Below are 1153433 nucleotides of genomic sequence, written 5' to 3' on the forward strand. Positions count from 1 at the left end.
TATAATATGCTGACGTCCATGCCAATAATAGATTAATACAATTTATCTCTATCACAAGCAAGGCCCTGCCCAAGGTAACAAGGGATGGGGGGACCCCTTCGTATGGTGGACTGTTGTGGGAAGCCCCGCCTGGCACTCTAGTGCCAATCCTACCTGAAGCTGCTGCCCGCTACCATACGGTGCCGCTATGGCAACACCACAGTAACACAGAGCCTCCACCACCACCCCTGTACAAGTGTGGAACAGTCCATGTGTCCCTTGAGAGAACTAGGGGGACAGGATTAGAGGGTTAGCACAGGCCAGCACATCAGGAAAAGTCAGCCTAATGGCTGTTTCTTGTGGCAGCATTCCTCTAGCAAACCAGAATCAGGGAGCAGGCTGACAGCAGGGCAACAAGCAGGAAAGAAATGTAAATGAGTCATTTGTGCCACCCAGCAGACACCAGGAAACAGGGCAACAACAGATGAGTCATTTGTGCATTCCAGCAATCCTTTTGACAGAGGTTAATGTCCAGTTCAAAAAGTGCTCTAAAAATCATGGGGTCAGAACCCTTGTAATTATACTCCAGAAATGCTTTTGTTTCAGGGGGTAATTTAAAAAAATGTCCTTTCAAGTGAAGCACAACACCCTTTCAACTCAGCCCTGTTTCCATATGTCAGTAGGGGGCAATCAGTCCATTGTGCCAAGAGCAGGACACAGCCTATTCACATATAAGGTGTGAATGACCCTCCCTCCCCCGTTCCGATGATGATTTTCAGTATGCAAGTGCCTCTTCTGTCACACCCAGGCCCCTCCTGTGTGACGGCTGTCTGGAAAGTATGCTCCAAGTGGAGCTGTCACTCTGCCCCAGACGTGGCTTGAAATGAAGCTGGAAAACACTAGAGTTATAAGCAGAGAGAAATGCCCACTTTCGGGGGGAGGGGCGTGGCCAAGCCGTCGAACATGGCGGACGCGAGCTGATAGAGCTCTGCGCCGCGCCCGGCTTATCTGTCGCCACTTGAGGGGACAGAGGAGCTGTGTCGACCTGCGGGCGGTCGTATCGGGGCCCATTGGGACCGGGAGCCGACCTTCTGCGTCGGCCCGCAGCAGAGCTGGGCCACGACTGTGTGGGTCGCACGTGGCGGAGACCGGTTCCCCGACCCGGGGCACCCTTGCAGCGTGGCTTTCCTGCAGCCACTGCTCCCCGGGGAGGCGCAGAAGCACCCCGGGGGGACGAGGAGTGGCGAGCGGCCCACGCGGGCCTCCTGGGGGCCTGTGGTGGATTCGGGCTGGACCTGCGGGGCCCTCCTGAAACCTAGTGGGGCCCGGCGGCATCTGGACGGAGCCCGTTTGCGGAGACAACAGGAGGAAGGTGCCCCCATGAGGAATAGTGCCCCGTTTTGGGGCACACCGAGAGTGTTGCTGGCGAGGGGTGGTCGGGTCGTGTCGGGCCCGGAAGGAGCCGCCGACTTGCGTTTGTGACCGCTCTGGGCTTGGCTGGCCTGCTGGGACCCCGTGGGCTGATGGTGGGACCTGCGAGGCTGGGGGGAGTGGTGAGCGCCTGGAGGTGAGGAGACTGTGGGCCGGGCTGCTCGTGCTGCCGTGTGGTGGCGAGCTGGTGGCCCCGGCAAGCGGGCCCGGGCTGTCCCATTATTCTGGGCGACTGCGAGAAAGGAAGGCCTGTGGGGATCTTCGTGGCCAGCTGTTTGCCAACAATGAGGAAGGCGCCACGTGGAGGACCACGTTCGGTGCTGATTCCTGCAGAGCCAGTTGCAGCTATGTGTTAGTGGTGCGGAGTTGGGAGCAGTCGCTGGCTGTCCTGCTTGGCGTCAGATTGTGATACCTTTGGTAGCAAGTTAATCGCTTGGTCCTTCTGCCCCAACTGAGGCCGATTAAAGGTATGGAACGGATACAGCAGGCGATGAGGCGGTGAGTGGCGGCTTGGGAACAGGTGGAAACTTCTTGAGACCTGGAGCATGGCGGGGACGGGGCGTTTGAGCTCTGGTGCCGGAGCTGGGAGGTCGCAGGACTTGGTGGTACAGGACAGCCAGAAACTAGATGCAGTTCTTGCTGTGGTGGAGCGCATTGGAGACACGTTGGAGCGCGCCCGCACATCGCTGGAAGCCAAAATAGACAAGGTGGCTATCGAACTTGTCCTGCTGCATGCTGACCATCGCAAGTTGGTGGACAAAACTGGTGAGATCGAGGCGAAGGTGGACGAACTGACGCTGACAGCCTCCCGTCTGAAGTCGGAGATGGAGGGTGTGCAGGCCGTGTAGTGGAGTTGGAGCGTCGGGTGGAAGACGTGGAGGGACGCTCCAGGAGGAACAATATTCGAGTGGTTGGCTTGCCGGAGGGCACCGAGGGCCAGGACCCAGTGGCCTACTCGGAGAGATGGCTGCGGGAGCTGGTGCTGGCGGGCGGGCTTACTCCTTTCTTCTCTGTGGAGCGCGCACATCGGATTCCCACGCGGCCGAGACCGCCGGGGAGTGCTCCTCATCCATTCATCATCCGCCTCCTCCACTACGCAGACAGAGACGTTATACTGCGGACTGTGAGGGCCGCTTTGCCTCCTCAGGTGGACGGTGCGCAGAACTTACTGTTCCCGGACTATACCCTAGCGGTACAGAGGGACCGGGCCTCCTAACTGCCTTTGAAACGTAAGCTCAGATCTCTCGGCTTAAATTACTCTTTGCTATTCCCCACCAAGCTGCGCGTCATGGCAGAGAACAAGTCTCATTTCTTTGCCACACCTGAGGTGGCGTGGGAATGGCTTGAGTCAACAGGCCTGGCCTCGGGTGGCGCTACAGAGCGCGGCAGTGCCGGTGTCCCGAGGCAAGCGTAGCTGGGCCAGACGCGTCCGGAGGAGAGGTGAAATCCGTGCTGGTCCTATGACGTGCGCACCAGACTTGGAGCGGCTAATGCAAGAGAGGAGGGAAGCGATTCACTCTGCTGCGGCTATCAGCGCGTCCCCGCTGGCATCAGAGTCGGACACTGAATTTTCGCAGCCGCGCAGTGACCGACCTGTCACGCCGGATTGCCTCTGGGAGTTGGGCCTCGTCGGGGGCCCGCCTGTGACGCTGGCCAATGCGGACGAACTCTTTTAAGGGATGCTCGAGTTGTGTTGAAAAATTGTACATTGCTGGAACTGTCCATCTGGCTTGTAGTGTGTGCTTGACTTTAATTAGTATGATTCATGAAGTGAGCTGATGGCGGATCTGGTTGTTGAATGTGGGCATCTAACCTTGGGTGGCTGCACGTGTGGCCGCTGGCGCCGTGTCTGTCCTCGCCTGCTGCGCGCCCTTGCTGTTGGCAGGTGTGATCTTCCTCTTGTGTCCCCCCTTTTCTGTTATCTGCTGTAGCCGGACAGTATGGCTGCGTTTGGATTGCTTTTCTGTGGGATTGGCCTACCCCATACTCCTACTAGTGGAGACACATAATGTGTGGTTGTGTGGTTGCACGCTACTGTTTTAGTTGCTGGGTTTGGGCGGTGACCTGTTGTCTATCTGCTCTGATGGTAGTTTTGTTTTGGCTCTGCTGGAGGGCATCTACTGAGTACCAGATCGATGGTTGGGAGAATGTTAATGTTGATGTGGCGCTGTGCGGAGGGGCAGGGTGGTGGTGGATGAGGGGTAGTTTGCTACCTATGACATGTCTTCATACACTGCGATTACTTGGAACGTGAGAGGCATGCACACTCCCAAGCGCCGATATGCTATCTATTCCTATCTTAGAAGGCACTCAGTCCATTTGGCGTTTCTGCAGGAGATGCACCTGGTGGGTCTGGAGATCCCCCGATTGCGTTGACGCTGGAGAGGGCAATTGTATGCGGCAGGTCACTCAGCGTATGCTAGGGGTGCACTGATTTGGATTAGAGCGGGCACTCCCTTTGCGGCTGAAGAGCAGATCGCGGACCCACAGGGCAGATTTGTTCTGGTTCGGGGGAGGCTGGCAGGTCATGCTGTAGTGCTGGGTTCTATTTATGCTCCGAACGTGGACCAGACCTCTTTTCTGCACAGACTGTCCCAACATTTGGCGGGCTGGAGTGATTTTCCATGGCTGCTGGGCGGAGACTTCAACGGTGTGCTTGATGTTGATCTGGACCGCTCCTTTCCTCCATTGCCCACGTCCCCGGTCGTGGCTGCCGCACGTGGTTTGGTGACCTGGACTTAGCAATGGCAATTGGTAGATATATGGCGGCAGCGGCACGCTGGTGACAGGGTCTATTCCTTCTTCTCTGCCCCGCACTCCCTACATGTGCGTTTAGATAGAATGCTCTGCACTCCGAACTTGGCCTCAGTAATTGTGAATACGGACTACGTGGGGCACACGCACTCTGATCACAACCCGCTGCTTGTGGGCCTGAGTTGGGAGTCCTCCCGCCCGGGTGTTCCCACTTGGAGGCTGAGGCCGGAACTATTGGAAGATGCTGCTTTCAGAGCGTCACTGTGCGCTGCAATCCCGGAATATTTCGAGCACAATGATGGCACTGCATCGTCGGGTGTGGTAAAGTGGGATGCACTCAAACTTTTTATCCGTGGGCACTGCTTGGGAACTCAATGTAACTTGCGCCGTTCCATTGAACGTGACCTGGCTCGGGTGGAGCGCATAATGCTGCGACCGGAAAGGGAGGTGGCTGGTAGTCAGACCAAAAATTCGATGTTATCGGCGGATAGCGCTGAACACCTGTCGCTGCTCGAGCGCCTGCGCTGTTTGAACTACGCCGCGCACTCTGCAAGAACTCATGCTTCGGCCGATAAAGCAGGTAAGCTGCTGGCTTGGTTGATCCGCCGTGATTGTGAGTAGGGACCGATAGTGGAGATCCGCTCGCGGGCGGGGGGACTGGTACACGTGCCCAGGAAGATACAGGCTGAGTTTACGAGGCATTACAGGGCGCTCTATGCCTCGGGGTGCCTCCCATGGGGAATCCCTGCAGCGAATTTCTCCCTGGGGTGGAGCTTCCGTGTTTAAAGGTGGAACAGATGGAGGCACTTGAATCGCCTCTTGATCTTGAGGAGATAAAGACCAGTATTCGTGAGCTCGCATCCGGTAAAACGCCGGGCCCGGATGGTTTGCCTGTTGACTTCTACAAGGCCTTCGCGTTACAATTGGCGCCCAGGTTGCTTCGTATGTACGAGGAAGCTGAGCGGAGGGGTTGTCTGTCAGCCTCTCAGAGGGAGGCGTTGTTGGTGTCCCTTCCCAAGCCTGGGAGGGACCCAACGGAAATGGGATGTTGAACACCAACTATAAAATATTAGCCAAGGCGCTGGTGGTGCGTCTTGCGCCGAGTGTGCCAGACCTGGTTCACCCCGATCAGAATGGGTTTGTGCCAGCTAGAGACACCTCACATAATATTAGAAGGTTGTTCTGTGTCATGCATTACGCGAGGCGGGATTGGCCGAGGGTGGGTTGCCTTGTCCTAGATTTGAAGAAGGCTTTTGACTCTCTAGAATGGTCCTACCTGTTTAGGGTATTGCAGTGGTTTGGTATGGGGTCTTCCTTCATTCGGCTGGTGAACCAGGCCGCAGGTCCGGGTGAAGCTGGGGTCCGTGATATCGGAGCCGATCCGTGTGTGCAGGGGCACGAGACAGGGCTGTCCTCTTTCGCCGTTGTTGTTTTCACTCGCCATGGAGCCTCTAGCGGCATCCCTGAGTAGAGAAGGGAATGACTGGGGCTTCATCCCAGGGGACAGCCTGCACATAGTGTTGTTGTATGCTGACGACATCCTCCTGTACTTTAGAGATGTCACGCAGATCCCGTCAGAGGTTGGGTTGCTGCTACAGCTCTTTGCGATGATATCCTGCCTCAAGACCAACTGGTCTAAGTCGTGCCTTTTCCCATTTGACCCTGGGCTCTCGGATTCGGGGCTCAGTCTGGCTGGGAGTCCTGTTCCGTGGCAGCCATGCACGATCCGATATCTGGGCATCCGAATCTACCTACACGAGGAGGATCTGGTTGATGGGAACCTCAAAAGAGCGGTGTCTTCGATCAAATCTCAAATGTCCTTTTGGAGGACGCTACCATTGTCGGTGGCGGGTAGAATAGCACTCTTGAAGATGATAGTCCTGCCGCGCCTCTTGTACTTTTTTTTCCCAACCTCCTGCACTATGTTACCCCTGGTTTCTTTAGAGCCCTGGAGTTGGGCTGAGGGACTTTATCTGGAATGGCGGCTGATGCAGGGTTGCTCTAAAGAAGTTGTACTTACCGCCCGACAGGGGCGGACTAGCAGTCATTAATCTGGAGCACTACTACCTGGCAGCTCAGCTTCAGTGGGTGTCCAGGTGGCTGGCGGGTGTCCAGCTCACTGACACGGCATCTGAGCGGGGTCCCTGGTCACTGCTGCAGATTCTGCATTCATTCCATCCACTCATGTGTGCACCGAATCTGCGACAGCTGTTCCTCAAGGTAGCCTATAGATGTTTTCGTAGATCCCTCCGGCTCACAGGGCAGGTAGTCCCATTTGCACCGGCCCTGGCGCTGTCAGGCACGCTGCGGGGTCCCAGGGTCACATCAGACTCTGAACTACACGCGTGGCATGAGGCGGAGCTGTGTACACTGGGCGATCTTTACGAGGATGGCCAGTTGCTCTTGTTCACTAGGCTTCAGGAACTGGGGCTGCCGTCCGGACAGTTCCTACTGTACAGTTCCTTAGTGCGAGCCCAGAGGTCCGGATGGGGGGATATATCGGTGGCTCCCCCCACACATCTGCTGATTCAGTACTTACAGGTGATGGGTCGGGGTCAACACTTGATTTGCTGGCTTGCAGATGCGTTGCAAACTCATACTGTCCTGGAGAGTGACGCGCTGTGTGTGGCCTGGGAGGAATATGTGACTAGTCCAATCGCAGAGGCGCAGTGGAAGTTAGCTCTTTCAGGCCACCTTAACATATCCCGTAATTCCAGATTTCGGTTAATTCAGTTCTACATTGTTCACAGAGCCTACCTTACTCCGGCCCGCATGAATAAATATTTTGCCCCCGGGACGTGGCTTGTCCCCGTTGCCACAGTGTGGGCGTAGATCTGCTGCACATGGTGTGGTCCTGCCCTAGTTTGTGCTCCTACTGGAGGGTGGTAATCGACAATCTGTCGGACTGCACAGCTCAGCGGGTTCCCTTCGCCTGGGAAGCATGCATACTGGGATTATTCCTTAGAAGCAAGCGGCATAGAGCGGAGGTGCGTTTCACAGACCTGGGACTTATCATGGCAAAGCGACTGATCACTCGTAGGTGGAAATCACCGGACCCCTGCCAGTGCAGGCTTGGAGACGCTCTCTTGAGGTATGGTCAGGGGCCAAGGGAGCAGCACTGAAGAGGGAGGAGGTGTTGGGGCTGCGCCAATTTCCGCTGTCGGCTGGCTGGGAGGAGCTGATGTTGCGATGGCGGAGCATGAGCAGGGACCCAGAGGAGGGGGGTTCTGTCTAGTATGAATGAGAGCACGTTAAGGGTATGGTGCGCCGTTTTGGGGGAGTATGTGTGTGAATTGGCGTTATTTGATGAAGTGCTGGAAGTCGGAAAGGCACAGTTTGCTGGATTTGGCGCCAGGCTCAGCCCCTATACCGGCATGCCGGATTGATGCAGATTAGTCCTCAGCCCGATCGGGAGGTGATTGTATGGGAAATAATCGTATGGATGTCAAGTAACCAGCAGTTGTTATTGTTTGTATGGTTTGTTTATAAAATGTTTATAGTATCTGCCTTTTCTACAATGATACTTGTGCTGCAAAGTACGTGATGGGAGAAATGGTGCAATGTTTGGTGTTGTCTTGCAATGCACTCATTCAACGGTTCTTGGCAGCTTCTTATCCTCTAAGGCCGCAGCTGTAAGCCATGTTAGTATCAGTGGGGTATTCCTGATAAGAGTGTGCTGTGGGACCCAACTTGTAGATGATTTAGAGGACGAGCCAAAAACCTGGACTATAATTAGCCACGTTGCCTGATCTGTTGCACTGTCATGCTATTATCCAGCCGAGTGGTTATCTAAATGCAGTGAGGCTACACAATGCATTATGTCTAAATGTCAATGGTTTATAATTATGATGCAATGTTGTGCTAAAATGCCAATAAACAGATTCATGAAAAAAAAAAAAGAGAAATACCCACTTTCTAAAATGGACATTTCTAAAATAGCTATGTAAAATCCACCCACACCAATAAGCAGAATTTCTCACTACCATTCCAAGTATACCAAACATGCCCACTCTACTCCTTACAGATCAGAAAGTACCACTTAGACATATATAAGGGAGTACGCAAGCCTAAGAGAGGAGCAGCACTCACTGCAGTGAAAAACGCAATAGACTGTCACTACTAGGACATGTAACACATAGCAATATATGTCCTACCTTTTACATATACAGCACCCTATTGGTTATCTAGGCCCTACTTTAGGGGTGACTTAGGTGTAGTATAAAGGGAGTTTAGGCCTTGGCGAGTAGTCTGACTTGCCAGGTCAGTGTGGCAGTAAATTGGACAGGCAGGAACTGCAGTGACAGACCTGAGACAAGTTTGAAATGCTGCGTCTTTGGGTGGCACAATCTGTGCTGCAGACCGACTAGTAGTATTTAATTTACATATCCTGTGTATACGGTATACCACTTTACAAGGGACTTATAGTTAAACTGAATAAGCCAAACAGGTGTAAACCAATTATATCTGGTTTTAGGGGAGGGAAACAGCCCATCACTATAGCACTAATTAGTAGTGGTAAAGTGGCCACCAAAAAGAGGGTCAGAAAAATAGGAGAAAGGCAAAAAGGGTTGGGGATAGCCCTGCAGAAAGGGCCATTTCTAACAGTAAGCCTATGAGAAATAGGGATATATTGTCCTAAAAAGACAATGCTACCTTCTAGACTGATAAGAGCAGAGAATTCACATTGATAGGATGTGTAGTTAATTCATATCTCAATCGCTATGGAACCAGAAATCTAATACAGTCCTAGGTTTTTCAGATGGTAGGAATCTTATGTAGTCCCCTGAAACAACCCTAAGCAAGTATAATTGCGACTTGAATCCACAACATGGTTGTTTGTAATAGTAAATAGGTTGATTAGTTAACTAACACAGACACCAGATTTATTATTTTCATGGCATGCATCATCAAGTAATCAATATGTGCACTAGGTTGAAATATACTTGAAATAAATGTTTAGGAAGTTAAACTTAGAAATGGTAATATGGGGCCCGTGCCAAGCCGATGATCAAGATGGCTGCACAGCACTGAAGCTCTGGAGTCGGGCACCCATTCCTGCCATGGATCGGTAGTCATCTGCCTCAGCCCAAGCATGGATGGAAAGGGAGCCATCATGGCTGAGCTCTGCACTAGATTTAAGTCAATAGATGCTCGCTTTCACACTCTCCTTAGTCGACTGGATCACATGGGTTAAAGCTTTGAACGTCACAGAACACGTCTGGATGGTATTTAAAGCAGGACCTCAGAAATGGAGGACAATGCCAATGGTGTTTGGCAGCACCTAGACAGGCACGGTTCGTCGGGTAGGTTCAACGCGGGACTGACTGAAGTTTCAATAATTCTTCTTTGATTTGAGACTGACATGTGCCTATGATGCCTTTTCTCTACCATGGGAGGGGCGACCACTCGACTAATTGACGGTGACAAGTAGTCCTCGATCAGTAAGTGACTTGTTAGCACTTATTTTTCTTTACACTAGGAGTAGTAGTTGTCTAGGTCCTGATGAAGCACCAAGGGATCAATTTTTTGACCATGGAGGCGTGAAACATGTTGACCACTTTTTGTTAGGATTGGGTACTCTACCTTTTCTCCTTTCATGGAGTAAAATGGGACATTGTTCACTGTGTTTACTCCTCTCTCTTGTTCTTAATCTTGGCCCGTCCCTTCTTTCTGAGTTATTAAAATATGATGTCTGAGGTGTAGAGCCAATTTTAATTCACCCGTCTCTCCTACACTTTTGTCTTTTTGCCAGTCTTTTCCGCAGACTCACTGATATCTGCTGGAAGATCTTCGGTTGAGTACCAGCACCTTTATTGGGGTGGTCCTCCAGACATTGCAATGCCGGTCTGATGAGGAGATTGCACAATGATGATACTCAGCATCCTAGTAGGTGCTTGAGGGCTCTCCTGACAACACTGGTACGCCCCTATCTCTTTTCCTTTTATTGTGGAACAGTGTACCTATTTCTCTACAGCACCTAGACAAGACAGAGTGCTTGCTTAAGTCTATGATGACAAAAACGAGAAAGTGGAGGCACACCTGTGCCACAACAATCTGTGGATTATAGGTATTACTGAATCTACTATAATTGAATGTCCAGATGTATTTGTTGAGAACTACTCACTGAGCTCTTCAGCATGCAAAACTTTACAGATACATTGGTAATAGAAAGAGCTCACAAGTCACTAGGTCCACATCCCTATCCTGGTGCGCCACTGCACCTGACTATAGCTCGCCTCTTGAATGTGAGTTATAGGGACACGGGGCTGTGCCTTGCTCGTGAACACGTTCTTCTCAGATACCAGGGCTCCACAATAACCTTATTCCCGGACTTTACTTTTATGGTCCAGGACACAAGGCGCAAATTATCCGAAGTCAAAAATACCCTCAAGAAACAAGGCCTTGAACAAATCATGCTGTACGTGGAGCGTCTCTACAAGGAGGTAAATGGACAGAAGCTCATCTTCAACACCCCTGCAGATGTGGCCCAATTCTGCAAGCAGCGGCTCCTGTGCCGCCTGAACGCTCACCCGCTCACCCTCCTCAAAAGACCAGCAAGACCCACCTCCATGATTGCCTATTTTTTTGTCCACCTGGCCCTTTTTTTGCACTGACATTATGGCCTGCCTTCAACCCTGACCCACCTACGATTCCACTATACCTACAATGTATGCTGGCTTTGATGCTCAACCTGATACAGAACTTTCTGGACACATGCCCAGCGTAAACCAGGGTGGCTGTCTCTAGAGCACTGCCACATGTCCAAGGTGTACACCATAAAGTTCGACTCTGTTCTATTTGTGTTTGCTTTGCATCCCCCAGTTGTTGCCTTGCCTGGTGTGGATGGGGTTTTTACTGTGCTATTGAGTTCTTCTGTGTTTGCGGCACTGCTGTCATGTTACAGTACATCGCTGCCCTCTTTTTCGCAACACCATACCAACTTACAATACACAGGTGCACAATCTGGAGGGGATCGGGACTTGATCTTCCATGCATAACATGGAATATTTGAGGCCTCAACAACCCCAGAAAAGGGAAGCAGGTGCTCTTTTACTTGAATAGACAAATGATTTACCCTATGCAGCTGCGCAAGGCTCAACTTTTGTCTATGCCCACTATAGCTTCTACAACTGGGTGGTCTCTATTTTAATTCAGAACAGCAGCCCCTTTGTATGTCAGGAGTGCATTGCTGATGCAGATGGACGGTATGTGCTTGTATCTGGCACTATAGCTGATAGAACAGTATTGCTAGCCAATGTTTAAGCACCCAACACTGATTCTCCAGGACATGTCCAGAGTAGAGAGGGAGCTAAGGGTTGTTGACCTAGCTACAATAGATCGTACACATGCCGCCAATCTACACAATCACTCCAAGTTATTGCAGGAGCTCCTTGACAAGACAGAATGTAAGGGTGTCTACTTGTGTAAATTTGCCAGAGCACGCCAGTAAGGGGAAGGGGAGAGACCAGGCTGCATGTTGTCACAACTCTTGCGTCCTAGCTGCTGACAGTACGACTGAAGCTGCCAATGCTAGCACCCAGATCTTCATGCCCTATTATCAAAAACTAGACACAACTCATGTGTCTGGAGACTCTTCACAAATGCCAAATATTTGGCAGAAAAAGCCATCGTATGGCTCCCGGACGAGCAGCAGCCGCACTTAGCAGCCCCCATCACTTGCAAAGAGATGGCCCAAGCAATCAATGCCCCGAGTGGTTCCAAGGCCCCTGGTCTGGATGGTCATTTTTACAAAGTGTACAAACACGCTGTCTCCCCACCTCCTAGAGGTGTATGCAGAATCCTCAAAGTGGGCGCTCTATCGCCTCTTATTGAGAGGCCTTAATCACCTACTTAATGAAATGGGGTAAGCCAGTGCATCTCTGCACCTCCTATAGACTACTGACCCTCTTACACTACAAAATAAAATATTGGTTAAAGTTATTGCACCCATCTTTCCCTGCTAATGGAGCAGGCAATCTCTCCAATGCAGATTGCCTTCATCCTGCACCGCTCCACTGCTATCAACCTCTGCACTCTTTGCTGTATTGAAATTTTTATAAATGTCTTTATTGGCATTTCAATATACAATCAATTAGATCCACCTTATTCAACATCAAAGAGTGGTATATTTCGGTTCCATTATACATCTTCAATATTATGGTGTATTTTCAATTGTTGATTTATCGATAACTCAACCTTCCTTTGCTCTCCATGTCCCGTATTTAATGCACTGTATCAATTTTTCAGCATAATACAATTAGTAGTATTGCCCCAATTATTTAGCTTTCAACATGAAGGGTAAGTACAAAATATACAACTTTACAGTTCTATTTTGAAAAATGCTGCATAAAACAATGAATTAACCACAAACAGTCCTCAACATACCCAACTACCCTCCCTCTAATCCAGTCCAACCCCCATGCTTCCAACTGCCTGCGTGACCTTCATAAATGAGATATGATCCTTCCATTTTCCTAGTCTCCAACTAAGTTTCTTCTTTGTCGCTTACGTCATATAGCGGAGCCACTCTACCCTCCCCTTTCTTCTATTTCCACACCCACTTGGTCTAACTCCTCTTCCTCAACGCTGGGAGGGCTTGGGTGTGGGGAGGGGGTTTGCAGCAGTGTTAGTAGCATTATCCCCCAAGCAAGCAAATCATCTGGAACTCTTTTGTTTTGTCTCGTCAGGTTTTACTGCATATATGCCTCTTCTGCTCCTGCCCACTTTAACAAGTCTCTGTGACAATCCGTCCGTCTAGGTGGTCTAGGGCTGGCCAGCCAATCGCTACACAAATTTTAGCCACTACTAACCCTAGCATTGTGAAGCAGCGGTTCAGTTTTTTTTTTTTTGGTTTGTCAGGGAGTAGGCCTAGGATACATTGCTTAATTGTATATAACACTTCCCATCTGTGACAGTCCGGTGGCCTGGAAGGGTAAACAGCATGTAGCCTCTTTGGAGAGAGATATGTCATATGTACCATATCATATTGGACCAATTTAAATTGTGTGTTAATGTAAACTTTGCTTATTGCTGCATGTATTTTGGTCTATTCTTCAGATGTAAATGTTTCTCCACTGACAAACTGTCATGTTTCCTCTATGCGAAGTGGAGCTAATTGTCTATCCGTGCACAGTAAACATGTGGGATAAACTTGCATCCCTATACCATGGATAGGAGTGTCACTAGTTTTTGTGAGGGCTCTGCGGCGTCAGGGAATGACGGGCAGAGCTGACGTGCTGTAGCCTCTATTTTTGCACATTGGAGGAACTGCTCCTCCCCAGTGCAAATGTCTCCATCACATCAGTCAGGGTTAGAAATTGACCCTCCAGATACATGCCCTTCCTTCTTGCCATCGATCCACTGCCATTATTCGGGACATATGCTCAAAAGGGCGCATTATTCACAAGTCTAGGGCATATGGTACCCTACCCAGCACCAATCTCACTGCCTCTCCCACAATCAGCTCATCAGCCGAATTAGATGTGGATATATGTTGGGCATCACTTCTCTGTGCATCAACAACACACCACGTTAATGGCCATCATGGGTGCCTTCCTACAAGGCTTTCTCACAATTGTGTTCTAGTCAGTGAATTGAATGTTTCAGGTGTGCTGCAGGATAATAAAGTTCCAAGTCAGGGACTTCCACTCCACCCTTGTCCCATTCTGTCTGGAGAACTTTAAGGCCCACCAGCCTGCATCTGTCAGCCCACAGCAGCTCTATCAACAGTCTATCTAGCTCCCGGAACACTTTTCTTGGTATCTCATACATGGTCCCCTGTAGCGCATATAAGCAATGGGGTAGCACTCCCATTTTTATAAGGGATATTTTTCCCATCAGGGTTAATTTTTATGTGTTCCAAAATGTTATGGAAGTGTGCAGACCCCAGATTACCCATCACAGGTTTAAGTCATGTGTCTGCTGTTTTCTGTGTGTAATGTACATACCCAGGTATTTAACCTTATCTATAGTCCATGGAATCCCCACTCCGATAACTAAGATTGTGTTAATCCCTGTAGCTGTCCTAAAGGAAAAAGAGCCACCTTTGCCCTATTAACTCGTAAACCAGAGGAGTTGCAGAATTCAGGCATTACATTCAGTAATATGGGGCAGGATATGTCCGTTTGGAGGTTGGAGTCATCTGCATATGACGCTACATGGGTCGAGCACCCTACTTCTGTATCTCAAAGTTGCAGTTTGCCGGAGACGGCATAACAGTGGTTCCATGGTGAGGGCAAATATTAATGGGGACAGGGGGCATCCTTGCCTAGAGCCTCTTTGTAACAGGATTTCTGCAGAAACATACCTGTATGTTCACACTCTTACTCGTGTGCCACTATGAAGGAGCTTTATCCAGTGTTTATATTTCTGCCTCTTCCCCACCCTCTATAGGACCTGCCATAGGTAGTCCCATCTCACTGAATCAAATGCTTGTTCTATGTCCAGAAAGGCCAGAGCATATTAATCCTCTGCCAACACCAGGGCATGCCAACCGACAAAGGTTTTGCAAGGTGTTACATTGTGGTATAAATCCTGTTTGGTCTGTATAAATTAATTTGGGGAGATGCAGCAGCAATCTAGATGCCAAAACATGACTAAGGATTTTCAGGTCTACATGTAAAGAGGCTGATATGAGCTTGCCTCCAAGGGTTCTTTCCCTAGCTTTGGTATTAGGATAGTGAGTGCTTCTTACATAGAGTCTGGGAGTACCCCCCTTTTGAACGCCTCATTATATGGCAATCGACCAGTGTTCCAGCATATATTTTAGATAGGTCAGCCGGGAACCCATCGCCACGCGATTTATTGTTTTTCAGCACCTCTATTGCCAGTAACAATTCCTGTCTCGTCAATGAGATCCCAAGCACGTCCCGGTCGCTGTGTGCGAGCCGTGGCAGTAACTCTAAATATTCTGAAAGCTGCCAATGGCCCTCCAAGCATGGTGTTTCGGTATATACTCACTCAGATATGCTGTGATGGTGTCATTCATCGCCTTCTGGCATAAACCTCACAACCATTCTGATCTCTAAGTTCCAATATAGGTGGATTTCAATTTCTGATCTGATCAGGCACACCAGTAGGCAACCTGCTTTATCCCCTGTATGATAAGTATGTTTCTCTAACTGATCCCATAACTCACATACTTTAAGGTGCTGTCTATCCCACTCACCTAACAGTGTCTGATCAACTGTAATAATCCTTTACAATCTCTTCAATTCTGCCTCTTGGCGTGTTATCTCCCTCGCAGTGTGCGGCATATCGCGATCGTGGTTGCCATGCACAGCCCTCATAGTACCAGTATAGTGCATCCCACTCTGTCGTCCTGTGGTTCGTGCTGTTCTAGTTATTCTCAAAGAATTGTCTATGGCTTCTGACACATGCCTTGAAAAGCCAGATGTGCCAGGGCCTTCGCATTAAGCCGCAACAAAGATATTTTTGGTGATGGCCTCTCCAATGCATATATAATCAGTAGGGGGGAGTGATTGGATATATATATCAAGCTAAATAATGTCTCTCGAGTATCCTATGTGCTGCCTCCGACTGAATGAAAGTAATCCAACCTACGATATGTCTTTGCCGCTGGAGCATTGCATGAATACTCTGGAGTATAGGGATGACGTGTGCGACAGACATCAATAAGACCCAAATTTACCAGTACCTCTGGCAATGCCGCTGTCATTCTCGGTTTGGTGCCCTGTTGGGGGGAATTCTGTGTCATGTGGTATCCAAGACACAACTGAAGACCCCTGCTATGACTAACTCAGCTACTAACGATCCCAGTAGCACCCCAAAAAATTTGCCATCATCTATGTTGGGCACATATACATTTATAAGGTATAGGTCGTGCGCGTCACATGTGCCCTTAAATATAATGTATCGTAATTTTCTGCCAATCTGTGTGCACGTGTGGTGGAATGGTACTCCTAGGGCAATCCAGATCATACCCCGAGTATGATGTGACATATACCTGCCTTCTCCACCATCTCTTCAAATATTTAACACAGTCAGCCCAGAGGTGGGTTTCCTGTAAGAATGCCACATCTATACCATATCTTCGGAAGTAGGTGTACAACCTATTTTGTTTTACCGGCTTATGCAGACCTCTGCCATTCCAAGTTAACATTTTATATTTAGTTTCCATCTGTATTTTGAGTCTTTCACAATAGTGATACATAACTGTTCTCTTTTCACATGCGGTCTGTATATTGCATACCTAATAATTGGCAGTTGATGGAAGTAATACCCTTAGGAAATATAAACTGTACTGTTTCATTGTGTAGTCCACCCTGATCCCTCCACAGGCAATATTGGTGGTCCTCTGCTGACTCCACAAATTTCCGTCGGAGACCCCAAACCCCACCCCAAGTGCCCTCCCATCCTCATCCCTTTCAACTTATGTGCCTAGTTGCACTTGGTGTGAAAGCTTTCCACGCAGCCAAGACCTCCACTCGTCGCAAACTCCAATTGGTGCTCAGCAAGCCAAGTCTGTCTTGCCCCAGGGATCACCCCACTAAGAGGTTATCCTAGCCCAACTGAATATAAAATAAAATACAATACTCTGTCAGTCTAATACCTATTACTTTATATCATCTCCAGTGCCCACCAACATTATTCTGTCAGTTTTTTACTGCTCACCCCTCTTCTGTTCCATCATTTTGTGTCTCTGATATGTGGTTCAGCTGCGAGTAGGGGGTTCTGTGTTTCCAGCGACTCCAGTGTAGCTTGCAATGTTCCATCTGGATCGATCAGGATTAGTTCTCTCACCTTTTTCTCAGGAAATCTGTTTTGTTGTGTAGGCTGTGGTTTGGTGCATTGTGGTCTTCGCGTTCTGCGATTCAACATGCACCTCGGTTGGTCACTTGTCCAGGCCAAGGCCCAGGGATTCCACCCATTGTGTCACCACCACTGGTGTGTCATAGATATGCACCTTCCCTTCACACTGGTCACACAATCGGGCCGGGTACATCAGGCTATGTTTTCTATTATGCTTGTGTAACTGATGTTTAACAGACAGAAAAAGGTGTGTTGCAAATCTTGTACCTGCTGTGTGTAATCAGGGAATATCTGTATTTCCTGGTCTTCATATCTTGGTGGGCTATGAGCACGAACATGTTGCAAAATTACGTCTCTGTAATTAAACATGCAGGCTATAAGCGCTCAAGGTGGCGCTCCTGGGTGTGGCATCCCCCTCAGCGCTCTATTAAAAAGAATTCAGAGAGGCCCTTGGGTTTGAGCATTGTGGTAATCCAGTTTTGAAGAAAAAGCGTAGCAGAGGGTCCTTCAGCCCTTTTCAGGAAACCAATAAAACGCAGAGTGTTGCGCCTTGAGCGCCCTTCAGCGTCCTCTACAAGATCTTCCACTTGCATCGCACTACATTTGTGGCCAGATACCATTGCTTTGACGTCTTTGATTTCTGACTTGAGGGCCACTACATCTTTCTCGGTGGTGGTCACTCTTTCAACCACTTTACATAGGACAAGGTGGAGATGATTTATGATTTAGATCGATAGACATTGCATTCATTTTGTGTTTTAGTGATTGTCTGGAACCATGAATTGCTGCCAGAATTTCAGCTGTGTTCTGAGGATGATTAGTGGGTTCCTATGCCATACTTATCTCTGTTCCCCTCTCTTGAGGGTGTGGTCTTGGGACCGTATATTGAACAATAGTGCATTTTTTCTGTTACCATGTCGGAGGCCCCAGAGGGGGGCTATATATTGAAGTCAGCTAAATAGTCTTCAGTGTGTTTCCAAGAGGTCAGGAGACTTGAAAAAATAAAATCTCCTCTGTGAGTATTACCAATTGCCCTGTGCCTTCCTCTAGGGTTTAAGTTTTGCTAATAATTGTACCCACTTTAGGCCATGTTGGGGGTGTTGTGATGTACCCTTGATCTTCTGTTTGATGTAACTCTCCTCAGGTTCTCATTTGCACCACACCAACCAGCTGAATCTATGGTCTCGCAGATATTCTTCTCCCTTATGTGCCATTTGTTTGCCTCAGTAGTGTCTCGTTGTGCCCCTTTGATGCTTCTGCACCTTCATGGTGCCTCAGTCCTATCTTCTTCAAGTTTGATTACTAGGGCACTTTACAGAGCTCTCCCTCCATGTTTCCAAGTATATTTACTGTCCAGTATTGCCCTGATTTGTATAGTTCTTTGTTGTATTTCACCCTCCCCTTTTTTCTGTACTTTGTTATTAAATTGAGCACATCTAAAATAGCGTAGTCAGTGCTCTCTGGGGCCCGTCCCCCATTCCAGCCGTTGTGGCTCTTAGGGAAATGCACCGGTGTCATGCTGTAGGCTTGGTTCCTCCCCGGGGGGACCCCTTACATTGCAGGCAATTTTACTTTAGCCAAAACTCACCCAGTCAATCAGGGCTTGTGGCCATCTTCCACGACAATTTCACTGCCGATACTGATTCCACCAGGCAGGCACTATGCTGCTTCCCTCGCTTTCCGTGCTCTCACCAGATCTGCGCTGTGTTGTTCTTGGACTCTGTCTGCCTCTGCTCTGGGTCTCCAGGCGGTGCCCGCTTAGGGCTCTGCCATCTTGAGCACCTCCGTACTCCAAGGCTTTTAGTTCACAGTGGCCAAATGCTACATTTTCCTGCCTTCCACTCAGCCGCCGCTTTCCAGCTCTGCTCTATTAAGGGGTCAGTACAGCGGGCAACTCTTTGGGGCGCATTCCCAGCCCTCTGGGCCAGCAGCTGCATGAAAATTCAGAGCCTGATCCATCTCATATTGTGATGGTGCGCTCCTCGGACATGTCCTCGTCCCCGCTCAGCCATCTCGGTCAGCCAAGCCCCTGTTTCGTGAGCTCTTTATGTTCTTGTACATTGCCCTTGTGGCATAGCTGAGGGTGAATGGCCCACTCAAGGAAGGACTCCTGGTGACTAGAGGAACATGCAAGGGCTGTTCTCTCTCACCCTTGCTGTTAGTTACTGCCTAGGACCCACTGATCAGGCATCTACAGGAACAACATATGCACCGAGGACTCCGGTCTCAAAATGGTCCACTCCTAGCATCATGTATGTAGATGAAATTCTGCTGTTTGTCAAAACCCGGCCACATACCTCCCTCCCCTTATGTGAGAAATGATACACTATGGTTATCTCTCTGCCCTATCCATAAACTGGGTTATAGCTGAACTATTTCTGCTTACTGATGTTACTGTTCCCTGGAGTATCCTCTGTGTTGGTGCATGGACTTCCACAAATATTTAGGTATCACTTCTTCACACACAGAAAGCTGAAATCATACGCCACAGATCTCTATGTGAATGGAACTGCAATAGTCCATCCCATGGTTTCCCTGCAGGGTGACCCTGCACCTATGGATAACTTTGTCTTTCACTGCTTGCACAGCACCCTCCGCGACACCCAGCCACATACCAGGAAGAACCTACTGAGTTCCCTTCCTTGACTCTAATGCTATCCACCACAAACAGTGTAGACTGGTTTCTCGACTTTGCCACACCTGCCCTGCACTAAGGACGGCAGGTACAGAGAAGTCCAGGGCCGTCTGAGAGCATGATCTGGGGCCTTCCATTCCTGATAACACCTGGTGCTATTGTTGCATGCAGACTACATTGATCTCTAACAATCATAGGCACAAATTGCTCCATTATAAATATCTACACCGCTGCATAAACCACACCAAAAGCGCTAGTTTGGTTGGAACTCATGAAATCGCATCAATGTCCCAAGTATGCTGCTAATTTTGTACACCTGACATGGAACTGTAATGTTATCCATGCGTTCTGGGGAGCTATCTTTGCTTTGATTTCAACCATGATTGATCATACAGTTGACCCTGACCCATTGATGGCACTGCTGGGATATGTTAAACTCTTGAGTCCGGGACTGCGACAATTCATAGCCATAGTGCTGCTGTTGACCAAGTGACTGACAGACCCCTTTACTGGGGCAGCAAGAGGTTCCCCACTACTAATGCCTGGCTCAAAGATAAGACATTTTGCGATACTAATGGTGAAATGTAAGCCTCCCTACAACCTCTGACTTCCAGACCTAGAGTTCGCTGGCAAACCCTCCGGGACTACCTATTGATGCTAGAACCTGAAGACACCACTGATTGAACTTGCTGACCTGTTTCATTTTCAGTGGTGTAAACCACTGTCTCTTTAAATGCATACAAGAATATGTTGCCCTTCCATTCTCCACAAATGCTTTCCCCTTCCAACGTTCACTCGATTTCTGTATTTGTCTCCACATTTCAGTCTTATCTGTATGATGCTGTAAGTGTACAGGTCCATTCCTGATTTGTGCAGCATTGTTTGTTCTTACGTTGGTAAATTAATTTTTTAAGAAATGGTAATATGTAAAAAAAAAAAATTAAAAAAAAAGACAAGATTTTAAATACTTTGTGTTTTTCCAAGAAGTTATCCAATACAGCAATGATAAAGTCTAAAGGAGACAGCTTTACAACAGAATTTCATCAGGAATCAAGGGTGACTAGCAGCTAGTTTAAATTTGGTAAAGACAAACCCTTTAATCTGGAATGGGTTTGTTTACCCTAGATGTAAATAAAGGGCCTTCTTAATTCTCTGAATAAATGAATAAAGTCTATTAATTTTGACACCACAATTTAACAATGTATTTAAAGAGGAGAGAAGCCTCCTTTCTGTAAAGTAGTGTAGTAAAGTAGAAACTTAGTAAAAACATAAAAAACAGTCAACCCCCGGCAAGCAGACCAGTTTTAAACCTCACCTACACTATTACATGGAGCAGAACTTCCACATTGCAGCTATTTGTAGCAGATCGTTCTTCCTTGCTCTTCTGTTTTAAGCCTCACCAATTTATCCATTACAAATATCTATACACTCTATTACTAATGATAACAATAGACTTTGCACCCGCTAGTTAAAACTGAGGAACAAAAAAACATTTGCAAAAGTTGTTTAGGATCTACTTTTGTGGTGAAACATCAAAAAATCAAACGATACAGCACTAGGGTAAAGCAGTAATGTAACAACCACAATAATCTACAGCACTTCTTTACTGCTTTAAGGTAACAAGATCCACCTCAGGAAATGGCACTCTGTGTAGGCGACATTAGTGCAGAGGGTCCCAAAAGCTTTAGAACTGCATAATGTCAATGATTACATTCATTCTTATTTCAAAACTAAAACATATTTCATGACATCTATCACAAAGGATGCCTCAGTCTATGTGGCCACAAGAACAGCGTATTTCTCCTGTCCTTCTGTGGATTTACCCCAAGTCCCATGCTTCCATCCCCATGATCTGTTTTTGATCACCTCAGATTTCGGGCCAGGGTGCTGAAGATTGCTTTAGACATTATGAACAATGGAGAAGTTCCAGTAATGCAGCACTATTCATTTCCTGCTCATAAATGAATTATAGCTCATGACAGGCATGTATGTTTTTCTGAAGAATAAGTGTTATGTTCGATTTTAACTTGTTAGTATGGCTCGGGGGCAGGTGTGGTCACTACCATTGTATGTATTTAGTGATGAGTACTAAAAAGGGAGCGGATGAGTGATATCAAATATATTAAAATCGGTAGGACAACTATTTTATATGTACTTTGACGTCACAGTAAATTTTCTGCAACATACTTCATCTTGAATGATTATATTCCTAATTATCCAGATATATCTAGTGTCAGGTTTTGGTCAAGGCATAAAATATTTCATAGATGATTTAACTTATGCATAAAAGAAAATCTCTTAGAAAATTGGACCAGGACAGATCCACAAAATGTTTGCAGTTGCTCAACATGAAGGATACGTGGGGGTTGAGTTAGGGGCTTTACAATTTTGTGGGTTTTGTGCCGATCTATTCCAAAGTTAACATAGCTTCACTCAGGCCCTGTATACCAGGGTGGTGGAGTGGAATTCCTGTGAGGAACGCTGTCAGGATGTTACCAATAGGTAATGGTAATTGCTTGTGCAGAGTTTGCACACCATCAGCTCTGTGCCTTAGAAAGTAACTACCAAATTTCCGTTTCTTCACAACTTTCATCCTGATATGGCCTGGCTGATAATTTGCATCACGAGAAAACCAATTCTTGTAACAATCAAACTGGAGAACCAATGGCTGTATCCTACCAACGCTTGCTCACACTTACAAATTGTAGGCTGGGGTTCTGATACCTTCAAAGATCTTTCAAGAACATATTTTGTAACAAGTTTAAATAAGCACAAACGCTCAAGAGATAACAAAGGGGATTTAATATGAATTGAATGTATTTTCTTATCAAATTCGCCGATTTAGTGCAAACACTGAGATTACTTCAGGTAAGTCTGCTACATGATTCACTTTTCACCCTTTGAATATAAAAAGAATGACAGGTAAAGAGAATTATAAAAAGTTATTTTTTAGTAATTAAAAGCGAATCTTCCAAGTAAGTTTTGCAACAGGTATGCAAAGAGTAATTGTAAAGCCAGGGAAAAGTCCCTTCGCGTAGGATGACTGAGAAGCCATAACTATACTATGCCAATATAATCAATCTTTTCTTTTCTGTGTGCTGTTTCATGAACTTTGTCCAATAAGTTCATTAATAGCATGATTTGCCAAGCTTTATTTTTGAATTTAAAGGTAGAGCCGCAGAACGAGGTAAAATCATCTAAATGTCACTCAAGAGGAGGAAAGAATTTAACAGCAGACAACAGGAAGACAAGTCAGTACACATGCGTTCCTCTTTGGAGTCTTTTCTTGTTCATCTGATTTACTACTGTCTTCTCCGAACAGATCACAGAAGTCGAATGCTATGATCCTGGCCTCTACCTTAAGCACCGGGGCTCCTGATAGAAAGTGAAACATGCTACATAAAGGAGTAGCTTACAAGGCCACAAGGCTGGTTCACAACAAGTGGGCTGCTTATTGCACATCGGTAGATCTGTCTCTCTGGAGCACTAGCTGGAGAGTTCTTCATCGGACACTTGGTCACTGAGTATCACCTGGAGGTTACTTGCACGGATACTGAGCAAGCTCGGACAGCATGAAAAGAGACTGGCAACTCCAGCAGTTGTCACTCCTGTGCCATCCAAGTTCACCTGGCAGATCTTCATATTCCTTAAGTATTTTAGGCCTGTTCAAAAAAGGAAGAGGAGTCATAAAAGTACTGACACAGACAGCAATAGGTAAATCGACTCAATCTACTGTATAGCCATGCACAACTGCTTAACATGGTCTTTAACCAATCATAAACATCAATAAGTCAGAGGATCTTCTACTAGGTTTCACCAATGGAAATGAGGGACAGAAGGATAGTTTAGTTTTGTTAAGTTTAGTATATAAAATGTGCAGCAAATGCTATTAATGACAGCTTAAAGGCAATATATAATATGTGATAAACATGAGCTTAAAATAAGCATAAAATAAACACACAATTGTAAAACAAAATATTAATTGTAAAACTTAAATATTAACCTCAATCCATACCATACCTGGTGATCATCAAAGCAAATCTCACTAGGTAACATTACAAGTTCTGGGCTTTACCTGTGTACAACTGAAACTGTAGTCCACGGTTGGAGATCACCAGGTTCTAGAGACACGTATATACATTGTATATATTTACTGATTCTGAGAATTTGCCATCATTTTTAAAATATGGTATCTACCCAATCAGAGAACCGACAATGATTATGACTATCAAAGAACGTCTGCTGCACTGGAAAGATAAAAGCATGGTAGTATACTGGTGTTTTGGGCCACTTCAAAGTATATGACATTTATCTTCTTTTGAAAAGCTTGGTCTGCATAATTAGGCTGTGGTGATTAGATTCTCTTTTGCCGGAGTAACTCAGCATGTTAAACTAGGCCATATTATGCCTAAAGCAATGCCTTTTACCTCTGAGATGTCGTAGACTCCCGTTATAGTGACAAGATTGCTGGACTTTGGGCAGCAGCACCACCAAGTATGGGGGAATGAGTCTGATCCTTTACTGTGTGACAGCTGTCAGCCTAACCCTTCCAGCTAGCTAGTAGCACCTCACCAATAGCAAAGGTAAGAGTGATTTGTGGCAGCCTTTTGCATGACACTCAAACTCTTCAGGGAAATTGTGATGAAACAAATGGTACCACTTTCTCCTAGTTATAATTGTGATGGAACAGATGGTACCACTTTCTCTCAGTTATACAAGTGCCATACATGCAATGTCAAACAGAAGCAGGATCTTCGTTCAATTTATATTTTATTGAAGCAACTGCATTCTACGTAAAAAGGTGTGAATTGCGTTTATGAGGATAATGAAACACAGTGTTATCACGTCAGTGACCAGGAAAGTGAAACACAAGAAGAGTCCCACTATTTTTTCACAATAGTGTCCTTAATATCCCTACCTACACTACTAAGTTTCTACATGAGAGCAAATAGCAGTGGTAGCCCTAATCCGCTCTTCTGGTCCCAGAAAAGAAACCCAACCCCCATACCTGCGTTCAGAGGTGAAGAAAAGATCTGATAGTCTGCTGGGGTCCTCCCACATATACGAAGAGGAGCCAAAGCATTCTGCAGACACTGTGACGACGTGCAGCATGAGATGGCAAGCTGTCTGGAATGTCCCTCTACCCTGGTGTGGCAGTGTGATGTTTTATTTTAACATATCTGTTATTCTAAGAAGTGTGCTGACGTGACAACACTTTTTTCCATGTAGCGTAGACAATGTACTCTTTATACTGGCAATACCCAATCAATATCGTGTAGAGCTTTGGGTTGAGTACAGGATGAAAATGTTCTGCAAAGAAATGAATAACACATTCTGTGTGGAAAGGCAACTAATAAAAGAATGAAAAACATCTTCAGTCAAATGAAGCTTTGTTAAAATAAAAGGAATAAAAGCAAAATGTAATGAGGTGAGAAGGTACAGACCTCAGGCCCAAGGCTAAATAATGTGCCCATGTAAGTGCTAAATTAACCTCACAACACTCTCTCCCTATTGTCGGTTCAAAGGCGCAGATTTTTTTTTATTAAAAGCTAATACTAAAATCACCTTTCCTACATTGATCACTAAAAACAAGCTAAAATATATTGAATGAGATAAAACGTCTATGTCTACAAGCAAAACAGACCAAATCTGAGCCAAATTAAAGCAGTCAATTTAGAATTACAAAAACTCGAACATCAGTTAAGCTAAAATGTCAGCAAATCAACAATAATCATGATCTTTTAAAAACATCGCTAATATCATCAATTGTTATGGACTACAGGAAGACCCCACTTTGCCAGATGGTAAAGTAACCAGTTCCTTGACAAGGAAAATGAGGGAGCACTCATGTTCGGGTGCCTCAGCCATAGTTCCGGCCGAGGTGGCAGTTTCCCGTGCAGTGTCCGATGTTGTAGCACCAAGAGCCACTTAATCCACAAAGGGTAGCTCATAGGAAGCCTTCTGTAACAATTGCATGTCTGGTAATGAACTCTCATTGAGAACACCAACAGACCAGTGTCCAAAGAAGGTATGCGCTGCATGGAAAGACACTCCGCCTGCATGTTCGAAAGGGCACCACAAACATCGAGATAGGCTGCATGCAATTCAGAACCGGTCTGAATGACAAAGAACAGTTGGACTCCTGTTCTTCCTGGAGTGGTGCTCCAAAATACTGCATCATGCGGTCAGGACACAGTTGGGCTGGTGAAAGCGCCGTCATTCCTCCTTGTCAAGATGGGACAGCCAATGCAAATGTAAAGTAGCAACATCAAAATGTAGCTAATTAACGCCAAAGTAACAAGAAATCCCTCAAAGACACTTGAAAAAACAGAGTGTTTGTCTGAAGGTATTATGCCAAATACAGAGATATTATGCCAAATATAGAGGAGAAGGTGCTGACAAAATCAGAATCAATAACCTTAAAGAAGTGTACAATCCCACTGGTGTTAAAGTTAAACGTGTTTAATGAGACCTATGAGTACACCGAAATGTCTTGAAAAATGTGTGTTTAAAAGCGACTGTATCTCTGCGGATGACCTCGCCACTTGGAAGGTATAGGTCTCGCGGGCAGATGTAAGTGCCATGTGTTTCTGAAACAGAAGAGCCTTTAGTCTGCTCGGCTTGTCAAAATTTACATTTGAAGTAGCAATATGAGGCCAAATTTCTGCTACTTTTATCTCTTGCGTGGGTGGAAAAAAGCACATTTCCGCATCATGCTACAATTTGGAAGACCGAAACTACATAGGCAATTCCGTCTTGGATACCACAATAGCTGATTTTGTTCAGCATCACATAACTCAAATTCGAGAGCACCTGGAATGCTGGATGAATCAAAGGGACTTGGAGCCTATTCAGATAACAGGCTAAATCCGCAGCTGGAGCAATACATGTTCATTGCAAGGACAGCTGTTTACATCTCATTGAATGACTTACAGAAGTCTCACATTCACTTCGACTAGGAAAGACCTCCTTCATGACATTAAAACATTTGCACATAAAGGGTGGCTCCCACATTTCATGGATGTAATTATCTCCTAGCTTTTCAAACCTGCCAAGAGGAAGGTGCTTCAAACACAACATGAACTGAAGTGTTTGAATGGGCAGACTAATAAGTGTGTTTTAACCAAACTGCAGATTGTATTTCTGCCACAGTGAAAGGCAACATTTTTTTAACTTTTCGATGTTTAACAAATTACATGTTGCTTCTTTCTTAGCCATTTGTCAAAGTTAGCTGGTGATGAGATACTGGGTGCATTCCATTCCTTAAGTTTCGCTAAGCCTAAACAACTTGTTTGTTATACAGTTTAATTTAAGAATATAATCTGCAACAGAATAAGGCATGCTCTAAACAAAGCTTCTCACCCCTGTATTTGCCAATTTCTAGTTCCCCACACACTTTTTAAGTCAATGGACTTCAACCAATACTCATAGCCTTCAATAGCCAACTGGGAAACAAAGGAATCCGAATAGATTGATTTGGTATTTGTTAACAGAACATTCTGAAATTTCATAGGAGGCAATTTAAAATAATAAGACTCTGCATTTGTGACATCATGCCCAGGAAAGTATGCAAACGTTTCTACATACGTGTTTTAGAACTCCCCACTGGTGGAGTTGAACAATGTCTCAACTGTGTGTTATTGTAGACTTTTCTGGGGGGTGCTGACTTTATGTATAAAATTATGTCCAGAATGCTGGTAACAAAATATTTACCTAAAATGTGCTGCTGTTTGGTAAACATCTTCACTTTCAAATACTGTATAATATTCAAGCTCAGAAAGCATAGAATCAACTCGTTTCACATCCCAATCATCAGAAGCCACCACAAGAGTTATTATATCATTCATAGAAACTTTAAAATACATATGGAATTTGAATCATTTCCATTGTTACAAATAAATCAAATGACACTTTATTCAAAACAATCCAATCATGAATCGTTAAAGCTGAAATTTTCACTAGGGACAAGTCTCTGTGGAACTTACGTGAGGACAGTTGAGGCTTCAAAACTTCATCCACCAGTTCAACACCAGAGTGTTCAGGAAGATAATGACAATGTATCAGCAAAAAGAAAAAGATGACAAAACCACTACAAAGAAGGAAGGCAGGCACAGCTAACAGTACCCGAAGATAATTCTATGGTTGATTCAGATAGTTTTAAGCAAATGAATAGCTTATGTGCTCTTGATACAGGTGCAGCTGAAGATGCTGAAGAGACTGAAAAAGAACTGTTGATGTTGGTAAAATATCCAGAAGAAGTTAGTGCAAACACTGGAGCCGGTGTTAGAGGAGGAGAACTAGCAGATGTATCCCTTGGTGGTTCGTAGTAAAATATTTCATCTGTTTGTGTTGAATTTGAGTATCATTGCTCAGAACTTTGGACATTTCTTGTTGTAGATGTGGAGACAGGTACTAGTGAAAGTTCATTTTCCACCCTCCCCAAGCTCGGGAAAGTCTTGTCACTGTAGGTTAAATGTTAGAGAGGCACATCCTTATTAGCAAGTAAAAGGGGTCGGGAACTGTTCAGGGGTCGTTGTGGTCTTCTGTGTAGGACCGGCCACATGGTGTAACTTGACATTGTCAATTGAAACAAAGCGGTTTTCTTTGGAACCAGGCAGCGGTAATAGAATGAAAGTTCAGTTCTGGTACCATTTATTCCCAGGACTGGAACTGGTGTTCGATATGATGGGCCAAATTCCTTCTTCACAGCAATCTAAGCAAACTAGATCCCCAACTTTTGGAATCCAGCCGGTAGACGTTGTTGGTGAGGGCCCCATTCCCAAGGTGGCTGCACATGCAGATGAGTTTTCATCACAGAGCTGTTGTAACTGCTGCAAGACTGTGTCAAATTCATTTACATCAAAAGGTATGTCGGCTGCCACTGGGCCAGGGCCATGAAGATATGGGACAGACACATGTATGAAAAACAGAACGTCACATAGGGTGCACCCTCCTAAGGAACTTCTGGGCAGATAAAAGTGCTCTTTGGACTCCATACAGGTGGTTAAGGCAACTACGACCTGAACCTAGTACTTTGGATGTGAAGGATTGCTTTAAGTCTTGGTTCTACCGCTCCACAACAGCATTTCCTTCTGGATGATATGAAGACGAGAAATACAACTTGATCCCAATTGTTGCCATGGTGTCCCTGAATGTCTTGGAGGCAAAGGTAGGGCCCTGGTTTGAATGGAAAGCCGCAATTGCATATGTCCCAATAAAGACGTGCAAATCTTTAACAACAGTTAGAGCATCTGCTGATCGTTGTGGCCATACCCATAGAAATCTGGAGCAAGAATCAAGAGCAACTAAGATGTATTTGTAGGCACCATCAGGTGTTAGGGGACAGCAGTGGTCCAGGTACACACACTGTAGTGGTTTGCTGGAAATTAGGAGGGGTGTTTGCGGTGGGCGTTTAACTGTGGACTCCTATTTGTTGACAGATGTCACAACAAAGGACATACTGTTTTGTCTGTTTGTATAGGCCCGGCTACCAACAGAATTTCCGCACTATTGTAATTGTAATGGCCAAACCTGCATGGGCAGAAGCAACCCCTTCATGACTGCTTTTATTAGATCTAATCATTGGTCTGGGTTGGGGTTAACCAACCCCTGGTATTGTTGCGATTGCAACATTTTGGGCACTTAAATGGCAAGAGTATTTGGCGGGATATGCCTTTGGAAGGGCTTGCTGTCAGTCGAAGCTTTCACAGCAGCCAGGGCTCCGTCATCCAACTTCGTCTTGGAAAGAGTAATTGCTGCAACAGAAGCTGTGACTACTGCTGACTTGGCTGCTTCATCAGCCAAAGTATTTCCTGCAATATGTATTCCTACATGTTTATCGGCCATTGTATGTACTACATGGGTATTTGGTTGCGCCTCTGTTAGATCTTCTACCTTCCCCCACAGGAGTCTGTGTTTGAATCTCTGAACCCATTCTGGCACCAGTAATGCAGATATTCATTAAGGGACTGGACACAATAATATGAATCTCACTCAAATCAGTGTTAGGGGATCAGGATATGTGTGTTCCAGTGCCAATAACTGGGCCTTAAGCTCTGGCAATTGTGCAGTGCAGTCCCCTAAGGTCTGCATGTATGTGTTTTGAGGAGGGAACTTGCCATCCCTCATGAATCCACTCATAGCTGCGCAAGTGGTGGAATATTGTTGTTTTGTGCCTAAGGCTGGTTGTGCTAAACCATCAGTGTATATAATCATTTAATATTGACCAAGAGGCAACATTTTTGTAGGTGTTGAGTATTCAAGTTCATATTAAAGGAACTCTTGTGTCTGAAGTTTCGGATAAAAAAATATAATCAACACAGTGGCAGTCACAGAGGTGGCCCATTGTATCCAACGTGGATGTTATGCTTTTGCGTTTGGCACACTGCCTTTCTTCACAGCCTCTCTTTTATGACAGCCATCTGAACAGCAGTCAGAATTTCTTCAGTGGGAGCAAAGCATTGGTTAGCTGTTGACTACAAATGTGACTTGTATGCTACAGGGACAGTATCACCTTCATTGAATGTTACATAGATGAAACCAGTTGCACCAATAATTACTCTGATGACCAAGTTTGTTTTGTTATCAAGTGCATGCAAGCCTTTTACTTCAAGCATTTCCTGTTGTAATTGAAAAACTCCAAAAACGATTGCAGCTTTTTGGTGTTTGGTGTTTGTAATTGCGCACACGTTTCTACAAAGTGGGACACCAGGCTCTCTCCTTCATCTGATAAATTGTATCCCAAAAGCAAGACACTAAGAAAGGCAATTTTTGTTTTTTTAAATTAGTTTTTTAGCCCATTTCAGTGAAATCCACCACAATGTGGTCAACCTGTCTTTGGTGTGTGACCGTGTCATTATCTTTTAGATACATATCATCTACATAGGACAACGCCTCAGAGTCAATTCAGTGTAGTATGGATGTTACACGTAATGAGAACAATCCAGGACTGTTCTTATACCCTTGTGGGAGTCAACAGAATTTCCTTTGCAAGCATTATGCGCTGACGTCAGTCAAATCCCTGCTTTCAGGTGCTATATTTTGGCAGAAAAACCTGTTGGAAATATCCAAGGTTGTTTTGTATTTTTTGCACACTAAATTGTTGATGAGTGCTGTGCCTTGTGTATTTTGTATAGCAAATGTGTGTGTGTGTGTGTGTGACTGTTTAAAATATCTGTAGTATTCCATATGAATCGTCTGGCTTAGCTACAGGGAACAAAGGGTTGTTCATTGGTGATATGCAGGGTGCTATCACACCCTGGTACTCAAGTTGTGCAAGTATTTCCCTCACTGGTGCTTTAGCCTCATGTTTAATGGGGTCCTGTTTTAGTGGTAACAGTGACAATCTTACTGGTATGGTGTGGTAGGGTGAAGTCTTTGTCCGATCCTACATGGTTGCGATACAGCACCAGGGCTTGTGCCAATGCCCAATCTACTGTGTAAACGTGCCTTAATTCTTCAGGAACAAGGACTTAGAAAGATGGCATACCGACATCTTCCCCTAGTGGGAGTTTACAGACAAATTCTGCTGGCCAATCTTTTTCTTCCAATTGGATGTCATAACAATCTTAGTTTTTCCCAGAATATAAATTCAATTGTGCACTCTATGTCTCCCACAATTTGTATTTTCATTTTGTAAACCCTATCTGGAGGGGAGACTTGCGTGTCCGTGGTTTCGACTTCTGAAAAAGGCATTTGTTGTTGTCACCTCCAGAAGCTCTTCAAAATTCCGGCAATCAATCGTGACCTCTGCCGCACAGTCAAGCAGAGTCACTGCCCATGTTCTGTTCTTCAGGTAGGTTCTCATTATGTGTGGCATTTGTAGCCGAAATTGCTGCCACTTTTTTTTTTTTGAAATTGTGTTTTCTGTTGTGAAGGTTTTGCTCCCTTTTTTATGGAAGGTACAATTGAGCGTTGTGAATCTTTTCTTGGCTTCACGTACTCGTTTCGATGTTCCAAACGCCCGCCACTTTCACTACGTTTATCAGGTAGGTCCTGAAAGGAACAAGATTGGAATGTATCAATATTTTGGTATCTATCGGGAATTTTCAAACTATCTATAATTCTCAAATTGTATTGTTTCTCTGAGGTCTCCGAATGCTGAGATTCTCCTCTTTGTTTTGTATTATCTTTATTTTGTTTTTGTTTACTCCAGCATTTTTTTTTTTAGAACTCTCAGCTGATTGCTTGGTAGAATCCTTATTGGATTTACCTTGTAGTTGTGGTTTACTTGGTCCGGCTCCAAGACTATCCCGACCTATTCTTCAATAGGTTTCAGCGATAATCTTTGGCAGCTTGCGCTCCTGATCCTGTACAGGACAATTTTTTAGCTTCTGGTGTATTGCAAATGCTAATGCTTCTCCTTTAAGATTATATAATATGATCGAGGATACTGAGGCAAAATTGACCATTAATAGCATCCCCAGATCTACGGCCAGGGCAGCCCCATATTCATCCTGAATTTGTTTGAACACTTCCAGAAGAGTCACAAGTGTTGGTGTACCGTGTACGTAGTGTAGAGTGCAGCAAATACTGCACCTCAAGTGGCTCAGTTGTCTGCTGAGGGAACCATTCCAAATGTCAAGCACATTGTGAGAATTCTATATTTATCATGGGGGCCAATATGGGGAAATACTGGTCACAATGAGCTATTTTTTTGTGCTAACCAAAAAGGAATCTCTTCACGTTTTGTGGGTGCTTAACCCATAACCGAAAGCACTGTAGAAGGATTGATGCCCGCTGTGGCCTCATGTAGTTGCGCTGAAGCAGCCCTTGCTGGAGCGGTATTCAAAATCTGCATTACAATTTAAAATCATCTATATATTTCTACTAAATTAGTGTATAGGCGGCGTACATCTGCTACCGCCACTGTACCTATGTTAGGATGTGGTGAATAGATGTAGGTCTGTCATTACTTAAAGGACCTAATGTAACATTTTGTGTAACGTGGGGTAGGGCGCAATCAAGCCAATTCTGGTGTTCTTGACAAGATAGTGATATTTCTAAGTATGCATATGGTCTGTATTGTGAGGGTGCATTTGCAGGAGTGTTGTGATGAAATGTCTGTGTATATTCCCATCTGCTGCAGGAAAAGTGACCCGAGAATAAAGAAATTCTGTTTGCGTTGTGAGCCTCAACAACAAATGTAACCACTCTCCTCCTTCATTTGTGAGGCCATTATTTAATAGATGTGTTGTGAAGGGAGTCTCATGTTTACTGCAATTCTGACCTGTTATGGACTTCCATTTTTTAAAGTGGAATTTAATTGTTCAGAAATAGAAACACCAACTAGGAAATCCTTTTAAGAGTTCAAGCTTGAACATACAGCGTCAAACAGTTATTACCTAGCCAGGTGAGGAGGGTATACCCTAATACCACTGACGTCTCCGTATAAGGTAGTTAGGGTGACTGCATGATTTGAGACAGAAATACTTGGGAGATCCGTAGGATCAGTGACTAACCAACTTTGGCGGCGCCATGTCAGACTCCCGTTATAGTAACGAGACTGCTGGATTTTGGGCATCAGCACCACAGATTATGAGAGACTGAGTCTGATCCCACACCATGCAACAGCTGTCGGCCTAACTCTTCCGGCTAGCTGGCAGCACCTCACCAATAGCAAAGGTAAGAGTAATTTGTGGCAGCCTATCGAATGACACTAAGACTCCTCAGGGAAGTCATGGTGGACCAAATCGTACCCCTTTCTCTCAGTTATACAAGTTTCATACTTTCAAGGACAAACAGAAGCAGGATATTGGTTGAATATATATTTTATTGAAGCAACTGTGTTCTACGTAAAAAGGCATGAATTGCGATTATAAGGATAATGAAACATTGAGCTATCCTTACCTACATGACAGCAAATAGTTGTAGTAGCCCTAATCCGCCCTTCTGGCCCTGTGAAGGAAGCTCAACCCCCATACATGCGCTCAGAGGTGAAAAAGAGGTATTTTAGTCTCCTGGGAGTCCTCCTATGTATACAAAGAGGAACCAAAAGGTTTCTGCAGAAACTATGAGGATATGCAGCATGAGATGACAAGCTACCTGGAATCTCCCTTCTACCCTGGTGTGGGCAGTGTGATGTTTTATAATAACATCTGTTATTTTAAGAAATGCCCTGACTTGACAACACATTTTTCCGTGTAGGATAGACAAAGTAGTCATTGGACCGGCAATACCCAGTAAATATCGTGTACAGCCTTGGGTTGAGTACAGGATGAAAATGTTGTGCAAAGAAATGAATAACAAATTTTGTGTGGAAGAGCAACTGATAAAAGAATGAATAACAGCTTCACTAAAATGAAACTTTGCTAAAATAAAAGAAAGGCCTCAGGCCAAGGGCGAAATAATGTGCCTGTGTAAATGCTAAAATAGCCTCACAACAGGGGTTCCAGAAGAATCAGCTTTTTCTTCTTTGCTTCTTAATTATAAAGTAACCTCTACCTCAATATTTCAAGGATCAAGGCAAGACTTTTTCAAAAGTTGCAAACTATCTGAAGGTATGCCTTAATCTCAAATTGTATGTCTGCTGCCAGAAAAACAATACTGTTTAAAAACACTGCTGGTAGAGGGTTATAGTAATAGACAGGGGCTTTGATTAACTGTACTCTGTGTACGGTATGTGCCCAGAGGTGGCAAGTGACAATTAGAAGTGGTAGGGCATAGTCTTTGGCTTGAATTCCAGTGGGCAAGCCTGACTCACTCACTCTGAGAATTTGCGCACTCTTGCTTTAACTAAATCTTACTCTCACTCATTCTTACTTGGTCTTATTCAATTATTCTCAATTATACTTGCACTCACTTTTAGTTACTATGACACACTCAATCTTGCCGACTCATGCAGTCTCACTCATTCTCAGTTACTCTTCCTCAGTCCCACTCATTCACTCAATCTTACCCTGACTCACTCAGTTTGACTGACCCACTAATTCCCACTCAGTTCCACTCATTCGCATTGAGTTACACTGAGTCTCCCTCTGACACACTTGTTCTCCCTGATTCACTCAGTCTCACTGACTCACTAGCACTCAACTCATTTTAACTCGGCCCCACTCAGTCTCTCTCATTCTGACTCACTCAATCTCACTTAGCCTCACCGATTCATAGTCAGACTTAGTCCTTCTCACTGATTCACTAAAAATCACTCTCACTCATACTCACCCAGTCACTTATCCACACTCATTCTGACTCAGTCTCACTGACTCAATAATCCTCACTGAGTCTCGTAGTCTGACTCAGTCTCATTCTCTGACTCACTAAGATTTGACTCAGTCTTCCACACAGTAACACTCGTCTTCCCCCTCAGTCTCATTCCTTCTCACCCGAACTAACTCTTTCTATCACCATTCACTCCGACTAAGTCCTTCAGTGGCACTCACTTTCACTCACACATACACATAAACAGATATGCTCACAAATACTCACGCACTCTCACGGACACCCACATCCATGCATACATACTCAGCCTTTAAAAGCATTTTTATTTATCTTGTTGCCTGCGCAGGTCCCATTTGGAATCCTGCTGCTTCTTTCTGCTTCTAGCGCTTGAAACGGAATTCTCAAACTTGTGCACTTGCTGATTTGAGGTTTTAGTCCCTGCTCTTTCATCCTACCCTTTCCCAATCCAGTGACAAGTTAGGAAAGGGTGGGGTGGCTTGCTGTTTGGACGTGTAGCCAAGGGCACTGCATGGCCTAAACCTGCATCGCTGGTGGCTGTGAGAAAGGTCTGCTTTTGACACGTTGGCCTCCCCACTTTTTGTCTGAGAAATGATGTGGTTTCAAACTGTAAGTGCCCTGGCCCCCTGCTAAACAGGTTCCCAGGCCAGATCTCTTCCCCAAAACTGTACTATGTATTTGCATGTCAGCCACCCTTGTAAGTCCCTAGTAAATGGTACCCTTGGTACCTAGGGTATGGGTACTGAAGAGGGCCACCCAGAGCTGCAGCACCAATTGTGCCACTCTGAGAGGCCCCAAACCAGCCTTATGCAGACTGCCATTGCAAGTGCATGACAAGGTATATTTCAAAGTTGCAAACTTGACATGGCACTCACCAAGAGTGCCCTAACCACTAACACTGCATGCACTATGGGTAAGTCACCCCTCTGGCATGCCTTACAGCCCTAAGACAGGGTGCACTATAATGCATGCAAAAGGCATATGCGTGCATTAGCAAATATCCCCTTCTGTGTCTTTACAAAACCTTAAGACATAGTAAGTGTACAGGGAAGCCATAGCCAATATGTGTACTGGACACTGGTCATTAAGAGTTCCCCAGCTACATGCTGGCCTCTCTGAAGACTGGGTTCTTTGGTATAAAACAAGTCAGTATAATAAACCCACACTAATGCCAGTGTTTGATTAATTATAACATGTACCCAGAAGGCACCTTAGAGATCCCCCTGCAAAACCTGACAGCCCTGGCATTATTGTTGACTGGTTTTTACCAGCCTACCACCACCAGACACAAATCTGGACTCCTGGGGTAAGAGCCTCTGCTCTCAGGAGCCAGAACACAAAGCCTTTCCTGGGTTGAGCGTTACACCTCCTCCCCCAGGCAGGCACCCAGGCCCAGAGGTGAGCTTCAAAGGATTTACCGCCTTTGCAATCTGACCTCTGATTCTGCTTCTAGCCGCAGATGGCCACCCAATAGTTTTACCCCCACTTTCAGCAGGAAAACCAGCAGAAAAACTTTAGAGTAGGAGGAGTATCCAGCCTCAGCCTGTACGACCCCCCTCCCCCCAGGTGTGGCAGGCCAGGTGACCACTCCATTTCATTTTCCTCCATCTTGGATGTATCAGAAAAATAGCCAATCAGGGTTAGGGATGTGACCTCTTCCCACAGGAAATGGTTACATACTGGATGTAACAACCTTAAGGAAGGTGGCCCATTGGCCACTACCAGGTACTCCCCTTAAAACCCCCTAAATGCAGTATTTAGGGGACATCCCTAGGTCAGATTCGACAGGCAAAAGAAGACCAGCAACAAAGAAGACCCAAGGCTCAAGAACAGATGTCCTGCTGCAAGAAGAAAAAGATACCAAACTCTGCCTGCTGCAACCAGGACTCGAAAATCGCAGCTGAGGTGTTGACTGGACATTGGGCAGACTCTACGAAACCCCAGAGGAGTTCCAGCCTTCTGAAAATCAGCAAGAACCTCCCTCTGAGTGAAGTCATCAATCCCTGCACCCTGCAGGCAAGAAACCAGTGAAGTCCAGTTCACTGACCGGCCGCTGACCAATGAACCGGACATAGCAGCCACACCAAATTCCACCTGATGGACCTGTAGGGCAACCCTGTCTTTGTGCTACGTTTGGTGGCACTGCAACCTCCAGTGGCTGAGACATGGCATAGCCCGGGGTACTGGATCCCCCATGTTGGACACCCATAAGAAAAGTCCACTCCGGACTCTCCAAGGACCAGAGGCAAGCACCAGTTGAGGGACTTCAGGACGCCAATGAGCCATCCCCAGAGTGGCCCTGCTGATATGCAATCCACTCTCAAAGTGACCTGCACCTGGCTCCAAAGACTCCTTGACTCAGGACCCTTGGCTGACCTATCTGCACTGCACCCTGGCCCTTCCATCAGACAACCAGTTGTGCTTTAGAGGTCCCTAACCCCTTTCAACCTCTACACTCTAAGGGTACCCATTGGACTTACCTTTAAGTCCACCTGTGCAGTGTTTTTCCAAGTGGGCCCCTTCTCCATTCTGCACTAGCTCCAAGGCTTTCAGCCACTGCTCCCCCTCGAACCGGGAACAAACTTCTCCGACTGCCTTGCAGGACATCTCGACGACCTCGACCTAAAAACATAAGGTGACACTTGTAAGAGCATTGCCTCCTTTTTTATGCATTTTTAAAGATTTCGCCCATTGATTCCTATAGTGCGTAATTATGCACAAATGTGTTTTTTACTAAACTTTTGTAAAATCATATCTTAAAAAGTACTTACCAAATTTTGATGATCTTGGTCTTAAAAATGTTATGAAAATCTGAAGTATTTTTGTAAATTGGTCTTGAGTTACTCTTTTGAGTGCATATCCACATTTATTGATACTGTGAGTACAAAAACTGCTTAGCCCGTCTCCAAGTTAAGCCTAACTGCTCGCCCACACTACCACAAAAACAGAGCATTAGGTGGTCTGCTTTTTATCTCTGGATACCAAGGTGGGGTTGCTTGGACCCTTTGCACAGTGTACAGCTTTTTCATACAGTATATAAAGAGCCAGTCTCCTACAGTGGCTACCTTCAGCAGTGACACTTTACACGTCACAAACTGGGAGGCACTGAGGCCTGCCAAGGACAACAGCTGGGGGCTTTCAACAGCCCTAGATAATCTCTGATGACTGGTGCCAGGTGCCTATGTGCTCCTGCTCCAGACATAAAAAAATCTCACTAGCTGCCTCAGGCTGCTGCTGGACAGCATGTTATTTATTATACCAAGAGTAAATAAGATATGATTATTCACTCTTGGTAGCTGCCTGGTACTGCTGAGCCCTGTAACTGAGGGCCGTTGGGAAGACAACAGAGGTTCTAGCATGCTGAGGGATGTGTGGAGTGGTTCCGAAGCAGACAGTGTGCTCTACCTAGATATAATGCAACTGCAAGGCATCTCATGAGGCAGCATTTTACATTTTTCACTACGCCTGCATTCAAGGGTACAGCATTGATTGTCTGACTTGACCAAGCTACATGTATAAGCACAAGAATTGCACCATACAAGCAATTCTGTGAAAATGTCTTTCACCATATAAGTGCCAACACCATGCACACTGGTAAATGTTCTCTCTTTGTTCTCAAATCACCCTGCTTGTCCAGAACTGCTCTTCGCATAAACCATCTTCCGAATTGTCTGGCCTGCTGCTTATCAGATATATGTATAGAATTTCATGTACAGCATAGTATTTCTCAAGAAACCCTCATTTGTTTTTAAGCTGGACTATGGAAAAGTTTGTATTTGGGTTCCAATACAAAGTCAGTGAACAGGCTTCAGATTGTGAGAAGTATGGCAGCCCGCCTTCTCTGCCATATTCCTAGATCTGTTTCTGTCTCCACTTATTTACGCATTTACGCATTCTCCACTGGCTCCTCATTAATTAGCACATTCAGTTCAAAGCTCTGTGTTGTATTTCTAAGGCTCTGTGTGGTTGTGGTGCTTCGTATTTAAGCTCAATGATTCATCCTTACGTTCCTAAGCACCCTCTTTGTTTGGCTAGTTTGTATTCTGCAGTGATACCACGTCAGATTCTCTAGGCAAGGTCTTTTGCCTTTACCTTATGGAGCACCAGTCCACTGAAGATACGTCTGTATGCCTCTTTGGCAGAGTTCCAAAACCTTTTAAAAACCTGGCTATTCTAACTATGCTGGCTGCCATCTGCTCCTTACTTAGCGCTGGGAAACCCCATTGGGGTAGCCATGCGCTTACAAATAAATGATAGATAGATCAATTTAACTATGTTTCTTAAGCAGGTCTGAGTTACAGAGATTGTTCTTCCCAAATAAGACTAGGAAGTGGTCACAGGAAATAGAATTACGTAGCTGCAAAACGTACAAGAATTCCACATTTCTATTCCTAAAGCCGACGGATGTCATAGAAGCAAACACATCAAATTTGGAATCACTTCTTTGGCAGCATTTGACATGGAAACCTCCAGTTGCGCTGCCTTTAGGGTTGCGCATCAGTACCTAACTCTAGAGTATTAATACTGACCTGCACTCCCCACCTGAAATTAAGGCACACATTTTGCAGCTAATTAGTTTCTGGCCAATGAATGTTTAAAATTTGATAGTGCTCAGTGAGACCCAAAACAGCAATTTTACATGGTGGTGCAGAGTGCACAAGAGTTCCTATATATCAAATCTGTATCCTCCTTCATTTGAAAGGGATGATTTTTTTTAGTTGACCCTTGATTCCACTCCAAACATAGGAAAAGAGAAACAACCACAAGATACTGTAACTGCTACATTCAATCTATCAACCAGAGATTTATAGAACAAGGCTAATTACCCATAGGGTCTGAAGGCGCTGTTTGTGGGCGTGCTGCTCAGTCGAAGAGCCACGTATTGAGGTCCTTCCTGAACTGCTTCAGTTATGCGGTTTGCCTGAGCTTGAGAGGTAGCAGGTTCCATATCCGGGCTGCTAGGTAGGAGAACAATCTTCCTCCTGCAGTGCCTTTCCGGATCTTGGGGGATGGCTGCAAGGGCGAGCTGGGAAGATCGGAGATTTCTGTTGGGTACGTAGAAGGCAAGGCAGTGGTTGAGGTATGCCGGTCCTATGTGATGCAGTGCTAAATTAAGCTTCTATATACATTTTGATTGCAATTGTTGTGTCGAAACTCAAGTATTAGCGCATAATATGCTTAGGTCTCACACAAACACCTTTTTTTAAAACAAAAACCTTTGATAATCATCAGTGCCCCCCACGCTACCTACAGGTTGGCAGCCACCTGCTTCCATCATATCATCCCACTAGCAGTGGGTTAAATTATGTGTCCGGTAGCAGATCGCCCTAGTTTATCCTGTTTCTTGTTTCCTCTTTTCAACAGCATTTTATAGCTAGCAAAACAATAAAGAGCCCATCATTTTTTCCGCAGTTCCTGATATGTGTACTGCTGATCTCACTGTAACAATTTGCAACACAAGTTACAACCAAACAAACATCCCCCCCTCCATGCACACTGTAGGACCTCCCACTCCCAAGGTAATGTGAACCAATACTGGGTGATACAAAGCATCCCAGTCCCCGCTCCTTTTATCAGTAAGGGGCGCCTGATATGTAGTCTGACATCCCCTATCGGAGACACCATTCTCTGCTGTCTATCTCCAAGGACTGTTCATTCTTTGATAAGTCCACATCACCAGCTAGGCGGTGAAGTATGTCACTCAGTCTCAGAGGTCTTCCTTGACCTTCTCATCTGTCCATATTGGTCTGAAGTGGATGTTCTCCACCAGTGCCCACTCCAATATGTCCCAATGCAATCTGTCTGCTGTTGGCCCAGTACTGGCAATCCAACATAGTGCAACATTCCATTTTGCCAGCAGAAAGCCCAGCTTTGCAAACCAGTACTACACAAATACCTTTAAGGGAGACTGCAAGTGTCTCAAAAGTGGTGAAAGTATTACGTTTTTATCATCTAGAACAGCTATTCATTTACTACAGTGGCAGTTTGTAACTTATAAAAGAAACTAAAGGCGCTCTTCTTAATACAGTCACATAATCAAGTATTTGTCCCTCACAGGCTACTAAGAACCGTCTAAAAAAGAAATCTGGTTTCTTAATAAAGGAAGTGGTCAGCTGAAGGTATAAAATTTTAGGATAACGGCCAAACATGTACAATCATCTTCTTGGTGAGCTCTAAGCTGAGAAACTCCACAAGCACCTTCAATCTAGTGTCAAAATCCATCTAGAAGACTTAGAAAGGAAATGAAAGTTGTTTCCTAATCTGTCTCAAATTCCTGATAAATATATGCAGGATAAAATTTTACAAATTAGAATTGGGATTGCCCAGAATAAGAGGTCTCAGTGAAACAATGTTTTGAATAATGAGTGTTGTATTTGTGATTTGAGAGATAAATACAGGACAATTCATCTCTTTGTAGACACTGTTCAACTTGAAAGAGGAAAAAAATATTTCGATCTATCTTTAGGAAATATTGAGCTACAAATTGACCAGGAGCACTGGTCATTTTATTCAAAATGAAATATGTAGATATTTGTATTGTGCTGGCCAGATATATCCAGATAGTTCGGAAAAGATATTGTATTTCACAATGTCTGAGTTTCTAAAGAAGTGATTGAATTTTTCTTGCTTTCGATTTTTTTTACAGATTAAAGTATAAAAAGTTATTATGGGAATTTGAAGTTAGGAATAAGCTATTTAGATTATTGCATACAAACGTTAATAGCTGTGGAAAGAAGTTCACTACACATCCACACAAGAGTGAGGGTATAATAGAATTCAAAATATGAAATTAAAAGAAAAGCAGTGCTGCAGTGAAAACTGAGTCCCCGCCACCTATTGGTGTCCCTTAATCTTTTGACTCAATGGCCTTGTCTTTAATATAAGCAAAACAATTTGGTATTGGAGTACTCAATATTAATGAAGATAATACAAACTGAATGAAGCAGCAAGAGCTCCAAGTTTAGTGGAACGTGATCTGTATTATCTGGGATCTAATGAAAATGACAAATCCTCGTTACAGGCAACATGAGTTTCTAAACTGTCACAAAAGATTGCAAGTAAAGATAGTTTAGTAAGAAATGCTTCCAAATATAAGTGATTGAGGTGTAAACCTCCGAAGTCTATGAAGCAAAGGCGAAGATATGGTGTCAGTACTAAGCACAATAGTGCTGTAATTAAATAGTTGTGTTGCTCCCTGTGACAAAACTGTACTTTTACACTATTACACAGGGACTTTGATCCCAACTCAAGCCTATCATAGTCACTCTTTATGCCCTTTAACCAACATACAGTTTGGATCAGTGAATAAATTTCCTTTGACACCAATCCTAACTACTTTATGTGCCTTTTTGTCCCATGCAGTAATCAAACAATGTTTACGGTCAAATTTTTACAGTCACTTATTGATCATGATCACAAGCTGATATCTCATGATTAGGTGGATCTTCATAATTATTTGGAAACAGTGAGGATCGTGAGCCTCACATAAAAAATTACACATCCTAATATACTGTTTGTGATCACTTCCTCATAATGATTGCTACAAATATTACACCAATCACTTTTGCTAAATACAGTTTGCTTGGCAAGATTACAAGATTTTAATCTAGTAAAGTCAAGCGTGTTGGTGTTCACTGTAAAAAGTTATATGCCTAGGAAACCTGATTTGACCCTTTTTAACTTGTAAAAGGGTATTAGCAACACCGGGACAGTTGCTCTCCTTCCAAGAAGTAACAATCTTCGTACTGAAGGGGATAAACAGATGTTTGACTGACTGGAATTAAGAGTGTGGGACCACAGACACAAAGGACATATGCTAATAAGTCAGTCAGTCAAAAACATATGTTATTTTGACCATGATCTGTTAACAGAAACAAATCTCCACAACCCATGTTACACTAAAATCAAAATCTAAAATTGAACAACACTCACAGTAAACTTAGTTAAAATCGCAATTCATCCAACCAATTATGGTTCTACTACTCCAAAGACTACATACGGTAAAATGTTGCTCCTCAAAATACATTAAAATATGGGATTACCTCTAAAGTATACCAAACAAAATCTACTCTCCGCCAAAAGGATTACTCCTTATAATACATTTAAAAAAATTTGAACTGAGTACAAAAAAGTATCTACAGACAATTAAAAATCACCCCATTTTGCATGTTACATCTAGGAAATTCATCTCACAACTTAATTTAACCACCTCCTCCTGATTTTTAATATCACAATTTTTTAAGACAGGTTTTAAGACCAATTTTCGCTAGTCTAAAAAGCACAAGCAGTCAACCAAAGTATGTATTAACCCTCCCTTCATATTAAGGCTACATTTACAAATTGTATCTTCTCTTATCAATGATCCCTGGGCCTCTGAGATCAAAAATTGGTTTATCCCACATATAAATCTCAGGAGGCTGCGTCGCATCTGTACATAAGGGAGCTTCTACAGATAGGGGAAAGTCTCATCACCTACTCATGAGTTCATCAGGTGGGAGACAGATTTCTTATTCTCTAGGTGTACCAAAGCATCCCTTCTAGAAGCTTGTTTCCTTACTCTTTTGAGCTCAGCCTTACTGATCCCTATCCAATCAATCCCATCTTCTGTGTTTATTTTTAACTTCCTGCAGCACTTATAGATCCTTGCTCTGACTGCTTTTGCCCATTTTAACTCAATTTGCAGTATCTCGCTTTCACATAATAGTGAGATTTTTTAGGTCTCCTCGCAATCTATACATTTTAAAAATGTTAATATCCCTGCACATACCGAATGAGAGCATCCTGTCAAACAACATATACTAGAAGCCTGCAGGATCTTTTAGAACCTCGAAATCTTGCTAGTCTGCAAGAAATCTACACACAAGGAGTGGCCAGTGGACTCCCAAGTTGGGGTTGGGGACACCTTTTCCAGACCCTAAAGTACTGATGGTGGTGATCGGTCGGTATACATACCATGCTTGATGGACATTACTATGTGACGTAAAAGGTGGAGGTTGCACAGAAATGGACAAGCACAATCCGGGCACAAGTAGAGAGCTGCTTGCCAGGCAGAGTGACCTAATTGCTCACATGCCCTTGTAGCTGAAGCTTTGGCAGCCCTTAGTGAGATGTCGGCAGAGATTCTGAGTGCTGTGTCCACATCTCTGGACTACCTATGCTGGTGAGAAGCTTCTAAGGAGGCAGGGTCATCAGCAGCAGGAGAGAACACATGAGCCTCAGACAGCACACTGCTCAACATTGAAGAAACACCACAGCAGGGTGCATTCAAGTTTGAGATGATGGAGATCTTCCCTATGGTTGGGGTGGGTGTGGGGCTTCTACTTATATACACAGTATTTGTGAGGTGGGCAGCTATACTCAGTTATTCAAAGTGCATTATTAGAATTAAAAAAATCCAAGTCAACTTGGAGCACCTTTTTCTTCTTTATAAAGCATGCTGGGTTAAGCAGACTTGCTCTGCTTTCACATATGCATTGCAAAGCAAGATGTCTACTTGACACCAGGCAGGTAGATTCTCTGGGGTCCACTCTGCCAGGAAACTTAGTGTAGTCAATACAGACAGGCACCTGAGGTTAGAAGGAGAAAAGTAAATGGGATAATTAGTTTCACCGTGGACAGCCATCTAATTTACATTCAGCTTTTATGCAAACACATATCTACTGCTATCTTAAGGTATACCTAATGACAGATAATTGCTCTAAGGTGATTAGTCACTGTCATCCATACACTTTCTCATGTTTCAGATCATTTTTGCAAATGCAATCCAGCTAATTTTGAAAACATGCCTATTCATTAAAAAATAAAAATGTTATTCCATTAACAAGGGGCACCAGCCTTAAACATCAATTCAGCAGATATAATCCCAGTGTACAGTGGTGGTGCTCCCAAACTATACCAATCTGCCAGCAGGGAGAACTCTGGTAAAGGGACCAAGCAGATTTACCACCTCTGTAGGCAGGGAGACAATTTTGAAGTCTCCTATCTTAGAGTAGATCAAGGGTATGGTGGGGAGCTCCTGATTTGCATTTTAGAAGAAGCCTTAGAATTATGGATGCCGTTCAATTGAGCCAAACATGAAAAACATTGCAGGGTTCACTTCCGGGAAAAGGCCAGGTATGGGCCAGCTGTCAGAAGCAATGGAGATCTTAATTCCTCACAGTTATGACAAACGTCCCTTGAAAGAGTAAGATGTGCCATGCATGAGTAAAAAGAAGAGGTCCAATCTAGGCAAGATGTGGCATGAGTAGACTCCAGGACTCTTATTGAGTCATTAGTGTCTTAAACATATGGGGACTGCAGAAGAAATCCAAGTGCCTAGGGAATATGTTAAATTGAAAAAAGTACAAAAAATACAAATTTTTAAGATACACTTTGTGAGGTCTCCCTGGCTGTTCATGAGATTACTAGCTTGACGTTTATAATTTCAACACAGCCTATAAAAACCATGGCAAGCACACTGAGGGCATGTTACCAATTTTATAATCTAGTCTTCCAAAAATATATAGTCATATCGGCTACCATTATATATATATATATATATATATATATATATATATATATATATATACATACACACACACTAAAAAAAAAAAAAGGTTAAAGTAACATTATAGTTAGGTGAATATGTCAGTGTAAACATTAAAGATTTGAACAAAAAAAAAATCCCACAGAAGAAATTCACACAGGAAGCCAAGACCATGCTACGAAAGGCTTTTGGTCGTGTGTGCCGTGGGGTTAGCCGTAGGGCCTGTTTTGCAGCCTTGCCCTGTTTCTAACTCCCCAATGGCAGAAAACTACAGACTGAGCACAGCCTTTGGCCATGAGCAGCGGGGGCTGGTCACAGGGGTTTGCCTCCACCAGGCCCTGTGGCCAAACCTCCACCAGGCTACTAACCGCACACTGTGCACAGCCTTTGAAATGCACAGCGTAGGGTTGATCTTTAGGACCCAGGGCCTCATTCTCTGGGGCCAAATACAATTAAACAGCAGAGGAGAACATGCAGCCACGCTCACCCAGCCTTAATAGGTCCCGGGAAGCACATCACCCAAGGCCAAATACAATTTAAAACAAATGGGGAGAGGGGCCATGTGGCCCCTCTCCCCAAGGACCCCATCTCTTAGGGCCATGTTTCTTAATTAAAGGGGAGAAGGAGCTGCGTGGCCCCTCTCCCCGAGCCTCATCAGGCCCTAGAGACACCACCCCCAGGGCCGTACTTTACACACACACAAACATATACACAACTCCACACCGGCTCCTCGTAGCCCATGACACCATGAACTCCTTCAAGAACGATCATGAAACAACAGAGTGGATAATGGCTTTTTTATTATTTTTAAGGTCCTGCGGGTTAAAAACACGCAAAAGCCAACGCATTTCAGCAATGTGCCTTCAACTGGGCCTCACAAACATAGATGGCATATTTCTCTTTATTGCATAGTCCCTCTTCAGTTTCTAATGGCCCAACCACTATACTACTTCATTCAAGTCATTCTATTTTAGATGGCCCATTTTCTCCTTATTCAGTTTACCATATGCGTTAATCTTGATACTTATAAACGTCTCAAAATCAACTTCTGCATGTTTTATATAACTCCCAACTCGTTCTAAAGCACAGCACTCCACCCCATAAGGTCTAATACATATATGTCTTTCCTAACCCACAGGGGAGACTATAACAAGACTGTGAATGAAAGCTATTCAGAACACATGCTAGATCAAAAGCACACATTCCACATCGTCAGTTATTAAACACATCAGCAAGTTTAATGATCATTTCTCAAAATTATCAGTTTTACAACCTCTATTTCAAATGATATATAAACTGCCACACACTTAATGTCCACAATCTATATAATTATCATTTCCTTGAAATTACATTTTATATTAGTACAACTTTCAACCATGATTCAAATAATTCTAATCGCTTCCTCCTAATAAAGGGCCTGATTACAACTTTGGAGGAGGTGTTAATCCGTCCCAAAAGTGACGGTAAAGTGACGGATATACCACCAGCCGTATTACGAGTCCATTATATCCTATGGAATTCGTAATACGGCTGGTGGTATATCCGCCACTTTACCGTCACTTTTGGGATGGATTAACACCTCCTCCAAAGTTGTAATCAGGCCCAAAGTGCCATATCTCAATCAATGAAATGATCAATAAAGTACTGTATCATGTGCAAAGTAGTCTTCGTTACTATTGCTCAGATGGTGCATTAAGTAATAATTTGGTCATTCACCTAAGGCACTATGGTCAATGATTTATCTAAGACCATTCTATGTGCCTCCCTGTGTAAAGTGCTTAGCGCAATGTAAACAAGATCATCTTTATCCATTGATGGATACAGATGTCCTCCTCATCCTCTGAGATGACAATCCAATATTGAATCAGGGGTTTTTCGTAAACCAGGATCATCAATGGAGGATCACCTCTAGGGGCCAAAGTCCATCCCAAGTATCCTGTGGTAGCAGTCAACATAAACACCCACAACCGGCGCTCTTCATAGTCACTACAAATCCTTATGATTATATAGCAAACCCAACCAAGGTCATTCATCTTCCACAATAGGAGAAAGTATAAAGACCTCAAATTCATCAATTGTTCGTAAAATCATGGAAGACCATATAATTATTATAAACAGGGTGAAAAAATATTTCTTTACATATGTGCAAAAGATCTGCAGAAAGTGCAAAAGTACAAATGACCTCAAATCGTTTTTAGGTCAAAATCTCAGCTAGATATGTCACCATAGCAAGCACAAAAACATCACATTTGTGCACGAAGATGTGCAAAAATTGCATAGATGTTAAAAGTGCATTTCAAGGTGGTCATGATCACAAGTAAATGTGCAAAATTGCCAACAGCCTAGAAAGATGGTCCAAATCTAAGCTTAACATATCATTGCAAGCACAGAGACATCACATATATACAAGACCATGTGCAAAACCTGCATGGATGTTGAGAGTGCATATCTGGATAACCCAAATCACAAATGAACATGTAGTAATGCTCTAACGTCCTCCTGCTTCCACACACTCCGCACTCTAAAAAAAAATCCTTCAAATGGATTCCCCCAGAGACCAGGAAGACAGTCACCCATGCACTGATCAGCAGCAGACTAGACTACGGTAACGCCCTCTACGCCGGCACCACACTCAAACTCACAAGCAAAAATACAGAACACAGCTGCACGCCTCGTCCTTGGCCTCCCCCGCCACAAACAAATCTCACCACACCTCAAAACCCTTCACTGGCTCCCCATAAACAAGAGAATCACATTCAAGATCCTCATCCACGCACACAAATCCCTCCATAACACTGGCCCGACATGATTCAACGAAAGAGTAAACTTCCACACTTCCACCCGCAACCTCCGATCAGCCAACCTCGCCCTAGCCACAGTCCCCTGCATGCAACGCACCACCACAGGAGGCAGGTCCTTCTCCTACCTCGCCCCCAAAACCTGGAACTCCCTCCCCACCAACCTCCGCAAAACAAAAGACCTCCTGCTCTTCAGAAAGAACCTCAAAACATGGTTGTTCGAACAATGACCCTCCTGCCCCCCCCTCCCTCCAAGCGCCTTGAGACCCTTACGGGTGAGTAGCGCACTTTATAAATTTTTTGATTGATTGATTGATGTAGTTCAGCATCAATATTGTGACCCCATTGAGCCTGAGTACCAAGTGTCAAGATCATATATGACTCCTCCCTCCTCAATTCCTTTTCTTTATCCCAGTTGATGAGCTCTGACATGTTTTATGCCATAACACCAAAAACTCACTAACGAACGTCCATAATGCTGCTCAAAATGGGAAGCCATGGGACAACGCATTGCTATGTTTAATGGCATGCATATGCTGTAAAATATGTACCCTCAATTTGTTAATTGTGCTCCCTACATACTGTTTCTCACAACCAGGGCACAGAACACATACAACATACTCAGTGTTACAAGTGATCCTTTCCTGAGTCAAGACCTTACAGCCTTCAAAGATACGGAACATTTTCCGATTAACACCATATCCACATGCCTTGCAAGAATTACATTTAGTAAAGCCTTTAGTATTCTGTTGTAACCAACCTCTGCTCATCACTGGGGCCAGCAAGCTACTTGTCAATATATCTCCAAACGACCTAGTCTTCTTAGAGGTGATACGTGGGCCCATTTGAGTGATACCTTTAAGATGCTCATCCTTGCTGAGTACATGCCAATCCTTTAGTATTATAGTTCTTACATCAACATCTGCCTCAATGTATTGTAAAAATAACTGCGTTATGTTGTCCCGTTCATTTTCCAACTTCTCCCTCTGTTGGTAGAGCACCTGATCCTTCTGTTTCTCCAGAAAGCTGCATCTTGTATCAGTCAAAACACTTAGGCGGTCATTCTGACCGCATGCGGTCACCGCCATTTGGCCGCTCTGCGGTCAAAAGACCGCGGAGGCCATTCTGGCTTTCCCGCTGGGCTGGCGGGCGCCCGCCAAAGGAGCGCCTGCCGGCCCAGCGGGAAAGGCCCTGCAACATAGAAGCCGGCTCCGAATGGAGCCGGCAGTGTTGCAGGGGTGCGACGGGTGCAGTTGCACCCGTCGCGATTTTCACTGTCTGCTATGCAGACAGTGAAAATCATGCTGGGGCCCTGTTAGGGGGCCCATGCCAGTGGCATGGGCAGTGCAGGGGCCCCCAGGGGCCCCACGACACCCGTTCCCGCCATCCTGTTCCTGGCGGTAAAAACCACCAGAACCAGGGTGGCGTTAAGGGGGTCGGAATCTCCAGTCTTGCAGCGCCGCCATGGAGATTCAGCCCAGACATGGGAAATCTGGCGGGAAACCGCCGGATCCCCTTTTCTGACCGCGGCGGTAGAATGGGCAGGGAAGCACCGCCAGCCTGTTGGCGGTGCTTCCATGGTCATCCACCCTGGCGGTCGATGACCGCCAGGGTTGGAATGACCCCCTTAGTGGGTAACCCCTCACCACAAATCTAATCAACTTGTCAATCTCTTCCCCAAACTCCTCATCTGTTGAGCCAATTCTCCTTGCCCTCAACATCTGGCTATATAGAATGCTTCACTTCAACACCTTCGGTGACCACTTTTAGCATGCAATATAAAATTAGTCTTAGTGGGTTTCCTATTGATTCTGGTGCTCTTTTTGCCATCCAAAACCTTAAGCTCAACACCCAAAAAAGTGCAGTAAGGTCTATTCCATGCACTGGTACATCGAATATTAAAGCTGTTGCTATTCAATCTCTTAATAAAATCAGTGATCTCTGTTTCACTCCCTTCCCATAACACAATCAGGTCATCTATAAACTGTGTCCATAGTGCCACATTTTCCATGTACTGATCATTGTCCTCACCCCAGGCCACCTCCTTTTCCCACCACCCCATACATAAATTGGCATAGGTGGGGGCAAAGGAGGTGCCCATAGCTGTAACCTGCTGTTGCAAATAGTACTTGTTGTCATAGTAAAACACATTATGTGTGAAGCAATAGTTAAGCATATCAATAATCATTTGTGTGTGCTTCAACTGTATGGGTCTATCTCTGAGAAATTACTCGTATACCCGAACTTCATGCTCATGGTGTGTCAATGTATACAAATACTCAACATCTAGTGTCACTATGGTGTAATCATCCTTCCACAGGATCTTATCCAATTTCCGTAAAAAAATTATTTGAATCAGTCTTTGAAATAAGGTGACAAACCAGTTACATAGTGATGGAAATACAAGTCTAAATACCGTGAGGTATTCTCCAGCAAGGATCCAATTGAATCCACAGTTGCATCTACCAGGTGGCACCTTCACATTCTTGTGGATCCTAGGAAGAAAGTAGATAGTCACCATCCTTGCATAGTCAACCCTTAAATAAATATATATATATATATATTTACATATATATATTTATTATTTAAAGGGATGGCCACATGACCCCGCTTCCCTGAGCCTCACCAGGCCCAAGGGACCACATCCCTCAGGGCTGTGCCCAGTTTTACAGGAGAAGGGGGCAAAGCAACCCACCCCCTCCCTAATCATCATTAGTCCCTGGGGACCCCAAGGGCCTTATGCATTTGAAAGGCCTCAGGAACACAATACTCCCCTGTCCAATCAACTTAATAAAGTCAAATACTTTATTTGGTTTATAAAAACCATACAAGTACATGTAATAACACAAACAGAAAAGATCAAATAAAGTGAGGTATACAGTCAAATTATAAAAAGCAGGAATTCCTACATTTCCATATCACAATTGGGTAAAATCAAATGAACATAAAATCCCATAAAATCACCCAGAACAGTAAAATATTATATATATATTAGACAATGTAAGCTTTTAAGAAGAAACCATGGGAGTATTCATAATGATTACAAAGACAAAGTGCAGTGCATAGATGAATTCTCCAAATTTTGGGAGAGGTTCTTTTTTTCCAAAAATTGAGTTCCTATACTAGGAGGACATTGTACAAAACCTACCCGTGAATAACAGACCAATCATGTGTTTCTAATACTGGAACTTGTGCATCAAAGCATAGACAGCAGAAGACCTGGGTAAAAGAACTGGCATGGTACAATTTTTGTGCACAATAGTGTTTTGCTTTAAACTCTCACCACTGATATAGATTGTTGTTAAGTAAGGTCTGCTAAGATATAAAACGTCTAAAAAGAATTTAAGAAGGCAGCCCCACATAACCTGAGGAATTAACCTAGTGCTTAGACTAAAATGCTCCAGCTCCAGTGTAGATATTTGGCATCCGCACATACAATTGGATCTTAATGGTTCTGCTCGTAGCAGCCTGAGCGCTACAGAACACTGCCTACATCCAAGCTGTCTGCAGAGTGGGAAGAGCCAACTCTCCATCGGACAGTCATGTCCAGTGAAGAAGAAAATAAAGTGTGGTAAAGTTTCTTCCGCTTGCAAACATACTAGACAGATAATGCTCAGATCTGCTTTGAATTTACATTCAGATCAGAAAGACTGAAGTGGTAACGTGCTGTACCAAACAGCTGGAGTGAGTATATAACCAAGAAAGTGTTTGAATGAAATATGTGGTTTGATGTTAAGAAATTTGCTAATAAGGAAACTTTGTTTCACGTTACTCACGTCCTAACCACACCTATGGGCCCAGAAAGTATCCATCGCTTCATAGCTAGATAGGTGTGGCCTGCAAGTATTATCAAGCCAGTGTTCCCCGAAGCCAAGATGAAACAGAATGTCCCTAACATAGCATATCCATTTGATTTTACTGGACTTATCTAACTCCACTATTTCGTCAAAAGTATTATTATAATCTTCTAGAGCCGGAGTGTGCTCTAGCCTTTGCCAATATAGTAATGTCTTAGCTGGGCCTTGAGGGTTATAGGTTTAACTCCTTTATTGCAATGAAGGGGCAGTAAAGTTGTGCTTTTGGGGAGGCTTACCAAACATCTTAAAATGTTTTTTTCTGATACACCTAACTGGATGAATCCCGAGCAACCTCACAGCTCAGCCCTTTGCCTTTGAGTTGTACACTTTTAAGGCTGGTGAAATGCGCCTAACTTTTGTGGACCTGTACAGTCTTCAAATTGCCGACACTTTGTGGGTTAAATTCAGACTGCCTTCTTTAACTTGAGGTGACCATACCATGTTCGTAGTCATTTGTATTCCAAGGTAATCAACCTTGGTGACCCTCTCTAGGGTAATCCCTTCAAGCATGATAGAACCTCTATATGATCTGTGGGGTTTGATAGTCACACATTTTGTTTTTGAATAACTGATCACCAGCACTCAATTGGCACAAAAAGCAGCAAATCTATCCACCAGGGTCTGTAGGCTACCAGGGCTTTGGAGACCAACAAAGTATCATCTGCAAAAAGAAGCAGGGGGATCCTCTGGCCCACAACCTTTGGGCGTCACCCTCACAATCCTCGAGGTGGGCAACCACATTGTTAAGATAAAGGGAAAATACTTTAGGGAATACCTTTGAATATCCCTAAGCAAATTGTAAACTTGCCCAAAGAGCCCCAATGTACTTGAGCATGTGTGTTGTGATGAAACCGCACGAGGATGTCCAATAAGTCATTGGGGACCTTATACTGCTTCAGAGCCTCCCACAGTTTTTGGCAGGGAACCAGGTCAAATGCATATTTGAGGTCTACAAATATTAAGTAGAGGTGTGACTTCTGGAGGACCACAGTCTTCCAATAAAAAGTGAGAAACATAGAGACCTGATCGATTGTACTTGTGTGCTTCCTAAACCCTGCTTTCAGATTCCATAATATTTGATGCTCTTCTATCCAGAAGACCAGTTTGCTCAATATCTGCCTGCAGAAGACCTTCTAGGGAGACACCAATAAGGCTTATTGGTCTATAGTTTAAGGGAGAGACCCTTCGGCCCTTTTTATAAACTGGGACCATATCTGCTGCTTTCCAGCTGTACAAGATGTCAAGCACCTCACCCCCAACCACAACCACCAAAATAACAAGGTACCTTTACAGTTTGCTTCCTTATAAAGATCTGAAAATGCCAATCATTGTGGGCTTTTGACTGGACTAGTTTATATTGCTTCCTTTTTACTCTAATGAGCTATCTGAATTAAAGTCTTGGTGTAACTCATTCTTAGCTTGACTGCAATCCTTATTAAACCACGTAAGTTCAAATTTTACAGCCGTTTGGTCGTCAAAATGGTTTTGTATAGAACATTCACCCAGAGTGTTAAACAGCTTCTCGTGTATGAAAATGATTGTAGAGATTGTCTTGTGAAAGCATGGAACCACCTAGGTTTTATCGGCATCTCACAACGCACTGTTCATTTTAGCCCTAAGGTCTGGCTGGGCTGTTAACATGATCCATTTTATCCTTTGTCTATTGTTAGATCGATTTAGGTCTGGGGAAAGTGAAAGTGGAACATCCAGTGAGTGGTTGATTATACCCTTCAGTGAACAGTCAATAGCATTCACTATCACTCCTAAAGATGAACTTCATGTCGACTACAGATCACCAGAGTGAAAGAGCGGTCAGTATATAGTCGATCCTACTGGATTGTCCAGGGTCATTAGAAGTGCAGGATGCTTGTAAATCAGATGGTATATGACCATTACGCATCCTCAGAACATAAGATAAAATAAATGACAATAACTGATACGCTGCATCTGTCCAACGCTTCAAAGGTGCAATATCTAATGGGGGATACCCCATCCTTGCCTACAACCTCTGTGAGGGAGTAGCCATTATCCAAAGGTTCGAAGGTGGTTTTGAAACCACCTGCAATAGTAAGGAAATCATGCATAACACATTGTTCCCTATGTGCACTGAACTGTTTTAAGCGTGGGTGTATCAGCTCTCCCCCTATACACTGTACGAATAGAGTGTATGAGAATCCTCCCCTGTGATAGTTATGCCTAGTATATCATGGGAAGCAATGACAGGAGGACACAGTTTGACATTGAGTGAAGTTCACACCCAAACTAAGAGGCCATCGATGGGTCGTCCCTTCCTGTTGTGACAAGCGGGGACAAAGAAATGTACATAATCAGACCTGTAAACAGGTCTCTTGGAGTAGGCATATATCAAATTGATCTATAAACGTGCCCCATGTGGGGTTAACAAGCTTGAATCTTATCCCTGCCACATTTGAAGACAAGATGTCAATGGTGTTATGTCCTGGGTTAGCTCTTTCTGATTTGAAGTCAGGGTCACTACTGGGTGGTGTGCATCAATCAATTTAATAAGGCGAAGGAATGCCTACAGCCCCTCTACCTGTGCTATTTTTGGCCCTGGGGACTCCATCCCAAGGGCCCATGTGTTAAGGGGGTCCACCCCTCCTCCCCCAGCATTATAAAGACCATGGGGAGTACATTCCCCAGGGCATACTTTTGTTTAAAGAGGAGGGGGGGGCAAGTGCTCCTCTCCTGAGTCTATTTTGGCCCTGGGGTCTCTCTTTAATTTAGTGTGTGCCTTGGTGCCCGCCAGGGCACCCACAACACACACTGTAGTCTGTGGGGGGAGCCCCACAGCCCCTGCGGCCCTAGCTGGTCACCTGAATGCTGCAGGTACCGGCATTGCTTCCATCTCAGGGAGCAGCTATACTGGGTGGGAGCAATCTGAGGATCTGTTTTTCCGCCTGCAGCAGTGCAGGCAGGGAAATAGATCTCAAGTCTGCTCCCAGCTGGTGGGAACACTTTTAAAGCTCCCACTTGCTCGGGGCAGACTACGTTTGCTCCCATTTTGTGGGAGTTTTAAAAAGGCTCCCAACCAGGCGAGCAGGGAAATCCCTGAGGATGGGCTCTCCAGGACACAGTATGTAAGGTCTTCAGGGCCACTGAAGGCTCAGGGAGAGGGGGGATGCACATTTTGGCCCATGGGTGGGCTCCTGAGGACCTAAAATGGCTGGGAGAGTGAGGCCGTGCACCTCCTTCCTCTTATACAATGTAGCCTCAGTGGTGGGCTCCCCGCGGCCTATAATACGAATGTGGACCCAGACGCCATTTTCTTTTTTGCCACAATTCCGCGGGAGTCCCACAGGTTGGCAGGTCACAAAACACGTTTTCAACCAATGCATTTTCCAAATACTTTTTAAACCGACGTAGCGGCAAAAAGCACAAACTGATTTACATTAAATATGTCAGGAATACAGATTAAGGTGTAGAAACGGTGCTTATTTAAAATTTGATCTGAATTTGTTCAGCTGTTTTTGAGCAATATGGGACAAAATCTTAGTGATCTATTGGGCTGGGAATATACTGTAGTACCTTTGCAGCATACTGCGGCACATAGCGATGACAAAACACAACATTATTGGTTAATGAAAGCCCTTGCACAATAAAAAGGCAGCCATATTGTTTAGACCACATTTTGTCTCTGTTCTATGTTTTAGGGTGAAATGTAGCTTGTTACTCTTTTTGTACTTTATAGGAAGAAATGAGCCAGTTTAGCGAAGTCTGCAGAGTTAGGCTTAAGTATTTTTTATTTATTTATATATATTTAAAAATGTTTACAATGTACTGCTGCATTTCCTCAAAATTATCTAGAACGTACCACGGTACCTATCGGAAAAACAAAATGTATATATGACAAAAAGTAGTTTTACTGACATTTCTAGTGTGTTTTGGAGGGGCTCCTTGTCCCAGCATCACCTGCCCAGGGGAGGAGGGTCCACTGCCACTGGCGCTGCCACAACGTGCTATATAGTGCTAGTCACACTCCAGCCGGGCGGAACAATAAGTTGTTTTACTGACATTCTTCGCATGTCTTGGAGGGACTCATAGTTCCATCATCACCTGCCCTGAGGAGGAGAAGCTATTGGCATCAGCGGTGCTGCGATGCGCTATATAGTTCTAGTCATACTCCTGCAGCGCATGGACCGTGCCCGGGCCAAGGGCGGGCCCGTCCTGCTCCCATCAATGCCAGGGAGAAGCAGGGCAGAGTCACCTCCCTCAGCCCTTCAACCTTTCATTATGGACCTTGTTGAATCCTTATTCCTATGTCGCAAGAGGTTGTTTTTCCCTGCCCCAGGTTTGGCTCATCAGGCACTATGAGATTTTATGCAGAGTTACAGAGCAGAATTTCTGTTGCTCATATAGACCTGCATGTTGTAGTGTACATGGACCTTCTACATTAAGGAAGCCACAAAGGGACAAAGCTAGAAAAGCAATTAGGCCCTATTCTGGAAAATCTTGGTGATCTCAGCAAAAATGGGGAAACATAAAATAACCGCTTAACCCATCCAATTGGCTCAAATCAAACCTGGCCCTTTGTCAGCAACCATAGATGGGTTTATCAACCGTGAAATTGGGTCTCTGAATAAAGAGACTGAGCAAGTGGGACATCACATCGTGGGCCCTTCGGTGGCAGGTACTGGACAAAACTCTTCTCCTACTGGGGACTCAGGAAGCAAGGGGGTGTCATGTGCGACCCAGGACACTGAAAACAATCTGAGTCCAGTCACCATCACGGACATTATTGGTATCATCTTGCTCAAGCCGGATTTGTCCTTAGGCTAGGACACTAGCCCCAGAATCATAAAGGGCCCCCTGAGAAACATAAAAGGAACCTGGTGCCACAAAGGTGACCCTTATCGGATAATTTGCAATCTGGCAGCCTAAGAGACCTGATTATTGAGAAAGGGGAACTATTTCAGAGCTTTTTATTTTAGAAAATTTGCTATGTTCTACATAATTTGCTTGCCCCTTTAAATTCTAGGTTGGCCTAATTGAAGAGCACTTAAAACATCTTAATGAAGAGGGATCCCTCCCTACTTTTCACAATTTAATAGGCATCAGCAATGGGCAGAGGGACCTATAACCCAAGACTCACTTCCTCCCCCTGACCGTAGCCAACAGCCAATAGGGCCCCAAATCTTGTGTAGTTCTATCCCAGTTAGGAGTACAGAGGATATCCAGCAGCCAACTATCCAGCCTACCGAGCCCAATATAGCCCATCCCGGTACACACAAGGGAAACTATGAAGTGAGGACGGAAGGACCAATTTTTTTGAAGGGGGCTCAAGGAATGAGCATTACCTGTGACAACAGGTCACCATTGCAACACACTATCCCTAGAGTCGCCACTAACATAGCAAGTTGAACTAACAGGCGTACCCAAGTAGTAGCCATGGGGGACCCCGTCCAGACTGTGGAAACCGGGGGTAAAAACAGAGGATATGGGCATTCCAGCTTAGAAAGGAATGATTTACCCCCTGCATGTTGCCCTTATGTGGTAATTTTAGCAAATGTACCACCACTTTCAGAAAGTGCAACGGAATCACCTAACCAACTAAGAAATAAAACGTTTTACACAGGCTTCAATTCAGGTCACCATCCCCCATTTCAGCCGCAGAACATACTTTTCTGACAAGGAAGGTGGCCCGGATGGGCCACTTAAAAAAACATTTGGGAGAAACTGCGTTATTATAAATTTCAGACATCCAATGTTCGCAAGTAACATCTTCTCTGACTGCTCCCCATCACGGACAAAGGGCAACATAACTCTCCTCCCCCTTGGTTTCTTAAGGAGGCATCTGTTCCTTCACTGCGTAGGCATAGCCTTCCACTCTCCAGTTCCTTTGCTACTAGGAAATCACGCCTTTTACCCTGTACTACCTAACAGGTTTGAGCCCTTGAGTGACCTGCATGACAGAGTGACTCACTAAGCCCATAGAGGTTGTAGTGGATGCTCCTACATTTATTCATCCTCTGGCCAGGGGTAGGGTATCCACTGAGCCCTCTGTGACTGTTGGGCCCCACCCCAACTTTGCCCACTTAAGCTTCTGGCAGTAGTGGGGCCTCGAGCGGGAGTCCTGTCCAGTCTGACTTAACTAACCCCTGGCTTCAAAACAGTGTTAACAGGACGTGTTTCATGGTCTCATGGAATATACCAAGGATGATGAAAAAACTAAATCCTTAGGAGTGGTTGAATATCACCTGCTCTACACATATAATCGGTATCCAAGAAGCATGGCAAGTGCCCCCTTTCGCATTGAAGGCTCTTCTTCCCTGTTTACACCAGTTACTCCGTCTCCAGCTGGCAGAGACAAGGGTGGGCCACAGCTGCCAATTTCTAACTTACTCCTTATTAAAGTGGAAAGATCTGTCACATCCTCTCCGTATCATCATTTTGTGAGGTTTAATTTTAAGGGGCGGGGAGGGTTAGATCTGATTGTCATTGACTATTATAATAATGTATTTGATTCCACATCAAGAGAGGTTGTTAAAGCCTTGGAAACCGACTTGGATGCATTTAGGGGGCACTTTAAATCTTTATTCCCAATTATATGGGCAGGGGATTTTAATGTTCAAAGATTTTGTTACTCAGCAAAATAGATAAGTGACTTCACGAATGGGGCAGGTGAGGGTACCCTGCACTTCCAATCTTCTGAGCGTGACAAAGGTGTGAACACGTGCTGCACAAGTATGACTTATTATTGCTGGAAGAATGTAAGACTTCTGGCATTACACAGATACAGACATTTGTGGGAGGGGGCCATAATCCCACAATTGTTCATCGCATAATTAGCTTGAGCCTTAATCAGTTGGTAACCAGGTTTGGAGTAAAGGAAACATCAGTTAGTGATCACAACCTGCTGGTTTTCTCTGTTCTTTTACAAACCAAGCATTGTGAAAAATATACCAAAACCCAATCTATCGCCCCCGGGAGAACAAACAGTACCGGCATTCAATGAACGGGAATCAACCCAGAGTGCATCCTACAAAAATTAATGTCCCAAAGGTCCAGCGAGTTTGGATAATCATGATCTGGTCCCAGCCTTTGGGCTGATCACTGAGGCCCATCAATTTATTACTGATCCATCCTGCAAAAATAAGGACCATTGTGTAGACTGGGATGGTATAACAGAGAATGTATTCAGGCCTCCAAATTGTTGAGAACAGCTCTGCATCAGATCCCAAGAGATCGATCTATGATCAAACATTTAAGTAAACAGTATAAAGCATCTATACTAGCCAGAAAGGAAGAGATGAGGGGAAAAAACATGGTTAAACTTGGTTCAGGCTGCTGAAACTAATGATACATCGCTATTCTGGAGCACCGTAAATAACCCTTTTTTGAAGGGTGATTCAAGTCCTGTGCTAACATCTTTGGTATCCTCACTGGCTCTGGTCGGTCATTTTGAGAGAATCTTTGATCCATCTCTGACTGATGAACCAAGGACCCTAGTACAAGCCCTAAACAAATTGACTAAGATCTGTTTTTTTAATATTCCACTTTTGGTATTCACATGAAATGAAATATTGGATGCTTATAACAAATGCGCAAAGGGACAAGCCCATGGGCCTAACAGGGTTCCCGACAATGCTTTCTTAGGAATGAGCGAATTGTCGGCACCGATAATCACCCATATTTTTAATGCTTCAGCAGAGGGTATGGTCCCTTCTTATGGGTTGTCCCATCATAGTGCCTATATACAAGAAAAGTGACAAAGCAGACCCAAAAATCTATCGTTCCATTTCCCTTCTTGATTCCTCATCCAAACGCCCAGGAAAAGTTGCTCTAAAGAGATTGGAGGACTGGACTTCGGACAACTGCATCTTTTCTGAGGCCCCGTATAGATTCCGAATTGATCTAGGGACAGTTGAGCAGAGATTAAACTTCAAACTTCTGATTGGGATATGTAGTACAGCGAAGACAGGATAGCTCCACATGTGCTTTGCTGATCTTACTAGTGCATTTGGCCTAGTAGCTCATGCGATATTGTGGCGCACTCTGATCTCTTATGGGGCTCTTATGGAGATCATTAGGCTTCTTGCACAGCTATATAAGAGTCTCTCAGACAAGGTAAGGTTTGGCTCTAATGGTGAATGAACACCGTGTTTTAGAATAAGGCGCTGAGTATGCCAGACGTGTGTTTTGGCACCATTCTTATTTTCCCTGTTTATAAATGGGGTTGATAACATGCTGTGGGCCTGCAGCTGACAAGCCAACAGTTGCCAATCATCTGGTATCTGTCCTTCTTTATGTTGGCGATGCAGTCCTCTTATCACGGACCACAGTTGGGCTGCAGACATAACTGGACTCTTTTGCAGCTTTTAAGGACTCCAGAAAATTAAAACTTAATAAGGCAAAGACGTTTAAAGTGACAAGTAGGAAAACTCTCAAGAATGCAAGGCCATTCTACCTAGAGGGTGTTCAGACAGCAGACGTCAAGTCATTTTGCTATTTAGGCATGATGTTCTCTGCAAATGGTACTTGGGTAGTACATATTTATAACACAAGGCTCAAGATGTGTGTGTGAGGGGGGGTTTACAGATACTCTAGCAACAAGGAAAGCAGTCCCAATAAAGAGATTGGTACCATATTTAAAGCCAAGGTTGTAACTGTCACAAGTTACCATGAAGGAATATGGAGTTATTCACTAAGTAAATCCTCACAGGTCAAGGAAAATAATTTCAGAAGGATCTTGTTGTGCATCCCCTCCTTGGTATCGTCCACCATTTTGCATGGTGAAGTAGGTCTGTGCCTCATGGCGGACATCTTACCATCTAATCCAATCTCCTTGTGGCCTCTATATTGGCCAAACCTGAAACTGAACTCACAAAGGCTATCATACAGGACTGCCTATCCCTGGATCATGCCTTTAACATACTGTGGGTTTCCTTTATTAATAACACCTTCAATATGATATTTGATTTCCCTCAGCTTGACTACAATTGTGATGTTAGAAAAGTCAGTAGTGAGGCTGTCCTGGTAGACGCCAGGGCAAGAAACAGGGTCTCTGTGGACAGGGGGAAACAAACAGTTTTAACATGGATGTCTTAAACTTTACCCCTTGGCTTTCAACCCTATTTAGTCTGGGTGACAAATTCTCAACATCGTTATGTCCTTACCAGATTATGGTTAAGTACGGTGCACTAACTTGTTTTCTTCCCTAAAATTAATCAATGGGATTTAACAGACACTATGTATCTGTGTGATGGAAATTCTAAGCAAAGGACTCTACACTCTATTCTTTTTTGCCGGTTCTATGTCAAATTAAGGAACCATTTTTTAAAAACCTTTACTTACTGCACATAATTCTGGAGTGGTACTGTGACCTATAAAGATTTAGGCAGCACACCAGCAACCCTGTATACATTTTCTCTGTTCTCTGCTACTTCTACTCTCTACTGATGAAGGGCTAAACTCAGAAACATGTCTAGAGATAACAGCACTACTTACACCAACTTTGGTGAATAACTACAGCAGTGTTTAAATAAGCGTACTGCATTTACCAGGATGCAATGGAGTGAGCTGTGCTGGGATGAGATGTAGTGTGATCCCTCCCCATTGTGTTTAAAAGACTCCTAATATAGTGCAAACAATATGAATAACAGTTCTTATAAAATATGCTAGTGGCACCAATACTTGTCAATGGGGAGAACAACAGAAAATATTGTAAAATTATGACAGTATGTTAGGATTTTTCTGCATTTATATTCCAAAGCCTTCCTTCCCTTGGCTAACTAAGCTGACCTTAGCACCAAAAAGGGCCTTCTTGAGGTTCATAGATGGTCTACACCTGCAGACCTTTTCTGAACAATGGGAGCAATGTTCAATAAATAGACAGCAGATGCTGTTCTTGTTCATGTTGTCCTCAAGCAGGCATACAGGACTTTCAGAGGGCTCAAAGTGCCTTTGATGTAGCAAAAAAAGTTAGACACAGTATCTGTACTACCATCAGCCTGAAGCCTCTGCATCGAAGCTCCTCTCTATCCAATTAGACTATGATGCAGTTTACATAATCCATCGGAACACTGTTGAATATTTCAAAATAAACAATATTAACGCTCCTCTAGCCTTTCACATATCTATATTCTGTGAAGTATTGTTTAAAAACAGTAACTGAAAAACAAGATATCAAATTCTTTATCTTCTTGATTACTTAGACGCAATGACTAGATAATCAAAATGTCAAACCATGCCAATGTAAGCACTAACACATTCAAGCAAGCTGAATTATCACTGTGCAATCAAACAAATATTTTAACAAGATTGGTAATTATGTATGTGCATTTAAAATATTCACCTAAATAAATGAACATATCTATTCCAAAAGAGGATACCTAAAATAGAAAATATATGAAGAATATATGAAGTTCTCGCTCTGACATTACCAGATCACTTCTCAGAACTGATATCACATACGCAAAGCTTTTCCTCAAATACTCCTCTTCTAAAAAAAAAAATCTACGATTCCTTTTACAGTACTACACAGTAAGTCTTGAGGTCCGCCTAAGACACAGGGGTGTCATTTCTTTAGGACACCATTGTAGGACAACAGGTACTTTGATGAGATTCTTCATCCTTTCTCCAAGCCAAAGTGCTTCACCCCAAGCTTTCTGAATCTTGCAGCAGGTCAATAACACTACCTCACAGAAGAGAGGCTTTCCCAGTTTGTCTTCCTCTGGGTTTTCATCTCTGCTCTTTTCATCTATGTCCACACCACTGTTATTATGTGGAGCCAGTCATAGAACTTCACAATCTCATAAACCAGTGAGCAGAAGTACAAACCCCATAAAGGGTTTGGCAACACTTATATTTGCAGGAGCATAGTCTTACCACTTGCATAACCCTTTAACGGTGTAAGCAAAACGTATCAGCAGAGATTGTGCTTACTTAGAGTCACTTCCCATCACATCACACACAAAACGTTTGTAGATGTATTTCAACAACTCAGTGTTCACCTAATTAATGTTGCTGCCTGCACCCTAGGGATCAAAGGGGATGCATGGCAGCTCACACCAGCTAATTCCAGACAACAGCCTATTTCAATGCAATAGCGCAAGTCCCCTTTACCTGTCCTGTTATAATACTTATGGCCTGTCATTCAATGCATTCTTGGCAGCTCAGCCAAGAGGTTATGGAATATGCAGAGTAGAATGCTGGAAAAAAGACACACATCATACCATTCTCTCCTTGGGCAACTCAACTTCCCAAATCAGCATCTGCATTCTATGTATTTGATCTTCTTAATGCGGTAGGGCTCCTGAGTACCCGAGCAGCTCCATAGTTATCCTTCTCATCAAATGTCATCATGGACCTTAATATGACCCAGCCTTCCTTGTTCCTAAAAGTGACTGTGAACCAGATAGGTTTGGATTCACTAAGCACTCCTGAATAAGAAGGTCTATCCACTTGTTGGTAGAAGCAAAGGAAATAACCTGTGTATTACTGGGGAATTGCAACCTGGTATGCCAATATAATCTTTGGGTATTTAACCATATGAACAAAGGCTGTGGGTCCATATGGGTTTCTTTTAGCACACAATCTTATTTGTCAGGCAGAAGACAATTACCTCAAAAACAGTTAATGCAATGGTGAAGGAGAAGCCCAATAGCCCTTATTGCGTCACATAAGGAAGTTTATTCACAAGAACATCTTCATGGACATTTCTCATCATCAGTTGATATATGCTCACAGGTGATCACACAGTGAAAGATGAGAAACAGTGAAAGCATGTTTATACAAGGTTTTACAAACAATCAAGGACAGGGCAATATTGTCAGTCCTATTTCTCCAAGGTAACCATAGCCTTCAACAGACATTTGTTTAGTCAAGCATACACTAATCGGACGGCTAAACAAGTCTACTTATATTGACAAATTTTCTCATTCAGTGTTTCTAAGTGCTCTTTTGCATTGCTTCCGAAGCAGTTATTGCATCTTTCAATATTCAAGGAAAGCAGCATTTCAGAGATTGTTTAGTTATTTTTTTCTTCAGGAAGGTGTACACTAGGAGAAAGATTTTGTGAATGATAATCTCATCCTCTTGATGGTATTCTATCGGACTTGACTTGCTATAGCACTTACTTACCCCGTACTAACCCCTATTAGATGACAATTCCAAACATACAAAAAGTAAATGCTCTGGGTTACATAATCTTTACTCTGCAAAAAGCTTTAAAAACTTGGTTGACTGGTCTTTCTAGTATTTGCATATTTTAGGTAAAGCAGCGTTTAAAAAGCAATCTTAGACTTGGTCATCCCGCTTAGAGTTTCCAGGTTTATTTTTTAGCTTTCCATCTAAAGTTAGTCACAACTGCATCACCACGCAAATACAGTACAATACGGAAACTCATAGTATTCTGGACCCATTACAGCTTTAATTTGTGCGGCAATAAGTACAGTAAGAGTGACTAGTGATCTCATGATGGATGCAGAGTGTGCCTCTGATCCTAATGAATCTACCAGCACTATTAGGACTACCCAGTCCTTCTCTAACACATGGCTTCTTTAGGTATTCAAAGTCTGTCCTTTAACCAGTTAGCCTATTTTAATAATACCATTATGAGTGTATACAACTCTACTAGCCATTTTACCACTCTTTTACACTTTGAGCAATTTTGCGGTTGTTAAAATAGTTGGCTAGTTACCATGTAGAGACTGAAGGAGCTTGGAAGTCAATTAATCAAAATGCCAGGGGTAGCAGAAGCTCCATCAATCACTATTATACTTTTACTTTCACTCTCACACCCATGCTTACAAAAACACATTTACATATACACAAGCACTGTTTCTCAAATTAACAGACTTTCACCCACAAGCACACACTTAACAGATTTAAAGCACTTTTTAATTACCTCAGCCTCCAGGGAGGGTCATACTCCGACTAATTGTTCTCAATTTTTTATTAAACTAATGAATTACATAATATCATTCACTATTAGTTTTTTTTTTTAAATCTCTTTATTGAATTTTACAGTTAACAGCTCTTACATTGATTTAATAAACAGTGTAATTATTATGCAATTGTGAGTTTCTTTTTTTTTTTTTCATTATTTTGCTTCTGATCAATTTATACATTTTGTTCTACATGTTTTGCAGTTAGAATCGTTATTGCATTTGGTTAAAGGAGCATTGTAAAAGTAACTGGAAAGAGGAAAACAAAAGAGAAAGAAGCCGGAGTGGGGCTGTGGAAACAAAGTTATATATATAATGGTTTGGGGGAGTTGAGAAAGATGCTAGTGGTGGAGATGCGTTGGTGGGGGAGTTGACGGTTTATTTGTGGGTGTTTGTTAGGGCGGCGAGGTCCGTGTGGGATTTGGGGGGGTTCTATATTTCAGTCTTGTGTGTTTGTTTTAGAGGAGTATTGTGAGTACTTGTATATGGTTTACGATTGTAGTGTTTTGTTGCTGTAGTCATTTGCCGTTATCTTGCATCATTGTTCTAAGGTGGGCGGGTATCATCCTTTTCGAGTAACTGCTCTTGGAAGGTGTCCCATGTCTCCACATTTTTGACTACAATCCCTATATCTTTTAATGAGTCCAATACATGTTTTTCTGCGTTGGCCCAGTGTATTAGGTCTTTATGCCATCTGTTTATATCCGGGGTGCCAGGAGACTTCCATTGTGTTGCGATGAGACGTTTAAAGATAATAAACGCTTGATCTGCGCATCTATGTTTTTGCCTGTCTTTATTGCGTCTGTGTCGTATGCCCAGTATGCAGGATTCGGGATTCGGGTGCAGGATTCAGCTTTAGACCCGTCCATTTATTTGTCTGTTGTGTGACGGTGAGCCATGTACGAAGTAGTGGTGGGCAGCTCCAGGTCATGTGACAAAAATCTGCTTCCATGGTTCCGCAACGTGGACATTCAGATGTTGCTCGTGGGAACATGCGTTTTAATCGAAGTGGGGTTAAATATGTCTGGTGTAAATAATTTAGTTGGGTGTATCTGAAGCGGGCGTAGCGGGAAATTTCTCGCATGGTTGTTAGGGCCATGGTCCATTGTTGCTCTGTGAGAGGTGTTTGCAGGGCCTTATCCCAGTGCGGTTTTGCTTGTGCTTTTGCAGGGTAGGCTTGTAGTATTTGATATATTTGAGATATACTTGGTGGCGTGTTAATATCTGCTAGTAGTTCGTGTAGGGCGGGGGCTGTTTGTGGTTCTGAGTTGCCTTGGCCCCATACTTTGCGTATCAGTCCTTTGAGTGCCCCGTATGTTATGAATTCCCCTGGTCCTAAGTTGTATGCCTGTGCCAATTTTGTATATGTTATGTATTGCTCGTCTACATATAGGTCGCCGATCTGCTGTAGATCTTTTGCTATCCACGTCCCCAGATACAGTGTTTCGTGCAGTTTATTTATCCCTGGTATGGCTAGTAGGGGAATCTTTGGTGAGTATTGTGGTGCGCGGGTTCCCTGAGATACGTATCGGTTCCAGGTGCGTTTGGCAACTGTCATTAGTGCGTTTTTGTGATGTGAGGTGTGTGTCCCTCCTATGAGCCAATCTAGTATCTTTGTTCTCCCTAATTGTGTTCTCACTTTGTGTCCCTCCAGACTTGGGGGGTCTTGTAGCCAGGTCATGATCCAATGCAACTGTGCTGCTGCATAGTAATGCTCGAGGTGTGGTACCCCCATTCCTCCCTTTTCCATTGGGAGGTAGAGTATCAATAGCTACCCTTCTGCGACCATTCGCCCATATCAGTTCAATCAATAATTTGGTTAATTGTGTAAAGAGTGTTTTTGGTAGTATTAGTGGTAGTGCTGTGAAGTAATAGAGTAGTCGAGGTAGTACTATCATTTTGGCCAGAGCCACTCTTCCCATAGGTGAGAGGGGTAGTGAGCACCAGAAGGGTATTGAGCTTTTAATTGATCTAATGGCTCTGTCCAGGTTGCCTTCCTTTAGATCTATAGCGCAATTATAGATGTGGACTCCTAAGTATTTAAAAGTGGTATGTTCCCATTGCAATGCATCATCAGTTGACGTTTCGGCGTGTGGTGTTGGGGACGGGCACATGGGGAATATGCATGATTTGGACCAGTTGACACGAAGACTAGATAGGTCTCCGAATGTGTTAAGTAGTTGTAATATATATGGTAGAGATTCTGTGTGGTTGCGTAGATATATTAGTGCATTGTCTGCATATAGTGATATTATGCGGAATTCTTTGCCATCTGGGATACCCCATTGTACTGTTTCATTGCGTAGTCTTGCTGCGAGTGGTTCTATTGCGAGTGCAAATAGTAGTGGTGATAGCGGGCAACCTTGTCGCGTTCCTCTTCCTATGTCAAATTTCTCTGAGATGATTGCACCGGTTTTGATCCGTGCTTTGGGGTTAGTGTATATTATGGATATCCAGCATGTAAAGCCAGCACCAAATCTCATTTTTTTGTAACGTTGTCATCAGAAATGGCCAGCCCAGAGTGTCAAAGGCTTTTTCAACATCTAGTGACACCGCCACGCTGGAGTGATCCTGTTCCTGAGTCATGGACATAATGCGTATTAAGTTTCTTATATAAATAGCGGTATTACGCCCTGGTATAAAGCCAGATTGATCTGGGTGTACTAGGGTAGTCATTAGCGGCAGGAGGCGATTTTCCCCAGTATTTTATAATCTGAATTTAACAGAGATAAGGGTCTGTATGAGCGGACGTTTAAAGGGTCACAACCTTTTTTATGTAGGACTACAATTGTCGCTTCCCTTTGCGTTTCTGTGAGTTGTCCTCTTTCATATGCTTCTTGTAGCATAGTTTGGAGTGATGTAATTATCTGTGGTGTGAAAGTTTGGTAGTATTCGATGGGGAGTCCATCCGTTCCTGGGGTCTTATTGTGTGCCAACTATTTTAATGCCTGTAGTATCTCTTCCTTTTCGATTGTTCTATCAAGGTTAATTATTTGTTCTGCATTTAGTCTTTTCATTGGGGCTTGTTGAAAGAACTTTGCCAGTTGTGTCGGATGTGGAGAGGTTCAGCTGTGTACAGTGTGCTATAGTATTGTTTGAATGTGTTGTTGATCTTTTGTTGTGTGTTTATCATTGTGCCTGTATCTTGGCGTATAGCGTTTATGGGAGTGACTTTCTGTGTCCCTTTTGCTAGCCACGCTAGCAGTCTGCTAGAGCGGTCACCTTCAGCGTGTAGACGTGCTATGTAGTGTTTATGATCGAATTTGCGCAATTGTGTCTCGGTTGCATTCCATTGATTTTTTGGGTTAGCTAGTTCGTTACTATTGCCTATCCCCAGAGCCAATTCACATTCTGTGTTGTGAATTTTACTTTCTGTTTCGTGTAGTTCTGCACTTAATGCTCAGCGGACCCCTCCTGCCGATGCTATACACATGCCCCTTATAACTACCTTGTGACCGTCCCATTCTACAGCACGTGATGTTGTTGTCTTTGTATTAATTGCGAAGTATGTTTCTATTTCTTCTGCTATTTTAGCGCGGAAAGGGGGATCTCATAGTAGGGTGGGTTGTAGGTGCCATGTTGGTATGCATGTTGATTGTCTGCCCCATTTTAATGTTACTAGTAGCGGGCAGTGGTCTGATAGAGTTCTGGCCAGGTATGTTGCGTTATGTATCCTATGTGCTAGCCCGTTAGTGCATAATAATAAATCTATTCTCGTATGGAGATGGTGTACTGGTGAGTAGAAAGAGTATTCTCGATCTGTGGGGTGTAAGCGTCGCCATATATCTTGTAGTTCTCTTTCTTGTATCCATTTATTGAATGCACAGGACAGTGTCTTGCACTGGGTGTCTCTCGTTGGGGTGTGTGATCTATCTAATGACATCTCAATTACGCTATTAAAATCACCTCCCCATATGGTGGGTATGGTCGGGTCATATGGGATTTGCGTGGTGATGGTTCGGAAGAATTCTCCGCGTATAGTCCAATTATCGTTAGTTGCTTTCCGTCTAACTCTTCATCTAGACTAGTGTATCTCCCATTGTTGTCTGTATGTACGTTTTTGATTGTGTACGGTACACCCGGAGCTATCCATATTAATACTCCCTTCGCATATGTCGAGGTTTTGGTTCCGTGTGTTATTCCCGACCACTTTTTGTCTATTTCACGCAGTTCGTGTGCTGTGGCATACGTCTCTTGTAGGATAGCTATGTGTATTTTGTGTTGTTTAAGGTATGAGTGTATCTTATGTCTTTTAGTCATATTTGCTAGTCCCCTAACGTTCCAGGTTACTATATTATATACCGTCATTTTGTGTGGATTGCTTAGTATAGTGTGTTTCACGTGTCCCGGGTCCCAGGCTGTTACGCACGTCACGCCCCAAGTCTCCTTTGTGTGGGATATTAAGCATCTTGTGGGAGAGAATAAAAGTAAAAGAGAAAGTAGAACTTACATTGGTTAATCTTACTGGGGGCTGCAAGGCACAACTGGTGCAACTTTTTACATTTGCTACTGCAAGGTCCATTCGGTTACCCATTGGGTTGGCGGGGGGGGTTGTTCTGTTTTCCGGAGTGTCTCCGATTTCCAGCCCGGTTGTTTGTACTTGCATCCCTTCACATGTTCTATTTTGTGTCAAGTCTGGTTGTTGCTCCAGGCTTACTTGATTTTTGGGCGAAGAATTTCTCTGATATTTTCATTGTTCTGCTTTTATACCTTGAGTTCTTTAGTGCGCACTAAGGAAGTCCTACTATTACAGAGTTAAAGGTCATCCGCTGAGCGTGGGGTAAACGTTGGCCCCGCGGTGAGTGCTGACGCGGTTAGGCCTTGTTGACTGTTCGTTGGGTCGGAATCTGAATTGTTTTTGTCTTGGCTGGATCGAGGCTGTATGGATGAAAACCTGTTCGCCAGTTTTAAGACTTGGAGTTGTTCCGCCTCCACTTGCGATTTCGTTAGACCCGATTCTGTCTTACGTGTTGATTTTCTTTTGCGTCGCGGTTGTGGAGTCAGCCACTCTTTTTGTTTTCGGTTCCCAGCTGTAGGGTCTATCAGGCCTTTCACATGTATCCAAGTCCATGCATCTTCTGATGTTGGGAATATATGCGACCTTTCACCGTCCACTACCCGCAGTTTAGCTGGGTACATCAATGAGTATGAATAGTTTTTATCTCTCAATATTTGTTTTGCTGTGTTGAAGGTAGCGCGTTTGCGTTGGACTTCAGCTGTGTAGTCTGGGTAGGCCGTGATTTTTGTATTCTCTATGTCAATTGGGGCTGTTGTGCGGAAGTTTCTTAGTATCTGGTCCCTGTCTCTGTAGTTAAGAAGTCTCGCGATTAGTGGTCTTGGTGGGGCTCCCGGATGGGGAGGACCCCCTGGAATTCGGTGTGCTTGTGCCACTATTAATAGTGGTGGGGGGTCATTTGGAAATATGTTTTCACTAAGCCAGCGCTCCAGGAATAGTTCTGCGTTTGGGAGTTCGATCTTCTCCGGGAAACCGAGGAATCTCACATTATTGCGGCAAGAGCGTCCTTCCGCCTCGTCGGCCCGTTTGTTTAGGCGTAGTATTTCAGTTTCCTGTTGTTGAAGCCGTTGTTTTAGGTCCGTTATGTCTGGGTGCGCCGATTTAAGGGTTATTTCAGTTGTTGCGACCCTTTCTGTGAGTTTTCGTTGTTCCATTCGAAGCGTGTTGACTTCGGCCACTACAGTGTCTATTTTTCCTTCTAACGATGTTTTGGTGTCAAGTATTGCTTGGAGTACCTTTTCCATTTGCACGGAGTGGGCGGCGAAGGTCTCCGTTACTCTGTGTAGGACATTTGGGTGAGGTTCTGTGTCCATTTCTGAGGCTGATGAGGGTCCAGTTTCAGTTTGTGTTTTTTGTGCTTTCGGTTTCACCATTTTTATATTAACCTTGAGTTCAAATGTATCAGATTCTAAGTTTATGCAGATTGTCCTGCACGGCAGCAACCCGTCTCAGGACCGTTGAGCAACAACGTCGTTCTATCAGGTGGCCCTGATTTTATAGTTGTATCTGCTCGTGTGTTTGGTGATATGTCCCGATTTTGGGGCTAGATGAGGTCGAGATCCTTGTTATTTTGCGTGTGTATGCAGTGGTCACTTTGTGGGTCGCTTAGCTCCTTATTCAGCCGTGTCTATCCTGCGACATCCGGTTTGCGCCCTTTGACGACTTTCACACTAGTGAGTTTCTCTGTGTTAGTTGTAGAAGAATTGTAGAAATGTGTAACTATAGTGGAGCGGCGCCGCGCCGCTTGCCCCGTCCGATTTGTCGGGTTGATTTAGGCGTCGGTGCATATTGCGCACGTCCACCGATGTCGGTGTCGTCTACTGGTCTCAGCGCGGCCAGCGGCCGGGGCTTGACCTCACCTCCATCGTTTCTTTAGGCCCTTTGCTCCGTACCACCCTGCCGATCACGTCCAGGTTTAAGCGATTTTGAGCCCTCGTCGCTAGGTGGTTCCGCTCGCCCTGGGCCTAGTTCCGCAAGTGGTTTCGGCGTGGGTAGTGGCGTTAGCAGCGGCGCGAGTCAGAGCCCCGATATATGTCTCGGGCCGTGCGCTCCTCACCTCCAGCTCCACCGGTCGAATTTCTCCCGATTCAGGTAGGCCCGCGTGGGGGCGCCGCCTCGGCTCCTTTGCAGGTCATCCGGTCTGCGCACACTGCGTCGTGGGTTTCCGTTGTACGGTTTTCCTTATTGTGTTTTCCACATTGCACTAATTTACGGTAGTTTTCATGTGCATTTCAATGCTTTATCAGGATCTTTTGCCGGCTGTGGACGGAGCTCACTTTAGAGCGTCCTTTCACGTCGCCATCTTGACCACGCCCCTTCATTCACTATTAGTTTAATGACAAAATTGACAGAAAACAAGAAAAGTGGAGCACCAACCGATGCCCATATGGAGGAGCTGCCCGTGTGTTCCTGGCACTGAATTTGCCACCTCTGCGGTCAGGAGGCAAAAATGCAGTACCAAGAGTCGCGAGGGGAAAGTCAGGTATCGTAGCTATGACCCCTAAATGATGTCCATATGAAGAAACAATCAAAACCTAAAGGACCCTGGTTATAGGTTCGGATGCTGGCAGGTTTTCTTTGAAAACGTCTTATGAGTCACAGTTTATAGTGACTCCCCCATTTCGCTGGAAAGGGCATTACCTCCATGTGGGACTGTTTTCAGCACAGTGGGTGAGAGGAGTATGGTGTTGCAAGTGAATAGTAAATGATGACTGTGTATTACATAAAAAAGATAATGACTTAAGGAAAAGAGATCTCTGATCAGAGCCAAACGTGTCCAGGGAGGATAGTGGACATGTGAATCTACAGCGCTACAAACTAACAACAGATGCTTACATGGTAACATTTTCTGCTTGTAGCGTGTGCTGCTGCAGATAAACACTGCATAGACTGTAAACCAGTATCCCTCAGAAGCAGATGGTAGCGTGTGGATTATACAGATGTCTGGGATCATGTTCTTAGAACCATCTGGCCAGTCAATTCCTGTTGTCTGGCAACATCATCAACGCAGTGGTGCTTAATAAATGTGAGTCAAGTTGACCATGGAGCTGCCTTGAATATGTTGGCTAGTGGAATGTTCCCTAAAAAAAAAAATCTGTGGTAGCAGCCGTCTTTCAAGTAGAGTGAGCCCTAGGAGAAACAACAAGGGTTCTCTAGGCTTTGAGCTTGCAAGTCTGAATACACTTAACTATGCATTGAGCAATTCCTGTTTCTTAAAATAGGCTGTGCCTTGTAAGGCTTTGCAAAGGCCACAAAGGTCAGATTTTCTAAAAGGCTTAGTTCTGTCAATGTAATACATGAGAGCACGCTTAACGTCCAGGTTATGGAGCTCTCTTTCCGCTACAGAGCCTGGCTAGGGGAAGAAGATTGGGAGTTCTCAGTTTTGATTGTGGTGAAATGGGGAAACCACCTTTAGGAAAAATTTAAAGAATTAGTCCCTGTCCTTGTAAACTTGTATGAAAGGTTCTTGCAGGGTGAGAGCCTGCAGCTCAATAATGCGGGATAAAAAAAGTTATTGCCACCAGGAAGGCTGCCTTCCAGGAGAGATACTGGCATGAGCAAGAATGTAAGGGGTCAAATGGGGGACCCATGAGTCTAGTGAGTAGGATATTGAGGTTCCAGATTGGCACAGGTGGAACCCTAGGGGGGAATGACTCTTGTGCAGGATGAATGCACCTTGTTTTGCATCTACACAGCTATAGCTACTAAATGAAGTTGTACTGAAGTGTAGGCTAGGTCTGTCTTCTATGTCTTAGGATTACAAGTGTAGGAGCATCTCATTTCTTGGCAATGCAGTAGGGTATCAACTTTTTCTACTTTGCATCAAAATGTGCATGTGGTAGGCCTACGGGATTCACACAGGATGTACATGAACTCCTGGAGAAGACCCACATACCAAAATTCTAGGACCTCAGGTGCCAGATAGCTAGATTTAGTTGCTTGGGATCCCAGTGCCTATTCTGTCCTTGTTTCCTGGTGAGAGGGTCCAGCCCGTTGGGGAGAATCTTGTGGGGACTAACATATCTAGCAGGGCTGATAACCAATGCCACCTGGCCCAGATGGAATATACTAGAAGGAGGATTAGCAATGTTTGCTTGATCATCTGCACTACCAGTGGAAGGAGTGGGAGAGGCAGAAAGGCCTGGGAAAATATACCTGACCAGCAGGTCAAAGGTGTACTGCCTAAAGATCAAGGTGGTGGGGACATGGAGGCATATTTTCAGCATTTTGCAATCTCAGGGATGGCAAACAGATCTAGGTCTGGAGTGCACTAGTGCTTGAAGTACTGGCGGACGACACGTGGGAAGAGTTCCCAAATGTGTGCTTGCTGGTGCGCACTACCTAAAAGGGCCACTAGGTTGTTTTCCACTGGCAGGAAGATAAGGCAGTGGTGAATGGCTTGATTACAGATTTTCAGAGCCAGCAGTAAGAGGGTTAGAGAGCAAGTGTCCCTGTGATTTTGAAGGTAGTGTATGGTGATAATACAGTCTTGTCCTGATCAGGCGTACTTTGCTGAGGATAAGCTGTAGGAAGGCTTTGAGGGAGAGGCGGACCGAAATAAGCTCAAGATAGTTAACGCAGTAGCTCTGCTGCTGTGGAGTCCACAAATCCTGCACCAGTGAAGCGGTCAAGGTGAGCTTTCCACCCAGCTTGGAATGTGTCCGTGCAAATGAGGCCTTGCAAAATAGGATCTAGAAAACACCTGCCCTGTAACAAACTGCTGTGCCACCACTGCAGACAGTTCTGGGCGTTGACCATTATGAACACTAGATCTTCCATCTGACCCTCCGCTTGTGACCATTGTACTGAGAGTCACGGTTGCAACAGGCTCGTGTGTGTCCAGGCTTGGGGTACAACAGTGATGCAGGAGGCACATTAAAGTTCTTACTGTGAGCAGATGTTGTGGCTGAAACAGAGTTATCAGCTGGTTAAAGCATGTGACCCCTTCAGGACTTGGGTAGGCCATAAGGTGAATTAATTTAAAACCACTCAAAGAAAGGATAGAATTTGGCGGGTTGGAGTTGAGGCTTGGCCACGTTGATGGTGAACTTGCTGTGAAAGTGAGATGGTTGCTTGTGTGTGCTGTAGGCACTGCTGGCTGCTTTCGTGCTTGACCAGCCAACCGTCTAGATAGGGGAAGGCAAGGATGTCCCATATCCGTAAATGGGCAGCCACCGCTGCCAGGCACTTGGTGAAGAACACTGAGGCAGTGGTGAGGCCGAAGGGGAGTACCATGAACTGATAATTATAACCACTTGCTATGAAATGCAGGTAAGGTCGTGGGCTGGATGAATGGGGATATGAAGCAAGCATCCTTGAGGTCTAATGTCGCCATGTAGTCTTCTTTGGTGAAGTAGAGGTATGACATCCTGCAGAGTCGCCATGTGGAAATGTTCATAAAGAACATATCTAGTGAGAGGCCTACAGTCCAGAATGGATCGGAGATCCATCCTTTTTGGAGGTAGGGAAATATAGTGAATCCTTCCCTGTGCCCTTTCGGTGGGGGGCACTGTGCCCTTTTGAGGGAATCTTGGACCTCTTCTTTTAAGAGGTAGAGGTGTTCACTGCTGACAAGGTGTTTGAGGAGAGAAAATGTTGGCTGGTGTTGTGAGAAGTTCCAAGGAATAGTGTTTATGAATTATGCTTAGCACCCACTTGTGTGATGTGACTTCCTGCCAGCTGGCGAGGAAATCTTGCAGCCTTCCCCTGTCTGGTGTTATGCGGTTGGAGTGGGGTCACTGTTTCGTAGCTGAGGCCCCTCTACTTAAGCCTCTGGTGCTCATACCTCTTTTGTAGTTCTTATTTGGCCCTCTGGAGTAACCTCTTGGAGACTGCTTGTAGTAAGCCTGCAGCTGCCTCAGATAGGAAGAAGCGGTGTCTGGGGAGGTGGGTTTACTGCCCGCCCTGTGCTGCTGCCTCTGAAATGAGCCACTCAGAGTAGACCTCTGAATGGCACCCATGGCCTTGGCTGCATCAGTATCTTTTTTCAGTTTCTCTATCTGTTGAACTTCTGGCTTAATGCCAGAAGAAGGAAACCAGTCGTGTCGTCTTATAAGGACACCAGTATTGATGCCATGGGCCGCAGTATAAGAGGAATATAGGGCACAGCAGATGGTGGTGCTTGAAATTATTTTCCAGTCTGGCACCATCTCTTCCCCCGATGTCTGAATTTCTCTGCGAGATGCTTTAAAAGGTTATAAAACGCCTTCCAGTGTGCTCTATTGAGCAGCATAGCAACCCAGCGCAGTTGGGGATTCTTCAGTGAGAAGCTGCCTGCACTGCTACGCTCTTTCCTGCCACGTCTTTTTGTTCCTCCTATCTGGAGGGGAAGCGTCCTCTGTGGGCTGGGCAATGGCACGTATTTGGGTAGTATACACAAGTAGGGAATCAGGAGGAAGCTTCCCAAGAATGTAGTGGGGATTGTTAGGAGAGGGACTGTACTTTTTGTCAACATATAGTGTGACTACCCTAGCTTTAACAGGCTCGGAAAAGGTGTTTGCAGATGTGTGGAGCATCCCTTTAAGCTTGGGGAAGTACTACGTTGTACACTGTCTTTTGGATAGCACCTCTACCAGGTATTCATCATCTTCCTACATACATATCCATTTTATGATAGGTGACTGCCCTCTGGAGGACCTTGAGGTACGAGGCAGTGCCATCTAGATGGGGGAAGGCCTAGCAGAATACAGTTTATGATCTGTGACCCCTGTCGGCTCAACATTATAATCATCCCACAGGCCATCCACAGGTACTTGGTCAAATGGCATATTGTATAGGTCAGGTGGGTGGATTGGGCTATCTTCTCCACTAAAGAATGAGGTGACCCCTCTAGAGAGTGGGGAAGAGGGGGGGATCCTGCCACCGAATCCACCCCCCTCGGTCTAAGGGGAGCCTCCCCGTGCCCTGGCCACATTCCTCTTTGCCACTCCCACTGCCAAACTCAGCCATATAAGTTTGGGGGGTTTCGATGCATTTCCCCCGGGAATCAATAGGATCAGCCATATGGGGTCCATGGGGACTGGGCCTCCTATCACCCGTGACATCTCGTCCACCACTTCCCTCCAAAACACCTATCTGTGGGCAGGACCATAGTATGTGGTAGAATGTCCCCGGCAACTCACACCCTCTCACACACAAAGCCAACTGGATGCACCCCATCTGCTGCAATCGCACCTGGGAAAGATAAGACCTGTGCAGTATCCAAAGCTTCACCAATTGAAAGCGGGTCCAAATTGCTATTTCTCTAGCACTTTTCAAGATGTAGGCCCATTCGTCCTCACCCATGGGACCTACGTCCTCCTCCCATGCTACCCTCAGCCGCTCATTTGGAGTAGGGGTATTGTTGGACAGTTTCCTATAAATTGTTGGGACTGCCTGCTCTGGCGCCGGCTCTATGAGGACCCTGCCCTCCAGCAGCGCCATGTCTTTGATTTGCTCCCCCATGTGTATGTAGCAACAAAGCGCGTGACACAGTCGCAAGTATCTATAGCTTTTTGCGTCATGTAAGGCAAATTTAGTCTGTAGGTCCTCAAGGCTATCATAGCATTATTCCTCCACACATCTCCCAGGTGCTCTATCCCAATCAAGACCTATCTAGAGAACCCCTTCATCACACTCACTTCCTTCAGGTAGTCACCGGTCCAGAGTGGGGCATGTGCAGGCAACACCTCCCCCAGATAATGATTTGCGTTTCTCCATGCTCGCACTAGTCACGGTGTGAGTGGGTAAGTCCAGGGCCCCCAGCTGTCTGTACAGGACTTTCTCATAGCCCGAGGTGCCCATTGCTGCCCTATCAACCATATAGGCTGGCTCCACAGGTCCTGCAAAGGCCCACTCATTGATCACCACCAGATGGGTCGCCCAGTAGTACATGCGTGCGTCTGGAATGGCCAGCCCTCCCTCATAAATCCCCCTCTAAAGCTTCCTCACCGCTATTTGGGGGGCAGGGGAATCACCCCGATCCTTAACAGGGATTTAAGGGTCTGGTTGATTTTCTGAAGGACCCCTTTAGGAATCGCCACCAGGGTGTTCAGAAACACGTGGAGTGGCCAGGGTAGTGTCATCATCTTGTACAGAGCTGCCCTGCCCATTAATGTCAATGGTAGTTGTTGCCAGTGTTCTACATCTCTTTCTAGTCTTTCCACCTGTGGGGTTAAGTTTTCCTGGAGGAATTCTTGCAGGTCTCTGGTAATGTATACCCCCAGGTATTTAAAACCCTTGGTGCCACAGGAATTTTGGTGCAGGGAAGCAAAGTAGGGGTTCCCCCAGCTAAGGGGTATAGCAGTGATTTATCCTAATTCATTTTGTACCTGGAGTATTCTCCGAAGATGCAGAAGATTTGTAGTAGCCTGTCTATGGAGAGAACTGGATCTGTGACACATAGTAGTACATTATCCGCGTATAGCGAAATACGCTCTTCCCAGCCTCCCCCACCCGGGATTCCTAAGACCAGTGGGTCCTGTCAGATCCAGGCTGCAAGCGGTTCTAGGGCCAATGCAAATAGCATAGGGGAAAACATCCCTGTCTTGTTCCCCTCTGCAGTTTGAAGGTGCAGGAAGTTAACCCATTTACTCTCACCCTCTCCAGTGGTTTCTGATAGAGCAGCTTAACCCATGCATAAAACCGAGGGCCAAATCCCAGTCTGTGAAGTGTGGCTAACATATATCCCCACTCCAGACTGTCAAAAGCCTCCTTGGCATCTAGGGCCAACAAGGCTGCCTGTGTGTCCCCCTGCGACATGTGGAGCACTCCGTACAGGTGACGGATGTTAAGCTGGGTGCTTCTACAGGGCATAAAACCTGATTGATCAGGTTAACTATGGAGGTGATCACCTTTTGCAGCCGGTGGCCATCACCTTGGCTTGTACCTTTGCCTCCACGTTCAATAGGGATATGGGCCTATATGATGCGCATTGTGTTGCCGGCTTCCCTTTCTTAGGGATGATCACTATAGTTGCTGTCCTCTGATCTTCCCGTAGTTGCTGGATATTCAGTGCCTCATGATTCATTTTGGTAAGATGTGGGGCCACCTTACTTTTCAGCCCCTTGTAGAGCTCCACAGGGAGCCTGTTTGGGCCCGGTGCCTTTCCAGATTGTAAGGCTCTGATTGCCTGTCCTATCTCCTCTACCATCAGCTCCCATTCCAGTGACTCCCTTTCTACTTCTATGAGGAACACCAGGGCCACGTCTCTGAGCAAATCGTCACAGTCGTTGTCTGTCATAAGGGTCTTAGTAGTGTATAGCCTCTCATAGTAGGAGGCAAAGGCCTCTGCTATTTCTGGGCTCCACCATCTGCACCCTCCTCGCTTGTCATCTATCTCACATACCCCCTTTTGTTTTTGGTCTCTTTTGTCTAACCACGCTATCAGTTTGCTTGCCTTATCACCGATATCGTATATCCTTCTCTGTGTCGCCTGGGCGTATTTCCTGGCCTCATCCTCAGCCAGATCGTGTAGCTCTGTTTGCTTCGCTAGTAATCACTGGCGGACCTCTTCAGACCTATTCCCAGGCAGCTGAGCCTCTAGCGCGCCTAGTTCCCTCCAGCGTTTCTATTTGTAGCTTTTTCTCCTTTTTCTTACACCCTAACAGCATCTGAGCTTGTCTATGGAGGACTGCCTTGAAGGCCTCCCATAATACACAACTGGAGGACACTTACCCCAAGTTTTCTTTGAAGTAGAGGTCTGTCCCTTCTTGTAGCTGTTCTCCAATGACCGGGTCTTTCAAGTACCATGTGTCTATTCTGGGTATGCGGCATAGCCTCGTTCCAGGCCCTTTAGTGTTGTCATCACTGGCGAGTGATCGGAGAATCCTCGTGCCCCATGTTGGGCCTCCCCAAAATGATCTATGTGTAAACTGTGAGCGTAAATGTGGATCTATCCTGGAAAAACTGCCATGTGGGGCGGAGTAATATATATATGCCCTCTAATGTGGGTGTAGTGCCCTTCAAATGTCCACCAGTCCCACCGCTTCTACCAACTATCTCAGTGGTCCTCCATCGCCAGGGGTGGGGGATCTGGTCTGTCTGTCGGCCTCTGTGTCTGACACCGCATTGATATCCCCCCACCATGCCGGGAACTCCAGCGCCAGGGTCCCAACTTCTGTCAGCGTCGCCCTGTGCAGGTGCGGTCGGATGTATACTGAACATATATTTAGCGTGAGCCCTTCCCACTGTCCCGTAATTGCAGCGAATAGGCCCCTGGGATCCACACAGGAGCATGCTAGTGTGAATGGTTGTGTCCTCCTAAACAGAATGCCCTCCCCCCTGGCATCCGAGGAGTATTCCCACGTGTGCCACCAAAGTGTATCAGAATCTGTGTAGGGCTTTGTAGTTGTTCCCTCTAAGGTGGATTTCCTGCAGTAGGACTATGTCTGGTGGCATTCGCCTGAGGTGATGTAGAACTATTGTCCTCTTAATTTTACTCCCCAGCCCATTTACGCTCCAGGAGAAGATACTCAGTCCCTTATGTGAACTACTAGCCATTGTATGTGATTGGGTTGATCTCTATATCACGTTCTCCCCAGCCGTCGGACCCCGGCGTGTGTGGCTGGGCTCCCTCTAGAAGCTCCATCTCACCGATCCCAGCTTTTGTATGCTTGCTTTGAACAATTAAACTCATCAACTGCCCCAGTTAAACTTTACTCCCCCCAAATAACCCCCCCTCCATCCCCCCTGCTACCCTGCCTAGCAGGACCCCAGCAACCCGCTTCACAACCTGGCAGAGTGCCTGTCACCCCAAAACATTCAAACCAATTTGTGGGTGTGGTAGGCAAACCATAGCAGATGATCTGCGATTCGTCCCTGGCTCTCTTCTGACCCTGTTAGTTTGTTACTGTATAACCAGTCTGGCGGCAGGGTTCGTCTTTAACTTTGCCCTGAGCTCCCGGGCCGTTGCCCAGACTCCTGCCTCAGGCTCAACTAAACTCTCCTCTTGTTGCTTGGCTCGAGTCTAGTCCCTCACGGTCTGATTCTCCCTCCAGGCCGGGTGTGGATCAGTCCCCTCTGTCCTTCACTTGCATTCGGGCTGCCTTGTTGGTCTCTATTTGTCAAGGGGGGACTCGGCGGGGTCAGTCTTGGAGCCGCCTTCACTCTCGATCTCACTTGCCGCTCTCGGGCCCCAGACCCTGGCCGTTTCGTCTTGCGCCAGCCCTCAAACCAGTCCCATGTTTCTTCCAGAAACTGGAAGAGCCAGGATCTGCCATCTTGAACTATCTCTAGTTTGGCCTGTAATATCATAATATTTTTTATGTCCTTGGCCCGAAGGGCCCGTTTGACCTCCTCAAAATGGCGTCTCTGACTCTGGACCCAAAGGGTGATGTCCGGAAAGAAATGGATCAATGCGTTTTCCCATTTCAGATCTTCCTTTGCTCTGGCTGTCTGGAGGATTTCGTCAAGTTGAATACTCTAGCGATTATTGTTCGAGGGGGGGCACCAGTTGGGGGCGGTCTTGTCGGCTCTCTGCGCTCTTTCAATGGTAAATTAGTTAGACAAACGTTTGAGACTCAATTTGTTCAGGATGAGGTCTACGAACAGTTCTGTACAGTGCCCTTCTGCCCCTTCCGGAACTCCTGGGATCCTGATGTTGCGACGGGCCCTACCTTCCTGATCCTCCACCTTCGCCTCCATCTCAGTCTGCTTCTTTATCTAGTCTTCTATGGGCTTTTCTAGTTGTTTGTTGATGGCCTGGAGTCCGTTTATCTGACCTTCTGCCGTGGTGACCATGTCCGTAACCTTGTGAAGGTCTGCGTGCAATAAGTTGACATCTAATGTCACTCCATCGATTTTCGGCTCAATATTGTTCCGTGGTGCTTGTATGGCATCCATGATTTCATGCAGCAAAGGGTCTCCACTCCCTGGGCCTCCTCCCATAGAATCTGGTGCGTCCCTCAGCTGAACTGTGTACTTGTCCAAGTTATTAGTCTGCGTTGCTTGTGAGCCTCTGTTGCGCCCCATCTTGTCAGGCCCCCAGCTGGGGTGCTCTCTTGGTCCCACTGCGGTGGGTCGCTTCACTGGTCAATGTCTTTTGGATCTGACTTGGGGTGTCTCCTCTCAGGCATTTAAACTAGTTCGTTCCTCTCAAGCCATCTCTCGGCCCAGCCCCGGCTTCTCCGGATGCCTCTGGCCTAGTACGGTTGCGCGCCCTGGTCTAGTTTCTGCCACCTTGCCCCGGGTTGTCTCTAATGGGGCACTTTCTGTTGGGATCGCCGTCCCCGCTTCACTGCAGACCCCTCTGTTCATAGGGGCGCCCTCCTGTCCTTACCGTTGATGGTTCTACAGGCTTGATCCCCGTGGGCCTCTCCTATCTTCATGGAGGGATGTTGTGCCTCTGTAGCGTTTTGGGCTTTTACTCACCCTCCCAGATGGTCTCCGGTTGGGCGACTTTTCTCTCAGTTCTCTCTCTTGCCAGGTATAATTTTGCCTTTAAGGTGCAGTTGCAGAGTCGCTCGACTATGCGGCCATTTTGCTCTGCGCCTAGCCATGCCCTGTGACTGACTCTTAAGCAATGTCAGCCCCCAATTCAGGGACTCTCGGGTGCTTGGTAAAACTACATTCTAAAGCTGGCAAACACAATGCTGAAAACCTAAACAAGAATTGTGAATGTTGGAAAAAGTGATTTTTTAATCTCCTCTTTGAGCCACAATCTCCTGCTGCGTAGGATTACTGGATCTGGCTGGAATGGGGCAACATAGATTGACAGAGGACTTCAAGTCTCAGAGGTATGAGTGCGCTTAACCCCACTCGCGCCCACCACAATGATGGCAGTATAACAGGAGACTGGCTCCCACTGTGCGCTTTCTCCAGGATGTCAAGAAGAGCCTGTCAGAGCCAGGCCGGGCCACTTCTCCTACTTAAGCATCCAGTGGGAGCAAATAACATTGAAACAGAAGGCTCCTGGTGCATCTAAATCTGCACTTGACAAGAAAAACAAATGAATCCTACACTAAAGTCCCCCTTCTGAAAGCTGTAGGGCTCTCAAAATTGAAACTACCAATGCCGAAGAGCTGTTCAGGTGTTCTACTTCAGCTTGTGATCCTAGTAAAACATCTGATACTGTTTCTGTGACTAAGTCCCTTTTGGCTCCGGTTGCTGTTGATGTTCTAGATGGAGGTCACTACAAATTGTCTGTTGGCTGACTATTAGTCTGAGTTCGATCTGACAAAAAGGGCATTCTACACACGAGTCGAAGCAATTACAAATGTTTGACACCTCTCGAACTACGTAGGTAACGAAGATGTCGGAAGTCATGATGCACATGCAGATGTATCACGTAATGAGGAAGGCGTAAATGGAACGTGTAAGTAGCAACACACCTCTTTCCACAACATGCAGGGGCTGAGGACCACAAATAAGTGGAAAAGAGTGAGGTTGAAGAAAGTGGATAGGACCCTTATTTTACCTAACAATATTACGGAGCCTACTGCTACACGTTTTGACTGGCTTGACCTTTTTGGGTTTTTATTGTTTAGCTATAAGGTCTGTCCATCTCTAGCACCGTTTGGGACTTATGAAGTTGGCAAACCAAGTAGGTCAAGAAAATACAATAACTAAATATGCATGAGTGTGAGAATAAAAATTGGTTCGTGAAACAACAAGGGCCAATGTGGCATTTCAAAGTGTTTTAACAGTAACAGAACATAGAAATTAGATTTTAGTGTTTGGCAAAGAACTTTGCCCTTGTTACACTATAATCTAGAAGTGTGTCGTCGCGGCTCGTGGGGATTCCATGGGGTCGGGGTGGCGCACGGGGGAGCCGGGTAATTGATAACATTTAAGAAAATATATATATTTTTTAAAACTTCCCTACGCTCCCACGCCGCTCCTCTGATACATGCAGGCACAGGCTCCCAGCCTGCCCTGTGGCCAATCCTGAAGCTGCTGAAAGCCTCGTCAGGATTGGCTGGGAGCGACCAGCCAGGGTGCTCCCAGGCAGACTGGGAGCCTGTGCAGGCTCTTTCCAGCCCAGCAACACGAGAGCCCCTTGCGCATGTGTGTTTGGCCGGCCCGGGACAGTCGGCCAAACACACACGTGCTCTGAGGGGAGTGCACAGTGCACTCCCCTCTGCTTGTCATTCCCAATGCCCGGCCCCTTTCAAAAGGAAAGGATAATAAACTGTGCTTATTATCCTTTCCCTGTCAAAGGATTTGCAGCAGTTGCTGCTGGCAGGGGGCTGGGGGGGCGACGCTACTCCGTCCCTATGGAGGAGCCAACCCTGGAAGTGTGTAGTGAATCACAGTGTGGTCCGTGGAAGATTATGCAATATGCTGCAAATAATAGTAATAGTACACATTATCTCTTCTGTACCCACAGGTTAATGAATTGAACATTCCAAACTAGTTTGTATAAATAATGTGTACATGTGTAAATTTCACAGTCAGAACCTTACACAGATGGTTCACATAAAATCATTAATAAGACTAAAACGGAGTATTGAATAGAAATCTTACTTTGGTCCTGATGAAAGCCAAATGACCCAAGAGGGACTAATCTGTGGTTGAAAACATGTAGATGTGGAAGCAACTAATGGACTTCAACAGCTTGAATTTCTTTTTACAGAGCCAGGAGCAGGCGCAGATCCTCAGCTAGGGCGGAGGAGCATCACCCCCCAATCCTCCCTGCCAGCAGCAGCAGCTGCAAACCTTTTACTACAAAACAATAATAAACCGTGTTTATTATAATTTTTTTGTAAAAGGGGTGGGCCACAGGCTGTGACGAGCACTTAGTGGAGTGCACTGTGCACTCCCCTCAATGCGCATGTATGTTTGGCCGCACGTCTCGGGCCAGGCAAACACACATGCACACAGGGCTCTCTCCAGCCCGGAACTGTGTTGCCAGGCTGTGGAAAGCATGCAGAGGCTCCCAGTCTGCCTTGGAGCAACTTGGCTGGGTGCTCTCAGCCAATCCTAACACTGCTTTGAGCAGCACCAGGATTCGCCGCCGGGCAGGCTGGGAGCCTGTACCTGAAGCAGAGGAACAGTGCGGTGGTAGCAGCAACGGCAATGATCCAGGTAAGCGTTTAAAAAAAAAAATAATAATAATTTCCCTCTCCAATTCCCTTCCCCCCACACTCTGCGCACCGCCCTGCCCCTAGAAACCACTGCGAGCCACTACTGGCTAGGAGACCCCTCAACAGATCAGACTTGGGTATTCCTCTAGGAAATTTTATTTTTAGATCCCCCCTTGTCTAGAGTCACACTAAAAAGTCCCCCTTGAAAAACAAAGTGGTGGCCACCCAGATGAACACACAATTTGGGTGAGGACTCAACGATGAAGCATGATGCTAAAATGTTAATTGGTGAGAGACCTTTTAAAATAAGAGTAAATGCCTCTTTAGACTGGCCACAAAGACGCTGATATCAATGAGAGCAGATTTCCTCTCAATCTGATGATCTCACAGACAAAGAATCTTCATGGCCCTGCTGCTGTCACTCGAGAGCATGTCTTTTTCCCATTTCCTGTACTTAAGCGTTTTTAAAAAGACCAGAGCCACTCTATTGGATACAAAGGAATGTGTGACAGTTCTCAGACAGAGTAATTATTTGACTTCAAAACGTTTTTACTTGCACCCTATTGGTCCATGTAGACAGATTTGTTTACTATGTATAATTGGGTTATTATTTGAGGTAGGTGATTACCCATTGCAAAGAATAAGCACAGCTCTTATCAGGATGAACCCTCAAAAACACTAAATTATCCTGAGCTCAACCATTAGGTAGCTATGGCACAGAGCAGGCAGGTGTAACTTAGGGCAATGTATAAATTATGTATACAGTACCAAACCGTAATAAAGTCAAAATGCAAAACAACAGAAATCCCAATCCAAATTACACAAATAAGAGTAAACAAAATGACACCAGAATGACAAACATCCAATAAGGGGAACCGGAGATTTGATTTTTTTAAGTTTGAAATAGAAACAGCGCCAAGATGCGAAAAACACTAATAATAGCCGAAGGTTGCAGCAGCCCAGAGCCTAGGCAGACTTTGAGGCTGAGCTCAATAGAGGGCTTGTCATATACACCAAACAGGTTTGTCCTGATCAATGATTTTACCTTCTGATTTGTATATTGGCACATGGAGTAATTATTATTGCATAGTGAAGTACTTTATTTCCCGCCATGGTAAAGGTTTTTCGCCTGTTGTATTTAGAGATGTCTGCTGCCCCTGCGGGCATCTCTTGCATTTTCAGAAACAGCCATCACAGAGGTTCCTAGAAATGTTCTGTGAGTCTGATGAACCGCTTTATCAACATGACAGAACTGCACAACGTTTGTTTTATTAAAAAACAAAAAGAAAACCGAAGAGGGATTTTCTTTTTGAAAATAAACAAAACAATATTCCCCTTGCTATGGAAGTTTACTCCCATAGCGAGGGGGGCATTGAGCACTTTTCAATACCCCCTACCGCCAGGTTTTCTGATGGTGAAAGGCATTAAAAATATTAGCTGTATGTCCACACACCTAAATTAGGTGGGCAGACATGTAGCCAAACCTCGCACATCCCTGACTCCTTTGGGCCATCAGAAGGGTTTGAACACAGCTGAGACTGAGTAGACTCCAATGATGTCAAAGCTGTGGTCCTTCCGACTCTAAATCAGGCGGGCAGACCATAATATTTGAGGGGAAGGAACTCTACTGCTAAGGAGCTCCCTCTCAGACAATATATAAATCAGTCTGAGTCATAAGTGCCCACCCACCACATGAGTACACTTCTAAAGCCTATGAGGACCTAAGGGGAAGTAGTGTCAGGTAGAGGCCAACAGCAAGGTCCAGTCCATATGCGGTCTACGTGCAGTTGAAAATGGTCAGCTGGGTACTTCCAGAAAAAGGTCTTTTGCAGCTTGTTGTCTCGCTGTTGCCACACAGAGTGCTCAACTGACCCTTGGAGCCCACTTTCTTGTCCTGGGGACAAGAAAGAGCAGGTCCAGTCCTTTAGTGCTCCTCTCAGGACACAGGCAGCAGCTCCAGTTCTCTTCTGATTTTTCCTGGGTCCAGAATGTGTTCAGAAGTGGGTGTCTGGAGGTGCCACATTTATTCCTGGAATCAGCTAGGGGGTGTGGTGACTCCTTGCAAATCCTTAACCAATGGGGTAAAAGTTGCCAGGGCTAACCCTATCCACTTTCTAAGTAGTTCTGGTTTGCCCAATGCCATATACCAGGACATTTTAAAGATGGTGAAAGTCACACTAAACATGGGGCCTGAGGGTTCTGGAGATGTGTGTAGGAGTAGAATATGGTAATCCTAGTGTCCTCCTACATCTAATACGGAAATCCAGTTTGAGGGGGACATTGTACCCACAACAATCCCAGAGAAAGACGCCTGTTAGGGCAAAAGTGGGTCCTCCAGTAACCAGACAGTAGATACAAAAGAACTGGCTTGGCATATTGTATTGATCTCCCTTTCATGTGTACTCCTAGTGTTACATGTGACTCAACAGTCCTGTAGTATCAAAAGAGATGCTCACACCCTAACCCTGAATATTCTGTGGAGTTCGGAGGAGTCATCTCTGCCCATCAGGTCAGCCTATTGTTTGCTCCTTCAGAGACTGCTCACACCCATTCAAGGCTGAACACAGGGAAAAATATTTGTCAATTGGCTTTCTGACAGTTCAGGTAGGTAAAGGGCAACTTTCTTAACGTTATATTTAAATATTTATTAGAAATCTGGTTTTCTAAATGAGACAGATTTTAGGGCCTTGTTCCTGCAGGGTCAAGTTAACATTACATTTCCACATGTCCCACTTTTAAATACCTTGTGCCCTGTCTTGTGGGCTACAAGATGTACATAGATGTGACTTAACCATACTTAAAAGGGAGCTTTTTACCTGTCAAAAAGTTGTTTTTTTGACAGGCTGCTTTCAATGTTTACACTGGGGTCGGAATTTTGGATGGTGAGAATGAGTGATCTGTACCATCTAAAAAAGCCATGTCTATTGCTACACCTTCTCAAAGCATGCAGCATACAGATTATCCCCAATTGCTTTGTACGCCTGTTTTTACACTCCATCTTTGTTGTCATGCTACTGCTTTGGTGATGGATGAATGCTTGAATCAACTTGAGAGAGGGGGGTGTTTGACAATGCTTCCACTGCTGTTAACAATGAGTATACTGCTAGAGGAAACATAAAAGGACAGACTGTTATTCTGTTTTAAAGTTAGAACCTTTGGATTGACTGGGGTGGCCCCTCTAGGAAAAGCATACCAGAGATTATCATTCTAATGTTATACTCTTTACTTGTCATGGAGCTGGTTTTACAGGCCACCTGTTTTTTCTAATTGTGCAAGCAGTTTCGGTGTTTTACCCTTGGGGTTCTTTTATAGGCTAACTTCCCAAAAGCATGGTTAAGTTGTCAGGGGAGGTGGATATGCTGGTGAGCTCACACATTAGCCAGGGGTTTATGTCTAAACTTGCCTATAACAATGTAACCACATTTACTCATTGTTACATCTATGGGTGTCCTTTTAACTTCAGTCAAAACTCAGGCTTGTCAGAATGACAATGGGTCATGCTGAATACCCATATAAAACAGATAGGAGGCTCTTTCACCTATGGATGAAAATGACTTAATCACCCCCCAAAAATACAAGACTCTCCTCCTACACGCAGGTTGACTAAGAGTCAGGAGGTATAATTTTGTTTTAAATTATCTTCATACATGAAGAGCACTGTTACTTATAAAGGTGTCCCGGCGCTATCGATCTCCCCTTCCTGTACCTAAGTCAGCTATGGAAGGCAAAGAAAAATGAGAGGCAGATTAAGAACTGTAGAGCCAACTTTTAAGTGCTTTACTAAACAGAAGTAGATTATCAATACACCACAGCTCAATGGGGAGAGAATATGATAATAAGGCTGTTGAAACTGAGAAAGGGCAGACGCTTGCCTGTGCCATTCTGAATTTGGGTTCCATGAGAAGGTATGCAATAGCAGAGTGCTTGTTTGGAGAAATTGCAGACCTACCTGAAGTATGACTTTAAGAACTATACACAAAGACTTGAATTTCACCCTTTTTTGCACCAGGAGCCAATGTAAGGCATGAAGGGCGTCAGACCATGAAGGCTGCTGAGGGTGAGAGACTGAACTTAGCAAGAGCTGTTTGAATACAGTAAAGCCGCTTGATCAGCTAATCAGGTGCTGCCAGAACCAAGGAATAGTAGAGGCCCAATCAACCTAATATGGGAGCCTGGACTATCAGGAGATAGGAGTGAGGTGAAAGAAGTGGTAAGATTTTGCAAAGGAGCCGCAATATAGCAAAGCAAGTAGAGGACAGCTTTTTCATATATGTAGTCAGTGAAAGATTGGCATCTAGATGTACACCAAGATTCTGAATGATTGGAGAAGTCACAGAAATCATATTACTAGGTAGTGGCCAAAAGTCAGCTGATAATGAAGTCGTTGAAATGCCAATGAAACAGCAGAGAATCTCTGTATTCTCATGGTTGAATTTGAGTTATGAATAAGGCCATGATGAGATGTCCTGCAAGCAACTGTGAAAAACTTTGAGGCAAGAAGTGGGACAATCAACTAACAGGATGATTTGTGTCATCAGCATAGTTCGTGAAATTAATTCTATACCTACGTATTACAGATCTTAATGGCATGAGATAGATATTAAATACTGTTGGGCTCAACACTGAGCTCTGTGGAACCTTTTAGGAAATCTATTGAAAGTGTTGTTAAGTTCTTCCCTCAGCAAAAACGATTCCCCTTTTCCTTGTACCCACGTTGGTTGATGCACCGTCTTCACTCCCAGTGGCTCTTGCGGAGGCTGTTCTTAGAACTAGCTTCTTGAGGTTTAGCTGCCACTCAAGATGGTGGCCGCAAATCTTTGTGAGGTCAGCGCTCTAGTGTATCTACCTTAGCCTTGTGCTGTAGCTTCCATCCAGCTGTTTCTTTTTGAGAGCTGCGCACTTCAACTGTCATCCTGAGGAGAATGAGCAGTGTTCCTGAGGTGCTTTGTTTCATAGAGAATTCTTCCACTTTTGAGTAATTAATTATTTTTCTTGTTACGGTGTGCACACCAGCTACTTTTTCCCCTCTGGAGAAGCTGAATTTCTTCCTTCTTCCAACAACTGGCTATCGGCTTCCTGAGGAAAATTCATTTTGGCTTAGCAGAACTTCAAACAACTGCAGTAAGGAATCCTTTTGTATGATTTCCAGACTTGGCAATAAATATATGTACATATATATTCAAAAACTCTTTGTCTTGCAGACTTGCCAGTCTTGGAGACAAACCACAGTGCTCAGACTAATTCCTAGAAACAGTGATTGAGAAAACTGGACCTTGAGAAGGAGTTTTCGTTTAATTAGTAGATTGTATATTTGTGAACCTTTGAACTGTTCTCCGGAGAACCTTGGATACCTCTGACTCCTTGAGAAAAGAAGATATTAAGTTAAAAATGTTCTCTTAGAGAGAGGCTAGTCTCTCAAAAGATCCAGGTTAGGAGAAGAATAGAATTGGGTGAATGTGAATGGCTGAACAGTTGAATGTGCAGTAGGAATGTACTTATCTATGCTCTTATCACCCGACTGCAGGTCCTTCCTTTAAAGAACTGCCAATAAGAAGAAAGGTGTAGGTTACAGAAGCACACATTGAATATCCTATCTTCAAGTGGGAAACACAAGCTGGAACTGGATCTGGAGGCGGTCTCTCTTTTTTTATTCCCATTCCCCTTTATCCCTAGCAAATGCAGGGTTCAGATAATCAGTAAAGTCTGAGCATGCATCTGTTGGAGGGAGTTGGGTAAAAGGCATCTGCACCTGTGGAAGTTTGATTTAATGGGTAATCTCCTGACAGAACCCCTTGCCTTACCAATCTAACCTTAATGGTGGAAGATGGATTGTTTGTGTACGATCTTCCAGTTAAATTCTACACCTGTCAAGTGCCATGCCCTGGATACCCATCTCCCACAGCCTGGAAATCAGGATGTTATGGTTTACAGTAACAAATGCAACAGATAGTTCCAACAGGATCAATGCCATAAATTACCCTTTATCAGCTTCCATTCTAAAGTCAATGAATACTGCAACCATTGTGGGCTCAATACAAAGTAGGTCGTGAGGGTCTGCATCCGATTCATCCCACCCTGATATGACCTTGTGCCCCAATATATGCATCACCACCTCAATACAATGAGCCCTAGCCGAGAAGAATCTAATAAGTTGAAGTCTTCGAGAAAAACAGAGATAAGAGTGTTAGCATGTTTCTCAGCTACTTTCAAAGGGAAACAGGTAAAAACTGGCTCATAATTGTACGTCTGTGGACTTTAAATTTTTTTTTTCATTTTAAGAGACTCTTCCACTCAATAGAGAGTGATTGCATAAAGTTTACAGTGAAACCGATAAGGATTCGGAAACAACCTAAAACCTTAAGAGGCAGCGGATCACAAGAAAATCCCAAGGAAATAGAGACGGTAGTAGCACAAAATTAATCTGAGAATTATCGAGAACAGGCAATAGGCTGTTAACACCTTAATGTCCTGGGAAAACCTAAAGGTGATGGCCCAAAATTGTTCCTCAATTGGTCCAAATGGGTACCCAAAGGTGTCATGCTGGCAAGGATGCTATCAACATTTTGCTCAAAGCACAGCGAAAGGGGTATGACAATGTTTCTGAGTACACATTGAGTGTGAGATGCAAGCAGGGTATTGCAAAAGCATGATATAATTTTTTCTTGTTGCATTAGGAGATTCAATAATTATCTTAACAATTTTCTGATTTTGCTAACACATTAAGGGGGTTATTCTAACTTTGGAGGAGTGTTAATCCGTCCCAAAAGTGACGGTAAAGTGACGGATATACCACCAGCCGTATTACGAGTTCCATAGGATATAATGGACTCGTAATACGTCTGGTGGTAAATCCGTCACTTTTCCGTCACTTTTGGGACGGATTAACACCTCCTCCAAAGTTAGAATAACCCCCTAAGTTTCTTCTAAGCTTTTAGAGTAGTTCTCAATTGCATTTTTAGTTTCTACAAAATATAGATGTTCCTCTGATTTTTTTCAATTTTTTTGAACACTCAATTTTAATGTCCTCAGAGAATCGTTGCACCAAAGTACAGAGAGCTGTGCTGGTGGGCACATTTTTCCAGTTGAAGATACCTTACCCAAAGCATTCACAATCCAACTTTGAAAGGCAGATGATTCCTCATCCACAGAATGGTGAGGAAACAAGGGTGTCAGCCAAGGTAGTGTTCAAAAGTTTGGCCCAAGGGTGACATAACAGTAACTTACGGGGTGTGGCCAAGATGGCGGAATGCTAGGACGTGCCTGTCCGAGCTCCGCCGCTCTGGCCCCAAAAATTGCTGACTGGCCAGCTGGGGGGTCGCCCTGAGGCTCCCCCGAAGAGACAGTCGCCTTTGAGGGCCGCAGACCGCCCGTCGGGGACTCTGGGGCGCGCTGCGCTGCTTCCATTTTGTGGGAGCCGGCGGGCCCTGAAACGCGGTCTAGGCCGCGGAGCTGAGCGGACGGCAGACTGGGCCGTGAGACGGATCTTCCCCCGGCATCTTGCTGGACTCAGCGCGGGGGGGCTGAGGGCCGAAGGGGCCCGTTTTTGGCTCTGTTGGTAGCAGGGCCGCGCTGGGGGCCTGGGCCCCGGGATCCACGAACGCTTTGGGTGCGGGGGGCACCCTTCCACGCGGGAACCGGCTGGGGGCTGGTGCCCCCAGCCTGGAGTGCCTCTGAGAGACAGAAGGGAGGCCTGAGATCCCGGTCGCGGACGGGGGAGGCCTTCGCACTGCCACAGGGTTGCCCTGCACCTACCAAGAATGCAAGTAGGTGCGGGCCCAGGCATAAGGGGGCAGAAACCATAAAAGTGAAGCGTCGCAGGAGGTGATTACTGGGTGCAGGGCCCAGGCACAGACTTCGACACAGCGACACCGCCAAGATTGCAAGTAGACGCGGGCCCGGGCATAAGGAGGCAGAAGCCATAAATGTGAAGCGCCGCCAGAGGTGATTAACGGGTACAGGGCCCAGGCACAGACCTCAACACGGCGACCTGTCCCAGGCGGAGTTGTTGGAGATACTTGAAGGGCTGATCCGGCGAATTGCGATTTGGCCTGTGAACCATGGCGATGTCTAAGTCCAAGCGAGAGCGGTCAGTGAAGGAAATGCTGGCAGGGGCCCGCCTGACATCGGGTGGCATGGCTGAGGACTCACCGGCGACAAGACTCCCGGAGGGTCGGGTGGACGCGGATTCAGATGGAGGTTCACCGGTCACAAAGGGCTTTTTGACCTCTCTGTGTGATTCACTTCGGAGCGACATACAGGAGTTGCGAAGGGACATATCCCAGGAGGTGAAGGAACTGCGAGGTGAGGTGACCTCCTTGGAAGAGCGTGTTTCGCAGCTGGAGGATGGTGAGAGTCCTTGAGGTGAAGAGTTGGCGGGCCTGCAACAGGAGGTTGTCCGCCTCCGAGAGCAGCAGGACCTTCTCCAGATAGCAGTCGAGGACTTGGAAAATCGCTCGAGGAGACAAAATATCCACATCAGGGGGGCCCTGGTGGGTGCTATGTGAGGGGCCTGTTTCGCTCTCTACTTGGCCCGGATGAGACGCAAGAGAGAGTCCTGGATAGAGTTCATCGAGTCAGCCGCGCTGGTGGCCCCGGAGACCGCCCGCCGGACATTCTAGCTTGTCTCCACAACTTTGTCCTTAATGAACAGATTCTACAACGAGCCCGCAACCTCCAGAAGGTACTTTTTAGAGGACATGAAATTCAACTATTTCATGACCTTTCTGTGCGTACGTTGCAAAGGCGAAGAGAATTTAGACCGATCACGGAACACTTGCGGGCGCACAATGTGTCTTACTCTTGGGGCCACCCGTTCCGCCTGGTCTTTCGCTGGGAGGAGCAGCTCCGGCAGGTGACATCCGTTTTGGAGGCAGGTCGGATCCTGGGTCTGGATGATTTATGCCAGGAGTCAAGTGAGAGGGCGGCCTTGTCGCGGGAGGGGGTCCCCCGAGCTGGTGGCGAAAGGAGAAAAGACGGAAGCTGCAGCGCCCAACGGCTTCAGAGTTGAGGTCGGAGAGGGAATCTGTTTTGAGCAGTGTGGCGGCTGGAACTTCAGCTTAGATAAGAGTGTTCGGGGGTATCCCGGACGGCGGTTGGCCTTGCTGTGAACGGCATATCGGCCGCTGAAGAGGGTCGGGGCGGCGGGGGCAATGGACATGGATTACCAAACATGGATGGATCTACTGCCCTCTGGAGACTTTTCCTCGTGAAGACGGATGCTCGAGGACTTTTATGTTTTATGCACCTGTTGTGCGTATTGGTTGAGTGCTGTTGGGTTTCCCTGAGAGGTTGGCATTTAAGTGGAGATATTCCCAGGAATTGTTGCTATAGGTGGTATAGATTTTGGCGAGAGGGTGTTCTTCTTGTGTGTTCTCTTCCTTTCTGTCTGCTGCCCTCATTTTAGCATATGATTATTAAATGTATGAGCTTGAATGTCCGTGGGCTCAATAACCCTACCAAGAGGTTAGCCATCCTGTCCACCTTAGAGAGATCGGGGAGTCACATATGCCTGCTACAGGAGACACACCTTGTCCCAAAAGATATTCATCGTATGCGCTCTAGGTGGTTCCCCAGGCAGTTTTGGTCGTCGGCAACATCAAAGCATGCAGGGGTGGCGATACTACTAGCACGCTCATTCCCTGGGGAGGTGGTGTCAAAACTGCATGAGGTGCAAGGGAAGCTTCTGGCTATGAGATTGAGACTGGGGGGTTTCTCCTTCACTAGCGCTTCTCTGTACGCGCCTAACTCCCAGCAGGAAACCTTCCTAAAAACAAGCTTTATCCCCACTGCTGCAATCCCCTGATGGTGCTATTCTGGTGGGGGGCGATTTTAATTTGGTGATGGATGGTGATATGGATCGTTCAGGTCACCGGTATGGGCAGACAGGGTCAATAACGGAGGCTGGTCGTCACTGGCTGAGCGAGTGTGGCTTGGAGGATGTGTGGCGTAGGGCACACCCCACGTTAAGAGATTATTCCTTTTACTCTGCAGCGACTAAGACATTTGCTAGGCTGGACCTTTTCTTGGCCTCGCAGGAGTTTCTTTCCCGGACCAGAGAATCACTGATTGAGCCTCGAACCCTGTCGGACCATGCCCCGGTTACAGTGGAGGTCCGCATGAATATGGAACAAGTGAGTTCATCGGGGTGGCAATTTAGGGACTCAATGCTTCAGAGCGATGTAACAGTGCAGGCGATTCGCAAGGCAATAATAGACTACCTCAGCCGTAATGACGACGGGACCATTGGCACGTCGACGTTGTGGGAGGCACTGAAGGCTGTAGTGAGGGGTGAGGTGATGTCGCTGTCCGCTAGGGACAACAAAGCAAGGAGACTACTTAGAGCGGATCTGGAAGAGCGAGTGAGAGTGCTGGAGCGTTCACACAAACACACCGGAGCACCAAGAGTATGGCGAGAGCTTGAGAAAGTAAGGAAACAGTTGAGAGGGCTGGACTGGGATAGGGCAGAGTATGCGGTGGTGCACCTCAAGCTGGAAGTAATAAATGTGGGAAGCTGCTAGTGCATCGGTTGCGAGCGCAGCAGCGCGTGGCGTCAATAATAAAAATGGTTCGCTCTCCCTCGGGAACGGAAGCACGCACAAGCGACCAAATAGCGGAGGCCTTTGCAGAGTTTTATCAGGCATTATATGTGGCCGAGGGGCCTGGTAATTCAGCACCGGAGGCCTTTCTAGAGGGTATAGCAATTACGCCCTTGACCGAGAGGGATGCGGCTTCTTTAGATCAACCCATAAGGGCGGAAGAGGTTATATCAGCAATCGCGCGCTTGCAGGCCGGGAAGTCACCTGGGCCCGATGGCTTCTCCGCACTTTTTTATAAGACTTTCTGTATTGAACTTGTACCGTTTTAGTGCGACTTTTCAATTCCTTTCGACATACGGGGGCTCTTACGTCTATCATGCTTGATGCCACTATCGTGGTTATTCCGAAGCCGGGGAAGGACCCCGAGGACTGCGCCTCATACAGACCAATCTCACTCCTGAATATCGATGCCAAATTGTTCACTGGCATACTGGAACACCGTCTAAATTACTATATGCCGGGCCTTGTCGACCCTGACCAAGAGGAATTTATACCGCATAGGCAGTGTAGTGATAACACCAAGTGACTGCTCCATCTATTGGATAAAACTGATCGCTCTCGAAGGGAGGCGCTTTTTCTCTCTATCGATGCTGAAAAGGTGTTTGATAGGGTTCATTGGCCATACCTGTTTAAGGTTCTAGAGCGCTTTGGGCTGGGCTCCGGCTTCATGGCATGGATCAGATGTATCTACCGAGCGCCTCGGGCGGCGATACAGGTTAATGTGACGCTCTCGTTGCCATTCTCGGTTAAAAGAGGAACCCGGCAGGGGTGCCCCCTCTCGCCCCTCTTGTTTGCCCTGTATATGGAACCCATGGCGCAGCGGTTTCGTGATGACCCTAGGATTACGGGCGTGAAGTTTGGGGAAGATAACCACGTCATCTCATTATACGCGGATGACGTGATTCTTACTCTGGCGGAACCTGCGACCTCTCTGCCTGCACTAATGAATGTACTTGAGGAATTTGGAAGGGTCTCAGGTTTCCGAATCAATATGCTAAAGTCACAGGCCATGAGTAGGTTCATTAGCACTGAGCATGAAAGAGATTTGAGGGCCCGATTCCACTTCATATGGTCTTCCTCAAAGCTCCCATACTTGCGGGTTGAGTTAAGCTCCACCGTCGCCCGTACGGCGACGTTGAATTACACGAAATTGGTATGGGAGGTGCAGCGAGACTTGGAGTCCTGGGGAGACTTAAACTGTCTCGTTTGGGTAGGGCGGCAGCAGTCAAGATGACCATCTTGCCACGCGTACTGTACGTGTTTCAGGCACCCCCGCCACGAACGATAACAACCCTTCAAACAGCGGTCCTAAGATTTATATGGGAGGGGAAAGTGACGCAGCTACCACGAAGTGTGATGTATCGCCTTAAGCAGGAGGGGAGAATGGCGGTCCCCTGCCTCCTACAATACTTTCAGGCGGCACAATTGCATTTCCTATTGGAATGGAGCCGCCCGTCCTCTGAGAAACATTGATGTTTCATGGACCAGGCAGTGGTTGGCTCACATATATGGAAAGAGCCTTGGCTTAAGCGCATTCATAGAGCGCGTGGGTTGTACGTATCCCCGGTCATGGAAGTGTCGATGAGGGTGTGGGACTGTGTGGCCAGCAGAATGGGCCTGACGACCTTTCCGTCCCCAATGACCCCCCTGGGCGCGAATCCTGATTTTGGTCCGGGCATTCAAATGGAGGCACTCCGTCGGTGGCATGAAGGGGGTTGTAAAAGGGTTGGATGTTTCTTCGATGAACATGGAGTGATCCCCTTTGACCAGATGAGGAAAACATATGGCCTAACTGAGGCCGACAGGATGATGTATTATCAAATACGGCATTGGGCCCTGTTACCAGCCAATAGAACATTAATAGATAGGCCCTTAACACCGTTTGAAAAATGGATTATAATGAAAAAGGATAAGCGAGTGATCTCCGAGCTTTATGCTCTCCTGCAGGGGGTGGGGGTGGGGGCCTGACCGCTTAAGACTAAGGGTCAGCTTAGATGGGAGAGGAAGCTGGAGAGAGAGCTCTCTGATGAGGAGTGGGAGAGCATCTTTTACAGGGCACACCACACAGCTTACAATGCAGCAGGAACAGAGACAGCCTATAAAGTGGCCTCTTACTGGTACTACACCCCAGCAAGGATCTATGCTTGGGATCCCGTTAAGTCAGACCTTTGCTGGAGAGGGTGGGGGGGGATCGCTTGTCCATCTACTATGGCACTGCCCTAAGCTCCATCTGTACTGGGAGAATATAATAGACATTATTGACTCGGCGTTTGATACTCATATCCCCAGATTTCCTGCGTACATTTTGCTCGGCCTGCCCAACCTGCTCACTTTCACTCTGAAATCATTGAAAGGACGACAGATGGCCTTAACTTTAAATGCAGCCATACAGCTGCTGTTAAGCGTATGGGGGACTGACCAGATTCCGACGCTAATATTATGGCTCCATAGGCTTTGGTTTATTCTCGCTATGGAAAAGCTCACTCTGTCTTCACTGCAGCGTTGTGGGGATTTTAAGGAGCTTTGACAACCATTCTTACAAATACTGTTGATGGAGTTCACGGAACTGACATGTCCGACCTATTTGAGGGTTTTGAAGTTGAATTGAGGGAGGGGAAGCGAGTGTGCAGTAGTTACGTATACCCGGGGCCACGACTTCGCTTGTACAAGTCCTGGGTTTGCATGATGGTGATATGGTATGCCAACAGTGTGGAAACAATGTTTGATGTTGTACTTAGTTTTTTCTATCGCTATGCATGGAGCATGCTGTATATTAATGCATTTGTCCTATTTTGAAGCGTTGCATATGTGATGTTTTATATTTGAAAATACCAATAAACAGATTTGATCCATAACAGCAACTTATTACAAGGCAAGTCCTTAAGACAAGGTTTATCTGCTAATATTATGAGAATATGGATCGAATGATGATCTGTCCATACCTGAGGAAGGATTTTTGCCATTACCAGACCCTCCGAAATGAAGAATAAGTCTAGCGTGTGGCCATCTTTGAGAGTGGGCCCTCCACTAACTGAGTCCAACTGACTGCATAGAGTTGTATGGATCCCCAGTAGGTGAGCTGGACAAACAGGCCACCCAAATGTTGAAATCCCCTGAGAAAAGAAACTTGGAGTGAGAAAATATAAGTGGTAAGATAAAGACCATCAATGGTTCAACTCAAGTAGTGCAAGGTACTAGGGAGAAATAGCATATCACAACTGAGAGAGAGTGGAATGTGTAGTGAAGACCATCAGTTCAGCTTGACTAAAATCAGCTATTTATGTGACCTGACATTCAAGCTCGCTCCATGAATAATTGCTAAAAAACCTACTCCACACAAGAGATAGCGGAGGTGCACAGCTTTGAATCCATCTGGAAAGGCGGTAGTCTAATTAGGATTAGACTCGTTATTTGTCCATGAATCTGTGATATAAAATATATCAAGGCATTCTGTCTCTTTAGACCTGTGCATTAATTTGGGCACAGTGAATGCTTAAAATGGAGACATGGTTATCTGGTGAGGCTTGGCGTGCCTTTGTAACCATAATGGTGTACGATACACTGATTAATCAATGGGCTTCTTCTCCACTAATTCTGTGCCTTACCCTAATGGTACTTTATCAACTAACTATTACATTGATGTGGAGGGTGGCCAGTTTACTCCCAGAATTAGTAGTCACTGTCTCGGGTATGGTTTGTGAGTTGGGGGTTGAGTTACCTGCTTTGCATTCAGTAATGTTCCTTAAACAGCTGCACGGCTAGCGCTGCCCACGTTCGGTGCCTGTACAGGCGCAGATGGGCTTGCCTTTGGTACGGACACGCAGCAGGCCGCCATAAGTAAGCAGACTGCTACAAACATATAGGCAGCTGGGGTGCTGACCAAAATGGCAGTTGTGAAGTGTATTCCGCTAACAGATAAAAATAATTCCATCCTATGGCCACCCGCTACTTATGAATCCACGCTGGAGCAGTTCAAATATTACAAAAAATCTATATGTTTCACTTAAGTGGCAGTGTGACATCTGTTACTATTTTTTTTTTTAAAGATTTTTTTAAATACTAGGGTAATTGGACAATTCAAACTAAATCATCTGGCAGACTCACAATCGATTAATTAAATGCTAAAACCATTATTAAAATTTGAAATCAAGAAAAAACTAAAAACACAGCAAAAACCACTTCAACCGTGCCTTAGTTCGGGAGGTATGTAGAGAGAATAAAAACATTCATCAATATTGAGAATACTTTCAATGAACAGCTTTGCTTAGCTTTGCAGATTCAGGAATCACACTGTGCCTCTTAACAAATTTCACATTAAGCTATTCGAAGAGGACTGGGAGTCAAGATTGCAGCAAGAGAGGATACAAACTCTCAGCCTTCCACTCTTTTACTGCATAAAAGCAATGAAGTCACCACAAATGTTTTAGGAAGGCCAAAACAACAAGTCCCTAGATATGTGCACAGACCGAAGAAGTGGCAGGGCCCACTGACGTTGCCCCAAAGGCGAGATTGCTGTGGATTTGCCATGAGGCCTGGAGACATAAGATCACAGCAAAGATGGTGGCTGTGGACAAACTGAAGTGGAGAGACAGCAACTGAGTGATTAACACCAGTTGAGAAGCACACGATGAGCAGCTTAAGGAGAACAGTTTTGCTCTGGAAATGTGACGGCCAGGCAAGTCGCTACAGGATACCCTGGTGGAGGATCTGGAATGAGATCAGGTGGGAGTCTGTCCTTGCAGAAAGAAACAGGAGGGGACAGACAAGTGTTGAAGAGGAGACTGAGCTAGTGACTGTCAAGCATCAGACACTGCCCTGTAATACTGAGAGAGCCGCAGTAGAAGTACAGAAGCAAACAAGGAGGAGGGGAGACGGCCTGGGAGCAGTGAATACGCTGGTGAAACGTGGAAACAGCCCTATAAAGCACAAGGCAACTGCAGCTCTGTGAAGTGTGTGCAAACAGACCCAACCCTGCAGCAGGACAGAAGGCTAGAACGGGCCTGAAGAGAGATGTCAGCCCCCTCTGTGGAGGGCACAAAATCAAGAGTGCAGGCATAAGCAAGCTGAGGACAACTGAAAAAGCACAGGTGGGTGCAAACTGCCTACTACACTGCAGGGGAGGGGCAGAACATAGGACCACTTCCAATCCTGTTCAGAGCAATTAGGGGCCCAAACATGAGACAAACGTTTACTCACTACTCTTGGGCAGTGGTGGAAATAGGCAGACCCAAAAGTGGAATAACAGAACAATGCACACCAAAGAAATGCTTCCCCAAAGACACTAACCCCAGCAAGTATAACAGAATGTCCCTGCTCCGGACACCAGTGAATGTCTGAAATGCAAACCAATAAGCCCAATGCAAATCTGTGCGTCGGTCCCACTACTAAGTAGTGATGGGGCAACAGTCTCCAAACCAGCTGAGGAGACAGACACTCTAACACCGCAACAGAAGTGAAAAACCAAATAAATGGATGAGTAACCCAGTTGAGGGAAGCCTCCATAGTCTTATCTGTACATCCAGAAATGATGCAACATAAAGGCCAACACAAGAGAGTGGTGTGCCTTGCCCTCATGAAAACAAGAGCACCAACAAACCCTCGTGGGGTATAGCCACCTAAAATCAAAGTTAAGACCACAAAATCAAAGCCTTATTTACAAAAAATCATCATGCTGAACCTGGAACTAGGGGAGTGCCAGAGGGGATAACCTCTGGAATTAGAAATAGAAAAGGCACCCATTACTCACTGATACCTCTAGTCACTGTTCGCCAGTATCGCAGAAGAAATTTCAGAATTGAAAGCTGATCTAAAGAAGATTCACAACATACAAAGCAACATTATTAAGATGGATGAGCCTTCTCGCCCTGAAAAAAAACAGAGATAACAGACAGGAAGAGCACATATGCATAAAGAACAAGTTACACAACTTGGTAATTTCTTTTCTGGTAAAGACTATTTAACTGCAGACTTTTTACCTTTTGAATTTCCCCAGAAGCCAGACGCAATCTGGAAACTTTTGTAGTAAATTTTGTAGCAATTCCCTCGTGTTGTTAGGTAGGTCATGCGGGTCCACATCAGATTCATCCCACTCTAGATTTGACCTTGTGCCCCAATATATGCATCACCACCACACGCTGACGTCAGTTTCTTTCTGATCTCTGTCTGCAGTGTTGGACAAGGAGCCATCAAAATCATATAGTGCAGCATGCAGATCTTTCATATAATGCGGCGTGCAGATCTTTATACTGGCACCTTACAAATGGACCAAATGAGTCCACTGCACAAAATAACGAAGGGTGGGTCGTGAGGAATATGTGGCTAGATAGAGTCTCTACCAGAAAAGGCGTTACCGAACGTAAGTAACTTTTTCTTCTGATAGAAACTCTTAACTGCAGACTACTCACCTTGTGGACAGATATCAATGTAATACGCCTCCTTAGGTGGACAGCCTGTGAAATGACAGACTAAGAATTCCTGCAGGACAGACTGGGCAAAGTGCCCATCCAGCAAGAGCTAGTTATAAAGGCGGTAATGCTTTGCGAACATGCGGAGGGACGCTCACATAGCTGCTTGGCAAATGTCCATGACCGGCAGACTGCACACCAGCACAGTGGTAGCAGCCTTTGCTCTGGTGGAGTGAGTGTGAACACTTTCTGGGGGCAGTTCGTTGGCTAACTCAAGCAGATCTTAATGAACAAGCTACTTACCGTCTGTAGCGATGTATCTGGTAGAGACAGGATCTAGCTGTAGATTCCATAACCTAGAATCTTCCCTAGATGCCAGCCTGAATCTGGAAACTTTTTTCCCTTAGTAAGTCAGGGCGTTAGCAGAGGGCGTTGCGTGACTCCGTAATGACGTCGTCCAATGGATGTGATGTCAGCGGAGTCTATATAACTCCCCCACTAATGCCAGTTTCTTTCCTGACTGTTTTCCGTGCTCGTAACATGTAGCCACAATAGAAACTGGCAATAGAAACATTGTGCTTGAAAATAAGACACCTTGATGTAAATTATCACCTAAGCCTTAAGCCCAGGTATAGTTACCAAAATGAAATCTATTGAGACCACAGAAGATCTTAGGTCGCAGAGCGGGGAGGAAGGGAGGGTCATTAAGGACTCTGTGGCTAGATCCTGGCACTACCAGATAAACTGTTATCGAAGGTAATTAACTTGTTCATCTGATAGGGACATCTAGCCGCAGATTCCTTAACTTAGAATCAGATGCCAAAGCAAAAACCCAGGAGGAAGGGCTCCGAACTGAGACCCTCGAAAATTTCAAAGTGTCATAAAATCGGTCGAGAACCAGAGTAAAAGACTGGAAAAGAAGAAAATGGGGAGGAATTAAAAACATATTCCACAACATCTCAACCTGTGGAAGTAAGCATGGATGAATAACACCATAAAACAGGAGAGCACAGAAAGAAGCTCATCCATGACTGAGCATAGAATAAGCTCATCCACTTTAGCATGACAATCATGTGTCATAGGCGACAACCACAGTGGAAGCCTTTTATTCAGAAGGAAAGCTGATTTAGTACTGGAGAAAAAGACAAAGTGCGCAACAATATTCCCTATGAGGAAGAACATTCTCACAAGGAAAAAAAATTGGTGAAAAGTCAACTGTAAGAAAAGGGATACAAAAATGAGTAGCACATTGGAAAAACTCACCCACAACTGCACAATTAAAATTATGATGGATACTCTGAAGATCATGTTCAGAAAAGAGGAGTGGTCTAGAATACTGAGAAAACACTGACCTACAGAAGAAGGTATGTGAGCATTAATGTATTGCACTACCAAGGACTCCACAGAGGAACCAATTAGTAGGAGTTAGGAACCATAAAGAAAACATGGAATGAAGAAGCCATGTAAACATAGCAATCAGTGGTGAAGGCGAACAGAAGTACTGAAGATAAAGCTACACATGCCTTAAAAGGAATGAACCCCTCATGTGTGAACAGTTCAGCAAAACTACAGAATGACCACAGCATTGAGAATATAAAGAAAACAAAACGTGGATAAGAAAGACTACCTGTAATCGCAAGATAGTAACAGAAAAATAGTAGTGGTTATACATATATCCATTCCTAGACGTAGACCGTAAGCAAAGGTCCACGCTGTTGGAACACGAAGCAGCATAACCGGCCAAGGAGCAGAACCTCACACCAAGGAAAAATATGTCCCGGTCAGATCTACAACAAAAGGCAAAGATAATAGAGTAGCTCTTGCAGAGAAGATAGACAACTGCCCCCAATGAAGAGAACAAGACTAACACTTGGCAATGAAATGCTTAACTCACAGGAAAGTGGCAAATATAAGGAAAGTATAATCAAAGTGCATAAAATACACAGCAACTGACATAGGCAGGAAGAACCACCGCCTATGTAGTGCCAAGTATACATGCATATATGTAAACATGTACACACACACACACACACACACACACACACACACACACACACACACACACACACACACACACACACACACACACACACACACACACACACACACCTGGATAGACAATGCCTCATCACTCAAGGTGATTACAAATTTCTTTTTGTTTGTTAAAAAACAAAAGGGGGTGGTAAGAAGGCATTCGTATGGAAGGCAAAGCAGAGGTCAATATAGGATCAAAGGATGTGTTAGAAAGAACTAATAGATGAAAATTATAAACTGACTAGATTAGTAGGAAAATAATCAATTCAAAGTTAAAGAACACATCCAATAAGAACCACCTCCAAGTGGGAAAACAATTACAACAACAGCGGTACATAAAATAATGAAGTAATTGTACCCATATGATTACCATATAATAAACCTTATCAAATCTGACAGATATAACGTCTCATAGATAAAAAAAAAAGTACCCCTGAAAAGAGGGCAAAATGTTTCCAAAAGGAAGGAAGTATAGCATGCCAGTGCAACAGATATAAAAGAACTCTAAAAAAAAAAAAAAAAAAAAAAGTCTATACAATAGACCAAGCAGAATTGACCAGATACATGTCTATGAACACATATGATGGACTGACCGAAGCGAGGGAAAAAATAGAAATGTGCAAAGAAGAGCTCAACACTATAGAAAAGTTTATACCAGAGCATATAACACCAAACCGAGGAAGGTCTGAAAATGCTGAAGAAGAGAGTGATGTGATATATGTAAAAGAGAAATGCACCCATCAAAAGGTACCACCGCAGCTAACCCCTTTTGACAGTACAAGGAGACATAGTGACCAATATTCCTAGTGTTAAAGAAAACCAAAAGCTGGTATTATCTCCAGTTCCCTTTAAGGGATACTAGTAAAATGTTATAAATGCAAAGGTTAGAAAAACTAACTTTATGCCCTGGGAGAAATGGAAGAAAAACCCATTAAAGGAAAAAGCAGGTAAAACTGCTCTTAAGCATACCAGCATAGGACGTAACTACTTCACTTAGAGTATGATCTATACCAGACAGGTATGGTTCTTAAGCATAAGCTTGTCTTCAGAGTGAAGCAACCATCATCACCTTACATCAGGTGTGTCATAAATGATAACCTCTAATTGAGCAACTTTGAACATGAAGCAGAAATCATTACTTTACATCAAGTAATAAAGATAAGAAAAAAAGCCTTAACATCAGGCACGAAAGTGACAAGCCAGGGAGCTCAGCAACTGGCAAGGAGGAACACTGGCATCCCACTGAAGCATAAAAGTATGCCTGAAAACCTTGCAGTAATGAAGAAAAGGCCAAAGTGTGGACAGAGAAGGAATGGTTTTTTACCTGTAACTCCAGTTCTCTCGTAGGGGTATTTCCATGATAGTCATAAGCACTGAATAGTTCCGCGCGCCTGCGGGGACCCCGGAGCACTGTTGTGTAATATATTCTTAAGTGCAATCATCAGCTCCTTGACAAAAAAGGTCTGTGAAAAACACTTAAGAATAACAATGTGCAGCCTATGTGAACAGCTACACAGGCCAAATTGTTAGAAGAAAAAACAGTTGTAGTGTAAATTCACGTTTAAACCTCAATTTATTCTATAAATACATAAATAAATACATTCTCATATTTTATTTACACCTCTCATGAGAATAAAACAATGTAGGGCAGTGTAGCCCATAGGCTGCCATTATACAGAATGAAAATAGAGCTGTGCCTTTAAGAAAGTAAAGTCTTCCTGTTTCCCATCATGCACAGCAAAAGGCAGTTGCCTCAGTTCTTTTTTGGAGGCTAGTAACCTGACATGAAGAAACAAAACATTTGTTGGAGTACCAACCTCAATAATATTCATGTTCTATGTCAACTCCACCGGGGAGGAGGGAGGGTTGCTTATGACTATCATGGAAATACCCCTACGAGAGAACTGGAGTTACAGGTAAGAAACCATTCCTTCTCTCGTAGGGGATTTCCATGTATAGTCATAAGCACTGAATAGAGTAGCAAGCCCATCCCCATAACCGCGGTGGAGTAGACATAAGAATACTGAGAAAACATGAATCATGCAAACAAATTCTTGAGCAAGGCCTGTCCAACCTGCGCATCTGCCCTAGCGTCTGTATCAAGGCAGTAATGCTTAGTAAAGGTATGGACCGACCTCCAAGTGGCAGCCTTGCATATTTCTGCCAAAGGGACATTTATCATCAAGGCTACAGTAGCTGCTTTCCCTCTGGTAGAGTGGGCTTTTGGCCTACCACCAAGGGATTTGTTTGCTAACTGATAACATAACATTATACATGAAACAATCCACCTGGATAAAGATTGTTTAGATGTGCCCAAACCTGTTCTGATTGGGCCATAGTTAATAAAAAGCTGTTGTGATTTTCGTAAGCTTTTTGTCCTGTCCAAGTAAAATTTCAAGACTCTCTTTACATCCAGAGAGTGCAGAGTTCTCTCAGCAGGAGTAGCTGGATTCTGAAAGAAAGTCGGTAATGAAATTGTTTGGTTCACATGGAAGTCGGAGACTACCTTAGGTAAAAATTTTGGATGAGTTCTCATTACCACTTTCGCAGAATGAAAAACCGTGTAGGGTTCCTGAGCACAAAGGGCCTGGATTTCGCTGACCCTACGCGCTGAAGTGATTGCCACCAGAAAAGCAGCTTTCCATGTGAGATGCTGCAGCGATGCCTTATGTATCGGCTCGAATGGCGGCAGCATCAGACGTGATAAGACAACGTTCAGTTCCCATGGAGGAGAAGGCTTTCTAATGGGAGGAAAAACCTTCTTTAAACCTTCTAGGAAATCCTTAATAATCGGAATCCGAAAAAAGGAAGTTTGTGAAGAACTCTTTCTGTATGCCGTTACCGCCGCCAAGTGAACTTTTATTGACGACAGTTGTAAGCCCGATTTTGCCAAACTTAACAAGTATGGCAGGATAGATTGTTCTCCACAGGAAACCGGGTCAATGTTGTTGTGTAAACACCAAATGCAGAATCTCTTCCACTTGCTTGCATAGGCTGATCGTGTGGAAGGGCGCTTTGCTTCCTTCAGAATTTCCATACAGTCCTGAGGTAGGTTCAAGTGTCCATATTGCACTATCTCAGGAGCCATGCTGCCAAACTCAACGATGAGGGGTTGGGATGAGATATCTGCCCTCTGAACTTCGTGAGAAGGTCCGGACGATATGGTAGCCTGATGTGTGGTTTGAGTGACCGGTGAAGAAGGTCTGGGAACCACCACTGGCGTGGCCACTCCGGAGCAATTAGGATCATTTTGGTCTGAGCATTGGACAGCTTCTGGAGGACCGCCGGAATCAGGGGAAGCGGTGGAAAAGCGTAAAGAAATGCTCCTGACCAGCTTATCCATAGGGCATTCCCCAATGTCCCTGGATGGTAATATCTGGAGGCGAAGTTTTGGCATTTTTTGTTTTCTGGGGTTGCGAATAGGTCTGTAGAGGGGGTACCCCAGAGTGCGAAAATGGAACGAACAACGTCGTCCTGTAGCACCCATTCGTGGTTCTCGTCCATTACCCGACTGAGGGCATCCGCTTGAACATTCTGGATGCCGGGCAGGTGAGTTGCCACTAGCGACAGGTTCCTGGCTAGAAGCCAATGCCAGATTGTCTGAGCCTCTCTGGATAAAATTCTGGACCTGGTGCCTCCTTGTTTGTTCACGTAGTACATAGTGGCCACGTTGTCTGTCTGGAGAAGGAGAGTTTCCGTTCTCAGAGAGGGAAGGAAGGCTTTGAGCGCAAGGTGGACTGCGCGAAGTTCCAGCAGGTTGATGTGATAGAGACTCTCTCTCTGTGACCACTCGCCTTGGACTCGAAGATGTTCCATGTGCGCCCCCCATCCGAGCAGTGACGCATCTGTTACGATGGTTTGAGATGGAGGCCGTTGTTGGAACGGAATCCCCACCAAGAGATTGCTGGGTAAACACCACCACTTGAGGGATTGTAGGGTGTGAGGAGAAACAAGGACTTTGTTCTCCCAATCGTCCCTCAGTTGACACCACTGATCCTCCAGATTTTCCTGCAATGGTCTCATATGGAGGCGAGCATTGGGAACCAGATGGATACAAGACGCCATCGAGCCCAGTAGAGAAGCTATTATTCTTGCAGTGGCTTGAGGTCTTTCCTGCAGTTGTTTGCACTTTTGGAGAATCGATAATCGTCGTTCCTCCGAAGGAAACACCTTTCCTAGCCTGGTATCTACAATGGCCCCTAAGTAATGCAACCTCTGAACAGGTGTTGCTGTAGATTTCAGGAGATTGACTTGAAGACCAAGTTTTTGCAGCAGTTGTAGAGTCCATTCGAAATGTTGTTGTGCCTCGAGACAACTGGAGGCCTTTATGAGCCAATCGTCTAGATAGGGGTAGACGAATATTCGCTGTTTCCTCAAGTGAGCGGCTACTACCGCCATGCATTTGGAAAAAGTTCTCGCGCTGATTTTAGGCCGAAAGGTAGAACTGCAAATTGGTAATGGCGTTTTCCGACGGTGAACCTTAGGAATTTTCGATGTTTCTTGGTTACTGGGATATGAAAGTAAGCGTCGCAAAGATCTATCGCACAGAGCCAGTCGCCCTGACGTAGATGTGGGTAAATTTGGTGTAAGGCTAACATCCTGAATTTTTCATTGCGAATCCATTTGTTTGCTGTCCTCAGATCTAAGATGGGACGAAACTCTTGTTTGTCTTTTTTCGGTACAAGGAAATATCTCGAATAAATCCCCTTCCCTTGTTGGCTGATGGGAACGGGTTCTATGGCTCTTTTTTGCAATAGGATATTGACCTCTAACTGTAGAGCTTCGAGATGGTGGTTGGCTGTTTTGGGTGGAACAGATGGTGGAGAACTGGTGAATCTGAGAGCGTAACCATGTCTCACAATATTCAATACCCAGGCGTCTGTTGTGATGCGTAGCCACTCGTCCAGATGATTTGAGATACTTCCCCCTACCGGAGTGGATAACGGAGGAGGGGGAAGCAAAGATTCAGGGCTTAGACGTGGGAGCCTGTCGAGTTGCCTGAGTTTGAGGTGTTGAACGACCCCTTGTCGACCTTCGCTGAGTGGAGAAACCCCTTTGATGCTGCTGTTGTTGCTGCTGCTGGGGGCGCGAAGACATCCAGTGTGGCGACTGATATCGGTGGGTGAAAAGTCGTCGTTGATATGGCCGGAAAACCTTTCTTTGTTCTTTCGGTCTTTCCATGCCTACCGCTTTCAGGGTATCTAGTTCAGCCTTCATTCTAGCCATCTCGTCATGAGAACCGAACAAGGTGGAGCCCGAGAAAGGCAAGTTTTGTATTCTCTGCTGCGCTTCAGGTTTGAGTGATGTAAGTCTCAACCATGCATGCCTTCTGAGCGCTATCCCGTGTGCATAATTGTGTGCGGATAGCACCGAAGAGTCAGCTGCAGCACTTATAATTTGGTTAGAAACCATGGCTCCCTCACCCACAACCTCCAGGAAATTTCCCTTTTATCCTTAGGAAGATGTTCCGCAAACTGCATTAAAGAGTCCCAGAGGGCACGGTCGTATCGCCCTAATAACGCAGTAGCGCTGGCTGCCTTCATCGTGACGGCTGCAGTAGAACATACTTTTCGTCCTGCAGCATCTATCTTTCTGCTCTCTTTATCTGGAGGCGAAGAAGAAGACGGTGAGGTTGAATGCAGTTTCTTTGCCGCTACTATGACCACTGAATCAGGTACTGGGTCCGACCTCAAGAAAAGAGGATCTTGTTCTGGTGGACGATATTTTTTAATAAGTCTGGAAGGAGCAGACTTTGTTGCGGCCGGTGCAAGGAAAATATCCATTGCTGGTTCAAGGAGACCTGGAACCAGTGGAAGCAAAGGTCTGGAAGATGTCCTGTGATGCAAGGTCTCGAAGATCACTGACGTCGATGGGGCAGGTACCGCCAGCGGAATGTTCAGCTTGGTCGCCCCTCGTACTAAGACCTCCTGGAACGTATTCACATCATCTATGGGGGACACTCTCGGGGACGGTGAGTCCGATAGGGTTGGAGAGTAGTCCCGTGTAGACGAAGAAGAACGCCTGTGATGTGAATGCTGAGATCTCTGTGATTCATGACGGTGCCGAGAGGAAGAAGAGCGTCTAGAGGAATGTCCCGAACGTCTTACAGACCGCGTTGGAGTCCTCAAAACAGACTCAGAAGGAGGAGCCGGAAGAGGCGCCGTAGGTGTTACCGGCGTCTGTGGCAATGGTGATTGTCGAGGAGAGAGTTGTGGAGACGCTGGAAGGAGGATGAGTGAAGCCGAGGATTCTGAGGTTGTATAAACCCTTCTAGGTCTTTTTGATTGTCTCGACGTCGACACACTCCTCGACGTCGAAGTACGGTGACGGCGAGTGCCCTTCGCCGTCGATTCTTCTCGCCGTTGAGAATCTCTCGACGACGACCTTCGACGTCGCCGTGATGACGGTGAACGCCTACGACGTCGAGCACCCCTCGACGTTGATCGCTCTCGCCGTGTCGACGGCGAGCCGGATTCAGATCTCCTCGACGTGGAACGTCCTCGCCGTGTCGACGGCGACCCAGATCTCGACGGCGAAAGTCCACGCCGTCTCGACGGCGAAATCGTCGTCGACGGCGAGCGATGTCTCTTTCTCGCCGGCGAACCACTCCTCGACGGCGAGCATGTTGGCGCCGTTCCTTGCCTCGACGTCGACCCCCTCGACGTCGTCGGAGACCTGTGCCGTTTTTGAGCCGGTCTGGTCGGAGTTATAGAGGAAAAAGTGTGAGCCCTGGTAGAAGACTGACCTTCTCCTCGCTCTGTGGTAGAATGACCACTTTTCCTCCTGTCCTCTTTCGCCTGGAGTCGGATCTTCTCCCTGTCACGAAGGGTCCTTCTGGAGAAGGTTTTGCAGATGTCACACGACTCCGGTTTGTGGCTGGATGGAAGGCAAATTATGCAGACCCGATGTGGATCTGTTTTGGCCTTTTTTCTGCCACAAGAAGGGCATTTGTCAAACAGTGAAGGCATTTCTGAAGTAGAAAAACCTCAAAATTCTGTCAGAATCTAACAGAAAAAAATAGAAAATGATCACTCAATGTTAAAAACGTCGAGTGAAATTGAAATTCAAAAGATTTTAAATGAATTTCTGTCACAAAAGGATTTTGTGAGGTAGAGCTCAATGCTTCAGGGTCCTGTCAGAAAGGAGCCGGAAAAAAGAACTGAGGCAACTGCCTTTTGCTGTGCATGATGGGAAACAGGAAGACTTTACTTTCTTAAAGGCACAGCTCTATTTTCATTCTGTATAATGGCAGCCTATGGGCTACACTGCCCTACATTGTTTTATTCTCATGAGAGGTGTAAATAAAATATGAGAATGTATTTATTTATGTATTTATAGAATAAATTGAGGTTTAAACGTGAATTTACACTACAGCTGTTTTTTCTTCTAACAATTTGGCCTGTGTAGCTGTTCACATAGGCTGCACATTGTTATTCTTAAGTGTTTTTCACAGACCTTTTTTGTCAAGGAGCTGATGATTGCACTTAAGAATATATTACACAACAGTGCTCCGGGGTCCCCGCAGGCGCGTTGAACTATTCAGTGCTTATGACTATACATGGAAATCCCCTACGAGAGAAACAAGGTTAACTCATAGTTCCACCCCTACTATCTCAAAAGCATCTCAAGGCCAAGTCAGCCTGTGCACCAAACAAATGGGCACCATCAAATGGCATGTCCAGTAATGTAGATTGTATTGGCATGGAAAACCTGAGGTACGTAACCAGACACAGTGACGGAGAGCAACTGAGGAAGCCATAGCTCAACCCACTGTCGATGGAATCCATGCCACAGCATATGATCAATTTAGCTGCATTCTGCCCATCCTGAATTATAGAAGTAAGAATACTCTTGACCTCCTCTGGAAACTAGGACAAGTTGTTCGCTAAAGAGTCCCATAAGGAATGAGAGAAAAGTCTAAAAACACTGTAGGAAAGTAGCCTCTTTCTAGCTTGGCTACCCCCACTTTTGGCCTGTTTGTCAGTGTGTTTGACTGTGTCTACTGGGATCCTGCTAATCAGGAGCCCAGTAGTTATGCTCCCTCCCTTAAATTATGGTTGTTGCATACTGGTAACCCAGTATTGAATCCTAAATTGACATACTGGTGCCCCCTTATAAGTCCCTAGTATATGGTACCTAGGTACCTAGGGCATTGGGGTTCCAGGGGACCCCTATGGGCTGCAGCTTTTATTTTGCCACCCCTAGGAAGCCTATGTAAAGACTTCTGCAGGACTGATATTGCAGCCTGCGTTGAAAGGTGCATGCACTCTTCTACTGCCATTTAAACTGCACCAGGTCACTTGTAAATCGCCCCTATAGCAGGCCCTCCAGTCCTGAGGGCAGGGTGCAAAGTACCTGTGTGAGAGGGCACTCCTATGCTAGCAGAGGTGCCTCCAGGACCATTTTCCCTGACTTCGTGAGTGCGGAGACGCATTTTACGAGTGTACTGGACACAGGTCACCACCTATGTTCAGCTACATAATAGTAACTCCGAACATAGGCATGTTTGGTATCAAACATGTTGGAATCATACCCTAAGGCTTTTGCAAGCATTGGTTGTATAATTCCATGCACTCTGAGGGCTCCTTAGAGGACCCCCAGTATTGCCATTCCAGCCTTCTGAGGTTTTCCAGGCAGTCCCAGCTGCTGCCACCTCTCAGACAGGTTTCTGTCCTGTTGCTTCAGGAGCTCAAGCCCAGGAAAACAGAACAAAGGAGTTCCTTTGGGAGAGGGGTGTTACACCCTTTCTCTTTGGAAATAGGTGTTACAGGCTTGGGAGGTATAGCCTCCCCAAGCCACTGGAAATGCTTTGAAGGGCACATTTGGTTCCCTCCTTGCATGATGCAGTCTACACCGGTTCAGGGACCCCTACTCCCTGCTCTGGTGCGAAACTGGACAAAGAAAAGGGGAGTGACCACTCCCCTGTCCATCACCACCCCGGGGTGGTGCTCAGAGCTTCTCCAGAGGGTCCCTGGGTTTTGCCATCTTGGATTTCAAGCTCTCAGGGAACTCTGTGAGCATCTGAGTGGCCAATGCCACCAGGTGACATCAGAGCCCTCCCCTGCAGGTGCTTACCTGTTAAGCTGACCAATCCCCATCTCAGGGCTATTCAGGGGTCTCTCTCTTGGGTGGTTCTTCAGATTTGGATTGTAAGACTCCAGCAGGAATCCTCTGCATCCTTTAATTCACCTTCCCACTGAAGAAACTGCATCTGGACCCTTCAGGAACTCTACAAACTGCAAACAAAGAGACCAAAACGACTTCTGCAACATTGTGTCTTTAGCTTCTGCCAGCAACTGCAACTGTTTCCCGGGTGTGCATCCTCATTGGACAGCCTACACCAGAAGAACAAAGGAATCTCCCTTGGAGTGAAGGAGTCACTCCCCTGCTTCAGCAGGCACCTCTCTGCAACGACGACTGGCTGCGTGGGTCCACTCTCCTGACAAGTTGCATGGATCCTGCATCATGGATGGTGGACTGAAGTGGTTCCGATGGTCCTGACGTCCTACTGCCCAACATTGGTGGAGGTAAGAGCTTCCCTCCCCACGCAAGACAGTACCCCGTTTTGCAGTTGCCAAGGCTTGATGGCATCCTTTCACGAAGTTCTTCGTGCACTGTGCAGCTCCGGCTCCCAGCACTCTATCATGTGAGCACATCTTCTTGAGTGGTTCTCCGGCGGCGTGGGATCCTTTGTTGTCGTGCTGTGTGGGCCTCCTTTTGCACCTCCTTTGTCCCCATGCTGTGGGACTCCTGTGCACGCTGGCTGGACTTCTGTAGGCTCTCTGAGTTGCTGAGAGCCCCCTCTGACTCCCCTCCTTCGTAGAGTGTGAGAAAGTAGCCTCTTTCTAGCATAGTTACCCCCACTTTAAGCCTGTTTGTGAATGTGTGTCAGTGTGTTTTTACTGTGTCACTGGGATCCTGCTAGCCAGCACCCCAGTGCTCATAGATAAAACCCTATATGTCAGTGTGTTTTGCCTGTCTCACTGGGATCCTGCTAGCCAGGACCCCAGTGCTCATAGTTTGTGGCCTAATGTGTGTGTTGTCAGTAGTGCTTGACTGTCACTGAGGCTCTGCTAATCAGAACCTCAGTGCTTATACTCTCTCTGCTTTTAAATTTGTCAGTATATGCTAGTGACTTCATTTACCAATTTCAATTGGCACACTAGGCCCCCCTTATAGGTCCCTAGTATATGGTACCTAGGTACCCAGGGCACTGAGATTCCAAGAGATCCTAATGGGCTGCAGCATTTCTTTAGCCACCCATAAGGAACTCAGACAAACTCTTTCACAGGACTGCAGCCAGCGTGAAATAACACACACGTTATTTCACAGCCATTTCCACTGCACTTAAGTAACTTATGAGTCACCTATATGTCTAACCTTCACTTGCTGAATGTTAGGTGCAAAGTTACTAAGTGTGAGGGCACCCTTGCACTAGCAAAGTTGCCCCCACATAGTTCAGAGCCATTTCCCGGGACTCTGAGTGCGGGGACGCCATTACACGCATGCACTACATATAGGTTAATACCTATAAGTAGCTTCACAATGGTAACTCCGAATATGGCCATGTAAGGTGTCTAAGATCTTAAAATTGTCCCCCCTACTCCAAATCTGGTATAGGGGAGCCAAATCCATGCATCCTTGGGGCTCCACCATGGACCCCCAGTACTGCCAAACCAGCTCTCTGAGGCTTGCACTGCAACTACAGCTACTGCCATCTCACAGACAGGGTTCTGTCCTCCTGGGGTCTGAGCAGCTCAGTCCCAGGAAGGCAGAACAAAGCATTCCTTTGGGAGCAGGGAGTTACACCCTCTCCCTTTGGAAATAGGTGTTACAGGCTGGGGAGGAGTAGCCTCCCCCAGCCTCTGGAAATGCTTTGAAGGGCAAAGATGGTGCCCTCCTTGCATAAGCCAGTCTACACCGGTTCAGGGACCCCCTGTTCCCTGCTCTGACGCGAAACTGGACAAAGGAAAGGGGAGTGACTCCCCTGTCCATCACCACCCTAGGCGTGGTGCCCAGAGCTCCTCCAGTGTGTTCCAGACTTCAGCCATCTTGTTTTGCAAGGTGTGGGGGCACTCTGGAGGGCTCTGAGTGGCCAGTGCCAGCAGGTGACATGAGAGACCCCTCCTGATAGGTCCTTACCTGGTAAGGTAGCCAATCCCCCTCTCAGGGCTATGTAGGGTCTCTCCTATGGGTTCTCTTCAGATTCTACTTGCAAGTTTTCAGCAGGAATCCTCTGCAACTACTTCATCCTCTGACCTCGGATCAACCGCAGCCTGGTCCAGGAACCGCTGTAACTGCAACAAAGTATCCACAAAGGATACTTTTCTTCTGCAACTTCAGCTCCAGGCAGCAACTGCAACAGTTTCCACGGTGTGCACCCTCTGAAGACTCCCTGTCTTTAACCTGCACCAGAAGGACCGAAGAAATCTCCCATGGGGTGATGGAGTCACTCCCCTGCTCACGCAGGCACCTTCTAAGTCGATGACCGGTTCTCTTGGACTCCTCTCACAGCAACAAGAGTGCTCCTTGGAACACAGAGGGTGGACCCCATTGACACAGACTGTCCTGAGGCCCTGCTGTCGCAATTTGGAGGAGGTAAGACCTTGCCTTCCCCCAGAACGACAGAACCACTGTGCAAGCGTCTTCTTAACCTCCTGAGGCCTCTGTGCACTATTTGTGAAATTCCTTTGTGCACAGCCTGGCCCAGGTCCCCAGCACTCTATCCTGCGATGCTCAACTCGCTGAGTTGATCTCCGGCGGCGTGGGACCTTCTTTTGTAGTGCTGGACCAACCGCATTTTTCAACTCCATTGTCCCCGTGTCCTTGGACACCCGTGGGTGCTATCTGGTGCTCTGAGGGCTCTCTGAAGTGCTGAGAGCACCCTCTGCCTCCTCACAGAGAGTTGAGGCCCCCAGGTCCCTCCTGGGTCCAGATAGCGCCTAGTTGACGTAAAGCGTGACTTTGCCGGAACCAAGGCTTGTTGGAGGAATCCAGCGCCAAAACTCACCAGCATCCATCTTCACGACGTGGGACATCCTTTGCATCACGCAGGAACACGCTGGCATCTTCCTAGGGTGCATTTCTGCAGTCTTCATCTTCTAAGTTGGCAGGGGCTCCTGTCCTTCCTGGAACTTCTTTCGACTTCTGGACTTGGTCCCCTTCTTTTGCAGGTCTTAAGGTCCAGGAATCCCCTGTTTGTTGTTTGCAGACTTGGTTGGTTCTTCCAGTAATCCCAATCATGAGGTGTAGTGTGCCCTAAGGAAGCTTGCAGTACTTTACTCCTGCTTTCTGGGCTCCGGGGTGGGGTAATTTAATTACCTTTAATGTATTCTTACTCTTCCAGCGATTCTGCACACACACTTGTCTAGGGGGGAATTCGTGATTCACATTCCACTTTCTTAGCATATGGTTTGTGATGCCCCTAGACCTATTTTCTCCCATTGCATTATATAGCATTTCCTATTGTTTGCACTGTCCTATGACTAATTACTTGCTTTATTTTGCTGTCTATTGTATATATTGTGTATACTACTTACCTCCAGGAGTATTACGTCTAAGATATTTTTGGTACTGTGTCACCCAAATAAACAACCTTTATTTTTGGTAACACTGAGTATTGTCTTTACTTGTGTATAAGTACTGTGTAACTATAAGTGGTATTGCATGAGCTTTGCATGTCTCCTAGTTCAACCTACGCTGCTCTGCTATAGCTACCTCTATAAACCTAAGCTGCTAGAACACTACTACATTTCACTAATAAGGGATAACTGGACCTGGTATAAGGTGTAAGTACCCAAGATACCCACTACAAACCAGGCCAGTCACCTACATAGAGTCCACCAGGTCCCTCTCTATCCCGGGCAGTTCCATTTTTGGCTAACCACGAGCTTTGTATGTGCCAAGGATTGTTGGCGGACTCCAGCGACGCAAACCAGACTGCAATCATCCATTCAGCGTGGGGCATTATCTGCACCAACCAGGAACCCTAATCTGTCTTCTTGGATGCAGTACTACTGTTCTTCTTCACCAGTGGTTCTTCTTATGCACCTTCATCTGGGTTAGCAGGGACTCCTGTTCTCCCTGGACTCTTTTGTGCTTCTTGGACTTGGTCCCCTTCTTCCACAGGTCTTCAGGTCCAGGAATCCACTGTTGGTGTCTTGCAGTCTCTTCTGGTGCTTGCATAATCTTCTTTCTCGTGTTCTTGTGTGGTCTAGGAAAGTTACTGTGATTTACTCCTTCTTTCCTGGGCTCTGGGGTAGGTTCTATTACTTACCTTTGGTGTTTACTAATACCCCAAGCACCTCTCTACACACTACACTTGCCTAGGTGGGAAAACAATATTTGCATTCCCATTTCTTAGTATTTGGGTTGTGTTCCCCCTAGGCTCATTTCTAACTGTTGTGATTTTACTAACTACACTGTTTTCTAACAGTTTTTATGCCTATTTTTGCATACTACTGTATATGATTTGTGTATTACTTACCTCCTAAGGGAGTATATTCTCTATGAATTTTTTGGCATTTGTGTCACCAAAATAAAGTACCTTTATTTTTGTAACACTGAGTATTTTCTTTCATGTGTGTGAGTACTGTGTGACTACAGTTGTATTGAAAGAGCTCTGCATGTCTCCTAGTTAAGCCCTGGGCTGCTCAGTTACAGCTACCCCTAGAGAGCCTGGCATCTAGACACTGCCTACATATCACTAACAAGGGATAACTGAACCTGGTATAAGGTGTAAGTACCATAGGTACCCACTACAAACCAGGCCAGCCTCCTACAAACACAAGACGTGTTCACAGAACGTAGAGCAGAACTTGTGGAGGAAAAAATATGCCTGCCACGGTGATCTAGGGCAGTAGTTCCCAACCTGTGGTCCGGGGACCCCTGGGGGTCCGCGAAGCCTCGTCAGGGGGTCCGCGACAGCTTAGAAAATTAAATAATATCAACAGATTAGGTCTCCAGCTTTCAGTAATGTCCCAGTGGGGGGTCCCCGGATTACAATAATGATTCATTGGTGGTCCCTGGGTTCCAGTAATGATAAAGTGGGGGGTCCACATTAGTCAAAAGGTTGGAAACCACTGATCTAGGGTTCTAGACTCTATATCAGAAGGAGCATGGGGAAGGGACTCCAGATCAGGGAAATGCTGAGAGGCCGGTGCCACAAAACTGTAAGGAGTAGGATTTCTGATCAAAGAAGGTGGGCCACTCGGGATAGGACGATGCCTGTTGGATGCACCCCGGTCAACCCAGAAGCAGGCTTAGCCCAATCACCCAACAAGACATCATGTAATGCCTCACTATAAGGAAGCACCGGCTCAACCTCGGTCTGGCTATGGTGTAGTGTATCAATTTAAGGATCTGAAGCCAACTTTATTAAGGAAAGGATAAAACCCAACTCTTCTGTAATTCTCTCTAGCATATCCGCAAAGGAGGAACTCGTTTCCGTAGCAAGGCCAGGAGGAAGGAGGCCAGAGAAGAATCCAAGCCACTAGCAGTAGCCAGGTCAGGTAACCAGTTGTCTTCTCCAGGAGGCCCCAACTCCAATAACGCCTCATCACCATCATGCAGCAGAAACAACTGGAATGGAGTCTTGTGGAGGAAGGTCCGGTGCCGCTCATAACACCGACTGGAGTTGAAAAGGCGAAGCCTTGATGTTGTCATCGACATCAGACAGAGGGGGAATAGAGTTCATTTGGCGCCACCGGCAAAGTCGCCAGAGTTGGCTGATTGGATGACGGCACTGAAGGTGGGAACCCCGAAGGGCTGTGCACTGGCATCGCAATAGGCACGTCAGAGGACGTTGCAAGCCTAACTGAAGTCAATGGCGAACATGCAGGCATGGCCACATTCAAGGAACTGCGCACCTCCCTGGGGCGAACAGGGGCACACCAGGAATGCAGCTGATAAAAGATGGCGTGCAGGCAAGAATAATATGCACGCATTTGGACTAGAGGCGTTAGATCCAGACGGAGGGAGATGCGGAGGAAAACCTGACTTTGTCTTCTCAGCTGAGGAATGACGGGAGGTTGAGTGCGGTGAGGCTGGTGAATGACGAGGCCTCGAATGTCTATTGAACTTATCTGTGGATGTCGGAGGAGATCAGCGCCTACGAGAGTGACTTCTCGAATGGCTCCGGGATCAGACTGAGAGGGAGATTTCCTGTGACGGGAAGACCTAGACTCTGCCATCCGCACCCCCACAAGCTTCATACTACGCTCGCGACGAGCCTTTAGCCGAAGTTGCTGACACGAGCGAAGTCATCACCGTCATGGTGCGCACCCAGGCACCCCATGCACACTGAATGGGAATCCATAGCCGACATCTGTCATCCACAGGACTCACAGGGTTTAAATCCCAACGACAGAACACACTGTTTCTGAAGACGCTGAAAACATTGAAGGAGGCTGAAAACAGCCAGAATAATCATCTTGTGATCCACGTTGCAAGCAGAGAAAAGAAGGAAACGGCGCCAGCGAGGGAGTTGTACAGACTCCGTTGACATCACATCCGGCGGACGTCATCACGGTGTCACGCGACGATCTCTGCAGATGGCCAGACGTAATAAAGGAAAAAGTTTCTGGATCCAGGAAGATTTTAAGTAAGGAATCTGTGGCTAGATGTCTTGATCAGATACATACAATCCATCTGGAAGTGGTCCACTTTTGCACCATTTTTCTTGTCTTAGCCCAGCGAAACCGATGAAAAGTTGGTTATTCATTCAGTACTCTCAGGGCTGATCGACACAGAAGCGAAACCCTTTTTTTAGATTGAGGTGACGAAGTGGCTTTTCCTTTTTGGAAGGTGGTGGGTAGAAAGCCAAGAAGGTGATGGATAGCCATATGTAGAAGGGTGTGACTTCCTTGAGCAGGATTGACGTTTTGTGCCAGAGCCTAATTTGTCAGGGAAGAAAGAGGTATATGGCAGTGCCTGTAGCTCACTTGCCTGACTGATGTTATGGTGATGAGAAACACTGCCTTGATGGCAAGCAGACAAAGAACAATTGAACATGTGTTCAAAGAGAGTGTACATTAAGTGAGAAGAAGGTTAAGGTCTCTTTGCAGCATTACAAAGGGTGTTGGCAGAAACACGTGGACCAGCAAATAAAATAACTAAATAAATAAATAAAAGACATCACAAGCTGCAACAGAGTCCTCTCGAAGGGGCAGCCGGATTAGAGGACATGTGCTCATGCCCAGAAGTTCCAAGTAACACACTCTCCTCGTACAATCCGGAAACAGTGGGATGACTTAGGCCTGGACCCCAGCCTCTTGATCTTTTTGATTACTTTGGGCAGGACAGGGATGGGCAGAAAGGGGTACAGGCGCCCTGGCTCCCTATCTAGGCAGAAGGTGCTCAAGGGTAAATACTTCTTTGGGAACTCCAATGCACACAAGTTTTGACACTGCATGTTCTCTGCGGTGGTGAATACATCAACCGAAGGGTATCCTAATTGCTGAAAGATGTCCTGTGCCACATCCGAGTATAACTGTAATTTGCGATCTACTTAGCAAAGTCTGCTACATTTGTCTGTCCTGGCATTGAAATATCCTGCCAGGTGTTGGGCAATCAGGGAGTTCAGCCACTTCGAGAGGCACAGCGTGTCCTGGCACAGGACATATGACGACACTCCACCCTGTTTCCTGCGATATCACAAGCCAGTCGTATTGTTCATGAGAAGCTGCCCATGTTCCCACTTGATGGTTGGGTGGAATAGCTTCAGTACCAAACAAATCATTTGTAACTCAAGCAAGTTGGTGTGGAGGCAAGCTTCTGCCGGAGACCAGAACCCTCTGATCTCCAACTCTTCCAAATGACCTCCCCAACTCAGCAATAATCCATCCATCACTACCATTAGTTCTGTGCGGACTATGCAGAGGATTATCCTGTATGGACTTCTGATGGTGTGGACCCCAGTGAGACTTCAGATCTCTCTTCAGATCCCCCATGTGCCACGTTGTGTGGTCCACTAATAGGATGCAGAAGGGCAAAATACTTAGGCCCTCATTACAACATTGGCGGTAAAAGCCGCTTACCGCCGTGCAGAAGACCGCCAACACACCACCACGTCCGCGGAAATCCGCCACAGCTATTATGACCCACACAACGGCATCCGCCAAAATTCAGACACCCACACAAGTCCGCCACACCACAGGTCAGTGATAAACTGGCGAAAACAAAACCTCCACGTCACACCAACAGAAATACGTCCACACTATCACGATACACAAATCCACGTGGCGGTCTTTCAACTGCAGTATTCCATTGGCGGTACACACCGCCGCGCTCAAAATACACACACACATACAAAACACAGCCACATTGGACAATTCAAAATACACACACCTGATACACATACACACACCACTCCCAAAAACCCAATACAATATAAAACACACACCCACAAACCCCTACGACAACAATTGGGAGAGAAGCACAGAGAGACACCACCATCAACAATACTAGCATCAACAGGCACACAACACCATCACCCACATAACTTCCACGCACCTCACACAACACACCACTACATATCAGCATACTTATCACCACACACACCACCCCACACATCACCCACACCACCCCATGGCACGGCAAAGACACCCCAGGTTCTCTGAGGAGGAGCTCAGGGTCATTGTGGAGGAAATCGTCCGGGTAGATCCACAGCTACTCGGATCACAGGTGCAGCACACACCTCCATTGCAAGGAAGATGGAGCTATGGTAAAGAATAGTGGACAGGGTCAACACAGCACCCAAGAAATTGGGATGACATCAGGAAGAGGTGAAACGACCTAAGGGGGAAGGTGCGTTCCGTGGTCTCAAGACACCACCTTGCGGTTCAGCGGACTGGCGGCGGACCCCCACCTCCTCCCCCACAACTAACAACATGGGAGGAACAGGTCTTGGCGATTCTGCATCCTGAGGGCCTCGCAGGAGTAGATGGCAGAATGGACTCTGGTAAGTCAAATCTTAACTATTACATCCCCCACCCTACCTGCATGCCATCACATACCCCTACCCTCACCCCCATCACTCCAACTCCTCACAAATGTCCCAACAGCACAAACCACACATCCCAACACCAAAGCATGGACACCCATCACCAAAGCATGCCCACTGCACAAACCCATACACCCCCCTAAACCATCATCACACAAGGTCCCACACAGGAATGCAAGCACTGGGGTACACGGTCACCCCCCCATTGCACACCATGGCACACACAGATGTAATAAACATCCTTTTATACCCCTGCAGGACCCTTACCCAACGTCACCAGACAGGAGGGTCCACACATGTCCACACCACCAACAGAAGAGGCCCACAGTGATGACAGCAGCTCTGTCCAACTGGATCTAGATGACCAGCCCGGCCCATCGGGGACCTTGGGACAGTCGGTTCCTGTAGGAAGTTGGCTCTGTATGCACTATTTCAAAGTAAGGAATAGTATGCACAGAGTCCAAGTTTTCCCCTTAGAGGTAAGATAGTGGCAAAAAGAGATAATTCTAATGCTCTATTTTGTGGTAGTGTGGTCGAGCAGTAGGCTTATCAGAGGGTGGTGTTAAGCATTTGTTGTACACACACAGGCAATAAATGAGGAACACACACTCAGAGACAATTCCAGGCCAATAGGTTTTTGTATAGAAAAATATATTTTCTTAGTTTATTTTAAGAACCACAGGTTCAAGATTTACAAGTAATACTTTAAATGAAAGGTATTTCACTTAGCAACTTTAGGAACTTTGAATTAGCAAAATAGCATATACAGTTTTCACACAAATGACATATAGCTATTTTAAAACTAGACACAGTGCAATTTTCAACAGTACCTGGGGGAGGTAAGTGTTTGTTAGTTTTTGCAGGCAAGTAAACCACCTACAAGGTTCAAGTGTGGGTCCAAGGTAGCCCACCATTGGGGGTTCAGGGCAACCCCAAAGTTACCACACCAGCAACTCAGGGCCGGTCAGGTGCAGTGGTCAAAGTGGTGCCCAAAACACATATGCTTCAATGGAGAAGGGGGTGCCCCGGTTCCGGTCTGCCAGCAGGTAAGTACCCACGTCTTCGGAGGGCAGACCAGGGGGGTTTTGTAGGGCACCGGGGGGGACACAAGTCCACACAAAAAGTATACCCTCAGCGGCACGGGGGCAGCCGGGTGCAGTGTGCAAACAGGCGTCGGGTTCGCAATAGGAATCAATGGGAGACTAAGGGGTCTCTTCAGCAATGCAGGCAGGCTACCCCCTTGCCTCGGGGTAGCCACCACCTGGGCAAGGGAGAGGGCCACCTGGGGGTCGCTCCTGCACTGGAAGTCGGATCCTTCAGGTCCTGGGGGCTGCGGGTGCAGTGTCTTTACCAGGCGTCGGGTCTTTGAAGCAGGCAGTCGCGGTCAGGGGGAGCCTCAGGATTCCCTCTGCAGGCGTCGCTGTGGGGACTCAGGGGCGTCAACTCTGGCTACTCACGGTCTCGTAGTCGCCGGGGAGTCCTCCCTATGGTGTTTGTTCTCCACAAGTCGAGCCGGGGGCGTTGGGTGCAGAGTGCAAAGTCTCACGCTTCCGGCGGGAAACGTGTGTTGTTTCAAAATTGCTTCTTTGTTGCAAAGTTGCAGTCTTTGGGGAACAGAGCCGCTGACCTCGGGAGTTCTTGGTCCTTCTAGACGCACGAGGGAGCTGCATCCCACATGGCCCTGGAGGGCGACACTATGGACTCGGAGTTCACCCGTGGGACGGAGGGCGAGAGGAGCTCCACAGCGGGGACAGGAGCTGACACCAGCGACACGGACTCATCCTCTGATGGGAGCTCCCTTGTGGTGGCGGCAACATCTGTGCCCCCTGCATCTACAGGTACACCCCCCTACCAGCACCGCCCTCCCAGCAGCCCCTCAGCCTTTGCCCCGTGCCCGCACACCCGGGAGGGTGGGCATCACCTTCGCCCCAGGGACCTCAGCCCCTGCCCCACTCACCCCTGCTGCCCTCAGTGAGGAGGCCATTGACCTCCTCAGGTCCCTCACTGTTGGGCAATCTACCATTTTGAATGCCATCCAGGGTGTAGAAAGGCAGTTGCAACAAACCAATGCATTCCTGGAGGGCAGTCATTCTGGTCAGGTGGCCCTTCAGCGAGCTTTTCAGACTCTGGCCTCAGCACTGATGGCAGCCATTGTCCCTGTCTCTAGCCTCCCCCCTCCAACTTCCTCCACCCAGACACAATCCCCTGTACCCCAGCCTATCCCAAGCACACCTTCAGACCAGCATGCACACACGTCAACACACAAGGGAAGCTCAGGCAAACATAAGCACCACACATCCCACAGGCACTCAAGCAAGCATCACACACATGCAGACACACCAACATCCACTGCCTCCACTGTGTCCCCCTCGTCGTCGTCTCCCTCCTCCCTCCCAGTCTCGTCTACACTCACACCTGCATGCACTACATCTACAGCCACTACTGCCATCACCAGCACACCCATCACCACACCCCGCTCACGTGCAGTCACCACCCCCACTACCATTCACACGTCCCCTGTGTCCTCTCCCAGTGTGTCTGTGAGGCCACCTCCCAAGATACACAAACGCAGGCACACACCCACCCAACAGCCATCCACCTCACGACAGCCTCCAGCGCATGCACCTTCACCCAAAGTCACCAAACGAACACCTCCTACAACCACAACCTCTTCCTCCACTCCCAAACCTCCTCAAGCTACCCGTCCCAGTGTCTCCAAAAAACATTTCCTGTCCAACCTTGACCTCTTAACCCGTCCGCCCCCCACCCCGTCCGTCACCTAGGGCCCGACTCTCCAGGTCCCAACCTAGCACCTCAGCCACAACATCTCCAGGACCAGTGGTGCCTGTAGTCACCGGAATCTGGAGTGCACCGGCCACCAGGGCAGCCAGTGTGGCACAGAGCCACATCACGGACAGTCCACCACCTGTCAAGCATCAAAAGTTGTCCAGTGCCCGGCAGGAGAGGGGGAAGACTCCAGCCACCAAAGCCGCTCCCAGGGGTCCCGGTGGGAGTGTGGAGTCAGCTGCGACACCTTCCAAGGTGGGGAAGGGCCACAAGAAACCCGGAAAGTCTGGGAAGAGCAGCACGGCGGAGGAGACCGCCATCATCCGGCTGCCCAGGAGGCTGCCGCCAATCATCCCCGCTGCCCAGGAGGCCAACGCCATCATCCCCGCTGCCCAGGAGGCCAACGCCAGCACCTGCCCTGCTGCCCAGGAGGCCACCACCAGCACAAGCCCCGCTGGGAGAGAGGACCGCCAGCACAAGCCACGCTGGGCTAGAGAGGACCGCCAGCACAAGCCCCGCTGGGCTAGAGAGGACCGCCAGCACAAGCCCCGCTGGGCTAGAGAGGACCGCCAGCACAAGCCCCGCTGGGACAGAGAGAACCGCCAGCACAAGCCCCGCTGGGACAGAGAGAACCGCCAGCACAAGCCCCGCTGGGACAGAGAGGACCGCCAGCACAAGCCCCGCTGGGACAGAGAGGGCCGCCAGCACAAGCCCCGCTGGGACAGAGAGGGCCGCCAGCAGCTGAGTCACTGCAAAGGAGCCCGCCGCCTCAAGCACCGCTGAACAGGGCACCGCCACCTCAAGCACCGCTGAACAGGGCACCAGCGCCTCATGCAGCGCTGAACAGGGCACCAGCGCTACAAGCACCGCTGAACAGGACACCGCCACCTCAAGCACCGCTGAACAGGGCACTGCCGCCTCAAGCACCGCTGAACAGGGCACCGCCGCCTCAAGCACCGCTGAACAGGGCACCGCTGCCTCAAGCACCGCTGAACAGGGCACCGCCGCTACAAGCACCGCTGAACAGGGCACCGCCGCCACAAGCACCGCTGAACAGGGCACCGCCGCCTCAGGCACCGCTGAACAGGGCACCGCCGCCTCAGGCACCGCTGAACAGGATGAAGCACTCTAGGCACCATGCCCCCCCCAGAACCAGTGGAGATTGTCATCCAGTTGAGAGACTGTGGCTTTGCACTCCCCAGGATGGAACAGTGGGCAACCCACCCACTGTAGAGACTTGAGAGACTGTGGCTTTGCACTCACCAGGATTGCACAGTGGGCAAACCACCCACTGTAGAGACTTGAGAGATTGTGGCTTTGCACTCCCCAGGATTGAACAGTGGGCATAAGGCCCCCTCGTGGATTTGGCCTCGTGCACTCAACCGGCTGAGGTGCCCCTCCTTTCCCTTCCCCTGAGGTGCCTGTTTTCTTGCTCTCTGATGCCCCTGCAGTGTTCTCTCTGTCATGGTCAGGGATCTTGTGTGGGCCTCGCCCATACCGTGTAGCGAGGGTTCCACGGACTTCAATGGAGCACTACCTGGACTACTAAGCTTGGTGTATATTTTGTTTATGGTGTATATATATATTTTTGCGTACTTGATTTTAATATATTACAATGGTTACACTCATTTCCTTTTGTCTTTGCATTCTTCAGGGGGGGTTGGGGGGTGTAACTATAATGTATAAATATGTATTAGTGTGTGTGTTGTAGTGGGTGGGTGTGTTGCGTGTGTGTGTCCCTGTTTTTTCCCCTCCCCTGTGTCGTAGGTGCAGTTCTCACCGTTGTCTTCGCCACCGGCGTTCGTGCTCCTGGTAGAGGAGCAAGAAGAGGAGGGCTGGCAGGATGTGCAGCTCGGGTTCTATGGCGTCTGGATTCCTCGTGGGGTGTGCAGAGGTGAGCGTTTTCCCTTCTAAGTCCGGTTTCTGACGTGTTTTTGTCCACGGTGAATCCACCCCGGAAAAGGTGGTGGATTGGTAGGTTGTGATACTGTGGGCGGTACTTTGTCTTCCGCCTGTCTGTTGGCGTGACCGCCAAGCTGTTTGTCTGTACCGCCGTGGCGGTCGGAGTGTTAAAGTGGCTGTCTTTGTTGGCGGTTTCCGCCATGGTTGTAATTCCAAATTTTTTACCGCCGGCCTGTTGGCGGTCTTACCGCCGCTTTAACACCGTCTGCCAGGGTTGTAATGACCCCCTTAGAAGCCTCAGATCCCCTCTCACTGTGATCCAAGTCAAGGGTTGAAATTTTGAGATAATAGACTGAATGTCCTGAACTTGTTAAGGCAGAGAGTAGGCTAGGAAGGCCACCAATGAAAGGGAGCCTTTGCGAAAGACTCAGGTGTGACTTCAGCACACTGATGGAAAAGCTCAGTGGTGTCAACAGTGCGCCCATCGTCTGGAAGTGGTTTATGACTAAGCAGAGTCTGCCTTCAGTAGACAGTTGTTGAGCCAACGTGGGTCTGGGTGGCAGCCACCTTGAATCTTAGGAGCCTGAAGGCACTGCACTGGGATCCAGTGGGGTACCAAAGATTTAGGTCAGAGCTTCTTGCATCAGATGCATCTTAACTGCTGCTGCTGTCCTCTGGCAAAGGAGGTTGAGTGACAATATTTCAGGAGTTTGTTATGTGAAACAGCTCTGAAGCCACCTAGGCTATTGTGCGACTGAGTTGTAAGAGTTGAGGGATGTCAGGGTACCATGTTTGGATGTTTTGTGTTTCTAATGTGATCTTCTGGTCCTGAACTCCGTGACTTAACTTGGGAACAATAGCGTGTGCAGCCTCCAGAATGAAGAGTGGATCAGCGCTCTCAACTTCGACCAGGACTGCTTCTTCTTACGTAGCTTGCAGATAGCCCATTTGGCCACACAGTTACAGATGCCATTATGGTTCATCCTCGAATAGCAAGAACAAAACTCAGAGTTATGTAAGGTGCTGTGGCAACAGAGATGGATCTCATGGGCATCCATTATTGATATCTGTCGCTGACCGCCACAATACTGTTTCTATCCTGCCACTTTTGGGCCCATATCTGTGAATTGTCAGAAGAAAAACCTCTAAAATTGAGGAAGAAAAGTCTGTAAAGTAGACAGAGTTGTAGGGTTGGATCTGCATTGGAAGGTGCAGAAAGAAACAAACTGACATCAGTGTGTGGAGGTTTCGCATATATGGGGGCCCACGATTTCACATCTGGGGAGGGATGGATCGGACATGGAGCTGCACAACGCCATCTAACAACGTGTGAGGAAACTGGCACTAAATTTTCCAGATCCATTTTGGCGCCTGGGAAAATTGACAAGGTCAGGAATCTGCAGTTAAAGTTTTCATCAGAAAAAATGAGCTGCTGACCCTGCAAGAGCAAAACAGAACTTTACATGGTAACTGGAAGACTTAGAAAACTGATCAATCGGCAGAGTTGCATAAGGCAATGATGAGAATAACTTACAGTGTTTTGTACACAGGATCTTCAGCAGTATTTTAGGCCCAGAAAAAATGACAACATTGAATAAGACACAACCCACTTTACAGCAATTCAGCCATGGATGTTATTCACAACATCATGACAAGGGTGCACAAATTCAAGATTAAGGAAAATAATTATGTAAGCTTGAATAAAGATCTTATAAGTAAATGTATTAAGGTTCAGATATATCAAGCCCTTTCTAGAGTAACTCTCCAGAAAAGATAAGTCTTCAGACCCACTATTTTCTTAAAAGCACAAAACATATTGTACACATAGGCCACTCCTTCACACACATTAACCACGGAAGGGCAAAATAAGTCAAACGTGCTTGTTCTTGGAAGCTAGGAACATTCTAGATCTAGAAGGAGCAGCTGAAGACATACTCACGCCACAAGTAGAAAGCAATAGGACCCCCTCCAGACGCAGACAGAGCATTGGAGGACAGCTAAAAATAACAAAAGAGGACAATCGTAACCAGATACCATAGCCAGAAAAATGAGGGAACTTATCACCAAGCTGAAGGGAAACAGAATAATTTGGCCTAGAACAGCAGAAAGAAAAGGATAAGTTAAAGGCTGAAGACAATGACAAAGACTAATCGAGAAGAGTTGCATCAGCATCTACACCTAGGGCAGGGTTCTGTAAAGTCGGTCCTGGAGAGCCAGGTCCATGCCTGATTTTTAGCATATCCACATTTAGAAAAAAGTTGTTTCAGAAATCTACAGATTTCTAAATGTGGATATGCTAAAAATCTGGCACAGACCCAGCTCTCCAGGACCGATTTTGTAGAACCCTGACCTAGGGAAACCAAGCCATTTATCAGTGGGTAACGGGAACTGAGGGATAGAGGAAGCAGAAGAAGGGGACAATAGAGGGAAGAGATACTAACTCAAACAAAGGATATAGTATACACTCACAAGTTTGGGTCATGAACTATAGTGGAAATAGTTCTAGGTTTTTCAAAGTGAAGTTGCCAGGGAAGGGGGATTCCAGCTCCAGGGAACACAAAGCAGAGGCAGATGGAATTGGGGATGGAAAAGTCAAAGGCACCCTATTTAAAAGAATAACACAAATCAAAGCACTTGATTTCATACTTGAAAGTCCTTCAAAAAAGCAGCTGCATGACTGGCACAGATTTAGGTCCTAATGGCTTCCACTTCATATACAAAAAATAGGAGTGGACATACTTATATTACAATATTGCAGAATCTAGGTAGCACAAGTTGAACCTGACACTCAGGGCAGGCGGATGATGCTAGAACTCAGGGAAGGACAATGTAACTTATTACTTGTGAACCTCTACACACCAAACACAGGCAAAAATGCCTTCCTTAAGGAAAGGCTAACAAAAGGCTTCAGAGAGGGGCGTGGGGACACAATTACAGGGGTAAACCTATATGCAGTAATGAATAAAACATTACATAGATCCTTGTGAATATCCAATCTCTCAGGGAGCTTTACAACTGAAAAACTGGAATGACTTAAGATTGGCCTTATTATGCGTGGCAAGCACAACACCTAGATAAAGAGGGGGCGCTAGAGAGCTCATGGCAAGATGGTGTGAGTGTGAATTTTCTAACATGTTAATTAATGCTTTTGGTATACTAATTACATAATGAATTAACATGTAAAAACGGGTGACTTTTTGAAATGGTCTCCACAGTTCATTTCTGTTCCTAACCGAGCAAAATTCTAACTAAATGTTGTGGTTATTTTCCACAGTTCAATGTTTATATAAAATGTACTAGAAGGTTTAATAGACGTGTCCACAGCTACTTCTAGTGGGTTGTTGCATTATGTCTTACAAGGCCATGTTTAATTGAATTCTCGAATAAGTTGAATGTTCTATTGTTTGAGAATATTACTAATACGTTGTTTTATCCTTGAGGATGGAAGTCAATGTATCAAGCGAGAAAGTTTCTTCCTGAGAAGAGAAGTTTAGATGAGATGGAACAATGGAGTTACAGACGAGACAGAAGAGGAAAAGTTACTGTTGAGAATATGTCCTGGTTAATGTGACGTTGTATTTTAGGTTATCAATTAGAATTATTATTGGCTGAAACGTAACCACCCCACGTACTGACCAATCATAAGCTTTTTGAAGATTAGTATAACAACCCGAGCAGGATTTCCTTGTGTCAGATTTAGAATTGGAGAACTGGAGACTTGGAGATTTGAGTCATATAAGTGTTGTGGGTTTAGGCCTGATTCTGAAGACTTACCTGATGGTGTCCAGTGGCTGAAGTAGTCTACATGTTGTCATCGTTGGGGTAAAGTATACGATTGTATATGTGTCTCTTTTGCTTTGCAGGTACCACCTGCAACTTATATTTTGATTGCTACATATTAATGATGGTTTTTATAAATAACCCGAGTTAGAGTGTTTTTTTTCTAAATTCTTTTTACATGAAGCCCAACATGTTGATGCTAATTTGTAGTTAGTGAGGGTATTAACACTGAATGCTCAAGATTTTATTGACACTCTTTGAATCTTTTTACTAGTGCATACATTGCCGTTATTACTGATTTTGGTGCTGCTGATCAGTGTTATTACTTTGGAGATTATTTGCTTGATTGTTTTAATTAAACTCCGATATATTAGACATTCTAATGAACCACTATTAATTCTATATGCTTATCACTTGTGTTTGAGAGTTATTTTTGTGACATTAGCGTTGTTAGTCTAGGGAAATACATTTCATAACTCTTCTTAATAAACTGGTGTGGTTATTGTTTAAGGTTCAAGATTTTGGATTATATTGATTACATTCCTCATTGATGACATCCTCTCAATCCTATGTCGCTTCGATCCATTGACCTCTTGACCAGAATCCGCTATTCAGTTTAAGTAATAGCTAGGCTTTCGTGGCGCCGAAGCAGATTATGGTTACGTCATTGTTTGATGATGTCATAATAAGGTTAATGTAAAATGCTCTTCCTTTTCTGTTTTCTGAAATTAAAATGTGTTGGTTTTCTTTTTTTAAAATGTTATACGGATTTAACAAGATGACTGGCTAGTTGCCTTAAGTGACTTTCCCCGGTTCTTGGAGACCCTCTAGGTTGAAGGGTATGTTTCTACAGGTGTTTGGCTGAATTGAGTGAAGTGATTGGCGCTTTCACAGCTTGAGCTAATTTGCAGATGATTGAGGTGAGTATGAGTTTAGAGGAGTGGAAATACTCAAGTAGAATTTTGAAGGAGTGGGAGTACTCCAACAGGTATGAGAATAGGGAAGCGGCGTTCTTCATTTAAGTGTGGCGAGTTAATGCAGGTAAAATTATCCACTTGGTTGTTGAAGACAGACCTAAGGAGAGAGGTCTGGGACTCCGGAGTATATTGACAAGTGTAGGGAGACACTTGGTATATGTTGTAATTTGTCCATTTAATAGACCGATCCGGTGTGATTGGTAAGTCGAGGTTGCGAGATAATTGGTGCGACTGAAACTATACTGAGACTTGGTGAGTACTAAGTGCACTAGGACGACAGTCCAAGGATCAGTTGAAAAGTTAAATTTGCAGGTCGAATTTTAGCCTCGATTGAGGGAACTGTCAAAAAGAGTAGGCGAAAGCTGAAGGTTACTTTGGAAGGTTCTGAAGCGATTGCATTACCCTACCTGTAGTAAATGGGAAAATGTGTTTTCTTATTTTTGGTTTGAGTTTTGTTTGCAAACTAATATTGCATTGAATTTATGTGTGGGTTGTGAAAGGAATCGGTACGATGGACTTTGTTAGTGTCTCAACAAGCACGCTGAGGAGGTGTGTATGAGTTAGCGCGACGTAAGTGGTGCAACGCTGGGATTGGTTGATTAGTGGGAAGTGTTGTGCACTGATTCGTCGAACAGTCCGTTGACAGAGTAATGCGATTAGAAGGTGAGGGGTTCAAAGAGAATTGTGGGATCGTAGTCACTTTTCTTGATTGGTTGTTCTTCTTTACATTTGTTTTATTATTCGCGTTGCTTAGTTTAATTTAGTTCATAAAAAACATTTGTGGTGGACATCAGGTTTAAATAAAATTCAGTTGAAAATGAAGTTTTTCAAGGCTTTAAGAAGTGCACTGAGAGGTGATGAGTATATTCCGGCACTCTAAGGAGAAATTTATCTACCAGAAAATACCCTGGCATATATTGTGTTTGAGGAGAAGGGTGTAGGAGCGTGTCTTTGGTTGAACCATTGAGTTAAGATTACAAGAAAAGAAGGTCGTTTTGGCTTTTCCTGAGAATGGGACATTTAATTTGAGAATTTTGGAAACTTTGAGGTTGAAGATGTACAATTTAAAACCTCCACCGAGGCTGGCGCAATATAAAGCTTTAGCGATTTGGGAACTGGTAGCTAAACAGCAACAGGCATTGAAATTTGAAAAGAAAATGAGGAGAGTGGAAAAGATGCTAGCGGAGGCTAGATGGGATGAAGAGCAGAAAAGATGGAGAGTAGAAACACTACAGGGAATGAGATTATTTCTTGCAAGAACAAAGGAGGATGAGAATGAAACAAAAGATGGAAAGAAAAAGAAAAAGGGTTCAAGAGAGACTAAAGAACAAAAAATGAAAGACTTGCAACAAGTCTTGTTTAATGATGACAATAAGAAGGATGAAGATGAGATAGCTTGAGATTTTAGAGACTTATCCTCCACCAAATATGAACCAAGAAGCGATAGTGGATCAAATGGGAGTGGAATTAGTAATATAATTCCTACTGCACCATCCACATCAGAAATATCAAAAGGTATCCTGAACATCAATGATTCATTGAACAACAGACAACAGTACAGCCAGAGGCTCAGTTTGTAAGGACAACTACTAATTTGGTGTTGTCTCCTGGTCAGCAGAGCATGGGTGCAGGACAGATGCAGAGGGTTGGATCTTTAGCTAATCCGGATGCAATTACTGGACCTATTACGATGTGTCCGGTAACTCCAGTATATGTACGAGTAAACAATAGTGGAGTGAATTCCATGATTAACGTTCAGAATGGGGTTTTGGAAAAATCAATTCCCAGACAAGGACAAGCTTTGAATGATACTAATTCTTTAATAGATTTGAGAATTCTGGGACTATATTTTACAATAGTCAGGGATAGAGATTAATGGTTCCACAACATTGTGCAAATTCAGGACAAGAGCAGGATTTAGGTGCACAATCTAATGGAGTTTCTTTGAAAGGTCTGCACAAGAAATAACAAAGTGGTTGGAAGATCTAAGTAGTTAAAAACCATTAGAAAGAAAAGACAAGGAGGAAGACACAATAAACAGAGTGAGATTGACAATGGAACAAAGTGAACTCTTGGAAGCAACCATGGGGATAAATAGACTTGAGTCCTATACCGAAGCTCAACTGAGATATTTGTGTAAAATAATTACCAGGAGCAGAGAAAGTTCACAAGCAGCCACAAGAAATAGCAGATGATTATGATATTGATTTGTCAAAAATAAAAACTTTGAAAAGAAGTTACAGATTAAACATGGAGGAAGAAGATTTTATGCACATGAGATCTGCAGGGATGAAAGCACATTTTAGAGAATTACTTGAGAGAATACAAATTTGGAGAGCGTTAGATAAATAGGAAGGCAGATGGGTCAAGAAAAGAGAAAGACCAAAGAAAGATGATGTGACACAGGCAAAGAGATTCAGTGAAAATGCTACCAATGAGGGAAACACCTGGAGGGAATTGTGTACATGTACCTTGGAATAGGAGTGATATTTAAGTTTTACAAATGATTATCTGAGGTTGAGAGAGAAACCAATGGAGTAGTACCAGCAGACACCTAGGTTTGTGAAACTTGTGAAGTGTCTGTGGGAAGACCTGAATACACTTTTTTGATATTGTTGTCCCAGCAGATTTGTGGATTGAATGCAAAAGGAGTGTTGATTGGCCAACGAGTGAACCGCAAATCTCAAAACAGGTGCACCATCTCCCGACGTAATTAAATATTACTATAAGGTTATTGAGTTTTTGAAAACAAGAGTTTTGGCGAAAAATATTGATTGGCAGCGAATAGATAGAACTTCACAGGAAGGAAAGGAATCAGTTCATGCATATTATGAAAGGTTGTTGAAAGTGTTTAAAAAATTCTGTGGTGTGGAAACAATTGAGAAAGAGAGCATGAATCATTTGGAGTTCAAGTTTGTTGAAGGGTTCAAACCAGAACTAAATCAGATGATTAAAAATCATTTAATTTGCTGGCAAGCAAAACCGATTGACGAGGTGTTGCAGTATGCTAAATACTGTGGTGCTGAAAATAGAGTTGAAGCAGAAAATGTTGAAAGAAAAAGGGATGGTGATGCAGATTAAGGGTGCACAGACAGGATTACAGGGAATTTTTCAGCAGATGCCACAGGGAAATGGTTTGTATCCGAGTCAAGGTCGAGGCAGAGGTCTAGGTGGAGTGATGCTCCCAGTAGTCAATAGAAATGTGGAATTGTGTTCAGTGGTGATGCAGGATGAACAAAGAAGGCGTAAGGTGTTACCTTGTCATAATTGCGGAGTAATTGGGCATGGGAAGAGACAGTGTCCGATGTTGGGTGGAGTTGTGCAACAGACAAATGGTGTCAATCCATATCAGAGCATGAGAGGACCTAGGATGGGGTGGTGGTGGGGGTGGGGGTGAGGGGGGTAAAATCAAAATTTCCAGAACAATGTGAATAATATACAAGGTTTTCAGCCTTTACAACCCACACAACAAGTACAGAATGCACAACCACAGGAACAAATGCCACAAGTGCAACAAATGCAGCCACATGTGCAGATGGTGCCTGTACAGCAAATGCACATGCCTAGACAGGTTCAAATGATACAAAGCCCTATGGATCAACAACAGGTAAAGCTTTTGCGAGTGGTCACAAATCAGAGAAAGAATAAAAGTGAAAAAATAGCTGAACAGTTTCCTTTACACAGTGAGGATGGAATAAAAGATGAATGGCCATTGGATAGTTCAGATGAGGAGGAGTATGTGATGGCTGCATCGTTAGAAGTGGATCAAAGGGGTCCTTATGTGAAGGGTGAAGTACATGGTCATGAAGTTAATTTTCTGGTCGATACAGGAGCAACAGGCTCAACAGTGAGAACTGTAGAAGTTCCAGACATACCAATTTCAGAGAAGACAGTGTAGATAGTAGTAATTGAAAATTAACATTTGATTAATATTCTTACAGAACCAGTTCTTGTGAAGATTGGAAATTTTTGAGATTTTCACAGTTTTCTTGTTTGTGATTCTAGTCCAGTGTCATTATTGGGAAGAGACTTGCTGTGCAAAATAAATTGTTCAATTTTGTGTTCAATGAAGGGGATTGAGATTGAGACAAACAGTGACGGAGAAGATTAGTCAATTGTTGTAGAAAGAGGGATGGTTTCTCGAGAATTTTCTTTGAAAGATCTTGATGACCAAACAGATCAAAATCAGCAGATAAATGAGGATAACAATTCAGTAGATTTAATTAATTTCTTTCCAGTCTTTGAAATAAAAGATCTGTCAATCGATTTATAAGAAAGAGTTGTGAAAGGTTTGGGACTTATCAGGAAAGGACAACATTGGTTTGATTAAAGGAGTTGAAGGAGTCAAAGTAGCAGTGAAAGAGAAGGTAGTGTTTCCACAAACTGCACAATATCCAATGACAAATGAGGCGACTGAAGGGATAAGACCTTTGATAGAACAATTGTTGGAACAGGGAGTCTTGAAAGAAGTGATGAGTAGCCTGTGTAATTCACCAATAATGGATTTGAAAAAGACGAATGGGAAAATTCGTCTTGTTCTGGATTTGAGGAAAATAAATGACATTGCAGTGAAATGTTGTCCAGTTGTGCCAAATCCAGCAGTGGAACGTTTCAGATTCCATGTGATGCAGAATGGTTCACAGTAACTAATTTGTGCCAAGCTTTCTTTTCCATGCCTCTACATGAGGACAGTAGATATCTCTTTTGTTTCAAGTTCCTGACCAGAGTCTATTGCTGGTGTAGAATTCCTCAGGGGTTTTCGGAATCACCATAAATTTTCAAGCAGATTTTGAAAAAGAACTTGGAGTCATTAGTAATGCCTTACTAATCGACATTGGTGCAGTACATTGATGATTTGTTGATTGCATCGAACACAAAGGAAGGTTGTAGAGAGGATACAGTTTCATTGTTGAACTTTCTGGGGGACAATGAGCTTAAGGTTTCTCCTACTAAGTTGAAGTATTGTCAGCAAGAGGTGAAATATTTGGGTAATTTGATTGAAAAAGGATCAAGAAGAATTTCGAGAGAAAGAATAGCGGCAATAATGAAAATGAAAATACCTAGTTCGCAGAAAGAGTGGAGGATGTTTCTGGGAATGGTAGGATATTGTCGCCAGTGGATTCCACATTTTCCAGCTATTTCTGAGCCACTGCAAAGACTGACACATAAGAATACTTCAGATCCCATAATGATGAACAAAGAATGCTTGAGAGCATTTACTGATCTGAGAGAAAGTTTGTGTCAAGCTTCAGCTATGCCTGATTACACAAAACCTTTCTTCCTGATTTGTCATGATGGATGTTCTTTGTCTGTCTTGACACAAACACATGGTGGTGTCAATCGTCCAGTATCATATTTTTCAGCTACTTTGGATAATGTTGCAGCAGCCTTACCTGGATGCTTGCGAGCAGTTGCAGCAGAGCATAACTCAAAGTGAAAATATTTTAATGGGTTATCCTCTGACAGTGATGGTATCTCATTCAACAAATATTCTACTGACCAGATCAAAAACACAATACCTGACAAATGCAAGGTTGACATGATATGAGACAGTGTTTCTTGGAGCACAAAATGTAATGATTGAAAGGTGCACAGTGCTTAACTGGCAACATTATTACCAAATGAGGGAGAAGATCCAGACAAAATAGATGCCATTGAACATAATTATTTGGAAGTGACAGAATTATGCACAAAATCAAGAGATGACATTAAAGACACTTGTTTGGAAGACAATGATCAAATTCTCTTTGTTCATGGTTCCTGTCTAAGAGACAACAGAAGTGCATTGAGAGCAGGTTACTGTGCACAGTTACTGGCAAACTAGAAGCCTCATGGCTTAAAGGAGTAATTTCTGCTCAAGTTGCAGAATTGGTGGCTCTTACTAGAGCGTTCCTATTATCAGACTAGATGAAAGTAACGATCTACACTGATAGTCAGTATGGATTTGGTATTGTACACGATTTTGGGCAAATTTGGTCACAGAGGGGGTTTCTAACATCATCAGGTTCACCTGTGAGAAATGGTGAAAGAATACATGCTTTGCTACAAGCTGTACAGAAACCTGAGAAAACTGCTGTGGTTAAATGCAGCGCACACCACAGAGGACAAGATTATTCAACATTGGGAAATGCTTATGCAGACCAGGTTGCAAAACTTTGTGCTCTGAATGGAATTTCATTCAAAGGAATTTGGGAATTAATGTCTGAAAATAATGAAGTATACAAATTTTACCATGCAAATTGTTGAGACACTAGAAGAGTTAAAGGCCATACAGAACAATGTTTCAGAAGAAGAGCGTAAGGATTGGTTAAAACATCACTGCATTCAAAGAGAAGATAAGATCTGGGTGACAACAGAGGGGAAAGTGGTTTTACCAAACAGTTTGTTGATACAGATGGCTAGATACTATCATGGTCAGGCACACATAGGGAGAGATGCAATGATTAGATGTTTTAAACAGTTTTGGTATAATCCAAATTTAGACAAGTTGCTGAAATGGTTTGCCATAGGTGTGTGGTCTGCCAGCAAATGAATGTCGGCAAAGGAACAATTGTCAACATGGGACATTTAGGTATGGCATGAGGTCCATTCATCAGAATGCAAATGATTTTATTGAGATGCCTGCATGTGCTGGTTTGAAATATGTGTTGGCGATTGTATGTATTTTTAGTCACTGGATTGAGGCATATCCAACAAGGAGAAATGATATCTGTACAGTACCTAAGTTACTTTTGAGAGAACTAATTCCACATTTTGTTTTCCCGGTCTCTACAGAATAAGATAGGGGAAGCCACTTCAATAACGAAGTGATAAAATTGATTTTCTCAGCATTAAACCTTCAGCAGAAACTACACTGTAGTTATCACCCAGAAGCTTCAGGACTTGTAGAGCAGATGAATGGAACTTTAAAGTCACGATTGGCAAAAGTGTGTGCATCAACAAATTTAAAATGACCAGATGCATTACCACTAGTGCTAATGTCAATGAGAAGCACTCCTGATAAGACTGGGTTGTCTCCTCATGAGATCCTGATGGGGAGAGAAATGAGATTGCCAGCAATACCTGCAAATGCACTTGTGAATATTACAGATGACATGGTGCTAGATTATTGCAAAAGCCTAGCTGATGTGGTTCGGTCTTTTTCTCATCAGGTGGAAGCAACAGCAGTACAACAAATGCAAGGTCAAGGCCACAGCTTGAGAGCTGGTGACTAGGCGCTCATGCGGAAGCATGTGAGAAAGTCTTGCCTGGAACCACTGTTGACAGGTCCTTACCAAATCGTACTTACAACAACGACAGCTGTGAAGTGTGCAAGTCTGCCTAACTGGGTGCATGCTAGCCACACGAGAAAAGTGAATGACCCAACAGAAAGAGAAGAAAAACTGTTGAGATTAACAACAGTTGACAACATCGAGAGCAAAGAAAATGAAAGTTAACAGAACATTGAGAATGAGAGAGATGTGTCTACTCCTATAACAGACAAAAAGGAACAAAATGCAGAAGAAGCTGAACAATCTGCAGAAGGAGTAGAAGAAGAGTCGGTTCATGAAGAAAGAGAAATTCTGACTGATTCTGATCAGAGGAGGGTGTCCTCGAATGAGATTGGTAGAAAGAGTTGGTTGAGAAAAGATCTGCTCAGAGGAGGGCGTCCTCAGTAGTAGGCGGTTTGACATACCAAAATGAACAAAGGACTGACCCCATTGGCAAAGGAATTGAGGGTAGTCCCGCCCAAGTGGATTATACTCTTCCTGAACCAGTTCCGGGAACGTCAGATGTAAAAGGTTCTAGGGCAAGTGAAGACTCAATCTTGAGAAAATTATTGATGAAAAAGACATTGAAGGGAGAAATTCAGCCAGAGAAAAGATCAAAGAGTGGAAGAATTAATGTAGTACCACCAATTCAGGAGGAAAAAGAGTAGAATGAAGGAGAAAATACTAGTGGAGAAAAAGATGAAAGCAGCAAAAGACCGAAAAGAAAGAGTTGCAAGCAAACAATATGCTGGACCAGAATGGGCGTATTTAACTACAAACGATTGGCAAGAAGAAATTGTGAGCAATTGTTTTGATAGAGATACCGAAAAATTTTATTCTGGCACGTGAAGATTAAGAGAAAAGACTTTGGGAAAAGATATTGAAAATTATTTGAAAGTTGTGCTTAAGAGAGACATTAATGACTAGAATTGACAAATTAATAACGGGATGTGAAATGCTGCTATACCGCAAATTGAAAAAGAAAGACTGTCCTGAGTGAATGAATTTTTGAGGAAAAAAAAATAAAAAATGTAGGAGGGAATTTATTGATTGTTTACTTAATTTTTAACGTTTTGTTTTGGAAAAATTGTTTTTTTAGACTATGGAGACTATGAGAAACTTTCATAACCAAAATAGTACAATTAGTTGTTATAAAGTTCTAAGTATTGGATTGGCGGTAGCAAGTGTATTAATGTGTTTATTGTTGTTTATATGGGTGACTGTTTACGAGACGAATGGAGCCAACCATACTGCAAAGATTGATAATTCTTTAGATATAAATGATACATCACTAACTAAAGATAAGTTTAGAATAGATGTTAAACACCTGCATTTAGAGAAAGATCTCTCTTCTAATGTTTTCTATCGCTTATTGCATGAGTATGTTGAAGTGATGGATGCAAAAGATTGTTATTTAGATACACAGATTCCAACTTCAATGGAAGGAGGAACTACTTATCATAGCTTGCCTGTAAGTTATGCTATAAGTTGCAGTCTTTTACTAACCCGCTTCTATAATCAAGAATATATTCAGTATTTCTATTCAAATTATGATACGGTATTTTCATTTGTACCTGTCATTGGTTATCTGAACAGAATAGCCAAAGATAATAACATAGTTATTATGAGAGATTTCTTTGAGCCTACTTTAACTTTTGGCACAGCATTTGCGCACAGGAACAACTTAACATATTTACTCACTCCTGTAGAGAAGACATTTTTAAATAATACAGAAGACAGAAGAAGAGAAATAAAGGCAAAGATAGATAAGGGAAAAATTCGTAGAAGACCTGGGGCTGATTATGCTTACATTGATATTACTAAACAAGAAAAACTAACATTGGATGCTGAACACGTGGGAAGACTGTATATATAGACCTTGGAATAAAAATTATAGAGTGTTTGTGGGAAAGAGTGAGTGTAGACATTTTTTTTTATGTTTAGGAGTAAGTGGGATTTTATGATGAATGGACAGGATCCACCAGTACCTGGTATTTACTATATTTGTGGAAGAAATGCATATTACCGTCTTCCTAGAGGATGGTATGGAACATGGCATTTGGGAATAGTCTTTCTGAAAATCTATCAGCTGGAAGGTTTCTAGCATTGTGGGAGACATTTTTGGGGCCTTAATTCCTTCAGTGAGAGTAGTCTTGAATTCTGTCAAAATACAGAAGTTGTCTACAATAGTGGATAACATGTTGAGATGTTATTCTGGAGCTATCATTCTTCTAGATTCTGAGTTGGCTGCTACAAGAGCTATGGCACTTCAGAACCGCCTTGCGTTAGACATTCTTTTAGCAAAAGAGGGCGGAGTTTGCAAATTACTTGTGTAGTGAATCCTAGTTTGTTTTAATTGGATAACTGGAGTATGCTTAGCCTTTGGCTTGCAGACTCGTGCCCCAGTCACCTAGTGACTTTTAACCTACTTAGCTTTCTCTGTCTTAGCTCATTTATTTAATTAATCCTTTAAGATGGCTGCCTTATTTATAGTTTGCCCATTTGTTTAAGGTTATGTTATCAGTGCCACCGCGCTAAGGCGTCAAATCAAGCGACAAAGACAAATAAACGGTAGGTGTTCACATTAGGTACCTCCCCTCTTCACGCTTTTGAGGGAATTGTTTATATTAATTACCATCCCAAGCATGCTGTGTTATCTATTGTTTGGGAACAATCTACGTCAGGGGTCCAAGTAGATCTGTATAAATACACCTCACTTTAAATAGATAATCAGAGGGATTTTGACCAGATACCATTGCTGCTATCGATGCTGCACGTCGCCTTGACGCTGACCGGACTTCGTGTTCCTACAGAGTCTGAGCTAAAGACCTCATTCCAAGGTAACAAGGGTTGGGGGGCTCTTCTCAGGGACATGGCATTGGCAGATTAGGTTTAACATGCCTAGCTCCCCTAATAGGACATATTATATACTCTATGTCTTTCTATGTTACTGCATGATGGTGGGGGTCTTTATAATTATGACTCTTGCATTTACAATTCTGTCTCTTGCACTGTTCATTATCCTAATCATTGCAGCCCATGCAATTTACCGCAGATTGTGTTGAATAAAAACTATTGAAACCTTACTGCATCTTGGTTATTGCCTGTGATTGTATCTGTGAGAAAGGGGTAATCTCCGTTTAACCACGACACTCCCTGAGATGTCATACTCTTGAGTCCATGCGAAAAAGCTGCCACAAAACAGCTTTAACCGTTTGGGTTTTTGGTGAGGTACTGCTAGTGAGCCGAAAGGGTTGGTACTACAGTTGTGACTTGTTGTAGGATAGGCATAGTCACCTACAAACATAAGTACTGTGATCCTTAAACCAGCAGTCTTGCCTAGAGCAAGAGTCCAATTATGACACTTAGTTTGAATCATTGTTGCTCATAAATTCCTGATAATTTGGGAAAAGTTAAAGAATTGATTAAAAATTTAACAATTAACAAAGAAGATTTAAAAGAACTAACAGAAACTACAGTTTGGTAAAAAGCTGGCAAGGGAATTGCAGCTGTGGGAAATTGGTTTAGTAATGTGGGAAGAGGTGTTATTTTCGCAATAGCAAAATGGGTGTCAATTATTGTATTTTGTCTAATTGGAATCTGGGGAACATATACAATGATAAAATGTTTGAAAAAGAGAAAGTTGGAAAAGAATAAAAAAAGATTTGATATACAAATAACTAAATTCTACGGGGATAATAAAAGGAGAAAGAGAAATAATGCAAAAATAAATGAGACCAAATTTTGAAGTATTGATGATAATAAATAAATGTATTATGGCATGATGTGATGGCATAAATAGTCATCAGAGGAGGGATTGTGAGAGTGTGAATTTTCTAACATGCTAATTCATGATTTTGGTATACTAATTACATAGTGAATTAACATGTAAAAATTGGTGACTTTTTAAAATGGTTGTCACAGTTCATTTCTGTTCCTAACTGAGCAAAATTCTAACTAAATGTTGTGGTTATTTTCCATAGTTCAATGTTTATATAAAAGTGTACTAGAATGTTTAATAGATGTGTCCACAGCTACCTCCAGTGGATTACTGCGTTATGTCTTACAAGGCCATGTTTAATTGAATTCTTGAATAAGTTGAATGTTCTACTGTTTGAGAATGTTACTAATACGTGGTTGCTTCCTCGAGGATGGAAGTGAATGTAGCAAGTAAGAAAGTTTCTTCCTGAGAAGATAAGTTTAGATGAGATGGAACAATGGAGCCACAGACGAGACAGAGGAGGAAAAGTTACTGTTGAGAATATGTCCTGGTTAATGTGACATCGTTGTATTTTAGGTTATCAATTTGAACTATTATTAGCTGAAACGTAACCACTCCATGAACTGACCAATCATATGCTTTTTGAAGATTAGTATAACAACTCAAGTAGAATTTTCTTGTTTCAGGTTTAGAATTGGAGAACTGGAGACTTGGAGATTTGAGTCATACTAGTGGTGTGGGTTTAGCTGTTGTTAGGCCTGATTCTGAAGACTTACCTGATGGTGTCTCCTTGCTGAAGTAGTCTACATGTTGTTATCGTTGGGGTAAAGTATACGATTGTATGTTATGTGTGTCTCTTTTGCTTTGCAGGTACCACCTGCAACTTATAGTTTGATTGCTACGTATTAATGATGTGTTTTTTTTAAATAACCTGAGTTAAAGTGTTTTTTTTTCCTAAATTCATTTTACATGAAGCCCAACATGTTGATGCTAATTTGTGGTTAGTGAGGGTATTAACACTGAATGCTCAAGATTTTATTGACACTCTGACTGTTTGCACTAATGCATACATTGCCGTTATTACTGATTTTGGTGTTGCTGATCAGTGTTATTACTTTGGAGATTATTTGCCTGATTATACATTCTAATCAACTACTATTAATTCTATATGCTTATCACTTGTGTTTCAGAGTTATTTTCATGACAATAGCGTTGTCAATCTAGGGAAATACATTTTATAATTCTTCTTAATAAACTGGTGTGGTTATTGTTTAAGGATCAAGATTTTTGGTTATATTGATTATTATTGATGATTACATTCCTCATTGATGACATCCTCTCAATCCTATGTCGCTTCGAACCATTGACGTTTTGTGCAGAATCCACTATTCAGTTTAAATAATAGCTAGGATTTTGTGGCGCTGCAGCAACGGGCACACTATAGGGCAGCTCTGCCAGCCGTGAGCAATTAATTGATCAGAATCCTAACCCAGGCACACAGCATGCAGGACAACACAGGGCCGATGAGGGGGAGATTGCACTGAACCTGCGACTCAAGAATTGGTAGCGCAGAGTCCACCAGAGCCTTTGAGAGGCCCGTAAGCTCATTGCAAAATGGCGGCCGGATCGCTCGAGGCAGGGATCAGGCTTACATTCTGCTCACCTTGGTCCTCTAGAGATGTAACACGAAATTAGCCCTTGCAGGCAAGACTCCCTGCGAGTTGCCCCCGCTGCAAGAAAGTAAATAGGGCGTGCGGGGAGCGCCTGGGGAATAATGCTGGTACGGCCCTCAGGACGAGGGCCCTGTAGATTTTACCTTGGTGGCTGGGGTGCGCAAAGCACCCTTCTGGTGGACTGCGGGCCTCCGGTGGGCCGAGTCGCCCATGGCGCGGCTGTGCCAGAGGGACGCGGGGAGCTGGAGGTGGCAGAGGAGCAACGCTGCAGATGAATAAGGTGAGCGGGGTGCAGAAGTGGGAGGTAGCCTCTAATGCTGAGGATCCTCTGCCGGATGAAAGATTGGGGCCTGGCCGGACTGAGAAAGAATCGCGGCTGCCTCTCCGATACACCCTGTTCCCTGGCACTGAGCGGATTGCCCGAGCAGCTAATAATTCGCTCAACTGACGAATGATCTAGAGAGGATTTGTGAGGCGGATTGTGTGGCCCAAACTCCCTGTTGTGGCCTGCGGGTGGAGTGGGGTCCGTGGATCATGCTGAGGGCCACCTGGGCGGGAAGACGACCACCACTCTGCTATGAGTGCCTAAGTGCAGAATGATTGCTGCCTGCACTTAGTGAGGGGCTGACTGGCTTCTGGGGCCTCACCCTTAACTAAAGCCCTCTAAGACACCAATTGGCGCGTTGCAGTGCTCTTATGTGACCCTGGTGCTGAGTTTTAAGAGGTCCGTCGCCATCGATCATCACCCTTTTTGCACCCAGACCTGTGGCAACTACTGGAATAACCCGACGCCGGCCACCAAACAACTGGACCTTGGCAATTATGGGCAAGTCAGAGAAATCACAAACCCAACTCACCTTTGAATCTAAAAAGAGTGCTTGCGTCCCCCCAGAGGTGGAGATGAGGTGGCACCAAGTCGAAATACTAGCTCTCTGGAGAAAACTCTACTTGCCATACAACAAAGCCTGCAAATCATCAGTAGCAAGATTGATAAATTTAATCTCCGCATGGACCACATCTACTCTAAACTGGAGCAGCACGTGGAACGTCTAACTGAGACAGAGCAGACAATCTCCAGCGCAGAGGAAAATGCCCAAACGATGTCGGGTAAAATACTAAACATGGAGAAGGTGCTGGCGGTCATCAAAGCAAAGAATGAAGATTTAGATGCGCAATCATGATGCAATAACCTGAGAATTATGGGGGTCCCGCAATCTTGGAGACATATGTGGAACGTCTCCTCACAGAAATTTGTGGGCCCGAAGCCCTGTCTCAGATGTTTGTGGTGGAGCGTGCTCACAGGTCCCTGGCTCTGCAGCCCCTTCCTGGGGTTCGCCACACCCCATCTGGCTATGCTCCTAAACTACAGAGACCATGACACGACTGAGGTTAGCTCGAAAGAAGAGAAAAATCACTCATCAGGGCAACAACTTATTATTTTTTCCTAACTTCACGTCTGCTGTGCAGGCTGCTCAAAAATAATATCTCCTGGTGAAACAGAAGCTCCAGCAAGCGGGAATCACATATGCTATGCTCTATCAAGCGAGACCACGGGTTGAACATCAAGGCAAAATGAAAATCTTTAACTCGCCGCAAACTGCAATGGACACCACCAGTGAGCTGCTCCGGAAGCATAAAGTTCTCTGATCGGTGGAAACTGAAAATACCACAGACTCCGCTTGAGACAAACAGATGAAAAATTCAATTATCACGAGGAGGTAAAGCGGTCAAGTGGCTACCTAGCATAGACTATCGGGGAAGTGGCACTGAAGCATGGTGGTCTGCTGACCTAACTCAGTAAGAACGCATAGGGGGTCGTGGATTTGGTGTTGGGAGCAGCTGAGAGTAAGGTAGGTAATCGGACTGACGTGGAATATGATGCAGGTCATTGTGACCCCCTTATAGCAGATCGTTACTATTTAGTGACAGTCGGTCAACTTGCACCAGCACTAAGAACTATCACTGCCACCCCACTCCCCAGGGGATATCGGGACTCTGAGCGCCATCCGAGGGTGCACTGCGAGCCGAACTGCAGTTCCCCTTTTGTAAGAGACGTAACCCTAAACTGAGTTCAAAACGTGGGATTACGTGTTCTATCAGTTGATGGGAATTTCTTTAGCATAAATGGGATGCTGAAGTGGGTGAGGGGAAACGTTTTGGTCGTATTATGTTGTTGCAGCAGATGTACCATGCACCAAACTAACACACTATATTTTTGCACATATGCACACAACGGTCATTAAACATAGCCACGAGACACCAAGACGACAATCCCACAGACCCTGTGACATTCCAGTCCTAACTTGGAATGTGCGGGCCCTTAACAATCCCAGCACAACTCAGCAAGTTCTTGCATACCTTGATAGGTATGATATACAAATCGTTTCCTGCAGGAAACTCACTTGACATGCAACTCGGGAAGAATGATTGGCAAACTGTGGGCTGGAATCGTCATACTCTTCATACTCCGGGAGGTGATGATATTGGTAAAAAAAGGCACAGTCTTCACTGTAGTCTCTACACTATAGTAGATGACCAGGGTTGATATATCAACCTGCAGGGAACACTGGTAGGAATTTTGGTTACGCTGGTGAATGTCTACAGTCTTAATGTAGATGACCCTGCATTCTACACTAAATTGTGGAATGCTTTGTTCCACTTGCCATCGGCTGAGATTCTATTTGGGGAGGGGGGATGACTTAAACACAACCCTTGATGTACAGCTAGATAGGTCAACAGGGATGTCTAGTCACGCCTGGCACTCTGCTAGGGTGCTACGGGATGGTACAGAGGAATTCAATATGGTAGATGTCTGGATATTGCGAAACATGGAGGTGCGGGAAAGCACATCTGCATCCATTGCGCATGCTACTTGGGCCCGTCTGGATTATTGGCTGGTATCGGGAGCAGTGAACACATGGGTCATGAACGTTCAGCATATGGCATGGACACTGTCGGATCACAAGCCAGTCAGACTGGACGTCACTATTCCCACTTACTGTCAGGTCTTTTACATGGCGCTTACAGAGCAAATCCCTGCTAGATCAGGCTTACAGGGACACTATAGGTCAAGCCCTATGTGATTACTTTGACCTAAACAAGGATTTAGTGAATGAGGCTGGCACCCTCTGGGAGGCCTTCAAGGCTACAATACAAGGCGTCTGCATTAGCACGAAAGTGGGGATTCTTAGAGATATCCGTACTCAACTGAGTAGGGTGGAACAAGCCATCCAGCAATTAGAGCAGGAATACCAGAGTACAGAAAACCCCAGAGTGCTGGTGCGCATAAGAACACATATCAGTGAATATCAGGAAATTGCCTATAGAGAATTGCATTACATTTCTCGCCGCTTTGTGGCTCGGTCGTATGGGGAAGGCAGTCACTAGGGAAGATCCCTGGCTTCCAAGGAACACCCAGCAAGTGACTAAAATAAAAGACGAGGCCGGCAGGGACTGATGGGATGCGGATGGGATTCTGTGGGCCTTCTCAGATTACTATGGCTCAATATAACCTCCTCAGAAACAGCAAACCCGAATGATACTGGGGATTACCTGGAGGATGTAGCCCTGGCATGGCTGTCTACTACACAGCGGGAGTGTCTCGAGACCCCTGGACTTAGATGAGGTGCGAAATGCGATAAAGGCGCTCCCAAATGGAAAAGCACCCGGCCCAGACTGGCGAATTTTACAAGGCATGTGCTTCGCAGGTGCCCCCGACCACCACAGTCTGTACACTGAAGCCTACGCAAAAGGGGAATTCCCAGCAAAATACAGGAGGGCTCTTATTGTAGTTCTATTTAAAAAAGACAAAGAGCCGGATCGATGTTGGTTATATCGCCCCTTGTCATTAAAAAATACATCTTTAAAATATTAGTCAAGATCCTGGCAAACTGCTTGCAGCCCCTCATGCCAAGTATTGTGCTCCCTGAGCAATCTGGCATAATTCAAAATTGCTCCACCACATTTAGCTTACGCATGCTCTTTGCTCTGCTGCACTGCCTGAACCCATAGCTGGAGGCGGTGGCAGTACTCCTGGATGCCACCAAGGCCTTTGACTCCGTAGAATGGCCCTACATGTTCAGCATATTGGAACATATTTGCCTCCCTGGTATATACTTGAAATGGATCAAGCTATTATATAGTGAACCAACAGAATGGATCCAGGTAAATGGATACCTGTCGGAGACGGTTAGTATACCTCGGGGGACGAGGTAGGGATGCCCCTTTCCGGACTCCTGTTCATTTTGGCAGTGGAGCCACTGGCCTGCATTATCCGACAGACACTCAGACGCGGTGCTTCGATTTCGTCAGTGCCCGATCGGGGTATGGCTATACGCCGATGGCATGCTAATGTACGCCAAAAATCCCTCCGCACAGCTGGCATCTATATTAAGGGAATACCAACAGTTTAAGTGTAACTCTGGCTTCAGTATCTACTGGGGGAAGTCATTGATACTGCCGCTGATGTCGGGAACAGTACCATTTCCTTTGGAGTACCCACTAGAATGGTGCTCTGACGCGATGGAATATTCGGGAATATGGATACATAAGACCCAGAAGTGGTAATACAAGCCAACTATGACACAGTGCTGTCAAAATCAGAGGATCTAGTTGAACGATGGATCAAAATGCCATTGTCGTTCGCAGATAGAGTGACGGTGCTAAACATGATTGTGCTACCCAGCTTTCTTTCTTTATTTAACAACAATCCCATTACGCTACCTAGAGCGTTTTTCAAGCTTCTCAACACCGCCTCGTCAGCGTCTGTTACCCTTCCCAGCTCCTCCTGCTGCTGCCTCTGTGCCTCTCTCTGTACTCCTGCATTTTTACTTCTGCCCCTACTTCTGTTTTTACAATGTTTTATTGTTCTGTCTTTCTTTGCTACTCTCTTGCCTCTTCTCCCTCTCCCATTCCCCCTGTGCCGCTGCTGTCCCTACCCCTCCGTAAAGAGCTTTTCCCGCCCTCCAGCCTCCCAAGTGACCGGACCCCTCGCCTTCTTTCCCCTTCTTAACACTTAATGGCAGCCGTCACTGGACAGCTCACAGCACCACGGACCCTGGTTCTTGTCTGGAACGACTCCTGGTGGCCCACCGCTCTGGGTAACGCTCCCGCTGACCATGCGCACAACCTGGGCATCATCCTGGACCCCACTCTATAGATGACCCGCCAAGTTAATGCCGTCTTCTCATCAAGCTTCCACACCCTCCGTCTCCTGCGGATGATTTTCAAATGGATTCCGCCCCGACACAAGGAAGACAGTCACCAATGCACCTATCACCAGCAAACTAAACTACGGCAACCCCAAGAAACTTCAATCAAGACTACGAGTCCTGAATGCAGCAGCCAGACTCATCCTGGACATCTCCTGACACAGCCGAATCTCCTCCCACCTCTGAGACCTACAATGGCTCCCTTGTCAACAAGCACATCACATACAAACTCCTGATACACACATTCAAGGCACTGCACAACATAGGACCAGCATATCTCAACCACTGCCTCATCTTCTACATATCCAACAAACATCTCTGTTCCTCCCAGCTCGCTCTCGCAGCCGTCCCCAAGACCCTTAAAAATACAGCAAGAGGAAGATCCTTCTACCTAGCAGACTGGACATGGAACACACTTCCTCTCAAGCTCAGGCAGAAAGTATCACTGAAGCAGTTCAGGATGGACCTCAAGACATGGCTATGGGTGATTAGCCGCGCTTTACAAGTCCTGATTGATTGATGATTGAATTAATCATGTTAGTTTGGGTGGGTGGACAGCCTCAAATAGGGAGACAACTCCTGACTCTACAGTAGGAAAAGGGCGGTTTTGCAGCACCTGATCTACAGATTTACTATCTGTGTGCACAAATGCAGCACGCTTATTACTGGTACCGACCGCATGAATATATACCGCATTTAGCTGTTGAGACAGAGGATGCGTACCCCATATCGCCATGCCATATATTACCATACACATGCAAAGATACGCGAAAACAAGAAATAAGCACAGGAGGCTGTACTGTTGAGGCCTGGCATGCGCTGGGAGCTAGAGTAGGAAGGCTGCCCCTGTATGCCCCAGCACTACCACTAGAACATAATCTGGTGCTATCAGTTATGCAAGAGACCAAGGCATTGAAATTAGCAGGAATTGTCAAAATGGGGGACCTCTGCTCAGGAGGAACCTTCTTGGCCTTGACTGACCTGCAACACATACAGAATGTCACACCACTCTTTCTATTATCACCGCCTTACACATGCCATAAAAAATCTATATCCAACATTCCCAGATCAGCCCCCAGTACTGGGTGCACTCTAGGCTCTGCTCACTAGCCCTAATCGTATGTATTAGGCAGAAAATGACAAGGACAACATGAGCATAAAGCTGAAGGAATTTGGGAAGGGACACCTCATAGCCACTTTGGCAGGAGACACCTTGTGGCCACTTCGGCAGGGGACACCTCGTGGCCATTTTGGCAGCACACCACAAAGACAGGAAATATAAAGGAACAACTAGAATCACAACTGTGAGTATTAGAAGGGATATACAAAAGCTCAGAGTCCCACAAGATTTGAAGACTCCTAGTAGTAAGAGGACGACTTTAAATTCTGGACAATGAAAGCAGAAAATGCACTACTACAGACAAAACAAAAGTCACAATGTGGAGGTAACAATGCCAGCGAGACACATTCATTTGCATTACCTGTGAGAAATACACAACTAAGAATAGAAAAATGAAAGACGAGCGAGGGATCCAGAGTTAACCACTCACAAAAGAAAAACAAATAGAGAAACAAGAGGATCTCATTGGACCCGAAGAGAATGTTACATGCATCTCCAGATTACAAAACAGGGAATCCCTAGAACCTGACTGGCTCCCAACTGTCTTATAAAATATATAGCTCCTTCTTATCTCAACCCTAACAAAGCTATTCAATTGCTTCAGTAAATAGGGCCAGGTAACATAAAGCAAGAGTGAAAGATATATAAAAATTGTTAAAGTGACCCCTGCTGCCCCAGTTCACTGTTCAATTCAGAGGTAAAGATATTCACAGGGATACAGGCCGCTAGACTCTGTTAGTTGCTCTGTGGTCTGATTGACCAGCACCAATCCGGATTCATCCCAGGGTGAACCTGTAGGAACAATACTAAAAAGACCATGCAAACTATATACAATGTTCAAAAGACAAGAGAGAAGAGCACTGTTGTGCCAGTCTCTGAAGCTAATCAGTCTGCACATTCAAACAAGAAAACAAATCATTAAAGCTAACACCACCAGCTTGAACATACACTTTGATAAATCACAGTGACAAGTAGAGAAGAAACGTGATGGCTTCACCTAAAGGCTCCTTCGGACCAAGGTCCACGCACTAGAATATTAAATATTGAAGGTTACAATGCTTTTCCTTTAAGTACACTCTGTATACTCATATATTTTTAACTCACTAGTTATAAAACCTGCAAAATGTTCTTAACATCTGTATATTTGTGCATGTAATGGTTTTATAAAATATGCATTAAATAAGGTTCCTTGATCACCAGTTAGATTCAGGGCAAGATTTAGACCCTGACTGTTGGGCGGGTTAAAGAGCCCATAAGCAAAAGTGAGGGTTAACTGGATCAGATCAAAGTAATTTGATATCAGGCAAGAGACTAAGCAGGGGTAAAATAGGAAAGGATATCTATATACTTACTACATATACAGGTAACATTCTCATGGCGTGCTTAGACTCTGCACAATCAATTCCTGGTTTCAGAGTGAACATGGTAAAATCTTAGATATTAAACTTGTAGCTCTGTAGAGAAATTATAGCCTATTCAAAGTCTCAAGTCACACTCAAAAGGGCCACACATTTTGTTGAGTACCTGGTTATCAAGGTTACTGTGTCCCTAAGTAAAACTGTAGAGACCCATTACTCCTGACTATTCCACAATAGTCAAAGAGATTGACAAATCTGGCAAAGAAAAAGTTGAACATTATTAGGTTGTTGTTGCAAACATGATTATGTTGTTGTCCTATGGCTGTGATTTGAATGAGTATTTTGCCAAGGACTCTGAGTTCTATGTACACAATTCCACTTCTGGTGCTCACTGATACCCTCTCAAAACTACAAAGGGCAAACAGGGAATTCATATGGACAAGGAAACACTCAAGAATTGCCAGACACAAAAGTACAGGTATACATGGTAAATGGCCCATACCAAAACAATATCAGGCCTTGAAGATACGCTTCTTGGTGGAATGAGGAGGCAGAGGATCTAAAAAACAATGGTGCTTTGTAAGCAGGTGACCTTGGACAACCACATGTGGAAAGTCTGCTGGCTTGACAAGAAACAGAGCTCAGGGATTATATTCTTTCCGGGCCACAAGATCAGCACTGGCAGTATAGACTAAGGTTTTAATTGGGAAAAGTTTAACCACATTTCCCTCATTTTTTACACCAATAGTTGGCAACTCAATGTTGTCCCTAGTAGTATACACATTAGCCTTCCAAGTCTGGAAGCAAGCGAGATGCACCATGATAGGCACCTTTATGATGAATCGGGTAGTAAAGACTTTGAAACGCTAGCAAGGAAATCTAAGTTTCCTGAGGTACAGAGATACTACCAGTATTAGACACTGGGTAATGCAGGCAGAGATAAGACAGGCAGCAAGTTGTTACGTGAATCATTTAGAAAAATGGATACTCTTGAAATAAGATGACAAACGACTGGTATGTGAAATGTACAAACACTTGAGACTGTTGGCCACAAACAAACCCGGAACAACAGAGGTGTAAAAAGCAGCTAGGCCGCCTGCTCTTGGATGATGACTGTGCACAAATATATACAAGGGCACACAATATGTCCCAGGTCAAGGCATTAAAAGAAACGGCTGTCAAGCTGGTAAGCTATTAGTACCAGTCACCAGTCACACTACATGAACAGCACCAGAGAAACTCAGTCAAATTATGGAGAGGATGTGATATTAATGAGATGCTGATCCACCTGCTCTGCGATTGTTAAAAAAAACAAAACAAATGGGAGCCTCTGGAAAGACATTATGGATGCAATAAATAGCATATTTCATTCAAAAAAATTCTAAATATTCAGCATACATAATATTGAAGCTACCAAACAATTAAACATTTCCACAAATCTTAAAGAGAAAAACAAATGCCATTAGTTTTATTAGTCACAAGACAAACTCTCCTCATCCTATGGTTATACAAAATATGGCAACTTGCTGGGCATGGAGAAGATGGGGCTTACATTATCTCAAAACACTCCGGACACTACAGAATCCAATTTTGAAATATCTAGCAAGGCAATTTAGAGAACCCATGTGTTCCAGATAAGTAAGAGTGCTAAAGATAATTATAACACATGGCTCCGAAATGATCCAGAGGGCCACAAGAGAAAGTACAATATCGTCTCATATTCATTGGATACTAGTACCAGTGCAATTGGCTGGTAGAAGGGTCATTACCCAGAAAAAGAACAGGAGGGAGGTAAGGGGAGCGTTTTGGAAAAAGATGTGAAAAAGTCATAGATGACACTCTAACCCTAGTCGCTCGTTTACATTTAATGTTGAATACTGTGACTGCTATAAGATATGCACTACACGCCAACCCCCAGATTTTAGGCTTTGATAGATGAAATGCAGATCATCAATAAAAAGATTTGCTTTATGAACAAATCCAAGCAACTTGGGCCAACGATGTTCACCATCTGGATGATTACTGGATGGCCTTAAATGGAATAGCCATCAGGATCTCTATACTTATACACTGTACAGAATCTCTTTTACCCAATCACTTCACATTTTTTTTTAGCTTTCTTGGGAACCATTTTGAATCGTGCTTCTTTTAAAAAATGATCACATTAATCACTTTGGTAGGACTCTTTCTCCATACTTGGCTGGCCTCTCTGATTACTTGGACTGCAAAGAAGTCAATTTATAAGTTGCAAAAAAGAGTCCTCCGATCATAGTTACCCTGGGTGAATGACTTCAGTATCAAGATTTGTACTGGGCTAGAACCAGTACTGGCGGTGAGAATCCAAGATTTACGTGAGGTTTCTGGAGGCTAAAGTAAGGAATGACAAGACTGATTCTAAGGGAAAGATTTTGACCAGTTCTATTAGTTCTTATGCCCTCATTCATTGTCTGTCTGATACACTGGTCAGCTCTTTGCAGGGTAATGCAGACTATCAATTATTGATCATACTTGAATGTCTAACAATTTGTGCAACTGCGTTGACTCTTTTGAAAACAACACTAGATCCCAAAGCAGCCATTAAGAACAAGTCACTTATCTTTTGTAACACATTATCAGGTAGACACATTCTAGTTGCAGATTCCTTACCTTAGAATTTCACTGAGGCATCTGTCTGGATCCAGAGATTTTTCTCGAGCAGTATTCCTGGGTGCCGTTAGGTGGCAGTCGGTTCTCCGTCCGTCATTGTGTGTGACGGATATGACATAACAGGACCTATATAGCCACCAGCCTGGCGTGCTGACAGTTTCTTTACACGACTTTCCATGCCAGAAACGTGGAACCATGAAGAAAAATGACCATTGCTGGTTTAGAACTAGGGCCCTTAAAGGGAAGTCTCTGTCCCTAGAAATCAGTTCGCAGAATGGGGAGGATGGGTGGGTCGGTAAGGAATCTGCAGCTAGAATATGTCTCTACCATATAATGCATTCGCAAAGGTAAGTAACTTGTTCATCTGATAGAGCCTTCTAGTTGCAGATTCCTTACCTTAGAATAGATACCCAAGCAATACTATTCCGGGAGGTGAGTCTGCGAACCAAGATCATACTAGAAAGTCCTGTAGGACTAAACAGGCAAAATACCGTCCCTTCGGACCCGCCAGTCCAGGCAGTAGTGCTTGGTGAACTAGTGCATAGATGCCCACGTTGCTGCCTGACAGATGTCCAAGACTGTAACTCAGCATGCTAACTCTGTGGTTGCAGCTATTGCTCTGGTAGAGTGAGCATGCAAACCCTCCAAGGGCTGTTTCCTAGCCAATGCGTACCACATTTTAATGCGAGGAATGACATATCTGGTGATGGTCCTCTTCTGCACTGCCCGACCTTTCTTCACACCCACATACCCATCGAAGAGTTGATCATCCACCCGATACTCGTTGGTACGATCAAGGTAGAACACCAACACTCTTATTGGGTCCAGGCAGTGGAGTGTCACCTCTTCCTCAGAAAGATGTGGGGGTGTGTAAAAAGCAGGCAATGTAATGCTCTGGCCTACATAAAAGGGAGGGACCACTTTTTGTAAAACAGAACCCTGGTACGAAGCACCTCCTTGTCAGGATAGATGGAGAGGAAGGGTGGCTTCAAAGAAAGGGCCTGCAGCTCACCCACCCTACTGGCAGAAGTGATGGCCACAAGGAAGGTTGCTTTTAAAGTTAAAAGCTGGAGCAGACAGTTATGAAGTGACTCAAAAGGAGCACACATTAGAAAAGTAAGAGCCAGGTTCAAATCCCACTGGGGCATTATGAATCGTGGTGAAGGAGGAAACATATGGTTAAGAATCTTGAGGAATCCACTAACAATAGGAGATCTCAACAAAGAAGTTAGGTCAGGTAATATCAAAGCAGAGATAAAAGACAAATAACTTTTGAGGGTTCCCAAAGCAGAGCCCTTCTGGGCTAAAGAAAGTATAAACAAAAGGACCTTAGATAGAAAGTAGAGAGGGGGTCAAAAGGCTTATCTGAGCACACTGCCACAAATTTATTCCATTGAGAGGTGTATACCATTTTGATGGAGGAACGCTTGGCTGCCAAAATAACTTTGCAGAGTTTGGGCGGAAGGTCAAAACCTGTAAACTGATGCTGCTTAATCGCCATGCAAGAAGGTGGAGACTGGACAGGTTCAGGTGGAGAACCGTCCCCTGCCGCTGTGACAGAAGATCTTCCCTAAGGGGCAGTCTTATTCGAGGATCGATGGCCATGCTCATTAGCTCAGAATACAAAACTCTTCAAGCTCAGTCCGGAGCCACAAAGATTACTTGGGCATGGTCGTTCTTGATCTTCTTGAGAACTCTTCACAGAAGTGGTATGGGCAGAAAGGCATGCAGGAGGTTTGAGTTCCAAAGATGAAAAGCACCACTGAGCGAGTGCCGCCTTGGAAACTCCAACATGCAAAACAGCTGACATTGCTCATTCTCTATGGAGGCGAACAGATCTAACCAAGGCTCTCCATACTGCTGAAAGAGACCTTGCGCCACCTCCAGGAAAAGACGCAATTTGTGAACGACCAAGCATTGATGGCTGAGTTTGTCCGATCTGGCATTGAGAGAGACCGCCAGGTGTTCAACCACCATGGAAATGCCCTGATGTTCCAGCCATGTCCAGAGGCGCAGAGCCTCCTGACAAAGGGTCCATGACAGCACCCCGTCCTGCTTGTTGCAGTACCATATGGCAGTGGTGTTGTCTGTGAACACCTGCACTACTTTCCCTTTGAGAGAGGCAAGGAATGCTAGCCTGATCGCCCTGAGCTCCAAAAGATTGATGAGGAGCCCGGACACTGCCAGTGACAGAGACCCCTCTGTCACTACTGTGAGATCTGGTTGGGAGAGGGAGAGGAATCTGCATATGACCCCATTGCGGTTCAAGAGCCACCACTGCAGACCTTGCGCAGTTCCCTTCCGAGATGTGCCCCATGTCAGAGAGATTACCCTGATGCTGCACCCAATGGAACTTCAGGTCCCACTGCAGAGCCCGCATATGCCATCTGACATGTCACTAGCAGGAGGCCATGAGGCCCAGCAGCCTCAGTCATTCTCACCGAAATCCAGGATACAGGTTGAAACATCAGTATCATAGCCTGAATATCCTGGACTCACCACTTGGGAGGAGAGGCCCGAGACTGCACTGTGTCCAGAACAGGTCAGATGAAGGGGAGCATCTGAGTGGGAGTCAGGTGTGACTTCAGTATGTTTATGGTATACCCCAGTGATTGCAGGAGGCCCACCGTAGACTGGAGGAAGGAGATGATAGCCTGGGGAGAGCCCGTTTTTAACAGCCAGTCGTCGAGGTAGGGGAAGACAAACGCCTGACCTGCGCAGATGAGCTGCGACCACCCCCATCACTTACTTTGGTCAACACTCGAGTGGGGCTGGTGAGGCCCAAGGGATCATGGTAAACTGAAAATGCTCATGACCTACTGTGAACCGCAAGTAACGTTTGTGGGCAGGCAAGACAGGAATATGGGAATATGGGTCCTGTAAGTCCAATGCTACCATGTAGTCTCCTGAGGTCAGGGCAGATAGGACCTGAGCCAGAGTAAGCAATTTTAACTTCTCCTTCTTGAGGAAGAAATTGACAGACTGGAGGTCTAGGATAGGGTGGAGGCCCTTGTCCTTTTTGGGCACCAGAAAGTAGTGGGAATTACAACCACAACCTACTTCTTTAACAGGGGCCCTCTCTATAGCTCCCTTGGCCAAAAGAGCCAGAACCTCCTCCTGGATAAGTGCAAAGTGATCCTACATCATCTGATTGTAGGGAGTAGCCCCTTCAGACTATCTGCAAAACCCACCTGTCTAATATGATGGATTGCCAGCGGGGCAGGTGATGGCGAATCCTGCCTCCAACTGGTCGTGATGGGGAAGCGTCAGATTAGGAAGGTTTAGAGGCAGCAGTGGGAGGGGCAGTGGAATGGGCAGACTGCTGCCCCCCTGATCCACGAGGACGTTGGATCCCACATCCCCAGCCATGTAGAGGCTGGGCAGCATGTGCAGCACTCTGCCTGGGGGGAAAGGGGTGTGGTTGGGCGCCCATTCCGTAGCTACAAAAGGGGGGAGGGGGGCAGCTGCGAGGCCTAAGGATCTGGCTGTGGCCCAAGACTCCTTAAAGCGCTTGATTGCCTAGTCTGCTTTGTCCCTGAAGAGATGGATGCCATTAAACGACATGTCCATAAGCGTGGATTGAACATCCCCTGAAAAGCCAGGTGTCCTCAATGAAGAGCGGCTCCTTAGAGCCACCATCGATGCAACCAATCTACGTGGTGAGTCGGTTGTATCCAGTCAACATTGTATTGTGAATTTTGCTGCGTATCTCCCATCAGCAACAGCTTGGGAGAGAATGGCGGGTGATTGTCCTATTAACAGAAGCCCCTGTGCTGGGTTTGGACCAAGTCCCCAGTAGGACAGCAGTGAGGGCTTCATTAAAGGGCAAAAGGGATTCAGAAGAGGAAGCCCTGGGTTGAAGCACTTCAGTCAGGATGTTAGTCCTGAAGGCCACCAAAGACAGCTCGAGGCCTAGGACCTCAGCCGCGCTACTCACCACCATGAGTAGGATACTCCCTCCTCTGTAGCGACTGTAGGGGGGAGAAAGCTTGCCAGCATCAGGGGAAGTGTCCAGGCCACTGGCTTCACCCAGGTCCACATGACAGTCAATAGGGTCTTCAATCTGGTATTCTAAAGGGTCCAGTGATCCCTCCCAATCATCACTGCACCCAACCGATGAGAATAAGGGTCAGGATCCGAAAGAGAGCATGGTCCCTCGCCAAAGTCAGAAACTGCGTCACGCAACGCCAGTCCGGCTCTCTGTCGAAGTCGGAAATGAGGATGGGGTCGACACCAACCGTAGAAACGAGTGCTGTCAGAAGATTAGAAACCAAAACCATTGTTGCGAAGGTCGAGATGGCACAACCAAGACTGGTTCGAATCTGGGAACAGATCCGTAAGTGCCCTCCAGAGCCGGGGCTGAAGGCCCCGGTGCGGAAACTGTGGAGGCTCTTGCAGGATTGGACTGCCCAAATATAGGCCTTATAGAACTCATGTAATTGGGCAGGGGTGGCTTTAGCTCCCGGAAATTGGGGGAGGCGTGGAGCCAACCCAGAAGCAGGCTCTGAGGAGCGACAAAACTCCTTTTCCTGCATTCTGTCAGCCAACCAACCCAGAGAAGACGAAGAACGCTTACCCGATCATGCTGAGGATTTCAAGAGAGACGAGGAAGAATGGGTGCTCCGCGGCTAATGTCGGGACCTTCCTACCGACCAATACCGGGAGCTACACGGAGCTGAGTGCCAGGCCACAAGCAGCTTTTGGGATCATTCCCTCAAAGCTTTCGGATTCATGGCCTGGCACTCGGTCATGACTTCGGGTTGTGGTCACGCTCCAAAAACCAGAGTCACACAAGATGCAGATCCGTCACGGACATCATCTGGTGACAGGAGTCACAAGGTTTGCATTTGGTCTTCTGTGGCAACATCTTCAGCCACTAGAAGCGTCATAAAAAGCTTTGACAAAAGTCTAAAAGTCCAGTAAAAAAAATGCATGTAGGAGTAGCTCTTCGGATCTGCTCGTAAGCTGGCGTGGAAAGAAAAGAACTAATGTCAGCGTACCAGGGCAGCGCCTATATAGGTCCTGTGATGTCATATCTAGCGTACATGATGCTGATGATGGAGGCAGAGTCGACCAACACCAACTAGCGGCACCCAGGGGGAATGCTTGGGAAAAATCTCCAGACCCAGACTGACGCCTATGGGAAATTCTAAGGTAAGGAATCTGCAACTAGAGGTCTCTATCAGACACTATTATTTTGACCCTGAAAGGTCTTACTATTTCCTACTGCAACAGACCTAATCTGAGGGAAGTGACAATCTCAAACGATGATCCTGCTGCAGAGGGGTTAATGTACTATGCAAGGATTTACAGCTTGTTTAGATCTGCAAGTGAGAAATAAGAAGGTGTTAATTTCCTCTGAAGCCATGAATTCTCACATTTTAGATTCTCTGCAGTCCCGTTCTCTGACAAGGCCTGTGCCAGCTGAACCAAAATTGTGTAAAGGTATAACACCTACAGCAAAGCTAAAAGTATTACCCAGTGATAAATCTTCGATCATCTGAAAACAAAAACCTGTTATAAATAAGCCAGAGAATGGCCAAAAGAGACCAAGAAAGATCTGCCTGACATGAACTGAGGGAACGCTGCAATAATCACAATGGAAGGGTGTTCTGGAGATTAATCGCAGGTCACTAACAGCAATTACAGTAACAACTTTGGAGACAGATACTCCTCCTAGTCGGTGGCTAGAATATTTTAGCACCTTATATGGGAATGGTGACTTGGATGTTAATTGTTTCACCACAGGTCCATTATAAATTTTATTTCACCCTGGAGCATGCTGCTGTGGCTAATAATGCCAACTCCAGGAAAAGAAGCCCCAGACTAGATGGATTGCTTTGGGCATCTATAAAATTATTGAAGACCTTTGGGTTTCCTTGCTAACTACGGTTTTAAACGCGATATGCGAGTAGTTTGAGTTTCGGAAGATGTAGAACTCTTCCATCATCATGCCGATTTTATTAAGAAGGGAGGTAGATGGCAGCTCTCATATTACCATCACTCTTCCCAGAAGACCTTTATGGTAAAGCTCTTGGATAAAATCCTTTTGAACAGGTGTGGGACTATGATTCAGGTATGTTGCGAGATTTTCAATTCAGCTTTTGTAAGGGCATTTGTGCAACTGAGATGTCTTTCAATCTCTTTTATGCCTTCTAAATATGTTTTTGTAATAAGGCCCCACTTTCTTTCATTTTTATGGACCAGTCTTCTGTTTTGGAACTGGCAGCTCATTCTAAATTATGAACAAACGTGGCCTCAGATACTCCAGTTCTTTTAGCCTCCTTAAGCAGGAACCTTACTGTTTCAGCGAAATTTGGTCCGGGAGGGGAACACACTTCCTCTATCAGCTCGGAAAGAGGTGTTCAACAGGATGCACTTTAACTCCCTACCTGCTCACTCTCTGTGCCAATTAGTTGGCACCCAAGTTATCATAGTGTCTAGACCTGCACAAGTACTGAGAGGAGATGGCAGCCACATCTTTTTTATGCTGACATTGCTTTTATCACAGACTCCAGTGGTCTAAAAACGTAGCTATTAGATAGGATGAACAACCCCACCATGCCCATCTGTATGTTTCTATGATACGATCTGGCCACTAACTTAGCTATTAGATAGGATGAACAACCCCACAATGACCATCTGTAGTTTTTTTTTATATGACCTGGCCACTCCACCAGCATTGAGGTACTATCACATAACCAATGCTTGGTCATGCTTTCTTTTAATTATAGATGTATTGATTTCCCTTCGTTAATGTGGTTTGGATCTACTGTTGCACACTTCTCCTAGCATCTATGACTTTCTTACATTATAATGGCTTGGTCACTTGATTGCTTTATATAGGGACTTGATTCATAACAACAATGGTAACCAGACTGGTATCCTTATGTGGATGCGAAGTACCATAAAATGTTGTGTCTAAGTAACTGCAATAAGAACTTAAATTCCAAGATCTGTTAAACTAAAACTGATTTTTAAAAATAAGACAAATTTTCTTTCTGGTGGATATTCTACGTAACTGCAGATCGCTCACCTTCAGAATACCCCCCCAGGAATCAGACTGGATCTGGATGTTTCTTTTCAGTCCTACCATGCACCACTATGTAGCGTTGTGCAGCTCTGCATTGGTCTCAAGACGTCATGGAGCAGAGCAACATATAAGAGCCACCCCTTTGTGCCAAAATCAGTTTCTTGACTGCTTCTGTACCCTTGGGTGTAGAACACCAAACAATTGGAGATATCAGTGTGCAGAACTGTAATTTAGGACATTTTTAGATGGTAAAGAGGGTAAACTCCACAGAACTTGGAGGCAAGAGGACAGTGATAAATTTGCAGTTAGAGTATTCACGTAAACGATTGTTACCAAAGGTATGTAATTGTTCTTCTGATGGATAATTCTAACCGCACATTCCTTATCTTTAGAATACATACCAAAGTAGTATGTTACAGCAGTGAGTGTATCAAGATCAGATTTATTGTTTCAGTTCTTTTAAACCATAACAATTTAAACAACCAAAATCATTACTCAAATAATATTTATTAAGAACAATATAAAATAGCCTTCCTGTCGTTATATAAGCAAAACAAACAACAGCAATATTCTCCAAGGCACAATTGTAAAAGTCCTCTGGTCCTAACCTCTTGACGACATACATTGAACAGAAAGTGAATTTTCTAATAGGTTTTGAATTATAAGTGAATCAGTTAAACATAGATCAGAAATCTAATGATAGAATCAGCTAGAAAACGTATAGTCAAGTGACAAAATCCATCCTTGGTTCTTTGACACAGCTGAGAAGTGCATTGTACAGTGCAGGTACCTCAAATCTAATAATATCTAACATACAATAACAAGAAGAGAAAGGCCTAAAATTGTACCATAAAATACGAACAAACAATTTGATTTAAATATTAAACATTCCATTTCCCAAGTGAGTTCAATACCCTGAATACACACACTGCCTACTGTGTTTTGGACCTGTACTTGAGGATATGATTAACATATATTCCTTCTTTTTTTAAGCTACCTTCAGCTGTGTTACGATAAACCTAAGGTCATGAATCTCACTAACTTGCAGTTTAGCTGTGGGTCCTGTGGACTTAGACATGCTATAATGGCCACCCTGTAGGTCCGAATGGCTCGATCATTTAACTAGTTTTCAAAAAATAATGATGAAGTTACTGCAGACTAGGGCAGATACAGACAACCTGCATGAGATCTTCCTTGTGCCAGCCACAGTGTCTGCAAGACGTTGAGATGGGACTTCTCCACAATGAGGTGTTAGCCCTTGTTGGAATACTACCTAAATGCATCTTCATTTAAGAGTGTTTAATTCATGCAGGAAACAGATTAATATATTGGTTTATTAGCATCTATGCGTGTGAATGAGCACTAAATTTGACTTTATCTTCAAGGAACGATAAACATTTTACTGCCTTGTGCACACCCTTTTTGATGGAACAGTACTCGGGCCACATCCCACAATTTTTCTAGACCCAGTTGATTAATGGCCAACTACAAGTACTTGCTAAAGGCAAACTTTCGGTCATTCTGAAGCGCTTTCAAAAGGGCCATATTTAGTTGATCCCCAGTTTGACTGATTTTACACCATGTTTTACCTGCAGCAGCTTTTATTGCCAAGTGTTGCTATATTAGCCCAAATTCTAGTCAAAGCTGTGCTAGCAAGGTTGAACATGGCAGATTTAAAACACGCCTATAAACCCTCAGTTGGATACTGTCTATTAGAGCAGCATGCAAACCATTTGTCGCAATAACGGCAAAAGTGAGTGTTGGCAGTAATTTCAAAGAAATTGCTGTTAATAGCAGGTGAAAAGATGGACCATCTAGCTGCCTAACGAGGGTTGAAAAAGCACAAGCCAGTGATGCTGCCTAATTCTTGATGTAATGTTTCTGCTGTGAAAAGGAGCACCGGGCATCCAGGTATATACCAAGGTATTTATAGTGTGACACTTTGTCTAATGATAAATTGGTTTTGGGCCTAAAGGTGAACAACCGGTAAGGGCCAAGTAACTTAACTTTAGATATAGCCACATTTATCTCCTGATGGTTTGAGGCTATGTAGGCGGATAATGAATTAAGAGGCCATTGCAAGCCTACCTTCATGTGGCTAAGCAGCACTAGATCATCAGTATAAAATAAGTAAGAGGGAGAGATCCCAAGCGCAGTGGGTGTGAGTTCACATTATTCCAAATTGGAGAAAGATCAGCCAGAATATGTTTGCATTGTTCTTGAGAGTTTTGTAGCGTCACCACTTTTTACCTGGGCCCACGTATCTGAATATAATAGTTTTATCACCTTTAGCAAAGGATCTGGGAAGCACTACAGATTTAACTTACTCCAAAGCAACTGCCTATTAACCCAGTCAAATGAGACTTTGAAGTCAATAAATGCTAAATAAAGATTTTTCTTCAGCCTTCGACATTGCTCTCCTAGAAAAGAAGTCACAAGTACATTAGTTGTCATCCCCACTCCTTTCCTAAATCTTGACTGGTTGAGCGGGACAATGTTATTACTTTTGGAGCAATCTACCAGATCTACAAGGCCCAGTGAGGCAAAATACTTTGCCTCCACATCGTGAAGGGCTATGAGCCTGTATTTAGCTGGATTGGTTCTGTCCCTTCCCTTATAGATCAGATTCATTATATATCCACACCAGGACTCTGGAATAACACCAATTAAGATAATTTATTGGTATAAGGATCTTAAAACTCCTGACCAAAATACAGGATTGTCTTTAAAAATCACTTGCGGTAAGCCATTTAGGCTTGGGGCCCTGTCTTGACGAGCCTTCATCAGGACACAACCAACTGCAGTTTCTGTGAAATTCTCTTCGAACGCAAATGTACCTTGAGAACATTGTGTTTGAGATATTACCGGTCTCCTTGTCGCTTCAGGAAGGTTACTAATTTGGAGGTTTGTGGAGAACATGTCTGCAAGATGTTTCACCCAGACAGTCTCTGTTACATTCGAGTTGTTGACTGGATTTCCCCTGGCGTTCAAGCAATTAATGATCTCCCAGAAGTGTCTTGCGTTCGCCTGTTTTGTGGCACATATTAGTTTTGACCAAGAGATCTTTATGTTTGTTTTTCTCCTTTCAAACTCAAGTTTACTAATCCTTCTTGGCCCCCTTTTGTTTCCCCCAAGTTCCAAAAGTGAGTCATTGCCTAGGGAAGCTTTCAGACACCTTACCAACCCTCCTTTGCTCTTTCTTCAGAAGTCTGCATTGTTTCGAAAGGTGTAATGGGCCAGTGGGATCAAGATTAATGGTGGGGATGGGTGATTTTCTTGGGGTAGCATGCTAATAGATTCTTCCCAGAACACTCCCATGCCTTAATTACATCCGTGTGGGTTTTTAGACTTTCTGTCAGTGTTGATTTGGCGGTTGCAACTACTTTCCCCGTTGTTTCTGAAGCCCATTGCAGTCCCTTTAAATTAATTGATCCAATAGTTCCTAGTTGAGGTGGAGCTTGAATATGAGATAGAGGAGACGATCCCAGTTGTAACATTTGATCACTGGATGAACTGTATTTTATTGCAAATTGCCGTGCCAAGGGAATTAATGGTAGGGTTACTACTGTGAAATCAATTACTAATAATGACTTAGGACCATAATATGTGTAGTTTGGGGGGAATCACCTAGTAGCTTCCATTTAATACACATATTTTACAGTATTCTAATTACATTATTAAATGCACACCTTTTCGATCACGACGTGTGCCATTTAGTGTTGTCTGAATCGGGACATTCCAACACAGATTATCAACTGCAAGTGATTCATCATCCTCTACAACCTGGAGAAGGTTTATATAAAAGTCACCAGTCAGTATTATGTCCCAATATGGGGAGAGCTGGCGGTACTCCAGAACAGAGGAGATCTGTCTTGGAAGGCCCAATTAGTAAGTTTTATTATCTGGATATCTGGGTCTACTTGTGGAAGCTCTTCAATGTCAATTCTTAAATTTAAGGATAAATATACGGAGAAGTCCACACTAGGCCTACCTAGTTGCTTATGCCTAACTGCCTTAGAATAGTAGGACACAAACCCAGTTAGTGGCAGGTTGTGTTGAGACCAGGTTTCTTGGAGAGCAAGGACATCCATGTGATTCCAGCTTTCCGGAGAAATACCACTTTGCAACAATGATCTTGCACCAGCTGTGTTCCATGATAGCAAAAGTAGGGTATTTTGCTTTTGGCTAGAGTCCCTTAAGATCTCTACTCAAGCATTTTGAAAAGCATTTAAGGCCTGTGCAAGCCAGTCCCACTGGGAAGCTGTAGGTATTGGAATAATTGGTGTTATGTTATAAAGATCCGATTGTTAGGGAGATAGACTTCTAAACTGATTTAGATGGCGCAGACAGCATATTTGTTTGGATTGAAAGCGGGAGGGGATATTTTAATGGCTTGGGTCTAATTAATACTATCCCCCAGCTTTCAAGAGTTGAAGAAAAGGACAAAATCAAATCCACTATTCCAACGGATTTCCATGTGGTGAGTGTGCAATAATTCAACCTCTATTAGATTTGCTGATGTTAACCTTTTAATGGTCAGAATCTCTTGTAGTAGGTATGTTATCTCTATTAAGCACATCATGGCAACCTTGCATAGAATATTCAGGCTGAAACAAAAGTTTGGCCTCACATTCATTGCCACTCGTGTGGCTTATCTGCTGGTGGTTATCCTTCATGACGCTCATTTTGTGCCAGGTGATGATGGGTGAGTCAGGAATGATTAAAAGTTAACATCGCTCGCACCTACCAATGGTTTCACAGCTGTTGATCCCACCTGAGTGGAAGGCTCATTACATGACATTAAATCCAGTCCTGGGGCTCTAGAAGCGACGGCAGTAACTAATTATCCTGATGCACTTGTATTAACCGTCGCCAATGTATTGTAAGCGTTATCAGGACCAGGTTTGCTAGCTTTGAAATGTAGTATAATGTTGGTGGAACTGAAGAGAGTTGTAATTCCACTAAGGGGAGCTTATAAGGTCTTTGTTCACTTCCCTACTATTTAGCAGTGTCCACTTTACATTGCCTTACAATATTTCCACCAGAGTTAAATAGGGAAAAAATTCAGTGGCATCTGGATTGCCACCGGGTACTTGCACATCAGCTATAGTTTTTACTATTACCTTGTCAGAAGGTTGAAATGATGCAGCAGGGATAGATGCTGCAGTTAAAGGTGAGGAAGGATCCAGAGTGTTGCTGGGCACTTGCGCGTCTACTCTGCTCCTTGAAGCTGACTTAGTAAATATTGTGTAAATGTTTTTCCCTGATTTCCCGATAAGTTGTATCTGCTTTTTTCTCCCTTTTCTGGTGCATTTACGTTGCCTCTTGGTTAAGTTTGATAAAGGCGTGATTTTAGCTTCATCATCAATGGAGTCAGGCTTATGTTCGACAGGCTGATGACCGGCCTGCTCCCCTGCCTGAGGGAACGTGGTAAATCACCTTGTATATCTATTAGTGAGTTGTCACTTCGCTCAATACAATAGGACATATCAATTTGATATTCCATGTTATTGTGAGTTTTACTTTCTAACTGTGTGTATTTCGGTATCCTTGTCAGAAGATCAGGAAGAGAGGATAACGTGTCTATGATTAGGCCACATGTACACTGCACAGGAATTGGAGCATAAACTGCTTGCACTTATGCGATTAATGGTGTTAATTAGTCAACTTTTTGTCCTGTACCCATAATGTGTGTGGCCATTAAATTCATAATCTGCAACTGTGTTTCCATCTTATCTGACTGAAAGTCCAAAATCTCGATGGGTGATTACAAAGTTCTTATTAGACTATCCCACCAGTGCGGGGTGCGATGCTTATAAGCAGGCATATGTTTAGACTTGATTTTACTATTTGAAAGCATGTGCTTGGCGTGCACTGCTATTTGCGTGCAGCTCATACGAGACTACTCCTCAAAAGACAAACTTTCCGATTGTTGTAATGGTGAGGACACTGCTACAGCTTCTTGCGAGGATGGTATTTCTTCAGCGCCTGACATTATATCTTCCAACTCCAAAATAGAAGCCTCCATTAGGCCCAGTTTGCAGGGGGTGCCATAGGGGGTTGCGTTAGTTCAATAGCCTCCAGGCATCCCAGGTCTGTTCACGGGTTAAACACATGTGTACCCTCCACATTTATTGTCTGGGTCTCCAAAGCATGCATGATGTCTGTATTGACAGCGGGCAAGACCAGGAACCGTCTGCTTGGGAATCATGTGTTACAGTGTGCAAAGCATGAGTTGTGTGGAGGATGCTAGTACTTGAAGAGGCTTAAAAAAAGGTCCAATCCTGGAGGCGGCCTAAAGGTGCCTTCACTCAGCAATGAAGGTGGCCTGTGCACTTCGGCCACTACTTCCAGCACCGGTTTGATCGGATTGATCAGATTACTACTATTGTTGCTGTTGGGCAACAGACCCTGTAGCAACTGTACTGCCTGCTTTACGGGCGAATTAGGGCAGGGGAGGCCTTATACATTGACCGGTGTTGCATGTATTACTGCCACAAGGTCTTTCAAATAGGACAAGATCGATTCTCCAGGAGTGGAGCGTTGATTGGCTGGAGACTAAATTTCCACCAAGCTGCTATCAGAGGCCTTTACTCACTTGTTAAACTAACTTGTGTCCTTGGGTGGTGGCCTCTTATGCACCTTAGAGACTAGTAGTTGCAAGGTTTTCCCGACTTCATTTTACGAAATTCTCCAGTCACCGTGACACTGAAGCTGACTGGGCAGCAAGAACTTCAATCAGTATTCGATCAGTATTGGGTTATCAACTACGAATCTCTGGTTCTAGCTTTGACATAAGATGATACAGAAATCAAGCTAGGTTTTGCATAAGTCCGAGCAAGAACAAAGAAACAAGGAGAACAATACTGACACTTGACCGTACCCACAATCCAAATTCAAACCGGTTGGCCCGGGCAAGGCTGTCACTACCAGTACTGGCAACTGTGGGAGCTTGTACAGAAAATATCATAGGTGTTGTGTGTTTTGTCACATACGTAGCACAATTGTCCTTGCCGGGTTAGTGTTTTGTGTGATGCTACAAAGCAACACTGCTACTGTGCTTCTCTGCTGCACAAAAAAAGGGTTTTACCTTGCGTGGCCATGTATGGACTGTGTAGCTGCGACTGTGATGTAGCCAGACTGTGGCGTTGCCAACCTCCAGCACTATGCATAAGTCCGCTCCAGAAGTCCTCAGCAGCGAAAGCTGGCAGAGAAGAGTAGAGGCAGGGCAATGAGCAGATGGCGGATGCAGGGGCCAGAGAGAGGCACTGCCTAGGAAACTGATGTCTTAAGCTCCAACTGACTGCGAGCGGCTCTCACTGGATAGCCCACAAGCCACACCCAGTCAAAGCTGGGCCGCTTCCGTGAACTCCCTGGCCGCACTCTCACCAGCTGCTGAATATGGACACTGCGCTTGCAGCCGTTTTAATGATTGAAGCCTTAGGGACCTTTGCGTCCGCTTTTCCAGCGACAACGAGATGGGGCCGGCCTTAAGGTCTCACACTGATACCACACTAGCTACACTATCCACACCATCCACATCGATGACCTCAATCTCCAACCAGTCGCTCCCTCTGTGCTGGTCTGCCCAAGACGCCCGGAGGGCTCAGAAGGGTCAAACGGTTTCAACAGATTGCAGTTAGCAATTACGAGTTAGCTGTTAGGCGGCAAAGCAGCACAATTTCAGACAGTTTAGGCGGTAAGGACCTAATAATTGTACAGATAGTTTATGCAGAACAATGCAACACAGCGTCACACAGCACAGTCAAAATTAATTAATTAAATATATTGGGTGGATTAGATGAGCTTGCCGACCCAGTGCATGGCGACTTATGGCAGCGACCAGCAACTAACAAGATGGCAGGGAGGTAGGAGACTGGAGAGCAGGGGGCCATGATACTCAAACCTCCCGCTCCGGGACCAGCTCCGCTCATGATCCCGTAAGTACCTTCTATGGTGAAGAAGCACCGTTCTGCAGCCCACTACTCTGCCCTCCACTGCACTGCCTGCTGACGCCCACTGAAAACCTTACAACAGTGGTCCATTAGTGGAGTGGGTTCAGATGAAAAAGTCCTTCAAGACCAAACAGGCGCAACTCCATTCCAGTAAATACTGGATGTAGTGCTGTTTGAATAAGTGCCTGATGTCTATGTCATGGCATGACAGATGTCAAGGGCAGACACTCCCCATTCCAATGCAATGATGGTAACCTTGGCACTAGCGGAAAGGGTATGCAGTCCCTCCATAGGCTGCTTTTTGGACCCATCTTAATGCAGAGGACTATCCATTTCAACAAAGTCCTTTTCTGTACTACCTTTAATTTCTCACCCCCAAAGGGCCCTTAAAAAGCTGATCATCCACCTGCAGATCTTTGGTGAGATCAATGCAGATGTGCATTAGCTCAAAGAGGGTACACATGAGGAACGTCAGGATCAAATTAAGATCCAACTGTGGCATCACAAACAATGTGGGAGGAAATGTGTCGAACCTTTAATAAACAGCATCACAGCAGGTATTTAAACAAGGCCATCTGGTGTGGGAAACAAAAAAAAAACAAACAGAAAGGGCGACAAATAACATTTAAAAGTGTCCACTGCAAGACCCTACTGGTCCTAAGGCAAAACAAACAAAACATCCCACAATTGGCTTGTAAGGTGCCTGTGTTGCAGGCTCCACACCAGGAACAAATCTGTCCCAGCATCCAGAATAAACATTTTTTGTAGAGGGTTGCCTAGCCATGAGAATGACATCTACACAACAGGAGGTAAGCTGAACGGAGTCAACTGCTGCTGCTCCATTTTCATGCTTGAATGTGTAGATTGCACAGGTTTGGGTGCAGAACCCTACCCTTCTGCTGGGACAGAAGATCCTCTCAAAGCGATAGCCTGATTGTAGGGATAGATGACCCTGGCCAAACGTTCCAGGTAACATACTCACCTGGCCCAATGCAGAGCCTCTTAAATGACTTGGGCCCAGTCGTTCCTGACCTTCTTCAGAACGCACACATGAGAGGCAGTGGTGGAAAGGTGTACAGAAGTGTCTCATAGTAATAGCTTTCTGGGGAACTTCAAAGCACAGAAGTATTGACAGTGCGTTCTGGAGGATGACAAAGATCAAGCCAGGGCTCACTCCACTGTTGGATGATGCCCTGTCTACTTCAGAATGTAACTGCCATTCGTGATTTGCCACAAGTCACCGGAAGAACTTGGTCGCCCCAGGGTTTAAAGACCCCACCATGTGGTTCACAGTCCAGGAGATGCCTTGAGGCACCAGCAAAATCTAGAGGTGCAGTACCTCTTGGCACAAGACCCAGGACCCCAGTCTGTCCTGCTTGCTGCAGTAGCACATGGTCTGCGATGTCTACGAAAACCTGAACCAGCCTTTCCTTGGTGAACAGCAGGAAGGCGTTCAGCGACAGGCAGATAGCCTGCAGATCCAACAGATTTACGTGCAGCCACTCTTCTGCAACAGACCAGACCTGAGTCACCTGATCTCCACCTCTCCGGATTGACCTTCCCAGCCCAACATACACATATCTGTCACCACCACCCGCTCTGAGTGGGGAAGAGAAAGGGGTCTGTACAGGCGAGCAGCTACCACTGCAGGTATTGTGCAGTCTCCCCTGAAACCTGGATTGGGTTTCCTTGATGCTGGGACCACTGAGACTTCAGATCGCTCTGAAAAGATGCTCTCATCGAGATTCAGGACTGAGGTTGAAAAATCAGGATCACAGCCGTATATCCTAGACTCTTTGCGACAGAAGAAAGGCTCTGAACAGCACCATGTCCAGAACATCTCATATAAAACAAAGCCTCTGCAAAGTAGTCAAGGGTGACTTTGAATCATTGATCAATGACCTCAGCGAAGTGAGAAGGTTCGCTATCATCTGGAGGTAGTCTATGGCTAATTGTAGCAAGATGCCTTCAACAGCCAGTCATCCAGGTACAGGAAAACTGGTATTCCAGACCTCCGAAGTTAGGTGTTGACAACTATCATCACTGTTCTGAACACCTAAGGACGCTGGTAAGGCCGAAGGTGAGCACGACAAGCAGAAAACGCTCCTGACAGACCTTGAACCACAGTTAACCTCTGTGGTACTTTGGGACAAGAACGTGAAAGTACCTGTCCTGCAGTTCCAATGTAAACAGGGCAGACAGAGGGTGGGCCGGGTGAGCATTCTGAATTTGTCCTTCAATATGAAGGCACTGAAAGGTCGAATTTCTGCAAAAGGATGACTGCCTCCATCTTGAATACATGGAAATGGTGGAAGTAACAACCTGTCCTTATTTCCTAAGTGGGCACGCTCTTGATGGTGCCTTTAGCCAGGAGAGTCTGCATCTCTTGCACAAAGATACACCCCTGAAAAATGTTCTGAGGTGGGAGAAACCTGTAGTGAATCATAAAGAAAAGGGAAGCTATAACTCTGCTGGATGATCTGGAAGGCCCACCTGTTGGATGTGTTGGACTGCCACCCTGGGGGAAAATATCTGATACTGCCTCCCACAGGGTAGTTGTATGTCGCAAAGGGCAAACTAAAGTGGCTTTGTGGCAGGAGCAGGGGACTGAGATGAAAGGTGCCTAAGATGACCTGCAATAGGTCTGCTTGATCCCCTGCCAAGATAAGACAGCAACTGCAGGGCTTGCCGCTATCTATAAACCAGCTGTCTTAAGTAGCCTTGGAAGGACAAAACTAATGAGGAAACTGTTGAGCTGGGTTGGAAACGCCCAAGGAATGCACTATGGTTCTAATTTCCTTAAATATTTTGAGGGCAGAATCCGCCTTTTCGCCAAATAGGCAGGGCCTATCAAAAGGCATATACATAATGGAGGCCAGCATGTCCCCAGAAAAGCCAGTGGATCACATCCACATATGGATTACCAAACTCTCAGGAGTAGGGTACTACCTAAGAAAATCCAGATTCCCAGGTACCGGTCTGTTGCTTCAGGCCACCTGCCAGGTCAGCAGTGCAGAAGAGCAAGACTTAGACCACAAGAGTCTCAGAACGGGCATCATTAAATGGAAGTGTGGCTCAGGTGAGGCTTGATACATCACACAAAATGCAACAACTTAATGTGAATGACTATGTTGGACAACTGAAGACACATAGGTTTCAAAGAATGTGGATAAGGAAACCTCCCTCACACTTTTGTGGCATGTTTCATCACGGGTGGCTCTATCCCATCCTGCCAATTAGATAATTCCAGAGCAGGCTCAACCTTGATGTGGAGGGAGTTCTGAAGTAATATTTATTGGATTAGTGCAGGGATCCACACAAAATTATCTTTACGTTAAACCGAAGAAATATTTCTTTATTAAACAGGTACCCTGGGTAAGACTAGTAGAAGAAGGGAAGGATGTCCTTTAGTTCAATGGCTCAATAAGCCATTATCTACTGCCAAAATGTTTCAGCCGCACTGAATGCTCATGTGGATCAAAATCTTTCATCAGGATTTATCTAGACTCTTACCTAGTCACCATTTGTATTCATCTGTACAGGGCCCTATTTGGTAAGCATTTGTATACCCCTATCAGGTTGAAATAAGCTATGACGTTACTGACTGATTAAAGATATTTCGTTTTTAGATTAAATCTACACCACTGGCATGAACAAAACCAAGTAAGTACACCAAATGAGTGTCCAAGGTGACAGGTTGTGAAATCACTGCAAAGAGACACAGCACATGAGTGGAATGAGTGGACACACTCTCTCCAGCACTCAATTTATCTTTAGGGTAACATCATTTTCATGGTTGGGAAGAGCTAGTTATTTATGTTCGATAACAATCTTTCTGGTGGATATTCTATGTAACCACAGATTTCTCGCCTTTAGAATATTCCCCACATATCAGACTAGATCTGGAAACTTTAAATCACTCCCCCTCAAGTCGCATCAAGTGCAAGTTGACATCAGCTGCTTTCTTAGGCTGTCCGCAACTGTTGGCGCAGAGCCTATGTGCAGACTAGCATGACCAGTGTGCACATCTCTAAACTGTGACTTTAGTAGATGAAAAAGTACAGTTCACTGAATGGGGAAGCAGAAGAATCAGTAGAGCATATACCAGAGAGATGGTTACCGAAAGTAGGTAACTTGTTTTTCCGATGGATACTTCTAACACTAGATTCCTCACCTTTAGAATAGATACCAAAGCAGTACCTCTCCCGTTGGTGGGTCTGAGAACTGGCTCATATCAAAATGTTCCGCAGGACCGAGCAGGCAATATACTGCTCTAAATACAACCGGATTGTTGAGGCAGTAATGCTCCGTCAACATATGATGAACTGACTCCCACATAGCAGCCTGACAAATGTCCAGGGCAGCTACTATTCATGCTAGTGCAGTGGTAGCAGCTTTAGTTCTGGTGGAATAAATCCATAAGCTTACTGATGGCTGCTTCTTCGCCAATGTCTAGCAGATTCTAAAGCAAAGAACAATCCACTTGAAGATAGTCCGTTTTGCACTGCCTATTCCTTCTTTGCTCCCAAAGAATCCCATGAAAAGATGATCAGTCACCCAGTGTTCTTGGTGTGATCAATATAACAGGAATGAAGTCTCTCTTCCTTCTTAGGGGTGAGATGGGGCAAAAAGAGTCACGTAAGGGTCATAGCTTGCCTGACATGAAATGAAATAACCACCTTTACACAACATATGTTGATGAAGCACTACTGCCTCAACAACCTCAGGAGGAAGCTCAATGAAGGTCAACTGTTACCAGCCAATCACCAAGCATGGAGATGCAAATTTTGAAAGTTAGGGTGCAGTACACTACCCTGCTGTGACAGAAGATACTCCGGAGGCAACAGCTTGATGAAAGGACAGATGCTCATGCCCATGAGTTGAGAGTACCATTCTCTCATGGCCCATTCCTCTGTCACTAGGATGACTTGGGCCGGTCGTTCCTGATCTTCTTTAGAAACAGGTGCAGAAGAGGCAGCAGTGGGAAGGCATACAAGAGTCCAGAGTGCCATTCTACATGGAACGTGTCTCTGAGAGAAAGCCTCTTTGGTAACTATTCCAAAGTGCAATAGCGCTGACATTCTGCGTTCTCAACAATGGCAAAAATATAAAGCCAGGGTTCTCTTCACTGATGGAAGACAACCTGTGCCACCTCTGTGCACAGCTGCCATTCGAGATCTGCTAAGCATCGTTGCTAAGTTTGGCTGTCCTAGCTTTTAAAATCTCCGCCAGGTGGTTCAGTACCCCAGAGATACCCCGGTGGTCAAGCCACTTCCATAGGCATTGAGCCTCCTGTTACAGGACCCAAGACCCACCTTGCCCTTCTTCTTGGAGTACCACATTTTGGTGGTGTTGTCCATGAGCACCTGCACCAGTCTTCATCTGATGGTGAACTGGCAGGTCTTTAGTGCCAAGCAAATTGCAGATAACTTTAATAAATGTATGTGGAGTTGAACTTCTGGCAGAGACCTCTGATTTCCACTTCTCCCAGATAGCCTCCCCAAACTAGAAGAGATGCAGCAGTCACCACAGTCAAATCTGGGTGAGATAGGGACAGGGGTCTGCCACTGACCCAACTGCCTTTGCAGTGAACTCTAAATTCTGGATACAATCTAACAAATCTCCTGGTGGTGTTCCCACTGGAGCTTAAAATCCCACTGCACAGCCCACATGTGGCACCTGGAATATCTGACCACCAGGATGCAGGCAGCCAAACAATTCCGCAGCCTCACAGTCACTTGCACTGAGATCAAGGACAGAAGCTGAAACATTGGGATCATAGCCTGAATGTTTAGGGCTCCCCAGTCCGGAGTAAAGGCACAAAACGGTACCATATACTGAATGGCTCAGATAAACAGGAGCATCTGCAAGAGTCAGGTGTGATTTAGGCACATTGACAGTGAAACCTGATCGAGAAACCCAACAAACCTGCCTGGGGCAAACCCACCTTTAATAGCCTGTTGTTGAGGTGAGGTCAGAAAGACTGGTACCATCTTGACCATCACTTTTGTAAACATCTGAGGGACATTTGTGGGGTCAAAAGGGAGCACTGTGAACTGCAAATGCTCCTGGCCAACTGCAAACCACAGAAGAGTCTGTGGGCCCTAGGACTAGGATGAGGAAATAAGATTCTTGCAGATTCAACCAGTCGCTGGTGTCTAGGGCAGACAGACCAGGCTAGCTTGAGGACCTTGAACTTGTTTTTCATCACGAAGGTGTTGAGAAAGTGGAGATGTAAAATAACCTCCATTCTTCATTGGCACCAGGAAATAGTGAGAATTGCATCCCGCTTTCTTTGTCGGATGGCGGAACACTCTCTATAGTCCCTTTGTCCAAAAGGGCCTGCACTTCCAGCTGCAAGACGAACAGGTGGTTCTCCGTTAGCTGCTCTGATGGTGGTGGAAGGTGCAGCAGGGTTGAAAGAAATGGGAGGGTGTAGCCAGATGTACAATTTGGAGGACCTACTTGTCTGAAGTAAAGGCCTGCACCCTTGGAGGAAATATTGGATCCAGCCTCCGATAAGGAGGCTGTCTGCCAACCACGAACACAACTAGATCGGTTTTGCGACTGGGGATGCTGAAGTGGTGGTGGACTGAGCAGCACGTTGCCCCTAATTCCCTGGATGCTGTCTTTGTGAGACAGAACCTAGGCAAAGAAAAGCACTGCTGGGGTGCCTGGTGGGCCTGGCATTCTTGAAACTGAAAACCTCTACCATAGCCATAGATGGTGCAAATTGCTGGGGGAATTGTATGATTGGGGCAGACAGACCCAAAGAATGTGCTGTGGCACTGCTCCCTTTGAAACTTTCTTAGGCCAAATTCACCTTTTCTCCAAAACGGAGATCCATCAAATGAAATGTCCATTACAGATGCTTGGGGATCCCTGGAAAAGCCCATGTCCTCACCCAGCTGTGGCACCGAAGCACTACATGGGCAGCCGCTGCATGAATTAAGCTGTCAATCATGTTGAGGCCAGAACAAATTAGGAATTTCACTGCATTGTGGCCAACCTTGATAGCTTGAGTAAGGGATGCCCAAAGGTCTTCAGAAACTGCTTGTAAAATGTATGCCGCGTCTCAAAAAGGCACATAGGCCCTCATTACAACCCTGGCGGTTGGCGGAGAAGTGGCGGTCTTACGTCCAACAGGCTGGCGGTAAATAAATTGAAATTATGACCATGGCGGTAACCGCCGTGGTCATCCGCCACTTCTCCGAACCGACCGCCATGGTGGAGACGACCGCTGGGCTGGAGACTTGGGTCTCCAGCCCGGCGGCCATCACAAGACCACCGGCGGTATCATGACCCGGCTGACCGCCATGGATTTCATGGGGTTGGGCACCGCCATGAAATCCATGGCGGTAAGCATTATCAGTGCCAGGGAATCCCTTCTCTGGCACTGATAGGGGTCTCCCCCAGCCCCCACCCCGAGTCCACCCCCATGCACGCACACAACACACAACCCGTTCATCCTCTGGGAGGGGACGGGATCCATGGGGGCTGCTCCGCCACCAGCACCCCGTCAACAGAACACCTCCATGCCAAATCACGGAATGTGATTCGGTGGGCGGTGTTCTGTTGACAGGGCGGTGGAGGTGGAGCAACCTCCACTTCCCCACCGACCGCCAGTATGGCTGCTGGCGGCTCTCCGTCCGGAAAAGGACAGAGGGCTGCCAGCAGTCATAATTTGCCGAGCGGAAAACTGCCAGCACTGGCGGTCTTGTAAAAAGACCGCTGAGGTTGAAATTACCCCCATAGTGTTCTAAAACACAAGTGGTGTTCAGTAACGTCAGAGTAAGGCTCATGGAAGCGATAATCTGCTTGCCAAATGTCTCCATTCTTTTTTAATCACATTCAGGTAGGGTAGCAGGGAAGGCATCAGGGTTTACCTTACTGGTGGGTGCCTGCTCCACTGAGCTCTCTGGCGTACTGTGCTGCAGAAAAAAGCTGACGTTCCTTGTGCTGGCCAATGATGGTGGACAACCTACCTATTAACTGGTCGTCCTGAACATGATTTTTCTCAAGTGCCCAAGAGAGTATACGCAAGGACCTAATTAAACAGTTAGAAAGGTTCTGTAGTTGCCTAGCCAGGCTGGAGTATCTCTGTCAATATAGTTGTGAGCTGTAGGTCTAATACGTCTGCCACCCTACGCATAACATAACCGAAAAAGGTGCTTTCCTCAATGGCATGGCCTGGATGAGAAACAAGGCCAGCGTCTGGAGAAGTATCCAAGACAATGGCATCTTGCAATTCTTCACACCAGTTGTGCTCATCATATTGAGGAATAAATAATCTCCTTTCTCAATCTTGCAATTCTTCATACCAGTTGTCCTCATCATATAGGAGAATAAATCGTCTCCATTGTCAAAGTTACATTATCTGAGTCGGTGCAGAAAAGATTATGCAAAGTCTGAGCCCAACTGCGTTGCAAGGGCAATGTATTAGAATTGGAGAATTACCGGTTGGCTGCGCCCCAGTGAAAGTCAGGCATGCCCTCGGTCAAGGTCATGGTGCATTTTGCTCAGAATCAGACAGAAAACATGCTGCAAGTAGTCCTCTGGCCTCAACACTGGTGTCAATCAGAGGGGAACTAGCCTATATGATACGGCTGGAAATTAAACAGGCACCGAGCAGATGCTGAACCCAATGCTGGTTCAAGGGGCACTGTCAGTGCAGTGGGTGAACCTGACGGTGAAAGTCTGACTGGAGACACCTGAGCAGCATGGCCTTATCGAAGGTCTCTACTTGCTACATCATCTCAAACGGACCTAGAAGCTTGGGCTGTAGTAGTACTACATTTTGGAACTGACTACTATGGGAGTGAGGTTAGGAGGTACTCGAATAGCCTTGCACTCTTTCTGGATTCCGAGAGTGGCAGGAAGGAGGCCAATTCTCGCTTTGACTTCTTATTCTTTCTCTTGCACTTACCTGAAGTCTTCCACTGCATTGATAATCTGCAGCAGGAACAACTTTGGGAATGGGACGTTCCTTTTGACTTTAACCAGTCCCTGGGTAGAGACTAAGGAAAAGTTTCAGATCTGTGTACTCAGGCACAGAAAGAAACTGATGTTAGCATGCATGGGTGGCGCTTATATGTGGCTTCCCTCATCACTTAAGGAGCTACACAGTACCACCTAATGGCATGCAGGAGTACTGCTTCAAAGTTTCCAGGTCCAGTCTGACTTCTGGGGATTAGTCTAAAGGTGAAAACTCTGCGGTTACAATATTGATCAGAAAAGGGGAGGTATTTTCTGCAGTAACACTCTTGTGTCTGAAAGATCATAATTAGACTTACATATGACAAAACACAGAATCTTTTATTTACCCACCTTTAATCATACTTTGTTAAAGGTTGGACATACAAATCTATTCTGTTAAGCATACCATAAATTATACCTTGCAAGTGGTTGTCTTGCCAATGTATTAATTGAGATCTCTCAGACAAACATTATAGCGGTGATGATAGTAAATTCATGGTGGCATAAGCATACAGTCATAATCTCATGATGCGTGCCAATGGCAAGGGTCTGATTTAGATTTCGGCGAACAGGTTACTCTGTCACAACGGTGACCAATATCCCATCCGCTGAAATATAAATCCCATAGGAAATAATGAGATTCATATTTTGGCAGATGGGATATCTGCCACCAATGTGACGAGTGACCCATCCACCGAAATCTAAATCAGCACCTAAGTCTTGCAGTTTTTCTCCCTCAAAAGATTACTCAGGTCTAAAAAGTAGAGAAACACAGTTATACTCATTACAATAGAACCAGGATGAATCTTATGCATACAAATCACTTGCAATCCCAAAAAATGTATTATGGCTTTGAAGTTCCTACAGCGTGACACTGCCAAAGCATGTCTAATGCATGCCATTCCTCACTTACTTCCTCAAGAGAAGATGCCTGCAAATTTGCCTACCGACCCCTTGGTCCACCAGAATAATATTTTTACCAGTGGACGGAGAGTCTACTTATGAAGCTCTTCTCAGACTCACTCATCTGATATTGGTTAACTAGTTAAAATTTTAATGTGGAAATTATGAAATAAAATAATCACATACCTGTTCCGGAGCAGCCAGCCTTGGCTCTGATCTAGAGTATTCCCTCTTCAACATCATGCTTCGGCTCCTACTAAAACTACAGGGGTCGTCATCCTCATTAGGGATTTCATGAAATTTCACGATGAACAGGTCTTGACAGATGAACAAGTGAGGTGGCTCTTGGTGACAGGAATGTGGCAGGGCACGCCCATCGCGATTACCACAGTTTACTGCCATAACACTGGGCAGGAGGGCTTCTTAATCTTGGTGACTCAAACACTCGTCAGCATCAATGATAATCTGTGTGATGTACGCTACGTTAGATAAATCTCAACAGCGGGTGGGGAGGCACTTCAGCCCTGTCAGAGCAGGTCAATGTCTCCTAACCAACCTAGGCCTCACAGATGCATGGCACCATTCGCTACTAATAGACTACTCCCACTTTTTGGCAGCCCATAATACGTATGTAAGGAGCGACTATCTCCTTGTCAATAAGTGGCTGCACTCTCTGGTGGAGGATGTCTGCTAGGGGCACATGAATATCTCAGGTCATGGCCCGGTGCAGCTTGCATTCCCCTGGTTGGCCCCCAACCAGGAGCGCAGGAGAGGGTCTTGGAGCCTGAACAATTCCCTCTTGCGAGACCCAGTGGTGCACCACGAATGCCGTTAGGGAATATCTACAACTCAACCATACTGGAAAGGGACAATCCTTGGTGATGTGAGAGTCGCCCTAAAGACAGTCATCTGAGGAGTCTTCATCAAAGAGGCTACGCACCTCAGGCGAACAAGGGAATCCCACCAGGAAACTTTGGAGGCATTTTACAGCCATCAACGGCCAAATCTGTACCCTGGAATATGATAGATTCGACTATATACTGGCTCACAGGGGCTACATTCTACTGTTGGTGGTGGTGGGGGGGGGGCTACAAAACTGGCTTTCTTCTTGGCAAGAGTTTCTAGGCTCAACGCACCAGGGGATACATTTGGGAGGTAAAGAATTCAGCTGGGGAACTATGCACCTCAGAGGACTGCAAGACAGAGGAGTTCCACAGCGTCTTGTACAAGGTGGAAACTCTGTAGGCAGAGGCTCAGCGTGCATATCTACAGACACTCCCCCTCCTGCAGATTACCACAGGGGAGGAGTTTTGAGACACTGTAGATGAACCCATTATGAAGTCAGTAGTGCCACATGCAAGAAAACTCAAACAGGGAAAGGCACCAGGGCCAGATGGCTTTACAGCAACATTTTACAAACATGCCACACCTCTAACAGCCCTCTTTGTTGGCTGAGGTCTATAATACACAGTCTTGTGCACTGTCCTCGATGATGGGTGAAGACACTATTTCTCGGATATCAAAGCTGATCAAAAACCTGATGCTTTGCCAGCCTTACCACCCCATCTCACTGCTGAATCTGGATACTAAACTTATGGCTAAAATCCTGGCGACCCGCAAGGAGTGTCACCTACTGCACCTAATCCATGTACACCAGACGGACTTCATCCTGAGCACTTTAAGGGCTTTGCACGTCAACGATCTGGCAAGGAAATGGCACAAGGAGCAGCAGTGGCAGGGTTTGGGTCATGCTTCCTGTGATGGTTCATAGCACTCTATGCCTCCCCCTGGACCAAAGTCTAGATTAACGGCTTTTATTTGAAGGGGATTCTAGTCCAAGGGGGCACTTGGTAGAGCCATGTGGACACAATCCAGAATGAAATCCCTTGGTGTAATGGTATCTCACTGCACAATAGTTAGTAAAGAATCAATAACCATTAGTGATTCTTCTTGCGGGATACTGCTATGCAATGCTTTGACATCCATACTACTGAGCAACTCTTTTGCATTGTGAAATCTAATCCTCTCCAATATGTCAAGCATGTCTTTTGTATTGATTAAGTAAGATGGTATTATTGCGACCAAAGACTGCAGAAATCAGTCACAGGATTTGGAAAATGATTCCAACATCAAACCTATACTGGAGACAATAGGTGGTCCAGGTGGTGGATATTTGAGTTTATGCACCTTCGTAGGATATAAATGTACAGTATTCTGAATTGAGTGGTGATTGAAAATTCAGCTTCAGTTTGATGATCCAGCTTCTATCCTTTACGTGCTTCAACATGAAAGAGATTTCCTCCAGAATTTCTGGTGTGGGGCCTATAAAAAACGTTTAACTCTTCATCTGATCATTAAACAGCAGATGTAAGATCCACTAAAATCAATGATATTTCTTCTTTCTTTCAATCTTACCCAGGTACCCACAGACCACAAGTGAGAAAGCATGCCACAGAAATGGGTGAGATCTCCTTACTTCCTTACCCAGGATCTCTGAAAGCTATGTGTGCTCAATTGTTCAACAAAGTAATTCAGATGACTTTGTATGATATGTTCTACTGATAGAGAGGTCATACACAACGTTTTTCTTCTCACTCTCCGAGTAGTAATAAAACATCATATAAGGCTGACCCAGGGTGTAAAATGTCAGTAAGAAAATGTGTTGTTACTTCAACAGAAGGCAACTGTAGGCTCAGGACCTCAGCTACATGTTTTAATCACTATGGCAACTGAAAACACTCTTCTCTGTTGGAGTGTACAGTATGAAATAATCCTGTATCAGGAGAAGTATCAAGCCTACTAGCCTCCTCAAAAGCCATATAAATACTGCCATCATCATAATATGGTGATGAATCGTCATCATAATCAGGTGGTGGGAAACTCTGGTCAGAATCTGAGCCAAAAAGACAATTTAGCCTCTGATGAAGGTTCCATGGTAGAAGTGTTTTATCTGAATTTGACCGCATGGGAACTGGGTGTGTGTGGTGGAGACAAGTTGTGGTTTGGTCAAGATTATGATGGATTTGGTTCATGGTCTGTCACTAGAGTCGGTGGGAGTTTGATCAATTGCCAGTGACCTTGGGAACAGACATCGATGAAGACGGGATCAGTGCAGATTTTGGAGCTGTAATCGTTGTCTGCACGAGTTAGTGTGGTGCCTGAAGCAGAGTTCCTGTGGCTCAGACGACACAGAGGGTGGATTCACCAGCAATAAACCCGACTGGATGCCAGTGCAGATCTTTGGGGCTTGAAAGCGCACTAGAGGGATCAGGAAAAATGCTAATAATATTCAGAATGGCCTCCTTGAGGGCTTCAGTCAGCTGCAGCAATGCCACTGTGTTGGGAATTTTGGAGAGCAATAGGACCAGTTATAGGATTGGTTCGATAGGGGTTCAAAACCAAATTGGTTGGCACCTTAATGCCTTCTTGACATACGTTTGGACAGAGAATGGCGGGATGAGGTCAAGTCCTGCTTAGACATCTTGTGATTCTTCACCTTGGACTTCAACTTACTCGGCAACTTCAACTGTGAAGAAGACCTGTCACAAGATTGGCTTCGAGAGCGGGAAAAGGACAGTGTCTGTGACATGGAGTTGGAGTTATGCCAGGTCCATTATTTTTTTTCGGTGTCTGACGTCAAAGCTTTTCTTTATGGTCCTGAATCGCCTTCAGATACTTGAGCGCACATTCTTAACTCTGCTTGAAGCTGTGACCAGATCCCAAACACCGCTGGCCCAACTTTTGTGAATTAGTCACTGACACCTTTCAAACAGTCATGGCACAGTATGAACCCTGTAATCTTCAGTGGAGACATCGTACACTGTAAAAAGAGCAGGAAGTTTGTCAACAGACGAAAAAGGCAGCAGAGCTCCAGATCTGTTTTCAAAGATGCAGAAAAAAGCATCTGACAGATGAGCGTCGGGGTGGTGCTTCTCTGTGGTTCCGCTCAGTCACTTCTGGGGCGGAACAAGGCCTACGTGGAGCTGCACGATGTCAGCTAGAAGTGCACAGGAGCAGTGCTGTGCAGACTTTCAGATCCAGGCTGGCGCATGGGGGATATTCTAAAGGAGTGAAAACTGTGGTTTGACATATCCATCAGAAATGCAACTTACAAGGCAGCATTAGGTTTGATCACTTTTCCACATAAATCTAAGGTTATGTTAAATGGCTATCCTACACCTTAGTTTAAAATCAATCTATGTTAACCGTCAATCCTTCCCATAACTATGTGTTACCTCTGACACCAAGATAAACTGGTCTCCCCTTATGTCTGCCATGACAAGTAAAATTAATTGAGTTAATGGATGTTGGGACAGGAATTTTCCCTGCATGATATACAGGTGAGTTTTCCTGATTGCCCGGCTATATGTGACATTAGTATCCAGTCTTAGTTTGGCCCTGGTGTCTCGCTAATCTAACGTGTAGAAGCCTAGGCTCCTTTTCTGATAATGTGAGGTCAAGGATCAGTCCTGTGACCTGTAAGGGGACATCAAGCATGCTCTCACAGTGAACAGTGGTATAATGTCCCTGTTATGGGTTCATCCCATAAAGGGGTGGCAGTAGGGAGCAGTGTCTGACAATGAATTAACTGTGGGCTACTAAATCCCCAATGTAATGTTCCGCAGTTATATGATAGCAAGAGAGAAAAAGAGTGAGGAAGGGCTTTTTTGATGCCAGTGGGCTCGATTTTGGATGCTTCTTGTTTATCACATTGGCTGATGGAGGGTGGTGATAGCTTTCACAGGCAGTAGAATAGTATTGCCTGCATTCCTGTGGCTTTGGGGCGGAGAACTAGTAAATTTAAGAGGATGCAAAGCCATCTTAAGAAATTCCAGGAACATTTTGTAAGCAAGGGACTGCTGATTAATTCTGCCGGAGCACTGCATTATGTAGGGGTGAAGGGTGAGACTGTGGTTTTTGTTGTTGTTTGCCCCGAATTACTACTTCGAGAAGACGGATGACAGCGGGGTGCAGAAAATTCACTTCATTGTGGCATGTTGTGGGTGTTCCTGACCGGAAATACCCCCAGTGCTATATGTTATGAGAATAATCACTTTACAAAAAGGCACAAACACTTGAAAGAAAACACCCCAAAACAGTTCTGAAGTTTCAGACCATGGCTTCACATTCCTGTTTTAGAAAAGAAAATGTGTATAAAAGGAGGATCCAAACTATCCCAGTTTGTTCTTGATCAAGTAAGTGAGCGCTCTGCTAAGTTTCAAAGATCTGCTGTGTAACCTAACCAGGGCCAGTGTCAGTCTGACCACCAGTCTCTCAGAGATTGGCTCTCTTTTTTTCCTTGACTGTTCAACTGTGGCTGTCATTATCCAGTCAAGCTCATTAAAAGGAGAAGTAAACTAGGTTGGGTCCAGGTACAGCATTACCAAAGAACATCGTAAACTTCAATGTTAAGCGAGAAGTATTTCTTTACATTGTATCCTTATTTGTTTACATGGTTATTTCAATGGTGTAGCTAAAATTAGGAACAATTAAACAAATCTAAAGTACCTACCACTTATAGCAGCCTATATGTGACCCAGAGAGAATTACAACTCTTTAAAAAGTTGAAAAGAAAATCCTATTGCTCAAATTGGAAACCTTGATCAATACTTGTTTCGTCCAAGACACAGACTTCAGTCCCTGGAAGAACACCATAGCTTATTTTTGAGACATATCCACTGAATGGAAACCCACAGCGCCGGGGACCACCACCTCCTCAGGGCAATCAAAATATATGGGCGGTCCCACGACCCGGGACCACCACCTCCCTGGGGGTCAAGTAACTTAAAGGCCATGGATTGCCCTGGGGGTCCTGCTACTTCCAGAGGTGCCAAACTTTGGGAGGTAGCTGTTTGCTTTTCCTTGGTGGAAGCTGTCAGCTCTGACCAAGCAAAAGAAAACATAACTTCTCTTTTTGCAAGCAGGAGCTGTCATACTGCTCCCGCTTGCAGAATGCAGAGTTTTTATCTGCTTCCCTGCATGCAAATGTGTGTGCAGGGAACCAGATGAAACTATTTCTCCCGCTATTTAAAGCAGTTCCCTGCTTGCAGGAGCACTGCTGGCTCCTGTGGGAGTCAGGAGCAGAGTAGGACTGCAGGGGCCTTCAGGCTCCCCCCATGGTCTTCTCCTGGCAGCAAGCATCTTGCCTGCCTGCCGCTTTGAAGTCATTCTATGGAGAGACTATTGAAATAACAATAGCCTCGCCACAGAATGACTTCAACGCAGCACACAATCAAGATGTTTGATTTGAATATTATAGCTACACTTGGATGCACAGTAAAGGGAGTCAACTAGTGGCCTACCGATAAAGCTCTTGGACTGTCACTATATAGGCTGAAGTTTCAAATCCTGTTGTCTCATAGCTGTGTGTCTGTTTATTTACTAGTGTTTGACTGTTAAACATTTCTAGTGATGGAACATTTAAGACTTTTTGCCATCAAAATCTTTGGGTTGAATGTCATATCTATGTTTGGGAACTGCATAGCAAAGAGTCACCTGTGGTGTAGAGGTTAAAGGGTCAGGCCCTCACCCGAAGGTTGAGGGTACCAGTCTAGGCGTGTCAACAGTCACGTTCCTGTTTTAATTACTTTTCAAAATCAAATATTTAAGGAATATACCGAAATGTGATGACACTCTTTTTACTTGACAAATTTTTCTTTTCAATTTGTCCTAAAATATCTCATTCTAAGAACATCATTAATCAAAGTCTGGAAAAAGTCTCTCTCTTTCTCCCTCTTAATTTCTCAATGTCAAAGTCCACCTCTAAATGTCTCTCTCCTCAATGTCTCACTTTCTCTCGAAGACAGAGTAAGAAAGATTGGTATTGCAATGGTCTCTATGTACAATGACTTCAAAGTGTCACACTAGCAAGATGTTTGGTTTGAATGTTATAGCTATGTTTTGATGCACTGTACAGCAGTCCCTTGTTGCCTATCGGTAAAGCTCTTGGACTGACACTCAGTAGGTTGAGGGTTCAAATTCTCCTACCTCATGGTGGTGTGTCTGTGTTTTTTTTTACTAGTGTTTTGAATGTTAAACATTTCTCGTGACAGAACACTGAAGTCTTTTTACCAACAAAATCTTTGGGTTGCAGCCAACCTCCTATAACCACCCAACCTCAAGGCAGGCCCTGCGTTTTTTTTCTTCGTTTTTTTTAGGAGGTTGGCTGCGGGCGCTGTCCACTAGCCAGGCTCTGAGGCCAACCCCTGCCGTGCATTGCCAAAGGCTGTGCATGCTGCAGGGTTGGGTGGTTATAGGGGGGTGGCCACGGGCAAGGCACTGCAGCCTACTCCTGCTGTGCGCGGCTGTGGTTGAATTAACGTATAGTAATTAAAATTACTTTACGTTTAAAAAGCATAGAAATTCATTGAAAAAAACAAAGGTTACAGGGACGCGATAGTTAGGAAATAGAATATTTTTTAAAACAAAGATTCACTCGAACAACCAAAGGTTACAGGGACGTTATACTGAGGCTCACATTTTACACCTACAAATCCATAGAAATGTACCTGTTGGAGAATCTCAAGTAACTACAACTCGTGCCCTAAGGTAACTCTACCTCCTGCCATCGCTATACACTGCTAATTACCCCACAAATTACAGCACTCAGGACATCTTTGAAACATCATTGATAATATCAATGTAATATTTGCAGTTTTATTTTTGACTAAAATAATGTGCATGGCGAGGGTGCAAGTTATTGTTACCTTATGGTACGGGTTATAGTTACTTTAGATTGCTCTAACTGGAACAGGTGAATTTCTTCTGTTTTGTACATTTAAAATGTGAGCCTAACTATAATGTCCCCATAACCTTTGGTTCTTTAAGTGAATTTCTATGTTTTTTTTTTTAATTATTCTATTCCTTAACTACAACGCCTCTGTAACCTCTGTTTTTTTCAGTGGAAATTAAAATTAAAAAACAAAAGGGCAGGAAGGAGGGGCTCATATTTTTGCAGGAGTTTTTCCTGCAGCTGTTGTTGGTTGCAGAATTCCTCTTCCTTTTGTTGACTTCCTTGCTTAGAAATACTACTCCTGACGCTACTGGTACAGCTGGAACCAGTGATGAGCTTGAACCCTCTTTTAGGGAAAATGCCTCTCAAAGAGACTGCAGTTGTGTGATGTGGAGGAGGAGTGACATGCTGAAGAATGGTAGACACCTCAGCTGGATCAAGAGTTAGATAGATGAGAGCTGAAAATAAATTTTGTCTATGAAGTTGTGGTCTATCTAAGGATCATGAAAAAAACATAACTACTGTACAGGTGGAAGAAGAAGCTTCTGAGTCCAAACTCGCAGATAGACCCTTTTTCGCTTCAATTTGGTCACAAAATCTGCTGACAAGCAAAGGGTTTGCTCCCCACTGTCTCTTTTGACTCTGAATGGTGCTTCAACATCAATTCATGTTTTGGTGTCAAGGGGCTCTTAACGGCGAACAAGTGAGTACTGTACTGTTCCTTTAAGTCATAGATTTCAACACCCACTAGGAGTGCAAACATTAATAAAAATGTGTCACTAAAACAATGTGAAATAACGTGTATTAAAAGGTCTAACTGAAAGAACATGAGTTCGAAAATAAAACTGCAGCTGATATGGCGAACACCATAAACAATTAAGTCTTATGTGAGGAATAATGTCTAAAGAAAACATTAATAATTATCTTTTTTAACACATGTAGTAATGATTAAACAAAATACGTTTTCATTAGACATTATTTCTCAAACGATTAATGGTCTAAATATAAAATGAAATGCTTTATTCTTCATGCTTAGCACTAGTTTAAAGGCCTCCCGTTTTAGTAATTTTCCAGACACACAATGTTTACATGATCTGCTGACTTTGCAAAATAATGTTTCTTCAAACATCCTGTGTGACCTGCACAGTGGAAATTTCTACCCTGCTTTCACTGCTCGTATTGCATATTTTCCTTGAGCTAAAACCTGTTGAACAATGAGCTTCAGTGCTAAATGTCGTATTTTCATGTTGTACATTTTGTTCTTGCTTGAAATTAGTCTTTGGCAGGAGGCACATTATATTTTCACGTTGCTTAAATGTAATTTAATCATGGAAGGTGATGTCCAGAGATGAGAGAGGAGGGACAATGTAAACCAATACAAAATGCTGAAGGGAGAACAGATGCATCTGAAGCACAGACGATGTGCTAGTGGCTGCAAACTAAACAACCCCATAGTCTTGTCCAATAGAGGCTTAGCTAGTAACTTTTGAGACTTTAATATAGCAATGTTTTAAGTGATGTAGGTCACATTCGATTTAGCTTCAGTTCTGTTCAGATGCTGCTTGGTTCTTGTCTATGATTTTAACAGTTCAGATATCTTCGACCCAACTTTACTGTTTTTCTTTCATGTCCTGATGCTGACTAATGAACATCTGATGTTCCTGCATTCTAGTGATGAAGATGCTACTGATTGCTGATCCATTTTGGAGAGGTATAACCAATATGCATTTGTCTTTTTCTTTGCAGGTTTTTCTCCCTTAGAAAATCCAACTGCTATTTTGGTTAGCACCGTAGCTGGATGTTTTCTAAATTACATTTTTGTCTTATTTTTCTTTTTGTATGAAATCTACACATGCTTTCTCAATTAGAGTAATATTTAGGGATGCCTGACCTAATATCTGATTATTCAGTATATTAAATTATTTGGATTTATTCAACTGCATAAACTAATGTATACTGTTTCTATTATACACTTAAGTATACACTTAATTCTGTGGTTATTCTGCATGGTTCCTTTGGAGTGTTTGATGATAAATGCTTTGATTAGACTGACTTTCTTTAGGCGATTTGGAGAGCCTGTGTTTCTGTATTTCTATCATTTGGTCTTGCGCATGATTTAAGTGATCTTAGCATTGTTGATCTAAAGGGAAATAAATGTTTAAACTTTACTAAACTGGTGTGGTGATTCATGGCCACATGGGTCATGGTATGTATATGGTCAGATTGGATGATTTCACACTCATGTCTGAGTCAAAAGGTCTAAGTCGACCTCTGAGGGTACTAGATGACTTACCCTACACGTTTCACATTATCATAACAAAATAAAACAAACATCCTAGTTTTGATGGTTTTATATGAATAGGAGAGCATTGAGAGATTTGGTTTGCCAATGCTTGTTGAAATATAGATTTTTCGCTCTAAATTTGGTTTTGCCAATGCTTGGTTAGATGAAAATTGGTTTTGCCAATGCTTGTTTGGATGATATATGAAATGCTGTCAGTGACTGAGTTCTGAGTAGGGTTTGAGCTTGCAATGCTTTGACAAATCGCTGGTGTATTATGATATGTGAGAGAAAGAGAGTTTGCGTACTCCAATGTAGTTGACTAGGGAATGTGTGTACTTCAACGGGTGAAGGCAGGGAAGCTGTCGTACTTCAAGTGAATGTGGTGCTTTGTGCTAAAAAATTACCCATGTGGTTGTTGATGTACAGACCCTGCGTTGGTCTAAGACTCCGAAGTATTGTACAAGTATAGAAGACACTTGGTTATTGTAAATTGTTTGCTATGTGTTGTGAACTGGGCGTGGTTGACTAATAGTATTTCTAGTGTGCATGTGAAGGGAGTGCCATTCTGACAGGTATTGGTGATTCCTGAAAGCTCAAGGAGGTTCTGGTATTAGTCAAGGGTAAAATTTGCTGGTCAAATTTTACTTGCGCATGAGAGAAAGCTGAAGTCGAACAAGTAGGTGTCAGAGCTAAAAGCCGCGAAAATTCCATAAAGCTGTCGAAGTGATTGTGCCCCTACCTGTAGTAAGCAGACAAGTTGTTTTTTAGATTTTTTAGTGTTCGCAATATTTTGCATTTAGTTTTCATGTGATTCGAGTTTGGAGGATGAGCCGTGAGACTTTGTCAGCTGCTGTGTGTGAGTGTGATGTCATTAGGTCCGCGCTGGGATTGGTCGGTTGGTGAAAAAGAGCTGCAAAGGGATTGGTGAACAAAAGCCCTTCACTATTGGTCAAGAGTAGCAAGCAAAAATGATTTTGGGAGTAACTTACTTCCTGTTCTGAAAATAATTCATAGTTTTAAGTAAATTAAAGGTGAAAATGACATTTTTAAAAGCATTAAAAAATGCGATAAGAGGAGATGCTTTCAATCCAATCAAATAAGGAGAATTTGCCCCACCAGAAGGTACATCCACATACATTGCAATTGAGGAGAAAGGTCCTTCAGCATGTACTTGGTTAAAACAATGGTGCAAAGTTACAGAGAGGGAAGGGAACCTAGCGTTTCCTGCTCATGTAAGTTTTAATATGAGAATTTGAGAAGAGTACTTTATGAATTAAAGCCCCCTCCGAGACCAGCACAATTTGAAGACTTAGCTAATCGCGAGTTAGTGGCCAGACAACAGAGAAATTTAAATTTGAGAGACGAATGAGAAAACATTGCTAGAAGCAAGCTGGGACAATGAGCAGAAAATCTAATGGACAGAAACATTACAGGGTTTTGGAATGTATCCTGCAATTATACAAGAAAAAGATGACAGTGACAAAGTCGAAGAAAAAGAATAAGGATCTTGAAGACACTGAGTCGAAGTCAGATGAAGCTAAGAGATCGCTGACTTATGATAGTGACTCAGATGGTGATGAATTTATAACACAATTATTGAGAAATCGTCCCCCATCATATGCAGCACAAGAAACAAGTCCAGGTACTAGTATTAGTCCAAGTGCACCACCTCCAGCTGTGGTAACACAAAGACTGGTACAATTCGCAACAAATGTTCCTGCTTTTACAGTAACTCAAACTCCTGTGATTCAGACTGTAGCACAGCCTGTAGTTTATTCTACTGTTTGTAACGTGAGTTTCACACCGAGTATCACAGTACCAATGGCACCACAGATTTACCAAAAAACAATGATGGTTCAAGTGGAGTCTACACCTAGTTCAATGACTCCTACTGCAGGAGTTATGACTCCAATGAATCAGACTTTTGACAAAACAGGTCCACTTATAGGCTTAACTTATTCCAGGGTTTCACAAAATTTTGAGTCTCCAAATTCAAATCCAACAATAAACCCAAATGCAAATTCAATTCTGATGACACCTGAGAGAATAATGGGACCACCATGTAATACTCCACAATGCGTGCCCAATGTTAATTATAATGTTTCTTTACAACGCTTATCAACACAGCAGTTAAACTAGTTGGAGAAAGTGAGTGAAGCATCAGCAATGAAAACAGTTGCTGAGGTTGAAAGAACACTGAGCCTGGTAAGATTAAAATAAGAGTTAAAAGAAATGATTGAGGCAACACTTGAACTAAATAGAATTGAGTTGTATAAAGAAGGTGAATTACACTTTATGTGAAACTATGTCACAAACATAACAGGATAGGCACATCAGAAATTATCAGAACTTGCAGAAAAATATGAAGTGGATATGGAGAAATCTAAACCATTAAGGAGGAGTTACAGATTAGAATGAATTAAATTCAAACGACATTGAGAACATGAGATCACCTGGAATGAAAATTCACATTAGGGAATGTTTATTTGCTCATATTGTCTGATTGGATAATTTCACACTCCTGTCCGAGTCAAAAGATCCCAGTCGACCTCTGAGGGTAATAGATGATTTACCATATATGTGGCACTTTATCATAACAAAATAAGGTCTGACACACCCACAGATGCATCATTGTTTTTGCCATGAGCCTTTTTTAATACTTTCCCCTGTGAGAGCATCTAGAGGCATGGCAAGAGGAAGCTCCCTCTCTATACTCCATAGATTTTTCAAAGGTCACATCCAGACGCCTCTATTAATCTTCCTACAGACCATGAAGATGGATATTCTCTGTCTTTTAATGTCCTACTGTAAGTTTTATTTTGCAGTGTGAGCAGTCTTCTGGATCGTCACTTTCTAGTAGATAAACAAAACAGTCCTTGTGAGTCTGTCTGGACTTTCTTTCCCCCCACAGAAGGGACACTTCACATTAATAGCTGTCAGCTTGCGAAGAAAAATGAAACTTTAATGGAAGGAAACAATAAAGAAACACTTCTCAACTCAAAAAACAGAGTCAGTCAAAAATGTAAAGGCTTCTGAGCTCAGTGTTCAAGGATACTGTGGCCAAAAGCGAGAAAAAAGAAATGCAGTAACTGCCCCAGATGAAGAGATACTGGTGGACAGTGCTTCCCAAAAGCAGCAGTATCTGTTTTCTAGCTTCTGTATGCTGCAGCCTATTTAGCTACACTGTCCTGATTTTCTATAACTTTTTCTTTAAAAACGGTCTCTGAAACGTGTTTCCTCTACTTTTTCTTAATCTAGACTCATTCTTAAATTAAAATTGACTTTAAAAAAAAAACAAAAAACTTTTTTTCAGACAATGAATGAAAAATGCTCACTAAAATAGGCTGTCAAAAAAATAATTAGATTTTTATAAAAAGGTATTCCTAAGAAAAGTTTGCTACATTAGTATGTTGAAAATATGGAGATCCTCTAAAGGAGAACTATATACAGTGTATTTAGGTATACAGCAAATATCCATGAATGCAGATGGGAACCTCTGGGTGTAAGAATGCCGGTGTCCACCACCCCGAGTACACAGTTGTACAAGTCCACTTTATTATACATTCTTTTTAAATGATGCATACCTTAATTGTGCTTAACCATCCCTTTGCGTTCCTGCCGTGAACTGCTACAAAAAAGGATAGTGCATTCCCTAACATCCTTTAGGCATGCTTCCTTGTCTCTAGAAATGTATCCTTTTTAATTGAACCTTCTTCGTGGCAGCTTGTTAAAGGGGTCTTGTTAAACCTTACAATGATGGGGATAAATGGATGGTAATTTCATCAATGAAAGGGTTTCAAAAATGGTATGTTAAAAAATGAAGTGAAGCGAGAGGGTGTTAAGGTGAGGAGAAGTGAGGGTAAGTGAATAAGTAGAGAGATATTTTACAACACATCTTACTCTACACAAGGAGGTAGAAGTCAAACCTGTTGTGGATTTCTCTCCGCTTTTTGGGCCTATTGTGTGAAATCTTCCAGTTTTCATCTCCATCAGGGATGAGTTCAGAAGAAAGGTATTTTAAGTGAATCATTTAAGAAAACCATTTTTAAAATTTGTTTTTTTTCCTTTTCACCACGCTCCTTTAAATGGAGGATGCCTTTTGTACCAATATTTCTCCTCAACACTTCCTAACTTGCTTCAAACCTTTGTCTCCATACCTCTTCTTTCTGTTTTAATAGAAATGTGCACTAAACATGATTTGTATTCGTTAAGGGTTTTTTTCTTTTAAAAGCATTGTAATGGACAGCATATGATTTTATGATTTTTACTGTGATTCTTAACAAAACAGCATTTATAATAATTGTTTTCCACTATGGGGGCTTTCCATTATTATAGTTCTCAGAACTGGGTTTTTGTTATTTAACATAAAATAGACTTTGAATGTCCCATGACACTGGAAGAAGAGGTACTGGATGTACCAATTTAAGCTGAGCTATTGTGTGATGAGGATGATAAAGTCTTTATTGGGAGAATATAAAATGTCAAGTGCTGGGCCTGAATGAGCTAAGAAATAAATTACTCACCTCGGTCAGTGATACGCGTTCTTCGCAGGTTCACCTTCAAAAGGTGTTTGCAATGCTGTACTCCCAACCGGAGTACATTATCTCCAACAGGTGTGCAGGCCAGTCCCAGCACCTGGGCAGCAAGAAATGAGAAAACAAGGATTAAATAGAGAAGTGGAAGAAAGAGACAGACAGAATAGAATTAAGAGACAGACAGAATAGAATTAGGAAACAGACAGCGGGAAAAAAATGTCAACAATGGAAATGGTCAGAGAAAGAAAGGATGAACGGACAGAAGCAATGGCCAGGGAATAAAATGACAATGGGAAGGACATGGGGCAAGCAAAAGGACAAAAAAGCAATGTTTAAAGAAAGTTTAAAAAAAAAAAAAAAAAAAAAAAAAAACAGAATCAAGAACTTATGAAATAAGTCACAAACAAGAGTCTAAGGAAGCACTGTTTGATACAATGTGTGAAGAAAAAGAACAACATGCACTGAAGGGAAACAAAAAATAGGATAGGTGACAGTAATTGTTGAAGGGAACACAAGATAAAACAAATGAGGATAGGAAGGGGCGCAAGAAAGAAGATAAAGTTGCCAATAAAAGATTGCCAACAAATGTGACATGAAAAGTTCTCTTCACCTGCAAGTGTAATACTCTACCATAGGAATCGTTACTATTCATGACAGATAAACTAATTCCTGTGGGTCCAGAATATCTGAACCAGGTGATGACTCCTTTAAGTCAGTCCTCTATGGCGTCAAAATGTCGATATTCGCAAAAACCCAGATTGTCATTTTGAGGCTAGCCCATGCAGAAGAAAAAATATACCTCCTCAATTTGAAATACAGCTCTATATTTTCTCAGAAGTGCCTTTTTGTTTTACCAGTGAACTTTCACAAAACTGTTTGACACTGTTCCTTCACTACAACACTGCTTTGTAGCACCATCAGGGCTCAAAATATCTACTCCACCACTTGCTATGGTGAGTCATATTTTATGAGGTCAAGCTATTTTTTAGAACCTACTCACCCCTTCGAGGGAGTGGCTAAAGTACAGGTGTTCTGTTCAGTCAGAAACGGAATTAGCAATTAAGATGCCTTTAAATCTTATTCTTGTCACATTTGCTCAGTGTTCAGAGACAGATGTCAAAGGTCAGTTTGTCTTCCTGCAATGCAAATACTTTTCCTTGTGACTGCAGAGTTCCAGGATTTTGTAAGGTGAACTGCCTGGCCTGTCTGAAATGAAAGGCTGTTGGTATCAGTTATATAAATGTTGCATGTTAGGAAAATATTAAGTCGACCATTTTTTTTGTACTTCTGTGTGATGAAAAAAATGTTTTAACAAAATGAAAAAAAAAAAAAAAAGTCAGAACACTTGGTGATGTGCAAATGATAAATATGTTTTCTGAAACCCAATTTTCACAGATTATTGTTAATACACTAAATAGTTTTATCAGCAAAGCTGCAAGTTAGTGAGAATGTTTTTGGACATTTGGGCATTTCTTAGAAATGTACTGCTTTAGTAATATACTTATTAAAAGTGAGTCTTTAAACAAACTGAGAAACAGTCCTGCCTTGATTGCAAAGCTATTAGTAAACTAAGATGCAAATCATGGGTGCATGCATGCATGCATGCATGCATCATGTGAACCCTATATGTGGGTTGATTCATTATACATGGAGCAAATGTTTAGTGTATTTAATCAAACAAAAGAGGTTTTTTTTTTATAGCAGAAATGCTGAACTTACATATTTGAAGGTGCACTCATACGTGAGAATGAAGAAAAAGGCAACTGTAAAATACATTTGCCTAGGATCATACAAGTTAAAATCTGTTTCCGGGTCAAGCATATTACAGTTAGGTCGAGTAGGTTATTCAAGCTAGTCGACCTGCAGGTCTAGAAACATTTTTATGGTTTTTCAAGGCCTGACCATGCAACATTTATAAGCACCTTATTTGAAATTAAGTTATGCTTTAATATGGAATACGTGCATTTATTTAATACTTATGTGCCACGGTTATTTTGTCTAATTTCTTATGCAACTGATCTACCAAAAAACGTTTGATTCTCCAAAGCCGTTAAAAGCTTACAGAGCCCCTACAGATCTAAGTTGGGTAATTGTTCTCTCCACTACGTATTTATCAATCTTTATTAAATAACACCAAAGGAATCCCTCTTCCTACAATAACATCTAAAGTGTACAAAATATGTTCTGAGACAATGACAGATGGTAAGGATGAAATATAATTTTAGGTTTTTGGGTCAAAAAAAAGTTTGGATTCACTTCTACTCCTAGCACACTAATGTGGTTAAAACCACCTTCAGTTTATCAATTAGGAACCTTCTTCATATCATAAATGCTGGAAACACCTCATGAAAACCATTTAAGACAGTGCTTCCCTAACTTTTTATAACCACAATCCCCTTTTTCGTATGACAAACGTTCAGGACCTACCTAGCTTTAATGGAAATGAAGCAGGCGTTTTTTTTAATGTGACTAAAGCATCATGTAGTAACACACTGTCATTTACAGATAGCACATTTTTCATCGAAATTGGCACTAAATATGCACAGACAGTTTTACTGATAAAATTATATTGCACTCAATTGATAATGTGTGGAAACTGGGTTTCCATTAATATTATTATTTGTGCATCACCAAGTAAAGTGTTGTGATTTGTTCTGAGCAATGGCATAGTTCCCCCCACCACACACACTTTAGCAGCTTAATTGGGGTAGTCATCAAACCAGATGGCGTGGTAATCTGAATCACATTAAATATTGATTACTTAAATTTTGCCTCTTCTGTCTGCAGTCCTGTAGGAAAAGGCTCATAAAGCGGTCTAGCTGTAAGACCAAGACAGGGCTAAGAGGTGGAAGCCAAGAGCTACTGCGTGAGCCAAGTTCGGGAAAGGCGACATAATAAAATATGAAAATCGGAATCTAAAAAAGAACACAATGACCAGCAAACAGAGTGTGACTGTGAGAGGTGGGGATTAAGGGGGAAGAGAATATTGAAAACATCGTTTGACTAAAGAAAACACTTATGGTAGCCACAAACTACAGAGGAGGAAGGTGTTGTCTGGTTATTTTAGCCATAATTTTGATGGGTTATTTCAACATACTAGGCCTGTCTTTGTGCACTTTAACCCAATACATTTTATTCAGCATCGCTTTATTTGTGTAGCATTAGCCACATTTGCGGTGTTGTTTTATTTTCTCTATTTATTCCTTTGCTTAGGAACGCATCATGTTCTTAGCATTGTACTTTGTGCTTTTCTCAAGGCTGCAGTCAGACAGGGTTGCCGGCAAAAGTGCCAACATTCACAGAAACATACACATCCTTACGTGGGGACATTTTTCCTAGAACACTCATTGTTTTATTATAAAAGCACTTCTCTGTTCCATGCACGTTAGAAGGAGATTCTAACCAAATGACAACGACTGCATGCTGATTGCCCTGGCTACAGCTGCTTCCTCAGACTACCAAATCTCTGGCCTGTATGGGGACAGTGTATTTCTAGACTCCAGGTTTCCTTGCTCAGGTATGGGGGATGATGTCTTCCCAGGGGGGAAACCTGAAGGGCAGATAAGGGCTTATTATGCTGTGCTCTAACAAAGCTAAGGTAGGAAAGCTATAAATTACTCCTGGTGAAAGTATGGTGGGACTGCTTTTGTGTTTCACACTCCTTGTCACCCTTTTGCTTTTAGAGTGTTTTATCATCCTAGTTATTGCAATGCATGCCATTTTATCTAAGATGCAGTTACTTCAATAAATCCTTATTGAACTATATTCTGGCTCTGTTTGTCTTTGCCTGCGTGAGACTAATGTGACTAAGAGAAAAGGATGGGATCTGATCAACCACGATTCCCCTGAGGAGTCTTTCTTGTTATGCACCCGGTTGCCACAATCATCCCTGCTCCTGGGCAGAGATGAGGTGCTTCTAGTTAGCAGAAAAACCCAGATTACGCCAACAGGTTTCACATGGTGTGCAATTGTACTTAGTGCCCCACAACTGAGGTGATTCTGCCGCCCAAATCCAGTAGCCTCATTAGGGTAATGAGAACTTGTGTGACATGGCGCTACCAACGTTTGGTCAGGCACTAGTTTTTGGATCCTCCAAAGTATCTCTGTCTCACTAAAGGCTAAAGACAACTCAATACTATATACAGAGACATCTGTATTATTGGGGATTTCCTCCTCAGCTAAGTAGGAAGTACCTATTCAACGCTGTAGCCTGTTCAAGCTTGAACCTTAAAAGGATTAATTCCCATCTGGTGTCCTTATCTCTGAACAAACATCTTTACCATAACCATGGCAAACCCACAACGTGTAGTAATTGCAGCTTAACATGCACCACCTCTTACTGCACACTTTTGGCAAATGGCCTAACAGCCTGGAGAGGGGGGGGGCGAATGTCAAGTTACATTTGTTGTTGAGCCTTATCCAGCCTACAGAACAGAAACATTTTATTCTTGGGTCATTTTTCTAGCGGTTGGTGGGAACAAACTCATTTCATCACTGCACACCTGCAAACATACCTGCACAATACAGAACCTATGCTTATTTAGAAATACCAATATCTTATCAAGACCATAATATAATAATTGGCTTGTTGGCGCTCTATCTCGTACAATACTACACATCCGGTTAGGTCCTGTGAGCAATGATGGTCCAACCTGGCCTTTATTGGCCACACATACACCACACCCTGATGCAGCAACCTTGGCGGTAGCTGAGATTTCCCACCTATATACAGAGCTCACTAGAATATACACACTGTTAGTACAGTTTGTAATGTAAACATTAGATACTAACCCAGCATGTGCTGCCCCAGCGCAACCACATGCAGTTACGCCAGGCATTAAACTGCGACTGTCCATTCAAACATGAGTAAAGTACCCCTCAAGGGGGAGGACATTTCTTTTTGGTTAGCTCAAAAATGAAATGTGCTGGAAGCAGTCTTTCCCCTATACTGGTCCTCAGGACAAACATAGAATCCTCACCATGTGCTTGCCATTTAGGGTGGTTCCTTCTGTAGATAACTGCAACACATGGGGCACGGTATTTGCCACACTCTATACTACTGCACGCAGTACACTAACACTTGCCAATCTTCCAGAGGTGTTAAAACAAATTCAAGATGAATATGGGGCTGCACCGGTCCTGGACTTGGGGATGCAATTAATGGACAATTTTGCCACTGTGTCTTCAATAACAATAAGTAACATTAAAGGGGAAGCAGTTGCACTAGCGGTGCGTATGCAGCTGCTGGATGTTCCTGCGCAGGATCAAGAACGTGAGCTGCCAAAGATTATCGCTGAGACCTACTCTAGTATTGGTCAAGGTAGTCTGGGGGCAAGACCAAATAAACCACAATTACAGGGTAGAGAGAAACAACACTCGGCTAGTGCTCAAACTGTTATTAAAGATCTACAAGTCTTTATCGGCACATATGCTGTTGCCGCTTTCCACTCGGACCAGGGCCCTGCTTTTGCCTCAAGGGCTTTAAGGGACGCCATGGCTTCGTTAGGAGTCCAACTGCATTACTTGTCTCCATTTCATCCCTAGGGAAATAGTGTTGTGGATCGACGAAACCGAGCTTTAAAGAAAGCCTTGACAGCCAGAGTATTAGGCATGGGTCGTAGATGACTTACACACCTGTTTGGAGTCCAGAAAGCCCTTAACAATCTCCCCAGAAAGTCCCTGAGGGTGCGTACTTTATATGAATGCCTGTTCAGAACACAAACATATGTTCCAGATATTCATGGTCCTGGTGGAATGTATACTTTTTGACATAAATGAATGTGTCACTTTCTTACAGGACTTACAACAGTTCTGTAACATAACGCATCTCCAGTGCCGCTTCCTTGAGAATAAGGGATGTACCAATAACATCTACTGGCTGGATTCCAAAAGTTGGGGATCTAGTGTGTGAAAAGATTACTGTGAAAAAGGTGTTCGGTACTTCCTATCGTGCACCAGTTCTAGTCCTGGGAAAACACAGTACCAGAACTGTCATCCGACCACTACTGCCTGGTTCCAAAAAAAAAATTGCTTCATCTCCATCGACAATGTCAGGCTACACCATATGGTCGATCCTGCACAGCAGACTTTGGGGAATCCTGGGTAGTACCTGAATCCCTCTCACTACAGACCAAGATGTTCCTCTACAGGTTTTAAGCAGCAACTCTGACACCTCTCCGAGCTTGGGGAGGGTGGAAAATGAGCTTTCATTGGTTCCACTAACTTCTACTACTACAAATAACACCAATAACATTGATGGATTCTATTCAAATTCTACACAAACAGATGGCATAGTCTACTATGAACCACTGAGGGAGACTTCTGCAAGTTCTCCTGTTTCAAACACGGCTGCAGTTTTTGCCCAAACAGCTACTGGATATTTTGTCAACATCAATGACACATTCACTGACTCATCTGACTCTACTGCAACAGAACTGTCAAGAGCACGTAAGCTGATAATTTGGCTCAAAATTAACTATTTAAGTCTTCCAAGAATTATCTATGGCTCTTATTAACCGTACTTGCTTTGGTTCTTTGGATTGGGCTTGTCATCGTTTTCATATTACTGATACATGGTCATTACCTTCCTGAACGCTCTACAGTTAAACTGGTGGATGAGGTCTTAAAACCACATTTTTCTTTGCACAAAGTCCGCAGAGACTTGTTCCTAGTGAGCATTTCTGCTATACCAATTTCTGAAGGGATTGTTTGGTATAAAGTATTATTTGACATATACGGCCCGATGGAGGTCATTCAAATTCTGTATGTATTCAATCTTTCCATGAATTATGTAATAACACCCAGAGTACTTTCTGATGATTGGGATGTGAAAACAGTTGATTCTTTGATGTCCGATTTGCAACATTATATCATATTTGAAAATGAGGATGTTCATCAATCCAAAGAAAATTATGGAGATATGTTCTGTTATAATTAATATGGACATCATTTTATTCACAGAGAAAGTACCCGAAAGGCTATTTTTAATTATACACAGTGGGAAAACTGTCCAACTCCACCAGTGGGGAGTTCCAAAACGTATAATGAACAATTTGCATATTTTTCTGGGCACAATGTTAAAAATGCTAAGTCATATTATTTTAAATTGCCAGTAACGGAAAGTCAACGTGTTTTATTGATTGATACAAAATTAATTTATTCTGATTCCTTTGTTTCCCAGTTAGCTACAGGAGGCTATGATTATTGGTTGAAGTCGCTAGACTTGAAAAGTGTGGGGTGAACAAAAAATTGGCAAATAAGGAGAACGGACGCTTTATTTAGAGTATGCCTAATACCTGTTCAAATTATATCTTTAAATGAAACAGCAGAACAAACAATGTGTTTAAGCTTAGCAAAGATTAAGGAATTGAATGCACCCAGTATTCCTACCCCTGCAAAATTGTATAAATGGCAAAAGTATATAAATGCATCTGAAGTTCAGCTCGATGAATAGGTCCAGAATGGAACACTTAACACATCACTTTCACTTTCCTGGTGGGTGGTTATTGTTTCCAGTAAACACAAATGGCTGCCATACATGTTTTGGAAATTCCACAGGGAGTTTTAGAACAAATAGGCCAGACCCTCACCATGTGTCCTCAGAACACTCTGGTATAGTGACAACATATAGTGTAGGGAAATTATGCCAGCAATGGTTGAAACGTTCCTCATTAGATGCTGTTAAAGACCCCTCAGTCTCCTGTCTAACAATACAGATTTGCAGGATTTCCTGTTAGGCCCCGGAAGACAATGCAGAAAATGCTTCTTCTATGCAGTATATAATGAAATTTGGAAGCTTTCTCAACAAGAAGCGGCTGCCTGGTTAAGGCAAATAGTTCAGAAAAACATACAGAAAGCATTAGCCATTGTAGATAAAGGCATTAACACCTTGTCCGACCGGATATTCACTTTAAACAACATTGTATCTTCTGCAATAGACATAGTACAGAGTGACATGTCATCTTTACACCACTGACAGAGTCAAGTCAACTAAGGTCCATTGTGCAGTTAGTTTGGACACTACAAACACTGAAAGCTGGTCGCGTTCCCTGGCAACACGTCAGCGCAAGGGATATATTCTCAACATTTAATTTAATGCGACAACAACAAATAATGGCTAAGAAGGAAGCGACTTATGTCATGCTTAACATCGAGAAATTAAGAAATTAGAAAAGTTGCCTTTTACTGTGGCTGAAGTAACATCTGCTGAATGGCTAATACACAGGGTTATAAATCTGCCTATTTCAACCATTCAATTCACATTCTGCTTGAAACACATACCAGCAGGCAGATATGAAAGGCTGGGAGATAGTTGCATACAGGAGGTGTGGGAGCTTTCCTTTTCGTACAAATGTTTCAATGACAGGAAAGGAGTCTTTCTTAGTGGTAGGGAATGCAAGACTTCTGTGATCCATTTGATGGTTTGTTAACAGCTGTCCTTGCACATGGAATGTAATGCCTCGGCAGCGAACTTGGGCTTGTTATCTGAAGGGAGTTCCAGTCCCCTTGATTAGACCTGCGTTCCAGGTGCTCTAAAATGGTAGCTATGTGCTCCTTAACAGTGAGAGCTGTTGTGAAATGCAAGCCGGCATAGCTTGTGTTGTTTCGGTCTCCCAAACTGTCACATGTTGTGGGAATATTCTGCCCCCTGACCTTCCCCCCCCAACAACAAGAAGTAGCAGAGATCCGGCCTCATATTGCTACTTCAGATGTGAAATTTGACAAGTTGAGCAGACTCAAGGCTTTATTGTTTCAAAAACATGTGGCACTTACATCTGCGCACACTTCTCTATCCAATGCACGTTATGGGGAGATTCCAGCCAGATGACCACAAGGGCAAGCTGATTGCTGATTGCCTTCGCTACAGCTGCTTGCTTAGACTACTGAATCCCTGGCCTATATGGGGACAGTGTCTTTCTAGTCTCCAGGCTTCCTTGCTCAGGTATGGGGGATGATGGCTTCCCAGGAGGAAAACCTGAAGGGTGAATTAGGGCTTATTATGCTGTGCTCTAACACAGCTTAGGTAGGAAAGATATATATTACTCCTGGTGACAGTAAGGTGGGACTGTTTTTGTGTTTCACACTCCTTGTCACCCTTTTGCTTTTAATGTGTTTTATCATTCTAGTTATTGCAATACATGCCGTTTTATCTAAGAAACAGTTACTTCAATAAATCCTTGTTGACCTGTATTCTGCCTCTGTCTTTGCCTATGTGAGACTAATGTGACTGAGAGAAAAGGATGGGATCTGATCGACCACAATTCCCCTGAGGAGTTTTTCTTGTCATGTGCCCGGCTGCCGCAAACATCCCTGCTCTTGGGCAGAGATGAGGCGCTGCTAGTTAGCTGGAAAACCCAGATTAGGCCAACAGGTGTCACATGGTGTGGAACTATATTTAGTACCCCACAATTCAGGTGATTCTGTCGCCCAAATCCAGTAGCCTCATTAGGATAATGAGACCGTGTGAAGGGTAAAACTAAAAGTGAATGAAATGGGGAAGTGGAAGAAAGGGAGAAAAACATCAAAGGAAGCATGCAAGGATGAATGGTTGAAAGGATGAAATGTTGGATGAAGTGGTAGAAGGATCACTAATAAAAGGTTTGAAGGAAGGCTGAAAGGATGTGTTACAAAAGCAATTAAAAGTATCTTTATTTATTGCTTGGACTTTTTTTTTTTAACCCAACAGCAAACAAACAAAGTACTTGAAGATTTGCAAAAAGATGATCACAACCGCCCTTGAGCTAGGAATTATGCAACTACAATACCTGTGTATTCTGTAGCTGTCAACTACAGCAGGTCCTAACAACCAAGGTCCTAATACAAAGAGCCTAACAGTCAATGATGTGGTGTAAAGCAGGCATTTGTTCATTCATCTGCATCTTTATACCACAGTCTACTAATATTGCGACATATCTCTTTCTTTCAAAGCAGGTATTTGCTAATTCATCTGCATCTCTGTACCACATTCTACTAACAGTACTTCCACATAGCACTTTCTTCATTTAGGAGCCTTTATTATATGTTTCATGTTTTTCCTTTGACTAACTATGGTTTGTTGTTGTGTTGTATTTAGTTAGAAGATATTTGTCTGTTGAAATCCTAGATCACTAATAGATTGTGTTGTTTAATGCGAAAGTACAAACTGAATCCAGACAAGGATCTTTGTAAAGTGTCATGCGCACAAATGCATTTACTGAAAGGCTTTGCCGAGTTTTGTTGAGTGGGGTGAGTAGCTGTCCATTGCCCCTTGTGCAGTTTTTTTTGCACCCTGAAACGGCAAACCAGGTTAAATGTAATGGTGCAATGTTGTGGGGGTGGTATATGTAAACTAATTTTAACTGAAGGCTTAAAATGTTTTTTTGGTGTAGTGAGCGAAACATGCTTTTCTCATTGGCAGTGTTTTGCCAACAATATGGCTTTTATGAGGTGATTTGTGTACGAGTGTGTCAGGCAGGTTTAGTGCGAGTTGATTTTCTTCTACTGTATTTGTACATAGTTTGATATGGGTTATTCATCTGTGAGTGGTTGAACAGTCTCTCTGGGAGAATGATGCTTTTGCTTAATATCTAGGAATGCGGTTAGTGTGATTTTTAGGTCTGGCTTGACAGTGCATACGTCTTCAAAACATATTTTTACTAACTCTTCAAAATATAAATAGAGTGGACTTTGACTATGCTCAGAAAAGTATTTTCCTTGACCTCATGCTGTTGGTTGTATCTTTCCACCTTCCACCTTCCAGAAAGGGCTTGCATTAGAATTCCTGATGGGTGGGACTATTTTACTTATGAATAGGACACAATTCACAGAGCTGCAGGGGGAAAGACTCCCGAACACATAAAATACTTGGCAGCAGGAGGTAGAGTCGCAGCACAGTGCAGGTGTATATATTCTGGCACATTAGGCCAGGGCAGGGAGCACCCGGGTACATACACGGAGGAAGACCAGGCCAAGAGCCTGTTTGCGCCCATCTGTGGGTGGCTGAGACCAGACAGAGCCCTTCCTGTCTGCTGTATATTTCACTCCTCTCTGCTAAGGGTAAGCGCAAATTCTGAACCTGGAAAAGTCAAGCTCCCTCGCATTGGTCCTAACACTACAACACTTTTAACATCTGCCATGGGAGCTATCACAGTGGAAATCAGTGCAGTGGAAACAGACCTTGACAGTGCTTCCACTCCTGTGACAGGAGGTCTCCCATTTTTGCTGGTTTGCAGGATACTCCAGCTTCTATGTTTTTTTTTTAATTCAGCTAATGTGCATGTAGCTGTAGACGGTTCCTCTGCTGTTCCTTAGCATTTTGCGAAAAGAAAGCGACTTGTCAGAAGTCCATCGACTAAGTTGTTTAAATAGCTTTCCCAAAGCAGTGCCTCTGTACTTCTGTTTACTGATGATTACTTTAACTTATTTACGGATACACTGAAAATGAAACTGAAGGATATAGTGGCCTGCTCTTTTTCACTCTGTGAACATAGACTTTCAAGGATTAAAGATGTTACCTTAAAATTCTCAGACTAATTTAAGACCCTCCTCACTAATGGAGGAGCAGGGGCTGGGTTATTTGTTATTTAATTGCCTATCCATGCTATTTCTGTTACATCTGCTTCATTTGCTGGCACAAGAGGATTTTGGGGGAAGGGATAGCACAGTACAGAGGACTTAGCTACATCCGTTAAAGGATATAGCCGAGCCATTTTGGAGCTGCAAGTCACCATTTGGTGGTGAGTGCACACGTTAGCAGCCACCTCCATAGTGGTAGTCCGTTTTTGCAGTTTTTCCATGTAGCGGTATTGTGCATTACCTGGAGTATTTCTGGTATCTTGTGTATACATAGCATTCAACTCATCTGTAGTGTACTGAGATGGCATCGGAGCAGGAGTTGGTCCAACAAGCCATGCGGCTTCTTCAGAAGGCAAGGCGCATAGAACTCGTGGTCGGCGGGGACGCGCTCGCCCAGCCCAGTAAGGCGCGTATTCAGCAGGGTGGCAGAAGAATTGTTAGCTTGCTCACCACCGCTCAGTAGGAGAGGAAATCCAACGACATCCAAAGTAGGCCTTCGCAGCCGACCGCGAGCACACAGGGCAGCCCGAGATATAATCTGAGGTAGGGGATGGGCTAGGGAGGGGCCACCGGTTATGAGCAGCAAAGACATTTAGGACGGGGCGGGTTTTCTCAAAGTGATGGCAGCTGTAGGGAAAGAGGCTGCCAAAGGGATACATGATACCGGCAGCTCAGGAGGTGGTGGAGGTTTTGGGGACATTGGTAATGTCACTGGGGCACTCAGAGATGTGTGGCCTGGGGGATGGGAGGACCCACCATAGCTACTCAATTGTGAAGCCAATTCTTTGGGCACTCACGGTCACAAAGGGGCCAGTGAGGCTATTATGCTCACCAATTCGAAGCAAGGGGGGTCCCGTGGCACTTTACAGGGGACACTCTTTGGGAACATAGAGTTAGAGGGCGGGAGAGAAAACGTGGGATGGGATCAGAGGTGCCATGAGCACTTGAAGGTTAGTACATGGGGAGATCCATCCTGCAGCAAATGGGGGTGGATGGAGTTCACTCCGCAAGCTGTGCAGTATCACTGACAGGGCATTGTTTGGGATTTCAGGGCATGCTGTGGGATACTGCAGCTCCGCCCAATGCGGAAGGGAAAAGTGGGGGTAGGAGGCCTGGAGTCTTGAGACTGCCATACATGAACTGGAGTGAAGTGAAGAAGAGGGTGAGGTGAGCCTCATAGGAGGAGTTGACGGTAAAGCCAAAGCAAGTTTACTCTCGCAAGAAAGCCATGGCAAATTCAGGGGATTCTGAGAAGTCTGTTAATAGGGGGGATGGGGAACAGGTTGCACTTGAGTCATTAGGCTGGGGGTGCTGCACACCGGACTTACCTTTATTTTTGCAGGTACCCAGCTCATCTGACATCGGGCACTCAGAAAAGCACTGGATGGCTTAAAACCCCGAGGTGAAGAGATGGCACAACGCAGAGCAGCCGGCCCTACAGCAGTGTGGAATCCAGCAGGGAGCACCTATTGAAGGCTTGGAGTGGCCTCACAGGGGGACTAGCGGAGCATCCCGGAGCCTTGTTCTCAGGCAGCATGGTAGGACAGAAGTGCACGGTGCGTGGCGAAGTCTTGAGTAGGTATGGTATGTCCTCTCAAGTTAGGTAAGTGGTGCGCCCTCTGGGGGGATATGTGGTGCCATAAGGTGTGGCGAATGCAGCCTCACAGACAGGCCTTGTGCTAGACTCCATGGTGGTTCAGGCTGCACAACACAGCCTTACAAGTATCCAAGGGCTGGACCACACGGTGTTGGTGGAGGATGTTGAACTGGGCTATTATGAGTATAGTCTGGAAGGAGACATTGTTGAAGTAGCGGGACTAAGTGGCGAGAAACTGGAGGAGAAAATGGGGCATCTCGCGGGAGGGGGGCAATGTCATAGTTTTCCCAGTGCTGTTTTTCAGGGACAGCAGGCAACAGTGTTGAAGATGACCTCCACGGCACCATCGAAGACGGTCACATTGGCCATGCAGCAAGCTTCGGAGTGGACACTGACCTTGAAGCCAGGTAGGATCACATACACAGGCCGAAAGGGAGCACATTCACAGGTGGTAGACACGTGTAGGAAGGCTGGATGATCTGCGATTTATGCAAGGTGTGTACATAAGAGATACCAGGGTGGGGATGGACGACAAGGCCAAGGGAGACACCTCCATACAAAAACACGAAGTTTAGGTGAGTACGACAGATAAACAAGCAGGGTAAGGAGAAGGACATGTCAAGGAACAAGGGGTCTGTGTAGTGGGGAAAGAGAAAGAAGCAGGGGGCACAGTGGGGTCCACTGGGAAAGAGTAAGGAGATCAAAGTTAAAAAAAACTCCCTTATATGAGGGTGACAAAACCTCTGGGGGCTCATCTGATGCTCTCTACGAAAGAGAAAATCTGGAAGGGGGAATATGTAGAGATATTGAAGGTCTTACAAAGGGGATTGTGGGCGAAGGAGGGATCAAAAGAGGAAGATTAGGAGTTGGCAAAATGCCCACAGGTGGCAGTTACAATTGAAAATTGGACCTCTACCTGCTTAGATATATACAAGAATTTAGAGTGGGAAATTCCCGGAGGGAAGTGTGGCTTTGTTTAAATATATGGATGTTATTCCAAGCACACCTTTCCTTCATTTGACACAGTATGTTGAGGAATTGAGGGATAAGATGTTGGGGGATCCGGAGGCCAAAAAGGGGGAATTTAACACAGATCTGTGGCAACGAACGATGGGACCCATGAAGTTTGGCTAAACAGTTTATATCGCAAATGGTTTGCCAATCGTGTATCAGCTCTTTCAGGCACGTCCCACCCAGGAAGGGGTGGGGTACATAGGAAGAGCTTTGGGGTCATGCTGGGATTTCAACAAGGACCTATGCACGAGGGACTACTGCAAGTTTAAACAAGAGTGGTCAAGTGTACAGAGAAGCACCCCTTGGTGCAGTGTTTCGGTAACACAGGGGGGTCTCAGAGCAGTTAGTAGATCGGCAAAAAAATGTAAAGGGGACAGAGGTTGGGGCATAGCGCACAAGGAAACTTCAGAGGTGGTCAGGAGGATCTAGGGTTCAGGGAAAGAGCTCATACTCTGGTTAAACCAGAGCGACTGTCACACTGGTTGCAGTTGTACCCCAAGGAGGATGATGCACTAGGTTATGTGGGACCTACAGACAGGAGATGGGCGGAGAATTTGAAATGATCCAAAACATATCCACAGACTGCGCAGGAGACATTTCACAAAGGAGTTAGGGAGAATAGGATGGCAGCGCCCTTTAATGATTGGCCAATTGAGAACTTGGTCAAATCCACGATTGGTGTGGTTCCCAAGAAGAACCCAGGACAATTCAGACTCATACAGCACTTGTCTTGGCTGGCGGGCCTTTCTGTCAATGATTTTATTGACGAAGAGCTGTCATCAGTGTCCTAGTCATCTGTTGATGCAGAAAAGGAGTTAGGGTACAGGTGGGGCAAGGTGTACACATGGCAAAGTGTGACATGAAGTCAGCATTTCGGCTACTGACGGTACATCCGGATGACTTTCAACTACTTGGCATAAAATTCAGGGAACAATGGTATGTGGATAAGGCACTGCCCATGGGTTGCTTGATATCATGTGCACTTTTGGAGCGCTTCAGCTATATTCTGCAATGGCTCTTCATTTGGTGTGTGGGAGACTCATTATTTGGACATTTTTTTCATTGTCCTGAACTCCGGTTCGCTGACTGCCTTAAGTTGCTGGTAAGTTTTCAGGAGCTCATGTATTATGTGGGGGGTAGGTAACCCACTGCATATTGAGCCTCTTAACACTTTAATGTTTACGAGCTGGAATATTGCTGGGCTTGCCAATAAATTGGGCAACGTGGAATTCTATTCTTTTTTTTACAGACATCTAAAATTGTCTGTATTCAAGAAATTTGGGAAGTGGGTACAAATTTCTTTTTTGATAGTCCCTCCTCCTTTTCAATCCTTGCTATACCATCAACACATGGGAGGGCCAGAGGGGGTCTTCTTGTCTTGACTGCTTTGAACTTAGGCTGTAAAGCCAAGGTGGTCAACACCAACTCACCCAATCTGGCTGTTGTTTTGTTGACATTTTCTAATTCTTCTGGTTTACTTATTGTACAATTTTATAATTCTTTTTTTCAGTCTGGCTCCCCAGGTCAAGCTCAGGTCCTCAGAGATGATTTTGATAGGTTGTCAATTTTTGCTTATTGGACATTTTAAATTCCTTTTTTAAGTGGTCATAGGATACTAACACGTTGGCATCCCACACCTCAGCTAGCGTGGATATCTATATTGCGTTACACCCTCGGAAACCTTGTAGGGCATAGGCTTTCAATTTTTAATCACCCTAATAGTTTTATCATGGGAGCTGGAGATTTTAATTTACACCTCTGTTCTCGGGCTGTTTTTCTATGCATGGTCACAGTGACTTTGTTGTATCTGAGGCTTTGCATTTTATTCATACTCCACGGGGGGCTTATGAATTTGATTACATGGGATTTTAACTTATTTTCAACAAATTTTTCTCAATCCGAGGCTGTCTGTTTAAAAATATACCCACTTGCGTGGATAGAGGTTGTTATAGAGGGATTGATTATCTGTTTATCTTCTCACCTACGGCTCACTTTCTTTTAAAGTTTGCGGTTGTCTGAGTTTCTCTGTGTGCTCATAATCCTTTAACAGCATCTTTCATACAGGATTTTAAAAAAAGCTAATCCTGCTCGTCTCACTTTGGACAATGTTAGTTTTTTTAAAATATATTTTAATTTTAAACCATACAGCAAATGATGTATAGGAATTAACCGGCATAACAGAGCAAGTGATTACGACTAGTGCGATCAAGGCATATATCAGCAAGATGGATATTAACATATTTCGTTGCATCGTCTGTATTGGCATTACCCCTAAATAGGTGAGTGGGGACACCTTTCTCATCACAGCAGAGTACAACTGCAGACAAAGTATTTCCTCTTGAGCATTACATAAGTTTGCACAGGTCTTAAAGCAACTCACATGTTGGGTAGTTTGGTTATTCTTCAAATTCCTGCTGCCAATCCACTCACAGCGTCAGCAGCTTTACCTTCCGGTCTGACTACTTGTCTCACCAGACCTGGCTGGAAAAGCCTGATAGGGCCCCCAAATAACCTTCAGACAACTGCGGACTGGAAGCAGTTAGCTATACTAATCTGACAGCATGTTACAGTATTTCATGTCCCATGCCATTCTTTTAGTGTCAGAAGCAGTCCATGGGCCCATCATAGCACTATTCTTCACCTTGCAAGCATCAAGCTGGAAGGCCCCAGAATGTCTCTACCCAGCAGTGCCAATAAGGAGGTCAGCTCCATAGGTTCTCCAGTAATCTCCCCAAGCCCCTCCATCACAGCCTGCCAGAATGTTAGCACCCATGGACAAAACCAAGCAATGTGTGCAAATCCCACCTCTTCCTCCTCACACCAAAGACAGGGAGAATTATCAAGTAAACCACATTGGAACAGGCGAGCCGGCTTGTAATACACTTTATCTAAATATTTGAAATGCGGCATCCTGTGTCTACTCTTCAAGGAAATGGACCTCACCACCAAGCAACACTAATTCCATTGCTTGGTGCGGATATTGATACCGAGATCTCTCTGCCAGTCAAGCCGAACTTTTGTAGGTCCCAACCACTGTGCCTCCTGTGCAAACACAGCGTTTTGCAACAATGTGGGGAGGGGTAGTGGTTTGTATCCAGTGCGACAATGCTGGCATCTCAGAGGGTTCAAGCAGATCCTCACCCAAGAGGCCACGCATCGTGTGGCGCACCCTGTAAAAATGAAATTGAGCTAAGACAGTAGACTTGTCGCTCAGTTCTCTAACCTGGTTCCAGCTGTGCATTGCCCAATCCTGGAAAAAGTCTCCCATTGCCCGCAAGTACAACCCCCATAGTACTTCCACTGCCCCTACTCCTGCCCGAGGGGGAACCACATACACCATCCCAATGGCATATGTGGCACATAAAGCAGTGATCCAGCCTGTTCTAAAAGAAGCTGGCACACATGAACAATCATGTTCAAGGAGTCGAGAACATTATAGTATTGCATTGATTTCACAAACAGCATCTGAGGAGGTGAGAGTGGGAAAGCAGCATCATGCTCCAGTCACAGATGTGGTAGGTCCCACCACCCATGCAGTCAGTAGTGGGCAAACATGCACTGTGAAGTCCTGTAATAAGTTTCCAGATCCAGTGTGTTCAATCCGCCCATATCATAAAGTAAAGTCATCATATTCCAGCGCAGGTGCAGCTGCTTCCCTGCCCAGGCCAGAGGAACCATGAGTTTGCAAGTTATCAAACACCACACAGAGTAGTAAAATTGGAATATTCAAAAATAAGAACAGAAAACAGGACAACACCACCATTTTCATTATGGCTATACATCTAGTGAGCGACAAGGGTAACTTGATCCAACGGTTGACTGGATCCACCAGTTTTTGCACCACCGTGCCATAGTTATCCAGCACCTATGGACCTGTATTCCCAAATATTGCACCTAGTCCCTTGTCCACTGTAGAGAGTATTCTAGATGTACTGGAGTCATAGCAGTAGTGAGCTGAAATATCATGCAATTTTCACAGTCGATACGCAAGCCAGGTTGCCCCTAGAACAACACAAACTCACTTACAACTGGTACTCGGTTATGCTCAGGATTGCCTGAGAACTATCTGCATAGGCAGAGGTGATCAAACTCTAGTGCGGAAACCACAGAACCCGGTGCATGTGATATTCCCATAGCGCAGAAGCCAGCAGGCCTGCCACAGAGGGCATCCCTGTCTAGTGCCCCTTGTGATGTCTATGGCATCTGTGGTGATGCCATTAACTTGGATGCAAGCCGTCAAACGCTTGTACCCTGGCAAGTTGGAGAAAGGCATCACCACTTTGGACAATGTTAGGTGTCATGGTCAAGGGTGACACTTCAGATGGAATAATGTCCCCCCTGATGTTTTTTATTATGATCTTTTCAGTGAGTGTCAGCTTAGTTTTGATACTTGCTTGAACATTAATGCTTGCAATGCCTCCATTATTAGTTCCTTTGTTTTTATTTGTGAACAATTAAACCCTTGCTGACTTGTATTACCACATCACTGTGTTTCAAACTCTATAAATGGTTTGATAATGAGTGTCCTAGGGCACACTGCACTCTGTTGGAGGCAGTGAAGGCCACTCCAGGGAATGCATTTGGGTTGTTATCTGCCACGTATCCTATGAGAGTCTACTAAAGGATCATAAAAAAGTTTTAAATGAGGGTGCTTTGGATCAGTGTCTGTGTGCTAGCAGACTTAGAGATAGCTCCAGATTTTGGGAATTCATCAACCGACTATTGTGCCTGACCTCTGGATCAGCCATTTTAAAGTCATATATAAGGCACCCTCCCGGTTTCTGGTTCATATGAGCTCCCTGCATTTGACATTTCATTATACATCCATTTTTCTTGAGAGCAGGTTCACAATGATATTCAAGAGTTGCCTCCGAATAAAGCCGCCAGTCCTGATGGGGCGCCCTTGGATGTTTTTAAATCTAACTTAGCACTTTGGTCCCTCCTTGATTACTCGACACATAAATGCAGTTGTTAAGCAGTCCATATCTAAGACATTGTCCACCTCTGTGATAGTGCCCATTTTTAAAAAGGGGAATCAAGCCAATCCCTGATGCTGCCAGCGTATTTCTTTGATTAACTCTGTGGTCTGGCCTTGGAAAGGTAGATCCATGTCTTAACTTGCATCTTATTATTAACAAATAAACGGTTGCCAAGCAAGGTGCCATAAATTTGGCTTTTAAGGATTTAAGTTCCACTATTGACAAAGTAAATAGGGAGAAACTTTGGGATAATATGCTGCATCTTGGTGATCAGGTTACTGTAGTTATTTTGTTGTGTGATCTTCATTCTAACTTGTCTCCTTCAATTTGTTGTGGGCTTATAGGGTAATGCACTGAGCATTTTACATTGAACCGGTGGGGTGCCACAGCTGGCACCATTTCAATTCACCCTATAAATAAACATTTTGAGACGGTACTCCTTGAGGGTGGTAGGGACATGCTCTAATTGTTCAATGCTGGATTCAAGGGTTGCTTTACTCTGACAATGCCGTCCTAATTTCTAGGACAGTACTGAGGTTGTAGTGCTTGCTAAACTCCTTTCTGTACTTTATGGAAGCCTTGACATAAGCATCAATTTTATCAAATCTCATGTTATGTGATTAGCCCTCAGTTAATAAACCAATCAATAAATCAGTAGATTTGTAGAGCGCTACTGGACCCTGCCAGTACTTAGAAACCTGTGAGGGTTTCCAAATACTGGCAGGGTCCAGTGGATTAGCTGAATAGCCAGGTCTACAGTGACGTTTGGAACTATGGAAGAGATGGGGAGGTCCGTAGATGAATAGGTAGCTTGTTCCATGTCTTCACAGCTAGGTAGGAGACGGAGCGACCTCTGCATCTGCTAAGTCAGCTGCAGTGGGTGAGGGGTAGAGAAAGGGACGTGGAGTGAAGGAGTCTGGTGGGTTGATGGAAGTTCAGGTGGTGGTTGAAGTAGGTAGGTCTTCAGTTGTGCAGGGCCTTGTATGCACAGATCAGGAGCTTGAACTGGCATATTTTCTATACGGGAGCCAGTGGAGTTCCTTGAGGTAGGGGGTAATGTGACTTCGACAAGTCTGGCTGAAGCATTCTATATGGTCTCTCGTTGTCTTAGGAGGTGAGCTGCAATCCCTGTGTAGAGAGCTTTACCATAGTCCAGTCGGCTGGAGATGAGAGCCTAGGTGATAGTGCATCTAGAGCTTTGGGGTAGCCATTTGCAGAAGGAGGAGACGGTGTTGACCTGAGTTGTTACCTTTAGCTTGTTGTCCAAAATTATGCGTGGGTTCATAGCGTAGTGAGTGAGGGGTAGGAGTAGGTCCGAATTCTGAGAGCCACCAGGATGCGTCCAATGGGGAGTTTTGGTTTCCGAAAATCAGTACCTCTGTCTTGTCCATGTTAAGCTTGAGACAGTTGTCCTTCATCCAGTTGGTGACATCTGCGATGCAGTTGTGCAAGTTGGTCTTGGTGTTGGAGGTGTCTTCCGAGAAGGAGAGGATGAGTTGTGTGTCATCAGCATGGGATATGATGTTCAGTCAGGGCTCGAAAATCTCGACCCTTTATTTTATGAGGTTGAGCTACTGGCCCCTTCTGGCAGTGGACAAAGAACAGGTGTTCTGTTCAGTCAAAAACTGAATTAGCAATTAAGATGTGTTTAAATCTTATTCTTGTCACATTTGCTCTGTGTTTAGAGACAGAGGTCAAAAGTCAACTTTTCTTCTTGCAATGCAAATACTTTCTCTTGTGACTGCAGAACTCCAGGACTTTGTAAGGTGAACTGTCTGACCTATGCAAAATGAAAGGCTTTTAGTATCAGGTTTTACCTAACACACATTTATATAACTAAATCAACTTTACAAATATTTCAAAATATATTTCAGTAGGTGTAAAAGACCATTTTTTGTACTTCTGTGTGGTGAAAAAAATAATTTAATGGGATGAAAAAAAGTCAGAATACTTTATTTGGTGATGTGCAAATGATAAATGTTTTCTGAAAACCAACTTTCACTGATTAATGTAAATACACTATAAAGTATTATCAGTAAAGCTGCAAGTTTGTGGGAAGGCTTTGGACATTTCTTAGAAATTTACTGTATGTAAATGACAGTGCGCTACCACATCATGCTTTCGTAATATTAAGTGTGTTTAAACATAAACTGAGAAACACTCCTGCCCTGATGGCAAAGCTATTAGTAAACGACGAGGCAAGTCATGTATGGATCACGTGTACCCTATATGTGGGCTAGATTTATTATACATGGAGCAAACATGTAGTGATTTAATCAAACAAAATAGTTTTTTTTTTTTTTTTTTTTTTACAGCAGAAATGCTTAACTCACATATTTGAGGGTGCACTCATATGTGAGAATGAAGAAAAAGGTGACTGTAAAATACAATATTTGCCAAGGATCACACAATTTGAGACCTGTTTCCAGGTCGAGTACATTATAGTTAGGTGGAGCAGATTATTCAAGCAACTCTAGTAACATTTTAATGTTTTTTTGAGGCCTGTGAGTCCGTGGGGTTTGGCAAGGCTGGATAGAGGTATCATATAAGGGTTGAAGAGGGTGGGGCTGAGCAAAGATCTTTGGAGTACTCCACATATGATTTCCATGGGTTCGGAGGTGAAGGGGGGGGGGAGGTGGACTTTTTGTGTTCTTCTGGTGAGGAAAGGGGCAATCCATTGGAGGATGGATCCTCGGATGTCTTTGTCATGCAGCCTTGTGAGGAGTGTGTGGGGGGAGACCATTTGGAAGGCTGCGTAGAGGTCTAGGAGGATCAAAGCCCCAGACTCACCTCAGCAGAGTAGGGCTCGGATGTCGTCGGGAGCTGCAATGAGGGATGTCTCAGTGCTGTGGTTGCTGAGGAATCAAGACTGGGAGGATTCGAGTAGGAGGCTCCATTACAGATGTGAAAAGAGTTGTTGGTTGACAGTTTTCTTTAATACTCTGGCTAGGAACGGGAGCAGGGAAATCAGTTGGCAGTTGTTAAGTTTGCTGGGGTTTGCTGATGGCTTCTTTAATAGGGAGTTAACTTCTGCATGCTTCCAGTCCTCGGGAAAGACTGCTGTGGCAAATGAGGTGTTAGAGAAGGTGGTATGTGGCTGATTCTGGCTTCGCCTAGGTTGAAGATGTGGTGAGGGCATGAGTCGGTCGTGGACCCTGAGTGGTCCAAGTTCACGATGGAGGCGGTGTCTTGTGAGGAGAGCTGGCTCCATTCATTTAGTCGGATGTCTGTGGTGGTAGAGAGGTTGTTGTGTTGCTTGAAGAAGTTGGTAGCCTTGGGTTCTTTGAGAACCTTTCCGGTCCAGGGCAATGTTATCAGCCATTTTGCCACTTTTCCCTGTTTGAAAGTATTGTTTGACGCATCTATTACCGAGACCCCCTTGGTTGTGGCCAGATGTAATTTGCTTGCTAGGTGCATAGACTTTGTTTTGGAATGTTGTACTAAGCTTGGGCATAAATCTATTAAAGTGTATTTACAAAGCCAATTGTGTTCCTATCACTGCTTTTGGCAGCGATATCAGGTGTTTTGCCAACGTCTCTGAGTTATCAGTTGTTTAGAACAAGTTCCTAAGAAGACTCTAATGCCTGACCCAAAGTTCCTTCTCATCTATTGTTACTGTAGTTATCTGTATGGTTGAGACCTGAAAAGAGCCTAAATCCACTCATACTGTTGGATTGTCTGCCTCTTGACAGAGTGTCTAGTGTAGATTGGCTAAACTATGTTAAAGTGTGCTTTAGCAAATTGGGACAATCTGAACATTTTTTAAGTATCCTGACGTTATTGATATTGGTGATGTTGCACGGACCAAGGTGGCAATTATGGCCTGGAAAACAAAAGGGAGCTCCCTAATTTAAACGGATAAGTTCTCTGTTAGAGCCTATGTTTCATAACCAACTGCTCTGGCACTGGAGAATTATTTAACTTCTTTTATGCCAAATCACTATTGATTTCTTTTGATGCAATTTAGACCAAGGTGGTGATTTTGATCTTGGCAGAGTGGAATACTCTGAATATTCCATTACACACGTGACGGATATCCCATCCGCTGTATTACAAACCATTACATCTTATGGAGATCGTAATCTGGTGGACGGGATATCCATTGTGTTTGTGATGGAGTATTCCGTCTACCAAGATCCTAATCAGACTCTCATTTATTTTATCACCAGCTGGCTACCCCTAAAGGGAGTTCGCTTGATTCTAATTTTTAACAAAAAAACCTTTGCAAGTCTTTTATTTTTACTTTGCTGGATGGCAAATATTTTGAACAAGTACAACCTGCTTTGTTTTTTTTACAGTTACTATTTGATGTGAAAATCTGTTCTTATCTGGCTTGTCGTTTTTATTAATAGTCCAATTAAGGAATTGATGTCTTTAATGGTTTTGCTAAAACTGAAAAACGACTTTGGCCCTCATTATGTAATTGGCGGTAAATGCTGTTTACCGCCGCAGTGATGGCCGAAAGTTACTGCTGCGGTGGCAAATTTCCGTTCGACATATTATAACACACACACATACACACCAAACTGACAAAATACTGGCACAAACACAAATCTGCCAGCCCAAAGGTCAGTGCTAAAGTGGCAATACGAACACCCATACTTTTACTCCAACAAAACAACGCCCACCACATTATAACCCACAAATCACCACAGCGGACATTCAATGGCGGTAAACCACCGGTGGTACACACCAGCGCGCTCAGAATGGACACCCTAATACAAAACAAAACAACATTGGCCAAAACTAAACACTCACACCTGACACTCATACACACACCACACCCATAGCACTATAAAACACACACCCAACATCACACACCACCCTTTACGAATACCAATAAGCACCACAAGACTAACACGAAGACCACTGAGACAACTACACACACACACACCACAAACACCCATACATCCGTCATGCACCCCACATCCCACACCCCACTCAACACCCTCTGCAAAACACACACCACACAACACCCATGTCCCACAAAGGCGCCCCCGTTTCACAGATGAGGAGTTACAGGTCATGGTTGAGGAAATAGGGTAGAGCCACAGCTGTTTGGAGCACAGGTACAGCAAATATCCATTCTCAGGAAGATGGAGCTATGGTGGAGAATCGTGGACAGGGTGAACGCCGTGGGACAGCATCCAAGAACAAGGGATGATATCAGGAAGAGGTGAAACAACCTACGGGGGAAGGTATGTTCCAAGGCAGCAAGGCACCAGCTTATCATCCAGAGGACTGGCGGTGGACCCCCACCTCCGCCCCCACAGCTCTCTGCATGGGAGCAGCAAATCTTGGCAATACTGCATCCTGAGGGACTCAATGGAGTAGCCGGAGGACTGGACACTGATGAGTCAATATTTACTAATCACCCCCCATACCTGCATGCCATCTCACCCCCTCACCCTTACTCCCGTCACTCCCCTCCATCCCACACACTGCACCTATACATATGACTAACCCCAATGCCAAGCCCTGCATGCCATACCAATGCATGGACAGCCCTCCCAGCCCTGCATGGACACCCATCACCAAAGCATTCACAGCATGGAGAACTAACAAGCACACAATCCATCACCATACACAAACCAAGGTGGCAGGGCAACAGCAACAATAGAGGGGAAGCAAGGGTTGTACAATATGTCACAGACATGAAGTATAATACATCACTTACGTCCCCACAGGTGCCCCAGCCAATCTCAGTAGCGAGGAGGTGCCACGTCTAACCAGTACCCCAACAGAAGACGCCCCAAGTGATGACAGTAACTCTGGACTTCAGGATCTGGATGAATTACCTGGCCCATCAGGGACCACTGGTCAGTCGGCCACCCCAGCCTACTTACAGTCCACCACAGAGCGGATCACTGGGAGGATCGCTGTGCACCAGGGGGAGGACAGGCCCAGGGAACCGACTCTCCAGGAGGCACTCACCAATGTCCTGGGAGCTTACCAACAATCCCAGATGGGCCAGATCCTAACCAACATGTAGGAGAACAAGCGGCTGCAGGAGGTACACCATCAGGAGATCAGGGAGGATTTGCAGGCCCTCAACACCAGCATGGTTTACATAGCAGGGGTGCTGGCAGATATCGCCAACATCATGAGGGAATGGACAGCACACCAGCGGGCCCTTACCACTAGCCAGTCTACTGACCAGCCCACTACTTCCACTGCAGCACCCCTCCTCCTGCAGAAGGTGAACCACCCGCAAACATTTCCTGTGACCCAGACAGAAGCCAGAGACTCTTGCCAAGACCAAGACCACCGCCAGGAAATGAGACCCTCCTGAATGTCCCCCTTGTCTCCCACCATGTCACCTTGTCCACTTTGAACCGCCTTGCTCCCCTTCCTATGGCCCCTTGGACACTGGACCTGTGCTACAAACAGACTGGAACAATACCATGGACTAACCTCTACCATCACCCCATTCCATTGCATTTTTCTGTCAATTATTTGCACTACAATAAACACCCTTGAGCACAACCTAAGTGAAAGTGTTTAATGTGATTAAACTGTGCATATGTGGAAACAGTTACGTCTTGTACAAATGATCTGAACACTGTGATGGCATACATTTTAGGACCTGTAGCTGTCTGTAGACATCACATCAATACACTGTTGTCATATCACCAACATCTGCAAAACGAGAAGCAATAGGTGACAGTAAGTAGAGATGCAAAGGAAGCGAAAGCCATCGTGCTACAGCCACACAGAACACATCAATAATCAGAGGAATGGTCAGTTCTACTGTCTCACCTGTATGTCACTGGAAGTATTGATGTATAACTGATGTTGTGTTGTCCACATCCTCAGCCTCCTCATCATCACTCTCCTCAGGGTCCACTGCTGCCACAGGAGCATTTTTCCAGTTTCCTCCTCCTGCAGATAAGACACATGTTGTCTGAGGGCCAGGTTATGCAACATGCAGCATGCCACTACTACCTGGCAGACCTTCTTGGGTGAGTAGCACAGGGATCCACCGGTTCGATGGAGGCATCTGAACCTGCCCTTCAGGAGGCCGAAGGTCCTCTCAATAATTCTCCTGGTTTACCCATGTGCATCATTATAAGGATTCTCAGCCCCTGTCCTGGCATTCCTCACAGGGGTCAGGAGCCATGATAGGTTTGGGTAGCCAGAGTCACCCTCAAGTACTGAGGGACAAACATTAGCCTTACACAATGGCATGGGGTCAACACCAGAAGGCATACACTGACATACATTGGGTGGGGACTCAGCCTCACCAATTAGCCACACCCTGTGCCTCTGTAGTGTGCCATCACATGTGGAATGGCTGCTATCCCTCAGGACAAAGGCGCCATGCACCGACCCAGGATGCTCGGCAGTGACGTAGGAGATGTACTGGGCAGTCAGGCACACTATTTGCATATTGAGTGAGTGGAAACTCTTCCAATTCCTGAACACCTGTTCATTCTGGCGGGGTGGGTGGGTGGGGGGGGGGGGGGGGCTACAAACAACATGTGTACCATCAATCGCCCCAATAATGTTGGGTGTATGTCCCATTGCACAGAATCCTGCCTTCACAGTGGCCAAATCTTACACCAGGGGGAAAGCAATGTAGCTGCACATGTGTGTCACCAGGGCAGACAAAACTCTTGCCAGCACAATTGAGAACATTGGCTGTGACATTCCTGCTGCCAAGCCCACTGTCACTTGGAATTAACCAGTTGCCAGGAAGTGGAGCACTGATAGAACCTGCACTAGAGGGGGGATCCCAGTGGGATGACGGATAGCTCATATCAAATCAGGCTCCAATTGAGCACATAGCTCTGTGATTGTGACCCTGTCCAGTCTACAGGTGAGTATTATATGCCTCTCCTCCAGTGTTTCCATCCGTGGTGGTGGTGCTGGGATTGACCTGGTGCTCCCATTCTCTCTACTACCCCCATCCCTTTTTCTTCTGTCATCCTGTACATGTGTGCTTCAGAATCATCCGGCAGGGAAGCAGGGGGCACCGGCGATAGAGGGAGCTGCATCCCATAGGACCCAGGAGACAAGGTCCACCGACGCCGAGGGGACCAGTGGGACGGAGGGCGAACGGAGCACCACAGCGGAGACAGGAGAGGACAACACTGACTCTGATACCTCCTCCGATGGAAGCTCCCTGGTGGTGGTAGACACCTCAGGGACCACCCCAGGTACAGCCGCCACCCCCCATACCAGCACAGCCCTCCCAATTACCCTCATTGAGTTGTCCGTGCCCGCTCACCCAGGAGGGTGTGCATCTCCTTCGCTCCAGGCACTTCAGGCTCTGCCCCAGTGAGCCATGCTGCCCTCAGTGAGGAGGCTATTGACCTCCTGAGAACCATCTCTGTAGGGCAGTTAACCATTGTGAATGCCATCCAGGGGCTGGTATCCCAGATGCAGCAATGCTATGCATTCCTGGAGGGCATTCACGGTGTATTGGCGGCCCAACAGAGATCGATTCAGGCTCTGACCTCCTCTCTGAAGGCAGCCATTGTCCCTATTCCTACTGTTCCCCCCTCCAACTACCACTTCCCAGTCCCTATCTCCTCAACCCCAACCCGTGCAACCCACCCCATGCACACATACAGACAAGCATGCACACAAACTATCACACAAGAGTGGCACAGACAAACACAGGCAGCACACTTCAGGCCACAAGCACTCATACAAACAACAGACAGTTGCACACATGACAAAATCCACTGTCTCCACTGTCTCCCCCTCCTCCTCCTCCCTCACAGTCACATCTGCACTCACACCTGCATGCACTGCATTAACAACCACCATCACCACATCAAGCAGCACACACACCTCACTTGCAGACACCTCCTCAACATCCATCCATGTCCTCTCCCACCCTGCCTGCCCACCCACCTCATAAGAGACACAAACACATGCACACAGACACCTAACATCCATTCCCCTCACATCACACTGGGCATGCACCGAAGTCCATCAGACGTACACCTCCGACAACCAATCCCTCAGCCACCACTCCCATCCCTCCTCCGTCATCCCACCCCAACATCCCTAAGAAGCTTTTCCTTGCCCAACTTGAACTCTTCCCTCCCCCTTCACCCCCACCCATCATGCCCGTAAGAGCGGGGTCCCAACGACCAAGCCCAGCACCTCAGACAATCATTCCACAGAGACAGTGGAGGCACCTCCTAGTCATGGAGGCAAGAGAAGGAAGGATCCCACTTCACCACCTAAGAGAGGGAAGGATCCCACTCCACCAGCCAGGACCGGAAGGATCCCACTCCACCAACTAAGAGGGGCAAGATCCCCCCCCCCCCCTCAACAGCAGTGGTGGTCAAGGTGCCCTCACCTCAAGCTGGGACACTGCAACCCTCACCTCAAGCTAGCACACAGCAGCCCTCACCTCAGGCTGGGACACAGCTGCCCTCACCTCAGGCTGGGACACAGCAGCCCTCACCTCAGGCTGGGACACAGAAGCCCTCACCTCGGGCAGGGACACAGCAGCCCTCACCTCAGGCAGGGACACAGCAGCCCTCACCTCAAGCTGGGACACAGCAGCCCTCACCTCCCACAGAGGGCATGTAGGCTGCCTCCAGGGACTGTTGCACAAGAAGCACCCTCCAGAACCAATGTGCACGTTCCCCACTTCAGAGACTGTGACCTTGCACTCCCCAGCATAGGAAAATGGGCATTGCGCCCCCTCAAGAACCAGTGGGCAAGTTCCCCACCTCAGAGACTGTGACCTTGCACTCCCCAGCAAAGGAAAATGGGCAAGGAGCCTCATTCAGAACCAGTGGCCAAGTTCTCCACCTCAGAGAATGTGACCTTGCAGTCCCCAGCGTACAAAAATGGGCATGGAGCCCCCTCCAGAACCAGTGGGCAATTTCCCTCTTAAGCTGCGGTGCCCCCACCCCTCTTCCCCCTGAGGTGCCTAGCCATTCCCACGATGATGCCCCTGCACAGTGTAGTGCAGATTAAGTCAAGGAAAGAGTTGGGGCTTGGACTATACCATGTGGCCATGTGAGCCTTGTGTACTTTGGACTGGCCATTGGCCCCTTCTGCACAATGACTCGTGTATTTTGTCACATGAACAATATGGTGGCTGTTTTCATCCAATTACACTTTTAGTACTGGAATGCTGTAGTCTTTGCATCATCATGACATGGGTCTGTGACATTGTTTTTCTTCTGCAGTTGGTTGTGTGTATGGTGTGTGTGTGAATGGTGTGTGTTGTATGTGTGTGTGTGAGTCACTCTTCTTTCCTCCCTCCCTCGCTTGTCTGTTAGGTGACTGTAATCACCGTCGTCTTCGTCGGCATTCCAGGTGGAGCATGGCTTAGAAGTGCATAGGGAAGACTTGAAGTGCCAGTTCCATTGCGCCCTTGTTCTTCTCTGTGTCTCCGAAGATGAGTCTTTCGTCTTCTGTGTTCTGTTTCTACCAGGCTTTCGATGGCGTTGGTACCGCCGCGGAAATCCTGGCGGTGTGCTGTCATGATATGGTGGGCGGTACCTTGCCTTCCACCTGGCTGTTGATGGCTACTTTTATCACTCACCCCAATGTCATAATGACCACCTATATGATGATGACATCTGAAAAGTGCAATCATTTATAGTACTAATTATCACATTTCTTTCTTTCACTCTATGATTTCCATAAAGAAAACAAATATTACTTGCAAAACCAACAAGTTTTCTTTAATGTGCTAAACAGTATTTTTGCATGCAATGCATGCAAGTAACATTGGTGAATGTATGAGATTACACGTGTTAGCATGCAGAACCCAGACCTATTGGCTTTGCCAATGCTGGTTTTATTATATATGCATGTTATGTTCAGATGTTTGACTGTGTAGACATGGGTCATAGTTAATTCGGGAATTCTATTTATCAGTATATATAAACTTCTACGCAGCACTAGACGCTGAGTGTATGCATGTGAGATACTATAACTTAATCTGTGTTTTGATATGCCAGTTTCCAGGGCCAGCTCTCCCCATGCTGCTGCATCGCTCTTGCTCCTGTCTTCTTGCTTTTACCCTCATTTTTTGTGAGCCTTCTACTTGCTTTTTCCTCAATCTCACTGCTCTCTCCTTGCCTTTTCCCAATTGTTGAGAGCCTGCTCCTTGCTTTTCCCTCGTTCTCACTGCTTTCTCCTTGCTTCCCCTCCCCCATTCTGCCGTTTTTTTTGTGTGTGTCCTCTCCATGCTTTCCTGCCATTTTCCACTGCTTTCTCCTTGCTTTTTCCCTCATTGCAGCTCCCATCTGACACTTGTTGTTTCCCACCACCTCCTAGCCCTGGCAGCCTCCTAGCATGCCTCTCTCCTCCTAGGACCTACCTAATGGAGGCTACAGTGCGACCCCATTGAGCAGGGCCCCCGCCCAGCTCTCCCTGTGATGCTGCACAGCTCTTGCTCCTCTCTTCTCCCTGCTTTTACCCAGTTTTTTTAGTGCCTTCTCCTATCGTTTCTCTAGTTCTCACTTCTTTCTCCTAGCTTTTTCCACATTTTTGTGTGCCCTCCCCATGTTTTTAGCCTCAATATCACTGCTTTTTTTCCCCATTTTTTAGAGTGAGTTTTCCTTGCTTTTCCCTCGTTCTCACTTCTTTCTCCTTGCTTCCCCCCCCCTGTTTTTGTGTGCCTTCTCCTAGCTTTTCCCTAGTTTTCACTGCTTTCTCCTTGCTTTTTCACCCATTTTTTGTTTGCTGTCTCCTTGCTTTATTCTTGTTTTCACTGCTTTCTCCAGGACCTGTAAGCACCGGGATACCCTGTCTGATTTTCGGAGACGGCATAAGCTTTCTATATACATTTGCATACTAAAGGAGTGGACATGAGAGTCCTCAACTGTGTAATTGTATAGTGTGTGGTTGTGCAGAAGTCTAAATAACTAAGAAATCTCTGCTTCCACACATAAAAAATAATGAAACATTGGAAGGCTTATTAAAATAAAAAGTAACATCTGACTAATGAACACCATAAAAAATCTTGAAGCATTGGCAACCTCAGCAAGCAGTATCTAAATTAGGATTAAATCTCTTTATTAACATTTTGACATATACAACTATTCCACCTACAACCACTGGAATTGGATATGAAAAAAAAGCAAGGAAGAAACAAGAAACTAAATATAATGCCCTCCTGTACCTATATCTTAACATTGCTATAGAGCTTGCTCACCCCCCCACTCGCATGGGCCACCTTTCCACATTATGTCATCTCAGTCATGCCTTTGTCTGAACTAGTCAAGCGCAGGACGAGCAGCTAGCACAAGCATGTAAGCTCCCTGAACTCGTCCGAGAGGCAAGAAATACAGGGGCCCCAATTCTTATCAAAATTGGTTAGGGATCCCGTGGCCGCTGCTGTCAGCTTTTCCATCCCCAATATCTTCTATAACTTGTGTAGCCAGTCAGTATGTGAGGGAATCGCCTCAGTACCCCATCTAGTTAAAAGCAGCTGCTTAACTGCTTCGATCACCAATGTAATGGCTCTACCTTTCGGGGCTTTGAGAAGGTATGTCTGCGGTTTGGGAATCCTAGTAAGATGTAGCTGGGGAAACCTGGTATGGTTGTACCATATATTCCATCTATAGACATGCATTGGCATTGCCATAGGATGGGTGTGAGTGTACCCATTTGTCCACTTCCCCGCCAGAAATGGTCTGTGGTGCCCTTCCGCCATCCAGCCAGCCGCACCGGTTTAAAATACCAGTAGTGCGCTATTTTCAAGAATAATTCTTTGGTGTTTATGTTGCGGGCTGTTACGCGTGCTTGGTGTAACATGTCTCACCATTCCCTGTCTGTAAAGGCACGGCCACATTCGGCTTCCCACCTACGCCTCTCATAAGGGTGTGGGGTGAGTTTGGCGGCACAGTCAGGAAGCCATAAAGATCCGAGATAAGTCTCTTATCAGTCAAATGTGTCAGCAGCCAGCGTTCAAAGAGGAGGAGGTGTCTACTTGAATGGGGTTGATTTGTCGGCGATAATACCCAGTGTCGGATGGCCAAGTACTGCCAATAAGCTTCCTGCAGAAGGCCATATGCCTCTTGGAGTTGAGGTAAATCCATAATCCCCTGAGCATCGAACAAGTCCCCACCTCTTTTACAACTGGGTCCTGCCAAGACTGGTACGAGGACCCCTTGAGTGCTGAGGGAAGGTCTGGATTGCCGTTAATCAGCGTTTGTGGGGATATGGGCAAGGACAGTGCCCTACGTGTCTGCACTTTGTCCCATACGCCCATCGTGGCTCGCAGAACCGCAGATATGTAGAAGCCAGATGGGCGATATGCTCGCAGGAGCCAGGGGACCTTCCAGATATGTAGTCCTGCAAAGGCCTGGTCAATAAAGCACCAGTGCGCTTCTCAGTGCTCACGTGCAACCATTCCACCAGATATCGCAACTGAGCAGCTTGACAGTACCCAACCAGGTAAGGGATTCCTAATCCCCCCTCCAACTGTGGCAAGTAGGCCTGTTCTTGCGAAATTCTCATCACCTTCCCTGCCCAGATGAAATCCCATATCGGCCTCTGTATAGTATTGTAGGATCATGGTTGCCCCATTTTCTGACTGATGTTGGTGTGCTTGACTGTGTCTACTGGGTTCCTGCTAACTCCTTCTGAAATTGGTCACTGGATACTGTTAACACAGTATTCCACTCACAATTGGCATACTGGTGTCCCCTTATAAGTCCCTAATATATGGTACCTAGGTACCCAGGGCATTGGGGTTCCAGGGGATCCCTATGGGCTGCATCATATATTTTGACACCCTTAGGGAGCCAATGCATAGGCTTCTGCAGGACTGCCTTTGCATGCACCCTTTCACTGCCATTTACATTGCACCAGATCACTTATAAGTCAGCCCTATAACAGGCCCTCCAGCCCTGAGGACAGGGTGTAAAGTTCATGTACTGCGAGGGCAACCCTGCACTAACAGAGGTGCCCCCACGACCTCCAGGACCATATTCCCAGACTTTGTGAGCAAGGGGATGCCATTTTACACGTGTACTAGACATCGGTAACTACCTATGTCCACCTACATAATGGTAAATCCAAACATAGGCATGTTTGGTATCAAACATGTGGGAATCATACCCCAAGGCTTTTGCAAGCATTGGTTGTATGATTCCATGCACTCAGGGGGCTCCGTAAAGCACCCCCAGAGCTGCCATCACAGCCTTCTGAGGTTCTCCAGGCAGCTCCAGCTGCTGCCACCTCACATACAGGTTGCTGCCCTCCTGTTGCTTGAAAAGCTTAACCTTAGGAAGGCAGAACAAAGAAGTTCCTTTGGGAGAGGGGTGTTACACCCTCTCCCTTTGGAAATAGGCGTTACAGGCTTGGGAGGGGTAGCCTCCCCAAGCCACTGGAAATGCTTTGGAGGGCACATTTGGTGCCTTCCTTGCATAACCCAGTCCACACCAGTTCAGGGACCTCCAATCCCTGCTCTGGTGCAAAACTGGACAATCGCCACTCCCCTGACCATCACCACCCAGGGGTGGTGCTCAGAGCTCCTTCAGAGGGTCCCTAGGTTTTGCCATCTTGGATTACAAGTTGGCAGGGTCTTCTGGGAACAATTGAGTGGCCAGTGCCAGCAGGTGACATCACAGCCCTCCCCTCATAGGTGCTTACCTGGTTAGCTGACCAATCCCCCTTTCAGGGTTATTTAGGGTCTCTCCTTTGGGTGGTTTTTCATGTTCAGATTGCAAGACTCCAGCAGGAATCCTCTGCATCCTCCACTTCAACTTCCCACCAAAAAACTGCATCGGGACCCTGTAGGAACTCTACAAACTGCAAAAAATAAGCAAGACGCCTTCTGCAGCATTGTATCTTCAGCTCCTGCCAGCAACTGTAACTGTTTACTGGTTGTGCATCCTCTGAGGACAGCCCGTCTTCCGGCTGCACCAAGAGCGAAAGAATCTCACCTGGTGCAACAACGAGAGCCTGCGTGGATCCCCTCTCTTGCTGAGCTGCGTGGATCTTGCATCACGGGTGGTAGACTGAAGTGGTCCCGACAATCCTGACATCCTACAGTCCAACTTTGGAGTAGGTAAGAGCTTGCCTCCCCATGCAAGATAGTATCCCAGTGCACCGCGTGTTTTACAGTTGGCAAGGCTTGTTGGCATTCTCCCACAAAGCTGTTCTTGCATCTTGCAGCTCCAGCCCCCAGCACTCTATCCTGCGACACAGTGCTTCCTGAGTAGTTCTCCGGCTTTGTGGGAGCCTCTGCAGTAGTGCTGCGTGGGCCTCTTTTGCCCCTCCTTTGTCCCCGTGCTGTGGGACTCCTGTGCGTGCTGCATGGTCTTCTGTGGGCTCTCTTGAGTTTGTGAGAGCCCCCTTCGACTCCACCTCCTGGGTAGAGTCCACCTGGTCCTTCCTGGTCCCGGGCAGGGCCACTTTCTGCTAACCATGATCTTTTTGTGTTTCAAGGCTTGTTGGCAGACTCCAGTGACGCAAACCAGACGGCAATCCTCCATTCGGCGTGGGACATCACTTGCACCAACCAGGAACTCAACTCTGTCTTCTGGGGTGCAATACTGACTGTTCTTCACCGGTGGTTCTCCTTTTGCACCTTCATCTGAATTAGCTGGGGCTCCTGTTCTTCCTGGACTCTTCTGGGCTTCTTGGACTTGGTCCCCTTCTTCCACAGGTCTTCAGGTCCAGGAATCCACTGTTGGCGTCTTGCAGTTTCTTCTGGTTCTTGCATAATCTTCTTTCTCGTTTCTGTTTGTGTTTTGGGAAAGTTACTGTATTTTACTCCTGCTTTCCTGGGCACTGGGGTGGGTTCTAGTACTTACCTTTGGGGTTTTCTATTACTCCCAGCTCCCCTATACACACTACACTTGCCTAGGTGGGAAACAGACATTCACATTTCACTTTCGTAGTATGGTTTGTGTTCCCCCAGGCCCATTTCTAAATATTGTGATTTTCACTAATTGCACTGTTTTCTGTTTTTACACCTGTTTTTGCATACTAGTGGATATAATTTGTGCATTACTTACCTCCTAATAGAGTATAGAGAGGTTAGGTAGGTTAGATAACCCTACACCACACTAACGCACGCACCATGTCTACAAGCCGGACCTAGCTCTGAGGTCATGGGCACTCTTTATGAGGGCATGACCTTCAAGGAATTGAAGGAGCTTTGTTCAGACAGGAAATTAGCTGTGGGGACAAATCCAAATAAGAATTTCCTTTTGAGCATCCTTCTTCAAAATGACCAGGAGCATTCTGGTGGCCAGGAGAAGGGGGAAGATTCTACACCCACTGAATTAGGGAATAATCTTCCAGGTTCAGGGGAGGGTTCTTCCAAGGATTTTGTACCTGGCAGACCCACCTGGTGTAGTTGGTAGATGGAGGGAAATTCACCCAGGTAGGGCTCCCTTTACACCCAGAGGACAGGTAGCTAGGGTCATAAAGACAAGGGAAAGATCCACCTGTGCCCATTCCCACATCACCTCAGTTTCCGAGGGATCACACTGCACAGCTCCAGGAGATGACTCCATAGATGGGGAGCTCAGAAAGCTGAGACTGGAGGGGGCAGGCTGAGGCTGCAGCAGCTACAGCTATCCCTAGATAGGGAGGCCTTGGCAGTAAAGAAGGAAAGGCAGGGGTTGGGGTTAACAACCTATGGTGGCAGCAGCAGGAATACTTTCAGAGAATAGAGAGTCAGGCAGGACTACATTGACTCCGGAAACGTGCATAAAATTGTCCCCTCATATAAGGTGGGTGATGACGTATACAAATGGTTTGCTGCGCTTGAGAGGGCCTGTAAAGTTCAGAAGGTCCCTCAAAGGCAGTGGACTGCTATTCTTTGGTTGTCCTTCTCATTGTCAGAGAAGAAGATGCAGACAACTACAGCATTTTAAAAACAGCTTTGTTGGAAGGTTTTGGTCTCACCACTGAGCAATATAGCACTAAGTTCAGGGAGACCAGAAAAGAGGCCTCACAGGACTGAGTTGACTTTGTGGACTGTTCTGCTCAAGCTTTCGAAGCCTGGTTACATGGCAGACAAGTATCAGACTATGAGGGCTTGTACAACCTGATGTTGAGAGAGCATATTTTGAATAACTGTGTGTCTGACCTGTTGCACCAATACTTGGTAGACTCTGATCTGACCTCTCCCCAAGAATTGGGAAAGGAGGCAGACAAATGGGTCAGAACAATAGTGAGCAGAAAAGCTCATGCAGGGGGTGACAAGGACAAGAAGAATGGTAAGTCACATGACAAAGGTGGGGACAAAGATAAAAATAAAGAGTCTTCATCAGGCTCACTAACCTCTTCTAGGGGTGGGTCTAAATCATCTTCTCACAACCATCAGAATAAAAAGCCTTGGCGCTACATCTGTAGGAATAAAGGCCATAGGACAGGAGACAGCTCTTACCCTAAAAGAAAGCACCAAGCCTCCCACCACCACCACTACCCCAAATGCTACAACTAGTGCCAAGTGTATAAGTACAAGCAACAAACCCTAACAAATGGTGTTCAGGTTGAGGCCTGCAGGGACACAGGTGCCAGTGTCACAATGGTGACTGAAAAACTGGTGGCCCCTGACAACACCTATTTGGTCATCAGTACCAAGTGACTGACGCCAATAACAACATTGTAAGCCACCCCATGGCAGTTGTTGATCTCAGCTGGGAGGGATTACTGGTCGTACAAAAAGTTGTGGTATCCACAGACCTACCTGTAGAATGTCTACTAGGGAATGACTTGGAGACTTCAGCTTGGGGTGAAGTGGAGTTGGAGGCCCATGCAGCCATGCTGGGCATTCCTAGGCATATCTTTGCTTTGACCAGGGCTCAGGCCAAGGAGCAAAGAGGACAGGGAAACTTGGATCCTGGAAGTATGGACCAAGAGCTTCCCAAATGCAGGAGAAGAAAGGGTAAAAAGTTATACAATATCCCTCCCTCCACTAATGATTCCCCTTTTGAGGAGCACTCAACTCCCTGGACAGAACCTACACCTGAAGAACTTCAAGCTGATACAGCTGAGCTCTTGGGTGCAGGGGGTCTGCCAGGGAGGAGTTAAGTGTGGCACAGCAAACCTGCCTCACACTTGAGGGTTTGAGACAGCAAGCTGTCAAAGAAGAGGCAGGGGATATCAGTGGCACCCACAGGGTGTACTGGGAGAACAATCCCTTGTATTCTGAGGCAGGGGACCCAAAACCTGGTGCCAAGAGGAGACTGGTCATTCCCTTGCAATACAGAGAATTTTTGTTAACCTTGGCACATGATATTCCCCTTGCTGGACATCTGAGGCAAATTAAGACCTGGGACAGACTGGTCCCTCACTTTCACTGGCCTCACTTCTAAAGATACCAAGGAGTTCTGTCGCTCCTGTGTCACTTGTCAAGCCAGTGGCAAGACAGATGGCATTCCAAAGGCCCCCTTCATCCCACTGCCAGTGGATGGGGTACCATTTGAAAGGGTAGGGGTTGATATTATTGCCCCCCTCAACCCTCCCACAGCTTCTGGAAACACATTTATTCTGGTGGTGGTGGACCATGTCACCATGTATCCAGAAGCCATACATCGTAAGACCACTACCGCACTTGCAGTGGCCAAAGCCCTACTGGGAATATTTTCCAGGGTGGGTTTTCCCAAAAGAGGTTGTATCAGACGGGGTAGCAACCTCATGTCTGCAAACTTAAAAGCAATGTGGAAAGAGTGTGGTGTAACCTATAAATTCACCACACCTTACCATCCCCAGACAAATGGGTTGGTTGAGCGTTTTAATAAAACACTCAAAGGCATGATAATGGGGCTCTCTGAAAAACTCAGGAGGAGATGGGATGCCCTGTTGCCATGCCTCCTCTTTGCCTAGGGAGGTACCCCCAAAAGGAGTGGGTTACAGCCCCTTTGAACTCCTCTTTGGTCACCCTGTTAGGGTTCCATTAGCTTTTGTCAAGGACGGTTAGGAGCAACCCCTGAAGCCCCCTAAACAAGATATAGTGGATTATGTGCTTGGCCTAAGATCAAGAATGGCTGAGTACATGAAGAAGGCCATTAAAAACCTTCAGGTAAGCCAAGAACTGCAGAGGAAATGGCATGACCAGAAGGCTGTCCTGACAGTGTACCAACCAGGAGAGAAAGGGTGGATCTTGGAGCCTGTGGCACCAAGGGCACTCCAAGACAAATGGGGTGGACCACACATCATAGTGGAAAAGAAGGATTAGGTCACCTATTTAGCTCACCTTGGCACTCCAAGAAGACCTCTCAGAGTATTGCATGTAAACTGCCTAAAGCCCTACTATGATAGGGCTGACGTATCCCTGCTCAAGGCCACTGATGAGGGACAAGAGGAAGAGAGTAACCCTCTCCCAGGTCTCTTCTCTAGTACTGCAGCTGGTGGCTCAGTAGATGGAGTAGTCCTAGCAGGCTGCCTTACTGAATCTCAGAAGGAGGACTGCAGGAACCTTCTAGGACAGTTCCCTGAACTGTTTTCTCTAACACCTAGTCAGACTACATGGTGCAAACACACCATTGACACAGGAGATAGTTTGCTAGTTAAAAGTAAAAGGTATAGACAACCTGATCATGTTAGAGACTGCATCAAAGCTGAAGTGCAGAAGATGCTTGACTTAGGAGTGATTGAGCACTGACAGCCCCTGGGCTAGCCCAGTGGTGCTGGTACTAAAACCTCACTCTCAAAATGGGAAAAGAGAGATGAGGTTCTGTAGATTATAGAGGGCTCAACACAGTCACTAAGACTGATGCCCACCCTCTGGCATCTGCCAAGTATCTAAGCACTTTTGACTTGACTGCAGGGTATGGGCAGATCAAATTGTCACAAGATGCAAAACCTAAAACTGCTTTCTCAACCATTGGAGGGGATTATCAGTTTACGGTTATGCCCTTTGGTTTGAAGAATGCACCTGCCACTTTTCAGAGGTTGGTGAACACAGTCCTCCAGGGTCTGGGAGCCTTTAGTGCAGTATATCTAGATGCTATAGCTGTCTCTAGCTCTACCTGGGAGGATCACCTGGTCCACCTATGGAGAGTTTTGGAGGCGCTGCAGAAAGCAGGCCTTACCACCAAGGCTTCAAAGTGGCAGATAGGGGAGGGGAGGGTGGTTTATCTAGGACACCTAGTAGGTGGAGAACAGATTCATCCACTGCAGGGGAAGAGCCAGACTATATTTTAGATTAGACTCCCCTCTACAACACAGACCCAGGTCAGAGCCTTTCTAGGCCTCAGTGGGCATTACAGGAGATTCATTAAGATCTATGGCTCCATTGTTTCCCCTCTTAATGGCCTCCCCTCAAAGAAGATGTCTAAAAAGGTATTCAGGAAAGCCAGCTGTCAAATAACTTTTCAGGAGCTAAAACAGGGCATGTGCTCTGCAGCTGTCTTAAAAAGCCCAAACTACTCTAAGAAGTCATAGTTCAGACTGATGCTTCAGAGGTAGGGGTTGGGGCAGTTATTTTACAACTCAATACAGAGGGCCAGGACCAACCAGTTGGTTTTATCAGCATAAGGTTGTCCCCCAGAGAAAAGCTTGGTGAGCCATAGAGAGGGAGGGTTCTGCTGTGGTCTGGGTCTTGAAGAAGTTGAGACCATACCTCTTTGGTACTCACTTCAGTGTTCCGGCAGACCACAAATCTCTCTTATGGCTTAAGCAGATGAAAGGAGAAAATCCCAAATTGTTGAGGTGGTCTATTTCCCTACAGGGTATGGACTTTACAGTGGAACATAGACCTGGGAGTAACCACTCCAATGCAGATGGACTCTCCAGATATTTCAAATGAGATAATGAAGACTCGTCTGGGCAAGGTTAGCCTTACTGTCCCTTGTTTTTTTTTTTAGGGTGGGTGGGGGAGAGGGAGTTTTGTAGGAAGCTACCCTCTTTCTTTGCATGGTTACCCCCATTGTCTGCCTGATGTCAGTGTGCTTGACTGTGTCTAATGGGATCCTACTAATCAGGACCCCATTAGTTATGCCCTCTCTCTCTGAAATTGGTCACTGGATACTGTTAACACAGTATTCCACTCAAAATTGGCATACTGGTGCCCCCTTATAAGTCCTTGGTATATGGTATATATGGTGCAGGGCATTGGGGCTCAGGGGATCCCTATCGGCTGCAGCATATATTTTGGCACATAAAGGGAGCCCATGCAAAGGCTTAAATGGTCCATGCACCCTTTCACTGCCATTTACACTGCACCAGGTCACTTATAAGTCACCCCTCTAGCAGGCCCTCCAGCCCTAAAGGCAGGGTGTAAAGTACCTGTGTGTGAGGGCACCCTTGCACTAGTTTGAGGGCACCCCTGCACTAGCAGAGGTGCCCCCATGACCTCCAGGACCATTTCCCCAGACTTCGTGAGTGCAGGGACGCCATTTTATGAGTGTACTGTACATAGGTCACTACAGTGGTATTGCATGAGCTTTGCATGTTTCCTAGATAAACCTTGGCTGCTCATCCACAGCTACCTCCAGACAGAATGGCTTCTAGACACTGCCTACACTACACTAATAAGGGATAACTGGACCTGGTGTAAGGTGCAAGCACCATAGGTACCCACTACAAACCAGGCCAACCTCCTACAAGTATCTAATACCTTAGGCGGGGGTTGTAGTGGGAGGGTCTGCATGATGAACAGCACTTTGGGTAGGAGTGTCATCTTAACTGCTGCGATGCGGCCCAGCCACAAGAGGCCATATCCCCTCCACCTAGCCAGGGCCCCATGAGCCTCGCTTAGCTGGGAGGAATAATTACTTTCCGCTATAGCGGCTGGTGTGATACGGATTTGTAAGCCTAGGTATTGCACTTCTTGTTGGGTCCAAATAAGTGGTAAGAGGGGTTACAGCACTTCTGTTTCCGTCTCTGGTGCTGTCATGTTTAGAATAGAGGATTTAGACAGATTAGTTTTGAAACCTGCCACCCCGCCAAAGCCCCGCAGTTCATCTAACGCTGCTACAAGTGATATCTTTGGCTGTGTCAGGTAGAGCAGAACATCATCAGCATACATTATGCTATTTTATGAGATCTGTCCCCCATCGGGATACCACTGACGTCCTGGTTTTGCCGTATGCGCTTCACGAAGGGTTCCATATATAAGGCATATAGCAGCGGTGACAGTGGGCAGCCCCGTCTAGTCCCCCTGGCAACAGAAGAAGTCTTGGATAAACCGCCATTCACGCTCACCCTAGCCTGGGGAAGATTATAATTACTCCGCACCCATTCACAGAATCGCACCCCCAAACTACAACAGGGAAGGAGTGAAAACAGAAAGTTCCTGTGAACACGGTCGAAGGCCTTCTCCACGTTGACAGAAAGTAGTATTGACGGGCTATTGGCCCGCTTCGCCTTATCTAAAAGGTGACAAAGCCTCCTGGTGTTGTTAGCACATGTTCTCTCCGGAATAAACCCAGTCTGATCTGGGTCCATCAGTCCCTGAATATGAGGGCTTAGTCTATTCGCCATAATGTCAGTAAAATGTTTAGCATCTACATTCAACGTAATCGGGCAATATGACACACATAGGGTAGGTCCTTGCCAGGCTTTGGGATAACGGTAATGGTGCCCGTCTGCATCGACTGGGTTAGCAGTCCTGTAGAGGCAAAGCCATGGAACAGCCTTGCCAACACCAGAGTCAGGGCCAGGATATCAAGTCTAGGTATCTTTTTATTGCCCCACCATTTAGTCATTACACTGTGTAGAAGGAGGCATAAAAGTCCTCAAACTCTTTCAGGATCAACTTCTCGTCTGTAGTGGGATCGCCCTTCTGTGTCTAGATTGAATTTACCCGGCATCGCACCACCAGTGCACGCAGCTGGTGTGCCAAAAAACTGTCCCCCCCTCCCCCCACGTAGTACATTTGTTTGGTGCGCAGGAGGGCCTATTTCGCACCATCCATGTCCAGGGCTTTCAATAGTTTACGATTTGCAACAAGTTGTCGTTTCACTTTCTGCGCACCTGTGACCCCGAGTTGCCCCTCCAGCTCTTTTATGCTGACCTCTTACTTCCGTCGCTTCTCCTTCCTAAGTGTGTTAGTGTGTGCTGCAATAGCTATAAACTGGCCCCTGACCACTGCCTTCAAAGCCTCCCAGACCGTTTCCACTGAGGTCTCTGACGGATCGTTAATGCTCAAATATGATTTAATTGTATCCACTATTTCTGTGCGCACCTCGTCTGCAAGAAGTTTAATATTTAGCCGCCATAGCCGTATTCTTCTGCTCGAGTTCGGTAGTGTGAGTCGTAGTGAGATCAGAGCATGGTCAGACAGAGCCGCCACTCCGGGCCTTCTACACGTAATTTATGATTGAGTGATTTTGTGTAGAAGGCCCGGAGTGGCCTGGAAGAGGTCAAGTCTTGTATAAGTCTGATGCGCATCTGAGAAAAATTGTGCTGCCTCTAATTGTCGGGTTGTGTGCTTGCCAAACATCCGTTAGTTCACCCTCGTCCAGCCATTTCTGAAAGCCCATTGAGTAGGCCCCTGTCTGTCTGTATCGCTGCACTGATCTGCCCATGCGAGTGTCAGGGACTATATTGAAGTCTCTCCCATTGAGGAATGCCCGCGACAGCCGTAACCAGCACCTGCCCAATGGCCTCTCTTGAAAACTCCTCTTGATGCTTGTTAGGGCCATAAATACACGCTACTGTGATGCTATGCTCATGTATGTCTAGGCGCAAGTAAATAAACCTGCCGTTTATCTCAGCCTGGATGCCCGTTAGTTTCCCTGGGAAATGCGTAGCTAGCAATATTGCCACCTCCGCCCGTTTCCCAGGTCCGACGAGTGATACTGTCTGTCAAACCATCGTGATCTCAGCTTCTTCCAGTCTGCTCTCATCAGGTGCGACTCCTGTATCATACATAGATCCCCTTTGGAGTCCCCGAGCATCGATATCAAAGCTCGCCTCTTCACTGGATTGTAAAGGCCCCTGACATTAAGGCTAATTACATTGATCGACATGCATGTTATGGAAGTTGAAGTGGGTGGGCCCGGCGGGTGGGGTGGGGGGGGGGGGTGCAGTTTACAGCTAATTATTCCGGCTACTAACGGTGTTGAATGGGGAACTAGGAAATAAGGCAGTGGAGTGCATTCAACCTAACAACAAGCAAACCTAATACAAAAGTGTAAACACAACTTGTTCCCTGCCCTGGAAACACGTAGAGGCCCTCAAAGGGGGGGGGGGGGACTACATCTGAATGCACCAAGTCTTTTCCTTTTCAGCCATCGTTCTCCATATTAGGAGGTTCGCCATCTCTCTTGTACATGTTTTAATTACAACTGTCACATGCCTTACAGTGATTAGCACACAGAAAGCTCAACTATAGGGTGTGCGGGCCATGCTCTCCATCGTTGATTCCTCCCCTCCCACCGACGCCTAGAGGGCTTTAGGGATCTGGTCCTGCCTCAGGTAGGTCCTTGTGGTGCCGCAAACTGCAGATCAAGTCCTCCCTTTCCCTTCTACTTTCTTTCTCAGATGATTTTTTGGGGTATCTTCTTCCGTTGTAGAGCTACTCGACCACGATTCCCAATTGCCGCCCGTGAGGTCTCATACGAGCCCCTAGTCGGGTGAGGGGGGGGGGAGAGAGGGAGGGGGGGAGGGGGATTTACTCTGCCCCAAGTCTATTTCTGGGAAGGATTCTGCCTCTTCCAGCGTGCATATAGTGTGTGTCTCATTCTGCCAAACAAACTGTAGGCAGAAAGGGTATCCCCACTTATAGTAAATTCCTCTTTCCTGAATTATAGCCGTAACAGGTCGCAGAACGCGCCTTCACTGCAATATCAGTGAGGAAAGATCCTGGAACAAGGATATTTTGTGGCCCTCAAAGTCGACAGCATTCATGTCACCGACCGATGTTAAAATGTACTCCTTCTGTTTGTAATAATGAAGGCATTTGAGTATATCCTGCAGCTGCCCTGGGGAGTGGGAAGGGCGCCCAGTCCTGTGCGTGCGGTCAAGTATTATGTCTTGATCTTTAAGCACCGGTGCAACCTGCCAGAACAGACTGTTCCTTGCGTTCCACTAGGTCCACCCGTTGACCCAACTCTGCAACCTCTCCTTTTAGCTGTTTGACGGTGGTGTTAAGCTCTTGTCGGAGGGTGGCAAGATCTTCACAAAGCACCCCAAATAGTTGCTCCATAAAGGCTTTCTTTACTGAGTTGGTATCTTTTTCCCCCATTTCACCACTTTTGGTCCCACCGCCGCCCCCCAAGGTTTCGTCCCTACACCACAGGTGGGTTCCTGTTTTTTGGCTGGGTTTTTAGCAAAGAGGTCTTTCAGGCTGCTTTCTTTCTTGGCATGTCTTTGTGTCGCCATCACCTTCCAGGGAGGGGTGCCACTCCTGCGATTGAGTCTGTGCACTCTCTTGTGAACCACCCCAAGCAGCTCGCTGGCACAAAAGGCTGCCCCCACGCCCAACTTCTGGACCCTGTCTCCAGGTCACCAGCTCTCTGCTTCCAGTGAGGGTCACCTGTTATCCCTGCCTCCACATATAAGGTGTCTTCCTTCTCTTTAAGTTCAGCTGTCACTTCCTAATGGACACCCGTCTGTTTGTGCCCCCAGGCCTCCTACAACGCGGCAGCCAGTCGCCTTTCTAGCCACATGCCAGTCATAGCCGTGGTCTCCACGCACGCCTAAGGCGCTCCTTGCTCTCTGCATACCACTCTCAACATGTTGGCTACATGCTATCTTACCTCCCCTACTAGCCAGTTTGTCACATTCTTCGAGGGCCTCACCGTATCCTAGGGGGACCCAGGAAGGACACATGGGTCACCCACTTGTCTCCACTTCGAGAGGCGAGTCTCACCACGCTGTCATTGCACCCTTCCACTCCACTGCTCAACCCCGTTCCACGGTGCATTCAGGTACTCCCCCTGGGGTCTCCCTCTCTGCACTACTTCCACTATGGGCTTAGAAAAAGCACTCATAGCGGACATTGTTCTCAGTTTTTCCTTTTTGATCAGACTGCTGACATACATCACATCTATTCTAGGTTTCACTGCTTGGATGCTACATTTTTCTCTCTATTAGATAATGTCTTCACTATATTTCATCTTTCAGAAGACAAACTCGAGCCTTAGTAGGTACCTGGGCACCTAGTCTGCCATTTGCCTGCTGCCTCTAGCTCCTGTTGGTTCCCACATGATCTTTCTGCTAACAGAAGCCCAGCCCACCCCATGACCCACTTAATGCAGGCTGCAGTGCAACCATGCAGCAGAAGCACCAAAGGCAAGCCCATCTGCACCTGGACCGGGCCCAGCACCAGGAACCCTGGCCCCACGATCATCCAAAACAATACCATACCTCCAGCTGCCACTGGAGCCAACAAACCCCGCCACTACTCCTTTGCGACCTCAACACACACTGGCAAACACACTGCTGATGCGTATCCCCCAGCACCATGGTAGGGTCTTTCTCCTGCACCCATTGCGATTTCACCTGCAACACCTGAGGTGCTGACACCACTACCTCCAAACAACCGACTCACGCCACCACCCCACACCAACTGTCCACCATGCTCTTCAACATTCGATCCCTGGGGAAACAAGACACCAACATCTGGGACCTCTTCAATAATAAGACACTCGACCTTCTCTTCCTGACTCAAACATGGCTCAACCAGCCGCCAACGCGGACATCATCACAGCCAACCCCCACCTGCCAACAAAATCATACACCAGGACCGACCACACAAACCAGGTGGAGGAGTCACGATTATCTACAAAAACACAACTGACTGCATCACCTCCTCTGACTTGGACACCAACCTCATGGAATACCTCCACTTCAAAATATGAACAGAGAACAACTCAACACTGAAGAAACCCCCTTGTTTACCATTCCCGGGCCCTTAAGCGTTATTCTGCAACCACGAGGCAGACTTCATCGTTCCTCTCTCCACTTGATCAACCAACTACATTCTATTTAGGGACCCCAATTTCCACCTGGAAGACAACATGGCTCTGCTTGACAGCCTTAGGCGCACCCAGCTCATCCAAGGACCAACCCACACAGCAGGCCCCACCTTTGAACTTATTTTCTACTCAAATAACAGTATCACCACCACCCACATGACGTCAATCATATGATTCGACAACTGCATCATACATTTCAAAATACCTACCCACCAAGCCACCCCACCAGAAAAACCCAATCAAGCATCAAGACATTGGGGCAAAATATTTGAAGAAAACTGTACCTAGACCCTAAGGGCACACCCACCCAACCAAAAAAAGGAACCTCGATGTCCACACCATGCTCTTCAATAAATGGCTCACCAACTGCCCCGCCACTCCCACTACAAACAAGGCCTCCAAAAACAAATGACTCAGCTGGTACACGATTGACTTCAGGGAGTCTAGGTCCCACTACAAACAACTTGAGAGAAAATGAAGACTCAATAAAAACACCACTGCAAGATCCACATTCAAAGCCGCCTTCAACGTCTACCACCAACTATGAGATGCAAAGAAAATGGGCCAAACTCTCAGACTCTAAACCAGCCCCAGCAACACCAAATAACTCTTTAAGAGTTCTCAAACACCGCAGCTACCAACATCATACCATCCCAAGCACTCTTTAACAACCACTCAAACAGAATATTACCAAGATTTATAACACATTCGACCCACAGCATACTGATATGAATGCCCAGCAGGAAACCTCCCTCATCGCCATACACCAGTTAAGCAATTGGAAGCCCTTCTCAAATTAAGATACTACCGCTCTGATGAATACCATCCACCCAGGAGCTCCCTCAGATATTTTCCCCCACTTCATATACAACCTTGGAAGAACCATCATCTCCCCCTCATTCACTGCTATCACCAACACATCCATAACCATCTTGGTGAAAAAAAGCAGAAGTCAACACCATATTGAAGAACCCAACAGTGGACCCCTCAGTAGCTACAGACCCATCTTACTCCTGCCTTTTAGAGTTAAAGTCTTAAAAACTCAGCTCACAGACAACTTAGAGCCCCATCAATTTCTAGACAGCTCGCAATCTGGCTTTTGCACCAATCACAGCAGAGAAACTGCTCTCACTGTGGCCACAGATGTCATAGGCATTATCAGAGCCCACAGCATCAACAATATCCTATGCCGACAACACAGCTTATCCACTTCCTTACCCACTCAACCAGCACGGCCAAAGCAAAGCTTGCCAACTGCATGGGCAACATTGCTGCCTGGACGAAAAACTGCCGCCTCCAATTCAATACAGACAAAACTGGGGTCTTTATCTTCAGCAAGAACCACTTCCACCGGACGCCTCTTGGAGGCCCTCCGAACCTAGTCCCCCACCCACCCCTGTGGACCATGCCAATAACCCCAACCTCTCTATGTGTAGGCAGATCAACGACATTGCCTCATCATGCTTCCACATAATGCAAATAATACACAAGATTTTCAAGTGGATGTCACTTAACGCCAGATGAGCTGTCACTCCGGCTCTTATTTCAAGTAGACCCGACTATGGAAATGCCTTCTACTATGAAATACCAGCCCATGTTCTACACAGACTCCAAACTACTCAGAACGCTTCTGCCAGACTCATCCTGAGCATCCCATTAAATCACCAGATCTCTCTACCCATCAAGAGTCTCCATTGCCTCCCAGTCCAGGCAAGATGTAAGTTCAATCTACTCACCCACACCTTCAAAGCTCTCCACAACATCGGTCCAGCCTACATCAACCACCACCTCAACTTCTACCAACCCACTAGAGACCTACTATTTGCGCCCCAAGCATGAGCACACCTCCCTTGCATCAAAACCAGCAGCAGGGGTTGCTCCTTTTCATACTTCACAGGCCAGACCTTGAATGACCTCCTGCAACACCTCAGAACCTCCGCCTCCCTCATGGACTTCAGAGGAAGCAGGCATGATCACCACCTCCCTCCTCAGGCCTGTCCTACTCAGTGCCTAGATATCTTCAAGGGTGATTAGCCATGCTCTAAAAATCCACACAACTTAACCTTATTGCCTCATGACACAAGGTAGTAAGCTCCTAGTGTACCTGAAGTACGTCTGTTTCTTGTAAATCTGCTGCATCAGACGCATCTGCTGTGTCATGTGCTAGAAGTGCAGAGCATGTCCATTCTGAATGATATCAAGACAAAGAATTAGAAATTCTACTCCACTTCCCTCCCCTGCTGAACGGCGCGATGGCAACAAGGCAGTCATTTACTTTGCAAAGACAAGGAATGGGTCTTCTGCAATCACTTGAATTTGGTGGAACAGACTCTTTCTCTCTTGAACATTGATAGCTATGATGCTGCTAAGAGGGCTTCTGAACCATATAAAATGTTCAATAAGTGCATGCCTACATGACTGTTTAAACTCAATTAATTTTTTTCTAGACACACTGATTCAAACATTTTGGATACATTCTCACAACCTGCTGTGCTCCAAATAACAGGTTGTCTAAACAAGATAAATCTATAGTTTGTTGCAAATTAAGTTTCAAAAGAATGACAGCACACAGAAGTACCACATCTTTTGCTGCCATATCTGCAAGACTGTAATATCCATACTATGGGGGTCATTCTGACCCCGGCGGGCCGGCGGTGCCCCGCAGGGCATTCTGACCGCGGCGGTTCGGCCGCGGTCAGAAGAGGCAAACCGGCGGTCTCCCGCCGGTTTACCGCTGCCCTTAGAATCCCCCATGGCGGCGCAGATTGCTGCGCCGCCATGGGGGATTCTGACACCCCCTACCGCCATCCTGTTCCTGGCGGTTCGCCCGCCAGGAACAGGATGGCGGTAGGGGGTGACGCGGGGCCCCTGGGGGCCCCTGCCGTGCCCATGCCAATGGCATGGGCACGGCAGGGGCCCCCGTAAGAGGGCCCCGCAAAGTATTTCAGTGTCTGCTGTGCAGACACTGAAATACGCGACGGGTGCCACTGCACCCGTCGCACCTTCCCACTACGCCGGCTCCATTCGGAGCCGGCGTCCTCGTGGGAAGGTTGGTTTGCCCTGGGCTGGCGGGCGGCCTTTTGGCGGCCGCCCGCCAGCCCAGGGCAAACCTCAAAATACCGTCAGCGGTCTTTGGACCGCGGAGCGGTATTTTGACGGGGGAACTTCGGCGGGCGGCCTCCGCCGCCCGCCGAAGTCAGAATCACCCCCTATGTGTTTTGACTTTGACCCCACCTCCACATCTAACAAAAATTCCATCACTATTTGTTTTAGTTCTCAGGGAAGATAGTGCAAACAAACGTTTAACAGACAAACCCATCATATTAGCACAGGGGCTCAGATTTAGGAAAAACCATCAAGGCCCAGTGGCACAGATTTTCATGCCCAGATGATTAATCCTCCTACTGTTGCTCTGGAGATCCAAATATTGCGGGTGTAAATTTATCTTGTTTTCAGTCACTGGCACAACTATAAATCCTGCTGTCATATGATTCTTTGAGAATAACATACCTACACGAAGAACCTTATATCTCCCTTTCATTCTCTGTAGACATGATCCTGTGAACGCTGGTTTAAAGTGCCTCTGCAGAAATGGCTGAGCCAGGTTCTATGGCAAAATTATTCTTCTGAACATATGTAAAGTGCAATGTCTCAGAAATGGCAGCTATGTTAAATTGTGAGTGGTGAACACTGGAAAAATTTGCAGTACTGCAACCTTCATAAAAAATATTAACAAAATAACTCCATCTCTTGGCTTCATTGGGTGTTTAGGTAACATCAGGAAGTGTCAGTCCATTTTGAGGATGGCTAAATTCCAACACTGATAGAATGTTCAATCCAATTGAACTAGGGAGAGACCACTGTGCACTGAGATGGTAGATGGAAACAGAAGCTGCTCTTTCCTTGACCGAGGGGCTTTTCTAAAGATTAAGGCCTGCTAACTGTATGGGAGTGAGGTTCTCGGGCATTATCAAAATCTTCCCAGGTAACTGTGACATTGTAGGAGTTACTGTAGGCTACAGGACCAAGGCCCTTGGCCCTAAATGTCTCCAATGGTGCAGCTCGAAGAAAGCCTAGAGATCAAACAGGTTGGCACTTACAGACTAGACCCAAGTGAGAATCCTTTGGGATTGTAGGCGCACTCAGCAAAGATACTCCTCGTGAAGTTGATTTCAAGGTCACTCAAGCAACCAGAACTGAATTCCAGATTAGTTTGGACGAAAGGCAAGTAACTAAAATGTAAAAGAGCCTGCAGAGGGTACCTGAAGTGGACCTAGCCATTAACAATTTGAGGAATGAGTTTCCCTTAGCTCGCATTGAAGGAGGCTTGTCTTCCGGCTGATTTGTTTTCCTCTTCTCTACAGGTCTTGAAGGGGTAGCACATGAGGGTAGTCCTTGGGAGAAGAAAACGGATCCAGCCTAAAGTCGTCTTCTTTTACTTTCTCCATGAGTTCAAAAGGTCATTGACAGTGTTTGCAAATATCAGCATCAGGATAAACAAAAAAGGCATGAGAATGGCTATTTTTGCTTGTCTTCCTCTGACATTTTCAGCAATTTTCAAACAAGGCAGTCATAATGAAACTGAAAATAAAAATTGAGTTCTTGGATTTCTTTGGATGAATGGAAAAATAACACTCATGCTTTGTGGTTCGAGCAAGGAATTGAGACTCTTGCAGGGACATAAATCACAGCACTTAAGTAACTGTGCTGTGTATATTACTGCTCAATAAAACAAAATGTAAATGCTTGGTATGTTTCATTTTAATATAATTTTGTAAATATTTAAATAGTGAACTACACGCAGCCTAGTACTGCACAGAAACTGTTTGTAGTATTCTAGGATGATGATCTGGGATTGTTGCGGAAGGGTCACCGCCTGAAGAAGGGAGTATGAAATAGGATTCAAGATGTTTATTGGATATTGGGGAAAAAAAGGCACACACAATTATACAAGACAGTGATTAGAAGTGGAGAAAAGCAGAAAAGGGCCACTGATGTGAGAAGGGAATAAGAAAACAGGCACATGTGACTGATTTCAGAAAGGGACCAGAAAGAAGATAAGTGACACTGATTAGAGAAGTGGGGAAAAGGGGAGAACAAGAAGACAATGATTAGAGATGTGAAGCTACAATGATTTACCGAAAGACTCAGGGCCTGATTTAGAGTTTGGAGAAGGAGGTTACTCCGTCGCAAACATGACAGATATCTCACCCCCGTATTATGATCTACACAGGCTATAATTTTTATCATAATACGGTGGATGGGTTATCCGTTGTGTGTGAAGGAGTAACCCACTCAGACATGGAGGGACAGTGCACAGCACTCCCTCGAGTGCGCATTTATATCTGGCAGCCTATCTCGGGCTGGCCAAACACACATGCGTACTAGGCTCTCTCCAACTGTGCACTGCATTGCCGGGCTGGAGACAGCAGGCAGACACTCTCATTCTGCCTCGGAGGGCCCTTGCCAGCAGCATGAAAGCAGCGTTGGGACTGGACGCAGGGAATGCTGGGAGCCTGTGCCTGCAGTGGAGGACCAAGGAGCGGATAGGCGAGGCGCAGCAAGAAAGGTACGTTTTAAATTATTATGTATATGTTTTTGTCTCCCCTCCCCGTGCCGCCCTGCTCCTTTTCCCTCCCAAGAGCAGCCACTGCCCCAGGGAATTTTAATTACATCACAAGTAGCTCTATTAATTGGTGAATTAATGAAGAAAGTAAGCATAATTCTAGGCTCATACTGGATTCCAGGTCCTCACTCAACTCTTTTCCTATAGATGATGAGGATCTGAACACCATGAAATGCAATGATGAGAGACACACAGCTAAAATAAACACAACAGACACACAGATTGGCAGGGGATTATCTCCGTGCAGATCTTGAAATTACCAGAGAGAAGGGCAACCCAAGGAATACCACCTGCCCAACCAATTTTAAGCCTCATGGAAGCTATGTGCAGAACATTAGATTCAATTGCCACTGCAATGACATCACAGTCATCGAAAATTGATGAGGTAACATGTACTAAGAGAAACATTAGATGCTGTGAATGCAGTCACCAAGTCTGACCGAAGAACAGCTGCCATCAAAGAAGTTGTGAAAAGAAAGCTCACTCAGGACATCAAAGCCAGGGAAGACATGTCCTTGTTCCCTTATTCTCAATGAACTACTTGAGGTACCCCACACCTTAAACACAATTATTGATTACCTTTTAAGGATGATCAGTAAGGTACCCATAAGTTCGCAAAAGACCAGTTTCCACCAGAGAATGATCCATTAAAAAAAAAAAAAAAACTATAAAGAGGATCTACAGGGATCATTTCAAGAATCTTCCCATAGGGTACACAAATTAAATAAAATGGGTGAATCAGAAAATCTTCGCTCCCAGCAAGGTGAAGCCTAAAATGCATTAAATGGAAATAAACCATGGAAAAGGATAGAAAATGAGGCATGTGGGGAGGTCAATAAAGCATCTGGATCCTCAATCAACTTTAAAAGTATGGCATACTATATTGGTCTCATTATCCGCTGCATTGAAGGGTAAAGCAGTAGCCACTATTTGAACCTTATTAAACAACCTGCAGTCCTCTCAGTTAACCAACCCATCACCCCGGCATCCGAACTCTACCTACTCCAGCCTCTTATGTGATAGACAATGCAAGACACACACACACACATTCACAGATTCCCCCGGCCCTCAGCGGAATTCAGGCAACTAGCCCAAAGATCACCATAGGAGAGATAGCTTCCCAAATGTGTTGCACCAATGATACAGCTACATGCACCAAGGGTCCTTAAGTTTTCCCCTCACCGAAAGCTATCCTGGATTCTGCACTTTAAGTGCGTTACTGTCAGCTTAAGAAAGCATTCCCACATGGGGTATCCAGAGAGCCTTGGGAGATATACTGTTGCTGCAAACTCCAGGGGAGGAGCTAGATCAGCCACAATTAATGATGGCCCAAAACGCAAGTAGTAGGCTTGTGGGAAGAGATCCTGAAAGGGTGACTTGCAATGAATTAACCATCCTAGGATGAAAGATAGCTCGGAAGCTGTGTTTGTGTAAGAAAGTTATATCCTCCCTGTAGTTCTACCTAATATTATCTTAATGAACTCCAACGCGGCTCGTCCACAATTTCGAAATCAGTTCAAGTCGAGAACGGTGGCAGAGGATGACGACTATGACTCCCTCTACTTTGTTCTATTAGCTCCATGAACCAAGATCACTCTTCCAGACCAGTCGTAAAAGCCACTAACATATTAAGTTGTGCTAAAGATGCTATGGTCACAAACACTACAGTTCATGCAGCAATACAGGGACAAGCCCGACAAACACCCAGGCTCCCACCAATGCACTACCACAGATAGATCAGACATTCCATCCAAGCTAATGAAGTGTCCCGCAGCAGGGTGGCTCTAGTTTTCACTTCACTATATATGTCAATGAGGAGCCACGATACTCTAAATAGGTGCAACATCCTTGTCTCAAACTGGCTAACTCACTACCAGGATAATTCCAAATAACTTCTAATGCCCTGATTAGTGTAGGTTTTCTGCTAGGGAGTCTGTGGGAAAAGGAGCAGACTCCTCACTCTGGAGCAATCATGCTGCAGCAGACCATATGATTAAGCATGCCAAACATCTGGAAACCTAGGGATAATAGTTGATAAACCACCTGTCAAAACATACCCTCCTATGCTGGAGGTAGGGGAAACGGAGCCAGGCAAGATGGCAGTTTAGATGCACATCTTGAAAGTTCTGGTAGGCCGCTGGAAAATCCATCAACAATCTAACAATATAACTTCTCTAACTCCTGGTTTCTGGCTCGGTGCCGGGCTCTGCACACTTGGGGTCTGCCTTGCCCGGTTGGGCGCAACAGATTGCAATGGGACTGCATGTGCAGCTATGGCTCCGGATGAGTGCAATGCTGATTGTGTTGAGCTAGTTGGCAGTGAGTGGTGGCTGCTTTGACCAGAGTGGGCCCTTCCATCCAGGTGCAGCCTACCTTGGCCAGAGGCGGTGTAGACAGATGAGGCATGGTACGGAGAGGCCTGCGGGGCACATGCTCACGTTTTCAACACAGATGCTAGCTGGACTAGGTCGAACTGAAACTGCCCGGGGCATGTATGTGCTATATCCTCAGCTGGGGTTCTGCCACCTGGATTAGGCCTGCAGTGGGGTTCGATGTTCATGCTTGCGACAGGGCCTGTGGCAGTGAAATCAGCTGTAGCATAGCACCACATTGCCACAGCTGAGTTGGCAAGGCATATGGTGAGTGATTTTTTCGGGGAGGAGCTTCTGCTTGTGAGCGCTGCTGGCTTGGGGGCCTCCTATCCTTCCTTGCCATGCATGTTTCTATAGGCCCTCATCTGGACCATATATCAGCTGATTAGGTTAGACACTGTTGGAGCACCCATATCCTGGTCTCACTGTTGGAGAGTACCTGGGGCTGCGTGGAGACACTGTGGATTGGTGGCTTCCTGTCCCCTGATGGATTGTACGCTCGCTGTACTTATCACTGGTGAGTAGCCCCTGGGGAGTTGCAAGCAAAAACACTGCTGTGTTGGAGGAGGTGACCTGAGGCACAGTTGGTCTGCACTGAGGTCCATGGGTGAGGTTGCTCCTGACAAATAGAGAAGTTTGTTTGCAGATCCTTCCCTCTGGCTTCATCTGTGTACTGTCGCCTGCACGTGTCTCATAGTGTGCACCGCGCCTAGGCACAGAGACATTGAGCTGCTGCAGAGTTACGTGATGGCTAAAGACAACCAGGTTAAGCAGGTGCAGTCCAATAAGATGGGCAACTATACTCTCCGGGTCACCCTGGGGGTGCCAGCAAGGCCCGCTGCTGCATCAGAGCAGGGACCTGACAAAGTTCCCACCCCGATGAATAATGTGGCAGCCATCACCAGCTCCAGGGAGGCAATGGTTGTCAAGATAGACATGGTGGCAGTAGATAAGGGTCACCTCTGCGTTGATTTTCGGAATATGTCTGACTGAGGGGCAGGTGGCTGAGCTCCAACAGGAGCCTATGGCATTAAAGAAAGCAGTCACTGATTTGCGTGCAACCACTTCACACCTAGAGGACCAAGTGGAAGACGCAGAGAAAAGGTCACAAATAAACAGACTATGCTTCATTAGAATTCCAGAAGGGTCTGAGGAGCAGTCTACAGAATTGGTTTTGAAAGAATGGTTTACCACTGTTTTGAAACCTCAAAATGTTCCTATTTTTTTTTCACAATTGAAAGAGCCCATTGTGCACTAAGTCCAGAACTCCAACCGAGGGCACCATCACCTGCAATTATTGCCCATCTATTTAACTATAAAAATCGGGACTCTATATTGCAGCATATCCGAGTACATGACACACCAAAATTCTAGGGGTGGATCATTATGATTTTTCTGGATCAGACGCGGAAAGTGCAGGACCTCTAAAAGACTTTTCTATATGTTAAAAAGCAACTCTGAGACCTCAATCTGAAGTACGGACCGCTGTTCCTGGAATGACTCAGAGTAGGCCTACCTCTTTGAGTCCCCGGAGGTAGCTAGTGAGTGGCTGGACACACTGGGTGGGGGGTATGCGCGGGAAGACCCTCCAGAAATACAGGAGCGGCCCCCTGGCTATGCCTTATATAAAGTGATAGGGCACAGAGGAAAACTGAAAAGTAAGGGTGCCCCAATGGAGATGAATGAACGAGTCAGATCGTGTTTTTTCTTGATAGTTTTCTTGCGGAATCTGGATGTATACTGGATACAGAAGACTCCCTTCTTCACCACAGAGATGCAGGGGGTCAAAGCACAGATGTAGGGTCGTAGAGCTTTCACAACATGTGGCAGTGGTGTGCCTGGACTACGGAACACTGCCTAGTGATGCCCTGATTTCATGATGACTGGACAGCCATTAAGGGAGCCATATATGCAGTGAGAATGTCAACCTTTGTCTTTTTGAGCTGCTGAGCCAGTAGTGGGGTGGCAGCATTACAGTACCCAACAAATGCTTCATTAGTTTTGAACTGTCTGATGTAACAAGCCTAATAGTGGCTTAGACTCTGGGACTGGGAGGGTCTGGGAGATATGTGGGAATTTGCCTATTATCTTGACGGGCAGGGTGTTGTATGTCTTCTGATAATGCACGTTACTGGGGGCTTTTTTTCCATAGTTTCAAGTTTCTTGCTTGACGGCAGGGGTAGCCTCTCTAAGGTTGAGGGAGAGTTTGGAGGGCAGAGGTCATGCAGGGGCAGCTCAAGGGATTTGACGCTCGCTGAACATGTGCAAAGTTGAGCCCTCAGCAGAAGGCACCATGGTTGTCGAGGCTGTTGCCTCATTAGGGTGGGTGGGGTGATGGGTTCTGAGTTTAAGCCTAGCCTTGCTAGGCTTTGATTGTTTGAACCCACTGCCCCGATGTGGGAGGAAGCATTTCTGGTTTTATGAGGGACATGGTTTTGGGGAGGGGATCAGTGGCTCTACCGTGTATAACGGTGATGTTGAATGGAAATGTGGAAATATCAGGGAGTGTCATGAGATGTTCAGGGGGCGCCCAGCTGCATTTATATTTACCAGGTGTGACTAGATCAATCATGACTGGAAGTGTGACCTGTAATGTTACGAGCCTGGGACAGCTGACCAAAAGATGGAGGGTCCAATTGTATCTTAAGTGGTATAAGGTTGCCATAGCGCTCCTACAGGAGACTCATACATGAGGGGATTGTTTTGGACATCTGCGCAAGTGCTAGAGGGGGCAGCTGTTCATGACATCCAACTACAGATATGCTAGAGAGGTGTTAAGTTGGGTGGCCCCAGGTGTGCCCTTTATGGCCTCAAAGGTAGTACTAGATCCTGATGGTCGATACGTGGTGGTATCGGGCCTCCTGGATTCAAGGGCCTCAAAAATCATTAATGTTTATGCCGCTAACTTAGTTGAGCCAACTTTCTTTTGGGCACTTATGAGTATAACCACCGGATACTTAGATACAGAGGTTATGATGGCTGGGGAGCTAAACTGTGTGTTTAATGATGACCTAGCCGTGATCCACCTAAGGGGGACACTAACCCGGGGATGATGGGAGCTCTCAAGGCAGTAATGCAGGGATTGGGACACCAAGATTTTTGGTGGGAAATTAACCCAATAAAACAATGTTTTTCCTGTTACACCCCAGGTTCCAAGACGTACAGTATACTGATTATTGTTTAGTCACTAATACGTTAGCACTAGACATTGTAAATTTTGCCTATCAGGCACGGTATCTATCAGACCATTCGCCCTTGTTCTCTTGTAGGACCAGCAGGAGAACCCCATGGAAAACTGGAAGAGTGCTACTAATTGTGCAACTGAATGGGATCCTATGAAGGTGGTCCTGAGAGGGGAATATATGAAGGTGACTTGAGGCATGAAGATGCAACTGATGCGAATGTTGGACTTACAAGAGGGAAACCTGAAGACACTAAAGGAGGAGATGGTGAGTTCTCCCCACAAAATGGATGAATCGAAGGGCACAAAGAGGGAGCTGTTAGACATGTAGGATAGGCTTAACAAATTTGTGGGCAATACACATCAGCACCGCCTTTATGTTGAGGGTGACAGAGGTAGTAGGATGCTGGCTTGATGGATCGGCAATGAAACCAGAAGACAACAAATAGTGGGAGTTAAAGAGGCGCTAGGTAAGCTGGTGACTTCACAGCAAGGAATTGCGGAGGTGTTTTCCATCCACTTATGTAAGATTTACACACAATCGCGTCCCTTTTGCTCGACTACGATAGGGGCCTAATGGGCAGACTTACAGATGGCTTGTTTACTAGCAGAACACAGGAAGGCTTTGGATGTGCCACTCACCAAGGAGGAGATTGTGGCTGTGATCCACACCTTTCATATGTCTAAAGCTCGTGGGGGAGACGGCAAACTGGCCGAGTTTTTATCAGGAAAAGACCAACTACCTAGCTGAACACCTTGTATCAGGAGGCTCTGCAAAGAGAAAGATTGCTAGACTCAATGAGAGGCAATCATAGTGTCTCGTAGTCATTATCCTAATGAGAATACTGGATTTGGGCGGGAGAATCACTTGTACTGTGGGGAACTGAGTCTGAACCCACTACAGGTGACATCTGTCTGCCTAATCCGGGTTTTGTTCTGGCTAACTAGCAGTGCCTCATCTCCACCTTAGAGCAGGGATAATTGGGCAAATGAGCGCATGACACAATTGACTCCTCAGGGAAATCGTGGTCACTCAGATCTCATCCGTTTCCCTCAGTTACATTAGTCTTAAATATGCAAGGACAATCAGAGGCAGAATATAGTTCAATAAGGTTTACTGAAGTAACTGCATCTTAGATAACAAAGAGTGTATTGTAATAACTAGGACGATGAAGCATGACAGGATTAAAACTGTGACAAGGAGAGTAAAACATAAAAATAACGCTAGCATACTGTCACTACGATCGTTAAGAATAATCCTACCTAGGTTATGTTAGAGCACAGCATGTTAAGCTCTAATTCTGCCCTTCAGGTTCTCCTAGGAAGACATCATCCCTCATACCTGAGAAAGGGGCCTGTAGTCTACATAAGAAGCTGCAGCGAAGCAATCAGCATACAATTGTGGTCATCTGGCTAGAATCTCCCTCTAACGTACATGGGTCAAAGTCATGTTTTTATAATAAAACAGCTGATGTTCCAAGAAAGGATCACCACATAAGAGTGTGTATGTTTCTGTGAACATCAGAGACAAAGAGTACCACTTTTGCTGGCCACCTATCTTACTGTAGCCGTGAGAAAAGCACAGAGGGAAAGAAATGTCTTGTTTAAGAATTCAGTGCTGGCCTAGGCAAAGAACAACTAGATAGAGAAAATAAACAAGACCGCAAATGCAGCTATTGTTAAAATAATAAAAACTAAGCTGAATAAAATATATCTAGGTTAAATTGCACAGCGGCAGGCCTAGTTTGCTAAAATAATGTGTGTAAAACTATAGCTAAAATGGCTACACAATAATTTTAGAACCCAGGCCAGGTAAAGACCCTAACGAGGTCTCCTTCTATTGCCCATTATCTATGATCAACGTGGATGCAAAGATACTCAGTAGGCTCTTAGCAACTAGGCTAATAGCCTATGTACGAAAATTAGTCGAAGAGGATCAATGCAGCTTTATTCCTCGTAGGAACACACTGTGCAATCTTCACAGGTTGTCCCTAGTGCTGCAGGCACAGGAAATGTGGGGGGACCCATGTGCACTTGCACTGCTTGACATAGAGCAAGCGTTTGATTCCCTAGGGTGGGAATTCCTAAGGCACGCCTTATGCAAACTGAGCTTAGGAGAATGGTTTATTAACTGGGTTCAGCTACTTTATCATGACCCAGTGGCGGGGCTTGGTAGATTAGTGTCAGCCCAATTTAGCTTCTCATGTGTGACCAGACAGGGGTGCCCTTTAACCCCACTACTGTTCGCATTGGCGATGGAACCCTTGGTTTGCCGACTGCGTTTGGTGATGCTGGGATGGAGTGTGACTGTTGGTGGAACCTCTCATGAGGCCTCATATGCGGACGACACAGTGATCTACTTGCGTCAGCTGAAGTACTCTGTTCCCATACTGCTGGCGCTACTAGAGGATTTTGGGGAGATATCAGGCTACATGTTAAGAAGTCAAAATCTAAGCTATTCCCATTGGGAATCCTGGGTGAGACTCGATCAGGTTTGCTCCCTGTATTGCCCATCCAGTGGAAGACCATGGGCACGTGCTGCCTTGGTATTCGTTTAGACAGGAATGTGGACAGCTTTCTATCCCTGAATATGGGACAGGTTTTGGAAGGTCTACGCTGCTCCGTCAAGCTTTAGAATACTCTACCTCTATTCTTAATGGGGAAAGTGGCGTTCATCAAAATGATGATCCTACCATGATTCCTTTACATATTACAGGGTACGCTCTTTGATATACCTAAAAGTGATTTTTGGGAGCTTGATAAACTTATTGTTGAACTGCTTTGGGCCTCTGGCAGGAAACATGTTAGCCTTCCTACACTAGGAAGGCGCTGGCACCATGGTGGGCTAAAATTGCCAGATTTAGAACTCTATTATTTAGCAGCCAAGTTGCAACATCTGGTGCACTTGTTCGATGATAAAGACAACTGGGAGAAGCGTCTCCATAGTGGTTTGCATGGTACAACTCTCCTTTTGGAGCTTCTGATGTTGGGTGACAGGGTACAGACTGCTATGCCGTATGTGATTGGTCAGGTATGCAGGGCATGGGAATGGGTGGTCAGAAGAGTCATAAGGCGAGAACCCTACGCCTCAGACTTACTTATATGGTACCTAAAACCATTCCTCCAAATATCATGATGATGGAAATGGATAAATGGCAACCGGGTGGCTGCCACACACTCTGGGATCTATACCCCCACAATTAATTTATCACACTAAAAGAAGCAGTGGAGGCATTTGTGCTGGGTGGGGAGCAGTTCTTGAAATTCGCGAAACTGGCTGCCAAGTCTTGAGGTATAGAGCCCACTTTCCCTGAGGCCTCCTTAGAGTCTAGCACTTTGGTCACAATGTTATTTATGGCTCGCATAGACGCTTGGTTTATTTCCTCTAGTAGGCTCTCCGAGAGGATATATCAAATCGCCCCTTACGCATGCAAGATATGACAAGCAGCGTTGGGTGAACAATTTACTGATAAAGAGTAGGAGGGGGTGCATTCAGCTTACAAAAAGCCAGGTAAATGTCAGATTCGAATTGATGTTAATGTTGTACACAAGTATATCTGACCCCAGCTACCCTGCGTGTAATCTATCCAGGGCATACTTCAGCTTGTCCAAGATGTTTGGTGGAAGTGGCGGACTTCCGGGAGTTGTGCGACCTTAGATTTCTACTGGCAGGCGGTACCCAGGGATCCTAAACAATATTTAGTGGGCCTATTTCTAGTGAGAAAAAAGAAGGGACTGAGTAGGAAGTTCCTAGTGTTGGGGCTGGATGAATTGCAATGCTCTGGCTATTGCCAGCACCCCAGGCATACATATTTGGGTGAAGATATGGCTGAGTGGGTGGTGGCAGAGGACTGCTGTATGCGTCAATGTAGGAAAGATGTCAAATTGAAAGATGATTTACCATGCGTGGGCCTCTATGCTTGCTGAATTACTGAACGCCCCGGGGTACTATGCATCCATAGAAGATGCGTTAGCGAGAGGACCTGGATGGTTGTTATACATGTTGCTTTGAACAGGTTGGACCTGGGGGGCTCGGGCATTATGATAGGCACCGATGGTTATACCCAACTACATTTAAAAGATGTTGTGGAACAGAAGTGAAACAGGACGTACAACCCTGTTGTTCTGTTCCTTTTTCCATTACTTGGCGCTCTGACCAACCGATGTCACACTATAGTAAAGTGGGGCGGAGGAGTGTCGCCTCACTGTATTCTGGGGAAAGGAAAAATAAAATGCTAATAACGAGATATTATTATGATTTTATTTTTCATGGAAGTAAGGGACGGGGCTGGGCTGGAGGGAGAGGGCCGGAGGAGAGCTGTACAAGGGGTTTTGCAGCACAAAGTGCGCATGTCTGTTTGGCCAGCCGTGTTGGCCCACCAAACAGATGCGCACTTTGCATGGTCTCTACCCGGCTGTATTACACAGCTGATTGGAGAACATGCACAGGCTCCCACTCGTAGTCTGAGCGGCGAAGCAGGCCACTCAGACCAATCACGATGCTGCAGTCATGCTGTTGACAGCAGCGCCGTGATTGGCTGGTAGCCTATGTACAGCTGGGAAGAGGTCGAGGACGGAGGGGAGACGAATGCATCTTTTAAAAAAAAAATAATATTTTTTGATGTACCCATGCTGGGGAATGAGCATTTTCCGACCCTATAGTTTACAGATGATAGTCATCCTAACACACACAGAATTAACAGTGAAATTGCTGCTGCAATATTTTGAACTCTTGTAAAATAAAAAAATTAACAAACAATATACAGGAAACTGAATTTTTGATAATGAAATACAAAGCTAAGCTAAAATCAACCTTCAAGATCTATGGAAAACCAATAGAGCAGGTCAAAATCTATGACTACTTGGGCATTTGGATTGATGATCAGCTAAACCGAGGGGCCAAGCAACCAAGTCCAAAGTGATTGTGTTTTAACAAGCTGGAGCGGTATGGAGATTCGCAATTAACTGCAGAAATCGCTTAATAAAGTCTACACTAACCGCATACAAATCTAACGTAGTGGCAGCAAGCTCTTACGGTGCAGAAATTTGGGGACAAATAAGTGTGAAGTTTTTACAAAAATGGGAAAACTCCCTTTTGAGGCAATTACTACACTTAGATCCAAGAACCCAATGGCACTACTCCGAGCCGAGCTTGGAATTAGGTCTGTAGCAGATTTTATTGCCTTCTGTCCAGTAGGTTATTGGATATGAGTCTGGACTAATCTTGCCTTAGCAGAGTTCCAGAAGACCTTGAAGGACATTCTGAAAAGCCAGAATTGTAGTGGTTTGCTCTGGTTTAGACATACAGAGCACGTTCGTACGGCAATAGCTTGTTTAGATCTGTGGCACAACCCAGGCAATATTAATAAAACCAAGCTTCCAATGGCAAAAAATAAATATTGGGCACTCGTGGCAAAGACACGAGACCACGAAAGGTGCTTTTTCAACAAAACATCTTATTGTGAAGGACAACTTACTTACCTTCGGTAACGCCTTATCTGGTACAGACAATATCTAATTGCAGATTCCTTACCTTAGAATTTCCCCAGGCATCAGGCTGGATCCAGAGACTTTTCTGGAGCAGTACCCTGCCGTTCAGTTAGGTGGTGTCGATCAGCTCTGCGTCCGTCGCCGGCTATGACGTTGCAGGTCCCGGCACGCTATCAGTTTCTTTTCACGACTTTCCACGCCAGAACCGCAGCGCCATGAAGAACACTGATCACTGGTGCATCAAAACTAGGGACCTGAAAGGGGAGTCCCTGTCCGCAGAAATCAGTTCACTGAGCAGAGAGGATGTTTGGGTGGGTCGGTAAGGAATATGCAACTAGATATTGTCTCTACCGGGATAAGGCGTTACCAAAGATAAGTAACTTGTTCATCTGATGTAGACATCTAGTTACTGATTCATTACCTTAGAGTAGACACCGAAGCAATAACATCCCCGGCGGTGGGTCTGCAAACTAAGATCACACCAGAAAGCCCTGCACGACCAAACAGACAAAGTGCCCATCCCTACGTATTTGACTGTCCAGACAGTAGTGTTTGATGAATGTGTGCACACATACCCACATTGCCTCCTGACACATGTCAAGTACTGGAACTCCGGGTGCTAATGCAGTGGTTGCAGCTTTAGCTCTGGTAGAATGAGCACACAAGCCCTAAGTGGGTTGCTGGTTAGCCAATGCGTCTCACATTTTAATGCAGAATATGACCCATCTGGAGATGGATCTCTTCTGCACTTCCTGACCTTTCTTCACACCCAAATAACCAACAAAGAGCTGATCATCTACACAGATCTCTTTGATATGATCAAGATTGAATGGGCGGCTCTTTTTTTGGTCCAGGAGGTGGACTCTCCTCATCCTCAAAAGGATGTGGTGGGGTGTAAAATGTAGGCAAGGTGATGGTTTGGCCTTCATGGAAAGACATGACCACTTTTGGTAAAAAAGAGATCCGAGTGTGAAACAACACTTTGTCAGGATAGATGGAAAGATAGGGCGGCTTACATGGCAATGCATGCAACTCGCTCACCCTGTGGGCAGATGTAATGGCCACCAGAAAGGCTGTTTTCAAAGTGAGATGCCTGAAAATACAATTGAGGAGAGGCTCAAAAGGAGCACACTTCAGAAAAGTCAAAACCAAATTCAAGTCCCATTGGGGCATAATGAATTGGGACGGAGGAAAAATGAGTAAGGCCTTTAAGGAACCTATTTACAATAAGAGATTTAAACAAAGAAGGTTAATCAGGAAACTCTAATAAAGCAGAGATTGTAGACAAATAACATTTAAGAGTGCCCACTACAGAGCCATGATGCCCCAACAAAAGTATAAACAATAGAACCTTAGATAGAAGGGCAAAAAGGGACCCAGGTACATATGTCAGTCCAAAGGATCTTTGAGCTGGTATTCTAAAGGGTCCAGCAACCCCTCCCATTCATCACCATACCCCATACCCCAAACCATAAGAATAAGGATTAGAATCTTATATATGGGGCAAGGTCTCTATCAGAATTGGGGTCACATGACGCTCATCCGGCTCCGTGACGGAGATGGCAATAAGGATAGGGTCAAAGCCGCCTGGAGCTTCAGCATCGGAACTGGCATCGGGGAAGGTCAAAGTGGTACAACCAACGCCAGGAGTGTAGGCACTCAAAAGGTTTTGACAAAGTGTTGAAGAAGACCAACCAAAAAGGAACTGAGGGGTAGTTTTTTCTTCATATCAGCCTTGTCTGGCACGCAAAGAAAAGAACTGTCGTCAGGGCGCCAGTTTGGCGCTTATACAGGTCCTGTGGCATAATATCCGGTGTTGACGATGGACCCCATGGATGCCACTCAACTGCACGGAGGGGTACTGCTCAAGAAAAATCCCTGGGTCCAGACTGATACTTGGGGAAATTCTTAGCTAAGGAATCTGCAACTAGATGTCTCTATTAGCCATGCGAACCTCAGTGGGAGCCATTTTTTGATCGGATATAGCCACCTGACATTAGGGCTCTATACCTCAGGTTTAGATGAGGAAAATTACAGGTTAAGTCCTACACCAAATCCTGGTTCAGGATTTAGGGGTCAGAAGTTGCTATGTGCTGTTGCCCTTTGGGTGGACAAGAAACATTGATGCACTTTATGTTAACCCCAAAGGTTTTATTTTCATCACCTGTTTTTAAAATATTGTATGAGGAATTCTAAGGATGATCTTACACTTCATTATAGAATAGACCAGTTGGAAATTTATCATGCTGCAACATCTTATATATAGGCTGCATGAAAGGTCAGACGACAAGTCAAAAGGCAGGGTTTCAACAGCAACAACTATAGCAAGACAGGAATATAAAGTAGCCTAAATGTAATCTTTGCCCAGAACATGTAGTTAGTGTAGCTATTAACAGCCTACCTAGGTTTTATTCTCTAAGTGTGGCATTGATTGGCATTTATAGCAGCCCAGCAAGGCTGCCAATGGTAGCACAGGTCCATCTCTGGTATTGATATTCTAGGTTTGCCTTATATGTATGCACTTTAGCAGTTTTTGTAAAGATAAAGCCATTGAGATGGGCTAATACTTTGAAATCATAATTTTAAGAGTTGATGTGTATAATTAGCGCAAATAGCACTATACTTGCTTTTTTGCACAGTTAACAATACTACCGTTTACCAGTTTCCGTCCTATAGAACTTTCATACAATAAGGTAACTGCCTCCTTCATTTTAGTAGATATGCTATTCTCATGTTGGTGCCTTTTTGTTGCCCAGATGAACTATTGACTCATATTCATTTTCACTGCTAGTTGTTTCTGCATGCCTCCAGTCTACAAATACTGCACTGTAATAGCACTGACGTGGAGGACGACAGTCATAATACATTCTTGGATTTTTTCTGTAGGTCATGTGGATTAAGTATAAGCTTACAGAGAATTATTTATAACTCAGTTAGCCTGTAATTTATAGCTAAGGATGTGCAGGAGGGAGGCGTGTTTTTACTAAGGGAACATGTATAATGATGTGAATGGCTTTTTAAACGTTGTATAATATGGGGTTAGTATTGCTTTAATGTATTGCATGTATCTAGCTAATTTGCAATTCGTAAATGTTTATGTTCAATTATTGTATGGCTTTAGTGGGATGCTGAAATAAATAAATAAAATGACTAAATTAATCAAGAAAGATGAATTGCAAGTTAATTAGTTACAAAAATGGGAAGAAGAGTGCTAGCATGGCACTGATTATGAACGAGGAAAGTGCAACGATTGCAGACGGTAAGAACAAACTAAGACCGGGTGCACTAATTAGAGAAAAGGGGCACATAGCAGTAAACAAAAGAGAACATCAATCAGAAAAGTTCACCAGAATACAGAACAGACCATTGTGAAGAAAAGGGGGCAAGAAAACCAATAAGAAAAGGGCCTTACAGAAGGAAGGTGGACAGTAAGAACAGTCAGTAAAATGAAAAGACACAGCATAGCACAGGAACAAAGGTTACAAAATATGAAACAAGACTAAAGACACTACTAAAAAATGGAACACATGGCATTATGAACGATGTGAATAAAAACCCCAGGTGGAACCACTGATTAACGAAAGAGTCTCAAGTATTCAAAGAGCTAACGGCCTCTCTCCACAAGAAGCCTAGGTCTGCTCAGGAGGTTGTCCGTTGTAGGAAGACCTACAAAAGGGTGATTGCCGAAAGTAAAAACACCCTCAGCTTAAAAGCTTGGGAAGATCTCCAGGAAGCATGTTTCAAGAATAATCAGAGGCTTTCTGGACTATCATAAATCAACCATTCCTTAAAAATCACAAAGAACCTATGACTGGATGCCTTATCTGGCCATGAGCGGGCTACTTTTTTTTTGGCGGGGTTTTTATTCCATTAGGAATTAAGTAAGTATTAACTGCCCTGCCTTGATTAAGAGGGAGTTGCTACACCAGGTCCTTATCAAGTAAAAGAGCACCCACTGATCAGGAGCATCTCCCGTTTCATAAGGTTCGTTCAGAGGGTGGAGGGGAGTCAATGAAGAGGACTAACCCAGGCTACCAGGAGCAAAAAGGGACGGCCCTCTGGGACTTTACATGTGGGTGTCCTGTAAATTGAAATGTAGAATAGAAAAACTAGGGGTAGCAATACTGGCATCTAATGTACAGCATGTGAGAATTTGGCGGTCGGATTCTGCTGATTTTCTGAATGTTTACATTCTCCCGGAATGGTCCCCAACTGTTCAAAATATATAGGAACATTTTGTGTCCTATATCGAGAGCATCAAGGAGGAGGTGGCTAACTGGAAGCTACTAGAGGAGGGGAAAACAAGGAAGTATATGCTCCTGGTTTGAGGCACTTTTAATACACAGCCATCTGTGGATATCATTAGTAATGAGGTTTTAATGGAAGATCATTGGGAAGTTATCCCCAAAACAGCCCTGGTTAATTTCAAATTTAACAAGAAGGGGGACACGTTCTATGATCTTTTGATAAGTTACCATCTGCGTTTTACTGATGGCTGTCCCCCACCCAGACTGCAATGCCAATGGCGACTTTTACTAATGAGAGAAGTACGACCCTCTTTGATTATATCCTAATCTGTGTAGAGGGGTGGAATTTGTATATGATTTGACTGTTGTACGAATGGTGGAGTGCGACCCTCTGGTACTCTGTTTAAAACTTTGTTCATGGTGGCCAGGCAATATGGATAAAGTCCTGAGGGGTTACTTTTGGTCCACTGATTACTCAATCGAATAGCAGACGGAGAATATGATGGACCGCTGAGAAATACCAGCATGATCTCCCTCTCCTGGATGATATTTTGGGCAGATTTTTTCCTATAATTTTGGACCCCTGTTGTACCACCAATGCGAAAGTAATGGTAACTTAGAAGGTGATGGTGATGGAGTTGACAGCCCTGGGGTTCAAGCCCTCCAGTTTTAATATCATGGATTATATGGGAGGGAGCCGAAGTGCGGGGTCTGTTGGTTTGAAGATGAATGCTATAAATGAATAAAGATGATTATGCCGCCATGGTTCGGCGCCACTTCGGTAACCAGTGTTAATTGTTGTTTCGAGAGTTTCAGGGAAAGTACAACCTCCTCCGTAAACTAAGAAATCGTTGAACTAGCTGGCACTTTGAGAGGAATTGAGGGGGTCCTCTCATGGGCAAGATACTAGAAGTTTCTGGTTGCTGATTGCCCGGGTTAAGAAGGGAGAGGTAAACAGCATAAAGACCCACATTAGCCTAGTGGTTTGGACCAGGCATGTTAGCTCTCTAACTCTGGAGCCCTGCCAGACCTGTACATACCCCAAGAGAGGGCTCACGCTGACCCTCTTACAACAATAGTCATACTGGTACCTGAGGTTGAAAGAGCATTGAAAGAAATAAAGAGACACAAGGCGCAAGGCCCTGATTTAGTGCTTATTGATATATATTGTGAGGAACCCCACTGGTGGGCAGGTTTCCTCACTTAGGTGTTCAATGCTCCATTAACTGGCAATGCCCTGCCCCCCTCCTGTAGCTCTGCCATTATTCTGCCTATCTTCAAGTAGGGAGATCGGAATAGTCCACCCAATTACCGCTTGTCTCCCTTCTTGATGGGGCGAGTAAAGCGCTTGGGAACATTTTGTTAAATTGGCTACAGGGAATATCCTGACAGAAGTACAAGCTGGTTTTCGATCGCGAATATGGACTACTGATCAGGCTCTTAGGCTTTATATGATTGCCTATACATTTACAATAGACAGATAGTCATTTGATTTAGAGGGTACAGAGAAGTTATAGAGGTCCTTGCAGGACTAAGGGGTAGACCCATCATTAGTATCGGTTTCAAGGGCCCTCCACACTAATAATACGGCCATAGTTAGGTAAGGCCTTGGGGGGGGGGTAATGTATGACCCTTGCCCAGTTGATAAGGGCATACGGCAAGAGTGTGTGCTGGCACCTCTGCTCTTCAGTATATTCCTGAATGACGCAGCAGAATACTTGATGAAGGACCCTCTAGATATCCCCATTATAGCTGGAAAAAGGGTGCCATTGCTGCTATATGAGGATGACACAGTATTAATGGTGCAAACTGACAATGCCACCCATAGGCTTTTGTAACTGTTTGGAGAATACTGTACCAGGAAATCCTTGACTATCAAAGGTTGCAAAACAAAGAGCATGGTACTCATGCAGTCCGCCAGCTTTACGTGGGCCCCTGCGACTGGGAGAGTCAGTCTACAAATTGTTTAAGCAGTTTGATTACCTATGTATCTGTTTCTCAGGGAACTTGCAATGGAGTTACCAGGTGCAAAAGGTGGCTTAATTTAGGTGTAAAGCCAGTGCCAGAAACATCAGCATCATTCTGCAAATATATAAGCAGAGGGCACTGGCGGCTGGTCTCTTTGGGGCAGAACTCTGGGGTTTTGTGAACATGCGATCACTCAGTGTGGCTGGGAACAACTTTCTTAGAGCCCTGCTGAGGTTGAGACCGGGTACCCTGCTGGTGGAACTTTACAGGGAGCTAAACTTCACTCCAGTCTCTGAAGCCACGGTGTTAAGACCAATACTTTATTGGATCAGGCTGATAAGAAACCCAAAGATTCCATCATGGTCCAGCTACCTAAACCTCCTGATCTCCTGGACTCTACTGTAAAGGTTCTGGGTCGTGTTCTACTTTTCTGCCTGGAGGTCTGGGTGGAGGAGAGTGGTACCTTCTCAGACATCCAGCATGGGTTTAGGAAAGGAATGGGGATGTAATATCAATGCATCAACCTCTGTATTTCCTGGGGAAATATACCATCACAAAGAGTGGTGCACTGTATTTGGGTTTTATGGATCTGTCCAGAGCCTTTAATCGTGTTTGCCATTCTAAATAGTGGAGCATACTGGAAGACATTGGCATTGGCAGACTCATTATTAAGGGCATCAGAAAAAGTTACTGTGACGTAAAGTGCTGCTGTAAGGTTCGGACTGAAGGGAGAGTGCTCCAAGACGTCCAATATGCACAGTGGTGTTCAGAAAGGGTGTGTCCTTGCAACTTTTCTATTCTCCCTCTATATCAATCCCCTGGAGAGGGAGTTAGTAATAAGGTGTGGGGACATGCCCCTAATTGGAAAGCGCCCAATACCAGCTTTATCATATGCTGATGACGCCATCATCATGGGTTGCACACTTGTTGCACTGAAGTGTCTCTTGGATGCCTTTGCATCCTTTACGAATGGGCTTTACATGAGGATTAACACCAATAAGCCTTTTGTAATGTTCTGAGAATACAGGAAGGACCCGAAACCAACCTCCAAGCTCCATGCTACCCCCGTTAAACACATGCTTAATTCTAATTACCATGGGGTAACATTTATTTGCAGGTGATGCTGGCAGCCACAGTTAGATAATAGGAACAATCAACTAGCAAGGAGTGTTAATGAGGTCTTCTCCTTTGCTACCAAATTAGGCAAGAGATCGTTTACACACATGAAGGCCATTTACTGTGCAAAATGTGTTGGTTTGGAAACTTACATGGTGGGGGTTTGCGGTATACTGGTGGCATCACCCATACAGGTCACAGAAAATAAATGTACATGTTGTCTAATGGCTCCCCTACCATCTCCTTCATCAGTCATAGCGGGCTAGGGCTCTTACATCTTGAAGATATTTTAAGGACACAACCAATGCTGTTATGGAGAAGGGTCTGGACCAATGAGGGCCTCTCCCTAAATAGAATGCTAATTAAAGACTGTCTGTCCCTGTCTCAAAGCTTAGAAATTACTTGGCTGAGGGCCATTAGGGACATGGCAATGACTCTGGGCATCAAAGACTTGTTTGAAGACCCCTCATGATCGTTGCCTATGAAAGATAAATAAATGCTCAGGGACACATGTTATACCCATTGGGAGGATAAGAGTTGGGCATGGGTGTCTGAACTCTCCTCTGTTACCTCATATATGAAGCTCAAGCCACCTAGGAGCATTCAATCACTCTTGTTGTATGATGCACAGCACTACCAAAACTTAGGTTTTGATTTATTGATTCATTATCTTCCCCCAGTGCAATGATTGGACGCAAGATCTTCTGCCCTGACCATGTGATAAGAAGTCAGCAGAGAGCACTTCATATGCAATTTGTTTTGCACTTTTTATTCTTATTATAGGTCTTGCGTTTTATGGTTCAAACCTTTTTTTTTTATTGTTGCAGGGCCATAAAAGAATATCAAGCCAATAACAACAAGCATTACAGTGCTTATGAACGTAGTCATTAAAACAGTGCAACAAAATTCTAACAATCCCCTAACTCCTCAACCCCCCGAGTACTTGCTATCTCAAGGGTTTTAAGAGGATGCTTAGTATGTGCATTTTCCATCATGTCAACTCTCAGTCAGAGCAGAAGGGGCCGTATCAGTTAAGGGGAGCAAATGCAAGTATTTGGGACATATCAGTTCCTGGAATTCCTTGGACAGTAGAGAGATAAAAGATCACCGAGTTCTTGAAGGGCATTCCTATGTGACATCAGTATGAGGTTAAGCTTTTCCATCCCTAGTATGTGCCATAGGCAGTGGAGCCAGCCTAGGTGTGTCAGGTGTGTGGAAGAACCCCAGTGTGCAAGCATGGTCTGGTGAGCTGCTCCTAGGGCCAGGCTGAAACTCTTAATAAGTATTTCTTGCATCATTGCACAGAAGCATTGCACTTTTCACAGTCTCTGGGCTCAGAGGAGATTGTATCGGCAATATATATACCCTATACCCTTTTGAAGCAGGTGCCTAAGGCAAAGCAATTGCTTGGGTAGTTCTCTATACTGTTATGTGCCTTTCTGCATGCTTTGGTTTTAGATACATTCTAGTCTTACTACTCTGGCAGCCTAAACACTGTTTGCATTATTACTGTGAAGCACTCTAAACTGCACTTTTAGTGTTAACATGGAACGTGTCTTATGTTCTGATCACCATCCCACTGTGAAGTGTAACATGCTACATATGACCACTTCTTTTGTGGCTCATTCTTCCATTACAGAAGTCGTAGTTAGGCTTTTAAAAGTGATGTTATCTTACGCTTTGTACTTGGTGATTGTGTTTTATTTGTATTTGTTTTTTTTATCCTTTTTTAGGACTGTATATGAATCTGTCCTTTTTTTATTCTGTTTTGGGGTATATGACTATCTTACTTTTGTGGTCTATAATAATATGACCGAAGAAAGTTAATTTGACTTGAAGAGAACAAGAGGGCAATGATCAGAGATTGGAAAGAACAGAAAGGAGTAATGGGTGCTGACTTAACGGCCAAGAAAAACAAAGGACTAAGAAACTCTGAATAGAGAAACAAGGCAAAGTAAACACGAGGGGGTATTGACTAGAAAAGTAGAGTATCAATTACATTAAGACGCTGAGGCTATAGAGATGAAGAATCATCAAAAACTGTCCCACATTTTGGCAGTAACTTGAGTCTTGGCAGCAAACAGCTAAGGTTTAATTATGATGGATAGCAAACTAAGCCATTAGTTTCCTTGGTGGTTATGCTTCTGCAGCTTATATTTTGCACCAGAAATCATAGCGATCAATTGAACTTGTCAAACGTGTTCTAGACAACAGATCAACTCGGACACAATTTATTATGGATTATTGAGGAAGTAGTCAGAAGGAACTGGGCCTTGGAGACATCTATGGTTTTACCATTCTAACATTTAATGTTTCTACCTACTTTCTTGATTTTCAACCTTACTTTTTATTTTGTGGCTTTTTCAGTGCAAAAAGGCTGGGAGGTCAAAAGTGTGAATGAATAGATTGAAACAGAACTAAGTGAAATGTTACAAGAGGGTTGTTTAAGCATGGAAAGATATGCAGAAAAGGCCATGAATTAGACAAGGGAAGCTCGATATGGAACTGCAGAATTGATTCAAGAAAAAAAAGAACACAGTATGTATTAATGGGCCACTAGTACGAGATGTGCGAGTAACAGAAGCGAATGCATTGATGTGAGAAGAGTTATTACGAAGTAGTTACGGAATAGTAACAAGAAAGATGATGGGCAGTTTTAAGAGGAGTGAAGCATAAATAGGACAGGACAGTAACTGAATACACCAACATGGAGCACTTGTGGACTTATTAAATACGGGGCTCAAAAAATAAGGCAGTGTTAGATGTATGAAAGATGGCGGTAGGCAAGGGTATTGACTGGAGAAGGAAACAAGATCTGAAAGAAACTAAGATTCAGAAGGAGGACAAGTGAAGGGACATGAGCACTAGTTAGAAAAATAAGCTAACAATGCAATGCTGTGATGGAGAATGAGTAGTGAGCAAAGGTCCATTGATTATAAAAGTGGGGAACAAGAAGGCCAACATGGTCACTAACCAGAAAAGGTGTTCCAGACAGATGCTGGGAGAAATGGAGCATTGAAGGAAGAAGTGATTTAAGAATCATGTTGTTAATGAGAAAATTTTGAAATTGAGGAGTGAAAGAGAAAACGAAGTGCTAAAATGATAGGGAGAGGAGAGCATGTGACAGAAGCAGAGACGAATGAGGTTTAAATGAGTAGGATAGAGAGAAGGAGAAGCCATAGATGATAGGCAGGAGAAAGAAAAATGTATTGCCAATATTAAAACATTGTGAAATCCCCAAAATTCATGAGATGTTGAAAACACGTCCTTGACATCAGCATTCGATTACCTGCAGGTGAATTAGGCTTCGGATACATCTGGAAACCCCTATGCTGGTTATATTTGTACGATCCAAGCAGAGATCTTCCAGGTCTGTTAAATTCTGGAGATGGGGTAGACCCGCATCAGTCAGTAGGGTGTTGCACAGAGACAGCTTCTTCAATCTATAAAGTATAAACCATCAGACATTTGGGGTTACTAAAAAAACACAAGGTTACCAGGATATTCCACCAACTATCTCCCCAGAAATACCTTTGTCCTGATAGTTCCAAAAAGACTTCCATCATGTGAATCTGTGAATAATCCCTCTCAGATTCCAGTAACTGAACACCCCTGTTAAACACCCAATGGGAAAGTAGTTTCTGCCATAGCAGCAGGCAACACCTATATTAGTGATAACTTGGTTGCAAACTCTCAAATTACACAGTGGTAACCAATACAGACCCAGTGTTTAAATTGTTAATTTTTACCAACAATTGAGGCATTCCATGACCTTTTTTCGGCAAAAAAACACATACGCTTGGCACAGGTTAAGCGTCCCTTGAGCAATTTTGCAGTCCCAAAACCCACAATGGATGTAAAATCACGCTTTCACAAGGGAAATTCAAATGAATTTAATAGGGAACAAACTACACTGCGTCTAAAGAAGCTTTGTACAGTTCTATAAATCCTTGGTTTGTTTCAAACTTCCTAACAACAAATATTGAAGAAAAGGGCCGTGCCTTTTCTTTAAATATTAAAAGAAAATGGTTGTTTTACCAGCTGCAGGTATTTATCAAAGAAACACAGCTGTAACTTCAAGGAAAATGTTATGTTTAAATCAATTATCAATCAACCAGTAATTTATTCTGAATTAATTAAAATTATACGATATTTTTCTCATCTTTCTTCTATTGGGTAAAGTAGTAGATATGGTGCCTTGATGGTATCAGTGCATTTGACACCAACAATCACATCACTGACAAAACATGAAAAACCAGAGTGAAAGGGAAAAAAGCTTCAGAATTGTGCTATTCTTTTTAAATACAAGACTTCGGTCTTAGTGCCACTGTGTAAATCTAAATACTGAAAACTGTTGGCTACACAAATATTCCTGATGATAACCAGATACTGTTAAATGTACCCACACACTCAGACCAAAAAAGAGTAATGCCCCACATGCATCAGAGAAATTCAGACAAATTAAAACGGAATGTCACAAAGTCTCAAATCATTTTGTTAGGGTTCAATCCACAAAGCCAGAACCCTTGATTCTAGCCTAAAGATGTTGGTCCCATTCTGGATCCAGTGTCTGTTAGGAAGATGGGGTGTCTGGTGGGTTTAACATTCTTTCTAGTGCTCCATGTAGTGCCATCACTGAATTGCACTGTTTCAGGAGCATGTGACTCTGTTCGAGGTTTCTTTAATGTGTCACAGTTGTAACTACTTTGAACTTATTGCATCCTGACTACACAACCAGCACTTAACTGAATATGCACCCGGGTGATGTACAGCGGACATACTTTTGCTGAGTTCACACCAGTTGGATGAGATGATATCAACTCTTTCTTGGTTGCCTGGCTGCCTCTCCACCGGAGTGGAATTTAGGATTGTGTGTGAAACTCAAATACACATTCAATAGAATTCTGACCGCCTTCTGCAGAAACAACCCATGCATAATGCCTGACCACAACCAGAGGTCCTCTCAGTTCTTTCTCTTATCAACAATTCCAACTTGCCCCATCCGTTTTAGATACTGAAATGTCTGAAAAGGGCAATTGAATTCCATTCCAGTTTATTTTTAGTTGAAAAAAAGTAAAAAAAAAAAAAAAGAGAAAATCTCTTCCAAGGTATTTCCAGTTTTGCTAATGAAACAGCTCCAATCAGTGACTTATTGGTTACAAATGGCAATAAATTATTTTGTAAGTTTCAATAACATTCCAGTACAGTTCAAGTTTCAGGGACAATTTACCAAAATATTCCAGAGACTTTTTACATAAATATTGTATGGATTTCTTCAAACATTACGGGGACGGTCTTCCCAGAGAAAATAAAGAATGTCTCCCCTAACATTCCATGTACAGTGTGGCCAGATATTCCAAGTGCAGTCCAGATACAGTAGCCTCAGAGATGCTAAATACCAATTCTCCAGAGATTCTAGAGACTGAGATTCCAGGGTCTCAGTACAAGAGGTAGCGCTGTGAAAAAGTATAAAAACCTAGGGAGGATTAACATTTTAGCAATGGCTACACGACCCATGGTAGATAAAGGCATGGAGGTCACCACCTTCCTCCAGGTTACCATCAAAATATCCTTTTCAGTATGGTAAATATGTATTCCTAGGTACTTGAACGAGTTGGTCGCCACGTTCAAGGCAGTGCTCGGCCGGAACTAATCAGGGTCCTCGCAGTAAGCAGGAATAAGCAGGATTTATACCCATTCACTCTAAGACCCGAGGCCCTGCCGAGGTCCTCCAGGGCCACCATCACCAGGGCAAACTTGCCAACAGTAGTCATACTCTCTCGTAGATATAACAACGCATCATCAGGGTACAGTGACACCACAGGCCACCCATCGATATCTCCCATTCGAATGGCACAAACCACTGGCTCCATGACCAAGGCAAAGATCAGAGGAGAAAGTGGGCATTGAAGCTATCCCGCATCGCAGGCTACTTCATAGGTTTATAAAAGTGGTGCCACTAGACCTAGTCTATACGCAGCGCAAAATTCTAAGGGAAGCCCATCTGGACACGGTGTTTTGCCCTTGGCTATCTGCGCTAGCGCCTCCTGTAGCTGCTATAGCTGGAGAAGCCTTTTGTGTTGGATTGAGGTGAGGAGGGGAATGGTGCTCAGAAAAACATCTGCAGCCTGATCGGTCATCTCGGCCACGGAGTATAGAGGGGCACGTAATAACTGTAAAACACACCATTATTCTGATTGCCCACTAACCACCTTTCCCTCTACGTTCCGGACTGCGACCACTGGTGTCCTGGTGGACTCCTTATGCAGGAGCCATGCTAATGCGCGACCCTCTTTGTCACCCTCCCTATGTCGCATGGCTGTGTGTTCCCCGTGTTCGAGGTGTCCCCATTTGTGTAGTTTCTTATTATAAGCTGCCCGTGCGGTAGACAGATCCCAGAGTCCCTCCGCTTCTAATGACTTTCATTGAAGGGAGCATATGTGGTCCTCTCGAGCTACAAGGTCCCTTTTGAGTACTTGCTTCGTACAGTAGAAAGTTTTGATACACAAGCCCCATAAAACCACTTTAAAGGCATCCCACTTAATTAAGTTGTCTGATGCTGTCCCCTCATTGTGAGGAATCCACAGGTAGCTATTGTATCCACCAGAAAAAGCATTACCGAAGGTAAGTAACTTGTTCTTCTGATGGATACAACTACCTGTGGATTCCTCACCTTATGAATAGAGTCCCAAAGCAGTACCTCACTCGGAGGTGGGTGCCTGTCTGATTACACCAAGAAATCCTGCAATACATATTGTGCAAAATGGCTGTCTCTCCTAACCTCAGAGTCCAAGCAATAATGCTTTGCGAAGGTGTGGAGGGATGCCCAAGTTGCTGCCTTGCAAACATCCACCACCGGAACCCCCCTAGCCAGGTCCAAAGTAGCGGACTTAGCCCTGGTGGAGTGGGCTCTGATACTCTCAGGGGGAACTTTCTTTGCCAACGAGTAGCAAATCTTGATACAAAGAATGACCCACCTGGAGATTGCTCTTTTATGGACTGTTCTGCCCTTCGTCTGTCCAATATACACCACAAACAGCTGGTCCTCCAGGCGAAAGTCTTTCGTCCTCTCAATATAAAAGCTAAGAGCCCTTTTAGGGTCCAAATGGTGAAGCCTCTCTTCCTCCTTCGAGGGGTGAGGAGGAGGGTAGAAAGTTGGAAGGGTAATGGTTTGCCCTATATGAAAAGGAGTGACACCTTTTGGTAGGAAAGCCGCCCTGTTTTTCAGCACCACTTTATCTGGAAAGAACAAGGTAAAGGGGGGTTTAAAAGAAAGAGCTTGAAGCTCACCAACCCACCTAGCCGAGGTTATAACTACCAAGAAAACCGTTTTAAGAACTAGAAACCTTAGCGGGCAAGAATGCATGGGTTTGAACGGTGACCACATTAAAAAAGTTAAAACGAGATTCAGATCCCACTGAGGCATATGAAAAGGAATGGGAGGAAACCTATTACTTAAACCTTTTAAGAACCTAATAACAATAGGCAATTTAAACAAGGAGGGTTGATCCGGGAGGCAAAGAAAGGCTGGCAGTGCCTCCAATTAGCCCTTAACAGTAGCAATTGCACAACCCTTCTGTGCTAAATCTAAAGCAAATAACAGAATATCGGAGAGGTGGGCCAATTTGCTTCTCTCCACACCAAGCCACAAATTTTGCCCACCTACCGGCATAAACGGTCTTAGTGGAGTGTCGCCTGGCCGATAGAATAACATCCACTACATCCGGTGGGAGAGAAATAGAACTCAGGTTGCCCCGTTCAATCTCCAGGTATGAAGGTGCAGGCTGTGGGGGTGTAGAACCTGCCCCTGCGACTGCGAGAGGAGGTCTCCCCTGACAGGGAGACGGAGCAGAGGGCATAGCGAGAGTTGGAGAAGGTCCGTGTACCACATGGTTCTTTGCCAATCCGTGGCTATTAAAATGACCTGAGCCCGATCTTGGCGAACCGAGGAATCAAGAGTATGGGGGGAAATGCGTAAAGCAACTGGTCGCACCAAGAGATCTGAAACGCATCCCCTAAAGCTCCTTGCACCGGATACTGGAGGCTGCAGAATGATGGGCAGTGCGTGTTCTCCCGAGTGGCAAACAGATCTATCCCTGGAAAAAACCCCATCTGAAAGACGTACAGGACCAGATCCTGAAGGACACGCCACTCGTGATCAGCCGAAAAATGTCGACTAAGAGTGTCCGCACATACGTTGAGCACTCCGGCCAGATGATTTGCTACCAAGCAAATCTGATGGTCCCGAAGCCAGGACCAGAGTTGCAGAGATTCTCTGCAGAGAAAATACGACCCTACTCCTCCCTGCTTGTTTATATACCACATCACCGTAGTGTTGTCCGTCAGGACCTGAACTGACTGCCCGCGAAGGTATGGGAGGAAGGCCTTGAGAGCCAGACGAATCGCCTGCAATTCTAACAGACTGATATGAAAAGTCTGTTCCACTGGAGACTAACGACCCTTGATCTCCAGGGTCCCCCAGATGAGCTCCCCACCCTAGAGTGGAAGCATGCGTCATGACCATTGCCACCGGAGGCAGCAGTGAAAATGGCCTTCCTTGAGAAAGGTTGCCGTCCACAGCCCACCATCATGGATCTGCTGCAGCGTCTCTGGAGATCATTATCGACTCCTTGAGATCCACTTAGTGTTGAAACCACTGCTTGCAGAGGCACCACTGGAGAGCCCTCTTGTGGCAATGTGCATGAGCGACCAACAGAATGCAAGAAGTGAACAGACCGAGCAGGCGCACGGCCTTGAGAACTGGAACAACTGCTTCATTTTGAAACATTGGAATCAACACATGGATGTCCTGAATCCGCTGACGCGGAGGATAGGCCCGATTCAATGTAGTATCTAGTACTGCCCCTATGAACAGGAGGCGTTGAGAGGGCTCCAGGTGAGACTTGGGTACATTCATTGTAAAACCCAGACTGAACAACAACTGAGTTGTCATCTGCAAGTGACGCAACACAAGCTCTGGAGACTTGGCTTTGATCAACCAATCGTCCAGGTAAGGGAATACCGAAACCTCTTTCCTTCTGAGACTTGCTGCCACCACTGCCATCACCTCCCTGAAGACTTGAGGTGCTGAAGTAAGACCAAACGGAAGGACTGCAAACTGGTAGTGTTGCGACCCCACCACAAACCGGAGATACTTCCTGTGCAACTTGAGTATAGGGATATGAAAGTAAGCATCCTGCAAGTCGACAGACACCATCCAATCTTCTTTGTTCAACGCCAGAAGTACCTGTGCCAGAGTCAGCATCTTGAATTGTTCCTGGTTGAGGAACCAATTCAAAATCCTCAGGTCTAGGATAGGTCTCAAAGGACCGTCCTTCTTGGTGATCAGGATTGTACCTTGAATAACAACCCTGACCCTTTTCCTGCTGCGGAACCAACTCCACAGCGCCTTTTGACAACAGGATCTGAACCTCCTGCTGCAACAACAGAAGATGGTCTTCCGAACAAAACAAGGGACGGGGAGGCCTGGGAGCAGGAAACTCCTAAAAAGGGAGAACATATCCTTTCCTCACAATATTCAGAACCCAGGAGTCTGATGTAATTAGCTCCCACTCGTGGAGAAAAAGACGTAATCTTCCCCCTACAGGAGAAGCGTGGTTGAAAATGGGGAGAAAACTAGGGCTGCTTCCCTTGTTGTTGCTCTCCAGAGGAAGAGGATGATGCAGGGTGCTGCTGGGTGGCTCCTCTTGTCCGAACCCTCCCACGCCATATAAATGATCGATATGGGAGGCTGGGAGGCTGTTGAACCGTGGACTGGGTTCTCCCACAGTGAACGGCTCCGGGCCCAAACCCCCTGAACCTCTAAAAGGGGTAGCAGAGGAGGCTTACAAATCCAGAGACTTTGCCGTGGCTCGACTGTCTTTAAAGTGCTCTAGGGCAGAGTCAGCTTTATCACCAAAAAGTTTTTCCCCATCAAAGGGTAAGTCCAATAGAGCAGTCTGCACATCAGAGGAAAAACCAGAGGACCTCAACCGTGCGTGCCTCCTGGCAGCAATAGAGGTACCCATTGCCCTGGCCACTGAGTCTGTGGAATCCAGGCCTGACTGGATTATCTGTTTTACTGCAGCCTGAGCATCCGACAGGAGTTCACCAAATTTTCCCTGCACCTCCTGCGGCAGGTCAGGAACCATAGCCCTAGCCAAATTCATAAGGGCATGGACGTATCTACCAAGAACACAGGTAGCATTTGCCGCCTTGAGAGCCATACTGCAAGAGGAGAAAGTTTTCTTTGCCGACTGCTCCATCCTTTTGGATTCCCTGTCCGACGGAATCACAGGGAAGGAGCCTGGTGCAGACCGTGTGGAACATGAGGCCTGAACAACCAGACTCTCCGGGGTAGGATGTTTTGACAAGAACCCCAGATCTCCAGGCGCAACCCTGTACCTCCTTCCCACAGACCTATTGACAGCAGGTGACGACACAGGCTTCTCCATAGCTTTAAGGTGGGCTCCGTAAGAGCATCATTAAATGGAGGCAATGGAGTCGCCAAAGTTGAAGAAGGGTGTAGGACCTCCATCAGAATGTTTGTCTTGATCTCTGCAGCAGGCATTGGAAGATCCCCAAAATTTGCCACCTTCCTAATCACAGTATGGAAGGAGGCTGCCTCCTCCGTGAACTCCCCTGGCAAAGAAAGGTCCCATTCCGGGGAAGTGTCAAGCCCACTGGCTGAATCCAGCCCTTGATATTCTTCCAAGGGCTCCACAATCTCTCCTTCTTCCAGCAACTGCCGCTGGTACTCTTCCTCTTCCAAAAGTCTCAAGGCCTTTCTACGTGACCTCAGCCTGGCTTCTAACTTCGGTGTTGACATAGAATTGGCTGACGTCGATGACACTGGCTTCAAAACTGCAAGGCGCGGAACAGGAGAGGAAGGTTGGCTTCGGTCTAATCCAATATCCAGATCCAGCGCCGGAGTGGATCCCAACGGCGCCGTGGACACTTGAGGCCCCATCATCGGCGTCGACTGACGGGCAATGAGATTGGCGCCATAGGTCTGGAAGGCAACATCATCAGAACCGCAGGACCTCGAGGCGATGTCATCGGCGCCGAACCAGCACCCTCAGCTGAATAGAAGGGCATAAATGGTGCCGCCTTGTAAGGAGCCGGGGAACCCAATGAAAATGCTAACAGACCTGTGAGACCAGCAGGGGCCATAGCATGAACCATCGAAAACATTGCATTTAAAAATGCCGCCGGAACCGCTCCTGGAGCAGGGAAGGCAGGATACCGCTGGTCTCCATGTTGCACCTGCGCTTGCTGAACAGCCGATTCATGTGCAGCAGGTGAAAATCGAGGACTCTCCGGAGGTGCAACTACCTCGAAGACCGACGGTGGCGGAGAAACCTGAGGGCTCTGAGGTTATGGAGTCAGTCGGACTTCACCTCCCACGTCGTACGGCGCCACCGAGATGGAGACGTTGATCTTGAACGGCTCCGAGCCCAACTATGTCGAGAGTCATGACGATGTTGCTTCTTGTGTCTCTTCAATGAAGTATGGGAAGAGGACCTGTGATGACTTATGCCCCTTCTTCGCCTTGGCCAAAAAGAGTTTGGCCTCCCTCTCTTTCAGAGCCTTAGGATCCATGCTCTGGCAGGATTCACACTCCTCGACGTCATGCTCGGAGCTCAGACACCTAAGGCAATCATCATGAGGGTCAGTAACCGACATGCGACCCCACACTCTCAACAAGGCTTAAATCCCGACTTCCTAGGAGGAGAAATTGTAACTAGAAACCGGATTGTAACTAGTAACAAGATGTAACACCTTCAACAGTAGCGAGAGCTAGGAGAAAACCGTTAGCATCAAAGGCATGGAAACAAGGGAACTGACGTCAATACGCCGGCGAGGACCTCTTATTGGCACGGTGACGTCAGACGGAGTCTAGTGGAGCTGTGCAACTGTGACGTCCTCGTCGACATGGAGAGCTGGGAAGAAGATTTTCCGTCGGATGCTGACACATGTGAGAATCCATAAGGTGAGGAATCCACAGGTAGTTGTATCCATCAGAATGTACAGCGTGTACCCATGAATAACAGGAGTACTCCCTGTCATTAGGGTATATGTTCATTTATCACCCACTGGGATAAAGACTTTGATGCTGCCACTGCATAAGCCCCAGATTTGCGTGGGGGAAGTGGTCGAGCAGTTAATATCTGTGACCAGCACTGCATTCAAAGCCCCTTCCCCTCACACTCATGACAGGGTGGGCTCTGTGAGCAGGAAAGGAGTGAGTGTGGTGGGAAAGAGGTCGTCCGTGTAATAGGAGCATATACCACAATCAGTGCTATGAGTTCCCTTGTGAGCAGCCATCCAAAGTGACGTACCTCTACGCTTAACACAGGTGGGTTTTATGTATCATTTGCTGTGGGTGCCCATTGTAGGAAAGTACCATCTTGCCTGGCATGTTACCCCCATATTTCACTGTATATATGTTGTTTTAGTTGTATGTGTCACTGGGACCCTGCCAGCCAGGGCCCCAGTGCTCATAAGTGTGCCCTGTATGTGTTACCTGTGTTATGACTAACTGTCTCACTGAGGCTCCGCTATCCAGAACCTCAGTGGTTATGCTCTCTCATTTCTTTCCAAATTGTCACTAACAGGCTAGTGACCAATTTCACCAATTTACATTGGCATACTGGAACACCCTTATAATTCTCTAGTATATGGTACTGAGGTACCCAGGGTATTGGGGTTCCAGGAGATCCCTATGGGCTGCAGCATTTCTTGTGCCACCCATAGGGAGATCTGACAATTCTTACACAGGCCTGCCAGTGCAGCCTGAGTGAAATAACGTCCACGTTATTTCACAGCCATTTACCACTGCACTTAAATAACTTATAAGTCACCTATATGTCTAACCTTTACCTGGTAAAGGTTGGGTGCTAAGTTACTTAGTGTGTGGGCACCCTGGCACTAGCCAAGGTGCTCCCACATTGTTCAGGGCAAATTCCCCGGACTTTGTGAGTGCGGGGACACCATTACACGCGTGCACTATACATATGTCACGACATATGTATAGCGTCACAATAGTAACTCTGAACATGGCCATGTAACATGTCTAAGATCATGGAATTGTCACCCCAATGCCATTCTGGCATTGGGGAGACAATTCCATGATCCCCCGAGTCTCTAGCTCAGACCCGGGTACTGCCAAACTACCTTTCCCGGGGTTTCACTGCAGCTGCCAACCCCTCAGACAGGTTTCTGCCCTCCTGGGGTCCAGCCAGGCGTGGCCCAGGAAGGCAGAACAAAGGACTTCCTCAGAGAGAGGGTGTTACACCCTCTCCCTTTGGAAAAAGGTGTCAGGGCTGGGGAGGAGTAGCCTTCCCCAGCCTCTGAAAATGCTTTGATGGGCACAGATGGTGCCCATCTCTGTATAAGCCAGTCTGCACCGGTTCAGGGATCCCTCAGCCCTGCTCTGGCACGAAACTGGACAAAGGAAAGGGGAGTGACCACTCCCCTGACCCGCACCTCCCCTGGGAGGTGCTCAGAGCTCCTCCAGTGTGCTCCAGACCTCTGCCATCTTGGAAACAGAGGTGCTGCTGGCACACTGGACTGCTCTGAGTGGCCAGTGCCAGCAGGTGATGTCAGAGACTCCTTCTGATAGGCTCCTTCAGGTGTTGCTAGCCTATCCTCTCTCCTAAGTAGCCAAACCTCCTTTTTCTGGCTATTTAGGGTCTCTGCTTTGGGGAATTGATAGATAACGAATGCAAGAGCTCATCAGAGTTCCTCTGCATCTCTCTCTTCACCTTCTGCCGAGGAATCGACTGCTGAACGCTCTGGAAGCCTGCAAAACTGCAACAAAGTAGCAAAGGCAACTACTGTGACCTTGTAACGCTGATCCTGCCGCCTTCTCGACTGTTTTCCTGGTGGTGGTGCTGTGGGGGTAGTCTGCCTCCTCTCTGCACTAGAAGCTCCGAAGAAATCTTCCGTGGGTTGACGGAATCTTCCCCCTGCAACCGCAGGCACCATAGAACTGCTTCACCGGTCCTCTGGGTCTCCTCTCAGCACGACGAGCGAGGTCCCTTGAACTCAGCAACTCTGTCCAAGTGACTCCCACAGTCCAGTGACTCTTCAGTCCAAGTTTGGTGGAGGTAAGTCCTTGCCTCCCCACGCTAGACTGCATTGCTGGGAACCGCGTGTTTTGCAGCTACTCCGGCTCCTGTGCACTCTTCCAGGATTTCCTTTGTGCACAGCCAAGCCTGGGTCCCCAGCACTCCTTCCTGCAGTGCACGACCTCCTGAGTTGTCCTCCGGCGTCGTGGGACCCTCTTGTGCAACTTCGGGTGAGCTCCGGTTCACTCCACTTCGTAGTGCCTGTTCCGGCACTTCTGCGGGTGCTGCTTGCTTCTGAGTGGGCTCTTTGTCTTGCTGGACGCCCCCTCTGTCTCCTCACGCAATTGGCGACATCCTGGTCCCTCCTGGGCCACAGCAGCATCCAAAAACCCTAACCGCGACCTTTGCAGCTAGCAAGGCTTGTTGGCGGTCTTTCTGCACGAAAACTCCTCTGCACGACTCTTCACAACGTGGGACATCCATCCTCCAAAGGGGAAGTTTCTAGCCCTTGTCGTTCTTGCAGAATCCACAGCTTCTAACATCCGGTGGCAGCTTCTTTGCACCCACAGCTGGCATTTCCTGGGCATCTGCCCACTCCCGACTTGATCGTGACTTTTGGACTTGGTCCCCTTGTTCCACAGGTACTCTCGTCTGGAAATCCATTGTTGTTGCATTGCTGGTGTTGGTCTTTCCTGCAGAATTCCCCTATCACGACTTCTGTGCTCTTTGGGGAACTTTAGTGCACTTTGCACCCACTTTTCAGGGTCTTGGGGTGGGCTATTTTTCTAACCCTCACTGTTTCTTTACAGTCCCAGCGACCCTCTACGAGGTCACATAGGTTTGGGGTCCATTCGTGGTTCGCATTCCACTTCTAGAGTATATGGTTTGTGTTGCCCCTATCCCTATGTGCCCCCATTGCATTCTATTGTGACTATACATTGTTTGCACTGTTTTCTATTGCTATTACTGCATATTTTGGTATTGTGTACATATATCTTGTGTATATTTGCTATCCTCATACTGAGGTACTCACTGAGATACTTTGGCATATTGTCATAAAAATAAAGTACCTTTATTTTTAGTATATATGTGTATTGTGTTTTCTTATGATATTGAGCAAGTGACACTAGTGGTACTGCAGGAGCTTCACTCGTCTCCTAGTTCAGCCTAAGCTGCTCTGCTAAGCTACCTTTTCTATCAGCCTAAGCTGCTAGACACCCCTCTACACTAATAAGGGATACCTGGGCCTGGTGCAAAGTGTAAGTACCCCTTGGTACCCACTACAAGCCAGTCCAGCCTCCTACACCCATACCCTGGACATTCCAGGTAAGTATATTGTAACAAGATGAGGAGTTTGGGATTACATTTGTCATCCCTAAGAAGAAGGGGTTGACAGCATGGCTCTTCCCTGGCTGCACACCCAGGCACATCTCATATAGTGGTGTGTCACGCTGTGTTTCAGAACTTGCACTTGAAGTACATACAATGGAAATCACAAGTCCCCTTCCCTGGTCGAAGACCTGGAACTTGTCTCTCCAAAACTTTGACATCTGGGATCAGTGCCCATTTGTCATCTTCATGAAGTAGTCCAGAGAACACTACACAGTGCCGCTCAGGGTTCCCTGTGCTCCACCTTGTGGCAACTCCCATAATCATCTGCTAACACTGCTTTTGCCACCCTAGAACAGTAGTGCTTGCAAGTGTGTAACTTCCCCTGCCATGTACCATGAGCATAACCAAAAAAGGACATATGGGCATCCAGGGGTTACACAACAAAGTCTGCCATCACATGTGTGACCTGAGGTCTATGCCGTAGGGACAAAAGGGCCTTCTCCAACTCATTGTTCTCTGTCTCAGTGTAATGTTCCTGGTTGTCTCCTGAAGTTGATAGTGTGGACCTGGTGCATCATTTGATGTCCTCCACAACTGCGAGTCATTTGGCAGCTACCTGTTCTCAAGATGGTCTCTCTCAGGGTCCTCATTGAGATCTTCTCTGTCCAGTCCAGAACTGCCTGGGGTGGTAGGAGCATCACAATCTTCTGTGTCAGGTGCCCCTTTAGTATCCAGCCAGGAATGTGTCTCCACACAGGTTTCAAAGAAATGCACTTTACTGTTGTCCATAATCCAGAGTTTTGCCGGAAACATTAATGCGTACCATATCTGGAGCTCTCACAAGCACTGTCTGAACCCATGGAACAATTCTCTACAGTGTTGCATCTCGGTGGTATAATCAGAGAAATATTAACTTGACTGTTCTAGAGCGTTCACGCCCCTCAGGATCTGGAGGCTTGAAATTTGTGGCCCTTGTCTCAATAAGTGAAAAATCCCACAACCACCAAGAAATGCAATGGTCTCCTGGCCAGCACCGTGTTCACAAACCACTTCTCAAGATACATTTTCCTGATGGGAGCCTGAGTCTGCTCAGTAACGTCCACTAATCCTAGAGGATCGCCCCTCTGCATCCACTGCTTTCAGTTTCAGGAAGTGCACTTTGTAATGGAGAGTTTGGATGTCGGATTGCATCTCACTCACTGAGGAACATAATGTAGCCAATGCAGATTATTTTGTCGCCACTCATTCCATTAGCTTCTCGTGGTCCATCCTTAATAGTCCACCTCAAGCACCATTGCCTTAAGTTTGGGTTCCAGGGAAGACTTCAAGTCTTGGACAGCCGTCAACTGTTGTCTAGTTAGGTGTTGGGTTCTTGCGGTGTGGCTTATCTTCAGGGGCACCATACGTCTATGTCCTGGGATCCTGCATCAGCCTTGTGCCACCCGGAGGACTGCCTTGTCCTTTGGGTTTTGTACTCTTTTGTTTCACAATAATGCTGATGGGATTTGCGCCTGCTCCAGGTCCTGGGATGACCAGTGGTGTGTACTTGACTGTAAACACGGAGCAGGGGAACTCCTTGGACGTACTCCGGTGTGCCAGGTGGAAGGGGCCTTTGTCTGTTAGAGCCATGATTCCAGACTGTCTTTTGTGTGCCAGGCCATGCTAGCTCTGTCGCAACACGCTGCGCCTTCTTTGGCCTATCAAATGATCTGTCAGGTAGTGGAACACCACCAGACCCCCAGAGGGCCCACCGATGCCATTCACCAGTACACGGTGGGAGGGTTCAGAAAAATGTCCAGGGTACAGGCTCAGATTCTCCTTTCAGCCCTCTTTCAAGAATTTCCTGGGCCGCTAGGGGATCTACTCGACCAGGGCAGTTCATTTAGGTATGCGTTTGGGGGTGTGGTGTAGGGCAGCAGCCCTCACGTCCCCGGCACCACCGCACCTCACAGCAGAGGCCCAACTGGGTTGCATCAGGTGCAGCAGCATTGCAGTTCTTCCCCGGGGGCCGGCAGGGCGGGCAAGACATCATCCAGTCTCCCCAGCAGCCCCAAGGTGGTCAAAGTTTTGGGCCTGGAAGCCAGCCAGGCAGCAAAGTCCAGGGCTCAAAGCCCAGTGCACAAGTCTAACGTCTTCCGGAAGTATTGTCCACGGGCTGTTCAGCCTCCGCCGTGTGGCGCAGCCCGGCTGCAAAGGCTTCTAATACCTGGCCCCAGACCATTTGCAATCCGTCCAGGCCCCGTCTGATGGCACTGGTGCTTGGAATCACAAGCCAGGGGCATCAAGATTTAGTGCAGGGGTAAAGGCCACTGAAGCGTAATGTCAAATTACTTACTCAGTCACCATCCTGCCACGCCCCCCCACACCTACCCCCATCTATAAAGCAGATCATATCTCTCCAAAAACTACCAATAATTTTAATCAAATTTTAATTTTAATAATTACTTTAAAATATTTAATACTGAACTACATCTGTCACTCTTTTTACATATTTTGTATTATTACATGCTGGAGGTGAAAAATGTGAAAATAAATAGTGAGATATGTTATTATTTCTTTAAGAAAACAAAATAATACAAATATGCCTGTGTTCTATCTTTTCACATTTTACATGTATTTTATGTGATAAATCTTCAACACATAAAATACACTGGCCCCTAGGTAGCACTGCAATCCCAGATGTAGAGAAGGAGCAGTGAATAATAAATGAGTTGCTGTGGCCACTCTATTATTCACTTTTAGCGTAAATATTTTTTTTCTGGGTGTCCTGTTCCCACACTGCACAACTGCACAACCACTGTTTTTTTAATAAGAGGGCCACAGGGGAAGACCCAGGGCCCCCACGACAACGCAGCTCCGAGCAAGCGGCCTTATTTCATGAGGTCTCACAGAAGCCTGCATTATTTTTTTCTTACGGGTGCCCCCGTGCACAACCGCAGCATGCCACACCCTTATTACTACCTATTACTCAGGATGAGATCTGCTGTCTCTGGGGATCCTCTGCAGCCCGATATATACAATTTTTTTAACCTTCATTTTTCCATAATTACTGAATGTATTTACACCAAAACACAAAAAACACTCTTTCTGGACCAATATCTAGCTTTCTGTTAATTTTGGTGTAAACCCATTCTGAGATTTGGACTCTAGTGGGGTCTAAAGTTCCTATGGAAAAAGAAATGGGGAAAACATGTTTTAGGTCCCCCCTTTTTCTCAGTCCTTGCTTGACGGATCACCCTGAAACTTACCATTCGCAAACTGGTGAAAAAGTAGCACTTTTATGGAAATTTTCTTGTGGATTTGTCAAACAGTGCCAGAGTTATTAGCAACACAATAATTGCATTTTCTATGAAAACCGATCCTAACTATAATTACACAGTGGGGTGTGTGTGTGTATGTGTATGTATATATATATATATATATATATATATATATATATAGTGGGGGAGTGTGTATATGGAAAATGTCACTTACCCAGTGCACATCTGTTCGTGACATGTAGTGCTTCAGATTCACATGCTGTGCATATCTTGCCATCTAGTGTTCGGCTCAGAGTGTTACAAGTTGTTTTTCTTTGGAGAAGTATTTTTTGAGTCACAGGATCAAGTGACACCTCCTATTGGTGATAGTGCGCATGGGCATTGAGTCCTTTGTTAGATTGTTTTCCCGCAGGAGGGTGAAATAAGGAGTAAAAGATTGTGTATGTACCACTATAGATGTATAAAAGTAAAGAAGATGTCTATGCAAATATATAGACATATGTACAACTAAGTATCTCAACGACTACAGGCTCCCAGGGAGGAGGGAGGGCGCATGTGAATCTGCAGCACTACATGCCACAAACAGATGTACACTGGGTAAGTGACATTTTCCATTGGATGGCAAGTGTAGCTGCAGATACACATGGTGTGCATAGACTATAAAGCAGTTCTCCTCCTAAATAAGCAGTGGTTAGGTGACATTTTCCGTTCAATGGCATGTGTAGCTGCAGATACACATGGTGTGCATAGACTAAAAAGCAGTTCTCCTCCTAACTAAGCAGTGGTTAGCCCATAGGAGTTGAAGTAGTTTGAAATAGTGTTTTTAACACTGCTTTTCCAACACTGGCTTGTTGTCTAGATAACACATCCACACAGTAATGCTTTGTGAATGTATGTGGTGTGTATCATATGGCTGCTTTGCATATATCTACCATTGGTATATTTCCTACGAATGCCAAGGAGGCACCCTTTTTCCTAGTGGAATGTGCTTTTTGAGTTATTAATAGCTGCCTTATTGCTTTAAGGTAGCATGTTTGAATACATCTTCCAATCCATCTAGCTATTCGTAGTTTTGAAATGGGATTACCTTTGAGGTTGTTGGAAAGCAACAAAAAGATTTCCTAAAGTCCTGTGTTCTGTCTACATCATACATTACAGCTCTTTTAAGATCAAGAGTGTGTAGAGCTCTTTCAGTCGTAGAGTCTGGCTGTGGAAAGAAGCCTGGTAATTCCACTGACTGAATAATGTGAAAAGGTGAAACCACTTTAGGCAAAAATTGTGGATTTATCCTAAGTACTAGTTTCTGTTTGCGTACTTGGAAGAAGGGCTCTTCTAGAGTAAATGCCTGAATTTCACTTACCCTTCTCAAGGAAGTAATTGCTACTAAGAAAGCAACCTTCTATATTAGAAAGTGAATAGCACAAGAGTGCATAGGTTCGAATGGGGGACCCATAAGTCTTGTGAGTACAATGTTAAGATTCCATGCTGGAACTGGTGGAATAACACGTTTAAGTCCTTCCATAAATGCTTTTATGACAGGAACTCTAAACAGACAGGTATGTTGTATGTTTTGTAAGTGGGCTGATATGGCTGTTAGGTGAATCTTAATAGAGCAAAAGGCAAGATTTTCTTTTTGTAAATAAAGCAAATAACACACAATATATTGTACTGATGCTTTAAGTGGATCTATATTTTTATGTTGACAGTAGTATACAAACCGTTTCCATTTATTTGCATAGCATTGTCTGGTTGTTGGTTTACGTACTTGTTTCAGAACGGTCATATAGTCTAATGGAAGCTGTAGATATCCAAATTCTATGACTTTCATGAGCCAAATCGCTAAGTTGAGCACACTGGGATTGGGATGCCTGATTTGACCTCTGTTGTGGTCTGTTTGGAAGCTTGTGATGTGGTACTACTGACAGATCTAGGAGTGTTGTGTACCAGTGTTGGCGTGCCCACGTGGGAGCTATGAGTATCATGGTGAGAGAAGTGTGACGCATTTTGTTGACCAGAAAATTAATTAACGGGAGAAGGGGAAAAGCATAAGCAAATATCCCTGACCATATGATCCATAGAGCATTGCCCTTGGACCGAGGGTGTGGGTGTTTGGATGTGAAGATTTGGCATTTTGCGTTTTCACTTGTTGCAAAAAGGTCTATGTTTGGTGTTCCTTATATCTGAAAGTAATATTAAATTACCTGTAGGTGAATCTCCCATTTGTGTATTTGTTCCTGTGTCTGCTAGCTGGTTGTGTATTCCTGGGATGTATTCCGCTAGCAGGTGAATGTGATTGTGAATTGCCCATTTCCATATTGTTTGAGCTAGAAGGGACAATTGGGATGGATGAGTCCCTCCCTGTTTTTTCAGATAATACATTGTTGTCATGTTGTCTGTTCTTATTAAGACCGTTTTTTGTATGATCTGTTGTTGAAATGCTTTGATGGCTAAGAACACCGCTAATAATTCCAAGTGGTTTATGTGGTAAGCTTTTTTGTACTGAGTCCCATTCCCCTTGTATCCTTAGATTGTTGAGATGGGCTTCCCAACCTGTCATTGACGCATCTGTGGTGATTATGGTCTGTGGTACTGGGTCTTGAAATGGGCGCCCCTTGTTGTGATTCTACCATTGCAGAGATTTGTAAGTTTGACAGTCTAACAACACTAGATCCTGCAACCGACCCTGTGCCTGAGACCATTGTCGCGAGAGAGACTGTTGCAGAGGTCTCATGTTTAGCCTCGTGTTTGGTACTATTGCTATGCATGATGCCATCATTCCTAATAGTTTCATGACAAATCTTACTGTGTAAGTTTGATTGACCTGCATTTGTGATATGAGGTATTGAAAAGCCTGTATCCTTTGTGGATTTGGGTAGGCTAATGCTGAATGAGTATTGAGAAATGCATCTAGATAAGGTTGAATTTGTGCTGGCTGAAGATGAGATTTCTGGTAATTGATTGTGAACCCTAATGTGTGTAGGGTATCTATTGTGTACTGTGTGCGTTGTTGGCATTTTAGAATGGTGCTAGATTTTATTAACCAATCGTCTAGATAAGGTAAGAAATGTATGTGGTGTCTTCTGTGGTATGCCGCTACTACAGCTAGACGTTCTGTGAACACTCTTGGTGCTGTTGTTACTCCAAATGGTATTACTTTTAATTGGTAGTGGTTGCCTGATATTACGAAACCTTAAATACTTGCGGTGAGCTGGATGTACGGGAGTGTGAAAGTAAGCGTCCTTTAGATCTAACGCAGTCATGTAATCTTGTTTTTGTAGTAGGGGAATGACATCCTGTATAGTGACCCTGTGAAAATGTTCATTACAGGATATATGATTTAGAGGTCTGAGATCGAGAATGAGTCTGAGAGTACCTTCCTTCTTTGGTATAAGGATGTATAGCAGGTATATTCCTGTCCCTTGCTGTAAGATGGGACCCATTTCTATTGCCCCCTTGAGTAATAGTGATTGTACCTCTTGTTTTAGTAGAATAGTGTGTTCAGAAGAGAGTCTGTGAGAATGAGGGGGGATATTTGGTGGAGCGGAGATGAGCTTTAGGCAATAACTTTTGCGGATAATTGAGATTACCCACTGATCTGTGGTGATGTTTTGCCAGTGAGAATGGAATTGTTGCAGTCTTCCTCCCACAGGAGACAGATGGGAATGTGGGATGTTTGGGAAGTCATTGTTTAGTGGGTGTGAAAGCAGCCTTTGAGACTGCAAATTTTCCTCTGGCCCTGAAATTCTGTCCCCTGTAAAAGCCTCTAAATTACCTTCTTAGTAGTACTGCTGTCTTTGCTTTGGATGGGAGGTGGAAGCCTCTGCAGTCTGGGTTTTAAAACCTCCTCTAAATTGCGGTTTCCGAAAGGAACCACGAAATTGTGTGGTATAAAGGGCTCCCATGGTTTTTGCTGTGTCCGTGTCTTTCCTGAGTTTTTCAATGGTTGTGTCCACCTCTGGTCCGAAGAGTTGCTGTTTGTTAATCAGCATATTAAGGACCGCCTATGGTATTTCAGGTTTAAAATCTGAGAACCTCAACCATGCATGTATAGTTGTGATGCTGATATTACTTCCTCTAGCTGCAGTGTCAGCTGCATCTAGAGTAGACCTAATCTGATTATTTGTTATGGCCTGACCCTCTTCCACAATTTGCTGCACCCGCTTTTGGAGTTCTTTGGGTAGGTTCTGCAAGAATTCTTGCATCTCATCCCAATGTGCCCGGTCGTATGTTGCCAACAGGGCCTCGGAATTGGAAATACGCCATTGGTTGGCTGCTTGTGTTGCCACCCTTTTTGCCTGTAGCATCAAATTTTCTGCTTTCTTTGTCAGGGGGTAGAGTATCCCCCAAAGACTGACTATTGTCATGCTTCCTGGCCGCACTGACCACAATAGAATCTGGTGGTAATTGTTGTGTGATGTAAATTGGATCTGTTGGTGCAGGATTATATTTTTTGTCAATCCTCGGTGTTAGAACCATAGCTTTAACTGGTTCTTTAAATATTTCCTCTGCGCACCTAAGCATACCAGGAAGCATTGGTAAACACTGGTATTACTTATGAGTTGAGGATAGTGTATTAAAAAGAAAATCCTCTACTAAAGGTTCCGCATGCATTTGTACCCCCTGGTATGCAGGTGCCCTAGATATGATTTGGTTACAAACCGTACTATCCTCTGGTGGGGATGGTTTAGTAGGGTAGAGATGGGGATCATTAGATGGTATAGGATCTGAGTTGTACATGTCCCATGGGTCTACAGTGCCTCTTTGTGAATAAGTATGTGTGTGTGATGATGACAGTGGTGGTGGTGGAGTGATAGGTTCTGGTGAAAAAGAAAGCTGCGGTAAATGTGGTGGAGAAAGCTGAAGAGGTTTCAGCTTTTCCTTCCACTTGAAATTTTTTGCCGGTGGTGGGGCAGTCTCAAGAGCCTCTTGAAATGCTAGCTTTTTTAAATCTGTGGAGGCGGAGAAGTAACCATTTTTCCAGTCTCTTTCTGAATTTGTACTCTTCTCTGCTTGCTGTCCATAACCTCTAAAATAGGTTGAATGTCTGATTCCTCTATTTGATGTTCAGAGGTATGTTTTGTGCCCTTGGAGGAATGTTCAGTGACTGTTTTGGGCACCTGCTTCATTCGAGCCGAAAGTCCTGTTTCCTCTGTGTAGGATGATGTTTTCAGCTCCGAAGCGGAGCGTACTCTTTTCGAATCTGATGATTGTGGGCGTCGGCATGGTTCGGAGGTTGAGGTTTTACTTTTTCGGCTTGACCCTGACACTGAAACAGGCGTGGTAACCTGTTGATGGAGTGTTTTGGCCTTTTTCGGCGCCGAACCCAAGGGTCGGTCGATGATTAGTCTTTTCCGGGTGGACCCATGGCTTGACAGCAGTGATGCACCCAAGGCCTTGCCTGATTTTTTTTTAAAGTGGGTGTTGGGGCAGGTGTACTCACATACTGTACCACTGCTATTGGCTGGCTTTTTGTCATCTGAACCTTGTTGGAAGTCGGAATCTGGGATCGAAACTACTGTCTATGCCTGCTCCTCTTCAAGTGTGTCGGTGGTGGACTCTGTGTGTTTGGACGCCATCTCCAGTCTTCCTGCCCTTCGATTGCGTAGTGTTTTCTTCGATCAAAAAGACTGACACTCCTCACAGCTTTCCTCACGATGTTCCGGAGAAAAGCAGATATTACAGACCCAAGGGGTGTTTCCTTGATACAGTCAGTACTATCGGATCTAGTGCAGAAGAAACCACGTTCAAAACAATACAGATGGTATGAGAAAAGTTTGAGATAATATAGAGTTTCCAAATCGAAAGTCCCGGAGCGAGAGGGAACACATCCGAGCCCAACTGCGGAAAGAAAACAATCTAACAAAGGAGTCGATGCCCATGCGCACTATCATTGAGAGGAGGAGTCACGCGATCCTGTGACTCGAAAAGAGACTTCTTCAAAGAAAAACAACTTGTAACACTCCGAGCCCAACACTAGATAGCGAGATATGCACAGCATGTGTAGCTGCAGCTACACATGCCATAGAATATATATATATATATATATATATATATATATATATATATATCCTAGTGGCGGTCGCCACTAGGTAGTTATAGTGAGGATCTAGTTGCTGTAGAGAAAGTGTTTTTTGGTTTCCAAATAACTTTGGCACCGTTTAATGAATCTTCACAAAATTTTCCCCAAAAAACTTTCACACTCACATCAGCTGCTGTGTAAAAGTTTCAGGATGATCCGTCAAGCGGGGGCGAGAAAAAATAATTTAGAACAGTAATAGCGATGAAACCACTACACAAATCACACCAAATTTGTCAGAAAGGTAGCTCTTGGTCTAGGAAGAGTTCTTTTTGTTATTTGGTGTAAATCCATTCAGTAGTTTTCTAGTTATTAAATGAAAACCAAATTTATAAATATAGGAATGCATATCCTCTGCAGATTTGAAGGAAAAGCAAGGCCCTGATTGGCTGGCCGCAACCTGACAGAAAAGTTGTGCCTGCCATTTTGTTTCTCGCATTGCCTGGGGGTAGGGAGAAACAGTATAAAAACATATACTGGGGTTAGGATACACATATCCTGGCCCCATGGGACACATTGAGAGGTCTCTTAGGAACCCCTAATGGGCAAAAAATTGAATCCTGGGGAAAAAGCAAAGCCTGATAGGCTTGCCGCAACCTGACACAAATATTAACATGTGTATTAAAAAAAAAAGCATAGAAATTCACTGAAAAAAAACCCCAATGGTTACAGGGACGTTATAGTTAGGTTTACGTTTTACCCATACAAAACCATAGAAATTCAGCAGTTGTAACTATACTTATCTGAAGAAACTATAAATCATGCGGGAAAGTAACTTTAGGCCACAGGTTGTAGTTTCTTAACGTACGTATAACTATAAGTATAACTCATTGCTGATTTTCTGTGGTTTTGTATGGGTAAAACATCTATATATATATATATATATATATATATATATATATATATATATATATATATATATATATATGCAAAAATCAAAGGAGAACTCTGGGAAGTTCCCAAATTTAGGTGGAGAGCAGCTCTAATAAGTAGCACCCTGCAACACCAGCGACATTCTAGATTTGCTCACCTCAAAAGTCTGCTTATCTAGCAAAGTTTTTAAGCATAGGATCAGCACAGTGCTATCCACGCCGAGCTAGATAATGACAAAGTCTTTTGCCATTTGTACAGCAAAATCTTAGGATTGACAGAGTGTCATCCTCGCCGAGCTGTAAAATGACAAAAGCCATTTACCACTACAGGCACAGTATTACAGCTTTGGACTGGTCAAATACCATCCAAGCCAACCTGGAATGAGTAAAGCAACCCAAGACACGTGTTTCGCTCTCATTAGAGCTCTTCAGAGGCGTTTAGCTTTGTCCAGACACAAGGGAGCACCCAGTATGAGTCAAAAAAAGGCCCTTTCAGGGTTAAAGTGATGCATAAATTATGCAAAAAAACAAAGGAGAACTCTGGGAAGTTCCCAAATTTAGGTGGAGAGCAGCTCTAGTAAGGAGCCCCCTGCAACACCAGCGACACTCTAGATTTGCTCACCTCAAATGTCTGCTTATCTAGCAACGTTTTTAAGCATAGGATCAGCACAGTGCTATCCACGCCGAGCTAGATAATGACAAAGTCTTTAGCCATTTGTACAGCAAAATCTCTAAGCATAGGATATATATATATATATATATATATATATATATAGATATAGATATATATATATATATATATATTACAAAACGCTGCATCGCTCAATCCACGAGCAGCAAGAACACTCGCACTCCAGGATTCCAAATGCCAGTGTTGTTTTAATGAAAAGGCGGACGCATTTCGACCAACAAGGTCTTTGTTAAAGCCAACACTGTGAACACAAAGATCCCTCCCTTTAAAAGTGTGACATCATCAACATAGTAAAAAGACATAACATAGCAGATCACATCTCAATGTTTTCGTACAATGAGGAACGAAGTCAGATTAAATATTTTTTTCACAATTCCAAACAATAAAAACATACAAAGAAAATACATAAAGTAAAATTGTTTGTATATCGAGAGACTTGTAATAAACAATATCCACTGTGCAAGTCTAAACTTTTGAAGTAGACGTTCACCTTTAGCGTTACCCTTCCACTTGCATCCCCCAATGTCAAATCGCTCAAGCTGCCGGGGCGTTATCCTTGTTCCTACTAAAAAGAGACAGTGGCCACATGGGGTAAATCCACCATTGTATGGGTAAATTTTTGAATCCTATTGAATCCTATTTTTTAATCTTCCTGCATACTGCAGCGATATTATGGATTTCATCAATAAGATCCAAAATATTCCTTGGCAATCCATCTATATCTTAGTTACAATTTATGTGGTGTCCTTATATACTTGCATTGACCATGTCCTGGGGGATAAAAGCCTGCAGACATGTTTTCAGGGACAAACCTTTACAACTGTAGGACCATTCTATGATGCTCTTGAATATGCTTCAGTTTGTTTAGAGAACTTCTTTATTTTTGATGATCAATGGTTCAAGCAGCTGACCGGGACAGCAACGAGAAGCTGCTTAGCTCCAAGCTATCATGGCATATTCATGGGTTGGTGGGAGGATCAATGTATTTGGGCAGAGGAGAATGAAAGATGGACCAAGCATCTGGCTTTTTTGACCAAATAAATTGATGATTTGTTATATGGGTTGGTCCTCAAGATGTATTGGACTCCTTTCTCCTGTGGATAAATGACAATATTATGAATATTGGGGTCACCCACAAAACAAGGAAGACCACCATGGAATTCTTAGATGTACAGGCTACAGTGGAGGGGTCAGCAATACGCACTAGTTTGTTTAGGAAAAGTACAGCAAGCAACAGTATCCTACATGCCCCAAGTCATCATCCACCCAGTCTTAAGTGAAGAATCCCCTATGGGGAAATGTTAAGAGCGGAGCGGGAAAGCATTACCCCACGCACTTTCGAGAAAGAAAAGCCTAGGATGGTGGCTAAATTTACATCCCATGGCTACCCCAATAAGGTAACTGAGAAGTCTGGTCAGAAAGTATCACAAGTTGATAGGAATAGCCTTTTGATACCAAAGAAAATGAATAAGAAGAGTAATGAGACAAGGTTCATCACCACATTCAGTATTGAGTCCCACTTGGTGAAGAAAGCTTTCAGAAATTGGCATTTGATCAGATCTGACCCGGTGATTGGCAATTTGGTTAGTCCCTCTCCCTAAATCACTTATAGGAAACATAGATCCCTGCAGGACATTCTAGTTCATAGCAACCCCTTTGCGAAGCATGATGGTTCGCAGCATTGGCTCAGGGAGCAGCAGGGGCTCTATAAGTGTGGGCGATGTAAGGCATAAGCATATAGCACCAAAACATACCTCTTGCCAACAGACAGGACAAGGAAAATCAAGAAGTTTATTAACTGTTAAAGCAACTTGGTTGTTTACATCCTGGTGTGCCCTTATGGACTTCAATATGTGGGGAGTACGATATTCCCAGTTAAGAAAAGAATCCTTGGGTATATGAGGGCCATAGACTATTATGACCCAAGTTACCCCATTGCACTTCATTAGCAGCCAGTACACAATCAAAAAGTTGACCACATTTCGTTTTTTGGTATTGACAGTACCACACAGTACGCAAGAGGGGTTGACCGAGAGAAAAGCTTGAGAAAGATGGATTCTGAATACATGTTGTTGCTTAACATCAAGCATCCCAGGGGGCTTAACCAGGATGAGGAATTGCAAGTGCACATTGGCTGAGTAGAGGGACACTGCTAATTATTAAGATTGGTCCTTTGGTTGACTTCCAAGTGGAGTACAATGTATATACTATGTTTCTTCACTTTTGCTTTTTCTAGTTCTCTTGTTTTTCTCTCTGTTTGAAATTGGGGATGCTATGCTTACATCTGTAATATAGGTTTATTTTTTGTCCTTTAGGTTAGGCCACTTGGCAAAGAAAGATTATTTATTTTTCTTTTTTTTTTAATTGCTTGTATCAATCCTTGTTTTAGAATTGTGCGAGTATAATAGGAAGGTATGGAGGCTTTGGATGCATTATGGACTGTGTGTAAGGGTAGCAATGAATTTCTAAAACTGCTACTTTGGGCCACTTGGCAATATTGTAAATTTAGCCATACAATGGTGGGCTTACTCTGTCCGGCCACTGACTTTTTTTTCTTTTAGTGGGAACAAGGATAACGCCCTGCAGCCTGAAGAATTTGACAGGGGGATGCAAGCGGAAGGGTAGCACTTAAGGTGAAAGCCTCCTTTAAAAGTTGAGGCTTGCACAGCAAATACTGTGTATTACAAGTCTCTCGATATATAAACAATTTTTCTTTATGTATTTTCTTTGTATGTTTTAATTGTTTGGAATTGTGAATAAATATTTTATCTGAAGTTGCTCCTTGCTGTACAAAAACATTATGGGATGTGATCTACTATGTTATGCTTTTTTATTGTACTGTTAATGTATCAGGCTTTTAAAGGGAGGGGTCTTTGTGCTCACAATGTTGGCTTTGACAAAGAACTTGTTGCTCGAAAAACATCAGCCTTTTCAGTAAAACAACACTGGCATTTGACATCCTGGAATGCGAGCGTTCTTGCAGCGCGCAGATTAAGTGAAGCAGCGTTTTGTGGTATGTCTAAGTGGGGCCTGCGCTCACTGTCTTGAACCAGCCCCATTTGGTGTAGGGTCCATAGGATCTTAGCTGGTATATTTATATATATATCCATAACATACATTTAGCTCAATTGAATATAGATGTAGGGGGAAAGATGTCCTCGTAAGTTTAAACCTAAATCAACATTCTCCCCTTCTGTGAACTGTGATGCAATTAATGTCTTCGAAAAGGGCATAATAAAAGAAATGAAGAGATCAAGATCTGGGGGAAAAAAATGAATAAGACAATTTGGAGTGGAGACATAGACAAGCAATAGAATCATTACGAAAGGATAAAAATATTGTAATAAAAAAATCTGACAAAGGTGGTAATGTGGTAATACTCTGAAGAAAAATATATTAAGGAAGGTTTAAGACAGTTGCAAGATAAGAACCATTACTGTATTGCAAGTAGAGATGAAATGAAGGTCGCAAAAAGAAAGTTATTTGAGAAATTGGAGGAATGGAAAGATCAGGGACTTATAGAATGGGATGAATATCAGTTCCTTAAAGTGGAATTTCCCAAGTTAGCTGCTATTTATTTTTTACCGACAGTGCATAAAAATGCAGTGGATCCTCCTGGTAGACCTATAGTGTCTTCAAGGGGGAGTCTTTTTGAAAACATCTCCAAATATGTGGATTTCTTTTTGCGTCCCTTTGTGGAAACGCTACCCTCTTATATTAAGGATACCACTGATTTTCTAAGGATAATTGAAGGAATAACGTGGGAAGATGATTATTTATTAATGAGCCTGGATGTTACAAGCCTGTACACATGTATACCCCACAGTTAATTGGCCTATTTAATTAAGAAAAATGTAGTAAAAACCATATTTAAAAATTGTATTTAAAGAATTTTACTTAAAAAATTGTACCATAAGAATATAGTAATTAGTGATTAGTGATTATGGTTTGTGAAAATTTGAGATAAGGAAAAAAGGTTTTGGTAGAGAGTTGGAAATATAACCTGAACAATATAATGCATTTGTTGGAATATTCACAAGAAACAAGTTTAAAGATGGCTGCTGTATTATGAGGAACAATGATAGTCCGTTTTTTATGTTGTTAGCACTTTTTGGAGTAATATATAGAAAGAGAAGTATGGACTATGATTACTCGTGAACAAGGGAGCTGGGACTCCCGAAACACATTGGGTGATTTTGTTTGTGTGCCGAAATAAAGAAATCTCGTAAGAAGACACCGTGTGGCAGAGGCGTCTTTCTGGAAGCAGGAAGGTGTTCATTTTACATATATATCAATATATATATATATATATACACACACACACACACACACATATATAAATATATACACACATATATATATATATATATATACACATACATATACATATATATATTTTCAACAAATTGGTTTTTGAACACGGTTAACAACTGCCTGTCGTAAGATATCATTTCAGGACGCTTTTCTTTAATACCATCATTTTGCCGCACCTTTTAGAAAATTGGGCAGTGTAGTGTGCTCAACTCAAATCAAGAGACCTTATTGTGTGGGAGCAATTTGGACAGTACAGGTTACATGATGAATGAGGCAATACGTTTGAGGATGGAGGCAGCGCAGAACTTATTTGATGAAAATGTTAGCAGTCAAACATGCTTGACTAATGCTGGAGGAGATGTAGAATCGCAGGGTGCTTTGCCTTTAAAACAACAACTATGGCAATTGGAAAAGCTATGTAAAAAAGAAATTGTTGGGAGGTAATCTCCTCGGACAACAACATTGAGGTAGGCAGAGTACCACGTGGTCTTCGGATATTAATAACTCCGACACATGAATCCGCATCCTAAATTGTTGGAAGAATGGTCTACGTTGATGGCAGCCACATGTAAAAGTATGTTGGGGCTCTTATTGAAGTATGCAGCAATAGAACTGACACAGACCAGTGAGGAGATTGGACATCTTAGGGCAATTCTAGAGAACCATGTGGCACAAGATGAGATTAGAAACTTCTACAAGGAGATGGAGGGACGACTTAAGAAATATGTCTCATGCCACGAACAGATGTACACTGGGTAAGTGACATTTTCCATTCGATGGCATGTGTAGCTGCAGATACACATGCTGTGCATAGACTAATAAGCAGTAATCTCCCCAAAAAAGCGGTGGCTTAGCCTGTAGGAGTTGAAGTTGTTTGAAATAATGTCTGTAATACAGCCTGTCCCACTGTGGCTTGTTGTGTTGCTAACACATCTACACAGTAATGTTTTGTGAATGTATGAGGCGTAGACCATGTGGCTGCCTTACAAATTTCTGTCATAGGTATATTTCCTAGAAAAGCCATTGTGGCGCCTTTTTTCCTAGTGGAATGCGATCTTGGTGTAATAGGTAGATCTCTTTTTGCTTTAATATAGCAAGTTTGAATACATTTTACTATCCATCTGGCATTGCCTTGCTTGGATATAGGATTTCCTGCGTGAGGTTTTTGGAAGGCTACAAACAATTGTTTCGTTTTGCGAAACTGTTTTGTTCTGTCAATGTAATACATTAGTGCTCTTTTAATGTCTAATGTATGTAAGGCTCTTTCGGCTACTGAGTCTGGTTGTGGAAAGAAAACTGGGAGTTCCACTGTTTGGTTTAGGTGGAATGGTGATATAACCTTTGGTAAGAATTTGGGATTTGTACGGAGAACCACTTTATGTTTATGTATTTGTATAAAGGGTTCCTGTATAGTAAATACTTGTATCTCACTTACTCTTCTAAGAGATGTGATAGCTATTAGGAAGGCTACCTTCCAAGTTAAGTATTGCATTTCACAAGAGTGCATGGGTTCAAATGGTGGTCCCATGACTCGTGTTAATACAATATTAAGGTTCCACAAAGGTACTGGTGGTGTTCTCGGGGGTATGATTCTCTTTAATCCCTCCATAAATGCTTTCATAACTGGGATTCTAAAAAGCGATGTTGAATGTGTAATCTGCAGATAGGCAGATATTGCTGTGAGATGTATTTTAATAGAAGAGAATGCTAGTTTAGACTTTTTTAAGTGTAATAAGTAACTTACAATGTTCTTTGCGGAAGCATGTAGTGGTTGAATTTGATTATTGTGGCAGTAGTAAACAAATCTTTTCCATTTGTTTGCATAACAATGTCTTGTAGTAGGTTTCCTAGCTTGTTTAATGACCTCCATACATTCTTGTGTAAGGTCTAAGGGTCCAAATTTTAAGACTTCAGGAGCCAGATTGCTAGATTGAGCGATGTTGGATTCGGGTGTCTGATCTGTTGTTTGTGTTGAGTTAACAGATTTGGCCTGTTTGGTAATTTGACGTGAGGTACTACTGATAGGTCCAGCAGAGTTGTGTACCACGATTGGCGAGCCCAGGTTGGTGCTATGAGTATTAGTTTGAGTCTGTTTTGACTCAGTTTGTTTACCAGATAAGGAATGAGTGGGAGAGGGGGAAAAGCGTAAGCAAATATCCCTGACCAACAGATCCATAACGCATTGCCCTTGGACTGAGGGTGTGGGTACCTGGACGCGAAGTTTTGGCATTTTGCGTTTTCTTTTGTTGCGAATAGGTCTATTTTTGGTGTTCCCCAGCGTAGGACGTAATATTGTAGGATCTGGGGATGAATTTCCCATTCGTGTGTTTGTTGGTGATCTCGACTGAGATTGTCCGCTAACTGGTTTTGAATGCCTGGGATGTATTGTGCTATTAGGCGAATGTTATTGTGAATTGCCCAATGCCAAATTTTCTGTGCTAAGAGACACAGTTGTGACAAGTGTGTCCTTCCTTGTTTGTTGAGGTAATACATTGTCGTCATGTTGTCGGTTATGACAAGAATGTGTTTGTGGGCTATCACTGGTTGAAATGCTTTCAATGCTAGAAACACTGCCAACAGTTCTAAATGATTTATGTGCAGTTGTTTTTGTTGATTGTCCCATTGTCCCCTTTATACTGTGCTGGTTGAGGTGTGCTCCCCACCCCATCATGGAAGAATCTGTTGTGATCACGTATTGAGGCACTGGGTCTTGGAATGGCCGCCCTTGATTTAGATTTATATGGTTCCACAATTGAAGCGAGAAGTGTGTCTGGCGGTCTACCAACACTAGATCTTGGAGTTGACCCTGTGCTTGTGTCCATTGTTTTGCTAGGCATTGTTGTAAGGGCCGCATGTGTAATTTTGCGTTTGGGACAATGGCTATGCATGAAGACATCATGCCTAGAAGTTTCATTACAAACCTCACTTGGTAGTGTTGGTTTGGCTGCATGTTTAATGCTATATTTTGGAACGCTTGTACCCTTTGCGGACTTGGAGTGGCAATCGCTTTTTGTGTGTTGAGTGTTGCTCCCAAGTATTGTTGTATCTGGGATGGTTGTAGATGTGATTTTTGGTAATTTATAGAAAACCCTAGTTTGTGTAGAGTTTCTATAACGTATTGCGTGTGAAGAAGACACTGTTGCTGAGTGTTGGTTTTTATTAACCAACCACGTGCATGTGCTGTCTCCTTATATGAGCGGCTACTACTGCAAGGCATTTTGTGAATACCCTTGGGACTGTTGTTATCCCGAACGGTAACACCTTGAATTGATAATGCACACCGTGGATTACAAACCTTAAGTATTTCCTGTGCGAAGGATGTATGGGCATGTGGAAACATGCATCCTTGAGATCTAACGTTGACATGTAGTCCTGTTTTTTGAGTAAGGGAATCACGTCTTGAAGTGTTACCATATGGAAGTGATCTGATTTGATGCAGAGATTCAGCGTTCTGAGGTCTAATATGTGTCTCAACGTTTTGTCTTTCTTTGGAATTAGGAAATATAGTGAGTAGACACCTGTTCCTTTTTGATGGTTGGGTACTAATTCTATTGCTTGTTTTTGTAACAATGCTTGGACTTCTAGTTGTAATAGGTCTAAGTGTTATTTGGACATATTGTGTGCTCTTGGGGGCACATCTGGTGGGAAATTTATGAATTCTATGCAATAACCATGTTGGATAATGGCTAGGACCCATGCGTCCGTAGTTATGTTTGTCCAGTTTTTGTAGTATGCAGTAAGTCGCCCCCCCCACTGGTGTTAAGTGTTGGGGTTTGTGACATTGAAGTCACTGTATGGTTTTGCTTGTTTTAGGACTTTGGAACTTTCCCCTTGCTCTTGGGAATTGTCCACCTCTGTATGAGCCTCGAAACCCTCCTCTCTGGTATTGCCCCTGATAGGTGGGTCTGGTTTGCGAGGTGGAAGGCTCTGGTGTTTGTGTACGAAACCCCCCTCTAAATTGTGGCTTTCTAAATGTGCCTCTGCTTTGTGGGGAGTAGAGCGCGCCCATGGCTTTGGCCGTGTCCGTGTCCTTCTTCAATTTCTCAATTGCTGTGTCCACCTCCGGCCCAAACAATTGTTCCTGGTTAAAAGGCATGTTTAACACAGCTTGTTGGATTTCTGTTTTAAATCCTGAGCTCCGTAACCATGTATGCCTGCAAATGGTTACCGCAGTGTTGACTGTCCGTGCTGCTGTGTCTGCCGAGTCCAATGCGGACCTTATCTGGTTGTTGGATATTGCTTGTCCTTCTTCAACAACCTGTTGGGAACGTTTCTGGTGTTCTTTGGGCAAGTGCTGTATATTGTGTTGCATCTTGTCCCAGTGTGCCCTGTCGTAGCGAGCGAGTAGAGCTTGCAAGTTGGCGATCTGCCATTGATTGGCTGCCTCTGCTGCCACTCGTTTGCCAGCAGCATCGAACTTCTTACTCTCTTTGTCAGGCGGTGGTGCGTCTCCTGATGATTGAGAGTTTGCCCTCTTCCTTGCTGCTCCCACAACCACCGAATCTGGTGTCAGTTGCTGTGTTATAAACACAGGGTCCGTAGGGGGAGGTTTGTATTTTTTCTCCACTATAGGCGTGATAGCCCTTTCTTTCACTGGCTCTTGGAAGACCTGCTTTGCGTGCCTGGGCATGCCTGGGAGCATTGGCAGACTTTGGTAGGAACTGTGGGTGGATGCCAAGGTGTTAAATAGGAAATCGTCCTCTATTGGCTCCAAATGCATTGCTACATTGTGGAATGTAGCTGCCCTTGATAGTACTTGCCCTTGATAGTACTTGTGTGTATTCAGTACTGTCCTCTGGAGGGGACGGCCTTGTTGGGTAATAATCTGGACTGTTGTCGGATACCGGTGGGTGCATCATATAAGTCCCATGCATCCGGGTCATCCCGTGTCATCCCTGTATGTGTAGGTGACTGCACTGGGGGTGTTGTTACAGGGGACAGCTGTGGTAAATGTAGTGGAGAAGGCTGTGGCGAAAACTTTGGTGTTTTGTCTCTTGCCACTTTAGCCTTTGGCTGCACTTCTGACTCCTGAAATGCCAGCTTTCTTTTGATTTTAAGTGGAGGAAGAGTAAGTATTTTTCCAGTCTCTGGATATGCAGCCTCCTTTGGGTAGGGTCTGGTTCCCCCATACTTATTTCCTGCTCAAATCTATGTTCATGCATTTGGCTGGAAAGTCCTTGATCTTCTGTGTAAGAGCCTAATTTCGGCTCCGAGGCTGCTTTTTTCGGTACCGAAGGTTTCGAAAGAGTCTTTTTCGGTTCCGAAGTAACTGTTTTCACCTTGGGTGTGTCGAACTCTCGGTGCCGAGATCGTTCTGAGCCTGAATCTCGACCGGAGTCGGATGTCTTCGGCAGTTATGTGGCTTTTTTCGGTGCCGATGGTTGGTCACCGTGTTTTCGATGGGTTAAGCCATGGCCTACTGGCGGTGGCATCCCCTTGGCCTTTACGATCTTGGAGTGAGTCTTGGACTGGGCATTTTTACTCACAGTTTTCTGCGTTGTCGTCGGTAGCTCACTTTCGGAGTCTTCTGAGTCTGTTCCTTGTATGGAGATTCTTTCCTCCTCTTCGACGATCTGTTCTCTTGGTGTCAATGCCATTTGTAGTCTTCTGGCTCTTCGATCGCGTAGGGTCTTTTTCGATTGAAATGCCCGACAGGCCTCGCAAGTATCCTCCCTGTGTTCCGGTGATAGACACAGATTACAGACCAAGTGTTGGTCTGTATAAGGATACTTCGCGTGGCACTTCGGACAGAAGCGGAAGGGGGGCCAGTCCATTAGTTTCGACGATGGATGCGGTCGGGCCGACTAGGCCCCGCTAAAGAGTGGAAGCCCCGAAGGGCCGCCGGAGCGCTTCTACTATCGGTGTCGATATACTAACACTAAACCGGTACCGAGCACGAACAATAACGTCGAATTTTCGATAATTAGCTAACTTTCCCGATTCGAAATACGGAGCGAAGAGGAACACGTCCGAACCCGATGGCGAAAAGAAAACAATCTAAGATGGAGTCGACGCCCATGCGCAATGGAGCCAAAAGGGAGGAGTCCCTCGGTCTTGTGACTCGAAAAGACTTCTTCGAAGAAAAACAACTTGTAACACTCCGAACCCAACACTAGATGGCAGGATAATGCACAGCATGTGTATCTGCAGCTACACATGCCATCGAACATATATATATATATATATGTGTGTGTGTGTGTGTATATATATATATATATATTAATAAATATAATGTATATTTTTTTCATCCAAAGTCCACCAAAAGCCAATGCCGATTTCCAGGCTTCGAAAATTAGAGCACTTTTATTAACTCAGACCAAAGCACCTTTCTAGAGTTATCTCAAGTAACTAAGTCGTGCCCTAAGGTAACCATAACTTGCGCCCCTGCCATGCACAGATTTTTTCGGCAAAAATCTTACTGTAAATATTACATTGATATTATCAATGATGTTATCAAAGATGTCATGAGTTCCATAGCTTGTGGGGTAATTAGCAGAGCATGGCTAGGGTGTGAGTTATAGTCCCCTTAGGGAACAAGTTCTAGTTACTCCGGCATTTCATTAGGCAATCTGGCACAGGGAGGTGGCAGTCCCAGGGATTGTGTGTGTGGGGGGTGGGATGGGTTCCCCTCCCCGCATTTCTTTAAACATTCTGCCCTGGGAATGGTAGCAGTCCCCAGGGCTGAGGGAGGGGGTCCAGCCAGCCCCTGCATTTCTTTAAACATGTTCTACCCTGGGGAGGTGGCGGTCCCAGTGCAATCAAAATGTTAATGTCCCTGGGACCTGGCCCAACTGAGGACTACATTTAAACAAACACAGAAGCCTGCACTTTAAAAAAAAAAAAAAAAAAAAAAAAAAAAATTGTTTGGTGGATCCGTGGATCCTCTGCGTCTCCCGCCAAAAAAAAAAAAAAAAAAGAAGCTTTTTTGCTCTTGGGGCCCCCACCAGCATTTCATTGGAGAATCTGCCATGGGGAGGTGGTGGTCCCTGGGGCTGCAGAAGGGGCTGGGCGACCCTCTGCATTTTATTGGACAATCTGGCCCGGGAAAATGACGGTCCCTGGATCTGCGGGGTGAAGGGGAGGGGGGGGGGTCCAGGTAGCCCCCCTCAAACTTCTTTAAACATATTCTGCCCCGGAGAGGTGGGGGTCACTGGAACTGTGGGGGAGCAGGGTCTGGACAGCCCCCTTGCATTTCATTTGATAATCTGCCCTGGGGAGGTGGCAGTGCCTACGGCTGTGAGGTGGGGGGCCAGGTGCCCCTTCCACTGCATTTCTTTAAAAATATTCTGCCCCACAGGAGGTGGCGGTCCTCAGGGTTGAGGGGGGATGGGTGGCCCCGCATTTCTTTACACATATTCTTCTCCGGGGAGGTGGCAGTCCCTGGGGGATCAAGTGGGCCGGGCGGGGCGCCCCTGCATTTCCTAAAACATTAGCCCCTGGGAGGTAGTCAAAATTTCTATGCCCCTGGGACCTGGCCTACCGGGGGCTAATTTTTAAACAAAAAAGTGCGGGCTCCAGCCTTTTTTTTTCTTTTTTCTGTGGATCCATGGATTCACCGCAACTCCCATTGAATTTTTTATTTTTATTTTTAAATCTTTTTTGCTCTGGAGGGGGTCCAGAGATAAGGGGTCAGGGTTGTCCCTTCTCTGGCCCCTTTTCTTATTTTTTTTTTTTTTTTTTCAGGAAGGTTCCAGAGTCCCTATATATACAAATGTGTTTTTTCTTTAATATCTAAAAAAATACTGAACATATTTACACCAAGGACCAAGAGCTACCTTTCTGCCATTTTTTGTGTAATTCCTTCCAGTAGTTTGGGTGGTATTTCTGTTCCAAATCCGTTTGGGAATTAACATGGGGAACACAACTCTTGACTCCCCCCCCTTTTTTTTCCTCGACCCCCTCTTGACAGATCACCTTGAAATGTTCCAGATAGCAGCTGAAATGAGCATCAAATGTTTTTGGAAAATTTTGTGAAGCTTCATCAACGGGCCCCAAAAGGTATAGGAAATCAAAAAACTTTTTCTATAGAAACTAGGACCTCACTATAATTACCTACTGGTGACTGCCAGTATAATAATATATATAAACACACACATACACATATAACCTAGTGGTTGCCACTAGGTAGTTATAGTTAGGACCATGTTTCCATAGAAAAAACGTTTTTTGGCTTGCCTATATCTTTGGCGCTGTTTGACAAAAGTAAAGTGCCCAGAAAATTTCGTGGTGATCCGTCATGCAGGAGCCGAGAAAAAAGGGGTGTGAAAAAAGTTGTGTTTCCCATGTTAATTCCCATAGGACCCTTAGACACGATTATAGTCCAAACCACTTTGACAGAATTACACCACATTTGGCAGAAAGCTAGGTTTCGGTACGCAGATGATGCTTTCGCTTATTTGGTGTAATCCGTTCAGTAGTTTACGAGAAATTAAAGAAAATCCAAATTTTTATATCTGGGATCGTGAATAGTTTGTAAAAATATGTGAATTTTCACGAATACGCGTGCGAAAAGAAGCGTTGCAATTGGCTGATGGCAACCTGACTAGAAATCGGCGGCCGCCATTTTATTTCACAGGACACAGTCCCCGGGGGTGATAATCCAAATTGAAAGTGGCATAAGAGGTCAGGGTGAAGGTACCCTAACCCTAGAGGTGTGATATTGGTGTGCTATAGGAGCAAATTATAGGGTTAAAATAATTTTTCATCACCATTCAAATTATTCATAAATATGAAAATATTTGAAAGAAAAACCACAGAAAAACCACAGACTCATTCATACACTAATTCATTCACTCACACATGGTCTCACAGACTCAAGTGCCCACTCACACACCCATTCAGACACTCATGCACCCATTCCCACCCATTCACAGACTCACACACCCACTTTCATACCCACTCAGACACTCACAGATGCACTCACAGTTCCACTAACAGAAACAAGCCCTGTGGTCAACATTGCGTTGCGCACTGCCAAAGGCCGTACGTGGTGCGGGGCTGGGTGGTTATAAGTGCTTGACTGCAAGGACTGGCAGCCGGCCAGGTGGGGTTGGAATAACGAATAGTAATTAAAACAAAGGTCACAGGGACGTTATAGTTAGGTTCTGAATCTACTCTCACAAAACCATAGAAATTCAGCAGTTATAGTTCGAGTTCTTTCAAGTAACTATAACTCGCTCCCTAAGGTAACTATAACTTGCGCCTTCGCAATGCACAGCTAATTACTCCACATACTGTATCACTGATGAGATCTTGTATGGCATCTTTGATATCATTGCAACATTTGCAAAAAAAATATTGATAAGAAAGCTGTGCATGTCACACTTGCTATCCTGGAAGAACCCAATACCCAATACCCATTGTCACTGGATACATAGACTGCCGTTTCCCATAAAGCCAGTGACATCCACACCACCCAATAGCCCACAAAAAGGTATCACAGAATAGCTCTGTATGGTGCAACTGCTAAATTGCCCACCATTGCCTGGCACTCCCCAGTATAAGCTTTCCTCTAAGACCATATGTTCCACTTCTACAGAAAATTTTACTTTACATAGTAAAATAATGTTCGAAAAACTAATGAATTACATTATTGAATCTTTGCTAAACTTAATAAAATAAGTCAAACTATTTCAAAGCACTCACTTTCCTATTTCAGAGAACAACATGATGAAAAATGAAAGTCCGATCTGCTGTTTCGTGACATCTGGGAAAAACAAATTATCTGACAAAGTACATATCCCGCCTGGGCAAAGGAGGTTCTCCAAACACAAGTTCTAACGTGGCACCCCACTGTCTCTGCAAAGGAAATTCCCTGGAATGGGGAGGAGGATGAATGGTAAAGGTATGCAATTACCGAGAGTATTCATCAGATAGCGTAACCGAAGCTAAGCAACTTAATCTTCTGATGGGCAGTTCTAACTGCAGAATCATCAACCTGTGAATAAATAACTTAGCAATTTTCCTCAAGAGGTGGGTCTGAGCGATAGACTTTATAGAAGGAAAACTTGCAGAACCGAATGGGAAAATGACTCTCCCTGTGGATTTTAGAGTTAATGCACAAGTGCCTTCTGAATGTGTGGGCAGAAATCTATGTGGCAGCTTAGCAGAAGTCCATAATATGGACACCTAGAGCCAAGGCCATCATAGCAGCCTTTGCCTTGGTAGAATGGGCCTGAAGGACGTACAGCTGCTTTATGCAAAGGGAACCCACAGGGATAAGGTCAGTTTCTGTGCCACCTCACTTTTCTTTGCATCAACAAATTAATCAAAGAACTGATCGCCACCGAGTAAACGTTATGGGACTGTTTAGGATCCAAACAGTGGTGCTTCTCTTCCTCCTTAAAAGGCGGTGGCGTAGGGCAAAATGCAGTGTGTGTGATGTACTGATCCCCATGAAAGGATGGCATCACTTATGGAAGCAAGCATGTACAGGGCGTGCAGAATTATTAGGCAAGTTGTATTTTTGAGGATCAATTTTATTATTGAACAACAACCATGTTCTCAATGAACCCAAAAAACTCATTAATATCAAAGCTGAATATTTTTGGAAGTAGTTTTTAGTTTGTTTTTAGTTTTAGCTATGTTAGGGGGATATCTGTGTGTGCAGGTGACTATTACTGTGCATAATTATTAGGCAACTCAACAAAAAAAAATATATACCCATTTCAATTATTTATTATTACCAGTGAAACCAATATAACATCTCAACATTCACAAATATACATTTCTGACATTCAAAAACAAAACAACAAAAAATCAGTGACCAATATAGCCACCTTTCTTTGCAAGGACACTCAAAAGCCTGCCATCCATGGATTCTGTCAGTGTTTTGATCTGTTCACCATCAACATTGCGTGCAGCAGCAACCACAGCCTCCCAGACACTGTTCAGAGAGGTGTACTGTTTTCCCTCCTTGTAAATCTCACATTTGATGATGGACCACAGGTTCTCAATGGGGTTCAGATCAGGTGAACAAGGAGGCCATGTCATTAGATTTCCTTCTTTTATACCCTTTCTTGCCAGCCACGCTGTGGAGTACTTGGACGCGTGTGATGGAGCATTGTCCTGCATGAAAATCATGTTTTTCTTGAAGGATGCAGACTTCTTCCTGTACCACTGCTTGAAGGTGTCTTCCAGGAACTGGCAGTAGGACTGGGAGTTGAGCTTGACTCCATCCTCAACCCGAAAAGGCCCCACAAGCTCATCTTTGATGATACCAGCCCAAACCAGTACTCCACCTCCACCTTGCTGGCGTCTGAGTCGGACTGGAGCTCTCTGCCCTTTACCAATCCAGCCACGGGCCCATCCATCTGGCCCATCAAGACTCACTCTCATTTTATCAGTCCATAAAACCTTAGAAAAATCAGTCTTGAGATATTTCTTGGCCCAGTCTTGACGTTTCAGCTTGTGTGTCTTGTTCAGTGGTGGTCGTCTTTCAGCCTTTCTTACCTTGGCCATGTCTCTGAGTATTGCACACCTTGTGCTTTTGGGCACTCCAGTGATGTTGCAGCTCTGAAATATGGCCAAACTGGTGGCAAGTGGCATCGTGGCAGCTGCACGCTTGACTTTTCTCAGTTCATGGGCAGTTATTTTGCGCCTTGGTTTTTCCACACGCTTCTTGCGACCCTGTTGACTATTTTGAATGAAACGCTTGATTGTTCGATGATCACGCTTCAGAAGCTTTGCAATTTTAAGAGTGCTGCATCCCTCTGCAAGATATCTCACTATTTTTGACTTTTCTGAGCCTGTCAAGTCCTTCTTTTGACCCATTTTGCCAAAGGAAAGGAAGTTGCCTAATAATTATGCACACCTGATATAGGGTGTTGATGTCATTAGACCACACCCCTTCTCATTACAGAGATGCACATCACCTAATATGCTTAATTGGTAGTAGGCTTTCGAGCCTATACAGCTTGGAGTAAGACAACATGCATAAAGAGGATGATGTGGTCAAAATACTCATTTGCCTAATAATTCTGCACTCCCTGTATGAGTTTTAAGCATAAGCTTGAAAGGGAAGGTAGTGTACAAAGACTGAACTGACAATGCCTACAGTACACTGACATTATGAGTAGAAGAAACAGCAATGCGAAACTGTTTAAAATAAGAAGCACCGAAGAAGCTTGAATGGAGCACACATCGACAAGTGAACTAAGATGCCACTACGACATAAAGATGGGTGCAGGGGCAACATGGGCAAAATCATTTTCAAGAAATATATACTGCAACATGTAATTTGGACAAAGAGGGCTAATCAGGCAGATAAAAGGCCGAAAAGGGTTTGATAAGTAGACTTTAACAGTGCACACAGCAAAATCCTAATGAGAAAAAAACAAAACCAACACAAGGGCATTAGGAAGCTAATTCTGTAAAGGGTCATCTGCCCCTCGTCTTGCATCAGTTGACAAACTTACACCAACGGACGAAATAAAAGGATGGACAACGAGGTGCCGAAATCAATTCAACCACCTCAGATGGAGAAACAAAACCTCTCAGTTGATGCTACTCCCTCCAGGTCCATACATGGGGATGGAAATTGTGGAGGTGTGGACATAGGATTCTGACCAGCTACTGAGACTGCAGGCCCTCGCACAGAGGTAGTCGAAGCACAGGGCATATTCTGAGACTCGGGATCTCCCCAAAGGGGTTGGGATATTAGAATGAGCTGAGCTCGGAGCTGCCTTGACCTTTTTCAGGACCTGACGGATCAGCCACCAAGAGGAAAAAGCGTAATGAGGCCCCCCATAAAGACAAAACATGTTTCCTAGGAGTCCTCTAAGCGGAAACTCCAGAGCGCCAAAGGTTAGCATTCAACATTGGAGATAGAGAACCAATCTACTGAGGGTGAACCCACTGTGCAAAAAAAGCCTTATACGAGTTTTGGATGCCGACTCCGCTTGTGATAGGCAAGTTGACACCTACTAAGGTAATCCTGCCCTGATACTGAGAAAACCTCTCAGAATACTGACTGTCATGGAAAGCTATGAAGTTTCAGGCACTACCAAAGCCTCAAAATCTAGACAAATGGCTTGGGTCCCCACTACGCCCTGCCTATTTGCAGTAGCACTTGGCAGTAGTGTTGTTTGTCAAGACTTGGATAGACCTGCCCTTGATGGATGGCAAAAAACCTTGGTGTCTGCCAGACAATACACACTCCAAGTAGTACAGCTCCATTGGGGACCACACAGTCAGAACATTTTATTCGGATCTTTGATAGCAATCCATAAAAGAGCATATGTACAAAGTTAATTAATAGGTTAAAAAGATAAGAGAAAAATATAAAAAAATAGCGGTAGAGTATGTGTACATGAAATGATCAGTACAATAACTGGAACCTCTGAAAATTTGCATATCTGATCAAATAGTCATTCGGTCAAATAAAATATTATTTGCAGAACTACAAATAATTAAATAGCAAATGGGATATATGTACATAAGAAGATCAGTACAATAACTGGAGCCTCTTAAAATTTGCATGCCTGATCAGATAGTCATTTGGTAATCTAAAATACTGTTTGCCGAGCTGTGCAAATTTGTAGCAAGGTGCCTAGCAGTTAGAATCAAGATATTTCCTTTCTTTTATCGTTGCAGCAATAAAGCGATAAATAATTATACAGATCATATCAGACTGGAGTAACAGTATATGAAAAATAGCTTCCTTACACCTCCTGATATTTAGTGATTTAAGAAGTGGCATCACAATAAACTTCCTCTGCTCTTTGTACAGCTTACAAAATAAAAACATATGCATTTGCGATTGTTCTGAATGCATATCACATGGACAGAGTATTAAGTCCCTATTGCGGTGCACTTTAGGGGGATAAGCCACTTAATATTGGGCCAGGCCCACACAAAACCTTGTCAAGAAAAATGTATGGTGCTGTGGGACAGGGAAAAGATAAAGTTCGATTTTAGATGTAGTACATAAAGGTAGATAAGGTGTCACCATGTCTTTCCTCAGATCGTGCCTCTCTCTATCAGTAGCCAATTTCTCTTGGAATTCATTCTTTATTCCTGGGATGTCCTGCTTGCCTATGGCCCCAGGGTTAAAGAATAAGTCTGCTCTGTTAAGGCTGGTCAGGGACTCTTTAATGTACATAACCCAGGCACATCTCTGTACTCCATCCAGACTCATGCAGTCCATAAGCAGTGTCTGAGTGAGAGCTGCTTCTGGCCTAGTCCAAACAGACATCCAGAGGGCTAAAGGGGCTAACTTAATCAGGTCCTCCAGAGAAGGGAGACCTAATTCTGCATGTGTAATTATAGCGGGAACGCTCTGTGAAAGTGAGAGTAGACTTCTCAGAAATTTATTTTCTCTTATTTGCAGAGATGATGCGCCAGTATAGCCCCATACTCCAGCTCCATATCTGATAATGGAAGTAGGCCTTGCCTTATACATTCTGGTAATGAGCTTTATTGGTGCTCAGCCTAGTTTGATGATGAATTTGCGTAGAGCTGCCACTGCTTGGTTGTAGTGTGTGACCCTGATTTCTCTGAGGTGCTTCCAGTTAAACGCATTGTCAATGGGAATCCCCAAATACGTGAAGGTATTCACACTGCTCATTTGGATACCTTCAATATAAACTGAGGGGTTCTAGTTCTTGGGCGGCCACAAATCAAAGTGTATAATTTTGTTTTATTGGTGGACAATCCCAAGGCCGTCATGAAATCCACAAATCTGGAGTTTTTGGAGGCTCCTCCCAGTCCATGCCATCAAAACACGATCATCGGGGTAGATTAATACCGGTTGTGGTCTGTTGGCGATCTTAGGGGGATCTGCCTTTTCGTCAATCAGAGCTCCCGCTAGACCATTTATATAAAACGTAAAAAGGAAGGGTGCAAGAACACAACTCTGTCTTACCCCTTTCCTAATCTTAAAGAGGCTGGTACTTTGCCCCTCTTGCCCAAATCTGACCTTATCTTCCACATCATTGTGGAGTTGGGCTAACAGGGCCACTATCTTTGGATTGCTACCCTTATCGGTTAGCATTGCCTATATTTTGCTTCTATCCACATTGTCAAAAGCTGCCGTTAAATCCATAAATGCCAAATAAAGACACCCTTGCTTCGCCCCCACATACTTTTCCCTAATAAGGTGAAGGTTCAAACATTGGTCGACTGTCCCCACTGCCTTCCTGAAGCCAAACTGAGACTTGGAGATTATGGTATTATCTAGAGCCCAGGCTTCCAAATGGTCCAGGAAGATTCTCCCAAAAATCTTTGAGGTGGTGTCAATCAGAGAAATTGGACAAGAACAAGCAGGGTCACTCCGGTCTCCCTTCCTAAAGATAGATATAATAATGGCACTAGACCATGATGGAGGGAGGACAGAGGTTGATGCAGCCCTGAAAACATTTACCAAAACTGGTGCCCAAAGATCAATGTTGTACCTTAAGAGATCAGCTGGGACCCCATCTGGTCCTGGGGCCCTATCTGGCAATGAGCCCTTAATAGCTAGTATGACACAGTCCAGGTGAAAGTCCAGTTCCTCAGTGCTACGCACAGCAGGGGCATTTATGAAGGTCGTTTCACAGTCATCAGAATAACCTTCATAGAGCTTTGCAAAATTACTGACCCATCTCAGCTCTGGGATGTGTACCTCAAAATCTTTGTTTGTGTCAGAGCTAAAAAAAAATAAAAAGAAAAAAAAGAGGTATTGACGACTTTCCAAAATTGTGTCCCGTCATTAATAGCTGAGGCAATGGTCAATTTCTCCCATGCTTCTTCTCTTATCACTTTCTTCCTAGCTGAAACTGCCTTCTTGTACTGAGCCCTGCATTTCGTGACCTCTGATTTCTTTCTCGGAGTGGATTTTAAAACCCGCATGAGTTTGGAATGGGCATAAGTGGTTGATTTATCGAACAATTGTAGGAGGCTGGCCTGGCTTCTAGTGGGTACCAAGGGGTACTTACACTCTGTACCAGGTCCAGTTATCCCTTATTAGTGTAGAAGAGGTGTTTATAGCATCCTAGGCAGCTAGAAGGTAGCTATAGCAGAGCAGCTTAGGCTGAACTAGGAGACATGCAAAGCTTGTAACCACTGGGAGGTGCAGGTCAGGGGAGTGGTCACTCCCCTTTTCTTTGTCCAGTTTCGCGCCAGAGCAGGGCTGGGGGATCCCTAAACCGGTGTAGACTGGCTTATGCAGAGATGGGTACCATCTGTGCCCATCAAAGCATTTCCAGAGGCTAGGGGAGGCTACTCCTCCCCAGCCATCACACCTATTTCCAAAGGGAGAGGGTGTCACACCCTCTCTCAGGGGAAATCCTTTGTTCTGCCTTCGTGGCCCAGGGTTGCCTGGACCCCAGGAGGGCAGAAACCTGTCTGAGCGGTTGGCAGCAGCTGCAGTGGAGACCCCGGAAAGGCAGTTTGGCAGTACCCGGGTCCTGTGCTAGAGACCCAGGGGATCATGGAATTGACAATTCCATGATCTTAGACATGTTACATGGCCATGTTCGGAGTTATCATTGTGACGCTATACATAGGTAGTGACCTATGTATAGTGCACGTGTGAAATGGTGTCCCCGCACTCACAAAGTCTGGGGAATTTGCCCTGAACAATGTGGGGGCACCTTGGCTAATGCCAGGGTGCCCACACACTAAGTAACTTTGCACCCAACCTTCACCAGGTGAAGGTTAGACATATAGGTGACGTATAAGTTACTTAAGTGCAGTGGTATATGGCTGTGAAATAACGTGGACGTTATTTCACTCAGGCTGCACTGGCAGGCCTGTGTAATAATTGTCAGATCTCCCTATGGGTGGCAAAAGAAATGCTGCAGCCCATAGGGATCTCCTGGAACCACAATACCCTGAGTACCTCAGTACCATATACTAGGGAATTATAAGGGAGTTCCAGTATGCCAATGTGAATTGGTTAAATTGGTCACTAGCCTGTTAGTGACAATTTGGAAAGCAGAGAGCGCATAACCACTGAGGTTCTGGTTAGCAGAGCCTCCGTGAGACAGTTAGTCATCACACAGGGAACACATACAGGGCACACACTTATGAGCATTGGGGCCCTGCCTGGCAGGGTCCCAGTGACACATAGACTAAAACAACATATATACAGTGAAATATGGGGGTAACATGCCAGGCAAGATGATACTTTCCTACAACCATTTTACAAGTTTGATTTTGGGAGACTGGGTAGGTAGGGTTAAATGTGTCCTAACTTCCATGCAGATGTCTGCGAAAGCTCCTAGGATCTGAGACGGGGTAGCTCAGTGTTTAGGCAGGTTTAAAATGTGTCTAAGTTTTTGCCCACAACCTTACTTAGGAGAGTTTCTTTGTCCACTTTTTGGCATTTACATAGCACACCTTTATTCCTAAGGTATTCCGCAGGGCCTCCCATTTTCTGAAGACTTCTGTTTTTAAAACCATATTGGAACGATAGAACCAGTGGATAATGATCGCTGAGGCCACTTGGCACAACCTTAAAAGAACCCAGTCTGTCCCGCCAGGACCTTGACTTCATTACATTATCAATTACAGACCCCCCTCCCCTCCCAATAAAAGTAATATCAGGGGGTGTAAAGGTCAGTGAGGTTCCACTTGCAAACACTAAATCATAATTCCTCATAAGATTATCTAACTTGTCCCCAAAGAGGATGTGGGTAAAGTGGAAATAGTTGCTATCATTTTCATCATTTCATCCACAGATCCTCTCGTCCCCTGTGGAACAAAGGGAGACATTGAAATCCCCACCCCATATAATTGTAAAATCCTTATCAAAGCAGCAAACCATTTCCTCAATGGCCTGCTCTAGGACGTGTAAAAATTCAATGTTAGATCTCACAAAATGATTATGGTAAAAATTAACCGAAAGCATTAACAGGCTGCCCTTCATAGACATTAACACTAGCTGGTAGTAAGGGGAGTCAGTCCTACATTTCGTTACCTTAGCTCCTGGGGTGATGTTGATCAGCGTCATCAACCCCCCACTGCTGCGCCCGACATGTTTTCGCATAGCCAAGGTTGTGACTGACTGAAACCCATTGATATGAATCATTCTATTGGCCCATGTTTCTTGGAGGCAAACCACCTGATTGTTTTCTAACAAGGCAAGCCAATCTCTATTGTGGTATTTCTCACCAATGCCCGCTACATTCCAAGAGAGTGTCTGCCGACGGTGTGTGGAAAATCTTTCAGCCCCCACATGCTTCAAAACAGAATTGTATGCCCCTGTACATCAGAACTCTCATCTTCCAAATTCTGGTCAAGAGCGTTTTCCTTTCTGCGTTTGAGTTCACCCACGTCCTCACTAGAAGGACTATTGAGAGGGTGACTGCAGTCATTATTGTCTGTGTCTGCATTCGTCATTTGTGTCAGAGTGAGCGAGTGGGTCAAAGTCGAAGGCCTGTTACTCTCTCTCAGTCAATTAACTTCATCTAGATAATGGCCCAGAGAACTATATCTGTTCTGAGTGGGGACAGAAATTTTTTGGACATTACCAGGGTTGCCGCTGACACCCTTGGGTGGCTGACAGCAATAGCCCAGCGGTTCAGCCTGGATGTTAACATTACTCTCCTGCACGGTTTCACACTGCTTCAGTATCCAGTCTACCTGCTGTGGATTTTTAAAATGTACTACCACACAATCACCTGCGAGGCTTTTCTTACTGTTACCCAGCCAAAGTACCCTCCTTACTCCAATAATACCACTCCAAAGGCACTCACTGTTCCCCCTCATTGTTTTATTTAGCCAATAGTCTACTTTATATTTAAGTTGGTCATCCTGCTCGTTAGCATTGAGTGGCAGGGGTGCGACATTTTTTAGCATGATTACGTAGGGGGTACACTGAGGTGGAAGTTGCAGAGTTTGTAGGTTCTTTCCCAGGGACCTGTCCTCTCCCATTTTTCCCTAGATGTGCAGATAAGGATTTAGCTGGAATTCTACTGCTATTGGCGGGCCGGTCCATAGGAGTATTTATCAGCTTATTCGGTCCTCCTGATCTAGGATAATGGCCCCTATGATGTACCGCAGAACAATGTTCTGCTGCTGTGCCTGGGGGACAGATCACTGTGTCTGACTCCATGGTCGGGGTAAGGGTTGGGCTATACTTTGTAGATTCTGGTAAGTGTTTTAGTGAGGAGTCTACACTCTGCAACAAGTTTACTAGAGGTTTAAGGGCTCTCTCTACATGGATTCAATGTACGCTTTGTCCCCACATTCGGCCTCAGGATCTTGGGGACCCACAGGTTCCACCCTCTGTTTTTTCCCAGCTATAGATGGCTTAAAGACCAGGGAATTGCCCCACTTAGACCCATTTGATTTGGAGGCTTTTGACTTGGACATGCCGGAATTTCCAGGGGTGAACTTCTTCTGTTTTATAGGGGGAGAAGCAGTATCTTCCACACAAACAATGGCGTCTTCTCTACCAGATGAGATGTTAAGATCGTCCTGCAAGACGCACCCCTTTCGTATGCTTGTTATCTTGCGCCCCTTCTTTGGCTTACTAGCCTCCATGCGGGTCCCGCCATCACCCCTCCCATAGTTACAATGTTACTTGACTTGGACATGGGAGGGGGCGAGTAAACAGGTGTTTTCCTTGATACCCCCAGTCTTACTTTGATCGATTCAATTTCGGTGTTTAATGCGGACATGGCTGTGGTAAGGTATGATACTATGAAGCTTTAGGGTTAGTATCTTTCGAGAAAGTCCCAGTGCTCACCTTTCTTTTGCCCATTTTAACTTGAGTGCACTAGAACCTGAGGAAAACCCGAGAAAACAGCAATACGATCTAAAGTAATGTAGAACACCAACGGGGCCTGCTTGATGATAGATGTTAAGGGGGTGGCCCAGTCCAGCCTCCTTCTTCTGGCTCTGATGGGCGTGGACGGGCCCGTGCTGCGGTGTCCCCCTGGCGCTTTATAGTGCTTGCTGGCAGGTGAGTGGGGGCAGCCGGAGCTGGAAATGGCTGCCACCTGGGGCCCAAAGCAGTCTGGGACTCGTGGTCCCCCTTTCAATGTTCAGCGTGTCCCGTGCTGCGGTGTCCCCTTGGCGCTTTATAGCACTTGATGGCAGGTGAGTGGGGGCAGCTGGAGCTGGAAATTAATGCCTCCTGGGGCCCAAAGCAGTCTGGGACTCGTAGTCCCCCTTTCAATGTTCAGCGCAAGCACACATCTGAGCTTCACATCATCTAGATAGCCCCCTAGGGCCAAAATGACATGTCAGTCACCACTGTAAGCTCTGGTTGGGGTAAGGAGCCTGGTCTACCACAAATCAATGAGGCATCCTCCATCCACCACATTACAAAAGGTACTCTCCCACCCCCAATGTTGGGCCCAGTGAAGCTAAAGGGTCCACTGAAGAGGCCGCATGTGCCAACTGGCTTGCAGTAGCTATAGAAAGTATGAGGCCAGTCTTACATTTGATCAATTATGCCAAGACTATAAGGTCCCTCTTGGCCAGTTCCTGACACAGGGACAATTACTAGAGGCACTCCTTTCACTTTGGAGAGTAACAGACACAGAACCACCACTACACGTTGTGATACACACTATATATACACCATGGGGGAAGGCTGACACCTCGTCAGATGGTTTTATGAAGCACTGAGGGAACACACAGGAACTCCACTGAGACATCTCCAACAACTATGGGAGGAAGACCTGGAAAGATCTTCTTCATGACACCAAATGATCTAAAGACCTGGGGTTCCCCCAGACAGTATTCAGAAATGCCCACTTTAAAAATATCCAATTCATGGTCCTTCACAGGGCCTACCTTACACTGTCCCACCTGAACCACATGTTCCCCACAGCTAACCTAGCCTGTCCCAGGTGTCAAGCCCCAACGGCTAACCTTCGGCATACACTCTGGTGCTGCCCACACATAGCCAGCCTCTGCTGTGCCGTCTACTACATAACAGTTACTGTCATTGAACTTGCGATAATGAACAACAGTGACCACAGCACTCACAAACACTGTACAAGTTAACGAAAGTACAGGTAAAAGCTTATATGTAGCAGCTACGTAGATAAAATGTTCGGTATCCTTCTTGGTGTTCCAGAAAGTTGTTTGTTAGAATTGATTTTCGTAAGTGCAGAAGTACAGTCAAACAAGCACAGCCAACACGTGTTTCCTCACATCCGTGACTTTATCAAGGCTATATTGCTAGTATAAGAAAGGGGTATCCAAAAAAGGCAGGTATCGGTGGTACCTGTGTTGATAGAATGGAGATTGAGGAGCCGATCCAATGTGTCGATCTGCAAAATGTAATATGAAGTTTAAGGGAAATGGTATCGTTCAAGAGTAACAGGTGAGTAAATCCTCAGCACGTAGAAAGTTAAGGACCTTGGTAAGTCCGACAGCAACGTGTGGGAGCTCCTAGGAGTATTCAAAATTTAACTTGCTATACTAAACTCCTGGCAGAATACATTGTTGAACATCTTCTCCAGAAGGAAGAACCTTAAAGTGAGAGCCTACTTCACAAACCTTGCCCTTCTGTTGGCTAAGCGGGTCCTTACCATGCATTGGAGAGCCCCACACCCACCAGGTCTTCCCCAGTGGCATGCAGCATTACTCCCCAGAGGTAAATCTGAAAGTTCTGCACTACATTGGGAAGAGGCCAGACTAATATATAAGTGTTCCACAGCACCAGCCTGGGATACCATGCTTTAAGAATTTAAGGACCTGATAGCTGAAGACCACCCCTCCCCACCACTCTGATCTCTAAAACTTACATCATCCCTGCACCACTTAATTGCACAGTGCCCACGATCCCCGGCTACAGTAGGTTAGTCAATCCCCCCCTCAAGCCTTATGAGAGCCTCTTGGCTCCCATCCAGTTTCATGCACCCACAGCCCCCCTCCGTCCTGTGCAACTTAATGTATTTATCAGGTGCAAATAGTACTCTTATCTCTATTGCTCTAACTGTTACGTTTTACTTATGTAAAGAACCAATACAAATTATTCACAAAAAAAAGAATGAATGAGGCCAGCAGCCCAAGAACTATAAGGGCTGAAGCAAGAACTTACTCCCAAAACATAGGGTTCATAGCCTCAATGTCTGGGACTAGTTTCAGGGGTGAAAAAGCATAGGCCACTGTGTCCACAGTGGCCCCTATGAAGACAATCCTTTGCACCAGCTGAAGATGGGATTCCAGTTTGCTGATCGAGAGATCCACGGTGGACAGCAACAAATTGTTTCCTACATATTGCCTGAGGCTTTCTGAGGTGAGCCTGCCTTCAAGAGTCAGTCATTGAGATACATGTATATCTGAACTTAGATGATGGATTGTGACTACTGACATGAGCTTTGTTAACACGGAAGGAACAGAGAGCAGGACAGTACAATAGAAAACTTCAGATTTCATAATAAGGCAGAAGTACTGCCTGTTGGACTGCAGGACAGACACATGAAAGTAGGTGCACTGCAAGTCCAAGGAAACTATCCAGTTATTTGGGGTCCTAGGCCAACAGAACTCAAGCAAATGTCAACATTTTTTACTTCTACTTCCTGAGAGAAGTGTTCAAGAGCCTGACGTCTAGGATCAACACCTCATCTTTTTTGGGGACCAACTCAGAAAGGTACCACCTCTTAACTCACTCTGCTATAGGCACCACTTCAATTGTGCCTTGGAAATCAACTTTTGCATTTCTCGAAAAAAATATAGGCAACAACTTGGGGAAAGAGGGCAATAGTATCCCAGAAAAGAAGTGCATAACCAAACGGAACAATCCTAAGGATCCATTAGCCTGAAGAAAGAATACAGCAGCTGGAAAGACGATATTGAATCCTGTCCCCTACGAAATTCAAACAGCAGTTTGAGGGAAAATTAAAGCAGCTTGGTGGTACCCACAGCATGCGAAAAGGAAAAATACTGATGCACCTGATGGCGGTGTCATCCCTTACGGGTCGGCCCTGCACTTAGAGCCATGAAAGGACTCAAGTGATTGTTGGACAGGCAATGACAGGTGCCTCTGGTGGTAAGCAAGACCCTTGTACTCACCAGGAACATCTGATTTAGCTTATGGAACTAGGAGCAGGGGAAACAGGAAAGAAGCACCACAGAACAAGCTGTAACATACCTTTTCTAGAAGCTCTAAAGTGCTTAATCCCCCTTTGCACGAAATAGCCCGATCCCACAAAAAGGTATGCACTTAAGAGAAGCTTGGACAGCACCATGAAACCTAGTGGTGTACATCCAAGAGTGGTCCTGGATTCTGACAATGGAGCCCACAGCCCTGTGGGGCAACGTTGTTTGTAGTGTTCAGGCCAGACCTCAAAATATGCCCAGCTGAATCCTGGCAGACCTGTACACTTTGAACTAAGGAATTCTGGAAAGCCTCTGGCAGTGGGGGTTAATGTCACTTGCCATGTCCCAGAGACCATGGGTATGGAGACCCGAGACACAGCTTTTAACAATCGTTGTGCAAGATCAGCAAAAGAGAAGCATCTCTTGCCAATGGAGTTGTTTGGACATTTTGTCCTTCTGCTAACTGGAAAACGTGTTTGGAATAACATTACTTGCAGAGCCTTGAACTAGAAGGTTCTCTGGAGTCGGATGCTGCATCATAAAGATTGGAATACCTGGCATGGCTGTGGGTTGTCCTGCAGGGTGCTGGCTCACTAGAGATGGGGAGCAAGGTCTGGACCAGGGCCCCATGAGGGGTCTTAGTCAAGGTTTTGTTAAATGGAAGTAAGGGCTCCATGGCCAAAGTGGCAATCTGCAAGACCCCATCAAAATATCAGACTTAGTTTCTCCAGTGGGCAATTGTAGATCCAACACCTCTGCAACTCTGTGTACTAGTTCGAAGAAGTCTTTTCGAGTCAAGGGATCGAGTGACTCCTCCTCTTCGGCTCCATTGCGCATGGGCATCGACTCCATCTTAGATTATTTTCCCCCAGAGGGTAAGGTAGGAGTGATAGAGTATAAAGAAAAGAGATGTCCATGCAAATGGAATAGAGATATAAATACATATGTACAAATGAATATTTTAACTTAAACGCCTACAGGTTCCAGGGGAGGCGGGAGGGCGCATGTGAATCTGTTGCAGAACAAGCCACGAACAGATGTACACTGGGTAAGTGACATTTTCCGTTCGATGGCATGTGTAGCATGATTCCTCCCCCAAGCGGTGGTCAGCCTGTAGGAGTTGAAGTTGTTTGAAATATTGTTCTTAGTACAGCCTGTCCTACTGTGGATTGTTGTGTTGCTAACACATCTACACAGTAATGCTTGGTAAATGTATGGGGTGTTGACCAAGTGGCTGCTTTACAGGTTTCTGTCATTGGTATATTTCCTAAAAAAGCCACAAATAACTGTTTGGTTTTCCTAAATGATTTAGTTCTATCAATGTAATACATTATAGCTCTTTTAATGTCTAATGTATGCAGCACTCATTCTGCTACCGAGTCTGGCGGTGGGAAGAAGACTGGGAGTTCCACTGTTTGATATGAAACAGTGAAATCACCTTAGGTAGAAATTTTGGGTTTGTCCGAAGAACTACCTACTGTTTGTGTACTTGTATGAAGGGTTGCTCAATAGTGAAAGCTTGTATTTCACTAACTCTCATTGAAGTAATTGCAACCAGGAAGGCTACTTTCCATGTTAGGTATTGAATCTGACATGAATGCATAGGTTCAAATGGTGGACGCATTGGTCGTGTTAGTACAATATTTAGATTCCATGAAGGCACTGGGGGTGTTCTTGGTGGTAAGATACGTTTTAGTCCTTCCATGAAGGCTTTGATAACAGGGACTCTAAATACAGAAGTGTGTTGTATATTTTGCAAATACGCTGAAATAGCAGTGAGATGTATTTTGATGGTGAAAAGGCTAAATGTGCCTTTTGCAGATGAAGCAAGTAACCTACAATGTCTTGTAGTGGTGCTGAAAGAAGGGCAATCTGTTTGGATTGACAGTAAAACACAAACATTTCCATTTGTTTGCATAACACTGCCTGGTAGTGAGTTGTCTAGCTTGTTTAATTACTTCCATACATTCTGTTGGAAGATGTAGAGATTCAAACTCTAAGACTTCAGGAGACAAATCGCTAGATTGAGTATTGCTGGATCTGGATGCCTGATCAGTTGTTTGTTTTGTGTTAACAGATCTGGTCTGTTGGGCAGTTTGATGTGTGGTACTACTGACAGATCTAACAGTGTCATGTACCATGGTTGACGTGCCCATGATGGTGCTACAAGTATGAGTTTGAGTCTGTTTTGACACAGTTTGTTGACTAGAAATGGAATGAGCGGGAGAGGGGGAAAAGCGTAAACAAATATCCCTGACCAGTTGATCCATAGAGCATTGCCCTTGGATAGAGGGTGTGGAAACCTGGATGCGAAGTTTTGTCATTTTGCGTTTTCGCTGGTGGCGAATAGGTCTAGGTCTGGTGTTCCCCAGTGATGAAAGTATGTTTGAAGCACTTGGGGATGAATTTCCCACTTGTGTGCTTGTTGATTATCTTGGCTGAGAACATTTGCTAATTGGTTGTGTATCCCTGGAATGTATTGTGCTACAAGGTAAACATTGTCGTGTATTCCCCAATGCCAAATCTTTTATGCTAGAAGGGACAGTTGCGATGAGTGGGTCCCTCCTTGTTTGTTTAGGTAATACATTGTAGTCATGTTGTCTGCTTTGATGAGAATTGTTTGTGAACGAGAAGAGGTTGAGAGGCTTTGAGTGCTAAGAATACGGCTAGCAATTCTAGGTGATTTATGTGAAGTTGTTTGTGTTTGTTGTCCCATTGTCCTTGAATGTTGTGATTGTTGAGGTGTGCTCCCCATCCAATCATTGATGCATCTGTTGTAAGTGTGGTTTGAGGCACAGGGTCTTAAAATGGTCGGCCTTTGTTTAAATTTGTGGAATTCCACCACTGAAGCGATGTGTGTTTGGCGGTCTATCAACACTAGATCTTGAAGTTGACCGTGTGCTTGTGACCATTGTTTTGCAAGGCATTGTTGTAAGGGCCGCATGTTCGCTTGCATTTGGGACAATAGCGATGCATGATGCCATAATGCCCAACAGTTTCATGACAAATTTGACTGTGTACTGTTGGTTTGACTGAATTTGTGCCAATACATTGTGGAATGTTTGTATCCTTTGTGGACTTGGGCTTGCAAGTGCTGTTTGCGTATTTAGTGTGGCTCCTAAATACTGTTGAATTTGCTCCGGTTGCAAGTGGGATTTCTGGTAGTTTATAGAGAACCCTAGTGTGTGTAGGGTTTGTATTACATAATGTGTATGGTTTTGACACTGTGTATGACTGCTGGATTTTATTAGCCAGTCGTCGAGAAATGGAAAAAAATGGATGTGTTGCCTTCTTAGGTAGGCTGCAACTACAGCAAGGCATTTTGTAAATACTCTGGGAGCTGTTGTTATCCCGAGGGGTAACACTTTGAACTGGTAATGTTTTCCTTGTATTACAAACCCGAGACATTTCCTGTGCGCTGGATGGATGGGTATGTGAAAGTACGCATCCTTGAGGTCTAATGTTGCCATTAAATCTTGTTGTTGTAGCAGTGGGACTACATCCTGTAGTGTTACCATGTGAAAGTGTTCTGATAGGATGTAAAGATTGAGAGTTCTGAGATCTAGTATTGGTCTTAAGGTTCCATCTTTTTGGGGAATAAGGAAGTACAGGGAGTAAACCCCTGTTCCTATTTGATGTTGAGGTACAAGCTCTATGGCTTGTTTGAGTAATAGTGACTGTACTTCTTGCAACATAGAGATGTGTTGGGAGGAGAGTTTGTGTGGTTTTGGAGGTATATCTGGAGGAATTTGTGCCAATTGTACGCAGTAACCATTGCGGATAATGGATAATACCCAACTGTCTGTTGTAATGGGTAACCAGTTTTTGTGGAACGTTTGCAGTCTTCCTCCCACAGGTGAAGTGTGATGAGGGAAGATGTGGATCGAGTCACTGTTTTGTGTGTGAGGTTTGTTTTGTTGGCTGATATTTTCCCCTACCTCTGGGGAATTGGCCTTTATAAGTTCCTCTAAACCCATCTCGTTGGTACTGAGGCTGGCAAGATGGTTTGGATTGTGAGGTGGATGCCTCAGATGTTTGTGCTCTAAAACCACCCCTGTATTGAGGCTTTCGAAATGAACCTCTGTATTGTGTAGTATACAGAGGACCCATGGCTTTAGCGGTGTCTGAATCTTTTTTTCATTTTTTCAATGGCCTTATCAACTTCAGGGCCAAAAAGCTGTTTCTCATTAAATGGCATGTTAAGGACAGCCTGCTGGATTTCTGGTTTAAACCGTGACGACCAAAGCCATGTGTGTCTCCGAATGGCAGTATTGATTGTCCTAGCTGCTCAGTCTAGAGCTGACCTAATCTGGTTGTTAGTAATAGCCTGCCCTTCTTCGACTATCTGCTGTGCCCTCTTTTATTGATCTTTGGGGAGATGCTGGATGATATCTTTCATCTCGTCCCAGTGGGCCCTATCATACCTAGCCAGTAGTGCCTGGGAGTTGGCTATTCTCCATTGATTAGCTGCTTGGGATGCTACTCTTTTGCCAGCAGCATCACATTTTCTGCTCTCCTTGTCTGGTGGTGGTGCATCACCAGATGACTGGGAGTTGGCCCTTTTCCTTGCCACACTGACAACTACAGAATCAGAGGTAGTTGTTGGGTAATGAATGCTGGGTCAGAGGGAGGTGGTTTATATTTTTTCTCCACTCGGAGTGATGACCCCGGCTTTGACAGCCTCTTGAAAAATTTTATGTGCGTATTTCAACATGCCTGGAAGCATGGGAAGGGACTGATAAGTAGTGTGAGTGGAGGATAATGTATTAAAGAGAAAATCATCCTAAAAAGGCTCGGTGTGAATGGCTACGTTGTGGTATGATGCTGCCCTAGCCAGAACCTGAGTGTATGCAGTGCTATCCTCTGGTGGTGATGGTTTGGAAGGATAGCAGTCTGGGCTATTATCGGAAATGGGATCTGAATCATAGAGATCCCATGGGTCCACATTGTCGTGTTGTGAACCTGCAGAGTGTACTGGAGACTATGCAGGTGTAGGAGTAGTAGGTGGAGAGACAGTCAGGGGAGGAGACTGATGAGGTGAAAATTGTGGAGGTGGAGTTTTTTGCTTAGGCCTTGCACTTTAGCGGGTGGCTGATCAGTGTCCAATTGCCCTTGAGAGGCTAGCTTCCTCTTAGTCTTCAGAGGAGGTACAGTTAGAATCTTACCAGTGTCTTTATGAATATGAATTCTGGACTGCCTTTCATCAATTTCCTCCATTTGTGTGAGTTCCTCCGAAAATCTATGGCTTTCTTTAAGTTGTTTTGAAAGTCCATGCTCTTCTGTGTAGATGGGTCTTTTCGGCTCCGAAGCCGGTTTTCTCAGGATCGAAAGGCCGGGAGTGGATGTTGGCCTCGGCTCCGAAAGGGATTTTCGAGGCTTCGACTCAATGGGTCAGTGTTTGCCTGATTGGAGCCTGTGCTAGCTGGAGTCCGAAGGCTTCGGTGGTGTGGCTTTTCTCGGTGCCGAAGTTGTTGCTTGGTCACCAGAAGTCTTTTTGCGGGTGGAGCCATGGCCTTCTGGCAGTGGCGTTCCAGAGGCCTTGTGTTTGTGCTTGGATTGGAGTGGGAGGCGTACTCACGTGCTGTCCTGCCATGACTGGTCTGTCCTCCTCGGACTCCTGCTCGGAATCGGACCCTTGGACGGAGATTGCAGTGTGCATAATCTCCTCTTCCGCCACGTCGAGAAGTTCATTGCTTCTCGATGCCTTTTCCAACCTTCGCACTCTTCTGTCTCGTAGAGTCTTCTTCAAGTGGAAGGATCTGCAGGCCTTGCAAGTATCTTCTTGATGGTCTGGAGATAGACAAAGGTTACAGAAGAGATGTTGGTCTGTATATGGGAACTTGGCGTGGCACCGAGGACAGAAACGAAATGGGGTCCGGTCCATGAGGCTTCCACGCGGTCGGTCTGACCAGGCCCGAGTTGGGTGTGGGAGCCCCAAAGGGCGAGTAAAGAAGTTCGATCCGCCGGTACCCAAGTGTCGATGAGAGATGATATGCGATCAAAACAATACCGACGAATTAGAGAGTTTTTTGGACTCTTCCGACTCGAACTACCAGAGCGTAAAGAAACACGTCCAAACCCGATGGCGGAAAGAAAACAATCTACGATGGAGTCGATGCCCATGTGCAATGGAGGAGTCACTCGATCCCGTGACTCGAAAAGACTTCTTCGAAGAAATCAACTTGTAATACTCCAAGCCCAACACTAGATGGCAGGACCTATGCATAGCATGTGTATCTGCATAGCATGTTTATCGGTTGGGACAGGGTGTACCCTAGCCACCATCTTCTCTGGATCTGCCATCAGAGCAAAGTACAGAATCAGTGCCTCCATTGCCCGGATCAGTGCAAGGCTGGGAACAGCCACTGAGGCCTGCAGCAAGGAACTGAGGCCTGGCCCAGGTACCAAAACCAGAGATGTTTTTTCTAACCAATGTCAGTTGGTACTGGGAAAGGACCGCTGGTGAAGTCAAATCAGTGGTCAGATAGATCCTTGGGGCCAAGGGAGTCCCAGAGGGATCTCAAAACACCTTAAATAGTTGCAGTATGGCCTCCTTGAAGGGTGCAATCTACTTCAGAGTTGACACTGGCTCTGAAAATTTGGGACACATCGGCTCTACAACAAAAACCGGGCCAGTCAGATATAGAAGTCAGATTCAGCCCCTTCGACTAGAGGCTGAGATTTCCCACAGGAGGAGGAGCACAGAGCACATGAAGTGCCTTCCTTGAACTTCTTATGTTTTCTTTTCAGAAAAGGCACTGGGAATATCATCATGAATTGGAGTTTGGCTTCCGGCTCTCTGATGAGCTTCGGATGCATCACAGAACATTTGCTGCATTACCTAGAGTTGTGTTCAGTTCCAGACACTAAAGGCAGATGTCATGCAGATCCACAATGGACATCTACTTATGACACAGGAGGCATGGCTTAAACCCTTTTGTTTCAGGGTGAGACATTTCTGCGCAGTCTACAGACGTTTTGAAAAACGTAATTAAATAAATTAAATGAAAGAAGGTGAGTGCCAGTTTCCATGTCCATGTTGTGGAAGAAAGGGAAGTGACGTCAGCATGTAGGATTGGTATCTTTATGCAGCTCTGTATCTTTATGTGCAATGTGGGGCTAAGTTGTGACAGAGACCATGCAACCACTTGCAGGTGTACAGGAGCTGTCACAGAGTGTTTCTTGGATCCAGTCTTGAGTCTGAGAAGATTCACAAGGTGAAACATCTGCAATTAGCACTATCCATCAGAAAAATATTCTGTGTTCACCCTCCACAATTTAATCCCTGATGGCCCTCATCATACCCCCTGGAAATGTACTAACCTTTTGAGGTGGGTCAGGTGCTTCACTCCCTCATCACTAATCCGGCTGTAATCTGTCAGGTCCAGCTCCAGCAGCCCCTGCAGATTGCAGAGAAAAGACAGCCCAGTGTCTGTGACGGTGTGTCTGCTCGGGAGCACCAGATGCACTAAATTCAGCCCTGAAATGAAGACAGCAGACATCACATTCATGAGAACTTGTTCGCAAACTATGCAGCTAAGAAGTATTGGGTGGAAATAGAAGGTCCAAGGTCAGTCAACAGCAAATTGGATGAGAAATAAAAAATATGCTGCTGGCCTCTGGAGAGATTACAGCTAAACCAAAAGAGTAGTAACCCTCTTCCCATGATCATGCTCTACCCACAACAAACAGACTTGTGGCATGCTATGTCATGATCATGACATCCTGCATACTCTGCTCCTGATCACATCTATCAGCATATCCTGCCTATGATCAAGGCTACTAGTATACTTTACCTTTGGCTATGTACCACAGGATGCTTTGTGAATGATCAAGATTATCATCCTGTGCCTACACCAGGGGTCTGCCCAGGAATATAACTGCCAGTACATTCAACCCATTACCAGAGCTCCCACCTTGCACTGCCCATAAATAAAACTCATGACCACAACTTAGTGTAACACTGCCCAGGGCCCTGCCCAAGTTGATCTCTCTGTGACTGCAACCAGTGACGTACTATAATAGTTTATAAAATAAACAAACTCCACTGTAGGAGGCAAGGTCAGAAGCCGAAGAAAGCAGAAGTCTAGCTCCTGGCCTGGGCCCAGAATCACCAGCCATCCCACCAGCAGTGGCACTGTCAGGGGCCAGAAGGACCCCAGCAACTGCTGACAATCTCCGAGACTTGTTGGAGGTGAAGCACATCTCCATTGTTGGATAGGCCCAACCCCATGAACTGAAATTATTCCCTCTGGAAAAAATACACAAAGCAAATTCCTCTAAGAATCTATTGAGACAGCTGGCTTTCATAAGGGGTCAGCTGTTTGCCCTAGAAGGTGATAAGGCTAAGTGTATTCTTGCTAGGGTGGGAGCCCACTTTCATGATGAAGGTAATACAGGCGGTAATTTGGTAGCCAATAAACTGCGAGTGACACAACCCGAGATATTTATTACGGAGATCAGGGTTAAGGCAGTAAAGACCCACACAACAGAAGGCAAAATATACAAGCATTTCATTTGTACCATGAGAAGTTCTATGCGGCCTCCCAATCAGATTTGGCTGCCATATCCTCATGTGTGCCATCAGCCTTTCCCCCCACTCTTTCTGTCCCATATGCTGCACAACTGGAAAAACCTATATCAGTTACAGAAATGGTTACAATGATTAAACATATGTTTAACAGACATGGTGCCTACAACAGATGGCTATACTGCAGATTTCGAGTGTTTAGACTTTTGATTGTTCCACTCCTTGTTGAGGTGTTTAACTGCCAGAACCAGTATGAAGTAACAATTATTTTCACTGTGAAACCGAATACCCCACCCATGCCGATACTGGCAGGGTGTCGAAAATTTGCCATGAGCTTACAGACTGTGATGCCCTTTTTAGGGACATTAAAAGGACTTATGTATCCCCAGGACCTACATGAAAGTGCCAGAGGCAATTTCAAGATTCTCTTTAGGATGAATGGCTAAATCTTCAGTCTTCCAGACCTTCCCTCTTCCCTTAATGAAGAGAGAGATCTCACAGCTACAGGATATCTGTGACAATGTCATATGAGATGGGAAAAGATGAGACTGAATTATCATTGTAGGCTTGCATTCCACTTTAAAAATGGTCATGCATTCCACAGGAAGACTGAGGTACCTAAATTCTAATGCTCCATAAGCCAAATAGCAAGATTGAGCATTGGGTGAGTTGTTTGGTGGGGGGAGCGGGAGGACAGGGGGGGGGTTTAATGGGGTTGTTTGGGGGATGAGTCAGAAGTCTAAGTACTGCTTGATTTTGGAAGAGAAGGTTCGGCAGGTTGGGCTGCCTCTTGTGAGACACTAGAGAAAGGCAGAGAAGGGTGGTTAACCAGGGCTGTATGGCCCAGGCCTGGGATACTACAATTAGAGTTTGAGGTGTTTGCTGAAACTTCCGAACCACGAATGGAAGAAGTGTGAGAGGCAGAAAAGCGTAGGCAAATATCCCTGACCAGTTCATCCATAGCACACTGTCTATTGACTGTGGGTTTGGTAGCCTGAAGGCAAAGCTTGGGCATTTTTTGTCGGTGGTGAACAAGTCTTGGTGGGGGAACCCCCAACAGTGAAAGTACAGAAGTAGGACTTGTGAAGTGAGTTCCCACTCGTAGACTTGTTAATGCATCCTGCTGAGCAGGTCTGCAAAGTTGTTGTCCACCCCAGGTATCGACTGTATGAGGAGATGGACTCTGATGTATCGCCTACTGCCAAATACTTAGAGCTAGCCCAGTCAGCTCCTACAAGTGTGCGGCCAAACCACTGAATGAGGCATCCGTGGTGATGGTCAGCTGCAGCATGGGGTCCAGGAAAGGGACGTCCCTGCAACAGGCTGCCAGGCACACCTGCAATAAATGCATAAGTAAACTGTCATGTGGGACTATGGCAATACAAAAGGCCATCATATCAAGGAGGCGCATGACCTTTCTGACCATCACCTGGCGATGTGGCTTCAAAAAAGGTAGTAGCGTTTGGAATGCTTGTACTTTTGCTGGGATGGGGTATGCTGTTCCTATTTGATAGTTGAGTGTGGCCCCGAAAAAAGGGCTGTACTTGTACGGGTTAGAGATGGGATTTTTTGCACTGACGGTAAAGCCTAGGCTGTGCAAGAGGGGTATGGCATTTTGGGTGTGCACTAGCCATTGCTGGTGCGCGGAACTTATGACTAGCCAATCATCCAGGTTCAGCTCCTTCTGAGGTAAGCGGCTAAAACTGCAAGACACTTTGTAAACCTCATGGAAGCTGTGGTTACTCCAAAGGGCAGCTCTTTGAACTTATTATCCTGACCACTTACCACAATTCTGAGGAACCTTTGATGCTCAGGGTGGATGAGTATGTGAAAGCAGGCATACTTCAGGTAGGGGGCGATCATGAAGTTACCTTGCTGTAGTAGAGGAATAACATCGTGGAGTGTCACCATGTGGAAGTGCTCTGACAGAATGTACTTGTTGAGGGGCCTGAAGGCTCGGGTGGGCCTTCAGGACCCCACCTTTTTGGGAATCAGGAAGTATAAGGAGTACAACTCCTCACTGCAATGTTGGGGTGCTACTGGTTCTATAGCCCCTTTTTGGGGAGGTATGGATCCTATAGCCCCTTTGGTGAGTAGTGCATGTATCTCTTCTTGGAGCAGATGCTGACGCTCTAGAGAGAGCCTGTGTCTGGGATGCAGGATGTTTGGTGGTGTGGCCAGGTGACTTCTACCTAGTATCCCTCAGTTAAGATGCCTAGAATCCACTGGTCCGAGGTGAATTCTGCCCAGCGGGGCAGAAACCCTTGCAATCTTCCCCTGACAGGTGTTAGATGATTGGGGGAAGGGTAAGAGAGTCACTGCTTGGCAGGTGCAGCCACTCTGAGGGCTGCACTGTTTCCCCTATCACAGCTGTTGCTGCCCTTGTGTCCTCCTCTGTAGTAAACTGAGAGGGTGTTTGTTGCTGCTGCTGTCTGGGGAAAGAAGCAGATGTTTCCGGGGTGATGGTTTTGGCCCCCTCACGATACTGGGTGCGGCGAAAGGAGCTGCGGGCAGATGGAGTCTCTAAAGCATTTGTGGCCTTGTCTTTCTCTGCTTCCTTCTTAATTTCTCCAACATCTTATGAACTTGCATTCTGAAGAGGTGCTCTGCCTCAAAAGACATGATGATGTGATGTTGCTGCTCCTCTGGTTGAAACCAGACACATGACTGTGAAGGACACTGGTGTTAACGCTTCGAGAAGTGGTGTCTGCTGTGTCCAAAGCGCATCTGATGTTGGTGCTGGAAATAATTTTCCCCTCTGTCATCAATTCCTGCCCCCAACTTCTTATATTGGTCCAGGAGGTGCTAGACAAGATCTTCCATCTTATTCTAGTGTGTGCGGTCGTACCTAGAGAGCAAGCCTATAGAATTGGCAATGCACCAATGCGTGGTGGACTCAGCAGCAACATATTTGGATGTCTCATCAATCTTTTTGCTCTCCGTCAGGAGGAGCAGCATCTTCTGAGCCCTGGGAATTGCCATGCTTTTGTGCTGTATGGGCCATCAGTGAGTCATGTGGTAGTTAGCCCCTGATGTAAACTGGGACAGAGGGTGATGCCTCACATTTCTTATCCACCCTTGGCGTAATAACTTGCACCTTCACCGGTTCTCTGAATATATCATGTGCGGGGCTCAACATGTTCTTAAACAGGCAGATATTGCATTGAACTGTGTCTAGAGGAGAGGGTCTCCATAGGAAAGTCCTTCTCAGGCTGCTTGTGCACTTCCACCTTATGGAAGGTGGCTGCATAGTGGAGAACATTATGGTATGAGGTGGAGCTGTCCGGGGGGTTTTGCACCCTTATGAAGTGCAGGCCTGCGGCTTTTTCAAGGCATACTATTGGTAATCCGGTTGTATGACACAAAATTTACATCACAATAAAATTGGGTCAAACTATATCATCACTTGGGACCAAAAGGGGAAGTGCTGATGTATATATGATAGATTGCAGAGACATTGAAGGGAACTACTCAAGCAGCATTACCGATATTAAGCATTTCAGGACCGCCTCTTTGCTCCTAAGGGACGATGTATTTTGACCCAATTTTATTGCGATGTGGCTTGATTGCCATACGACTGGATTACCAATATTACCGCCTTGAAAAAGCCCCAGGCCTGCGCGTCATAAAGAGGCGAAACACATGTTGGCTGCACTTTTGCTTTTCATCTTGATCATCAGAGCTTCTTTAATAATAAGAAAATTAAGTGAAAAGACTCACAACTTTCAGCATTAGCTATCTATTGAGAGAGAAGATTTATTACTACATATTGTCACCAGCACTGTCTTTTACCCCAGTTTATGGGGGCTCTACATCACAGTCATCTAAAGGGTCATCATGGAACTGTGGGTTATATGGCGGTCCATAAGGATCATAGGGAGATCCTGGTCTCCACAATACTACCCCCAAGAAAGAAGAGAACCCTGAGGTGTCAAGCTCCTCATGGAGGTGCTGGAGGATTGGCTGGATGAAATTCTTATAGGTGGAAGCAGATATGGATGCCGATCTTTTCGGAGTCAAAGGTATTCAACACCCTTGCGGCACCAGGCTAGGTTTCATATTCGAGGCCTTTGGAACCGATGCAGCAGCGGAGGTGGATGGGCAAGACTAGGAGGGCTTCAGCACCTACGTTTGGATGGATGTTGAGTTCAAACCCTCTGATCGGTGCCGACCATGGCCTTATAGCAGTGTTGTAATGGGGGCATCATGAGCGGCCTGGGAGCTGGAAGCTCTAACCTCCCTGCAGTATGAGTGGTGTCAAGGAGCAGTCTGTGGAAGTGTAGTACTCACTGCAACTGTTTTCATAGGACATTATGCTGGCAAGGACTTGTCCTCCTCAGCCTTGGAACCAGGACTCTCAGCTGACAACTGTTCCTTTATGTTGCCACCAGAGGCTTCCAGCTGCTGGTCGCCCCATCGCCCTCAGTGTCTTGTTCTCCAAACAGGTCGGGTGTCATCTTACTGACAGTGCACCATCGAAGCCAAGGTGATATGACAGGCTCAGCAGTTTCAAAGGGTTTTTTTTGGTGCCAAAGGCAAGACACCATGCCCAGGAGTCCTCTTAGCTTTAGCTTGGGTTAAGGATTTCCTAGCTGATTGTCACCATATATTCTCTCTAAACCCACACTCTTCTCATGTAAGGAAATTACACTATGGTGCACCACAAGGATACATTTTATTGCCATTTCTATTTAACATTTACATGCTCCTTAGCTCATATAGTGCATCCCACTGATACCAGATTCCTCATGTAACCTGACAATACACAACTGACCTTCAAGCATATCCTCCTTTACTGATTCAGTCAATTATCCCAATTTCTCATTGGTGGATTGCCTGTCTGTTACTGGATTGTGGATGTCACAGAATTACTTAAAGTTAATACAAGTAAAACAGAATTACTTCCAACAGCCCTAAATCTTAATTTTCTGCTCTTGTATGGTCATCATCTATCAGCCTGCTCCTGCAACAAGCATTCACAATTTAGATATTTTCACCAACTCCAGTTTAGGGCTGGAGTTCCATGTCAACAGGATCACTAGATCCTGCTTCTTTCACCTGAAAACACTCCGTTCCCATTTATAAATTCATAAGCAAGATTTATTAATTCAGATAGTCAGTTCTCTAGTACAGTCTAAAACCTTTTATGGTAATATTGTGTGTCTCCCTGGCTGCACCTAAATATCTATGCTAGGCTCCAAATAATTCAGACCACAGACAGTTGAGTACTATGCTGTTTGAAGAGGCCAGGTTTAATTTCTCTATCAGACAATTCTACTGGTTAACAGTAAAGAAGGGAGGTGCTTGCAAATCTCAGGTGGGCAATGAGTCAGTATCCTGTTTTTACCTTCTCAAAATGCCAAAGAAAATTCTGCATTTTGTACCACATCATCTGCACTATTCTATCTTGCAAGCAGTAGTGGACTACCTCACTGGTTATGCCAATGTCCTCTATCTTGGCCTTCTGGTTTGCTTCACCCACCAATTGCAAATTGTACAAAATGCGGGTAGACACCTAGTACTGAAACTGCCTTTGTGGACTATCAACCTTGAGAGGATCCTCTTCTGCATACCCTTTGCTTTCTTCACTCCAGAGAACTCCACAAAGTTAATCATGCACTTGATGATCCTAAAAATGATCTATGTAAAAGCTTAAAGCTCTTTTGGGATCCAACCAGTGTAGCCTCTCATCCTCTTTTTAAGGGTGAGTAAAGAATACTGGCAGAGTGTCAGACTGCAAAGCGTGGGAAGGAGTCATGAGTTTTGGAAGAAAGGCCGCCCAAGTAGTCAACACCAATTGGTCTGGAACAAATGTGTCGTAGAGCAGCTGTACCAACAGTGCCTGCAGCTTACTCATGCCACAAGCTATTATCAAAATGAAGAAAATAGTCAACGTTCAGGGAGTCCAGTGAGCAGCTGTACAGAGGCTTGAACGACGTACACATGAGGAATGCTAAGACCAAGTTAAGGTTCCACTATGGCATTGCAAACAGCTTGGAAGGGAACATGTGCCAAACCATACATCTCATCACAACTGGGTATTTAAACAAGGACAGTTGGTCCAGTAAATGTAAAAAGGCTGAACAGGACAACAATATTTTACCGTGCCCACAGCACAGTCTCTTTGGGTTAAACACAAAAAAAAATAGGATGTCAGGCAGCTTTACCTGTAATTGATCTGTGTAGCAAGCACTGCAATAGGCCACAAATTTGTTCCTGTGCCCGGCATAAAGTGATTTTATGGAGGGATGCCTGGCCGTGAGGATGACATACACCACATGAGGCTGCAAATCAAACAAAGTGAACTGTCATATGTCTGTCATCACTGTTGGCTCTGGGTGAGGAATGGAGAGTGGCCTGCCAACAAACAAACTGTGGTTGGCCAACCACCGCTATAGATCTTAAACTGCCTTGTCCAAAAGCTGAATGATGTCAGAAAGGCAGCCTTGATGCTAGCCCACTGACACTTCAGGTCTCACTGCTGACCTCCCATTCCTCACTTGGTGTGGTTTACAAGAATACATGAGACTAAGAGGGCAAAGAGCCGCAGAGCCACAGTCAGCTGAATCAAACCTGAAACACTGGATCACAACCCAAATGCGGTGGACTTCTGCCATGGTGGGAAAGTTCAAATCTCTACCATGACCAGGATTAAAAAGGAAGCAAAAGTAACATCCCTCACCTTTCTTTTAGATCAGTACCCTAACTACGGCACCTTTGGAGAGCAAAAGGAGTACCTCTCCTACAGCAGGATAGACAGATTTTCCTAAATTCTTTCTGATGTGGGAGGAAAATTGGGCGGGGAGGAGAGACAAATTGGGCACAGCATTTTTTAACAATTTGCAAAATCCATCTGTCGGATATGATGGATCACTTACCAGGTGGAAGTGCTGGATCCTGCCGCCCACTGATTGGGTGTGAACCGTTGTGGGCAAACTAAAACAGTTTGCTGGCCATTTGGCCAGAGATTAGAGATGGAACAATTTTGTGCCAATATTAACCCACATAGTATCTGGTTGACCCGTCTATGGCCTGAAAAGACTAGGATGTCTGCTGCATCACTGGCTGGGAAGGCTGTCTAGGGCTATGTCCCAGCCCTCTAGAATAGCTGTCAAAACTTTGGAACTACAATAAAAATTGTTTGGCAGGGTCAACTGGCCAAGGTATGTGCTGAAACTCTCCAAAGTGGAGTCCACCTTTTCTCCGAAGAGGTGAGACCCATCAAAGTGCCTGTCCAATAGCAAAGTCTTCACTAAAGTATACAAAAAGGAATTATTTAATTAATTTCAGCTACTGGTAATTATTCAGGGCAGCATCCCAGTCCATTGTTATTTTGCCCACCATAACATCTCACTGTGGACCCAGCTATATGCATATCAGCCTTGATCCTGCTTTAGTGGGAACAGTCCAATCTGAACTGTTAGGCAAGGCTCTCCCTGTACCTTAACACACCAATCTAGGACTTGGTTCACCCATGTTAGGGCTTATTAGCCAGATAAAGCTTGGTTCAAGTGACACAGCGTGCATGGTATCCACATCTAGGACTACCTGTCCCACATTAGCGAAGCCTGATCGTCGCCAGGGAACTAAGTGAACCTCTTCGAGGTATGTCTGTGAAGGTATCAACTGCCCAATCTAAGGCAATCCATGGAATCCATACCTGAGTGGATAACATACTTGGCTGTGTCATGCCAATCATGGATCGACTGAGCCTAAGAGCCTAGGATCCCATATGTCTGCCAGGACTGTGGCTGGCATTTCGCAAAGGGCTTTTGAGTATCATTCAAACAGACTGATTGAGTTTACAGATCTCAGTGCCAGACTGACAGAAGAAAATATAGATTTGTAGAAGGCATCAGTCCTTTTGGATTCTCTATACAGAGGAATGGTTGGAAATGAGTTAGAATTCACCTTTCTAGTCTAGCCTTTCAGAAGAATGTTCTCTGGAATTGAGTACCAGGTGAAAAAAAATTGATCACCTGCCTGTTCATAGCAGCCAAGAATATGGTTTCGACCAGCTAGCCACAATATCTGTGAGATCATCATTTAAGAGGAAGTAAGGACTCAGAAGGTGCTGGATAAGGCTGCAGAATTGTTGTCAAAACATTAGAAGAGGCGTCAAGATGGCGGTCGCACTCTGAGAGTGCTCTGGACCCCTCCGTCATCCGCCCGTAGTTAGAGTGGCCTGACCGAGCCGGAGACGTCGTTTTGACAGTCCTTGTGACCCCTGGGCCCCTGAGAGGCTCCGGCGAGGAACTCCTGGCGAAAGCAGCCCCCGTTGTCGAGCCGCGACCGTCCCGTCCCCGAAAACAAAATGGCGGCCGGGACTGACTTCCGCGGCTGAGCTGGGGCCGGACCGTCGATCCCCCCGGACGCGGCCGCGCTGGAACAGAGGTGCGACGGGGTAAGAAGGGGACCCTGGATAGGGTTGAGGCTACGACCCTAGCGCGGCTCCCGCGGCGTGTGGGGGCGGCGCCACTGCGTCTGGAGGAAGAGAGCGCTGTGTGGATGAGGCTGCGGCCGTGCGCAAACTTGGGGACAGCGGCGGAGGGAGCTAAGCGGCTGCGCTGTACCCGGGACCCAGCTGGCCGGAGCTGGAGCGGCGGAGGGGCGGTTGCAGAGAGGGACTCCCTGGTGCCCTGAGTGACGGCGGAGGCATGCGGGGGGTCCACGGAGCGCGACGGAGACATCGAGGCAGGATGAGGCTGTGCTAAAGTTACCGATACGGCCGAAAAATCAGCACTGCGATCCGAACTAACGGAAGGGCAATGGCCCTGAGTGACCTCATGGCGTCACTGGAGCAGCGTAATTAACACCGGGGCCGGTCGAGGCTTTACTGAAGGTACCGACTCGAAGTGAAAATGGGGTGCGGGAGGGGAAAGGAGTCAGGGAAGAAAGATGCCCTACCCCCCCCCTTGCACTTAATACCTAATGGCAATTGGCAACTGGGCCAAGATGAAACTGGACTCATCAGATCTCAAAGGTGAAGAAGATCACAGCTTGGGCCTGAATGCCTCTCCCCACGCACTCATAATCGCAGTAACAGCAAACCTGCAAGGGATCTAGACTTGATTGGAAAACTACCCGACTCCTGTCTCTGATGCCATGATGGGGAGAGACAAGGCGAACAAGCAACCTCCATCTTCCCAGCAAAAGATTGACCAGTTCACGACACCGGCTGGCCAGCGAGGAGAGGGAGATACAGCTAGCGGAGGCCCCGCACCGGACGGAGTGAGTGCCATCCTTCAAGCCATTCAAGCATCACAGTCTGCTGTGGAGACTAAGATCGGGGAAGTACGAGAAGACGTGGGTCTGGTTCGGCAAGACCTCAGAAACGCAGTGAGCCGGATCACCGAGGTTGAAACTAGAGTCTCCCAGACTGAAAACGACCTAGCTGACCTTAGAAGTAAAGTGGCCCAGCTGCAGACTCGAACTGGCGAGCTGCACCGTCGTGCGGAAGATGCAGAGAACCGATCAAGACGCAACAACCTGCGTTTCATCGGATTTCCGGAGGGCGTGGAGGATGGTGGGGCATCTGAGTTCCTAGAAAGGTGGATTAAAGCATGGATGCCGGACCAGTCCCTTTCGCCCTGGTTTGCGATTGAAAGAGCCCACAGGGCATTGGCCCCGCGCCCCCCACCGGGCGGCCCAAGACGACCAATGATTGCGCGCTTCTTTAACTTTAAGGATAGAGACAATATCCTTAAAGAGGCTAGGAGGTCGGAAGATCTTCAATGGGAGAACCATAAAATCTTAATTTTCCCAGACTATACCCGTGAGGTTCAGATCCGCCGCCGGTCGTATGAACACGTTAAGCAGAAACTTAGAGCGATGCAACTTTCATACATGCTCCTCTTCCCCGCGCGGCTCAAGGTCCTCTTGGCCGGGCGAGCACATTTTTTTGAAACACCTGAAGAGGCTTGGGACTGGCTGACGGAGGAGGGCATCGGTGCCCGGAGGGGGCCCCTGGAGCACACGGAGGGGGCTCCTCGGGTCGGACCCCTCACCCCGGGAGGCCCCCGGAGGAGCCGGAGGCGCACCAGATCCCGGAGAGGGAGACCGAAAGACACAACCAATTTGGACAACAATGAGGAAATCCGAGATTCTGGCTCACAAACAGAGAAGAAACCCACGGACCCTTCTGGGCCTCAGATCCCAGGCCAAACGGCAGATGATAACGGCCTGAGTCAGTCCCCGGTCCTTGGTTAATATGACACACTTGACACCTGCTGATGGGAGTCCAAAATGACTTGAGATGTCCGTTTCACCTATGCAGACCTTACAAGGGTCACTACAGAAGGCGTCATGCCTTTCTACTATAAGATACCTGAGACTTGGCAGGTCACCACTAATTGTAATTGATCCGACTATATGGAGGGGTCCACCACTCCACCCCAAGGACAGTCCTGCTGGCTGTCTGGTTTTGGTTGGGTATTTGGGCGACAGATGCTTCCGGGGTGGGAGTATGGGGAGGAGGGTGGTTGGGGGGAGGGTTTTTTGAAGTTAGCCTAGATAGGAAGAAGTTGCTTAGCTTCCTTATTATTTTACTGTTTTGTTTGAAATGGTCGTCCCTGGGTCCACAGCCTGACACTCAGCCCTATGCACCACCTATACAATTCACGCCTGGCACTCATTAACTCAGGTTCTTTCTTGGAACGTAAATGGTCTGTTGGATAAGATTAAGAGGTCAGCAGTATTTAACACTCTCCGCAGATACTCCCCCTTAGTGGTCCTTCTGCAGGAAACCCACCTCCTTGGGACTAGGTGCCCCATGCTCATACGGGGAGGGTATGACAGAGTATACCACGCAGGCTTCTCCAGGGGCTCTAGAGGGGTAGCCATTTTACTTCACCGCTCTCTGCCTGTGGTGATCACAGCAACACAGGCCGACCCACAGGGCAGATTTGTAGTGGCTACGGGGACTCTTCATGGAACTCCGATAAATTTTATATCTGCGTATGCCCCCCCGACGAGACTTGATGCCTTCTTGCACTCGCTTCGCCGAGTGGTTGTGGGATTGCCCCAGGGGACCACCCTGCTGGGGGGGGACTTCAACGCGGTTCTCGATCCGGATTTGGATGTATCCGGCGAGATTACGGCCAGTAGATTAGCCAGGGCTTCGGCTCTTACTGGTTGGACCGAGAGCCTTGGCCTCTGCGAGGTATGGAGAACTTGGCACCCTAGGGATCGCCGGTACACCCACACGTCGGCCGCCCACCGGACGCAATCCAGAATTGATCTGGTATTCATGTCTGCTCTGGACCTCTCGAGTGTCACAGGGGCAGAGATACTCCCCCGGGGAGTCTCGGACCACGCACCAGTGCGGGTCCGACTGGGTGGAGCGGATCCCTCCAAACGCCCAGTATGGCGCCTAAACGCATGGTATTTACAAGACAAAGACTACACCCAAGAGATCAGAAATCAACTAACTCAATACTTCGATCTGAATCTGGGGTCGGTCCGCTCCCCAGGATCATTATGGGCCGCCTGTAAGGCTACCCTCAGAGGGCATGCCAAGTACCTTCTCCGTACCCGCGAGCGGGACAGGAACTCCCAGATCTCTGACCTGGAGGCCAGGCTCTGAGACTGGAACGCCAACAAATGACTTCTTCGTCTGCCGCTGCCCTGAGACAGCTGACTATGGTTAGAGAAGAAATTAAACACATAATGCTAGATTCAGCCAGGTGCATTTGGAGAGCTTCGGTGGCCTGTATATATGGCTGGGGGGACAAAAATGGGAAGCTCCTACATTGGCTGGCCGCGCGTCCTCTGGCCAGCAGGGTTATACCTGAGATTTTGGAGCCCTCGGGCGCCCTCTCTAGGACACCAGCTGAAATCGCACAAAGTTTCGCGTCCTACTATGCCCACCTCTATGCAATGCACCCCCGCCCCGCTATTGAGAAAGAGACTCCCCTCCTGAATGAGATCACTCTCCCCAGGATCTCCCTGGAGGCAAGAGACAGCCTAGATGAAACTATTAGCCTTGCAGAGATCACCAGTGCAATCTCCAGCCTGGCATCGGGCAAGACCCCCGGCCCTGACGGATTCCCGGCAGAGCTATATAGCAAATGCAGTGATATACTGGGTCCCCACCTACTCAACATGTATGGGGAAGCCGAGAAACTAGGCCGATTTCCCACCGAGATTGACCAGGCGACAATAGTAGTGATTCCCAAAACTCAGCCCCCATCGAGACATTGTTCGGCATACCGACCCATCTCACTTCTAAACATTGAGATCAAAGTGCTTTCCTCGACCCTGGCCTCTAGACTGAAAGAGATAATGCCTATACTAGTGCACCCTGACCAGTGTGGCTTTATGCCCACTCGTAGCACCAGGCACTGCATTAGGCGGTTGCATCTGGCTCTGGCACATCGCAATACTCTGTCGCACGCACACTTGGCATTACTCTTGCTGGACTTTGAAAAAGCCTTTGACACAGTGGATTGGTCTTACCTTGAACTGGTCTTGCAGAAAAATGGACTCGGTCCCAGATTCCGAGGCCTGGTGAGACTCCTGTACTCCAAACCGACAGGTCGAGTCCGGGTGAATGGAGTGGTCTCTGACCCATTCCCTATTGGCCGCGGAACCCGGCAGGGTTGCCCGCTATCCCCGTTGCTCTTCGCATTAATGATAGAGCCTCTTGCGATACTGCTGCGAGGAGACCCCCTGATCGAGGGCTGGTCCTGGCCTGCCTGTGCAGAAGACCGTGTGGCGCTATACGCAGACGATGTCCTCCTATACCTATCCAACCCGGCTAAAAGTGGCCCCCGGGTGCTAGAGATCCTGGGCCTCTTCGCGGAAGCCTCGGGGCTGATCCTGAACCCCGCCAAGTCCCTACTGGTCCCCCTACACCGCTCCGGGGATTGTGTGGACTGGCAGCGAAACATTCCAGTACGAAGAAATAGCTTCAAATATCTGGGAATGTATATTTCACTTCTCCCTGAGTTGACATGGGAACTTAACTTTACACCGTTAACCAGAAAAATCAGAAGTGATCTCCTACACTGGAGGACACTCCCCCTTAACCTGCTCGGTAGAATCGCGCTCTATAAGATGATGATCCTTCCTAGGCTCCTCTACCTCCTGCAAAATTTTCCCCATCCCATCCCTAGGAAATGGTTTGGGGAAATGGACTCATTGGTGCGTCAATTTATATGGAGCGGAGCCCGCCCACGATTAGCGCTCAAAACCTGCCAGAGGGATGTATATGATGGAGGTTTGGGCATGTCCAATATCCACTCCTACCACCTCGCGACACAAGTACTTGTGATTAATGACTGGATGGGGGGTGGGTGGACAGACCCGGCGTACCGACTGGAGCTCCAAACGATGGGTTACCCACGGATTTTGGACACCCTCTATGGAGGTCCGATCTCTCGAGACGTCCCAGATGTGACCAGGGTGGTTCTACAGGGATGGCGGACGGCTCAAAAGTCAACGGGGTGGTGGGGACGACTTACCCAGCAGACCCCACTGTGGCATGGGAGGCAATTGGTGGAGGTGGCGGGCTTGGAGGGGTTTCGGAACTGGGACAACATAGGCATCTCCACACTAGGCGATGTCTGGAACGGGTCACACATACGGTCCTTTGAAGATCTCCAGAAAAACTTTTCATTAAACAAGACACAGTTCCACAGATACCTCCAGCTCCGACATGCCTTATCAGTACACATCCGAGAGGGGGAAAACATACCTGAATGCAGCCTCATGGAGGCCAAGGCATTGATGGGGAGCCTAGGTAGGGGAGGTGTTTCCCAGATATACCGCACCCTGGTCTCCGGCACCTCGGGCTCCCTGGGGGTACTTCGCCAGAGATGGGAGGGGTGGGTGGGCCCCATGGAAGAGATGGAATGGGGTGAGGCGCTAATGGCCCCGCGGGCCCTGGCGATCGCCACCCGTTTCAGATTGATACAAACTTACTTTTTGCACACAGCATACCTCACACCCGACAAACTACACAGAGCGGGCCTCCGCCCCAACGCGGAGTGCCCTCGCTGCAGAAACCTTACAGCTGACTTCTTCCACATGGTGTGGACCTGCCCGGCCATGGTAGCCTATTGGGGAGCGGTCCTGGGGGAGATTTCTGAGGTGTTGCAGGAGAATATAGAGAGAGAGCCTCTACCCCTCCTCCTCGGGATCATGGGTGACATCGAGCTAAGGAGACCAGATCGAATTTTCCTTGGGGTGGCGTGCTTAGTGGCTAAGAGGGACATAGTGGCAAACTGGAAGGCCAAGAATGCCCCATCGTTGGCTAAATGGAGACAGGGAGTGGATTGGTGTGCGCAGAGTGAAAAACTTGTATATGAGGCTAGAGGATGTCCGAATAAATATAATAGGATATGGGGGAAATGGGAAGCCGCACTAGGCTCCTGAATACTATGTTAGTTATTTGTTATCTTTAATATTAGTGCTATCTGGGATCACAGGTTCGACCAATGTTGGATGCCCGTTGGCATCGTGTTATGACCTTTGTATCATGGTTATTTTTTCTTTTGCAAAAATCAATAAAAATTCTTTATAAAAAAAAAAAAAACATTAGAAGAGGTGCCAAACCCACTAGTATTTTGTAAATCAAGGAATAAGGTATCATCAGTATAATGAGGGAGAGCAAGCCAGCCCCTTCACCATCATTTACATCAATATACTAGGTGCACCCTGGTCTGGCACAGGATCAGAGTAAAATGACAATGGAGCCATTGCTGATAGCTGCAAAGCAGAAGAGGCTAATGGTTAGAGTCAAACTGTCTCACAACCTGTCATGCTTTTGTATTTTCATGATATGACGTCAATCAAGCCTGAGCCAATGCCGTTTTGGGATCTGACATGGGCATCTATAACAGATCATCCACTATTACCAGTGGAAGTCTGTATCAGCGTTATTATGTGTCCAGCAAAGGGTCCTAAGGGGACAGAGTGAGCTAGGTGGGGATGCGTCCGCCGACTGGAAGCCCCTACAGTTCAGTGGGGCGCAAAGACATGCCAGATTGAGCTTGAAGTACATTGAAGATATGCAGCATGGCTTCTTTGAAGGCCTTGATCTTCTGTGTGATAGATGATGGCCTGGGAAATTCAAGGTACTAGGGGCCAGATGAGGAATCAGGTTGATGACGGTGACCTCAAAGTGCAACTGACATCTTAATGTACAGGTGCCTTATAATTGGAGTTGGAGTGGTGGGATAGGATAGAGTTCCAGTTCTCATTTTTATGCTTGCGTTTGAACTTGGAATTTAACTTATCGGAGGACTTCAAGCAGGAAGTAGAATAGTCACAACAATAGCTCCAAGACCGAGACAAAGTCTGTGCCTGCGAATTTGAGTGGGATCTACTTGAAGGTCGCAACTTCTTGTGTTCTGTGACATTCAACTTTCAGTCTCAAATTGCCTTTGGGTGCATGACAGCAAAAGACTTGGAACTGTGGCCCAAGCACAGATAGCAAAGACACATCCATCTGCTTCCTGCAGCCATGGTATGGCTTGAATGGCAGTTGGTTTTTGTGGGCACATCGTTCCCTAGCATACTGTGAAAAAGTTTGGAACTCATCAGAAAACCAACAGATTCGAGAGCGAGACTCCAGGTCCATGTCCGAAGACGCAGAAAGAAAGGAAGTGACATGAGTGTACAGGGGTGAGCTTACATGCAGCTCTGCTCCATCACTCCTGGTGTGTTGTGGAGCTGCACAATGCCACCTAGTGGTACGTGAAAGCAGTGCTTCAAAAATGTCCAGATGCAGTCTGACACCTGGAGGAGATTCTAAGGTGAGAAATCTGTGGGTAAAAGTAGCCATCAGAAATGCAGATTTCAGAAAATAAATCTTAAAACCTAGTACTTTGAGCTTTAAACTAATATTGGGTCATGCTTACGATATTAGTGTCTGCTCCTAATCAAGCATCAAGACCCTTTAGTTACCATAAAGTGCTACAATAGCCTTAAATAAACACATTAAGAAACCATGTTTTTTAATTCAGTTCCCCTTCTAAAAACATAAAATAGGCCAATGAGGCACTTGTAACTTCTTTGAAGAAGGCCTAATTCATGGCATTTTTTGTATCAACAAGCTCCTAAGTCAATAAGAACCTATATATTTCATGTCTAAGACAGCCAAAAAAAGATGAAAATTCACCTATCTGGTACTGTGCTGACTTCACTTCCTCACACACAGGTCAGATCAAGCTACCTTCCACTCACAAACTCTCCTCACACAGGATTCCTACCCGAGATCAGCTGAAGCATTCTGTTTCCATCAACAGACTGTACTCCGCTCAGGGTGAGTGTGGAGATTGCTGGATGAGATATGAAAGCCTGTAAGGAATCCTCCGAAATGCAGGTGTTGTCAATGTGAAGAGTATGTAGAGATTTAAGCCTCCGTAAAGCAGACACATCAATGACCTACAAGATAGAGATTAGAACTGTAACAATACAAATAAAATGAAATGGGAGCATGGTCATTTCAGAAAACTCAACAAACAGCTTAAGCAAGCAACTAACTGTGGCACAAGAGGTAAAAGGAGAGAGAAATACAGAATAAACAGAGAGTGAATAGTGAACAGAAAGATAGGCATGTGCCAAACACTGAGCAATAACAGCTAATAAGACAAAGTGTGAGGAACAACCACTGTAGTCACAAAGCCACCAAACAGCTGGGCAGTAAAAAACGTCTGGCAAACAACATACCCCTCAACTCCCCTACTGCCTACTGTAGAAACACAAGACATTATTTGAATGGTGCAGGAGTTTGGCTCTTAACAAGTATTAAAATAAGAGTTGAAGTCCGTAAATTACTCAAATTAAAACAGAACATTTAGAACACAAACAATAGTTACTTAACCCCGGTTTCAGCGTTGTCAAAGCACACACCTTGGTAGGTCCAACCCGCAAGTCACCTAACAAATGTAAGTCATGAATCGGATATGTGGATTTGTATCTTCCAAAAAGGGTAATTCACATTACTGGAAACACTGGTGAACAATAGTGAAAGCAGACAACTGATACACAATGTACAAAACTAAATCGAATTGGATAAATGCCGCACCTTGGTGGATTATGAACAGACACAACAGAGTGTATCATGCACAGTTTAAAAGTTAAACTAGGTACTTGGCAACATTTGTGTTGTTTGACAACCCTGCATAAAGAGACACACTAAATAGATGCAACCTACAGCTCACCGCGTCTGCCAAATGTCCTCACGTGCATAATACCACACAGGAACATAAAGAATTTAATCAGCACAAAGATTGTGCACCATTGTACATGCGAGCACTGAATGGAAAAAATACACGCATTTGACACAACAGACTCCACCAACAATACAAATCCTCCCCTCCCTGCATACACACCAATATAATTTTGCACCACTGAAACAACTGATGAAGAACAGCTGGTGGAAAATGAATAAACAAAGTGATACTATGCAGATTATATTTGCAACAAAGTACTTGGCACCACATTCACCATTAGAAAACAGTTCATTATACAGAAAAACACACAAAATCAGAAACACACGAGTAAAAAACACCCGACCATCAATGCAAATCCCCTCACATGCACTACACTACAGTAATCCTATGGAAGTGTGTGCCTGCTGTCTCTCAACAGAACTGAGATATACGTACACACACACACACACACACACAAAATAGACAAAACACAGCCTCACTTGTCAATACGTATCTCTCACACACAACACCACTGTCAAACATATGAAATTTAAATTTGCCAAAAACTGCCTCATTATTTGCAATTGTGGCATGACTCATTCGACAAAGCACATATAAAAGAGGCAAACATAAAAAGTTTGCATGTTTAAATGCCATGCCATGGGAGAACATTAACAGACACAGCTAAGTGTATTAAATGCTGCTTACATATTCGTTGTAAGCAAATATTTCACTGAATGGAAATATGCACATAAAACAGAGTGGAAGATATGCAGATTTAATTTCAAAGAACAAGGCACCATTGTCACTGTTCACAAACAATTCACAAAATAGAAAGAAACAGGCACATATACACAGACACACAGCACGCAAAAGACACAAACCTTAATACAACCGCCTTCCCCACACACACACCACATCTTTTCACATGTCTGTGAAAAATGGACAACAAGTAAACAAAAGACATGAACAAAAGCTGAAGTTAATTACCTCTAGATAAACAACATTTTTATGGATCAAATCTATTTATTGTTTTGAACATATAAACATACAAAATACAAAGTACAGCACATCGCAGTACAGTAGATGATATGTATCCCCGCAGCAAAAGCTCCAGATCTACAGACAGGAGTCCCTCTAGTCAATCGCTAAACCTTGCTCAAAGGAACCTCGTCACTAGCCTCCTCTTTGCGATCCAGTGAGTAGGCGGGGAACGCCCCATAGTCTTTCAAACTGCGAGTCCCGTATATGAGAAACTAAGCAAACATATAAGTAAAAACACACCAACAATGCTCCCCCTCCAGAGTCCATGTCGTCGTCCTGTCTCTCCACTCCTCTACCCCTCCCCCCCACCCAATCGCTGCCCCCCCCCCCACCCCCCAAATATCTCTCCACACAGCACTCTGATCAAAGTTCAGGTCAGCCTCAAAACTCTCAAATAAGCCGGACATGTGAACTCTGTAAATTCTGCAGATAGAATCTGGAGGAATGGCTTCCATAATACACCCAAGTCTCCCACCCGCTGCTGAGAGGCCAGGGTGAGTTTCTCCATGGCAAGAATAAACCAGAGCTTCTGAAGCCACGCGATACGCATCGGAACCCTATCTGTACCCCACTCAGTTAGAATCTGCTGCAACGCTGCGTTAAGTGCCAGGGCCATCTGTCTCCCTTTTAACGATCTCAAGGGAAAAGTAAGGGGATTGGGCAGCCCCAGCCAGATGTAAGATGGGAATCTGGTAATCTTAGTATGGAACGCTATGTCAGTATAATCTAGAATGCTCTCCCAATAACGATGGAGCTTGGGACAATTCCAAAGTAAATGCACAAGTGTGCCCGTGCCTCCACACCCCCTCCAGCAGAGGCCAGATTTAACAGGGTCCCATGCGTGTATTTGTGCCGGAGTGTAATACCAGTAGGAGGCCACTTTATATGATGTCTCCGTCCCTGCTGCATTATAGCCTGTGTGATGTATTCTGTAGAATATACTGTCCCACTCCTCATCCGAGAATTCCCTCTCCAGCTCCCTCTCCCATCTCAACTGGCCCCTAGACTTAGGCGGGCGCTTCTCCCCCTGCAGTCGCGATAAAGTTCTGAAATGACTCTTTTATCATCCTTCTTTAGCAACAGCCATTTCTCGAATGGCGTAAGAGGCCTATCTATTATTGCTCTGTTAGCCGGCAGCAGAGCCCAGTGCCGTATCTGATAATACATCAGCCTATCCGCCTCAGTCAAGCCGTATGCCTCCCTCATCTGATCAAAAGACAACACCCCTTGATCATCAAAGAGGCTTCCCACCATCTTGCAACCCCCCTCGTACCAGCGTCTCAGGCCTTCCAGACAGAGCCCAGGCTCGAAGTCAGGGTTCGCGCCTATGGGGGTCATCGGAGATGAAAAAGACGCCAGCCCCGATCAGCAGGCCACCGTGTCCCATATGCGTAACGTTGCTCCCGTGATTGGGGAAGAATAAAGTCCACCTGCCCTGTGCCAACGTCGAAGCCAAGGCTCCTTCCATATATGAGAGCCTGCCACCGCCTGATCCATAAAGCACCAATGTTTCTCAGTGAGTGGGCGATTCCACTCCAAAAGAAAGCGCAGCTGCGTCGCCTGAAAATATTGCAGAAGACAAGGGATCGCCAGCCCTCCCCCACTCTGAGGGCGATATAAAACCCGTTGCGGGAGACGCGCCGGCGACCCGCCTATAAAAATCTCAGAATCGCTGATTGAATAGTGGCTATCGTCCGCGGAGGTGGGGTCAGCGGAAGCGCCTGAAACACATAGAGTATACGCGGCAAGATTGTCATCTTCACTGCCGCCACCCTGCCCAGCCAAGACAGTTTATGTCTCCCCCACGACTCCAAGTCCCGCTGTACTTCACGAACTAACTTCGTATAACTCAAGCTCGCCGTCTTTGCAGCAGAGGTCGCTAACTCAACCCCTAGATTGGAAAGGCGCGAGGACGACCAAAGAAAGGGGTATCTAGCTCTCAAGTCTGCCTCATGATCCGAGCTTACAGCCAAACTAAGAACCTGAGACTTCTGCATATTAACCCGAAATCCTGAGACCTGTTCGAACTCGGCTATTATCTCCATAAGCGCCGGCAGCGAAGTCGCGGGCTCCGCAAGGGTAAGGATCACATCATCTCCATCCAGGGTAATGAGATGGTGGTCTCCGCCAAATTTCACACCGGAAACCAAGGGGCTGTCCCGCAACCGCTGCGCGAGGGGTTCCATATATAGCGCAAACAAGAGGGGAGAAAGCGGGCATCCCTGTCTAGTCCCACGCCTAACCGGGAACGGCAGGGAAAGCACACCATTAACTCGAACTGCCGCCCTGGGTGACTGATAGACGCATCGGATCCAAGACCTAAAACCGGGGCCCAGTCCGAATCGCTCCAGTACCCTAAAGAGATATGGCCAATGAACCCTATTGAATGCTTTTTCGGCATCAATAGAGAGGAAGAGCGCTTCCCTACAGGATCGGTCAATTTTATCTAACAAGTGCAGGAGCCGCTTCGTGTTATCGCTACATTGTCGGTTTGGTATAAAACCTGACTGATCCGGATCAATAACACCCGGCATATAAAGATTAAGGCGGTAAGCAAGAATGCCAGTGAATAGCTTGGCATCTAAATTCAAGAGCGAGATCGGCCTATATGAAGCACACTCCTCCGGGCCCTTGCCCGGCTTATGTATAACTGTAATCGTAGCGTCCAACATACTAGGCGCCAGGGCTCCCGACGTCCGAAAAAGTTGAAAAGCCGCACCAAAAGCGGGGCGAGTTCCACACAGAAAGTCTTATAGAATAGAGCCGTAAACCCATAAGGGCCAGGGGACTTCCCAACCTTTAGTCGAGAAATTGCCGATATAACCTCTTCCGTCCTCATCGGTTGGTCCAGCAGCGACGCCTCCTTCTCACCAAGAGGCGTGATTGCTATGCCCTCTAAAAATGAATCCAGGGCCGCGTCGTCCCGCTCATTGGCCGCGTATAACCCCCGGTAGAACTCCGCAAATGCCTCTGCAATCTGATCACTTGCACGCGCCTCTGTTCCAGAAGGGGAATGGATCAGTTTTATCGCTGACGCTGCGCTTGCAACCGGTGCGTCAAGATCTTTCCGCACTTATTGCTCCCAATGTAGAATTTATGCTTAAGTCGCACTACCGCATACTCCGCTCTATGCCAATCTAGCCGCTTCAGCTGTTGCCTCACCTTCTCTAATTCCCGCCAGTAGATTTTTGGGAACGCTCCAGTACAGCCACCCTCTGCTCCAACTCCTCCCTTATCTCCCTCCTTGCCTTATTATCACTCGCGGACAGTGCCATCACCTCGCCCCGCACTACTGCCTTCAGAGCCTCCCACACCGTCTCCAAAGAAGTACTGCCATCGCCATTAAAGCTAAGGTAGTCCGTGATCGCGCACCGGAGCGACACCACCACTGTCTCACTCTGGAGCAAAGAATCCCTAAAGCGCCAGCTCGGAGTACCCACCCGGCCCACCCCCACGGTAACCTCTACAGTAATTGAAGCTTTGATCAGTCAAGGCTCTGGGTTCAATCGTGGCCTCCCTGACCCGGGACATGAATTCCTGCGAGGCCAGAAAAAGATCGAGCTTGGTTGCTGCCGAGTAGAAGGAGTAATCCCGGACCTTGGGATGCAACTTTCTCCACACATCCTCCAACTCACATTCAACCAGCCCCGCCTCCGATAATGCCCCCGCCTGCCCAAAGCGTTGACCTGAGCAGTCGAGCTCATTATGCATCACCAAATTAAAATCTCCTCCTACCAAAATGGCACTATCTGGCGAGCTAAGTATTGGGGAAACCGCCAGTCTTAGGAAAGCCTCCTGCTGGGCATTCGGAGCATAAAGGGAAGCAATAGTGAAGGAGAAGGCCCCAAGTCTTATTCTAATAGCCAGAAACCTGCCTTGTACTTCGTGTATCTTCCCCACTATCTCCCCAGCAAAGGTCCTCGAAAGCAGTATCGCCACCCCCACATGCTTCGTAGTTGCTGAAGACCAAAATTGTCTAGGAAACCACCTTGAACGCATGCAAAATGTGTCTTTATGCAATAAGAGTGTCTCTTGTAATAAACAGATATGACTCCCAGATTTCTCTAGACCCAACATAATCGCTAACCGCTTGGTAGGATTATTAAGCCCACGGACATTCAAACTTAGACACTTAACTGTCATACATCACAGAGAGAAAATTGCTTAAGGGGGGGGGGGAGGGAGTTCCACAAAGGGACCAAGATCCAGAGCAGCATCTCAGACGCTCCAACTCATATGGCCAAACCGCCATGATCACTAGTGACCAGACTCGCAGGGAAGCATTCCAACATATAACCATAACGCACAACAGGTGCTCATAACAGAAGAGTCCTCTCACACATCCCTAAGAGGAAAAAGTCTCAACAGGGCCGTAGAACCACACAAATTCGTCCACCAAGTCCATCGACTCCGCCGCCCAGGCCCCTCTCAGAAGGCTGTAGGCCTGCAATAGGCGACCCCTAGCTGTCCAGCGGCCCTACGCAGCTCCTCATTTAGGCACTTGTCCCAGCTGCCACGCTGCTCACTGCCAATTGGCGTTCCGAGATCTGCTCCAACGTAGTAGGGCGCTGCTGTTTCCTTCTTCTCTCCTTCCTCCGGCAGCACGGATGATCCCCGCCGACCGGGCCCAGCTTCGAACCCGGATCCTGGATATCCTCCTCCAAGCCCAATATCTGGTTTGCCTCCGATATTGACTTCACCTGGCGAAGCTGATCCTCCCAGCGGAAAACAAGGCGGAACAGGTGACCCCACGAGTAGGACTAAGCATGCGCACGCAAATTCTCTGTGATAGGTTTAAGCTCACGCTGCCTTTGCAAAGTCCGAACCGAAAGGTCCTGGTATAGTTGGAGCTGATGTCCTCTAAAATGGACCTGCGGAGGATTGCGTGCCCTTTGCAATATGCTTTCTTTCAGCCCAAAATTGTGGATACATGCCAGAATATCGGGCGGGAGGTCCCCGACTCCACCAGAGCGGCCCACACGATGGACTCTATCCAAAGTGATCTCCCGGGACTCCTCTAGGTCAAGGACCGAGCGGAACAGCGCCACCACAAAGTCTCCAATGTCCTCCTTCTCAGCCCCGATCGGCACTCCTCTAATGCGGATATTATGTCTGCGTGACCGATTCTCCAGGTCCTCAACCGTCATCTGAAGGAGATCCTGCTGCTCCCGCACGCGTATAACCTCCTGTTGCAGATCCGCCACCTGCTCGCCGCGGGCAGTTTCACCATCCTCAACCTGTTCTATCAGCTCACCCAGGGATTTAAGCTCAACCAGCAACTTCTTCACCTCTTGAGATAGGTCTTTGCAGAGTTCCTGTAGGTCGCTCCGGAGCAATTCGAACAAGGAGGTAAGAAAGCCCTTGGTGACTGGGGCTCCCTCGTCCTCTGCCAACTCCCTCTTTGCCTCAGGAGACCTCGCAGTCGGCGGCTCCTCAGGGGCCCCTCCCGGCACTTGGTGCCCCCCGGTCAGCATATCTCTTACCGTCCGGTCCCGCTTGGGCTTGGAGGCCGCCATCACCTCTGCCCTCTTACTGCGAGTGTTCAAGTAGCTCCATCGGGCCTCTTCGCGTCGTCACCGTAGGCCGCGTCTTCCTGGCCTCACACCCCCACCAGCAGCTGGCAGCCTTCCACTGCAGGGCAGTCCGTGGGCCTCCTCCACAACACCGATCGCCTCCGCTTTAAGTAAGGCCACCGCGGGCCGCTCGCACCGCCGATCAGAGGCCCAGACCCACTGCGTCACCACAGGCTCCTCCGCACCAGCGTCAGGCGGCTCCAGAGCGCTCCAGTCCACTCGCCGTCCTCTCTGGGGCTCCTCTCTAAAGGGCCAAGCACAGCGGGCACAGTCGTCTCCAAGGCCCCGGCATCCGGCTCATCACCGTGAAGGCGCAGCCCCATCCAAGGGCGCCGCCGTGCCCAGCCAGCAGGCCGCCGGGCCCAAGGCCCACCACGCGGCACAAACCGCGACCCTCCGCGCCCACCGGCAACAGGCGCTGATCAGGGGCACGCGGCTCCGCACACACTGCAGTCCCGGCCTCAAGCGCCTCTGGCTCTCTCGGAGCCCTCGATGCCCCACCGCACCAGGCGTCACGGCGGGGCACCACGGGCCGGCAAGCTCTGTGGTCGCAAGGCGATTTCAGGGCCCAGGCGGCAGAGCTCGGACCAACGCGTCCGCTCACGCCGCCATCTTGGCCAAACAACATTTTTTAAATCAGTTTTGTGGTAAAAAAAACCACTGAGTGCAAGCGGATCAGAATAAAAGCAGTACTGCAAAGAGAGATTAAAAAACATATCTCCTTCACAGTGTTACCACTCATTGGACATAAGAAACCATGGTTGAAAATAATATTTCCCCCCTAATCTTCATCTTCAGCACCCGAGCAGAGCCTAGCTCGACAGACACTTGCGTCATCTGCACAGTTGGTGTTGGTCAAAGAATATGACTCTCCTCCCTGTGCTCTTGCAACAAAAGAACAATTTACTTACCTTAGATAAAGCTCTATTAATCCATTACTTCCACATCCTCAGATAGGGAGCAACTGACAAATTGGGAAGTAGACAATGTGCAATTTGTAGTTTCAAACCTTAGGATGTACTAGAAGCCCACTCCACAGAATGGGGTGGCAGATGGGTGGTGAGAAATCAGCAATGAGACAGTTTCCACCAGAAAGAGGATCACTGAAGGTATGTAACTGGACCCTGCTAACCACAGACTCCTCAGCTTTTGAAGCAACACCAAAGAAATACTCTTATAAAGGTGGTCGACCTAAGGAGTGGACTTTACACACGAGTCATGCAGGACCGGGTGGATGAATATCATCCTCTCTGTGGACCTGAGACTCAATCAAAATAGTGTCTGGTGATGGCAAGGAATGATGCCTATGTAGATGCTTAGCTAATGTCCAACACCGGGACACCTCCAGTCAGAGCTTTAAGCACAGCCCTAGCCCTGGTGGAATGATTGAAGGCCTTAAGAAGGATCCTTGTTCCCCAACCGTACAGTTGCATTAACTAATCTATTGCACACGTATTTATGAACTGTTTGTAGACAATTGTCTCTGATGTGACTAAATGGAGGTGTGAACCATATAAATGCCTCATGCTACACAGCACTACCCAGTGCCACCGACTCCTGCTCAAGTGGATGTTTGTGACATCTCTGAATTTTACCTAATGCAGAATGTGGCACCTGGGACCAGGAAATAACAGGAGTTGCATCCTGTGCTCCTACAGGGGCATCTATTCGATCACATGCTTAGTAAGCAATATCAGAACTTCTCTAGCTAGGATGGCAGCATGCACCATCAACTTCTGATCTCAAACTGGGACAACATGTTAGTAGGCAGAATAAACAGGAAGGGTATAACTAAATTGAACAATTGAAGGACACACTGTTCTGAAGTTACTGGACACCAGAGAAGCAGGTAAAATCGGCTTCTCACTCATACTAGTGTCATATGGCCAGTGTAGGGCAATCTAATGCAGCTTGGCTGCGGCCGCCACAAGTGAAGAGGTAGATGTGGAGTGCTGTATCTGTGGATGGCCTGAATTCTGCCACCATCTATCTTTATGGAGACCTTGAAAAGACAGACAGGCCGCTGGGTAGGCTGGTAGGACTGCCTTGTCATTTGGCAAGGTCACTGGAGTGCTCCTGGAAACTCCATTACTGTTGGTGGGACTGGCGAGCTGGCGAAAATCATCCCAGGGAGCATGTCAAACCCTGGCTAGACAAAGTGCTCCAGCGCCAAATCACCATTTTCTCCTAAGAGCCTGGCTCTGTCAAAATGATGCTATTGCCCAACGCACAACTGACACAGACCATAGTGCTCTGTTCTGTTTTAAGGATATATCTGGACACATCCTGGCCATATCCAACAGCCCGAGTAAAATGAAGCCTGAGAATTATCTGGAAAGAGGAGGTAAGATCTTGTTCGCCGGTCCCAAAGTGTGTGGGCATAACAGCCCAAGAGGCAACAAAGTTCAAAGAACGTACAGCCAAACTGGAAGAAAGAACTCTTTTGCATAGAGTGTCTATCTTCTTGGATTCTCTATCAGCAGAAACAGTAGGGATAGCATTAGGGTTCATCTTGCACATCAAAACCTGAATGACCAGATTCTCTTAAGTGGGATGCTGTTCTAGGAAGGATGGTTTTCAAGGAGCAGGCCTGTGGCGTCAAGCAATTCTGGGGCTCACCAGTGGTGCTGCACACGATTTGAACCAGGTAGTCCTAACAGCGTCAGTCAGTGCCTAAGTTGTAAAGTTTCAGCAAGTACTTTTGCCTTGGTTTCCATCATGGACAAACAAATATAAATCCAGAACTTCTGCAGCCCTGCAAACAACCACCACAGAAAGACACTCCCTCCTCAGTAGGGTTGACCAATGGAGAATCCCGAATTTCTATTCTTCTGGAGGATGGGACAGAGGCCAACGTCAGCCTAATAAGGGGGGAGTAAATTGTTCACTTCCTCACGATCATCTTCACTGTGGGAAACCTGTTTGAGTATCTGAACTGCATCGGAGAAATAACTTAAAAATAAAGCCAACAATACCTGCACTAAGGCAAGGTAACAGTGGAGGAATCCTATGTTCCTAGAGGCGCATTAGTTAACTCACAGTGCGACATAGGTCAAGATCTGACTAAGATGGCTTTTGGTTCAACATCAGAACTGGGCGGACTGCGGAACTGCAGAACCGATGCTGAGCTAGGCACTACCAGGGGGGTCCTGTGGCAAAAGTGTGAAGGCGCTGCCTGGCACTGGGAGAGAGCAAGTTTAGACTAAAGAGTAACAGTCACACTGGAGGCCCAGATGGGTTCCAGGGGCCCTAAGGTGCACCAAAAGGTCTTAGAGCCGTTCAAACCAACAGGAATATCATCTACTTAAAGTTCTCAATCTGCTGCGGAGTCGAAATTCAATGTGCTATGGCTCCAATGCTGGAATCAGGTCCCAATCAGAGGCTGTCCCCAGAGTATGAGCTTTCGAGAGCTGACTGTTCTATTTCTCCCTAGACTGGGAAAGGTGGGGGGGAGTCAAGCCCGCTTAGCCTTCTTAATGGTTCCATCAAGACTTGTCCTTCAACTTTAACATTGACTTACCCAAGGAAAGCGACTGGGACTTGGAACTAGCTCGAGACCTCAAATGGGACTTTATCTGCTTTCTATGTCTGGCATTGTAGAACTTGGTCTCAAGCTTCCTGGTGTCCTTCGGGTGCATCTGGGAGGATTAGCCAAGGTATTCAAGTCTTATACCCTGTAGTTTTAGGGGAAGACATCTCTGCACACTATCAAAAGAAATTTTAAGTGAAATCAGCAAAAACTCTGAAAGGGTTGGGAGCAGAGCTTATACCCTGGGCAAAAGGGTGCACAAATAGGGGTGCTGAAGTAAGCATCCAGGAGTGGCAATATATGCTGTTCCGTGTCATCACTTCCAGAGGTGGAAAGGAGCCACTATAGAGTTCCAAGCCACCACTTGTCACCATGTGTGAACTATTGCAAAAAAATAAAATAATAATAAATGATCCAGTCTGGCACCTGGCGGGATTCAAACATTAAAGAATCTGTATTAAGAAACTCTCAGAAGTGGAATGTTTAGCACAGCCCTCTTCCTCCAAAGAATCTGTATTAAGAAACTCTCAGAAGTGGAATGTTTAGCACAGCCCTCTTCCTCCACATTACGTATGGCTGATGGTAATCAATCTGACCACCTTTATTAGTATGTAAATGTCTGACACTTGTGCAGAAATGTTATCCTACAGTACGTACGTAGCATACACGGCCATGTGTTGTAGTATAGTTGCTGTGCCTATATAGTATTGAGGCATGTTACTACACTTAATCATATCACCACATACATTGCAAGCAATGTATTTTGCAAGATGACTTTCCAAAAATTTGCGCACAGAGTGATTTACAACCATACCTAGCAATTGCACTGGGTTCTTCACTCATTACCAACAAAAACACCAAGAACAGCTACTGGTGATCCACCAGCTCTGTACACAGCTGGAGAAGTGATGGCACGATATTTACCGCCACTCCATCACAATGCAAGACAAACAAACTAATATAAAGGCTGCGCTATTTATTCAGTACTTTGGCAAACCAGTTATAATTTCTATAAGAAAAGTTTAGAATTTCCATTACACCAGGTGATATCGAAACACATTAAAATACCAATTACCTACCACTATAAATGATTCCAAAACATAAAGAGTTAAAAACAGCTTCTGTAACTCCACTACAAATACAACACTGAAGGAAACAATGTAGGTTTTATTCGAGAGGCAGCAAATGATGAGATGTTGAACGTTCGCACTCATTTTAGTAAAGGTAATGTAGGAAAAAAAAAAAAAAATCTATTATTCAATAAAACATGCTTATAAATCATTTTGACATAAATGTCAAATGTAAATAAAGATGAAGCAGTAAGGGTGGTGTTGTGAGAGACCAGGGAAGCTGTGGAGGTGGCATTTCTCTCTGAGATTAGTGATGTGGCTGTCTTCATCCCTGATGAACGGGAGACACGGAAAGGTTTGCGAGAAATATTGAGTTTATGAAACGAAGACCCTGCTGAGACAGCTTGATTTTTAGTGATTTGTGCTGCTTCGAGGTACTGGCTGGTGAAACAGCCTCAACCCAGCTATTTACCCCCAAGATGGCTTTGCATCTGTCTTGGTGTAAATAGAGGAGCGCTGGTGGAGTTGAGGGATCATCCTGGTGCCACTTTGTCTAGCAGGGTGAAGTCTGAAAGGAAGGTGCTCCAGTGCCTGATCCTACACGGCAGCTACTGAAGATGGGCCTTTACAGGAGTTCTCCTGTTCTAGCTGGGTGTTGATTGGTCATTCGTCTACCAGCAGAAGGGGAACAAGGAGACAATGGATTCATGGCTGACGTGGCCCCAGGGGAAATCGATAGAGGGCACTGTGATACTACAGAACATAACTACCGGGTAGAGATGGTACCACAAATCTTTCCTTTCTGGAGATGTATAGAGGTCTGTTAAGAAAAAGGAAGGCTTCAGTGCAGTGAGAGGATTTTTCCTGCTTTAAGCATGATCAGAATGAGGTGATTTGGAACTGGAAAAGAACGGGGAGGGATGCAACGGTTCTCTCTAAAGGGAAGAGATAATGGCCTTCACAAAAAGAGTGAATATAAGAAAAACTACGGTAACACTGATGGAGAGTAGATTGATGACTATGTCAAATAAGGTTTGCAAAAGTTGAGTGGGTACTGTAGTCACTGACTGTGAGAAGCTGTAAAGTGGAGGCTTTTGCTGACACACAAGAAATGTCTATTAAGTCCCAAGCTCATTCTAAGCAGTTTGCTGTTACCTCCAAAGTGAATTTCAAGGCTAGACTTTAACGTTTAGAAAACTTTAACATACACCCACTGTTTGCTTCTTAAAAAGATGAGTCAGATAAAAAGGGTGCAATTAGGCATTTTGAGTTCATCGTTGGAGACCTCTCCAGATTCAGAGAATACCGTGGTGAACCTTTACATCTGTTGCCCAAAAGAAACAAGAGCAAGATAGTGATTGAGGGATTACAGTGTTCATTACTGTGTTTGAAAAGTGTCAGCAAGACAGATTCTTAAAGTGTGGTATCAAGAAGAATTGTGTAATGCGTTATGACCAACTGATGTCCTTCCATGACGTAAGCCCTGCCACCACACTGATGCAACATGCAAAAACATAGGAAGAACTGTCATCATGGGACTCGAGGCGGGTATGTTGTTTCTAGTGAAAACTGCGGTGGTTGAGAAAGTGTTTTGTACAGACGGAAGCAGCTGCGCCATACTTAAGCTCTCCAAAGACGTAAAGCAGTGTAATCTTCTGACTGGTAACTATGCTTCTTGTTGAACCTCATTGGTGTGCACTGTTGTATGTGGGATGTGTGTGAAGTTTTCATTAGATCCTTTTTGCAATTTCAGGTATAACACTCGACTTCCTGGAGGAATAATCTAACGATATTCTTCTAACTTTTAAGGTCGTTTCCTCAGTTTTCTCTGTGGGATTCTAATGATATGGGTATATCACAACTTGTGATGTGTCTTAGCGTAAAGATGTTATTATAATTAGTGGTGACTGATATAATGATAAAATGAATAAAGATTGTTATAAAAATACACTGGGGAAATGTAACAATTAGGTTAAAAAAGGTTTAAGAAATCCTTTTTTCAATATGCACTCTAGCAAAACATTTTGTCAATTTACTTTCTGAGCAATGTTAAAGTTCTTAGAACACACAGCACCAAGGCAATAGAGCAGATCATGTACTAATCCCCTAACACTTTCAGTTCTTCCCTCATAGCAGGACATCAATCCATCACAACTTCTTCAGTAAGATGAAAAGCTAACTTTCATTTAGATTTCACGTTGCACGAAGGACTGCAAAATCCATCTTGTTTCCGGTTCCATTTTGTAACACTATAGGAAGCTTGCAGAACGCAAAAAGGCCTGCTGGCTGGTAGTTGATCTTGCTCCACTCTCAATATAACCGCGATGGCTTGAGAAATGACAGTCAAAAATGTACATGACAAACTATTGCTAAGCTTCGCCTTCTGATTGCATAGGTCAATGCCCATGTATAGCCAAATGTTTGATTCCAATTAATGATTAGATAAATGTTTTTAAATTTCTATCCTTTCACCGAACAAATGACTCTCAGTGGCTGTGTATCGTTGTGCAACTTTTACAATCCTCATGCAAACTTCTCCATTTAAGCAAGTCCGTAATGGCCTATCTCTGCGCTCAGCTGTGACTATAAAGTTACACTTTGACTCTTATTGCCTGTGCGTATATTCTTTTTTAGGCTTTCTGGGGCGTGGTGCAGAATGTGGGCATCAATCATGCTAACTCTATTAGTCATATGCATAGGTTTTCAAATGTAACGAAAATAATGAAAATGTCACTTACCCAGTGTACATCTGTTCGTGGCATCAGTCGCTGAAGATTCACATGTTTTGCATAGCTCGCCATCTGGTGTTGGGTCGGAGTGTTACAAGTTGTTTTTCTTCGAAGAAGTCTTTCGAGTCACGGGACCGAGTGACTCCTCCTTTTGTCTCCATTGCGCATGGGCGTCGACTCCATCTTCGATTGTTTTCCCCGCAGAGGGTGAGGTAGGAGTTGTGTTGTAGTAATAGTGCCCATGCAATGGAGTGACTAAGTATGTACCTATTTAAGGTTTAAATAATATATTTACAAATGTACAAAGCTTAAGCTAACTTCCGAACTGCTACAGGCTCCCGGGGAGGCGGGTGGGCACATGTGAATCTTCAGCGACTGATGCCACGAACAGATGTACACTGGGTAAGTGACATTTTCAGTTCGATGGCATCTGTCGCTGGAGATACACATGTTTTGCATAGACTAGTAAGCAGTTAACTCCCCAAAAGCGGTGGTTTAGCCTGTAGGAGTGGAAGTGGTTTGAAATAAGGTTCTTAGCACGGCTTGACCTACTGTGGCTTGTTGTGCAGATAACACGTCTACACAGTAGTGCTTGGTGAATGTGTGAGGCGTAGACCATGTGGCTGCCTTACATATTTCGTGCATTGGAATATTTCCTAGGAAGGCCATGGTGGCACCTTTCTTTCTGGTTGAGTGTGCCCTTGGTGTAATGGGCAGCTGTCGTTTTGCTTTAAGGTAGCAGATTTGGATGCACTTAACTATCCATCTGGCTATACCTTGTTTTGATATTGGGTTTCCTGCATGAGGTTTTTGGAATGCAATAAATAGCTGTTTAGTTTTCCTGATGTTCTTTCTTCTGTCAATGTAGTACATTAATGCTCTTTTGACATCTAATGTATGCAGTGCCCTCTCAGCTACGGAATCTGTCTGTGGGAACAATACTGGTAGTTCCACCGTTTGATTTAGGTGGAATGGTGAAATAACCTTCGGTAAAAATTTAGGATTAGTCCTTAGGACTACCTTATTTTTGTGTAGTTGGATAAAAGGTTCTTGTATTGTAAACGCCTGAATCTCACTTACTCTTCTTAGAGATGTGATGGCGATGAGAAATGCAACTTTCCAGGTTAGGAATTGTATTTCGCAAGAATGCATAGGTTCAAAGGGTGGACCCATGAGCCTTGTTAAGACGATGTTAAGGTTCCATGAAGGAACGGGTGGTGTCCGTGGTGGTATAATTATTTTGAGGCCTTCCATAAACGCTTTAATGACAGGTATCCTAAATAGTGAAGTTGAATGGGTAATCTGCAGGTATGCAGATATTGCTGAGAGGTGTATCTTAATGGAAGAGAAGGCCAGGTTCGATTTTTGTAAGTGTAGTAAGTAGCCCACTACATCCTTTGGAGATGCGTGTAATGGTTGGATTTGATTCTGATGGCAGTAGCAAACAAACCTTTTCCATTTGCTTGCATAACAGTGTCTAGTGGATGGTCTTCTAGCTTGCTTTATGACTTCCATACATTCTTGTGTGAGGTTTAAGTGTCCGAATTCTAGGATTTCAGGAGCCAGATTGCTAGATTCAGCAATGCTGGGTTTGGATGCCTGATCTGTTGTTTGTGTTGTGTTAACCTATCTGGCCTGTTGGGCAACTTGACGTGGGGTACTACTGATAGGTCTAGCAGTGTTGTGTACCAAGGTTGCCTTGCCCATGTTGGTGCTATCAGTATGAGTTTGAGTTTGCTTTGACTCAATTTGTTTACTAGATATGGAATGAGAGGGAGAGGGGGAAAAGCGTACGCAAATATCCCTGACCAGTTCATCCATAGGGCATTGCCTTGAGACTGCCTGTGTGGGTATCTGGATGCGAAGTTTTGGCATTTTGCGTTCTCCTTCGTTGCAAATAAGTCTATTTGAGGTGTTCCCCAAAGTTTGAAGTAAGTGTTTAGAATTTGGGAGTGAATTTCCCATTCGTGGACTTGTTGGTGATCTCGAGAGAGATCGTCTGCAAGTTGATTTTGGATCCCTGGAATAAACTGTGCTATTAGGCGAACGTGGTTGTGAATTGCCCAGCGCCATATCTTTTGTGCTAGGAGGCTCAGCTGCGGTGAGTGTGTCCCCCCCTGTTTGTTTAGATAATACATTGTTGTCATGTTGTCTGTTTTGACAAGAATGTACTTGTGAGTTATGATTGGTTGGAATACTTTTAGTGCTTGAAAAACTGCTAGCAGTTCCAGGTGATTTATGTGCAGTTTTGTTTGATGTACGTCCCATTGTCCTTGTATGCTGTGTTGATCGAGGTGTGCTCCCCACCCCGTCATGGAAGCATCTGTCGTTATTACGTATTGTGGCACTGGGTCTTGGAAAGGCCGCCCTTTGTTTAAATTTATACTGTTCCACCATAGAAGCGAGAGGTATGTTTGGCGGTCTATCAACACCAGATCTAGAAGGTGACCCTGTGCTTGTGACCATTGCAATGCTAGGCACTGTTGTAAGGGCCTCATGTGCAGTCTTGCGTTCGGGACAATGGCTATGCATGAGGACATCATGCCTAGGAGTTGTAATATCATTTTTGCTTGTATTCTCTGTGTTGGGTACATGCGTTGTATGATTTTGTTGAAATTTTGAATTCTCTGTGGACTTGGAGTGGCTAATCCTTTTGTTGTGTCTATTATGGCTCCTAGATATTGTTGTACTTTGCACGGCAGAATGTGTGAGTTTGCATAGTTGATGGTGAAACCGAGTTTGTGGAGATTTTGTATGACCTGATTTGTGTGGTGTGAGCACCTTGTCAGTGAGTTGGTCTTGATTAGCCAGTCGTCTAGATACGGGAATACGTGTATTTGCTGCCTTCTGATGTGTGCAGCCACTACTGCTAGACATTTTGTAAAGACTCTTGGCGTGGTTGTTAAACCAAACGGCAATACTTTGAATTGGTAATGTAGTCCTTTGAATACAAACCTGAGGTATTTCCTGTGCGACTGATGTATTGGTATGTGGAAATACACGTCTTTGAGATCTAAGGTTGTCATGTACTCTTGTTGCTTTAACAATGGTAACACCTCTTGTAGCGTGACCATGTGAAAGTGTTCTGATTTGATGTAGGTGTTTAGTGTTCTGAGGTCTAGGATTGGTCTCAGTGTTTTGTCCTTTTTTGGTATTAAGAAGTACAGTGAATAAGCTCCTGTGTTTATTTGTGTTTCTGGTACTAGTTCTATTGCGTTCTTTTGCAATAATGCTTGAACTTCTGTTTCCAGAAGGTCTGAATGTTGTTTTGATAAATTCGGTGTTTTTGGTGGTATGTTTGGAGGGATTTGTAGAAATTCTATGCAATAACCATGTTGGATAATTGCTAAGACCCAAGTGTCTGTAGTTATTTCCTCCCATGCTTGGTAATACTGGCCTATTCTTCCCCCCACTGGTGGTGTGTGGAGGGGATGAGTGACATGTGAGTCACTGCTTGGTTGTAGGGGTTTTGGGGCTTTGAAATCTTCCCCTATTCCTAGGGAATTGTCCTCTGTATTGGCCCCGAAAGCCTCCCCTCTGATACTGTCCCTGGTAGCTGGACGGTGTTGTCTGTGAGGTGCTGGCTTGTGTGGCCTGACCCCGAAACCCCCCTCTAAAGGTTGTCTTGCGGAAGGTGCTGTAAGTGCCTCTGCTCTGCGGGGAGTAGAGTGCGCCCATGGCTTTAGCAGTGTCAGTGTCCTTTTTCAGTTTCTCAATTGCCGTGTCCACCTCTGGTCCGAACAGTTCTTTTTCATTGAATGGCATATTAAGCACTGCCTGCTGTATCTCTGGTTTAAAACCAGACGTTCGTAGCCATGCGTGCCTTCTTATAGTCACAGATGTGTTAATTGTTCTCGCAGCTGTGTCCGCTGCGTCCATAGAGGAGCGTATCTGATTATTCGATATGTTCTGTCCTTCCTCAACCACCTGCTTCGCCCTCTTTTGCATTTCCTTGGGTAGATGCTCAATGAGGTGTTGCATCTCGTCCCAATGGGCTCTGTCATAGCGCGCAAGTAGTGCTTGGGAGTTAGCGATGCGCCACTGGTTTGCAGCCTGTACTGCGACTCTCTTTCCAGCTGCATCGAACTTGCGGCTCTCTTTATCTGGGGGTGGTGCATCCCCAGATGTGTGGGAGTTGGCTCTCTTGCGAGCTGCTCCTACTATGACGGAATCTGGTGGCAGCTGTGAGGTGATGAAAACAGGGTCTGTGGGAGGCGCTTTATATTTCTTTTCCACCCTTTGTGTTATTGCCCTACTCTTGACCGGCTCCTTGAAGATGTCCTTTGCGTGCCGTAGCATTCCTGGGAGCATAGGCAAGCTTTGGTAGGAGCTGTGGGTGGAGGAGAGGGTGTTGAATAAGAAGTCATCCTCGACTGGTTCTGAGTGGAGGTTTACGTTGTGGAACTCTGCCGCTCTAGCCACCACTTGTGAATAAGCCGTGCTGTCTTCTGGTGGTGACGGCTTTGTGGGATACGCCTCTGGACTGTTGTCCGACACTGGGGCGTCGTATAAGTCCCAAGCGTCCTGGTCTTGGTCACCTTGGCTCGCGCGGTGGTGTGAGCCGGGGAATGAGATGGAGTTTGTGCTGGTGAAACGTTAGTTACAGGTGGAGGAGAGGGTGGCGGAGTTACATTTTTCACCATTTTTGTTTGTGGTGCTTGGTCTGTTTGAAACTCCAGTCTCCTTTTCCTTCTAATTGGGGGAAGGGTGCTTATTTTCCCTGTTCCTTCCTGTATGAAAATACGTTTCTGCGTATGGTCCACTTTGGTGGATTGCAACTCTTCCTCAAATCTATGCTTTCGCATCTGAGAGGACAGTGATTGCTCCTCTGAATAGGAACCGGTAACTGGGTCGGTTGAGCCTCGTTTTGGCACCGAAACCCTGTCTGTACTCTTTTTCGGCTCCGAGGTGACTTTTTTCTTTTTTGTAGTCGAAACCTCTCGGCGTCAATCTTCCTCGGTGCCACTGTCTCGGCGTCGAGCCGTTTCGGCACCGCTATCTCGGCATCGATCCCTTTCAGCAGCACTGTCTCGGTCCCGAGCAGGCTGCGTGCCGGTGTCTCGACCGGAGTCGGACGATCTCTGCACTGTTTCGGCCTTTTTCGGTGCCGACGGTCAGTCACCGAATTTATGGGTCGAGCCATGGCCTGGTGGCAGTGGCGTCCCCTGGGCCTTGTCACTTTTCTTGTGTGTTGCCTTCGACGTCTTACTCACAGTTCTTTGATCGTCGAATTCTTCGGAGTCCGATTCGTGGATCGAGAAGGCTTCTTCCTCCTCTTGTTCCTCGAACTCTCGGTGTGCTGTCGGCGTGGACGCCATCTGAAGTCTTCTGGCTCGACGGTCACGGAGTGTTTTTCGGGACCGGAACGCACGACAGGCCTCGCAAGTCTCTTCACTGTGCTCAGGCGACAGGCACAGGTTACAGACCAAATGTTGGTCTGAATACGGGTATTTGTTGTTGCATTTGGGACAGAAACGAAACGGAGTCCGTTCCATCTGCGTTGTCTGACACGCGGTCGGGCCGACCAGGCCCCGACGGGGGATCGAAAGCTACCCCGAAGGGCACCGGAGCTCTCCAAACTTCGATGCGGTGTCGATTCTATCTAAGCCGATCCTGAACGCAACAATACCGACGTAATCTTCCGATAGATAGCTAACTTTCCGTTCCGAAACTCGGAGCGACAGGAACACGTCCGAACCCGATGGCGGAAAAAAAACAATCGAAGATGGAGTAGACGCCCATGCGCAATGGAGACAAAAGGAGGAGTCACTCGGTCCCGAAGAAAAACAACTTGTAACACTCCGGCCCAACACCAGATGGCGAGCTATGCAAAACATGTGTATCTCCAGCGACAGATGCCATCGAACCTAAGTTTATTGATCAATAGTTATGCATGAATCCCTAATAAGTCGTGTCCTAGTCATTGAATGTGTTCCACTTAGTGACACCTGTATGCATTTTAACAACTATTTTATTTTAGTCGTAACAATTGAAACTTGCCTAATAGGAGGAGCTGTAATTTGTCAGTTATCTCACCTAAGCACATATCTAACGTCCACAGCCATAACATTACACATTATACACATCACATAAGCCAGCAACCCATGGAGTCACAGATCTGCTCTTGTTTATGTGATAACTCTTTACCATATTTAAAATAAGAGCTCATTTCAATCGGTCTGGACCCGAGTATCCCTACACTAGGTGCATCCAGACCTTTCTGTGGAGAGAGCTACTCCTGATCTATGAAAATCATTGTGAGATACTAAAGGATAAATAACTTGTGCACTGTTAATAGACAACCCCATTCCCAGCTTCACTGACAATAAGCCTGAAGTCCACAGAGCCAGATACTATTGTTTGAACAAAATACTTTGACTAGGGGCACTATGATAGGGCTGCCATGTGTGTCAGTGAGAGAGTGGTCTTGTGGGGATGTATGAACATGTGTGCATATGAATGGGAAGTATGTGCCTGGCTGACAAAGCCTGTGTATCTAATTGTGGCATAGACATAAACATAAAAACATTTTTTAAACGGGATACCTTTAAAGTGCAGAAAAATGTTCTGCAAAAATGTTCAAAATATGGAACACTTTCTTGCACTGTAAATTTCCCCACATAAAATATGATTATTTTTCAGATACACACTGTCTAATGGCCACTGGGAGCAAAAGGCCTACTGTTTGAAAATGTGACACTCTGAAATGAGAAACAATTAAATGAAGAGTTAACTTACTCATTAAGGTAACTTCATTGAATTTTTCTCCCATTTAACAGCAATCAGAAATATGTTGTTCTCAGCTCCAATACTGAGTAAACAAGGACTTTTATTTACAAGTTAAATACCTCAATAGTTCAGTTCTATACATCTGAGCCCCGTCCCCAACCTGGGTCATAAATCTGACTGAGCACTGCTCTTTATCATGCCCTGCTATTTGCAGCCTGATGATGATGATGCAAAATTAACACAGCCTACAACTAAAGTTAAAAGGAACACTTGACCCTGTGCTTAGTTACAAATCAACTCAAAACTGCAAGATACTCTGAAGGTGTCTGGGAACTATTGGTAGCTCGTGACTGACTGGTCGGAGATACCTGCCCTATAGCTTACACTATGCTTTACAATCAGTGTTTTTTGTGTGTGGAAGATCATCTCACTTTCAATTGACCCGAGGTTGGCCTGGGAGCTGTTGCCTACCCTTTGTTACAGGCTGTTCCATATCCAATATTGCCTGATGTGAGGCCTGGAGGAAGCAAAGGAATGATAAGGCACAGGAGAATGGCTAATTGGGTTAGTAACTTGCTAGCAGGCCTAAGGATAATACCACCAGTAGAGGTGTCACAAATAGTCACATGATAAATTAATTTAAAAACTTGATTGATAGTTTGTCTGATGAAACAGCAATATTTGGGAATATCACAGATGAAATGACAGCAATGAGGGTGGTAGTTATACAGAACAGGAAGGCACTAGATATTTTGCTAGCTAAGGAGTACAGAGAGGGCAAAATAGTGGGCTACAAGTGCTGCACTTACATACCTGACAACAGTGGCAACATTAGGTAGACAGTAAATGAAATCCATTAGATAAGTAAGGAGAAGCACAATAGGAGGATTATGGAAATTCCTGTCTGCCTGGTTCAATAGATGGGAATGTGGATACTGGAGGCAGTCTTGATGGAACTTGTTATTGCAGTGTTTCTTTGCATGATAATAACATTTATGCCAGGCTATATGTCCTTCATTCCATCTACAATGTGTAGGGGTGCAGGAGTATAGACAGAGCCTCCTATTGAGCAGTAGACAAAGGAAATGACGGCCACAGAATCTGAGTAAGTGATACTATTGCGTGTCAGGGGAAGTTATGTGGAATACATCTTGTTTCAGGTTCCTTTTTGTGATACACAATGAAAAGCCTGCTAAACGTACAAAGGTCTGTTGGCCGTTAGCTGAAGTTGCTTTGCTCTCACTGTAACTGCAATGCTTTGAGAAATGACAGTCACAAATGTACTTGACAAACTGTTCATATGCTTCGCCTACTGACACAGATCAATGCCCATGTATAAAATGTTTGATTCTGATAAATGATTGGATAAATGCTTGGAAGCCTCTATCCTTTCCCAAGCAAATGGCTCTCAGTGGCTGTCTTTATTTGTACAACATATATCACATCTTTATAAAAACATCATGCAAACTTCTGCATTGCGAGAAATTCCAGATTGGCACTCTGCTCCTCACAGCTGTGATTATAAAGTTACATTTTGAATCTTACTGCCTGTGTTTATCTTTAGGCTTTTAAAGGATAATACTGACAGAGGTGCACAGGGCAGGCAAGAGGAATGTCACAATTCCAGGTCCAGGTAGGGGCCAGTAGAAGGAGCACAATAAAAATGCTTTATGCTTATTGTATGGCTCCCCCTCTTGGTTAATCACTACACTGCGTTTCCTTCACATTTGTTGTGTTGTTCTCTTCCTTGCTTTGTTTCCCCCACCATTCCCTTGTTGTCTTACTGGCTTTCATGCTAAATTCCAGTGTGCTGTGATTCCTGGTTGACTTGGTTTCATCGCTACAGCTACTTTGCCTAACTGTGTTTGTTGTCGAGCCATGTTAGTGATGCCTGTGGGCATGTTATTTTAGCAACTCGGCCTACTGCCGGTGCCCTTTAGTCTAGTAAAGTTTCATTTTATTCTTTTAGAAACTGCCACATTTGTGGTGATGGTTTATTTTCCTTCATCCTGCTGTCCTTTCACCTAGGAAAGCATCTACATTTCTTAGCGCAACTCTCTTTCACTCTGCTTTCTTCAAATCTGCAACGAGATAGGATAGCCGGCACAAGTGGTACACTTGTCTCTAACATTTCACAGAAACATACATATTTTTACACAAGGACACTCTTCTCAGAACACTCTCCCCTGCACATCAGAGGGAGGTTCCAGCCAGATGTCCACGACTGCATGCTGTCTGATTTCGTTACAGCTGCTCACTGAGACTACCGGTTCCCTGGCCTATGTGAGGATGGTGCCTCATAAGACAATATGTTCCTTCACTACTGTCATACTCAGGTATGGGGGATGATGTCTTCCCAGGGGATCCTAAACAGCAGATTAGGGCCTATCCTGCTTTGCTCTAACATAGAACATTAGTAGCATAGGTAGAAATCATACATTTCGCACAGTGACAGTATGTGGGACTTTTCTTGTTGTTCACTTTTCTTGTCACCATTTTGTTTCTAGTATGTTTCATTATCCTAATTATTGCATTTCATATTATTTTATCTAGGACACAGCTGATTCAATAACTCTTACTGAATCATTCCCTGCTTCTGTTTGTCTTTGCATGTGTGAGACAAATTTAACTCAGAGAAAAGGATGAGATCTGATCCGCAACGATTTCCCTGAGAAGTCTCAATGTCATGCGCTCGGTTTCTTCAGATCACCCCTGCTCATGGGCATAAGTGAGGCACTGCTGAATAGCTGGAAATGGATTAGGCCGACATTTGTCACATGATGTGGGCTCGGACTCAGTTCCCCACAACTCAGGTGATGCTGGCGTCAAAATCCAGCAGCCTCCATGGAACAATAAGAGCCAACACAACATAATCTGGGTGGTTCCAGGTCTCCAGGTATTTCCTGTTGCCAAAGTCGGCTCTGAAGTACATGGTGAGTCCCACTGTCTTCCCTTCTTGTGTTTGCTTTCATGTGTGTTCTCTATATACACACCGACTGTCACTGTGCCACTTATTCTTTCAGGGCCTTCAGTCCCAACTTTAAGATCTGTTTTCACAACGCCAGTGTGCAGAGGAATTCTTCAGTGACGGGCACTCGGTGGAATGGTGTGTTTCTCGCTTGCCTTCCCTTAGCTCTATACTGGTTCCAAACCAAACCATGAGCTTGTTTTACCATCCCACTCCTCAAGAAGTCCTTATGAGGAGATTGGTGGATTTTCATCCGAGGCCAGAACCTTGTCAAGAGCACATCTTTGTTAAGTAAGAATAACCTAATTTGCAGTGAACCCATCTGTTCAGGTTGGTTGAAAATCTAGTTATTGCGGCCAGAGAAAACACTGTAGATTAAAATCCCAAGCATGGTTCACCTCTGTTAACAGGCCTTGTCATCTTGGAATTACCAGAGACATTTTCAGGGGACTCTAACAATTTAAATCTTTACCCACTCAGTGCAAACTACATTTTCTAAACCAACCCCAGCTATTTCAAATAGCTTACAATTACATCACATGCATTCATGTTTCCCAAGATGCATTAGCCTGGGCCACACCCTTAATCCAATGGAGACAACACCTTATTAAGGAGCTATTCAGACTTTCTGAAGAAGACACTAGAATCATCAAGTATCTCCTTCAGATAGTCCTTGTAGTCCGCTGATGTTAATCTGCTCATTTGAAATTTGAACTTGAGATGATGTTTCTTATGTGAGCAAAATGGATCAATTCAAGTTGGAGACTGGAATGATGAAGCTGCTATACTTGTGAACTATCGTGGCAAAACAAACATACTGTAAGAAGCTGTCCCCAGTGGCAGGAAAATTACTAGACCTGTCCTTGACTTGCAAACCCTAAACAGGCATTTCACAAGCACATTATTATTTTCCCGTTGAGGTGAATACACCTAACAGACTCCATACCCTTTTGGCTCTGACTGTGGAGCATCTGGTTGTTTTATGAACTATAAATTCCAGGAGTGATTCAAGGGATAGATAGGTAAACCATACCCTCTGGATATTTCTCAAAAGCTGCTTTATCCATTGTAATGGTTACTTCTAAAGGGCCTGCAGAATGCTTGATTTTCCATGTAATTCATGCCAGTATTTCCTCGCTGTGCTGAGAACATCATGTCTGCAAACCCATAATCTAAAACTATTATTTGGTAGACCTATATCATTGATTTCTCATCTTGATACTGCCAGGAGGAATACTTTGAGTGAAGGACTACAAAAACATAAAAATTACACTGTTTGCAAAATCTTCATATACTTCTGGAATAACAGATAACAATGAATCCTCCTAATGCCTTTAATAAAGATCAAGCTGACAATTCTCCCACATAGATAATATGATTGTCCACTTATTTTGTTCCTGTGGTAGTGGTTCCTCATGAAAGGATTTATCCTTTGACCATCATAGAAGATAGAAGACTTAAGGACTATCTTGCAGAAAACATAAAGAAAGGGTTCATCAGGCACTACACTTCTCCAGCTGGGGCCCCATTTTTTGATTACTAAATCAGATGTGATTTACTGATCATCTACTGACTACCAAAACTTAACATCACTGTTACCGACTGGTATCCCTTACCTTTGATCTCAGTCTTAATGGATTAATTAACGTCTGGCAGGATCTTCATGAACTTGGATTATCATGGGCATACAATCTGATGAGGTTCTGAGAAGACAATGGGTAGAATGCAGCCTTTAATACCAGTTATGTCCATTTTGAGTATTTGGTTATGCCCTTTGGTCCAAGTAACTCTTCAGTTGCATCCCAATGCTTAGTAAGCGGATAGCCTGGGTCAATACACAGTGAATTATAAATACATAGTAATTTATATTGATGAATTTTGATTTTCTGCAGCTCTGTGGAAGAACACTGGATATATGTCAAGGAGGTATTACCTAGACTCTAAGAGCATTCACTGTGTGGAAAAAATAGAGATTTGGGAATCTGAGAAGACATAACTCAGTTTTTGGGGTTTGTTATAAAAGAACAAGGTGTTCCAATGGATCCTGTACGGTTAGGGCAGTTTTGGACTGTATTGCACCTATAAGTGTGAATGTGATTCAAACGTTCCTAAACTATGCCAGCTTCTATAGACAATTCACAATTTCTCAAGGATTGTACTGTCCTTCACACACCTCACAGAGGCAGCAGACACTTTCCTGTGGGGCTGTGAACAAAAAGAAGCCATTTCATCAACTATATAATCTGTTCACCTTTGCATTCATATTGAGGCATCCTGATAGTGAACTCACATGTAAAGTGAAGAATTTATTCAATGGCGTAATTATTAGAAAGGAGCAACGCACAAAGTAACACTCTGGTCTGATCATAAGAACATGGGGTTTGTAAAATTTGAGTTGCCGCAATGCTAGGCATGCCAGTTGGACACTCATTCTCTAGGTTTCAGTTTAGAACTCTTACAGTCCACGGAAGAGACATCGGTAAACAGATGCCCCATCCCAGCTGTGGTATAGGAAGGACTGGAGAAGATTTATCCTTGATGATTTTGGCAGTATAAGCTGGGGGCCCTAGTGAGAAAGAATGTCTATTAAAGATTCAGGAAGCACAAGATTAGCTTACTGGTTACATAAAACCCTGGGTCGGAAAATGATAAGAACCTATTGTTATTTCATGAAAATACCCTTTTTAATCCCAAAAAGGCATTGCAGAAATCTATCCTTGCGGGAACCAATGACTCTCCGAGATTCAGGGTATTTGAGAATAAATAAAACTTTGTGGAGCTGATACAACGTCACATCTGGTACCCTTTGGTGCATAAAAGTTTGAGTAAGTCAGAATGTGTAGTTTGTGCTCAAGCCAAGAATGAACCTCAGAAGCCAGTGGGAGTGCTGAAACCATTACCCCTTCTTTGTTCATGAGCGAACATTTTTATGGGTTTGCCAGTATCTCAAGGTTACACTACAAGGTTACTCATAGAGAATAATTTCATTGAACGTGTTCATTTGATCCCATTGACCAAACTACCAACTGCTTCAGCATTTCCTGACGTAAACAGTGCGACTGCATGGGCTCCCATCAGTTATTACAAACAGAGGATCCCAGACCATAGCACAATTTTGGAATACCTTGTTACAGTCTCTCAAAACTATGAATCCACTAATTACCACCCCAGCCAAACAGAAAGACTCAATAAAACCTTGGAGCAATGCTTAAGAGGATTTGGGCTTTATGATTTTCTTTAGCTAAATTAGCTTATTACAACAAAATAATTTAAGATTGCAGTCTTTCTCTTCAGTAATTATGAAGGTACCCTCTGTTACAGCAATACTTAATTCTATCGGACTATTCATTTTTTGGTCACCAAAAGAGAGCTATCCCCAATTACAAGATATATAACATTTAGTTTTGTACTAAGAACCTCTCCAATCCAGGGTCCCGCCCGACGTTTTTACCTTGTTTTGTGGGCCTTTTCCATATGAAGGAATGGGTAGGGATTTCTGCTTTCCGTCTGGCTTTACCTAATGGATAGAAAATCTATCCTGTAGGACATGTATCCCATGTCAAGCTGCTTTACAAGGCCCATCTAAAGCTCCACCACCGTCTCTGGTAGATGGGTCACAAGAGTATGATGTAGTGGAAATTTTACACCCAAGAATATATCAAAGGAGCCTACTATATCTTGAAGCATTGAAGGGGTATGATGCTTCAGAGAAGTGAGGGGAACCAGCAATGCCTTTGCAGGTTTTCATATCACACATTCTCATCAGCCGAACAAAGAACAAAAGGGGTGAGTAATCTCAGAGGGGGTTACTTCAAGGATTTCATCTAGGGATATTCTGAGAAATAAACATAAGTACAAGTCTGTTTGTTTCTGTCCAAGATATTCACCAAAGACTGGAAGGTACTGAAGATTGTAGACTACCTACTTTTGGTTACTGGCCCAACCACGGAGGCACAAGAACTGACAGTTCCACCTCAGGGCCAGCAGAGGAAGCATAGCATCTCCTGGTCCCTAGAAAAAGGCTACAAACTACAAGGATAGTGCCTGGCAACTTTCTGCTTATTGAATTGCTTCCCCTCTAGGTTAGTTCATCATCATATTGCATTTCTTCCATATCTGTTGTGTTTCCATCCCTGGCTTGTGTTTCCCCTGTTGTCTTACCTGCTTTCCTGCTGAATCCCTGTGGTCCACAATCCTTTGTCATTTTGACTTCTCTGCTACAGATGCTTTGCAGGTCTGTCCTCCAGGTGCTTCCGGATGCATTTAGGGCTCAATAAAACCATCTCCTCTGAAATATCTGGGAGGGTAGGGGGGTGTTGATATATTTTGATTGTTAAGCCATTTATTCATTCAGCCATTTCAGCCCATCTCTGAGATTCTGGGTGTGCAGATGAAATCTCCAGTGAAGTCCCTCTCCGGTGTGGTGTGTTTCTCTCTCGCCTTCTCTTACACTTATATCCCTCTTTCACTGTTCTGGACTGATCTGTGAGGTTGTTTTACAAATTCCACTTCTCAAGAAGTCCTTATTGGTAGTATGGTGGATTATCAGCTGAGTTCACAACCTGTCTCCCCCTTGTGGGAACAGGTACATTCTTGGCACAGAATAAGGTAACATTGCAGAATCTACATTTTCTAAATCTCATCCACAAAACAACAAAACAGTCATGTAAGTAGTAGATGTAGGCTGCTTTAGTTTGCCACACTTATTTGGCAGTTTTTTGAATCTCTGGATGTTGCAAATTGTAAGCATGAAGATGATTTAACCTGTCAACAATTCAGAAGTGTACCTAAACAAGGTAAACTTCATAGCCAGCACAATGCAATGATAAGATATCTGTGAACATGCTTGAATACTTCCCTGTCGTCTAAATGGGAGTCCCCGGTGTAATACATAAGATATGCTTAAATGTATACCTACATTACATGCATTAGGTCTTTAGCTCAATAACATATCACAGTCATTTTGTAAAAAAAAACCAAACTCAAAATTTCAACCAATCAGGCTGCACCACACTCTAAAAGCCTCCTATGAGGAACTGTCTTCCCTCAGATTTTCCGAGCATAAGTGCTGCAATATTAAGCAACACTGAGTAAATAGAAGGTGAGCCCTCAGGGGAGGTGGGTGGGCCGCATGTGAATCTATGAAAGCTTCCAATACTGGAGAACTACAGTTACAGGTAAGTAACTTACTTCTTACTCCAGTATTGGAGCTTTCATAGATTAACATGTTTGAATAAGAATAGCAAGCAGTGACTAGCACATTTTCTGTATTTTTAAGAACAACATTCTACCATATATGAGATAGTATCAGCATTTAGATAATGTTATGTCTGATATATATATATCTATGTATATATTATACAAGCAAACCGATTATTATACAGAAAATGTGGTACTAAACAGTTGGAGCGGATGGCAGGAACAGTGAAATGGCTCACCTTCATTGGAACCAATGCCTAAGGACTGCTTGGCCAACCGCTGCATCCCGGAGCGTTTCAGCATCTAAGCAATAGTGTCTCATGAAAGCATGTGCCATTCTCCACGTTGCCGCTCGGCAGACGTCTGGTAGGGATAGGCCTGAAAACAATGCACAAGAGGTGGAAACCACTCTACTGGAATGTGCATGCACGCTCGTGCCCAAAGGTCGACCAGCCTTTCGATGCAAAAGACTATCATGTTCTAAATCCACTTGGAAATGGTCTGCTTGGTAACTGGATGTCCTCTTCTGGGTACACTGAAGGCTATGAAGAGTTGACTCGATTTTCTGATTGACTTTGTTCTGTGTAAGTAGAATTTGAGACATCTTTTCAAGTCAAGAGAATGGAGCTTCTTTGAGCTCCAGCCTGAGGTTGTGGAAGGAAGGACTTCAGTACTATTGGCTCATTAATATGAAAGTTCGATGGTGCTTTGGGGATAAATTAAGGGTTGGTACGTAGGATAACTCTATCCCCTCTGAACTTTAGAAAAGGCTCTTGGATTGTAAATGCTTGTATTTCCCTGACTGTGCGAGTAGATGTTAGAGCTAAGAGGAGCGCTACTTTCCATGTGAGGTATTTTTTTATGTCCGCTTTATGGATGGGCTCAAATGGTTCTTTCATCAGCTGGCCCGAGACTGTATTAAGTTGCCAAGCTGGAGGGGGGGGGCTTAACTGGAGGAAAAGACCGAAAGAGACCCTTCATAAATTGTTTAAGAAGCCTATGAGACCAGAGGGATGGTTCCTTAGATATTCTCCTGCATCTAGAAATGGCTACCAAGTGAACCTTGATGGACGCATGGGCAAGACCTGAACATGCTAGATGAAGTAGGTAAGGTAAGATTTGTTCCAGAGTGGAAGAAAGGGGGTGTATGTTCTTGGAGACACACCACAAGCAGAAGCGTTTCCATTTTAATTGTTATCTTTTAGTTGTGCTATCTGCACGTGCTTTAGCCAGGATGTCCTTACAGCCGTTAGGAATGTCTAAGTGACAGAACTCATTGAATTCAGGAGCCAAGCAAATAAGTTGAGAGACATGGGATCCGGGTGTCTTATCTGGCCTTGATCGACGGTTAGCAACTCCGGAATGGGTGTTATCCTAATGGGTGGACACTACGATGGCAGCAGTAGCTCCGTGTACCAAGGTTGGCGTGGCCAAGCTGGACCAATTAGGAGTATTTGACAGGGCTCCGATTTGATTTTGCTGATCACTCCAGGGAGGGGTGTAATCTGAGGAAAAGCTTAAGCATAAATCGCTGACCATGCTATCGAAAAGGCATTTCCCCTCGATCCTAGTTGGTGACGCCAACTTGCATAAAATCGGCATTTGGCGTTCTGCGACGTTGCAAACAGGTCCAGATTTGGTTTTCCCCACCCGAGGAATATTCCGTCCAGCGTTTCCTGGTTCAATTCCCATTCGTGGGGAGATGTGTCTAGCCTGCTCAGCGAATCCGCAGTGGTGTTGTGCACTGCTGGGAGATGCTCTGCTTTAATGTGCACTGAGTGTCGAATGCACCAGCTCCAAATGATCTGTGCTTCTTTGGATAGTAGATGTGACTGAGTCCCTTCTTGCTTGTTGATGTAGTGCATGGTGGTTGTATTGTCCGTTCAGACAAGCACTGAAGAGCCTTGGATTCTTGGAAGGAAAGCCTGCAATGCCAGATACACTGTACTAAGCTCGAGGAGGTTGATGTGAAGAGTGGTGTGAGAGGGGGGCCATTTGCCACTTACTTGAAGGTCCTGCAGACATGCACCCCATCCCACCATTGATGCGTCTGTTGTTATGGTTAGCGGAGGGACCTGAGTTACGATGCATAGGTCTCTGGAAATGTTCTCTGCCTTTATGAACAGAGGGTCAGTGGGTGCAGCCTGATATTTTTTATCAACCCGGGAAGTGATTACTGGCTCCTTAAAGATCTTATCAGCGTACCCGAGCATGCCTGGGAGCATGGAAAAGAACAGACTTTATGTGTTGTGGCAAGGGTGTCAAATAGAAAGACTTCTTCGATAGGATCAGTGTGCATTTGTACATTATAAAATGCTGCCACCCTAGCTATGACTTGCTGATATCAGGTGGAATCTTCAGGTGGTGATGGTCTAGCTGGGTAGAGATCCAGATTATTAGGTTTAATAGGATCCGGATCATATGAGTCCCATGGATCTGGGACATCTAACATGTCTCCTAAATCATGAGTCCCATGTGGGTGTGAGTTTGCTGGTGAACAATTCCAAGGGAGGGGGAGGTGTTGGAGGAGGAGAAGGAGCTGGAGAAGAAGGTGGAGAGGACTGAGGAGAAGGCTGTGGAAAAGATAAATCCTTATCTTTGGTGGGCTTCTCTGGAGGCGGAGAGGTATCAAGCGCCCTTTGAAGAGTCAGTTTTCTCTTTGAAGCAACAGGAGCGGAGCCAAACGGCGTGGTATCCAAAATGGTTTCTCGGCTCTGACCATGGCCTGAAGGCAGTGGCGGGCTGGTGACCTCTTTAAATGTTATTTTTAAAGTCTTTGTCAGGGCTGCAGAGGTCTTCGTACTCAGGGACTGCAACAGCTGGCTCTCAAAATCTGACTGTACATCCGAGTCGGAGTCTTAGATCGAGATCCGGCTCCTCCTGTGCATTCTTCTCCCCGAAGATGTCTGGTATGTCGTCTGGAGCCCTAGACGCCATTTCCAATCGACATGCTTTTTGGTCTCTAAGCATCTTCTTCAACCAAAAGGACTGATACGTCGCAGGTTTTCTCGCTGTGGTCAGGGGAGAGACACATATTACACACCTGATGTTGATTGATGTGGGGGAATTTGGAATGGCATTTAGGGCAAAAGCTAAATGGAGTCTGTTTCATCAGGTCTGTATAGCCGGATGCCACACGGAGGATGTACCTCCAAAGAGGGGCACGGATACCCCGAAGGGTGGGGAGTCAGTTTTGGGATTAGAATTTGAACTGTGGGCAGACTATGAGAAAGAAAACGCAACGGAAACAATACCGTCGCTGAAAGGAAGACAGAGAGAAAACCATTTGGGATTGTATTGAGCTGGGAACTCTGAGTGAGAGGAACACACATCCGAACCAGACGGTGGAGAGAAAATAATCTAGCAAAGGACTCAATGCCCATGTGCACTATCACCGAGAGGAGGAGTCACTCGATCCCGTGACTTGAAAAACATTCTTCAAAGAAAAACAAGTTGCACCACTCCAAACCCAAAACTAGATGGCGAGCTTATACACAGCATGTATATCTACAGCCAAACATGCCATCGAACATGTCATTTCTATCAAGAACACACAAGAAGATTATCCCAACCCACATGATACTCTATGGTATTATGTCACCATGAGGGATCTTTGAGGGTGGCTGATGACTAGTTAAGTTTTATTGTCGTTCTAGAATGGTCAGATTGTGGTCTATTAGGACAGTCAGGCCGAGGTAATACTGAGGCAGGCTAAAGGTCCTTCACTGCCAGCATACGATCTGTGATGGCAAGCTAAGGGTCCTCCTGGCAGCCAGCATAAAGGTCCCTTAGCAGACCAATGCTGTACCTGCTTTATCTGGGAGTGAATCTTGCACTGCTGTCACCTGAGTTATAAATATTCTGTTTAAGGTACAGATTGTATTGCAGCTGACTTTTTGTACATGTTCTTAGTGTATAAGGAAGTAAGCTAGCACTGCTCTTGGGGGTGCTGTGCCTCTTCAGTATTTCTGAGTGAGATTTGCACTACTGCCGTTACCTGGGATCTATGCAAGCTGTTGGACACATTTAAGTTTGATATTACAAAGGTGAAAATGTTGAGTGTCTGCCAATGAACATCATGTTTGTTTTACAATAGTTGAATTAGCTCAAAACAAATACCCTTACCACATGACACACACTGCTGCAGAATTCAGGATTCCAATCAAATATTTTAGCAGGTTATGTTACTGGAGAATCGGAAGCGGTTGGGAGTGGGGTGGCTTGGCATGAAAAGGTCTGAAGTTAATTGATTTTGGTTGATGGTTGACTGAGATATAACAAAAGTTAGTTTCAAGCTGTGTTTTTTAAAATTTTGTTTTGATTAGTGAAAGAGTTTAATTTGGGAGCAGTTTTCCATTTGTGTTGTACGTATGTTCAATGACTGGTGCAAAGTAGGCATGCATCTTCACAAAACTACCTGTTCACTTATGCTGCTATGTAATCCCATATTTTATGCCTGCTACTTCTGAAACACCCCTTTTGTCCATTCTCTTTCCTAAGACATCTGCTCTCTGTTAGAGACCCTTTACAAACCCCATCTTTCTCTCCACCCTGTTTTGTAGCTTTCAGCTTTGTGCCATACCAAGCTTTTAGATCATACCCAAAGACCCCTACTTCACAAGGTCCTATAATCCTCCTCCTTCGTGCTAATGACTTCAAGATCCCCATTTCCCTCTTTATAGCTTGACAACTGCATAAATATTCCCTCAAATACTTACATGTGTCTGCTTGATACTGAGAACCCGGAGCTGCGGTACTCGCTGGGACAAAATGGACAACGTCTTCTCTGTTATTCCCGTTTGGTTAAGACTCAAGTGGGTGAGAAACAATGAAGCAGATTCTAGATAATCTATCATACCATAGTCTTTAACTTTGGTCTGGTCCAGAAACAAGTGGGAGAGATGGTTGAGTCCTGGAAGAGTGAGGGAGAGAAAACATCAGTGATGCGGATAATGTCATATTCGATCTGTCAGACAGCTAAAGGGTGTTGCCTAAATATTCCAAAGCTGCAACATTGAGAACAAAGACTACCCTTTCATGTAAATTACTACTGCTGTACAGGAATCCCCATTTACCCTGTACAAAAAGTACCAATGCACTACCAGAATCCACACTGTCCTAATATATCCCAACCCCATGTCAGAAGCCACAATAAGCTGGTACACAACGTTCCGTTATCATGACAATCTACGCTGCCTTTGTACATAAATTACTAAGCTTAATAACCAACGCACTTAAGCCACGGAGAATCCTAAATGCCTCTGAATGCTTAGTATCAATACAAAACCTCCTATAGTCACTTAAATATCTGCCCCTGAGCCTAAATCACCACGTGATCGACAAAACCTTACAGATGTCCTCTACCGATGTACATTTCACACATCAACACCAAAAGTGACAACATATACAGTTTCATGTACACCCCCACCAAGCTGAGGATCCTCGGAACTAGTGACTATAAGAGATTTATTTTTGTTTATTCTTATTTATTGTTTTTGTCCATAACTATTACCACTGTCCTAGCCATCCTCTGCATTAATAATTTGGTTGTTTTGTGCCCTGAAGAAGGTGTAAGGCATGGGCTGTGACATGCCAAAAACATTTTTTGGCTACAAGAACCAATAGAGGATATCAACGGAGGACACAACAGTCCTAAAATACAGACACATTATTGACTAGGAAGACCAAAAACAAATATATCACATACTGGATTGTTAGTACATATATTGGACCATCAGTACATATATGTGGATATGGTTGATAAGTAGGACAAAAATATGATAGTAATTTGATGATTTAGTTACAGTTTTTCTTGTTGAACACTGCTGATATATTTGTAGCCTAGGGTGTTTTTAACAGAGGAGGTATGGCTACGTGGAATATAAGGAGGCAGTAATTACATGTTATGTTGCATTTTGTAATACAGGATGCGTATTATATCTAAGATATGTACTACTGTGACTAAAGAAAATATATTGTGTTGATGGAATCATAATCTAATAAATGAAAAGATAGCTATAGAATGATGATATGATGATTTGCTAAAGAAATTCTGGGAGGTGTTTTTTTTTATGTGTCCCAATTTCCATAAGTGACCATGTAAGTTTTCCCACAGTCCATTATATCCATAATTTCCCTGCCAATTCCTGAAACGTCAGCGGAGTTGGGATTTCTAGTTCAGTGCAATCAGCTTTTTTTTCCAGCTGGCAGCATCCTTTGTTATGAGTCTCCAGTTTCATTTTGTCGTGTGCATCACCTCTGGGAGTCGAATGCCCAATTTTAGAAATGGGTTTTCTGGTTGGCTTGGGTATGCACCTAGGCCAGGCAGAACCCACCACTCTAGTCTCAGCAACTAAGTTACTCACCAAAGACAATCTGTGCTCACCCCCTTGTAGCTTGGCACTGAGCAGGCAGGCTTATCAGAGGCAATGAGTAAAGTGTGCAACACACTCAAACCAGTGACACAAATATGTCACAAAAAGAGACTCTACACATGATTACATAAAAATAGGCCTCTATATTGTATAGTATGCCACATGTCAAGATGACAAATCATAAAACCTGTGCAAGTAAAATAATTACTAATAGATGGACCTTGTTGTCCTGCGTAACACAATAAGAACCAGCGATATACAACACCTTATCAGTGGATCTTCTACAGCATGTGATACAGCAGTAAGGCATAGGAATCATAATTAGTGCACCTTAGAAGCAATACAAGGTACATGAACCATCACAGTATCATTATCGGAATACCAATGATAATTCCATATGGGTGCTGGGATCCCTTTTTCGGAGCCTGGCGGAAGCAGTTATATTTGTTAACACAGGTACGTTGCAGGAGCCCCTGCATGCCTAAAACAAAGAGTGTGGGGACTATTACTGGGCAACGCTCCGGCATTCACAAAGTTTTGGTAAGTCCTCTCTCGAGGATTCAGACCATATACATACTCCCAGTGTCAGTGCCCCAAGTATGGAGGTGCTACTCCCCAGCAAGAGAAGGCCCCAGGCCCGACCCAAGGTCAGGAGCGAGGGGGTACCTACTCAAAGGAGAACGGCGGGGAGTCCCTCCTTGGGTTGCCCCTACCCCCATGTAGGATAATCACCAAGGCAGCCATCAGCCAATGTGCGGCAGGACTGTTGCAGCTCAAGATCCCAGGCAACCCATCTCCACACCGGGAACTCCGAGTGGAAATAAGGTTGGCGCGAGGAGCCAGCACCCAGTCTGGGTGCCCAAGGCTGCTTGGGGAAGGGGTAGCAGCAATATTTTTCAGGCAGCACACACCCCAACAGGCCAATGGGCCTTGTAGGCTCGCACCTGCCCTTCAGAGGGAATCCTCCTTTCTGTCCCCTTCAAGGTACGTATGCTGTACTGCAGGCCGACAACAATAGTGTGCATGTCGGGGCGAGACCCCCTCTCAGGCCTGGGGGTGCATGGTACTCCTTACTTGGCAGTGGCAGCCCCTCTCTTTGGGGCTATCTCACTTCAAGGCAGAGTTGCAGCTGGGGGAAACCCTTGTGGTATGGGCCGCGTGACCAGCTGTAATTTGGCTCGGGCGCACAACCTGGGAAGTGCTTGTCTTCAGCTTCTTGAGCCTCCCTCTGGCTACAAACTACATGGTTTCACCCTGGGACCCGCACTGTTCCGTGGGGAATGTGAGTGCTACACATGTGCTGAGTATAGTGAAGGTGCTAAACGAGGTGGAGGTGCTTCTCAAGCACATATCAAAAACAACTCTACTTGCTCTGAACGATAGCAGAGCGCTCACCACACACTAGGTTGTTAAACAAAATGGAAGATGAAGCACTCCCAAGTACTTTTGGCATTAATCAGGAGTACAACCAAAGCTCTCCACGTGCTGGACTCTTGTGTGGGCACTTGGGGGGACACGAGCATATTGTGGGTTCATTTTAAGGATTACGATTTTTTTATTACTTTTAAAGCATAGGCCAGATACATTAACATCACAAATCAATTTCATATGGTGGCCATGAATTTTCTAGGGAAGGGAAGAAACAGGGGGAAAACTAAACCAACCAGCACATGATGTTTATATCTTCTCTGGGTCCTACCAACAGGTCCATCCTCTGGAACGAATATAGGATATCTATGAATCTCTATAGGGGTGAGTGCTGGTTAGGGCAGGTGTCGTCAGGAGCCGCCAAGTGTAGAATGCGAAGGTACTGTGGGAATGCCAGCTCCTTAAACTCATCGGAGAGGTAGTTGATGCATGGGCCTGTGTCTTATCTAATTGCTGCATCGCCCCCGCCGCTCTCGCTGTGATCTTTTCCAATATATCCCATCATTTGTGGAGCCAGTCTGTGTGTGTAGGGATGTCAGATGACGTTAGCAAGTGTTTAGCAGTCCCTATCGCCAGTGTGATAGCTCTCCCTTTCGGGGATTTCAGGGGATAGGTCTGGGGATTCGGAAGCCCCAGCAGGACATAGCTTGGGAATCTCTGGATAATAGTTTCATATATGCTATCTACAGCCTGTAAAACAGAGTCCCAGAATGAGGCTATTTCGGGGCATTGCCAAAGAATATGTATCAGCGTACTCAGTTGACCACAATGACACCAGCACCGATCAGTGCCACCCAACTTCCAGTCAGCAACCACCTCTGGTGTGTAGTGCCAGTAATGAGCTATTCCCAGAAAGAGTTCCTTGGTATTCATGTTCCATGCAAAGACCCTCACCCTATGCAGGACATCTTGCCACTCCTTATCCGAGAAGGATTGTCCACATTCCCTCTCCCATCTCCGTCTCACCTTGGTTTTCACCAGAAAGCTCACCAAAAACGCACAGAGATCTGAGGTAAGTTTTTGTATCAGTTCTGCAAGTAAACAGACAACGCTCAAATGGGGTAAGGGGTCTGTCCGCTTGCTGGTGAATCGCTGGAGAGGTCACTCAATGGCACACCGCCAAATACTGCCAGTATGCGGTTGGTGATATTCCAAAGTCCTCCTGAATTTGCGGGAATTCCATGACACCGTCAGCATCAAAAGATCCCCAACCCTCTTACAGTTAAAGTCCAGCCAACTCTGGAACGAGGATCCAGTGAGTGCGGGCAGAAAGTCTGGGTTTGCCAATGATCAGTGTTTGGGGTGATATGGGAGCGGACTGACCCCTTTTCTCATACACCTTATCCCACACCTCCATTGTGGCTCGCAGAATGGGGGATATATAGATCCCAGGGGCTCTAGATGTCTTAGGAAGCCACAGAATTTCCAAATGTGTTGCCCTGCCACTGCCTGTTTGATGAAGCACCAGTGCTTCTTTCTGCTTACCTGCGACCACTCTACCATATATCGCAGTTATGCCACCGGATAGTAGCTCAGCAGGTGAGGCTCCCTTAGCCCTCCCTCAGACACTGGTATGTAGGCATATGCCTTTGCCATTCTCACCTTTTTCCCCACCCAGATGAACTCCCAGACCAGGTTCCTCAGTTTATCTACAAGTCCAAGTGGTGGCTGCAACAGGAGGGTTTGCATAATAAAAATCGCCTTAGGCAACATCGTCATTTTGATTGCTGCCACTCGCCCCAGCCGAGAGGACATATCCTTTCCCTCTAGTCAGCTCCAGGCGTGGGCTATTCAACAACGTGAAGTAGTTGTTATGAACTATAGCTGGCAATGTAGGGTGTATCTGCAGACCCAGGTACCTCCCCCCCTGCATCGCCAACGTGAAGGGCAAATCTTTCTTCAGCTGTGCTACATCCACCTCCGGGACTGTGAGGTTTAGGATAGAGGACATGGGTAAGTTTGTCTTAAATCCCACCACTGCTCCAAAAGCGGTTAACTTCTCCACAATCACCCAGAGGGAGTTCTGTGGTTGTGACACATAATGTAGCACGTTGTCCGCATAGAGTGCTATTTTGTGAGATCTACCACCCATTGGAATCCCGGATATGAGCGCATTTTGGCGCACTCGTTAGGCAAATGGCTCCACATAGAGAGGAAAGAGTAACGGGACAAACCTGTCGCGTGCCTCTAGGTAAGGGTATCTGCCTGGACACAGAGCCATTCACTGCCACCATCACCCGTGGGGAGTTATAACTGCACAAAATCCAGTGACTGAACCGCAGCCCCAGCCCGTACAAGGGTAGAATCGCACTAAAAAATCCCCAATGTACTCTATCGAATGTCTTCTCAGCATCTCTCGAAAGAAGCAGAGAAGGCATCTTAGCCCACTGGGTCTTGTCCAGAATATGGCATAACCTTCTAGTATTGTTCATCCATGTGCATTCTGGAGTAAACCCAATTTGATCCGGATCCACCAGCCCCCCTGCATATAATGTCCCAGCATGGATGCCAACAAGCCCCTAAAGAGCTTAGCATCTGTATGTACTAGTGTGATCGGCTGGTAGGATGCGCACAGCTGGGGGTCCTTTCCTGGCTTAGGGATCACTATAATTGTACCTAACTGCATTGTGGGGGTGAGGTTGCCAGAAACCACAAATCCATTATATATTTGCGCCAGGATAGGAGCTAGGAGGAACCCGAAGCATGTGTAAAATTCCACCCCCAGGCCATCTTACCCCGGTGTCTTTTCCGTTTGGAGGCGCTGGATGGTAATAAGGACTATAGTAGGAGTAATATCTTTGTCCAATATGCCCGAGTGCTTTGTGGGAGACAGGTCAATGAGACGTACTTCAAATATTTCTCTATCTCCGCTGAGTCTAGCCCCTCCGCTGCATATAAGGAGGTATAAAATGATTCAAACTCTCTAAGGATCTGATTTTCTTTCCCCAATACCTCTCCATTTTGCGTTCCGATATTCAGCCTCCGCTGTGCAGTTTGGGGATGAAGAACATATGCCAACAGGCACCATGCCTTATTTCCCCCTGCACAATACTTTTGTTTCGTGCGCAGAAGGGTGTACTCTGCTCTGTGTCTAGGGCCTTTAGTTGTTTGCGGTTCACCGTGAGCTTCATACATACTGCCATCGAGCCAGTACGCCTATGCAACCTCTCTACTTCTCTAATTCATTCCTCCAATGTCTTGAGTTTATCACACCTACCTTTATTAAAGCGTGCTGCTATGGCAATAAAAGGGCCCCTAGTAACCGCTTTTAACGTGTCCCACAGGAGGACCACAGGTGTTTCCAAGGTGTCATTAACCTCAAGATAAGTGTCTAACATCCTCCTAATTTCTACTTTTATATCCTTGTACTCAAGGAATTTAATGTTCAGACGCCAATGTTTAAGAGCTGTGGAGAGTCTTTGTGTCCCGAGACACCGCGCAACCGGGGCGTGGTCTGAGCGGGCTGCTACCAGAATTTCCACCTGGGTCACCGTGCCAAATATGTGTGGGGAGGCTAGGAACAGGTCTAAAACGGCATAGATCTGGTGGGCCGCTGAGAAAAATGTTTACCCTTTAACTGCAGGGTTTTTCACATGCCAAACGCCTATCAGCCCTGCACCCTCCACCCACTCCCTCAAATCTGTGGAGAAGGCTCCCGTCTGGCGATGCTGCTGAGCTGATCTATCAAGATGGGTATCCAGGACGATACTGTAGTCCCCCCTATGAGTACATCTGTATCGGGAGTGGAGAGTACCTGGCCTATGGCTTCTGTAAGGAATTGTTCTTGGTGGTCATTAGGGCCATAGATGTTCGCTAACATGAACCTAAACCCCTGCACGTCCATTCTTAGTGCAAGCGGCCTCCCTTTTATTTCAGCCTGTGTACCCAGCACCCTTCCCTGAAAGTGTGTGGTCACCAATAGCACTACTCACTCCATCCGCCCAGAGTCCCATGAGTCATTTCACTGGTGTGGTAAGCCCCCGTACATTAAGATTAAGGGCCTGATTATGACCTTGGCGGAGGGGATTACTCAGTCCCAAATGTGACAAATATCTGCCCGCCATATTAAAAGTTCCCTTATATCCTATGGAACTTGTAACACAACGGACGGGATATCAGTCACATTTGGGATGGAGTAATCCCCTCCGCCAAGGTTGTAATCAGGCCCTAAGTATGTGATCATCATTTGTGTACTACAATGCAAGATGGGGGGGGGGGGGATCCACCCTTGCCCCCCTTCACTGCTCTCTGGTCCCTCTGCCCTTTCAGGCCCGGGAAGTGTACCGGGCCTCAACGTAAGACTGCCGCCTCCTACGCTGTCGCCACGCTGTTCCAGCTGCCCCTTCATATCTGCTGGGGCCCCAGCGCGACCTACCCAGGTGCCGAGCAAGGACCCCTCGTCCGACACCAGGAATGCTTTCCAGCTCCCTGCCAGCAGAGAGACGGATTCTACATGCTGCTCCTCACTCACCTCGTTCTCGTTGCTGCCTCTGCTCTGGTCCACACTGTGGGTTTCTCTTCAGGTCTCCGCTCTTCAGGCTCTCGGTCGTGCGTCGGCGGCCATGTAGCCAGCGCCTCTCAGACTGAGCCCTTTTCTGGCTTAACTCGCCTCTTTGTGGCCCTGTCAGGGGCCCGTTGAGGATTCTTGCTCCCCTCCCTCGCTGTGCCACTTCCAGCTCAATCGCAGGGCAGTGCACAGTCATGTTACCGGCGCTCTTCGGCTGCCCAGGCCCGAATCCCCATTCCTTTTTCTTCTTGGCTGGGCAGCCCGGTCTGGGCCACATTGCGGGCTCTCGCTTCACTCCCCGCTCTGCTGCCCCCTGCCCCAATGCAGGGCTGCGGGGAAGTGGGCCAGTGCCTTTTCCGCCGAAATGCTGAGAAAACGCTCCTACCAGTGCACTATCTTGGTCACGCCGCTGTGGGTTCATTTTAGAGCCTTGTTTGGGCAAAATTATTTTAGCTTAGACCTGCGACTTTTTACCTACCCACATGCTTCATTTTACTTATTCATTTTAATTCATTAAAGCATAACTGTCTCTTAGTGGGGATGTTCTATTTGTCTAATCAGCTGCTATTCTGCAAAAGTGCTAATACTTCCTTTGCACAACATTTCACTGTGTACCTCAGCCCAAGGCTGCTCAAGGCAGTACATCATAATGTATCTAGTATTGCTGCCACAAGACTGAGGAGCCAAACCTCAACACTCAGACACATGGTCATGTCAGACCTGTTTTTCAGAACATAACACATTTTGTTATTAAAGCATCACCCAGGCCAAAGAAGATTAGAGAGATCATTCCAGCCAGAGCAGCCATCCTATGCTGTGCCATTTCATTGCCACTTTGCTGACCTCAGCCCTGTCTCTACAACCAACCGAAGAGATGGAGGGCAGACCCCCTGCTTGTCAGGCATGGGGGTGGGTGTTCCTTCCATTGACTAAGTGTGGGGAGAAAAGGTCTAATACTGCTATGCTCTTGTGTAGAAGCTAGAAAGTGTGGGTAGGAACCTTTAGGCACATGTGTATTCTAATATGCTGGGATTGTTTATCTGTTTTTCACTTATAGTAACAATTCTAACTGTGCTATGTTACATCTTCTTAATAATCACATATATTTTATCACAGATTGCAGTCTTTTCAACAAATGCATTGAAAACTGTCCTGCATCTCTGTCTGACTGTGCTTGAATGAGAATTGTTCTCATGAGAGAAAAGGGCTGGATCTGCCAATCACAGCTTCCCTGAGGAGTCAAGAGTATCATGTGACAGGCTACCACAAATCACCTTTACTTTTGGGTTTGAGGGAGGTGCTGCTAGCTAGCAGAAAGAGTTAGGCCGACAGATACCGGACAGTGTGGGATCGACTCAGTCCCCTACACAGTGGTGTTGCCTCCATGACAAGAGTACCATGACAGAGCGCCACCAACTTGGAAAGGCACTCATTTTACAGGTCTCCTGAGTATCTTTCCCACACATGCTAAAGGTACCTTAACTACTTTATACAGAGACATCTGTGGTGTTAGGAAAAATCCTACTGCGCTAAATAGGAAGTACCTATCTTAGGCTGTAGGTTGTTCAGACTTGAACCTTAAAATAATTTCCCCATTGGTGTTCCCAACTCTGGTCCCTATCTTTTTGATATGGCTAATGTAAAACCAGTAAATATTCCAGAAAGTTGTTGACAACCCATCACATAGCTTCTCTATGCTAATGGACTAACCACAATGAGGGTGGGGAAGTTATGTTTATGGTTGAGACATGCGGCAACAGAAAATAAATATTCTATTCATGGGTCAATTTTCCAGCAGTCAATGTAGACAAACACATTTCACACATACAAAATAGTGAATGTGCCACAACAATACAGGGCATACCAATACCTTGAGATGCAACTAACTTATCAAGAACACCATGATATGTAATACAACCTGTTAGGTTAGGTCCCTTAAGCAATGATGGACCTACATAGCCATCACTGGCTACATATGCACCACATCCCAATGTTCAAGCTATGCAAGCAGCTGAAAAACACATTATACAATGATTCTGTAGCTATATGTAGATGCTTAATACAATTCATAATGCAGACCTTAAATACCGCCCCAGAAAGGGCTGCCCCAGCTATAAGTCAACTGACCGCAACTGGAATAAATCCACAAGCTGCCCATTCAATATTGGGAAAAGCACTCACTGAGCGAGAGAATATTCTATTCTATGCGGCACCAAAAACAAACCAGTTTGAAGCAGCGTTTCCCCATACGGAGCTCCAAGATAAAAACAGAATTCTCACAATGTACTTGCCTTTTGGAATGGTTCCCTCGATAGAGGATTGTGTCACTTGAGACACAGGTTTTGCTGCAATATATACCATCACACATGGTACACCGACATTTACGAATCTTCCAGAAGTGTTAAAAACAAATTCAGAGAAAACACAGGGCAGCCCCCTGCCCTGGACTTGGAGATGAAACTGATGTGTAATTTCAACACAGTTCCCTCAATTAGTTTAAGCAACATTAAAGGGGAAGCATCAGCATTGGCTATTTGCCAGCGGCTCCATGAGATTCCCCAACGTGATCAGGAACACGAGCTGACAAAGATTATTTCAGAAACATATACTAGTATAGGTCAGGATAGTCTGAGGGCCAGACCAACTAAACCAAAACTACAGAGGTCTTCTGGTAAGGAAGGAAATAAGCAAGTGCCAGAGAGCTCTAAAAGGGTGGGATAAACAAAAATCTAATAAAGATAGAAGCCAAAGAAGAGACTCTCGGCAATCGTAGACCTCTGAAAAAAGGTACAATCTTAGAAATAGGGAAACTTTAAAAACTCCAGATAGATACCAATATACTGACAGTCACCAATCTTGTTCCTTTCAGGACACACCAGATAAATGGACCGAGAGAGGAGGGTGATCAGAACACCAAAGTGAGTCCATGAAGCTGAAAAAGGACTCACAACGTTCTTCAGAAACATTTACGAAAAAGGAAGAGAAACTTCCACAACAAAAGCCCCAATTCAAAAAGAAAGAGGTTGCAGCTTTTTTGGCCAAACATTAAAAAAATATTTGGATAACACTACTGAAGAATAGGACGTGGGCAGTGACTCTGCTACACAGCGCAGCAGATGTCACAATGTGTTGCCAGAATCTTATAAATCTTCTAACAACTTCCCAGAAGTCGAAACAGTGATTATGTGTGTCGCCCCACCCAACAGGGACTACAAATTAAGTATCCAGATTGAAGGAGATATAGAACGCACCATTAAAGTTATCTTCTGGAGAAGAGTAACATCAAATTATGATATATTGTTAGCAGAAAAAGACTGGACACCTGAATTTGCCCTTGTGCTCCCAGAGGGGCAGATGTCATTTTGCCTTCTTTCTCATCCCTAGATCCAGAAACAGTAAAAGAACCTTACACCACAGATTGGGCATTTGGGCAAGGGGCACCGCTGTACCGCAATCATGTAGGGTGGGATGAAGATTACCCCTACCATGTTACTCCGATAAAATCCACACCACAGATCCAGCCTCAATAGCCCATGAAACATGAGGCTAAAGCACCAGTGAAAGACAAACTCTCACAACTAGAGTACCAGGGAGTAAAACTATCTGTCTCTTCAATTAATAATCCTTTATTTTCAGTAGCAAAACCAGACCATTCATATCAAACAGTGTTAGATCACAGACACTTAAACAGTCATACATGTGCTTTTGCAATACAAAGCGCACACAGCACTTATTAATAACATAGTGCGCAAAAAATACAAAACAACCTTGGATATTTCCATTGGTTTCTTCTGCCAAAATTTAGTGCCTGAAAGCAGGGTCTAAGAAATGTTGCCGACTGCCCTTGGGGTATAAGAACAGTCCAGGATTGTTCTCTGCAAGCGTGACATCAATATTACATTATGCTGATTCTGAGGTGTTGTCCTATGTGGATATCATCTATCTCACAAATGATGACCCACACTTAGCCAGGTTGGATCGCATTGTTTTGAGATCCGCCTTACAAGGCTATAAATTCAATTTCAAGAATAAAACAATTATTTTCTTAGTGTCCTATTTTTAGGATAAAAATGATCAGATAAGGGTAAGACCCTAGTCCCATACTTTCTAAAAACAAATGTGCACAATTACAACCTCCAAATAACATCAGAAAGCTACAGTCATTACTGGGCTTTTTTTTTATTTTATTTTTTTTAACTTTGGCAGATTTACGTTCCCGAATATTCTCAACGTGTACTGTGGCCATACCACCCTAAAAGCACCTGATCTCAGAAGTTAAGCAGGGTTCGCGCTGGTTGGTACGTGGGTGGGAGACAGCCAGGTAATACAAGTTTCTGTAAGCTAACAACTTGAAATCTTAGTTGAAGGAAATAAATGTTTTTAATATATACCTGAACCCAAAGGAAACGGGCAGACAAAAGTCAACGAAGATGTCGAGCAAGCCTTACTAGAACTCAACAGTCGATATTCATGAGCAGAATGGATAGTGACCGGTGAATTTAATTTAAACCTGGCTAGCCATCTTGAGGAATGACACTGAGGAACGTGCCCTGGATGTTGGCTGGAACATACCCAAGCAGTTTTCAAAATACCCAAAACTTGACAGAGGTGAGCACCACTTATTAACACTTGATGCAATGGGTCTTAGAGCACTCAACGGAAGGTTTGCCTCAGACCACCCAATAGCAGAACCATCTCGCAGATCCAAAGCAACAGAGTCCATAATAGACCAAGTATTTGTCTCCTTCCATCTATTTCACAGGGTTAAAGATTTCTTAGTAGAAAGCTAAAGAGAAAGTGACCATTTACCTTTAACTTTGGAGATCATCAATGATAATGATGATGTCCTTGAACGATGCAATATGGGGCTACAACACCCAGGTACAACATGGCATTGAATAAGATGGGTGGATGTCACTCAAGCAAAATATGAGAGATGGAAAAGGTTTACTCCTGTGGGAAGTTGGGAATAACAGAATCCAGTGGCTGATTGGGAAAACGTTTTGGCAGGCCTAAAGAATTTCTTGGGAGCAAACAATTGCCAACGCTTGCTCCAACAATACTCAGCTAACAACGAATAGTTCAATAGCACTCTAAGAATGCAGAAGCGCGCCCTAAAAGCTGCAAAGTCAACGCAACAACGGCACACACCTGGCTCTTTTCTCCCTACATTTACTGAGATTAGGAAGGAACACAAGAAATCTATCTGGAAAGCAGAGAGCAAGAAACAAGTAACAATGGCTTAAAATTCTACAAGCCTGCAAGGCAAAAAAACAACAACTATTTGTCCGCCATGATCAACCAGCTAGAGCACGTTCCGGTTTGCGCTGAAGATAATAACGTCCCCCAACAACTGTGGTTCATGCATATTGGGTCACTATACTTCAGTAACAAACCTACGCCGCAGCATCCAAACCTTAAGGCGGCCACACTTGCATTTTATCTCCCAAGTGGTACAAATAAAGTCAGTAAGAGGCTCTGAGAGCCTGGACCAAATGACGTTCCTGCCTCAATATACAAGCAAGACCCGGTGTTATGGAGTAACATACTCAGTCAACTATTCAACTACTGTCTTTGCGAGAACTGTATACCAGAGTCCTGGCATGGGTCAATTTTCCATCCGATCTACAAAAAAAGGCCCTTATGCGCCCCCAGACAGTTATCGTCTAATCGCTTTATTAGATGTTGAGGCAAAGATCTTTGCTGTAATCTTTCTGCAGGAACTGGAAACATTGGCAGAGGAAATGTGACCTTTTTCATGTAATCAAACAGGCTTCCGGCCCAGCTCGAGTACGACAGACAACCTAATGGTGCTCAGCTTTCTTATATTGAAACAAACTCAGAAAAAAACAACTCCTTTACACGTTTCTTCTCAAAAGCCTTTGACCACGTTGACAGGAATTTGCTGTGATGCAAATTAGCCCGATGAAACATGCTAGACAACCTCCTGTGGGCATTACAGTTAGTGATCTCTGAAACCTGGGCAAAGGTTATCCTGGGCGCAAACGAGGGTCTGTCCACAGCTCTTCCAACAGGACGAGGCTTAAAACAGGGCTGCGTCCTCGACCCCACATTATTGAATCTATTTATTTCAGACTTGATCCCAGCTCTGGATGAAGCACATTCACACACATCAAAGCTGGGACAGCACTTGATGATGTCACTCCAATTTGCAGATTACATCGTTCTTATGAATCTAACTCCCATGGGCTTGCAAAACTTGCTCAATACTCAGGCCTCATACTGTGTAATAAATCGGATGACAGTTAACTTAGACATCACTCAAATAGTTATTTTGGGGTATGGCCGCAAAAAGGAGGGCAATTGGCACCTGGGCAGCAGTCTATTAGAAAAACACCCTAGTTAAATATCTGGGGGTTTGGCTACAAGAGCGGCACTCGCCCGAGCTCCATCTAAACGCCATGAAACTGCGAATGGCTTCATTGATTGTGGCTTTACAAAAAATACACAGTAAATTCTCTATGCCAACCTGAAAACCAACCCTCACAGCAATTAAATCAAAAGTGATTCCAACGCCATCTTATGGAACGTTGTCTGTCCCCGGACATATTTGCTCATTCCTTAACAACGCCCAGAGCAAAGTTTATCACCTAGTATTTCATCTCCCACAACATACTATATCCACGCAAATCCGATTAAAATTTGGGCTCCTCAAGCAACAATGTGCCCTCCTAAAATACTTGCCATCTGCTCGAGTGGGCCCGCCGAACACTTTGAAATCATTCATTTAGAAGGAGAGCCAGGTCTAGAGTTAATTACATTATTGGGCCAAGAAGTGAAGCTCCAAAAGCACTGACATTTCAACACGTGTGGGAAGCGCACCTACTGCAGCATACTTTCAAACTTGCGGCGAAAAAACAAGCAAGGCTACTATCCTGGTCGCAGGGCAAGAAGTTTTTCCATACACGTAGACATTCATGGCTATGCATTAATATTTATAAATCGCCAATGCCGCACAGCTATCTTTTTGAAGGTTTTAACGGCTATTACAAGGCTACAATTTTAGCATTAAGATTCGGCCTGTTACCATCAAAGGACGCATTGTTATCATGGACTCCAGAGCCAGTCTCATTGTCCTGTAGGATGTGCCACGGGCCAAACGAATCTTTTATGCATATAATATGCATATTCCTGACCTTGCTAACGCCACGTAGAAATCTCTTATGCAATCTGTTGCATGCTAATAGAGTTAGAACATGCCATCAAGCTCTGCTACTTTGCCTGCGGGCCACAACCCTTAAGTAATGGCATGCTTGGTAAAATTTATCATCACAGCAGAACAGCAATACAAAGCAGTTGCACAACCAAAAGGAGGAATTACATCTTAAATTGCTCGACCTCCACTCATCAGCACCTTTCAATGCACGGGCACTTTGTGCAAGTAAGGGGGCTATATTAAAAGCTCTCTTGGAAATCGCACAAACATTGCAGCTTTTTATCTGTTACATGTTGTTAAACTGTGTTTTTCCCTCTACTTTTTTTTCACCTCTATAAGATGGTCCCACCTCAGTTTCCGCTTGCTGAGCAAAAGCTTTTAAGCAGCATCTGTATTACAGTGCAATCTGCTTCTGTACCAGCATTTTAGATTATGCCTAGAGGCATGACTACGGATACTTCATTGAAGTTGTATTTATGCCACTATAGGTTGCAATACTGACCTTCGATGAGGGGTTCCCAATTTGGTAAAATGTGTTATTCTTACCGGTAATTGCCGCTGTGTACCAGCTTGTAAGCAGCAGTAGGATCAACCGCTCCAAACACATGCACCATTTTGTATGCAGTGGAACAGTCAGGACATCTATAATTAGTTCCTATTATAGGTTAGCTTAACTCAAGTTAGTTCTATCAGCAAAGCATTAGAGCCTAAGCACCAGCCAGGCCAAAGCCAGAGGGCACTGTGTATTTTTAGAATACTTTGTACAATTTTTATCTGTTAACATTACGGTCTTGATTTCTTTTTCTTCTGATTGCCTTTGTTTAAATCATATCATGTAAGGTTTTAATCAACTATATCATGAGTAATAAACTTTGACTTGAGCAATGTATAAAAACCTCTTTATGACTTAATTTGTTCAACTTTTTTAGGCAAACACTGGACACCCAATCATACAGCCATTCGCAGAGCATTACAACTATACATGCTTGAAGCAAACCATTTACACATACGTGACAACAAAACAAACTTGATCATCAGAGTGATTCCTGGTGCCATCAGGTTCACCTATGTCACTTTTAACAAGGGTGACACGGTGCCCATAGCATAAAAATAACATTTGTACTCCAATGCAGGACCACGTTTTGCTCCAAAAGAAGAAATATTGACAGCTGTTCAGATGGCTGTCATTAGGGAGAGACCACTTGCCTAGGGGAAAGTCATCATTGTTGTTACTCTTATACCAGCCTTTGAGGCTGTTACCAAGGTTAGCCTCTCAAACGCAAAAGCATTACATCCACGTTGGATTCAATGGGCGGCGTCTCTGACGGCCACGGATGTTGATTATGTTTTCGATCCAAAACTTCAGGGCCAAGAATTCCTTCAATATGAACTTTAGTACCCCATATGTCCACTAACATTCTGCCTCTTAATCAATGCAGAATCAAGTATGTCCCAGACCTTGATGGCCTTGGTGTGGTGTGGTGGCAGCAGACAGAAACACGATTCTGTGATGAAAATCCATCTGCATATGCCACCACTCTGGGAATGAGGGACTTGCAAAAGATATCTGCCAGCTGGATTTCTAAAGTTGGGGATATAGGCCCTCATTCTGACTTTGGTGGGCGGCGGAGGCCGCCCGCCAAAGTACCGCCGTCAGAATACCGCTGCGCGGTCAAAAGACCGCCGCAGTTATCCTGAGTTTCCCGCTGGGCTGGCGGGCGACCGCCAGAAGGCCGCCCGCCAGCCCAGCGGGAAACCCCCTTCCATGAGGATGCCGGCTCCGAATGGAGCCGGCGGAGTGGAAGGGGTGCGACGGGTGCAGTTGCACCCGTCGCGATTTTCAGTGTCTGCTTGGCAGACACTGAAAATCATAGTGGGGCCCTGTTAGGGGGCCCCTGCAGTGCCCATGCCATTGGCATGGGCACTGCAGGGGCCCCCAGGGGCCCCACAACACCCGTTACCGTCATCCGGTTCCTGGCGGCGAACACCGCCAGGAACAGGATGGCGGTAAGGGGGTCGGAATCCCCATGGCGGCGCTGCTAGCAGCGCCGCCGTGGAGGATTCCCCAGGGCAGCGGGAAACCGGCGGGACACCGCCGGTTTCCCGTTTCTGACCGCGGCGGTACGGAAGCACCGCCAGCCTGTTGGCGGTGCTCCCGCGGTCGTTGGCCCTGGCGATCCATGACCGCCAGGGTCAGAATGACCCCCATAGTGTGTGGAAAAAATGGCTGTAAAGAAGGAGGTCGACTCATGATACTGAGCATCGTTTCCAGTTTTTGGAATACACAGTACAAAAACCGTCATTCTATGACCATTGCCTGGTTCTAAAAAACTGCTTTGTTTCAATTGACAACGTCAAATTGTACCATGGGGCCAATCCTGCTCAGCACACCAAAAGGATTCCTAGGTAGTTGTAGGAAAATACCATCTTGCCTGGCATGTTACCCCCATATTTCACTGTATATATGTTGTTGTAGTGAATGTATCACTGGGACCCTGCCAGCCAGGGCCCCAGTGCTCATAAGTGTGCCCTGTATGTGTTCCCTGTGTGATGACTAACTGTCTCACTGAGGCTCTGCTAACCAGAACCTCAGTGGTTATGCTCTCTCTGCTTTCCAAATTGTCACTAACAGGCTAGTGACCAATTTCACCAATTCACATTGGCATACTGGAACACCCTTATAATTCCCTAGTATATGGTACTGAGGTACCCAGGGTATTGGGGTTCCAGGAGATCCCTATGGGCTGCACATTTCTTTTGCCACCCATAGGGAGCTATGACAATTCTTACACAGGCCTGCCACTGCAGCCTGAGTGAAATAACGTCCACATTATTTCACAGCCATTTACCACTGCACTTAAGAAACTTATAAGTCACCTATATGTCTAACCTTCACCTGGTGAAGGTTGGGTCCAAAGTTACTTAGTGTGTGGGCACCCTAGCACTAGCCAAGGTGCCCCCACATAGTTCAGGGCAAATTCCCCAGACTTTGTGAGTGCGGGGACACTATTACACGTGTGCACTATACATAGGTCACTACCTATGTATAGCGTCACAATGGTAACTCCGAACATGGCCATGTAACATGTCTAAGATCATGGAATTGTCACCCCAATGCCATTCTGGCATTGGGGAGACAATTCCACGATCCCCAGAGTCTCTAGCACAGACCCGGGTACTGCCAAATTACCTTTCCCGGGGTTTCACTGCAGCTGCTGCTGCTGCCAACCCCTCAGACAGGTTTCTGCCCTCCTGGGGTCCAGCCAGGCCTGGCCCAGGAAGGCAGAACAAAGGACTTCCTCAGAGAGATGGTGTTACACCCTCTCCCTTTGGAAAAACGTGTCAGGGCTGGGGAGGGGTAGCCTCCCCCAGCCTCTGGAAATGCTTTGATGGGCACAGATGGTGCCCATCTCTGCATAAGCCAGTCTACACCGGTTCAGGGATCCCCCAGCCCTGCTCTGGCGCGAAACTGGACAAAGGAAAGGGGAGTGACCACCTCCCTGACCTGCACCTCCCAGGGGAGGTGCCCAGAGCTCCTACAGCGTGCCCCAGACCTCTGCCATCTTGGATTCAGAGGTGTGCTGGCACACTGGACTGCTCTGAGTGGCCAGGGCCAGCAGGTGACGTCAGAGACTCCTTCTGATAGGCTCTTACCTGTGTTACTAGCCTATCCTCCTTTCTAGGTAGCCAAACCTCCTTTTCTGGCTATTTAGGGTCTCTGCTTTGGGGAATTCTTCAGATACCGAATGCAAGAGCTCACCAGAGTTCCTCTGCACTTCTCTCTTCACCTTCTGCCAAAGGATCGACCACTGACTGCTCAGGACACCTGAAAAACCGCAACAAAGTAGCCAAGACGACTACTGCAACCTTGTATCTCTTCATCCTGCCGGCTTTCTCGCCTGTTTCCTGGTGGTGCCTGCTCTGGGGGTAGCCTGCCTCCTTCTTGCACCAGGAGCTCTGAAGAAATCTCCTGTGGGTCGACGGAATCTTCCCCCTGCAACCACAGGCAACAAAAGACTGCATCACTGGTCCTCCGGGTCCCCTCTCAGCACGACGAGCGTGGTCCCTGGAACTCAGCAACTCTGTCCAAGTGACTCCCACAGTCCAGTGACTCTTCAGTCCAAGTTTGGTGGAGGTAAGTCCTTGCCTCCCCACGCTAGACTGCATTGCTGGGTACCGCGTGATTTTCAGCTGCTCCGGCTCCTGTGCACTCTTCCAGGATTTCCTTCGTGCACAGCCAAGCCTGGGTCCCCGACACTCTAACCTGCAGTGCACAACCTTCTGAGTTGTCCTCCGGCGTCGTGGGACTCCCTTTTCTGACTTCGGGTGGACTCCAGTTCACTCCTCTTCCAAGTGCCTGTTCCGGTACTTCTGCGGGTGCTACCTCCTTCTGTGAGGGCTCTGTGACTTGCTGGGCGCCCCCTCTGTCTCCTCATCCAAGTGGCGACATCCTGGTCCCTCCTGGGCCACAGCAGCATCCAAAAACCCTAACTGCGACCCTTGCAGCTAGCAAGGCTTGTTTGCGGTCTTTCTGCGTGGGAACACCTCTGCAAGCTTCTTTACGACGTGGGACATCCATCCTCCAAAGGGGAAGTTTCTAGCCCTCGTCGTTCTTGCAGAATCCACAGCTTCTACCATCCGGTGGCAGCTTCTTTGCACCCTCAGCTGGCATTTCCTGGGCACCTGCCCTCTCTCGACATTGTCGCGACTCTTGGACTTGGTCCCCTTGTTTTACAGGTACTCAGGTCCGGAAATCCACTGTTGTTGCATTGCTGGTGTTGGTCTTCCTTGCAGAATCTCCCTATCACGACTTCTGTGCTCTCTGGGGGGTTATAGGTGCACTTTACACCTACTTTTCAGTGTCTTGGGGTGGGCTATTTTTCTAAGCCTCACTGTTTTCTAACATTCCCAGCAACCCTCTACAAGCTCACATAGGTTTGGGGTCCATTTGTGGTTCGCATTCCACTTTTGGAGTATATGGTTTGTGTTGCCCCTATCCCTATGTGCTACTATTGCAATCTACTGTAACTTTACATTGCTTGCATTACTTCCTTTTGCTATTACTGCATATTTTTGGTATTGTGTACATATATCTTGTGTATATTTGGCATCCTCATACTGAGGGTACTCACTGAGATACTTTTGGCATATTGTCATAAAAATAAAGTACCTTTATTTTTAGTATATCTGTGTATTGTGTTTTCTTATGATATTGTGCATATGACACCAGTTGTATAGTAGGAGCTTTGCATGTCTCCTAGTTCAGCCTAAGCTGCTCTGCTATAGCTACCTTCTATCAGGCTAAGCTGGTAGAAACACATCTTCTACACTAATAAGGGATAACTGGACCTGGTACAGAGTGTAAGTACCCCTTGGTACCCACTACAAGCCAGGCCAGCCTCCTACAGTAGTTCCCTTGCCCCTCTCCCTACCCCATGGGATAAAGCTCTTCAAGCACTCAACAATGCTTTAGCACTCAACAATTCTACAATTGTCTCCCGAGAATGAACTTTTTTTAATTCCTGTCACCACTTTACTAATAAGAAATGTCTAATATGTAGAACTGTACTATTCTAATGCAACACAAATGAGTGACATTGTTTATTATGAACCACCAACACTGGGTACATCTAACAATTCTGCAGCAGCTCAAGTTTTTCCACAAAATGCTTCTGGTTACTTTGCCAACATTGATGACTTTTCTTCAAATTCTTCAGCAACTGAAACTGTATCAACAGTACGTAAGCTTTTCAACTGACTTAAAATAAATTATTTGGTTTGTCCATGGTACTATCTATAGGTACTATTGACACTGCTTCCCGTTCTGCTTTGGATTGGTTTTGTCATTGTTTTCTTCCTGCTGATACATAGTCACAATCTTCCTGGATGCCCTGCTGTTGAACTTTTTGATGAGGTTTTAATACCTTACATGTCATCACATAAAGTGCGAAGAGACTTGTCCCTAGTGAACATTTCATCTGTTCCAATTCCTGAAGGGATTGTTTGGTATTAAGTACTGTATTATATATTGGTCCTAAAGATCTAATTCGAATCCCATATGTTTTCAAAGTATCTGTGAAATATGGTATTACACCAGGGGTTGTTTCTGATGACTGAGATATAAATATAGTTGATTCTATGATTTCTGAGCTTGAATATTACACTGTATTTGAAAGTGAAGATGTTTATATGAGAACTGCAAATTATGGGGAAATATTTTGTTATTGCAGACATTACTTTCTGCACCGATCCGGTACCCTGAAAATTGTTTACAATTACAAACAATGGGAACATTGTCTAACTATACCAGTAGGAAGTTCCAATACATAAATTAGTACGTTGGCATATTTTACTGGGCATGATGCTAAGAATCTGGAGTCATATTATTTCAAATTATCTCCATCTGAAGTGAGTAAAATATTGCTGACTGACACCAAACAGATTTTTTATGATTCTTTTGTTTCCCAGCTGGCCATTAAATGCAATGAGGTTTGGGAAGAAAAAAAAAAAAAAAAATCAAATGATTTAAAGAGTGTGTGGGGAACACAAGACTGGTGAATACATGGAAGTGAAGCTGAATTTAAAGCATGCCTCATTTCTTAACAAATGATATTTTTAAATGACACCGTCCAGCAAATAACTTGTCTTGGGTTAGCAAAAATAAAAGAACTGAATGCGCCCAGTATTCCCACCTTTGCAAAATTTGACAATTGGCAAAAGTTTTTACACGTCACCAAAGAACAGCTCAATAGTTGCAGTCAGAATGGTACCTTTAGTTCAACACTTTCACATCCCGGCGGGTGGCTACTGCAGCCAGTGGACACCAATGGTTTTCATACATATTTTGTAACCTCCCCCGGGGTTTTAGAGCTAGCGGACTGGACCCTTGTTACATCACCGCACAGCACTCTGGTATTGTCACAACATATAGTGTGGGCAAACTGTGCCAACAATGATTACGCTCTTTCACATTAACAGCTGTAAAAGAACATCTAAATCTCCTTTCAGAGGATGTAGACTTACAAGATTTTTTGTTAGGTCCTAGAAAGCCAGGCTCAAAATGTTTTTATATGTCATATATGAAGTGATATGGAAGCTTTCACAAATGGAAGCAGTCTCACGTTTAAGACAGACTGATAAGGAATACATGGCGAAGGTTCTAGCCGTTGTCAATAATGATATGAACACATTATCCAACTGCACTTTTTTTTGCTTGAAAAAGCAATTAAAAGTGCAATGATAGCCCCCAATTAAGTTAAGGAGATAAAGAAGGATTCTGTCCAGGAGAAATACATCTTCAGTGTAATAAGTCAGCAGACACAGAAAGTCCAGTAGTCAAATTCTGCTGTCATAAAATGGAGGTCCAATCCGCCATCGTGCTGAGGCCCATATGCAAGCTGTTTATGCGCAATATCCATTTAAGTTCTTCCTTGTTGAATATAGTTGTGATGTCAGCACCTCTTGGGGTGGCTTAACTATGGTGATCATCTGCCATTGAAGATTGTTTTCAGTATGTCCTTTCTTCATGAAATGGTGAGTGCTTCTTTCTGTGTGTTTGTGGTGTAATGATGTGAATAATTCACCATCATGTGTCCTGCAAGACAGTCCAAAAAGACAATCTCTGATTGACTACGTGTAAGGGTAAATAGGAGACCACTACTGTTGGAACTAATACACTTAATGAACTCTGTCATCGTTTCTTCAGAGCCCAGCCAGAACATGCGAATGTCATCAATATATTGTTTCCAAATTGTGATGTTACTGTGGAATGGGGTATGATTCGAGAGAATGCTGTTAACATCCAAGTCATCCATGAAGAGTTTAGCGAAATTGGGGGCAAAAACAGCCCACAGAGATGTCCCATTAATCTGCTGGAAATAATAGCCATCAAAAAAGAAACAAATTCCTAATGCGACACAGCTCCAGGTGTTGTACAGTGAAAAACGTAGGGCAGAATGTGGATGTGTCCTGCAGTTAAGGGTTTTCTGAATGACACTGATGCCCTCCATCTGTGGAAAATTAGTGTATACTCGACATCCAGGGTTCAGAGAATGCTTGTTTCAGGATTGAAAGGCAGGTGGTCTGTTTGTGTAACAAGTTTACTGTATTTCCAAAATGTTGTTGATAAGTGGCCCTCATTCCCATATGATTGCCTCAATTCCCTGAGCATTAGGCTTTTTTATAGTTGTTTATGTGTCAGTATTAGTTTTTTTAGACCGTTCTGATATTGCCATATTGTGTTTGTTACCTTATCAAATTGTGGTATGTGTATTTCCAACACTTCTATATTGTCCTTGCTTCGTCGTCTTCTCAGAAATTTTTGGTTTCTCTGTGCATGATGTTATATGCTTTTTTTGTTACACCTTTATGGCTTTTTTGGCTAATCTTTCCCCTTCAGTATGAATTCTTCATGTTATCCCGCTTTGTCTATTACACTCGAATGGCCATCCCTTACATTCTGGGTCTCACTATGGCTGCTGATTACCTTAGCAAGTATTTAGTCTATATAGTCCCCAGGGGTGCAATGATGCTCCTTCATGGGGGCTCTTCTCATTCCTGGTATTCATTTGTTATGGGGAAGTTTTTCCGCTTGTTTGGTGCCTCAGCCTTCCATGGTTCTTGGAGAATGAAGACATTAACTTCAAATATTTATTCACTTGCAGATCTCACTCTCATTGCGGATTAGGCTACCTGCTGTACTGGTTTATATTTTCCTTACCTTCTGTTACAGAATACATCAAGGGTGCCTCCAGGTTTGTGTTTTTTTACTCTGGTCTCCCAACCTGCAATTTTAATTTTTGATACGGTCTTTACCCCCCTTGTCTCTTTATTTTTTTAGTACTGGTCATACCAAGCCCGTCTTGATGCTATTTATTATTCTGCCTCATTCAGTATACAGCGCTGTAGTTGACATGGAACCATTTGACCCTCTTGATTAGTCCTCATTAATAATTTGTATATTGCCACAAATTTCCATGGTTTTTGCACTTCTTGTTGGTTACCACATGTATATTACCTCTGCTTTAAAACTCCTTGATGCAGTGGTTCCCTTCACAACACCTTCTACACAAGTTTTGTGGAATTTTTGTTCACCTTCCCTTACTGAGTGCTTTTTCACATGCTGATAATAATGCAGAATACCTGTAATGCTATATTGCCACCGCATTCAAAGAGATTTATATGCATGGCTTGCCCTGTGCATGGTGTGTTCATCAGCTCTCTTCTCACTAAGCGCAGCTGTCACTCTGCCCTAGAGGTGGACTGGAATCAGACTGTAAAACATTAGAGTTATCAGCTTTCTAAAAGTGGCATTTCTAAAACAGTAATTTAAAATTCAACCACAATAGTAAGCAGGATTTCTCACCACCATTCCAAACATACCATGCTACAATTTTCAGAACAGAAATGACCACTTAAAATACATAAGGGAATTCCCAATGCTAGCTAATGAGAGGAGCAGCAGAAACAAAACATAAAGATACATGTCCTATCTTTTACTTGCACAGCACCCTGCTCATTGGGCTACCTAGGGCCGACCTTAGTGGTGATTTAGGGGCAATAAAAGGGGAGTTTGGGCCCTGGGAAATAGTTTGAAAGGCCAAGTCAATGTGGCAGTGAAGTGTGCATGCAGGCTTTCATTTGAAAGGCTACTTCTGTGGATGGCGCACTCAGCGCTGCAGTCCTACTAGTACTAGTAGCACATAATTTACTGGCCCTGGGTATATTGTATACCATTTTATAAGGGACTTACAGAAAAATTAATATGCTAAAGAGATGTAAGCCAAACATACCAAGTTTTAGGGGAGAGAGCACAAGCACAAGCTCCTTGGCACTGATTAGCAGTGGTAAAGTGCTCAGAGTCTTAAAGCCAACAAAAAGAGGGTCAGTAAAATAGGAGGAGGATGGTAAAAGGTCTGGTGAGAAAGGTCATGTCCAACAGCCAGAATGATCACTGTTGGCTTCACTCTGATCGGATAACAAATTCCAGGGCAGAGCTGATTTCGGGCAGTCCCACCACACATGTATAGTTTCCCCCTTTGGTCCACATCTCCTCCAGCATCAGTCCCCAACTGATCTTTACACTTGCTTTAACTGGACAGGTGTTACATTCAATTCATCAAATTTATACATTGATTTTCCTATTTTGTAAGCTTTTGATTACTACTGGGATGTCTGATCATAATTGAACCCACTGTATGGATGTTATGTCCTGCCCTGAAACATGTTTTAATTGTTAAATTGACTTTCACATCAAGCAGTTTTACAATTACATTGCGACTAGTGTCCATAAAATAGACACATTTGACTAATTTAATTTACTATAATTGTGAAAATGAAAAACTGTTGAAATTCACATTTTAATGGAAAAAACATTTTTAAATATAAAAATGTACATTTTATTTGAGTTTATAACCAAACTTTAGTGAGAAGAGCCATTGTTGCTGGGTTGCTGCACAAGGTTACCAGGACAAACCTGCATCAAACCTTGCTAGTTTGTTTTACTTATTCTGAGTCTTTTTGGAAAATAGGTGAAGGGTGCGCAAAGTAAAAGTAGCCTACAAAAATCTCCTTTTTTTTTTCTTAAACATGAACTGGCACATACTTTCTAATTGGAACACTAATCAAAAAACATTCACCAAATTTGATAGCAAGATCACATCTTCATTGTCCACAAGCAGGTGTTTTATTATATGTAACATAAATCATATTACAGATCATGATGTCAAGGCAAACAAGTCCTATTCAATTTAAATCTGGGAAGTTCTATTTTGAGATTTATGAGGGTCTGAAGCCTAAAGTGGACCATATCTGTGAAGTGACCACAGGTAGCACGCTATAAGCTTCATATATGCACAGACAATGACCACAGAACGAGGGATGGGAACTATTAGGCTTAGTGTGTATTACCTTACCCTTGAGAGATTGCAAGCAGCTATCAGTGAGCTTCACACACGCACACAGGTTGAGATATTGAAGTTTTTGCAGGTGATTCACCACAGAAAGTCCTTGGTCTGAAAGACAGAGAAACAAATGACATGTTAACACCAAGGCTGGCCTGACACCAAGTTACTTTGTTATTGTTACCAGCATGCACAAATGCCCTAAATTATGTTTTGGTCTGATTCAGAGTTCTAATCAGCTACCCAGAAACCAACGGTTAATAGTGTTCAAATCAAATACTGTCATTACCCGTGTTGGGGCCCAGTGCATAGTATGCATGTGTACTTCCATTGGGTCAGGCAGAAATATGATGAAATCACTATGCTTTGTGTATAACTATTACTAGACCGAAAAATTCTACATGCAAATGAATCCAATCTAAATTGTCGGGTCTAACTATGGCCACAAATAAAAAGTTGAACGTAAGTGGTATTTGCTTGCTGCCATATGAAAAGGCAATATAAAAGAAATATCTTTGCAAATTGTCAGATTTAAGCTGGACATCAGCTGCATTGCTATCTTTGCTTTCAGTCTGATGTCTTATTTCATCCATCAATGATAGGTGTCAAGTGCTACAGCGATGCTCAAACCTTGTCAAGTGTGGAATTAGGTCTAATGTTCAACCTAATGGTAATCTTGTATAATATGTTTCATTTTGCTTCTAATGAGAATGGGGAGGGCCTTGTATTTGGTTCAGGAAAATCCTTATTCTTTCCTTTAAAGTCATTTCACAGTTCCATCTTAATGGCATCTTCACAGGGCTCTTCCTAGGGAGGGCTTCTTTCCCATTCTAGGTGTAGAGGTTTATGCCATGCGAGCGTTGATCGAGCGGACTACAATGGTTATGCTATGTTACAAAATGTTACTTACCTACTACCATAGCAACCAAGCCACTTAATTCATTCAAAGAAAGAACTGTCTTTCAAAAATAAATATTAGGTTACCTGTCTCAAGACAATATGTCCTATCTTTAGGTTGAGCCTTGCAAGCGCTTTTTGACCTGTTGTAAGTATTCTGTGGGCTTTTAACCACGCCCATCACTTTCACTGATTCTTGGACTTGCCTTTCAAAATTCCTTTGATGTCATTGGTAAATGCTTTATGTTTGTCTCACCGTGGGGCCGTTTTATTACCGCCTTGCAGACTGACCCTGTAACATGGATTATTGCATGATCGGCAATATACTTCAGCGTGGGCAAACTATTTTTTTATTTTGTCTCTCCCCTTCGTGCTCCATGGTGGCCATGGCACTCACAGTGCCCACAGTGCAGCGCGAACTCCATCAGCGGTATTGAAGCGCTGGTCACATTGTACACACTGTTACCTAATCAGAATCCTTTGTTTTAGTTTTCCCCTTTACAGCTTTCACGAAATACTTGTAAATGATAAATGCTTTACGTAAAAAACACAGAAATCCTCAAAGCGGCTCTCCCGACACAGCGGAAGAGCGATATTACAATATTCACTGCACTCGGGGCACTCACCCCATAATGCTTTGCACATTTTGCTCACAACTCAGCCTATGGTGGTCCTAAGACAATGGAGCTACCACAAAACGTTCATGACAACATGCTCTTTCTATCTATATTATCTATGGGTCCCCGCCCTAGGTTAGTGGGGAACCCAAAATAATAATCCCCTACCATCATTGTGTCTTTCTAAGCTCTCTCATGGCTGGAACTTTTATTTTACAGCTGGGAGTAGTTTGTGTTTAAGGGCCTTGTCTGTAATATCACTGCAGTAGGTCTTCTAGGCCTGAAAATGTATAATGCACTTTGCCCTCTACAGGCTAACTATATGGTTACACTGCATTAGTTTCTGCCATTTCCTTTTCACATGGTTATGCTCTCTAGGGGCTAACCAAATTGTTACAATAAGCATGTTTTTTACAAATGCTATTTTCATTATGGTGTCCTCCAGGAGCTGTTCTAAGCATTACAGTCAACATATCAACATAGTACAATATGCGCTGCACAGAAACTCACCCCATCATGCTTTGCAGGGCATTATTTTTGGGAAAATGTTTTGCTCATAACTCAGCCTGTGGTGGTCCTAGGACAATGGGACTCCCTTCAAAAATTCACCACAATGTACTTTTTCCCGATGTATACCATCCCCAGGTCCCCAAATAGGTCAGTGGGGACCTTACAATAATAACCCCTCCTACCATTCAGTGTCTTTTTAAGTTCTTTTATGGCTGGAACTTTTGTTTTACAGCTGGGAGTGGTTTGTGTTTGAAAGGCCTTGTTTGTAATTTCATTGGTGTGCCTGCTAGCCCTAAAAATGTGCAATGCCCTATGCCCTCTAGTGGCTAAATATATGGTTTCACTGTATTACTTTCCTCCATTCTCTTTTCATGTGGTTATGCCTTCTAGGGGCTAACTATACGATTATATGACCATGTTTCTTACAAATGCTATTTTAATTGTGGTGTCTTCTAGGGGCTGTTCTGAGCTTTACAGTCTACTGCCAAAAGTTTATTCTGATAAAGGGTTTTATTGGGTTTACATTGTGTATATTTTTTTATCTCTCCTTATTGAAATTATGACCATGATTCAGGCCAACCTAACATCCTTATTACACTATGACTGTTTGAACACTCTTGATATGTTTTTGGCGACACTTCTAGCTTATTTCTATCATTACTCCTCCATGGCCGTCTTGTGTCTTTTTTTGGGGAATTGTTTTAACCAGCCAGCAACTCTGATGGTGGGGTGGTGAAAGTGGTATTCTACTGGTATTCGCACGGCAAAATTAAATTAGGATGCTAAATAGTAACATTTTCATGTTTGGCAGCAGATAGAGGAAGAAGGTAAACAGAAGTGCTTTAGTTATATGCAGGGCCACTGGAATTATGTGACAGAAACAGACCAGATTATGAGGCAGGGTTGACCAATGTATGTGGCAAGAAAATTCAAGTTATGAATTTACTATGCCAATAGCTCTAACTCAAGCAAAAGTGATGCATATTGCATTGCAAATGCTTGTTTTGAAACTGCAACAGAAGTAATAAGAATAATGATCCACTATGAGTTTTAAAAACATTTACTTCTCTCCTTTCAAAAAAGGAACATGCATTAGCAAAGCCAACAGATCTCAATTTTTACCAGGCTTTGACAATACTTTTTGTGAATGCTGACCAAAATGGCAAAAAAAAAAAAAAAAAAATGTACGTAGCAACAGCACAACCAAAAACATTTGATAATAAATATGTTACATCTGTCATTGTCATGGGAATGTATAAGTCATGGAACTACTGCCCCAGCATAAAATTTAGGTAAGATTTCAGAAAGACCCAAATATGTCTTTGCAACCAGGCAGCTGTGACCTCAACCTAACAAATATGATTTGTAGGTGTGAAGGCAAAATGGTAGAGCAGGTCAGGAGTAAAGTAAATGGAGGCAGGAGCAATGGCTGTGCGCAACACAGAAGCTTGGTCAAGGGGGGCTTAATTTTTTTTTTTTAAAGCAGGGAGGGAAGCTAGGGGTGGGGGAAGCACAAAATTAACTTCAGGTGAGGAAGCAATACAGTATGGCAGTGGGGATGTTGGGGGAGCAGAACATACGAGACGAGAAAACACAAATCCACTTCAATGGAGTGCTGGAAGGAAACAAAAAACGTTGTTTCCTGATGTGAACTGCAGACAGACACAATTTATCCAGTCAAATGAATGGCAAAAAAGGTATGCACAAAACACACAAGAAGAGAAAGGAAAGCCCTTGAATAAGATGCAAGCAAATTAAATTGACAAAAAAGTCAATCAATGGTTTGGGCTGACTCCTTTCCATATCTTTACCTTTTCTCAGTGGTTCAGGCAATTTTTTGTGTGTAGGGTGGTAACTACCACAACAGGTAGTGATGGCGTTGGTACCAAGCAGGAGTACCCACAACGCAAGCACAGTAAGTGTGACGTTCTGCACCTGGCTGTCATCAGCCTTCATTGGGTGGGCCACAAAAGGACAGGCAAAAGGCCAAGGCACTGCCTGGAAATGTATCTCTCTCACACAAAAGATGACTCAACCCCATTCCTGTACACAAAAGCCTTTCTAAAGGCTATCCAGTCTTCTTCCCTTCCATATTTCCGTGTCTGTAGCCACATCATCCGGCTCCAGGATGCAGGCAAAACACTTCCAATGTCTGCGATACTTGTTTCTACACCTTGTACCATGTCAAAAAGTGGGGCAATCCAAAATGAATCCCAGTGCATACACGTAGTATCAAACAGGTGGTTCTGCTAGCAAGCCAGATAACTGCAAAACACGGGAGGCAAAGTGTCGGCACAAGGTTTGGAAACTACATGCAAGCAGAACTTTACACAAGGAAAAAAGCTTGTAAAATCACTTCGGATTCAAAAATGGTATGCTGCCATCACTGATCCACTTAAATGTCCCACGACACAGATAATAATATTGTGTCAGTTAACACTGTTGGTGCTCCCTTTTTAACCTTAGAGCTATCTCTATGTCTCATGCAAGAGTCTGGACAACAGCATGCACACAGGATTTCTTGAGTGCTGAGCCAAAAGAAAGTCCATTTACCAGACTATGCGGATTGAGAACTCAGAGCATGATATTTGCCCATTTGCCATGTAGGTAATGTCCATCCCAACATATGCCCCCTCCCTGGTTAGACAGCCTGGATTTTACTCCACTACTTAAGTGCAGTTGTCGGACTGGCATAACTCGCTGGAATGACCATCTGCATTCCCATGCTGCAATCTGGCTTTGAGTTCTAGTGAAAGCTAAACCTTGTAACAAGGCAGATCATATCTCAACAACTTAGAATCTAACCTTTCACTGAGATTAACAACATGAGTAGTTTTAGGGCCGGTCAGGATCACAAAGTTGGTACAAAACAAATAAGGCCTGAACCTACTCAAGGCCCACACTATCACAGCCCAGTTATGTTTCCATAGTAGCAATTTGCAAAATGATTTTTTTTTAAAACACCCTTGCTCCTCTATCACTGTCATTCAGTTGAGCTAGGAATGCACCAACTCCTTTGACTAACGCATCTGTTTATACAATGATGGGCTGACCTGAATCAAGAAGCTTTTGCACAGGTACATTGCATAGTGCAACCTTCAGGTCCTCAAAGGCGTTCTGACACTCCACAGTCCAGATCACTGTCATTAGTTTCTGTTTTTGATTAAAAGGGCTGCCCAGGGCTCTATTATGCTCCCATAGTTTGTCATCTTTTTAAACAATCATGACATCATTTACAACCTACTCGCCAACCTCTGCCCCAAACAGCTCATCACGACACCAACCCACTCTGCAGGACACACACTCGACCCTATTTTCTCTGCCAGCAATCACGTCTCCTTCAGCCACACAACCGAACTCCACTGGACAGACAATTGCTGCATCCACTTCTCCTTCAAGAAACCCACAACACACCACCTCCCACAACGGATCCCCCACTGCCGTTGGAACAAGGTCACCAAAGACCAACTTATTGCGACCCTCTCCTAGAACTCACCCATTGACACCACCGACACTGATGCAGCTGCCCGCAACCTCAGGAAATGGGTCGACACCAGTGCCAATACTCCCACCCCAATCAAGAATCCCTCCAACAGATGCACCAACAGAAAGGCCTTCTGATTTAGCTCGAACCTCCACGAATCTAAGCAAACCTGCTGAAGACTCGAAAGAAAGTGGCGCCAGGATCAGACTCTGTACAACCACATAGCCTTCAAAAACGCATTCCGCAGACACCACCAACTCATCCGAGCCGCCAAGAGAACCACCTTCAAAGACCGAACACACAGCCACAAGGAGCTCTTCAACGTCGTGAAGGAACTCTCCAAACCCAGCTCCAATGCCAAACGGCATCCCACCATCCCAAGACCTCTACAACTCCCTAGCCTGCTACTTCCACCGCAAGATTGCAGACATCCACGACAGCTTCAGCACCCAGACCCCCCCCCCCCCCCCCCGGCAACCACCAACACCACAGATTCACCTCCGACCAACCTCCTGCTCTCCTGGACCCCCGTCAACGACACCATCGAAATTATGAACACCATCCACTCCGGCTCTCCATCTGACCCCTGCCCTCCCACATCCTCAACAAAGCAAGCTCCGTCATCGCACCCCAACTGCCCCAACTGCAGAAGATCATCAACAGCTCCTTCGAGTCTGCCACCTTTCCGGAGAGCTTGAAACACGCTGAGATCAACGCCCGTCTCAAAAAAACCAAGGCAGACCCAAAATGACCTCAAGAACTTCCGTCCTATCTCCCTGCTCCCCTTCCTGGCAAAAGTCATCAAGAAGGCTGTCAACAGAAAACCAACCCGCTTCCTCAAGGAGAACTGCACCCCGGGCCCTTCCCAATCTGGATTCCGCAGCAACTACAGTACCGAAACCGCCCTCATCGCTGCCACTGATGACCTCAGAACCATACTGGACAATGGCGAAACCGCGGACCTCATCCTCCTGGACCTCTCGGGCGCGTTCAACACCATCTACCACCACACCCTACGCTCACACCTCAGCAATGCAGGAATCCGTGATAGAGCCCTAGACTAGCTCAACTCCTATCCCACTGGCAGAACCCAGAGAATCTGCACCCCCAATACCATTCCGCTCGGAGGCCACTGAAATCATCTGTGGCGTACCCCAGGGTTCATCCCTCAGCCCGACTGTCTTCGACGTCTACATGGACGGCTCGCTACCATCGTCCAATCCCACAACCTCAACATCATCTCATACGCCGACGACACCCTGCTGATCCTCTCCCTCAGAAAGGACTCCGCCAAGACCTACCTCCACGAAGGAATCAAGGCCATCGCCGAATGGATGAAGAGCAGCTGCCTCAAACTCAATTCTGACAAGACGGAAGGCCTCATCTTCAGCTCCACCCCCTCTGCATGGGATGACTCCTGGTGGGCTGCCACTCTCGGAGCCGCTCCAACTCCCACCGACAACACATGCAACCTAGGATTCATCTTGGACTCCTCATTATCCATGACCCAGCAAGTCAACACCATCTCCTCCTCCTGCTTCAACACCCTCTGCATGCTCCGAAAGATCTACAAATGGATACCCACCGAAACCAGAAGAACAATCTCCCAAGTCCTCATAAGAGCAAACTGGACTACAGAAATGCCCTCTACGCAGGGACCATGGCCAAACTACAGAAGAGGCTGCAACGCATCCAGAACGACTCTGCACACCTCATCCTGGACTTCCCCCGCCACTGTCACATCACAGACCACCTGAGAAACCTGCACTGGCTCCCAGTCAACAAGAGAATCACCTTCAAACTCCTCACCCACGCTCACAAAGCACTGCACAACACCGGACCAGAATACCTCACCAGACGGCTCTCCTTCTACACCCCGACACAGCATCTCCACTCTGCCGACCACGCCACCTTCCCACACATCTGCAGAACTCCAACCGGCGGTAAACCAATCTCGTACCTCGCCGCCAAAACGTGGAACACTCTTCCCACCCACCTGCGCTAGATCAAAGATCTCCTTACCTTCAGGATACTTCTCAAGACCTGGCTGTTCGAGCAGTAGCAGCACCTGCCCCCCCCCACTTCCCCACCCCCCCTTCCTCAGCACCTTGAGATCCTCATGAGTAAGTAGCGCGCTTTACAAGTTCCTGATTGATTGATAGTAATTATGTGTTTCGGAGTGTACTGGAATTATTTGGAGTGGGATTGTGCGTCATGGAGTGTAATAAATGGAATGGTATTTTGTGTTGTGGAGTGGTATGCAGTGAAGTTCAATTATGTGTTATGTGGTGTGCTGTAGAATTTTGTGGCATAATGTGGAATTCTGTGGTGTCGACTGGATGTATATAGAGTGTTGTGTAATTGTGTTACTGAGTTGAACTATGTGGTTTGTGTCAAATTATGTGGCGTGGAATGGAAATATGTGGCGTTTAATTGTATGGAATGGACCTGTGTGGCAATATGCTGCCTGGAATTATGTGGCATGGTGTGGAGTGTATTTATCTGGACTGTTGCTATGTGACAGAGTGGTTTTCTATGGGGTGTATGTATGTGTGAAGTGTAATTATGTGGAGATGAATCACGTTGCCTTGAGTGGTACTATGGGGAGTGTAATTATGTTGGGTGGTGTTGAATTGTGTGGTGTGTAATTGTGTGGCTTTGTGTCACACAAAACATCCAGGTATGCTTCACTAAAAATGGAAGCTTTGGATCAACTTATGGAAAAATAGATAATAAGCAATCACAGAGAATTCATACGTGGGAGTGGTGGATGGGGGGCGTAATATCCATGCATTTGCTACACATGCCAACATTTTAGAACAGAAAAGTGTGAGATTTTGGAGAAAAAAAAAAAATCGGGAGAATGTATTTTCCCTTTTAACTTCTATTGGAGTAAGCACCATTTCAGGAGGATGACAGCTAAAGTAATGACTTTTTTGGGTACAAACATCAGGAGTCTTCTACTTGAATAGGATCTAATACCATGTATGGGGTGAATTAAGACATGTTTATTGTGCAAGAAGGTGCTATGGTCAGATGCAAGGCGGCCAACCCCTTTCACTGCTGTCTCCCCGCATGTGTGACCTGACATAACTGGCAGCTCTTCCCCTCCCATGGCATCAGCTATTTCTGATTTTCTGTTTTGGTGGTTCTGCAAAATCCTGTTGGCAACTGACTCCTTTACATGCCTCAGAAGGGCGAGAGGTTGGGGTGGAAGCCTGGTGAAGGTGAAGGGCGATGTTGGGTCCTTCCACTGCCATGGAACTGTCACATGGTAATCTCCAGTGTTTTAATTAACATGTTTAGGCAGCGCATCTGAGGGGGAGGGGGCACGTGTTTAAGTTTAAAATACACTCTTCCACATCCTTTTCTTTACTGGTTTTTCATGTTACATTTACAATTACATATATGAAAACAACGTGGGAGAAGGAGTACACCCTGGTAGAAACGAGAAGAACAAATACTAGCAATCAAATAGGTCTCGCATTTGCTTGAGTTACAGCTACTGGCGTTGTAAATGCATAACTGGACTTTTCTTGAATAACTGGCCAACCCTGCTGCATAATTTGGTCCTCTCTGTCATATAACTCCAGTGGCCGTGCATATACATAAAGCACTTCTATTTAACTTCTTTTATCTGCAGCAAAAATGAAAATATTGCCAGTATTCTATTTATTTACATTATTATTTGGGGGTTCCGCCAACCTAGTGTGGGGACCCAGAGATAGCAGACAGAAAGAATGTGTCATGCTGAACATTTTGATGGTGGTCCAACTGTCCTACGACCACCACACGGTAAGTTATGGGCAAAAATATTTTGTAAAAGGAATGCCCAGCAGAGCATTAATGGGTGAGTTTCCGAGGGCAGCGAATATTGTAGTATCTTAACTGTAATGCTCAGAACAGCCCCTAGAGGGCACCACAAGAAAAATAGCATTTGTAAAAAACATGATCATGTAATCATATACTCAGCCCTAGAGAGCATTACCACAAGAAAACAGAATGGCAGAACATAATGTAGAGTAACCATTTATTTAGCAATCAAAAAGGTATTGACTAACACCAGACCCAATAAAACAACGTTCAATTCAGCATTGGGAATACTGCAAAATGGGAGGCGAGGTCAAGCTCCTCAACATATGTTCGATTTAAAAGGCTAATTTCACTAAGAACTAGAAGCTTTACGCACTATTTGGAGGACACCTAACACCATTGCCCAGAACACCACCTAGCTTTAGAAAATCACCTAAACAATGTAATTGGTTGAGTCTCAAAATGTGCCGGACTGACTGTTAGGAACAAAGGAATGAATGGAGAAAAACATTTTAATACGGCATGTTTCACCTCTTCCAAAGAGAGTCCTGACGCAAAATATCAGCAGCATTCCGGCAAAGCTGAAAGAGTGCCTCAAGTGTGTAGGGCAGGGTTACCATTCTACTGAAAAACTGTGCTTTGTGGCTGGATGAGGTGGCTTACAAAAGTGGAAACCACTAAGGCTGTCTCTCAGCAATTATAATGATGCAACAAGAGGCACCCAAGTCTGGTGGTATGTGCACATACTGGCATCTAGTGGCTGTTATAGCAAATGGAGTTCAATGAAACCATCTGCAAAGTTTCACTTCTGAACAATGTGTGCAGCATTAACAGTTTTGTATTCACTGAGGTGCCCCTGGCTGAGTTTGGTGGCACACTGGGGTGCCGCAGCGCACAGTTTGGTAACTAATGTTTTAAGGCATGATTAAAAGATGGTAAGGGCTGCAGAACAGACAAACAGAGAGACCTGCAGTTAAAACATTCCAAGTTCGATAACAGCTTTTTTCTCCTGATCACACAGTTCCCATTCAAGTGGAGCAAGGGGCAGCTGCAAACACCCAGCTCCAGCACACATACACACACAACTTCCAAGCAGATGAAATTCTGTATTTCCTGTCACAAAAAGACTAGTCAATATTTTGTTTGGTAGTAAATTCACTGTATAAAACCTACCACAATCATTGGTAAGAAGGGAGGACAGTCGCAGGCACGCAATTACGCAGTATACATCCTTGTCGAGGGAAGCTGTGGAGCAAAAATTCCAAGGGGAGGGAGGAAGACTATGGCATCTTACACGCAGAAGCAGGCCGATGCTCTGGCGACGGAAGTGCTTGATGGTTTTTGTTTCTTTACGGTGGATGCGGAAGAGCGGAGGCTGTGTAGTAATAAAGTCACTCTTTTTGGCATGATTATGGTTACCCCCACTTTTTGCCTAATATCAGTGTGCCTAGACTGTTTTCTCTGGGATCCTGCTAACCAGGACTCTAGTGATTATGTTCTCTCCTCCACATTTGGTTGCCTTGATACCCTTTACATCCCACAATTGGCATATTGGTGTACCCTGTAAGTACCTACTATATGGTACTTAGGTACCCAGGGCACTGGGACACCAGGAGTCCCCCAGGGGCTGCCACATGTATTATGTTACCCATGGGAGCCCATGCAAACCGTGCCTGCAGGCCTGCCATTGCAGCCTCCGTGAAAAGGTGCATGCACCCTTTCACTACTTGTCACTCCACCAGGTCACTGTAAGTTACCCCTATTGTAGACCCTTTAAGCCCAAAGGACAGGGTGCAGGTTCCTGTGTGTGAGGGCATCTCTGCATGAGCAGAGGTGCCCCTACAAACCCCAGGTCCAATGCACTGGACTTCATAAGTGGGGGGAAGCCATTTTACCCATGTACTGGACACAGGTCACACTACCTATGTCCAGCTTCATAATGGTAACTCCGAACCTAGGCATGTTTCATATCAAACACGTCTGAATCATACCCCAATACTAATGCCAGTATTGGTGGAATAATTCAATGCACTCTGGGGGCTCCTTAGAGGACCACCCAGTATTGCCCATACCAGTCCTCCATGGTTTGTGAGCAGCCACGCTGTTGCAGTCCTTCAGACAGGTTTCTGCACTCCTGCTGCTTCACCAGCTCAAGCAGGAGAAGGCAGAAAAAAAGGAATTCCTGTGGGAGAGGGGATGCAAAACCCTCTCCCTTGGAAATAAGTGTTATAAGGCTGGGGAGGGGTAATCTCCCCACACCATCGGCTTGCTTTGAATGGCACATTTGGTGCCTTCCTTGCATAATACAGTTTGCATCAGTCCAGGGACCCCAGAGTCCCTGCTCTGGCCAGAAACTATACATACTCCACTCCCCTGCCCATCCCCACCCCAGGGGTGGAGCCCAGAGCTCCTCTAGGTGGCCACTTAATTCTGCCATGTTGAAAACAAGTTGTGCAGTGGCCCCTGGGAGCATCTGGTTTGTCGGGACAGGTATCTGACATCAGTGACCAAGCCCCCTGGTAGGGCTATTTAGGGTCTTCCCTTGCAAGTGGGTCCCCAGATTCGCCCTGGAAAATTCCACAGGACCCCTCTGCACTAATCTTTTCTGCTCATGGCCACTGGAACTGCTGCTGGGCTTTATAGCAAACAAAAAAGCCTGTAAATCCCAAGACGACTTCTCCATGCAACATTGTTTCTCTGACTCCTTCCAACAATTGCAACATTTGAACAGCTGTGCATCCTCTGGGGTCAGAAAGACTTCAGCTGAACCAAAGAAGCAAGAAGGAATCTCCCTTGGAGTGAAGGAGTCACTTCCCTGCATCCGCATGCACCTACAGCAACGATGTCTGGCTGCTGGGTTCTGCTCTCCACTGAAACTCAGTGAATTCTCCAACAAAGGTGGCGGTTCTGAATGGTCCTCTTGATCCTCTCTGCCTTCTGTCCAACTTGGGAGACGATGAGCCCTTGCCTCTCCTTGTAGGACAGAATCCCTGTGTACCGCAACTCTTGCAACAAACAAGGCTTGTTGAACCCTGCCCCAAGGAATATTCAGGCTCCAAATAAACCCCGGCCTCCAGCACTTCATCCTTGCAAGAACAGTCTCTCTTCTGCTGCTCCACCAACATGGAACTCCTCTTCAGGTTTGCTGACTGGGCCTCACTGCAACTTACTGTGCCTGCTGCCAGTAGGTTGCCTGTGGGGGTTACAACTGCTTCTGCTGGCTCTCCATACTGCTGAGGGTCAGCCCGGACTCCCCTCCAAAGGTCGAGTTTCCTGGACCTTGCAGGTTCTCTCCAACTCTGCAAATCCTCTTCTGTGCAGATTTGCACTTGCCAAGGCTTGCGGGTGGTCCTCCTGACCACTGACCCAACTGTGACCTGGCAACCAGCGTGGGACAGCTTCTACACAACCTCTGGGACTCCTCTGCAGCTCTTGGGCTCCACTGTTGACCAACTTCCACTGTCAACCCAGATCTTCATCCGCAGAAACGTGGGTAGTGGCTCCTGCCCCACCTGGACATTTCTGTGTGGACTGTACTCTGTCCACTTCTTTGGCTGGTCCTTTTCTATTGGAATCCACCGTTAGGTTCCACTGCACTGGTTCTGCTCTTGCAAAGTTCCTTTTCCAAGTCCCCTTGTTAGTCTATGGGTAGACCAGGTAACTTACCTCCGCTCATCGCTGGGGGTCATCTAGGTACTCACCCTTTAGGGTCCCAAGTTCTCCTAGCTCCCTTCTACCTACTCCATATCCTTGGGTGGGGGACCTAACTTCGCATTCCACTACTGTAATATATGGGTTGGCTCCCCTATAGGGCCCTAAATATTTTCTGCTAATTCTTGTCAATGCTTGTTGTTTTTCTATGTTAAGTCCTAGTAGTTACTGTGTATATATAGTGTATACTTACCTCCAGTTGGGGTCTGCTTATAAGTAATCTAGTTCAGTATTACTGTAATATAATACCTTTGTTTTTGCAACCCTGTGTGGGTCCTTTCATGTGAGATAAGTTAGTCTGTGACTACTGTGGTATTGCAAGTGCTTTGCACTCCTCCAAGATAAGTCTTGGCTGCTCTCCACCGCTACCACTAGAGAGCCCTGACTTCATAGGCACTGTTTCACCAACTAATGGGTTGCCTGGACCTGGTATAAGGGGCAAACACCATAGGTGTTCACCATACACCAGGCCAGCTTCCTACATGTGTCACAGGATGGTCTGTGGTGAGCAACAGTAATTAAAACAAGGAGGAGGAAGAAATAACACACAGCCTTGCATCGCTAAGCGGTGAGACAAAAGAAAAAAGTAGTGCCCCACACTAAGGTATATGGCCAATCGTGCAATAGTCCATGTAACAGGGTCAGTCTCCAAGGCAGTAACAAATCAGCCTCAAGGCGGGACAAACAAAGCATTTACTTGTGAAATCAAGGGAATTTTGAAAAGCAGGCCAAGGAATGAAGGAAAATGATGGAACTCAGATGTGCGTATTACAAGCTCACCAATGTAGATTACAAAATGTTGAGAGATAGCGCTTGCGTGCTGCCTATGCTTAACATAAAAACTAGTCTTACACATACTTCAGGCTACTCTACAAAGGAGATGAAGGACTGTAAAGCAGAGGCACTAAGCAGCAAGGCGGGTAAAAGCACAGATGTGTGAGCGACGTAACCAGGACACAGGCCGCGCGTGTTACCAATACTATCACAAATTAATACTACGAGGAAACACAATAAAAAGATTGGAGATCACTGGGGATCCCTTTGGCAAACATTGGAACAAAACATTGGAAATGCATCAGGACATGACATCAAAAAGGTCAGTCACTACATAACCTATTATTCTAGTGCTTTGACATCAAAAGCCAATCAAAGGGAAAGAGGTGGTGGTAGGGTGAGGCACAGCACAAGCAAAACTAATGAACAAGTTACTTACCTTCTGTAACAAATTATCTGGTAGAGACATTCTATTTGCTGCTTCCTTACCATAGAATTTCCCCAGGCTTCTGACTGGATCCGGAGATTTTTCTTTGAGCAATACCCTTGGCCTCTTTCAAGTGGTGTTGGTCGACTCCTCATCCATCACTGGTATTGTGGTCACTGTCATGATGTCGCAGTCGTACATAGACGCCACCCCGGTGCGCTGACATCAGTTTCTTTTCAATACTTTCCACACCAGAAGCGCAGAGCCATGAACACTCATCCTAGTGTGCCAGAACTAGGGCCTTAAAAAGGGGAAGTCCCTGTCTATAGAAATCAGTTTGCTGAGTGGGGAGGATGGGTGGGTTGGTAGGGAATCTGCAACTAGAATATGTCTCTACCAGATAATTCATTACATTACATTACAAAGGTAACGTGTTCATCTGATGGAGACGTTTAGTTGCAGATTCCTTACCGGAGAATAGACAACCAAGCAATACCATACTAACAAGTCCTGCAGGACAGAACGGCTAAAATAGCAGTCCCTGCAGACCTGACTGTTCAAGCAGTAGTGTTTAGTGAGTGTGTGCAGGGACGCCCATGTTGCTGCCTGACAGATGTCCAGGACTGGAATTCCACATGCTAATGCCGCGGTTGCAGCAGTTGCTCTGGTACAGTAAGCACACAACCCCTCAGGAAGTTGCTTTTTGGCCAAAGCGTAGCACATTTTGATGTCGAGATCAACTCATCTAGAGATGGTCCTTTTCTGCATTGCCCATCCTTTCTTCGCACCCAAATAACCAATAAAGAGTTGATCATCCACCCGGATGTCTTTGGTACAATTAGAATGCAGCACTCTTTTTGGATCCAGATGGTGGAGTCTCTCCTCTTCATGAGAAGGACAATGGGGTGCGTAAAAAGTAGGTATGGACTGGCCTACATGAAAGGGCATGAAGAAAAGAGGCCCTGGTACAAAGCACCAGTTTGTCAGGATGGACAGAGATGAAGGGCGGCTTCGAAAAAAAAGCTTGCAGCTCACTCACTGTACGTGCTCGAGGTGAAGGCTACAAGTGAGGTGGTTTTTAAGGTGAGGAGCTGAAGAAGACAATTATGAAATGGCTCAAAAGGAACACACATGAGGAAGGTGATTACCAAGTTCAATTCCCCCATTGGGGCATTATGAACAGTGTAGGCGGACACATGTGGGTAAGACCTTTAAATAATCTCCTAACTGGTCGATTTAAACAAGGAGGGTTGATCAGGTAGTCTGAGGACAGTAGCGATGGCAGACAGATAATCCTTAAGGGTGCCCACAGCAGAGCCCTGTTGGGCAAGAGGGAGTACAAACAAAAGAACCTCAGACAGAGGTGCAGAAAGGGGATCAACAGACCTGTAGGTACAACATGCCACAAATTTATTTCAACAACAGGCATATACTGTTTTGGTGGAGGGACGCCTGGCTGGCAAGATAACAACAGACATTGGTTGGAAGGTTAAAAGCTGTCAACTGTTGCCTCTCAATCTTCACGCAAGAAGGCAGAGACTGGACAGGTTCGGGTGGAGAACCGTTCCCTGCTGTCGCGACAGAAGTTCCTCCCAAAGAGACAGACTGAGTGGAGGATCGATGGCCATGCTAAGAAGTTCGGGATGCCATACTTTTCGTGCCCAGTCTGGAGCCACAAGAATTACTTAGGCCCAATTGTTCTTGATCTTTTTGAGAACTCTGGGCAGAAGTTGTATTGGCAGAAAGGGGTATAGGAGGCCTGAGTTCCACTCAAGACGAAAAGCGTTGCAGAGCGAGTGCCACTTTGGAAATGCCAGTGCGCAAAACAGCTGACATTGTGCGTTCTCTGCAAAGGCGAACGGATCTAACTAAGGCTCTCTCCACTGCTGAAAAAGTCCTTGCACCACCTCAGGATAGAGATACCATCCGTGATCCATTAGGCATCAACGGCTGAGTTAGTCCGTCCTGGCGTTCAGAGAACCTGCCAGGTGTTGAACCACCTGGGTTATGCCCTGCTATTCCAGCCATGTCCTCTTGATAAAGGGTTCACAACCCCACACTGCCCTGCTTGTTGCAGTACCACATTGCAGTAGTGTTGTCCATGAACACCTGCACTAACTACACTTTCACAACAGGAAGAAATGCTTTCAATGCAAGCCGGATCGAACCAGAGCTCCAATAAGCTGATATGGAGCCCAGACTCCACCGGAAACCAGAGGCCCCTGATCTCCACCTCTCCCAAATGGCCGCCCAATCCCAGAAGTGACGCATCTGTCACTACTGTGAGATCTGGTTGGGAAGGGAGACGAGTCTGCCTTTGACCCAATTGCAGTTTACTAACCACTACTGCAGGTCTTTTGCAGTTCCCTCTAAGATTTGAACCGTGTCGGTAAGACTTCCCTAGTGCTGTGCCCACTGGAACTTCAGGTCCCATTGCCGAGCCCTCATATGCCAACTGGCATGTTTGACTAACAGGATGCAGGAAGCTATGAGTCCCAACAGCCTCAGAGTCTGTCTCACCGAAATCCAGGATAGAGGTCGAATATCCTGGACTCGCTTCTCAGGAGGATAGGCCAGAAACTGCACTGTGTCCAGAACAGCTCTGATGAAAGGGAGCTTCTGAGAGGGAGTCAGGTGTGACTTTGGCATGTTTATTGTGAACCCCAGCGAATGCAGGAGGTCTGCTGTAGTCTGAAGGTGGGTGACGAGAGCCTGGGGCGTAGGGGCCTTCAACAGCCCAGGTAGGGGGAAGACTGAGATCCCTAACCTGCGCAAATTAGCTGCCACCACCGCCATCACTTTGGTGAACACCCGAGGGGCACTGGTGATACCGAAGGGGAGCATGGTAAACTGAAAGTGCTTGTGGCCCACCTTGAACTGCAAGTAACGCCTGTGGGCAGGCAGGATGGGGATGTGAAAATACACATTCTGCAAGTCCAACGCTGCCATTCAGTCTCCTTGGTCTAGGGCAGACAAAACCTGAGCAAGAATGAGCATCTTGGATTTCTCCTTTTTGAGGGAAAGATTCACATCCCTTAAATCCAAAATAGGGCGAAGACCCTTGTTGTTCTTGGGAATCAGAAAGTAGCAGGAACAACCACCACTGCCTACTTCTGATATCGGGACCCTTTCTATGGCTCACTTGACAAGAGAGCCGTAACTTCCTCGCTGAGTAAGATCAAATGATCCCCCATCAGCCGTTCTTTTACTGGAGGAATAGAGGTAGGGAAAGACTGGAAGGGGAGGGAATAGCCCTTCTGTATGATCTGCAAGACCCATTTGTCTGATGTTATTGATTGCCAGTGAGGGAGATGAAACTGTATCCTCCCTCCAACTGGACGCACATGGTCTTGCAGAACCATACTAGGAGAGCTTGGGCGTCGAATCTGATGGGGCCCCTACAGACCCTACGGGGCGCAAAAACCACCGCGAGGGGGCAGTCCGCTCAAAAGCAAGGCGCATAGCTTCGTAAAATTCCTTTATTGAGCAGGGGTCGCTCTGACTCCCAGAAAGGGGGGGGGGGGGTGTAAGGGGGGGGAAGACACGGAGTCGGCCCTGGCAACAGCTCTGCAGAACCGTGCTCAGAACGTCAACATTCCTGAGATGTCTCGTCGGCCGATGGGCATGACGAAGTCCGCTTGGACTTTTTCTGCCTCTTCCCCTAGTGCCCCATGGACCTCGAATGGAACGAAGAGGACATGGGGCTCCTGGAGCGGTTCCGCAACCTCCTCGAGCGGGACCATGACCTGCGAGGAGTCGTGCTGACCAAAGTCGCCTGCGGGCCGCCATGAGCTTTAGGGACTGCAGTTGGAATACGACTTCAAGTCGTGGTCCCTGTCGAAGCACCAGAGACATACCTTGTGGGGGTCCGTCACCGACAATGTGCGAGGCCAGGCGCCACATAGCTTGAACCTCGTTTTACTAGAGGAAATATCTGTCGCACAGACAAAAATCCTAAACAACATGTTGAAAAAAGGCTCGCCAAAAAAGGCAAAGAGTAGCTAGAGCCCGGATCTGTGCTTAACCAGTGCTGAAGGAAAAGAACTGACGCACGTGCGCCGTCTATATAGACGACCGTGACGTCATAGACATCTCCAAAGACCCTGACAAAGCCACGTGGAGCCAGACGAAGCATGCAGAACCAAACTACGCTCCCCGAATGCACACACAGGGTATTGCTCAGCAAAAAGATTCCTGATTCGAAGCCGACGCCAGGGAATTCCGGATTCGAAGCTGACGCCAGGGAATTCAAAGTTAAGAACTCTGCAGCTAGAAGTCTCTTTCAGATAGCATTTTTACTTACTCGGCTGCCAGTGAGGGTCAAATTCCAGATAATTGTACTCCATTTTTTATTACACTAAAAGTGAATAATATATTACTCACTATTTTTTGTGTAATAAAACACTGACAGAAAACTAAAAAACTGGTGTGCTGACCATTAAGGTCGAGCTGCTCCTGTGCTCCTCGTACTGATTTTACCACCTCAGATGCCAGGGATCGCAAGGGGACATGCCGGGGGTGAAGATGCGACCTCTAAATGACATCCTTGAAATTAAGACACCTGAGAGTTAAAGCACGATTAGGAGGCTTGTAGCATTTTGATCTGTAGAAACACAGCCCTTGAACCCGCAGACAAACAGCTGATACTTGCCACATTTGCACTGTAACCCTAGTCCACCAGAATCTGGAGAAGTGGCCTGAAATGGCACCATCTGGTAAAACTGTAGTGGGCTCTGTTCAGCCTCTCAAGCTTCCCAGGCTCATGTAGAAATAATGCACCCAGTATTTCTTTGAACTGGGAAATTTGTAATCCGGATTCTTTGACGTAATCGACAAGAGTACTAATGTGAGAATCGACTGGGAGAGATACTTGTGTAACTGAGACACTTAAAGGTTCTAATTTAGAACTTGCGGATCACTAGTTATAGCTTCTAAACTAAAAAGCGAAGGTGACACCCCTACAGTAGTCTTCAGTTTTACTTTCCATTATTGTAGGTTCATAATCCTTCTATGTACTTCCAAAATCCTTACCAACACAATTGACGCAACACAAAATGTCATTGTTTTCAACTGTCCTCAATTTATGTGTGAAACCATTAACAATGCAGGAATTTTTACTTTCTAGCACACTAAGTGCTAGGGAGTTTGAATTTGTGCTTAGAGTGTTAAACTACTGACTGCAAATCACAGAATGCAATGTACTGTTGATTTTTGTTTTAAACTATGTTCACTGGCATTTTAAAAAAATTACATCTCATGGACGATATTCATATGATGTAGTACTAGTTTCATACACATATTCAGCATTATTAGCTCCCGGCTGGCACTGCAGTTGGATCATGCCCGTACTAGACGAGAGCAACAATTCCAGATCAATCATATAACTTGTATACACCCGCACATCATAACAGAGATGATTCCATATCAGAAATCAAAAACACAACAATGTCACATCTTAACGAATCAGAACTTTAAACAAAACTCTAAACATAGCTCTTGTGGGTCTTATCCTTGCAGGAGTTCATATGATAATTTGTGTTAGGGGGAGGGTTCCTGATTAGAGAGCTATCACTTTATGGCAGAATAGTCTCTAGTATTAGAGGGTGTCCATGCAGCTGGGTATGATGGGTATTTGAAGTCCGCGCATGTATCTAACACTCATAGCAACAGCATACAACTGGTGAGCACCACTTATCTGTCGCCGCTGCTGGTCGCGCACATGTGCACCTTTAGAGTGTCTGCTAAGGGTGTCCCTGACTTGAAGACCCATCTACTCAGGAGTCGCCCCTAGGTCTATCAAGGGTGTATGCACTATAGATCCTGTCTTTCAATCCTTATCCTGCTCCCATGTCTCCCACACCTCCTGCACCTCAGACCACATAGAGTAAATGGGGCGCATACGCACTCCCTGTACCTTCTCCTTTCTCAATGCACTTGCCTCTGCCTGTGCCCACTTTGTCACATCACGCCGCCAGTCCTCTAGTGTCGGGCACACAGGAGGGAGATTTCCAGGCCATGGCTATCCTGCATGACTACCACCAATGTCAGTTCCAGAATACTATTGCCATCCTACTTAGGGGTTGGTCTAGGGAATAATCCTAACAGACAGAATGAGGGGCCGGATGTCAACTGCCGGTTCAAAGTGTCCCCTAGTAGTCCCAGAACTTTATGCCAGAACTGTGCACCAGGGTACTCCCATGTCATGTGATTAAAGTCTGGGTCCATAGCGTTGCATCTTGGGCATTCCCTGGGTTCCCCTTCGTAGATTGATCTGAGCTTGTGTGGTGTTAAGTACATCCTGTGGATGTAGGTATATTGGAGATACTTAATCCGCAAGATACGAGAAACCCTGTGGGGGTAAGCCTGTACTCTCAGTCACTCGGAAACTGATATCTCCTTACCCAAGGTCACCTCCCATCTGGATCTAAACACTTGCAACGACTTTAGGGTCAATTTATTTAGGGCTCTACAAAGCCATGTGACAAGTGGGGACTTTCGCCTATTGACAATAGGAGCTGAAGTACTCTGTGCACGTCAGGTTCTGCGTTCACCGTGTTCCACAGGCCCCATATAGCGCGTCAGCGCACTGTAGGTAAGTAACTGCCCAACTGGCAAGCCGGTCTCGGCAGTGAGGTCCCGAATGGGACCAGGACACCATCCCGGAAGCAATCCCACAATGTCACCACTCCCACGTCATCCAGGGCTTCGTCTATCACGTCGTGAAAGTCTGCACCCATGTGCCATGGTGTGTGCCCACCAACGGCAGCTCGGGCTCATTAGGGACTCCCACACCAGTATGCCTCAAGCCCATTCTCCAGCAGGTCAGGGCCACCGCCAGGAGGGCACCCAGGTCTGGAATGGAAACCTCAAGATCAGGCATTTTAGCTAGCAGTAGGTCACTATTAATCTTTCCAGGTGTTATACCCAGGTCCGAGAGATTCCTGCCTGCAAGCTATTTCTCTGTAGCTGGGCTGCCAGATAGTATAACTCGAAGTCTGGCACCCCCTGCCCAACCCCATCAGTAAGGCTACAAAGTGTGTATAGGGACGCCCGCTGCCGGCCACCAGCCCAAAGGAATTCCCTAAGGAGGGCATCAAGGTCCCTCAACCAGCGCACGGGAATGGACACTGGAAGGTTAATAAAAAAAGATAATATGTGGGGTAGCATAATCAGTTCTGCAACATACTGCTGGTTACAGAGCCAGGATTGGCTGTAGGCATCACACATGACAAAGGGCCATTTGTGACACATTAGGGGCTGCTCTTCAAAGGTGGCATTTGAAACCTTAGTCCAAGACAGGAGTGTTGCCAAGGCCTGCTTCAGAGCCTTATTCCCAGGCCCACTTCCTTATCACAAAACGGCAGGCAGACTAAGTTCAGTCTTCTCCACAAGTGTGGGAGGCAATTTCCTGTGCACTCTCTCTCTTTTACAGATTTATGCTGATTAATGAGTTTGCTTATGTGCATTCATACACCAAGTGTTAAACAACGCACTGGTAATAAAAAACAGTACTTATTAGCTGCCGTTTAACTGTTCATTTTTATGAAAAGGCAAGGCTGGCCACATAACACCATCGCTTTGGTATCCCAATGTCTGTTAGTGGATGCAGGAACAGAACGGACACCTGCTGCCATCCTGACTTTGAAGACAATAGAACTTTGCATGACAGGACTTGTAGTTTTGTGTTTGCTATACGATTGAGCCTACAAGTCCCAGCATGCAAACTGCTGTGGACTGAAAAATCATCAGATGAATAAGACTTCCAGTGAGGAGGGAAACGTCAAATTAATTTATTATCCAGACAGTGTCACCATAAGCGCCTCTTTTGACGGTCAAAGGTAAATAAACAGTTCCGCATTTTTTAAAGTTGTGACATAAGTAGCCAATCTATTCTATTTTGTTGTTTGACCTATTGTCCCCATGTCATTAAATTTAAAATGGAATGAACAGGAGAATAAGAATCGGAATCGAACGAGCAAAATGGGCTAAATGAACAACTCACTCCTGAAATCAGGCAACATAAGCCAAGTAGACATAAATTGAAAATGTTCTTCAGTGCTTGATACTTTTCTCTAATGAGGTGAAAGTGCCATATGCTCCAGTGACAGAAATATAAACAACTGTCTTTCCCGCAGACATTTCTGTAAACACAGGGCAAAAGGCCACTTACACACATGCATTCCTAAGTCTGGAAGCCATTATGGAGGGGTGAGACTTACTTCGAGAGCAGAGCAGGAGTACCGGGGCAAAGGCTATCCGGCTCCTGAATTAGCAGCAGGTGATCCAGCTAATGTGCATCTCCACTACACCTGCTGGGGCATCCAGTGTCTCAGCAGAGACTGAGGCTTCAGTGGCTGCCAGAGGGGTAGCAACAGCATTCCAGCAAGTCCAAGGATCCAAACCCTCAGGACGTGAAGGCAGCTGCTAGGCTCCTCTCCTCCATGCTGGTTTCTCTATTCTAAACTTTATCCGGTGGCAGTGATGTGACAGATATCGTCTTCTTTCTGTTTGCTGATTTCCTTTGCGAGGAGTTTGCTGCTGCTGGGCCAAGCCTCCTCTTTGCCACATTGCCCTGTACCCGCGACGTGCAACCTGCCTCAGCAACAGCTCATACTGCTATAGAAAGTTTTGTGAGAACATTTGGGTGTTTGTGTGTGTGTGTTGGGGGGGGAGTAGTCAGTGAAGTGCTGGGAACAGGCGGTGGCATTAGCAGAGCAGGGAGAGGGGTCATATGCTCCAAATGGATTAAAGCCTGAGCTATGGAAGGAATAAGAGTGATGTCTCAAGCTAGGGTCTCACACGAAACCTTTCCCCTCTTTCCATGAGCATAATTAACACCAGTGCTTGCTGCAAGGAGAGTACAAAAAGACAGCAGCAGCAAACCAGCAGAAGCAGCTGAGGTCAGCCCGAGCGCTACGCACACAAGGGATAGTCTGTGGTGGCATAGGGTGGGAAGCAGCAAGGGGAGCAGTTGCGCGACCAGACGGCCGTCCCATACCACCAGCAGAAACAAAAGAGAAAAGTAGTGCCAGGAACAAGCCTAAAAGCACATATGTAGAAGGCTAGAAGATCTGGGGGCTTGATCCCTTACTGTCAGGTAAACCATAAACAGACCTTTCAGAAAATGTTTGATGAGCCTGTTAGACCATAACAATGGTAATGCTGATGATCATCTGAAGTGAGATATGTCCTCTAAGTGAATCCTAAAAGAGGCATCAGCGAGACCTGACTGTGCCAGATGTATCAAGTAAGGAATAATTTCATATGGCGTGGGTGACATTGGGTGCAGGTTTTGTCATTGACAGCAGATGCAAAACCACTTCCATTTAAGACGGAAGGTCTTGTTTGTACTATCAGCTCTAGCTCTGGCCAGAATATCTCTGCATCCTTGTGGGATATTCAGATGTGCAAACTCATTGAATTCAGGAGCAAAGATGACAAGTGTAAGGATCTCGGATTCATATAAAGTACTAGGCCTGGTCCATTGTCTCTAGAGTTGGAAGTGGTTGCAGTTGGATGTTCTGTCTCTGACAGGAGACGTAGCTATGTGAATCAATGTTCCTCTGCCATGTTGGAGCTATAAGAATTAGCCTGCAGGGCTCCGCCTTCATCTTCCTTAGAATCATTGCAATGAAGGGAGTTGGAGGAAAAGCGTATGTAAAGATTTCAGACCATGGAATCGAAAACGCATTCCACAACGACCCTGGTTGTGAATGCCAGCATGCGTTGAATTGGCATTTCCAATTCTGTGGGGGTGCCAAAAGGTTCAGGTTTGAGCTGCCCCATTGAAGGAAAATTTCCTGTAGAACTACCTGATTGATCTTCCATTTGTGCCAGGTACTTTTAATTTTGCTCAACTTGTCTGCCATGTCATTTTTCTTCCCAGGCACATACTCTGCTGTCAGTAGTATCTGGTGACTGATCGACCACTCCCAAATACTTTGTGCCTCTTGGGACAGCTCTTGGGATCTTGTGCCCCCTTGTTTGTTGATATTTTGCACAGTCATAGTGTTGTCTGTGCGGGTGAACACTGCAGAGTTTTGTATTCTCTACGGGAAGGCTTGCATGGCTAAGCGTATTGCTTTGAGTTTCATAAGGTTGATATGTAGAGATAACTGAGACGGTTCCCATTCACTGCTGACTTGCAAATCTTGGAGATGAGTTCCTCAACCCTCTAAGGAAGCGTCCTTTGTGATGACCAACTATGAATGTTAGGCCTGTGGAAAGGTTCACCTCGAGTCCAACAGGAAAGGCTTGCGTGTATTCCCGGGGTGACACAAACTATATTGTCAAAAGAGCCTTGTGTTTGGATCCATTGTCTGTCCAGTTCCTCTTACCACATTCAAAGGCAGCAGAAAGATACCAATGGGATTTATGAGAGCATCATTCCTAGCAGGGATTTGAATGGGCGAACTGAAAGTTACTTTTTTCTTTACACTAAACAAGCCAAGTGCAGCAATTGTCCGTCTTTCTGGAGTTGGATGTGCTTTGTTCTGCACTGTATCTAGCGATATCCCCAAGAATGTTATCCTTATGGATGACTGAAGGGCTGATTTATGTGGGTTTAAGATAAAGCCTAGTTTGCTGAAAAGGTGTAAGAATGCCGTGGTTAACCTATGTGCAGAGTGATGGAAAGGTGCCTGGACCAGCCTAACGTTGAGGTATGGAAAGACCTAGTGTTTTACCTCAGAGACATGCCGGAAGAGATGGAGGTGTGGAGTTAAATGTCTGTAATTTCTCATTGTCAATGTCCTGTGTCCTTCAGCTGTTGACCCAGCTTTCCTCTCTGGGTTTGTCTTCTGTGAGATGCCTACGGAGGTTCTTGCTGCTAATATTGTGGACAAAGCTGCTGCAACCCTGATTGGTATGTTGGGAACCTTTATTGTTGATAGCTTCCCTTCTAAGAAAATTGAACTCTACCTCTTGCACCACAGAAAGGATTTTTGTTTATACTGCATGGTATCGATATCAGTCATAATGGATTGGAGGACGTTATCAACGTTCCTCTCAAAGAGGGCTTCACCATCATATGGAATGTCCAGAATTTTGCTCTTTGTCTAAAAGAAGAGGGCCTTCAACCACCCCTGTCTTTGCAGGGCTGCTGCTCCTGCCAGCCGTTTAAAACCTATGGACACACTGGCTATGGCACATTCAATTATTTTGGAGGAGGTACACTCTCCGTCTCGTAGGATCTTCTTTGCATCGCCATCCTCTGGAAGACAATCCAGATATGGTGCAATGTCTGCCCACATTTGGCAGTCATATGTTCCTAGCAACACCAACAAGTTTGCTGCTTGCACCGTGAGTGCTGACATCGAGGAGAAGCGCTTTCCAATATTGTCGATCCACCTACCTTCCATATCAGGAGGTGCTTGTAGGAAAGTAGCATCTTTCTGATATAGTTACCCCCACTTTTTGTCTGGTGTCAGTGTGTTTTGACTGTAGTACACAGGGATCTTGATAACCAGGGCCCCAGTGTGTGCTCTCTCCTATAAATTTGGTTGTTGGTGAACTTTTTACACCCTCACAATTGGCATACTGGTGCACCCATGTAAGTTCCTAGTATATGGTAGTTTGGTACCCAGTGCATTGGTACACCACGGGCCCCCCATGGGCTGCAGCATGTAATGTGCCACCCATTGGAGTCCATGGAAACTGTGTCTGCAGGCTTGCTGTTGCAGCCTGCATGAAATGGTGCATGCACCTTGCACTTATAAGGCTTGCCTTATATTCTGGTCACTGCAATTAAACACTGTAAGTCACCCCTCTGGTAGGCCCTTCAGCCCAAGGGCAGGGTGCATGTCCCTAAGTGTAAGGGTACCCATGCATGAGTAGAGTATCCCTACAAACCCCAGACTCGATTTCCTGGGCTTTGTAAGTGTGGGAAGCAATCTTAAGTTATGTAGTGGACACTGGTCAACACGAGTGGTCCAACTACATAATGGCTTTTCCGAACCTAGGCATGTTTGGTATCAAAACATGTTGAAATCATGTAACTACACCGATTCAAGTGCTAGTTGCATGGTCCCCTGTACTCTGGGGGTTCCTTAGCAGATACCCCCAGTTCTGTCTGTGCAGCCTTATAGGGTCTGGCTGCCAGGCCATGCTGCTGCTGACCCCAGACAATGTTGTGCCCTCCTGCTGGTGAGCCTGGCTCAAGCACAGGAAGGCAGAACAAAGGATTTCCTGCAAGAGAGAGATGTGACCCCTTACCCTGTTTATTAGGTGTCTATGGGCTGGTGTGGGGTGGCATCTGAGCTCCAACAGACTGCTTTGAAGGACACATTTGGTGCTCTCCTTGCATAATCCGGTTTGCAAAGCTCTACAAAGGCAAGGGGGTGACCACACTCCTGTCCAGCTCTTCCCCTAGGTAGGTGCACAGAGCTCTGCCAGGTGGCCGGTTGATTCTGCCATGTTGGAAACAAGGTAGGCAGAGGCCCCTGAGAGCATCTGACTGGTTAGACCAGGTAGATGACATCCCTGACCCACCCCCTTTGTAGGAAAGTAGCCTCTTTCTAGCATGGTTACACCCACTTTTGGCCTGTTTGTCAGTGTGTTTAACTGTGTCTCCTGGAATCCTGCTAATCAGGACCCCAGTAGTTACTCTCTACCTTAAATTTGGTTGTTACTTACTGTTAACACAGTATTTCACCCACAATTGGCATAGTGGTGCCCCCCTTGTAAGTCCCTAGTATATGGTACCTAGGTAACCAGGGCATTGGGGTTTCAGGGGATCCCCATGCACTGCAGCATATATTTTGGCACCCATAGGGAGCCAATGCAAAGGCTTCTGCAAACCTGCCATTGCAGATTGCGTGAAAGGGTGCAGGCACCCTTTCACTGCCATTTACACTGCACCAGGTCACTTATACGTCCCCCCTATAGCAGGCCCTCCAGCCCTCAGGGCAGGGTGCAAAGTACCTGTGTGTGAGGGCACCACTGCACTAGAAGAGGTGCCCCCACGAACTCCAGGACCATTTTCCCGGACTTCATGAGTGCGGGGGACCCCATTTTATGTGTGTACTGGACATAGGTCACTACCTATATCCAGCTACATAATGGTAACGCCGAACATAGGCATGTTTGGTATCAAACATGTTGGAATCATACCCGAAGGCTTTTACAAGCATTGGTTGTATGATTCCATGCACTCTGGGGCTCCTTAGAGTATTGCTATTTCAGCCTTCTGAGGTTTTCCAGGCAGCCCCAGCTGCTGTCACCTCACAGACAGGTTTCTACCCTCCTGTTGATGGAAAGGCTCGAGCCCAGGAAGGCAAAATAAAGGATTTCCTTTGGGAGAGGGGTGTTACACCCTCTCCATTTGGAAATAGGTGTTACAGGCTTGGGAGGGGTAGCCTCCCCAAACCACTGGAAATGCTTCGAAGGGCACATTTGTTGCCCTTCTTGCATAAACCACCGGTTCAGGGACCCCCAGTCCCTGCTCTGGCGTTAAACTGGACAAAGGAAAGGGGAGTGGCCACTCTCTTGTCCATCACCACCCCAGGGGTGGTGCTCAGAGTTCCTCCAGAGGGTCCCTTGGTTTTGCCTTCTTGGATTCCAAGTTGGCAGGGAACTCTGGGAGCATCTGAGTGGCCAGTGCCAGAGGTGACTTTTGAGCCCTTCCCTGATAGGTGCTTACCTGGTTAAGTGACCAATCCCACTTTCAAGGCTATTTATGGTCTCTCCTTTGGGTGGTTCTTCAGATTCAGATTACAAGACTCCAGCAGGAATCCTCTGCATCCTCCACTTTAACTTCTCAAAGAAGAAACTGCATCTGGACCCTCCAGGAACTCTACAAGTTGCAAGATGCCTTCTGCAGCATTGTATCTCCGGCTCCTGCCAGCAACTGCAACTGTTTCCCGGTCGTACATCCCCTGAGGACAGCCCGTCTTCAGCCTGCACCAGAAGAGCAAAGGAATCTCCGTTGGGGTAAAGGTGTCACTCCCCTGCATCAGCAGGCAGCAACTGCAACGAGGACTGGCTGCGTGGATTCCCTCTCCTGCTGAGCTGCATTAATCCTGCATCACAGGTGGACTGAAGTCGTCCCAACGGTCCTCATGTCCCACTGTGCAACTTTGGTGGAGGTAAGAGCTTGCATCCCCACGCAAGACAGTACCCCGTGCACTGCATGTTTTGCAGCTGCCAAGGCTATCCTGCAACGCACAGCTTCCTGAGTGGTTCTCTGGCGACGTGGGAGCCTTTGTCGTAGTGCTGTGTGGGCCTCTTCTGCAACTTCTTTGTCCCCGTGCTGTGGGACTCCTGTGTGCGCTGCCTGGTCTTCTGGGGGCTCTCTGAGTTGCTGAGTGCCCCCTCTGACTCCTCCTCCCGAGTAGAGTCCACCTGGTCTTTCCTGGTCCCGAGCAGCGCCATTTCCCGCTAACCGCAAGCTTTGCGCATGCCAAGGCTTATTGTCAGACTCCAGCGATGCAAACCAGACTGCAATCCTCCAACCGGAATGGGACATCACTTGCATCTTCCAGGAACTTGATTTTGTCGTCTTGGGTGCAGTAATGACTGTTCTTCTTCACTGGTGGTTCTTCTTTTGCACTTTCGTCCGGGTTAGCAGGGGCACCTCTTCTTCCTGGACTCTTCTCTGCTTCTTGGATTTGGTCCCCTTCGTCCACAGGTCCTCTGGTCCAGGAATCCACTGTTGGTATCTTGCAGTCTCTTCTGGTTCTTGCATAATTCTTCTTCTCGTTTCTGTGTGAGTTCTGGGAAATTTACTGTGATTTACTCCTGCTTTCCTGGTCACTGGGGTGGGTTCTAGTACTTACCTTCGGGGTTTTCTAGTACTCCCAGCTCCCCTCTACACACTACACTTGCCTAGGTGGGAGACCAACTTTTGCATTCCACTTTCTCAGTATATGGTTTATGCTCCCCCTAGGCCCATTCCCAACTATTGTGATTTTCACTAATTGCACTGTTTTCCAACAGTTTTTACACCTGCTTTTGCATACTAGAGTATATAATTTGTGTATTACTTACCTCCTAGGGGAATATAGCCTCTATGGTATTTTTAGTATTTGTGTCACCAAAATAAAGTACCTTCATTTTTCTAACACTGAGTGTTTTCTTTCATGTGTCAGATTACAGGGTGACTACAGTGGCATTGCATGCGCTTTTCATGTCTCCTAGATAAGCCTTGGCTGCTCATCCACAGCTACCTCTAAAAAGCCTGGCTTCTAGACACTGACTACACTACACGAATAAGTGATAACTTGACCTGGTATAAGGTGTAAGTACCATAGGTACCCACCACACACCAGGCCAGACTCCTAAACACTCTGATAGGCGGGTCACCCCAGAGAGTGTCAAACCCCATTTTAGGGTTGCTTAAGGGCCACCCATGGGGGGGGGGGGGGGTCCTCAGAGTAATCGAGCAAGACTCTACCAGGACCTCTCTGCAAGATGTGGTATGCTCCTGGCCTCCGGAACCACTGCTGGTCTGCTTTGGAACTGAAACAAGATTGTTTATATTTGGGAGGGTTCCCACTGTAAAACTGTTTCTCCAGCTGCTGCAAGATTTCTACAACATCTGTGGCTGTGCATCCTCCAGGGTCACAAGGATTTTGTTTGCATCCAAGAAGCAATAAGGAATCTCCCTTGGAGTGAAGGAGTCATTCACCTGCATCCGCAGGCAACTCAAGATAACAATGACCGGCTGGTAGATCCTGCTGATCCACAGAAAACAAAATGCTCTACAGCACAGGTGGTGGTTCTATGGCCCTCTGTGGGTCCCGCTTGTCTTCTGATGCATTTGGGAGACTGTGGGTCCCTGCTGCAGCCACAGGAACAGCACCCCCTGTGCACAGTGACTCTTGCCAAGGCTTGTTTGCTCTTCCTCTAAAGAGATCTTCAGGCACCAAGAAGCCCAAGCATCAGGCACTCTGCAACTCCAAGATCAGCTTCCACTCTGCAGCTCCTGCGAAGTGGGACTCCTGTTTTGTTGTACTGTTGAGGCCTACCAGCGACTCCCTGTGCTTGCTGCCAGTGAGTCACTCATGGGGGCTTCATCGACTCCGGTTGGCTTTCCCGCCTGCTGAAGGCCTGCCCTGACTCTCTTCCAAAGGTCCAGTCACTACAACCTTGCAGGTCCTCACAAACCTATAACTTACCTTGCAACTAGTATTTGCATTTGCCAAGACTTGTTGGTGGCCCTGCTGGTCACTGACCCACTTGCAATCTGGTGAGCGACATGGCACAGCTCGTGGGCAACATCTTCTTCATCCCCCTGGACTCCCCAGCTGGACTTCTTCACCGTCCTGCAGGAACTTCACCTCCAAGAAGGTGGTATTTGCCTATATGCCCTGCCTGGGCACCTGAGGTATCTGGACACTGTCCTTTTATTTTTCAGGTATCTCTCATTCGGAATCCACCTTTGGGTACCACCGATCCGGTCCACGGGTCGCAACAGCAATTGGACAATTGAAGCTCCCAGTGACCAACGCTGGTTTCCGATGCCACTTCACCCATATGCACCTGGGCTCCTTATTGTCAGTACTCCGGCCTTCTGGGTATCCACAGGTGGGGGCACTCTCCAACCGTCATTGTGCCAAACAGTTTCCTCAGGATCCAGTGGGAGTTGTCCTGAATCCATAAAACTCCAACCGCAACGGTCCTGTGTTAGCCCATAAGACACACGGCTCAATAACTTCTCTGCACCTGGGCCCCTGTGAGATTACAGTAACTTTTTATTTTATTTTATTTTTTTACTTCCCCAGCTCCTGGGATTCGAACACTTACCTTGGTTGGGTACCTCCATTCTTATACCACTTTCTTAGTATATGGTTTGGTATCCCCTTACGGCCCCATGTATTCCTATGCTATTTAAGCTTCTTTCTAACTGTACATTTTGCGTGTAGATATCTCCAAGTGGAGATATGCCAATGTTAGTATAGTGTACAGTGTTGTAATAAAGAAAGCTTTATTTTTGCAACACTTGGTGTGATTCTTTCTAGTGTAAGTGTACAGTTGCTGACTGACTATTGTGGTATTGCAAGTGCCTTATACTCTGCCTAGATGGGCTTTAGCTGCTCACTACAGCTACCCCTAGAGAGTATCTGGACAACTATCAATAAGGGTTGCCTGGACTCCATATAGGATGCCACACCATAGGTAAACACCATATACTGAGGCAGCCTCCTACAGTATTGAAACAGGTGCAGATAGATTTTCAGAATGGTGGTGAGCTGTTTGGGTGATTAGAGAGCCCGGTTTTGCATGTGCGATAAAGCATGCTGGAGAATCTTCCAGGGCCTTATATTTTTGTCTAGATGTGGTAACGCTGCAGCCACTGTGGTCAGATTTTCATTGTCTTTATACCTTCCTCCTATATGTAGTCTACAATGGGAATAGCTTACGCTCTTTCAAATTGTATAAGTAGTAGTCAGCTTGCTTCTTTGTCATCGGAAAGTCAAACCTCTTTGCCACTCTCTCAAGGGGATTGTGGAAACCTCATATCTTTGGGGGGAGAATCCATGAGTGGTGGCATTGGGGATGAGGGAGTCTGAATGAGGTAATCATTCTACTCACTGTGGATATCTCAAAGTTCCCCCCTTCCCTGTGATAATCTGACGATGAGGTATCACACCAGGTACGGTTCTGGACTGTGGAGAATGCATTGTGGAAGCTGATGTTCGAATATTCTGTGAAGCTTGTGGGGTAGAAGGCTGTACCAGAGGAGTTTTTGAAGGCGCTGTAATCTATCTAGGTGAGGTCGTTTTAGGCGAGAAGAACTTGTGGTAATCCGCTATCATTTGCAGGGCTGAGACCTATGCCCTTGGTACACATACCTCATTCTTCTGGTACTATTATTGCGGATATGCTTGAAATTGGTCCTGATAATGCAGGCCCTCTTGCTAAGGAGGATAATACCCTTGTGCGTAATGCTTTTCCTCCTCCTTGTCATCCTCCTGCCGATACTTTAAATGTAGCTCCGATGAACTGTGTGCTATCCCAAAAGCATCATCATCACCTGAGTCATCCTCATTCAGGAGATGACTGGGCAGTAAGTGGGATACCTTGCTTCAGGATGTATGATCTGGCATCAGAGAACTGATCTTCTCCAATTCTTTGGATTTTCCCTTTTCTTTTGTTGACAATGTCATTGACGACAACGTCATCAATGTTGTCAACGGTGGTCTAACCGGCAGTGTTGATGGAACTGATTTATCGTCGACAGTGTTGTTGTCAACGAGGCAGAGGTCAGTTTGACCGCTGACGGGATGGGTGCCAAAGACTATCGTCGACGATGTAGTCTGAAGTTGAGCCGACCACGATAACTGTTGTCACTGTTGTAGCGGTCAACGTTGTAGTCGTCACTGCTGGTCTCGTCAACTTCGGCGCAGCAGATGATTTCTTTGGAGATGGTGTGCTCAATGATTTCTCCATCAGCAGTGCAACAACGGCTTCTTAAACTTGGGGGAAAGCTGAAGGGAAGATGTAGAAGACTTAACTTTTGAATTTCCTGGATTTCTGTATGAACGTCATGTCCTTTATGTTTGTGAGAACTTTCAGAGAGACTGCAGTCCATGTGAGACCCATGTCGAGTCTTTTTAGAAGAATTCTTGGGAGGCTCATGACGTGACCAAACTTCTGACCTCTCCCTGTCCCTTTTTTGAACTCTCCGGCAAGATCAAATCAAATCAAATCATTAACATTTATAAAGCGTGCTACTCACCGGTGCGGGTCTCAAGGCGCTAGATGATGATGATGAATAATCCTCAAAGTCATCCTCAGAAACAGGGTCCTCCTTGGCTTTAAGCTTTTGAAGCCATAGCAGTATCTCCCCTCACTCTCTTTTAGGGTTTTTGAAGTAAAGGTAAAACATACATTACAATCCTTGTGGGATAGGTAGAGGCAGAATATGCAGACCTTGTGCTGGTCCTCAGAATGCAGCTTCTTCCCACATGTTCCGCATTGTCTGAGAAAACTTTTTTTAGCCTGCTCTGACATTGTGGAGTCAGACTTGAGGCAGATGTTAAGTGGTAGTAGTAGACAGACTGATATATATATATATATATATATATATATATATATATATATAAAACTGAAGATTGGACAAAAGGTTGAACTGAGCAGAGCTCATGGTAGACTCCCTCACACAATGTGTGGTAGAAAATATGAGAGACAGAAGCCTCTGAGGGGAGTGTTCTAGAGGGTGCTATAACCTGATTGGTTGGAGTTTGGTTTCTTTTAAATGATACAAGATATATATTTAAGTGAGGGCTCTCTGACCTTCCCAAGCTATGTTTAAAATGACACTGCTTTTCTAATTGTACAGTGGGACTCCCCCTTTGACGATTGGGAATATGCAAGCATGTGAATCTATGGTAGACCCAATACTGGCGAACACCCTTTTACACAAAGACACCAGGTTGCCAAGGAAGTTGACAAATGGGGTGGTCTAAACCCAGAAATACCATTGTTCAATAAATTAAAAAAACATATTTGCATCCCTGTCCTATTATTTTTCGTATACATTGCAGATTTACCTGAACACCCTGATTCTTCAATTGGGCATTCTCCCACTACACAATTAGTCACATAAGCTACACAGAAAACCTTGCAATATTTTAATTAACCCAACTGGGTCTTAAATATCAATAAAATAGCCTGAATTACTGCAACAGAAATAAGGGCCTATTGAGTATCGGCCAAGCATTTTCACTTTACTTTCTTTGCCATCTGAACTGTATGCACTTTATGCTGCACATATGAATCTAGCACTGTATCCTTTGTCTGCTGCTTCAGGCTTATTTGTTGTACACTGTTCTTCCTTTGAAATGCAAAAATGAAAAAAAAGAAATAGTGGCTTATTACTGAATCTTACAAAAAACACAATTATTACTTTTGGCAGGCCAGGTAAACTATTTAAATGGAAGCTGGTGTACTGCCATTTGATGCAGTTTGTTTTGACCAATGACTTTGTGTTTCACCACTGCGCATATTAGTTGCTCAATGTTCACCAGTAGCACATGGTATGTTTTGTTCAGTTGAGCCGCCTATTGGCTTTGACATGGCATTAGCCATTACTTTCAGTTTACCCGCCTATGGGCTTTGACATTGCATTAGCCATTACATTCTGTATTCTGCCTATTGGCTTTGACATGCTGTATCCAGTCTAGCCGCCTATTGGCTTTGACATTGCATGCCTATTGACTTTGACATGATGTATTCAGTTTAGCTGCCTATTGACTTTGACATGCTATTAGATATTCTGCCTATTGGCTTTGACATGATATTATATATTGCATTTTATATTCAGCTCAGCTGCCTATTGGCTTTGACATGATATTATACATTGCATTTTGTATTCAGCTCAGCTGCCTATGGGCTTTGACATGATATAAGACATTGCATTTTGTATTCAGCTTAGATGCTTATTGGCTTTGACATGACACTAGACATTGCATTTGATATCTAGGTTAGCTGCCCATTGCCTTTAACGTGGAGTTAGACATTGCAGTTGAGAATCCAAGCTGTATTTTTCCAAGCTGTGTTTTTGCACAAGAGAACCAAGATGTTTTTCTCACAGTAGACTAGACCTGATAAGAGAGGGTACATGGTGTTGTTCTCTCTGCTTGAGCTTGGGAACAGGAGTAGTCTTGGAGACCTGGCCAGTCTCCAAAAGGCTTGCTCAGTTTCCCAGGTCTGAGAGGAGGGGGCACACCTTTGTAACGAATGTAACAGGCTGCAGAGAGTCAGATTCGAATCTGCCGGACCTCGTGCTGGAGCTTGGCGCCAGCTGCCAGCAATCCCGTGTGGGTAGATGAATCTCTTTCTCGCGGCTGACAGGGGTCATCAGCTTGCAGACCTTAGAAAGATGAAGCTGTAAATAGTTCCCACACGGTGAAGTATTTGTTTTGCTTTGCATTCAATATCTTATAAATATAACCTGCTGTGTATATTGCAAACTGATATATTTTGTTTGATTAACGCGGACTTGAAAGCTACTAATTCGTCATTCATAAATATTGTGGTTGGGGAAGAATTAACAACAATAAAAGTCTTCTTTGACCTCAGAAGTGCATTTCTGTTGTGTTATGTTCGTGCTTAGAAACTAAATAAGAGGAAAGCACTACAGCTGGGGTCTTCAATAATTGAGCTGGTTGAAAATTAACTGTTCTTGGTGTAACTATCAATAAACACTTAAACTTGCAGCAACATGTCAAGAAACTTAACCACACATTTTGGCGTAATAAAAACCCCAAAACGGGTCTTGCGATACTATGAAGGCAGAGCTATAAGAGATAATATTAGCACTGTGTCTCTAAAGTGACTCCTATTCTTCTCTACAGTTCTCCTGTCTTGAAATTTAAAACTATTTAAAGTTGTGACACATAATTAATTAGGAACATTAGTCAACTGCTTAACTTAAGAACATCACTAAACACTGGCGAATAAGGCTAGAATTTGGACCTACATTCTCAAGATTATACATCTTTCATGAATTAAATATGAAATTGTAGGATTGTAAAGAAAGGAAGTTTAAAAAAGTTATTCTTCCAAGAATTTGCCTTCAGTAATATGATCGCATATGAGTTATTTAAGAAAAGGATAGAAATATTTAATTTATAACCACAATTTAACTTCCATTCAAACAAAATAAGTTACTTTAATAAATCAGCATTATGATCAACACACACTTACCATTAATTAAACATTGTTATGTCACAAAAAGACAGTTCAATGTATACTACAACTTGAAAAATAGTATCAAGAACGTCTATTTGAGACTAAGGCTACTTTCTATTCTAATATTGCAAATCAAAAGTGTTTGGAGGAACCTATCAACCAATTAAAGATTATGCCACCTATGTAACAAGATGAATGAGACTTTGGTGTACATAAGCTCTGTAAGTCCTAAAGTTTTTAGATTAATTGCAAGAAATATCTGCGACCTTTAGAGCTGCCCATATTAGAACAATAAGGGAGACCACCTCCTGTTTTAAGGGTTCATCTAATGATTGTATTGCCGGATTAAGGAAATTCCTTAAATTACCACTGAATCATGCATCTTTGATGAAATATGAATACATATTGCTTTTATGTTTTTGTATATTTAATATTCTTATAACTGTTTGGCACCAAGGTCATTTGTATTGTTATAAATCTTATTTTATTAAATATACACAATAAAGTATTGCCACCTACCACTCCAACATAAATTGGATCTTTGCATGTTATAGGTGGATTGTTTCATTAGCTACCAGATGGCCAATGTAGACTACCATGGATTCTCCTCCTAGCGCTTGGCTGCCTTGAGGGTCTGTTACCCTCCGTTATTCTTATTCTGACCAGTAATTTTTCTATGTACATGAGGTGGTGCCCCCCAGATTTACTAAAAACAATATTGTCAAAGTAGAGCACAGTGAACTCTTCTAGCGCTGACAGGATATAGTTCACTAGATACTTAAAAGTGGCAGGTGTACCCTTGAACCCAAAAATTATGAACTGCTACAGACCCCACTGCCATGGAAAATGTGGCCTTTTCCTGTGGCCAGTGCAATATGCTAATAAACCACTGGTCAAATAAAAAATACTCAAAAAGTGGGCAGCGCCGAGCCCACCCACTAGCTTAGGTGTGCCACAGCCTTTGTCATCTCATTAAGGGCCCGACAGGCAGTCCACACAAAAGCGTACATCTCTGGACCCTTTCTTGGGAACTAATACGGTTGGATTATCCCATGGACTACAGGATCGCTTAATTGCAACAAACTCCAACATCTTAGCAACCTTTGCCTTGATACATTCAGGCCTGGTCTGATATTCTGTACATACTATGTTTCAAAGGTATGCTGTTCCCTGTGTCCATTTCATGAACAAAGACAGATTTCAACTCTGGTGTCAGCAAGAAGAGAAGGTAAAATCATACCAGAACCTCTGCATACACTTTTTACAGTTCAGAGACCAGTTCAGTGGCAAGTTGTACCCCTTCTACACAGCCATTCTTCTCATCACTGTGCAACAGGTCAGGGAGAGGCTCACTGTCCACCTTAATCTCCTGTGCCATTGCCAGAATGTTTACGACGAAAATCTCTCATGGAACCTCCGCCTCAGTTTAAGTGTGACAACTGTGTCCACTAGGAGGGTCACCTCAGAGACATTGTGTGCTGCCTTTTATGGCCCACACCGTTTATCCTGTAAATCTTGGGCCAACTTCTCTTGAACCTCCTGGTACCCAGTCAGCATTGCACCTAGTTCATACCATTCTTTCTTAAGTTCCCGGCCCTGATTATTTTTCCGCGCTTGACCCATGTATTCGGCCCAATTACCCAAGGCCAATCACACAGTCCTGATTAAAGACAAGGGGAGGATCCATATGAAGCAAAATAGAGGATGAGCCTCAACTAATATCTAAATACAAAATTAAACCACCTCTGTTATAGACCATTGACTCACTAGGTATACAAATACCCTGAGCCTAAATACAAAGGATGCATTAAGCATCACAATTACTTTGAGTGTTTTTGTATCAAGAACATCTACATACATACTCAAAATGATAAGCCGCCTCCTAGACAATAACGAGTGTTGTCATTTAAAAGTAATTATTTTTTGATTTCAGAAATACATATAAATTTAGTAACATTGTGCAGAAGAGCTTTCAAAACGAAAAACCCTTAAGAAATATACAGGTGCACAAAGTGTTCATAAACAACATGTAAAATTTAAAGTTAGATAGAAGCAACAAATGGAGTAAAATCAAGCTTACACGTCCTCTCCCTTGGACAGTAATTAGCGAGTGGGACGTATATTGCTGTTCTCGAACAATTATGTGAAATACCCCTCCATTCAGATTTCAAATAGATGGACTGGTGGATACTGATTCTCACTAATACAAGAAATGGTTGCTCTTACTTTGCTGAAATGTTATCTTTGTGCACTATCATATAACCTCACTGATTACATGTTTTTTCACTTTAAATATTCTTCTGCATGATGTTATTAAACTGATATGCAATGTTGAAATAAAGAAATGATTAATTTGATATGACTGAATCATGTTAATTGTTTAGGAGGTGACCTATCATTCTGAGAATGTACAAGGATTGGAAAAAATATAATAAGTAATCGTGATGATTAATCACATAGTATACCACATTCTTCTAGAATGCCTTGTAATTTCCAATCTGCCCTGATTAAGGAGAGGGAGCACCCACACTTACTTCCCAAAAAGAGACTAAACCCAACTCCCTTCTGTGGACTTTAATCTCTAGGTGGATAGGAGCCGTGGCAAGGGAGGATCCCACTTTCCCTTGCGATTCTCGAGTGGAGTTCCTAACATGCTCTTAAGACTCTTGTTAAAGTTTTCCACCAACCCACAGATAGTTGGATAGTAGGCTATGGAGAAGTGGTCACACTAGCTTGCTCTCGTATTTCTTTCATGTAGGAATAGAATGCATTTGTTACTCTGTTAGAACTCACCATCTTGGGGAATCTGTCCTTAAATAAAGATTACCAAGACTGCCCTTGCTACTCCCTTAGCGGTATCACCCCTCAGATATACTACCTGTAGATACCTGATGTTATAATCCACAACAGCCAAGATGTACTAGTTACCTGACATTGAAGAGGGGGCATGAAAACCAACAATGTCAATCCACACCTTCTTAAACTGAATACTCTATTACAGGCAGTAGCACCAGTTGTGTCTCGGTCTTTTTGAAATATCACTTAAGTGACAACTAGAACAGGTTATGCAGAACATCTCTCTATCCCAGCACACCCTAAGTCGGTAAAACCGAGTCCAACCAGTCCTTGGCCTTTTTAAAGGCCAAGTGTCCTGCTAAAGGCACTTAATGGGCCATTGGCAACAGGAAGTTCCTGTACACTAGAGGAACCACTAACCTATTGCTAACTCCTGGCTGAGGATTCATAGGCTCACTGCAAACAACGTGTCCTCCCAGCCTACATTATAATGGATTCCAAAAACACTCTTGCTTACTTATTCTAGGGCTTCCTCCTTCAGTTCCACAAGTATAGACCACTTAACTTGTCCATGACAGAATTCCTACAGGGTAGGGTCTCCATCAGCTAACAATCTATGGAGCTTGGGCAGCGACCAAGACTTAAACAATGTGGTGTGCTTCAGGTACCTCAGTCTCTTTTCCATGTGGAGCAAGAACAATAGGTGCATCAACTGTGCCTTCTCAGAGTTTGCCTTGAACTGCTTATTACCCTTCTATGGTCCTAGAAAATCTGGTATGGTCACAGTCTCTTCCTGAGACTGGTGTGCTGGTTGTTCTCTGTTTAACATAGCTGATGTGGTCCACACCATCTAAGGTCTGTACTCCTGGCGCTAAACAAGGTGCAATCACTTAAAGATATCCAGCACCTATTACTCTATAACACCCACATCAACCATGGTCATCATGTCACTACCCTCTACCTCAACTCTAAGAAGAGGATACTCTGTGTCATCTCAACTGGCTACCGGGCCTGCTGCCAATTGGACCAGGGAGAATCTCCTCAGGTTCGACATAATTCCTGTCAACCAAAGTGCCTCCCACTGATACCTACTTCCAATATAAAACCCATAGTATTTGAATGGATGTACTTCAAGGTTCTCCTCACAGATATCCATAGCAACTGGGTTGTGCGTTGAGGGGCCTTCTTGGGTCCCCTCAACAACAGTTAACTCCATGGCCATTGGGGTGGAGCGGCAGCTGGTACAAGATCTTTTACAGTGCAATCTTTTATGTAATACCCCTGCTCTCGTGGCACATATAACAAGAAACCACTTTTTGCATAGAGGACGTGGCTTCCCTTCCCTTGTCCTTTTATTGCTTCCTTGGATCGATATTCCCTTTCTGCTGGTGCCCTGCCTTGGACCTTTGGGAATAGCCCTGGTCTTACCCTACAGTCTTGATCCAGTCTGCGGAGAGATCCTTTTTCCATTTGGCTTAGAACTGTACTGCTCTCTCACCCCTACACGCCCTCTTAAATGACCTTTCTAATCTCCTTGACATGACCTCCCATGAGCGCAAATGGCTTGCCACTTCACTCGCAACAGTCAAACTGTGCTCTTTGCCACTGGAGACAACCCACTCTGCCCTCACTCACTCAATGGCTTCTTTAACTGTACTGCATAACAGGCTACGAGAAAAACACTTATAGGATAAATATCAATTACACAGCTTCAACGCCACCTGGGGCCCCTTCATGGCTGAGGTCAATACCATGCTTGACTGAACCCCCACACACCAATGGAATATGCCAGTCTGGGAGAAGGGGCGTGAGATGGCCCAGGTGATCAAGGAGCTGATTTGCTATACAGCTGAGTATACACCTTTGTTGACACCTGGCCATTGTTACCCCGTTTTACTCCCTTCTGCTTGCTTCTCCTACTTCTATCCCATGCCCTTACCTTGTCCCTGTAGTGCCCTTAGGGTCCAATCTTAAGACTCACAAACCATTTCAAAATATCCTTTTGGAACCTTCACAAGGTTACCCTGCAGAGTTGGAAGTGGAATAACATTTCTAAGAAGTAGCTTTTTCTGCTTCAATCTGGAGTGTCTTCTGCTCTAAGACAACCTTTTCTCGTTCTAATTCCATCTCCTTAATTTCTTATTTTCATTCACAGCCCATTTCTCCTGTCATTGCTGCTTCTTGTCCAGTGGGTCCTCGCAAGATATCCTAGGCTTCTCTCTCTCATATTCCCTGGGCTCTTCTCTTCTTCAGTCTTAGCTTTTTGAAGGGCCATCTGCAAGTTCAGGGTCTTGGCTCGGCATAACCAACAAAGGGAAATAACTCCTTGAATCAATGACAGTGGTACCCTAAAAATCAGAGATGGAGACCACTGAAGTGAAAAGTCATAAAGCACATTTAGGGACCCACTAGGGGTGTGCGTGAGGAAAACCTGTACTAAAGGGCTGGCGAGCCTGACACCACATTATGCTCTCCCTGGAATCCTAACATAGAACCCACCACAGAATCCATCACAGTTTCCTTTCTACCACCCAGTTTCTATAACTGGTCTCCAATATAACTCTATATTTTCCTATGTTTGCAGACCGGGAGCTACCTACCCTCTTTCCAAACACAGATCCCTCAACTTATATAAGGACAGGGTGCCAAGGTTTACTCATATCATCCTGGTATCTACAATTCTTATGTGCAGGTAATGTGCCGAAGCTGAAAATACTGTTATATTGCAGACAGTTGGGAACTGGAATGTACAGATCCTATCCCATTTTCCAACAATTGTCAAAACCCTTTCTAGACCACAGGGCAAGCAGGGGCTGCAGGGCCTCAACAATGGTGGTTGAGGCTTTTTACCTTTAGTGCCCTGGGGTCTATCCAACAACGGCACTTCAAAATGGCCCAAGGGCACGTCTACCAAACTTGACTCTCAGGGTAGCGAAGGCAAGTAGACTAAAGCTTTTTGGAGAGAAAGTGTGGATGTGTGTCAGAGTATGTTTAGGAAGGAGGATGAGTAAGGTCAGAACTCAAGCAAACTATAAGTGCAGTTCGAAAAAGTATACCCCAGTGCTTTTCTTTTAAGAACACAAAAGACAAGTACTTTAACAGGAGAAAAGGGCTGTTCAACCACTATGGATTCAAAAAGTGTATGCTGCCACCACCGCTCACTGTACCTATTCTAAGGGCACAGCCTTCAGTGAGTTAAGAGGTACCCTTTTGACATTCCTCACTAGATTTAAGAGCCAGGCACTGGATTTCACTGTCAATTTTAGGCATAGGCCTCAATGCGAAAGCAGACTTTCATGTGTGCTAGGCCAAAACTAAAAGTTGGGATACAAGTTACACTTGCAATTTCTTAACACGCAGTCCTGTCCTAACACAGTGTACTTCTTTAGTGAGAGATTTCATGTGAAAGGGTGACAAAATAAACTGATAAGTTGTGATTTCTATAAGAAATTAATTCTTAAAGGAAATTATTTTAAAAAATGGTAACTCTGGATTTTTCTGTTGGCTTTACAAATAAGGGAAGTTGGAGAAGGAGAATCCGGGACAGTACTGCCTGCATGTATGAGTGGCAGTGTGGTATCAGGGAGAACATGGGGAAAGCATTTAGAAGTGGTAAGTAGATAGAAGTGAGAAAGTTCACAAGTAGGTGACAGTGGACGAGTTGTTAAGAGAATGTGCAATTAAGAGTTAGATAGTGAGGAAGGGGGTGGCACTTAATGGGGGTAAAAATGTTTACAAGGGATGAAAAAAAGAATGTGACAAGAGAATTTGGATAGCAGGGGGCGAGTGTGGCTAGTGGTGAGTATGTAGATAAATAAGAGTGTGTATGAAGGTGCAAGTGAGGACAGGGGTGAGAGTATACTAGTGAGAAATTTAGGATAGAGGTGTGAAAGTGTGGATGGGGTGAGGATGTGTGGATAGAGGATATGAGTGAAGACGAGAATGCCAATAAGGTGTGGACAGTGGCATGCGTGTATGATGCGGTCAGAAAGCAGATTACGTTTAGAGAGTGGATGTGAAAGCTGAGTGGCAGCTGACTGGCAGAGGATACTTCTTTACTTTCTAGTCATTAGAAATTGGTTTGTCTAAAGAACAAGTTGCTTACCTTCAGGAATGCTCTTTCTGGTAGAGACTCTATCGAACTGCACACTCCTCACCTTAGGATACTTTCCAAGGATCAGACAGGCTCCTGAAAACTTTCAAGCAGTACCTCTAAGCAGTAAAAGGTGGCACATCTTATTTGGGGCCAACGTCATCCATGAACCTATATAAGCACAACCTATAAATCCTGACATTAGTTCCTTTCTTTCTACACCAACAGATGCAGATTCAGAGCTATCCCTGGTGTCTTCAGACAATGTTTTCGACAAGCATTTTGCCAATGCACAAGGGACCTTCCCCTCAACAGAGTTTAAGCTTTGAAGGGAATGTCGCAGACAGATGTGTGTAGCTGATCTCTACTCGGCCTGCCTGTGGTGCCCGGAGCTGTCCCACAACTCTGTGGCCTGCAGCGACTCAGCTTGGATGCAGTAGGGTTCTAGTCTTCAGCTACCTTGATGACTAGCTGGCTGCTGAAGGCTGGCTTGCCAGGGATAGTTGTCAACCTACTCCAGACTACAGCAAATCTCTTAAAATGTTTGGGGTTTACTGAAGTCCCACCTGACTCCTTCACAGATGCTCCTTTTCATCTGAGCCATTCTGGACAGTGCAATTACACACTGTTCTAGGGTGATGAATCTGCAGTTAGAAGTCTATGAGAAAAGTTCAACTGCCACTTAAAAGTCTTGGCCACAGAACTGTTATCTCCTGCAGCTAAAAGGTAGCTGGAGGAACTAGCGTTCCAGTATTTGTCCTTCCCAATACTAGTATAACATGATGATTGACAATAAATAACCCAAAGTGATGTGCAGTTTATCCTGAAGGTCTTACAGGAAATATTGTCTCCACAACCAGAGGGGAACGGTTTTCCGGGTGTGCATGTGCACATTCCCTGCTTTTACTAGGTCTGACCCTTCCATTTTAAAATTGTACAGTATACTGAAAGAAGATCATTACATGGCAGGTACTATAAATATCAGTCCTAGGAGTTCGAACATGTAATCGCCGTGTCAAGTCTTTGTAACACAAAAAATAAAACACAAATAAAATGTAAATAACAAAATAAAGGAAAACAACGCATTACAGGATGTACAGCATGCTCTCAAGACACTAAACTGGTACTCAAAAGATACTCAGTAATAGTGCTTCTTGAGGGATACGTCTGCATAGTGCCTGACAAGTGCTGTCCACAAGCTAGGTGCTGATAAGGAAAGCAGTCCATTTAACAAAGATCTTAATAATGATATGGCTAGTGATTACGATCTTGTTGATGAAGGGGGTTTACTTGATGAAGGGATTCTGACGTAAACGAAGAAAGTGTTCTCGATAACAGGGTCAGCATGGATAACTGAGAAGTACCTTGTTGCTTGTCGACAATATTATAGTGTTGGCAAAAGCACTGTTATGTAACTTTTGCAGAAAATATGTTTTTTTTATTTTTTAAGAGGCAAAGGTGACATCCATGGTCAGTACAGAGACATTCTCCCACTCACATGTTTCATTTCAGTTTCAAATTTTGTTGCCAAGGAGAGGAGCACTTCTGACTAACTCCTGATCTCAAATGTGAGCAGATAGCAAGGCAAATAATCTAATTTGGCTGTCCTTCATAGAAAGTGAATGGCAAACGTAAACAAGCATTTGCAATATAATGGGTCTCGCATTTACATGTGTTAGAGCTGTTAGTATTGTAAATTCATAACTGGACTTTTCTTGCTACATGTATAGCTCAACCCTGCCTCAAAATATGGCCTTTGCCTGCCACATAATTCGAGTGGCCCTGCATATAACTAAAGCACTTCCATTTACCTTCTTCCTCTAGCTACAGCCAAAAATGAAGATGTTGCCATTTAGCATCCTAATTTAAATCGGCCATGAAATTTCAATAGAATATCACTCCACCATCATAGTTGCTTTCTGGCTAACACAATTCCCAAAACAATACAGCCATGGAGGAGGAGGAGTAACAAGAGAAATAAACTAGAAGGGTCACCCAAACATATCAGGAGTGTTCAGACAGTCATAGTATAAGGATGCTAAGTTAGCCTGAATCATGGTCATAATTGAAACAAAGAGAGATTAATTCAACATATACAATTATCATATAAACCCAACAAAAACCTTTATCAGAAATACATGTTTGGCATTAGACTGTAATGCTCAGAACAGTCCCTAGTGAACACCACAATGAAAATAGCATTTGTAAAAAAAACATGGTCATATTACCATATAAAGTTATCCCCTAGCGGGCCTAATCACATGAAAAGAAAATGACTGAAAGTATTACAGTGTAACCATATATTTAGCCCTTAGAGAATGTAGTACATTACACATTTTCAGGGTTAGCAGGCCTACTGCAATAATATTACAAACAAGACCTTTAAAACACAAACTACTCTCAGCTGTAAAACAAGGGTTCAAGCCATAAGAGAGGTTAGAAAGACACTGAATGGATGGAGGGGTTATTATTTCAGGGTCCCCACTAACCCAGAGTGGGGACCCAGAGATGATGTGGACAGAAGGAGCAGGTTGTGGTGAACATTTTGAAGGTGATCACATTGTCCTAGGACCACCACAGGCTGGGTTATGAGCAAAAATGTTTTGTAAAAGAATGCCCTGCAAAGCATTAAGGGACAACCGAGTGCAGCAGCAAATATTGTAGTATGTTGACTGTAATGCTCATAAGAGCCCCTAGAGAACACCACAATAAAAATATCATTTGTAAGGAACATGGTCATGTAACCATATAATTAGCCCCTAGAGGGCATTGCCATATGAAAATAGAATGGCGCAAAGCAATGTAGTACAACTATATACTTAGCCCCTAGAAGGCGTAGAGCCTTACACATTTTCAGGTCTAGCAGGCCTTCTGCAATAATAAGTCCCTTAAAACAAAAACTATTCCAAGCTGTAAAACAAAAGTTCAAGCCATAAGAAAGCTTGAAAAGGGACTTAATGGTGGGAGGGGTTATTATTTTGGGGTCCCCACTAACCTAGTGTGGGGAGCCAAAGATGACAAACAGAAAGTGTCATCTTGAACATTCTGGTGGTAGTTCAATTGTCCTAAGACCACCACAGGCTGAGTTATGGGTAAACATGTTTTGAAAAAGAATGCTTGCAAAGCATTATGGGGCGACTTGTACTGAGTGCAGTGAATATTGTAGTATCTGCTCTCCCGCAGTGCTGAGAGAGCCAAGCTGTGGATTTCTGTTTTTTTTAGTAAATCATTTATCAAAGTGTTTGTGTGAAAGCTATGGAGCGATGAAGGGGAGAGCCAAAATAAATGACTCTGATTATGTAACAGTATGAACAATGTGGCCAGCTAACCAATAGCGCAGATGGAGTTTGCGCTGTTGGCACGCTGTGAGGGCCGTGGCCGCCATGAAGTACGAAGGGGAGAGACAAAAGAAAAAAATAGTTCACCACGCTGAAGTATATCAGCAGTTGTGCAATAATACATGTGACATGGTCAGTCTGCAAGTGGGTAACAAAACTGCCCCAAGGTGGGACAAAAGTAAAGCAAATACCAGTGACATCAAGGGATTTTTTAAAGGTAAGCCCAGAATTACAGTGATGGGCGTGAGGTGGGCATGGTTAAAAGCCCACAACCACGCTCGATCTAAACATCCTTAGGCACAGGCACTCAGTATATGAAGGATACGGTTGGAAGATTTCATGCTTTTTATGCGTTCACTTGGAGTAAATGAAACAAATGCAATTCTTATCTATAAAGTGAAACAGCCGGTGATAGACAGAGATGATGATTTACTCCAAATGTTTTTCCTCTACAAACATATGAACACAGCAAAGCTCTTACCAAAAATGTCCTAACGTACGAAGGGGAAGAAACTCTTACGTAATCTGACCTGCATGGAAAGCTGAGTTCAAGGCAAATTTACTTCAACAACTGAAACAGAGACTTTACTAATGAGGTGGGAGGGCTACTAGTAGCCCGCTACTGAACGCTAGCATGTTAATACAGCTATTTTTAGAAAGATTTTAGGAATTCTTGGCCTGATGATGAGGAATAATTCAACCATGAATCCGTGAAAGGGCCAGTTTGTGTATTTGTTTGAGCCAATTTGAATTGGTGATGTACCTAAAAATACACCGTTTGGCACAGAGGATTACCAAAAATGGAGACAACTTCAAGAAATCGGGGACCAAATCTGTTAAGCCTCAATCACTTCCTGCAGATATCCAAAAATAACAATTGGTCTGAAATAGTTTATGGTCACTAGTAGGGATGGGCCTTTTCTATGGGGAATTGCACCTAGCACTGGATAACTGAAAGTGGATGCATTCTTTTGAAGAAGCCTATCTGCCAGTGGCGCAGAGGTCCCCAGCATTATGTGGTGGAAGGAGACCGAGAAGGACAAAACAGCCAGTGCAAGGGCCCCGGTGATTAACCATACTGCAAAGTTGTGGCTCATCTGGAGGCATGACCATGACACTTGAGAATCCCAAAGAATAGGTATTTTCTGTAACTGAATCTGGAATCAAGATAGTGCAAGTCTGGCAAGACCTTCCAGAGCTTTTTTAGTTGAAAAAAGAGACTTCTGAAACGGGGAAACACATGAAAAGGTGATTATTATTTTTACACATTTTTTGACACCCGTCACTGATCTTTCCAATTCTTCAAACTTTTGGAGTAGAAAATGTGCCTCCTGTAGGTCCACACTGTCAATGGCCATCTCTCAGTCTTATCTGAGTTAAGTATAAGAAAATGGGTGCTCATCCAATCCTGGAGATCCGTTTATTATTGGAAACTCATCACACCCACAATCAGACCATTATTCTATCAGAGGAGCATCTGAGTCTCAACATCATACATATCAAAGTGGAAGCAAGAGGCTAGGATAAGGCATGTTAAAAGCTTGTACAGTTTTTTTAATAAGGCACTTGTGACAGCAAAAAATCATGAAGGATGCCACAAATCAGACAAGGGTGGAGAAGATACTACATGGATCCCACAGCCAAGATTGATTTGAACCACTTGTAATGAAGAACACCTAACCCTCATAGGCAAGGGTAAGTCAGTATGATGAGCTAACCAGTGCTAGAAATTGATGAGGTACCCAATTTCACTTGACAATCACAGCCACAGAAGGATTAAGAATCACAGAAATCAAACCCAATATTATGAGGGCACCTTTAGTAAAATATATTGTCTAGTATTACTTTAGGGATCATCTGCTACAGGTACCTCCACTGGATGTCAACATGTCAAAAAGGCAGATCCACATTAGACCTTTACACTCAAAAGTGGTTACCACTTCATGAAAGCCCAGTGTATACCCATTTTAAATAGTTGAATATCTAATATTACAATAATACCTCCATTAGTGAAACACCTGGAATTAGAGAAAATTATTAGCTGAAAGAGTATGGAAAATCTACACATTTGGTTCTTAAAATGAGAGATCATATTACTGCAACCTTTCTAAGACTACACTGGTACAGCTAGTAAAAAGGCATGTTGACCTCAAGGCGCTCCACCTTCTCCATGAAGCTGCTTGTAACTAATGACCATATTATCAAGACTGTATTTGGACACTAGATCCCCTCCAACAATTTGTAAGTTTCCTGATCCAGCCTGACTCCCAGGTGAATATTCAGATGATCTGAAATCTGCAATTAGAGGTATCTACCAGAAAGGTCTTGTTACCTGTGTCTAGGCAGTGGTGCATAAGGGCCCACTCATGTAGTTCTACTGCTGTGCACTTAACTCACATTTGGCCTACATGGTCGGTGTGTGTAGTGCCGGACAGCGCATCAAACTCTGTGTGCGAACCGGGATGCATGTGTGCTTGTGCATGGTGCATAACATGGCGACTGTGGGTTCCACTGTAGAAGCCCATGGCTTGGAAAGGCTAGCAAGGGTGAGGACAGCAATCTCCAGAAGGGAAAGCGTAAGCCTTTGAAAATCTATGGGCACATTTCAGTAGAAGATGACAACAAGGCATGATACCCGTTACCCCTTTGTCTGTGTTGTGTGTCAATCAAAACTGGAGCCACTTCTGCTGAAGCAGGCTGCCCTTTTGACAAACAGAACAGAGAAGAAAGCACTTCAAATAAGCCAACACCCACAACAGGAATACCAAAGAATGCTAACTCACATCAGTGTCTGGATTTGGACTATACAGGTGGAAGCATGAGTCCCACAAGTTGTTCAACAGCAATGTTTTACAGCTGGGTTCATCTGGAGAGCTCAGCAAGATTTCTAGATGCTAGAATCAAGACTAGGGACCATGGTCTGCTAGTCTTCCAGCTGAGTGAGGGGGTCATCACTCATGAAATAAAGACCACTGCATATCCTTTGAGGAGTGGTGGGCACCTGGAGGTAGCGAGGCCCAGCAGGGATCCAACTGTGAGGATCCTAGTGAGTGAAAGTTAAGACTCCCAGCCCGGTTAGGGAAATTGCAAGAGCGCAGGCCATCCGCCCACTCTTTCGGAAGCTAGGACCATCACTCTTTAGAGAGCTGAGTGTTGTAATCTGCGTGTAGCTGTAAGAGGGTAAATCCCAAAGATACAATGATGCCTGTGTGCGTGCTGAAGTCAGCAACCATGTGTGCCAGAAAGGCATCACCACGACGATACGGCCATCATCAGTGTAAGCGTTGAAGTCAGTGACCCTAGTGTGAAATGAGTGGGGGCCACTGTGAAGTCAGGGCTGTCACTCTGGATTGTCAGGCCAAATATACTGTGAAGAACTCTTACCAATTGCCACAGGAGCCGAAAAGAAACAATCAACACCAATGCAGACGGATGAGGCCCAAAGCATCATTGGGGAAAGACCACAAGAGCACACACAAACAGTTCCTCAGCATAAGCATACCGGAGCCCGCAAAGCAGCACCATAGTCTTCCTGTTCTTGCTGGCTGCCATTGGGAGGGGTAAGATTGTTCTAGGCAATTGGGCCTGCAGGGGACTTGATCGAACTTAGCCCCTAGCAATGATAGCATTGACTCTTAAGGCTAGACCTAGGGCTTTAACACCTGGGGACCACAACTGAAAGTTGCCTCCATTATTGAAAGGGGAATAACCAACCACACTAGAAGGGAAAAAGTGACTCAGGGATTCTGCCATGACAGCAATGGAACTCTGCACTTAAGAAACTGTTGGGATTATTTAGGGCCTCATTTGGACCTAAGCAGTCTTTTTTCAAGATAGCCGAAGTACCGCCGTGCTGAAGACCGCCAGTGCAGGCGGTTTTCCGCACAGCGTATTATGACTGCTGGCAGCCCTCCGCCCTTTTCCGGACAGAGAGCCGCCAGCAGCCATACTGGCGGTCGGCGGTGAAGTGGAGGCTGCTCCACCGCCACGTCATCAGAACACCGCCCACTGAATCCCAACCCAGGATTCGGTGTGGCGGTGTTCTGGTGGCGGGAGCTGGCGGTGGAGCAACCCCCATGGATCCCGTTCCCTTCCGGAGGATCACCAGACCAGGTAAGATTATCGTCCGTTAGGGGAGGAGGGTGAGGGGGTGTTGTGTGCGTGCATGGGGGTGTGAGTGTGTAGAGGGGGTGTGTGAGTGCGTGTATGCATGCGGGGGGTGTGGTGTGTGTATAGGAAATGTGTGCACATATGTCTGTGTGTATGTGTGCGTGTATGTCAGCGTGTTTGTGTAGTAGGTGTGTGCGTGTGGGGGGTGTGTATGTCAATGTTGGGGGGGTTGGGGAGTGGGGTCCTGCAACCTTTGAGGGGTGGTAGGGTGGGTGTGGGGGGAGGACTCTGGGGAGGGGGAGACCCCTATCAGTGCCAGGGAAGGAATTCCCTGGCACTGATAGTGCCTACCACCATGGATTTCGTGGCGGTACAGAACCCCACGAAATCCATGGCGGTATGCGGGGTCGTGATACCGCCGGCGGTGTAGTGACGGCCGCCGGGCTGGAGACCGAAGTCTCCAGCCCAGCGGTCGATACCACCCTGGTGGTCGGAGTGGAGAAGTGGCGGTTTGGCATGGCAGTCACCACCATGCTTGTAATTTCATTTTTTTTTACCGCCGGCCTGTTGGTGGTATTACCGCCACTTCTCCACCGACCGCCAGGGTTGTAATGTGGGCCTTAGTGTTTTGTTTCTATTTTGGGGTGTTTACATTGAAATACTCTTTTTTCATAAAACAAATATTTGTCTGGACAATCAGCTTATTGCCTTTACTGTTTGTACCTTGAATCTTGCACCTGTGCATGCCTTACACTTAACTTCCCCAATTAGAGCCTTGGAATATTCGACCAGCACTACAATTGAGAGTCAAGTGCTGAAAGGGTAGTACATTTGGCCTAATTACTCAGGACCCATAGCAGGCCAGGCCTCTGGACAGCATGAGTAAAGGGCAAGGGCTTTTGCGTTCCCTTAATTTCTTTGTACCATTCAGTCTTTCTGCCCCAACCCACGAGTGGCAGATAGGGGCAATAGCCCCTAATCTGTCCCAGGGGTGGCGCAAAAGGCCACTAGCCACCAAGAACTTTTCTTATATTTAGTTAAGGGTGGGTCTGCCCAGACTGGGCAAGGTAATGCTCCCCCGCCCCCAAAAACAAGCACAGTCTTTCTGCACCTGGGGGGTAGGGGGGGAGTGAGTCGTTGGAGATGGGGGTTATTACCCCCAATTTGCCCCGCTGGGGGGAGGGATAGCCCACTAGACACCAGGGATTTTTGTTTGTAATACTAGAGGGGTGGGGACTGCCCAGAATGGGCAATGCAAGGCCCCACCCTAGCCTAAAGATAGGCACAGTCTTTCTGCCCCCTAGGCACCAGGGATTATTTTTTTCTAGAAAAATCTAGCAAGGGGGGCTGCCCAGAACGGGCAGGGCTATGCCCCTACCCCTTCTGGAAAACAGGCACAAAACTTCTGTTTCCCCGTGGATGGAGAAAGTCCACTACACACCAGGTATTTTAAATTTTTTTAATAAAAGAGGGGTGAGGTCTGCCCACAATGGGCATGGGCATGGCCACGGCCCCACCCCACATAAGTAGGGGCCAAACCCTCTCTGCCCCCCTGGTGGGCAGACAGGGTAATTACCCCCAATCCGCAATTCGTTAGACCATAGGGAATAAATCTGTTTAAAAAAAAGAGGGGTGGGGCTCCCCGTCAGGGCCATTACCCCACCCCAAATAAATGGGGGCACAGCCTTTCTGCCTTTTACCCCCAATCAGCCCAATGGCAAGCAAGAGCACATTTGACTATTTTGAGTGTTGATTTTACATATGGGCCAGGAGAGCTTGGCTAACTCCACATATTTAGTCCCACTTACAATTGTGAGTGACTGCACTTTTTGGACTTGGGTATGCTGCCACCTGGAAAAAATGTACCAGACTCAAGACACTTCTGAAAACTAAACATCTGGGGGAGTCCACAGTGATCTATTTCACATGCACCCCACACCATTTTCTTACCCACAATGCTCTGCAAACCTCCAACTTTGCCTAAAATCATGCATTTTCCCTACATCTGTGTGATGGAAACTTCCGGACTCCGCAGGAATCCACAAAATTCCTACCACTCTGCATTGCTCCATCTGCACTGATAAAAACTATGTCCCACTTGCGTGGGTGTCCAAAGCTGAGTCAGCCTAAAAACGTATGGGAAAAAACTGCCCTGTTGGACCACTTTGGTTTCCCCTCAATTTTGGCCCTTCCCTGTCTCAGGCACTTAGGCCCATGTGCACAAGTGAGATTAATTTTTTTTTTTTGAGAGACCAAGAGGAACCCTGAATGGTAGGAAATTTTTGGCTCCCTCATATTCCAAAACTTTCCATTACAGAAATGTGAGGAAAATGTGTTTAGTTTTTTTTTTTTTTTACATATTTTGAGGTTTGCAAGTGATATGGGGGTAACGGAACCTGTTGGGAGAGACAACTCTCTCCATCCTGGATTTCCCTGGGTGTCTAGTTTTCAAAAATGTGCAGGCTTGGAAGATTTTCTCAGGTGCCGGCTATACTAGGACCTAAAATCCACAGCTATACACATTGCAAAAAAGAGGGCCAGTGTTTAGTGAAAAAATGTGCTGTGTCCATGTTGCATTTTGGACCGTTTCCTGTTGCGACCACTAGGCCTACCTACACAAGTGAGGTACCGTTTTTATCTGGAGAAATGGGGGAATGCTGGGTGGAAGGATGTTTGTGGCTTCCCTCAGATTCCACAAATATCCATCACAGAAATGTGAGGTAATGTGTTTTTAGACAAAATGCGAGGATTGCAAGGAATTCTGGGTAATAGAATCTGGTGAGAGCCACACAAGTCCATCCTGGATTCCCCTGGGTGTTTAGTTTTTTTTTTTTTTTTTGTATAGCCCTCTTTTGATAACAAAAGACAGGAGAATCCCCAAATTGTCCCCCACTCTGGTCAGACTCTGACCAAAAAGTTGACACTTGAGAGATGATCTCCATTAACCTGAGGGGAGGAGGCATGAAGGGAGAAAGAGACAAACCAATCACGCACCTTCACTTCCTCTCAGTTGTGTTGTATTGTTTAATCATTGGACTCTTACCATGTTCAAATATCATAAACGTAACCATGCTATGCAACCTGTAGAGTAGGGACAGGAGAATTATTTGTATAAAAACATGAAAGGGTTCCCACATTCCCTGGCATTTGTCTGAACCGTTACTGCAGTCTAAGTCAGCGATCCTTTTTACAGACATCAACCAATCAATATGAGTAGAGGGAGATCTAGATTCCCATTTAATACAAATCTCCTGATGAGCTATTAACACCAGGTAAAAAATAAGATGGACCTGAAGTTTCTCCAAATTGCCCTGTGAACTCCACCCAAACCCCTTTTGTAAGCCAAATACCATCATGGCAGGATTCCCTGGATTGGCTTGTTCAAAATTATTAAGATCACCTTACCCACTTTTCCCCAGAATGTTTGAATGTCTGGGCACTGCCACCAAAAATGTACATCTTCTGCATCTTCCAAGTCACATTTTGTGCAGTTGTTCTTCCTATAAAGTCCAATTTTATCTAACTGTCTGGGAATCCAGTAGGCCCTGTACACAGTGAACAGATGATTCCTCCTTAGGGAGGCAGATTTTACCATAATGTCCTTATTGATACTTGCCAATGATGAGAGGTCAAGGGCCGGAAGATCAAAATTTCTAAACCTCTCCAGGTAATGGAAGAGAGGCATCTACTTGTATTAGTAACTAGTACCATTTTGAAACTTCCTTCATTAGTTTCCAGGTATTCATTATTACACTCTCCCGGTATGTGGCATATTCCGCTTTGGGTTCTCCTGGTAACCAACTCTTGATTTGTATATATTTAAACCTAGATAGCCTAGCATTTGTCGTGTCTGATAGGGACTCCCATGAAACCACTGAAGCCCCCCATAACTAGTTGTGCCCATCGCACAATTCCTGCTTCTATTAACAGGATTGCTAGTGCATCCTCCAGACATTCCGGTATACCGGGAGAATCCCAGATGGGGGCCAACTCACTGTAGTACAGGATTTCCAATTTTCTTCTCACTAGATACCATATCTTACAGGCTGTGTTAAGAACTTTTAATTTTACTTTTTTGTAGTATTTAGGGTGACCAAATTTACAGAGAAAATAAGAGCCCTGCTCCCGAAAACCATCTGTTAAAGCCTGCCATCGAGCGGATGTATATTCTTTGGAGAACAATAGTCTGATGTTTTTCAGTTGAAAGGACCAATAATATAGATGGAAAGTCGGGGAGTGCAATTCCTCCCTCCAGTTTCTTTTTCCTCAGCTTCTTTCAGGCGATCCTTGGGGTTTTATATGACCAAATAAAACTATTTCCCCCTGCAACTTCCGTAGCCAGTCAGATTTAAAAAATAGGGGCAGAGCATTAAAAATGAAAGTAAATTTAGGCAGTACCACCATTTTTATTAAATTTGTTTTGCCTAAAATGGAAAGTTGTAGATGCAACCACTGCTGGAAAGATCGCTTTGTTTCCCTCAAAAGACTGAAGAAGTTCCCCTGAGCCATCTCAACCAAGTTCTTAACCACCTTTACCCCTAGATATCGAATTGTATGTTTCTCTAAACTATTGTCATGAGGGCCGTTCCAGGTCATTAGCTTTGATTTGTCAGAATTAACTAAGTAGCCGGAGATTCTCCAGTAGTCTGCTATAATTTCTAAAAGCGTTGGGATAGGATCTTTGAAAGTCCTGTGAATAAATCAGAAGATTGTCCTCATACAAGGCCTCTTTCTTGATCCAGCCCTGATGCTGGAAGGGTAATATTCTCTGATCTTGTCTAATTCTCCGAGCCAACTGCTCGATATATAAATATATACATTAAAGAGGAGTGGGGAGAGAGGACATCCCTGTCTGGTTCCTAGTTCAATTTGGAAGTGTTGCAAGAGATTACCATTGACCATAGGTGATTTATAGATTGCTTTGATAGCCTTAACGAAACTGTCTCCTAAATTATTTTGTTTCATTACTACCTGCAAAAAGGGCCAGCTCACTCTATCAAATGCCTCTGCAGCATCAATTGTCATTATGGCGAGAAGCGCATTAGTAGTGGTTGCAACGCTGATTGCGGAAACAAGGTCATGAGTCAAATCTCCTAGGTGCCTATCTCTCATAAAGCCTTTTTGATTATGATGAACTAGGCCACTAATCACTTTGTTCAGTCTCCTGGAAAGGACTTCTGTGAAAATGTTATAGTTGTTATTCAACAATGAGATGGGTCTATACGAGTCACGTCTCCTGGCGTCCTTTTGGGGTTTTGATATCAAAGTTATGGTGGCCTCAATCCAAGAAGCCGGGACTTGGGAGGTGTCAATGAACACCGTGTTCATAAGCTGAGTTAAAAATGGGGTGATTTCCTCCCTCAGGACTTTATGAAGCTCAGTTGGGATTCCATTTGGGCCCGGTGCTTTCCTGTTTTTTTAGCCCAGCAATGATGCTGTCTACTTCCCCTATTTGAATCCTTTGATTAAGGTACTGATTCTCCTCCTGCTCTAGCCTGGGGAGTGTATCTACTCTCAACCAATTGTCAATTTCCTCCTCCGAAGCGGATGTATCTTTCTATAAAGTTCAGAAAAAAACTTAAAGGCTGCTTCAATCTCTCGATCTTCTATAGAAGTGGTAACCAACTGGTCGAGCATTACTTCCTTGATGGTTTTTCCAGGCTAGTAGTCTCCCGCAGCCTTCGCCATACTCAAAATGCACTTGTTTACTAGCTTCCCATTTATTCTTTACTAGAGAATCCAAGAATACCCCCAAGTTAATTTTTCGCCTCCCGAATTTGATTCTGTAGGTCAGCTTTTGCTGTTGAGTCCATTGAGATATCCAAATGAGCCTGTAGTTTATAAAGCTTATCTTCCAGATTCTCCACTATGGTTTTGCTTCTCTTTGCTCTAAAAGCTGCATAAATAATCAGCTTCCCACAAATAAAGACCTTATATGCTTCCCAGAATGTGCTTTTCAAGGCAGAATCATCAAAGATATCTTTTGAGTCTCTCTTTAACAGCCTTATGATCTCTTCCTCGCCCAGGAGTAATCTATCAAGTGTCCATCTAGAATGCGAGTGGGAGCCGGTTAATGAGAACCCGACGTGTGCAGCTGAGTGATCTGAAAGGTGGTTTTTGGCCGATAGGCACCACCTACTAATTTATTATGGAGGCTTGCATCTATCCAAAAAAATAAATAAATCAACCCTAGAGGCATGACCATATTTTTTATTTTGAAAAGTGAATTCCTTAATTTGTCCTACTCTAGTTCACCAGAGATCTATCAACCCCACATTCTTCATTATATTAAATAGACAGCTCCTCATTTTAGTTGTGTTAACTGTTGGTCTAGCGGTAGACCTATCTAGGGCTGGACTTAATAACACATTAAAGTCGTCCCCTACTATTATCAGGCTCCTAACCTCTGACAATTGATTATAAAGTTCCCCAAGTGCGCCTGGATCATCCGTGATTGGACCATAGTAAGAGACCTGGCTATACTCAACCACTTCTAATCTGGTATTCGCCATTAACCACCTCCCTTACCTTAGTCAAGCGGCCATGAACCCCGTTTTTAACGATAATTGCCACCCCTTTCACGTTGCAAGTTTGGTTAGTACAAGAAAACTGAGTAATCCATCTTTGACCCTTGAGAATGTTCATCCATTCCTCGCATCTTAAATTAGTTCTTGCAGGAAGATAATCTGATTATCTGAAAGTCGTAGGAACTCTAAAATTCTTCTTCTCCTGCCACCTACCCTCAGGCCATTAACATTTCAGGTAAGGAATATCTTGTATCCATATCCTGTAGGTTATGGGACCTAATACGCTCTTGGGGGTTTTGTAGCTTGAAGAAGGATCTGAGCGAGGGGGTTATCTTCATTCTCCTAGAAGTGGATCTTGCTGCGACCCCTGTTTCCTTATTAATCTTTGAAGGCGATAAATGTTTACTTTGAGGGGGAGCCCCTTCCCTTGTGTTATGGCGGAGCTAATATTAAGTTAGGGATCTCACCTTTAGTAACGTGCTTACCTCTTGCCCCAGTGCACAAGAAAAGGTGATTACCAACAGGATGATCTGAGGTAGGCTTCGATGGCCGGCGTTTCTGCTCCTGTTACCCGGTCCTGGCCCTAGGCTCTGATGGTCGTCTGGGGGTCATGCAGGAATATTCAGCCTGGGTATCCTGATATGTGAACAGAGGAGCCTGTCTTCCACTAACAGGCTTAGCAGACAATCTTCCTTCCAGCCAAGCCAAAGTCAGCAGGGGACCTGTGATGACCCTGCCCAGGCCGCCCTGGAAACTCAACCTGGCCGCCATGCCTCTCCCTTGACAGAATAGCCAGGATGCCTGGAGTCACTGCGGCGGAGAGGGCAGCGAGCGCGGCAAGGTTTCTGGCTCCCTCTGTGCCGGGAACCCCATCCGCCGAGGACGCGTCTTTCTGTGCGGACCCTCCCCTAATGTGAACAAGGTGAGCAAGCGGGTGTCTCGGAGAGCGGCGTCTCGCAGCAGCGTTCCTAGCTGGCCGCCATGTTCCCCCAACTTATCTCCGATAATCACCCCTGGGTGTTTAGTTTTAAAAAGAGTACACGTTTGCTAGGTTTCCCTAGGGGCCAGCAGAGCTGGGAGACAGAATCCACAGCTAAGCAAATCCACCCCCCACCTCTCCCCAAAAAAAGTGCGGTGTCCACATTGCATATTAGGCTGTTTCCTGTAGCAGGCACTAGGTCTACCCACACAAGTGAGCTACCATTTTTATCTGGAGACTTAGGAGAAAAACGGAATAGTCGAACAATTATTATCATCAACAGTCTTTCTCTGCATTTGGACCTAAAAGACAGTGTGTAAGAAAGAAGTCATTTTGAGAAATGCCCACATGCTAGTATGGGTTTTCCCAAATTCCGATATGCAAATAACCACTGCTTCTAAACTCCACGTCTTGTGCCCATTTCGGAAATACATGTTTTGTTGATACATATTTTTCACTCTTTAAATTTTACCAAATGAATGACTATATACCTGATACACAATGAAAAACCATTGTAGGGTGCGGCTCAGGGTGGGTACATAGGGTTCTTGGTGCTATATATGGAAAATGTCACTTACCCAGTGTACATCTGTTCGTGGCATGAGTCGCTGCAGATTCACAGGCTTTGCACATCCCGCCATCTAGTGTTGGGCTCGGAGTGTTACAAGTTGTTTTTCTTCGAAGAAGTCTTTTCGAGTCACGAGATTGAGGGACTCCTCCCCTTTCGGCTCCATTGCGCATGGGCGTCGACTCCATCTTAGATTGTTTTCCCCGCAGAGGGTGAGGTAGGAGTTGTGTATTATAGTAATAGTGCCCAAGCAATGGAGTGAATATGTATGTACATAATGTAGTTTAAAGTGATATATTTACAAATTTGAAAATTTTCAAGATCAAATTCGAAACGGCTACAGGCTCCCGGGGAGGCGGGTGGGCGCATGTGAATCTGCAGCGACTCATGCCACGAACAGATGTACACTGGGTAAGAGACATTTTCCGTTCTATGGCATCTGTCGCTGGAGATACACATGCTTTGCATAGACTAGTAAGCAGTTATCTCCCCAAAAGCGGTGGTTCAGCCTGTAGGAGTTGAAGTTGTTTGAAACAAAGTTCGTAATACTGCTTGGCCTACTGTGGCTTGTTGTGCTGTTAACACATCCACGCAGTAGTGTTTGGTAAACGTATGAGGCGTAGACCATGTGGCTGCCTTACATATTTCAGTCATTGGAATATTTCCTAGAAAGGCCATGGTAGCACCTTTCTTTCTAGTCGAGTGTGCCTTTGGTGTAATAGGCAGTTCTCTTTTTGCTTTGAGATAGCAAGTTTGAATGCATTTAACTATCCATCTAGCAATGCCTTGTTTGGAAATGGGATTTCCTGCATGAGGTTTTTGGAAAGCAACAAATAATTGTTTTGTTTTCCGAATTTGTTTTGTTCTGTCAATGTAGTACATTAACGCTCTTTTGATGTCTAATGTATGTAGTGCTCTTTCAGCTACAGAATCTGGCTGTGGAAAGAACACTGGTAATTGTACTGTTTGATTCAAGTGGAACGGTGATATGACTTTCGGTAAAAATTTAGGATTTGTCTGTAGAACTACTTTATGCTTGTGTATTTGAATAAATGGTTCTTGTATGGTAAATGCTTGAATCTCACTTACTCTTCTTAGAGATGTGATGGCAATTAGAAATGCAACTTTCCATGTTAAGTATTGCATTTCACAAGAGTGCATGGGCTCAAAAGGTGGACCCATGAGTCGTGTTAAGACAATGTTGAGGTTCCATGAAGGAACTGGTGGTGTTCTTGGTGGTATAATTCTCTTTAGGCCTTCCATAAACGCTTTTATGACTGGTATCCTAAATAGTGAAGTTGAGTGCGTAATTTGCAGGTAAGCTGAAATTGCGGTAAGATGTATCTTAATGGAAGAAAAAGCTAGCTTTGACTTTTGCAAATGTAGTAAGTATCTTACGATGTCTTTGGCAGATGCGTGTAAGGGTTGAATTTGATTATTATGGCAGCAATAAACAAATCTTTTCCACTTATTTGCATAGCAATGTCTAGTGGTAGGTTTCCTAGCTTGTTTTATGACTTCCATACATTCCTGTGTAAGGTCTAAGTGTCCGAACTCTAGGACTTCAGGAGCCAAATTGCTAGATTCAGCAATGCTGGATTTGGGTGTCTGATCTGTTGTTTGTGTTGAGTTAACAGATCTGGTCTGTTTGGTAGTTTGACATGAGGCACTACTGAGAGGTCTAGTAGTGTTGTGTACCAAGGTTGTCTTGCCCAAGTTGGTGCTATTAGTATGAGTCTGAGTTTGTTTTGACTCAACTTGTTTACCAGATATGGAAGGAGTGGGAGAGGGGGAAAAGTGTATGCAAATATCCCTGACCAACTCAGCCATAACGCATTGCCCTGAGACTGATCTTGTGGGTACCTGGATGCGAAGTTTCGGCATTTTGCGTTTTCCTTTGTTGCAAATAGATCTATTTGTGGTATTCCCCAACTTTGGAAGTAAATGTTCAGTATTTGGGGGTGAATATGTCATTTGTGGATCTGTTGGTGATCCCGAGAGAGATTGTCTGCTAACTGATTCTGAATCCCTGGAATAAACTGTGCTATTAGGCGAATATGGTTGTGAATCGCCCAATGCCATATTCTCTGTGCCAGGAGACACAACTGTGTTGAGTGTGTCCCTCCCTGTTTGTTTAGGTAATCCATCGTTGTCATGTTGTCTGTTTTGACAAGAATGTGTTTGTGGCTTATTATGGGTTGAAATGCCTTTAACGCTAGAAATACTGCCAGTAGTTCTAAGTGATTTATGTGAAACTGTTTTTGCTGAGTGTCCCATTGTCCCAGGATGCTGTGTTGATTGAGGTGTGCTCCCCACCCTATCATGGAGGCATCTGTTGTTATTACATATTGTGGCACTGGGTCTTGAAAAGGCCGCCCTTGGTTTAAATTTATATTGTTCCACCATTGAAGCGAGGTGTATGTTTGGCGGACTATCAACACTAGATCTAGAAGTTGACCCTGTGCCTGTGAACATTGTGATGCTAGGCACTGTTGTAAGGGCCGCATGTGCAACCTTGCGTTTGGGACAATGGCTATGCATGAGGACATCATGCCTAGGAGTTTCATCACCATTTTGACTTGTATTCTTTGTTTTGGATACATGGCTTGTATTACATTGTGAAATGCCTGTACCCTTTGTGGGCTTGGAGTGGCAATCCCTTTTGCTGTGTTGATTGTCGCCCCTAAGTATAGCTGTGTTTGACACGGCTGAAGGTGTGACTTTGTGTAGTTGATTAAGAAACCTAGTTTGTGGAGGGTTTCTATGACATACTTTGGGGGTCATTCTGACCCCGGCCGGCGGCGGAAGCCGCCAGCCTGGCTGGGACCGCCAGAATACCGCTGCGCGGTCAAAAGACCGCCGCGGGTATTCTGGGTTTCCCGCTGGGCTGGCGGGCGACCGCCAGAAGGCCGCCCGCCAGCCCAGCGGGAAACACCCTTCCATGAGGATGCCGGCTCCGAATGGAGCCGGCGGAGGGGAAGGGGTGCGACGGGTGCAGTTGCACCCGTCGCGATTTTCAGTGTCTGCATGGCAGACACTGAAAATCTTAGTGGGGCCCTGTTAGGGGGCCCCTGCAGTGCCCATGACAGTGGCATGGGCACTGCAGGGGCCCCCAGGGGCCCCATGACACCCCTTACCGCCATCCTGTTCCTAGCGGTGACAACCGCCAGGAACAGGATGGCGGTAATGGGGGTCGGAATCCCCATGGCGGCGCAGCAAGCTGCGCCGCCATGGAGGATTCCCCAGGGCAGCGGAAAACCGGCGGTACACCGCCGGTTTTCCGTTTCTGACCGCGGCTGTACCGCCGCGGTCAGAATGCCCATGGGAGCATCGCCAGCCTGTTGGCGGTGCTCCCGCGGTCGTTGGCCCTGGCGGTTTTTACCTTTGTGTGTTGTGAACACCGTTCTAGCGTGTTGGTTTTGATTAACCAATCGTCTAGGTACGGGAACACATGTATTTGCTGCCTTCTGATATGTGCAGCTACCACTGCCAGGCATTTTGTAAAAACTCTTGGCGCAGTTGTTATTCCGAATGGCAACACTTTGAATTGGTAATGTACCCCTTGGAATACAAACCTTAAGTACTTTCTGTGTGAAGGATGTATCGGTATATGGAAATATGCATCCTTTAGGTCTAGTGTTGTCATGTAGTCTTGTTGTTTGAGCAGTGGGATTACGTCCTGTAATGTCACCATGTGAAAGTGATCTGATTTGATGTAGGTATTTAATGTTCTGAGATCTAATATAGGTCTTAGAGTCTTGTCTTTTTTGGGTATGAGAAAGTAGAGAGAGTAAACTCCTGTTCCTTTCTGTTGAATTGGTACTAATTCTATTGCTCCTTTTTGTAGCAACGCTTGGACCTCTAGTCCTAGAAGATCCATGTGTTCTTTTGACATATTGTGTGTTTTCGGTGGGACGTTTGGAGGGAATTTGAGAAACTCTATGCAATAACCATGCTGGATAATTGCTAGGACCCAAGTGTCTGTTGTTATTTCCTCCCAATGTTTGTAAAACTTGGTTAGTCTCCCCCCAACAGGTGTTATGTGTTCGGGATTTGTGACGTGGAAGTCACTGCTTGTTTTGAGTTTTGAGACTTTGGAACTTCCCTCTATTCTTTTGGAATTGTCCCCCTCTATATTGCCCCCGAAAACTTCCCCGCTGATATTGGCTTTGATAAGTGGGCCTTGCTTGTGAGGTTGTGGCTTCTGTAGGTTGACCTCGAACCCCCCCCACCCCCCCCTAAATTGTGTCTTGCGAAATGTGCCTCTGCTCTGTGGAGAGTAGAGTGCGCCCATGGCTTTTGCCGTGTCAGTGTCTTTTTTAAGTTTCCCAATAGCAGTGTCCACCTCCGGCCCAAACAACTGCTGTTCATTAAAAGGCATATTCAGCACGGCTTGTTGTATTTCCGGCTTGAATCCTGACATACGCAACCATGCGTGTCTCCTTATTGTTACTGCAGTATTTACAGTCCTTGCAGCTGTATCTGCTGCATCCATTGCTGACCGTATCTGATTATTTGAGATACTTTGTCCTTCCTCCACCACTTGTTGTGCCCTTTTCTGGAACTCCTTGGGTAAGTATTCTATGAAATGCTGCATTTCGTCCCAATGAGCTCTATCATATCTTGCCAGAAGTGCTTGTGAGTTGGCAATGCGCCATTGGTTTGCTGCTTGTGCTGCAATCCTTTTCCCCACAGCGTCGAATTTGCGACTCTCCTTGTCTGGAGGTGGAGCGTCTCCCGAGGTGTGAGAGTTTGCTCTCTTGCGAGCTGCCCCAACAACCACAGACTCTGGTGTTAATTGCTGCATAATATACACAGGGTCTGTTGGCGGTGGCTTGTACTTTTTCTCCACCCTTGGAGTTATTGCCCTGCCTTTCACAGGATCCTGAAATACTTGTTTGGAGTGTTTTAGCATTCCAGGGAGCATAGGTAAGCTTTGGTATTGGCTATGAGTGGAGGATAGTGTATTAAACAAAAAGTCATCCTCAATCGGTTCTGCATGCAAGGTGACGTTATGAAAAGCAGCTGCCCTTGAGACCACCTGCGTGTAGGATGTACTGTCTTCAGGTGGCGACGGTCTCGCAGGGTAACAGTCTGGGCTGTTATCTGATACCGGAGCATCATAAAGGTCCCAAGCGTCAGGATCATCTTGACTCATTGCAGTATGAGTCGGGGATTGCATCAGTGGTGGAGTGGCTACCGGTGATGTGTGCATTGATGGTGGTGGAGATGGTGGCGGAGTTGTTTGTCTTGCCACCTTTGCCTGTGGCTGCTTGTCCTTTTCTTGAAAGGCAAGTCTTCTTTTCATTTTAATTGGGGGAAGAGTGCTTATCTTCCCTGTGTCCTTTTGAATGTGGAGCCTCCTTTGAGTGTAGTCTGGCTCCATTGATTCAAGTTCTTGTCTGAACTTATGTCCTTGCATTTGGGAGGACAACCCCTGTTCCTCTGTGTAGGAACCTGTTTTCGGTTCCGAGGCTGGGTGTTTCGGAATCGAAACCTTTTCAGTAGCCTTTTTGGGCTCCGACGAAACCTTCTTTATTTTCGGCGTCGTGGTGTCTCGGTGCCGACCCATTTCGGTGCCACTGTCTTGGTGCCGAACTTGTTCGGAGCCGCTGTCTCGGGCCCGAGATTGCTGTGTGCCGGTATCTCGACCGGAGTCAGATGACTTCGACACAAGCGTGCCCTTTTTCGGTGCCGATGATCAGTCACCTATTTTTCGGGTTAAGCCATGGCCTGTTGGCGGTGGCGTTCCCTGGGCTTTTGTGGTCCTCTCGTGAGTTTTATGTTTCGACGTCTTACTCACGGTTTTTGGCGTTTCTTCTGGATTAAGCTCGTCTGAGTCCGACTCCTGAATAGAGAAGGTTTCTTCTTCCTCCTCGAAACGCCCTGGTCCTGTCGGCGCCGATGCCATCCGCAGTCTTCTCGCTCTTCAGTCTCTTAATGTCTTCCTCGACCGAAACGCTCAACAGGCTTCACAAGGATCTTCCTTGTGCTCTGGAGACAAACACAAGTTACAGACCAGATGCTGATCTGTATACGGATACTTGTTGTGACATTTTGGGAAGAAGCGGAATGGGGTCCGTTCCATCAGCCTTGAAGAGACACGTGGCTGGGCCGACCAGGCCCCGACGGGGGATCGAAAAAAACCCAAAGGGCCACCGGAGCTCTTCTAAAGTCGGTGTCGATCTGTTGTAACTAACCTGATACCGAACGCAAACAATACCGACGATTTTTCCGAGCTTCTAACTAACTTTCCGACCCGAAACACAGAGCGAAAAGGAACACGTCCGAACCCGATGGCAGAAAAAAACAATCTAAGATGGAGTCGACACCCATGCGCAATGGAGCCGAAAGGGGAGGAGTCCCTCGATCTCGTGACTCGAAAAGACTTCTTCGAAGAAAAACAACTTGTAACACTCCGAGCCCAACACTAGATGGCGGGATGTGCAAAGCATGTGTATCTGCAGCTACACATGCCATCAAACATATATATATATATATACACACACATATGTATCCCTGCAACCAGAAAAGTTCAGCAGACATAACAGTATACTGCTTTCGAAAATCTGCCATAGTTAGAAGTTACTGATGAAAACGTGAACACAAATGGCTGTTTCTTCATCCCAATTTACCCATTATATGGCAACCTGCCATGCTCATCTAAGATGTACAAATGCAGCTGAGAAGGAGCATGCCAAGTCTCTAGAAAACAAAGCAACACTTTAAAAAACAAAAAAAAGAACTGGGAATTTGCAGTGAAAATATCTGTTGGCAATTTCTTAATGCTGATGTCATTAGCAGCTGTACCAGAAAGGAGCTTTCACCATTCGCTTAATGAGCAAAATTTAATTTCCAGCATCTGAAAATACATTTTTAGATTTTTACAATCAAATATTTTAAATCACTCCACTCTATAGGCTATATAAAGTAATGTTTTTGTTATTTATATTGAGAAGGTTTACCATTCTTGTATCATACTAGTGGCTTGTAACAGTTTCCATTTTCAAGTTATTGTTTCTTCAGTGTAATACATATAGCATAACTACTTTCATATTAATCTTTTGACTGTTTAGCTTTTTTAGGAAACCATGCTTCCGTGTTTTGCTCTTCTTGTACATACTGACATATGTGAATTAATGGAAAAACAAACTGAGAAATGTCACAGGAGGAAACTAAATCATGAAAAACAACTTTAAGGAAAAACTATTTTAAAGCACCTCAAAGAATGAAAAATGAAAAAAAAAACAATTTGCACAAGATAATCTTTAAAAAGCTTATTAAGTAGAAAATGACTTGGGTGTGGACCCGCCAGCAACCAAGATGACTGCATGGCAGTAAAGCTCCACCATGAATGCCCTCAATTGCTGCTGCAAATCCAGCTACATTGTGGCATCCTTATTTTAATTTAGCGCAGAATGAGCACCTGATTTCCTAGCCACCGCTGTGCAAGCTCCAGCGACATGACGACTCGCAGCTGTACCCCATCACCATGCACAGCATCCAGCCCAGCCTGCCTCAGAGGCCCCATAGTGACAGAGTGACAGGGGCTGCAGGTGAGCCTGAGGCTGCAAGGCTACCAAGCCTCCCACCGGCCGACTAGACATTGTCGCGGTGGACCAGGACCTGCTGCCCACCAGCCACATTCTGATGCGGTGTGAGGAGATCATAGTACAGTGATGACATCTGCAATGACAAAGACACCAGTTGCCCCTTCGTTGGTGAGGTGAGGACCTGTGGCCTTGGTGTGGCTTTGGCAAAGCACCTGGTTGGGGGGGCACATAAATACACTATTGGACTGTGAGATTCAGCTCTCACAATTTTGTCAATTACAACCATGTACAACTGCTTTACGCTTGGCTGCAGGAGCATCCACCTGGCCTGGCTTCGTGTTTCCCTTTAGAGCTGAGTGGGCACAGACCCGGCACGCCTGCGGCAGTTCCCCGTGGGGCATCAGATTGCTCATATTGCTTGCACTCAGCGCCTGCACACTATGCTCCTGTAGTTGTGTGTGACCCACTTATGCTGGATCTTACACCACTGTGCGCATTGCTTGACTATTCGCCATTTGGGCCAAGCGGTACCCTGCCCATATACCACTCTAATTTAATCTTTCCAGTTCACCATGGGTCGCGGGGACCCAAAGCAAGGCAAGCTGCCATTCGAGCACATCAGAGATCAGGAACACAAAGGCACTGCGGGTGTCTAAAGGGAGGTGCGGCGAACCCAAAAGGTGGCGACGACTCCTCTGATATGACTACCATTATAATCGAGCTATGCGCAGGCTCTAGGGCCATTGATGCTCGACTCGACATCCAAATAACTCACATAGCTCACATGGGAGAAAGACTAGTGGTTGGATGGGGCTGAAGACCACATTTCAACCCTGGGGGATGACACCAGTGATGTATGGAAATGGCTGGAAAAAGTAGAAAAGTTCATAAAAGCGGTGGCAATAAAAGACGAGTTAGAGCTATTACTTATAACCGGACTTCTCTTGCCACATAAACTGATAATGAAAAGTAAAACAGTTTCACATATGCGAGCTGATGGTCCCCATGAGTGTGAAGAAGACACAGAAAAGGAAACAGAAGTTCGCTTGCAATGAAATGTATCGGCAAAAGTGCAATTATCCATGTAACCATCAAAAGTAGAATTATCCATGTAACAGGGTCGATGTCAAGCAAAGTGCTCAAATACTGTCCAGCAAGATCACGCTGTGTAGGAAATAAAAAGAAATAGTGCAGAAGCCATTCGGAAAACACAGAGCCTCGTATGTTTTCAGTACTTTACTGCTGCTGTAGAGGAGGGCTAAACACCAGACAAGGCATGACGTGTGCATGCCTTTCACTAATGAAATCAAACAAATTTTTAAAAGGAAAGCCCACAAACCAACCAAACTGATGGGCGTGCTTAAAAGCCCACAGAGAGATTACAACAGAGGCTAGAGCGTTTGCGTGCCCGACCCTAATAAAGACCTCGAGGCACAATATCAACGGAACAATCTACACATAATTGGCCTTGCAGAGACCACGGACATTGGCCACATGGATCACTTTATTGAATGCCTTCTCCTTGATCTGTTTGGACATGACAAATATTCTTCTATATTCTCTGTGGAGTGGGGTCATAGGTCCCTGGGCCCCAGACCACATCCTGACACCCAACCACGGCCTGTCATAGCACGATTGCTAAATTACTGCACCCGTGATACAACCCTGAGGTTGGCACGTGAGGCTGGGACAGTTACTTTTCAGGGTATTCATATTTCATTCTTCCCTGATTACACCACTGCCGAACAAGGTGCCTGCTGCAAATTTAACAATGCCAAGGCCGTGCTACGCAAACTGGGGCTCACATTTGCTATGTTATATCTGGCTAGGGTGCAAGTGGGCGGCAAGGCTTGTTTTTTTTTTTTAATCCGGAAGATGTGTTCACCTTCTGTAAACTATACAGGAATAACAATTCTCTGAATCGAGACAGGCCCCCGTTGTCGCCCACCACACCACAACAAATGTCCCAGGGGTCTGAACAGCCTGCATCGGACTGATTATTATAGCAGTGACGTTGACACTTGTATACTGGTTCGGCCACGGCAGTGTTCCCCAGTCCGTATTGTAGACTTTTGGCCTAATTGCCACCATGCTTGTTTTTTGCTGCACCACAAATACTTCTAACTTCTCTGCACATAGGGTGAGGTGGTCATAGCCCTGACGCTGACTTACTTATAGTGTTATTATATTTTTGTTTAAGTTTATGTTACTTTCTGGTATTTTTGGGATTCGCTAGGCACGTGTGTGTGTTTTCTCTATATGCACAATACACTGACACCGATGGGCGATATGTTGAAGTTGCAGGTTAGCTGGCTGGCCAGTCGATCCTATTCCTGAACATATATGCCCCGAACTCGGACAGAGGGGGGGGGAGAGGAGAGATGAGAGAGAGTTTTTTTCTTCTCTATATGCACAATACACTGACACCGATGGGAGATGTGTTGTGGTTACAGATTGGCGAGTCGATCCTATTCCTGAACATATATGCCCCGAACTCGGACGATGCAGGGAGGGAGGGTGTGTGTATGTGTTTTTTTCTCTAAATGCACAATGCACTGACACCGATGGGAGATGTGTTGTGGTTGCAGGTTGGCTGGCCGGCAGTTTTTTTTTTCATTCTGTAGGGTCCCTGCTAGATCACATTGCCGATTCCCGCATTCTCATGGGTGGCGACCTTAATCTACTTATTGATCTCCGAGTAGATTCCACATCTCAGGCCCTCAACTGTAAACCACATTCCTGGCAGGCATTCCATTCCCCCAGGGAGGCGCATGCCCTTTGGGCGCGCCTGGTGCCTCCTACAAGCCAAATGCCCAGGATACACATTCAGCACCCCACAATAACTGGTCCCGGAGCAATCACTGGATACTGTCCACCACTGATACTCCCTGGTTGAGAGAGATCAGCAATCTACCACACACACTGTCCGATCATTCCTCCATGCGCTTGGTGGTTGGGATCCCTTACAGTGGTGGGCAGGAGCGCTATTGGTGATTCCTATCCTCTGCCTTAATGGATGTGGCATTTTATGATGAGCTCCTTACCTCCATTACAGACTATGTTGACCTGAACAATGGCTCGGTATCGACAAAAGCAGTCGTCTCGGAAGCCTTTAAAGTTTATATAAGGGGCATTGTAATCTCCAAACATTCCGGGGTTCTGACGGCAATTTGTAGCTCGCTTACCTGACTTGAAAATTATCGCCAAGCCATTGATGACTTTGACTCAGTCTCTCGCAATGGTCCTCAGTTGAACAAACTATATTAGCTCCTCGAGGACTTCAAGGAACTGCAGAGCTAGAAGTTTTGTTCCTCAGAAATACACCAAAGCTCGGCAATACGGGGAGAGGGAGAGACCGGGCCGCACCCTGGCCCGACTCCTCCGTCCACCTAGAGGCAGTTCTGATATCCAAGACCTCATAGACGATGCCGGTACTAGGCTTCCCCCCATTATTCCCCCCATTTTTTTTTTTTTGATAGAGAACTTTATTGGTTTTGCAAAAACAATAAAATTAAAATACACACAACATGGTACCAACTGGTACCCAGAGACAGTCACCTCCCACGCCCCAAACAAGCTACCATAGACAAGGTTTACAACCAATATACAACTGCACGGACAAATTCTAAAGGAGAAAAGAAGAGAGAGAGAAGTAGAAGAGAGGAAAACCCCCCACGAATTACTACTAGAGGTAGGCTCCCCCCAGCGGACCGTGCAACTCATGAGCGAATTAAGTGCACCTTGTGGCCTCCCATTTCCCCCACACTTTGTTGTATTTATTTGGGCACCCCCTGGCTTCATATATAAGTTTTTCACATTGAGCACACCAGTCTACCCCTTGTCTCCATCTGGCCAGCGCTGGTGCCGCCCAAGCCTTCCAGTCCATCATTATGTCTCTTTTGGCCACCAAACATGCCACTCCCAGGAAAATTCGGTCTGCTCTTCTCAATCCCACTTCCCCCATGAACCCCAGCAGGAGTGGCAGCAGAGCCACTGCCACCTCTTCCCGCAAGACCCCTGAGACCTCCCTCACAACCGCCCTCCAGTAAGCCGCTATGGACTGGCAGGACCACACCATGTGGTAAAAATCAGCATCTGGGCCCGAGCATCGGGGGCAGTCAGCCCGGGGCCGGAGGCCCGCTTTGTGTAACCTAATGGGCGTGAGGTATGCTGTGTGTAGATTGAAGGTCTGTAACACTCGGAATCGAGTGGCCATGGTTAAGGTCCAAGGGGCCATTAGCGCTTCCCTCCAGCCCTCCTCTATGGGGCCCACCCAATCCTCCCACCTCTGGCGAAGCCCATCTAGTGGCAGAGCAGTGTTAGCGACCAGGGAGCAGTAAATCTGTGAGACCCTACCCCCACCCAGGCTACCCATTAGCACCTTCACCTCCATGGGAATGTACTCAGGTATCGTCTATCCCGCTCGGACGTATACCAGTAATGCATGGCGGAGTTGTAGGTTGTAGGTACCTGTGGAATTAAGTCTTGTTAAGTAAAAAAGAGTCGCTGAAGCTCCTCAAAGGATCGCATGTGTGACCCCCCCAGCGTGGAGATTCCTATACTGTCCCATCTCTGAAATCCCTCCAACGCTGAGACCTCTGCCAACCATCCTCCATGCCATAATGGGGTCTGCTGGGTAAGACGGCCCCACCAACCCGACACTCTTTGGGCTTCGCGCCAGCCCAACCGGACCACCTTAGTCACCTCAGGGTTCACTCGGGGATTGGACGACCATATAGTGCTTCAAGGACCTTGGGGTAGCCCATCGTTTTGGAGCTCCAGTCGATATGCAGGATCCGTACATCCCCCCCCCCCCCCCCATCCAGTCATTTATTACGAGTAGATGCATCGCAAGGTGATAGTAGTAAATATTGGACATTCCCAGACCCCCATCGTAGACATCTCTTTGGCAGGTATTAAGGGCCAGCCTAGGAAGGGTGCCGCTCCACAGGAACTGACGTGCTATTGTGTCAATTTCTTTGAACAATTTCTGAGGAATTGGGTGCGGAAAGTTCTGCAGTAGGTAAAGGAGCCTAGGGAGGATCATCATTTTATAGAGTGCTATTCTACCAAGCAGATTGAGAGGCAGGGCATGCCAACGCTGAAGGTCGTTTTTAACTCATCGGGTAAGCGGTGCGATGTTGAGCGCCCACGCCAGCTCCGGCAGCAGGGCCACCTGCACTCCCAAATATTTAAAACTGTTGCGCCTAATAGGGATGTTTTGTTGCCACTCAACGCAGTCTCTAGAGGTATGCAGGGGGACCAATAGGGATTTGCTGGGGTTCAGAGTCAAGCCCAAAGCCTCAGAGAAGAGACCCAGGATTTGCAGGATTCAAGCACCACTCCTGGCAGGGTTGGACAAGTATACAAGCACGTCATCTGCGTATAATGCCACATGGTCCTCCGGCCCTGCGGGCCATGACCAACCTTCAATTAGAGGGTCCCCTCTCAATAGTTTTGCCAAAAGCTCTATCGCAAGTGCGAAGAGCAGCGGGGACAATGGGCACCCTTGGCGGGTACCCCGACAGATGGGGAACGGGTCAGAGATCACCCTGTTCACCTGGACTCGGGCGGTCGGGCTGGAGTAGAGGAGCTTCACCAGGCCGCGGAATTTGGGCCCAAATCCGTTATTCAGCAGGACTTGGTCCAGGTAGGTCCAATCCACGGTATCGAAGGCCTTCTCGAAGTCCAGCAAGAGAAGAGCCAAGGGAGACGGGGCTAGGGCTTTGCGGTGGGCTAGGGCTACATGTAGGCGCCTGATGCAGTGTCTTGTACCTCATGTGGGCATAAACCCGCACTGGTCAGGGTGAACCAGCGAGGGAAGTGCCACCCTCAGCCTGGTGGCAGGGATCGTGTATAATACCTTAATCTCGGTATTTAAGAGGGAGATGGGATGATACGTTGAGCAGTGGCGCGACGGAGGTGGAGTCTTGGGGATCACCACAATAGTGGCCTGGTCAATCCCAGACGGGAAACGGCCTGTTTTTTCCACTTCCTCGTACATAGCCAGTAAGTGAGGGCCCAGGATGTCTCCGCATCTACCATATAGCTCTGCCGGGAAGCCATCTGGGCCAGGTGTCTTACCTGGTGACAACTTTGTTATTGTATCGTTGATCTCTACGAGGCTTATGGCCTTGTCCAGGCTTTCCCTGGTCACTTGTGAAATCTTTGGGAGGACAATGTCATCTAGGAAAGGGGACTCCCTTTCCGCCAGCGGCCGGGGCCCTCTGTATATAGTCGTGTATAATAGGAGGCAAAACTCTGCGCAATGTCACCTGGTGTCGTGGAAAGAGTTGCTGACTCGTCGGCTATTTTGGAAATTATTATATCGGCTAGTGGCCAGCCAGTGTAGGAGTTTCCCATTCTTGTCCCCCCAACCGTACACCCGGGCTGCTGATGCACACCAGAGATGCTTCGCAGTTTCCAGCGTTAAGTGTCTAATTTAATCTTTGACCAAGGTGAATTGCCTCGAAGTGGATGCAGATGCGAAGGCCGCAAGTCGGCGCTCAAGTCGCAACACCCTAGCCTCGAGCTCTGACACCCGCAAGTTGTGTGCGCGTTATCGTATGCGAAGGAGATGTTTGGCGTGTCCCCAGAGAGTAGCTTTACATGCAGCCCAGACCGTGCCTGGCGATTGCACCGACCCTAAGTTTTGCTCGAAGTATTGATTAAGATGGTCTCTAAACGCTAGGGTGTGCTCACTGTCCTGCAGGTGCCAAGCCTTCAGGCGCCATGTCGGGCGCTGGGCAGGGTCCGCACCCCCCAACTGAATTTGTAGTGGTCTGAGACCCCGTGTGGCAGTATCTCAGCCCCGGTGACACTGGCGATGTCCAGCGCTGGCATGAGCACAAGGTTGATCCTGGCGTGTGTCTGGTGAGCTGCTGATGTGAGGGTGTATTGTCGAGTCCTGGGGTGCCAGATTCTCCAGACCTCACATAGACCAAGGCTCTCAGCCCAGCCACTCAAGCCCGACGCCCGGCAGGAACGGCTGGTGGATACGGGACCCGAAACATCTAGCCTGCGGTCTAAGATGGAGTTGAAGTCTCTGCCTATTAAAGTAGTCCCCTGGGGGAGCCCCAACAGCACCCGACGAAGTGTGAGCAAGAAGCTATCAAAAGCAGTCGGGCGTAGGCACATATGAAGTTAATCGGCATCCCGTGGAGTGAGCCGGTCACCACAACAAATCGTCCTTGTGGATTGGATCGGGTGGCAGTAACCACCATGGGCAATGAACGATGGAGCAGAATGGCCACCCTCCTGGAGCCCCTCGAGAATCCCGAGTGGTAGACTTTATCGTATCCACCTCACGCACCAATTTTATTTATGCAAAAAGAAAAACAACATATACATAATAGTACCATACACCATAAGCGTATCATTAATAAGCTAACTCCCCTCGCTTTTCCAAGTATAAAATCTACTCCTTGCCAGCGCCTCAAACTGTTCTTTCTGACAGATGTGCTATAGTTCAGTACATAGGTTCTAACTGGACAGAAGTACCTGCATGATAGTCCATCACCAAGTATTCAAATGTAGCAGAGGTAAGTAGGCAGGTCAATACCAATCACACTGTATGGTACATTAAACATTAACAACTAGATGGTGATATTGCAGTGCCCGTTACCTGGTACAAGCATGGAGAGAGAGGTGATATCGCGCTCTAGCGGACTATACAACAACATTTGGGTGGTACAGGCCCTTGGATGGGATAGCAAACACCCAGCAGGTGGTTATACAACTAAATCCAGCAAAGAGGAGAGGGAAGCCCCAGAAGGGGGAGGGAGTGAGAGGGAGCGGGCAAGTCGCCAGCATGCCGCATTCAGCCTCGTGTCTGTAGCCAATTTACCACCCCATGGGGCTAATGTTTCTTAGCACTCAGCTATTGGGATACGTCTGCCGAGGTACCCTCATCTCCAACCTCGCTCTCTCTGTGCAGCCTCTCAATCCTACCATACCAGTTCTCCAAATCCTGCTCCTCATGCTCAACTGTACATATCTTACGGAGACAATAATCCTCAGCAGTCACCCATTCAAGGAGATCAGACAGCCATCTACTACGCGTCGGGGGCTCGGGTTAGCCCATTGGATCGCAAAGCGCCTCTTGGCCAATACAAGCCCCAGCTGTGCAAATCTGTATACCATTTTATGCCCTTTTTGGGGGATGGGGAGCAGTCCCAGCAAGCAGTCTCTCATTGTTACCTTCACTCTCACAGCCGTCGCAGTCTTTAGCGTCTGTACTATCTGGTGCCATAAGGGTTGTAGGGAGCTACATGTCCATGTGACGTGTCCAAAGGCGGATGGGGATGTGCTGCAGCGAGCACAGCTGTCGGGTCACGTTGGGAATAGTCTGAAGGCGCTGTGGGGTTATATGTGCTCTGTGCAAATACTAAAATTGTGTCAGCTTAAATCTAGCATTGCTAGACCCTTCCTACACTAGTGAGGAGGCCCTATTCCATTCCCTGGTCTGTAAGCGAATTTCACAGGTCCATATCCCACAAAGCTCTCATCCCATGTGTGTTCATTTGCCTATCCCTTTTTAGGGCCACGTATATTTGGGAGAGTAGACCACCGGCGAGGTGGGATTCGGAGGGCTTCTCAAGGAAGGAGGTCCAGATCTCCCAGGCCGTCTGTGATAGGCTTGCGTATTGCAGGAATTGTCCCTGGTCAGAACCAAATAGGTACTCTGCCTCCTCCCATACAACAAATGTGCCATTTGTGTATAAATCACCCACATTATTACATCCACATGCTAGCCATTTTGAGAAGTCCAAAGGGTTAGCAACTCTAGCAAAGGGGCGGATGAACCAGCTCGGTAGCAGGTGCACACATAGGTCGCTCTCCACAGTACCCGCGTGACCGCTCATTTCCATACCCGCGACACCTGTGATATTAGAAAGGGAATGCCCTGCAGTAGCTTACAACCGCCCATGAGTAGGCCTGGAAGTCGGATATACATATACTGCCTTCTGGCAATTTCTTTTTCCCAGTTGGGGGCATCGTCACACCACACAGCCATGTACTATAGATGGAGGTCCGGTAGCCCCAATCTCCCATCGGCCAGGTCTAACTTCAGCACCTCGAGGCGGACTCTACACCTTTTACCTTCCAAGAGTGGGGGGTAGCTAGCAGAATGAGTTTTGCATCACATACAGATAGAGCAGGAGTAAGGCCATTTTACTGAGCACGACCCTGCCCATAACTGATAGTGGGAGCGTGGTCCAAAATTGGACAGAGGCCTGTAGTCCATCCATCACCCCACCCATGTTCAGCTCATATTGTAGTTGCGAGAAGTGAGTTATGTGGATATCCATGTACTGAAAGGTATCGGTCTCCCATGCCAGACCCACCTGTGGGAGTTACGGTGCGGCAATAGTCGCTAGAAACGCCATGGGGTACAACACAGTCTTCTGTCGGTTGACTCTGAGACCAGATATCCCTCCAAAGTCGTCCATCATACTTAGTAGAAATGGGATCGACTTTTCCGGGTCTGTAACATACACCAGAGTATTATCTGCATACAGTGATACGATTTGCGTTCTGGTCCCCCACTCGTATGCCCCACTCCTCTAGTTCTGCCCTAAGTTGTACAGCCAGAGGCTCCATGGCCACCGCGAACAGAAGTGGTGACAGTGGCCAGCCCTGTCGTGTGCCTCGTTCAATATCAAATGAGTATGACACTAGCGGCCCCGGGGTGCACCCGTGCCCGCAGTGCTGTATACAGGAGACGCACCCATGACAGGAAGCTCGGTCCAATTCCCATTCTACTCAATATATTACATGAGATAGCCTCCGCAAATTTATAAGTTCCCCTCCCCGGTATGAATTCGTACTGAACATCTAGCACCAGATGGGTAACAACACGTCTTAAGCGCATTCCCAGACCTTCTGCAAGTAGTTTTACATTTACATTGAGCATGGACAATGGTCTATGGGAGCCAGGGTCAACTGGGTCTTTCCTTGGTTTCGGTATTATGACTATCAATGATTCTCTCACATAAGTTGTCAGGGTGCCCTCTCTATAAGCCTCACAAAGTGTTTCCAAAAGTCTGGGAACGACCGATGCAAATTATGTATGGTAAAACAACTGGTAGGCCATCTGGACCAGGTGTTTTCTGTGCCACATGGCCCCTAATGCTTCTTGCAGCTCCCCCAACGTTACGTCCCCTTGTAGCTCCTCAGTCTGAGCCTTGGCTAGCCAAGGAAAGTCAGAGCCTGTCCAGGTACCTGCGCATTTGGTAACTAACCTCGCGGTGTTTATGTTTTTCAGGTGATTCCGTAGGAGTAAAATGGATTGTCCTTAGAACCTTACCTACGTCAGTCCATGTGACAGAATTTTTGGTGGTGGTGGTGATGGGGGGGGGAGGGAAGGGGGATTTGGGGGGGGGGGGTTGTTCGCGCTTGAGTAACCAAGCTAGCACGTCCCCGGGCGGTCCCTCTCGTGGTGCAGTCTCTGTCTAAACAACCTACGGACATAGCAGTCCAGCCTATTCCAAATGGCTCCTATTCTTCTTTGTGCCTCTTGGCGGCTTACTTCATCTACATTACTGTTGCCTTCTTAGCCTTGGAGTGTAGACAGGATACTCTCCTGCTGCTTGAGTTCCCGTTCCAATTTGTTCATGATGCCGTAGGATTTACCAAGGCTTTCACCTCGTATGATGACCTTAAAAGCCTCCCAATCTATGCTGTGCATCTGGGTCATGGTCCAATTCTCACTGAAATATCCATTTATCGTTGCCTGCATGTCTCCCCTATATTCAGGATCTCCAAGTAGCTCAGGCTGCATTCGCCTCAAGGGGAGCACTGGCTTGGGTGCGTGACCCTCACATTCCAGTAACAGAGGGGCATGGTCTGTTAGGAATCTAACCTGGTAGGCCGCTCGAACATCAAGTATGCTGTGGTTTGCTAGCAGAAATCTATCCAATCTGCTATATGCCCCATGTGCAAGCATGTAGCAGGAGTATATGTTGTGAAGTTCCCTCCATATATCTACAAAGTGCAGGCTAATCATGACTTCGCGGAGTTTGGCGGTAATGTGGAGCTTAGTGCCCAGTTTTGGTGGGCTCATGTCCAAAGCACCATCTAGGACACAGTTAAAATCCCCTGCCAGATAATGGGCATCCCAATGTAGGGAAATTGTTCTTCTAAAGTTTTTTTTTTTTTTTTTTAAAGAACTCAGCATCAGCCGAGGTAGGGGCATATATGTTCAAGATACAGAGTTCATGCCCATCTAAGTCCCTGTGTAGGAATATATAGTGGTCCTGCACGTCTGCAGTTAAACTTTTTATTTTGAATAGTACCCCAGGGGCAACCTAAATCGACACCCCATAGCATAGGATGAATATGTTGCTGAATATAACTGTACCCTCCACTTTTTCTGTAGTTTTTCTGCTTCATTGTCCATCCAGTGTATCTCCTGTAGGAGGGCAATATGTGCACCCATTCGTCGAAGGTAGGTGTGTATTCTGTAGCGCTTTAGAAAGGAGTTCAACCCCCTCACGTTCCATGTAATAATTTGCATTACTCATCTTGATCTATTCAGATCAACAATCGCAATGCCATCCCCCTTTACCCCCCACCCCGCCCAGCCCCCTCACACGCCGCACACCAGCCAAGCATGCACATAATAGTGCAACTCCACCTCCTCTCCCCGTCACAATGCATGCAGTACACCACGCTTATAAAACATAACTCCAACTCCAACTATGAACCCCATTCAAACACCCACAATCCTCCCCGGGTTAACACCTCCAAACAACTAGTGTCTGCCTAATCTCTGTGTGAGCCCTGCTATCCACTCCAGAACCCAGAGAAGGGGGGGGGGACCAGCCAGTCCCAAACTGCTTCTGGTGTTTGGAAAAAAAGCAAGCGTCCCGCATGGGGGATTTACAATTAGGCTGGGTATATAGTAGCATAGGTATACCCCATTTCTTTTAACTTTTGCTTAACTCCTACATATGATTGCCTTTAGAGTGGACCGCCCTAGTATAGTCAGGAAAGAAGCGTATAGTGTGATTCTCGTATGTAAGGTTGCCATGTTTGCATACTTCCTGTAAGATAGTGTTGCAGTCTCTATAGTTGAGAATCTTCGCAATGATCATTCCAGGGGGAGCTCCTGGTGGTGGCCGGGGGGGGGAGGGCGGTTGGCAGGATGGGGCTAAGGCTCTATGTGCTCAATCCACCACAAACACAGACAATAGGGGAACGGTAGGCATTGTCTTTATGATCCAATCCTCTAAGAACATCTCCTCACTCTACCCTCTGCATCATCAGCCCTCGCCTCCAGTCTGCGGGTTTTAGCCTCAAGGGTGGCCACAGTGGCCTTCAGAGTGTCTATGTCTGTCTGCATGCTATTCACCTGCTGCTCAGTGGCCACAAAAACGCTCTGCCACCACCCTCAGATCAGCTCTCAGTAAGTTAACGTCCACCACCATGGCGGTGATTTGCGCCTGCACTCCATCTTGGCTCCCCGACCCCCGTCATCAAATCTCCCGCAGAGCCTTAGGGCAATAGGATGTTGGCGGATTCTGTAGCCGGGACCGGTAGCAATCGTCTAGTCAGCCATCTTGTTGGCCACGCCCCCTTGCCGGTAGTAGGCTTACCGACAACAAAGAGATTCTGCAGGAGCTGCTTCGTTACTATACAGCATTATATACAACATGCAGGTATTTTGCGGGGAGGCAGCTTTAGCTGAAAATCTATCCAAGATTGCAATGGTCTGGCTTGCATGCCCCTGTAGTGAATCCTAGTTTGTTTTAATGGGATACAGGAGTCAGCTTAGCTTTTGGCTTGCAGACTCGTGCCCCCTTCACCTAGTGACTTTTACCCAGCTTAGCTTACTCTGTTTTAGCATATTTATTTAATTAAATCTTTTAAGATGGCTCCCTTGTTTTTAGTTAGGCCCATGTTTTAGTTTGCATTACCACTGCCACTGCGCTAAGGCGTCAATATCAAGCAACGAAGATAAACTGTAGATGTTCACATTAGGTACTTTCCCTCTTCACACTTTCAAAGGAATTGTTCATATAAAATACCATCCCAAACATGTCTTGTTATCTATTGTTTGGGAACAGACCTACATCAGGGGTCCAAACAGATTTGTATATCGATGCTGCACGTTGCCTTGACGCTGATCCAGTCTTCCTATCCCTACTGAGTCTGAGCTAGAGACCTCATTCCATGGTAAAGAGGGTTGGGGGACTCTTCTCATGGACATGGCATTGGCCGATTAGGTTTAACATACCTAGCTCTCTTTTAGGTTAGAGGTCAGGCTCATCATGCAAGGGTATTAGGACATATCTCACATCTCATGTCATTACATTTTATTGCAAGATGGTGGGGGGCTTTGTATTAATGACTCTTGTCTTTACCATTCTGTTTCTTGCACTGTTCATTATCCTAATGATTTCAGTCTATGCATCTTATCGCAGATTGCAGTTTTGCTAAATAAAATAAAACCTATTGAAGCTTTACTGCATCTTCTTCATTGCTTGTGTTTGATTGAGACATGTTCATGTGAGAAAGGGGTAAACTCAGTTTAACCACGACACTCCCTGAGGTGTCACACTCTTGAGTCCATGCGTAAAGGATGCCACAAATCACCTTTTACTGTTTGAGTTTTTGGTGAGGTGCTGCTTGTGAGCTGGGAGGGTTGGGACAACAGTGATGACTTGCTGTAGGACTGGCATAGTCGCCTACAAACATGAGTACTGTCATCCTTAAACCAGCAGTCTTGCCTAGAGCAAGAGTCAAACTACAGCATGGCGCCACCAACGTGGTTTTTAGGTACTAATTTACGGATACCTGACTATCACTGTCTCACAGACAACAGGTACCCTTAAGTACAGAGACGTCCATTGAAGGAGGCTGGCCTGGTTTGTAGTGGGTATCTTGGGTACTTACACCAGGTCCAGTTATCCCTTGTTAGTGAATGTAGTAGTGTTCTAGCAGCTTAGGCTGGTAGAGGTAGCTATAGCAGAGCAGCTTAGGCTAAACTAGGAGACATGCAAAGCTCATGCAATACCACTTATAGTTACAAATTACTTATGCACAAGTAAAGACAATACTCAGTGTTACCAAAAATAAAGGTATTACTTGGGTGACACAGTACCAAAAATATCTTAGAGACAATACTCCTTCTGGAGGTAAGTATTATACACAATATATATACACTAGACACCAAAATTAGACAAGTAAATAGTCATAGAATAATGCAAACAGTAGGAAATTCTATAGAATGCAATGGGAGAAAACAGGTCTAGGGTCAACACAAACTATCTACTAAAGAAGTGGAATGTGAATCACAAATTTCCCCCCCTAGACAAGTGTAATGTGTGCAGAATCGCTAGGAGAGTAAGAATACAGTAAAGGTAAGTAAATTACCCCACCTCAGAGCCCAGAAAAGCAGGAGTAAAGTACTACAAGTTTCCTTAGGACACACTACACCTCGTTTTGGGGATTTTGCAGCAGCCAACCAAGTCTGCAAAGAACAACTGCTGGATTATTGGGCCTGAAGACCTGCAAAGGAAGGGGACCAAGTCCAGAAGTCGAAAGAAGTTCCAGGAAGGACAGGAGCCCCTGCCAACCCAGAAAAGGGTGCAAAAGAAGAGTCCCCGGTTAGTAGATGACTGCAGAAACACACCCTAGGAAAAGGCCAGCGGGTTCCTGCGTGATGCAAAAGATGTTCCACGGTGGGAAAATCGATGCAGATGAGATTTCGTGTTGGAAGGCGCCAACAAGCCTTGGCTATGACAAAAGTGTGTTTTTCATCAAAATGGTGCTGGATGGACCCAGGAGGGACCTGGGGGCCTCAATTCTGTGTGAGGAGGAAGATGGGGCTCCCAGCACTTTAGAGAGCCCTCAGGATGCCAGCCAGCACCCCCAGAAGCCTCAGGATCCCGGTTCAAAGGAGGTGGAAAACGCGGTTGATGCAGCACAACAAAAGAAGGTCCCACGCTGCAGGAGAACAACTCAGCGAGTTGAGCGCCACGGGTGCAGTGCTGGTGACCTGGGCCAGGCTGTGCACTGTGGAATTTTGCAAAGAGTGCACAGAGGCCTCAGGAGGCGAAGAAGACACAATTCACAGAAGTACCGTCGTTCTCGGGGAAGGCAAGGTCTTACCTCCTCCAAATTGCGTCAGCAGGACCTCAGGACAGTCTATGTCAATGATGTCCACCCTCTGTGTCCTCAGGAGCATGCTCGTCGCCATGAGAGGAGTCCCAGGGTACGGGTTGTCGCCTTGGAAGGTGCCTGCTTGGAGCAGGGGGGTGACTTCATCACTCTACGGGAGTTTTCTTTGGTTCTTCTGGTGCAGGATGAAGACAGGGAGTCCCCAGAGCATGCCCACCATGGAAACTGTTGCAGTTGCTGACTTGGAGCTGAGGTTGCAGAAGAAAAGGTGTCTCTTGTAGACACTTTGTTGCAGTTACAGCTTTCTTGGAGCAGACTGTGGTTGATCTGAGGTCAGAAGAGTCTGAAGTTGTTGCAGAGGATTCCTGAAGGAAACTTGCAAGCAGAATCTGAAGAGAACCCACAGGAGAGACCCTAAATAGCACTGAAAGGGGGATTGGCTACCTTATCAGGTAAGGACCTATCAGGAGGGGTCTCTGACGTCACCTGCTGGCACTGGCCACTCAGAGGCCTCCAGAGTGCCCTCACACCTTGCAAAGCAAGATGGATGAAGTCTGGGACACGGTGAAGGAGCTCTGGGCACCACCCCTGGGGTGGTGATGGACAGTGGAGTGGTCACGTCCCTTTCCTTTGTCCAGTTTCCCAACAGAGCAGGGGAGAAGGGGTCAATGATCCGGTGTAGACTGCTTTATGCAAGGAGGGCACCATCTGTGCCCTTCAATGCATTTCCAGAGGCTGGAGGAGGCTACCGCTCCCCAGCCTGTAACACCTATTTCCAAAGGGAGAGGGTATAACACCCTGCTCTCAGAGAAAATGCTTTGTTCTGCCTTCCTGGGACTGGGCTGCCCTGACCCCAGGAGGGCAGAACCCTGTCTGAGAGGTGGCAGCATCTGTAGCTGCAGTGCAAGCCTCAGAGAGCTGATTTGGCAGTACTGGGGGTCCATGGTGGAGACCCCAGGATGCATGGAATTGGCTCCCCAATTCCAGATTCGGAATGGGGGGACAATTCCATGATCTTAGACGTTACATGGCCATATTCGGAGTTACCATTGTGAAGCTACATATAGGTATTGACCTAGATGTAGTGCACGCATGTAATGGTGTCCCCGCACTCACAAAGTCCGGGAAAATGGCCCTGAACTATGTTGGAACACTTCTGCTAGTGTAAGGGTGCCCTCACACTTAGTAACTTTGCAACTAACCTTCAGCAAGTGAAGGTTAGACCTATAGGTGACTTATAAGTTACTTAAGTGCAGTGAAAATGGCTGTGAAATAGTGTGTGCACTATTTCACACAGGCTGCAATGGCAGTCCTGTGTATGGGTTTGTCTGAGCTGCCTATGGGTGACAAAAGAAATGCTGCAGCCCGTATGGATCTCCTGGAACCCCAATGCCCTGGGTACCTAGGTACCATATACTAGGGACTTATAAGGGGGGTCCAGTGTGCCAAATTAAATTGGTAAATTAAGTCTCTGGCCTACTGTGACAAATTTAAAAGCAGAGAGATCATAAGCACTGAGGTTCTGGTTAGCAGAGCCTCAGTGACACAGTTAGGCACTACACAGGCATACACATTAGGCCACAAACTATGAGGAATGGGGTCCTGGCTAGCAGGCTTCCAGTGAGGCAGGCAAAACATACTGACATGCAGGTTTTTATCTATGAGCACTGTGGTCCTGGCTAGCAGGATCCCAGTGACACAGTAAAAACACACTGACACACACTCACAAACAGGCCAAAAGTGGGGGTAACCATGTTAGAAAGAGGCTACTTTCTCACATCCGTTGTCTGGAAAAGATCCTCCTCAGCTGAACAGGGAGCACCTAATTGGGCAGTAGGTTGTTTGAGCTCGAACTTATAAAAGGACTTTTCTCTCCATTTGGTGTTCCATCTCTTAAACCACATTTTACAATATGGCTAACGCCATAGGCATTTATGAGTATGCTAGATAAGCACTACCATTACACCTAGTAACGCATGGCTTAACAAATGAGGGCAGGGATATCACATTCATAGTAGACGCTAGTGAACCTTACCAGACAGAAACATTTTACTCTCGGGTCACCTTTCCTGAGGAAAACCAAAGATCATTTACAGTCCACACAAAAAGAATTGCGAACGTACCTCAACGGTACCAAGCATATCAGTATCTTGAGATTCCGATTACATATCAAAAACATCAGAACTGGTTTAATGGCACCCTACCACACGTAATACAACCCGTGAGATTAGGTCCCTTAGGGAATGATGGACCAACCTGGCCTATGTTTGCTGCATACCACCTCACCCAGGTATACAAAATATGCAGGCAGTGGACCTGCGAAACTTATATCTTGAACTAGTAACACTTTACAGACAACTAGTTCAGTCTGTAATGCGAACTTTGAACACTATACCAGCGCGTCCAAGACTACCAGCATCTGCTGGATACCAATTAGCTACTGGGATTAATCCACAAACAGTGCATACTATCATGGGTAAGGTACCCACAGAATGAGAGAAAATCCTGTTCTGGATAGCCCAGAAAACAAATCAGCTGGAAGCTGTGTTCCTGAATACCGGACCACAGGAGAAACATAGAATTCTCACAATGTGTTTGCCCTTCGGGATCGTTCCCTCGGTGGATGACTGTGTCACATGGGGTACAGTCTTTGCTGCGATTTAAACTACCACACATGGTACTGCGAACACTTGCCAATTTACCTGAAGTGTTAAAACAAATACAGAATGAGCCCGGAGCTGCACCAGCCCTAGATTTCGGGATGAAATTAATGAGTAACTTCGACGCAATCATACCCAGTAATATCAAAGGGGAAGTGGTAGCACTGGCTATGTGCCAGCGTCTCCGAGAGATTCCACATTTGGACCGGGAGAAAGAGCTACCAAAAATGATTTCCGATACCTATACCAGTATAGGATGGGATAGTTAGGAAGACAAGCCGAAGAAGCTCGAATTACAGAGTACCACCCCTAAGGACCGTACTAAGCAAGCACAAGAGGGTTATAAGAAGCGCTGGGAGGAGCAAAAACAATTTAAAGGTAGACTAAATCAGACAGCAAATTCTCCACATCCGGAGAACTCAGAAAGGTGATACATTCTCAGAAACAGAGAAAATATAAAAGTTCCTGACAGATATACTGATTCACGTCCCTCTCGTTCCTTTCAGGACGTTCCTGGTCAGACGTAGCGAGAGAGGGGCCGTCCTGATTGACGTCCTGAATACGTGAAACAGAAGAAAGACTCACCAGTCTTTCTTCACAGACAAAAAAAGAAGAAAAGTCCCCACAGTTTAAAAAGAAAAAGGTGGCAGCACTGTCAATTAAAAATGCCAGTACAATTGAGAACATTGCTGAAGAACAAGACGTGGGCAGTGACACTGTTAGACAGCGCAGCAGAGGTCAGAATATGTTGTCAGAGTCTGAAAGATCACCTGGATGCGACAGCAACTAGCGATTTCACTGCGGATGAGACTGCGGACGGCTGTGTTCTCCCACCCGACAGGGTTTATGATTTAAATATCCAAATTGAGGGAGGCGTTCAGCAGACCATTGGTGTGATATTCTGGGATGAACTTAGTCGTGATATCCTGCTGGCTGAAAGGGACTAGCCATCTGAGTACATCTGTAAGCTCCCACATGGGGAAGAAGTAAAATCAAGATTTCCTGATCTTGTTCCAGAAGCAGTAAACAAGCCTACGCTGTCAATTGGGCTTTAGCGCAGGCACCTGTGTTACACCGTAACCAAGTAGGTCGGGACAAGGACTCTCCTTGTCATGTAATACCTATCAGGTCTACACCCCAACCTTAGCCGCAATATCCTGTTAAACACAAAGCAAAAGCTTAAGTGAGGGAGATCTGTATTCAGCTTGAGTACCAGGGAGTAATTGAACCCTGCGTCTCTGCAATGAATAAACCGTTATTCCCATTTGCAAAACCCAACTATTCTTATAGAATAGTCTTAGATTACAGACACTTAAACAGTAATATACGTACACACGCTATACAAAATTCACATAGCACAGCACTAATTAACAATATAGTGCACAAAAAATACAAAAACAACATTGGATATTTCCAACTGGTTTTTCTGCCAAACTTAGCACATGAAAGTCGGGACCTGACTGCATTCTCATTTGGCTCACAGAAATGCTTTTGCTGTTTTCCCCAATGCTGCAAGAACAGCATAGGGCTGTTCTCAGCCTGAGTAACGTCAATATTACATGATACTGATCCCGACACGTATCCTACATGGATGACATCTATCTCACAGATGACGACCAGATGCCAGGGTCAATCAGATCGTTTTAGGATTCAGAGCCCTTGACTACAAATTAAATTTTAGAAAAAACTAAAATAGCCTTTTCTCGGCGTACTGTTCCTGGGATACGAGCTATCAAACAAGGGGAAAGGCCTGGCCCCGCACTTTCTAGAGAAATGTGCACAACTTCACCCCCCTAACTGTAAAAAAACTACAGTCTTTACTTGGTTTCTCCAATTTTGGCAGAACTTACATTCCTGACTATGCACAACTTATCAAGCCACTCTATGACTTAATACGCCCTGATTTTTAATATAATATATAAATCACATTTATACTCAAATGCAGAACCATGTTTTGCACCCACAGAAAAAATTCTAACTGCAGTTCAGATGGCTGTCATTAAGGAGAGGTCACTTGCCCAAGGGAAATGCATCACTGTCGATACCCCAGTGCCAGCCTTATAGGCCATCACCAAAGCAAGCGTTACTAACGCTAAAGCATTACATCCACGCTGGATTCAGTGGGCAACCTCCCTGATTGCCACCGATGTTGACTACATCTTTGATCCAAAACTTCAGACACAAGAATTTCTCCAATACGAACAGGAGTACCCCGCTCCTCTAGATATTTTGCCACTTGACAGATACCATACTGTCATTTACATTGATGGTTCTGCACAACCAGCTGTAGGTACCACACATCAATATTCAGCCGCATGCGCAGCTGTGAATGGAGTTAAGGATAAGCTAACTTGTGTCCATGTAGTGCATACACTGGGCCACCAATGTGTAGGAGTACACGTTATCGGCAACACTTTGGCTGATGAAGCAGACAAATCCGCAGTAGCTACGGCTTCTCTGGCTGCAGTGGCTCGTTCCCAGACGAGATTGGATAATGAAATTCTGACTGCCATGAAGGCTTCGGCTGAAGGCAAGTCTCTTCCAAAAGCACACCCTACAAAATATTCTTACCACATCAGTGAACAGAATGTTGCCTACACAACAATTATTGGGGTTGGAGATCGAGCAATCCCCAACCAAGACCAGAGATTAGATCTAATAAAAGCTGCGCATGAGGGTGTCGCTTCTGCTCAAGCTGGTATCTCAGCCACAGTAACACTGTTACAGAAACGCTTCTGGTGGCCAGGTCTATACAAACAGACAAAACAGTACATCCTTTGTTGTGACATTTGCCAGCAAATTAAGGGCTGAAACATCAAACGCCCACCACAGACATCCCCCTGAATGTCCAGCAGGCCACTACAATGGATATCACCAGCCCGTCGGCTGTTACTGCCGTGGCGGTCAAAGTGGTACATTGGCGGGTTGGCTTCAGTCAACCCGCCAATGTCATAATATGGCTGTAAGTAACGCCAGCCTGTTGGCGGTACTTACCGCCATATTAACGCCGACCGCCGTGGTCGTAATGACCGCCATAATGTCTGCATTCAAAATTAAGCATGCTGCAGGGCCAGCCAGCATGCCAGCAATTAAAAGGATTATTACTGGTTGATGGGCTTAAACCATTATTGAAGAAACGAGGTGGGACACCCAACTGCAAATTATAGGCTAATCAGTGTAGCTGAATCATTGTGGTCCACTCCAACCCTATGATGCATACAAATACATCTTAGTTACTGTAGATTCTTGTTCTACATTCCTGTGGGTATGGCCACAGTGGTCGGCTAACGTTCAAACTGTTATAAAAGACTTGCTGATCTTTATCGGTACAAGTGAGGGTGCAGCATTCCATTCGTACCAGGGCCCTGCATTCGCCTCTAAGGCATTCAGGGACATCATGGGGACGATGGGTGTTGAACTCCATTATTCCTCATTATACCATCCAGAGGGAAATTTGGTCATGGAGATGCGGAACCGTGATCTAAAGCAGTCCTTAACAGCTGAAGTATTAGGTTCTGGCCGTAGTTGGCTCCATCACCTATACGGGGTCCAGACAGCACTGAATAATCTGCCAAGACGGTCCTTTGGGGGGGGGGGGGAGGAAACACTCCCTATGAGTTTCTCTTTGGAATACACTATGTATGTTCCAGATCTTGATAGCCCTGGTATGGTGGCAGCAGACACACCATTTGACATAAATGAATGACTCACTGTTTTACAGGAGCTTCAGCAATTTTGTGATGATAAATCATCCGCTAGTGCTGCCACTTTAGGCATAAGGGATTTATTAATAACTTCCACTGGCTGGATTCCTAAAGTCGGGGATCTGGTTCATGAGAAGATCACTGTGAAGTACAGGTTACTTACCTTCGGTAATAATATATCTGGTAGAGACATATTCTAGTTGCAGATTCTTTACCTTTGAATTTCCCCAGGCGTCAGACTGGATCTGGAGATTTTTCTTTAAGCAGTACTTCTGCGCGCCGTCAGGTGGTGCTGGTCGACTCCGCAGGCGTAGGCGATGTCGTGTTCACCGTGATGACAATTCGGTCATATATAGGCGCCACCCTGGCGCGCTGACGTCAGTTTCTTTTCACGACTTTCCACGCCAGTAGCGTGGAGCCATGAAGACCACAGAGCGGTGCGCCAAAACTAGGGCCCTTAAGAAAAAGTTCCTGTCCCTAGAAATCAGTTCACAGTGCGGGGAGGATGGGCAGGATGGTAAGGAATCTGCAACTAGAATATGTCTCTACCAGATATATCGTTACTGAAGGTAAGTAACTTGTGTATCTGATAGAGACTTCTAGTTCCTTACCTTTGAATAGATACCCGAGCAATACCAGCCCCGGTGGTGGGCTGCAAAGCAAGATCACACCAAGAAGTCCTGCAGGACCGAATGGAAAAAGTAGCCTTCCTTTCGGACCTGATTGTCTAGGTAGTAGTGTTTGGTAAAAGTGTGCAGAGATGCCCACGTCGCTGCCTGACAGATGTCCAGGACTGGAACGCTCTGTGCCTGCGCTGTGGTAGCAGCAGTAGCTCTGGTGGAGTGAGCTCACAAACCTTCAGGAGGTTGCTTTTTAGCCAGAGCATAGCACATTTTGATGCATGAGTACCCATCGTGAAATGGTCTTCTTCTACACCGCCTTCCCTTTTGTTGCACCCATATATTCCACAAAGAGGTGATCATCCACCCGAAAGTCTTTGGTACGATCAAGGTAGAATGCCAACGCTCTTTTTGGGTCCAGGCAGTGGAGTCTCTCCTCTTCATGAGAGGGATGTGGGGATGCATAAAAGGTAGGCACGGTGATGGACTGTCTGACATGGAAGGTTGTCACTACCTTAGGTAGAAAAGAAGCCCTCGTGCGAAGCACCACTTTGTCAGGATGTAGGGCCAGAAAAGGTGGCTTTGATGACAGAGCCTGGAGTTCACTAATTCTGCGGGCAGAAGTAATGGCAACTAAAAAGACAGTCTTTATAGTTAAGAGCTGTAAAGGACAGTTGTGAAGCGGTTCAACAGGGTACACATAAGGTATGTTAAGACCAGGTTGAGATCCCATTGGGGCATGATGAATGGGATAGGAGGAAAGAGATGTGTGAGGCCTTTAAGAAACCTCCCAACTATGGGAGATTTAAGTAAGGAAGTCTGTTCTGGTAACCTCAAGAAAGCAGCAAGCAGAGAGATATCCCTTAAGAGTGCCCAAGGTGTAACCCTGATGGGCAAGGGAAAAAATAAAGAGAAGGACCTGAGAAAGAGGAGCAGTTAGAGGATTGACAGATTTGTTGATGCACCATGCCACAAATTTCTTCCAACGACAGGCGTATACAGTTTTGGTTGAGGGACGCCTGGCTGCCAAGATAACGTCAGAGACTTCAGGTGGCAGGTCAAAAGACGTCAACTGTTGCCACTCAATCTCCATGCATGAAGACACAGAGTTGACAGGTTTGGGTGGAGAACCCTCCCCTGCTGCTGCGACAGAAGATCCTCCCGAAGGGACAGTCTTATCAGAGGAACTATGGCCATGTTCAAGAGCTCGGGATACCAGACTCTTCGTGCCCAGTCCAGAGCCACCAGTATGACTTGGGCCCAGTCTTGCCTGACCTTCTTCAGAACTCTGGGCAGAAGTGGTATAGGTGGAAAGGTATACAGGAGGCCTGAATTCCACTCGTGATGAAAAGCGTCGCTGAGTGAGTGCTGCCTTGGAAACTCCAACGTGCAAAAGAGCTGACATTGCGCGTTCTCTACGCAGGCGAACAAGTCTAACCAAGGTTCTCCCCACTGCTGGAAGAGACCGTGTGCCACCTCTGGATGGAGACGCCATTCGTGATCGACCACGCATCGTCGGCTGAGTTAATCTGCTCTGGCATTCAAGGAGCCTGCCAGGTGTTGTACCACCAGGGAAATGCCCTGATGTTCCAGCCAAGTCCAGTGGCGAAGGGCCTCTTGATAAAGGGTCCACGACCCCACTCCACCTGGTTTGTTGCAATACCACATGGCGGTGGTGTTGTCTGTGAACACCTGCACTGCTTTTCCCTTGAGGGAGGGAAGGCGTGCTTTCAATGCTAATCGAATCGCTCAGAGCTCTAGATGATTGATATGGAGCCCGGTTTCCACCAGATGCCTCTGATCTCCGCCTCTCCCATGTGGCCACCCCATCCCAGGTGTGACGCATCTGTCACAAGCGTAAGATCTGGTTGGGAAAAGGAGAGGGATCTGCCCTTGACCCAATCCTGATTCGTTAACCACCACTGCAGGTCTCTCGCAGTTCCTTCCAAGATCTGGACCTTGTCGGAGAGATTCCCCTGATGCTTCGCTCACTGGAACTTCAGGTCCCACTGCAGAGCCCCCATATGCCATCTGGCATTTTGAACCAGCAGCATGCAGGAGGCCATAAGGCACAGCAGCCTCAAAGTCATTCTCACCGAAATCCAGGACAGAGACTGAAATATCAGTATCATAGCCTGAATATCCTGGACTCACTTTTTGGGAGGATATGCCAGAAACTGCACTGTATCCAGAACAGCTCAGATGAAAGGGAGCGTCTGAGAAGGAGTCAGGAGTGATTTTGGCACGCTGATAGTGAACCCCAGCGAATGCAAAAGGTTCGTCGTAGTCTGGAGGTTGGAGACGACTGTCTGGGGCGAATTCACCTTCAACAGCCAATAGTCGAGGTAGGGGAAGACTGGGACCCCTAACCTGCGCAGATGAGCTGCCACCACTACCATCACTTTTGTGAACACCCGAGGGGCACTGGTAAGGCCAAAGGGGAGCACGGTAAACTGAAAGTGCTCATGACCTACCACGAATTGTAGGTAACGTCTGTGGGCCGGCAAGACGGGAATGTGTAAGCATGCGTCTTGCAAGTCCAACGCTATCCAGTCTCCGGGATCCAGGGCAGACAGGACCTGAGCCAACGTCAACATTTTGAACTTCTCCTTTTTGAGGAAGAGATTGAGGGACCGAAGATCTAATATAGGCCAAAGACCTCTGTCCTTTTTCGGAACCAGAAAGTAGTGGGAATAGCCACCACAACCTACTTCTGGCAACGGATCCCTCTGTATAGCTCCTTTGGCCAAAAGAGCTTGGACTTCCTGGCGAAGAAGTGTATGAAGGTGGTATGGCTGGAGAAGATATCTCGAAGGGGAGGGTGTAGCCCCTTCAGACAATTTGGAGGATGCACCTGTCCGAGGTAATGGATTGCCACTGGGGCAGGTGATGGTGAATCCTGCCACCCACTGGCTCCTGATGTACCTGCTGACTAGGAAGGCTTGGAGGCTGAAGAAGGAGCAGGGGTGGACTGGGCATCCTTCCCATCTGTTATGGCTTGGGAAAGGACAGTCCGGGCCTCCTACGAAACTGCAGGCATCACTTGTGTGACTGTCTCCCAGAGAGTATGGGAATAGCAGCCCAAAAGGCATTCGGTGTTCACGGACCGCAGCTCTAGACTGTTGGAAGAAAACAACTTCTTCCCCAAATTATCCAGTCTTTTTGATTCCCTATCCGGGGGTGCAGCAGGGAATGCGCCAGATGAAGAAGCAGCCCGGATGACAAGGCTCTCAGGCGTGGGGTGTTGGGTGAGGAATTTCAGGTTTGATGGCGCAGGCCGATGGCGGAGGGTAATCGTCATATTCACAGGAGCCCCTGTGCTGGGTCTGGAACAAGTACCCAAAAGGACGTCTGTCAGTGCCTCATTAAAGGGAAGAAGGGGCTCGGAAGAGGAAGACCCCGGCTGAAGCACCTCAGTTAGGATATTAGGCCTAACCTCCACCAAAGGTAGCTCGAGGTCCAGGACCTCAGCCGCCCTTCTCACCACCGTGGAATAAGAAGCACCCTCCTCCGTAGCCATGCTAGGAGGAGAGAGCATACCAGTGTCAGGGTAGGTGTCTAGACCACAGGCATCACCAAATCCTGCACCTACTCCATTTTGGGGTCAAGCTGGTATTCTAAAGGGTCCAGCGTCCCCTCCATACTCTCCCCCTGTCCATACCCACAAGAATAAAGGTCTGGATCAACCCTGGGCCCAGGAGAGCCCACAGAGAACGAAATTGGCATCAAACGACGTCGTTCCGGCTCCAGTCGTCGGGTATGAGGATGGGATTGACATCGATTGTGGGCCCAACCGATGCCGGGCGCGTCGACGTCTGACCTGACGCCGGGGAAGGTCGCCGTGGCACGACCAGTGTTGGGACGGATCTGCAATTGGATCTGGAGGAGCCCTCCGGAACCGTGGCCGAAGCCGACGACTCTGAACCCGAGGGAGCCCCCACCTGTGCCCGAAGACGCCGAAAGTGGGTCAGATTGCTCCTAGTGAGGAGCATGGCCTCGTGAAATTCTTTACATTGGGCAGGGGTGGCTCCGGCTCCCGGGAAGTTGGGGAAGCGCGGAGCTGAACTGCGACGTCATTATGGCGAACACGACGCCAACAACGCCCACGGAGTCGACCAATGCCACCTGACGGCGCAAAGAGGTATTGCTTGAGGTAAAATCTCCGGATCCAATCCGACGCCTAAGGGAAACTCCAAAGTAAGGAATCTGCAACTAGCAGTCTCTATCAGATGAAGGAATTCGGTCCATCCTACAGAGCACCGGTCCCTGTGTTGGGAGTACAAGGTATTAGAACTGTCATCTTACCACCACTGCCTGGTTCTAGAGCAAACAGATTCATTTCCCTTGACGTCAACCATCACCATGTGTCAGATCCTGCACAGTAGACCCAGAGGTACCTTAGGTAGTTCCCGGTCCCCTCTCACTACCCAGCAGGATATACCTCTTCAAAGTAGAAATAACAGCTCTACTTCGGACTACACAACAATGTACAACAATGTCCAACAATGCTACAAATACCTCCTCGACTGTGGGGAGGGCAGAAAATGACTTCTTTCTGATTCCAGTTACCACTTCAACAACAGCACCTGTCCGAGATTTGGCTGTTTTCTACATCAATGCTATACAGACTGATGACACCGTCTACTATGAGCCTCCAAGTGAAGTGGATCCATCCACTAGTAATGCACCTGCTCCTGCATTTGCAGAGACTGCTTATGGTTATTTCATTGGTATTGATGACTTTTCTTCAGACTTATCCACTCCAGTAATTGAAAATGTTTCAAAACCACATAAGCTGTACCAATGACTTAAAACTGAATTAACCCATTTAACTATTTATAGTTCTGCTTGACATATTTTTTGCATTGTTTCTATGTATTGGATTCATTAATGTTTTCTTTTTACTCATAAATGGTCATTACCTTCCTGAACGCTCCTCAGTTGAGCTTGTGGATGAAGTCTTAACTCCATATCATTCCTCACATAACGTCTGAAGAGACTTGTCTCTTGTGAACATTTCAGCTGTACCAATTCCTAATGGGATTGTGTGGGACAACGTTCCATCTGATATATACGGGCCTACTGAGGTCATTCAAATTCCATATGTATTCAAAATTTCTATGACAGATGTAATTACACCTGGTGTTGTATCTGATGATTGGGAAGTCCAGACAGTTGATTCTATGTTAACTAAAATGAAGGACTATTCAGTATTTGAAAGTGATGATGTATATAGACATACAATGAATAATGGGGAAATGTTCTGAACAATAACTGGGGACATTACTACCTGCACTGTGCCACTAGACACAGACCAACACTTAACTACAGACAGTGGGAACACTGTTTAACACCACCGGTGGGGAGCCCAAAACGTTATTTAGATAAATGTACTTATTTTTCTGGGCACAACACAAAAAATTCAGTCATACTAGTTCAAATTACCTCCTTCAAAAATTTGGCAAATTTTGCTAATTGATACAAAGCTGATTTATTCAGATTCCTTTGTTTCCCGTCTTGCAGTTGAAGGTTACGAATACTGGAGGAACATTGTTGATTTAAAAAGTGCTTGGGGAACACAAGATTGGCAAATACGGGGTAGGGAAGCTTTATTTAGAGCATGCCTGATTCCTGTGAAAATGATCTTTTTAAAGGACACCATTCAACAGACAACCTGTCTGGGGTTAGCAAAAATAAAAGAAATGAACACACCTAGTATCCCCACACCGGCAAAGTTTAATGACTGGCAATTCTTCCTGAATGTCACAGAGGAAGAGCTAGATGTAAAGGTTCAAGGTGGTACCTATAACTCTTCACTTTCCAGTCCCGGCGGGTGGTTGATTTGGCCAATAGACACCAATGGATGTCAGGCAAATTTTTTGAATTCCTCAGGGGGTTTTAAGATTAGCCGGCCAGACCTTCACTTCATCTTGGGTCAACACACGGGTATAGTTACAACATACAATGTGGGTAAACTGTGCCAACAATAGGTACAGTCTAACATGTTAGTCGCAGTTAAAGAACACCTGAACACGCTTTCTGAAGATATAGACTTGCAGGACATTTTGTTAGGTCCTAGGAAACAGTGCTCTATAAGATTTATCTATGCTATGTATAATGAGCTATGGAAATTTTCTCAGATAGAAGCTGCTGCGCGTTTAAGGCAGATAGACAAGTAAAATTTAGAAAAGGCTATAGCAGTTGTCAGTAACGGTATGAACACTCTGTCTAACAGGATTTATTCCCTAACAAACATAGGCCCTTATTATAACTTTGCCGCCCGCCAAGCTGTAACCGCAGTGTGGCCGCACTCCACGGTGGCCATTATGACATCCCCGCTGGGCCAGCGGGCGGAACCAGAGTTTCCACCTGCCGGCCAAGCGGGATGTCGGCCACAACATGGGAGCCGGCGGTGTTACGGCCGTGCGACGGGTGCAGTTGCACCCGTCACGCTTTTCACTGTCTGCTGTGCAGACAGTGAAAAGCTGTGTGGGGCTGTGGCAGGGGGGCCCTGCACTGGCCATGCCAAAGGCATGGGCTGTGGAGGGGCCCCCAGGGGCCCCACGACTCCCCTTCCCGCCAGCCTTTCCATGGCGGTTCCTACAGCCATGAAAAGGCTGGCAGGAACGGGACTCGTAATCCCCTGGGCCTCGCTGCCCTGGTGGATTAAGACCGCCGGGACCAACAAGGCGGAAAACTGCCGGTCCCGGCGGTGCGACCGCGGCACTTTCGCCACTGTCATAATCCCAGAGTTTGCACCACCAGCCTGTTGGCGGTACAATCTCCAAAACAGCCCTGGCGGTCTTTGACCGACAAGGTTAAAATGAGGCCCATAGTGTCGTTTGCGATTGATATTATTCAGACAGACATGTCCCTTTTATATCATGGACAAAGACAGCTGCGATCCATTATGCAGTTAGGTTGGCCGTTACATACATTGAAAAACGGCTGAATTCCATGGAAGTACATTAACGGTAGTGAATTGTTCACCGCCTTTAATTATTACAAGGAACAGCAGACAATGGCTAAAAGGGAAGCGAGTTTCACCATGCTTCATATAGAGAAGATAGAAAAGTTGCCTTTCACAGTTGCCAAGAGTCCTTTGACAGTATGGCTCCTACACAGCATCATTAATCTTCCCATTTCCACTATTCGTTTCTCGAAATGGTTGAAACGTCTTGCTGTGGGCAGGTACGAGCGACTAGGAGATAGCCAACAAATCTTGTGAGTCCACAGGGCCTCGGTACGATAGGATGTTGGCGGATTCTGTAGCCAGGGCCGGGAGCACTCTTCTAGTGCGTCCAATCAGCCATCTTGATGGCCACACCCACTTGCCGGTACCAGGCTTATCGACCATAAAGAGATTCTGCAGGAACTGCTCCGTTACTATACAGCATTATATAAAGCATCTTGCGGTGAGGCAGCTTTAACTACAAATCTATCTGAGATTGCAATGGTCTGGCTTGCACACCCCTGTAGTGAATCCTAGTTTGTTTCAATGGGATACAGGAGTTAACTTAGACCTTGGCTTGCTTACTCGTGCCCCCGTCACCTAGTGACTTTTAACCTACTTAGATTGCTCTGTTTTAGCAAATTTATTTAACTAAATCTTTTAAGATGGCTGACTAATTTTTAGTTAGGCCCATGTTTTAGTTTGCATTATCAGTGTCACCGCGCTAAGGCGTCAAGATCAAGCGATAAACAAACTGTAGGAGTTCACATGAGGTACTTTCCCTCTTCACACTTTCAAGGGAATTGTTTATATAAATTACCATCCCAAGCACGTCTTGCTATCTATTGTTTGGGATCAGACCTATGTCAGGGGTCTAAGCAGATCTGTATAAATACTCCTCACTTAAACAGATAGAGGGATTCCGAACAGATGCCCTCGCTTTCGATGCTGCATGTCGCCTTGATGCTGATCCAGTCTTAGTGTCCCTACGGAGTCTGAGCTAGAAACCTCATTCTATGGTAATAAGGGTTGGGGGGCTCTTCTCATGGACATGGCATAAGCAGATTAGGTTTAACATACCTAGCTCACTTTTAGATTAAAGGTTAGGTTCATTATGCGAGGTATTAGGACATATTTCACATCTGATGTAATTACATATTATTGCAAGATGGTGGGGGTCTTTGTATTAATGACTCTTGTCTTTACCATTCTGTTTCTTGCACTATTCATTATCCTAATAATTGCAGCCCATGCAACTTATCGCAGATTGCAGTTTTGCTATTATAACCTATTGAAACTTTACTACATCTTCTTCAATGTCTGTGTTTGATTGAGATATGTTGTTCATGTGAGAAAGGGGTAATCTCCGTTTAAGTATGACACTACCTGAGATGACACACTCTTGAGTCCATGCGTAAAGGCTGCCACAAATCACCTTTTACTGTTTGAGTTTTTGGTGAGGTGCTGCTTGTGAGCCAGGAGGGTTGGGAAGGCAGTGGCGAATTGTTGTAGGACTGGCATAGTCGCCTACAAACATAAGTACTGTCATCCTTAAACCAGCAGTCTTGCCTAGAGCAAGAGTCAAACTACAACACCCCCAACAACAATTGCTTAGCGAACACATCGCTTGTAAAGAAATCATCCAAGCAATTGATGCCCTGGCAGGTTCCAAAGCCACGGGTCTGGGCGGCCTTATGGACTCTTGTTATAAAATGTATAAACAACTACTTACCCCTCAACTCCTACAGATGTATGCAGAATCCTTGGAGACTGGCAGTCTCACCCCATCCCTGTGCAAAGCAGCCATAGTGTTGCTTCTTAAACCTGGTAAGGACCCCTACACTCCACGTCCTACCGCCCGCTCTCCCTGATCAATTTTGATACAAAATTACAGGTGAAAATACTGGCCACACACCTGTCCCTACTGCTTGACCAAATTATATCTCCACTACAATTAAATTTCGTACACGGAAGCTCCACTTCTCATACTTTGCGTACTATCTTTGTGGTACTCCAGAGTATCACACCCAAGGTGCCTGCGTGGTCGCCCATCTCGATACTGAGAAAGCATTTGATTCCCTTGAGTGGCCATTTCTGCTGGCCATACTGCGCAAGTTGGGTATACCTCGTGGTTTTCTGTCTCTGATACAACTTTTGTATACAAGGCCGTAGGCACACATTCAGGCCAATGTTTCTTTCACTGTCCCATTCAATATTACAAGAGGGACTAGAAAGGGTTGTCCCCTATCACCAATTCTTTTTATCATGGCTATGGACCCTTTGATCTGCGACCTCCGTGAAAAACATCTCCAACGCAGACTGCAATTCCACAATGGTCCCCTTCTCCTCTCCTTGTATGTGGATGATATTTTGCTCTTCATCCTGACGCCCGCCTACCCTACGCCATCCCTCAGCATGATCAGGCGTCCCTTGAGCCATTAGCTGCCATACTTCCGCTGGGTATCCCAAAGGACCCTGTAGATATACCACCTCTCTTCACCACCTACGTGGCGGCGACTGAGATTACTTGGAGGAGACCTCCTCTATTCTTCAGCACTTCCACTGGTTAACAATCAGTGTTTACCACCCCGCACTCAGGATAAATTAATAGAACATACTCTCTTACATTATGAGCTCCATACATTTGTGACTTATTTCCAGAGGGGCATGTCTTGTCACATGGTGATGATATTCAATTTGTTATTGCGAAATTGCTTGATCATTTTGCCTTACGCTGCATACACAGCACTTTGTGCCCGGATTCCACATGCCCCCTTGACCCAGATGATTTTGTTCCTTTGACTTTGGTAATCGATAATCTCGAGACTATTGTCTACATTACATCATACTTCAATCGGATCACTATCTACCGGCTCCCAACTCAGGGAAAGGTGGGAACAGGAATTAAGGCTTTACCTGTTCAATAAGACATGCAACTTTTGCTGCACAAAGTCCTCAGGCGCACTTACCTCTTGCCCAGCAATTTGGCTAGATGGGATCTCTCACTGCCTGAAATGTAGGACCCCTGATGCTGACGTTTCTCACGTGGCGTGGAACGGTGAGCACAATGGCATGTACTGGAGAGCCGTGTTCTCACAACTATCCACAATTGTTGACTTAACAATCGTACCAGCCCCTTTGATGGCCCTACTGGCCTATGTAGCTGAGATACCACCTAGAGTCCTCAAATGTGTTAGCACTAGTACTATTATTGGCTAGAAGGGAGATTGCCTGGCACTAAGGGAGCAAATGCTATTCAACCACGGCCAACTGGATTCGTAGATTGATATACTGTGACACAACCAGTGAGGTTTATCTGTCCCTTTTACCTCCTCCTTTTAGGCCACGTGACATATAGCAACCCCTCAGAAATTATTTGGTGCTGCAAGAAAGCTCTGATGATGAATTAATGCAATCAGTTCATAACTTTATAGTCACGCTTACATATCTCCCTTTCCCTTTAAAGACCAGATTGTTTGTGTTACATTACTTATATTCTAATCCCTGTTGCCTCTGATTGCGCAATTCAGTACACATTGGTCCCCACCTTCATTGCTATTATAATAATTTGATACATCTGACTGTGCACTAATATGTACGTTTTGATCTGACATAGCAGTTGCGTCACGTTTCCATACATGGATATAGTGACGATCTGTTTTTGTGTTCATTGCAAAATGATAAAGTTTTAGAAAAAAACAGAAAATGACTTTAAAATAAAAAAACTGGAATAATTAAACAATATTCTACTGTAATTAGAAACTTCAAAGTACATTACATCTGCAATTGAATATACATTGATAATGAGAAACAGCAGCATACCCCACATCAAATCCCAGGTAGGGAATACAGTTTTGAAAACAGCACTTTTTAATACAATTACAAAAATAACAAGTTTTTCAGTATACATGCATATCTCTCCCTTTCTGTTCTCATTTCGCATGAGCACTCTCTCTCTCTCTCTCTAAATATATATATATATTTTTTTTCCCACTGACCAGAACACAAAAAATAAAGGGAAAAGCGATGTTATAGATAGGTGAAACTTTAACCAAAAAAATAAAATACTGAAATTTATATCAAGTAAATGTACCTTGTAACCTAAAGTAACTATAACGCACATTCCAGCCTTGCACAGTTTCAGATGTTGCAGTGATGTCATCAATGATGTCAAATATATCTTAAGTGTCGTAAAATGGGAGGTAATTAGCAGTAGATGCATGGCGAGGAAGCGAGTTATAATTACTTGAGATAACTATAATTAGTGATTTCAGTGACTTTTTTTGTTCAAAATGTCATCTAGCTATAACGTCACTTTAACCGTTGGTTTTTTCCAGTGAATTTTTACTTTTATTTTGTGTGTCCCGGTCCTGTTTCAAACCAAGCAGACAACCCCAAACCGTGCATAGTTAAGCGGCCCCGCATACAGCCAACAAGGAAGTTCTACACTTAAAGGAAAGTACCCTCTTTCTTGGCATGGTTACCCCCATTTTCTGCCTGCTTTCAGTGTGTTTGACTGTGTTCACTAGAATCCTGTAAACCAGGAACCTAGTAATTATGCTCTCTCCCTTTTAACTTGGTTACTTACATCCCACATTTGGCATACTGGTGCACCCATGTAAGTCCCTAGTATATGGTACCCGGGGCAGTGGCGTACCAGGGGATCCCGATGGGCTGCAGCATGTATTGTGCCACCCATGGGGAGCCCATCCAAAGTGTATCAGCAGACCTGCCATTGCAGCCTGCATGAAAGGGTGCATACACTCTTTTCACTAAAGGTCACTACACCAGGTCACTGTGAGTCACCACACTATGGTAGGCCCTCGGAGCCCAGAGGGAAGGGTGCAAGTACCTATGTGCGAGGGCACCCCTGCACTAGCAGAGGTGCCCCCACAAACTCCAGTTAAATTTTCCTTGACTTCACGTGGGGACGCCATTTTATGCATGCACTGGACATGGGTGACTACCTATGCCCAGCTACAGAACGGTAACTCCGAACCTAGACCTGTTTGGTATCAAACATGTCAGAATCATACCCCAATACTGTTGCCAGTATTGGAATTATGATTCCATGCACTCTAGGGGCTCCTTAGAGGATACCCAGCATTGCTCCTACCAACCTTCTGTGGTTTTCCGGGCAGCCCAAGCTCCTGCCACCCCTCAGACAGGTTTCAGCCCTCCTGCAACTTGAACAGCTCAAGCCCAGGAAGGCCAAACAAAGGATTTCCTTTGGGAGAGGAGGGTAACACCCTCTATCCTTGGAAATAGGTGTGACATGGCTTGGGGAGGGTAGGCTCCCCATGCCACTGGTATGCTTTGAATGGCACATTTGGTGCCCTCCGTGCATAAACCAGTCTACACTGGTTCAGGGACCCCCAGTCCCTGCTCTGGTGTGAAACTGGACAATGAAAAGGGGAGTGACCATTCCCCTGTCCATCATCACCCCAGGGGTGGTGCCGAGAGCTCCTCCAGAGGTCCCACGGCCATCTTGTATCCAAGGTTGACAGGGACCTCTGGGAACATCTAAGTGGCCAGGTCAGATAGGTGACATCAGGGCCCCCTCCTGATAGGTGCTCACCTTGGTAGGTGACCAATACTGTTTGTTCTATGTATCTTTGAGCCCACCCAGGACACCCACATGTTTTATTTTGTTTGGGGGCCATGGAAGCACCCGAGGACCACCGCGGTCGCAGATGGCGCCAACCTTATTTTTGTTGGTGGTGCTGAGTGCTTTGGTGCCCAGCCGGGGCACCCTTAATGACCAGAATGTTGGAGCGAATGGGAGAGCCCTAGGGCCCCTGCGGCACTGCAGCCACCATTGTGGTAGGAGCCAGGCAATTTCTTTTTGTTTTATTTTTTACATTTCAGTGGCTGCCCTGGTGCCATAGTCGATGCTGCGGGGATCTGGCATATTTTCATTGTTTTCACTCTGCAGAGTCAACTGCTTTAAACTGCTCCAGCAGGCAAGAGGAAAGCGGAGCTCTCTGCCCAAGAGAGTGCAGGCAGGGTATGCCCGCATTCTCCTAAGGAGGAAACTATAATGTCCCTGGGGTGGGTTTCCCGGGAGGCTGTGAAATTTTGCATCCAAGTGGATATGATCCCTGGGGCCAAATATCAGCATGGGAAGGGGGCAGACAGTTCCAATTCACTTTATAAGGAAATCCGGCCCAGGAGATGAGGTCTATGGGGCCAAAGGTTGCTCGGGAGGGAGGGATGTGTGGCCCCTCCCCTTCATTGAATATTCAGGCCCGGGGGTAGGGTTCTGGGGCCTCCTTGAGGCACGGGGAGGTCAGCTGTATGCCCCCTCCCCTTATTAACTCAGCCCCGGGATGGGGTCCCTGGAGTCTCATAGAGGCTCAGGGAGGGACGCCATGTGCACCCCTCCCCTACAAATGTAACATGATGTCCCCTGGCACTGGCCCACCCAGAGAGTTTTTGTCATAAACATCACAGCATATCCGATTTTCTTTTTATATATAGTGTGTTGTAGATTTGCGGCAGAGTTAAAAAAAAAAAAATAATTGGGCCCCAGGTGGGATCCTTCTACGACCTCACAACTAGGCCTAGAGGATCAGGGGGATCCTGACCTGGCCCATTATGTATTTTTATAGTGTTTCTTTCTAGGACGCAGGAATGAATGCTGAGCCCTAAGATGGCTGCTGTCACTTCATTGTTGATTTGGTGGCAGCCAATCATATCTCAGCATAAGATCTGTGGGGTCCACAGAGCCTCCACAACATGACATGTGAAAGGTCTTTGAATATTCATTGCTCAAAATATACTGAACGGATTTACACCAACTCACAAATAGCACTCATTCTGGACCAAGATCTAGCTTGCTGGCAAATTATTTGTAAATCCATTCAATGGTTTGGGCTGTAGCTGTGTTTAAAGTTTCTATGAAAAAATAGATGAGGAAATCTCATTTGGGAACACCTCCCTTATTCTTGGCTCCCACTTGATGGATAACCCCCAAAATTGAGTTCCCCATGTTAATTCCCATATACTCTTTAGACAGTCCTGCAGCCCAAACCTCTGGACAGAAATACGCCACATTTGGCTGAAAGGTATCGGAGCCTTTTTTTATTTGGTGTAAATCTGTTCAGTAGTTTAGGAGCTAATCTGCATAAGTGAATGCGGTGGGGGAGTGCCAAGCCCAGCCCCAGGGTCCACCGCTTCCTTGGGGGAATCAGTAAAATATAGGGGGGCAATACCTTACTGTAGGGGTTCTGTCGCGGACCACCACCTCCCCGGGGTTAAATTCAAACAATGGAAGGGGGCTGCGCGGTCTATCTCTAGGAGCCATAAATGGCCCTGGGGACCTGTACTGCCATTTGATAAGTTTTGTTTTGACCAATGACTTTGTGTTTCACCACTGCGCATATTAGTTGCTCAATGTTCACCAGTAGCACATGGTATGTTTTGTTCAGTTTAGCCGCCTATGGGCTTTGACATTGCATTAGCCATTACTTTCTGTATTCAGTTGAGCCGCCTATGGGCTTTGACATTGCATTAGCCATTACATTCTGTATTCTGCCTATTGGCTTTGACATACTGTATCCAGTCTAGCCGCCTATTGGCTTTGACATTGCATTCCTATTGGCTTTGACATGATGTATTCAATTTAGCTGCCTATTGACTTTGACATGCTATTAGATATTCTGCCTATTGGCTTTGACATGATATTGTATATTGCATTTTGTATTCAGCTTGGCTGCCTATTGGCTTTGACATGATATTATACATTACATTTTGTATTCAGCTCCGCTGCCTATTGGCTTTGACATGATATTATACATTGCATTTTATATTCAGCTCAGCTGCCTATTGGCTTTGACATGATATTATACATTGCATTTTGTATTCAGCTCAGCTGCCTATGGGCTTTGACATGATATAAGACATTGCATTTTGTATTCAGCTTAGATGCCTATTGGCTTTGACATGACACTAGACATTGCATTTGATATTTAGGTTAGCTGCCTATTGCCTTTAACATGACATTGCATTTGATATCTAGGTTAGCTGCCTATTGCCTTTAACGTGGAGTTAGACATTGCAGTTGAGAATCCAAGCTGTATTTTTCCAAGCTGTGTTTTTGCACCAGAGAACCAAGATGTTTTTCTCACAGTAGACTAGACATGATAAGAGAGAGTACATGGGTGTTGTTCTCTCTGCTTGAGCTTGGGAACAGGAGTAGTCTTGGAGACCTGGCCAGTCTCCAAAAGGCTTGCTCAGTTTCCCAGGTCTGTGAGGAGGGGGCACACCTTTGTAACGAATGACACAGGCTGCAGAGAGTCAGATTCGAATCTGCCGGACCTCGTGCTGGAGCTTGGCGCCAGCTGCCAGCAATCCCGTGGGGGTAGATGAATCTCTTTCTCGCGGCTGACAGGGGTCATCAGCTTGCAGACCTTAGAAAGATGAAGCTGTAGATAGTTTCCCACACGGTGATGTATTTGTTTTGCTTTGCATTCAATATCTTATAAATATAACCTGCTGTGTATATTGCAAACTGATATATTTTGTTTGATTAACGCGGACTTGAAAGCTACTAATTCGTCATTCATAAATATTGTGGTTGGGGAAGAATTAACAACAATAAAAGGCTTCTTTGACCTCAGAAGTGCATTTCTGTTGTGTTATGTTAATGCTTAGAAACTAGATAAGAGGAAAGCACTACAATTGGTACCAGGAGTGGGGTGTCGGTCATTAAGAGGTGATTAAGAGGGTGTTGACGAGTTGGTAGATTTCTAAGTGCACACTTTAATAGTGTAATTGTTTTTTGTTGTTTGGAGAATTACAGAAATTGTTTTTTTTTGGAGAATCACAGTAGCACGGCAGACCATGTCTGGGAATGCATGTGTTGATAAACTGCCTGATGGTGCTAAGAAAAACTGTGAGTTGTTTTTTGTTTGGAGAATCACAGTAGCACGGCAGACCATGTCTGAGAATGCATGTGTTGATAAACTGCCTGATGGTGCTAAGAAAAACTGTGAATTGTTTTCTGTTTGGGGAATTACAGAAGAAAATGCATGTGTAGCTAAAATGCCTGATAGTGTTTTGAGAAATAATTTCTGTTGTACATATGTAGAAAAAGTGTCTTTTTCAAGTAATGATGACAGAAAGGTCTGGATACCTTTATCTGCTTACAGAGAAATGCAGGAGAAATGTAGGAAGTTGGAACATGAAAATAGGAATTTACGTGAGCAAATTAGCCAGGATACAATAATTCAAAATAATGCTGAAAGTTATAAAAATGAAGAATCTTTCTTTTCCCATTCCAGTAAAGAGGGGGTTAAGACAGCTCCGAGCTGCACTGAGTTTTCGTGTGAGCCAGGGTTTTTGGCAGCCAAAATGCATTCCTTAACTGATAACATGGACGAGAGAGACCAGAATGTGATTTACGAGTTACCGTTGCAAAATGCACAAGTAAAACCAAAGATTTTAGAGAAAGAGCCGACTTTCATTAGCTTGTTTGATTTTTGGAAAAAGAATAGCTCTCATTTGAGAGAAATCCTAACACTTTTGTATATGGTCACTGTGAAAAATTATATGCAGCTGCGCGCTTGTGATTTGGCAAATGAAATAATGCAGACTTTAGGTTTCTGCGCAGTGCAAGAAGGAAATACTTATGTACATGTAACTCAAGAACAAGGAAAGAAAATAGTGCCCCTAGCTAGAATCATACAATGGATCTGGTACTTGCAAGACAGGGCTAGAGTACCACAGGTAAAAGAGTTATCAATGAAGTTGAGTGCACCATTTGAATTCGTGTCCACTGAAGATAAAAAGCATGTTTGTTTTACTAATGATTCATTGACTGAAATGTTGTTTTCTGGCACAGTAGAAGGAACAGCGTTGTATAATGTGTATCAGATTTTAAAGCAAGAGCTACGTGAGATGTGTCATTTTTACGCTGATTTTTGGTTTATTGCTAATGTTTTAGCTGTTTGTTTTTACATATGGCTTGTACCTAACTGGTTCAATTACCTTGCAGATGTTAATGAGAAAAATTCAGAGAGAGAAGTGTACACCCAGAATTCTGCCTTAGTGGGGATGGCTAAGTGGGTGCCCCAGAAATGTGAACAGTTGAGAGAAAAAGCCACTTACAGGTGGGCAGAGATGAGAGGGATGCACATTCCCCTAGATTTGATAAAAACTGTGCAGCACGCTCAAAAGCAATTTGTCATGCAAGCAGTCACAGAGCAGTTGGGGAGAGGAAAGTTACCAGAACAGAAATGGCAAATTGATCAGGTTTTAGGGAGAGTGATTGCTGCAAATTACCACAGAAAAATCGAAATTATGCTGATACCTAGAAAAGAATCTGATTTATTCATACAAATTGGAGACAGAATGGCCCAAATTGGCAAAAGTGCAGTGAATGGAGGTTTGTTAAAGAAGGAGTCTGCCCCAGCCCTTCTGACAGTGCAAGAAAAGGGAAGCTGTGGTGCAGCAGATAAAAACCTCAGTGCTGATGTGTGGGCTAAAGCCCCAAGTGATCCTCCAGAACCTGCAGAAAATATAACAAAGGGCCCCAAAAACGTCCTGCTGATTATAAAACAGGGAAAGAAAGAGGAAGGGTGCAGTTTAAATGAAAAATGTTATTTGCAAGAAAAGTCATACTTGTTTCTTTTGCAGATCCTACCACGTTTCGCCACTGTCCCTGAGTGTGCTGTGTGGTCCCCCTTCCGGTGTGTGCGTGTGGGGTCGGGGAAGGGTCCGAACCCCCAACCTGAACCTGGCTGAGTAAAGTGCCAGCACCATGGATCCATTTTGCGCAAACTGCGCCTTCAGTTCAAGTTCAACTTGTTTGATTGCATTTTTCCACTGGATCTAAGCTGTGTTTTTTTTTTTTTCCCTCTCGTATGGAACTCTGACTTTTGCTTATCTTCCAGAAAACCTTTCAAGTGGACCGTGCCCCTTTACATGAGTAGAACTCATGCCACATCAAATTGCTAACACTGTTGAATTAGAGACTCATTCAGAGTACAAAATTGCCCAGTCTTTTCTGTATAGATGTATCTGATGTGAAAGGTTATGAAATCAATGTGTTAATTCACTTCTATTGCTTTACAGGGATTGTTTTGATCATTCAAATGTGACTTGCTGATAATGTTTTTTTTGTGCTGATGTTTTTTTTTGTTTTTGTTTGAAACAAGAGATATGTGAAACAAAAATTCATTGGTCAAAGGGCGGAATGTACTGCCATTTGATAAGTTTTGTTTTGACCAATGACTTTGTGTTTCACCACTGCTCATATTAGTTGCTCAATGTTCACCAGTAGCACATGGTATGTTTTGTTCAGTTTAGCCGCCTATGGGCTTTGACATTGCATTAGCCATTACTTTCTGTATTCAGTTGAGCCGCCTATGGGCTTTGACATTGCATTAGCCATTACATTCTGTATTCTGCCTATTGGCTTTGACATGCTGTATCCAGTCTAGCCGCCTATTGGCTTTGACATTGCATTCCTATTGGCTTTGACACAATGTATTCAATTTAGCTGCCTATTGACTTTGACATGCTATTAGATATTCTGCCTATTGGCTTTGACATGATATTGCATTTTGTATTCAGCTTGGCTGCCTATTGGCTTTGACATGATATTATACATTACATTTTGTATTCAGCTCCGCTGCCTATTGGCTTTGACATGATATTATACATTGCATTTTATATTCAGCTCAGCTGCCTATTGGCTTTGACATGATATTATACATTGCATTTTGTATTCAGCTCAGCTGCCTATGGGCTTTGACATGATATAAGACATTGCATTTTGTATTCAGCTTAGATGCCTATTGGCTTTGACATGACACTAGACATTGCATTTGATATTTAGGTTAGCTGCCTATTGCCTTTAACATGACATTGCATTTGATATCTAGGTTAGCTGCCTATTGCCTTTAACGTGGAGTTAGACATTGCAGTTGAGAATCCAAGCTGTATTTTTCCAAGCTGTGTTTTTGCACCAGAGAACCAAGATGTTTTTCTCACAGTAGACTAGACATGATAAGAGAGAGTACATGGGTGTTGTTCTCTCTGCTTGAGCTTGGGAACAGGAGTAGTCTTGGAGACCTGGCCAGTCTCCAAAAGGCTTGCTCAGTTTCCCAGGTCTGAGAGGAGGGGGCACACCTTTGTAACGAATGACACAGGCTGCAGAGAGTCAGATTCGAATCTGCCGGACCTCGTGCTGGAGCTTGGCGCCAGCTGCCAGCAATCCCGTGTGGGTAGATGAATCTCTTTCTCGCGGCTGACAGGGGTCATCAGCTTGCAGACCTTAGAAAGATGAAGCTGTAGATAGTTTCCCACACGGTGAAGTATTTGTTTTGCTTTGCATTCAATATCTTATAAATATAACCTGCTGTGTATATTGCAAACTGATATATTTTGTTTGATTAACGCGGACTTGAAAGCTACTAATTCGTCATTCATAAATATTGTGGTTGGGGAAGAATTAACAACAATAAAAGTCTTCTTTGACCTCAGAAGTGCATTTCTGTTGTGTTATGTTAGTGCTTAGAAACTAGATAAGAGGAAAGCACTACAGGACTGTCACCCCCCCCCCCCCCAGGGCCATCTACTGCTGCTACCTCCGGAGGTGCCCACCCTCGTGAGATAACTATTTGCTTTTGCTTGGTGGGAGTTGACACCATGGCGGGAGCACAAGCTATAGCCATTTGAAATAGCTAGCTGGTGAATTTCTCTGTTTAAAAAAATGGTATTTCCTGACTAACGTCACTGTAACCTGTTGTTTTCCAGTGAATATATATATGTATGTATAAATAGATTCATATACACATCTATATATACATACATACACACACACACACATATATTTACACTCTGAGTTCCTTTCCCCATCGGATTCGGCAGTACAGATTGCAAGGCAAATAGTAGTACTCCTTAGCTCCATATACATAGTTCAAGCATTTTACTGTCAAACATTTAAGGATGCATTAAAAGACAAAGCAAGGCCGACACATTTTTGGCAAGATGCCTTCAATTGGACATGTTCTTTAGTCACAGTAGCTATTACTTTATAAAGAACCATGCTACTCTTTACCTTCCAAGGCCCAACAACAACCAGAATGTCAACCACACTAACATATTGAAACTTATCAGCATTCATTTTCCAATGCAACCTATACAGAGGGATAGGTACACCTCTAACCAATTAGGTTTGTTATACTGTTATTAACCCATACATGAATGTGATGAAATTGATCTGTTATAGTACTCAATCCATATAGTTAGCACATTTAGAAATCAATTTTTACATTCCACATTCAAGTTCAGTTTTGCAAAATTCAATCCTATTCATCACTTCTTAAATATGATACAGTGTACTTGTCATGACAGCTCCTTTGACATGTGACTGCAAACTGTCCAAAATGTCCCAGTATGAGCCAACTCCAAGTACTTGGTTTTTGCTGTGACACTAGCAACTCCTCACATTTCAACATCCTCCAATTTTGATTGCATATCCCTCTAGAAATGACCAATACATTGCTAAACCACTTTATTACCAATTCATTACATTTTTCCATAAGAGTGCTTGCTATTGTAGTCAAAGGGGTAAACATGAAAAAAATAGATCGCAGACCGTTGCACTTCAAATACTGAAATGCAAAGTACTCCAGCTTAAAGTGCAAACTCTGTGCTAACAAAAACAACTTTTCCCATTAGGTGGTGAAGAAATGCTTTAAATGTTAGTTGAACAGCTAGGAGCTGCAAGTTACTGATGTGAAAGTCCTGGGCTTCCAATGGCCTTGGATGGTAAAAGTTTGTAAATGTCCCCCCCCACCCCCCAATCCAATGAGGGATGCGTCCATTGTGGTGCTCTCCTGCGGAATTGGGATGAGAAAAGGGCGCCACTGAAAACTTCTTGCTGTTCCACCACAGAAGAGAGTCAGGCTTGGCAGCTGACTAACACAGGATCTTCCCATTGACTCTCCACTGGAGACCATTTTTGCGCTAGACATTCCTGCATCGAACACATGTTCAGTCATGCATGAGGCACCACTGTAATGCAAGAGGCCATCATGCCTAGAAGACGTTTACCTGTTCTGGCTGCATCCTGGCAGTCTGGTTGAAATTGCAGAAAGGGTGTCTGAAAAGACTGTATTTTTGCCACAGTGGGACAGACAAGCCTTTTTCTGAGTTGATAATTGCTCCCAAGTATTTATTGTAGGTGGAGATGGGATTCTGAGATATTGATTGTGAATTCCAACTTGTGTAGAGGATGTAAAGTGTGTTCGCTGCATAACTGGGGGGGTGGAACTTTTCAAGAGCCAGTTATCTAGATAAGGGAAGGCGTGAATGTCCTGCCTTTGCAGGTGAGCGGCTACTACTGCAAGGCACTTTGTGAACACTCAAGGAGCTGTAGTGACTCCAAAGGGGAGTACTTTGAGCTGATAGTGTCAATCAATCAAACAGGATTTGTAAAGCGTGACTATTCACCCTCAATTGTATCCAGGCGCTTGCAGGCCTCAGGCAGCTCATTTGAACGGCCAGGTCTTGGGACCTCTATGGATTTGGAATGAGAGGCAATGGTCCGTAAATGCATGGGGAGGCTGTTCCAGGTTTTTGCTGCTATATGGGAAAAGGCATATGCTCCATTTCTGCTTCAGTGGATGCGTGGAGTTGCGGGCAAGCAATAGGGAGGTGGAGTGTAGTCTTCTTGACGGTTGCTGGAAATTCAGGCGGAGGTTAATGTAGGCGGGTCCCTGATTGTGTGGAGCTTCGTGTGCATGGGTCAGGAGCATGAATATGCACCTCTTCTGTACAGGGAGCCAGTAGAGTTGCGTGCAGGTGGTGTGATGTGGGATCGTTGGAGAAGGTTGAGGAGGAGTCTAGCTGCAGTGCTCTAGATGGTCTTTTTAAGAGTTGCATGGCAATTACTATGTAGAAGGCGTTGGTGTAGTCTAGTCGACTGGTGATGAGGGTCTGTGTCACAAAGCATCTTGTGTGCGGGAGTAGCCACTTGAAGATCTTACGTAGCATGTACAGAGTGAAGAAGCAGGTGGAGGAGGTGGTGTTAATCTGTGATTCTATGTTGAGCCTGTTGTCAATGATGATTCCAAGTGTTTCTGGCATGTTCGGAGGGAGTGGGTACAGGTCCTGGTTCTGATGGCCATCAGGAGTCCTTCCATGTGTTGCTGCTCTTGCCGAAGATCAGAACTTGAGTCTTGTCTTGTTCAGCTGCAGGCAGTTTTCTTTAATCCAGTCGAAGACACTTGTCATGCATCTGTGGAAGTAGGTTTTGGTGGTGGTGGGGTCGTCGGTGAGCCAGAGGATGAGTTGGATGTCATCTAGGTAGGAGATTATGTTGAGGCTGTGGGATCTGACAATGTTGGCTAGCGGGGCATATATGCGTTAAAAAGCGTGGGGCTGTAGGATGATCCTTAGTGGACCCACAGATGATGTATTTTGGTTCGGGGGTGAAAGGAGTGTTTTTCTGGTGAGGAAGGAGGCGATCCATCTGAGTGCTTCCCCTTGGATGCAGATGCGATGGAGTCTTTTGATCAGTGTGTGGTGGGATATGATATTGACGACTGCGGAGGGGTTGAGGAGGATCAGGGCCACTGTTTCTCCTCAGTCAGGGAGGGTACGGATGTCATCTGTGTCTTCAATCAGGGTGGTCTTGGTGCTGTGATTGCTGCAGAAGTTGGTTTGGGAGGTGCTGAGTAGCTGGTTCTGCTCCAGGGATATCATGAGTTGCTTGTTGATTTTTTCAAGTACCTTAGCTGGGGAAGGGAGCAGAAAGATTGGCCAGTAGTTTGATAACGCTTGGGTCTACGGTGAGTTTTTTGGATAGTGATTTGACTTGGGCATGTTTCGAAGCAATGGGGAAGGTTGCAGTGCCGATGGAGCTGTTGAGTAGAGTGGCAAGTTCCTGGCTGATCTTTTGGTTTCTAAGATTGAAAATGTTGTGCCGACAGCGTTCTGTGAGGCCTCCCGAGTGGATGGCGGAGGTGGTGTTTTCAGTGGAGCGAAGATTCCAGGTGGTTAGTCTGTGGTTGGTGTTGGTTTTTGTGGTGGCGACTCGGTTCATGAAGTCTGTAGATGTAGGTTGGGGTTTGAGGTTCCTGTATATGGTCTCAATCATGTTGTGAATGAAATCTGCAAGGCTGTTGCATAGCTCCTGTGAGGGTGTGATGTTTTCACTAGCTGCCAAGTTGGAGACTTCCTTAACAATGTTAAAGAGTTCTTTGTGTTGTTGCTGCTGGTTGCGATATGCATGGCTAGTGCTGCCTTCTTTGTTGCTCTCAGCAGGTGGTGGTAATTGTTGAGGAAGGTCTTGAAAGCTGCTGTTTCAGCGGTGTCTTTGCTGGCACACCTCTTCTTCTCCAGCTGTTTGCTGTTCCATTTAGCTCTTCTGAGTTCAAAGATGTACCAGCTGGCCTTTTTGGAGGGTTTTCTCTGGATGCTGCTTTTAAAAGGGAACAATTCTGTTAGTGCAGTGATCCAGGTGCTGAAGTTCTTTACTGCTTGTTTGACGCTGGTGGCCGGGCTGGAGGTGTTGAGGGCGTCAGTCCAGTTGGTCTGTGAAAACTTGCTCCATGCCCAGTGGTGGGTGGCTGGATGGATGTCTTGGGGGTGTCAGTGCAGGGGCAGGAAAAGTTCAGTGCAGGGGCTGGAAATGTTGAAATGGACAACTGAGGGTCAAGTCCATGTGTTTGCGTTTACCACAAACCTGAGGTAATGCAGATGCGTTCAGTGCATGGGTATGTGAAAGTATGCATCTTTCAGGTCGAGTGCGGTCATAAAGTTGCCCTGCTGTAAAAAAGGTAGGACATCGTGAAGGTTGTCCATATGGAAATACTTTGAGCGAATGAATTTGTTTAGAGGCCTAAGGTCGAGAATGGGCTTCAGAAAGCCATCTTTTTTGGGTATTAGAAGATACAGGAAGTGCACTCCCAATCCCTGTTGTTGATTGGGTACTACTTCCAAGGCGCCTTTGAGAAGAAGGGACTGTACCTCTTCTGTGAGCAGTTTTATGTCCTCTGGTGATAGCCTGTGTTTGCAGGATGGTATTGTTGGAAGTGTGGTAGTTAACTCCAGACAACCTTTCTGTATAATGTCCAGCACCCACTAGTCGGAAGTGATGTTCCGCTAAAAGGGTGGATGTCAGCCCGACAGGTGTTCTCTGATCAAAAGGCATGAGTGGTAAAAGTTAGGGTTTTGTCTATTTGGAAGGGGTAGCTTTTGGGGAGTGACCTTTACCTCTCCCTCTTAAATAATTTTTCCTCTTCAAGGCTTTGGAATAATCTCTAACTGAGGCTGCCTAGTTCTGAGGGCGATTATATGTTGTGGAGCTTTTACGGGAAATCTGTTTGGTGTCTCCATGAAAGGGAGTGGGGTGAAAGGAACCACGAAAGGTGGGTGTTTGAAGTGCACCCATTGCTGTCTTGGTATCTTTTTCATTTTCTCTAATATCTCATCTACTTGAGGCCCAAAAAGATGTTCTCCATCAAATGGGAGAGTCAATACGCAATTTTGCACCTCTGGCTTAAATCCTGATATCCGCCGCCATGTGTGACGTCTGAGAAGGAGGCTTGTGTTGATGCTCTGAGCACTTGTGTCGGTGGCAGCAAGGCCACATCTCAAGGTATTGTTTGAAATCAAGTTTCCTGCAGATACTTACTCATGTCCTCTCTTACGGCGTCCTTTCAGGGAGGTACTGGAGAGGTCCTCCATTACGTCCCATGTGGCTCTGTCATACCTGCTTAAGAGGCCTAGAGAATTGGCAATCTGACGGTGGTTAGCAGATTGTGGCACTACCATCTTCCCTGCTGAATCTAGTCTCTTGCTCTCTTTGTCAGGCAAGGGGGGTCTTCTCCTCTTGTTTGCGAGTTAGCCTTTTTTCTAGCGGTATGGACAACAAGAGAGTCTGGTGGAACCTGACCTTAAATGCAGAGGTGGTCAGAAGGGAAAGCCTTCTTTTTTTGTCTCCCCACGGAGTAATCACCAGTGCACAGACAGGGTCTTGGAAGATATCCCCAATGTGCCTCAAAACACCCTTTAATATAGGGTGGTATTGGGTATTGCACTGTGCAGAGAAGAGCGTTTCAAATTAAAAATTGTTCTCTATCGGATCAGAATGGAGAGGAACTGTATGATAAGCTGCTGCTCTGTTAACTTGCGCCTGTTAAGTGGAAGAATCATCTGGCGGGATGGACGAGCTGGGAAAAGATCATGGTCAGTGTTTTCTGGGGCTTCAGGGTCGTATGTGTACCAGGGGTCTAGCTGTGGGGATCTCCATGCGAGGTGTGTGAGGGGAAGGTGATTTCTGCATAGGCTGGTCTGGTGATGGAGGTGTAGGTAATGTACTTGTGGCATTGTCTGCTTTCTTCCTTGCATTAGACACTAGGGCTTCTTCCATTCCTTCTACAAATAAAGCTGTCTTTTTGGTGGATGCCTGACAGGTTTAGTGGGTTGAGTAATGACTTTTCCTTCTGGGGATGTATTGCCAAATGTCACTGATGGGCATCACTTTTTTTTTTTTGAGCTGATGGAGGAGTGACTCCACTATTTCGGTGCCTACTGACATGGCAGCTGTCTTTCGATGTTGGTTTCGATGCCAGTGGAGTTGGTGCCGATGCTGGTTTGAGTGCCGACAATCTGATCAAAGTTGAGCTGGTCGCAACTGGTGCGGAGTCGACTGACTTGGTAGGTTTGTCGGCGCCAAGCCAGTGATGGGTGTTATATCTGAAGTTAATGCTCAGTGCCTATCATGGCCCAAGGGCAGTGGTGGCCCATTGGAATGTTTCTGATGTTCTTCAGCGTTTTTGGTCTTTCAAGGAGGCCCGATTGGTGTGGGGGGAATTGTGTTCTCATGAGCTTCTATGCAGCTGGTAATTCTTCGATTTGCATGTTGGAGCAATCACTGTCCTTCGGAGAGAAAAGTTCTTCAGCTGCAGATGCCTTGGCATGGTGTTATAGATGCTCTTCTGCACTGAGGTCCACTAGATCTTCGCCATCCACCTGAGACATCTCTAAATGTCAAAACCGATGTTCATGGAGGGTCTTTTCAGATCTGAAGGAGCAGCAGGCGTGGCACTTAAGCTTGATGTGTTCGGGAGAAAACAAAGATTACAGACCAGATGTAGGTTGCTCCATGGATAATTGGAATGCCACTGAGTACAAAATCTAAAGGGCATTTATTCCATCTCCTCCCAACATTTAATGGAACGATTCAAAGGCCCAAGAAACAAAGGTCATGAAGGGTGAGGCCCACCTGTGGTGAGACCGATCCAAGGATCACCTGGCGGAGATGGATTCTTCAACCCAGAACGAACGGAAGAAAGGGATACACGTTTGAAACAACAATACTGACAATTAGGAATACCGAGGGAAACCAAAAGAAAGTTCAGACTATCTAGTTACGGAACACGGAAGCAAACGACCAAACCCGAAGATGGAAAGAAAACATTCTAACAATGAAGTCGATGCTCATGCGTATTACCATCAAGAGGAGGAGTCACACCACCATGTGACTCAAAAGACTTCTTCAAAGAAAAAAAAAACTAACACACATCTGGGCCCAACACTAGATGGCATAAGTAGGCACAGCATGTGTCTCTATAGCTAAACATACCTCGAAACTATACTTTCACTGAAAAAAAGCAAAGATTGAAGTTATAGTTAGGAGAAATGTTCAGTAACAATGTAACTTTTTAAATTTAAAAATCCACAGAAATTCATCAGTTAGAGTTATTTCATGTACATATAACGTGTCCTAAGGGAACTATAACTCGGGCCCCCGGCATGCACGTTTTTTGTCATCAATAATTTCACTGCAAATGTTGCAGTGATATTATCAATGATGTGTACAAAGTAGCTGCTTTGCAGATCTTAGCTAATAGAGCATTTCCCAAGGCGGCTGTGGTGTATTTTTTTGTTGGAGTCCAGTGGGCTATAGGAGGAACAGGTAAGGTTCTCTTGGTTTTTGTGAAGCAGGTTTGGATGCACTTGACTATCCACCTGGCAATGCCTAATTTGGAGATTGCCCTCCCTTTATGGGGTTAGGAGAAAGCAAAAAATAGCTGCAGTCTTTCTGAAAGCTTCCTTCTTATCTGCATAAGGGCTCGTTTGGCATCCCGAGTGTGAAGCACCCTTTTTGCTACTGAGTCTGGTTGAGGGAGGAATACAGTGAGTTCTATAGTTTGGTTGAGGTGGAACTGTGAAATCACTTTAGGAAGGAGTTTAGGGTCAGCATGTAGGACAATCCTATCCTTGTGTACTTGGAGTAAGGGTTTTTCTCGTGTTAATGCCTGGAGTTCACTGACACACCAAATAGAAGTGATGGCAATTAAAAAAGCCACCTTTCAGGAAAGGAACTGAAGGGAACAAGAGTGGAGAGGCTCGAAAAGAGGGACCCATAAGTCTTGTGAGTGCAATATTCCAGTTCCAGGACACAGCTGGTGGGGTCAGAGGAGGGATTACTCTGTTGAGGCCTTTCATGAAAGCTTTGATAACTGGAATTTTATAAAGGGAAATATGTTCCCTACTCTGCAGGTAAGCAGCCACAGCTACTAGATGGAGCCAACTGGAAGTGAATGCTAGGTCGCAAGTTTGTAGATGCAACAAGTAGCACACTGTGTCCTGCACTGTAACTTTGAGTGGGTTAATATTATTTGAGTGACAGTAGTCAGCAAATTGTTTACATTTTGCCACATTTCATGCACGGGTAGTGAGTCTACATGCTCCCTTCAGGATGGCCATGCATTCTGAAGGAAGCCTGAGGAATCAAAGTTCTAAGATTTCAGGAGCCAGGTTGCTAGATTGAGCGACTTGAGGTCTAGGGGTCATATTCCTCCATGGTTCTACATAAGAAGGTCTGCACTGTTTGGGAGCCTCTCGTGCAGTTCCACTAACAGCTCCAGTAGTGTTGTGAACCATGGCAGGCAGGCCCCTGGTAGGGGGCACTAGTATGAGGTAGAGGGACGTCTTTTGAAGCCTTCAAATCATAAACAGAAGCTGCAGGAGAGAGGGGAAAGCATAAGCAAATATACCTGAAGAGTTCATCCATAGTGCATTGCCTTCGGATTGTGGGAACCCGGATGCATAGTTGGGGCATTTTCTGTGGTTGTGAAAAGAATGCTCAGAAGGAAACATCATTGCTGGAAATACTGGTGAAAGATTTGCGGGTGGAGTTCCCATTCCTGGACTTGTTGCATCTCGCTGAGGAGGTCGACATAGTTGTTGTTGGCTCCCGCCAGGTATTCCACTAATAGGTGAATTTTGTGTCAGAGAGCCGAGTGCCAGATGTGCTGTGTTAGCTGAGAGAGTTGGGGAGAACGAGTACCACTCCTGTTTCTGAAAATAAAACATGGCTGTGGTGTTGTCTGTCCAGACCGGAACAATGCTGCCTATGAAAGAGGGAAGGAAAGTATTCAGTGCAAGGTGATTAGCTAGAAGTTCTAAGTAACTGTGTATCGCCCTGGTGTTTTGGTTCCCAGTGGCCTTGGACAGTCAGATTCTTTAACTGTGCCCCCATTCCAGAGAGGGAGGCATCCACTGTGATGGTCTCTTGTGGAACATAGTTCAGAAAAGGCCAGCCCGCTACATGTTTTTCGTGTTCCACAGCTGCAGAGAGCAAGTGTGGCGGCTTACCAACAGTATATTTTCCTAATGACCCTCCACTGAGGATCAGTGTTGCGCTAAGCATTTCTGCAACCAATGCATGTGCAGTCTTGTGTAAGGTACAATTCTATGTCAGGACCGGAGGCTCGGATTATGCTTCTCTCTTTCTATGCTTTATAATTCAAGCAGCCAATCAGAGAAGATTAACTCAAACAAAACATATCCCATAATTCAATATGTATCACATGACTAACCATAGAGATGAACATGTATATAAGGCTGTAACACTAAAATCCTTCCTCTTTCTTTGCTGCTTCCACAGCCAGTTAAGTGCCTTTAATGTTCTTACGATTGTTTCTCTTGGTAATGCAATGTATTTTGCCATCACGTGCGGCGCTCGCGCTTGTTTATTCATTTGTTTAGTAATTAATTTTTCTTGCCTTCTGGTGGAGGGGACTGCGGGGCTTCTCAGCCGCAGTCTATTTTTAGTCCCTCGGGGCTTGGAGCACACGCGCACGCTCGTTCATCTGATTACTGCATACTTCAGTCAACGCTGCAGCTTTCAGAGTTGAGCGTTTGTGCGGCGAGCAAGGCAAAATTGAAAGGAAGGTTCCTTCTTCCCTGGTGCCCCCTAGTCAGTGTGGCTATCAACAGATGCCACACTAAAGTGCTCTAATTCTTTCTTTTTGCTCCCTTATGCCCTGAAGCTCTGGTTGGCTCAGGGTTGTAAAATTTGCATAGGCACTGCCTAGAGTGCTGCAGGCAGCTCCCTCCACGCGTCACTGTGTTTCTTATGCCTGCTGGGGTTGTGCACTCCCCAACTGTAGCCTTTGGCTACATCATATTTGGCAGTCCTTTGAGCCCATTTGAAGCAATTATGGCTCACTCGTATTCCTACGATGAGGATGAATATTTTGGGGGTGACGTTCCCTCTATAGAGGAAAACCTAGTTCGAGCTCTAGACAACAGTGTACAACTCTGCCGACAAAGCCTCGGCGAAGGCTTTTGGACCCCTTACTCAACATTTTGAGAATTTTGTCCAACATAAGGGTTGGCAACCCCCCCCTCACGCCATCAGATGACACGCAATCTGGACAATCGACTACTTCTAAGGGTAAATCAAAAGCCAAAAAATTGGCACACTCCGAGATATTTGATAAATTATCTGCCTCCATTCAGAAGGAACATGGCTATACTTCCAACAACAAGATTGGCATGGGACTGATCAGTCGTCAGACCAGTCAACCTCGGATCCCACGTCAGATTCCGACTCAGATGCAGATCAAGGGGACCGTCCCGGTCCGAGTAAGCAAAAAAACTCTGAAAAGTCCAAAAGCCAAGCCTCAAAGTTTCCCCGAGTTTTGACATTCAACCCTGAGGACATTGTCCACCCTCGTTCTTCGGGTTGGACCCTGCCCCCTGAAGTGGCAGCATACATCCAAGAACACAAAAAACAAAACTGGCAACACAAACACTGAAATAAATGCACATTCTAATGGTCTACTAAGTATCCAAGCAACTACAGGTGCTCACACACTAAAACACATTGTTGCCATGATGTGTAATATCGGAGTGCTAAACAGTAAACCGGTAGCATAATCCAAGCAAAACAAAATTAGTGGAGCACACTAGAAAATCCAATTTATCAATAGTTTAAAGACAAGTAGTGTCTTAAATACAATAATGAAAATAAATCATAAATTACAAGATCATAAATCGATATTCCCTATAATGGTGTTGGTGCTAAAATCATACTATATAGAACAAAACATAACTATAAATACATACAAAATGTATTTATGAGAAACAATAGATACAATACCAAAAATACATAACAAACAATGATATCATAGATATGAAAGCACAATACAGACAATATAACAATAAATACAAAGTGCATAAGCCATACATCCAAGAACACTTCAGAGCAGGTTTTGATAAGGAAATGAGAGCCAGACTTCGGGCAAGAGTGCCCCAGACCGGACCTAGAAGGAAAGGACAAAGACAAGCCGGATATCGATCCCATGATGGTCTCATTCATGAAGAAATGGTCAACAGATCCTGCTTGGAGGTCTCCTCAAGGTAAGTTACTCGATTTATAAGGTCCTCTGGCAAAGATTCTGGAGCTTGCCTTCATGGCTAAAGAATCTAACTCCCCTATTGATCCAGATATTTTAGTGGGATCGGCTCAAAGAGCTATATGCCACCTGGGTAATGCTATTGTGGCAATCTCCACAGAAAGAAGACGATCGATCTTAATGCAAAAAAACTCCAACTGAATGAGCTCGCGCTACCTCAGAAGCAGGGCCTGTGGCCCAGGGACTTCTTTTTTAAGCTCCCTTCATCAAAGATCTCTCAAAATTTGCAGCTACGTTTGATTTAATGGATTAAGCACAATTGCCTACAAAAAAGGTATTTCGAGATACTCTTTTTCGAAGGGCCAGAAGTATGCTGGCCGCTTGTCGGGCCGTTACAACTACCAGGGCCCCAGACGTGAGTCCTTTGGCCGGGGACGAGGTTACGACAGAAAGCAATCCACAGATTCAACTTTCTACCCCTCTCGTCCCGTGGGGGACGGTCTAGATAACGGAAAAACTACAGCAGAGTGTCTCACATGACTCCTCCAATGCAGGTGAGAATTATTCCTTATACAGAGGTTACTCTTGGGGGCAGAGTTCTGTTTTTTCTGACGGAATGGTAAAATTTGACCAAGGATCCTTGGGAGTTGGAGACAGTACAGGGCTTCAGACTGGAATTCTATCAATCCCCTCATCCGTTTTCCCCTCCCCTTTCTCCATGTTTCCCTTCACGATAAAGAGATCATAAGTTTAGAAGTGCAAGCTCTTCTCCAAAAAGGGGCCATTTGTCGGACTTTCCCTCATCCCAGGAGTTTTATCAGACCCATTTTTTCTGGTAGACAAGAAAGGAGGAGGTTCAAGGTTCATTTTAAACCTAAAAGAATTCAATGCTTGGATAGTCTACAGGCATTTAAAATAGGAAGAAATCCATCTTCTAAGGGATATCCTTCAAGAAGGAGATTGGCTGGTCCATTCGGATCTGAAGGATGCGTATTTGAGCATTCCGATATTCCCTCCTCATCGGCGTTTTCTCCAATTCATTTTGCTAGGCCAATGTTTCGAGTTCCAGGTCCTTCCCTTCGCACTTTTTTCCGCTCCTTGGTGCTTCACCAAAGTGATGAGACCTGTGGTAGAGTCCCTTCGTGCCCGAGGGGTGAGGTTGATCGTTTACCTCAACGATCTGATCCTCATAGCTCAGGACCCCTTAGGTCTCCACAAACACCTGTCGTGGTCGATTCAACTTCTCCAAAACGTGGTTTCCTGATCAACCAATCCAAATCTTGCCTTCTCCCCGCCCAACAGATAGACTTCTTGGGATGCCATATAGACTCTGTGAAGTCCCAGTTGGTATTACCCCAACAGAAAGTCTGCAACATAAAGAAAGAATTATGGCCCTCATTACAACCCTGGCGGTCGGTGTTAAAGTGGCGGTAATACCGCCAACAGGCCGGCGGTAAAAAAAAAATTAGGTCACAACCATGCCGGAAACCGCGAACATAGATAGCCACTTTAACACTCCGACCTCCATGGCGGTAGAAACAAACACTGCAGCGGTAACCGCCAACAGAAAGGCCCACTGTATTACAAGACGCCTATCCAACACCTTTTCCGGGGCAGTACCAACTACATCAAAAGCACAGCGGAAACACTCTGTGGAACGGAAACCGCTCACCTTTCAACACCCAACAAGGACCCAGGACGCCATGGAGCCCGAGTTACAGGTCCTGCCCATGTTGCTTTACCTCCTCTTGTATCAGGAGCAGCAAAGACGCCGGCGGCGACCACAGTGAGTACTGCCCCTAGCACACAGGGGAGGGAGGAGGGAAAACAGAGTGACAGACACACGCAACACGCAACACCCCCACGCTCACCCACAACACCATACACACAAATAGATGCAGCAACATTACAAATACACCCCGTCACCCCCTGGAAGAACGCAAGGACAAAAGGAAATTATTGTAAGTGGATGTGATTCTCCATAGGTTCTGGAGGGGGCATTGTGCCCAGAGTGCTTCATCCTGCGAAGGACTGAGGTAGTGGATGTGAATCTTCACTGGTTCTGGAGGGGGCATTGTGCCCAGAGTGCTTCATCCTGCCAAGGACTGAGGTAGTGGATGTGAATCTACTGGTTCTGGAGGGGCATTGTTCCCAGAGTGCTTCACCTGCAGTGTGGCAGGTCCCATTCCCTCACCTGGGTGTGTGTGCCACGAGATTGCTGGGAACAGGTAGCATGATACTCCATGGAGGCAGAGAAACACTTCACCCTGCTGGGACTTCGCCTGCCACATGCAGGTACAAACAGTGCTGGGTGTCGGTGTCGTGCCTCATGTATGCTGTGCAGGGTCCAGGACGGCTGCCCACTGGGGATGATAGCCATGTCAGCTGTGGTGGCACTGTCTGAGCAAGTAGCAGGGCTGGTGGCGGTGGTTGCAGCGGTGTCTGTGGCAGAGGTGCTGGCGGTGGTGCATGTGTCAGCACCTGTGGAGGGTAGCCTCGGACGGCTGCCCACTGGGGATGATGCTGGGGACTGTTCCTGAGGCAGCAGACGTGCAGGTGGCGATGTCCACCGCCGTACAGGTTGATGTTCTGGTTGACAGAAGGGTTGACTGTGGTTCCTCAGCCGGAGCCTCCGTGCCCTGTCCTGACTTGCTCTTCGCCTTGTGTCCCTTCCCCACCTTTGATGTCGCTGCTGGTCCCTTGGCACTGTCCACTTTTGGCTTGGAGGAGCCCTTGCTTGGTGGTTGGTGCGGCTTCTCCCTCCGGCATGTGGGCACCTTCTTCACCTTGGCAGGTGGCGGAATAGGCTGATTCTTGGCCTCGCTAGGTGGCACACTTGCAGCCCTGATGGGTGCCGCCAGCGATGTGACCGGACTTGCTGAGGCTACCGTGCTGGATGATTTAGTGGCTGAGGTGCTGGGCTGGGACGTGGACAGCGTGGCCCTAGGGGAAGGACGGGGTGGGTGGGAGGTGTAGGGAAGAGGTCAATGTTAGCCATGAAGAGTTTCTTAGACACACTGGGACGGGAAGATGGAGGGGGTTTGGGAGTGGAGGAAGAGGCAGTAGTTGTAGGAGATGTACGTCTGCTGAATTTGGGTGAAGGTGCATGGGCCGGAGGCTGTTGTGAGGTGGATGGCTGTTGGGTGGGTGTGTGCCTGCGTTTGTGTACTTTGGGAGGAGGGCTCACAGACACACTGGGAGAGGACACAGGGGATGTGTGCATGGTAGTGGGGGTGGTGATGCGCGTGAGCAGTATGTGGTGATGGGCATGCTGGTGATGGAGGTAGTGGATGAAGATGTAGTGCATGCAGGTGTGAGTGGAGACGAGACAGGGAGGGAGGAGGAGGACGTGGAGGAGGGGGACACAGTGAGGCAGTGGATGTTGGTGTGTCTGGATGGGGATGGTGCTTGTGTGAGTGCTTGTGGGATGTGTGCTGCTTATGTTTGCCATGTCCACTCTTGTGTGTTGATGAGTGTGCATGCTGGTCTGATGGTGTGCTTGTGATAGGCTGAGGTACAGGGGATTGGGTATGGGTAAAGGAAGTTGGAGGGGGGAGGCTAGACACAGGGACAATGGCTATCATCAGTACTGAGGCCAGAGCCTGAAATGCTCTCTGTTGGGCCGCCACGCCAGAATGTATGCTCTTCAGATATGCATTTGTTTGCTGCAAATGCCTCTCAACACCCTGGATGGCATTCAAAATGGTTGATTGCCCAACGGTGAGGGATCTCAGGAGGTAAAAAGCCTCCTCGCTGAGGGCAGCAGGGCTGACTGGGGCAGGGCCTGAGGTGCCTGGGGCGAAGGAGATGCCCACCCTCCTGGGTGAGCGGGCACAGGAAACTCGATGAGGGGCTGCTGGGAGGGCGGTGCTGGCTGTACCTGTTGATGCGGTGGGCACAGAGGTGCCCGCCACCGCAAGGGTGCTCCCATCAGAGGAGGAGGCGCTGTCGCTGGTGTCTCCTGCTGTACCCGTCCTGGAGCTCCCATCGCCCTCCGTCCCACTGGTGCCGTCTGACTCAGTTACTTCACCCTCCAGGGCCATGTGGGATGCAGCTCCCTCCTGCTCCGTTGCCACTACTCCTCCGCCAGATGATGCTAATGCACACAAGGACAGGGTGACAAAATAAAAAGGGGGGGAAGACAGAGGAGACACATGGTCAATGCCTGCAACACCACTACCGCTGGCGGACACAACACACAGGGAGCAGCCCTATGCACAAAGCCATGCACTAACAGGGCAGGAGTAAAGCACATGCCCATGGGGGACTCTGTCTAGATCCATTTGATGCACAGCTGGAACCCATGGGAGCCTGACTAGGTGTAGAGGGCAAATACCACCTTTGGGATTGGAGTGGGAATGAGCCTGCAAATCAATGGATCTACCTTTGCGCGTCTGCCCTGGCCTAGGGGAACCCATAGCCCACCTCCCCCACCAAGATACCCCGTCAAGCGTGCAGAGTCAGCTGAATGAGAGTGTACTCCCCCCCCCCCCTTGTGGCTGCTGTGATGCCCTCAAGTGCCCATCCAACTCAGGATATACCACCGCCAGGATACAGTACATCAGGGGGGTCATGGTGCGACGGGCACCCCTTCCACGTTGGGAGGCCATCCCCAGTTGGGCCTCCGCTGTCTTCTTGCTCCAGCGGCACAGGTCCTCCCATCTTTTCCGGCAGTGGGTGCTCAGTCTATGGTAGACCACCAGGGTCCGCAATTCCTTGGCGATGGCACACCAAATAGCCTTCTTCTGGTGGGCGCTGATCTAGAGGAATAGTGAAGTAAAAATGGATGTTAATCCCCCATACAGTTCTTCTCACACATTGGCCACAAACCTCCCACCCTGGCCCAGAAAAACATACACATACCATCCTCCCATGCTGGATTGTCCCCCCGTCTCTTCCATCCACGACACTTCATACAAGTATGTGCCATCCACCATGCACACAGTTTAATCACATGTTTGTCTGAAGGACCGTAGAGTTGCATGTACTGGGAGAGGACCCCATCCACCAGTTTCTCCAACTCCTCCGCAGTGAAGGCAGGGGCCCTTTCCCCAGACACTGTAGCCATTGTCGCTTCCAGATGCAGGTCACAGCAGCACTTGCAGTGTAGGTCCTCTCATCTTGAAGGTCAGGTATCAAGTGAGGGAACAGATAGAAAATGGCAGTCACGTTCGCGGCGGTGCGTACAGTCACCGCCGGCATACATCGTCAGTGGCTCCTGGAACCCATAGGGCCCAATGATAACCAATGCTGAATTGCGCAGCGGTCTTCGACCGCCTACCGCGACGCCGCACAATGCCAGCGCAGTTACCTCATTTCCCCTTGTCCCACCTTACAAGTCAGGTAGCCGCCATTTCAGGGGGCCACATGACAGGCCAAGTAACTGCGTCACACCTATTTACGCCAGGAATACGGACAGACAAAGGTACATAGAGATAATTGAACAATTGTGCTAAACAGCCTTGTGAAACCTATGTGGTGTATGGCCCTCTGCTCACCGTTCTCCTCCATAGGGCATGTCCGCTGGGGCAGGTGATGAGATGGCGGCATCCTCCGGTGTACAGACCCCTGGTCGACCTGTCGACAATGGAAGACAGACACATCATTATCACTTACAGACTTGATTGTGCAACAATCCAGGAACTGTGTGCCCAGTTGGAGCCTGACCTGATGTCAGCTATCCGCCATGCCACAGGAATCCCCACTCTAGTGCAGGTCCTGTCAGTGCTCCATTTCCTGGCAAGTGGGTCTTTTTAAACAACAGTAGCCATGGCATTAGGGATGTCACAGCCAATGTTCTCTAACGTGTTGTCCAGAGTGTTATCTGCCCTGCTGAAACACATGAGCAGCTACACAGTTTTCCCTCAGGTGGAGGATCTGCCCACAGTCCCACAGTGAAATGTGACTTTTATGCCCTGTGACATATCCCCAACATCATTGGTGCCACTGATGGGACACATGTGGCATTTGTCCCCCCCCCCCCAGGAATGAACAGGTGTACAGAAACTGGAAAAGCTATCATTCAATAAATGTGCAGATGGCATGTTTGGCAGACAAGTTCATCTCCCATGTGAATGCCAAGTATCCAGGCTCTGTGCATGACGCTTACATTTTGAGGAATAGCAGCATCCCTTATGTGATGGGGCAACTCCAGAGGCACCGTGTGTGGCTAATAGGTGAGCCCAAGGTCCCCACACAGTTTAATTAGGTGTCTGGGTATGGGAGATTCCCTAATGTTTGGAGGAAGTCTAACAGTTGTCCCTCGATATTTGCAGGTGACTCTGGTTACCCCAACCTGTCATGGCTACTGACCCCAGTGAGGAATCCCAGGACAAGGGATGAGGAACGGTATAATGAGGCACATGGGCGAACCAGGAGAATAATAGAGTGCACCTTCGGCCTCCTGAAGGCCAGATTCCAGTGCCTCCATCTGACAGGTGGATCCCTATACTACTCACCGAAGAAGGTGTGCCAGATCATTGAGGCATGCTGTATGTTGCACAACCTGGCTTTGCAACGCCAGGTGCCTTTTCTGTAGGAGGATGGGCCTGATGGTGGTCTTGTGGCAGCTGTGGAGGCTGTGGACAGTGAAGAAGAGGAGGCAGAAGAAGAAGATGTAGACAAACGTAACATCATCATCATGCAATACTTCCAGTGAGACACAGGTAAGAGGATGGCACTGCTTCCCACATCTTATACTATTGTAGGACCTAGCATAAATCTGCTTTTTATCCTCTTTGTATAGACCCTGACTTGCCACTATGGCTTTCCATTTCACAGATCTGGGTCCCACTTTGTGCCCTCCGATATGTTTACTGCTGGCCAGCAACTGTGTAACATTGGTATGTGATCAAGTACATTGCTATATTTCAGAGAGGTTGCAATTACACATCTGTGAAAGCACAGACTGACTCCAGATTGATTTGTGATTCAAGGATGTTTATTTCTGTGCTAATAAGTGGAGGGGGGTGTGCAATGGGCTGGGGTGATGGTGGAGGAATGTCCATGGTAGAGTTCAGTCTCTTGGTCTCACAGGTGCATTGTCCAATGGGGCATAGGAAGGAGTATTGGCAGTTTAAGGTGGACAGGGTGACAAAGTGGGACAGAAGGGTGACATTCAGGAGGGTCTTATTTTCTGGCGGGGTCTTCACAATGTTCTCTGTCTTGTTCCTGGATCTCAGGAACCGTTTGCGAGGTGGTTCTCCTTCTGCAGGGAATGGGGTGCTGGTGGCCTGTTGGTCCTGTGGCGGTGCCTCCTGTTCACTAGCGCCGGCAGAGGTGGAGGGCTGTTCATCGTCCAGACTAGCGTCAGGGGCCCGTTTATGTGCCACTGTGTCCCTCATGGTGTCGGCCACGTATGCCAGCACCCCTGCAATGGTGACCAGGGTGGTGTTAATTGACTTCAAATCCTCCCTGATCCCAAGGTAGTGTTCCTCCTGTAGCAGCTGAGTCTCTTGAAACTTGGCCAGTACTGTGCCCATGTCTCCTGGGAATGGTGGTATGCTCCCATGATGTTGTAGAGTGCCTCGTGGAGGGTCGGTTCCCTGGGCCTGTCCTCCCCCTGTCGCACAGCAGCCCTCCCAGTTTCCCTGTTATCCTGTCCCTCTGTCCCCTGAACCGTGTGCCCACTGCTACTGACCCAAGTCCCTGATTGTCTTGGGTTGGTGGGTTTGCCTGGGGTCCCGGTAGTGGTGGACACACTGCTAATTGACGTGTCCTGGGGACAGTGGCATGGGCCCGCTGGGTGGGTGCTGTGGTGGTGCTTCCTGAGGGGGGAGGGTCTGTGGTGGCTTGTGACAGTGGCAGTGGAACCGACTGTCCAGAAGTCCCTGATGGGTCGGGCTGGTCATCTTGATCCAGGCGTGCAGAAGTGCTGTCATCACTGTGGGCCTCTTCTGTGGGGGGGACTGGATATGTCAGGCACCTCCTGTCCGGTGACATTGGGTATGGTTCCTGTTGGGGTGTAAATGCATAGTTTGAGTATCTGTGTGTGCCATCTTGTGCAGTGGGTGAGGTACCCTCTACTCCTGTGCTTGAATTATAGTGTTTGCCCGTTTGTGATAGTTGGTTTGGGGTCTTTGTGGGTATCTGCACTGGACATGCTTTGGTGATGGGGGTCCATGCATAGGTGTTGCATGCAGGGCCTTGGTATTGGGATGTGTGGGTTGTGATAGTTGGGCATATGTGAGGTGTTGGAGTGATAGGGGTGAGGGTGATGGTGGGGGTATGTGATGGCATGCAGGTGGGTTGGGGGGATATGGTAAATAAGATAGGACTTACCAGAGTCCAGTCCTCCTGCTACTCCTGCCAGGCCCTCAGGATGTAGTATTGTCAAGACTTGCTCCTCCCATGTTGTTAGTTGTGGGGGAGGAGGTGGGGGTCCACCGCCAGTCCTCTGTACAGCAACCTGGTGTCTGGATACCACTGAAAGCACCTTCCCCCGTAGGCCGTTCCACCTCTTCCTGATGTCATCCCGTGTTCTTAGATGCTGTCCCACTGCGTTGACCCTGTTGACGATTCTCCGCCATAGCTCCATCTTCCTAGAAATGGAGGTGTTCTGCACCTGTGATCCGAAAAGCTGTGGCTCAACCCGGATGATTTCCTCCACCATGACCCTGAGCTCCTCCTCAGAAAATCTGGGGTGTCTTTGAGGTGCCATGATGCTGTGTGGGTGATGTGTGAGGTGCTGTCGCTGTTTAATGTGCTGTGTGATGTGTTGTGTTGGGGTGTGTTGTTTGAGATGCGTGGAGGTTGTATGAGTGATGGTGTTGTGTGCCTGTGGATGCTGGTGTTGTGTTTGCTATTCTCTCTCTCTCAGCTTTAAAAAACAAATTCGTTGTAAGGGTTTGTGGGTAATGTGGGTATGTGTTTTATAGTGGTGTGAGTGTGTGGTGTGTGTATGTGTATCAGGTGTGTGTATTTCGAATTGTCCAATGTGGTTGTATTTTGTAAATGTGTGTGTATTTTGAGCGCAGCAGTGTGTACTGCCAATGGATTACCGCGGTTGAAAGACCGCCGCGCTGATTCGTGGGTCGTGATAGTGTGGGCATATTCTTGTTGGCGTGACAGTGTAGGTTTTGGTATCGCCAGTTTATCACTGACCTTTGGTGTGGCTGACTTGTGTGGGTGTCTGTATTGTGGCGGATTCTGAGATGTGGGTCGTAATACCTGTAGCTGAATTCCGCCGCCGCCAGAGTATGTTGGCGGCCTTCAGCACGGCGGTAAGCAGGATTTACCACCAGGGTTGTAATGAGGGCCTATGTCTCCTATTATCCATATTATCCATACAACTTCTGTCCTTGAGGAATTTAGCTTGGATGGTGAGACTCTTATTGTCCTCGATCCAAGCTATCTTTCCGGGTCCCCTACATTACAAAGCTCTTCAGAGGCTCAAGATATCTGATCTTTGAAAGGGGTTGTCATATGTGGACAAAGTCCCTCTTTCAGAGGAAGCAAAGACGTAGATAGCCTGGTGGCTAGAGCACATGGAGGCTTGGAACGGCATGGCGATCTTCGGCAATGCTCCGGATGTCATTCTGGAATCAGACGCCAGCAGATGGAGTTGGGGAGCCCGTTGCAGGAGGTCGGTGGTCAGAGGAGGAACTTCAGCTCCACATCAATTGTTGGAGTTTCTGGCGGGTTCATTTGCGATCCGGAGCCTGTCGCCCCTTCGGTCGGATTGTTCCATTCTGCTGAGGATGGACAACATATCAGCAGTCCGATATGTCAACAAGTTGGGTGGTACGAAATCAAAGATTCTAGTGCAGATTGCCAAGGAATTCTGTCAATTTTGTCTACAACACCGAATTTTGGTGATTGTGGAATATCTCCCAGGGGTGAACAACTCTGTAGCGGATTCGAATTCCAGGTTTCTCAGGGATGGCAGAATTGGAAGCTCCATCCGAGGGTGTTTCACTACCTCAACCAGTGTTGGGGCCCATGCTCGGTGGACTTGTTTGCCTCCCGGCTGAATCACCAACTTCCAAGGTTCTTCAATTGGAGACCGAATCCGCAAGCATTAGCCACAGATACTTTTCTTCAGGATTGGTCCCTTCTTCTGGGTTATGCATTTCCTCCTTTCAGCATGATTCCACAAGTCCTGGCGAAAGTTCGCCGACAGAAGGCAGAGATTATTTTAGTGACCCCGCTTTGGAGGGCTCAAGTTTGGTTCTCTCTGACTCCAGAGTTATTATGCGACTTTCCCCTTCTGATTCCTTTCCAAGACATTCTATTACAGGATCTGCTGGGGAACCCTCATCTCTTGATTGTGGCAGGCAAGTTACGTCTGGTAGCATGGAGAATTTTCGGCAGCAATGGCTCCTGCTGGGCATTTCAGCACAGGCTTCATTCTACATCCACCAAGCTTGGTCCTCTAGCACTCAGAAGCGATATGCTTCATCTTGGAGACGATGGGTTAATTGGTGTGCAGAACGGGATTCCAATCCCTTCAATGCCAATGTCAATTTAGTTGTTAACTTTCTGGCAGCATCTGGTCTGGCTTACAGATCTATTAATAACTATAGGTCGTCGATTTCAGCCGGGCATGCCCCTGTCTCTGGCAAACCAATTGGCGAGCACTTGGTGGTTTGTAAACTTATAAGAGGTATTTGTTTGTCTAATCCTCCTCAGCCTCGTTATTCGTCTCTTTGGGATGTTAATGTGGTGTTGTCTTTTCTTATATCTTGGTCAGATAATAAATATTTGTCACGCAAACAGTTGAAAGCCAAAATCGCTTTACTGTTATGCCTTATTTCTTGAAAAAGAGAATTGGATGTTAGATCTATAGATTTGGCATAAAGCATTTGTTCCCCTAACGGGGTCTCCTTTTCTATTTCTAGTCGCATTAAAACAGGCACTAACGCGGTGTCCTATCCGGCGTTTCCACACAACTCAAAGTTTTGTGTAGTGCAATGTCTAAAGGCATATGAGGCAGCTACGAGTGAATTCAGGAGAGACCCTGGTGGTCAGGTCCTAATTGCTCTCCAAAAACAGTTTAATCCGGTTTCATCTGCTACCTTGGATAGGTGGATTAGGTGGATTCTATCTGAAGCAGACATTGATATCTCCATTTTTGGTGCCCATTCAGTCAGAGGAGCTATAGCCTCTAAGTCTTTTAATTTGGGGGTAAGGTTGGAGGATATTATGAGAGCAGCAGAATGGTCTTCTGAGTCTACATTTAAAGCCTTTTATTACAAGCCTATTTTAGATATTGCATCAGTGGTGGTGGATCAGCTTTGACCTAGCATGAAATATTAATTTAATATTATACTGTCAATTTGTTTTACCCCCCCATTATAATAAATGATATATCAGTAATTCTGACATGTTGAGCTTATTATAACCTTTCATGATTGGTGTTTATGTTATTTTTTCCTAGGGTTTGAGCAGAAATAATTCTGGAGTTCACAGTTTGTGGTGGTCATTGGTCGATGTTCGTTCACCTGGAATGGCGCATCTGATGTGGATAGACTTTTCGGGTTCAATGTGGGACTCTTTTCCTTGGAGATACTGGTTTGATTCATAGACTTGTTCTTATTGACTCTTAGCATGTTGAAAGCATTTGCAACGAAAGAAGAAGGATTTTGGTGTTACAGCCTTATATACATGTTTAGCTCTATGGTTAGTCATGTGATACATATTGAATTATGGGATATGTTATGTCTGAGTTAATCTTCTCTGATTGGCTGCTGAAATAATAAATCATAGAAAGAGAAGTGTAATCCTCGCTTCCGTGTCCTTAATAGAATTGAAAATTCTTGATGCAAAGCTCAAAATGTTTTAATTGCAATACATGATGCGATCATGCCTAGAAGGCGTATGGCGGTCCTGGCCTTGATTTGGCTGTCTGGTTTAAAGTGCAGAAGCAGTGTCTAAAAAGACTTTAGTCATGCAGGGTTGGGGTAGGTTAAAACTAGTTCTAAGTTTGTGACTGCTCCTGAGTATGGCTGAATTTGCTGGTGTTGGAGGTGTATGGTAGTTTAAGTGCATTGAGTTGCACTCTTGATGAGCCAGTCATCCAGATACGGAAAGGTGTGAAGGCTCTTCTGATGCAGATGTGCGGCTAACTACTGCTAGACACTTTAGGCCCGATTACAACTTTGGCGGAGGGGGTTAATCCGTCCCAAATGTGACGGATATACCGCCCGCCGTAGTATGAGTCCATTACATCCCATGGAACTCGTAATACGGTGGGTGGGATATCCGTCACATTTGGGACGGATTAACACCCTCCGCCAAAGTTGTAATCAGGCCCTTTGTGATCACCCAGGGAGCTGTAGTGGCCCCCAGAGCAAAGTACCTTGAATTGATAATGTTTTCCGCTATCACAAACCTGATGTAGCACCGATGCGCTGGGTGTATTGTTATGTGAAAATAGACGTTCTTTAAGTCAAGAGTAGTCATGAGCCAGCCCTGCTGTAGAAAAGGTATGACATCCTGAAGGCTGACTACATGAAAATCTTTTGTGAGAATCTATTTGTTGAGGGGTATTAGGTCCAGAAGGCTACAGGGCAGGCCCTGTGGCCAACGCCCCGCTACGTTAAACAAGCATTTGCAATGCAATAGGTTTTTGCATGTGTGAGAGTTAGAGCTATTGGCGTTATAAATGGCAGTTTCTTTTACTTATGTGTTTTGGTTTGGAGTGAGTTGGATGTATAAACAGAGAAGCAGCACTCTCTAGAGGATTAAGAATAGAAAATTACCACTGAGACCAGAGACACAACAGCAGCACCGCTTACAGGATTTAGAATGGAGGAGTTACCAAGGGGAACAGAGAAGCAGCTGCAGCACTGTCTAGGGGACTAGGAATGAGGAATTACCAGTGGGAAAAGAGAACCAGCTGCAGCACTGTCTACAGGACTAAGAATGATGAATTACAACTGGGACCAGAGAAGCAGCTAGCAGCACTGTATACAGAACTAAGAATGAGGAATTACCACTGGAACCAGAGTAGCAGCTAGCAGCACTGTCTAGAGGATTTTGAATGAGGAATTACATACAGGACCAGAGAAGCAGCTTCCAGCAATGTCTTGAGGATTTAGAATAAGGAATTAGCAACAGGACCAGAGAAGTAGTTAGCAGCACTTCCTAGAGGACTAAGAATGCAGAATTACCACTGGGACACAAGAAAAGGCTAGCAGCACTGCCTTGAGGACTTACAATGAGAAGTGTGCCGACGGGTCCAGGGAAGCAGCTTGCAGCATTGTCTAGCTGATTTAGAATGAGGAATTACCAATGGGAACACAGAAGCAGCTTCCAGCACTTCCTAGAGGACTAAGAATGAGGAATTGCCATTGGGACCAGAGAAGCAGCTAGCAGCACTGTCTAGAGGACTTAGAATGGGGAATTACCACTGGGACCAGAGGAGCAACTGCAGCAGTGTCTAGAGGACTTAGAATAAGAAATTACCACTGGGACCAGAGAAGCATCTAGCAGCACTGTCTAGAGGACTTAGAATGAGGATTTACCAATGGGACCTGAGAAGCAGCTTGCGGCATTGTCTAGAGGACTTAGAATGAGGAATTAGCGACAGGATCAGAAAAGCAGTTCGGCAGGTGGGAGAACATGGCGGGTGGCAGTGCGGTCGCGCTCTGAACGCCTACCTGAGCTCCCCAGCGGAGGTTCTCTTTTCGTGGCGCTCTCTCCTTCTGGGCCCCTGCTAAGCGGCCCTGGTTAATTGACAGTATGAGCGCAGGAAGCCGCTCATCAGCAGAATAGGAGTCTGGTGCAGCAAACTGGGTTCATGCCGCCCTGGAGCTCCGAAGGAGCCATCGGGCAGCGTCACACTTTCCACTTCGGGAGAACGTCGGTAGAGGCAGCACTGGTTGTGCTGTAACTACACAAGCAAGCGGCGCAGCCCAGGAGCCTCCAGCTTCACTGAAGCCAGCACGAGGGGTAAGGAAGCCGGCTTTGGAGGTCATATTAGTCGCCCAGTATTCTTCAGCGGTAAGGAACCCCTTTTTTACTACAGCCAGACCAACAGGAGGCTTTAAAAGGAGTCAAATATCACTTATGGACCGGGATAGTGGAGAGGGGGCAGGGAAACTCTTGGATAAACGGAGAAATATTCAAAAGAAGGAAGAAGTCGGTAATACTAAAAAGATAAAATTGAAACAGAGATCTAGCACGACTACCACTAACGTTACTCCATCTTTATGGGCATTTTTTAGCGCCCTTCCCACAGTGGTATCTAGTACTCCCGGTTTCCAAGGAATGAGCAAAGGTTCTCTGTCTACACCAGGTTTGGAGGGCAAGAAGGGGGCTCTACAACTTCCCCGATAGCAGACTTACCTCTTAAATCACCTCTCAATTTGCCTCTTACGATCCAAGAGGAAAGTAGGGGCAGGGGGAATGTTTCTGAGGCGCATTAAATTCTGGTTCACCTGGCGGGGTCAGAGCTTGTAGAGCCTTTTCATTTGCTTGACAACCAAGCCCAGACCGTGGTATCAGAGCCTAGCTCGTTAGAAAATATGCTTCTGTCACTCACAGACAGTATAAAGAGGGGCTTCTCAATCTCGGAGGCAAATCAAGGTGAAATAAGGCTGGCTTGTGAGTCGTTGGAGAAAATATTTGACCTTTTGGTACTCAGAACTCAGGCCTTTGAGGAGTCAGTTGAGATTAGAAAAGAGGATCTGAGAAGGAATAAGGAAGAAATTCAATTGTTAAAAGGGACTGAATGTGACTTGCAGGAGAAGCTGGAACATTTAGAAAATAGCTCCAGAAGGAATAACTTAATAACTTTAAATGTGCCGAAAGGAGTGGAAGGAGCGACTTAAAAAAATATATAGTTTCACTTATTAAAAAGGCAATGTCTTTGGATGAAACTGTGGTTGAGATCATCAATGATATTCATAGGATTCACAAAGATCCTTTTAGGAGGAATCCTAATATTAAGAAACCGCAGAGGATTTTGGTAAATTTTCAAACTTACGTTCTGAAGGAGAAAATTCTTGCAAAGGCCTTAGGTGCAGGGTCTTTGCAAAGCGATGAATTTTATTTTGAGATTAGATCCGTCCTCTCCAGATCAACACTGAGTAGGCAATGGGAGTTGGGAAAACGCTTGGAGGAATTTAAAAATGTGGGTGTGGTAGCCCAACGCAAATTCCTAGCAAGCTTTTGTGTGATGTTCAGTAATAAAATGTATAACACTGCTTACCCAACAAACCCCACTGTGGGAGGGTGCTTGGCTAAGGGAGGTCTCGGTGCTCTGGGGCTTCCATAAGTAGGATCTTATTGGGATATCATCACTCGGAGACTTCTTGGTGGGTACACACATGCAGTCCTTCCATGAACTTCAACAGCAATTTTCGCTTAGCCAGACCCAGTTCCATAAGTATTTACAGCTCTGTCATGCCCTTCAGGTGCACCTCCAGGTGGGATCGGTCCTCCCAGAATTCAGCCCAGTGGAAGACAATTATGGGGCACCTAGGCAAAGGGGGAGTATCTCGTATATACCGCATGTTGATCACTAATACATTGCAGCCACTTGACAAGCTTTGTGCAAGATGGGAGCACTGGGTGGGTCCGATGACAGAGGAGGACTGGAGAGACGCCCTAATGGCCCCAAGAATGTTGACTATGACCTCACCAATGAGATTGGTGCAGACCTATTTTCTTCATGCAGCGTACCTCTCCCCCAGAAGGATGCACATGGCCGGCCTTAGGCGGTAGGCAGAGTTCCCACGGGTGCGTGTCCGTCTGCGGACTTTTTTCATATGGTATGGAAATGTCCAGATATCGCTGCCTACTGATGCGCAGTGTTAGCGGAGGTGTCCAGGGTTTTCCGGGAAGAGATTGAGCCCGCACCCCTACATGTCCTGCTGGGGGTTCTCGAGGGAGTGGGCTCCAGCAGGGCGGAGCGCACCTTTGTTGGAATGGCTTGTTTGGTGGCCAAAAGGGATATCGCCTCAGGCTGGAGAGCGGAGTCGGCCCCTGTGCTGGCGAGGTGGCACCGCGGAATGGACTGGTGCGCCTCCCTAGAGAAACTGATTTATGAAGCACAGGGTTGTCTGGCTAGATATGAGCGGGTGTGGGGGAGATGGACGGATCCTGGGAGGAGGACACGGGGCGCGATCCCTTGGTGTGACCTGGGAAGTGCACCTAGAACTTTATGGAGATTATTTGGGGATCATAAGTCCAGTGAATATGATTTAGCCGTATAGTGTTCATTCGGTAGGAGGTAAATCGTGACCAGTGGTGTTATGCTGTGTTGTTTTTTTGTTCTGCAATAAAATCAATAAAGCTGTTTTATAAAAAAATGAAAAACATGTATAACATTAGGGATCCTGCTGCAGCGGACGATCTTATAGAAAGCATAACGAAGGGGAGCATAGTTTAAGGAAGCCGGGGAGCTCATGGCATGCTAAATTGGACCAATGGGTCTATCAATAGCAGAGGGGTTCTCCCAGGGAGGGTTGGGAGGCTGCAGGGGTTTAGGGGGGCACTGTAGGGGCTTCTTGGGGAGCACTGAGTGGGAGGCACATGGGAGAAAAGGGCAAAATAACATCATACACCTCAGTTCTTTTTCTAATTGGATAACGCTGAGAGGACCCAGGGAGACAGGAAAAGATTAGTACAATTGATTTCTTGGAATGCTAATGGTTTGTGCATTAAAGCTAGGGCGAGAAAAGTTTAGCAGTTTCTTAGGGATTCCCCAGCTCATATTATAGTTTTACAGGAAACGCACTTAACTAAAGAGGAAAGTTCAGCTTTGTTCAAAACTCAGCAATGGGTACAGGATTTTGTCAGTACTGAGCATTACTTTAATACGAAGGTAGGATACCATGGACCTAATTGTGATGATATAGAACCCCTTCAAATTTTTTTTTACTTTCCAGTTATTATGGTAGGCAATTTTAATGTGATTCTAGACAATAGGCTTGATAGGTCAGTAAAATGTAGGTCAATCAGCACTCCAAAGTCTCAGCAATATCTTAAATTAATGATGAAAGACTTTAGATTATGCGATTTGTGGGGCAGAGAGTTGGGGATGAGCAGGAATTTTCATTTCACAATAGTAAGTATGGTCATACCTCTTGGATTGATTATTTTCTAGTTGATCACATGATTTGTGACCTAGTAGAGAACACTGTTTATTCACCAGCCCATTTATGAGATCATGCAGCAGTAACTTTAAGACTGAGTTGCCTCCAGGAGGTAGGTGGGGTGAGATGGACCTTAGATCGGACCCTCTTAATGGAGGATGAGGTTATCTGTAATCTTCGTAAGGAGACTGAGGATTTTATTCAAACTAATCAAGGATCTGCACCTAAAGTCTGGGACACTTTTAAGGCAGTAATAAGGGGCAGAATTATAAGTCTCGTGAGCTATAAGAACAAGAAGTATAGGGAGGAAGTGAAACATTTAGAGCAGGAAATCTTGTTATGTAATACTTATCATGACCAGGGTGGAGATGAGGTGTATTTAAGTAATAGGATTGGCCAGTTGAAACTTCAGATGGAATCTATATTACAAGCAAGGATTGCGAAGCGATGGGAAGCAAGGGAACAAAACCATTTTGAATATGGAGAAAATATGGGAAAACTATTAGCTTGGAAGAGTAAAAAAGATCAGGCGCATAATATGGTTAACAAATTAGTGGACACTCAGTCAGGGGCGAGTCTTACATCTCCAGAGGCTATAGGAGAGGCTTTCTATATGTTTTTTTCAGAGCTGTACACGCAGGAGTGGGAAGTAAGGGAAGAGGTGATTGGCGAGTGGTTGGATAGGGATATGCTTCCCTGTCTGGTGCAGAGTAAACAGAATTATTTGTCTAAACCTATTACTGAGCGGGAAATAAGAGCAGTCTTAAAAGAAAGTAAGAATGGTAAAGCCCCAGGGCCTGATGATATTCCGGTTGAGCTCTATAAGATTGTGGGTGATTCTATAGACCCATCAATTTTTCAATTGTTTTCAGAGACCTTTGAGGATGGAGTCCCACTGCCTGTTTCTTGGCGCAAGGCCACCATTTCTCTCATTTTAAAACCTGGGAAATCTCCATTGCAATGTGAGTCTTATAGACCAATTTCGTTGTTAAATAGTGATTACAAGTTGTTTGCTAAGATATTGGATAACAGGTTAAGTATCGTGGTGAGTGATTTGATTCACCCAGACCAGAGAGGATTTATTCAGAATAGATTCTTATACGAACAGACATTTAATTTAATTGAAGCTATTGATTTAGCTACTACATTTCAAGAGCCCCTGGCTGTTATAATTTTAAACGCAATGAAAGCTTTCGATAGAGTTAATTGGAAATATTTATATATGGTTCTCGATCGCAGTAATTTGGGGCAGAAATGTTGTCATGTTATTCGATCAACTTAGCAGGCACCTGCGGCCAGGCTGTTGGTCAATGGAAGGCTAAAGGATTCTTTTAAGATTACTAGGGGTACTAGACAGGGTTGTCCTCTCTCTCCTTTACTGTTCAATTTGTATATAGAACCTTTGGCTAGAAGGATCAGGCAGGATTTGAGAATTTTTCCTTTTAACAGTAAGGGTTGGGTGAAGAAAGTAGCCCTCTTTGCCGAAGATCTTTTGGTTTACACTTCTAACTTATCTACAACAATGCCTACTTTGTTAGATATCACATAGACATTTGGGAAGGTCTCGGGTTATCACACCAACCCTGACAAGACGGAGATAATGGTCTGGAACTTGAAAGTTGACAATTGGTGTACTACTAATTCTACGAGGTACTTAGGATTATCAATTGTTCATGATTTGCAACAAATACCCGTGGTAATATTAGGTCTGTCATAACAGAGTGCAGTAAGTTAATGCTAGAATGGCTACATTTGCCCCTCGCAATTATTCGGAGGGTTAACCTGGTTAAAATGATAATATTACCTAAGTTGAATTTTCTTTGTAATTCTAATCCTTTACATATGGATAAAAAATTATTGGCAATGTTTCAACAGAAAATAAATCTTTTATTTGGGCGCATAAGGGTCCTAGGATTGCTTGAAAGAAATTGCACAGAAGAAAAGAGAAGGGAGGTTTGACTCTTCCCGACATCCAATATTATGCGTGGGCGTTCCATCTCAAGAACATCAGAATGTTGTTCTCCTCCCCTGACCACTCAGCAGTAGGGACAATGCTTAGTTCTATGATAGCTACCGAAAAAGGTGCAACAAAATAGTTCTTCTACAAGTTTGGTGACCCCAAATTCTTTAAGAAAGTTACATTGAAAATATTACAGGATGCAGCTAAGGCTTGGTTTGAGTTGCCTGAGTGGCAAAAATAGAATATTACAGCCTGTGAGCTCCAGTTTGGTATTCCCCCTGAATATTTAACAGATATATTGGCTTGGCCTCTCAAGAGGGCAGGGATTTAATTTTGGGGAGATCTAATTAGTGGAGGGGCTTTGTTATCTTGGGATGAACTTATGGAACTAATAGAAGGATCACTTTCGAGGAGATTGAAGTATATTCAATTAGGAAACTGGACACAAGGGCCCACAATTACTTTTGGATCTATAAATCAGTTAGAGGACAATTTGATTAGGCATTATGAGCGATTGCAGAAAGTCTTGAAATGGTATTGGGGGATGCTGGATGTCCTAGATGGTGATTTTGGATTGCCAGTTTCCCTTTGGGGGGAAGAGATGCCTTCAGAGCAGGTGCAAATATGGTGGGAATCATCAATGCGAATGGTATTCAAGATAGTAAAACCAGTTTCATTAAGGAGGAATCATCTTTACACCTAGGAGACTTTCTAAGATGAGAGGAGGAGAGGAAGTGGTCTGTGCAAAACGTGGCTTGTCAAGGGCATCCAACATCCTTATGTTCCTAGAATGTCCAGGGGTGTTTTGTTTCTGGGAAAAAGTATGTAAAACCCTTTCAAGTATTGTCCAGCAACATATTTCTCCTACTCTCTCCTTAGTCATCTTAATGATACTGGAGGAGGGCGAAATAAGTAGTAGAGAAATTAGAACAATACTTATCTATGCAATACTCCTGGCTAGGAGGGAAATTTGTCGGAAATGGATATCTGAGTCTTCTCCTTATATAGACTGGCTTAATGCCTTGATTGCAGCATCAAAATTGGATGTTGGAGCGAGTAAATCAAATAAGAAAAAGAAAATCTAAATATGGTTACGCGTGTGGGAATGGAGGGGCACTGTAGAACAATATACTATCTAGGCGTACCAATTACTCTATGTCCTATGATTAGGAACTAGATTACTCTCGCACTATTGACACTGATCAGCGTCAAGGTTTAAATGAGAGAGTTCTGGTCTCCCTGGCGTCAGTTATCTCCATATATGACAAGCATTGCTAGGGCGATATGGAGTAGATTGAAGGTCAGAGGTGTATGAGGACAAAAAAAAAGAAAAGCAGTTCGCAGCACTTCCTAGAGGACTAGGAATGAGGAATTATCACTGGTACTGGAGAAGCAGCTAGCAGCACTGTCTAGAGGACATAGAATGAGGAATCACTACTGGGACCAGAGAAGCAGCTTGCAGCACTTCCTAGAGGACAAAGAATAAGGGATTACCATTACAACAAGATATCAATCAATCAGTGATTTTGAAAGCGCAGCTAATCACCCGTAGGCTCTCAAGGTGCTGTTTGTGTGTGCACTGCTCAACTGAAGAGCCAAGTCTTGAGGTGTTCCTTCCTGAACTGCTTCAGTGATGCAGTCTGACTGAGCTTGAGAGGTAGCGTGTTCCATGCCTGGGCTGCGAGGTAGGAGAAGGATCTTCCTCCTGCTGTCCTTTTGCAGATCTTGGGAACAGCTGAAATTGTGAGCAGAGAAGAACGGAGATGTCTGTTGGGTACGTAGAAAGCGAGGCGGTCTTTGAGGTATACCAGTCCTATGTTGTGTAGTGCCTTGTAGGTGTAGATCATGAGTTTGTATGTGCTGCGCTTGTTGACTGGGAGCCAGTGTAAGTCTCGGAGGTGGGGGAGATGTGGCTGTGTCAGAGGATGTCCAGGATAAGTCTGTCTGCTGCATTCTGGATTCTTTGTAGTCTTGATTGTAGTTTCTTGGTGATGCCAGCAGAGTGCGCTCCAGAGAAGCAGTTGCAGCACTCTTAAAAGGATTAAGAATGAGGAATTACCACTGGGTCAGAGAAGCATCTAGGAGCACTCTGTAGAGGACTTAAAATGAGGAATTACCGCAGGGACTGATAATCAGCTAGCAGCACTGCTTAGACGACTTAGAATAAGTAATTACTAATGGGTTCAGAGAAGCAGCTTCCAGCATTGTCTAGAGGACTTAGTATGCAAATTACCGAAAGGACCAGAGAAGCATCAAGCAGCACTAAGCTGCAGCACTGTCTAAGGGACTTAAAATGATGAATTACCACTGGGACCAGAGAAGCATTGGCTAAAGGACTTACAATGTGTAACCGCCGACGGATCCACAGAGGCAGCTTGCAGCACTGTCTAGTGGACTTAGAATGAGGAATTACCACTGCAACCAGGGAAGCTGCTGCAGCACTGTCTAGAGGACTCAGAATGAGGAATTACCACTGGGACCAGCAAAGCAGCTGCAGCATTGTTTATATGACTAAGAATGAGGAATTACCATTGGGACCAGAGAAGCAGCTAGCAGCACTGCCTAGAGGACTTAGAATGAGGAATTACCACTGGGACAAGAGAAGCAGCTTTCAGTATTGTCTAGATGACTTAGAATGAGGAATTACCACTGTGACCAGAGAAGCAGCGGCAGCACTGTCTAGAGGCGTAGGAATGAGGAATTACTACTGGGAGCAGAAAAGCAGATGCAGCACTGTCTACAGGACTTGAGAATGAGGAATACCACTTGGACCAGAGGAGCAACTGCAGCATTACCTAGAGCAGTGGTTCCCAACCTTTTGATTTCTGAGGACCCCCACTTTATCATTACAGGATCCCAGGGGCCGCCACTGGATTCCATGGACCCCCGAATGAGTCAGTACTGAAAGCTGCAGACCTAATCTGTTAATATTATTTAATTTTCTAAGCAGTTCTAAGTAGACAACAGGTTGGGAACCACTGGCCTAGAGGACTTAGAATGAAGAATTCCCAACAGACTAGAGAAGCAGCTAGCAGCACTTCATAGAGGACTAAGAATGATGAATTTCCACTGGGACCAGAGAAGCAGTTGCAGCACTGTCTACAGAACTTAGATTGAGGAATTACCACTGGACCAGAGGAGCAACTGTAGCATTGCCTACAGGACTAAGAATGAGGAATTACCATTGGGACTATAGAAGAAGCTGCAGCGTTGTCTACAGGACTAAGAATAAGGAATTACTGACAGGACCAGAGAAGCAGCAAGCACCACTTCCTAGAGGACTAGGAATGAGGAATTACCACTGGGACCTGAGGAGCAACTTCAGCATTGCCTAGAGGACTAAGAATAAGTAATTACCACTGGGACCAGAGAATCAGCAAGCAGCACTGTCTAGAGGATTTAGAGGAATTACCACTCGGTCTAGAGAACCTGCGAGCAGGAATGCCTAGAGGACTAAGAATGATGAATTACCACTGGAACCAGAGAAGCAGCTCCACTACTGTCTAGAGGAGTTAGAATGAGGGATTACCACTGGGACCAGAGAAGCAGCAGCGTTGTCTATAGGACTAAGAATGAGGAATAGCCACTGGGACAAACAAGCAGCACCTCCTAGAGGACTTAGATAAGTAATTACTGATGGGTCCTGAGAAGCAGCTTGCCGCATTGTCTAGAGGACATAGAATGAGAAATTACTGACAGGTCCAAAGAAGCAGCAAGCAGCAATTCTTAGCGAACTCGGAATAAGGAATTACAACTGGGACCAGAGGAGCAACTGCAGCATTGCCTAAAGGACTAATAATGAGGAATTGCCACTGGAACAAAGAATCAGGAACTACCACTGGGACCAGATAAGCTTCTAGCAGCAATACCTAGAGGACTTAGAATGAATAATTATAGACAGGACCAGAGAAACAGCTTGTAGCACTTCCTAGAGAACTAAGAATGATGGGTTACCATTGGGACCAGAGAAACAATTCCAGCACTGTCTAGATAACTTAGAATGAGGAATTATCACTGGGACTAGAGAAGCAGCTCCAGCACTGTCTAGAGGACTTAGAATAATGAATTTCTACAGGGACAAAAGCAACTGCAGCATAGTATCTGGGGCACAGAATGAGAAATTACCACTGGGACAGAGAAGCAGCTCCCAGCACTGCCTAGAGGACTTAATATTAGTAATTACTGATGGGTCCAGAGAAGCAGCATTGCCTAGAGCACTTAGAATGAGGAATTACCGATGGGACCAGAGAAGCAGCAAGCAGCACTTCCCAGAGGACTAGGAATGCGGAATTACCACTGGGAACCTAGAGCAACAGCAGCATTGCCTGCAGGACTAAGAATGAGGAATTACCACTGGGACCAGAGAAACTGCAAGCAGCACTGTCTAGAGGACTTAGAATGAGGAATTACCAACAGAACCAGAGACGCAGCTAACAGCACTCCCTAGAAGGACTAAGAATGATGAATTACCACTGGGACCAGAGAAGCAGCTCCAGCAGCGTCTAGAGGACTTAGAATGAGAAATTACCACTGGGACTAGAGAAGCAGCTGCAGCCAGCATTGTCCATGGGACTAAGAATGAGGAATTACCATTGGGACCAGAGAAGCAGCTTCACCACTGTCTAGAGGACTTAGAATGAGGACTTACCACAGGGACCAGAGAAGCAGCTCCAGCATCATCTAGAGGACTTAGAATGAGCTACGACCATTGCGACCAAAGAAGCAGCTGTAGCATTGTCCATAGGAATAAGAATGAGGAATTACCACTGGGATAGAGAAGCAGCTAGCAGCACTGCCTAGAAGACTTTGAATAAGTTATTACAGATGGGTCCAGAGAAGCGGCTTGAAGCACTATCTAGAGGACTTAGAATGAGGAATTACCAATGGGACCAGAGAAGAAGCAAGCAGCACTTCCTAGAGAGCCTAGAATGAGGAATCACCACTGGGGCCAATGGAGAAACGGTAGCATTGCCTACAGGACTAAGAATGTGGAATTACCACTGGGACCAAAGAAGCTGCTAGCAGCAATGCCTAAAGGACTTAGAATGAGGAATTACCACTAGGACCAGAGAGGCAGCTAACAGCACTGCTTAGAGGACTTAGAACGAGGAATTACCAATGGGACCTGAGAAGCAGCTTTCAGCAATGTCTAGAGGACGAAGAATGAGGAATTATCGATGGGACAAGAGAAGCAGCACTGCCCATAGAATTCAGAACGAGGATTTACAACTGGCACCAGAGAAGCAACTGTGGCACTGTCTAGAGAACTTAGAATGAGGAATTAGCACTGGGAACAGAGAAGTAGCAGGAGCACTGTCTGCAGGACTAAGAATGAAGAATTACCACTGGGACCAGAGAAGCAGCTATCAGCACAGTCTAGAGGGCGTAGAATGAGGATTTACCAGTGGGACCAGAGAATCAGCTGCAGTATTGTTTGGAGGACTTTAGAAAGAGGAAGGCTGAAAGTAGATTAGAGTGTGTCTGCCGGAGGGTCCAAAACACGCAGACAGAGCCAATTATTTTTAAAACATCAATGGAGGGAAAAGTGACTTGGAAAACATCAATTAAGTATACCGGAGTAGAGGCACAAGAACTAACGCAACCTGAAACCTATGGTGCCTTTCTAAACATGGTGTGTTCACTTGTGTGGTCTGAACACACTGCTATGGACTACCAAAAGGACACCAAGGCTGAAATGCCCAGATGGGGGGGGGGGGGGGAATCACATGCTGTTACAGGCGGAAGAGTGAATGCAGTGTGATGGTCAACAAAAATGTTCTCTTACTGAAATCGCCTGGGAGGGAACTAAGCACACAAAGAAGGGACATTTAGAAACAATGCACTATTAAAAAAGAAGCATTTAAGACAAGCACAACAAAGAACGAATGGCAATACTGGGCGTGGTTAAAGCCCATAGACTAAATACAGCATGTTCTACATACAGCACATGCGCACTACCTTGGCTCAAACTACAAACCATAGAAATTCACTGAAAAAACAAAACAAAGGTTACAGGGACATTGTAGTTCGGAAACAGACTTAAAAAAAAAAAAAAAAACTCCGAAATTCACCAAGAGAACCAAAGGTTACAGGGACGTTAGTTAGGTTCAGAATTTACACACACAAAAAGATAGAAATTCAGCTATTACAGTTATAATTATTTAAAATAAGTATAACTCGTGCCCTAAGGCAAATATAATTTGCACCCTCGCCATGCACTGCTAATTAGGACATCATTTATAATGTCACTGCAACATTTGCAGTCAAATTATTGATTTGAAAACTGTGCGTGGCGGAAGCGTGAGTTATAGTTACCTTAGGGCATGATTATAGTTTCTTGAAATACCTAACTAACAGCTGAATTTCTATGGTTGTGTTGTATAAATTCCGAACGTAACTATAACGTTCCTGTAACCTTTGGTATTTTTAGTGACTAAATATATATAGATTACCTAGTGGCAGTTGCCACTAGGTAGCTGTAGTTAGGACCTAGTTTCTATAGAAAAGGCTTTTTAAAAAAAAAATAATTACTTGCCTGTATCTTTGGTGCCGGTTCAAAAAAAAAATACGATGCTCACTTCAGCTGCTGTCTGGAAAGTTTCTGGGTATCAAGCGGCGCCCGAGAAAAAGGGGGGGCCCCAAAATGCGTTTTCCTCATGTATTTTCTCATAGGGATTTTGAACACGACTACAACGTGAACTGCTGGACGGAATTACATAAAATTTGGTCTACCTCTTGGTCCTCTTGTAAATGCATTCAGTAGTTTTTGAAATGTTAAAATAAAAGAAAATGTGTATATATAGAAAGGTGAAGGCTTCACAAACTCTACCGATCTCGTGCTGAGATCTGACTGACTGCCAACACTTAAACCAGGAAGTTCTGGCAGCCATCTTGGGACTCGGCTTCAGGCCGAGTCCCCAAAAAAAACAAAAAAAAAAAGATAAAAAAAAAAAAAAAAGAAAAGGGGCCAGGATAGGGTCACCTTGACCCCTTAGTTATGATGTTGGGGTCCAAGAAGCATCTCCCCAGGGAAAAAAGCACTTTAAAAAAAATTGCTGCAAATTTGCAACTGGGTTGCGAATCCGCAGCAAAAAAGAAAAAAAAAAGAAAAAGAAAAAAAGCAAACAAACAAACATGATCTCCAGTGCTTGTTTTAAGAAAACCGCCAGGTGGGCCAGGTCCTGGGGGCATGTTCAAAATAAAAGATGTGTGCACGGGCCCACCTACTGGGCTTATTTATGCCTTGTGGACAGCTACCTCCCCAGGGCTTAAATGAAATAGTATACCAGTGGGGCAGCGCTGTCCCCTCCCCAGGGACCAGCACCTCCCCAGGGCAAAATGTGTACATTATAATGGGGGGTCCTGCAGATCCAACCTGTGCCCCAGGGACCACTACCTCCCTGAGGCTGTTTCGATTATATGTAGTCTGGCTGTGCAGCCCCCCTGCAGCCGCGTGGCAGTCACCTCCCCTAATGCTCTCACAGACAGGGAACTTCATGCTTAGGAGCTCCATGCCTGTGAGAGCAATGCCGGCTTGGACTGCAGGGGCCGTAAGGCTTCCTGTGGTCCCACTGCACACCCTGCTCTGCAGGGCACCCATGACAGATGGCAGGGTCCCGAAGGATGGGGTCCCCAGGGCCGGGATCGGCCAGGGGTGGGAGGCCGCATGGCCTCCTTTCCCATAAAATAAAATATTTTATAAGGCTAGGCCCCGGAGAACAAGTCCAGAGTTTATGGATCAATTCTATTTATTAAAGTCTCAAACATTAAAAGCAATACACAGCCCTTCGCCTACAATTCAAGGGGGCCAGCGCAAACTTGTGAAATATATAAACAGTTAGGCACTCGTTGCCCAAAGGCATATGTTATCAATTGTTTTTCACAACCAGTTTATTTAAACAAGTAAAAAACAATCCTTTTACCCTGCCTCCCTCATTTCCCTTCCTACCACTAATCAGGTGGGGTTTATTAGGTCAGAGCCATTGGTGGCAAGAGTTTGGTGCAGACTTGTAGAGTGTCAAGGGTATGCTTTGCTATGTTATGTTGGGGATATCATTTGTTGGAGGGTGCAGTAACGTTAGTAATTTCAAATAGGTACGAAAAGGTAAGCTCACTGAACTCTGTCGACAGAATGCGTATGAAGGGAGCCCAGTCTGTAGAGTAATCATCCAGTCTTCGGTCCAGGGTGAGTGAAATCCTCTCAATGCCCATGATAAACTCATGTTTGTGCAGCCAAGATGTGTATTGTGTAATTTTATCAAACCCCCAGAGGGCTAGGATAACTTGGTGGGCCACTCCCAGTGCCAGCGCCATGTGTCGTCCCCTGTGGGAATATACACAGAACGTCTGAGGGTTAGGGAGACCAAGTAAAGTGTAAGCTGGAAAACGGGGAATTAAGGTCTTGGAGGCTCTGTCTACATCATCTATGACCTGTCCTGAAAATCGTGATAACTTGGCGCAGTGCCAAAGCAGGTGTATTAGTGTGCCCATCGCCCCACAACCCTTCAACACTCCTTAGAGCACCCCAGAGGCCACATGCCTAGCCTTGCGAGGGTCATGTAGCAATAGGACACTATTTAATATGCCATCTTCGCACTGGGGATATTGGGCGCCGTATGCCTAGCCCTGTAGTATATGCCCTCCCATTCGGCTTTGGTTAGGACCCTGCCTAGTTCATCCTCCCATGATTGCTGACCAGGCGTGCGGGCCTTGGTCTCCCCTTTGCCTGGCATAGAATAAATTTCTGTGATTAAGTACTTGTCAGTATGTTTGAGGATTAACCAGCGCTCAAATGATGTCAAAAGTCGTGGGGCTGTGTAGAGGGGTGAAGGTGCACCTATAAGTATTAAACTCGGTCATCGTCCGTAAGGCCTTGATCTGTGTTAAGCTGCCTGGAGGAAATGATCCCTTGTGGGTCAAAGAGGGCTCTGATTCGTTTACAGCCCCCTTTCATGTCATCATCAGAAGTGCTGTGGTTGCAACCCGGGAGTGAATTCAGGGTTGTGTAGGATTGGGGCCACTAGGAAAGGGAAAGATGTCAATCCCCTTTCTCATTGCGTCCATTACCTGTAAAACCGGTTGAGTCACAGGAAAAAAATTAATTCCCTGGGCTCGTGCTTCTTAGGGAGCAATGGTTCCTTATCGGTGAGTAGTCTGCTCCACTCAACCAGAAATCGCAACTGTGAGGCCTGACAGAATCACAAGAATGAGAGGGCAGCAAGACCACCTTCCTGTGAGGAGCGGTATAAGAGTTTTTGCTGCAAGGATGGTTTCCGTCCCCCTGAGAGAAATCGATTAATAGCAAGCTGTAGAGATTGTAGAGCATGTCTGAGTGGTGTTAGTGGTAGGGTTTGGAATATATATAAGATTCTAGGAAGTGTGGTCATTTTCACAGCAGCAATCTGGCCGAACCATGAAAATCCTAGCTTGTCCCAACCCGTGATGTCCATCTTGACCTGCTCGAGTAGGCTTCCGTAGTTTAGGCTAACTGTGCATTGTAACGTATGTGCCAAATGAATTCCCAGGTAAGGAATGTGTTAGAGGGCCCATTTAAATGGAAATTGAGCTCTAAGGGTTGCTTCTGTCTGTGGAGAGGTGGAGAGGTTCAAAATTAGTGATTTCTCTCATTTTGACCTTGAACCTGAGTACTTACTGAAGGTCTGCAGCTTTTGGACTAGGGCCGCAAGGGATGCCAGAGGGTCTGAGATGGCTAGTATCGCGTTATCAGCATATAGGCGAATAAGGTGTTGTTCATCCCCAAACGTGACTCCTGATATGTCGAGATGTGTTTGAATACGTTGAGCTAGGGGCTCCATGTAGAGGGAGAACAAGAGGGGAGACATCCCTGTCTTGCACCTCGCTCAATATTAAAGGGTGCAGAGGATGTTTCATTTACTCGCACCCTGGCACTTGGAGAGCTATAGACACATCTAGTCCAGCGAATGAAATGCCTCCTGAAGGCAATAGCCTACTAGTATCTTGAACAGGTAGGGTCAGTGGACTCGGTCAAAGGCTTTCTCCGCATCTATTAAAAAAAGGAGAGCCTCCATCTTGGAGCATGAGGCCTTGTCCATTATGTGGTAAAGGTGTCTTATATTATCCCCACACTGACGCCCTGTGATGAAACTGGCCTGGTCTGGAGAGATGAGTCCTGGTATAATCGGATTAAGGCGTTTTGCCAGCACGCCTGTGAATAGTTTGGTGTTGATGTTAAGAAGAAATACAGGGCGGTAAGACCCACATAAAGTGGGATCCTTGCCTGGCTTGACTATTACTGCTATGGATGCCTCAAACATGGATTCGGTAAATGTGCCCGATGAGGTGAGAGAATTGAAGAGTCTCGTTCATATAGGGGGCCAACTCCTGGCAGAAGGTTTTAAAAAAACAGAGTGGAAAAACCATCGGGCCTGGGGACTTCATATGTTTAAGGTGGGCAATGGCAGAGATTATCTCCTCCACTCTTATAGGTTGGTCAGGTTTGTCAGCTATGTCTGGCGGGAGTTGCGTTGGCAAGGAAGATGCAAAGTAGGACGCGGGGTCCTCGTCTGTGTTATGTTCCTCAGCGTACAGAGTTTTGTAAAAAAAAAAAACTGAATGCCTCACCTATTTGCGAATCCAAATATACTTCCGAGGAGGGAGTATGCTTAAGAGCTTGGATATTCCCACATTGCCACTTGGTACGCAGGCGGTGTGCTAGCAGCTTTCCACATCTGTTGCCCCCAAGATAGAACTTGTGTTTCAATCGGAGTAGCGCATACTCTGCCCTATTGAGATCTAGGCGTTTGAGAAGCAAGCTTGTGCGTTCAAGCTCTCTCCAGATGTGATGCACCCCGGTGCGTTTGTGGATTGTCTCGAGTTCCGAGACTTTCTGTTTTAAGGTCTGCTGTTTTTCTTTGCGAAGGTGGTTTTCAGAGGATGAGATGGCAATGTATTTGCCTCTCAGGACCAGCTTTAGGGCTTCCCAAAAGGGGGACATGGTGGTCTGGTCATTGTCATTAGTCTGTAAATAGTCAAGATTCTTCTGATGCACAGCCACAACAGTTGTGGGGGATTGAAGTAAGGAGTCCCTGAGGTGCCACTGTGGGGTAGTTGGGCATAGGTGAAGCCATGGGAAGGGTCAGGGGGGGCATGGTGCAAGAGGGATCTCTGCACTAGGACTCTTGGACCAGGGACATAACAGCAGGGGTAGCCACAAATGAGTCTATTCATGTGTACGTTTGATGTGCCACAGAGTAATATGTGTATTCTCTGGAGGTGGGGTGTAGCGTTCTCCACACGTCAATCAAGTCACAATCTGTGAACCAGCTACGGCCCTGAGAAGAGATGGATCCTGTTTGCTAAATCTGTGGGCTGATCGGTGAAGAGCAGAGTACATAATTAAATTTCAGTCACCCCCAATCAAGATGGCTGCGTTTGGAGTCTAGCAGGGAAGTAATGGTTTGTTTGATAATTGGTTCTTGGCGCTCATTGACAGTATAGATGGTGGCTATTGTGAACTGTAGCACCCCCACTCATATCCTATAAGCAAGGAATTGTCCCTGTATTTCTATCACTTTAGAGGGTATTTCGCATGTAAGTGGTAGGAGAAGAGAATGTCCACCCCTGCTTTTTTCATAGTGTTAGTGGACCACAGTTGTTGTGGAAACCATCTTGATTGCATGCATTGTGTGTCCCTAGGGAGAAGGAGGGTCTCTTGGAGCAGAAAGATGTCGCCTTTCAAGCGTTCGAGGAGCAAAAGAATCAATTCCTAATATTAAGGCTTAGTATCTTGATCTCCAAGTTCATACATCAATGAGTAGTCTGGGCTGTAAGTGAAGCCAAAAGAAGGTATATTCTCAGAGTGGTAGACTGTGCAAATGGGCCACCAAACTAATCGGTCCCTTCCAAATGTAACACACTTGACCATAAGGAAGGAAGAATACCCCCACAAACAAGAAAAATAAAAAACTAGAAACTCTTAACGCAATAAGAATAAGTCCATCTTTAATGGTGATCAACACAGACAGGTGGGTCATGGGCCCGGGGTACCAGACAGTGGGCGCAATCCTCCAATGGGTAGATCACTGGGCCCCCTGGCCCGCCACCCAGACAACTCCCCACCAGGATAGGCAGAGTGAGTCCATGATAGCTCCCTATGCGTCAGAGCACTACAGTCCCTCTGCAATGTCCGACATAGCCGGGATTACTGATTGCCTTTCTTTGGTCATGGCTATGAGGTCCGAGAGCTCTATTGGAACGGCTTTTTATGTGGAGCCACCTGGCATTCTTGCGACTCGCGTCAGTGGGTGGGTCCTCTCTCAGTTTTATCAGAGGTGGTCTCAATGCCCAAAGTGTTGCAAGCCTCCTATAGGGACTTAAATAGTGTGGTTTGCCAATTCTGTCTGGATATGATCCTGAACGGGTGATCCCAAGAGTATGCAATGCCCGCGTTCCGTAAGTGGGCTGTGAGGGGGCGAAACTCTCACCATCTATGGAGTGTTACTGCGGACAGATACTGGTACAGGTCAGACGTGTGTTCCCAAAATTTTACTGGGTGTTCCTCCTGGGCTTTCCTGAGGATGTTTTCTTTCAGTTTGAAGCCATGGAGGCAGGTCAATATATCTCCTGGAGATGCTCTGATAGGTCATGGTAGCCCTAATCAAACACGATCCAGTTTGAGCTCCATGTCCTCTGATGCGTCTAGAATGTGTCGGAAGGGAGCCTTCACATATCCACCTATATCATGACCTTCTACTTTCGTCAGGACTTTGCAGATTCGTATGTTGTTCCTTCAGGAGCAATTTTTGAGTTCTTCTGTATGAACCTTAAGCTTGATTTGTTGGTCATGCAAGCGTACCACCTCCTGATGTAACCATTCAACCTCTTCATCCCACCTAGGTCCTACAAGTTACGGCGGACCTCCCGTATGCCTGCAGATGGGTCTCTCTTCAACGCCTGTAGATCATCCCTGAGGGAGGAGAACAGTGTCTCCAAGAATGGCCTGGTCATCGGGCCCTCCCCATCTGCAGCTTCAATGGGTGTGTCTGATTCTTGCGGCAGCACCCCGGTTTCTCCAGAAGATCCCATTGATCTGGTTAACATTTCCTTGAGCGAGCAGTCCTTCTTAGCCTTGTAAGTTGCCATGGTGGGGGGCGCAGTCGGGCCAACGCTCCTTTTATGTGCCACATGACTCTCTCACCCAGGTGCACCCGGTATTACCACAGCCATGCCGGGAGGAGGCTGTTGGATCTCACCTTCCCCCCTTGTGGGAGGGGAGGATCGCCAGTTTTCTCACCCTGGTATGTTCTGTGGCCCCAGCCACACTGAGCCGAACCAGGGCCTAAAGTTGTAGCAATGATAGAGTGGAGGACCAGCCATCTTTATGGGGAATCTGGCGCTTGTTTTGTCCTGGTGCAAAGGGTGGTTTCGGGCCCCCCCCATTGGCACCACCCCCAAGATGTTTTTGTTGGCTTTTTTGTAATAGGGCCCGGGTCTGGGCGCCAAGGCCACACCTGGCGTCTGCGGCCAGAACCCGATCAGAGCACATCAGAAGAAGCCCCAGTCAGGTTCCCCCTCTAAAGTCCAGAGGGGGTCTGCAATTCGGCTGTATCTGCCTTGGCCCCAGTGAGGTATGTATACTCCCAACTGGGCCGCACGTTGGTCTAATAAAGGAGGGCTTTGATGTCTCTGGAGGCCGCAGATCTGTCGCGTTCATGCGAGTTGCCCTCCTTGGTTGTGCTATTCTCAGGGTGCCACCGGGTGTCGAGAGCTGGTTGCTGTGCTGTGTGGGCTGCCCAGTAGTTTCTGCCTTCCTCCGTGAGTAGGGGTGTAGGAGGGCCCCTGGTCCCCTTGATGTTAACCTCCTCAGCCCTCCCCTACAGAAGCGATGACAGCCTGCTATTGTCCACTGCGCTTCGCACTGTGCCCCGCGTTGGACGCAGCACCCCCTCATCTGGATGTTCTAGGTCGACGTTTTCCACCTCGCTTAGAGCTCCAACGTCTTGATCAAGCTCCTGGGAAGCAGGGGTCAGGCATGGGAGTGCTGATGGCGGGGCCTACCTGGATCGTTGTGCCACAATATCAGCAGACCTGCTCTCCGTGTGGGGCCACCGGGAAAGAACCTGCAGGAAACGCACTTGGCGGTGTTTCCTCCTCGGCAGGCAATATCCTAGGGTAATAGGAAGGCGCAGACGGCTGTAAGAACTCGTAGTGCTTGGCGGGAAAGGTGCTAATCGAAGCTTTAGACACAAAGGCATGTCCCATCCGGCTGCCATCTTGGCCACGCACCCTGGGTCCACAGTTTAGACCCATTTACGCAAACAAATGTGCTTGACAAGTCCCTAGATACCAGCTGGGTGGAAGCACCCTTAGCCACCTTATATTTTGCAACTAGCAGAGTTCCTAAGCCTTTTCGGAACCCATACTGTGCAGGGGAGATATTATTACTGGAGACCCAGTCTAGAAGGGGTCCAAGACAACTCACCCAAGTAATTTCTTTGACGTTTGACATTATTAAAGTTGTCATGAGTGCTGTAATATCTGGAGTTATTAGCAGTACACAGTGAGGGCTTGACTTATAGCTACCTGAAATAACTTCCCTCCGAAATCCGCAACAACTGTCTTCCTAACCGTCACCACTACATTCCAACTCAAGAATCTACATAGTTCATCTTATTATGATATCCTACCTTAACAACCTGCTTAGCAACACCACACATCTTCCTCTTTTAAAATAAAAAGAAATCTAATTATACAATAATTAATCATTAACAAGGATAATAGGAACAGTGGAATAATGATTTAGGAATATTTGTTATGAGACTCATACTGTATGGTATACTTGCCTACTCTAACAGTATGAGACTTAACGCTGTAAAAGATGCACACAACACAATGACCGTATTATACCCACTCTATGAAACATACATACGTCTGTAATAACAGTTTGAGACTTAATACCGTACTGTATATTTGCCTATAACCCCAGGAAAAAATGCTTAACACATAGGAATGATGCATACATGTTTTTACATCACCCCACCAATGCATACATATTAGAATTATTATCCCACTACAAACTCTTAATTTAGTTGGCAGTGATATAGCTCTACCTGAACTTCACACCCCTTTGACATAAGCACCTAACTTATGAGGTGAAGTATGTCCTCCTTCCTTTCTACCACTCACATTACCAGGAAAAATCTCAAGTTCATTCTCCTGAGGTGGGGGCAAAAGATTATTGTAGACTCATTTTGTTGAACTTGAACAGAACTTTTAACTATGCACACCTTTGTCTTCTTCCTCCCAGAGTAATGCTTCAGGAGCTTCTGAACTTCCAAAACTCCATGATCTTGTTACATTTGGATAGTTTGCTAAAATGCCAAAACGTTACCATTACTAGGCTTAGCTGAACATGAATACACTTTGCTCACTTGTAATGGATCAATAAAAGGACTTCCACCCTTCATCACACTTTTATCCAGCTTACGACTTCCACTTTTCTTCACACGTTTATACAGCTTGATCCATATCGACATCCTTCTCATTATGCTTCTTGTCACAATACTTTTTGAATGTCTGGCGTGCTTTTTCCAAATTTTCTCTGGCCACCACTGGTGACCATTTACTCTGACTTCCATAAGACATCCACTCAGAATTGTCCTTAGTTAACAAATCCTGTCCATCCCTTCAAAATCTTAAAGGGGCTATAACCTGTTGCAGTAGGTGTTATGCAGTAAGCACATACCAATTTATCCAGTTCTAGTTCCCAATGATTTCTTGCATTTATGGCAGCCTGAATTCAGCCCATGATCACCCTGCTGAATCTCTCAATAGCACCATTATTGGCAGGGCACTACACTAGAGTATTTTTCTCCTTAATGCCATTCCTTGAAAGAAATTTCATAAACTTACAGCCAAAAACTGTGGACAATTATCACGTATGAGTGACATGAGGATTCCAAGAAACTTTTCTCCAAGAACTCAACAATACATGTTGCATCCACACGTTCATACATTTCCAATTCAGGCTATTTAGAATACGAGGCATATAACACAGAAATGTTCTTGGCAATCCCATTTCTATTCAAAATTTGACCTAGAATATCACTTATTACCACTTACCAAGGGTTTGCAGCTACTTCATTAAGACCAAGAGGTGGTCTCAAAACTGTCTGAGTCTTTGCACAATGTTCACAATCCTTAACAAATTCTCCATACTTGAGTCGATTCCTGGCCACCAGTAGGAACCTTTAACTCTTTGTTTGGACTTAACAATTCCTACATGCCCTTCATACATCCAGCCTAAAATCCTTTGACGGAGCTTGTGCAGAGGAACAACCATGCTACCTCCAAAAAAGAACCCTGAGTTAGAAATAGATAATTCCTCCTTAAGCTCTCAAAATATTTTAGACTTCCCAGAGACTTTTCTTTTATCTGGCCACCCTTGTAACACATACTAAATCACCTTGCTCAAAACTGTCTTCTTCATTCACAGCTTTTGATTCACTCTCAGAAATGGCTCCAGTTTCATAGTCCACACTGGCTAAACTGCAGCCATCCCACTCGTGGGCTTTCCAGTGTGCCTCCTTATACTAGTGATCTGCTAACATAATCTGCCATCCTGTTTTTCCTGCATGCTAACTATTCCACTTCATATGTATAGTCAAGCAGCTGCAGAGACATTCCGGCTATTAGAGGTGTGGCCTTGGACGAGATATTACTAGTTAAAACTTTTAGCAACTGCTTGTAATCTGTTTGTAATGTAAATTCCGTGCCCCATAGGCCAACTGCCTAACTTTTCCAGGAGCCCATACACATGCTAGCATTTCCCGATCAATGATGGAGTACTTCTCTTCCTGTGATGTCAGGGATCAGGAAGCAAATGATACAGTACTTTCTAATCCATTGCTTGAAATCTGGGACAACACTGCACCCAATCTTTTCCCACTAGCATCAGTAGTCAAGAATGTGCAAGTCTTGGGATTGAACCCTTGCCAAGGAATTGCTGCACAGATATCATCCTTGATTTTTTCAAAATATATTTGCGCAATGTCATGCCATTCAAAACTCTGCCACGCTTTCAACAACTGTCGAATATTGTATGTTTTTTCTGTAAAATGTTTTACAATACAAAATTTGCACATAGTTCTGCAAGACCTATAAATGATCTCACTTCATCCTTGCATGTAGGGGGTAGGAGCATATTTGACTGACTATAATATTTCTCTTAGAGGAGATCCCCTTCTCACTGACCTTATGTCCCAAGTATGTCAGATTGTCTACAAAACGTACACATCTCTAATTCTGCAGTTAACCCATATTCTTTGAGTTTTTCTACCACACTGGTTAAGTTACAATCATGATGGTCTTTACTTTAGCCCATGACCAAAATATAATCCTGGAAATAAACCACTGAACGGAAATCATTCAAGAGTTAGTGCATTAACCTTTGGAAAACTGCAGCATCCAATACTAATCCAAACAGCATGCGAACAAACTGGAAACATCCCATAGGTGTGATAAAGTCAACTTCCTGCTCTCAGCATGTAGTGTTACTTGGTGGTAGGTTGAATTTAAGTAAATCGTTGAAAATCATTTGATTCCTTTAGTCTTGGCTAGTAATTCAGAAATCATAGTGTTATACCTGATAGTCTTATTGTGGTCTTCCCCCAACTTTTTGCCTGACTCCCTCCATTTTTCTGATAACATTTTTGCTGGTTTTAGAACTCTGAGCACTTTACCACTACTCACCAGTACTAAAGTGCTTGTGCTCTCTCCCCTAAACATGGTAACATTGGCTCATACCCAATTGTCATATTTAATTTACCGATAAGTCCCTAGTAAAGTGCACTAGATGTGCCCAGGGCCTGTAAATTAAATGTTACTGGTGGGCCTGCAGCACAGACTGTGCAACCCACATAAGTAGCCCCTTAATCATGTCTCAGGTCTGCCATTGCAAGGCCTGTGTGTGCAGTTTCACTGCCATTTAGACTTGGCATTCAAAACTACTTGCCAAACCATAAATCCCTGTTTTCTTACATATAGGTCACTACTAAGATAGGCTCTAGGTAACCCATAGGGAACGGTGCTATGTAAGTAAAAGGCAGGACATGTATTTTTAAGTTTTACATGTCCTGGTAGTGAAAAATCCTAAAGTCCTTTTTCACTACTGTGAAGCCTGCTCCTCTCACAGGCCGGCATTAGAAATTCCCTGATATGCTTTTAGGTGGTAATATCTGATCTGAGAGGAAAAGCCTTGTCATGTTTGGTATGGTTGGAATGGTAGTGAGAAATCCTATTTACTGGTGAAGCTGGATTCTACATTATTATTTGATAAATACCACTTTTAGAAAATAGGCATTTATCTGCACTTACTGCTCTCTGTGCCTTGCAGCCTGTCTCTAATCCACATCTGATCTGTGGTGGACGACAGCTCGCCTTGTGCATTCCACCCAGACAGCCATAAACACAGGACACTCAGCTGCATCTGCATTCATCCGCATAGTGATGAGTCTACCTGGGCAGGAAGGGTGAAGGGCTCTCACTTACACTTCAAAGGCCAGTAGCCTGCCCTCACACAAAGGACTGATGACCCCCCTAAGGACTCCTGGCATACAGGGCAGGGACGAAAGGGCATACTGTGCACTTAAAACCACCCTTTGATCTTTCCCTCACTTCAAAGGCACTTTTGAGGAAACATATTAGGTCTGTGACCCCACCATATCAGACACTTCTTGACCTCCAATTAGACTCTGTCAGAGGGACTGCCTTGCTGCCCAAAGGACTTGCTTGGACTGCTTTGCTGGAAGGACTGCTGCCCTGCTGCCTGCTGGCCACTGACTCTGCTGGAAGGACTTTGCCTTCCTCCACAAGTGCTCTCCAAGGGCTTGAATTGAGATTGTCTCCAGTTCTGATATCTCAGGGCTAGAAGGAAACTCAGAGCATTGGAAAATCGATGCACCACCTGCAGAATTCAACGCAACGCGTGCCGGATCTACACAGCGCCTGCCTTGTGGCTGAGGAATCACTGCATCACCTGCCGGATAGACGCAGTGCCTGTTGCCTCTGCAAAACGCATTCTGGATTTTCCAAGCATTGTCCTTGGATGTCAAAATACCCCTACATCGCAGTGAGGAACCAAGGCTGCGCCCCCAGAAACCGACACATCAGCTTGCCGTGTGCAAAGAAACAACGCCTCGCCTTCTCCGCCCAGGAAAGACCGGCGCATCACTCTATTTTGATGCATCTCCTCTTCTGCAGTCCTCTTCGTCATTATTTTTTATGCACCCCAGGTACTCTGAGTTAAAATGATACAACCGCAGATTCTTAAGAATCATTTAAACGTTTAAAAAAATGATATCATGACTTGTGCATATTGGATTTATATATATTATATATATTATATTCTAATTTCCTAAACTGGTGTGGAGTACTTTTTGTGAGGTTTTCACTGTGTTACTTTGTTATTGCACAAACACTTCAACATTGTCTTCTAAGTTCAGCCTGCCTGCTTTGTGCCAAGCTACTGGAGGGTGAGCACAGGATAATTTAGGTTGTGTTGTGACTTACCCTGACTAGGATTGTGGTCCCTACTGGGGCAGGGTGTATACAACTGCCAACTAGACGCCCAATTTCTTCAGCGGTGAGGATAGGACTTGTTTTTGCAGTGCTATACAATAGCTGTGTGTACACTACCTACCTACATTTAAAGATCATTTCATTTTCTTCCTGTTTCTGCAATTGTCATTGCTTTGCATTTTTACTACATCCTATACATCATGTATCCGCCTGGTTCTACAAGTGGAGCCAAGGAGTTTGAGCTGGCTAAGTTGGAGGATTACACAGTTAGCTAGTTGAAAAGCTTTTACAAAGGGTTGGGGGTATCTGCCTGAGGACCCTCCAAGAAGGTGGAGTTTCAAACGGTGTTGAGGGCCTGGGCAGAGGCCCGCTCCCATGAGAACAATGAGTTAGGGGAGCCTGTGAATGGTTCTTCTGAGGAGCTACCAGCAGCAGTTTAGGGGGGCACATGCCTGGATTTGTGCTATATGTGAGGGCAGTGAGCTGTGTCTACAGTCATCGGCTGACCACACAGGAAAGGCGAGAGGAGAGAGAATTCCAGCTGAAGTTGGCAAAATTAAAAACAGAGGCAGAGAAGAGGAAAGCTGAAAGAGCCTTCGTAGAAAGGAAACTACTTTTGGCTAATGAACAGAATCTAAAAGAGCTGCACCTCAAGGCTAGGTAGTCTGAGCCCAGCAGTGATGGTGGCAGCATACGAACAGTACCTGATGGAGACAAGAAGGTCGTATACCCAAGGATTTGGTGCCCAGATATATGGTGGGAGATGGCATTGATAAGTAGTTTTCTGCTTATGAATTTGCAGTGAGGGCACACAGGGTTCCAGAAGAGCACCGGGGGGAAAGCCTGTGGAAACACGTGCAAACACTTGGGAGGGACACGCTTCTAACATTAGAGGTTGGGGACCAGACCAAGTACACTCACATGAAAGTTAGTATGATTGCCAAATTTGGCCTGACCCCTGATTCATGGACAGTAGCAAGCTCCCTAACCAATCCTGGATAGATTTAATTGATTATTCTAGTATCGCAATGAATAGCTGGGTGTGGGGTAGCAAAGTCAGTGATTATGTCAGGTTGTACAATTTAATCCAGAGAGAGCACGTGCTCAGTACTTGTTTTACCGGATTGTGCCACCACCTAGATGACAGTAAGCTGACGTATCCCAGGAAGCTTGCTGAGGAGGTGGACCTCTGAACTAGGACCAGAATGCCCAAAAAGGTATCAGAGGGGTTGGGAGGGGGAGAGCCAAAGGTGGTCAGGGATCCCATCAGAAGAAAGAGGGGGAGGGGAAAAACTTAATAAGGAGTTCTTTAAAGGTCCACCAAAAAATTCCCAAGGAAGTAGTGGTAACCAGTTCTAGTCTCATCCTTAAAAGAAAGAGTTCTTTGGCCATAGGACAGGGAGGTTTGTACCCCAATGTGCAGAGTGCTCCAAGTATGGTCACTATAAAGGTGACTCCAAATGTCCTAAGAGGGCACACCCACTAGTGGGCAGACACTTGGGTTGGCTAGTGTAGGAGATAGTTCCCAGATAATTTTGGGGGAACAGACAGAGGTAACCCTAGTGTGCCTGGGAAATGCAGATGTAGCGCCAAAAGCAGACGTGCCTGTCAAAACTCCCAAGTACTGTCAGTGGGTCATCATTAATGGGCAACGCTTGCAGGCTCTATGTGACACAAGAGCCAGCATGACAACTGAAGTGTCAGCTGGTATCTGCAGAGCAGGTCCTACCGAACAGATTACAGCAAATCACAATCGCCGACAATCATGAGAGCCATCGACAACTTGCTCTGGTTCCCTCTGGGTGGGTGGCAGTCTCAGGTATTCTGAAAGTTGCTGTGAGCCCAGGCATGCCTGTAGATTGTCTGTTAGGCAATGACCTGGAGTACACTATCTGGAAGGAGGTAGAGCTCAGGTCTCACTTGGCGATGATGGAATTGACTGAGTGGGTCTGTATGACATTACGGTCCATGGCTGCCTGGTAGGGGAGCCAAGGGCATCTAGAGCCTGGAACAATGACCCAGATAGCTGCCAAGGACAGGAGCAAGGGATGCTGAAAACAGGACTCTGAAGTTCCAGCGGTGGAGGTTGACAGGGTCCCTTAGCAGGAGTCCCCTGAGCAAACCGGGGAGGACCCTGCCGCCCCAGGTGACCTACCTGAGCTTCCTGGCTGACAAGCTGAGGGTAGGGCCACCAGGGTGGAATTTTGCAAAGCACAGAAAGAGGTCTGACTCTTGAGGGCTTGAGGCGACAGGCCTCGGCCCATGCAGCAGTTGAAGCCTCTAGGGATCACCTAATCTACTGTGAAAATGATTTCCTATATAGGAAGCCTAAGGCTCCGGGTGCTGGGGCAGTACTTGTGTTGATGGTCCCCCAGTGTTACCGGGATGCCCTCCTGAGTTTGGCTCACGACATACCCCTGGCTAGACATTTAGTCAAGACAAGACCTTCGCCAAGCTTGCCGCCCACTTCTACTGATCCCTAACAAAGACAGCCTCAGATACATTCTGTAGGATCTGTTCTACATGCCAGGTCAGTGGGAAGTCAGGGAAGAAGCTGAAAGCTCTACTGATCCCACTTCCCGAAGTTGGCCACCCTTTGAGAGGGTTGGCATCGACATCAATCAATCAGGGATTTGTAAAGTGCACTACTCACTGCGAGGGTCTCAAGGCGCTGAGGAGGGGAGGGGGAGAGGTGCTGCTACTGCTCGAACAGCCAAGTCTTGAGAAGTTTCCTGAAGGTAAGGAGGTCTTTGGTCTGGTGCAGGTGGGTGGGAAGAGTGTTCCACGTTTTGGCGGCGAGGTGAGAGACTGATCTACTGCCGCTTGTAGTTCTGCGGACACGTGCAATGGTTGCGTGGGCGAGGTTGGCGGAGCGGAGATGCCGGGTCCGGGTGTAGAAGGAGTCTCGTCTGTTGAGGAATTATGGTCCGGTGTTGTGCAGTGCTTTCTGAGCGTGGGTGAGGAGTTTGAAGATAATTCTCTTGTTGACTGGGAGCCAGTGCAGGTTTTTCAGGTGGTCTGGGATGTGGCAGTGGTGGGGGATGTCCATAATGAGGCATGCAGAGGTGTTCTGGATGCATTGCAGCCTCTTCTGGAGTTTGGCTGTGGTTCCTGCGTAGAGGGCATTGCCGTAGTCCAGTTTGCTGCTTAGGAGGACTTGGGTGACTGTTCCTCTGGTTTTGGTGGGTATCATTGGTCTACTGGATCCACGACAACTCTAGACAACAGATTCATCCTAGTCTTGACGGACCACGTCACACGCTACCCAGAGCAATCCCTTGGAGGACAGTGAATGCACCTGTGGTGACCAGAACTTTGATGACTATCTTTACCCGTGTGAGGTTCCCCAAAGAGATAGTGTCTGAAAGAGGCACTAACATCATGTCTGTGTACATGAAGTCCATGTGGGATGTGTGTGGTGTAACTTATAAGTTCACCACACCCTTTCACTCCCAATTCAATGGTCTATTTGAAAGGCTCAACATGATCTTGAAGGGCAGGATTGCAGAACCACCTGAGGCCATGAGGTTTAAGTGGGACGCACATTTGCCATGCCTTCTCTTCGCTTACAGGGAGGTGCCATAGAAAGGAGTAGGGTTCAGAACCTTCAAAGTCCTCTACAGCTTCCGTGTCAGGGGATCTTTGAGTCAAGGAGCTGTGGGAGAATCCTCCCATGAAACCCTTCCAGGATGTGGTCAGCTACATGTTGGCCCTCCAGAACCAGATGCACCGCTTCTGGAAAAAGACCCAGAGCAAACACGAGGCCATCCAAAGGCTAACAAAACACTGGCATGACCAGACGGCTACTCTAATGGAGTTTCAACTTGGTGACAAAGTATGAATCATGGAGCAAGTCGAGCCCAGATCTCACCAGGACAGCTGGACCGGCCCATACGAGATCAAGGAGCATAAGGAGGGAGGCCACTTACTTATTGGACCTCCAGACACCTAGAGACGCCCTATGGGTGCTCCACATCAACAGACTAAAGCCTCACTTTGAGGGGTCCGAGGTAAGCATGCTACTTGTGACAGATGAGGGTGTGGAGGAGGAGAGCGAGCCTCTCCCTGACCACCTCTCTGCACAAGAACATGATGGGTTAGTGGAGGGTGTCAACCTTTCTGTCACCCTGACCCCAGAGCAGCAAGGTGAATATTCTCAATTGCTGGGACAGTTTGCCTCACTGTTCTCACTCACCCCTGGACTCACACATTTGTGCGTCCATTTGTGCGTCCATTACTTCGACACGGGGGACAGTAAAGAACAAAATGTACAGGTTGTCAGACAGGATGAGACCCAGCACCTAGGAGGATGTCTCCAAGATGCTAGCTTTCGAGGTGATTGAACCCTCTAAAAGTCCCTGATCCAGCCCCCTGGTGTTGGTGCTAAAGACTGACCCACCATGCGCCAAACCAGAACTTCGGTTCTGCGTGGAGCAGAGAGAGCTCAATTCCATCACCAAAACTGACACACACCCCATTCCCAGAGCTGATGAGCTCATTGAAAGGCTCAGCACTGCCTAATTCCTAAGTACTTTTTATTTAACATCGGGGGATTGGCAGATCGCCTTGACTGGGGGAGCAAAAGAGAAGTCAGCATTCTCAATTCCAGGTGATGCCCTTCGGCTTGAAGAATGCCCCTGCTACCTTACAACAGTAGGTTAAGAGGGCCCTGGTTGGCTAGGAGGCTTTCTTTCTCTCCCACTTAGACAACATTGCAGTCTACAGTGCCATTTGGGAGGAACACCTGCATCACCTCAAAGAGGTGCTTCAGGCCCTGCAACAGGCAGGCCTGACAATCAAGACCAGCAAAGGCCCGATTTGGCAGGGTTTTGTGGTGTATTTGGGACACCTGGGAGGTGGTGGCAAGGTGTAGTCCCTCCAGGCCAACTTTTAAACCATCATGGCCTGGCAACCACCTAAAACCTAAATGGAAGCGGGAGCCTTCCTAGGCCTCACGGACTATTACAGAAGATTTGTTATGGGATATGGCACCATTGTTGCCCCTCAACTGACCTGACTTCTAGGAAGCAGCCTAGGTTGGTGAACTGGACAGAGGCTTGTCAGAAAGCTTTTGATTCTCTTAAGGAAGCCATGTCCACAGTACCTGTGCTTGGGCCCCCTGATTACTCAGAGTAATTCATCCTGCAGATGATGCTTCACACCATGGCGTAGGGGCAGTTTTAGCAGTTGAATGAGGGCCTAGAAAACCAGTAGCCTTCATTAGCTGGAGGTTACTTCCACAGGAATAGAACTGGAGTGCCACTGGAAGAGAAGCAGTTGCTGTGGTCTGGGCACTGGGGAAGCTGAGACCATACCTGTTTGGGACTCATTTCCGGGTTCAGCCAGACCACAGACACCTCAAATGGCTCATGCAAATGAAGGGTGTAAATTCTAAACTTTTGAGGTGATCCATTTTCCTGCAGGGAATGGACTTTATGGTGGACAATTGCCCAGGGACTTACCACACCAATGCTAATGGTCTCGCCAGATTCTTCTGCCTTAGTGAAGAGAGCTCCTAAGGAGTTGGGTAGCTCTCCCCACTTTCAGCTGGGGGGGGGGCATGTTAGACCTGACAAGTCTTAGGGTGGTCTTCCCCCAACTTTTTGCCTACTTCCCTCCATTTTAGATACCTCATTTTTGCTGGTTTTAGGACTCTGCACACTTTACCACTGTTGACCAGTGCTAAAGTACTAGTGCTCTCTCCCCTAAATATGGTAATATTGGCTCATACCCAATTGGCATATTTAATTTACCTATAAGTCCCTAGTAAAGTGCACTAGATGTGCCCAGGGCCTGTAAACTAAATGCTACTAGTGGGCTTGCAGCACTGATTGTGCCACCCACGTAAGTAGCCCCTTGACCATGTCTCAGGTCTTCCATTGAAAGGCATGTGTGAGCAGTTTCACTGCCACTTCAACTTTGCATTTAAAACTACTCGCCAAGCCGTAAAATCCCCTTTTCTTACATATAAGTCACCCCTAAGGTAGGCCCTAGGTTCTACTGTGAAGCCTGCTCCTCCCATAGGCCCACATTAGAAGTTCTCTTATATCACTGATCCTCAAAGTATGGCCTGGGGGCTGGGGGCTGGTCAACGGCAGCACTAGGCTGCTATTTCCAAACTCAGCACTAGCATAAAAAGATGTTGCATAAACAGGCAATCATTCATTTAAAGGTTAACATAGTTAAAGAAAAGAACACATTCATTTTAAAGACATCTTGCAGCAAAAGTCACTTGAAAATTCAAAGCGGGTCCTTTTACTTACAACAGAACTGTTTCACCTTAGTACATCGGATTATATGTGCATTGAAGACAAATTATTTGTAAAGTGATAGTTTCAAAAATGGATTTAGGAGCATTCAACCCCCCCCCATCCCACACAATAACTAGACCAGAGAACTAAGATGCAAGCTAGTTGCAATGTGAACTCTTTGGGTAGCTTTGATTCTTGTTACACATGAACATCATTCTAGTTTATTAAACCAAACACAGGACAAAGTTTTGTACGGCACACATCCTTAAGTCATGTATTTTAAGACCCTCTTATACGTGATATTGAAGAAAAAGGAGGGCCGCAGAAATAAATCAATTAACTAGAATCACACAATATGGTTAAGTAGAGAAGCTGGGATTAATCCTAGGTTTTCTTGTTTCACATTGTGCAGTTCTTTTATGCTTTGCTTCCCCTACATCCTCCTTACCACTAACCTCCTTCCTCCTCCTCCTCACATGCCGCATCTCCCCACCCCCCTCGAACTGCTGGTGTTAATGCAGCCCTCGGTCACATCGCAGACCAAAGATTTTGTCCACTGGGAAAATGTTTGTGAGTACCCATGCCTTATATGCTTTTGAGTGATAATTTTTGATCTGAGACGATAAGTCTTGTCCTGTTTGGTATAGTTGGAATGGTAGTGAGAAATGAAAATGTCACTTACCCAGTGTACATCTGTTCGTGGCATCAGTCGCTGAGATTCACATGGTATGCATTAGCTCGCCATCTGGTGTTGGGTCGGAGTGTTACAAGTTGTTTTTCTTCGAAGAAGTGTTTTCGAGTCACTGGACCGAGTGGCTCCTCCTTCTGTGCTCATTGCGCATGGGCGTCGACTCCATCTTCGATTGTTTTCCCCGCAGAGGGTGAGGTAGGAGTTGTACTATAGTAATAGTGCCCGCGCAATGAAATGTGTAAGTATGTTCTATTAAAGGTTTAAATAATATATATACAAATGTACAAAATTGAAGGTAACTTCTGAACTGCTACAGGCTTCCGGGGAGGTGGGTGGGCCCATGTGAATCTCAGCGACTGATGCCACGAACAGATGTACACTGGGTAAGTGACATTTTCAGTTCGATGGCATCTGTCGCTGTAGATACACATGGTATGCATAGACTAGTAAGCAGTTATTTCCCCATAAGCGGTGGATTAGCCTGTAGGAGTAGAAGTTGTCTGAAATAGAGTTCTTAATACAGCTTGACCTACTGCGGCTTGTTGTGCGGATAGCACATCTATACAGTAGTGTTTGGTGAATGTGTGAGGCGTAGACCATGTGGCTGCCTTACATATTTCATGCATTGGGATGTTTCCTAAAAAGGCCATTGAAGCACCTTTTTTCCTGGTTGAATGTGCCCTGGGAGTAATGGGCAGTTGTCTTTTTGCTTTAAGGTAGCAGATTTGGATGCATTTAACAATCCATCTGGCTATACCTTGTTTTGATATTGGGTTACCTGCATGAGGTTTTTGGAATGCAATAAATAGCTGTTTAGTCTTTCTGATGTTCTTTGTTCTGTCAATGTAGTACATTAATGCTCTTTTGACATCTAATGTATGTAGTGCTCTTTCAGCCACAGAATCTGGCTGTGGGAAAAAAACAGGTAGTTCTACCGTTTGATTTAGATGGAACGGTGAAATAACCTTTGGTAAAAATTTTGGATTAGGTCGTAGGACGACCTTATTTTTATGTATTTGTATAAAAGGTTCCTGTGTTGTGAACGCTTGAATTTCACTTACTCTTCTCAGAGATGTAATGGCGATGAGAAAGGCAACTTTCCAGGTTAGGAATTGTATTCCGCAAGAGTGCATGGGTTCGAAAGGTGGGCCCATGAGTCTTGTTAGGACCACGTTTAGGTTCCATGAAGGAACAGGTGGTGTTCTTGGTGGTATAATTCTTTTAAGACCTTCTATGAATGCTTTGATGACTGGTATCCTATACAAGGAAGTTGAATAGGTAGTCTGCAGGTATGCAGATATTGCTGCAAGGTGTATTTTAACAGAAGAGAAGGCTAGCCTTGCTTTTTGTAAATGGAGCAAGTAATTTATTATATGTTTTGGAGTTGCGTCTAGTGGTTGTATCTGATTATGATGGCAGTAACAAACAAATCTTTTCCACTTACTTGCGTAGCAGTGTCTAGTGGATGGCCTTCTGGCCTGCTTTATGACCTCCATACACTCTTGGCTAAGTTGTAAGTGTCCGAATTCTAGGATTTCAGGAGCCAGATTGCTAGATTCAGCGATGCTGGATCTGGGTGTCTGATCTGTTGGTTGTGTTGCGTTAACAGATCTGGTTTGTTCGGCAGTTTGATGTGGGGTACTACAGAAAGATCTAGCAGTGTTGTGTACCAGGGTTGTCTTGCCCACGTTGGTGCTATTAAAATGAGTTTGAGTTTGTTTTGACTAAATTTGTTCACTAGATAAGGGAGGAGAGGGAGAGGAGGAAAAGCGTAAGCAAATATTCCTGACCAGTTCATCCATAGGGCATTGCCTTGGGATTGCTTGTGTGGGTATCTGGACGCGAAGTTTTGGCATTTTGCGTTCTCTTTTGTTGCAAATAAGTCTATCTGAGGTGTTCCCCAGAGTGTGAAGTAGGTGTTCAGAATTTGTGGGTGGATTTCCCATTCGTGGACTTGTTGGTGATCTCGAGAGAGATTGTCTGCCAGTTGATTCTGGATCCCTGGAATAAACTGTGCTATGAGGCGAATTTGATGGTGGATTGCCCACTTCCATATGTTTTGAGCTAATAAGCTTTACTGCGTTGAATGTGTTCCTCCTTGTTTGTTTAGATAATACATCGTTGTCATGTTGTCTGTTTTGACAAGGATGTATTTGTGGGTTATGATTGGTTGGAAAGCTTTTAGTGCTTGAAAAACTGCTAATAATTCTAGATAATTTATATGCAGTTTTGTTTGATGTATGGTCCATTGTCCTCTTATGGTGTGTTGATTGAGATGTGCTCCCCACCCTGTCATGGAAGCATCTGTTGTTATTACGTACTGTGGCACTGGGTCTTGGAAAGGCCGCCCTTTGTTTAAATTTATACTGTTCCACCATAGAAGCGAGAGGTAAGTTTGGCGGTCTATTAACACCAGATCTAGAAGGTGACCCTGTGCTTGAGACCACTGTGAGGCTAGGCATTGTTGTAAGGGCCTCATGTGCAGTCTTGCGTTTGGGACAATGGCTATGCATGAGGACATCATGCCTAGGAGCTGTAGTATTGTTCTTGCTTGTATTGTTTGATTTGGAGACATGTGTTGAATGACTCTGTTGAAATTGTGAATTCTTTGTGGAGTTGGCGTTGCTACTCCTTTTGTCGTGTCTATTATGGCCCCTAGATATTGCTGTACTTTGCTTGGCTGAATGTTGGATTTTGCAAAGTTGACGGTGAACCCTAGTTTGTAGAGGGTTTGTATGACTTGATTTGTGTGGTTTGAGCATTGTGTGAGCGAACTGGTTTTGATTAGCCAGTCGTCTAGATACGGGAATACATGTATTTGCTGCCTTCTGATGTGTGCAGCGACTACTGCTAGGCATTTTGTGAATACCCTTGGAGCGGTTGTTAAACCGAAAGGCAATACTTTGAATTGGTAATGTATTCCTTTGAATACAAACCTTAGATATTTTCTGTGTGATTGATGTATTGGTATATGGAAATATGCGTCTTTGAGGTCTAGGGTTGTCATGTAGTTGTGTTTTTTGAGCAATGGTAACACTTCTTGTAGTGTGACCATGTGAAAGTGGTCTGATTTGATGAATGTGTTTACTACGAGGTCCAGAATTGGTCTCAGTGTTTTGTCCTTTTTTGGTATCAAGAAGTACAGTGAATAAACTCCTGTGTTTATTTGTGTGCTTGGTACTAATTCTATTGCATTTTTTTGCAGTAGTGCTTGAACTTCTATCTCTAGAAGCTGTGAATGGTGTTTTGATAAATTTTGTGATTTTGGTGGTATGTCTGGAGGGAATTGCAGGAATTCTATGCAATAACCATGTTGGATAATTGCTAGGACCCATGTGTCTGTAGTTATTTCCTCCCATGCTTCGTAATATTGACCTATCCTTCCCCCCACTGGTGTTGTGTGGGGGGGGGTGAGTGACGTGTGAGTCACTGCTTGTTGGTAGTGGTTTTGGGGCTTTGAAATCTTCCTCTATTCCTAGGGAATTGCCCTCCTCTATACTGGCCCCGAAAGCCTCCCCTGTACTGTCCCTGGTAGGTGGACGGTGCGGACTGTGAGGTACTGGCTTGTGTGGCCTGACCCCGAAACCCTCCTCTAAAAGGTGTTTTGCGGAAGGTGGTATAAGATCCTCTGCTCTGCGGGGAGTAGAGTGCGCCCATGGCCTTGGCAGTGTCAGTGTCCTTTTTGAGCTTTTCTATGGCTGTGTCGACCTCCGGACCGAACAGCATTTTTTCGTTTACTGGCATGTTAAGTACTGCCTGCTGAATTTCCGGCTTGAATCCAGACGTTCTGAGCCATGCGTGCCTACGGATGGTAACCGACGTATTAATGGTCCTTGCGGCTGTGTCTGCTGCATCCATAGAGGAGCGTATTTGATTGTTGGAAATGTTTTGACCTTCTTCAACAACCTGTTTTGCTCTTTTTTGTAGATCTTTTGGGAGATGTTCAATGAGATGCTGCATCTCATCCCAGTGGGCTCTGTCGTATCGCGCTAGCAGCGCTTGTGAGTTTGCGATGCGCCACTGGTTTGCTGCCTGGACAGCGACCCTTTTCCCGGCTGCATCAAACTTCCTGCTTTCTTTATCTGGGGGAGGTGCATCCCCAGAAGTGTGTGAATTTGCCCGTTTTCTGGCAGCCCCTACCACCACAGAATCTGGTGGCAGCTGAGAGGTGATGAATACAGGGTCCGTAGGAGGCGCCTTATATTTTTTGTCCACTCTAGGCGTTACTGCCCTGCTTTTGACTGGCTCTTTGAAGATGTCCTTTGCATGGCGAAGCATGCCTGGGAGCATAGGCAGGCTTTGGTAGGAGCTGTGGGTGGAGGAGAGGGTGTTAAATAAAAAGTCATCCTCTACTTGTTCAGAGTGTAGTTCCACATTATGGAACTGAGCTGCTCTAGCCACCACTTGTGAATAGGCTGTGCTGTCCTCAGGTGGTGATGGCCTAGTTGGGTATGTGTCTGGGCTGTTATCAGACACTGGTGCATCGTACAAGTCCCATGCGTCTTGATCTTGGTCGTCGTGGCTCATGGCGGTGTGAGCTGGCGAATGTGACGGGGTGTAAGTTGGTGAAGCCGGAGTTACAGGTGGAGGCGAGGGAGGAGGTGTTACTGTCTTTGCTGTTTGTTGCTGAGGAGCCTCTCGTGCTACAAACTGAAGTGTTCTCTTTCTTTTGACAGGTGGAAGGGTACTGATCTTCCCTGTCCCCTGCTGAATAAAGATACGCTTCTGCGTGTGATCCACTTCAGTGGATTGCAGTTCCTGTTCGAATCTGTGTCTTTTCATTTGTGAAGACATAGAAAGTTCTTCAGTATAGGAGCCTGAAACTGGGTCTGTTGGTGCTTTTTTCGGCTCCGAAAACCCTGTTGGTTGTTTTTTCGGCTCCGAGGTAACCTTCCTCTTCTTTTGTGCCGAAAAATCTTGGCCTCTATGATCTTCGGCGCCACTGTCTCGGCGTCGATCCGTGTCGACACCGAACTCTCGGTGTCGATGCTTCTCTTTAGCACTCTCTCGGTCCAGAGGAGGCTGCGTGCCGGTGTCTCGACCGGAGTCGGACGATCTCGACACTGAATGGGCCTTTTTCGGTGCCGATTGTTGGTCACCGTGAATTTGGGTTGAGCCATGGCCGGTTGGCAGTGGCGTCCCCTGGGCCTTTTTGCCTTTTTTAATTTCTGATCTCGACGTCTTACTCACTGTTTTTGGATGGTCGAGTTCGTCGGAGTCTGAATCCTGGATGGAAAAGGATTCCTCCTGTTCCTCTTCTGTCTCGAACTGTCGATGCTCTTTTGGCGTGGACGCCATCTGCAGTCTTCTCGCTCGACGGTCGCGCAGAGTTTTTCGGGACCGGAACGCCCGACAGGCCTCACAGGATTCTTCGCTGTACTCGGGTGACAGGCACAGGTTACAGACCGAGTGTTGGTCCGTATAAGGATATTTGTTGTGGCATTCAGGGCAGAATCGAAATGGGGTCCGTTCCATCGGCGTTGTTCTCCACGCGGTCGGGCCGACTAGGCCCCGACGGTGTGCCGAAATCTACCCCGAAGGGCACCGAAGCGCTTCGATGTTCAATGCGTTGTCGTATGTGTTTATCTCGAACCGGATCGCAACGATACCGTCGAAAATCTTCTGTTTTCAGCTATCTTTCCGTTCCGAAACTCGGAGCGACAGGAACACGTCCGAACCCGATGGCGGAAAGAAAACAATCGAAGATGGAGTCGACGCCCATGCGCAATGAGCACAGAAGGAGGAGCCACTCGGTCCAGTGACTCGAAAACACTTCTTCGAAGAAAAACAACTTGTAACACTCCGACCCAACACCAGATGGCGAGCTAATGCATACCATGTGTATCTACAGCGACAGATGCCATCGAACTCCTATTTACTAGTAAAGTTGAGTTCTACATTACTATTTTAGAAATGCCACTTTTACAAAGTAGGCATTTCTCTGCACTTACTGCTCTCTGTGCCTTACAGCTGGTCTCCAATCCACATCTGGTCTGTGCTGGTTGACTGCTCCTCTTGTGCATTCCACCCAGACAGCCATAACAACAGAACACTTAGCTGCATCTGCATTCATCTGCATATAGATGGATCTTCCTGGGCAGGAAGGGTGGAGGAACTCTCACTTACACTTCAAAGGCCAGTGGCCTCCCTTCACACAAAGGGCGGATAACCCCCCACAAGGCTCCTGGCAGACAGGGCGTGGTTGAAAGGGAAACCTGTGCACTTCAAAACCACTCTTTGACGTTTTCACACTTCAAAGGCACTTTTGGGTATATATATACTGGGTCTGTGACCCCACCAAATCAGACACTTCTGGACCTACAACTGGACTCTGTCAGAGGGACTGCGTAGCTGCCCAAAGGACTCATCTGGGCTGCTTTGCTGGAAGGACTGCTGCCCTGCTTGTTGCTCTGCTGTCTGCTGGCTAGTGACTCTGCTGGAAGGAATCTGCCTTCCTCCACAAGTCCTCTCTAAGGGCTTGGATTGAGCTTGCCTCCTGTTCTGAAGTCTCAGGATTATCAAAGACTTCACAAAAGACAAAGAAATCCAGTACGTCAGAAAATCAACTCAAAGCCTGCAAAATTTGACGCCTGCCAGATCGACAGTGTCTGTTGCTTCTGCACAGCACGTTCTGGATTTTCTACGCATCGTCCCTGTTCGTCAAAACACCACTGCGTCACAGTACCGAACCCAGGCTGTGCGGCTGGAAACTGATGTATCACCTTGCCGCATGGAAAGAAACGACGCATCACCTTTGCCGCACTGGAAAGACTGACGCATTGCTTTACTTTTCGATGCATCTCCTCCTCTGTGGCCCTCTCCTTCAGTATTTTTGACGCATCTAAGGTACTGTGCGTTAAAAGGATGCAACCACTGACTCTTAAGGACTGAGACTCCCACTCTTTAAAAAGTGATATCTTGACTTGTGCATATTGGGTTTTTGTTGTTTTGGTCTTATTTTATTCAGATAAACATTATCTATTTTCCTAAACTGGTGTGGAGTACTTTTTGTGTTGTTTTCACTGTGTTACTGAATGAGTTATTGCACAAATACTTTACACATTGTCTTCTAAGTTAAGCCTCTAACCTCTCTGCCAAGCTACCGAAGGGTGAGCACAGGATAATTTAGGTTGTGTTATGAATTTTAATTTGAAGCTCTGTGTCTGCATTTAGGAGATGTGGGATTTAAGGTCTCTGGACAATCTCCTCTTGCACCAGGAAAAGTATTTCTTGGTTGATTCAGCTGCTGATGCTCGGGAGGTATTTATTTGGAGGCCATTCCACCTAATGGCTTTTTCAAGTGTTCTAATGACTTCTTTCCAACATAATCCCATGTCCTCAAACAGAGAGGAGAGGCTGTCTGTGCTAAAGTTGCATGGATGATTGGTGATACCTGTGAAACGCCAAATCCTCTGAACCCTGAATCACAATGACTTGTGTTGTAAGGTGTGTAGATCTTGCGATAAAGAGATGCACCTGATTCTTTCCCAAGACTGACGAACTGTTGGTGAGAGTACCTTCAACCTTCGGTAAAACATCTTGAGTAACAGTGACAACTGTTACTCTGAAAAAGCTTTTGACACCTAAGGACCTCAGAATATTTAGACCCTCCTGACAGCAATACAGGAGTATGATTCACTGTTGAATAGTTAAATGAAGATCTCCATAATATCGACTACAAGAGTAAGTGGTGAAGACTCAAGAAGCTACCCATTCACCTTCAGAAGTTACAGAAGCAGTTTGCCCCGAGTTAAATAGGGAAGAAACTGACCCCTTTGTCACTCTGTGTTCGTGTGTTACGAGATCCCACAACTGCTTAGAAATATTATACTATTTATGAATATCATAGACAACATGGTAAATATCTTCTTTGGTTCTTCTCTTCTGATTCAATGAATGTGTGCAGATCAGTGACTATTCCATTGGTCCCAATAGTTGTAGGGTGTGAATTACTGTCTCCATGCAGCTTAAAGATATGGCAGTGTGGATAATATTGACAAAACCTGCGTGTGACAGAAGTAATTTAAGGTCAATACTCATTGCTTTCCCGCATATGTTTGCAGTTGCTCTCTCAGTGCCTGCCTAAAGAAACAAAATTAAATCTGTGTATGCACTCCTAAAGATTTTGACTAGACATACCTAGTCACACAACTGCACCAGGTTGTTGAACTTTTCAGCTGGTCTTACTAGATCAGCAATTTTTTCACAATTTCTGAAAATGTGTGTAAGAAACACAAACATCTGTCTCTCCTCAAAAAAGCCATTTGCATGATCAAACTGTTGCATACTTTACAAAAACGCATACATGGAGCTAATCAGTACCATCACTGGTTGTTTTCCATTTTGGTTTACCTCTTTAGCTGTTCACTGCTTTACTATCACTGTAAAACCCCTAGCCAGGTGCTTTCATAGGATAATGTGCATCAACATCATGCTCAGGACTGTCTGGACTGTGACATAACACACTCGACTGTACTCCTCAAAATTGTAGAGTGCCTACTTTGGACTCAGGTCTTGTATCTCCCTGCACCATCATGGCTGGATTATGCTCCTATCCTTCCCCTACTTACCACAAAGTAAAAACAGTGCTACTCTCAGTCTTCAGGTCAATAACTGGCAATTAACCAAGTCTCTTTATCGATATTTAACAGAATGCATGCCTCAATCATCGTCAACAGACGGATGAGAACTGAAATGAGTGTTCATCAGTTGAAACGATTTGACATACACAGGTATGCATTCATATGGCAACATGCACATTTAGAATGGGTTCACCTACCTGACCTTTTATCATCCTAGTGGCCACCAAAAGGTAAGTCACACAGTAGAGTCAGTCACACAACCAACCTTGTTCCTTGTATGTGTGTGAGAATACCACAAGACACACCTGGCATGTGTTAGCTTCCCACGTAGGAGGTGAAACCAAGCCAAATGTACTTCTCCAGGTGTGGTGTTTGGTAGAACACCATGTCTTGTTTACTCCATGCATATTAAAAACATGACACAAGACCTGTTGCATGTCTGCATATGAAGTGTGTCAGGGTGCGCCAGGACTCATTTGAGCATTCTGCTATATGTAAGGTGACAACGTTTTATGTGCCTGCATATATGCTGCACAATCACACTAAACCTCAAGTTTACACCAACCGCTGGTGCTTTATATGTGCAGGCATCTATTTCATGCGGGAAGTCACTAGAAATTGTGCATTTGTGATCACACCATTACTTGTGTGTTTAGGAATGGGCATAGGGTTTTTCTAGGAAGCATCAGGCTTTGTGTGTGCTTGCATGCAGTGTTAGGAGAGACCAGTGCAAGCACTGTGGCAGAGCACCATGCACTGTGCATGGCTCTGCTTGTGAGGAGGCACTAGGCTTCATGTGTGTCTGTACATGTAATGAACAAACAGGAAATATGCACCATCTGTATGTAGGGATCTGACAAGTGAGTTCACAATGTCTCACACATCTATGTATGTGCTGAGTATACATAGTCTTATGAGTAACTGTGCATTTAGTATATGAGAACACATCAAGCCATGTTTATGTGTGCACAAAGCGTATGAAGCTTACAATATCCCTGGACATAGCTAGTAACCATGTGGTGCTATCATCATTACCTGTAATAAGGGAACAGGACACAAGGCTGAGGTGTTTGAGAGTGTGGAAGGCCCGCAGCTGCCGCACAAGCTCATTGGTTGCGTAAGGGTAGCAATTCAAGACAATCTTCTGGATCTGACAGCCAAAGAAGAGCTCCAGGCTCTTGGGGCGGAGAAGCTTCTCCCTGATCATATAAGCAATGAGATGCTCAGCCAACTCGGGAGTCAAAGAAGCAAGACTGCTGCAGTACTGCATGCTGGGAGCTGCAAAAAGAGTTGAGAGACAATGACACTGAGTGCAGATGCAGGTTATAGTAACGAACAAAGAAGTGGTCTTCAATCCATGTAATGATACAGAAAGCTACAAAAGAGACATGCCTCGGGAAGGTCTTCCCTCCATTAAGTGAGACAACAAGATAGACAGGACAGAAAAGTCTGGGATGGTTCTAAGCATGTGCAATAAGAGTGAGATGTGAAGGATAGACATATACAAGGATGGACTTTATTCTATTCAATAATACTAGATGGAAGCGCTAGACTGTGTACTCAGAGAAAGTCTTTCACACAATGATATTCTGGAACAAAAGTTGGGGGATTGCATAAGATGATCTTCATTCCATGCAGTGAGCAGAGAAAGAAGAGTCAAACCTCGCCTGTGATCATGTGTATCACACAAAGCTCTTTGTGATGGAAAAGAAACAAATGATCAGTGGATAATATTCCAGAAATAGGAGAAGAGCTAAACTTAACACAAGGTGATCTTTATTCTAAGAAGTAAAAGTGTATTTGATAATATATAGTTAATCATGGGATAGCCTTTACTTCATGTAGTAACATACAAAGACAGAGGAAAAAGACATGCCAGAGGAAAGCTTTTATTTCTTGCACCAATAGAGCTCAGAAGATAGACATGCCTGGGCTCTTTTTTGCATATAGTGATACAATAAGATTGGTATTGGACCTCAGTACGCAACCTACCCGTCATGAGTGTCACTGCAGCTTGTAATGCCAGAGTGAAGAGCGAAGGCACTTTGGAAAGCTGGTGTAGTTTGACAGGCAGCTGATGATCAATCTGCTCCTCACGGCACGAATGATGCAAGCGCTTTACTGCAGCTTGAGCCATGACTCTTGGCAGGTCCTCAGGCGGAGCTGGATTCCCAAAAAAGGCTGGACCCGCCCCATCTTCCTCAGTCCTACAAGTATCAAAATAATCAGCATTCACAGCTTTAGCAATGCCAGCTCAAGCCAAATCTTCTGCTAATCCTGTAGACAACCATAAATGCAAATAAACATAAAACAATGCCTTTGATCAAAAGGACCGCCAGGTGAAGTAAGTATTTGATTAATCATCATGCACTACAAAGCACTATCTGGCCAAACTAAAACTTCTAATTGTTATGCTGTATGTCCCATAAATGTATCACTTCATTAACATTCCCTCTCTTTCAATGCAGAGAAAGCAGCAACTGGGTCACAAGTTATTAACACTGCTGATTTACTATCTCAAGCTGGCCAGTGAGTGTTGAAGTTGTACCCTTCATAGTGTATTATTCCATGCTGGTCATCCCCCAATGCCAGATGGTCTTACTAGTGTTGTGTTGCAATGAGGACCTGCAAATACGGGACCTTTCTTGGGTGTGAGGAAGAGCCGCAGGTAACAGGGCAACCCAGCACAGTTCTTGAAGCCACTAGATGACAGTCCAGCATGATTCCCTATAGGCTGTCGCACTGGACTGCAGCACACCACGTAACTGTTGGTGTACACTAAAGACACTCCTTCACTTGTCAGCATGCCATGCAAAGCCATAGACAGTCATCCTCGGTCCTCTACTACACATCAACCTGGCCTGTGGACCCTCCTCTCTCACTGCCAGTCAAGCCAGGGCAGCGGACCCCATTGTGAGCACTTCCTATCTGCTGGACATTAGCCTAAGCAGTGAACGATGCTATGCAGTAGCCCATTACCAAGAGATGATGACCCCTCTCCAGCCTGGAGCTGCTCACCATTTCGAGCCGTCTACAGTCAGACTTCACAGCCTGCTGCTTTCATATGTGGATGATGTTCCTTTGACGCTCCCTGCTTTTCATGTGCAGCTGCTCATCAGACTGATGTATAGAAAAACCTACCCCTCTTCTTGCTCATTTGTGCTGGTGACATCAATTACCCGAAACCTATGAGACTGGTCGGCAAATGCGCTTCTGCTGCTGTCAACCTGAAATAGAACATTTTATTCACTCACCTGAGTCGGTTCCCTTCTGGTGGCCAAAGGTGCTCCTGTGCTCTCACATTTCTGTTGCCAGGTGGGAGAAGTCCTCGGCCAAACCCTGAGATTTGAAATGCATATAGAAACAGAAAGGGAAGATTAGCTGGGAAAGGAATGGAGAGGAGTGTGAAGGACTGGGAACAGAGAGGCAGCTTAGTAGTCAAAGTAGAAAATAGACAAAATCAAAAGATGGGACTGCTCGTCTGGAAGACAGGTAAAGAGCACCAAGTGGAGATGTGTAGGAGTCTTAAACATAATGGGTGAATGACTCAACGGGAGCGAAAGGACTGACGGAGTGGAAAAGATAAGGGGAAAAGACAGCAAAAGCAATGGAGAACAGCCCGGAAAAGAGTAAGGGTCAGAGACAAAATGATAGATAGTAGATATTCGCAAGCAGGTGTGAGTAGAGAAAGCATAAGACATAATGAAGTGTAGTCCAAGGGAGGAGTCAAAAAATAAGAGCATGCAAACCTGAATGCTTCAGAAGGTCATTAGAGAGACATTAATAAGGAAATAAACAAGAAAACAGAGTATATATTTATACAAATGTATATACATACAATTTCACTCAGCACAGGAATGTAGCTGCAAAAGTACCTTACTAACTGCCATTAGCTTTGCTGTATCAAATCTGCTAACTTACCTCCACGCACAGGCAGCAGCTTAATCACAAACTGCACTGAGTAGTATGTTAGGAGGTACTATAATAGTACTACAAAATGTGATTCCGAAACCTAGGGGTGGACGGTCTCCGTCCATGTAGGGATATGTTTTAGTAGGAAATGCGGGGGCGTGGAGGAGAGGCTTTTGTGAGACTGTGAAAGTTTCTAGACCCGTCAGACATACAAACTGCCAGACACTGCTTAAAACGCAGTTTATCACGTAGAGGCCAACGTGTTATACACTGGCTTTGCGGCTGTGGTGCTACTTTACTTAAGGGTGCTTCTGGAAAGGTGAATATAGCGCTGCGTTTTAAATTTAGGGTGCTACAGACACAGATAACCTGTTTAAAAATTTAGAACTCATTATCTCCGAAATATCTTTCACAATAATACCCTATCCCCACTGTGCAATTTATCGTCTACAGTACTGTTGTGGGAGCGAGATGTGGGAAAGATTATGCACCAGTGATGGTGTGGGTCTAGTGAACGCAGTTACATTATGTACTTCACAATTGGAAAAAGGGCGACAAAAGCTATTTCAGCGTTGCACCGATTAACAATAATCCGGGGTAAAAACTTGAACCACGTAGGTGCGTCAAAAAGTCTTATGTGGGGAACAGAGTGATGAAGAATTAGTGCAAGCACTGTCGTTTCCTACTAGGGCCATTCAGGAATCCGAGATTCAGTACAACACAACATATTGCACCAAACATACTTAATGCCCCAACAATTGCATAGATTAAACCATAGAAGGTCTTATGTGTGTCTTATGTGGAACACCATTGGAGCTGATTTTCTACACATACTACGCACATGCCCTATTACACACTGTTGCAGGAAAACGACCCTGACAGAGTCTCGCACTCACGAACAATATTAACAAGAGCGAAGCTGAAATCTAGCCAACTTAAGGTCCAGGACGCTACAAAGAAAATGGTGTGCGGCCGGTTTATCGACCTTGTGTCCTCGCTGGCCGAGAGATTTATTGCTAAGTATTGTAACTCTCCCACTATTATCAGCAGGGCAAACCTAGAGGGGAATGTAGGGGAGTAAGAAACTTTGGATGCAATATTTTTTGCCTTCACAAGGAAAGTAAGACAAGGACAGACAGCCAAGAACTCTATCCCGAGCTTGCATTAACTGCATCAGAGAATGGTAGCGACGGGTCCCATTTCTCACCAAATCTATATCATAGTCATGCACATGCCACACTCTGACTATTGATTTCCTGACACAACACAACACGTAAGGAAACCTTGTTAGTATAACCATAGCTGCTAAGGTTTCAGATTGCTATGTGTGACATTTTCATAATTTCAGTGCAATGAGTGACATTTTCTTGCGAGCAAAATCAATCAATGAAGACGAGGGAGCCATATAAAACTCAGAAATAACACACATTTGGGCAACAAGAAACTCTAAGAAGATCTTAAAACTGCCGCAAAGCACCAGAAATGGAAGGGTACTAAGCTAGTGCCCTTGTAACCTCAGGTGCACTGCGCATGCCCAGACTACCTCTTCATTCCTCAGGGGACAGAGAAGCTCCAGGGGGTCAGCACATCATTATTTAAATAATAATATATGCGGAGGAGGCATGCATGGGGCCCCTACCCCAAGCATCAGCTCTCCCTTGGGTGCCCCTTTCTACCCGAGGACTAGTGCTTGCACCATGGAGCCCCAGAACTGCGATGCTGAGGAGGGTTGGGTCGCTTGGCTGGTGTAAGAGTTTCTGTGACAGTAGGATACCTATTTTCTCGTAATATATTGAGAACTCTGTACCTCCCATTGTACACCAGTGCAACCTTTTGGCCTTTGATAAACAGTACTCGGCGCTTAGCTGGCAAAATGAGAAATTGGATCTACACTGTTTTACCGCACTTCAAGACACTGTTGTTTTGTGTTAATCTCAGGCACTGCAGTTATGAGGGAAAATGACAGAAAATGCATTTTTCTAACTCAAGATGCGTGGCACTTTCAGGGCTGCACTGTCGAGTACAGAGTTCCCCTGTGACAACTCAGCAATGAAAACTTCTGAAAGGGAATACTAAATATGATACATCAAGGTATCCAAAGAATTGTTGCGTTAAACCCAACTTGATGGTCAAGTCGAATCTAATGTATTTTGGATCCATATGCCAAGTGCAGTATATAGCCATCTTGTTGCCTAAAGTTTTCCACGTACCGTTTGTGATGCTGGCTACAAGACAGCCTTCTAACCACCAGGTGGGACGTGTACATGACTCTAGGGAAGGAACACAAAGGGACTAGCATTGGAAGAGGTGGACTTTTCCCTATCAGGAAGGCCAAACGTGGTGTGACCCCAAAAGCCGAGCTTCAAAGTGGAAGTTGTCTTTGAAGGGCAAGTGGTGGACACAAACCAAAGGGGCTCCTATTTTGTTCTTGCAGACAGGCTGACATCAGGGAAAGAGGGGAACACAGTTGCCAAACCTTTGTTTTCTTGTGAGTGTGTAGCCACGCAGGTAGCCACATCTCTAAGGTGGGTTAGAAGGGTTCTGCAATCTTGGGACCAGGTAGAATAGTGCATTCTGGCCTAGCTAGATGCCACCCGGCACAGAAAGTCATCATTAGGTGAGAAGGGACCTCAGAGCCCATTGGCTAGTAGTCTTCACATCCTCCAAGGGCACAAACTGGGAAAAAAAAGAGGCATCCCATGTGCCCTGAACTCACATCAATCGCATCTGTACTGAACAGTTGGTCCTAAGGAAGGCAGTCCTGCTTTTCACTTGACCCAGCAAAGAGAGATTGCACCAAGACTGAACTACACTTGCTGCTCCTTGGGCTAGCAAAGAGAGGATAGTGCATGCAGTGCCTTGCTTGAGGAAAAGCCATCCCAGAGCCTCTGACAGGAGTGACTGTAAGAGTCAGTTGGCTGAATTCCTATCACAGCTGCAGGGCAACAAAGCCTGATGTGGTCTGCCTTAGTGACTTGGTAGGCTAGACACCTAACCGCCGCTGACCACTAAAGGGAAGCCTGGGATCGCTACCCTCAAAAGTTGCATTCCTGTTTGCTGGACCTGGGAGAGTCTTCAGAGTGCAGTTTGGTTTCTCAAGACAGAAGTTATCACCAGTTAAAGGGAACCTCTGGTTTGGCTGTAACCAGAGACCAGTCGACTTGTGGCAACTGTTTTGTGGCTAGACTTTGAGGGACACTGACCCCTGCAGCCAAAGATGCCTCACAGTGGCTGCGGACTGAGGAGTAGCCGAAGGGTAACCCCCATTGTGTCACAGCAGCATCAGCACACTTTGCCATCTTCAGCATCTTGTATCCCTTGCATCATGGCCACTCCATTTCATCTATGATGGTTCGACCACAGAGCCTGGAACTGGACAGGAGATTGCTTTGACTGTGAAGTAACCGTTTAACCCAGCTTTATTGATCCCTGCGACTCACTCTCTGCCACAGTTGGTCACTCAAAGCAAGACAGAGTAGTAGTTTACAAATTTATGTAAAAAAAAAATCCAAAGTTTGATGTCCATTACAATCATTTATGTGTTGAATGAAAAAGCAATGATTTATGTTCATTTGAAGACTCATATATCCAGAACCCTGCGCTGGATGTTTGTCACTGAGGTGATTAATTGAAGATAAATAATACAACCTATATTTATAAATTGGTATAGGATATTTGTTGTTCCAGTTTTTCTTATCTGTTTTGCTACTTCTTAATGCTTTGCACATGTTTAATAAAGCTGGACTGCTCAGAGCTGCAGCTCCCCACAGTTGAGCGGAGGTTTTTCAAACTAATCTGACTGGACCGAGTACAGCTGGTGAGTTTGTTACAGAGTGAGGTCTCACAAACACACTGTATAATAAACCGCTTTCCTTACACTTACAAAATGTAGTAGACGTTTAAATGTAAATTAGCACTTGTATAGCGCACTACTCACCCGTTAGGGTCTCAAGGCGCTGTACTCATACCGCTATAGAACCCCTCCTGGCTTTTCCCTGTAAGGCGCCCACTCCTGAGCACCCCCAGGGTGAAGCCAGGCATCCAAGCGCTGTTGGGGCCGTTGTGGAGATTAAGCAAGCTATTGCCCAGAGTTGCAGAGTGGGACCCATGAATTAGATTAGGCACCGAGGCGAGAATTATCTGGTCAAGGGGAATTGAGCCCAAGACCTGCTGAAGCGGGACTTGAACCCTGGTCTTGAGCCAGATCTCTGCTTCAGGGTCTGCCGCTCTAACCATTGAGCCACACTTCTCTTAGGTTGTCAAGTTTGTCTCAAGAGGGCACTAACTTAAGATGGCATCAAATATCATTGAGTTGCTAACAACTTTGGGTCCTTGTGTTGAACCCACATGGAACTTGATATACAGTTTCTACATTAATATCAGTGTTGGCAACTCAGATTTCATGCAGACACATCACAAGAGGAAGATTTACATGGAGCAGTCAAAAATGGTTGATTAAATAATTGTGCCATTTGAGAAGTCTGCATGAAATCTGACATTTTAAACTGGGATTAACATACTGTATGCCAGATTTTATGAAAATTAATGAAACTGTGCCACTGTGAATACATCATTGAAATACTGGTTGTGTAAGAGTTATGCGTAAGGACTCATATGACCAAAGAACAGTTCATAAAAAAGGTTCCCTAAAGAAACTTCATTTGAAGACATTTTGTGGTTACCATTTTCAATCCAAAACCACTGAAATGCAGCAGTTATGCTTAACAGTGCCTCATCTCCAGGGCACTGCTCATGACTATGCATGTGTAGCAAATGACATTATAAATTACAACATTGAAAATATCACTGCTGACATCACATGTAGCCATTATGTAGGCATGAAAATTAGTCTTCAAAGTCAGCATAGGAAATAAACAAAACCTTCTCTAAACCATCCCATAGAAACTTGTTTGATCAGGCTGGGTAATCTCCCTGTCCAGAATGCTCGCCAAAACACACCTACCCCCTCAAAGACCTCAATACTCAGGGCATTAATTCAGAGTTCAACATCTTCTTCCTCAAGTAGAGCTCTGAGGGTTGCAGACAGATGCATGTTATTTTAGAAGCTAGTTGTAGGAAAGTACTATCCTTCTTGGCATATTACCCCCAATTTCTACCTGTTTGTCAGTGTGTTTTTACTGTCTCACTGGGATCCTGCTAGTCAGGACCCCAGTGCTCATAGTTTGTGGCCTATATGTCAGTATGTTTTACTGTGTTGTCGGTATGCTTGACTGTGTCAAAGGAGTCCTGCTAACCAGAACCTCAGTGCTTATGCGTTCTGTATTTCCAAATGTGTCACTATAGTCTAGTGACTCCATGTTCCAATCCAAATTGGCACACTGGACCCCCCCCTTATAAGTCCCTTGTTTATGGTACCTCGGCACCCAGGCCATTGGGGTTCCAGGAGATCCTTAAGGGCTGCAGCATTTCTTCCGCCACCCATAAGGAGTTCAGACAAACACTCATTCAGGACTGCCACTGCAGCCTGAGTGAAATAGTGCAAACACTATTTTAGAGCCATTTTAAATGCACCAGGTAACTCATAAGTCACCTATATGTGTAACATTCAGTTACTAAAGGCTAGGTGCCATGTTACTATGTGTGAGGGCAACCTTACAATAGCAAAGGTGCCCCTACGTTGTCCAGGGCCAATTCCCCGGACTTTGTGAGTGCGGGGACACCATTATAAGCGTGCACTACATATATGTCAATACATATATGTAACTTCACAATGGTAACTCCAAATATGGCCATGTGAGTACTAAGATTGAGAAATTGTACCTCCAATCCGATACTGATATTGGGGGGCCAATTCCATGCATCCTGGGGGCTCCACCATGGACCCCCAGTACTGCCAAACAAGCTCTCTGAGGTTTTCACTGCAGCACTAGCTGATGCCACCTGACAGACAGGTTTCTGCCCTCCTGGGAATTGAGCAGCTCAATCCCAGGAAGGCAGAACAATCCATTTCCTTTAGGAGAGGGGTGTTACACCCTCTCCCACTGGAAATAGGCGTTACAGGCATGGGAGGGGTATCCTCCCAGAGCCTCTGGAAATACTTTGAAGGGCACAAACAGTGCCCTTCTTGCATAATCCAGTCTACACTGGTTCAGGGACCCCAAGTCCCTGCTCTGGGGCGAAACTGGACAAAGGAAAGGGGAGTGACCACTCCCTGTCCATCACCACCCCAGGGGCGGTGCCCAGAGCTTCTCCAGAGTGTCCCTGGCGTTAGCCATCTTGGGTTCCAAGGTGTGGGGACCCTCTGGGAACATGTGAGTGGCCAGTGCCAGCCGGTGATGTCAGAGACCCCTCCTCATAGGTCCATACCTGGTTAGGTGGCCAATCCCCCTCTCAGGGCTATTTAGGGTCTCTCCTCTGGGTGTTTCCTCAAATTCGGTTTGCAAGACTCCACCAGGACTCCGCTTCTGACCGTTGAATCAACCGCAGACTGCTCCAGGAACACTAACTGCAACAAAGTATCAAAGAAGGCTACTGCAACTATGCAACTTCAGCTTCTGCCAGCAACTGCAACAGTTTCCAGACTGGACATGCTCTGAGGACTGCCAGTCTTCATTCTGCACCAGAAGTACTGAAGGAATCTCCCGTGGAGTGACGCAGTCACTTCCCTGCTTCAGCAGGCACCTCTCTGCAACAACAACCTGTACTCTGGGGCTCCTCCACTGCGGACGAGTGTGATCCCTGGAACACAGGTGGTAGACCGAAGTGATCCTGACTGTCCAAAGGTCCGGCTGTCCAAGTCTGGTGGAGGTGAGGGATTGCATCCCGAGCCAAACAGTACCCCTGTACGCCGCGTGTTCTGCAGGTCCTAGGGCTACACTGCGCTTCTTCCAGAAATCCTTCGTGCACAGCGTAGACCAGGTCCCAGCACTCTATCCTGTGACGCTCAGCTCCCTGAGTTTTTCTCCGGCGGCGTGGGATCTCTTTGTGTAGTGCTGTGACTACTGCATTTTGCAACTCCTTTGTCCCCGTGTTCTGGGACTCCAAGTGGGTGCTGCCTGGTCATCGGAGGGCTCACTAAAGTGCTGAGAGCCCGTTCTGTCTCCTCAGTCCGAGTTGAGATACCCAGGTCCCTTCTGGGCCCAAGTAGCGCCTTTTCCGCCAACCGTGACATTTGTGTGAGCCAAGGCTTGTTGGCAGAATCCAACAACGAAAACCAGCCTGCATTCGTCTCAACATGGGACATTTCTTGTACCAAGCAGGAACCTGCAGCTATCTTCTTTGGAGCATTTCTGACTTTTTCTTCCAACCGAAGAATCCACTCTTGCACCTTCATCCAGGTTAGCAGGAGCTCCTGTTCTTCCTGGACTCATCGACTTCTGGTCTGGACTTGATCTCCTCTCTCCACAGGTCTTTAGGTCCAGGAATCCATTGTTGGTTTCTTGTAATCTTGCTTGGTTTTTGCATAATCCTTTACCACGACTTCTAGTGCGTTCTGAGGAAACTTGCTGTACTTTACTCCTGTTTTCCTGGGCTCCGGGGTGGGGTATTTTACTTACCTTTGGTGTTTTGTTACACTCTCAGCGCCCCACTACACACTGCACTTGCCCAGGGGGGAACCAACATTTCTATTCCACTGTTTTAGTATATGGTTTGTGTTGCCCCTAGGCCCATTGCAACATATGGTGTTTTTCACTGTTTGCACTATGGCTGTTTACTTACCTGATTTTGTTTACTAGTGTATATTTTATGTGTAATACTTACCTCCGAAAGGAGTATAGCCTCTAAGATATTTTTGGCCTTGAGTCACTAAAATAAAGTACCCACTGGGTAACACTGAGTATTGTCTTTCATGTGTATAAGTACTGTATGACTATAGTGATATTCCAAGAGCTTTGCATGTCTCCTAGTTCAGTCTTGGCTGCTCTGCTATAGCAACCTCTAGACAGCCTAAGCTGCTAGACGCTGCCTACATTTCACTAAGGTGGATCACTGGACCTGGTATAAGGTGCAAGTACCTCTGGTACCCACTACAAACCAGGCCAGATTCTCACACTAGTCATTAGAGTTAAGCCCAATAACGATCTGGAGCCTTGACCTGCCATTCCGGTTGGATTAGTGTGTAAGTGAATACAATTTGGGGCTAGACTTGAATCTTGCTGATGGCCTGAACATTTCCAGACGTACCTGTACTGCACATGTGTACAGTAAATATTGTTAACTAAAGCTCAGTCTGAGTGTGCCTGCCTGGAACATGCTTACTCACTTACCATCTTCATGCCTGACCTGAATTTTGTACCCTATATTTGGGGCCTACATGACCCATAATGAAAACCACAGCCTTGTCTGGGAAACAAAGGAGAAAGACCTTATGGGACACAAGCTCCAAAAGGTGAAGAGCAGGCTTTGACACAGTTCTGGCATAAATCAGATGTCCTTTATAAGAAGTTATGACGTTTATCTATGTACAAGCTCATTTTATTTACCGCACTGGCGTGCCCATAACTTCCTAATTATTAAAGCTGCTCAGTCCAATGCAGGCATAGGGCAAGCATCTCGAATTCACCACCATCTGAGAAAGAGATATTGTTGAATTTTGGTGTACCTCGTCCTGGCGTAGTTTGCTGCTGTTTTTTTTTTTTTTTTTACTATAGCTCCATGAAGGATGCATGTGTAACGCACAAACACCCCACACTTATATAAAGTATAGCAGGTATTCCCCTAGAAGGAAGTTCCCTAGAGGCTGCATCACTCATAAGCACCCTCCACTATTATAAAGTGTAGCAGGTTCTGCCTTATAAGCCTCCCTTAAAATATAGTTATCTTTGCCTCCTCTTTATCAGATGGACTGTGTCTCCTTCTCCCCATCAGCTGCTAGAAGATCCCCTTAAGACGTTTTTGGCTGCTCCTGAAGCCAACGTAAACGCCAGACCCTGTCACCACCTGATCACCTTAAGTCTTTGCTCAATTTGGGCCTCTGAGTTTGAAACGTTAGAACAGTTACACTGTCTCGATTTCTCAGCATACGCTATTACAAAAAAAAAAAAAGAAGGTAACGAGGCAGACAGACCCTTGCTTGTTGGCACAGCTAGGTTCCCCTGTCCCCAAACAATTCCTCTCAGCATTTTCTTGCGTCAGGATGGAACGTGTGCTCCAAGTCCGACGCTAATGGCGCCTTCCACACACAGAACCTTATATTGTGCCGGCTGCCAGTACCAGACCACACTCCAACGGCATTAACCGCACCATTCAGTATCAATCGCCTCCTACCATCTGCCCTCGAGCTGCACTGAGAAGCAGCAGCCCAAAGGTTTATAAGAACTTCTGCAGTTCTTATAAATGACACGTAAATGCCGCGTCTGTTTTGGGCGCATAGTGTTTCATCGCAGCACTGTGCAAGCTGAACTTTAGAACCTGATCCAGAGCCCCCAAGCCTGCCGAGAGCTGTCACTGCAGCTTTATGGAGCATCATGATAGAAACCTTTGGCGCTTGAAAACTGAGGCAATGTAATGCGTGACATTGCATTTCAGTGCAGTGATGAAGACCATGAGACTGAAATGCATTCGTCTAACGCCTGATGTGTGGTACTTGGCAGAGCTGGTATAACTCTACTAGTTAGACCACAGAATTTACAGCTTGTTACGTGGAAGGAATCAAAGTATTGCATGTCATTGTGACAAGCTTGATAATGATAACCGGTTTAATATTATTGTGAGCGCGGATCTGCCTTTCGTTGTGTAAACAACAGACTGCAAATCAAGTGCTTTCTTTTTTATTTTTTTGTTTTGCAAACTAAGATCAATGTAAACAACTAAAAACATTTGTGACTAAAAATGTATATATTTAGAATATACTCCCAGATCCAGCACACACAGATGGACATGCTACAGTTTATGAATTCAGAAAAACTACCAACGAACGAGAACTATATTTCCAAGTAAGTAAAGGCTCCTTTCTCATGCCAAACTGACAAAGCTCCATTGGTGATTGGTACAACAAGAAAGCCTGGGATGACAGGCTAATTGCTGGTAAGATTTAAGATCTGCTCCTAGGCTCGGATACCATGAGTTCACTTATGTATTTGTCATCTATCGATTGAACATGACCTAGAGGTAACGGAGCTCTTTACAGGAGAACGGTTTCCGCTCCATGCAAGCAGTTTATACGAGGACAGTTATGATTTATAAACAAACTTAAAATTGTAAAATTACCAAAGAATTTCAAAGATGACATGCCTCATCATGGAAGCTGGCTGCGTTTGGGCGACAGAGCAAACTGTATGCATCCAGGGCTAATATTAAGATTCTGGAACTCTGCGGAGAAGCTACTGACCCCTACTGCCGCCATCTTTAGCATCACTGGATCAGTAGTTGCATAAAAACTATACTTTCTGAGCCTGATTTACAAACTACGTTTTGTAATACCACAGTAGTACTAATAACGCAAAATGCAATGAAACCTACAGGTGGGGTGCTTCATCCCCAGCTCTCCTACCTCTTCTGTGGAGAGATCTCTATAACTGTAAGTGTATAACTTAGTTTCACACGTAGGAAGGATCAGTGAGAGTGGTGGGAAAGTGGGAATGCCTAATACAAAATAGGACTTTAGCAAGGCACAAGGAAATGTGATACAAACACCGACACACAAAAAAGTAAGCCCATTGCTATTCAAAAACTGTACTCCTATAGTTACAAAAGCCTTGTTGTAAGCCTAGCACCACATTCTTGCCACTCAGAAGTACCATAATACACTACCACAGAAAATAAGAGAGACAGGGACTTTAAAAAAAAAAAAAAGAAAAAAAAACACACACATATACTGAAATAATGTTACATTAAATACATCTGAAATTCCATGTATATTTTAAGTGTTAGAAGTGATTTTAATTTTGAAATTGTTTTTAAATGTTATACAGTAATGGATTTGTTGTTTAAAAATATTTAGAACTGCTGAACTTGTAAGAAAAATAAGATTAAACGTCCGCCAGAAGAACACCGCCAGGCTGTATTATTTCTCGTAATACAGCTGGCAGAGGTCTACTGGCGTGGCACTGCTGGTGGCAGCAGCACCACCTTACCGCCATCCGCTACCATGGCCACAGCCAGATTTCCACCCTGCTTGTGGGGGAAATCCAGCTGTGGTCATAATATGGCGGACAGCTGGTAGCCGCGGCGACGGTAGGTGGTTTTTATTACCAATGTCAAAATGAGGGCCTATATCTTTAATTTGCTTCACTGTAAATAATTTGATTGTGTCAATGTCGGCAATGTACTTATTTTATTGTAACTTTATGAGGGAAAGACATGTACATTTAGTACATGTATGACTCACTCCTCATCGGATATCGTATGGGACGGTGCTTCTGAATATACATCAAATATTTTATTTACAAATCCCTATAATGTTTTCTGATCCCTCAAATAGTTCAGCTTGTAACATTTCATTCCATTTTATATTATAAAAATTATCTTTCCTTGTCTTTTTTTCAGTAGGGAATCTGAGGCTAAATGGAGTCTTTACCATAAAGAGGGCTACCAAAGTTAAGTAATTTATTCTTCTAATAGACTTCTAGCCACATAATCCTCACCTTTTGAATAGATACCAAAGCAGTACCTATTGGAGGTGGGTCTGTGAATGGACGCAAACCTGAAAGAACAAATTGACCTGACAAAGCCGCCACCCCCCCCAAGCAAACCTGGCTGTCCAGACAGTGCTTCTTGAACACATCCATGTAGCTACCTGGAATATGTGTAGGGGAAGGGACTCCATATGCTAAGGCAGTGGTAGAAACTTTGGCCCGGGTAGAATGAGCATGCAGTCCATGAAGAGACTACCCTTTAGTAATGTGTAGGAGATCTTAATACAGAGGACGACCTAACAGAGATGGTTGATTGTCCACCTGGTGTTCTTTGGTATGAGTTATGTCGAAGTGCAGTGCTATCTAGGGATCCAAGCGATTGAGTCTCTGCTCCTTCTTATAGGAGTGATGTGGAGCACAGCATGCTGGCAGGGTAATGGTCTGTCTGATGTGAAACGTGTCACAAAATTTTGCTGAAAGGATGCCCGAGTCCACAGAATCACTTTGTCTGGGATGGAGGTATATCAGGGAATAACACAAAGAGCCTGAAGCTCACTGACAAGCTGCGCAAATGTGACAGAGATGAGGAACACAGTCTGGCTTGGAAGGGGTCAATCTGGCATGTACCACACTATACCACAAACTTGTCTCAATGGCAGGCATAAACAGTTTCCGTCGAAGGTCGCCAGGTAGAAAAGATGACAACAACCACCTCCAGAAGAGTTTTGAAGATGTTCAGCTATCGGTGCTAAAACTACAGGCGTAAAGAAGGAGATTACGAAGGCCCGGGTGTTGAACCCTGCCCTGTTGTTGCAAAAGCAACTAATCCTTGAGAGGCAGCATGATTGGAGGATACACAGTCAAGCCCATGACTTCTGGATATCATAATTTACGTGCCCAGTCCTGAGCTACTAGGGTGACTTAACCCTGGACAGCCCTGATCTTCTTGAGAATTCGGGGCAGGAATGGTATTGGTGGAAAGGCATACAGGAGTCCCAAGTACCACTCGAGGCTGAACTTGTCTCCAAGCGAGAGAGGTCTTGGATACTTCAAAGCATGTAAGTGCTGACACTGCACGCTCTCAGTGGTGACAAACAGATAGAACAAATGTTATTTGCGTTCGCTTCCAGGTGTAATTACAATTTTACAATTACAACTGCAATTATAATCGTAATCATTACACCACTTGCAGGTGTAATTGCCACCAGTGATCCACTATGCGCTGACGGTTGATCTTGTCTGCTCTGGAATTCAATGATCCAGCCAAGTAGTTCACCACTAGGAAGATGTCATGGTGGAGGAAAAGGGTACATGACCCCCCCCAATCTAGCCCTGTTTGTTGTAGTACCACATAGCAGTGGTGTTGCCTGTCAGTACCTGTACCAACCTCGCCTTGATGAATGGAATGAAGGTTTTCAACACCAAGCGGACATCTGTTGGCTCCAGAAGGTTGATATGGAGCTGGGACTCCGCTGGACATGAGAGGACTCTTTCTCTTCTTCGCGCAGATACCTGCCCTAACCCAGAAGTGATGCATCAGTCACCACTGTCAACTGTGGGTGGTAAAAAGGAGAGGGGTCTGGCACAGTCCCAATTGCAGCACAGTAACCACCACTGCAGATCTTTTGCAGTCTCCTACTGAAATCTGAACATGGTCTGAGGGGTACTTTAGATGCTGGCCCACTAAGACTTCAGATCTCACTGCACAGCCCATATAGGCCACCTGGTGTGTTCGACTGGCAGGATAAAGGAGGCCATAAGTCCTAGAAGCCTCAGAGTCTACCTCACTGAAATCCAGGACTGAGGCTGAAAGATGTGGATCATAGCCTGAATGTCTTGGATTATCTTCCTGGAGGAAAGGCATTCAACTGTTACTTGTCCAGAATAAGTGAGATGAAAGGGAGCCCCTGAGAAGGAGTCTGGTACGACTTTGGCAAGTTCATAGAGAACCTCATTTGCCATAGCTTGGAGGTGGCTGATGACTGCCTGGGACAAGCCTGCCTCAATAGTCAGTCATTGAGGTAGGGGATGGCAGGAAACCCTGACTTCAATAGGTGCAGTGCTACAGCCACTATCACTTCTGTGAACACCCAAGTGAGACAGGTAAGACCAAATGGGAGTATGGCAAAGTGAAAATGCTCCTGTCCCACAACAAACTGCAGATTGCGGCACTGAGTCAATAGAACAGGGATATGGAAGGCTCTGATTCATCCACGCATCGGCATGGGAATGGGCAGCAAAACAACACCCCCTGCGTGGTAGTCCTTCCCCCTTCTCAGGGTCAAATGGGCCACAGGTATTGACCAATTTTGCTCTTAGAGATGTAACAGCTGCAGGTGATCCAGGAGGGATCTGGGGGCCTCTAGGAGATCCCCAGATTCTTTGGTTAAGACACTGATTCAGTGAGAGCACTCACAACTTTCAGCCAAGAGGCATCATCTAGACATATGCACTGCTCGCAGTACGCTGATCCAAACGAACCACCATCTGATACACTGTCTGACAGGACTTGAGGAAGGTCTGCCTTTGGGGCTTACGGTCTGCCTTTGTGGCCTCCCGACTGTTTCCCGTCACCTGCCTGTTTCCTGCCAAACTCCTCGCTGCTGCCGCCTGCCTAGCCTCTCAGCACCTCTTTCTCCTCCCAGGATCTACTTAACAGAGCCTGCAGCACAACCCCATTGAGCAGGTCCCAGACTAGCTATCCATTGTGCCAGCCTTTGTCCTGTGCGCTCTCGCCTTCTCTGCCATTCTCTTGCCACTTCTCTAGATTCTCCTCATTTCTTGCACTGTTGTCACTTTTCTTGATTCCCCTCTTTCTTGTTTTTGTAACTTCTCTTGATTCCCCTCTATCTTTTATTCCTGTCAATTAAAAATGTTCTAATTAACGCGTCAAGAATTTTAGATTCTATTAAAGACACAGAGGCGAGGATTATGCTTCTCTTCACTTTACTGACAAACACAGCAGCCAATGAAAGTGTAACAAATTCAAAACTACAAATCCCATGAACCCCAGTCCACCAATCATGGGTCTATACTGTCCATAAATAGCCTGAACGCTATAGTCCTTCCTCTTTCTTTGCGAAACCAATTCAAACGTGCATTAAAACTTGCGAAACTTGACAACGAACTCCATCCAGGTCTTCTGAAACGATCACATAGACGTTGGAGGATAAGATTGCACCTGCGGTAATCCAACGGAAAACTCACGAAGTCGTGTTAGATGTACCTGATCCAACTAATATCGAGAAATACCTTGGGAGGGTATTACATACACATTTTATGCTATAATCATTCAATATTCATACCACCCATGCAATAAATTGTGTATAACGGGTGGGATAATCCTCGCCTCCGTGTCCTTAATAGAATCTAAAATTCTTGACGCGATAGCTAGAAAATTTGTAATTCTATGTCAGGACCGGAGGCTTCAGATTATGCTACTTTAAAGTCTATTTACCACTTCTGACACTACATTGACTATGGGTTTGTGATAAAAAACCTTGAAAGTGGAATCATTTGACCAGTCTGCCGCAGCCATAATATCCTCTAATCTGGCTCCAGTAGCAAAAGCTTTTGAGGCCATGGCTCCTCTAACTGAGTGAGCTCCAAAAACACTTACATCAATACCAGTTTCGGTCAGTAACCACTTAACCCAACGAGCCAAAGTTGCCGCAGAGACTGGACGAAAGGGCTTCTGTAACGAAATCAAAACTTGCCCAAAAACATTTTGTCTGAATTCTCTTGTGATATCTTCGTAAACTTTCAGACATTGAACAACACACAATTTCTTGTTGTGCGGGAAAGAGGGGTATGAAATACATTATGATGAGGTTTTTGTACGTCTAGAAATGGAAAAAGATACTCCTTCCGGAGTAAATACTCTACCTGATAAATCCAGAGCCTTAACATCCGAGACTCTTCTGCAGGAAAGCAAAAATAATAACATCGTCAATTTTGCAGATAATTGTTTGCGAGATAAGCCTTCATTATCCGGCCAATTTCTGAGGAATCGTAATTCAATGTTCACGTCCCATAAGGAAGTATACTTCGGTTGCAGAGGTTTTACCATACAAATACCTCTTAGTAATTTGCAAATTAAAGTGTGTTCTCCAACCGGTTTCCCCTGGATATGAGGATGACCAGCCGAAAGAGCTGAGCGACAATTGTTAATTGTCCTATATGCCAAGCCCTGGGAAGCCAATTCAGAAAGGAAATTGGCTATGACATGAATTTCTGACCCCAGGGGATCCAAACTCCTTGTATTGCACCAACGTACACACTTCCTCCAGGCCTGTTCGTATCTTTTCTGAGTGGAAGGGGCCCAAGATTGGGTTAAGAACAACATTGCTGATTCCGAAACTCCCGGCACTTGCCATCGTCCCCTGAAAGTCTCCAGGCCATCAGGGTTAACAATCTCTGCAGAATTAGAGGATGAGAACTGTTCAACTGATCCGTGAGAAGATCCACTGACCATGGAATCTTCACCGGAAGGTCGCACGACATGTTCATTGCAGAAGGGAACCAGGGCTGAGCACTCCACAAAGGAGTTATTAGAATGATTTCCGAGTGTTGGCGATGAACTTGTGCCAGGACGCGAGGAATCATCACAGATGGCAGGAAGGCATAAAGGAGATTCTTCGGCCACAACTGTAGGAAGGCATCCGTCCCCTTCGCCTGAGGGTCCGTTCTCCAACTGAAAAAGCAAGGGACCTGACTGTTCAATTGGGAGGCAAATAAATCCATCAGACATGTCCCCCAACGAAGTTGAAGGGCTTGAAAAATGCCTGGATTGAACTTCCAGTCGCTGCCATCCCGGAGAAATCGCGAGTTCCAATCCGCTGTTGTATTGGCAATGCCCGGAATGTATTCCGCCACCACCGAAATCTTCTGACTGAGGCAAAAATTACAGAATTCCTTCGCTATCTCTGCTAGGAGACGAGATCTGGTCCCCCCTAGGTGATTGATGAACCTGACCGCGGAGACATTGTCCATCCGCAGAAGGATACAACAATGAGCCCGGCGAGGGGCAAGGGACTTGATGGCAAAAGATCCTGCAAGGAGTTCCAGGCAATTGATGTGGAAAGCCAACTCCCCCTGAGACCAACGACCCCCGGTCTCCACAGGGCCGCAACGTGCCCCCCAGCCCCAACGGCTGGCATCTGACTCTATCACCACGTCCGGACTGGACGGAAAAATCACTCTGCCATTTCATGCATCCATGTGGTCTAGCCACCATGACATCTCTGTCTTGGCTTCTTCCAACAGGGGAACTAGTTCAGAGTACTGAAGGCCCTTTTGCAGGTGGAGGATTTTCAACCTCTGCAGGGCTCTGTAATATAGTGGGCCCGGAAAGATCACTTGAATGGACGAGGCTAAGAGTCCGACAAGGCGTGCTAGCGTCCTCAATGATATAGTTGGAGAGGCAAGCACTCTCCTCAACTCTTTCTTGATCAGGTTTCGTTTGCTGATCGGAAGAACTAATATGGCTGCAAAGAATCTATTTGGAACCCTAGGAATTCCACCTTCTGGGCTGGTACTAGACAGGATTTCTCAGAATTTATGACAAACCCGAGGTCTTGGAGTAATTGCAACATCCAATTTAAGTGGGTCAGAACAAGATCCCTCTCTTGGGCCATAATTAGAATGTCGTCCAGATAAATAATTAGACGTACTCCTCGTTCTCTTAAGAATTGTACCACTGGGCGCAAGAGTTTGGTGAAGCACCAGGGTGCTGAGGAGAGGCCGAAGGGAAGAACCCTGAACTCGAACCAATGGGAACCCCATTGAAATTGGAGGAAACGCCTGTGAGGGGCAAAAATTGGAACTGAGAGGTAAGCGTCTTTGAGGTCCAGGCGCACCATCCAGTCTTTGTCTCTTAAAAGATCTCTGAGGAGGTGAATGCCCTCCATCTTGAAATGGCGATACACCATCCAAGAGTTGAAATGTTTGAGGTTCAGGACCAATCTGGCTCCGCCGCCCTTCTTCTGGACTAAGAAGATTGTGCTGGCGAAGCCTCGAGGATGCGGGGAGGACAGCACCACAGCTCCTTTTTGAATGAACAAGAGTATTTCTTCTTCTATAAATTTGCGATCTGCGAGGGAAAAAAGGAGAGGCAAAGGAGGAGTCGATTGCTTCGGAGGGGCGTAAAATTCTAGTTGAAAACCTTGAACTGTCTGAAGAACCCACGGATCTTGTGTAATTAACCTCCAGGCTGGGAGAAAATACTGTATCCTGCCCCCCAATATGACCTCCGAAGGAGGAATAATTCTCACCTGAGTTTGAGTTGTCCTGATTGGAGTTACCTCCGCGATATCCTCTGGAGGATCGACCACGACCCCTGTAGAAGTTGTGTTGGTCTGAATAGCTCCCACGGTTGCCTTGAGCGGCGTATCTGGAAGCCTGATACCTTCGGCCTGACGCTCGGACCCTGAAACGTCCGGCCCGGATAAAAAGAGCGTTGTTGAACACCTTTTTGATGTTGGATTGGGCTTTGTCGAGGGCTGTAAAGGTAGCCACATACTTGCTCAAATTGGAAATGAATTTATCTCCAAAGAGCATACCATTGGCCGAGGACCCTGCCTCATTAGTGGCCAATTCTGCAAGTTTTGGGTCTAAACGAATGAGGAAGGAGCGTCGCCGTTCCGTTGACATGGCGCAGTTGCCATTGTCAAGTAGGCAGATTGCTCTCTGCGCCCATTGTAGAATTGCGTCCGTGTCTAATGGAGCCTCAGTTTCCTTAGATTGAATGGCTAGATCTAATATTTTTGTTAAGGGACCTGACACGTCCAGTAGTTTGTCCTGGCATCCTCTCCAGGCACGATCTAGACCCTTCTTCGGGTCTTTAGCGAACTTTCGGAGAAAGGTCGCCATGCTGGGATCTAATTCGGGTGTTTCTGCCACCTTGCAGAGAAGGGAGGGTCGAGTACATTCAGACCGAAGGGTGTTGCGCACCTCCTTCTCAAAACTTTTACGTAGCCTATCCTGGACGTCACTGGCGACCTCCTGGTTAGGAATCCATTCGGTGGAGCAAGGATGGATACTATCCTCTGGTGAAAATAAGAGGTTTTTGCCTTGAGGGGGATTGCTCTCGGGCATATTGTGTTGTGTCTTGCGCTGCTTTGTGCGCGGTTTGGGATCTGCCTGGGAATCGTCTGAGTCTGATTTTGAGGAAGAAGGATCATGATAGCTAGAATGTGAGGATTGCAGGAAGTTAGATGATGGCTCTTGAGGAGGGGGAAAACCTCCATAGGCATGGTCGCGCAACACAGATGTTGCCATCTGCGACAGGATTTCTGCAGAGGAACTGGCACTTGAACGTTGCAGGTGCAAACCCATCGTTTCACCAGGATCTCCGGATTGAAGGTGAGGTTGCTGGCTATTCTCGCCCAAAAATTCCCTTTTAGCAAAGTTCGACAGGGGTTGTGTAAAGGGTTTCAGGGCTTGGATGAGGGCCCAATTCACGGAGTCCTGCACATGATAGCCAAGTGCCTTCACAAGTCTTTCCTCCATTTGGTGCTCAGCTGGCATCTCTGGCAGTTCGCCATACTGCTCATAATCACTGGCGTAGTACACCATGTTAAAGTTATTGTTAAGAGAGGAGTTAGCGGGGGGGGCAAAAAACCCTGAGCAGGTGATTTGATAATTATAAGGTACAGTTAGTAGCTGTACAGCCAGCAAATCTGATGTGGAGGGAGCCACCTGCTTGTGGAGTTTAACCTGTAGTATGCTAGAAGCAGCTTAACCAGGAAAAAAACTCCTAAAGCCCCCTGAGCAGAGCTCTCAAAGTATTGTTACAGCCCCTTACGGGCGATCGATGGCCGTTTAGTTAATATTTCTCTTGGGTCTGACTTCCACGAGGCACACACGCGTTGAGAAGCCGGTCGGAATGAAGAAACTTCCGATTCCTCTCAACGCGCATGTGCGAGCGCAGGAGCAGAAAGAGGACAGCGTCCTCTACTCGGTGGGCTTAAGCTCGCCGAAAACAGCCTGCCCCCACTCCACACCGGCAACGAAAAACTAGGAAAACTAGTTTTAAGTAATACCATATGTAAACAAGAAGCGCTCGCAAGCGCGCTCGCGTTCGTGCAGTTAAACGATATCAAATCCACAAACATAAGCACAAATAGCGTGCTGCACTTATCTGGCTGCTGGAGCAGCAAAGAAAGAGGAAGGACTATAGCGTTCAGGCTATTTAAGACAGTATAGACCCATGATTGGTGGACTGGGGTTCATGGGATTTGTAGTTTTGAATTTGTTACACTTTCATTGGCTGCTGTGTTTGTCAGTAAAGTGAAGAGAAGCATAATCCGAAGCCTCCGGTCCTGACATAGAATTTCTGCCTCCTGACAGTTTCCCATCTCACGTCAAACTTTTCGCTGCCGCCTACCACCTAGTCCCACCCACCGTCTCCCAGAACCCTTCCCTCCTCCCAGGAGGGATTTAATGAAGGCCACCTCATGATCCCATTAAACAGTTGCCAGACCAGCTCTCCCTTGTGCCAGCCTTAGTTCTGTGCACTCGCCTACCCTGTCATTTTCTCCCTTGTTCTCTTGCCACTTCTCTTGATTCGCCACTTTTTCTTGTTCTCTTGCCACTCTTCGTGATTCTCCTCTTTTTCTCTCGCCATTTTTCTTGATTCTTCCTTTTTTTTCCTCTTGCAACTTCTTGATTCCCCTCTTTATCTTTTTGTTTTTGCCGATTTCTGCCTCCTGCCTGTTTCCCACCTTGCGACAAAATCCTTGCTACCTCCTCCAGCCAAGCCCCCACCACAGCCTCCCAGCACCTCACCAACAGTCTCCCAGCTCCCCTCCCTCCTCCAAGGACCTATTTAATGGAGGCCGCACTGAGCCACCCCAGAGCACCACACTGACTCCCCACCTCACAACACAAGAAGCAAGCCACTGACTCCACGGCCTGCTACTCAACACCTGCTCAATGAGCAAGCACTCCACCGAATGATGGGAACTAATCACCACCCACACCCCCGACACCTGGTCAACCCAGCCTTCATCCTTGACATTGCCAAATCGGTCCCTGCTGGATACAAAATGACCCACCGCAACCGCACCAACAAACTGAGGGGCAGGGGGAATAGCCATCATCCATAGAGAAGCTATACAGTACACCACCACCACAGACGATGACACCACCCTACATGGAACACCTCAATTTCAAACTTCCAACGGACGGCAAGACGACCATCAGAGGCACCCTTGCATACAAACCCCTAGGCCCTCGCACCAGCTTCTTCAACTCCATTGCAGACTTTATCACACCCTTAGCCCTGGACTTAAAGGACTACATCTTCCTCTGTAACCTCTACTTCCACATCAACGACCCAAGCGACCACAACATCGCCCACCTCCTCAACAGCATGAAAGCCTCGGACTGACCCAGATCATCTTTGACCCCAATACAATGTAGGACACACGCTGGACCACATTTTCACCTCCATCAACTGCTTCATATATAGTCACACCAAAGAACACACTTGGACTGATCACTCCCGCACTACCACTCCTAAGATGGTTAGTGCCCCCCACCAAAGCTGGGGGGAAAATATCAGAAACCAGCTGGACAAATTCCCTCAACAGTTCCAACCCAACCATCGCCACCAATCTGGAACAGGGAATTAATAACTTTAATTTCTGGATCATTAACCTCGCCAGCAGCATCTCCCCCATCAACAATCAGAGAAAATCCAACAAAAAGCCCGCTGGCACACACAAGAACTCAGATCAGCAAAGCGTGACAGCAAACAGCTCAAGAGCAAATGGGGGGCCAGCAAAGAACACCTCTGACAGAGCAGCCTTCAAAACCTCCTACATCTACCACTGCCCCTTAAGGGCCACAAAAAACACAGCCCTAGCCACACACATTGAAACCAACAACAGCCAGGAGCTATTCAACATCATTAAGGAGGTCTCCAATGCAGCTTCCAGTGAAAACCTCACAGAAACTGTATGGCAACCTTACCGACTTCCTCTATGACAAGATCTCAATCATTTAAAGATACTGGAACCCCATCCATTACCCACAGACCTCTGACTCACCCCCACTACAACTGACACAAGCCACAGACTGACCACCTGGGACCACCTCTCCACCCAGGATGCCACCTCTATCATGAAGTCCATCTACTCAGGAGCTCCCAAATATCCATGCCTGCACTACATTTTCAACCTCGGAAATCAAAGGATCGATCAGGAGCTCATCACCCTCCTAAACATTTCCTTCACCACCACAAGTTTTCCAGATGCCTGGAAACACGCAGAAGTCAGACCACTTCTCATGAACGCCTCCGCCAACCCAAACAACCTAAAAAACTACCGGCCAAGCTCCCTTTCCCGGCCAAGGCATGGGAGAAAAACATCAACAGGCAACTCACAAAACACCTCAAGCAGCTACTTGATGCCTCCTAATCTGGCTTCCGAAGCAATCACAGGATGGAGACCGTCCTGATCGCAGACACCAACAGCATCGAAAACCTCCTCGACTGAAGTGATACAGCAGCTCTAATCCTCCTTGACCTCTTGGCAGCCATCAGCACTGTATCGCATTATATGCTGATCAAAAGACTCCACCGCATATGCATCCGAGGAGAAGCACTCAGATAGACCCACCTCCTTCACTAGAAGAACTCAGAAGATCTGCCTATCACCCTACACCTCCCACCCCAAAGAAACTGTCTGTGGTATCCCAGAGGGCTCATCCCTCAGCCCCACTCTCTTCAATGTCTCTATGACACCACTCACGGGCATCATCAGATCCCACAGATTCAACACAATATCACACGCAGATGACACCAAACTCATCCTCTCACTCACCCACAAACCTACCACCACCAGAGCCAACTATCACAAATGCATGACAGACTTTGCTGAAGCTGAACACAGACAAGACGGAAATACTGATCTTCAACAACCACCACACACAGTGGCCTCAGACCTGGGACTCACGCCTATACCGACAAACACCAAAAACCTCTAAGTCATCAAAGATAACAAGCTCACCAGGAAATCACAGATCAATGCCATCTCCTCCGCCTTCTTCCTCACGCTGCGCACGCTATGGAAGATCTTCAAGTGGCTACCTCTGCACACCAGATGCAGCGTGATACAGGCCCTCATCACCAGCATACTCGACTATGGCAACACCCTCTATGTGGGAATTGCTGCACACCTCCTCCACAGACTTCAAACCATACAGAACGTGGCAGCCAGACTCTTCCTTGACCTCCCATGACAAACCTGCATCACTGCCCATCTCAAGCAACTACACTAGCTTCCTTAACAGGAGAGATGTCAACTCAAGATGCTGACCTACGCACACAAGGCCCTACACAACCAAGGCTCCGTCTGCATCAACCATCTCCTGAACTTCCACCAGCCATCAAGAAATCCAAGATTTGCTTCCCTTGAATTGGTCCACATGCCTCGTATCCACAGAAGCAGAAGTCCAGGACACACTTTCTCACACATTGCGGCAAAGACCTGAAATAGCCTGCCCAGATAGCTCTGTACTATTCTCCTCTCTTCCAGTTCTGAAAAGCACTTAAAACCTGGCTGCTAGAATGAGCCCCTGAGACCTGCAAGCACCTGGATACCCTATCAGGTGATTAGTAGCACTATATCAATCCATTATGATTGATTGATTACTCTTGGTTTGGGGGGTGCAGTGAGTTTATCATAGCCTTATTAGTTTCTGACTGTTTGGAGGCCAAATACTTGACCCAAACTAAACAGAATATTATTCGCTACTCATCTTGAGGGTCTTCTCCTGAGTTCAATAGTAGAAATTGGTTATGTTTTGAGGAGGAACACCAGACATTTAACAATGTAAGAGGCATAAGTTACCTAACAGACCACGAAAACTTAAACTGAATAACATTCATGTCCATGTGTGCAGAGAAGACTTTTACTAAGGTAAAAAGTTTTGTTTGAAGTTCCTCCTACAGTCTGGGCTGAAACATTTATTTGTATTAATGACCACAAAAAGTTCTCAAAATCCTTCACCTAAAAGCACTGTGAATAGCTAACACATCTACGTTAATCTAAATGGATCCTCCTGCTCCAACTCCCGGCCAAAGTATTAGAAAAAGCCATGGCCCAACAACTTTCCTCACATCTGGAACGGGACTTCCTACTTGGCTCCCTCACTGCGGCTACTGATGACATCCGAGCTCTACTTGACCGAGGACAGACTATAGCTCTGATCCTCCTAGACTTCTCGGCAGCCTTCAATACAGTTTCTCACCACACAATCATCACAAGGATGCACAACATAGGCATACAACTCCACCGGCTTCCTGCACACAAAAGATGCGCATTCAAGCTACAAACCCACGCATACAAGGCCCCACACAACTGTGGAACCCCCCTACTTGAACCTCCGCCTGAACTTCCATCAGCCTACCAAACACCTCACTTCCCTTTCTAAAAACCCTCCCCCACCCCACATCCCACATAGCAGATGCAGAGGTCGCTCCTTTTCCCTCCTAGCAGCATAGATATGGAGCAAGCTACCCTTTCATACCTCCCCATCTCTTCCAGACTACCGAAAGTCCCTGAAGACCTGGCTATTCGGCTAAACAACTGGACATTGCCAGCCCCTGAATACCCTCATGGGTGAAGAGAAGCGCTCTACAAATCTGATTGATTAACTGAAACTTAATTTGAGGGAAGAGACAAAAAAGGCAGTATGTTATACACAGTGGAGTGTTAAAGCTGGCGTACTTTGCATCAATGATTTGAAACACAATGTTGGAACTGGGAGCATAACATTTTGGAGAACAATACATAAGGTAGACATGAACAGAAGATGTAATTTTCACAATAAACAACACATGAAGGTAAGAGGCTTTGGGAATATCAACCACTTTGGGAAGTTTGACATTGTAAGTAGGGAAAATGAGAAGGATGTGAGGAATATATGTCATTGGCATACAAACACCACCATCATGAATCTCGCCTTATTACAATTATTACCTGGTAATGCAACAAGCAGTACAATGTAGGTTATTGTACATGGTTGCCACCTGCACGTACAGTTGAGGGTAGCAACAGTGAGCACAGTAAAAGAGAAGCACAAATAGAAACCAACAGTCAAACAAGCCGGTGTCATGGTGAACTCATATCACTGATACTAAAACTAAGCACTGAAAGAGTCTATGAGGTAATCTCAGTCTGTATTGCTGTCCTTTGTAAGTGTCAGGGGCACCAAGGTCCCCAAATACATAGCACAGCCACTCAAACACATATCAAGAGGCCCCATCAAGCTTGATAACACACTCACATCCTGTGTATGGTCTAACAATCAAGGTGGTCTATCATCTGAATTGGCACCCACCAACGTGAGGCATTATTCCCATAGGACTGGGATCGTTGAGGTCACTGCACTTTCTCCAGTGTATACAACAGCACATTGTTCCACACAGATTCCCATTTTTAAGCCTCTAAGCCAGCTTGTGATGGGAGGGGCAGAAGGGGATTTCCAAGCCATTGCCAGCCTACGTTTTGCAAGTACAAGTTCAAGATCTAACACCATTGCGTCTTTCTGGTGGCCTATCATTTCGTCAGACCCAGTAAGCAAAGTGTAGTGTCTACAGAGATCGCTGTACCCATTATAGCAGATAAAAGTGTCATAATTTCAAACCAGTAACGGGTACCATCTGTGCATGCCCAATGGTGCCCTCCCACAGCCCCCTCAGTGCGACAAAGTGCGTCCGCTCCCAGCCTAAAGTGCACCATAGAGAGCAGTCACTGCTTTCCGGGTCCCCACAAGTGTCAACAGAGTCTGTAGTGCCTGTGATGTCACTGGAGCATCATGTGTTCTGTTCCATATTAGAGAAAGCTAGCGAGTCAATGCAGAATATAAAAGGAAACTGCCCGCTCGGAGCCCCTCTGTTATCATTAAGTCCTCAAATGTGCGCATTAGTCTGTCTGTAAGTAGGGGGCCCCATTTAAGAAGCTCTTTCATTCAGGTTGGGTGTCATGTAGGGAGCATGATTCCCTGCAACCTAGTGCCACCCATAAGGGTAGGTCAGGGGCATATGGTATGCGTCCCTTTGCTGTCTCCAGGCCCATCCTCCAAGTAAGACTCACTGTGTGCATTAGCACTTTCCAACATGCCAGAGTGACTGAGTCACACCTATCAACTACTCAAGCAGGGGGCCTGAAGTCGTGAACCACTGTCCGAGTTCTTGGAGACAGTTCCCATCTATCCAGCACATGGACCATTGTAGTGGGCTGCTATGCAGCAATGGTAATAGTTTGGGGCCCTTAAGCCTCTCCTTGTCATCAGCGCATATAACTCCAATATGGCCACCCGTCGTCTACCTGTGCCTCATATGAGTGCAATCAGTTGAGACTGTAGTTCTTAAAAGTAAGTACCTTCCCGGCAATGTAGGAATTGCTGAGAAAATATACATGCAGGGAAGCACCAGTATCTTAAAGCCTGCAATATGGCCCACTGGGGACAAAGGCAGCTTGCATCAGAAGGGGATTGAGCTCCTCATGGCTGTCTAAGCTTGCTCATGTTTGCCAGTTAATACATCAGCCTCCTTATGATAAATATGGACCTCTAGGTATTTAATGGTCTCAAACTGCCAATCAAGAAGTGTACACAGAAAGCAGTGTGAGCTGGGCCTCAGTCAAGGGAGTCAGGGGAAAAAGGAACAACTTATTCCAATTAATCTGTAGACCTGGCATTGCCAAAGTGTTCCAATAGGGCGATCATTTGGTTTACAGTATCTTTGCAATCTCAGAAATAAATCAGTGCATCGTCAGAGTACAAAGATACTATGTGGCACCGTCTGGTCCCCTGGCATTCAGTGCGCACGGCAGAGTTTCTCTGATGAGCGCAAATATAATCGGCTAGAGAGAACAGCCCTGGCAGGTGCCCTTCCCTATCAGAAAGGGAAAAGAGATAAAAAGTTCTGTTTTCACTCTAGCAGTTGGCTCAGAGTAAAGTAGCCTAACCCAGGAGAGGAACACCTCCCCAACACAGAATCTGGGGAGTACTTCCATGTGGTATGTCCAGCCCAGAGTGTCAAATGTCTTCTCGATATTGAGAGACTACCTGTGGGAAGGTCCCAGAGGAGTGCGTCCAATCAATGGGCATTAACAGACGTAGGTTCAGGACGATGCTGCTACACAGGATAAAGACATTCTGGTCCGAGTGCACTAGTGTCGTTACTACGAATACTAGTCTGTTGGTCAGCACCTTGCCCAGTATTTTACTGTCTAGATTAAGGAGGAACAGTGGTAGATAGGACCCCCACCAACAGTTGGTCTCCATCAGGTTTCAGCAGAATCGCAATTATGGCTGGCCGGGTGCATTGAGCCTGGGAGATGTCCCTTTGCTCGCAATTTCGCTCACAATGTCTCATACCTGTAGTGACGTGGGGGCCGGTTGTTATGCACAGGTTGCACAAAATTCAATGAGAAATCCATCCATTCCCACGGTTTTACCCAGTGCCATCTGTTTCATACCTTCATATATTTCTTACGCCATCAACAGCACCTCCAAATACACTCACAGTGGGGTGGGGTATTAGTGGGGCACCCTTTGTAGAAGGAGAGCATTTAAATAGTGTTCAATCAAGGGTGCAATTAATCAATGTTGGTGTGTTATAAAACCCTGCATAAAGGACCTATTGGGGTTCTTCTTGCGGAGAAGTGTGGCAAAATCGTTAGAGCGGCAGACCCTGAAGCAGAGATCTGTCTCAAGACCAGGGTTCAAGTCCTGCTTCGGCAGGTCTTGGGCTCAATTCCCTTGGACCAGATAATTCTCGCCTCGGTGCCTAATCTAATTAATGGGTCCCACTCTGCAACTCTGGGCAATAGCTAGGTTCCATAGCGGTATGAGTACAGCGCCTTGAGACCCTAACGGATGAGTAGTGCGCTATACAAGTGCAAAGTTTACAGATCACAAAAGCCATGCAAGTAGCCTCCCCGCCTTATCTCCCTTTGGGTGCTTTGGGCAATATTGTCTAGTCCCAAGCTTGTACAGACGAGACATGACAGCATCAGGCTCGCAGGAGGCAATGGACGGCATCTGATTTCTGTGCAATAGTGAGTTTGTGGGTGTGTAACGTAGCCTCCAGTGCTTTGAGTTCCTGACAAAGCAGAAATCTAGTACCCTAAAGTGTGTTTGTAGCCCCCTTAATACAACTTTAAATGTCTCCCATTCCACAAGACCATTCAATGCAGTACCATATTTTCCAAAAAAATAAATAATAGTTGACTATTGCCTCCACTATTGAAACACATAACACAGTATCCCGCAATGCCTCTGTGTGGAGGAATCATGTTGGGATGACCAGGCAACCAACCCCCACGTCAGAGACAATTCAAGGGAATTATGGTCAGAGTGTGTGACCCAAATATTCTGCCACTTCCATCTTATGGGTCACCTCACCTGTGCAAAAAAAGAGGTGTATGGTGGTTGTGAAACCCTGAGTAATGGGAGTACTCTCAATCAAAGTTGAAGCAGACACCAGAAGTCTACCCCCTGTACATGTGTTGCTCATTGCTGAAGGTTTTGTGTCATGGTGATGGAGTGTGCGCCCTCAACAAGTGGGGTGGATCTACCCCACTCTGAGTCCAGGGCTTTGTTGAAATCACCACCTGAGATGCAGGGAGAAAGCAGGTTTGTAAGGATGGAAGGAATGAGAGAGTCTAAAAACAGTGCTTGATGGGTACTAGGGGCATACAGCGCATCAGTGACAATGGTGTCCCATCTAAAAGGCCTTCCAAAACGTAAAGTTTCTTACCTATAGGTGTAGTTTTGAAGCTGGAAGAATTCTCTGGGTTCACATGCTGTGCTTTATTCTGCTATCAAGTGGTTGGGTCCTAAATTCTCCACTGATTCTTAGTCCTTCTCTTCTTTAGATTTTTTGTTTGTTGGTGGGCGTTGATGGAACCAGCATTTGATGTCCTCTTATGACATCATCCTAATTCTTTCGGATGTTTCCACCCATGATCGCATCCCCAAATTCTTTTTATTTACTTCTTTTTTTTACTTACTCCCATTTTCTTGGTGGAGGTGGGTGGGTCATTTGTGAATCCAGAAAATTCTTCAAGCTGCAAAACTACACCTAAAGGTAAGAAACTTTATGATTTGCAGCATGAAAATGTTCTGGATTCACATTCTGTACATTGATTTTAAAGCGGTTTTACTCCATGGTGGCTGAGTTGAAGAAGCGTACTGATTTGTAAACAGATGTTGTAGCACCTTTGGCCTAATTGTGCTTCCTTGTTCATTTGTATATCAATACAACAATGTCTTGTGAGCGTATGTACTGATGACCAAGATGCTGCTGTAGCAAAGTATTTGCTAAAAAGGCAATGGTTGCCCTTTTTTCGGTGTAGTATGCACTTCTGGTACATTTGGCAAGCTTTCTCCTGCATTTGTATGACACAACTGCATTGTTTGTGTCATCCATCTTGTTATAGTGTTTTTAGTTACTGATTTGCCCAGATAACCTTTGCCAAATAATACAAATACTTGTGGAGTCTTCCGCAAAGATTTTTTTCAATGTAGTACATAATTGACCACCTTGTGTCCAATTTATGCAAAGTTCTTTTTGCATGTGTCTTCGGGTTCTGAAAGAAACTTGGTATTTGTAAACTTTGATTGGCATGAAATTGTGACCTACCTTTGGTAGTGTCAGGATTTCGGGCCGCGCGGTCTCAAACGCGTACCCCGCGATGAACTTCCTGATGCTATGTGCATCTGTTACGCACTACATATGCCCGCACTGGCAGTCCTTGCCTGCAGCAGGTCACGCTCCTCTCGCTATCCCTGTGGCAAAACTCATCTACCTGGGGGGAGCGCTCGATGGTGGTTAAAATGCCCTCACTATGGACCCTCATTTCCAACTGGGTCTACAACTCCCAGAATCCTTGGGCGGCGGCCATCTTAGGGTGTGGCCGGTCTATAAATGCCAGCCACACCCAAGTACCGGCGGTTACTATTCTGGAATTTCTCTGGAGTAGAGTTCTCCCCTCGGCTCTGTGTGCTGCTCCTGGAACCCTAAACATGAGGTTTTTCCTCTAGCGAGTGGTCAGACTCGCTTGCGGTGAGTTCGTTCCGACGGGGCTTCCTCCAGAGGCTTTTGGATTCCTTGTTCCAAGTTGATACATTGTTTACGCTCTTCCCCAGATTATCTGGGGGAGCTGAGCAGCCCTTGCCTACAGTTACAAGTTATTAGAGACGCTGGCTTTCTCCAGCGCGACTATCTTTGATATATTGTTTTTCTGAATGTCATTCGAGAAAGAACAAGAGCTATGCAATGTTGATGTTTTACTAATTGTCGAGCTCGGCATTTGTTGTGCCTTAAGGGGATACTGTGTTACAATGTATTCCCATATATTGTGAAGGCCGTGAATTATCTAAGGAAAGACTTTCTCATGTTATTGACGTTTTGTGTCACCGGTCTGCAACATACTCAGCAGGATGGTTTGTGTTGGTAATCTTTGTTCTCCTAGCGTGGCGCACACGTGTAGAATTCAGTGCTGGTGAAGCACAGTGGCTTTGGTGTAAATTCTCTCTCAGCTGAGGATAAGCTGCTTTGGAGACTGGTTTTTGTGCTGCTGTGAGTTCATGAATCGCATGTTAAAAGCTTCCTTTGAATAACACGACCTGTGTGTGATTACAGTTGATATATGTTATGCATTTAACCGCTTCCTTTCCAGTTCTCCTTCCTGGCTGTTCCCTTCCTGCTTTCCCTTCCCCTGGCCTGGCCCCTCCAATCCTCAGCGCCACAAAGGCATCTGAGTTGGTGTTGCCTGGAGGTGGGCCCGTAGGTTAGCGACGTGCAGATTCTGAGGAATTGGGCGCCTGACAGAATAGTAAGCCCACAATTTTTTTTGCTAGAATCCAAAAATACTACAGCAGATCTGGTCACTAAGGTGACACAATTACAAGGTAAGATGGATGGTACAAGAGGCACACCTCCACCACGCACATTGCCTCCTTACCCTACTAATATTGCCGTGAATGTTCCAACTCAGATTCCCCTTGTGGCTCCCGAGAGGTTTTCAGGAGATGTCTCCAAGGTACAGGTGTTCCTCACACAGGTGGAGTTACACTTCACGTGTCATCCTGCCGCCTTTCCAGATCCACAATCCAGGATCGCCTTTCTTATTTTCTACCTGTCTGACAATGCTGCCACTTGGGCAGTCCATTTGGTACGTCAAGGCAGTCCCTTGTTGTACAATTGGTGTCAGTTTGTGGAAGAGTTTGAGAAAGTCTATGACAGACGTGCTGTCACTATGTCAGCAGATAAAGAACTTCTAGAACTACGTCAGGGCAATAAGGATCTTATCTCCTATTTGTCGCAGTTTAATCGACTGGTGGTAGAAACAGCCTGGCCCGAGGAGAAAAGGTCCGCGCTCTTTTATCAAGGCCTAAAGGAAGAATTGAATGACATCCTGGCGCAGATTGACCATCAACCCAAAACCTGCACAGACTTAATAAACCTAACGCTCAGATTAGATCACAGACTTACAGAGAGAAAAGGGGACAAAAAACACCCTGAACATAGTAATTGGCGTCTGGACAGGTATCAAACCCCCCTACCCCCTGCTTCCTCGGATACCGCTGGTGAACCAATGGAGATAGGAACCATTCGACAACCTCTGACCAAAGAAGAAAAAGACTTACGACGTCGGAAAGGTCAGTGCTTGTATTGTGGAAAAAAGGGTCACTTTGTGAGGGAATGCCTAGCAAAACCTAAAAACAGACGGACACTGTTGGCAATCCAAAGAAGCAGATAGCCACCCTAGAGAGCCCAGAGCAAAACTAGAAAACCCAAGAAACAAGGAAGGGGACCTCTTGGGTAGATTAACAATCCCTTCAGTACGTTCTTGCACAAGTCAACACATCAGACATCTTTGAATTTCCATGCAACTCAGGATTCTAGGAGAATGGCAAACTGTCCAAGCCCTGATAGATTCAGGAGCAACGGGAACTTTGTGGACGCACAAACAGCCCAGAAAATGGAACTCATGTGTGTCAAAAAGATGATACCTGAAATCTGAAAGCAGTGGATGCTAGTGAGTTATCCGGTGGTCCAGTCACTATGCACACCTCACAAATACACATGACATGTCAGGATGTCGACGGTTATGAACATCATGAGAGACTCCTTTTTGATATTATCCAAGTCCCCCAATACGGGTTTATTTTAGGTATGCCTTGGCTGATGTTACATAACCCACACATAGATTGGCAAAAACAAATCTTGAGATTTTCCTCACCATATTGTCAGAAGAACTGTCTACCCTCAGAAGTTGAGAGACCCCAATAACACCTGGCCACTGCAGCAGAGAAAGCAATCACCTTGCCTGGAACATACGCCGAATATGGCAACGTCTTCAGTGAACAAGCAGCAAGCACCTTGCTCCCTCATAGGCCGTACGACTGCCAAATAGACCTTGTACCTGGTACCAACATACCAAACTGTAGAATTTACGCCCTATCTGAAAAAGCGAATCAGTATCTGCGCGAGTACCTTGACCAATGCTTGGCTAATGACCTGATTCGACCATCACGCTCCCCAGCCGCTTCCCCACTGTTATTCGTACCCAAGGCTAATGGCGAGTTGAGGCCCTGTATTGACTATAGAGCAATGAACAAAATCACTGTTAAAAATAAATACCCATTGCCACTAATCCCCGTATTATAAGACCAAGTAAAAAAAACACAGTCATTTATACCAAGCTTGACCTACGCAGGGCCTACCATTTAGTCTGTATACGTGAAGGAGACAAGTGGAAAACAGCCTTCAAAACACGTTATGGCTTATTCGAGAACCAGGTGATGCCTTTTGGGATCTGTAACGCCCCGCTGCTTTTCAATATTTTCTTAATGATGTGTTAAGGGAGTACCTAGACATTTTTGTGATTGTCTACATTGATGACATTCTAATTTACTCTAGTTCAGAGGAACTCCACGAAGAACATGTGAAAAAGGTCTTACAAACCTTGCGAGCTCATCGGCTATACTGCAATCTCAGTAAATGCAAATTCCACACTAAAATGGTAGAATTCCAGGGAGTCACCCTGACAACCAATGGAATACAGATGACCGAACGAAAGATTCAAGCAGTAATCGACTGGCCCACACTTAAATCCGTCCGAGACGTCCAATGCTTCCTGGGCTTCGCAAATTTTTACCAGTGTTTTATTGACCACTTATCCCTAAAGGTAGCACCAACTACTAGACTACTGCACAAACATACCCCCTTTTGTTGGTCCACAGAAACCGAGGAAGCATTTACAACACTAAAAAGAGCCTTCACTGCCGCCCCCATTTTGGCTCACCCAAGAGTCACAGAGCCTTTCATAGAAGCAGATGCTTCGGATGTGGCGTAGGGACTATATTATCTCAACGCCATCCCCGCACCAGACAGCTACACCCTATCGCTTATATGTCAAGGAAGTTAAATGCAGCTGAACAAAATTACACCATTGCTGAGAAAGAACTGTTAGCAATCCGTGATGCCTTTAAGGAATGGAGACACTATCAGGAACAAAACACACAATCACAGTTTACTCCGATCACAGAAACCTACAGTTCATGATCTCAGCTAGAGTTTTGACCCCAGACAATTGCGGTGGATGTTCTTCGCCGAATTCGACTGTGTGGTAACCTTCAGACCAGGTACAGAGAATAGAAAGGCGGATGCTTTAACAAGACAAGACTCCTCCCTCTCACATGAAGAATCAAAACCATAGCCAATCATAGAACCTTCAAAGGTTTTGTGTTTCATAGCCGCTGATAAGTTCCTCGACCTTATCCGCACCCACTTCCATATCACTGAGTGGCAGAACTGGTTGCAATGGGGCATCAAACATTCTATCCAGCAGGGTCTGCCTTTATACGACTCCTGAGTGTTCTTACCAACCACCGATTTAAGACAAACAGCGTTTCACTGGCTACACACTCATCCCTTAGGAGGACATCCAGGCCCCCAAAACACTATAGAACTCATGAAGAGATATTTCTGGTGGCCCACTTTCTCCAAGGACCTTAAACAAATGCTACAGTTGTGTGAAGTATGCGCACATTGCAAAAGCGCACATAGTAGACCAAAAGGTCTATTGATGCCCTAACCAACCCCAAGTCATCCATGGAAATATATCTCTATGGTCTTCATTTCTGGACTTCCTGAGACACGCCATTTGAATACAATTTTGGTAGTCATAGACTGCCTCACCAAGTACGCGTACTTTATTGCTTGCAAAGGGCTCCCAAAGTCCAGCTCACTAGCTAATATTATTCTTCAAAATATTGTCGTTCTTCATGGACTTCCGACCATCATTCTTTCCCACATAGGGTCACAATTATCTGCCCGCTATTTGGTAAAGTGGTGTCAAGCCTTACATGTTGATTCCACGCTATCCACAAGCTATCATCCCCAGACTGATGGTCAGACCGAGAGGCTAAATCAGACACTGAAACAATACCTACGGTGTTATGCAGCTGACGCCCCTACGACTTGGCCAGACCCCCTTTGGCTCGCTAAATTAGCATACAATAACTCCTGCCATTCATTGACTAACAACACTCCATTCTACGGACTTTACGGTCGACATCCACACGTTTTGCCAGTCAAATTACCAACCTCAACACAAACTATGACTGCAGTCCACAATATGTTGAACCATATGCAAAAAATACATTTGCAGCTCCAAACGAATTTACGCCAGGCAAAGACGAAGTACAAGTTACAATATGACAAAAGACATCAACCCGGCCCTACATATAGAGAAAAGGACATGATCTGGATGTCCACGAAAATATTTGCCTTTAAAGACAAGAATATGTTTCATCCTAAGCTTGTGGGACCTTATGAAGTACTCCGCCAGATTAAACCAGTGATTTATAAGTAAAAACTGCCCTCTTCGTTGAAGATACACCCAGTTTTCTACATATCGTTACTTAAACCTGCCGCTCCCTCCCATGTAACACGACCGACTCAGCTTCTGGTCCAAGGACGATGGGAATATGAGGTGCGCTCCATTTTGGACTCCCGCCTCCGTGGTTCCTCTCTATGGTACTTGGTGGCATGGAAAGGGTATGGACCCGAAGATAACTCATGGGAACCAGCATCGCACATCCACGCTCCTCAATTGGTACGATGTTTCCACCTTCTTCACCTGACCAAGCCTGGTCCACGACCACACTCAGGGAGGGGGTGTACTGTCGGGATTTCGGGGCTGCGCGGTCTCAAACGCGTCCCCCATGATGAACTTCCTGATGCTATGTGCATCTATTACGCACTACGTATGCCCGCACTGGCAGTCCTTTCCTGCAGCAGGCCACGCTCCTCTCGCTACCCCTGTGGCAAAACTCATCTACCTGGGGGGAGCGCTCGATGGTAGTTAAAATGCCCTCACTATGGACCCTCATTTCCAACTGGGACTACAACTCCCAGCATCCTTGGGCGGCGGACATCTTAGGGTGTGGCCGGTTTATAAATGCCAGCCACACCCCAGTACCGGCGCTTACTATTCTGGAATTTCCCTGGAGTAGAGTTCTCCCCTTGGCTCTGTGTGCTGCTCCTGGAACCCTGAACAGGAGGTTTTTCCTCTAGCAAGTGGTCGGACTCGCTTGCGGTGAGTTCGTTCCGAAGGGGCTTCCCCCGGCGGCTTTTGGATTCCTTGTTCTGAGTTGATACATTGTTTCTGCTCTTCCCCAGGTTCTCTGGGGGAGCTGAGCGGCCCTTGCTTACCGTTACAAGTTATTAGAGACGCTGGCTTTCTCCAGCACGACTATCTTTGATATATAGTTTTTCTGAATGTCATTCGAGAAAGAACAAGAGCTATGCAATGTTGATGTTTTACTAATTGTCGAGCTCGGCATTTGTTGTGCCTTAAGGGGATACTGTGTTACAATTTATTCCCGTATATTGTGAAGGCCGTGAATTATCTAAGAAAATACTTTCTCATGTTATTGACGTTTTGTGTCACCAGTCTGCAACATACTGAGCAGGAAGGTTTGTGTTGGTAATCTTTGTTCTCCTAGCGTGGTGCACACGTGTAGAATTCAGTGCTGGCAAAGCGCAGTGGCTTCAGTGTAAATTCTCTCTCAGCTGAGGTTAAGCTGCTTTGGAGACTGTTTTTTGTGCTGCTGTGAGTTCATGAATCGCACGTTAAAAGCTTCCTTTGAATAACATGACATGTGTGTGATTACAGTTGATATATGTTTTGCATTTAACTGCTTCCTTTCCAGATCTCCTACCTGGCTGTTCCCTTCCTGCTTTCCCTTCCCCCAGCCTGGCCCCTCCAATCCTCAGTGCCACAAAGGCATCTGAGTTGGTGTTGTCTGGAGGTGGGCCCCTTGATTAGCGACGTGCAGATCCCGAGGAATTGGGCACCTGACAGGTAGGAATTGTGGATCTGTTCTCATGACAATTCTGTCCTTGTGAATTAAAAAATATGTTTCCTGTATAGTGAGAGGTTGTAACTCACTTACTCTGCGTAGTGATGTAATGTGTACTAAGAAGGCAGTCTTTAGCGTCAGCATCTGCAAAGTAGCCTTGTGTAATGTCTCAGACGTTTTTTTTTCTTGATTTGAGTTAATTCCACATTTGTGTTCCATGTGGGTGCTGGCATCCTCTTTGGTGAAGCAATTCTTTTTGTTCCTTCTAGAGATCTCTTTACTACTTATGCTGTAAAGAAACTTCCTCCCATATGTCCCCTTGTGTAACCCACTACTGCCACTAGGTGAACCTTCAAGGTTGCATATGTAAGACCCTCTTGTAAGAGATATGTCCCATAACTTAGAACTGTCATTTTTTTGTGGTTTTATATATATATATATACTTTATTCGACCATGGGTCATAAAAGTTACACATTAAATTATACAAAGAAGGTGCATTTGTTCCATTATACTTTCACACTGGCATAAAATAGAGTTTAGAATAAAAAATAGCTTCTATAGGCCATGGCCTACTATAGTCCACCATTGTTCCCGATACATAACTTAACATTTAGATGCCAAGGTTTCTAAACATCTGCTTCATAGTGTTAAAAATAATACAAATATTTAAGGCTCTTAAAACAATATGAGATGGTTTCAGATTCAAGTTTCCCAGGTGGTACCATCACCAAGATAAGTGCAAGCTATCAGGCCCATGATTTAAGCTTTAGAGTGCTGAGTTGATGTTACATAATAGTACAGTTTCTTGGTAGTTTAGGTGGCATACTTTAGTAAGGGCGCCTGCAACCGGCACAATCGTATAGGCAAATTTAGGCACTGTCAAGTCATTAAAAACACAAGCACAATGTAATAAAAGCTTATATAGTAACTTAAAATGGTTATCAGATTCATGTTAAAATGGCACTAATGCCAGACAAGTGCATAAAAATAGCTCTTTGCGGCTAACACTAGTGATACAGTAGCAGAACCACAAAATGATTACCCACGTATTATCTAAGAAAAATCTGTTCAAAAGCCCTGTCTAAACCACATGGTCAATAATTCATCATCATCATCATCATCATCAACTTTGTTCGATCCATGACCATAAAAGCACATAAAACAAGATAATAAATAATTCTTAAGGAATAAATAAGTACACATCTTTAACTTGGTGTAAAAACATTAGGACAATAACTTGAATTGCACATGTGGCTCTAAAACTTATCTATAAAGGGATGGGACTTTGAATTACTTTTTGGAGATGGCATCGTATGCGCCAAGCTGTTGCTAGATACTTGCTTACTGAGAGAATTACATCGGTTGAATTATGGCTTTTTAGAACCCGTAGAGCCAAAGAGCAGTTCTTGAATCCCATGTCCCTGCAAATATTGCGAATCCATTTTAAACGTGGAATCGCATAGGCTGGGCAGAAGAACATGAAATGCTCAATGGTTTCGAAAGTACTGCCACAGGCAGGGCATATATCGGGAAGATTAGTCGGCCCCCACCTATGAATCAGTGACAACAAGGGCAAAGAGCCAAAGCGAAACCTTGCATATAAGCTCTTGCCCTGCGAATCCGGTATCACATCCAAATAGGATTCAAACTTTGGGGACCATTTAATATCAATGAAGGAATTAGTTAAGCGACCATGGGATTTGTGAGTTATGTAGTTATCCTTAACATAAGACCAATAGGTTAACTTTAAAACGTTTTTGTGCCGTCTCTCTAATTTATGGGGATTTTCCCAGTAATCGCCCAGACCCAATAGCCGGAGCCAATGGGCCACATGGCGAACCCAGGGAAGAGTATTAGCGTTTTGGCATTTCAATAGATCGAGTAGTGCGGTCTTGTATATATCTAGTTCGGGGGTTATCCACAACCTAATCCAATAGAGGAGAGGTCTTAGAGTAGCTAGATCTGCTACTCGGCTTAACCCCAGATCTAGAAATAATGGGAGCAAGGGTGTGGTACGTGGACATGCAATTAAGGCCCTTGCAAAATTGTTTTCCCCCACACTGATCTTGTTACAGTTAGCGTAACCCCATACCTCCGCTCCGTACAGGGCTGCACTTTGAGCCTTAGCTGTATAAATTTTTATTGCTGGGGAAACTACTTTTGTAGAGGTGCTTTGATAAAAACGCAATATAGATGAGGCTCTGTGTTGTAGGAGCCCTGCACTTTTTGTAATCTGCTCTTCCCATAATAGTTTGTTAGTTAACCTAACTCCCAGGTAATCTATAGAGCTTACTTCCTTCAACAGTACTCCCTCAATATGGATGGAACATTTTTTCCTAGGTCCCTTAGATAACACCATCAGTTTAGTTTTGTTAATATTAACCTCCAACCCATGATCACTACAAAATTGGCTAAACCGGTCAACAAGGGTTTGCAACCCCATTGGTGTCTTAGAGATGAGAAGTGAGTCATCGGCGAAAAGCAAGATGGGAATTTTTTGTGTATTCAGGGAAGGGGCATCATTCTGGCCTATGGACACAGCCTTTACTACTTCATTAATAAATACGGTAAACAGTAGGGGGGCTAGCACACAACCTTGGCGAACTCCTCGTCTAATTGGGATCCGCTCTGTCAGTTCGCCTTGTTCACCCCACCTCACTTGGGCATAGGTGTTCTCATGTAGTCGTTTTAACTGGAGTAAAAGATCCTCTGGGACTCCCAATCTACCCAGCACTTCCCACAGCTTGGCTCTTGGGACCAGGTCAAAAGCCGATCGCAGGTCTATAAATACCACATACAGGCATTGCTTGGCCACAAGAACGTATTTCCAATGCAATATGGCTAATCGAAAGACCTGGTCTATCGTGCTAGTTTTTGCACGAAACCCTGCCTGTAAATGAGAGAGGATTTGGTGCTTCTCGACCCAATTGATTAGCCTCTGCAGAATTTGTTTAGCAAATATTTTTTGTAGGTTGTCTATGAGGCTAATTGGCCTGTAGTTAGCTGGAAGATTAGCATTTCCTTTTTTATAAATGGGTATGATCTCTGCCCCCTTCCATGGATCTGGAATTTGCCCCCCTGCAGCTATGCTATTTGAGATGGCATTAATATACCAGGACCAAATGGATGGTTCCGATCTATAAAGATCTCCAGGGAGCTTGTCTGGTCCAGGTGCTTTGCCAGGTTTTAGGCTAATTATAGCCTCAAGGGTCTCTTCTATTTTAAAGATAAGGCAACCCTCGGGGACACACTGAGCCACCACTTGGAGGGCCATGCTGGAGTTTGATTCCAACAATTTAGTTGGAGAGTGGACCACATTAGTGTCCATTGGGCCTTCTGGTAGGGCATAAAGAGTAGTAAAATGCTCTACCCAGCTTTCTGGTTGAATATGGTTGCTGGGACAGCTCCTGCCTCCATTTTCTCTTTTGGACAGAAGTTCCCAGAAACGCTTGTTATTCTTCTCTCTGGAAGCATCTAATAGTTCCTGCCACAGGGAATCCTCCCACCGCTTTTTAGCGTTAGACAAGGTTACTTTGTATAGAGACCTGGCTTGTTTAATTTCCCCCTGGGAGCCAGACATTACTGCTACTCTTAACCCGGACTTGTCCTTTGAACACCTCTCATCAAACCATCCCTTGCGTGCCCCTGTCCCTTCATGTGGCTTAGACCGCTTTGTTTTATAAAAGAACCCCCGTAGCTGGGTAGTCATGCTGTCATGTATTTTGAGAATCGGAATATTCCCTACAGCCTGATCTTCATACTCAGCCAAACTATTTAAGAAAATCTGATATATTGCTCTGATGTGGTGGGGGTTGGACATCACTTTTGGCCAAGTAATCTTGGTAAATTTGTTGTTCCAGCAAGGTGGCGGAATTATTGTAGCATAGTTGTTGAGTGTTCTCCTGAACATTTCTCCAGAAAGGGTAAGGAGCAAGGGGAAATGGTCACTATCACATCTCACTTCTACTTTCATGTCTACCAAATGGGGCCACAGCCTAACATCAACCAGGAAATAATCGATAGTGCTTATCGACATGCCCCTTTTAAAAGTAGGTGCACTATTCATATCAGATGGAGTTCTACCATTACAGGCCCTAAGGCCATGGTTTAAACATAATGTGGCTAATTGCATGGCCACCCGAGATTTTTTACAAGGCCGGGTAATATATAATTGTGGGATCCCCCACTGCTCATCTTCTTCATCTGTTAGACCACTTATGAGAATAGAAGGCTCGAAGGTACAATTAAAATCTCCAGCTATGATTAGGATAGTTGAGGGGTCGAGGCTTCCTACAAATTCAGACAGAATAGCCAGGGTACGGGACTCGGAGCCATTTGGGACCGATCGTATATAAACATTAACAATAACAATTGATAATCTTCTGTTGAACGTAATACACATGGCTTTTAGATCTACAGAATCAATTTCAAAAAGCTTATGGTCGCACTGCAAGTTCTTGTTAACAAGTAATAGGAGCCCACCTTTTGCCCGACCCCTCCCCTTCTCTGAAGGTATAGCAGATGCACTAAATGAGAGAAATCCATCAATATTAGTAGCATCCTCCGCCCAGGTTTCCTGAAACAAACATATGTCTATTTTTTTAATAAAAGAGGCCCATTCATCATCATCTAATTTCTTTGCCAGGCCGGCAATGTTCCATGACATGAGTTCTAATGTACATTTGTCTTGATTTATCACCACGCTTGAGCATCCAGCCTCTACCGCGCTCGGGTCATTACTACAAATGTTTGATGATGATGTTTTATCATCCCCCATCAAATGTGGGGCCTTGGGGCGGGCTATCACATTAGTTACTAGGTCAGTAGACAGTCATACAGGGTTAGGCAGCGGCCTGGGATTAGCTTCCTTCCGTGCAGCACCTCCACGGGAATTATTTAAACCATCGAAACTTGCCGGTCCCATGGCTGGTCCAGAATTATGTGGGTGTAACATGAATCTTATTCCCCCCCTGGTTGTTGCGTTATCCAAGTGGGTACGACAATCAAAGTCCATTAGTTGTGACACCATATGCTTGTCTTCAAGATAAATAGTTATTGTGTCAAAATTGGTCCCTGTGATGCTGCATCTCTTGGCCGATATTATGTCAGAGCGAATAACAGAGAGACAACTTTGTCGGGAGCGTATCCAGTGTATGACTTTGTTGATCAGGGAAGCTTGGTTCTCAGCTAACCCTGGCGGTAGTTTTGGTACATTGGTCAAATAGATTTTATTGGTTCCCTGACTTGTAAGCAGGTCCTGGTCTTTATTAACTACACTCTTGATATTATAGCGAGAGAGAGTGATGTTATTATAGGGGATCTTGTGTGACTTGCTAGGGGTTTGTGTAAAACTGGAATATTGGACAGTTTCCGGTGGGTCGAATCTGCTGGTCCTTCTTCTAGCTCTATCACTAGTTAAATTACTTGACCAATTACCTTGATGGTCTCTGTGTCTAGGTACGTTTGTAGACCTCCTTCTGGGCCTTGTAATGTCGATATTAGGATCACAATGGTAATCTTCCCTCTCTTGGAGAACTGACCCCCCTCTAATGGGGAGACAGGAATTGTCCCTTAACTCCGTCCCCTTTATTGGGGCAGACAATGGGAAAGCTTCTTCCCCCCTGGCCTCCCCACAGACTTTACAAATCCCTCCACAAGCACGATTGCTCTTCATAAGATCTATTAGTACTAGAACCAATCCCTTAACTTCATCGACTCTCTGAAGAACTGTAGCCAGGTTGTCTCTACTAGCTGCTGGTTCTTTGCCTTCAGACTCAAACTGGGGGAACAAAGAGAAAACACTAGGATTGGGTGTTCCAACTGCTGGCTTGCACTTGGACATACTCGTGGGCACGGGCGGATCCTCTATTGTTAATAGAGGTTCAAAGCGATTTGTACAGAATAAACTAGGGACCACCTTGATCACCGGAGTCAGTGGTAGGAGAGTTGGTGTATGTGGTACATGCTGGAGACCCCACTGGGATACCGGAGGACTCAGTATGTTATGAGTGGGTTTTGGGAAGGGGCCCCTACAGTTATGCGGGCCCCCATCTCCATCAACCCCTTTTATGTTATCTATAGAATCCCTTAACCCCTTCTTTTTAAATAACTCTGGGATTTTCCTATCCTTAGGGGGGCCTCTCTTGGAGTTATTTGCCCCTATAGTTGTTTGTGTACCTAACATAGACTCAACTTCTTTAACTAGAAGGTCTATTTCATCCAGTGGGTTAGACCCATTGGGTGTACCTAGATTTGGGGGTCTACTTGGGCGTTTTTTTGCGATTTTAGTACCCTTGGATTGTGCTGGTAGGTCTATAGCCTTTCTTTTCCCCATATTGGGTAGATGCCCGTGAGATAAAATATACACAAGTACAATGGTAAAAGAAAAAAAAAAGAAAAAGAGAGGGAAGGCAGCTCCCTTTCTTATGAGTTCAGTGTCCTGTCACTGGAGTAACTGGCCCTGCCTCCGGTCTCAGGACGGGCGGAAAACAAAGTTTAAGGACTCCTGCCCTGGCTGCTCCTCCCCTCGAATGGCGCACTTCTATATATTTGATTAGTGGAACCCTCCAAATTGCGTCCAATTTACAGTTACAGTGGGACAAGTTGGAGGAGGGACTAATCGAGGGAGGGCTTAGTAAAGAATAGGCTTCTCAATTCAGAGATGTAGAATAATGCTATAGTCTATACACTCAGACATAACAAGCTGATCTCTTACTGCAGGTGAAAGAGAGGGGGCCCAGCCCGACCTCCTCCGGTCTCTGACGGGCTAAGGACGGGCCCGCAACGAAAGTTTTAAAGGGCTCCTTGCCCTGCTGACAGGCACCTCCTCCCGGCTCCTCCAATGCGCGTCCCGCGACGGCGGGGAGCGCAACGAAAGTTTTAAAGGGCTCCTTGCCCTGCTGACAGGCACCTCCTCCCGGCTCCTCCAATGCGCGTCCCGCGACGGCGGGAGCGCAACGAAAGTTTTAAAGGGCTCCTTGCCCTGCTGACAGGCACCTCCTCCCGGCTCCTCCAATGCGCGTCCCGCGACGGCGGGGAGCACAACGAAAGTTTTAAAGGGCTCCTTGCCCTGCTGACAGGCACCTCCTCCCGGCTCCTCCAATGCGCGTCCCGCGACGGCGGGGAGCGCAACGAAAGTTTTAAGGGGCTCCTTGCCCTGCTGACAGGCACCTCCTCCCGGCTCCTCCAATGCGCGTCCCGCGACGGCGGGAGCGCAACGAAAGTTTTAAAGGGCTCCTTGCCCTGCTGACAGGCACCTCCTCCCGGCTCCTCCAATGCGCGTCCCGCGACGGCGGGGAGCGCAACGAAAGTTTTAAAGGGCTCCTTGCCCTGCTGACAGGCACCTCCTCCCGGCTCCTCCAATGCGCGTCCCGCGACGGCGGGGAGCGCAACGAAAGTTTTAAGGGGCTCCTTGCCCTGCTGACAGGCACCTCCTCCCGGCTCCTCCAATGCGCGTCCCGCGACGGCGGGAGCGCAACGAAAGTTTTAAAGGGCTCCTTGCCCTGCTGACAGGCACCTCCTCCCGGCTCCTCCAATGCGCGTCCCGCGACGGCGGGGAGCGCAACGAAAGTTTTAAGGGGCTCCTTGCCCTGCTGACAGGCACCTCCTCCCGGCTCCTCCAATGCGCGTCCCGTTTGTGGTTTTCTTCTCCAACCCCTTTGTTACACACAACAGTGAATATATCTTCCATTTTGCTGTACAACACTTTCATGTTTCATTTTTCTTACCTAACTCAATACTGGCATTGTCTTTTTTGATAACTTTAAATGACTAAATTCTAACTCTTCAGGATCCATACCGTTAGGTTCCATGATTCCAGCTCTGGGAGTAACACACGTCCTTCTTCCATTGACAACAGATTCTGTTGTCTTTGGACTGTCCCTTGTGCTAATTGCATTGTCTCTGAGTACCTTTCTGTGGCATTGCAACTAGATCCACTGTTGGTGTGCCCCACCTTTGAAAGATCCTTTCCACTACTGATTCATGGGAGCATGAGGCTTGTCTGCTCAGCCTGTCCACCTCGACATTGTCCTTTACCGGTAGGTGTATTGGCTGGATGTCCATGTTGTTCTCTATTGCCCATTTCTAGAGCTGTTGAGCTAATCCAGAATGGGGTGGGGACTGAGTACCTCCCTGCATGTTGATGTAAAAAGTTGTTGTATTGTCTGTTTAGATCAATATTGTCTTCCCCAGAAGCTGTTTCTGGAATGCTTTGAGGGCTTTTCAGTTCTAGGAGGTTGATGTGTTGTACCGCATCCTGATCCTGCTATGTCCCCCTAACTTTGAGGGGCCTTATGTGTGCACCCCATCCCATGTGAGAGGCGGCTGTGGTTATTGTCACAGATTAATTTGTTGTATAAAAGGTCTTCCCTGTGTAATGTTTTCTCTGTTCCACCACGCCATTTCCTCCTGTACTTTTGACCTTCCCAACTCTCCGTTGCCTGTGACCATTGACTTTGAGGCCACACCTGGATCGGTCTCATGTGAAGAGTATTTTCCCTACTGTCCTCGCTGTCAGAGCTTGAGTCAGAGCTTGAGTCCTGCGGCAATAGTGAATCTCTGCCAGAAGGGATTTAGTCCTCTTCGAGTTGGGGTACATCTTCCCTTGAATTGAATTCAGTCTTGCCCCCAGGAAAATCTTTACCTGTTGTGGCTTGGGAGAAGTTTCTCTATGTTCAAAACAGAAACCTAGTGTGTACAGTCTCTGCATTGCCCAGTGAATGTCCTGCTTGCATTTCTGGTATGAGTTCGCTCTTACCAGTCTTCGAGGTAAAGATATATATGTATTTCCCTTCATATGAGATGCACAGCTACTGCTGCAAGGCATTTTGAAAACACTCTTGGTGCAGATTATTTACAAATTCTAATACTGAGAATTGACAGGGACTCCTGTTGACGAAAAACCTTAGGTATTTCTTGTGCCTTGCATTCCTAGGAATGTGCAGGAAGGCGTCCTTCAAGTCTATGCTTGCAAGGTAATCCCCTTTTTGAAGTTGTGGTATGACTTCCTGTATGGTTGTCATTTTGAATTTTTGAATCTTTATAAAAACTTGTTTATGAGTCAGAGGTCTAGTATTGAGAGTAAGGATCCTTCCACCTTAAATATGTTGTGTAATTGCCCTTGTTGATTTCCTATTTTGGGACTAGTTCTATTGCTCTTGTGTCCAACAACACTTTGCCCTCCTTGCGAAGACAAGCCATCTCCTCTTTTGAGTGTATTTTCTTCTTTTATCCCCTTGCTGGAGGGAAATTGCATGGTTCTATGCAATATCCGAATTGGATTGTTTTTAAAATGCATTTGTCTGAAGTTATTTTCCTCCTCTCCTGGAGGAAGTCCATTAATCTCCCATCAACTGGTGTGCCATGTTTGAATTTTAATTTAATTTTCTCTTCTTTCCTTGTTGTTTTTGAAAGTTTGGCCTTCTCTGAGCAGTCACTTATTTGCAGGAGCTGCACCTCCTCTGCTTTTCTGTCCTCAAATGGAACCTCGCCCTTGTTGCGGATACTGCCAGCTCTGTTGAGTTAAGGAGGCTTGTGTGCTGCTCTGGAAGCCCTGATGTGAGCTTCCTGTCTACCCCATGAGGCTGGTCGTCTTGTAACAAATGGTCCCCTTCGTGATCCTCCTCGAAACTGCACTGCGCCCATGCATTTTGCTCTTTCGTTGCCCTCCTTTAGTTGGTTGAGACTTTCATCCACTGCACTACCAAACAGTTGCTGCTTGTTGAAAGGGGTGTTTATAATATTCGCCAGCACCTCTGGCTTAAACCCTGAGATTCTCAGCCATGAGTGACATCTTAGCATGATTCAAATCATCATCTGTTGACTTGGTGTGTCTGCTGCATCTGAAGCAGATTTTAGACATGTATTTGCAATGTTTTTCCCATTTTCGGTAAGATGTACTGCCCTTTTCCTATACTGTTCAGGTAGGAGTTTTAACAGCGCTCCTATCGCCTCCCAATGCTGATGAGCATGCCTATTGAGCAGTGCATTTGAGTTTGCAATACGGCACTGGTTTGCAGCACTACATTCACATCTACATCCCATGAGTTCCATTCTCTGCTCTAGTTTCCAGGAGGAGGCCCAGAGGTTGAGGGATGTTGATCCTCTTCCTGGCTATCGCTGCGATTATGGAGTCTGCCGGAATGGTGCACTATATGTATGCCGGGTCCTTTGAGGAACACATTTTCTTTTTCAGCCCTTGGTGTCACTGCTCTAAAAGTGGTTTGCTCCTTAAAGGCTTCTCTCCCCTGGTCAAGGATGCTTGGGAGCATAGGAAGAATTGGGCTTCTTGCCCAAGTTGGCAGCAATGTTTCTAGAAGGAAGCATGATTGTGGTTTATCCTCTTCGAGCAGTACATTAAATCTGACAACTGTGTTTTTGATGACCAAATTGTACATTCCCATGTAATCTGGGGATGAGTGCTTTGATGTATACTATTCTATCCCCTCTTTACACAGTCTTTCTCCAAGTCCTCCCATTGTTGCTCCATGTATTTACTTCTGAGGCCTGATACATTCCAGTCTGTGCTTCATCCTCCTCAAAAAAGAAAAACTATTTTTTTCTTCCTGAGGCCCTGGTGGGAGTGGAGGCTGTATTTCTTCAAGTTCCATCTCTGATGTGTGGTTTCAGCATCAAAACTTTTTGAGGAATTCCAAATTCTTTAAGGCTGCTGTTGAATTCTCTTTTCCGCTGTAGTAACGTGCACATTTCAGCATCAAGCCTCTTCCTTTTCTCTTTGATGTTGACAGCCCGATTGGCTTGGGATCTTTGTTTTTGACATCAAACCCTCATTTGACGTTCACGCTATCATCGAGCTTCGGTGTCCAGCTCTCAACTGTTGAACTTTCGATGTTGAAGAATCTTTTTTCCTTCTGACCTTCAACATTATTGTTTTTTTCAGAGTTATGCCCCCAGCACAGTTCTTCTCAAGGGCTCCGTGAGACTCCTTTTCATGGGTGATGGTTACGCACGGCGAGTTTTTCAACCCATAAGCTCCCTTGTGTGTTCAAGTCCAATCTTTTTGACTCGGCAGTCTCAGCGGAGTGCCTGGTGTCTTTCCCCAGCCTTTCGGCTTTTCTTAGACACTTGTTCCTCCACATCAATGATCTACCCATCACCCTCTGATGTCTCGCCTTCTGCTCAATCTGCGACGTTCTCGCCATTGTTGCTCAACAACCCTAAGACTCTGAGAGATGGTGTGAGCTTCTGGCCCTAAAATGCGTGGTGGACCATTCTCTGTCTCGCTCTTACCTTCAAGATCTTCAGACTGAACACTTCTCAGGAGATGCAGTCTTTGCTCCGGTGATCCGGTGGCAGACAGAGGTTACACACCAGATGTTTGTCTTTTAGGCGTACTTCTGGTGAGAACTTTTGGAAAACTGGAATGATGTTTTTTCCATTATTCCGAACAGGTGGCACCTGAATAAGCATGGTCACTGCTCCATCATGTGAAAGAAACGTATCTTCCACCCGCTTCCCTTTTTCGTCTATTTACTGTCGATGATCTGTTCCAGTTCTACGAACTTCGCATTAAAACAAATTCTGACTCCTTCCAAATGTTTTCCACATGTTTGAGACCGCTCTGTTAGCATCCAGACCCAACAGTGGAAAAAAAGAATCTGAAGTTGTTGACTGCTGGACCGGACAGCCTTAGGGTGGTCATCCCCAAACTTTTTGCCTGCCTCCCTCCACTTTTCAGACACTCTTTTGCTGGTTTTAGGACTCTGCACACTTTACCACTGCTGTCCAGTGCTAAAGTGCATATGCTCTCTCCCCTTAACGCGGTAACAATGGTTCCTACCCAATTGGAAAATTTATTTTACTTTAAAGTTCCTAGTAAAGTGCAGAGGGCCTTTAAATTAAATGATACTATTGGGCCTGCAGCACTAATTGTGCCACCCACAAAAGTAGCCCCTCAACCATGTGTCAGGCCTGCCATTGCAAGGCCTGTGTGTGCAGTTTCAGTGCCACTTCGACTTAGCATTTAAAACTACTTGCCAAGCCTTAAACTCCCCTTTCTCTACATGTAAGCCACCCCTAAGGTAGGCCCTAGGTAACCCATAGGGCAGGGTTCTATGTAGGTAAAAGGCAGAACATGTACTGATGTGTTTTACATGTCCTGGAAGGACATAGCATTGTCAAATAAGATCCCTAAATTTCTTGCCACTGGTATGGCTGCGGGCAGGTCTTCGTAAGATTACGGCTACCAGCAAGGATTCCATAGGGAGCTGTTGGCACCGAAAAACAGGATTTTTGTTTGTTCTCCATTAATTTATAGCCAATTTAGGCTCATCCATTTATTAATCTCGTTCATGCAGTTGTGAAACCTGTCTGGTACCTCCTCCCAGTTCTTATGACATAGATAATAAGCTGGGAGTCATCAGCTTAGGAGGAAACCTGAAAACCAAAAGAACAGGCCAGCTTTGCCAGCGGTGCCACATATAAATTGAACAAGGTGGGGCTAAGTGAAGACACCTGGGGAACCCCACAAGGAAGCTGAAATGGGGCAGCTCTAAAATCACCACAGCTCACAATGGTTGATCTTTCACACAGAAAGGACTCCAAGATGTCCAAGGCACTCTTACCCCCGCTTGATAAAGGTGATGCACTATCAATTGCAGAGAGACGGTGTTGAACGCAGCCTAAAGATTCTGGTAGATTCTGATCACAAAGGAGTAGCCATTTCATTTCTGGTATTGCCAGATTGGTAATAAAAAATCCTGCTTATTGTTGAAGTTGGATTTTATATAACTATTTTAGAAATGCCACTTGCAAGAAAGTACTCTCTTTTTGGCACGGTGACCCCCACTTTTTGACTGCTGTCAGCGTGTTTTTGACTGTGTTCACTGGGATCCTGCTATCCAGGACCCCAGTGACTGTGCTCTCCTTCTAAATTTGGTTGTTCCTGACTTTGTGCACCCCTCAATTGGCATACTGGTGCCCCCCTGTAAGTCCCTAGTATATGGTACCTAGGTACCCAAGGCATTGGGGCACCAGGGGTCCCTCATGGGCTGCAGCATGTATTATGCCACCCATGGGAGCCCATACAAAATGTGTCTTCAGGCCTGACACTGCAGCCTGCGTGAAAAGGTGCACGCAACCTTTCACTACAGGTCACTGAAAGTCACCCCTATGGCAGTCCCTTCAACCCCAGAGGACAGAGTGCAAGTACCTGTGCGTGAGGGCACCCCTGCATGAGCAGGGGTGCCACAATGAACTCCAGCTCCATTTTCCTGGACTTCGTGAGTACAGGAAAGCCATTTTCCCTGTGTACTGGACATAGGTCACTACCTATGTCCAGCTACACAATGGTAGCTCTGAACCTGGGCATGTCGGAATCATACACCAATACTGTTTCCAGTATTGGTTGCATGATTCAATGCACTTTAGCGGCTCCTTAGAGGACCCCCATCTCTGCTCCTACCAGTTGGGGGGTTTTCCCAGGCAGCATGTGCTGCTGCCATCCTAGAGACAGGTTTCTGCTTTCCTGGTGCTTAAACGGCTCAAGCCCAGGAAGGCAGAACAAAGGTTTTCTTTGGGGAGAGAGAGGCACACCCTATCACTTAAAAAGTAAGTGTTACATTGCTTGGGAGGGGTACCCTCCCGAAGCTACTGGTATGCTTTGAAGGGCACATTTGGCGCCGTCCTTGCATAAACCAGTTTGCACCAGTCCTTGGACCCCTGATCCCTGCTCTGGCACAAAATGAGACATTGGAAAGGAGAGTTACACTCCCCTGTTCACTACCACCCTAGGGGTGGTGTCCAAAGCTCCTCCAGGTGGCCACTTGATTCTGCCATCTTGAATCCAAGGTGAGCAGAGGCCTCTCGGAGCATCTGAGTAGCGAGGTCAGGCAGGTGACCAATCCCCCTTTTAGGGCTATTTAGGGTCTCTCTCTTGGGTGGATCCTCAGATATGACAGGGAGGATTCTCGCAGGACTCCTCTGCAACGTTTACTTTGACTTCTGGCCACTGGAACCGCAAATAGACTTCACAGGAACCCACAAGTTGCAGCTCCAGCGACAACTTCGCTCTGCAACATTGTTTCTCCAGCTCCTCCCAGCAACTGCAGCATTTCCCCGGCTGTGCATCCTCTGAGGGCGGCAAGTCTTCAGTCTGCATCAAGAAGCAAGAAGTAATCTCCCTTGGAGTGAAGGAGTCACGCCACTGCATCCGCAGGCACCAACTGCATAGTCGACTGGCCGCGTGCATCCTCTCTCCTGCAACTCTGTGTGGATCCTGCAACATAGGTGGTAGACTGGAGCGGTCCCCTCAATCTCCTCTACCCGCTGTCCAACTTGGGAGACGGGGAGTCTTTGCCTCTCCATGCAGGACAGTACCCCTGTGTATTGCAACTCTTGCAGCTACCAAGGCTTGTTGGCTCTTCTTCCATGGAATCTTCAGGTGCCATGTAGTCCAGGCCTCCAGCACTCTTCCCTGAAAAGCACAGTCTCCTGCCTGCTGTTCCAGCGACATGGGACTCCTCAGCAGGTGTGCAGAGTGGGCCTCACTGCGACTCCTGTGCCTGTTGCCTGTGGGGGCTGCATCCTCGACTTCAGGCTCTTCCTCACTGCTATGGGTTGCCTGGGTCTCCCCTCCTATGGTTGAGTCCCCTCAGACCTTCCTGGTCCCCTGCAGCTCCCCAACTCCTCTCCTGCATCTCTTATCTTTGCCAAGGCTTATTGGTGGTTTTTCTACACCACTGATGGACTGCAACTCTTCTCCCGACGTGGGACATCGACTACATCATTTCTGAAACTCTTCTTCTGCTCCTGTGCTGCATAGTCGACTGTCAGTCTTCATCATCAACCTGGTCCTGCATCTCCAGAAGGGTGGGTGGTGTGTAGTGGCTCCTGCCCCAACCGGACACTCCAACTGGAACTGGACTTGGTCCCCTTCATTTGTAGGTCCTCTTCTGTCAGGATCCATGTTCTGTTTTGCACAGTCCTCTTACAAAGTTTACCTATGGGTTTGGGAAAAAACAGGTACCTACCTCTTCTCTGCTGGTCGCTGGGGGCCACTCTGGTACTTATATTTTGGGGTTTATAGTTCCTCCACTCTACAGATTGCACTCCCCTGGGTGGGGGGGGGTTTGCCTTTCACATTCTATTTACTTATTATATGGTTTTGTCTCCCCTAGGGCCTCTATTACTTATTGTTATTTCACGGTCATCTATTGCTTTCTATACCCATCCCTGATTACTAATGTGTATATAATAGTGTGTTTACTTACCTGCTAGTAGGGTATTAGCATTTGTGTTACCATAATAAAAAAACCTTTATTTTTGTAACACTGTGTGGTTCTTCCATGTGTGTGTGAGTGCTGTGTGACTTTAGTAGTATTGCATAAGCTTTGCATGTCTCCTAAATAAGTCTTGGCTGCTCATTCACATCTACCTCTAGAGAGCCCTGGCTTCCTAGGTGGGGCGTGGCCAAGCCGTTGGTAATGGCGGAGGTGAGCTGAAGAAGCTCTGCGTCTCGCCCGGCTTATCCGGCGCCATCTGGGGGGTCCGGAGACTGGCGGCGCCTGGCCAGTGACGGAGTCGGCATTAGCGGGACCCCAGGCCGAATCGGTGTGGCGTGCCGACTCCTTGGAGAGGCGCATAGAGGAGTTGGGCCGGGTCCACGAGGATCTGCGGCCGGTGGTGCTCAGCCGGGTTGCGGAGCGGCTGCACCGCGCAGCGCTGGGCGCACGGAGGCGGGGCCCGGCCGCAGGAGCAGACCCGGGGAGAGATTCCCCAAAGTATTGGTGCCCCACTGGGGGCGAAGACAAGGCAGGGAGTGCGGTGTGCACATGGGCTGCCTGCCGACTCATCGGAGAGGCAGGCAGACGAGCAGGGCCAGGTCCGTGAGGATCTGCAGCCTGGGGCGTTTGGCGGGGCCGCGGTGCAGGCGTGCCACGGCGGGACCCGGCCACAGGAGCGGCCCAACGGAGGGATCCCCAAAGCATAGGTGCCACATCGGGGGCACAGAAAAACACTGTGACTGCAGCGGGCGCGTAGTCGGGTGTGCTGGCCTGCCGTGGCGGGCGCTTAGGCGCTGTGGGGGTGGGCCAGCCCTGTGGCTCATGCGGCCTGTACTGAAGGAATGGCTTCGCCCTGGAAGATTGCTTGGGGCCCTTGGAGGCTGGCATTGGGGCCCAGAGACCTGGAAGTTGGCAGAAGAAGGCCAGCGCTGCAGCGGCTGGTGGCTGGGCTGCTCGTGCTGCCGCACGGTGCTGGTTTGGACACGCAGGCAAGCGGGCCTAGCCTGATTCAAGGACTGGCGCAGTGCCGAACGGATCGGCATTGGAGGAGCCCGGGTGGTGGAGCAGTCGTTGGCTGCGAAGATAGCGTCGGGGAGTGGCCCCCCCTTTGGTGCCTTGTGCTGTGGAACCTGGTCCATGCGGTAACTTGTGGTGCGAAGCTCGGGGTGGACCCTGAGTGTTCATTTCTCTGTGGGAATGTTGTACCGTTCGCAGTGGTCCCTTGGCCTAATATCTCTGCGCCAGCTGCGTACATCAGAGGGTCCTGAGCTGTTGGAATCGGCGGCATGGCGGCTGGTGAGAGATTGGGAACTGGCTGGAATCCTCTGTGGCCTTGATCATGGCGGGGACGGGCCGTCTTTGCTCTGGCACTGGAACTGGGAGGGCGCAGGACGCTGCGGCGCAGGACAGCCAGAAGCTGGATGCGATACTGGAGACTCATTGGAGCGGGCTCGCACATCATTGGAAGCCAAGATAGATAAGGTGACCAGTGACCTTGTCCTCTTACATGCTGACCACCGTAAGCTGGCAGACAAAACAGATGCCATAGAGGCACGGGTGGATGAGATGACGCCGATGGCGTCCCGTTTGAAGTCTCAGATGGGGGACGTGTTAGCCCGTGTGGCGGAGCTGAAGTGTCGTGTGGAGGATGCTGAGGGGCGCTCCAGGAGAAACACCATACGGGTGGTTGGATTGCCGGAGGGTGCCGAGGGCCGAGATGCAGTGGCATACTCTGAGAACTGGCTTCTGGGGCTGGTGCCTGCGGGCACGCTAACGTGCTTTTTTTCAGGGGAGCAGGCGCATCGGATCCCCAAATGGCCGAGACCTCCGGGGAGTGGCCCCTGTCCTTTCATAATTCGCTTCCTCCATTATGACAGATGACATATACAGAGATGTTATACTTAAAACTGTGAGATCCTCTCCGTCGCCTCGAGTGAATGATGCGCAAGTACTGCTGTTCCCGGACTATACTCTGGCAGTACAAAAGGATCGGGCCTCCTACATGCCCTTGAAGCGCAAACTCAGAGCTCTTGGCCTGGATTATTCTCTACTATTCCCCGCCAAGCTCCGCATTGTAGCTGAGAACAAGTCGCACTCCTTCACCACGCCAGAGGCAGCATGGGAGTGGTTGGAGTCAACGGGCCGCGCCTCGGGTCGTAGAGTGGAATGGAACGTGCCAACGTTGAGGAACAGGCACAATCGGGCCAGGCGTGGCCGGAAGGGCGGTGATGTGCGTGCGGAGGCTGTGGCCCACACCCCTGACCTGGAACAGCTCATGCAGGAGAGGCGGGAGGGTCTGCTGCGGCCATTAGTGCCTCCCCGGCAGCGTCGGAATCAGAAACTGAACTCTAGCAGCCTACCAGTGATCGACCTACCACGCCAGATCGACTCTCGGAGTTGGGCTTCGAGGAGTGCCCACCTGTAACGCCTGCCACAGCGAACAAACTTTTTTAGGTGCTGCAGGAGTTGCGCTGGCTGACCGGTCACTGATGTGGCCATCCGTTTGGAGTATTGGGCTGCCTGGACTTTAGTGAGAGTGTGTTGTTTGATATATGCTGATGGTGGGTCTGGTTGCCGGGCGTGGGTTGCTGTCCTGTGAGGGCCAGGCGGGCCGTTGCTGGTATTGTAACTGTCTTTGATTGCTGTTAACAACTGTGGCCAGCTGCCGTTTTTTCCCCCACTTCTGTTATCCACTATAGCCGGGTAGTCTGGTTTGCGAGGGGTTTGCTTCCTTGTGAGATTGGCCTATCCCATTCTCCTACTAGCGGAGATTCACAATTTGTGATTGCGATGTTGAATGTTTTAGTTGTTGGGTTTGGGCGGAGACCAGTTGTCTATCTGCTCTGATGGTATTGGTTATGTTTTGGCTATGCTGGAAGCTACATACAGAGTGCCTGATCGGGTGTTGGGAATCTGCTACTGCTAGTGCAGCGCTGTGCGTGGGGGCGGGGTGGACGACGGATGGGGGTGTCAGGCTCTTAGTGTCATGACTTCACACACTGCAATCACTTGGAATGTGAGAGGCATACATACCCCTAAGCGCCGGTATTCTATATATTCCTATCTTAAAAGGCACTCAGTGCATTTGGCTTTTCTGCAAGAGACCCATTTGGCGCACTCGGAGCTCCTGCGATTGTAGAGGATCTGGAGATGGCAGCTATATGCGAAAGGTCACTCCACCTATGCCAGGGGTGCCCTGGTCTGGATTAGAGCGGGTGTTCCTTTTGTGGCAGAAGAGCAGATCATAGACCCACAGGGTAGATTTGCCCTGGTTCGTGGGAGGCTGGCGGGCCGGGCCATAGTGCTGGGCTCTATCTATGCCCTGAATGTAGATCAGACTTCCTTTCTGCACGGTCTGCCTCAGCACCTGGCGGGTTTCAGCGATTTTCCTTGGTTGCTGGGGGGGGGGGGGACTTTAACAGTGTACTAGACATTGATTTAGACTGTTCCTTCCCCCCCACTGCATATGTCCCCAGTTGTGGTGGCTGCGCGTGGTTTAGTGACTTGGATGCAGCACTGGCAATTGATAGATATATGGCGGCAACGGCATGCTGAGGAGAGGGTTTATTCGTATTATTCTGCCCGCACTCCCTGCATGTGCGCCTGGACAGGATGCTTTGCACACGGAATTTGACCCCAGTGATTGTAGACACAGATTACCTGGGGTGTACGCATTCAGATCACAACCCGCAGCTTATGCGACTGAGTTGGGACTCTTCTCCCCCAGCGGTGCCCACTTGGAAGCTTAGGCCGGAGCTCTTAGAAGACGCTGCCTTTAGGGCATCACTGGACGCGGCGATACCGGAATTCTTTGAGCATAATGATGGTACGGCTTCAACGGGCTTGCTGGAATGGGATGCCTTTAAGATCTTCATTCGAGGGCACTGTCTGGGGACTCAGTGGAATTTGCGCCGCTCATTCGAGCATGACCGGGCTCGGATAGAGCGGGACACATTGCGACCAGACAGGGAGGCGACCGGTGGCTTTGCAGAGGAGTCACTGTTGTCTGAGGCCCGTGCCGAGCGTCTGTCATTACGTGAACGGCTGCGTTATCTGAATTACGCTGCGCACTCGGCGAGAACGGATGCCTCGGCCAACAAGACGGGCAGGCTACTGGCCTGGCTGGTTCAACGTGATTGCGAGAATGGCTCGGTTATGGAGGTTCGCTCGCAGGCTGGGGGAATGTTACATACGCCTGGGGAAATACATTCTGAGTTTACGCGGCATTACAAGGCGCTCTATGCCTCAAGAGTGCTTCCAGCTGAGTGGTCTTGTAGCAAATTTCTTGCTGGGGTGGAACTCCTGTGTCTGCGGGAGAAGCAGGTGGGGGCACTGGAGGAGCCTCTTGACCTTGAGGAGATAAAGTCCAGTATTCGTGAGCTAGCATCAGATAAAACGCCGGGCCCAGACCGGTTTGGCATCGGTCCCCACTTTATTCGGATGGTTAAGCTGTTATATTCTGAACCGCAGGTTCGGGTTAAGATGGGGGGGCATAGTATCAGAACCGGTCCGTGTGTGCAGAGGTACGAGGCAGGGCTGCCCCCTTTCCCCGTTGCTGTTTTCTCTCGACAGAAGTTTACCGAAGTTGATTGTGGGACTGCTAAAAACCTCCTTAGGAACTTATTTTCTAGAACCTGGATACTTGATGAATCTGCATAGCCCCAAACCCCTGCTCCAAATGTCGCGATAGAAAGACATTTGCTAGAAAATACAGTCATCATCTCTTTTATAGGTTTATGCCCCAACTTTTTTGAAAATCTAAAAACGGCATCTGTAGCTCTTTGAAATTGTGTTAGGCGTACATTTACTAAAAACTTCCAATTAAAATCAACATCAATAGGAACCCCCAAATACGTAAAATGTGTAACCTTAGATATTTCTATAGTTTTTGCTAGCTTTGGCCCACTCTTCATCACAAATGACTTTGATCTATTAATTTTAAGACCAAGATTTCCCATAAAAGCATTAAAAGCATTCAATAGAATTTGAAGACCATTTGCTGTCCTTGAGATGAGTACAGCATCATCCGCATAAAGCAGTACTGAAATTGGGGAATTATTAATGCTTGGAAGGTCCTTCCCCATCTCACAGAGAAATTCCTCTAGTCCATTTATGTAAAGAAGAAAAAGAAAGGGGGCAAGCACACAGTCCTGTCTTACTCCTTTTAATGAGGAAAACTTCTCTGTTAAATCACCCTCCTGGGAGTAACGAACTTGTGCTGAGGTACATGCATGGAGTCTGCTGAGTAAGACAATTATATCCTTGTCCACCCCCATTTTTGACATGACCATCCACAATTTATCTCGATTAACTGTATCGAAAGCACATATTAAGTCCATAAATGCTAAATGCACACACCCTTTTTTGACTTTCATATATTTCTGTACTATCAAGGTCAGATTGAGTGTTTGTTCAACTGTACCCAGCCCTGGGCGAAACCCAAATTGCACTTTTGTGAGGCAATTAGTCTCCATTGCCCAATTTTCCAGCTTATTTAGGATCACTCGGTTGAAAATCTTTACCGAGCTATCCAAAAGAGAGATTGGTTGATAACATAAGGGGTCTGCAATATCCCCTTTTTAAAAATCGGGACAATGATCGCCTCTCTCCAGGTATCTACTATTTGGCCTGTCATAGCAGATCTCAAAACATTAGGAAGCAATGCTGCCCAAAAATCTGGTAGCGCTTTATGTTAGTCGACTGGGATCCTGTCTCGGCCAGGAGCTTCCTCCGATGGGCAATCTAGAATAGCCTGTTTTACATCAACTACATTTATAGTGTTACTGAAGGCAACACTAACCAGGGTGTTATTTATAACCATAAAGCAACTCGTATCATCCTTTAATGCATTGTCCTCTATTGCAAACTTTTTTGAAAAATAGTCCACCCAAGCTTGTGCTGGGATGACAGTGTCCGTGGTCATTTTGGCCTTATCATTCAACAGTAAAGAATTAACCACCCGCGAAAAGGCACCTGTATCTCTATTTTTGCTTGCCTCTATCAAATCCTCCCAAGCAGAGACCCTTAGTTCAGCCTTTCTGCTTGCAAGTCCATCCTTATATCCCTTTCTTGCGATTTTGATAGCCTGTCGATCTTGAGGGAAAAAAATAATTGTTTTCTTCAAATTCTCTAAAGAAGAGGTGCATGCATGGTTGAACCATCGGGGGCCACTCTCTTTATCTATACTAGGATGCTTCAGCTTTTCGGCCATATACTTTTTCAAGGAAGAAAAAGCATAAACAATTTCATGGGAGGGATTATTTTCACCCAAAGTTATCATGACATCAGTCCACTTGTTCACAATTAGATCTTTGAAAAAACTGTTACTATCTATTTTCCCCCATTTAATAGTCAGGCCTTTATGAGCTGAGAACTTCATATCTGGATATCGCTTCTCTTTTCTTGAGACGTTGTTCTTTCCCAAACTTGTTTCTATAATTAGCGGATTATGATCACTAACACAAGTTAGCATCACCTTGAATTTCACAAAAAAGGGGATAAGCTCTTTAGAATGAATGATAAATCAATTGTAGTTTGGGTGTCGCCTCTTATAAACGGCGGTACCCCCTCTACTAGTGGAGTCGGGAAGAGCAAAAAATTGGCTACTATCAAACTATTTAAAGCGTTCCCATAGGGGAAATGTTTGAAGTGTTGAATGGGACAATCATTTTCGTCATAGAGCCCACAGCAATCTGAAAGCTCTAATTCACAGCGATGGATGTTAAAATCTCCAGCCCAAATTATTCTTAAATCCTTCTTACTTGTGTTCAAGGCCTGGTGTATTATCATTTCAGGGCTATCAGTCACACTAGTGTCCGATGGTCAAAGTTATTATTGTAATAATTAACCAACAACACATCAAATGGTTCCAAAAGTTTCAAAATTAGAGCCAGAAAATAAGGGGATGTCCCCCTTACACGCACCTCCACACCCCTTGCCATTACAGATACAAAGGTGGCTAATCCTCCCTTGTGCCTACCCGCGGGGGATTTCGCTGCAGGAACACTGTATGTCGTGTAGCCATTAACATGCGGCGGCTCTATGAGCCATGTCTCTTGACAACAGATTAAAAGATTGGTTGTCACTAATCCCAGCCAATCAGGGTTTCCCATTTTTTACTTCAATCCTGCCACATTCCAGGAAATAATCCCTGAAACTGTCGTACCTGATATACTGGGAACTCCCTCAGATTGCAGGTAAGGCTGGTGTAATATATTTGTCTCAGAGTTCTCCTCTGAGTGAGACCTTGTTACTAATGGTCAATCTAATTGCTCTAGAGAAACCAAGGGCTCAAACGTATTAGACAGCGTCAGGGCAGTATCATATGGCTTGGATACACCAGAATGACTGGGATTCTGTCCTTTCGAGAAGATTTGAATCGAGAAATTTAAGGGGGGCTGGAGGTAAAATAAACTCAGTTAAACATTTAACTTTTATGAATCCTATAGATTGCATTGTGGTTGAGAGATGTTGGTACAAGATATTAACTACGCGGGGAGTTTTAAAATGTATAATTATACAATCCCCCTGCAAAGTTTTAAGCGATGTGCCAACCCAAGGGACCCGTCTCACAGTTATAATATCCTTGAAAATATCGGGCCTCTGCCCCAAAAACATCCCAACCCAATGTGTGACTTAATTTAACAAGAATGTGTGAGACTCAGGACATGAATTTACTAGTGTGGGCACATTTTCCAAAATTATAACATATGGAGCACAGACCAGTGGAATCTTTGAGTATGGTATTTGGGGTTTTATGGGGACCTAACCCTCACAACTCTCTTGCTTGTCGCTTCCCCGCTGTAACAGCCTATTTGTGGATTTTTCTGTATCCACAGAATTCAAAGATTTTGTGGCTGAATTCAGGGGAAAGTTTTGCCTACCTTTTTTGATTTAATAGAGTAACTGGGATATTTGGACATGGAGAGTCAGTACAGCTAGACTGAATTTCCGCCCTCGGTTCCATCCTCAGTTGTGGCGATTTCATTATCACCGATATAGAGGCAACCTTCTCCTCAAGAACAGTCACCTTCTCCAGAATCAAGGAGCATAATTTTCTAATATCACCTAGCTGGCTATCAATATGATTAAGGAATTCATTGGGGATTTTCATGGTTTTAATATCTCTTGTCTGTTTCCCCGTAGGTTTCTTTGGTGGTTTGGATTGTAACTTCCCCTTACTATTCTCTATTTCTAGCCTTTTCAGATACACTGGGTTTTACAGGGGGCAGGGACGAATCTATAAAAGAATCTAAAATGTGAGGAGAAGTCAATTGTCTACTCTTCTTAATGGGTGGGCTCTCAGGGGTTATAGAATTAATTTGGTCAGCTCGCGGATCCTTATCCCTTATAACACAGGGATTTCTTATCCTATTTGATAACGAGTTTACTTGAGGAGTTTTTACTTCTATCACTCCTTTCCCTGTCTTCTCAAATGTTGATTCAAGGGTGGCTTCCACCTTTCCTATTTCCGACTCGATGACACCCATCACAGAAGTGAGGTAGCTAGTTATCAACTTGGGGGCAGTAACTTCATGAGAAGAGTCCCCTTTACCATGGTCTCCCTTACGTTTCCCCATTGAGATAGGGCAAACGAGTTCCAAAGTAGAGGCTTAATATCTTATATTTGAGAGGAAAATGTAATTAAGGTTACAATTCTACACACCCTCCAGCTTCTATTCCACACTTAAAATACTGGAACATTAAAATATCTAAAATATTAAAAATAAAAATGCAAAACGCGTTAAAAGCCTAAAAAAGATCCACTTTTCCTCCAGACAGCGCTGCTAAGATATTAAGCCGGTCTCCAGGGCCTCTTTGGCGTAGATTAAAGAGGGGGGGGGGGGGGGGGGAGGGCAGCCTCTTCCGGCTGATGACGGGCGAAGGACAGGCCCGTCCTTGGCCCAGGCTTCGGCCAGTTGCTGCGGGAGCGCCAGCAGCGTTTTGTATGCTCTGCCCCGGAGTCTCTCCGCCTTTCTCACGTTGCCCAGCAACCAGGGTCCAAACAAAAGAAGTGATTCACGCATCCCGCAAAGCGGGAGTGCCAGCAGCGTTTTGTATGCTCTGCCCCGGAGTCTCTCCGCCCTCCTCACGTTGCCCAGCAACCAGCATCCAAACAAAGGAAGTGATTTGCGCGTCCCACGAAGCGGGAGCGCCAGCAGCGTTTTGTATGCTCTACCCAGGAGTCTCTGTGCCCTCCTCACGTTGCCCAGCAACCAGCAACCAGGGTCCAAACAAAGGAAGTGATTCGGCGCGTCCCGCAAAGCGGAAGCGCAGCAGCATTTTGTATGCTCTGCCCCAGAGTCTCTACGACCTCCTCACGTTGCCCAGCAACCAGGGTCCAAACAAAAGAAGTGATTTGGCGCGTCCCGCAAAGCGGGAGCGCCAGCAGCATTTTGTATGCTCTGCCCCGGAGTCTCTCCGCTCTCCTTACGTTGCCCAGAAACCCGCAACCAGGGTCCAAACAAAGGAAGTGATTCGGCCCCTCCCCTTGAGAAGTCAATTGCAGTATCAAGAGATTCCGAGTGTATTTTCTTTATTTTTTTCTTTAAATACGAGAGCAGCTGGTCACATAGTTCAGGAGGGTTGTATGACGGAACTAGGCATGCAATTACCACGTATGCCTTTACAAAGCCATCTTTACCACGCATACATTTACAATTAAAAATTTTTAAACGCATATGCTTTTACCACGCATGCCTTTACCATGAAAATTTAGTTGTAAAGGCATGCTACGTGTAGGTTCCGCCATCTAGTATTGGGGTCGGAGTCTTACAAGTGTTTTTCTTCGAAGAAGTCTTTTTTTCAAGTCATGGGATCGAATGACTCCTCCCTTCGGTCATAGTGCGCATGGGCATCTAATTCCTTTGTTAGATTGTTTTCCCGTAAATGTAAAAAACATATATATATATATACACACACACACACACATATGTGTACAAATAAATACTGCAACGACTACAGGCTTTCGGGGAGGAGGGAGGGTGCATGTAAATCTGCAGAACTACATGCCAAGAACAGATGTACACTGGGTAAGTGACATTTTACGTTCAGTGGCGTGTGTAGCTGGAGATACACATGCTATGCATAGACTAAAAAGCAGTCCTTCCCCAAAAACAGCGGTGGCTAGCCCGTAAGAGTTGAAGTAGTTTGAAAGTTTGAAATAAAGCTTTAGGTAGAGCTTGACCAACATTGGCCTGTTGTTTTGAAAATACATCCACAATGTTTAGTAAATGTATGTGGACTGACCATGTGGCAGCTTTAGATATGTCTGCCATTGGTATGTTAACTAAAAAAGCCATGGAAGCACCTTTTTCCTAGTGAAAGGTGTCTTAGGTGTTATTAAAAGTTGGCTTTTTGCTTTAATGTAACATGTTTGGATGGATTTAACAATCCATCTAGCTAATCCTTGTTTAGAGATAGGATTTCCTTTATGTGGTTAACGAAAAGCAACGAAAAGCTGTTTAGTTTTCCTAAACTCTTTTGTTCTATCAACGTAGTACATTAGAGCTCTTTTAAGGTCAAGAGTATGAACAGCTCTTTCAGCAGTTGAGTCGGGCTGTGGGAAGAAGACTGGCAAGTCTACTGTTTGGTGAATGTGAAAAGGAGAAACTACTTTTGGCAAGATGTTTGGATTAGTCCTAAGTACTACTTTATGTTTGTATACCTGGAAGAAAGGTTCCTCCAGAGTGAATGCTTCTATTTCACTAACTCTTCTTAATGAAGTAATTGCTATGAAGAAAACTACTCTTTCCAAGTTAGAAACTGAGTATCACACAAATGCATGAGCTCAAATGGTGGTCCCATTAGTCTTGTGAGTACAATATTTAGATTCTAAGCAAGAACTGGTGGGGTTCTTTGTGGAATAATATGTTTTAGTCCTTCCACAAAGGCTTTAATAACAGGAACTCTAAAGAGAGAGGTATGTTGTATAGTTTGCAAGTATGCTGATATGGCAGTGAGATGAATTTTAATAAAGGAGAAAGCTAAATTTGCTTTTTTTATAAATGAAGTAGGTAGCATACAATATCTTGTATTGATGATTTAAGTGGGTCTATATTTTTAGGTTGACAGTAGTAAATAAAACATTTCCACTTGTTAACATAGCATTGTCCAGTCGTAGGTTAGCGTGCTTGTTTCAGAACTTCCATACGTTCTAATGGAAGTTGTAAGTATCCAAATTCTATGATTTCAGGAGCCAAATCGCTAAGTTGAGAACAGTGGGATTGGGATGCCTGATCTGACCTTTGTTTTATGTTAACAAATCTGGTCTGTTTGGAAGTTTGCAATGAGGTACTACTGACAGATCTAGGAGTGTTGTGTACCAATGCTGCCGTGCCCACATGGGGGCTATGAGTATCATAGTGAGAAAGGTGTGAAACAGTTTGTTGACCAGAAATGGAATTAGCGTGAGAGGGGGAAAAGCATAAGCAAATATCCCTGACCAATTGATCCATAGAGCATTGCCCTTGGACAGAAGGTGTGGGTGCCTGGATGCGAAGTTTTGGCATTTTGTGTTTTCGCTTGTTGTGAATAGGTCTATTTCTGGTGTTCCCCACATTTTAAAGTACTGTTGAAGTACCTGAGAGTGGATCTCCCATTCGTGTATCTGTTGCTGTGTCCTGCTTAGCAGGTCCACTAGCTGACTGAGTATCCCTGGGATGTATTCTGCTAGCAAGTAAATGCAATTGTGATTTGCCCATTTCCAAATTGTTTGGGCTAGAAGGGACAGTTAAGATGAATGTGTTCCTTCTTGTTTCTTCAGATAATACATTGTTGTCATATTGTCTGTTTTTATCAAAACAGTTTTGTGCTTGAGAAGGGGTTGAAAATCTTTTAGGGCAAGGAATACAGCTAGCAATTCTAAATGGGTTATGTGATAAGTTAACTGTATTGAACTCCATTCCCCTTGTATGGTGAGGTTGTTGAGGTGAGCTCCCCAACCTATCATTGATGCATCTGTTGTTATTGTGGTCTGAGGCACAGTGTCCAGAAATGACCGACGTTCATTAAATTGTGATTCTACCATTGAAGAAATTTGTGTGTTTGGCGGTCTAACAACACTAGATCCTGCAATTGACCCTGTGCTTGAGACCATTGCTGTGAGAGGCACTGTTGTGGTGTTCTCATGTTTAATCTTGCATGCTGTACTATGGCTATGCAGGATGCCATAGTTTCATGATAAACCTTACAGTATAATGTTGATTTGGCTGTATTTGTGGTATGAGATTTTGAAAAGCTTGTATCCTTTGTGTATTTGGATAGGCTAAGTCTTTCTGGGGATTGAGAATAGCATCTAGGTAAGGTTGAAGCTGTGTTGGTTGAAGATGAGATTTTTGGTAATTGATTGTGAACCCTAATGTGTGTAGGGTTTCATTGTGTATTGAGTGTGTTGCTGACATTGTATAATATTGCTTGATTTTATTAGCCAATCATCTAGATAAGGAAAAATATGTATGTTTTGTCTTCTCAGGTAAGCTGCTACTACCGCTAGACATTTTGTAAAAACCCTTGGAGCTGTTGTTATGCCAAATGGAAGAACTTTGAATTGGTAATGGTTTCCCGCTATCACAAACCTTAGGTATTTTCGATGAGCTGGATGTATGAAGATATGAAAATATGCATCTTTGAGATCTAATGCAGTCATGTAATCTTGTTTTTGTAGTAGTGGAATGACGTCCTGCAGAGTTACCATGTGAAAGTGTTCTGACAGGACATATAGATTTAGTGGTCTGAGACCTAGAATGGGTCTGAGAGTGTCATCCTTTTTGGGAATGAGGAAGTATAGTGAATATACCCCTGGTCCATATTGAGATTTGGAACCAATTCTTTTGCTTCTTTTAGTAGTAGTGATTGTACCTCTTGTTGTAACAGCATGTTGTGTTCTGGGGACACCCTGTGATAACAAAGGGGAATGTTTAGAGGAGTAGAAATGAGTTCTAGGCAGTAACCATTGCGGATAACTGAAAGTACCCATTGGTCTATGGTGATATTTTGCCACTGGGTGTGGAATTGCTGCAGTCTGCCCCCTACAGGAGATGTGTGGTGTTATGGTATACTGAGGAAGTTACTGTTTTGTTGGAGTGGTGACACTCTGAGGCTTGACATTTGCCTCTGGCTCTGAAGTGTTGACCTCTATAAGAGCCTCTAAATGCTCCTTTTTGGTAATGCTGTTGGCCTTGTTTAGGTTGTGAGGTGGAAGCGTCTGCAGATTGGGGCTTGAAACCTCCTCTAAATTGTTGTTTACGAAAGAAGCCTTTATAAGGTGTAGTATATAGAGCTCCCTTACCCTTTGCAGTGTCAGAATCTTTCCTGAGTTCTTCAATTGTTGTGTCAACCTCAGGACCAAATAGGTGTTTTTTTTTATGAAATGGCAGATTGAAGCACTGCTTGTTGGATTTCTGGTTTGAAACCAGAAGATCATAACCACGCATGCCTACATATGGTTATGACAGTATTTACGCTTCTAGCTGCTGTATCTGCAGCATCAATTACAGATCTTATTTGGTTGTTTCGTACTGCCTGACCTTCTTCAACAATTTGTTGAGCCCTCTTTTGATGTTCTTTTAGCAGGTATTTTAAGAAGTCCTGCATTTTGTCCCAGTGTGCCCTGTCATATCTTGCTAGTAGGGCTTATGAATTGGCGATGCGTCATTGGTTAGCTGCCTGTGTAGATACCCCCTTACCAGCAGCATCAAACTTCTTGCTTTCATTGTCCGGGGGAGGGGTATCCCCTGAAGATTGGCTATTGGCTCTTTTCCTACCAGCACCGATGACAAAAGAGTCTGGTGGTACCTGTTGCGTGATGTAAGCTGGGTCTGTTGGTGCAGGCTTGTATTTTTTGTCTATTCATGGTGTAAAAATTCTAGCCTTAACAGGTTCTTTAAATATGTCGCCTGCATGTCTGAGCATGCCAGGCAACATTGGCAAGCACTGGTATTGTGAGTGAGTGGAGGACAATGTATTGAAAAGATAATCCTCTTCCAAAGGCTCACTATGCATCTGTACCCCATGGTACGCAGCTAGTCTTGAAATTACCTGTGTATATGCTGTGCTATCCTCTGGTGGCAAAGGTTTGTAAGGATAGAGTTCTCGGTCATTTAGTGGTATGGGATCAGGATCATACAAATCCAAGGGGTCAACTGTATCACCATGCAAATATGTATGGGAGTACGTTGGTGAAGGCAATGGTGGTGGGCTAACAGGTGGTAGTGAGAAAGAAACTTGTGGCGAATGTGGTGGAGAAATTTGTAAAGGTTGTGGTTTCTCCTTCCTTTTAAAGATTTTTGCTGGTGGTGGAACAGTATCAAGATTTTCTTGAAACGCCAACTTTCTTTTGGTTTGTGGAGGAGGTGAAGCAATGATCCTCCCAGTCTCTCTTTGGATATGTATCCTTGTTTGTCTGGCGTCCATGATTTCAAGTATAGGCTGAATATCTGATTCTTAAGAAATATATTCTGATGTTTTAGGCAATTTAGAAAATTGATCATCAAATGTCTTTGAGCTGTGATTCAATCGTCTCGAAAGTCCTTGTTCCTAGGTATAAAAAGATTTTTTCGGCTCCGAAGTGGACAGCTTTTTCAGTCCCAAAAATACAGTCTGTGGTTTCGGCTCCGAAGCCGGACGACAAACTTTCAACTCCGAAGAGTGTGGACGTTGGCTCGGATGTGGAGCTTTTAAGAGATTTACTTGAGTCCGGCATCGAAACGGGTGTGTCCTTCCTCGGCGCCGAACTTGAAGGTCAGTCGCCAACGATTTTCTTTCAGGTGGAACTGTGGCTCTCTGGCAGTGGTGCACCCAAAGCCTTAATAGGTCTTTTGGAAGTGGGCGTAGGGGCAGTTGTACTCACATGCTGAGCCGCAGTGATGGGATGGCTGTCTTCATCCGAGTCTGCTTCAGAGTCTGTGTCCTAAATCGAAACTGCCGTCTGTGCTGTTCTTCTTCTACAGCGTTGTACTCTGTATGTTTCGATGCCATTTCAAGTCTCCCCGCTCTCCAGTCACGCAGTGTCTTTTTGACCGGAACGACCAACAAGCTTCACAGTCTTCTTCTCGATGCTCGGGAGAGAGACAGAGATTACATACCACGTTTTGATCTGCATACGGGAATTTTGCGTGGAATCAAGGACAGAATCGGAATGGGGCCGGATCCATCAGGCTCCGACGTGGTAGGCCTGAACAGGCTCGAGTTGGAGCGTGCGCCCAAAAAGGGCGTTTTCTCATTTCCAATGGTACTATCGGCTTGATTACAGATGGAAACGCGATCAAAACAATATCGACGGTGAAATAGAGTTATTATAACGTTTCCGAATCGAAATTCTAGGAGCGAGAGGAAACACGTCCAAACCCGACAGCGGAAAGAAAACAATCTCACAAAGGAGTCGATGCCCATGCGCACTATCACCGAAGGGAGGAGTCATTCGATCACATGACTCGGAAAAAAGACTTCTACGAAGAAAAACAACTTGTAACACTCCGAGCCCAACACTAGATGGCGGAACCTATGCATAGCATGTGTATCTGCAGCTACCCATGTCACCGAATACACACACACACACACACATATATATATATATATAGAAAATGTCACTTACCCAGTGTACATCTGTTCGTGGCATGAGACGCTGCAGATTCACATGCTGTGCATTATCCTGCCATCTAGTGTTAGGCTCGGAGTGTTACAAGTTGTTTTTCTTCGAAGAAGTCTTTTCGAGTCACGAGACCGAGTGACTCCTCCCTTTCGGCTCCATTGCGCATGGGCGTCGACTCCATCTTAGATAGTTTTCCCCGCTGAGGGTGAGAGTATACTATATGTGCCCATGCAATGGAGTAGGTGTGTATGTACATAATGTGTATTAAAATAATATTTATTTACAAATTTACAGATCTAATTCAACTAACAACGGCTACAGGCTCCAGGGGAGGTGGGAGGGCGCATATGAATCTGCAGCGTCTCATGCCACGAACAGATGTACACTGGGTAAGTGACATTTTCCGTTCAGTGGCATGTGTAGCTGCAGATACACATGCTGTGCATAGACTAATAAGCAGTAACCTCCCCTAAAAAGCGGTGGCTTAGCCTGTAGGAGATGAAGTTGTTTGAAATAATGTTCTTAATACAGCCTGTCCTCCTGTGGCTCGTTGTGTTGTTAACACATCTACACAGTAATGCTTTGTGAATGTATGAGGCGTAGACCAGGTGGCTGCCTTACAAATTTCAGTAATAGGTATATTCCCCAGAAAAGCCATTGTGGCGCCTTTTTTCCTAGTGGAATGCGCTTTTGGTTTAATAGGTAGATCTCTTTTTGCTTTGATATAGCAAGTTTGAATACATTTAACTATCCATCTGGCAATGCCTTGTTTGAATATAGGATTACCTGCATGAGGTTTTTGGAAGGCTACAAACAATTGTTTTGTCCTGTCAATGTAATACATTAGTACTCTCTTTATGTCTAATGTATGTAAGGCTCTTTCGGCTACTGAGTCTGGTTGTGGAAAGAAGACTGGGAGTTGCACTGTTTGGTTTAGGTGGAACGGCGATATGACTTTTGGTAAGAATTTGGGATTTGTCCGGAGAACAACTTTATGTTTATGTATTTGTATAAAGGGTTCTTGTATAGTAAATTCTTGTATCTCACTTACTCTTCTAAGTGATGTGATAGCTATTAGAAAGGCTACCTTCCAAGTTAAGTATTGCATCTCACAAGACTGCATGGGTTCGAATGGTGGTCCCATGAGTCGTGTTAATACAATATTAATGTTCCACGAAGGTACTGGTGGTGTTCTTGGGGGTATGATTCTTTTTAGTCCTTCCATAAATGCTTTGATGACTGGAATTCTAAAAAGCGATGTTGAATGTGTAATCTGCAGATAGGCAGATATTGCAGTGAGATGTATTTTAATTGAAGAGAATGCTAGCTTAGACTTTTGTAAGTGTAATAAGTAGCTTACAATGTCTTCTGCGGAAGCATGCAGTGGTTGAATTTGATTAGTGTGGCAGTAGTAAACAAATCTTTTCCATTTGTTTGCGTAGCAATGTCTTGTAGTGGGTCTTCTAGCTTGTTTAATGACCTCCATACATTCTTGTGGAAGATTTAAATGTCCAAATTCCAAGATCTCAGGAGCCAGATTGCTAGATTGAGCGATGCTGGATTCGGGTGTCTGATCGGTAATTTGATGTGAGGTACTACTGATAAATCTAGCAGTGTTGTGTACCACGGTTGGCGAGCCCAGGTTGGTGCTATAAGTCTTATTTTGAATTTGTTTGGACTTAGTTTGTTTACCAGATAAGGAATGAGTGGAAGAGGGGGAAAAGCGTAAGCAAATATCCCTGACCAACTGATCCATAACGCATTGCCCTTGGACTGAGGGTGTGGGTACCTGGATGCGAAGTTTTGGCATTTTGTGTTTTCTTTTGTTGCAAATAGGTCTATTTTTGGCGTTCCCCAGCGTAGAAAGTAATCTTGTAGTATCTGGGGATGAATCTCCCATTCGTGTGTTTGTTGGTGATCTCGACTGAGATTGTCGGCCAACTGGTTCTGAATGCCTGGGATGTATTGTGCTATTAGGCGAATGTGATTGTGAATTGCCCAATGCCAAATTTTCTGTGCTAAGAGACACAGTTGTGACAAATGTGTCCCTCCTTGTTTGTTGAGGTAATACATTGTCGTCATGTTGTCGGTTTTGACAAGAATGTTTTTGTGGGCTATCAGTGGTTGAAATGCTTTTAATGCTAGAAACACTGCCAACAGTTCTAAATGATTTATGTGCAGTTGTTTTTGTTGATTGTCCCATTGTCCCTGTATGCTGTGCTGGTTGAGGTGTGCTCCCCACCCTATCATGGAAGCATCTGTTGTGATCACGTCTTGAGGGACTGGGTCTTGGAATGGCCGCCCTTGGTTTAAATTTATAGGGTTCCACCATTGAAGCGAGAAGTGTGTCTGGCGGTCTACCAACACTAGATCTTGGAGTTGACCCTGTGCTTGTGTCCATTGTTTTGCTAGGCACTGTTGTAAGGGCCGCATGTGTAATCTTGCGTTTGGGACAATGGCTATGCATGAAGACATCATGCCTAGAAGTTTCATTACAAACCTCACTTGGTAGTGTTGGTTTGGCTGTATATTCAATGTTATATTTTGGAACACTTGTACCCTTTGTAGACTTGGAGTTGCAACCACTTTTTGTGTGTTGAGTGTTGCTCCTAAGTATTGTTGTATTTAGGATGGCTGCAGATGTGATTTTTGGTAATTTATAGAAAACCCTAGTTTGTGTAGAGTTTCTATAAGGTATTGCGTGTGAAGAAGACACTGTTGTTGAGTGCTGGTTTTTATTAGCCAGTCGTCTAAGTACGGGAATACGTGCATCTGCTGTCTCCTTATGTGAGCGGCTACTACTGCAAGACATTTTGTGAATACCCTTGGGGCTGTTGTTATCCCGAACTGTAACACTTTGAATTTGTAGTGTACGCTGTGTATTACAAACCTTAAGTATTTTCTGTGGGAAGGATGTATGGGTATGTGAAAGTAGGCATCCTTGAGATCTAATGTTGACATGTAGTCCTCTTTTTTGAATAAGGGAACCACGTCTTGAAGTGTTACCATGGGAAAGTGATCCGATTTGATGAAGAGATTCAGTGTTCTGAGGTCTAATATGGGTCTTAACGTTTTGTCTTTCTTTGGAATTAGGAAATATAGGGAGTAGACGCCTGTCCCTTTTTGATGGTTGGGTACTAACTCTATTGCTTGTTTTTGTAACAATGCTTGGACTTCTAGTTGTAACAGGTGTAAGTGTTGTTGGACATATTGTGTGCTCTTGGGGGCACATCTGGCGGTAAATTTATAAATTCTATGCAATAACCATGTTGGATAATGGCTAGGACCCAGGCGTCCGTAGTTATGTGTGTCCAGTTTTTGTAGTATGCAGTAAGTCTCCCCCCCACTGGTGTTAAGTGTTGGGGTTTTGTGACATTGAAGTCACTGTTTGGTTTGACTTGTTTTAGGGGTCTGGAATTTTCCGCTTGCTCTTGGGAATTGTCCACCCCTATATGAGCCTCGAAACCCTCCTCTCTGGTATTGTCCCTGATAGGTGGGTCTGGTTTGTGAGGTGGAAGGTTCTGGTGTTTGCATACGAAACCCCCCCCTTAATTGTGGCTTTCTAAATGTGCCTCTGCTTTGTGGGGAGTAGAGCGCGCCCATGGCTTTCGCTGTGTCTGGGTCCTTTTTTAATTTTTCAATTGTTGTGTCCACTTCCGGCCCAAACAATTGTTCCTGGTTGAAAGGCATGTTTAACACAGCTTGTTGGATTCCTGGCTTGAATCATGAGCTTCGTAACAATGCATGCCTGTGAATGGTTACTGCAGTGTTAACTGTTCGTGCTGCTGGGTCTGCTGAGTCTAATGCGGACCTTATTCGGTTGTTGGCTATTGCTTGTCCTTCCTCAACAACCTGTTGGGCACGTTTCTGGTGTTCTTTGGGCAAGTGCTGTATAATGTTTTGCATTTCGTCCCAGTGTGCCCTGTCATAGCGAGCCAGTAGGGCTTGCGAGTTTGCGATCCGCCATTGATTGGCTGCCTGTGCTGCCACCCGTTTGCCCGCTGCATCAAACATTCTACTCTCTTTGTCAAGCGGTGGAGCGTCTCCTGATGATTGAGAGTTTGCCCTCTTTCTTGCTGCCCCTACAACTACAGAGTCTGGTGTAAGTTGTGTTATAAACACAGGGTCCGTTGGGGGAGGTTTGTATTTTTTCTCCACCCTAGGTGTGATAGCCCTTCCTTTCACAGGCTCCTGGAAGACCTGTTTTGCGTGCTTGAGCATGCCTGGGAGCATTGGCAGACTCTGGTAGGAAGTGTGGGTGGACGCCAAGGTGTTGAATAGGAAATCATCCTCTATTGGCTCTGAATGCATTGCTACATTGTGGAATGTAGCTGCCCTTGACAGTACCTGTGTATATGCAGTACTGTCCTCTGGAGGTGACGGCCTTGTTGGGTAACAATCTGGGCTGTTGTCTGATACCGGAGCATCATATAAGTCCCATGCATCCGGATCATCCTGTGTCATCCCTGTATGGGTCGGTGACTGCATTGGGGGTGTTGTTACCGGGGACAGCTGTGGTGAATGCAGTGGAGAACGTTGTGGCGAAAACCTTGGTGGTGGTGTTTTATCTCTTGCCACCTTTGCCTTTGGCTGCATTTCTGACTGATGAAATGCCAGCTTTCTTTTAGTTTTAATTGGAGGAAGAGTTTGAATTTTCCCAGTCTCTTTATGGATATGCAATCTCCTTTGGGTCTGGTCTGGTTCCCCCATACCTATCTCCTGCTCAAATCTGTGTTTTTGCATTTGGCCGGAAAGTCCTTGCTCTTGTAAGAGCTTCTTTTCGGCTCCGAAGCCACTTTTTTCGTTACCGAAGCTTCCAAGAAAGTCTTTTTAGGTTCCGACCTAACTTTTCTCACCTTGGGTGAGTCGAACTCTTGGTGCCAACATCGTTCGGAGCCTGAATTTCGACAGGAGTTGGATGTCTTCGGCAGTTCTTTGGCCTTTTTCGGTGCCGATGTTTGGTCACCGTCTTTTTGATGGGTTAATCCATGGCCTGCTGGTGGTGGCATCCCCTTGGCCTTTACGATCTTTGTGTGAGTCTTGGACGGGGCAGTTTTACTCACTGTTTTCTGCGTCGTCGCAGGTCGCTCACTTTCGGAATCATCTGAGTCCGTTCCCAGGATGGAAATTCTTTCCTCCTCTTCGACGTAGAGTTGTTCCCTCGGTGTCGACGCCAATTTTTAGTCTTCTGGCACTTCGATCGCGTAGGGTCTTTTTCGATCAAAATGCCTGACAGGCCTCACAAGTATCCTCCCTGTGTTCTGGTGATAGACACAGATTACAGACCAAGTGTTGGTCTGTATAAGGATACTTTGAGTGGCGCGTCAGACAAAAGCGGAAGGGGGTCCGGTCCATTAGTTTCGTCGATGGATGTGGTCAGGCCGACCAGGCCCTGCTGAAGAGCGGAAGCCCCGAAGGGCCGCCGGAGCGCTTCTACTATCGGTGTCGATACGCTAACACTAAACCGGTACCGAGCGCGAACAATACCATTGAATTTTCGATATTTAGCTAACTTTCCCGATTCGAAATACGGAGCGAAGAGGAACACGTCCGAACCCGATGGCGGAAAGAAAACAATCTAAGATGGAGTCGACCCCCATGCGCAATGGAGACGAAAGGGAGGAGTCCCTCGGTCTTGTGACTCTAAAAGACTTCTTCGAAGAAAAACAACTTGTAACACTCCGAGCCCAACACTAGATGGCAGGATAATGCACAGAATGTGTATCTACAGCTACACATGCGACCGAACTATATATATATATATATATATATATATATATATATATATATATATATATATATATATAAATACGCACACATACAAACACACACAGGTTACAGGAACGTCAATAATGTTACTACAAATGTTAGTGGCATTGTCAATGGTGTTATAAAAGATGTCAAGAGTGCTGTAATATCTGGGGTAATTAGCAATGCATGGCGAGGGTGTGAATTATAGTGACCTACTGCCAGGTCCAGTGTCCAACAGCCCAATAACACCACCAACCCGGTGCCTATTGCCGTGTGCGGCAGGGGCTGGCCACAGGGCCTGTGGCCAACTCCTACAGCCACCCAACATTACATAGACTTTCGACCGTGTGCAGCAGGGGTTGGCTGCAGGGCCTGGCAACACCCTCTATAACCACTGAACCGTGCATGGCAGGGGTAGGTCACAGGGCACCATGCACGGCATTTGGCTGTGTGCAGTAGAGGTAGGTCACCGGGCCTGGCATATCTCACTGTGTCACCCAAAAATCCCTACCATCATAAAAATGCCCTTACCACCCAAAAAAACTATGCTCATCCTTTAACCTAAAAATGCTCTTGCCACTCAAAAACCCATGCCAACACTAAACCCTAAAAGCCCTTAACACCCAAAAACCCATAACTCACCCTAAAACCTAAAAATGCCCTTACCACCCAAAAACCCATACCCACCATAAACCCTAACTATGCCCTCACCACCCAAAAATCCATACTCATCCCCAAACCCTAAAAATGCCTGTTGCCCAAAAACCCATACCAAGCATAAACCCTAAACATTCTTACCACCCAAAAGCCCATATAGACCATAAAACCTAAAAATGCCCTTCCTACCCAAAACCCATACCCACAATAAAACCGAAAAAAGCCTTTACCACCCAGAAACGCATACCCACCCTAAAACATAAAAATGCCCATACAACTCAAAAACCAATACCTACCATAATCCTTAAAAATCCCCTACCACCCAAAAACCCATGTATATAAATACACACACTTAATACCTGTACTTACCTTTAAAACCTTTACCACACATATGCCTTTAAATTCATTGTAAAGGCATGCCTGTTGAAGGCATATTCATGGGGAAAAAAATTGTGAAAAGGGCATAAGCGTGGTAAAGGTTTCGTTTTAACGGTCATGCGTGGTTATGAATGCATTGTAATGCCTGTTTCCCCTCCAGAGGAAGGGTTGATCACTGCATTGCAATCCTAAGGAGTCAGAAGGTAGCCATCAGAAGAGTTTGATGATGTTAAACTCTTGCTGAGTAAATCAGCTCTGGTGACTTTAGTACATTTATCATTAGATTTCAACGCCTCTTTAGAACTTATTTTATCACCAGGAGTGTAACCCCTTCTCTAGTTTTGTTCCCGGTTTTTGCATTTTTGCTTTGCTCTTGCCAGCTTAGGGGAAAATCAGGGGGCAAAAGCAGACAATCAATGTGAGAATAAAAGGCCATTCCCGCCTGCATGCAAGATCAACAATCAAGAAGACAGAGCCTGCAGACTTGAGAGCAATTGTGCAGGCAAGTGCAGATGCACAGTCCAAATTTTTAATTGGCAGATTAAGCACCCTTATTGAGTATAAGTGCAGTAACAACTTGCGTTATGAATGAAGGAACATGCCACTGGATTCAAGCTAGCCTGGCTGATGAAGGCTGATACCCTGAAACCGGTCCCAGGATCCTTGTTTCCAGACCAGGGAGGACTTGGCCTGGCAGTTCGGGCTTGACTGTCCCATGGAGAACAGGTTATGGTTGATTTGCATCTGGCTGGGTCCAAACTGGGGTGGCATGGTGAACAAAAGAACAATGAATTTAACCAGATCTGTGACTGGGGGTGAGGGTCTGAAAAGTTTCAGCACTCCGTCCATCATCCTTTTGTGTTCTTCATGTACAATACAGCTCATCTTGAATATAATCATTATTTTGATGGGAAGTCATTTGGGGATGACCAGGTTCATAACAGCTTGGCTTCCAGAGACTAGCCTCACAGCAGCATTTAGGGCTGCATTTAATGGTCTCTGGAGTTCCTGACAATAAGGAAACCCTATATTTGAGTCTGGATAGGACTGGGGATCAGTCTACTGCTCTAAAGAGAGATTCTGAGTTGCAAGATTTGAAACTTTGGAGTCTTTGCTGGTGTCGGCACTTCTAGCCTGTGTGTTTATACTGGCTTGTATGTTGAGCGTTTTGTCCTGTGTAATGCTTAGGGGTTTTAGACAATCAATTATTGAGGGTTTTCGGTCTAGGATATTAATCGCATTCAGCCAGAATTGGCTCCGAATGGAATTACATGGGAAAGTAATAAGAGATTCTGTTTTCAAATGCTTCCATTTCAGGGCACTGGGGAGCTTGCAAGAACCTGTCCTAGAACACAACGATCTGCCCAAGTATTCTTTCGCCCTACAGCAACAATTTCCACTACAGAGTGCTCCTGTCCAGTATAGGTGCTTCAGAGAGAGCACCATGAGGCATTACTAGCTGCTTCACAATAGTGTCTCTACTGCTGGTTTCACGGAGTTTTCGTGCGTCTTGCACTGGTGCTACTTGTCTCTTTCTAGGCCCTGTCCCTTTCCCCTTCAGCAAGCAGAGGTTGTCCAAATGCTGATACTTATGATTTCTTTTCCTAACGGCTCCTCGTGCAGTCACTCAAAAAATACACTGCATTGGATCTACCCATTCATTGTCACTTCCTGCGATTTGGTTAACCCATCTCCACAATATGTTATTGCAGGCTGCCAAATGCTAATAAAACATTGAAAAGTCTTAAATAATAGAATGGGGACTCAGGTTATGATGAAAAGGTCAAGTAACAGGGCTGTATTCTTTAGAGAAAGTAGAGATCATAGCTATAATTATTATAGAAATATGTCATCTCAGATATGCGAGGTAACCTATGAAATCTCTGAGCATTAAAAACGGCACTGAACTTTTTCCTGCCCACCGATGCAATTCCTATCTTGCAACTGAGCTTATGGGTTTACACTTGAGCAGTTATTAAAGACTGACAGTCATTATAAGAGTCACGATAAGTCAATGTAATAGGAAGCATTTACATTATGCTAGAAATATTTACTAGGGATGGTGCAAGAATTGCATTATTAATGAATAATTTGGTGTTGAAACAATTTGTGTCTTATCTTCACTCTTTCCAACAAGATCATCATTAGTATACAAGGAACACATTTTTGCTCATTAAAGATAGCAGAAGTGCAGTAATAAAGGTGTCTGAAAACAATTTTCAAAAGCCAGACAAGTATCAACGAACTCTTCTGGAAGGCACAGCTATGAGACACATTCAACAATAACAATAATGGCACACAGTTTGAAACAATTGGGCAAAAATATGGTGAAAACCCCTTGTGAAACATGAATCTTCTGTCCATGTACATTGCTCTAACAAAAGAGGATCACACCTGAAAAAGTAAGAGGTAGTTTGAAAGATCCAAGCTGCTGCCAGTTTTCCCTGGCACAGCTTTATCATTTGAATAATGAAGGATGAAGAGGTACTACTTTAACAGATCTTCATCTGAACACTCTCAAGTGTTGTCTTTGTACAGCATGTATTACAAGTGCAGAAAAAAGGCAGAGATAAGTGATTACCAGGAGGCAGACCGTCATCGTTATCTTCACCATCCTCCTCTGCACTCTCTTCGTCATCTTCCTCCTCTTCCGGGACCAATTTCTGCCCCTGCCCTAGAAAAACGTATCCTGGGTCAGACAATCAGATTTTGGACTTGCATTCCTCACTGTATCCTTAATATCAAAAGCTCTCTTCATAACGCAAGTCTTCCGACTATACAATAAGGATGAGGTATGAAAGAATAAAACGTCTTTCCATAAACCAGGTTTTTTAAGAAGGTATTCCCACCTTTCCATTTGATTAAGTAACGCTTCAATCTGGATACTGCACACTAAACACCTACTCTAATACACAAACAAGAGCGTGTGTGCAGAATCTTAGAGCATATTTTGTGCATATTGTTGTTAGATACATATAACATGTGACTTGGATAGCAATTTATGTTTCCTGTTATGAGCGTTCTTTATTTCGGCGCTGCGCACAGATTGTGACATTGGCAATGGAGTCGCAATGAAGATAGTTCCTGCAGCGGTTCCCAGACAAACTTTTTCTGTCATTAATACTGGAACCCCAGACTGCTGTATACAAAGGTCTTGCTAACCTCATACTGCGGCTGAGCTGCTGTGCTAAATCACCACGACTAATGCACACAACAAAAAATAAACGTTCCTTTAAACGAAGTCAACTCCGCCCCGCCAACCCCTCCAAATCTCCCCCGGAAGCATTCCATCACGGAAACAACATATACAAGTTGTACCTGAATTTGCACAATTCATATTTCCGCGTAGGGGACAAGACTAGCTCAGGGTATGTTCACCCCAGTCCCCAAAACAATATACTGGTGTGCCAGCCTTGACGGCTCTACTTATTTGCCACTGCAGATTCAAAACGTTGCACAAAACTAGCTTATTTTTTGCCCTGGGTAACCACCGAAAATAATCTCTTGCAGCAAATACAGTATTTATAAATATTAGCAACCAGGTGTTCCTAATTCCTTTTGAAATTATTTTCCACTACAATGGCATTATTTTAACTTTACCTTAAATCCCTTTCTGTGCATATGTGTTTTGGTATTTATAAAGAGGCGACCTAGTTGCCTATCAACGAAGCACAGTACAGGGGGTAAGACCCAGTGGAGACATATGAGAGGGAGACAAAGAGAGGTGGCAGAGCTATAGAAGGGGTCATAAATCAGCCCATTTGAGGGAACTTTACTTTAAGAAGTGTGTTTTCAGTTTCTTTATGAATTGGAAGAGAGTTTGGGCTTTTCTGATGTTGGCAGGGATGTGTTTCAGATCCCGATGTATATATTGAGAAGGCTTGTTTTCTTATTCTTGTAGTGTTTAGTTTTCAATCTGGCCATATTGGAACTCCTAATCTGGCACGGAACAGAAATTGACACTTTATTAGCTAGGTAGACAGGGGTTTTGTTGTAGAGAGCCTTGTAGGTGATGCAGCTGATCTCGAAGTTGGTCTGGACTTGAAAGAGTAACCAGTGTAGATATTTTGGTGCAATATTGATGTGGTCAGGTTTCTTCACCCCCTTGATCAGCAATGCTGTTGCGTGAAACATGCTTTTCAGGGGAATGAGGGATGCTGTTAAGCATACCTCTGCCTCCATCAAGGTGGGGAGGACTAGTGCTTGAAGGCTTCTGCTGAAGCGTTCTTCTGAGATAAATTGTTTCCTTTTTATGGAGAGAAAGTGAATCAGAGGGATTTCGACTGTTCTGACAGCTGAGGTGTTAAGTCCTTTAGGTTCAAGTTGGAGTCATGACTGAATCAGAACACATGGCATTGTTGGAAAATAGGATGATTTGGTATTTCGTCGGGTGGTTTGCTGCCCTCCCGGATCAAATGGGTTTGAGGCAGGCGTTGAGTTTCTGTATATCATTGTTTGAGAACATCGTGGGATAGGGTTGGGTGTTGTCATATACAGGTAGACCTGGATTTTGCTTTCTGCAAGGACTCAAGGGTGGATCCCAAGGGTTCCTTCTAAATGTTGAAAACGGTGGGTGACCAGAGGAAGCCCTGGGAGACCCTGAAAGTGCAGGGACAGTCTGGCATCTGGTAATTGCTTTCTGAATGAGTTGCTGGCAGTTGGTGAGGTAGGATGTAAGCTATTGTAGGAGTGTGCCAGTTAAGACCATGTGAGTTTTCAACGTGTAGATGAATGATGGATGGTAGACAGTTTCGAAATCTGCAGAAAGGACAAGGAACAATAGGACTCAACTTTAAGTTTTGTGGCATTGTAAGTGAGTGCCATTAAATACTTGAAGCACAGCTGTTTAAATACAGTAGCAAGGTCTGAATCCCAACTGACAGGTTATAGTTTCTGATGTGTTAATTACGCTGGGTGGCAACTGCCTCTCCAACGATTTTTATAACAAAAGGTGGGTTTGTTGAAAGTTGGCACAGACAGCTAAATCGAGTGTTGCACTTTTCAGCACGGGGAGGATCTGTCCAGTCTTGAGGCGGTCTAGGATGGTGCCCTAGGTTAGCAAGGTGTTGAAAATGTGGCAAATGGATGTGAGGGCTACTATTTGCATAGGCTTGATGATGGAGGAGGGAAATATGTCATCTTTGTAGGTGGTAGCTTTGAACAAGGTCAGAGTGAGGTTTGTGTGGAACACTATGTTGAAGGATAACTAGTTAGTGGTGCGGCGGCTGGGTAGACGACGATGATCTAGTAATGTTACCTCTGACTAGGTTTCTGTGAAGAAGAGGTTGATAGCTGTGCAGCTTCTGTCTATGAAGGTAGGATAGGGTTATGGGATGGTGAGGACATAGTTTAGAACCTTTTGCTTCTGCTGGTTGATCCATTGATGGTGTTCATGTAGTAGGTAACTTTAGCTGTGGTTATAATGGAATACTGGCTGGAGAGAACACTTTCGGAGAGGAAAGGTTTGATTTTCTCTGTTCTCCTGGATGAGGCTGTGCTGTGCTTGTTCTTGTTTGCACAAGAGTAACTGCTGACTTAAGAGTGGTGGTGTAGTAGTTGAGCCCATTGCTGAGGGCCTTAGTGTCTCTGTAGATTCTTGGGGTTCTTTAAATTGGAAGTCTTTGAAGGAGTGGAATGGAACTTTCTCCTTTTTCTACTGCCATTCATGGTGCGGAGTGGCAAGTGTGAATACGAATGGGGTGGTGAGATGATCAGTCTGGTTAATGTGCTGGCAGTGGATGCTGACGGCTGCACAGAGGATGAGGTCCACTATGTTGCCTTTGGAGTGATTTAAGGTGGTGATGTGGTGTTTTAGTTCTGGGGGTTGAATAGGAAGTCAAGGACTTCCTTCATGGTGTTGGTGATGGAGTCAAATGTTGATTTTGGGCACTCCTGATATGAAGTCCTTGTGGGTTCTGGATGGTTTGTAGATAAAATTAATGAATGTGGTTTTGCCAGCTGAGAGTGTAAAATGATAGGAGTGGAGCTCAAAATCTTAATTGTGGCCATGTTGAAGATGGTGCATGGCCACGTAGACTTGTGTATGAGTGGAAATTCCCTTACGTTTTGGCATGTGCAGTCTGTGTTGGATGATGTGCCTAGTGGGTGGGGAGGGTGTGAACCCGGTTTCTGTGATGAAGAGTGCTTAGGTTGTGGTGTTTGACGATGTCAGTGATACTGGGGGCATGATTACTGAGTGCATGTTGGTGACCATGATTTGAAGAAGTTGGCGTGGAGGTATTCTAGTGAGTGGGATGTGGATGAGGTTATTTTTGTTACAAGTACAATCTTGGTGAATGTCAAGATGAAGAGCACAGTAGCAAATGTAAGATAGACTACACATTTAAAAGTTTCGAAGTTTTTCCAAAAAGCATGTTTAAGACCAAATAAATATACTTTTGAATATAGTCACAATGCAGGCTAGTGGAGTGCGGCTTCATAATGTGAGACCTGAACCCCAATAATTTACTGAACCCTAATATTTTGAATACCCTACAATTATTTCTGGCAATTCAGCTCCAACATTCTTTTTTTCTTTTTAAACCTTGATGTGTTTTTGTATTTCAACACAACACAGAGTGCACGGTAACAGCTACCGGTATCACATTATGAAATTTAGGGGCATAAACACCAGTCCACCATATTGGAACGATCATCTTAGCTGCCAAGACAAGAAGTTGATTATAAACACTACGAATACAAACAAATCTCACTTGGCTATATCAGCTCTCTTACATACAGTGACGTTGTATGTCCTCACTCCTCTGGGGCCCCCAGGTCAGAGTCTGCATGCATATCATTATGCTTATTAAAGGAATACAATATCTTTTTCCTAGGCCAACAAGTCCTCAGTTACCTTGTCATCAGTATGGCAGAGCCTCATGATTTTCCTCAGCGATTCCCCATTCCAGCACATCTTTAACTCATAAGACCTCACTCGGTACCTTGATCAAACAATCAATCAGAATTTATAAAGCGTGGCTAATCACCCAATAGGGTATCCTATTTTTTTCAGGTTTCAGCGGCTTATTCGAACAGCCAGATCTTGAGGGCCATTGCGAATTCCGGAAGTGAGATGATGGTCCGGAGGTGCGTGGGGAGATTGTTCCAGGTTTCTGCTTCGATGTGAGAGAAGAAGCATCCTCCATTTCTGCTTTGGTAGATGTGGGGAGTATGGGAAAGTGAAAGCGAGGCAGAACGTGGTCTTCGACTGTTGGTGGAAGTTCAGGAGGTGGTTAATAAATGCAGGTCCTTGGTTGTGTAGAGCCTTGTGTGCATGGGTCAGCAGCTTGAATTGTCATCTCTTCTGTACGGACAGCCAGTGGAGTTACCGGAGGTGGGGTGTGAAGTGGGTTCATCGAGGAAGGCCAAGGATGAGTCTAGCTGTGGCATTCTGTATGGTCTGAAGTCTCTGTACAAGGGGTGTGGAGATTCCTACATAGAAAGTGTTGCCGTAGTCCAGTCTGCTACTGATGAGGGCCTGTGTCACTGTGTGCCTCTTGTGTTGAGGTACCCAATTGAAGATCTTACATAGCATGCGCAAAGTGATGAAGCAGACAGCGGAGACAGCAATGATCTGTGATTTCATGGTGAGCTTGTTTTCAATGATGATTCTGAGGTTTCTGGTGTGGTCGGAGGGAGTGGGTGCAGGTTCTAGGTTTTATGGCCACCAGGAGTTGTTCCATGTGTTGCTGCGGTTGCCAATTATCAGTACGTCCATCTTGTCTGTGTTCAGCTGCACGCAGTTCTTCATCCAGTCAATGACGCTTGTCATGCACCTGTGGAAGTTGGTTCTAGAGGTGGAGAGGCCATCGGTGAGTGAGAGGATGAGTTAGGTGTCATCTGTGTTGGAAATTATGTTGAGACCATGGGATCTGACGATGTTGGCCAGCGGGGTCATATAAACATTGAAGGGTGTGGGACTGAGGGATGAGCCCTGGGGGACGCTGCAGGTGATCTCCTTGGGTTCAGAGCTGAAAGGTGGATCCTCAGGATTGTTCCGGTGGGGAAGAGGGTGATCCATCTGAGTGTGTCTCCCTAGATGCTGATGTGGTGGAGCCTTTCGATGAGCATGTGGTAGGATATAGGGTCGTAGGCTGCCAAGAGGTCGAGGAGGACCAACGCTGTTTCTCCTCGGTTGAGGAGGGTTCGGATGTCCTCAGTGGCTGTGATCCTGGCAGCTCGGTGCTGTGATTGCTGCAGAAGCCGGATTGGGAGGCGCTGAATAGCTGGTTCTGCTCCAGGTATGTCATGAGTTGATTGTTGTTGATCTTTTCCAGTACCTTTGCTGGGAATGGAAGCAGGGAGATTGTCCAGTAGTTTTTGGTTTTGCTGGGGTCAGCTGAGGGTTGTCGGAGTAGTCTTTTCACTTTGGCATGTATCCAGGAGGTGGGAAATATTGCATTGGTGATAGAGGTGTTGAGCAGGGTGGTGAGTTTCTCACCGATCCTTGGGTTTCCAAGGTTGAAGATGTCGTGCGGGGATGGGTCTATGGGAACTTCAGAGTGGATAGATTTCATGACTGAGGTGATGTCCTGGGTGGAGAGGATGTTACAGATGGTCAGTGCCACTTGTTCATGTCATTTATGGTGGTGGCGTACCTGTCGAAGTCCATAGGTGTGGGTTTGAAGTTTCTGTATATGGTTGTGATCTTGTTGAGGAAAAAAGTGTGAGGCTCTTGCACAGCTCCTTTGAGAGTGTGATGATGTTTTTGCTGGCAGTCAGGTTGGAAATTTCCTTAACGATGTTGAAAAGTTCCTTAGTGTTGCTGGTGCAGGTTCTGATGCGTGTGGAAAAGGCCATCTTCTTTGTTGCCCTCAACAGGCAGTGGTAGAGGTTGAAGGAGGTTTTGAAGGCTTCTCTGTTGGAGGTGTCCTTGATGGTGTGCCGTCTCCTCTCTAGCTGTTTGCTGTCTTGTTTTGCTGTTCTGAGTTCTTAGGTGTACCAGCTGGCCTTTCTGGAGGATTTTCTCTGGATGTTGCTCTTGATGGCGACAATGCTGCTGGCGCAATTGGTGATCCAGCGGTTTAAGTTTTTTGCTCCCTGTTCGAGGTTGGTCGTGGTCGCGGGGTTAGAGGTGTTGAAGGCATCTGCCCATCTGGTCTCTGAGATTTATTTCTAACTCTGGTGGGGGGTGCTGATCATCTTGGGCGTGGAGGTGTGGGGTCTGGAAATGTTGAAGAGGACGATGAAGTGATCGGTCCATGTGAGTTCTGTGACATGGCTGTATTTGACACTGTTGCTGGAGGTGAAAAAGGGGTCCCGCTTGTGCCCTGCGGTGTGTGTAGGAGCAAGGACGATCTGGGTCAATCCGAGGCTGCTCATACTGTAGAGGAGGTGTGCAGTGGTGTTGCCACTGGTGTCGTCGATGTGCACATTTGGGTCACTGAGAAAGATGTAGTCATCCAGGTCCAAGGCTGGGGGCGCAATGAAGTCTGCAATGGTGTTTGCAGAAGTTGGGAGTGCGGGCCTGGGGGTCGGTATGCAAGGTGCCTCTGATGGCTGTTTTGCCATCCATGTGGAGCTTGAAGTTGAGATGTTGCATGGGGTTGGTGGTGGTACACTGTATGGTCTCTTTGTGGATGATGGCTGTCCCTCCTCCCAGCTTGTTAGTGAGGTTCTGGTGAGTGATTTTATATCTGTCAGAGATTGCTGTGGCAATGTCTAGGGCGGATGTGGGGTTGAGCCAGGACTCGGTGAGGAAGACAATATCAGGTGTGAGGGTAGCAATGAGGCCCCACAGTGCGGTGGAATGCTTGCATTGTGAGCGGGTGTTGAGAAGGGCACACACTAGTTGGGTGTTTTAGTTCAGGTAGTGTGTGTGGTGTGTTCAGGGTGGGGCTGGTCGGTGGGCTGGTGTGTGTGCTGTGGCAGGTGAAGTGACAGTGGTTGCAGGTGGAGCATGGGTCAGTGCGATGGCAGTGTTGGTTGAGGCGTTCGGGGTCGAGCGTGTAGAGCTCAGCAATGGTGTATCTTCGGGGAGAGGGAAGGCCAGGGGTCGTGGCAATGGGCCAGTCCAGGCTCAGACAGGGGCTTGCCTTTGGCACGCCATCCATCCCATTGCTATTCTACTCTTCACAATAGCAATGGCAACTGAAGGAGTTTATGAGATCTTGCATCACTTGGGCTGCTGTATGCGTACCGACAGGTATACACCAGGTGTCACAGGGATATCTGCACCTACTGCAATAGAGATGCAGGGTACCACTACCTCCCAGAACTCATGGACCTCCGCACAGTACCAGGCTAGATGCAGGAATGCGGTCCCCTCCTCTCCACAACGGGCACAGCTCATCCTGCTACCAGGATCAATACAGTTGAATCTGGCCGGTATTATGCAAGGGCAATGCAAGTAATTGAAGAACAGTGGTTTAAACTGATTATCAAAGGATACTGCTTTCACTAGACTGCACGCATGGCTCCAATCTGAGTCCTCAATAGGTCCTACTAGATCTGCCTCCCACGCAGCCCTTGTCTTGAAGTCCCTGTTTGATCCCCTCAGAGAGCTCTGTAGAATAGGGAAATTAGGTTTCTACCCTCCCCTCCCATCAAAGCAATCCCCAGCATGTTGGAGATGCACCGCATAATACAGACATACGTCTGGGATGGCTAGGCACCCTCTTCCATGTTCTTTTTAAGACTGATAGGGTCACCCTCCTCCTTTTCCCTGCCCGTACCCCAGAGACACGCAGACTATCCAGGGTCTGAAAAAAATTCTTGTACAGAAGGAAGAGTGCATTTTGCACTAGATAAAGACATCTAGGAAGGAAGACCATTTTTACTACTGCCGACCTCCCTATGCCCGACAGTGGGAGCATATTCCAGAAATAAACAGATTTTGTGAGTTCTGCCCCTGCCCGCCCCCCTCACCTCGGTCTACATTATTGCACTAATGATCCATCGCAGTCCTGGTGATAATTATGCTCAAGCATCTGAAACCCTCCTATTTCCATTGGTCCCCCAAGTCTGGCAGTTAGTCCTGTGGTAGTACAGGTAGCCATCCGGGAGGAAATATCAGTGTTTTCCTAAGACTTTTCCGTAAGCCCGAAACACGCCCAAAGCTCTCCAGGTGCTACATCAGCACAGGTTCTGCCTCAATAGGAGAGTGGACTATAACAGCATGTCTTCTGCATGTAATGAAATAATACAGGATATCTCACCTATGCATATGCCCCCAATTCCCTGCACAGTGGGATGGCCATGGTTACAGGGCCAAGGCGAATAACAATGGCGGGAGGGGGGCATCCCTGTTGGGTGACCCGCTTTATCGACCAAGCTTCAGAAATTCCCCCCAACCTTGATGCGGGTAACAGGACATGAGTTTAACAGTTGTACCCGCTCCCGGAAGACTGGGCCGAAGCCCATCTTCTGAATCACTCTCATGAGCTAGCTCTATGACACAGTATCAAATGCCTTCTCGATGTCTAATGATATGAGGGCAAGGTCTTGGTCCGACTCCGCGGTCTCATGTAAGACGTGGATCAGGCGTCGCAGGTTAAGGGTTGTGCTGCATGAGGGCATATATCTGCACTGGTCCTCATGGACCTAAGTACGAATGACTCCCTGCAGTAGTTTTTAACATCAGTGTTAATCATAGTGATGGGTCTGTATCAGTATGAGGAGGGATCCTTAGGGTCTCCTGCCAGCTTCAACATAAGGCTAAGGATGCCCTCGCACATAGTCTGGGTCAGGGCAAAAGAGGCCTGTGGCTCAGAGAAGACTCACAGCTATTTTTCCCAAGGACAATGGAGTACGCCGGATCAAACTCGGTGAAGAATCCGTCTCCCCCGGGGGTCTTATTTCTATTCAGATCCCAGAGTGCAGATCTCCGTTCCTCCAGGGCGATGTCCACATGAAGGTCACGAGCAGCCTCAGGTGCAACACGGGGAGCGTCACCCCCATTAAAAACCTCTCCTCTCTGTCAGGACAGACCTCCTCGCACTCTCTAAATACAGTACGAAAAGTGATACAAGAGCCATCAGTATCTCGCAGCACTGCATCAGCACCCACCCATCCGGGTCCAAAATCCTTAGAATAGGTGGAATCTCTTGTCCACACCATAGTATCCAGGCCAACAGTCGGCCAGACTCAGCCCCCTCCCGATGCAGTCGCTGTCTGTAAGAGGTATGTTTATCCAGAGATGCCCAAAGGTCCTGCAGGTCCCGTTGAATATGTACCACCTTACCTCTAATGGCAGACATGTGTAGGGACGCCATTCTCGACTTTCAATGTCCACAACAAGTTGTCTCTTGACCCCACAAGTCTACCCAATAAAGAGGCCCCGAAGGCAGCCTTAAGGGCTTCCCACTCCGTGGCCTGTGACCTGGTCGATCCAAAGTTGGCTCCCACATCTTTGATCCTGCATTAAGAGATACCACTCTGCACAAACCCAGGCCCAACCAGTTAGAGCAAATCAAAAAACGTGACTGGGACCACTCACGGACGGAGTTGCAGGTCAATGAAAAGAAAGTTATTCCAAAGTTTTAGAATCGGCAATACAGAATAAATTAATTCTCGCCATGAAGGCACAAATACAGAGGTACAAAATCTGAAATCAGAATCAATATTTGTCAGGTCCATAACGAACTTTGATAGCTTTTCTAATTGATGTAGGAAGTCTAAAGAGATGTGATAAAAATGAAAGTCTCATTCGAATTGACAAAGTTCAATGAGGAAAATTAAGACATTCCTATCCACATAAAACTAGGGATTTTTATACATATTTTGTGCATAAACAATGATGAAGAAACTGCGGTTGCAGCATAGAATGGTTATCAACAGCACATTTATCAAGAATCCTCCATGACCTTCCACAGCAACAGAAATCCAGAGATGCAAAACACAATATGAAACTTTCTCTAACAAAGACCATTAGATTAATGGGCTAGCAAGACTACTGGAACTTCAGACAGTCCTTCAAAACATTACATCAAAAACGAGATGAAAAGTTTGATTCACAACACATGCTCTCTAAATTTACATTACATTGCTCTGTTTCTGCAGAAACTCTGGGGAGAGAAGGCTTGCAGGGAGACTTTAATTGGGAGGGGGAGCAGCAGAATGAGCAAATCACTATAAACTGCACCCATTTTAAGAAAAGACTGTCTTCATGAAAATGTGGAATAACTCAAATGCATTATTACTCAACATTACTATTTATTTGCTTTGAGTTCAACATCATTAATTAGTTACGACTACACTCATTATAAAACATTTTGCACACAATATTGCTTAAAATTGCAGATGTGAAAAAAAACTTAAAACGTGTCACCAAAATTAGTTTGCTTGTTTGTGAGAGGTGCTAAATCATCCTGTTAACCATTTTAATGACTGATCTCTCTCAAGAAAAGGCAAACAATTAAAGTTACACAGTCCTACAAAGGAAAGAAAGGGAATGGAAATCTCATTTGGTGAGATTACAGCACTTCAGTATAACTATCATTAACTTCACTGATCTCTTTTGAGATTATGGCGATATGAAATTTTAGTAAAGGGAAGGACAGGTCATTTACCATTCTTCACTTAATGCTTGATGTAAGGAAATGCCTCCTTGGCATGGTTACCCCCTGACTTTTTGCCTTTGCTGATGAAAGTGTGCTGAGGCCTGCTAACCAGGCCCCAGCACCAGTGTTCTTACCCTAAAAACTATACCTTTGTTTCCACAATTGGCACACCCTGGCATCCAGGTAAGTCCCTTGTAACTGGTACCCCTGGTACCAAGGGCCCTGATGCCAGGAAGGTCTCCAAGGGCTGCAGCATGTCTTATGCCACCCTGGGGACCCCTCACTCAGCACAGACACACTGCTTGCCAGCTTGTGTGTGCTGGTGGGGAGAAAATGACTAAGTCGACATGGCACTCCCCTCAGGGTGCCATGCCAACCTCACACTACCTATGGCATAGATGAGTCACCCCTCTAGCAGGCCTTACAGCCCTAAGGTAGGGTGCACTATACCATAGGTGAGGGCAAAGGTGCATGAGCACTATGCCCCTACAGTGTCTAAGCAAAACCTTAGACATTGTAAGTGCAGGGTAGCCATAAGAGTATATGGTCTGGGAATCTGTCATACACGAACTGCACAGCACCATAATGGCTACACTGAAAACTGGGAAGTTTGGTATCAAACTTCTCAGCACAATAAATGCACACTGATGCCAGTGTACATTTTATTGTGAAATACACCCCAGAGGGCATCTTAGAGATGCCCCCTGAAAACATACCCGACTTCCAATGTGGACTGACTAGTTTTACCAGCCTGCCACACACCAGACATGTTGCTGGCCACATGGGGTGAGTGCCTTTGTCACTCTGTGGCTAGTAACAAAGCCTTTACTGGGTGGAGGTGCTTCTCACCTCCCCCTGCAGGAACTGTAACACCTGGCAGTGAGCCTCAAAGGCAAACCCCCTTTGTTACAGCACCCCAGTGCATTCCAGCTAGTGGAGATGCCCGCCCCCTCCGGCCACGGCCCCTCTTTTGGCGGCAAGGCCGGAGGAGATAATGAGAAAAACAAGGAGGAGTCACTGGCGGGTCAGGACAACCCCTTAGGTGTCCTGAGCTGAGGTGACTCTGCTTTTAGAAATCCTCCATCTTGTAGATGGAGGATTCCCCCAATAGGATTAGGGATGTGCCCCCTCCCCTCAGGGAGGAGGCACAAAGAGGGAATAGCCACCCTCAGGGATAGTAGCCACTGGCTACTAACCCCCCAAAACCTAAACACACCCCTAAATTGAGTATTTAGGGCCCCCCAAACCAAGCAAGATAGATTCCTGCAACCTGAAGACGAAGAAGGACTGCTGACCTGAAAGCCCTGCAGAGAAGACGGAGACACCAACTGCTTTGGCCCCAGCCCTACCGGCCTGTCTCCCCACTTCAAGAAAAACTGCAACAGTGACGCGTTCCCCAGGGTCCAGCGACCTCTGAAGCCTCAGAGGACTACCTCGCATCTAAAAGGACCAAGAACTCCCGAGGACAGCGGCTCTGCTCCAAAGAAGAAACAACTTTGTAACAAAGAAACAACTTTTAAAGGACTGCACGTTTCCCGTCGGAAGCGTGTGACTTTCCACTCTGCACCCGACGCCCCCGGCTCGACCTGCGGAGAAACAACACTACAGGGAGGACTCCAAGGCGACTGAGACCCTGTGAGTAGCCAGAGTTGACCCCCCCTGAGACCCTCCAGCGATGCCTACAGAGGGAATCCAGAGGCTCCCCCTGACCGCGACTGCCTGCTTCTAAGAACCCGACGCCTGGTAAAGACACTGCACCTGCAGCCCCCAGGACCTGAAGGATCCGACCTCCAGTGCAGAAGCGACCCCCAGGTGGCCCTCTCCCTTGCCCAGGTGGTGGCTACCCCGAGGAGCCCCCCCCCCTTGCCTGCCTGCTTCGCTGAAGAGACCCCCGGGTCTCCCATTGAACTCCATTGCAAACCTGACGCCTGTTTGCACTCTGCACCCTTCCGCCCCCGTGCCGCTGAGGGTGTACTTTTTGTGCTGACTTGTGTCCCCCCCCGGGTGCCCTACAAAACCCCCCTGGTCTGCCCTCCAAAGTCGCAGGTACCTACCTGCTGGCAGACTGGAACCGGGACACCCCCTTCTCCATTGAAGCCTATGTGTTTTGGGCCCCACTTTGACCTCTGAACCTGACCGGCCCTGAGCTGCTGGATTGGTAACTTTGGGGTTTCCCTGAACCCCCAACAGTGGGTTACTTTGGACCCAACTTTGAACCCTGTAGGTGGTTTACTTACCTGCAAAACTAACCAATACTTAGCTCCCCCAGGAACTGTTGAGATTTGCACTGTGTCTAGTTTTAAAATAGCTTATTGCCAATTTTGCCAAAACTGTACATGCTATTTTTCTGATTCAAAGTTCCTATGATACCTAAGTGAAGTACCTTTTATTTGAAGTATTGATTGTAAATCTTGAACCTGTGGTTCTTAAATAAACTAATAAAATATATTTTTCTATATAAAAACCTATTGGCCTGGAATTGTCTTTGAGTGTGTGTTCCTCATTTATTGCTTGTGTGTGTACAACAAATGCTTAACACTACCCTCTGATAAGCCTACTGGTCGACCACACTACCACAAAATAGAGCATTAGAATTGTCCACTATCTTACCTCTAAGGGGAACCCTTGGACTCTGTGCATGCTATTTCTTACTTTGAAAATGTACATACAGAGCCAACTTCCTACACTTGAAATTTTGCACAAATGGTAAAGTCAAGTACCAAGCTCCTCTACCATAACCTGCTGGCATCTGGGAGATCTGGCACCTTGTCACAAAAGACCTGCTTGCTTGGTGATAAGAAGTCTGTTCCAGGGTCATGAAAGGCAGACTCCACTGTTTCTGTCTTGCTAGAGGTTTTATCCTATGCCTACCAATCCCAAGAGCTCTCCTTTGTTACTTTGCCTATTGTCTGGAGGTGTCCAGAGCAGGGTTTGGTACCAGAGTGTCCAGAAAGGGCACAGCAAAGGAAAGGTTGTGTACAAGATATGTGTGATGTTTGTAAGGCCCTAGGACCAAAAACCTGAATGTGTAATGAAAAATTTGCTAGCAATCGCGCCAAGGGTTTTCAATTCTATTAAGGACACGGAGGCGAAGATTATGCTTCTCTTTCTTTACTACTCAAATAACAGCAGCCAATCAAAAGACAAAACTACATTTCCCGAAAACCAATGCATAAAATGTCCACCAATCAACAGTCCTTTACTCATATTAGAGTCCATCAACATCCAGGGACTTCCTCTTTCTTTGCGTCACGCACTGGATAGTAAGATTTCATAAACACAAACTTGACGAATGCCTGAGAACATTAACAGCTGACTGAAGATAACATTCCTCCAGCAGACAAAACCAGAGAGCTTCCAGTGGTACTCCGTCCTACTCCACTTTCTGCTCCAATCCTAGGTAGACAAGAAAGATCATAATAATAACAACAATAATGATAATAACAATCAAACTAGAAAAATATTATTAGCATCAGTAAGTTTATCTACATAACAGTAGGATAAATTTGGGAGGGAACATGACGACACATCTCAACAGAAAACTGCATTTAACGAAAAAATGGTTGCTTAAACAAACACAACCATTGGGCGGGATAATCTTCGCCTCCGTGTCCTTAATAGAATTGAAAATTCTTGGCGTGAATGCTAGCAAATTTTGTATTCTATGTCAGGACCGGAGGCTCAGATTATGCTAGTTCAAAGCTGCTTGAAACACACTGGATGCAAAATCACCCACAGGTTTGTAATAAAAATGCTTGAACGTGGAATCTGAAGACCAATCTGCTGATTTCATAATGTCCAGCACTGACATACCCAAACCTACAGCTTTTGAAGCCATCGCGCCCCGAACTGAGTGCGCACCAAATACCTGCCTATCAATTCCTGCTTCAACCATGACAAAAAGCAACCATCTGGCAATGGTAGCCGTAGACACAGGTTTGAAAGGTTTGAAAAGAGAGATCTATAATTGACCTGTCAGACTCTGTCTAAGGGATCTAGTACATTGTTCATATTCCTTTAGGCAAGCAACAACACACAATTTCCTTGAAAAGGGAAAAGCAAAGTATTCTATACAGGAAGACATTGTTTTTGTTCTTCTAGAAATGGAAAAAGAGACACCTTCCGGTGTAAAAACTCTACCTGCAAGATCCAAGGCTACCACATCTGAAGAACGTCGACAAGCTGCTAGGCATAGCAGCATGGCCAGTTTAGCCGATAACTGCTTTCTAGAAAGGTCAGGATTGTCTGGCCATCTCTCAAACAGATGAAGAACCAGATTCACATCCCAAAGGGAAGTGTACTTGGAGGAAGGAGGCTTAGAAACCTGGACTCCTTTTAACAACTTAACGACTAACAGATGCATACCTACCGAAACACCATCCACCTTAACATGACCAGCCGAAATAGCGGAACGAAAATTATTTACTGACCTGTAAGATAATCCATTGTCGGCTTTCTGCTATAAAAAATTCACAATGTGGGCAAGCTCGGCTGCCACGGGATCCAAAGACCGTTCCAGGCACCAACTGCTCCATGCTCTCCAAACGGAGATATACCTCTTTCTAGTGGAAGGCGCCCAAGCCGCACTGATAAACTTCTGAGCTGATTGCGAAATGCCTGGCAATTGCCACTGTTGCCTGAAAGCCTCCAGGCCATCAGCTGCAACTGCCTGTCCAGAACTAGAGGGTGTCTCTCGCCCTGCGAACCCAGAAGCATGTCCGGCGACCAAGGCAAAAGAAGAGGAGAGTCACAAACAAGCTCCAACAGCAGCTGGAACCACAGCTTCACCTTCCAGAGTGGAGTAATCAAAATCACCTCTGCTTTCTGGCATTTGATTTGCGACGCCACCCTCGGAATCATGGCAAACAGAGGAAATGCATAGTTGAGGGATCCTGACCAATCCTGAAGAAATGCATCCGTTGCTGTCGCCAACGGATCCGGCCTCCAACTGAAAAACATCGGTAGCTGCTTGTTTAGGCGAGAGGCAAACAGATCTATTCTGCATTGACCCCACAGTTGCTGAGTCAACTGAAACAACTGAGGCAGAAGCCTCCAGTCGCTGTAACCCGTGAGATAGCGTGAATGCCAATCCAACAGTAATGCCAAAAATCTTTGGCTATCTCCGCTAGGAAAGGTGAACGTGTGCCCCCCAGCTTGTTGATATATCTGACTGCCGCCACATTGTCCATCCGAAAGAGAATGGAACACAAAACTCTCTTGGGCGACAGGGTCTTTATTGCAAATGACACCGCTAATAACTCCAGGCAGTTGATATGCAACTGAAGTTCCTGCGAGGACCATCTCCCTCCCCCATTGAGATGTCCCCGCATCTCGCGTCCCAGCCCCAAAGACTGGCATCTGACTATCACAGTCTCGGGTTGGGAGCTGAAGATGGCTCTGCCGTTCCACGCGTCGACTTGGGACAGCCACCAGCTGAGTTCCGAACGGACTTCCTCCGTCAGAGGGACCAAGTCCGAATATGTCAAGCCCCCTTGGAGATGACGTATCTTGAGTCTCTGTAACGCTCTGTAGTGGAGGGGACCTGGAAAGATCGCCTGGATTGAGGATGCCAGGAGTCCCACATTCCGAGCGATTTCTCAGGGACAATGACGTCTTGGACAAGGCCACCTGAAGCTCTTTCTTGATGGCCTGAAGTTTGGCCTTGGGAAGAACCAAAAGTGATCTGTCGGAGTCTATCAGAAAACCTAAGAATTCTACAGTCTTGGAAGGAACCAGGACTGATTTCTTGCCTTTTATGACAAATCCGGGATCCTGAAGAAGAGCTACAGTTGTGAGCCCGTGATGCCTCAGCAGATCCTGGGATTGAGCCATGATCAGGATATCGTCTAGATAGACGATCAAACAAATCCCTTTCTCCCTCAAAAATGCCACTACTGGTTTGAGGAGCTTGCTAAAACACCAAGGCACCGAAGAGAGCCCTAAGGGCAGGACCAAGTACTCCATCCAAGTATCCCTCCACCTGAACTGGAGGAAACGCCTTTGGGGATGCCAGATGGGGATCGTCAAATAGGCATCTTTGAGATCCAGTCGTATCAGCCAGTCTCCCGGCTGAAGGAGGTCTGGTAAGAGATGAAGAACCCTCCATTTTGAAATGTCAGTAAATGACAAAAGCGTTGAAGTCTCGAAGATTTATGACTAAACAGTGACCTCCTCCCCTTTTCTGAACTAGAAAAATATTGCTGCAGAAACCCGAAGGATGGGGATCAAAAGGAGCGATGGCTTTCTTCTGGAGCAGCATTTGAGTCTCGGAGTCTATGATGCTGGCGTCTTGTCTGGAAAAATGGAGAGGGGGAGGAATACTCTCCTGCAGCGGAGTCTGATAAAACTCCAGACGAAAACCTTGAACGGTTTGCAACACCCATGCATCCTGAGTCACACGAGACCAATTGTGGAGGAAAAACTGAACACGACCCCCCCAACTGAATGAAGGATTCGTTTAGCATTCTCACCTGTAGACAAGCTTGACTGGGAGAGGGATCTGGCACCGCCTCGTTGACCACGCCGCCGGGTGAAGCGGGAGCGTGAGGGGAAGAAAGCACCTCCTCTGTTATAATCTTGGCCCCGGAAGGAGCCACGTTGGGAGCCTTGGAAGGAGGGACGGCCTGACGAGCAGCCCTTACCTCGTCCGTCCCGGCCAAAAACACCAGATTGAAAAACCTTTTTAAGGTTCGCTTGTGCTTTATCCAGGGTTGTATCCGCCACCTTATCCGGGATTTCTGGCCTGGGGCACTCAGCCCACAATCTATTTCGGACCTCCTTGTCAAAACCCTTTCTCAATTTGTCGTGGAGGTAATCTGCCACGGCCGGCGCTGGGGCCCAATCCGCAGAGCGAGGGTGAATAATGTCCTCTGGGTTGAATTGGAAAGGGTTAGAGGGTGAGTGAGACCTTTCCTTGCCCTGAGAAGAGCCGGATTTACGAGCTCTCTTGCGCTTACGCAAGGTACTGCCTGAGTGAGAGGACTTGGAGGAGGTTGAGTCCGAATCAGATGAATCTGCCGCTTCTAGAAGAGAGCCCTTGGATGTGGACGGCAAGGAACAATACACATGGTCAGCGGAAGCATTAGCCAACGCTGACAAGGCACCATCATGCGGCCAAGAAGAGACCTGGGGAGTAGTCGCCGTCTCAGGGTCTTCCATCACCTTCTCCTCTGGCAAGGGGGCCAACCCTTGCTTTTTGATAAAGAAATCAAATTGCTGAGTGATGGGCTTGAGAGCTGCGAGGACAGCTTGGTTAATCCCCTGCGGTACAGACACCGCCAGTGCCCTGCTCAAAGACTGTTGCACTGAGGCATTAATTACCACAGACAAACCTGCTCCCAACTGGAGACCGAGGGCGTCCTCAAAACCATGCCCCATTTCCTCCTCTTCAAAGGGCAGCCACTCGGTCATGGTTACACCAGGTTGCCACAGCAAACTTCTCAAAATTCAGTCTGAACACTGAATCCAGGCAGGGGGGGAGCCAACCCCAAGTGCAAGAAAAAACAAGCAATCACGCTCCTCGGCACAGCCGTAATATAATTATTGCAGCCCCTCTAAAAATGCAGCCAGGGGCGTACGTGAGAACCAACAGTAGTATCTAAATAGCGTGCACACCGCTAAAATGCAGGGCAAAGCTCAATTATTACAGCCAGGTGTGGAGCAGCCGATGACAGACACGTCAGGAATGCCAAACGTGCAATCCCTACGTTCTGTCAACAGCTAGAGGAGGAGAAATTGACGATGGAATGCACGTAGCCCAACTAGTAGGATTTGGGCTACATGCACCTTCACGCTCTCCGACTCAGGCCGCACAAGTGGAAGGCACCAATCAAACGGGATGCGCTAATTATTGCCAGGGGAAAACACCTGAAGGGAATAAAACAGTGGGAAGCCGAAGCGCGAGCGGAGGCTCCCAAAATGGGAGTCCGCTCCGCTCGGCACGCCGAAGCTGCCACCTGAAGGAAAAATAAAAACACTGGGGAAAAACCGAAGCACAAGCGGAGGCTCCCAAAATATGAGTCTGCTCCGCTCGGCACGCCGAAGCTGCACAGGAAAGGTAGGGCGACGGCGAAGCTACAAGCAAAAGACACGCACGCGCTCTTCACATAATAGCAAGGAAGAAAGCACTTAACTCAGTGAGGAGCAGCAAAGAAAGAGGAAGTCCCTGGACGTTAATGGACTCTAATATGAGTAAAGGACTGTTGATTGGTGGACATTTTATGCATTGGTTTTTGGGAAATGTAGTTTTGTATTTTGATTGGCTGCTGTTATTTGAGTAGTAAAGAAAGAGAAGCATAATCTGAGCCTCCGGTCCTGACATAGAATTCCAGGATGATGAAATATATTTCCTGGATAAACCAGGGGTCTAGAAATAAAAATACCCAAGGGTAGATCTAAAGGGATTTTCTTTATTGGTAGGTACCCTCTGTATGTTTACACACTTTTAAGGGAATGCTACAAGTGCTATGGCCTTTTCATCCTTTTGCATGCCAACTGTCTTGTCCTAACAAGGTCATGGGCATTCGTCAGGGCTATATAAGAGGATCCCCACTCCATTCCATTCCATTGTACACCTCCATGCAGGTGAGATAAGGGTTTCCTATCTTTGGCCGCGGGAATGCATCAGCCCAGATGAGAGAAAATATTTGCATCTTGGTCATAACTCGAGGGTGATGTCTCACATTTGTCAAGGAGCTGTGCCAACTTTTAAACCTGCAGTGCTTCCCTTAAATTACCTAACAAATAACTGAATGAAAGCAAATTATTCTTGTTGAGGTTGCAGACTTATTCCACCTGATGATTTGAGGAAAAAAAATAGTGATCTATGCCACATTGGCCACCTAGGTATAGTCAAGACTAAAAGATGAATTAAAGAAATGTACTGGTGGCCTGGCATTGATTTGAAAACTGAAACATCTGTAAGAGAATGTGATTGTAGCAGAGCTGAGAAATCTCAGAAAACTTTGAATCCCCCTTTGTGTCCTGTAGAATGCCCATGTCTACCACAGGATAGTGTTGATCTGATGGAATCCATGATTTTGGATGATGAATCTTATAAATATATTATTGTATCACTGAATTTATTTTCCAAATGGGTTAGCCTTGAAACAGTAGATAAAATTGATACCAAAAGTCTCAAAATACATCAAGACAGCCTAGCCAGGTGCCCTGAAGTGGCTTCCACCTCTGGAGTTCATCTAAAACTACCTTTCTACAGACCGTCCAGTTGGTGGCTGACCAAGTCAACAAAGTAGAGGTAAGTCGGGGGCCCAGATATTGTATGTGGTCGTGAGCCCATTGGAATGGAGTAAGGGCTTGGGTGGAGGGTAACGTGTAGTGGGATAGTCAGATTGAGGGCTTAAGGTTTAGCCAGGTTGATTTTGAAGCCTGAGAACTCCTCAAGGGCTTGGAAAATAAGGCCTAATGCTGGTAGTGATCTGTGAGGGTGCGTAAGGGTTAGTAACAGATCATCTGCAAACAAGGCTATTTTGTGCGAGTGCCCACTGAATGGAACTCCCACTATGTCTTCTGACTGATGAATGATGGCTGCCAATGGGTCCACAGTTAAGGCGAAGAGGAGGGGGGAACAGGGGACAACCTTCTCTAGTACCTCTCTGGATAGGAATGGGAAATGACAGGCCTCCGTTAACACAGATCCGCGCCATGGGAAATGTGTAGGAAGCCATGATTCTATTGATTGTTGTAGGGCCAAGGCCTATTTTGTTGAGGACTGCCTGCAGGAGAAGCCTTCTCTGCATCAAGTGAGAGAAGACATGCTGGGAGAGCGTGACAATGGGCCTTCTCTACTAGATGCGCTATGCATCTGATGTTATTTGCCCCTTGACAGTTAGGAATGAAGCCTACCTAGTCAGGATTGATTAGGCCTGGGAGGCATGAAATCAGTCCATTGGCCAGTATTTTTGTGTATAGCTTGATGTCTGTGTTCAACAGTGCTATTGGGTGATATGAGGCACAGAGAGTCAGGTCTTTTCCTGGTTTTGGGATCAAAGTTATCTCTGCTTCGGACATGGTGGGAGTGAGTCCTGATGTCAGAGTAAAGGAGTTGGATAGAGCCAGCATATATTCCTGTAGTGGTGGTTAAGAGATGCGAAAGAAAGCCACCAATAGACCATCCGGGCCAGGTGATGTGCCTAGTGGTAGACCCTTCAAGGCTTCCCAGAGCTCTTTATGGGTGATAGAGGCTTCTAGAAGTTCTGCATTAGCCGGGTCTAATGAATCCCACTGGCAATGCTGTAAATATTGCACTACAGTCTCTATAGAGGCCTCCTTTCTTGTGTAAAGGGTTTGGTAGTAGTCATGAAAGGCTTAACATTTCTCTACATCTGTCGTAGCCCATCGGCCCGGTTCTATCCGTAGCCCTGGTATATACGTCTGTGCACTTTGTTGTCTTAGTTTACGTGCCACCTTGTTGCCACCTTCATTGTACCGCTGTTTAAGTGTCAATACCTGGCGCTCTGCTTTGCTGGTGCAAATAGAGTGAAGCTGGCCTCTCAGCAGGGCCAGTTGTCGTTTAATGCATCTGGAGGGTTGGGTGTGGTTTTGTCGTTTCAATCGCTTAATGTTAGCTGCTATTACCTTTTCTACTATGGCAGATTCCCTTCCACTGGCTAAAGCATGAGAATGGATCTCATCTCAAATGGTGGCTTTAAATCCATCCCATATATTGTGTGGAGAGGCATCTGGGGTTCTATTTTCCATGAAATAGTTGGTTATAGCAGTGCAGAGTATCTCAATGTCTAATGAGCTCTGCAGGATATATGTGGGGAAACTCCAACGGGGGTGGACGACGAGTTACCCTCTGTCTGCCTCCAGATGGGCGTGATCAAAAATAAAGGTGTCAGAGATTGTGCATGATGTCAGTGTAGAAATAGAGAGTGTGTGATAAAGAAATAGTCGATATGCGAGTACGACTGGTGTACATGCGAGAAAAAGGAATCCTCTTGTGCCTCAGGGTTTCGGTCTCTTCAGGCATCTAGTGTTGTGTAGCCATTTTTTATCTATAGTTTTATATACTTTATTTTAGCAAACGAGGCCTGCCGCTGTGCACTTTAACCTAGATATATTTTATTCAGCTTCGTCTTTATTATTTTAACAATAGCCACATTTGCGGTCTTGTTTTATTTTCTCTATCCAGCTGTTCTTTGCCTAGTCTAGCACTGCGTTCTTAAACAAGACATTTCTTTCACTCTGTGCTTTTCTCAAGGCGGCAGTAAGATAGGTTGCCCGCAAAAGTGGTACGCTTTGTCTCTAATGTTCACAGAAACATACACACTCCTATGTGGGGATATTTTCTTGGAACATCAGCTGTTTTATTATAAAAACACTACTTTGACCCGTGTACGTTAGAGGGAGATTCAAGCCAGATGACCATGACTGTATGCTGATTGCTTCGCTGCAGCTGCTTATGTAGATTACAGGCCTCTTGCTCGAGTATGAGGAATGATGTCTTCCCAGGGGAAGCTGAAGGGCAGAATTAGAGCTTAACATGCTGTGCTCTAACTGTCTAGGTAGGAGCTATTCTAAAAAAAAAACATACTAACAATATGGTAGCGTTTTACTCTCCTTGTCACAATTTTAATCCTATCATGCTTCATTGTCCTAGTTATTGCAATACATGCTCTATTATCTAAGATGCAGTTGCTTCAATAAAACCTTATTGAACTATACTCTGCCTCTGATTGTCCTCTCATATGTGAGACTAATGTAACAGAGTAACGGATGAGATCTGAGTGACAACAATTTCCCTGAGGAATCACTTGTGTCATGCGTTCGGTTGCCCAATCATCCCTGCTCTTGGGTAGAGATGAGGCACTGCTAGTTAGCCGGAAGAAAACCCAGATTAGGCAGACAGGTGTCACCTGGTGTGGGATTGAACTCAGTCCCCCGCAATACAAGTGATTCTGACGCCCAAATCCAGTAGTCTCACTAGGATAATGACAACCTATATGACACTACAAGGCCCAAGTCCTCAAACTTCCATTTTAGGGCAGCAGACATTGCTCCTGTTCCCTGATATGCGGGAGCGCTACAGTCTAATAGGGGGTCCCAGGCTAGGTTGACAGTCTCCTCCTAGTACAATGTCCCCCTTCTCCTGTGAGAGACACATCTTGAGCAGAGTGCAGAGGAAGGAGTCCTGGACTCGATTGGGAGCATATATGTTGGCAAGTGTGTTTAATCATCAGCCACGCTTTCGAATAAGTATTAGAAAGTGGCCTTCCTCATCTCTTACTAACGTGGAGGGTTTTGGGGCAAAGGACGCTTTATAGAAGATTGCTAACCCTGCTGTTTTAGTGGCATTAGAATGCCCAGTACCGTAAGGGGTATTTGGGGTGAGACACATGTGGGGTATCCTTCTCTAGGAGGTGTGTTTCTTCTAAGAATATGACATCGCGGTCATGTTGCAAAATCAGGGGTGAGGAATTTATATCATCCGACTCCCTGAGACATGTTGATTTCTGTAAGGGGCAAGAAGATTTAATGTCTGTTTTGTCAGACGGGCAACTAGACATTAAATCAAAGTAAACTGGGACAAAGCTGCAAGAGATGGGACAGAATGCCTGGGCTAAAGTAATCAAATTCCTTACGTTTTCAGAGGATGGAGAAAGATTTTTGTAATGAAATGCACATATCCAGGCCTATCAAAAAAGTCAGCTGTTCAGAAAAATGCACTAACAAATATAAAGGCAAATATTGACAGTAGCTCTTCCAAAGTGCCTCAGTCCTGTACTCCGATATCGAATAACTGGAATCCACAAGAAGCTCTGCAAGTACATCTAAAATCTGGGTTAGCAATGCTGTGCTTTTTCTATAACCATGGTCATCCGAGTCACAAGCAACTTTGCCATTGCACCTATATTGATGCCTACCCCAACTTTTGCACTTCAGCGCAGCTGCACTTTAAAACTTTTTTCTTCTTCAGCCACGTGGAAAACCCTTTTCCTACAATCCCACCAATATTAGGTGGTGTTTTCACCCCCTCTGCCACCCTTGACACAGATTTAGTCCGACCTTTGACATGAGTAACTATTTGGCCATGTCCATGATTAGAATTGGCTGTGGGAAGATTTCTGAATACTCCCAAATGCATTATTTTGTGGGAGTGTCCAAACTTCCCAGGGCATTCCCATCCTGAAACACCTTCTTCTCACACCTTGGTTAATATTTACTCATAAGAAAAAGTAGGTGTAAGTGAATCATTTCACAAGTGCACATCTACACTTTGTAGCTAATACCACTGAAAATCTGTGCCATTTCCAAACCAAAGTTGAAACCAGCACTGGCAAACTACAGAGCCTTAAACAGCCCAAAAGACTAGGGGTGTCCAACTTGTGCCAAACCCATACTAGATATTCTGGATGATTACATAAAATAAATAATCAATTAATTTCCATAGGACTAATTAGGATAGTCAGTGGTAATTCTGAAAGTCTGTCGATGGATTCTGACCTGCCCTCATGGTCCCACGTTGGACATCTTTGCCACCTAGTCCAAAACTTTTTTGGAACTCCTCCTCATCTGCAACAAACATTTTTATTACTTACAAATTTGTAGAATGTCCAAATGAGTTGCTTCTTCCAGCCTTTTTGGAAGTACATGGGTTTCCTTGCTGGCAGTATCTCTGCTCCAGTCAGGCCGAAGTTAGGCACATGTTTTGCAAAACGTTCATGTTAGGCACTGCCTGTAGCCATAAATGACTTTGCCCGTGTTGCCGAGCAGATCAAGGGCACCAGCCTGTCAGTAAGCTTTGTGACTATTCTATTAGCATAGTCATCTCTAACAACTTCGGTGAAAAAAACAAGCATCAGGAACAGGCCAGAGCAGATTGTGACACAATCCATTAATGTTTCTGTGTAAGCCCACATAATTGATTTGAGAATAGGTGGGACAAGTTAAGTTGACTGTCTTACAGGACATGAAGATTTCTGTTGCATTTTGTCCCATGCATAAGCAGATTATTTAACAATTTCCACAACCCTGAAAATGTATTGCCAAATTTGTCACCATTTATTTGGTGAGCTGAGCACCTTCACGTTAAGGGTGAGGACTCGTCAGTGTGTGGCAGTGAAGTTAGCATGCAACGAACATAGTAGTGATAGGGTTCAGCATAAGCTGGAGGAGAGGTGTGGCGGGCAGATATCAGTAAGCCTTTAGATGCAACCTGCTTGTTCTGTGAATCAAATAAGGGCCCCGGGCGCGCAAGTGACATTCAGAGTGGTGTTTTGCTGCACCATCGCAACTCGTAATAGGATCAATTCAGTGATATGTGCATAACAAGACAGCCAACAGGACCATAACTGCACGTCCAGGTGTGTGGGTGGGCGACGCAGAGCATCAGCGACCATTCCGGGGATGTCCCTCCCTAAGGATATGAAGTGTGGGAGCGGGTCAGACCGAAAGTACAGTTATAGTCAAGTCTGTACAGAGCTTCCTGTGCCCACGAGACCTGCCATGACTGGGGTGTGACTAACCTCCAGGTCACTCACTGTCCCCAACTCACATGAATAGAGTCGATGGTAGGGCCAGAGACCCTTTATACATGGGGGTGCACCTGCCGATTGTTCCACTATGTTAGTTTGAGTGAGTGACCAGGTGGTCCTTGACTGCTGATATGTTCTGACATTTCCAGTGGTAGGGCAAGGCATGTCACACCAAAAAGTCAGATAGGGTATTGGAGCAGGGTCAATCGGGTGTTGTATTGTTAGGTAGAGGCTGTAGAATCCGAAGAATGTGCCAGGGACAACACCAGGTTTCTAAACGCTGCATAATGTCCTTCTTAGCTTGTTGTGCCTGATGGTCTCGGGCCGTTTATGATGTCGGGCGGGAGGTCTCAACAGTCCAGGTGGTGCATCGAGTTCCTCTACAAGGTGAGCCGAGTCCAGTAGAACGGATTCAGAGTCTGCTGGTTGTTGGCTTGGGAATTTGCTCGGGGACCTCATGAACTGTTTCTTGCCCTTCCAGTCAAAGATGAGGGCTAACAGATGACTCCAGCGATATGGGATGTGGAGTTCTTGGAGCCTGGTTGTGACCAGTCAGAAATCTCTGCATCTTCTCAGGGTGAAGTGGGTGAGATCTTGGAACAGCTGGATAGTGTGACCTTTGTAGAGTAAATAGACTTTTTTCCTTGAGGCTTGGAGAATTTCTTCTTTCTCCACAAAGAAGTGCACTCGTGTGAGAGTGTCCGGTGGTTGGTCAGGGCATCTGGGATTACCAAGTACCGTCTGGGCTCTATCCAGCATGGGGGGTGGGGGGGTGAGCGGGGAGGAGTCCTGGTCCCCGCAAATGGCACGCAGCAGATCAGCCACAAATAACAGGATATCCATGCCTTTGGGATCCCACGGATTCTAATATTGTTTCTCCGGTCCCGATTTTCCAAACCTTCTTATACTTATGTTGAAGGTCCAGTTATCCCTCATCAAGGGTCACAATATGTCACATTAGCATTTCAGTCTCCTCTCTTCTCGCATCCACTGTCTGTTCCATGTCATTTATCTTCTCACCCAAACCATCGACATCCCGCCTGACCTCCTGCAAGTAGTAGTTAAATTTGGTCTTGAGTGAGCCAAACTCCTCCCGGAGCGTGTTCAGAAACTTTTCCATATAGGCTTGTGCGATGGGAGCTTCCAGAGCAGGAGTCCGTGATGTATCTTCTGGGGTTGGTGAGATTTATATGTTCTGTTGAGGTAATTTACTCCACAATGTTGTTAGCGAGGCGTCTTTAGCTGTGGTCTCCAGTTTGGCTTTGAACAATCTGCCACAGACATGGCCCAGATGTTTCCAATCCTCTGTGTCTCCTCGCTGAGGGCCCACACCCATTCCAATCTCCGGGGGAACAGCAGCCCAGGCCCAGGCAGGGGCTACACCAAGGGCAGGCGGAGGCCTACGACGTAGCAATCCCATCCGAGATGTGTCCCTCAGAGCCAGTAGAGCCACGCAGAACGCTACGCTACTACTGGGTGGCTGGGAGATGGTGCATGCACCGAAATGTCCCGGTCTCCTTGTCCTCAGGAAGCAAGCCCGTGCCCCACCTGAGCTCTGGTATATGCACTGTGCTGTCCAGTGGTAAGTGTGATAGTGCATAGGCAGTCGTCCAGTCCTGTTCTGGCTGCCGGGGGAGCCACAGGAATCCAATGTAATGTCACCTGCTGGGAGGGGTCTTCCCATGTGTCGTGGGGGTCCCCAGGTGGTCAGGGGATCTTCTGCGGGGACCCCTACCCCACGGAGTCCCAGGGCTAGGGCCATCACCACAGGTGCGGTCAGCCTTCTAGGCGTACCTCTCCTCCTGCACGGCGTTGCCCTCCTTGCAGTAAGCCCTGCGTGGACTCCGGTCGATGGCTTGTAACCCTGGTGTTCACCAACGTTTCGCCTCTCACCATAGATGAAGCACTTCCAGGGACTCTGAGGTCCACAGGGTGTCTGTGCGCCCCTGGGCAGGAAGGGGCCCACCTCCTGCCACAGCCCACCGATCACAGTCCACCCAGTGCACAGGTTCCAACCTCGGTTCGTCACTGCAGGGGATCCGCGTCTCCCCAGAGGAGGACCTCTCTCCGGCACGGCAGACAAAATGGCGGGTGTTAGGCCTGCACCTCCCACTAGGACTCCAGCCTAGTAGGGATTCAAGGTGTTGCTCACATCTGGTGGGCCCTCAGAGACTCTTGTGGGGAAAGGCCGGGGTCTTCAATCCCCCCACGGCCGATATATGTTATTTATCCAGGCCTCAGGGACTAGAGCTCCTCATGTCATGCCATGTTTTGGCAGGCCACACCAAAAAGACACCCTTTTTAACACCCTCTGAATAAATAAAAGATTGAGGGAATACCCTCTTTCTTGTTGATAAATCAAAACTTGCACTAGACAAGTAAGTGTATTAATCACAACAGTTAACATTTTCCTCATTGCCTGATAATTGCAGGTTACACAATAAACTCTGCAGCATATGCCTAAAACCCTGAAAGATATTTATAAGTGAAGGGCTCTTTAACTAGGGGCCCAGTGCAGTGGCACAACTCTAAAGCTCTCACTATCATTTAATTTTCTGGTCAGTTGCCCCCACCAATAGGAGTCTTGGACACCAAGGGATCTGCAGACCATAGGGTAAGAACCATTGCTCTACAACGTGATTAATGCACTAGAACAGATTTTCTGCATGAGTTGTAATAATTGTGGGATTATAAAACCACTAATCTTCTTCCCCCGGTCTCAGCCCATTTGTGATAATGTGAGGACACATTCCTTATTTTAAATCTAATCCTGGTTGGTTGAAAAGTGAAATGTTCACGTGGAACATGGAGAACTTGAAACAGTGAACTGAAATAGCTCAAAGCAAGTACAACGATTATGATACCAGACATGGTAAAGGTGAAATAGGTTTAATAAACCTAAACAAATCACCAAGGTTTTTCGCAATGCTTTAAGATTAGATGATAGATGTGTGTGTCACGTGCCTGCTTAATCAGCAACATGATAATGGATAATAGACCTGAGGAGGATGTATAACAAAACAAAAAAAAAAGAAAAAGGTTTTGCTGGCTTGTGGATGATGTTTTAGTAAGATCCAAACTCAAGGTTATTCAGTAGCTGTGTACACTACAATAAAGTAACTATTCTTCTTCAGAGCTGACAGAGTAATTTGAGCTCATTTCCTGTAAATGACAGTCTGATCACTGTACCGAATTTTGTAATGATCATTTGAATGTTTCACAGAGTAGTAATGAACGTGACTCAACATCTGATCAAACTGATTTTACGTACGTTGCTAATTCTAGTAGATTTGGTGGGATTTTAGGTGCAGCAGCAAAATTCAATGGCTATTATGGATGTGTTGCTGCTATTTTAAAATTATGGGAAGTGTTGCGCACATTTTGAAATTAACGTTTGCTCTCATTTTCATATATGTTATTTTTTTATTAATAATGGGGGTGATTGTTTACTGTTGTCATTATATATTGTATGCCATTTTGGGTCTACGTTCTGGGATCCTATTGTGGCTTGATTCTGTAAGGTGTCATGCAGGAGTGGAAACAGTTGTACGTTGATGTGTATGACCCTGCCCAACACTCTACAAATTGCTGTTCGTGAAATAAACCTTTCTTCAACATTTAAAAGTGTGAGAGCCGTCACTACGACGTACCATGAGAAAAGGCGGACATCATACACACACACTGAAAGATTTATGTTAAATTTTGACTACGAGGATACTGTTAAATACCCTTGTGGTAGCGTAGGAAACACCACGTTGATGTTAACACATACCTTTCATTTGCAGAAAAAGCCACATGAAACACTAATACACAGGAGCTGGCCTGCCATCTCCCTTCCTGCCATACTTGCTCCTTGGAGCCTCGGCCCTGAATCGCTCCTCCTCACGGAATACTCCAGCAACACTGGGGTGCAGGGACATTGTTGAATGATTCTCCATATGTTTTACTGTTTAGTAGTTTATAAATTCTGGGATGTGTTCAATGCTTTTGTAAAATGGCTACAAAATGAGCTGAGAATCGGAATGGTGCACGGGAAGGAGTTCATTTGAGGGGCAGGATGAGGGGGTTGTTGCTTAGTCTCATCCAACCATCCTGTGTGACTCCTTTGTTGGGGAGGACCACTGACCTCATCCCCGCATGGGCAGCATCTCCTCTGCTGTGCACATGAGCAGGCAGCGCTTCTTCCTTGCCCTCTTCAGCGGGCAGGGACCTCATTCTTGCGGTGGCCTCCTGCTACCCCCAGACACTGGCACGAGCAGTGGCGCAGGCCGACCACTGTTTTTGGGGGTGGGGAGGACTGTGGTGTGATGGTGCTCCCCCTGACCTACTCTGCTTCAGGAGGTCAGGGGCGGGGTCCCAGGCCCCTTTGTGACCAGAACAGCCAAGGGGATGCTGTCCCCAGGCCAGTAGAATCTGGGGAGTGGGTGCCCACACACACACCTTTCTCCATGTGAAAAATTAAATCCTGTGCTGACTCCCAGGGAGTGGCCCATTCCAGGGGTAAGTCATGAAATAGTGGAGCCCCATGCACCAGTTCTCCTGGCTTCCTGTGCCAGCTTTCCTTCTGGACTTGGTTACTGGGTGCAGAAATCCAGGGCCTTCTCCCAGCTGGTCCTCAGGGGATTTAAGAGGCCATTTAGGAGACCCACAGATCCTGGGGTCAACCAGGCACAGTATGTAGTCCTTTGGGGGCATCAGGGGGTTCCTTCTCCCAATTATCCATAGCAGCTCCAGGGTACCGCAGCGAAGCACAGAAAAAACACCAGGCAAGAGAGAAAGGGAGAGGAAGGTTCTAGAACACAGGTTCTAGAAGACAGCTGCCACTGGCCAATCCTAGGGTGTCACATCACCTCTTCACCTCGGTCCCAACCCTCCTAGACAGCATGCTGGGACAGTTCAAAATGACCTCATCCAAGGGTCACTAGTCACATCTTCTCTTGGGGGCACAGCTCTGCCCCTCGCTGACATTACTGCCAGGGCCTTCCTCACTAGATTTTGAATGGGGAGCCCCTCCTGTGTTGTTCCAGAGGTTTGAAGTCCCTCCATTGCTGACTGGGCTTGGGCAGGTCCACCCCTGGCCCACCCCTGACAGATCCACCCCTGGAACAACCTATTTATTGAGGCAGATCATTCTGCCCCACACCTTCCGTCCTCAGAAACTAAGTGAAGCACTGTCAATTGCTCCCTTTGTATAGGGATGCCTTTTTTCCTGCTGCAGAAGAGAAATTTAATTAACTGGGCACAGCATGGTGAGTAAAGGCCAGTCTATGATCCTGTGCTGCACCAATTGAATTCTAACAATTTGGGATGACTCAGAGGTTGTACAGATGAAAGTGTGTAATTAGCAGAATTGATCCCACACAGGTTTCACCCCAAAGGGAAGTGTAACCGAGCTCCAAGGCAGTTTTCTCCCTATGTGTATAGTAAAGTGTCACTAGAGACAAAACAATAAATCACAATGACTTTCTCAATTAAGGTATACTAACAATATACAGCCCATCAGGATGTAACCCTGCAGTCTCCACTGCACCATGCTCCCTGTACACAGTTACTAGGCTGCACATAACAGTAGTTTTCCACGCGCATTCCACACATGTGTGCACACATGTGCATTTGCATGCAATCAGCCAGGTGCCCCTTACCCTTGCTGCATTGCAATAGCCACATCTTAAAAGGTGAACACTGGTGGTAAGCATGTGCAGTCCATGTGCCATGCAATTACATTGGGTGAGACACAAGCAATAAAAAGTCCAATACCGGCGGATCCAAAAAAGTATGAAATCCAAGCATACTGAAAGGGCAAAACCCAGCTGCAACAATGTTCATTAACTGTCTTTTCTTTTTTATGCAGATTCCAAAATATAAAACAAAAAACAAGTTGTGAAATCCAGTTGGAAGACAGTGTGTAATATCCATTTTTTAATTGTATGCATGCATCTTACTAAAATAGAAGATCAGTCAACTGTTTGTAAATGTTTTTTGTGTTGGGGAACCTTGTGACAAGCTGTAGCTCAGGAGAAGTCAGCAACAACAACACGGGGAGTCGAAAAATTAAGGGTGTCAAAGAATTCAGGTAAGTAAAATAGAAAGCCAAATGCAGAACCCAAAAGATTCCAGAGCGTGGCTTTTATGCCATCTAGCTTGAGAATTCAAACACGATTAGTGCGGCTTCTGGGAGGCGAGACAACGCAGGAGAGATGCAAAAGACTAGACCTCGTCGCCTGTGTGGGCTCCTTTCCTCACTTCCTAGCACTTGGTTGCGCTGCACTCCCAAGACAGGGACACACAGCTGCAACCATGACACCACAAGAAACACAATGAGAAACTATTAATGGTTGACCTTTTTTTTTAACATGGAGGATGGGAAGCATCATTAACCATATTTGGTCCTACATTAAAAGACAAAGCTTCCCTGGCTATGCTACTGGAGACACATGTACAACACAAAATGTAGGCAAGAAAAAGATGTGATCAAAAGTGTCATTTCTCCTTCTCTGCATCTGCCAGTGGGATGTGTCTGTGAACAGTATCAAACCTTATTTCAAAGAACAATAGAGGCTCACAGGCACACCGTACAAGAGAACACTTTTCTTACTAAATATAAACACATCTAATAATGAAAATCATGACTTATTTATTCTTATCAATGAGATCCTGTGTAGCAATGCATAACACAATTTACTTTAGATTGGCAACTTTAATGGTATCTTAGAATAGTTTGTTAACCGCATCAGGGGTCGAACGGACAAATCAGCTGAGCGGCCCATAAAATACATACTCTGACTGAACAAATGAGGTAGATGGAGGGGTGGAGAGCTCAACACAGAACAGCAGAGCTACTCAATCTTTTCCAGCCACACAACTCCCACGCCTCCATAGATGATGTGCTTGTCAGTGAATGTCTTAGCTTATTTGGGCAGTGCAATGTCTGATCACACACCTCTTAAGGTAGATCAGGAGGACTTATGGCGCTTACAGCTGGAGCCTCTGGGAGGCACCTTCTACCAAAGTGAAATTATGGAGCACAATAGAAGAACAGTTCACAACTAATGAAGGCAGGGTGGACACATAGCATCATGGGAGGTGTTTAAGGTCACCATATGAGATATGTACATGAGCACATAATGTAGTGTCTGGTGGGATATCACGTCCAGGATAAAACATTGTAAAGTGAACTGATAAACCTTGAAAATATTCAATACATCATGACAACCAAAAGGAGTCCATAGCAGGATTTAGTGTAATTCACTAAAAGGCTAGAAAAACACAAATACAAACATTAGATTGCCTCACAACACACTGACGATGAAAGAATTATCATTAGCAGTATACAAGGAGACCATGAAACAGCAAACACTGCTAGCTCTTATAGTGGCAGTGATACTTCCTATACTCAGCAAAGATCGTTTGGAGTGCCAGTATTACTAACCGCTCTCCGAGGTAAATCTAGACAACAAATTAGTTGACAAAGTATTGGCATAGCAAATGACTGATGGGATATAACTGCTGGTACATGAAGACCAGTCAGGTTTAATCCCTAAAAGTAAGACATTTGTTTTTACCGCTTGATGAATTACAGAATACACTACATGCATTAGTAAGGTTAGAAGCACAAAGCACGTGACATGGTGGACTTGCAGTTAATGAATTAAACCTTACCTAAATAAGGGCTAAGCAATGACTGTACTTGAATCTCTAGCCTAGATGCTGCATCGATGGTGTAGAATCAGAGGGGTAAATTGTATCTTTATGAGCAGATGACATGCTGCTCTATTTTAAGGAACCCAAATTAATGTTCCTCCTAAACTGAACACCGCTGTCGAACATGAGTTTCAAGGTGAACTGGAATAAATCAGTTTTTCATCTCTTCCCAGACACACCTGTAGTAGACTTACAGACTGTCAACAGCTGTCGACCCAGAGCCCATAAAATATATGGCTTTACACATATAAGTAATAACCAACATAGAGTGTGGAAGTTAAATGTGTTCACCACCAACAATAAACTTGAGTAATTTATAATGTTCTGCAACATTTTCCTAATGTCACAAAAGGCTTGGTCAGAAATATGCAAAATAACGTTTCCAGGAATTATCGGATAGTATCGGCTGGAATATCATGCTGTTGCTCAAGCTATTCCTACTCAGTCTGGTGCCAGTGGAGGAACAGCAAATTAACCATAAAGTTTCTGCATCTACGACTGGTACCGACAAAAAGACGCATCGCTATGCCATGGAAGTGCAGTGTAGTGCAATGCAGAACCTAAGGCTGTGACAATGGGTGCAAGATGAAATCGATTTTTGAGATGGTATGATGCCAACTGGGCGTGGCGATGGGAAGCTTAAATATAGTCTGAAGCAGAATTGAGAGGTAAGCTGTCTGAGAAGCATTAAAAAGGTCTCCAAAAAATGTGAGCCTGCAATTTACACAGTTTAGCTATCTACGCCACATGAATTTGATTCCACATACATATGGCGCAAGTATTAAGGTGCATCATCTGAATGTCCACGTTGTGCAGAGGTTCACTTCCACCACATGGTTTAGCAAAGTGACGGAGTTGCTAGAGTTTGGCATGAGGTGACGCAAAACAGTGGAAAAAAACAGTGGCTGACTGATCACTGGCAGGCTGGTACCTAAGGAACCCACACTCGATTTGTTATGCACAATTAACTTAGATGTAGCAGGAAGGTGTCGCTACAATGCCTGGAAGATGTATCTGTAACAGGTGGAAGCCAAATCAGACATGCAACCCCCTTAAACAATTTTTTATTGTTTCTTATATCCACATCCATGCATGATACATCTTTATTCCATTAGTAAGGAGCCATTTGCATTTTCTTTTAGAGTCCAATTCTAATAACTAGCACATCTTATCATTTCCTATTTGTCCATCAGTTCAGAGTTTCATACAAGTATTCTAGGTTCTCCTTAAACAATATCAGCCAACATTTTGTGTCATGCTCTGCAAAAACTTTGCAACTTTGCAACATGACAGCAAATATTCAAACCTAACCACTGTGCAAATTCTCACCACGAGACTGGCAAAACTTCCACCTTTCTCAAATTCTGTTAAGTACTTCAATCTTATAATAGTGTTTTTTTCTTTATCCTGAAACATGGTTCTCTTAACCAAGCAAAGGTGTTTACTCAAGACTAACCCCACTGTATATATCATTCACGATGAGACATGCTAATGTCGCCTGGACACCAGTGATCAACAATGTGCCAGTCCTAACAATTTATAGCTGGATCAAGAGCCCATACCCTAGTGGTCAAAAGCCTTATTGACACTGCACATGAGTCTTGGCACAATGCATTTAACCACCATGGGAAGCATGCCCGCAAGATTGTACACTTCAAGTTATAGCACTCTGTACATCCCCACTATTAGACCAACTAAAGAAGTCTCTTACCCCATTGATGGTGCTGAACAAAAGGGGATTTCCACAGCCCATGTATCCTTGGACTTCCTGTGGTGACTCTACGAGCAGGGGAGCTCAGGTTTGGAAATAGACCATTACCATCCTGCATCAGTGTTTCTGGTGATGGGTCTTCACTGCGGAGACCAAGAGTCTCTCCTCTCCCCCATGAATAGTGATCTTCCACAGGAAGCACTCGAGGCCTGCAATCCAAGGTTTTATCTTCTGGCTGCACGTCACTGGACTCATCAAAATGACTATCAATTGGAATAAAGTGGCCATGTACCATACTGGTGTCTCCTGTAGGTTTCTGCGCTCTGACACAAATGCGCAGGGTAGCATTAGGTGTTAGTCCCAAAGATTCCAGGGTGCAGCATTGTTCAGCTTCACTAAAGTTCTTCTTTGGGAAGGACTGAAGTAGGTCAAAATTTTGCAACTCTGGATGGAGCCTGGAGATGTGTTCTACTACCTTGCGCAGTGGTGAGTGTGCAGAGAAGCGCTCACGGATGGAGTCTCCTGAAGGCAGCCGGATCTACAGAAATAGAAGAAACAAAAACTAAACCTTTGATCTACAATATGTGACTGGTAAACTTGGGAACTCTTTAGCACAGGATCAAGTCTGAAAATAAGTTACTTACCTATGGTAACAATATTAGTGGTGGATGTATGATAGTCCTGCTATTTTCACCTTATGAGCAACCAACCCACTCAGGCTTCAGACTGGTCCGGCAAACGTTTTCCCAGCGATTACTCTCCAAATCATCCAAACACAACTCCACGTTTGGCTGGGACATCAAGGGAGTGTATAAAGCACCCACCAGTGAGATGACATGCGTTCCTCATATTTTGTCAATGTTCCATCAAGATGTGTAAAGAAGACCCGAGAGATCCAAAACACTGACAAATACAGCAGATAATATGTTGGCACAGACTGGGATCTTAGTGATTGTGGCACTAACTCATTGGGGAGGCGGGAGGGTGGTAAGGCACCTGCAGGAAGATTAGGTATCCACTAGTAATTTCTCTGCTGAAAGTAAATGACATTATCTTCTCACAAACACATCTTCCTAAACTTTCCTCACATTCTGAATGAGTGTCAAAGCAATACCTACCTAGAAAGTAAGAATAGTTAGTGTCAGTTAGCCAAGGAAATCATGACACACAGTTTGGGCAAAGTATTAATCAATGCATGCCTAACATGTGAGGCAGTAGTGCTCTGCAAAAATATTCAAGGATGACCAAGTAGCTGCCCACTAGATGACAGCAATCGCAACACCACTGGAAACACTACAGAATTAGCTATGGCACTGGTGGAATAAGAACAAATACCCAATAGGCATTGAAGCCTTGATGTTTTTAGCTCCCCAGTGGTCCACAAAGCTCTTGTCTTTAATTCTGTCCTATAACGTGCTGCTGATGTAGTTAGTAGAGCACAGCACAACTAAAGTCTGATTTATGCAGACATACCTCTTTAAAAAAAAAAAAAAAAAAAAAAAAAACGTTTACTTTTCCCATTGCATGGAACATTTGCCCTATAAGCCACCAGCTTAAGTTTACGGCCGTCATGCTGGGAATTTCTTCTTGATGAAAATTTGACTACAGAAAGTGTCACCCACCACTGAGGTCTATACTCCCTAAGTTAGGGTGGTTAAACTGACAGATGGCATAAAGGCAAGACTTATTCTTGCCTTTTACATGTACTAAGACATTACAGACATCTGGGATCGGACTAGCCCCGATATCAACAATGCTGTCTTTATGAGGCCTGCAAAGACAAGGAAATGATCAGTTAATATGTTTCACTAGCATAAATTTTGTGTGTGGTTTTTGTGGGCCACCATGACAATATCAATTTAGCTTTTCCATTAAAAATACACTTTGTAATTATTCTATTTAATATGCCATCGATTGCCTGTTCCGGATGCTATATTTTCACCATTCAGTGTAAGGGTTCATATTCTCAAGTGCTTCCCACTCAAGTACTTTTCTTTAATTCTTCGTTCTCTGGTTACAGTGAATGAGCTATGTCTTGTGAGCCACACACATTCTCCCCTGACATTGCTCCCAGCATATCATTATACACTGCTAAGTCGTCTGCCCCTCTATCATCACATATCACAAATTTCAGAAGTAATTTCTCAACTAATGCCCACTCTATGACGTCCCTTTGCCAAGTACTTCCCTTAGGCCCTTTTGAGCAGAGCAAGGGCATTATCTGGAGGCCTGTTACCCTCCTCTGCCTTTTCGCCTCTGCTTCCCAATTTTTTCCAATTACCGTGAGAGATGTACAAATGTGGCATCCGGGTTCTACATTTTGGGCAATTCAGGGATCTTGCAGGATAAATCTTGTTCAGCTTTTTAGGCATCATTTATTTACAATGCAGATAATTAAATTGGGTTAGCTTAAATCTAGTGTTGCTGGATACCCTCTCCGCTTGGGAGCATGCTTTCTTCTGCTCTCTCTTCTGTATCTGTTCTTGGATGTCATCTTCCTACAACTGACTGGCTTTTAGAGTAATTTTTTCCCAGTCAGCCTTAAGGTCTTTTATCATTATGGAGAAAAGCCTGCATCCAGTTCCAGGTTTAACACAGCTTCGGCCATGTGTGTGGTTTCTGGAGTCTGCAGAAATTCTATCCAGACCTCCCCCAGCTGTTCTCACTATTTTGCCATTCCGTAGGAATTGACCTGGACCAACACCAAAGGTCTCCTGTGTCTCTTTAAGTGTGATAAAGAGCTCCCCTGGGTACAGGCTCCCAAGCGTGTTACATCTTCTCTCCCTCTAGTGTGTCACAATCATGTTTAAATTTATGTTTCTGAGTGGTTGGAGTTTGTGGCCTGAATTCCCAGTCCCCCATCTTCTAGGTCAAATGTTAAGGTTCCAGGTAACACCCTCCTTCTTTTTCCAGCCCACACAAGGGATATTATTAGGCTATGTGGTGTCCTAAATGTGGTCTGTATTGAGGCAAGCACATAAAGCTTTTTTTTTTTTATAATTTCTTGTAAACATTTTCTCAGTCTCCTGTGCAGAGGCACATAAACTTACCAGTCCCTGATCGAGCTGCACTCCTAAAATATATGGAGCAGGGAATCAAGAATCTGCTTCAGAGTAATCATTGAACTACCCCTTGAAGCATCCTCTTCTCTTTTTGTCCAATCAATTCTGATAATTTTACCCAAAATTTGACGTTTTAAAGGCAGAACAATGCTGGTCCCAGTTATATATAGAGGCAAATCCTCAAACCATTATGTCACTAGAGGTCTATTTAGTAATATCAATTTCTCATATTGGACAAACAATATCAGATAAACAGCAATTTCTTAATATCATATGCATAAATATTCATCAGTTCTCCCGGATTAATACCAAACAATATTAGAGAGAGTTGGGCTTAACTTGATTGTTCGTTTAAATATATTTGAGAATACTGCACTCACTTCATCTCAAAAGAGCTTCATTACAGCTTCAATTTGGGACAGCTAACACACCTGTACATGGCTTGCAGCAGGGGATACCTCACATTTTAAAGACAGCTTTTTGATGTTTTTTGCAATTTACTCAGCTTTTGTGATGTCCAATTTATACCTTGAAGAGTAAAAAATGTGTCCTTATCAGAACAATGCCTGCATCACCAAGACACTAGAATCAAGTCTACAAAGAATCCAAAATGCAGCAGCCAAAATCATCCTGGACATCCCCCCACAGCCACATCTCCTCCCACCTCAGAGACCTACACTGGCTCCCAGTCAACAAGCGCATAATTTACAAACCCCTGATCCACACCTACAAGGCACTACACAACACAGGACCGGCATACCTAAACCACTGCCTCGCCTTCAATGTACCCAACAGACATCTCTGATCTTCCCAGCTCGCCCTTGATCTGGAAAAGCACAGAAGTAGGAAGATCCTTCTCCTACCTCGCAGCCCAGACATGGAACATGCTACCTCTTAAACTCAGGCAGAACTCATCACTGAAGCAGTTCAGGAAGGACCTCAAGACCTGGCTCTTCGTTTGAGCAGCACGCTCACAAACGGCACCTTGAGACCCTACGGGTGATTAGCAGCGCTTTAGAAGTCACTGATTGATTGAACAATGAAATTCATAATTGCAAAGAGTGTTTAAAGATATGTGCCATGATTTTTACAGCTCTTGGCCTGGCAAGCACGCTTCTCAAATCAAATACAGTGGTTTAATATAGCCTTAGAACCCGCCGTAGCGGGCTCTACCGGCTATTAAAGGCCCGCTCCCTGCGTTAAATGCCCGAGCCGAAGGCGAGGGCATTTAACAAGGGAGAGGGACTTTAATAGCCGGTAGAGCCCCCTACGGGGGGTTCTAAGGCTATTAGAACATTCTGCCACACAGGGCAGAATGTTCTATTAAAAAAAATATATATGTTCACGGAGCCCGAGGGGATTAAAATCCCCTCGGGCTCCGTGAGGCTTTGTTCACAGCTGTTGCTGTGAACAAAGCGAACATTGGAATGTTGGCGCTACGGGCTTTTACCGGCCAGTAAAAGCCTGCAGCACTCCATTGTTTTCAATGGAGCCCCCAGCATTCCAATGTTCTAATCTTAATTTCATCTGCTGAGCACAGAGTCTCACATAATTTTGCTACTTCTTCCGCACATTGAAGTCTTGAATATCCATTTCCATATCTTCATCACATTCACTCCATTACACCAAGATTGCAGTTGCACGTACTTCTATTTTGATGTATTCCCAGCCATATCTTCTACAAAGGCATTCCATGATTTTGGTTTTGCATTCTCTATTAAGTCTTCCCAGCGTACCTTTTTTGCACTTTTCAGAGATGCACTCATATGATATTTCATGAATTCTGGTGTAGCGGAATTCCAAATCTGTGACACTTTAATGTAGTATGGAATAACCCATCAAAGCATAATATTGTACAAGATGATGGCACTTATGGGACTACCCTTAGATAAACAATGTCTTAAAATGTTTGTGTGCTCTAATTCTACATAGATAGGCTCCTTCTTGACATACAACTTTTAAAATCAATTGGCACATCAACCTTCTGCTAGAATGGTCTGGGAAGGCTATTACCATTCTCTAGTTTTTAAACTGAGGAGACCAACAATATAATAAAAGATCTGAGTTTTTTCTGCCTTTTCTAAATTTCTGCCAAATGCTTTCCAAAATAACCTAATCTCCCCCTTTGAAGCCCAGGTAAAGTTTGAGATATTAGTTAGTAGTTTGAATATGTGATCCTTGTTAAATCTCATCTGACTTTTACAGTTCATCCATTCTTCCTAGTGCCCCCTGCCTCTCCCCTGTGGCATGACAAAAGTCTTATCAGACAAGAAAAGTATGGCTCTTGTAGGTTTCTGATCTTGCCTGTAGTTCAGCAATAAAAATGTACTCTTTTAACTGTACTGTATATGTTAGGAAATTCACTAAAAATGTTCTTGTCTTTTTTTCGATTTGGGTTTTGCCAAAAGGGATCCCCTTTATGATTTCAGTTTTATGTTCTGGGTTAAAGTTGCAGCCTCCCTTCAGTACACCTTTCTTTAACAGGTGAATCACAAAGGATTTTAAATCTTCCTATTCAGTGCCTTCTGGTATATTTAAAGTCCTTACAATGTTTTTCCTGGTATGGCTGTCAAGCATTTCCAAAGTCTTTATCTTGGACTTTTAATGTTGTATTTTCTTTTACAGTTCTCTCCACATCTTGAGTTATTTCAAGTATGCTATGCTCCAAAGGTGTAGATTGCCTCTTTAGGTCATCTAGGTTTTTCACTACCGCTGTGTAGCTCTCTTGGATTCCTTTCTATTTTTTCTGAGGTTCCCAACATGTTCCTAATCTCAGAAGACAGGTCTTTAATTGTAAATGCAAGACCTTTTTTTTACTAAATGAGAATAATGGAGACTCTTTTTCAGGGGCTTTCGCATCATATCCTCCCTTGAACCTCTCTTGAAGCCCACAATTACTCATTGGTCTCTGCACAGCACTCTCTACTACTGCCAGCACACCATATTAATTGCTTGTCCTTCTATTTAGTTATGTCGATAAGCAGGGCTCTTCTATACATAGGACAAATTCTAACTCTTTAGTCGTTAGTGTAATACAGTTTTGATTATTTATTAAATCCTTGTTCACCACTTAGGGCAATAAAGGCAATGAGCCTCCTCTCTGTATTGCCTCCCATTCAGCTCCATATTCACCATGGAGCCACAATTGGTTCCAAAGTATGTGCTTAATGTTGTGTTCATATCTCCATGATAGACAGGGTCAGTAATTACATCACAATTTAGTTTCCATGTCGGAAGATCAGTTCTGGCAACCACATAATTATATTCCAACAGAAGAGGAGAATGAGCAGATAGAAACTTATTAAGATATTTCATCTCATGTATCCAAGTGGCTAATTCAACAGAGCTTGACTATCATGCAATCTGATCTACTGCATGTGTTATGCTTAAGTGAAACATAGGAATACACTAAATGTAGATGTATTCATGTAACAATACACTACATATTATTCATGGGTTCAACTAATGCAGATACAATATAAGGTTTCCTTTGAAGCTTAGAAGGATGCTATTCTGTCCCCATTTAGGATGCAAATAACATCCCTTGCTCGGATAACAGAGGCATCCCGTTATGGTATCACTATTTCCATGAATTCCCAATAGAATTCTCCATCATCAGTATTGGGGGTGTGAATCCTTTGTCTAACCCTAACATCTCTAAGTCCACAGTCAAACCAACTTTCCTATGCTTTCTTCTTAGTATCACTCTTCTTCACCCATTCTTATCTCTTTTTTCATTCACCTGCTCCTCCTCCCCCCCTCTATCTCTCCCTATCTCTTTATCCTTCCTGCCCTTGTTTTTGCCCACATTGCTTAACCTGTGCAATTGATTAAGCATCTGTTCTTCTATTCTGCTTACAAGATATGTGAAAAGGGGCAACTGTGTATTTCGAGGAACTTCGGTCAGCACATAAATGTTACAGCAAATGTTTGCAATTATTTTTTATATACCTTTTTAGGAATCATGCAGTGTGTTGCCACGATTGAGTAATCACCATCACGATACAACACAGTCCCATGTGTAGATATGATACAATAATTTATAAAACTTTCAGGCAACAATCAGACATAATTATCAGCATGCAACAGTAAACGAAGCTTCAAGATGAGTCGAATGGCACAATGTGCCATATGACTCATCTGTAGGGTGTTGGGTGCTGCAGGGTGATTATGTGAAAATCAAAAAGGCAATGCTGCTACATTACATATATTGACTGTATACTAGATGCTGAGCATCAATTACTGAAATAAACACTCCAACAGTAATATATTCAATGTTATAACCGGCCTATTAAAAAATGACTCTAGAAAAGGTCTTGATCAGGATAAAGGATTCACCTGCAAGCAACATTAAAAAAGGTGTGAAAACCCAGGATACTACTTCACAGGATACTATTTCATCATTGAAACAAATGCACATAAGGGAGTCACAAAGATTCCCCTACGCTTCAAGCTCAAGTCACCAACTAATGGACAAAGGAACAAGCTAAACTTTTTCTTATCCATTAGTTGGAGGCTTAGAGTTTTATAACAAAATTCAAAGGATGCAGTTCTTGTCTTGTTTTGTTTTAGGATCTGAAGAAAGCAGAGCTTAAATTAAGTGCATTGACTCCAAAAATGTGCCCCTTTAAAGAGAAGGTCCTCAGGGGGGTATACGTATGCAACCAGTGGGCCAAGATACGACACATAAAGGAACACAGAACGTTCTTAAGAAGAGGGACGAGACAGCAGAAAATATATGCAGCCATTTGTCTAAAAAGGCATTGAAAATTTGTGGTTGATGTTCATGGTGGGTACAGCTCACAGGCTAAAGTGGCCAGGTTTGCTGGTTATTGTTCAAGGTGAAGTTCTGTGCACCAAACCGCAGATTACACCAACATGAGTAGTACTGCTAGGGCAAAAGCTCAGTTCCTTCCAACAAGCAATAGTGGTTTTTCCAAAGATTATCCCCAACAAGATAAACATAATTTCCATATACTGGCTTCATAGACAGTTTTAGAATTACTCACAAAAGCCATCCGGTGAACAGACATGTCACAAATTGCAGGTCAGCATAGGAACCCACTTTACCTGTCAATGATAAGTTGGCAAAGTATCCTTGGCTTGTCACATAGTGGGTCCATTTAATTCCCCACCACCGGTCAGCTTCATTTTTATTTTCCAATCGAAGTAATCCCTTAAAAGGAGCCTTATAAATACACCCTTACTCACCAGCCAAATATAAAATGGATCTACTTAAGGGTGTGGTTTGGTCACTGGTAGCAACAGTTATCGAAGAATATGAAATTATGCTTGAGGTTTGTGTTGAACATAACAAAAAACTCAATATCCCTGTAGGCCTTGGCAAGACAAAAGGTATGTCACAAACATTAGCATCCCACCTTATAGATATGATTTCTACGTAAAGGAGGAACCCCTTAATTTACTGAAGGAAAGACCTGTCCGAGACAGAGTGGAGTAGGGCTCTGGCTTATCCCCGGGCGATCTCATGTAACACCCGTTTACGATACATCCAATATAACTACCTACATAGGACGTACCTTACCCCTCACCGACTGTACCGTATATATGGGGGGACACGTAGGACATGCCCCAGATGTGGCAATGGGGAGGCTAACTTCGACCACATGATGGGGAAATGCTCAGTGTTACAGGTTGGCTGGAGGGCGGTGACAGCGTTCATATCAAGACTATTTGGCACGGAACGGCCGTTAACCCCCTCTATATGTCTGCTGGGCCTCAAAAACGGTACCCCTCGGGGGAAAGTCAGGAGTCCCTTCTTAGACCTCGCCCTAGCCCTGTATAGAAGGCTGATCACGAGGGGTTGGAAAGCCCCTAGCCACCCCTCGCTAACTGAATGGAAAAGCAACGTCACGAAATGGACTAGGGCTGAATTACAGGTCCTGAATGCTGAGGAAGCCAAAGGCATCCGACAAACTCCCATCGCCCCAGAATGAGAGGACTTAGTGACGAGTTGGGACGACCTAGTGAAGGGACCAATAGCTCCCAACGCGGTACCAGTAGAAGACCATGAGTGGGTATAGGGATGAGACAACGGAGGCGCCCAATAGAGTTGCCCCTAGGGGAGGGCTCCCGACACAAGAAATGCAGACTGACGAGCGCACCAGCAAGCCACACTAGGACATGCGGGACAGGGCAGGGATGGTCACGTACTGTCACAATAATGCAATAGGAGAGTGAAGAAGGAAAGTCAGTTCCCCCCCCACATAATGCAGTCCCCTGTGGATGTCTTCCCCCAGTTAACACAGGAGCCATCCACAAGAAGCCATCATGTTTATATATAGTTTAATATTGAGTTAAAGCTGTTATGCGGACATATAAAAGTGTAACACAGAATTATAGGGCGTAGGACCCCTTGAAACAGGAACGTCAGAGCATTAGATCTAAGGATAAATGAAGACCAAGAGATGGTCAAAATGAACAGTAAGTTGAGATACAAAACATATGTAACGCTTAGTATAAATATGTATCTTTTAAACGATGTGTATGATAAGAACAAGATGTTACCATTAACGGACTTGCATAATGTAAAACAGCGAATTGTTAATAAAAAATATATATTAAAACACATATACTGAAGGAAAATTGCAGACATTCATTCAGGATATTGAAGTGGTGTTGCTAATAGGGAGAACTATGATGAGAACTGTGTAGGTCACGTTGGCTAAACTTACCTTTCTTGCATGAATAATAGCCGCTGATAGATGTTTAGTATTTACTGATTCAGGATACCATTAATGACTTGGAAAAACATCAACTGTCATTAAGAAATAAAGAGTCTGGTGTTTGACATGACAAGGTGGGAGTAATTACTGCTTGCCATATTGATTTGGAAATGCAAGAAGAACAGTTGATGAACAGAATGTAGACCATACAAACATTCACATCAAGTCACAGATCTGGGTTTAATCCATCAGTTTTTATTTGCTCACCATGCCATTCCAGTTTGGACCCAGCCATATGCAAATCAGTCTTGACCCTGTTTCCCATGGGAACAGTCCAGCCCGGACTGCCAGGCCAGGTCCTCCCTAGACCAGAAACAAGCATCCTGGGACCGGTTTCGGGGTATCACTCCTATTCAGCCAGGCTAGCTTGAATCTGTGGCATAGTGAGCACAGGACCCACGTCTGGGCATACACTTCCCATTTGGGGTGACAAATGCAAAAAGAACAGTTGACGGACGGATTGCAGACGAAATCAAACATTCACCCCCAGTCACAGATCTGGGTTTAATCCATCAGTTTTTTTTCTCACCACTCCAGTTTGAACCCAGCCATATGCAGATCAGTTTGACTTTGTTCCATATGGGAAGGGTATGCCCAGACGTACTTTTCTGGGGCATAAACAATGGATTAAACCCAGATCTGTGACTTGGGGTTAATGTTTGATTTGGTCTGCAATCCGGCCGACCAGCGGGAGGGCAGGGCATAGGGGTTTGTCGTGTGTGTTCGGCTGAGCGCCCTGCATCAGGATGTCAGTGCCGCAGTCACCAGTATATCGGATCCAGGAAGTGACTGTTTCCCCTGAAGTAGGCAAGCCAGGAGTCCCACCCCTTGGGTAGGCCCTTCGTCTAAGTAGACCATCGAGGAATCCAGCCCGTTGAGGCATCTCACCAGCCACTGAAGCTGAGCCACCAGATGGTACAGTTCAAAGTCAGGCACTCCAAGACCACCCTCTCCCAGCAGCAAGCAGAGTGTCGTCAGTGCTATTCGTTGGCGCCTCATGACCCACACCAACTCTCGTAAGAGCCCGTCCAAGGTGCGAAACCAGGACACTGGGATGAGCAGCGGTAAATTGACGAAGTAGTATAGAAGCTTGGGGAGCATCACCATTTTGGACAGGGCGATCCGTGCCATAATGAGAAGTTTTAACGATGGCCAAAAGGCTACTGCAGATTTCAATGCCCAGTATGCTCCTCCCAGGTTGCCCTCGCAAAGGTCCTTCATGTCGTGATAAATCTGAATTTCCAAATACTTAAAGGTACGGCAAGACCACTGGACATCTTCTGTGCAGGAGAGAGGGTGTGGCATCCCTGCCACCATCGGGAAGACACACGTCTTACGCCGATTGAGGCGCAGGCCTGAGAGGTTGCCAAAGTCCTCCAGCATCTGCAGCACCCGTGGCAGCACCACGTTCCCATTACGTAAATAAATGAAGAGGTCATCAGCATGGAGGGAAATAATGTGCAGTGTTTCCCGCCTGATCACTCCCCACTCTCCGGCCACCACTCGGAAGCTCTCTGCTAGAGGCTCAATCGCAATAGTGAACAATAAAGGTGAGAGGGGGCAGCCCTGCCTACTTCCTCTACAAATGTCATAACTACTTAAGATTGTGTGTCCTGTCTTCACTCTCGCCGTGGGCCAGGTGTAAAGCAGGTTAACCCATCGTGCCCATCCCTTCCCCAATCCACATCACCACTTCTAGATAGTCCCATCGCACAGTGTCAAAGGCCTTTTCCAAGTTCACTGACACTATCACAGCTGCCATCTCCGGGGACGTGGATCATCGTAAAGTAGGGAATAGAGTCCTTGTAGGTTGTGTGATGTAGTACGCGTAGATATAAACCCATTCTGATCTGTATGTATGAGAGTCTGCATGTGCAATAGTAACCTGGTCGCGAGGACCTTGGTAAGCACCTTAATGTCAGTGTTCAACATTGATAATGGGCGGTAATCAGCCACCGGCATATCAGTCCATTTACCCTTGGGGAGAGGATTCACAAGGCCTCCCTGGTGGATGGCAGCAGTTCGCTTGTCTCAGAGGCCTCTGTATACATCTCTACCAGTTGGGGTGTCAGAGTTACGGCAAATCTCTGATAGAATTCTGGCGGGAAACCAACTGTTCCAGGGGTTTTCCCCATCGCCAGGGCTTTGATGGCAGTTCCCACCTCCTGGTCGCACTTCTGTGCCCCCAATTCCACGGCGTCCTACTCTGCGAATGTCCCCAACCGTAAACCCACCAGGTAGGTCTGAATTAATTGTTGATTGAGCTTATGTCTGGTCCCTATCTAATTTTCTATTTTTATCTTATTTCAGAGATAAATGAATTGTCTATATATATATGTTAATTTGTGATAAACATTCACTTAGACATCATTTTTGTAGCAGATACATCAAATAGTTCACTATTATTAGTTCGCCGTTTATCTATCATTCCGGCGTTTTCGATATACCTTCAATATGTCGGCTGCGGTATACCGTTCTATTCTTTTCATACTCTTGCAGCCTAGACACGTTGGGTACGCTACATTACTACCACATAAAAACGCCCATGAGCAGCGGCTGCTGACTCTAACTAATAAACGCAAGAAAAGCGAACGCCGAGACCGGTATTTATTTTAGACCTCTAGTGCCCTTTTGTTTGTACTTGAGCTATATTCCTCCTGACATTATTATAACGTATAGCGCGAGCTATCTATAGCAAACAGTTCAATTACGTTGATTCTTGAGCAGCGGCTGCTGACTCTAGCTAATAGACGCAAGAAAAGCGAACGCCGAGATCGGTATTTATTTCAAACCCTTAGTGCCCCTTGGTTTGTACTTGAGTTATATTCATCCTGCCACTATTATAACGCACAGCGCGAGCTATCCATAGCAAATAGTTTAATTACTTTGATTCTTTTTTCCTCTTTTCTCCCCCTTTTGTTGTTATTTGTAATAGTTTAGACTATTGTATCCAGATATTGAGATTTCGGGTGTACTTCGATAAGAGTTTGAGGATCTATATATATATACACACCAAAAACGGATTACACGGACCTAAATCTAATAGCAGATATCAGCCAATATTTAGGTAAATTCCAGCATATATAAAGAATAGTCATAATATATATCTATCATATAGTTAATAAATTAATATTAACTAATTATTTATCTATTTATTTATCTAAGCATTATGTGGCTTTTGTCATCCATTTAGCTTATTCTTCTGTATAATAATTGGCACCATTATACCCTGCAATGAAGCAGAAACGGCCGGAAAATCTATTGCCTTATAAAAATATTAGATAAGATCCCTCAAGTAAGGTCCTTTTTTACCAAAATTCATAAAAAATGTTTTCATTATACACGCATGAAGTTGCATGTACTCACTAAAGGGATCTAAGGTTTGTTGGCAAGATAACAAAAGGCACCCATCAATCATGATATGCTAACTACTGGGCCCTTTAGTTGCACTTGACATGTACTATAGCAAGCATTTTTGCATGTGTCACTTTTATGTTCTCTAAATAAGTTATTTTAGTTTCTACCTTTCTATACCTTATATTCCATCATTAACAACACCATCCAAAATCTTTGTTGATCTCTTGGGCACGCATGCCTGATAAGATAACATGTCACCTGCAGTGGAGAGATGTATATGTTAAACAAAGATAGGTGATCTACTGTCAACTAGCACGAAGATTTATGTAAATTATTATTATATAATTTCTTTATCAGATCCCCTGACTACATTATCGAAAGATACATTATAAATCTATAATTGATTTGACCAGATGACTTGGCTGCTAAAACTAGAGCATCATTGAACAGTACCACTGGGAACGGCCCTGAAGAAGGTTGTCTACAATAACCTACAATACCGAAACGCGCGTAGGCCTTTGGTCCCTACGGTACTACTTTGATAGTACTATGTGAACATTGTTTCCTTTTTTATATATCAAATTATTAATGTCAACATACTATAACAATTGTTATATCCTTATTATCTAGAATTGTTTTAGTCCTATTATGTTATTTTGATCAGTTTGTTGATGTATTGTTTCACTTGTAAATAAGACACGTTTATTCATTTGCATCGTTTAGTGTGCATGTGGTATGCTTGAATTAGGTGTGTTATATGTTCCCTTTATCTTTTTGATTTAATGTATATTTTTTATGATTGTTGAATAATAAAATATTTGTATTCACAAAATAAGTCTATATCTATTATGAAATAGGATTACTCTGTATGAGATTAAGTACCTAAGTATAGCAGCCTGATATCACGAGTATATATCTGGTCATTAGTATATAATTAGTATGATTTGAAACCACCTTGTTGGTACGTGAAAATGATGGTATTTTCACGCCTATTTGAGTAGCTTTTATAGTAGTTTTCTCTACATTGGTTACTTTCCCTGCTTAAGCTACGCTTATTAGTTCAGGGAATCCCCTTATTGCTATTTTCCTTGAGAGAGTCCAAGTCAGCCCCCTTGGTACACTATACAAAGATGTGTAGTAGACTCTAAACTCATCGTTGACATCTGTCGGGAATAGAGCGGAGTACCGGTTCTAGATGTCAAGCGGGTAATTGGTGTGCCCCTGCACTCCGGTTTGATCAGCCAGGTTATTAATCTCCCTGCCCTACCCTCCTCTTAGTGTATCCTGCATAAGTATGCCTTGTAGTCGTGGCAGCGAAGGCGCTCTGAGGCTTCGGTGTGGGCTTCGCATCCTTCTGCTAACTGTCGAGTGGCCCCCGGGTCCGTCCCCAACATTGACTCCCACCTGCTCAGCTCTGCCTTTAAGCAGGTAAGTTCCAGTTCTAAATCCTTCTTCATCCCCACTGTTTGTCCAAAGCAGTCCCCCATTATAACCACTTTCAGGGCTTCCCATTCCATTCCCCTAGAGAAGGCTGTCCACTGGTTCAGAGAGAGATAGCCTGTTAGTTTAGAAGCTAGAGCAGTTCGGAAGACCTCATCCTCAAGGGCCCTAGGGTACAATTGCCATGTCAGGATCGGTTGAAGCCTCCCCAGTGACTGCAGTATCAGTAGCAATAGGTTGGGGTCGGAGAACATTCTATCCAGGCATTCGGTATGTAGAATGTCACTCATGAGTGTCATGGAGCAGAACGTGTGATTGATACTTGTGTATACTTGGTGGAGGGAAGAGTAGTATGAGTATTCCTTACTGTGAGGGTGTTGGGTCCACCAGGAATCTTCCATGCCACATTAGTCTATCGACTGCACCAGGCCTTTCACTACTCTAAATGTTGCAGCTCCCTGTAGGGGGAGGGGGGATAGGGGGGGGGCACTACCAGTCTGGGTCAACGACACTACTGTATTCCCCCCCCCCCCAACAAATACGGCCAGTCTGGGAATCTCTCCAGGCGGGCTGACAGAGCCTGCCCAAAAAGATTCTGGTCTTGGATGGGGGTGTATACACTTCCCCAAAACTACTAGTCTGCCATTAAAGCATCCCTCCGCCATGACATATCGCCCTTCTTTGTCAACGTCTAGTGTGGTAGTCTCAAAGGGCACCCCCGCCCGCACCCATATCAGTGCACCTCAAGCATAGGCCGAGTAAGTAGCTGCAAAGAGTTGCCCCCACCAGCACCAGCGGAGACTATCAGCCGCCGTCATGGTGAGGTGGGATTCTTGTAGGAATGCTACATGGACCCCTCTTCTCTTCATGTAGGTCAGTCTATGTGCTGTTTTGATGTAGTCCCCATCCCTCAGATGTTCCAAGACATCAATTTAACTGGAGTACTGTTATTCAACATTTTTTTGCAGTGTCCACTGATCTACTTTTCCCAGTGTTCCCCCCCCCGCACCTCCCCACACCACCAACACCCAACACCTATTGCATATCTGGGCCTCTACAGAAACAACCATATTTAACACCCAACTCCTGGCCCAAGAGCACTCCGGCAACGGGCAACCGCCCGAACCGGTTAAACCGAACTTCTACAGTCTCTCATCGGACAGCAGTCCAAGGGCGAGTGGAGGGTGACTTCTACAGTCTCTCATCGGAGAGCAGTCCAAGGGCGAGTGGGGAGTGAAATGTCCGGAAGCCTATTATAGACCATCGAGCTTCACTGGACCGGCCCGCCCAGTTGCAAGCCGCCGCTCCCGCCGGGAGCCATTAGCAGATCAATGGTAGGCCCTCTAACAAATGTCAGATGATGTCTTCTGCTGTTTGGGGTGTCACTTGGGGAGCTCCTCAATCACACTGGCGACGGAGTCAATGTCAGATGTGTCCTCTGTTTTGTGTACATCAATGGAATAGTTTCTATCACTATCGGAGACAGGCGACTCCATCAGTGATGCTGTAGTCTGGATCGCCGCACGTTGTTACTGAGTTACTTGCAGTTGCATTGGTCGCACATGGCGGTCTGTGACAGTTCGATCCTTAGAGTGGCGCCTCATCCTACGACGGCCAGCGGCGCTGGGTGCACTCCCCGCACATCAACTTTACCACCTTTGTAACATTCAAGCCAGGCCCATGCTTCTTTCGGGGTCTGGCAAAAATAGGTTTTGCCTTCCCACATTGTCTTCAGCTTGGAGGGGAAGCGCAGCGCATAACGGACCCCTTCGTCGCGCAGTGCCTTCTTCACAGATAGATCTGAAGACCGCTTCGCCTGCAATGGTGCTGTATAGTCCAGAAACAGGTTGACTTTTCTGTTCTCTACTGTAAAAGGGCCCGCCTCCCGTGCTGTCTGTAACAATACATCTCGATCTCTGTAATGCAGCAGCTTTGCCACTACCAGTCTGGGAGGCCGGGCCGGCACTGGGGGTTTAGGCAGCACCCTGTGCGCACTTTCCAGTGTGAAACATTAAGTGAACTGCTGCTCACCGAAGAGGGATTTCATCCAGGATTCCAGGAAGGCCACCACATCAGCACCTCTGTCCCCTCTGGGGGCCCTATAATGCGTACATTGTTGCGGCAACTACGGCCCTCTGCGTCCTCCGCCCGGTATTTTAGTCCCTTCACTTTGTCGGTGAGATGAGCTATCTGTGTCTCGTGCGACCGATGCTGGGTTCCAAGACTCATCAATTCTTCCTCTGTGGTTTTTCACTCTGTCAGAGAGCTTCCGGTGGTCTGTCTGTAGGTGGCTCAGCTTTGTCAACACCTTCCCAAACTCTTGCCTAAGGGAATTTTTCGATTCCTCAATCACTTCAAGTATCTTTTGTAGGGTAGCCTGCATGGGGGGGAGGGGGGGGGGATGGGATTTGCATAAGCTGGAGTAGGATCGGCTCCCAAGCACCCTGTTCGCTGTCAGGGCTGAGTGGTCTCTGTGCCTGGGATTTAAGGCGGGGGGAAGTTCTGTGGTAGGTACTGTACTCATCTGGCTAGCCACGGTGGGGGGGTGACTGGAGAAGGAACCCCTTGCCACCAATGTTAGCACCCCCCTCAGCTCCCCTGGTATTTTGCTAGTCCCAACATCCACTTCCTTCGCAGACTAATTCTGCTGGTGAGTCTCTGGCCTTCCCCAAGGTGTAGCTGTGCGCAGCCGGTGTGGTCCTGTGGGGCCCCTCCTCTTCAGACCCAGTGCGTCTCTGGGGGCCACTCTGCTCGCCTCCCCTCGGTGGGTTCACAGACCCCCACCTCCACACCAGTGCTCGCAAGGTTTCAGGGGGGCCCCCGGACTCCTTCACATACCCCTCAGCGGGGAGGCTGACACTCGACAGTCCCCCCTCGCTGGACGGGCTCTTCAGGGGCTCAGTCCCCCCCGCTCCCGTGTCCGTCTGCGCTGCTCTCACTGGCCCCCTCTCTATTGGGCCCCAGGCGCCAGCAGGAGCTCCTCAAATTTACTGCGGGCAGCATTGTGCATATCAGCGGCCTCTGTCGCCCAGGGCATCACTGCCGCAGGACCTTCCAGGGTCATGTTCTCCGGAGCCCCTTCCACACCCCGACCAGTGCTTTCCTCTTCACCTGGCCATCCAGGCCCGGCATGCAGAATTCCTTGGCCTCCCAGCCCCTTAGTGTGAGGGGGGCAGAGCGCCGGACTGAGCCCGTCCCCTTTAACCTCGCCTCGTCAGCTACGCCACCCGGTGTCGTCCGGAGTCGGGTCTCCCCCGTCCTCGCCCACCACCGACAGGGAGACCCAAGAGTTGCAGCCTCTCCCGTCTCTCCCCCTGTGGCCTGCTCGGCATCTTCACAGCAGAGCAGCCGCCATCTTGTGCTCCCGTCGGTGCGGGCTTTTTCCACCTGTCTTTTATGGGCTAAGCAGTGGCGGGTCGCCGCTCGCTCCGTCAGAGCACTGCGCTGTTCATGTAGCTGGGGGCCACGTCTCCTCGCCGTCGTTAAGGCAGGATCATTGCGGCCCGGGTCAGAGGCCGTTTTGTATGCAGCCTCCATCTTCAGCGGTTGGCTCCTCCCCTACTGTGTGCACCTCTTCAGAGCCAGGACTACTCCACCAACTGTTAATGATGCTGTCAACGTAATCACAAATACCGAATGGGTCTGGTTGCTTGAGAATATTAAATCCACAGTGGCTGAGTGAATTGGCCCCCTGATGGTCTGTTTGTAGAACACTATCACAGCTAACCCTACCCCAATCCAAGCTACTAGCTCAGCTGGCCCCTGCTAAATAACCTTCCCCTAGATCAACCAGGTCTATGGCCTTGAGCTACACTCCAGGTTGATCTTCTAAGATAGGGGCTCCACCAGTTAGTAATGCCAAGCCTTACTTCTTGAATGGTGCGGGAACTCCACCAGCAGAAAATGTCAGTGGAGATGTCCTGCACTTTTTTTAAAATGGTGCGGAAGTCCTGCCAGCAGACAATATTGGTGGACGTGGGTCAGAAGCATGTGATAATTTGCAGACCTGAGTTGTTCCACCTTCAAACTCTTTTCCAAACCAGTCTCCCACCCAAATGCTGCCCTTATGTTGCTGTTTTGACAGGTGTACCACATCTTCCAACTCCTAGCGAGGAACACACTGTTGAAATTAAAAAAACAAAGTTTTTCATTGGTTATCTCATATCTCTGATTTCAATGTCAAAGAATTCAGTGATATTCTGTTTGTTAGGGGGGGTTGGTCCTGCAGAAAAACTGATACGTGGGGACTCTGTCATCATTAACTGTAACAGCTATGGCCTGGCTCATCATTTAATTCAATCCGGCGCTAGGTGACATATACTGGGAATCAAAATCAACATGTTTCCCCTATGTCATTTTTACCAGCATTTACAACCCAGGAAGGAGGGGGGGGGGGGAGGGGGTTTGTACCCCCTTGGACAGCTGAGATATTTAGCCCCATAGTTATTATATGTAAAAGCTTTCTCCAACTGTCCAATTTGGCTGATACTGATTGACGTTCAAACCCCACTTGTGATTCTTTTGAGTCCTGTGCATGACTGCTCTAAGATCTAGGGGACCACACCATCTTCAACTCCTGAGCCTAGCAGCTCTGGTTAGTTCCTAGGTTGAACCTCTTCCTGTTAAGAAATGGTCAGCTGTTACAGTTCAGTTAAATGTACTCACACTGAACTAAGGCAGCCGAGTTTGCAATGGGAGGGCACTCTCTGGCAATGAGGTGAGGCATACTTATAACAGTTCACACCATACTAGCTTAATTGATTACATATTGTTTGATATCAAACTATGGCCCAAAATAGTCGATATGTGTCCTCTTCTCCGGCAGGGCAATGATCATAATGCATTCAATCTAACTTTGTGCTCTCTATGAACTGCTCTGTCGAGTACCCTTAGTGAACCCTTTGATAGGAGGGGTAGGTTAAAATGGAGTTTGGTTACAGAATCTACGGAGGGAGGTTTACAGCAGAGTGGCCGATGGTTTTGAAAATGTGAAGTCTATGGTATTGTCCTCGGACAACCGGGCTGCTCTAGAGTCTATTTGCTCCATCCATAATGTCATGAATCCCTCAGGAATATTTTTCTGCAAAGTCAAAGGCACTCACGAAGAGGAAACCAGATGTATTGTGATTTAAGACGGCTTGTAGGGTATCCAGACAACTGCTATTCATAAACATCTAAGATCAGGGTACAAACCCGATCTGAGAAGGTAAGACAGTTTTATATCGCTGCCTCAGCTTGCGCAAAGAGACTGGGTCCATAATAACTGGCCAGCTATGCTCCGTGCCATCAAGGAGAATGTCCGTCACTCTATCTGGCAAATTCTTGCCTATAGGGGCTTAGATAACCCTACTTCCGCGGACAATAACATCTAGGAGGCAGATTGGGATGCACATTTTTCAGAGCTATATTCTCCTGTCAAAGTGACAGACTTTTCACAGAGTAGACCGGTTGGTTGCGACCCAGATAGCTCGGAACAGCAGACTCTCAACCTGGACTAATAGTCCATAATTCTAGCCTCATACTTATTCGGAGATCATGGCCACACCAGACTGGATTATTCCAATCAAAGCCCCAGCTTTGGATAAGATTCCAGGAGATGTTTTTCTCCCTGTCCTTATTTAGTTATATTTTTCAATGCTATCATGAAAGGTGCACCTATGCCCCCCCTTATAGGCAGGGGCACAGATTATCCTGACTTTCAAGAAGGGCCCTAGGTACCGTCACTCAAATTACAAGCCAATTAGTCATATTGATAGTCGGCAGAAAATTGCCAGTAGGGTCATTCTGGATAGGCTGCACAACACTGCATTTTTGACACTTCAGGGACGACCTAAGTGCCATTAATCAGGTATTTCAACTACAACTATTACACTGGAAATATTTTACACTTCAGGGTGGTCGTCTGTATATGATCTTCGTTAACCTCAGGTCCGCATTTGACCTTGTATCGCTCCTGGGAAATTTTCAGGAAGGTGATGGCAGACATGAGGGTTCCAAAGTATCTCTAGGATGTCCTTACTAAATTGCACTCTGTTAACTTTGCCCAGGTTCCCTGCGGGTCTAAGGTCGAACTGACTAACCCAATACAAGAAAATGAGAGAGTTCGGCAGGGTTGTGTTTTTGCTCTGACCCCAATTTTTTAATTATTGATTTTGTACCTGAGGAGTTGCGAAAATGATGCCCTTAGACTGGCAGGTGTCAGGATCCCTGCCCCCTCCTTTTTGCCAACAACACCCTTCTAATCACTAAAACCCCTATGGGGCTCCAAAAGCTCCTGGATCAGTTTGAGGTCTTCTGCAAACAGAGGGTCTTAAAAATCAATATGGGTAAAACTTCCTGATTTATATATTCTGCCTGCAGGGGATTTCTGAAACTGAAACAGTAAACTGAAATTCCAGGACAAATCCCTCACTTAATGGAGCTCAATAGGAGAGAGTTCATGCTTTTGATTATCTCAGGGTTACATTTACTGGGTACTTAGATAGGATTCCTCACATCTTGAAGTGCAGAATTAAACTTAAACAGTATTACGGAGGAATTGTGAGGTCACATAGGGGTTCCCCACTTCATCTCATTTTCCCAGCCCTTCATATGTATAACTTGCAACCCCTTGAAGTTGCGTTAAATGGTGCACACTTATGAGGACAGAAGGATATGAGTTGTTTAGAGAAAGTAGAAAATTGCTTTATGTGAGCATTAACCAAACTCCCTGTTACCACGCCACTTATCCCACAAGGCCTAGACTTGGGCCTGAAACAGATTGGTGACCAAATTAATCTGAGATCCACTCTGTTCTGGCATAGACTCTGGACAACTCCTGAGCTGCTCTTATAGAAATCCATGAGTATGGGCAAAATAGGTCCCTGCCCAAAATCGCAGCTTGCCTAGAACATAGATCTGGACTCAACACCCACAAAGAGGGATTGGGCATGTGTAAATGACCTCATGAACACCATATCCTGCAATGCATGCTTCAAGTTTGTTCACTACAACTTTCTGCACAGGACTTCTCACTTCCAAAATCCTCCATCGTTTGACGCCTGCTCACCCAGACACACAGAGGATGGTACACTTACTCCTCGTGGTAGAGCCACCATACTGTCTGCTAGGTAACGTGCTCTGGCCAAAGGGTAGGAAGATGGCACACAAATTCATGCAATCGTTGATAGTTCTATCAAGAAGCAAAACCGCCATAACATGGATGAGAACAGGGCACCAGATCATTGGTGTAGAGACGTTAAGGCCGTAGCAGAGGACATCCTGTCTAGGAATCACACATGAGTATCACTAGACAGGATGAGAGAGCGGACCAGAACCTTGCAGTGTGGGGAGACATTTGTGCTTTTTTTTGGACCCGGAAGCTCCCACTGATACTACGACAATGAAGAACTTGATAACTCGAGAAGTGAGTAAGCAAAGGCTGGTACAGAAAATACTGCCCCTAAGCAACTGAGGGTGCAAATGAAATATATCTGTGTGGATAAAGGAATGCGGATTGGGGGGTGCTGGGCTGCTCTGGGGACTGCATCATTATCATTATTATTTCTAAACTGACTCCTTTCTTTGGGTTGTATGACCTTTACTTACCTCTTATAATTGCTGTTTAGTGTTGTTTTATTTAAAAAGTGAAAATAAAGATGAAAAAAACAATGAAAATCTAAGAAGACATTGCAGATCAGTTTCAGACAGTTTATGGGTAACCCTTCACACTTGTATTCTTTCTTGTTTGACTCTTCACATATATAAATGAAAATGTGAAACCGCACAGACAATAGGTTGTCTCACATCACTTCTCAGTATCCTGATTACTATTCTATAATCCCTTATCCCGAAGTTTCGACACAATGGGAGAATCAATTGCCTTCTCTACCTGATGTAAGCTGGGCAAAATACTAAGACATGCTGCATGGTTTCAGTAACCATGGTGCAGAAATGATAGAAACCATCAAACCCCTTGGTATCGCTCTGCCATTTGTTCGTGAAGGAGTATAGTGGAAGGATCACAAATTGAAATTTCAAGTAAAGTGACAGCTTGTGGTGGTTTGATTTCATCCAGAAAAACTTCCATATTGCATCTTCATTTAAACTCGGGGAAGGAGGTTGTAAGGGTACCTAAACCAAATGGCCATAAAAGTGATTTGTGTAAATGATGACCGTAGAAACATTTAATCATAGCTTTGGATACCCCATTGGCCTCATAGGGGTGGGAATGTCCATAAATTGCCTCATCCAATCTGGAATAAGCATTGTTTTATAAATCTAAAACAGGAATTCTTAGTAAACAATCAAGACGGGTGTTAAACAAGTAAGAAGCGGCGCTCACAAATATCCCACCCAAGTAAGAATCTCCAATTATTAAATTACGGTGCTCTTGGAGGGGAAGAAACACCCCACTCCCCCAAACTTTCCCCAAGGAGAACAAAACAGAACAATGCCTAAGGCACAGGTAGGTATCAAATGATTGCAGTTCACAGATCCATAGATGAAACATTATTGTGTGTTTAATGTGACTTCTTTCTCCAAAACATCCACAGCAGCCAACATGTGTTTCGTCACGCGAACAATCCTCGCATTGACTTCATCAAGGCTACATTCAATAAATAGAATTGCTTACATAATAGCAGGCCACAAATACTGCATTAATAAAATATGTAATAGTAATACCCAGTGCTCACACAGTAGTGCTCACAATCCACTAGTATAATGGAAAAAGTGAAAGAAAAACTATAAAGAACAATGTGAAAGGAAAATGGTGGGTAATACAGTCATTAGTGATATCAAGTGATAATTACAAAAACAACCATAATCCAGAAACATTTTCACGTGCTGAATCTGTGAGACAATGGCAACACCTACACCCAAATACTACCAATTTTTTGAGTGTGAAGTTAAGCCCGATATCACCAAAATGTAAAAAAAATTGAACTTGCCTCCACTGATTGAGTCAATTTGGGAAAAAAAACCTTGTTGCCAAAATTTCCAGACAAATCCATTCACTAATCTCTATCACAGAGTATCTGATACATGGTTATTGGAAGTCCAGTAATAACCTAAAAACCATACCAAAATTTCAAATAAATGCAAGCTACCACAAGCTATAAAAATAAAAGTAAAAAAAACAAAAAGTAAAGAAATATTGATACTAAAATAAATTACTAAAGTTGAGGCCAAACCGATAGGCATTCACCATTACACCAAAAGAAAATTAAAAGAAAATTAGCACCAAGTATAGTACGAGATGCCCTATCAATAGCCCGACATTCACTAAATAATTTCATTAAGCTACTAGTAAGACTGTAACTTAAATCTGATTTGTATCAATAATACACAAATAACTATACAGTATAGCAGAACTCATAATAGGCTTCATGGGAAACATAAACTCGCATATATCCTAAAAAACGAACGAAATACAATAATGATTCACTTACCCCCAAAGAACCGATAAATACATGTCATCCACGCTTTTTTTTTGCAGCGTGTACGCTACCCAATCCATTAAATCGCACTCACTCACCACGTAATCCATTTATAAGTGATGGCGCGGCAAGCTAGAAAAGAGACTGCACACATGAAAAAAGTCCGCCATTATTGTAGTTCCATTGTATAAGGGGAACGGAAAACGAAAAAAGGACTGATGTTAAACCAAATTCACCATTACTGAAATTCCCTTTTAGCCTTCTCAAAACGTCCATAACTATCTGAATTACATCAAACAGACTGAACAAAACAAAACGAACAAAGTCAAGAGTACATTAGTAACGATACCTTAATTATAAGATTCATCCCAACATATAATATATAAATTAAACGAAGCACCAAAGGATCACCAGGACAACAAATCTCACATAATTGTTTTCTGTTGTAAACCTAATAAAATCAGCCCACTGCAACCAAAAAATTACAGAAAAGCAAACCAAATTATCATTAAGAAGCAACAAAGCGGAACAGTGGTGATAGAAGTCCACCATTATTAAAATTCACTATTCAACATCTAAAGGCATATGTAGTTATGTTGAATATATTAATCAAAATTATAAACAGACAAACTAGTACCAATCGGCTAGTAAAAATAATAACAATAACTGAGGAGTAAATCCTTCAGAGCCAAAATATGATGATGTAAAAGAAGCAAAAGGACCAATACATAGCACTCTATCATATGAACCTAATTTGCTGTATGGACCCAAGAAAAACGAGTATACTTCCAACACAAAATTACCGGGAGGAAAAACCCCACCCATAATTAAAAGAAACAGTATCAAAGGTGAGTGACCATTCCTCACAGAGACAGTACGCATGACACTCTCTCCTAAATATAAGATGTGTTTAACCTATGCATTGACAGTAACATAAATATCTCATCAAATAATAGAGGTAATTAAAATCCCTGTAACATAAATACATTCAGCTCCCGGTCAACGAATATAAACTAAATAAAAAATTAGTCACCCAAAAAGAACTCCAATTCATGATTGGTGTTTAAACCCTCCTCAACAGTTCTTAATCTCAATATCCAAACACATTCTCGTTTCCTAAGACGCAATTCCCTGTTACCCCCTTGAGGGTCCAAAGGTATGTGTTCCAGGCCAAAAAAGTGAAAGTTCTTGATAAGGTGTTGGCTGCTGTGGCTGTGTTTGGAGAAAGAAGTTACATTAAACACACAATAACGTTTCATCTATGAATATGTGGACTGCAATCATTTGATACATGCATATGCCTTGGACATTTTTCAGGAATTCTTAGTAGCCCCAGGAAGCACCATAAGTACTGTATATGAGACACAGAAGGTTAAGGTGATGATATTTGTAGAAAGCACTGGCTCCCAGGGATTGGGGGGGCGAATGTGAACCTACAGCATTACATGCAACAAACAGATGCTTAGAGGGTAAATTACATATTTCATTCATAGTATGGTTGTGGCTGTAGATACTGGTGCTTTACAAGGATTCCAAAGCAGTACTTCCCCTAGCGTTGTTTAGCAAACAGATGGTACAAATGTCTGAAACAAAGTGTTGGTAATGGGGTCTCTAGTTGCAGAGGTATACACCCTTTTCCAAGTAGGAGGGACCACAATCCTAGTCAGGGTAAGTCACACACAATCCAAATTATATTGTGCCCACCCTCTGGAAGCTTGGCACTGAACAGTAAGGCTTAACTTAGAAGGCAATGTGTAAAGTATTTGTGCAATAAATCATGCAATAACACAGAAAAATATAAGATATTTATCTGAATGAATTAAGGTCAAAACGATCAAGATTTGTTAAGTACAAGATGAAATATCACTTTTGCAAAGATAAGAAGAGTCTTAAGTCTTTAAAAAGCAACAAATGTCTATTGTGTGCACAAAGTACCTGGAATGAGTCAAAATTATACACACAGAGACCGCAGAGGAGGAGATGCATGGTAAACGGAGGGTGTGCGTCTGATTTCCAAGCGCACACAGACGAGGAGTCTTTTCCACGCAGCAAGGACTTTGCGTTGAATTCCGGCGCGCAGGCATGAATCCTCTTTGCGATGCGGGCTCATTTGTCGCCCAGGACGATGCGTGGAAATCCTGGGCGAAGTCATAGGTGCAGCGTCGATCTAGTTGCCAATGCGGCGGAGTTTCTGTCGCACGGCAGGTGCAGCGTCAATTCCTCACGCAGGAAGACTGGCTGCATCTTTCCTGCATGGCGATGCGTCGCTCTGGTGGGCTGTACATCGAAATTCAAGTCGCAAAGCTGGTGCTGTGTCGATCTTTACTTGGGAAGCCGGGCTGCGTTGTTCTGGACCAGCGATGCAGTGATTCTTTCACCGCTAGGCAGGCTGTGTGTCGATTTTCACAGCACAAGGAGTTCCTTTGAAGAGAAAAAGTATTTTTGGCCCTGAGACTTCAGGAAACAGGAGGCAAGCTCAATCCAAGCCCTTGGAGAGCACTTCTCAGCAAAGCCAGAGGTCAGCAAGGCAGCAGTCATTCACAGCGAAGCAGTCCAGGTAAGTCACTTGGGCAGCCAAGCAGTGTGTGGGTGAAATGCACAAGGGAGCTGCTGTCAAATAGCCCAGCCCAGCCCAGACATGGATTGGAGACAGAATGTAAGGCACAGATGGATTTTAAGTGCAGAGAAATGCTCACTTTATAAAAGTGATTTCTAAAATAGTAATATAAAATCCAACCTCACCAGTCAGTAGGATTTTGTATTAACATTCTGGCAATACTAAAATTGATCTGTCTACTACTTTGTGATCAGAATCTACCACTCAAACAGTATATGAGGGTAGCCATGATGTTAGGCTATGAAAGCAGCAGGCCTCACAGCAGTGGAAAACGAATTGAGCTGTTTTCCACTACCAGGACAAATAAAACACAAAGGTATATGTCCTGCCTTTTACCTACAGAGCACCCTGCCCTATGGGTTACCTAGGGCCTACCTTAGTGGTGACTTATTTGTAGAAAAAGGGGAGTTTAAGGCTTGCCAAGTACGTTTAAGTGCCAAGTCGAAGTGGGAGTGAAACTGCCCACATAGGTCTTGCAATGGCAGGCCTGAGACATGGTTAAGAGGCTACTTACGTGGGTGGCACAACCAGTTCTGCAGGCCCACTAGTAGCATTTAATCTAAAGGCACATGTAGTGTTACCATGTTTTAAGGGAGAGAGCCTATGCACTTTAGCACTGGTTAGAAGTGGTAAAGTACGCAGAGTCCTAAAATCGGCAAAAACAGTGTAAAAGAAGTGGCGGGAGGCAGGCAAAAGGTTGGGGATGACCCCCCTAAGGCTGTCAGGTCTAACACAAAGTCCTTAGGACACTTTGTCTGACTCTAGTTTGTTGTCGTGCACGGCTGTCCATACTATGTTTTGGACCATCTTGGCAGATTATTCAGTGTTCTCTGGAATCCATATAGGTAATGAGGCCAAGTGAAACCAGAACCTAATACTCTAGCTGTTAAGGACTGCTTTAGATTTCGAATCCTCCTCTTCACAACCGAAGTACCCTTGGGATGCTAGGATGAGGAGTATTGTAGTTCAACACCCTTTGCTCTCATGGTGTCCCTAAAAGCCTTAGAGGCAAAGGCAGGACCCTGGTCCGCATAGAATGCTGCAACCGCATTTGTACCGATAAAGATCAGCAAACCTTTTATAACAGTTCGAGCGTCGGCCGACCGCTAAGACCATACCCACAAGAATATAAAAGAAGCATCTACAACTACTAAAGATGTATTTGTATGCACCCTCCGGTTGGAGCTGACCACAATGGTCCAAGTACACACATTGTAGAGGCATGTTGAACACTAAGAGGGATATCTGTGGTGGGCGTTTGATGTTGGAGCCCTTAATTTGCTGGCAAATGTAACAACAATATACATAGTGGTTTGTCTATTTTTTATAGACCTGGCCACCAGAAGCATTTCTGTAAGAGTGTTATTGTGGCCAAAATACCAGCATGAGCAGATGTGACACTCTCATGTACTGCTTCGATGAGATCTAATCTCTGGTCTTGACTGAGGATTGGTCAGTCTTCAACCCCAGGAATTGTTGTATAAGCAACATTCTGTGCACTGATGTGGTATGAATATTTTGTTTGGGAGTGGCATGCCTTCAGCCGAAGCTTTCACAGCAGTCAATTTAATTATCCAATCTCGTCTGAGAACCAGTCACTGCAGCTACAGAAGCCGTAGCTACTGCAGATTTGGCTTCTTCATCATCCATATTGTTGCCGATAACGTGTACTCCTACATGTTGGTGGCCCAATGTATGCATTACATGGACACAAGGTAGCTTATCCTTGAGATCAGACACCCTCCCCCACAGAGTTCTGTGTTTTATGGTGTTCCCTTTTGAATCTCTGAACCCGTTCAACTTCCAATGATTAAGATAATCATTGTATGATTACACACAGTAGTATGAATCACAGCCAATCAGAGTGAGTACTCTTGGCTCTTTGTGTTCTAGCGCTAGTATTAGGACTGAGTTCAGCCAGCTGAGCCGTGCTGTCCCCTAGGGTCTGTGTTTAGGTATTGTGAGGGTGGAATACACCATCCTTCAACAATCCTCTCACAGCTGTGTCAGTGGCTGAGTATTGATGTTTGGTTCCTACATCTGGTTGTGCTAAACCATCAGTGTAAATGACAGCATGGTATCTGTCAAATGGCAAAATATCTAGAGGTGTGGGTACTCCTGGTCGTACTGGAGAAATTCTTGTGTCTGAAGTTTTGAATCAAAGATGTAATCTACATCGTGGCAGTCAGAAAGGTTGCCCATTGAATCCGGCGTGGATGCAATGCTTTAGCGTTGGAACGCTTGCTTTGGTGACAGCCTCTAAGGCTGGCACCAGGGTAAGGACAATAAAGGGCTTCCCTTGGGCAAGTGGCCTCTCCTTATAATACCCTAACATGATAAACCTAACAGCCATCTGTAAAGCAGTTAGAATTTTTCTGTGAGTGCAAAACGTTGTTCTGCATTGGAGTATAAATGTGATTTCAACTGTGTGTGTTCAACTGTCCTGTGTCTGCTAGAAAAATCAGGGCGTAGTAAGTCATAAAGTGGCTTGATACGTTGTGCATAGTCTGGAATGGATGTTCTACCAAAGTTAAAGAAATCAAGTAAGGATTGTAGTTTCTTAATTGTATTTGGTGGCTGGAGTTGAGCACATTTTTCTGAAAAGTGCGGGGCCAGGCTCTTGCCCTCGTTTGAGAGCTCATATCCCAGGAATAATATGCTGAGAAAGGCTATTTTAGTTTTCCTAAAGTTAAATTTGTAACCAAGAGCTGCGAATCCTAAAACGATCCGATCAACCCTGGCAAGATGAATGTTAAGGTCGTCATCTGTGAGATAGATGTCATCCACGTAAGACAACGCCTCAGGATCAATATCATGCAATATTGATGTTACATGGGCTGAGAACAGTCCTGGACTGTTCTAGTAGCCTTGGGGTAAATAGCAGAAGCGTTTCTGCGAGCCAAATGAGAATGCACTCAGGTCCCAACTTCTGTGTGCTAAGTTTTTGACAGAAAAAAATTTTGAGGTATCCAAAGTTGTTTCGTATTTTTTGTGCACTATGTTGTTTATTAGTGCTGGGCCCTGTGAATTTTGTATAAAGTATGTATGACTGTTTTCTAAAGACTATTCTGTATGAATGGTCTGGCTTTGCAACGGGGAATAATGGGTTATTCATTGCAGAGACCCAGTGCTCAATTACACACTGGTACTCGAGCTGAGTGAGGACCTTCCTCACTGGAGCTTTTGCTTCATGTTTAACAGGATATTGTGGCTGAGGCTGGGGTGTAAACCTGATAGGTATTACATGACAATGAGAATCCTTGTCCCAACCTACATGGTTGCGGTATAACACAGGTGCCTGCGCTAAAGCCCAGTTGACAGTGTAGGCTTGTTTTACCGCTTCATGAACAAGATCAGAGAAAGAAGGCAAAACAACATCTTCCCCATGTGGGAGCTTACAGACGTGCTCAGGTGGCCAGTCCTTTTCGGGCAGTAGGATAACACAACTAAGGTCATCCCAGAATAGCCCACTAACAGTGCATTCTATGTCCCCCTCAATATGAATGCTTAAATCATAAACCCTGTCAGGTGGGAGAACGTGCCTGTCCACAGTCTCAACTGCAATAAAATCGCTAATTTCTGTTGCATCCAGATGATCTTTCAGACCCTGGCAACATATGCTTGCAACCTCTGCCACGCTGTCTAGCAGTGTCACTGCCCACGTTTTGTTCTTCATCCATGTTCTCAAGTGTACTGGCATTTTTAATTGAGAGTGCTGCCACCTTTTTCTTTTTGAATTGTGGCTTTTGTTGTGGGGACTTAACTTCTTTTTTGTCTAAAGACTGTGGTGAGTCTTTCTTCTGTTTGACGTATTCAGGACGTCGATCAGGACGGCCCCCCTCTCTTGCTACGTCTATCGGTGCGACCCGAAAGGAACGAGAGGATGTGAATCTATCAGGATTTTTATATTTTTTCTATTTCTGAGATTATATCTCCTGTTGGAGTTCTCCGGTGTGGGAGAATCTGCTCTCTGACTTTGTCTTTAAATTGTTTTTGTTTATCCCAGCACTTGTTAGAACCCTCCTGTGCTTGTTGAGTACCTTCCTTAGGGGTGCTACTTTGTATTTCAGGCTTCTTCGGCTTAGCTCCCAAATTGTATCGTCCTATACTGGTATAGGTGTCAGAAATAATTTTCAGTAGCTCTTTCTTCTGGTCCAACTGTGGAACTTCCCGGAGCCACTGGAGTATACCCAATGCTACCGCATACCCTTTAATGCTACCAAGTATTTTTGAGGAGACTGCGCCAAAGTTATGCATTAATTTCATCCCCAAATTAAGGAGTGGTGCAGCCCCGTGCTCATTCTGTATTTGTTTTAACACTTCCAGTAGATTGGCAAGTGTTGGGGTACCATGTGTGGTAGTATAAATTGCAGCGAAGACTGTTGCCCATGGGGCGCAGTCATCCTCTGAGGGAACCATCCCAAAAGGCAAAAACATAGTGAGAATTCTATGTTTTTCCTGTGATCCCGTATGGGGAAACACAGCTTCCAGCGGATTAGTTTTCTGGGCTGTCCAGAATGAGATTTTCACTCGTTTTGTGGGCGCTTTATCCATAATGGAATGTACTGTTTGTAGATTAATCCCAATCATAGCTAACTAATATCCAGCAGGTGCTGGAAGTGCTGGACGTGCTGGTGTAGTATTCAAATTTCGCATTACGAACTGAACAAGTAGTCTATATAGTGTTACTAGCTTAATGTATAAATTGCACAGATCAGCTGCCTGCATATTTGTATAGCTGGGTGAGGGGTGTATGTGGCAAAGATAGGCCACGTTGGTCCGTCATTACCTATAGGACCTAGTCTCACCAGGTTTATTACTTGTGGTAGGGCGCCATTAAACCAGTTTTTTTGTTCTTGCTAGATGATCAGTATTTCAAGATACTGATATGCTCGGTACTGTTGTGGTACATTAGCTATTCTGTATGTGTGGAATATGATCTTTGGTCTTCCTCAGGAAAGGTGACCCATGTGTAAAATATATCTGCTTGGTAAGCTTCACTAGCTTCTACCATGAATGTAACATCCCTGCCCTCATCTCTTAAGTCATGCGCTACTAGGTGCAATTTTAATGCTTGTCTAGCATTCTTAGAAATATTTATGGCGTTAGCCATATTGTGTAATGGGTAATAGAGATGGAACACAAAGTGGGGAGAAAAGTCCTTTTAATAGTTTGAGCTCAAATAACCTACAGCCTAGTAAAGTGCTCCCTGTTCAGCTGAAGAGAATCTTCCCTAGGACCACGGGCGTCTCTGTATAACAGTACTTAGGTTACCTGTTGTGTGTTAGACAGTGATAATCAGGGTATCCGTAAATTAGTGCCTAAAACACCATCGTTGGTGGCGCTATGTTGTAGTTTGACTCTTGCTCTGGGCAAGACTGCTGGTTTAAGACGACAGTACGTATGTTTGTAGGTGACTATGCCAATCCTACAACAAGTAGCAACTGTCGTCCCAACCCTCCTAGCTCAAAAGCAGCACCTCACCAAAAACCCCAACAGTAAAAGGTGATTTGTAGCAGCCTTTATGCATGGACTCAAGAGTGAGACATCTCAGGGAGTGTCGTGGTTAAGCAGAGAGTACCCCTTTCTCTCATGAACAACATGTCTCAATCAGACACTCAGGCAATGAAGGAGATGCAGTAAAAGCTTAATAGGTTTTGTATTAACAATACTGCAATCTAAGATAAACTGCATGGGCTGCAATGATTAGGACAAGGAGCAGTGCAAGAAACAGAATTGTGAAACCGAGAGTCAAGTACAAGTACAAGGACCCCTACCATCTTGCAGTAACAAAGCGACATGACGTGATATATGTCCTAATACCCTAACATGATGAACCTAACCTAAAGGGATCTAGGTGTGATAAACCTAATCTGCCAATGTGATGTCCGTGAGAAGAATACCCCAACTTTCGTTAACTTGGTCTCTACATCAGACCCCATGGGGACACGAAGACTCGGCCAGCGTCAAGGCGACTTGCAGCATCGATAGCAGCGATGGCACCTGGTAGGAATCACTCTGACTATGTGTCTGTGTGAGATGTTTTTATACAGATATGATTGGACCCCTGACATAGGTCTGTTCCCAAACAATAGATAACAAGACATACTTGAGGCAGCAATTTATATAAACAATTCCCTCAAAAGCGAAAAGAGGGAAAGTACCTAATGTGAATATCTACAGTTTGTTTATCTTTGTCGTTTGAGAGTGACGCCGTAGCACAATGGCACTGACAACATGAAACTAAAACATTGGCCTAACTAGAAACAATGCAGCCATCTTGAAAGATGTAATTAAATAATTGTGCTAAAACAGAATAAACTAAGTAAGGTAAAAGTCGCTGAGTGACAGGGGCACAATTCTACAAGCCAGAAGGCTAAGCTAACTCCTGCTTCCCATTAAAACAAGATAGGATTCACTACAGTAGCTACAAGCCAATTGAAAGCCACGTGAATTGGTTTTGCATGGCCTTGTAGAAATGGACCTGCAGCTTGCGCCGTCAGTGCATCAAAAAAAGTGACACATCAGTGGCGCAACCAACTTGTAAATATGGTTTTAAGTGCCTGCAACATTTATTTTAGCTAAGTGAATTAAATCATTTACGATTCACTTACCTCTTTTAATCATAGAATATGTCTGTGCAGTTTTTCTGCTCAAATGCGTTGGTAGTACTCCTTCATGGAAAAAACTGCACATGGTTTCCAGGAATTCAGAGTTCACAAATGTGACTGTACACAAAAAGATTTTTCAAGTATTCAAACTCTGTGACCTTAATGTGGGTATGTTAAGTAGCAGACACTTTCATTTAATTCATGTCTCACAAGATACTTTGCAGCGAATCAAAATACTGCTCCAGCACATGGACCATTCTGTTTGTCAACAAACAGCCCAGTATATCGGGACCCAATTTCTCACTGGTCAACTTTTTTAAATAAACGGAACGAAGCACCCATGGTGACGCATATGCCGTTCACCAACTGTGAGACACACTAAAGCCCACAGGGCGAAAAACAACTACCCCTTGAAAGGCATCATAGAGGTTTAGAGATGGGGGGAAGGTTTCCCACCATTTTGTCTATTTAAACATGCCACAGGATGGGAGAGCTACAGAAGTAACAGATGCTCCATCCTATAGGCAGCATACATCTGCTGGATAAAAGCACAATGCAAGTTCACTTGGGCCTAGGAGGAGAAAAGCACACTGATGATGTAGAGCATCCAGGGACTTGACTGTCGATTTCTCCCTCAACTTGCCCGAACTGATGTTCTTTGCTAAAAAAGTGACTAGTCACCAACACAACAATGGGGCAAGATGTGTGTTTTGATATGTGATTAAAAAAAGCTCAGAATCCGAAGCCCTCACGTTAATTATCCTCCTTCTCTTGTGGTTCCTGTCCAAAATGAAAAGCTGAGGGGTGCCCTTTAGTAATTAGCATGGAAAGACTATTTTGAGGAGTTGCAGCACCAAAAGAATAATATTTACATGTAAAAAAAATGGCGGTTTCTGATAATACACTCAAAGGCAAACACCTCAGATGTAGGTCATAAGTATCCAAACACATCTGTTTGATAAGCCAGCCTTGAAAACAATCTCTTGACGAAACAGCAACACATAATTTATGGTAACCACAATTTTGAAAACATGTTTAAATTAAACCAAAACATAACTGACACTAACATTATTTTAACACTAACTGTAACTCAAACCTTATTATTAAATCTAAGCCTAACCCAAATCCTGACCACAAGCCTCATAACATGACCCGAACCCTACTCCCAACGCATGCACTCAAGCTACCCTTAATGCTGTGCTGTAGTTTCCCAGTGACTTAAGTTGAAATTCAAACAACAATTTTGCTTTTATTTTTTGTACTTTTTCCCCCCAAATGCTCCATATTATCTATGGATCACGCATCATACAAAGACAATGCTCAATTTTTCATTGGACTAAATTTGCAAGACTGGTCGATCTATAATGGCTTTAGAGTTGCAGGTTACAGTGGCCTACTAAGGACCTCAAATATTCTTGCACTAGGAAGCATTACATCTTTTAGTACAAAAACTGGTTAACTTGTAATTCTTTAAAACTCTGTTCACATTCACTGTGACAACTTATGAAGAAAAACTGCATTAATTGTTAATATAACTTTTGTCTAAAAATATACAAGCTGTTTAACATTATTAATTTCATACATCCAAATTATTACCTCTTTACTGAAATATGAACAGAAGTTCCCAGAGCGACAACAGCCATGCCATTTAGTTAAGTGACAGCAAAATAATCCCACCTCGGTTCCAGCACACACACATTTATCACATACCAAACTATTGTGCAGTACTCACCATCAGAAAACAAATATTGGCATCAGTCGTCTGAACTTTGCCCCCTAACCTCTGAGCCATCTGAGATGTAGTCTCATGGTTGGAAGCATGAACAGTCTTTTCTTGTAACATTTTACGATCATCTGCAATTCTTCTCAACACCATTTCGTGGTCCTAAAAGATGAAGAGCAAAAAGCTAAACACAAGCAACACACAAGACAGCAACAATAAATTGGTCATAAAAGCAAGATGCACGGTGTAGAACGATACTGCAAGGGTTTCAAGAACCAGGTCACTGAAACTACCTCCTGCACATACCAGAAGAACAAGTTACTTACCTTCAGTAACGCTTTTTCTGGTGGATACATAAGCTAAGTGGGATTCCTCCCCTTGTGAATTCTCCCAATGCGCCAGCATTCGACAGAAAATGTTCTTCCTAGCTCTTCACGTCGACGTCATAATTGCACAGCTTCGCATGCGACTCAGTTTGACGTCACTGTGGCAATAACAGGTCCTCGTCGGCGTGCTGAAGTCGGTTTTCACCATTTTTACATGCCTTTGAGGCAAACAGGTGAACAGTGACTTCACAAGCACAACATATATATTCCAATCCAAAAACAAATATAAATCACTATTTTGGTCATATAAAAACAGCACAAATGTATATACATATCCAGCAACAAAAGTCTTGGTATGCCCTGACAAGCAACAGGGAGGCGGGTGGGACTGTGAAGGATCCATAGGTAGCTAATGTATCCACCAGAAAAAGCGTTACCGAAGGTAAGTAACTTGTTCTTCTGATGGATACAACTAGACTTAGCCCTGGTAGAATGAACTCTAATACCCTCAGGCGGAACCTTCTCTGCTAATGAATAACAGATCTTAAGGCAAAGAATGACCCACCTGGATAAGGTTCTCTTATGGACAGCTCTGCCTTTCATCTTGCCCACATATCCACTGACAAGTTGATCATCAACTCTAAAGTCTCTTGTCCTTTCAATGTAGAAACTCGGAGCCCTTCTTGGATCCAAGCGATGAAGTCTTTCCTCCTCCTTCGATGGATGGGGAAGAGGGTTAAAGGATGAGAGTGTTAAAGACTGCCCCATATGGAAGGGAGTGACAACCTTAGGAAGGAAAGCCGACCTGGTTCTCAGCACCACTTTGTCAGCAAAGAATGATGTAAAGGGATGTTTAACACTAAGAGCCTGGAGCTCACTCACACGCCTAGAAGATGTGATAGAAGGGAGGAAAACTGTTTTTAAAACTAAAAGTCTTAACAGGCAAGAATGCATAGGCTCAAACGGTGAACCCATTAAGAAAGTAAGAACCAAATTCAAATCCCACTGAGGCATGAGAAACGGAGTGGGAGGGAACCTATTAGTTAGACCTTTTAAGAACCTAACAACTATGGGGGTCTTAGATACGGAAGGTTGATCAGGAAGGCACAGAAAGGCAGACAGCGCTGATAAATAGCCCTTGACCGTCGCAACTGCACAACCCTTCTGTGCTAATGTCAAAGGAAACATCAGAAGATCAGACAAATGGGCTTTCAAAGGATCAATTTGTCTCTCTCCACACCAAGCCACAAATTTTGCCCATCTGCCGGCATAAACAGACTTGGGGGTGTGTCGATAAAATAATATCCACCACTTCTGGTGGGAGAGAAAAGGAGCTCAGATTGCCCCGTTCAATCTCCAGGCATGTAGGTGCAGCCTCTGGAGGTGGGGGTGTAGAACCTGCCCCTGCGACTGCGAGAGGAGGTCTGCTCTGTGAGGGAGACAGAGCGGAGGGCACAGTGAGAGTTGAAGAAGGTCTGCGTACCCGACCCTTCTTGGCCAATCCGGAGCATTTAAAATGATTTGGGCCCGGTCTTGGCGAATATTCCTCAGAACCCGAGGAATCAAGGGTTTGGGGAGAAACGTATAAAGTAACTGGCCGTACCAAGACAACTGAAACGCGTCCCCCAATGCTCCTCGCACCGGATACTGGAGGCTGCAGAGCAACGGGCACTGCCCGTTCTCCCGAGTGGCAAACAGGTCTAGCTGTGGAAAACCCCACATCCAGAAGATGTGAAGGACCAAGTCTGGATGGAGATGCCACTTGTGATCGGCAGAGAAATGCCGACTGAGACTGTCCGCACGCAAGTTGAGCACTCCGGCCAGATGGCTTGCTACTATGCAAATTCGATGGTCCTGAGCCCATGACCAGAGTCGCAGAGCCTCCCTGCAGAGAAGGTACGACCCTACTCCTACCTGCTTGTTGATGTACCACATTGCGGTTGTGTTGTCTGTCAAGACTTGAACTGACTGACCGCGAAGGGACGGGAGGAAGGCCTTGAGAGCCAGACGTATCGTCCGCAATTTCTAACAGATTGATAAGAAAAGTCTGTTCCACTGGAGACCAAAGACCTTTGATCTCCAGGTCCCCCAGATGAGCTCCCCACCCTAGAGGGAAAGCATCCGTTATGACCGTAGCCACCGGAGGCGGTAGTGAAAACGGTCTTCCTTGGGAAAGGTTGCCATCCACAGCCTACCATTGTAGATCCGCTGCAGCGTCTCTGGAGATCATTATAGACTTCTCGAGATTCCCTTTGTGTTGAAACCACTGCTTACAGGGGCACCACTGAAGAACCAGCATGCATGAGTGACCAACAGAATGCAAGAAGCGAACAGATCAAGCAGATGTAGGACCTTGAGGACTGGAACAACCCCTCCATTTTAAAACATTGGAATCAACGCCTGAATGTCCTGAATCCGCTGAGGCAGAGGATAGGCCTGATTCAATGCTGTGTCCAGTACTGCCCCTATGAACAGGGGCGCTGAGAGGGCACCATGTGAGACTTGGGCATATTTACCGAAAAGCCTAGGTCGAACAACAACTGAGTTGTCATTTGCAGGTGATGCAGCATGAACTCTGTAGACTTGGCTTTGATTCAACCAATCGTCCTGAGACTTGCTGCAACCACCGCCATCACCTTTGTGAAGACTCGAGGTGCTGAAGTAAGACCAAAAGGAAGGACCACAAACTGGTAGTGTTGCAAACCGATCACAAACCGGAGATACTTCCTGTGCGACTTGAGAATAGGGATATGAAAGTAAGCATCCTGCAAGTCAATAGAGACCATCCAATCCTCTTTGTTCAATGCCTGAAGCACCTGCACCAGAGTCAGCATTAAATTTCTCCTGCTTGAGGAACCAATTCAAAATCCTTAGATCCAGGATAGGCCTCAATCAGCCATTCTTCTTGGGGATCAGGAAATATCTTAAATAACAACCCTGACCCCTCTCCTGCTCTGGAACCAACTCCACTGTGCCTTTTGATAACAGGACTTGAACCTCCTGCTGCAACAACAGAACATGGTCTTCTGAACAAAACTAAGGAAGGGGAGGGATAGGAGGGGGAAACTCCAGAAAAGGAAGGGCATATCCTTTCCTCACAATACTTAGAGCCCAGAAGTCCGATGTGGCTAATTCCCACTTGTGGAGAAAAAGAAGTAACCTTCCCCCTAAGGGAAAAGTATGACTCAAAACGGGTAGAAAACTAGGGCTGCTTTCCTTGTTGTGCTCCCCCAGAGGAAGAGGATGATGCAGGGTGCTGCTGGGTGGCCCCTCTTGTCCGAACTCTTCCCTGCCCTCTAAAGGATCTATATGGAAGGCTGGCAGGCTATTGGACTGTGGACTAGGGTGATCCACGATAAAAGGCTCCACGCCCAAACCCCTTAAACCGCCGAAAGGACCTGAAAGGGGTAGTAGTGGAAGCCTGAAGACCCAAAGACTTTGCTGTGGCCATACTGTCCTTGAAGCGTTCTAAGGCAGAGTCAGCTTTGGCCCCAAACAACTTTTCTCTGTCGAAAGCCAAGCCCAATAAAGTGTACTGGACATCCATAGAAAAGCCAGAAGACCTCAGCCATGCATGCCTCCTGGAAGCGATTGAAGTACCCATCGCCCTGGCCACTGAGTCTGTAGTATCCAGACCAGACTGGATGATCTGCTTAACCACAGCTTAAGCGTCTGACAACTCAATGAACTGCCCCTGCCTATCCTATGGTAAGTCAGGAACTACAGCTTTAGCCGCGTCCATCAGGGTGTGCACATATCTACCTAACACACAGGTAGCATTGGCCAATTTTAGGGCCATACTGCAGGATGAAAAGGTCTTCTTGGCTGACTGCTTCATCCTCTTGGACTCCCTGTCCGAAGGAGTAACAGGGAATGAGCCTGGTGCAGAATGTGCCGAAGATGAGGCCTGGACCACTAAACTCTCCGGAGTTGGATGCTGTGATAATAAATCCCAGATCTCCCGGAGCCACCCTGTACTATCTTGCAACTGTTCTGTTTACAACTGGCAATGTCACAGGCTTCCTCCAAACCTCCAATATAGGCTCCGTAAGAGCACCATTAAATGGAAGCAAGGGTTCTGCTGAAGCCAAAGAAGGATGCAGGACCTCGGTCAAAATGTTCGTTTTATCCTCAGCAGCCGGCAATGGAAGGTCCAAGAAATCTGCCGCCTTCCTGACCACAGAATGGAAGGAAGCCGCTTCCTCTGTAAACTCCCTGGAGATGAAAGATCCCACTCAGGGGAAATGTCTCCTGCTCTTCCAAGAGCCTCAGTGCTCTCCTCCGCGACCTCAACCTGGCCTCCAACCTCGGCATCGACATAGAGTTAGCCAACGTCGATGACACCGGCTTCAGGACCATGAGAAGAAGGAGACACACTACAATCCAATAGGGAATCCCAACAGCACCGTGGACACATGAGGTCCTGTCACCGGCATAGACTGTGTATGAGGCGACATCATCGGCGCCGCAGGCCTCTAAGGCAATGTCATCGGCGCCAAACCGGTACCCACAGCTGGACAAAACGGCATGAACGGCGTCGACTTATATGGAGCCGGAGAGCCCAAGGAGAATGTCAAAGGACCCGTGGGACCAGCCGGTGCACCAGCAGGGGCCACAGCATTAAACATGTTGAACATGGCATTCAAAAATGCCGCCGGATCCGCTCCCGGAGCAGGGAGGGCAGGATACCGCTGATCTTCCTGTGGCACTTGGGTCGGCTGGGCATCAGAATCCTGCACCCTAGGCGAAAAGCGAGGAATCTCTTGGGGCCCAACCACCTCGAAGACCGATGGCGCCGGAGAAGCCTGAGGACTTTGAGGCTGGGGGGTCACAGTAGGACTAACCTCCCACGTCGCACAACGCTGTCTAGATGGAGACCTGGATCATGAACGACCTCTAGCCAAATGACGCAGAGAGTTATGCCAGCGCCGCCTCTTATGCTTCTTCGATGAGTTATGGGAAGAAGCTCTCCACTGACTTCTGTGTCCTTTCTGCGCCTTAGCCAGAAAGAGTTTGGCTTCTCTCTCTTCAGCACCTTCGGATTCATCCTTTGGCAGGATACACACTCCTCCACGTCATGACACCATAAGCAGTCATCGTGAGGGTCCGTGACAGATGTACGACCCCCCCACTCACAACAATGTTTAAACCCTGACTTTCTAGTAGGAGACATTGTAACTAGAGACAAAAAGACACCTTCGAAACAGTAGCTCCCTGAGAGCTAGGAGAAAACCATTAGCGTCGAAGGCATGTAAAAAAGGGAACCGACGTCAGCACGCCGACGAGGACCTATTATTGCCATAATGACGTCAGACTGAGTCGCGTGCGGAACCGTGCAATTATGATGTTCTTGTCGACATGAAGAGCTGAGAAGAAAATTTCCGTCAAATGCTGGCGCATTGGGAGAATTCATAAGGTAGTTGTACCCATCAGAAATATCATTCCTTTCATCTTTCCAGAGACTCTCTCTTCCTCAGCACCATTAAATATTCATTAGATTGCCTTCTTGTGGTCCAGATAGTGTAATCAGAATTAAAATCCGAAGAAATGTGTCCGCCCTTGAAATTATTCTGCTGGCTAATGGTCAACTCCTGCATTAGCAGCAGTGTCTTCTAGGTCATCAACAAATGCATCCATGGAGCTGTAAGAATCCATTTTGTATTGCTCCTTTTCCTTAAAGACATTTAGTTTGAGTTCCCTCTCTGAACGCACTGCCTATTGCATATGTTATCTTATCTATTTGTTTAGTAAAAAAAAAAGCCTGGTTCCACCACGGGCTTGCAGCTGGTTTCGTTCCGAAACTGGGGCACGTTACTCATTATAATCATGTGGTAAAAATAACTAACCGACCTCGGCTGTTGTATTTTGGGGAGGGAAAGGTTGATATCTATTTCTTTGAACCACGCAATCCTTTGAAGGGTTCTCAGAATGTGACAAGTCAGACAGCTGCAGAAGGGAGTTGAGGACAAAGCAGGGATGGGAACCAGTGTGTGGAAACTGATTCCCTCCTCAAAATTCCTGTATGACGTGTATCATTATTATTTTCTTACTTTATGTATCCTTTGATGTATGAGTATAAATATCACAGTTGAATGCACCATGTTAGCACACTTTACTGGGGGATGCCAGTTGAAAATCTGTACTCTTTGCTGCAGCAAAAATAAAGACACCTTTGGTCACTGATTTTTCACTCCGACTCTCCGTGTCTAAACTCCTTTGTAAATGCATTTGTAAGTATCATTAAAACGTGCTTTACAAATGGGGGCCCGTCTGGGATTTTCCAGTGGATGTCTCCAGTAGCGCTGTCACGAGACGTGCTGCCAGTGGGGGGATACCGTTCCAGAGGTGTAGATTCCAGGGGCCCCTGCACAAAGACATAGTTTCAAAGCAGCTGCATCTTATCCACCGGGCAGGCCTCTCTCTGCTTTTCATGACGTCCCAGCGAAGATCCTGAACATCGGCTTTTAACTTGACTGATTAGTCTGACACGGGCGGTCGGAGAGAAATCTGGGAAAAGCAGATAATCAGGTGAGACTGTTCCACGCTGACCGTTTGTCTGTTTTAACTTGCATTTGAGAGAATAACTGTTTTAGATAACTGTTATCAATTTGGGAATAATTCGTTTTTGGTAAATTTGCATTTGTAAAAGGTACCGTTTGACAATTTGTATTACACATGTTTTTGTTAATTTTGAATATTTTGTCCAGGCCTGGACCAATTTGTAGGTTGGTAAGCATTTGATAAAAGGGGATTGAGAAAGTTACCTTGTTGCATGTTACATTTTGAAATGTAAAAAGTTAAACATGGGGAAAAAAAAATGCTGGCAAGGGCTATGTCGTTGTTTTCGTGAAATCGTGTTCCAAGTTTGGACAAAAGACAACCGATCCCAAAAGAGGGAACACCAGGGTGGGACATGTTAAAGGATTATGGTTTAGAAAATAATTTGTATAATAGTATATGGCGCAGATAAACTAGGCATTGTCCTGACCTCCACTGGCCGGAGGATGGATCTTTCAACTTAAAGAAAATAACCTACCTGCAGGAATGTTTGTTTCATAAAAAGGCTAGACAGCACATGTTTGAGGTACATAGAAAATGGGAGACTGAGACTACCAAAAGGAAAATTAAGGCGGACAAATTGGTAGAGAAGGGAAAAAAAACAATAATTCAAAAAGCGGAACAATACCACCACTCCCAAACCCAGAAGAGAATTGAGTCTGAAGATAGAGTCCATAGAGCCCAGGTAGAGGGAAGTTATGTATAAAAACAGACCGAATCCAAACATGCATTAGAAGAAGACGAGGTATTGCTACAGATGTTAGATAATAGACCCACTGCACATTCACCTTACACCCCCCCTGCAGTAGTCCAACCTATCATAGGGGCACAGCAACAGCAGCAAGGGCAGAATTTGGCAAATCCAGGTGTACCACCACATCAGCATGTGCCACAGCAATCACAGACCCCAGCCCAAGTCCAAGTTTCTCTGTCCCCTGCTCCACCACTGCCCACGAGCACTGCAACTTTACAAACAATGTCCTCTGCCCCTAATACCCCAAATAGACAATGTCGAAAATATACAGCCATTCATCCACTGTCACCCATGTGGTGTACACCTATGAAGTCAATTTCGCCCCTAGTACACGCTCCACTATTGGGGAGGATGAAAAACGGGTTCTCAAAAATCAGTCAGAGACTTGGATGGCAAATCCTATTTACACTCACACCGATATTATGCAAACAGTACAACAAATGCCACATTTTGGACAGCAATTAGCAATTCAGTACATGATTTCAAAAATTGGAGAAGAATTGGAATTCTTGTACTAGCGACTCTACCCCTCTCCCTTATGAAGAGGAATTAAACCGATTTTGGTGTGACAGTGTGGCTTGTAAACCTGATAATAAGGGCGTAACTGAGGGAGTACCCATTTGCGTTGTAGCCAGAGAAGATGTTCTCAATACGTATGACACGGAATACCCAATGAGGGAAGTACACCCTGATCTTCCCACTGAGGCCACAATTGCAGCTGCAGCTGCCGCCAACCGACCACGTCCCGTACCCGTGGCCAAGTTTATCCATATCCCATGGAAAAGGGAGGAGGTAATGGCTACAAAAAAGGAATTGCCAGATCCTCAAAAGAATCCAGCTGGATTCTATCAGGGCGTTAGAATTGCTATTTCTACCACCACCATGACCCTCAAGGACATTGACTATTTTTTTGGTGTCTTATTGGGCCCAGAAGTCTGGCATAAAATTCGAAGAGTAGATGATGCGCCTACCTTGGGAGCTACATGGGGGGTTTCAGAAGCACATGAAGCATGCAGGCACCAGGAGCCCTGCCTCATAAGGATATTTTAAATTTACCTAACCGACTATTGACTAAACTAGAAACTGTTATCCCCCTTCAAACTGTGGACTGGGGAAAACTTGCCACCTATAAACAGAAAACAGATTATTTTACTAGAATTGAACAAGCGTTCATAGATTTTAGCGGTCAAGACCTCGCCACCGTAACTGGTGTCCCGATATTTGTGGAACGTTTTGTCAATGGCCTTCTACCTGAAATATCACAAAAATTAAAAGCAACAGAGAGTTTGTGGATGATGAAGGGACAGGCAGAGATCTTACAGATGGCACAATATTATGAGAGCAGGTATAAGGAAGAATTTGAAAAGAATGAGAAATCAGTAAAAAAAAATTAAGAAAAAGGTACTATTACAGCAGGCATATCCCCAGCAGGACACAACCCCTCAGCCAAGGGGTGGCCCACCAAGGGGACGGGGAAGGGGCCGAGGGCAAGGTGTATCTGACCCCCCCCCCCAAGACCGCCGACTGAATAGCAACCAATGCGCCTACTGTAAACAGGATGGCCATTGGCGTGATACTTGCCCATTGCGTAAAGGGAGACAGAACATGTCACTTGATAGAGGGAATGCATCAGGTAACACACGAGGGCGAGGAAGAGGCAGAAATTGTCAGAATTTGCAGAATGTAAACCAGGTCCCGCATAACACTAATATTTTTGACAATGCATTTGAACAACAATATTATGCTGATTCTTTTTTTGAATTATACAATTACTAGGCCAGCCACAGACAGGGCCAGGGGCGAGTCAGTATTCCTGTAGATCAGAGTGGTCCCTATATCAACGTAAATATCGAAGGGGAGGGCCATAAGTTTCTTCTAGATACTGGCGCCACCAGAACATCTACTGCACATGCTGCAGTCCCCGGGGCTCCCCTGTCTGGGCTTCATACCACGTCAATTGGGATTTCTGGGATCCCGTGGTGAGCCCCATCTCAGCACCTATGAGAGTAACTGTAGGACCATTTACAGTAGACACGTCACTCTCCTTAACCTCGGGTTGCAATGAAAACTTTTTTGCATTAGAAATGTTTAAAAAATTAAATGCAGTTATTCACTGTTCAATGTATGGTGTCTATGTAACTATGGATAGCATTGCCCCTACCCGGTGCATGTTTTCGCATGAATGCGACTTACCCCCAGAGCTAGCGGGGTAGATCCTTGCTTATGGTCCAAATGCAAAAATGATGTAGACATTATGGATATCGACCCTATTGTAATAAAAATCAAACCAGGTGCCCGGCTACCTCGTATCCCTCAATATAAATTACCTAAAGCAACCGAAAAAGGGCTCAAGACAGTAATTTCTGACCTGCTGTATGCAGGTGTAATAAAGAAAATAGTGGGCAGCCCCTGTAACAGCCCTATTCTCCCTGTTGTCAAGAAACAAAGTGATAACACGGTATATCAACTAGTTATTGATCTCCAAGAAATCAATAAAATAGTAATTCCCCAGTTTCCTGTGGTCTCAGACATGAATAGTCTTTACACCATGATCCCACCCACTGCGTGTTATTTCTCAGTCATCGATTTGAAGAATGCTTTCTTCAGTATTCCCATCGTCCCAGAAAGCCAATATTTGTTCAGTTTCTCAATATTTGGTCGATCATTCTCACTGACAAGAGCTCCACAAGGGTTTGTTGAGAGTCCCAGCATATATAGTCAATGTCCTAAACGTCAACCAGACCAATTGAATCCATCTTCAGGCTCTGTACTGTTGCAGTACATTGACGATATTTTAATTGCCTCTTATTCCATGGCACAATGTAAGACTGATACTGTTGCATTATTACATAATTTAGCATCCCTGGGCCATAGGGTGTCCCTCCCAAAATTGCAATATTGTAAAGAGCAGGTCACCTATCTAGGACACCTCCTCTCTAAGGAGGAAAGGAGATTACATCCAGACAGAATAAAACTGGTTCATACAATGACTGCACCACGAACCCCCATTGAAGTCCGAGCAATTTTGGGAATTACATCCTTTTGCAGACAGTGGATTCCAAATTTTTCACTTATAGCGAAACCATTGACTGCCCTGACACTTTCAGGTGTGCCCTCTCTTGTACCTTGGACTGACAAATGTCAGGAACTAAAAAAGGTGTTGTACTGTGCTCCTGTAGTGGGTAATCCGGATTACATCAAACCATTTGTTGTATTTGTGCATGAAAAGCATGGCTGTACATTGTCTGTTTTGACACAGGATCAAGGTGGGAGACAACGCCCTTGTGCATACTTCTCTTCCACCTTGGACACTGTGGCGCAAGCTTTGCCTAGTTGACTTAGAGGAGTGGCTTCTGCGGCGAAACAAAGTGAAGGGTTTGTTGGTGGCAATCCACTCACTGATGGTTCCTCATGCAGTTGATATTTTGTTTAACAAGACACAGACGCAGCATCTCACCAGTGCTCGTCTAACGGGTTATGAATTAACATGTTCAGTCCAAATATCATTTTGAAGCGGTGCAATGTCTTGAACCCAGCTACATTACTACCCCTCCCTCAGGACAATGTGGAATTTGATCACAACTGCATTTTTGGCACCGAGGAAGAAACCAAGGGACGGGTAGACTTAACAGATACTCCCCTATCTGACCCACAGGGGGAGCTGTTTGTAGATGGGTCTTGCTTCAAGTTACCAGATGGTACAACCACTGCAGCCTATGCCGTCACCACATTAAAAACAGTGGTTGAATCTCACAGAATCACGCAAAATTCGGCACAGGCTGCAGAATTAATTGCCCTCACCAGAGCTTGTGAAATAAGTAAACATCTTAGTGTTAATATCTACACTGATAGCCAGTATGCGTTTGGAGTAGCTCATAATTTTAGGCGACTCTGGGCGAATAGAGGCTTTATCACGTCACATGGCACTACCATTCAGCATGGCACTTTGATTGTGGTACTTCTGAATGCTCTCGGCTTGACCCGTCAGGTCGCAATCATTAATTGTAGTGCCCATAAGAAAATTACTGATGACATAGGAAGAAGAAATGCTTTTGCAGATCCTACCGCGAAAGCAACAGCACAAGCACCATTCGACAATGCATACGTTGAGAGTAGTACCAGGGGGGAGCCATGGGAGACTAACTGTAGACTGGACAGTGAGGGTTGTTACACAGATGACAGATAGAAGAAGATGGATGTTACCCAATTGTTATGTACACGCTATGGTCACTATGGCCCACAGTCCTGCACACATCAGTGCCCAAGGCATCAAGACAACTTTGGACCACGTTTGGAGTAATCCTGTGATATCCAAAGCTGCTAATAACCTGGTCAAGAGTTGTATAGTGTGTGCAGTGCACAATGCAGGAAAAGGGACCCCTACGCCCATGGTCACTTTGCCCCTCCCGATCTCCCCTTTGAAGCTATACAGATGGATTTTATCCGCATGGAACCATGTAACAAACTGAAATATGTGTTAGTGGTAGTATGCATATTTTCAAAATGGATAGAGGCCTACCCATTAAAAGACAATGGTGCTCTCTCTACCGCCAAGATACTACTCAAAGAGTACTTTCCTAGATACAGATTACCTAGATTAGTCTGGAGTGACAATGGCTCCCATTTCGCTAATGAGGTGATGGGAAAAGTTTGTACTGCCCTTAACATCAAACAACGATTTCATGCTGCAAATCACCCACAATCAGCGGGCCTCATAGAAAGGTATAATTACACCTTGAAGAGCAAAATAGCCAAGAATTGTACTGAGACCAATTTTAAAATGGCCAGATGCTTTGCCCCTAGCGTTGCTGTCCATTAGGACAACTGCCAGTAGCAAGTCACGACTGTCCCCCTATGAAATAGTCAAGGGAAGGCCAGCCAATATCTGGGGCGTACCACGGTCAAAGAAGCTTTCTGAAGTACAGTATCCTTTGTTTGTAGACTCCTCTCGAAGGCCCTGGTCATCATTTCAAACCGGGAGATTGGCTTATGACAAAGAACTTTCAAAGACCCAACAGTCTTCAGCCCAGGTGGCTGGGGCCAGCCCAGGTACTGCTTGCAACACAGACGCAGTGAAAGTGGAAGGAAGGAAAAACTGGATATATGCTAGCCATTGTACGCGTGCACCGATTCCACTACAATCTACTCCAGCAGCAGAATTACCTTTGTCTCCTAGCTACAGTGTAGTAGGGAGACAGGAGACACCTCCACATGATTCAAGTACTACCATTTCTGCTCATGAGGTGATAAAGGAGCCCAGTGACGAAGGTGTGCTATTTGAAGATCAAAAAACTCATTGATACAACCTGCGTCCTCGCCCACCCAAATGGACAGAATTGTGAAGGTGCGTAAAGTGGTGACTCCCACGAAAAACTACATTTACATCACCCTGATAGCTCCCAGCTTGGAACTACAAACTGAGGTCTCCTCTGAATGGCCAAGGAATCCTTTGCTCAGCAGAATAAGGCACGCTTGCCTTCATGAGATACAGTTCCCCGCTTTCAACGCCACAGGTATTTCCGATGCCCCTGATATACCAGCATTAAAACGAGCTATCCTCACTGTTGTCACGCACACCTTGGGCGATGAGGTTGTAAATGATTGTGATGATTAAAACCTCAGCATGAATATGAACACAGGTGACTAGCCTGTGCAACAATACCAGAACATTGGGGTCAGTATAAACACTGTCTCAACGAGAACACAAGCATAGTGGGATGCAGCTTGTGCAACAATATTATCTGCTATAAGAAAGTGTGTAAGTGGGGTTAACAGTTCTGTGGCTAGCCATGGTGTAATGAGAGAAACCAATCCCAGTTCTACAGAAGCGGCCAGTCATTAAGGTTGGTGCAGCTTGTAGTCCCAGCGGGAAAGGTGCCTCTCCTGTTAAGTACCCAGCACACCACCGACCTGATTTCAATTGCTGGCCTCTGCCCTCTTTTTGCTGAAATATTGAACAAACTGGCGAACTATACTGGAGAAGAGCTTTGAAGTATCGCGACCTACTCACTAGGAGTTGAGCTCCCATCAGGAGTAAACCCAACAAGGAGTGATCAAGGGACCCAGGATTAAGGCAACACCTATTGCCCAGTGTTCGAAGAAATCGTTTATGGTCAAACTAGTGCAGTGAAACTATTAGAGTGGGAAGCACGGCGCTGCTGAACTCTAGTGGGTTGTGAACATTGAAGGAAACTCACCTATTTGTGTATATAGGTGTGTGTTTATATATATATATATATATAAAATTATTAGTATAGTGGTCTCAATATTTTGCATTTGGATATTTGGTAATTGTGGGGGTATATTCTTGAACACACATAGGTGGTGGAGACGAGTGAAGCAGCAACGTAGAAAGGTAGTAGGAACAAGGAAGAGAGGAGAATAAAATTATGAAAATATATCCGTTTGGCAGGACAAATATCCCTCGAGAGAATAGAAAAGAGTGGTCTTATAACTATTTCTAGAAAACAATAATGAAGTACCTAGTGACCCTCATGTTAATATGTATAATGTCCAGCGGTGTTGCATCATTGTTGCAAAATCGCACCTTACGTCCAATGATAAAGGTTCATGGAAAGTTGGCTGAAACATTGAGTCTCACTGACTGCTGGATTTGCCGCCACTTGTCTAGACACCGTGAGGACCCTATAGGCCTTTATGAAGTACCAGTATCACCAGGCGAATATGAAAGAGGGGACGTGTGTCTTGTACCCAATACCACTTGGAGATGTGACCAACGAGAATATCAGTGGTACCCTAGGTGTGCTTTGCTCCCTAATACCCAGGCAGAATATAAGCTTTCCCCGATACCTGGGGAGAATGTCACACTTAAAATGTTTCCCATATGTTTTGGTACTCATACTTACGGGCAAAACTCGGAGGCAAAATACATGGGGAAGGTCCCACCTTAACAATGTGTTTACACTCTGTTATTTGATAATAACACTGGGAACTGGGATCCTGAAGGAGAGGAGAAACTAGACAGAAATTGGACCTCATTAATTAATGGGACTCAGCACAATTACACTGTATATTATTGGAACCTGACGGTGGGAGGAGAGGAGGTTCTGGTAGATCCAGAAGGATTGTTATATGATCCCTCAAGGGAACGAAATAGAAATGGGAAGAATTCACCTCTAATATTGTCACAGGTTTTCCTTGGCCCCCTCTGAACGGCTAGATGTTCCTATGTTGCACCATGAGCAAATGTATCATTGCTAAATGAAATATGGACGGATTACAAGTATTGTAATAGTTCTGAGCATGACACACCCAAGGGTGTGGGTTTGCCCTAAGTAAAATACAGCATTATAAACTCACAAATCCAGCGAGGTATGTATTTTGTATTTGGAAGAACTGTGTATAAAGTACTCCCTCTAAACTGGGAAGGGATATGCTGGCTGGCATACTTAGCACCCAACATTACTGTGATATCAAATATATCATCTTCCCAGCCCCTTAATATGGGGAGTTATGCTCGTAGGTACAAACGAGGAACGCCCATGTTGGGGGAACGAAAGAACTGGGTATTTCAAGTACTACATGTTCTTATTCCAGGATTTGGAATTTTCGACTTACAGCTGGCAATGATGAACATGTCTGTTGAATTAGCCATTACATTTAACGCCACTAGGAAGTGTACCACTAGAAATAAATTCTGCAGCCCAATTGGCTGTACAAAATCGTCTTGCTCTAGATTTAATTACGGTACAACAAGGAGGAGTATGTGTTTTAATCCAACATCAGTATCAGCAAAAATGCTGCTACTTTGTTAACAAATCATCAGAGACAGAATTGGATATTGGGAAAATAAAAGAAGCAGTACAGGTATTTGAAAAAGGGGGCCAATATGATGGAGGCAATTGGAGCTTATCATGGCTATGGTCTTGGCTCGGCGGGTGGGGCTGGCTGTTTAAAGACATACTTTTTATAATAATAGCTATTATATTAAGCTGTCTGTTAGTACAGTTCTTACCTGCTTTATGTTCTTGTATAAAAATGTGTAAACCTCCTCCAGTTAAAATACAAGAAACATATCGAACTATGATACAGAGAGAAGAGATCAATTTCCTAATGGCTATTGATTCCACTATTCTCACTAAAGACACTGGTTGCTCATACCCATTAGTTGTTTATGTCCCCATGAATGTCAATTCCAAGGACGCAGGAGTTAAATTCAACATATATGAGGAGATTTAGAACTCCTTTTAAAAACGGTTATGTTTGAGAGAAAACTCAAAAAGGTCCGATTGTAAGAATCCATTTTGTATTGCTCCTTTTCCTTAAAGACATTTAGTTTGAGTTCCCTCTCTGAATGCACTGCCTATTGCATATGTTATCTTATATATTTGTTTAGTAAATAAAGCCTGGTTCCACCACGGGCTCACAGCTGGTTTCTTTCCCTAGCTGGGGCACGTTACTCATTATAATCATGTGGTGAAAATAACTAACCTCGGCTGTTGTATTTTGGGGAGGGAAAGGTTGATATCTATATCTTTGAACCACGCAATCCTTTGAAGGGTTCTCAGAATGTGAGAAGTCAGACAGCTGCAGAAGGGAGTCGAGGACAAAGCAGGGACGGGAACCGGTGTGTTGAAACTGATTCCCTCCATAAAATTTCTGCATGACGTGTATCATTATTTACTTACTTTATGTATCCTTTGATGTATGAGTATAAATATCACTGTTGAATGCACCAAGTTAGCAAACTTTACTTCGGGCTGGGGATGCCAGTTGTAAATCTGTCCTCTTTGCTACAGCAAAAAAAAATAGACCTTTCGTCATTGATTTTTCACTCCGTCTCTCCGTGTCTAAACTCCTTTGTAAATGCATATTTAAGTATCATTAAAATGTGCTTTACAAAACAACAGCAAAATACCAACATCCCTGTATCCATTTAAAAAAAAAAAAAAATATTTTTGAACTTGCCTAACAAAATGAATCTAAAATTGAGACAGAAACGTCCTAGTCCAAAATCTCCTTCTATGGAATGCAGTCCCATTAAGCCCCAGCATTTAACAGAAATGCTTCAGAAAAAATCCCAATCACATTCTCTGAATGTTTCCATAGTGCAGCACCTAAAGGTGAAGTATTTAGCAGAGCTATTCTGTACAATCATTCACTCAGCTTTATGAAACAAAATCGACGACACAAATATTGAAGCACAAATATATCAAATTATATGTTTTTTTCTAAATAATTTTATTGATTTTTGAAGATCCAGAAAAGGAACCACAGGGTAAAAGACATAGATCGACAAGTAAAGAAAGGGTTTGTTGTATGTAGATAGTCGTACATCTTGAGAAATAACTCAAAGACAGAGTCAGTCCACACCCGCCAACCCCATGTCTCTTGCGTCTCTGAAAGTTCATGGCAGGAGACCCAGCCAGTTCCCTCACACTCTGACATGTTTGCGTGGACACCCTCTCGCCTCAAACTGATTTTTCTTCTCTAGCGCACCAGTCGACCCCATGCCTCCACTTCAGAAGGGACGGTGTGTTTGGAGAGTTCCAACAAACAGCAATGTCTTGCTTTGCTACCATCAACGCAGTATCCACAAAAGTTGTCTCTGCCCTCAAACCCCCTGACTCTTCCATCACACCCAGCCAAACCAATATCAAAGATAGCTGCTGCCCCACCCACCACTGCATGCAGTTCTCGAAAGAGCCTTTGCCAGTAGAGCACACTTTGGGGACATCCCTAGTCCATATGGAAAAAGTCTGCAGGTCCTTCCACGCATCAGCCCAGCCCAATGTACTTGTGCTAGAGAGAGGAATGCCCTATACAGAAAATACAGTTGTATCAGCCTCAATCTGGATGATATAGTTATCAACGTGGGTTCCATCAATGCATCCCTCCAATCCGCCACATCCAAGGGACCCAGAAAGCCCTCCCAGCGGGCCTGCAGATGGTCCAGGTCACCCAAAGTATTATTGATTAGCATTCTATAGAGCTGGGAAACACCCCTCCTCCTTAAAACCCCCATCAGCACTTTGGCCTCTAATGAGCTATGTTCTGGTATTGTGTCGACACGCAGCAATTGTACATGAAGGGCATGTCGGAGTTGGAGTTATTTTAAAACTGTGTGTCGGTATGTTGGTGGGCCGCCTGTAGGTCCTGAAAGGTTCTCATACTTCCTCTCCTCCACACATCTCCCAGCAAAGATAAGCCCAGCAGATCCCACCTTCAAAGCCCCCACAAGGCCAACAATTCCTTCAGACAAGTACCATGCAATAGGTGGGTCTGCTGGGTAATTACATTTTCCCAACGATTACGCCAGACGAGGAAAGCCAACTTAGTTACTGGTTCTAGATTGCGAGGGATTAGAGACTCGTAGAGGAATGCTAGTATTTGGGAAAAGCTCAGAGCTGTCAATTCCAGCTGGGAAGCCCAGTCTCCCCAGCCCCCATTGAACCAATCATGAATGACCAATATATCATAATATTAAGAACCAAAATATCAACTCTACATACAAACAATGTAAAGGGGCAAAACTATCAACTTCCAAATATATTGATATTACATTGGTAAGTATTTCTATTTAATTATAAGTAACATTATAGAAATGTAAAAGTGCAATTATTTTAAAATTGTACTTCTTAAAAATCATTATTCAATAAGTTTAAAAGCCTTGCAAATACATATCGCTATAACCCCTTCGCTGCCAGGCCTATTTTTTGGCTCTTTGGGACAGCTTGCGCTTAGGCCCTCATAACTTTTTGTCCACATAAGCTATCAATGCAAATTTGCATCCCCTTTTTCCCCAACATTGTAGGGATTCTATAGGTACCCAGAGTTTGTGGGTTCCCCTGGAGAACACCAAGAAATTAGCCAAAATACAGCTAAAATTACTTTTTTTCGTTTAAAAATGGGGGGAAAAATGCTGCAGAAGAAGCCTTGTGTTTTTTCCCCCTGAAAATGGCATCAACAAAGGGTTTGCGGTGCTAAAATCACCACCTTCCCAGCTTTCAGGAACAGGCAGACTTGAATGATGAAATCCCTTTTTCTGAACACAATTTTGGCATTTTACTGGGACATCCCCCATTTTTACTATTTTTCGTGCTTTCTGTCGCCTTCCAGTTAGTAACAGAAATGGGTGTGAAACCAATGCCGGACCCCAGACAGCTAGACATTTCTGAAAAATAGACAAAATTTGGAATTCAGCAAGGGGTCATTTGTGTAGATCCTACAAGATGTTCCTACAGAAAATAACAACAGAAATCAAAACAAAAATATTGAACTTGAGGTGAAAAAAACAGCCACTTCTCTCCACGTTTAATTTACTCTGTAACTTTTTCCTGCAATGTCAGATTTTTAAAAGCAATATACCGTTACATCTGCTGGACTTTTCTGGTTGCGAGGCTATGTAGGGCTTGTAGGTTCATCAAGAACCCTAGGTACCCTGAGTCAATAAATGAGCTGCACTTTGCAATGGGTTTTCATTGTTTACTGGGTATAAAGCAATTTATTTAGTAAAATATAAAGAGTCAAAAATAAGTATCAAAGAAACCTTTGTATTTCCAAAATGGGCACAAGATAAGGTGTTGAGAAGCTGTGGTTATTTGCACATCTCTGAATTCCGATGTCCCCACACTAGCATGTAAATTACAGGGCATTTCCCAAATAGACGTCTTTTATACACACTGTCTTATATTTGGAAGGAAAAAATGTAATGAAGGACAAGGGACAATAACACTTGTTCTGCTATTCTGTGTTCCCCCAAGTCTTCCGATAAAAACGGTACCTCACTTGTGTGGGTAGACCTAACGACCGTAACAGGAAACGCAACATGGACACATCACATTTTCCCAAACAAAACTGACCTGTTTTTGGAAAGTGCCTAGCTGTGGATTTAGGCCTCTAGCTCAGACGGCACCTAGGGAAACCTACCGAGCCTGTGCATCTTTGAAACCTAGACACCTAGGGGAATCCAGGATGGGTTGATTTGTGGGGTTCTCACCAGGTTCTGCTACCCAGTATTATTTGCAAACCTAAAAAATTGGCAAAATACACCTTTTCCTCACATTTTGGTGCTGCAAAGTTCTGGAATCTGAGAGGACCCACATATTTCCTTCCACCCACCATTCCCCTACCAGGCCTAGCTCCCACAACAGGAAATGCCACAAAACACAATGTGGACATATGAAAATTATCAAATACAAAACTATCTGTTTTTGCGGGGTAGGTGGGTGTGCACCTGCATTTTTGGTCCTGGGCTCAGCAGCCATCCAGGGAAACCTACCAATCCCAGACATTTCTGAAAACTAGACACCCGAGGCAGTTCAGGGAGGTGTGACTTGCATGCATCCCCTAGAGTTTTCTTACCCAGAAGCCTCAGCAAACCTCAAATTTAGCTAAAACAAAAACACATTTTTCCCACATTTCTCTGTGGGATCACCGCAGGGGCTCAAATTTCCTACCATCCAACATTCCCCTCAGTCTCCCGATAAAAATGATACCTCACTTGTGTAGGTGGGCCAAGTGCCTGTGACAGGGAAGAACCAAAAACAGGTGGAAATTGAAGGAGAACCAAAGCTGGTCCAAAAGGGCAGTTTGAATAAAAACGGTTTTAGGCTGACAAGTGGGGCAGAATTTATATTGGTATGGATGCGACAATGCTGGGTGGTAGGAATTTTGTGGATTCCTGCAGATTCCAGAAGATTCCATCAAAAAATGTGGAAAAAATGTGTGGGTTCAAGCAAACTTGGACTTTTCAAGAGCATTGTGGGTAAGAAAATGGTCAGGGGGCATGGGCAGAACACCACCTTGGATTCACCCAAATGTTTAGTTTTCAGATGTGTCCAGGTCTCGTAGATTTTTCTACATGGCAGCGTCCTAAAGTCCAAAAAGTGCAGCCCTCACCATTCCGAATGGGACTATTTTGAGAGTTAGACAAGCTCTCATGGCCCAAATGTAAAACCAAAACCCAAAATAATCAAATGTCCTTTTGCCTGCAGTTGGGATAAGATCTTTTAGTGGGTGGGGTAGAGCTGAAAGACTGTTACCTCCTTCAGTTGGGGTGGGGGCATAAACATGCCCATACAGGTGGGTAGCCACCACCCCACTATTTTCTTTTTTATTCCCTGTCATTTGGTAGGCTTTCTGACCCCCCCCCCCAGGGAGGGGATCAGGGATAATTGCCCCATCTGCCTACCGGTGGGCAGTACAACTTTGTCCCCATTTATATGGGGTGGGGGTATAGCCAAAACCCCACCCTCTTCTTTTGGAAAAAAAAAAATCTTCCCTGGTCTCCAGTGAGCTTTCTGCCCACCTTGGGGTCAGATGGGCCTTACAAATATAGGCCGATCTGACCCCAAGAGAGGCAGAAATGGCCAACAGTAATATGCCCCCATGAGGAGTGACCCTTTCCCATGGGGCTGCCCCCCTAAACACAAACACCAATCCCCGGTGCTTAAGTGTTTTCTGCCCCCCCGGGGCAGATCGGCCTAATAGAAATAGGCCAATCTTGGCCCCCAAGTGGGGCTGAAATGGCCTACAATAAATTTGCCCCCCAGGGGAGTGACCCTTGCTTAAGGTGCTGCTCACCTTGCGTGAAACTGACATAAAAATAAAAATATCAGGTGTCTAGTGGTTTCTGACCCCCCTTGGAGGCAGATTGGCCTAATAAAAATAGGCCGCAGAAATGGCATAAAAATAATTCCCCCCCCCCCCAAGAGGTCGCTCCCCACTTCTTAAAAAAAAAAAACAAAAAAAAATCTCTGGTGTCTAGTGGCTTCTGGCCCCCCCTGGAGGCAGATCGGCCTAATTAAAATGGTCTACTAAACGATTGTCCCCCAGGGACAATCATTTTTGTGTGCATTATGTAATGTAATTATTTAATGCTTATTCATAAAATATATTGTTAAACATATTTTATTTGTATAATGTACTGCAATGTACATCATTTTTATATTGATAAAATTATTTTAACCCCTCGGGTTGCAGGACGAGGTGGTCTCACCCTCTGCCACGGTTGCAGAGGACGAGACCACCTTGTCCTGATACCGGCCCTCAGAGGAAGCCTCGCACCCCCGTCCCATGGGCAGGAATGGAAGGGGAATCACTTCTCCTTCCACCCCCGTCCCCCCAGTGACATCTGATAATGTCCGCACGATTGTGCGCTGACCTCATCAGAGGCCGCCCCCACCATGCTGGAAGCTAAGCTTCCAGGCCGACCGGAAAAGAAATGCTTTGCATTGGTTTTCCAGTCAGGGGCTGAGGGCAGGCAAAGGAAAGGAAAGGCCTTTCCTTGCCTTTGATGTCTTGTTGAATATTTCTTCAGCCCAATCGTGAAGCCATCGGGCTGCAGAAATGCCCACTAGATCCCAGGGATGTTTTTTTTTGTTTGTTTTTGTTTATTTAATTTTTATGTATAAGGGGAGCGGCCCCTATGGCAAGGGCTGCTCCCCACAGGGGCAATTTATTATTAGGCCTTTTCTTCCACCCCTGGGGACAGATCTACCTATTTCAATTAGGCCGAAGCCAGTAGACGCCAGGGAGCTTTTTTTTTAATGTTAACAATGAAGGGGAGCGATCCCTTGAGCAACCCATTTTTTGGCCTTCCTTGTGGCCAGAAAAAAGCTCAGCCAAAACTGTGACATGTAAACTATATCACAAGGAATTTGCATGGGAAACCAATAAATATTACAACTACGTGACCAATGACATATGGTACCACATGCGCTCTACACATCCCATGCACTTAGCTAGTGCTAAAGTACATAGAACCAAGGAAGTAACTGCTCCTGGAATAATACTTTAGCCAGGGGGCCTGCTCCACTTCAGGTGTAGGCACCGGAGTCAGACCGCAGCTTATTTAAATAAAGTGCTGTATTACAGTATTTACAAAAAAAGAACTACTGCCTCAAAGCACAGAAGAGCAGCTCATGATAAGCGTGAGCATAAGCACAAGTGTCCCCCCTCAGTCCTATTTTTTTTTTCTTCCAAGTTATCACTTCTTATTTTATCTGACTTTCTACCTTCTCCATTTCTGGCTCTAATAACAATACAAAGAATTAGGGCTCTTTTCAGAGCTATCTCTTTCTGTCATCATCCATTGTATTTGTATTTTAACTTCCCCTTTTTTGTAAAATTAAATCCTAGGAGTCTCTTGTGGGAGCTTGAGGACCTTATCAAACTGACAGACAACTAAAAATTAAATTTTTGTCTTTATTTTTACTAAAATAGGAGACTCTCAAAGAAGCCTTTTTTATTTTTTCTAACGGTTTTGGGTCTTTATGGTAAAAATTGCGTGTGTGTGTGTGCTTTTTTTCTTACATAGTGCAAAACAGAAGTAAGGGTACTTCAGAAAAATGATGGATTTTAAACTGAGAGAAAAACCATTAACAAAAATCTAATGCCTAACAGGGTATTTGTGCTCTTCTATGCGCCTGTCACAGGCTGCAGCATTCTCTTCTGAAGAAATGATTGTCTTTATTCAAGTAGTCTGGGCTGTTCGCAGCCCAACTTGCCACAATCTGAGATGGTGCTGGCTGGAGAGCTGTAGAGGCACCTGATGTGGCATCTAACTCCGCACTCCTCTGCATGAGCTAGATACTGAGGATGGACTGCCCTCAGCTAGCGCAACATTCCTGTTGTCCCCATACTGCACTGTTCTTGTGTGCCCCTACTGAATTCCTTATGGCACAGTTTGCATTTGACATGCTTGGCAGAAACCGTTTTCCCTCGAGGTGCCATCTCAAAGTAGTGCCATGCTACAGATTCCTTGGGTGCTTTTAGAAGTTGAGATGGTCCAGCTTCGCTCAGATCATCAGTGTCAGTGTCACCTTAGAAATAAGAGAAAAGATCTTCCTAGAGGCTTATAGATTGACCCACAAAGAGTTGCACCTAAACAAGAAAAGAAGGGTGACCACTCATTTCAATAACTGAGGCAAGTTTTAACCAAAAATGCTTTTTCCTGGGTGTCTACTCTTTCGTGATGCTCATGAGACTTTTGCAAGTGGGTTGCAAGATCATATACATATTAATTCAGTATTGGTGTTATATATATATATATATATATATATATACAGATTATTCATTAGTTGTATGTGTATTTAATGTAAAATTGATTGATCCATCTATATTAAATTTATTTCCATTTGATCATAATCGATTACTCCTGAGAGGCTCGCAGGACTCAGGGATACAAACCCCCACGTGCAATGCAAGGGGGGGAGAACTTCCTGTTTTACTCTTGTGGATGGCCCCCGATACTGTACTTAGTACATGGAGTTTATAATAGTATGTAATAGAAATGCTGAAAAAAGTTTGATCTGATTGTAATTATCAAACAGATATAAATGGAGTGAACATGCCATTATTACAAACCCACAATAACTTTTTGTAGATTTTTATGATCCTGAGAGCCTCTAGTGAGACTCGTGAGAGGGCCATAAGAGCAGAGACGCACTCATATATATAAGAGATATGATTGGTTAATATTAATATCTTACATTATTGCAGGAAGTATCCATTCTACTTTCCTCATTTGAGAAAATATTTTAGGTGTGTTCACATCTACTAGTCGAAGTATTTAATTTCAGTGTTTAGAGGATATATTTTTTTTCTGGAGAAAAACTGTCCAAAATTAGGTCTTCTTATAATTATAGATTAGGCGGCAGGGCCATCTACTTCATCTGAGCCTCCAAAAGCTAACAAGTAATCATTGGTATGGGAAATTTTCACATTTCCAAAAGGAGGTAAAAAAAAAAAAAAGTCTCATCAAGGACAGTGCCATGTATGTTGTGCCACAAGGAATATTCTCATGGCACAAGCAAACAATATTCATTTGGCACCACTGGGAAGAGGAGCCATATGCATTCAATGCATCCCAAAAGCTTGGCTAGAGCAGAGTTACAGAAAAGGCATCATCTGGCACAAGTGCTACAGCAACTGCACAACCTGGAGATGTAGTACATCCAGATGTTCAGGTTAGGAAGGCAGACTGCAACTCTGCCTGTCTGCATAAGTTGCTCTACTGTTGACTTTGAGGAAGAATTATCTTTGCCTCTGAAATGAGCAGAAATGGTTGAGACAACCTTGTTCAGGCACACAGATGCCCATTAGAAAAGTAGATTTTAATTTTTTTTAGCATTTGGCTTTGTTGTTTAACTTCCAAGTTTATATTTCCTGTTTTGCTTCGCATCTTCTTAGTGTGGATATATTTATTTTTCCCAGAAACATTACAAAACATTAAAAAGACATAATTATTGTAAAAAAAAAAAAAAAAAAAAAGAAAGTTAAACATCAAAATTACAAAAATGCTCTTTTAAGAGCTATCCTATGTCACCATCTGAACTTTTTCTTTTACAACTCCCTTTTGTTTTTTGTTTTTGTTTTTAGGAGGGGTTAAACTCCCTCAGAACGCTTGCAGGAGTAACAGTACCAAAACAGCACTGTTTCCTCTATATTCGTAAACAAAACTATTGTGAACCACTCACAAATTCATAAGTTTCATGGCATGCAGGCAGTGGGGATGAGCTGGTTTCTTATCGAGACCGCCATCTGAGATGGTGGATGTGTTTAATAGAGTATGGAGAGGTAGTGAATTCTCTGTTGAGTCCTCTCCCTAAGGCAACAGATGTGTGTAGCAGAGTTTTATCAGCAATCAGCCTCTCTGCTAAAATGTCTATTCTGGATAATTAACATACACAGAAGGGTGCTGGTAGGGACTTGTTTCTCTGCTAAGACCTCTACCTTGTGTGATGGCTATACATAGACTGCACACACTACGACGCACTCATGTCCCCTTGAAAGGACGTCTGTGCAAGAGATCAGAGAGTGGATTTTTCATTGGCAAATGCATCCACGGTAATAACCAGAATTAGTAGGGTATAAGGAGGGACTGGCCTCTCTGCTGACATCTATCTCCAGAGTGACCTTTGTTTTTTAAGTGACTTTCTAGGGTTCTTTCTAAACACAGTAATATTTTATTTCCAAGGTGACCATACCAGGATGCGGAGAGCAGCAAACTTGTCTACACACATTCCTTCCAAAGGGAATGCCTTTGTATGATACTGCATGGAAAAAAGTCTGCACTGTCCACTGGAACTGGTGAAGGTTTAGTTTGTCTACTTCTACTCTTCCCCTGATTGATAGTTGTATAGAGTACAATATCAAAAAGTGGTGCTCTGTGGTAAAATCTGAGCCTTATGAAATTAGTGTACATATTAGAGTGTAGGAATGAACTCACCTCTCTACACAGTGGTCACTCTTAGAAAACAGCTGTGCATTGCAGATTGTGGAGAGAGACTGGTTTTAGGAGTCAGAGCTTTCTGTTGGATGATGAGTGTGTGTCGTAGAGTTTGGGAAGATATTCATTTCCCTGCTCTCTGGTTTCTAGCCCACTACTGAGGACTATATCTGTCTTTCTAGGCCCCGAAACAGTCTTTTTTTGTGTGGTGTGCTCTATAACACTATGAGAAATGAGACCTTTCAACAACTGCTATATCCCGAGTCAGAACAGCTGTAAGCATATTAGAACATTGCACTAAAATAGGGTAGAATGTTTTCAATTAAAAAAGGATATACAGAAACAAACACTGGAATGTTGAAACAGAAGGCTTACACCAGCTATTATAAGCTCTGAGCCACTTTATGATCTTCAATGAAGTTCCTTACATTTGAAAGTTCTAATATAGCCTTGTAGTCTACTGTAGTAGGCTACACCGGCCGTTAAAGGCCTTCTCCACTGAAAGGTCAGACCTGAAGGTGAGGGCCTTTAACAAGGGAACAGGCCTTTAATGGTGGTATACTCCAGCTACGGTGGGCTATAAGACTATTAGTACAATCTGCCCCTTGAATGCAGAATGTCCTAAATAGTAAAACAAAGGCATCAGAGCAGAGGGCACTGAAATCCCCCTGGGCTCCAAAGCCTCTGTCTTACAGCTGTTGCAGTGATTATTCAACAGATGTCGGGCCAGACTGGTATCTGTTAAGCCTTCAAGAAAGATCTATGGAAGGGGGCTAATCTCCAGTATGCTGAAGAATGTATGTAGTAGAGTATGTGAGGTAATTTCATCTCCACTAATACCACCCCATAGTGTGATGATTGTATATAGAAGACTTTAGTTAGCAAGTTCTGTCTGTGTGGAAAAATGCCTGTTCTATCATCGATCATGGATGCGCATAGAAGGATGCAGATATACAGTGCTATCTCTGCTAAGAACTCTCCCCAGTATAAAGGATAGATGTATAAGATTGCACAGCGATATTGTGTTGTCGCTTACATGTCCTCCCAAGGTGGTGGGTGTTCATAGTAGTGTGTGAAGATTAAGTAATCTCTTAATATTGTTCCCTGGCTCAACTAAATGGATAATACAGTAATATTAAGAGTGACAGTGAAAGATGAGTTAATGTTGACTGGGATAAAAGGTGTTTGGATGAAAGAGTGCACTATATACTTTCACTATTGTGTTGTTTATACCTGTGAGTAGTACAGCGTATAAAACACTGGCATCTTAGCTGGCACTTCATCTATGGGTGATGAAAGTTTCTAGTAGGGTGTGGAGACTGACCTCTTCCATGACAATTGCTATCCTGACAGAAAAGAAGAAAACAATAACTTATTTTTACTACATTTATCTTACTGGTATAATGTACATTTTGAACGTATTTAACTTTCTTAGAAAAATGTTGGTCTCAGAAATTGGTTTTACACTGAATAAATTGTGAATTTATATATATATATATATACACACACACACATATATATACATATATATATATATATATATATATATACATACACACACACTCCCTGAAAAAAACAAAGGTTACAGGGACATTACTGTTAGGTTTAGGTTTAACCCATACAAAACCATACAAATTCAGCAGTAATAGTTATACTTATCAATATATTTATGTTAAGAAACTATAACATGCTGCCCAAAGTTACTTTCCGGCACAGGTTATAGTTTTTTCAGATCCAAGGTGGATTAGTGCCCTCTATATATACAAATTTATTTTTCCTTTAGTAGCTCAGAAAATACTGAATGGATATACACCAAATTATAAAAACCACACTTTCCTGACCAAGATTTAGGTTCCTGCCAAATTTGGTGTAAATCGTTGAGCAGTTCATGCTGTAGTAGTATTCAAAAATTCAAAAAATAGCATAGGCATAGAAGGGGGAAAAATTGTTTTTGGACCCCCTTTTTTCTAGGCCCCCGCTCAACGGATCACCCCAAATCTTTCAACACCACAGCTGAACTGACTGTCATGTTAATTTCAAACATTTTTGAGAGGATTTGTCAAACAGCACTAAAGTTACTGGAAAACAAAAACTGCTCCTTCTATAAAAAAAAGTTGGTCCTAACTATAACTACCTACTGGCTATTGACAGTAGGTAAATATATTCACTTAAAAAAAAAAAAAGTTAGAGACGTTGTAGTTAGGCTCTTATTTTAAACGTGCAAAACCATAGAAATTCACCTTTTACAGTTAGCGTTATCTCAAGTTACTATAACTCGTGCCATAAGGTAACTATAACACACGCCCCCTCCATGCAGTTTTCTGCAATAAAGGTTTTGATGAAATATTATACTGATATTATCAAAGATGTCATGAGTGCCCTAATTTGTGGGGTACACAGCAGTGCATGGTAAATGTGCACGTTATAGTTAGGGAAAAGGAGTTTAGGGACCCCTATTTTCAAGGCCCCGCTTAACAGGGTACCCAGGACATTGGTCAACCATGGGTCCGCCATGGGCTGCAGCATGTATTATGCCACCAATGAGAGCCCATGCAAACTGTGCCTGCAGGCCTGCCATTGCAGCCTGCGTGAAAAGGTGCATGCACCCTTTCACTACTTAACTGCACCAGGGCACTGTAAGTCACCCCTATGGTAGGCCCTTTTAATCCAAAGGGCAGGGTGTAGGTTCCTGTGTATGAGGGCACCCATGCAAGAGCATAGGTGCCCCTACGACCTCCGTTCCAATTCACTGGACTGCTTAAGTGCGGGGACGAGGTTTTATCAGTGTACTGGCCACTGTGGTGCAGCTACATAATGGTAACTCCGAACCTACGCATGTTTGGTATCAAACATGTTGGACTCTAACCCCAATACTAATGCCAGTATTGATGGCATGATTCCATGCACTCTGGGGGCTTCTTAGAGGACCCTCTCCAGTGTTCACCCTACCAGTCTTCCAGGGTTTTGCAAGCAGCCCACGCTGCTGCAGCCCCTCAGACAGGTTTCTGCCCTCTTGCTGCTTGACCAGCTCAAGCAGGGGAAGGCAGAACAAATGATTTCCTGTGGGAGAGGGGATGCAACACCCCTTCCCTTGGAAATAGGTGTTACAAGGCTGAGGAGGTTTCGCCTCGCCACGCCACTGGCTTGCTTTGAAGGGCCTATTTGGTGCTCTCCTCGCATAATCCGGTTTTCACCAGTCCAGGGATCCCCAGTCCCTGCTCTAGCACGAAACCACAGAAAGGAAAGGGGAGTGACCCCTCCCCTGTCCATCACCAACCCATGGGTGGTGCCCAGAGCTCCTCCAGGTGGCCCCCTGATTCTGCCAGACCAGATGTGCAGAGGCCCCTGGGAGCACCTGGTTGATCAGGACAGGTAAATTACATCAGTGACCCTCTCTGATAGGTGGTCACCCTGCAGAGTGACCAAGCCCCCTGTAAGGGCTATTTAGGGACTCCCTTGCGTGTGGGTCCCCAGATTTGGTGTGCAAGAAACCACAGGACTACTCTGCATCGATCTCTTCTGCTACTGGCCATCAGAATCGCCACTGGACTTCACAGGAACCAAACAAGCCTGCAACACCCAAAATGACCACACCTTACAATACTGTTTCTCCAACTCCTTCTAGCAACTTCAATTTTTCCACAGCTGTGCATCCTCTGGGGTTGGCAAGACTTCAGCTGCACCAAAGAAGTAAGAAGGAATCTCCCTTTGGAGTGAAGGAGTCACTCCCCTGCATCCGCAGGCACCTAATGCAACAACATCCGGCTGCTGGGATCTGTGATCCACTGGAACTGTGTGGATCCTCCAACACAGGTGGTGATTTGGAGTGGTTTGCTTGGTCAACTCTGCCTTCTGCTCACCTTGGGAGAAGATGAGCCCCTGCCTCTCCATGCAGGACAGAATCCCTGTGCACCCTGATTCTTGCAGCAGCCAAGGTTTGTTGACTCCTGCTTCTAGACAGCTTTAGGCTCCAACTAGCCCCAGCCTCCAGTATTTCACCCTTGCAAGGACAGTCTTTCCTCTGCTGCTCCAGTAATGTTGGACTGCTCTCCAGGTGTGCTGACTGGACCTCACTGCAACATACTGTGCCTGCTGCCAGTGGGCTGCCTGTGGGGGTTACGACTGCTTCTGCTGGCTCTCCTGACCACTGAGGGTCACCCCATACACTAATCCAAGGGTCCAGGCCCCTTGACTTTGCAAATCCTCTTCTGTATTGATTTGCACTTTCCAAGGCTTGTTGGTGGTCCTCCTGACCAATGACCCTCCTGCGACCCGGCGACCGGCATGTGACAGCTTCTGCACGACTTCAGGGACTCCTCTGTAGCTCCTGGGCTCCACAGCTGGCCTTCATTTTCCATCGTCAACCCAGATCTTCATTACAGAAGGGTGGCTAGTGGCTCCTGCCCTGAGCCACAGCACCCACTTCAGAGTCAGACAGATCTCTTAGCTTAGGGTCCACTTTTATTAACAGTGAAGGACGACGTTCTGTAGAGAGAGCACAGTTTGCATTCCCCAAAAAACATAATAGCACGCTGTGCCCATCCTGAGAGGACTTCAGGAGAATTTAATGCACCAGAAGACTTACCATCTTCAGCCATATCAAGAATGTTTGTTAAAAGGCATAGGACATCGAGAAGTTTGTCTTGGCATGCCCTCCATGATCTAGCAATTCCTTTTTTAGGATCTTTTATAAACGTTTGCAAAAATGTGGACATCCTGGGGTCCAACTCAGGAGTTACGGCGACTTTGTCTGCCAAGGAAGGATGAGGGCATTCAGCTCTGAGGCAGTTACAGGATTCTTTCTCTAGCAGTTTCTGAATGCCCCCTGCCACATAAATCGCTACTTTTTTTGGACGGGGCCAATTCAGAAGACCTAGGATAGACAATTTCATCCAGATCTAACATATCCGAAATTGCAGGAGTGGAGATTTTAAGAGCGGGCTGGGGAAGGGAAGGAAGCCAAGGTCTGGATGGACTGCCATTGACATCCTGATCCCCAGAGGAATCAGTATATTGCAGGGACGTGGAATGGGACCTTGCCATATCTAAGGAAAGGGAAGGGTCAGCGAGGGAAAATTGGGAATTTCTGACACAATCAAAAACATCTTGATCAAAACACCTGCTTTGCGAGGATGCATAGCTGGAGTCACGTCCGCGGAAGGGAAGGAATCGTTAGAGGCAGGAGGGGCTGAGAGGGTCAGATTAGAGACTGTGAATTTTGCACGCTCATGTGCTATTTGTTGTGACAGCCTGTCCTCAAGAGGACCTATTGCTTCTGAAACTGCACTGCAGCTAGACGCATCAACAGCGTAAAGAAACTCCTCCTCATCATTAAGTTCCATAATATTATGTATGAGGGTTGATTATAAATTAAATTGGGCAGATATATAATTAAGAAGGCTGGGGTAAGAGTGTGAATTCACTCAATACGTCAAAGGACTACAGCCAGGGACACTTCACCTCGGTGAACAATATATTTAAAAGGGGTTGAATATATCAAATATATAAATATATCGTTTGCCTAGGAGCATGTCCCACAATAGGCCAACAAGGTAAAATACAGACCTAAAAGGGTGTAAAAAGAATAAACAATACAGACCCCTTAAATCAAAAACGGGGCGTCCAGAATGCTAGAATTATAGTACAGACCGTTATTTGAATAAGGGTGTCTCTTTCCAGGCAGGCTGAGCAGAACGTATTGAGAGGAAGCGTGGAGCTTCGTGTTCTATTGTGAGGAAAACCGAAGCTGCGCGTCTACCTCAGCGTATCTGTTAGCGTGTGAGCGTTCTAAACGAGCGCCATCAGCCGGTCGCTAGGACCTCGCACAAAGTGCACCAAAAGCAAAATTTTGTGAAGGAGCGCGAACGCTCCAGCAATGTAATAAAACAAATTCTACAATAAAAAGATTGTAAAAAAGATTAGAAACGACAAATAATATAAACAAACTAGTAGTAGAAGGAAAAGTCAACTTATCTCTGCTGTGAGCAGCGAAGAAAGAGGAGGAGAAACAATCAATGGACTATATTGTGGACTGCCTGTTCCTGATTGGTTCTAAATACATGGTTTTATTGGTTGTTAACGTACTCCAATCCCCAAGCTGTCTTGGGAGTAGTAGTTGTATTGTTGAATGTTTGGCTGCTTTTAAATAAAGTGGAGAAAATTAGGCATAATCGCCTCCGGTCCTGACATAGAATTGTTGGCATTCCTTTCATTTTGTATTGTATCAGTCTGAAGTACAGCAAAATGCTTTGGTGTTTTCAGAAATGGTCAGAAAGGTTGGAAAGTGTAAAATTTAAAAGTGAAATATGTTTGGCAAGCAGTCAAAAGCAGCATCGCAAACCATTTCTAATAATGCATGCGCGATTCCAGGGTGGATCAAAGAACCTTCTAATGTCTAATAATGAATGGTCTTGTTTTTAGGGGCTTTCAGAGTCGTGGGATGAATGTCTTGGTGATGCAGAGCCCCACAGTGTGCTCTCATGTTTGAAAAAAGTACCTTTTCAACGTAGTGGTGATATATCTATTTCATGGCAGCAAAGGTGGATATTGCTCTTTGCCTATAGAAAAACTGCATCAGAAATGCAAGCAGTTAGAAAAGGAGAATCAGCAATTAGAAAGGCAGTTTTTTGAAAGTAAAAATACAGTAACTATGTTATCTTGTCAGAATAAGCTGTTGCAAGATAAGGCTGATACCTATCAGTCTGTGGCAGAGAAAGCCGCTGTTAAAGTTGCCCAGAACAAATTTCGGAAATGCAGAGGCAGAATAAATCAAAAGAAAGTTTATTTAGCAATTGCCAATGGAGGATTAAACTGGAATCCATATTTATGGGGCACTAATGTATGGGAGAGCACTGATTTTTCAAATTCCAGTGGTGAAGAGGTTAAAAAAGGTGGGGGCGGGTGTGAGCCAAATAAGTAGAACGTGGTTTGTGCACAGCCCATATTTAAACAAAAAATACAGGGCACTCAACAGAACCCGGGAGTGACTGAAATGCATTCTTTAGAAGATTATATTCAGCAAGAAGTTAATGATATTATGAACCATATGAACCAATTTAAACAGAAAAGTGGGGAAGCACTGCTTATGTGGATGGTGAGGTTATCTGACACCGGTGCTTCAGTAATAACATTGGATTCGGGAGATTCAAGGAAGTTATGTACTCTTACCCTGGACGCCCCAGTACAAGAACAATTCAGGAGTTATGGGGATCAAGGAGCGACCAATTTATTACAATTGGCAGTCATGGGATGTAAACAAAAAAAAACATACTGAATCAGACTTTCCGCCAAATGATAAGCCTTGGTACACATTAAGAGATGCGATGCAGAGAATTAAGGAAGAAAGTATGAAAACTGCTTTTCTGTTAGAAGAAGCTCACAATTTGTTAGAGGCTTCACTGACCATTTCAGTACAAAATAAAATTGTCTCGTCCCTCCAGCTTACAGGCAGGTGATAATGACTATCCTAATAAATCAGACAGGGCAGAGAATAAAAGATATGCTGCAGGCAGTTCATGAGCTGGGAGAGCTTGGTGATTGGAGTAAACCAGAGAGAGCCTCCAGGTCCGAGTGTCGCACAGATAACAATCGAGTATCTAGGAGAGACATGCTTATGGCATTACTGAAAGATGGTGTCAGCAAGGAACAGATTGATGGGATAGATACCAAAAGCCTGTGGGAGATGTACCGTAAAAGGGGCCTGGACTGCAAAGAAGGTAGTAGGTAGGTAGGTGGGTTCATAAGCAAGATAATAAATGTGCAACTCAGAGTCAGTCACAGAAGCAGGAGGATGGAAAGGAAGGGGAAAGAAATGTCTCTTCACAAGGGAAAGAGGAGAAAGGTTGGGACAACGAAGGGTTAAATGTTGAAAGCAGAGAAGGAGTAGAACCTGCTTGCAGATATGAAAGCATGTATTCCGATCTGACTTGATGAAAAAGTTGACAGGTTTACATCCGACTAGGAAACTGACCAAACTCCGATACAGGGAAGGGCGGGCTCGTAAAGATAACAGACCACATGTTGATTTAGAAATACACTGGAAACACAGAAGTGCACAAAGAGCCCCAGCACTAGTTGACACCGGAGCAGAGTCCTCTATAATTTATGGCAATCGTAAGAAGTTTAATGGTCAGCATTACATCATCACAGGGTTAGGTGGAAACAAACTCCTGCTGTGCAGACTACGGTATAAATTAAAAATAGGAAGAACACCGAAAAGAGAATGTACTTTTTTGATTGTGCCCCTTCTGGAGTACATACTAGAAAATTACATTTTAAAAGGAATGCCTTTGTATTTGGATGATGGTTGTTATAAATGTGGATCAATGAGATACATTTCAGTGGCAGATATTAGGGTGGGTGATTTGAAGATACCCCCAGTTAAGGTGCCTCCAGAAACCAAGGTAATACACCTAAAGCAATACCGCATCCCAGGAGGGCATGGTGAAATTAACAAGACTATTCAAGACATGATTGAGGCTGGTGTAATAGCTCCAACCACCAACGAATGGAACAATCCCCTTTGGCCCGAGCGTAAACCTGAAGGGTGCTATAGAATGACGACTGAATACCGCAACCTGAACAAATATACACCACCCATTGACAAGTGTGGTCCCTGACACCATCGCTTTGATTGAAAGAATACAGAAACATAAAGGGACATGGTATGCAACTACTGATATTACCAATGCTTTCTTTTCCGTACCATTGGCCCCTGAATGTCAAGACCAATTTGCTTTCTCATATTCTGGCTGACAATTCTGAATGTTATCTTTATCTATGGGGTATGTAGATAGCCCCACCATTTGTCATCGGCTGGTGGCAGAACACCTGGATGAAGTATCTATCATTCAAGGGTGCAATTAACCCACTACATTGATGAAGTGATGATCCAAGGAGAGACACAAGAACAGGTGCAGACTCAGCTGGAACGGGTTGTGGATCTCTTACAGAGTAAAGGGTGGATGATTAATCCAGATAAGATGCATTGACCCTCTCAAAATGTGAAGTTTCTAGGGAGTCAGTGGAATCAGGAACATAGTGAGGTTTTGCCACAAGCAAAACAAAAGATTTTTGAGTTTGCTACTCCCTGCTCTAAGCAAGAGACACAGCGATTCATCAGATTGTTTGTTTTTTGGAGACAGCATATTCCTCATTTGAGTCAGATTCTATCCCCTTTGTACAAAGTGACACGAAAGAAGCATGAGTTTGAGTGGGTTGAACAGCAGAACTGTGCATTTGATTTGGCAAAGGAGGCAATTCAACAGGCTTTAGACTTGTGAGCAGTACAGGATGGGGACATTGAATTGCATGTAACCGTTAAGGGAAATATGTCAATTGGCGCATGTGGCAGAAACAGAGAAGAGCAAGGGGGCCCCTGGGTTTCTGGACTAAAGTTACCTGAGGCTGGTGAGCGATACACTCCCTTTGAGAAATAGTTACTTGCATGATACTGGGCTCTAGTGGATACTGAGCAAATGACCCTAGGTCATAATGTGATTCTGAGACCCGAGATTCTAATAATGCAGTGGGTGATGAGTTCACCTAAAACACACCGCCTAGGACATGCACAAGAAGCTAGTATCATACGTTAGAAATGGTACATATAGGACGGGGCTCGAGTGGGACCAGCAGGCACAGTCACACTACATGAATAGGTGTCACAAACCAATGTGCAGGATGAGGAAAGGGTGCAGAAGGTACCTGAAATAAAAGAGTCACCAGTGAGATGGGGTGAGCCATTTGAATCCTTGCCCCCTGATAGGAAGCATGAATGCCTATACCTGGGAAATACATTCAAAGGGGGTGTGGGTCAAAGAATTGTGGCAGGAAATTTGAGAAATGCTAGAGCAAAGTACCTTTACTGTGTATCATGTAGATACCCCCCGACCCACAGATTCACTAGAACGTGGATTCAATTCCCTTGCAAATGACAAAGCCAAAATTTCAGAGGCAGAGGTGGCAACACAGAATTCTGACTTGGTGGGGGATGGCTAAATGGGAGAACCAAAAATGTGGACACCTGGGAAAGAAAGACACTTACAGGTGGGCAGAGATTGGAGGGATGCACATTCCCCTAGACTTGATAAAAACTGTAATCATGCAATGTCTTATTTGTCATCACACACCCAGATCTGTCCTTCAAACTGTCAGAGGCCAGTTGAGAAGAGGGAAGTTAACGGGTCAGATATTGCAAATTGATTACATTGGGCCACCACCGACTAGACGTGGGTGTCAATACGCTTGCACAGTAGTGGACACCTATTCTGGTTACCTGATTGCTGTTCCTTGTAAACATACAACTCAATATAATACCATCAATACTCTTTACCTGTTAATGTGATATTATGGAGTACCACTCCAGGCCAGAGTGACAACGGGTCACACTTCAAAGGAAAATTGGTACAAGATTACTGTTTCCAACACAACATTGAGTGGATATATCACATTCCTTATTATCCACAAGCTGCAGGACTGATTGAGACAATTAACAGCTTGCTGAAAGCCCAATTACGAAAATTGTCGGATGGAACTTTGAGAAACTGGAGAGAGCATTTAAATGAAGCCCTCCAAATTCTGAACAACAGACCACTACTAAATGCTGAGACTCCCCTACCATCATGTACTGAGAAATAAAACCCAGAGCCCTAGCTCCTTAACGAGCCACAGCAGAATCTGCAGGTCTTGACCTACATGCTTTAAAGTCTTACACATTGAAACCAAGAGACATGGCCCTTTGTGAAACAGGTGTTGGAATACGGATTCCCCCAGAATATTTTCGATTGACTGCTCGTAGATCTGGATTGGTACTCAAAGGTATTCAGGTCTTAGGTGGTGTGATTGATGCAGACTACTAAGGAGAAAGACTATTCTCTTGAATATTGGAGACACTGATTTGATGCTACCAACAGGAGACAGAATTGCGCAGATTATAATTATCCCTGTGTATGGAGGAATAGTGAGAAAGGGGACTGCCCCAGCCATTTTTACAGTACAGTGAGAAAAACCCTGGTGCTAGGGTGTGGGTGGACTCCCCAAATCACCCTCCAGAACCAGCAGAAATTATAAGTAATGGCCCAGATAATGTTCTTCTAATCAAGAAACCAGGAAGGGAACGGTGGGAACACATCCCAAATGACAAATGTTAGTTGGGAGAATGTTCATACTTGTCTCTTTTACAGATCATACTACAAGGTGTCTATGCGCTGACTGTGCTGTGTGGTCTCCTTTCGGGTGTAGAGAGGTCAGGAGGGACCAAACACCCCCAACTCCAACCTGGCTGATCAACCACATTGAGTGACACCTTTACTGCCCTTAACTGAGAATATTTGGACCCACATGGCACGAGTCATGCTAAACAGATTGGATTTCTGCATGTCCTCCATGCAGAGCACAGTGGATGTCATTTCCACCTGCCAGGTGGCAAACCCAACATCTGCAAAAATTCTACAGGATATCTTCAATGTCACCAATAAAGATAGAAACGTGCAACAGAGTGACATGTTTTATCATTTTGCACCCTACGAGTATTATAGATTTTGCCAAGAAATAACAGATGAAAAACGAGACAATATCACACAACTAATTATCTACAACATCACCACCGACGAGGTATGTTTTAATTTCACCTGTAATTCATGTCAAATTGAAAACTGCTTTCAACTGCACCTCGAGGCACCAACGGAATCGCCTCAAGAGATACTGTGGGAACAAAAGATACTCTGCCATTATCGAACAGATACAAATTACAAACTGATGGATAATCCAATGTGTTTTCTTCCTGTGGTGAATGCTACTAGTGACATCAAGCATGTTTAATTACCAGTGGGTTGGCTATTCTCATGTGGAAATATCACTTTCACCTACATTCCCGCTAATATGACTGGTGGACGTGTACCTTTACACGATTAGGACTCATGATGTTTTAATTTCATTCTGTACATACTCGTTATTCAGGAGAAGCTATTCACTTAAATGAAGACTGTGAATATGATATGCAATTATTATCTAAATCTGAATATATAAGCTTGAGTCTTTCTATTGTAGGCATGCCCGGATAAGCAGTTTACAATACTTGAATGATCGATAAGTTAGCATGCTTAATAGTTAAATGTATTAATCATACTTTTATTGACTTATCTGAATTTTTACTAGATATACGTGGTACTAGAAAAGCTGCATTGCAAAACAGAGCTGCTACTGATTATTTATTCTTAAAGCATGATCATGGTTGCTCTGAATTTGAAGACGTGTTGTTTTAATCTGTCAGACCACTCTAAATCTATCCAGTCCCATATTGACAAATTTTACATGAGCTGGTGAAAGGAGAAAACCAGATGTGGATAAAGGGTGGTGGGATTCGTTATTCCAGTGGTTGCCTGATTTTAGACAATTACGTAATGTTTTGGGTGGGATACATGTGGCAATTTCTATAGTTATAACGTTGTGTAGCTGGTACAATGCATATCTAATTTTCTTACAATGTTTAGACCAAAAGGAGTTAATTTCAAACCTGTATGTTACAAGAGTCACTGGTCAAAGGGTGGAGTGTAATGCTATTCGTATTTAACCACCAGCTCTATCTTGACCACTGACTCCATTTTATGTTTAGTTTAGCTTCATACATCGTCAAGTATTTTTCCACACACAGCTTGGGCAACACTTTGTTGCTCTCTTTCTCGCCAAGGCAGGGGCATAACACTGAGGAGTGAGGGAAAGATAAGGATGTACCAGAGAATGTTTATGGTACGGCAGGGAACGGTTCCATCATGGGAGAGCACCTTTGATGTGGCCAATCTCTATCGTGCTCTTTCAACACTGACTGGTACAGCCAGTGTTTGAAAAACAACTTACAGTATGGGAAGGGGGTTTCTAGAATTCTCCTCTCCAGCTTGTTTAAGGTATTTAAGAGGGAGGCTTGAAGACTGGGGTTAGATCAAACTCATTCCGGGAGGGGAACGCCTTTACCCGGTTCATTCCCACTGAGCGTCATTTTCTCTATTTCGGCAGTCATCTGTGTTCCCGACTTGAAGCTGGCAAAGAGATGATGTCCCTATCAAGCCCCATGGTGATGCATTTTTAAATATTTTTAGCTCTGCATTGTGCATGAATATATAATCACTATATGTAGATGTATTAACCATGACTGAAGTAGTGTATTTTCATTGTTTGCTTCAATTATCATTATTACTCTACTTCTGTGATTATTTTCATAAGTGTATTAGTGCTGCTGCTGCAATTGACCTGCAGACTTTCCCTATGGGAACCTTGAAAAGTGCCTTATAAAAATGTACTACTAAGACTAAGAATGCTGAATTGTTGGCATTCCTTTAATTTTGCCTTGTCTCAGTCTGAAGTATAGCAAAACTTGTGTTTACCACCAAACAGATTACAGTCGGTTGTGAGGACCTCTCGCATCCTCAAATGAATGAAAGCTAGTATTAGATTTAATACTAAGCTAACCTCATCAATAATAAGAACCTTCAATTTTTCAGAACTCAGGAGACTTCCTGACAAGCATCACCAGTTAACTTCAAGTACTCTAGTTTGTTGTCATGTTCCACAAGCGACACAGGTATTCTGGGCAAGGATTTATTTCAACGTCGGGAGGTTAGTCTAGTAGGAGCATTCAACACATGAAAGATCACAATTAGTCTTCTGGTGAACAAATGCAGTCACCACTTTAATTAGAAAACATTTTCCAGTACCTGTGTGACCACTATCAGAGAAGTGAAGGCTTGACGTTTTACATGAAAATTCAGACTTATGTAGGAGACCCTGTTGAACAGATGTTATTTGCTCAAAAGGTTCTAGCTGTTCTTGATTCAGTTGAGAAATCAACTTTTCTAAGTCAGTGGTCCCATTCATCGCTTGTCTCATAACATTTTCCACTTCTTTTATAGCAATGTATGCCTCCTTTTCAATAATAGCCTGGCCAAGTGGCTCTTGACTATTAGACCTGGAGCTCTGGCTATCTTGTGAACTGTCCTTTGCAACCTTTATTGAACTTGTTTCCTCTTACTGAATTTAATCATTTAACATTTTCTGATATGGGGGAAACACTTCACATTGAATATGATTTTTGACTGCATTTAAAGCATCTTCAGAACAGTCATAGTCACCTAACAGTTAAGAGTCTGAAAGCTACATTTTAAAAAGTTGCCAAAGAGCCACGTGAGTGAATTATCTCTTCTCATCTGTTTGATAGCTCAATTTACAATGATTAAGAAGACTTGGTTTAGAATGTCACACTAAATATCCATTACAGCCACTCACCACAAATTTCCATTGTTCAATATTTGCATCTACATAACTTCTGCAAGTTTAGTACTGCAGTACTTCATAAAAAGAAAGGATGGAAACTCTGACTAAGGTAATAAGTGCCCATAATGTTCATTTTAAGTAACGCAGTACTTTCTGGCTCAAACTGAGCAAGATACTCAATTTCTGGAAATGGTTTCAAAACACGTTTTCATGTTGATGCCAGACCTAACCTGGCTCAAATTATCAATTTGAACTTCCTGTATAAGCTAGAAGAACTGAGCTGGTCACTAGCTTTATAAGATTACATTTCTCTGTGTGGGAGCATCTTTAAACTGATACTGTAAAAAGTTCATTTAAAGACTTCTCTGCTGCTATCTCTTCCCATGTATCCTTCACTTTACTTCATATATGAAGTGACTTATTGAGCTACAGCAATAGAATGGTCTGCTGCAAACCGAATATCCATGTTGGCATTCCACCTGGATAGGATTGCTGGATTGCAACCAACCATTGATAAGTTTTTAAACCTCGCTTGTTAAGTTATGTGGTTGTAGGGGATTTTCCAGTAACAGTCTGCCTGCAGACAAAATCATTCACTCTTCCTTTGAAAATTACATGCCTAGGGAATCCAAACAATACTAAGATTAGTATTTCTCTTTTGCTCTGTATCTCCGTCAACAATATTTGCCACAATAAAGGACTGCAATCACAAGACTTATAGCCTAAGAGTTCTGTTGTGAGACTTTTCTGGGGTATCACAAGTTACATACTTCAGTATCTTGACCAAACCTTGGTGCACTATATAACCACAATAACATATGTATAAGCGGTGCACCTCTAGCTTGGTATTCTTTTCTCCAGCAAAAGTCCACAAACTCTCCTAGTAACGAGTTATTTTTGTTACAGATAAATTGGAGCACAGTTTCAAATCTGTCCTTTACTCCTTAGCGGCTGGGCCTTTTCCCCTCAGTGATAAGTCCTTTCTTGGCTATTTGGAGTAGTTTGCGCTTAGGCCTCCATAACTTTTTGTCCACATAAGCTATACAAGCCAAATGTATGTCCTTTTCCCCCCTACATCCTGTGGATTCTAAAGGTACCCAGAGTTTGTGGGTTTCCCTTGGAGGAGACCGAGAAATTAGCCAAAATACCATTTTTTTTTATTTATTTTTTAATGGAAAAAGGTGCTGCAGAAGAAAGCATTTGTTTCTTTCTCTGCAAATGGGATCAACAAGGGGTTTGCTGTGCTAAAATCACCATCTTCCCAGCTTTCAGGAACAGGCAGACTTGAATCAGAAAAACACATTTTTCAACAGTTTTGGCATTTTACTGGGACATACCCCATTTTTACTCTCTTTGTGCTTTCAACCACCTTCCAGTTACTGACAGAAATGAGTGTAAAACCAATGGTGGACACTGGACAGCTAAATATTTCCAAAACATAGACAAAATTCTGAATTCAGCAGGGGGTCATTTGTGTAGAACCTCCAAGATTTCCCCATAGGAAGTAACAGCTGAAATAAAAAAAAAATTGCAATTGAGTTGAAAAGAAAACAGCCATTTCGGTCTACGTTTTCTTCTGTAACATTTTCCAGCTATGTCAGATTTTTTAAAGCAATAGACTGTTACGTCTGCTGGACTCTTCTGGTTGCACTGATATGTAGGGCTTATAGTTTCATCAAGAACCCAAGGTACCCAAAGCCAATAAATGAGCTGCACCTTGCTATGGGTTTTCATTGTATACCAGGTATACAGCAATTCATTTGATTAAATATAAAGAATGAAACATAGGTATCAAGAAAACCTATGTGTTTCCAAAATGGGCACAAGATAAGGAGTTTAGAAGCAGTGGTTATGTGCACATCTGAGTTCGGAGGTCCCCACACTAGCATGTGAGTTATAGGGCATTTCTCAAAATGACTTCTACACTGTCTTACATTTGGAAGGCAAAAATATAGAGAAAGACAATGGGCAATGACACTTGTTCTTCTATTCTGTGGTTCCCCCCCCCCAAGTCTCCCGATAAAAATGGTACCTCACTTGTGTGGGTAGGCCTAGTGCCCGCAACAGGAAATGCCCCAAAACACCACGTTGACACATCACATTTTTCCACTGAAAACTGAAGTGTTTTTTGCTAAGTACCAAGCAGTGGATTTTGGGCTGTAGCTCAGCCAACACTTCGGAAAACCTAGCAAACCTGTACATTTTTTACAACTAGACACCTTGGGGAATCCAGAATGGGGTGACGTGTGGCACTCACTGGGGTCTGTCACTGTGAATCCTTTGCAAACCTCAAAATGTGTTCTGGAGTCTGAGGGTAGCCACAAACTTCCTTCCTCCCAGCATTCATCCCACGTCTCCCAATAAAAATGGTACCTCACCTATGTGGGTAGGCTTAGTGCCCGCAGCAGGAAACATCTCAAAACACTCCGTGCACACATCACATTTTTCCAGTGAAATCGGACTTGTGTTTTTTTTTTTTGCAAAGTGTCTACTGTGGATTTTGGGCTCTAGCTCAGCCAGCATGTAGGAAAACCTAGCAAAATAATTGAGAATTTGGTGACTTGTGGGGCTCTCGCCAGGTTCTGTCACCCAGACTTCTTTGCAAACCTCTAATTGTGTCTGAAAAACTAATTTTCCTCACATTTCAATGAAAAGTTCTGGAATCTGAGGGGAGCCACAAACTTCCTTCCACCCAGCATTCACCCAAGTCTCCCAATAAAAATGGTACCTCACCTATGTGGGTAGGCTTAATGCCCACAACTGGAAATGCCCCAAAACACTACGTGGACACATCACATTTTTCCAATGAAAAAGGATGTGTTTTTTCCAAAGTGGCTATCTGACGATTTTTGGCTTTAACTCAGCCGGCACATAGGGAAGCCGAGCAAACCTATCTTTAAGCTAGACACCTAGGGGAATCCAGAATGGGTTGACTTGTGGGGCTCTCACCAGGTTCTGTCACTCAGAATCCTTTGCAAACCTCAAAATATGGCTAAAAAAACCTATTCCGCACATTTTGGTGATGTAAAATTCAGCATTCTGAGGGGAGCCACAAACTTCTTTCCGCCCAGCATTCCCCCAGGTCCACCCAATAAAAAGGTTACCTCACTTGTGTCTGTAAGCCAAGTACCTGCAAAAGGGAAGGTCCCAAAATGTATTGTGGCGATAATGATAACTAAGGTGAGTGTACTAACTAGTGCTGGCATTGGGAACCATTTAGAGAAACCTATCAAACACAGACATTTCTGAAAAATAGACATCAAGGGAAGTCCAGGGAGGTATCACTTGTGAGGATTCCCCAAAGATTCCCTGCAAAGGTAAACCGTCGACTAAAAACACAATTTTTCTTTGCATTTCTGTGACGTAAACTACAGTTATATGCAGGGATCCACAAACTGCTCACCACCCAGTGTTCCCCAACTTGTCCTGATAAAAACGCTACCCCACTGGTGTGCCTGGGCTTAGTGCCCATGACAGGAAGCCATACCTCTGTGGACTCTCCAGCCTCAATCCACCAGGTTAAACCAACTTTTTCCCTTAATAAATTCTCCCCGTCCGTTCTTACATAGGCCGACCCCCACCCCCCAACCCCAGATGACATCCCTGTTGTCTAGTGGGGTTTCCTGGGCATGGATTGCAGCAAGGCCGCAATCCATGCCCAGGAAACTCTTTCAGGAAGGGAGAATCTCCCCTTTCCAACGAGGCCTTCCTGAAAGGTAGGGGGCTTTTTCTGGCCTGTTTTCCCCACCGGAGCTGAAAGTGGCCTTACATCTGCTTCCTGCTCCGGTGGGGAAAACAAACGGACGTCAGCATGCCTCGTGGGGTACTGACGATACAGATGGACGTGTGAGGCGATGTTTGGGGGGGGAGAGGGGGGTAGTTGACATCGAAGCTCTTCTGCGTCTCCCTCGGGGTTTTTAAATACAAATCATTTTTTTTAAAGCCAAAAACCCTTCCTGGCATCGGCCTGTGGTCGTAGCCTGAACCAGGGATGGTGTGCGTGTGTCGGCCATTGGACAACACAAGCACCAATAGGGTTAAAGTATCTACAAACATTTACAGGATCACTTAAACAATTCATCAGAAGCCTTGAAATTAATCCCTGCAATGTTTGCATTAGCTTGCCTCAGAACGTCATGAAGGTCACCCCAAGCATACTCTGTCAAGTTTAAGGTGACAAACCAGGTAGGTGCTCCTAGACTTCATCACATGCACTTTAAGCTCACCATAGCGAGCAACAATCATTGGCACCACATTAGCAAGCCATGATAGTCATTCGATATATCTCTAGTACCTCATCTTTACCACATACGTTTTCCACAAAATCCTTTGCAGTGATACCATAAAACTGTAAAAGACCAAAAAAACATCAAGATAGCACTGACAGATCATTTTCAAACAAAAGGTGAAAAAATTATGGAAATTTTTGTCATAAACGGGGAATCGTGTGAATATAATCTACTTGATCTATATTCTGATGCAGAAATCTGTACTTGAAGTCCATCATAACAACCACCTACTCCAGTAGGGAGCAAAATTGGAAAACACTGCTTACAAGCCCTTTTCCTACACTTACCCATTCTCCTTTAGCTTGCTTAATTTGGTACAATTCTAAAGCATCACCCATCATGTTGTTGTAATTTAGCAGTGATTAGATTAAGCATTAGCAGAAGACATCTTGTCTTTAGTAACTATTGTGAACATTTTGCGGAATCCATTTTGTATTCATGGCAGCCATTTTCTCTGCTACATGCTGCCATGTGCTCACCATGTGCTCTGTCCTACCTTTCTGTTAACTGCTCTTGAAATCTGCCTAGTGACAAGTTATATTTAGCATCTCTTACTTTCGCACATGCTCAGTAAGGTCTGCAGCTGTTAGTCCTTGGAAACTGTTAGCTCCTCCTACCTGTCGACTGTGCATTTTCCACATGACCTTACATGTATACAAGTCTTGTTTCCATAATTGTACCATCTCCTTTTAGCCCCTGTGTGGGTATAAAAGGACCATGCTCTCTCAGTTCAGTGTGCTACTTCAGACGTTACCCTAGGGTGCTGTTTGAACTGTAGTACCACCTCATGAGGTTAATAAACTTTTGTCTTTTATTCCAGTTTCTGTGCCAACTTCTTCCTACATGGTCTGAGGACTTTGTGCAGAGAAAGGTGAACCCCTTGCACTAGTAGGCCTTGCTGAGGCTTACTTCAACAATGTCTCTTGAATGTAGAGGACGAATGCTGTAATGTTCACATATTTCTTCTGCTTTACGGAAGTCAATTTTGTCAAACAGAACAGAAGCAGCTAAGAAGGAACTTTGTGTTCTGACACAGGTAACACATCCCTCTAAATCAACATCTTTGTAAAACACATTTTCTAGTTTACGATATTGTAAACCTTTCTTAACCCTCTCAATGCTTACCAGTTCTTACCACTATTTTATCTTTAGTAGGCACTCAATTTAATGAAACCACTAATGATTCTTCTTGTCGATGTACACCTATAGATTCCATATTCTCCTTCACACTCAAAGACTAATACACAACTTTAGCTTTTAAACCTTTTAGTAATTCAGGAGTTTCCATTCTAACAATTGGCTGGAAGGGGTGCACTGTCTCACACACACTAAGGTTTTGAAGCAAGGGAAGGATTGGAAAAACTTCCAACTTATTATGAACACCTCTAGCAGGTATTTTATTCTCATCCAGTTGGTGAATACAATATTTACAGAAAATATGCCTTATACACAAGTTAAACTGATATTTAGCTATCAAGTAAAGAGGCAGTCTGAACCACTGTATTAGATCACTCTTCTGTTTTTCACAGCTATAATTTTTTTTGTTTGTGGTCTATAGTGAGTTCACCCACAACAAGCAGACTTTACCAGAACCTTTGGCAGTTGTTGTAAATGCATCAATTTCCTTTTTGAAATTTTCTAAAACTGTGTTTGTATTAGAAATGTCAGTGTTGGTCTCCACAACAATCTCAATCTCTTCAGTTGACATCTCAGCCCCTAAAATGTTATATGAATATCATCTATAATAGATCTAACTTCAAATGACTACCTCTAACATAGCATTTAAGTTCTGAAACTGGAGAGCTGGCCTTTTCACAAACTACAATTTTACTAGATTATACACTTTAGTGGTGTGCATAGACAGCATCCGTATGTGATGGAAAGTATTGTCACAAATTTGTTACGATAAGCAAGTTATTGAAAGTCCTTGAAGGTTTGTCCGTTTCCTAACTCAACAAAGGTAAAAAAAATTGCAGTGGTTTTATTTTTCGTTTCACAGTTCCTCTACTGTATTTGTTTAAGAGTCTACGTTTGTATATAGAATGTTGTCTTTTGTTGCATACATTTCTACACTTCTACCCAAAAGCTAGTTGTTGAGGACAATGATCTAAAACATCGTTTTTTTCTTGGCACTAATTTTTCTTTTTCAACTGGAGTACCGTCATTCATTTCATATGCACAAGCATCTCTTTAAATTGCAAACACTAACTCATTTTCCTGTAAATAGTTTTCTTCATTAAAAAAATAAATGCCACTACTCCAAGTGTGTTTCCACTCTCCCTGGAAAGCAATGCAAACATTTGGTTTTACTAACTTTAACCACTTTATCTAAACATCTCATTCTCTTCAAAATAAGAAGAGTGTTTTCTTTAATACAAAGGCCTTGTCTACTAGACACTCAAACTCTTTCTGATTTGGAATGCTTTTCACTGTCTTCTTGCTTTTCATCAGACAGTACTCTTCTATGGAGGAACTTCTAATGAAGTTCTTTGAATGCCTTCTTTTTAAATATGTCTGGTTAGTCTGTTCCTTTTCTGGCATTATTTATGCTTGAAAAACAATCAGACTGTTTTCTTAGATGTTGACAGATCTCATTACCACTCACATCGGCAGACGAAAGTTTACATGATGTTATTTTTTTTATTTTTTTTACGAAAGACTGTGTGCTCTAACTTTATTTCATTTTTTACCATATTTTCCTTCCTCTGGCTGCGTTCTTTGTTTGGAGGCTTGTTTGTAATAGCTTTGTTTTTACTTTTTTTATTTTCTTCTCTTTGGTTGGCATCTTTAATTGAATGCAAGGCCTACACTTAAGAAAACATATGAACTTCATTTCTGTTTCTGACAGTTATCATTTAAATGAAAAAAAATCAGATTATTGCATGAGTCAGTTTACCAAGAACAGCCTTTTTTGTGACACCTTTAAACAGACTGAAGGGTATGAGTTGAACGAGTAAAAGAAACATTGGACATTGTATTATCATATTTTAAGACCGTTCATATCTATATTGTTTAGTTTCATGAAAGTGTGTCTCTGTTATTTAGAGCTTTATACATCAGTAACACTTTTTCACTATATGGCATCTCGGGTGAGACCTCTCTTCAGCTTACAAACACCTATTGTCTACCTACACTGCTGAAGAGGATAAAGAATCTGTGCACAAGGATCTATGGAAAGATTAGGTCTTACATGATCACATTTTAACAGAGTGCAAATTCTGTATGGTAGAGTTTGATGAAAGAGGGGCTCAAATAGCAATGTCTCTAGTGACAAAGGGTAAAGGTGTTTACAAACCAACAGAGAAAAACCAGGCCTTCTGCTATAATCTTTTAAGAGGGTGCAGAGTCTGTATGTTCGATTTTGATAAAAGAATGCCTTTTTTCTTATAGCTGAATACAGGGTAAATACTTCCTTCATTTTTATGACAGCATGGCCTCCCTGCTGAGGCCTTGGCACATGTTAATTGTTGGGTGTAAAAGGAATTTACTTTATCTGCAAAGACCTTTTCTCTGAATAAAACACTTTAAGAAACAGAACCCGTTCTTGTGACAGTGCTGAACAGAACACATTTTTAACAGGATGCAGATTAAATAAGATGCAAGTTGATAAAGCCTTGAGTCTATCTTTTAAAATTCTAAATAGCATGAACGCTTCAGTTTAATAACGTGCTCTTACTTCAGTAGAGGGTGAAACTTGAGTGTTAAACATTTTATTAAGGGACCCATTCCTGTGCAAGCATCTTTTCTCTGAGCAAGCTGCATCTGTGATTCAATTCAGTGAGTGCAGACTCTCTAGTGTGAAAACAGTTGTGTATATGGGTAAAATCTTTTAGTGTGAAAGCTATCTTCACAAACCTTACTTTCACTTTTAGTAAACAGGGTTAACAGTGAGGTTTCAAAAAACAGCTTCTACACTAACAGCACCACAAAGTAAATGTAGATTGTATAACAGAGCCACTATACCCTTTTTCCTATTATACCAGGGTATCACTACAGTACACTTTCATACATTTGCAGCTTAACTTAGTACTCCATACAAGATTAATTTTTATTATTTATGATGACATTTCCTCTTAGCTGACATTGCTCTACTGACTGATACCTAGGTACTATAACCTTCACAGAGGCAGTCCCTGTCCTTCAAACACCTTTTATATTAGTGAACACGCTTTATGACTGTCTTTAGGACATGCACTCTACAAAATTATCTACAATAAGTACAATAGTTTGCATATACATCAACCACTGCTAAGGGATACCTAGAACTCCATACAAAAATATTTCAATAGCCACCTTTAAACTCCACACTATAATCAAAGGTAGAATCAACTAAGGTTCAATAGAAAGCACTCCTAATTTTATTTAAAAAATTATGACATTTCAACAGCAACTAGGAAAGAAGAATAAATAAGAACAAAAGTGCAATTATCAGCAGTATCACAATATCATAATAACATTTTCAATATTTATTTAAAATCTTTTAATAGTAAAGACTTTGGCAATCACATTCTAACTATTTGAATTAATAATACTCTTATAACAGACAAACATATTGAAACTGGTTTCTAGTTATATTATTCAAATATTTAGTCACGGACTTCCAACTTTAATTACACTATATTTTTAATTACCTGCAAATGAAGCTGTATGTGGAAAGTATCTGAATACACCAACCTCCTTTACTCAAAAATCAAATGACTTCTGCTGGGCACAAGTCAAAGAGATTACACTTGATATAAGAATTTCAACCTTCAAGTCTTGCAGCCAGCCAATCACATCAAAGCTTTTTTTTTTAAAATGAGAGAAAGTCAGCTATTGATTGACCCTAGTATAACTTTGCTCTTCCATTCTTCAAAGAAGAAATGCATCACTTCCACAGTACATGTACTGCATGTAGCATACTCCACTTTTATAATCTTTGTAAGGCTGTATTTTAACTTACTTATTATCAGTGAGACCATCTGGTTTATTATATTTCTTTACAATTGTTTTAACCAGTTAATGACATTTTCACTATGCTAATACAAACCTTTCTCTTCCTCTTCTCTACACTTGAATTAGCAAGACTCCTGGCTGATTGTGAAAAGAACTCATGGCACGGCCACTCAGTAAATCTTTTAGGAGAGTCTTGCGGGATCGAATAGGCCACCCAACAAGCTTCACCTGCAGAAGCTTTACAAATGACTCTCTTGAAACTCCTGCAGGGTTGTAGCACAAATTAAAAATCACTCAATAGTAAAGCTTGTGGTATTTAACCAGTAACTGTGCATCATACAAACAGTAGTAGCTCACAACCTAACCTACTTTTCTGTCACAAATCTACCATTTACATGTATACTTCTGCCTCCCTCCTATGTTTTCTCCTCTCATGTAACTCCATATTTATTCTGAAGCTAACTCATTCTGCTGATCACTCCACTTGTTGTGACTGACTGCCGTACTGCATCAAGGTTCACCTCTAGATTCTGGGACCGATTTATAAACTGAGCTAGATGATATGCCATTAACTGCGGTATTGACAAAAAATTGGGATTTCTGAACTTGATCACTTGGATTGGAAACAGAGATATGAAATAGCAACAATTGTTACCAATGGATGTGAGCATTTTGGAGTCTGAACACACAGACCTGATGATTGTGCCTAGGTCATTGCAATCACAGTGCACTATCACAGGGTTTGCTCTTGAAATCCAAATGAAGACAACCTATTCACAATTGATGTCTTCCTCACACAGCCTTTGTATATTCTAATACATCAAAGGAAAAAATGGCAACGGTCAAGAGAGTTTAGTCCTAAGATTGTGAAAACCCAGAAGCAGAATCTTCTGTACTAACACCAAGGAATGCATCGAATTCTATGTGTAACTGAACAATATACGTTATAAACACAACAGCTCTTGGCAGAGCCACCCTACCCCTACATTATGTGTTTGTTTCATGTTATAAATTCCTTTTAAGTCGAGCCTAGGCAGTGCACGGGCTGTCTCTTTGAGACATGCTGTAATCAGTTCATGGGCTTTTATCATGCCCAGCAGCTTTTTAATTGCAATTTTGTGGGCCCTTGAAAAAGGCTTCTTTGCTATTGCGTAATTGAACTTCTTAGCCCTGCCTTGTGCTCATGTGTTTCCTCCCCTGGAGCAGGTACTAAATACTTGTATTGTTCCATTGTTGCTCTCATCTGTTGTTTTCGTGCACTATTTTGTTTTGTCAGTTACTTGTCTGCTTCTTTACTGGTTGTGTTTGGAACTCTGTCGGACGAAGAACCCTGCACTGCTTTTGTTTGTGGTTTTATTTGGCATCCAGAAATGGCTATGCTGTTTAGTGGTAGTGTTATGAACTTTGTGCGACGAACAGCCTTGGACTGCATTTTGTTTCAAAAACCCATACCTTTACCATGCCAAGACTCAAACCCAGATCCCATGCTCCAAGGTCGGCAGTTCTGGCTGTTACACCACATCCTCTTATTTAGCAATCGTGACTGGGTCACTTTGAGCCGCTCCTCGCTCTCCCTCCCTCAACATGCCCCCCTCAGTCTACAGTTCTTGTTCTGACTGCCCCCCTCGCATCCGCTGCTGTTGTAACAGGTAAACCCTTTTGTATCTTGTGTTGCAGTCTAAAGCTCTCTTATACCTTAATTAGTGTTTAAGTGCCAAACAAAATTGTTAAAAAATATATACATAAATAAATATTAAAGCTCATAGTCTCTCGTTCTCCTCAGAGGAGGTACAGCCAGTTGCACTGCAGAGACCTCCCTCAATGCAGCCCTCCATCCTTCAGTAATTGCGGCTGGGTCACTTCACTGCTGCTCCTCGCAAACCCTCTGGAACGCAGCCCCCTCTCGGTCTACAGCTGCTGAATGTGTCGCATTCTCATCGAAGGAGGAGCAGCCAGCCAGAGGAGCAGGATTCGGGAGCCGTGCTGTGAGGCACCGGTCATTGCAAGTCATTGCACAAAAGCCAAAAGCTCCAGGAAACCCACTGAACATCAATCATAACTATACATTGCTACTAAATAAGCAGTCATAAGTGCAGTTACCTTGCAGGCACCAGGGCCATGATTTGAATGGTGCAGCAGATGAAATGACACAGAGGCCAAAAGCTCCAGGAAACCCACTGAACACCACTTATTGCTGTAGGCTGCTAATAAACAAGCAGTCACAGCACAGTTAACTTGCAGGCACCAGGGCCATGATTTGAATGGTGCAGCAGGTGCAATGACACAGGGGCCAAAAACTCCAGGAAACCCACTGAACACCTATTATTGCTATATTTTACTACAAGCAAGCAGTCAGGAGTACTTTTCGGGTGCTTTTTTTTTTAAACTACTGCACCCAAAGTAACACAGCCTAAAGTATCACTATAATAAAAGCTGTTATCTATTTGACTTTTCTGTCTACCTACAACTTATGTCACATTCAGCACATTTATATGGCACATTTTCACAGTTTTTGTATGGTCCTAAAATGCTTCTGAATTTGAACACACTAACACCTTGGCAATGGGCATTCTTCATTCTATAACATTAGCATTTCAGCTGCTGTAAACACTATATAAATACTTATAACTTACCACATGGCATTCCATGCCAAGCACTGGCAAAGCCAATAGATCTCATCTATGCAAGATCTCTTCGCGTTGTCAATGCTTTGTTAGCAATTTAATACAACAGCGTTAACTTCAATGAAGCATTACTGAAAATAAACAAATCGCAATAAAGCGGACAACGCTAGGATGTGTCATGCAGCCTAATTACAATACTTTCAGCCAATTGCAACAAAGCTAAAAAGCATTAGCAAAGCCAATAAATAACTCATAGGCAAGACCTACTGGCTTTAACAATTCTTTTTGCTTAAATTGCACAACTACTCACCAAACTACAACTTACAACAAAAAACAGCCAATTTGTAATCACATAGGTGAAACTACTGCCTTTACCAATATCATACCCATCTAGCTCGCTCTTTCATGCACTATCCCTGCCTCAAACACAAGCTCTCCTCCTCTTCTTAAGAGTGTCTTCTGCATACACAAAAGCTCCCTCTTTAGATATCTATGGCCTGCTCCCCCTTTTTTCTCTCTCTTACACGCTATTTCTGCATCCTCTGTCTCAATGTCAATTACCCCTACCTGCAGAAACTATCTTTCCTTCTCATTCCTCCTTCCTATCTATTCTCTTCAGCTCCCACCACTATCTACCCACCATGCCACATAATTTTACTACACAAATACACTGCACAACACACGATTCCACACCACACAAATAGACAACTAACAATTTCAATGCAACACACAGAATTCCACTACACATCCCATACATCCACTACACTGCAAAAGAAAGCACATAGGTAAAAAAACATTATTTCCAATGCCAATAGCTCTAACTCTCACAAATGCAAGACCTATTGCATTGCACATGCTCGTTTCTTTTGGGAATACTGACACCCACAAGACTCTTGCAAGATAGTGAGCACCTAAACACCTGCCTCCAACTTGATATTTGTTCAACACCTGCGAGAGTCTTGCAAACGCCAACATATACCCTATATTGCATGGATAACAGCTGTGCATAATAGCGTGTTGAAAGGCACAGGCCTCTTGCTGAGATGCCTCTCTTGGATGACGGATGTACATAGTAGGGTATGAAGAGGGACTGCCCTATATACTGACAGCTATCCTCAGGATGATGGGTAAATATTAGGAGGGTATGGGGAGGGACGACCTCTCCGCTAACATCCCTTTACAGGTAGATAAGCATGCTTAGTAGACTACGGGGAATTACTGGCCTCTGCTTAGACTATAGTACACAGTGACAAATGGCTACAGTAGTGTGAAATAGTTAACAACTTTTACAGACAGACTCCTCCCTAGGGCTACACATGTGCATAGTAGAGTGGAATGAGATTTTGTCTATCCCTTCCCACGTTTTTGCGATCCTAAGTGAGTCTCGCGTGATCATAACAGTTTTGTGTGTATTTTTATTTATTTATTTACACATTTTATATATATAACTATCAAAATTTCCACTTTGCTTCATCACAGTACTTATGACTTATAGTTCTCACTCTAGGATGAAGAATGTGCATGATAGGATGTGAAGCTAGACTCGTCTCTCTGCTGAGACCCCTCTCTTGGATATGTACACAGTAGGGTGAGAGGTGGGTCTGGCCTCTCTACTGACACCTTTGTCAGATGACAGTTGTGTATGGTGTGGGGATAGAATGGCCTCTGCTGAGACCTCTTTTGCATGATGAGCATACACGGCAGGGTATGTAGTGACACTCGCCTCTCCATTGAGACCCTTCTATTGTATGACTGTGTACGTAGGAAGGTTTGGGGAGGGAGTGAGCTCTCCCCAAGATCTCGGTTAGAAGACAGATGCCCGTAGCATGATGTTTAGTGTCGGGATAGACTGGCCTCTCTACTGAGACCTCTTTTGCACAATGGGCATACACAGCACGGTGTGTAGCAACACTGGACTCTACATTGAGACCCCTCAATTGGATGACAGATGAGCATAGTAGGGTATGGGAAGAAACTGGCCTCTATGCTGAGACCTCTCTCAGATGACAGATGTGCTTTGTAGGGTGTGGAGAGGGACTGGCCTCTGCTGAAACCTCTCTCTCTCAGATGAAGGGTATGCATGGTCGCGTATGGGGAGGGACTGACCTCTCCACTGAGACCACTCTATTGGATGAACGCTGTGCATAGTATAGCTTGGGGAGCAAGTGATCTCTCCACTGAGACTCACTGCTGAAACCTTTCTCTCAGATAACAGGTATGCATACTAGAGTATGGGAGGGACCGTTTTTTCCACTGAGACCCCTCTATTGGATGACAGGCATGATTAGCAGGGTTTGAGGAGGGAGTGATCTCTCCACTGAGACCTCAGTTAGAAGACAGATGTCCGCAGTACGATTTTGGAGGAATGACAGGTGTGTGTAGCAGGGTGTGGAGAGGGAGTGCCCTCTCCACTGTCCCCTCTGTGTTAGATTACAGGTGTGTGCGCTAGGGTGTGTGGAGGGACTGGCTGTCCACCAAGACCCCTTTATTGAATGAAAGGTGTGCATAGTAGGGTTTCAGGAGTGAGTGCTCTCTCACTGATGCTTCCCTTTTAGATGACAGGTGTGTATAGTAGGGCATGTAGAGGGCCTGCCCTCTACTGAGACCCCTCTTTTGGATGACATGTGCATAGTACAGTGTGGAGAGAAAGGAATGGTTCTCTTTCCTGGGCATCTCCATTTAAGTCACAAGCACTGTATAGTCATAAGCGCTGAGGGGATCCTGGAGCACTTTTTCGTAATATTTCTTTTTTAGTGCAGACGTTTGCCTTTCTTAAAGAAGTCCTGTAGAAACACTTAAGACAAGAACATTATGCAGTCTATAAAGAAGGCTATAATGGCCAGGTCTTCAAATTGTACTAAAAAAAGGGTGAGAAAACCCATGTATATGTATATTTAAAGACACATAATTTAGTAGATTGCTTAAATCTCTTTCACAAACCCTTTTTCTTTTTTGTAAAAGTACAAAGAATAGTGTAGCCCTAAAGACTGCCATTTATGCAAGTGTAAAAGAGCGTATGACTTTAAGACTCCAGAGACCACCAGTATCCTATAACTCCCAGAAGGCAGCAGTTGCTTCAGTTCTTTTTGACAATATGTGTCAGTATCAGATGGGTCCAATAATCACCTCATATCCACAGGGAGGCGTGAGTGTTGCTTATGACTTCAAAGGAGATCCCGTCGAGAAAGTACTGGGATTACAGGTAAGAAACCATTCCTTCTCTCTCAAGGGACCTTCACTGAGAGTTATAATCACTGAATAGAGTATTAAGCCCATCCCCACCAAGAGCAGTGGAAAAGACAGAGGAACGACCAAACGATCAAATCAAGCAAATATGTTTCTTAGGGACGGCTGCCCTACTTGAGCATCTGTTCTAGTGTCTGAATCCAAACAATAATCTTTGGTAAACATGTGAACAGACCTCCATGTAGCTTCTTTACAGATCTCAGCTACAGGGACATTTCTCATCAATGCAGCAGTAGCAGCTCTCCCCCTAGTGGAGTGAGCTTTAAGTCTACCACACAAAACCTTATTAGGTTTCCGGCAGCCTAATTGAATGTAAGATACTATCCATCAGGAGGTGGACAGTTTGTGAGTGGCTAAACCTGTACAGACCAGGCCATAGTTTACAAATAATTGGTCCAACTTAAGTATGTCTTTTGCTTTGGCTAGATTAAATTTTAAGACAGACCTAACCTCTACGGATAGCGAGTCCTTTCAGCAGGCATGGAAGGATGCTAAGAGTAGGTTTGGAAATGATCTGTTTGACATGAAAATCCAAAATTATTTTTGGGAGGTATTTTGGGTGAGTCCTCATTGCTACCTTATTGGAATGAAAAACGTTTTAAGGTTCATGAGAACACAACGCCTGGATTTTGTTAACCCTATGTGCTGATGGCCACAAGGAAAGCAGTTTTCTATGAGAGATGCTGCAAGTACAAATTGTGAATGGAAACAAAAGGGTCCTGCATGAGGCGTGAGAGAACAATAGTAAGCTCACAGGGAGAAGGAGGACACCAAATGGAGGGAAAACCTTTTTTAACCCTTCTAAAACAGGAATTTTGAAAAAGAGGTTTGTTAAGGACATTTTCTGTAGGCAGTAAAAGCTGCCAAATTAACTTGTATGGAAGAGAATTGTAAGCAAGATTTGGCTAAATGAAGTTAGTATGGAAAAATGACATGTTCTTGGCAGGTGGTTGGGTCCATGTTCTTGTTAGAACATCAAATGCAAACTGTCTTCCATTTGAGTGAATAGGCTGAACAAGCTGACAGTCGTGTAGCCTCCTTGAGAATGTTCATGCAATCTTGTGGAAGGTTGTCCATGCTGAACTAGCTTAGGAGCCATGCTGCCAAACTCAATGAGGAGAGACTGGGGTGAACCACGTGGCCTTGGAAGTTCATGAGAAGATCCGATCTGCACAGCAGCTTGAGATGTGGAGACCCCAACTGGTGAAGAAGGTTCATGAACTGCCACTGATGTGGTCACTCTGAAGCATTCAAGATGATTCTGGATCTCGAGTAAGACAGTTTGATAAGAACTGACGGGATCAGGGGAAAATGGAGAACAGGCAGGAGAAATTTGCTGGATTAGTCAATCCATAGCGCATTCCCCAGTGTCCCAGGATGGAAGAATCTCGAGGTGAAGCCTGGGCATTTGTTCTTCTCTGGGGTGGCGAATAAGTCTATATGCAGAGCGCCCCACATTCTGAAAATGTTTGGCATCACGTCATAGTGAAGGACCCATTTGTGGTTTTCATGCAGGAATCTGCTTAGGGTGTCTGTTTGAACATTTTGAACACCTGGGAGATGAGCTGCAGTGATCCACAGGTCTGTGGATATCAGCCACTTTCAAATTGTTTGGGCCTTGTGAGTTAAAGGTATGGACTTCATCCTCCCCCGCCTTCTGCACCCCCGCTTGTTAAGGTAGTACATGGTTGTTGTGTTGTCTGTCTGGACAAGCAGGGAGTGACCCTTGAAGGACAGGAGAAAAGGCTTCAACGCCAAGTGAACTGCACATAGCTTGAGGAGATTGATGTGGTAGGTCATCTCCCTTTGAGACCATGTTGCCTGGATTTGGAGGTGATCCATGTGTGCTCCCCATCCTAGCAATAAGGTATCTGTTTCTATGGTCTGGGAAGAGACATTCTGGTGAGATGGTATCCTTGAAGCAGATTTGTCAGAGAGCGCCACCATTTCAGAGACTTTTTGACTGTGGGGGGATGAGGGGGAAGAGGGAGTTTGCAGTGTTTGGCCTGGAGTAGACTTGGATTTGCTGTGATTGGTATGCAGCCCTAATCTTTGGAGAACATTGTTTATCAACTGGTAGTGCAACTGGACTTCTGAGGCGTTGATGCCTTGATAAGCCAGTCTTCTAGATAGGGGTAGATGAAAACTCAGTGCTTTCTCATATGGGCAGCTACCACTGCCATACACTTTGAGAAAGTTCTGAAGGCTGACCTGAGGCCAAACAGAAGCTCAGTGTGTTAACTAGGCACAGACCTGAAGAAGTGCCAGCATTTGAAATTCTCGTCAAATCCATTTGTTGGTCAAATCAAGAATGGGTCTGAACTCATTTCTGGGACCTTTCTTTTTCACCAGAAAATAAAAGTAATAAATCCATGTTCCCATTGATTGGGAAGAACAGTCTTCACTGAATGCTTCTGCAAAAGGATTTTTACTTCTGAACACAGCATCTGTAGATTGTGACTGGATGGTTTTGGTGGTCTATTTGGCAGAGGATTGGTGAACCAGAGACAATATCCATTCTGAACACTATTTAATACCCAGACATCTTTTGCAATGTATTGCCACTTTCCCAGGAAATGAGAAATGCTTCCCCCTAGTGGAGTGGGTAACAGAAGAGGGGGAAGTCGAGATTCATAGCTGACAGCCTTCTGTAGGCTTTCCCCCCTGAGCAGGCTGTTGAGTGGCTCTCCCTCTGGGCTGGCGACATTGTTGTTGATGGTAAAGTCTCTGTTGGGTTTGCTAGCAACCCTGGTACCAGTGAGGCGTTTGAACCCTCTGCAGGAAATAAACGCTGTTGGTAGTGTTTGTAAGTACTTTGTTGTTCCATCTGTTTTTCAAGGCCAACTTCCTTTAGGGTCTCCATCTGGGGCTTTATCCAGGCAATCTCATTGTTCGCATGGCTGCTTAACAGTGAGGATCCTGATTATGGTGGATTAAGGTTCTCCCCAGAAGAGCAAATGCACTTACTACCTTCATAAAGGTTGCAACTCTATCACAGACTTTGAAGCCCACTGAATCTATTTTTTTCACTTTCCCTGTCTTGTGGTACAGTTGATGAGGGAGTTCTAGAATGGTGTCTTTTTGCCACCAGGATAACCACAGTATCCAGAGGAGGGTAAGAGCATAGAAACAGTGGGTCTTGTTCTGGAGGTCTATGTTTCTTTTGCAACCTCAATGGAGCAGGTTTGGCTGAACCTGGAGTAAGGAAGAGTTCCATTGCTGGTTCCGACAGGCCCAGATCCAAGGGCAGAAGAGGACTGATACAGATCTGAGGTTAAGTGTCTCAAAGATGACTGATGTGGATGGTGTAGAAGTTGACATAGGAATGTTTATTTTTGCAGCACCTCTCACGAGGACCTCCTGAATGGTGGTGACATCATCCACTGGAGAAATCCATGGTTGGGAAGAATCAGACAGCATTGGGGATTATCTCCCTCTGCTGGGAGAAGTCAAAGTTTGAATGATGTTTTGACCTTGTACATGACCTAAACCTAGACCTTGATTCACAATGAAAGCTTCTTGAGAATTGTCAAGATGAATGCCAGGACCTGTGGCAGTGTCTGGAATGGCACGAATGATGGCAAGATCTTGAACGCCATCTTCACAGGGAAATTTGAGGCCTCACAGGAGGAACTTCAACAGATTGTTTGGGGAATTGCTGCTAGTCCAAGATGTGCCAAAGGAGGTGGTGGTAGAGTTTGTGGTGAAGAAGGAGTAGGAGAGTCTGGCAGCACTAGCTACGAAGACAGAGTACATCCTGGAATAATCACAGTCCAGGGATGATGATGTGATTTTCTTGATTTTTCCACATGCATAGATGGTCTCGGCGTCAACACTCCTAGACTTTCCCCTAAACCTCGACGTCGAGACACTCCTCAGCGTCTACCTTCCTCTATATGGATTAAATCTGTTTATTGCTATTTTCAATTATAAAATATCACATATGCAAAGCATCAGAATAATACAGTTGCATTGATATACAGCATGCTCCATGTGCGTGATAGAAAACCTGAAAACAACTTCAACTTTGTTTCCCGCAGCTGGCACACCGTACAACAAACAAGCGGTCCCAGGCGTCGTTCCTCCGTAATCTTGGGGCTATGTATACATCTCTACTGCACACTCGCTCCCATTCGCTCAACTCAATTCCAGAACCCTCAAATAGGCCGGACATGTCAGTTCTGTGAACTCCACAGATAGTATTTGTAAGAATGGTTGCCAAAGTTCCTTAAAGTCCCCACTACGCAGCTGTGAAGTCAAAGTGAGCTTTTCCATAGCGAGAATAAACCACAGCTTATGAAGCCATGATGTTACTGTCGGGATCTGGTCAGTCCCCCACACGGTTTATAGCAGCTGTAGTGCCACATTTAAAGCCAAGGCCATCTGCCGTCCTTTCAATGATCTCAGGAGGAAAGTGAGCGGGTTGGGCAAGCAAAGTGTACGCAGGAAATCTGGGGATCTGAGTAGAAAACGCCGTATCTATAATGTCTATTATATTCTCCCAGTACCGATGAAGCTTAGGGCAATGCCATAGTAGATGGACAAGCGACCCCCACCCCCTCACCCCCTCCAACAAAGGCTAGACTTAGCAGGATCCCAAGCATGAATCCTTGCTGGGGTGTAGTACCAATAGGAGGCCAGCTTATAGGCTGTCTCTGTACCTGCTGCATTGTAAACTTTGTGGTGTGTCCTGTAAAAGATGCTCTCCCACTCCTCATCAGACAGCTCTCTCTCCAGTTCCCTCTCCCACCTAAGCTGACCCTTAGTCTTAGGCGGACGGGTCTCCCCCCGCAGGAGAGCATAAAGCTCCGAGATCACCCGCTTATCGTCCTTTTTCATTAGGATCCATTTTTCAAATGGTGTTAACAGGCTGTCTATTAGTGCTCTGTTAGCAGGGCCCAGTGCCGTATTTGATAATACATCATCCTGTCAGCCTCGGTTAAGCCATATGTCTCCCTCATCTGGTCAAAGGGGATCACTCCCTACTCATCAAAAAGATATCCTACCTTTTTACAGCCCCCCTTTATGCCACCGACGCAGTGCCACCGATTGAAGGCTCGGACCAACATCAGGGTACGCACCAAGAGGGGTCATTGGGGACGGGAAAGTCATCAAGCCCACTCTGCTGGCCACCCGGTCCCACACCCTTATCGACACTTCCGTGACCGGGGATACATACAACCCCTGCCCTCTGTGACGACACCTAAGCCAGGGCACCTTCCATATATGTGAGCCAACCACCGCCTGATCCATGAAGCACCAATGTTTCTCGGAAGACTGACGATTCCATTCCAATAGGAAAAGCAATTGCGCTGCCTGAATGTATCGTAGAAGGCAGGGGACCGCCAGTCCTCCCTCCTGCTTAGGGCGATACATCACCCGTCGTGGTAGCCACGTCGCTATCCCCTCCCAGATAAATCTTAGAACCGCTGTTTGAAGGGTTGCTATCGTTCGTGGGGGGGGTTCTACCGGAAGTGCCTGAAACACATACAGTACGCGTGGTAGGATGGTCATCTTCACTGCCGCCACCCTACCCAACCAAGACAATTTAAGTCTCCCCCAGGTCTCTAAGTCTCACTGCACCTCTCGGATCAATTTTGTGTAATTCAACGTCGCCGTACGTGCGACCGTAGGCCCTAACTCAACCCCCAAGTATGGAAGCTTTGAGGAAGACCATATAAAGTGGAATCGGGCCTTCAAATCTCTTTCATGCTCGGCACTGATAAACCTTTAGCATATTTATTCGGAATCCTGAGACCCGTCCAAATTCCTCTATTACACCCATTAGTGCAGGTAGTGAGGTCGCAGGTTCCGCCAAAGTAAGAATCATGTAATCTGCGTATAATGATATGATATGCTTATCTCCCCCAAACTTCACGCCCGTGATCCGAGGGTCATCACGAAGCCGCTGCTCCATATAAAGCGCAAACAAGAGGGGTGAGAGCGGGCACCCCTGCTGGGTTCCTCTTTGAATTGAGAATGGCAACAAGAGCGTCCCATTAACTCGGACTGCCGCCCGAGGCGCTTGATAGATACAGCGGATCCATGCCATAAAACCTGGGCCCAGCCCAAAAGCGCTCTAGCACCTTGAACAGGTATGGCCAATGAACCCTATTGAACGCTTTTTCAGCATCGATAGAAAGGAAGAGCGCTTCCTTGCGAGAGCGGTCTGTTTTATCCAATAGATGAAGCAATTGCTTGGTATTGTCACTACACTGCCTATGTGGAATAAATCCCGCTTGGTCGGGATCCACAAGGCCCGGCATGTAATAATTGAGGTGGTGTGCCAGTATGCCAGTGAACAGTTTGGCATCAATATTCAAGAAGGAGATCGGCCTGTATGAGGCGCATTCCTCAGGGTCCTTCCCGGGCTTCGGAATAACCACAAAAGTGGCATCCAACATAGTAGACGTAAGCGCCCCGTATGTCAAAAGGAATTAAAGAGTCGCACTAAAACGGGTACCAATTCCATACAGAAGGTCTTATAAAAAAAAGTGCAGAGAAACCATCGGGGCCAGGTGTCTTCCCGGCCTGCAAGCGCGCTATTGCTGATGTGACCTCTTCCGCCCTTGTAGGTTGATCTAACGAAGTCGCCTCACCCTCGGTCAAGGAAGTAATTGCTATACCCTCTAGAAAGGCCTCCGGAGTTGAATTACCAGACTCCTCAGCCCCATAGAGTTACCGATAAAACTCCGCAAAAGCCTCAGCAATTTGGTCACTAGTGCGCGCTTCCGCCCCCGAGCGAACCATTTTTATCATTGACGCCGCGCGCTGCGCTCGGAACCGGTGTGCCAGTAGCTTCCCACAGTTATTACTTCCTATATAGTACCTATGCTTAAGGCGAACTACCGAGTACTCTGCCCTGTCCCAGTCCAACCTCCTCAACTGCTTCCTTACTTTCTCAAGCTCTCGCCATACTCTCGGTGCACCGGTGTGCTTATGTGAACGCTCCAACACCCTCATTCGCTGTTCTAAATCCTCTCTGAGTAGTCTCCTTGCTTTATTATCCCTAGTGGACAGCGACATCACCTCACCCCTCAATACAGCTTTCAGTGCCTCCCATAGCGTCGCCATGCTAGTAGTCCCATCGTCATTAAGGCTAAGGTAATCTATTATTGCCCTACGAATCGCCTCCACTGTTGCCCCATTCTGAAGCATTGAGTCTCTAAATCGCCACCCCGATGCGGCCACTCGCTCCATATTCATGTGAACCTCAACTGAAACCGGGGCGTGATCCGACAGGGCTCGAGGCTCAATCACTGACTCCCTGACCCGAGGGAAGAAACTCCTGCGAGGCCAGGAAGAGGTCCAGTCTAGCATATGTCTTGGTCGCTGCCGAGTAAAAGGAATAGTCTTGTAACTTGGGGTGCGCCCTCCTCCACACATCCTCCAAGCCGCACTCACTCAGCCACTGACGACCAGCCACCGTCATAGACCCTGTCTGCCCATACCGGTAACCTGAACGATCCAGATCACCATCCATCACCAGGTTAAAATCACCCCCTACCAGGATGGCACCATCAGGGGATTGCAACAACGGGGTCAAAGCCTGTTTTAGGAAGATTTCTTGCTGGGAATTAGGCGCGTAGAGGGAAGCAACAGTAAAGGAAAAAAAAAACAGCCTCATTCGCATAGCCACAAACCTCCCTTGCACCTCATGCAGTTTTGACACCACTTCGCCAGGGAATGAGCGCGCCAGTAGTATCGCCACCCCTGCATGCTTTGATGATGCCGAGGACCAGAACTGCCTGGGGAACCACTTAGAGCACATAAGATAAGTATCTTTTGGGACTAGGTGTGTCTCCTGCAGCAGGCATATGTGACTCCCCATCTCTCTAAGGCGGACATGATGGCTAACCTCTTGGTAGGGTTATTGAGCCCACGGACATTCAAGCTTGTACATTTAACAATCATATCCTAAAATGAGGGTCGCATGCAAGAAGGAAGGGAGCGCGCAAGAAGAACACCCCTGTGCCAAAATCTACGCTACCTATAGCACCAAGACCTGAGACTATCTCCACAAAAAAGCCAGCATCGCAGGGAAACACAACAACATTCAACCATTACGCACAACAGGTGCATACAACCCAGAAGTCCTTGAGCATCCATCGTCGCAAGGAAAAGTCTCCACAGGGCAGTAGATCCATCCATGTTTGGTAAACCAGGTCCATCGCCCCCACCGCTCCGACCCTCTTCAACGGCCAACATGCCAACAGCAAGGCCAACCACAGTTCTGGACACCCCCGCCCGCTGTTCTCTAAGCTGAAGTTCCGGCAGCCACGCTGTTCAAAACAGATTCCCTCTCTGACCTTAGCTCCGAGGCCGTTGGGCGCTGCAGCTTCCTTCTCTTCTCCTTTCGCCGCCAGCGCGGAGGACCCCTCTCAGGCATGGTCGCCCTCTCACTCGCCTCCTGGCATATATCTCCCAGATCCAGGATCTGACTTGCTTCCAAAACGGATTTCACCTGCCAGAACTGATCCTCCCAGCGGAAGACCAGGCGGAACGGGTGACTGTGTAAAATATTCCGCCTGGACCCAGTACTTGATGGCCACCACTTGCGGGGCTTCGTTTTTATAGCCTCTGCCACCTTACGCAGGTGCCCGCACTTACTATTGCTCCTAGTGGGCGAGTACAGCAGTTTTGGGGCAAAGCGACGGCCTCCCCTGTCTTTGCCCGGTACCTCGGGCCTCTCCTCTGTCCCGCAGATGCACACTAGGGTGGGGGGTGCTGGTCTCTAGCCCCGACCCGATCCTGCATGCAGGGGTGCCCTCCGCGTCCAAAAAGCTCAAAGGTCCTGGGGCGAAGCCCCTACTGCGGTCCCGCTGCTCGCGGGGCCCATAAAAATGAACCCTCAAGGTCCTCTGCCCCTCCGTCGCCAGGTCCAGGAAACCGCCGGAGGAAGGCCCGCCTCAAGGCCCAGGCCGCCGCCTACGCAGATCCGCGGCCTCGATCGCTTTTTGGGGCCGGCCACTCCTCTCCCAACGGGAGTAGCGTAGCACGCCCCAGAGCCTCCGCCGGGCGTCCAGCAGCCCATGGAAGTGTCCGTCACCTCGGGGGGGCCTCAGTGTGTCCCCCCTGCCAGGCCAGTCAGCTATTTTCGGGGCCAGGGTGGCGGAGCTCGGACAGGCACGTCCTAGCGCGCCGCCATCTTGGCCACGCCCCTCTACCTTCCTCTAAAGTCAGAGTGTGTCGACGTTGAGACATATAAACTCCTTCGGTGCCTAAATGGTGCAGTCACCTTAGACGTTGACTTACTCTCTCTCGACCTCAAACCTCTTCTCTTCTGTGTCGACCTAGCCCTCGACGGAGAACAAGATGGAATAGTACCTTGACGTTGATCCTCTCGATGTCAATATGGAATGATGTTTTTGGGCTGTACTCCTCTTTTTGGACCTTCCACGCCTGGGGTCCTTAGAGAAAGGTGGAAAAGCATTGGTAGAGGACAGACCCTCTCCTCACTCTCTGGATGTCCAACTTTCTGACTGTGCTTGCATTGCACTTCTGTGGAGGGACTAGACTGTCTGATGAGATCCCTCTGTTGAATGACAGGTATGCATACTAGAGTTTGGGAAGGGAGTGGCCTTTTCACTGACACATCAGTTAAATTACAGGGGCGCATAGTGAGGTGTGTGGAGGGACTGCCTCTCCACTGGGACCCATCTCTTGGATTACATGTGTGCGTAGTAGAGTGAGGGGAGGGACTACCCTCTCCACTGTGATTTCTCACGTGACAGGTGTGTGTAGTAGGGTAAATGGAGGGACTTCTCTACACTGAGACCACGGCCTAAGGTGACAAGTATGTATAAGTAGGGTGTAAGAAGGAATGGCCTACACACCTTAATAATAAAGTGTGCAGAGAGGGTGTCTTCTCCATTCAGATCTCTTACCAAGTTGATGGGTATGAATAGTGAACTCTGATAAGCAAATACCATCTCCAGCAAGACTGCTTCCTAGAGTGACAAGAGTGTATTCAGATATCATGTATTCCCTACTAATTTTCACGATCTTGTGAGAGTCCTGCGAGATCGGAATTTTTTTATTTATTTTTTAAATCACATTTGTTTCCATCAAACTACTTATGTCTTACAGACCTCAATAACTAGTGGGGCTGGATAGCTTTGCCCTGTCCCCTTATATAGTTATTTTACTTCATTTCCACACGACCAGCATTTCATTTCTAAACCTCCAATACCCAGATAATCAGAACTCTCGCTCACCCAGGACATACAGGAGTCTCTTGCTCCCAGGCGAGTGAGAAGGCTCACGGGAAAAACGTGACTACTGACAGATCCATTTTTGAATTTGCACTCTTGCACGCCTGTTACTGACCCAACCGTCCAGATATCTATATTTTTCTGAACCTTAATTTCTCAAAAACTTCTGACCGGATTTACATCGAACCACACAAAGCACAATCTACATACCAAGAGCTCGCTTCCTGTCAAGTTTGGTATAATTCCATATTGTGCTCTCTCTAAAGAAGTCTGTGGAAAATGCACGGGAATTTTGCGTTTTGGGATCCCTTTTTGTCTCAGCCCCAGGTTGACAGATTGTATTGTATTGTATTGTAATCGTATTTATATAGCGCTTACTACCCCTGACGAGGCGTCGAAGCGCTTTTCGATGAGTAGCACGCTACTCTGGAACCCAACAAGAATTAGTGATGGATTAGTATCATTAAATATTGAGTACAGTTTTAGTATTATTATGAGTTAATTTGAGCCGCGGATATGAGAGTTTGTTAGTTAGATTGACTGGAGTAATGGAGGGGTGGAGGAGGAAAGAAATCCAGAAGTGTTAATTAGGAGTATATCCTTCATTTACTCAACCCAAAGGCTTGGGATGAGTAAAGGGGGGCGGAGAGGGAAGAGTATGTGGAAGGGTTAGGGAGAGCATAGTAGCAGGGTGAGATGAATGCAGGAGAATTTAGTAGGGTTGTGTGGGAGGTCACAGAGGTAGAGTGAGGTTTGGTGAGTTAGATGTGGAGGTGGAGGGAAGAGCTTAGGCAGAGATATTTAGGAGATGAAAGTGGTAGAAGGGATTTGGGATGAGTCAGAGTGAGAATGGAGGATAGTTTGATAGAGACATGACATAAGAGTGATGAGTAGAAAAGTGTGATAAGATGAGAGCAGGAATTCATAGATATCTAGTATAACAACCCAAAGAACCAGGAGCCATGCAATGATCCACGAACATGCCAAGCACAGAAACAACATATACACATACATATATATATATATATATATATATATACACACACACACACACACACACACACACACGAATACACACACATGCACATACAATACATAATTAGAATCATGGGTAAAAAATACTTAGTCAGACAGGTTTAAAGAGTGTGTGTGTATTTTATTGTTATGACATAGTAGCAATACATATTTTCCAAAGAATCTATAAATAAATAGAAATATACATATAATCTGAAAAAAATATTTATCCACATAGGCATATGCAGTTCATAGTTGTTTGAAAAAGGTGGTTATGAAGGAAAGAGCCAACTCTTGAGTAGTTTTCTGAAGACAAGAAAGTTATCTGTGGCTCTTATAGTTGGGGGTAATGAATTCCATAGTTTGGCTGCTTGGACGGAGATGGATGTACCACCTATAGTCTTTTTCTTGTATGGTGGTGTTCTAAGGCGGGGTGCCAATCTTGAGCGGAGGGTTCTTTGTTGGATGTATTTGGTAATTTTCTTTCTGATAAAAAGCAGTCCTGTTCCATGTATAGCTTTGTGGGTGATACAAAGCAGCTTGAAAGTGCATCTTCTGGCAACGGCAGGGGAGATGTGGGCTTGCTGCTTTATATGTAGTAGTAGCCTGGCTGCGGAATTCTGGATACGTTGTAGTTTTTTTCATAACAGATAGAGATGATCCATGGTAGAGGCTATTGGCATAATCCAGTTTGGATAGTACAAGCGAGATAGTAGCTTGCACCTTGTGTGGAAATCCGAGGTGGGGGAAGATGCGTCGTAAAGTCTTTAAGGTGATGAAGCTTGTGCGTGCTAATTTGTCTACTTGGGCATTCATAGTTAACTTGGAATCCATGGTGATTCCTAGGTTTTTAACTTCCTTGGATAATTGAGGAGGTGGTCCAAGATCGTCAGGCCAGACGCACAGAGGGTCATAATTGGGGTCTTCTAATTTAAGTAGTATCTGTGTGTCATCTGCATAGTTGTAGCATGTGAGATGGAAATCATTGATCAGTTCTGGTAAAGATATCATGTAGATGTTGAAAAGCAAAGGTGAGATGATTGACCCTTGAGGGACCCCTGCTTTTGTGAAGTAGGGTTCGGACGAGAAGGGGGGTGAGTGGATGATATTTGCTCTTTTTTGAAGATAGGAAGTAATCCAGTCGAGAGCAATCCCTTGTATGCCTGCTTCGTGGAGTCTTTGAGTTAGGGTGTCATGGTCAACCGTATCAAAGGCAGCTGAGAGGTCCAAGAGAAGTAGTGCAGCAACTCCATTTCGGTCGACTGTGTTTTTAAGATCGTCCCAGATTGCCATGAGTGCCGATTCAGTGCTTCTTCCTGGGCGGAATCCAGTTTGGAAGTCTGAAAGTATAGAATTGTCTTCAATGAATTGTGACATCTGAGCGAATGCTGCTCTTTCTATCAATTTGCCCAGGAAAGGTCCATTTGTGATTGGTCTGTAGTTGTTGGGGTCTTGCGGGTCTAGGTTTGTTTTCTTTAATAATGGTCATATGTATGCCTTTTTCAGGTCTGCAGGAAAAGTTCCTGAAGTTAAAGTGTGTAACACCACTTAGTCAGGGTGCACAGACAAGAATGGAGGCTTTGAAGAAAGAGCTTGAAGCTCACTTACTCTGCGAGCTGGAGTGATGGCACCCAGAAAGACAGTTTGGAGGGTTTGGAGGATGCAGCGGGGCAGGGGGGGACTGGGCAGACCTCTGGTTCCCTGTCCCATGCCCACGTGAGATTCCGCATCCCTGGCCATGCAGCAGCTGAACAGCATGGGTGACACAGTGGCTGGGTTGAGGACACAACAGGGAGGCAAGGGGCAAAAGGTGGAGTGTTGGAGGCGAGGGGCAGTGGAAACGCCAAGGGACTGAGCCGTAGCCCGGGAGTCCTTGAATCTCTCTAAGGCCGGGTCCCCCTGGTCTTCAAAGAGACGGGAGCCATCAAAGGGCATGTCCATAATAGACTGTTGGACATTCCCAAAACAAACATAAGTACGCAACCAGGCATGGCGCCTCAAGGTCACCGTTGTAGCAACTGATCTGCCCAGAGAGTCGGTCGTGTCCAGCCCACATCGGATCGTGAACTTCGCCACATCTCTCCCATTGGTGACAGCTTGGGAGACGATAGCACAGTCCTCCCCCGGTCTCGGTGGCAGAACTTGTGCGACCGTATCCCACAGAGAGTGGGTAGAGCGGCCCAAAAAACATGCGATGTTCACGGACCACAGCGCGAGACTGGAGGAAGAAAACATCTTCTTCCCAAATTGTTCCAGCCTTTTTAAATTCCCTATCCGGGTGTGCGGAAGGGAATGCACCTGAGAAAGAGGAAGCCTAGATGACAAGACTCTCAGGCGTAGGGTGTTGGGACAGGAATTTAGTGTCGTTTGGGACGGGCCGATGGCAGCGTGCGATAGTCCTGTTCACAAGAGCCCCTTTGTTGGGTTTAGGCCAAGTACCCAAGAGGACATCGGTGAGGGCTTCATTGAATGGCAATGGCAATTGTGACTCCCTGTCAGGAGGGATAGTCAGAAATACTTTAGGGTCCACTCTGCTGATGGACACCTGCATCTCCAAACTCTCAGGTCACCTCAGCCTGGTCTTTGTTTTGAGGTTCAAATCATCAAAAATGTTTAAGCCGTCGTTCCCAGCTTCTGGTAATGACGACTCAGTGAAGTCATCAGGTCGCTGATTAAAATAATGATTCAATGGGGTCCCTAGATTACAATGATTCAGTGGGCTTCCACCACAGAAGTAAAAAGCTTAAGAACTGCTTTAGAGTGCAAACCGATTCACAATGAGCATTCTCAAAAATACTGAAAAGATTTACTCAATGCACTCCCCAGTAGGCAAATATTATCCCAATTCTCTCTGGGTGCAGATGCCACTCATGGTCAGCTAGATGGAACCTTCTGAGCACATCAGCCCTGACATCTAGGAAGCCTGCCTGATGGGTCGACAGCCAAGGAAGTCCCTTTGATCGTTTAGCCAGTGCCCGAGTGCCTTGTTTGTTGCGGTACCACACGGACGATGAAACTGTCAGTCACAACTTGCATAAGGCTGCACCTGATGGAAGACAGAAGCTGAGCCCACTGAAGGCAGAGGCTCTACTGAAGAGACTGCAAGTGCCAACAGGCAGCCTCAGAACCATCTGGGGTGGAACACAACACTGAGCGGGACAAACTGAGATAATTGGAATGTTCCAGACTCGCTGCAGGAGCGGAAAGAGTTTGAAAACCCCACTGTCCAAAGCAGCTCCTGATAAAGGAATCCTATACTCGGGCTGAAGGTGGGATTTTGGCTTGTTAATTAAGAACCTCAGGAAGAAATGAATGGCAAGAATAGTGCCACCATATGCTGAGTGAAAACAAGAGGACCTGAAAAGGCAACGACCGAGTGAAAAACAGGAACTGCAAAGAACGGGACAGAGAGAGAATGTTGTAACCATGAAAAACCGCCTGCAAGACCCACTGGTCTGAAGTAACTGCACGTCAGATTGGCAGATAAAAATCTGTTCTGTACCCTACTGCCTGTCTGGTTCTGCTGAAGGAGGAAACAGCAGCTTGGCAGCGGAAGAAGATGAGGAAGAGGAGTGGCCTTATCTGCGATCAAACACCCACTTGGTGCCTGAAAGGGGCTGAAAAGGCCACCTCCAAATTTGAATTTTTGGTACTGTTGATGGAATTGGCAGGCCCAAGTAGTGGCCAATAGCATGGCTATATTTGAAAGGCTTCATAACTGACTCTTCCAAACAGCCTGGAGCTATCAAAATGTGTATCAATAACAAATCCTTGCATGTCCATACAGATACACATGGTGTGACTCCAGGAGTGATGGCGAATCACCACACTTCTGCTCATTACACAGCCCACACAGTCTGGCGTCCAGACCTGCCCATTTGATGAACTTGGTAATATGTCCAGATCACCCCGAAACTTTCCATGCATACTGTCAAAACTTTGCACATTTTGGGAAAGTTATTAGAAACTTAAAAAATGCTTTTCCTATGGAACAGCTGACCTGACTGAATGCCCAGTGGCGACTGCCATTGGATGATACAGCTATATGTATATTTGTATTATCTATTGGTGGTCGCAAGTAGGTAGATATAGTTAGGACCTAGTTTCCATAGAAAAAGTGTTTTTTGACTTGCCTATATCTTCGGTGCCGCTTAAAGAATCTTTAAGAATTTTTCCCAAAAAGTGCCTTCTAGGGTGTTGTTCTTCATGGAAAGTTTAAGGGTGATCCATCAAGCAGGGGCCGAGAAAAAGGGGAGTAAAAAGAAATGTGTGTTTCCCATGTTAATTCCCATAGACTCTTTAGACCTGCCTGCAGCCCGAACCGCTGGACGGGAATTACAGCAAATTTCACAGAAAGGTAGCTTCTGGTCTGCAGATAACGCTTTTTGTTATTTGGTGTAAATCTGTTCAGTAGTTTAAAAGAAAAGAAAATAAAACTAAATTTGTATATCTAGAGGCATAAACACTTCGTCAATCTGACTGGCTGCCAACATTTCAACCAGGAAGTGTTGCCAGAGATTTTTAGGCAAAAACATTAAAAGAAAGAAAAGGGGGAAGAGTACATTTAGCCTACCCCCCCAGCCTTGGTGGAGTGGGTCCCCCTGGGCTCCCATCAAGGCAAGAATTTTTTTTTTTAAATCACAGCAAGATTTGCATATTCCCAAATGTTGCGGTGATTTATTTCTTTTTTTTTCCAAAAAGTGTGTTGTCCTGTGCTTTTTATTTATATCGACCCTGGGGTGGGCCAGGTCCCAGGGTCATCCCTTAAATAATTAATAAGGAGGGAGTGCACACGTGTTCTCTTATCACCACTCCCCTCTTAGGGCTTTCAAAAGCCTCAGGAACCACCCCCTTCCTAGGGCAACGTTTAACAATATCAGAGGGTTGCGCGGTCTTCTACCTCAGGCGATCACCACCTCCGCGGGACTACACTAATGAAAATGTTTGGGTGGGGGTGCATGGACCTCCAACTACTTAGGGCTACAATAAATGTCAAAGAGGGATTGGGTGGTTATAGGGGGTTGGCCACAGCCCAGGCCCTGTGGCCAACCTTCTGCCGTGCACGGCCAAAGAAAGTACGTGGCGTCGGATTGGGTGGTCATAGGGTGTTGGACCCAGGGCCTGGCCAAAGTCCATGCGAGGCAGAGGGATGGATTACCGTACAGTAGTTAAAATGGCAGGGGTGCAAGTCATAATTACCTTAGGGCACAATCTATAGTTAGTTTAAATAACTAACTATAACAGGTGAGTTTATATGGTTTTGCACATTTAAAATGTGAGCCTAACTATAACATTCCTGTATTTTTTTAAGTGAATTTCTATTGGTTTTATTAAAAGTGCTATTTCCTAACTATAACGTCCCTGTAACCTTTGTTTTTTAGTGAATTTCTATAGGTTTAGCATAAAGTAATTAAAATTTTATATACATATATATTCACTGAAAAAAACATGTTTTTGTACGGGTAAAACATTTACCTAACTATAATGTCCCTGTAACCTATGTTTTTTAGTGAATTTTTATAGGTTTTTTTTAACGTTAAGTGTTTAAAAAAAATATATTCACTGAAAACAAAGAAAGGTTACAGGGATGTTATAGTTAGGTTGATGTTTTACCCAGACAAAAACAGACATTCAGCTGATATAGTTATACTTATGTTAAGAACCTATAACTCATTGCCTAAAATTACTTTCCGGCACGAGTTATAGTTTCTCCAGATCAATATAACAAAAACTAGAATTGCTGAATTTCTATGTTTTTGAATAGGTAAAACATCAAACTAACTATAATGTCCGTGTAACCCTTGGGTTTTTTCAGTGAATTTCCATTTTTTTTTAATGCACATGTTAAAATGTCTGTCAGGCTGGGCCAGCCAAACAGGGCCTTGCTTTTCCCCAGGATCCAAGGAGGATCCTCGAATCTACAGACTGGCCGTAAACTGAAAAATTGGCATTTATTTTCCCTCATCCCTTCCATGTGTCCTCTGGGTCAGGATACCTGTATCCTAACCTATTATATGGTATTTACACTGGTCCCTCCCTCCTCCTCCCCCTCCTGGCAATGCAAGAAACAAAATGGTAGCCACAACTTTTCTGTCTGGTTGCAGCCAGCCAACTAGGGGCTTGCTTTTCCCCAGGATCCGAAGAGGATCCAAGGAGGATCTGAATACCTATATATACACATTTGTTTTCATTGAATAACTAGAAAACTACTGAACAAATTTACACCAAATAACACAAAGGCCTCTTTCTGGACCAAGAGTTACCTTTATGCTGTGTAATTCCGTCCAGTGGTGTAGGCACTATCACTGTTCAAAGTCCCAATGGAAAATGAATGATGAAAACATATTTTGCGACCCCCCTCTTTGTCTTGGCCCCCACTTGATGGATCACCAGACAGCAACTGAAATGACGTTCGTTGTTTTTTGGAAAAGTTCGTGAAGATTCATCAAACGGCACCAAAGTAATTAGCAAAACAAAAATGATTTTTCCATAGAACTTAGATCCTAACTAAAACTATCTAGTGGCGACTGCCACTAGATTTTATATATATATATATGTCTATATATGCATAATACATCCACTCTGGGAATTCATTCTGTCTCTGAATTGGATTATATACATATGTGCATCACACAGTGGTAGATCGCCACAAAGCTTTGGAGACCTATTATTTTTTCTACATTGGTGGATGATCCAATGTTTAGTGGTGATTCGTTAGGGGGGTGCAAAGGAAAAAGGAAGGTCCCAAAACACGTTTTTCCACCAATGCATTTTCCACAGACTTTTTACCCAAAATGTTCAGATGGATTTTGATAAATTGCCGAAACACAGATTATTAGGTAGAAAGGATCCTTCTTGGTACTAGATGTACTTTGGTTAAGTAGTTTTAAAGATGAAGGCATTCAAACTCAGTAATATATTTGGCTGTGCTACATTCAAATGAAAAGGCAGTATATGATTGGCTAATGACTGCCTTTACAAAAGTAAACTGCAGCCATGTTGTTTAGTTCATACTTATTCTGCGTTGTGGGTTAGAACTTTAAAAAAAGTATACTGCAGGTTTAAAATTGCATAGGAAAGATTGAGGTACTTTAGGGAAGAGTATAAAGGTAGGGAAAAATAGTTTTATATATATTCCAATAAAAGTATAGAGTATTGAGGTATTGCCTAAAAAATACCTTGTTACTTAACTTCTTTGCTGCTATGCCTTTTCCCCCCTGAGCTAAGCTTTTTTTTGGCTATTCGGGATAGTTTGTGCTTAGGATAACTTTCTGTCCACATAAGATATCCAAGCCAAATTTCTTTCCTTTTTTTCCAATATCCTGGCAATTCTAAAGGTACCCAGGGTTTGTGGATTCTCCATCAGGGGACCGAGAAATTAGCAAAAATACAGCTAAATTTTGTTTTTTTGTGGGGAAAAAATGGGAAAAAGTGCTGCAAGAAGAAAGTGGGCCTGATTCTAACTTTGGAGGACGGTGTTAAACCGTCCCAAAAGTGGCGGATATACCACCTACCGTATTACGAGTCCATTATATCCTATGGAACTCGTAATACGGTAGGTGGTATATCCGCCACTTTTGGGACGGTTTAACACCGTCCTCCAAAGTTAGAATCAGGCCCAGTGTCTTTTTCCCCTATGATTGGCATGAACATGGGTCTATCGTGCTAAAATCACCATCTTCCCAGCTTTCAGGAGCAGGCACACTAGAGTCAGAAAACCAAATTTTTCAACATAGTTTTGGCATTTTACTGGGACATAGCCCCTTTTCCTATTTTTTGTGCTTTCAACCTCCTTCCGGTTAGTGGTAGAAATGGTGTAAAACCAATGGTGGATCCCAAACATGTTTCTGAAAAGTAGATAACATTTTGAATTCAGCAGGGGGTCATTGTGTACACCCTTCAAGGTTTTCCTATAGAAGGAAAAAGTTGAAATGAAAATATATTGAAATTAAGTTGACAAAAACAGCCATTTGTGTCTACATTTTCATCTGTAACTTCTAACTAAGGCAGATTTTCGAAAGCAATGTATTGTTACTTTCACTGGGCCCTTCTGGTTGCAGGGATATATAGGGCTTGTAGGTTCAATAAGAACCCAAGGTACCCAGAGATAATAACAGAGCTGCGCCTTGCAAAGGGTTTTTATTGTGTACCGGGTAATACAGCAATTAATTTAGTAGAATATAAAGAGTTAAAAATAGGTAACAAGGAAACCTATGTATTTCCGAAATGGGCACAAAAAATAGAGTTTAGTAGCAGTGGTTATTTACATTTCTCTGGATTTCTGGGTACCCATTCTAGCATGTGAATTAGAGGGTATTTCTCAACATTTCTTTTTTTTTTTTTTTGTACACACTGTCTTACATTTTGAAGGTGCAAATGCAGAGAAAGACAATAGGCAATAACATGTTTCCACTATTCTGTGTTCCTCTAAGTCTCCCAACAAAAATGGTACATCACTTGTGTTGGTAGGCCTAGTGCTTGCATCAGGAAACGGCCAAACACAACATGGACATAGCACATTTCTCCACGAAAACTGATCCTTTTTTCTGCAATGTGCCTAGGTGTGGATTCTGGGCCTTAGCTCGGCTGACACCTAGGGAAACCTGGCAAACCTGTACATTTTTTTAAACTAGATACCTGGGGTATCTGGGATGGGGTGACTTGTGTGGCTCTCACTGGGTTCTGTTAGCCAGAATTCCTCGCCAACCTCCGAATTTCTGTGATGTAAAGTTCTGGAACTTGAGGGGAGCCACGAACCTCTTTGCACCCAGCATTCCCCCAAGTGCTCCAATAAAAATGGAATCTCACTTATGTAGGTAGGCTTAGTGCCCGCAACAGGAAACACCCCAAAACACTATGTGGACACATCACATTTTTCCAGTGAATACGGACATGTTTTTTGCAAAGTGCCTAGCTGTGGATAAGCCTACTGCCCACGACAGGAAACGGCCAAAAATGTATTGTGGAGACATCAAAAGTATCTAACACAAGACAATCTGGTTTTGCAAAGGGGGTAACCTGCATTTTTTGTTCCCAGACTCAGCAACCATCCAGGGAAACCTACCAAACCCACCCGGGAGAGTGCAGGGAGGTGTGGCTTGCTTAGATTTTTCCAACGCTTTCTTACCCAGAATCCCGTGCACACCTCAAATTTAGCACACAATTATTATTATTTTTAAATTCACATTTTCATCACATTTCTGGGTGGGATCACTGTGCTGACACAAATTTCCTACCACCCAGCGTTTCCCTCGGTCCTCGTGCTCCCGTTAAAAACAATACCTCACTTGTGTGGGTGGGTCAAGTGCCTGTGACTGGGAAGGCCCAAATACGTGTAGAGATTGAGGGGGCACCAAAGCGTGCTCATAAGCGAAGATTTTTTTTAAATACGTTTTTAGGCTGACTCTGCTTTGGGCAACCTCACAAGTGGGGTATAATTTGTATGCATTTTTAAGTGCAGCGTCTTCAATTTGCCAAAGCTTACATCTCTCATTATACACGGCATATAAGAAATGTTTTCACCATGGTTTTCTGGAACCTAACAAGAAATGTTGTAGGTCGATATCTTCAGAAAAGAGAGAAAGGTGTTTTTACTGCTGTTAGCGAAGAAGATTGTAACCATTGCTGACAAGGTTTACCCACGCTATATGCGGTGATGATACCAGAGCGCTGCGTGATGAATTAACGAGGGTCTGGGCTACTCGCTTCATAACCCCAAATAGATTTGATAAAACATGCATGACAACCATTTGCATCCACTTGCCACAATAACTACCTGTTGGAACCTGAAAGTGATTAAAGGTACTGTTCTGAACCCAGCCATTGAGCTGTTCTTATGTGACATCCAGAATATTCTGCCAATTCTCAAATTTAGTTTCAGAGGGCATACTGGGCACATTAATTTCTTTTACTAACCGTAGTCAAGTCATTTGTTGTACATTAGCATTCAGAAAAATCATTTGTAACGGAATTAAACATGCTCTAAATAAAGCCCCTGCGCCTTGTATTTGCCAATCCTTTGTTTCCCCAAACGCTTTTCAAATCAATCAATTTCTCCCATTAATAGTAATCTATTGCCAACTGGGAAACAAAGGAATCCGAATAAATACATTTAGTGTTGGTTAGTAATATTCTACTCGCTTTTAAATTTGGTAATTTGAAACAACAGGACCCTGCATTTTTAACATCATGCCCCAAAAAATAAAATTACTTTTCTACATATGTTTTGGAACTCCCCATTGGTGGAATCGGACAAAGTTCCCACTGTGTATAGTTAAAAACTATTCTTGGAATACTAGCTCGATGTGAAAAATGGAGTCCATAATAACAGAACATTTTCCCCGTAATCTGCGGTATTCATATATGTAACTTCACTTTCAAATACAATGTAATATTCAAGCTCAGAAAGCATATAATCAAACAATTTCACATCCCAATCACCAGGTATAATGACATAACTCATAGATACTTTAACTGCATATAGAATTTGAATACCTTCTGTAGGACCAAAGATATCAGAGGGTACTTTGTCCCAAACAATCCCATCAGAAACTGGAACAGCTGAAATATTCAGTAGGGACAAGTCTGTTCGCACTTTATGTGAGGATAAGTAATTTTAAAACCTCATCCACCAGTTAAACAGCAGAGTGTTCAGGAAAATAGTGACCATGTATCAGCAGAAAAAAAAGACAATAACAGATCTGATCCATAGAAAAAAGGCAAGCAATATCAGTATTATTCATAAATAGTAACATGGACGAACCAAATAGCTGTGTTTAACACAGGTGCACTGGTTGATGCTGAAGAATCTGAAGAAAAATCATCAATATCAGCAAATTAAGCAGAAGCACTTTGTGCAGATATCTGGTAGATGTATCCATATTTGGTTCATCATAAATTATTCCATCAGTTTGTGTTGTACTGGAACATTGCAGATTTATATTTTGGACATTTGTTGATGTAGTGGTAACCGGAATTAACAAAAGTTAATTCTCCGCCTTCCTCAACCTCGGGAGAAATAATTTCTGCATTGTGTAATGCTAGAAAATGTATATTCTCAATGGTAGTGAGAAGGGCAAGGGAGCTACTAAGGAATCCTTGGGGTCTACAGTGCTGGCTCAGTCACATGATGCAAGCGGATGTGGTCAATGGAGACAAAACAATTGTCTTTAGAACTAGGCAGCGCTGGTAGGATGACAGTTCTGGTACCTTATATTCTTAGAACTGGAACTGCTGCTCGGTATGATGGACCAAATTCCTTTTTCACAGGTTTCTTCCCTCTAACTAAAGCACCAACTTTTCAAATCCAGCCTATTGAAGTTGTCAAATCCGTTATTCTCAAGGTGGCAGCAGGTGCTGATGAATTTTCAGCACAAAATTGCATCTCCTGTAAGACAGTAACACGTTTATTTATGTCAAAGGTGTTTCTGCCACCACCACACCAGACCTTCAAGATCTGGGACATACATAGGGATGCCAAACAGGTCTTAGTAAGGCGTACGCCCACCCAAAGATCTTCTAGGAAGATTTAATGCTCTGGGCTCCGTACACGTGATGAAGCCAACTACAACTCAAACCTAGTATCCTAGCTGTTAAGGATTGCTTTAAGTCTCTGTTCTTCCTCTTCACTACCAAATTTCCCTTGAGATGGTAGGATGAGGAATAATGCACCCCAACTCCCACCGCTGCCATGGTTTTCCCTGAATGCCCTAGAGGCAAAAGCAGGGCCCTGACCCAAGTGGAATGCTGCAACTGCATATATCCTGATGAAAAGAGACTTGCAAATCTTCAGTTCGAGCATCAACCAATCACTGTGGACACCCCCACTGGAATCTCGAACAAGAATCTATAGCAAGCAGAATATATTTTTATGTATTCTGATTGTAAGGACCGCAATGGTCCAAGAACACACTGCAAATGTTTGCTGGAAATTAAGAGGCATGTCTGTGGTAGTCATTTGATGGTGGAACCTTTACATTGTTGGCAAATGCACAACTTAAGACTCACAGTGTGGATTGTTTGCATAAACCAGGCCACCAACAACGTTTCTGTAATAGTGAGAGAATCTGCCACACCAGCACGGGAAGAAGAAAGACCCTCATCAGTTGCTTTAATCTAGCCCGTGTTCTTGGTTGAGGAGCACACTATCACCCAGCCATGCTGTTGTAGCAAAGGCAGTGATTCGGGTGCTTAACTGGTAGGACTATTTTGTAGGGTATGATTATGGTAAGGTCTTGCCATCAACAGAGGCATTTATGGCAGCCAAGATTTCATCATCTACCTTTGTATGAGAATTAGTTACTGCAGCAACGTAGGCCGTAACAAATGCAGATTTGGTCACTTCATCAGCCAATCAGTTTCTTACAATGTGTATTCCACAACGTTGGTGACCGGATGCCATGTAGTACATGAGCCAGTGGCAGCTTGTCCTTAAGATCTGCCACTTTCCCCCTAAGTATGCATTAAAGGACTGGACACAATAGTGCGAATCGCACAAAATTAGTGTAGACAGTTGATGATCTGTGTGTTGCAGTGCCAAAATCAAAGCTTGGAGCTCTGCAGGCTATACTGTGCAGTCCCCTATGATCTGTGCATAGGTTTGTTGAGGGTGGAATTTACCATTCATCATTACTCCAAAAACGTATGTGCAGTCCGCGGAGTACTGATGTTTCGTACCTACAGCTGGTTGAGCTGAACCATTTGTGTAAGTGATGATTCTGTAGTGGTCAAGAGGCATGATGCTAGTAGACATGCGGTATTCAAGTTCATACTGGAGAAATTCTTCAATCTGCAATTTTGTACTGAAAACAATCAACTTCAGTGGCAGTCAAGGCGGAAGCCCATTGTATCCAATGGGGAAGTAGTGCTTTTGCGCTTGGGATGTCTGCTTTTGAGACCGCCTCAAGGGCTGGTATTGAGACAATGACAATAATGAGTTTCCTTTGGGCTAGGGGTCTCTCCTTTATGACCGCCATCTGAACTGCAGTCAGTATTTTTCTGTTGGTGCAAAATGCATTTCCGCATTAGAGTATAGTTGTGATTTGTACAAGGGTACTGTGACACCTTCATTGAATGTGACATATGCAAATTTGATGGCACCTGGAATGTCCTGGATTACCAAATAGGTTTTGTTTGGACATCGGTGTTTTGCTTCAAGCATGTCAGTCAGTAATGATCCGGGAATCTGTGTGTGTTGTGGTGTCCAAGGTTTGTTTGAGAAATCATCATTTATTAAATCATAGTGGTTTGATGCATTGTGCATAATCTAAAATGCAGGTTCTGCCAAACGTAAGGAAACCAAGCAAAGATAACAGTTTCTTGATATTACTTGATGGTTGTAATTGCACACATTTCTTTAGGATTTGTGGTGGTAGGCTCTTTCCCTCATTTGATAACTCATCTCCTAAAAACAGAACACTGAGTAAAGAAATCTGCTTTTCTTTTTTAATTGAATTTGTAGCCATGGTTGACAAATCCCAAAACAATTTGATCCACCCTGGCTAGGTGTGTGTTGGGAACATCAGCTGTCAGGTAAATGTAAGGGGACAGAGGACAACACCTCAGGGTCAATATCATGCAATTCTGAAGTCACACGGGCTGAGAACAATCCTGGCCTATTCTTATACACTTGGGTGATAGGACAAAATCTGTGTTGGGAACCCAACAATGTGCTAAGATCAGGGTTTTCAGGCATCAGATTTTAGCAGAAAACAAATGTTAGAAATATCCAAGGTTGCCTTGTATTTTTTCTAAACTATTTTGTTAATGAGTGCTGGAATGTGTGAATTATTTAAATGTCTGTAACCCAAGACTATTCTGTAAGAATGGTCTGGCTCAGCAACAGAAAAAAAGGGTTATTCTTAGGAAATACACATGGTTCAATTACCGCTTAATATACAAGTTGAAACAAGTTCCCTCACTGGGCTCATGTTTTATGGGATACTGAGGTTGTATTTGTGAATTGGATCGTATTGGTATGACATGAGGGGAATCCCTAACACCAACCCACGATTGCGGTTCAGCGCCAGAGCCTGCACCAGTGCCCAATCTGCAGCATAGGCTTCTTTTACGGTATTAGGAACAAGGACCGAGAAAGAAGGCAAAATTACATCTTCCCCTTGTGGAAGCATACAAACAAATTCCGGTGTTCAATCTTTTTTTGCCAATAGAATGTCATAGCTTAGTGTTAATCTTTCCCAGAAGATCACTTTAATGTTGTGCTCAATGTCCCCCTCAATTTGTATTTTTATGTTATATACACTGGCAGGTGGGGAGACACGCCTGTCTGCAGTTTCAACTTCAAGGAAGTTATTAGCTGCTGTCACATCCAGAAGCTCTTGAAGATTCTGGCAATCTATTGTGATCACTGCCGCACTGTCTAGCAGAGTCACTACCCATGTCCTGTTCTTCAGTAACATTCTCAAAACATGTGGCATATTTAGCAGATACTGCAGCATCCTTTTTCTTTTTGAACTGGGTTTTTTGTTGTGGAAGTTTTTTTTCTCCTTATTTATGGTGATCTCCGAGAAGAGTGGTGAGTCCTTTTTTGGTTTCATGTACTAGCTTCAGTGCTCTGACCGCCATCCTATCTAGTTCTGTTTGTTGGATGAGTCTAGGTAGGAACGAGAAGGGCATGCATCAGTATACCGATGTCAGTTTACAAATTGTCACGATTTCTTACGTTATAGTGTTTTTGAGGTCTCCAAATGTGGAGATTCGAAGCTTTATTTTATCTTTATTATTTTTCTTTTTATCCCAGTGTTCTTTTGGAACCCTCTTGTACTTGCTTGGTATTATTCTACCAGAATTACCATCGTAATTGTGGTTTGCTTGGCCTGATTCCCAAACTATCCTGACATATGCTAGTATAAGTCTCTGTAATATTCTTTGGCAGCTCACATTCATGGTTTTGTTGAAGAATGTCTTGGAGGCGCTGGCATACTGCCAATGCTGCTACTCCCCCTTTAATTTAGATTAGTGTGATTGAGGAGACTGGCAAAATTGCCCGATAATTTCATCCCCAAATCTAGGGCAGGGGCCATGCCATATTTATTTTGAATGTGTTTTAACACTTCTGGTAAATTCACAATTATTGGGGTACTGTGTATGGTAGTTTAAATTGCAGCAAATACGGTTCCCCAAGTGACACAGACATCTATTGAGGGAACCATTCCAAACAGCAAGCACATTGTGAGAATTCTAGGTTTATCTTGGGGTCTCATATGAGGAAATAATGGTTACAGCTGATATATATGTTTTGTGCAATCAAAAAAGGAATTTTTGTTGTGTTTGGGGGACATTTTACTCATTATCCCATTTACAGTTGCTGAATTTATCCCGGTGCAGCTCTTGCTGGGAGGGAATGTAAAGCCTCCAACATAAATTATACTAAATGTTGATATATACTAGCTATTATATGGTATAAAAGACACAGATCTACTGCCTCTAAATGTTGTATGTTTGGATGAAGTGTGTATGAGGCCAATTCTGATCATGTAGGTCCACCATTACTTAACCCCTTCTCTTTCAGGCCATACCCCCTCAGGTGGCAGGCCTTTTTTTGGCTATTTGGGGCAGTTCGAGCTTAGGCCCTCATTACTTTTTGCCCACATAAGTTACCCACGTCAAATTTGCGTCCTTTTTTTCCAACATCCTAGGGATTCTAGAGGTACCCAGAGTTTGTGGGTTCCCCTGAAGTGAAGGAGACCAAGAAATTAGCCAAAATACAGCGAACATTTCCTTTTTTTCAACAACAAAAAAAGGGGGAAAAAGGGCTGCAGAAGGCGGCTTGTGTTTTTTTTCCCTGGCATCAACAAAGGGTTCGCAGTGCTAAAATCACCATCTTCCCAGCTTTCGGGAACAGGCAGACTTGAATCAGAAAACATAATTTTTGCATTTTACTGGGACATACCCCATTTTAATGATTTTTTGTGCTTTCAGCCTCCTTCCAGTTAGTGACAGAAATGGGTGTGAAACCAATGCTGGATCACAGAAAGCTAGGGGTAAATTGTGTAGGTCCTACAAGGGTTATCTAAAGAAAATAACAGCTGAAATGAAAAAATATTGAAACTGAGGTGGGGAAAAAAACTACCATTTCTCTCCGCGTTTTACTCTGTAACTTTTTCCTGCGATGTCGGATTTTTCAAAGCAATACACTGTTACGTTAGCTGGACTCTTCTGGTTGCAGGGTTACCCCGTGTATTCTTGTGTGAGAAAACAGTACTGCCTATGACCATACTGTTCAGGGCACAGAGATCAGCAAGCCTTTCACCATTATCATTCATGTTGCGAAGGCCATGGTTCTCTATGACTTCTTCGTACCCAGTGTTGTCACTTCTGATCTTGACGCTGAGGTCCCCATCAATATGGTGAGGTCTCTCGCAAGGTATTGTCCAGGCTGGAATGGGGTCTGTTGTAAAAATTGTAGTTTTCCTCTTCACTGTAATTTGTATGTGCATAGCACTGGATAACATTCATGTTGAGCCTCCTTTTCTTTGGGCGTAAGGCTGCTGTGATGATTCTAGGACTGTGGGCTTCCCAGCCAATCAGACTGGCTGCTGGCGCTGGCATCAGTACTCCTCCCAGAGTATGTGTGGCATTCTCCTGTGTCCAGAATACAGCAGCAGTCAGTCTTTTCTGTCTGGACTGTGTCCATCTGGACTCACTGATGCCAAGCAGAGCAAGGTTGTTTTCTTAACGTCCCTGCAGCCACTGGGGCTATTTTGCCTGTCTCACCACTCCACTCTATGCTTCTCCACGCCCCTCCACTCAACTGTGCCACTGTAGGCTAGTCCACTCTATACCACTCCACACCACTCTCCTCCACTCTATGCCACTCCATTCCATGTCACTGCACTCTACACCACTCTTCACCACTGCACTCTCCCCACTTAACTATGCTACTCTACTGTATTCCATTCTACTGTATACCACTCTACGTCACTCCAAGCCACTGTATAAAAGGAAAAGCAATGATGAATTTACTTTGTGATTAGTTACAAAACCATTTACAACATGACAACCCTACAAAATCAATTCACGTTATACCTTAAATTTATAATGTATTCATCACCTTCAAATTACTTTAACTCGCGCACATCCCTTCAGTGTAGTCAACTCACTAACCACAATATATTAACTATAACTCAAGCCTTTACAATGTACAGCTTACACCCTTTAATATTATATCACTTATACTATGTGAAATCATAGCATTTGTAACACTTATGACATCTGAAATGACAATCTGAGAACACTGCATGGTAGAGGTGCAAGTTATAGTTAATGCACTATTGCAAGCAAGTTGACAACATTATGGACGGAGGTACATGAGTTAAAGTAATTTGAAGGTGGTGTGTAAATTAAATTTTTAAGGTAGAAGTAGAAATTTCAAATTTCCAGTGTTTGTGTACTTTAAGTTGGTTTTGTAGAAAGAATTTAAAAAGGTATAGTAATTTGAATGTGGTGGGAGAGGGCAACACTAATCCTTGACCCTCGGGTAGGTCGCTTCCCCGCCGCTCCAGCTCTGCCTGCCCAGCCCCCTGCCACGCCTTGCTAGGGTGTTCAGGTAGTTCAGGTATTTTCAGGTTCTTCTCTTGACCTTCGACTGTTTCTTGCCATTTCTCTTTTGCTCTTTGCTTTACACTGTTACTTGCCATTTCTCTTTTGCTCTTTGCTTTCCACTGTTTCTTGCCATTTCTCTTTTGCTCTTGGCTTTCCATTTTTCTTTTTCTTTTGCTGTGCGCTTTCCCGCTTTTCCCACCTTCCCCGCTTTTCCCACCGCTGCCACCCGTGCGGCCCCGCCCCCCCCTGCTCCAATTTGCGGTCCTCCTTCCCGCCTCCCAGTTGACCCCTCCTCCCACCCTTCCCTTTTATGGCGGCCGCTGCGCGGCAGAGACAGCAACCCTTGACCCTCGGGTAGGTCGCTTCCCCGCCGCTGCAGCTCCACCTGCTCAGGCCCCTGCCACGCCTTGCTCGGGTGTTCAGGTATTTTCAGGTTCTTCTCTTGACCTTCGACTGTTTCTTGCCATTTCTCTTTTGCTCTTTGCTTTTTTTTGCTCTACACTGTTTCTTGCCATTTCTCTTTTGCTCTTTGCTTTCCACTGTTTCTTGCCATTTCTCTTTAGCTCTTGGCTTTCCATTTTTCTTTTTCTGTGCGCTTTTCCCGCCGCTGCCACCCGTGGGGCCCCGCCCCCCCCTGCTCCCATTCGCTGTCCTCCCTCCCGCCTCCCAGCTGACCCCTCCTCCCCCCCTTCCCTCTTATGGAGGCCGCTGCACCGCTGGCGCGCCAAAGGCAAGCCCGTCTGCGCCCGTCCGTGCCTGGACCGCGCCCAGCGCCAGAACCCCTGGCCCCCACCGCGCTCAAAACACCCGACTAAGATACGACGCCGCCTCCCTAAACGCCCTCAACCCAGGACGAACAGCCACCTGCTACCAAGCCAGCCCTAAACGCACTCATGGACCCTTCACCTGTCAAGCCTTGAAGTACACATTCCACCGAGCCTGCAGACCCCCCACCGACCCTTGCACCAACAACCACCTCAAGTGCATCCTCCTCAACACACGCTCCGTCCACAAGCACGCCATCGAACTATGGGACCTCCTGGACACAACAGCACCAGACATCGCCTTCATCACAGAAACCTGGATGAACGCATCCTTGGCTCCTGACATCGCCATAGCCATCCCCGATGGCTACAAGATCGCCCGGAAGGACCGCATCAACCAAACTGGTGGAGGAATCGCCATCATCTACAGGAACTCCATCAACATCACAACCACCACCGAAGACAACCCCCTTGCCGCCGAACACGTACACTTCCAGATCCACACCGACCCCAGAACCACCCTCAGAGGAACTCTCGTCTACAGGCCCCCGGGCCCACGTGCCCAATTCAGCGAAACCATCACAGATTTCATCAGCCCGCACGCCCTAGCCTCACCAGACTACATCCTCCTCGGGGACCTGAACTTCCACCTGGAGAAAAACAACGACAACAACACCGCCACCCTGCTCGACAACCTCGCCAACCTCAGACTCAAGCAACTGGTGAACACCCCCACCCACACCGCTGGCCACACGCTCGACCCCATCTTCTCCGCCAGCAACCACATATCCTTCAGCCACTCCTCTGAACTACACTGGACCGACCACAGATGCGTCCACTTCACCTTCAAACGGGAGACCCACCTCCATCGCACACAACAAATCCCCCGTAGACACTGGAGCAAAATCTCCACAGAGCAGCTCCTCTCAACACTGAACCAAAACCCACCAGCCATCACCACTGACGCCCACAACGCAGCCCTCAGCCTCACACAGTGGATCACCAACTGTGCCGAAAACCTCGCTCCACTTAAAAGCCACCCAAGCGGGACCAGCATCAGGAAACCCCCGTGGTTCACGGACGCCCTCAAAGAATCCAAGAAATCCTGCCGTACCCTTGAAAAAACCTGGCGCAGAGAATTCACCACAGAAAACATGTCAGCCCTCAAGATCGCCACCCGTAAACACCACCAGCTGATCCGTTCCACCAAAAGGACATCATTCAAAGAGCGACTAGACAACAACACCCACAACAGCAAAGAACTCTTCAACATCGTCAAAGAGCTCTCCAACCCCAGCACCAGCTCCAACGTCCTCACAAGAACTCTGCAACTCCCTCGCTACATTCTTCCACCAAATGATTGCAGACCTACACGACAGTTTCGGACCCCAGACCCCGACGCCCATCACCGAACCAACAGCCCCCACCACTACACTCAACGCCTGGACCCCCATCAGCTCTGAGGAGACTAGAATCACCATGAACACCATCCACTCCGGCTTCCCCTCGGACCTGTGCCCCCATCACATCTTCAACAAAGCCGACTCCATCATCGCCCCCTATCTCCGGAGCACCATCAACAGCTCATTCTCATCTGCCACCTTCCCCGAGAGCTGGAAAGACGCGGAAGTCAACGCCCTCCTGAAAAAACCCACGGCTGACCCCAATGACCTGAAGAACTTCCGCCCCATCTCTCTTCTCCCCTTCCCGGCCAAGGTCATCGAGAAGACCGTCAACAAGCAGCTGACCAATTTTCTTGAAGCTAACAACTCGCACAACCCTTCCCAATCAGGATTTCGGGCCAACCACAGCACAGAAACTGCCCTCATCGCAGTCACCGACGACATCAGAACTCTGATGGACAACGGAGAAACAACCACCCTCATCCTCCTGGACCTCTCGGTTGCCTTCGACACCGTGTGCCATCGCACCCTAATAACCCGCCTCCGCACCACTGGAATCCTAAGACAGGCCCTTGACTGGATCATCTCGTTCCTCTCCGACAGAACCCAGAGAGTCTACCTCCCGCCCTTCCACTCAGAACCAACCAAGATCATCTGCGGCCTACCCAAAGGTTCTACGCTCAGCCCAACCCTCTTCAACATCTACATGAGCCCCCTCGCCGACATCGCATGCAAACACAACATCAACATCATCTCCTACGCCCTCGACACCCAGCTGATACTCTCCCTCACCAAAGACCCAACCACCGCCAAAATCAACCTACAGGAAGGAATGAAAGATGTTGCGGAATGGATGAAGCTCAGCCACCTAAAGCTGAACTCAGACAAGACGGAGGTCCTCATTCTCGGACAATCCCCTTCCGCCTGGGACGACTCCTGGTGGCCCACGGCTCTGAGCACCACACCAACCCCCTCGGACCACGCACGCAACTTCGGATTCATCCTGGACCCCCTCCTCACTATGACCAAGCAAGTCAACGCCGTCTCGTCATCATGCTTCAGCACCCTACGCATGCTCCGAAAAATCTTCAGATGGATCCCCGCCGAAACCAGAAAGACAGTTACCCATGCCCTCGTCACAAGCCGTCTGTACTACGGAAATACCCTATACGCAGGGACCACCACAAAGCTACAGAAACGTCTTCAACGCATACAGAACGCCTCCGCACGCCTCATCCTCGACATCCCTCGCCACAGCCACATATCCGCCCACCTGAAACACCTGCACTGGCTCCCCGTCAACAAGAGAATCACCTTCAGGCTCCTCACCCACGCACACAAAGCTCTCCACAACATGGGCCCCGAATGCCTCAACAGCCGCCTCTCGTTCTACACGCCCACCCGTCAGCTTCGCTCAGCCAGCATCGCCCTCGCCACCATCCCACGTATCCGCAGAACCACCGCAGGAGGTAAATCCTTCACCTACCTGGCAGCCAAATCATTGAACTCCCTCCCCGCACACCTAAGAACTACCTAGGACCATCTCGCCTTCAGGAAGCGCCTCAAGACATGGCTTTTTGAGCAGCTGTAACCCACCCCCCTCCCCAGCGCCTTGAGATCCTCTTGGGTGAGTAGCGCGCCCTATAAAAGCATTGATTGATTGAATGGAAGAAGCTTACTTTCCTCTTTTCCGGGCCAATGTGACCCTACACAAGTGTTAGATTCAAGAGGAACAAAAGTATTTTCATATGCTCATAGAATGGGGAGGGTAGAACTAGAGGCTGGGGCAATAAGAAACTTTAAATTCTGGTCAAAGGGAGTGACAGTAGCCACTTAGAACATTGAAGGCACCTGTCATAAGCTAAAGAATCCAGACTGTCAAAAGCTGGTCGCTTCATTTAATATTTTTTGTGCTCAAGAAACGTGGACACTACATCCTTTCATATAGACAGTTTTACCTCCCTGTTCCAACCTGCACACGCTTCCATGTCAGGAAGGGCAGATGCCACTTTTGTTGTTGCTAATACAATTTGATTATACATTTTGTCCATAAATGGTCTTCCCCCCTATTTTCTGGTATCACTGATTTCATGGATAGATGAATTCGATATCCCCATGATACGTTTTAATAATAACTTTCTCAACCAAGAAGAAGAAAAGGGAATGAGTGAATCTAATTAATTTTTAAATGTTTTATATACAGTCAATAACATAGTTGGGGGATTTCAACATTACTGTGTGTCCCATAGGAGATAATCACGTTTGTGGCTTTTTACAGGATGAATGTGAGGACAGGGCTCATTACAAGTTGGGAGCCATTCTGAACACGCTAATTTTGAAATATGTTTTAATAATTCTTGGCAAGGCCAAGTCAAATAATATTAAACAGATTCCAACATTCACGGGGGGGGTCACAAGGAGTACCATAGATTTTATATGAATATCGGCAGTTGCTGTGCCCCTAGCTTTGACTTTTAAAATAGTGGCAAACTTCCTTAGTGATCATAACCACGTATGTTTCATCATGGAGACAAAAACGTACAAAAATGGAGGACGGCCATCCTTGTCTCCATCTTCAAAAAGGGAGCTAAATTGTGCCCAGCCTTCTATAGGCCTATCACCCTTATATATGCAACAGCATAAGTTCTGGGATGGTTGATTCTCGACCGACTTGAGACATGGGCTGAAAAGAATAAGGTTTTAACGCAGATCCAGTATGGGTTCAGACCAGGCATAGGGAATTTGGAGCAAATATTATATTTAATTATGATTACCAGTATGTGAGGGCAAAAGGGGGCACCATTCACATAGCAATTATTGACCTGTCAAGCCCCTCTGATCTGGTTAAAAGGGACAAACTACGGGAGACCATGCAGAAAATGGGGGTTGAACCGACCGTGTTAATTTTATTGAAATGCTTAGATCATGACTTTAAAGTCTTGGTTCGATATGGCCCACATGGGGAATTATCATCTCAATTAAAGTCCACGAGAGGCGTTACACAGGGTTGCATATTAGTGCCTTTTATAAAATCTGATGAAGACTCGTCTAACGGTCCCAAAGTTATTAGCAAAACAAAAAATGCTTCATCTGTGGAAAAAAGTTGGTCCTGACTATAACTACTTACTAGCTATCACCAGTAGGCAACACACACACACACACATACATATATATATATATATATACCTACCTACCTAACTACCTACTGGGGACCGCTAGTAGGTAGTTATAGTTATAGTTGGGACCTAATTCCCACAGACGAAGCATTTGTTTTGCCAATTACTTTGCTGCTGTTTGATGAATCTTCACAAACTTTTTAATACTTGTATGCTAATTTGTTCAGCTGCTGTCTTGAAAGTTTCGGGGTGGTCCGTTAGGCAGGGGCCAAGACAAAAGAAGGGTTCCAAAATGCTTTTTCTCCATACAACTTCCCATAGGGATTTTTAACATGTCTACAGCTCGAACCACTACACTAAATTACACCAAATTTAGCAAAAAGATAGATCTTGTTCCAGAAAGATCTTTTTGTTATTTGGTGTAAATCCATGCAGTAGTTTTTCGACTATTTAAAAAAATATAATTCACAGTTATCTAGGGATGTGGATCCGCCGTGTTTCTGATTGTCCATTGCTGATACCGAACTAGCTGCCAACACTTCAACCAGGAAGTGCTGGTAGCAGTTTTTGGACTCTGACTCTGCCAAGTCTCAAAACAAAAGGAAAAGGAAAAAAACAAAATAGCAATACGGGGCAGGTAGTAATACCCTGACCTCCTAGGCCTGGGGGTGGGGTTCCCCTGGAACCCTGCCAAGGCCAAAATGCATTTTATTTTTTGATGTGAAATCCCAGCAAAAATATTTTTAAAAAGCCCATTCACCCAAGCTTGTTTAAACATCAGCCCCCGGGTGGGCCACGTTAAGGGAACAAAACTTAATATGGAATTTGGGTTGGGGCCCACGAACATCCCCCCCCCCCACCATAGGCAGTCGCTGCCATGCAGGGTGGCACCTCCCCAGGGCAGGCAAAATGTAAGTGAAGTGGAGGAGGAGGACAGCTGTGCCCCCCACCCCCCAAAGGCCGTTTACAGTCCCGTGGACTGTCACCTCCGAAGGGCTAGGCCAATTTATGAGAAGGGCAATGCGGACCCCCCTTCTTCAGTCCTTTAGGGCCTTGGGAACCACCAACACCCCAGGACTAAAAGGATGTACTCAAAGGAGGGGGGCTACCACCTTTCCAGGGCTTGGCCATAATTAGAATTGGGTGGGGGGGCTAAACGGCCCCCCTCCTGAGCTGTTTTTAGCCCCCAGGGACCACCACCTCCCCGGGAAAGGCCCTGGCCTGGAGTCATGTGCCTCCCCCTTCCTGGTGCCATAAATGGCCCTGGGGACCACCACCCCCTGAGCTGCCCACACTGAGGACACAGTTATTTGCTGTCGCTTGGCAGGAGCTTTGACAGCTCCCGCCAAGCAAGAGCAAACAGTCAAATCTACTTCCAGCAGGTGGGAGCAGGAAAACTGCTCCCGCTCATTGGGAGCGGACTTTCATCCGTTTTCCTCCCCACTGTCAAGCAGGCAGGAAAACAGATGACAGAAGTGCTCCTGCATGCAGGGGGGTCAGCATTTTTTGCTGCTTCCTGTATTCGGGAGCAATGCTGGCCCCCACTGGAAAAAAGGGGAGCTGACAGGGACCACAGGGGATTGAGGCTCCCTCTGCAGCCCCCAAAAGTTCACACAGGCCCTCCTCCCTCTTTTAATAATTTTCTGGGCCTCAGGGCCTAAATCAGTCAGGGGAGGGGTGCCACTTAGAAATGGACTGGGACCCGGGTCCAAAATGTGCCTGGGAAGAGATGCTGTTCAGCCCTTTCCTCTTTAAATGTGTGGGCCCCTTGGGTGGGGTCTCTGGTGCCATAATTAGCCTGGAAAGGAGGGCATGTGCCCCCCTCCGGGGCCCCAAGCCAGGCCCTGTGGCTGTCTGCCCACTGAGCATGGCTGAAGGCTGTGCAAATGGTGGGGGTGGGGGTTTGTAGGGTATTGCAACCTATTAATATACATTATTCCTAAGTTAACTTTTCTTCTATTGCTTAGAAACGACATGAGAACAACATGATATTGAGCTCTGGATGGACTTTTTCGCAAATATAAAAATAAACGTTGCCTAACTAGCGGTGGAATACAATATCGCCCTGTATGGGATTACACATGTGATCATAGGACATGTTGTATTCCATAGGGACAGTCTAATAAGAGACATAATTGGAAAGATGAAGGTAAGTATAAACGTGGTGGGATGAAGGTAAGTACACATAAGAAACCCCAAGAAAACAGCACACCTGTGATAGTAGTAGTATGATGCCAATCTGGGAACAGCCTAAGAAAGGTATGGGCTTCTTTAACAATCAACATTGTCACAAAAAAAATGTAGTACCAATCCTGCAGTAGTTTGGGGAAGTGCTTGAGTCCTATTCACATCAGGAGCAATCAAAAAGCAGCTAGCGAAGGCACCAAAAACTGTTCAAAAACAAATGTATATAGAAAAAATTACATTTAGGTGTCCTCAGGAGTGTTGTCCAAATGCTATGCACAATTACATAGAATGGGAAGGGGGAAGGGCACAAATTACTCTGTAATGGAGGGTACCTAGGTCCAATTGTCAAGTGACCGAGGAGAGTGGGGACCTTGATAAGCCCTCTCCTATACGATTAAAGAAACAAAAAATAACTCCAATCATTCTCAATGATTAAGCTTCATTTAACTATTATTCAGCACATGGAGAAACAATGTAACCCTTCATAGTAAAAAACGTAATGTATGTCATATCTTATTACATAGCTTATACTGTAATACCTAAACAAATATGCAAGACTGTCATAATAGGTTGTATATAAAACAATAAAGCCTGCCAAACTTTACAGCTCATGTGAAGCACATCCGTGAAAACAACAGTCTCCATTGATAAACTAACGCAACAGAGTAATGAAATGGTGGTAAAGAGGCATGCAGCCAACGCCAAAACCTCAGAAAAATTTGTATCATCTCAAAAGCAGCAACGTTGTAGACATTTCATCCTCCGTAGAGGAACCTGACGCCATCTTGAAGTGAATAAAATTAACCACAAGTATTACAGAAACCAAAAGCAGACTAGTGCACGGGCCAAGAGGTGCAATCATAGGAAGGGTGCGGTCATATTAACAAGGAGTACAAGCCATTCTTACAAATAGGACAATCGACAATGCACGTGTAACAGAATGGACTAGTGCACAACAGCATAATAGAAATGAGCGGCTATATCGCCCTAAACATAAATGAAAAAAACACTCCTTCAATAGTACTAAACCAATGCAACCTAATATGGAGTTGAAAAAGGGGAAGATAAGAATTCCAAGAATAGAAAGGTAGCACAAAAACCAGTAAGTTGAGCCATCAAAAAAAGAGTGGAAAGTGAAGACAGAAAATTGTGCAAGTGAGGAGTAAAAGTAAGTGAAAAACGTAACTGGGGTAGAAAAAGAATCATAGGCAGCCAAAACAACAAATTAAGGTAACTTAAAAGTAATGATAAACATACGTGACACTCTGTGTGTGTGTGTGTGTGTATATATATATATATATATACATATATACACACACACACACCTATACATGGTACACTGTAACTAAAAAAAGCAGTTTCAAAGGCTTGAACATGTATACCTATTTAACACAGACCTAAGTTGTTCATAGTGTTAAGTCTAAGTCAGTCAATGGTACAATATGATACAGAAGGTAAACACTTGCCATAAGTAGAATCAATATAATAGTATTGTGTAAGAAACAAGTAAGAAAAACAATTGCTACTACAAACAAGCCAACTTGTAGTGTTCAAAGGTAAACTCCACATTTGTAGAGATGATAGAATAGCAACAGACTGACAGTGATATCTTTTTACAGCCCCTGGTTCACAATCTGACATCTTACATTTGTGATACTAAACTGGAGGACATAGAATGGACAGATGACTTTCCATGTGTTACCCTTCAAGTTAACTTGCTTCATACGTGCATCCCATTGGAGAATGGCTTATTAGCCCTGGAATCCCCTCTCTTCCAGGGATGCTATGTTATTTAAACAGGTTGGGTTGGTTCTAGAGAACAATGTTTTCCTGCATAGTGGCATCTGGTTTAAACAAGCCCAAGGGGTGGTGACCATGGGAGGCAAATTTCACACCGTACACACATTTTGTACATGGGGCATTTTGAAAAACATTACTTCTGGTCATAATGCTCATCGGATTTATTGGGATAAATTGTATACTGGGGTTGGTACATTGATGATGTTTTTGTAATCTGGACTGGCAGGTGTACAAATTTAGACAACCTTTTTGATCATCTGAATACCAACACTTATTACCAAACTTTTACACATGACAAATTGAATTTTTGAATGTCATTCTTTATACTGAAGGCTCTAAGATCATGTCCAGATTTACAGGAACCCCTTGGCCTTCAATTCCACATTACATGCCTGCAGTGCACATCCCAACAGGCAGCTTAGCTCTATCCCCTTAGGGGAAAGGGCTTGACTTAGACGCAACTGCAACAATGACCAGATTTTCTCGCAAGAATTGGATCTATTAGTACATTGTTTTTCACCAAAAGGGCTACTCTGAAAAAGTAATCATTAAAGCCAGAAACAAAATCATCAACACTCCAGGTTGTTCTTTTAATTCACAAGACCCACAAAAGAGACGGCAAGCATTTAACATTGATCAAGGGTACAGTTCCCAAAGCTCTGCCCTACACTTTCCAGGTCCCTATCCAATAGGCCTCCTATTCCTCATCGGAGATGGGAGACCTTGAGAAATATACTTTGCCTGAGACTTTTTCCGTCTACCTTGCATAGGGACACTAATGCCTGGTTACCAGACAAACCCAAATGGGTTCTACAAATGCATGTGATGTACTATCTGCCAATATGCAGTGGACAAAACGCTGAGTTTCTCATATAACTCAAACAGAACATACCATATCCAACACTATCAACTGTAACACCAAGTTTACAGTATACTGCATTTTATGTAAATGTGGCAACATTCACATAGGAAGTACCATACAGCTGTTAAAGGAAAGGGTCCACGAATATAGAGTGAATAAAAACAATAACACAAACTATCCTCTTCCCGTTAATTACAGTACGGACCATGCAGGTTCCAAACTAATTAATATCAGGTTTCATGGTATAGATAACGTGAATATCAACACTAGGGGTGGGGATAGAACAGAGGCTACGAGAAAATGTGAAACCAAATGGATAATAAAATTATGCACGGTTGACAAGGAACTAAGGGCCAGATGTAGCAAGATATGCTTTTGCGATTCTGAAATTGCGAGTCGGTGCGACTCGCAATTTCAGAATCGCAAAAGCATATGCAGAATGGTGCCTCAGACACCTTCTGCGACTCGCTAAGAGGTCACAAAGACCCACCTCATCAATATTCATGAGGTGGGTCGCATTTTGCGACCCCATAGCGAGTCCCTGCACTCACAGGGATGGTGGCCTGCTGAAGTCAGCAGACCTCCATGTCTGTGACTGCTTTTTAAATAAAGCGTTTTTTTTTTTCTTTTCATTTTGCAGCACGTTTTCCTTAAAGGAAAACGAGTTGCAAAATGAAAAAAATACTGAAACCATTTGGTCCACTGCCTGCTCTGAAAAAGTATTTTTGTTGACATTCACAAAGGGAAAAGGGTCCTATGGGGACCCCTTCCCTTTTGCAAATCAGTTACCACCAGTGTGACACTGGTGGTAACTGCAAGTTGCTTTGCGACTGCATTCGCGGTCACAAAGCAATTCTGAATTGCGATGCGAGTCGCAAATAGGAAGGGAACATCCCTTCCTATTTGCGAGTCGCATTTACAAATTGCGAGTCGGTACCGACTAGCAATTTGTGAATGTGCATCGCGGGAGGCCAGTTGCATGGCGCAAACTGCGATTTTCACAGTTTGCGACATGCAAACGGCTTGCTACATCTGGCCCTAAATGTGGATAGTGAATTCCATACATATCTCATAATGTCCAACTAACTGAGTTTAGAAATTTTATATGTAGATGCAACAGTTCGCTATGAGAGAACAGGAGTATGTGAAACTGATAATCTTTGTTCTTCTATGCACAGTCGAGCAGGGACCTGTGAATTGTGAATGGCATATCTTTCTCGTACCATTTAACCATTCGGGTTCCCATTCTGGGTCATATGTATGACTAAGGAATATTGGTAATTTAACTGTCCCCTTTTTATTAGGTTTTGCCTGCACGGCACTTGCGCTATATGCTTGTCAAATTTAATGTAAGCAAAATAAATCTTAAAAGAGCCTTATAGCCCACCCTTTGCCAGCCCCTATTTTCAATTTGTTTTCCAGCTTGTCACTCTGTTTTTCTTGCTTCTAATTGGTTTTGGTGTGTTAGTTTCTATCGGTTTCTGGTGTGTTTGTTTCTTTTTCATGGGTTTATCTATTATCTGGACTACAATGCAATTCAATGGGGTGCTATTACGGGTATTGGTCCCACGATGGCTGCCATCACTTTCTGGTTGAAGTGGTGACAGCCAATCCGACCTCACCATGTAATCTGTGCTTAGACTCGGCCGACATAATTTAGTTTTTAATTAATATTGCAAAAAACTACTGAACGGATTTACACCAAATGAAACAAAGGGTCATTTGTGGACCAAAATCTACTTTTTTGCCAAATCTAGAGTAATTCCATCCAGTGGTTCAGGCGTGTCTAAAGAGTCTGGAAATTAACATGGTGTCCTGCTATTTGATGGAGTTTTATTTTGACCAATGACTTTGTGTTTCACCACTGCGCATATTAGTTGCTCAATGTTCACCAGTAGCACATGGTATGTTTTGTTCAGTTTAGCCGCCTATTGGCTTTGACATGGCATTAGCCATTACTTTCTGTATTCAGTTTAGCCGCCTATGGGCTTTGACATTGCATTAGCCATTACATTCTGTATTCTGCCTATTGGCTTTGACATGCTGTATCCAGTCTAGCCGCCTATTGGCTTTGACATTGCATTCCTATTGACTTTGACATGCTATTAGATATTCTGCCTATTGACTTTGACATGATATTATATATTGCATTTTGTATTCAGCTCAGCTGCCTATGGGCTTTGACATGATATTATATATTGCATTTTGTATTCAGCTTAACTGCCTATTGGCTTTGACATGATATTATACATTGCATTTTATATTCAGCTCAGCTGCCTATGGGCTTTGACATGATATAAGACATTGCATGTTGTATTCAGCTTAGATGCCTATTGGCTTTGACATGACACTAGACATTGCATTTGATATTTAGGTTAGCTGCCTATTGCCTTTAACATGACATTGCATTTGATATTTAGGTTAGCTGCCCATTGCCTTTAACGTGGAGTTAGACATTGCAGTTGAGAATAGTTCTGTATTTTTCCAAGCTGTGTTTTTGCACCAGAGAACCAAGATGTTTTGCTCTCACAGTAGACTAGACCTGATAAGAGAGAGTACATGGGCGTTGTTTCTCTTCCCTTGAGCTTGGGAACAGGAGTAGTCTTGGAGACCTGGCCAGTCTCCAAAAGGCTTGCTCAGTTTCCCAGGTCTGAGAGGAGGGGGCACACCTTTGTAACGAATGTAACAGGCTGCAGAGAGTCAGATTCGAATCTGCCGGACCTCGTGCTGGAGCTTGGCGCCAGTTGCCAGCATCCCGTGTGGGTAGATGACACTCTTTCTCGCGGCTGACAGGGGTCTCAGCTTGCAGACCTTAGAAAGATGTAGCTGTAAATAGTTCCTACACGGTGAAGTATTTGTTTTGCTTTGCATTCAATATCTTATAAATATAACCTGCTGTGTATATTGCAAACTGATATATTTTGTTTGATTAACGCGGACTTGAAAGCTACTAATTCGTCATTCATTCATAAACATTGTGGTTGGGGAAGAATAAAATAACAATAAAAGTCTTCCTTGACCTCAGAAGTGCATTTCTGTTGTGTTATGTTAGTGCTTAGAAACTAAATAAGAGGAAAGCACTACAATTGGTACCTGGAGTCGTGGGGTCGGTCATTAAGAGGTGATTAAGAAGGGGTTTGACGAGTTAGTAGATTTCTAAGTGCACACTTTAAAAGTGTAATTGTTTTTTGTTGTTTGGAGAATTACAGAAATTGTTTTCTGTTTGGAGAATCACAGTAGCACGGCAGACCATGTCTGAGAATACATGTGTTGATGAACTGCCTGATGGTGCTAAGAAAAACTGTGAATTGTTTTCTGTTTGGGGAATTACAGAAGAAAATGCATGTGTAGCTAAAAGGCCTGATAAGGTTTTGAGAAATAATTCCCGTTGTATATATGTAGAAAACGTGTGTTTTGGAAGTAATGATGACAGAAAGGTCTGGATACCTTTATCTGCTTACAGAGAAATGCAGGAGAAATGTAGGAAGTTGGAACATGAAAATAGGAATTTACGTGAGCAAATTAGCCAGGATACAATAATTCAAAATAAGACGGAAAGTTATAAAAGGGCTGTTTTTGAAGAATCTTCCTTGTCCCATTCCAGTAATGAGGGGGTTAAGACAGCTCCGAGCTGCACTGAGTTTCCGTGTGAGCCAGGGTTTTTGGCAGCCAAAATGCATTCCTTAACTGATAACATGAACAAGAGAGACCAGAATGTGATTTACGAGTTACCGTTGCAAAATGCACAAGTAAAACGAAGGATTTTAGAGCAAGACACCCCGAGTTTCATTAGCTTGTTTGATTTTTGGAAAAAGAATAGCCCTCATTTGAGAGAAATCCTAACACTTTTGTACATGGTCACTGTGAAAAATAATATGCAGCTGCGCGCTTGTGATTTGGCAAATGAAATAATGCAGACTTTAGGTTTCTGCGCAGTGCAAGAAGGAAATACTTATGTATATTTAAATCAAGAACAAGGAAAGAAAATAGTGCCCCTAGCTAGAATCATACAATGGATCTGGTACTTGCAAGACAGGGCTAGAGTACCACAGGTAAAAGAATTATCAATGAAATTGTGTGCACCATTTGAATTCGTGTCTACTGAAGATAAAAAGCATGTTTGTTTTACTAATGATTCATTGACTGAAATGTTGCTTTCTGGCACAGTAGAAGAAACAGCGTTGTATAATGTGTGTCAGATTTTAAAGCAAGAGCTACGTGAGATGTGTCATTTTTATGCTGATTTTTGGTTCTTTGATAATGTTTTAGCACCTAACTGGTTCAATTACCTTGCAGATGTTAATGAGAAAAATGCAGAGAGAGAAGTGTTCACCCAGAATTCTGCCTTAGTGGGGATGGCTATGTGGGTGCCCCAGAAATGTGAAAAGGCCACTTACAGGTGGGCAAAGATGAGAGAGATGCACATTCCCCTAGATTTGATAAAAACTGTGCAGCACGCACAAAGGCAATCTGTCATGCAAGCAGTCACAGAGCAGTTGGGGAGAGGAAAGTTACCAGAACAGAAATGGCAAATTGATCAGGTTTTAGGGAGAGTGATTGCTGCAAATTACCAAGGAAAAATCGAAATTATGCTGATACCTAGAAAAGAATCTGATTCATTCATACAAATTGGAGACAGAATGGCCCAAATTGACAAAAATGCAGTGAATGGAGGTTTGGTAAAGAAGGAGTCTGCCCCAGCCCTTCTGACAGTGCAAGAAAAGGGAAGCTGTGGTGCAGCAGATAAAAACCTCAGTGCTGATGTGTTGGCTGACGCTCCAAGTGACCCTCCAGAACCTGCAGAGAATATAACAAAGGGCCCCAAAAACGTTCTTCTGATTATAAAACAGGGAAAGAAAGAGGAAGGGTGCAGTTTAAATGAAAAATGTTATTTGCAAGAAAAGTCATACTTGTTTCTTTTGCAGATCCTACCACGTTTCGCCACTGTCCCTGAGTGTGCTGTGTGGTCCCCCTTCCGGTGTGTGCGTGTGGGGTCGGGGAAGGGACCGAATCCCCAACCTGAACCTGGCTGAGTAAAGTGCCAGCACCATGGATCCATTTTGCGCAAACTGCGCCTTCAGTTCAAGTTCAACTTGTTTGCTGTGTTTTTTTTTTTTTCCCCTCTCGTATGGAACTCTGACTTTTGCTTACCTTCCAGAAAACCTTTCAAGTGGACCGTGCATCTTTACATGAGTAGAACTCATGCCACATCAAATTGCTAACACTGTTGAATTAGAGACTCATTCAGAAAAAAAAAAAAAAAAAAAATTGCCCAGTCTTTTCTATGTAGATGTATCTGATGTGAAAGGTTATGAGATCAATGTGTTAATTCACTTCTATTGCTTTACAGGGATTGTTTTGATCATTCAAATCTGATTGGCTGATAATGTTTTTTTTTTGTGCTGATGTTTTTTTTTTTGTTTGTTTGAAATATGAGATATGTGAAACAAAAATTCATTGGTCAAAGGGCGGAATGTCCTGCTATTTGATGGAGTTTTATTTTGACCAATGACTTTGTGTTTCACCACTGCGCATATTAGTTGCTCAATGTTCACCAGTAGCACATGGTATGTTTTGTTCAGTTTAGCCGCCTATTGGCTTTGACATGGCATTAGCCATTACTTTCTGTATTCAGTTTAGCCGCCTATGGGCTTTGACATTGCATTAGCCATTACATTCTGTATTCTGCCTATTGGCTTTGACATGCTGTATCCAGTCTAGCCGCCTATTGGCTTTGACATTGCATTCCTATTGACTTTGACATGCTATTAGATATTCTGCCTATTGACTTTGACATGATATTATATATTGCATTTTGTATTCAGCTCAGCTGCCTATGGGCTTTGACATGATATTATATATTGCATTTTGTATTCAGCTTAACTGCCTATTGGCTTTGACATGATATTATACATTGCATTTTATATTCAGCTCAGCTGCCTATGGGCTTTGACATGATATAAGACATTGCATGTTGTATTCAGCTTAGATGCCTATTGGCTTTGACATGACACTAGACATTGCATTTGATATTTAGGTTAGCTGCCTATTGCCTTTAACATGACATTGCATTTGATATTTAGGTTAGCTGCCCATTGCCTTTAACGTGGAGTTAGACATTGCAGTTGAGAATAGTTCTGTATTTTTCCAAGCTGTGTTTTTGCACCAGAGAACCAAGATGTTTTGCTCTCACAGTAGACTAGACCTGATAAGAGAGAGTACATGGGCGTTGTTTCTCTTCCCTTGAGCTTGGGAACAGGAGTAGTCTTGGAGACCTGGCCAGTCTCCAAAAGGCTTGCTCAGTTTCCCAGGTCTGAGAGGAGGGGGCACACCTTTGTAACGAATGTAACAGGCTGCAGAGAGTCAGATTCGAATCTGCCGGACCTCGTGCTGGAGCTTGGCGCCAGTTGCCAGCATCCCGTGTGGGTAGATGACACTCTTTCTCGCGGCTGACAGGGGTCTCAGCTTGCAGACCTTAGAAAGATGTAGCTGTAAATAGTTCCTACACGGTGAAGTATTTGTTTTGCTTTGCATTCAATATCTTATAAATATAACCTGCTGTGTATATTGCAAACTGATATATTTTGTTTGATTAACGCGGACTTGAAAGCTACTAATTCGTCATTCATTCATAAACATTGTGGTTGGGGAAGAATAAAATAACAATAAAAGTCTTCCTTGACCTCAGAAGTGCATTTCTGTTGTGTTATGTTAGTGCTTAGAAACTAAATAAGAGGAAAGCACTACACATGGGAAACACACTTTTTTGACCCCCCCACCCCTTTTTCTCAGCCCTCACTTGACAGATCATTCTGAATTTTCCCATGCACATCAAGACCCCAGAAGCCACTCTTTAGGAAAATTCATAGAACCTCCTCCCCAGAAGCCTGTAGCTGTTGTAGTACTTTATTATGTAAATATGTATATACATTGCATGGACATCTTCTTTACTTACTATATATCTGTACATATACAATTCTTCACTCTTTACTTTACCCTCCTGCGGGAAAACAATCTAACAAAGGACTAGATGCCCATGTGCACTATCATCGAGAGGAGGAATCACTCGATTTCTTGAGTCGAAAAAGCTTCTTCTAAGAAAAACAACTTGCAACACTCCGAGCTCAAAACTAGAAGGCGGAATATACACAGCATATGTATCTGCAGCTACACATGCCACTGAGCAAACCATCTTGTACTACCTGAGGAAGGCGGAAGCTGAAACGTTGTAGTAGAAATATATTTTTGTTCTTTAATGAGATCATCTGTTTGAGTCACTTCTTTCTTGGATATTACATTTTCTTGTGGCTCTTTGTATCCTTTGGGATCCAGATTTTTGCCCTGGCTGGCTGTTGTTTTCTTGTGATCCTGCATCTTCCAGTATATATATATATATATATATGGATACAGAAAATGAAAAACACTGCACTCCATTTCACCAAATAGCCAATATTTTATTCAAAGCCAGCAACAACCAAACAACGTGTTTCAACTCCAAAAGAATCTAGTTCACGGTTGTTCATTACCATTACATACTATTTTCACAGATAGCCCGCAACGAGGCATTCTGGGACATGTGGTTCCAAAAGAGGAAAAGGAGAAAGTATAGTTATTTTTTCATCAAATAAAAGTACACATTTAAAAACAAATAACAAACAATTGAATCAAGCAAAATGGAAATAAAGAGAACTCAAATACGGTAACAGAGTCATTTTTAAGTCCGTGTCTTTTAATAGATACAGAGACCATTTTATCACAAAGCCAAATATAAGAGTCAGGGATCCTAAATTTATCATAGTTGGTAGTCTATTCCAAACTGTAGAGAGAGGACACCAAGATATCACCAGATCGTATTTAACTTATCATATACTATGTGACAACAACAATATATCAATGAGTATTGTTGTTCTATATATCTCTGTTATCTTGTGTGTAACTTTAGTTACAGATACCCCACCCTAACTTACGTCCATCATCTACTTATTGTAATTTTTCAATGCACATATTCACGATGGACACTTTGCAAAAATACACATATATTTCTTTTATGTCAGTCGCTAGACAGTTATCAGATGTTCGTCATATCTTATTGTTTATATGATGCTATCTTTCACCCTATATACAGTTTGCCCTGCCGTACTCTCAAGTTGTTTGAGATGCCAAATATAGAGGTTCTTATAAATGCACATAAAGATCCTGAGCGGTATTCAATCTGTGCGGGATCTTCATGCGCAATCTAATGCACCTACTTTCCAATCGCCATAGTGACTGAGTTCAGTCACCCCCTTGTTCGTTGATAGGTACATGTATTAGTCCATAATATTGGAGAGACCGCCAATCTCCACTTTGTGATATCTGTAAGTGTTTGGCGACTGCGTAACTTATATCGCCATGTTTCACTGCTCGGATATGCTCCAAGATTCTTTTTGTGACTGGACAAGGTGTGCTACCAATGTGTATTAAGCCACATTTACATTCAATGACAAACCATCTAAATAAACAATTCAGCTGCATGGAGTGCAAGTGTCTGAACTTCATTTGGTGTAATTTTGAAATGGGTCCTGCGCCCATTATGGAGCATCAACCTCGTTAGGCAAGTGCAGGAAGAACAGCAGGAGCTTTTCAAATAGAGATATATATATATAGAGAGAGATATATATATATATATATATATATATATATACACACACACACACACACACACACACAAAAACACACACATATATAAAAATACAGATCTAGATATATATCCTGTCCTGTCTTCAGCATCTGGTCACCCTTAGATTGACGCTAGGGCCAAAATATTAGTAGGTATAACAGGTACATATAAAGTCCAGCACTCAGGGCAGCGGACCATGCCTGTATACACTGCAGGATACATTCCCATGTACGCTACAAAGCCACTCTCCCATCCAGTTTACCACTTCTAAAATCCAATTTGTTCCTACACCCACATCTGCTACCCTCGTCCTTCAAATTTATAACAGGTCATGTCTCACATCCTGCAGCTTTTAATCAAATGATCACTTAATTGCTCTAAACTACATTACAGCAACTGGCTCAGACTCCTATCACCACATTCATGACAAATGCCGGCTCACATACACCACCACTACGACACGTCTGAATACAGGGTCACAATCACAGGCTAACCCAGATTATGGTACCTTCTTTTTGTTGCGTTTTTCAGCTTTCACTTCCTGTGCCAACTTATCCCGCTGCTGTTCATCAAACCCCTTCTTATCCCGCTTCATTCTGGAACAGGGAGGGGAAACTTCTCCAAGGGATGGCGATGGACTTCCTAGGAACTCTAGGCAGAGAACAGGGGAAGGAATAACAACAACATTAGACAAAGGAAAGACAACAAAAGGTGCACTGTATCCTTCAATTACAGTTTGTGTAATGGAATTGTTTAGTCACAAAACAGATCATCAATCACCACCAAAAACAAAAAAAATGTTTTGCAAACTTTTGTTGGCAATTACTGCAGACTTCACAACACTAACAAACCCCAGCATTTCTCTTAAGTTGGGGCTACACTCAACTTCCCTCTATAGGGGTCAAACAAGATAGCCGCATGACTATGAAGCTGCTGGGACCTCACCTGAAAACATCTGTCTGCCGAGACCATACTGCCCTCCATACACGTCCTAATGTCACCATCCTCCTCTGCTGAGGCGGACACTGCCTGCTTGATCCTGGCAGCCGCTGAGCACTCTGCCAGCTGCCACGGCCTGACACCGTTATCAGAGACCCCTAGCGACAGGGACCAACGGCGAGTCTGAGGATGGGGCCATGTGCATGCGGCCTACACTGGATGTCCACCTGGTGCGCTGCCTTGGGGCCTAGATGCTTGGTCATCCCCCATCCACCATCTGTGACTCACCCGACAGGGTGATCACATGTTGCCTGGGGGTTCTCTGCCTCGCGGATCCTCTTTGATGACAGGCCTGGAGCCTCTACACTCCGATGGGGTTCCCCTGGCTCAGCTGACACCCTCCATTACTCCACAAAACCTGCACAGAGACGGTCGGGCCCTGGGAGAACAAATAAGGATGTGGTTACCGGATGGCATATGTCACCTTCATTAGCTCCTCCATGGCTACGAGTCCTTGTATTTGCATTGCATGTCTCATAACACAGTGCTGCCGTCCACGTCGCTGTCTGTAGCCTGCCACCTCTCTGAGGCGCTGCCTGCACTGCTTGGCACTAGGCTACACTCGCTGCATAGATCACTGCTGTACTATGGTGTTGAATGAGATACATAAATAGAATAACCACAACAACATACTATTTTTCACTTACGATTCGTGATCATCGCACTGTGCCTCAGGTGGGCCTAGTACATTGACTTTGCGCAGGATTGTTGCTACCTCCTCACTAGTGCAGCTGCTCGCTGTCCAGTTTATGCACCATTTGGAGCCTGCTTATTGTTCCACAATGGCCCGCCTTTGACTAAACCAGGACCCCCAGGAAGCGGGATCAGACGACTCAGCTGACCAGGATTCTGCGAATGGCACCACCACTGCCCCTCAGCTAGACGGCATTACAGCAATAACGGAGGAACTAAGGTGGAATTCAGGGCCACAGACTCACGCTTTGACGCATTAACTACTAGGCTTAACAGTATGCATGAACACAAGGATCGCCACACAAACAGACTAGATGGCGCAGAGAGATTAATATCCGACAAAGGACAGCAATGCTGACCTAGGTAAATAAATAGGGAGAATTGAACGCCTATCAAAAATTGTTGCTACTAAAAATTAAGATCTAGAGGTGCGCTCCCACCGTAATAACATTTGCATCACTGGGGTGGCAGAAACTACTAACACCAGGCGCATGGATCCCTTTGCTGAAAAACTGCTTGTTGAACTGTTTGGCAGAGACTCATTCACTGACACTTTCGTAGTTCAAAGCGCCCATTAGTTGCTTGCCCCACACCCAGTTCCAGGTACTCCTCTTTACCCAATAATTGCTTGATAGCTCAATTTTCAAGATTGGGATACTGCACTCCATTTGGCACGCAAGAGGGGCCCTCTACAGTACCAAGGAGCGAACTTATCACTCTTGCTAGACTTTACACCGATAGTCCAAGAGGCGCGACACAACTATGCTGATGTTAAACTGACACTACAAAAATATGGCATATTATACCCACAGCGGCTTCGAATTGAACTGAATGGCAAGCTTCATATTTTCAACATTCTTGCGAATGCCACATTGTTCTGCAGACAATATAAATTGGGACAGCCTATGCCCGGGCACTCCTCCCCCGGCAGAGCCCAAAATCCCTCGCAATTAGAACCATAGTGAGCGCCCACATTGTAATGTTCACTCACCAGTTGTTATTGGTGCTTATAGCCGCGCTCTGATACCCGCTCAGATGGCTGACAAGAGACTGTGCCTTTTGGCACTATTCCTCACATTTTCCTTTGTTATTAATAGGCCTTCTCTTACTTCATACCTATCTTGAATTACGGTGATGATCTGGAGTGTTGCTACATCACTGAGGTGCATACCGCCTGGTTTGGTTGGGACTTATGAGAGTTAACCTGTGGTTACTTCTTCTGGTGAGGGGGGCTAGGAAATGTTTGCACCCATTAGCTATATTTTTTCTTCTTCACGACAATTCACATGACACCTGCTGCCCTCACACCAAATATTTGCATTGACCCATATTATATCATAGACGGCCACTGGTCGCTTTATTGACTTCTCCTGTATCACATGGAACATCAGGGGCCTCAATAACCCTTGTAAAGGAAACAAGATCTCTTATCTGAATAGGCATGGTATCGAGTTGGCATCCTGCAAGAAACCCATTTAGCTCCTCGTACTGCCTGAACATATGCTTCACTGTGGGGTGGTGATAGCTTTTTCCTCGCACTATAGCTCCTGTTCTTGAGCGGAGTCTGCACACTTATTCACAAGAGTGTCCCTTTTGTGACCTGAGAATCCATTTCTGATTCAGAAGGCAGTTAACTGTTGGTCTATGGGTGCCTAGCTGGCATGCCGCTATTGCTGGTTAATGTGTATGCACCCAATACAGATTCTCCAGAGATCTTCCGCAAACTCTTGACTCACATGGATCTCATACAATCGCAGCATAGCCTCTTAGGTTGGAATTTCAACATTACGTGTCATCCACAGCTAGACTCCACCCGCTCATCCAGGATCACCAAACCACACTTTCTACAAGCTTTAACAGACATCCTCGACATGTTTCATCTCACTGACGCTTGGCGCACCCAAAATCAATGTACAAAAGGCTATACCTTTTACTCTGCCACACACTATGTCTCGTCCCGTATTGACCACTCGTACCTATCCCCAGCCATGCTCCTCTTGATCTCAGATATTACGCATTAAACACACACTTTATCAGATCACTCCTCAGTGGCGACCACATTGCATGTCCAGTGCCAACATCCACAGCTTAGAAATTGGCGTTTTCCTGAGAATGCACTACATGACACTGTATTTGTGCTGAAGTCAGCGACGCAATTAATGAATATTTCACACGCCATACTGGTATTGTATAAAAGCATTCCACACTTTGGAAAGTCTTCAAGGCATTCATCCGGGGCATATGTATAGCTAAGCACGCAGGAGTATTTTGCAACATCAGAGGGGACTTAGCAAAGATTGAAAAGAAACTTCATCACCTAGACTCTCAGAATATGTCCCAATTCCATCCTGGTTCTTCCCATTTCTGGGCTATGTTAAGTACAGGAGTTTCCGGAGCTGGCCAATCGTGAGGTAGCTTACATTAGTAAATACGCTAGGGTGTGCAGATACGGGGAGGGTGAAAGGCATGGACAGATGCTAGCTCAACTATTACGCCCATTTTATCAGGCCTCATATGTTACTAATGTATTGCAAGAAAATGGAACAATGGCTGCTGAGACCTCCGCCATATTGACTACACTCACCACATACTATAGGAACCTTTACATATCATGCACCACTGTGAACGATGCCGCCCTTGCAAACTATTTATCCAAATTTCCCATGGTGTGGTTCGAGGGCGGTCAACAGTATTTAGCATCTCTCATCACATGCAAAGAGATCTCCCAGGCCACTGACGCACTAAGTAGCTCTAAGGCCCCTGGATTGGACTTTCTTTTTTTTTAGGGATTTCTACATGGCCTATGAAGATATTCTTACTCATTTATTGAAAGTATATGCTGAGTCTCTGGAACAGGGTGCTCTCCCTCGCACAATGCAGAGGGAGTTATTACACTACCCCTCAAGCCCAGAAAGCCTTCTCACTTATGCACGTCACATAGACCCTTGTCATTGCTAAACCATGATAATAAGATATTAGCGAAGGTGATTGCTACACTATTGTGCCTGCTGACGGACAACATAATCTTCCTATGCAATCAGGGTTTGTCCCTTATCGTTTTACCTCTATCAATATTCGTATGGTGTTTGAGGTCATCAACCACGTATCCCCAGAGCGTCTGGGAGCTGCGGTGCTGGATGTCAAAAAGGCATTCTATTCTCTTGAATGACCTTTTTTACATGTTACTAAAAATTAAAAAAAATCCCAAATGGATTCCGAGATCTTACTGCATTACTTTGTAGAACCCCTCTTGCGTGCCTGTGGGTTAATGGTACTGTTTCCACTAAAATGGGGCACCCGCCAGTGTTGTCCAAACTCCCCTCTTCTAATTATTATTTGTATGGATCTACTGGTACGTCACCTACAGAGAGTGCTTCAATTCCACTGTGGCTCATTCCTCGCTTAACTTTATGCAGATGACGTATTGTTAATTGTTCGAGATCCTGCTGTTAATCTTCCCCCGTTAATTAGGGAGACAGTTTGCTTTGGTGTTTTTTTTCCAGCCTGTCCATCAACTGGAGTAAGTCAGAACTTTTTACACTTATAGCAGCTCAAGTTCCTTGTGCAGTCACCTCTCACCTACTTTGGTGTGAGGGCTCCACCAAATATTTTGGCATTCATTTACACAGGAACAGCACTGAAGTGGTTTGACGTAATTATGGCCCAGCAGTTGAGAAACTATCGACCAAAATTGAACGTTAGACCAAATTACCTGTGTCACTGGCTGGACGGGTAGCTATATTTAAAATGGTGGTTCTTCAGTGTTTTTCAGTATCTGTTTTTAAATACCCGAACACTCCAACAAGGAGTTTCTTTAAAACACTGCATGGATTGTTTGCCCATTTGGGGTGGGCAGGCGCACGATGACTCTTCCAATTGACTGGGTGGCTTTCAAGTCCCTGAGTTCATTCTTTATTACTCAGTTGCTCAAATACACTTTGCCTACTTCTGGTACCACCCTAATGCCAGAATTCAAAATCTTAAACCAGAGTGGACACAGGTCTCTCCCTTAGCCCTTTCCAACATATTACCTCAGGGCATACCCAGAAATCTGGCAGAAATCCAGACACTCCCTACTGCATGCTGGGAGTGGACCAAGCTTCCCCAATACTTAGGATGTGACACACTATACTCTCCACATATCCCCTCCTCAATAATCTGTGGCTAACCCTCGCGTGTGAACAATTAAAACAGAGCACACTTGCGGCTCATCAGCTTCACACTAGTGGTGACATGTTTGTCTCCAACATGACACAGGGGTGTAACACCTCCCATATGGACATGTTCATATTACACGGCTAAACAGCACGTTGCAGAGCACACTGTTGCGCCTACGTATCCTGAAGAACGAACGGAATCCCTCCCCTTCCTTAACTATGACTGCTCCTGATAACGCTCAATTGGTATCTCGATTATACCACACCTCACTCCAGCTGTGACCTGGTGGGCCAGAGAAGTCTAGGATTGCTCTCCCTGATAAAACATGGAAGTATTGCTGCACAGAAACCAAACTGATTTCAAATAATCATCATCATAAACTGTTATATTATAAATATTTGCATCGTGCCTACACCACTCCTAAGTCACTGATTAAACTGGACCAAACTTGCTTGCACTGTTGCCCTAAGTGCGCAGTGGAACACGCCAACTTTGTCCATTTAGCTTGAAACTATGCCCAGATCCTTAATTTTTGGGAAGACATACATTCTGTTTGTCCCTCATGATAGAGCAGGAATTCACTCCTGACCCATGCCAGGCCCTGTTCCGATATGTCAAGCCCCTTTCTGCAGGCATACAATGCTTTCAGCTCTGGCACTGCTATTAGCCAAACTATAGGTTGCTCTTCATAGGGGAAGCTGTACACACCATACAGTGGCAACCTGGCTGCAGCATATGACCTACTGCAATACTGCTAGTGATCTCTATGCTTTCTTACAGTTCCCATCTTCATGACCTAAAAACATCTGGCAGCCGCTTAGAGACCACCTCTTATGACAAATTTCAGCTGCTGAGGCAGATGAGTGGGGGGGGAGGGGTGGAAATCATTCCTCTCCGTGGTTGTATTATCCCTGGCTCTTCACTAGTTTCCAGCACTCCCTGATGTTCCAACTCTTCCTCTCTCATGGTCTATCTTCCCTCCAGTTGCGGTTTACTCTTTCTCATTACCCATTTTTCTGTTTAGCCACACCTTATGCAATATGATTTTAATTGTCGTGATTATGCTTCTGTTTTATCAAGCTCTGTACTTTTGTTAGCTGTTTCTTAGCTAAAAGCTTTAAACTTCCCACTATTCCATAAATTAAAAAAAACTATCCTTCCTCTCCACCCCAGTTTTCCATAGAAACTGGAAGAAGTTCACCTTGTGAGCAGTTCTCAGTGGTACTAGTTCCATGACTGCTTGAAAGGTGTTGGACTCATCAACGATTGAAGGCCCTGATGGTGCCTGTTCCAAATTGATTTGACAAAGCCCTTGAAGTTGATGGTGCTGCTCACCTGCCTGCAGTGACCTAGCACATAGAAGAGTTTTCAAAAGGGAAAGCTAGTAGGCATGGTATGTAAAGAAAAACACTGTCCACACCTGCCCCTTGCCTTGCAAAGAAATACTTAACATAAGGGACAGGCCACATCAGCACAGAGAGACATAATGTAATCTAGCCTGTTACACAGATAGACATACTATAAGAAGAGCAGACAGGCCTGAATTGAACAAAGAGACATTGGGAAACAAATAAGAACAGAAGCAGAAATACCAGGTGCGTGCCTAGAAACGAGGGGTGTGGATACAGAATAACAATTCCTTATTATAGCTCATCGTAACAATGACACTAGACCTAGGCAATACCTGAAAAAGGCCTGCTGATGTAGCACTGCTGTTTGATCCACTGGAAATAGAACTGTAGTTGTTATTTATCGCTTCATTTGTCGATCTGCACAGGACGTAGGAAAATAGACACCATCTCCGATTCACATATACTCACAAAGTGCAACACCAACCAGCTGCAAACTCACCATGCAAAATTCTCACAAATCTTGGGGAAGACGGCCCTTGTAGAACCTTCTGGGAGACTACAGCCTTCATTGCATGTGTTTTACAGTAATCCTGCACCAGTAAATACACATTCAAAATTACTTATACAGTGGCTACAGGTAATTTTGAAATGCATAATTCTCAAAAGACCCTGGCAACTCTTCCAGAATTTTAAAATATTTTCACTCTGACAAGAACAGTAACCTCTCAAGGTCGACAGAGTGGATGTCTCTGGCCAAAGAGACCGCATACGTGGGCAGGAAAATCAGGCAACCCTTCGACACACCTAAGGGTAGAGTAACCTTTGGAGGAAGGCAAGATCACACTTGATCCAGATATTGATGACATTTGCCTTTTGACATAAATTAAGGATCAAGTACACAAGTAAGGGATTGTTAAGTTGTAGTGGACATGTCAGGATCAATCTCCTGGACATCCAAGGAGCTTTAACCATAGTCTTCTGATTAAAGTAGATCCCAAGTTTGGAAATCTTAATCCATTGGTCCTGGTTGCCAGAGGGTTCCGGTTTAGGGACCCTTTCATCAAAGAACTTGGCAGGATTGGGGACACTACCTTCCCTAGACAAGGCAAAAGCCTCAATAAAGAAAGTTTTAGGTACAATGATTTCGCCAGGCCAAGGTAAAATCAGAAAAAGCATAGGCGCTGGGAGCTGTAGAGAAAGCTGTAGAGAAGAAGCGAATGCCTGAGGAGGTAACAGGTAAAGATGACCTATTTTTCCATCCAAGACAAATGTGAAGTTGGCTCTGCTAGCCTGCAGATGGAGACCTTTTACCACTGGTCCTTCCGACATTACCAGGTTTCCACCGAGTTTTATGACTTTTCAAAACAGAATAAACTCCCTCCATCTTTGATGTTCTCCAACCAGGAGGAGCTCCCGATAGACCAGGAAGTGGACGACATCAAAAGAAAAGGGTCCATTGGGGATACAAAGAAGAAGAGTTGAAACTTAACACCATTTGCCTGGAACTTCTAAGAAGCTCATTCACAATCAAATATTGGGCGACGTACAGAAAGACCTCTGGCATACTATTAAAAGGGATTACATATCAGCAGTTCGTTACATCAACCTCTTGTGGTATACCTGTTCCAAAATACTGGCAACATAGACCAAAGAATTCTGACATTTTTGCCTAGACAGGCACCTCTGTGACAGAGGAGGGCCTGGTAGGTTCCCAATATTTTGCGGCGGACTTGAATTAAAGGCATATCCAGGATGTCAGCGTCTGATAATTGGACCAAAGGGAATTACAGTTGCTGATGCTTCAGTGGGCTCCATTGAATGCGGACCTCTTTGCCCCTAGGTTGATACATCAATTTCACTACTTTAGTGGTCAGCTCAATCGGATGCAGAGGCACAGATGCCTTGTTACAGGATTGATTGGAGGGTAAAAACTATGTTTTAGCTCCATTTGTCATGGGGGGCAACACAGGGGTGCAGGCAATCAGAGGACTTCCTGTTAGTTCTAACTCTTTCAAGGTCTCAAGCATAATTTACAGTTCTTCTGGAAATTTCTTGGATTTCCTGATCCCTTTGCACCATTTTTTTGGCGAGTTCACAGGATCTTCCACACTAATGGTTCTGGAAAGCTTGCTATTCATGGTGTCCTTGGGTGTTACTGGGCAGGATGGATACTCCCAAAACGTTTGTACCAGGCGCCTTAGTTTATCCAAACAGCCTGGTCCGAGGGTATGGTAAAATGGTGCAGGTCTGCTTGAAATTGTTGGTGCAGTGTTGTGTAGCAAGGAGTTTAGACCCTGTGGAGGCAGACTTTGTACATGTCCTGAACTTCCTTTCATAGCTCGTACAAACCTGTTTAGCTTACAGAATAACTAATGTCTTTTAGTCAGTAATTTCAGCTAGTTATCTACTGGTCCATGGGATATTGGTGGGAGTTTAACACAAGATTAGCAAGCTAGTAAGGAAGGGTTCAAGTGCCTTGCCCTTTCTGGAACCCAGGTATTTCAACCTTAGGGATATCCACACTGTATTGAACTTTTTCTAGTCCTGGCCACATAATGAAAATCTTTCATGAAAGGAGTTGTCAGTCATGCTAGCAGTGCTCCTGTGCCTACTAACCTGTTTTAGGGTTTCAGATGTAAGAGCAAGAAGTTTATTTGAGCTAGAGAAGGTTTGCTATTTTTCAAAATCCAACTCTCACTCCATACCAAATGCAGTCTTTCGCAACTCACCCAAACATTGTGTAGTTTGTTGCATTAAAGTGTATAAAAAAATAATTATGAAGTACTGCTCCAGGGGGCTCATCAGCTGCTGAGCTCATTAGAGAAAGCATTTAAGGTAATGTCTTCCCCCTTAAATTGCAAGTTGGATTTGATAGGTCATGCAAAAGTCAGGTGTGGATGCATCCAGGTTTGAGGCTCACTCTAGCCAGTTGGCATGTCCATATAAACTTTCTCATTAGGTGTCTTTCTGGAGAACATTATGAAAGGGGTAGATTTGGTTGTCGGAATCCAGATTACATTTTTTTATTACTTCGAACGGTTGACAGATGTGGCTTCTCTATGGCGAGAAAGCTATAAACACAACACTTGCATCCGATTCAAACATACAATGGGACATTTCGAGCTAGACTCAATTAATGTTTTAATTCTATTAAAGACACACAAGTGAGGATATCCCCCTATCTCCCCAACCCCCCCACCCCCCACTCCCCAGCAAGGAGACTTGCAGAGGGTGCTTGATTCATAAGGTCTTAATTCTAGAAGGTTTGGTTTGCATCACAATGTCTTTGGGGTTTAATTATATTTACAAGCACATACTGATGTCCCTTATTAATGTGAAAATAATTTTACAAGTGTCAACTGCTGGGCTTACTATGTTTTCAGCAACAGGTGCAGATCAGAAACTAGAGTAAAACAATTACTACATATGATAAAGACTTGCATCAAAGAAAGAGGGAGTGCTTCTTTTCCTGGGCACTTTTTTTTTTTTTTAACTTAGTTGCCAAAGGCAGTAGTTCTGATTCTTGGGATTATAAATCTAGAAAAACATTATTGTCATGTTAAAGCAGCGTTTCCGGCTGCTGAGTAAACAAAGTGACAAAGATTATGTTTAATCCTTGCATCTGTCTCCTTAATACAATTAAAGATTTCTTCATGCTGGCCAAGAAATGTTATTTATTTCTCCATTTAGAATCAGGACAGAACTAGGTGGTCTCCAGGAGTGACGCCCGCTGGGATGTGTGGCGGGAGATGATAAGCTATGATTGACAGACACAACTCCACTGGCTCTCTAGGTTATGTTATTGTCACTTAAATTGTGCTCTGAACTTTTGGAATTACACTGTAGCATTTTCTTAATCTTGGTGTCCTGTCAATTCCAACTAGTAGTATATGTAGTTTGTTGAGTTTTGGTTGTGTGTGGTTAGTGGAGACTTTATTACGGTTATGTTTCACAATGGCTTGTGTAAGTGCTGGTGAAGTAAAATGATCTCAATCTACAAAGATCTTTGTGCTATTTTACCTGAATGTGCAGATATGACAAATTACAGGGATGTGGAATTCCTATCGCCCGGGACATCTTGTTTGGGGTCAAGGGCAACAAGTTTTTATGTTTACTTTGTCCTTGGGACAAGTAGGCCCAACCCCCTGCAGCACAAACCCTTTGGCTGCCTGTTTACAGAGAGTGGAACTCTCTGCAGTTGAGGTAATGTGTTTCCAAAAGATAATGCTGTTCGAACTTGTATTTATGGTTCATTATTTGAAAGCCTTCATTATTAGGGTGAGTGCTGTAAATAAATGTTTTAAGGACACACTTCACTAATGACGTTGGTTCCAGTACAAAAAAAAAATAACTGTATACACATGTTTGAAAAGTTTAGGCTATGAGGCTAAATATAATGCTCCCAGAATGCTCTCTGATTAGATGCAAATGAAGTGTCATTTAGTAAAATGTGTTGATGCATGCTAGTATTTCCCAAAAATATTTCTAATGGAAAATCAGTGTAACCATTTTCAACACGATTATGGGAAGCATGAAAATAAACAAACACAGACAAAGCCAACTAATCTGACATATTTTTATAAGTCTTTTAGTTTCATCAGTGCGTGTCTTGTTTTGACATGGCTTTTGTAACACTTTATTGCTGTGGGAGCTACCAGGCCCTCAACATTGTAACAAACACTGGCAAAACCCCCCCAAAAAGTTTTTGAACTCTAAAAGCACACGTTGCTACCAGCAGCATAACAAAGGCCCCGCAGCCGCCCTCCAGGGGGCCCCTTCAGCACAGCACCTGCCCCGAGTGAGTCTGGAGAGGGGGCTCCTCCATGTTCTTTGCAAAGGGGCACTGCCAGTCTTGCACCAGACAGTCTTCCTCGCTGAGACATTGTCACGGGATCCCCAACAGATATAAAATCACTAACCAGGACCAAACCAACAAGCAGGGAGGAGGAACAGCTATCATCCACAAAGAGGCTATACAGTGCACCACAACGTCCAACACCACCACCACCCATCGAACATCTCAGCTTCAAGCTCCACACGGACAAGACAACCATCAGAGGCAGCCTTGCATACCGACCCCCAGACCCGTGCTCCAGCTTCCACAAAACCATTGCAGACTTCACTGAGCCCCTAGCCTTAAACTCAAAGGACTACATCTTCCTCTCCAAACTAAATTTCCACACTGACGACTCCAACTACAACACCATCGCACACCTCACAGTATGAGCAGCCTCGGATCGACCCAGATCATCCACGACCCTACATGCATGGCAGGACAAACACTGGACCACATTTTCACCTCCAGCAACTACATTAAGTAGAGCCAGTGGATCAATCACTCCATCGTCCACTTCAGTATCTCCAACCCCTGCATTGACAACTAGTGCCCCTCAACTGAGGTGGAACAAAATTTCAGATATAAGCTGGACGGACACCCTCAACACCTCCAACCCTGCTAACGCCACCAACCTCGAAAAGGGAGTGAAGAGTGTCAACGCCAGCATCACCAACTGCACCAACAGCATCGTTTTCAACAAGAGCAACATTCAGATAAAATCCTCCAAAAGGCCAGTTGGTACACAGAACAGTTAACTGAGATAGCAAACAGCTGGAGAGGAGATGGCAAGTCAGCAAGGACACCTCAGACAAGGCAGCCTTCAACACCTCCCTCACCCTCTACCACTGCCTGCTGAGGGCAACAAAGAAGACAACCCTAGCTGCTTGCATCAAAACCAGCGTCAACACCACCAAGGAACTTTTCAACATTGTTAAGGAACTCTCCAACCCAGCTGCCAGCAAAAACAACATCACACCCTCTCAGGAGCTGTGGACAACCTTGCTGACTTCTACAACAAGATTGCAACCATATACAGAAACTTCGAACTCCAACCCACACATACAGATTTCTTCAACAGATACGCCACCTCCACAACCAGTAGGAACCACACACTGATCACCTGGAACCTTCTCTTTACCCAGGACATCACCTCCACCATGAAATCCATCCACTCAGGAGCTCCCACAGACCCATGTCGCCACCACATCCCCAACTGTGGAAACCAAAGACTCGGCCAGGAACTCACCACCCTGCTCAACACCTTTATCACCACCACCACATTTCCCAACATCTAAAAACACGCCGCACTAAGCCCACTACTCAAAAAACATCAGCTGACCAAGTGAACTCAAAACCTACTAGCCAATCTCCCTGCTCTCATTCCTAGAGAAGGTACTGGAACACATCTTCAACAAGAAACTTATGAGACACCTGGAGCAGAACCAGCTATGACACCTCCCAATCCGGCTTCTGCAGCAATCACAGCACGAAACTGTCCTGACCACAGCCACTGACGACATCCGAACCCTCTGACTGAGGAGAAATAGCAACTCTGATTAGCCGACCTCTCAGCAGCTTTCGACATGTACCCCACCACATGCTAATCGAAAGACTTCAGCATTCAAGGAGATGCGCTCAGATAGTTCATCTCTATCCTCACTGGAAGAACCCAGAGGATCCACCTAAGGAGATCACCTGCATTATGCCCCCAAGGCTCATCCCTAAGCCCCAAGCTCTTAAAAGCATATATGACCCTAATGGCCAACATCATCAGATCCCACAGTCTTAACCCAATTCACCCCCCTCACTCACAACGCATCCACCACCCCCAGAACCAACTTCCACAGGTACACAACAAAATTCACCAACTAGCTGCAGAATTGTCTACAGCTGAACACAGAAAAGATGGAATACTGACCTTCGGCAACAGCAGCAACACATGGAATAAATCCTGGTAGCCATAAGACCTAGGACCCGCCATCCTCGCCCTACGACCACACCAGACACCCAAGAATCATCACTGACAACAAGCTCACCATGAAATCACAGATTAACACTGTCTACTCCACCTGCTTCTTCACTCAACGCATGCTACCCATGATCTTCAAGTGGCTACCCCCTACAAACAAGAAGCACCGTGTAACAGGCTCTCATCACCAGCTGACAGGACTACAGCAAAAACCTCTACAAAGGAATCGTCACACACCTCCTACAGAGACTTTAGACCATACAGAACCCTGCAGCCAGACTCATCCTCTGCATTCACCAATGAACCCCCATCACACCCTGCCTCCGGCAACTCCATTGACTCCCAATACAGAAGAGATACTAATTCAAGCTGCTAAGGCTCTACACAACCAAAGAACTGCCTACATTAACCACCAACTAAACTTCCACCAACTGTCAAGAAGACTATGCTCTGCCTCCCTTTCTCTTCCCCATACTCCCCACATCTACTGAAGCAGAAGGAGGATGCTTCTTCCCCAACATTGCAGCAAAGACCTGGAACATCCTCCCCATGCAACTCAGGACCATCACCTTGTTTCCTGAATTCCGAATGGCCCTCAATGCCTGGCTGTTGTAATGAGCCTCTGGGACCTGCAAGTACCTGAACACCCTTTCAGGTAATTAGGCGCACTTTATAAATCCGAACTAATTGGTTGGCCCCAGTGTAAACGTGGAACTTGCTCACCTCCAACTCATCCTTCTTTGCACACATAAGGAAGCTGAAAAGAGCGCAGTCCTTAGAGGCATAAGTGAATGAGCCGACTAAGAGGCCAGCATAGCTCTGGCAGCCCTCAGGAAACCCGCGATGTGTAGATCTAGCAAAACACAGTGGGGAATAGAGATGCAGGCAAGGTGCTGCATGTGTTCTAAGGTGGAAGAGAGCATTCAATGCAGGAGCCCCATTTTGGGAGGTATGCGTTGACATGGTGGCCGCCCTTTACGTCAGCTGGAATGAGCGTGGGGAGGCACTTTTCCTTGTGCCTTGAATTGAAAAGAAGCTTCTGAGAGGCTGGTGGAGATTCCTGTAATGGAATGGAGCAGAACCTACTTCACCTTCAGGCATGCTGTTTTTTTTTTTTTAGAGTGTTGTGAGAGTATGTACCTCCAACTTGCTTTCAGGCAAATTCTTTTGAAGTATGGTGCTCTCCGCCAAGGTAGTTTGCACTCCAACAGAACTTCCCGCGTTCACAATTTTGGGGTCCATGAGGCATCTCCTCCCAGATAGTGATTACTTACATGGGGAAATCACTTTGACTCGGGCCACACCTGAAGAGATCTATCTGCTAGCTTGTCAGCAGAAATTCAGACTTGTGGATTACTCCCCCAGAAGAGGGCAGAGTGTGGGTGACGCTACTGATGTGAGCATGTGGGCCAGGTCCCGGCCCCCCCACCCAGTGGTGCAATGAAATACAGCTGTGCGCTGCCCAGTACGGATGGTTACAGGACCCAAAGTTCTAATGGTGCCAGGGACTTAGTTGAAGATTTGAGCCGTGTAATTCTCGAGGGTCCTAGTGCAGGCTGGAGCACTTTGGTGTTGAGGATGAAGTCTGGTACAAGGGCTCCTGTTGGTATCCCCTTTGGGGCGACTGGGCCTTGGAAGCTGGAAGGCATAGCGGCACAGGTGAGAGGGTACCAGAAGAACATGAGATTCATATGCCTTTGCATGCTTGCAGGCAATAAAGGCACAGGTATTACAAGTGCCAACTCCCCGAAGGCAGCGAGTCCCTGTGGCCTGGGAAGGGCTGACTAAGGCTGGGTGCAGTGGTCTTGGTAGCACCAAGCAATCGTCCAGTTCATTGCAAACGAGTGCTGCAGGGCCCCAGGATGGGGCAGAAGCCCACACTGGAGTTAGTCAGGGTGAGGCCACCAGAGAACAATGGAAGGCCTCCAAGGGGTTCAAGTTTGGCAACGAGTTCCATGCTTCATGATAGGGGGCCCTATAATGGGCTCTCTCTCTAAAAGGGAGTTCAGGATTCTACGGATGTTTCACTGTCGTTGGCACTGGGTCAGAGTCAGCTGAAAAAGTCAGGAAGGGATATGCTTCGACAGGTGGCCTTGGAAAGGTCAACAGTGAGGAGCAGGCGTTAAGTAAGCCTGTGCAGGTGGTAGAGCACAGGGCAGCTCCAAGGTGGGTGATGGTGAAAATACCAGAGCTGGCGGTGGTCGGAGAGGTGGGGCGCACAGAGTGTGGCACTAGGGGGTAATGCACAAGCAGTCCAGGAGAGAGGAGAGCTTGCAGTCCCAAAGAGTGGGACTGGGATGTGCGTTGGGTGGCATTGTGGCAGGGATGCGTATTGGGCATGAGAAGGGGATGGCAGGGGTCTGTAGGTGCACTTAGAGGAGATGGTGTCTCTGATTTTGACCAGATGCAAAAGGTGTGCTGGGACTCATGAAAGCAGTTCTTAACAGTATAAAGGACAGGGGACTTGTAGCCAGGGTAGAGGAGCACAGGTCCACTTCGCAAGGACTGGAGAAGGGCCTGGTGGAGAGTAGGCGATGGGGCCGCTGGTGGTCAGAGCATGGGGTGGCTCACAGGAGGGCCAGACAGAGGGAGGGAGGGGCCACAGCAGGCTCACTGGCAGACAATATCCATGGGGCTGTAGTGTGGTCAGTTTTACGTATTCGTTGCGCTTTAGCTTTAGGCTTTAGGCCTTTGTGCACTTTGCCCTGAATATATTTTATTCATTTGCTGACAGCTTAGAGCCTCTGTGCACTTTGCTCTACATGCTTTTTATTATGCTTCGTACTGTTATTTTTCTAATAGCCAGTTCTACGGTGTTGTTTTGTTATTCATATCACACTGTTTTGCCTACTTCAGCACTGGAGTTCTCCATAACATTTACTCTGTGCTTCAGTCAAGGATACAGTCTGGTACATTGCCGATAGACGTGGTAGGAGTTTAGACTTGGCATTCCTGCGTAGGGACATTTTGTGATCACGATGACATGTTAGTTATAAAATCACTTCCTTGTCCCAATACACGCAAGAGGGAGATTCCGACCAGGGAACCACAACTAGACGCTGACTGCCTCGTTGCAGATGCTGAACCAAGATCACAGGTCTTTGCTCAGTTATGAGGTCTGATGTCTCCACAGTGATTCTGACAGGCAAGCTAGAAGCTTAACATGCTGTGCTCTAAATAGAACAAGCAGAGGGAGAGTAGAAACTGTTAGACAATATGATAGCTTTGTTCTTATGTTTTACTCTCCTGGTGACTATTTCAATCCTACTGTGTTGTATCGTTCTGGTTATTGCGGCTCACGCCTTAATATCTAAAATACAGTTGTTTTATTAAAAATATTATATAAAACTTATACTGTCTGTGTCATTTGTATATGAGATCATATTGGAAATAAGAGAGTTGGTTTGGATCTGAGTGACCATGACTTCCCTGAGAAGTTCCAAAGATGTCATGCGCTCGGCTGCCAAATCATTTCTTCCTCATGGGAAAAATGAGGCACTGCTAGTTAGCCGGAGCAAAAGCCGGATTTAGGGTGACAGAGTTCTTTACACGTGGGTCAGACTCAGTCCCCCACACCGTTATAGATCCTGCCGCCTAGAAATCCAGTAGTCTCATTTAGAATAATGAGAGCCCACGCGACAGGGCAGAGCAAGGTACGAGGGGGGGTGTAAAATGAGTGACATGGTGCTGCCATATATGGGAATAGGGGAACCTTTGGGAGGTCATCTGGTGCAGGCGTCTAAAGGTAAGATTTCGGCTAAGGAATATCTGGTTGAATGCGTACCCTGATGGGGCAGCTGCGGCTTTTTTACAATATATGGGTCCCCAGGTGGGCAGATCATTTGGGTCCTGTAGCTAAATGGAAGGACCTGGCACAGGAGACACTGGGGTAGGTGGCGTCCCTGGGAATGATGGCACAACTATTCCCTAACACCCCTTGCGATAACCTTGTGTTATATCCATTAGGGTTGTTCCAAAGAAGGCAGTGGGGGGAGTTCTAGCTGATGGATCATTTGTCCTGGCCTGAAAGGGGCATCAGTGAAAGGCTTCATCGATCAGGCAGAATGTTCTGTGTCATATGAAAATTTGGACACAGAGATAACTCCGGTGAGGAATTGTGGTGCTCGAGCAGAGATGGGAAAGGAAGAAATTAAATCAGCTTTTCACCTTCTGCTGGCTGGTGCATCTGGCAGACTTAACTGTTGGGTATGCAGCTCCAAGGCAAGTATTCTGTTGACATGTGTATGCCCATGGACTGCTTGTGGCATGTGCAGGGATTGAAAAGTTCAGCACATTCTTGGGATGGGTGGCACGGTCAAAAGCAGCTTTTGCATTATCTGGACAATTAATTTCTTCATGGTTGGCAGGGTAGGAGCATGGGGGGGGCTAGTGAAAACCCTAGTGGAGACAGATTTGGAGTTCTCTTGGGCAGCAGGTCTCCCTGCAACAGAGCTTTATACTCATTCCTCCCATATAGATGCAGCCTCAGAAGGTTTCAGGTGGGGAAGGACAAGCTGAAGGGCATGGGAAGGTAGAACAGTTGTGGGTGGCGTTATGTTCGGAATGGACTGGACTAATGGGGATTTGCTTTGTTGGCAGGTAGTCCTCGTGTGAAGTTTTAATCATGGGCCATATTGATTTGTGAGTACTATTTGGTGAAGTGAGTCAGGGCACTGGCTGAATGGCAGCTTTGAGGCATCCAGCTGGGGCTGGTTAGGAGGAATGCAAAGATGCACTGGTTTAGCCTCAGTGGCAAGTGTTGGAGGAAATTGGTGCTGCCTTGTGGGAGTACAAAGCAAAAGGGGGCAAAGCCTAATGTGGTGGTGATTCACCTATGGGGAAATGATTTGGTGCAGTCAACAGGGCTGGAGCAGATAAAAATCTATAAAGCAGGACTTGGACATGTTGAAAGCCAGCTGAGTGAAAACTGAGGTGTTCTGGACAGGGTTGCTGTCCAGGAGGGCGTGGAGAGCTGCATAGAGGCCAGCTGCAATTGACATGGTCAGAAAAGAGTTGCACTGGATAATGATTGGTTTCTGCAAGGTGATGGGGGTTTGATGATATCGCAGAACGACTAGTGTTTGAGTTTCCGTCCTTGTTCCCCCATGATGGGGTACATCTGCCGAGCACAAGACCAATTTATATCTAGAAGGGCTGAGAAAGAAATTAGAGGAATGAGTTGAAGAGTGCAAAACGTTCTGATGGTAGGGTGGCCAGGCATCCTGGATTTGCCAGGACAGTCCTGGTTTTCCAACAGCTGCCCCGGCAGATTTGGGGAAATTTAGCTGATATACGGGAGGGCCCCCCCTAAAAATGGTGGGAGGTGATTTTTTTTGTTTTACAAAGTAGAGACAGATATCCGGTTTTATGAAAAGCAATTTAATTAACAAGCTTCAGACTTGCTTTAAAATTTTATTTTTTTTATGTTCTTAGTGCCTCTTCTGTAATTTTGCGCTCAGTTGAAGTAAAACTGTAGTCCTTCTGTTTTTGTGAAATGTCCTGGTTTTTAGATTTAACATTCTGGTCAGCCTATCTGATGGGGGGGGGGGTGAAATTACACCTCTAGGCAGGGTCTTTCTGGTGGTGGGGGAAGGCAAAATTATGGATCTAATTAGGTACAACCTGAAAGCTTAAGTGACATCAGAAGCATGATTTAGGGCAAGAGAAGAGCCTGGTGCAAGGTAAGGCAGGCTTGGCAATAATATGGATGGGAAGTGATTGCTACAGTCTCCCAATTGAGACAATAGTTAATTAACACGGTTCTGGAGGTGTAGGTGGTACAGAAGATTTGGTGTTAAGATTTTTCTAACATAAATCGCAAACCAAAAACTTAGTGCCTAAACCACAATTCCCTGGAATCGACCTAGCAACTTTTGGACCTAGATTACACTCTGCAGCAAACTTTTAAAAAGAGTGTATTTCGCCTGCTGGAAATTTCAGAGACTAACCTAGAGTAATTGTAGCACTCTCAGCCGTGACCACCAGGCATCACTTAGCTCAAACCAAGAGGCTCTTGCATGCCAGAGACAATGCAGTAAATAAGGTATGAAAGAACTGATACAGGGAACTGCAGAAGAACCTCAGCAACTCTGCTCACCATCAATGAGCAGAATGGTAAGCATAAAACAAAGTGGAAATGTTCCGCTTACAGGAGTCATCTATCAGTGTGGCTTTCTGCTTCATCTTTCCACAAATGCAAGTGCTCTGCTTCAACACTAGATTTAATTTGTTTCGGGGAAACCAACAGTTCTACTTCAAGCACACATATTCAAGAACACCATCATTAATAGTTCAGCTGTCACCTCAGCCAAAGCTATAAGCAAACACTCATCTGGTCAACTTCAAAATGCACTCAAAACCGATTGTATCTATTCCTTTCTAAAACCAGGTTTTGACCCAGTTGCCCCTTCTACCATCTAATTTTCAATGACATGTTCTTGAGCAAGATGATTGAAGCGATTTTTTACATACAATTATCACCCTGGTTGTGATGGAATCTGCTCTGACTGCAACATTAGAGCAACACGATTACTGTAGATTCAAATGGATTAGCAGCACTACTGCTATTTGATCTATCCATTCTCCTATGCTACTCCAAAACCTGAATCTATGAGATTACAAGGCACACTCCTTCACTGAATTGCTTCATTCCTGTCTAACATATCCCTCATATGATCACTCCCCTTTTCTGCTCAGCACATTTTCTTTCAAATGCAGGGATTCCTCAAGTTTTGTAGGCTCGGTTTCTCTGAGCCCTAAACAGCCCAGCGAGTAATAACAAAGGAAGGTGTCACCTTACATAAAGACAATTGGTCTACCATTACATGATATGTGTGGTCCAAAAAACTTGAATGTTCAGCATGTACTTCATTCAGGGAGAAACTTAAAAGCATGCGAAGCTGAGACTATTAAATATTAATTGATCTGGTAGGAAACTGGTCTGATCACTCATAACTGTGTTTACAGAGAACGGTGTACACTCATATGGTATGACCTACTATGAAAATGTGTATGTGGTGATTTCTTGTTCCTTAAGTTTACACAGAGGGACAGCTATACGCTGAAGCCATAAGGTCTACCAGTATCTGATAAGTGTGGTGAGGTACTAGAATCTTGAAACTCTGGTTTCTTCTGTCAGAAATTTGAAAATGGAAATCACTCGTCCTAATAATTCCTGATGTGAATAACAAGAGATTGGACTCTTTATCAACATATTTGTTTAGAGAAACTAGTCCATATATTAGGTTCAGCTTACTAGCGCATTGAACAGCATTTTAGAGAAATACATAGGTTATTAGAAATAATGTAAGATTAATAACAAGTAGTATTTTTACTTCAAATGTCGTAATATACATATATAACAAATTAAACTCAAATGAACAGCTAATTATTGTTTTAGTTCGCATGTAGTACTCTCACACTCAGTGATCATGGCAGGAGAGCTACTCACACATAGCTGGAGAGCTACTGGTAGTTTACAAGATGCTCGAGATGCCTGTGCTAGATGATGCCATTGCCAATAATACTAGCTTTTTTTTTTTTTAGATACTAGGGATGTCAATGTAGGCCTTGCCCCCCCCTTGAGAAAACTCTGCTTCCATTTATCTGTACTGAGTATTTTCATAAGTTTACATGACTTGCACACTATTCTTTTTTGCATGAATAAGAAAAGGGGATGTGCACAAAGACCTATGTTAAAACATCTCTCAACACCTAAGTCCCTTCTGTTATTATATAGACAGGTCAGGGAAAGAGTTCTTAAAGGATTTCCCTGTACAAGCCAAGAACCTAAATGGGTAGCCAATCGGCTGTATTCACCACAGTAACTCATCAGTTAAGCTCTTTGGAATGCTGCTTTTAAGGGATTTCAGTTGTGGACCGTTAACAAATGACTTGTGAAGTGCAGCTGCATTTAAAGAAAAGCTGCAGGTGGGAACTTATGATGTCCGAGACTACTTTGAGCTCCTGAGAAAGAGCTTAAATAACAGAGAGGAGGCCTTCTACAGAGACTTTATGAAAAACCTAGTACTAACTTCAAATGGAAAACAGTCATTTTTCTTTTTTTTTTCTTTTCAAGGAATCTGACCACACAGAATGTGCGGTACAGAAATACCGCTGTGCAAATGGCATCATCGGGCAGGCTCGAACTCTCTTAATGGACGGGGCATTATGAAGAAACAAAGAGATCTAGACTGGAGGATGGTTAAAATAGCCTGCAGGCAAACCCTCAAGTTAATGCTTAGTCTACCTATGGCGACATAAAAACTGAGTAAGATGTGTAGGAGGAAATTATACATACACACACAATATAGATCACTTTTGAATTCTATCGCACCTCGGGAAACCTAGGCATTACCATGCAAAGAGGAAATAGTTAAAGTATATTATAGTCAGCGGACTTCGTGCCAATTTTTTTGTTTGCACCAACTGGAGATGAATATAAACCACTGCTTACTATGAAAAAAAGAAAAGCATAAGTACGAATCTGACGTGCTTGGCCTATTGTGATGAGATGGTGCATTCACTTGGCGGAAGCCCTCTGTGCTTATCTACATGGAGTCATTATCGTGAATCCACTCACTCTTGCGTAGGAAAAAACTAAATGTGAAATCCACATCATGACATGCTGCTAGATTTGCCTCAATCTGTACCCAATCTACAGGTTTAAAAGTAACATCGGTCGAACCTATGCAGACTTTGTTTCCATAACACACACCAATACACAAAAGCAAACATGAACAAGCATTTGCAATGCAATGGGTCTCACGTTTGCTTGAGTTGCAGCTATTAGCGTTGTAAATTCCTAACTAGACTTTTCTTGCCACATAAATCGAAAACGAAAAGTAAAACTGCTGACAAGCATGTCAATTCAAAGCGCCAAGGCTGCCATGAGCGTGAGAGCGAAGGAGGCACAAAAAAGGAAAAAAGAAGTTCGCTGGCACATCGGCAAACGTGCAGTTATCCATGTAACCAGGTGGGTCCCTGACCCCAAAGCAGTAACAAAGCCGCCCCAGAGAAGAACACACTTAAGAAATTTACCAATGACAAAGGATTTTTGAAAGGTGAACCCAAGAACGAGTGAAAGTGATGGGCGTGGTTAAAAGCCCACAGAGATACGTCGGAAAAGCAGCGCGCAAGTTGCTACGCTCGATCTAAAAATCGTGGATCGACATACTTTAGCAAAGGGCCAAATGTGCCCCCATAGGATGTTCCAGGCGAGCGAGACCCTCAAGTCACAGACCGAAGGGCAAAAATGACGCATAAATCCCACAGCTTATTGATTCGTTCATTGTGGATGTTATTATGTTTAGTTATTAAGTATTTACTTTTTTAGTTTGGACGGTGTTATACTCAACTCCAGAAGGATGCCCGGCAATTGAACTTATTTTCAGTCCTGTAAATCTTACTAGTTGGTGTTTTCTTGCCGAAAGCCGCTGTGCGTGTTGGAACACACTGTGTGTGTGGTGTCATCGCGTGAGTCATACGTCACCACGTTAGTCATGGGTTATACCCAACTCCAGAAAGATGCCAGGCAGCTGTACCTTTTTTTCAGTCCTGTAACTCCTACTAGTTGTATTTTCTTGCTGAATGCCGGCGTGCGTGCAGGAAGAGAACAGCGTGTGATGTCATCACGTTAGTCATGTGGATGTGGGCCGATTCATGTGAGTTTTTTTGTTTTAATCCACCTGCTTACGTGCAAAGTTTGTGTGTGTTAACAAGGGAGATGTACATAACCTACAGAAACGGGTGTGGGACCCCAAGCCTGAGAATACATTATATTGACACAACTGGGAGTCTATGTGTGGTAAAAATTATCACAAAACAGGTGAGAGATCCAAGCGGGTAAATTAGGGTTTCCTATAATGTAATCTGGTGCGAGAGATGACCAGACGTTACTAGGCCTCTCGTCACCCTGAACTCAGCAAGGGAATGTCATTGTTGCACTCAGTTTAATTTATGCTCAATTTATATATTTTTTTAAAAACGTTTAACCCCTTCGCTGCCAGGCCTTTTCCCCCCTCCTGTGCTGAGCCTTTTTTTGGCTATTTGGGGCAGTTCACGCTTAGGCCCTCATAACTTTTTGTTCACATAAGCTACCCACGCCAAATTTACGTCCTTTTTTTCCAACATCATAGGGATTCTAGAGGTTCCCAGACTTTGTGGGTTCCCCAGAAAGAGGCCAAGAAATTAGCCAAAATACAATGAAAATTTCGTTTTGTTTTTTAAAATGGGAAAAAGGGGCTGCAGAAGAAGGCTTGTGGTTTTTTCCCTGAAAATGGCATCAACAAAGGGTTTGCGGTGCTAAAATCACCAGCTTCCCAGTTTTCAGGAACAGGCAGACTTGAATCAGAAAACCCAATTTTTCAACACAATTTTGGCATCTTACTAGGACATACCCCATTTTAAAGTTTTTTTGTGCTTTCAGCCTTCTTCCAGTCAGTGACAGAAATGGGCATGAAACCAATGGGGATACATAGGGCTTGTAGGTTTATCAAGAACTCTAGGTACCCCAGAGCCAATAAATGACCTGCACCCTGCAGTGGGTTTTCATTATATACCGGGTATACAGCAATTAATTTGCTGAAATATAAAGAGAAAAAAATAGCTATCAAGAAAACCTTTGTATTTCCAAAATGGGCACAAGATAAGGTGTTGAGGAGCAGTGGTTATTTGCACATCTCTGAATTCCGGGGTTCCCATACTAGCATGTGAATTACAGGGAATTTCTCAAATAGACGTCTTTTTTACACACTCTCTTATATTTGGAAGGAAAAAATGTAGAGAAAGACAAGGGGCAATAACACTTGTTTTGCTATTCTATGTTCCCCCAAGTCTCCCGATAAAAATGATACCTCACTTGTGTGGGTAGGCCTAGCGCCCGCGACAGGAAATGCCCCAAAACACAACGTGGACACATCCCATTTTTTTACAGAAAACAGGTGTTTTTTGCAAAGTGCCTACCTGTAGATTTTGGCCTCTAGCTCAGCCGGCACCTACGGAAACCTACCAAACCTGTGCACTTTTGAAAACTAGACACCTAGGGGAATCCAAGATGGGTGACTTGTGGGGCTCTGACCAGGTTCTGTTACCCAGAATCCTTTGCAAACCTCAAAATTTGGCCAAAAAAACACATTTTCCTCACATTTCGGTGACCGAAAGTTCTGGAATCTGAGAGGAGCCACAAATGTCCTTCCACCCAGCGTTCCCACAAGTCTCCCGATAAAAATGGTACCTCACTTGTGTGGGTGGGCCTAGCGCCCACGAAAGAAAATGTCCCAAAACACAACGTGGACACATTCCATTTTTTCACAGAAAACAGGTGTTTTTTGCAAAGTGCCTACCTGTGGATTTTGGCCTCTAGCTCAGCCGGCCCCAGGGGGTGGGCAGATCGGCCTAATAACAATAGGCCAATCTGCCCCCAGGGGGGGCAGAAATGGCCTAAAATAAATTTGCCCACCCTCCCCGGGGAGCGACCCTTGCCTACAAGGTCGCTCCCCTTGCATGACAGCACAAAAAAAAGATCCCTGGTGCCTAGTGGTTTCTGCTCCCCTTGGGGGCAGATTGACCTAAAATCGGCCGATCTGCCCCCAAAGCAGGCAGAAATGGCCTAAATACAATTTGCCCCTCCAGGGGAGCGACCCTTGCCTAAGGGGTCGCTCCCCATCTCTAAAAAAAAAAAAAAAAAAAAAATTGCCCTGGCGCCTAGAGGTTTCTGCCCCCCCCGGGGGCAGATCGGCCTAATAACAATAGGCTGATCTGCCCCCAGGGGAGGCAGAAATGGCCTAAAATAAATTTGCCCCCCCACACCCCCGGGGAGCGACCCTTGCCTACAAGGTCGCTCCCCTTGCGTGACGGCGCAAAAAAAAGATCCCTGGAGCCTAGTGGTTTCTGTCCCCCTTGGGGGCAGATTGACCTAAAATCGTCCGATCTGCCCCCAAAGTGGTCAGAAATGGCCTAAATACAATTTGCCCCTCCAGAGGAGCGACCCTTGCCTAAGTGGACGCTCCCCATCTGTAAAACAACAACAACAAAAATCCCTGGTGTCTAGTGGTTTCTGTCCCCCTTGGGGGCAGATTGGCCTCATAAAAATAGGCCAATCTGCCCCCAAAGTGGTCAGAAATGGCCTAAATACAATTTGCCCCTCCAGAGGAGCGACCCTTGCCTAAGGGGACGCTCCCCATCTGTAAAACAACAACAACAAAAATCCCCGGTGCCTAGTGGTTTCTGCCCCCCTTGGGGGTAGATCGGCCTAATTAAAATAGGCTGATCTGGCCCCCGGGGGGGCAGAAATGGCCTAAAATAAATCTGCCCCCCAGGGGAATGACCCTTGCCTAAGGGGTCGCTCCCCTTACGTGAAACACGAAGAAAAAAAAAACTCCCTGGTGTCTAGTGGTTTCTGTCCCCCTTGGGGGCAGATTGGCCTCATAAAAATAGGCCAATCTGCCCCCAAGGGGGGCAGAAATGGCTTAAATATAATTTGCCCCCTAGGGGAGCGACCCTTGCTCCCCACCTCAAAAAAAAAAAACTACAAAAAATTATCCCTGGTGCCTTGAGGTTTCTGCCCCCCCTGGGGGCAGATCGGCCTAATAATAGGCCGATCTGCCCCCGGGGGGGCAGAAAAGGCCTTAACAAAAAAAATGCCCCCCAAGGCCTTTAAAAAAAAATACCCCCCCTGGGAGCGACCCTTGCCCAAGGGGTCGCTCCCTCATGCCAGTTTCCTTTTTTTGTAAACATCCCTGGAATCTAGTGGGCGTTTTGACAGCCGGATTGCTTTCAATCCGGCTGCCAAAACGCAGAGGGAGACTTCAAAGGGAAGGAAATACATTTCCTTCCCTTTGAAGCCTCTCTCGGCCTCCCCCACATGATCGGAAGAGAAATGCAAAGCATTTCTCTTCCGATCATGCTGGAAGATGATCTTCCAGCGCAATGGGGGAGGCTCTGTGATTGTTAGCGCGTCCTTGTGCGCTCACGTCACAGGGGGGGTGGGGGGGTCCGGGGTGGAAGGGGAAGGGCTTCCCCTTCCATCCCTGACTTGGGGGGGGGGGGAACCCCACAGAGGGAGCGCTAGCGCTCCCTCTGGGCTGTGTGCCCAGGACGTAATGGTTACGTCCTGGGCACAGCAGCACTGTGCCTCAGGACGTAACCATTACGTCCTGGGCACAGAACGGTTTAAACAATTGTTTAGTCGTGATAGTTGTTAGTACTTGCTCAAGTACAGTCCGACAAAAATCATTCTCATATTGATACTATTAATATGACTTGCCATCTTTGTAGTTGCTGTCTTGCACCTTAAATTACCACAATCTTCTACAATGCGCAGTTTAATTTTCCTGCTATTCACCCCGAAATGTAGATTTTCCTAGTTTTAATGACGGAAAGTCTTAATTTTATTAAAGACACGGAGGCGAGTATTATGCGTTTCTTTTCTTGCTTTAATTAAACAGCAGCAAGTGAAGAAAACTACAAATCCGAGAAGCGAAGAGAAAACGAGACAATGGGAAACAAGGTGTAGTACATTTACAACAACCAATCAGCACAAATGTATGCTATTTTTACGTAACTTGACTGCGAACAGCCCTCTTTTCTGGCGCTTAAGAATCAGCTAGTACGAAATATAGGAAAAAAAGAAGCCAAAATAAGAACTGCCATAATAAATTATGACAAGTCCAAACAAAAGTTCATAAGTCCAGGAAACTGAAGATGAAGAGAAGCACACTGATGGGCCGCCAATCCAAGGAGTGGAGAAGGAGAAAGGCGAGACGCTGGTGGAGCATCCAAACCATGAGGTGATGTTCTACGTGGCAGGTTGAACAGACAATGTTGCCACCGAAGGGATGGGAGAAAAAAGAAAAAAAACAGAGAACAGTTACTAATATAAGAGGTGGGATAATACTCGCCTCCGGGTCTTTAATAAAATTAAGACTTTCCATCATTGAAACTAGGAAAATCTACATTTTATGACAAGACTGGAGGCTCCTATTATGCTTGTTTAAAGCAAATGAATGACATTCATAGAAACATTATCAACAGGTTTACAATAAAAAAAAACTCTAAACACATTATCATTAGACCAATCTGCAGATCTAAGAATGCCCTCAAGACGGGAACCCGTCCAAAAGGCTTTAGATGCCATAGCATCTCTGGAAGAGTGTGCTCCAAACCTGGAGTTGTCGATCCCTGCCAGTGACATAATCCATTTAACCCAGCGGGCTAAAGTAGCTGAAGACACATATTTATAAGGGTTCCTGAAGGAAGGAGTTGGGGAGTTGAGGACGTTCTTAGATGAGCAGTCATCTGCTCGTAAACTTTCAAACATTGTGCAACACATAGTTTGGGGTGATCTGGAAAATATGGGTAAAAAACAAACAAAAAAAAGTTGAGCAGGGTGAAATGAGCTACTGTGGAGTCAGCCATCAAGTTAACAATTGACCTGGGTGCTTTGATAGCTAAGCATGATATAAAGTCAACTTTTCTCTTGTTATCTGTTTATCTTTGGAACTTTTAGATGTACAGTTTGTGGTTACATCTCTGTTGACAAGACATTACCTATGGGTTGTTCTAATTTTTTGTGCATTGTTTAGGGCTTTCAGTAGTTTTTTTGCAGCATCTGTTTGTATTTTCTGCTGCTACAGATTGCATGAGTCACTACTTTGATGAAGAGGTGGTCCAAGAATGAAACAAGTTTGAGTGTTCGAAGCTGTTGGTGAGGTTTCAGTACTTAATGCAGAACTTTATTCCCAGAGAAGACAGTGGAATGAGTGAAGTCATGGCTCTTTCTGGAGCAGAGAAGGATTCAGTGAGAAGAGAAGTATGGTTGCTGTTGAAAAACAAAGTAATTGCTTTTTTTTTAAAGCACCAGTTAAGGAGATACATGTGCTCTTGGATCAATTACATTTTACATGTAGGGCAGGTTGCATTTTCTGTAAAAGGTTGGGGGGGGCATGCTTACCCTTCACATAGTCTGCTTGAATGCGGGCATGACTGCCTACTTGAGAATATGGCATACTTTTCTGAAGGACTTCAATGGGGTGCCTCGGTTTGTAATGGAGGAGAAAGAAGAGTGGTCTCTTCACATTTTCTCGGATGCAGCTGGATAATCAGGCTTTGGCCTTTTTTGGCAAATGTAGGCAGTGTGCTGAGCCTTTGCCAGAAGAGCGGGGGTTGCTGCATCACATTTTTATTTTTTTATTTTCCCACTTGTGGTGGCTGTTCGGTTTGCTTAAAAAAAATATATATATTTATTAACATTTCAGTGTGCAATCAACTCTGATCATCATCAAGGAGTGGTACACATAGAGTCAGTCTTACATCTTAAAGATTACTGTGCATTCAATCTGATAGATACTTCTAGCTGCAGATTCCTTACCTTAGAATTTCCTGGCGTCAAGTTCGAATCTGGAATTTTTCTGCTGAGCAGTACCATGTGCCCGCTGTATGGTGGCGTCGTTCGGATCCGCATGCGTCGCCTGGCTCAGCGTGGCGTCCTCATTGTCGTTGGAGCCCCCTATGACGTCATGGTCTTCTATATAGGTACTACTACGGCGCGCGTACGTCAGTTCTTCTCCTTCCGTGCCGGTTAAGCGCAGATATGGGAAGAGCTACCCTTTTTCTTCAATGTTTGTCGAGGCTTTTTTCTTGACTGTTTGAGATGTCTTCGAGAAAGGCATGATTCAAGCAGTGTGGTGCATGTCATCGCACAGTGTCGGTCACAGATCCGCACAGAATCGGTCTCTGGTGTCTTGAGAAGGACCACAATTTGACAGCATGTTCCGACTGTCGGGCCCTGGCTCCGAAGGCCTTGAGGGAGAGATTCCTGAAACTTCTGGCGGCCCGACAGCCGTCTTCGGTCAGCGCGACTCCGAGGAGGTCACGGTCCCGCAGCAGGATGAGGTCGCGGCACCGCTCCCGGAGCCCCAAGTCCTTTTCCTCGCATTTGAGGTCATCGGGCACTCAGGTAAGAGGCACAAAAAGAATTCCTCCAAACAGACTTCAACGTTGCCACGCCCGTCGGCCGACGAGGCATCTAGGGAATGTCAACGTTACAAGCGTGGTTCTGCGGAGCAGTCTCCAGGGCCGACTACGCGTCTTCTCCTTTTTCCAGGGACCGGAGCTTCCCCGGCTCAAATTAAACAATTTTACGAGGCTATGCACCTTGTTTTTGAGTGAGCTGCACCCTCAGGTGGGTCAATGAATCAATCAATCAATCAAAAAAATTTATAGAGTGCGCTACTCACCCGTTAGGGTCTCAAGGCTTGGGGGGAGAGAAGAAATAGGGGGGAGGGTTTGCCGATTACTGTTCGAAAAGCCATGTCTTGAGGTGTTTTCTGAATGACAGGAGGTCCTTAGTCTTGCGGAGGTTAGTGGGGAGGGAGTTCCAGGTTTTGGGGGCGAGGTAGGAGAAGGATCTGCCTCCGGCGGTGGTGCGTTGGATGCAGGGGACTGTGGCGAGGGCGAGGTCGGCAGAGCGGAGGTGGCGAGTGGGAGAGTGAAAGTTCACTCTTTCTTTGAGGTAGGCTGGTCCAGTGTTGTGGAGGTATTTGTGTGTGTGGATGAGGACTTTGAAGATGACCCTTTTGTCGATAGGAAGCCAGTGAAGGGATCTGAGGTGGGGGGAGATGTGTTCATGGCGTGGGATGTCCAGGATGAGGGGAGCGGCTGCGTTCTGGATCCTCTGGAGTTTCTGCTGAAGCTTGACTGTGGTGCCAGAGTAGAGGGCGTTTCCGTGGTCTAGCCTGCTGCTGATGAGTGCATATGTGACGGTCTTTCTGGTTTCTATGGGTATCCATTTGAAGGTTTTTCGGAGCATGTGGAGGGTGTTGAAACAGGAGGAGGTGATAGCGTTGATTTGCTGGGTCATGGAGAGAGAAGAATCTAAGATGACGCCGAGGTTGCGTGCGTGTGTGGCGGGTGTTGGGGTTGATCTTAGGGCGGTGGGCCACCAGGAGTCGTCCCATATTGTTTTGTTGGGGCCGAAGAGGATGATTTCGGTTTTGTTGGAGTTTAGTTTGAGGTGGCTTGCTGTCATCCATTTGGCGGTGTCAAGGAGTCCGGCTTGGAGGTTGGTCTTGGAGGTGGTAGGGTTTCTGGTGAGGGAGATGACGAGCTGGGTGTCGTCTGCGTAGGATATGATGGTGACTCCGTGTGGCCAGAGGATGTTGGCAAGCGGGGCCATGTAAAAGTTGAAAAGGGTGGGGCTGAGGGAGGACCCTTGGGGAACTCCACAGATGATCTTGGTGGCTGGGGATTGGAAAGGAGGGAGGTGGACTTTCTGGGTCCTTTTGTCGAGCCAGTCCAGGGCCTTGTGTCAGATTCCTGCGTCGTAGAGGCGTGTACAGAGTATTTGGTGGCAGACAATGTTGAAGGCTGCGGAGAAGTCCAGGAGGATGAGTGTGACGGTCTCGCCCTTGTCGACTCTGGTTCTGATGTCGTCAGTACAGGCGATGAGGGCGGTCTCAGTGCTGTGGTTCTGGTGGAATCCAGACTAGGAGGCATCGAGTGCGTTGTTTTCCTCTAGGAAGTGAGACAGGCAGGCGTTCACTAACTTCTCAGCAACCTTGGCGGGGAAGGTGAGAAGAGAAATTGGGCGGTAGTTTGTGAGGTCATCAGGGTCTGCTTTGGGTTTTTTCAGGAGTGCAGTTACTTCTGCGTGCTTCCAGGAGTCTGGGAAGGTGGTTGCGTCGAAAGAGCAGTTGATTATGGTGCGAAGCTTGGGAGCGATGGTTGGGCTGGCCTTGCTGAAGATGCGGTGGGGGAAGGGGTCCGAGTTTAGCCTGAGTGGATGGAATTCATGTTTTTTTCGATTTCTTCATCGTTGGTAGGGGCCCAGGTGTGTAGTAGGTTGGGGAGGGGGGGTGAGTTGTTGTTGGTCGTGTCGGTGGTGGGTGCTGGTGGTGTGAAGCTGTTGTGCATGTCTAAAATTTTGAGGTGGAAGTGGTTGGAGAGGGAGTCGCAGAGGTTTTGTGTGTGAGTGGGGTCGATGTTGCAGGCTTTGGGTTTGGTGAGCTCTTTGATGATGGTAAAGAGTTCCTTGCTGTTATGTGAGTTACTGTCTATACGTTCCTTGTAGTAAGCCCTTTTGGTTGTACATATGAGTTGGTGATGTTTGCGTATGGTGGTTTTGAGGGTGGAGAAGTTGGTTGTTGAGGGTTCCTGGCACCAAGCTTTCTCTGTTTTGCGACATTCATGCGTGGAGGCTTGGAGTTCAGTGGTAAACCGGGGGCGTTCTTGATGTTGCGGCTGGTGATTTTTCTTCTAAGAGGGGGAAGTGAGTCAGCGCAAGTTGTAATCCATTATGTGAGGTTATGGGTAGCAATGTTGGGGTCGTTGGTGTTGGGGGGGTTATATGTGAGTTGGGCATTCAGGTGTTCTGTGTGGATCTTGTCCCACATGCGGTAGGGTGTGGTGTGTTGGTGTTTGGGGGTTTCGAGAAGGAGAAATGGACACAGTGGTGGTCGGTCCAGTGGAGTTCGGTGGTGTGAGTGCAGGTTATGTGGTTGCTGGAGGTGAAAATCGCATCTACTATGTGTCCTGCTGAGTGGGTGGGTGATGTGACTAGTTGTTTGAGTCCTGGGTTCGTGAGGTTGTCTAGTAGGGATGTGGAGTTGTGGTCGTGGGGGTTCTCCAGGTGAAAGTTAAAGTCACCAATGAGGATGCAGTCTGTGGAAGTGAGGGTGTGGGGGCCGATGGTGTCAGCGATGGCATCACAGGAGGGGGGGCAAGGTCCTGGTGGTCTGTAAATAAGGGTTCCTCTGAGGGTGGTGTTGGCGTTTATGTGAATTAGGAAGTGCAGGTGTTCTGCGCTGTCTAGGGTGTCGTGTATGTTGGTGGTGACCTTTATGGTGTTTTAATGTATGATGGGTCTTCGGGCCCCATTGGATTCCACGTGAGCGGCTTTGGCCTCGACGCTGTTGGGGACCCAGGATCCGATAGCAGATCCGGACCGGCGCCGGTCCCACACAGTCAACCTCCTCCGGGGCCGGGGCCGATGTCAACGCTTCCTCCACCACCGGTGCCCACTGGTGGTTGGTAGCCCCTTCCTCATTCCAGATTATCCGGAGCAACGTCGTACATCCCCCACCCTCACGGTGCCGATTACGCCCAGATCATTGCCTGAACCTTATTTTGGACAGTCAGGCACAGGAGAGTAGTGGGAGGGGTCTGAGGGCCCTTTGGAGTGTGAACTGGAGCAAGAATAGGACTGGTATGAGGATCTAGGGGAAGCCAGTGGACTGGATACTTCTCCAGATACTGGCATGCTCTCTCCTCCCAGTGTGGCTACGGAGGAGGGGGGCTTCTTATGCTATGGTGGTGCGTAGGGCAGCTGAGGTCTTGGACCTAGACTTGCCCACAGTGCCAGTCAGGACGAATCTCCTGACGGAGGTGCTTCAGCTGGGGGTGACTACATCAGAGCCGATGTTGCCCTTTAATGAAGCCCTAACGGACGTCCTTCTGGGAACATGGTCCAAACCCAGCACAAGGGCTCCTGTGAATAGGACAGTCGGCCACCGCCATAGACCTGCTCGAAATGACCCTACTATCCCCACACAACACCCCACCACGGAGAGCTTGGTGGTCCAAGCCTCCACTTCCGTGGTGCCTTCCCTTCTGCCCCTCCGGATAGGGAATCCAAGAGGCTGGACCAACTTGGAAAGAACATGTTTTCTTCCTCCAGCCTGGCATTGAGGTCAGTAAACACCTCTTGCCTATTGGGACATTTTCCCATACTTTATGGGATATGGTGGCACAGGTGCTGCCTCAGGTCCAGAGGGCGTACGGGACACTCTCACTCAGGCTGAGAAGGATGGGAGAGATGCAGCCAAGTTTACAACCAGGTGTGGATTGGATACGACCGACTCACTGGGTAGAGCAATTGCATCGACAGTGGCCCTACTTCACCACGCCAGGCTACGTTCTACTGGATTTTCAGGGGATGTCCAGTCGAGTTTGATGGGCATGACTTTTGATGGCTTTTGCCTTTTTGGTGAGATGGCAGACTTCACGCTTCAGAGGTTCAAGGATTCTCGAGCTACGGCCAGATGATTGGGCCTCTGAACGCCAGCTCGACAGCAGTCTGTCTTCCGTCCCTTTCAAGGCTTCAGTAGGGGCGCAGTACCACGCCAGCCACAACTTAGCCACCGTCCTCCGGCTTCACAACATCCCGTGCTAGGACGTGGCCATGGTACCATCAGACCCAGAGGGTCTGGCCAGAGGTCAGCCACCACACAGCTCCCCTCCACAGCGCCCAAGCCCTCCCAGTGTGGCACTTCAAGACCATGTCCGTCCAGTTGGAGGGAGGATTACATTTCATCTTCCTCACTGGCAAGCCATCACAACAGACAAATGAGTCTTGCAGATCATACAGAAGGCCTATTCCCTTCCCTTCCAGTCTTTCCCTCCTTCTGTCCCTCCGATAAAAGAACAGCTGATGGAGGATCATTTGGTTTTGCTCCACGAGGAAGTTACGGCTCTCTTGGCCAAGGATCGCATAAAAAAGGTCCCGATGTCAGAAGTAGGCAGTGGTTGTTATTCCCGCTTCTTTCTGATTCCTAAAAAGAACCAGGGCCTTTGCCCTATCCTGGATTTAAGGGACATCAATTTCTTCCTCAAGAAAGAGAAATTCAAGATGCTCACTCTTGCTCAGGTCTGGTCTATCCTAGACCAAGGAGACTAGATGGTAGCGTTGGACTTGCGGGATGAAGACATTTATCTCTGTTTAGTTGGAATTTTACTTTCTGCAAATGAGAAGCAAGCTTTCTGCACTGTTCTTTCTCGTTTGGTTGGGGGCAGAAAAACGTTTGGTGTTTTTCAGGTGGTTGGACAGGATTTCAGGACAACAAGAGAAGTTAGCTTCTATTTAGCCTCAGGTTTAGTGGTGGCTGGAGCTCACAGAGTTTAACTCAGCGGAATCACATAAAAACACCAGCTATATTCCACGGAGTCCCACCCACTCGTGCTGTGCCCAACTCATATTGTGTCTTGTTGGATGGCAGGATTTCTGCAAAGCCCAAATGTACTTGTCATTAAAGATGCCTGCTGTGAACGAAAACAAGTCCGCCAGGGTAAAGCAAGCGTATTGTGTGGTGTGCACAATGCAAGTACACCCATTTTGTGCAGTGAGACAGAGCGGGACACACAGCTGGCAGCGCACTAAATCATTCCTGGTTTGTGCGACTGTGTGTACTGTTTACTAAGACAAAGTTTCTTTCAACACCCAAAGTGCACAGTGATTATGTGTTTTAAAAGCAACAGAGAATAGTTCTTCCCTGCAACGAACTATAACAGTGCCAACTGGGGCAACAATGGGCAGGAAGGCACAAGGAAGCTTATGGTGGTAATTCGAGAAACGCAGAAAAAGCAAACAAGCATTTTCAATGCAATGGGTCTCACGTTTGCTCGAGTTAGCAGTATTAGCATTGTAAATCCCTAACTAGACTTTTCTTGCCACATAAATTGAAAATGAAAAGTAAGACAGACATAAGCGAGCCGATCCAAAGTGACACGGCCGCCAAGAGCACAAAGGAGACACACACAAGTTCACTCAAGGACAAACATATCGGCAAATGAGCAATTATCCATGTAACTGGGTTCGATGGCCAAGGCAGTAACAAAACTGCCCCAGGGAGGGACAAACGTAAAACATTTACCAATGATAACAAAGGATTGTTGAAAGGCAAACTCATGAATGAGTGATAGTGATGGGCGCGGTTAAAAGCCCACAGATAGATTACAACACATCAGAGCGCTTGCTATACATGTTCAAGATCAGGGTGGATTGGTGCCTGCCAGATGACATTTGTGGACAGAGATGATAAAGAGCCAAGGAAGCAGAGAAATGAGGGGTCAGGGGTATGCCTAGGGTGCTAGAAAATGTGAAAACCATGAATGCACAAACTAAGGATCAACAGAGTGCAAAACAAAAGTGGGGAACAAAAGTCTGGGCCAAGAGAGGAAAGTTGAGCCTGGAGTTGAAAGATAGAAACGAGTAATTATCAAGAGTTCATAAGATAGAGACAGGTTTCTGCCATGGATTCTAAGTTTGTGTCTTGTAAAGTACCACATGCTGACTTACAGCACGTCTCATTAGATGTGCAAAACTTTTAATGGGAGAGTGCAAGCACATCTCATGAACATACACAGGGATGTGGAATTCCTATCGCCCGACGCCCGGGACATCTTGTTTGGGGTCAGGGGCAACAAGTTTTTATGTTTACTTTGTCCTTGGGACAAGTAGGCCCAACCCTCTGCTGCTCAAACCCTTTGGCTGCCTGTTTACAGAGAGTGGAACTCTCTGCAGTTGAGGTAATGTGTTTCTAAAAGATAGTGCTGGTCGAACTTGTATTTATGGTTCATTATTTGAAAGCCTTCATTATTAGGGTGAGTGCTGTAAATAAATGTTTTAAGGTTACACTTCACTACTGACGTTGGTTCCAGTACAAAAAAAAAAAACGTGTATACACATGTTTGAAAAGTTTAGGCTATGAGGCTAAGTATAATGCTCCCAGAATGCTCTCTGATTAGATGCAAATGAAGTGTCTTTTAGTAAAATGTGTTGGTGCATGCTAGTATTTCCCAAAAATATTTCTAATGGAAAATCAGTGTAACCATTTTCAACACGATCATGGGAAGCATGAAAATAAACAAACACTGACAAAGCCAACTGATCTGACATATTTTTATAAGTCTTTTAGTTTCATCAATGCGTGTCTTGTTTTGACATGGCCTTTGTAACCCTTTATTGTTGTGGGAGCTATCAGGCCCTCAACACTGTAACAAACACTGGCAAAAAAAAAAAAGTTTTTTAACTCTAAAGCACATGTTGCCACCAGTGGCATAACAAAGGCCCCGCAGCCGCCCTCCAGGGGGCCCCTTCAGCACAGCACCTGGCCTGAGTGAGTCTGGAGAGGGGGCTCCTCCATGTTCTTTGCAAAGGGGCACCCTCCAGTTTCGTTACGTCACTGATTGCCACTGTAGTTCCTGACACTGAACAAAACTACTTTGTGTGCCAATATGCTCCTTGTGGAAGAGCAGAATGCGATCGGTCACAGTAAAGCCAGCCGAAAGAGAGAGAAATAGAAGTTTAATTAAAACAAAATGTCTTTGTTAACACCAGACCTAATTAGGGACCAAGAACCACATGTAGGTAGCTTTTTGCATGTCGCAAACAGCGACTTTCGCTGTTTGCGACGTGCAAAAAGCACATTGCGATGCACAAACCCAGTTTTGCGATTCAGTAACCTGGTTACCGAATCACAAAACGGGTTTGCAACTCGCAATTAGGAAGGGGTGTTCCCTTCCTAATTGCGACTCACAGTGCAATGTACGATTGTTTTGTGACCGCGGGCGCAAACCAATCGCAGTTTGCACCCATTTCAAATGGGTGCTAACACTTTCGCTAAAGGGAAGGGGTCCCCATGGGACCCCTTCCCCATTGTGAATGTCACTGTAAAAAAAAATTCAGAGCAGGCACTGGGGACCACTGCCTGCTCTGAAAAAATGAAACGAAAACGTTCCATTTTTCGTTTTTGTAATGCATCTCGTTTTCCTTTAAGGAAAACGACTGCATTACAAAAAAAAAAAACTGCTTTATTGAAAAGCAGTCACAGACATGGTGGTCTGCTGTCTCCAGCAGGCCACCATCCCTGTGAGGGCCGCCATTATGATTATTCATGAGGTGGGCATTTGCGAAGCCCTTGCGAATCACAGATGGTGTCAGGGACACCATCCTACATTTGGATTTGCGACTCGCAAATTGCGAGTCGCTCTGACTCGCAATTTGCGGGTCGCTAATCTGAACCTACTGACATGTGGCCCCAAATTCTTAAAGAAAGTCACAAAAGTGCACCCATGGTATATGTCGTACCCCTATAAAATATTTGTGAACTGTATTTTAGCATGGGTAAATACGATGTGTAGATTTGCTCATGTGAAAATCTATTGAGCATTTGCAAGTTCATTTTCCCTCCAGCCACTTTCTTCCCAACCCTGGAAGAAGTTCTAATTCTGCCATTGTCAGGAGTAAATGTCCAACCTTTCTTATTATGGGAAAATATTAGAGAGAAGCTGGTGAAAATCTTTAAAACATGCAGGTTAGTAGGTTTGCAGACTCAAAGGCATTCCAACCCTGGAACTATTGCTTACTGCTTCCTCCAGCCCCAGTATGCATATCTGCAGAAAGGTGGCAAAATAAGGAAATTGCTACAGTAGGGATTGAAACTACAAGTATTCAAGCCCTACTAAGGTGGTAGCCCTGGCACAATCAGAAAGCCTATTATCAGAGCTCTTACATAATGAGATTGCTGCCATAATTTGTCGCCACACTACATGGCACGAAAGGGACAAGTAGATCTTTTTACAGGACAAGTAGATTTGAGAAGCAACCTGTCCCCTGGACAAGTAGATATTTTAATAAATTCCACACCCCTGCATACAAGTGTTCTGACCTAATAAATATCTGCACTTTTATATTGTCATTTCATGAGTTGGGTCACAGTGCTATCTAGTGGTCAGTAAAAACATTTCTACCTTAAGCGTCAAGAATTTTCAATTCTACTAAGGACATGGAGGTGAGGATTATGCTATCTCTCTCTTTACTGTCCAAAAAACAGCAGCCAATCAAAAAACAGTAAATAAAAAACAACACACCCCATGGTGCTCAGTACAGGTCACATGGCCCAATCACCATACAAGACCCATGTCCATAAATATCATGACCCCAAATGTCACTTCCTCTTTCTTTGTCAGAGTCAGATAATCCACAAACTTCTGAAACAAAACTTCTTACATATGGACTTTTCCTGCGATCATTAGAACCGGATATCTGGAAACACAAACTGAGCTCAACAGGAGCCATATCTTGAAGTAACTTCCAAGGAAATTGAATCCCATAACGATATCTTCTCCAAACACGGAAAAATAAGAAATTCACGTAGCCTTCTGATCAGAACCTAGAAGCATACAAAATAATGGAAGGTAATACCTGAATCAACAAAACTGTTAACAATCTAAGACAAAATAAGGGAGGACAAAAAATATATAATAATTATAAAACACTGACAGTTCAATATAATTATATATCTGTATAAAAGACATAAAAAACTTTTTCCATGGGAAGGATAATCCTCGCCTCCGTGTCCTTAATAGAATTGAAAATTCTTGACGTGTAAGATAGAATTTTTTTAATTCTATTTCAGGACCAGAGGCTCTGATTATGCCTGTTTAAAGTGGTCCAATACCACAGTAGCAACATTCACAACAGGTTTATGATAAAAATTACGAAAAGTTAATTCAGAAGACCAGTCAGCTGCCTTCATAATCTCCTCCAAATGAAAACCTAAAACATACGTCTTGGAAGCCATAGTTCCTCTAACAGAATAAGCTCCAAATTGATTGGTATCTATACCTGCTTCATTCATTAACCATCTCATCCATCTCGATAAAGTGGCTGACAAAACTGGTTTAAAAGGTTTTTGTAATGATATTAATAACTGACCTTTAGTATCCTGCCTGAATTCATCTGTAACCACCTCATAATCCTTCAAACATTGAACTACACATAATTTCGAATTATCAGGAAAACATTGGATAAGTTACTGACCTGCAATTAGTTTTAGTCCTTCTGGTAATGGTAAAGGTAACACCTTCAGGGGGATATACCCTTCCAGCCAAATCCAAAGCACTGACGTCCAATACCCTCTTACAGGAAATCGGACATAATATCATAGTCAACTTCACTGAAATCTGTTTGAGAAAGATACCTATTGGAAGGCCAAGAGTCTAAAAACCTCAATATGATGTTCACATCCCACAAAACAGAATATCTAGTTTGAGGGGGATGTGATAAACAGATATCCTTCAATAGTTTACAGACCAGGGGGTGTTCACCTACATGCTTACCTTCAATATGTACAAAGCCAGCCGAGATGGCTGATCTGAAATTAATAGTTCTATATGCCAAACCGGAACCTGCTAGTTCAGCTAAAAAATGTACAATCAACTCAACTTCTGACCCCAAGGATTAGTACCCCTTCCGTCACACCAACTACTCCGTCTGCACCATGCTGATGAATAACTTTTATGAGTGCTTGATGCCCAAGCCTGCTTGATGAAATATGCAGCTTGTTGTGAAAGGCCTGGGGAATTCCATCTCGACCTGAAACCATCCAAGCCATCAATGCCAGTTTCTCCAACATGATCAGTGGATGTTGAAGGCCCTCCAGACTTAATAGAAGGTCCAGACGAGGAGGAATGAGAAGCAGGGGAGCACAAGCTAACTGTTGAGCAATTGGGGACCAAGGTTGAGCTCTCCAAAATGGGGCCACCAAGACAATCTCTACTTTCAGTCTCCGTGCAGGAGACGGAACTCTGGAAATAATCAGAAATGGGGTAAAAGCATACCCCTTAAACTGGATCCAATCCTGAAGAAAAGCATCTGTCGCCAGGGCCAGAGGATCCGGATGCCAGATGAAAAATGTTGTTATCTGAAAGTTGAGGCGAGACGCAAAAAGATCCACCCTCAAGGACCACACTCTCTGATTATCTGATGAAATATCACTGGATCCAGTCTCGTCGCTGGAATCTGTCAGAAATCTGGAATTCCAATCCGCTATTGTGTTCTGAGCCCCCCGGAGATATTCTGCTAGGACAATCAGTCGATGATTGAGACAGTAATGCCAGAAGTCCTTGGCAATATCTGCCAGAATCCTGGACTTCGTCCCCCCCAAATTTGTTGACATACCGTACTGTTGAAATATTGTCCATCCTCAACAATATGCAGCAATCCGTCTTCTGAGGGGATGACTCTTTATGGCAAAAGAACCCGCTAGAAGCTCCAAACAATTGATATGAAGAGTCTGTTCCAAACTCAACCATCAACCACTAAGGAGCCGCAATGGGCTCCCCATCCCAAACTACTGGCATCTGATTCGATCACCACCTCTGGGTAGTAACCAAAAATTGCCCTGCCGTTCCAGGCTTCCATGTGATGGAGCCACCAATGAATCTCTGACTCAACCTCGTCAGTTAAAGGGATCAGTTCGAATAACTCAGACCCTGTTGCGGTTGTCTGATTTTGAATCTTTGCAAAGCACAATAGTGAAGGGGGGCTGGGAAGATGGCCTGAATAGATGAGGCTAGAAGGCCCACAAACCTGGAACTCTTCCTCAATGATACAGTCAGACTGATCAATGCACACCTCAATTCCCTCTCGATATTGCGAAGTTTTTGAGAAGGAAGAATTAGTTGAGAGTGGACTGAGTCTATCTTCAACCCCAGATACTCTATCACCTGAGTCGGATTCAACAATAAGTTCTGCACATTGATAAGGAAACCCAAATCCTGTAAGAGACTGATGGTCTAATGTAAATGAGTCAGGAGGGATTGAATATCCTGAGCCATCAGTAAAATGTCATCCAGGTATATGATCAACCGAACTCCCTTGGTCCGCGGACATTCCACCACTGGTCTCAACAGTTTTGTGAAGCACCAGGGGGCTGACGACAGGCCAAATGGAAGCGCATTGAATTCTAGACAGTGGCCTTTCCAGAGGAATTGTAAAAATCACGTGTGGGGGGGAAAAATGCCAATCGAAAAGTAAGCATCCTTTAAGTCCAGACGGACCATCTAGTCTCCTTCCAATAGAATATCCATTAACATGTGAATCCCTTCCATTTTGAAATATCTGTATAAAATCCAAAAATTTAAATCTTTTAGATTTAATACTAGACGATGACCCCCACCTTTTTTGTCTACTACAAAAATGGGGCTGAGAAATCCGGACGGGTGAGGAGAGGAAAAACCTACTGCTCCTTTGGCAATCAAAGCTTGAACTTCTAAGTCTATAAATGGTCTGATCTGCTAGGGAAACAATAAATTTGAAGAGGAGGGGTTAATTGCTTCGGAGTACTGACAAACTCTAGACGAAAACCTGAGACTGTCTGAAGAATCCAAGGATCCCCAGAAATCTTTCTCCAATTGTCTAGAAACAATCCCACTCTGCCCCCAAGAAGCACCTGAGAATGCGGATTAATGCTCACCTGAGTAATCAGTTTCTTGGATTGCTCCTTGTTGTCCCCTACGAAACCAGGAACGACCTCCTCTTTAACGAATGGGGTAGAATGTAAAATGTAGAGTCAGATTGGTCTCCATACCAACATCCTCTCCCTCTAGGATAGTAGTTCTGAGGACTTGAGAAAGCTCCTTGGCCAGGCATTCGTCCTTTATAACAACCGGCCCTGACAAAAAAGGCCTTGTTTAAACACCTTTTAAGGGACATTTGTGCCTTGTCAAGTGAGGAAAAAGTTGAGCAGAACTTAACCAGCTCTTTAATAAAAGAGGAGCCAAAAAGTAAGCCAGCTGCCGAAGGACCCGCCTCAGAAGAGGCTAAATCATTTAATTTAGGGTCAATACGCATAAGAATGGACTTTCGGAAGAAATTGTGCAATTCGTATTGCCCAGTTGACAAATGGCTCTTTGGGCCCTACCAATCAGTACATCAGTGTCCACAGGAGTTTCTGATTATTTGGCGAGGAAGGCCATATCAAGAATCTTAGTCAACAGGCCAGACAAGTCAAGAAGCTTATCTTGGCAGAGACGCCAAGCCCTAACCAAACCCTTTTTTAGGATCCTCCACAAATTGTTTCATGAAGGTGACCACAGTGGGGACAATTTCAGGAGTGTCTGTTACCTTACCATCTACGTCTGGTCTAGGGCATTCCGCCCGAAGGCGTGATCGTACCTCCTTATCGAAGCTCCTTCTAATATTGGATTGGACATACTTCACCACTTCTGGGGACGGGACCCAATTGGAAGCCCTGAGGTGAACAATTTCAGTAGGATCAAAATCCAGAACCCAAAGGGGAGAAGCCTGTTTTTTAGGTTTCTTACTGGGACCTGGAGCGTCTGAGTCATAGGAATCTTCTGAAGTCGAGGCTTTATCTGATGAAGGAGAAAAAGCAGAATCCTTTTTTGAACTATAGTTATGTTCATTAGCTCGTTTTCGTCTTAGTTTCTCAAATGCATCAGCATGTACATCTCCTGAAACCTTATCAACTCCCTTATCCAAATTTTTTGATTTGGACTTTGATTAAGTCCCTTCAGATTGAGGTTGAGATTCTAGAAGCCAACCCTGGAAGCAGGCGTAATCAAACAGTTGCCAGAGAGGAAGGTCCTAAAGCCCTCACCAGGGCGTCATTGACAGACTGTTGAACCCTAGTATCAAGGGCTTCCACGACGTTAACCTCCAGTTGATTACCAATTTCTTCAGGGTAATATCCTGATTCATGCTCATCCCATTGAGCCATATTGTTGAAGCAATTCAATAACTATATAGAATAATATTATTATAGAATAAATATTAAAGGGGGAGTGCAAAAAACCCCTGGCAGGCAGAAAATGCCCAATAAAGAGTGGAGGGAGCAGCCCGTTAAGCACTCTAGGCAGAGCCTCTTATATTTTTTATAGCCCACGTTCTTTGCAGTCAAACTGGGCATCAGGGAGGAAAAGGAATTGTCCAGAAAGGGCCTCTCGTTGTTAGCGAGCAGAAATACGACCCATCTCTCACAAGAACAAATCTGAAGAGATCGGCTCATAAATCAATAGCACGACGCCATGAGGGAGGGGAAATAAAGAAAAGACTATGCACGAAAATAATGAAACGTGCCAAGCGTTAACAAAAGCCTGTGAGCGAGCTCGCTTCGCAATGCCAATAAGATCCAAGTAAATACAATAAACTTCAATACATATCGCCAAACGTCAAGTAATTGAATACTTATCTGCTGCGGAGCAGCAAAGAAAGAGGAAGTGACATTTGGGGTCATGATATTTATGGACAGGGGTCTCGGATGCTGATTGGGGCATGTGACCTGTATTGAGCATCATGGGATGTGTTGTTTTTTATTTACTGTTATTTGATTGGCTGCTGTTTTTTGGACAGTAAAGAGAGAGATAGCATAATCGGAGCCTCCGCTCTTGAAATAGAATTACATTATACCATGCATGGTTTTATCTAGGACACTCTCCTATATGTCATAATAAATAGAGGGTACAGCACTGACTACAGCATACTCCCAGGCTGCCTGAGTCAGACCTAGATGCACAGGGAGGGTGTAAAGCCCCTTCCTGCTCTATGTCCTCTGCAGTGTCTGGGATCCTTGATGTTCCGGGAGCTGTTACCCCAGCCCTGCGCAGCTTCCTCCTGTCTGCAGGGTGAAGCCCATCACACCCACTAAGTATGCCACTGATTGATTCAACATCATGGCAAAGATTATGTGACATCTTGGTGGAGTCTGTGCTACTGTCAGAGAAACAAAATATAGGCTACAATGTGATCCATCAAAGTAACTAAGGAGGACAGCAAAGGAGACGCAAACACAGAGAAAAATAAGAAAAACTTAGATGGAGGTACTATATAGAAGCGCAGGTTAGTAGCAGAGAGAGAAAAAAACTAATGTGAATTAATAAGGGTATTTAACGGTGGCCATCATGGAATGGGTAAACTGAGTCACTAGCCTGGCAAATTCTGCAATGCAATGCAGCAGTAGTAGTCCGTTTTTGCCGAACTCCACGCCGAGAGGAGAGTGGCAAAAACTCAGCAAACTCCACTGGCAGAGCAGAATTTACAGCAGACCCCCACTCAGGTTGAGAGGTAGGTTTCGTGGTTTGGGTGTGGGTGGGGGGGTGGAGGTAATAGTTGGAAGTTATAAGGATACCAACGTTTGGAGCATATGTTGTGATGTGTGGATAGGTGCACCTTGTGAATGATGAGTATGCTGTTGTACAGGGTAATTTTTAAGGGATCATTTAGGGGAAGGGAGGTGGATGGTCGGGTTTGTTCTAGGTTCAGTGAGGTCGGATCTGTTCTAGTCTGCTTGGCAAGTGGCCAAGGGTTTGTTTCCCTGAATTTCCACCCGTTTCATTAAAGCTGCTTTTTCCACACTTTATTTTGCTCTTGGGGTTTCTGGCTGTACCGTCCTGCCTGAAGGGGTGCATAATGTTCTGTCTTAAGGCCTTCCTTGTTTGATTGCCTGCATGCAGTGCATCAGTAGTCTCTGCTTCTTCACCTTTAGTTTGCTGCCTTGGGTTGGCCCCCACCCATGTTCTCTCATACTTTTCATCTCACCTTTTACCTGTCTCTTGTTAGAATCTGTTTCTCCCCCCCTTCCTATTGTGGATTCTATTAGGTTTTGAATTGCTTTCCCCCGTTTTGATTCATGTTGTACTCCCATGCCATACAGGTCTCTTCCCATATGGTCTCCGGTTTGGTGGGTTCAATAATCTTTGAATCATCACCGTCCAGTCCGCTAGGTCCTCTGTCAGCTTGTCCTCTTTTCTAGTTCTTTTAGTTTGTTCCTGCCCTGGAACTGGCCTAACATCTCCCTCATCCAGCTGATCAAGCATGGAACATTTGTTCTCATAAAATTCATTTCTTTATTGCAATATGAAGTCTCATAGCTGTTGTTCCTACTACAGCAAACCTATTTCACTTGTTTCAGGTTTTTTTGTTTTGGCACTATGCTCAAGAGGCAATACATTAGTGTTGCAAACCGTATTCTCATTGCCATCTGACATAATCAGGCCAGGATTGCTGCCCAGAACTTGTGTTTTTATGCTCATGCTCAAGTGGTTCTGCCTTGGTGTTTGGGGTCAGTATTCTGACTGAATGCAATAAAGTCAGGATTCAGGTGTTCATGGGCATGTCCATATTTGGCCATGTGCCCACTATTTCCCCCCCCTTAGGTCTGGCTTTTTTTTTTTTTTTTTTTTTACAAAAAAGATGTATTCAAGGTTTTAGCATTACGTGTCTACATATATTTGCAATCAACAATAGCAATTTCATCCAAGTACATAATAAGTGAATAGTGCTCACTTCTGGTGCTTACATGTCAATATCCATTGTAGGTCACTACAGATGAATTGAAAATGGCTTATAGTTCAGTGATAATGGTGTGGGCGGAAGAACAGATACAATACCACATCCATCATCTCATGGCAGTGCTATGTAGTAGTTAGGCCAGTGGACCCACCGACATTAGAAATTGTCTGAACATTGCAAGAACAAGGATACCCTTATGCGGAAGTGGCCACTTCATTGCAGAGGCCTCAAGATGGGTATATAGTTTTTGCTGGAGTCAGTAAATGCGCTATCCACCGCAGTGTCCGGCACATGAGTCAATAGTTAAGAGTGTAAGGGGGTCCCCATATATCTGTGTCGAGATCGTGGGGTTAATAGGTCAGCATTCGTCGTCATTTGTTCTTGACAATATATAAGATCATGTAGCCTTACATTTGGGCACCCTTCCCCTCCCCCCACCTACAAGCAATCCTGCGGTTTGCCAAGAGAAGACTCTGCGTTACATATTTCCAATAGTGTTGGCCAATATTTGACATGTCCTAGAAGTGCCATGAGCGGCGTGAATGTAACAGTGTGTCCTATCATGAGGGACAGTGCTTCTACCTAAGTGAAGAAAATCGGCTCCACCCAACCCAAAACTCATGCAACAATCATCATCACGCAGACAAAACAGTGCAGCCTAGCATGCGTGTAATAGAGAATATAAATTTGTAGTGTATTATTCTCAGTCTGCTATAGGGGAGAGCATATATATTGCATGCGTGCAGCAGAACCGCCATTGCTCTTCCGCAATAGGGAGTCTCAAGTCCAACTGACTAGGCAGGCTGGGTGACAAGAGAGCAGCATTAGCGGAGAGGGGGAGGGCATCTTCGATCCTAAATAGGAAGGTGGTATAGGGGCCATATATCCTTATTCAATTGGGGGGGGGAGCTTCACTAATGTATGCCTGGGCGCAAAGGAAGTAGTGCTCCATATCTGGGGCTTCTAAGCCTCCCTTAGCAAATGGTCGCATGAGGGTAGTCCATGCCAGACGAGATTGTTTCAGAATGTATCCTGTTGGGGCCTGCTGGACTGCAGCTGCATAACAGCCTCTGTAATTTTGTCCTCCTCAAATTCCACCACCAAGTATTGTCTCAGGGCTTCACTAAGCCAACGTAAAACCACATCTTCAAAGTAGTCATCAATGTCCATATTCTGCTGATTACGAGTCTTGCACAGAAAGCTATAAAATGTTGTGAATGTACACAAAATAGCCAAGGTGTCTCAGTATAGTGTACCATCAGTCTCTAGGACGTCAATGGTGGAGACTGGCCTGTGGCTCATGACCACCAACATGTGTCCCAGGCAATCACACTCCCCATAGGCCTGTGCCCGCACATTTACCCCCCAAAGGACTTCCTGCTCCGCTGTCTCCTGGTATTCTGATTATGGCAAGGCAAATCTGCTGTTTCAAATGGGGATTTGGAGCAGAGCTCAGGTCTGACTCCAGAGCCTTCAATTTGACTTCCAGCTTACTGAGTTGATCTCGTATTGATTTGAATATTCTTCCACTTTGGGCCGGACAAAGGCCACACACAGTGACCGTGAAATCCTCCCATATTGCGCTCACATGTTGTACTGCGTCTTTATTACAGCTTTAAAAAAATTATAATAATAATAATCATTTCCTGTCTTAATTCTTCTCCAAAGGAAGGGTCCAACAAGGGCGAGGGTGGTTGGGGCAAGAGAGATGGCGAATCTCCAGTTAGTCCCTAGTGGGATAAGTGGAGGGGGACACAATTCCAACAGCAATGGGGCATGGTCAGAATACATGAGCGCCAGATGCCTAACCCTCCGTATCTAACCATGTAATCCTTTAGACACCAACTAGTAATTTATCCATGTCCAGCTATTATGTCCCCGGGAGTAGAAGGTGCCTTCCCTGTCTGATGGGTTTGAGGCCCTCCAGGCGTCTACCAGGTCCTTTTCAGACATTATTTCTTTGCTGTGGCACAGTGATACGTGGGCAGGGTATGTGATCGATTTAATACCTCATTCAACATTATGTTCAAATCCCCACCCTGTAGGACATGTCGGGAGCCAATGTTGATAATCTGTCCCCAGAGACTATTGAAAATTGTGGGGTGGCCTGTGTTGGAGGCCATGGCAATTGACTATAGTGAACAATGTTGAAGCAAGTCTTCCCCCACATTAACGTATATTGTCCCTGGTCATCATTCTTAGCACCTATTGGCATGTAAGGAACTTCCCTGTGAATCAGGATAATGGTGCCACGTGCACAGGTGGAAGGGAAAAAAATATAAATATATATATTGTCTGTGTGATGCCCAGCGGGTTGCAAACATTGTGGTCGCTGAGTCTTAAATATGAGCAATAAGGACATTGTGCCTCTCCAGGTAGGCAAGGATATGCCTTTGTTTACATGGGACACAAAGCCCTGTGACATTCCATGCAAAGCACTTGTACGTTACCGCCACTGTGTTGGTCCAGGGAGTGCAGTCTCTAGTCTGCTCAAGGTAGGTGTATAGGTATGTATAGTGTACGACTACTATTGATTAGCAAGGATGTGTATGACATGCAGTGTGTTAGCTCCAGAAGCAATGCATGTACATATCGAAACAATTCAAACACTCCTGTACCCACCTATCCCCACACGGACAGCCCAATCCTGTCCTAGTATCATAACCCACCCTCAAACCCAACACAGGAACAACCGTGAAAACACAGTAGCGTAGCATTTGTGTAAGTAGTAGAGAAAGATGGTGATGGAGAGAAATCTCTAGGAAGAAAATGGAGAAGTAGAGGAGAGACAGATAAAGGCAGAACAAGAAATACTAAGATGAAAGACCACAATAGCAAGCTATGCATGTAAGGTAGAAAATAGGAGGAAGAATGAGTCTGTATCGAACTCTTGAGGGAGATCCCCAGCTTAGATTTAAAAGTTTGTCTAGAGAACCAGGCAGGTCTGCCCCATGTGAACAGGGGTGTCCAGGGAGCAAGATAAAGGTTCTTTATGGTGGCCACAGGACCCAAGTGTGTGCATTTCACATAAGGGATAGAATGCAGCAACAAGTTCTATGCAGAAGAAAGAACAAATTAAGTATATGTAACCCACTCTATGTTAGTTTGGTGATGGGTCTTAAAGTCAGGTATACAGTAGTGCCAGGCATAGAGGCCTACCGATATATTTAAGTTTGCTCATCAGTCCGTCTCTAAGGTTGGGGTAGTCGGTCCGGGATGGTTGTCTCAAAGTCTGCTGAAGACAGGCGGGAGTTATTAAGATGCAGGAATTCAGCTTCTGTTGCGAAGATATGGGGGGGGTCATTACAACCCTGGCGGACGGTGTTAAAGCGGCGGTAAGACCGCCAACAGGCTGGCGGTCTTTTTTTTAGTATCGTGACCATGGCGGTTACCGCCATGCTCATCCGCCGCTTCACCGTTCCGCCCGCTGGGCTGGAGACCTGGGTCTCCAGCCCGGCGGCCGTCACAATACCGCCGGCGGTATTTCGACCCGGCTTACCGCCGTGGATTTCCAGCAGTAGGAACCGCCATGAAATCCATGGCGGAAAGCCCTATCAGTGTCAGGGAATTCCTTCCCTGGCACTGATAGGGGTCTCCCCCACCCCGACTCCCTCCCCTACACCCCCCACCACCCCTGCCACCCCCCCAAAGGTGGCAGGGCCCCCCTCCCCACCCTGACCCCCAACATAACAACACTCATACACACACGACACGCACGCAGGCACCACCAACACACATACACGCACACACACCAACATACATGTCTACATCCACACACTCAGTCAGACACGCACACCCATATACAGACATACACGCACACATCCATACAGACATACACGCACTCATTCCCAACACACGCAACACACCCGCAAGCATACACGCACTCACACCCCCTTCTACATACACAGACGCACACCCCCATGCACACACACAACACCCCCCCTCCCCTAACGGATGATCGACTTACCTTGTCCGTCGATCCTCCAGGAGGGGACGGGAGCCATGGGGGCTGCTCTGCCGACACCACACCGCCAACAGAACACCGCCGCGCCGAATCTCAGGACGTGATTCGGTGGGCGGTGTTCTGTTGGCGTGGCGGTGGAGGTGGAGCAACCTCCACTTCCCCGCCACCCGCCAGTATGGCTGTTGGCGGCTCTTTGTCGTAAAAAGGACGGAGAGCTGCCAAGAGTCATAATACACCGAGCGGCAAACCGCCACTACTGGCGGTCTTCCGCACAGCGGTCCCTCGGCGGTCTTGTTAAAAGACCGCCGAGGTTGTAATGACCCCCATGGTCTTTATTGTGGAAGGAAATATAGCGTCAGGCTGGGTAGAGCATCATAAGGTATGGAAGCAGACCATAGTTTCGTTTTGACCTTTGCAAATTTCCTCTGCACCTTTTGTACTGCCATCATGAAATCAGGGTAAATGGTCACTGCCTTGCCTTCAAATTGCAAATCATGTTTTTTCCATGCCAGACGAAGGGCAGCAGCTCAATATTTTGGCAAGAATCGGTCTAGTCGGATCACCTGGTAGTGGGCGAACTGCCAAGTTCTAGTGAGCCTGCTCAACGACTAGTAGTTTTGAGAAAGATTCCTCTCCGAATAGTGTAATTAACAGTCTCTCCACACATTCCTCCAGTTGTCTAGTATTAGCAGATTCCAGAATTCCCAGTACCCGCAAGTTATTTCTATGAGACCTTGCCTCCAGGTCCTCATTCTTGGCAGCGATAACCTTCAGGATCTTTTCTCCCCCCAACCTCTTTTTTTAAATAATTTGTTCTCCCCAGGAGGAGACTGTGTCCTCCACTGTGGATATTCGTTGTTCAGCTTCAATTAAGCAGCCATCACGTTTCTGTAGTTTATGCATGATGGCATCCATTCGAACACATATTTTATCCATTTTAGACTCAATTGAGGTTAGGCTCTGCTGCATGGAAAGTAGTGCTGCCATGTCTACATTCTCACCAGGGGTTTCAGGAGGGTTTTTGCTTGAAGAAGCAGTATTGCCACAGGAAGGTTTTCTCATGCCAAAGTGGAGTTTGGACTGGCGCCTATAATGCTTGCCCATATTGATTTCGGGAGGGATCAACAAAGGTGGGCAGTGTACGTTCTAGAATATTGTGGTACAGGTTGTCCTTTAATGTTTGGTGCTATAGTTTTGATGCACTACGGAGATAGCCAAAGTAGGAGACAGTGGCAGTTCTCAGATTGTCTTAGCCTTGCTGCACTGAAAAGATCAAAATATTCCGGGCCATCAATCAATGAAGTAGTGGTCTTTTGGAGTCTAGTCTTGCCTCACCCCCAAAAATGTTTTCCAGTGGTGGGGGGGGGGGCACAAGCACATTACAGATCCCAAACCGCAACAAGCACTCCAGCCCCTCATTCTCTGAGAGAGTGATAAAGTTAGGTAGTTATGTATGCCAGGTGCCTTCTGCCTCTAGTGCTTAGGCACGCACTGTGTGGTGATGGATAGTCTGGGCGCGCAGGTAGCAAGGCAGCAGCACCGCTGTGCACACCCCCTCTGTGACATTCGGAGCCCCGGGCAGACCAGAGAGTGTTTTGGGCCTCTGAACAGTGTTGCGAGTCACCCCCCCAAGTAAGTGACTGTACAGCAAGGGGTCGATGCGGACTCCTCAAGAGGCCATGCCACTCAAGCAGTCCCCCAATTACAGCTCGGGGCTACGCCACAGGCATCTTCTAATATACCACGGTGGCCACAGAGGTGAAGCAGCACAGCTCACCAATCCACTCCTCACATCTGCAGTTTCGCAGAATTCTAGAAATTTTTCCCCCGGCCTGCAGAAGCCTCGCAAAAAGTGCAGCCACCTTGCGCGTCCGCTCTATGGCCCGCTTCCGATGTCTTTATGTCCGGCAACTTGAGGTGGGGACACTTGGTCTGTGTAGATTTTATTTAGTTTCATTGGTGTAAGATACACTCTACAGAGGTAGCTGAATTGGGTCAGCTTAAATCTTGCACAGCTGGAGCTCTCCTTAACCTGTTGGACTTGCTCTGATGGGTTTGGGGTAGTCTTCGATACAGTGCTCCCTTAGCAGCTGAGCCCCTTCATCTATTTGCATGACTGTATGTGGGCAGGTTACTTACTCTCTGTCCTCAGACAGGCAGCACAGAGTTGTTGTGGTCTAATTTTTTTCACATCTTCAGGGAACGCCATCCATATTGCTCTAATATTCTGGGCAATTTGGCATAGTGTAATAGTTGACTTGGTTTTACACCAAAAACTGCCTGAACCTCTTCAACTTTATGAAACTGTAGTTCCAGTACAAGTATCTGGATATTTCACAGCCTTCTACTATCCTTTATGTCAATGCCTTTTTTTTTTTAGATTGTAGGTCCCATTGTTGCATGTTGTACACAAGGGGGGGGCTTTATGATATTTTTTAAATATCCATTCCAGTGTGTCAACCTATTGTCATATGGCACATAGATAGTGCCAGAGCATATGCTTGCCCATCATTAATAGCCCCCCCCCCAAATTCCATTTCCTCATGCGTAGCCACACTTGAGGTTTCACCCCAGTTCAAGACAACAGTTCGCCACCAAGTTGTGTGCTGGAGTTCAGTACCCGTATACTATAACTTATGATATGGTAGTCCCATTCCACACCATACATATATGTGTGTAGGTGGGTAGGTGTGTGTGCAGGTAGGTGTGTATGTGTCTAGGTGTAGATGTAGGTGTGAGTGTAGGTAGGTGTAGGTAGGGGTGGGTGTGGGTAGGTAGGTGTGTGTGTAGGTAGGGGTGTATAGGTAGGTAGGGTTGTGTGTATGTAGGTAGGGGTGTGTAGGTAGGTGTGTGTTTGTGTGTAGGTAGGTGTGTGTGTAGGTAGGGGTATGTGTAGGTAGGTGCGTGTGTGTGTGTGTGTGTGTGTGTCGGTCGGTAGGTGATTATGGGTAGGTAGGTAGGTGTGTGTAGGTGTTTTTTAAAGTGTCTCCAGTTTAACTCTGTAGTTCCTTCCAGCCCAGACTAATGATACTGGTAATTTGTCCAGTTATTTGAACCTCCCCCTGGGGAGAGTTTCCATCACCCACAGCAGGGCGTAAAAGGTTCTTCGCGAGAGGACCATTTGGCTAGTGCCACCTCGCCCATCTTGGACTGTGGAAGAGTTTTTCAGAGAGCTACTGACTATTCCAGACCTCTTATGGAATTCTGTTTGTTAAGTTTACGTCTCTTCCCTTGTGCTGACTGCATGCCTAAATAGAGAAAGCTAGTTGTTTCCTATTACAGTCTGGATTTCTTTAATCACTTCTGTCTAGCACACCCAGACCTCCCAGGGGGAACAGCTTTGATTTCCCCCTTTAACTTTGAGACCAGGTACGCCTCCAGTCCTCCTCAAAGTGCTAGGATCAACCTATCTGGGTCTGTTAATATTATTGTGTTATCTGCTTACAGTGCAGCAACATGTCGTTGGGCCTATTTTTATGGCCAAACAATTTAACCTATTACTAAGTTTGCTTCCCAGTGGTTCCACCACCAATTCTAACAGTAGCAGGTACAATAAGCATTTCTGTGAGGTCCCCACCCCATAAATGCCAGCCAACAGTTGTGAAAGCCAAGGTTTAAAATTTCTAGCTTAAAATATTCCTAGGTAGATTTCAAGCAGTGCAGTATGTGGTTAAGGCATCACAAGTTCAAAGGAGTGGGTCTGTGCAGTTGAACACCACAGTTTGGGTGAATTGATGTCTCCTTTGTTCTGAGCACCCTGTCAGTCAATGCCGTCCACATCACTTTGGCGTCTGTGTTGATATAGACAATGATTAACATGAGCCAGATATCTGTGGCTCATTGTCTAGGTTAAGAGCCATGGTAATTAATGACTCCATCCACGATGGTGGTAAACAGCCAGTGTGGTATCACTCCAACAACCTATCAGCCATTACCCTAGAAACTTGCGGAAAAGTCTGAAGGAAGGCAGGATTTACCTTTTTTCCCAGGTCTTATCGCAGACATTATTTCAGCTTTTGTAAAGGAGGATTTACTGCTAAATTTTTTGATGATCACAAGTCTGTCTTAATGCATTGAGCAAGGCCAAGATATCCTCCTCAATCACTGTCATTCCTTCCTAATTGGGTATATACCAATTTCCACAATCCATTTAGTTCCAATATTGTAGCACCTGTGAGTTCCTTCTTAAGTAGAGAAGCCAAAAACGTTTCAGTCTGGTCTCCCTTTCGATATACCATGATTTTAGTTCTTGGCAAATCTGTCCAGTGCATCCCAAGCATTCTCTAAGTTTCTTACTATTGATGTTTGGTTCTCTGGGTTTGCAAGTTTTCTGCTTTTTGAGATTCAGCTGAAGGGAAAAGAGATTGCCTAAGCCTGTCCTGACTATGAGAGGTCCTGGACCTGTCCTGTGACCTGAAGGGACGGACCATACAGTCTCCAGTCCTGGGTTTAGAACAGAGGGGTGGTTGCAGCATAACATGGTTAAAAGAAGCAAGAGTGACATGACTTGGGGGGGGGGGGGTCTGAACAGGAATACTCGGCCAGAATGCAGCAGCAAAGACCAGTTTTGAGGCGGCCCTGTGAAGCAGCACTCGCAGCAAGATGGCACCGAGAACGAGCCATGGATCGCAGTAGAGAGAAAGGCCTCAATAGGTACAGAGTGGTTCCTGGACAGCAGAAGTAGAATTGGGGCCTGTAGACTTACTCGAGTGATTCGCCCCATCAAAGGCCCGGCCTCATCCTGCGCCCACCATAAAAGCACTCCAGGACCCGCATCCTGGAGGATCAGAGACAGCATGCATGCCAGGACTCTCTGGGGGGAAGGGGGGAGGGGAGAGCACCACCCCCTCAGCTACACATTTCCCCAGTGCCAGACCTAAAGGGGCATTACACGCGCTACACCTGCTAGGGGAGCTTCTGCCCCAATTGGCCTCGAAAAGTCAAGGCATGATGGCAGCGGAGGTGAGCCCGGTGCCACGTCAGCGATACTGGTCAAGAGCAAGTTGGTGGTTGGTGTAGGCCCCAGCCAATCAAAAGAGGTTGCAGGCCCTGTGGTTGTGGCCCTGCCACCCCCCCCCACCCAACTCCTGACACAGATACTGCACAGCTCGCAAGTGGACCACTGACGGCTCTGGGGTGGGAGGGTCGCATTATGGGGGGGGGATTAAGAAACAAGGGTGTGGTACAGCAATGTGGGGAAATTGAAAGGGTTTGTCTGGGGGCTAGGTCTGGCAGATGTTTGGAGTCCACTGCATGGGCACAGCAAGGGGCATTCCAGTTATTCCAGGGAGGCTGTACTTCCTACTTTCTCTCTGTCCTGCAGCAGGAGAAGGAACTGTCCAGGAAAGAGCGAGGTATAGCCAGTGGCTATTGGATGAACAGAAAGACACCAACTGCCTGCAAGTTATCCAGGAGGATCCTGGTGACTATGGGACACCCACAATCGGACTCCAGCTATAGCGTGTCTCCCGAAGTCCCAGCAACTGCCAAATGGCTGGGCTGCAGCTGAAAAACCACTGAAGACATGAGCTAGATTGCAACTTCGAAATGCTGAAGGACCGAGTGGGATTGAAACTGCTCAACTATCGAAGGACAAGATTTGGCTACTTTTTGGATGAGAATGTCCCCTACATAGTTCACAGTCAAGAGCCCCTGCCCAAGTGTCTGTTTGCGTGTATTTGGTATCCTAGTTTTGAATTTGGCATCAAACTGATGTAGCACATGTGCACAGACCAAGGCCTGTTAACTGGTGTGACTAGGTCCTGGAGTTATCCTGTGACCTAAAGGTGTACACCAATAGTGCCCTAATTAACTGACGTAGAGCTACTGTCTATGTTGTGAGTTAGCAAACATCAGTGGCAACTGTACTGGGTTTTTAAATCCTTAGTTCTGACCAGACTTTATCTTTGTCACCTGAGAGAGGGGAGGGGCACACTGCTATGCGTTGTCCCAGTTCATAGAACTGACATCCAGAGTCTTTGTTGTGCGTGTTTGTGTTTTTTGCCTAGATGGTACATGCATGGAGTATGAGTGAGCCAGAGCAACAGGGGCCTCTGAGATCTACTCTGCCCATCTTAAGTTGAAGCCAGTCCTTTTGAGTTTCCCCAGTTACCACTACAGTAGGCCAGGTGAGGAAACCTCAACTTTTTGTGCCTCTTTTGTGGGCACTCCAGGCTGGAGACTATCCTGTTCGAGGCCCTCCTCCACCCGCAGGCATCCTCCTGCGCCTCATCCCTGGTGTCTAGTGGGCTCTGCCTAGCTCCACTTGACCCGTGTACCGCTTCCGACGTCCTGTAAGTTGTTTTTCTGATTGTTTTTCCGATTTTTCTGCGCCTCGCCGCCGGCGCTTCTGCCCCCGTTGTGCCCCCCTGATTGCTGTCTCCCCGATCGTGTACTGTGCCATTACTGTATTTCATACTGTGTGTTTTTCTATTGTGATTGCCTTTAATTTTGCTCGTTTTTTGTGCTTTTGCCCCTTGTGCACTCCCCCAAGCGTTCCGATCCCTGCCGCTGCCTCCCTGCGGCCCCGCCCCTCTCGCACCCCCATTCGCCGCTCCCTCCCGCCTCCCAGCTGCTCCTCCCTCCCCCCTCCCTTCTTAATGGCTGGCGCTGCGCGCCCACGCCGCTGGCGCGCCAGAGGCAAGCCCGTCTGCGCCCGTCCGCGCCTGGACCGCGCCCAGCGCCACCCCCCCTGGTCCTCACGCCCCCCGCATCACCCGCGTCCGCTACTCAACCAACGAACTCCGCGCACTCAACCCCGGCCCCTCCGCAGAGTGCTTCCTTGCAACCCCGAAGCACACAAAAGGACCTTTCTCCTGCCGCACCTGCAACTTCTCCTGCGACAGAACGGCGAAGCCAACAACAAGAACTCCCAACACCAACCACCTGAACTGCATCCTCATCAACACACGCTCCGCACGAAAACACGCCATCGAACTCTGGGACTTACTCGACACCACCGCCCCTGACGTGGCCTTCCTGACCGAAACCTGGTGGAACGACTCCTCGGCCCCGGACATCGCAATCGCCATACCGGAGGGATACAAAATCACCAGAAGAGATCGAACCAACGGAATCGGCGGCGGAATAGCCATCGCCCACAAATCTACCCTCAAAATCCACACCCACACGGACGACACCCTCAAGACAGCCGAACACCTCCACTTCCAGATCCACACGGACCCCAACACGACCCTCAGAGGAACCCTCATATACTGCCCTCCAGGACCAAGAGCCCCCTTCAGCGACACCGTCGCCGACCTCGCGAGCACCCACGCCCTCGCTTCCCCAGACTACATCCTCCTGGGAGATCTAAACTACCACCTGGAAAATAACAACGACGTCAACACCGCATCTCTGACCTCCAACCTCCTCAACCTCGGACTCCGTCAACTGGTCAACACTCCCACCCACATCGCCGGACACACTCTTGACCCCCTCTTCACCTCAAGCAACCACATCTCTTTCAGCCACACCTCCGAACTCCACTGGACCGACCATCACTGCGTCCACTTCTCTTATACGAAAATCACCGAACACCACCGCATCCCTCGACCTCCTCACCGCCGCTGGGGAAAAATCACCCAAGACCAACTAACCAGCACCCTCGTCAAAGACCCTCCACCTGGCTCAACCGACCCAAGCACTGCCGCCATCAACCTCCATCAATGGATCCTCGACTGCGCCAACACCTTGGCCCCACTCAAGAAACCCACCGCCAACCAAGGAAAGAAAAAAACAGCCTGGTTCACAGACGAACTGACCGCCTCCAAAAGCCTCTGCCAGAAGCTCAAGAAGAAGTGGATCTTAGAGCGCACACCTGACAACCTCGCCTCCCTCAAAAACGCCAACCGTGAACACCACCAACGGATCCGAGTCGCCAAGCGCGCCCACTTCACTGAACGCATCAACAACAACGCCCACGACTGCAAAGAACTCTTCGGCATCGTGAAGGAACTCTCAAACCCCAACGCCAACTCCAACGACATCCCGCCCTCCCAGAAACTCTGCGACGACCTCTCCACCTTCTTCCACCAGAAAATCACAACCATCCACGTCAGCTTCAACGCCACTCCGCCGCCAGACCCCACCCCTGACATCTCCACAGACGCCTGCCGCCTCACCGCCTGGACCCACGTGGACGACACCGAAACAATAACAACCATGAACACCATCCACTCAGGCTCCCCCACGGACCCATGCCCTCATCACGTGTTCAACAAAGCCAACGCCATCATCGCCCCCAAACTCCGCGAGATCATCAACCTCTCCTTCGACTCCGCCACCTTCCCAGACAGCTGGAAACACGCAGAAATCCAACCCCTCCTCAAGAAACCCAAGGCTGACCCCAACGACCTCAAAAATTTCCGACCGATCTCTCTCCTCCCTTTTCCAGCAAAAGTCATCGAGAAGATCGTCAACACACAGCTCGCCCACTTCCTCGAAGACAACTCCATCCTAGACCCCTCTCAATCCGGTTTCAGACGAAACCACAGCACCGAGACTGCTCTCCTCGCCGCCACAGATGACATCAGAACCCAAATGGACAACGGCGAAACCTCGGCCCTCATCCTCCTCGACCTATCAGCCGCTTTTGACACAGTCTGCCTCCGCACCCTACTGACCCGCCTCCATGGAGCCGGCATCCAGGATAAAGCCCTCAACTGGATCTCATCCTTCCTCACCGACAGAACCCAGAGAGTCCGACTCTCCTCTTTCCGCTCCAAAGCCACCAACCTCATCTGAGGCGTCCCCCAAGGATCCTCCCTCAGCCCTACGTTGTTCAACGTCTACATGACCCCCCTCGCCAAACTGGCCCGCCAACATCACCTCAGCATCATCTCCTACGCCGACGACACCCAGCTCGTCCTCTCCCTGACCAAAGACCCACTCACCGCCAAAACCAACCTCCACGAGGGACTAAAAGCCATCGCCGAGTGGATGAACGACAGCCGCCTGAAGCTCAACTCCGACAAGACGGAAGTCCTCATCCTCGGGCGCACCCCTTCGGCCTGGAACGACTCCTGGTGGCCCACCGGTTTCGGACCCCCACCCATCCCAGCCAGCCACGCAAGAAACCTCGGCTTCATCCTGGACTCAGCCCTCACCATGTCCAAACAGGTCAGCGCCTTCTCCTCTTCCTGCTTCAACACCCTTCGAATGCTCCGCAGAATTTTCAAGTGGATCCCAACAGGAACCAGAAAGACGGTGACCCAAGCCCTCGTCAGTAGCAGACTTGACTACGGCAACGCACTCTACACAGGCATCCCAACAAAAGACATCAAACGACTCCAGCGTATCCAAAATGCATCCGCCCGCCTGATCCTTGACATACCCCGCCAATGCCACATCTCCCCTCACCTGAAGGACCTCCACTGGCTCCCCGTGGACAAGAGGATCACCTTTAAACTCCTCACCCACGCTCACAAGGCTCTACACAACACCGGACCTACCTACCTCAACTCCAGACTCAACTTTTACGCCCCCACTCGTCAACTCCGCTCTGCCAATCTCGCCCTCGCCATCGTCCCCAGGATCCAGCGCAAGACCGCCGGCGGCAGATCCTTCTCCTTCCTCGCCGCCAAGACCTGGAACTCTCTCCCCACCTCACTGCGCCAGACCCAGGACCTCCTCGCCTTCAGGAGACTCCTCAAGACCTGGCTCTTCGACTGCTAACAGCTCACCCCCCCCCCCCCCCCCCACCAGCGCCTCGAAACCCTGACGGGTACATAGTGCGCTTTACAAATGTTATGATTGATTGATTGACTGTTATGAGAATCACCACTCTACACAAAGGCTGAATTTGGGCAGCACCTAGATTGGACATTTGATTGGAGAACCACCCCTAAACAGATTCTACAGTTGCAGGCGGTCTCCTGACTGCGTTTCGTGTGTGTGTAAATATATATATTTTATATATATATATATATATATATATATATATATATATATATATATATATATATAAATATTCACACACACTCAAAGCCCCAGCCCCTGGCAGTTTTCTATGCAGCGATCTCTGCTGATGTTGTGGTAATGTTGCCTCTCGGCAAACCTAGCAGGAGTAATGCCCACGCATATGGGATAGTGGAACTTGTGAGGTATAGAGTGCGCCTGTAGCATTTATGTTCTGCTTTGAGCAGTAGAGAGTCTGGTGGCTTCCCATGCACACAAGGGTGGAAGAGGCTGTGCACATGAATGCAGTGGTGAGCAGGGCAGTGCTGGAGAGGCACTCCCCTGCCATCCATTGGGACACCCAATGGAGTTGAGCAACAAGGTAGTATTGCTCCATGTTGGGTATGGAGAGGCCTCATCCGTGGGCACATACATTTTCGCCAGTGCTACTTTGCTCCGAGAGTTGTTCCATACTAACTCTTGCATGGCTTTCTCAAAGGATCTAAAGTAGGGGACAGAATATACAGGCAAGTTAGTGAAGTTTAAAACAAATTTATTTTAAAAATGTAGTCGTGACAGGGCCACCATTTTGAGCAGAGCTAGCCACCCCACAACAGACAACGGGAGTGTGCGCCTGAAGGACATTTGGGATCTAAGGGCAGTCATCGCTCTAGTTAAGTTACCATTTATTAGGTCAACCATATGATGGTATATTTGTATCCACAGGTATCCACACAAGGTGGGTTGCCACTGGACTGGGGTCCCTTCAATAGTAAACGTTGGGTCAGGACCTGATTTGGGGGGAGGGGTGGTAACGCGTAAACAATCAGGATTCGGCACAGGTAACTCGTAGGGCAGAGAGCAGCAAAAATCTGTGATTGTTTGGGCTAGGGCGACTGATGACAATCATGTCGCAGACGTACAGGAGGAGATCATGAGCATACAAGGATTACACGGGTTTCCTCTCCTAGTGGTATGCCCCACTCATCCCCTTAGGGCCCCAGGAACCATATCGAGTGGTTCAACTACTAAATAAAAAGTAGTGGGGAGAGTGGGCACCTGTCGAGTGACTCTCCATAAGGAAAAAGGGTCAGAGATAGCTGTTTTTACTCTGGCCAGTGGTGTGGTGTAAAGCAGTTTAATCAAGTGGAGAAAACGACCTCCCAGCCCATAATGGGGCAGCACATAGAATAGATAGCCCCATTCCAGCGAATTAAAGGCCTTTATGGTCCAGAACCAAGCATCCTGAGTGGCCAATGATGTGTGGAATATTTTGAGACCCGTAACAAGCAACACAGATTTAAGGATGTTTTTCTAGCAAGGAAGACTCAGTTTTGGTCTGTATGGACTAGTAGCGGTCGCAGGATCTTAGCTAAAACAAATGTTTTAATCCGTGTTGAAGCGCCAGGGGGCGATAGGAGTCTAGGACTGTGAGGTCTCCGCCAGGTTTGGACAGGGAACGGAGTAGGGCCTCCCATAGTGCTTGAGGTAGGGTTTGTGCCATGAGAGATGCTTCATATAGATTGAGTAGGTGGGGAGCCACCTTGGGGGTATATGCTTTATAATATTCAGCTTGCATGCCATCTGGGCCAGGGGACCTGCCAGTTGCTAGGGCTCTAATAGTTCCATGAATTGGTTAGAGTTATTCATTCAGTTCCTCACATTGTTCCGGTTTGATGGTGGGGAGGTGAAATGTGGAGAAGAAAGTTCTCAATCGGGTCACTATCCGTAACTTGTGTATAGTGAGGTGCAGTGCTTGGTAGGTTACGCATTTTAGGGAGTGTGTAGGGGAGGCCTGTAGACAAGTTTAGTGAGAGAACAGGTTGCTTGGGTTGATCCTGGCATATCAACCATACCAAAAGCCACCCCACTCGGTCAGATTCTGAATGAGTGCATGAGGAATGCACAGCATAATTCAAGCACCAAAGTTGCCCCAGTAGAGCAGTGTGCTCACAGCATAGCTTATAAGGTGTGTGTTGGGTCAGTTACAGAACGTGTTTTGAGATGCATGAGTTTGCACTCAAGGCGTGTTATTTTGCCATCCAATTGTTAACAAGTGTTCCAAACCAGCCCAAGGCAGTGTCCCCCCCGATGGTCACCTTAAATGTATCCCACTCGATCAGTTTGTTAGTGGCAGTGTCATTGATAAGTTCAAAGTATTCCACAGTAGCTGTACCAAGGAACATCTGGAAGGGCAGTTCCTCCAGCATAGTGCGTTGCAGTCCCCATGTGGGTATGGCAGGTATATGGTCTCCTCGGGTCTGTTGTAAATGTAATGGGTTGTGATCTGAGCGTGTACGGCCAAAATAGTCTTTGTAGTGAGAAGCAGACTGGCAGATTCTTCAAAGCTGTCCAATCTAACATGCAGGTTGTGCGGTGATGAATAGAAATAATATACGCCTGTATCTGGGTTATGAGCATTCCAGATGTCAGCAAGCTGCCAATGCTGAAGCTAGTCCGTGGGAGCACGCGCTTTGGATGTAGACAGCACTCTGGGGGAGGCTTCAGCCAGTGTCAGGTGTGTTTCTTGTTGGAGCACTATGTGCGTAGAGCAGCGTTTCAGATAGGCATATACTCCATAACGGCAAGAGGGCACAAGCTCAGCATTTCTGCAGTACAAAAAAAAAAAAACTCTTTTGTTTGAATAAGTAGACTAAAGTTTGCTGCATGCATCACAAGAATCTAGCACACATAACCATGAGGTCTAGCCCACATAACCTAGCACTTCTTTTAGTTTCCTAACATTGCCATCAGGGCAGGAGTGTTTCTCAGTTTGTTCAAACCCTCAATTTTAATATATATATATTACTAAACCATGATGTAGTAACATTGTCATCCACACACAGTAACTTTCCAAAAAACTCTCCACTAACTTGCAGCTTTACTGATAAAACTATATAATGCATTAACAATTGGGTTTCAGAAAACATATCCTTTACACACCAACATGTAAAGTATTCTGATTTGTTTTCATCCTATTAAAATATTTTTTTCATCACACAGAAATATAAAAAAGGGCTTTCACAACTGCCAAAATATATTTTGAAATGTTTGCACAGTTGACTTAGTCATTTAAATGTTGTGTGACACCCTATATCCTTTTATTTTACATTCTAAGCAGCAAGTCACACAGTTCACCTCACAAAGTCCTGGAACTCTGCAGTCAGAAGGGAAACTAATTGTAAGAAAAGCTGACTTTTGACCTCTGTCTGAACACAGAGCAAATGTGACAAAAGAACAAGATTTGAAGGAATCTTTTTTTATTACCCCCCTCCACTTTTCAACTCGCTGGAAGGGACCTGGCGAGTAAGTATTGAAAATAACATGACCTGATGCAAGTGGTCGAGTGGATTTTTCAAGTCCTAACAGGACAGGGGCTGATCATCAAGATGCAGAATGCTGGAGGCCAGGACTTCTTCACACCTGAAAAGCTTCTGGAGGAAGTGTCAACAAACCCTGGCAAGAGAAACCGTAGCAGTGCACTGGGGTTCCAGTTCAGTGGTAGGAGCAGGGGGCCTCAATCTCCCAAGTAGGTCAAAAGACAAGCAGGACCCGGCCTAAACCACACAATCACCACCTGTGAAGCAGAGCTTTTTGATGTCAGTGGAACAGCAGACCCCCCCCCACCGTTCAATGTTGCCTTGATCGGGGAATGTGTGGGGGGGAAAGAGTGACTGATTCACTACAAGGGAGATTCCTACATGTTTCACTCACCAGTCCTTTGTGCAGTTTCATGCGAGCAGGAGCCAGGGGTTTCTGAACTCGTGCAAACCAGATTATGCAAGGAGAGCACCAAATGTGCCCTTCAAACAAGTCTGGTGACAATCACAGGCCACCCACCTCAGCCCTTAGACACCCAAAACAGAGGGGGAGGTGGTCATACCTCTCCCTTGCAGGAATTCCTTTGTTCTGCTTCTCTGGCCTGAGCCTGGCTCATCAGCAGGAGGGCATAACAGTGTCTGGGGTCAGCAGCAGCATGGGCTGGCAGCTAGACCCTGTAAGGCTGCACATGCAGAACTGGGGGGATCCTCCAAGGACTAGAATCAGTGTAGTTGCATGATTCCAACATGTTTGATGCCAAACATGCCTAGGTTCAGAGCAGCCATTATGTAGTTGGACCACTTGTGTTGACCAGTGGCCACTACATAACCTTAAGATGGCTTCCCCAGGAAATGGAGTTGGGGGTCTGTAGGATCACCCTGCTCATGTAGGGGCACCCTCACACTTGGAGACATGCACCCTGCCCTTGGGCTGAAGGGCCTACTAGAGGGGTGCAGTGACCAGGATACAAGGAAAATCTTAGATCTGTGGGGAAAGGGGGATGAAAGCTGCAATGGCAGGCCTGCAGACAGTTTGCATGGACTCCCATGGGTGGCACAATAAGTGCTGCAGCCCTGAGGGGGTAGGTTTGGGGGGGAGGGGCTACTGGACAGACTCTGGCAATGCCCTGGTTACCCAAGTACCATATTCTAGGGACATTAGATGCACCAGTATGCCAGATGAGTGTAAAAACTTTACCAGCAACACAATTTAGAGGAGATCACAGACACTGGGATTCTGTTTAGCAGGATCCCAGTGAACCACAGTTCAAACACACTGACATCAGGCAAAAAGTTAGGGTATCTATGCTAGAAAGATGACACTTTTCTAAACACAGAAAGTCTCTTATGGAATAAAGAGGGAGCAGGGAAGGGTTCATTCAGTGCCAGTGGGCCATGGCAGAAGGCACTACAGAGGAGACAGGTTTACAAAGTCTCATGCCTTAGCAGAATCAACTACACAGTACATCAGGGCCGCAGGCCAAGCCACTTCACGCACTCACAACCTTTCTGTTCCAGTCCACAAGCAGCTCTCAGTGGGCACAGATTTGGCTCCATCCCCCACACCACTCCAGGGCATCTTGCAGCACCAGCTCAATCCAGCAATGGGCCCCAGTCCGACCTCAGTAGGATGGCAGCCAGTGGCACCATTCTGGTCAGCACAGGCAGCAATAGATTCAGAGCAATTCCTGGATCACGGCAGGATGTTCAATCGTGATATAAAATGTGTTGCATCTCGGATTATTGCTGGGTAACAGCGCAGCCATGCAGAGCCTTGCTAAGTTGCGCCCACCATCTTGGCCATGCCCCAACAATTATGGCACAATACAGATACACTTGCCTTCTTTCATGAAATAGCATTGATTATGACTCAAACACCAGCAAATAAGACTATGCAGAGGACCTGAACCTGGTCATGGATACCTTGCACGATTGCTCTAGCCCCAGACATGACAAGAAGCCACACTTTGTGCCTGCTGTTCGACTCACTGGAAAGGTATGGCCTCAGATATTTGGCACACCCGCCACAAATATAGATAGAAATACCCATTCTACTACACCCCTTACAAGACACAAACTTGCATAGAATACTGGACCATTTTGAAAATTAGAGTTCCCCCCCGAACCCGACCCTGGTATCTCCAGAGTGATGCACTAGTTGGCACAGTTTTCTGCTCAGAGGTACAAGAAGCAATTCTGGAGTACTTCTGCCTCAATGAGGGCTCAGTATCATCCCAAGCAATACCACAAGAACATTTCTAGGCTTATATTTATGGCAGTGCTATCACTAAACAGGCAGGAGTATTGAAAGATTGATGCACGCAGCTGACAAATTTGTAATTCCACATAAAATGTCTGGATCTGAATGATGCTGCTAGTCACACACCATGCCACTTATCTCCCAGACCATCACTATCTGCTGCAATCACACAGGAACCTAGCTGACAGGGAAATAATATATTTGGGCAGATATGCCCAGGTCAGACGGTACAGGAAGGGAGAGGGAAAAAGAGACAAGCATCGAACAGTACTACTCTGATCACTAATGATGATATCACCCTGGAGTCCCTTCCATGCCATATGGCCCAACAGGGACATTTTCCACAACCTACAGACAAAGCTTTGGCTTCACATCTTGAGGTGAAAGCAAAGACCCTCGAGAAGGGGATCCTGCTGCATTCCCTTCAGGAAGCTGTAATTACACTACTGCCCAAGCTTGGCAAAGATTCCACTGCATGTTTCTCATACAAACCCTGATCAGTTATAAACCTGGGTAATAAAATACTTGCCAAGGCGATAGCTTCTCAGCTGTCCATATTAATGGAACAGCTAATCTCTCCAGTATATTCTCCCTTCAAATTCGACAGATCAACCCCAATTAATCTCTACACAGTCTTTGCCGTATTACAACAGATGAGCTCCACACTGGCAGCTGTGGTGGTGGTTCTAGATGTCAATTGGCATGCTTTGAAATGGGCATTCCTCATGGAATTACTATCCAAGATCGGTGTGCCACAAGGTTTCATCAAGCTAGTGCAGCTCTTACAAACAACCTGTGGCTTGAGTGCAGGTCAATAGCCTTAGGTCTGATCCCATCATTACATAGAGAGGTACACAACACAGTGCCCACTTTCATCCCTCTTATGTGTCTTGCCAATATACCAGGTTGGCTTGACTTTTGCTAGAGGGACACCTACACTGAGGGCTCACCTTCCACTCAGGCTGCCTTCCACGTGAATGTGCGCAGACAATATACTGCTATTTGAAGAGGAACAAAGACCGAAAATATCTCTCACTCACATAAACACTCCCTCACTGTCAGTAAAATGATCAGGTTTGGTGGCTTCTTCATGTGGATCATTAATTAGTTCAAGTCTAAATTATTTCACCTTACGGAGTCCACACCGTAGGCAGACCTGGAGTTTCCCATTTGATGGATGACCTACTCTAAAATACCTAGGTGTTGTGCTCCACAGGGCTGGAAAGATAATTACTCAACTGTACTGCGGCCTGGAATGGTCCAGCTTTTGTCCCAGATAGACTTCTGGATTAGACTACCACAATTTATAGCTGGCAGAATCGCGATCCTAAAAATGGCGATACTCCCACATTTCCTCGCTCGATAACCATGGCAATCTCACTGACACAAAATGTCATTCAAACGCTCTGGAGTGTACTGCTAAAGTTTGTGTGTGCAGGCAAACAGCCTATGATTAGCTGAAATGTACTTAAGTTGTACAAACAGAAGGGTGGGCTAGAGGTCCCTGATTTTGAGTTGTACTACTTGGCTGCACCGGCCAAATATACTCAATACTGGTATCATTCAGATGCCAGACTACAATATCTCAAGCATGAGCGCAATCAAATAGACAGGAATCCTCCCAAGACACTTGCCCAAGGGCATACTAATGATCACAGGAAAATAAAGACTATTGCAGTGGCCTGATGGGTGTGGAAGACTGGCCCGATGATTTGGCTACCCATTTCTTCTACTACCCTGTCCCTGCCAGTAGCACAGAATAAATGTCTGTGTTTAGCCCCAGAAAAACGAGTATGCAACACTGCATTGCCGAGGTATGCATGACTCCAGTGCCTTACATAATAGAAAATTCAGGTCCATGGTACACCTGAAATTGTCCTACAAATTAATCCACTCAATCTGCTTTTTTTTATGCCAGATTGAGATACACAGGCAGACCGGCTCCCTGGAAGAGAGGCAGACTTTACTCCATTACCTGTCCTTATTCAGTCCATAGATGCTACACAGTGGCTCTCCAGATTGTTTTATGCGTACATCACTCAAACCACAACACACAGACTGCACCAGAGTGGCATGGGAGCAGGACAAAGGCAACACTGTTGCACGCTCAGTGGAAATTATGCTGCACGCAGACCAACATTTTAAACTATCTCCATAAGTTACTACACTTTACATTCATACACTGTTTGCTCTGCACCTGCTACACTGCTAGGATAAACACTAGATCCCACAAATATCCCAGATGTGGCTAAGACTATGCAGACTTTATTCATCTGGCCTGGTCATGCCACGCCATCATTTGGAGGGAAGACAGACATATTAAACTACTGTGTAGACCTACACCCCTCATGGCTCTCTTGAACTATGTCAAAGATATCCTGGAGGTGCATCAACTGGCAGCCCTTGCACTCCTACTAGTCCAAAGGAGAATTGCTATGTACCGGCAGAGTGCCAACACACCTCGCACACAAGTTTGATTTACAGACTTAACCATATATAAGTTAAATGTGATATATATATATATATATACACACTGAATTACAGCCCCGGACATCTCCAGGGATATATGGGACCCCTACTGTGTGCCTAGTTTGTAAGGACTGCTATGGATACCTCCGCTGAAGGAATCCAACCCCTTGATGCTGGAAGACACATGGGACCCCAACAAGCAACCATTCATGTGATCTGCACGGGGAGTGGGTAGGAATGACAACGAGGTCCCCAGCACTCTGCCCAAGCTACCACTGTGACCCTTGTGGTAATACACTGCATGCAACAATATCAACATTACATATTTTAATAGTATGATATACCAAGTCTTTGCGTATCTGTTGCCCCCGATGAGCTGCCACATACATTATCTCAATGTATAAGGCCTTTGTAATCTCTGTATATGAATGATGATGTACATTAACATGTTATGTGGAACAAATGAGAACCAAAAATAAAGTTTGTAAATGAGTTGGTGCTCATGCATGTGGAAAGCCAAGATATTTCGGAATGGTTTGTGAGCTTTGAGATGATTTGTAGAGCACAGGTTTTGAAATGTGCATCTTAAGGCAGACATTTTAATGAGATGCTTACCCACAGAAAGTATAGCAGTCACTTGGAAATACCTTTTGTTGCTATGTAGGTGAAATGACTGAAGGAAGCTTTGATCAGGCAGACTGGGCTAAAGCCAGCTCAGAACCTTCAGAGGTTTAAAGAAGATAAGAGCAGATGGTGTTCCTCTGTAATATCGATTCCTGGTTGGTTGTGGATTTGGAATGAGAGGATTTTCAGGCCTTTAACCGGCTGAAGTTGACTGAGCTACACTACCCCATCTAGGCAATACCTGTCTCATATCACAGATAAGGATCCAGAGAAACTTTCACTGTTAGCTAACAACTTATTAGCTAACAAGCTTATCAAAGGCAGTGTGGCTGAAAGACAAAGTGAGAAAGATTCTCAGACTGTTTCAAACCAAAGGGTAATGATATAGGCAATTTCCCAAGAACACGAGATGGGACAGAAGCATAAACAGGTTCAGAGACAGCAACACCCGAAGGGAAGTCAGGAAGGTTAGTCGAAACCCAAGGTGATTAGTTGCAATAGGTGTCAGAAGGGTGGGCAGTACATGAGAGATTGTCAGGTGAAAGACCCTGTACTATCTCCACCCACAATAGCAAATGCGTTGACTGGGTGGAGGGAGCCAAACTGCATTCAACTTAGAGGCTATGGACATTTGGGAAAGTGACCCAGATGGCCTGTAGCATATCCTCCCAAACAGTAGGATTTGTTCTCAAAGCTTACATTAAATGGGAGAAGGATTCCTGCCCTGAGAGAAGCATTTACAAGACTGACAAACATGTTTTTTTCTATGCCCCCAACTATATTCATGTGCAGATATTTCATTTGTAAAGCATTTATTTTGTATTAATTGTACATGTACTACCATAGAACGTTTCACATGATTAGGTGGGTGAAAGTGCATCAATTATCCAAATCATGCATCAGAACACTTAGCAACGTTTAGTGAATGTAAAAAATTCAAATGCCAATTCTTGCATCTTCATTATTTATCATGAGGTCTGGGCTTTTCACAATTATCAGAAAAGGGTATTTAAGTTTTAGTACAGATACATTTGGGGAGAAACATGTTCTTTACTTTGGGAGCTTCGTTCAGGCTTTGTGCTACCTCCCCAGTGAAGACCACAGGCTCCCTAGAAAGTATCTAGATGAGACCTACTCTTAGGGGTAAGTGTGCTTACCTGGTGCCTCTGGATAGCACCAGACTTTTTCCGGTTACTGGCAAAACACCAATTGTCATACTGCTGAAGCCCTACATGAGGGCTGTGACTGCATGACTACTGAAGAGACAGTTGGCGCTGCAACTGCCAAATTGCTCAAGGCTGATGGTTGGCTGCAGCTTCTAGTTGGCGAAGGGCTAAACAGGGTTGCAACTGCCGAAGGTCTGAGTGAGCCTGTAACTGCCAAATACTGGAGGCTCAGTTGGGGCTGTACAGCAGACAGTTGTCCTGACGTGGGCTTGCTACAGCTGCCTATTACGGGGGACCCCTCTCAACTCTACCCCTGCACACTGCACCTACATACTGTCTAAGTCTGGACTACATCCCTTCAGGACTACTGATCCCTTAGCTATGTACTGCACCTGTTGTAGTTGGCACTGTGACTATCCAGGCGACCACAGTGTGGGTTCTCAACCAACCTCATCGGACAGAGGTGTAGCAATCACAGGATAGCTGTGTGGATGTGCTGTTGAATGTGGTCCGTGCCTAGTCTGAGACTGGGACAGAGCAACTGGTTCTGTCCAGGCTTCCACAAGCGTATTGGAGAACACCTTGGAGTGCACAGCGCCAGCCGAAAGGACGCAAAACTTCTATCCATGATAAGAAACTTGCACTATTCCTGATTGCCTTTGGAGCTAATGGCCCAGAATCAGGGTCCCCCCCAAAAAAGAGTCTGTCATCATCTAAGTGAAGATTTCAAACACAGTTGATAGCCTATGCCCAGAAAGACTGTTTGACAACAATACCACTTTGTGTATCCTATTGAAGAACTGTTTTTGATCAGTGTTTAGTGCATAAATATGTTAGCATACATAGTTATGCACCATTTAGCTTCCCTGTGCCTGCCAATTTGCAATGTATTTGAATGAGTGCAACCAATATCACCGACCAGAATACACAAAGTATGTCACTAAATATATTAGCCCGCCCCCCCCTTCTCCATCATTTTTCCACTACTCACACAGTTGATATTTCTCCTGCTAAAACGCCATTCTATATGAACAAATAAGAGGGTCCCTGTAATAATAAAGTAGCTAATCCAGGGGAGTTAACAAAAACCAAGTGAATATAGCTACTCTTCAATCTTACTTCTTAAATATACAATACATAACAAAAATTAGTAAATATCAAGTTAAAGAATGATAATTTCACAAATCTATATATATCACTCATCTTACATCAATGATACAATTAAAAAAATGGCATACAACATGTACCCACTGATTTACTGGAACAACCACTGCTGTAATATACTAGCAATTCAATCTATGCCTCTTTTTGGAAGCAGTGACTAACTAGACAACTAGCAATGTTTGATAAATATCAAGAAGGAGATGACAATTATTACTATGGTAAGGACCCCTCTGGGTCATTTGAAGAAAACCTGGTCCACACCTTGGACGGAGGAGCACAACAAATGGCTAATGACCACACCCCATTAGTGAAGGCCATTGCCCCCTTAAAAAAACATCTCTTTTGCAACACACAACAGCAAGTCTGGCCCCACCCCCGCCAAATGAAAGATGTGAAAAATCGAAACAGAAAGGACCCCATTCCGTGGCATTTGAAAAATTGCCAGCATCTCTGGCAACGGACCACACCTATAGTGTCCCTCCAAACTCCTGTGTGGACATGGGCACAGATGAATCACTCATCAACATCTCAGATTTCGGATCAGGAAGACAATACAGGGGTCAGGTAGGCAAAACAAGACACAATCTAGCTTCCCGTAAGCAGCTAGAAGTTCTTACTTTTGAACCCGGGGATATCGTTCACCCCAGATCCACTACTTGGGTTCCCTCACAAGAGGTGGCGGATTATGTGACATCTCCTATTCGCCAAGACTTTGACAAGGACATCCGAGCACCACTACAGTCAAAATCCCCCAGACCCGACCCTCCAGACAGGGTTACAGACACCCCAGAGGTGGATCCCCATCATTGGGACTTACCTAAAGAAATTCACCAAAGATCTCAACAACAAAAAACAAAGGGGGAGGGGGCTGGATTGGGCATGAAATCATGTCAAGATAAGCTTTTAGATATGTCGGATTCTTTGATAAAAATCCTAGAAATTTCCTATTCCAAGAAAATTTAAAATATCAATGCAGACATTTTAGCAGGATGGGCCATATGCCAATTGGGAAATGCCAACTGCACCATTTCAAGCGAACAATGCAGATCAATTCTAATTAAACTGCTAAGCTGATGGATCTAGCCTCCTCAGAGGCAGGACCTTCAGCACAGGGTCTCCTCTTTGGAACCCCCTTCCTGAAAGCTTTCAAAATTCGAGGTGACTTATTCCAGCCTAGAGAAAGCTCTGGGATCCAATAAAATAGTCCTCCGCCCACTTTAACAGGGCTGGACACTTTAAGGGGCGAGTGATTAGTCATGGATATCAACAAGGCCCACACTGAGACTTCTACCAGAAAGGTAGAGACGGTTACCAAGATCAATCTGCCACCATCCACGCTTCCAGAACCCACAACTCCAGAAGACATTTCTGAAAAGGGTGATTCAGGGGCAGCCAGAGCTCCCTGGAAGACCCTACTACCACAGATAAGAATCATTTATTTATCAGCGGTGTCTTGGGGGATGGGGGAATAAAGCTGTTTATACACAATGCATTTTTCCTGTCTCGACCAGGGCTTTATAAACTCAAAGATTCAGATACTGACGCGAAAAGATACCAGAGAGAAGACAGTTCTACACCCAAGCTGTTTTACCAGTGGCATTTGTTTTGGTTGAAAAGAAGGGAGGAGGCTCAAGATTGCCTCTCAACCCTTAAGATTTCAATCATTGGATGCTATACCATCTTTTCAAGATGGAAGGTAGCCACCTTTTAAGATACATCCTATAAGGAGATTGGATGGTTCGATTAGATCTAAAAATGCTCATCTGACCAGATCCATTTTTCCTCCACACAGTTGTTTTCTCCAGTTCTTATGGAGAAATGTTTGTTACAAGTTCAAGGTCCTTCACTTCGGTCTCTTGTGCACCGTGGTGCTTCACGAAGATTATGAAGCCGCTGGTAGAGTCTGAGATCACACAGGGTTCGCATCATTTACCTGGATAACATCATTATGTCCCAGTGCCCTCAGAGGACCATAACTCACCTGGAACGGACAATAGTTCTGCTCCAAGAATTGGGGTTTATTGTCAACCAGAAATCAGTCTTGATCCCATCCTAATGTCTGAACTATCTGGGTTTCCAGATAGACTCTCAATCCACTCAATTGATTCTCCCTCCTCACACGGGAAATAATATCAAGGAGGAGTTGAAATGATATTATGCAAGACAACCACATCCTTGAGGTCCAGAGCCTGAAAAGTGGGTCTTCTGGCATCATCCATACAAGTGATATACCTGGGGCCCCTACATTACAGGGCCCTCCTGCATCTGAAAACTCAACACCTGAACAAGGGTCTTTCCTATTCCCAGCAAGTCTCTTTTGGAGGACACCAGGACAGAAATCACATGGAGGCCTGGAATGGTAGAGCCATTTTTGGCTCCACCCCAGAGATTATAGAATTGGATGCCAGCTGCTGGGGAGCCCGCTGCAGACAAATCTCCACAGACAGTTGGTGATCCTCAATGGAGCTGGAGCTGGACCTGGAACTATTGTCAGGTTCATTTGCAATTTTTCCAGCCAGGAAAGCAAATTGTTGCATCTTGCTCAACATGGACAACCTATCAGCGGTCCACTATGTGAACAAATTGGGTGGGAAGAAGTCCAAGCTTCTCACAAAGATAGCCAAAGATTTTGGGCATTTTTGCCTGCAGAATTGCATTTCCGTGACAGCAGAGTATCTACCGGGTCAATGCAGTGTAATAGCGGATTGGCAATCTCGCCACCTTCAAGACTTTAGTGACTGGAGGCTTCACGCATGAGCCTTTCACACAATGATCCACAGACGGGGCCCCTGCAAGATAGACCTATTTGCGTCTCGCCTGAACCACCAACTGCCAGTATTCTTCAGATGGCACCGAGAGGCTCAGGCCATGGAGGCTTTTGTCCAGAACTAGAATGTGATTCAGACTTATGCCTTTCCACCTTTTATGGCTATTCCCCAGAGTATTGGCTCAGCTGAAGCGACAGGGAGCAGAGATATTAGTGACTATGGACGCTCAACCCTGGTTCCCGAATGTGCTAGAGCTATCCGGTGCCCCTCCAGTTCTTCTGCCATGGTATAAGATCCTTTTGTTGGATCAAGGGGTCTTCCCCAACCATTGATCCAGACAGGTCTGTTGTTAGTAGCCTGGAAGGTTTTGGAAAAAGATGGAACATCTCAGGCCTTTTACAAGAGTCTCAAAAGTTCATTAGTCCCACGTGGTCATCAGGTAACCACAAGAGTTATGCTTCTGCATGGAGATGTTGGTGTGAATGGTGCAATACACGGGGTGCAGATCCTGTTAGAACAGATTGCAATATGGTATCGAATTTTCTTTCTCCTTTAGCTTCAGCCAGAATGGCTTATCAGTCGTAGAACAACTTCCGATCAGCCATTTCAGCTGGACACTCCTTCATAGATGGGAACCCAGATGGCCAACTACCCATTGTATGGAAGTTACTGAGGATTATAGAGATTCAGCCCTCCTCAGCCAAAGTACTCAGTCTTATAGTACTTCAATATAGTCCTCAAGTGTTTGGACTCTGGGCCAAGCAATCAATACCCATCTTGAAAACAATGGTCAGCCTAGTTGACCATGATGTTGTGCCTCATCTCATGCAAGAGAGTGTCCGATGCGAAGGTCTTAGTCCTGGCTGGAAGGCAGTTTCCCCCAGAGGAGGGGTGGGGAGGTGGCTCCTTTATAATCTCCAGGAGAACAAAGAACAATTCCAGGTTGGTATCATACCCAGCGTTCCCAGATAATCTTAGACTATGCATAGTTCAATGTCTAAGGGCATATGAGTTACGTACAGCAGAATTCAGGTCTGACATGAAAGGTTGATTGTGCTACAAAACTCTTTTCACCCAGTGACAGCAGCTACTTTAGCAACACAGGTGAAATGGCTCCTTGCAGAGGTGGGTATTGATACATCTGAATTTGGCACTCACTCAGCGAGAGGTGCCATGGCATCCTTTAGGTTCACATTTAGAGGACATTCTGAAAGCCACCGATTGGCCCTCTGAATCTACTTTTAAGACCAATTGTAGATGTTGCTTTTCTAGTAATGGACCAGCTTTCAACAAGCATAATCGTAGCCTCCTGTCCTGACATAGGATATAAAATGTTCTAGCATTCGCAACTGAGATTTTTCAATTCTATTAAGGACAAAGAGGCGAGAATTAACCCACCCAGAAATGTTGAATAACGAATGTTTTACCTAAGCGCAAAACAGATCAACGTTTAGATGTTACATGTTGTTACCCTCCCTAATGTTATAACAATGTTTAACAAGCTTGTCTGCAAAGAATTTAAGACAATATTTACAGCTGAATCTACTTCAGCATTCTAGGACAGGACGACAAACGATCATACTGTGTCTCTTTCTCTTATGTCTGGGAGAGATTTCGGAGCTTGGTGAACAGTTTTCTTCAGAGCAGGAGCAGGTCTGCCGTCAAGTATCCGTTTTCTACAGTCTTCAAGTTAAAGTGAAGTTTTTGTTTCCAATGTCAAGTTTTGGACTTGTTGGGAAGTTGGGTTGTTTGTCGCATGACGCAAACAAAGAGGAGGAGTTCTCACTCAGGAGAGTACTGGGGGGGTGGGGAAGAGGGGCCATCTCTATGATTATCATGTGACTGATGTGTTTTGGGGAAATTTGTTATTGGCTGCTGGAAAAAAAAAGCGTAGAAAGAAGCATAATCCTTTCCTCAGTGTTCTTAATAGAATTGAAAATTCTTTGACACAAATTCCTTTTTAGGGATTTGCTACCTGTGCCACATTTGTCATGTTAGCATTCGCTCCTGTATGGACCTCCATTGTATGACACTGTAGCCATTACCAACAAAGTCCCACCATTGAGTCATCCCTAACATTCAACCTGATACTCCATACACCAAACGTTCTCAAAAAACACCCTTTGTTGATGTATCGAACTTTACTGTACAAATGCCTTACATTCCTTCCCTTCTAGTTCTTGTTTTCAATACACAGGGATAGTTCCCATCAGTCACAACGACCATGGCAGTAACTGTCAGCCATGCCTACTCAGACTGCTCTGGAAATCTTCCCAGTTCTCTTCGGTTTGATATGTTGTGAACACTTGTGCAGGATTATCTTCTTATCATTAACATTTCCCTTCTCTAATCTAATCTGTCTCCATTCTAATTGTTCTGGTTGCTTTCTACTTGGTGCAGGATTACCTTGGTTTGTTCTCATACTTGGTGTATATTCTAGTCAAGCTAGTTGGCTTGTTGCGGGCCAGCCCAGGTATTGATCTGGCACTACAAACCTCTTTGCAGTCTCTTCTTGCCCTTTTAGTTCATGTTCATCCAGGTATTGGTCATATTCAGTTGGGCGTGCAGGAGCTCCCTCCCAGTGTGACCTGGAAGATCCACACCTGCAAGATCACATTTGGGTACAAAAAAACAAATCGCCTTTGGTGCACCATCAACAGGAATATGGTATCACATTTAGGAGCAAATAATCAAGAAGGTCGTGATTAAATAAAGACTAAAACGTGTCTACTATCATGTGTCTTTTTTCACATCTGGTTTTACTTTTCTTTGAAGCCTGAGACCCTCACGGGTGAGTAGCGTGCTCTACACATTTTTTGATTGATTGATTGATTGAATTGCCAAGGACCTGATTAAAATAATTCTCACAATAAACCAGCACTGGTAATGCTAATAGGTCTGGCTTAGGAATGCATTGTCAAGCCAGATCTAAAAAAGCATTAAGCTTCCAGAGAAAAATGACAAATTATCTAGTTATCCAAGCTACTTTATTAGCGTTACAATGGCATGCATGCGCCAATGAAACTTCAAGGTCAGCAGCTGGATAAATAAACAAAATGATCACAGCTGTGTGGAGGGCAAGCATGTTTTTTGTGGAAGCACACAACCTCCATCTAATCAAAACAGTACTCCGGGCTCCCAACATGTGGGTGGAACCAATGCCTCTCCTGTAATTCACACATAATTATTTAGCACCAGCAGCTGACCTGTCAAGTCACACCATAAAAAGCAGCTATGTCAGGATTGGTATGTTTTACGATGATACCTTGGGTGATCAGACCACCCAGTAGTGTTATTCCCTTCCTTCCAACCGTTGTTTCGTCTCACAAATCCATTATTTCAAAAATACAAATGGACAGGACAAAAAGCATGGGCAGCACCGCTTACTCACTGCAATCCCTAAATTAAGATATTCCACACTGTTCAATTGCGATCCAGTTTCACTTCACATCAAATATGCTTTGCTAGACACTCTTTTTTCCCCTTTGTTATCACTAATGTAAACTTAAAATTCCACAATATTAATGCGGCATGACAAAACCTGAAAGACATTTCAAACAAGCAGTGTCTTCTAGGTCTTGAACCAACAAGTCAATGGCTAAAGGTAGCTAACAAAAAGCCCATTCTGATTATTTGTGAACACTGCTGATGTCCGAAGCTCTGGTTAACAACTGAAGCCAACTATGGCCACACCTAAAAAAGTACTGGCAAGTCCTAGAGGTCTCTTCAATGAAGCCTAATAGCCATTATTTTCTTTAGACATGCTCGACAGTAAAACAGCTGCTGTGCAGCATGGTTGAAAATAAATGATTCTTAAAATAAAAAAAATATATATATATATATATATATATATATATATATATATATATATATATATATAGAGAGAGAGAGAGAGAGAGAGAGAGAGAGAGAGAGAGAGAGAGAGAGAGAGAGAGAGAGAGAGAGAGAGAGAGAGAGAGAGAGAGAGAGAGAGAGAGAGAGAGAGAGAGAGAGAGAGAGAGAGAGAGAGAGAGAGAGGGAGAGGGAGAATAAGCATTTTTCTACCAATCTGAGATGTCTTAGTAAATAAAAAGTTGTGCAAAATGCATTGATATAGCACTAATTCACTTTAAAAAAAGATAGAAGCTGGTGTGGGTTGGAGAACAAAAGCAATACGAAGGGAGAGTAGCAAGGTGATAAGAATAAGGGTGAGGAGGCAAAAGGCTACGTGAGACAACAATGAGGAAGTACCCTGATGATGGAGGGTTGGTCGGGAATCATTCAGACGGGGTGGGGAAGCATACAGGCAGCAGGGGTGGGTCAGAAAGCATACACAGTGGGATAGCATACGGACCATGGTGGATGGGTGGGGAAGCATATGGATTGGAGGTTGGGCACAGCAGCATACAGACTGTGGAGGTTGGATGGGCAGAGAAGGATGTGGTGTTTGGGAGGAAGCACACAGGGTGGATGGAGAAGCACATGGACAAATAAGCACATTCAAAAGGAAAGTGGGTGGGTAAGCACACAGACTGGGTGAAACATAAATGACAAAGGACAGGCAGGGAGAAGCACAGTGACAACAGATAAAGCACACCGACTGCAGGCGGGAAAGCACAAAAGCAAATGAGGGGGCGAGTGGAGTCACACTGGCATTGGAGGGTGGAAGCATGCACAACAGAGGGTGGGGCGAAGTGCACATACATGGGTGGGTTTAAGCACACAGAGGGTGGGTGAACAATACACACAGACAACGGTGGGCAGGCAGTAGGGGAGGACATGGTCAATGAAGAATGGGCGGACAAGGAAGCACATCACAAGTAGTGTAGTGCGCTTTACAAATCCCTGATTGATGGTGGGCAGGGAAGCAGACAATGAAGGGTGGGCAGTCAAGCACACACACATGGTGGGCAAGCACATGGACAACGTAGGGTGTGTGAGGGTGAAGGACATGGACGATGGAGGTTGAGTGGGTGCAGACAGCACATGGACCATGGACGGCAGGGGGGGCGAGGAAGCACATGCACAGAGCGTAAGCAGAGCAAAGCACACACAAACACGGGTGGTTAGATAGGTAAGCACATGGAGAACAGTTGGTAGGGAAGCAAATGGTCAGAAGTTTGGCAGGTGTGGATGCACATGGACATCGGAGGGGTGGGGAAGCAAGAACTGCAACGGTGGTAGAGAGGCCAAGGGGAGAAACACAAGAATAAGAAAGAGGAACATGAAATACATGGAGACCGCTAGAAAAGGCTACATTATCTTGTATAGTAAGTAGCTGCCCCGATAAAAGGGGCTTCCCAGCACTGAACACAATAAAGGAACAGACTGCCTGCGTAGAGGGGGATAGGTGGAGCTAATTGGGGAACAGTCAGGTCTTAGGGAGGTCCAAAACCATCTGCACTGCAGGAAATCCCTTGAGGGATAGAAAATGTGTTCCATATGGTCAGGCCAAGGCTTGAAGGAGCAGCCTCCTGCTCTTGCTCACAAGGAAGAGAGGCCTGATTGAGGACACGAGATGGGGGAGCTCGTTATGGCAAATAGGGTGATATCAGATTGTCAAGGATAGGAGGGCCCCTGGAAGCGCAGGGACTTGTGAGCACTGCACAGGGTTTTAAAGTTTATTCGCTTGCCCACAGGGAACCACTGTAGCTTCTGGAGAAGCCTAGAGTCATAACAATTTTGGGAGTTAGATCAGCAGCCTAGCTGCAGCATTTTTGGCTATCTGAAGTTTCCTAGTCACATCCCAGTTTGCTCCGGAGATAAAGGAATTACAGCAGTCAGCCAGGCCAAAAATAAATAAATAAAATAACCACACAAAGCTTAAATGGTTTGCCTGGTGTGGGGGTTGGAGGGGGGGAAAAAAATCCCTGATAGGTTTAAGGCATCACAGGAGCCAGAAACCAACGCCTATCAAATATTTGGCTTAGGCCTTGAAAGATCAGGGTGTAGTCCATCCAAATTACTAGGTTTTTAATAGCCCATATGGGAGGTGGACCAAGAGTGGTAGGCCACCACTGGTCGCCCCAGGTGTGGGAGGATTTACCCAGGAGAAGAATGTTGGTCTTTCTGACTTTTAATCTCATGCAATTGTTCATCCACTTAGCAACCACAAGCATTTGTTTTTGAAAATTGTCCATCTCTTGCAGAAAGAAAAAGAATGAGCTAGGCATTGTCCATATGATACGAACGTAAGCTCCATTGATTCTACAACTTATGCAGGTGATTTGATTTAAATATTAAATGGGGTAGGGCTCAAAGAAAAGCTGTGAAGGACTCCATAATGCAGAGATTGATAGTTGGATGCAAAGGGAGGAGAGAAGCTGGGAGATGCACTAGCTCAAAAAGGAGAACCAGCACAGCACTAGCCCAGGTACGCCTATATTGTGTAAGGGCTGTATTATTTTATGAGACAGTATCAAATGCAGAGCTCAAGTTTAGCAGGGCCGAAGACTTGCCTTCATACATAGAGCCAAGGAGATTGACAGAATAGGGATGATTCTGTGCAGGCCTAAAGCAGTTTTGGAACAGATCCAAAATTATTTGTTCTTCCAAAAACTTTGTCAGAATGCTACAGACCTTTCTTAGTTAGCTTGGCCGGGAAAGGTAGGAGGGAAATAGGGCAATAGTTCTTCGGCTTTGTAGAATACAAAGAGAGTTTAAGCAGGGGAATGACTTTGGCGTGCTTAAATGGAACAGGTACAGAGGCAGATGACCGGAGGAGATTGCTAATTTCTAGAAAGGAAGGGAGAAGATGCAGGAGTTTCAAAACTAGATCTGATGGGTTGTTGGGAGAGACAGATTTAACTTGGCTGCAAACGGCTGGTAAAGAGACTGGGCATAGTGGTGGCAACATGCTCAGGGTGGCCTTAGGACTGATGTTCTTTGGTATGACTGCCATCCAACTGCTCGGAGGTGGAGGAAATATATGTCCTTGATCTTGCCAGCTTACTGTAGCGTTCGCTAGAGAGTATAAGGTCAGCTGATAGCATTGGTTTTGTTAGACTGTTAACTAGGTTGAACATTTCATTGGCTGGATTATTCCCGTTACTGATTTTATTAGACTCTGTCCTGGGCTTCATAATTAGTTTGTGATTATGCCTTTATTGCGGATTTGGGTTGCACTTTTGAGGTGCTATCATAAGTTTCCTCCAGGCATGTTCAAGCTTTACAGTGTTTTTTGGCCAACATGAGGGTCACATTGAATCATGGGGCAGAGTTATTTTTGACTGGGATCTGACTGACAGGGATTAAAACATGTGGTGGGGAGAGTATAAGAAGGTCTAACTGCAGTCCCAAGTATGTTGGGTTTGCATATGTAGATCTTATTCTGATGGACAACTCCTCCACGGCCCACCGGTGCAAACAGCTGTTCTGTCAGACAATATTTCGAGCGTGAAGGTAAATCGAGAATTAAACTTGAGTGTTTGATTTGGGAGGGGCCAGGTACCTGGCCCATCCAGGAGCTATGCGTCCATAGATTGGGGGTCATTTTATACTGCAAGTCTAGATTTGGGCAGAACAGCTGGCAACAACTAGACCTCTGCCAGTTGGTTGCACTGATCTCTCACACACACACACACACACACCCCCCCCCCCCCCTCCCTCTGAAAAGGTAGCAGTGAAAGGAAACAAGCAATGGGTTCATTCTCCAGGGGAGGAACAAACACTAGAAGCAAGCAAAGAGTGACAAAAAGAAAATCCAACCAATGGTAAGCAAAGGGTGGGGTTTAAGGCCACTGTAAGCTAACACTATTTCCCACAACAGACTGCACATATGCTATCTTAGGGGAGACCCTAAAAGAGCCTTAAGCCATAGCAGGAGAAAATATTTAACAACTGAAAAGTAAACTCACTAATAATCTACGGCACATGTTTGAAATGGATAAAAATACAACATTTAGGTATTGGGAAATGAGTTGCTAGTCTTTTTGTGGGAGAAAAGGTAACGATTACAATTTCCAAGAAAACAGGTTAAATATCTTAACAGGCCACAGCACTAACTCGTATTTCAGACCAAACAAATTATTGGCATTAATCTGCACTTTATTTTCATAGAGACCCTCCGCCTAGATTGTCAGGCAGACAAAATGAGTCAAATTGAAGCCCTGGAGGGGATGGGAAAATTTACATGGAGTTGGTTATTTGACTAGCAGTCAGTGCACTCTTCACATGTTCTCTATACAAATATTTCCAGAAGGATTTACTATCACCATTAAAGCTCTTTAAAAACAGAGCTAAAGGGAAGACATCAACCCTGAAACAAGTGGGGCTACTTCACAATAGGGGCAGGTCCCATGCCTACCCACTAACAGCAAATTTCTGAGACCCACAGGATTGAAAATTGAAAGCTGGGGATAGAGTTGGGAGCGATACTATGAGGGGAAATACCCGCTCTCATATAAACCTAAAAAAAAAAAAAAAAAGAGCGTCAATAGGGACTACAAAATGCCTGAGGATATAGATGGCATGCCTTTGAGCCACATGTCTTTCACTTAAAATGGTCACACATTAAGGCATATTTGGATGAGTTTCCAACACTCAGACTAAACGTGCAGCTTGTGGGACAGATTCTATTATTCAGATCAAGACTAAAAATATGGCACAGTAATGTATAATAAAGAGGACAGAAAGACCACTTTTCTATAAAGGCAGGCCAAGATACGTAATGATGCAGAGTGTCTTCTTCCACCCAGACGTAAACGTAGCTAGTGACTGATGGTGGACTGAGGTAGCTGGGAAGGGAGTAAAAGATGGGAGACTACATTTTTGACACTGAGCACGAAAAAGCATAAAGAAGAACCATGACTCAAAGGAGTTGGTTCCACAGGTGAGGACACAGACGCCACCAATAAATAACATTCTTAGGAATGTATTACATTGAAGGATGCTTCATCGAGCATTACAGGAGAGGATAGTACAGATAACTTTATAAAGGAGTGTTGTGATCTGTATTTCATACAGTGTTCTGTATGATGTCGGATCAGCAAGTGTTTTAAGTTGTGGGTGGAATGTTATATTTGAATACTAAGTGAAGTTGTCTCCTGGTGCTGTTAATGAAAAGAATGAATAAACCAATTTTACAAGCCAGCTTCTTCTGTGTGTTTGCTGTGTTACACTTCCATAAGTTGACAACGAGCGACACTATGGATGGATGCACATTGATTTATGGGAGTCACCCGTGTAGTCTGACTAGTGTACGCGAGCATTTCTACATGTGACGGCCTGACTACAATAATGACCTTTGATTGTCAAATGAAGCATAGCAGATAAGTGATTTATCCATGGGCTACAGTTACACTTTTGTAAGGGTATGAGTGCGTCATGCACTTTTAAAAAAACATTAATTTATCTGCCACCTTGCAAGTGAAGGCCCCTGCGTCTTTGCTCGCAGACTTCCTCGTGTAATAGCATTATACGAGATTTGATCAGTCGCATTCCGCTTTCTCAGCACATGCTATCAATTTGGAAGCATTCGTTCTTGGCACATGTAATCATGCCAGTGCACCATCATGCAAAGTCAACACTATTTTGAAATGGAAAGGCTATAAAGATTTTCTTTCTTTCTTCAGGGTACCTGCATCTCATCACAGTGACACCCACACTTTAAAACAAATACAACACTACTGGATTTCATTATCTGTTGACTGGATGCCCCCCCCACCCCTTGTACAAAAACACGCACATCATGAGTAAAGCGTGTCAGTGATACTCCCAATTAAAAAAAAAAAAAATGTAAAAAATTGAGTAACAGTGACATCAACACTACAAGTACAGCATGTCAAAGCAATTTCTCCCCATCAATTTGGTCTACATTGACACGTTCACTTACAATTAAGCCTGGATGGAGTTTGCGTAGTCTCACAATGCAGAACCCCAGAGTGGTCAAAATACTCTGCTATGCAGAGTTCTGCAAGTGGGTTGAATTTCCAGATGCACCAGTTCGCGTTGCATTTCACATTAACCACAATGCAGAGTACATCCTTGCGTTCCAAAATCACGCACAACTGTATCACGCAGTTTGCAAGGGTGCGTCAATCTTCTTTTCTTACTCTGTTCATCGTGCTGGGCCTGTTTTTTCTTTTTATCCCTTCTCAATATTTTCAATCCTCCACCCTCCCAAATAATATATCCTTCATGTTGATTGTATTTGTGTTTTTTCTGTCTGTATTTTACATTTCTCTCGTGTTTTTCTTTGACTTTTCATATTGGCTTATTTTTCACTATACTTCCGTATTCCTTCCTTTTCCTGTTTCTTTACCCCACCCAGCATAATGGCAGAGCAGGATGACCTGAGAAACAGCAGTGCCAAGCCCTCTGAACAGCCAGCAACAGCCGCCTACCTTGGGGATGGCAGCGCCACCTAGGGATGCAGACCCAGGCAATCTTTTGTGAGATGGCAGCACTTGTTTTTCCGTGCAGCTGCACCTCTCCTCCATGCTGGCAGCAGGCCTGGCAGTGGCTACCCACTGTGGGAACGATAGCAGCATTGGGGAGGGTGTGCAGGAGTGTGGGGGCGCACCAGCAAAGTCCAGCACACCAACAGGCTGCTATCCTAGACTGGCAGCAAGACCTGGCAGGCATTGAGATTCCTGGGGTGCAGTGAATATTAGTTTGTTGCATTTTACAATGCTTACCACTTACCCTCCTCCCCTCCCCCTCAGAAGAAGGTGCTGCTTACACTTGGTTAAGTTAAGTTTAGTTTACATTAAGAATATTGTGTGATTCAGTTCAAGCTAGGCAGGTGCTCTGTGCTACCCAATCGAACTCATAAGTGCTCACTTTGGCTCATTACATACAAAGCCAATGCAGTCTTCCAGCACCATAGTGAATTAATGATATCCATTTCACAGTGATGTGTAGTACTAGTAGGCATCTATGCATGGCAAAAAAAAAAAAAAAAGGAAGACAGTTGGTTCATCAAGGAGGTTGAGAAATTAGAATAGAACCAAAGATCCTTCATTACAATGCATTAGTTCCAAATGTAGTTTGTTAAAGAAATTTGGAATACGGATTTTAGGATTAGTATGGCCAACTCAACAATAGTGGATACTGGTACCATAGGGGTTCTGATTTAGATAAGTACAGTGTTAATGTGTTTGCCAGTTATAAACTTGGAGATTAACTGTATCACTAACCTATTTTTTTGTAGTCTTTATTTTTTACATCAGCACCTAAGGAGGGGGCAAAAAGAGGTAGATATGGAAGGACCTGGGGAGGAGGTGCTGACCACCAGTGCGACTGTTGAAGGATCTGCTCATCCCAGTAAGTCCTATGATTTATCATTGTCCCAACTTTTATCTCTGCCCACTATTATACACTACTTTTAATTTTGCCTTTTCATACTGTCTCCCTCCGCCTCCCATATCCAATTTGTTTAATTCCTGTTAATCCCTGCATTCTCTTTATACCATATTTCATAGCTGTTTTGGTAGCAAACTTTTTCTGGTCTGTACTAGTCTGTAGATTTCTTCTGTTTTGCTGGAAGTCTTTCACCCTCCCCTATATATCATGTGGAACTGAAAGGCTAACAGTGTTTGGTACTGTACTGTCTACTGTGAAGACAGTAGGCCAAAGTAAACAAATATGGACCATATATATGTGTGTGTGTGTTTGTGTTAAAAACGCTCTTTTGCTGGTTCATGCTCTAACAGAGAATGTGAAAATAGCCATGGATCACCCCTGCCGTGCAATTCATTCATACAGATACCAGCAGTTCTCATGACCGTGCAGCATGACTGTAAAGCATGAGGTCCCACTGCATTTGCCAACCAACACAATGTCTTTCATGGGCCATTATTACTACAGCCCTTCATTGCACTTTAATGATGCAGAGTCATCCTCGGCTATAGCACTGCCCCTCCATTACGAAAAGGTTTTGGTTAGCCTGACTACCTCGCTTAAGATACTGCAGTGCTAACCAAAATGTAGTGATGTATTGCGGTTGTATTTTTCTGAGGAGGAAAAAAAGAAAATTATATATAAATATAAAAAATTAAAGGAGAGGCATATCTGCCATCTTAAAAAGTGTATAATTTTTCCCTGGCCACACCAACTAAGTGCCGCTGCCTGAGGAAAGTCAACTGGAGGGGGAAGAAAGTGTCAGGGACGGGCAGCGTTAAGTCACATTGCTTGCTTATTGACAATTACTATTATACTCACTAGCTAAAAAGGAGTTGTGACTCGTCATCATGAACCCATGGTTTATCGGCATTAGCGTGGTTGAGTTATATCGTCTTCCATCTACAATTCAGCAAAAGCGCGCATAATGTACACTAAAAATGATGGCTTAATGGAAACGGGAAAGAACGGAAGTTAAAAGAAAGGATGGGTGAAAGGATTGAAAGAAAGGGTGGACACTGGAAGGATTAGAAATGTTGGTGAAAGACTGGATGAGAGAAAGTAAAGCTTAAATCATGGTGGCTATGGGTGAATACAGTAGGAAGAATAAAAGGATGGTTGAATAATTGTTTGGGTGAATAAACAAGGGAGCTCTTCTGAGAGGGGCATGCTGCTCACCTACTTTGCGTACTTTGTTTTATGGGTATCAAAGCTATGGTTCCAAGTGGTGTGTGGGAGGGTACTTAAATTTTTGCTCTAATCTCGACTCACTGTATTTGTTAAGCGAGGCATATATGTATCCCATCCTTCATCAACCCCCCCTCCATGCCCATGGCATTTTGTCACCCATGACCGAAGTGCAGTAAGGTTCAATTTGTGATTGCAATGCTTGTCTTCTTTAGTTAATGCAGCATTTCCAAAGCTTTCAATGCAGTGCAAACCAAACACAAGGTGTGTTTTCATTCACCCACTCAGTCTCCTCCTAGTACTTCACTCCTTTATTCTTTCATATGTTCTTCCGTCCCAGCCTACCAAAAACTAAATTAAAGAAAAAAAAAAAGACGTACCACATTTTTATGGACATGTGAAGTGATCCCAAAATATATTTCATTGATTCCCATAAGAGATTTATTTCACACCGTTCAGATTTTTCATTTAAGTTTTCCATCTATTACAGTGAGTGATTAGACCAAAGCTTAGGCACATGAAGCGAGGATCAGCGACACCCCTTTATTCTATAGAGAGAGTTCTACCTACCCACCTAATCCCTCTACCTAACTCTGCAGTACAGTAAGTCAAGTTTCCTTTCCTTACTGCCCATTGAATAAAATGTTGGAAATAATTTGTGGTGGTGGGAGAGGCCAGTAAGTAAAGTGGGACTAAGTGCCTGATTTGATTTAAAGATTGGTGTAAGAGATATTCTGTAACTAACGTGTCAAATACAATCTATATAGCCCATTCCTTTTCTTGTAGTGCATCATTTTCCCTACTGTGTACTTAAGGCAGATAGGATAATGATATCTGCATGTTATATATGATGTAGTATCTTGCTTATTATTCTCTATCTTCGAGTCAGAGTAGAAAGTGAAAGCCATGGGGAGAAGATCAGGGCCACTGGAATTAAAGATAGATAACTGTCAACTACAGCTGCTGACAGTAGCAAAGTACCCAAAGTGATGGCTAGAATGTCTTTATTAATTTAACACAACAACTTTTACTCCATAGTGCCTTACTCATTAAATAGAGGTAATTTATTTTTCCACTCAAAGTGTCTGTTTAGTTACTAGAAAAGAAAAAAATGCAAATAAGTGCTTTTTATGTGAGGCATGTGTGGCTTAAAGACTAAAATTGGCCCTAGGGGACCAGCAATGTACTGTCACTGTGCCACCCATTACTTAATTTTAAACAAGCATTTGCACAGAGTATTGTTGACAATTTGTCTTCTTTGTTTTTCCTCAATATGGCTACTCCTGCTAATCCACCAACATTACCCACCAGACAGGAGGTAGCAGCCCGTCTGTGGTGGCAGCGGCTGGAGGCCATCCAGTCAGAATACTGGCAGCTGGTGGCCCTGGAGGATAAGAGGCAGAGGAAGCTGCCTCTGACCTGGGCCCCAGTTCAGCAAGCCAGCCCCAACCATTACATTGCTGGTGCCGCCAGCTGTCAAGGGCCCCAACTGCCACACTCTCTGCCCTTCAGAGGACATTGCTGTGGTCCATTCTGCGGCAGCTGGACTGGCTGGAGAGGCAAGTGGAAAGCATCGAGCCGAGCCTGGACCAGCTACGCACCCAAATAGACAATGCCCTCTAAGCCCTTCTTTTAAATGTTTTGTTTCAGTGGGAGGGACTTGGGGCTGTTTTTTTTTTTTTTTTTCACTTTCACTGTAGACTTTTGCTTCTTGTGTTGCTTTGTGATGAGCCATTTGATAGAGGGGTGGGGGGCTGAACTGTTGTAGATGGAAAGGTTGGGTTTTCTATTTGTATAAAAATGTTAAAATGGATAATTACTTTATTCCATTTATACCTCAAATAAATATTTTGGCATTTTAGTTTGTACTGATGTCTTTTAGTGTATCCTGTTTTTACATTGAGTGTGCAAGCACTTTCCGATCTATTATCTACCTGTGGACTTTTAATCATGCCCATCACTCACTTGTTCATGGGCTTAACTTTCAAAAATCCTGTGATGTCATTGGTAAGTGCTTTAAGTTTGTCCCCGCCTTGAAGCATTTTGTTACCGCCTTGCAGACTGACTCCCCTCAACATGGATAATTGCACAATTGCAGATATACTGGGGCATGGGAGAACTATTTTTTCCTTTTGTCTCTCCCTACTCCGTGGCAGCCATGGCCCTCTCTGTGCCAACAGCACAAACTCCATTTGCAGTATTGGAGCACTGGTCACATTGTTCAAACTGTTACCTAATCAAATTAATTTATTTTGGCTCTCCCCTACTCAGTCCATAGCTTTCCCAAAAATACTTGTAACTGATAAGTGCTTTACTAAAAACACAGAAGTAGCAAAGTGGCTAATTGTATAGGTTTTTATTAACCTCTCATTGCAATTATGACCATGATTGAGGACAACTTTACATCATTATTACATTATGACCGTTTGAACACTCTTGATATGTTTGGGTGACCCTTCTAGTTTATTTTTCTTGTTATTCCTCCTTGGCTATCTTGTGTCTCTTTTTGGGAATTGTGTTAAACACCCAGCAACTCTGATGGGGAGGTGGTGAAAGTGGTTTTCTATTGGAATTAGCATGGCAGATTTAAGTTAGGATGCAAAATGGCAACATTGTCATTTTGGGCTGCCGATAGAGGATGAAGGTAAATGGAAGTGCTTTAGTTATATGCAGGGCCACCTTAATTGTGATAGAAAGAGGCCAAATTATGAGGCAGCGTTGACCAATTTATGTGGCAAGAGTCCAGTTATGAATTTACACTGCCAGTAGCTCCAACTCAAGCAAATGCAAGACCCACTGCGTTGCAAATGCTTGTTTAAATCTGTAAAAAAAACAAAAAAAAACACAACAAAAAAGATAAAACCCACATCATTTACTTATATCCTTGTTCTACCGCCCTCCAACTATATTGACCACTAGTGGATGTTTGCCATTGCCTATTTTGCATACAAAAACCTAGTTACACAGACATCTTCAGTAGAAGTTATTTACCAACTAAACAAGTTCACTTCAATCCATAGTTCTTCTCTTACCTGAATAGATGAAGCGAGGGCTGATAACTCGGTCTTCTTAGTGCAGGGTTTCCCAAGGTGGTACCTTATATTAAGGGGTGGTAGTTGGCTAGCATGCTAACAAACAAAACAAGGTGCCACTCCCACCTGTGCGAACACCAACTGCAGGATTAAGCAAAGGCTTATAACTCACTGTCAATTAGACTGAAAAATCAGTTAGTGGATCATGTATTATATCAGAACTTTAGGAAGACTGAGACCAAATACCACAATCACAGTATTTGAAACAACGAAGACCTGATAGGATAACAAGCACTGGCAAAACCAATAGGTCTCACCTATGCAGACATCCAAGAGCTCTGGCATTGTCAATGTCCTTTAGCCATGTATTACAGCTCTATGTTGGTCTCCCTCCGTCACTGACTGCCCTTGCTTGGGCATGTGATTGAGGTGGCCTGATTTACAAAGCCTGATCACATGACGTACTTGACTTAGTGGTGTCACAAATTAGGCACATTTAGGGATGTGGGCAAAGGAAACATGCAAGACTGAATGGAATGGATAGAACTATCAATTACAAATAAAAATACAACTATAAGCAAATTGCTGCAAAAGCAGGTTCATCAACCACTTTGGAGTTCTTTCAGAGTAAGAGTTAATTCCCGCCTGCCTCTCAGAACAGCATAGTGAATGTAGGCAAGCAGCTGAGAGGTGCACCGCACTCCTCTGCTTGCATCAGAGTAAATACTTTCTCTCCGATGCGGTGCTGTCAGAGCAGGGGGGAGGTTTTGAGGACTCTGTGCTTATCTGTGCAGTGCAAGTCCTCCAAGAGGCAGTGGTCTCTGGGAAACTCCTAAGCACATGGGTATTCCCAACAAAGGCACACTGGAGTGGATGCGTGCTAGTGCCCCGGGGGCACTGTAAAGGGCATGCTTGTTCCGAGCAAAGGCATGCACAAAGACAAAAATCACCAGTTCTCCAAAGCGCTAAGACCTACAGCAACCAGCTGCAGCTGTGAGGCACCATGCTACTCAAAATGTGTGCAATGGTGAAACATGAAAGCGGTGCCATGACAAGACTTACAGGCCTGTTACCACTTGCACTCAAAATCGAAAGGCAGGGGGAGTAGCTGCGTTTAAGGACAATGTTCCCTTCCCATGCCATAGTGTGCCATAAGCTAACCCAAATAGACAGGAAGTAAGGAGTACAATTTATAGGGCCAGTAGCGGTGCGAGGGAACCAAACACCGAAAGGAGGGACAAATACAGCCATGCACCAATGAAAAGCCAGGTTTTCAGAAGAGCACAGAAAAGAACGAATGATAAGCGGCTGGCATGCTCGAAGCCCACAAAGTAGATAACAGCAGGTCTCGAAGAGACAGCATATGCGCTGCCTAGACAAGCCCTAAAAACTAGCAATATCAACTTCTGAGCAAAGGGGAAATAGTATTTAGTTTTCATTAAACTTAGGAAATGAAATCCTTAAGTCAGGAGAAGTGGGCTCAGAGTCACGAGTGGCTCAACAAGCTTTAGCATTTAAATCAACACAAGACCTTGATGAGGATGTTGTTTGGGCTGGTGTGGAATATAGCTCAGGTAATAGAATGTCATGCAGTGAGTTGGTGTCACTTTCACCACATCTGCTCCGGCAAGTGTGTGATCCATTTATGGCGTAAAATTAAGTCACATCAATAAATCAAACAGCCCGGGGGAAGAGGGCTGGCGTTCAAGTGGATAGAAAAGGAGATTTGGAGAAAGGAGTGATGGAGATAATCACTATACAGAAGAAACCAGACAATATTCATCGGGGCGCTGAACAGCATACCATCAATCTGTTGTGGAAGTAAACTGAAGGGATAAGTATGACAGTTCAGTTAATGCACTGCCAACAGTCCTTCTGTCCCAGAGAGACCCAAGATAGTATCTCTAAATGTTATGTCTCCTAGGTTTGAAAGATAGAAATTATGGAGGCCTGAAGATAACCCATCAAGCTCTAAAGATGGACTGTTGAAAGGAAAATGATACTGTATTGCTAAATTGGGCTTTGCATCGCCATTCTTCTTGGAATGTCCGTCACTCTTGGGTGCTTGGCTGAACCTCTCCAGTAGATAAGCTGGATTGTTGAGTTTGTTAGAAATGGGGTCTCTAGTTGGCAGTGGTCTGCACCCTGCCCAAGCAGGGTCCCCCCTTCCCCACACACACTTTAATCAGGGTAAGAGTGTCACACAGCTAAGATAAACCCTGTTCACCCCATTGGTAGAGTGGATTAAGCAGTCAGGCTGATCTCAGAAGCAATGTGAAGTGTAAATTTGTATATACACACAAACTAACAGTGAAAACACCACAAAAGTACTCCACACACGTTTAGAAAAACAGCCAATATTTATCAGAGTAAAACAAGACCAAAACAACAAAACACTCAAGTAAAGACACAAATTTGCAAAGATTAAATCTTAGTATGGCGCTTAGAAACAAAATAGGTCCAATTGGGCCATCACAACATCTTGCAGAGTCATCTCCAACAGTCCGGCGCCATTTGTGAGGGAGTGCAGGCTGGACAGAGTTGTACGGACCCTGGGTACAATACTGTAGGAAAGTACCATCTTGCCTGGCATGTTACCCCCATATTTCACTGTACATATGTTGTTTTAGTCTATGTGTCACTGGGACCCTGCCAGGCAGGGCCCCAGTGCTCATAAGTATGTGCCCTGTATGTGTTCCCTGTGTGATGCCTAACTGTCTCACTGAGGCTCTGCTAACCAGAACCTCAGTGGTTATGCTCTCTCTGCTTTCCAAATTTGTTACTAACAGGCTAGTGACTAAATTTACCAATTTACATTGGCATACTGGTACAGCCATATAATTCCCTAGTATATGGTACTGAGGTACCCAAGGTATTGGGGTTCCAGGATATCCCTATGGACTGCAGCATTTATTTTGCCACCCATAGGGAGCTCTGACAATTCTTAAACAGGCCTGCCACTGCAGCCTGCGTGAAATAACGTCCACGTTATTTCACAGCCATTTACCACTGCACTTAAGTAACTTATAAGTCACCTATATGTCTAACCTTCACCTGGTGAAGGTTGGGTGCAAAGTTACTTAGTGTGTGGGCACCCTGGCACTAGCCAAGGTGCTCCCACATTGTTCAGGGCAAATTCCCCGGACTTTGTGAGTGCGGGGACACCATTACACGCGTGCACTATACATAGGTCACTACCTATGTATAGGGTCACAATGGTAACTCCGAACATGGCCATGTAACATGTCTAAGATCATGGAATTGTTACCCCAATACCATTCTGGTATTGGGGAGACAATTCCATGATTCCCTGGGTCTCTAGCACAGAACCCGGGTAATGCCAAACTGCCTTTCCGGGGTCTTCACTGCAGCTGCTGCTGCTGCCAACCCCTCAGACAGGTTTCTGCCCTCCTGGGGTCCAGGAAGCCCTGGCCCAGGAAGGCAGAACAAAGGATTTCCTCTGAGAGAGGGTGTTACACCCTCTCCCTTTGGAAATAGGTGTGAAGGGCTGGGGAGGAGTAGCCTCCGCCAGCCTCTGGAAATGCTTTGATGGGCACAGATGGTGCCCATCTCTGCATAAGCCAGTCTACACCGGTTCAGGGATCCCCCCAGCCCTACTCTGGCACGAAACTGGACAAATGAAAGGAGAGTGACCACTCCCCTGACCAGTACCTCCTAGGGGAGGTGCCCAGAGCTCCTCCAGTGTGTCCCAGACCTCTGCCATCTTGGAAACAGAGGTGTAGGGGGCACACTGGACTGCTCTGAGTGGCCAGTGCCAGCAGGTGACGTCAGAGGCTCCTTCTGATAGGCTCTTACCTCTCTTGGTATCCAATCCTCCTTCCTTGGTAGCCAAACCTCCTTTTCTGGCTATTTAGGGTCTCTGCTTTGGGGAATTCTTCAGATAACGGATGCAAGAGCTCACCAGAGTTCCTCTGCATCTCCCTCTTCACCTTCTACCAAAGGATCGACCGCTGACTGCTCAGGACTCCTGCAAAACTGCAACAAAGTAGCAAGACGACTACCAGCAACATTGTAGCGCCTAATCCTGCCGGCTTTCTCGACTGTTTCCTGGTGGTGCATGCTCTGGGTGTAGCCTGTCTTCACCCTGCACCAGAAGCTCCGAAGAAATCTCCTGTGGGTCGACGGAATCCTCCCCCTGCTAACGCAGGCACCAAAAGCCTGCAACACTGGTCCTCTGGGTGCCCTCTCATCCTGAAGAGCGTGGTCCCTGGAACACAGCAACTCTGTCCAAGTGACTCCCACAGTCCAGTGACTCTTCAGTCCAAGTGTGGTGGAGGTAAGTCCTTGCCTCCCCACGCTAGACTGCATTGCTGTGTACCGCGTGATTTGCAGCTACTCCGGCTCCTGTGCACTCTTCCAGGATTTCCTTTGTGCACAGCCAAGCCTGGGTCCCGGCACTCCTTCCTGCAGTGCACAACCTTCTGAGTTGTCCTCCAGCGTCATGGGACTCCCTTTTGTGACTTCGCGTGGACTCCGGTTCACTTTTCTTCTAAGTGCCTGTTAGGGTGCTTTTGCAGGTGCTGCCTGCTTCTGTGAGGGCTCCCTGAGTTGCTGGGCGCCCCCTCTGTCTCCTCATCCAAGTGGCGACATCCTGGTCCCTCCTGGGCCACAGCAGCACCCAAATACCTCTACTCTTGCAGCTAGCAAGGCTTGTTTGCGGTCTTTCTGCGTGGGAACACCTCTGCAAGCTTCATCACGACGTGGGACATCCGTCTTCCAAAGGAGAAGTTCCTAGTCCTCTTCTTGCTTGCAGAACTCCAAGCTTCTTCCAACCGGTGGCAGCTTCCTTGCATCTTCAGCTGGCATTTCCTGGGCTCCTGCCCACTCTCTACACTGTTGCAACTATTGTACTTAGTCCCCATGTATTACAGGTACTCAGGTCCGGAAATCCACTGTTGTTGCATTGCTGGTGTTTGTTCTTCCTGCAGAATCCCCTATCACGACTTCTGTGCTCTCTGGGGGTAGTAGGTGCACTTTACTCCTACTTTTCAGGGTCTTGGGGTGGGGTATTTTTCTAACCCTCACTGTTTTCTTACAGTCCGAGCTACCCTTTACAAGCTCACATAGGTCTGGGGTCCATTTGTGGTTCGCTTTCCACTTTTGGAGTATATGGTTTGTGTTGTCCCTATACCTATGTGCTCCTATTGCAACCTATTGTGATTCTACACTGTTTGCATTGCTTTTCTTGCTACTACTTACCTAATTTTGGTTTGTGTACATATATCTTGTGTATATATATTATCCTCTTACTGAGGGTGCTCACTGAGATACTTTTGGCTTATTGTCAGAAAAATAAAGTAGCTTTATTTTTAGTAACTCTCTGTATTGTGTTTTCTTATGATATTGTGCATATGATATAAGTTGTATAGTAGGAGCTTTACATGTCTCCTAGTTCAGCCTAAGCTTATTTGCCATAGCTACCTTCTATCAGCCTAAGCTGCTAGAAACACCTCTTCTACACTAATAAGGGATAACTGGACCTGGCACAAGGTGTAAGTACCTCTGGTACCCACTACAAGCAAGGCCTGCCTCCTACAAATACCATGTAAAACTATGAGTAAAACAAAGACGTTTCACAGAGTTGAGGAGTTAGGCATCACTGGAGCCGATGCAGTGTTGGTTCCTTCCTGCTACTGGGGAGGTGAGGTGTTTCCTTACCGTTTCAGGGGAGCTGAGGTGGTGTTGGTTCCTTATAACAAGGCAGGGTTGATTAATTCAGCTGGTCAAGAAGTGAGGTGTCGACTTTGCAGCGTTGCAGTTACACAAGGGGGCCACAGGTACTGTGGAAGAGTCTGAGTCGGGTGTCACAGGCTTTGGGGACCCAGCACTTGGGACTCAAGCTGTGGCAGGACTTCAAACATGCTGCAGCAGATAAGCGGTTGAGGTCCCAGTCAGTGCACTCGGCGCGGAACATGGCTACAGGCAGTGGCGCAGTCAGTGCGGCGCTGGTCCTGAAGTTGTTCTGGATGTCAGTGCTGGAGTTTTCCTTGTTACAACAGAACTCACTCAGAGACCCAGGAACTAGATTTGGTCCCACCTGGCAAGTCTGGACTCTCAGCAAGACAGCCCAGGTGCTGGCAGGTGAAGTGTTCGATGTCCCCATGGCTTCTCAACAGCAGGCAAGCTCAGTCAAAACCCTTGGAGTACATTTGGAAGCAGGATGTAGATATCAAAGTCCAGTCCTTTCACTCCCAGGACAGAAGAAGAAGGCCAGCACAACAAAGCAACGGGCAGAGTGGCAGTCTCTCCTACTGCATCCATCTCTTGCTGGCAGAATTTCCACAGTCCAGAAGGATTCCAAATATGTGGTATCACAGGTCCATTATGTTTAACCATGTCTGTCTTTGAATTAGGCAAATTTAAGAGAAGTTTTTGTAGTGCACAAGACTCTGCATTTCCTTGCCCTGGCCCCAGACTCTTCAGGGAGTTGGAGACTGCTTTGCGTGACAACAGGCACAGCCCTATTCAGGTGCAAGTATCAGCTCCTCCCAAAAATCTAGCTCAGGAAGACCCATCAACCTGGTGACAGGTCATCAGGAGATGGAGGTTATACCTCAGCTCCCCTTGTGTGAATGTCTAGAGTGAATTCAGCCCAGGTGTCATCCTCACCCATATGTGTATTCCACAGACAGGCAGAGGCACAGAATGGCTAAGGAAGAAAATTCCAACTTTCTAAAAGCTGTATTTTCAAACCTACAATTCAAAAAACCAACTTCACCAAAAGATGTATTTTTTAATTGTGAGTTCAGAAACACCAAACTCCATATCTCTGTTGTCTACCAATGGGATATTACACAAAAGATATTTCAAGGTATTACCGATTGTTATCCTATGGGAGCAATAGTGAAATACTGATAAATTTGTTTTTCACTATAAGGCCATGTAAAACCTACTAGTACATGTCCCACCTTTTAATTACACTGCACCCTGCCCATGGGGCTGACTTAGGCTTACTTTAGGAGATGACTTACATGTAGTTAGAGGGAAGTTCTGGGCTTGGCAAGTGGGTGCACTTGCCAGGTAAAAATGGCAGTTTAAAACTGCCCACACAGACACTGCACTGGCAGGTCCAAGGCATGTTTAAAGAACTACTCATGTGCGTGGCACCAACAGTGCTGCAGTCCCACTAGTAGCATTTGATTTACAGGCCCTGGGCACACACAGTACACTTTACTAGGGACTTACTTGTAAATCAGATATGCCAACCCTGGAAAAACAAATCAATACAATTTACACAGGGAGCCCTTGCACTTCAGCACTGGTCAGTTGTAAAGTGCCAAGAGAACTATAACCATCAAAAACAAAATGCTGCACATAGTCAAACACAAGAGGTCAGAAGCAATACATTAAAAAAAATAATAATAATAATAAAAAAAAATTGCGGAAGCCATGCCAACCGATGCCAGGTCCAACAAGTTTTCACCAAGTTTTGTTCAGGTAGGAGAGGACTAGGAGGCCTGCATAATGAAAAACAGCAACTGTATTAAAGAGTAACGGACAAAAAGGAAGCAGGGTAAGATTCATGAGGAGTTAGGAGCGTACCAAGAAGACTCCAATCAAGAACATAAATGAGTTTTACGTTTGAGCCAGCAATGCAGCATCATTTCCCAAATCAATGCACCTCTCTGCAGTCCACAAAGAGGAGTGAGTACTAGGTCTCAGAGTCTTCGCTATCATCATGGTTTCTCCTTGAAGTCAATACCCTTCTACTAGCTGTAGAGGTAGTGATGCCCAGACTCCTTCCATCCTCCTCCTGATTCAACGTAACTCTCTCCCAGTCACAAACCTAGTGAGGTAGACCTGTGTAGTGCACTGCTGTTGAAGAACAAAAACAGAATCTGAGCATTTTATATACTTTTGAGTTTGGTATCTATAATGACTGGTCTCGGAGGAACCAGGCAAGGAATAATATCAAAAAAGTGGACCCGGTAGGTAGGTTTCACTAAGTTCGAAATGCTAATCACTTTCAGGAAAGTGATCATCCAGCAGCCCCAAATATTCCAAATCAAAATCAAGTTTACAAATGTGTTTAACTCCTCCCTTACTGTCAGCCACCACATACATCACTCACTATCACTTAATATAGCACCACTCATTGAAGGGATAGTTAGTACTTGCCTCTTCCAATCCAAGCATAGTGGTCGATACAAAATATTATTTCCTTTTGGATAGTAACACGTTGGAATTTGGCACTGGAAGTCTTTTAATCAGTGATAGCAGGGCTGCCCCAGACTAGGTGATTAAAGTGACAGGCATGTGACGGAGGGAGGCACTGTCTCCAGCGCCTTGAGGGGAATGTGGGGGCTTCTTCCTTGCACACAGGTCCAACGCCAATCCGGCAATATACGTGACTAAAAATGGTGGGGCAGCATAAACCATACAGAGTGTTCCATTCGCTATTTTATTTTTGTGAAGAAAGAAGTTAAACAAGAAATAACTAAAAAGTTCTATGGTGGCACTGGCATACTCAGTCAGTGGAGTAGAGTCTGTCCTCAAACTCGGGTGGGTCACCCAAGAGTTGATCAGCAAACACTTATTTCTTAGTCATCATCCTCTGGTGTTTTGGTAACTGTGTAATTAGGTGTTATAAAATGCTGGTTCATTTTGATCATGGTTAATCTCTCCATGTTTTGAGGTGAGAGTGGTCCTTCTCACTAACAAGTGCCCTGAACACACATGCAGCAGACATGCTGGCTACAGGACAACCAAGATACTTTATCACGCTGGTGAGCGGAGGCCACTGGCCCATCTTCCCATACCAATACACCAATGGGTTTTGAGCCCCATACACCTTTTTGGGTCATGCAGATGCTCCTGCAAGATCCTCTGAAGTGCCATTAGTTCTGCCACTTGTGTGACAGCTCTTGCACTGGACTTAAAACCAAGCCAATGCAGACGTTGGGTCTGGTTCTTCTGATGCTGTTGTTCCCGGTGTTCTTGTTGTTGGTGTTGGCTGCTGGGAGACAAGACTATCCTCTCTGGAAGTTGAAGGCCACACCCCAGAACTATGGTGTGGGGCTCCAAGTTTCAGCCAGTGCTCTCCCAGATTGCTGAGCTATCCACTCCTTATTTTGAACCGTCACCTTCAGAAGAAAATTAAAGTAGTAAGAATTTCTTTGTAGCGTGGATCAAGTAGGATGGCACAGATTTACTCTTTGGATGTGATATCATTTGGCAGCATTGCATTACAAGTCACGCACTAGCTTAGGCTCTCAACCAAGGCATGCACTTATGGGTTAACGTTCACACTTCTGGGTGCGAACCTTTCAGACACCTTCTTTAGCTGTTCCTTTAACAGATGCAAGAACAAGACAGCATACCATTGTTCTGTCTTCTTTGCTAACTTCCTGCATGAAAGTCTCAAAAGAGAGCAGCATCTGTGTCAAGCATTTAAGTATGCCCCATTTGTCTGCATCCGTGGTCATAACTTTTCCAGTTGCATCCCCTCTTAGAATAAGGGTCATCAGTCGGTCTGTATGGCTCAAACAGATGTTGCAACATAATAGGTTGAATTGCAGCATATTGGCACCTCTGGGATCAGGGCTATAACTGGTACTCTGTTAGCATGCTAAATAATCTGCAACTGCTTCTGGGCTTTAAAAGAATGGCTGAAATGACAGCAGATTTGACTGCAGGTGGCCAGTATGTTGCCATCTAGTTTTTTTAGAAAGCCAAACTCAGGACCCTGAAATAGCCACTGTCTGCCATGGCCTTGATTATGTTACTGCCCTTGTCTGCAGCAATAAACCCTATTCAGAGACCTCTGGGTCGCAGCCTTTCAGGAACCTGCTATTAAAGTTGTCCAAGAAGATTGCAGCTTTATGTGATTTCTCCATGACGAACATGGCTACTGTTGCATGCCACCAAACGCTCGAAAACATTTCTTAAGGATCAAGATCTGTAGATAGCTTTTGCTTTACCCCTGTAAAAGAGATCCAGTGATGCACATGTAATCAGTAGCTTGACAACTGGTCCACATGTCTGTTAGGTGGATAGCGTGGACAGTGCTACAAAGCTTTTCCAACCAATTACAGCACACTGTCATGCAGCCCTGGAACAGCAACTATGGCAAAATATATCCAACTTGGAACCTTCCAATTCAGGAATATGGCTGTCACAAATTCTAGGAATCCCACTTCTTGCACAAAAGAAAAAAGGGAGGAGGTCCAGTGCAAAATCTTTTGCCACCTTCCCATTGTACAATTGTGCCATTGGGTGGCTGCAATCATTTTCTTTTTTGGGGGGCCACTGATGCAGGTGACCTTTGAGAAGTAGGTGGTGGTAGACTCACTGTGCATTGTGGTGCAGTCACCTTATGCCATGGTGTCTCCATCTGACAGTCTTCCTGTGCCACTGAGGCAGGTGAATCTGGTGCACTGATGGGGACAGGGCTGCTTTGTGCAAGGATGTCACCCTCATCCTCCACTGTAATTTGACTGGTTGAAGCTGATGTTTCCCTGCTCCCCTTCACCTCCATGACCAGCAGTTTTAAGGGGCTCCTCCTAAAGCATTGCATGATGTTTCCCATATTGGTTGTCTTGCCTCCAGTACTATAATGTGAACCAAGCTTACCTTGATGAACAATTGAGTGGCAAATGGAGCATAGGGCAATGTTTTCCTCCTGTCAATGACTAAGGAAATGGCGGTTGGTGGATGTGTTGATTGCCTCTGCAGTACATATTTCTACTGACTTAGGGGTTAGTGCAGGTCTTAGCTGGGGCCTTACAAATATGGGAGCTGGTGATACTGCCTGTGCCACATCCCTCAGAGCAGTTTGAATAGTATTGTAAGATTCCTCTGTGCCAGCTTCGACAATTACTGGTTTGTCATCCTCATCGTCTTCAGTGATTAAGACTTTCTAGAACTTTACTTTTCCCTTGCCTCTACTGGCATCTCCTGGGGTCTACTCCATGTCATCAGAAGTGGTGCCTGGAAGAGACAGTGGAGTGATACTCTTCCTTTTTCTTGCTGGAGATCTGAGAGCCATTGATTCTAAAAAGAGGAGGTTCTTGCTCAGCAGGAAGCTAGACCTGTTGTGCTCCAACTTTGGGAAGCACTACTATTGCTGGCTGCTGTCCACTTTGCTCAGTGTCCTAAAACAAATGGGTACTACTTTGCAAAAGAGACAAATCCAATTCAACATCACTGCTAGTTGGTGTCACCATGATTGCAGTGGCTGCCTCAGTGAGGGACATTCTTGGGCTTGGGGTGATGCAGGAGTGCTGCTCCCAGGTTCTCCCCAGGGGCTGGCGTGGCAGGCACATGTCTCCTGAGAATAGTTGGGGGTCAGTACACAACTGGTGGAAAGCTACTTCTTCTCACTGACTACTTTCCTCGGAGCAACTTTCTTTGGAGCCATCTTGAAGCTCAGTGGGCAGTGGCACTAAGGTGCGACAGAGATTGGGGGTCTGAAAGCACTGTACAGGCCTCCTCTTTGGCAGTGCTGCAGGCGATGTGACATCTTCTTGGGCACCTAAAAGCAACCAGGCAAGACAGACATGTAGTTAGTGAAAGGTGAAATTGTTGCAGGCTGAAATACAAATGCAATATTAGTGCAGTGTGTTACTTGCGTAATAAATGCCAATTTTTTTTAATCAACCATTGTAAAGTCAACCCACACCATAAAATTTCATTTCAAATAAGGCAACAATATGCAGATATAGCCCTTTGTTTTAAAGGAGACGGCTGTGGTAGTCAGAGAGGTGCATAGGTAAATGGAATAATCCTTAAAGCCTATGGTAGCAAGGGGGTCCAGGGGAAACTGAATAATCATTAAAAAAGTATGTGTCTGCAGTGCACCACAGCAAGGGTGTCCATGAAGAAATGGAATTATTATACACCTAAAGAAACCAAATGCTGTAACGCAGATGTGCGACTATGGTGGATGGCTCAAGGCAAAATGCAGAATTAAGTACATTGAAAGAATAAAAAAAAGTTTAAAGAAAAAAATAAATCAAAAATTAAATATTAAACTAAACAAATGATCAATAATTGCCAATGTTTGTATGGAAGGACAAGAAAAACTATTGTGATGAAGATAAAGGAGGCATAAAATAAATTAAAAAAAAGGAAAGAAATACATGCACTGTTCGTCAGAATCATTTTTAGTATACATATACTTCAATGATCCCCACGCATATCAATATTATGCTGGCATCACATCAATCGATGCAAGTCCATGACAAAGGCACACTGGCTGCATGCAGGAAATGGCCACCAGCCACGTGGTCAAACAACAAGCAGCACAAAGGATGGGGGAACAAAGAACACATAGACACCTATGGACATAGACTACACAAAATGTCCCCGAGCCACAAGGTATGAAGAACAAAGATAAATGGTGGACAATGACACTCTGGATGCAAGAAGGCATGTTGGTAACACTGAAGAAAACCCCAACATTAATTCAGCAATGCTAAACACAAAAATTAACTGAGCTATAAAAAATTCACAGCAACAGACCACATCCTCTTATGCCATCAAAATATTACCCAACAACATACACTTCACAGAAAAATTAAATGCTAATCGCCAACATTTTTAATTTCATCCAGTGCCATCCCTGCCCTAAATTAAGTTTTAAAAACATACTACTGAAACATTTACTTCATGCACAGATGACTACTAGTACTGAGCCTACTGGCTAGATGACTCTTTTGGAAGTCTAGATCACATAGAAAAAAATTGCAAATGTTACTAACATATAGAAACTGTACCGAGCTGTGCAACAATTATCCTTTAAAAAAAAAAATATATATATATATATATATATATATATATATATATATATATATATATATTAGGCCCATACTTAAACTCCAGGCCAACCACCACTATAAAAATCAAATTAAACTACAAAGAAATGTAGGTGCATGCCAAAGCAAACAAACACCACCATTGTACAATAGTTTTTAACTGACTTGTGTTAAACAAAGTCCTTAAATCCAAAGGTATATCCAGGAGACGGTGATCCTTCCACCTCGAAATGCACGTGAAAAGTGACCAGGAGATTGGCAAAGTATCGGGAGTAGCCTGCTGAACAGGAAGTTTGAGTCTCTGTGCCACCTGTTTGAAAAAAAGAACAAAAAAAAAGGGCTTCTCACTAAAAAACAATTTGAAGGATTCATTGGGGAAGAAAATCCACTCAAACTTCTTTTGACTAGATTTTGAGTCACCTCTAGAAGAAAATTCACTCCAGGCGAGTTTACGCTTGCAGCTTTGTTTTGGCCACCATTGCATCCATAAGCAGCGCATTGAAATGCAACATCTTGCACGTTAGCAGCACATGTGTATCATTGTGCTTGTGAGCGTGGAGAAAAAAATAATAATAAAGGAGTAGACACCAACTCTACTCCAGATGGCAGAATTCAGGAACTCTGCCCTACTCTGCGTAATGCCCAAATTCCAAACAATCAGCCAGCAGAGTCCTACACCCTACATACAACTCCAGAGTGTCACAGTATAGATCTTTAACACAGTGGCATGCACAATGCCAGTTTTCAAGGAAGAGTTTTATTTCCAGCATACAAATATGTCATGACAAGGAGAATCACTCATATACTAGTGAGACTGAAAATTCTTCAGCAACACAAAAAAGGCCTAATATCCCACAGAGAAACAAAGTTGCATAGAACTTCAATCAATAAGTGCATACATCACAAAACATATGTAGTAAGGATGTGTATTCTTTATTTCCTGCTTTAACTTTAAAATATGGACAAGGACACAACCAATGCATTTTTCCCCATTGATACTCCTTCAAGAGAGTGTTAAAAGACATAAGACAAAAAACTTAAGCCAACAAACAATACACCAACAAGCTGCAAATTATAAACATAATATGCACAATAAAGTAACAAGTAAAAAAAAAAAACACTGGCAAAGACAATAAGTCTCACCTATACAAGAGCTATTGGCTTTGGCAGTGTGTTTTGCCATGTTGTACAGCAGTGTTATTGATGTGCAGCATGGCTAAAAGTTAGTGGCATGGAGTGTTAGTAGTGGGAGTAGAGTGGATGTGTTTGAATGTTGTAGAGTCGAGTAAGTAGTGTGTTGAGTAGTGTTCAGTGGCTGAGTGTTGCCGAGTCAGGTGGATTGAAATGTGGTGAGAGGGGTGGGATTGGGATGGATTAGATTGGATGGACAGTTTGGATTGGAATGGGGCAGGCTGAACTGGGGTGCCATGAATTGGGCTCAGTGGATTTGGGTGAGGCAGACTGGACTGTAGTAGGGCAGACTGTTTTGGATGGGGTGTAGTGCATGATTATGCATTAAAGCCTCATCATTTCAGAAGTTACACAAGAAAAATCTCACTTTGCAATATTCCAAGCAGGTTACTCTTGATTTCTTGAACATAGCACTGACGAGCAAAAACAAAAGAAAACAATAATGAAAATATGAACTTGAAAGAAAGTTAGGAAAAAAAAATGTGCAATTTTGTTTGCCTGCTGGGCACTTTTTTGCCAGTCACATGCCTTCTTTTTGTAGGACACTAGAAGTTAAAAAGAACACATTGTGGTGCCGCCCTCACCCCGTGAAGAAAGAAAGGGAAAAAAATACAAATAAATAAATAGCACTCACACCACACCCCATTAACTCCCTATCCCTATTTTTTACAATTATTCTATGGAACTGGCAATCAAATACATGATGCCAATCATACTATTCTGGTCAGGCAGGCCCTACTAACGTGTAAAAATATCCACAGTGTGATTATTAGAAGTAGGGATTTTGAATAGTATTTGGAGTCCTTCCCTTTTGACACATACTCCCAGCTTGGATATAAAAGACAAAACAGGTGATAACCCATTACAGAGCGGTTTGCTGCTGCTCGTGTTTTTTCAGCTCAAAATAAAGCCTTGTTATTAACATAATGCTTATTTTGGTCAGAGCCTGGCGACACCCTGGGGTCACTTGAGCCCACTCCCCAGTTTCAAGACCCCTTGTTAGACATCATACACTCTAATGATTTATCACTCCAAATCGGAAGTTCATTGATAAAATCACAACACTTTTAAGAACAGACACACAATGTCCCATTGTTAATGGTCTTCGCACAGCATACCTATGCGAACGGAAAGTAAAAGGACACTCCACCACGGAGAACGAAAAAAAAAAAAACCTTTTAAGGGCACCATCCCTACCAGGATTTAAATTGAAGCATTCCACCGGGAGGTCGTAAGATTTAAGGCAGCACCCCACCAGATTATTATTAAATGCTCTGATGCGCCGCGGTCAAAAAAAACAATTTCCAACATGCTGCATTCGCTAGTACCACGTTTACCAGCTGCGAGAACACGCATATACAGCACGAAAAAAAAACATTTTTCAGAAGCATCAAATAAGAATACAATACCCAAACCATTCCTCATATTCCCACATTGTAACCTGCTTGTCATTTACGTCAACCTCCCAGCTTTAGGGATATTAACGAGAAAACGCCCAGACCTGTGCATAAACTGGGTATATGGTTAAAGGAATAAACAAAAGGCGTTTTAGAGATCATAATTGAGACATCCCTCAGATTAACGCTCCCCAAACATTAAGGTTACCCACCCCGCAACACTATAGTTTGAATTAGTACCGCGGAATAAAGCCCGAAAAACAAAAAAGAAATTCGCAACCACCCACTTCAAAACAAATCGCAACAAAGTTAGTGTGTCTTTGAAAAAAGTAATAACCCTAACTACTCACTGACTTAAAGCTCAAGCCAGAAGTCCAGGGGCTTTCCAGAAGCACGCACCACGTAAAACGCTTGTACTTCTGGGTGCTATTTAAATACCTGTAGATGTGTATAATTGGTTATTAAAAACTCGTCTACGTAAATGGCATCGTCCACAGAGTACAATATCATATCTAAGTACGGCGGCCATTTTGAAGTGGCACAATGTATATGTTTTCTTAGTAGGCATGAATTATAACAACGGGCAAAGCAAATTCGACACCAGTCATCCATAATCATCAACATTACTCATCCGTAAGTGTAACCCCAATAACTGGTAATAACCATTATGAGCTACCGGTCCGCTAGATATTTTGAGAAGAAGAGCATTTCTGGTAAGGGACATGCATCAACCCAATCAGATTGGTGTCATGAGGTTGACAGATTGATGTCATGAGGCTGATGCATGCACCTGACTAAAAATTGGGCAACGCTCTTCTGGTTCCTGTACACCTCATGTTTACTGAATCCTTTAAATGTCTTTTGTATTTCTCGATGGGAGACAGATGTAGCTCTCTCGTGATTTATGTTTCAATGATCATTTGGACTTCACATGTCAGTCTGTTATCCAACAAATTATGTTTCTTTCCTGACCAGGTTATTGATAACAGTTCATTTTCCATTTGCTTGCCACAAATAACGAATTTACCATTTCTTCTCTGAAAACGGAGAACCAATAGCTCATGAATTGTGCCACTACAAGATGACCGACGCGTTTTTAGATTTTTGAACCGACCTTCAAATGTGCAGGCTAGACGAATTATACACGTCTACCTACAGGTATTTAAATGGCGCCCAGAAATATAAACGTTTTACGCTGTGCGTACTTTTGGAAAGACCGTGATTTCAAGCTTGAGCTTTACAACCGTGAAGTTATGAAGTCAGCGGCTTAACATTTCTATCTTCGGCCTTCAAACCGCGGCAGTATTTCAAACTATAGTGTTGGGAGGGGGTGTTAATGTTTTGGGGCGTTAATTCAGGGCATGCCTTAATTATGACATCTAAAAATGTATGTTTTTTGTTGTTTCCTTTAACCCCTTCGCTGCCAGTCCTTTTCCCCCTCCTGTGCCAGGCCTTTTTTTGCCTATTTGGGGCAGTTCGCGCTTAGGCCCTCATAACTTTTTGTCCACATAAGCTAACCAAGCCAAATTTGCGTCCTTTTTTTCCAACATCCTAGGGATTCTAGAGGTACCCAGACTTTGTGGGTTCCCTTGAAGGAGGCCAAGAAATTGGCCAAAATACAGTGAAAATTTCGTTTTTTTAAAAAAAAAATGGAAAAAGTTGCTGCAGAAGAAGGCTTGTGGATTTCCCCCTGAAAATGGCATCAACAAAGGGTTTGTAGTGCTAAACTCAACAGCTTCCTAGCTTTCAGGAACAGGCAGACTTGAATCAGAAAACCCAATTTTTCAACACAATTTTGGCATTTTACTGGGGCATACCCCATTTTTGCAATTTTTTGTGCTTTCAGCCTCCTTCCAGTCAGTGACAGGAATGGGCATGAAACCAATGCTGGATCCCAGAAACCTAACCATTTCTGAAAAGTAGACAAAATTCTGAATTCAGCAAGGGGTCATTTGTGTAGATCCTACAAGGGTTTCCTACAGAAAATAACAGCTGAAAAAGAAAAATATTGAAATTGAGGTGACAAAAACATCAATTTTTCTCTACGTTTTACTCTGTAACTTTTCCCTGCAATGTCAGATTATGGAAAGCAATATACCGTTACGTCTGCTGGACTCCTCTGGTTGCGGGGATATATAGGGCTTGTAGGTTCATCAAGAACCCGAGGAACCCAGAGCCAATAAATGAGCTGCACCCTGCAGTGCGTTTTCATTCTATACCGGGTATACAGCAATTCATTTGCTGAAATAAAAAGAGTAAAAAATTGCTATCAAGAAAACCTTTGCATTTCCAAAAAGGGCACAAGATAAGGTGCTGAGGAGCAGTGGTTATTTGCACATCTCTGAATTCCGGGGTGACCATACAAGCATGTGAATTATAGGGAATTTCTCAAATAGATGTCTTTTTTACACACTCTCCTATATTTGGAAGGAAAAAATGTAGAGAAAGACAAGGGGCAATAGCACTTGTTTTGCTAATCTATGTTCCCCCAAGTCTCCCGATAAAAATGATACCTCACTTGCGTGGGTAGGCCTAGCGCCCGCGACAGGAAACGCCCCAAAGCGCAACGTGGACACATCCAAAATTTTGGGAGAAAACAGAGGTGTTTTTTGCGAAGTGCCTACCTGTAGATTTTGGCCTCTAGCTCAGCCGGCACCTAGGGAAACCTACCAAACCTGTGCATTTCTGAAAACTAGAGACCTAGGGGAATCCAAGGAGGGGTGACTTGCGGGGCTCGGACCAGGTTCTGTTACCCAGAATCCTTTGCAAACCTCAAAATTTGGCTAAAAAAACACATGTCCCTCACATTTCTGTGGCAGAAAGTTCTGGAATCTGAGAGGAGCTACAAATTTCCTTCCACCCAGCGTTCCCCCAAGTCTCCCGATAAAAATGATACCTCACTTGCGTGGGTAGGCCTAGCGCCGGCGACAGGAAACACCCCAAAGCGCAACGTGGACACATCCTAAATTTTGGAAAAAAACAGAGGTGTTTTTTGCGAAGTGCCTACCTGTAGATTTTGGCCTCTAGCTCAGCCGGCACCTAGGGAAACCTACCAAACCTGTGCATTTCTGAAAACTAGAGACCTAGGGGAATCCAACGAGGGGTGACTTGCGGGGCTCGGACCAGGTTCTGTTACCCAGAATCCTTTGCAAACCTCAAAATTTGGCTAAAAATACACATGTTACTCACATTTCTGTGGCAGAAAGTTCTGGAATCTGAGAGGAGCCACATATTTCCTTCTACCCAGCGTTCCCCCAAGTCTCCCGATAAAAATGATACCTCACTTGTGTGGGTAGGACTAGCACCCACGAAAGGAAAGGGCCCAAAACACAACGTGGACACATCACATTTTTTTATAAAAAGCAGTGCCTACCTGTGGATTTTGGCCTGTAGCTCAGCCGACACCTGAGGAAACTTAGCAAACCAGTGCATTTTTGAAAACTAGAAACCCAGGGGAATCCAAGATGGGGTGACTTGCGGGGCTCTGACCAGGTTATGTTACCCAGAATCCTTTGCAAACATCAAAATTTGGCCCAAAAAACACTTTTTCCTCTCATTTCGGTGACAGAAAGTTGTGGAATCTGAGAGGAGCCACAAATTTCCTTCCACCCAGCGTTCCCCTAAGTCTCTCGATAAAAATGGTACCTCACTTCTGTGGGTAGGCCTAGCGCCCACAAAAGGAAATAGCCCAAAACACAACGTGGACACAACATATTTTTTCACAGAAAACAGAGGTGTTTTTTGCAAGGTGCCTACCTGTGGTGTTTGGCCTGTAGCTCAGCCGGCCCCAGGGGGGGGGGGGGGCAGAAATGCCCTAAAATAAATTTGCCACCCCAACCCCCACCCTCCCCGGGAGCGACCCTTGCCTACGGGGTCGCTCCCCCTGCGTGACATTGGCACCAAAAAACAAATCCCCGGTGCCTAGTGGTTTCTGCCCCCTTGGGGGCAGATTGACCTAAACTCTGCCAATCTGTCCCCAGGGGGGCAGAAATGGTCTAAATACAAATTGCCCTCCTGGGGAGCAACCCTTGCCTGATGGGTCACTCCCCATCCCTAAAAAAAAAAAAAAAAAAAACACAAAACAAAATTTGCCCTGGCGCCTAGAGGTTTCTGCCCCCCCCCCGGGCAGATCGCCCTAATAATAGGCCGAAATGGCCTAAAATAAATTTCTCTCCCCCCAACCTCCACCCCCCCCCCCCGGGAGCGACCCTTGCCTACGGGGTCTCTCCCCCTGCGTGACATTGGCGCCAAAAAACAAATCCCCGGTGCCTAGTGGTTTCTGCCCCCTTGGGGGCAGGTTGACCTAAACTCAGCCAATCTCAGGCAGAAATGGCCTAAATACAATTTGTCCCCCAGGGGAGCGACTTTTGCCTGATGGGTCGCTCCCCATCTCTAAGAAAAAAAACAAGAAAAAAAAAAATTCCCCTGGCGCCTAGAGGTTTCTGCCCCCCCCTCCCCGGGGGCAGATCGGCCTAATAATAGGCCGATCTGCCCCCGGGGGGGGCAGAAATGGCCTAAAATAAATTTGCCCCCCCCAACACCCACCCCCCCCCCCGGGAGCGACCCTTGCCTATGGGGTCGCTCCCCCTGCGTGACATTGGCGCCAAAAAACAAATCCCCGGTGCCTAGTGGTTTCTGCCCCCTTGGGGGCAGATTGACCTAAAATTGGCCAATCTGCCCCCAGGGGGGCAGAAATGGTCTAAATACAATTTGCCCCCCCCCCAGGGGAGCGACCCTTGCCTGATGGGTCGCTCCCCATCTCTAAAAAAAGAAACAACGAAAAAAAAAAAACACAAAAAATAATAATTGCCCTGGCGCCTAGAGGGTTCTGCCCCCCCCTGGGGGCAGTTCGGCCTAATAATAGGCCGATCTGTCCCCCGGGGGGGGCAGAAATGGCCTAAAATAAATTTGCCCCCCGGGAGCGACCCTTGCCTACGGGGTCGCTCCCCCTGCGTGACATTGGCGCCAAAAAACAAATCCCCGGTGCCTAGTGGTTTCTGCCCCCTTGGGAGCAGATTGACCTAAAATTGGCCAATCTGCCCCCAGCGGGGCAGAAATGGTCTAAATACAATTTGCCCCCCCCAGGGGAGCGACCCTTGCCTGATGGGTCGCTCCCCATCTCTAAAAAAAGAAACAACAACAAAAAAAAAACGCAAAAAAAAATTTGCCCTGGCGCCTAGAGGGTTCTGCCCCCCCTGGGGGCAGTTCAGCCTAATAATAGGCCGATCTGTCCCACGGGGGGGGCAGAAATGGCCTAAAATAAAGGCCTTCCCGAAAATATGCCCCCCCTGGGAGCGACCCTTGCCCAAGGGGTCGCACCCTTTTGTCAATAACAATAAAAAAAATAAAAATCCCTGGTGTCTAGTGGTTTCTACCCCCCTTGGGGGCAGATTGGCCTCATCAAAATAGGCCAATCTGCCCCCAAGAGGGGCAGAAATGGCCAAAATATAATTTTCCCCCAAGGGGAGCGACCCTTGCCTAAGGGGTCGCTCCCCACCAAAAAAAAAAAAAAAATGAAACAAACAAAAAAAAAAAATCGTCCCTGGTGCCTAGAGGTTTCTGCCCCCAGGGGGGGCAGAAAAGGCCTTCTCAAAAAAATGCCCCCCCTGGGAGCGACCCTTGCCCAAGGGGTCGCTCCCTTTTGTCACTTTCAATAAAAAAATAAAAAAATCCCTGGTGTCTAGTGGGGTTTCAAAAGCCGGATTGCAAGCAATCCGGCTTTTGAAACCCTCGGAGGGACTTCAAAGGGAAGGAAATACTTTTCCTTCCCTTTGAAGCCCCTCCGGGCCTCCCAGTGATTGAAAAAGAAATGCTTTTGCATTTCTTTTTCAATCGCGCTGGAAGCAGAGCTTCCAGCGCGACTAGGGAGGCCCCTGTGACACATCAGCGCGCGCGCGCGCGCTGACGTCACGGGGGGGGGGTCGGGGGTGTAAGGGGAAGGTCTTCCCCTTCCATCCCCGACTTGGGGGGGGAGGGGGGTGCACGCCCCCAAGTTCCCCTGTGCCTAGGACGAGATGATCTCGTCCAAGGCACAGGGGAACTGTAGCCTTGGACGAGATCATCTCGTCCAAGGCACAGAAGGGGTTAAAGATGTACGGGCTTGGGAGGTTTCTTGTTAACATGCATAATCCTGGGAGGTTGAAGTAAATGGCTGGCAGGTCACAATGTGAAAATGTGAGAAATGGTTTGGGCATCATATTATCTTTTGTTGCTTGTGAAAAATAACCCGTTCTCGCTGCCTATAAATGTGCTAGCGCAGGTGTTTTTAATCAGAAATGTATTAATGAGTGTTTATGTATTTTGAATAATGAGATATGTAGAAAATGAATAATGCAGAAAAATAATGCACGCATTTGAAAATATGACCTCGAAGAATGGCCACCAGTATTTACGAAATGTACTAATTAACCTCTTAGCTGCTGGCCGCCCCCCCCACCCCACCTCCCCAGTGCTGAGCTCTTTTTTGGCTATTTGGGGTAGTAGGCCTTCATAACTTTTTGTCCACGCAAGCTATCCATTCCAAATTTGCGTCCTTTTTTTCACCAAAATCCTAGGGATTCTAAAGGTACCCAGAGTTTGTGGTTTCCCCTGGAGGAGACCAAGAAATTAGCCAAAATAGAGCAACATTTTTTTTTTTTTTTTTTTAAATTGAAAAAAGGGCTGCCGAAGAAGGCTTGTGGTTTTCCTGGCACAACAAAGGGTTTGCGGTGCTAAAATCACCAGCTTCCCAGCTTTCAGGAAGAGGCAGACTTGAATCAGAAAACCACATTTTTCAACACAATTTTGGCATTTTTCTGAGACGTACCCCATTTTTACAATTTTTTGTGCTTTCAGCCTCCTTCCATTTAGTGACAGAAATGGGTGTGAAACCAATGCTCGATCCCGGAAAGCTAACTATTTTTGAAAAATAAACAAAATTCTGAATTCAGCAAAGGTTCATTTGTGTAGATCCTACAAGGTTTTCCTACAGAAAATACCAGCTGAAATAAAAAAACATTGAAATTGAGCTGAAAACAACAGCCATTTTTCTTTATGTTTTACTCTGTAACTTTTTCCTGTGATGCCAGATTTTTTAAAGCAATATACCGTTATGTCTGCTGGACTCTTCTGGCTGTGGGGATATATAGGGCTTGTAGGTTCATCAAGAACCCTAGGTACCCAGAGCCAATAAATGAGTTGCACCCTGCAGTTGGTTTTCATTCTATATTGGGTATACAGCAATTCATTTGCTGAAATATGAAGAGTGAAAAATAGGTATAAAAAAAACCTTTGTATTTCCAAAATGGGCTCAGGATAAGGTGTTGAGGAGCAGTGGTTATTTGCACATCTCTGAATTTCGGGGTGCCCATACTAGCATGTGAATTGCAGGGCATTTCTCAAATAGACGTCTTTTTTACACACTCTCTTATATTTGGAAGGAAAAAATGTAGAGAAAGACAAGGGGCAATAACACTTGTTTTGCTATTCTATGTTCACCCAAGTCTCCCGATAAAAATGGTACCTCACTTGTGTGGGTAGGCCTTGCGCCTGCGACAGGAAATGCCCCAAAACACAACGTGGACACATCACAGTTTCCCAAAGAAAACAGAGGTGTTTTTTGCAAAGTGCCTACCTGTAGATTTTGGCCTCTAGCTCAGCCGGAACCTGGGAAACCTACCAAACCTTTTTGAAAACTAGAGACCTAGGGGAATCCAAGATGGGGTGACTTGTGGGGCTCTGACCAGGTTCTGTTACCCAGAATCCTTTGCAAACCTCAAAATGTGGCAAAAAAAACACGTTTCCCTCACATTTCGGTGACAGAAAGTTCTGGAATCTGAGAGGAGCCACAAATTTCGTTCCACATAGCGTTCCCCCAAGTCTCCCGATAAAAATGATACCTCACTTGTGTGGGTAGGCCTAGCGCCCGCGACAGGAAATGCCCCAAAACACAACGTGGACACATCCTATTTTTTGACAGAAAACAGGTGTTTTTTGCAAAGTGCCTACCTGTAGATTTTGGCCTCTAGCTCAGCCGGCACCTAGGGAAACCTACCCAAACCTGTGCATTTTTGAAAACTAGAGACATAGGGGAATCCAAGATGGGATGACTTGTCGGGCTCTGACCAGGTTCTGTTACCCAGAATCCTTTGAAAATCTCAAAATGTGGCTAAAAAACAAGTTTTCCTCACATTTCGGGGTGACAGAAAGTTCTGGAATCTGAGAGGAGCCACAAATTTCCTTCCACCCAGCGTGCCCCCAAATCTCCCGATAAAAATGATACCTCACTTGTGTGGGTAGGCCTAGTGCCCGCGACAGGAAATGCCCCAAAACACAACGTGGACACATTCCATTTTTTGACAGAAAACAGAGCTGTTTTTTGCAAAGTGCCTACCTGTAGATTTTGGCCTCTAGCTCAGCCGGCACCTAGGGAAACCTACCAAACCTGTGCATGTTTGAAAACTAGAAACCTAGGGGAATCCAAGATGGGGTGACTTGTGGGGCTCTGACCAGGTTCTGTTACCCAGAATCCTTTGCAAACCTCAAAATGTGGCTAAAAAAACACGTTTTCATCACATTTCGGTGACAGAAAGTTCTGGAATCTGAGAGGAGCCACACATTTCCTTCCACCCAGCGTTTCCCCAAGTCTCCCGATAAAAATGATACCTCACTTGTGTGGGTAGGCCTAGTGCCCGCAACAGGAATGGATCACACAAGGGTCAATGGTAGTCCTTGCATGAGGGCTACTGTTAACCCTGGAGTGAATCATTCCTGAAGCAGGCACTAGGCGCAGGCACACAAGCGGGACAAGTGGGGAAACACTGAGTGGTAGGAATTTTGAGGATCCGTGCACATTCCTGTAGTTTCTGTGATAAAAAAGAAAGGAAAAATAGTGATTTTAATCAACGTTTCACTTTTGCAGGGTATTCTGGGTAAGAAAACTTTGTTAAATCCAAACACACCACATTTACGTGGGCTGCCTTGGGTGTCTAGGTTTCAGAAATGTCTGCGTTTGGTAGGTTTCCCTATATGGCTGCCGAGCCCAGGACCAAATACTTAGGTGACTGTCTTAAAAAACGAGGCTGTTTTGTGGTAGGTAATTTTAATGGCTCCCTGCAGATCCCTGGACTTCTGCTCATTGGAATGCAAGGCAAATGTGTTTTTTAAGCACATTTTGTGATTTCAAGGGGATTCTGGGTGAAGGAAAACTGGTGGGAGCCACGCAAGTCCTGCACCCTTGGACTCCCCTGGCACTAGTTTGTGAAAGTTAACCCACCACTCACACTGGTTGGTTTTAGCACCTCCAGAAATTATGGTTTCAAAGCATGAATACTTATCAAAGTATCTGAATATTGAAACCAAGCTTTCTGAAGGTGGGCCATAAAGCCGCATCCAGGAACCAACTTCTTTATGGTCCATTCACACGCCATTCATGCACAACAAACAACCCTTTCATATCGCCAGCCACGGGCCCAATCTAACCAATCACTCCACTCACATTTACTTACCGCTGCCAGACAAGGGCCCATCACATTCATACGCCACAGAACGGAATAAGTTTGACTACATTTTACCACCTGTCAAGTAACTGCCTCCTTCTTCCTTAACATTACCAAATGCATGCGTAACAAACATTTACTAATAACTCCTGTGACAGCCACCTGAGGCTCAGGAAGACATGTTTTTCATGCGCCTTTAACGCACTCTCTGTGCTAAATCCAACTCCTTCCAGTTTGTGGATGCAAGTTGGGGGTGTCCGAGTATGCCGTACAAAGCGATTCCTCGAACTGAGTGAGCATATCTACCTTTGAAACTAAGGGAGACATGCTGGGGATTTCTCATGATGTTCCCTAAAGAGAAGGTCATAGGCTATGAAAAAGGGTAGTGTTTGGTACATAGGGGAGTCCATGAGAACGTAGCAAATGTCCCAGCCAACATTATGTGCAGTGATGTGACTGTAATGCACTTATACAGCAAACTGAACATCTACTAAGTTCTGATGGAGGATGAACATGAAAAGCAGGTCAAACACTGACCTATACAAGTCATTCTCCTTCAGTGCTGGGATGGCACCAATGGGTTTGAATCCATAGGTGTAGATGATGTACATCTGTACTACCTTTACTATCTGCCTTCTACCTATGCAATAACCCTGTGAAGGCACACCTACCATAAGCTTTCCTTACCCATTCATGTCTCTGTTCTCATCAGAGTCCTGGCTAATCCTGTATAATTGCCAAGTGAACCTATACTAGTTTGTGGATGCAAGTTTGGGGTTTCCAAGTATGCCGTACAAAGTGATTCCTCGAACTGAGAGAGCATATCTACCGTTGAAAGTAAGGTAGACATGCTGGTGAAGAAAGGGTACTCCGTGACAATGTGGCATATGTTCTGTCCACTAGTATATGCAGTAGGGGGGAATATAATGCATGTTAATTGAACAAAACACCAACCACGTTCTGATGGTGGATTTAGCTGTCAAGCAGTCCAAAAGGATGTCCATGATGAAGTAGATGAAGTAAAATTCTGTGGCTCCTTGCCTAACGAAGCAGTGGCCCATGGACGTTCGGTATCCATGCACTGCCACTGAAAGGATTACCCAACGGCAGCTCAACCTCAGTTGATTTTCCAGAACTTTGCTTTAGTATGATACAACGTAAAGCAAGTAGGGATACAGAGGCCTGGTTGTGGTGGACACTGGGGACAGTAATACCGACTCTCCTGCCGCTTTCCATGCTTCGAGCACACTTTACAGCGACGACATGGACGATCCTTTTTGGGTGTTTTAGGAATGCGATCAGCAAAGTGTCGCTCCTGCAGCCTTGCCACATCCTCCAGAACATATGAGGTGGAGGCTGCTGCTGCTTCTGTAACAGCAGTGAGGCTTTCAATTACAGACAACTGGAAGTCAAGGAAAGTCATGAGCCTTCCTGTGGTTGTCTGACAGTAAACAACATACGCATTATATGTTGCCATCTGAATCAGGTGGGTAAACAGTTTCTTGTACCAAGTGCGAGTTTTACGACACGCATTGTATGGTTGAAGAACCTGGTCTTTCTTGTCCACTCCGCCCATGTACTTATTGTAATCAAGTATACAGATGGGCTTGTGGACTTCGGCCATCTGACCCCAAACCGTGATTGGAGAAGTGCTCTCATCATGAATTGTAGTGAGCACGTATACATCACGCCTATCTAAGAACTTGACTGCGAGCAGTTCGTTAGAACGCAATGCAGTACTCTCTGATTTCTGGAGCTTCTTGCAAACAAGCTCCTGTGGGAATCCTCTGCGGTTACAACAAACTGTACCGCAGGACACAGTGCCAGCTTTGTAGAGCTCACTGAACAGCTCTACTCCTGTATAGAAATTGTCCACATAAAGGTTATAACCTTTGTAAAGAAGTGGCTGGACAAGTTCCCATACAATCTTACCTGTGACCCCAACGCAGGAGGGCAACCTACAGGGTTTAGGGTAGAATCCTTCCCTGTATACACTCTCAAGCTGTACACATAGCCAGAAGAGCTCTCACACAGCATGTACAGCTTTATGCATAGCAAGCTCTTTTGCTCGCAATGTACTGTCTGAAAAGCAGCCGTCCTTTGTACAGGATCAAGGACTCATCCACTGCTATATTCTTTCCAGGAGTATAGATCTCTGGAAACTTGGCAGACAAATGTTCCACGACAGGCCGAATTTTGAACAACCTGTCATGGTCTGGATGGTCCGGGGCAATGCAGCAGAATTGTAATTGAAATGCAGCATGCACTTCAGTAGCAAAAAACGATCTCTGCTTATGTATGGTGAGAAGATGGGAGTTACCCAAACCATGCGAGTCGTCCAGTAGGACTGCAAGGTGGGTTTCTGCACTAACCCCATTTTGAGCGTAAGGCCCAAAAATATCTTCAACTCCGCCAGCTAAGTGGGAGTCCACTGGCGTGCCCTAGAACGGGGCCCTAGAGTGCCTCCACGCTCCCTCAGAAATTGGTCTGCACGCAAATTTGTTTGCTGCACAATTTTCTGAAGGAAGTCAACATCCAAAAATAGATAGATGTAGTCGACTGGCAAAAAGTTAGCTGTATCGAGTTTACATCCAGCGTCACCAGTAAAAGGTGGAATTTGGGGCTGAACTAAACAGGGGGGCTGCCAAGAGAGCACTCTCTCTGTGCTTGCGGCCGCAAGCACGTGCTCTCTGGGTTCGGCTAACCCAATGTACTCCCGCTGCCCAGAATGTGCTTGAGAAGAGACAGCACGTCTGTCGTCATTGTCTCCTTCAGACTCACTGGAAGAGGTGTCGTCGGATGGGACTCCGCCGACTGAAAAATCACTCCCAGATTCTTCCCCATTGTCCTCTCCCTCAGATGCTGTCTCAGTGTCTGCTGTCTCAGTCTCTGAGCCTACATCAGAACTGTCCTCCATAACCCGAGTTAGGGCTTGATCAGCAGTCATCCAACGAGACGCCATCTCTGCTACTGGCTAAACTGTCCCTCTAAATTACTAGCCTACGTAGAAGGCAGATAGTCACAAAATTGCTCGTGGGTATGTTTGTTGTGTACAATAGGAAATGTCGTCACCTTACCTTCGCTTCTTCTCCAATTCTGCAGATTCTCTGAAAACACTGAAAAAAACAAAAAAGAATGTATTACTTCACCTTACCATATACCCATCATCACAGCCTTCAGCGCTGGTGGCACCCAGTGCGACAGTCATTTTTGGTGCTCTGCCTCCCATTACCTCCTCTTCTAATTCCCTCAGTACTACCCAGCAAAAGTGCCACTCGTATCTCCATAGTCCCCCTGGCATAACATTTGTTTTAAAGCGCAGGTAACGCTTGCCTTTACTAATCCACTCAGCTAAATACATATAAATGTATATCCTTTGCAGCAGGATAATAAACCATCTGTGCTACTTTATGGCAACTGCCACTACAGAAAAGACATACATGCATGGATATATATATATATTTTGTGAACAAGAATCTCACCGCACTCCACGAGGTTCAAATTGGCATGTTCGCGCCATTTAGTTTTTTAAATTTTTTTAAAATTTGTTTCAAATCTGGGGGGCGCGATCGCCCTCCAAAACAGTAACATTAAAAAAAATAATGGCCCGGGGGGGGAGGGGCCTTTTACATGGGGGCCGACCCCCTCAAAGAAGATCCCTGGTGTCTCGGGCCGTTTCCTGGCCATGGATCGCAGCCGCTCTGTGGTCCATGGCCAGGAAACGGTGCCAGGGAGGCATTGATGGAAAGGGGAGAGCCTCTTACCATCGATGCCTCCCTGGCATCTGGGGAAGCCGTTTTGGCCTTTTTTTCCGCTGACGCTGACGTCACAAAGGGGCGGGAGGGGGGGCGGGATGGAGACACGGAAGTTGTTTCGCGTCTCCAACGGGGAAAAAAAATAAAAAATCCTCCGGTGCATTGCACCGGAGGATTTTTAACCCCCTCCCTGGTGTCGGCCACTGGTCGTGACCCGCACCAGGGCCCGCACTTATAGGGTTAATGATTAATATTTACGAACTACTGAAAATGTATTAGATTAATGTAGTAATATATCATGTTAAGTGTTATGAAGTATGCTCTAGCTTTAATTGTAGGCCTTAGCAAGTGTCTTGGCCTAGTCGTGCCAGGCCTCAGGCAGAAGCTGTATTTCTTAGCGGTTAATGAAAATGCTGACCAAATAAACTAAACTTTGGAATGTCCATTATCTTATTAAGAGAACCGAGTGCAAGGACATGATGTAGGAGGCTGGCCTGGTTTGTAATGGGTACCTTAGGTACTTACACCTTATACCAGGTCCAATTATCTCTTATTAGTGAAATGTAGTAGTGTTCTAGCAGCTTAGGCTGATAGAGGTAGCTATAGCAGAGCAGCTTAGGCTGAACTAGGAGACATGCAAAGCTCCTGCAATACCACTTATAGTTACACTGTACTTATACACAAGTAAAGACAATACTCAGTGTTACCAAAAATAAAGGTATTTATTTGGGTGACACAGTACCAAAAAATATCTTAGTGACAATACTCCTTCTGGAGGTAAGTATTATACACAATATATACACTAGACACCAAAATTAGACAAGTAAATAGTCATAGAACAATGCAAGCAATAGGAAATGCTATAGATTGCAATGGGAGTTAATAGGTCTAGGGGCAACACAAACCATATACTAAGAAAGGGAATGCGAATCATGAATTCCCCCCTAGACAAGTGTAGTGTGTGCAGAATCGCTGGAAGAGTAAGAATACAGTAAAGGCAAGTAAATTACCCTACCCCAGAACCCAGAGAAGCAGGAGTAAAGTACTGCAAGCTTCCGTAGGACACACTACACCTCGTGGTTGGGATTTTGCAGCAGCCAACCAAGTCTGCAAAGAACAACTGCCGGATTCCTGGACCTGAAAACCTGCAAAGGAATGGGACCAAGTCCAGAAGTCGAAAGAAGTTCCAGGAAGGACAGGATCCCCTGCCAATCCAGAAGAGGGTGCAAAAGAAGAGTCCACGGTTAGTCGAAGACTGCAGAAATGCACCCTATTAAGATGCCAGCAGGTTCCTGCATGATGCAAATGATGTCCCACAACGTGAATACCGTTGCAGACGTGATTTTGTGTTGGAAGACGCCAAGAAACCTTGGCTACGAAAAAAGTGCGTTTTGCGTCAAAATTGTGCTGGATGGACCCAGGAGGGACCTGGGGGCCTCCACTCTGTGCGAGGAGGAAGAGGGGGCTCTCAGTACTTTAGAGAGCCCTCAGGATGCCAGCCAGCACCCCCGAAGGTCCAAGGGCACAGGGACAAAGGAGGTGCGAAACACAGTTGATGCAGCACAACAAAGGAAAGTCCCACGTTTCCGGAGAACAACTCTGCGAGTTGAGCGTCTCAGGATGAACTGCTGGGGACCTGGGCCAGGCTGTGTACAAAGGAATTTTGCAAATAGTGCATAGAGGCCTCAGAAGGTGAAGAAGACGCAGTAAACAGGGGTACTGTCGCTCTCTGGGAAGGCATGGTCTTACCTCCGTGGGCACTTTACCCATAAAAGTATGCACTGTTTGTGGATTAATCCCAGTAGCCAATTGATAACCACCATCTACTGGCGGTGCTGGACGCGCTGGTGTTGTGTTCAATGTTCACATTACGAACTGTACTAATCGTCTATACAATGCCACTAATTCATTATATAAAACTCGTAAATCTGCTATCGGCATCTTCTGTATGCCTGGGTGAGGTGTGTATGTGGCGAACATAGGCCAGGTAGGTCCATCATTACTTAAGGGACCTAACCTCACTCTTCGTAGTACATGTGGTAGGGCGCCTTCGAACCAGTTCTGATGCTCCTGGAAGGTGAGCGAAATTTCATGATAGTGGTATGCTTGGTACCGTAAAGCTACGTTTGCAACTTCATATGTGTGAAATGTTTTTGTTCTTTGGTCAACCTCAGGAAAGGTGACCCAACAGTAAAATGTTTCTGTTTGGTATGCTTCATTAGCTTCTATTATCAGAGTAACATCCCCGCCCTCCTCTGTAAGGCCATGCGTTAATAAATGTTGCATCAGTGCATGTCTAGCATTTTCAGGAATGTCTATGGTATCAGCCATATTTGTTTAGAGAAATGGAACACCAGAAATTGAAAGTATATTACTTTTATGAGTTTGAGCTCGAACAACCTACAGCTTAATTAGGTGTTACCTTTTCAGCTGAGGAGGATTCTCCCAAAGACCACGGACGTCTCCGTATAATTGTACTCAGGGTACCTGTTGTCTGTGAGACAGTGATAGTCAGGGTATCTGTAAATTAGTGCCTAAACACTAGGCGCCATGTCGTAGTTTGGACTCTCGCTCTGAGCAAGACTGCTGGTTTAGGGATGACAGTACTTTTGTTTGTAGGCGACTACGTCTTTCCTACAACAAGTTACAACTGTTGTACCAACCTTACCGGCTCCCTAGCAGCACCTCACCAGAAACACAATAGTAAAAGGTGATTTATGGCAGCCGTTTACGCATGGACTCGAAAATAAGATATCTCAGGGAGTGTCGTGGTTAAACGGAGAGTACCCTTTTCTCACAGATATATTATGTCTCATACAAACACAGGCAATGACACAGATGCAGTAAAGTTACAATAGTTTTTATTTAACATAACTGCAATTTGCGATAAGTTGCATGGGCTACAATGATTAGGATAATGAATAAAGCAAGAAATAGTATTGTGAAGACGAGAGTCATTATAACAAAGACCCCCACCATCTTGCAATACATAAAAAAGATATATGAGATGTATTATGCCCTAATACCCTAATGTGAAAAGGCCTAACTTCCTACCTAAAGGAGAGCTGGGTTTGTTAAACCTAATCTGCCAATGCCATGTCCATGAGAGGAGCCCCAACCCTTGTTACCTAGGAATGAGGTCTCTATCTCAGACTCCGCAGGGACACGAGGACTGGGTCAGCGTCAAGACGACTGCAGCATTGGTATCCGCGATGGTGGCGATGCCCTCTGGTAGGAATCCCTCTGATTATCTGTCTAAAGTGTGATGTATTTATACAGATCTACAAGGTCCCCTGGCGTAGGTGTGCTCCTAAATAACAGATAACAGACATGCTTGGGACGGCAATTAATATCAACAATCCCTCGAAAGTATAGAGAGCGAAAATCCCTAAGTTTGAACACCTACTGTTTGTTTGTCATTGGTGCTTGATCTTGACGCCTTGGCGCGGTGACACTGATAATGTTACCCATAACAAGTGGCCTAACTATAAACAAGGCAGCCATCTTAGAAGAAATAAATAATTAAATGGGCTAAGACAGAGACAGCTAAGTAGGTTAAAAGTCACTAGGTGACGGGGCCACGAGTCTACAAGCCAGAGGCTAAGCTAACTCCTGTTATCCCATTAAAACGAACTAGGATTCACTACACTAGGGTGGTGATGGACACGGGAGTGGTCACTCCCCTTTCCTTTGTCCAGTTTTGCGCCAGAGAAGGGGTCCCTGAACCGGTGTAGACTGGCCTATGCAAGGTGGGCACCATTTGTGCCCTTCAAAGCATTTCAAGAGGCTGGGGGAGGCTACCCCTCCCCAGCCTGTAATACCTATTTCCAAAGGGAGAGGGTGTAACACCCTGCTCTCAGAGGAAATGCTTTGTTCTGCGTTCCTGGAACTGGGCTGCCCAGACCCCAGGAGGGCAGAACCATGTTTGTGAGGTAGCAGCAGCTGTAGCTGCAGTGCAAGCCCCATAGAGCTGCTTTGGCAGTACTGGGGGTCCATGGTGGAGCCCACAGGATGCATGGAATTGTCTCCCCAATACCAGATTTTGAATGGGGGGACAATTCCATGATCTTAGACATGTTACAAGGCCATATTCAGAGTTACCAATGTGACGCTACATATAGGTATTGGCCTATATGTAGTGCACACGTGTAATGGCATCCCCGCAATCACAAAGTCCGGGGAAATGGCCCTGAACTATGTGCGGGCACCTTTGCTAGTGCAAGGGTGCCCTCATACTTAGTAACTTTACACCTAACTTTCAGGAAGTGAAGGTTAGATATATAGGTGACTTATAAGTTACTTAAGTGCAGTGAAAATGGCTGTTAAATAACATGTCTGTTATTTCACGTAGGCTGCAATGGCAGGCCTGTGGTGCAAGGGGTTGTCTGAGCTCCCTATGGGTGGCAAAAGAAATGCTGCAGCCCATAGGGATCCCCTGGAACCCCAATGCCCTGGGTACCTAGGTACCATATACTTTGGGCTTATAAGGGGGGTCCAGTGTGCCAATTGAAATTGGTAACTGAAGTTACTAGCCTACAGTGAAAACTTTAACATCAGAGAGAGCATAAGCACTGAGGTTCTGATTAGCAGAGCCTCAATGACACAGTTAAGCACTACACAGACACATACATTAGGCCATCAACTTTCAGCACTGGGGTCCTGACCAGCAGGATCCCAGTGAGACAGGCAAAAACATACTGACCTACAGGTAAAAATGGGGTTAACATGCCAAGGAAGATGGTACTTTCCTACAGCTGATGATCCCGCTAGTGTAACAACTTATGTGTAATGTGTGTGAGATGTACTTTCCCAGGGCAAGAACAATGAAGATACTGACTGAAGCTGAAGATGCAACAATATTGTTACCTGACGAGCCGGATGAGGAGAACATCGTAAGGCAGACCAATCAACTGCATGAGAAGAATTAAATATTAGAATTCATAGATTTGGTATAGAAATATTATTGGGTAAAGTATGAACGAACAATTAACTGACCAATAGAGAATTAGGGGATAGTTTAGGTGAATTTGATATAATAATGCAACAGAGGAGAATTATTCAGACTTTATCAGATTTTGAGAGAAGAAGAGACTTTGGAAAGGTTCGAGATTCATACTGTCATTGGGCTCATACTCTCTGACTGAGAGAGTGATGTTTTGCTGATCGAATGATGACCTGAGAACGAAGATTGATTCTGCTTTGCTGACCCCTACCGAGGATAGGTAGATATGATGAAACGTGACAGTTATGCATTTTATGCCTTTTCTTTCTAGGTACAAACTGCGCTGTTTTGACAGAGCCGTAGTTAGATGATTTTCCAAATTTGTGTTTCTAAATTGTTTTGCATGAAGCCCAACATGCTGATGCTAATCTGACGTTAGTTAAGGGCCCTCACAAATGACTGACAAATTACAGGGACTAATTGATGAATTACCTTGCTGAATTTCTTGTATGCTATATCTTTGTCGCAGCTGACTCTGCTATTGATTTGCACTGTAGCTCTAGAATGTGTTGTGGTTCAAGCTTTGATTAGATTGCGTTTCTTCCGCCACTTTGGACAACCAGTGTTGTTTTTGTTTGTATTTCATTTGATTTTGAGATTAATCTACATGACTTTAGCATTGATAATATAAGGGAAATAAACGTAATAAACTTTCATTAAAGGTGTGGTTATTCATGGCTGAAAGGTCATGGTGCGTGACATTTACTGACTCCATTGATTATTGATTACTAATGACTGTTAATTATCGTGTATTGATTATGTACTGGAGCTATGGTAAGAACTTCTTAATTACGAGTCAAAAGGTTTATCGACCTAATCACATCCAGTTTTAAGTTTACTTATTAAGGTCTGACACGCAAACAGTTGTAGTAGCAGACTGATGGTTTTGTCTCTTTAAGAGCTGCCATAGACGTCCGGTACAGAGTAACAGGTGTTAATGGATGGTAAGAGACTGATCGACAGGTGCTCCCAGTTATAGTAGCAGTTTGAATTGGTCCTTTCAAAAATTCGGTATTATCAAGATTTGGATTTTGTTTTTCAATGATGATAATTGGAGAGAAAATGATGTCCCCTTAAGCCCAGAAATTACTTTCCCAGATCCTGGATCCTGCTAATGATTTTTGAGGATGGTCCCGGCGTTCTAGTGATAGAGGGAGTGAAATAGATCGCGCTTGCACAGCTTATGCAAATCGCACATGAATTGTGAGGTTTGCAAGGGTTTTAGGGAGTTTGCGTACTCCAAATGAAGTTGTAGTAGGAATGTGTGTACTTTGTAGTGTGAGAGTAGGGAAGTCGTCGAACTTCACATGTGTGTGCCACTTTGTGCTCAAAAATTGTCCGCGTGGTTGTTGATGTACAGACCCTGCGTGATCTAAGACTCCAGAGTATATTGAAAAGTGTATGAGAGACTTGGTTATAAGTAGTAATTTGTCTGGTTTAGTAGGTTGATCAGGCATGGTCAACAAGTCAGTGTGTGAGTTAAAGTGGGCGAGAGGAAATTTCGACCAAGATTTGGTGAGTCCTATGTGCACCAGGACAGACCCATTGATCAGTTTAGAGTACAATTTGCAGGTCGAATTTTGCTTGCGAATCTGGGAGACGAGGAAGAGGAATAACTGCATGCGCAAAAAGAGCCATCAGTGAAAATCCATAAGGTTTCTGAAGCGACTGTGATACCTTTCCTGTAGTAAACCAGCAGATTTTTGTTGTTGTTTTTTTGTTTTTTGATTAGTGCTCACAATATTTTGCATTAGTTTTGTGAGGATTGGAGTTTAGGAGGACGAGCCGCAAGACGTGTGAGTGTGACGTAATTGGAGCTGCGCTGGGATAGGTCAGTTAGTGAGAAGGGTCGTGCACGGATTGGCAGCCGCCCTTGAGAGGCAATTGGTTGAGAACGTGGGTGAAAGGAATCTTAGGATTAAAAGTAATTTCCTGATCTGATTTTGTATAAACAAAAAGTAGAAAAGGTGAAGTTTTTCAAAGCGTTGAGAAGTGCCCTAAGGGGAGATACGTACATTACAGCGAGTGTAGGAGAGCCTACACTTCCAGAGAATAGACTGGCTTACTTTGTAATGGAGGATAGAGGTGTCGCGCCATGTCTTTGGCTAAAGCAATGGTGCAAGTTAACAGAGAAAAATGGGAACTTAGCCTTTCCTGAAAATGGGACGTTCAATTTGAGGATTCTGGAGCAATTGCGGATGGCACTATATGAATCACAACCCCTTCTGAGACCAGTACAGTTTGAGGCATTAGCAGTTTGGGAGCTGGTAGCCAGACAGCAACAGCAAATAAAATTTGAGAATAAGAATGAGAAGGGTAGAAAATACTTTAGCGGAGGCTAAATGGGATTGGGAGCAGAAGAGATGGAAATCAGAGACTTTGCAGGGAGTCAGGTTGTTCCCAGCGATTACACTGGAGGATGAGAAGGAAGGAAGGAAAGTGACTAGCAAGACTAATAGAAGTCCATCTGAAAGTAAGGGAGCTAGAAAGCCTTCAACAATAGAGGAGCAATCAGATAATGAAGATTTCATTTCACAGATATTGAGAGACCGACTGCCACCATATACAGTACACAAGAGTGGTTCGAGTACTAGTGCTGATCAGACAGCTCCGACACAGGTAACGGGGACAGCGAGTCCAGTGCAGGTTGCTAACCTGACACCGAATGCGGTGCAAAGTGGCCCTAATGTGCCAACTACTCCTGTAGTGCAGACACAGATGCAGCCGCCACAGATACAGAGAATTTATCCTGATGTGCCCATATTAGAAACAACTTCAAACTTAGTGGTGCCCACGGACCAGGTGGTCCCGAGACCAATACTGGTCCAGACTGAGCCAACTCAAATTTTGTTGCCTCAAGTGCAGCTGCAGGTAATGCCGAGATTTACGCCAATGACAGGGACACAGTCAGATTTGACTCTGGTAATGAATCAGAGTATGGGAGTTACTCTTCCACAGAGTGTAGGTGCCAGAGCAGCCCCGGATGCAATATCGCTGCTGATTACTGTTGGTCCAGTGGTACCATTATTTGAACAAAAGAGACCGAATGTGAGTGAACAGGGAGCAATGTCCCAGAGTCTAGTGAGAGGAGGACATAATGAACAAGTTCAGGTAGTCTCTTCCGTGGGTCAGAATTTTGACGGATCAAGATCATTGTTAGATCTTAGTCCACTTGTTGCACTTCCAGATGCCGTGACTGGACCAAATGTAGGTCAGAACCTGAAATGATTGACACCGCAGACTCCGAATGCAGTGGCACAGCAGGTGCCCCTGGTCCAAGCGAGTAACATTTTGTTACAGCGACTGACAGCTTAGCAGTTAACTGAATAGTTAGAGAAGCTAAATACCCTGCAGAATGCCCCTAAAGGAGAAGAACATTTGAATTGTATCAGACTAGGCATGGAAGCATTTGAAGAAGAGTTACAGATCAGATTTCGAGGCAAAGGATTTTGAACACAAGGTCGGCCGGAATGAAGGCACACCCTAACCTCTTAGATGCTGGGCCTTCCCCCCCCAATGCAGAGCCATTTTTTAGCTATTTGGGGTAGTTTGCGCTTAGGCCTTCATAACTTTTTGTCCACATAAGCTATCCATGCCAAATTTGCGTCCTTTTTTTTCAACATCCTAGGGATTCTAAAGGTACCCAGAGTTTCTGGGTTCCCCTGGAGGAGACCAAGAAATTAGCCAAAATACACCTAAAATATTTTTTTTTTTTAAATGGGAAAAAAGGGCTGCTGAAGAAGGCTTGTGGTTTTTACCCTGAAAATGGCATCAACAAGGGGTTTGCTGTGCTACAGTCACCATCTTCCCAGCTTTCAGGAACAGGCAGAGTTGAATCAGAAAACCACATTTTTCAACACAATTTTGGCATTTTACTGGGACATACTTCATTTTTACTATTTTTGGTGCTTTCATCCTCCTTCCAGTTAGTGACAGGAATGGGTGTAAAACCAACACTGGATCCCGGAAAGCTAAGTATTTCTGAAAAGTAGACAAAATTCTGAATTCAGCAAGGGATCATTTGTGTAGATCCTACAAGGTTTTCCTACAGAAAATAACAGCTGGAAAAAAATAAATTTAAATTGAGCTGAAAAAAACAGCCATTTGTCTCAGCGTTTTACTCTGTAACTTTTTCCTGCAATGTCAGATTTTTTAAAGCAATATACCGTTACGTGTGCTGGACTCTTCTGGTTGCAGGGATATATAGGGCTTGTAGGTTCATCAAGATCCCTAGGTACCCAGAGCCAATAAATGAGCTGCACCTTGCAATGGGTTTTCATTCTATACCGGGTATATAGCAATTCATTTGCTGAAATATAAAGAGTGAAAAATAGGTATCAAGAAAACCTTTGTATTTCCAAAATCGGCATAAGATAAGGTATTGAGCAGCAGTGGTTATTTGCCCATCTCTGAATTCCGGGGTGCCCATACTAGCATGTGAATTACAGGCCATTTCTCAAATAGACATCTTTTTTACACACTGTCTTACATTTTGAAGTGAAAAATGTAGAGAAAGACAAAGGGCAATAACACTTGTTGTGCTATTCTGTGTTCCCCCAAGTCTCCCTGATAAAAATGGTACCTCACTTGTGTGGGTAGGCCTAGTGCCCGTGACAGGAATAGATCACACAACGGTCAATGTTGGTACTTACATGAGGCCACTGTTGACCCTGGGGTGATCCATTCCTTACGCAGGCACTAGGTATAGGCACTCAAGTGGGGTTGTGTTTTTATCAGGACAGGTGAGGAATCACTGGGTGGTAGGAATTTTGTGGATCGCAGCATATTCCTGTAGTTTGTGTGACAGAAATGCAAGAAAAATAGAGTTTTTATTCAACATTTCAGCTTTGCAGGGTATTCTAGGTAAGAAAACATTGGGGAATCCACACAAGTCACACCACTGTGGCGTCCCCCGGATGTCTAGTTTCCAGAAATGTTTGGGTTTAGTATGTTTCCCTATACAGCCGCCGAACCCAGGACCAAAAACACAGGTGCCTGCCTTACAAAACCAGTTTGTTTTGTGATAGATAATTTTGATGTCTCCACAATACAATTTGGGGCTGAACTAAATTGGGGAGCTCCCAAGAGAGCACCCTCTCTGTGCTTGCCCCCACATTCACCTGCTCTCTGGGTTGGGCTAACCCACTATTGCCCTGTTGCACAGACTGTGCTTGCGAAGGGACAACAGGACTGCCCTCATCACCTCCCTCACAATTTACTGGAAGGAGTTATCCAATGGGAATCCTCCAACTGAAAAATCACTCCCAGAGTCTGCGCCATTGTCCTAGCCCTCAGATGCTGTCTCACTATCTGCTGTCTCAGTCTCTGATCCTATGTCAGAGCTGACCTCTATAACCCGCGTGACGTCAGCAGCAGTCAACCATCACGATGCCATCTCTGCTATTGGCTAAACTGTTGCTCTAAAACACTAGCCTACATAGACAGTCACAAAATTGCTGGTGTGTGTGTGTGATACGTGCAACAGTAGAGGCCACCTTACCTGCGCTTCTTCCCTCAATCAGCATGTTCTTTCAAGACACTCAAACACCTTGTCACATACCATTCGTCACAGTCTTTAGCACCTTCTGCGCCCAGTCCAACAATAATTATTGGTGCTCCCACTCCCATGTCCTCCTCCTCGGATTCCCTCATTACCACCCAGCAAACATGCTCTTCATCTCTCCATAGCCACTCCCCACCCCGCACATACATTTCATTTGTATTATAGCGCAGGTAGTGGCTGACTTTACCAATGTACTCAGCTATTTAAATAAAATACAGATTTGCTCTTTGCAGTAGTCATATAAACCTTCTGCGCTTCTTTATGGCACTAAAACTGCCACTAGACAAAAGTCTGATCCTTTTGTAGCAAAAACATAATCACAAGACTTTTTTATTGCTGCCTAAAAGCTACAGTTGAAATGCGTCAGTTGAAGTATGTGCACTGCTTTGAAGACGCAAGCTGCAACTGCAAGACAACTGGTGGCAAATATATATATATAAATATATATATATAAGATATATATATAGATCACTTTTATATGTGGGTCTGGTTTTCCTGGGGGCCGATTGCAGCCCCCGGGGAAACTACACATGCACTGACAAAAGTGATATATATATATCTACATCTACATGGATATATCTATAGAGAGATCTCTCTCTCTCTCTACATATATACATATATATATATACATATATATATATAGATCTATATATATATAGATCTATAGATATATCCATGTAGATAGATATATCTATCTACATTGATTGATATATCTATATATAAATCTCTCTCTCTCTATATATACTATTTTTATCGAGGCCATAAAAAGTTAAAACAACTAATTGCCGTTAATGCACTGAAACGTGCATCAAGTAAACGTGTGTGTTCCTGAATGAAATCCCGTGAAGGTATTAATTAGAAGAAAACTGCCTGCGGGTACGGGCTGTAAATAAACAAGATTAAGTAAAGAGGAACAAACAAATTTTGCAGCTTAACCGTGTATTTAAAGAATACTGCCGGCAACAGGGTCACATAAACAATTATTAAAATAGTATAGCTTGGTACATTAGTGCGAGGTACTAGTGCCTAGTGTGAATCCTGGAGCTGTTCGAAATTGGAGATCTCAAACGCGCTAAGGGAAATGAGACAAGTGTTTGTCTGAAGTAAATAAAGCAAATAGGCTGCCGATTGCACTGAAATATGCACTCAGTAGACTTATGTATTCCCAAGTTAAGCCCCGTGAAGGTATTAATTAAATAGAATTTTATTACAAGCACGGAGGCTCCTATTATGCTTATCTTCTCTTGCTTTAATTCAAATAGCAGCCAAGAAACTACAAATCCCAGCAAACCCCGCTGGGAAACTACAAATAAATGAGTATGTCATACAGTATGTCATACAGAATGTAACCAATCAGCTGCATAGAAGGGTATAAACATATTGGCTGATAGCCACAAGTCCTCTTTTCTTGCTGCTAGCAGTCAAGATAAGTACTATCTTTTACTCATTCACTAAAGTTTGTGTTGGTTATATATATTACCCTTTTTCTATTGTTACTCTGTGTTTCTATGCTTAATGTATGCTTTTCTAACTTGTTATAACCTTTTTCGGTTTCGCTTTTGTTAAATTTGCCGAACATTTCAATCTTTCGTATCGCGCCCCAACGTTCTATCCTGAACGCCTGGGGCGCGCGCGCGCGCGCGAGCTCTAATCCGCAGCGTTCTTCTGAACGCAAGCGGACGGAGTTTCACAGCTTCTGACAGCTCGTTCATTGAACGCGCGTCAGATCAGCTGTTCCCTCAGCTGACGCCTGCCGGCTGCTCTCCGCGGCTTTGTTTACCAACGGACACTCCTTCGGCAGCGCGCTTTTCGTCCTCTCGGCATTTCTTCCGTTTTCTCCTGGTTTGGTCAACACGCTAATATATATAAATTATCGTATATAATCTACTGGGGGCTTCACAGACTTCGTTTTGGCAGTATACTCGCCCCTTATTTCAGGGTTATATTTTTTTCATTTAGTCAGATAATTTCATTACCCTGGTCAAGAGGAAATTCTTAATTTATTCATTTTAATATTCCATATATAACAATTTTTTCTGGGAATATGGAGAATTTTTCTGAAGAAGACGACGCTCAGCAATTCAAAGATGACTTGGACTCTTTTATTAAAGATTCTGTCCAGAAAGCGGTATCTTCTTCAATTTCTGGGTTTTCTAAAACATTTGAGGCCTCTATCAGGAAGTTAATCTCTTCTACCTCGCCTTCTAAATCCAAAAAAAGAAAGGCAGACAAGGCTCAGGAGGAATCCGACTCTCCGGCAAAAAAGGTACCTAACCAGTCCCCTAGCACTTCCTTTCCTATACAGATCACTAATCTGGGAGACACTGATGATGATATGGGTGATTCAGATTCGGATAAAGATTCGGATAAGGAGGATCCAGACATAATGATCTGGCCAGGGCCTATGGAGAAGAGGCGTAAAACTTCTCTGAGTAAATTGGGAGAGTCTTCCTCTCAAACAAAATTGAAGAATACTTTATTGGATTTCGCGGGTCAACCAATGTTTGACCCATCCCTTATCCGTCACCCAAATTCCACTGAATGGACTCCCTGTGATCATGTCTCAGAATACGTACTGAAGAATTTACGTCAACCACTAGATAAATTAGTACGCAACAGACTTAAATCTGAGTGCCCCAGACCTTCCCTGCCAAACAACATCACCAATACTCCGGCCATTGATCCAAACATGATAATGTTTTTCACAAAATTTGGGAAAGATCCCAAAAAAGGTGTGGACAGAGCTTGGACCAACTGTCAGGACAGGTTGCTCGACATCTCTGGTCCGCTCACTAGAATTTTAGATCTAGCAGAAGAGGCTAGAATGGAGAGTAAAAAAGTGGATCCGGTTGTACTCTCAAATTGGGCCCAACGGGCGATATGTCTTCTTGGAAATGCTAACGCCTCTATGGCACAGGAAAGACGGAAAAGTCTACTCCTCAAAATCGACCCTAAACTTAATTCGCTCGCAACCAAGGAGACGGGTCCAGAAGCCAATGGTTTGCTGTTTGGAGACTCTTTCCTCAAAGAACTCAGCAAATATGTTCAAACTTTCACCTCAATGGACAAGGCGCAGTCTTCCATGAACAAAATCTTTCACTCCCGTGTTTTTGGAAGAGCCGGCAAAGGCAGGAGCCGCTTTGCCGGCCGTTACACCCAGAGGGGTGCGGTCAATCAGACCAGAGGCTCCTCTTCGTACCCTCAGGAGTACAAGCCACAGTTCTATCCACAAAGGTATCGCTCCTTCAGACGTGGCTTCAGATCCAGAGGCTCCCAAAACGCAGGTAAGCGTTCCTCCTTATGGCTCATTGTTGGTGGGAGGCCGGACAGCTATGTTTGTGACAAATTGGCGGTCCTTAACCGCAGATCCTTGGGTCCTTCAGACAATTTCGGGTTATCATATAGAACTCTATTCAATTCCTTTCCAATATCGTCCTCCAAAACCCTTAAAGTTTTCCGAACAACAAAACACTCTTCTTTCACGCGAGGTCCATTCCTTGATTCTCAAGCAGGCGATAGAGCCATGCGTCCCTCACCCTTCAGGCTTTACAAGTACTCTGTTTCTGGTGCAAAAGAAGAACAAGAAATTTCGTCCTGTGATAAACCTCAAAGTTTTCAACAAATTTGTCGTCTATCACCATTTCAAGATGGAAACTATTCTCCATCTTCGAGATTCGTTGTTAACAAACGATTGGATGGTCCGACTAGACTTACAAGATGCATATCTTTCCATTCCCATCCATCACTACTTCAGAAAGTTCCTACAATTCCAGTGGAACGGCCAATTTTATCGATTTACATGTCTTCCATTTGGTCTCTCCTCAGCTCCTTGGTGCTTTACCAAGGTGTTGAAGCCAGTCATAACTCACTTACGAGCTCAGGGAGTCAGAATTATCGTCTACTTAGACGACTTCCTTATCCTACACCAGGACAGGTCCACTCTCATACAGCATGTAAACATGTTAGTTTCTCTCCTTCAGGGATTAGGTTTTCTAATAAACAACGACAAATCCAACCTCATTCCATCTCATCACATGGAATTTTTGGGTTTCCTTATAAACTCTACCAAGGCTACTCTTCATCTTCCGGCCCAGAAAATTTCCCATATCAAGAAGGAAATACACTTGGTCCTCAGCAAATCACAACTTACGATCAAGAGTCTCGCCCGGATAATCGGTCTTTTAGCTTCATCCATTCAAGCTATTTTTCCAGGTCCCCTTCATTATCGAGCACTCCAGAGATTAAAAATCCGGCATCTCAGAGAAGGCTTTACTTACGAAGACCTAATTTTGCTGGATCACGAATCCCGGATCGAACTTCAATGGTGGCTCGATCATCTAGATGCTTGGAATGGCCGGGCAATATTCTCTACAGCACCAGATCTTGTTTTAGAATCCGATGCAAGTCGGACTGGTTGGGGCGCAAGATGCGCTCAGTTCTCGACTGGAGGTTTATGGTCAAGAGAGGAGTCATATCTGCACATAAATTGTTTAGAGATTCTTGCAGGTTCCTTTGCGATCCAAACCTTCGCCAAAGACAGGGTAAGCTGTTCTATTCTCCTCCGGATGGACAACCTTTCCGCGGTTCGTTACATAAATCATCTCGGGGGTACTCGGTCAAAACCCCTTGCCGAATTGGCAAAGAGTCTATGGGAATTCTGTCTCCAAAATCAAATTTCGCTCCGTGCAGAGTACCTTCCAGGAGAGATGAACACAATCGCAGATTGGTGTTCAAGATACCTTCAAGATTCCAGCGATTGGCGTCTTCACCCCTCAATATTCAACGTTCTTTCTTCCAAATTCGGTCCCTTCTCGGTCGATCTTTTTGCTTCCCGTTTAAACACCCAGATCCCTCGGTTCTACAGCTGGCGACCAGACCCCCAAGCTTTCGCCACCAATGCTTTCCAACAGGACTGGTCCAATCAAACCAACTATGCTTTTCCTCCTTTCATAATGATTTCCAGAGTTTTGGCGCAGGTTCGACGTCAATCCACCAGAGTACTCTTGATTACCCCTCTCTGGCAGGGTCAGCCTTGGTTCCCGTTAGCTCTCGAACTTCTTATAGATCTCCCCGTTCTTCTTCCAAATTTTCCATCTCTGCTATTGAACCCTCAAGGTCATCCCCACGACCTGATACTCAGTCAATCCCTCCAGTTAGTTGCTTGGATGGTTTCGGGTCTGCCTGGAGAACCCCAGGAATTTCGCAGGAAGCTGCAAGCTTCATACGACAAGCCTGGGCTCCTGGCACAACCAAAGCTTACAAGTCAGCATGGTCAGCCTGGCATAATTGGTGTTTGCTCAGGGGTGCCAATCCCACTTCAGCGGATATAGTCCTAGTTGTTAATTTCTTAGCCTCATTGGCAGCTCAAGGAAAGGCCTACAGAACGGTCAACATGTACAGGTCGGCAATTTCCGCGGAACATGACAGAGTAAACAATAAACCTGTCGGTGAACATCCTCTGATTTGCCGTTTATTGAAAGGAATCCGTTTCACTAAACCCCCTTTACCGAAGTACAATTACATGTGGGATGTTAATGTAATTTTACAATTTTTCTTATCTCAACCGTCCAATTCCCTTCTATCTCTAAAGTTGCTTTCTGCCAAATTAACCATGCTTCTTTGTTTGGTTTCCCTAAAACGTATTTCTGATGTTAGAGCTTTAGATGTCACCTCAGTCCAGTATACTCCTCAAGGTGTTTTCTTTCAGGTACAAAGACGAACAAAAACTAATTTAATGTCTGTGTTTTATCCTTATTTTCCTGAACATGTTAACTTATGTGTCGGAAATTGTTTGAAGGAATACATTTCTAGAACTAAGGATTTGAGGAAGTCCTCTGAAGCTCAACTCCTCGTCTCTTTCAGACCCCCTCATAAACCTGTAACCTCCACTACTTTAGCACGATGGGTGAAATGGATGATGGAATTAGCTGGCATTAACACTTCCACTTTTGGTGCCCATTCTACCAGAGGAGCTATGGCTTCCAAAGCTTTTTGGACAGGTTTGAGCTTGGGGGACATTCTCAAATCCGCTGATTGGTCTAATGTCTCAACCTTTAGAACCTTTTATTGCAAACCTGTGTCTCATGTAGCTAATTCAATAATTTCTATGCTTTGAACTAAGCATAATAGGAGCCTCCGTGCTTGTAATAAAATGGAGATTTTCTTAGCTTTAGTGAAAGAAAGTCTTGATTTTATTAAAACACGGAGGCGAGTATTATCCCACCGCTTTGGGTCTATTATTAACCCTCCCTTTACTCTCATTAGGTACAACTTCCACCACCAACCAGTCAGCCTAGGATCCTTTCCACATCCTTCCAGGATAATCTGCAGGCGGCAACTTCCTCGACTCAAGAAACGTCTCTATTTCAAGACCTCTTCTTTCCCAAGTTGGATCAAAAGACTATTCATGTTATTTATCGTTTTGAGGCTCTATTTTCAGTTATATTGGCATGTATTATTTTGCTGTTGATAATACCTTTATTCAGAGTGTCTTAACTGCTCTGCAAGAAAAGAGGACTTGTGGCTATCAGCCAATATGTTTATACCCTTCTATGCAGCTGATTGGTTACATTCTGTATGACATACTGTATGACATACTCATTTATTTGTAGTTTCCCAGCGGGGTTTGCTGGGATTTGTAGTTTCTTGGCTGCTATTTGAATTAAAGCAAGAGAAGATAAGCATAATACTCGCCTCCGTGTTTTAATAAAATCAAGACTTTCTTTCACTAAAGCTAAGAAAATCTCCATTGTCTGTGGGCACAGACCGCAAACAAACAAGATAGAGCAAAGAGGAATAGACGAACTTTGCAGTTTATTTGTGCACTTAAACAACATTACCGGCAGCAGGGGCACACAAACAATTATTTAAACAGCACAGCGCAGGACATTAATGTGGGGTACTTGTGCTCAATGTGAATCTTGGAGTTGTTCCAAATCAGATAGATTTAAGTGTTTAGTGAAATGAGACAAGCGTTTATCAAGCAAACAAAGAAAATAGGCTGCTGAATGTAATTATCCACACAGAATCAACTGATGCTTTAAAGATACGGAGGTGTGTGGAATATTGAGAGCTCTCTTGCTCTTTAAGTGAAAGGCAGCCATGTGGGTGGCTGATTCTTAAAAAAACAAATCACTGAAGCGTGAATCAAGCCGAGCAGAAGAGAACAGCCGGAACTATATATTTGTTGACTGCAGCTCTTATACAACTTTATTATTGAACATTTGGGAAACAAGTCCACTGAGGTGTCTGAATTATTTTACATAGCAGCCGAGATTACAAAAACAGTGTCTGTTAAGTTGGATGCACATAAAACGGAACAAAAAAACTGTTTATAACGGCAATTATCTATGTTTTATGTTTTGATACAACAAAATGTAATGGCCTTGAGAAGTATGAAAGTGCACAGATTACCTCCCCAGCACTCAGTGAAACAATGATTTTACTCTTGCAGTAAGAATTATATATGATTGTGAGGCACATATAAATCACCTTCAGGTAGTGGCTACAAGACATGATAAAAGTGAAGCCTGATTAGCCACACAGGATTATTTTTTGGACAATTAATACTCTATGAAACAAGACCCCACAAAGTGACTTTAACTCAGTATACTCTACATGTGATATACGAATCTTTGGTTGGTAAAAGTCAATTCAGCTGACGCAAAACATGGAAGAAAGACTTGCGAAACGTATACAGAGAGCAGAGTCAGTTTTTGAGGTTACTAGCAACTCTCAAACTCAAGGACAAATATCAACAAATGCAGGACCAACCCCAAAGAACAATGTGAAATATTTATTTTTGCAATTAGAACGTCTTATGAAAAAGGAAATATCGAAAAGTTGGGAAATAATGACATTGCAAAAATATATACAAGTGGGGAGAGTCCCAAGAGGATTGAGGATTTTTATATTACCAAATCACTCAGATATAAGTCCTGAAATGCTTGAAGAATGGGGCATGAATATCATGGAGTGCTCCAAAGAGTGGAGTCCAAACGTATGATGGAGATCCTGTTTAAATATGCTGAAAAAGATATAAAAAAATTGAGACAGAATATCAAAGAATTGGAGGAACAGATTGGCATGCTAGATCAGGAAGAAGAGAAGGAGAAATGTAAAAGAACCATGAATACGTTCTTAGATAAATATGAAAATCAAATAGAGAAACGGAAAAAGAGCAAATTTTTGAGGGATGCTCAAGATTACGAATCAGGACGCATCTTAACCTTTGCAAAAAGATTTGACATATTGAAACAACAGGTATATTCAGGACATATCGACTTGGATCAAACCAAGAATACAGAAACAAGTGGATCAGAAACAGATCTGAGCAAAGGTGAAGGAACAAGTAAGAACATAAGAAAAACAACTGTTTTAGACGAAATGAAATTGGTGTATCTGGATCAAACAACCCCGAAAAACAGAGGAAGGGGAGGAAGAGGCAGAGGTTGGGGTGGCGAGACCCCATAGGAAGAGGAAGACGAGGAGGGGAAAAAGGAAAAGACTATGGGGGTCATTACAACCTCGGCGGTCTTTTAACAAGACCGACGAGGGACCGCCGTGCGGAAGACCGCCAGTAGTGGCGGTTTGCCACTCGGCGTATTATGACTGTTGGTTGCCCTCCGTCGTTTTTCTGACAGAGAGCCGCCAACAGCCATACTGACGGGCGGCGGGGAAGTGGAGGTTGCTCCACCTCCACCGCCACGCCAACAGAACACCACCCAGCGAATCATGTCCTGTGATTTGGCGCGGCGGTGGTCTGTTGGCAGTGTGGTGTCGGCGGAGCTGCCCCCATGGCTCCCGTCCCCTCCCGGAGGATCGACGGAACAGGTAAGTTGATCGTCCGTTAGGGGAGGGGGGGTGGGGGGGTGTTGTGTGGGTGCATGGGGTGTGCGTCTGTGTATGTAGAGGGGGTGTGTGAGTGCGTGTATGCTTGCGGGGGTGTTGCTTGTTTTGGGAATTAGTGCATGTATGTCTGTAGGTATGTCTGTATGGATGTGTGCGTGTATGTTTGAATGTGGGTGTGCGTGTCTGACTGTGTGTGTGGATGTTGGCATGTATGTCGGTGTGTGTGTATTTGTGTTGGTGGTGCCTGCGTGCGTGTCGGGTGTGTAAGGTAATGTCGGGGTTCGGTGTGGGGAGGGGGGTCCTGCCACCATTGGGGGGTGGCAGGGGTGATCGGGGGTGTAGGGGAGGAGGTGGGGGTGGGGGAGACCTCTATCGTTGCCAGGGAAGAAATTCCCTGGCACTGATAGTGCTTACCGCCATGGATTTCATGGCGGTTCCTACCGCTGGAAATCCACGGTGGTAAGCCGGGTCAAAATACCGGCGGCGGTATTGTCACGGCCGCCGGGCTGGAGACCCAGGTCTCCAGCTATGCGGTCGTCTCCGCCCTGGCGGGTGAACGTAGAAGCGGCGGATGACCATGGCGGTAACCGCCATGGTCATAATACTCAAAAAAAGACCGCCGCTTTAACACCGTCCGCCAGGGTTGTAATGACCCCCTATATGTTACGCAGTCGGAAGGAACCATGATCTCGAAGATATCAGTCGAGCAACCAGAAAACTTGATTGTAAATTTATCAAATTATGAACTGAATAAGGTAGAAACATCAGTATTACAGAAGGGACTAAGTTTTTGTCCGGAGCAACACTATGACTTTGTTCAAACAAGAATCGAGCTATATAAATTTATAAGAAAATTGAAATTGGCGAAATATTTTTCCAAAATGGGACCTAATGTGACATCGGAGGGCTCCAGTATTAATAATTTGGATCTAACTATTGAACAAAGTACTGATGTAAAAACAATCTATGATTTGACTCACAATTTGAGAGATGAGGATCTAACTGAAGTACAAATATTGGCTACACTGGGTATTGAGATAGATCAGAAGGTAAGAACAAAGTTTAAACCTAAATCCAAGCTCTGCCCATTTCTTTCCCCAGGTAACAAAATAGATATATTTCATGATCTTGTTGTCAGCGACTTAGAAAAATTACCGTCCTTTCAACCACGACAAAAAGAGAACTTGACGAAAGAACAACGAGTAGCATTGAAGGGCTTGATGGATAATCAGTCAATAATGATTAAACCTGCAGACAAAGGCGGCAACATTGTAATTTGTAACAAGGATGATTATTTAGAGGAGGCATATAGACAATTAAATATGAATGTGAATTATTGTAAATTAACTGAGAATCCCATCAATGACTTAGTATGGGATTTGAATGAAAGACTGGGGAAGTGGTACGCAGAAGGTTTGATCAGCTGTGATGAAAAATTATTTATGATGAATGACAATCCAATTATGCCAATGATATATTTCTTGCCAAAAATTCACAAAACCTTAGAGAAACCTCCGGGTAGGCCAATAATATCAAGTTGTGTCTCATTATATGAAGGTGTTTCGAACTATGTAGATCACTTTTTAGCCGCTATGGTGAAAGATTTGAATTCATATATACAAGATGCAGGAGACTTCTTGAGAGCAACAAATGGGGTAGTGTGGCAGCCTGATTATTTGTTGGTAACGATAGATGTGGTCTCATTGTATACTTCGATCTCACATCAAGTGGGGATTAATGCAGTGAAATTCTTTCTATGGCAGAAGAGTATTCATTTCCTAAGACATTCTGAGATGCTATTGGAAATGATAGAATTATGTCTCAATAACAATATTTTTCTGTTTAACCATCAGACTTACAAACAGATTTGTGGGACAGCAATGGGAGTGTCCTTTTGTCCAAGCTATGCAAATCTCACAATGGGGTGGTGGGAGAGATGCATGGCTTGGAGTCAAGAGAATGACAGATACATGGATAAAGTGATCATGTGGCTACGATATATAGATGATCTGTTCCTAATCTGGCAGGGAACCGTGGAAGAATTTGAGGAATTCTTTGGTATATTGAACAAAAATTATGTTGGATTACATTTTACACATAAAATTAGTGAAAGCTCTATTGAATTCCTAGATGTATTAGTGTACATTGTAGATGGAGAATTGCAGACCACATTACATAGGAAGCCCACAGCAACTAACAGTATCCTACATGGAACTAGCTTTCACTCAAGCTCATTAATCAAAAGCATTCCTTATGGAGAGTTTATTCGTATTAAAAGAAACTGCTCAAATGAACCAGATATGAATGTTAAATTTGATGAGACCAGACAGAGATTCCTGAATAGGAGATATACACTGAAATGCATCAAACAGGGAGAGATTAAGGCAAGGAACTCACCAGCCACGTCAGTCTTTCCCTCGAAAAGCGAACTAAAGAAACTTTACTGGCAAAGGGCCAACAACGAAGACACTCGGGCTGCACTCCACACTACATTATCTTGTGACTTTGCCAACCTAAAAGAGTCATGCAAGTACGAAACTTTTTGGGACCTAATCACGGCCCCAAGGGAAAGGAAACTGTACTTCCAGCTCCGCATTGGAACACTCCCATTAAGACTTTTCACCAGCAGCTGGTCACACAACGAATCCACCGCATGCCCTGCTTGCAAAGCCCCCGTCAAGAATCTTCCTCACCCCCTTTTTGCATGCCCGCGTATACTGCCCCCCGTAGGAAATGGCTGGCCCCGGCATGCAGACTACTGGGAGCACGCTGCTCTGCGCTAGCTCTGCGAATCCTTAGATCAGACACCAGGCCAACGCTAGTGATCGCTATCGCCAAATTCCTCGGAGCTAGTTGGCTTATTAGAGGGAAAACTCTCCTGGACAAAGACTCCAAATAAGACTGTCCCAACATCCTGCACAGTGCATTTCACATCATTTCATTTTATCTAATTTCGTTCCATTTTATTCTATCTCATTTTTATTCCATTTAAATTTTTATTTATATTTTACTCCCTTTGATCACCATAATTACCTGCAATTTTATTTTATCATGTGCATTTATTTGTATTTATTACTGCTCGCGCTTTTTTGGCTCTTGTAGCCGCAATAAAGCTTCTTTGAATTGAATTGAATTGATTAAGGCAAGGAATAAGTCTAGAGCACAGGTAATGATGAAGAGCAGAAATGTACCAGATGAATCAACATTGGAAAAGAATGAGATTAGATTAATCCTAGATTATAGCAAAGAGAACCAACAAATTGTGAAAATATTGAATAAATACTGGCATTTGATCCAAAAAGATAATGATATTGGACAAAGAGTGGGCATCCACCCCTCAATTACATATTGGAAAGCACCATCTTTGAAAGACATGTTAGTTAAAAGTCATCTAGAGATACAAAAATCTCCAAACTGGCTATCAGAAGGCAGTAAGGGTTTCTTTTGCTGCAGGAAATGTAAAGCATGTAAAATCAGATGCAACAAAAAAGTCATAACAGACTTTAGAGGAAGAGAAATAGAGATTAGAGACAGAATTACATGTGAAACATCTTTTGTGGTATATGTGTTGGAATGTCGAGGTGGTCTTAGGTACGTAGGCAGCACTATATGCCCTTTGAAAAAGTGCATTTTGGAACATATAAGGGCAGTGCGAAACGAGGACACTACGTATGCAATGACTAAACACTTAAAAACTCACTCAGCATTTGATTGGCTGTCCATGACGTATTATGGTGTTGCAACAATACAAAAGCATGAACGGGGTGGCGACAGGGTTCAGAGATTACGCCGTTTGGAGTTGAGATATATCATTAGGTTGAAGACCAAGATGCCATATGGGATTAATAATGACGAGAAACTGTATTGCCATCTCTAAGCTTGGGTAAATAGTATGGACCAGCTCTCATTACCAACAAAAAAACAACAATGAAGCATATCAAGTGAAATAAGTCAAATTGCTTTATTCAAAAACAATTGGGAGGTGTATCCCCACAATCAAATGAGAGAATATAAGTTGTAAATTTGAATAATGGTAACAGATATTGCGGAGTTGGAAATACAAACATTGTAAATAGTGCAACATAGTAACAAAGTTCATGATTAGTAGAGTAGCTGTGGTTATGTTTGTTGTTTATTGTTTCATTGTCCTTTATGTGCACTAGGTTGGTTAATTGTTATTATTTTTCAGTATTTTCTTTGGTACACAGTGGGATGTCCAAAAGGGGCATGGTGGTGTGATTAGATACATTATACATTATAAAGACTACATATCCCAGAATGCCACATAAGGGCATGTCTTAGATGAATAGTATAAATAGTACTTGCAATAGATTGGTTATTCACTGTGATCAAGACCAGGAAGGTCGAAACGCGTTGGTGTCAGTTTGTTTGGGGTCCTGTTATGGAATAAAATAATTCTGATTCAATCCTGTGAGTGCCGCATCCCTGACTTAAGTGTCAACTTGGTGTGAAGAATATTGATGGGAGTAGGTCCCTCCCTGTTGCAGGCACCGACGTGAGTTGTGCGCGCCTCTTTGGACCTGTGGGAGTTAATATATATATAGATCTGTATTTTTTTTGGTAGTTGTAGGGTTTCCTTGGGGGCCAAAATGCCCCCCAGGGAAACCCTACAACTACTAAAAAAAAGATCGCCTCTACAGGGGGTCGCCCTGCCCACGGGCAACCCCCTGTCATTTTCTTTATTTAAAAAAAAAAAAGAAATTAGCCCCTGGGGGCGTCGCGATCGCGCCCCCCCAGGGGGCCCCAGCCTTGAAATTAAAAAATATGGCCCTGGGGGAGCCAGCCCGTTTTCTGAGGGTGGTCGACCTCCCCCCCCCCCAAGTGAAATCCCTGGTATCTAGTGGCGTTTCCTGGCCCTCGATCGAGGGCCAGGAAACGCGTTCAGGAAGGCCTTGTATGCTTCCTGTTCCGATGGGGAAATCAACACTGTGACGTCAGCGCGCCTCGCAGCATGCTGATGTCACAAAGGGGCGGGTGGGGGGCGGGGGGAGACACGGAAGCTCTTCCGTGTCTTCCAGGGCTTTTAAAAAAAAAAAAAAATCAGAGGATTTTAGAACCCCTCCATGGTGTCGGCCACCGGTCGTGACCCGCACCATGGAGGTAGTGCGGGCGTCGGCCACTGGCCGACGTCCACACTAAAGGGGTTAAAGAATTACTGCAGAGTGCTCAGATCTGGGGAGCATTAGGTAAATGGGAAGGCAGATGGGTAAAGAAAAGAGACAAGAAGAAAAGAGATTCTTTGGAATTGACTGAGAACGTACAGCACGACAAGGATCCAGTAAAGATTTTACCAATGAGGGAAATTCCAGGGGGAAATTTTGTTCACGTCCCTTGGAGCAGAGGTGACATTCTATCATTTACGAATGATTATCCAAAATTGAAAGAAAAGCCAGTAGAGTGGAATCAGCAGACAAACAGGTTTGTGAAACTTGCAAAGTGTTTGTGGGAGGGCTTGAACACATTACTGGAGATAGTGGTTCCAGCAGACTTATGGGTCGAGTGTAAGAGGACTGTAGATTAGCCAACAAGTGAACTGGAGAAAGATAAGAATACAGGCGCTCAGTCTCCTGAGGTATTTAAATATTTCTATAAGGTGATTGGGTTCCTGAAATCGAGGGTTTCGCCCAAAAATTTTGATTGGCAGGGGATTGACAGGCCAGTGCAGGAAGCAAAGAAGTCGATACATGCGTACTATGAGAGATTGTTGCAGGCATTCAAGCAATATAGTGGCATAGAAACAATTGAGCCGAAAGACATGCTACATTTTGTATTCAGATTTGTGGAAGGATTGAAGCCTGAAATTGGTCAGATGATTAAGAGTCATTTAATTTGCTGGCAAGCAAAGCCTATTGAGGAGGTGTTGCATTATGCAAAATACTGCAGTGACGAGATTGAGTTGAAGCATAAAAAGTTGAAAGAGAAAACGATGGTGATGCAGATCAAAGCAGCTCAGTCAGGAGTGCAAGGACATTTTGTACAGCAGAAACCGCAACAGCAGGGAAATGTCATGTTTGAGCCCCAAATGAGAGGTAGAGGTCGTGGAGTTAATATGACTCTTGGTCCAGATTTGAATACTGTGGTGGTTCAGAATGATGTGCAGGGAATAAAGAAGCTATTGCCGTGTCACATTTGCGGAGCCGTGAGACATTGAAGCGGGAGTGTCCGATGATGGTGCAGGAAGGTGTTGCTCAGCAGAGTAATTACATTAATTCATTTCAGAATGTGAAAGAAATGAGACTAAGGAGTCCCAATCCAAATGTTTAGAATAATGTGAATCAAATGCAGAATTTTCAGTCCATGCAGCAGGTGCAAATGCCCAGTGCACAAATGTCACAGCTGCAGTCGATGCAGCAGCAGATTCCCATGGTGCCTAGACAGCAAATAAAAATACCTCAAGCCTGATAGAGCAGCAACAGATGATGCTTTCTCAACAGGTCACAGGTCAGAAACGAGACAGAAGTAGTAACACAGTACACAAATTCCCGTTACACAGTGAGGATGGAATAAATGGTGAATGGATGAGTGATAGTTCAGATGAGGAGCCATGTGTGCTTGCGACGTCTTTAGAAGTAGATAAGAGAGGACCCTATTTGAGGGGAAAGGTTATGGGCCACAGAGTTTCATTCTTGGTGGGCACGGGAGCTACACGCTCTACAGTGAGAAGTGCAGAGGTTCCGAATTTGCCCCTTTCAGTGAAGAACAGTTCAGGTTGTGGGGGTAGCAAACCAATATCTGACAAACCCGATTACAGATCCAGTGCAAGTCGAAATTGGCAATTTCCAGTGATTGCATAAGTTTGTAGTCTGCGATTCAAGTCCAGTATCCCTATTGGGAAGAGACTTGCTGTGTAAGACAAAATGTTCAATTACTTGCTCAAATGACGGAATTGACATACAGACAAATAGCGATGATGAGGAAGACCAAGCCCCAGAAATAGGGTGTGAAAAATAGAAGTGAGGAGTACCCTTTGATCGAGTTTTGATTCATCCATCCTGATTTGTAGGGAACAGTACAAGAGAATGTGTGGAATTTGACAGGAAAGGAGGTAGGTCTGATTAAAGGGGTGGAACCAGCCAAAGTTACCATAAAACCGAATGCAGTTTTCCCACAGCTTCCACAGTACAACATGACACAAGATGTTCTGATGAAAGTGGCTCAGATAATTGCGGATTTTGTGAAGCAGGGAGATCTGAAAGAAGTGTTGAGCAGTCCATGTAACTCACCGATAATGGGTTTGAAGAAGCCCTGTGGGAAGGTTCGTATTGTTCAGGATTAGAGAAAACTAAATGAGATTGTGGTCATATGTTGTCCCTTAGTGCTCAATCCAGATGTGATACTATTCCAGATTCCTTGTGATGCAGAGTGGTTTAAGGTCATTGATTTGTCACAAGCGTTCTTTTAAGTGCCTCTTCCTGAGGATAGCCAATTTATCTTTTGTTTCAAATTCCTAGATTGAGTCTATTGCTGGTGTAGAATTCCTCAAGGGTATACAGAGTCACCTTCCTTGTTCAACCAGATCTTGAAAAAGAATTTGGAGTCATTGGAATTACCTTTCCATTCGACTTTGGTGCAGTACATTGATGACTTATTGATTGCTTCCAAGACAAGGAATGAGTGTAAGTATGGCTTGATTGCCCTGTTGAACCATTTGGAAAAGAATGGCCATAAAGTGTCTCCACTGAAATTGCAGTATTGTCAGAAAGTAGTGAAGTATTTGGGTCACTAAATTGAGAAAGGGTCGAGGAAAATATCCAGCGAAAGGATTACATTGATACTGCAGATAAGTCCCCTGACCACACAGAGAGATGTCAGGATGTTCCTGGGGCTGGTGGGCTATTGTTGCCAATGGATCCAGAATTGTTCAGTCATCTCAAGACCATTGCAGAAACTGACTCATAAGGAAGTCACCAATCCCATAGTACTAGACCAGGATGAAATGACAGCGTTCACTGAGTTGAGAGAGAGTTTGTGCAGAGCTCCAACATTGGGTATGCCTGACTGCACAAAGCCTTTCACATTGTTTTGTCATGTGCGCGATGCATGTTCATTGTCTGTTTTGACACAGGTCCATGGAGGTGCTCATCGCTCAGTAGCATGTGTTTCAGCTATTTTGGACCCAGTTGCTGCAGTCGTACTGGCTTGTTTGCGTGCAGTTGCTGCAGTTGGTCAAAGACTTTCACAGTGTGAAGGCGTGGTGATGGGATATCTTCTCACTGTAATGGTCCCTCTCTCTATTGAGATTTTACTAACAAGAATGAAAACCTAATACTTGACTGGTTCTAGGTTTACTAGATATGAAACAAGTATTTTTGGGTCGTCTAATGTGACACTGAAAATATGTACAGTGCTGAACCCGGCAACATTACTTCCAAGAGAAAATGCTGAAATTGAAAAAAAAGGAAGATGTTGAACATGACTGCCTCGAAATAACTGAGTTGTGCACAAAACTGAGAACTGACATTAGAGATACTAGATTGGAAGAAAATGACTAAATTATTTTTGTTGATTGTTATTGTCTGAGAGATAATACAGGGTCATTGAGAGCAGGATATGCTGTGTGCACGATTACAGGTACCATGGAAGTTTCTTGGCTTTGAGGAGTGTATTCTGCCCAGGTAGCAGAATTGGTCGCCCTTACAAGAGCATGCCATGTTTCTGCTCAGTTGAGAGTCACTATCTATACAGATAGCCAATATGGATTCAGAATAGTTCATGATTTTGGTCAATTGTGGTCACAAAGAGGTTTCCTGACCTGTGGTTCACCAGTGAGGAATGATGAGAGAATCAAAGAGTTGTTATATGCAATACAATTGCCTGAAAAGATTCCTGTGGTGAAATGCAGTGCACATCTGAAGTAGCAGGACTATGGGGGTTTTTACAACTTTGGAGGAGGTGTTAATCTGTCCCAAATGTGACGGATATACCACCAGCCGTATTACGAGTTCCATAGGATATAATGGACTCGTAATACGGCTGGTGGTATATCTGTCACTTTACCGTCACTTTTGGGACGGATTAACACCTCCTCCAAAGTTGTAATAACCCCCTATGTGTCATTGGGAAATGGCTATGTGGATCAAGTCGCAAGGTTTTGCGCATTGAACTGTATATCGTTAAAGGACAAGTGGGAACTGTTACCTGAAAAAGACACAACATGTACGAGCTATGCATTGAAAGTAATTGACACCTTGGAAGAATTATAATCTTTGCAGAATAATGTCGACATAGAGGAAAAACATTCATGGAGTAAATTGAAATGTGTTCAAAGACAAGACGAATTGTGAGTTTCTGAGGAGGGTCAATTGGTTTTGCCAAATAATCTGTTGTCTCAAATGGCAAGGTACTATCATGGTCAGGCACATATTGGGAGGGATGCCATCGTTTGTCTGTTTCAAGATTGACTCAAAGTTTAGACAAGTTGCTGAAGCAGTTTGCCATCGTTGTGTCATTTGCCAACAGTTGAATGAGGGGAAAGGGACAGTGGTAAATGTGTGCCACATTGGGAGAGCAGGAGGTCCATTCAGCAGAATGCAAATGATTTTATTGAGATGCCTGTGTGTTGAGGCTTGAGATATGTGTTGGTGATTGTTTGCATCTTTAGTCACTGGATTGAAGCATACCCTACACGAAGAAATGATAGCCTCACCGTAGCAAAACTACTGCTTAGGGAACTGATACTGCATTTTGGGTTTCCGATCATTTTAGAATCAAATAGGGGAAGTCACTTCAATAACGAAGTAATTAAATTACTGTGTGCAGCATTGAGCAGAAATTGCATTGTAGTTACCGCCCTGAATCATCAGGACTAAAGGAGCAGATGAATGGTACCTTGAAGTCAAGAACTGCAAAGATGTGTGCAGCTACGAATTTGAAATGGTCCAATGCATTGCCTTTAGTGTTGATATCAATGAGTAACACACCTGACAGGAAGACAGGACTGTCGCCTCATGAGATCCTCATGGGCAAAGCAATGAGGTTACCAGCGGTGCCAGCAAATGCACTTGTCAACATTACCAATGATCTGGTGTTGGATTACTGCAAGGGTCTGGCTGATGTAGTCCCCTCTTTTTCTCAGCAGGTGGAGGCCACCACACTGCCACTGATCCATGACCCAGGGCACAACCTGAGAGCTGGAGACTGGGTTGTCGTCCGAAAGCATGTGAGAAAGACGTTTTTGGAGCCTCGTTGGAAGGGACCATACCAAGTGGTCCTAACGACTACTACAGCGGTGAAGTGTGCTGGGATCCCAAACTGGATTCACGCGAGTCACTTGAAGTAAGTGGCATGTCCACTGGATCATGAAGAGACGTTGTTTAGACTACCAACAACAGTGCGACAAGTCTCAGAGCTGGAAAGAGAACAAAGAGGAACTGAGACAGGATCTGAACTCATTAAGGACGAATCAGTCACTCCTGTGCAAGACGAGGGTGGAGACCTCCAGGAGAGTATCACAGAGCCTATCTCAACTGAAGCAGCAGGAGAGCCTAGTCAGAGGAGGGCTTTCCCAGAAACAGACAATCCTGAGAGACAAACAGAGCAATTGCCAGACCCAGAAGGGGAAGGAGTTGAGGTTGATCAAAGTCAAAGTGATCTGACTCCTCCTGAACCGGTTGCAGGTCCGTCAAGGGAAAACACCACGGAGCAAGAAAAGGGTTCAAGTTCAGTCTTGAAAAGAATGCTGACAGAAGGTCCATTGAAAGGAGATAAGTGGTCAAAAAAATCGCAAGTGGAGAAAAAGAAAGAGGTGGTTGTCGAACCAACAATCGAGAAAGAAGTAGATACTAAGAGAAAAGAAGATCTAAGCGAAGGAGAGCTGAATGGTGATTGAAAGTTGAAGAGAAAGAGAATAGCAAGCTGAAGATACGCAGGTCCTGATTGGGCGTATGCAACTACAAACGAATGGCAGCAACAGTTTTTGTCTTTTTGTTTTGATAGAGAAATTCCAAGTCAATATTTTGAGGTGACGTGAAGGAAGGTAATTAACTGAACTGTTAAAATAATCTGAGAGAAATTTTTTGAGAAAGTGACTATTGAAAGTAACCAGAAAAGACATGGATAACCTGACTTGACTTTTTGAAAACCTGATTTTGACAAAGCTGCTAACGGATTTTAACAAGGAAGAAGGGTTCCTGGAAGTGAAACTGAACTGCTGGAAAAAGAGTTGTCTATTTTTGATTTTTGCTGCAGGTTTCTAAATTCCATCTGTTTTCTGTTTCTTGAAAGATCATGGATGACTTTGATAAAAGGGTAGAGATGCTAAGCGCTGTAAATATATGAGCATTGGTTTGGCAATTATGTGTGGGATATTGTTTGTGGTGTTGATTGTGGGCATGTCTGTTCTTGATGTGAAAGGAGCCAACCATACTTATGCTTTTGAGACGACTACTGCACTAACGACAATTGAGAAGTTTAAATTAGATGAGAAGTATTTGCATGATTATACTAATCCGCAGGGAGAACTTTCCTCTAACATTTTCTATCGCTTACTGAGTGAGTATGTTGAGACAATGGATGCGAAGAATTGTTTTGTGTGTACGCAGATTCCTTCATCAGTCGAGGAAGGAGCACCTATCATAGTTTGCCTCTAACCTACGGGATAAGTTGTAGTCTGTTACTAACAAGATTTTATAACCAGGAGTATATTCAATACTTCTTTTCGAATCATGATCTTGTGTTTTCATTTGTTCCTGTAATTAGGTATTTGACTAAAGTAGCTAAGGATAATGACATAGTATTAGTTAGAGGATTCTTTGGAACTACATTGACATTTGGCACAGCATATGCGCATAAAAATAACCTGACATGCTTGCTTACACCTTTAGAGAAAAGTTTCTTAGATCACACTGATGACAGAAGAAAGGCGTTAAAGGAGAAATTAGAAAAAGGCATACAAGAATGATTATGCTTACAGTGCAATTAAAATGCAAGGGAAATTAGCTTTAGATGCACAACACGTAGGGAAGCTTTGTGTATAAAGGCCGAAATTGCGCATGGACACTTTGGCCCTCATTACAACCCTGGCGGTCATTGATAAAGCAGCGGTAATACTGCCAACAGGCCGGCGGTAATAAATATGAAATTATGACCATGGCGGAAACTGCTCAGACAGACAGCCACTTTAACACACCGACCGCCAGGGCGAAATCAACAGGCACCACGGCAGTAACCACCAACAGCCAGGCGGAAGACAATGTACCGCCCCCCTGTAATATGACACACCTATCCGCCACCTTTTCCGGGGCGGTACCAACGACATCAAAAGCCTGGTGGAAACACTGCACAGAAGGGAAACGACTCACCTTTGGACATTCAAAGAAGAACCACACCGCCATGGAACCCGAGTTGCATGTCTTCCCCATGCTCTTCTACCTTCTGCTCCACCAGGAACACCAACGCCGGCGAAGACGAACACAGTGAGTATTGCCGCCTAACACACAGGGGAGGGGGGAGGAAAAAGAGAGTGACACACACACGCAACACCCCCACCCCCAACACCACACACACAACCAGATGGGGTAACATGATATATACACCCCGTACCCCTCAGGAATAATGCAAGGACAACTACTATAGTGTAAAAAGGCTGAAATAAGATAAATATAGGTGAAATTTGTGCATCCAAATCAAAAAGTATATACATATCTACAAGGCAAGGGACACAGCCCAGTCCTAAATGTCCGTGGGCCACAGGGCTACATCACAAAGTCCAAGGTGCAACCTTACTCCTGCAACAACACAGAGATAACACTTCAGGGGCATCAGGTCGAAAATAAACAGCCACCTCAGGGGGACGGAGAATGGGGGGGGCACCTCAGCATTAAGATGGTACAATGCCACTGGTCCTGGAGGGGGCAACATGCCCATCACCTTGTCCTGGGGAGTGCAAGCCCACAGTCTCTCAAGTGGGTGACTTGACCACTGGCTCTGGAGGGGGCAACATGCCCTGTTCTTGGTGCTGGGGAGTGCAAGGCCATAGTCTCTCAAGTGGATGGCTTCTCCACTGGTTCTGGAAGGGGCAACATGCCCTGTGCTTGATCTTGGGGAGTGCAAGGCCACAGTCTCTCAAGTGGGTGACTTGCCCACTGACTTGTCCTGGGGAATGCAATGCCACAGTCTCTCTAGTGGGTGACTACTTCCACAGGTTCTGGAGGGGGCATTGTGCCCAGTGTGCTTCTTCCTGTGAAGGATGGGGTGAGTGGATGGCTTCTTTACTTGTTCAGGAGGGGGTATTGTGCCCAGTGTGCTTCTTCCTGTGAAGAATGGGGTGAGTGGATGGTTTCTCCACTGGTTCTGGAGGGGGCCTCATGCCCTGTGATGCAGGTCTAGGGTAGTGCAAGGTCACAATCTCTCAGCTGGGTGTCAGACCCACAGGATTTGCAGGGGCCAGGCCACACAACAGCCCATGGACGCAGGACTACACACTGTCCGCTAGTGGTGATGGCTGCTCAGTAGTGGCAGTAGCAGTGCAGGTGTCGGTGCTGGCAGTGGTGGGGGGAGGCTCCAGCCCTTCCCCTGCAGCCTCAGACAACTGCCCACTGGGGCTACTGCTGCTGGCAGTGGTGCTGGTGGCGGTGCTAGCAGTGGGTGGGGGGAGGCTTCCGCCCTTCCCCTGCAGCCTCGGACGGCTGCCCACTGGGGCTGCTGCTGCTGGCAGTGGTGCTGGTGGCAGTACTGGTGGTGGTGCTGGTGGCGGTGCTAGCAGTGCTCGGGGGAGGCTCCAGCCCTTCTCCTGCTGCCTCAGATGGCTACCCACTGGGGCTTCTGCTGCTGGCAGTGGTGCTGGTGGCAGTGCTGGCAGTGGTGGAGGGAGGCTCCAGCCCTTCCCCTGCAGCCACGGACGGCTGCCCACTGCGGCTGCTGCTGCTGGCAGTGGTGCTGGTGGTGGTGCTAGCAGTGGTGGGGAGAGGCTCCAGCCCTTCCCCTACAGCCTCGGACGGCTGAACCACCATGGTTGGTGGTGGGGGCTCTGACTGACTCCCAGCACCAGGCCGCTTGTCCTTTTTGCCTGCTGTTGCAGGCCCCATCCCCCTCCTGCCAGCAGCTGGGGATGGCTCCTTGCTCCTTTTGGCAACAACTGGGGTCTACCCCTTGCCTTTCCTCTCAGCAGCCAGGGATTGCTCCTTGCCCTTCCTTTTACCAGCCGGGGGTGCCTCCATGCCCTTCTTTGCAGCAGCTGGGGGTGCCTTCTTGCCCTTCCTTGCAGCATTTGGTGCAGGCACCCTATCAGTGTGGCTGCCTGGTGCCCGGGATCCTCTCCCACCTTGTATAGCTGTGGGCACTACTGTGCCCCTGGACTGGGTGGCTTAGGTGCTGGGCTGGGTTCTTACCACCCTGGCCTGATGTGAGGCACAGGGGGGAGAGGGCTAGGGAAGAGATGAAAGGTAGAGAGGAAAGCGCACAACATCAGCGGAATTACCTCATTTCCACCTGTCCCTTCAAACAGGACAGGCGGATGCCATTTCAGGGGAGGTGCAGGCCATGGCTCCTAACTGTGTCACAGTTCACATGCACTATTTGGACCTCTCCAACAAAATACTGTTACAATAACGACATGCATTGAAGTTTAGTCGTTGGAAATAAGAGATACTGACCAGCTGCTCCCCATTTTGCCCCATAGATTGCAAGCACTGCGGATGAATAGGAGATGGAGACATACCCCCGTGTACAGACCCTTGGTGGACTTGGCAACAAGGGAGGACAGGCACATTATCCTCACCTTTAGATTGGACAGGGCCACAATCACAGAGCTGTGTGCCCAAATGGAGCCTGACCTAATCTCTGCTATCCGTCACCCCACCGGTATCCCCCCCTCTTGTGCAAGTGCTATCAGTGCTCCATTTCCTGGCAACTGGCTCCTTCCAAGTGACAGTGGGCTTTGCAGCAGGAATGTCTCTGCCAATGTTCTCAATAGTGCTAACCAGAGTGTTGTCTGCCCTGATTAAACACATGCGCAGCTACATGGTTTACCCCCAGGTGGAGGATTTGGTCAAAGTGAAAGCTGTTTTCTATGCAGTGGGACATATCCCCAACATTATTGGGGCAATTGATGGTACACATATTGCTTTTTTCCTCCTCCCGGCGAAATGAACAGGTTTTCAGAACATCTCCCACGCCAATGCAAAATATCCTGGGTCTGTGCATGATACCTTTATACTGAGGAATAGGAGAATCCTTAATGTGATGGCCCAACTCCAGAGGCACAGGGTGTGGCTAATACGTGAGCCCTGGGTCCCACCCAGTGGATGTTGGTGTATGGGTATGGTGTGGGCCCTAAGGGTTGGTGTGTGGCTAACAGTTGTCCCTCAATATTTGCAGGTGACTGGTTACCCCAGCCTCTCATGGCTACTGACCCCTGTGAGGAATCCCAGGACAAGGGCAGAGGAACGTTACAATGAGGCACATGGGCAAACAAGAAGAATTATTGAGAGGACCTTTGACCTCCTGAAGGCCAGGTTTCATTGCCTCCAACTAACAGGTGGAGCCCTGTACTACTCACCCAAGAAGGTCTGCCAGATCATCGTGGCATGCTGTATGTTGCACAACCTTGCCTTATGTCGTCAGGTGCCTTTTCTGCAGGAGGATGGGGCTGGAGATGGCCGTGTGGAAGCAGTGGACCCTGTGGACAGTGAAGATGAGGAGGCAGAGGATGAGGATGAGGACAACAGAAGTGCAATAATTCGCCAATACTTCCAATGACACACAGGTAAGACAGTGTAACTGCACATTTAAATGACAGTTTTGTTTTTGACATTGTCACTGGCATGCTGATTTTCCCACTTCTATGGCCACTCACTGTAGCCTTTGGCATCTCTGTTTGCAGATATTTGTGCACCACTATCGCTCCTGGTGTGTCGACTGCAGCCAACTACAGGTCATTCCTATATATACATTTCTTTACAGTTGATTTTCAATGTTTAAACCTTGTTAAACGAATACATACTTAAATCATTTGACATACTCCATACTTGTATTTTTTCAAAAGGTGTTTATTTAAGTGCTAAGAGGTAGAGAGGGATGTGCAATGGGCTGGGAAGGAGGATGTAGGAAAGTCCAGGATATAGTTCAGTTTATTTGTATCACAGGCGCATTGTCCAAGGGGGCATAGGAAGGGGAACAATGTCAGTTCAAGGTGGACAGGGTGAAAGAGTGGGACACAAGGGTGACAATCAGGAGAGTCTTATTTCCTGATGGGGGTCTTGGCAATAGTCTCTGGCTTCTGCCTGGATTGCAGGGAACGTTTATGGGGTGGTTCACCTTCTGCAGGGGGAGGGGTGCTGGTGGCCTGTTGTTCCTGCGGCGGGGCCTCTTGTCCACTAGCGGAGGTGGAGGGCTGTTCATCGGTTTGGCTAGTGGCAGAGGCCCAGTGTGGTGCCACTGCCTCCCTCATAGTGTTGGCCATGTCTGCCAGCACCCCTACAATGGAGACCAGGGTGGTGTTGATCTCCTTCAAGTCCTCCCTGATCCCCAAGTACTATCCCTCCTGCAGCCACATGTTTTCCTGCAACATGTCCAATATCCCCATCGTCTACTGGGAATGGTGGTATGCTCCCAGGATCGCAGTGAGTGCCTCCTGGAGAGTCCGTTCCCTGGGCCTGTCCTCCCCCTGTCGCACAGCAGTCCTCTCGGCTTCCCTGTTGTTCTGTGCCTCTGTGCCTCTGTCCCCTGAACCGTGTGCCCACAGCTACTGACCCCAGGTCCCTGAACGCCCTATGTTTGTGGGGTGGCCTGGGGTCCCTGTAGTGGTGGACACACTGCTGATTGTTTTGTCCTGGGGACAGAAGTATGGGCCCGCTGGGTGGGTGCTGTGGTAGTGTTTCCTGAGGGGGGAGACTCTGGTGGTGTGAGAGTGTGCCTGGGTAACCGACTGTCCGGAGGTCCCTGATGGGCCAGGTTGGTCATCCAGATCCAGGCTAGCAGGGCTGCTGTCATCACTGTGGGCCTCTTCTGGGGGGGAACTGGATGTTGCTGGCACCTCTTCTCCGGTGTCATTGGCTGGGGGACCTGTGGGGATGTAAATGCAGTGTTGTTGTTTCTGCGTGTGACATACTGTGCATGGGTGTGTTGCGCTCTATGGTTGTTGTTGCCCTGGCAGATTTGCCTTTGAGTGAGTAGCTATTTGGTGGGCTAGGTGATTCTCTCCAGTGTGCATGCAGTGGTGATAGGTGTCCATGCAGGTCTGTGAGTGGTGTCCATGCATTGGTGTTACATGCAGGGCCTGGTATTGGGATGAGTGGATTGTGATGGTGGGGTATGTGGGGGGTGGTGAAGTGATGGGAGTGAGGGTGGGGGTAGGGGTTTGTGATGGCATGCAGGTAGGGGGTGTGATAGTAATGGAGATTTGACTTACCAGAGTCCAGTCTTCCTCCTACTCCTGCCACGCCCTCAGGATGCATGATTGCCAAGACTTGCTCCTCCCATGTTGTTAGTTGTGGGGGAGGAGGTTAGGGTCCACCGCCAGTCCTCTGTACAGCTAGTTGGTGTCTTTCCACCTCTTCCTGATGTTGTCACTTGTTCTGGGGTGCTGTCCCACGGCGTTGACTCTGTCCACGATTCTCCGCCATAGCTCCATCTTCCTAGCAATGGATGTCTGCTGCACCTGTGTTCCACATAGCTGTGGCTCTATCTTGATGATTTCCTCCACCATGACCCTCAGCTTCTCCTCAGAGAATCTGGGGTTTCATTGTGGTACCATGGGTGTAGTGTGAGTGGTGTGGGTGAGGGTGTGTGGTGTGATGTGTTGGGGTGTGTGATGTATGGTGCGTGGGTGGTGTATAGGTGATGGTGTTATGTGGCTCTGGTTGTGTGTGTGCTCTTGCTGTCTCTCTCTGGTGGCAATTCTTTCAAGTCGTAAAGGGTTGTCGGTAGTGTGGGTGTGTGTTTTATAGTGGTGTGGGTGTGGTGTGTGTATGAGTGTCAGGTGTGTGTAGATCGAATTGTCCAATGTGGTGTAGTTTTGTTTGTGTGTGTGTATTTTGAGCAGTGATTCTTGGGTCATAATGCTGTGGGCGTAGTTCTTTTAGCGTAACGGTTTGGGTTTTGCTACCGTCGGTTTATCACTGACCTTTGGGCTGGCGGACTTGTGAGTGTGGCTGTATAGTGACGGACTGGTATGTGTGTGTCATAATATGCTTAGCGGTTATCCGCGGCAGCAGCATTATATTGGCGGCAGTCGGCATGGCGGTCAGCGGTATTTACTGCCAATGTCATAATGAGGGCCTTTATTTGTGGGTACCAGTGAATGCAGGCATGTGTTTTTGTTTCAGAGTAAATGGACATTTATGTTGAATGGGCATGACCCTGCAATTCCAGGAATATACTATATTTGTGGACTCAATGCTTATTACCGTCTTCCAAGGGTATGGTATGGGACATGTTATTTGGGGATAGTTTTCCCAAAGATTTATCAGATGGAGGATTTGAAAAGTTTCCGAAAGCGACTGAATTACATCATAAGAGACAGAGGTGGGAGTCCTCTTCTACTATAGTGGGAGATATATTTGGTGCGGTGATTCCTTCAGTGGGAGTCATCCTGAATTCGATTAAGATTCAAAAGTTGTCTACTATTGTGGATAATATGCTGACAAATTTTTCAGGGGCCATACTCCTGATAGATATTGAATTAGCTGCGTATAGAGCTATGAATCCTCAAAATCGTCTTGCTTTAGACATTCCTTTAGCAAAGGATGGCGGAGTCTGTAGAATGATTAACTCTAGGCATTGTTGCTCGTTTATACTTGGTAATAGTAAAGAGATAAGATACTAAGGGCCAGATGTAAGAAGCATTTTTCAAGTCGAAAACGGCGAATCGGCCAGTTTGCAACTTGAAAAATGCTATTTGGGATGTACAAAGCCCAAACTGCAATTCGGTAACTTGTTACCGAATCGCAGTTTGGGTTTTGCGATTCGGTATTAGGAAGGGGTGTGACAAGGGCGTCCCTTCCTAATACCAAATCCAGATGGTATATATCAGTTTCAAACTGGTGCTAACCCATTCGCAAACGGGAAGGGGTCCCCATAGGACCCATTCCCCTTTGTGAATGGCAGCGAAAATATTTTTGTCATCGATTTTGGCAGGCAGTGGTCCCACGGAACACTGCCTACTCTGAAAAAATGAAAAGAAAACTTTTAATTTTTGATTTTGAAATGCACCTCGTTTTCCTTTAAGGAAAATGGGCTGCATTAAAAAAAAAAACGGCTTTATTTCAAAGCAGTCACAGACGTGGTGGTCTGCTGTCTCCAGCAGGCCACCATCCCTGTGAAGGCAGCCATTCCCAATGGGGTCGCAAATTGCGACCTACCTCATGAATATTTCTGAGGTAGGTCATTTACAAACCCTTTGGGAATCGCAAACAGTGTCATTGACACTGTTGTACATCAGGTTTTGCGACACGCAAATTGCGAGCTGCTATGACTTGCAATTTGCGAGTCGCAAAACCTGATTTTTGTACATGTGGCCCTTACTTACTAACCTGACTAAGGCAAGTGGTGATTTAAAGGAATTGAAAGAACCAGGTGTTTGGGAAAAGGTTGGCAAAGGTTGTGCTTCAGTAGGAAATTGGCTCAGCAACATTTGGAATGGGGTTCTATTGAAAATATTACAGGGAATATTAATTGTCATGGTTTGTTTAACTGGGATATGGGGATTATGCAAATTATGAAAAATAATTAATTTGAAAAGGTCTAAGAAGAATCAGAAGAGGGAAGAAAAGAAAAGGGAAAATCTTTACAGGGAAAAAGACAACATTTTCAAGAAATTGAATTTTAAAAGTTTGTGGATGGAGATTAGTGTGATAACATATTTAATCATCAGAAGAGGGATTGCTAGCGCAGGTGTTTTTAATCAGAACTTTATTAATGAGTGTTTATGTATTTAGAATAATGAGTTTTGTAGAAAATGAATAACGTAGAAAAATAATGCAAGCATTTGAAAATGTGACCTCGAAGAATGGACATCAGTGTTCACACAATGTACTAATTAATGATTAATACTTATGAAATATTTAAAATGTATTAGATCAATGTAGTAATATATCATATTAAGGGTTATGAAGTATGCTCTAGCTTTATTAATTGTAGGCCTTAACTTAGAGAGTGTCTTGGCCTAGTCTTGCCAGGCATCTAGCATCTAACATCTAACATCGTAAGGCGGACCAATCAACTGCATGAGAAGAATGAAATACTAGAATTCATAGATTTGGTATAGAAATATTATTGGATAAAGTAAGAATGTACGATTAACTGACCAATAGAGAATTAGGGGATAGTTTAGGTGACTTTGATATAACAACGTGACATAGGAGAATTATTCAGACTTATTCAGATTTTGAGAGAAGAGACTTTAGAGAGGTTCGAGATTCATACTGTTATTGGGCTCATACTCTCTGACTGAGAGCCTGATGCTTTGCTAATTGATTGATGACCTGAGGATGAAGACTGATTTTGCTTTGCTGACCCATAACCAGGATAGGTAGATATGATGAAATGTGACCGTTATCCATTTTATGCCTTTTCTTTCTAGGTACCAACTGTGCTGTTTTGACAGATCCGTAGTTAGATGTTTTTCTAAATATGTGTTTCTTATTGTTTTGCATAAAGCCCAACATGCTGATGCTAATCTGACGTTAGTTAAGGGCCCTCACAAATGACTGACAAATTACAGGGACTAATAATTGATGAATTACCTTGCTGAATTTCATGTATGCTATATCTTTGTCGCAGCTGACTCTGCTATTGATTTGCACTGTAGCTCTAGAATGTGTTGTGGTTCAAGCTTTGATTAGATTGCGTTTCTTCCGCCGCTTTGGACACCCAGTGTTGTTTTTGTATGTGTTTCATTTGATTTTGAGATTAATCTACATAACTTTAACATTGTTAATATAAGTGAAATAAACTTACTAAACTTTCATTAAAGGTGTGGTTATTCATGGCTGACAGGTCATGGTGCGTGACATTTACTGACTCCATTGATTATTGATTTTATTAATTACTAATGATTGTTAATTATCATATATTGATTATTGATTATGTACTGGAGCTATGGTAAGAACTTCTTAATTACGAGTCAAAAGGTTCATAGACCTATTTGCGTCCCCTTGTAAGTTTACTTATTAAGGTCTGATGCGCTATCACTAGCGAAGACAACATGTTGGAAATGGTTTTTTTGACTCCGGCGCTTCAGAGCATTTAATAATGCCCATGTGAGGATGTTGTATGTCTTGGAGGAGATGGTGTTCTTAAAGTTTTTTAAAAAAAATGTGGCCTCCTTGGTGGGTTGCCTTTTTACTGTCAGTTCGGATACATATCTGCCGGACGAAGATTCTGTTAACAATGGGACATTATGTGTCACTCCCCTGAATGTGTTGTGTTTTTATCAGTGAACTTCCGATTTGGAGGGATGAGTAGTTGGAGCATATTGTGTTTATCTAACATCTCTTCATTTTTACGTTACTCAGCTAGCTTGTATACATGCAAAGTATATAGAACACAAAATATATCTCTCCCCTCTCTTTATATTCATCAGAGACAAGAGACTAGATTGACTGCAAGCATATTAATACCCTTTGAAATTTACAGCTGAAATCTCAGGATGCAAATACATGCTTTACAGTAAGCCCGGATTTTTTCTATTTATTTAAAGTTTTTTTTTTTTATGGACACTCTACATGGTGCCCGTGTATCCCTTTTTCTTAAGCTTTTACTCTAATACTTGATCTAGGCGGTCTGTTTTCATCTCCTAATTTAGTACCTTATTCAATCAGACCCTTGACCCATTTGAGTTTGTGGTCTTGATAAATGTATTTCCCCATGCCTTTTTGGGACAATGTAAAGGAATTAATTTCATACTAATTAAATGCTTTGGGGCGAGTTGTTTTCTTCTGATTTTATTTTTTTGTGTTCTATTCTTTTTGTACACTTCCACCTATCCTCAGCAGCCTCTATCTAGTTGTTAGGCTTTTTTTCCTATTGCTCCTTAAATTTGCATTAATTGTAAAGGTGGAACTTTGGGTTTTCTGTTGAAAACAGTATATTAAAATGTATGAAATATAAATGGCAGAATGTGCTTATACGTTATATCCCCCCTTTTCTTTTTTTAAGGAATGCACACTGAATAAATATGGGGAAGTATTCTTTACTAAAAACCATCGTGTTGGCTTATGGTATGCAATTAACATCTCTGGTAAGCTGAATTTGTACTTTTCAGTTAATTGTTAGGTGTTTCATGACTGCACTACTGATATAAGTGTAATTACAATACATTCTAAACTTTGTGTTCAGTTGCTTTTTATATTCAGAGAAATGTGATATTATTGAAGATGTTCGTGTACGCTAGTTTTTCTGTTTGGGGTTTTCTGAAACTTGCTAGTGATATTTTTCTGTGCAACGTCTGCTCGGTGTTGTTTTTAAACTTGTTGCCATTTTATGTTGCTTTATTGTGCTTAAAGTGAGCACTATACAGACTGTGGTAAGATCAATCCATAATGTTCTTGTAACTGTCTTATATAATACAAATTAATCGTAGTATCTAGTCTACAGAAATCAATAGTATACATGTGCTCAAAATATAAAGGTGTTTTTGCAAGTTTCTGAGCAACATGCAATCTGTCAACACATGTCCACTTTTTTTTTCTTTTTGCAGACACAAAGTGAAACCCCCAATAAAATGGAAAACCTGGTTTAGAGTGTTTATTAAGTATTTGGGTGCCATTGGTGGTAATAGGTATTGCCCAGAGAAGAAAAGGTTTGCGCTGAAGCATAATTTGGGTTTCGAAGATCAGGCAATTTATGAACATTTACCTCTGGATGATGAAGGATCAGTTGAAGAAAACAAACTTGATGAATATCAGGAGGTAGTTAAGAAATTGGAAAAACAATCTGATGTTTAACCAAGTATGATTGTCAATGGGCATACATTCTTTACTCGAGAGCAGTACCAGGAGGAGTCAATTGGCTCATATGTTGCAGCCTTGCACATTTTGGCTAACAATTGTGAATTTAAGGAGTTCTCCAGCCAATTATTCAGAGCCCAAATAGCAGTCAGATATTGGGATAAAAAGTACAAGAGAAGTTGCTTATGTGAAAAAATCCATCTTTTGCTGGAACTATTAACATTGTAAAAAGTATTGAGATTTCACACAAAGCATCCAAAGAGGTAACTAGCAAGGAGAGTGTTGGAGTCCATACTGTGTGTGATAATGCTGCAAATGATCACAGGAAGTTTAGCATGTTATCTCAAAAGAAGTATAATTTCCCAAAAGGAGAAAATAATCAGTTTACAAAAAATGTTTTAGATGGTAATACACGACATTCCTCCTTGGGGTGACCATGTCACGCTACAAATGCTGTCTGTAAGAACTGTGGGAAGGTTGATCATTTTGCCAAAGTGTGTCATTCCAAGAGAAATAGTGTGAATGCCTTACTTGAGTGTGATGTCAGTCAGTCAAAAAAATCTTTATTCAGATCTTAAATACATATCCATAAAAGAACAAATATCATAATTACCATCGTACAGTTATACAATTATTACTTAAATCTAATAAACACATTTATATTTCATAATCTTATGTTTACAGGGAGTGCAGAATTATTAGGCAAATGAGTATTTTGACCACATCATCCTCTTTATGCATGTTGTCTTACTCCAAGCTGTATAGGCTCGAAAGCCTACTACCAATTAAGCATATTAGGTGATGTGCATCTCTGTAATGAGAAGGGGTGTGGTCTAATGACATCAACACCCTATATCAGGTGTGCATAATTATTAGGCAACTTCCTTTCCTTTGGCAAAATGGGTCAAAAGAAGGACTTGACAGGCTCAGAAAAGTCAAAAATAGTGAGATATCTTGCAGAGGGATGCAGCACTCTTAAAATTGCAAAGCTTCTGAAGCGTGATCATCGAACAATCAAGCGTTTCATTCAAAATAGTCAACAGGGTCGCAAGAAGCGTGTGGAAAAACCAAGGCGCAAAATAACTGCCCATGAACTGAGAAAAGTCAAGCGTGCAGCTGCCACGATGCCACTTGCCACCAGTTTGGCCATATTTCAGAGCTGCAACATCACTGGAGTGCCCAAAAGCACAAGGTGTGCAATACTCAGAGACATGGCCAAGGTAAGAAAGGCTGAAAGAAGACCACCACTGAACAAGACACACAAGCTGAAACGTCAAGACTGGGCCAAGAAATATCTCAAGACTGATTTTTCTAAGGTTTTATGGACTGATGAAATGAGAGTGAGTCTTGATGGGCCAGATGGATGGGCCCGTGGCTGGATTGGTAAAGGGCAGAGAGCTCCAGTCCGACTCAGACGCCAGCAAGGTGGAGGTGGAGTACTGGTTTGGGCTGGTATCATCAAAGATGAGCTTGGGGGGCCTTTTCGGGTTGAGGATGGAGTCAAGCTCAACTCCCAGTCCTACTGCCAGTTCCTGGAAGACACCTTCTTCAAGCAGTGGTACAGGAAGAAGTCTGCATCCTTCAAGAAAAACATGATTTTCATGCAGGACAATGCTCCATCACACTCGTCCAAGTACTCCACAGCGTGGCTGGCAAGAAAGGGTATAAAAGAAGGAAATCTAATGACATGGCCTCCTTGTTCACCTGATCTGAACCCCATTGAGAACCTGTGGTCCATCATCAAATGTGAGATTTACAAGGAGGGAAAACAGTACACCTCTCTGAACAGTGTCTGGGAGGCTGTGGTTGCTGCTGCACGCAATGTTGATGGTGAACAGATCAAAACACTGACAGAATCCATGGATGGCAGGCTTTTGAGTGTCCTTGCAAAGAAAGGTGGCTATATTGGTCACTGATTTGTTTTTGTTTTGTTTTTGAATGTCAGAAATGTATATTTGTGAATGTTGAGATGTTATATTGGTTTCACTGGTAATAATAAATAATTGAAATGGGTATATATTTTTTTTTGTTAAGTTGCCTAATAATTATGCACAGTAATAGTCACCTGCACACACAGATATCCCCCTAACATAGCTAAAACTAAAAACAAACTAAAAACTACTTCCAAAAATATTCAGCTTTGATATTAATGAGTTTTTTGGGTTCATTGAGAACATGGTTGTTGTTCAATAATAAAATTAATCCTCAAAAATACAACTTGCCTAATAATTCTGCACTCCCTGTAAAATCCAAAATTCAACACTAAAAACATTAAAAAGAAAAAGGGGAGCTTTTGAAGCTAAAAGCAATCCCTTGTTTAGATCAATCAATGGTACATCTTGATATGTTAAACGTGTTGGTGTCCCAGATGCCATTAATTTAACAATCAAATCCATGTCTTTTCCTCTCTTTAACCAATGCAGTAATAAAACGGAAAATAGCCAGACAAACTAGATCAGACTGGAATAACTGCAAATATGACATAGCTTCCCTACACAGCCTAATATTCAGTGATCTAAGAATTGGATGTAATGAGGCTTTTCTCTGTTTGTTGTAAAGCTTACAGAAAAAATCCGTGCAGTTAGGATTGCCTTGAGTGCTTATCACACAAAATGGCATTAAATCCCTACTGCAGTATACCTTGGGGGGCGGGGGGAGCTACCAGATAATGGGCCAGCCACAAATGGAATCTTATCAGATAGTAACGGAAGTGCCGTGGGATGATTAGGATCAATTTTAGATGTAGTACATAGAGGAAGGTACGCTGCCACCATACTTTTCTCTGAATATTGCCTTTCTCTCTCCACAGTCATCTTCCCTCGGAATTTGTTTTTGACTAATAGGATATCCTTCTTTGACATCGGTCTGGGGCTAGAAAACAAATTATTTCCATGCGCACCTCTGTTTACCATCCAGTTTCATACAGTCCCTAAGCAGGGATTGAGTGAGAGCTGCCTCTGGCTTAGACCATACTGACAACCACAGTGCAAAGGGAGCCAATCTGACTATATCCTCCACAAAGGGAAGACCCAATTCCACATGGGGAATTCTAGCTGGAACACTTTGTGGGAGAGACAAAAGACTTCTCAAAAACCTATTTTCGCTTCTTTGTAAGGAGGTTGCACCCGTGTAACCCCATAACCCGACACCGTATGTAGCAATTGCCGTGGGCCTAGCCTTATAGATCAGTGTAATGGGTTTTAGAGGTGCACAACTCAATTTTAGGATAAATGTACATAGGGCTGCCAGGGCCTGAGTGTATTGAGCATCCTTAATTTCCCCTAGGTGCTTCCAGTTAGACCTATTATCAAAGGGGATCCCCAAATAAGAAAAAGTAGTTATGCTAGTCAGGTGATTACCTTCAAGATAAAAATGAGGAGCTTTACTTTTTGGACAGCCACAAATCATAGTGCAGGATCTCTGTTAGTAGACAGTCCCAGCGTCCTCATAAATGCTACAAATCTGTTCAAGTGTCTCTGCAGGCCCCTCCCTGTCCTGGCCATAAGCACACAGTCATCTGTATACATTTAGACTGGGTGGGGTCTGTCAGCGATCTTAAGGGGATCCACCTTTTCATTAATCAGAGCCTGCTCTAGGCCATTTATATAAAATGTAAACAAAAAATGTGCTAAAACACATCCCTGTCTCACCCTTTTCCCTACCTTAAAGTGGCTTGTGCATTGCCCCTCATGCCCAAATCTGACCGTAGCTACAACGTTATTATGGAGTTGAGCCAGCAGGGACACTAGCTTGGAGTCTGCTCCTTTACTAATCAGCATCCCTCACAGTTTATTTCTGACCACATTATCAAATGCTGCAGACAAATACATAAATGCCAGATATAGACATAGATATAGATATCAGGTGGAGATTTAAACATTGGTCAACTGTTCCTACCACCTTCCTAAAACCATACTGTGAGTAGACTAAAATGTTGTTATTTGTTGCCCAGCTTTCCAGGTGGGCCAGCAAAAATCTCCCAAACATTTTTGCCGTGGCATCAATTAGGGAGATTGGGCAATAGCAAGCTGGATCATTCCGATCTCCCTTTTTGAAGATTGGAACAATAAGAGCACTAGACCAAGATGGGGGGAGGGACCAAAGTTGATGCAGCCCTAAACACGTTAGCCAAAATTGGCACCCACAGATCAACATTATGCTTGAAAAGGTCAGCTGGTTCACCATCAGGCCCGGGGCTTTGTTGGGTAGTGAATCAATAATTGCCATCAGCACCTCGTCCGGATGTATATCCATTCTCTTGTACCCAAGATTAGTAAAATCTATAATAATGGTACTGTCACTCTCCCCAGGGTGACATTCGTATAACACTTTTTAAAATGTGTGATCCAACTATGCTCTGAGATATAAACCTCAACACCCTTGTGTGGGTTAGAGGTGAAATAAGGGGTATTAACAACCTTTCAGAATTGCGCTGCATCATTGGACAGCGAAGCAACTGCTAACTTCTCCCAAGTATCTTCCCTAATCATCTTTTTCCTTGCTACAACTGCCTTCTTATACTGAGCCCTGCATCTAGCTACTTCTGTCTCAGAAGGTTCTTTATCTCTCTTAAGATTGGAATGGGCGCACGTTGTGATTCTGTCAAGCCACTTTACTGGCTTCACCATGAAGGGTTGACTCGGAAGAGTTAAATGAGCCCCAACAGCCACACAAATGTCTGCAAAGGCCCCCAAGATCTGAGCTGCTGGAGATGACTCTAAATTTAAACAGACTTCGCAATTGGGCAGGGTTTTACCCACAACATCCGACAGGAGAGCTTCCTTGTCCACTTTTTGCCATTTAACTAATACACCCTTCTTCTTGTGGAACTCTATAGGGCCCCTCTTTTCCAGCGGGTTTCTCAGCTTGGGACCTGATTTGAATAACAAGTGGGTTGTGATCACTGAGGCCACTCGGGACCACTTGAAAACTCTCCAGGTTATGCAACCATGACTTTGAGTTCAGAATATGGTCAATAACAGACCCGCGACCTCTACCTGTAAAAGTGGTGACCAGACCAGTTGTCTTTGGAGTGAAACCACTTGTCACTACCAGGTCATGCAACCACATAAGATTATTTAACTTGTCACCACAAGGATTATGGGCAAGATGGGGATAATTGCCATAATCTTCGTGAGATGTGCCACAGATCTTATCATCTCCTATAAAACAGACAGAAACATTAAAGTCCCCGCCCCACACAATTATATAATCCCTCTCTAGGCGGCATAGCATTTCCTCAATGGCCTGCTCTAGGACCAATAAAATCTCGACATTAGACTTCATAAAATTATGATAGAAGTTAATCAAAAGCATCAGCGGGCTACCTTTAACCTTTAACAGTACTAGTTGATTATATGGGGAGTCTGTCCTGCTGTCAATTACTTTGGGTCCTGTGATAATACCAAGTAGAGTCAGCAGGCCTCCAGTGCGGTGCCCAGCGGGCATTCGGGTTGCCAATGTTGCAACTGATTGATACTCATTAATATAGGTCATGCTGTTGGCCCACGTTTCCTGCATGCAAACAACCTGGCTATTTCCTATTGTCTCCAACCATTCTTTGTTAAGATACTTCTCCCCAGTGCCCACTGTATTCCAAAATAAAATTTGCCAATTTCATGGTAAAAGCGCTTCACCCCCTGCATGCCCCATTTTCAGGTTAAAACTCTTTATTTCATCTAGTACATTACCTGACTTCAGGCTAAATACATTCGGATTTACCTTCCTTGCTTTCCTCATCTCGTACCCATCCCTAGAAGACCTGCTTTGCAGGATAGGGTTTTCAGAACCGTCTGAGTGTGAAGGGAAGACCATCTTCAGCAAAATGTATGTTGATGTGAAAGGACTCAATATTTTAGGGTAGTATCACCAAGGTTTGTTTGGTATTACTTGAGGCCAGGAAAGAAGGTACAGATATTGTTAACAGGGGTGTGGAAATTAATAACATATCTACTTGTTTATGGGACAGGTTGCTTTTAAAATGTACTTGTCTATTAATAAAAATCTACTTGTCCCTTTGCTGCCATGTAGTGTGGCAAATAATTATGGCAGCTATCTCATTATGTAAGAGGTCTGATAATAGCCTCTCTGATTATGCCAAGGCTAATACTATAGTAGGGCTTGAATACTAGCGATTTCCAGCCCTGCTATAACAATTTCCTTATTTTGCCACCTTCCCACAGATCTACATACTGGGGCTGGAGGAAGCAGTAAAGCAATAGTTCCAGGGCTGTAATGCCTTTGAGTCTGTGCAAACCTACTAAATTGCAACTTTTAAGGATTTTCACCAGCTCTTCTCTAATCTTTTCCCTTATTGAGAAAGGTTGGAAATATATTTCATGACAAGAGCAGAAGTAGATGTTCTTCCAGAGTTGGGGGAAAAAAGTAGTTGGGAAAGTGAATTTGTAAACGTTCAATAGATTTTTGCATGAGCAAATCTACATATGCATATTTGCTTGTGCTAAAATACAGTTCACAAATATTTTCTAGGAGTACCATTTTATGAACTACTTCTGTAACGTCCTGTGAATTCATGAAAGCCATTAATTCAAAGACATACACCATTGGTGCACTTTTGTGACTTTCTTTAAGAATTGGGCCCATAATAAGGTCTGGTGTTAACCAAGACCTTTTGTTTTTATTAAAATTCTACTTTTTGTATGACTTTGCTGTGAGTGATAGCATTCTGCTCCTCCACAAGGAGCATATTGGCACAGAAAGTAGTTTGCTTAGTGTCAGGAACTACTGTGACAGTGTGTGCCTTTTAGGACAAAAATTTTTTTTTTGCTTAATGCTAATGTTTGGGGTGGGGCCTGGCAGCTCCCACAGAAATAAAGGGTCACAAAAACTATGTTGAAACAAGGCACACATTGACAAAACCAAAAGACCGACCACCAATGTCAGATCCAATGTCAGATCAGTTGATGTTGCCGGTGCTTGTTTATTTTTTTATTAGTTTCACATAATCTGGTTGAAAACGGTTACACTGACTTTCCATTATGAATATTGCTTGCATCAACACATTTTACTGAATGATGCTTCTAAGAAATAGTACCTACATTTTCACAGTAGTTTAGCAAAACATTTTTTTCCTACTTGCATTTTCTTTCTGAACATTTTACTTTGAAAGCAAAGATTCCTTCATCTTGCTTAGAAGCTTCTGCGAACATTTGCATCTAATCATAAAGTATTCCGGGAGCATTATACATAGCCTGATATTAAACTTTTCAAACATGTGTACACTTTTGTTTTTACTGGAATCACAGTCAGTAGTGCAGTGTGACCTTACAACGGTTTAGAGTGCTCAATCTAATAATAAAGGCTTTGAAATAATGAACCATAAATACAATTTGGAACAGCATTAACAAATTAGCACAAATACTACCTCAACTGCAGACAGTTCCATTCCCTGTAAACTGGCAGCCAAAGGGTTTGTGCTGCGGGGGTTTGGCCTACTTGTCCCATGGACAATATGAATGTGAAAACTTGTTGTCCTTGACCCCAAACAATATGTCCTGGGCATTAGGAATTCAACACCCCTGTGTTAGTGAGATAAATTGACACAGTTGTAAACAATGAATGGAATGCTAAATGTCCAGGAATGTTTTATGAGAAACTTGGGGGAATTAAAGGTTTTTAAATTCATACTTGCAGAGTGTGAAGGTCATCTTAGACAGATGTGACCAAGCAAAAAATATGCTCAGTAAACTAGTGTCCCAGCATGAATTCAGACATCATCCAGGCTGTCAAAGAGTGTGTAATTTGTTAGTCTCAAGACAAATCTTTAAAAAACACAACATCACCTTTGCATCTTGTTGATTTGTCTGTAAGATTTTCATCAAACTGGCTGTTGGTTTCATTGAATCTTTCAGTTCAATGTCATTCAAGCTCATGTACTCATTAGTAGTGGTTGATTATTATAGCAAATGGTGTGAAGTTGAATTAGTTGACAAACCAAGCACCCACATTGTAATCAGATTTTTCTGAGAGAGGGCTTCCCAAAAGAATTGGTATCTGACAACAGTGTTCAGTTTTACTTGAAAGAAATAAGAGTTTTTGACAAGATGCAGTATCACACACAAGAGAAATGCTTTATATCATCCCCAGGCAAATGGTTTGATGGAGAAAATGAATTGGTCTTTGAGTGTGTTCAATGGGCAGTCAAGAACAAAATGGATGTGTGCAGGGCTGTGGACAGTTTGTTTTTCCTCTTCTCACATGTGTACCAATGGGATAACGGGTAAGAGTGCGTTTGAGATTATGAGGTGTCGTGTACCATAATATGAAATGTGCCCAGCATGGTTGGCATTCTTTTAATCTCATTCATTGCATGAAGCAAACATGGACATTGCAATCCGTCCCAGTGGTGAGGAAGAGTAGGAGAAAAGGAAGGAATGGTTTGATGCATTTCCTGTCGCGGGCACTAGGCCTACCCACACAAGTGAGGTGCCATTTTTAATGGGAGACTTTGGGAAACACAGAGTAGCAGAAAAAGTGTCATTCTCTGCATTTGCGCCTTCAAAATGTAAGACAGCATGTAAAACAAAAGAAGTCATTTTGAGAAATGCCCTGTAATTCACATGCTTGCATGGGTACCCACAAATTCAGAAATGTGCAAATAACCACTGTGTGACAGGTTCTTTATCCCCGGTAGAAGAGATATTGGAAGAAGGCGACAGGCGCGGGAATTGCGGGGTTAATTAATTTATTTCTGTTCGGTTTTAAGACGGTGTGATCATCTCCTCACAATGGCAGTCTTGTTTTAGTTAACCCAAAAAAATAAAATCCCTTTTTTTCTTTCTTTCAGGGTTCTGGTGGTGCTCCGGATGTGGTCTGGTCCAACTTTGAGAAGGGACCGGTCTTCTCGTATATCAGCGGCCCAGGTTCTCCCAAAATAAAGAAGGACAAAAACAGGTAAGTGGGGAATAGGATAATATCTATATTTATTGGGTTAGTAGGGTGGTGGGAGAATAGGTAGAAGTGAAGGGAGGTGAGGGATTACTTTTGTTTTGTGTTTTTCCCCCTGTGTTTTCTTCGAAATCTCCCTTTCTTTTGGAGCAGTTATTTTGGCTTGTTGGGGTTTTCGTGAGGTTAGAGTTATCTAAGGCTTTCCTTTATACAGTCTCCCCTTCCTTACAGGACCTCTCCCTTTTTCCCTTAATCCCCCTTATTCTTAATAACCACCCTGAGCCAAAACCCCAGTTACGGTACGATCGTACCTGTGGTGGCCACGCCCCTCCAGGGACGCGGCCGGCTTTCCGGCAATCTCCCGACTTCTCTGGGACAGGGGCGGGAGGTTCCCTAAGCTTTCCTCTTCTCTGTAGTCTCTCTTCCTCTGCTGTGGGACCCTCGTTGTCGGTCCGCGGTGTTCGTCGTTCGTCCTCTTCACGTCGCTCTCTCCTAGCGTCTCTCTCCGTCTCCCTTCCTCGGCTTCCGGGTCCGTCTTTTCTGTCAATTTCTTCCCTGACGCAGACGGCGTCCGACGTCATAACCCCTAGACCGTCTCGGGTGCCCCGGGGGTATCCTTCTGCAGCGGCCGTACCTTCTTGTGAGCCGGCGTCGGGAGACGTCCGGTTACACACTGCTTCTAAACTCCATATCTTGTGCCAGTTTTGGAAATACATAGGTTTCCTTGATACCTATTTTTCACTTTTTATATTTTACCAAATTAATTGCTGTATACCTGGTACACAATTAAAACTCATTGCAAGGTGCAGCCCATTTATTGGCTCTAGGTACCTTGGGTTCTTGGTGAAACTACAAGCTCTATATATCCCACAACCAGAAGAGTAACAGTATATTGCTTTAAAAAATCTGCCTTAGTTGGAAAAAGTTACAAATGAAAACGTAGACAGAAATGGCTGTTTTTTTCAACTCAATTTCAATATTTTTGTTGTTTCAATTTTTACTTTCTATAGGAAAACAAAGGACCTACACAAATAACACCTTGCTGAATCCAGAATTTTGTCTACTTTACAGAAATGTATAGCTTTCCGGAATCCATCATTGTTTTAACACCCATTTCTGTCACTAACTAGAAGGAAGTTTAAACCACAACCATAGGAAAATGAGGTATGTCCCAGTAAAATGCCACAACTGTTTTTAAAAATTTGGTCTTCTGATTCTAGTCTGCCTGTTCATGAAATCTGTGAAGATGGTGATTTTAGCACAGCAAAGTCTCTGTTGATGGCAATAATAGGGTAAAAAATAGATGGTTTTTTTTCTAAAGCACTTGTCCAATTTTTCCCCAAAACCCCCCACATTTTAGCTGTATTCTGGTTAATTTCTTGGTCTTCATTAGGGTAATCCACAACTCATGGGTACCTTTAGAATCCACAGGATGTTGGAAAAAAAGGACACAAATTTGGCATGTATAGCATATGGTGACAAGGTATGGGGGCCTAAGGGGTGCCCTAAGTGTGAACTACCCCAAATTGCCAGAAACAAATCTTAGCATCGGGAAGCGGGGGAGGGGGTGGCTTAGTAGTGAAAGGGTTAAGTGTGTTGGATATATTTTAATTGTTTTTCTCTTCTTTGAATGGTTGTCTCTGCAAAGGGAGAAGATGATGTGTTCTGTATTTCATATAGTGTTCAATATGATGTCAGATCAGCGAGTGTTCTAAGTGGAATGTTGATGTTTGAAAACTGGGTGATCATTTGTCTCCTGGTGCTGTTAACGAGAAGACTGAAGGCTGAATAATCCATGTTTACAAGTAAGCTTCTTTTGTGTGTTTGCCATGTCCCACAACATGCTTAAGTATGTAATACATTCAAATATGCTTTTTGTATTATAGGGGAGGATGCTGTTGTGATCTTCATAAAGGTGGTGGGTACAACTCATGCTACGCACTACCTAGAAAGTGGGCAGAATCAGTACTAGAGCTGAACAACACCATAATGAGAGAGGGAGCTAAAACAACACTAACTAGGAGGTGCTAGAGACAGCACTAATGGAGAATGAGATGGAAATGCCACTAATGCGGAGGAACTACCTACCATTCTGCATCTTCCTGGACCCTGAAGATACCAGCACGGACTGCGGCCTGTGCATTATTAAAGCCCATCTTGTAGAGTGTCAGGAAGAAATCTCCAATTGTCTACACAGAACAGATGAGAAAAGACATTTCAACAGGGCTCCCTAAATGTCCAAATATCACCTGCATTGTTCTCCATGTGTCCTAACTGTATTTGATAGTGCCAGTTGATGCCAGTCAGATAACCCCCATTTGTCAAATAAAACAGTTGCAAAGCTTTACCCTCTTGCAAGCAAATATACCTTTTATTTTCACTGTCCATCTAAATCTGTATATTCTTACAAAGAACAAAGGCTATCATATATAACATTAAATGAGGCCACCACCCTTTAAACATAATCTGATGCCATTGCTGATTGCCTGCAGTTTGTGCATCAGCTTGATCTCAAAAGAGAAGTGAACCAACTGTGACCCTCCCAACTTCCCAAAGTTTCTCACATACTTTTTCATACACTCATGTTGCCTCACTGTTAAATCTACAGCCTGATGACTTTACCTTCAAAACCCTTGCTCCATCACATGTACTTGGCCTACGGTCAGGCTCTTGGTTCTGTCATTCCATCACTGTTGGTGCCAGTTGAAAATTAGTTATAAGAATCAGTAGACACTTGTGTGACCACAGAATCATGATGCTGTAATGCAAACATTTGGTTTGGTACAAAGATTGCATCAGTCTCCAATCCATGCAAAGTTCCAGTGCTGGGAAGTAAAAAGGGCCCACAAAGATGTGCCCTGACAGTGGCAGGTGGAGGGCTGGGCAACCCTGCACCCAAATTCTGTGTGAGTGACAATAAACCTGGAACTGATGCACTTCTACTGCTCCAGGGAGTGAGCAGCTGGGACATCGAGGGGTATGCTGGGTGATAGGTAATTTGTGGTCTGTTTTCTGGAAGAATATGGCACAGAAATGGAAGAAAAATGTGTGATTCTTTGTCACATTTGGAGATTTGCAGGGCATTGAGGGTAAGATCTACGTAAGGCACGCCACCCTGTACTCTCTGGGTGTCTAGTTTTCAAAGATATATAGAGTTGGTAGATTTTCCCTAGACAAGAAGCAAGCACGCTACCAAGTATCTTCTGTGATGTCCCAAACACTCAAATTGTGGAAAAAACACCCTTAGGTTTTGTTAAAAAGACCCCTCACCAAGCAACCTAGTTGGTGGCATGCATCGTCCTTTGTGTGTAAGGGGTATTACAGTGGAGCGTTTTTTTTTTTTGTGAGTTGAACTTCCAACTGAGAGGAGAAGTGTAATAAATACATCTTTTGGTTAACCACCATTATTTTTAAACCAACATAATGGTTGGATTTGGTACAAGGGTGAGTGATGATTAAATATATACAATTTTATTAACAAGAGATTTCACAAAAAAGAAATGCACTGTTAATAATTGAAAGGTCAAAAAATGGAACCAATGACTCAGCTTGTGAGGTGTAAAGCTGAGTCAAAGCACCAACCGCTTTACTGTCCATTCACACACCTTTCATACGTGACACACACAAGACTGTTCATACCACCAGCCGCGAGCCCAGCACATTACAGCACTCACATTACCAGACAGTACCATTTTATGTCCCGTCACTTTCATACGTCCACATGCCTGACACAGCAGGCACACTGGCTGACTGAGTGTGTGGACTGGCATTTGGCTATCATGGTGTGTGTAGTAACCAGCAGCAACTCACTACTCATTGTAATGCTATATTTATTTAGACACCGGCTCAATTTTGACCACTGACTCCATTTTGTGCTTAGCTTAGCTCCAAACGCCGTCACACTTGTGGTGCTGGTATTTTACCACACACAGCTTGTTAACCTGTTTTCACTTTTTCTCAACAGGGAAGGAAACATAACATGGGGGAGGCAATACAGATAAGGATGTACCAGGCTGAGAATGTTTATGGTAGAGCAGGGTACAGCTCGGTATTAGAAATACACTGTGAGATCTGGCCAGTCTCTATAATGTTTTTTCAACACTGCCCTGGTACGGCCATCGCTTGAATTTCAGAACTTACTCAAAGGAAGGGTGGTTTCTAGAACCTTTATCTTAAATGTGTTTAAAGTATATATGGTGGGAAAGCTTGACACTGAGGAGGAAGAACTCATCTCTCGTGGACGCATTGCTCAGAGTCAATCCCTTTTGGGGTTGTTCTCTTTTGTCTCAGTTGTCACGGGTTCCACAACTTGAAGCTGAGATTATTTGAAGAGTTGCACGTGTGTTGCTGCATTCACATTAAGTGCTCATGTTATTATCTTCGTGTAATCTGGGAATCTTAGTAAATTCATTACTCAGACTAAGAGTGGTGCATTCTTTGCATTCCTTTCACTTTGTTCCCTCTTGATCTGAAGCAAAGCAGAACAAATGGTGTAGTCAGCAGTACAAGGGTAGAAGGTTGAACAGTGTAAGATTTAACAGTGAAAAAATGTTTAGCAAGAAGTCAAATTCAGCCTCCCAGGTTTCACATGAGATTCCCGGGTGGGATAAAGAACCTTATAATGTCCTTGGTGCTGGTTTATGCGAGAGCTGAGGAGGATGTCTTAGCGATGCTGAGCTAAAAAATGTTTTACACTGTATACAGAAAGTACCTTTGGAACGGGGATATGATATATCTATTTTAGGCAAAAGAGGCGGGATTCTGTTATCTGCTTATAGAAAAATGCATGAAAAATGTAAGCAGCTGAAACAAGAAAACCAGCAATTAAAGAGGCAGATGGTTGAAACTTAAAATAATGTTACCATGCTGTCTTACCAGAATACGTTACTGCAAGATAAGGTCGATACTTATCAGTCTGTCACAAGAAAGCAGCTGTCGAAGTTGCTCAAGACAGGTATCAGAAACAAAGGTGTAAAATCAATATAAGGAAAGTTAATTTAGCTATTGCTAAAGCAGGGTTAGACAGGACCCTGAAAATGTGATTTAAATATCTGGGACTCTACTGATCTTTCAAATTCCTGTGATGAAGAAGTTAAAGAATATGGGGCCAGTTTGAGCCAGACAAGCCGAAAGTGGTTTGCGCACAGCCAATATCTAGACAAAAAATACAGGGCACTCCGCAGAATCTGGCGGGAATTGAGATGCACTCCCTAGAAGATTACACCCAGCAAGAAGTTAATGATAATGCAGACAGATTCAAGCAGAGACCTGGGGGAAACATTACTTACATGGATGGTGCGATTATTTGACACAGGAGCCTCTGGAGTAATGTTAGATATAGGAAATGCTCTTAGGTTTGTACTCTTAGCACTGACCCCATAATACAGGAGCAGTTCAGGAGTTATCAGGGTAACCAACAGATCACCCTACTGCAGCTAAAAGTCGTGGGGTGCAACCATAAGTATCCTACAGAATAAGATTGGCCACAAAATGACAAACCCTGGTACACCTTGAGAGATGCAATGCAGAGAATTAAGGAGGAGGGAATGAAAACTGCTATTTTCCTGGGTGATGCTCACCGTCTGTTAGATGGACCGCTCTCTGTATCAGTGCAAAATAAAATAATTTGCCTTGCTCCTCCAGCTTACAAGCATGTAATAATGACTCTCCTAATCAGACAGGGCAGGCAATGAAAGATGTGTTGAAGGTAGCCCGCAAGTTAGGAGAGCTTGGAGATTGAAATAAACCTGAGAGAGCCTCAAGGTCAGAGGGTCGTACAGATAATAGAGTATCTAGAAGAGACATGTTTATGGCATTACTGAAGGATGGTGTCAACAAGGAGCAGATTTATGGGATAGATAGTAAGAGCTTGTGGGAGATGCACTGCAAGAGAGGGCTGGACAGAAAGGAAGATAGCAGGAAAATTAACAAACAAAATAATAAACAAGTGAATCAGGGCCAGATGCAGGAGGACGGGAAAGAGAGGGAGAAAAATGTTTTTACACGAGGGAAAACGGAGGAAGATTTGGACAGTGAGTGGTTAACTGTTGCTCCTAAAAACTCTTTTCCGTGTGGTACTGTCTAAAACATGCGGGCACCCAGGTTTAGGACAGTGAAGGCAGTACATAAGAGTCTCCTTCCGCAAACCTCTTCGCATACACACTACATCGTCTACTGGGAAAGTATTTTTTGGGGCGTGGGAAGAATTTGATCAGCAAAGTGGAGATCTTTCAATCTAGCCACATCCTCCACTACTCCAGCACTAGGAATGCTTGCCTGTTCCACTATATCAAGGGTGCCCATCATAGACTGCTGAAACTGGACAAATGTCCTCTTTGACCCAGGAGAACAATCCTTAAATACAACAACAGCATTAAAGGTTGCTAAGTGAAAAAGGTGGATAGATAACTTCTTATACCAAATGTAAACCTTACGAAGTGCACTGTAAGGTTCTAACCTATGACCTACTCTATTAAAACCACCCATGTGCCTATTATAGTCCAAAATGCACATAGGTCTGTGTACTTCAGCAACCTGACCCCAAGCAGTCAAAGGTGAAGTACTTTCATCATGGATGATAGTCAGCATGTAGGCACCTCTCCTGTCTGCAGATTTTACAGCTAGATGTTCATCACTATGCAAAGCACTGCACTGTCCCCTCAAGGTTTTTTTTTCTTCAAACAATTTCTCTTGAGTAACCTTTACCATTAGAGGGAATTGTGCCAAAAGCTACAGTGTCTACTTTGAACAATTCCCAGAACAATTGCACACCACTATAGAAGGTATTTACATATAAATGGTGACCTTTGTTAAAAAGTCCTCTACCAAGTTCCCACACAATCTTCTCACTAACGCCAAAGGTGAACGGACAGCTGTGGTGTCAATACTGGAATCCCTACCAGTGTTCAACCTGAAGTTAAAAACAAATCCAGTCCTACTCTCAGACAGCATATACATCTTAAATCCATAACATGCCCATTTGCTAGGAAAGTACTGCCTAAAAACCAAACGGCCCTTGAACAGGACCAAAGACTCGTTGACAGCTATTTCTTTCCCTGGAACGTAGATCTCTGAAAAACGATCTACAAGTGATCAAGGGCAGGTTGAATGTTAAAAAAGATGGTCACAATTAGGGTGAACTCGTGACAAAGCTAAAGCATTATCACCATAATGCAGCATCCGAAGCAGAAGCATATACCGATCACGACTCATGGTTGCAGGAAATATAGCCATTGCCATCAAGGCACCAGTAGACCAATATGAAGACAGCGACGGCTTCCTTATCAAGCATTTCAAAAAAGTTAAACCTCTTCTTCAACTCATCCAGATTTGTGGAGGTCAACCGGGTGGCTCTGGAGAGTGGCTTAAGTCTGGCACTGTTGTCCCTCGTATACTGTTCAGCATACAAATTAGTTAGCTCAACAATCTTGTCCAAAAATACATCGTCCATAAACAACTGAAATAAATTAAAAGGCAAAATGTATTAATTTTTAATCTACACTCTGCCACACCAGAAAAGGCAGGCAATGCTGGCTGCACCATGTTTGGGGCAACCCAGAGTTCAGCTCTTTCATGGGAAGCCTTGCAGCCACAGGCTACAATCTATATGCCTCTGGCTGCACTATCGGCACACCATTGTCCTACTCTAAAAGAGGTACTTCCCGTGCACTGACAGTGGCTTCATCAAATGATTCCTCTCAGAGAGAAAATTCACTACCAGAATCTTTCAATTCCTACTCTCCCTCAAATGCAGAGTCAGTCTCATAATCCTGTTCAGAGGAAGATTCAAAACACATACCAACAAAATGCTGAGCGGTCATCTTGCGGCTAGCCATAATCCTTACTAATAAAAGTAACTTGACAAATAAGTTAACAATAACCAACACAATGTAAAATAAGTAATAAACATTGTGTGGCTTTATCACAAAGACCTAATTATTCAAAAACAATACCACTAACTTGCCAGAGACAGCTAGACTCACCAGCACCTACTCTGCACAGACACAGCAAGCAACAAGGATATCCCACTAGAAAGGAAAAACAAAATAATTACTCCCAAGACAACACAATACACATCATGCACAAATGCAAGGAGAATTTTATACACAATAAAACAGAAGCTAAACGACCTGCTATTTTCACACCAATTACAAAGAACACATTTATGCAGGGAAATGATACGCATTTAGAGTAAACATTACAAAATTTGTTTTCTTACCAAACACATGCAACTACACAAACTGCAGATGAACTGCAAGCAGGAATGTCAACAAAAGAAATCAAAAGCTTTGCATTTGAATAAAAATGAGAAATAAAACATCACAATCACAAATGCAATAGATGACAAGAAGCAAGACAGTTAACATTATAAAACACACAGAAACTTTCTCTGGTGACTAGTGGCTTTCTGCCCACACAGAGGGGTGCAGATCAGCTGAAAAATGGCTGATTTACCCGTGTTTGGGGCCGAAACTTTAATCAATTATTGTCCCCAAGGCAGCAATCCTTGCATAAGGGGCCACTCTCCCCAAAAAATAATGCACAAAAAAATCCCTGGTGGGGGGGCAGCTTGGCCTCTCCCGAGGGAGAGCCAACATATGGATCAATCCCTAGTGGTCCAGTGGGTTTCGATCCCCCTGGGGGGATGTTTGATAAAAAAAAACAGCCGCTCTGCCCACCTAGAGGGGGGTGAAACATGGATATAATTATTGCCCCCTAGGGGACTAGCCCTTGTTCAAGGGGTTGCCCCCCCTCTCAAAAAAAAAAATAATCACTGGGAGGATTCCTGTTTCACGATTGTGGCCCTCACTACGATCGTGAAGCAGGAATCCACTCTAAACAGGCACAGAGGGAAAGGAAAAAACCTTTCCGTTCCCCGTGTCTGTCCCTCCCCACCACCAAATCCCCTGGAGAAGGACTCATCTGTGATGTATCCTCTCCTGAAGACGCGCTGGAAGCAAACCCGGGGGTGCGGGGGTCATCTGTGCTTCTCCCGTGGGCAGGTGCCAGGATAGAGTGGTACCACCCTCAGCACACACCCACCGGTGCTCTTAACAGACCTGTCCCATTATGAGCACCAAAGGGGTTAAAGGCAGACTGAGGGATGGTGACCAAATGAGAAAACTGTCCTGGAATATTAATAGTCTTGGGAACAAGATGAAAAGGGGGCTGGTGGCATGATATCAGTGGCAGAGGGTCCTGAAATGAGCTGATTCAAGAAATTCACTGACTAGGCTCTGAATTCAAGTTTGTGAGTAGATTTAGATTAACTCCACTGGCACATGCACGTTACTCCTAGGGTCAGCTTTTCAAGTAAAAAAAACGGGTAGACCCACATGCTTGTTATGCTGGAATAAAAGGAAGTAGGGGAGAAAGACGTTTACCAATTTCATTGTTTATGCAACCAAGATTACAACAGCGCTAATTAGATAGGAAAGGCTCATTGCTCCTGGGGACACCCCAATCAATAAACATTAAAGGTAATGGTTTGAATAAGGTTATGCCAGTGGGTGTAGATGGGTCACAGGACATGGGAAGAGAAAGAGATACCCTCATACCCTTATCATGGTTAGCGCATTCTGGACGTTTCCAGAATATTTAAAGACTAAAAGATGCACAATGAGAAACTACTCCTACCTCTGTGGAGCCCATTGATAACTATCCAGGCCAGATTACTTTTTTATTCCAACCACAGATCTCCTGCTAGTGAATGAAGTAGACTATCAGGCAAGTGGAAAATCCACTCACCTCTCTTGATGTAGACTAGAATAAAGGCTGGAAGACATAACTCCTGGTACCCAGACATATGGGAATTGAGTGACCAAAGATGAAGAGATAAACTAACAAAAGCCACCCTTAACTACTTTGCATATTGGTGGTGGTGTCCAAGATGGCGACCGCATCGGACGCTCCTTAACGAGCTCCATACGGGGCCAGAACATTATCCTGTCTTTCACCACCGTGAGGGTCCTAGCGACAGCATACAGACCTGCGAGCTCGGTCTACGCTCGCAGAACCCCCGGACTGTAACATCAGTGCAGTGTCCAGCGCAGCGAGACCCGATCCGCCCGAGGCGATAGAGGCCGCAGATGTGGTGAAAATGGTGGCTCGCCTCTAGCGCGCGGACTGGCGCCGGAGGCTGGGACCATCAGAGGACTACGGACGGCATCCCTGTCGTCCGCCCTGCCTGTTGGGAACGGCGGAGGTGATTGTTGTCGCACAACGCCGGGCTTGGCGACACTGCGCTTGGCTGCGGCCCCCCGTGTCCTGAGCCGTTGCCATCCCACGGAACAGCGGAGCAGTAGGTCTACCATCGCGGAAGGGGCAACAGGGCACACATTAAGACCATCACTGTTGCGCATGATCTCAACACCAGCAGCGATCTTGCTTCATGCTTAACGGAGTCAGCTCCAGGGACAATGTGAATGCGTGCATGTGAGGGCCAAAACTACTGACCACAGGGCACAATGCTATAAGCTATAAGAGGTTCTGCAATCCTACTATATAATTCTGGCGCCGCCCTTTGGAGTAGCATTGGCGCATTACAGACTATGCGAGCCTGCTGGTCACGCTACCTGCAGGAGTCTGCGCTGGAACCTAATGTTGCTCTCCCTCCCTTGCTCACTCATGTGTCAGTGTAACAGCACACACAGAACACAGGACTACACCCTCATACTGATTCGCTAATTACATAGCTCTACGACTCTTGCGGCTCTGCTGCACCGCTGTTTGTGTGCCTGGTCATCCTGCGACTGATAAAACCTATGCGCAACAGTACTGTTTGTGTGCTACCATTTACAACAAACCAACAACGCGAGAGGGTGTTCGCTGCCATAGACCCTTTCCTTGCAAAATTATGGGGAAACCGCAGCCTACCAAAACGACAGGAGACACCATGCACACAGCCAATACTCAATCAGCTGAATCACCATCACAAATTGAACAGTTTTGTCAGTTGGAATCCATGTTTCATAGCCACTCTGGGAAAATTTGAAAAAATTCTACATGCAATACTAGACACTAAGACCTCGTTGGAAGCTAAGATCGACTCGGTCTCTCTGAAGGTGAACTTGTTGAGAACGGACCATCGTAAACTTGCAGAAAGGGTCACCCAAACAGAAGCAATCACACAAACTGTATTGCCGACCTTCCAATCAATGCAAACGCAAATAACGTCCATGCAGGAAGAACTAACTGCCCTTCACCGTAGGGCTGAAGATGCGGAGGGCCGCTCACGGCGCAACAGCATCCATTTTATTGGTTTCCCTGAGCGCTCAGAACTTCCCAGCGCCAAACTGTTCTTGGAAAAATGGCTTCTATCGATGGTGCTCAAAGATAACACACTCCCCTCTGTTCTCCATAGAAAGGGCTCACTGCATACCAGGTCGTCCCCCAAAGTGGGAGCTCCACTGCGCCCTCTCATAGCCCGTCTATTAAACTTCTGTGATCGTGACTTGATCCTTCAACTGTTCCGTACCAAGGGGCCTTGGCACTTTGAAGGTACACTAATTTCTGCATAGCCAGATTATACTATGGAGGTGCAATGTAAACGGGGGTCCTACGTGTCGGCTAAACAGCGGCTCTGCGACTTGCAAATCAAATGTGCTCTTCTTTTCCCAGCGAAACTTAAAGTTATGGATCAAGAGAAAACACATAGGCGGTCATTCTGACCCTGGCGGTCAAAGACCGCCAGGGCGGAGGACCGCGGGAGCACCGCCGACAGGCCGGCGGTGCTCCAATGGGGATTCCGACCGCGGCGGTAAAGCCGCGGTCGGACCGGCAACACTGGCGGTCTCCCGCCAGTGTACCGCCGCCCCATTGAATCCTCCAAGGCGGCGCAGCTTGCTGCGCCGCCGAGGGGATTCCGACCCCCCCTACCGCCATCCAGATCCCGGCGGTCCGACCGCCGGGAACCGGATGGCGGTAGGGCGGGTCGCGGGGCCCCTGGGGGCCCCTGCAGTGCCCATGCCACTGGCATGGGCATTGCAGGGGCCCCCGTAAGAGGGCCCCTAAATGTATTTCACTGTCTGCTGCGCAGACAGTGAAATACGCGACGGGTGCAACTGCACCCGTCGCACAGCTTCCACTCCGCCGGCTCGATTCCGAGCCGGCTTCATCGTGGAAGCCTCTTTCCCGCTGGGCTGGCGGGCGGCCTGAAGGCGACCGCCCGCCAGCCCAGCGGGAAAGTCAGAATTACCGCCGCGGTCTTTCGACCGCGGAACGGTAACCTGACGGCGGGACTTTGGCGGGCGGCCTCCGCCGCCCGCCAAGGTCAGAATGAGGGCCATATTTTCCAATCCCCAGAGGATGGGTGGACTTGGCTGCATGCCGAAGGCCTGGCAGTAACACTGGGAGCAGAGAAAGAGACGGACACATGGGTAACCCCTAAACCAAGACGGCGAAGCAGGAACCCACCCAACTCCCACCCAGCTCAAACTCAAGCAGTGGCAAAACGGGCTCGAGCGGTAGTGACAGCGACAGAATGTCGGAACAACTCCTTCACTGCTCTTCGCTCTGAACATATACAAACGTCGGGATCGGACACTGGCGAATCCGAGATCTCCTCGACTGACAGCAACAGGGATCCTCAGGTCACACCTGGATCAGTGGATGACCTCATTTGAATCCAGATAACCAACAAATCTGGTATCATATTTCAGCAGATACCACTTCCTCCCTTGTTCAATGACGAGGCCTTCCCATGGGGCAATTACTCCTCTAGTACCCTCCCTTATCATCCACCACGGGCTCCAATGCGGGGCACCTAAGTAACTGTGTTGACACTGCCCCGACACACTGTATCTTTGGACACATTGTTCATTGAGGTATCATGGTAACTGTTACTTCGCACATGTTTCTGCGCACTTGGCGGTATACTATATAGTTGTGGCCCTGGGGGGGTTGTTCCTACTGTTGGGGTTATTCCTTATTTTTTATTTGCTTGTTCTTCCATGCTTAACATTACATCGCTATGAGCGACATTGCTATTTCAGATAAATAATAATGCAGATGAATATGAGTGGTAACCGATGTGGGTGCAGTGCGGAATCCGGGAAGATATTATCTTATCATGCATTGTTTTAGGAATGATGTCTACCACACCCTCACTGCCCCACGCTCCACATTATAGATTCTTGACCTGGAAAGTAAGGGGTATGGCATCCTACACCAAGCACTATAGAATACATTCATATCTCAAACGCCATGGAGTACACATTGCAGTGCTTCAGGAGAAACATGTTACGACAACGAAACTAAACAGAGTGCGGTCTAGATGGTGAGGACAAACATATGGCACTACTACATCTGCATATGCCAGGGGACTCCTCATATGGGTGGCCCCTGGAACCACCTTTGCCCTCGCGACACAGACCGTAGACCCAAACAGCAGATATGTCATATTACAAGGTAAGCTAGATGGCATACCCATTAATTTGGTGGCTGTATATGCTCCTAATGCATATCAAATACAATTCTTAGATTCTCTGACACCGGCATATTCGACGACCCATTTGTTCCGGTGATCTGGGGTGGAGACTTTAATTGCTTCTTGGACCCTCAGCTGGACCGCTCTCATCCACCATTATCAACTGCCACCAGTAATCGTATTGCCCACCACTTTCGGACCTGGAGTACACATATGAGATTTGGTGACATATGGCACATGAGCCAGCCGCACGACCTGGAATACTCATTCTACTCCCCTGTTCATGACCTCCATACTAGGATCGATATTCTGTTTAGCACCACTAACAACGGACCCCCCCTAGATTGCTCAGAGTACCTAGCAAAAACACATTCAGATCACAGCCCACTGACAGCGATACTGTCTTGGGGTTTACCGCAACCCTCCATACCTACCTGGTGCCTACAAATGGAGGCTCTATTAGATCCTCCGTTCCAGGAGTCATTATTGCAAACCATCTGACAATACTTCCTTACAAACGCTGGCTCAACCTCTTCTCGGGCAAGAAAATGAGAAACTCATAAAGTGGTAATCTGTGGTCACTGCATGGCTTCTACCTGGGGAGTCAGGCGGCAACTACGGCGTGACCTCTCTGAGATAGAACGAGACTTACGCCAAGCCGAAATACACGATGCGAGGCAACTGTATTGCCATCACAACTCCGTCAGCTCCAAGTTCGTAGACACGAAGTGGAACCCACCCTAAGTCAACACCACTATCAAACACGAATAGCTCTACAGCATGCCCAAGGAGATCGCTTGGGCAAGGTGCTTGCCTGGCTTCTCCGCGAGGTACACCATGGTACACCGGCTATGTCAATTAGGACGCAAGATGGCACAGTAGCCACTTCACAATTGACTATCATAGATACTTTTTGTAATTACTACCAACAGTTATATGAGAAACCGGTTGACCTGGACACGGGCTATGTACGGGACTTTTAACGGAGCGTGTCCCTCCGTAGGCTCACGGCCCCACAGCGCACCATTATAGAGGAACCCATAAAATTAGAGGAGATCAAAACAGCTATCACGCAAATAGCCTGCAACAAAACGACGGGTGCAGATGGCTTACCCAGTGAATATTATGCTACGTACCCCTCCATCCTTACCCCTTGATTATTGGAGGTTTATCATGAAGCATTTTCACAGGACTCCCTACCACACTCATTGCACAAAGCCCTAATTGTGGTGTTACCTAAGCTGGGGCGTGACGCAACGGATGTACGGTCCTATCGCCCTTTGTCCTTACTCAACTTAGAATGTAAAATACTGGGAAAGGTACTAGCTAACCGAATACTCCCTGTAATGCGCATGTTAGTACACCATGACCAGTCAGGCTTTATACTAGGCTGCACCACATTTCTTAATATCAGGCGGCTTTTACACTGGATCCACAATACGCCACCCGGTGACACACACCAAGTGGCAGTCTCCCTAGACAGAGAAAAGGCCTTTGACACTCTGGGATGGGATTTTCTCTTTGCATGTCTAGAAAGAATGGGATTCGGACCTCATCTTTTATGTTGGGTCTCAATGCTGTATGGTTTAACCATTGGCTAGGGTGAACACGGGCCGGGTGATATCGAGCTGTTTCAGTATACAACGAGGGACATGACAGGGCTGCCCGCTTTCGCTGCTCCTTGGCATGCTACCTGCGTAACCAAGCTGATGCCTGGGGGATATTAGATTCACAACGGTTCCACGTGGTATCCCTATATGCGGATGATGCTCTCATTTATATTAGAGATGTACACACTACACTAACTGAGCTAGGACAACTGCTGACAAGCTTTGGTTAGATCTTGGGTCTCCAAGTCAGTTGGCCTAAATCATGCTGGCATTGTGCCCCCTGCCAAGAGACCTACTGGGAACAATTCCCGCCTGCAATGGCAATACGATACTTTCAAGTATCTGGGAGTTAATATCTATCACACATCAAAAGACCTTCTTGATGGCAACTTACACAGAGCGATAGTGAATATACGCTCATCTCTTACTTTTTGGCAATCACTGCCATTATCACCCAACGGTAGGGTGGCAATATCCAAGATGTTAATCGTACCCCGGCTGCTGTATTTTTTCTCAGCATTACCCATAACAATACCATGCGCCTTCTTTAAAACACTGGATGGCTTGCTTTTGGATTTGATCTGGGGGGGCAGATGCCGCAGAGTAGCCCTCTTCAAACTCCAAAGACCCCTACAGGAGGGCGGATTTGGTGCCCCACATTTCAAGACATATTATGCAGCGGCACAATTTCAGTGGCCGACTTCATGGCTAACTTTCCCACTACACCCGGAAACACAAGACATACAAGCTCACCCAGGGAACGTTGCTGTAAACACTTGGCTAACCGATACCAATAGATTTGGTGCCACTATGACCCCACTACTGAAAGGAGCACACACATGTTGGCACCGTTACTTACACCTCAAAGGGCCTTACATCCCTTACTCACCGGAGATCTCAATTCAGGACATTCCTGGGTTAAAACAGAACACACATGCCCATGCCCGCGCCCACTGGATAGAAAAAGGGTCCACCCGCTTGGGACATTTCTTTTCGGAGGGCACGCTCAGATCCTTCCCAGAAATGATCGCAAACTGCGACATTGCACAGGGAAATGTATCACTTATCATACTATACTACAAAGCATGCGAAGACTCTAGGGTATGGTGTCTACTAAACCACCCACATCTCCTGCATTACACTCCATTCTATCAGCCAAGACCACTAAACGCGCTATCACCACCCTGTATACAGTGCTGCGCGTGCCAGCCAGTAACCTCTTACAAACAGCACACGAGAAATGGAGCACGGCATTACCGCACCCACTGACTATACCGGATTCGAACATAGCGCAACACTCAGTAAGGGAGATACCCAGTAACTCCAGGTTTAGGTTACCACAATTTAATTATATACATCACCCATATCTAGACCCTCAATGCCTCCATAGCATGTACCCTACACATCAGCTGGTTTGTCCACGTGGTGCCTCTCCCTCAGCTGGTTTTTACCATTTGGTGTGGGACTGTCCAGTCTTATAGACTACTTGGCACAAAATTACTGAGTTGATATCGGAAATTACTGCTCTTCCTCTATCTGTGACACTGACCTCCTGCCTGCTAACATTCGCACAAAAAGGAAAGGAGATAAATACCTTCATAGGTTTATTGACTTAGCATTTGTGCTCTTCAAACGCAGGATAGCCATGTCATGGAAATCTCCGACTCCCCCATCCATATCGCAATGGTTCAAAGACTTATTGATTTGGTCTAAAGCAGAAGCTTATCATCTCCGATGGCTCCGAGCCCGGGGCATCCTTTACACGGGAGTGGAATGCTGGGACCCCCTAGTTCTGGAGGTGGAGGCTAAAAACGATTTACATCCACCCGAGACATGCGATCATCACTGATACACACATTATTACCCCACACCTACATACCCACCCAGATGCCAAAGGTGACTGCTTACGCTGCCAGTCCCCTCCCCCCTTGGATACTCCATATGTCACAACCTACTGCAACCATTCTATCCCACAGTATTGAATATAATTATGCGCAAGCATGGTATAAGTTGTTTGTTTTTGTTTCTTTTTCATGGTTAACAGCCTTAATCGTATATAAACTATGGCCCTCATTACAACCCTGGCGGTAAATGCCGCTTACCGCCGTGGAGAAGACCGCCAACATACCGCTGCGGCCGCGGAATTCCGCTACAGGTATTACGACCCACAGCTCAGAATCCGCCATAATACAGACACCCACACATGTCCGCCACACCAAAGGTCAGTGACAAACTGGCGATAACAAAACCTCCACCGTCACGCCAACAGGAATACGCCCACACTATCACGGCCCACGAATCAACGCAGCGGCCTTTCAACCGCGATAATCCATTGGAGGTACACACCGCCGTGCTCAAAATACACACACAATTACAAAACCACACCACATTGGACAATTTGAAATACACACACCTGATACACATACACCCACCACACCCACACACCCAATCCAATATAAAGCACACACCCACATCACCCACAAACCCTTACTGCCAGAAATTTGAAAGCAGGCCACAGAGAGACACTACCTAGAACAACACCAGCATCCACAGACACACAACACCATCACTTACACAACATCCACGCACCTCAAACAACACGCACCTCAAACAACACACACCAACACATCCCCTCACACATCACAACACACACCACCTCACACATCACCCACACCACATCATGGCACCTCAACGACACCCCAGGTTCTCTGAGGAGGAGTTCAGGGTCATGGTGGAGGAAATCGTCCGGGTAGAGCCACAGCTATTCGGATCACAGGTGCAGCAGACTTCTATTGCAAGGAAGATGGAGCTATGGCGCAGAATTGTTGACAGGGTCAACGCAGTGGGACAGCATCCAAGAATACGGGATGACATCAGGAAGAGGTGGAACAACCTACGGGGGAAGGTGCGTCCTGTGGTCTCCAGACACCAGATTGCTGCACAGAGGACTGGCGGTGGTCCCCCATCTCCTCCCCCACAACTAACAACATGGGAGGAGCAAGTCTTGGCAATACTGCATCCTGAGGGCCTTGCAGGAGTAGCAGGAGGACTGGACTCTGGTAAGTCAAATCTTTATTACCATATCCCCCACAACACCTGCATGCTATCACATACCCACACCCTCCCCCTCACCCCCATCACTCCAACACCTCACATATGCCCCACTATCACAACCCAGCCATCCCAATACCAAGCCCTGCATGCAACACCAAAGCATGGACACCCATGACCAAAGCATGTCCACTACAGATACCCATACAGACCCCAAACCAACTATCACACAAGGACCAAGCCAAGAATGCAAGCACTGGAGTACAGGGTCACTCACCCATTGCATACGATGGCACACACAGATGCAATAATCATGCCTTTAGACCCCTACAGGACCCCTACCCAAAGTCACCGGACAGGAGGTGCCAGACATATCCAGTCCCCCCACAAAAGAGTCCCACAGTGATGACAGCAGCTCTGCACAACTGGATCAAGATGACCAGCCCAGCCCATCAGGGACCTCGGGACAGTCGGTTCCCCTGACACTGGCACAAGCCACCACAGAGCCTCCCTCCTCAGGAAACACCAGCACAGCACCCACCCAGTGGGCCCATCCCTCTGTCCCCAGGACACGTCAATCAGCAGTGTGTCCACCACTACAGGGAACCCAGGCAACCCCACTAACACAGGACGATCAGGGACCTGGGGGCAGTGGCAGTGGGCACACGGTTCAGGGGATAGAGGCACAGGAAAACAGGGAAGCTGGGAGGACTGCTGTGCGACAGGGGGAGGACAGGCCCAGGGAACCCACTCTCCACGAGGCACTCTCCAACATCATGGGAGCTTACAATCATTCCCAGGAGACGATGGCAACAGTACTGGCCAAGTTTCAGGAGACCCATCGGCTGCAGGAGGAACACTACCTTGGGATCAGGGAGGACTTGAAGTCCATTAACAACACCCTGGTCACCATTGCAAGGGTGCTGCAAGACCTTGTCAACACCAGGAGGGACACAGTGGCACAACAAGGGGCCCCTGACACTAGCCTGGACGATGAACAGCCCTCCGCCGTCGCTAGTGGACAGGAGGCACCGCCACAGGAACACAACACCAGCACCCCACCAGCACCCCACCCCCAGATCCAGGAACAAGACAGAGAACATTGCCAAGACCCCCGCCAGGAAATGAGACTCCCCTGAATGTCACCCTTCTGTCCCACTTTGTCACCCTGTCCATCCTTCAACTGCCATTGCTCCACTTTCTATGCCCCTTTGGACAATGCACCTGTAAAACAAATAGACTGGACTCTGCCATGGACATTCCTCCACCATCCCCCCAGCCCATTTTACAACCCCCTCCACTTATTTCCACAGAAATAAACACACTTCACTCACAAAACAATCTAGAGTCAGTCTGTGCTTTCACAAACGTGTAATTGCAATGACCATGGAATATAGCAATGTCAATTTACTTGTTCACATACCGATGTAACACAGCTGTAGTCCTGGAGGAAATATAGCAGAGGGCACAAAGTGGGACCCACATCTGTAAAATGGAAAGGCAAAGTGACAAGTCAGGGTCCATACACTGAGTGAAAAAGACAGACTTATGGTAGCTCCAGAAATTGTGGGAGGCAGTGACATCTTCTTACCTGTGTCTCACTGGAAGTATTGCATGATTATGTTGTTTTGGTTGTCGATATCCTCTTCTTCTGCTTCCTCTTCTTCAGTGTCCACAGGCTCCACAGCTGCCACAAGACCACCAGCTGGCCCATCCTCCTGCAGAAAAGGCACCTGCCGTCGCAAAGCCAGGTTGTGCAGCATACAGCAGGCCACGATTATTTAGCACACCTTTGGTGAGTAGTAGAGGGAACCACCTGTCATATGGAGGCACCGGAATCTGGCCTTCAGGAGGCCGAAGGTTCGTTCGATCACCCTCCCAGTTCGCCCATGTGCCTCATTGTAGCGTTCCTCTGTCCTTGTCCTGGGATTCCTCACTGGGGTCAGTTGCCATGAGAGGTTGGGGTAACCAGAGTCACCTGCAAATATCGAGGGACAACTGTTAGACACACACTAACCCTTAGGGACAACCCCATACCCAGACACCTATTCACACTGTATTGGGTCCTTCGCCTCACCTATTAGCCACGCACGGTGCCTCTGGAGTTGCCCCATCACATAAGGGATGCTGCTATTCCTCAAAATGTAAGCATCATGCACTGAGCCAGGAAACTTGGCATTCACATAGGAGACATACTGGTCTGCCAAACACACCATCTGCACATTCATCGAATGGTAGCTCTTCCGGTTTCTGTACACCTGTTCACTCCTGCGGGGGGTACCAATGCCACATGTGTCCCATCAATGGCACCAATGATGTTGGGGATATGTCCCAGGGCATAGAAGTCACCTTTCACTGTGGGCAAATCCTCCACCTGAGGGAACATGATGTAGCTGGGGCATGTGTTTCAGCAGGGCAGACAACACTCTGGACAACACGTTAGAGAACATTGGCTGGGACATACCTGATGCAATGGCCACTGTTGTTTGAAAGGAACCACTTGCCAGGAAATGAAGTACTGACAGGACCTGCACTAGAGGGGGTATCCCTGTGGGATGGCAGATAGCTGACATCAGGTCTGGCTCCAACTGGGCACACAGTTCCTGGATTGTTGCACTATCAAGTCTGTATGTGACTATTATGTGTCTCTCTTCCATTGTCGACAGGTCCACTAGCGGTCTGTACACTGGAGGATGCCGCCATCTCATCACCTGCCCCAGCAGACATGCCCTATGGAGGAGAACAGCGAGCAGAGAGTCAGCCAACACAGAGGTATCCCAAAATGTAATTTGCACAAATGTATTAATCTGCAATGTGCCTGTAACTGTGTGTATTCCAGGCCTACATAGGTGTGACACAGTTATTATTAATGCCATGTGGCCCCCTGAAATGGCGGCTGCCTGACCTGTAAGGTGGGACAAGGGGATATGAGGTAACTGCGCTGCGTTGTACACTGTCGCCGTGGGCGGTCGAAGACCGTGGCGCAATTCTGCATTGGTTAACATTGGGCCCTATGGGTCCGAGGAGCCAATGAGGATGTATGACGGCGGTGACAGTACGCACCGCCTACTTGATACCTGACCTTCCAACAGGAGAGGACCTACACTGCAAGTGCTGCTGGGACCTCAGTCTGGAAGTGACGATGGCTCATGTGTCTGGGGAAAGGGCCCCTTCCTTCACTTCGGAGGAGTTGGAGAAACTAGTGGATGGGGTCCTCCCCCAGTACACGCAACTGTACGGTCCTCCAGACAAACAGGTGAGTACACTGTGAGCATGCTGCATGGTCAATGCCTGTTTTGAGTGGTGTGGATGGAAGATACCTGGGGGGGCTGAGGCCCGCATGTGCGGATGGTGAGTGTATGTGCGTAAGGGCAAGGGTGGGAACGGGGGCAATGAGTATGACGGTCTGGACGGGTAAGTAATTTCCTTTCCCCCAGTACCATTCCTCTAGGTCAGCGCCCATCAGAAGAAGGGTATTTGGCGTGCCATCGCCAGGGACGTCCGGACCCTGGGGGTCCACCACAGACGGAGCACCCACTGCCGGAAAAGATGGTAGGACCGGCGCCGCTGGAGCAAGAAGACGGCAGAGGCCCAGCTGGGGATGGCCTCCCAATGTGGGAGGGGTGCCCGTTGCACCATGACCCCCCTGATGTTCCGGATCCTGGCGGTGGCCTATCAGGAGTTGGATGGGCGCTTGAGGGCATAACAGCAGCCACAAGGGGGTGAGTACACTCTCATTCAGCTGACTTTGCGCGCATTACAAGGTGTCTGGGTGGGGGAGGTGGCCAGTGGGTTTCCCTAGGCCAGGGCGATCTTGGTAAGCAAGGTTCCTTGTGAGGCAGGCTATGTGGCACCCCAACCCCACTAGTGGTTAGAGCCATCTACACCTAGTCAGGCTCCTGTGACTTCCAGGTTGGCAGCAATTGGGCTTAGGCCTCGTACCCCATGGGCATGTGATTTATCTAGGAATTATTGGCATTGGAAATTCATAACCAGACTTTTCCTGACACATAAATTGGTCAAGCCTGCCTCATAATTTGGTCTTTTCCTACCACACAATTCTAGTGGCCCTGCATATAACTAAAGCACTTCCATTTACCTTCTTCCTCTATCTACAACCAAAATGAAAATGTTGCCATTTAACATCCTAATTTAAATCTGCCATGCTAATTTGAATAAAATACCACTTTCACCACCCCTCCGTCAGAGTTGCTGGCTGGCTAACACAATTTCCCCCCAAAAAGCAACAAGAAAGCCACAGAAGAGTAACGGGAGAAATAAACTAGAAGGTTCACCCAAACATATCAAGAGTGTTCAAATAGTCATAGTGTAATAGGGATGTTAAGTTGGTCTGAATCATGTTCATAATTTCAATAAGGAGAGATTATTAAAACATATACAATTATCATGTAAACCCATTAAAAACTTTTATCAGAAATAAACTTTTGGCATTAAACTGTAATTCTCAAAGCAGCCCCTAGAGGACACCACAATGAAAATAGCATTTGTAAGAAACATGGTAATGCACCCATATAGTTGGCCCCTTGAGACCATCATCACATAAAAAGAAAATCACTGAAAGTAACGTAGTCTAAGCATGTCATATATTTCGCCCCTAGAGGGCATAGTTATGGGAGAGAACCCCCACAGCATTACCAATATCCAGATAGACTCCCCAACTTGGATGATGGTTACTGGAGTGAATTTTAACTCCATCATAAACCCTTCGTTGGGTGTTAAAAGTTCTGTTTCCATGGGTAGACTGGCATCACGATCCAGGTGGATGATGACCATGACACTTTTCAACTCTTGATAGAAGTGTGATGGATCACAGGGACCGTTTGCGGGGTTGTTCTCCTTCTGCAGGGGGAGGGGTGCTGGTGGCCTGTTGGTCCTGTGGCGCGGCCTCCTGTCCACTAGCGGCAGCAGAGGTGGAGGGCTGTTCATTGATTTTGCTAATGCTAGGATCCCGGTGGTGTGCCACTGCCTCCCTCCTTGTGTTGGTCATGTCTGCCAGTACCCCTGCAATGGTGACCAGGGTGGTTTTTATCTCCTTCAAGTCCTCCCTGATCCCCAGGTACTGTCCCTCCTGCAGCCGCTGGTTCTCCTGCATTTTGTCCAATATCTGGCCCATCGTCTCTTGGGAAAGGTGGTATGCTCTCAGGATCTTGGTGAGTGCCTCCTGGAAAGTCGGTTCTCTGGGTCTGTCCTCCCCCTGTCGCACAGCAGTCCTCCCAGCTTCCCTGTTGTCCTGTGCCTCTGTCCCCTGAACCGTGTGTCCACTGCCACTGACCCCAGGTCCCTGATCGTCCTGTGTTTGTGGGGTGGCCTGGGGTCCCTGTAGTGGTGGACACACTGCTGATTGATGTGTCCTGGGGACAGAGGTATGGGCCCGCTGGGTGGGTGCTGTGCTGGTGTTTCCTGAGGTGGGAGGCTCTGTGGTGGTATGGGACTGTGCTTGGGTAACCGGCTGTCCAGAGATCCCTGATGGGCCAGGTTGGTCATCCAGATCAAGGCGTCCAAAGCTGCTGTCATCACTGTGGGTCTCTTCTGGGGGGGAACTGGATATTGCTGGCACCTCCTCTCCGGTGACGTTGGTTGGGGGACCTGTGGGGATGTAAATGCAGTGTTATTGTTTCTACGTGTGACATCTTGTGCATGGGTGTGTTGTCCTCTAAGGTTGTTTTTGCCCTGGCAGCTTTGCCTTGTGTGAGTTGTTATTTGGTGGGCTAGCTGTTTCCCTCTAGTGTGCATGCTTTAGTGATAGGTGTCCATGCAGGTCTGTGATGGGTGTCCATGCATTGGTGTTGCATGCAGGGCTTGGTATTGGGATGGGGGGTTGTGATGGTGGGGTGTGTGGGAGGTGGTGGAGTGACGGGAGTGAGGGTAAGGGTAGGGGTATGTGATGGCATGCAGGTGGGGAGGTGATTGTAATAGAGATTTGACTTACCAGGGTCCAGTCCTCCTCCTACTCCTGCCAGGCCCTTAGGATGCATGATTGCCAAGACTTGCTCCTCCCATGTTGTTAGTTGTGGGGGAGGAGGTGGGGGTCCATTGCCAGTCCTCTGTACAGCTAGTTGGTGTCTTGCTGCCATGAAACACACCTTTCCCCGTAGGTTGTTCCACCTCTTCCTGATGTCATCCCTTGTTCTGGGGTTCTGTCCCACGGCGTTGACCCTGTCCACGATTCTCCGCCATAGCTCCATCTTCCTTGCAATGGATGTCTGCTGCACCTGTGATCCGAATAGCTGTGGCACTTCCCGGATGATTTCCTCCGCCATGACCCTCTGCTCCTCCTCTGAGACCCTGGGGTGTTGTTGTGGTGCCATGGGTGGAGTGTGAGTGGTGTGGGTGAGGGTGTGTAGAGTGATGTGTTGGGGTATGTGATGTAAGGTGCATGGATGGTGTATAGGTGATGGTGGTGTGTGGATGTGGTCTTGTCTGTGGTCTTGCTATCTCTCTTGTGGCACTTGTTTGTAGTGGTAAAGGGTTGTGGGTAATGTGTGTGTGTTTTATAGTGGTGTGGGTGTGGTGTGTGAATGGGTGTCAGGTGTGTGTAGTTTGAATTGTCCAATGTAGTGTTGTTTTGTATGTGTGTGTGTATTTTGAGCGTGACGGTATGTACCGCCAATGGTTTACCGCCACTGAATGTCCACTGTGGTGATTCATGGGTCATAATGTTGTGGGCTGGTTCTGTTGGCGTAACAGTGTGGGTTTTGCTACCGCCAGTTTATCACTGACTTTTGGGCTGGCGGACTTGTGTGTGGCTGTATAGTGACGGATTGCTATGTGTGTGTCATAATATGGGTAGCGGTGATCTGCCGCGGCGGCAGTATGTTGGCAGCAGTCAGCATGGCGGTAAGCGGTACTTACAGCCAATGTCAAAATGAGGGCCCATAGTTTTTTTGAGGCCGGCTTTATTGCACAGATGTCTAAATTATGCGGTGACCGAAAGATCCAAGAGTGAACACCACCCTGTCACAATAGAAATACACCTCGAAGGAGACAACCATCCTATATGGCCAGCGGCCAGCAATCCGCAACTAATTTATGCCCCCTGACAAAGAGGATCAAATGGAGTGAGAAGGACAAGGTAAAATATGATCTTTGGAAGCAGGCCTACATTCCATCAATTTTTGAAGGCGAGACAAGCAACATCGGCGAACAGTGGGCACACACAATAAAGAACTTAGACGCTTCACTAAGCGGCTCAGCGAAACAAGGCTTCACAGAAAACAAAAGACAAAAGGCAGGGTCGTTCACCGCAACAAGGGAATATATACAGAGTAAAAGAATGCGCAGGCAGCTACAAAGGAGATATAGAAGGAACAAATCCCCTGCAGCAGAGACTCTCAGGAGACAGGCGTGAAAAGACCATAAGGGAATGACATGGAAACAAAGAGGAGATTGAAGAACGTTGGATCCGCTTATACGCATTGCTGTCTCTGAACAAAAGCAGAGAGTTTTGGGACTATATTAACTCGGAACACACATCAGCAAGTAAGGCCAATGCAATAGCTGTCAGCGTCTGGAAAAACACATGGGCCCCCTCTATGTGGATCCAGGATGCACCGAAGGCCATGGCACTATGGGGTGGCAATTCGACCTAGATAGGCTACAAAATACTACACTAATGGTCACTGCTAAATCGACCAAAATGATCCTTAGCAGCCTCAGGTGGGATGGAGCTCCAGTATCAATCGGCCTCCCTGGGAGCATATTTAGAGACAACCAAGACTTAAGGGCCGCCCCCCTGACCACTCTTTTTAACAGCTGCCTACGTCATTCAGTAGTCCTAGAAGCCTGCAAAGGCTCAATATTGCACCCAATATTCAAAAAGAAAGACTACATGCTCCCGGGAAGCTATAGGCTAATAGCTTTACTGGATGTAGACGCAAGGCCTATGCAAGGGTCTTGCGTCAAGAACTGGAACACTGGATCACTGAAAATAACATTATACCAACGTATCAAACTGGATTTAGACCATGCTCATCCACCCTAGACAATGTTCTTGCACTCGCATATTTAGGCCAGAAAACCTTGAAACTAGCTGCTGAACCTCTTTTTGCGTGCTTCATCGACTACAGTGCAGCCTTTGACATTGTAGTATGTCACACACTCTGGAAGAAGCCGACCACCTGGGTATACCAGGCAACTTGTTAGCAGTGCTAATTCCACTTTATACTGACACATTGGTGAGAGTTAAGATCCCAAATACGCATATAACTAAAAGAATGTATACCAATAAAGGTTTAAAACAAGGATGTGTCATCGCTCCAACCCTTTTCCAATTTGTATACAGCCGATCTTGGCGAGGATCTTCTTAGAGGAAATACATTTCCCCCCAAACTGGGAAAGAGAGTGCTTCCCATAATCCAATACACGGACGATTTAGTCCTGCTTGCCCAGACTCAATTAGGGTTGAAAAGGGGCCTGGCCATTTTGCACGATAACAATGAAAAAAACGCACTGAAGGTAAACATGGCAAAAACTAAGGTTCTGGTGTTTGGACACCAGTCGCACAAATACCAAAGAGGCTGGAAACGTGGCCCACTAAGAATAGACACGGAAGAAAAGTACCATTACCTTGGAGTGTGGATATCCAACACCGGGAAAATAGTACACCAGACAACAGCACTGAGAACTAAGGCAGAGAGAACAACCGGTGCTCTAGCCAAACTCCACCTCTAGCTCCAATCACCCACATCAGAATCAATTAGGAGAGTCATAAAATCGAAACTTTTACCTGCCATTATTTATGGCCATCGTGCATATCCTGGCAGGCTAATCGCAACACTGGAGAAATGTCAAATGAGAGCTTACAAAAGGATTTTTCAAATCCTCAAATTCACCAGAAATGCAGGGATACGCCTAGAATGTAACAAGCATGGGCATAAATTGTAAAATGGACATAATAAAGCTATTTCACAGCGTTTGTAGGGCCAACACAGATAGTTTCAGGGGGTAATTGAAAGCAATCTTTGAAGACGCTTCTAGTAGCTGGGCCATCTATCTCAGGCTAGCCGAAGAACTCTTTGACCTAGTCACTGCATATGCATTGGACCCCCGAATATCGAAGGACCACCTGAAAAAGACATTGAAAGATCATGGCATGCAAATCTCCAGAGAAAAGGACATTGCCACAATTTGGGAAATTAGTGGGGCAGAGGGCTAAGCTGAGTCGTATAGCTCTGCTGAGGACCAGCTGTATATGAAAGCAGCCCTGGGAGCCCCAGCTTTTTGGAGCATTCTGCATATGCGGCTTTTAACATTACCTGCCTGGCGACTTAGATGCTGCTGGAAGCCAATGCAGGGATACTCTCAGGAATGCATTCTACGCAGCTATGACACCAAATCTATTAGTCACTTAATATGCTGCTGCTCGGGCCTGGCCGCAGAGAGACGCCGACTCTTAAAACCTCTTTTTTAAAAATATGGCTTAAGAACATATAAAGATGCCGTTAAGTACATATTCACTGCTGAGACTCCCATGGAATTGGCCCACCTTGGGAAATATTTTATCACCATGAAAAAGACCCTACTGTTAGCATGCGCTCACCACCGTGCAGAAATCAAAAAGGGGGAGGCATCAACCAAAGCAACATTGCTAATGAAGTGGCTGACTCGTCCCCCCAAATGCTGACCCCGATTAAGATCAAAGAGGACAATCATCCGCTGCATTAGCAGTTACATAGCCGTTTTCACATGCACTCTTGCGCCGCTAGAGATTCTTATGAGACTGGATGCAGCACCAGATTTTTAGGACAGCGCCACAGGCAAAGGCTCTGATCGGAGTAGACACTGCACTACAGGGCACTTGCATTCTTATTTTATATTTCCTTGTATATTTATTACACTTTTTTCAGCAATAATGCAATAAACAATTATTCATTCATGTTCTGCACACACCCCAGACTCCATAACTATAGAGCCCCCCAGATATACACTTTTTATATAAGCACTTTACAGTGAACTCTGATCTTATAAGCTTAGTAGACGCAGCAAACCTCATATGATGTGTCATAAACATGATATGTAAGGATTTTGTACTTCATAATTTTCATGATTCCCAGTTATATAGCACTTTACAACAAGCACCTTTTCTGTGATTTATATTTATGATGGTCTAAGAGAATTTTATGTAATGTGTGATGAAAGGTTTTAAAAGGATTGTGATTTTAAGTCTGTAGCAGTCTTAAATAACTTTTATGTATTGTGTATTGCAAAGGTTTTAAATAATCATGCAAAAAAAGACTCATTCATTAATTCAAGTGAGGTATCATTTTTATCAGGAGACTGACGGGAACATTGGGTGGCAGGAAATTTGTGCCGGTGCGGTGAGCCTACACAGAAATGTGGGGAAAGTGTGTTTTTTTAGCTAAATATGAGGTTTGCTGAGGATTCTGGGTAAGAAAACACTGGGGGATCTATGCAAGTCACACCTCCCTGGACTCTCTCAGTTGTCTAGTTTTCAGAAATGTCTGGTTTTAGTAAGTTTCCCTAGATGGCTGCTAAGTCCAGGGACAAAAACGCAGGTGCCCCCCTGCAAAAACAGGTAGTTTTGTAATTGATAATTTTGGTGTGTCCATGTGGTGTTTTGGGGCATTTCCTGTCGCGGGCACTAGATTTACCCACACAAGTGAGGTACCATTTTTATCAGGAGACTTGGGGGAATGCTGGGTGGAAGTCTGTGGCTCCTCTCAGATTCCAGAACTTTGCAACACCAAAATGTGAGGAAAAAGTTTTAGTTTTTTTGCTAAATGTTGAGGTCTGCAAAGGTTTCTGGGTAACAGAACCTTGTGAGAGCACCACAAGTCACCCCATCCTGGATTACCCTAGATGCCCAGTTTTTAAAAATGCACAGGTTTGCTAATTTTCCCTAGGTGCCAGCTGAGCTAGAGTCCAAAATCCACAGCTAGCCACTTTACAAAAAACTTAGGGCCTGATTCTAACTTTGGAGGACGGTGTTAAACCGTCCCAAACGTGGCGGATATACCACCTACCGTATTACGAGTTCCATAGGATATAATGGACTCGTAATACGGTCGGTGGTATATCCGCCACTTTTGGGACGGTTTAACACCGTCCTCCAAAGTTAGAATCAGGCCCTTAGTCAGATTTCAAACTAAAAATGTGATGTGTCCATGTTGCGTTTCCTGTCGCAGGCACGAGGCCTACACATATACAATGAAAACCCATTGCAAGGTGCAGCTCATATATTGGCTCTGGGTACCTAGGATTCTTGATGAACCTACAGGCCTTATATATCCCTGCAACCAGAAGAGTCCAGCAGACATAACGGTATATTGCTTCCAAAAATCTGCCATAGCTGGATAAAGTTGTGGAAAAAAACGTGGCTAGAAATGGCTGTTTTTTTCAACTCAATTTCATTTTTTATTTATTTCAGCTGCTACTTGCTGTAAGAAAACCTTGAAGGATCTACACAAATGACCCGTGGCTGAGTTCAGAATTTTGTCTACTTTTCAGAAATGTTTAGTTGTCCGGGTCCCACCATTGGTTTTACACCCGTTTGTGTCACTAACTGGAAGGAGGCTGAAAGCACAAAGAATATTAAAAATGGGGTATGTCCCAGTAAAATGCCAACATTTTATTGAAAAATGTGGTTTTCTGATTCTAGTATGCCTGTTCATGAAAGCTGGGAAGATGGTGATTTTAGCAGCACAAAGCCTTTGTTGATGCCATTTTCAGGGAACAAACCACATGCTTTCTTCTGCACCATTTTCTTCCCATTTCTCCAGAAAAAAAAAACATTTAAACTGTATTTTGGCTAATTTCTTGGTCTCCTCCAGTGTAACCCACAAACTGTAGGTACATTTGGAATCCCATGGATATTGGGAAAATGGGCGCAAATGTTGTGTGGATAGCTCATGTGGACAAAACGTTATGATGGCCTAAGCACGAGCTACCACAAATAGCCAAAAAAAGGCTCAGCACCTGAGGGGGAAAAGGCCTGGCAGCGAAGGAGTTAATGTTATAATGGCAATGTTTCTGCTGCAATAAAAATGTTCATTGTGAAGAACAACACTGCTCTTTATGCTCAGTGCCAGTGCGCCATGAAAGTAGAATGTAGGAAACAGGCATGGTGTGTGTTGGGTACCCAAGGTACTTACACCTTATAGCAGGTCCAGGTATCCCCTCTTAGTGAAATGTAGGCAGTGTCTAGAAACCAGGCTCTCTAGAGGTTGCTGTGGATGAGCAGCCAAGGCTTATGTAGGAGACATGCAAAGCGCATGCAAAACCACTGTAGTCACACAGCACTTACAAACATGAAAGAAAACACTCAGTTGTACAAAAATGAAGGTGCTTTATTTTTGGTCACACAATACCACAAAGTACTAGAAGGGCAACCCTCCAATAGGAGGTCCGTAATACACTAATTATATACACTCGCAAAGAACAATAGGCATAAAAAAGGTTAGAAAACAGTGCAAATGCAGTTAGACAATAGTGACCCTAGGGGGAGCCAAAACCATATACTAAAAAATGGAATGAGAACACAGGACCCCCACCTATGTAAGAGGAATGTGTAGAGGGGAGCTGGGAGTACTAGAAAACCACAGAGGTAAGTAACACAGTATCCCCCTGCAACCAGGAAAGCAGGAGTAAATCACTGGAATTTACATAAACCACCAAAAAGAAAGGAAAAGAAGAAAAGAAGACACCTAGACAAAACTGCAAGAAACCAACGGTGGATTCCTGGAGAGGAAGACCTGTGGAGAGAGGGGACCAAGTCCAAGAGTCACAGTGAAGTCCAGGAGGAGTAGGAGCTTCTACCCACCCAGCTGTACTTGCAGGAGTTGGTTGACGGTGAGGAAGAACATGTCAGCGCTGCAGCCCTGGAGCCTGGAAGGTCCAGTTGCGGTTCCAGTGGCTAGAAGTCAAAGTAGAGATTGAAGAGGAGTCCTGCTGGAATCCTGTAAGCCAAATCTGAGGACCCACCCAAGAGAGAGACCCTAAATAGCCCTGAAAGGGGAATTGGTCACCTAGCCAGGTGACCACCTATCAGGAGGGGGGCTCTGATGTCATCTGCCTGGCCTGGCCACTCAGATGCTCCAGAGGTCCCTGCCAACCTTAGATTCAAGATGGCAGAACCCAGGGACCCTCTGGAGGAGCTCTGGGCACCACCTCTGGGGTGGTGATGGACAGGGGAGTGGTCACTCTCCTTTCCATTGTCCAGTTTTGCACGAGACAGGGACTGGGGGTCCCTGAACCTGTGTTTTGCTTTCCTGGGGTTGAGCTGTTCAAGCAGCAGGAGGGCAGAAACCTGTCTGAGGGGTGGCAGCAGCTTGGGCTGCCTGGAGAACCCTGGAAGACTGGTAGGAGCAATGCTGGGGGTCCTCTAAGGAGCCCCCAGAGTGCATGAAATCATACTTCCAATACTGACAACAGTATTGGGGTCTGATTCTGACATGTTTGATACCAAACATGCCTAGGTTCGGAGTTACCATTATGCAGCTGGACATAAGTAGTGACCTATGTCCAGTACACATGTAAAATGGAGTAGCTGCACTCACAAAGTCTGTGAAAATGGCACTGGAGTTTGTGGGGGCACCTCTGCTAGTGCCCTAACACACAGGTACTCGCACCCTGCCCTATGAGCTAGGAGGGCCAGCCATAGGGGTGACTTATAGGGACCTGGTGCAGTGACCTATGATGAAAAAGGGTGCATGCACCCTTTCACGCAGGCTGCAATGGCAGGCCTGCAGAACACTTTGCATGGGCCTCCCATGGGTGGCATAATACATGCTGCAGCCCATGGGGATCCCATGGTACCCCATTGTCCTGGGTACCATATACTAGGGACTTACATGGGGGCACCAGTATACCAAATGTGGAGTGAAAATGGTACAAGTTACCAAGTTATAAGGGAGAGAGCATAATCACTGGGATCCTGGTTAGAAAGATCCCAGTGCACACAATCAAACACACTGACAACAGGCAGAAAAATGGGGGTAAGCATGCCAAGAAAGAGGGTACTTTCCTACATGGAACAAACAAGTAAATGATGAAAGATGCAGTGTGCTTTTTATCTGCTCCCCTTTTCCCCCAAGGGGACTCTTATCAGCGTGCCCCGTGTGCACTGCAGTTAGTTTCCCAGACTCCCGGTCTGGTAAAAGGGAGCAGCTTTGAAAAGTGGTATGTGGGGCTGACAGCAGCAGAGTTAATTAAGCAGCTTTTATCAGAGGTCGGCTCACTCGTGTTACAGACACAAAACGATATTAAAGAAACAAGAATAGAGTGACTAAAAATACGAGCTCTTGTGTTTACGTTCAGAAACCAACAATAAAATAGTGTGCAGAAAGTAATATAAATGACATGATGAGTTAGAGTACATGTAACTGGCAATTCTCATGGGAGGTTACAAAAGCACAAAAGGAGGGAGTACTATGCATTTTTGCCAATGAAAGACAGGCATTTAGGAAACACATTAAAACCAACCAAATAAAAAGATGGGCAGGGCTAGAAGCCTATATTGTAAATACAGCATGTCTCACAGGGACAGCAGGCATGTGCTGCCTAAGTGAGACTTAAAAAATTGCCAGGGAGAGTATCGCCGGTTGAGAAGGTGGTGGCTGATATCACTTTTGCCACAGACATACCGCACAAGCAAAATATAGCACCTACAGGTGCATACAAATGTTGAAAACAAGGGCCACGGACCAGAAGGCGCACGCTAGGAGGTACAATATTGGGGTAATTGGACTCCCTGAGAATACTGAGGGCTCCTCTGTGCTCACTTACTTGGAAGACTGGATAGAAGAAGTTGTTGGCCCAGGTTCTGCACACCCAGATTCTGCACACTAGAGCAGCCTCAGAGTGCACTATAGAGCAGCCTCAGATTCTGCACACTAGAGCAGCCTCAGAGTGCAAGCATGCCCCTCCAGACCTGGAGGGCCCAGTCCCCCTTTAGTGACTCCTCTAAGCTTGCTCAAAGGGGGGCTTTCGTGGTTGGAAATGCAAAAGTGTCCATATTTCCAGATTTCTCTGCTCATGTGCAAAAACAAAGGGCCTTTCAACACCACAGTAAAAAAAAAACAGTTGCTTGCTCTGCGGCCTCAGTATTTACTAAGTTATCCTGCGAAGCTGCGGGTCCAGCTAGATGACAGGGCCCATGTTTTCACCACTTCCATTGAGGCATTAGGATCGCTGGACAGTTATTATGCAGTGCAAGCACTGGCAGTCTGGGAAAATGCGTCTTCACACACAAGGAGACTGAAATATATTATTAATGGGCTTCACACACACAATAGCCCAAATGTCAATCAGTCAACTATACATTAGGATTCCTTTTATGTCCTACAGCCGTGTTTCCCAAACTTTTCAGACCTCCAGCTCCCTTGACCGATTGGCTGTCAGCCGTGGCTCCCCACTGCCTTACTGTTTTTCACCAGGTGAGGCAGGGTGTGAATTTGCGCTATATAAAACTTCAAAGAAAAAAAAGAAGATGTTACATGACTAGATGGATCTCTGCTTTGAGACCATGTTCTCAATAAAGAGTTGTCTTTAAATTTTAATTTGATAGGGCACTGGACGCCTCTCCTGGATAAAGAGAAACTGCATTGTTTAATTTAGCACTACCAGGAACGTTTTGGTTTGGGTGTTACCCAAAACCTTTTGTTTTTATTAAACAAAAGACATAAAATATACATACTTTCAGGGCTATCTGTCAGTCCTGTTCATCCAATATTAGTTCACTGTGGTGTGATTCACATTTTGCTTCTGCCCACCACAACATATGGCATGGGACAGAGTAGGCCCACTTCAACCATTGACTTACCTGACTGTGAGTCACAATATTGTGCTCTTGCACACTGTGCACTACTGTAAGGAAATGCCTCCTTGGCATGGTTACCCCCTGACTTTTTGCCTTTGCTGATGCTAAGTTTTGATTTGAAAGTGTGCTGAGGCCTGCTAACCAGGCCCCAGCACCAGTGTTCTTTCCCTAACCTGTACTTTTGTTTCCAAAATTGGCACACCCTGGCATCCAGGTAAGTCCCTTGTAACTGGTACCTCTGGTACCAAGGGCCCTGATGCCCGGGAAGGTCTCTAAGGGCTGCAGCATATCTTATGCCACCCTGGGGACCCCTCACTCAGCACAGACACACTGCTTGCCAGCTTGTGTGTGCTGGTGAGGACAAAACAAGTAAGTCGACATGGCACTCCCCTCAGGGTGCCATGCCAACCTCACACTGCCTATGCAGTATAGATAAGTCACCCCTCTAGCAGGCCTTACAGCCCTAAGGCAGGGTGCACTATGCCATAGGTGAGGGCACCAGTGCATGAGCACTGTGCCCCTACAGTGTCTAAGCAAAACCTTAGACATTGTAAGTGCAGGGTAGCCATAAGAGTATATGGTCTGGGAGTCTGTCATACACGAACTCCTTGGTATCAAACTTCTCAGCACAATAAATGCACACTGATGCCAGTGTACATTGTCTTGTAACATACACCCCAGAGGGCACCTTAGAGGTGCCCCCTGAAACCTAAACCGACTATCTGTGTAGGCTGACTAGTTCAAGCAGCCTGCCACACACCAGACATGTTGCTGGCCACATGGGGAGAGTGCCTTTGTCACTCTGTGGCTAGTAACAAAGCCTGTACTGGGTGGAGGTGCTTCACACCTCCCCCTGCAGGAACTGTAACACCTGGCGGTGAGCCTCAAAGGCTCACCCCCTTTGTTACAGCACCACAGGGCACTCCAGCTAGTGGAGTTGCCCGCCCCCTCCGGCCACGGCCCCACTTTTGGCGGCAAGGCCGGAGGAGATAATGAGAAAAACAAGGAGGAGTCACTGGCCAGTCAGGACAGCCCCTAAGGTGTCCTGAGCTGAGGTGACTCTGACTTTTAGAAATCCTCTTGCAGATGGAGGATTCCCCCAATAGGGATAGGAATGTGACCCCCTCCCCTTGGGAGGAGGCACAAAGAGGGTGTACCCACCCTCAGGGCTAATAGCCATTGGCTACTAACCCCCCAGACCTAAACACGCCCTTAAATTTAGTATTTAAGGGCTCCCCAGAACCTAGGAACTCAGTTTCCTGCAACCTAAGAAGAAGAGGACTGCTAAGCTGAAAAACCCTGCAGAGAAGACGGAGACACCAACTGCTTTGGCCCCAGCTCTACCGGCCTGTTTCCCCCCTTCTGAAGACACTGCTCCAGCGACGCTTTCCCCAGGTACCAGCGACCTCTGAATCCTCAGAGGACTGCCCTGTTCTAGAAGGACCAAGAAACTCCCGAGGACAGCGGCCCTGTTCACCCAAGACTGCAACTTTGTTTCAAAGGAGCAACTTTAAAACAACTGCGTTTCCCGCCGGAAGCGTGAGACTTGCTACTCTGCACCCGACGCCCCCGGCTCGATTTGTGGAGAGCAAACACTTCAGGGAGGACTCCCCGGCTACTGCGAGACCGTGAGTAGCCAGAGTTGCCCCCCCTGAGCCCCCACAGCGACGCCTGCAGAGGGAATCCCGAGGCTCCCCCTGACCGCGACTGCCTGTTCCTCAGATCCCGACCCCTGGTAAAGACTCTGCACCCGCAGCCCCCAGGACCTGAAGGATCTGAACTCCAGTGTAGGAGTGACCCCCAGGAGGCCCTCTCCCTTGCCCAGGTGGTGGCTACCCCGAGGAGCCCCCCTTGCCTGCCTGCATCGCTGAAGAGACCCCTTGGTCTCCCATTGATTTCTATTGGAAACCCGACGCATGTTTGCACACTGCACCCGGCCGCCCCCGTGCTACTGAGGGTGTACTTTCTGTGCTGACCTGTGTCCCCCCCCGGTGCCCTACAAAACCCCCCTGGTCTGCCCTCCGAAGACGCGGGTACTTACCTGCTGGCAGACTGGAACCGGGGCACCCCCTTCTCCATTGAAGCCTATGCGTTTTGGGCACCACTTTGACCTCTGCACCTGACCGGCCCTGAGCTGCTGGTGTGGTAAATTTGGGGTTGCTCTGAACCCCCAACGGTGGGCTACCTTGGACCCAAACTTGAACCCCGTAGGTGGTTTACTTACCTGCAAGAACTAACTAACTCTTACTCCCCCCAGGAACTGTTGAAAATTGCACTGTCTAGTTTTAAAATAGCTATATGTGATTTATGTGAAGACTGTATATGCTATTTTGATTATTCAAAGTTCCTAAAGTACCTACCTGCAATACCTTTCATTTAAATATTACATGTAAAATTTGAACCTGTGGTTCTTAAAATAAACTAAGAAAATATATTTTTCTATACAAAAACCTATGGGCCTGGAATTGTCTTTGAGTGTGTGTTCCTCATTTATTGCTTGTGTATGTACAACAAATGCTTAACACTACTCCTTTGATAAGCCTACTGCTCGACCACACTACCACAAAATAGAGCATTAGTATTATCTCTTTTTGCCACTATCTTACCTCTAAGGGGAACCCTTGGACTCTGTGCATGCTATTCCTTACTTTGAAATAGTGCATACAGAGCCAACTTCCTACAACTACCAAATAATAAGTAGACCCCTTCAGTGTCAGTGCAACAGCTGTATTGTGTCCTTTTACATAGAAAAGTATTTTTTTGTTTTGTTTCGGAGTTGCCACTAGGATGTGTTAATTTCCTTTTTCTAACTGCATTTATTTATTTCTTAAATGTCTCTCCTTGCCTAGAAGATCGCCTTCCTCCTTGAACTGGAGCAGCAGAATCTCAACAGCTATGCACACTTTCACTTCAAAGAACTCTCACACTTGCCTCCATCCATTTAGTGGCTTTGCTTTGTGATTGTATTTGTTCATATCCTACCGGCTACTGTTTATGTTGAGATGTGGAGCGAGCAGGACACACAGGGGGTCATTCCAAGTCTGACGGGCGGCGGAGGCCGCCCGCCAGACTTCCCCCCTCCGAAATACCGCTCCGCGGTCGAAAGACCGCGGAGGGTATTCTAAGTTTTTCCCTGGGCTGGCGGGCGGTCGCCAAAAGACCGCCCGCCAGCCCAGGGAAAAACTCCCTTCCCACGAGGATGCCAGCTCGTAATCGAGCCGGCGGAGTGGGAAGGTGCGACGGGTGCTGTTGCACCCGTCGCGTATTTCACTGTCTGCCAAGCAGACAGTGAAATACTTGTAGGGGCCCTCTTACGGGGGCCCCTGCAGTGCCCATGCCAGTGGCATGGGCACTGCAGGGGCCCCCAGGGGCCCCGCGACCCCCCCTACCGCCATCCGGTTCCCGGCGGGCGGACCGCCGGGAACTGGATGGCGGTAGGGGGGGTCGGAATCCCCTCGGCAGCGCAGCTAGCTGCGCCGCCTTGGAGGATTCCAAAGGGCGGCGGTACACTGGCGGGAGACCGCCAGTGTTGCCGGTCCGACCGCGGCTTTACCGCCGCGGTCGGAATGCCCTTGGGAGCACCGCCGGCCTGTCGGCGGTGCTCCCGCGGTCCTCCAACCCGGCGGTCATTGACCGCCAGGGTTGGAATGACACCCACAGTATGCTGCCTCCACTTATGTTATCCCCAAACTACCAGTCCTTTAAATGTCTCTTTCAGGGGGGGAGGGAGACAGATTACAGGAAATTGCAAAGCCGTGCTTGTTCACAATTTCAACCATATTTTTCTGTGACCTACATTTGTCATGCAATGACGGGAAATGAACACGCCTTGATTAGTTATTTATCTATTTCTGGGCGAGGTGAGTTTAGGAGCAATCTCTGTACTTTCATACTTGAAAAGGACTGGTAAGGGTCACGATGTGAAAAAAATCCACATTGTGTTAATGTACCTTATTTGTTATTTGGAAAAGTGACAACAGTCTTTTACTGCCAGCAGCAGCTGCCCACCAAATTAGACAGTGTTGCCTGCCTCACATCCGGCCTGAGCCTAGCTATTCTCAGTGTGCTGCACAAAATTGTAGTCTTTAGCAGTTCCTCTGCTTCAGTTGCTAAGGTTGAGCATTATATTTGCTTCTGCTTGCTCAAACATGGTTCACAATATTGTGATCTACTGTTGTGAGGACGTCCAACTGTTCAGAGGCTGAATGTTTTCTTTTTGTATCCTGATGTTTCCGCTGCTCCCAGGTCTTGAGGTGTGTGCTCATACTGGCATCTAGTGGCCATTATAAGAATGGTGGTTTGTTGAAACGATTTGCTAAACTTCACTGCTGAACACTAAGGTGTTTAACATTGATAGATTTGTAGTTACTGCGGCGCCCATGGCTGGTTTAGGCGGAGCACAGGGGTGCCACAGCGCACAGCTGGGAAACTACTGTCCTACAGGAACATCTTTTTGATATAGTAGAAGAGACACCACACCCATCATATGGTGGTGTGCTTCATCGTGTTTGCCTTCTCTCACCTTGGTAAATGAATGCCAACTGGATGGGCGCAACCAAATTTGAGGAGAGATTTTTTATGAGCTCCTAATAAATACATTTTCTGGAAATTAGAGCAGGGTTCCAGTTAAAAATGACTATGGATAACCTAAGATTTCTCTTTATTAAGTGGGTATCCATATCATAATTAAACATTACTGAAACATAAAGGTTTCTACATCCATCAATAATATTGCCTATTTGTTCAGTCAAAATCTTACTGCCCATATAGGTCACTCTGCTTTCTTCAGGGCTCTAAATCATGTGGGACCATCCCCGTGCCGCCCCACTTTCTTAATTAATTGGCTCAGCAGATTGGTTCTTCGGGGCTTTTAACAACTTAGGGAGGGAGTCCGTGCAGACTCCCTCCCCATTTTGAAAACATTTGGCCTCCCCAGGGTCGGTCATGGCTCGGTGGCGGTCATTTGGCCCCTTTCCCCTTATATTTAAATTTTAGTCCCAGAGGTGAGCTCCCCATGGCCTTCAATGGCTTGGGGAGGGCGGGAGCCTCATGAGCCCCTCATCTTTTTTGCATGATTTCAGCCCCGGGGGTGGGCTCCCCGTGGCGTTTGACGACTCAAGGAGGGGGGCCACACGGCCCCCTTTCCCTTATTGAATACTGGACCGGGGTTCGGCTCCCTGGGGGTTATAATTAATGGATGCTGCCCAGCCGCCAGTTTTTTTTAATTTTATATATGGCAGGAGTCCTGCGGGATGACACCAATTTTTGCACTTTGTTTTTTTTTTCGGCTCTGCCGGGAAGGGTGTTATCTCTGGGTCCACCCCTGGAGGCTAGGGAGTCAAGCTATCCCTACCCTGCAGGGCAGGGGGCTATGGTGGTTGCTGTCAGAGCACTCGCTCCAGCGGGAGACCTGACTCCTGAGGGAGCGAGATGGCCCAGGGGAAATAAAGCTCCCTAGGCCAATCAGAACGCTCTGTTTTTAAACTGACGCTCATGCAAGAGCCTCTCAAGCCTCTTGCAGACCCAACCATCCAGATATACAATTTGTTTTTAACCTTCATTTCTCAAAAACTATTGAACAGATTTACACTAAATCACAAAAGGCACAATCAGTGGACCATGATCTAGCATCCTGCCAAACTTGCGTTCAGCAGTTTTTGCTGTAGCCCTTCTTAAAGAGGTCTTTGGAAATTGCTTGGGGATTTAGCATTTTGGGACCCCCCCCCTTTTTTCTAGGGCCTTACATGATGGATCTCCCTGAAACTTTCCAAGCAGAAGCTGGTCAAAAAGGATCACCTTTCTGGAAAGTTTTGTGGAGATGCGGGGCCAATGTTTTTTTCAACATAAAAAACACTTTCCCTATGGAACAGTTGACTTAACTATAACTACCCAGTGGCAACCCCCACTGGTGTGTGTGTGTGTGTGTGTGTATATATATATATATATATATATATATATATATATATATATATGTAATCGAATGTAAAAACCTTAGAAAGTCACAAAAAACAAAGGTTACCGGGACACTATAATTAAATTCAGATTTTATGGATCAAATCTGTTTATTGGTTTTAACATATAAAGTACGAAGCACATTGTTCAAGTCATCAGCAATTCGACCACCTAGTTACAGCATCTCAAGCTGACACACCAGAGAGCATGCACATGATCACTGTCTTATCGCCAGAAGAGATCTCCCTTTTCGTCCACTTCCAAACATTTAGAAGAGCAAGGTGGGTAAAGACAATGAGCTAATGACCTCATAGCTTCGCACATAAGGAAACAAAACATACAAAAAATTAACAACACACAAAAACTGTGCCTCCCCCGTCCGCTATGTCACTCCTCTCCCCCAACCTTCTCCCGGTCTTTACACCATAACATCATGCCGGGTCATCCCCGCTAAAGGCCAAACATCTTCTAGGAAGCGTCTGTCAGCCCCAGAACTCTCAAATAAGCCGGGCATGTCAGCTCCGTAAACTCTGTTGATAGAATCTTAAGAAATGGCTTCCATAATGTATCTATGTCCCCCACTCTCTGCTGGGAAACCAGGGTAAGCTTCTCCATTGCAAGAGTAAACCACAGCTTCTGAAGCCAGGTCACATACGTCGGTGCCTTGTCCGTCCCCCATAGGGCTAGTATCGACTGCACAGCCGCGTTGAGTGCCAGCGCCATCTGTCGCCCTTTTAGGGATCGTAGAGGGAAAGTGAGAGGGTTGGGTAGGCTCAACAGTGTATACGATGGAAACCTAGGTAGCTCGGTCTGAAACACTCAGTCAATATCATCTAAGATGCTCGTCCAATATCTCTGGAGTTTGGGGCAACGCCAGAGCAGATGTACCAGCGTACCTGTATTACCACACCCCCTCCAACAAAGGCTGGGCTTGGTGGGGTCCCATGAATGTATCCTGGCTGGGGTGTAATACCAATAGGAAGCCACTTTATATGCCATCTCCGTCCCTGCTGCATTGAAAGCTGTATGATGTGCTCTATAGTATATATTGTCCCATTCCTCGTCAGAGAACTCCCTCTCCAGCTCCCTCTCCAATCTCTGTTGCCCTTTAGACTTAGCCAGGCGTTTCCCCCCCCCCTGCAAGAGCCTATACAGTTCTGAAAGGACTCGCCTGTCATCCTTCTTCGTCATCAGCCATTTTTTGAACGGTGTGAGTGGCCTATCCATCAGTGCTCTGTTCGCCGGCAGAAGAGCCCAATGCCTCACCTGGTAATACATCAACCTCTGTGCCTCTGTCAGGCCATATGTCTCCCTCATCTGATCAAAAGAAATTACTCCCTGTTCATCAAACATACTCCCCAACCTTTAACAGCCTCCATCATACCATCGGCGCAGGTCCTCCAGACGCAGCCCAGGCTCAAAATCAGGGTTCGCTCCTATTGGGGTCATAGGGGACAGGAACGACGTAAGCCCAGCTCGACATGCCACTGCATCCCAGACACATAACGTCACCCCCGTAATCGGGGAGGAATATAGTCCCTATGTCGACGTCAAAGCCAAGGTTCCTTCCAAATGTGAGACCCCGCTACCGCCTGATCCATGAAACACCAGTGTTTCTCTGTAAGTGGGCGGCTCCACTCTAAGAGAAAGCGCAACTGCGCTGCCTGATAATATCGTAGAAGGCAGGGGACCGCCAGCCCCCCTTCCGCTCTAGAGCGGCATAAAAGTCTCCTAGGAAGCCGTGCCGGTCGCCCATCCCATATGAACTTGAGAACTGCCGACTGGAGAGTCGCTATCGCTCGAGACGGGGGAGCCAGGGGGAGCGCCTGGAAGACGTATAGTATGCGCGGCAATGTGGTCATCTTCACCGCTGCTACCCTGCTCAGCCATGAAAGTTTATGTTTCGCCCAGCTCTCGCTGCACCTCCCGGACTAATGTTGTATAATTCAAGCTCACCGTCTTCGCAACTGAAGACGCCAAATCTATACCCAAGTAAGGGAGTCGTGTTGACGACCAAAGAAAGGGATATCGAGTCTTCAACTCCTGCTCGCGTTCTGGGTCCATAGACACACTAAGGACCTGGGATTTCTGCATATTTACCCGGAACCCCGAGATCTGGCTAAACTCCTCCATTATCACCATTAGCTCAGGCAGGGAGGTTGCGGGTTCAGCCAGGGTAAGAATCACATCATCTGCATACATAGTGATAAGGTGATGATCCCATCCAAACTTAACCCCAGAGACCAAGGGGCTGTCGCGTAGACGCTGCGCAAAGGGTTCCATATAGAGCGCAAACAAAAGGGGGGGAGAGGGCACCCCTGTCGAGTCCCCCGTCCAATCGAGAACGGCAAAGAGACTGTACCATTAACCCGGACCGCAGCCCTAGGCGAGCGATAAATGCACTGAACCCACCTCCTAAAGCCCGGACCCAATCCATAATACTCTAGCACCCAGAATAAGCAAGGCCAGTGGACCCTATCAAACACCTTCTCCGCGTCAATAGAGAGGAGCAGCACCTCCTTACAGGATCTGCTAGTTTTATCTATCAAATGTAGCAGTCGCTTCGTATTATCACTACACTGACGGTGAGGTATAAAGCCCGACTGGTCCGGATCTATAAGACTCAGCATATAAGGATTAAGGCGGTGGGCCAGTATTCCAGTAAAAAGCTTAGCATCCATGTTCACAAGCAAGATTGGTCTGTACGAAGCACACTCCTCAGGGTCTTTCCCTTGCTTGTGTATCACCGCAATGGTAGCTTTGGACATACTGGGCACAAGAGCCCCTGACTCCTGAAAATAGTTAAAAAGACGCACCAGAAGCGGTGCAAGCTCCGGGCAGAAAGTCTTATGAAAGAGCGCCGTAAAGCCATCAGGGCCGGAAGACTTCCCCACCTTTAGCCCTGACATTGCCGAAATAACCTCCTCCACTCTGATAGGCTGATCCAAGGAAGACGCTTCCCTCTCGCCAAGCGGAGTAATTGCTATCTCCGCGAGGAATGCGGCTGGATTCGCAACTCTGTGATCATCAGCCGTATATAACACTCGATAATATTCGGCGAACGCTTCTGCAATATGATCATCTGTGCGGGCCTCCCTCCCCGAAGGTGAGCGGACCATTTTTATCGCTGCAGCTGAGCGCTGTGCTCTCAACTGGTGCGCCAAGAGCCTGCCACACTTATTACTCCCAATGTAATATTTATGCTTAAGCCGCGCTATCGCATACTCCACCCTGTCCCAGTCCAGCCGCCTCAACTGTTGCCTCATTTTCTCCAGTTCCCGCCAAATTCTCGGTGCACCCGTGGACTTATGGGATCGCTCCAGTGCTGTCACCTTTTGTTCTAGCGCCGCCCTCTGCTCCCTCCTTGCTCTAATAGCTCTTGCTGATAGCGACATTACCTCCCCCGCACCACTGCCTTCAGAGCCTCCCACAGAGTCTCTAAACGGGTTGACCCATCATCATTGTGGCGAAGATACTCCGAGATTACGCGCCATAGCGACTCCTCTGTTTCTCTATTCTGCAAGATCGCGTCCCTAAAGCACCAACTCGAATTGCCCACCCGACCCACCTCCACCCAAACCTCCACCGTGATAGGCGCATGATCTGTAAGGGCCCTGGGCTCTATTGTGGTCTCCCGAACTCGAGACGTGAATTCTCGTGAGGCCAGAAAGAAGTCCATCCGTGCGTACGTCTTGGTAGCTGCCGAGTAAAAGGAGTAGTCCCTAAGCGTAGGTTGTGTTCTCCTCCAAACATCCTCCAGTCCACACTCAGCCAACCACTGTCGCCCTACCATCGTCAACGCACCCGCCTGTCCAAAGCGGTGCCAAGATCGGACCAACTCATTGTCCATTACCAAATTAAAATCACCTCCCACTAAAACAGCGCTATCGGGTGTCGCAAACGCCGGAGCAATCGCCTGTCTCAGGAAGGATTCTTGCTGCGCTTTGGGGGCAATGGTAAAACAAAAAGCCCCAACCCGTAGTCTAAGGGCCAGGAGTCTGCCCTGCACCTCATGTATCTTTGCTATCACTTCCCCAGAGAAGGTCTTCGAGAGCAATATCGCCACCCCAGCATGTTTCGTGGAGGACGAGGACCAGAACTGTCTAGGAAACCACTTTGAGCGCATGCGATATGTGTCCCTAGCCAGTAAATGCGTCTCCTGTAAGAGGCAAATGTGACTACCAGAGCGCTCAAGCGCTGACAGAATTGCTAATCTCTTAGCCGGATTGTTAAGGCCACGGACATTCAAGCTTAGACACTTAAGAGACATATGACCCAGTATCAAAATCACTCATGAGGGAGATCCGCCGGGGGAGCCCACACCCAGACCAGCTCCAAGGCCGCTCCGACCCACGGGGCCAGTCAGCCAAGACAACTTGTATACAAGTTCCAGGGGAAGCACACCAACATACAACCAAAACGCACAACAGGTGCTCATAACCATAAAGTCCTCTATCACTCATCTCCTTAAGAGGTAAAGTCTCAATAGGGGTAGCCCAACCACTCAAGTTCGTCGTCTGAAGTCCAGCAACTCCACCGCCCAGGTCCCGCCATAGTGGTCAGATGACCTGAATTATTGCGGCCCACATCAGAGCCACCATCCCAGCTCTCCAGCCACTAAACATGTGTTCCAGCGGCCACGCTACTCAGTACAGATTGCCACTCCTGCGCCTGCTCAGATGTTGTAGGTCGCTGCTGTTTCCTCTTTCTCTCCTTACGCCGCCATCGCCGTCGATCCCCATCGGCCCTCTTCTTGATTGTCTCCCTCCAAGCGAAGAATCTTTCTCGCTTCCGGCACAGATTTCACCTGGTGGAGCTGTTCCTCCCAACGAAAGATAAGGCGGAAAGGGTGCCCCCAAGTGTAAGACACAGAGTGCACCCGCAGGTGCTCCGTGATGGGCTTAAATTTGCGGCGCCTCTGCAGAGTCCGTAGCAAGAGGTCTTGAAATAATTGGAGCGTGTGCCCTCGAAACTGAATCTGCGGGAGATTACGGGCCCTCTGCAAGATGCTTTCTTTAAGCCCATAATTATGAACACATGCCAGGATATCAGGCGGACGCTCTCCGGGCCCGCCGCTGCGTCCCGCTCAATGGACCCTGTCTAGCGTAACCTCCCGGGCACCCTCCAGGCCAAGCACCGAGTCAAACAGCGCCATCACAAATTCACTAATGTCCTCCTTCTCTGCTCCGAGCGGCACACCCCTGATGCAAATGTTATGTCGTCGCTACCTATTTTCCAAGTCTTCAACTGCAGACTGGAGGAGTTCCTGCTGGTCACGCAGGCGTATGACCTCCTGTTGCATGCCCGCTAACTCCTCACCACGAGAGATCTCGCCATCCTCAACCTGGGCCACCCGCTCGCCCAGAGACCTGACCTCCACTCGTAGCTCTTTCACCTCTTGGAAAATGTCTCTACGAAGTTCCTGCAGGTCACTCCGTAACAAGTCAAACAATGAGGTAAGGAAACCCTTTGTGACTGGGGCCTCCTGGTCCTCCTCCAACTCCCCTTGTACCTCAGGAGACCGCGCCGCTGCCAACCCCTCAGCCGATTTGCCTTGTACCGGGTGGGATCTGGTCAACATTTCTCTTACCGCTTGATCTCTTTTTGGTTTTGAGGACGTCATAGCCCTGAGTGCCTCTCTGAGGCCCGTGCCAGTCACGTCTAGAGCCTCTTCGTACTGCTTGTTGTGCGTCGAGTTGCCAATTCCTTCAGTTTATGCCCTTCAGAACTGGCCACCAGCTTCTGCATCCACCGCTGCCAAAAGTTCATAGGCCAGTTGCAGGCCCCCGGCTCCTCCCGAACTCGGGCTGGGCCACCGCGGGCCGACCGCACTGCCGACGGGCGGCCCAACCTCACATCGCCTGCCCAGGCTCCACCAACCTGGAGCGCGAGCTCAAATGTACAGCGGGGCGCTGTGTCTCGCCCGCAGCCTCCACCCCGCAGCAGCCCAGCAAGAAAATGGCCGCCGTGGAGACCCGCTGCACCCCTGCCCCGCGCCGGGACCTCCGGCACGAGGTTCACCACTCTTCGCTGCTCCAATGCAGGCCCAGGCAGCCTCCGCGTTGCTCCAGAGTGCCGGCTGGCCACCGTGCACCTGGCTGCCCCACGCGGCTCAGCCGCCACACCCCGCGGCCGCCGACCGCCGGCGCGGCCCAGGCCGCAAAACCCTACGCCGCCGCCGCTCTCCTCAGAGGGCATCCCAACTCTCCCTCGGGCCTCCCGCAGTCTCTCGCTCCCCTTCAGCTAGCCAGGAGAGCCTGGGGCTCCAAAAGACGGGGCCACCAAGCTTTTACTGGGACCTGGGCGGCGGAGCCCAGCCGAACTCGTTCGCTCATGCCGCCATCTTGGCCACGCCCCCCTAAATTCAGATTTTACACACACAAAACCATAGAAATTCTGAAATTATAGTTATACTCATCTCATGAAACTATAACACATGCCCTAAGGTAGCTGTAGCTCACGCCCTCGCTATGCTTTGCTAATTGCCCCACATATATATCAGTTATGACAGCTTTTATGACAACATTGATAATATCACTGCAACATTTGCAATAACATTATTGATAAGAAAACTGTGCTTGTGCATGGCAGGGGCATGAGTTATAGTTACCTTAGGGCACCAGTCCAAAATTCATCCTGATTGGCTTGTAACAGGGGAATCCCTGCCATTACCAGCACATAAGGACGATGCCAGTGGCAAGCTCAAATTGACCTTAATAGGAGCAGAATCAAACTTTGTGGTGCTGTCCCTTTGAGCAAGCTGAATTACAATTTCTAAGGTCAGCATGGTTAACAGAGCAGTTCTCGGACGGGGAGAACATTGTTGTGGTGCCGCTGGATTCACATTACCAATCATCTGTAAAGTAGGCCCTTTTACAGAGACCAGTGAGGGCGCACAAGTTAGTACTTCAGGCACACTTACCTGCTTACCCATAATTTCACTTGTGGGTTCTACCTGTCCAATGTACTTTGTTCTTCCAGTAATAGTGGTTAAATGTTGTTCATTCTTATCCTGTTGATCCCTTATAGGCTGCAAATATGAATCCAAAATTATTTCAAAATTGTCATACAGTTCCTCATTGGATACATTAGCAGGGGATGCCTTAGGTACACGGGCGAACTTATTTGTTGCTTTTTATGACCCTTTTGCCTTTCCCCGTTTCACTCGTATGCAAGGATTTTTACAATGGAGCACTGGTAAATGTGGTGTAGACGCGGTCCGGAGTAAGAGGATGAGAATTAACCTGCAGTTGTATGTCACGCATAGTAATTCCTTCCATATTATCAGTTTCAACTTCCTACGGAGCCACCTCTGCTGCCATGGGCACCACATCCTCACAGGCGCTTGTATTACTTTAAACTCTCTTGTTAATTGCAGGGGCCCTACCATGGCTGTATCAAGCACCCTCCCCCTTGTCCCCCGGGGCCCAGATACAAACGCCGCTCAGTGAGCGCAATTTCATTGCTCACCACCATCACAGTGCATTCCAGCATAACATTAATAGTTGTGGGTTTGTAAGGGATCTTCTGAGGTGGGCCTAAACAGCTTTCAAATGCCCAGAGATTCTCACACAAAAATAAGAAATACAAAAAATGTACCTCACCGCTGCAGCCTCAGGTTCATAACATCAACATCAACGGCTGGTATGAAGAAGAAAAGGGGGTGGCTCACCCAGCCACCGTCGGGCGCATATGGACCCGCTCTTGGCCGGGGCTGCTGGTTGCTTGAGTTCAGGCTCTTTGGTCCCATAGGCAAGGGTCCAGCGCAGCGGGGCCAGCGAATTTATTTTATGCGCCTCTGGGCGCATGTGCTGGCGAAAAGCAGCCCTTGACCATTACTTGGGTCTTAAAATTGATTATTTCTTCAGCATGTAAGATACACAGGACATCGATAATTGTATTAATAAATCATGGGTTGCGTCATCCGAAATCCTATACATATTTAGCTTTCCAGCACGCATGCACTTTTTGTAAAATTGCTGATATCCAGTATGGGGAGTATTATGTATTACTGAAATGATTAATCGATTCAATGAAATGTTTTATACTTCTTGGTTTTTTAATATATGCCAGAGCTAGCGTATATTTTCATAAAGCCTACAATATACTGAATGCTTCATGGTGGGCAGCACGGACAGATATATAAATAGCAACATAGTAGAAAGAGTCACCAATCATGATTAAGACTGCAAGAGTCTAAATGCATTGGTGCGAGTTATTTTGTTTTTCTAATAAATGTAACTGACTAGTTCATGAAGTGTAACGCCTTTTCTCTCGAGAAATATTTTATATATATATGTAAATGCACACATATATACATATATTACCTAGTGGCAGTTTTCTTTGGAGAAATATAATATATGCCACTAGGTAGCTATAGTTAGGACCTAGTTTCTATAGAAAAAGTGTTTTTGTATTGCGAATAACTTTGATGCCGTTTGATGAATCTTCACAAATATATATTTTTTTAAATACAACGCTCACTTCAGTGTTTCTCTGGAAAGATTTGGAGTGGTCCATCAAGCAGGGGCCGAGAAAAAGGGGGGTCCCAAAACGCCTTTTCCCATGCATATGTCTGAAGGAAAGGTAAAGACTGGGTGCGGGGGGTGGCGGCGGCCATTTTGGGAAGTGATAGAGCACCAGAGAGCGGTGCAGCCATGCTAGAATAAAATGAACGTAATAGAAAACACCACGTGGTCAACAGAGATGGAGCTGAAAGAGCGCCAATAGTATGGCCAATAAGGAGACATAAGGTAACCATTATGTTATAATTAAAAAGAAGATAAGAAAAAGGCGAAAAAATACAATAAACGTAAAGACCAAAAGAAAGTGATTGCAACATAACTGTAAGAAAATACCTAAAAAGTCACATAATAGCAGTCCTGCCCAATGCCATCAAAGTTGTAGTTATACAATTCAAAAGAGATAAATAAGGAGCAACTGTAAAAATAAAGGTAGTGCATAGTGAAACTTTAAACATAATCAATAATCCACAGCCAAGAAATATTTGAAAAATAAATAAAAATTAATTGTCCAAGTCAGTACTGGGGAGGCCGCAAAAGTCCTCATAAAAAATAAGAAGGGGGGAGGGTTCTGCTTCCAGTTAAAGAATCAAAATGCCCAGTCTTGTAGAACAGTAATCATATGAGGGTGGATCAATCTTCCATCCTGATGAGGTCTGTATGTAGACTGTTTGTGCGCAATATCCGTTTTAGTTCTTCCTTATTGAGAATGGCTGTAATGTCAGCACCCTTGGGAGGATTAAACCCAGATCTGTGACTGGGGGTGAGTGTTTGACAATGTTCAGCATTCCGTCCATCACTTCTTGTTGTTTTTGCTTTGTCGCCCTAAGTGGGAAGGGTATGCCCAGACGTGGGTCCCGTGCTTCCCATGCCACTGGATTCAAGCTATCCTGGCTGATGAGGGGTGAAACCCCAAAACCGGTCCTAGGATGCTTGTTTCCGGTCCAGTGAGGACCTGGCTTGGCAGTTCGGGCTGGACTGTTCCCATGAGGAACAGGGTCAAGACTGATTTGCATATGGCTGGGTCCAAACTGGGGTGGCATGGTGAGCAAAAGAACGATGGATTAAACCCAGATCTGTGACTGGGGGTGAGTGTTTGACAATGTTCAGCATTCCGTCCATCACTTCTTGTTGTTTTTGCTTTGTCACCCTAAGTGGGAAGGGTATGCCCAGACGTGGGTCCCGTGCTTCCCATGCCACTGGATTCAAGCTATCCTGGCTGATGAGGGGTGAAACACCGAAACCGGTCCTAGGATGCTTGTTTCCGGTCCAGTGAGGACCTGGCTTGGCAGTTCGGGCTGGACTGTTCCCATGAGGAACAGGGTCAAGACTGATTTGCATATGGCTGGGTCCAAACTGGGGTGGCATGGTGAGCAAAAGAACGATGGATTAAACCCAGATCTGTGACTGGGGGTGAGTGTTTGACAATGTTCAGCATTCCGTCCATCACTTCTTGTTGTTTTTGCCTTAACAACAGTAATCACTTGCCATTGTAAGTCATTTTCCATGTGTCCTTTTTCCATGTAGTGATCTACCAGGGGAGCGTTGGCCACTTTGCAGCGTAGTCAGCTCCTATGCTGGCAGATGCAGATGCAAACCTTTTAAGTTGTCTGTATATTTTATTGTATGGACATTTAATCGCATGAACAACATTAGCTGTGTTACAATTTGAAAATTGGTTCACAGTAATTCTTATAGTATCATGTACAAATTGTTTGGCCTCAATCATGAACTGACATATACTGTAGTTATCACTCTTAACATGTCCCATCACTAGGAGTAGTCCCATAACTTAGTGTATGGTTGGCTCTTTTAGGTGGAACTTTCACTCTACTTAAATGATCCTTGATGTTTTTGCCTTTGGAAAATGCAAAGAGGGGGCGTTTGAGATTATGTTCACCAGCATTTAAGACAGGCTATATTTTAAGAATACATTTTTTCAGGGGGTTTGAAGCTGGGGAGAAAGTAGTGACAAGGACCAGTTGTTTATTGTCTTTTTTTAATTTTAAGTGGGAGAGTACTTCTCTTAGACAGTACCATGCTCTTTATGTAGACTGTCTTACTTATTTATGTGGATACACCCTGGCATAGAGATTATTGGCTAGGGTGTTGACCTCCTGGAAAAAGTCCTGTTTGAAAGAACAGTTCCTGCTGATGCAGAGGAATTGAGAGACCGGTAAGGAGTCCCTCAATGCCCTTGCATGGTTACTAGTGTATGAGGGAAGAGTATTTCTTTCTGTGGGTTTGCGATGTAATGATCTAAACAATTCACTATCATGTGTCCTTAAGAGGAGATCAAAAAACAATTTCAGATCGGCTGAGTGTAAGTGTGAATTAAGGCCATCATTGTTAGAATTAAGCCACTGACGGAACTCTGTAAGGATTTCGTCAGAGCCATGCCAGATCATGAAAATGTTGTCAATGTATAATTTCCAGATGGTGATGTAATTGTGGAATTGGTTGTAGTCTGAGAGAATAGTGTTAATATTTTTGTCATATCTGCCGGTCCACTGAGGTGCTGTACCAGAGTTGTAACTGACCCTCCCTCATCTGGTCGATTGTCCTGGGCTTCATTCTAAAAAAGTAGTACTAGGTGTGTTGGAAGATGAACTGGTTCCCTTACCAGGGTCAGAATTGTCAGATGACTCCACAGAGGTATCTGAAAACGTAACTATGGTATTTTGTGTCTTGTATCTACCCCCCGAGTGGCCAAAATTAGAAATGGTATATATTCTATTAGTGTAGAAATCTGCTGGAGGTAAGGGTATGTCCTCTTAACCATATCATTTGTATTGTCTCTTAACTTTGTTGGGCTTTTTCATGTTCTATTCTGTTGAATTCAGTCACTTTTTTATCAATTTTCTCAAGAAGATTCTTAGCATCAGGGATAATGCTAGACTCTCTAATTGTTTCTCCAAGTCACTTATTTCTTCTGCCAGTTTCCTAGCGCGCTCAATGACCGTATCAATGCCCAGTACCATCCAATGTCTAGAGCAGGTAGTCCCTATATAACTAAACCCATTCATATATTTTTTATCATTGGCGAAAATACATGGGACATTTCTAACCTGGAGGCCAACTGGAATAGTGCCTACTCTAAGATACTCAAGTAACATGTGTATCATCAATTTTAACCTGACATACTTATTGTTACATTTCTCTAATTGTTCAGCTAAGCTGGACCCAGCTGATTGGGCAGGTTCATTGGTACCAAGAAAAGTGATGGGTCCTCTAATACTGAGTACTGAAGTTCTTGATGAGTTTTCTTTGCAGTTTTTCCCACTACAATACTTTTTGCTTTACTTTTTGAATTAATAAATGTATAAATCCATTTGGTTAGTTTTGATGGACTTCATTGTATCTTTATCATTTTCAGTCTTGTCCCTTAACACACAATGTACCTCTGTGCGAACATAATGGTAATTTCAATGAAAATGTGTTGTCTGTAATGGCAGTGTGCTACCACCTCATGAATACTCTACTCTATGCCCTTCCATTGCGCACCACTCCACATCACTGCACTCTATACTCTGCACCACTCCACTTTACACCACTGCACTATATGCCACTGCACTATATGCCTCTCTACTCTATCCTATTCCAATGCACATTTTGCCACTGTACTCTACACCACTGCACTCTTCGCCATTGCACTCTATATGACTCCAGTCTAGGCCGCAAGAAAATCTACTCTGCACAACTCCACTCTACGCCACTTTATTCTAAGGCAATAAACTCTACGCCAATGCACTTTACTTTGGAACACTCAACACTATGCCCCTGCACTCTAAGCAAATCTACTTTATGCCAGTTTAATCTACTCGCCACCACTGGACTCTATACCACTGCACTCTACACTATTACACTCTACGCAACTGCACTCTACCCTGCACCACTCCACTCTATGCCACTTCACTCTACGCTGAAATAATCTTCTCTAAACCACTGCACTCTATGCCACTCTACTCTCAACCACTGCACTCTACACCAATGTACTCTACACAACTGCACGTTATGTCACTGCACTCTACTCTACTTTGCATCGCTGTATTCTATGCCACTGCTCTCCACTCCACTGCGCTCTGACACTCAACTCTGCAACACTGCCCTCCACCATTGAACTCTATGCCACTCTATTCTGAACTCTACTCTGCACTACTCCACTCCACGTCACTGCAGTCTATGGCACCATACTCTACTCTGCACCACTCGGTGCTACTCTACACCACTTCACTCTATGCCACTCAACTCTACTCTGCACTGTACACTACTGCCCTCTATGCCACCAAACGCTTCATCCCTGCTCTCTGCATCACTCCACTCTGCCGCACTCCACTCTGCAGCACTCCACTTTACTATGCACCACTGTAACCTACACCAGTGAATTATACCACGCTGCATGGTACACTGCTGAATTCAGTGCCACTGCACTCAATACCACTACACTCTACACCACTATACTCTTCAACACTCTATGCCAGTACACTACACCAGTCCACTCTACTATATGCCACTGCAGTGTATGCCACTCCACGCGACTCCACACTATGCCACTCCAATACACAACACTCTCTGCCACTCCACTCTTCTCCACGTTTTCCCATTCCACTCTAAAAAACTCCACACCTCTCTCCTCTATGCCACTAACATTTAGCCATGCTGCCACGTTGGTGAACAACATCGCTAAAAAACACTTGCAAAGCCATAAATTCTTGCATAGGTGAGACCTATTGGCTTTGCCAATGCCCGTTTCTATATAGTATCTGGTCAGTTTTGTGTTGTCTCTTTTGCATCTGATGGCACGTAGTTGTTCATTGATCCTTATTCTCACCTTTCTAGTGCTCATACCCAAGTAGCGTAGATTACACAGGCACATAGAAGCATAAACAACGTTATCTGAATTACAATTTGTATCAGACTTCAAAATCCATGCGGTCTTTAGTCCTAAATCTAAGTCGTTCCTTTTCAAAGTTAATCTACACACATAAAAACCACCACATGGATGCTTCCCTGTAATTGTGGGTAAATTCCACATTGCCTGTATGTCCATTACTGGTTCTCTGGTTGTTACCTTTAGTCTAGTATGGACCATAATGTCTTTAATTGATCTTCCTTTTCTGAAGGCAAACATTGGTGGTTCATAATTCAAAGATGCTGATGTAAGTATCTTCCCGCATTTGTTAAGGATTTTCTTTGTGTTTGAAAACAGATTATGGGGGTCATTCCAACCCTGGCGGTCGGTGTTAAAGCGGCGGTCAAACCGCCAACAGGCTGGCGGTAAAAAAAAATGCAATTCCAACCCTGGCGGAAACCGCCAACAGAGACCGCCACTTTAACACACCGCCCGCCACGGCGGGACAAACAAACAGCAACGGCGGTCACCGCCAACAGACAGGCGGGAGACAATGTACCGCCCACCCTATCACAACCCACCAATCCGCCACCTTTTCCGGGGCGGTAGCCCCGCCGATAAAAACACGGCGGAAACAGACATTTCAAACGGAAAACGCTCACCTCCATACACCCCACGAGGAATCTGGTCAGCATGGAACCCGAACTACACATCCTACCAGCCATTGTCTTCCTGCTCCTCTACCAGGAGCACGAACGACGGCGCAGAAGACAACGGTGAGTACTGCACCTACGACACAGGGGAGGGGGAGGCAAAAAATTACGGGGACACACATATGCGACACACCCACCCTCACCCTCAACCACTACAACACACACATCAATGCATAGCAACACATCACAGTTACACCCCCAAACCCCCCGGAAGAATGCAAAGGCAAAAGGAAATGATTATAAATATAGAATTATATTGTAAGACTGAGTATAAAATATATCACACATCTATAACTTCATATACATAAATTGTCCAGTCCGATATGTCCATCAGCCATTGTTTGTGGGCCACTGGGCCAAAACACATGGGCAAAGCCCACACAGGATACCTGCCTCCAACGGAGAGAACACTGCTGGGGCATCAGATAGGAAAACTACAGGCACCTCAGGGGAAAGGGAAGGGGAGGCACCTCAGCCTGATGAGTCCACGACGCCAGATCCACGAGGGGCCTCCATGGCCACTGTGCCATCCTGGGGAGTGCAAAGCCACAGTCTCTCAAGTCTCTACAGTGGGTGGCTTGCCCACTGCCATATCCTGGGGAGTGCAAAGCCACAGTCTCTCAAGTCTCTACAGTGGGTGGCTTGCCCACTGCCATATCCTGGGGAGTGCAAAACCACAGTCTCTCAAGTCTCTACAGTGGGTGGGTTGCCCACTGTGCCATCCTGGGGAGTGCAAAGCCACAGTCTCTCAAGTCTCTACAGTGGGTGGTTTGCCCACTGTTCAATCCTGGGGAGTGTAAAGCCACAGTCTCTCAAGTGGATAACAGTCTCCACTGGTACTGGAGGGGGACTAGTGCCCAGAGTGCTTCGTGCAGCCCTGCCCGACACAGATGCGGGCCTGCCCCTCCCGCCAATGGGCCAGCGGTGCTTGAGATGAAGGGCCCAGTTCTGCAGTGCTTGAGATGAAGGGCCCAGTTCAGCGGGGCTTGAGACGGCGGTGCCCAGCGGAGCGGTGCTTGAGATGAAGGGCCCAGTTCAGTGGTGCTTGAGACGGCGGTACCCAGCGGAGCGGTGCTTGAGATGAAGGGCCCAGTTCAGCGGTGCTTGAGATGAAGGGCCCAGTTCAGCGGTGCTTGAGATGAAGGGCCCAGTTCAGCGGTGCTTGAGATGAAGGGCCCAGCGGAGCGGTGCTTGAGATGAAGGGCCCAGTTCAGCGGTGCTTGAGACGGCGGTGCCCAGCGGAGCGGTGCTTGAGATGAAGGGCCCAGTTCAGCGGTGCTTGAGATGAAGGGCCCAGTTCAGAGGTGCTTGAGATGAAGGGCCCTGCGGAGCGGTGCTTGAGATGAAGGGCCCAGTTCAGCGGTGCTTGAGACGGCGGTGCCCAGCGGAGCGGTGCTTGAGATGAAGGGCCCAGTTCAGCGGTGCTTGAGATGAAGGGCCCAGTTCAGCGGTGCTTGAGATGAAGGGCCCAGTTCAGCGGTGCTTGAGATGAAGGGCCCAGTTCAGCGGTGCTTGAGATGAAGGGCCCAGCGGAGCGGTGCTTGAGATGAAGGGCCCAGTGCAGCGGTTCTTGAGACGGCGGTGCCCAGCCGAGCGGTGCTTGAGATGAAGGGCCCAGTTCAGCGGTGCTTGAGATGAAGGGCCCAGCGGAGTGGTGCTTGAGATGAAGGGCCCAGTTCAGCGGTGCTTGAGACGGCGGTGCCCAGCAGAGCGGTGCTTGAGATGAAGGGCCCAGTTCAGCGGTCCTTGCCCTGTTCAGCGGTGCTTGCCCTGTTCAGTGGTGCTTGCCTTGGCGGTCCTTGCCCTGTTCAGCGGTGCTTGCCTTGGCGGTCCTTGCCCTGTTCAGCGGTCCTTGCCCTGTTCAGCGGTCCTTGCCCTGTTCAGCGGTGCTTGCCTTGGCGGTCCTTGCCCTGTTCAGCGGTGCTTGCCTTGGCAGTCCTTGCCATGTTCAGCGGTGCTTGAGTTGGCGGTCCTTCATTGCCCAGCTGGGCTGTGGCTAGCGGTCCTTCATTGCCCAGCTGGGCTGTGGCTGGCGGGGCCCTCCTGGGCAGCTGGGCTGTGGCTGGCGGGGCCCTCCTGGGCTTCAGTACCGGGCCTGTGTGTGTCCTCCTGCACACCTGGGAAGGGGCTGGTGGGGCCCTCCTGGCCAGCTGGCCTGCTGCCGGACTTGTCGGGCGTGCTGCCCTTTCCACCCTTCCCTGCACGCTTGTGGCCCTTTCCCACCTTTGGCGGTGTGCCAGGTGGCACCTCACTTCCTGACGGTAACAATGTAGGGATTTTGGTCCCTGGGGTCTTTGGTCGCTCGCGCCGGGCACTGGCAATCTTAGGATGCTTTTCCGGTGGTAGGCTGGCCGTGCCTTGGCTCCTAGCTGAACTGGATGCCCTTGAGGGTGGGGGACTCCACAGTCCATGGACAACAGTCTTCACTGGTCCCGGTTTTGTGGTGGCTGAGGTGCTGATTGGAGTCTTATGAGACGGACGGGGTGCGGGAGTTGTAGGAAATAGGTCAAGTTTGGAAAGGAAAATCAATTTTGAAAGAGAGGGACGGGTAGGTGTAGTGGGTATGGGAGTGGAGGAAGAGGATGTGGTTGTAGGAGTGTGAAGTCTGGTGTCTTTGGGTGCAGGTGCTTGGGCTGGAGGCTGTCGTGAGATGGATGGCTGTTGGGTGGGGGGCTGCATGCGTTTGTGTAGTTTGGAGGAGGGGGTGACAGACACACTTGGAGAGGACACAGGGAACGTGTAAATGGTAGTGGGGGTGGTGACTGCACGTAGTGGCTGAAGATGTTGTGCATGCAAGTGTGAGTGGAGACGTCACAGGGAGGGAGGAGAGAGACGAGGAGGAGGGGGACACAGTGGAGGCAGTGGGTGTTGGTATGTCTGCATGTTGCTTGTGTGAATGCTGGTGTGATGTGTGGTGCTTATGTCTGGATGAGCTTCCCTTGGGTGTTGAGGTGTGTGCAGGCTGGTCTGATGGTGTGTCTGGGATAGGCAGAGGTACAGGGGATTGGGTCTGGGTGGAGAAAGTTGGAGGGGGGAGGCTAGAGACAGGGACAATTGCTGCCGTCAGTGCTGAGGCCAGAGCGTTGAACGATCGCTGATGGGCAGCCTGACCCGAATGAATGCCCTCCAGGTATGCATTACTCTGGTGCACCTCTCTTTGTGCACCCTGTATGGCATTCAAAAGGGTAGACTGCACAACAATGATGGTCCTTAGGAGGTCAATGACCTCCTCACTGAGGGCAGCAGGGGTGACAGGGGCAGGGCCTGAGGTGCCTGGGGCGAAGGAGATGCCCACCTTCCTGGGTGAGCGGGCAGGGGGCAAATGCTGAGGGGCTGCTGGGACGGCGGTGCTGGTGCGCTGGGTGGCTCCCTTCAGAGGACGAGTCGCTGTCACTGACATCAGCACGAGTCCCCGCTGTGGAGCTCCCCTCGCCCTCCGTCTCACTGGTGAAATCTGAGTCAGTTCCATGGCCATGTGAGATGCAGCTCCCTCGTGCTCCGATGCCACTTCTCCTCCGCCTGATGATGCTAATGCACACATGAACAGGAAGACCACAAAAAAGGGGGGAGGAGAAATAAAGACATGTTGAGTGCATGGATTACCGCTACCGTTGGCGGACAAGACAGACACAGAAGCCCCCTGCACTACGCCGCGCACTTGGGGTCCACTACCCAATCCGTGGGACATGGCCTACAAGCCTATGGACGACAACTGCACACATAGATGACACAGGGCCATGGATACCTGTACTTGGCACCCTACAGAGGTGGGGGGCGGGGGCACAGGGCCATGCCTTACGGAGGGGCCTAGCCTACAGAAATCGCCCTGGCCTAGGGATACCCACAGCCCTCCTCCCCCACCCAGACACCTCCACTGCGCGCAAAAGTCAGCAGAATGTATTTGTACTCACCCCCTTGTGTCTGCTGTGATGTCCTCACGCGCCCATCCAAATCGGGGTAGGCCACCGCCAGGATCCGGGACATCAGGGGGGTCAATTGACGACTGGCACCCCTCCTACGTTGGGAGGCCATCCCCAGCAGAGCCTCCGCCGTCTTCCTGCTCCCGTGTCGGATGTCCTCCCACCTCTTCCAGCAGTGGGTGCCCCGTCTGTTGTGGACCCCCAGGGTCCGGACGTCCTTGGCGATGGCACGCCAAATCGCGACTTTCTGGTGGGCGCTGACCTATGTGACATGTACAGGGAGAGAAAAATTGTCATCACCTTCTGCATGCTCGATGTGAGTGGCCCCCCATCCCCACCCTTGCCATGTGGCACATGCTCTCATCTGTCGTTTGATGCATGCCTCAATCGCTCCCCTCCCCACCATCTTTCATCCACCCGACTCAACCCAGGCATTGCCCACTAAGCATGGTCCCAGTGTACTTACCTGTTGGTCTGGAGGACCGTAGAGTTGTGCATACTGGGGGAGGACCCCATCCACAAGTTTCTCCGACTCCTCCGCAGTGAAGGCAGGGGCCCTTTCCCCAGTCGCATGAGCCATTGTCTTTTCCAGACCGAGGTCACAGCAGCACTTGCAGTGTAGGTCCTCTCCTGTCGAAGATCAGGTATCGAGTGATTAAGCAGATAGAAAATGGCGTCACGCCCGCGGCGGTGCGTACCGCAGCGGTGCGTACCGCGACGGTGCGTACCGCAGCGGTGCGTACCGCGACCGCCAGCGCACATCCTCATTGGCTCCTGAAACCCATAGGGTTCTATGTTAAACAATGCGGCTTAGCGCCGCAGTCTTCGACCGCCTAACGCCGTGGTGTGCCACGCCAGCGCATTGACCTCACATCCCACTGTCACACTTCACAGGTCAGGCAGCCGCCATTTCAAGGGCCCACATGGCCTATTTACCAACTGCGTCACACATACCTAGGCCATGCACCAACACTCATACAAGCCATTCTATGCATTGGGAATCGTGCTATGTGCAAGCTGTGGTTACGTACCTGTGGGTTGCTTGACTCTGTCCTCGCTGTTGTCCTTCATAGGCACCGTCCGCTGGGACATGCGAGGAGATGGAGGAATCTTCCCGTGTACAGACCGCTGGTGGACCTGTCGACAATGGAGGAACGACATGTCATACTGACATACACTCTTGACCGAGCCACTATACAGGAACTGTGTGCCCAGCTGGAGCCAGACCTGATGTCACCCATCCGCCAACCCGCAGGGATCCCCCCTCTAGTGCAGGTGCTGTCAGTACTCCATTTCTTAGCAAGTGGGTCATTTCAAACAACAGTGGCCATATCATGAGGGATGTCCCAGCCTATGTTTTCCAAGGTGTTGTCCAGAGTGTTGTCTGCCCTGCTGAAACAAATGCGGAGCTACATTGTTTTCCCTGAGGTGGGGGATTTGCCTACAGTGAAGGGTGACTTCTATGCCCTTGGACATATCCCCAACATCATAGGTGCCATTGATGGGACACATGTTGCTTTGGTCCCCCCCAGCAGGAGTGAACAGGTGTACAGGAACTGGAAGAGTTATCATTCGATGAATGTACAGATGGTGTGTTTGGCTGACCAGTACATCTCCCATGTTAATGCCAAGTTCCCTGGGTCAGTGCATGACGCCTACATCCTGCGGAATAGCAGCATCCCGTATGTGATGGGTCAACTCCAGAGGCACCGGGTGTGGCTATTAGGGGACTCTGGTTACCCCAACCTGTCCTGGCTACTGACCCCATTGAAGAATCCCAGGACAAGGGCAGAGGAACGGTACAATGAGGCCCATGGGCGGACTAGGAGGGTGATCGAGCGAACCTTTGGCCTCCTGAAGGCCAGGTTCAGGTGCCTCCATATGACAGGTGGATCCCTAATGTACTCACCAAAGAAGGTGTGCCAGATCATCGTGGCCTGCTGTATGCTTCACAACCTGGGTTTGCGCCGCCAGGTGCCTTTTCTGCAGGAGGATGGTCCAGATGGTGGTGTTGTAGCAGCTGTGGAGCCTGTGGAGAGTGAAGAGGAGGAAGCCGAAGAGGACGACATAGAGAACAGGAACACAGTAATCCAGCAGTATTTTCAGTGACACACAGGTAAGAGTAGACACCGGCATATTACATTTACTTAATGACTCCTACCTCTCTACTGTCTGACTTTTTCCCCCAGTGTATGGTAACTGTGTTGTGACTTTCCCTTCCGTTTTCAGAGCTGTGGGCCCCACTGCGTGACATCTGCTTTGTTTCCCCATGGTCTACAGCTGTGTGACAGCGGTTTGTTACCATCACAATGTGAATGAACATTTTGGCACGGTCATGTCTAATACATTTGTTCTAAATCACAGCCAGACTCCAGATTGTTTTGTGCAATAAGTGTTTTTATTCAAGTGCTCTACATTGGATGGGTGGTTGCAAATCGGTGAGGGGTGATGGTGGAGGATTGTCCATGGCAGAGTCCAGACTATCAGTTTCACAGGTGCATTGTCCAAATGCCTGTGGGAAGTGGAGCAGGGGCAGTTTAAGTTTGGACAGGGTGACAATGTGGGACAGTGGGATGACAATCAGGGCGGTATCCTTTGCTGGCGGGGGTCTTGACATCTTACTCTGTCTTCTTCCTGGATCTCAGGGCCTGCTTGCGGGGTGGTTCTCCTTCTGCAGGGGGTGGGGTTCTGGTGGCCTGTTGGTCTTGTGTCGGGGTCTCCTGTCCACTAGCGCCGGCGGAGGTGGTAGGCAGTTCTTGGTGCATGCTAGTGTCAGGGGCCCTTTGAGGTGCCACAGTGTTCCGCAATGTCGTGACTACCTCATTCAGGGCCACTACGATGGTACCCATGGCGGAACTGATGTTTCTTAGTTCCTCCCTGAACCCCATATACTGTTCCTCCTGCAGAAGCTGGATCTCCTGAAACCTAGCCAGGACCGTCGCCATCGTCTCCTGGGAGCGGTGGTATGCTCCCATGATGGAGGAGAGGGCCTCGTGGAGAGTGGGTTCCCTGGGCCTGTCCCCCCCCTGTCGCACAGCAGCCCTCCCAGTTCCCCTGTTTCCCTGGGCCTCTGTCCCCTGGACCGTGTGTCCACTACCACTGCCCCCAGGTCCCTGTTGTTGTTGGGGTGGTGGATTAGCCTGGGTTCCCTGTAGTGGTGGACACACCGCTGATTGACGTGTCCTGAGGACAGAGGTATGGGCCCGCTGGGTGGGTGCTGTGCTGGTGTTCCCAGAAGGGGGAAAGGTCTACTGTGGCCTGTGGCTGTGTGAGGGGAACCGACTGTCCCGAGGTCCCCGATGGGCCGGGCTGGTCATCTAGATCCAGGGAGACAGAGCTGCTGTCCTCACTGTGGGCCTCTTCTGGGGGTGGAGGGGACATTTGTGGACCCTCCTGCACGGTGACGTGGCGTTCGGGTCCTGCAGGGGTATAAAAGCATGGTTATTGCTTCTGTGTGTGTCATAGCGTGCAATGGGTGGGTGCCCGTGTACCCCAGTGCTGGCATTCCTTTGTGGGGGCTGTTGTGACGGTGGCTGGGGGCGGGGGGGTTTGTATGTGTATGTGCAGTGGGCATGCTTAGGTGATGGGTGTCCATGCTTTGTGGACGCATGCAGGGCTAGGTGTTGGGATGGGTGGGTTGTGATGGTGAGAAAGTTGCAAGGAGTAGGATGTGATGGGGGTGAGGGTGGGGGTATGAGTTGGCATGCAGGTGGGGTGGGGGGGAGAAGTAGTTAAGATTTGCCTTACCAGAGTCCATTCCTCCGCCTACTCCTGCGAGGCCCTCAGGATGCAGGATGTTCAAGACTTGCTCCTCCCATGTTGTAAATTCTGGGGGAGGAGGTGGGGGTCCGCCGCCAGTCTTCTGCACCGCGATGTTGTGCCTGAATACCATGGAATGCACCTTCCCCCGTAGGTCGTTCCATCTCTTCCTGATGTCGTCCCGATTTCTTGGGTGCTGTCCCACAGCGTTGACCCTGTCCACTATTCTGCTCCATAGCTCCATCTTCCTGGCAATGGTGGTGTGCTGCACCTGTGCCCCGAACAGCTGTGGCTCTACTCATACAATTTCCTCCACCATGACCCTGAGTTCATCATCAGTGAACCTGGGGTGTCTTTGCGGTGCCATGGGGTGGTGTGGGTGATGTGTGGGGTGGATTGTGTGCTGCTAAGGGTGGTGATGTGTATTGTTGTGTTGTGTGAAGTGTGTGCAAATATTGCTGGGTGACAGTGAATTGGGCGTCTGGGTGCTTGGATGTCTTTTCTCCGTGCGTGTTCACGAATCTCTAGGAGTGGAGGTTTGTGGGTGATGTGGGTGTGTGTTTTATATTTAATTGGGTGTGTGGGAGTGGTGTGTGTATGTGTCTCAGGTGTGTGCATTTTGAATTGTCCAATGTGGTTGTATTTTGTAAGTGTGTGTGTATTTTGACCGCGGCGGTGTATACCGCCAATGGAATACCGCGGTTGAAAGACCGCCGCGTGGATTCGTGTGTCGTGATAGTGTGGGTGTATTTCTGTTGGCGTGACGGTGGAGGTTTGGTCATCGCCAGTTTCCCGCTGGCCATTGGTGTGCGGACTTTTGTGGATGTCTGTATTTTGGCGGTTTGCCTGTTGTGGGTCAGAATGACTGTGGCGGTTTACCGCGGCCGCGGCGGTGTTATGGCGGTCTTCTGAACGGCAGTAAGCGCCTTTTACCGCCGAGGTTGGAATGACCACCTATGAGTTGTTACACAGATCGGCTTCTCTTGCTGTTTTTTTGTTTGTTTTGGTATTATAGTGCCTCCAGAGGGATATTCAAGACTTGTTTCTTTGCCTGTCTAATTAGGGGGTCATTCTGACCCTGGCGGTCATGGACCGCCAGGGTCACGAATGACGGAAGCACCGCCAACAGGCTGGCGGTGCTTCAATCGTCATTCTGACCGCCCAGCCGGGTCCGGCGGTTCTCCGCCGGTTTTGCCCCGGCTGGGAAAATCCGCCATGGCAGCGCTGCAAGCAGCGCTGCCATGGGGATTCTGACCCCTTTACCGCCAGCCTGTTTCTGGTGGTTTTCACCGCCAGGAAGAGGCTGGCGGTAACGGGTGTCTTGGGGCCACAGGGGGCCCCTGCACCGCCCATGCCACTGGCATGGGCAGTGCAGGGGTCCCCTAACAGGGCCCCGGCCAGCTTTTCACTGTCTGCCTAGCAGACAGTGAAAAGTGCGACGGGTGCAACTGCACCCGTCGCACGGCCGCAATACCGCCGGCTCCATTCGGAGCCGGCTCCAGTGTTGCAGCCCTCATTCCCGCTGGGCCGGCGGGCGCTAACATGGTTAGCGCCCGCCGGCCCAGCGGGAATGTCGGAATGGGGGCAGCGCTATTTTGGCCGCGTGGAGGCCAAATGGCGGTTCCCGACTGGCGGGCGGCTACCGCCGCTCGCCAGACTTGGAATGGCCCCCTTAGTCTCATTAGCTATTTCCATTCTCTTCACTTCATGGTTAGTTTTTTTGCATGTTTCAGATAGTCATCCTCCTCAGTAGTTTCTTCTTAAATGTAGGAACTTCCCTCCTGGTAAATTTGTTTAAGAGATGTCAGGTGAAAACTATCAAACTGCAATACGTTATTGTGGTGTGTTGGTTTGTAAAAACACTCACATGCTAGTGTGTTGTGCTTTACCATTATTCTTAGAGCTAAGAATGTTTATTCCTTTCAGCTATGTGAAACAGTGGATGTTGGTATTTTGAATCTACTCACTGAAAGATACAAAGAGGCTTTCTTAGCCTTTCCAAGTTATAAAGATATCATCAATTAATCTTTTCCATAGTTTTATATGGTCATGGCATGGTTTGTCCTCACAAAAAATGTCTCATCTCTAAATAATTTACAGAGAGACATGCTACACTAGGTGCAATGTGCTCCCAATAGATGTTCCATGAGTTTGGAGAAAAAAATCATCCTAAAACTGAAAATAATTTCTTGTTAGTGCCATGTGCGCACTGTCAAGGACAAATTCTTTAGGTGTAATGCACTCCAATGTCTCTTTCACTAGCAATGAATCTAACACTTTTAGTGATTCCTCTTGCAGGATGCTTGTGTACAAGGCCTCCAAGTCCATTGTTGCAGTATTTCACTTTCCAGGTTAAATAATATGCCTTCAAGCAGATTTGACATATCTTCCGTATCACAAAGATATGTTGGCATCTTCCTGACTAAGGGATTAAGGAAGAAATCGGTACATTTTGACAATGGTTCTAAAACTGAACCAATGCCTGACACTATAGGTCAACCTAGTGGAGGTCATTTTCAGTCATATATCTTTGTGAGAATATAGAAATACTGTATCTTTGCATGTTTCTGACCTTGATATTCTGCTTCGTATTGTGTGATTCAACCATTTTCTTTTGCATCATTTATCATGTAGGTGATATCCTCTACAATATCCGCGGTGGGATCCTTGTATAGTCTCTTGTAATTCCTTTTATCATTCAGGAGCCTGAGGCACACTTCCTTATACATATCTATAGGTATTACTATGGTAGCTCCCCCTGTTGAAGCCTCCTTCAGAGAAAGAACAAAACCAGAGCCAAGCCAGTCTTAGTGTATAAAGAAAGACAATGTAATATGTGTATGGGAACTGATGGCTTGAGAGTCCACGCAGTCCGAATTGCGGAACTCCAATACAATCTTTTATGCATGAAGACCACAAAAAAGTGAAAATACATCATCCAATCAGAACAACAGAGAGGTAATTTCTTCATCAAGTACATGGTGTGATGTTGATCAGGTGATGCATGCTGTTACACATATATTAGGTATCTATCCAATCACAGTAGAAGAACATTTCATGATGGCATCGTGATACAAGATGATCACAAGCGTGACCTGCACATTTCTCAGACGGTTGGGACTTTCCAAGTGTCACCAAACCAGTTTCTTCATAACCTTACCTCAGACCTATGTGGACATTCAGATGTCTGTCTGTTGCTGGGTGAATGAAACAATGTATGTTGCGTGAGGTGTCTCTTTGAAGAAAGCCTTGCATTACAAGCTGTCTGTCAGGGTTAATTTAGTAAAGGTCATCCAACCTTTTGCATATGTTTTTCAGGCCTGTTCAGCATTGAGTATCATAGGATGAAGGCAGGCCTGTAGAAGTAATAACATGGATTCTTTAGCCAGTTTCCACACACCCTTGTCTGCTAGCTATATAATGAACATGCTACAGAGAACCTGTGGCACAGACACTGGAGAGCATGACACACTAGAGATGCCGGATGGTCAACACAGCAGGCACGTAAAGAACAAACGTAAGCAGGGTTTGCAGTAGCTGAGCTTTGTAATAATACAGGGACTTCTGGTGAACATTAGGGTACTGAATCTGAGAATAGCTGTCCAGGTTAACCCCAGCCACTGAGGATCAAATCATATGAGCTGGCGAGGCTGAATTGAACATATGTTTGCAGAACAAGGCATTCAGGCATCAAAATGTGCTTCAGAACATGTTGCAAATGGGTGGGCTGGTGGACAATGGGGATGGTTAACATCATATTATACTGCTCATTCATTCTCGCCACCCCTGCTATAAAAAATATTCATGCTATAAAAAATATTCATACTACTCAGGTATGCATGAGTTGCATGCACCATTGGAGAAATTCCTTTGTAGTAGAAGTACATGAGAGAGTGGTGAGTGCTGAATATCTTGCCAGAATACAGTCAGATCACAACCCGCTATTATTAACAATCAACTGAGATACTCCCAAAATGGGTTGATACAGAGCAGGAAGGTTAATGTGGAAGCATTGGAGGAGCCAATATTTAGGGCAATTCTTGCTGAAGCTATCTACAAGATTTTTTAACAAGAACAAAGGGCATGCTAGCATCTTCCTGATGGAGTAGGAGCCATGTAAGGTTATAATACAGGGGTGCTGCATTGCCACACCAGTTGGGATTAGGGCACAGCTCAATAGTTATATACTTGAGCAAGAGACTTTGTAAATAAGCTTGAAAAAGAGATGGTCAGCTATCAGACCTCCAGAAGAGAGTGAAAATGTTAGGGTTTGTACACAGCAAAGAGCATGTCCCCTCTCACTGCACTAGTGGGTTCTGTAATAGCTCCCTTTTAAACTTACTATTGAAAGCCTTTCTTGTTATCTCACCTTCCCCCCCCCAGGCTTCTGTGTATGTTGTTTAATGTGCTGTTTTGTTTACACATTGGGCCTTGCTTTTACCAAGGCTTCTTTAAAATACTCCTCCCTAGGCCATGTGTTAATCCAATTCATTTGTATAATAACTGAAACTCTGCACACCTTTCAAGAACATGTGCAGCATGTGAGGACCACACCCAGCTCTTCAAACCACACCCAGCTCTGCACACCTTCCAAGAACATGTGCAGCATGTGAGGACCACACCCAGCTCTTCAAACCACACCCAGCCCTGTCTATAAAAGGCATCCCCCGAGCCTCACCCAGTGCTTGTGCTCGTCTACCTCCCGCTTACCTGAGAACAGATCCCTCGGCGCTGGCACTCCTGCTCTTTACAGACTTTCATTGACTTCAATGGGCGCAGCTTCTGGCTCTTCCTTCTTCCGGTTTCCGGTTCCTCCTTGCTTCAGCCTCTCTCCTATGAGTAACCTGCAAAAGAGAAAGAAGACAAGGTTAGACTGATCAGTATCTCTTGCCAGCAACAAGTAAGTGCAAAATCTTTTATTACCTGAAAGAACTTTGACAACAATTTCTGGATTTGTGTATAGACAATTTGAAACGAAATACCTTCCACGAACATTGTGATTCAAACTCTTTGTTACAAGAATATTTTGCAGAACTTTGTGAAGCAAACATTGTTTTTTCTCATGGAACTTTTAAGAATCGAACAGTGGAAACCATTAACAGCAAGGCAAACAGTAAATCAAGGACTTGCACAAATTACATGCTGTATTTTGATGTAAAAGTACAGTATTTGTTTTATAAAAGATTCTGGAAATATGGAAAAGTGAGTCTGCTATTGGGAATTTAGGCTTTAGTTATATTATGATGAATGTTTGATATTGGTAATTCTGATAACGGTATTTGTTTAATGTTTTAGAAGCTTTACAGTAATAGAAAACACATCCCAGAGCAGTAACACATTCCAAACCTGGAAACTAGAGACCAGGATCCAAGAGGTACTTTTAGAAGAGAATTTCTAATAAATAAAGGGATAGTCAGGAACCCATTTAGGAATAGGTTGCACTTATCTGTTCTTTGTTTATGTTTCATTAGGCACCAGTTTCTACAGAAGTCAGAAAGGGCCGCAGATTTGTGCAGCACTTCAACAGTGGAAACGCAAGAACGGTGTTGTCTCTCTTTTTTATTTTATCCACTTCCCCCCTTCCCTTGAGCTTCTGTTCTTAGTGCACTGTTTTAAAAACTAGTGTGCTGGAACAAGCAGTTTCAGGGTGGGGTCGGATTGTCTTCAACCTCCATCAGAACTGAACAAGAACTCAGGTGAGCTGAGCTTTGACAGAAGCACAAGCCTTAAAACATTTCAGTTCTGGTGGACGATGAATACCGGGGAAGAAATAGAGGGCATTGACGTCACGGATATGGCGCAGGCCCTAAATGAGGACTTGGCTCATAATGAATCAGTGTCTGGCATCTTGCAACATATGCAAGAGGAAATAGAGAGATTAAAGATGGAGAATACCTCTTTAAAACAGGGTTTAAGCAGGTATAAATTTAGGGGATCTCAGTGGAACACAGCTTCTACGCCTTTGTTTAAAACCTCCTCAGAGACAGGGGCGCCATCAAAACATACAACTTTGCCTTCCCCAGTTGAGGTTACTGTTAATGTTCCTAATGTTGTGCCCTTAGCAGCACCTGAACGTTTTCATGGAGATAGTAACAAATTCCATGTTTTTATCAATCAATGTCAATTACACTTCATTTGTAAGCCACAACAGTTCCCTACTGATGATACGAAAGTGGCATTCGTCTTGTCTTATTTGGGTGGCACAGCAGCCAATTGGTCAATTCCTTTCGTGGATAGAGATGATCCCATCCTCCATAATTGGAATCAATTTAAACGTACCATGACCAGCCTTTTTGCAAAACACACTTTCATGCAGGCAAGTGATAATGAGCTTTTGAATCTTAAACAAGGTAACAAGGATTTATTGACCTATCTCACTAGTTTTAATCGTTTACTCACCGAGACACAGTGGCCAGAAGAAAAGCGTGTCTCCCTTTTTTATAAAGGTTTGAGAGACGAGTTAAAAGACGCGCTGGCTCATATCGTTGATTTGCCAAAAGACTATTCGGACTTTGTAGATTTAGTTGTGAAATTAGAACATAGACTAGGAGAAAGAAAGGGAGATAAATACAAACTGGAATCACGGTTAACTTTTATTAGACACGAGAAGAAAGACAAAGATAATAAACTCCCTGAACCAGAGCCTATGCAAATAGGGACACTCAGAGGTCCACTCACATCAGAGGAAAAAGAAAGAAGGAGAAAATTTCAATTATGTTTATATTGTGGCAGGGCAGGTCACTTTGCCAGAGAATGTCCAGTAAAGCCTAAAACTCCACGAAAGGGTGCTGTTTCCTCCACCTCCTCAACTGAATCGGGAAACGATTAAGCTCGACAAGGGGAGAGGTTACTTGTTCGAGAAAACATCTTAATCAAACCTCTAATGCTGCAGCCTTCAGGGTACCGCACATACCTAGACATTTCATAATTCAGGTCGTTTTAATTGTTACTACCCAAGTGAGGCATTCTCTCCCTGTCCTACTGGACTCAGGCGCGACAGGAAATTTTGTGGATAATAAGTTAGCTGAAATCTTAGGACTTCCTATGTGCCTAAAGCCTTGTCCAGAAGCAGTATGTGCAGTGGATGGGTCAGAATTTACCTCTGGATTAATCACAAAACAAACAAGTCCACTTGTTATGGTCTGTCAGAACGGGCACACAGAGGTGATTAGCTTTGATCTGATAGATACTCCTAATTTTGGTTTGATTCTCGGGGTACCCTGGTTAACAACTCATAACCCAAAAATTGATTGGGTGAATAGAACTGTTACTTTGGATTCCTCTTTCTGTAGAACCAATTGCTATCAAGAAGCAGGTACAGAACAGAGCACAGTATTACACTGTGCTAGTGTTACACAAGATGAACCAAGTCTCCCTCCTGAATATTCTGACTTTAAAGACGTCTTTGATCCAGTAAAGGCTAGTGTGCTGCCCCCACATCGGTCTTATGACTGCCGTATAGATCTTATCCCAGGGGCCCCTTTACCTAATAACAGAGTATATGCTTTGACTGACGAAGAAACCAAATACTTAAGAACCTACCTAGATGACCTACTACAGTCTGGGTTCATCAGTCATTCCACATCTCCGGTGTCATCTCCACTCTTTTTTATCCCGAAGCCGGATAAATCCCTGCGCGCGTGTATCGATTATAGAGGACTAAATAAGGCTACAATAAAGAATAAATATCCTCTTCCTCTAATACCTGTGTTGTTGGATCAATTAAGACATTCTACTGTATACACTAAACTAGATCTGCGGGGAGCTTACCACCTGGTCCGAGTAAAAGAGGGGGATGAGTGGAAGACAGCTTTCAAGACAAAGTTTGGTTTATTTGAGTACACAGTAATGCCCTTTGGGTTATGTAATGCCCCTGCGGCCTTTCAGTTCTTTATAAATGAGGTCCTACACAAATTCCTGGACGGTTGTGTCATAGTATACGTAGACGACATCCTCATTTACTCTAAGAACTCAGAAGAACATACCCAACATGTTCGTGCAGTATTATCAAAGTTAAAAGAAAATCATCTTTTTGCTAAGTTAGAAAAGTGTACTTTTAATGTCAACAAGGTGGACTTTTTAGGATACTGCCTGTCACCTCAAGGAATAACTATGGATGTAAAGAAAATCAGTGCTATTGCTGATTGGCCAGAACCATCCTCTGTAAAAGATATTCAGAAATTTCTGGGTTTCGCCAATTTTTATAGGAGGTTTATTGCACATTTTGCAGACATTGCGGCCCCAATAACTACCTTGTTGCGGAAAGGGCAACGATTTCTTTGGACTGATGAGGCGGCACACGCCTTTCAACTCCTAAAACAAAAGTTCACTTCAGCCCCAATTCTGAAACATCCTGATCCTGACTTGCCCTTTTTTGTTGAAGCGGATGCTTCACAAGTAGCTTTAGGAGGAGTTCTCTCTCAACGAGATGCAGTAGATGGCCAGGTACATCCTATAGCCTTCTATTCTAAAAAGTTATTGCCAGCTGAAAAAAATTACACTGTGGCTGAAAGGGAACTACTAGCTATCAAAGTAGCCTTTTCAGAATTGAGGCACCATTTAATGAGAGCCAAGTACCCAGTTACAATCTTTTCTGACCATAAGAACCTACAGTTTTTTGGATCACTTAAAGCACTAACACCACGTCAGATGCGCTGGTTAATTTTTTTTAGCACATTTGACTTTGTTATAACCTATAGACCAGGTGCACAACAAATTCAATCTGATGTGTTATCTAGATACGGACATACCTCAGACATGAAACAAGATAAAATAGGAGAACCCATTATTCCTCCCCAAAAGTTGTTGGCACCAGTACAACAGAAGGATTTCATCACAGATCTATATAATGCACACATGCAAATAGCACCTCAGGATTGGTTAAAGGATTCCCATAACACAATACAACGAGGTTTATTGTATCACGACAACATGCTGTTAGTGCCCACCTCTGAATTACAAACACAGGTGATAATTTGGCATCACGCCTCACCGTTGGCAGGTCATCCTGGTTGGGTAAAAACCCTGGAAAATGTGCAAAAACACTTTTGGTGGGACACTATAAGAAAGGACATTAAGCAATTTGTCACTACCTGTCCAATTTGTGCAAGACATAAATCTTCTCATAAGGCTCCTGACGGCTTGTTAATACCAATGCCAACACCCAAACAACCTTGGCACACTGTGAGCGTAGACTTTATTGTAGGTTTACCACCTGTAAAATCCTTCACAACAGTGTTGGTTATAGTGGATTTTTTATCTAAAATGGCACATTTTGTACCATTACGGAAATTACCCACGGCGGCAGAATTTGCCGATATTTTTATAAGGGAAATTGTGCGTTTACATGGTTTGCCAAGCAAAGTGGTGTCAGACCGAGGGAGCCAGTTCAACTACAGATTTTGGAAAAAATTATGTGAAAAACTGAAAATAGATGTGGCCTTATCCACTGCTTTCCACCCAGAGACAGATGGACAGACTGAACGACTGAACCAAACCTTACTTCAAGCGCTACGTTGTTTATTGGCTGATTATTCTAGTGAATGGTTGGAAGCTCTCCCTGTAGCAGAGTTTGTTTATAATAATTCTGAGCATTCAGCTCTACTTTGCTCACCATTCTATTTCTTGCAGGGGTATCATCCAAGAGCTATACCCATTTTGTTTGAAGATTCCCTGTTGCCTACAGTAACGGATAGACTAACGAGGTTAGGTGACATACAAGACAAAGCCAGGAAACATTTATTAAAGTACAAGGAAAGCATGAAAAGACAAGCAGACAAACACAGGTCTGAGGCCCCAATGTATAAAATTGGTGACAAGGTATGGCTCTCCACAAAGAACCTAAACATAGAGGGATCCCGAAAGCTGCAACCACGTTTCATTGGACCCTTTAGTATAACTGCCATAGTAAACCCGGTAACAGTAAAATTAGATTTACCAAAAGAATATCCAGTACATACAACATTCCATGTGTCCTTGCTTAAGCCGTCCAACTCAAAAACCCGACCTGAACCACCACCTCCACCCATACCAATTAAGGGAAATCTGGAATATGAAGTGAAAAGCATAAAAGACTCAAAAAGAATTAGTGGACGTCTGTTTTATTTAGTAGAATGGAAAGGATATGATGAATCTGAGAATTCATGGGAACCAGCATCATATGTACATGCCCCACAGCTGATTAGACGGTTTTATTTAAAAAATCCAGGAAAACCCCGTCCTGTAGGAGGGCCTTTGAGGGGGGCAACTGTTAGGGTTTGTACACAGCAAAGAGCATGTCCCCTCTCACTGCACTAGTGGGTTCTGTAATAGCTCCCTTTTAAACTTACTATTGAAAGCCTTTCTTGTTATCTCACCTTCCCCCCCCCTACGCTTCTGTGTATGTTGTTTAATGTGCTGTTTTGTTTACACATTGGGCCTTGCTTTTACCAAGGCTTCTTTAAAATACTCCTCCCTAGGCCATGTGTTAATCCAATTCATTTGTATAATAACTGAAACTCTGCACACCTTTCAAGAACATGTGCAGCATGTGAGGACCACACCCAGCTCTTCAAACCACACCCAGCTCTGCACACCTTCCAAGAACATGTGCAGCATGTGAGGACCACACCCAGCTCTTCAAACCACACCCAGCCCTGTCTATAAAAGGCATCCCCCGAGCCTCACCCAGTGCTTGTGCTCGTCTACCTCCCGCTTACCTGAGAACAGATCCCTCGGCGCTGGCACTCCTGCTCTTTACAGACTTTCATTGACTTCAATGGGCGCAGCTTCTGGCTCTTCCTTCTTCCGGTTTCCGGTTCCTCCTTGCTTCAGCCTCTCTCCTATGAGTAACCTGCAAAAGAGAAAGAAGACAAGGTTAGACTGATCAGTATCTCTTGCCAGCAACAAGTAAGTGCAAAACCTTTTATTACCTGAAAGAACTTTGACAACAATTTCTGGATTCGTGTATAGACAATTTGAAACGAAATACCTTCCACGAACATTGTGATTCAAACTCTTTGTTACAAGAATATTTTGCAGAACTTTGTGAAGCAAACATTGTTTTTTCTCATGGAACTTTTAAGAATCGAACAGTGGAAACCATTAACAGCAAGGCTAACAGTAAATCAAGGACTTGCACAAATTACATGCTGTATTTTGATGTAAAAGTACAGTATTTGTTTTATAAAAGATTCTGGAAATATGGAAAAGTGAGTCTGCTATTGGGAATTTAGGCTTTAGTTATATTATGATGAATGTTTGATATTGGTAATTCTGATAACGGTATTTGTTTAATGTTTTAGAAGCTTTACAGTAATAGAAAACACATCCCAGAGCAGTAACACATTCCAAACCTGGAAACTAGAGACCAGGATCCAAGAGGTACTTTTAGAAGAGAATTTCTAATAAATAAAGGGATAGTCAGGAACCCATTTAGGAATAGGTTGCACTTATCTGTTCTTTGTTTATGTTTCATTAGGCACCAGTTTCTACAGAAGTCAGAAAGGGCCGCAGATTTGTGCAGCACTTCAACAGTGGAAACGCAAGAACGGTGTTGTCTCTCTTTTTTATTTTATCCACTTCCCCCCTTCCCTTGAGCTTCTGTTCTTAGTGCACTGTTTTAAAAACTAGTGTGCTGGAACAAGCAGTTTCAGGGTGGGGTCGGATTGTCTTCAACCTCCATCAGAACAGAACAAGAACTCAGGTGAGCTGGGCTTTGACAGAAAAATCATTGACTAATAGAGGCTAAGATTATCATAGGTATGTTAAGGTGCATGCTGAAAGGGATAAAATTAGGAGACTACTTGCACGGTTGACTAATCCTGATGAGAAGGCCTACCCAAATCTTGCGAATCAAAGACGCAGAGGGGAATTTAATTTATACTCAAGCAGAGATAAATGCAACTTTCAAGTAATTTCACAATTATATTCACAAATCAGAATTATTCTCCTGAAGGGGTGTGCCAGATTTGCAAGCTGTGCATGATTATGTTATAAGTGCAATGCCCCACAGTCTGGCACTGAAGACGCACACCTAGGTGGGGACATCATAGTCCAAGAAATAAGAGGAGCCATTAAACACCTGGCTAGAGGCAAGGTGAGTGGGACTGATGGGCTTCCCATAGAATTCTGTGTTGCCTGTAGTGAGACAGATGCTCCTAAACTGAAGTTGTGGAGAAGCGGCGTGGCCAAGGAGGGCAATATGGCAGACTGTCACTGAAAGAGCTCTGCTGCCAGATCATATGATCCAACAATAATCCCCCACTAATTGCCACCATCCACCCTGCCTCTTAAGAGAAAATGGTCCTCCTTTAGAGGTGGTGACTGGGGACCTGAAAAACCTGTCAGGGCCCACCCTGTGGCCTCGTCCCTCTGGCCCCTTGGGGCTGACAGCTGGGCCATGCAGCACTGCAGACTGTGGAGACCTGCACCGGGGCACAACCCATGATCAATGGGCAAGTACTGGGGGCCTGTCGTGGCTCTCTGTGGCAACTGTTGCTGGCTCAGCATGGGACACTGTGTGCCCGCTGCAACACTCATTGACACTTCAGCCCCAACTCACTGCATTAGTTGGTAGGGCTGTTGGGAGACAGTGGGGCCTACTGCCTAGAGACCGGAAACTGCGGTGGGGCCTGCATGTGGTCCTGACATCAATCCACAGCAGAAGGGGCTGTGAACTGAGGAACAAGGCAGAGGAGGCAATTGCTGACAAGGGGTGAGTCAGGCGTTCAGGTCCTCCTCCGTCTTTGCCGCTCTTCTTTCCCCACTCCCAGAGATTTGAGACTGTTGTTTCAGGCCCACGAGAGGGCATTTGCAGGGCCCTCCCTCCTTCCCTTTGGGAGTGTCTGTAAACCGGGCACTGCAGAGGTGAAGCAGCCAGGGTGCTGAGAGCCTTCACTAAATACTACTAAAGCCTGGGGAAAGGAGACACCGGAGCCCTGGTCCCTATTGCTCATGGCCTTTGCCAGGGTCCCGGTGCTAGCCCTGCATACCCGTAGTGGTTTGACTTGGGAAATAAAGAAGCACTGTGCACAGGGCAAGACCCATTTACCCTGGCTTGCTGGCGGTGAGGGGCCCAGCGGTCTGCACTGGTTGCTTGTGGGGACCTTGATCAACCTACTGGGCCCATGTGGAGGACTGTGCTCAAATATCTTCATCCGGTAGCAGGCTCGTGATCTGAACTAGGAGGGCACATACCCACCTGAGCCTTGCAGACAGCTACTGTTGCACTGCATTGCTATTTCATTGGTGGTATCAGACTACTCTTATTACAGGGTGAGCTCAGGAAACCAAGCCCCTGCAAGAAGATCCATCATCAGGCTCTGGCGGGGTGGTCCTCCCTTTTCTTCCGCCCTCCATCTAGCTGCGGACATCATCGGTCAGGTGGTAGGGATGGGGCACCTTTGCTGTGGCTCTCAGCAGACAGCAACATGTGCCCAAGGACAATTGGCACTATCCGTGAGAGTCACGGGCCTCGCAATGTACCCCTCAGGAATCTCCACAGTGGAGGAAAAGCTAGACGTGGTCCTGGAAGCAATCAAACAGTCCTGGGTGTCCATCAAAGACAAGACTGGCACAGTGGCTATGGACCTCACTCTCCTAAGAAATGACCATCGCAAACTTATTGATAGGGCCTGCACTACAGAGCAGACGGTGACTGAACTTCAGCTGCAGATGCAGGAGAAGAAGACATAGCTAAAAGCCCTGCAGAGAGAGGATGGAAGACACTGAGGGGCGCTCCCGCAGAAACAACATTACAATAGTGGGGGTACCATAGGCCATGGAGTGACAGGACGCTGTGAGGAACCAGGAAAGATAGAACCCCCCCCGGGGTCTCCTTCCCAGCGGTGGAGGGACACGCTAGTCCTCAGGGTCCGTTTAGCAGAGAGTACACAAATCAGGCGGAGTCACCAACTGGAAGAATAAAGAGAAGTTTATTACATGGATTATAGCTCGAGCTAATACAGAGTCCCAGGACAGTCAAGTGACTATCCTACGGAGGCTGCCCCTTCACTCCGGGGCACCCAACCTTATATACACACAAAACTGCTTAGTTAGAGGACAACTCCACCCCTGGCGTATTCAAGGTCCTCTGTGGCCTTCAGAATATTTCAGGGATACATGTGTGGTGGGAGAAGGTACAGATGCAGCTGGCAGGAGGTGGCAACGACCTGTACGAACCTGTTCTGGCAGTTACTGATTAAGCACAAAAATTCTCTGAACTACGGTTAGAACAAGTAAATTACAACGATAAACAGATTGCAGCCCAAGGCTGCGAACACAAGGTCAATCATCAAAGTTCAGGAGGTTTGTCGAGCACATGGCAACATAATAAAGATAAACAGATGCCTTGCAGGTATGGTGTATGATTAAGTTTATGTACATTTTCTCAATACCTCCTTTTGCCATTGTGAGGCAAGCTTGAACGTCATTCAGTGTCTATGTTAATGGACATAAGGTCTTTTATCTCCTGCTCAAGCGACAGCATAGCCGTGTGTTGAGGAGGGCGTACAGGCCAGGGGGCAAGGGATGCCATACAGCAACCGCACAAAGCAGGTAGGCACTGTACACAAAGACAACAGGTGAGGAATACAGCAGCGAGCACAAAAAGGAATATTAGTATCTTCCAGCCCCATTGGGAAATCAAGCCCCAAAACCAGTCGGTCAAGGACCATGTTCCTTCGTCTTGGTGTATTGTGGAAGCTATTGTATGCAACCTTTGAATAGCTTTATACACTGAAGGGGCATTGTCTGGTATATAAACGCAGCAGCTCGATCCGATCAAAGTACAAACTCCACCACGGTCCGCCAAGATGATGTCAAGAACCATTCTGTTTTGAAGAGTAACAAGGCAGTCAGCAGCAAGCTCTGCAGTGATGTTACTCAGAGCTCCTGCTGTTTCATTTATTGTTGCTTCCACGACTCGTGTGAGATGTCTGATATCCCTACTGTTTATCATAGGGCCCCAAAATGGAAGGACTCCTTTAAAGTAGTCCAAAGCTTCTTGTGCTGAGGTATCTTCTGCAGATATTACCCCTCTCCGAGTCCTGTGGTGTTGAGGGCCAGCTGTGTAAGTTGGTGGTAGTAACCAAGCAATGTAATACGTGCCGGTCCAGGTGGGTACCAAGGAGGTGTAGGCATTATTACCACAAACAAAATACGAGTTTTGTGATGGTATCATGGTAGGCCAATTAGTTCCATTCAATATTTTTTTTTTTTATAAAGAATTTTTATTGATTTTTGCAAAAGAAAAAATAACCATGATACAAAGGTCATAACACGATGCCAACGGGCATCCAACATTGGTCGAACCTGTGATCCCAGATAGCACTAATATTAAAGATAACAAATAACATAGTATTCAGGAGCCTAGTGCGGCTTCCCATTTCCCCCATATCCTATTATATTTATTCGGACATCCTCTAGCCTCATATACAAGTTTTTCACTCTGCGCACACCAATCCACTCCCTGTCTCCATTTAGCCAACGATGGGGCATTCTTGGCCTTCCAGTTTGCCACTATGTCCCTCTTAGCCACTAAGCACGCCACCCCAAGGAAAATTCGATCTGGTCTCCTTAGCTCGATGTCACCCATGATCCCGAGGAGGAGGGGTAGAGGCTCTCTCTCTATATTCTCCTGCAACACCTCAGAAATCTCCCCCAGGACCGCTCCCCAATAGGCTACCATGGCCGGGCAGGTCCACACCATGTGGAAGAAGTCAGCTGTAAGGTTTCTGCAGCGAGGGCACTCAGCGTTGGGGCGGAGGCCCGCTCTGTGTAGTTTGTCGGGTGTGAGGTATGCTGTGTGCAAAAAGTAAGTTTGTATCAATCTGAAACGGGTGGTGATCGCCAGGGCCCGCGGGGCCATTAGCGCCTCACCCCATTCCATCTCTTCCATGGGGCCCACCCACCCCTCCCATCTCTGGCGAAGTACCCCCAGGGAGCCCGAGGTGCCGGAGACCAGGGTGCGGTATATCTGGGAAACACCTCCCCTACCTAGGCTCCCCATCAATGCCTTGGCCTCCATGAGGCTGCATTCAGGTATGTTTTCCCCCTCTCGGATGTGTACTGATAAGGCATGTCGGAGCTGGAGGTATCTGTGGAACTGTGTCTTGTTTAATGAAAAGTTTTTCTGGAGATCTTCAAAGGACCGTATGTGTGACCCGTTCCAGACATCGCCTAGTGTGGAGATGCCTATGTTGTCCCAGTTCCAAAACCCCTCCAAGCCCGCCACCTCCACCAATTGTCTCCCATGCCACAGTGGGGTCTGCTGGGTAAGTCGTCCCCACCACCCCGTTGACTTTTGAGCCGTCCGCCATCCCTGTAGAACCACCCTGGTCACATCTGGGACGTCTCGAGAGATCGGACCTCCATAGAGGGTGTCCAAAATCCGTGGGTAACCCATCGTTTGGAGCTCCAGTCGGTACGCCGGGTCTGTCCACCCACCCCCCATCCAGTCATTAATCACAAGTACTTGTGTCGCGAGGTGGTAGGAGTGGATATTGGACATGCCCAAACCTCCATCATATACATCCCTCTGGCAGGTTTTGAGCGCTAATCGTGGGCGGGCTCCGCTCCATATAAATTGACGCACCAATGAGTCCATTTCCCCAAACCATTTCCTAGGGATGGGATGGGGAAAATTTTGCAGGAGGTAGAGGAGCCTAGGAAGGATCATCATCTTATAGAGCGCGATTCTACCGAGCAGGTTAAGGGGGAGTGTCCTCCAGTGTAGGAGATCACTTCTGATTTTTCTGGTTAACGGTGTAAAGTTAAGTTCCCATGTCAACTCAGGGAGAAGTGAAATATACATTCCCAGATATTTGAAGCTATTTCTTCGTACTGGAATGTTTCGCTGCCAGTCCACACAATCCCCGGAGCGGTGTAGGGGGACCAGTAGGGACTTGGCGGGGTTCAGGATCAGCCCCGAGGCTTCCGCGAAGAGGCCCAGGATCTCTAGCACCCGGGGGCCACTTTTAGCCGGGTTGGATAGGTATAGGAGGACATCGTCTGCGTATAGCGCCACACGGTCTTCTGCACAGGCAGGCCAGGACCAGCCCTCGATCAGGGGGTCTCCTCGCAGCAGTATCGCAAGAGGCTCTATCATTAATGCGAAGAGCAACGGGGATAGCGGGCAACCCTGCCGGGTTCCGCGGCCAATAGGGAATGGGTCAGAGACCACTCCATTCACCCGGACTCGAGCTGTCGGTTTGGAGTACAGGAGTCTCACCAGGCCTCGGAATCTGGGACCGAGTCCATTTTTCTGCAAGACCAGTTCAAGGTAAGACCAATCCACTGTGTCAAAGGCTTTTTCAAAGTCCAGCAAGAGTAATGCCAAGTGTGCGTGCGACAGAGTATTGCGATGTGCCAGAGCCAGATGCAACCGCCTAATGCAGTGCCTGGTGCTACGAGTGGGCATAAAGCCACACTGGTCAGGGTGCACTAGTGTAGGTATTATCTCTTTCAGTCTAGAGGCCAGGGTCGAGGAAAGCACTTTGATCTCAATGTTTAGAAGTGAGATGGGTCGGTATGCCGAACAATGTCTCGATGGGGGCTGAGTTTTGGGAATCACTACTATTGTCGCCTGGTCAATCTCGGTGGGAAATCGGCCTAGTTTCTCGGCTTCCCCATACATGTTGAGTAAGTGGGGACCCAGTATATCACTGCATTTGCTATATAGCTCTGCCAGGAATCCGTCAGGGCCGGGGGTCTTGCCCGATGCCAGGCTGGAGATTGCACTGGTGATCTCTGCAAGGCTAATAGTTTCATCTAGCCTGTCTCTTGCCTCCAGGGAGATCCTGGGGAGAGTGATCTCATTCAGGAGGGGAGTCTCTTTCTCAATAGCGGGGCGGGGGTGCATTGCATAGAGGTGGGCATAGTAGGACGCGAAACTTTGTGCGATTTCAGCTGGTGTCCTAGAGAGGGCGCCCGAGGGCTCCAAAATCTCAGGTATAACCCTGCTGGCCAGAGGACGCGCGGCCAGCCAATGTAGGAGCTTCCCATTTTTGTCCCCCCAGCCATATATACGGGCCACCGAAGCTCTCCAAATGCACCTGGCTGAATCTAGCATTATGTGTTTAATTTCTTCTCTAACCATAGTCAGCTGTCTCAGGGCAGCGGCAGACGAAGAAGTCATTTGTTGGCGTTCCAGTCTCAGAGCCCTGGCCTCCAGGTCAGAGATCTGGGAGTTCCTGTCCCGCTCGCGGGTACGGAGAAGGTACTTGGCATGCCCTCTGAGGGTAGCCTTACAGGCGGCCCATAATGATCCTGGGGAGCGGACCGACCCCAGATTCAGATCGAAGTATTGAGTTAGTTGATTTCTGATCTCTTGGGTGTAGTCTTTGTCTTGTAAATACCATGCGTTTAGGCGCCATACTGGGCGTTTGGAGGGATCCGCTCCACCCAGTCGGACCCGCACTGGTGCGTGGTCCGAGACTCCCCGGGGGAGTATCTCTGCCCCTGTGACACTCGAGAGGTCCAGAGCAGACATGAATACCAGATCAATTCTGGATTGCGTCCGGTGGGCGGCCGACGTGTGGGTGTACCGGCGATCCCTAGGGTGCCAAGTTCTCCATACCTCGCAGAGGCCAAGGCTCTCGGTCCAACCAGTAAGAGCCGAAGCCCTGGCTAATCTACTGGCCGTAATCCCGCCGGATACATCCAAATCCGGATCGAGAACCGCGTTGAAGTCCCCCCCCAGCAGGGTGGTCCCCTGGGGCAATCCCACAACCACTCGGCGAAGCGAGTGCAAGAAGGCATCAAGTCTCGTCGGGGGGCATACGCAGATATAAAATTTATCGGAGTTCCATGAAGAGTCCCCGTAGCCACTACAAATCTGCCCTGTGGGTCGGCCTGTGTTGCTGTGATCACCACAGGCAGAGAGCGGTGAAGTAAAATGGCTACCCCTCTAGAGCCCCTGGAGAAGCCTGCGTGGTATACTCTGTCATACCCTCCCCGTATGAGCATGGGGCACCTAGTCCCAAGGAGGTGGGTTTCCTGCAGAAGGACCACTAAGGGGGAGTATCTGCGGAGAGTGTTAAATACTGCTGACCTCTTAATCTTATCCAACAGACCATTTACGTTCCAAGAAAGAACCTGAGTTAGTGAGTGCCAGGCGTGAATTGTATAGGTGGTGCATAGGGCTGAGTGTCAGGCTGTGGACCCAGGGATGACCATGTCAAACAAAACAGTAAAATAATAAGGAAGCTAAGCAACTTCTTCCTATCTAGGCTAACTTCAAAAACCCCTCCCCCCAACCACCCTCCTCCCCATACTCCCACCCCGGAAGCATCTGTCGCCCAAATACCCAACCAAAACCAGACAGCCAGCAGGACTGTCCTTGGGGTGGAGAGGTGGACCCCTCCATATAGTCGGATCAATTACAATTAGTGGTGACCTGCCAAGTCTCAGGTATCTTATAGTAGAAAGGCATGACGCCTTCTGTAGTGACCCTTGTAAGGTCTGCATAGGTGAAACGGACATCTCAAGTCATTTTGGACTCCCATCAGCAGGTGTCAAGTGTGTCATATTAACCAAGGACCGGGGACTGACTCAGGCCGTTATCATCTGCCGTTTGGCCTGGGATCTGAGGCCCAGAAGGGTCAGTGGGTTTCTTCTCTGTTTGTGAGCCAGAATCTCGGATTTCCTCATTGTTGTCCAAATTGTTTGTGTCTTTCGGTCTCCCTCTCCGGGATCTGGTGCGCCTCCGGCTCCTCCGGGGGCCTCCCGGGGTGAGGGGTCCGACCCGAGGAGCCCCCTCCGTGTGCTCCAGGGGCCCCCTCCGGGCACCGATGCCCTCCTCCGTCAGCCAGTCCCAAGCCTCTTCAGGTGTTTCACAAAAATGTGCTCGCCCGGCCAAGAGGACCTTGAGCCGCGCGGGGAAGAGGAGCATGTATGAAAGTTGCACGCTCTAAGTTTCTGCTTAACGTGTTCATACGACCGGCGGAGGATCTGAACCTCACGGGTATAGTCTGGGAAAATTAAGATTTTATGGTTCTCCCATTGAAGATCTTCCGACCTCCTAGCCTCTTTAAGGATATTGTCTCTATCCTTAAAGTTAAAGAAGCGCGCAATCATTGGTCGTTTTGGGCCGCCCGGTGGGGGGCGCGGGGCCAATGCCCTGTGGGCTCTTTCAATCGCAAACCAGGGCGAAAGGGACTGGTCCGGCATCCATGCTTTAATCCACCTTTCTAGGAACTCAGATGCCCCACCATCCTCCACGCCCTCCGGAAATCCGATGAAACGCAGGTTGTTGCGTCTTGATCGGTTCTCTGCATCTTCCGCACGACGGTGCAGCTCGCCAGTTCGAGTCTGCAGCTGGGCCACTTTACTTCTAAGGTCAGCTAGGTCGTTTTCAGTCTGGGAGACTCTAGTTTCAACCTCGGTGATCCGGCTCACTGCGTTTCTGAGGTCTTGCCGAACCAGACCCACGTCTTCTCGTACTTCCCCGATCTTAGTCTCCACAGCAGACTGTGATGCTTGAATGGCTTGAAGGATGGCACTTACTCCGTCCGGTGCGGGGCCTCCGCTAGCTGTATCTCCCTCTCCTCGCTGGCCAGCCGGTGTCGTGAACTGGTCAATCTTTTGCTGGGAAGATGGAGGTTGCTTGTTCGCCTTGTCTCTCCCCATCATGGCATCAGAGACAGGAGTCGGGTAGTTTTCCAATCAAGTCTAGATCCCTTGCAGGTTTGCTGTTACTGCGATTATGAGTGCGTGGGGAGAGGCATTCAGGCCCAAGCTGTGATCTTCTTCACCTTTGAGATCTGATGAGTCCAGTTTCATCTTGGCCCAGTTGCCAATTGCCATTAGGTATTAAGTGCAAGGGGGGGGGGTAGGGCATCTTTCTTCCCTGACTCCTTTCCCCTCCCGCACCCCGTTTTCACTTCGAGTCGGTACCTTCAGTAAAGCCTCGACCGGCCCCGGTGTTAATTACGCTGCTCCAGTGACGCCATGAGGTCACTCAGGGCCATTGCCCTTCCGTTAGTTCGGATCGCAGTGCTGATTTTTCGGCTGTATCGGTAACTTTAGCACAGCCTCATCCTGCCTCGATGTCTCCGTCGCGCTCCGTGGACCCCCGGCATGCCTCCGCCGTCACTCAGGGCACCAGGGAGTACCTCTCTGCAACCGCCCCTCCGCCGCTCCAGCTCCGGCCAGCGGGGTCCCGGGTACAGCGCAGCCGCTTAGCTCCCTCCGCCGCTGTCCCCAAGTTTGCGCACGGCCGCAGCCTCATCCACACGGCGCTCTCTTCCTCCAGACGCAGTGGCGCCGCCCCCACACGCCGCGGGAGCCGCGCTAGGGTCGTAGCCTCAACCCTATCCAGGGTCCCCTTCTTACCCCGTCGCACCTCTGTTCCAGCGCGGCCGCGTCCGGGGGGATCGCCGGTCCGGCCCCAGCTCAGCCGCGGAAGTCAGTCCCGGCCGCCATTTTGTTTTCGGGGACGGGACGGTCGCGGCTCGACAACGGGGGCTGCTTTCGCCAGGAGTTCCTCGCCGGAGCCTCTCAGGGGCCCAGGGGTTACAAGGACTGTCAAAACGACGTCTCCGGCTCGGTCAGGCCACTCTAACTACGGGCGGATGACGGAGGGGTCCAGAGCACTCTCAGAGTGCGACCGCCATCTTGACGCCCGAAGCCCCCTACAGTTCCATTCAATATTACTGTAGCATTACAGTTACTGGCACCTACACTTCTATTACCACTTTTCTGAAAACAAAGTGGAGCCTTGACCTGTGTTACAAAAAATCTTCGGCCAATCCGGGGTGTGGTATGAAAGGATAAAAAATATATGTCAGTAGACCTATTTAGTCGGTCAGCATATTCTGACTTTTCTTCCTTTGTTCCATAAACTCTCGTTCCAGTGGGCCAGCATAACCGGTATAGGTGGGTGACCAATAGTCCGGAATTAGTTGCATCCATTGAGGTAGCCCAAATGGCTGATAGTTCATACCAGGCGCTGCAGGAGCCATCAAAAGAAAAAGGGAATGAAATATATGGCAACCTTCTTTGCACGGAACTCGGTAGCAAGCCACATATCCAACAATTTGTTCTATTTACAGCCAGCTGATGTTGATGTAACATAGATATGAAGGTATTGTTTTCATATTCCTTACGTCGTCCTTCCTCATGGGGTGGTAAGGAAACATGGCTGTGTTCTGAAGGTGGTGGCGTAGTTGGTGAGACCTCTGAATCAGAATCATGTATTACCCACCCAATGCAGGACAGAAGTACCAAAAATAGTATTGTTATGGTGAGACAAGTGATACGTGGGCCTAATAGTCTTTTTAAATTACTTATTTTCTTCTTTTTCCTCTTGTCTTCTTGTATAACACCCATTTCTCTTTATTGCTTGTCCCACTAGCAGTTTAGTCCGACCTAAGTGCTGCCCGTGACTGGTGGTTGCTTCACTGTGGGGTGATGCCAGCAGTCCTATTGACACACTCTGGTCCGTCCCGACAGACAAAATCACGGCCCTGCAGCTATCGTCAGACTTAGTACAGGGGACAAGCAATCAGTTCATTGTTCATTTTCTTATTTTCGTGGGCGGAAATCGTATCTTGTGGACTGTGGTATGGTATGGTCAGGAAACAATTGTTCAGTGTGACCTAAATCTGAGGGAACCTCCTACAGCACACTGTTGTTCTGTTTTTTATCACTCCGCGTAGTGTTGCTGAAATGGTCCTCAGTCGTCGGGTGGTCACCACTTTTTATTTCATCAGAGCGTACGAGTGGGGTACTTTCTTACAGTGGGATGCATGTATCCAATTCTTAGCTCCCTCGACTTTAACTGCTGTTCGAGTAGCAAGAAGGACCTGTCGCGGACCTTTCCATCGAGGTTCGAGACTCTTTTTCCGCTGGAAATTCTTAGTGAGAACGCAGTCGCCAGGTAGTATCTTGTGACCTGGATCAGTGGATACAGATGGGAGTGCTTCACGCACCTGTTGGTGAATAGAACGCAAAGAATTAGTGAGTTCATTTAAATAGTCCATCAAAACAGGATGTTCTAGTTCTGAGTACTTGTGAGGACGAGGGACCCCCCAGACATTTGCTGGCCTTCCCATCACTATCTCATGGGGTGACAACCCTGATCTAGAGTGAGGCGTCATCCTGACAGACATTAAAGCCAGGGGCAACGCGTCCGGCCACCGTATACCGCGTTCTGCGAATATCTTTGATATCTTCAATTTAAGTGTGCCATTATATTTTTCAACTAGTCCTGCTGACTGGGGGTGGTTAGCTGCATGAAACGTCTGGCGGAGGCCCAACCCTTCACACACCCTTTTCATCACCTGCCCTACAAAATGACTCCCATTATCTGACCAGACACACGTTGGGACCCCAAACCGTGGGAAGAACTCCTTCAGAAGTACCTTTGCGGTAGTAAGGTCAGTATTTTCTTTAGTAGGGTAAGCTTCTACCCACTTACTAAACATACAGACCACAACTAGGACATATTTCAAGTTGTTACACCTTTCCATCTCAATATAATCCATTTGTAGTACTTCAAAGGGAAACGTTGGTGGTGAAAAAGGCCCAGCAGGGACTGAGGCACCCTTCCCTATGTTATGTTGTAAACAAATCATGCAGGATTGAACCAGTTGGTCAGCTACTCTTCTGATATTTTTATTAGACCAAACCGGATCAAGCAAATCACAGATTTTCGCACTAACGTGTGCAGGACCATGGGCCATAGTCACTACTGGCAGAACGAATGCATCGGGTAACATCCATCTTTCCCTCTGTGACAGATCTGTCCAGCACAGCATATTTTCATCTAACTTGGCCTTCCCTTCTTCCCATTCCTTTTTCTCCTGTTCAGTTGCCTCACCATGTATCTTCCTGACACTCTCTACCGTGTTCCCAAATATTTCATGGGGACGAACCTTCTCTGTACTATCTACCACATACATGTGTCCTGTCTTTGCATACGCTGTATCTTTTGCTGTCTGATCGGCTAGGGCGTTGCCCCGTCCGGTTTCATCTGTCACCTTTTTGTGTGCACTACACTTCATAATAGCCATTGTTTTGGGCAATGCCAGGGCAGAAAGTAAGTTAGTTATAAGGGTCCCATGTTGAATACGTGTCCCATGTGAGGTGAGGAATCCTCGTTCTGCCCACAAGCGACCAAAATTGTGTGCTACGCCAAATGCATGCTGACTGTCCGTGTAAACATTCACATTAAGTCCTTTACTTAACTCACAGGCTTGTGTTAGAGCTATTAATTCCGCGGCCTGAGCAGAGTTGTGTGGTATTCTAGCTGTTTCAACTACAGTGATAGCTGTTGTAACTGCATAGGCTGCAGAGGTAGTGCCATTGGGTAGCTTGATGCATGAGCCATCTATGTATAATATGCCATCAGGGTCTTTCAGTGGAGTGTCCTGTAAGTCCACTCTCCCTTTTGTTTCATCCTCTGTCCGGAGAATGCAGTCATGTATGTCATTATAAGAATCTTCATTTTTTTCAGTATTTGGCAATAAAGTGGCAGGATTGAGCGTGTTGCACCTTCTTAATGTTATATGACTAGCTAAAAGTGTCAGTTCATAACTAGTTAATCGTGCATTAGTAAGATGCTGTGTTTTTGTTTTGTTTAATAGTGCGTCAACAGTGTGTGGGACCAACAGGGTGAGGGGTTAATCCATGACTATCTCGGCTGACTGGCGCACTGCGACCGCTGCAGCGGCTACTGCCCGTAGACAGCTCGGGAGTGCACGGGCCACTGGATCCAGTAGGGCTGGAAAATAAGCACAGGGGCGTTGTTTGCCGCCATGCTCTTGGGTTAACACTGATAGTGAACATCCATTTCTCTCGCTCACATATAACTGAAAATCTTTACGATAATCAGGCGTACCCAGCACAGGTGCTGTGCAGAGTGTATTTTTCAATTCATCAAAACCAAACTGAAAATCGTCATTCCATTCAATTGTTTCAGGACAATCTTTGTGGGTGAGTTGCAAAAACGGTTTTATCAAAAGAGAATAATTAGGAATCCATTGACGACAGAAGGAGGTAATACCTATAAAGGCCCTAACCTCTCTCTGTGTCCTTGGAACCGGTATGTCTTGTATAGCTTGTATTCTCTCAGCCGTCAGCGTACGTCCCTCTTTAGACAGGAGGTGTCCTAGGTATATAACCTCCTGTCTACAATATTGCAATTTGGAGAGGGAGACCTTATGGTGATGGTGTGCAAGATGTTTCAATAAGGCTACAGTGTCTGTTTTACAATTTTTTTCTGAAGTGGATGCTATTAAAAGGTCATCCACATATTGAACCAGCGTCGAAGAGCAAGGAAAAACAAGGGTATCTAATTGAACCTTGAGGGCCTGGCTTAAAATGCTAGGCGATTCAGTATAGCCTTGTGGAGCGCGACAGAACCGGAAACTGCGACCACCCAGTGAAAACCCAAAGATGTGTCTGCTATCTGGATGAATGGGAATGCTAAAGAATGCATTTTTAAGATCGATAACAGAGAACCAAGTAGCGGAGGCAGGTATCATTGTTAATAATGTTGTAATGTCAGGAACAACAGGGAACTGGGGTATTACAATCTTATTGACCGCCCGTAAATCAATAACAAATCGGAGTCCTGGAGACGCAGTGCCATCAGATAATTTTTTATGAACAGGAAGGACAGGACTGTTACAATCATTACCACGCGTTTCTTCAATGACACCCAAATCAATCAACTGGGTCACAATATTTTTGAGTTGTTGTTCAATGTCTTGGGATCATTTGTATTGGAGAAGACGAGGTAATTTGGCATTGGCTTTCAAGCGTATGACATACGGTGGTATGTCCAGACATCCAACATCGTCCTTATGTGTGGCCCATAAAATGTCTGGCAAATCTCGAAGTTCGGGTGGAAGTGGTTTTGACAAAAATTGTGACGGGGAAATATTTGGACCTAAAGTGACATGAACTCCATCCGGAGAGCAATAAATGGTGGCGTACAATTTCTTTAATAGGTCCAAACCCAATAAATTCTCACTACAGGCCGAAGTAAGAATGAGAGGGGAGCTAATGGTGTAAGGACCTATAGCAACATGCAGCGGCTGGGAGACGGGGTTAGCCACCGGAACACCAGAAAAACCCATAGAGACGTTAATATTGCCAGACAGAGGGACCCCTTGGACCTCTTCCTGTTTAACAGAACTTTTGGTGGCCCCAGTATCTACCAAACGTTATGTGGAGTACCGTCTAATTGTACCTCAACGTGAGGGCCATTCTGCCTAACAGGAATAGAAACTGGTCCCACCCCCCTCTGTCGAACGCTGTCCTAGTCAAAGGAGGACCCCTGACCTTCATACGCATCATAGTCGTCATTAAAATATTGACGCTGGGATGAAGCATCAAAATAATTTGGGCGGGGGGGTACTGTGGGACCGTGAAGGGGCCTGCTGGCGGGGTCTGTCTGCAGGACCAGACCTACTGCGTGGTCTGTTGTCCTGTTGCGGTGGGGGTATGGGGCGGCCTGTGGAGTTGCCCTTATTGGGGCAGTCATTCTTCCAGTGGCCCTCCTGCTTGCAATAGGCGCACTGATTGTAGGAGAGGGAAGAACGGGGAGGGCGTTGGGACTGCCTTCTGTCATTGGGAGGTCCTTGTGACCTTGATCTGGACTGCTGTTGACGGGGCTGAGGGTAGGCCTGCTGAAATAACACCTTCGTTTTCAACTCCTTCGTTTTTTCTCATTCTTTTCTTGTTCTTCTATCTCCCTGTTCTCATAATATTGGGCCATTGTCAGTATTCCAGTGGCAGTAGAGACTGGTCACGTACTTTCACACAATTTCAATTTTCCCTTTATGTCTGGTAATAAATTGTCCACAAATTTGTCAACAAAGAGTCTTATCCCCCCTCAGTAGTCATGTCTTGGCCACTGTAATCAAAAAAGACACCCTCAAACCTTGTATAAAAGTCCGAAACACCCTCGTCCTTTTTCTGTTTACAGGCGGCCAATTTATCCCAATTTATCCTGTGTGGTGCAAGTATGGTCTTCATTAAATCCAAAATACGCAGTGGGAGAGCCAATATAAGTGAGTCTGGTTTCGCTCCCCCAACCCTGTCCCTTTCTGCTGCTTGCAATTGGTCCCACGTGCCCCCTAGTTCAGCATGGTTGTGCCTCCGTACTTTTGACCATACTTCCTGCGGGACTACTGCTGCCATTAACATGTCAATATCGGACAACGTCATAGTACAGGATTCAATAATTTGTTGCAGTTCTTTATAATATCCTGCAGGATTCTTACGGAGGTCAGGTAAGGCGGCTTTTAGGGTATATGTTTCAGATCTTTTCCATGGGGTGTGTACCCACATTTGTTGAAAATGCCCTGCGGTAATAACTTGGCCAGGGTTATCCATCACTGGCTCTCGCCAAACCGGCAGAACCTCTCTCATGGGAAACATGGATGCCCTTATAGAAGGGCTACATGTCCACAGGTGGTCCCTATATACGAGAAGAATAACAACATAATCATGTAGACCTGAACCAAACGGCAGTCCAGTAGAGGCGCGTTTTCGGAGGTCCACCAGTCCTGCGGGAGCTGAGGAACCACATCCTCATATTCTTGTATTATAATGTTGCACATAAGGGTAGCTGCATGTAACTGAACTAAACTATCCCATTGTTTCATAGTGTGGACAATGTCCCTGACCCCATAGTCATTCCAATTAGTCATCCACCTCTGTGTCATTTCTTCAATTACATCTTCCTCTTGTGAATTAGAGAACAAGTGTCCGCGAAGGGTGCGCTTTCACAGGGTCATGGGACGGGGGTATGTGTGGTGTCTAAACAGGAGTCAGGGGTGGGCCAAACGGGGGCAGGTTGAGGGGTGGGTACAGTCCGGTGGGGTGTATCCTCTATAGGTCTGGTGACAGGAGGGGTGGTGGTGGGTGGCGGAGCACTCGTCTGAGATCCAACCGGGGGTGGCACAATAGGGTCACCTGGTGAAGGTTGAGGATGTAGTGTAGGATATATTGGTGGAGTATATAACAGGGGTTTATCTAACATATCGTTTAAAAGGGGGTCTTCCTCTTGTGGCTTATCCACTACTGTCCTGGAAGGGTAACACTTATCAGTTTGTAAGTGAAGCCTTCGGTCATGTTCTAAAATTTTCTGTTGATGTTCAGCTACGTCAGAGTCATATACCTTTTCAGACACCGTCCTGGTCTTATGTCTCTGTAATTCTTTCTCTGCCTTCCTACATCTTTGGTCTGCTTCTTTCTGCCAAGTCCGTAGTGAATCAAACATTCCTGGTCTACTTTTAGTCACAAACAAACGTTCCTATAAATAGTCTAATTTATCTTTATCAAATGTCCCATGAATAGGCCATTGTAAATCAGAACTACCTTTGGTTCTTTTTCTCCATATATCAGACCAGATAATCGGACCTATGCCATATTTAACATATATATCATGATTCGGAGTCCCGGCCGGAGGAGCGGGGCATGTTTCCTCCAGGCCGGAGTCCGTACTGCAAAGACAACAACACAATTTCCTAAAACAACTGAACGCTGGCATTCTTCCAGTATTTTTTTTTTTTTTTTCAATTCTTACACCAGTGGTTTGAATACACCAAATGAGTGGCAAATATGCCCTTTGCTTCCTATATACTTAAATGACAACTGAGGTCAGTCTTACCACTGACGTTGATCTTTGCAAAGAGCAATAGAAACCGTACAATACTCACAGACCTATTTTTAGACAGGAATCTTTTAACTCCCGTCCTTACCTGACACTTCTGTTATAGTCCGACAGTTGGGAACTCCAGTAGTTCACGGAAAACAGAGACCCGAATTCAGACAGCGCCAGGAGAAGTCGAGCTGGCTGGAAGACACACAGTGGAGATCCGCAGGTCCACGACAGAGAACGAAGCTCAGAATCTGGTGTGGGGTGCCTCCCTTGGAAGTCCAATCATGAGTCCTCTGTCACCTGGTCGGTCCCCTGGATGCCTGACTCGGGTCCCTGTTCGTGTGCCAACTGAGGAACCAGGAAAGATAGAATCCCCACCTGGGGTCTCCTTCCCAGCGGTGGAGGGACACCCTAGTCCTCAGGGTCCGTTTAGCAGAGAGTACACAAATCAGGCGGAGTCACCAACTGGAGGAATAAAGAGAAGTTTATTACATGGATTATAGCTCGAGCTAATACAGAGTCCCAGGACAGTCAAGTGACTATCCTACGGAGGCTGCCCCTTCACTCCAGGGCACCCAACCTTATACACACACAAAACTGCTTAGTCAGAGGACAACTCCACCCCTGGCGCATTCAAGGTCCTCTGCGGCCTTCAGAATATTTCAGGGATACACGTGTGGTAGGAGAAGGTACAGATGCAGCTGGCAGGAGGTGGCAACGACCTGTACGAACCTGTTCTGGCAGTGACTGATTAAGCACAAAAATTCTCTGAACTACGGTTAGACAAGTAAATTACAGCTATAAGCAGATTGCAGCCCAAGGCTGCGAACACAAGGTCCATCATCAAAGTTGCCTTGCAGCTATGGTGTATGATTAAGTTTATGTACATTTTCTCAGCTGTGAGGTACCTGAAGACGTGGATCTGAAATTTCATACCTGCCCTCACAGCGTTCTTTTCACTGGAGCGAGCTCATTGAGTACCGGAGTGCCAGTCCTATCCCAGTGCTTCCCCTTGGCCCTTGGTAGCTCACCCACTCCACTGCACAGATCGAGATATCATACTACGGAAGCCCGAAGGCAATAGACTCTGGTAATAGATAGTGCAATGGTGATGATCTTCCCAGATTATACACTCAATTTTCAACAACAAATGCTCACGTTCCTAGCTGTCAGGCGGCAACTGCAAGAACTAGACCTCATATATTTGCTCCTGTTTGCTCCTGGGGTCAAGATGATGGGCAAACTAATTTCTTTACCGATTCCAAAGATGCATGGGAATAGGTGACATGCCAGGTAGGATCTGGATCCCATTCCATGCTGTCAGTCCACCCATGTGCAACCTCTGTGAAATGGCAGAAGACGAAGTGGAGGATGCCAACAGCTGGGCTCTACTCAGTTGCCCTGCTGCCCTGACTTGAAACAACAGATGCTGGAGAGCACAGCATGCATCTGTGTCCTTCCACAATCCAGTTCCTTATTCAGATACTGTGGAGGAAGAGGCCTGATCCAACAGCTAGAAGGGTTCCACACTGCCCAGCCTCCTTCCTCTGGACCTTGGCACACCACCAACAGGGATTCCTCAAACTGTGGATGAAGTTATCTGATTATTGTGCTGCTCCTCTTTTACTTCTCCAACCTGTAATATATGCAATGCGGTTACACTCTTGCACATGCCTGCCTCATCCCCTATATTATTCTACTTATCACATTTCCTTCCAGTGTAAGGGGGCTCCTGCCCCTCCCAGTGTTGACTGAAATGTATCTCTCGATTGAGGCTTACCTCGCCATCTGTTATTAATGAAGCACACATACACACATTCTGGGGACCACTCACTCCTCCTCCCCACTTCTTCTTTTCCTTCATGTGCTCAGGCACCAAGTAAGTGCACCATTCTCCCCCAACCTTCTCCTTGAGGCCCTGCATGACCCCCAGCTTGAACAAGTGCATCTCACACAGTAGTCACATGTAGAGGAGGCAGGCACTGAATGGGATTACACTGTCTGCTACACACTATAGCATTGCTGCACCTGTGCACCACACACCATGACACTCAACCCCCAGATGGCAGCCCCATGATGGCTCACATGGTTTTTATGCTTGTGCAGAATGCAGTTGCTTCTCAGCTCTCTTTAGCATTATGTTTTCATAGTAGCTAGGTTAATTTGGTTTCCGATTGATGTCTGTACCTGTCAAGCACATCCCTACCAGTTCCTTGCTCCCCCCTCCCTGCACGGGTGGAAAGTAGATGAAACCTCCCTCCCCTCTTTCCCTCTCCCCCTTGGCAACAGCAATGTCATCTGATACCAACGTAACGACATGGAATGTCTGTGGAATGCACATCTCCTCTCGCAGGTTCGAAGTCTACTCTTACCCCTCATCAAAAGAAAATACATGTAGCTTTCCTCAAAGAATTTCACCTGACACAGACAGAAGCCTTACACCTACAAAAAAGTTGGAGAGGACAATTCTACTTCACCAACTATTCCACATATACCAGAAAGGTTCTGGTGTGGATACACAAGGGGTCAGTTCGAGGCTGCTACTATTGTTGCAGACCTTGAGAGATGGTATGTTTTTGTGGAGGACCACCTAGAGGGTAGGCAGCTGTTGCTCGGCACAATCTACACGCCCAACAGCAACCAAGCACACTTCTTACACAGCTCATCCACAGTTCTAGTGTGCTGGAGTGTGCTTCTGTGAGTGATAGGGGGTGACTTTAACAGTGTCCTTGAGGTAAGCCTGGACATGTTATTCCCTCTCCTTCTCTGCACACCTGCCACTTCCAAAGCTCAGACCCTGACAGACTGGCTACAACAATGGTACCTGATGGATGTCTGGTGTCACCTCAACAGGCGCCCTGGGGTTCATTTATTTTACTCACACCCGTGCAACCCACACGTACATTTAGACCACTTCATCACAACAATGGACATATTAAACCAAGTCATAAATGTTGATTACTTAGGCTGGACAAACTCAGACCATAACCCACAACATTTGCATATATGCTGGGATCATAAGCCCCCTCCGATGCCCATTTGGCGGCTCTAGGCAGATGCTCTGAATGTCCCATCCCTCCGTACCTCCCTGGACAACTGCATTACTGAATAGTTTGAAATCAATACGGGCACTGCACATCCGGAATGGTCGAGTGGGACGCTTTTAATAGGTGGCACTGCCTGGGGACACCAAAAACATGACATTGCAAAAATAGAGAGCAGGCTACTATTTCAGAAGCAGGCACGGGAGGCCCCATCCGGCGGGGAGTGGCTGTGGCAAGTGAGGCATGAACATGTAGCTCTACTGGAATGGCTATGTTGTCTCAATTATGTGGCCCACGCCGCTAGGACACACTCAGATTCTGACTAGGCAGGGAGGCTACTAGTGTGGCTGATCTGGCAGAAACAGCCCAAGTGCTGCATACTATTTATATGCCAGTCCTCGTGCGATCAAGTGCACATGCAATGGACCATACATGAAGCATTCATGCAATATTATGTTGTCTCAATATAAATCCATACTTATGGCTACATCAGTGGGCTTCCATGCATTTCTGGAGCCCGTTACGCTTCTCTACATCACCCCCAACCAGGGGGATAGACCTAAACAGAGACATCACCCTTCACAAGGTTCAGGAGGCCATCAGGGTACTACCCACAGGGAAAACGGCTGGCCTAGATGGATTCTTTAAAACACGCTTTTGGCCTCAAAATTTAAAGCATTATACGATGAGTCCATGAGAGCTTCTTCTCTCCCAACCACCCTGCTTGAAACTCTTCTGACATCATTGCCTAAACCAGGCAGGAACTCCGAGGAGCTAGCCTCTTACAAGCCACTAAAGCTCCTTAAAATGGACTTCAAGATACTAGCTAGAATATTAGCCGAAAGTGGTTCCACAGCTGGTATACCCAGAAGAACGTATTTGTGCCAACCAGGAACACCTCCCTGAAATTACAAAGGTTTTTCTGGGTCGTATGAATTTGCCCCTACTGACTGGCTGAAATCCGGATGTTTGGTCCTTGACCTGGAGAAGGCCTTTGACTCTCTGGAGCAGGCATACCCTGTTTGAGGTGCTCCCTCCATATGACATGTTTCATCCACCTGGTCCAATTGCTGTACACAAACCTGACAGCCAGGATTAAGACGCGGCCAATTAAACTCAGACCCCATATTGATAAATAGGGGTACCCATCAGTCCCTGCTGTAATTGTTATTGGCGGTGGAAGCACTTGCACACCTTCTATGAGACGGAGGGCTATGATGGGGGATCCCTATGAAAAATGGGCAGCATTCAGCATTTCTTTATTCTGATGATATGCTCATATCCCAGACACGTCCAGGGCATTCCTATCCCTATAGCATACACATGTGTCAGATTCGCAGAGGTATATGGCCTTAGAGTTAATTGGAGCCAGTCATGTCTTTTCCCCTTTGTAGCCTCTACACTTGATCTTATACTCCAGATAAATAGCACCCTCCTATTGTGACGACCCAACACATTCCATTATCTGGGAATCCGTACACACCACTCTTCGTCACATCTCACAGGCGGTAATTTGGGCCGGGCAGTCATCAACTTATGTCCACAAAGGCCATTCTGGCAGACCCTGTTGCCCACCAAGGTGTAAATGCATGGCCCTTGTCAAAAACATAATCTATAATTCTTTGCCAACTTTCCACTCTACATTACAAAACCGGTTTTTTTTGTTCATTGGTACGATCTACAGGAGATTATTTGTCACACATCCTGTCACCGGGTGGCTCTAACCAAACTATACCTCCCACCAGAACCAAGTGGCCAAGGTGTACCAAATTTGAACAATACTACCTGGCCTCCCAGCTCCAAAGTGGTTGGCCAGCCACCAACTGGAAACCACAGCATCAGCTTTTCCCATGTGGGCTTTGCCCAAGGTATTATGCTAGTTTCAACCACCCACTAGGCTGCTGATGGTGCAGTCAACCCTGCTACAAGTGGCATGCCTATGCTTCCGACTGAGCCTCTTCCGTACAGGGTCAGTGAGGCCATACGCGCCAGCCCTCCCGCTCTTGGGCATGGTGTGTGCCTCAGTGTTCACCTCATGGCAGGAACTAATCCATTGTCATGAGGCGGGGAAACACACGCTTTGCAATCTATAAAGTGTTGGGGTACTCCAGCAAATGGTAGAGGCCATGGCAGCAGCTGGGCTACATATGGGACTGTTCCTTCTGTACACCTTAATACCTTAATCCCTGACAGCACGCTGGGGTAATAGGAACAAAACATACACTTAACAATATAATACTTGCATGTGTTCTGTGACGGCCGCCATCTGGTCTGCTGACTTTCAAGCTCCCTGTGCACTCACACTGCACCTCCCCAACCATGTTGCAACAGCATTGGGACACCAACCTGGGTCAACCACATACCAACCAGGAGTGGCAGCACGTTGATGCGTACCCTACCCTGGTGCCCGGCAATACCCGCTTTCTTCTTATGCAATGCTATGTGCTGCACAAGGCATACCTCACACCTCCAAAAAATCAACAGATACTTCCAGCGCACCGATGCAGCCTGCCCACGCTGCCACACAATAGACACAAACTTCCTTCAGATGTCCTGGCCGTGCATTCGGTTACAACCCACCTAGCCAGATGCACAGGATACACCACATTACATAATTGGGGGGCTTGCCTATTGGGCCAGTTGCGCCGCACCAAGAGTAACAGGGCTTCCATTCGGTTCTGACCTGGCCATACTGCCTACTAAACGTCAGATCATAGGCAAATGAAAATCTCCTGCTCCCCCCACTCTGGCAGGCTGGGTTCTCTCCAAGGATGAATGGGCATAGGCTGAAAGCAGGTCCTTACGCCGAGGAGACACTAAGGGACTCAGACGCGTCCCACAGGATCTGTGGGGAGGTGTGCTTGGCCTCACTGATTTTATTACAAGGCTCTTATTATGCTTTCTTTCCCTGCATTTAATTCAATGGCAGCCAAGAAAAACTACAACTCCCAGCTTTCTCAGCTGGAGAACTACAAAATTTGTCATAAAGGGTAAACAACCAATCAACATAAGGTATCTCTATAAATGACTTGACTGACAGCAACAAGTCCTCTTTTCTTGCTGCTCGCAGTCAAGATAAGTACCATTTTTAACTTGTCTATTTACATAATTGTAAAGTGTTTCAGGTTGTAAATATTAGTGGTATGTATTAAGGCTATTGTTATACTAACGTTATTATCGTTTTCTTAATCGCTTACTTTTGTCTTCTCTTCTTCTGGGTTTTTCCCCCTTTTCCTCGCTTGCTTGGGCTCAATTCAGCTTGGAACTGGATTGGATTGTTTCTCCGTCTGCTCCAGTGTTTGTGTGACACGCCTCCTTCAATATCCAGCAGGAACGCCTCCTGTTTTCGTGCTGACTTAGAAATTTTACCCATTCCACTCCGGTTGTTTTTTTTTTTTTTTCACTTTCAGTCTTTTGATTATTTGGCGCCCTTATCCTTGTTTTATTAATCTTTTAGTAATTTTTTTTTTTTTTAACAATGGAAATTTTATCTGAGGAAGAAGAAGCCCAGTTATTTAAAGACAATCTGGATTATTTTATTAAGGACTCTGTCCAAAAAGCTGTGTCAAATTCTATGACAGATTTTTCCAAATCGTTTGAGGCTTCTGTTAAAAAATGATTAGCCATGGAGACCTCTGGTTCTGATGCTAAAAAGGCCAAAAAATATATGTCAGATAATTCTAGTTCAAATAATGACTCTCCTTCACTTTTTTCCTTTTCTGAACCTGTTACTTCCAATAATCCTATTTTTCCTATACATATAACTAAGTTGGGAGGTACAGATGATGATATGGGTGATTCTGACAAGGACAAGGATAAGGATGATCCGGACATAATGATCGGGTCAGGGCCTGTGGAGAAGAGGCTTAAAACTTCTCTTTTTGAATTAGGAGAGTATTCTAAGTCTAGTAATAATGAAACAATTTTGGATTTTTCAGGTCAACTGATGTTTGATTCTGTGCTTATCCGTCACCCGAACTCCATTGAGTGGTCTCCTTGTGAGCATGTTGCCACTTATGTTTCTAATAAATTAAGGCAACTGTTGGACAGATTGTGATCAGTATAGGGAAAGGTGCAGAAGACATTGTGACGCGAAGGGTTAATTAGCTTGAGCAATGTAGATGAGTGTGATGCCTGCTGAAACCCCCGAACAACGTGGAAAAATCCTTCATGATGTTATTTTCAAGCTTGTTTGTGTAGGAAACTCCGTCTCAACCTTGAGAACGAGAGCGCAGGGAGAAGATGGAATGAAAACAAACGCTGGGGAAGGGCAGAGCAGCCAAGAGACAAGTGCTGATAACATAGCTAGAAACTGCCAGAAGGAGATAGAATCCAAGCTTCGAGTTATTTAAGCACTGAAGTGCGGGTGAGGGATTTGAAGCTTGCAGATGGGGTTGTAAAAGCTGCCATGGCACAGCGCTGCCTCCCTGTTTTGCTGTTCAGAGACCGTGATGCTTGAGGGGGAGAGAGGTCCAAGCAGGCGGTAGAGGGCTTCCCAGCATTTCGTGGACTAAGATAAATTCCACACCGGGATGAAAGGCCTTTGTTTCTCTGCTGTATTATTATGATTGATTATTATGCTTGCACTGTGTTTATAATCTGAAGTATTCAGCTCGTTTATATTTTGCTTTCTGAACATCGTAGTGTGAGCCTGCTGCAGTAATTGAAACATGCATTTTGGTGTGCAGTAAATCAAAGCTTATCTGAAGTATTCAGCGCGTTTATATTTTGCTTTCTGAACATCGTAGTGTGAGCCTGCTGCAGTAATTGAAACATGCATTTTGGTGTACAGTAAATCAAAGCTTATCTGAAGTATTCAACTCATTTATATTTTGCTTCCTAAACATTGTAGTGTGATGCATTTTGTTATACAGTTAATCAAAGCTTATATCTGTCAATGAACTCTTTGCTAATATATATGCATAGATGCTCTTTGTAGTGTACTTATATATAAATAGATGCTTTTCATTGCTATTCTTATTCTACTATTGTTAATGTGCTAAATGCCTACATTTACCTGAAATTCTAGTAAAGCTAAATTGTGTTCATAATTGGCGTGTGGTCCTTCATTGAGCATCCTTATTGACTTATACCGAACAGGTGTCAACCAGTCACCTGGATAAGACAGATTGTCACGCAATAGACTAAGATCTGAATGCCGTAGACCGTTGTTGTCTAACAGTATCTCGGCTACTCTGATTATTGATCCCAATATGATAATGTTTTTTACTAAGTTTGGCAAAGACCCCAAAAAGGGGGTAGATAGAGTCTAGACCAATTGCCAGGACAGATTGTTAGATCTCTCTGGTCCTCTCACAAGGATTTTAGATTTAGCCGATGAGGCTGGGGTGGAGGGCACCAAAGTCGACCCTATTGTTTTCTCTATTTGGGCTCAGAGAGCGATTTGCATTTTAGGTAATGCCAATGCGGCTATGGCGCAAGAGAGACGCAAAAGCCTCCCTCTGAAGGTCGATCCCAAGTTAAGCAATTTAGCTTCAAAATAAATGTTTAGGATGCTAATGGATTTCTATTTGGGGACTCCTTTATCAAGGAACTTAGCAAGTATGTGGCCACTTTTGCGTCCATTGACAAAGCCCAGACTTCTCTACAAAAAATCTTCAACACTCATGTTTTTAGCAGGGCCGGCAAAGGCAGGAGCCACTTTGCCGGCTGATTTGGCCACAGAGGTGCGGTCAATCAGATCAGAGGCTCCTTCGGATCCCAGCAAGATTTCAAGCCACAATTTCATCCGCTGAGGAATAGATCTTTCAGACAACATGGATACAGAGCCAGAGGGTTCCAAAATTCAGGTAAGAGATCTGTGTTCTGGCCAGTTGTTAGTAGGTCGGACAAGGTTGTTTCTACCAAATTGGCAAAAGATAACAGCAGATCCGTGGGTTTTGGAAACTGTTTCAGGTTATTGTATAGATCACTATGCGGCTCCAGTGCAGGAGTTTCTACCAAAACCGCTCGTATTTTCCAAAGAACAGGAAATGCTTCTCACGCAGAAGATCCAATCCCTCCTTCACAAACAAGCAATAGAAATATGTTCCCCTCATCCTGTATGTTTCGTGAGTACCTTGTTTCTAATTCAAAACAAGAACAAAAAATTCCATGGAGTGATAAATTTAAAGTCATTCAACAACTAGTGTATCACCATTTCAAGATGGAAACTATTCTACATCTCAGGGACTCGTTGTTAGGAAAAGATTGGATGGTTCGCCTAGACCTCCAAGATGCATATCTTTCAATTCCAATCCATTATTCTTTCAGGAACTTTCTTCAATTTCAATGGAAGCACAAGTTTTATCAATTCAAAAGCCTTCCCTTTGGTCTGTCTTCAGCTCCTTAGTGCTTTACCAAGGTTCTGAAACCAGTCATAACTCACATTAGAACTCATGGGGTCAAGACTATCAGCTTATCTAGACGACTTTCTGATTTTACATCAAGACAAACTGATCCTGATTCAACAATTAACAGGTTTTGTATCCCTCCTGCAGAGTCTGGGGTTTATTATCAACAAAGAGAAATCGGGTCTCAACCCTTCTTGTCAGATAGAATTTCTAGGGTTTATAATAGATTCAGACTTAGAATCCAATGCAAGTCAGACTGGTTGGGGCACAAGATGTGGTCAGTTCCCGAGTGGAGGAGTATGGTCAAAAGAGGAGTTATCGTTGCAAGTAAACTGTTTAGAGATTCTTGCAGGTTACTTTGCAATCCGAACTTTTGCCAAAGACAAGGTAAGCTGTTCTATACGCTTTCGAATGGCCAATCTATCAGCGGTTCGGTGTGTAAATTATTTGAGATGCAAAAAATCCAAACTGTTGGCTGAATTAGCCAAGAGTCTTTGGGACTTTGCCTACAGAATCAGATATCTCTTCAAGCGGAATACCTTCCAGGAAACATGAAAATGATAGCAGATTGGTACTCCAGGTATCTTCAAGACTCCAGCGATTGGCACCTTCATCCTTCAATTTTCAGAAATCTTTCTTCCAGATTCGGTCCCTTCTCAGTGGACCTTTTTGCTTCTCACTTGAACACCCACCTTCTTGTTTTTTACAGTTGGAGACCAGATCCTCAAGCATTAGCTACCAATGCCTTTCTTCAAGACTGGTCCAACCAGACAAATTATGCCTTTCCTCCTTTCATTATGATATCGTGAGTTTTGGCTCAGATCAGACACCCATCTACAAAGTTGTGATTGATCACCCCATTCTGGCAGGGTCAACCTTGGTTCCCATCAGCTCTGGAGTTATCAACAGATTACCCAGTTCTTCTACCACAATTTCCTTCCCTACTTCAGGATCTACAGGGTGTTCCTCACAATCTAATCATCAATCAATCACTATGGCTAGTAGCATGAATGGTTTTGGGTCTTCCTGGGGAACCCGAGGAATTTCACAGGAAGCTGCAAGCTTCATGCAACAAGCCTGGACTCCTGGAATATCCAAGGCCTACAAATCAGCCTGGAGAGTGTGGGATGATTGGTGTTCAGTGGATGTAAACTTGATTGACAATTTTTTAGCTTCCTTAGCTTCACAAGGCAGAGCTTGTAGAATGGTTAATACGTATAGATCGGCAATTTCAGCTGAACACATTCGAATCAAAGGCAATCCTGTAGGAGAACACCCATTGATATGTTGTCTATTGAAGGGAGTAAGATTTTCTAAACCTCCTTTACCAAAGTATAGTTCTATGTGGGATGTTATTTTACAATATTTTGTTAATGAACCAGCTAATTCTACTCTGTCGTTAAAATTTCTTTCTGCAAAATTAACTGTGCTTCTATGATTAGTATTGTTAAAACGTATTTCAGATGTTAAAGCACTAGATGTTTCTTCGGTACAGTACACTGCTTCAGGTGTTTTCTTTCAGGTTCGAAGAAGAACAAAACTAATTTAATGTCGGTATTCTATCCTTATTTCCTGGAACATCCAAGATTATGGGGGTCATTACAACCCTGGCAGACGGTGTTAAAGCTGCGGTAATACCGCAAACAGGCCGGCGGAAATAAAAAGGGAATTATGACCGTGGCGGAAACCGCCAACATAGACAGCCACTTTAACACTCCGACCGCCACGGCGGTACAGACAAGCAGCGCAGCGGTCACCGCCAACAGACAGGCGGAAGACAAAGTACCGCCCACAGTATTACAACAGGCCAATCCGCCACCTTTTCCGGGGCGGATTCACCGTGGATAAAAACACGGCGGAAACAGCTTTTGCAATGGGAAAACGCTCACCTTAACACACTCCACGAGGAAGGAGCCCACCATGGAGCCGGAACTCCAAATACTCTCTGCGCTTGTCTTCCTGCTCCTCTATGAATATCAGCAACGGCAGCGCCGAAGACAACGGTGAGTACTGCACCTACGACATAGGGAAGGGGGGAGGCAAAAGTCAGGGACACACACACGCAACACCTCCACCCCCATCCTCGCACACTACAACACACACACCAATGCATTTCCAAACATCACAGTAACAACCCCCAACCCCCCCGGAAGAATGCAAAGACAAAAGGAAATGAGTACAACCATTATAATGTATCAAAATAGAGTATGCTCAAATATACATAAATATATGCACATTCCAAATATATACATCACGATTAGTAGTGCAGGTATGCACAATTCAATGTCCGCGGACCACTGGGCCCAAAATGCATGGGCGAGGCCCACACACGATACCTGTCCAGAAACGGAGAGAACACTGCAGGGGCATCAGATCGAAATACAACAGGCACCTCAGGGGGAAGGGAAGGGGGGGCACCTCAGCCGGATGACAGCACCACGCCAGATCCACGACGGGGCTCCATGCCCATTAATGTATCCTGGGGAGTGCAAAGCCACAGTCTCACAAGTCTTTGCAGTGGGTGGTTTGCCCACTGTACCATCCTGGGGAGTGCAAAGCCACAGTCTCTCAAGTCCCTACAGTGGGTGGTTTGCCCACTGCTTTATCCTGGGGAGTGCAAAGCCACAGTCTCTCAAGTCTCTACAGTGGGTGGGTTGCCCACTGCAACATCCTGGGGAGTGCAAAGCCACAGTCTCTCAAGTCTCTACAGTGGGTAGTTTGCCTACTGCAACATCCTGGGGAGTGCAAAGCCACAGTCTCTCAAGTCTCTACAGTGGGTGGTTTGCCCACTGCTTCATCCTGGGGAGTGCAAAGCCACAGACTCTCAAGTGGATAACAGTCTCCACTGGTTCTGGAGGGGGACTGGTGCCCAGAGTGCTTCATCCTGTTAAGGACTTAGGTAGTGGGTGCTGTTCTCCACTGGTTCTGGAGGGGGACTGGTGCCCAGAGTGCTTCATCCTGTTAAGGATTCAGGTAGTGGATGCTGTTCTCCACTGGTTCTGGAGGGGGACTGGTGCCCAGAGTGCTTCATCCTGTTAAGGACTGAGGTAGTGGATGCTGTTCTCCACTGGTTCTGGAGGGGGACTGGTGCCCAGAGTGCTTCATCCTGTTAAGGATTCAGGTAGTGGATGCTGTTCTCCACTGGTTCTGGAGGGGGACTGGTGCCCAGAGTGCTTCATCCTGTTAAGGACTGAGGTAGTGGATGCTGTTCTCCACTGGTTCTGGAGGGGGACTGGTGCCCAGAGTGCCTCATCCTGTTAAGGACTGAGGTAGTGGATGCTGTTCTCCACTGGTTCTGGAGGGGGACTGGTGCCTAGAGTGCATCACGCTCCCCGTGACGGTCCCAGTTCCGTCACTGTCCCAGCCGCACATGGGCGAACGATGCTTGAGTTGGCGGTGCTTGCCCTGTTCAGTGGTGCTTGCCATGGCGGTCTTTGCCCTGTTCAGTGGTGCTTGCCATGGCGGTCTTTGCCCTGTTCAGCTGTGCTTGCCATGGCGGTCTTTGCCCTGTGCAGCGGTCTTTGCCATGGCGGGCCCTTATTGCCCAGCGGGGCTGTGGCTGCCGGGGCCCTCCTGGGCACTGACTCTGGCGGTGGTCTCCGGGCCAGTAACGATAGTGCTGCCCTCCAGGGCACTGACTCTGGCGGTGGTCTCCGGACCAGTAACGATAGTGCTGCCCTCCAGGGCACTGACTCTGGCGGTGGTCTCCGGACCAGTGACGATTGTGCTGCCCTCCAGGGCACTGACTCTGGCGGTGGTCTCCGGACCAGTAGCGGTAGTACTGCCCTCCAGGGCACTGACTCTGGCGGTGGTCTCCGGACCAGTAACGATGGGGCTGGCGGTGGCGTCCTGGCCAGCGGGGAGGATGGCGGCCTTCTCCGCCGTGCTGCTCTTCCCAGACTTTGGCGACTTCTTCTGCCCCTTCCCCACCTTGGGAGGAGTCACAGCTGACTCGACACTCCCCCCGGGACCCTTGTGAGCGGCTTTGCCGGCAGGAGTCTTCCCCCTCTCCCGTCGGGCACTGTCCAACTTCTGGTGCGTTACAGGGGGGGGACTGGCAGTGCTTTGGCTCCATGTCACACTGGCTGCCCTGGTGCCCGGTGCACTCCACATACCTCTAACAGCCACCATTGGTACCGGACTTTTTTTGGCTGAGGTGCTAGTACGGGACCTATGAATTGGAGGGGGGTGGTGGGACAGAGGTCAAGGTTGCTCAGGAAAAGCTTCTGACGAACACTGGGATGGGTAGCTGGAGGGGGTCTGGGAGTGGAGGAAGAGGAGGTGGTTGTAGGAGGTGTAACTTTAGATGATTTGGGTGCAGGTGCATGTTCTGGAGGCTGTCGTGAGGTGGGTGGATGTTGGGTGTGTGTGTGCCTGCGTTTGTGTAATTTGGGAGGGGGCGTCACAGACACACTGGGAGAGGACACAGGGGACTTGTAAATGGTAGTGGGGGTGGTGAGTGCAGGTGTGCGGGGTGTGCTGCTGGGTGTTCTGGTGCGAGTCCTAGTGGCTGTAGATGTAGTGCATGCAGGTGAGAGTGTAGACGACACTGGGAGGGAGGAGGGAGATGACGACGAGGGGAACACAGTGGAGGCAGTGGATGTTGCTGTGTCTGTATGTGGGTGATGCCTGTGTGAGTGCCTGTGGGATGTGTGGTGCCTATGTTTGCCTGAGCTGCCCTTGTGTGTTGACGTGTGTGCAGGCTGGTCTGATGGTGTGCTTGGGATAGGCTGGGGTACAGGGGATTGGGTCTGGGTGAAGGAAGTTGGAGGGGGAGGCTAGACACAGGGACAATGGCTGCCATCAGTGCTGAGGCCAGAGATTGCAGGGTTTGATGATGGGCAGCCTGACCAGAATGAATGCCCTCCAGGAATGCATTTGTGTGTTGCAATTCCCTTTCTACACCCTGGATGGCATTCACAATGGTAGACTGCCCAACAGTGAGTGACCTGAGGAGGTCAATGGCCTCCTCACTGAGGGCAGCAGGGGTGACAGGGGCAGGGGCTGAGGTGCCTGGGGCGAAGTTGATGCCCACCCTCCTAGATGAGCGGGCACGGAGCGAAGGCTGAGGGGCTGCTGGGAGGGCGGTGCTGCTAGGGGGGGTGGCGGCTGTACCTGTAGAAGTGGGGGGCACAGATGGTGCCGCCACCACAAGGGAGCTCCCATCGGAGGGCGAGTCCGAGTCGCTGGTTGCAGATCCGGTGACCGACGTGAAGCTCCCCTCGCCCTCCGTCCCACTGGTGTATTCAGAGTCCGTGGTGTGGCCCTCCATGGCCATGTGGGATGCAGCCCCCTCATGCTCCGGTGCCACTGTACCTCCGCCTGATGATGCTGATGCACACAAGAACAGGGAGACCGCAAAAAGGGGTGGGGAAACAGAAGAAAGACAGGTTGAGTGCATGGCTTACCGCTACTGTTGGCGGACAATATAGACACAGTAGCCCCCTGCACTACGCCGTGCTCTATGCCTCCACAGATGCAGTTCCTGGGATATGGCCTACATGGCTATGAGTGTCATCTGCCCACATAGATGACACAGGGGCATGTATACCTGTACTTGGCACTCTACAGAGGTAGGGTAGAGTGGCACATAGCCTGCATTACGGAGGGGCCTAGCCTACGGAACTCGCCCTGCCCTAGGGAAACCCACAGCCCACCTCCCCCACCCAGACGCCTCCACTGCGTGCAAAGTCAGCAAAATGAGAGTGTACTCACCCCCTTGTGGCTGCTGTGATGCCCTCATGCGCCCATCCAACTCCAGATACGCCACGGCCAGGATCCGGAACAGTCATTACCAACTGCACTGTCGAAGTGAGTGGCCCACATCCCTGCCCTTGCCATGTGGCACATGCAATCACACTCCTTCATGCTTGCAGAACTCTGCCCCCTTCCTACTTACATCCAGCCCTCTCCACCCAGGCATAGCCCATACAACTTGCACCCTGTGTACTCACCTGTTGGTCTGGAGGACCGTAGAGTAGCGTGTACTGGGGGAGGACCCCGTCCACGAGCTTCTCCAACTCCTGTGCAGTGAAGGCAGGGGCCCTTTCCCCAGACGCACGTGCCATTGTCTCTTCCAGACCGAGGTCACAGCAGCACTTGCAGTGTAGGTCCTCTCCTGTCGAAGATCAGGTATCGAGTGATTGAACAGATAGAAAATGGCGGTCACGTCCGCGGCGGTGCGTATCATCACCGCCGGCGCACTTCGTCATTGGCTCCTGGGACCCATAGGGTCCAATGTTAACCAATGCAGCATTGCGCCGCGGTCTACGACCGCCTACCGCGACGGTGTACAACGGCAGCGCAGTTACCTCACATCCCATTGTCCCACTTTACAGGTCAGGCATCCGCCATTTCTGGGGCCCACATGGCTTAATTTACAACTGCGTCACACATACCTAGGCCTGCACTCAACACACATACAGGAAGGATTTTGTATTTTGTGTCGTGTTCTGTGTAGCTGTGGGTACATACCTCAGAATTGGTTGACTCTGTGGTCGCTGTTGTCCTTCCTAGGCACCGTCAGCTGGGACATGTGAGAAGATGGCGGAATCCTCCGGTGTACTGACCGCTGGTGGACCTGTTGAAAATGGAGGAGCGACATTTGATCATCACCTACAGGTCTGACTGTGCCACAATCCAGGAACTGTGTACCCAGTTGGAGCCAGACCTCATGTCACCAATCCGCCATCCCACAGGAATCCCCCCTCAAGTGCAGGTGCTGTCAGTGCTCCATTTCCTAGCAAGTGGGTCATTTCAAACAACAGTGGCCATGGCATCAGGGATGTCCCAGCCTACGTTTTCCAACGTGTTGTCCAGAGTGTTGTCTGCCCTGCTGAAACACGTGAGGAACTACATCGTTTTCCCTCAGGTGGAGGATTTGGCTACAGTTAAAGGTGACTTCTATGCCCTGGGACATATCCCTAACATCATAGGTGCCATTGATGGGACCCATGTGGCTTTGGTCCCCCCCCACAGGAGTGAACAGGTGTACAGGAACCAGAAGAGTTATCATTCCATGAATGTACAGATGGTATGTTTGGCAGACCAGTACATCTCGCAGGTAAATGCTATGTTCCCTGGCTCAGTGCATGACGCCTACATCCTGCGGAATAACAGCATCCCTTATGTGATGGGTCAACTCCAGAGGCACCGTTTGTGGCTATTAGGGGATTCTGGTTACCCCAACCTGTCATGGCTACTGACCCCAGTGAGGAATCCCAGGACCTGGGCAGAGGAACGCTACCATGAGGCCCAGGGGCGGACTAGGAGGGTGATCGAACGCACCTTCGGCCTCCTGAAGACCAGGTTCAGGTGCCTCCATATGACAGGTGGTTCCCTATTCTACTAACCAAAGAAGGTGTGCCAGATCATCATCGCCTGCTCTATGCTTCGCAATCTTGCTTTGCGACGCCAGGTGCCTTTTCTGCAGGAGGATGTTCAGATGACGGTATTGTGGCAGCTGTGGAGCCTGGGGACAGTGATGAGGAGGAAGCAGAGGAAGAAGACATTGACAACACGGACTCTGTCATACAGGAATATTTCCAGTGACACACAGGTGAGAACAATTTGTTAACTATTACATTTACTTTCACACTTCTACCTCTATCCTGTCTGTCAATTTGAAGTAGTATTTGCTAACTGAGTGGTACATTTCCATTACGGTTTCACAGGTGTGGTTACCAACGTGTGTCATCTGCTTGCATCCTTCATGGGCTTGTGATGTGTAACATAGGTATGTTGACATTACATTTTCGAACGGATTTTGTCATTGTCATAGATAATACACATTTTAAAAATCACAGACTGACTCCAGATTGTTTTGTGGTTCAAGGGTGTTTATTGAAGTGCTAATTATTGGAGGGGGTGGCAAAATGGTGATGGGTGATGGTGGAGGAATGTCCATGGCAGAGTCCAGTCTATTAGTCTCACAGGTGCACTGCCCATATGGGCATAGGAAGTGGAGCTGGGGCAGTTCCAATCTGGACAGGGTAACAAAGTGGGACAGTGGGATGACAATCACGGTGGTCTCATTTCCTGGCGGGGGTCTTGCCATCTTGCTCTGTCCTGTTCCTGGATCTCAGGGACCGCTTGCGGGGTGGTTCTCCGTCTGCAGGGGGTGGGGTGCTGGTGTGGTGGTCCTGTGGCGGGGCGTCCTGTCCACTAGCGCCGGCGGAGGTGGTGGGCAGTTCATCGTCCAGGCTAGTGACAGGGGCCCCTTGGAGTGCCACGGTGTCCCTCATGGTCTTCTGTATGTCCTTCAGCACCCCTACGATGGTGCCCAGGGCGGAGCTGATGGTTCTGAGTTCCTCCCTGAACCCCAAATACTGTTCCTCCTGCATGCGCTGGGTCTCCTGAAACTTGGCCAGGACCGTCACCATCGTCTCCTGGGAGTGGTGGTATGCTCCCATGATGGAGGAGAGGGCCTCGTGGAGAGTGGGTTCCCTTGGCCTGTCCGCCCCAGTCGCACAGCAGCCCTCCCAGTTCCCCTGTGTTCCTGTGCCTCTGTCCCCTGGACCGTGTGCCCACCACCACTGCCCCCAGGTCCCTGTTGTTGTAAGGGTGGTGGGTTATCCTGGGTTCCCTGTAGTGGTGGACACACAGCTGATTGACGTGTCCTGGGTACGGCGGTATGGGCCCGCTGGGTGGGTGCTGTGCTGGTGTTACCAGAGGGTGGAAGGTCAGTGTTGGGCTGTGCCTGTGCAAGGGGAACCGACTGTCCCGAGGCCCACGATGGTCCGGGCTGGTCATTTGGATCCAGTTGGCCAGAGCTGCTGTCATCACTGTGGGCCTCTTCTGTGGGTGGGGTAGAGATGTCTGGACCCTCCTGTCTGGTGATGTTACGTAGTGGTCCTGCAGTGGTATGAAAGCATGATTATTGCATCTGTGTGTCATGGTGTGCAATGGGTGGGTGAGCGTGTACCCCAGTGCAAAAATTCTTGTGTGGGGGCTTGTGTGATGATGGTTCGGAGGTGTTATGGGTATGTGCAGTGGGCATGCTTTAGTGATGGGTGTCCATGCTTTCTTGTGTCATGCAGGTCTTGGTATTGGTATGGATGGTTTGTGATATTGGGACATTTGTGAGGAGTTGGAGTGATAGGGGTGAGGGCGAGGGTGGGGGTATGTGATGGCATGCAGGGAGGGTGGGGGATATGATAGTTAAGATTTGACTTACCAGTGTCCATTCCTCCACCGACTCCTCCAAGGCCCTCTGGATGCATAATGGTCAAGACCTGCTCCTCCCATGTTGTTAGTTGTGGGGGAGGAGGTGGGGGTCCGCCGCAGTCCGCTGAATCGCGATGTTACACCTGGATATCACGGAACGCACCTTCCCCTATAGGTCGTTCCACCTCTTCCTGATGTCATCCCGATTTCTTGGGTGCTGTCCCACTGAGTTGACCCTGTCCACGATTCTTCGCCATAGCTCCATCTTCCTAGCTATATAGGTGTGCTGCACTTGTGATCCAAATAGCTGTGGCTCTACCCGTACGATTTCCTCCACCATAACCCTGAGCTCCTCCTCCAAAAACCTGAGGTGTCTTTGGCGTGCCATGGGGTGGTGTGGGTGATGTGTGGGGTGGCGTATGTGGTGATGAGTGTGGTGATGTGTAGTGGTGTGGGGTGTTTTGTGCGTGGATGTTGTGTGGGTGATGGTGTTGCGTGCCTCTGTGTGGTGGGGTTGTCTATTGCTGTGCTCTCTCTCTGTTGCATTTGTCTCTAATTTTGGGTCGTAGGGGTTTGTGGGTGATGTGGGTGTGTGTTTTATATTGAATTTGGTGTGTGGGAGTGGTGTTTGTATGTGTATCAGGTGTGTGTATTTTGAATTGTCCAATGTGGCGGTGTTTTGGAGATGTGTGTGTATTTTGAGCACGGCGGTGTGTACCTCCAATGGAATACCGCGGTTGAAAGACCGCCGCGTGGATTCATGGGTCGTAATAGCATGGGCGTGTTTCTGTTGGCGTGACGGTGGAGGTTTTGTTTTCGCCAGTTTATCACTGACCTTTGGCGTGGCGGACTTGTGTGGGTGTCTGAATTTCGTCGGATTCCGAGATGTGGGTCATAATAGCTGTGGTGGAATTCCGCGGCCCCGGCGGTGTATTGGCGGTCTTCTGCACGGCGGTAAGCGGCTTTTACCGCCAATGTTGTAATGACCCCCTATGTGTTGGAAGCTGTTTGAGAGAGTACATTTCAAGAGCAAAAGATTTGAGAAAGTCAGCAGAACCTCAACTCCTCATCTCTTTTAAAACCTGCATAATCCTGTCTTTTCCACTACTCTAGCCCGTTGGGTTAAATGGATTATGAATTTGGCAGGCATTGGTACTTCTGTGTTTGGGGCCCATTCTTTTAGAGGTGCTATGGCATCCAAAGCCTTTTGGGCGGGATTGAGCTGATTGGTCAAATGTTGAAACTTTTAGAACTTTTTATTGTAAACCTGTGTCTCATGTTGCCAATTCTTTAGTTTCTATGCTTTGAACTAGCATAATAAGAGGCTCCATGCTTTGTAATAAAATTGAGATTTTCTTAGCTTTCTATGAAAGAAAGTCTTGATTTTATTAAAGACACAAAGGCAAGTATTATCCCTTCGCATTTGTTGACCCTCTCTATGTTTTGTTAATGTACAACCATTACTGCTAACCAGATGCCTTAGGAAGGAACTTCATCATCATGCTGGTTCTGTTTCTTCTACTCCCAAATTAACGTATTTGAAGGTGCACAAGGATGGTCTCATTTTCCTGGACTTCAGTTTGAAGACTTTAAAAGGTATCAGTTATTTGAAAAGCTTTTTTACAGTTCTTTTGGCGTTTTCAATTCTGATCCTTATATTTCCTTTATTCAGAGTTTACTATAGCCTTAGAACCCGCAATAGCGGGCTCTACTGGCTATTAAAAGGCCCGCTCCCATGTTAAAGGCCCAAGCTGAAGGCGAGGGCCTTTAACAAGGGAGAGGGCCTTTAATAGCCGGTAGAGCCCACTACGGCGGGTTCTAAGGCTTTTAGAACATTCTGCCATTAGAGGGCCGAATGTTCTCCTAAATAAAACAAAGGCTTCACGGAACCGGAGGGGATTAAAATCCCCTCAGGCTCTGTGAGGCTTTGTTCACAGCTGCTGCTATGAACAAATAAGATTGGAATGTTGGCGCTGAGGGCTTTTACCGGCCAGTAAAAGCCCGGAGCACTCCATTGTTTTCAATGGAGCTGCCAACGTTCCAATGCTCTAATAACTGCTCAAGCAAGAAGAGAGGATTTGTTGCTCTCAGTCAAGTCATTTATAGTGATACCTTATGTTGATTGGTTGTTTGCCCTTTGTGACAAACTTTGTAGTTCTCCAGCTGGGAAAGCAGAGACTAGTAGTTTTTCTTGGCTGTTATTGAGTTAAATGCAACGAAAGAAAGCATAATACTTGCCTCTGTGTCTTTAATAAAATCAAGACTTTCTTTCACTGAAAGCTAACAAAATCTCCATTCGACTCCATATATCCAAAAGGGCAAAAAAGCATCCCACTCACCCTCCTGCTACACGTAAGGGAAAACTACCTGGTAACCCCCGCAGGACAGCCATGGCTAAAGTTGCGCTGCTGCTAGGACTAGCGATTCAAGTGTCAGCTGACCCTGAGGTTCCTTAGGCTGTAACACAGAGAGCTCTGACCGGTGAAAACAGTCTGGGGGTAGCAACACAGGACTGTGGGCAGGCAGTGTCTTTCTTACCTAATGGTCAACCTCAGATACAGTAATCAACGGCTACCCCGATGCCAGGGGGCAGTGTATGTGGCGCTGGCGGCATGAGAAACTATCCTCTATTTTCCAAGGCTACCAATGCCAGAAACTCAGTGATTGTCTGAGCACCTCCTGTACCAGAAGGTGTTGAGGTCCAGGAGGTTGATGTTGGGGGCTGTGGCACAGATGGAGCACGGGCATTTGAGTGCACAACTGTATTGAAGGGTTTAACCGAGAAACTGCCAAGCAAGGCAATTTGTCAGGAGCCAATACCGGGAGAGTCTTTAGTGGAGGGGTGTCAGAAATTAAATCAACAGCTAAGAGAAGATGATGATGACTAGACCATCTCGAAGGCTGGGTCAGTGAGCAATCGAACTGAGCAATCTGTAATTTGGCAAATGCAAGTGCAGGTGCACAATACAGCTGATCAAGCTCAGACGTAGTTGAAATGCTGTTGGAAACAATTTTGAATGAGCTGCAAGAATTAAAGGATTTACAACTAGATGAGGCAACTGCAATAAGACTTGATAAAATAGAGGGGGCAATGGGTCAGATTCCAACACGCTTCCAGGAACTGCAGCAGAGAATATCAGATCTTGAGGATTGCACCCTAGCTCCCAGAAGGAGTTGTGTGAGGCTCAAAATAAAATTGAAGAAATGGAGAACTATGCAAGGAGGTCTGATCTCCATTTTGTGGGGGTGCCGGAGGGAGCAGAAAAGTAGGGTAATCATCAAGATATGATCTAATTTATGGACACATTGATTAAGACTCATATCCTAGAAAAGCCTCCAACCGACCTCACAACCATGCAGGCACAAGGGATCCCTTCCCAAAAGCAGCCAAGTGCAAAGTATCCTTGTACCGTCCCAGTTAATTTTGCTGACTATAGAATTAAAAGACAGGTCCTCACAAAAGTGATCCAACAAAAATCATTCTCTCTGGCAGAGAAAGAACAGGTTTGGGTATTCTCCGATATGTCAGCGGCCTCAGTTTGGAGAAAAAGATAACTGAATGGCAGGATCGACCAATTCAAAGCAGCAGGGGCCCAGGGCACTATAATTCAGCAGTCAAAGTTAAAAGGTTTGCTTAAAGGGCAATTCTATGTATGTACAACTCTTGAAGAAGTCCAGAGGTTTTTAGGGAAGGCAAAGTTGGTTTAATGTTGGTTTCAGTCCATCTCACTTTTTTGTATATCAGTTAAAGATGCCCTGAGTTGGTGGCAACATGTCATACTCAGTTGGCAAGAATGTAAAAAGGAAATCAGGCGAAGGCGGGGGATCAAAAGAGTGACTGTGGCTGAGCACAGAACGACTAAAGTGTTGGTTTGGGACGAGGGGTGGAGGGTCGTAAATCAGGTTCCCCCTTACAAGTGTGCTGTGGTGATTTTTCAGGGAACCTAAAGTAGAAGCAAGGGATGGTAGGGGGTAGTGTGGGCTATTCCCTCTCCAGTTTGGGTTGGGCAATCTGTGGGTGGAGGGTTTTCTGGGTTTGGTGGTGCACGGGGTAGGAGAGTTTGGATAAAAACAAAAATTAGCAGATTAATCAGGCATACTATCCATGTCAGCAAGAGATTTTGTGCAGTGATGATCCTTTCGAGGGAATCTTAACACACATTGGGAAAAACGCAAGGAAGAAGGGGAGAAGGATCCAGATTCAACAGTTTTTGTGTTTGGGTGCGATTAAGCTGTGCCAAGCTAAACAAGATGTGTAATAGTACAGTTCTTTCATGCAATATTAAAGGCATTCTGAATAGGCAAAACTATTGCTCTGCAATGAGCTGGTTAACTACGTTCAATCCCGGAGTATTTTTTCTGCAGGAGACGCATCTAAAAGTAAGCACACCCAAACATTGTATTCCTAGGGCCTATTCCCATGCTTTATTTTTTTCTCAGCCAGGCTTGCAGTATGAGGGGTGGACATTTTTTTTGTCTAGATTAATCGACTGGGATATTAAGGAAGTTATTAGAGATAAGGAAGGTCCATGGATCTGGCTAAAAGTTCGGGGCCAAGGAGGTTTTCAGTTTTTCTCAACTTCCTCAATTATCATGGCCCAGTCCAAAATGAGCACGCTCCCTTGAGGCAATACTTCCCCTGGCAGCAGGTGTGACTGGCCCATTATTTTGGGTGGGGGGTGATTTAATGTAATACAGGATCTTAAGTTAGACAACTTGAATAAATTAAAACAAAATTGAAGCCTAAAACAGCTATGGTGATGGGCGCGATGAAAAGCAATTTTAATTTAAGTGATCCGTGGCACCTTGATCATTATAGGCAAGCTCAATTTAGTTGCTTCTCTAGCCAGTATAATACAGCTTCTCGGCTGGACTACTTTTTAGTTTCAAAATTAGTAAAGTGGTAGGGGCCAAGGATCTGGGCCAGCACTTTTGCAGACCACTCTGTGCATGGGGTCACTTTTGAGGTAGAGGGTACTAAATACCAGAGTGTATGCTGGCAGTTTGATAGGTCACTCCTGGCGAACCAGGAATGGTTAGACAGCACGTGCAAATTTATTCAGGAATTCTTTGAGCTCAATCGGGGTACTTCCCCGTTTTCTGCTCTCGATTACACTCACAAAACTTTAACTAGGGGGGCGGTTGAGTGTAGAGGGGACCTAAAAGTCAAGTATGATCAGGCGAAACAGGTTCTACACAATTTCTATGTTTTTAAAGAAATTACTAGCTCAAAATCTTTTCAACAGAAGCAGTATGAAGAGAGTCAGCTTGTGGGCAAACTGTTAGCTTGGTCTGCGCGGGGAAACAAGATGCACTGTCTGTGAGGGAGATTAAGGCTACTGGCTCCAATCTGATGATATAAAAATTGCCAAAATATTCCTGCCGCAATACAACAATATTTATGCCTACAGCAAGGTCATTTCCCGATCAAATCTTGAGGTGCTTTATAGTCTATTCAGGCTTCCATGTCTGTCTGGGATGCAAGTAGAAGCACTACTATTAGATTTTTCATTGAAGGAGTCGGCTTGCATGCTTTAAAGGATGCCCAATGCTAAAGCAACCAGTATAGATGGTATTCCAACTAAAATACACAAGATGTTCCAGAAAGAGTTATTGCTGCATTTGGTATGTCTATGTAATCAAATCAGTGTTGGTATAAACTTTCCTCCGACATTTAAGGAAGCATTGGTGGTAAGCTTCTTGAAAAGAGGAAAAGATCCTCTGAGTGTAAATTCTTATTGACCAATAAGTCTAATCAACGCAGACTAAAAATGATTTGTCAAGGTCTGGGCATCACGTATAATAGAGGTTGGGCAGACCCTGATCATTAAAGATCAGAGCAGGTTTTTGTCAAAGCAAATAATAGCTGCAAACAGCAAAACAAAACTTGGTTCAGACTATTGACTTTTTCTCTCATACTCAAGACAGGGATGCAATTGTGATGTTGGCTCCGAGAAGGCGTTTGATCTTCTGAACTAGAACTCTCTTTTTTTGCACTGGAGAAATTCGTATTCCCAGATCACTTAGGGCCAAATGTAGGTAGGGAAAAATTAGCGACTCGCAAATTGCAAGTCTTTGCGACTCGCAATTTCCGAGTCGCTAACTGCAATGCAGGAATAAAACGCAAAGACAATTTGCGACTCGCAAATGCAGTCGCACCGCAGATAGCGAGTCTGCTGTTTGCGAGGTCGCTTTTTGCGACCGCGCAAAAAACGGACACGCAATTTGCGAGTGGGTATCGCAAATTGCGACTTCCTATTTGCGGGTCGCTAAATGGGGTTGCAAATTTTGCGAGTCGGTAATGGCTTGCGTCACATTTTGCGAGTCGGAAATGGGATTTATGCATCCCATTTCCGATTTTGCAGGGTCGCAAATTGCGAATCGGGCCATTTGCGACTCGTATAAGTTTGCTACATCTGGCCCATAGTCTCTATATTCAAAAGCTAATATTAGGGGGCAGAAGCATGTAAGAATCAACGCAAAGCCTACAGCTACTATGCAGATAAAGCACGGTACCCGGCAGGGATGCCCAATGCCCCCCATCCTTTTTGAGCTCTTTATCAAGCCATAAGCGGAACGTATAAGCAGTGCCAACAATATTGTTCCCCTCCTGCCAGTGATGTCTAAACTCAAGTTATTTGCTGATGAACTGGTGTTATACTTGAAGGCTGACCAGGTTAACATTAAAGGTGCACTTGATATTATTCAAGATTTCACTAATTTGGGAGGATATAACGTTAATAGAAGAAAACTGAGACATTGCTTTTTAATGGTTGTCCATCAGTGCTGCCGTCAGCGTTAATGCAGAATTTTAGCAACAATTACCTGGTGACGCTCAACTGTATGGATTTATTCAAATTAAATTATGAGAAAACAATGGTGAAAGTGAGAGGGCTTTTGAAAAATGGTCCTTGTTGCTGCTCACGTTAATAGGAAGAGTGTCATTAATAAAAATATCAGTCTTGCCGTTGTTTTTATTTCTTTTCTGAATCTCAAGGGTTTTAAAGAACATGATTCCGTCATAATTATGTTTCTATGAAAAGGAAAACATCCCACAGTGAAATATTATATTTTTCAGTTAAAGAAGGAACAAGGAGGATTGGCTTTACCTGACTTCTTTTTGTATTACCAGGCCGCATGGTTGGATATGCTGGTCAAAACGGGCATAGTGGACGGGGGGAGGTCTCGATGGGGGTTTTGAATTTTTTTTATAAGAAAAATGTTAAGTAGGGCGGAGGCAGCTTGCCCTTTTTTTTTTTAAAGATGGGGCAATTGCTGAAGAGAAGTAGGTACAAGTTATTAGGTGAAATTGTTTGGTGTAAACAAATGTTTTTTTAGATCTAGGCATATTCAGCAATGTCATCGGGTGTTAAAGCTACAGGATTGCCAGGAGTTGGATTTGGTTACCTCAGAAACTATTTGAAGGCTTTGGAATTCTAAAAGCTATTCAACACTGGGTGATTGATTCTTAGGCACATGGCTGGCTAGCTGGCCGGAGATGAAACTACAAATAGGTGCAGAGGCGGGCAAGCTATGGTACAGCTTTGCCCAATTTAAATGTTTGATAAGTAGTAGTCTCCATGAAATGAGCCATTCCTCAGAGGCAATTTTGAAATTGTGGTATAAACGTCAACTGTTTGGAATAGGAAATTGGTGTAGGTCTCTTCGGAAATATACAGACTTATTATTGATCGAAAAGCATTTGAGTAAGGTAGAAGAGGAGACAGGATGCAAATTGACAATCGTACAATGGGAGAGCATCTCGAAACTGGGATATAAGAGCCAGATGTAGCAAGCCGCTTGCATGTCGCAAACTGCAAAAATCGCAGTTTGCGCCATGTAAACGGCCTCCTGCGATGCTCATTCACAAATTGCGAGTCGGTACCGACTCGCAATTTGTGAATGCGACTCGCAGATAGGAAGGGGTGTTCCCTTCCTATTTGCGACTCGCATCGCAATTCTGACTTGCTTTGTGACCGCGAATGCGGTCGCAAAGCAACTCGCAGTTACCACCAGTGTCACACTGGTGGTAACTCATTCGCAAAAGGGAAGGGGTCCCCATGGGACCCCTTCCCCTTTGTGAATGTCGACAAAAATATTTTTTCAGAGTAGGCAGTGGTCCTATGGACCACTGCCTACTCTGAAAAAACGAAACCAAAAGGTTTCGGAAGTTTTTTCATTTTGCAACTCGTTTTCCTTTAAGGAAAACGGGCTGCAAAATGGAAAAAAAAACTGCTTCATTTATAAAGCAGTCACAGACATGGAGGTCTGCTGACTTCAGCAGGCCACCATCCCTGTGAGTGCAGGGTCTCGCTATGGGGGTCGCAAAAAGTGACCCACCTCATTAATATTAATGAGGTGGGTCTTTGCGACCCCATAGCGAGTCGCAGTCGGTGTCTGAGACACCATACTGCATCCGGATTTGCAATTCAGAAATTGTGAGTCGCACCGACTCGCAATTTCCGGATCGAAAATCCGGACCTTCCTACATCTGGCCCTAAATCTCCTAGGTGGGCTAATTTTGAAAGAATTAGCTTTTTATCTCAATGGTTACCATATTATACACCTCAAGCTGTTCATAAAATGTATCCATCTGCAATTAACAAATGCTTTAGGTGTGCCCAGAGGTAAAAGGAGGATTGGCATCTTTTTTTGGTATCCTAAGCGGTCACAATTCTGGGATGTGGTTTTTCACAAATTGAATCAAGGAATTCAGGTGACATTAAAGCCGGAATCAAAGTTGTTACTTTTTGGGGTATCAAGACAGATTTACTGGTTAGATAAGAATGTGCAGAATTTTGTGTCTGTATCATTAGCCGTTGCAAGGTCATTGATTTTACAAAGCTGGCATGCAATCACAGTTCCCACACCCAAAAAGTGATTTGTGAAGCTACAGAGGACAGAGCGATTTGAGGAAGCATACACTAGAAGAATGGACAGCCTGAAGAGATATCTTAGGGTGTGGGCTCCACTGGAAGTAATGACTATGGTGGTCACTATGCCATTGGCGGTCAGCTGACCACCACGCCAGCGATGGCGGTAGGTCCGTCGCCAGGCTGGCGATGAAGACTGCCATACTATGACCACTGCGGAGATCCCTCCCATATACAGCCAAAGTACTACCCAAACCGCCAGTGTGGTTCGTCCACTGACCACGGTGGTGTCCATCTTCAGGCTGGCGGAACACCACACCCCGCCCACCATATTATGACATAGCAGACCGCCATGATTTCTGGGGCGGGACCACTGCCACGAAAAGCCTGGTGGAAACAAATCATATAAAGGAGACACTCACCTCCAGGGACACAGAGGAGTCTGTGGGTGCCATGGAACCTGAACTGAAAGTCCTGCCAATGCTGTACCATGTGATGGCAGTCCAGGAGCAGCACGCCAACGACGATGGTGAGTACAGCTGCCTAGCACACACAGGAGGAGGGAAGAGTGACACACCCACACGCACAACACACACCATACACACATATGACACACAGAGAACTATCTGCAGAGAAATGCAACAACAACAAAAGCCAGGAGTAAAGAAAGCCAGGACACATACCTTTGGTCCAATCACTGTAATTTGGTGGGAACAGCAACCACAATAAAATTAATTAAATATATACAGAAAGGGCAATTGGCCAGGTCAATATATGGGAAAGCCCACAGGGCAAATTCCAAGGCCCAACTTGACTCCTGACAGCCCGAGTCACTCCACTGGGCAGGGGGATCATGCTGATGGTAGGCAAGCACCTCAGGGGTGGGGGTGGTTCTTGGGAGAGGGGTCCTTGGACTTGGGTTTGGGAGGGGGTGGGTCCTTGCTCAGTTGTTTAGGGGGTAGAGGTGTTGGCCTGGAGCGGGGGGCGGAGTGCCACTCTTGTGCCCCTTAGTGGCAGGTTTAGCTGCAGGGGAGGGACATGAGTGTTCTGGGAGCTCAAGGTACTGGGCTGGGGAAGAGAGACCTTCCTTTTTCGGGCAGGATGCAGGGGAGGAGGAGGGAGGAGGTCAAGGCTGGACTGGGTTGCAGGTGCATCTACAGTGTGCATGTGTGAGGTGGATGGCTGTTGAGTGTCTGAGTGGGAGCGTTTATGTGTCTTTGAATGGGGTGGGCAGAGAGGGTGGGAGGGGACAAACTGGGCATGTGTATATATGTTGTGGTGGTGTCTGCAAGTGAGGGCGGTGTGCTGCTTGTGGTTGTGATGGTGGTGGTGGTGACTGCGCATGTGGTGAATGGGGTGCTAGTCTGCGTGTCTGCTGTTGTGAATGCGAGCAAGGCTGTACAGGTGGCAGGATCTGGGACTGAAGATGCAGTGCTTGCAGCTGTGAGTGTTGATGTGACTGTGAGGGAGGAGTAGGAGGGGGAGATAGTGGAGGCAGTGGCTGTTGTATGTACTTCTGTGTGTTGGCTGTGTGTGTGCTTGTGGTGTGAAGTGTGGTGCTTGTGCTTGTCTGTGCGAGTCCTGTCTGTTGTTTTGGGTGCATGCTGGTCTGATTGTGTGCATTGGAGGGTGGGGGGAGAGGACTTTGGGACTGGGAACAGGTAGTTGGAGGGGGGGCAGAAGAACCAGGGACACTGGCTGCCATTATAGAGGAGGCCAGAGCGCAGCCAAGCCACTGTTAATGCCTCCATGTAGGCATTTCATTGATACATCTGGGATGCCAGCCCCTGGATGGCATTCACTATGGTTGACTACCCTACAGAGATGGATCTCAGGAGGTCAATAGCCTCCTCGGTGAGGGCAGCAGAGCTGACTGGGGCAGGGCCTGAGGTCCCTGGGGTGAAGGAGACACCCACCCTCCTGGGTGAGCGGCACGGGCAACTGGGAGGGCAGTGCTGGTACAGGGGTGGCGGAAGATGTTGTAGCTGGGGTGGTCCCGGAGGGGTCCGCCACCACCAGGGAGCTTCCATCGGAGGAGGAATCAGAGTCAGATGTCTTAGTTCTAGTGTCCCCCATAGTGCTACCCTCACCCTTCAACCCACTGGTCCCCTCAGTGTTGGTGGGCTCTGCCTCCTGGGTCCTGTGGGCTGCAGCTTCCCCACTCGCCGGTGCCCCTGCTCCTTTGCCAGATGATGCTAATGGACACAAGGACAGGATGAGAAAAGGAGAGAGGGTGGGTGAGAAAAAAAGGGAGCACAGAGTCAATTACAGAAACAAAAGCACATATGGCATACACATTACAATCACTCACTGGGACTAACACTGTGCAGTATGAACCAAAATAATAAACCAATCCCTGAGAACAACCACAGAAATGAACCCAAACACTACCATCTGCACACCTACTGGGACTTTCTAAGCCAATTCTGCCAATGTATGCCAGCTACTTGCCAATACTAAATATACATACCACCCTACATTGCTAAGCAGGACACCACAAGATTAGCTCAACCGGTATATTGGGGCATCCACTGACTAGAACCTTGCACCCAAACACCATGGCAGGCAACAAAAAAGAATACCACACAGTGTGTACTCACCCCCTTGTGGCTGCTGTGCTGCCCTCAAGCGCCCATCCAATTCTGGATTGGCCACCACCAGTCTGAAGGCCATTAGGGGAGTCAGGGTCCGGCAGGCACCCCTCTCTCGTTGGAAGGTCATCCCCAGCTGGGTCTCCGCGGTCTTCCTGGCCCAGCGTCTCAGGTCCTCGAACCGTTTCCTGCAGTGGGTGCTCCGCCAGCTATACACCCCCAGGATCCATACGTCCTTGACGATGGCACACCACAACTCTTTCTTCTGAGGGGTGCTGACCTGCATAGAGAACACAGAAGAATGGACACCATGAACTCAACACTCCATTCTGTTACAGAAATGGCTTACATACTGCATAGATCCCACATAAAGCCCACATATGACCCGTACCTCTGCATAGACAACGCATGGAGCAAAAATACATTCCCCAAATGGCACACTGCCAGCACACACATACATCTTCATACAGCCATGCCGCATCCAACGTACCCATAAGGTACTCACCTATTTGTTCTGGAGGCCCATACAACTGCCCATACAAGGGTAGGACCCCATCCACAAGCTTCCTCAACTCCTCCGATGTGAAGGCTAGGGCCCTTTTCCCTGTAGCACGGGCCATTGTGGGTTCCAGACACAGGACACAACAGCACATGCAGTGGACGTGTTGATCTGTAGAGAGTCAGGAATCAAGTGAATTGGGATAGAGAAAATGGCGGTCACGTCCGCGACGGTGAACATCGTCACCGCAAGAGAGAATCAACATTGGCTCCTCTGCTCCATAGACCCCCATGTTAACCAATGAGGAATTGCACGGCAGTGCAGACCGCCTTCCGCCATGATGCCAAACGCCAGCGGAGTGAGGTCACTTCCACCTGTACCTGCATTCAGGACAGGCGGTTGTCAATTCCTAATGCTGGTACTCATGGCGGACAATTTAATGTGTGTCATAGGTACCAATGGTACATAGCAAGACAATTCCAGTCTGCTACATACTTTGGCTTGCTTGTAGACTCTGGCACTAAAATGTAATCTCATACCAGTGCACTGCTTGCAGAAGAGCAGTTGACAGGACATTTACAATGGGATGACACTAATCACAACACATGACTCTGACTACATCTGTGAGACACAATGGCCAATGAAAAGTATTCGTATATTTGAGGAAGTCTGTTTGCATGTAGAGGACAACAGAGCACTTTACAATCTTGGTGTAATCGGATGTGACTGCTCTGTGTACTGTGATATGGTGTGTCCATACTTCCTGTTGTCACACACATCTCATGTTTGGTTTACTTAGATACCTACCACTGCGGAGGAGGAGGCAAGCACCCGTGTACAGACTCCAAGTGGACTTGGCTACCCTGGAGCAACGGCACATCATTATCACCTATCGTTTGGAGAGGGCCACAATTACTGTGTCAACAATTGGAGCCAGATCTGATTCCTGCTATCCGTAGCACTACAGCAATACTCCCTACAGAACAGGTACTGCCAGTGCTCCATTTCCTGGCAAGGGGTCAAGACAATGCATATTGTTGTATGATAAAGCACAAATAATTCAGTTCTGTTCAAGGGTGTTTATTGAAGTGACAAAAATGATGGGATAGTGCACTAGAGTGGGGTGATGGTGGGAGAAAACTTCAGTGTAGTGGCCCAGTTGATTTGTAGCACAGGTCCAGTAGGCATGGGGCCATAGGAAAAGGACCAATGGCAGTCCAAAGTGAACAAGGTGTCTCAGTGGCACACATGGGAGACATTCGGGGGCTAATTTCCTAGCGGTGGCTTGGGTCTTGCCAACAGTCTCTGATGCTTGTATGGGTCACAGGGAATGTTTGCGGGGTGGTTCAACTTCTGTGGGGGAGGGGTGCTGGTGGCCTGTGAGTGATGTGGCAGGTCCTCCTGTCCACTAGTTGATGAGTACATGTTGTTGGCTGGTGAGTACACTGGCTAGTGGAAGGGGCCAGCTGGTGTGCTGTGTACTCACGCATCATGTTGGCCATGTCACCCAGCACCCTGCAATGGAGGCCATGTTGGCATTTAAGCCCTGCAACTGCTGGATGACCTCCTGGTGGTGTATCCCCTATAGCCGCTGGTTCTCCTGCAAGATGATAATCACCTGGCCCATCCTGTCCTGGGATTGTTGGTAGGCCCCCAGGACATGTGTGAGTGCCTCATGGGCAGTTGGCTCCCTGGGTTGCCCCTGGCACACAGCTAACCTCCCACTGGCCCCGGCCCTTTGTGCCTGTGTCCCCTTAACGGTGTGCCCACTCCCACTTACACCAGGACCTTCATCGTCTTGCCTGTGTGGTATCAACTCGGGTCCCTGTACAGGTTGGCACACAACTGATCGACGTGTCCTGGGGACAGAGGTTTGGGTACATTGGGTGGCTGCTGTGGTATTGGAGTCCTGTGGTGGACTGGGTGTGGGATGTGGAAGCCGACTGACCAGTGGTACCAGATGGGGCAGGGAGATCACCCAGACATCCAGAGTTGCTGTCATCACTGAGGGCATCTTCTGCTGGAGGACTGGGTGGCCATGGCACGTGCTTGCCACTGACATTGGCTGGGGTACCTGTGGACATATAAAAGATTTGTTACAGTCATTATTTGTCACATATTTAGCATTTCTGATTTTCCCTACGGGTTGGGTGTTGTCCTCCCACCTTTGGTTAGTGTATGCTGGTGGATTGTGGGATTGGTAGTACTACATGCTGCCCATGCATTACTGTTGTGTGTGCATGCAGAGCTGGGAGGAGTGTCCTTGCAGTGGGTAGGTTATGCAGGGGTACACAATTGAGGGTGATTATGGTGGTGGTTCACTGTATGGGATGGAGTGGGGTGAAGGGAGTCAGGGTGAGGGGGTGACATGCCATGCAGGTATCGGTGGTGGTATGGTAGTAATGGTGAGTTATCAGTGTCCAGCCCTCCAGTAAGGCCCTCAGGATGCAGGATTGCCAAGACGTTCTCGTCCCATGCTGTTAACTGTGGGGGAGGAGGTGGGGGTGTGGCTAGGCCCACCAGCAAGATGGCCGTCACTCTGTGAGGCTTTGCTGGGCTGGGGGCCTATTTTTTGCAGTTATCCTTGAAGCAGCCCTTTTTCAATGCTATTCTCTGTGTGGAGCCCTCCCGTTAACTCTCCTGAGGCAGCGTGGCGTTTTCTCAGCAGCTGGCGGCGGCGGCTTTCCGGTGCGTGCCTAGCCGGGAGAGGGCCGGCCCGGTGACTCCAGCGCCTCTCTGGGGCCTGCGGATGTGAGGAGCCTCTGGCCTCGTGGATCACGCTGTCCCGAGGCCTCGCTGGTTCTCCCGGCAGGCCGCTGGGGTGGCGATTCCGGCTCCAGGAGTGGCAGGCAGAAGGGGGTGAGCGTTGAGCTCGGCCGATGAGGCAGGATCGGCGGTCGGGCCGGATCGGCGGTCTGGTCGGACCGCGGCCTCGAGTGGAGTGCGGCCTCGATTGGGGCGGGGCCTGTGCTGTGCTGTGCTCCTGGGACTGCAGCCAATGCCTCTACTGCTGGAGAGGGGCCTGTGTGGGCCGGTTGGCAGCGGCTGTGGCGCCTCGTGGGTGCCGTGTGGACCCTCGGTTGGGGGTCGGCTCCCTTCCGGTGGAGAGAGGCCTGGCAGCAACGTGCGGAGGTGGGTGCCTGACTTCCGTGGACAGTGATACCAGTGAGGGCCTGGGGCTCTCCTAGGCAGAACCCGGCCGCTTGAGGCGGTGGATTGGTGCGGCTGCTGAAATGGAGCCGGTGGAGCACTGGACTTCCCCAGCTGAGGGGCCCTTCGGCGGTCGTGTCAGTCCGCAGGCTGTTTGTGGTGCTGTGGGAGCTGCTTTGATTGGGTTTGGCGCTGGAGTCCTACCCTACGTGTTTCTTCCAGACCAGCGGCGCGAGACGGCTGCTGGACGGGGCCCGAGGACGGGGGCTGGCCCCTGGTTCTCCCGGGATCGGCTCCGTCAGGCCGGCTGACCAAGAGTTCCTTTCCTAAGGGACTGCTGACCTGGGCTGGCAGGCTGGGGCTCCCTGGAGTCGGCTGGGACTTGCGGATGGGCTGTGTCTAGGCCCCATGAACCACCCATTCCTTTAGTGGTGCTGATCTGTGCTGCTGCCCTGGTGAGAGACGTTTATATTTCTTGGCTGTGCGCCTTTCTTGTCTTCTGCAGTCCCACTGGGAGGACTGCGGCTGGTGCCCCTGGCTGTTGAAACTCATTGTAGTGAGGATGGGCACGGCTGAGCAGAAAAAGGCGAAGCTCACATTTGATGGGGTAGGAAGAAGGGTGGAGGGCCTTGCCCCCATTCGGAAGAGACGTCTGAGGGGGAGGGGGCTCCAGACGCCTCAGTCAAGGCTATGTTTCTCACCCTAAAGAACAGCCTCGTTGGTACTGATGCCAAGCTTGATCATCAGACGGAACAGCTGGACCGGATAAAGGCTAGGGTGGATGTAGGAAGTTGGCTCTGTATATACTATTTCAAAGTAAGAAATAGTGTGCACAGAGTCCAAGGGTTCCCCTTAGATTTAAGATAGTGGCAAAAGTAGATAATTCTAATGCTCTATTTTGTGGTAGTGTGGTCGAGCAGTAGGCTTATCTGAGGGTAGTGTTAAGCATTTGTTGTATACACACAGGCAATAAATGCAGAACACACACTCAAAGACTTACTCCAGGCCAATAGGTTTTTATATTGAGAAATATATTTTCTTAGTTTATTTTAAGATTTACATTAAACACTTTAAATGTAAGGTACTTCACTTAGATACTTTAGGAACTTTGAATGAAAACAATATCATGTACAGTCTTTGTAAACATGGCAATAAGCTATTTTCTAAGTGGACACTGCAAAAATCAACAGTTCCTGGGGGAAGTAAGTAAAGGTTAGTTTTGAAGGTAAGTAAAACACTTACAAGTCTCAAGTTTGGGGGCATAGGCAGCCCACTGTTGGGGGTTCAAGGCAACCCCAAAGTTACCACACCAGCAGCTGAGGGCCGGTCAGGTGCAGAGGTCAAAGAGGTGCCCAAAACACATAGGTGCCTATGGGGAACAGAGGTGCTCCAGTTCCAGTCTGCCAGCAGGTAAGTACTTGTGACCTCGGGGGGCAGACCAGGGGGGTTTTGTAGAGCACCTGGGGGCACACGAGAAGGTACACAAAGTACACCCTCAGCGGCACAGGGGCGGCCGGGTGCAGTGAGCAAAGCAGGCGTCAGGTTTTAGATTAAAAACAATGGAGGGACCCGGGGGGTCTCTCTAGCGTTGCAGGCAGGCACAGGGGGGGCTTCTCAGGACAGCCTCCACCTGGGCTAAGCAGAGGGTCGCCTGGGGGTCACTCTTGCACTGAAGTTTGGTTCCTTCAGGACACGGGGGCTGCGGTGTAGTGTTGGTTCCAGGCATCGGGTCCCTTGTTACAGGCAGTCGCGGTCAGGGGGAGCCTCTGGATTCTCTCTGCAGGCGTTGCTGTGGGGGCTCAGGGAGGTCATCTCGGGTTACTCACGGGCTCGCAGTCGCTAGGGAGTCTTCCCTGAGGTGTTAGTTTTCTGCAGGTTGAGCCGGGGGCGTCGGGTAAAGAGTGTGAAGTCTCACGCTTCCGGCGGGAAATGTGAAGTCTTTGGACGTTGCTTCTTTGTTGCAAAGAAGTTGCAGGTTTTGAACAGGGCCGCTGTTCACGGGAGTTTCTTGGTCTTGTAGTCCAGGGCAGTCCTCTGAGGCTTCAGAGGTTGCTGGTTCCTGTCGGATGCGTCGCTGGAGCCGGTTTTCGAAGTTGGAGACAGGCCGGTAAGGCCAAATCAGTTGTCGTCTTCCTCCTCTGCAGGCTTGTAGGTCAGAGGTCCTTCTTCTTTCTTCAGGTTGCAGGAATCTGATTTCCTGGGATCTGGGGAGCCCCTAAATACTGAATTTAGGGGTGTGTTTAGGTCTGGGAGGGCAGTAGCCAATGTCTACTGTACTTGAGGGAGGCTACACCCTCTTTGTGCCTCCTCCCTGTGGGGAGGGGGCACATCCCTAATCCTATTGGGGGAATCCTCCTAACTCAAGATGGAGGATTTCTCAAGGCAGGGGTCAACTCAGCTCAGGACACCTTAGGGGCTGTCCTGACTGGTGGGTGACTCCTCCTTATTTTTCTTATTATCTCCTCCAGCCTTGTTGCCAAAAGTGGGGGCATTGGCCAGAGGGGCGGCCATCTCCACTAGCTGGGATGCCCTGGGGCACTGCAACAAAAGGGGTGAGCCTTTGAGGCTCACCGCCAGGTGTTACAGTTCCTGCAGGGGGAGGTGAGAAGCACCTCCACCCAGTACAGGCTTTGTTCCTGGCCACAGAGTGACAAAGGCACTCTCCCCATGTGGCCAGCAACATGTTTGGTGTGTGGCAGGCTGGCAGGAACTGGTCAGCCTACACTAGAAGTCAGGTAGGTATTCAGGGGGCATCTCTAAGATGCCCTCTGGGTGTATTTTACAATAAATTGCACACTGGCATCAGTGTGCATTTATTGTGCTGAGAAGTTTGATACCAAACTCCTCAGTTTTCACTGTAGCCATTATGGAACTGTGGAGTTTGTGTTTGACAAACTCCCAGACCATATACTCTTACGGCTACCCTGCACCTACAATGTCTAAGGTTTTGCTTAGACACTGTAGGGGCATAGTGCTCATGCACAGATGCCCTCACCTGTGGTATAGTGCACCCTGCCTTAGGGCTGTAAGGCCTGCTAGAGGGGTGATTTACCTATGCCATAGGCAGTGTGAGGTTGGCATGGCACTCTGAGGGGAGTGCCATGTCGACTTAGTAAATTTCTCCCCACCAGCACACACAAGCTGAGAGGCAGTGTGCATGTGCTGAGTGAGGGGTCCATAGGGTGGCATAAGACATGCTGCAGCCCTTAGAGACCTTCCCTGGCATCAGGGCCCTAGGTACCAGGGGTACCAGTTACAAGGGACTTACCTGAGTGGCAGGGTTGTGCCAATTGTGGAGACAAAGGTACAGTTTAGGGAAAGAACACTGCTGCTGGGGCCTGGTTAGCAGGGTTCCAGCACACTTTCAAATCATAACTTAGCATCAGCAAAGGCAAAAAGTTAGGGTGTAATCATGCCAAGGAGGCATTTCCTTACAGTGGATGATCAAGATTCCCGGTTTGACCAGCTAGAGGAGCACACGTCACAGATGGAGGATCAGCGACACGGCGATGGGGAACATCTGCTGCGTATGGAGCGTGTATTGGAAGTAATTTGTTGTAAGAATGAGGACTTGGAGGCGCGGTCGAGCCGCAATAACATTTGTATTGTCGGCCTTCCGGAGTCTACTGCGATGGGAAGGATGGAAGATTTTGTGGAGTCCATGCTGTCTGACCTTTTCCCTGGTGAACTCTCCCGGCTGCTGGTGATGGAGAGGGCTCACAGGTAGTTGGGCCCTCGTCCGGTGCCTGGCACCCCTCCGCGGCCTATCGTTATTCGACTGTTAAGTTACTGCGACAGAGACACTGTTCTCTGACTGGCGAGGGAGCGGCGGCCTGTCATTTACAAAAACTCTGAATTGAGTATTTTCCCTGATTACACCCCGGGAGTGCAGGCTGCGCGCAGGGCGTTCCTTCCGATCAAACGCACTCTGAGCCAGACAGACGTAACATATTCTCTTATCTACCCTGCGAAGCTGAGAGTGCAACATGGGGGCAAATTGCATTTCATTACGGACCCGAAATTGGCACCCAAGTTTGCCAAAACAGTGCCTAAAAAGGCAGCATCGGAAGAGCCGGAGGTTTCTGGAGCTGAGAGAGGTGCATTAAGTGACACTGACTAGAATAGTGGGGTGTGTCAACACCAGGACAGTGCGCCCTCTACGGGCAGCATAATGCAAAATGACAAACCTTATGCAATGTAATAATTCATGCATTATGTGTTGATATTGTATATTAACCTTTTGCATTGCAGGCACTTTTGCAATGCAGGTATTTATCTTGAAATGTCATTAATGATGTTTGTAATGTATTGTTCATTTTCAAGCATTTCCTGCAGCCTGGCTGGGTGTGGCATGTGGGCGGGGCTTGGGTATATTTAAGGGACCCAGCCCAGCTCCACCTGCTCACTATTCAGAGGTCCTGGTGCAGAGCAGCAGCATTTTCCTGAACCTAGTTCCGGAGGCCTACTTAGGCATTTACCTGGCCCTGTCCTCATTATTTTGCTGATCTTCAAGCAGGGCGGTAAGGTGGAGGTCGTGGTAATCCCTCAACTCCGTTTCTAGAAACATTCGAGTTTTGGCCTTGTGATTTACAGTGTGCGCGATCATTTCGAGACATTTGAATCTTGATGGTTGAATCGGCAGCAGTGTGTGCGATTCATTCTTGGCAATAAACCCTTGCAGTTCGGATCGGCAGAGTGTGCGATCATTTCCAGGCATTTGAATCTTGATGGTTGAATCGGCTGCAGTGTGTGCGATTCATTCTTGGCAATTAACCCTTGCAGTTCGGATCGGCAGAGTGCGCAATAATTTCGAGGCATTTGAAACTTGATGGTTGAATCAGCAACAGTGTGCACGATTCATTCTTGGCAATTAACCCTTGCAGTTCGGATCGGCAGAGTGCGCAATCATTTCAAGGCATTTGAATCTTGATGGTTGAATCGGCAACAGTGTGCATGATTCATTCTTGGCATTTAACCCTGTGCAGTTCGGATCGCCAGAGTGCGCTATTCTTTTGAAGCATTTGAATCTTGATGTTTGAATCGGCAACAGTGTGCGCGATTCATTCTTGACAATTAATCCTTGCATTTCAGATCAGCAGAGCTCGTGATCATTCCAGTTATTTGAGTCTTGATGCGCAGTCTGGCATTAAGATGCGCAATAATTTTTGAGCAATTAAATCTTGAAAATCAGATCAAACAGAGTGTGATCTTTCTAGAACAAAAACAAGTTTAGTCAGTTTGCCTATTCTACTGTATCATTCATGAATCCTATGGCAGTTAATTCTTTGGGAACAAATGTACTCATTGATTTTTGTTATGACGTAATTGCTATTCTAAGGACTAACTTGAGAGAGTTCAATGTTCAGAGTATATGATTATAAAAAGGTCACCTTATTGAAAAGTTCTTGATCTCTCATGTTATTAGAGCATAGATAATTAAAACAAAGTTCATGAAGATTAATGAGAATAACCTTGCTGTTGTGTTCTTAATTCTTGCTTCCACAGGTCGCCTTCCCCGCTGTCCCCAACCTAAAACCCCATCCCCCACTTGGCCATTCTTTAACTCTGTGCTATGACAGCTAGTAGAGTTTGGAGCTGCCAAGAGGTGGACATATTGGCAACAGGCGCAAACCCCGAGGATACGGGCTCGCTGACAGGGTGGTGATGATTGTGGGAGGATGGCCTGGCTTATAGTGGCTACCTTGTGGTACTTACACCCTGTGCCAGGTTCAGTTATCCCTTAATAGTAGAATAGAGGTGTTTCTAGCAGCTTAGGCTGATAGAAGGTAGCTATGGCAAAGCTTAGGCTGAACTAGGAGACATGCAAAGCTACTACTATACCACTTATATCATATAGCACAATATCATAAGAAAACACAATACTCAGAGTTACTAAAAATAAAGGTACTTTATTTTTATGACAATATGCCACAAGTATCTCAGTGAGTACCCTCAGTTAGAAGGTAAGTAATATACACAAGTTATATGTACACAAACCCAAAACAGGTAAGTAAGAGTAAGAAAAGTAATGCAAACAGTGTAGAATTACAATAGGATGCAATAGGTGAACATAAGTCTAGGGGCAACACAAACCACATACTCCAAAAGTGGAATGCAAATCACAAATGAACCACAGACCTATGGGAGCTTGTAGAGGGTCGCTGGGACTGTAAGAAAACAGTCATGGTGTCCAAGATACCCCACCCCAAGACCCTGAAAAGTAGGAGTAAAGTACACCTACTACCCCAAAAGGACACAATAGTCGTGATAGGGGGATTCTGCAAGAACCACAAACACCAGCAAAGCACTGAAGACGAGTTCCTGGACCTAAGGATCTGCAAGGCAAGGGGCCCAAGTCCAAGAGTCGCAATAGTGTCCAGGCGGGGCAGGAGCCCAGGAAACCCCGGATGAAGGTGCAAGGAAGCTGCCTCTGGATGGAAGAAGCTTAGGATTCTGCAACAACGAAGAGAGCTAGGAACGTCTCCTTTGGATGGAAGATGCCCCACGGCGTGCTGAAGGTTGCAGAAGTGTTCCCACACAGAAATACTGCAAACAAGCCTTGCTAGCTGCAAGGGCTGCAGTAGAGGTTTTTGGGTGCTGCTGGGGACCAGGAAGGACCAGGATGTCGCCCCTTGGAGGAGGAGTCAGAGGGGGCACTCAGAGAGCCCCCACAGAAGCAGGCAGCACCCGCAGAGGTACCGGAGCAGGCACTTAGAAGATTTGTGAACCGGAGCTGGCTCAGAGTCTCAAAGGAGGGTCCCACGACATCGGAGTCCAACTCAGAGGGTTGAGCACTGCAGGATGGAATGCTGGGGACCCAAGCTAGGCTGTGCACAAAGGAATCCTTGGAGGAGTGCACAGAAGCCGGAGCAGCTGCAAAGCACGCAGTACACAGGTTTGCAGTCTAGCGTGGGGAGGCAAGGACCTACCTCCACCAAACTTGGACTGAAGGATCACTGGACTATGGGAGTCACTTGGATAGAGTTCCTGTGTTCCATTGACCACGCTCGTCAGGATGAGAGGGGACCCAGAGGACCAGTGATGCAGTCTTTTGGTGCCTGTGTTAGCAGGGGGAAGATTCAGTCGACCCACGGGAGATTTCTTCTTGGCTTCCAGTGCAGGGTGAAGGCAGGTGACCCCCAGAGCATCCACCACCAGGAAACAGTTGAGGAAGCTGGCAGGATTAGGCGCTACAATGTTGCTGGTAGTCGTCTTGCTACTTTGTTGCCGTTTTGCAGGCATCCTGGAGCAGTCAGCGGTCGATCCTTGGCAGAAGTCGAAGAGGGAAGTGCAGAGGAACTCTGGTGAGCTCTTGCATTCGTTATCTGAAGAATACCCCAGAGGAGAGACCCCAAATAGCCAGAAAAGGAGGCTTGGCTACCAAGAAAGGAGGATTGGCTACCAAGAAAGGTAAGAGCCTATCAGAGGGGGTCTCTGACGTCACCTGCTGGCACTGGCCACTCAGAGCAGTCCAGTGTGCCCCCAACACCTCGGTTTCCAAGATGGCAGAGGTCTGGGACACACTGGAGGAGCTCTGGGAACCTCCCCTGGGAGGTACTGGTCAGGGGAGTGGCCACTCCCCTTTCCTTTGTCCAGTTTCGCGCCAGAGCAGGGCTGGGGGATCCCTGAACTGGTGTAGACTGGCTTATGCAGAGATGGGCACCATCTGTGCCCATCAAAGCATTTCCAGAGGCTAGGGGAGGCTACTCCTCCCCAGCCCTTCACACCTATTTCCAAAGGGAGAGGGTGTAACACCCACTCTCAAAGGAAATCCTTTGTTCTGCCTTCCTGGGCCGGGGCTGCCCAGACCCCAGGAGGGCAGAATGCTGTCTGAGGGGTTGGCTGCAGCAGCAGCTGCAGTGGAAACCCCGGAAAGGCAGTTTGGCAGTACCCGGGTTCTGTGCTAGAGACCCGGGGGATCATGCAATTGTTCCCCCAATACCAGAATGGTATTGGGGTGACAATTCCATGATCTTAGACATGTTACATGGCCATGTTAGGAGTTACCATTGTAACACTATACATAGGTAGTGACCTATGTATAGTGCACGCGTGTAATGGTGTCCCTGCATTCACACAGTCCAGGGAATTTGCCCTGAACGAAGTCGGGACACCTTGGCTAGTGCCAGGGTGTCCACACACTAAGTAACTTGGCACCCAACCTTCACTAATTGAGGGTTAGACATATAGGTGACTTATAAGTTACTTATGTGCAGTGAAAAATGGCTGTGAAATAACGTGGACGTTATTTCACTCAGGCTGCAGTGGCAGGCCTGTGTAAGAATTGTCTGAGCTCCCCATGGGTGGCAAAAGAAATGCTGCAGCCCATAGGGATCTTCTGGAACCCCAATACCCTGGGTACCTAAGTACCATATACAAGGGAATTATATGGGTGTACCAGTGTGCCAATGAGAATTGGTAAATTTAGTCACTAGCCTGCAGTGACAAATTTGGAAAGCAGAGAGAGCATAAACACTGAGGTTCTGGTTAGCAGAGCCTCGGTGATACAGTTAGGCACCACACAGGGAACACATACAGGGCACATACTATGAGCACTGGGGTCCTGCCTAGCAGGATCCCAGTGACACAAGGGCTAAAACAACATACATACAGTGAAAAATGGGGGTAACATGCCAGGCAAGATGGTACTTTCCTACAACGATCTCAGCTCTTTTTTTGGTGACTGTATGGGGGTTTCCTGTTACTGATACTGGCTTAATTGCTTCTTCTGGCTGCTCGGATGTATGATCTGTTCAAGGGCCCTTTGCCCCACTTCCCCCCTATCTTGTGTGGGCAGGTGGGATGGATGGCCTGGCTTGCGCCCCGTGGATGAGTCCTTTTGCTGTGTTTGGGATTCTAGTTCTGAAGAGGGGTGGGTTTTCTGCTTTGACCCGTTTGGGGGGTCTGCGTGGGAGGGTGGGGCCTGGTTCTGGTTTACTGTTCTTGTTCTCACTTTTCTCATCTGCATATATGCGGTGGGCGATTGTAATGAGACGCTATGGCGGTGCGGTACATTTGATTGGAAGATGCAAAGGCGCGTGGAGATGTGATACCGGTGCGCTGTCTCACCTGGAATGTGCGCAGTCTGAATGACGGGCGCAAGGTGCGGCTACTGTCTGCTTATGTGAAGCGGCAGGAGATTGATATATGCATGCTGCAGGAGACCCACTTAGTGGTCGCAACTCAGACTTGATTAAAAGCTGGCTGGATTGGTGAGTGTCACAGAGCATTGTTCTCACTCTATGCGAGAGGGGTCGCTATTCTGCTGCGGAAGGGACTGCAGTGGCGCACTCAGAGAGTAATTGTAGACCCCAATGGCCGATATGTAATGATGAGTGGAATGCTGTTAGACAGAGCTTGCAGGCTTGTCTCTATCTATGGTCCTAATACCGATGACCCCAAATGTTTTTGAGAAGTGTGGCGGCTGATTGAGTTGCTGGGTAGCGGCACCTTGATTTGGGGAGGGGACTTCAATGTGATTCTGGACCCTGGATTGGACCGCAAGAGCCTGGCTAGAGTACAGCACGTTGCTGCTGCTAAAGCCCTGTCATCCATAATGACCGAGGGAGCCTTGGTCGATATATGGCAAGTGAGACACGAGGCTGCTAGAGAGGGCACCTGTGTTAATTATGCTCAAAATAGCTGGTCTCGTATCGATCGCTGGTTGGGTACGAGAGATGTGGCACTTTGGACGCGGTCGGTTGAGCACATGGCGCGCACTCTGTCGGATCACTCGCCGGTCAAGTTAGTGTTGGCAGTGCCGGGAGGGCCTGGACTTGCGTATGTGTGGCATCTGCCGCATGCAGCATTGCGAGATCAGGTGTTGCGGGAGGAAGTTCGAGAGGACATTATTCACTATTTTGATGAGAATTGTGGGTCGGTGAGTTCTGCATGGTACCTTGCGGGAGGCATTCAAGGTGGTAATTCGTGGGGTATGCCTCTCTAAACAGCACAGTGTGCTGAAGTCCCTGTGGCAAGATTTGGCTGATTTGGGGGCGCAGATATTAGAACTGGAAGGGCGCCTGTTTGTTGACTGGTCTGGGGATTCGCTAGCAGCTTTGCGTAGAACTGTCACACAATATGAGGAGGACTCTCTGCACGAGATCTGCTTCCTGGGGAAACATGCCAGGGCAAGGAGATATGGGGAAGGTGAGAGGTCAGGACGCACACTCACGAGTATGTTACGAAGGCCATGGGCTAGTAACTATATTGTCAAGCTGAATGACTCGTCGGGTGGCGGGTCGCATGGTGTCATACGGGTCTTTACTGATATTTTTGCAGAATTGTACGCGGAGTCTCCTGGTCTGGATGCAGAAGTGGCACAGGACTACTTTTCCGAGATTAGCTTGCTATGGTTTGATGACTCGCACAGGTCCTACCTAGACGTCCCTGTCACTGTGGAAGATGTCTAAATGGCAATCCGTAGTTTGCCAGGAGATAAATCTCCCGGACTTGACGGTCTCACTCCGTTCTTTTATAAAGAATATGTGGACATTCTTGCACCTTACCTTACCTTTTGGAGGTTTACGCGGAATCTATGGAGACTGGGGTTCTCCCCGCCTCCTTGCGAGAGGCCTTGATCGTCACAGTCCTAACTCCTGGCAAGGATCTGTGTAGCTACTACTCGTATTGACCACTCTCTATGATTAATATCGATAACAAAATTTTGGCAAAGATGATAGCAGCGAGATTGCAGCCTTTGCTCCCGAAGCTGGGCTTGCCCAACCAGTCTGGATTTGTTCCCGGTCGGTCTACGACACATAATCTTCGCGCATTCTTCGGTGTTGCGAGTACGATTGAGGCTGAGGATAATACAGCAGTGGTTTTCTTAGATGCTACCAAGGCTTTCGATTCGCTGGCGTGGAAGTATATGTTTGCATTGCTAGCCAGATTGGGGATGAGCGCTAGGTTTGTGCAATTGATCCGCTTGCTGTACTCGGAGCCTACTGCTCGGCTGCGTGTAAATGGGATTGTTTCCGGTTCCAGGTGGCTCAGGGGACTCGACAGGGCTGCCCTCTGTCTCCGCTGCTCTTCACGTTTGCCATGGAGCCCCTTGCAGCGAGGCTGAGACAACACCATAACCACCGTGGACTGACATTTCACCAGCGCTGGTTCTTTCCGGGTGGCTCAGCGGACTCGACAGGGCTCCCCTCTGTCTCCACTGCTCTTCGCGTTTGCCATGGAGCCCCTTGCGGTGAGGCTGAGACAACACCATAACCACCGTAGACTGGCATTTCACTAGCACCCTGTATTGATATCCATGTACGCAGATGACATTGCATTGTATGTTCGTGAGCCGCGTGATCATCTTGACATCCTGCTTGATGAGATAGTGCTGTTTGGTGCACTCTCCGGGATTACGATTAACTGGTCTAAGTCGGTGGCGATGCCTCTTTCTGTGGAAGCGCTGTGCTTTTCTTCCAGATACCCTATTGGATGGGCTGATGGACCGGTGCGAAGCCTGGGCATTTGGCTAAGTGGAGAGGTAGAGACATTATGGTCAGCTAACTATGGAAGGGCAATGGCGTGGCTGGAGGACAGGGTGGAGGCATGGCGTTTGTTAACGCTTTCGCTCACTGGACTTATTGTGATTGCTAAAATGGTGGTGCTTCCCAAATTTGTATACTTGTTTGTGAATTTACCTCTTATTCTTACGGCTAGTTTTTTGCAAAGACTCCTCTCTGCGTTAATACGGTTGGCCTTGGCGGGCGGGCAGCCCAGAATCTCTTGGGACAAGTTGATGCTCCTGTTTGACTTAGGTGGCCTTGCTGTTTCAGATTTGAAGGTTTATTATCACTGTGCACAGGCTCACTTTGCATATTTCTGGATACGCCCTATCCTATATTTACCGCGTCTTGCGCCTGAGAGTGATGCGGTGTGGCCGGACGGATTCTCGCAGATGATCAGGAGCCTGTCTCGTCCTAGGCTGCATGGAGGTGACACAGTGCCCTGTACTGCCTGGGCCTGGGCTGCTTTGCTGCGCCGGCCGGTGTGCGCAAGCCTTACGCCCCTTTGATGCCGTTACTTGATGTTGCGGAGGCACCGGGATGTCCGACTGCGTAAATTCCTCCGTGAATCGAATTTAACTAATATAGGAGACTGGTTCGTGGAGGGGCGGTTTATCTCGTCTGAGACAGCGCTGGGGGATGGACGAGACTCTGCGTTACATCGGCTATATGTGCTGCGCATTGGTGTGATGCTCCGTACACGCTTCCCGGGACGCCCTCAGGCCCTGTTGGTGTGTCAGGCGCTGGAGTTGTTGTATTGTGCGCAATCCCCTCACAGGCTCATTACTAAGTTGTATAATTGCTTGCAAAGTGAGAAGCAGGGAACAGAAACTACTGCTAAGGCGCGGTGGAAAGTGGATATCGGTGAAGATATATCTGATGAGATGTGGAGGAAATGTTGCGTGCATATGCGGGTGCTCTCCCCCAATTATAAATGACGTCTTATTCATTTCACATTTTTGCATCGATTGTACTATACCCCCGCGGTTTGCATGGTATGGGACTGCGGGTGGATTCTTGTTGTGAGAGATGTGGTGCCTCTGACGCAGATTTTATTCACCTTGCGTGGAGCTGTGCGGCGGTGTGCGCTTACTGGAATGAGGTGATGCATATGATTGAGGGGATAACCAGCCTGGTTCTGCCCTTCACCACTAAGCTTGCGCTGCTTGGATATGTGGAGGAGATACCGTTGGTCCATAGGAAGCTGGTAGGCCTCCTGTTGTTGATGGCTAAACGTAGAGTTGCGATGTGCTGGGTACGTAAGCGATCCCCGCGAGGATCTGAGTGGTTGCGAGACGCTGCTTTTTGCCAAGAACAACTAATGCTTTATTGGGAGTTGATGCCTGAGGGATGCTGACCTCGGGATATTTGGGCCCCGTTACGCTCCTTCTAGGAGACCAACCTGTGAGATTGTAGATGGGGAGCTGCACCCCGCCACGTGCATCATGGTTAGAACCCTACTTTAATCTCCATGTGCTTTGATTGATTTGCTGGAATGGATGATGGCAGTGCTTCTGCGTCTCTTCTTATCCCACCGTTTTCTCTTCTCTCTGTTGGTTATAGGTAGTGTTATACAGCCCTGCAGATGTTTTTTTAGTTTTAATCTTTGTTTTTGGGATTTCTGCTACCTCCGCACGCCTGTCGGTGGTGGCACCGGACATTTTTGACAGGTACAATGATTAAGTGTTCATGAGATTGATATAGGATGTGCAGATTTCTGTGACTGTTACTTGCTAATCGGATTGGCATCTATAAGGCAATGTCTTTATTAATTCTATGTGATGGGCTGTCTCTGTTGTTGTTGAACTCAATAAAAGAATAAAAACAATAAAAAAAACTTTGGGGGAGGAGGTTGGGGTCCACCATCAGTCTTCATGATGGCAATGTGGTGCCTGGAGGCCACTGCGTGCACCTTCCCCAGTAGGTTGTTCCACCTCTTGCAAATGTTGTCCCTTGTGCATGGATATGTTCCCACGGAGTTCACCCTCTCCACGATCCTCCGCCATAGCTCCATCTTCCTGGCAATGGATATCTGCTGGACCCGTGCACCGAAACCCTGAAGATTTCCTCCACCATCACCCGCAACTCCTCATCTGTGAAACGGGGTTTCTTCTGTGGGGACATGCCTATTGTTGTGTGGGTGTAGTGTGTGTGTTGTGCATAGTGTGATAGGTGTAGGGGTATGGTGTGTGATGTGTGATGTGAGAAAGATGAATAGGTGGCTGTTGTTTGTGTGTGCAGTTATTGTATTATCTTTTGCTGGCAAGGTGTAGTTAGTTTTTCATGTTTGAAAAGGATTGTGGATTGTGTAGGGTGGTGTTTTATAGTGCTGTTGGTGGGTGTGTACAGTGTGTGTATATGTGTCAGGTGTTTTTTTTTAATCTGGCCAATGTTGTCTTCTGTTGGTGTTGGGTGCCCAATTCTTCCGCTTCAGTGTGCACTGCCAATGGATGACCGCCGTTGAGTGTCCGCTGTGGTGATTCGTGGTCCATAATTTGGAGGGCGGTGTGTTGCTGGTGTGGCGGGAGGGTGGTGGGTCTGACAGTTTTTCACCTCTGTTGAGTCTGGCGGAATTGTTGTTGTGGCTGGTTTCTGTCGGTTTTGTGTTTGCGTATCATAACCTGGCTGGCAGATTTCCACCTCCATGGTGGTCTGTTGGCGGCCGTCACCACGGCGGTGTTCGGAAAAGATCGCCAATATCATAATGAGGGGCTATGCATCCAGTAGTATTGTTATAGAATCACCATACAGATTTAATGGTCAAGGTATAGTGGGTTCTGATAATCCAAAGAGGCTAGATTGATTTACTATAAACTGTGTTGACAAATTTGTAATGCAATTTGTAGAAAACTACTGTAGCACTGAAGCACTTTCTGTATCAAACCACCTATTATTGCACCAAAGTTCGCTGCACTTTAGTTATACAGATCCCTTTGTTGTGTAAATGGTTTCGTAAATGTGATGAAGGAGTATTTGAATGGATGCTAAGTTGTCTAATTTCTAGAGCTGCACTACATTTTGCAAAGCAGGATGGTAATGAGTTGCAACTCTTAGATAAGTACTGAAGCACTTCAGCACTTATGATTAAACAACTTAATTTAGTGTCATATTTTAAACCACGTTGCAGCTATTTGTTACATTTTTTTGTTATTATTGCATTTTATTTTTGTGATAAAGGGTTCCACACTGACGACTAAAATGAGTTTGCACAGATGCCATGTTGATCAATTTTTTAGATCTGTGAATCATTTAGCTGTGTGGGATAAATATGTTGTACAATTTGTAAAAACGTACTGTGCACTGTAGCATTTTCTGTATTGAACTACCTATTTTCTCCTGCAGCTAATTTTGCTGCAGTTTAGTCATGCAGATCCCTTTGCTGTGTAAATAGACCTATAAACATGATGAAGACAAATATGTACAGATGCTAGGTTGGCTAATTTTCAGATGTGCATCATATCTTGCCAAGCTCTCCAGTAATTGTGTATCAAACAGGTTTATTTTTGCAGCAAAACGACTCCAACTTTGGCACATTTTCTTTTGATGTCAAGCCATCTATTTATGCTCAAAGCTTAAGTTCTTAGGCAGTGGCGGCTCCTCCGCTATGGCTGAGGAGCGTTGCCCCCCGCCAGCAGCAACTGCTGCAAACCTTTTACAACAAAACGATAAGAAACCACATTTATTATTGCTTTGTTGTGAAAGGGACGGGGCATTGTGGATGACGGAGATGAGGGGAGTGCACTGTGCACTCCCCTCAGTGCACATGTATGTTTGGACAACCATCTCGGGCTTACCAAACTCACATGCGCACTGTGCTCTCCCCAGCCCGGCACTGTGTTGCCTGACTAGAGAGAGCAGGCACAGGTTCCTAGTCTGCCTGGGAGTGCCCTGGCTGGGTGCTCGCAGCCAATCCCAACGCTGCACTGAGCAGCGTCAGAATTGGCTCCAGGGCAGGCTGGGAGCCTGTACGTGCCTGCTGCGGACAGAGACACATAGGATTCGTGGCACGGCTTGCAGGTAAGCTTTTTAAATAAAAAAATATATATTATTAATATTCCCCCTCCCGCCCCCAGTAACCTCCATCGAGCCACGACTATTCTTAGGTTAATCTATGTTCGGTCTCTTAAAGGAGACCCTAGGTGTGGTGAATGAACTTTCCCTTTACATCGTATTGTTGATTTTGATAATTATGCTCAATAAAAACAAAAAGACGTTAAGGGGCTGCAGAAATATCCCACAATGGCTGGTGGGACACCCTTCTAGCAGAATTTTAAGATGCCACATGTGACGAAAATCATCCCCTTCATCAGAACCTGGTACACTTGCTAGCTCTCCTACGTAATAGTCCGGAGCCCACGACATGGCGGGTGCCATACAGTTATGTATCCACATACCGTTGAAGAATGAATGATACTACGGCGCTATCCCCTGACCTATGGCAACAAGTGCAGTCCAGTTCTACCAGTTTTATTACAGAAAAGTTTTCACCTCTTAACATGTGTCCATAAATCCATACTGCTTGTGTTCACACTCAGCATCCACGGTCATCTCTGGCTGTGATCAGTGGTGTTTCCGCACTCCTTCTGCAAGGTAAGATGCAGTTTTCCCCAGACTTGGGATGATTCTGATATTCCTAATCTTGATCCCAATGATGCGGTGATGCATCCATGGCTTCCTCACTCTGTCTACGGGGTTGATTCAGTTTCAGTCCTTTCTTGCTCCTTATGACCCATGAGTCCCCCACGGTTCACAATTCTTGTTCTCTGGCCCGATCTGTAGAGCACATTTGTTTCCGGGAGCCCCACCTGGTATACAGGATTGCCACACCACTACCACCCAAGGCACCAAGTCTGCACCACAGCGGCCCCTCCTGCGATAACGGGATTGCTGCTAAGTCCTGCACAGGCTTCTCCCTTACCGCAAGGCACTCAAACATGGCTATCTTCACAGCAGCTCTCTCCTGGCATACAGGGGTTGCCAACTTTAATCTACACATGGACAACTACCCGATCTGTGCAGCAGCCACCTTCTCACACCGGGTGTCCATGAGACATGTCTCCCCACTGGACCTCGCTCCCTCCAACGCTCACCCCTTGATCACAGGGCACATTAGTCTTGGCAAGCGGGTAGGCACTGGTGCTCAAAGCTCCAGAGCTGGTGGTCTTGTTTTCCCTTGGTGATATCCCCTCACCTAGCAGGAAGACTAGCAGGCCTTGGACCAACACCTGGTTACAGGCAAAAGTCTTGCAGATATTTTTCTCCTCACATAGCCCATCTGGCTGCTTGGCAGATGACCATCTTTGAGGTCTCCACTTCCCCTTCTTATAGTCCATTTCCAGAAACCAAATGTGACCTTTTTCTTAGTTTTATGTTGATGTTTTGCTTCCTTTGAAGGACATACTCCTCGCCCTCCTGAAAGGCTGACTGTCACAGCTGGAGAGTCTTTGAAGGAGATAGTCCCACAACACAGGCCATGAGAGTGACTGGAGTTCACACCTGGATGTCAGCCACAGTGATATTTGAATCAAAAGGTTGATCCAGAGCTCCCAGCCCCACTCTTTATGATTCCCTTATCAGCCACATCTCCTTCCTGATGTGTCCAGATTCCTTCCTTGTGATTTCTCACTGAATCAAAAAGCATCCTTTGAAGTGAACGGGGGATTCTGTCTCCAGTGTGTCCCACCCAGCTGAAAGTAATGCAGTAATACACAAATCTGTCTAGGGAGATTACTCTACCTCCTCATGTCTTCGTCTGGCAGGCCTGGGCTTCGCAAAATGGAACCCAGGGTTTTCCATGTATTGTACCATTACAAGCACATTTGCACTCAGTGTGTGCACACACTGTCCAGCACTGTAACCTCCATGTATTGTGCCATCCCTGACACGCGTACCTTCAGCACTCACATTTACTCTGTATGCACTGCTCAGTACTGTAGCCTTTCTGCATTGTGTCACTTGCAGGCACACATACAGCCCACACACACATTCACCACGCACATGCTGCACTATACTGCACCCTTCATGTATTGTACTCCTCGCAAGTGCATATACACCCAGTACATGCACTCACCATGCGTTTACTGCATAGCATTACATTTCTCATGTACTGCACTACTTGCAGTTCCACATACACCCAGTACATTCATCATGCTCCCACTCCACAGTACTGCTCTAATGCGGTACAGTATTCTTCCCATTCACACATTCATACAGTGCATATACAGTGCATACTCACCACTCCGACACTGCACAGCACTTCACATCTAACCAATGCAGGCCAGGCGGAGAGTTAAGCGCACAGCAGTAGAACATTACAAAGTAAGTGTGCCTTTAGACCTCACTCCAGTGACACAGGTTAAGAAGACCTGTTCACCCCTAGTGATCATTACACAGTATGCCACCACCACCGATGTCGCACTCTTTAACTTCTGGTGAAGGCAGTAACGTTCCACCACTACAAGCACCCCTCCCAGTCCAACAAGACTGTTATCCGTGAGACAGGTTTATGTCATGGAGCACACCATTATCCTTTTTTGCGTACAACAAAAATCTGCATTAGGGATCCAAGCAACAATACAGTTAAGTACTCAGGGCAGGGGTACAAATCCATCACCGTACAGAGGACTTTTCCTTCCCAACAACGGCCATATCTGGGCCCTATGGAATTCATAATTCGATGAGCCAGGCTATGCCTAACCGAAAGATTTTTCAAATAATTCATCAATTATATATCCAAATCAATAACACTGCAATGGGATGTCCTTTCACCCCTAAGTTAGCAATACTATTCATTGCCAAATATGAATGAAGAAGGATACTCAACAACAATCCATTAAAAGATAATGCCAGAAGGATACTCAACAACAATCCATTAAAAGATAATGTGAGACAGTGGCAAAGATACAAAAGTGATGTACCAATAATATGGAGAGGAAACATGAAAGGACTCTGTAGATTCCATGAATGATATCACATTTTCTATAAATTACAGTCCAACAGAGATCAACTTCTTGGATTTGAGTAAGCATGAGGATGGCCACATCTATATTACAGTAAACAAACAGACAAGAATAGAATTATTTTCTACACTACTCTAGTTTCCACCAAAGAAAACTTTGGGATAACCTACACTATGGTCAATTTGAGGATAAAACATAAATGTAAAAAATATAAGATTTTCAATAATGAACAAACTATGACAACAGAGTTAGCCTAAGAAATTGCTAAGGAAATCCCTTGAAAATGCTTGTTACACTCCAAGAGACTGCTTACTCTAACCAAAAGAAAAACAACAAGATTATCGAATGGTCTGTGTCACCACGTTCAACACCCATACTAATCATATAAAAGGGATTATCAGAAAGAATTAGCACATAGTAAACAAAATGAAACCATAATTGAAAGCAAGATTTTGCCCTGAAGACAAGTAGAAATATTAAAGATTAACTTGTCAGATTGAATGCAGAACAAGTGAGACCTACTACCTCCTTACGATCACTGGTGGGGCACCACATATGTGGTAATTGCTTGTTTTCAATATGGCAATGGAGGGAACAAAAATAACCTACAATAACATACAAATCAAACATTATGAATTCACAAACTACACAAAAACTTGATCTATATTATATTTTGTTCATGTAATACAGCATAAAAAGGCAAAACATCAAAAGAAATCAAGAAGAAAATAATTCATCATCAATCCCAGATAAAATGGAGGAGCATTGAAGCACCTTCGGTACAACATTAAGTTGAACGCAAACAATCTGCATCTCCGTTTAACTGGAGCATAATGAAACATATCAAACCCAGAGGTACCGAATCCGAAACAATTTTACTACTTTTTCAAGCAAAATTTATACTAAAATGTTGGACTGTATTAGATGGCCTGAATAAATGATCGGAAATCAATAACATTTACTGATTTAACTACCATGTTGGCCTGTAGAACAGGATGATACTAGACAAATTTCAAGTTTTTTTATTTAGTTTGATATTAAGCAGACTTGGCAAAGCAAACATTAGAAAGAAAAATACTTCACTAATTTATTATCATGTGAATTAATTATGTACAGAAAGATAAAAATTATCTAAAAAGAGCGTATCAACCAGCCAACCAATCCAACCCTGGTCTGTAGGTGTGGCACGGTGCCAAGCGGCGAGTAGTGGAAGCAGCAGTAGTAGCAGCATGTGAGGTAGCGAGATGAGGCGGTAAGCGAAGCTCGCAGAGAGACCCGGTGATACCAGCACAAGGCTTCCGGGGGCCCCCTGACCCTAACTGCCTTTGGACAATATCTGGGCGTACAGAGCCCCTGGGCACTTCCTCCGCTTGCATCTGCGGTCCCAATATGTATTGATGCAGCTGGTAGCTGCTGCTGCGTGCCTCCGGATCTCACCACCCTCGGCCCTCAGTCCTGAACCAGCAACACAATCAGCAACTATTAACCAGTAATCAATCAGTAACACAGCAACGTAGCGAGGAGGTGAAAGGAAAGGAGGACCCAAGGGGCTATGGGCACCGAACAGACCACAAACTCAGTGGCCCCAGGCTTATGGACTCAGTCTCTCCCCTATAGCTCCCTGCATCTACCCCACTCCCACCGCTGGGACCCACCCCTGCCTTTCCCCTGGAATTGCATCCTCCTTGGGCTTAGGAGCAAGGTAGTGGCAGTTCTACAGGGCAGGCATTAGGCTGTGGTTTTCCTTGATGGAGGCATGGAAGTGGCTGGCACTAAGACAGTGCGGCTTGTACCAAGATGAGGGGCCACACGCCCACCAGCTCAACCTCCTATCCCCAATGTCAAAGCGAGCCTTGGCCTCAGTACACTAGACGATGAAGAAGATACCTTGTGGTGTGAACTATTAGGAGAAAGCAGAGGCAGCACAGGAACCAACTAAGTTGTGCTCGTGCCTCTCCCATTCGGCTACTTACTGGGGATGCGTGGCGGCGTCCCATAGTTCTCACAAAGCCATCAGTGAACGCAGAGAACTTAGTTGCGTCTAAGAGATGCAGTATCAACAAATCCCCCTAAAAGCGCAACAGAACGGCCAGCGTGGTGATGCCCCTGTCCACCAGCACTCAAGCAGGGAGAACTTACAGAGGTGAGGTGTGCTGGCACTCTATGTGACTTCTTTTCTAACAACAATCATGAGATCTGGTGAGACAAAAAAGGAGCTTGTCGCGCCGCGGGCGCGAGCACGGGCCGCCGCGGCGCGGCACTCGGGAGACGCTGCGGCCCGCGAGCAGATTGCGGGGGAAGCCGCGGCTCGAGTCAAGGGTCGCGGCACTCGCCGCGCCCCCTTTCTTCGACCGCCAAGTCCAGGGCAGGCGCGGCAGGGGAAGAGACACCGAGTCGGGTCTCAAACCTGCCGCGCATAGCGCATTTAGCGCGCTTAACACTCTGCTTATTCTCACATGTTCAGGGACACCCCGGGAAACCCTCTTTTGCCCTCACTTACCGGTCACACAGGCAAAAGCCGAATGCATGCACATGGTTGCCTTTTATGCATGCTTTTCCCTTTCCGAGCATGCTGTTCACATCCTCTCTTCCCTGCATGCATTACTTCTTTTTTTTAGACGCATGTTATCTATCATTAATCATGACTTTTTCCCCAATACAAGATGGTGGTATTTCTACTTCCTGTTTCTACTTCCTGTTTCTCACTCCCTGTATATAAGGGGAATTTAGATTATTTCTCATTGCGTTGCAACACTCCTGTGGTGGTAGTCACGCTACGGCTGGTTTCCTCTTGTGAAGCCAGTTATTCTTGACCTGTCTTTCGTCTCCAGTATTCCTGAACTCCAGTATCTTCCGTCCTAATGTCCTTGTGTCCTCCTTCTGTTTCAGGGAGTTCCTGTTGGAGGTTTTTTACCCTTTTTGGGGTTTTTCCTCTGGGACTCCTTCTGGAGGGCACGGACTGTAGTGGCTTACTATTGTCAAACAGCACCGTGGCTACCGGAAGGGGTCGCCCCTACCTCGGCCAAAGTAGGACCTGCAGGAACCGGGGCCATTCACCACCTCTCACCAACCTCGACGGTCAGCCCAGGGTGAATCGTGACAGAGCTCTTGGCCCCCACAAGGTGCAGAAAGATCAAGCTGGGAACGGCAACATGCACTGTTAACTTAGAGGAGTCCCCACAGTAGGTCCAAGACCCTATCCCCCAATGTTGCTCCCCACTCAAACTCATGAAGCATTCAGTGTCTGGATCAGTCTGCTCTGTATCCCTGGACCATTCTATCACAACCACAATCAGTGGTAAACCAACAAATGTCAGCAGGCCAGCCTGCACCCCATGCCCCCATGTCTCCGATCTATGGGACTTTTTCAAAAAAGTGCCCGTCACTAATACTACAGTGGGCATTGAAGGAAATCCTCTACTCTCCCATGCTCTGGTTCTCGAAGTTGAGAGCCTATCGCCATTTAAAGTCGGAGCAACTATTCATCCGCCTCTGAAAATTAGGCCAGTTCCAGCACAGGATGACTCTTGCGATTGTGTGGTGCCAGTTGGTGCCAGAGTCCAATTGGGTCAACATAAGGTAACTTCCTCAGAGTCAATCATAACACAGACTGAACTCCAGCTCAGCCAACAGCCTTGCACGTTAATTCTCACTTCTCTATCTCAGCCACTTTAATAGCCTCTAATCCGGCACCATCAGAAACACCTATCCAAGCAGATGCCCCTGTACATGGGGCACTTCAGGTTTGCAAATAACGGCACACGTGAACCTAGCAAACCTCACACACCCTCACTCCCCTTTAATGAAAGAGACATGTGTTAGAAATAGTATCAATTCACCTAGCTGAATTGACATTTTTATCCTGTTAGCAGCCCAATGGACTTGGTCATGGACTAGAAATATAGTACCACTCTTGCCCTTAAGCCATTTATTACCGACTGTTCGGGAGACCCTATGCAACAAGCCAGCGACACCAAACAACCAGTCCCTCTTGGAGATTTATTTTTTCCTTACTGATACTGCCAAGTCCCCTTATCAGAAATTAAAAGCTAGCTTTCATAATGCTCCGGCTCCTATGAGCATGATATAGTCACAATTGCTGCAAACATTGTAGTCCACGGTTTTGGCTTTAAACTATTATTCTCATATGTTAGATATATAAGATCTTTTGAACACACTAGCTGCATTTATGACAGGGATCAACAATAAATTAGACAACCTAAATAAACTCTTTGTTAGAGAGCAATCAACAGCTAGTCTGTCCAATCTGTTTGCTGTTATTCTCCAATCATAGACAGCTTGTCCTCACTCCCGACGTTTCTCATCACTGTCTTGGATGAAGTCAAGGGACTATCTGGCACCTCTGGCTACATGGGCGTCCAGCACCTGCAGCCTCTGATCAAATTCATTTGTATTCCATTATTATAACTGTGGTGTAAGTGTTGTGCTGGGGCCTGTGGTTTAGCTGCCGGCGGTTAGCCCTGTGTCAACTATCAATGCAGCTTTTGACTCGCTTCTCATAAATGTTCAACGCTGTCACAAGAATAGTACCATCAATGTCTTGCAACCGAACAGTTATACTAGCAACACATCTGATCAGCCAGCAAACTTGATCACAGATACTCCTGTGGTCCCACCTCCTCCCCCCGAGCTGGAAGCCAGCCCCCCACTGCTGACTTTACTACCTTTGATTCACAACCATCATGTCCACTGAGCAAGAGGGAAAAGAAAAGACTCTGGAAACAACAAAATAAAATCAGTGGCAATACCATTTCTACCCCTGGAAAATTGTTTTCATTGTTCACATCAAAATGCACAGAGCAGGTTTGAAGCAGATGTAATCAGCCTGTTGCACAGCAATCCTTGGAAACTACACAAACATTTAGTCTGTACCTTATTTTGATGACTGGAACAAATCTCCACAGACACAACACACACTCTGCCCGGACCTTTCAGTTGGATGTTCAGGGGCTGTTCCCTAGCAGCCACATACTCCATTTGAAACTGAGCTGACTGACCAGCCCAGCAACCAAGGTGAGGACCCAGATGCAGTAATATCAATGAATATCAAGGAGGGGCTGAATCCTGCAGGAGCTGCAGGTGGCCTCAGATGCCCCTTTGAAGGAACCATGGTCCACTAAATGGACTATCAGCAGCACAGCTCTGGTCCAGAAAGATACTCTTTGAGTAACTATAGCTAATGCCCCAAGGCTATTCATCACAACACTCATAGAACCTAAATTGCCCAGACCACCTAGTACCATCAGCCCTGGTTCTGAAACAATGTCTTCATTTGTAGAACAAGATTCAACCATGCCATGTGTTCAGCAGAAGGCAGGTCCTTTGCATTCCATGGGTTGGGAATCCTGGAATCCAGAGATATAGGGCCTGATTATGACCTTGGTGGATGGGATACTCCGACACAAATGTGACGGATATCCCGCCTGTCGTTTTACAACTTCCATAGGATATAATGGAACTTGTAAAATGGCGGACGCAATATCCGTCACATTTGTGACAGAGTGTCCCATCTGCCAAGGTTGTAATCAGGCCTATAGTGTCGATCAAATTTCTTCCCCCCAGGGGTACTCAAATTTCTGAAGTTACACTAGCAACTTTCAGTTCGGCCACTCTGATTCAAACTCTCCTATGTTGCTCTCAGACTTTTATTGCATGGGGCATCAAGATTTGCCTGTTCTTAGGAACCGGCTCTCCAACGGTCTTGGCAAAACCTCAACCTTCTTCTGAGCTGTGTTAATAAACCTTACTCAATCATAAAAGGTGCTCAAGGTTCCATGGTCACTTGCTGAAATTCTGGGAACGCAACCGCTGCTTCTTAATTCAACAGCAAACCTCGGAATATGTCTGCCATCTCCCAGTCTGATAGTAACTGGACCTGGCTGTCCACAGCCTTGCCTGGCAGAAGCCCAGATTGAATCGACACACCAGCATCTAAACATTTAGGCCCTCATTTCAACCCTGACGGTAAATCCCGCTTTCCGCCGTGCTGAAGACTGCCAACATACCGTTGCAGTGGCGGAATTCCGCTACAAGTATTACAACCCACATTTCGGAATCCTCTGCAATACAGACACCCACACAAGTCCGCCACACCAAAGGTCAGTGATAAACTGGCGATGCCAAAACCTACACCGTCACGCCAACAAGAATACACCCACGCTATTACGACCCACGAATCAACGCGGCGGTCTTACAACCGTAGTAATCCATTGGTGGTACACAACGCCACGCTCAAAATACACACACATTTACAAAACACAACCACATTGGACAATTCAAAAGAGACATACCTGATACACATACACGTAACTGGAGAGGAGGTGCCAGACATATCCAGTCCCCCGACAGAAGAGGCCCACAGTGATGACAGCAGCTCTGCATGCCTGGATCAAGATGACCAGCCCGGCCCATCAGGGACCTCTGGACAGTCGGTTCCCCTGCCAGTGTCACAAGCCACCACAGAACCTCCCCCCTCAGGAAACACCACCACAGCACCCACCCAGCGGGCCCATCCCTCTGTCCCCAGGACACGTCAATCAGCAGTGTGTCCACCACTACATGGAACCCAGGCAAACCCACCAACCCAAGAAAATCAGGGCACACGGTTCAGGAAACAGAGGCACAGGATAACAGGGAAGCTGGGAGGACTGCTGTGCGACAGGGGTAGGACAGGCCCAGGGAACCCACTCTCCACGAGGCACTCTCCAACATCATGGGAGCATACCACCATTCCCAGGAGACCATGGGCATGGTACTGGCCAAGTTTCAGGAGACTCAGCGGCTGCAGGAGGAACACTACCTTGGGATCAGGGATGATTGAAGTCCATCAACAAAACCCTGGTCACCATTGCAGGGGTGCTGGTAGACCTTGTCAACACCATGAGGGACACAGTGGCACACAAATGGGCCCCTGACACTAGCCTGGACGATGAACAGTCCTCTACCTCCGCCGGCACTAGTGGACAGGAGGCACTGCCACAGGACCAACAGGCCCCCGACAGAAGAAGAACTACCCTGAAAACGGTCCCTGAGACCCAGGAACAAGACAGAGAACATTGCCAAGACCCCTGCCAGGAAATAAGACCCTCCTGAATGTCACCCTTCTGTCCCACTTTGTTACCCTGTCCGCCTTAAACTGCCATTGCTCCCCTTCCTATGCCCCATTGGACAATGCACCTGTGAGACCAAGAGAATGGACTCTACCATGGACATTCCTCCACCATCAACCCAGCCCATTTCACACCCCCTCCACTTATTAGCACGGAAATAAACACCCTTGAATCACAAAACAATCTGGAGTCAGTCTGTGCTTTCAAAAATGTGTAATTGCAACCTCTCGGAAATATAGCAATGTCAATTTACTTGTTTAAATACCAATGTTACACAGTTGTAGGCCAGCAGTAAACATAGCAGAGGGCACAAAGTGGGAACCAGATCTGTGAAATGGAAAGCCAAAGTGACAAGTCAGGGTCCATACACTGAGGTAAAAAGGCAGAATTATGCTAGGTACTACAATAGTATGAGATGTGGGAAGCAGTTCCATCCTCTTACCTGTGTCTCACTGGAAGTATTGCATGATGATATTGTTACAGTTGTCTACATCTTCTTCTTCTGCCTCCTCTTCTTCACTGTCTACAGGCTCCACAGCTGCCACAAGACCACCATCATCCTGCAGAAAAGGCACCTGGTGTCGCAAAGCCAGGTTGTGCAGCATACAGCAGGTCACAATGATCTGGTACACCTTCTTCGGTGAGTAGTATAGGGATCCACCTGCCAGATGGAGGCACCGGAATCTGGCCTTCGGGAGGCCAAAGGTACGCTCTATTATCCTCCTAGTTCGCCCATGTTCCTCATTGTAGTGTTCCTCTGCCTTTGTCCTGGGATTCCTCACTGGGGTCAGTAGCGATGACAGGTTGGGGTAACCAGAGTCACCTGCAAATATCGAGGGACAACTGTTAGACATCCTCCAAACATTAGGGAATCTTCCATACCCAGACACCTAATTAAACTGTGTGGGGACTTTAGGCTCACCTATTAGCTACACCCAGTGCCTCTGGATTTGGCCCATCACATAAGGGATGCTGCAATTCCTCAAAATGTAAGCGCCATGTCCTGAGCCAGGATACTTGGCATTCACATGGGAGATGTACTGGTCTGCCAAACACACAATCTGCACATTCACAGAATGGTAGCTTTTGCGGTTTCTGTACACCTGTTCATTCCTGCGGGGGGGACAAATGCCACATGTGTCCCATCAATGGCACCAATGATGTTGGGGATATGTCCCAGGGCATAAAAGTCACCTTTCACTGTGGGCAGATCCTCCACCTGAGGGAAAACGATGTAGCTGCGCATGTGTTTCAGCAGGGCAGATAACACTCTGGACAACACGTTGGAGTTCATTGGCTGTGACATCCCTGATGCCATGGCTACTGTTGTTTGAAAAGACTCACTGGCCAGGAAATGGAGTACTGACAGGACCTGCACTAGAGGGGGTATTCCTGTGGGATGGCAGATAGCTGGCATCAGGTCTGGCTCCAACTGGGCACACAGTTCCTGGATTGTTGCACGATCAAGTCTGTGAGTGATAATGATGTGTCTGTCTTCCATTGTCAACAGGTCCACCAGGTGTCTGTACACCGGAGGATGCTGCCATCTCATCACTTGCCCCAGTGGACGTGCCCTATGGAGGAGAACGGTGAGCAGAGGGTCATAAGTTTTACAAGGCTGTTTAGCACAATCGTTAAATTTTCTCTATGGGCCTTTGTCTGTCCGTATTCCTGGCCTAAATAGGTGTGACACAGTTAGTTGGCCTGCCATGTGGCCACCTGAAATGGCGGCTGCCTGACCTGTAAGGTGTGTGGTACTGAAAATTCTGGACCCGTGTTATAAACATCGTCGTATCACAACGATTTTGGTATCAGCAGACCAGGAATGATTAGAACAGTATGCACAAGCATTGTATTCATATTCGGGTAACGAAATCACCTGAATATCAGAGTTTCCGGTGCCCTTAGTAATTTGACTGCTGAGCTCCAGTCGGATCGCCTTATGACTCTTCAGAACAGGGTCGCATTAGATGTCATACTTGCAGACCGAGGTGGGGTATGTAAAGTGATCCAATCAAGTTGCTGTGTTTTCATCCCAGATAACGCTCCGACAGTCTACCAGGCCATTTCCAAACTGCATAAGATCTCCGAGTCCATTCACGTGGATAAAGGAGATTGGTCATTGATGGGGTGGTTCTGGGAGCTGATATCCGCCTGGGGATGGAAGACTCTGGTAGTCATTGGGATGATCTTAGCCATTCTTTTCCTGTCCTGTCTGTGTATACAGTGTGCTCCTGCAATATGTGGCCTCTGTGCTACATCGTGTGTAAGGAAACCTGTATCAAGGGACGAGCTAAGTAATAGGATGATGCTACAGCAACATCTCAACGACTTTATGAATATAGACCTGGACTCAGATTAGCGTGAGTATAGGTTGTTGCCTATGTAAGGGCAAAAGGAGGGTCTGTGGTACTGAAAATTCTGGACCCGTGTTATAAACATCGTCGTATCACAACGATTTTGGTATCAGCAGACCGGGAATGATTAGAACAGTATGCACAAGCATTGTATTCATATTCGGGTAACGAAATCACCCGAATATCAGAGTTTCCGTCCTGAACCCTTGTGTTCCATTTAAACGACAGCCATTTTATGATTGCCCTCACATAGGCCAATGTCTAATGCTGAAAACGAGTCTGAAGGACACGTACACCTTTGCTGACTCCTCTGTGACCTGGGCAAGCTGATTCCACTGCCTGAAGCCAAACCTGTTCGGCCAGTTTCTTTCCCAGTGGCCGAATGAGATTAGTATCAAGGCACAACACATCATAAACCTTTCATCACACACAAACCATGCCTAATCTTACACACACCTGTCCCTGTTTCTTTCTTTATGACTTGCTTTACAAGGAGGAGGTGCCCGTTTATATTGGGGGTCCGTCGATATCTGATGAAAGTACTAAGCCTTGCCGGGTAATTGATTGAGGGCTGGACAAACTGGAATATTGGCTTGTCATCATAACCCTGCTATTTCTTTGTAGTGAAAATATGTGAATGGTCAACTGTAAAATAAGGAATGTTTCCCTAAGGCATAATATTTTGTATAAAAGAGAAGGTTAGCTTTGCAAAGGGAGCAGTCTCCTGAGAATATACACCGTGTTGTACTTCTAGGATACCTGTTACTGGCTGCAGCCAATAAACAAGATCTTTGACTTCACCAAGAAGACTCTGTGTTTCTGTAGTCTGAAACAGGAAGGACTCGAAGTCTTAGGGTGTGTTCCCTGGCACCACTGGGTTCTGAAAAACCCAGTACTTCAGGTGGGACAAGGGGAAATGAGGTAACAGCCCTGGCGTTATGCTGCGTCGCGGTAGACGGTCGAAGACAGCTGCGCAATTCAGCACTGGTTATCATTGGGCCCTATGGGTTCCAGGAGCCAATGACGATGTATGCCGGTGGTGACTGCCATTTTCTATCTGTTCACTCACTTGATACCTGACCTTCAACAGGAGAGGACCTACACTTGCAAGTGCTGCTGTGACCTGGGTCTGGAAGCGACAATGGCTACAGTGTCTGGGGAAAGGGCCCCTGCCTTCACTGCAGAGGAGTTGGAGAAACTGGTGGATGGGGTCCTCCCTCAGTACGGTCCTCCAGACAAACAGGTGAGTAAACTGTGTGCATGGTGGATGGCACATGATTATATAGAGTGTTGTGGATGGAAAAGACAGGGGTGGGTGACAGGCCAGCATGTGAGGATGGTGTGTGTATGTATTTCTGGGCCAGGATGGGAGGTTTGTGGCCAATGTGTGAGAAGAAATGTATGGGGAGTAACATCCGTTCTTTTTTTTTTTTTTTTAAACATCTGTTTTATTATTTTCTGCACATCAAACAATAGCATCTACAGTTTGTCATGATAGTTTAAGATTGATCAAATATAACATATATCTTAAATAACAATAACGATAACAACTCAGGTCTTATCTCCATCTACTTTGCACATTTGACATCTTGCAGTTAAATCACTCGTTCTCTTCAGTATCATTCTTAGCAGGTGACTTATGCTTTCTTGTTTTCCCATGTGTTGCTCAGTTGCATCAGGGGCTTGGGTCAGGGGACACATTGATTTTGTTTGTGCTTGTTCCACTAGTGTATATTATGGCCATGTGGAAAGTTTTCTTTCATGTGTGATTGTATATAATCTGTGTCCTCTATGTTTTTCTAAATCTCTGTCAGTTTTCATGGTGGACGCTCATCGTTTTTAGCCTCCAGTTTGGCCACAAATGTTTCCCAAGCTTCGGACCCAGTGTGTTTCTGGCCTTCATCTAACATCTTACGTAGTACCTGATACTCTGTGCGTGCCCAGTGTAATGTCAAGGCACGCCATGTTTTCAAATCCGTGGTTTAGAGGCTTTCCAGTTCATAGCGATTAACCTTTTATACATTACAAATGCTAGATCTGCAAACCTATGTATGTGTTTATGCTTCTTATCCCTCTTCCTGATTCCAAGCAGACGGGAGCTAGGATCCAGTGTGAATACAAGGTCTGTGATATCTGATATATCAGTCACTACCGCTTGCCATTTTGAATCCAGGGAGCCACACTTCCAGACCATATGATAAAAATTAGCTGAGGGGGAATTGCATCGGGGTCACTGGAAGTCTGCACCGGGGAACATACGCTTCAGCCGCGCAGGTGCAAGATATGTTTGATGTGTGTAATTAAATTGAGTGTATCTAAACCGGGGGTTTCTTGACACATTGCGAGTATGGCTTACAGCTTGAGCCCACTCTTCTGCCGTCAATTGGTTCGGTAATACAGTATTCCATCTAGTCCTAACATTTTCTAGTCCGTTTATGGGGAATGTATGTAAGGCTTTCTACGTGTTTGTTATGACTTTGTTCTGATTGTCGTATGTTAGCATGAGGTGTAATAAAGGGGACGTAGTAGGTTCCTGATTCCCTGACGACCATGCCTTTTTAAATGAAGTGGCAAATAGAATAATATGCCATAAATTGGCCCATTCCTATTGAGGTAAGTTCTCTCATAGCTCCAAACGTCATTAGATTTCTTTCCTCAAAACAGTCTCCCACTGTTAATATACCTGCCTCTGACCAAAACACAGTGGAGTACATGCCCGCTATGTTCCCTTTCCCTGGGATATGCCTTAAAGGGATAAATGGGGAGTATGGGATTCCTTTTTGAGCCTTTTGTACGTATTCTGTCCAGCATTCATGTGCGGTTGTCATTAATAAATTACCGGTTGCCCCTTTTGCATGGACATTAAACAGCCACTCCAGCAACGGTTTGCCATGTAGCTGCTTCAGGATCCATGTGGTTTCAGCCGATTCGGGTCTATGTATCCAGTTCAGGATCCACTGCAGCTGTGCCGAGGCAAAGTACAGTTCGAAGTTTGGGGCTCCTAGTCCACCCTTACTTAACGGCCGCTGTAACGTGGTTTGGGCCACTCGTGTTCTACCATTCCCCCATATGAGTCTCAATAAAGCTGCATTTAATTCTCGAAAAAAGCTTTTGGGTACTAACACCGGTAATGCCGCAATTCTTCCTGTGTTGCTCCATTTTGTGCATTCCTGCGATTTCTAGCCTTCTCAATTCTTTCTCCAGTGTAGTGACTTCGATGTGTAGTGAGCGCCTCACCCCCCCAAGTGGCAGACAAACAGTGCCCCCGAACAATAACTTTGTGAGCATCCCACTCTGTTGCTCTTGTGTCTGTGGTGCCCTTATTAATTTCCCAATAGTTTTTTATTGTTGTGTATAGTTCTTCTCTGAAAGCCTGGTCTAGAAGAGCCTCTCTTTGCAGGCGCCACATAGGTATCATGGATCTTCTCCTTTCCCATCGCAATGTTAGTTGCAAAGGTCAGTGATCAGATAGCGTTTTGGCCAGGTATTCCACATCTTTGACTAATGAACATATTTCGTGGGTGCCCCATATGATATCTATCCTGGTGTGTACTTTGTGGGGTATGGAATAAAACGAATATTCCCACTGTATTGGGTGACTTTTGCGCCAAATATCATATAGTCTCAGATCACTAGCCCATGACGCCGATGGCCCGGTGGCGTTTCTATGTGGCAATCCACTCTGAGGTGGGATGGAAAGGTCGAGTATCTTATCTGGTGTGCTATTAAAATCCCCACTCCACACCGCTGGAGCCTCGGTATTAACTAATAGGGCTGGCGTGAGAGTGCGTAAAAATTCAGGTAGTGCACTGTTTGGGGCATAAATTCCCACCAGTGTAAGTTGTTTACCATCTAATTGCCCCTCCAGCACCACATATATGCCCCCTTGATCTATTTTGTGTGTGTGTGTTGCACATATGGTACTCCCTGGGCTATCCATATAAGTCCCCCCCTGGCGTAGGCCTAGTATGATGTGCCTATAACCTGTCCTCCCCAGCGCCCCCGTAGTCCCCTTAGATCAACCTCTAGTAAGTGTGTCTCCTGAAGTATGGCAATGTGTACCCGCTGGCGCTTAAGACAGGCGTGCACACAATATCTTTTGCCCTGATATGCCATTCCTCGCACATTCCATGTGATTATGTTGTATTCATGCATGACACAATTTGTAATTTGTCTTGTATACTTTTAAAGCATTTTTACCAGTGTTTCCCGGCCTGGGCCCCCAGCCCATCCGACCTCATTGCCATCCGCTTTGCATTAAAAACATTAACTGCTAGTTGTATCAAATTATCTCGCTGATTGGAAAGACCTGTGAAACATAACTCCCTAGCAACCCTTTTCCCCACCACCCCAACTAAGTCCCCACTACAATACTTAACTTGAATATGCAATGCATGCATGACACTTCTAGTAACAAAAGACCGTATCCATACGGATACCTTCTGGGGAGGCATAATAGCAATTGGAGGTGACCCTTATATGGGGTCTCCACCTTTGGTCAAGATATAAATGTCTAGTAAAAAACACAGATTACGAGTGTCAGCGCCTCCGGTGCACGCCGGCTCCAGCAGCGAACCAGAGCAATAGATCCTCCCCTCCGGTCATTCCCCTAGGCCCGTAGCCCCCCATACCTACTATGTTCAAACCATGTCCCATTTGTGCTGTCTTGAGCTTCCGCCACAATATCCCTTGAGAGTCCTGCGGTAGCCGATTAATGGTGAGATCTCTTTAACCCCTCCTTTTGCCGCCATCACAGTGCATCCGCTGATCTGCGAGTAACCTTCGGACCTCATAGAGCCTCTAATAACGTTGAGTCGGAGCTTACTGAGTCTGCCCTCCGCCTCCTCCGCCCTGCGCCTTAAGATCTTCACTTCAGATTCCAAGCGAAGAATCTGTTTTTGATTTCCTTGTACTAGTGGGTTCAGTCCACTCAGTATATCTTCCACTGTGCCCACTCTTTCCGCTAAGTTGCGTTGATCCACTCTTAGTCAGTTGAGGTCTTAGGACACTGTATCAATTCTATTTTCTAGTGAGGATTTAGTGTCCAATATTGCCTTCAGGATTTTCTCAAATTGAGTTGAGTGGGCTTGTAATGTGGATTCTAAAGAGGACAGGCTGGGCATTGTTTGCTGGTCAGCTAGTGTTGGGCCTAGAGTGGATCGCTCTTGGGCTTTGGCAGCTATCGATTTCCCTGCCATAGTCACTGTTTTGCAGTGCTCATCTGTGTTTAATTAAATGTATAACTGTGGTTGCGGGGGGGGGGGTCTATTTCACCGGGTTGGCTCGGAGATACTCCCTGCGCAGTCCCGTTGGGTGGCCAGTAGGTAAAGTCTCTTCAGGTCTGGGGAGATCCTATAGTTGCAGCACTCTCTTTGACCTTTGCTGCCTTTACCTATTCACTCCAGGTAGTAGCGGCCACCAAAGCAGAAGTCCACCGCCCTGATAAGTTGTACACTGGCATAGCCAATTTACCATTCATTAATGTTCCAACCACAGTCCATTTCAGGTCTGCGCTCTGATCTTATTTCTGCGTCTCAAGGTCCATTCTGTCTGGGGTACATTGATTAATTCACATTATTTCACTGTTTTGCCTCGCTGTCCCTCTGGGCCTCAGGAAGTAATAGGGGGGGGAGATGGGGAGGGGGGCTTTTATATGCCCAGCCTGGGCATTCTTTGCTTGTCTTGGGCCAAAAAAAACGACTTGCAATAGTTCTCTATCACACTTTTTCCATGCCTGGTCCCTTTAATGCCAAGAAACTAGTTTTTATGCATCTGT

General features: G+C 45.6%; 1 protein-coding gene and 1 long non-coding RNA gene across 9 annotated transcripts; one reads left to right on the plus strand and one right to left on the minus strand.

Moving 5' to 3' along the window:
* Positions 1-22351: 22351 nt before the first annotated feature.
* LOC138261611 (uncharacterized) lies at positions 22352-931851 on the minus strand. Of its 8 annotated transcripts, none has more exons than XM_069210725.1 (15): positions 931725-931851; positions 827473-827615; positions 724206-724358; positions 689222-689759; positions 654391-654483; positions 577604-577688; positions 576342-576556; positions 575385-575627; positions 401715-401813; positions 376034-376227; positions 341530-341704; positions 324109-324265; positions 266475-266628; positions 193212-193323; positions 22352-23232 (listed from the first exon to the last, which is right to left on the minus strand). In XM_069210725.1, exons 2-15 carry the CDS (start codon positions 827557-827559, stop codon positions 23057-23059), a joined length of 2481 nt encoding a protein of 826 aa, XP_069066826.1. In that variant the 5' UTR covers positions 827560-827615; positions 931725-931851; the 3' UTR covers positions 22352-23056. The 8 variants fall into 8 exon arrangements, with proteins under 8 accessions (XP_069066826.1, XP_069066827.1, XP_069066829.1 ...); XM_069210726.1 differs by having other exon boundaries at positions 931729-931835; XM_069210728.1 differs by lacking the exon at positions 931725-931851 and adding an exon at positions 850515-850602.
* LOC138261612 (uncharacterized) lies at positions 850502-914916 on the plus strand. Its single transcript, XR_011199124.1, has 4 exons — positions 850502-850634; positions 911603-911715; positions 913469-913581; positions 914290-914916. It is a non-coding gene; the product is annotated as an uncharacterized lncRNA (long non-coding RNA).
* Positions 931852-1153433: the final 221582 nt, after the last annotated feature.

The sequence above is a fragment of the Pleurodeles waltl genome, chromosome 10, assembly GCF_031143425.1.
Source record: "Pleurodeles waltl isolate 20211129_DDA chromosome 10, aPleWal1.hap1.20221129, whole genome shotgun sequence".
NCBI lineage: Eukaryota > Metazoa > Chordata > Amphibia > Caudata > Salamandridae > Pleurodeles > Pleurodeles waltl.

Excerpts from the sequence above, each read along its gene's own strand:
- LOC138261611 (XM_069210722.1), bottom strand. Across the intron at positions 577,689-654,390 it reads CGATGACGGTCTGCCTCCTG|GGTTTGGCCGAGGACTTCTC; the intron begins GTAATCACTTAT and ends TTCAAATCTCAG. Across the intron at positions 575,628-576,341 it reads TGCAGTGACACTCATGACGG|CTCCCAGCATGCAGTACTGC; the intron begins GTAGGTTGCGTA and ends CTCTTTTTGCAG.